General features: G+C 38.0%; 2 protein-coding genes, 1 non-coding gene and 1 pseudogene across 3 annotated transcripts; 1 reads left to right on the plus strand and 3 right to left on the minus strand.

Moving 5' to 3' along the window:
* Nucleotides 1-257,068: 257,068 nt before the first annotated feature.
* KCND2 (potassium voltage-gated channel subfamily D member 2) lies at nucleotides 257,069-829,287 on the plus strand. Its single transcript, XM_055421166.2, has 6 exons — nucleotides 257,069-258,195; nucleotides 813,958-814,120; nucleotides 821,334-821,429; nucleotides 822,780-822,872; nucleotides 826,623-826,870; nucleotides 828,745-829,287. The coding sequence occupies exons 1-6, from the start codon at nucleotides 257,081-257,083 to the stop codon at nucleotides 828,920-828,922; spliced, it is 1,893 nt and encodes a 630-aa protein (XP_055277141.1). The 5' UTR covers nucleotides 257,069-257,080; the 3' UTR covers nucleotides 828,923-829,287.
* TRNAS-GGA (transfer RNA serine (anticodon GGA)) lies at nucleotides 597,351-597,422 on the minus strand. Its single transcript has one exon. It is a non-coding gene; the product is annotated as a tRNA-Ser (tRNA).
* Nucleotides 677,659-678,661, minus strand: LOC129552591 (V-type proton ATPase 21 kDa proteolipid subunit c'' pseudogene; annotated as a pseudogene).
* Nucleotides 829,288-866,377: 37,090 nt separating the features above from the next.
* On the minus strand, nucleotides 866,378-934,930 carry TSPAN12 (tetraspanin 12). The gene is made up of 9 exons (XM_055421168.2): nucleotides 934,813-934,930; nucleotides 934,384-934,565; nucleotides 933,307-933,442; nucleotides 918,424-918,506; nucleotides 917,187-917,322; nucleotides 894,836-894,910; nucleotides 890,440-890,547; nucleotides 885,889-886,032; nucleotides 866,378-867,988 (listed from the first exon to the last, which is right to left on the minus strand). Exons 3-9 carry the CDS (start codon nucleotides 933,370-933,372, stop codon nucleotides 867,683-867,685), a joined length of 918 nt encoding a protein of 305 aa, XP_055277143.1. The 5' UTR covers nucleotides 933,373-933,442; nucleotides 934,384-934,565; nucleotides 934,813-934,930; the 3' UTR covers nucleotides 866,378-867,682.
* Nucleotides 934,931-1,043,092: the final 108,162 nt, after the last annotated feature.

Below are 1,043,092 nucleotides of genomic sequence, written 5' to 3' on the forward strand. Positions count from 1 at the left end.
AATTGCATGACTTAACAATTTACCCAGTAGAACTGAAAATATTTTTGCCAAAAAAACTGTATGCAGGTGTTTATACTATCTTTATACATAAACTCCCTCAACTGGAAACAACCAAAATGTCCTTTAAATGATGAATGGACAAGCAGCGTTACCCTCACACATTAAAATACAAAGTAAATGCAAAGTAAAGCACACAGTAAATGCAAAGTCCAGATTCAATTTCAGCATGAACTACATCACAAACGCGTTATGCATAGTAACAGAAAATACATAGTGTTCAGATGATAATGTGTTACTTCACATGCAATGTAATTATACAACAGCATACTTCTACTTCCCCTTATTTTGTGCTTATGTATTGTTGAATATTTTACTTCTACATATGCTCACATATCTGTTGCATAAATATATGGGAATGTTATGGCTGAGTAATAGCGTAGGTGCACATCTCCCTTTTTAAGACACTTCTGCTGTTTTCCCAATAAACTACACCATTTTACATTGTCATCAGAAGTTTGAGAATTCCGATTGCTCCAATTTGTACCAGTTTTTGGTATAGTCAGTGTTGTTTAATTTTAGCTTTCTAGTGTGTTAAATCGGAGAAGGCAATGGCAAGCCACTCCAGTACTCTTGCCTAGAAAATCCCATGGACGGAGGAGCCTAGTAGGCTGCAGTCCATGGGGTCGCTACGAGTCAGACATGACTGAGCGACTTCACTTTCCCTTTTCACTTTCACACATTGGAGAAGGAAATGGCAACCCACTCCAGTGTTCTTGCCTGGAGAATCCCAGGGACGGGGGAGCCTGGTGGGCTGCCGTCTATGGGGTCGCACAGAGTCGGACACGACTGAAGTGACTTAGCAGCAGCAGCAGCAGTGTGTTAAATGGAATGCCATTATGGCAAAACTTTGAATAATAATATTACTATTAGAAATTATTTGTATATTAATACAAATGAATAATAATAATATTCAGCATCTTTCCTTGTGGTTATGGCCATTAAATAAAAGCTACTAGGTATAAGACTGAATTTAGCACAGTTGCTGAACATACGATTGGTTTTAAAATGTATAATTGCATTTCCATGTATCGACAAAAACACATAGGAAAAAATACTGTATACAGTGCCATCAAAAAACTGAGAACTGCAAAATATATATGAAGGCCAAAATTAGCCAAGGCAATTTGAAGAAAAAGACCAAAGCTAGAAGGATTACATTATCAGATATCAAGCCTAAAGCTATATAATACTTTTACAAGTGTTCAACAGAACATAGAGAGGAAACAAACATTTACAATAATCTGATTCTAGACAGAGGGAACACATCATAGCAGTAGGTGTTTATAAAAATATTTTCAGTAAAGTTGCTACATCAATTGGATATACCAGTGGGATAAAAATAAATCTTGGCTTCTACACTATTCACAGTTTTTGCTATTCACACATTGTAAAAAAATTCTAGATAGATTTAATACTTAAATATTATAAGCGAGAAAAAATTAACAGAAAAAACAAGCCTTCATTATCTAAGATAGTAATGAATTTCTTAAGATAAAAACAGTGTTGGCTATAAAAAAAATGTGTTGAAACAACTTAATCTGAAGAATTTCTGTTTATCAAATAATAGCCTTAGAGTGAAATAGAAGCAATAGTGTGAGAGAAGATATTTTAATAATATGTCTAACATTAATTATATAGTATCTATAATATACATTAAATTTTTCTACAAATAAATATTATTCAGCCATTAAAAAGAATACATTTGAATCAGTTCTAATGAGGTGGATGAAACTGGGGCCTATTACACAGAGTGAAGTAAGCCAGAAAGAAAAACACCAGTACAGTATACTAACGCATAGATATGGAATTTAGAAAGATGCAAATGATAACCCTGTATACGAGACAGCAAAAGAGACACAGATGTATAGAACAGTCTTTGGGACTGTGGGAGAGGGTGAGGGTGGGATGATTTGGGAGAATGGCATTGAAACACGTATGTTGTCATATGTGAAACGAATCACTAGTTCAGTGTCGATGCATGTTATAGGATGCTCGGGGCTGGCATGCGGGGATGACCCAGAGGGAGGATAAATGGAGGAGGGAGGTGGGAGGGGGGTTCAGCAGGGGGAACTTATGTAAACCCGGGGCAAATTCATGTCAATATATGGCAAAACCAACCAATATAATATTGTAAAATAATTTGCCTCCAATAAAAAATAAATTACTTAAAAAAAAATAAGTCAAAGAGAGAAAACCCAATATAAATATGGGCAAAGGATAAGATCTTTTAAAAACTTTCCACAGGAAAGGATATTTAAGTGGCCAAATAACATGAAAAGATGTTCTACTTCATAGAAAGCAAGTGAAAACTTCATGGTGATACCTCTCCATACCCAAAAAGATGGCTAAATTTTAATTAGACAGTGAAATCCAAATATTGCTGATAAGGAAGAACAAATCAAATTCTCATATACTACTGGTGGGAGATATATACTTTGTATAACTATTGGTCAATATCTGGTACAGTTGGATGACTTATATGTATACTTTATAGCCTAGAAATTCCACTATATGTTTATATACAGATATCAAAATCTTCAGAGAAAGACTACCTGTAATAATAATAAAGGCTATTGACAGCAGACAGAAAATTAAATTCTAGTCATTCCACATAATAGAATGTTATATAGAAAATAGAATGAAAGATCCACTAGGTGTAGGAATAAAGTTGAATTTCATAAATATAATGTTGAGTGAAAGAAGCCAGGCACAAGACAGTATCTTATGATTTCATTTATAGGAAGGGCAAAAACAGGTAAAACTAATCTGTGCTGTTAGAAGTCAGCATAGTGGTTACCCTTTAAGTGGTAGGAGTGCCTCAGAAAGGAAACACTCAAGGTTTTTCTTGAGCATTAGAAATATTCTTTGTGTATATTTTTACAATGCAAGGGATGATTTGCAAAGGTATGTTCAGTTGTGAAAATGTGTCTCCTCTTTTCTTTCTCCTCCACCTTTTCTTCTGTTTGCTAAAACAGAACATCATATGCAGTATAGAAGAAAATGCAATTTGATCTCCTACAGAACATTTGAACTTGAGGCATATTATCTGGCAGTTGATTAGTTGGGCTGTAGTGGACTATTTGCTGATCCCTTGGGATGTCCACTATGATTGTCTTATGTAATTCAGTTCATTCTCAGAATCACTGATTAGTGGTTCCACATTCAAAAATAGATATTAGAGGGAGAGAATCCATTTTAAAGCTCTCAATTATTATCTGTGATGCCTAGGTCTCTGGGATTAAATTCTTTGTCATATGCATTGCTTCCAAGTAGTTCACTGCAAAGTAGCTGCATCATAAAACAATCAAAATTATAACTGAATATATGCAGATATTAAGTCCGAAGCATTCAGGCACTTACAGGCCAGTTATCTGGCACCATTATATTCTTAAATTACTAAGATTTTAGGGTATATTTTAATTATCACAGGTAATTAAAAATTATGCTATCCAGATAAGATTAAAAAATTGTGGCCTATATTACACGGAAAACTCCTTGATACTCTATATTAGGTTTGCAGTGATGCACACATTTCAGTATCATCCTTTATTATTCTTTGAAGTGCTCCTAGATATTGATTAGTTTGGGGTGTTCAGTAAATTTAATAAATAAAAAATATTGAGAGACATACTGCTGCAGTAAGGAAATTTCCTATTTATATACGCATTAAGTTATGAAGTAATGGACTCTAGTTCGGTTCAAAGGCAAATCAATGTCATACAGAATGGGGCAATAAAACTGTGCCCCATAAAGCTTTTCCTGAATATCAGCCAAATCATGGAATATTTGGCAGAATTCCTAGAGTTTTCTTGCAGAATACAGCTTTAGAATTTCTTTAAATGCTCATAAGCACATTTAATGTACATGTTGCCAGTAAACTAGAAAGCTTCAATAACTTTTCACTACTCTGATATTCAGAAGCCAATCATTATTATCTCCAGCAGCTCCAAACATTTAGATCAGAAATAAGTTGTATTCTCTTAGAAAACTAGCTTTTCCATGTCATGAGAGTGCACTGACTACCATAGAGCTCCCATGGTCTGGTCTGAGTAGTCTGAATGAAATGTGGAGATTACTTAAAGCGGTGAGTGGCTGAAACTGAGAAAAGGTGACAAATGAGAATTGAATGGATATAGATTTAGAGCTTTAACCCTAATTTCCCAAATGTATGAGGCAAGGAAATGCAGATGAATAGAAGATTCTCAAACAAAATGGAAATCAAGTACATTAAACAAAATACTTTAAAGAATTTTGAAGAGAACTAGGACAATTGTTGTAGCTACTGGGCTTAGATACTCTAGTATCCTCAGAAAAAATGATAGGTTTTAAAAATGGAGTCAGGCAGAGCAACCAAATTTCCATGACTGGAAGTGAGGAATTTGTAAACCCAGGCTTCCCTGGTGGCTCAGAGGTTAAAGCGTCCGCCTCCAATGCAGGAGACCTGGGTTCAATCCCTGGGTCGGGAAGATCCCCTGGAGAAGGAAATGGTAACCCACTCCAGTATTCGTGCCTGAAGAATCTCATGGACGGAGAAGCCTGGTAGGCTACAGTCCACAGGGTAGCAAAAAAACAGACACAACTGAGCGACTTCACTTCACTTCTTCACTTCAGACAGTTGTAAAGAGCTGACTCATTGGATAAGACCCTGATTCTGGGGAAAATTGAGGGGAGGAGGAGGAGGGGGCATCCAGAGGATGAGATAGTTGGATGGCATCATCAACTCAATGGACATGAATTTGAGCAAACTCTGGGAAAAAATGAAGAACTGAGAAGCCTGGTATGCTACAGTCCGTGGGGTCCTAAAAGGTCGGAAGAGACTTAACGACTGAACAGCACTATATTTCCAACAGACACTTGGAAATATTATCATGGTATCTCTAGATTTATTTATTTATTAAATAAATAAATTTATTTATTCATGCTACTATTTATCCAACCCTGATTCCTTTTTTTCTTTTTACATTTTGCCAATTTATTTCCAGGAGTTCCTATCTGGAAAAAAAATGGAAATTCTGTGTCTTCATTTCAATGCCCTACGTTCCAGGGACTTACCTTCCTTGCATCTATTGACTTTATACTACATGTTAGAAATGGTCTCTTTCCAAGTGGTAAGTAATTCATTCAAAATGCCTCAATCTAAAAAATAATTTTTGAACTCCTCTAAGTGGAAAGTTAAAAGTAATAGTGAGTACAAAATGGACCTGATACAGTTTCCAAGTCCTGGAATCTGATTCTCAATGTCTCTTGTATAAGCTATAGCATTTTAGTGTGTAGTTTTCCTTCTCAGAAAATATTTCTCCTTGTGATCTCAAGATGGCAGCAGCAACAGCTGCTCCAGACCTCACAGGAGATGCAGGAATTGAGAGTGAAGGAGAGGTGGATTTTCACAACAACAAAAAGATGTTATCATAAAACCTAGAGGATATGGCTACTGATTTAAAAAAAAGAAAAAACACCCTAACAACAGCCATAGAGAGCATACTGTAATTCAAATGAATTCTTGGACTCGCTAATTTTTCTCTTTTTCCAATTTTGTTTTTAAGCTCATATTCTATGTTAGATTGCACACAGCAGTAACTCTTCTCTGGTTTAAGGGCCTTCCTCATGCTCCTGGATTTCCTCTACCTCTCAGCCAACTCTTCCCTTCTATCTCAAACTCATTGATTCTACTACCCTACTCACCATCATTAACAAAATGTTGATTTGCCTGGCAGATTCTACTCCAGCTCTCCAAAGTTGATCAAATCTTGACTCAGTGGTATCTTTTGCATTAGTCTGTTCCTGTTCGTTTGGACTTGTGGTTTCCTTTTTTATTCAAACCCATATTTCTTTTCATAAAAATATACCTTTTTTTTAACGTCTTTCAGTTCATTCTTTGGTTTTAGGCCAAGAAAAAGAGGCTATAGTTCTATCTACTGCTCAGATTTTCACATTTTGCTTCTTATTCATAGCACTGAATAAAGCACCACATTTCATTATCATCCATTCCTCCTGAATTGTGAATTGTGGATTCTTTCTTTCTTTCCAAAAGTACTATGGGTTTTCTTTGTTGAGATGAAAACTCTGTTTTCACTTACTGGTAAGAAACAATGCTAGTAATTGTGAAACTATCTTTTTATAACATTAAATTTATTGCTTTAGCATGTTTATTTACCCTTTTGCATATACGTGTTTTACTTTGAAATATGGTTTTCATTTATATTGTGGGCTAAAATTATTTCTGTAGGATATTTTAAATTATAGTAAATGTCAAAAAATGTTATTTTTAAATTGAGATACAAGTTTTCAGGAAAGCAGCCATTTTTCAAGGAAAATATGTTTAGTCATATAAATATAATTGAATTGTTATTATACTTTAGTTATTACCTAACATATTGGTGTTTTAATTGTCACAGATGCCACTGAATAATGATGTTTAAGTTTTTTGGAAAGAGGAGAGATGTGCTTCCATAAGTTCTTTTTTAGCTGGTGTTCTATATTCTTTCCATGTTGTTCAACTCAGTTCCAGGACAGATTTTATATCTAGTATTGTGTTCCCACAGCAGGTGGGAGTTCAGCCTACTCATATAGGCGACACTTGTATAGCATTTAAAGCTCAGCTGGTATAATTCACAATATTCTATAGTACAGTTTCTCTTCATGCAAGTATAGTATAGAAGGTACTTGCCAGAGACACTTAATAATTACCTGAATTTTTAAAAGCACAAACAGCTAACAATACCATTGCAAGCAAGTATACAGTTATCACTCACTGACTAATCCACTTCTGGCAAATCTTCAAAGATCCCAAAATAAATGAGTAATAAATGAAGGGTATATTGTACTATTTTCAATGCAGATAGGAGAAAATTTAGTAAGAGTTTTTATTAATGACACATGATTACAACCAAAATATACAATTATATAATCCTTTTACAGTGCTAAAATTAGATAAATTATTGACCATTTTATTTAATGAAATTTCTAATTAACTTAGAATAAAATCATTTTGAAAAGCATTTCCTTTAAACATCATGTGGAAATGGAGATTTAGTAGACTCTACTTTCTATCTGACTATAACTCTAATATCTCTAAACAGGAGATTTCAGAGCAGAATATGCCAGGTGTTCATCTGCATGGTTTATTTACTTATAACAGCTATAGAATCATGTCAAGTTTTTTCTACCATGAAGAAAATAATTGCTATTTCCTGATTTTGTAGGAAATATGTCCATAGCTCATAGTTCATCTATGGTGGAACAGATACGTTGTTCTGCTATAAAAGACATGTGATGATTATAGGTGACTCTTTTTTAAAGCACTTTTATTTATTTTTATTTTTGGTTGTGCTGGGTCTTCTCTGTGCAGGCTTTTTTAGTTGCAGCAAGCTGGGGCTACTCTTCATTGCAGTGCGTGGGCTTCCCATTGCTATGGCTTCTCTTGTTGCAGAGCCTGGGCCCTGTAGTTGGCTCTGTAGTTGCAGCTTGTGGATTCTAAAGCATGGGCTTAGTTGCTGTGGCAGCCAGGCTTAGTTGCTCCAAGGCATATGGAATCCTCCTGGACCAGGGATTGAACCTGCATACCCTACATGGCAAGCGGATTCTTACCTGTTATATAACCAGGGAAGTCCAATCATAAGTGAACCTTAATTGTCTTATAAAATTTTACTATTTAAGCTTTTGGGAAGTTGAATATTTGCTAATAAAAATAATTTTATAATTTTAAAATAAAAATAAAATAATTTAAAAATAAACCACAGCAGGATCCTCCATGACCCACCTCCCAGAATATTGGAAATAAAAGCAAAAATAAACAAAATTAAAAGCTTCTGCACAGCAAAGGAAACTATAAGCAAGGTGAAAAGACAGCCTTCAGAATGGGAGAAAATAATAGCAAATGAAGCAACTGATAAAGGATTAATCTCAAAAATATACAAGCAACTCCTTCAGCTCAATTACAGAAAAATAAACGACCCAATCAAAAAATGGGCCAAAGAACTAAACAGACATTTCTCCAAAGAAGACATACAGATGGCTAACAAACACATGAAAAGATGCTTAGCATCACTCATAATCAGAGAAATGCAAAATAAAACCACAATGAGGTACCATTTCACACCAGTCAGAATGGCTGCCATCCAGAAGTCTACAAGCAATAAATGCTGGAGAGGGTGTGGAGAAAAGGGAACCCTCTTACACTGTTGGTGGGAATGCAAACTAGTACAACCATTATGGAAAACAGTGTGGAGATTCCTTAAAAAACTGGGAATAGAACTGCCATACGACCCAGCAATCCCACTACTGGGCATACACACCGAAGAAACCAGAATTGAAAGAGACTCATGTTCTCCAATGTTCATTGCATCACTGTCTATTATAGCCAGGACATGGAAGCAACCTAGATGTCCATCTGCAGACGAATGGATAAGAAAGCTGTGGTACATTTACACAATGGAATACTACTCAGCAATTAAAAAGAATCCATTTGAATCAGTTCTAATGAGGTGGATGAAACTGGAGCCTATTATACAGAGTGAAGTAAGCCAGAAAGAAAAACACCAATACAGTATATTAACACATATATATGGAATATAGCAAGAGGATAATGATAACCCTGTATACGAGACAACAGCAGAGACACGGATGTGTGGAGCAGTCTTTTGGACTCTGTGGGAGAGGGCGAGGGTGGGATGATTTGGGAGAATGCCATTGAAACATGTATATTATCATATGTGAAACGAATCTGATGTGGTTGGGGGCTCCCCACCTTAACACTCTGAGGATTCAAGAGGCCATTCCTTCTGGAAGTGTATAAATTAACCTGGGATAGAACCTGCATGCTGAATTTACTAATTAAAAAATGAGAAACCAGAACTATAAAGGTGGCATAGAAATAAAAAAAAAATTATGAGTGAGTTTTGAGAGCCTGTTGGCACAAAATCCCCATCTGCCCAGTCGGGACCACCAGACTTTTCTTTTATTCAGCAAGGTTGAATCAGACCCACAAAGATGCTTACTAGGATGAGAATAGCACTCTTCTCCCCGCTGCCCTGTGAGGAGAGTGTCAAAACAAACAAACTGGACTATGATAAAAGAAAGCACCCATTTAAATTTTGCCTCTGTCATGTTTTTTTATATATATATATAATCAATGTAAACTGTCAACAACTTAGTCACATCACTATTTTGATACATATCAGGAAATTGCTGGTTTGAATTGCTTTGGTTTTCTTATTCAGTTGGTGATTTAGGAAAAGACAAAAGGAGCAGCACATTGACCTGAAATATATTTATTTCTGAAAAGGAAAATGGAAGGCAAGGAAATAAGAAACTGAACAAAAATACAATCCCTAATGGGATTTTAAAAAATGAGCCATAGAAGGAAGTACTGGTAAAATATCATGTAAGTAAAACCAGTAATTCATTCTGCTTGACAAACATCTTAGAGCAGCAGATGAAAATGTCTAAGTATCTAAGTCCTTATGTGTATTTACTCATTTTAGTGAAAGCATATTATTCCCATAGAAACCAGTAGCAGTAGAGCTACTGTTAAATATCATTCTGTGAATAAAGACCAAAGGAATGAAAGAACTATCTGTACCTTTCCAGGATACTTCCAGAACTTTATGGAAAAGAGATGAAAGACATGATAATCTAAAGCCAATTAGACCCTGTTAAAATACATCTCTTTATTACCGGTTAATGAAAGATAGACAATTATAGCTGATTTGACTATGAAATGGAACCCCTTGCAGTCTTTTTGAAATGTTTGTCAACACTTCAGTATGAACTCCTCCCAATAAACCATCTGCTTATAATTTACTTGAATCTCATTACCAGCAACGTGTACCAAATCAGTGGAACAAACAAGAGGATTTATGTGAACTGCCTACTGAGATACTGTACCTAATATTTCTTAACAAATCACCTCTTAATAGTAGCATACCTTATTTTTATTAATGATGTAGCTGTCCTTTTTATCTAGAAAATAAAAAACATGGCGCTGTGAAATCATGATTTGCCGAATCGTGTAGAAATGTACATTCTTTCACTTACGTGGTTCCCAAGTACATTTGAGCTGTGTCAGCTGGCCCATTCTGAACTAAAATGTCAATACCCCTACCAATCCCCTTAAAAAATAATTCAATCTTCTACAGCTTAATTGCCATATTCAAATGCAACAAATCACTGTGTACTGACCTAATTCTCCAATGTTGATTTTTGAAAGCCCAATGCTGTTTTAGTTGCAGCCATACTTTAGTTTGTTTCTTCAGTGGAAATCTGTTTCCTTTATCTCCATGAGCCCATTGTTTCTGTGTGACTCATGTTACTCATATCATACAAACTGAGGGCATGGAAAACTGATGATCCCTGTATACAGTGATTTGAATTTGGCAGTGCTTGGATTATTAAGGATGGCATGGCAAGATAGATGAGGCAATGAAAGCATAATTTAAGTTTTTTGATGATACTACTTGGGAGGTAATTCACACACAGATTGACACTCCTATGTAAATCAGTGATATAAGTAAATATGAGCATTCTCAGAGATCTTTTACCCAGAGGTTCTTACATGTATTTATAGTTACAACATCCGGAGAGGGTTTTCTTTTTAAAATTTTTATTGGAGTATAATTGATTTACAGTGTTGTGTTAGTTTCAAGTGTACAGCAAAGTTAATCAGTTATACATAGAGCCACTCTTTTTAGATCCTTTTCCCATATAGATCATTACAGAGTACTGAGTAGAGTTCCCTGTGCTATACAGTAGGTTCTTATTAGATATCTATTTTATGTATAGTAATGTGTATATGTCAATCTCAATTTTGAAATTTCTCTCTCCTTCCTACTTTTCCTGCTGGTTAATATAGGGTTTTCATTTATTATTTATTTTAAGAAGAGATATTCTGGGGTTGTACCCTTAGAGATCTAGAGATTCTGGATCAATTAACTGTGACAGGGTCTGACTATCTTTATTTCTAAAGCTCCTCAAATGGTCCTTGTGACTATGATTGGAACCATATTTTAAAGCCAAGTTTTATCTAGTCAACCTAATCCTTTGGTTCATCTAATATGTATGTTTGATGTTTAGAATATTTCAGATTTCTTTGCTCATTTGACAGAAATTTTCCTACTACATGGGTTTTTCATGTTAATTATTCTAACATGAGAGGGGAGGATGACTATTTAATTTTATACAAACACATGGAAATAAATGCATGTGTGAGTTTCCCTTCAATCAATATCTACTTAAAAATTAATTTCTGAAAAATTTGAAATTGTTGCTGGAAGTTGACTTAGAGATAAAAATTTGACCATGTCTAATAAAACATTGCCAGACTTTCTCTTACTCTTCCTATTAATTCATATTTCGTTGGTTGATTTAACAAATAATGTATACAACATTTACTATCTGCCAACATGTTTTCCTGCTGCTGCTGCTAAGTCGCTTCAGTCGTGTCCAACTCTGTGCGACCCCATAGATGGCAGCCAACCAGGCTCCGCCATCCCTGGGATCCTCCAGGCAAGAACACTGGAGTGGGTTGCCATTTCCTTCTCCAATGTGTGAGAGTGAAAAGCGAAAGTGAAGTTGCTCAGTCGTGTCCGACTAGTAGCGACCCCATGTACTGCAGCCCACCAGGCTCCTCTGTCCATGCGATTTTCTAGGCAAGAGTACTGGAGTGGCTTGCCATTGCCTTCTCCACATGTTTTCCTAGCACTTTACAAATGCTGTCTAAAATGCTATCTAATTTGGTTTTCAAAATAACCCTATGAAATAAGTGCTGTTTTAATTCCTGTTTGCAGATGAGGAAACTGAAGCACACAGAGAGGTTATTAAGTGATTTTTACAAGTCACAACAGCTGATGAATATTAGAACCAGGGGAGATTTAATTTCAGGTACTCTGTACCTGAGTTTAAATTCTGTTATACAGCTAAATTTAACTTCAAAACATAGATGGGCAATTTTATAACATTGCAAAATTAATCCAATTTTACTTTGGAATGTCTAAAACATTGTCTTTTAAAATAAAAACTGTCAACTTGCATTTAATTTATAAATTAATAGAATTTAAATACATACATACCAAATGATCAAAGCTGTTTTCATAATTCAGGTGTAGGGATTCAAAATTATAACAAATACTACACAGGGAGTCAATGCAGAAGGGTAAGATATGACTTACTATTTTCATCTCCTTAGAAATTCTAAATGAAAGGTAGCTTTTCATTCTCAGTGGTCAGTAATTGATGTCACTATGATCAAACTTCTGTAAGTTAATGGAGACTCAATGACCTTATTCCAGCATCAAAATAAAAGAGCTTTTTATCCTCCAAAATGATACTTCTACTTAACTTTGTTATTTCTGTTTAGCTGCTAAGTCATGTCCAACTGTTTGTAGCCTGTCAGGCTCCTCTGTCCCTGAGATTTTCCAGGCAAGAATATTGGAGTGGGTTGCCATTTCCTTCTCCAAGGAATCTTCCCAATCCAGGGATTGAATCCAGGTCTCCTGCTTTGACAGATTTTTTTTTTTTAACCACTGAGCCACCAGGGAAGCCCACATAAACTTACACTATGATTCAAATATTTCTCAGAAACCACTGCCATCTAGAATTCTTATTAATTATTAAAACATATCAGTTAAGAGTATAGTTATTTGAGTAATTCAGGTTCATGATCAGTAGAGTCCAAGTCGAAAATAGATTTTCTTTTCCCTTTCCCAATTCAATTCTATACCCAAATGTATGCATTTTGAATTTAATATATATTTTTCCACAACTGGAATTTTTTCATATAATGATACTGGGCCATTTTCCTTGCCAAAGTGTATAGATGTATCTTATTCCATGTACCTGGATACTTATATTACTTTGAAATGTACCATAAATTATCACCATGAAAAATAAGTTCTTGTTTCCTAATGTAGTGATGATGTATATAGGTGTTAATATTTTTCAAATGGCCCAGAAGAATATAGAATTCAAAATAAAAGCTTTCATCTATGTAACTGACAAAGACAACCAGTGCTAAAAGTTTCAGTATGCAGGTCAGGAAGCAACAGTAGGAACTGGACATGGAACAACAGACTGGTTTCAAATAGGAAAAATAGTACGTCAAGGCTATAACCCTGCTTATTTAACTTATATACAGAGTACATCATGAGAAACGCTGGGCTAGAGGAAGCACAAGCTGGAATCAAGATTGCCAAAAGAAATATCAATAACCTCAGATATGCAGATGACACCATCCTTATGGCAGAAAGTGTAGAAGAACTAAAGAGCCTCTTGATGAAAGTGAAAGAGAAGAGTGAAAAAGTTGGCTTAAAGCTCAACATTTAGAAAACAAAGATCATGGCATCTGGTCCCATCACTTCATGGAAAATAGATGGTGGAACAGTGGCTGACTTTATCTTTTGGGGCTCCAAAATCACCGTAGATGGTGATTACAGCCAGGAAATTAAAAGACGTTTACTTTTGGAAGGAAAGTTATGACCAATCTAGACAGCATATTAAAAAGCATAGACATTACTTTGTCAACAAAGGTCCGTCTAATCAAGGCTATGGTTTTTCCAGTAGTCATGTACGGATGTGAGAGTTGGACTATAAAGAAAGCAGAGCACAGAAGAACTGATGCTTTTGAACTGTGGTGTTGGAGAAGACTCTTGAGAGTCCCTTGGACTGCAAGGAGATCCAACCAGTCCATCCTAAAGGAAATCAGTCCTGGGTGTTCATTGGAAGGACTGATGTTGAAGCTGAAACTCTTCAATATTTTGGCCACCTGATACGAAGAGCCGACTCATTTGAGAAGACCCTGATGTTGGGAAAGATTGAAGGCAGGAGGAGAAGGGGATGACGGGGGATGAGATGGTTAGTTTGCATCACTGACTCGATGGACATGAATTTGGGTAAGCTCCGGGAGTTGGTGATGGACAGGGAGGCCTGGCATGCTGCGGTTCATGGATCGCGAGGAGTCACACACGCTGAGTAACTGAACTGAATGTTTATTATTTTATATATGTGTGTGTGTATATAGTTTATAGCTACCTTGAAACTGTTTGCTTATCTGTTTTTAAGAGCATTTGTTGATGCACCATTATGAATTAGAACACTTTCATTAATTTATATTTCCTACTCTTTTCACATGTACTGTTAGGGGTATTTTGTAATTACCTCATGTTATTTTCATGATCGAACTTTTACCTTAAAGCATTTCTTGATTTGTACGTAAGGTAAGGCCTTGATGCCTATGTAAAATGTTGCTTTAGCAACTATTCACATTTATTCCTCCATCCTCAATTTTTTCAGTTTTTACTGCATCATTTCCATGAACATACAATCCTAGTATTTATTCTAAAAAAAAAAATAGGTACTGTTCATATCCTCACTTTTCTGCTACTATGTTATACTTTTTTTCTGTTTTCAGCAAGATTCCTTCAAAATAGTTGATTATAATTTCTTTCTTTCCACTCAGTTTATTCATACTCATTTTAAAGCAATCTGATTTATTTTTTAAATTAAAAAGAATCAATGTTAAGAGGTCAGTATGTTTATATTTTTTAATGATTACTGATTTCTTTGAAATTACTTGATAGATTTTTTTCTTTTTTGTAATTAATTTATTTTTTATTGGAGGCAAATTATTTTACAATATTATATTGGTTGGTTTTGCCATACATTGACATGAATTCGCCCCGGGTGTACATAAGTTCCCCCTCCTGAACCCCCCTCCTACCTCCCTCCTCCCTTTATCCTCCCTCTGGGTCATCCCCGCATGCCAGCCCCGAGCATCGTATAACATGCATTGACCCTGAACTAGTGATTCGTTTCACATATGACAACATACGTGTTTCAATGCCATTCTCCCAAATCATCCCACCCTCACCCTCTCCCACAGAGACCCAAAGACTTATCTATACATCTGTGTCTCTTTTGCTGTCTCGTATACAGGGTTATCATTTGCATCTTTCTAAATTCCATATATATGCGTTAGTATACTGTATTGGTGTTTTTCTTTCTGGCTTACTTCACTCTGTATAATAGGCTCCAGTTTCATCCACCTCATTAGAACTGATTCAAATGTATTCTTTTTAATGGCTGAATAATACTCCATTGTGTATATGTACCAAAGCTTTCTTATCCATTCGTCTGCAGATGGACATCTAGGTTGCTTCCATGTTCTGGCTATTATAAACAGTGCTGCAATGAACATTGGAGTACATGTGTCTCTTTCAATTCTGGTTTCCTCGGTGTGTATGCCCAGGAGTGCGATTGCTGGATCAATTCCAGAAAAATAAATGACCCAATCAAAAAAATGGGCCAAAGAACTAAACAGACATTTCTCCAAAGAAAACATACAGATGGCTAACAAACACATGAAAAAATGCTCAACATCCCTCATAATCAGAGAGATGCAAATCAAAACCACAATGAGATACCATTTCACACCTGTCAGAATGGCTGCTATCCAAAAGTCTACATGAAATAAATGCTGGAGAGGATGTGGAGAGAAAGGAACCCTCTTACACTGTTGGTGGGAATGCAAACTAGTACAGCCACTATGGAGAACAGTGTGGAGATTCCTCAAAAAACTGGAAATAGATTTTTTTTCTTAATCCATAAAAGTCTATGGTTTTTAAGTGAGTGTTGCATCTATTCATATTCATTATGATTGTTGATTTATATGGAATTATTTACACTGTATCTTTCTATGTTTTGTATTTAACATTATTTTTTGTGCTTCCTTCATTAACCTTCCCTGACTTCCCTTACACTGACTGGATTTCTTTGACTTTCATTTTTCTTGCCCTGTTGGTTTGGATGATATATACATCTTCCCATACTTTTAGGTTGTTTCCCTTAAATCTTAACACAAAATACATATATGTGCATATTTTCAGTAAATTGAAAGCTTGTCTTAATTTTTTCAACTTTCTCTTTGCAAATTTAGATACTTCCAATATCTAAACTTTTAATTTTAAACATATCAAATTGGATTATTCTAATTACAGTTTGTAAATTATAGTTGTATGGATTAGTAATTTACTTTAGTGATCTACTTGCTTGTTCTCCTTGGAGGTTATTACTTTTTTTTCTTTTGTGCTTTTAAATTTTCTTTCTGAAATATATTCATCCTCTGAGAGTTTCTGTACTCTCAGATAAATCAAAATATATTTATTTTCCTAATGAATAGCAGGTTGTTATTCCATTGTAGGGGCTTCCCTGGTGGCTCAGATAGTAAAGAATCTGCCTGAAAGGCAGGAGACTCTGGGTCGGGAAGATCCTCTGGAGAAGGGAATGGCAACCCACTCCAGAATTTTGGCCTGAAGAATTCCATGGACAGAGCACCCTGGGGGGTTACAGTCCATGGGGTTACAAACAGTCGGACACGACTAAGCAACTAACACACACATTCCCTTGTACGTAATGATCCTTAACAATTATCTATATTTTCTCTTCTCTCCCTGTGTTTTTGAGTATTTTTGCTTGGAGATCTTTTCTACTCCATGAAGATCTTCCTTCTTGTTTTCAAGATGCAGTCTAGCTTTTATTCAAATATTTAATCATAAATATTTTTCTTCTTACAGAGGTTGTCTTTGCATTTGAAGTCAGCTAAAGTTTTGAGAATATTTCAGTGAAGTATTCTTACATTCATGGTTAGGAAAATATTCAGAGAAGGTAATATTGCATCTTTTACCATGATACAATCTTACATCATCAAACACATTCAATATACTGAATAAGTTTTCCTGATAATGTACAGCTTACTGAACTGTTTCTTTTTGTACAAAAAGTGCTAGAAAATTTTTTATTCTGAAGGAGTTAAAGGGCCAGGAACATTTTTTTCAGATATCAGTGTCCTTTCTTGAAAGATAACTCTTTTGCCCTCTTCCTCTAAAAAAATAAGCTGAGGAAACTGAATTAAATCACCTCCCTTTCCTAGTCTCATTGTCAACACCATTTCTCAGTTTCCTGAGTCTGCAAAAGTCAGTCCGTTAATCACTACCTCTTGTCTACCTAGCTCAACAAATGGAGGAAACTGACCTTGTTTCAATCACCTGAATCACCGATTTATCTTGTATCTCCTGGAAATACCTACAAGTATTCTAAGACTCTTCTTTGGTCGAGGATAAACATGTTACTCAGTTCTTTAACTTCCTTATTTCATATGGTATCTTCTGGATTTTCTTCGTACTGAGTCTCTATCTATGTATAAGCATGTATGGCAGAATGTATCAGTGTTCCATAGGATTATATATTTTAGATATACAAATATATACAGAAAATATTGTTTGTATCCTTAAAGTCCCAAGCTCTGTTCCAACTCACATATTTGCTTAATTTATTATCCTTAAGTAGAAATCACCCCCTCTCAGAGAAAGCATGTCATTTGAATTATTAACTATACATTTTCAACTTTGAAATATTCTGATTCTTTAACTTTGCCACCCACTCCTCACTTTTCCCCTACCTCCTTCCTATTGCTTATTTTATTCAAATAATGCTTTTCTTTTTCCTTACATAATGTTTATATAGGAGACCTGTATACTCACTAATATCTCAACTGCTTTTCCTCTCTTCTTTCTGTGGCTAGAGTTACCTTTACAGATAATTTTTCAGTATTGGAAAAGATAATAAAGCCATGTGATCCTCCATATCTGTGTTTAAGCTATTCTATTTTTACTTAACATAATAAAACCGTGTAAAACGTTGTCTGAAAATATTGTAGCAGTGTCTGGGGATGATGCAAAGCTACCCAAACGGGTTTTTTATTGACGTCTTTGTGGTAAGGGAAAGATTAAAAATTGAAAGAGGCATTCTTTTAACTTTTGCAAGGAATTATTTAGGCAAAGAGAAATATGTTTATATGCTTGAAGTACAGTGCCCAAAAATAATTATTGCAATAATAACTTCATTAAAAATAAAAATGAGCTCATTTAATTGAATTACTTGTAATTACAAATCAATTAGAAACACATCCAGAAAGGTTATGGCATTTTTGGGCTTCAGGTTAGATAACTCTCAGGGGAGAGAAAGCTCATTAACAGTCCCTATTTAAAGATGAAATAAATTAAGACCTAGGCTTGTAAAGATTTAGACAATTTCTTAAAACATTTTAAATAAAGTATTTAAAGGAATGAATGTGAAACAAATTTCTTCAGGATTCAAGGTTAGAATATAGTTCATATCCAAACAGTATACAATTATGTAGTATAATTTCTAATAAAATTGATTTTTAAGTTTTGCAGTTTTTCTTTTTTTGGTCAAAAGTACATCTTCTGTCAATAATCCCCAATTGTCCTGCAGTTCAGACTTTGCAACAAATTTAAACCCTCTATGCCTGTTAACACCTCAAATACTGTTTTTCACTTGTGTGATGCTGGTGAAGTGGCATTGTATGTGTTTCCTTCTCTGTAAAATTAGATTCATAATAGCATCTGTTTCTTGGTTATTTTGAAAATTAAATAAATATGCGCAAAGTTCAAATTGAAGAAAATTTTATAATTTTAGTGATTGTTGCAGCTGTTATTACAGTTATCAGTTCAGTTCAGTTCAGTTCAGCCGCTCAGTCGTGTCCGACTCTCCGTGACCCCATGAATCACAGCACGCCAGGCCTCCCTGTCCATCACCAACTCACGGAGTTCACTCAAACTCATGTCCACAGAGTCGGTGATGCCATCCAGCCATCTCATTCTCCGTCGTCCCCTTCTCCTCCGCCCCCAACCTTTCCCAGCATCAGAGTCTTTTCCAGTTATAGTTACTAGTTAATAGCAGTTACTAATAATTAGGCAACAGAGGATGAGATGGTTGGTTGGCACCACCGATGCAGTGGACATGAACTTGGGCAAACTCCAGAAGATGATGAGAGACAGGGAAGCCTGGCATGCTGCAGTCCATGGGGTTGCAAAGAGTTGGACACAACTTGGTGACTGAACAAAAGTAATTACTACTATCTTACTTAGCTTTCTACTTGTACATTTCCCTTTTTGGTTTACATATAAAGGACAGTTTATCATCTAGAGCTCCAGTCACAATCCACAATTTCCCTCAGATTCTTCCCCTGTGTATCTCTCTTCTAATGAGGCTGCATCCTCTTGTAACTATTTGATTATCTACACCTCTGTCATACAATTTTTTCTCTCTACTACTTCTTTCTAGTGCTTTATTTGTGGAGACTGTACAGCTAAGAATTTAAAACTCATTGTTAACTCCCCCCAAACACACACATACATACTTCGTTTATCTTCCATGATTTTTTTTCTCCCTTCTGAGAATTGCTACCTTTGAATGCATGTGAAAAATGGTAGGTAACTGAAAGGTCAATACTTTGTCTAAAAGAAAAAGCATCAGCAAACCACCAAAGCAGGTTTGGTTTGCTCAGTTTTCACGTCATAAAGACTGATTTTTTTTAACTCACTGGATTGACTATAAGAAAAATTTAAAGCACCTTCTACCATTTCCCAAGGAGTATTTTTAAAATGAAAAAGAGGGAGAGAGAAATGAAAAGAAACAAACAAAAAACATGCTGGTTAGTAAAGGGAAGCTCAGTAAATTCTTCATAATAAAATTCCTGGGCTTTAGATAGGGAAGCATACAACAATATTCTGACATTATATAGTTCTCTTTATTCTGATTATTTTTAAAATTGGGTTTTCATAATTTTGTATGTACTTATTTTAGTGGAGTGGTAGAAGATAAAATATTGGAGGTTGCTTGTTTTCAAATACTGTTTAAATCCTCAAGACTCAGTAATTCTGTGTAATAATAATTCTAATTCTGAACTTTTGAGTCAAAGGAAATGTCTAAGCTTGAAGAGTGCATTCATGGGTGTGTGTGTGAGAGAGAGACTCTAAGTTTTAAGTTCTGCGTATTCATGTTTAAGAGAGGAATATGAAATAAAGAATGAAAAATTTTAACAATTTTTGGTTTACTGGCTGGATCTCTGTCAGCAGGTCTTTCCCTGCCGATGTATATGTTAATTTTCTCTATTATTTTTATACACTGTACCTCAGTTTAAGATATATATAGCTTGAATCAAATTGTTTTCTGTAAATGAAAGCAACTGTGACTTATTCCAAGCAGAATGTATGATTTTTATGGATTAAAAAATACCTAAGGCAGGACAACTTTTAGCAGAAACATAATCTTGTTACTCAATTGATACTACACAGTCCTGCTTTCATTAACATATTAAAATAGCAATGTTGGTAAAGTATCCGTTGTGCAGTGTTAGAAATATCCCAAAGTGGAAAGGGCTTGGTACTGTTCATACTATAAACATGTTTGGACAAAGGTAATACCAACATATTTTTAAAAGCATCTGATAACACATAAAGTAGTTGCCCATAATCATTAAGTGGATTTATAGATTAAACAACTGAATTATCGTAAAGATATTTGAAGAGAAAGTGTTAAAGTAGCTACATGCAACCCTAGGTTTTCTGAATTGTCAGAAACCTGCATTCATGTTTGTGTGTTGTGTGTGCATTCTAAGTCACTTCAGAAGTGTCCCACTCTTTGACACCCAGTGAACTATAGCCCGCCAGGTTCCTCTGTCCATGGGATTCTTCAGGCAATAACACTGGAGTGGGTTGTCATGCCCTCCTCCAGGGGAATCTTCCCAACCCAGGGATCGAGCCCACATCTCTTATGTCTCCTGCATTGGCAGGCAGGTTCTTTACCACTAGCACCATCTGGGAAGCCCACATTACTCTAAGATACAATTAAATGTTTTAGAAAATAAAATTTTAGCAACATATACTCAAGAGAACAGCTGTCTACAATATCATGGAATACTACTTCTAAAGTTGGTCTTTATTAAAAAAAATACATTTTTATGCAAGTTAAATTCTCTTTGTAAAGCATTAATGGAGAAACATTTCTCCAAATCTACCACCTAGCTATACCCATCATTAATATTCTTCTAAATAGACTTACTTACTTGCTTAGAAGAATTTTAGATTTAGAGAAAGAAATGAGACAATATAAAGAGGTTTCTCATACACCCTATTCTTAGTTTCCTACATTATTGGTATGATACATTTATTAAATTTAATAAATTATTAGTAACTAGTCTGTCTTAGTTCAGTTCAGTCGCTCAGTCATGTCCAACTCTCTGCGACCCCATGAATCACAGCACGCCAGGCCTCCGTGTCCATCACCAACTCCCGGAGTTCACCCAAACTCATGTCCACAGAGTCAGTGATGCCATCCAGCCATCTCATTCTCTGTCGTCCCCTTCTCCTCCTGCCCCCAATCCCTCCCAGCATCAGAGTCTTTTCCAGTGAGTCAACTCGCCGCATGAGGTGGCCAAAGTATTGCAATTTCAGCTTTAGCATCAGTCCTTCCAATGAACACCCAGGATTGATCTCCTCTAGAATGGACTGGTTGGATCTCCTTGCAGTCCAAGGGACTCTCAAGAGTCTTCTCCAGCACCACAGTTCAAAAGCATCAATTCTTCGGTGATCAGCCTTCTTCATAGTCCAACTCTCACATCCATACAGGACCACGGGAAAAACCATAGCCTTGACTAGACGGACCTTGGTTGGCAAAGTAATGTCTCTGCTTTTTAATATACTATCCAGGTTGGTCATAACTTTCCTTCCAAGGAGTAAGCGTCTTTTAATTTCATGGCTGCAATCAGCATCTGCAGTGATTTTGGAGCCCAAAAAAATAAAATCTGACACTGTTTCCACTGTTTTTCCATCTATTTCCCATGAAGTGATGGGACCAGATGCCATGATCTTTGTTTTCTGAATGTTGAGATTACAGAACATTCAATAAGACAACTGTCTTACTCAGCTGTCCTTAATTGTTACCTAATGTCCCTTTCCTACTCCAGGATCCCATCTAGAATAACATATTATGATTAGTTGCTATGTCTTCTTAGACTTCTCCTGACTCTGACAACTTCTGAGATTTGCTTTTGATGATCTTGCCAGATTTAATGATTACTGATCATATATTTCATATAATATCCATCTATTGAGATCTGTCTCATTTTACACTATGATTATGATTTTGGGGAGGGAGATCACAGAGGTAAAATGCCATTTTTATTACATCACCTTAACGGTACATACTATTGATATTAATTATAACTGTTAACGTTGTCCACAGTCACCTTGCTGAGATGGTATATGTTAGTTTTCTCTACTGTTAAGTTACTCCTGAGGGCTTCCCAGGTGGTGCTAGTGGTAAAGAACCCACCTGCTAATGCTGAAGACATAAGAGATGCAGGTTCAATGCCTGGGTGAAGGAAGAGCCCCTGGAGGAAGACACAGCAACCCACTCCAATATTCTTGCCAGGAGAATCCCCATGGACAGAGGAGCTTGGCAGGCTACAGACCATAGGGTCACAGAGTCGGACATGACTAAAGTGACTTAACACACAAGTAAGTTACTCTTGTTCCCCCTTATATGGTACATTCTTGAAAAGAAACACACTCTAGGATGCCCGCACTTAAGATGTAGACAATTATAACTCTTTAAAGATGTAGAGTGGACATAAATTACTTAGAATTCTGCAGGGGGAATTTCTCTCTTCACCATTTTTTACATAAGTCATTTATGTACATCAGTATGTACTCGTGGATATTTATTTTGGCAACTTTTCCTGCTTTAATTTATATGATCATATGGTTATTATTCTTTATCCTGTTAAAAAAGGTGGATGGATTATATTATTTCATTTTCAAATGTTGAACCAGTGTTGAGGACCTTCAATAAATCTGACTTACTTGTAATATATACGTTTTTGTATATTGATAGATTCAGTTTGCTAATGTTCCATTTGTTGTTGTTCACTTGCTGTCATGCCCAACTCCCCTGTTCTCCATCCTCCCCCCAAGTTTGCTTATATCCATATCCATTGAGTTGGCGATGCTATCTAACCATTTCATGCTCTGCCACCCTCTTATTTTGTCTTCAATCTTTCCCAGCATCAGGGTCTTTTCCAATGAGTCGGCTCTTCACATCAGGTGGCCAAAGTATTGGAGCTTCAGCATCAATCTTTCCAATGGGTGTTCATGGTTAATTTCCTTTAAGATTGACTGGTTTGACCTTCTTGCTATCCAAGGGACTCTCAAGAGTCTCCTCCAGAACCACAATTCGAAAGCATCAATTTTTTAGCACTTAGCCTTCTTTATGTCCAGCTCTCACATCTGTTAATGACTACTGGAAAAACCATAACTCTGACTATATGGACCTTTGTTGGCAAAGTGATGTCTCTGCTTTTTAATACGCAATCTAGGTTTCTCATAGTTTTCCTTCCAAGGAGCAAGCAAGCATATTTTAGTTTCATGATGGCAGTCATCATCCGCAGTGATTTTGGAGACCAAGGATATAAAATCTGTCACTGCTTCCACTTTTCCTCCTTCTGTTTGCCATGAAGTGATGGGGCAGGATGCCATGATCTTCGTTTTTTGAATGTTGAGATTTAAGCCAGCTTTTTCACTTGGCTCTTTCACCCTCCTAAAGAGGCTGTTTAGTTCCTCATCATTTTCTGCCATGAGAGTGGTATCATCTGCATATCTGAAGTTGTTGATATTTCTCCTGGCAATCTTGATTCTAGCTTGTGATTCATCCAGTCAAGCATTTCACACAATGAACTCTGTATAGAAGTTAAGTAAACAGAGGGACAATATATAGTTTTGTTGTACCCCTTTCCCAATTATAAACCAGTCTGTTGTTCCATGTCCTGTTCTTACTGTTGCTTCTTGACTCACATGTTTCTCAGGAGACAGGTAAAGTGGACTGGTATTCCCATTTATTTAAGAATTTTCCACATTGTTCCATTATTTTTAAAAACATCAGGCCTGGTATACTTTATGCTATATATTGATCAAAAGATTGATTTATATAAATTGATATTAAAATAGTTCAAGAATCCTATGCTATACTTAAAATCATGTATCTCTAATGTAACATCAGAATATAAAGTAAAAATAAAGACATTGTGTATATTCTAATTTAAAACATGTTTTGTGGTGAATAAAAGGTTATTCTATGGATAAGAAAAGCAATTCTGGAACACATTAAGACTGGAGTCGTTAGGTAATGTTTAGCTGTTTATATTTTAAAATCAAGACTTTACTAAGTCCTTAGGAGTCTTCAGTCAGTTCAGTTCAGTCGCTCAGTCCTGTCCAACTCTTTGCGACCCCATGAATCACAGCATGCCAGGCCTCCCTGTCCATCACCAACTCCCAGAGTTCACTCAAACTCATGTCCATAGAGTCGGTGATGCCATCCAGCCATCTCATTCTCTGTCGTTCCCTTCTCCTCCCGCCCCCAATCCTTCCCAGCATCAGAGTCTCTTACACAGCTTTTAATTTTTTTTCTTTTTCATCTTCAAATTCTTGTTAGTAATATTATTATTACAGTGTAACATCTTATAACATCTGTAGTCTGTTAGGTAACCATTTATATTTGTTTATGTTAAATGGACTCATATTTGAAGCTTTTTTTCTTCTTTATTTCTTTAATTAGACTATTTCTTAATTGGTTAGAATTTTATCTTCGATATATCAAGGAAGGCTTATGTGTGTTGTCAGTCCTGAGTTCTTCGATAGTTGACACTGCCTGTTAGCTTATATCCTAAACTTGGTGGTTTAGTTGCTAAATTGTGTTCAACTCTTGCAACCCCATGGACTGTAGCCCACCAGTCTCCTCTGTCCATGGAATTCTCCAGGCAAGAATATTGGAGTGGGTTGCTATTTTCTTCTCCAATCCTAAACGTGGAAAATCTAAATTGCAGTATTCTTAGGGTGCACTTTCCATTATTCAGAGCTTTTCAGCTCTGTTTTTAAAAGTATTTTATGGTATGAGAAATGTTTGATTCTATGCTAACTGGTTCTCCTTTATCCAAGATTTTTTACCATTTGGTGGCTTTCCTCAAACTCGAAGTTCTACAATGTTTTTCTGTATTATAAAGGATCATAAAGAATGTAGGTGATTATGTCATTCTTGCCTTGTACAAAAATGTTCTGTTTCTTGCTGTTTTGAATTTTCTTTTCCCAAATGCTATTTTTGTCCTTGATCTGACTTACGTCTGCAAAGCTACATTTATATCCCATTTTTTCACTTTACATTGTCTTAGAGATATTGTTTTTAATTAAAATATTACATTTAAGTGTTTAAACTATCAGAAATTTTCTTCTATTTCATCATCATACCAAGTAGTCTGCATTGTGCATAATATGGTCCTTATCTATATTTACATTAATTAGTTTGCATTGCTACCATTCTGTTTCTTGTTTTTTTTTCTTGCTTGGGCAACATTGTCCATATCTTTTCTTTTCTCTTTGACATATCCTCACTCATATCTATCAAATCTCATCATATCTATATTGTTTGTTTTCCTGCTTTCTTACTGTTTAAAACTGTCATTTCCTGTTTTAACCACATATCTATAGCCTGAGAACACGGCAGGTAAAGGAGAAGGCTCAAGTGAGGCACGTGCCCTCCTTGTTAGAAAACTCAAACTCTGTTTTGGAATCTGCAATGATGTTGAATGCTCATGTGATGTGTCCTCAACGCCTGCCATGGCAATCTGGCATGGAATCTGGCACATTGTAGGTGCTCAATAAATGATTGGTGACTGAAAGAAGGAATAAATATCTTAAACCAAAACAGATGTCATGTAACTGGATGGTTATTACCCTTCTGCTACAGATTATTGCCCCTATTCATTATATTTGAAATTTACACTTCAATTAGAATTAGGAGGCTCATGCAACGCTATGCAAAACTGGAATTGACACTGTGTCACATTCATTCATAATTTATTAGCCCAAGCAAAGCACATGGTTGAGCCTGATGCTGGAGAAGAAATATATTTGCCATCCTTAGGGAGGCATTAAAAGCACCAGATGGAAGAGGGTGGATACTTCAAAGAAACAAATAAATATTCAGGAACAAAAATACAATGGATCTTCAATTGTTCCACTCCTTTTATGTAGGCCGCTCTTTCTAGAGCTCACCAGTCTTAATAAATGTAAGGTAAGGACACAGTCTCAGAGTTTTATTCTTATTTGAAGCTAGTATTAAGAATTATCTATCCTCTATTTGCCTGTCCTGTGTCCCTCTAGGTTTTTCAGGCCTCAGTAATCTTGATTGCCAATACTCTTGACACCTTTTCCAGTTTCTAAAACCATATGTTAATTTGCTTAGCAGACATTTTTTAAGGGTTTTCTTTATAATGTTTAATTATTTTAATAATTATAGAAAATGATAATGTGTTATAGTTCAGTTCTGCCTTTTTTACATCATCTGTTCACACTCAGGTTATGGCCAAGGTCTCTAAAGCAATAATATGTAGTCTGGTATTCTTTCATACTATCATCTCTCAAAATTATGACCGTAAGTGTAAGATAGCTTTATTCATGCATAGTTTCAGATACTTAATATATGATACAATACATTATAGATGGTTAATCTAGTGTTATGGCTCTGTTAATATTTTCTTTATTACCTGTCAATATTATTAATATTGAAGATAAAGAATTTTATTTAAGAATTTGATTTATGCTCTTCTTTTTAATATTGAGAAACAAAGACACTTCCTAAAATTTGCCAGTATTTTAAATTTTATATTAATATCTTAACTTTCTATTTTTTGAAAACCATTAAATCTGTTTTAAAAATGTACCCTTCAACTTAAACATATTTAGCAATACGGTATTCTTCACATCTTTGCCATGTTCTGTTAGGATCTGTAAGAAAACTGCTAGGTGGTGAGTTATATTTATGCATCAGAGAGCAATCTCAGGACTTGTACATAACCGGAGTCTGCACTTTCACCACCAACTTTTGTCATTTGTCTTTTTGACGGTAGCCTTTCTAACAGGAGATGTGAGGTTGTATCTCATTGTGCTTTTGATTTGCATTTGCCCAGAAATTAAAGATATTGACCACCTCCTATGTACTTTGTGGCCATTTGAATAACTTCTTTAAAACATTGCCTATTCAAGTCATTTGCCCAGTATTTAATTAGATTGTTTGGTTATTTGCTATTGAGTTGTATGACTCCTTATATATTTTGGTTGTTAACCCCTATCAGATATGTCATTTGCAAATATTTTCTTTCATTCCACTGATAGACTTTTCATTTTAAGAATGCTGATACTGCTGTGCAGAAGCTTTTAGTTTGCTTGTGGCCCCTATTTGTTTTTTCATGTCTTTCTTAGATGTCATATCAAAAAATAGACTGCCAAGATTCATGTCAAGAAACTTTTCTCCATTTTCTTCTAGGACCTTTGTAAGTTTCAGGTCTTATGTATTTGTATTTAATTCATTTTGAGTTCATTTTTATAAGTGGTATACAACCTTTTTATTCTTTTATATTTTTCTGTTTTTACTCTTACTCTATTTTCATTCTTTTGCATGTGAATAATCCATTTTTTACATTAAATATATCACCTTTTCTCCATTGAGTATTCTTGGCTACTTTGTCAAATATTACTGAATTTTGCCACCTTGACCATTTTTATCTCTATCTCTTTTATGAAGAGATTACAGGATATGAATATATCCAGTTATTGTTCTTTCTTACCAATTTAATATATGTTTCTTCACTGTAAGGTACTTGAATTTTATAATTTATGAAAATGTGGAGGTGTTTGGTGGGTAAAAGTATGTCAGCATTGTTAAAGCTAATTGCCGAAAGATTTACAAGGGAAGACACATTTAAAGGCACAATCATTACAGTAATTGCTGCGTTGAATGCTGTGAACTTTCACTATATTATTAAGCAATGCCCTAGAGAGGTGTCATTTCCAACACATTGTTTTTAACATGGCATCTCTTAAACATCTGACAGTGAATGCCAAATTTATTGAGTATATATTTCTATAATTATGTATTAAATCATTCATAATCATTGAAAACATTATCATTCCAAAACGCAGATCTCATCTACAATCTACTTAAAAGTGTAGAGAATTAGGTTTTAATATCTAGAGATATAAAATAGCATAAAATAAAATCAAAGAATTTCACTTGGTGGAAAACAATTTAAAGAGAAAAGTAGGGTAAGATTATTAAAAGTACAACAGCCACCTGGCTTTTTAAAGTAAATACAAATGACAGAGATTGCATACTTTTAAAAAACAAATGCCTTTGTCAACTTAAAAATTAGTCACAATCTGAAAGTTGAGAGTTGTTTTATTTGGTGGGAAATTCTTAGGACTTGAAGGCAAGGAGGTAGTATCTCAAGTAGCTCTGAGAAACTGCTCTAAGAAGGCAGGAGAGGGAGGGTTATATAGAATTTTGCAACAAAGGGGGCAGATGGCCTGAACATCACAGATTATTGTTAATTAAGGAAAACCAGGTATCACAAACTGAGGAATTTTGTTGTTACTGTTTAGTCGCTAAGTTGTATCTGACTGTTTGTGACCCCATGGACTGCAGCACACCAGGCTTCCCTATCCTTCACTATCTCCCAGAGCTTGCTCAAACTCATGTCCATTGAGTCAGTAATGCTATCTAACCATCTCATCCTCTGCTGCCCCCTTCTCTTCTTGCCCTCAATCTTTCCCAGCATCAGGATCTTTTCCAATGAGTTGCATCAGGTAGTCAAAGTATTGGAGCTTCAGCTTTAGCATCAGTCCTTCTAATGAATATTCAGGGTTGATTTACTTTAGGGTTAACTGGTTTGATCTCCTTGCTGTCAAAGGGACTCTCAAAAGTCTTCTCTAGCACTACAGTATGAAGGGATCAGTTCTTCAGTGCTCAGCCTCCTTTATGGTCCAACTCTCACGTCTGTGCATGATTCTTGGAAAAACCTCAGATTTGATTACATTGACCTTTGTCAGCAAAGTGATGTCTCTGCTTTTTAATATGCTATCTAGGTTTGCCATAGCTTTTTTTTCCAAGGAGCACGCATCTTTTAATTTCATGGCTGCAGTCACCATCTGCAGTGATTTTAGAGCCCAAGAAAATAGAATCTGTCACTGTTTCCATTTTTTCCCCCATCTATTTGCCATGAAGTGATGGGGCCAGATGCCATGATCTTAGTTTTTTGCATGTTGAGTTTTAAGCCAACATTTTAATTCTCCTCTTTCACCTTCCTCAAGACACTCTAGTTCCTCTTTGCTTTCTGTCATTAGGGTGGTATCATCTGCATATCTGAGGTTACTGATATTTCTCCTGGCAATCTTGATTCCAGCTTGTGAGTTATACAGCCCAACATTTCACATGATGTAATCTGCATAGAAGTTTAATAAGCAGGGTGACAATATACAGCCTTGACATACTCCTTTCCAATTTGGAACCAGTTTGTTGTTCCATGTCCTGTTCTAACTGTTGCTTCTTGACCTGCATTCAGGTTTCTCAGAAGGCAGGAAAGGTAGTCTGGTACTCCCATCTCCTTAAGAATTTTCCACAGATTGTTGTAATCCACACAGTCAAAGGCTAAAGAAGTAGTTTTTTTTTTTTTTTTCAAATTCTTTTTTTCTATGATTCAGTGGATGTTGACAATTTGATCTCTGGTTCCTCTGCCTTTTCTAAATTCAGCTTGTACATCTGGAAGTTCTCAGTTCACATGCTGTTGAAACCTACCTTGGATGATTTTGAGCATTACCTTGCTGCAAGTGTCTGGGCTTACTGAAATCATTTCTTTCTTTTTTATTTTTTTAACATCCCTTTTGCTTAGGGAGTGTCTGTAGCCTGACAGCAAATATTCTTGAAATCCTAGAGCTCACTGGCTCACATTGGAAGGCTGTAATCCTTAAGTTGCTAGTTCACTTTAGGGAGTGGCAGATGGCTGCTGTTTGCAGGCATTGTTCCTCCTGGACTTTAATTGACTTTTTGGAGGGCCACAACTGTGGATAGTTGTGACACCCTTGTTTATTAACATGGTAGAAGATATTCTGTTTCATATATTAATGAAGGATAAATATTTTTTTACAGTTTAGCAAAGGATAAATAACATTTAGGATGAACATTAATTTAGGATAAATTATTTATCTTTAGAAGAATAAATTGATTAGTTGAGAAGAATGTATTATGTTTTTACTGTTTAGTATCACACTCTGTGTAAGATGAATTGTAGTAAAATAAATTCACTCAGTCCACAACATCTATACTCTTCCAATTACTAAGATTCAATATGTGTATCTCTGAATATAGCTAAATCTTAAACATCACTCAGAGGGATTTGAGTCTCATGCTGAGGTTACAAGTAGCATTATTTGGAAGATCTGCTTTTAGTTTGAAATTTTCAGTTTGTATTGATCACAATGGCCTTAATTCCCACCCCCCAACCTCCAGCTTCACTAAACTTTAGACAAGCTTCTTACTAACTATAGGTCTCTGACCTCCCTTTACTTATAGCACTTACTTTAGAAGACTTGTAACTGTAAATTCTTCCTCTGCCCTTTCGAGATGTAAAACTTCTTAAAAGCCTCTTGCAAGTTTTACAACCTAGGAATGTTTTTCTCAAGGAATTGAGAACCATTTATTTGAAATATAATCATCAAAGGTGATAGTACAGGCACACCTCCCTAGTTTTAGTGTGCTTCACTTTATTATGCTTTGCAGATACTGTGTTTTTGTTGTTGTTGTCTTATAACAAATCAACAATTTGAGCAACCCTACATCCAGAAAGCTTATCAACACCATTTTACCACCTTTATTTGCTCATTTTATTTCTGTGTCACATTTTGGTAATTCCTGCAGTATTTCAATTTTTTTTCATTGCTATTATATTTGTTATGGTGATCAGTGATCTGTGTTGTTACTATTGTAATTATTTTCGGGTATCATGAACCAGGCCTGTATAAGTTGTCAAACTTCAGATTCCCTGCTTAACAAACAACTCTGTGTAATAAACTCCCCCTGTAATAATTGAAAAAAAAAAACAAACTTCAGAAATAAAAATTGTGTGTCTTCTGACCACTCCACCAACCAGCAGTTCCCCCTCTTCCTCTCATTGGGCCTCCCTATACCCTGAGACACAGCAGTATTGAAATTAGGCCAGTTGGTAACCTTACAATGGCCTTTTAAGCATTCAAATGAAAGAGTCCCAAGTCTCTAAATCAAAAACTAGAAATGATTAAGCTTAGTAAGGAAGGCATATCAAAAGCATAGGCTGAAAAGTAGGCCTCTCGTGCCACTTGGCCAAGTTCTAAATGTAAAGGAAATGTTCTTGAGGGAAATTAAACTTACCACTCCAGTGAACACAATTATGGTGAAAGGACCTTACTGCTGTGATATTTATAAAGTTTTAGTGGTCTGGATAGAAGTTCACACCAGCCACAACATTCCGTTAAGCCAAAGCTCAATCCAGAACAAAATCCTAACTGTCTTCAATTTAGTGAAGGCTGAAAAAAGTGTGAAGAAGTGGCCGAGGAAAAGTTTGGAGCTAGCAGAGGTTGGGTAATGAGATTGAAGGGAAGAAACCATTTTCATAATATAATGGTGCAAAGTGAAGCAGCAAGTGCTAATGTAGAAGCTTAAACTTATCCCGAAAATCTAGGTAAGATGGCTACACTAAACAAGAGTCTTTCAGTATAGACTAAACTGCCTTCTATTGGAAGAAAATCTCATCTAGGACTTTCATAGCTAGAGAAGCGAAGTCAATGCCTGTCTTCAAAGAACAAGTGACTCTTGCTAGGGGCTAACACAACTGGTGACTTTAAGTCAAAGTCAGTGCTCATTTACCATTCTGAAAAGACTTGAGCCTTTATAAATTATGCTTAATCTACTCTGTTCTCTGTAAATGGAACAACAAAGCCTTGATGACAGCACATCTGTTAATAACACGGTTTACTGAAATAGAAGCCCCTGTTCAGACCTACTTTTCTGTTCATTGGCAATGCACCTTATCACTTAAGAGCTCTGATGGAGAGGTACAATGAGATTAATGTTGGTTTCATGCCTGCGAACAGATCTATTCTGCATGAACCAAGGAGTCATTTCAGCTTTCAAGTCATGATCTAGAGCATCACCCAGTAAATTTCCACTAGCTCATTTCAGCCCAGAGAAAATCTGCCACCCTGTATTTCACTGGAGTTGAGTTCAAACTCAGTTTCAGCCTCGGTCCTCTACTGCAGTAGTCTAGAATGTCTTCACTGCGTGATTAATTTTGTCCAGTTCAGTGTAGAATCAAGGTTCAAATTATGTTAGTAACTTTTGAAGGGACCTTTAACTTAGCTTATTTAGCTGCACAGTGGGAAACAGAGCAAAATAAAATACCTGATCTTGAATAACATCATCTGGATTTGAGTACGTTCCTCCCTTTGTTAGTTATTAAAGGATGCAGTTCATTTCTTCCTGTAATCACCAAGTAAGCATTAGGGACACATGAAAGTAAAGATGGGATTCATATTGTTTTACTAACATTGCTATGTACTGGATGCTTATATCTCCCACAATATCATAGATTGAAACCTAATCTTCGATGTGCTGCTATTTGGAGGGGGGACCTTTGGTGAGTGATTGGGTCATGAGGATAGAGTCTTTGTGACAGGGATCAGTGCCTTGTGAAAGAGACCCCATCACCACTAGCACAGCAATAAGAGTGTGTTTATGAACCAGGAAGTGGGCCTCACTGGATGCTGGAACTGCTGGTGCCTTAATCTTGGACTTCCCCTCCACCAGAACTGTGAGAAATTAATTTTCATTGTTTGTAAGCCACCCACCCAGTTTTTGCTATTTTTATTTAGCAACCCAAATGGACTAAACACCTTATACTTACTTACCTTTACCAGATTCATTTTTGCTTTTCTTCTAGTGAATAGACTTAGTGATGGGACAGTGTATGTATGATTAACCAGGAATATGATTAAGTTTGGCCTGAACATTGCTTTTAAATGTTTCTTTAAATCAGTGTCTCTGACAATAGTATAATTTTCTTGATGTAGCTTGATTGTAGTTCTAGCAAACCTTAGCACATCTAAAGATGAATCAATTTAAATAAACTTATTTATGTAAAAAAGCATATGCTGATCATCATTCTAAATTGTAAAGCAGAGCTGTTCTGAGGCATCATAGACATATCATCAAATGGCAGTGTATGATCAGCAGTGACAACTCACGTTTAGTCTATATATCTTTCTAAATTGTCTGAGACGCCTTTGACATAACACTAATGTTACAATAATTATAATCACATTCATTCACTTACAGTTGTTTTGTAAAAAATATTCTGAGTTGAACTATTTAATCCAGAGCTCCTGCCACTTAACTTGATTTTGTTTAGGAAAAATGGTAAGATAAAATCAGATGACAGGAAAAAGCCCAGCAGGTTTAACCAACATAAATGAAGATTTTCTATTAAAATATCATAAACACTGTCAGTATACAAGCAATATTAAGGGAAATATTCTCAATATAGAAGGCAAAAGATTAATATATAAAGATTTTCTAAAATATGCATCTGAACCTGCCTCCTGAGAAACCTGTATGCAAGTCAAGAAGCAAAAGTTAAAACCCTATAAGGAACTACTGATTGGTTCAGGATTGAGAAAGGAGTATGACAAAGCTGTCTGTTGTCACCCTGTTTATTTAACTTACACGCTGAGCACATCATGAGAAATGCCAGGTTGGGCGAGTTACAAGCTGAAATCAAGATAGGTGGGAGAAACTTCAACAACCTCAGATACACAAATGATACCACTCCAAAGGCAGAAAGCAAAGAGGAAATAAAGAACCTCTTGATGAGAGAGAAGGAGAAGAGTGAAAAAATGGCTTAAAATTAAATATTAAAAAAACAAAGATCATGGCATCCGTTTCCATTCAGTTCAGTTCAGTTCAGTCACAGTCATGTCCGACTCTCCGCGACCCCATGAATCACAGCACGCCAGGCCTCCCTGTCCATCACCAACTCCCGGAGTTCACTCAAACTCATGTCCACAGAGTCGGTGATGCCATCCAGCCATCTCATTCTCCGTCTTCCCCTTCTCCTCCCGCCCCCAACCCTTCCCAGCATCAGAGTCTTTTCCAGTGAGTCAACTCGCCGCATGAGGTGGTCAAAGTATTGCAGTTTCAGCTTTAGCATCAGTCCCTCCAATGAACACCCAGGACTGATCTCCTTTAGAATAGACAGGTTGGATCTCCTCGCAGTACAAGGGACTCTCAAGAGTCTTCTCCAACACCACAGTTCAAAAGCATCAATTCTTCGGCGATCAGCTTTCTTCACAGTCCAACTCTCACATCCATACATGACCATAGGAAAAACCATAGCCTTGACTAGATGGACCTTGGTTGGCAAAGTAATGTCTCTGCTTTTTAATATGCTATCTAGGTTGGTCATAACTTTCCTTCCAAGGAGTAAGCGTCTTTTAATTTCATGGCTGCAATCAGCATCCACAGTGATTTTGGAGCACCCCAAAATAAAGTCTGACACTGTTTCCACTGTTTTTCCATCTATTTCCCATGAAGTGATGGAACCAGACCCCAATCTTCGTTTTCTGAATGTTGAGCTTCAAGCCAACCTTTTCACTCTCCTCTTTCACTTTCATCAAGAGGCTTTTGAGTTCCTCTTCACTTTCTGCCATAAGGGTGGTGTCATCTGCATATCTGAAGTTATTGATATTTCTCCCAGCAATCTTGATTCCAGCTTGTGCTTCTTCCAGCCCAGCGTTCCTCATGATGTACTCTGCATATAAGTTAAATAAGCAAGGTGACAATATACAGCCTTGACGTACTCCTTTTCCTATTTGGAACCAGTCTGTTGTTCCATGTACAGTTCTGACTGTTGCTTCCTGACCTGCATACAGGTTTCTCAAGAGGCAGGTCAGGTGGTCTGGGATTCCTATCTCTTTCAGAATGTTCCACAGTTTATTGGGATCCACACAGTCAAAGGCTTTGGCATAGTCAATGAAGCAGAAATAGATGGTTTTCTGGAACTGTCTTGCTTTCTCCATGATCCAGCAGATGTTGGCCATTTGATCTCTGGTGCCTCTGCCTTTTCTAAAACCTGCCTGAACATCTGGGAGTTCACGATTCACATATTGCTGAAGCCTGGCTTGGAGAATTTTGAGCACGACTTTACTAGCGTGTGAGATGAGTGCAGTTGTGTGATAGTTTGAGCATTCTTTGGCATTGCCTTTCTTTGGGATTGGAATGAAGACTGACCTTTTCCAGTCCTGTGACCACTGCTGAGTTTTCCAAATTTGCTGGCATATTGAGTGTAGCACTTTCACAGCATCATCTTTCAAGATTTGAAATAGCTCAACTGGAATTCCATCACCTCCACTAGCTTTGTTCATAGCGATGATTTCTAAGGCCCACTTGACTTCACATTCCAAGATGTCTGGCTCTAGGTCAGTGATCACATTATCATGACTATCTTGGTCGTGAAGATCTGTTTTGTACAGTTCTTCTGTGTATTCTTGCCACCTCTTCTTAATATCTTCTGCTTCTGTTAGGTCCATACCATTTCTGTCCTTTATTGATCCGATCTTTGCATGAAATGTTCCCTTGGAATCTCTAGATGGGGAGAAGTTAGAAGAAATGACATACTTCCTCTTCTTGGACACTAAGATCACTGTGGATGGTGACTGCAGCCATGAAATCAGAAGACGATTGCTTCTTGATTGGAAGCTATGAAAAGCTAGACATTGTTTTGAAAAGCAGGCATCACTCTGCTGACAAAGGTCCATATAGTCAAGGCTATGATCTCCCCAGTGATCACATAGGTTTGTGAGAGCTGGACCATAAGGAAGGCAAAGCACCAAAGAATTTAGGCCTTCAAACTGTGATGGTAAGGGAAATCAACCCTGAAGAGTCATTGGAAGGACTGATGCTGAAGCTCCAGTATTTTGGTCACCTCATGCAAATACCCACTCATTAGAAAAGTCCCCAATTCTGGGAAAGATGGAGGTCAGAAAGAGAAGAGGACATCAGAGGATGAGATGGCTGGATGGCATCACCAGTACAGTGGACATGAACTTGGGCAAACTCCTGGAGATGGTGAGGGACAGAGAGGCCTGTTGTGCTACAGTTCATGAGGTAGCAAAGTGTCAGACATGACTGGGCAACTGAACAACAACAACAAAATAAAGGAAAGTAATTTATTTTTTAAAAAATATACTATATTTTGTCAGTAAAACAGAAGAGGATATTCAAAGCCATCAGATTTTAATAAAAATCAAAACAGATTGTCCATCTATCAGGTTGAGTCAGACACAACTTAGAAACTGAACAAGAAGTGTTAATACATAATACTGTTGATATTAGTAATATCATTTTATGTAAAATGTTGATCTCTAAGAAACAGTCCAAATATCTTGCATATATATGAATGCTTACTGCAACGTTGTTATAATGACCACATATTACTATTAAATGACCACTTTTGAGGGAATGATAAACTATAATTCACTCATAAAAAATAAAAACTGTGAAATCATTATATATAATTACCAAGAGCAAAGAAATCTAAAATAATGTTCTAGGAAAAGAGATTTTAACAAAAGCAAAATAGTTGCAAAATTATGTATAAAATGTTAAAAACAATTGTTAGTGTCTACACACACATAAATGCACAAAAATATTCTGCATATTCATATCAAATTTTTCCTGATTGTTACCCATGGGTTGTTAATTTATTAGATTTTAATTTTTATCATAGATGATGCTTTAGTTCTTGTTTTTTTCTTCTTTTTCCATTGATATGGTGTTTTCTTACATTGTTTTAATTCTGAAAGAGATAAAATATAAATGGTTTGACATCAAAAATATTCCAAAATTTATTTTAGGAAAGTTTTATCTGGGATGAAAATTTCCATAAAGCTATGTTTTTAAAATTCACTGATGGTAAATAAAATAATTGAATTATTATTAATATTTAGATATGGCATTTCTCCATAAAATAATAGCTGATTGATGACAATGTATGGCAAAAACCTCTACAATTATGTAAAGTAATTAGTCTCCAATTAAAATAAATGAATTAATTTAAATATAGTCCAGAGGGAAAAAAATAATGTTCAGTTCAGTCACTCAGTCGTGTCTGACTCTTTCAGTTCAGTTCAGTTCAGTCGCTCAGCTGTGTCCGACTCTCCGCGACCCCATGAATCACAGCACGCCAGGCCTCCCTGTCCATCACCAACTCCCGGAGTTCACTCAAACTCATGTCCATTGAGTCGGTGATGTCATCCAACCATATAATCCTCTGTCATTGCCTTCTCCTCCTGCCCTCAATCTTTCCCAGCATCAAGGTCTTTTCAAATGAGTCAGCTCTTCGCATCAGGTGGCCAAAGTATTAGAGCTTCAGCCACAACATCAGTCCTTCCAATGAACACCCAGGACTGATCTCCTTTAGGATGGACTGGTTGGATCTCCTTGCAGTTCAAGAGACTCTCAAGAGTCTTTTCCAACACCACAGTTCAAAAGCATCAATTCTTCAGCACTAAGTTTTCTTTATAGTCCAAGTCTCACATCCATACATAACCACTGGAAAAACCAGAGCCTTGACTAGATGGAATTTTGTTGGCAAAGTAATGTCTCTGCTTTTTAATATGCTATCTAGGTTGGTCATAACGTTCCTTCCAAGGAGTAAGTGTCGTTTAATTTCATGGCTGCAATCAGCATCTGCAGTGATTTTGGAGCCCAGAAAAATAAAGTCAGCCACTGTTTTCACTGTATCCCCATCTATTTGCCAGGAAGCGAGGCCGGATGCCATGATCTTAGTTTTCTGAGTGTTGAGCTTTAAGACAGCTTTTTCACTCTCCTCTTTCACCTTCAAGAGGAAAAAAAAAAAAAAAGAGGCTCTTTAGTTCTTCTTCACTTTGTGTCGCAAGGGTGGTGTCATCTGCATATCTGAGGTTATTGATATTTCTCCCAGCAATCTTGACTCCAGCTTGTGCTTCATCCAGCCCAGCATTTCTCATGATGCATAAAAGTTAAATAAACAGGGTGACAATATACAGCCTCTACGTACTCCTTTTCCTATTGGAACCAGTCTGTTATTCCATGCCTAGTTCTGTTACTTCCTGACCTGCATACAGGTTTCTCAAGAGGCAGGTCAGGTGGTCTGGTATCCCATCTCTTGAAGAATTTTACACAGTTTATTGTGATCCACACAGTCAAAGGCTTTGGCACAGTCAATAAAGCAGAAATAGATGTTTTTCTGGAACACTTTTGCTTTTTCGATGATCCAGTGGGTGTTGGCAATTTGAACTCTGGTTCAGATATGCAGATGACACTACCCTTATGGCAGAAAGTGAAGAGGAACTCAAAAGCCTCTTGATGAAAGTGAAAGAGGAGAGTGAAAAGGTTGGCTTGAAGCTCAACATTCAGAAAACAAAGATCATGGCATCTGGTCCCATCACTTCATGGGAAATAGATGGAAAAACAGTGGAAACAGTGTCAGACTTTATTTTGGGGGGCTCCAAAATCACTGCAGATGCTGATTGCAGCCATGAAATTAAAAGACGCTTGCTCCTTGGAAGGAAAGTTATGACCAACCTTGATAGTATATTAAAAAGCAGAGACATTACTTTGCCGACCAAGGTCCGTCTAGTCAAGGCAATGGTTTTTCCCGTGGTCATGTATGGATGTGAGAGTTGGACTGTGAAGAAAGCTGATCGCCGAAGAATCGATGCTTTTGAACTGTGGTGTTGGAGAAGACTCTTGAGAGTCCCTTGGACTGCAAGGAGATCCAACCAGTCCATTCTAAAGGAGATCAATCCTGGATGTTCATTGGAGGGACTGATGCTAAAGCTGAAACTCCAATACTTTGGCCACCTCATGAGACGAGTTGACTCACTGGAAAAGACTCTGATGCTGGGAAAGGTTGGGGGCGGGAGGAGAAGGGGACGACGGAGAATGAGATGGCTGGATGGCATCACCGACTCTGTGGACATGAGTTTGAGTGTACTCCGGGAGTTGGTGATGGACAGGGAGGCCTGGCGTGCTGTGATTCATGGGGTCGCGGAGAGTCGGACACGACTGAGCGACTGAACTACTACTACTACTACTCCTCTGCCTTTTCTAAAACCAGCTTGAACATCTGGAAGTTCATGGTTCACGTATTGCTGAAGCCTGGCTTGGAGAATTTTAAGCATCACTTTACCTGCATGTGAGATGAGTGCAATTGTGGGGTAGTTTGAGCATTCTTTGGCATTGCCTTTCTTTGAGATTGGGATAAAAACTGACCTTTTCCAGGCCTGTGACCACTACTGAGTTTTCCAAATTTGCTGACATATTGACTGCAGCACTTTCACAGCATCATCTTTCAGAATTTGAAATAGCTCAACTGGAATTCCATCACCTCCACTAGCTTTGTTCATAGTGATGTTTCCTAAGGCCCACTTGACTTCACATTCCAGGATGTCTGGCTCTAGGTGAGTGATCACACCATCATGATTATCTGCGTTGTGACCATCTTTTTAGTACTGTTCTTCTGTGTATTCTTGCCACCTCTTCTTAATATCTTCTGCTTCTGTTAGGTCCCTAAGTTCACCCTATACCTACCATTGAAAGAGTATAGACACAGATGCTGAGACTGAAGAATTACTTTCATTTTTAAATTCAGCATTTTTTGGAAAGATGCATGAGAGCTGAGTGACAATTCTCTAGAACTATAAAAAAAATTCTTAAAAATATTTCTAAATTCTTTTATATAAGAATATTTACATTAAAATCTGGAAATTCTCAGGGCAGAAAGTTTATAATTGGGAAGAGATCATTATCAGCCCTTATGGTGAAGTCTGTTATAACTGTTTTAATATGTTATAACACCATAACAATTTTGGTGAACTCTGTTATAACATGGCTATAAAAATATCCATGATACAGACCAGCATCATTTTCTAAAATCTTCTCTTGTTGCATTGGCAATAAAAAGTAGAGTGTCCACACAAGGGTAAGTGTATTAATGCAAAGTTTAATGTCTTCTCTTTTATAAATTGAAAGCAATCAAGCAAATACGTGAGAAATATGATATATAAAAATAAGCTAAGGATTAGAAACATTGTATATGCAGAGGTTTTAATAAATTAATAAGTGAATTACTATAAAATCTGTCATAGTTTAAATTGACCAAAGTTTATTAGAAGATTTACATATATGCTTGTTATTGCCCTGTTTTTAATAGGAAAACTGGAATCACAGTAGAATCAATAGACATTGCATTAAGATGAAAAGATATCAGTTACTAATTGGAGAGGTTAAGGTAGATCTAGGTATATAGGCATGGAAAAAAGCAGTCTAAAGTAAAATAAGTAAAAAAGATAAGTTACAGATTTGTGTATGTATGTAAGTATGTGTATGGGTGCAACTGGGGCTTTCCCAGTGACTCAGTGGTAAAGAATCCCATCTGCCAATGCAGCAGATGCAGAAGACACAGATTTGATCCCTGGGACAGGAAGGTCCCCTGGAGGAGGAAATGGCAACCCATTCCAGTATTCTTGTATGAAAATTCCCCTGGACAGAGGAGCCTGGCAGACTACAGTCCATAGAGTTGCAAAGGGTAGGATACAACTGAGTGACTGGGCGCACACGCATGTCTATAACTGAATATATGGGTTTGTGTGTTAGAATGTATATTAAACTGTATGAAAGCTGTGTATATGTTGACATATGGTAACATGCACTTGTTTTCATTTAGAATATTCCTGGAAATATACAAGAAAATGTAAAAATAAAAGACATAGGGACTTGAAAGGTGACAATGAAAAATCAAAAGATTTTAAACTTCATTATTCCTGAGTTTAATACCTTTTGAAATTTTTGCCATGCATGCACATATTTTCCCACTGTATCTTAAGGTTATTTTAAAACTTTGTTGTGGTTGTTTACTTCAAGAACTTTATATACATGATTCCTCTCTGTCACATACAATAGTAGCATCCTCATTTCTGGTAGAGAAAAGGACTGGATATTAACCTCAGTTCTGTTCAGAGTAGGCTCAATAAACTAGTGAGAATGAAATGGAAAACTGTACACAATGGAAAAACCAGCAATTGAAGTTTAAAATTTCCCAATTCTGACTTCCTGAGGTTTATTTGCTGAAACATCAAAGGACTACACAGGGGAAAGAGTAATAAGTGTATCTATAAAAGAAAATAATTGAAATGTAACTGGAAAAAATAGGACAATTGTATTGGGTACTAGAGAGAAACAGATTTTTAAAAGAATAAACTTTTAAAGAGAAAATAATTATATAAAAATGGCTATCATGGCCCTTAATAGCAGCCCTGGGGAAAGCAGATACCAGTGGCAAAGGCTGTTAAAGCTGATCTCATCAGGTTGATCAGAAAGTTCATGTTTCTAGGAAGAAATGCAACTCACAGCTGTAATTTCTGCTTCCATAACCACTCTACTTTAGACAGAATGGAAAAGTCACGGTTAGGCCTATTCAAGTCATTCCTTCTCTGCCTTAAGGACCCTATATTGTGCAAAAGAAACATAAAAGAAATTTTGCCTATCTGTCGGCTGCTGCTGCTAAGTCACTTCAGTCGTGTTCGACTCTGTGTGACCCCATAGATGGCAGCCCACCAGGCGCCCCCGTCCCTGGGATTCTCCAGGCAAGAACACTGGAGTGGGTTGCCATTTCCTTCTCCAATGTGTGAAAGTGAAAAGTGAAAGTGAAGTTGCTCAGTCATGTCTGACTCGTAGCGACCCCATGGACTGCAGCCTACCAGGCTCCTCCGTCCATGGGATTTTCTAGGCAGACCATTAACCTTTCAATCAAAATGTTACATTTAAGAAGCAGGGTTCAAAAAAAGTATGAAACATATACAAAGCAAAACTACATAATTCTATGTATTCATGTGACTATGAACAAGAGAATACACAGAAAATAATCTAGAAGTTTAGACATTAAATTCCTCATTATTACCTGTTGAGTTGGGAAAATGAGATTGTGTATTAGATATGGAGAGATTGATTTATCTGTTTTTTGAGTTTTAACGATAAGATTTTATTATGATTCTAGATGGTATTTTTAAAAGTGAATATAAAGGATAGATGAGTAAGTTAATGATATTAGAGATAGCAAGACAGATATACTACAAGAAAGAAAAGTATGATCTACTAAATTTAAGGTTTTATCTGGTATTTTTAATCTAGATTTTAAATTTTGAAGAACTCTTTACCTTTTGAGAAGCTAAATAAAATGTAAGGTTTTATTTCCAATGCCAATATAGCCACTTTCTTTGATCCTTAAGCCTATAGAAGATAGATGAGTTAATCTGCTCTGCAAATCACATTCCTTTGTTTGAGCTACAGTTAGTACTGCAGAGAAAGAATTAGCAACTATCAGTAAATCATCACATATATAGTAATTTATATTTCAATCCAGCCTCTTGTTTATTAAGTTAGTACTTTTTCTCCATCTGTTGTCTGTCTTTGTTCTCAGTTGGTTCAAAACTCAAGAAGGAAGAGAGGTGTGGATTAGTGATCCTCTTTCAAATATTTCACATTTCATAAAGTATAAAAATGCATGTTTTGTTTCCATGGAAAATAAATCACAATTGATAATATTTTAAATAACAAATATAGCCTCATCAGTTCAGTTCAGTTCAGTTCAGTCGCTCAGTCGTGTCTGACTCTCCGCGACCCCATGAATCACAGCACGCCAGGCCTCTCTGTCCATCACCAACTCCCGGAGTTCACTCAAACTCATGTCCACAGAGTCGGTGATGCCATCCAGCCATCTCATTCTCTGTCGTCCCCTTCTCCTCCTGCCCCCAACCCTTCCCAGCATCAGAGTCTTTTCCAGTGAGTCAACTCGTCGCATGAGGTGGCCAAAGTATTGCAGTTTCAGCTTTAGCATCAGTCCTTCCAATGAACACCCAGGATTGATCTCCTTTAGAATGGACTGGTTGGATCTCCTTGCAGTCCAAGGGACTCTCAAGAGTCTTCTCCAACACCACAGTTCAAAAGCATCAATTCTTCTGCGATCAGCTTTCTTCACAGTCCAACTCTCACATCCATACATGACCACGGGAAAAACCATTGCCTTGACTAGACGGACCTTGGTTGGCAAAGTAATGTCTCTGCTTTTTAATATGCTATCAAGGTTGGTCATAACTTTCCTTCCAAGGAGCAAACGTCTTTTAATTTCATGGCTGCAATCAGCATCTGCAGTGATTTTGGAGCCCCCCAAAATAAAGTCTGACACTGTTTCCACTGTTTTTCCATCTATTTCCCATGAAGTGATGGGACCAGATGCCATGATCTTTGTTTTCTGAATGTTGAGCTTCAAGCCAACCTTTTCACTCTCCTCTTTCACTTTCATCAAGAGGCTTTTGAGTTCCTCTTCACTTTCTGCCATAAGGGTAGTGTCATCTGCATACCTGAGGTTATTGACATTTCTCCCGGCAATCTTGATTCCAGCTTGTGCTTCTTCCAGCCCAGCGAGAATTCCCCTAAATAAGATATCAGTTATTCACATTCTCTAACTAAAATTAAATAACTCTAGAAATTAAGATTGCATTTAAAATTAAAACATACCAAAGAGAATTTGAAAATAATTTTCCTAGATAAGGAAAATATTTTTGAAAATAATGTTTGTCATAGCTGAAAAAAATTTTGAATCAGTGAATTAAAAAATCTTAAAACAACAAACTTTATCATTTCCAGAAAAATTCATGCAGCCTAAGTATTCAGAATTGATATTAATGCTTTTCAGATAAATCACAGAACAATTTATCATAAACTTGGTATCCAAAAGAAAAGAGAGAAGACAGAGTCCTTATCTTAAAGTTATTACTTTTTTAAGGTCTCTTTTCCAAAGTTGTTTGGAATTAGCAAGGCAAGAGAATATCAAAAGGTTTTTTAAAAGTTAAACTGGCTAAGATTTGTCAAAGCACTTATCTCACCAAATAGTATTCTCATCTCTTTGTTCTTCATTGTACTTCCTTAAACCTAGTTTCTGTTATACACGTGTGAAAACATTTCTGCTTCGAAGTCAAGTCTGTACTCCTAGTGGAAAGCTATAATTGGAAGTGATCTGTTAAAGTGGTTCTTTAAAGGCAGAGGACTTGTCTTTTGCTTATGTCCATGATTTCTCGAATGTTGAATATTGTTTCAGTCAGATTTCCAACATGACCCTCAAATTGAGTAACTGCAGGAAAATTTAATACAGAGACTGTTTTACAGAGATGTGGGCAGGAAAAGAAATGAGGAAAACACAGGTAGTAGTGGAGTGTCCTAGTACTAGCAAGTTTGGACAAATAGCATACTGAGGCTCAAGTGTCGAGCAGAGAATCCCACAGAATCACTCAGAGACCTGCCATGTGACATAACATGCCACACAAGAGACCTAGGGTCTTCCTATTCTCCTCCCTCTTCTGGTGCTTCTGCCAGTGCTCTTTATTCTCTAGTCTTAACTGAAGCACAAAGAATCTCCTTGGTGAAGTACATAGAGGTCAACCTCCAGGGTCATAAAGCTGAAGAGAGAAGACTGAACATGTATCTAGAGGGACAAATAAAATTAACCTGGCTCAGATCTCATGAAAGAGAGGGAACATGTCAGAGGGCATTTGGCAACACTAAACTTCAGAACCAACAGACTTATAATATTTCATCTTTGGAAGAGCATACCAATTCCTTGGCAAGAAGATAAGGTAGTGAGGACACTGATGATATTGAACCAGTGATAAAGTTCAAGGTTTTGCATTATATTTGGTTTTCTCAGTAAGTCATACTGAGAAAAATGTTAGCCTCATAATAAAATAGATTCACAACTGAGTCAGGCAATTTAAGCATGCCTTTCACCTTACCCAAGAGAAAACCTTAAAGAAGCACAATGTGAAAACAAAAATGTGACATCCAAACAAGATCTTACAACACACACCACCAGAGGAGGCAACTGTCTATTTCATGTGCCTCAGGCTAACCGCCTCCCCTGCAGTTATAGGAATTGCTGTATCTGTCAGAATGGTGGCAGTATGCTTCCTTTTTAAAAGAGAAGTTCCTTATAGACTTCATCAGTTTTGAATTTAGTATGAGGTTGCTTAGATTACACAATGAATTTCAGATTGCATTGTATAAATTGATTTAAGGGATTAAGAAATATGTTAATTGGTAAGTATTAATAATTTTTGTAAATAAGATAAGCATTATGACAATAATTGATGCTTTTGAACTGTGGTGTTGGAGAAGCCTCTTGAGAGTCCCCTGGACTGCATGGAGGTCAAACCAGTCTATACTAAAGGAAATCAGTCCTGAATATTCATTGGAAGGACTGATGTTGAAGCTGAAACTCCAATACTTTGGCCACCTGATATGAAGAACTGACTCATTGAAAAAGACCCTGATGCTGGGAAAGATTGAAGGCGGGAGGAGAAGGGGACAACAGAGGATGAGATGGTTGGACGGCATCACTGACTTGATGGACATGAGTTTGAATAAGCTCCAGGAGTTGGCAATAGATAGGGAAGCCTGGCGTGCCGCAGTCCATGGGGTGGCAAACAGTCAGATACAACTGAGCGATTGAACTGAACTGAAGGATGTAAAGTCACTGGAAATTCTGTTTCAGATAACATGTCAAGAAGCTGACATTTGAACATGAACTTGAATTAAGTCTGAGAGCCAGTTATGCAAATATCTGGGGGAAGACCATCCCAGATGAAGGAAACATTAAGGACAAAGATCTTGAAATGAATTGATAATTGGCATGTTTGATAAACAACAAGGGATCCACTGTATCTAGGCATGGGAGAGAAACCAGGACTGATAGAGTAGTAGCCGGGAGCCAAAACATAGAACTGTTCAGGCAATGGGAAAGGGTTCAAATTTTTTTCCTAAATGTGGAGTGATTTGGTATAAAACAAGGAGATGATTTGAGTCAAAAAAAAAAAAAAAGCAGTAGTCACTCTGCCTTGTTTTGAAAGGAAAGGGGAGGAAGATTGATTCAGGGAGACCAGTTAGGGCATGATTGATGTAGTTTAGATGAGAGATGATGATGATCTTGTATGCCCTTAGAACTTGTAGCCTCTCCTATCAGTACTCCTTCCATGTATTAGTTTTATGTCTGTTTTGAAATAAAAACTCTGTTCCCTTCTATAGTTCTAAAATAATCATACAGCTTTTTCACTTAGACATTAGAGAGCCAGTTGAAACACTGGGTCTAGAAAACATATATAACTTAAATGTGATTTGACATCTGCAATAAGTCTCTGATGGTTTCTCTTATTACTTGCCAAAACATTCCCCAATTACTACTTTGCATTTTCTTCATAAGACTCAGCATCATCTTCTGTCATCTCTAGACCAGCTGTTCTGATTGTGAAACTTCAAATAGTTTCTCTAATCACCAACCTCCCATGACTGTGTTTTAAGTTCTGAAAACAACCTGGGATAAATTTAGAAATCAAGAACAAAGCACATATGAGTCTGTAGATTTAACAGCTTGTGGCTTTTAATGGCATCTGTCATCATGTCTTTGAAAAGCTATTTATCACCACAATTCCCTACTGTACTGTTTTGAAATGGTGGCCTTTTTATCTTTTTCACCCAAACATTTCATGTAAGCAAAATCACTAGGATGAGACTAGGAATATCATATTTGTTAAATAACTGATTTCTGTGTGCTTTGGAAAAAAGTAAAGGTTTCTGGCATCAGATGTTCTGATAAAAGTAAACTCGAGATTTCTTCCAATACTTAAAAATATTTACATCCAACATTACCAGGTCACATACCACATTAGACTTTTTTCAGCTTCACACAAGCATGAACAACATGTGATACATCAGAAAAGAGTGGCTGGTGAGAGTAAGAGGGTTGATATTAATGGTTTATTCTATACCATTGGGTATGAGCATCATCTATACAGGTTACAATTACATCATTTGAGAAATTAGAAATTTCAGTTAAACATATTTAAGCTTCCTTTGGGGTATGAACACATCCATGTTTTTGGTTAATAAGCAAATACACATTTTTGAGCAATAAAGTAGAGATCTTATCAATATTTCATTGGATGCTTCCAGGTTTAGTTCCCCAACAAAATGATGGAATGAATCATTAAGGAAAAGAATAGATTAGATCTTTAGTTCTACTGATTCAGTACAATCCATTATCAAGATAGATTTTTACTTCTGAAGTGCTTATTAGTAACACACAATACAAAGTAATTTAGCTTGTAATTTTTAATATTTGCACAATGGGATTCTGTCCTATACTTTCAGAAAAATAAATCATCATTTTTACACATTTTAAGGACACAAGTCTGACAGGATTTTCTTTACAATATGTGATGTTTTTTCTCTCCCACCTGCATTAATAATACAAGTCTTCCTCTCCTCTTTGTTTTTCCAGCATCACCCCAGTGTTGTTCTCTAGAGTGTCAAAGTTGGTTTGGTAGCAGTAGATTATAAAACAAGCTAATGTCATCAACATGAGGTTGTTATTGGGCTCAATATCTTGCCTGTTTGTGGACACATTTCTTTGTCAGGGTCCTGACATCTCTTTCTCCACAAATGCGAATGAACAAGGGAATTCTGTGAAATGTAACATGCTGTTGCTTACTACCCTTTCACGTTATATTCACTTTGTAGAAACTACTGGCCACATCAGTTTACACTATGAATAAACTCCATATAGTGATTAATACAGTTTATACTATGAATAAACTCCATATAGTGATTAATACAGAATATCTTGACAAACAAGATTTTCTATTCAACCCTTCAGGCAGTTAAACTGGTGAAGGCAAGTATAGACATGAGCACTAGCAGAGAACTGAGTTAGTTCTATAATTTTAGAAATAGTGAGATCAGTTTCTTTTTTTTCCAAGGAAAGAATAAATCATCTGTTAGTCATAGGCATAAATGTGTGCAGGTCAAAATTAACTTTCTAAAGCTTCACCCTACACAACGGGAAAAAAGTAGAGGATCAGTTGGGACAGCGTAAATGATACATGTGTTACTATCCATTTCCAATGGCAAGATGTATCAATAAGTTATTCAGATAGCAAACTCTCTTCACTCTCTTTTATCTGGTTAAATACAGCACTAGATGCTTTGTTTTAAAAGGTTTTGTTTGGTTTTTCCTTAATCAGGAAGACTTTCTTCTGCTTTTCATTACACTTGGACACTATCATGCTTTTACAAAAGAATGTGAAAAATACCCGTATTAAATTAGTTCACAAATCAGAGGTATAAAGTAATAGCATAGAGAGGATATCACCTCTGTAAGTTTCCTTAGAGTTACCAGATTTTATGATGATTTCTATGTTAGCTTCAGGTTTCAGCTGTCAATTTTACATTACCTCTCTTCCCTGTACATATTACACCTGTTAAAGCAGAGTGCCAATTATTTTGTACTATAGCTTGTTAGAATTTAGTAAACCTTAAGTATAGATGAAATAGGGGAAATGAGGATTTATGTGATTTATGAGTAGGTTTTAAGAAAAACATACCTAGACCTATTTATTAAAGTAGGTTTATCTGCCTGCATATCTTATTTGAATTACCATACAGTTTACAGAAACCACTGAAATTAGTTCATTTAGTCCTAAGGCTCGTGAAACAATTTGATGTAACTTGATTTAGTGAGAAAATGCATGTACTATTTGCTGCCTCTTACTTACTAATGTGTTTGCTTTTATTTGGCTGGGTTTTTTTAACTGAAAATTATTTGCTGTATATATGTGTTTTATTGATACTTGATGTGATACTGTGATGTTTCTTTTAATATTTAACCAGGATCATAATTTAATTCTATCAGATAAATATATTTATGCCTTTTTCCTATGGGTTATTGATGCATCTATGTGAATTTTTAAAAATTTTTTCTGTAAGTTTGTGCCAGCCACTATACTGCTCCAAATTGTTTTTTAGATGTTCATCTTTTTTCAAGGGTAAAATGAGCCTGAAATAAATATCTTAAATATTAAGATATTCACTTCGCTCATCTAATTGTCTAACTGGAGGGTCTTCCAGGCTCTAACAATTTTGTCTATAGCCTCTTCTGTCAGTCTTAAAAATAAACTCGATCCATTTATCTTAGCAAATATTAATTTCAAAATCAATGATAATCGTTCGGTGGCTCAAATCTCAGTGTTCACTACTAAACTGTTAGTTTTTCTAATTTATAAAATCTTTTGAATTTACCAGAATTAAAAGAAGCATTTTTAAAAGAAATGTGTACATAAAATGAGATGTTCAGGGATACATTTTTGAAATGTTCTTTACCTTGGAGTGGCCTCAAGTGTGCCACTCCTATTTTATACCCCTTGCTATACATGTTGAACTGCTCACCTTTCCCTCTTTTTATTACACTCTCAGGTGGCCCAGCTCTCTGAAGTTTGCATGATTTATATTCTCCTCAACATTTATCTCTATGGGCGCTGCTATACATAAACGCCCTCATTCCTTAACCATGGTGCCAAACTGCAGATTTATGTTGGATTTAAGTGCAATACTAAAAGCAACTTTATGTATATCTTCATATGACCATAACTTTAGAACCAAGCAGCAATATATGTGTTGTCAAAAATATAAATATTTTTTTAATAAGTAAAAACATTTAATATAAAGAGTATTTTTGAATAGTCAAAAGAGAAAGGATTTGTGTACTAGATTGAATGTAAATTAAATCCCAGGGTCCAATTTGGGTAATGTAAAAATACAAACTCAATTCTAATAATGATCTTTCATTACATTTTTATATCACTTAGACTCAAAGTGAATTATCAAACATTTAAAAGACTTTTCATTAGAGTAGATTTTTAACTTTACCATAGTTTTTTAATGAATCAACTTATTTTTTACATCTCAAGTTATAACTAGAATCTTTAGAAATAACAATATTCTAAAAATTGATTAGGTGCCCTTTACAACCCATGGCCTAGCAGTTCAGGATGGTCATCATTATATGAATAAGTTTCCCAGTGGCCATAAACTGGAGATAAATTAGAACTCAGAAACCATTTTATTTTTAACATAATTTGATCTCAAAAGGGTAATCTTAATGAGAGTATCAAAATGATTCTTAAGATGATTCCAATTAATTTACCATGTGAGCTGGAGGCGAATTAACTATACTAACATGAAGTTAAAAAATAAAATAAAAAATTAGAGTTAATATAGCAAAAAATGTCATACCAAAAGCAATTATTATATTTTCAACAGAAACATATTAGAAAACAAGTGACTTGTTAGTGTGTATAACTATAGAACACATTTTTAATAATCTGAAATATGAACCAGATTGCTTTTAAAATTAGTATTTATTTGAAATAAATGTGCTATTAGATAAAACTGGTTTAAAGACCTATCCCTGAAATGACTATTTTTTTAAAAATTATTTCTTAACAATAGGGGCTTCCCTGGTGGCTCAGAGGTTAACGCATCCGCCTCCAATGCGGGAGACCCAGGTTTGATCCCTGGGTCGGGAAGATCCCCTGGAGAAGGAAATGGTAACTCACTCCAGTATTCTTGCCTGGAGAATCCCCATGGATGGAGAAGCCTGGTAGGCTACAGTCCACGGGGTCGCAAAGAGTCGGACATGACTGAGCGACTGAATAGAACAGAACAATTTAAGACTTGTCCTACACCTCAAAAGCAAACACATTTAATATTTACCTATTTTATTTGGTAATTATCTCCGTAAGTCAAAAGAATATGAATATATTGTTGTATCAGTTTAAACCTTAACTGTCAGCTTCTTTTGTAAAGTTTTATCATTTTGACTCAATTTTACCCTTTATTTTCCTATCAATATAATTATGCCTCAATTGTTATTTAAAAACATTTAGGCTTTCCATCATAACTTTTAAAATACTGTTCATTGCTGAGTCTAGAAGATTATCTGATTACATTTTCTTCCTCTGCTTTTTCTTCTTTTTTAACTGGATTTTAAAATTGTCCCTCTTTTGATTTGGTTTACTTTCAACCTATGAATATCGCCCCAGAAAAGCTCTATAAAATGCCTCAATAATTTTTTCACATGATCATGGTCTTTTATCTAATTTTCAAGCATATTTTATTTTCTGAACACCTGACTTGCTGAGAAATCTGACCTTCTTCTAAAACAGAGTCTGTGTGTTCTCTTGGCCTCCTATACAACTATCATATGGATACTTCCTTTTTTGCCATAGTATTGGGAATTTTTTTCATCTGTCTGCTATATGAGATCTCCTGTTTCCTTGGTCAGAGTTCTATCTTAGTTCATTTCCTTGTTTTGACAGAAATTAACCTTAGGCAGCTTCCTGAAAAACAGACAGCCTAGTCAAATATTCTATACTTTGAAAGTCTAAAAATACTCTTATTCTTTTCCGCTATGTATTAGGTAGTCTGAAGGGATGAAGCATTTTAGATTATAAGTAGATTTTTACTCAGAATTTGGAAAACATTGTTCAAGATTCTTCCTTCTTCTGCCACATTTGAGAATCAGTGGAAAAGAATCCGCCTTCCAATACAGGAAAACTGGAGATGCAGATTCCATCCCTGGGTCAGGAAGATCCCCTGGAGAAGGAAATGGCAACCCACTCAAGTATTCATGCCTGGAAAATTCCATGGACAGAAGCGCCGTAGTGTCGCAAAGAGTTGGACATGACTGAGCTGCTGAGCTCACGCGCACGCACACACAAATTCTGATTCACCATCCTTTGTATTGGACCTACCTTTTTTCTGAAATAGTTTGGTGTTTGTCTCATATTAGCCCCCTTAGTGAGGGACGGTGGCACACTCCAGGGCTACAGGGATGTTTGAATATATGACCCCTGACCCTGAGAAGAGGAGATTAAAACACTTCTTTTAGTTTCATTGCTTACAGTCCCTGGGAGGAGGCTGTTTCTGGGAGTGGCACTTGGGTAAGCAAGGGACAAGATCTGATAGATAGAGTGCCTGATGAACTATGGATGGAGGTTCAAGACATTGTACAGGAGACTGGGACCAAGACCATCCCCATGGAAAAGAAATACAAAAAAGCAAAATGGCTGTCTGAGGAGGCCTTACAAATAGCTGTGAAAAGAAGAGAAGCGAAAAGCAAAGGAGAAAAGGAAAAATATAAACATCTGAATGCAGAGTTCCAAAGAATAGCAAGGAGAGATAAGAAAGCCTTCCTCAGCGTTCAATGCAAAGAAAGAGAGGAAAACAACAGAATAGGAAAGACAAGAGATCTCTTCAAGAAAATTAAAGATACCAAGGGAACATTTCATGCAAAGATGGGCTCAATAAAGGACAGAAATGGTATGGACCTAACAGAAGCAGAAGATATTAAGAAGAGGTGGCAAGAATACACAGAAGAACTGTACAAAAAAGATCTTCACCAACAAGATAATCACGATGGTGTGATCACTCACCTAGAGCCAGACATCTTGGAATGTGAAGTCAAGTGGGCCTTAGAGAGCATCACTATGAACAAAGCTAGTGGAGGTGATAGAATTCCAGTGGAGCTATTTCAAATCTAAAAGATGATGCTGTGAAAGTGCTGCACTCAATATGCCAGCAAATTTGGAAAACTCAGCAGTGGTCACAGGACTAGAAAAGGTCAGTCTCCATTCCAATCCCAAAGAAAGGCAATGCCAAAGAATGCTCAAACTACCCCACAATTGCACTCATCTCACACGCTAGTAAGTTCATGCTGAAAATTCTCCAAGCCAGGCTTCAGCAATACATAGACCGTGAACTTCCAGATGTTCAAGCTGATTTTAGAAAAGACAAAGGAACCAGAGATCAAATTGCCAACATCTGCTGGATCATGGAAAAAGCAAGAGAGTTCCAGGAAAACATCTATTTCTGCTTTATTGACTATGCCAAAGCCTTTGACTGTGTGGATCACAATAAACTGTGGAACATTCTGAAAGAGATGGGAATACCAGACCACCTGACCTGCCTCTTGAGAAATCCATGTGCAGGTCAGGAGGCAACAGTTAGAACTGGACATGGAACAACAGACTGGTTCCAAATGGGAAAAGGAGTACGTCAAGGTTGTATATTGTCACCCTGCTTATTTAATTTATATGCAGAGTACATTATGAGAAACTCTGGGCTGGAAGAAGCACAAACCGGAATCAAGATTGCCAGGAGAAATGTCAATAACCTCAGATATGCAGATGCACCACCCTTATGGCAGAAAGTGAAGAGGAACTCAAAAGCCTCTTGATGAAAGTGAAAGAGGAGAGTGAAAAAGTTGGCTTGAAGCTCAACATTCAGAAAAATAAGATCATGGCATCTGGTCCCATCACTTCATGGGAAATAGATGGGGAAACAATGGAAACAGTGTCAGACTTTATTTTGGGGGGCTCCAAAATCACTGCATATGCTGATTGCAGCCATGAAATTAAAAGATGCTTACTCCTTGGAAGGAAACTTATGACCAACCTAGATAGCATATTAAAAAGCAGAGACATTACTTTGCCAACAAAATTCCATCTAGTCAAGGCTATGGTTTTTCCCATGGTCATGTATGGATGTGAGAGTTGGACTGTGAAGAAAGCTGAGAGCCAAAGAATTGATGCTTTTGAACTGTGGTGTTGAAGAAGACTCTTGAGAGTCTTGGACTGCAAGGAGATCCAACCAGTCCATTCTAAAGGCGATCAGTCCTGGGTGTTCATTTGAAGGTTGATGCTAAAGCTGAAACTGCAATACTTTGGCCACCTCATGTGACGAGTTGACTCACTGGAAAAGACTCTAATGCTGGGAGGGATTGGGGGCAGGAGGAGAAGGGGACGACAGAGAATGAGATGGCTGGATGGCTTCACAGACTAAATGGACATGAGTTTGAGTGAACTCCGGGAGTTGGTGATGGACAGGGAGTCCTGGCGTGCTGTGATTCATGGGGTCGCAAAGAGTCAGACATGACTGAGCGACTGAACTGAACTGAACTGAAGCAACCAGGAGCTCAGGAAGGCAGGCTTTGTTGTACCAAGAGGTTGGACTTGTCTTCATTCCTGTGGAAGGATGTGACTGGCTTATTTAAATAACTGCCTGGGCTGACAGGAAATAGAACCTTAAGGATAGGTAGGAACGCTCTCTGATTCTTATAATGAGGAGGGTTGTTTGTCTAGGGACCCTCCTCTGCAGGAACAGAGCAGAGTGGGGAGCAGCCATTGAGGCAGTCCAGATTTTACAAAATCAAGGCAGTGAATAATATTAAAGTGGGGACTTAAGCCCCATTTAGAAACTTCCTCTTTCTACATTCCAAAATTTCATGGTAAGTAAAAAAATGCTTCATAAGAGACTCTTTTTTCATTCCCTGTGCCAAGCATTTTTTGGACCTTGTCTTTCTGAAAATCCATGTACCTATTTCTGAGATTATTTTAATGATTGCTTTCAGAAGTTCCCATTCCTTTAGTTTTACTTTTCTCTGGTTGAAGTTCTCATCGTTAGATTTTTGGATTGCTTCCATTTCTTTACTAATTTTCTAATCTATTTTCTCCTATTGAACATCGTCTTATCATTTTGTTTGTTTTCCATGAGAGATAAGACTTTACTTTCCTTACACTTATTTTTCTATATTTATAGCTATTATATTTAAAATACCAATACCTCTTTTTTCTGTAAATTATTTTTAAATATTGTTTAATACTTCAATAACTCTAAAGACATTACTAATACATATTTTTTCTTTCATCATCACCATTTCCTTTTTTCTGTTTGCTTGCTTCGTCTAAATCATTCATCCTTAAATGCTGGCAGCTCATTTATATTTACAAATTAGGTACTAAAAATTGATTTGAAGCTCAGTGTACATTGAATTTACTGTAGGGTCATCAGGTGTCCTCCCTGGGTGCAATAAATCTGGCTGCTGTTTTTCTGGATCTGCTTAGGCAAAAGGGTAGGTAGTCAGATATGAACTTAATACAAAAAAAAAAAAAAACTGCATTCCACATGGTGCACCTACATTGGGTATGAAGCCCAGGGTCAAATATAGACTTTTCAAGTGTTCAGTTCCTAAGTCACGTCTGACTCTCTGCGATCCCATGGACTGCACCACGCCAGGCTTCCCTGTCTTTCACTGTCTCCCGGAGTTTGCTCAAATTCATGTCCAGTGCATTGGTGATGATATCTAACTATCTCATCCTCTGCTGCCCTCTTCTTTTGCTTTCAATCTTTCCTGGCATCAGGTGCTTTTACAATAAGTCGACTCTTCTAATCACGTGGCCAAAGTATTGGAGCTTCAGCATCAGTCCTTGCAGTAAATATTCAGGGTTGATTTTCTAGACTTCCCCCATCTATAATCAACTTCCCACCAAGTTCTCATTTTTTGCATCAGTACTCACACTCACACAATATCAAGTATGTCAGATCCTGAAGCTTTCCAAAAGTTATGCTGGGTTTTCCTTTAGCTCACCCATTCCTTCACCTCAACTCCAGCTTTAAGATAGTTAGGTATGACATCTTCCTCTTCGTTCAGTCTTTTATCATTTATTTCTTCTGTCTCGTGTATGCAAATACTGCGGGGCAGGTTTGGAGATTTATCCTATTTCCACTGAAAATGTGAGTGTACAGACTTGAATTTTTTTCTCCTGTTTTGATTTTCTTATTATTAAGGGAAATATTCTTAAGGTTAAGATCAAAGATCCTAAATTTCAAAAATAGCTTTCTTTAAAAAAAAAAAACTGTTTTATATTGGAGTATACCAGATGAACAATGTTGTGATAGTTTCAGGTGGACAGCAAATGGACTCAACCATACACATATACATGTGTCCATTCTCCCCAAACTCCCCTTCTGTCCAGGCTACCACATAAAATGGCACAGAGTTCCCTGTGCCATACAGTAGGTTGTTGTTGGTTATCCATTTTTAAACATAGCAGTATGTACATGTTGATCTCAAACTCCCTAACTATCCCTTCCCCTCATCCACCCCCCATGGTGACCAATAAGTTTGTTCTCTAAGTCTGTGAGTCTGTTTCTGTTTTATAAATAAGTTCATTTGTATCATTTCTTTTTGTGCTGTGCTTAGTCACTCTGTTGTGTCCAATTCTTTGCAACCCTATGAACTATAGCAAGTCAGGCTCCTCTGGCCATTGGGATTCTCCAGGCAAGAATACTGGAGTGGGTTGCCATGCCCTCCTCTAGGGGATCTTCCCAACCCAGGGCTCAAACTTAGGTCTCCCACATTGCAGGCAGATTCTGAGCCATAGGGAAACCTTCGTTTGTTTTCAGATTCTTCACATAAGGAATGTCTTACAATATTTCTCCTTCTGTCTGACTTACTTCACTCAGTATGACAGTCTCTGAATCCTGAGGTCATCCTTTTCTTTAAACACTCTGGGCATCACTTTCCATATATTGAAACAACAAAAGGAAAAATTATAATGTAGACATCATATGACATATTCTGGGGGTTAAGTCTGAAAATCATTGAAAATAACTGTCAGAGTGGTTAGCATATAGTAGAAGTAGAAGCTAAATGTCATACTGTTGTTTCCATTTTAAGCACCAACAACATCATCTGAAACATTTTCATCATCACTTCAAATATCTTTATTCTTCAGTCTTTCTTCTCCATTTACCTTGCTTAACATTTTTCATAAATGTAGTCTTTCTATAATAAATGGGAATAACTTTGAATTTCTCTTTATAGTTTCTATACTTTTGAGTGATACTTGCTTCCATTGTTTGAATCATTTCCATATTGTTGATTATTGATAAAACCTCACCTCTAGAAATTACCTTTCTAGAAATCTTGTCCTATAATTGACTTTATTTATCTCTTTCATTTGCAATTGAAATTTAAAATGATCCCAAACACCCATGCACCCACTATTTTTAAATAATTTGATTTTAACACTTGTACCTTGATGACTTGTTCTCCATTGTTTAAAATGCTCAGATCAAAACCTTAGAATAAACTTTGATTTTCTGAAAACTAATTTTTTATTTTTATTAGCACTGTCCTATTTCATTCTTAATTTCTACTTGATTAGAAAATAAGTCTTCAAACAGTTTAGTCATCTCTATATATCTATATATATCATTCTTGCAGTCACGTAGAAAACATTATTTCTTCTCTTTTCAGTGTCAAACACTTTACCGGCCTCTGTAAATGAGTGCATTAACGGTACTGTGTGAGGTGTATGGCTAAAGTGATGAACTCAAATTTAGGAGTCAGGACTCTTTAATCTATGTAAAAGCCTTTGAAAAAAAGATGAGCTGGAAAATGGTTCACACAAGTCATTCTATGGACAATTACTAAATTAAGCTGTCTTATTCGTGTACATACTTCTTCAATAAGTTTCAGTTTCTTCATTTTCTGTCAAGTTAAATCTAGCATATTCAGCTTGACATTTAGTCTGTTGACAAAATGAGCCAATCATACTTTCAGCCTTTCTATTCTGGTACATCTTTAGGTGCTTAGACTATTTTCTAATGTACTTGGAATATTAGAAATTTCTTCATACACTATCTCTCTCTCTCTCTCTCTCTTTTTTTAGGGAGTCATAGTGTCTTTTTTATATCCTAACTTTATGTTTCTTCCTCAGGTTTTCTCCTCTGACAGTTCTGCTTGTGAAGCCCTATTTATTTCCTCATTGAAGCATTTTCTGATATTTTCTCCATATTATTCCTGCTTCCACAAACTTTCTTCACTGCATATTTTAATGTCTTTTGTAGTATTTATGTATTCAGCTTTTTATTATGTCTATACTGGATTGTGGGCTTCCCTGGTGGCTCAGAGGTTAACGCGTCTGCCTCCGATGCGGGAGACCCGGGTTCGATCCCTGGGTCAGGAAGATCCCCTGGAGAAGGAAATGGTAACCCACTCCAGTATTCTTGTCTGGAGAATCCCATGGATGGAGAAGCCTGGTAGGCTACAGTCCCCGGGGTCGCAAAGAGTCGGACACGACTGAGTGACTGAACAGAACAGAACAGAACATACTGGATTGTAAACTACTTGAGACCATTCCCTTTCGCTTATGTGTCTCTCATAACAAACTATGTTGTATTTAATGTGTTCCTATATCTGTTGATTTATGTTTGATTTTTAATGTCAAGTTAATAGTATAATCTTTCTTCCCCCAAAACAAAAACTTTCTGGAAGTTTTTATTTTCATAAATATTGTATCTTCATCAATTATGCTCAGTTTAACATCTAATTTTCTTTTTTCCCAAGTAAAATAACAGTGAAGCTTCCTGTGTAAGTATCATTACCTAGTTTCTTCAGAGGTAGGAATTATGATAAGGTATTTGCTATATAAATTTCATTTTAAGCTAAACTGCCAGGAATCAGAAAAAAAAAACAAAAAACTGTCTTCAGAGCTAAGAGTCTCACATTTTTAATACTTCTTAAAATTCATATCTCTAAAAATATATGCTTGGTTTTTGTGCTTATTTTGTCCTATTAGACATTAAATAATTAATGCAATCTATGGTTTGATGTATGAGTACATGTGTGTATAACTTATGCACACATTACCATTTTAAAATTCCATATAATACAAAGTGAAAGTGAAAGTGTTAGTCACTAAGTCATGTCTGACTCTTTGTGACCCCATGGACTGTAACCTGTCAAGGCTCCTCTGTCCATGGAGTTTTCCAGGCAAGAATACTGGAGTGGGTTGCCATTTCCTTCTCCAGGGGAATCTTCCTGATCCAGGGATCAAACCCAGGTCTCCTGCACTGCAGGCAGATTCTTTACCATCTGAGTCACCAAGGAATAAAATACAAAGTCTGTATTAATACAAAGCTTAATAAATAATATTCACATTTGTTTCTCTATAACACAATTATGTAGGTAATGGTTAGGAGGTATGTTTTAAAATCTCATAATCCATTAAATTTGAAGCTGTTCATAGAGCATTTACATTTATGTACAATTCTTCTCAAGTTCCTATACTGCATAAATTTAACAAGGTGCAAAATATGGTTGTTTTTGACATGTACATACAGAGTCAGTAATTGTGGTACATGGGCTTAATTCCTCCACAGCATGTGGAATCTTCCCAGACCAGGGATTGAACCCATGTTCTCTGCACTGGCAGGCAAATTCTTATCCACTGAGCTACCAGGGAAGTCCAAACTGCAAAATGTATTTCTTAACTTCTTAATAGTTATATTTATTATTTCTATATTTGTTACTTTTAAAATGTGTTATTTGCTTTTAATTTATGCCTTTCCTATTTCTAACAGAGATTAGTCATGAGTACACACATGTCAGTTCAAGGGCTTCTTGTGGAAACAAATACCTGAATACATATAGAATGGCTTGAGTGAAAACTCAGGATGCTACAAAAGAAAGGAATGAATGTGTAGTATTTTCTCCCAGTCGGCCCCTCTCCTGAGATTAGATTTATGCCATTCCATTTGCCACTTAATAGGTATTTTAGTCATAAGAATGGACGAATATTGTGTCTTTTTCAGTCTCCATTACCATTTCTGTGATGAGGCTATGGTATGGAAATGTTAATGTTTTATCTATTTTTGACAGTAGTAATGTACAATTCTATTTTGACCTTTCCAGTGTGATACAGATCGATTAGCTGGGCACTTTATTTCTTCCTTTGTCTACTGCTCTAATAGTCTATTAAGAAAAAAGGGCAAAATGATCAATCAATCAAACTTTCTAGTGTATTAGATAATAGTCCTCCAATTTTGCCTAGTTAAGATAGACATATATTCATCGTTTAAATATACCCATAAATATATTTATTTCAGCGTAGTGTTCTATTATTTTTAATATATCATTATAAAATTTTCTTTTGAATTTCAGTTTTATTTAGTATCTAATCTCATGGTCTCCACTGCCAGTTATAGAATTTTTTTTTTTTTTAAAGCAAGAAAGTAGCTTTTAGCTTCTACTTCCTAGGAATTTGGGGTGCTTTTTTGACAAAAAGATTTTTCTATGTATGTTGGACAAAGTAAGCGGAGTCATGGGTATTACTCAGGATAGTAAAAGATATTGAGGTTTCTTCACATACAAGCAACATTACTGAACATTTGAATGCATACTTTCAAGTTGTTTATTTATGATAATGCAGACAGAGGAAAGAACAATTCAAGTCTCTCCCTTTTGGAGGATCCACATATTCAGTTTAAACTGTATAGTTTACACTGATTGGTTCTTATTTGTTTTGTTCAAAGTTATCTCTGTTCTGAACACCAAACATTCCACTCTGAAAACTCTATAGGCAATGTCAAAATCACTGCATTACAAGTCAGAGAGAGGTTTAATAAGTAGTGTCCTGCTGGGTCTGGCTCACTCTTAAGGAAATCAATTAATAGCAATACAGTGATTAACAGCACTGTAGGCTGGGTTCCCAGAGTCAATAATTTCCATTTTCACCACTGCAGGGATACATAAAAGAAATACAGTTTGTTATCCTGAAGTTAAAACTAGTGTTTTTGCCACCTATTTTGCAGCTTTCAAAGCATTGCAAATTGTTGAGGGTCACTGCTTATGTAGTCCAGGTGGCTATTATGCTTTTGATTTCCAGTAGGAACATATTATTTGAATATTTGGAACATAAGTATAGTGTGCACCTCTTTCAAAGTGAATTTAAAAATGTAATACAGTCTCACTATTTTGGGAGGACCCAGCATGGTTTGAGATACTTTAAACAAAAAGAACTGGAATTGCTTATCTTTTCCCCTGATAACCTTTGACGTTCCCTCAATTTTTCCAACACAAGGTAGATTACACTGTTTTGTTAAAGAAGAGAGAAGAAGAAAGCAGAAAAGTAGTTATAAGCTGACATTTATTTGTGTTTATGTGGAAGCAATGATACAATTAAATAAACACCTTAAACTCGTAAACCTGAAGTGTTCCCTTCCTAAATTATCTCAAGAAGAAATCTAGGCATCAGCATGATAACTTTGTCTCACATACCATTTATACCCAGTGGATAGTCAAGGCTGCACTTTCCCTTCTTACCTTCTCTGCTACCAGTGTCTCCTTCTACATTCAACTCATATCTGTTCAGTTCTCAATTTGTGACAGGCACTCTCTCTTGAATTTCACCTGGATTTTTATACCTATTTATGGTTGCTCATGCCTCTAGGTTAGCCTCATCCATGACCTTCATGTCCCTGCTATTAGATCATCTTAATGTCTCTAGATACAAAATTTAAAGGGATTCACATATCTTTAAAGTTTGGATCCATAATCATATATTCCTTAAAGAATTGGCTCCCTCTCTAACTAACTCCCTCTCTGATAGAATCTCTTTCTGTCACCTAGAGAATATTTAAAATTACCCAACAACACTAAGAAATCAGGTTCTAGACTACATTATTTGCATAAACTAATCTTTATGCCTAGGTTTCATTTAACTAACTTGCCAATTGCTTACTTTTGTTCTACTCAATCTCTTTAACCTACCAATCTAGGTTATATAGCCCTACTATGTGCCCCCATAACAACCTGTGCTTCCTTTTATTTTAGCACTTATCACTTTGCATTTCTGTTTTATCTTAAGTAAACCTTTAAGTTTGAGATCATTGTAGGTTCATAAGTGGTGGTAAGAAAAAAATGCAGAGAGATCCATGAGCCCTTTATCCAATTTCCCCCTCTGGCAACATATGGAAACCATATTACGGCCTGGGTATTGACATTGATATAATCCACTAATCTTACTCAGGTCTACTCAGATTTATTGGACTCTGTGTGTGTGTGAGCATGCATATTTGTTTATATGCAATTTTAGCACAAGTGTAGGCTTATGTATCATCCCCATGGTCAAAATACAGAACAGCTTCAACACCACAAGGATTCCTCAGTTGCCCTTAATGTTACTGATTTCCCTTCTTTAAGTTGTTCTGATTGCATAATAAACTCCATGAGATTGGGTTTATTGCTATTTAATAAATATTGGTTATTTTCTGGTTGGATGCTTTTTTGTGGTGTCTGTGTATGTGCGTGTGTGTGTTTGGATGGCTAGATAAACATATGTATACAAACATACAAATATGGTTCTTTGAATTTGCTTTTTATTAAGTTGATCTTGATGAAAGTTCTTGTCAATATCTTTGATTTCACATCCAAATGTTCTATTTCTTTTAATATGATAATTGCTATATAATGCTATAGCAGAGCACTTTGTTGGAAAGAGGGTGTTTGTGTGTGGTGTGGTGATAGAAATTTGACCCTAAAATGCTTAGTACAAATTGTGGCACACAGAATACAGTGTTTTTGGAAGCTTGGATATCAGGAAATGTGTGATTTAGCACTTCGCATGATTACTGTGATTCACACATATTTGAATTCATGCTAATGCTCTGTGCTAAATTCAGTTAGGTGCCAAGATTTTGAATTTGGGTGCATCCACAATATTTTCCCCCTTTCTGTTTATCTGCTTATTGTGATTGGTGATTACCAGCAGCTGTTGTGCACATTTGCTGATAATAAGAAATGTTTAGAGTTCTGTATCCAGTTTCTCTTGCTTCAAACCTTCTGTGAAAATCTGCTTATCTACATTTGGCTTTGACTCGATAAGATTATCTTTTCCCTGTAAGTTTAGTCCTTCCATCATGGGTATAAATCACTGTGACTTGGCACACAGAGATGTTGGCTGGAGAGAACAGGCAAGAATGGGGCTCATTCTGGCTCAGTAATTGGAATCAACCCTCACCCCTTATAGTAAAGATTTAGAGTTGGTCATCACACATGCTTGTCTGTATATCCTTGCATTGTTAACTGGTCCCTGGGGTTAGAAGACTGTTTCTTAATAGTGCTTCTATGCAGAAGATCCAACCAACAGACAAAATGCTGCAAATGGATGCTCAGAGATTCCTCATATTTGGATGTTAGTGTGAATTAGAAATAGAACATTTGGATGTGAAATCAAAGATACTGACAAAGGAAGATTTCAGAGATAGTCAGCAGGCATTCTTCGGTTCCATTTGCACAGTTCAGTCATGATATGTGATCTAGAATGGTATACCTGGAAGCAGAGTCTAAAAACCCACATTCTCTGATCCAGTTCATGTCCCTGTGAGTATATTTGTGCCAAAGTAGATAATACAGAGCGGCTAAGACAGAATGACAGATCCATTGATTGAGAAGAAGTGGTAATCTTAGTTCATCTCAAGTAACTTCTTTAGCAAAGCTCATATCCTTTACTTAAGTTAACATGGAAATATGTTTCCCCACACTCAAATTTTAACAGATTGTATATTCAACAGTTTATCTGTGTCAGTAGCGTCTACTCAGTAATCTGAAATACTTCAAATGCTTCTAAAGCCATTTCTGTTTAACTTTGGGTAAATTAGTTTCATTCTGTTGGCTTCAGCAGAAGAAAGGATATTTATTAATAATTCCATAATTCTCAGTCTGAGAATGATTAAATAATTGTAAAATTTGCTGCTTATTAATGTTACCTGGGAGGCTTGATGTCCAGGTAATACCAGGTAATACCCTAGACCAACTAAGCTGGGCTTATGGGAATGGGACCCAGGCAGCAGTAGTTCTTTCAAAGCTCATAGGAGATTCGAAGCAGCAAACAAGTTTGAGAACCAATGATTAATCAATCATTTTTAGGTAGTCATATCAAAATAGTCATTGCCTCTGCCTTATTGGTGTAGAAATCTCTAATTTGTTTGTCCATCGCTGTCATATTAATATTTTTCATTTGCTCCGCTTTACCATCATAAGCACCCACCTTAATGATGAGGTCTAAATATTGACAAAATATTTTGTAAATAATTTTGTTACAGAATATCTCAGAGTTCTTATTTCTGTGTCCTAATCCATCTTTATGACCAACCTAGATAGTATATTAAAAAGCAGAGACATTACTTTGCCAACAAAGGTCCGTCTTGTCAAGGCTTTGGTTTTTCCAGTGGTCATGTATGGATGTGAGAGTTGGACTGTAAAGAAAGCTGATTGCCGAAGAATTGATGCTTTTGAACTGTGGTGCTGGAGAAGACTCTTGAGAGTCTCTTGGACTTCAAGGAGATCCAACCAGTCCATTCTAAAGGAGATCAATCCTGGGTGTTCATTGGAAGGACTTATGCTAAAGCTGAAACTGCAATACTTTGGCCACCTCATGCGACGAGTTGACTCACTGGAAAAGACACTGATGCTGGAAGGATTGGGGGTGGGAGGAGAAGGGGACAACAGAGAATGAGATGGCTAGATGGCATCACCGACTCGTTGGATATGAGTTTAAGTGAACTCCGGGAGTTGGTGATGGACAGGGAGGCCTGGCATGCTGTGATTCATGGGGTCGCAGATAGTCAGACACGACTGAGCGACTGACCTTAACTGAACTGAACTGAACCCATCTTAACAAAACTCACGATGGCTTCTCTGTTAGTTTTAAGTATGAGAGGCATATAATTACATTCACTAAAATGTAGAGAGAACAGTTTGATCTTTGACAAGTGTATGCATTCATGTTCACCCTTCAATCAAGATATGTGTTTTCACTGTTCTTACTTCCATCTCCATGCAACATAATCTTTAATGATTGGATAGTTCTGGTTTGTATGAGTACATGTATGTTTGTTGGTGTCATATCGATATACATTTGTGCCATTTCTATTTCCTCCAGTATAAAATTTAAAATCAGTATCTACTTACATATATATCTGTGCATATATACAAAATTTCTTCATGGTAGATAGCCAGAAGTAGAAATCTTCAGTCAAAGCATATGGATCTATTTACTTTTAATAATACTTCATTTACCTTAAAATATATTGTTTTAGATGGCAGGCCAGTTTTCCTTCAGGCTGTGGAACTAAGGATCCAGATGATGACCACTAAGACCATGTAGAGCAGGGCTTTACATTGGACCGTGAACGCTGCAGTGTGTTTCAGCAGAGGAGCTGATTTTCCTTCTCACTTATTGTTCCTCCACATTTATTGTGAAAGTACCGATTTATTTTAAGCTTTGTTACTCTTTCCCCAACTCCAATAACCATGGAAGAAGTCCCCATCACTTTGAGTTTAGAAGTTTATTTAGAGGTAAACATAACAGTCCAGCTGTTCTTATAGCCATGAGTGGTTGATCTATTTCTCAAGCAGCTCTTCAATTAAGTACTTATACTCAGCTGATTTTTAGTTGTTTCTGAACTTTGAGTTCCTCAGCAGCTTCCATGGCAAAACCTGTTCTTACTTATGCAATAGTTCTGTTTTGTGCCTATTTTGGCTTATATCCGACCCTTTGTGACCCCATGGACTGTAGCCTACCAGGCTCCTAAGTCCACGGAATTTTCTAGGCAAGAGTACTGGAGTGGGTTACCATTTCCTTCTCCAGTTTTGGCTTATATATATATATATATTTTTTTTTTTAATTTCAAAATATGATATCATTGGAGAAGGCAATGGCAACCCACTCCAGTACTCTTGCCTGACAAATCCCATGGACGGAGGAGCCTGGTAGGCTGCTGTCTATGGGGTCGCACAGAGTTGGACACGACTGAAGTGACAGCAGCAGCAGCAACATGATATCATTCATTTTCTATTAATTTCTGTTACCTTTCCATTTTTGCTTTATTGCTATTATATATTTAAAATATCCTTCCTGCTAATTCAAAGGGGTTGAATTGAAAGTAGGTAGAAGGAAATAATAAATGCATGTGTCCTGTCTCCTGCAAATAGAATCCCTATTTTGCTTCCAAGAATCACAATTCACATAATTTCAATAACTGTGATCAACTCATAATATAGAACATTGACTATTTCCTCAAAATTGTATTCTCTTCCTGAAGCTAATAATCACTATATTATGCTGTTCACTCTTCTTAATCTTTAACACACAAAAAAGGAGCCAAATGTAAAATATATATATATATATGTGTATATATATATATATACATATATAGCATTTGATTTAAACTATTTGCTAATATTGCTATATTCTTGCTGACATTTTTAATTATTTGTATGTGCATGCATGTATGGATAGATATATATCTGTTGGAGTTCAGGAGGGAGCTTCAAACTAAGATAATCCTTGACTCAGAGTCATGGCTGAAGAATGGATAGTGCTTGATTCTATAAGATTATGCAAACCTTTGCTGCCTTCTCTGCTTTTCTGAGATTCCTGTAACTACCTTTTCTGGATAAAAACATAAAATTTTTTTAAAAAAAGATTCCAGATTCTCACCAAGGCATTTCTGCTCCTAATCTCATTCAAGGTGTGAGAAGAAATGGGGTGGCATTAAAATTGGCTTAGATGAGTTGTAACAAGTCACAGTAAAAACACAAGAAACCACTGACTTAAGAGAAAAGCAATAGAATTTAGTGTGTAGTTATTACTGAGCACACAATGGTCAGCAGGAACTTGTTAGTGGGCCATAACTCATAGTCTGAAAAATACTCGTCTGTGTGTAGGAAGGCCTATTTCCAATTTTTAAATTGTAAGTTAATCCAACTACTGCACAAATGTTTTGCAGGAAAGTGAGCATTAATAAAGATATTCTTTGATAGAAGATCCTTCTAGATATTTTAGTATTTTGAAATACTAAACGTATACTAAAATATCTAGCCGTGACGGCTAACCAAAAAAAATTTGGGGGTAGGTTTTTTGCTTTCTTTTGATTTGCTTTTGCTTATCCGTAACAAAAAGTAAGATAATGAAATGAGAAGAAATTTGCTTTGGTTTATTTAGTAGCAACCCATAGGACTCCTTCATATGCATAGCTCTTAGACCAAAGGAGTTCAGGGACCTTGACCTTGAATGTGCATGGCATAATATATACGGCTTGATAAATTACAGGTCTCCAGAACATTTTGGGAAATTTTAGTAACTTTAGAATCATGACCCTTATTAATAATTTTCCAGTTAGGTACAAAGATATTTTAATAATATATAGAACTATGGACGTTTTACATTTTCTAAATGTTTAAAATTTTATGTAAAAACTTTGATAACTGTGCTTCAAAAGAACACACTAAATTCAGCATACATATATGTGTTGAAATAGAGAAAAGTTCAGGTCCAAATTAGGGTGTTATCATTTTGAACCATTATAGTAAGAGTTATAGAGAAGTATTATAAGAACTTGATTTTCACATATTTGAAATACATGATTAAGAATATTAGGGCACTTCAACCAAAAAGTGGTACTTTAAAAGAACTCTCCATTAAAATAGAACATTTTTCCTGGATTAATAATGGTGCTACTAGTATTTTTAGGTTGTTTGCAAAGTGTAAAATATTATTAATTATAAAGCAAATATAAATATACAGTTGGTTAATGTTTGATCTTATCAAATGAATTTATTTGATCAAAAAGTAAGTGAATCATATTAACATTTACAGTCTGTTTACCTGTAATATATACATTTCATAAAAATAGAATGAGAACTTACAGATTCTGTGCAAGGTAGGTAGGATAAGCTGCAGTAACAAATATATACAAAATGTTAAACACTTAAGCAGAAAACAATGTATCTAATAATCTAGGACTGATATTCCCAGTCAATGAGAAAAGATGTGTGCATGTATAATAGTTGTCATGGTGAGATGATCGTAGGGGTTCTTGCATTCGAATCCTGGACTAATATAACCTCTTCCATGCTCATAGGAAATTTTATACGTCTGTCCTAGAGGTAGCACATAGTACTCCCTTCTCGTTACTTTGATCGTAGTTTAGTTTTGTAGCCACATTTTGCTGCAATAAAGGTCAGGATGCTAATCTCTGCAATATGCCCAGGTGAAAAACAACAGAAATAGGAAAACAAAAACAAGGAAAACAATATGTGTAATTAACTGATTTCTGAATTCAAGTTTGCTTTCTTTATGTCCATGGATCTTAAACACTTGAAGAGACTATTTAGTTTTTCTCATAAATATGATCTGTAACTTCTTTTTAGAATGCAACATGCCTTTTAGCTCTTACGTGTTGCATACGTGAATATATGCATGTGGACACACACATGCACACACACAGATTGATTTTGTACTTGGAAGAAGCCAAATTTGAAAATTTGAAAGGTAAATTTTCTGACTCTAGGGTACTGGTTTGGTTTCCTCTTGAACAATCAGTTGTACTGCATCCTGCCAGGGTAAGACATGGAGACAGGGAAGGGAGTAGTGGGAGAAGCTACAGGATGTGGCCCCAGAAAGAAGCAGCCCATTATGCAATCATTTGTGCTGTAAGTATAGTCACAGCTCAGAGAGACTTCCCCTCTTATGAAAAAGGGTGCTGCCAAACAGTAGAAACAAAGGGACTTTTGAGAAATTAGGGGCCCAGGACAGCACAGAAGCAGGTAAGAGAACCTCTGTCGTCTTACACAGCTGTGGTTGCCTCCAGGTCTGTTTCTAAAGCTTCTCTATCCTTTGCAGAAGGAATTATGAAGCACAGAGATTTCTGACTGAGCACAGTTAGATTTTAAGGACTTAACCACCTACTCATGAATCATCTTTCAAGAATCTTCGTACACTTTGAAGACTCTCCCTTCCATTTTCTGTTTTGCAGTCCTTGAAAGTATTATGCCACATGCTTGGAACGTTCTCCTTTTTTCTACCTCTGCCACCCCCTCAAGTCTGTTTAGCTGAAAATTATTTTCTTCAGATCCCAATAGTCTTGATTCCCTGAACATCTTAGGCTGAATGAGCTCTCCCAAGTCAGAGTTGCTTCTTTAGCAGTCTATATTTCACCTTGCAGACAGATGCTGTACTTCCATTGTTCTGTTCAATGCTTGCCTTCCCCTATTAAACTGGAAACTTTTCAACGACAAGGACAATCCACATTACACCACTCAAAGCAGAGCACAGACACCCCTTGGCAATAGTAGGTGCAGTAAATAGGGCAAAAAAATTTTTTCTTATATATCTTCCATGCATGCATGCTAAGCCACTTCATTCCTGTCCGACTCTTTGAGCCCCTATGGCCTGGAGCCTACCATGTAGCTCCTCTGTCCATTGGATTCTCTAGGCAAGAATACTGGAGTGGGTTGCCATGCCCTGCTCCAGGGGATCTTCCTGACCTAGGGATCGAACCTTTGTCTCTTAGCTGCACTAACAAGCGGGTTCTTTACCACTAGTGTCACCTGGGATGTAGCATATATCAGTCAACACTTACCATAGACCATTCCCAAATCTGAAGCAGTTATTTTAACCTACAATTCCAGGAAATTGTGAGGGCTCAGAATTGAAGGTATCCTCCTTTGTTCTGAAATCAAGTGTTTTCTGTGTTTATTTCAGTTGACCAAGCACATGAGTGGTCAAGACTGTAGCACATCTGTAGATTATCTTGCTTGTGTATGTTTATGCCTTAGAAGGTTATAAGTATGTGAATGGACATTACAGTTCCATCTGTATGGCCAAAAAAAAAAATTAAATTAAATCAAATATTCCTTCTATGGATCAGTATATTCTTGTGTTAAAAAGAGGTCACAGAGCTATAAAGATAAGGTGTTAGGATGGCAGTATTTTCCAAAGTTATAGAAAGGTGACATATCTAAGTATTAATAATTGAGAGCATAGATTGTGGGGTCTGATTGTGCGTGTGTGCTAAGTCGTTTAAGTTATGTCTGACTCTGTGACTCTGTGGACTGTAGCCCACCAGGCTCCTCTGGCCGTGGGATTCTCCAGGCAAGAATACTAGAGTGGGGTTCCATTTCCTTCTCCAGGGGATCTTCTTGACCTAGGGATCAAACCCGCATCTCTTATATCTCCTGCATTGGCAAGCAGATTCTTTACCATTAGCGCCACTGGGATCTGGATCTCCCAAATCTGGAGTTCAGATCTCAGTCCCATTGCTTGTATAACTGTCAGGGAGTGATGTAGCTTCTCTGTGCAACTAGTTCCTCATTGGTGGTAAAAACGAATGAAAATAATATCTTTTATACGGTTTAGATCATCCAGATTTTCCTCCTTCCCCAACAACTCCTCCTTTTACATTTGCTTATTAATTTTCAGAAGCACTGTACATAAATATTATTATTTACTTTAGGAAGCATCAACAGAATATGATTTCTGAAATTGTGTAGTAAATTGGCCATTGAAATAATTCTACTGACTTATAAATTCAATATTATTTTTGTTAGATTACACTTGAGCAATGGTTGTATATATTGCAAAACTTAAGCCAATAACATGATTGTATTTTTTTTAAGATACCCTATAGAAACTAAAATTTACGCCTGAGCTATTTCATCAAGACTGCGTTCTTACTTTCAAATGGAGAAATGTTGAACAGCACTAATAATATGCAGTAAGAGTGTTAGCATCTCAAACTAGGAAAACTCTATCGCCAAGCAACATTTTACTTTGTGCAGTTTAGTTTTTTCCTAATAAATGCTGATCCATTCTACTTGAATCAAATCTGTAGATAGTACTTACAAAGTATAATATTCTTCGATCTTTTAAAAATGAAAGGGAAAAAATGTAGACAGCACACAAGAAAAGCCATTCTTAGTGCTAGCCAGAAAATGTTAGGTGTTAGGTGTGAAATGATGTGTATAACAGTTAAAAGACTGTTGCAATCAGAATGAACAAGCTGTGGGCATGGATCATAGCAGAGTGGCTCTGCTCTAATATGCTAAAACACAGTGACATAATTTGCCCTGATTGTGATAATATTGCCTCTTAGTTTACAATTTTATGCAGCACTGTTCTGTGGAAGCCTTTAATATTATTTTGAATGCTCTAGAGTTTTCCTATAAGATTCACGTGTATTGCTTAGAATTTGGTCATTGTAATTATAACCTGAAAGTCAATTGCAATATCCTTTAAATTAAGCTTGGCATCTGTAGCTTAGCTACACTGTGTAGAATATAATTCTATTTTTTTAGTCTAGATCATCAATTATAGTGTTCTACCACATACAATCATTGTGATCAGTTTATCCAGGTCTGCTTATAAAAGAAATATGTGATCATCTGTGGTGGGGGGAGGGGTGCAGATTTTATACTGTGAATCTGAAAAATGTTCCTTCCTTAGTACATAGGAAGGGGAGAGATTGGTCTTAATAGTGTATAAATAACATTGGAAAATATAATTACTAATATATAATCTCAATATTTTTCCCAAGTTTAGCCCAGACATTTTATAATGCAGACAGTATCACCGATGTCTTACAGTCCAGGTCTAAGATTTCCTTATCAAATATTGAAAACCAAAGTCATATTTTCACAGTTTCATATTCATTGACTGCAGGGGAGTGGAACTATCCATGGTCCTTAATCTAGTCTCATGACTGAAATGCCTCACGGACTCCATTTACTTAGTAATACAATCCAGTACTGTGTTCACAGCCCAGGTCTGCCACTTAATTGTCTTTTTGGGTAAATTACATTTTTATTTTATACCTATTTCCCAAATGCATACATATATAATGTTAACTATAGTATAATATCTATACGACAGGATTCTGAGGATTAAATAAGCAGATGCTTAGAAAGCATTTACCACATGCCTAATAACTTATTGCTTACTAAATATTAAATGTTAGTATTACTGTTTTAAACAAGAAAAAAGTATATTAATTCCTCTTTACTAGTATTCTTTCCACAGAACTCCTACTGCTGAGTAGTAAGTAGTATTTCTCAAAATAATCGATATGTGCAAATGTTTTAACTACATTCATGGTGAAATAAGAATGAATATAGGCAAGATAAAATTTCAGGTAAAAGCTTTCAAAAAGGGCAGTTATGTGATGTATCTTAAGTAATTTCACTTATAAGCAATAATCAATTTAATTTTTTATTTTTAAGTGCAACATGTAAAACATTAACAGTTCTCTTTTCAGAGGATAGATTAACTCATAATAAGCATTTAGAATTCTCTATAAACTTTTTAATTACTATTTAATAGAATGATCTGAACTTTATTACATTATAACTAAGGAAACACACACATTTCCAAGAACTCTTACATTAAGAGTATGCATCTGTCAAGTATTTTTTGAAAAGGCAATCAAAATAACTGAGAAACTTATTTTTTATGGATGATATAATCCAAATGCAGATGCAGTAGGACAATCTCTGCATATTCTGGAGTTTAATGACCAATCTCATCTTCATTCACCATTTTTCAACTACTTCTGCTTAAAAGGATAGAAGTAATTCTAAAATCATCTTTCGTACAAACACAATATACTGCTACAAAATAGAAGAGCTGTAGGAAATGCAAATGTAATACATTTCCTGAGCAAAACATTAGCCCCTTACCTCTGATGTTTCTTCACAGCTTTACCTTTGAAAGACAGTGCCAATTGGAAATCAGCAAACTGTGTGAAATCTTTTTATGGTGAAATTGCACAAAATCCAGCAATTATTAAAGTTAGATAAAATTAAATACAAAAAAAAACTGCATGATAAACAGAATGACACATGATTTTTATATTTATTGGTTGCAGATAACATACTGGTTACTTTTTGGCCCTTTCTGTTTGGGATAAAGACCATCATTGACTTTGGGATACTGAAGGATCAGCTATTACCATGCCAAATGGGAAATAATGATCTTCTTATCCAGCAATTAATTGCCTTTTATAAAACAAAAACATTTCACCATAATGAAAAAAAGTTATATTTCCTTAGCAAATATCTCATCAGTCATTGCAGAAGACTGAGATTTGAGTCATTTTTTAGGAGCCACAACGATTATTATTTTTTTATTAATTGATTTGTATATGTCTAAATGGCAGCCCACTCCAGTATCTTTGCCTGGAAAAATCCCATGGACTGAGGAGTATGGTGGGCTACAGTCCATGGATTCACAAGGCAGACATGACTTAGTGACTAAACAATAACTTCCATCTAGCCATCTCAGTTACAAACATCTTTTTTTTTTTTTTAATGAACTAAGTTTGAGTTAGGGGCTTTTATGTGATTTGAAATCTAGTGCTCTCAGGCAACGGTCAACCAGACAAATCTTTTAAAATTTATTATCACAGAGCATTCATATGTTAAACTAGGTGAAGAAGTGGGAATTTTTACTCCAATCTCAGGATTTAAGGTTTTTTCTGAGGAGTCCCAGCTCATCTCCAGCCCTTTCCTACTTGTTAGAGTAAGGTAGTGAACTGAAAGTATTCAAGTTGTCAGCCTACTCCCTTCTGATTAGTTCAAAATGGGCTCCTCATCATTATTTTTCCTGTTCAACAATCTACTCAATTCCAGGATTGTGATAATGATGTTTTCTCTTATAGAGCTATTGTGCTACTTAATTAATGTTTGTTACATACTTGGAGATCCTTGGATGGTAGATGATATTCTGGTGCCAAGTACATTATTATTTCATTAAAATTAATGCCAAGATGAAACAATGTGGAAGGTGATGGCCTGGAAATTATTTCCTATTACCAAGTGGAAACAATATATTTGTTTGGCAGCTTTCTAAGTACAGTGTAAGCAGGTGCCCACCAGCAGACTGATACAAAGAAGAGAAATATTTCATCCTTATAATTTAAATTTTAATTGAATATTTATAAAGTATACAGAGTCTGGGTTTCATTTGCGAAGTGTAGATTCAGACCAATCACTTTGTGACAGGACAAATAGAAACCTGTAAAGAAAAAAAAACAAAAAACAAAGCTTCAAGTTAAATCACCAAAAAACACTTACTGTAGTGAAAGAGTGTGAGCCCGTGGTCCAGAAGATGGACTTGAATCCAGCGTTCATCAGTGTTGATATTGCTAGATACCCAGAAAATGTCTGGTTCACTCTTGCATTCCGGTAGATAAAGCATATTGTGCACATACCAGGGACTCACAATCTATATGTAAATGAATAAATGTGTTCATGACTTTGGGCAAGACATGTTATAATGTAAATTTATACTACAAAGTATTACAAAAATCAACCTGGATAATAATATAAATGCTTTAAAAGTATGAAAGTGAAAGAAAGTTGGTCAGTCATGTCCAACTCTTCTTGACTCCATGAACTGTAGCCCACCAGGCTCCTCTGTCCATGGAATTCTCCAGGCCAGAATACTGGGGTGGGTTGCCATTTCCTTCTCCAGGGGATCTTCCTGACCCAAGGATTGAACCCGGGTCTCCTGCATTGCAGGCAGATTCTGTACCGTCTATTTAAAATATTCTATTCTAAAACTTTATTATATAAAATCTCCATAAAATTAAAAATAAACTAATTTACTGACTTAGATAAGGATGCTTTCTGTTTACCCTCTCTAGTTTAAATTTCCTCTTTTTAGTTTTATGTCATGTAAGTTTAGAACGAGCCATATTCTGTTTCTGACACCACAAAACATAACACAGATTAATTTATAAAATTTTGATTATAAAATTCTGAAATCCACTAACATTTATCTTACAAGACATGGAAAATATATCCAAGGAAAAATAATATATTTTAAATAAACTCTGATACCACTACTTGGAGAAAATAGTCACTGGCATTTTCAACATATTTCTTTCCTCTGCTGCACATATACACATATTCTCACACATATAAATACATAAATACGTGCATGCTACATTTTCATTTCATATTCTGAATCAGTAAATAGTCCTCAAAATATTATTTTGAGTGATTACTAAATATACTTTATAAAACTATTTATTTAAAAATTAATGGCCTATCTTTCCAGTGTTTAATTAAAATAAATAATAGTGTGATAAAACGCATATGTGAAAAACTTTCATAACCATTGCTTTTTATTTCCTGATCAATTGATGAGGACTTATTGTTTAAAAGATCATTAATAAAAATTTAATGTTCCTATACAAAGCCAAAGATGGAGAAGCTGTACACAGTTAGCAAAAACAAGACCAGGAGCTGACTGTGCTCAGATCATGAACTCCTTATTGCCAAATTCAGACTTAAATTGAAGAAAGTAGGGAAAACCACTAGACCATTCAGATATGACCTAAATCAAATCCCTTATGATTATACAGTGGAAGTAAGAAATAGATTTAAGGCACTAGATCTGATAGATAGAGTGCCTGATGAACTCTGGACGGAGGTTCGTGACATTGTACAGGAGACAGGGACCAAGACCATCCCCATGGAAAAGAAATGCAAAAAAGCGAAATGGCTGTCTGAGGAGGCCTTCCAAATAGCTGTGAAAAGAAGAGAAGTGAAAAGCAAAGGAGAAAAGCAAAGATATAAGCATCTGAATGCAGAGTTCCAAAGAATAGCAAGGAGAGATAAGAAAGCCTTCCTCAGTGATCAATGCAAAGAAATAGAGGAAAACAACAGAAAAGGAAAAACAAGAGATCTCTTCAAGAAAATTAGAGATTCCAAGGGAACATTTCATGCAAAGATGGGCTCGATAAAGGACAGAAACGGTATGGACCTAACAGAAGTAGAAGATATTAAGAAGAGGTGGCAAGAATACACAGAAGAACTGTACAAAAAAGATCTTCACGACCAAGATAGTCACGATAACGTGATCACTGACCTAGAGCCAGACATCTTGGAATGTGAAGTCAAGTGGGCCTTAGAGAGCATCACTACGAACAAAGCTAGTGGAGGTGATGGAATTCCAGTTGAGCTATTTCAAATCTTGAAAGATGATGCTGTGAAAGTGCTACACTCAATATGCCAGCAAACTACTAAAACTCAGCAGTGGCCACAGGACTGGAAAAGGTCAGTCTTCATTCCAATCCCAAAGAAAGGCAATGCCAAAGAATGCTCAAACTACCACACAATTGCACTCATCTCACACGCTAGTAAAGTCATGCTCAAAATTCTCCAAGCCAGGCTTCAGCAATATGTGAACCATGAACTCCCAGATGTTCAAGCAGGTTTTAGAAAAGGCAGAGGCACCAGAGATCAAATTGTCAACATCCGCTGGATCATGGAGAAAGCAAGAGAGTTCCAGAAAAACATCTATTTCTGCTTCATTGACTGTGCCAAAGCCTTTGACTGTGTGGATCACAATAAACTGTGGAACATTCTGAAAGAGATGGGAATCCCAGACCACCTGACCTGCCTCTTGAGAAACCTGTATGCAGGTCAGGAAGCAACAGTCAGAACTGTACATGGAACAACAGACTGGTTCCAAATAGGAAAAGGAGTGCATCAAGGCTGTATATTGTCACCTTGCTTATTTAACTTCTATGCAGAGTACATCATGAGGAATGCTGGGCTGGAAGAAGCTCAAGCTGGAATCAGATTGCCAGGAGAAATATCAATAATCTCAGATATGCAGATGACACCACCCTTATGGCAGAAAGTGAAGAGGAACTCAAAAGCCTCTTGATGAAAGTGAAAGAGGAGAGTGAAAAGGTTGGCTTGAAGCTCAACATTCAGAAAACAAAGATCATGGCATCTGGTCCCATCACTTCATGGGAAATAGATGGAAAAACAGTGGAAACAGTGTCAGACTTTATTTTTTTGGGCTCCAAAATCACTGCAGATGCTGATTGCAGCCATGAAATTAAAAGACGCTTGCTCCTTGGAAAGAAAGTTATGACCAACCTTGATAATATATTAAAAAGCAGAGACATTACTTTGCCAACAAAGGTCCGTCTAGTCAAGGCTATGGTTTTTCCCATGGCCATGTATGGATGTGAGATTTGGACTGTGAAGAAAGCTGATCGCCGAAGATTGATGCTTTTGAACTGTGGTGTTGGAGAAGACTCTTGAGAGTCCCTTGTACCGCAAGGAGCTCCAACCAGTCCATTCTAAGGGAAATCAGTCCTGGGTGTTCATTGGAAGGACCGATGCTAAAGCTGAAACTGCAATACTTTGGCCACTTCATGCGACGAGTTGACTCACTGGAAAAGATTTTGATGCTGGGAAATGTTGGGGGCGGGAGGAGAAGGGGACGACAGAGAATGAGATGGCTGGATGGCATCACCGACTCTGTGGACATGAGTTTGAGTGAACTCCGGGATTTGGTGATGGACAGGGAGGCCTGGCGTGCTTTGATTCATGGGGTCACAGAGAGTCGGACACGACTGAGCAACTGAACTGAACTGAACTGATACAAAATGTATGGAGAAGGCAATGGCAACCCACTCCAATACTCTTGCCTGGAAAATCCCATGGCCAGAGCCTGGTAGGCTGCAGTCCATGGGGTCGCGCAAAGTCAGACACGACTGAGCGACTTCACTTTCACTTTTCACTTTCATGCATTGGAGAAGGAAATGGCAACCCACTCCAGTGTTCTTGTCTGGAGAATCCCAGGGTCGGGGGAGCCTGGTGGGCTGCCGTCTATGGGGTGGTACAGAGTCGGACACGACTGAAGCGACTTAGCAGCAGCATACAAAATGTATAATAGCTCTCAAGACTGTAAGAATTACACTGCCATCAGCAGTTCCTATACTTATACTTATTGCTCATTTATATTTCATATGTTCTGATATTTGTGTCCATATCCTTTGCCCATTTTAGTGTTTTGCTTGATGCCTTTCATTTGGTTCATAATGAATTATATGTAACGTAGAAAATGCTTTTTGTATAATAAAAACATTAATTGTCATATATTTTCACATTTGGATCAAAGTGTCTTAGGTAGGAACATGCCTGGAGTGATAGAAGGAGAGGAAAGTGGTCACTTGAGTGGAAAGGAATGAAGCAGGTAATTGTAAAAGATGATGTCTGAAGTTGGGGATTGAGGACATATAGGCCTAGCAGGACATGTAACATCATTATCATTAACTTGAAGTAACGTTGGAAACTATTGCACGGTTTTGAGGAGAGAAGTCACTTAGCTTTTTAAAGCATGATTCAACTCTGGCCACTGTCTTTTTAAAATAAGTTTTTATTGGAGTATAGTTGATTTACGATGTTGTGTTAGCTTCAGGTGTACAGCAAAGTGAATTAGGTATACATATACATACATCCACTCTTTTGTAGATTCTTTTTCCATACATCCAGTGTATGCAGAGTATTAAGGAAAGTCCAGTGCATCCAGTGTATCCAGAGTATTGAGGAAAGTTCCTTGTGCTGTACAGTAGGTCCTTATTAGTTATCTGCTTGGCTACTGTCTTAAGAATAGCCTGTGAAGGAGGCAAAGTGAAAGCAGAAAGACAAGTTAGGAAATACTACAGAAATCAGGGGAGAAATGATGTAGCCTTTTAAATAGAGAAGCAGTAAAGATGGTAAGAGAAAACCAGGTTCTGGAAATATTTTAAAGGTATTGGTAAAATGATAGTTAATTAGACATTTATTCTGCTCTGATATTGGTGATTATACATACAAGTCTAGATTTCAGGGGGAAACTCTGAATTGGAGGTGTAAATCTTAGAATTGCTGGCACAGAAGTAATACTTAAAACTCTGGGAAGGAATGAGATCCCAAAAGGAAAATAGCAGAAAAGGAACATGCAGTGAGCTCTGGGCCACTTTAACACTGAGAGGAAAGAAAGGAGGGAAGAGACAGCAAAGGAAGCTGGAAAAAGGGCAGAGGAAATGAGGTATGAGGCAAGTCAGGAAAATTGGAACGGGAATGGAAGAGAAGAGCATGGGCAGCTGTGACAAATGCTAGTCCTCAGTCAAGTGTGCCAATAATTTAACAACTTAGAAGACATGATCACCATGTCTGTGGGGCAAACCCCTAATTGGATTGAGTTTTAGTGAGAATTTGGAGTGGAAGAGAGGTGGGGAGACAAATCATTCAAGGAATTTTGCTGTAAAATGGGAATAAAACAATGATTAACCAGCAGGCTGGGAAAGTCAGTTCAAGACAAACTCTATATTTTATTTCATACTTAGAGTGGGAGAAATACAGTCCACTTGTAAACTAATGAGAATTATCTAGTAAAGAGCTAGGATTTGCATGTGTAAACTAAACAGGCAGGAATTACTGCAGCAAGGATCTCAACTAATAAAGGCAGCATGAAACTTAGTGCAGGAGTACAGAGTTTGGTTTTACAAAGGAAGAGGAACAACTAATTTTTGAGTCACAAATTTAGGTGCAAATGAGGAAGGTGTGTAGACATGGTAATGGGAGCCTGTGGAAACTGTTTTCACAGTGTCTGATCCTTATTCCTTGGTCATGTGTTTCCTTGAGTGAACATCCTAATTTTTGATGTAGTCAGTTTTACTAATTATTTCCTATAGGATTTGTAGTTTTCACATCATTCATTAAAAGGTCTTCCTTTACTTGAGCTGATTAAAATATATTCCTATACAGTTCACCCTTGAACAACATGGGTTTGAACAGCATGCTGCTGTCGTTCTTCAGTTGCTCAGTCGTGTCTGACTCTTTACAGCCCCATGGAATGCAGCACGCCAAGCTTTCCTGTCCATCACCACCTCCCAGAGCTTACTCAGACTCATGTCCATTGAGTCAGTGATGCCACCCATTCATCTCAACCTCTGTCATCCCCTTCTCCTCCTGCCTTCAATCTTTCCCAGCATCAGGGTCTTTTCTAATGAGTCAGCTCTTTGCATCAGGTGGCCAAAGTATTGGAGCTTCAGCACAAATCCTTCTGAGAGAGTCAATTCCTAGGCAGGTTGATAAGAAGTCCAGGGTCCCCAAGGAGGATAAAGGGGTCTGGGGCTCTTGAAGTGGAGATAAGTGTCTGGAATTCTCAAGGAGGAGGAAAGGACAAACTTTTTTTTTTTTTTCCTGTACATTCCTTACTCTTAGTCACATAAAATGACTTTTTCTTTAAGCCTGGAACTGATGATTACACAACAAACAACTCAGTTTAAACTCTGTACTAAGGATTATATAACAACAATGTATCCTGCTTGAGGACAGTTTCTCCTTCCTGAAAACCTTCTGGCTAATCCCGTTATCTTAAAATGTAAGTTATGGGAGTGGGTCTAATCAAATCTTTACAACCTGGAGACATTCTTTTGATTTATTGTAAAAACTAATTGAAAAATATTTAACTCCCTTGCTAACACTAGTGAGGGGGGCACTCTCCATCCCCTTCTGATGTCTACATCAGAAGCTTTCCCTGTCCCTTTTTCACTTTAATAAAACTCTGCTACTCAAAAGCTCTTGAGTGATCAAGCCTGGTCCCTGGTCTCGAAGTTAACTCTTCTTCTTCAAAGATCACTTTCAATGAATATTCAGGACTGATTTCCCTTAGGATTGACTGGTTTGATCTTGCCGTCTAAGGGACTCTCAAGAGTCTTCTCTAACACCACAGTTCAAAAGCATCAATTCTTTTGTGCTCAGTTTATGGTCCCAACTCTCACAAACATACATGATTACATACATCCATACAGCTTTGACTAGAGAGACTTTGTTGACAAAGTAATGTCTCTGCTTTTTAATATGCTGACTAGGTTGGTCATAGCTTTTCTTCCAAGGAGCAAGCGTCTTTTAATTTCATGGCTGCAGCCACCATCTACAGTGATTTTGGAGCCCCCCAAAATAAAGTCTGTCACTGTTTCCATTGTTTCCCCATCTACTTGCCAGGAATTGATGGGACCAGATGCCATCTTCACTCTTTGAATGTTGAGTTTTAAGCAAGCTTTTTCACTTTCATCAAGAGGCTCTTCACTTTCTGTCATAAGGGTGGTGTCATTCATCTGCATATCTGAAGTTATTGATATTTCTCCCAGCAATCCTGATTCCACCCTGTGCTTCATCGAGCCCAGGATTTTGCATGATGTACTTTGCATATAAGTTAAATAAGCAGGTGGACAATATGCAGCCTTGATGTACTCCTTTCCAGATTTGGAACCAGTCTGTTGTTCCACGTCCAGTTCTAACTGTCGTTTCTTGACCTGCATACAGATTTCTCGGGAGGCAAGTCAGGTGGTCTGGTATTCCCATCTCTTAAAGAATTTTCCACCATTTGTTGTGAGTCACACAGTCAAAGGCTTTGGTGTAGTCATTGAAACAGAAGTAGATGATTTTCTGGAATTCTCTTGCTTTATCTATGATTAAAAGATGTTGCCAATTTGATCTCTGGTTCCTTTTCCTTTTCTAAATCCAGCTTGAACATCTGGAAGGTATCAGTTCAACAAAGATGAATCTACTTATATGCTGATTATTTTTTTCCCAGTAAATAGATACTACAGGACTACACATCCACAAAAAAGTAGGAGTAATCTAATTTACAATATAATTAGTAATCTAATTTGAATTTTAAATATTAGAAATGTATTTGAGGGAAATTACTAGCACTGTCTCATATGTTTTCATTTATTGCTTTTTTTTTCTTCAATAAATTCCTACACATACTTTGTTAGAGTATTTTAGGTACTTAATTTTCTATTAATACTGTAAGTGGTTCAGTTCAGTTCAGTTCAGTCGCTCAGTCATGTCCGACTGTCCGCGACCCCATGAATCACAGCACGCCAGGCCTCCATGACCATCACCAACTCCCGGAGTTCACTCAAACTCATGTCCACAGAGTCGGTGATGCCATCCAGCCATCTCATTCTCTGTCGTCCCCTTCTCCACCCAAACCCAACCTTTCCCAGCATCAGAGTCTTTTCCAGTGAGTCAACTCGTCGCATGAGGTGGCCAAAGTATTGCAGTTTCAGCTTTAGCATCAGTCCTTCCAATGAACACCCAGGATTGATCTCCTTTAGAATGGACTGGTTGGATCTCCTTGCAGTCCAAGGGAGTCTCAAGAGTCTTCTCCAACACCACAGTTCAAAAGCATCAATTCTTCGGCGATCAGCTTTCTTCACAGGCCAACTCTCACATCCATACATGACCATGGGAAAAACCATAGCCCTGACTAGATGGGCCTTTGTTGGCAAAGTAATGTCTCTGCTTTTTAATATACTATCAAGGTTGGTCATAACTTTCTTTCCAAGGAGTAAGCGTCTTTTAATTTCATGGCTGCAATCAGCATCTGCAGTGATTTTGGAGCCCAAAAAAATAAAGTCTGACACTGTGTCCACTGTTTTTCAATCTATTTCCCATGAATGATGGGACCAGACTCCATGATCTTCATTTTCTGAATGTTGAGCTTCAAGCCAACCTTTTCACTCTCCTCTTTCACTTTCATCAAGAGGCTTTTGAGTTCCTCTTCACTTTCTGCCATAAGGGTGGTGTCATCTGCATATCTGAGGTTATTGACATTTCTCCTGGCAATCTTGATTCCAGCTTGTGCTTCTTCCAGCCCAGCATTCCTCATGATGTACTCTGCATAGAAGTTAAATAAGCAAGGTGACAATATACAGCCTTGATGCACTCCTTTTCCTATTTGGAACCAGTCTGTTGTTCCATGTACAGTTCTGACTGTTGCTTCCTGACCTGCATACAGGTTTCTCAAGAGGCAGGTCAGGTGGTCTGGGATTCCCATCTCTTTCAGAATGTTCCACAGTTTATTGTGATCCACACAGTCAAAGGCTTTGGCATAGTCAATGAAGAAGAAATAGATGTTTTTCTGGAACTCTCTTGCTTTCTCCATGATCCAGCGGATGTTGACAATTTGATCTCTGGTGCCTCTGCCTTTTCTAAAACCTGCCTGAACATCTGGGAGTTCATGGTTCACATATTGCTGAAGCCTGGCTTGGAGAATTTTGAGCATAACTTTACTAGCGTGTGAGATGAGTGCAATTGTGTGGTAGTTTGAGCATTCTTTGGCATTCCCTTTTGTTGGGATTGGAATGAAGACTGACCTTTTCCATCCTATGGCCATTGCTGAGTTTTGCAAATTTGCTTGCATATTGAGTGCAGCACTTTCACAGCATCATCTTTCAAGATTTGAAATAGCTCAACTGGAATTCCATCACCTCCACTAGCTTTGTTCGTAGTGATGCTCTCTAAGGCCCACTTGACTTCACATTCCAAGATGTCTTGCTCTAGGTCAGTGATCACATTATCGTGACTATCTTTGTCGTGAAGATCTATTTTGTACAGTTCTTCTGTGTATTCTTGCCACCTCTTCTTAATATCTTCTGTTTCTGTTAGGTCCATACCATTTCTGTCCTTTATCAAACCCATCTTTGCATGAAATGTTCCCTTGGAATCTCTAATTTTCTTGAAGAGATCTCTTGTTTTTCCTATTCTGTTGTTTTCCTCTATTTCTTTGCATTGATCACTGAGGAAGGCTTTCTTATCTCTCCTTGCTGTTCTTTGGAACTCTGCATTCCGATGCTAATATCTTTCCTTTTCTCCTTTGCTTTTCGCTTCTCTTCTTTTCATAGCTATTTGTAAGGCCTCCTCAGACAGCCATTTCGCTTTTTTGCATTTCTTTTCCATGGGGATGGTCTTGGTCCTTGTCTCCTGTACAATGTCACGAACCTCCGTCCAGAGTTCATCAGGCACTCTATCTATCAGATCTAGTCCCTTAAATCTATTTCTTACTTCCACTGTATAATCATAAGGGATTTGATTTAGGTCATATCTGAATGGTCTAGTGGTCAGGAGGGGCGGCCTTGAGGAGATACCCCTCATCCAAGGTAAGGTGCAGCAGCTGCGCTTTCTTGGAGCAGCTGTGAAGAGATATCCCACTCCCAAGGTAAGAGAAACCCAAATAAGACGGTAGGTATTGTGAGGGGGCATCAGAGGGCAGACACACTGAAATCATAATCACAGGAAACTAGTCGATCTGATCACATGGACCACAGCCGAATGTGGTCCACTGGAGAAGGGAATGGCAAACCACTTCAGTATACTTGCCTTGAGAACCCCATGAACAGTATCAAAGGGCAAAATGATAGGATACTGAATGAGGAATTCCCCAGGTCGGTAGGTGCCCAGTATGCTACTGGAGATCAGTGGAGAAATAACTCTAGAAGGAATGAAGGGATGGAGCAAAACCAATACCCAGTTGTGGATGTGACCGGTGATAGAAGCAAAGTCCAGTGCTGTAAAGAGCAATATTACATAGGAACCTGGAATGTTAGGTCCATGAATCAAGGCAAATTGGAAGTGGTCAAACAGGAGATGGCAAGAGTGAACATAGACATTCTAGGAATCAGTGAATTAAAATGGACTGGAATGGGTGAATTTAACTCAGATGACCATTATATCTACTACTGTGGGCAGGAATCCCTTAGAAGAAATGGAGTAGCCATCATGGTCAACAAAAGAGTCCGAAATGCAGTACTTGGATGCAATCTTAAAAATGACAGAATGATTTCTGTTCGTTTCCAAGGCAATCCATTCAATATTACAGTAATCCAGGCCTATGCCCCAACCAGTAATGCTGAAGAAGCTGAAGTTGAACGGTTTTATGAAGACCTACAAGACCTTTTAGGACTAACACCCCAAAAAGATGTCCTTTTCATTATAGGGGACTGGAATGCAAAAGTTGGAAGTCAAGAAACACCTGGAGTAACAGGCAAATTTGGCCTTGGAGCATGGAATGAAGCAGGGCAAAGGCTAATAGAGTTTTGTCAAGAGAACGCACTGGTCATAGCAAACACCCTTTTCCAACAACACAAGACAAGACTCTACACATGGACATCACCAGATGGTCAACACCGCAATCAGATTGATTATATTCTTTGCAGCCAAAGATGGAGAAGCTCTATACAGTTAGCAAAAACAAGACCAGGAGCTGACTGTGGCTCAGATCATGAACTCCTTACTGTAAGTGGTATACTTTTGAAAATTTATTTAAATATCTGCTTAACTTGTAAGACTAAATCAGGAAGTATCTATATTTTATCCAACACCTGCCCTTAAATGATTTAATGTCATTCCCTCCTCCTTGCCCCTTGAATAGCTCCTAAAATAGAAGCTATTGCTTTCAAGTCATTGTTCAGTATTAAAATGATGGATCCAGTAGAGTTCAACTGAAAATTTCAATCTGATTCCCAGGTCATAGATTTTTCTCTTTCCCTACCTCTGGGCTGACACATAACTTGAAGCCCTGGAGAAGAAGATTCTTTTACTCTTCCTTCCTTGTTCATTACTTTCCCAACTTCTCTGCAACTTTGGGTTTCCCTTCCTTCTTCAAAGTAAGTGTAGTGTCAAAGCAAAGAATTTTACTGGACAAAGTTAAACAGGTAAGGACAATTTATTCAAGACTATTGTAATAGAGGTGAGAGTCCACAGCTCAGTCTGAAATAAAGGGTTGGAGAGGTTTTAAGAACTGTTTCCTATAATTGGCTCTACCCAAGGGAAAAGTAGACTTCATAAGAGAAAGCATGTTAAAAACTTGGAGAAAGGCTCTAACTGAAGTCAGCCTCCTATCATCCCACAGAAACTAGGAGATGGATGCTCTATCCTCCTTGATGACTGCATTTTGAAGGTTGGCTCCCAGGTCCTTCAGAAAGAAATTTTAGGTTGTAAAACTGGCAAGAGGCTTTTAAAGATTTACATGTCAATGTGGCAGAGGAAGAATTTACGAGTACACTTTTTTTTCTAAAGAAAATGTTCTAAGTAAAGGGAGGTCAGAACCTTGAGTCAGGAAGAAACTTGTCTAAAATTTAGTCAAAATGAGTGGAAGATTAAGGCCATCTTGATCAGAGGGTGCACATTTCTTTTCCCTGTCTTGGGCCTTAGCCAAAATTTAGAGACAATAGGAAAATCCCCTTTTTTCATGTGTAACTTTTTCTAATTGTTTATGCTGGTGTTTATAAATACAACTGATCTGTGTAAATTTGTGTATTAGTCCAGAAAATTATTTTTTATAAATTATTTTGCCAGCAAATTATGACAGTTTTCCTTATTTGAGATCAATATTTTTCTTTTTTCCTTAGATGTTTTACTTCCTGTGTTTACCAGAACCTCCCTTGTGATGTTCAGTATATGCAGGGATAGAAGGCATCCTTTTCTGCTGCCTGACTTTAAAGAGAGTACTACTAACATCTTTAAGAATAAATGGGTAAATTCTGTTAATTAACTATGCCTTTATTATTTCATTCACTCAAATCAACATTATAATACAGGATAATATCTGGCATAATATGTACTCTCACATTATTTTTCTTTTAAAATGTGTTCTTGGATGTTCTTATTTATCCTTCTTCATCCTGACAAATTTAAATCACCATTGGGATTCCACATGTATACATTTGAGTCTATCAGCACATTTTTATGGATAAAAATCATAGATTTCTATAACCAGATTATTGTTGTTATTAAATATGTTTTGTGCTTTCTCAAGAATTACTTTTGCTGTTTCTCTCTTATATACCCATATTTATATTACCTTAAATCAACTTTCCTTTTCATTTTCAAGGATGCATACTATATTTTGTTTCATTTCATTCTGTTTTTCATGTTATTTATTGTCACATTAATACCCCAAATTTAAATATATTAATTATATATTAATATATCTTAATTATTTATTAATATATCTCACATTCTAATTTGTCCTTATTCTCTAGATTATAAGAGATAGTCCTACCATTTTCATCTGTAATACTGATTCAATTTACATAGTTTTCTTTCAAAATAGATCGCTTTAGAACTTTTCAGTTTTCCTTATAATATTTCCATACCTCTATGAGATTCCTTTTCTTCTCTGTTTATTTTTATCAAAAATTCTCATTATATTATCATCTCATCTTTTATCTATTCTCTACGGTCAGCATTTTGAGTTGTGAGTACACAGTTATATTTTTCATATTTGTCTTCATTGCTATTTCACTGTTCATGTTGGCTTTTTATCAGTTTTATTAGAAATTCAAGTGATCTTTGTTTCCCAATCTTAAATGGAGAGGGCTCCAGCTTGGCTGAGGTTTTGACATAAATAGAATGGGTAAATTATTTCTGCTCTCCTAATTCTCTGAGTCAGAAAGCAATCTGGATTGTAATATATGTGTACCCAACTGTCTGTTGTTTAAGGTTTATATCTGATATGATTCTGCTGAAATTAAAGGGCTTTCATTTTTTCAATGACAGGAATTTATTAGTGGAATATTTGAAGCAGGATGCAATTCTTTCCTTTTCAGAAACAGCACATGAGCCTCTGAAGCCCCTCACATACTAACACTCCAGCTTTTTCCATCTCTGTCTTGGCTTATGATGGACTTCATATCCTAGGTAGAACAGATCACTGAATGTCTAACTCATTCCTGAGATGGAAATAAATGAGAACCAGAGCATTGAATGTAGTCATATTTGAGGGGACTAAAAACAGAAAGCTACTCCTGTAAGGTGTATTCATGTATATTTGGGTGGAGGAAGGATCAGATATTTCCCCAGTCTAGTCTGGGAAGATTAGTTTTCTTTGTGATTGCATGGAAATCTACCATCATCATCTTAAAGTTTTTCATTTTTTGCTGTAGGTCTTATGATAGCTCAGTTGGTAAAGAATCCAGCTGCAATGCAGGAGACCCCTGTTTGATTTCTGGGTAAGAAAGATCCACTGGAGAAGGGATAGGCTACCCACTCCAGTATTCTTGGGCTTCCCTTGTGGCTCAACTGGTAAAGAATCCTCCTGCAATAAGGGAAGACCTGGGTTTGATCCCTGGGTTGGAAAGATCCCCTGGAAGAGGGAAAGGCTACCCACTCCAGTATTCTGGCCAGGAGAATTCCATGAACTGTATAGTCCACAGGGTCGCAAAGAGTTGGACATGACAGTGAGTTTCACTTCCACTATCTCTGTTATGGTTCAGAACTGTTTCTTCAGGGACCTTGTAAATCCTCGACTGGTGTTCACAGGTTTTAGTGTTATAACTTTGTGTCTCTTGCTGTGTTTTCATAGATATTTCAATTGGAGTTCAGTAGCCTCAGCTAGCAGGCATTATTTCAAATTGTACTCAAATTTGGCATTATTTGTGCTATGTATTTCATCAAATCAATAGGTAGCAGAACATCATGGAAGATTCTGGCAATAGATTGACTGCTGGCCTTTCCTTGTGAGGCTAAAATTTAGGTATTAGTTTATATTTTTAGAGGTATTTGAAATATTTTATGAAAAGTATGTAATGCAGTGTCTAGTAATAGCTTAAATTCTGAATTTCACAGTTTCATTTTTCTTAATCATATTTTCATTTTTATGATTATCAAATAAGCTAACTCACCTTTCCATATATTTTCAAAGTATTTGGTCACAAAAAAGAAGATGTTTTTAAAATACTGTCATGTTTAGTTATACTTTTCAGGAAAGAAGTCCTTTATAGTTATATGCCAGTAATAACCTGTTGGGGCTTCCTCATGCGACGAGTTGACTCACTGGAAAAGACTCTGATGCTGGGAAGGATTGGGGGCGGGAGGAGAAAGGGACGACAGAGAATGAGGTGGCTGGATGGCATCACTGACTCTATGGACATGAGTTTGAGTTAACTCCGGGAGTTGGTGATGGACAGGGAGGCCTGGCGTGCTGTGATTCATGGGGTCGCAAAGAGTTGGACACGACTGAAATGAACTGAACTGAACTGAACTGAAGGGGTGCTAGTGGTAAAGAACCCACCTGCCAATACAGGAGATATAAGAGACACAGGTTCAATCCCTGGTCAGGAAGATCCCCTTCAGGAGGGCATGGCAACCTACTCCAGTATTGCCTGGAGAATCCCATGGACAGAAAAGCCTGGTGGACTATAGCCAATAGGGTCGCAAAGAGCCAGACATGATTGAAGTGACTTGGCACACAATAACCTGATGAATAATGATTTATGAATGTCCACCGCTATGTCTTATTTTGGTGATGTTTTCCCAGTGCAATGCAACCACATAATAGAATTACATACACATGCAGACCAGGAGACCACATGTTATTAAACTCTTTTGTGAACAGTTGATATCAAGAAAGCCTCAAACTTTTGACCTGTTTTAAGTAACTCACAAAGATAACTGGCACCCAACTTCTCGGTTCCTAGTATTGTTTTTCTGTCTTATTCTTTTGAAAATAATTGACTTCCACGGATCCTTTCATCTTTTTAAAAGCAGAAGGAGGGGCTTTAAAAGAAGCAGACTGGGCCAAAAAAAGACAGAATAATGCTTCAAAGGAACAGTGAAGTGCAATTTGAAACTGTGTTACAGCACTAGGAGCTGCTGAAACAGAAAATGTTCTCAGGCTTATGAGAGCTGCCTGCATGCACCGCGACTCCTCCAGTCATGCCTATGGAAAGTTATAAGCAGCGAAGCAATCACTAAATCACAGCTTTGAACCCCAGTCAAAGAAGTGTCTCTCTTTCAGGGCACTGCTGCTGGTATTTGGCATCAACTTGGCTAGCTTTTGACCCTTTCCTCTCTGACAGACCTTTTATTTATATTATGCCCTCCTGTCTTAAGCGTGCTTCTCTCACTAAAATCACAAAGGAAGGGAAAAGAGAAATATATCAAGGGTTTTGATGCACGAATCCATTCAGTGCTCTCTCCTTCTCTTTCCTCAACTCAGAGCCACAGGATAGAGATATGAAATGTTATTAACCACCTAGAAAATATACAGTAGCCACATAAATAAACAGAAGACAGTAGATTTTATTTCTCACGCTCATAGAGAAAACATGATCTCTTTGTCTACTGATAAGCAAGAGACAACTGAACACACAGGGCTTTAAATAACCACCACTTGAACATGTCTCGCTGTTTTGTGAGACAAATATGCGCACAGGCACAGGGATGGTTCTTCCATTCCATGCGGCATCAACTCCTTGGTAACTGTATTTTGCTGGCACCTAGACCGATTTCAGTGGTCTGTGATTTTACTCATCTGTCTGGCAATCTTGGGAAGGAAGGAAAGGCTAAAGGCTGAACTCAGCTAGATCCCCTTACAATGTAATCTTAGGACTTCTCCAGCTCATCTCCCCAGTCAAATATCCGGACATCTTTCATGGTGACTCAGACTTCCAAGAGGCTAAGGTAGCACTTGCTGCGTGTTTTAGAGCTTAAACACAGAGTGTCACCAGAGCAGTCTTGAGCCAGGCCACAAGGAGAATAAGAATATACTCCAACTCTTAAATGGAAGAACTAAAGAATCTGCGGCATTCTGTTATCCATTTCAGGACACCATGTATTTTAGGGCTTAATAATAATACATGGAATAATAAGTGTCCTTCAAGTTAGTTCCATGTATGCACAGAGCTCAAGCAGTTCAGTTCAGTTCAGTCGCTCAGTCGTGTCCGACTCTTTGCTACCCCATGAATCACAGCACGCCAGGCCTCCCTGTCCATCATCAACTCCCAGAGTTTACCCAAACTCATGTCCATCGAGTCGGTGATGCCATCCAGCCATCTCATTCTCGGTCGTCCCCGTCTCCTCCTGCCCCCAATCCCTTCCAGCATTAGGGTCTTTTCCAATGAGTCAACTCTTCTCATGAGGTGGTCAAAGTATTGGAATTTCAGCCTCAGCATCAGTCCTTCCAATGAATACCCAGGACTGGTCTCCTTTAGGATGAACTGGTTGGATCTCCTTGCAGTCCAAGGGACTCTCAAGAGTCTTCTCCAACACCACAGTTCTAAAGCATCAATTCTTCGGTGATCAGCTTTCTTCACAGTCCAGCTCTTACATCCATACATGACCACTGGAAAAACCATATCCTTGACTAGACAGATCTTTGTTGGCAAAGTATTATCTCTGCTTTTTAATATGCTGTCTAGGTTGGTCATAACTTTCCTTCCAAGGAGTAAGTGTCTTTTAATTTCATGACTGCAATCACCATCTGCAGTGATTTTGGAGCCCAAAAAAATAAAGTCAGTCACTGTTCCACTGTTTCCCCATCTATTTCCCATGAAGTGATAGGACCAGATGCCATGATCTTAGTTTTCTGAATGTTGAGTTTTAAGCCAACTTTTTCACTCTCCTTTTTCACTGAGCTCAATAGTGTTTATTAATTCAACATTGCAGGTGGCAGACAAGAATTCACATTTTAGTACAGTCATTATGTATTCCCTATCTTGTTGTGTGTGTTTGTGTATGCAAGCAAGCATGCAAGCCTCTCCTTCTCCACCCCTCCCCAAGTCATCTGTGTTACAGAATAAATTTGAGGCAGCTAGACTGTAATCCAAACCATTTTAAAGAAGTATGTGGTAAGATTCAAAGAAAATAATTTATCTCTTGGAAACCACATGGCATAAGCACCATACAATCAGCAGTGGGTTAACGAAGTGTTATTTTAAATTGTAAGTAAAAAACTGCCAGTGGTTTATGAACCGAGGCATAACCGCTCTGAGCTCATCCTGTTTTACCCTTAGCCAAAGACATCAGAGGGAAAGATTGCAAAACAAGAGGTAGTAAAGCTGAAGGTGGTGATAAAAAGAAGAAAATAAGGTACCTGACAATAATAGAAGAGAATTATTCAAAGGAAAGGAAGAGGGAGTAAAACATGAAAGACAAAGCTGAAAGCAAGGGGAGGAGAAGAAAAACATAAGGGAAAAGGAAAAGAAAAGGGACAGAAAGGAAGTAATACTAGTTACTTTTTTCATCTTGGATAACAGAATATTTGTGTCCTACCAGGTATCCATCAACACAAAATGTGCTTTATTTCCATGATAGCTATCCCCAGGTAAATTATTAAGCAGTTATTAACTAAATACTAAGAGGAAAGAATTCTTTTTTTTTATTTTGTGGCCTTTCAAGTACTTGATATAATGCTAGAAACAGTATCAATTCAGTTCAGTCACTCAGTCATGTCCAACTCTTTGTGACCCCATGAATCATATCACACCAGGCCTCCCTGTCCATCACCAACTCCCAGAGTTCACCCAAACTCATGTCCATAGAGCCGGTGATGCCATCCAGCCATCTCATTCTCTGTCGTCCCCTTCTCCTCCTGCACCCAATCCCTCCCAGCATCAGGGTCTTATGCACCTTAGTAGTTCTTTAAAAAGTTTATCTAGAGCAATCTACATCAGATATTTCCAAAAAGAAGCAATAAAGACTATATAGCACTATATTTATAAGAAATACTATATTTATATAGAACAACTATATTGTTCTATTAAAGCTCTTGCAGGAAGGTAGGCTCTCCACTATGTATTTAGCATTTCTGAATTTTCATTGTTTCTGGTTAAAATAAAAACAATCAAAAGAAGACAGATACTTCTTTAACTTATTATATATATTTCTCACAAATTTATCCTCTCCAAATTTCCCTGGTATTTGTATACAATATATTTTATATAGGACATTTCAGAAATTGTGTCTTGAGCATGCCTGCTCCCTACCAACCATCAACTTCAGAAGAAATATCATTGTATTCAAAGCTTTATTACTTAACCACTTTCAATTGCAAAATATTCTCAATTAAGTTTTAGAATCAGAATTCCTTTTTCTCCTCTTTAAACTCTGAATTTAACTTAAATTCAAAATTTAAATATATGTGGGAGAAGAAATGCATGAATAAATGGCTTGTTGACAATATGAAAATTTATTAATCTAATACTTTCAAGATATTTAAATTAACAAGTTCATACATATATATTTTGGACAGATAATGTAGTGTGTATTGTATATCTGGTGTTATGATAGGGGCTAGAAATTTAATAAATATATGCTGTGCACATAGTTTGAGATTTCTTGAGTAAAAAGAGATGTCCACCTTGAATCAAAGTATGTTCTTTGATGAGATGAAATATTTCAAATATTCTTTAATTCCAAAAGAGGCTAACAATTTTTGCAGGTTAAAGAACCAAAACAAATATTAAAATTAAATCAGTACTCCTCTCAAAGTCAGAAAAGATTTGAATTCTCATTTAATCTAACATCTCATTTAATCTACTAATCATTCTACATTATCCTTGAAATATAAAAACTCAACTATTTAAGAGCAATCTGTTTCATCGTTTTCAGTTACCTGTAGGGCAAAACTCTTAAAATGAATAAAAACCTGCTGTTTGTCATTCCCAGATATGTGGAGGTGGGGGAGGGGATGTAGACAACTTATCTAAATTCTAAATATTTAATTATGTATATCTCTAAAGTATATAATCATTTACTTTTTATTTCAACATCTTTATTTTCCACTGGAATATAATTTCCACAAGGATAAGGATTTTATTTTGTTGACTGCTGTCTGTCCAACATTTAGAACAGACCTTGCCCACTAAAAAGAAACAAAAAAAAGAGAAGTCGCTCAGTCGTGTCTGACTCTTTGCAACCCTATGGACTGTAGCCTACCAGGCTCCTACATCCATGGGATTTTCCAGGCAAGAGCACTGGAGTGGGTTGCCATTTTCTTCTCCAGCCCACTAAAAGGTGTTCCATAAATAACAGAGAAATAAATAAACAGATACAGTGTAATAGGTATAAAGGAGAGTGTGGCAGATGCTGTTGAGGAAGCAGAACATTGCCCTGGGCCATGTGAGCTCACCTGTAGCTACAGTCTTTTTTCAACACACTGACTGCATCTGTATCCCTTCTCTGCCTGAGGGCTTTCTCCAGCACCAAGGACACTTACTCCCCACGTCAAATGCAGTTCTATAATTACGGGATTCATCACTCTAAGAGCCATGCTCCACACACTGCAGGACAAGTGTTAGTAGGTAAATGCTGGAGTCTGCTTCCCTCTGGCAAAACAGTCCTGGGGGTTTATTCCACTGTATTTTTCAGAACTTCCCCACACCAGAGAGGATTGAGTCTTAGTTGTCCTTATGAGCAACTCCCTCATTAATATAATTTTTATTAAATTTTCTCTGTCCTATTTTCCCCAGATGTTCACCTGTGCCTGTCAGGACTATACTTGGGAAAACCCAAACTGAGGACACCTAAGTCATCAATGATATTTCCTCTTGGCAGTAGGTAGTATTACATCAAGTTGAGTTAGTGAGCAAGTGCATAGGAATAAACTTGGCTTAATTTGTTTATGTCTGAATTAGGAAAAGAGCAAATTTGAGAGTCATCAATATTATGCATTAAAATAACTTGGTCAATACTTAAAGTACAAATAGATTTCAAATATGTTTTGTACAGCAATGTGCATTTATCTTTAGTCTTTATGTCAGCACCTGTCACCCTGCTACTTCTAAGTGCCCTTCTAAGTAAACTGTAGAGAACTCATATTATAAAAAACATAGTTTATCATTTCATATTTAATAGTTATCTTTCCTGAAGCTTAAATAATTATATTTCTTATCAACAAGGGTTTTCAACTTTGTGTATAAACTTCCAAATATTATTCTGAATATTATTTGTTTATAGTAAGTTTTCAACTGTGTTTGATTTTTTAAATACCTTTTTTTTTGAAAATATGAACTTTAAAAATGTAATATGGAATAATTTATTTTAACCTTAAAAGAGGAACAGAAAAACTGACATATGTTTTTGCATATATATAACTTAGCAGTGGTACTTTTTGATATTTGATATGTTTATTGTATGATTTTGTAAAGTGATGTAAAATGAGATGTCTTCTCTGTTATCCAAGACATTAACTAATTTATGTGATGAAAAGTGGAAAAAAAGAGGATTTTACATTTAGTGAGAGATTCTATCTTAACATCTCTCTGTGTATATGCTATTAATATATAAGAAGGTATTATTACAATGACTATGCCTTGTTGCTAAGTCAAATGACTATAATGGGTTTGTTGGTGTTAATGTAAGCACCATAATACAGTGTGTGAAAAAGATAAGCAAATTTATTTCACCTTTCTATGCTAGTTCTAAAATAATAGTGTTTACAAGACAATTCTTATAATTCTCTGCTCACATTCCACTGACAATCACTTGTACATTTCACTGCAATGGAAGTGAGATATAGAATCTAATCATGTTACCAGAAAGGAAGACACATTTTGAAGTACCACTCACTGTTCCCTAAGGAAATGGTTAGGGCTTAGTCACTTACAGGTATAAAATCATTTCATATAAATTTAGAATTCTTGAGATTGGTATAAGTTTAAAAGACAGTATATATTGTATTCATCCCCACTGAGTTTGCTTGAGTGATGTTTGACCAGCTCTTATGAACAAAAATTTTAATTTCTAGTATACAGATCTAATTTATGACATACTTTAATATAATATTCATGCAAAGCAATTAGTAACCTGTCACATTCAAAGAAGTTTAGAAGTAGAATGTCTCATGTAGGCATGAATAACTGCTTGAACATATATTTCAGAATTATTACAGAATCACTCTCATTCATAACATTGTTAAATTTTTTGCAAAAGCTGAAATATAGAAATTGCAATTATTGCACATATTCCTCCTTGCTGATAAAATTAATGGCATTGAGTCCACACCCAGCAAAGACAGTTTCATTTTTCAGTGAGCTTATGTGTACATTAATAACATAACAAACAAATAAAAATCCCAAACCCTTGCCTACTACTATTCCTTAGAGAGTTGAAAATAGTAATTTCATCTTTCAACATAATATGTTGAAGAAACTGTTTAGACAAAGCAAACATTATTGTTAGAAACATTTACCTGATCTTCATATTGTCATAAAATTTAAATATTAATCACTATAATTATGATTATTATTTAATAATAATTGTCTCAGCCTTTAGTTTCAGAAACATCAAGCTCCTTTGCATTGTTCTAATATGTGGATATTGAAGACTATATAAAATTGATTATTTGCATACAAAACCATAGCATTAATTTTACTAAAGAGAATGCCAAAATGAGTCAACTTGAAAACAGTTTCATCTTGCTTAGTGAAATATTTCTGAATAGTGCTTATTTTTGAAAGAAAGTAGGCTAGGCAAGGACATAAAAATGCAAGGGTATTTATCTAGTTTCCTAGGTTTATAAATTGTATTATTTAACCATGGTTCTTCTTCCTCACTCTCGCAAATGTTTCATATGGAAAAAAAAATTATTTCCCACAGATTTTGCCTTGGCCAGGTAATTTTTTTGACCAATAGACGGTGGACAGAACAGAGTTTGACACTGTTTCCTTTCACCACGCCAGTTTTTCCATCTTCTACTTTAAGGATACATCGTATGTAAGATACACTCCTTCATACTGGTTCCCAAAGCAAGGAGACATATGAAGCAATATTGCATCCTACATCAAAATCTAGCAAAGAGAAGCCCAGTAGAGTTCTGAAGAGACACAACACATTGTTAAACACGAAAGCAAGATAGAAATGCAAGGCATTGTAAATGGCAGTGTTGTCAATTGAACATTATGCATGAGTATAATACAACTAGCCAATACAGACATTGATATCAGATGTAAAGTGCCATAACAAAACATAAAGTATGTGGCATTGACATTAGAGATAAATGGTGGTTAGCCATTTCAGTTCAGTTCAGTTCAGTAGCTCAGTCGTGTCCGACTCTTTGTGACCCCATGAATCACAGCACGCCAGGCCTCCCTGTCCATCACCAACTCCCGGAGTTCACTCAAACTCACCTCCATTGAGTCGGTGATGCCATCCAGCCATCTTATTCTCTGTCGTCCCCATCTCCTCCCGCCCCCAATCACTCCCAGCATCAGAGTCTTTTCCAGTGAGTCAACTCTTCGCATGAGGTGGCCAAAGTATTGGAGTTTCAGCTTTAGCATCAGTCCTTCCAATGAACACCCAGGATTGATCTCCTTTAGAATGGACTGGTTGGATCTCCTTGCAGTCCAAGGGACTCTCAAGAGTCTTCTCCAACACCACAGTTCTAAAGCATCAATTCTTCGGTGATCAGCTTTCTTCACAGTCCAACTCTCACATCCATACATGACCACTGGAAAAACCATAGCCTTGACTAGACAGACCTGGGTTGGCAAAGTAATGTCTCTGCTTTTTAATATGCTATCTACGTTGGTCATAACTTTCCTTCCAAGGAGTAAGCATCTTTTAATTTCATGGCTGCAATCAGCATCTGCAGTGATTTTGGAGCCCAAAAAAATAAAGTCTGACACTTTTTCCACTGTTTCCATTAGGCTGCTATTATAGACAGAGAAAAATTCAACCTATCTATAATAGTGGAACTAAATTTGATAAAATTCTATCCTAAAATAACTTGGGGTAGAAATGTTCTTAATGGATTTCTGAATGAGGGCACAGAAGTCCCTTGAGCTAAAGTGATGTGTGCTAGTTCTGAGCAGAAACCTTAAGATGCATGGCATGTTTCTATTTACCCTTCTTGCACTCTTCCCTCCTTCAAGAAAACCCCAAGTCCCAGATGAGAGGTGTTTTTTCCTTCCCACAGGGAGGAGGCATGTGGAACTGACTTACTCCCAATACTCACCCTGTAGCCAATCGCAGCAGAATCTAGCAGAGATAATCTCAAATCCTAGTGCACATATCTACATACTAACATGCCATCTAGGTTTACTTGCCATTATAAGCTTTGTGAACTTAAAGAAAAATGAACAATGTAAGAGTTCAATTTTATTCAGGGTCATGACTATAGCCAAGGAGATAGCCTCTCACTAACTCTGAGAGAACTGCTCTGAAAAGGCAGGGAGAGGACCATTTATGTGCGCTTTTTGGCTGAGGAATACATTCATCCAAGTATATGTTCCTAGTAAAAGATTACTGCTAATCTCAAGTTAATGATTTTCAGTGATTTTCTGTGTATAGGAAGATGTAGTTATCTGGGTTCATCAAAATTCTTCCTCAAATCCATACCAATCTATATGTGGAACCTGTTTTTCCAAACCGCAGAATGTCTTGTCCTGTTTTTCATTCTGAATTCCTTTGAGGGTGTTCTGCTGATCAACAACCGCACAGGTTACAACTCAATCCTTGTCGAACTGGGAAGTAATGCTCCTTGGTCTTTGCTTATCCCTTAGTCATCACTTTTACTTTATTTTGAACATTTTCTCTTAGGAAGTACCTTGTTTCCTAACAGTATTTACTCTTATACAAAAATAATTGCACATACCTTTTATGGACAGTACCTTTCAACATAAGTAAAAATATTTGCAAACAGGATAGATTCTGCTTCATACGTATACATTAAAATTCTTTATGGTTTCTTGGTTTGATCTAAAATGTTAAAGTATAATCTTAAGTAATCTTCAGTGTGCATTAGGTATCTGTGGGTGTTCCAACTGAATGTTTAAATTTTTAAATGATTTAATGGATAAATTTAAATACTCAGTCTTTCCAGTTACCTTCTCAAAAAAAAAAAATCAGAAACTTGCTTTGGTTTAAAAAGTCATCAAAATATAAAATAATAAGAAAAAGAAACATAGTGTAGAGATTTTTTTTCTAAACCTAATTAGATATCCTAGAACATTAGATAACTTTAGTAAAGTCCATGCAATTAGTAACTTACTTGAAATAATCTAAAGGCTTCCCAGGTGGCACAGTGGTAAAGAATCCACCTACCAATGAAGGAGAGGTAAAAGCCACAGGTTTGATCCCTAGGTCAGAAAGATCCCCTGGAATAGGAAATGGAAACCCACTCCAGTACTCATGCCTGGGAAAATTTCATGGACAGAGGAACCTGGTGGGCTACAAGTCCATAGCGTCACAAAGAGTCAAACACAACTGAGCACACACTCACAACCTACACATTTGAAAATAGCTTGGTACTTCCTTTGGCAAGCAATTTAATCTTTATCATTCTTGGTTAAACTGGAAATCTTTGAATGATCTCACAATCACTTTTGGCCACAAGGAATACAGTGAATTAGACACTGTACAAGAGAGGAGATCTACTACACAACTTTGTAAAGAATCAGAGCACTACTTCATGTACTATTGGGCCATAGCAGTACACACAAATCTAGGGGGAAAAAACTGAGGTTTATCTTCATCTGAAAACTTACCACCATGATAGAAATTTTATTACACAGATATGGCATGACCAATGTAATCAAATAATTAAAATTCACTTTCACTGCCAAATATGTATTAATTTTGTTATTAAAATATTTTGAAAACATTTTTCCTTTTCTACAGTAATACTTTTAAATTTATGAAATGATTACACTTGTAATCCATTTAAACATTCATCCTATTTTAATTTTGTCTTTATATTGCATGCATGCTGGATCATGTCCAACTCTTTGCAACCCTATGGACTGTATATAGCCTGGCAGACTCCTCTGTCCATGGGATTTTCCAGGCAAGAATATGCAAGTGGGTTGCCATATCCTCCTCCACGGGATCTTCCAAACCCAGGAATCAAACCCACATCTCCAGCATTGGCAGGCAGCTTCTTTACCTCAGAGCTACCTGGGAAGCCCCAGGTTGTCTTGATATTACTGCCTTGTAAAATATTTATATATATATTTTAAAAAAAAACTATTTTAGAGAGCCTTGATATATAAATATTTTTAAGTACTATTTCGCCTAATAGATATGTCTCTGGGAAATCACTTAAGATTCTTGTAAGAAAGAAATTAGTTATTGGTTTCACTTAGCACTTTCTGCTAAGTTAGCTGCTGTTTGAATTGTATACTATAATATTCTCATTAAAGGCACACATTAATAATTTATCTAGAGATAATATTTTAGCAGGCAGTGTTTAAGAGTTTAAAGGCGGCGCAGATGCGAAAGATGCCGCCAGAAACGCCGGGCCCGGCGGCGCAGACGCGAGAGACGCCGGGGCCCCGGCAGCGCAGACGCGAGAGACGTGAGATCCAGCGCAACCGACCACGCAAAGAGGCGCCGCCGAGAGGAGCTACCCCACGTCCAATAGGCGGTGGCTGCCCAGGCGCAGGAGGGCCGAGAGGAGCTACTCCACATAGAAGGTCAGGAGGGGCGGCCTTGAGGAGATAACACCTCATCCAAGGTAAGGTGCAGCGGCTGTGCATTCTTGGAGCAGCAGTGAAGAGATATCCCACGCCCAAGGTAAGAGAAACCCAAATAAGACGGTAGGTATTGCGAGGCGGCATCAGAGGGCAGACACACTGAAATCATAATCACAGGAAACTAGTTGATCTGATCACATGGACCACAGCCGAATGTGGTCCACTGGAGAAGGGAATGGCAAACCACATCAGTATAATTGCCTTGAGAACCCCATGAACAGTATCAAAGGGCAAAATGATAGGATACTGAATGAGGAATTCCCCAGGTTGGTAGGTGCCCAGTATGCTACTGGAGATCAATGGAGAAATAACTCTAGAAGGAATGAAGGGATGGAGCAAAAGCAAAACCAATACCCAGGTGTGGATGTGACTGGTGATAGAAGTAAGTCCAGTGCTATAAAGAGCAGTATTGCATAGGAACCCAGAATGTTAGGTCCATGAATCAAGGCAAATTGGAAGTGGTCAAACAGGAGATGGCAAGAGTGAACACTGACATTCTAGGAATCAGTGAACTAAAATGGACTGGAATGGGTGGATTTAACTCAGATGACCATTATATCTACTACTGTGGGCAGGAATCCCTTAGAAGAAATGGAGTAGCCATCATGGTCAACAAAAGAGTCCAAAATGCAGTACTTGGATGCAATCTTAAAAACGACAGAATGATTTCTGTTCATTTCCAAGGCAAACCATTCAATATTACAGTAATCCAAGCCTATGCCCCAATCAGTAACACTGAAGAAGCCGAAGGTGAATGGTTCTATGAAGACCTACAAGACCTTTTAGAACTGAAAACCAAAAAAGATGTCCTTTTCATTATAGGGGACTGGAATGCAAAAGTAGGAAGTCAAGAAACACCTAGAGTAACAGGCACATTTGGCCTCGGAGCACGAAATGAAGCAGGGCAAAGGCTAATAGAGTTTTGCCAAGAGAACACACTGGTCAAAGCAAACACCCTCTTCCAACAACACAAGAGAAGACTCTACACATGGACATCACCAGATGGTCAACACCGAAATCAGATTGATTACATTCTTTGCAGCCAAGGATGGAGAAGCTCTATACAGTTAGCAAAACAAGACCAGGAGCTGACTGTGCCTCAGATCATGAACAGCTTGTTGCCAAATTCAGACTTAAATTGAAGAAAGTACGGAAAACCACTAGACCATTCAGATATGACCTAAATCAAATCCCTTATGATTTACAGTGGAAGTGAGAAATAGATTCAAGGGACTAGATCTGATAGATAGAGTGCCTGATGAACTCTGGACGGAGGTTCGTGACATTGTACAGGAGACAGGAATCAAGACCATCCCCATGGATAAGAAATGCAAAAAAGCAAAATGGCTGTTTGAGGAGGCCTTACAAATAGCTGTAAAAGAAGGAAAAAGCAAAGGAGAAAAGGAAAGATATAAGCATCTGAATGCAGACTTCCAAAGAATAGCAAGGAGAGATAAGAAAGCCTTCCTCAGAGATCAATGCAAAGAAATAGAGGAAAATAACTGAATAGGAAAGACAAGAGATCTCTTCAAGAAAATTAGAGATACCAGGGAACATTTCATGCGAAGATGGGCTCAATAAAGGACAGAAATGGTATGGACCTAACAGAAGCAGAAGACATTAAGAAGAGATAGCAAGAATAAATAAAAGAAGTGTATAAAAAAGATCTTCATGACCAAGATAATCACGATGGTGTGATCACTGACCTAGAGCCAGACATCTTGGAATATGAAGTCAAGTGGGCCTTAGAAAGCATCACTATGAACAAAGTTAGTGGAGGTGATGGAATTCCAATTGAGCTATTTCAAATCCTGAAAGATGATGCTGTGAAAGTGCTGCAGTCAATATGCCAGCAAATTTGGAAAGCTCAGCAGTAGCCACAGGACTGGAAAAGGTCAGTCTTCATTCCAATCCCAAAGAAAGGCAATGCCAAAGAATGCTCAAACTACCACACAATTGCACTCATCTCACACACTAGTAAAGTCATGCTCAAAATTCTCCAAGCCAGGGTTCAGCAATACATGAACTGTGAACTTCCAGATGTTCAAGCAGGTTTTAGAAAGGCAGAGGCACCGGAGATCAAATGCCAACATCCTCTGGATCATGGAAAAAGCAAGAGAGTTCCAGAAAAACATCTACTTCTGCTTCATTGACTATGCCAAAATCTTTGACTGTGTGGATCACAATAAACAGTGGAACATTCTGAAAGAGATGGGAATCCCAGACCACCTGACCTGCCTCTTGAGAAACCTGTATGCAGGTCAGGAAGCAACAGTCAGAACTGTACATGGAACAACAGACTGGTTCCAATTAGGAAAAGGAGTACGTCAGGGTTGCATATTGTCACCTGCTTATTTAACTTCTATGCAGAGTACATCATGAGGAGCGCTGGGCTGGAAGAAGCACAAGCTGGAATCAAGATTGCTGGGAGAAATATCAATAACCTCAGATATGCAGTTGACACCACCCTTATGGCAGAAAGTGAAGAGGAACTCAAAAGCCTCTTGATGAAAGTGAAAGAGGAGAGTGAAAAGGTTGGCTTGAAGCTCAACATTCAGAAAACAAAGATCATGGCATCTGGTCCCATCACTTCATGGGAAATAGATGGAAAAACAGTGGACACAGTGTCAGACTTTATTTTTTTGGGCTCCAAAATCACTGCAGATGCTGATTGCAGCCATGAAATTAAAAGACGCTTACTCCTTGGAAGAAAAGTTATGACCAGCCTAGACAATATATTAAAAAGCAGAGACATTACTTTGCCAACAAAGGTCCGTCAAGGCTATGGTTTTTCCCGTGGTCATGTATGGATGTGAGAGTTGGACTGTGAAGAAAGCTGATCGCTGAAGAATGATGCTTTTTAACTGTGGTGTTGGAGAAGATGCTTGAGAGTCCCTTGTACTGCAAGGAGATCCAACCAGTCCATTCTAGAGGAGATCAATCCTGGGTGTTCATTGGAGGGACTGATGCTAAAGCTGAAACTGCAGTACTTTGGCCACCTCATGCGACGAGTTGACTCACTGGAAAAGACTCTGATGCTGGGAAAGGTTGGGAGCGGGAGGAGAGGGGGACGACAGAGAATGAGATGGCTGGATAGCATCACCGTCTCGATGGACATGAGTTTGGGTGAACTCCGGGAGTTGGTGATGGACAGGGAGGCCTGGCATGCTGTGATTCATGGGGTCGCAGAGAGTCGGACACGACTGAGCAACTGAACTGAACTGAACTGAACTGAATGAACTACAAAATGTTTCACAAAGCAGTCATCTATAAATGACTCCTTGAATATTTTTCCTGATTTCAGATTTTAGATTAGTATAATATTTACGAGGTTTTAAAGTCTACTACAATCATCCATATGCCTCAGAATCTTTCCAAACAAAGTACTGTATACTAAATCACACTTTTTATGATGCCTAAAAAGGTAAATGTTTTTAAAATGCATATTATAAGTACCTATTATGCAGTATTTCAATCTAAATTTCAGGCTACAGAAATACTGGTAATGAGATAAAAATATATAGTTGAAATAATAGTTTCAACTTTTTCTTATAAAATTATTCTTAAATAATTTCTATATCCATTATGAGTAACGTGATTTTTCTGAAGGTAGTTTTGTTCCTGTGTCATCTTTATATTGGATCGAATCAGTAACTCTTCCACTCAGAATATTTTAAATCTATTAAAAATAGATTTAAATCTCAACCTATTATCACAGTACAAAGTGAAAGGCATTCATTTTTGTTTCTATTGCCTTTTTTAAGTGTTGGCAGTATTATCACTCATTTAGTTTTTATGAGTAAAATTAACACACAGCAGAGTACGTAATATATAATAAGTATTATGTAAATATTTGTGCATTTCCATTTCACTGGGAAATCCTCATTTCATCCCCATCTGATCACCGGCATTGTTTCCAAAAGTCCTAACTATTAGTAAAAATAATTTTATCTTCATACTTAGCAGTGCCTATGAAGAGTAGAAGCTCAGCTGGTAAAGAATCTGCCTGCAGTGTAAGAGACCCAGGTTCAATTCCTGGATTAGGAAGGTCCCCTGGAGAAGGAATTGGTTACCCACTCCAATATTCTTGGACTTGGTGGCTCAGATAGTAAAGAATGCACCTGCAATGTGGGAGATCTGAGTCCAAATCCTGAGTTGGGACGAAGAGCATGACAACCCACTCCAGTATTCTTGCCTGAAGAATCCCATGGACAGAGGAGCCTGGTGGGCTACAGTCCATGGGGTAACAAAGAGTCAGACATGACTGACTACACATACACATGAAGAGTAGACAAAATATTCTGATGCTATGTTGTATAAAGGAGATATATATATATATGTACACATATAGGTTACAATAATTCTCAACATAAGTGTATGCAGCTGTATTCTTAGAGAAATGTATATAGATGTATGTTTATGTATCAGCATATTATGAAAAAGGGAAAAAGACATGCATTTTATTTTTAAATATTAATTGGCTGTGCTGGGTCTTAGTTATAGCACACTGGATTTTTGATCTTTGGTGTGGCATACGAACTTTTAGTTGTGGCATGTGGGATCTGATTCCCTGACTAAGGTAGTCCAGTGGATATGCTTTTTAATAAATAAGGCAGGCTCCATTAGAGTACAAATGATAAAGAAACAGCGATAATAATGTGTAGTTTTGGTTCAGTTTCGAAATGACTTTCCTTCTCAAAGGTAAGTGAACCAAATCCAAAGCTTTAATTGGCTCTATAATTAAAGTTCAAGTTCTTAACAAAAACCCATTTATTGAGCTACAATAAAAATGGGCACCAACCCACAGGCCCTGAATCTTTTCTCTGCCCTTTGTTAGCCACAACCCTGGCTCTGCACTTTGGGAAACTCCCCTTCATCCCCTGTTCTCCTTGACCGTGTGTATGTGTGTGTGTGTCTTTGTGTCTGTGTGTGTGTGTATGTCTGTGTATCTGTGTGTGTGTGTATGTGTGTGTGTATGTCTGTGTGTCTGTGTGTGTGTGTATGTCTGTGTGTGTTAGTCGCTCAGTCTTTCTGTGACCCCATGTACTATAGCTCTCCAGGCTCCTCTGTGCATGGAATTCTCCAGGCAAGAAAACTGTAGTGGCTTGCTATTTATTTCCTTCTTCAGGGAATCTTTCCAACCCAGGGATCAAACCCAGGTCTCCCACATTGCAGGCAGAGTCTTCACCGTCTGAGCCACAGGGAAGCCCTTGGCCTTACCTCAAGTGAATATTTTGAAGCATGCCATCTTCTGGATTGTACCACCTTTGAAACACTGCTCATGTAAGACTCAGAGTCTAAATGATTCCAAAAGTCAAAGGTGTTTTTACTTTAGCCTTATAACTTCTTTACTAATAAGAGTCCTTTACACAATTACTGGGCTTCCCTTATTGCTCAGCTTTTAAAGAATCCACCTGCGATGCAGGAGACCTGGGTTTGATCCCTGGGTTAGGAAGATGCCCTGGAGAAGGGAAAGGCTACCCACTCCAGTATTCTGGCCTGTGTAGATCATGGGGTCGCAAAGAGTCGGACACATATGAGCGACTTTCACTTTCTCACATTTACGCGGCATTGCATTCACCACTAAGCACACCCGAAGTTCTTTCTTAATCATAGATCTCAAATCTGCATTATTTTTCTATCACTTTGCTCCCATGTGTCCCACTTAAGCTCAGTCCTCAGGGTGGTCTCTGCTTCTCCCTCCCTCCACCCCTTTCTTTCTCACTATTTTCATCTGAGATATTTCATCAAAATGTTGGTTCCCATGTCCCATTGTTTGGAGTTAGAACCAGTGGCTTTCCAACCCTGAAGAACCTCTTATCCCTTCATCTCTGACTGTAAACTGGCCCTTTTCTTCATGTGTTAACTTATCCCTTACAATGTGTTTTAAAATCTGTCTCATAGAAGCCAGCACACCCTAACAAGCTTTTATGTTCTAAGTCCTGCCTTCGAGACTCTTCTCCTCAAGTGGCTGACCCAGCAAATACATGTTTATTTCCTTATTATTTCAGGTGATGATTTAGTAACTCTTGTAGCTTAAAACATGGATTGCCATTTTTTAAATCCCCAATGTTAGTTTTCTAACGGCTAAGTCAATGCCACATTTTGGTTTTGGCCAAGGCAAACCCTGCTTCAGAAAGTTACTTTCTGTATCATTTGTGTGTGCACACACTCAGTCATGTCTGACTTTGCAGCCCCAAAGACTGTAGCCCACCAGGCTCCTCTGTCCATGGAATTTTCCAGGCAAAAATACTGGAGCGGGTTGCCATTTCCTATCCAGGGGATCTTCCCAATCCATGGATTGAACCCATGTCTCTAACCCCTCCTTCATTAGCAGGCGGGTTTTTTACCACTAGCGCCACCTGGGAAACCCCTCTATATTAGTTCAGTTCAGTTCAGTTCAGTTCAGTCGCTCAGTCGTGTCTGACTCTGCGTGTCCCCATGAATCACAGCACGCCAGGCCTCCCTGTCCATCACCAACTCCTGGAGTTCACTCAAACTCATGTCCACAGAGTCGGTGATGCCATCCAGTCATCTCATTCTCTGTCATCCCCTTCTCCTCCCTCCCCCAACCTTTCCCATCATCAGAGTCTTTTCCAGTGAGTCAACTCATCGCATGAGGTGGCCAAAGTATTGCAGTTTCAGCTTTAGCATCAGTCCTTCCAATGAACACCCAGGATTGATCTCCTTTAGAATGGACTGGTTGGATCTCCTTGCAGTACAAGGGATTCTCAAGAGTCTTCTCCAACACCACAGTTCAAAAGCATCAGTTCTTCGGCGATCAGCCTTCTTCACAGTCCAACTCTCACATCCATACATGAACACGGGAAAAACCATAGCCTTGACTAGATGGACCTTGGTTGGCAAAGTAATGTCTCTGCTTTTTAATATACTATCAAGGTTGGTCATAACTTTCCTTCCGAGGAGTAAGCGTCTTTTAATTTCATGGCTGCAATCAGCATCTGCAGTGATTTTGGAGCCCAAAAAAATAAAGTCTGACACTGTTTCCACAGTTTTTCCATCTATTTCCCATGAAGTGATGGGACCAGATGCCATGATCTTTGTTTTCTGAATGTTGAGCTTCAAGCCAACGTTTTCATTCTCCTCTTTCACTTTCATCAAGAGGCTTTTGAGTTCCTCTTCACTTTCTGCCATAAGGGTAGTGTCATCTGCATATCTGAGGTTATTGATATTTCTCCCAGCAATCTTGATTCCAGCTCGTGCTTCTTCCAGCCCAGCAGTCCTCATGATGTACTCTGCATATAAGTTAAATAAGCAAGGTGACAATATGCACTGTATTTAATAATAGGAAAGAGAAACTATTCATCAAATAGCCTTTTTCCTGGTATTTCAATGACATTAAAAAGAATGTTCAAGAACCAGTTATTTTAGGTAAATATGTAGAAAATGAAAAATATGAAAGGCTGCTTGAGGAGTAATAAGAATGAAATACAATGAAGGTGACAGCCCCACCCCCCAAAAAATACAAGAGAAATCATCTCTTTAAAATATTTCCATTGTATTTTTTACAACTGCAAATTAGGGGTTATGTTTCCCTAACTAAATCTTCCTCCAGATATCAAAGAAAGATAAAAAAGATGGGAAAAGGAAAGCCTTCAAATAGAACAAAGAAATCGTTTCTTTACTACTGAGCCAACATCTTCACACAATCCTGACTTTTTAGATGAATAATGAATCACAAAGAAGTTTACTAATGAATGATACCTTTCCCTCTGAATCAAATAAAAATAAAAAAACAACTGTAGAATAGAAGTTATATAAATAACAAGGGGTTAATTAAAAACTAAAGACACCTACAGCATTTTATTCAAGGGTGGAGAGAGTGGCAAGTTTGAGTAAGGATTTCCTAAATGTAAACAGAGGGGGAAAAGGAAATTATTTTGTTAAAGAAATGAGCTTCAAGAAATTGATTTTTACTAATGATAATAAATAGAAATGTTCTCAAGGAAGCAAGTTCAAAAGGTAAATGAGTCCAGGAAATCACCGCCTCGTTCAGAAATTATTCCAGCTGTTATTTTCTCCATGTATATAAAGAATAGAAAAAAGAACAATAAACCATCTAAACTCAGATCTACATAATAATGTGGAATTTAAATTCACTGACATGGAAATAGGAGAACAACAATCAGGATAAAGGTAGTTCAAAGATACACTTCTAGAATACAAAATAGAGTAACATCCTTTAAAATATACTTTGCATTTATGACAAACTAAAGCATCAACATTTTATTTGCCAGTAAATGGAACAGATTAGATAGTAATGATAGCGGTTAACATGTACAATTATTTTTAATGTTTTATTTACACATTTATTTTTCCATTGGTAATAGTAATACAATATGTGCAATATGGAAAAACAAACCTATATGTTACCCCCGCCCTAGGTTCTAATTATCTTTCTAGGGGCAACCACTGTTGTCAGTCCTTGTTCATGCTTTCAAAGATAGTCTCAAAGATATTTCAAGTATGTATAAGCATATATGCATATACAGTTATCCACATATGCATGTTTAGACAGGCAAAATGTAGCCCACTGTACACAGTATTCTGCATACTTATATATATATTTAATTTGCAATATATCATGAAATTTTTATATATATAAATATGCAGCTTCTGTATTCTCTTTCATAGCTACATATGTAAGCATATATATGTATACCTGTGTATGACTGTACTATAGCTATTGTCAGCCTTATAATAATAAAGATTAAATAATACAACTGCCATGTCAGCAGACATGGGATATCTTGATTTCAACAAATATTTCTAACTGCCAAAACATAAAAGGACAACAGTGCCTATTGCCTCACTCTGTCAGAATATATTATCAAAATGTGATTGTGCCTAATGAAACTGTGAAAAATGGCATCTCCTGATTTTAGTGTTTTTTTTTAAATGAGTGAGATCAAATACTCATATGTTTGAAAGCTATTTATATTGACCTTTAGTTGAATTAACTGTCCATGTTCTTTGTGTTTTCATATTACATTAACGGATATATCATGTTGACATTTTGAGTGTATTTAAAAATTAGAGAACTTAGCCCTTTTTATGTGATATAAGTTGCAAATATATTCTCATTTTTCAACTTGTCATTTTTATGTATTTCTTCCTCGTGCAGATATTTTACATGTATTTGAAATTATCAGTTTTCTTTTATGATATCTAGATATTGTGTCAGATTTGTTCACTCTAATATTATTATAAAATTATCCAATGTTTTTGAAAGTTAAGATTTAATTTCTCAAGTTTAAGTTTCAGGTTTATCTAGAAATATGAAATGTGTAAGATGGTAGAAAAGAATGAAACTTTGCTTTTTTTTTAACTAGAGTATAGTTGCTATACATTATTATATATGTATATATTTTTAATGTATATGCATTAATCTATGTATGTAAAGTATTATTGTAATGTATATACATTATTATTGTAATGTATATGTATACATTATTGTATTACTGTGTGTTTCTGCTGTACAGCAAAGTAAATCAACTATGCCTATACATATGTCCCCTCTTTTTAGATAATCATCTTCCATTTAGGTTACCACAGAGCACCTAGTAGAGTTCCCTATGCCATACATGAAACTTTACTTTTTAAAAAAAATGTTTTGTTTTGTACTAGGGTATATAGCTAGTTCACAATGTTGTGATAGCTTCAGGTGAACAGGAAAGGGACTCAGTTATACCTATACATGCATCCATTCTCCTTCCATCCAGGTTGCCACAGAGTTGGGAACTTGGCTTTTTTATTATCACAATCTGTTGTCCCAGTTGTCTCTCTGGTGGCTCAGATGGTAAAGAATCTGCCTGAAATGTGGAAGACCTGGCTCCAATCCCTGGGTCAGGAAGACTCCCTGGAGAAAGGGAATGGTTACTAACTCCAGTATTCTTCCCTGGGAAATTCCATGGACAGAGGAGTCTGGCAGGCTACAGTCCATGGCATCACAAAGTGTCTGACATAACTGAGCGACTAACACTCAACATATATTGAATAATTTTTACCTACTGATACAATAGAATACATTAAATGCAAATATATGTTTTTCTAGATTTTCTATTCAGCAGTGTAACACTTTAATATATTGTACTTTGAGTATCAATTTTATTTTAAACTTTGATAAGCCAAGATAATTTCTCTTAAGTTTATATACTGGCTTGACTTTTCATGGTTTTTTTTTTTTTTTATTTTTAAGTTTCTTAATTGAGAAAGTTGGTTTTGGTGTTAAATCCAAAAAAATTTACAGACAAACTTAGGGAAAATTAACCACAGGAGGTTTAATAGTCCTAGCAAAAATATGGCACGTTTTTCTGTTTCTTTATATAATTTGTGTTCCAGGATGGCATTTTCTATATCTCATGATGTTTTTGTAGTTGAGATCATCATAGATTTATATGCAATTGTAAGAATGCTTCTTTTTTTGCCACTTGATGTTATGTTTTTTGATCTTTATCCTATTGATGTGGTAGATTAATTGATTTCTGAATGTTAAGCCTGCCTTCTATACCTAGAATTTTTTTTTTTAAGTTGCTCAGTCATCTCCAAATTTGCTACATCATGGACTGTAGCCTACCACGCTCTTCTGTCCATGGAATTCTCCAGGCCAGACTGCTGGAGTGGGTAGCTGTTTCATTCTCCAGGGGATCTTCCCAACCCAGGTCTCTTGTGGATTCTTTACCATCTGAGCCACCAGGAAAGCCAAAGAATACTGGAGTGGGTAGCCTATTCCTTCACCAGGGGATCTTCCCAATCAAGGAATCAAACAGAGGTCGTGTTCTTTGCAGGCAGATTCTTAACCAGCTGAGCTACCAGGGAAGCCCTATAAGTTCAGTTCAGTTCAGTTCAGTCGCTCAGTCGTGTCCGACTCTTTGCGACCCCATGAATCACAGCACGCCAGGCCTCCCTGTCCATCACCAAATCCCGGAGTTCACTCAAACTCATGTCCATCGAGTCAGTGATGCCATCCAGCCATCTCATTCTCTGTCGTCCCCTTCTCCTCCCACCCTCAATCCTTCCCAGCATCAGAGTCTTTTCCAGTGAGTCAACTCGACGCATGAGGTGGCCAAAGTATTGGAGTTTAAGCTTTAGCATAAGTCCTTCCAATGAACACCCAGGATTGATCTCCTTTAGAATGGACTGATTGAATCTCCTTGCAGTCCAAGAGACTCTCGAGAGTCTTCTCCAGCACCACAGTTCAAAAGCATCAGTTCTTCGGTGATCAGCTTTCTTCACAGTCCAACTCTCACATCCATACATGACCTTGGGAAAAACCATAGCCTTGACTAGATGGACCTTGGTTGGCAAAGTAATGTCTCTGTTTTCTAATATACTGTCTAGGCTGGTCATAACTTTCCTTCCAAGGAGCAAGCGTCTTTTAATTTCATGGCTGCAGTCAGCATCCACAGTGATTTTGGAGCCCAAAAAAATAAAGTCTGACACTGTTTCCACTGTTTCCCCCATCTATTTCCCATGAAGTGATGGGACCAGATGCCATGATCTTCGTTTTCTGAATGTTGAGCTTCAAGCCAACCTTTTCACTCTCCTCTTTCACTTTCATCAAGAGGCTTTTGAGTTCCTCTTCACTTTCTGCCATAACGGTGGTGTCATCTGCATATCTGAGGTTATTGATATTTCTCCCGGCAATCTTGATTCCAGCTTGTGCTTCTTCCAGCCCAGCATTCCTCATGATGTACTCTGCATATAAGTTAAATAAGCAGGGTGACAATATACAACCTTGACGTACTCCTTTTCCTATTTGGAACCAGTCTGTTGTTCCGTGCCCTATACCTAGAATAAATTCCAGTTAATTGAGGAGTATAACATCTTAATACATTGTTGGATTTTGTTTACTAATATCTTGTTAAGTTTCTGCATGTATATTAAAGATAATAGTCTGTAGGTTTCTTTCTTTTAATGAATTTATTTGCATAGGTATTCATTATTGAATCAGATTACTTAGAGGTAGTCATATCATTGATTTCTCCGGACTGTGAAGAAAGCTGATTGCCAAAGAATTGATGCTTTTGAACTGTGGTGCTGGAGAAGACTCTTGAGAGTCCCTTGGACTGCAAGGAGATCCAACCAGTCCATTCTAAAGGAGGTCGATCCTGGGTGTTCATTGGAAGGACTGATGCTAAAGCTGAAACTCCAATACTTTGGCCACCTCATGTGAAGAATTGACTCACTGGAAAAGACTCTGATGCTGGGAAGGATTGGGGGAGGGAGGAGAAGGGGACGACAGAGAATGAGATGGCTGGATGGCATCACCGACTCGATAGACATGAGTTTGAGTGAACTCTGGGAGTTGGTGATAGACAGGGAGGCCTGGCGTGCTGTGATTCATGGGGTCGCAAAGAGTCGGACACGACTGAGTGACTGAACTGAACTGAACTATATTCAAAATATTTTTCTCTTGAGAATTCAAGTCAAATATTAAAATTGTTGTTTAATGTCTAACTGGGGATTTACCAGCTGTCTTTCTGTAATTGATTTCTAGGTTAAATCTATGTGTTCTGAGAACATGCTTTGTATGATTTCTATTTTATTTCATTCATTAAGCTGTTTTTTACGGTGCTGAAGGTAGTCTCTTGTGACAAATGATCCATATAAACTTGAGAATAATGTGTCCTTTGCTACTGTTGGATCTTGCTTTCCTTACATGCTATTTTCAGATAGCAGGAATTTTCTGTAGGAAAGAGTTCCTTTATTCTTTGCTTTCCTCAAACCAACCAAGAGCAACAACTGTCTGGCTTCTCCCCTGAGTCTGTTTCATCACCCCTGCCTTTCTGCCTCACTGAGGGATTGATTCCTTCACAATTCCTTGTCTGTGTAATTCCTCAGTAAACATCATCTCCTTTTCTTTAGAATCATCCCAGACCATGCACTCTTATAGCTATTGTTTTACATAACATGAGAATACTCCACTTTTCAGAGATGGAGGATCCTGTTGGCTCTATAGGAGAGGGACTGATGCTAAAGCTGAAACTGCAATACTTTGGCCACCTCATGCGACGAGTTGACTCACTGGAAAAGACTCTGATGCTGGGAAAGGTTGGGGGCGGGAGGAGAAGGGGACGACGGAGAATGAGATGGCTGGATGGCATCACCGACTCTGTGGACATGAGTTTGAGTGAACTCCGGGAGTTGGTGATGGACAGGGAGGCCTGGCAAGCTGTGATTCATGGGGTCGCGGAGAGTCGGACACGACTGAGCGACTGAACTGAACTGAACTGAACATCCACAATGATAAGTAGATCAATATACTGTAGTCAGATATTTCAAAGAGTTTGTTCAGCAGGGCCATTTATTTACATAAGAATTGCTTGATATTACTCTAATAAGAGTAATTTTCTAAAAAGCATTCTAAAATAAAGTGCTTGGAAAATTTTATTTTTAATAGCCTAACTAGGTGCTAAATATATAAAAGTTTGGGGAAATGTGTTGATAAACTGCAGGGTACAGAATAAGTAATCAGGAAAAGAATTTGTTCAAAATTAAATAAACACTTTGTAATAATATGCTAATTATAAAACCAACATTTGAAATCATCCATTGTATGTTTTGTATGAAATGCTTGTTATAATGAGTCTAATTTAAAAGAAATTGAGACGCTGATGAGGTAATGGAGCTGAAATGATCTCAGTATTCTTTCTCTTAAGGAAATGTGCTCAACAATCATTTATAATATGCATTTCAACCTCCGGTAAGCCAGGACTGTGAAACAAAACTATAAATGTGGTAAAAATTAAAGCAGCTGGTTCAAAAAAGATACTTTTAATATTTACATAATTGTCTGGTACTGAAGTGTATATATTTTAAATGGGTGTTATTTACCTAATAATCTATAAAAAGTCATCTGATTCAATCATGAATTTTTCCTTATGCCTTATGCCAAAGCCTATTAGAGTCTTTCCAGCGAAATATTAAACCGTTAGGTTATAAAACTTACAAATGAGCCATTACTGTCTATTAGGTCAGTACAGGTGCTCTGTATGGGCCATCTCTAGGTTAAAATGGCTTATAATATTTCAGAGATAAAAATATCAAGTCTGTATTACAATGATTTACTATAAAAGATGCTATAAAAATGAAATACATGCATTTTCCAAAAAAATACTTGAGACATGTTTGAAAAACGTGTAATGTCTAAACTTTTCTAAAAACATATTTCAAAGAATTATTATACAGCTGTAAATTTTTTAGAAAAATCTATATTTATAGATTATTCAGATGCTATTCTAATTTATTCCCAGTTATGTGATAATAAAGCTGGAGGAATTATCCTAATTTATACCTGAGACTAGAATTCAAGACCAGAGATGAAGGTGGAGAATTAGCCATGTTTGGAAGAGGAAAAAGCATAGAATTTAGGAGTTCAGAGATCTGTGTTACAATCTGAGCTCTGACACTAACTGTAGAGGCATTTTACTCATTGTGTCATTAGTCTTACTGTTTCTGAAATAAGGAAACTATAATTTCAAAGGACAAAATATGGGTTAGTTAAGTATCTTCAAAACTTTCCTAGAACTCTAATTTTTCTAGATGAAACAAAAGTTCTTGTTAGCCTAGCTAGTTTATCTATTTCATTGAAATTTTCAAAGAACCAGCTTTAGGATTTGTCAAGGTATTCGTTTGTTTGTTTGTTTTAATTTTCATTGATTTCTTCTAATTTTTATTGCTGATTTTCTTCCACTTGCTTTAAGCTTATGGAAGAAATATTCTTATTTCTCTGACATCCCTAGGTGAAAGCTTAGATTATTGATTTTAGATCAACCTTCTTTTCCAGTATATTCATTTCATCCTAAATAATTTCCTTGAACCATTCCTCTGGCTTCATCCCACAGATTTTTATACATTGTATTTTCTCATTTACGTACTTCAAAATATTTTACATTATACCTTTGTCTCCTGTTATTAGTAGTATATTGATTAGTTCCCAATTATTTGGAGATTTCCCAGTTATCCTCCTGTTTTTTAGCTCTTGTTTAATTCCATTTTGTCCTGAGAACACAATTTGTATAATTTATGTTTAAAATTTCTCCAGGTATGTTTTATGGCTTTGATGGTAGTAAATACTAATGAATTCCTGGGAACTTAAGAATAACGTGAATACTGTAGATTCTGCTGCTGTTGGATGGAGCATTGTATAAATGTCACTTAGAACAAATACATTTATATTACTCTTCAGGTCAACTATATACTACTGATTTTCTTTTCTATTTGACCAATCAGTTCCTAAATGAAAGATGCTGAGCCTCCAGCTAAAATAGTAAATTTGCTTATTTTTGTTTTATTTCTATCATTTTTTTTCCCTCATGTTTTACCTTCTTTTTGAGTGTATATACATTTTGGGTCATTTATTTTCTTGGAGAAGTGAACCCTTTATTATTTAACATGCCTCTTTAACTTAATAATCTTTCTTGTTCATAAGTGGGCTTTGTCTGACATTAGCTAATTTAGATTTCATTTTGATTACTGTTAGCATATTTTTCTCCATCCCCTTGCTGTCCTTTTGTCTGTTTCTTTGTATTTAAAATAAGTTACTTTTAGACAAGACACAGATCTCTTGGACCTTTGTATCAGTTCTAACAATCTCTTGGTGGGGGGTTTCTAGACCATTCATATTTAAAGTAATTATCATTATGCTTGGATAAATATATGTCACGTGTGCAGCTGTTTTCTATATGTCACATTTGTTGTTTCATTTTCCTCCTTTGCTTTATCTGTTTTTTATTTTATAAGATTGTCTCTCTTCATCAAGTACACTGCTTTTTAAAAAAAATTAGTGGTTGCTCTAGAATTTTCAATACAAATTTCTTACTGTTAAAAGTTCACCTTCAGTTAACATTATACTGTTTTATATGTTACTTAAAACAGAATTCCCAATTCTTTCCTCCCATTCCTTATAACATCACTGTCATTTTACTTATCCATATGATATAATCCTCCAAACACTGTCACTGATGTTAAAGTAAGCAGGTACCTATAAGATCAATTCATAATTCTTAAAAATTATCTTTATTTACTCCTTCTTTGTTTTCTTTATTTTGATCCAAGTTTCTGATCTATATTCTTTTTTTTCTGCTTTGAGAACATCTAAAATTTGCAAGGTAAGTCTGTTGAGCAATCAAATACCTCAGTTTTTTTATGAGAAAAATCTCCATTTTTGAAGGATGGTTTCAATATATGTGGGCATTTTTCAAATCTTTATATATTTACTCCATTCTATTCTCTCTCACAATTTCTGATGAGAAATGCACTGTAATGTTAAATTTGTTCATAAATATGTAAGTTTTTTTTTCCTTTGACTTAAGATTTTTGCAGTCTGAAAATAATATTTAGCTGTAGTGAGTTCGGGGGGATTGTTTATATTGTTTTCAGTATTACTCTGGTGTTATCTGAGTTTCTTCGTTCTACAGTTCAGTGTCCGGAATCAGTTTTGAAAACTTCTCACCCATTATTACTTCAAATATTCTTCTGATCTTTTCCCTCCGCTCTACGCTGGCGTTCATTAAAATTATTTTGCACGTTTAAAATTGTCCCAGAGTTCTTGGATATCCTTTTCTTTCTTTCCTCATTCTCTGTGTGTTTCACTTTGTTGTGTTATAAATTGTGAGGATTAAGCATTCTCTAAAGCAGAGACATTACTTTGCCAACCAAGGTCCGTCTAGTCAACGCTATGGTTTTTCCCGTGGTCATGTATGGATGTGAGAGTTGGACTGTGAAGAAAGCTATCGCCGAAGAATTGATGCTTTTGAACTGTGGTGCTGGAGAAGACTCCTGAGAGTCCCTTGGACTGCAAGGAGATCCAACCAGTCCATTCTAAAGGAGATCAATCCTGGATGTTCATTGGAAGGACTGATGCTAAGGCTGAAACTCCAATACTTTGGCCACCTCATGTGACGAGTTGACTCACTGGAAAAGACTCTGATGCTGGGAAAGGTTGGGGGCGGGAGGAGACGGGGACGACAGAGAATGAGATGGCTGGATGGCATCACCGATTCGATGGACATGAGTTTGAGTGAACTCTGGGAGTTGGTGATAGACAGGGAGGCCTGGCATGCTGTGATTCATGGGGTCGCAAAGAGTCGGACACGACTGAGCGACTGAACTGAACTGAATTGAATATTCCAAATAAATATTTTATTTTGTAGCGGCTCTGGCAGGGAACTATGTTCTGCTAAAGTCCTTTCCCCTGGAAAGTATGCCTTGATTATGGTGAAGGTCTGGACATATTACATACTGTTACTCCTATCTTCTCCCTACCAGAGCCATGAAGGATCTTCCTTGGATCCTCAATGTGAGAAGGTACACTTTCTAGACATATTGGAGTCTCCCAAAACTGTGATACTGAGGACTTCCTCATTCTCACAGTAATCACATTCACTAATCCATCAAAATTACCTGGTGTTTCTACCACTTTAGGGCTCCAGTTCCATCTGCTCCAAGGAAGCAGATCCCAGTCATTAGAGCTCTCTGGATACACCTGTTTCTACAGATTGCAGGTATTGCAACCTCAGTTCTGTGATGTCTTAGAAATCATTGATTTTCTCTTTTCCCATTTTTTTTTTTGATATAAGGATGGTGTAATGATTTCCAAGCTCTTTACATGTAACAAATGAGATGTAAAGTTTAACTAAGTGCTTTTAGCATACAATTCTTAACTAAGGGTTCCCAGATGACTAGTCTGTTTTTCTTTTATTGGTATGACTCTATAAGCCCCATTCAGGAAAATTCTTAGAAAAACAGATCTCTAGAGATTTTATCAAGTTTGGGATCTGGAAATCATAATATTAAAAACTACCCTTGGTGATTCTTTTGTACAACCAGGTTGTAGAAACTAATGTTCTCAAAAAAGTTATTTTTGGCTGCTGCTGCTGCAAAGTCACTTCAGTCGTGTCCGACTCTGTGTGACCCCATAGACGGAAGCCCACAAGGCTCCCCTGTCCCTGGGATTCTCCAGGCAAGAACACTGGAGTCGGTTGCCATTTCCTTCTCCAATGTGTGAAAGTGAAAAGTGAAAGTGAAGTCGCTCAGTCGTGTCCGACCCTTAGCGATCCCACGGACTGCAGCCTACCAGGCTCCTCCATCCATGGGATTTTCTAGGCAAGAGTACTGGAGTGGCTGAGCTATCAATTTATTATTCTCTATTCTCTAACTTTTAAATTTCTAATATATTTTAAAGCAGTTATTATTATCTTAAATAGTCTATTTTCCATTTTCCTTCAAGAATCTGATCCCACAAATTACTATAATCAAACAGTTGGTCGTCATCAGTGTCTCAAACTTGACTGAAATTGAGGTATGGTATCAAGGTATCCTTTAAAATTCTAGAAAGCCCTTAAAAAATGATACATGGAAGTATTAATCAGTTTCCTTAAATGATAGAGCAGATACCCAGTGACATATTTAAAATTCTGTAGTAGGAAGTGATTAAAATTATAGGACTATATAACTGGGGGTCTAGAAAATTTGATATGAAAAATGAAGTTGGAGACTATGTTTAATATTAATAAAGGAATTCAGATCCCAAAACACCTTTGACCTGTCTCTATATAGTGCAAAACTGAGAACATTGGAGTATTTGATAAAATAAAATTGTCTCAAAATTGAGGCTCATAATTTTGATGCAAATTTTATTTATAGATATAAGCAGTATATGTATATTTATATGTTGATAAATATATTCTCCCACAATATTAAAGTTATAGAAGATTAGGGGAGACTGAGTGAACTAGAAAGTGTTATTATGTGAGACGTTTAGATCTTTATTTTCTTCCAAATAAAGTTTCCTGGAAGAGATAAACCTGGAAGATGCTGTTCCTTTGAGCTCTAAAGCTTTCACTCCTGCAGAGCATATTATCTTTCCCAAAACTTTGATATGAATAAGGGAAAATTTTTAAATCAAAGTTCTGTGCTACTAAAATATTAATATCCCAAGATTCAGAAGCCTGAGCAAGAGATGATGTCACTGAGCCACAATGTATATATTAAAAAAAAATCTTAGCCAATGACTTATTATTCCAAATAAGAATATAATAGTAGTTGCTGCTAAGTCACTTCAGTCGTATCCGACTCTGTGTGACCCCATAGATGGAAACCCACCAGGCTCCCCCGTCCCTGGGATTCTCCAGGCAAGAACACTGGAATGGGTTGCCATTTCCTTCTCCAATGTGTGAAAGTGAAAAGTGAAAGTGAAGTCGCTCAGTCTTGTCCAACTCGTAGCGACCCCATGGACTACAGCCTACCAGGCTCCTCCGTCCATGGGATTTTCCAGGCAAGAGTACCGGAGTGGCTTGCCATAGTAGTATCCTTACCTAAAACACTTAGAAACTCATGCCATATAAAGAGTGTCTAAAGTTGTAAGCCAAGGGTACTGGTGCTAATACATTGAACCATTTCCTAGCAATATTCCTCAAATTAGGGAGTTAGGATGAAACATGGTCAAGTGTTAAAAATAGCTAGATAACTGTATTTTTTCCCTTTCTCCAAATTTCAGTTCATATTTTTCTCTCCTCGTTGATCTTTGATCCCCACCACCCAAATTAAATGCATTTTGCCATTGCAGGAGAAATGATACAGTAGGCTTTGTGTGGTTTGCTGCCTACCACTTACAGTATTAACCATGAAAGTATAAAATAAGCTGTGAATTCACTGCATGCTTATGTGTAAACTAACTGCATTGAGAAGATGCTTCACTTGGTACCATAGGGTTAGTACAAGCTCATTTAAAGTCAGCTTAGCTAGAAAGTTGTCTTCATGTATATAATAAGATTTCTGGTACCCTGGATAAGAATAAGGAGATAAAACTTAAATCATAGTACATGACACTTCAAAAGGTTTTTTATCTCACCTAATTTAAGATTCATAACTAAAGCCAGGCTATGATTTTATTCTGACATTTCATCTGCTTAGCATAAGGAAGAGTCATCATGACCTCAGAATCTGAGCGAGCCACAGCCATCCAGCAATCTAATTTTATACTCAGTAGGCTAGAATACTTTTCATCATTCTGGAAATGTTCTGGTTCATCTAGGAAACACTGGTTCTTGTATTTTATCTTCTTAAATAGATAATGGAGTAGTAGTGATCTTCCAGATTAAGTTTATTTAATGGTTTTAAAATGTAGATTTTTAAAATCTTGTCAATGAGAATAATCCTCTTTAGGTATTTTGCCAGATGCTTGGTAACAACTGTTCTGTAGTGCAATTTACCCTGAGATATTTGCTTTTTGAAGTTTTCCTGATTAAGTGAATCGGAAGTAAACATAATGCAGTTTATACTCCTCTGAGTTTCAGATTGATCTGCAACACAAATTAAATGACTGTTAACTGCTAAAAACGTTCATTTTCATGCTTTATTTTTCAAAGTCTTGTGTACATAATACTTTCCCACTGTAATTCAGCTTTAATTTGATGCAGTTCTATTTAACATATAAAAAACTGGTGACATAAAAATCTATAACTATTTTAAAGAATTATATTTCAAGATTCAGCCTCTTCTGCAGGTAGATGAGTAATACATTTTTGAATGGTGCTATTAATACTACTAAATTCTAAATAAAAATTGAGGCCCATGTATGATTAACAAAAGCATTAGGATACTTTGTGGGCTTTAGGCAGAAAGTGAAAATCAGCAAATTATGTGTTTGTGGGTAAGCTTTCTAAGGAAAAGAGAATTGAGAAAATATTTGATTAAATGAGCTTCTAAGAATTACATAGATCTGAAATCCTATAGTCTTTTTTAAAAATATTTTTAAATTCCCCACCACAAATCTTCAAAAAGTAGAATGTTACAACTAAAGCAGAAAACCAAGGGTGAAATACCTTCCTAGCATTATCTGCTCATTTCCCCTTTAAGAAGCCCCAGAAATATCTCAAGATAACCCGAGATACTGAAAAACTACATTTTTTCACATTCCTATAAGATTATCTGCAGTAGTTTTCCCAAATTATTTTTTCAGTATTATATCTCTCAGCAATGCTTTTAGAAGTGTCTCTTAAAGATGATGAGGTCAAAGAGAGTTAAGACATTTATTAATAATGTTTAAAAGGTCAAAACCATTGAGCATGTGAAGCATGAAATAAAAGAGCATTCTAGGGGTATATCTATTAATACCTTACAGTTAAGAGCTGAGTTGGCTTGAAGCATGACATCACTGAAAGTACAGGTATAAAAAGACATAGAAGCTAGCTAACAGACATGCACTGAACAAGATTAATAGTTCTCCAGATGTGATTTACAGGAAACTGACTGTCCTCAAGGACATTGCTGGTTGTCTGCCAGCCCAGGTCTGTTGAATTAATGTTTAAATTATTGAGTTGGCAAAAAAATGGAACGTCTTATGGAAAACTCTGAATGAACTTTTATGGCCAACAACATTTACCTACATCCTGCCTAATTCTAAAGGTGACTTGGATTTGAAATACATACTAGAAGAAAATTGAGTAAATAAGTAAATTAGCTAAGATTCAAAGTATGATACATTCCTGGAGATATCACTACTTAATACAGGAGGTCCAACACCATTGTCAGAATTGATATAAAAACTGAAATGAGTTCACATGAGTTCACAAATGTCTAACATAAGGAAAAATAATTGTTAATTGTAGTGTCCATGATATAGTACCTGTCTCCTCAGTACTTACAGTCCAACTTGTGAAACAAATATGCAGTTTCGATCCATTGCTTTATGGAAGCCTATGAGGTCAAAATATGTGGCCTCGTTTAGTACAGTAAAGGAGGGAATGACACAATAGGAGTGGTGTTCTAGTATCCAGGCAACTAAGGGACTTGTAGTGGGAATAGAGAGATATAGAAGTAGATACTTGCAATTTTCAATGACTGCTTTTATATGGAAAAAGAGGAGAAGCCAAGAAAGAATAGCACCATATCTTTGGTTGATTGTACCGTTGTCTAAGATTAAGAAACAAGAGGAGGAGTGTGTTCTGAGGAAGGAGAGATGAGTTTCATTTTGGACAAATGGGGTCTGAGGCTTCTTAGGAGAAATAGATCTCTGAAAATAAGGACAGTGAATTTTTCCCTCTGGGTCTTCACGAGAAGAAATATAACAGAGGAAGCAACTTCCTCAAAACATTTTCATAAACATACCAAATTTCTTAGGTCATTTCTTATGTATTCCTCTACAGTAGTCTAAAAGTAATATTTAAATATAGTTAACTGAGAGCAAATTTAAAGGTTTTTAAAAGTATATATCATCCAATGGATGCATGTATATGTATGACTGAGTTCCTTTACTGTTCACCTGAAACTATCAGAACACTGGTAATCAGCTATACCCCAGTACAAAATAAAAAGTTAAAACAAAAGTATATATTATCTAGGTAGAGACCTTGAAGGGTTAGGCTGTGGATAATTTTCTTCTCAAATTCTTTTAGTTATTAAAATGGGAACTTCATCTCTTTGGGGACTATTGGGAAAACTACTTTTGCCTCTGCCTTTATCCTTGTAACTATTTCTTCCCAGGAGGAGTGATTTCTGATTGGTGGCATGACAAGAATCTCACAGCTATTGGTATTCCTCTCTCTTAGTAAGGTTGAAGTGTTAAAGATGACTGTTTCTATGTTATTTTCACTTTTAGGCTAGCTTATAGCAAAAAATCATTTCTCATGAAATTCAGGTTTTGTAAAATAAGCACATCTGGGTCTGCCTTTTAGATGCAAGTTTGAATGGGAGCCTAATTTATCCCCAGTCTCAGGACAAGGTGAGTATGAAACTGTGACTTTTCTTAGGCTGCCTGAGTAACTGTCCAATTGCAGACCAAATCTCCTTTTGCATGGGTCTCAGATCTGGATTTTGGAAAAAGTGACAAATCTTTATTTTTGCAGCTTTTTATCTAATCTACTTTTCCCAGAAAGAAAAACTTATATTTTGATGCCAATTTAATGTTTGTGAGTTTCAAGTCTTCAAGAATCTGTAGCAGTTGGGGTACAATTATACCCTCAAAAAAACGTACACAGTCTCTCATTGGGATGATTTTTTGAATATTCAAATACTAAAAGAATGGATGGTATACATTGCACTTAAAGTATAGAACAGCATTTTGGTTAGTGTTTCCAAGTGTTTTGGTACAAGATTTACTGGAGAAATAAATAAAATGCATATTTTCCAACACAAACCACAGATTCCAGATAAAATAGTTTTGGAGTAGCATCCAGTGTGTATTCTGGATGGATCCAGTAGAATCCATTCTTTAACAAGAATGGTAGAATATTCTGATTCAAATATTCATGAATCTTACTTGTAAGAGACAGTTATCAGTTTAGGAGCAAAACAGCAAATCTCTCAAGTTTTTGTTGAACGTTATCCATTTTGGAATCTAAAACTTTACAAAAGCTACCTAAAAAATAACTTTACTCATTGTGAGTTGAAACAGTGTTGCTTATCTGACAAACGGTGATCCATATTGTAGACTGAATAAGAAAAAAATAAAACCATCCTTCCCTTAATAATGAGAACTGGAAAACACAAAAAGATTGAGTATGCTGCAGTAGGATCAAAAGCCACAGAATCATAAATTATCATCTTTCGACTGAGTTTTGAGGAATCAAAAATCAGAAAACTTGCATATACTGTTATGAAACTGAGAAAAGATATTAGACCAGAAAATAAGCCAGTTGGTAATAGGATAGAAAGATCCCATGGAGTAATGGAATCATGCCCATATTCAGTAATATTCAAAGCAATAGCCAATTTTCACCCTGCAGTTCCTGCTCTAAATCTTTATTTGGCTTTTGTGTGTGTGGTTTGATGCCTATTAATTGTTACATTAAATTCCAAGTTGTTGTTCTGTTGCTAAATCGTGTCTAACTCTTTGTAATCCCATGCACTATAGCACACCAGGCTCCTCTGTTCTCCACTATTTTGGATAAATTGTGTTGTTTCAGTTCAGTTCAGTTCAGTCACTCAGTTGTGTCCGACTCTCCGCGACCCCATGAATCACAGCACGCCAGGCCTCCCTGTCCATCACCAACTCCCGGAGTACACTCAAACTCATGTCCACAGAGTCGGTGATGCCATCCAGCCATCTCATTCTCCGTCGTCCCCTTCTCCACCCGCCCCCAACCTTTCCCAACATCAGAGTCTTTTCCAGTGAGTCAACTCGTCGCATGAGGTGGCCAAAGTATTGCAGTTTCAGCTTTAGCATCAGTCCTTCCAATGAACACCCAGGATTGATCTCCTTTAGAATGGACTGGTTGGATCTCCTTGCAGTATAAGGGACTCTCAAGAGTCTTCTCCAACACCACAGTTCAAAAGCATCGATTCTTCGGCGATCAGATTTCTTCACAGTCCAGCTCTCACATCCATACATGACCACGGGAAAAACAATTGCCTTGACTAGACGGACCTTCGTTGGCAAAGTAATGTCTCTGCTTTTTAATATACTATCAAGGTTGGTCATAACTTTCCTTCCAAGGAGCAAGCGTCTTTTAATTTCATGGCTGCAATCAGCATCTGCAGTGACTTTGGAGCCCAAAAAAAGTAAAGTCTGACACTGTTTCCACTGTTTTTCCATCTATTTCCCATGAAGTGATGGGACCAGATGCCATGGTCCTGGGCATTGTTTTATATGGTATCTAATCCAGAGACCATGCACTTTATTTTACTCACTTTCTGTTTACCGACAGTGTATATGATATATTAACAAGAATACCTTAAAATCACTCAGAATATTTTATTACTATTAATATTGAATAAATAATACCTAACTCAGTTTTCAAAATATTGCAAGAGAACTTCTGTTAACTACCCCCTAGTCTTTTGGTCTTGTGCATCTGCCTGTGGTCTCTGTCACCGTCTTACCACAACTTTCACCTCAAATTGTGGCTTGTTTCTTTAATTTACCCTATCTGTGGGTAATTCTGAACCTTTCTAGGGATGTTTTTAGATTACTCTTGGTTTTCTTCCTTTAATAAAAATTGGAAACCACTGTGGTAGCTCAGGTGGTAAAGAATCTGCCTGCAAAGTAGGAGACCTGCGTTCGAGCCCTATATGTCAGGAAGATCCCCTGGAGAAGGGAATGACAACCCACTCCAGTGTTCTTGCCTGGAAAATCCCGTGGGCAGAGGAGTCTGGTAGGCTACAGTCCATGGGTTGCAAAGAGTCTAACATGACTGAGCAACTGACAATTTCTCCACTTTCTTCGTCATTTCTAACAGGAAATTGGTTATGTGGTGGCTGGAAGAGCAAAAATAGGACTTTCTCAAAGAAAATAAAGAATTAATAATTATAAGAAGCAGCTACCACTTTTAAGTCTAAGGGAAAAGAGGAAGAGATAGAGTCGTAAGAACCTAACAGTTCAGGACTTGGTCAGAGCGGGTGCTCAGACCTCTGTAAAGTGAACATGTCTCGGTGCTTCTGCTACCTGGGGACATACAGTCAGGTTGGCTCTGAAGATGAAAAAAAAAAATGGAGATTAAAGTTTGTCACTGCTTCTACAGCAACACTAGGGGAACAGAAGTAGTAAATACTTTCTTTACAACTCCCATATTCCAAGCTTTCTCTGGTTTCTACTGACTGACCTAAATTAAAGTCACCTCACAGTGAAATGAATCTCAGTAACAGAATCAGAGAATAGAAGGTTTAATTTAGTGCTGAGAAACAGTAAGTTTCACTGAAAAAATTAATCTTTTATATGTGCTTTTTAATGTAACTTATTTTGTACTTCTCATTATAGTAATTAACTTCCCTGTGTGTAGTAAACATGTTTTCATTTTAAGACTGTGACAACAAATGTATACAAATTATAAATAGAACTATGATTCTTGCTCAGAGAATTACCATCCTATACACTGAATGGGACTCTCAAACACAGAGTATTTTATGACTATTCAGCTTGTAGCTCCTTGAAATGTTTCATGCTTTTTTTGTCCTGCATATGCATTTAAAGCTGTAAATGTCTCTCTATATAGCTTTGCTTCTGCTGCATCTCCTAAGTTTTATAAGCCATGTTATTTTTCAGTGCAAAGTATTTTATAATTGTTATTCCAATTTTTTGACCCATTGGTTTTGAAGTTTATGTCTAATTTCCAAACATTTGAGGATTTTCTAAGTATTCTGTTGTTGTAGTTTAATCCCTCTCAGATAAGAAAATATTCTCTATTATTTCAATACTTTGAAATTTGTTTATACTTAAATGCATCGCATATAGATTCATTTTGGAAAAGTGCCACATGGTTACTAAAAATGATGTACATTTTGCTTCTCTTGAGTGTAGAACTCTAAATATCAAACAGGACAGATTGGTTATATATATTCCTTATAGTTTTGTGTTAGCCTTTTCGAACAGTTACTAAGATTTGTATTCATATAACCAAGTGTGATTGGTAATTTTTCTGTTTATCTTATTTCTTTAAATTTTGGCTTTTGGCATTTTTAAGTAAATTAGGATTGTTGTATCTCCATTTGTATAAAGACCATTTATCCCCATAAAATGTCTTTCCTTTGTCTCTAATATTTCCTATATCAAAGTTTTTTATATTAGTATAGTTACATCAAATTAATTTGGTTAGTATTTAATTAATTTTACAGTATAATTTTTAAAAGTCACTTTCTATATTTTCATCTAAAATGTGACTTTCATACAGACAGGATGACAGAGAAGAAAGACATGAGCTCACCTCTTCTTATACTAACATGAAAATCACAACTAACTGCCAAACAATCATTGACCAAAAACTGCTGGAACCTACCAAAAAAAGATACCTTACATACAAAGACAAGCAAAAGCCACACTGAGATGGTAGGAGGAACACAATCAAGATAAGATCAAATCCCACACACGCTGGCTGGGCAACTCACAAACTAGAAAATAATTATTCCTCAAAAGTGCACCCACAGGTGTGAGAGTTCTGAGCCCCATGTCAGGCTGCCCAGCCTCAGGGTCTGGCAAAAAGAGGGAAGAGCCCCCAGAGAATCTGACTTTGAAGGCCAGTAAGATTTGATCAGCAGTACAGTCAGTCAGCAAAAAGAAGACTGGGAGGTGACTGTGGCTCAGATCATGAACTCCTTATTGCCAAATTCAGACTTAAATTGAAAAAAGTAGGGAAAACCACTAGACCATTCAGGTATGACCTAAATCAAAACCTTTATGATTATACAGTGGAAGTGAGAAATAGATTTAAGGGACTAGATCTGATAGACAGAGTGCCTGATGAACTATGCATGGAGGTTCGTGACACTGTACAGGAGACAGGGACCAAGACCATCCCCATGGAAAAGAAATGCAAAAAAGCAAAATGGCTGTCTGAGGAGGCCTTACAAATAGCTGTGAAAAGAAGAGAAGCAAAAAGCAAAGGAGAAAAGGAAAGATATAAGCATCTGAATGCAGAGTTCCAAAGAATAGCAAGGAGAGATAAGACAGCCTTCCTCAGCAATCAATGCAAAGATGGGCTCGATAAAGGACAGAAATAGTATGGACCTAACTAAAGCAGAAGATATTAAGAAGAGGTGGCAAGAATACAAAGGAGAACTGTAGAAAAAAGAGCTTCACGACCCAGATAATCATGATGGTGTGATCACTCACCTAGAGCCAGACATCCTGGAATGTGAAGTCAAGTGGGCCTTAGAAAGCATCACTACGAACAAAGCTAGTGTAGATGATGGAATTCCCAGTTGCTATTTCAAATCCTAAAAGATGATGCTGTGAAAGTGCTGCCATCAATATGCCAGCAAATTTGGAAAACTCAGCAGCGGCCACAGGACTGGAAAAGGTCAGTTTTCATTTCAATCGCAAAGGCAATGCCAAAGAATGCTCACACTACCCCACAATTACACTTATCTCGCATCCTAGTAAAGTAATGCTCAAAATTCTCCAAGCCAGGCTTCAGCAATACGTGAACCATGAAATTCCAGATGTTCACCTGGATTCAAAAAAGGCAGAGGAACCAGAGATCAAATTTCCAACATCCGCTGGATCATTGAAAAAGCAAGAGAATTCCAGAAAATCATAAATTTCTGCTTTATTGACTATGCAGAAGCCTTTGACTGTGTGGATCACAATAAACTGTGGAAAATTCTGAAAGAGATGGGAATACCAGACCACCTGACCTCCCTCTTGAGAAACCTATATGCTGGTCAGGAAGCAACAGTTAGAACTGGACATGGAATAACAGACTGGTTCCAAATAGGAAAAGGAGTATGTCAAGGCTGTATATTGTCACCCTGTTTATTTAACTTCTATGCAGAGTACATCATGAGAAACACTGGGCTGGAATAAGCACAAGCTGGAATCAAGATTGCCAGGAGAAATATCAATAACCTCAGATATGCAGATGACACTACCCTTATGGCAGAAAGTGAAGAGGAACTAAAAAGCGTCTTGATGAAAGTGAAAGAGGAGAGTGAAAAAGTTGGCTTAAAGCTCAACATTCAGAAAACAAAGATCATGGCATCTGGTCCCATCACTTCATGGAAAATAGATGGGGAAACAGTGGAAACAGTGTCAGACTTACAGGGGTCCCAAAAGGACAAGAGAGAGAAATAGCCTGAGAAAATATTTGAAAAGAAAATAGCTGAAATATTCCCTGCCATGGGAAAGGAAAAACTCACCCAAGTCCAGGAAATAGTCCGACACAGGGTGAACTCAAGGAAAAACATGGCAAGACAAATACTAACCAAATTGACAAAAACTAAAGACAGGGAGGCCTGGCGTGCTGTGATTCATGGGGTCACAAAGAGTCAGACACGACTGAGCGACTTAACTGAAAGACAAAGGAAATATTAAAAGCAGACCCAGAGATTATTATAATAAGTGAAGTAACTTAGAGAAAGACAAATATCATATGATGTCACATAGGCAGAATCTAAAAATGAGAACTTATTTAAAAAACATAGACTCATAGAGAACAATGTTCCAAAGGAAAGGCTGGAAGGAGGGACTGATTGGGAGTAAGGAATTGACATGTACACTCTATATTTAAAATAGACACCCAGCAAGGACCTACTGTACAGCAAGACCTCTGCTCCATACTCTGCAATAACCTAAATGGGAATGTATAACTAAATCACTTTGCTGTATATCCCTGTAACTAACACATTATTATTAATCATCTATACTACAATATAAAGTTAACATTTTCAGATAAAGATAAAAAAATTAAAATGTGACTTTCATTAAGAGAAAATGGCTTTTTAATGTTTTTAGTCCTTTGACAATTTTTGTCATTTAAATAGATTTCTTTTATGTTTACTTTATTCTGATACAGGTAGACTTAGATCGCCATCTTGCTATTTACTATCTAATTGTTCCAAGTATTTTATTCTTTTCTAACATCCCTTTGAATAATGAATTATCCTTTACTATTTTATTTCTTTCATGCATATGTTATTTATATTGTTATATATTATTATTTTCATGGTTAGCTGATAATTATTTTACCACATCTCAAACAACATAAGAACTTTACAACAGGTCAGCTGCATTTACAGCATTCTGACCTTTGTGCTATTATCATAGGTTATTTGCTTTAAAAATCAAATAATTTCTTCTTTTTCTTTTAAATATAAAAATACTTTTCCAGTTTGCCTACATATTTTTCACATATACTGCTGCTGTTTGTTCACTTCTGATCATGAAGTTTCCATCAGAATCTTTTCCTTTCCACATTTTCCCTCACAGATAATTCCCCAAAAGTTTGTCTCAAGTTGACAGTTAATTTCCAGAGGAATAGGAAGATCCTACCCAGAAGTTACCTGTAGATCTTACCTCTCTGTGTATCCCTGCCCACTCCCCTCCTCAGGAAAGATAGGTAGAGTTAAAAAAAAAAAGCATTAAATTGTAGCACCCTCCTAACAAAAGAACTGTGCATGCGGACCAAAAGAATATTTAATTAAAAAAATTCCAAATGCAAAGAAGAAAGTACAGTCAATACTCAACAAATAAATGAGGAAAATCAAAAACAAACATTGTACAGCTGAAACTGAGCAGGACCCTGCAAGTCTTCCTAGCACAAGCCCCTCCAGTCTCCCAGCCTCTTGTTCCTGAGACAAGCTTTATCTCCCAGGAATCCCTGAGTTCCAAAAATAGGCTCAAGCAGTCAACAATTTAAGTAGGAACAGGAATGGGAACAAAGAAGCAACTGAGCAAGGAAGGAGATAGAAGTATAAGCAGTAACTTAAACTGTGAGATGGGTTCAGTTCAGTTCAGTTCAGTTCAGTCGCTCAGTCGTGTCCGACTCTTTGTGACCCCATGAATCACAGCACGCCAGGCCTCCATGACCATCTCCAACTCCCAGAGTTCACTCAAACTTATGTCCATCGAGTTGGTGATGCCATCCAGCCATCTCATTCTCTGTTGTCCCCTTCTACTCCCGCCCCCAATCCCTGCCAGCATCAGAGTCTTTTCCAGTGAGTCAACTCGTCGCATGAGGTGGCCAAAGTATTGCAGTTTCAGTTTTAGCATCAGTCCTTCCAATGAACACCCAGGACTGATCTCCTCTAGAATGGACTGGTTGGATCTCCTTGCAGTCCAAGGGACTCTCAAGAGTCTTCTCCAGCACCACAGTTCAAAATCATCAATTCTTCGGCGATCAGTTTTCTTCACAGTCCAACTCTCACATCCATACATGACCACGGGAAAAACCATAGCCTTGACTAGACAGACCTTGGTTGGCAAAGTAATGTCTCTGCTTTTTAATATGCTATCTAGGTTGGTCATAACTTTCCTTCCAAGGAGTAAGCGTCTTTTAATTTCATGGCTGCAGTCAGCATCCACAGTGATTTTGGAGCCCAAAAAATAAAAGTCTGACACTGTTTCCACTGTTCCCCCATCTATTTCCCATGAAGTGATGGGACCAGATGCCATGATCTTTGTTTTCTGAATGTTGAGCTTCAAGCCAACTTTTTCACTCTCCTCTTTCACTTTCATCAAGAGGCTTTTTAGTTCCTCTTCACTTTCTGCCATAAGGGTGGTTCAGAGGGCCTTAACTCTCCTTTAGCAAAATAGATAAGAATGTGCATCAGAAAGTCGTTTTTATGGAGACTAGACCCCCCACCAAGTGCAAATTGCCGAACTTAAACTTGTAGACTCTGGACTGGTTGGAGTCAGGTTAATAGTCAAGATTTCTAAAACACCACCCTACTTTTTCACCACCAACCAATCAGAAAATAATCCATGAATTGATAACACATCCTATGACTCTTTTCCCGTAACATTGCCTTTAAATACCCTTGCCTGAAAACCATTGGTAGTTTCAGTCTTTTGAGCACTAACTGTTCATTCTCCTTGCCTGGCTCCCTGTAGTAAATGTTGTATTGATACTTTCCTTCACCACAGCCCGGTGTGACTAGACTGGTTTTGCCACGTGTTGAATGAGCAGACTTAAGTCCTATTCCATTTGGTACCACAGTAACAAATGGAAGTATTTAAAGTTCACAAAATATTCTATTATGGGCAAAAAGTTAAATCAATCCCTACATATTATAATTTCAAAGTTTCAATTTGGACCTTTTCTGCTGACTATACCTTAGAACTTTCCTACACTAGTTTTTATTATTTTTCCAAATTATACCTACTTCTGTCTTCCAGAACAAGTTGGAGAATTTTACTTTGCCTCTTCAGGAACTTAGATAAGTTTTGATATTTTTTTTTAATCTGAAATAAAAGTGATTTGTGATATTATAAAATGAATACAATTTTAAATGAAGTATGACAATAAGACAGAAGAAATAGCTTATCAAAGAAAATATAAATAATTGAAAGTTTTAAATAGTTGTTGAAGTATTTTTTAAATATTAAAAGACAATCTGTGCTGCTCTTACATGCGAGTTAGATAGCACATTACTTTTCTGAAAGATCTGTCCATGGAAATCTATCCAGAGTGTAGCACAGAGGAATTGACAGTGAAAAGTATGAGAAGGAAAGACAAAGGAGGTAGATAAAAAACAGACATTCCAAATCCTTATAAAGGTGAACAAAGGAGAAAAGAGAAATGGAAGAAAAAGCTTCTCCAAATCTGAGGGAAAATGAGTAGAACAGATTGAAAAGACCAGGAATTGCTGGGAAGAAACATACATATATACAAACAAATATGTGCAGTAGAGTTACTATTAACAGCAGAAAAAAAAAGTCTGAACCATGGCCCTCGTTAAAAATTCTACAAGTGACAAATGATGAGGATGGTGTAGAAAAAAGGGAATTCTCTGACACTGTTGGTATGAATGTAAGTTGGTACAGCCATAATGGAAAACAGTAAGGGAGTTTCCTCAAAAAACTAAGAAAAGAGTTGCCATATGATCCAGCAATATGACTCATGGGTATATATTTGGAGAAAACTATAATTTAAAAAAATATATATGCACCCTTATGTTCAGAGCAGCACTATTCATATAACCAAGACATAGAAACACCTAAAAATGTGCATTGATACATGAATGGATAAAGACAATGTTGTACATACATACAATGGAATGCCCCTCAGCCATTAAAAAGAAATAATGCCATTTGCAGCGATATAAACGGACCTAGAGATTAGCATACTAAGTGAAGTAAGTCATAAAGAGAAAGACAAATACCATATGATATCATTTATGTGTGGAATCTAAACTGACACAGACTTAACTACGAAATAGAAATAGATTCACGTAGAGAATAAATTTGTGGTTGCCAGTGGGAAGGGGGTTGGGGAGGGATGGATTGGGAGTTTGGAATTAGCTGATGCAAATTATCATATTTATAATGAATAAACAGCAACTTTGTGGCTCAGATGCTAAAGAATCTACCTACAGTGCAGGAGACCTGGGTTCAATACTGGGTGGTAAACCATTCCAGTATTCTTGCTTGGAGAATTCCATGGACAGAGGAGCCAGGCAGGCTGTAGACCATGGGGTAACAAAGTCTTGGACACAACTGAGAGACTAACACTTTTAACACAAAGAGCAAGACCCTACTGTATAGCACAGGGACCTATATTCAATACGATCTGATAAACTGCAATGGAAAAAAATATAAGAAAGAAAATATACATAGGTGTAACTGAATCACTTTGCTGTACAGCAGAAATTAACATTGGAAATCAACTATGCTTCAGTAAAAAATTCTGAATGTTTTCAGATAAAAGAATATTAAACTTCTAATAAAGCAGAATCAGGGCTAATTGGAAGATGGCAGCCTAGAAAGATATGACCTTCTTCCTCTAACAAAAACACCAAAATCACAACTATAGAACAAAACACTGGAACCTGCAAAAAATATATTCTGCAACTAAAGACAAAGAAGAAGCCACAATGAGATAGTAGGTAAGAGGGGGTGCATGCTAAGTCACTTCAATCATCTTCGACTCTATGTGACTCTATGGACTGTAGCCCGCCAGGCTCCTCTGTCCATGGGATTCTCCAGGCAAGAATACTGCAGTGGGTTGCCATTTCCTCCAGGGGATCTTCCCAACCCAGTGATTGAACCCTTGTCTCTTTCCTCTCCTGCACTGGTAGGTGGGTTCTTTCCCACTAGCACTACCTGGAAAGCCCAAGGAGTGGGTACAATTGTGTTAAAATCCCATACCAGTGGGCAGTGAATAACCTACAAACTGGAAAATAATTATATCACAGACATTCTCCCACAAGAGTGAAAGTTCTGAACCCCATGTCAGGCTCCCCAGCCTGGGGGTCTGGCATCAAGAGGAAGAGCCCCCAGAGCATTTGAATTTGAAGGCCAGTGGGGTGTGATTGCAGGAACTCCACAGGACTTGAGGGGAAACAAACTCCACTCTGAGAAGGCACACATAACATCTCATGTGCACTACAACCCAGGGAAAAGAAATAACTCAAAAAGAGCCTAAGACAGACCTACCTGCTGGCCTTGGAGAGTTCCTTGGGGGGTTGTGGTGGTGGAGTGGGGGGACAAAGACACTGGTGGTGGTAGTTCTAGGGAGTACTCATTGGCGTGAACCCTCCTGGAGGCCACCATTTGAGACCTGGCCCCACACAATAGCCTGTAGACTCCATTGCTGGGACACCTCAGACCAAACAGTTGATAGGATGAGAACATTGTCCCTACCCTCAGCAGACAGGCTGCCTAAACTCTTCCTGAGCCCACAACCACTTGCTGCTGCTGCTGCTAAGTCGTTTCAGTCGTGTCCGACTCTGTGCGACCACATAGACGGCAGCCGACCAGGCTCCGCCGTCCCTAGGATTCTCCAGGCAAGAACACTGGAGTGGGTTTCCATTTCCTTCTCCAATGCGTGAAAGTGAAGTCGCTCAGTCGTGTCCAACTAGTAGCGACCCCATGGACTGCAGCCCAACAGGGTCCTCTGTCCATGTGATTTTCTAGGCAAGAGTACTGGAGTCGCTTGTCATTGCCTTCTCCGAACCACTTGCTAAACACACCCATTTACATAGCCATGTCTACCTGGGAGACAAGACCCAGCTCCACCCACCAGTGGGCAGGTGCCGATTCCTTCCAATAGGAAACCTACAGAAGGCTTTTAGACCAGCCTCACCCACCAGGGGCAGACTGCAGAAGCAAGAGGAACTACAGTTCTGCAACCTGCTGAATGGAGATTGCAAATAGAGAGACAAAATGAGATAGAAAATGTTCCAGATAAGAAATAAGATAAAACCTCAAAGAACAACTAAGTAAAGTGGAGATAGGCAACCTTCCCAATAAAGACCTCAGAGTAATAACAGTAAAGATGATGCAAGGTATCAGAAAAAGAATGGAGGCAAAAACCAAAAGGTTAAAAGAGATGTTTAACAAAGAGCTAGAAGCTCTAAAGAACAAAAAGAGATGAAAAATACACTGGGAAGTATCAATAGAAGAATAAACGACAAGAAAAGATAAGTGAGCTGAAAGACAGAATGGTGGAATCACTGCTGTGGAACAGAAGAAAAGAAAATGAAAAGGAATGAGGACAGTCTAAGAGATCTCTAGGAAAACTTTAAAGGCATTAACATTTGCATTATAAGGGTCCCAGAAAGAGGATGGATAGATATAGGGCCTGAGAAACTCCTAAAAGAGATACTAGCTAAAAAAAGCTTCCAAACATGGGAAAGGAAGCAGTCACCCAAGTCCAGGAAACACCGAGAGTTCCAGGCAGGAGATATATTTATATATGTATGTATATACAAAGTGAAAGTGAAAATAAAGTCACTCAGTCGTGTCAGACTGTTTGCAACCGCATGGACTGTAGCCTACCAGGCTCGTTTGTCTATGAGATTTCTGAAAGCAAGAATACCAGAGTGGGTTGCCATTTCTCTCTCCAGTGGATCTTCCTGACCCAGGGATCAAACCCAAGTCTCCTTCATTACAGGCAGACACTTTACCCTCTAAGCAACCAGGGAAGCTTTATATATGTGTGTGTGTGTGTGTGTGTGTGTGTGTGTGTGCGCGCAACAAATGACATACAAGGAATCCCCATAGGATTAGGAAGCTTTATATATATGTGTGTGTGTGTGTGTGCAACAAATGACATACAAGGAATCCCCATAGGATTATCAGCTGATTTTTCAGCAGAAACTTTGCAAGCCAGAAGGGAATACCATGATATAGTTGAAGTGATGAAAGGGAAAAAAGTACAACCAAGAATACTCTGTCCAAAAAGGCTCTATTTCAGATTTGATGGAGAAATCAAAATCTTAACAGACAAGAAAAATGTAGGAGAATTCACCATCAAACCAGTTTTACAACAAATGTTAACGGGACTTATCTAGGCAGAAAAGGAAAAGCTACAACTAGAAAAAAGAAAACTATGAATAGAAAAGCTCACCAGTAACATACAATAAGGTAGGAAATCATTCACACATAATATGATATCAAAATCATCAACTGTGAAAAGAGGAGAGGACAGATGCATTTGAAATTAGAAGACCAGCAATATAAAAGTCTTGTTTATATATAGATGGCTATTTTAAAGCCTCAGAGTAACTGCGAACAGAAAATCTACAATTGATAAACACACAACAAAGAAAAAGAAATCCAAACACAACACTAAAGTTATCAAATCAAGAGAACAAAAAAACACCTGCAAAACAAATCCAAAAAGATTAACCAAATGGCAATCAGAACATAAATAGCAATAATTAACTTTAATGCAAGAATATTAATGCTACAACCAAAGACATAGACTGAATAAACACAAAAATAAAACCGATATACAGGTTGTCTGCAAGAGACTAACTTCAGATCTAGAGATATTTACAGACTGAAAGTAAGGGAGTGGAAAAGTATATCGAAAGAAAGCTGGAGTAGCAATATTCATATCAGATAAAATAGACTTTAAAATATGGACTACAAGAGACAAGCAAGGACACTACACAATGATCAATGGATCAATCCAAGAAGAAGATATAATAATTACAAATATTTATGCATCCAACACTGGAGCACGTCATTACATACACAAGGCAAACACTAACAGAGGAAATTGACAGTGACAATAGTCGGGGACTTTAACACCCCACATAATCCAATGGGCAGATCATGCAAACAAAATTGACAAGGAAACACAACTTTTAAATGACACATTGGACTAGATAAACTTATCTGATATTTATCAAGCATTCCATCCAAAAGCAGCAGAACACACTTTCTTATAAAGTGCACATGAAACATTCTCTGTGTGATAGATGACATCTTGGGGCACAAATCAGACCTCAGAAAATTTAAGAAAATTGAAATTATGTTAAGCATCATTTATAACCACAGTGCTATGAGATTAGAAATCAATTACAGGTATAAAAGCTGTAAACATACACAAATGCATGGAGGCTCAACAATATGCCTCTAAATAACAGATCACTGAAGAAATCAAATCAGAAATCAAAATATACACTGGAAAAAATGACAACAAAAATATGACAATCCAAAACCTGTGGAATGCAACAAAATCAGTTCTAAGAGGGAAGTTTATAGCAATAAAATCCTACCTCAAGAAAGAAAAAAAAAATCTCAAAGAACCTAATCTTACACCTAAAGTAACCAGAGAAAGAGCAACAAACAAACCCCCAAGTTAGTGGAAAGAAAGAAATCACAAAAATTAGAGCAGAAATAAAAGAAACTAAGAAAACAATAGCAGAGATCAATGAAACTAAAAGCTTGTCCTTTGAGAAGGTTAACAAAATTATTGATAAAGACTCCTCAACAAAAAAAAGGGGGGGGGGAGACAATACCACAAGCAACTATATGCCAATATATATACTAATCACAAGTACTGAAATTCAAACTGAGATTTAAAATTTTCCAATAAACAAAACTCCAGAATGAGATGACTTCACAGGCAAATTCTATCAAAGATTTAGAGAAGACCTAACACACATACTTCTTAAAGCTTCTAAAAATTTGCAGAGGAAGGAACACTCCTAAGCTCATTCTATGAGATAACCATCACCCTGATATCAAAGCCAGACAAAATTATCACACAAAAAGAGAAAATTATAGACCAATATCACTGATGAACATAGATGCAAAAATTCTCAACAAAATACTAGCAAACAGAATCCAACAACACATTAAAAGGATCATGCACCTTGATCAAGTGGGATTTATCCCAGGGATGCAAGGATTTCTCAATAAATGCAAATCAATAAATCTAATATGCCATATTTAAAAACTGAGGAATAAAAACCAAATGATCATTTCAATAGATGCAGAAAAAACTTATGACAACATTCAACACCCATTTATGATAAAACCTCTCAGGAAAGTAGGCATAAAGGGAACCTACCTCAACATAATAAAGGCCATATATGGCAAGACCACAGCAAACATCATTCTCAATGATGAAAACAACAAAAAGCATTTCCTTTAAGATCAGGAACCAGACGAGGATATCCACTCTCACTACCATTATTCAACACAGTTATGGAAGTCCTACTAAGTAAGTGTTAGTCAGTCATGTCTGACTCTTTGTGACCCCATGGACTGAAGCCTGCCTGGTTCCTCTGTCCATGGGATTTCCCAGGCAAGAATACAGGAGTGGGTCACCATGCCCTTATCCAGGGGATCTTCCTGACCCAGGGATCAAACCCAGATCTCCTGCATTGCAGGTGGATTCTTTACTGTCTGACACACCTAGCCACTACAATTAGAAGGGGAAAAAAGAAATAGAAGGATAAAGTAATCCATATTGGAAAAGAAGTAAAAGTGTCACTGTTTGGAGACAATATGATACTACACATAGAAAATTCTAAAGATGCAACTAGAAAACTACTAACACTAATCAATGAATTTGGTAAAGTTACAGGACACAAAATTAATACACAGAACTATTGTGCATGCCTATATACTAGCAATGAGACATCAGAAAGAGAAATTAAGGAAACAGTCCCATTTACCACCAGCAAAAAAAAAAAAAAAGAATAAAGTATCTAGAAATAAACCTACCTAGGGAAGCAAAAGACCTGCACACAGAAAACTGTAAGATACCAATGAAAGAAATAAAAAAGGACACAAACCAATGGAGAGATCTACCATGTTCTTAGACTGAAAGAGTCAATATTGTGAAAATGACTATAGTACCCAAAGCAATCTACATTTTCAGTGCAATTCCTATCAAATTATCAATGGTATTTTTCACAGAACTAGAACAAAAATATTTACAATTTGTGTGGAAACATAAAATACTCAAATAGCCAAAGAAATCTTGAGAAAATGAAATGGAGCTAAAGGAATGAGGTGCCCTGAGCTGAAACTATACTACAAAGCTATAGTAATCAAGACAGTATGATACTGGCACAAAAATAGAAATATAGATCAATGGAACAGAATAGAAAGACCAGAGAAAAACTCATACACCTGTGGTCACCTAATCTATGACAAAAGAGGCAAGAATATACAATGGATAAAAGCCCCACTCTTCAGTATGTAATGCTGGGAAAACTGGACAGCTCTGTGTAAAAGAATGAACATTCTTTTTACACATCTGTGTAAAAAATTAGAACATTCCCTACCATCATATTCAAAATGGACTAAAGACCTAAATAATATAAGACCAGACACTATAAAACTGTTAGAGGAAAACATAGGCAGAACATTCATACATAAATCACAGCAAGATCTTTTTCTACCCAACTCCCAGAATGATGAAAATAAATCAGAAATAAACCAGTGTACCTAATTCAAAAGTTTTTGCAAAGGAATTTTGTAAAGGTTTTTGTAAATTTTGTAAAGGACAGTGAAGTGAAATCCCTCAGTTGTATTTGACTCTGTGCAACCCCCTCAACTGCAGCACGCCAGGCTCCTCTGTCCCTGGGATTCTCCAGGCAAGAATACTGGAGTGGGTTGCCATGGCCTTCTCCAAAAGTAAAGGAAACCATTAAAAAATGAAAAGACAACCCTTAGAATGGAACAAAATATTTGTAATCAAAGCAACTGACAAGGGATTAATCACCAAATATACAAACAGCACATGCAGCTCAATGTTAAAGAAAAAAAGTCAATCAAAAACTGGGAAGAAGAACTAAATACATATTTCTCCAAAGAATACATACAGATGGCCAACAGGCACAGAAAAATTGCTCAACCTCACTAATTATTAGAAAAATGCAAACTGAAACTACAGTAAGAATGGCCAGCATCAAAAACCTACCAACAATAAATGCTGGAGAGGGTGTAGAGAAAAACCAACCTTCTTACACTGTTGGTGGGAATGTAAATTGCTACAGTGATTATGGACAAGAGTATGGAGATGCATTAAAAACTAAAAATGGAACTACCATATGACCCAACAATCTCTCTCCTGGGTATATATCCAGTTCAGTTCAGTTCAGTTCAGTCGTTCAGTCGTGTCCGACTCTCTGCGACCCCATGAATCACAGCACGCCAGGCCTCCCTGTCCATCACCAACTCCCGGAGTACACTCAAACTCATGTCCACAGAGTCGGTGATGCCATCCAGCCATCTCATTCTCCGTCGTCCCCTTCTCCTCCCGCCCCCAACCTTTCCCAGCATCAGAGTCTTTTCCAGTGAGTCAACTCGTCGCATGAGGTGGCCAAAGTATTGCAGTTTCAGCTTTAGCATCAGTCCCTCCAATGAACATCCAGGATTGATCTCCTTTAGAATGGACTGGTTGGATCTCCTTGCAGTATAAGGGACTCTCAAGAGTCTTCTCCAACACCACAGTTCAAAAGCATCGATTCTTTGGTGATCAGCTTTCTTCACAGTCCAACTCTCACATCCATCCAGAGAAAATCATTATTTCAAAATATACAGGCACCCCAGTATTCATTGCAGTACTAATTACAATAGCCAGGACATGGAAACAATTTAAATATCTATCAACAGAGTAATGGATAAAGAAAATATGGTACAAATGTACAATGGAAGATTACTCAGTCATATAAAGGAACAAAACTGTGCCAACTGCAAAGACATGGATGGACCTAGAGACAGGGTTAGTAATTCAGAAAGAGAAAAATATAGCATAATAATGCATATATGTGGAATTTAGAAAAATGGTACAGATGAATCTATCCACAGAGCAAAACAGAGACACAGATGTAGAGAACAAACACATAGACACCAAGATAGGAAAGGAGGGTGGAATAAATTGGAAGGTTGGGATTGACATGTATACACTGCTATGTATAAAATAGATAACAAATGAGAACCTATTGTATAGCACAGGGAAGTCTACTCAATGCTCCATGACGACCTAAATGGGAAGGAAATCCAAAATATGGGATATATGTGTACATACAGCTGATACACTTTGCTGTAAAGCATAAACTAATACAACATTGTAAAGCAACTACACTCTTATAAAGAATTTTAAAAAGAAAAAAAAAATATTGAAATCATACGAGGCATCTTTTCTGACCAGAACCTTTTGAGACTAGAAATCAACTACAAGAGAAAAACTAAAAAAAAAAAAACCCACGATGCATAGAGGCTAAATAATATGCTACCAAACAACCAATGAATCATTGACAAAATCAAAGAGCAAATTAAAAAATACCTAAGGACAAATGAAAACAAAAACACAGTGACCCCAAACCTATGGAATGTAGCAAAAGCAGTTCTAAGAGGGCAGTTTATAGCAGTACAATCCTGCCTCAAGAAACAAGAAAAATCTAAAACAAACCTTAGTCTTACACCTAAAGCAACTAGAAAAAGAAGAAAAAAAACAAAAAAGAAAAATCTAAAAAACCTTAGTCTTACACCTAAAGCAACTAGAAAAAAAAGAAAAAAAAAGAACCCAAAGTTAGTAGAAGGAAAGAAATCATAAAAATCAGAGCAGAAATAAAATAAATGAGAGAAAACAATAGAAAAGATCAATAAAACTAAAAGATGGTTCTCTGAAAGATAACCAAGATTGATAAACCTTTAGCCAGACTCATCAAGAAAAAAATTGAGTGCTTAAATTAATAAAATTAGAAATGGCAAAGGAGAAGTTACAATGGACACCAGAGAAATACAAGGAATCATAAGAGGCTACTACGACCAAGAATGAGATGGCTGGATGGCATCACCGACTCTGTGGACATGGGTTTGAGTGAACTCCGGGAGTTGGTGATGGACAGGGAGGCCTGGCGTGCTGTGATTCACGGGGTTGCGGAGAGTCGGACACGACTGAGCGACTGAACTGAACTGAACCAGAAGCTATATGCCAATAAAATGGACTCCCTAGAAGAAATTGGACAAATTCTTAGAAAGGTCCAACTTTCCAAGACTGAACCAGGAAGAAACAGAAAATATGAACAGACCAATCACAAGTAATGAAATTGAAACTGTGATTTAAAAACTCCCAACTGCAATTTTAAAAATCCCCACAAACAGATGGCTTCAGCAGAAAATTCTATCAAACACTTACAGAAGAGTTAACACCTATCCTTCTGAAATTATCCCAAAAGTTGCAGAGGAAGGAACCCTCCCAAACTCAAATGAGGCCACCATCATCCTTATATCAAAACCAGACCAGGGTACCATACAAAAGAAAATTGCAACCCAATATCACTGTTGAACATTGGAGAATAAAAACCATATGATCATCTCAATAGAGGCAGAAAGAGCTTTTTATAAACTTCAACATTCATTTATGATAAAATCTCTCCAGAAAGTGGGCATAGAGAGAAAATACCTCAGTATAATAAAGGACATATATGACAAACACACAGCTTACACCATACTCAATGGTGAAAAGCTCAAAGCATTTCCTCTAAGATCAAAATAAAACAAGGATGCCCACCTCTCACCACTTTTACTGAACACAGCATGGTAAGTGCTACCCATCACAATCAAAGAGAAAGAAATAAAAATGTATCCAAACCATAAAGGAAGAAGTCTAAATTATCACTGTTTTAAGATGACGTGATACTACACATAGAAAATCCTAAAGATGCCACCAGAAAACTATTAGAGCTCATCAATGAATTCAATAAAGTTGGAGGGTACCAAATGAATGCACAGAAATCTATTGCCTTCTATACACTAACAACAAAAGAGCAGAAAGAGAAATTAAGGAAACAGTCCCATTTACCATCACATCAGAAAGAATAAATTACCTAGGAATAAAGAAGGTTACCTAACTTCCACAGTGGTTCAGTAGTAAAGAATCCACCTGCAATACAGGAGACGTGGGAGACACAGATTCGATCTCTGAGTCAGGAAGATCCCTTGGAGGAGGAAATGGCAACCCACTCCAATATTCTTGCTTGGAAAACCCCATAGACATAGAAGCCTGGCAGGCTACACTCCATAGGTGCAAACAGTCTGACACAACTGGACATGCATGCATGAATGCAAAGCTACCTAAGGAGGCTTGCGAACTGTACTCTGCAAACTGCAAGACACTGATGAAAGAAATCAAAGATGATGTCACAAAAAGGAAGGGCATACCATGTTCTTAAATTGGAAAAATTAACACTGCTAATTGACTATACTACCCATGGCAATCTACACATTCATTGCAATCCCTATCAAATTACCAATGGCAGTTTTCACAGAACTTTTTTTTAAATTTGTATGGAGACACAAAAGACTGACTAGCCAAAGCAATCTTGAGAAAGAAAAACAGAGCTGGATGTAGCAGGCTCCCTGTCTTCAGACTATACAACAAAGCTATGGTCATCAAAACAATACAGTATTGCACAAAGACAGAAATAAAGATCAATGGAAGAGGCTAGACAGCCCAGAAATAAACCCATGCATCTATGAACTCTGAACTGAACTAATCTATGGTCAGTTAATCTATAACAAAGGAGGTAAAAATACACAATGCAGAAAAAACAGTTTCTTCAATATCTGCTTCTGGGAAAACTCGACAGTTACATGCATATAAAAGGATGAAATTAGAATATTCTTTAAAACCATACACACAAAAAGCTCAAAATTGATTAAAGACCTAAATGTAAGCCTGGGTATTATAAAACTCTTAGAGGAAAGCATAGGCAGAACACTGTTTGACATATATCACAGCAAAGTAATGTCTCTGCTTTTTAATAAGCTATCTAGGTTAGTCATAGCTTTCCTTTCAAGGAGCAAGCATCTTTTAATTTCATGGTTGCAGTCACCACCTGCAGTGATTTTGGAGCCAAGAAAATAAACTCTCACTGTTTCCATTATTTCCCCATCTATTTCCCAAGAAGTGATGGGACCAGATGCCATGATCTTCATTTTTGGAATGCTGAGTTTTAAGCCAGCTTTTTCACTCTCCTCTTTCACTTTCATCAAGAGGCTCTTAGGTTCTTCTTCACTTTCTGCCATAAGTGTGGTGTCATCTACATATCTGAGGTTATTGATGTTTCTCCCAGCAATCTTGATTCCAGCTTGTGCTTCTTCCAGCCTGGCATTTCACATGATGTACTCTGCATATAAGTTAAATAAGCAGGATGACAATACATAGCTTTGATGTACTCCTTTTCCTATTTGGAACCAGTCTGTTGTTCCATGTCCAGTTCTAACTGTTGCTTCTTGACCTGCATACAGATTTCTCAGGAGGCAGGTAAGATGGTCTTGTATTCCCATCTCTTGAATTTTCCACAGTTTTTTGTGATCTACACAGTCAAAGGCTTTGTCATAATCATAAAGCAGAAGTAGATGTTTTTCTGGAACTCTCTTGCTTTTGCAGTGATCCAATGGCTGTTGGCATTTTGATCTCTGGTTCCTCTGCCCTTTCTAAATCCAGCTTTAACATCTGGAAGTTTTTGGTTCATGTACTGGTGAAGCCTGGCTTGGAGAATTTTGAGCATGACTTTGCTAGTTAGTGTGTGTGATGAGTGCAATTGTGCTCATCACACACACATAGTTTGAACATTTTTTTGCATTGCTTGTCTTTGGGAATGGAATGAAAACTGACCTTTTCCAGTCCTGTGGCTACTGCTGAATTTTCCAAATTTGCTGACATATTGAGTACAGCACTTTAACAGCATCATCTTTTAGAATTTGATATAGCTCAACTGGAATTCCATCATCTCTATTAGCTTTGTTCGTTGTGATGCTTCCCAAGGCCCACTTGACTTCGCACTCCAAGATGTCTGGCTCTAGGTGAGTGATCACACCATTATGGTTATCTGGATCATGAAGATCTTTTTTGTATAGTTCTTCTGTGTATTCTTGCCAACTTTTCTTAATATCTTCTGCTTCTGTTAAGTCCACACCATATCTGTCATTTATTGTACCCATCTTTGCATGAAATGCTCCCTTGGTCTCTCTAATTTTCTTGAATTTCTTCTATTTCCTTGCATTGATCACTGAGGAAGACTTTTCCTTATCTCTCCTTGCTATTCTTTGGAATTCTGCATTCAGATGGGTATATCTTTCCTTTTCTCCTTTGCCTTTAGCTTCTGTTTTGTGAAGGAGTTCAAGAGAAGCTAAAAACAAAGAAGAAATACATATGGTCAACACGCATGTGAAAAGATAGGGAACATTGCTATTTATTAAAAGAATGAGAATCAAAACCACAATGAGATATTAGCTCACATGCGTCTGAATGGCCATCATTAAAATCTACAAACAATAAATACCGGACAGGGTGTGGAGAAAAGGTAACTCTCCTACATTGTTGGTGGGAATATAAATTGGTATAGCCACTATGGAGAATAGTATGGAGTTTTTCCTAAAGAAACTAAAAATAGAGCTACCATGTGATCCAGCAATCACACTGCTGGGCATATATCTGGAGAAAACTCTAATTCAAAAAGATACATGCACTCCATTGTTTATAGTAGAACTATTAACAATAGCCAAGACAGTAGTAACCGAAATGTCCATCAACAGATGAATGGATTAAGATTTCATACAATGGAATACTACTGGGTCATAAAAAAGTGAAATTATGCCATTTGCAGCAACATGATTAGACCTGGAGATTATCATACTAAGTGAAGTAACTTAGACAAAGACAAATATGATATTGCTTATATGCAGAATAAAAAAGTGATACAAATGAACTTGTTTACAAAATGGAAACAGATTCATGAATTTAGATAACAAACTCATGATTACCAAAGGAGAAAGGTGGGAGGGATAAATTAAGAGTTTGGGATTAATTTATACACTACTATATTAAAATAGATAACCAATGAGGACCCATTGTATAGCACAAGGAACTGTACTCAATATTCTCTAATAAATTATATGGGAAAAGAATTTGCAAAGTGCTATATGCATATGTATAACTAAATCACTTTGCTGTATACATGGAACTGACACAACATTGTAAATCAACTACTCTAATATAAAATTAAAAATTAAAAAATAAAACTGACAGAGTTCTCATCAAAATAAAATCTTTGAGACAATGAACAGCATTTTAAAAGAGGAATAACAGATTCTAAGTAAATATGAGGTTTGAGTGAAAAAAAAATTTCAACATGAAAATTCTCAGAAAGTATATATAACACCTATAAATTCCCAATGGAAGAAATTCTAGAGGACATAGTTCCTTAATTCAAGATAAAGATAATTAGGTTGCAGGAAGAAAATGTGAGCAATGTAGTTTGGAAGGCTAAATTTTATGTTGGACTTCCCAGGTGGTGCTAGTGGTAAAGAACCTGCCTGCCAATGCAAGAGACATAAGAGATGCGAGTTTGATCCCTGGGTTGAGAAGATCCCCTGGAGAAGGGTAAGGCAACCCACTCCAGTATTCTTGACTAGGGAATCCCATGGACAGAGAAGTCTGGTGGGCTATGGTCCATAGGGTTGCAAAGAATCAGGCATGACTGAAGCAACTTTGCACACAGATTTTATGTATTAATATGCATAATGGGACAAATTATAAATCTAGAAACAAATTTACGTAATCCATAAGGGAAGTGAAGACTGCTGGTAAAGATTGATAAAGACTCTCCTTTAGACCAAATTTGACAGAAGATAGCTAAGAGAATGAAAAGAATGATTAGTCATTTGTTTTTTGAGACACAGAGTATAGATGCTGATTAATTCTACTTGTACTTGGAAAACATAAGTTTAAATATGTGTGCTAAATACTGAATGCAAAGAGACTTCTGATTCCTGACCATAATGTATATAGAAAAATTCTCCTACTAAAATATAAATAGTCTTGAATTGAGACATACTTTGTAAAGCATTTGTGGGTTCATAGGAAAATAAAAATAAAAATCACCAGAAAGAACAAAATAAACAAAAAATAAGCTAAATTCAGACTGGGATAATCAGTGCAAGTAATTGTTTTACCTTAGTTTAAAATGTCAAAAAGCAAGCTAAGCTATGAAATTAAAGCCTTGAGTCTGTACCAAGTTGTGAGAATATTAGGGTAGAACTATCAAAGGTAATAAAGTTGGTCCAGATAAGTAGAATCCTTGTTTCCTGGCAAAAGTAAAAGCAATTTTCATCTAAACCGAAACTAAACATGTCTCCAACTCAACTCCCCTGGATCCCCAAAAGTCCCAGCAGGCACTACAATGCCGTTTGACAAGAGGGACAGTCTAAAGAAGTAGAATCTAGACTGGAAAGAAGTAGTTGTTAAGGATCACATATCTTTTATTTGAAATATTGACAGAAAGAGCTGGTCAGGAAAACACTGCTAAAATTTCTGTTACTAGAAAAAACATTTTTCCTGCAGAGGTCCAGTCAGGCTAGGGGTCCTAAAATGTGAGCCTATCTAGCTTCATGGTTAGTCTGTTATCCTGCCTTCCGTCCTGCTTCTCACATACGCTTTCCATCCATGTACACTTCAAGTTAGCCTAGCTAGCCTATCATTGCAATGATACTGGAAGGAGACTAAGTGTATTAATCATCAATTTGTCAGAATATGTACAGAGATATTCCAATTCAGATGATGTTTATTTTATTGTCCATGGCTTGTAATTGCTTTGCCCTCTGAAACAGAATAGCAAGATCAAGCTCTGACAAGAACATAAAATGGTAGCATAAAACCCACATTAGGAAAAAAAGGAGGCTTAGGTTCTAATGTCATTCTGCATACTAGCTTTCTAAAACAAGTAACTTACCTGACTTTTACTGAGTTTTTTTTTTTTAAACAAAGAAAAGATGCAAAAACTGAATGAAGAAAACATTAAGAAACCAAGAATATTTAGAGGGAGAAAAACTCCTATAATGCCAGTTCTTTCAGACATGTTACAAAGAGAGCAAAAGAAGCATGTTATAAGCTCAAATGATAAAGTAGCTGATCTAATAAAAAATTAGAAACAGCAAGGAAGAACAGTTATTGCTGAAATCTATATTCTCACTTTAAACATTGAGGAAAAGGACAAAAAGATTAGTGTAATAAGAATGAGATAATAGATACAAAGAGACTGATGATCCAACAGAAATATCTTAAAACGGAGAATACATCAACGGAAATCTTAAAAATGAATTCAGAGAAATGACACAGCAGAATTTCCCTGAAATGAAAAATTGTATAAGTAGATTAAAGATGCCAATTATACCAAAATGAATTAAAAGATAAAAATCAACATTGAGTTCTCTACTGGATGTTAAAAAGGTCACATATTTTTAAAGTATATTTTGTCTAGGTAGAAAAAAGCCAACCACAAAGGCAAAATCAGACTAGACTCAGACTTATTCATAAAACCAGAAACAGTACAGCAAAATTTTGAAAGCACTGAGGAAATATTGTTACCAAGAAAAATATATCCATACTAATTTTAATTCAAGAATAAAAGCCAAAGGAATATATTCTCAAATATGAAGAAACTCAAAGACAGCATTCATAAGCCCTTTGGCGAAAATTACTTATTGAAATTTAGCTAACCAAGAGACAGTCAAAACATACAATTCAGAAATGAAGAAGCCATTTAGAAGAACTGGTGGTGTTTATTCAATCATATAAACTAAAATTTGGAAACACAGAGAACTGAAGAGACAGACCATAAGTGTAAGCGCTACACACTTGGACCAGGTCCAAATGTATTTCAAACACAAAAGTTGTAGAGAGTGAAAGTTATGGTGATAATGACTTCATCTCTGATAGCAGGGAGTTAATAATAAAAAAAAATTATGAAGCAGAAATATATAATTATTATAAAGAAATAACAATGCATTATTAGAAAATAGAGTTTATGAAGAAATGATTTCAACACCTCCCAAATTCCCTAGAGCACAACTTTAAAAGTATTTTTTTTCTCCTGAACCTGATAAAATCAGTCCTTCACTCCTCCTATCACATAGAAATTGCTTTTGCTAACATCACCAATGACCATGTTGTCATACCCTATGACCACTTCTCAGCCTGCATTTATCTGCCCCGTGTGCAGATAAGATGTATCATTCCAATGACACTTGAATTATACCCTCCTTCTGACAAGACTTACTTTCTCCACTTAGGATATCAGAGTATGTCCTGATTTTTCTTTGACCTCATGGCTTACAGTTTTTTAACATTTCAATTAATCTTTCTCATACCAGAAGCTGTAAAAGTTACAGTGTTCCTAGGTTATGTCCTTAAAAAAACTTCTCTGTCCATACTGACTTCTTTGGGGATCATATGTAATTTCCTCAAAACACACAATGAATTGACAGCATCTATACACTGTCAATTTTAAATTTTTGTACCTAGCCTAAACCTGTCCCTGAGTTCTAGACTCAAGTATTCAACCACTTTCTTGACATCTAAATGTGGATATCTAATAGATATCTCAAAGTTAACATGTCAACAGCGAAACTCCTCATACCACATCTTACCCCATTCCCCTCTGCTTCTCCTGCTGCTCATCCAGTCTTCCCCATGTTAGTAACTGGTAACATTATTTTTTCCATTGGCTCCTTGTTCTCATATCTCATCAAACTCTAATTGTTTTATCTTTAAAAGACATCCATCTTCACTGTAGGTGGTACAAGCCACTATTATCTGCCAACTGTATCATTCCAATGACTCCTTACTGGCCTCCCTGCTTTTATCTTCGTTCCTAAAATCTACTCTCAGCAGAGCAGTGTGTGTTAGTGGCTCAGTCATGTCCAACTCTTTGTGACTCCATGGACTGTAGCCCACCAGGCTCCCCTGCCCGTGGAATTCTTCAGGCAAGAATACTGGAATGGGTTGCCGTTTCCTTCTGCAGGGGATCTTCCCAACCCAAGGACTGAACCCGAGTCTCCTGCTTAGCAGGCAGATTCTTTACCATCTGAGCCACCAGGGAAGCCCCCAGCACAGCAGTGAGAAGGAGCCTATTAATATTCAATCACTTTATTTCCTTTTGGGCTCAGAGCCAACTAATATATTCTTACCTGTCTCAGAGTAAAATACAATAACACTTTCTTTGGTTTTTTACCAATGTGAATCTGACCTCCATTACATCTCAGCATCATAGATAATAACTTTTGGTCAACTGGAAAGAAGGACTTTTGGAAGGCAAGGCTTTGAAAGACCAATAAAGCCACTATCATAGAAAAATATGTAATGGGTAATAAGTAAGCTAAGAAAATGTTAGTTTGCTGGTTGTTTCTAAACATACTAATTTTTTTTAAGAAAATGAATTATAAATTTGAAGTCCAAAATTCTTGGCTCAAAATCTAACTAGATGAGAGATTTCTCTGATTCTGTGTAAGAATTCAGTGCAATAATTGCATTTTATATATATATATTTTAGCAAACTACAATATCAGCTGAATTCACAGCTTTGTGCAGACTCACATGTGAAAAGAAAGAGCCTGTAAAGAAACATAACAGAGGAATCAGAGTCTCCCTTAGAAATGGAAAAAAACTACTTTATGAGGGTCTTGATACCTTCCCTGAAGACACTGTGATGATGTCTCTAAGGCACTTTATTGGCCAAGAAAAGCACATTTATTTCTTTACCTATAGCCAAACAACCTCCAGGCTCCTAGTGTCAGAGTCCAGCATTCCTCAAAGGACCAATATAAGTTTAAGCTCCCAAAAAAGTATAAACTCAAATCTCAAGATATCCATCACCTTACATAATTACTACTTTTTGTGGTGAGAAAATATCCAGGATATATTACTGTTGACTATATTCATCATGATGTACATTAGATCCCCAGATATGATTCATTTAATAACTTGAAGTTTATACCATTTGACTATTGTCCCTCCATTGTACCCATCCCCAAACCCTTGGCAAGCACAATTCTTCTCTTGTTTCTATAAGCTGGGCGTTTTTAGATTCCACATATAACAGAGATCATATAATATTTGTCTTTCTCTGACTTATTTCACTTATAAAAGCCTCAAGGTCCCTATGTGTCTTAAGGTCCGTACATGTCACAAATGATTTCTTTCTTTTTTATGACTGAATAACAAACATCTGTGTGTGTATTATATAGTAGCTCACATTTTCGTTATCCATTCATCTGTCGGTGGTCACTTAGGCCATTTCCAAGCCTTGGCTATTGTGAATTAATACTATTAATACATTGAACATGGGTGTATAAATGCCTTTTCAAGATAGTGATTTCATTTTCTTCATATATATACACCCAGATGTGGGATTGCTGGAGTATATGGTATTAATCGTTGTATTTGTTATTTTTTGAGAACTCTCCAAATTGTTTTCCATAGTAGCTGAACCAATTTACATTGCACCAACAGAGTACAAGGATTCCATTTTTTTCTACATCCTTGCCAGCATTTGTTATCTCTTTTAATAACACGCATTTTAATAATAGGTGTGAAATGATGTCATTGTGGTTTCGATTTGCATTTTCCTGATGATTACTGATGTTGAGAATCTTTTCATATGCCTGTAGGTCATTTGAAATATCTTTGAAAAAATGTCTATTCAGTTCCACTGACAATTTTTCAGATTTTTTTTTTTTTTGCTATTAAGCTGATCGCCGAAGAATCGATGCTTTTGAACTGTGGTGTTGGAGAAGACTCTTGAGAGTCCCTTATACTGCAAGGAGATCCAACCAGTCCATTCTAAAGGAGATCAATCCTGGATGTTCATTGGAGGGACTGATGCTAAAGCTGAAACTGCAATACTTTGGCCACCTCATGCGACGAGTTGACTCACTGGAAAAGACTCTGATGCTGGGAAAGGTTGGGGGCGGGAGGAGAAGGGGACGATGGAGAATGAGATGGCTGGATGGCATCACAGACTCTGTGGACATGAGTTTGAATGTACTCCGGGAGTTGGTGATGGACAGGGAGGCCTGGCGTGCTGTGATTCATGGGGTCGTGGAGAGTTGGACACGACTGAGCGACTGAACTGAACTGAACTGAAGTTGTGGGTTTTTTTATATATTTAGATTAACAACCCTTATCAGATATATAATTTGCAAATATTTTTTCTCATTCTGTAGGCTGCTTTTTTATTTTGTTGATTTTTTTCTTTTTTTGCTATGTAGAAGCTTTTTATTTGTTGTAGTCCCACTTACTTATTTTTGCTTTTGTTGCTTGTGCTTTTAGTCTCATGTCCAAAAAACTGTTCCTAGGACTGATGTCAAGGAGCTCCTTCTCTATGTTCAAATGGCTGTTTCTGGGAAGGGATGAGTGTTAGAAACTCCCGTATTACCGTTTTTTTTCTGATATCACCCTTACAGTACTCTTTCTGTTATAAATTGTTAAGCAGTTTCTAATATTTACATGAAAATTCGCAGGACATAGGATAGGCAAAATAATCTTGAAAAAGAAGAGCAAATTTTAAGGATTTGCATTATCTGATCTCAGTACTTCCTATAAAATCAAGATAGGGTGGAAATAGTGTAGAAATAGGCAAATAGATCAATGCCAAGAACAGAATCACTGGAAATAGAGCCACATGTAAACAGTCACTTGCTTTTTGACTCAAAGCAATTTGATAGGGGGGAGAAAGGTCTTTTCAAGGTGGTATTGAAATAGATAAGTGTATAGGAAATAAATGAAACCTCATTCCATAAGAAAAATTAATATGAGCAGTATCATAGATCCAAATGTAAAAGTTAAAATAATGTTTAAGAAGAAAGCAAAGGTTATCTGCACCCTGAGTAATGCAAAGAATTCTTAGAGACACCACAAAGGCACTGATCATATAAGTAGTGACTAATAAATATGACCTCATCAAATTTTAAAATTTCTATCAAAATAAATTTTAAGAAATGAACAAGCCACAGATTAAGAGAAAATACCCCTCATGTGTCTGACAACCAACCTGTATGCAAAGTATATTGAAACAACCCTAAAACTTAAGAAAAAAAAGCTTGGTGCTTTTTTATTCTGTGATGACTTATGATTAATTGTAAGCTGAATTATGATCATTATAGATGTCATAAACATTTCACTACCCTCGGCAATATGACTTTAGAACTCCTCCCGTTGAGGGGGGTTGGCACTGTGACTCCCATGGACCAATAAAATCCAGGATAATCATCATGTGCCATTTGCAGGTTCATGCACCAGAATACCTACCTGTTTCTTCACTCTTACGTAATTTTGCCTACTTTCCATATGAACAAGCCCACAAGGCTCACACTTAAGGCTCTCCTAGACCACCCCAACTTCACTTATTCAGCAGCTGACTACAAATGCATGTGTGAGCTCAAGCAAAACCAAAAAGGCACCAGGAGAGCCCAGCAAAATTGTTTACTCAAAGAATTATGAGGTAAATAAATGATTGTTTTTAACCATCTTTTTAAAAAACTCTCTACTTGTGAGATGTCTACTCATATTTTCTGTATTTCTTCTTAGGATATTTGCTAGAATTCACCAGTGAAGTCATCTGGGCCTAGACTTTTCCTTGTAAGAGCAATCATCCTTATTGACTTGGATTCCCCACCCCCACCCCATGGGATAATATTCCCAAGAAGTTAAAGCAGAAATAAGCAATTAAAGCAGAGAAAGGCAACACCATTTCCAAGGCAAACTGTTAAATCTCATATTAATACAAGTCTAGGCCCTAACCACTAAAGCCAAAGAAGATGAATCTGAATGGTTTCAGACACCGGCTCTGGCAGAGCACAACCGACCACCCTCAGAAGCGTGGCAGAGAAGAGCTACCCCATGCCTGAGGTCAGGGTCGGTGGCCGAGAGGAGCTCCCCCATGTCCAAGAGGCAGTGGCTGCTCGGGAGCAGGAGGGCCGAGAGGAGCTACTCCACGTTCAAGGTCAGGAGGGGCGGCCTTGAGGAGATACCCCTTGTCCAAGGTAAGGTGCAGTGGCTGCGCTTTGCTGGAGCAGATGTGAAGAGATATCCCACAACCAAGGTAAGAGAAACCCAAATAAGATGGTAGGTATTGGGAGGGGGCATCACAGGGCAGACACACTGAAATCATAATCACAGAAAACTAGTCAATCTGATCACATGAACCACAGCCCTGTCTAACTCAATGAAACTAAGCCATGCCGTGTGGGGCCACCCAAGATGGGCAGGTCATGGTGGAGAGGTCTGATAGAATGTGGTCCACTGGAGAAGGAAATGGCAAACCACTTCAGTATACTTGCCTTGAGAATCCCATGAACAGTATCAAAAGGCAAAATGATAGGATACTGAATGAGGAATTCCCCAGGTCAGTAGGTGCCCAGTATGCTGCTGGAGATCAGTGGAGAAATAACTTCAGAAAGAATGAAGGGATGGAGCCAAAGGAAAACCAATACACAGTTGTAGATGTGACCAGTGATAGAAGCAAGGTCCAATGCTGTAAAGAGCAGTATTGCATAGGAACCTGGAATGTTAGGTCCATGAATCAAGGCAAATTGGAAGTGGTCAAACAGGAGATGGCAAGAGTGAACGTAGACATTCTAGGAATCAGTGAACTAAAATGGACTGGAATGGGTGGATTTAACTCAGATGACCATTATATCTACTACTGTGGGCAGGAATACCTTAGAAGAAATGGAGTAGCCATCATGGTCAACAAAAGTGTCCGAAATGCAGTACTTGGATGCAGTCTTAAAAACGACAGAATGATTTCTGTTCGTTTCCAAGGCAAACCATTCAATATTATAGTAATCGAAGCTTATGCCCCAACAGTAACACTGAAGAAGCCGAAGTTGAACGGTTCTATGAAGACCTACAAGACATTTTAGAACTAAAAACCAAAAAAGATGTCCTTTTCATTATAGGGGACTGGAATGCAAAAGTAGGAAGTCAAGAAACACCTGGACTAACAGGCACATTTGGCCTCGGAGCACGAAATGAAGCAGGGCAAAGGCTAATAGAGTTTTGCCAAGAGAACACACTGGTCAAAGCAAACACCCTCTTCCAACAACACAAAAGAAGACTCTACACATGGACATCACCAGATGGTCAACACCGAAATCAGATTGATTACATTCTTTGCAGCCAAGGATGGAGAAGCTCTATACAGTTAGCAAAACAAGACCAGGAGCTGACTGTGGCTCAGATCATGAACTGCTTATTGCCAAATTCAGACTTAAATTGAAGAAAGTACAGAAAACCACTAGACCATTCAGATATGACCTAAATCAAATCCCTTATGATTATACAGTGGAAGGGACTAGATCTGATAGAGTGCCTGATGAATTCTGGACGGAGGTTCTTGACATTGTACAGGAGACAGGAATCAAGACCATCCCCATGGAAAAGAAATGCAAAAAAGCAAAATGGCTGTTTGAGGAGGCCTTACAAATAGCTGTAAAAGAAGCAAAAAGCAAAGGAGAAAAGGAAAGATATAAGCATCTGAATGCAGAGTTCCAAAGAATAGCAGGGAGAGATAAGAAAGCCTTCCTCAGTGATCAATGCAAAGAAATAGAGGAAAACAACTGAATAGGAAAGACAAGAGATCTCTTCAAGAAAATTAGAGATACCAGGGAACATTTCATGCAAGGATGGGCTCAATAAAGGACAGAAATGGTATGGACCTAACAGAAGCAGAAGATATTAAGAAGAGATAGCAAGAATACACAAAAGAACTGTATAAAAAAGATCTTCATGACCAAGATAATCATGATGGTGTGATCACTGACCTAGAGCCAGACATCTTGGAATGTGAAGTCAAGTGGGCCTTAGAAAGCATCACTATGAACAAAGCTAGTGGAGGTGATGGAATTCCAATTGAGCTATTTCAAATCCTGAAAGATGATGCTGTGAAAGTGCTGCACTCAATATGCCAGCAAATTTGGAAAGCTCAGCAGTAGCCACAGGACTGGAAAAGGTCAGTCTTCATTCCAATCCCAAAGAAAGGCAATGCCAAAGAATGCTCAAACTACCACACAATTGCACTCATCTCACACGCTAGTAAAGTCATGCTCAAAATTCTCCAAGCCAGGCTTCAGCAATACATGAACTGTTAACTTCCAGATGTTCAAGCAGGTTTTAGAAAGGCAGAGGCACTGGAGATCAAATGCCAACATCCTCTGGATCATGGAAAAAGCAAGAGAGTTCCAGGAAAACATCTATTTCTGCTTCATTGACTATGCCAAAGCCTTTAACTGTCTGGATCACAATAAACTGTGGAAAATTCTGAAAGTGATGGGAATACCGGACCACCTGACCTGCCTCTTGAGAAAGCTGTATGCAGGTGAGGAAGCAACAGTTAGAACTGGACATGGAACAACATACTGGTTCCAAATAGGAATAGGAGTACGTCAAGGTTGTATATTGTCACCCTGCTTATTTAACTTATATGCAGAGTAAATCATGAGGAACGCTGGGCTGGAAGAAACACAGGCTGGAATCAAGATTGCTGGGAGAAATATCAATAACCTCAGATATGCAGATGACACTACCCTTATGGCAGAAAGTGAAGAGGAACTCAAAAGACTCTTGATGAAAGTGAAAGAGGAGAGTGAAAAGGTTGGCTTGAAGCTCAACATTCAGAAAACAAAGATCATGGCATCTGGTCCCATCACTTCATGGGAAATAGATTGGGAAACAGTGGAAACAGTGTCAGACTTTGTTTTTTTGGGCTCCAAAATCACTGCAGATGCTGATTGCAGCCATGAAATTAAAATACACTTACTCTTGGAAGGAAAGTTATGACCAACCTAGATATTATATTAAAAAGCAGAGACATTACTTTGCCAACCAAGGTCTGTCTAGTCAAAGCTATGGTTTTTCCAGTGGTCACATATGGATGTGAGAGTTGGACTGTGAAGAAAGCTGATTGCCAAAGAACTGATGCTTTTGAACTGTGGTGCTGGAGAAGACTCTTGAGAGTCCCTTGGACTGCAAGGAGATCTAACAAGTCCATTCTAAAGGAATTCAATCCTGGGTGTTCATTGGAAGGATTGATGCTAAAACTGAAACTGCAATACTTTGGCCACCTCATGCGACAAGTTGACTCACTGGAAAAGACTCTGATGCTGGGAAGGATTGGGGGCAGGAGTAGAAGGGGACGACAGAGAATGAGATGGCTGGATGGCATCACCGACTCGATGGACATGAGTTTGAGTGAACTGCGGGAGTTGGTGATGGACAGGGAGGCCTGGCGTGTTGTGATTCATGGGGTCGCAAGGAGTCGGACACGACTGATCGACTGAACTGAACTGATCAAGACTTTCTAGAACTAACAGCAACAAAAGATGTCCTTTTCATCATAGGGGAAATGGAATGCTAAAGTGGGAAGTAAAGAGATACCTAAAAAGTAATAGGCAGGTTTGGCCTCGAAGTACAAAATTAAGCAGGCCAAAGGCTAACAGATTTTTGCCAAGAGAAGACATTGGTCATAGCAATCACCCTCTTCAAACAAGAGATGACTCCATTCATGGACATCAGCAGATAGTCAACAACAAAATCAGATTAATTATGTTCTTTGCAGCTGCACATGAAGAAGCTTTACAGTCAGCAAAATCAAGACTTGGAGCTGACTGTGGTTCAGATCATGAGCTCCTTATTGCAAAATTCAGACTTAAATGAAGAAAATAGAGGAAACCACTAGACCATTCAAGTATGACCTAAACCAAATCCCTTATGATTATACAGTTGAAGTGACAAATAGATTCAGGGAATTAGATCTGATAGATCTGAATAACTATGAATGGAGGTTTGTAACATTGTACAGGAGGCAGTGACCAAAAGTATCCCCAAGAAAAAGAAATGCAAAAAGGCAAAATGGTTTTCTGAGGAGGCCTTACAAATGGCTGAGAAAAGAAGAGAAACAACAGGCAAAGGTGAAAGGGAAGGATATACCCATTTAAATGGATAGTTCCAAAATATAGTAAGGAGAGATAAGAAAGCCTAAAGTGAACAATGCAATGGAATAGAGGAAAACAGTGAAATGGGAAAGACTAGAGATCTCTTCAAGAAAAGTAGAGACACCAAAGAAACATGTCACACAAATATGGGCACATAAGGGATAGAAATGGTATGGACCTAACAGAAGCAAAAGATATTAAGAAGTAGTGGCAAGAATACACAGAAGAACTGTACAAAAAAGATTTTAATGACCCTGATAACCATGATGGTGTAATCACCCACCTAGAGCCAGACATCCTGGAGTGTGAAGTCAAGTGGCCTTGCTGCTGCTGCTAAGTCGCTTCAGTCGTGTCCGACTCTGTGCGACCCCATAGACGGCAGCCGACCAGGCTCCGCTGTCCCTGGGATTCTCCAGGCAAGAACACTGGAGTGGGTTGCCATTTCCTTCTCCACAAGTGGCCTTAGGAAGCACTAATACAAAAACAGCTCATGGAGGTGATGAAATTCCAGTTGGGCTATTTCAAACCCTAAATGATAATGCTGTTAAAGTGCTGCACTCAATATGCCAGCAAATTTGGAAAACTCAGCAGTGGTCACAGGACTGGAAAATGTCAGTTTTCATTCCAATCTCAAAGAAGAGAAATGCCAAAGAAAGTTCAAACTCTCACACAATTGCACTCATTTCATATGCTAGCAAATTGATGCTGAAAAATCCTTCAAGCTAGGCCTTCAACAGTATGTGAAATAAGAACTTCCAGATGTACAATCTGGATTTACAAAAAGCAGAGGAACCAGAGATCAAATTGCCAACATCCATTAGATCATAAAAAAGCAAGGGAGTTCCAGAAAAACATCTACTTCAGCTTCACTGACTACTCCAAAGCCTTTGACTGTGTGGATCACAACAAACAGTGGAAAACACTTAAAGAGATGGGGATATCAGACCATCTTACCTGCCTCCTGAGAAATCTGTATGCAGGTGAAGAAGCAACAGTTAGATCCAGGCATGGAAAAATGGACTGGTTCAAAATTAGGAAAAGAGTGCATCAAGCTATATATTGTCACCCTGCTTATTTAATTCATATGCAGAGTAAATCATGAGAAATGCCAGGCTGGATGAAGCATAAGCTGGAATCAATATTGAGGGTGGTGGTTTAGTTGCTAAGTCATGTCTAACTCTTGCGACCCCATGAACTGTGGCCCACCAAGCTCTGTCCATGGGATTTTCCAGGCAAGAATACCAGAGTAGGTTGCCATTTCCTTCTCCAGGGGATCTTCCGGACCCAGGAATCAAACCTGTTTCTCCTGTAGCTCCTGCATTGCAGGCAGATTCTTTACCACTGAGCTACGAGGGATATAGCTGAAATCAATATCAATAACCTCAGATATGCAGATGACACCACCCTTAGGGAAGAAAGCAAAGAGGACCTAAGAGCCTCTTGATGAAGGTGAAAGAAGAGAGCAAAAAAACTGGCTTACAACAGTGTGCAAAACCTAAAATCATGCATCTGATCCCATTGTTAAGTCACTTCAGTCGTGTCCGACTCGTTGCAAACCTATGGACTGTGGAGCCCACCAGGCTCCTCTGTCCGTGGGGTTTTCCAGGCAAGAATGCTGGAGTGAGTTGCCATGCCCTTCTCCAGGGGATCTTCCTGAACCAGGGATCAAAACTGTGTCTCCTGTAGCTCCTGCATTGCAGGCAGATTCTTTACCACTGAATCACCTAGGAAGCCCTGGTCCCATTACTTCATGGCAAATAGATGGCAAAAAAATGGAAAGTAGGACAAATTTTATTTTCTTGGGCTCCAAAATCACTGTGGACTTTGACTGCAGCCATGAAATTAAAAGGTGCTTGTTCTTTGAAAGAAAAGTTATAAGAAACCTACAGAGCATATTCACACATTGGAGAAGGAAATGGCAACCCACTCCAGTGTTCTTGCCTGGAGAATCCAAGGGACGGGGGAGCTTGGTGGGCTTCCGTCTGTGGGATCACACAGAGTCGGACACGACTGAAGAGACTTAGCAGCAGCAGCAGCACACAGCATATTCAAAAACAGAGACATTACTTTGCCAACAAAGGTCCATATAGTCAAAGCTCATTTTTTCTAGTAGTTATGTATGGATGTGAGAGTTGGACCATAAAGAATGCTGACATCTGAAGAACTGATGCTTTCAACTGTGATGCTGGAAAACTCTTGAGAGTCCCCTGCAAAGCAAGGAGATCAAACCAGTCAATCCTAAAGGAAATCCACCCTGAATATTCACTGGAATGACTCATGCTGAAGTTGAGGCTGTAATGCTTTGGCCACCTGTGATGAGAAGAGCCAACTCACTGGGAAAGACCCTGATGCTGGGAAAGACTGACAGGAGAAGAAGTGGACAACAGAGGATGAGAAGGTTGGATGGTATCACCAATTCAATGGATATGAGTTTGATCAAACTCTGAGAGACAGTAAAGGACAGAGAAGCCTAGTGTGCTGCAGTCCATGGGATTTCAAAGAGTCAGAGACTACTTAGGGAATGAACAATAAGAAACAATTAAAATACTCTTGAATCAGTTTCTCAGCAGGAATCAGGTGGCACACTCAATTTAGGGTAATTCAAGGACTGTTGAATGAAGGACAAACTTAATATATGTGATCAGGAGAAAGAGATCATAAGGGATATTTGAGTTCCCTGGGTTTAGCAATACTAATACTCCAATACCGATACCCAAAGGATCAGGGAATAGTGATTACTGGAAACTGGGATAAGAGAGGAGGTGTGCTCTCCTTTTAAGGGATGCCCTCAGCCTAAAGAAACCAGAAAGGGAGCCTCACCTCAGCTTTACATTCCTCCCTGCCTTAGATCTCTTGTCACATCTCTAAGGTTGAACTCAATTGGAAACCAAAGAGTGAGAAGCCCATTCATGTGGTTTAATAGGTGATCCTCCTGGAGCAAAGAACAAGACACAAAAAAAGGTTATATAATGATCTGGGACAGCAAAATGATGTTACAGCATGTAGAGCACTCAAGAAAATACACATTTTTAATTTATAGATATATATTTTAATGAATTGATGTATGGATGAATGTTGCTATATCAATTGTTGCAGTACTCTAAAGGCAATTTGGAGGTATTCATTGGCATTTAAAATACTCAATTTTGTATTTCTGAAGTACTAAAAAAGTACAAATGCATCGAGGGTTGAACTCTGGAACAGTAACTAAAAGAAAACTTTGATCACCATCTGGGATTAGTGTAAGCTTTAAGAGAATCTTTACATCTAACTATTGTTTTCTGAACATTAAAAGGCTATTTTGTATATGTACTGCTTTGATAGTGGAAAGAATTAAATTTTAGAAAAACAAATACACTAATTATACAAGAGTTAAGATAAAATAATTCTTTTCATTAATCATTCCACCCATGTGGCTTTTAGGTTCCTGGTTGCCAGAGGAAAATGAACAAGATTATATAAGATTGTCTAATGAAACATTCCAGTTGAGATGTTTTATTTCTACAAAGCTCCTCCCAGTACTAAATACTGTACCTCTATAAATTCTTCACCTAAATTATCATAAATGGCAGAAATTATCAGAAATCGCAGGGTACCATCTTATTAGAAGTTTTAATCAAATTGCATAAGCATTCTTCATAAAACATTTTCTTTTACCAAGTAGTTAAAAATATAGACAGTACTATTTGAAGGCTCAGTGAAGAAATTAATGATGTAATCCAAATACATTATATTCAAGTAGTATAATCTAAACGAGAATAAAGATATATTTCCATTATTTTTATATAATGTATTATTTAAAGTGTTTTAAATGTGTTATAATGACAAGTATATAAACTTCACCTTTTTAATACAATAATCTCACCAAAAATAGTGGTTGTCCAACAGTAAACTCACTAGAAAAGGCCCTGATGCGGAAAATATTGAAGGCAGGAGGAGAAGGGGATGACAGAGGACAAGATGGTTGGATGGCAGCACCAACTCAACAGATAGGAGTTTGAGCAAGCTCTGGGAGACAGTGAAGGACAGTGCTGCAGTCCATGGGGTCACAAAGTCAGTCACAAGAGAGTGAACAACAAACAAAAATATAGACGATCTGTTGCTGTTTTTCAATTATTCATCTTTCAGGTATGGTTGGGAAAATCAATAACGTAACACATGGACCAAAAAACATGATTTATAACAAAATGAGATTATATGATTTTTTTTTTTTGTGCTTTGGCATTGTGCTTTGTACCATTTATTAAATAAAAATTTTTAAAAAGTATGATTTTTTTAATGTATGCACCACTTCTCACCTTGATCATTCACATTTCAGCACTCTTTAATATAATGCATTTCTAAAATTTATAGAAGAGATATTTTATGCTCATTATACATATTTTGTAACCTTACCATGGCCAAACTAGTTTTGGCATAATATACAAAAGCAATTATATTTTGATGTCTTTCAAAGGTTTTATTACTGAAAGCACCAGATGGAATTTCTGTTGTACTTATTACTGAGGCATGACTTTTTGTAAAGGGTTGTATTTGATCCGCTTACAGATACCAGAAACACAAGTCAAGTCTAAAAAACACAAATAGGAAAATCTAAAAGCAAATCTGAATAAAAAAGATTAAGATTATGAATATTTAGTCCACAACTCTTGGATTTCCTATAAGAATGATGAGGATTGATTACATTGACAGCCATTTTGGTCAGAATGTGATATTAAAAAAAAAAAAAATACACACACATATATATATCAAGGAAAAGAATGGATGGGTTAACAAGTGTCCCAAGAAGCAATGCAACTTTTAGTCCAGTAGGTTGTTACTACAAGGAGACCTACAACAATGGTGAGTCATCCATTAGCAATAACTTGCAGTTTCTTTAAAAATCCCTCTCCAGATCACACCATGTCATTATTCCAGATAAATTAAAAATGAATATTAACTGCATTATTGATGCTTGATTCACCTCTGGATGATGAGGTCAACCTTAGCAGTGGGGAGTTTTAACAGAGTCTTGACAACTTCAAGTCTTAGGCCAATGCTTAGGAGAACAAGACTTTTCTGCATGACATTTGTATTCCCACTCTGAAGGCAGAAAATTTTCCTGAAAAATTATTTTCCTCATGTAAAATGTGTTATTTGCATTTTCTGCATATGTGAACCCAGTCCAAATAACTTTACAATGGTGCATTATCTTCTCCAACTTGACACAAAAATCACTTCTTAGTCTCTGGGTCAGTCAGTCAGTCAGTTCAGTCGCTCAGTCGTGTCCGACTCTCCGCGACCCCATGAATCACAGCACGCCAGGCCTCCCTGTCCATCACCAACTCCCGGAGTTCACTCAAACTCATGTCCATAGAGTCAGTGATGCCATCCAGCCATCTCATTCTCCGTCGTCCCCTTCTCCTCCTGCCCCCAACCTTTCCCAGCATCAGAGTCTTTTCCAGTGAGTCAACTCGTCGCAAGAGGTGGCCAAAGTATTGCAGTTTCAGCTTTAGCATCAGTCCCTCCAATGAACACCCAGGATTGATCTCCTTTAGAATGGACTGGTTGGATCTCCTTGCAGTATAAGGGACTCTCAAGAGTCTTCTCCAACACCACAGTTCACTCTGGGTAGGTTTGTTATAGTCTCTCTTCCTTTGGAGATACAGAAAAGACAGAGATGTCATCTATTTGCCACTGCTTGGTTTTAAATGAATCAATGTATCTGACATCAGTTCAGTTCAGTTGCTCAGTTGTGTCTGACTCTTTGCAACCCCATGGACTGTAGCACTCCAGGCTTCCCTGTCCATCACCAACTCCCAGAGCTTACTCAAACTCACGTCCATGGAGTCAGTGATGCCATCCAACTATCTCATCCTCAGTTGTCCCCTTCTCCTCCTTGAGACAGTTTTAGCCAGATATTACAAAGGACAGTGGATCACTAACTGGCCCAAGGTCAAAGAGAAGGATGTAGTTTTAACCCAGGTTAAAACTGACTAAAACTCTGATTCCAAAGTTCTTCTACCAATAAGTTATAATTTCTCGTAAAATAAAGCATTAAATTTAGTACTCCAACCTATAAGTAATATTTTACTGGATTGAATAACTTCCTATAAAAACCCACATCCACCCAGAATCTTGGAATGTGACCTTCTTTGGAATTAGAGCCTTTGCAGATATAATTACATCAGATGAGAACATTATGGATCAGTGTTGTTCAGTCACTAACGCGTGTCCGATTCTTACTGCAGCACACCTGGCTTCGCTGTCCTTCACTATCTCCCCGAACTTATTCAAACTCATGTCCATTGAGTCAGTGTTACTCTCCATCTCATCCTCTATCTCCCCTTCTCCTTTTGCCTCCAGTTTATCCCAGCATCAGGGTGTTTTCTAATGAGTCAGCTCTTTGTATCAGGTGGCCAAAGTATTGGAGCTTCAGCTTCAGTCCTTCTCATGAATATTCAGGGTTCTCCTGTAGGATTGACTTGTTTGATCTCCTTGCAGTCCAAGCAACCCTCAAGAGTCTTCTCCAACACCACAGTTCTAAAGCATCCATTCTTCAGTGCTCACCTTTCTTTGTGTTACAACTCTCACATCTGCACATGACTACTAGAAAAACCATAGCTTTGACTATAGGGACCTTTGTCTGCATAGTGCAAGATCTGTTTTTAAATATGCTGTCTAGGTTTGTCATCACTCTCCTTCCAAGGAAATCCTTTAATTTCTTGGCTGCAGTCAGAGTTGGCCCTAAATGTAAATACTGATATCCTTATCAGAAGGTCTTGTGAAGACACAGAGACATGGACACATGGCATAGAGGGAAGAAGGTCATATGAAAACAGAGCAGAAACTGGAGTGATGCAGCTACAATCCAGGTATGCCAAAGTTTCCCAACAGGCCCCAGAATGTAGGAAGGAGCAAGGAAGGATTCTTCCCTTGAACTTTCAAAGGAAGCATGGCCTGGCCAGTGCCTTGGTCATAAATGAATAAATTCATTATTTTAAACCACCAAGTTTGGTGTATTTTGTAAGCAACCTTAGGAAACTAAAACAAAGTCCAGTTAACAAAGAAGGTATGACATTCTTGTCATAGTGCTACTATAAATAAATGTTCTTTAATAACTTAGAAGGGGCTTAGAACCTAATATTTCCTCAAAATCATAATTAAAAACAGTAGCCACCAATCACAATTTTTGGTTTTTTGTTTTTTAACTATTGTCTTATTTGACTACCACGTTCCCCCTGTAGAGCCAAACCCAAGCATTCAATATTCTTAGTGCTCAAGAATTTGTTGGAGAAATGATTTAATGAAAGGTTAGCAGAATTCATCACTGAAATGCCCAGAGTAGGTGTATGGAAAAGCTGACTAGTTGAAGGCCTTGATAAAATTTTTGGCAAAACAGTCACAGCAAATACGGGACTTATGTCATGGACTTTTCCTCTTACATATACAAAATCATATAAAGATGATGAAATGGCTAAAGAAATAAAACTCCATTTTTGTTCACTGCCACTTGAAAGAATACTTGCCAAAGTGGAAGACAACATGAGAATGGAATATATGGTTTGTGAAAAATAATTCAGATTGCCCCATCTTGGTAAAAGAGAAATGACCAGAAATATCTGCACATAGGAGTCATGTCTCCAAAATCCACAGTAACAATTAAAACTAGAAAACTAAGTTTTCTATTCAACACAAGTTGATAAACTTTCTGCACATTAATATCTAAATTTTAAAGAACTGCAAAACAAATCATTTGCAATGATGAAAATATCCAAGAATCTACCTGGAAAGATGTGAACTGATTTGAACTGGCTTCTTAGTAAAGAAGCCAATTTCAAGAATAAAGGAAAAGGAGTTCTAGACAGGTCCAAAATAGAAGAGGTGTCCTTTGTCCTTAGTTTGGTAATTAATTTTAACAACCACAACCTTAGATATATCTATATGCTGTATTTTTTTTAACTTTTACATTTATGATTCAGTCATATGTTTAAACATTGTGTCTTTCACACCATGTCTTTTCTGTGGTCAGTAAAACATTTTTGTCACCAGGCAAGAAGAAATAAAACCTACAACCTTCGAAACAGGAAGAAGAGATCAGCTGAATCTACTTCTTATACTTTTTATTTTCTTGGTTCTGCTCTTTTGTGAAAGAAAGAAAACTCTTCTCCTCCATCCATATATTGAATCTATGCAGTAGCCATCAGCCCTGCACCATGCAACTGAACACTTTTAATCAAGATTGAACAAAAAGACTGAGACATAACTGGACATATGATACAAGAGTCTAAATTGTCTTTGGTTTAGCCCTCCTGTTTCCATAGCTTCTCTGAATCCTGGAAGCTGAGTCTGAGGAGCTGCTAAGCATGGCTGACATTTCGTGGCTGTCCAGAGCATCCTTGATATTAAAAACACAGAACAAGAGAGATCCACCCTTGTGCACAATGCTGAATTCCACAGAGAGAGCTCATTTCCTTTTGTTTTCTAACTTGCCATAAAAAGAAAATATTTTTTCTACAACTTGGTGTATAAAAAGAAAGATTAAGTTGTCTGAAGTTGAAAATTAACACAAACACTGCTTATAAATTTATTGAACTTGATTAGATCTTCTCAAGAGTCTCAATGTTTTTGACAATTTAAATAAGAATTATTTTTCTCATCTGTTTTGGCATACAAATACTTCCATAATGGAAACAAAGCATTGTATATAGACATTTCCAATAAAATATATCTTTGTATAGAAACCATATTAAACTAGCAACCAAAATCTTAATTAATTAATAGCAATGTATTTAAATAGAATACAAACTCAAAAGATGTTATACTTGCAACACTTATGAACATGTAACCTGAGGCAAGTCATTTAACCTCTTTGAGCCTCAAATTCTTATCTGAAAACTCTGAGTAGGAAGATATGCCCTACCAAACTTCATGGGCTAATAACCATGTTATTAGAATTAAATAGGATTTTTAAAAGCAATATGAAATAAATGCATCCTTATAATGTATAGACTGATATTTTACTTTAAAATTGTTTTATTTTTTAATAATCAAGCAATCACATATTTTAAAAACTTTATCAGTGTTAAAAATGTTAAAAATAATAATCTTCTCCACACTTCTTATCCTACTCTCACTTCCCACATCACCAACCTGCAATACTCTTGAGTATTTTGGCTGTTAATTTCTGTATTTCTAAATATGCTTATATAATTTATTTGCACCTTTATAGCTGTAGAATATTGATATTCTCTTATGAATCTCTTAGCTTTTGGGACTCTTCTGCTCCCTAGTTGCTCAGCAGTAAAGCACACACCTGCAATGCAATAGACACGGGTTCGATCCTTGGGTCAGGGAGATCCCCTGGAGGAGGGCATGGCAACTCACTCCAGTACTCCTGCCTGGAGAAGCCCATAGACAGAGGACCTGGCGGGCTACAGTCTATGGGATGGCAAAGAGTCAGACATGACTGAAGCAACTTAGCACACACACACATGATGTAATACACTAGAATTAAGTTTCCATACTTGTAACATTTTGTTTAGAGTTATTATTCATTTTGTTTATACCCCTGTAGCTAATATTTAATATGCTTGGACTGCAAGGAGATCCAACCAGTCCATTCTAGAGGAGATCAGTCCTGGGTGTTCATTGGAAGGACTGATGCTAAAGCTGAAAAGCCAATACTTTGCACCTCATACGACAAGTTGACTCACTGGAAAAGACTCTGATGCTGGGAGGGATTGGGGGTGGGAGGAGACGGGGATGACAGAGAATGAGATGGCTGGATGGCATCACTGACTCGATGGACATGAGGTTGAGTGAACTCCGGGAGTTGGTGATGGACAGGGAGGCCTGGCGTGCTGTGATTCATGGGGTCACAAAAAGTCGGACACAACTGAGCGACTGAACTGAACTGAACTGAACTGAATAGATCTGTTGGAGAAAACTCTTGAGAGTTCCTTGGACTGCAAGGAGATCCAACCAGTCCATTCTAAAGGAGATCAATCCTGGGTGTTCATTAGAAGGACTGATGCTAAAGCTAAAACTCCAATACTTTGGCCACCTCATGTGACGAGTTGACTCACTGGAAAAGACTCTGATGCTGGGAGGGATTGAGGGCAGGAGGAGAAAAAGACGACAGAGAATAAGATGGCTGGATGGTATCACCGACTCGATGGACATGAGTTTGAGTGAACTCTGGGAGTTGGTGATGGACAGGGAGGCCTGGCGTGCTGTGATTCATGGGGTCGCAAAAAGTCAGACACAACTGAGCGACTGAACTGGACTGAATTGAATAGATCTGTAAAAGCACAATAATTGTTCCAAATACCCATGTACCTCAGATTCCTTCCATAGCTGTCTTCCAACTCTAAATTCACCTGGACAGTTGTCAATATTGGGAACAGATTTCCATGATTCACCTTTGGGAATCTCTTGTTTCCTGAATGACATCATTTTTATGTTTCTTTCTTAGCATATTCTCCCATCTCTTCTAAAAGAGGAAATTATAAGAATTGTACCATTTTCTGATTACTTACATATTTTACAGTGTTATAATGCATCCTGTCACTTGAGTGAATCTAATGGACTTTAGATCTCTCCTGCTCTCCAACCTCACTGTGGTCTCTCCTAAGAGGCAATCAGCAACATTAGGCTGTTGAGTGCTACAGGCCTGATTCACCTGATAAGAATACCCAAAGGCATGAATTCTAGTGCCTTCCAGCATAAACCCTGTCCTTGCAGTAATACAGATAATGTAGCAGACAATGTGAAATCTGATAACACTGAAAAACATAATGCTCACCAGACTCCATGCCAGTGAGAAAAAAGAGGTTTACAGTACCCAGAAGTTCCCAAATGCACAGGCTGGAATTTATCTATACAAATCATTCTGTACCAGATTTTGACCTTATCTGATTTTCCATCTAATGTCTCTTTCAGGATAGGACCACAGATCCTGTTTACTTCTCTCCCCAAGTCAGCCTGCTCACCTATAATGTCAAAATATACTGAGTGAGCTGGGTTTTTAGGCTATATTTTTCACATCTCATCACTTCTTATTATATTATGTATCTCTTTAAAATCTTTGCAGAGAAAGAGCACATTCTTTTCTTAATATCTTATAGACAACAGTTGGTATTAAATGGAATCCCTCTGTTTTTTTCCCCCTATTCTCAATACTTTGGGTTCCATTTTTTAATGCAAACCATTTTACCCTCTTCAGATTGTTAGCATACTTCTAAAATGCTGTTAAGCTGGATTTGCTTAGTAAATTTTATTGTCAATTTTACTCCTCTACAATTTCCTCTCCAAGGTAATGAAATACCTTTAAGGATTTGAAGTCATTATTCCACTGATTTCTAGGACCCAATATTGCTGTTCCACTCTAATTCTTAATTTGGATGTCTGCTTGTTGTATCAGAGTGGACTTCACTGAAGCGCAGACAGTAAGCAGATCTTTTTTTGAGGGTGTTCAGAAGCTTCAAGGTAAAAGGGTGAAATAAACCATTTAGAAGTAGAAATATCTTTGCAAGAAGACCTGGGGTTTCAATTACTTCCCTATTTTTGCAGTTTTACACTTTAATATTTTATAAGTGTACTAGGAAATAAAATTTATAAACCAAACACACTGATACAGAGATGCTTATGAGAAAAAATTCTCTGGTAGCTAAAGGATTCTGAATTATAACTTAAATGCAGAAATGTGATTCCTTAACATAAAACTTACTGTTTATCATTAAAACACAAAATGCCAATCATTCCAGCTAAATTGCAACAAATATGATATCAAGGTCTGCATATTGGCATTCTTTCCTTTCCTGATTCACGGTAATTACCTCTGCTTATTCGTTATCTTTTCTCATGAATCTAAATCAAAGATACAAAGGTATCTTTGAGCCTAAGACTATTTTAAACATAAAAAGAAAATGTGTAATTGTCAAATCGAACTAAATATAAATATATAATCAAAAAAACTGCCAAATTAAAAAAATACATAAAAGCACATGTCCAAAATCATATATTGACCATCAGCACAGTTTTACCACATCAGACAACAGGTCAGATTTTTAACCTCATTTTCCAACATATTTTCATTGAGTAACAGTGAAGATAAAAGAAATTTCCAAGTTCCTGTCCTTTCTGACCCATTGAGCTGCTCTATGGCCTTCTGTCTTGACACTGTCGGACCCCAATTTCACAATCTATAAAACCATTCCTGTTAGATTTATTATTGAACCAGTCACTCTAGTCTTCAAATAGTTTAGAAGAAGAAAAGATGACATATCCATCCTCTCACTTTATAGTATGTGATTCAAAAGAACACATGCTTCTCTATTACTTATGTCACTTTGTAATCTAAATTTCACATATTATATTTTTAATTCTTTTGATATATTTTATAAAATTTTAAAATATTGTGTTAATGGTGATTGAAAAAAGAATCTTCAATCTATAAATTTAAGTAAAGTATAATTGGAAAGTTACAGAAAACATGAAATGTATAATGGCCAAAATTATATCTCTATAATAAATATTTTTTCTTTGAAAAAATTTTTCTTCTAACAGAACTGAAGAAAAAGATAACATCTGGAATTCTCAGTACAAAATACAACATTCATGGACCACTTACATAGACTGCATATACTATTCTCTTTGCAGATATGAGCATTTTTAGTTCTCTAATAAAATGTATTATAAAGTAGAGAAATTGAAAAGCTTAGTGATAATGAAGATTGGGATTTTGCATAAATTTTACACAAAATATATCCAAGTTGAGATGTGCTATCATCTCAACCTCTTTAGTCTTCACGCCTTTAGATGGCCTTTGCAAATCCTGTTTTGGAGACTGTTAGCATCTTGTCCAAGCCTTCTTTGCTCACCCTTCTTCAAAACATATTGTTACATGAATATAGCAATATTCTGAGGGGACTTAAAGATTATTTCATTCATATTTTAGGAATGTTAGTCATTCAGTTCAGTTCAGTCGCTCAGTCATGTCCAACTCTTTGCAACCCCATGAATCACAGCATGCCTGGCCTCCCTGTCCATCACCAGCTCCTGAAGTTCGCTCAAACTCATGTCCACTGAGTCGGTGATGCCATCTAGCCATCTCATTCTCTGTCGTCCCCTTCTCCTCCAGCCCCCAATCCCTCCCAGTATCCGAGTCTTTTCCAGTGTGTCAACTCTTTGTATGAGGTGGCCAAAGTATTGGAGTTTCAGCTTTAGCATCAGTCCTTCCAGTGAACACCCAGGATTGATCTCCTTTTGCTGCTGCTGCTGCTAAGTCACTTCAGTCGTGTCCAACTCTGTGTGACCCCACAGACAGAAGCCCACCAGGCTCCCCCGTCCCTGGGATTCTCCAGGCAAGAACACTGGAGTGGGTTGCCATTTCCTTTTCCAATGTGTGAAAGTGAAAAGTGAAAGTGAAGTAGCTCAGTCGTGTCCGACCCTTAGTGACCCCATGGACTGCAGCCTACCAGGCTCCTCCATCCATGGGATTTTTTAGGCAAGAGTATCAGAGTGGCTTGACATTGCCTTCTCCATTGATCTCCTTTTAGATCAGTGTAATTGAATGTTTCACTATTAGCCACTTGATATCATGATAATGAAAAAGTTGCCTTCAATTTTGTTTAAAAAGTGAAAATTTCACCTTTACATTTATTGTACATATCAAATTTGTTTCTTTGAATATAAGTCAATATAACTGGATGGCAGGGTTGTTAAATTAAAAAGGTCAAAGCACATACACCCACAGTATAACAACCACTCTAAGGGTACTTTTGAGAAAGCCTTCCTCACTAATCAGAGAGATAGGATTAAGGCAAGCTGAACTCAAATTTCCTTACCCCACACCTAAGAATCTGAAATCATTACCATAAGCGGGAAGGGAGCAACTAATAATATCTAACATGTCTTCTTCAAATAATTATAGGCCATTTATTAAAAACCAGAAAAAAGACTTAAAGTCAAGAGTGTTTACTAATGGTAAACATCATATATATAATTTAGCAAAAACTCGATTTCATAAAACAGCTGTTGGTTGGGACACTGAGTGAAGTCGCTCAGTTGTGTCCAACTCTTTGCGACCCCATGGACTGTAGCGTACTATGCTCCTCCATCCATGGGAGTTTCCAGGTAAGAGTACTGGACTGGGTTGCTCTTTTCTTCTCCAGAGGATCTTCCCGACCCAGGGATTGAACCCGGGTCTCCCACATTGTAGGCAGATGCTTTACTGTTTGAGCCACCAGGGAAGTCCTTGCTGTTGCTGCTGCTGCTAAGTCACTTCAGTCATGTCCGACTCTGTGTGACCCCATAGACGGCAGCCCACCAGGCTCCCCCATCCCTGGGATTCTCCAGGCAAGAACACTGGAGTGGGTTTCCATTTTCTTCTCCAATGTGTGAAAGTGAAAAGTGAAAGTGAAGTCACTCAGTCATGTCTGACTCGTAGCAACCCCATGGACTGCAGCCTACCAGGCTCCTCCGTCCATGGGATTTTCTAGGCAAGAGTACTGGAGTTGCTTGCCAATGCCTTCTCCAAGGGAAGTCCTTAACTGTACTTTAATTTTATGGTTAATGTACAATAAATAAAATATATTTGTATAGAGTATATTTGTACTAATACAAATACAACATAATCAGTACAACTGAATCAAACAATTGAAATGTAGTACAATAAAATATATAAATAATACAATATGTGTAGAAATTTGGGGAGCAAAACTTTGCATTCAGGAGAGTATCTCTGGGTTTAAAGGCCTAGAATTATTTCCTAAAGGGTTCCTCTCAAAACATTTAGTTGCAATTTTGTAACCCTAAGAAATAAAAGGAGATCAATCCTGGGTGTTCATTGGAAGGACTGATGCTAAAGCTGAAACGCCAATACTTTGGCCACCTCATGCGATGAGTTGACTCACTGGAAAAGAGTCTGATGCTAGGAGGGATTGGGGGTGGGAGGAGACGGGGATGACAGAGAATGAGATGGCTGGATGGCATCACCGACTCGACGGACATGAGGTTGAGTGAACTCCGGTAGTTGGTGATGGACAGGGAGACCTGGAGTGCTGTGATTCATGGGGTTGCAAAGAGTCAGACACGACTGAGCGAATGAACTGAACTGAACTGAACTGAAGAAATAAAATATGTGTGTATAAATCAATTTTAATTATGACCTAAATTTGTTTTAAGGGTTGGACTGTGAAGAAAGCTGATCACCGAAGAATTGATGCTTTTGAACTGTGGTGCTGGAGAAAACTCTTGAGAGTCCCTTGGACTGCAAGAGATCCAACCAGTCCATTCTAAAGGAGATCAATCCTGGGTGTTCATTGGAAGGACTGATGCTAAAGCTGAAACTCCAATACTTTGGCCACCTCATGCGAAGAGTTGACTCACTGGAAAAGACTCTGATGCTGGGAAGGATGGGGGCGGGAGGAGAAGGGGACGACAGAGAATGAGATGGCTGGATGGCATCACCGACTCGATGGACATGAGTTTGAGTGAACTCCTGGAGTTGGTGATGGACAGGGAGACCTGGCGTGCTGTGATTCATGGGGTCGCAAAGAGTCGGACACGACTGAGCGACTGAACTGAACTGAACTGAACTGGTGGCTTAGTGGTAAAGAATTTGTCTGCTAATGCAGAAGTAGGTTCAATCTCTGGGTCAGGAAGATCTCAGAGAAGGAAATAGCAACCCATTCCAGTATTCTTGCCTGGGAAATCCCATGGGCAGAGGAGACTGGTGGGCCAAAGTCTACAGGGGTCAAAAAAGAGTCAGACATGACTTAGAGACTAAATAACAACAAAATTTGTTTGACTCTTAAATATTCAGGTGCAGTACCCCAGAATCTATATAAAAGAGCTGTTCAATCGTTTACCAGGAGGAGTGACTATTTCTCTAAAATAGACATTTTAAGTTGTTTGATATTTGTTTTAAATGTTATTCCTTCAGTTCTAATGAGGTGGATAAAACTGGAGCCTCTTATACAGAGTGAAATAAATAAGAAAGAAAAACACCAATACAGTATATATAGAATTTAGAAAGATGGTAATGATGACCCTATATGTGAGACAGCAAAAGAGACACAGATGTAAAGAACAGACTTTTGGACTCTGTGGGAGAAGGTGAGGGCTGTATGATTTGAGAGAATGGCATTTAAACATGTATATTATTACATGTGAAATAGACCACCAATCCAGGTTTGATGCATGAGACAGGGTGCTCAGGACTGGTGCACTGGGATGACCCAGAGGGATGGGATGGGGAGGGAGGTAGGAGCGGGGTTCAGGATGGGGAACACGTGTACACCCATGGCTGCTTCATGTTAATGTATGGCAAAAACCACTACAATATTGTAAAGTAATTAGCCTCCAATTAAAATAATTAATTTTTAAAAAAGTGTTATTCTTTATTTTATCCTCAATATTCTATAAATCTCATTTTTTAGATTTACTGGGGATTAAAAAAATTTAGATACAACCATACACTACCACACACACACACACACACAAAATATATATATGTAAACAATGTAAGATTTCATCACATTTCATTGAACTAAGATTCACAACCTTTGATTAAATGATCAGAAATGTCTATCAGTTTAGCAAAATGATTTATACCTCAGGTTATAGATTCCTTTATGTTCAACTCATCCAGACCAAGAATAGGAGTGAAGAGAAGACAGTTCCTGGTAAATGAAATTCCAGTCAGCATATTGGTGGTGTTTCAAGAATAGGAGTGAAGAGAAGACAGTTGCTGGTAAATGAAATTCCAATTACAAATTGTGTAGTTTAAGGCTGAATTATCATTTTGCTTTATTTGACCTTGGTGTCTCAGATGGTAGAGAATCTCCCTGCAATGTGGGAGAGTTGGGTTCAATCCCTGAGTCTAGAAGATCCCCTGGAGAAGGCAATGGCAACCCACTCCAGTATTCTTGCCTAGAGAATCCCATGGACAGAGGTGACTGGTAGGCTACAGTCCATGGGGTCGCAAAGAGTCAGATACAACTGAGCAACTAACACTTTCACTTTATTTGACCAAGCAAATAATACATTCAGTTCAGTTCAGTTCAGTCGCTCAGTCGTGTCCGACTCTCCGCGACCCCATGAATCACAGCACGCCAGGCCTCCCTGTCCATCACCAACTCCCAGAGTACACTCAAACTCATGTCCACAGAGTCGGTGATGCCATCCAGCCATCTCATTCTCCGTCGTCCCCTTCTCCTCCCGCCCCCAACCTTTCCCAGCATCAGAGTCTTTTCCAGTGAGTCAACTCGTCGCATGAGGTGGCCAAAGTATTGCAGTTTCAGATTTAGCATCAGTCCCTCCAATGAACATCCAGGATTGATCTCCTTTAGAATGGACTGGTTGGATCTCCTTGCAGTATAAGGGACTCTCAAGAGTCTTCTCCAACACCACAGTTCAAAAGCATCGATTCTTCGGCGATCAGCCTTCTTCACAGTCCAACTCTCACAACCATAGATGACCACGGGAAAAACCATTGCCTTGACTAGACGGACCTTGGTTGGCAAAGTAATGTCTCTGCTTTTTAATATACTATCAAGGTTGGTCATAACTTTCCTTCCAAGGAGCAAGCGTCTTTTAATTTCATGGCTGCAATCAGCATCTGCAGTGATTTTGGAGCCCAAAAAAACAAAGTCTGACACTGTTTCCACTGTTTTTCCATCTATTTCCCATGAAGTGATGGGACCAGATGCCATGATCTTTGTTTTCTGAATGTTGAGCTTCAAACCAACCTTTTCACTCTCCTCTTTCACTTTCATCAAGAGGCTTTTGAGTTCCTCTTCACTTTCTGCCATAAGGGTAGTGTCATCTGCATATCTGAGGTTATTGATATTTCTCCCAGCAATCTTGACTCCAGCTTCTGCTTCTTCCAGCCCAGCGTTCCTCATGATACATTAAGATACAATATTTTAAATGTGTTGGATGTTTGCCCTCTTGCCATTACATGAAGAATGTCATCAATGCTGCCTACGTGGTCTTATCATTTTAATTGTTAACAGCCTCAGAAAAGAGCCTAGCCATCATCTGTCACCTCTGTTTTCATCCTGCCCCTTTGTGCACCCCCAATGCATTTGGGACACTTCTAATGGAGGGAACTGCACTGTGGCTTTCTTTTCTAGGCATCTCTCTATAAGCAGCTTGACTTGCTATTTAGGCTCTAGTATCCTTGCACAGTATATTTAACAAGTACATGAGAGAATAAATTGTCCAGGATTTCTGTGTATTCCTGCTATATAACAGGGCAACAGAAGGCTAAGTAGATTCCAGTTTTATACGATGTACTGCTAAAAATCAGTATTTTTGGAATTGACATGAATCCACATTAGGTCCAGATTACAATTCTCATGTTAAAATTGTGTAAGATGGCAATTTTGTTGAAAATTTGGCAGTTTTGTAATTTAATCTTTAATTTTAAGTGTTTTGATTTTGATGAATCTTCATAGATACTTTACAGAGAAAATAAAAACCACAGAAGCAAAAACCTATTATGGTAAACTAGCTATCAAAAAGGAGTATGATTCCTCATCCTTGCTGACTGCTGCTGACATCAAGATTAAAGTGCTATATTAACATATTATATTAAGTACTATAGTAACATAAAATGGGGTGATAATCTTTAACCTGGGCAAATACTGGGATAGAAAGCTATGTGTTATCTAGAGTATATTTCTTTGAAAACCCTCACATACATACACTCACAACCTCACACAATGTCCTATTTAATACTCATTACATCTGAAATCTTCATTGACAATAGTAAATAACAAAAGTTTTACTTTAATCAGCAGCTGTCATGAGGAACAAATTTGTGGATTTCTCCAACATGGAAAGGAAAATTAAAACTAATATAAATGCAAGTATGCCAAAAAAAGATTGATCAAACAAAAAGTTTCCAAATAATTTTAGATATGTCTCAGGAAGAATCATAATAAATCACTAGAAATATACAACCTACCCAAACTGAATCGTGAAGAAAGAGAAAATCTAAAAAAGACTAAGGAGACTGAAATAGTAATCAAACACTTCCCAACAAAGAGAAACCCATGACCAAAAGGCCTCACTGAGGAATTCTATCAAATATTTAAAGAACTGATATCAATCCTTTTCAAACTCTTCCAAAAACTGAAGGAAGGAAACATACCAAAACTCATTTTAGTAGGCCAGCATTATCCTAATACCAAACACAAAGACACTAAAAAAAAAAAAAGAAAATTACAGTCCAATATTCCTGTTGAACTTAAATGCAAAAACCTCAAGAAAATATTAGCAAACTGAATTTTCCTTCACATTAAGAGAACCATACACCATGATCAAGTGAGATTTATTCCTGGAATTAAAAATGATTCAACATTTGCAAATGGACTGACCTAATACAAGATGACATGGCAAAGTAAGAAGATTCCTAGTTCACCTCATCTCATAGGTACACAAAATTACAATTATTTACAGAAAAACTGTTGATGAGGAAGACAGTCTACCAGAAAAGAACTTCTAAAAACTAGAGATATGGAGAAGGAACCAAAGGAGACAGGTAGGATGAGCAGATTCACAGCATAGTCAAAACCTATACTCTCTATTGGATGACTTGCAAATGGAAGAGTAATTTCAATTCCAATAGGTTCTTCTCTAGGAGTGGAGAGACTGAACCCCACATCAGGCTCCCCAGTCAGGGTGTCCTGAACCAGTTAGATGAGCTCTGACAATGTTTGGCTTTGAAGGCAGCAGGGCTTACTTAGGGAAGATCCAGAGGGCTATGGGAAGTAGAGATCCAGAGGATGCACACAAAATCTCATACATTCCAGCCCCTAGGATAGAAGTAATTTGAAAGGAGCATGGGTCAAATGAACCTGCTAATATTGTAGAGTCTCCCAAAGAGGCAGGAGAGAACTGGAACTCATCTTGGGGCAAATATACTAGTTACTGTCATTTTGGAGAGCTTACTCTACAATGTGGACACTGGACTAGAAAGCACCATTTTGGAATCCTCCTTTGAACTTATTAATCTCAGGACACAGCCCTGTGCATGCTAAGTCACTCAGATCTGTCCAACTCTGTGTGAACCTATGGACCATAGCCCACCAGGCTCTTCTGTCCATGGAATTCTCCAGGCAAGAATTCTAGAGTGGGTGGCCATTTCCTCCTCCAGGGGATCTTCCTGACCCAAGGAATGAACACATATCTCTCATGTCTCCTGCATTGGGAGGCAGATTCTTTACCACTAAAGTCACCTGGGAAGCCAAAGTGAAATAATTAGTTGTTGTCTGACTCTTTGCAACCCCATGGAGGGTAGCCCACAAGGCTCCTCTGTCCATAAAATTCTCCAGGCAAGAATATGGGAGTAGGTAGCCATTCTCTTCCCCAGGGAATCTTCCCAACTCAGGAACTGAACCTGGTCTCCTGCATTGCAGGCAGATTCCTTACCATCTCAGCCACCAGGGAAACCCACCCCGTACCAACTAACCAGTTAGGTTTGTTACTGGGAGGCATCAGGTCAAGCAACTACTGGGCTGGGACACAGCCCTTCTCACCAACAGGAAGGCTGCCTTAAGACCCCATGAGTCCACAGCCACCCACTGACATGTCCGTATCTACCAGTGACAGCAAAAACAAGACCAGGAGCTGACTGTGCCTCAGATCATGAGCTACTTATTGCAAAATTCAAACTTAAATTGAGGAAAGTAGGGGAAAACACTAAATCATTCAGGTTTGACCTAAATCAAATCTTTATGATTATACAGTAGAAATTACAAATAGATTCAAAGAATTGTATCTGATAGACAAAATGCCTGAAGAACAATGGACCAAAGTTTGTAACATTATACAGGAGATGGTGACAAAAACCATCCCCCCAAAATAGAGATGCAACAAGACAAATGGCTGAGGAGGCCTTACAAATAGCTGGGAAAAGGAGAGACGTGGCAGGCAAAGAGGAAAGGAAAGATATATATCCAACTGAATGCAGAGTTCCAAAGCATAGCAAGAAGAGAGAAGAAAGACTTCTAGAGTAAATAATGCAAAGAAATAGAGGAAAATAATACAACAGGAAGCACTAGAGATCTCTACAAGAAAATTAGAGATACCAAGGGAACATTTCATGCAAAGGGGCACAATAAAGGACAGAAACGATATGGACCTAACAGAAGCAGAAGATATTAAGAAGAGGTGGCAAGAATACACAGAAGAACTATACAAAAAATCATAATAACCCAGATAACCACGATGGTGTGATCACTCACCTAGAGCCAGACATCCTGGAATGTGAAGTCAAGTGGGCCTTAGGAAGCATCACTATGAACAAAGCTAGTGGAGGTGATGGAATTCCAGCTGGGCTATTTCAAATCCTGGAAGATGATGCTGTGAAAGTGCTGCACTCAATATGCCAGGAAATTTGGAAAACTCAGCAGTGGCCACAGGACTGGAAAAGGTCAGTTTTCACTCCAATCCCAAAGGGCAATGCTAAAGAACGTTCAAACTACTGCACAATTGGACTCATTTCATATGCTAGCAAAGTAATGCTCAAAATTCTCCATGCTAAGCTTCAACAGTACATGAACCGAGAACTTCCAGATGTTCAAGCTGGATTTAGAAAAGAAAGAGGACCAGAAATCCAAATTGCCAACATCCGCTGGATCACAGAAAACCAAAGGAATTCCAAAAAAGCACCTACTTCTACTTCATTGACTATGCTAAAGCTTTTGACTGCATGGTTCACAATAAACTATGGAAAATTATGAAAGAAATGGGAGTACCAGACCACCTTACCTGCCTCCTGAGAAACCTGTATACAAATCAAGATGCAATAGTTAGAACGGGACATGGAAAAATGGACTGATTTCAAATTGGGAACAGAGTACATCAAGCTGTATATTGTTACCCTGCTTGTTGTACTGTTGTAAATATTTGTGTGTGTGTAAGCACTGAATATTGTATTTATATGCAGAGTACATCTTGTGAAATGCCAGGCTGAATGAAGCACAAACTGGAATCAAGATTGCCAGGAGAAATATCAACAACCTCAAATATGCCGATGACACCACCCTCATGACAGAAAGTAAAGAGGAACTAAAGAGCCTCTTGATGAAAGTGAAAGAGGAGAGTGAAAAATTTGGCTTAAAACTCAGCATTCAAAAACTGAGATCATGGCATCCAGTCCCATCACTTCATGCAAATAGATGGGGAAAAAATGGAAACAGTGACAGACTTTACTTTCTTGGCACTGCTGATGGTAACTGCAACCACAAAATTAAAAGACACTTGGTCCTTGGAAGAAAAACCATGACAAAGCTAGACAGCATATTAAAAAGCAGAGACATCAATTTGTCGACAAAGGTTCATCTAGTCAAGGCTGTGGTTTTTCCAGTAGTCATGTATGGATGTGAGAACTGGACCATAAAGAAGGCTCAGCACTGAAGAATTGATGCTTTCAAACTGTGGTGTTGGAGAAGGCTCTTGAGAGTCCCTGGGACTGCAAAGAGAGCCAACCAGTCAATCCGAAAGGAAATCAGTCCTGAATATTCATTGGAAGGACTGAGGCTGAAGCTCAAATACTCTGGCCATCTGATGCGAAGAGCTGACTCATTGGAAAAGACCATGATGCTAGGAAAGACTAAAGGCAGGAGGAGAGGGAATGACAGAGGATGAGAGATGGTTGGATGGCATCATCAAGTCAATGGATATGAGTTTGAGCAAACTCTTGGAAAAACAGGGATGTCTAGCATGTTGTAGTCCATAGGGTCGCAAAGAGTCGGACACAACTGAGTGACTGAACAATAACAATGGGGGTGAAACTTTTTACATTTTATATTTGATGATAGGCCTTAATTTAATGCCTAATTGATTTCTATTTCAACTGAGGCTGCTAATATCTAATACTTAGCTTTAGAATTTTAGATATTAAATTATCTATTCAAACTATGACATGAAAATTTATGTTTTTCAACTAATTATCTAAATATATATACAGATACTTCTTAGAATAGTAGTGACTTAGAGATCCCCTTGATACCTTTTTTAGGTGCAGATAAGATAATTCTTCAGAGAAGGCAATGGCACCCTACTCCAGTGTTCTTGCCTGGAAAATCCCATGGATGGAGGAGTCTGGTAGGCTGCAGTCCATGGGGTCACGAAGAGTCGGACACAACTGAGCGACTTCACTTTCACTTTTCACTTTCATGCATTGGAGAAGGAAATGGCAACCCACTCCAGTGTTCTTGCCTGGAAAATCCCAGGGACGGGGGAGCCTGGTGGGCTGCCATCTATGGGGTCACACAGAGTCGGACACGACTGAAGTGACTTAGCAGCAGCAGCAAGATAATTCTTGGAAGCAAATGCAAAGTCATAATTTTACGTCTTAATTTTCTTCATTAAAGTACGGGTATCACCGATTGGCTAGTAACCAGAATATGCATTTACCAATATTCTAATGATCCATGACAGCAGAAAGCACAGAAATCTGAGGCAATGGCTCTAGAGGAAAACCATCCAAGACCAAACTTCAGCTTTGCCTCTTCCTGTTTATGTTACTTTGGGTAAGTTATTTCACAAACCTGTCCCTCAATTTCCTTTTTTTTGTCGTTGTTTTTTGTTTTTTTACGTAACTGGCTAATAGCTGTTTTATTTCATAAGATTATTGTAAAAGGGAAAAATCAAATAATGTAAAAAAGTCATCAGAACATTAATATTAACTAACATAGTAATTTTGAGTTTGCTATAACTGGCTCATATTAAAATCCAAATACGCATTCTTTGGGATTTCCCTTGTGGTCCAGGGGCTAAGACTCCACACTCCCGGTGCAGGGGGCCAGGGTTCAATCCCTGTTCAGGTAACTAAATCCCACATGCCACAACTAAGATCTGGCACATCCAAATAAATAAATATTTTAAAAACAGCCATCATTTGAGAAAAATAAGGGGAAAAGGGTAGGTAGACATTGTCCTTCCTTCCCCTAAATTTTACTGTTCTCATCTTCCTGCCTCAAGCACATTATGTTAACACCTTGATATTTTTTCTGGATTCTATTTTAATATCCACCTTAGTATAAGAAATGGGTAATAAAGATTGCCTAGCCATGCCCCGGAGAAGGCAATGGCAAGCCACTCCAGTACTATTGCCTAGAAAAATCCCATGGATGGAAGAGCCTGGTAGACTGCAGTCTGTGGGGTCGCTAAGGGTCGGACACAACTGAGCGACTTCACTTTCACTTTTCACTTTCACACACTGGAGAAGGAAATGGAAACCCACTCCAGTGTTCTTGCCTGGAGAATCCCTGGGATGGGGGAGCCTGATGGGCTTCCGTCTATGGGGTCATGCAGAGTCGGACATGACTGAAGTGACTTAGCAGCAGCAGCAGCGATGCCCCTTTATAAAAATATACATAAAACGTCTGTAACTAAATAGCAGCAAAATTATTTTTCTTATCCAAATGAAAGGGTATGTACTGCCTTTTAACAAGCAATATAATTATACCCTTTTCTTCAGTTTGATAAGTGGGAAACAAGATGTATTTATCAGTTCAGGTCCATCACTCAGTCATGTCTAACTCTTTGTGACCCCATGGACTGCAGCACGACAGGCTTCCCTGTCCCTCACCAACTCCCAGAGCTTACTCAAACTCATGTCCATCGAGTCAGTGATGTCATCCAACTATCTCATCCTCTGTCGTCCTGTTCTCTTGCCTTCAATCTTTCCTAGCATGAGGGTCTTTTCTAGTGAGTCAGTTCTTTGCATCAGGTGGCCAAGGTATTGGAGTTTCGGCTTCAACATCAGTCTTTCCAATGAACATTCAGGACTGATTTCCTTTAGGATGGACTGGTTGGATCTCCTTGCAGTCCAAGGGACTCTCAAGAATCTTCTCCAACACCACAGTTCAAAAGCATCAATTCTTCAGCGATCAGCTTTCTTCACAGTCCAACTCTCACATCCATACATGACCACTGGAAAAACCATAGCCTTGACTAGACGGACCTTTGTTGGCAAAGTAATGTCTCTGATTTTTAATATGCTATCTAGGTTGGTCATAACTTTCCTTCCAAGGAGTAAGCGTCTTTTAATTTCATGGCTGCAATCACCATCTGCAGTGATTTTGGAACCCTCAAAAATAAAGTCTGACACTGTTTCCATTTTTTCCCCATCTATTTGCCATGAAGTGATGGGACCAGATGCCATGATCTTAGTTTTCTGAATGTTGAGCTTTAAGCCAACTTTTTCACTCTCCTCTTTCACTTTCATCAAGAGTTAGTTAGATGCATTAAATATAAGCCCTGAGTGTTATACAATTATTGACTCAATTTCTATTTGTCCTTAGTTGGGAATCAGAAAGAAGATTCACAGGATTCAAAATGTACCCAGTTCACATAAATTCAAAGCACACAAATAAAGTAGTATAGCATTCAGCCAGACAGCAACTGCATCCAGATTTCTTGAAATATCTCAGGTGCAAATGTTAGGTCCTCTGCCTCAGGAGGAATATTCCATTACAAGAGATGAAGTTGAAGTCCATGGGGACCACTTCAGTTTAGGATGGAGCCTCCACCATCCCTCAATAAACATTTATACTATTCCAAATAACCTATGGAACATGTGCCAATTCATTATAGCTGAAACCTGCCAATCAGAGGTTTAACAATGAATAGTTTTGATTCTTGAGTACAGCTGGCTTGATACAACATAAACAAATCAATACTCTACATTTATCTTAACACATCATTGACTAGAGACATATTAATGTATCTTTTGTTATCTGAATATGATTGGCCAGAGATGTATCAATATGTTTTTAGAGAGTGATACAATTAACATCACAATGCAAAGTTGTTAAGAGCTTAATGTTCATTATACAACTTACGATTGTCACTATGTCACATTTTGCTCTGTAAGTTTTCTGTTCAAAACTTGTGTGTATTATTAATGCAAGTTTATTATCATAATTTTTTAAATGATGCACTGTGAAATTTCTATTTTCCACAAACTGTTACAGTGAAAATCACTCAGTCGTGTCTGACTCTATGCAACCCCTTGGACTATACATCCATGGAATTCTCCAGGCCAGAATACTGGATTGGGTAGCCTTTCCTTTCTCCAGAGGATCTTTCCAACCCAGGGAATCAAACCCATGTCTCCTGCAGTGCAGGTGGATTCTTTATCACTGAACCAAAGGGGAAGCCAAGCCAATAAAATGGACACCCTTGAAAAAATGGACAAATTCTTAGAAAAGTATAACCTTCTGAGACTGAACCAGGAAGAAATAGAAAATATGAATAGATATATCACAAGTAATGAAATTGAAACTGTGATTTAAAATCTTCCAACAAGGAAAAGTCCAGCACCAGATGGCTTCAAAGGAAAATTCCATCAAACATTTAGAGAAGAGCTAACACCTATCCTTCCAAAAAGCTGCAGAGGGAGGAACACTCCCAAGCTTACTCTTTGTGGCCACCATCACCCTGATAGCAAAATCAGACAAAGACATCACAAAAATAAGAAAATTATAGGCCAGTATCACTGATGACAGTAAAAAAGAAGCCGCTCAGTCATGTCCGACTCTTTGTGAACCCATGGACTGTAGCCTAACACACTCCTCCATCCATGGGATTTTCCAGGTAAGAGTACTAGAGTGGGTTACCATTGCCTTCTCCAGAGGATCTTCCCGACCGAGGGATCAAACCTGGGTCTCCTGCATTGTAGGCAGACTCTTTACCGTCTGAGCTACCAGGAAACATAAATGCAAAAAACCTCAACAAAATACTAGCAAATCAAATCCAACTATACATTAAAAGGATCATACACCATGAATGAAGGGATGGAGCCAAAACAAAAACAATACCCAGTAGTGGATGTGACTGGTGATAGAAGGAAAGTCCAACGCTATAAAGAGCAATATTGCATAGGAACCTGGAATGTTAGGTCCATGAATCAAGGCAAATTGGAAATGGTCAAACAGGAGATGGCAAGAGTGAATGTAGACATTCTAGGAATCAGTGAACTAAAATGGACTGGAGTGGGTGGATTTAACTCAGATGACCATTATATCTACTACTGTGGGCAGGAATCCCTTAGAAGAAATGGAGTAGCCATCATGGTCAACAAAAGGGTCCAAAATGCAGTACTTGGATGCAATCTAAAAAATGACAGAATGATTTCTCTTCGTTTCCAAGGCAACCCATTCAATATTACAGTAATCCAAGCCTGCGCCCCAACCAGTAACGCTGAAGAAGCCGAAGTTGAATGGTTCTATGAAGACTTACAAGACCTTTTAGAAATAAAACCCAAAAGAGATGTCCTTTTCATTATAGGGGACTGGAATATAAAAGTAGGAAGTCAAGACACACCTGGAGTAACAGGCACATTTGGCCTCGGAGCAAGGAATGAAGCAGGACAAAGGCTAATGGAGTTTTGCCGAGAGAACGCACTGGTCATAGCAAACACCCTCTTCCACAACACAAGAGAAGACTCTACACATGGACATCACCATATGGTCAACACCGAAATCAGATTGATTATATTCTTTGCAGCCAAAGATGGAGAAGCTGTATACAGTTAGCAAAAACAAGACCAGGAGCTGACTGTGGCTCAGATCATGAACTCCTTATTGCCAAATTCAGACTGAAATTGAAGAAAGTAGGGAAAGCCACTAGACCATTCAGATATGACCTAAATCAAATCCCTTATGATTATCCAGTGGAAGTGAGAAATAGATTTAAGGGACTAGATCTGATAGAGTGCCTGATGAACTCTGGACGGAGGTTCGTGCCATTGTACAGGAGACAGGGACCAAGACCATCCCCATGGAAAAGAAATGCAAAAAAGCAAAATGGCTGTCTGAGGAGGACTTCTGTGAAAAGAAGAGAAGTGAAAAGCAAAGGAGAAAAGGAAAGATATAAGCATCTGAATGCAGAGTTCCAAAGAATAGCAAGGAGAGATAAGAAAGACTTCCTCAGCGATCAATGCAAAAAAATAGAGGAAAATAACAGAAAAAGAATGACAAGAGATCTCTTCATGAAAATTAGAGATAACAAGGGAATATTTCATGCAAAGTTGGGCTTGATAAAGGACAGAAAGTATGGACCTAACAGAAGCAGAAGATATTAAGAAGAGGTGGCAAGAATACACAGAAGAAAGGTACAAAAAAAATCTTCATGACCAAGATAATCACAATGGCATGATCACTCACCTAGAGCCAGACATCTTGGAATGTGAAGTCAAGTGGGCCTTAGAAAGCATCACTATGAACAAAGCTAGTGGAGGTGATGGAATTTCAGTGGAGCTGTTTCAAATCCTGAAACATGATGCTGTGAAAGTGCTGCACTCAATATGCCAGCAAATTTGGAAAACTCAGCAGTGGCCACAGGACTGGAAATCCAATCCCAAAGAAAGACAATGCCAAAGAATGCTCAAACTACCACACAATTGCACTCATCTCACACACTAGTAAAGTCATGCTCAAAATTCTCCAAGCCAGGCTTCAGCAATACATGAACCATGAACTTCCAGATGTTCAAGCTGATGTTAGAAAAGGCAGAGGAACTAGAGATCAAATTGCCAACATCCGCTGGATCATGGAAAAAGCAATAGAGTTCCACAAAAACATCTACTTCTGCTTTATTGACTATGCCAAAGCCTTTGACTGTGTGGATCACAATAAACTGTGGAAAATTCTGAAAGAGATGGGAATACCAGACCACATGACGTGCCTCTTGAGAAACCTGTATGCAGGTCAGGAAGCAACAGATAAAACTGGACATGGAACAACAGACTGGTTCTAAATAGGAAAAGGGGTACGTCAAGGTTGTATATTGTCACCCTGCTTATTTAACTTACATGCAGAGTACATCATGAGGAACACTGGGCTGGAAGAAGCACAGGCTGGAATCAAGATTGCCGGGAGAAATATCAATAACCTTAGATATGCAGATGACACCACCCTTATGGCAGAAAGTGAAGAGGAACTCAAAAGTCTCTTGATGAAAGTGAAAGAGGAGAGTGAAAAATTTGGCTTGAAGCTCAACATTCAGAAAACTAAGATCATGGCATCTGGTCCCATTACTTCATGGGGAATAGAGGGAGAAACAGTGGAAACAATGTCAGACTTTATTTTTGGGGGGCTCCAAAATCACTGCGGATTCTGATTGCAGCCAGGAAATTAAAAGATGCTTACTCCTTGGAAGGAAAGATATGACCAACCTAGATAGCATATTAAAAAGCAGAGATATTACCTTGTCAACAAAGGTCCGTCTAGTCAAGGCTATGGTTTTTCCCGTGGTCATGTATGGATGTGAGAGTTGGACTGTGAAGAAAGCTGAGCACTGAAGAATTGATGTTTTTGAACTGTGGTGTTGGAGAAGACTCTTGAGAGTCCCTTGGACTTCAAGCAGATCCAACCAGTCCATTCTAAAGGAGATCAGTCCTGGGTGTTCATTGGAAGGACTGATGCTAAAGCTGAAACTCCAATACTTTGGCCACCTCACATGAAGAGTTGACTCACTGGAAAGGACTCTGATGCTGGGAGGGATTGAGGGCAGGAGGAGAAGGGGACGACAGAGATTGAGATGGCTGGATGGCATCATCGACTCGATGGACATGAGTTTGAGTGAACTCCAGGAGTTGGTGATGGACAGGGAGGCCTGGCATGCTGTGATTCATGGGGTCGCAAAGAGTCGGATACGACTGAATGACTGAACTGAACTGAACACCATGATTAAAGGGGATTTATCCCAGGGATACAAGGATTCTTCAGTATATACAAATCAATCAGATACACCCTATTAACACACTGAAGAATAAAAGTTATATGATTATCTTAGTAAATGCAGAAAAAGCTTTCAACAGAATTCAACACTGATTTATGATTTTAAAAATGCTCTAGAAAGTGGGCATAGAGGGTCCCTATCTCAACATAATAAAGGGCATGTATGACAAACTCACAGCAAACATTATTTTCAATGAGGAAAAACTAAAAGCATGTCCTCTAAGTTTAGCAATAAGACAAGGGTGTCCACTCTTGCCACTATTACTCAATGTAGTTTTGGAAGTCCTTCCATGGAAATCAGAGAAAAAAAGAATAAAAGGCATCCAAATTGAAAAAGAAGTAAAATTGTAACCTTTTGCAGATGACATGATACTATACATAGAAAATCATAAAGATGTCACCAGAAAACTACTGGTGCTAATCAATGAATCTGGTAAAGTTCCAAGATACAAAATTAATACACTGAAGTCTCTTGAATTCCTATACACTAACAGCAAAAGATAAGAAAGAGATATCAAGCTAACAATCCCATTTACCATTGCAACAAAAAGAATACCTAGGAATAAACTTACTTAAGAAGGCAAAAAACCTGTACACAGAAAACCATAAGATACTAGTGAAAGAAATCAAACATACAAACAGATGGAAAGATATGCCATATTCTTGGATTGAAAGTATCAATATTGTGAAAATGACTATACTACCCAAAGCAATTTACAGATTGAATACAATCCCTAGAAAATTACCAATGCCATTTTTCACAGTACTAGAAGAAAAAATTTTACAATTTGTACAGAAACACAAATGATTCCAAATAGCCAAAGCAATCTTGAGAAAGAAAAATGGAGCTGGAGGAATCAGGCTCCCTGACTTAAGACTATACTATAAAGCTACAATAGTCAAGACTATATAATATCAAGACTATAAGATACTTGCATAAAACAGAAATATAGATCAGCAGAACAGGATAGAAAGCCCAGAGATAAACCCATACACCTATGGCACTAACCTATGACAAAGGAGGCAAAACATAAATAGAGGAAAGACAGTCCTTCAATAAGTGACACTGGGAAAACTAGACAATTCCATATAATAAAAGAATGAAATTAGAAAACCCCCCATACACAAAACATAAACTCAAAATGGATTAAAGACCTAAATGTAAGACCAGACACTATAAAATTCTTAAAGGAAAACATAGGCAAAACATAAATTGCATCAAGATCTTTTTGACCCATCTGCTAGAGTAATGAAAATAAAAATGAACAGGAACTAATTAAACTCAAAAGCTTTTGCAGAGCAAAGAAAACCGTAAACAAAATGAAATGACAACCCACAGAATGGGACAAAATAATTGCAAATGAAGCAATTGAGAAAGGATTAATCTCCAATATTTACAAACAGCTTATGCAGTTCAAGATTTAAAAACAAAAATAAAAAACTGGGCAGAAGACCTAAATAGACTTTTCTCCAAATAAGACATACAGATGGCCAATAAACACATGAAATGATGCCCAACATCACTAATTATTAGAGAAATGCAAATCAAAACTACAATAAGGTACCACCTCACACTGGTCAGAATGGCCATCATCAAAGTCTACAGACAATAAATACTGGAGAGGGTATGGAGGAAAGGGAACCTTCTTACACTGCTTGTGAGAAGGTAAACTGATACAGTCACTATGGAGAACAGTATGGAGGTTCCTTAAAAAACTAAAAATAGAACTATCATATGACCCAGAAATGCCACTACTGGGCATATATCCAAAGAAAAACATAATTCAAAAATACACATGCACCCCAATGTTTACTGCAGTGTTATTTACAATAGCCAAGCGAGGAAGCAACCTAAATGTCCATCAACAGAGGAATGGATAAAGAAGATGTGGTACATGTATACAATGGAATATTACTCAGCCATAAAAAGGAATGACATTGGGTCATCTGAAGAGACATGGGTGGACCTAGAGAATGTCATACAGAGTGAAGGGAGTCAGAAAGAAGAAAACAAATATCATATATTGACGAATATATGTGGAATCTAGGAAACTGGTATAGATGATCTCATATGCAAAGCAGAAAGAGGCACAGAGGTAGAGAACACATGGATACCAAAGAGGAAAGGAGGGTGGGACAAACTGGAAGATTAGGATTGATACACGCTATTGATACCATGTATAAAATAGATAAATAATGAGAACCTATTCTGTATCACCAGGGAACTCTACTCAGGGGTCTATACTGGCTAAGGGCTTAACTGCTGGCTCAGAAGGTAAAGAATCTGTCTGCACTGTGAGAGACCAGGAAGACCCCCTGGAGAAGGGAATGGCAACGCGCTCCAGTATTCTTGCCTGGAGAATCTCATGGACAGAGAAGCCTGGTGGGCTACAGTCCATGGGCTCCGAAAGAGTTGGACACAACTGACTAACTGGAAAAGACTCTGATGCTGGGAAGGATTGGGGGCGGGAGGAGAAGGGGACAACAGAGAATGAGATGGCTGGATGGCATCGAGTTTGAGCGAACTCGATGGACATGAGTTTGAGTGAACTCCGGGAGTTGGTGATGGACAGGAAGGCCTGGCGTGCTGTGATTCATGGGGTCGCAAAGAGTTGGACATGACTGAGCGGCTGAACTGAACTGAACTGAACTGAGCAACTAACACTTTCACTTTTCATGGTGACTAAATGGGGAGGAAATCCAAAAAAGAGGAGATAATATGTATATGTATAGCTGATTCATTTTGCTGTAAGCAAAAGCTTACACACTCTTGTAAAGCAACTGTACTCCAATAAACATTAGTATAGAAAATGAAAGTGCCTCCCTCCCACAAAGGTCCAACCTGTTGACTATCAGGTAAAATAAAAGAACATATTTTAGAGGAAATAATACCCCTAGGACTTAAAAAAAAAAAAAAACAGCAGCCAGTATCTGCAGTCTGTTCTTTCAAGGGAAAGCACAGTGAAATACAGCATATTTGTAACAGACCTCCTGTTCCACTGTTAGACGGCTTATATTCTAATATTAGAATACTTCAGCAAGACATGTACAAAGTTTCAAATAAATGCCTTAAGTGCAAAAAAAAATAGTTGATATTTACTTAAACATGGGTGTTTCAACATTCACTTGCATAACAAATCACCAACCACAGGTGTTAATTTCTGCAAAAATCCCCCAGTCAATAATGTGTTAACTCAGTATTTTGCAGAAGACAGAGTTTCAAGAAAGCAGACCTAGACATATTGCCAGGTCCTCCTGGAGTTCAGACCAAATGAATGAAACATTGAAAACTAAATTCTTCAGTATTTAAGCACTATCTACAGATTTTTATTAATTTAAAATCCCTAGACAAGTTTAAATTGAACAAAATTTTTATTATGAGTACTTTTTAATATTTCAAACATTCTAAACAGCAAATAAAACTCTGAATTAACAACACAAAAAAGATTTAAAATACATAATTCACATATAACCATAATGTAAGTATATACAAGTAAAGTGAAGTGAAAGTCGCATCCGACTCTTTGTGACCCCAAGGACTATACAGTCCATGGAATTCTCCAGGCCAGAATACTGGAGTGGGGAGCCGTTCCCTTCTCCAGTTTATCTTCCCAATCCTGGGATCAAACCTAGGTCTCCTCCATTGCAGGCAGATTCTTGACTATCTGAGCTACAAGGGAAGTCCAAGAGTAGTGGAGTGGGTAGCGTATCCCATCTCCAGTGGATCTTCCCAACCCAGGAATCTAAATGGGATTTCGATTTTTTACCAACTGAGCTATCAGGGAAGCATATATAATATTTTATAATTTTGCTTATAGCTTTATTTTAGTATCATTTAAATAGGAAAAGGTGTACGTCAAGGTTGTATATTGTCACCTTGCTTATTTAACTTATATGCAGAGTACATCATGAGGAACGCTGGGCTGGAAGAAGCACAGCTGGAATCAAGATTGCTGGGAGAAATATCAATAACCTCAGATATGCAGATGACACTACCCTTATGGCAGAAAGTAAAGAGGAACTCAAAAGCCTCTTGAGGAAAGTGAAAGAGGAGAGTGAAAAGGTTGGCTTGAAGCTCAACATTCAGAAAACAAAGATCATGGCATCTGGTCCCATCACTTCATGGGAAATAGATGGGAAAACAGTGGAAACAGTGTCAGACTTTATTTTTTTGGGCTCCAAAATCACTGCAGATGCTGATTGCAGCCATGAAATTAAAAGACGCTTGCTCCTTGGAAGGAAAGTTATGACCAATCTTGATAGTATATTAAAAAGCAGAGACATTACTTCGCCAACCAAGGTCCGTCTAGTCAAGGCAATGGTTTTTCCTGTGGTCATGTATGGATGTGAGAGTTGGACTGTGAAGAAAGCTGATCACCAAAGAATCGATGCTTTTGAACTGTGGTGTTGGAGAAGACTCTTGAGAGTCCCTTATACTGCAAGGAGATCCAACCAGTCCATTCTAAAGGAGATCAATCCTGGATGTTCATTGGAGGGACTGATGCTGAAGCTGAAACTGCAATACTTTGGCCACCTCATGCGGCGAGTTGACTCACTGGAAAAGACTCTGATGCTGGGAAAGGTTGGGGGCGCGAGGAGAAGGGGACGACAGAGAATGAGATGGCTGGATGGCATCACCGACTCTGTGGACATGAGTTTGAGTGTACTCCGTGAGTTGGTGATGGACAGGGAGGCCTGGCGTGCTGTGATTCATGGGGTCGCGAGAGTCGGACACGACTGAGCGACTGAACTGAACTGATGGTTCCAGTAGGGCTTCCCTGGTGCTCAGTGGTAAAGAACCCACCTGCTAATGCAGGAGATACAGGTTTGATCCCTGGATCATGAAGATCCCCTGGAAAAGGAAATGGTAACCCACTCCAATATTCTCACCTTGGAAATCCCATGGACAGAGGAGCCTAACAGGCTATAATACATGGGGTCACAAAAGAGTTAGACATGATTTAGCAACAGCATGGTTCTAGCAATATGAGTTACATACTTTATAAGATGCTTGCAGTATTCTTACTAGAAGTTAAAAGAATACCAAATCCAAATAGCCAAGGATCTAAGTTATCCATCTACTGATTTTTGGTCAAAATACGGGATTAGCATTCTTTTCCTTTGGAGATTCAAACTGAAGATCTTGACATCAGGCTGACATTTATTTTAATGTTTAAACTGATTAAAATGTAGGGTGTAGGCACCCATATCCCTAACACAGAGAAGAAAGTCTAAAGATCAGTGAGTTTTCTTTTTTTTTTCATTTTATTTTATTTTTTGAGTAATTAATTTATTTTTTATTGGAGGCAAATTATTTTACAATATTATATTGGTTGGTTTTGCCATACATTGACATGAATTCGCCCCGGGTCTACATAAGTTCCCCCTCCTGAACCCCCCTCCCACCTCCCTCCTCCCTTTATTCTCCCTCTGGGTCATCCCCGCACGCCAGCCCCGAGTATCCTATAACATGCATCGACCCTGAACTAGTGATTCGTTTCACATATGACAACATACGTGTTTCAATGCCATTCTCCCAAATCATCCCACCCTCACCCTCTGCCACAGAGTCCCAAAGACTGTTCTATACATCTGTGTCTCTTTTGCTGTCTCATATACATGGTTATAATTTGCATCTTTCTAAATTCCATATATATACGTTAGTATACTGTATTGGTGTTTTTCTTTCTGGTTTACTTCACTCTGTATAATAGGCTCCAGTTTCATCCACCTCATTAGAACTGATTCAAATGTGTTCTTTTTAATAGCTGAATAATACTCCATCGTGTATATGTACCAAAGCTTTCTTATCCATTCGTCTGCAGATGGACATCTAGATCAGTGAGTTTTCAATAGCAAGTATTTGTTGCTGCTGCTGCTGCGAAGTCACTTCAGTCGTGTCCGACTCTGTGTGACCCCATAGACGGAAGCCCACCAGGCTCCCCCTTCCCTGGGATTCTCCAGGCAAGAACACTGGAGTGGGTTAAATTGTTATTAATAATTAGCTTTTGCTCAATAAGTTTTGCTTTTTGAAACCTAGTTTGAATGTCAAAATATATCTATCATCCATTCCCAGTTTTGTTTTACCTTTATTTCAAAATCATTGCCCTAATATCAAGATATGTTGACCTGTTCTGCTAGCACTATTAAAATTTTAAGCATACCTCATTAGCATTTTATGATAATTAATAGTATTGAAGCAGGATATAGAAGGGCCCCAAGCTAAGCAGCCAGAATTAGTCCCCTGTGGACAGATACCCCAAAACAGCAGGAGCAAGAGAGTTTAGTCCTGCCCAGATAAGAGATAAAAGACCACATATTCCTCAAAGTCAAGGAGACTTTCCTGACTACACACATACAGAAAGGCTCCTTGGAAATCAAAAGAGAGGTGGCATCACTTCATAGTAAGTGTTGTCAACCTACCCATAAGCCTCTTTGCTAGAATCCGTCTTGGCTAAGAAATGCACATGCACACATAGGAGGACTGAGTAATCCCAAATATGAAATCAGAACCAGGCAAAGCAAGATGATTGGCCAAACGAAACCTGGAAGAAATGCCCCATAAAAGTGATTCAAACTACCGTGAGGGTGTGACTCTCTGAGCCCATCAGGTGTCCATCCACACATATCCTTTTTCCTCCTAATATGTACTTTTCTTGTTTCTCTACTTTCTGTCTCGATGTGGAAATTTATTTCTACACAGCAAATAGGTCAGGGCCTTGTCACTGACTACGGGTCCCTCTTGGCTTAGTGGCTAGGACTGAGTGCTCTCACTGCCGTGGCTTGACTTCAGTCTCTGGCTAGGAACCAAAATCCTGCTTCAAGCTGTTGCAGGTCAAGGTCACCGGATATCAGTATCATTTAAAAAACTTGTCTCCTAGGAGATAAGGACTTTGTGTCTTATCAGTTTTCCTTTTTTTAACATTTTACCAAGGAAACACTTTGATCTCAATATTTAAACTTTTTTGTATTTGCTTACTGTGAGAACCAAAACAATTAACTTTGACTCCAGTATAAATTGTTTTAATTGATATTACCACTACTCAACTGAAACAGTTGTTATTGCTTCTGAAATATTGATACTGTTATACTCAGTTCCCAGTCATTCTTGGTTCCTGCCTACATCCTATGTTTTTTGTATCGCAATTGCCTTCTGTAATCACAAGTACTATTACTTCTTTCTGAGTATTATTAGTCAGGTGAGTTGGACTGTGAAGAAAGCTGATCGCCGAAGAATTGATGCTTTTGAACTGTGGTGCTGGAGAAGACTCTTGAGGGTCCCTTGTACTGCAAGGAGATCCAACCAGTCCATTCTAAAGGAGATCAATCCTGGGTGTTCACTGGAAGGACTGATGCTAAAGCTGAAACTGCAATACTTTGGCCACCTCATGCGACGAGTTGACTCACTGGAAAAGACTCTGATGCTGGGAAAGGTTGGGGGCGGGAGGAGAAGGGGACGACCGACAATGAGATGGCTGGATGGCATCACCGACTCTGTGGACATGAGTTTAAGTGAACTCCGGGAGTTGGTGATGGACAGGGAGGCCTGGTGTGCTGTGATTCATGGGGTTGCAGAGAGTCGGACATGACTGAGCAACTGAACTGAACTGAACTAATGTTAGCTGTGCAATAAACAACCCTAAAATCTTGAATGATTGACAATAAAAATATTAATTGGTGGCCGCTGACTTATGCCAAAGTATAAAATGGCCCCCCAAGTGTGGAAAGAAAAGGTTTATTAGAACTTTTTCTTTATAAAAGGTGCAGAATTTCAGAGAGCTTGTTAACTGACACTTGGCTATTTCTAATATATAGCTTCAAATTCACATACAGTCAACAGAACAAGGAAAAAACGAGATCATGGAGCAATTCCTAACTGCCTTTTGCCAGAAGTGACACATCATATCTGCTCACATTTCATTGGTGGCAACCAGTCTACGACTCCACTTATAATCAAAAGAGCTAGAAAACAATTTATACTCAAGAAAAAGGAAAAGGCAAATAAACATCTGGCCAATCTCTGACACAAATTTCACATAAACATGAATCTTATAGACTCAAATTATTCCAAATAATTATTTTTTATCATTATCATCTTAACACAAAAGCTGCCATGACATTTCCAGTGTAAGCTTTCACTTCTTCCTAAAAAAGATGTTAAGTCTGAAAAAAATCCTATTATTGTAGGCAATACAAATACATAAAAGAACCCTACTGATCTTTTCTATACTCAAGACAGGAAGTCAGCTAAAGTACCAATTCCTTTCAAATGGAAAAGAGTAGTAAAATCCAATATAAAGGCACTAGGGCTGGACAGAGGCCAGTTGCTGGGTGAGTTTTAGCAGCAACATAATGGAAAATGTATATGTTTGAAATGTATATGTTGAAATTTATTTTTTAAATATATTATTATATTATTAACATATTATGTCACTGTGCTTTTTTCAATATAGCAATGGGGTTTTATTGACGAAACTAGAAATTTCTACAACTTTGACTGTAGTTACTTTATACTTTAGGTAAAACCTCTCCAAGCTCAGTTGGGAGCCAAATCAAAGTATTTCCAGGTGAATGATGCTTTGGGTCCAGTTATTTATGAAATACACCTTTCTACTTATGACTATAATTGGAAAATTGGTCTGACTTCAATAGCTAATAGGCAAACTGTGTCAAAATTTACTAAAGACATACTACATTCTCTTATAAGGAGAACTTAGTTTACCATGCTATCACAAATTGTTATAAAAATCTTAAAACTTTATGTAACTAAATTTCAGGTTTCCAATTCCCTTCACACTTTAAGCGGAAAAGCATCATCATTTATTTTTATTACTGACTCCTGAAATTCAAAAAGTTATTTTGCGTATTTCATTTGCTGGGCCTTTTCTGTTGCAAAATTCATTCATATGCAGAATTACCCATGATATTCTGAAGAAAACAGGATGTCATTCTCTAAATGAAACTCTTGGAAGGAGGGTTATTTCTATTTCAAGCCTCCAGTTTATTTTAATTTATTTGCTGATGGAGCCAAGATCTGCAAGAACAGTCCCACATTCTCAAGCTGATTCTAAGTGCAAAAGTCTACATCATGACCTTTGTATCAACAGACACAATATATCTTTAAAAACAGAGTATTCCAGCTGTATGTGCCAGGGCCCCAGTGGCTTCAAACCTAAACAGAAAACATCACTACAGAAAAGTTTCAGTCTTGAGAAGTGTGGCTTTCATAGAGTTGAATGAGAATTTTTGTTTTTTTGTTTTTTTCTAAAGCAAATGCTGAGCTTAAAATACATTGCCAGAGTACCAGCATCCAAAATAGAGTGAAAATGTATGCCCCAACTTAAGCAGTTTTTGTCTGTCACTCATTTCATGGTTTATAATCATTCTCAAGTGAATACTATCAAGAAGGTACTTTTGTCTCCATATCCCTTGGGTACCCTTCTGTACCTCCATGAACGATCCTCAGAGGAGCCTTAGAGGGAGACTGAGTTTGCTATTCACATTTGATTGTGCAAGCTTCTGGGATGGGGTCAAATCAGTGATTTAGGAGCCTTCCTCTCTGCTCATGCTTTCTCCCTCTTCTAGGACCACAGAAGAAGATAAACAGGCACTAGCACGTTTAGAGTAAGCTATATGATGTCAAAATAATCAAATAGCTGATATTTTTTCAGGATACATGTTGTCACTGACTCATATGTCCTTGGAGGCCAACATAATTATTGTAAATGAGAAGGAAGTTTTAAAATTGAGAATATGGTCAATGGGGACCAGGATGCCCTTAAAGTACCTAGCAGTTCAGATGTTTTTCTCAGAAGGTGGATAAATAGATATCAAATACATTATCAAGGAACACTGTATATAACATTGTAGAGTTTTCTACGGTTAACATCGCATTTAATAAATGAAACTTCTAAGTTTGATGGTATAAGTATTATGTATACTTCTCAGCTGAAGAAAGATTTGGAGAATTTATTAATAAGTGATTTATTCCATCTCTAAGTTAGTTTGTGCTAGAGTCAGCATTTTATAACACTGATCGTTTGATTCAAAACTTATGCATGCTCATTGTACTACATTAGTGATTTTGTTTCAGATTACATTCTGCAGTGATATGGATTTCTAGAAAGGAATTTTAAGGAGCACTCACTGTAAGGGGAAAGCAGAGAATCCAAGCCAGTGGGACTGCCAGGAGCATCTTTTCTTACTTCAATCAAACAACCCTGTTTCTATTGCTTAAATTGGTATTTGATGTTAAGATTACATTTGAAAAATTTTTTTAAAACATCATAATTCCAACAAGTAAACAACATAAACAAGTTTCCAATATGAAACATTGTATATATCATGTACAAGGACTGCTCAAAGTGATTCCTTAGGTTAAAAGTTCATATATCAAGCTTACCTCCAACTCAAGACTTCTGACTTCAGACTGTGAGATGGATGCAGTGCTGGCTACACCAAGATGGCAGCTCAAGCTTTACCTAGAGAAATAGGAACTGTAAGGTTAGAATATTTTTTTAAGGCTACCAAATTTATGTACTTATTATCTCTGCTCATCTTATGTAAAGATCAAGTTGTATTTGATTTAAATTATTAGATTTAGCAAGTGTCCTTGGCACCTTCTTCTGCTGCTACTGCTCCTAAGTTGCTTCAGTCATGTCCGACTCTGTACAACTCCATAGACAGCAGCCCACCAGGCACCCCTGTCCCCGGGATCCCACAGGCAAGAACACTGGAGTGGGTTGCCATTGCCTTCTCTGGTCCTTGGCACCTAGGACACCAGTTTTTCTATGAGAAAGGAGACTTATCCTTCTATGACAGGATCCTGAATCCAGGCCACTGCTGACTGAATTAAGGTTGACCTCTATTCCAAGTTGGGCCAATTTCATTATCTTCCACAAAAACAAACAGAAAACACATAACTACAGGTAGCTATCTCAAGCTAAAGCTGAGTCATATTAATTGTGTAGCTACAAAAACTACAAAACTTTCCAGGTTTCTTCTCAAACTTTTCTTTAATATTTCCTCTAATTCCTTGACAATTTTTTGTATTGGGGTATAGCCAATTAACACACAGTGTTGTGATAGTTTCAGGTGAGCAGGGAAGGGACTCAACAATACATATACATGTATCCACTCTCCCCTACACCTCCCTCACATTCAGGCCACCATATAACATTGAGCAGATTTCCATGTGCTATATACAGTAGGACCCTGTTGATTATCCATTTTAAACATAGCAGAGTTTTCATGCCCATTCCAAACTCCCTAACTATCCCATCTTTGGCATTAATTTTTATTGTTTAAGGTAGTTCAAGGTTTTGTACATTTCGTGTAAAGATGGGCTCAATAAAGGACAGAAATAGTATGGACCTAACAGAAGCAGAAGATATTAAGAAGAGGTGGCAAGAATACACAGAAGAACTGTACAAAAAAGATCCTCACAACCCAGATAATCACGATGGTGTGATCACTAACCTAGAGCCAGACATCCTGGAATGTGAAGTCAAGTGGGTCTTAGGAAGCATCTCTACAAACAAAGCTAGTGCAAGTGATGGAATTCAAGTTGAGCTATTAAAATCCTAAAGATGATGCTGTGAAAGTGCTGCACTCAATATGCCAGCAGATTTGGAAAACTCAGCAGTGGCCACAGGACTGGAAAAGGTCAGTCTTCATTCCAGTCCCAAAGAAAGGCAATGCCAAAGAATGCTCAAACTACCTCACAACTGCACTCAGCTCACACACTAGTAAAGTACTGCTCAAAATTCCCCAAGCCAGGCTTTAACAATACGTGAACCGTGAACTTCCAGATGTTCAAGCTGGTTTTAGAAGTGGCAGAGGAACCAGAGATCAAATGGCCAACATCCACTGGATCATGGAAAAAGCAAGAGAGTTCCAGAAAAAACATTTATTTCTGTTTTATTGACTATGCCAAAGCCTTTGACTGTGTGGATCACAATAAACTGTGGAACATTCTTCAAGAGATGGGAATACCAGACCACCTGACCTGCCTCTTGAGAAACCTGTATGCAGGTCAGGAAGTAACAGTTAGATCTGGACATGGAACAACAGACTGGTTCCAAATCGGGTAAGGAGTATGTCAAGGCTGCATCTTGTCATCCTGCTTATTTAACTTATATGCAGAGTACATCATGAGAAACGCTGGGCTAGATGAAGGGTGGTGTCATCTGCATATCTAAGGTTACTGATATTTCTCCCAGCAATCTTGATTCCAGCTTGTGCTTCATCCAGCCCAGTGTTTCTCATGATGTACTCTGCATATAAGTTAAATAAGCATGGTGACAATATACAGCCTTGACGTACTCCTTTTCCAAAATTATATCTCTGTCAAACTTACTAAATAAAATCACAATGAAGTAACAATTATTTTAGGATATTTCAATTCAGTTTCTCTTTTCTTAATTTCTACCTCTAATCCATAAATCCATTTCTTTAAGACCCTTCAGTTTTTATGGTTATTATTCTAAAACATTTGAAACAGACTACTTAATTTTATAATCTTGTCTCAGATATGATCATGACTGCATATGGGTTTTTATCTGAGTACATACTCTAAAATAAGACTTTTCTTAAATGATCAAATGAAGTAAAATTCCTGTTTTACACCACCCTCTATTAGAAACGTAGACTCTACAAAATGAGTAGCCATATATAAAGGAAGATTTTACTGAAGATTAAACTTCTGAGATTGTATTGTATTTTTCAGTGTATTATTTTATTAACCTGGGGAAAAGAGGACACCTTGCACATCTTTTATCACCTATAATTGTTGAATTAAACAGACTATTTGAAAAATAAAATTCTCATGGTAAACTGCTGAATTGGACCATTCTGAAAGTCTTCTAATCATTTTTATGGTTTGTTCTTAATAGTTGTACATTACTGCCTTATGTTCCCTTGGTTCATGTACCTATCAATTCATAATTCATTACAATAACCTCTCGACTGTCCTCCATATCTCTGGCTCTTTATTATCACCCCAAACCCAATTCGACCTATACCCAACTTATAAATTAATCCTCATAAACACTGTATTCAACTCCCAGCTTGTTAAAATGATATCAAAGTACTTTTCTTTTTATTAACTTAACACTTTTGGGAGACATTCAAAGATCTCCAAGTTGATACTAGCTTACCCAATAGAAAAGACTTTTATGGAGCCACGCATTCATAATGTATTTTCTCTAATCTTTATAGTACACTTGGTTATTCTAGTTTTACAACTGAAGAAACTGAGGCCTAGAAATTTAACTGATTTTCCAAAGTGATAGAGCTAGTAAGTAGAGTCATCTGTTCTTGGACACAAGTGTGTCTGAATTTCATAAAATATTTCATTAAAAATAACTTCCAAGTTCACATAAATTTGGAAAATTATCTATAAGATATCCATCTTCCAAAATCAGTTTCTATTAGTACATTCACATGCCTCTTTTCAAGACTTCACTAGGAATTTTTTGCTTTGATGGGCCACAGTTGTGCTTCAACATCTCCTCTTTCCATTGCAATGGGTATATGCACTACTTAGGTTTTTCAAATAGAGTACCACATACCGTGGTTACTTCAACACTAGCAAATGTCCTAGGCATGGCCGATTCAAATCTTTCCTAGGCATTAGAAAAGTTACATTTACAGAGACACTTTTAAATGTGTATGCATGCTAAGGTCACTCACTTCAGTCATGTCCAACTCTCTGTGACTGTATGGACTGTAGCCTGCCAGGCTCCTCTGTCCATGGGATTCTCCAGGCAAAAATACTGAAGTGGGTTGCCATGTGCTCCTCTAGGGGATCTTCTTGACCCAGGGATCGAACCTTCATCTCTTACATCTCCTTCATTGGCAGGTGGGTAATTTGCCACTAGCACCACCTGGGAAGCCCCTTAAATATGTACAGAATAAAGCAAATAGAGCCAAAGGATATAGAAAGTAAGTAATTGAAACCTCTAGGTCCAAATACGTGTAAAGTAAACTTGACCTTCGAATTTCACAGACACAAATGACAATGAATTTTCTTTTGGACTAAGAAAATTTGAATTGAGGTTCTATACTTGGAGAAGGAAATAGCAACCCACTCCAGTACTCTTGCCTGGAAAATCCCATGGATGGAGGAGCCTAGTAGGCTACAGTCCATGGGGTCGCAAAGAGTTGGGCACGACTGAGCGACTTCACTTCACTTTCACTTGCAATCAAAAGTAGTCCTGACATAAACTGTAAGATTTATATACTATCCAATGTACTTTGGCAAAAACTGAAAAGTCTATGCTAAAAAATAACACTTTTAATTTTCTTCATAACATTGTAGACTTCAATAAGCATTTTTTTCTGGACTGTGTGGTTTCATTTCTCTGATGTGATACATGTTTAACTACATGTCAAGAAGCTGCTAGGTTTTTTATTTGTATCATTTTATTTGCCTATAAGCTTGATTCATATTAATATTCAGCTAGTTACTACAACCTTATCTTAGATTCTCAAGAAGCTTAGTCTCTGGATGGGGATTCTTGAGCCAGTAATTAAGATATTGTTCTCAGTTGAAACATTTAAGAAGGTGAGAAAGACAGAAGAGGGGAAGAAGCCTACAATATGTACATGCAGATGAAATCCACCCTCAGCCTAATCTGATGAGGAGTTTAAGCAGAGGAACATCCACAGGGCCATTTTATCCAGAATCAAGCTGTCTCCTACACTTTAAGGGGAATTCTAGGGAGAGGAATTTACCTTCAACTGTTAGCAGCCAACACTCACAGGACGTGGGAGATGGGTGATCTCAGATCAGGAAAGGGGATCTCAGCAAGGCAACTACATTCTACCACAACAACCAGCTGCCTCCTAAACTGCACAGTATAATCTCGAAAGAACTCAAGTGTTAACAATCAGATTGAATTAAGTTAAATTCCAGTTCTTGAATTTCTGGTCTAGGAAACTCCCTTTGTCATGACTTTGTTGTTCTTGTTCAGTCCCTAAATCTAGTCCAAATCTTTGCAACCCCATTGACTGCAGCATGCCAGGCTTCTCTGTCCTTCACTGTCTCCAGGAGTTTGCTCAAACTCATGTCCATTGAGCCAATGATGTCATCCAACCATCTCATCCTCTGTTGTCCCCTTCTCCTCCTGCCCTGAGTCTTTCCATCAGGCTCTTATCCAATGAGTCAGCTCTTCGCTTCAGGTGGCCAAAGTATTGGAGCTTCAGCATCAATCCTTCCAATGAATATTCAGGACTGATTTCCTTTAGGACTGACTGGTTTGATCTCCTTGAAGTCCAAGGGATTCTCAGGTCTTCTCCAGTATCACAATTAGAAAGCATCCATTCTTCAGTGATCAGCATTCTTTATGGTCCAACTCTTACATCCATACATGACTACTGGAAAAACCATAGCTTTGACTATATGAACCTTTGTCAGCAAAGTGATGCCTCTGCCTTTTAATATGCTGTCTAGGTTTGTCATAGCTTTCCTTCCAAAGAGCAAGCATCTTTTAATTTCATGCTGCAGTTATAATCTGCAGTGATTTTGGAGACAAAGAAAATAAAATCTGTCACTGCTTCCACTTTTTCTCCTTCTATTTACCATGAAATGATGGGACCAGATGACATGACCTTAGTTTTTTGAATGTTGAGTTTTAAGCCAGCTTTTCCACTCTCCTCTTTCACTTTCATCAAGAGGCTCTTTAGTTTCTCTTCACTTCCTGCCATTAGCGTGGTATCAAAGTTGTCATGACTAGAAGTAATGTATTTGAACTTTTTTCATATGGTAGGTGCTCAACAGCTAGTAATTGTTAATATGTACATTTGAAAGCAAGCACTTGGTGCCTTTTCCTAATCTCTACCAATTCAGAGAACATTTGATTTATAAAAATAATTTTAAATAATTTAAAATTTTTGCTACAACTTCTCTCACCCCAAAAGGTTAATTGAGGTCATATACATAAAAATGTCAAACTACCTTACAATCTTCACTCTTACACTTTGTCCTAACTCAAACCACAAGCAGCTTCCCCTAAAGTTTCAGTCATTCTTCATTCTACAATACTCCAAGCTACCTCCCAGAAATAGCCAAAATCGCCTTGACCATTTTGAATTTTTCCTTTTGTATTAGTTTGCAAGATCTACCATAATAGATTCCCACAAGCTGTGTGGCTTAAAATGTTTTCTCTCACAATTCTGGAGTCTGGAAATCTGATATAAGATGGCTGTCTTCTATATTTCTTCTCATGGTCTTCCCTGTGAGATGTCTGTATCCTCATCTCCTCTTATTAGGACACCATTTATGTCAGATTAGGGACCACCCTTATTATCTCATTTTAACTTAATTACCTTCTTAAAGTCCCAGGGTCACATTCTGAGGTATCAATGTTAGGACTGCAACATCTGAATAGGGGGAGGGTACACAAGCTCGGCCTTAACACATTCACTTGTCTTGTAGCTAACATTCACCAGACACACCATTCTCTACAGTGTAAATCCTACTGGCCTTTCTGGCTTCCTGACATTGCTTGTTGATCTTCACGGTGATGTGTCCAGTAACCACTCTGGCAAAGTACTCTATTGGGTACTTTTCAGGCAGACGAGAGTAATATGAATGGTCATGAATTAACCTTTATTTCTATCACATTTTATTTTAAAAATTAGTTAGAAACAAATCTTACAAACATCTCACTGACATTCATTATTGATAGTAATAATGTTACAGTGGGCAGTGGTCATCTTACCAGAGATGTGAGGGAAAGTTGAAAGAAAACTTAGTTTGTGAACTTGAGATTATTAGTTGAAGATAATATGATGACTTCACTTTCTCCTCAGTCAAGGTTTTGGTTTTAATTTCAAATTCAGAGTAGAAAATAGACTGAACTCTTAGAGGGATGGTATTTACTTTATAAATGTAGAGCTCTTGCAAACAGATATGGTTACTAGAAAGAAAATGACTAGATCAAGATTCTGTTTGCCTGTACATCATACATATCACATCACAGTTCTAGAGAGCTTAGTGTTGTGTTTGCCTGTAACTGCTGCCTGAAGGCAGTGCCAGGGCTGGACAAACACAAGTCAAAGAGAAGACGGCTGACATTTTTGTAGTAGGAGAGTCAGCTGGTGGGCTGCCTACCAGGCAAAAGAGAGTCACCTGTCTACTGAGAATCATGTATCCCCCAACTCAAGAGGACTGGAAATCACAGTTGAAATAGCCTTAGGTTCAAAGTCAAGAGCCGGATAATGAGGTGATGAGAGGTAGAGGCTATAACCTTACAAATTATTTAAAACAGAAAGAAACTTAAGACCAGTTAAGATTTTTATTTAACTCTCAGTTCTATAAAGAACATATTCATCATATTTTCTTATTATTTAATAAGTAATTTTCCAAGATCTGCCCTATTATTGATAAATAACCCAAAGCTTTCCATTCCTTTCTTTTGTTCCAGTATGAATTTTTAAAAATGAGCTCAACAGCACAGAACCTTCAGAGTCATCATTAACTTACCAGTCTTTATTTATTAATGTTCCTTACTGACATCTTGTGCTCCCTTCTCTCTCAAGTATTTGTAAAATTCTATTCTCTTCAAACCCTTTGGCTACCATGAATAATTTCTGCCTTTTCCTTGTACTGAAGACTACAAATAATGTAACATATCTTTAAGTTTCTTTTTTCCTTTCTCCCACTTTGAATATCAGCTTTTATTAAAACAGAACCATAATCAGATTTTTATGGCAACCCACTCCAGTGTTCTTGCCTGGAGAATCCCAGGGACAGCAGAGCCTGGTAGGCTGCCGTCTATGGGGTTGCACAGAGTTGGACATGACTGATGCGACTTAGCAGCAGCAGCAGCAGCAATGCCTAATAGTACAGTTTGTGATAATATATTTTCAGACAACCTGGAAATATGTAAACATAAGACCTATGTAGTTTATGATGGATATATCTGTATATATTTATACATAATGGTACATTCACATGTTGGTGACATTATGTACCAATACTAGCAATATGCTAGTAACATTTGACAAAGTATTTAAGACAGACCCTATGTCAATTTTAAAGTATATTTTCTGTGGGAATTAATCACAGAAGGTAGGAACTAATCATTATAATTAGTTGGCAATTAAATGTAACATGGCATTCTGAAAGAATATAGAAAAAGGACATTAGAGAAAAACCAGTGAAATCTGAGTAAGTACAGCATTTAGTTAACAAAAATGTACAGTGTTGGTTCCTTAGTAGTGACAAACATACCATAGTAACATAAGTTGTAAACAATAAGAACTGGGCAAGGGATAAATGGGAACTTCTGCATTATTCTGCTACTTTTCTGTAAGTATAAAGTTATTTTAAAATAAAATTTTTTATTTAAAAAGAAAAGTATATATATTTTCTGGAGTGGTGGTGTGTGCCACCTAGATTCCCTTTCTAGCCTAAAGCACATCTTCCCCAGCTGCTGGGCGGGTTGGCTACTGACAGCTCTTAGCTGATTTCATCTCAGGTAATAGTTCTCAACTGAGAAGAATATAATTGTCCAAGGTCATATCTCCTCCTGAAGGTCAGCATGCAGCCAACACCTGGTTGATCCTGGGATAGTAATAGCTGGTGTCCTTGCTTCAAGTTAGAGCAAACTAAAATACTGTTCTTTCAGCCTAGACCTCCCCAAGGATAGACTGAGACCTATGGGTTTACATCACAGTTCAGTTCTTCTCTATTTAATCTTGTTTTCCTTTACTCTTCCACAGATGCTGACCCTGAGGGTAGTCCCTTATAAATTTTTGGCATAAAAATTTTTGCCTCATAATCTATTTTGCAGGCAAACCACCATAAAACTGTTGTTACCAGGAGTGATTCAAGGAAGTAGGCTCTAAAACAGAATGTTAGAATTGGACCACTGAACAACCAGGTACACAATACTACCCCCATTGGTTGCAGGCAGTTGAAATGCAACTGTTAAGCTTTGTCAATAGTTAATGTCTTTTTTTGGTGAGATAAGACATATACACTGGCGGCTATAATATTGAAGTTCCTAGGGAAAGCAAGTTATAAGAACAATCATACCTTGACAACTCTTATTACATGCCATTTTGTACTTTAGGAAGATATTAAAAAGTAGGTGACTAATCACTGAATAAAAGTGGGTGTGCAAGGCAGAAGTCCTCTTTGGTTCATAAAAAGACTCTCATTTACTATAACCAGAGACCGGTAAAGGTAAGGAAGAAACCCATGGGTTTAATTATGAAAGGTAATAGAGTTCTAGGGAGGAGAGGAAAAAGAAATCTAATAAATTAGACCAGCAATTCAATGTAATTCAATATAAGTAGCAAAGTTCAGGAAAAGTTAACTTTTAGCCCCAGCTACACACCCCATGTATGCTATATGGAGAATGCTTGGGACAGATGGAGTAAGACTGGCTTGAGGAGAGTCCACTGAACTCTGTCTGGACCTGCTAAAGTGGCCCACTTGTTACTGTTAGAGGGTAGAGCTACTAAAGCTACAGCAGAAGCTCTGGTTTTCAAGACAACATGTGTACCCTTTCATACTTCCCCTCATGGCCAACCACTATTAACAAAACTACATCACAACATGCTTGGGGATTGGGGAAGTACTGGGCATTCTCCTAAGATACAAGGTATTATGCTCTGGCAGGGATCTCAGGAAACAATATTAAACATACTGCTCTTGAAGCGTGGAGAAAGTAATGGTCCATTCTAAGTTAAACAGAAATACCTGTGGTAGATACTGAAAGGATCAAAACACTCGGAAACAGGCATGTTAGAGTACATATGCTGTGTAAGGCTGGAAAATCCACTAGTGATGCAAGAACCTGAAGAACCAGAATGGTACAGAATGCACTGGTGAGAGGAACACAAGAATTATTATAAACCACAAAGGATGTTGACCCTTGTAACAGGCACAATGGTAATATTGTCATAGAATTGAGCTTACTGATAGTAACATGGATTGTTCACTCGCTCTCCCTCATACCAGAGACCAGATGAAAGTATTTAACCAGTGAAGCAAACAGAATTACCATTATCTTAATAAGAGATAAAGTTGGCTTAAAAGCCAAGAAAGCTGATTGCAAGGAGATATGGATATAGTTAATATTCGGTGTCCCTAGGATCAAAGTTGGACAGGCAATGAGGTCATTGTTCAGTTTATATAATAGACAAGGAAAGAGGGGGAGAGTGGAAAGGTAGGTGGAGGTTGAGATAGATGGGAAGAGAGGGTCCAGATAACCATGGCATTTAGCACTGTTGCACTCATGTCTCTACCTTTCACCTTTGGCACATGGGGGTAGAGTGCAGTCTCTATCACCAGGTGACAGAGGAGGGAAAGTAGCAATGGTTAAACCATAATCAAAGCTATGGCTTTTCCAATAGTCATGTATGGATATGAGAGTTAGGACATAAAGAAAGCTGAGCACCGAAGAACTAATGCATTTGAACTGTGATGTTGGAGAAGTCTCTTGAAGAGTCCCTTGGACAGCAGGAAGATCAAACCAGTCATTCCTCAAGGAAATCAGTCTCGAATATTCATTGGAAGGACTGAAGTTCCAATATTTTGTCCACCTGATGCAAAGAATTGACTCACTGGAAAAGACCTGATGCTGGGAAAGATTGAAGGCAAGGAGGAGAAGGAGATGACAGAGGATGAGATGGCAGAATGGCATCACCGACTCGGTCGATATGAGTTTGAGTAAGCTCCAGGAGTTGGTGATGGACAGGGAAGCCTGGCTTGCTCCAGTCCATGGGTTCACAAAGAGTCGGACACAACTGAGCTACTGAACTGAACTGAGGTTGGTTCCACATGTGGAAAGTGCCCATGTGCTCAGTTGTGTCCGACTCTTTGTGACCCCGTGGACTGTAGTCCATCAGCCTCCTCTATCCATGGAATTTTCCAGGCAAGCATACTGGAATGGTTGCCATTTCCTTCTCCAGGGGATCGTTCCAACTCAGGGATTGAACCAGTATCTCTTGTATCTCCTGTTCCATTCAGTTCAGTCGCTCAGTCGTGTCCGACTCTCCGCGACCCCATGAATCACAGCACGCCAGGCCTCCCTGTCCATCACCAGCTCCCGGAGTTCACTCAAACTCATGTCCACAGAGTCGGTGATGCCATCCGTATGTCCTGTACTGTCAGGCAAATTCTTTTACCACTAGCACCACCTGGAAAGCCCCAAGAAACAGAAAGGTTTTGTTTGTTTTTGGTGTGTCACTACACCACAGGGCACGTGGGATCTTAGTTCCCTGACCAAGACTAGAAACCGAGCCCCCTGCACTGGAAGGCAGAGTTTTAATAACTGGCCCACCTGGGAAGTCCCCCACCTGGAGCCAGGCTAAATTGATCTGCTGCTGTAGTTCTGCCCCACCCAAGACAGTAGTAAGGGCAGCTCTCCTATTGATCAAAGCTTCAGGCAGTATACTTAGTTGTCATCTTGTGAGGGGACCCAAGGTTAAAACACTTAAGACACACATAGTAACAAAAGACTTGGGTTTTTGGACCATGCCTAGAAAGAGAAAAACCTGAAGACCAGGGATAAGGAGGTGCAAGGATTAAGCATGTGGAAGGCGCCATTGAAGCAGGCAAAAAGTGTGAGGTTCTTTATATTTCTTATTAACCCCGACCAGTGAGTATCCACTACAGAAGGGGCACTAAACAACCAAGGGGACAGAATTACTTGATCCATTATTCTGACATGATCACCAACCCCTGGCATTGTCTGCCCCACAGCAGGCATGTTAGGTTCACAAAAGACTCATGGTGGTAAAAATATGCATGGATTCTGTAAGGACGGACCCCGGTGGCCATCTTGGCTTCCCCCTCCCGGTGGCCATCTTGGCTTCTTCTTCTCCTCCTTATTTCCCCCCGGCGGGAAAAATCCCTAGCGGGAAAGTCCCCAATGAAAATCCCCTCCGGAAATCCCCAAGTCACCCCACCCAGGGGAGACCAATGACAGGCCTCCACGTCAACCTTGGGGCAACAGCAACACTCCGCCTCAAGGGGCCAATCAGGCTATGACACCTTGACCCGCCTCTACCCTTCAGCCTATCATGACGCTCCCTTCCTTGCCCTACCATTTTTGGAATAAAACTCTGCTACCCTCCACTGTAAATCTATATAAGCCACTTCCTGACCCCGGACGTGCGCGGACTTCCTCGACCTCGTTCTGTTGGGTCTTGGAATCCCGCTCGGGGGTGCCTAGCCATTAAAAGCCTGTTGCATTATCTATTTGGTGTCTGGGTTGGGTTCTCTAATTTGACAGCTTTGGGCCATTTCCACCGTTCTGACCTTACAGATTCGACTGCCTAAGTTCCTGCTCAACAAAGCTGATTTAGCCACTACAGTTGCTAAACATCCAACTTTTAGCCACAAACATCAACCCTATGTCCTGATGTGGCTTCCTACCTAAGGGAGAAAAATTCCCCACTTGATGTTATCAAACCAGGTTCCTCTGACTGCAGCACAGCAAGCCAGCCGAAATGCCAAGACATCGAGGTTTGCTGCAAAGCGCAAGTTTACTCGCAAGGCAATCAAGCCAGAAGACTGGAAAACAAATCTCAGTTGGAGAAAGGTGCCACATGATTGTCTATCTGGGCAGGCGTAACTAAGCTAAGGTGGGGCTTTTAAAAGGTCAACAAGCACCGACACTTGGGCATGCCCAGTTGAAGGGTCGGTGGTCCTATCCTGTCTTATGGAGTTCAGCTGCAACTAAACACAACTGATTTGAAATTTCCAGAAAACAACTTGGGCACGCATCTTATTATTTAGCCTACCTGCTCTTAGAAAGACCTAAGTCTTCAAAGATGTTTGATTAGTGAAGGCAGGTGAAATGGATTAAACCCACGGTTTCAGTGCCATGATGATTACACTCAACTCCTTCCACCCTGAAAAAGTCAACAGTAAGTTTTGAACAGAAAGAATACGTATCTAGGGTATACAATTGCCTTTTTCATACCACTATTTTAAAAAGTAAAAAACCGTTTAATCCGCTAATAGACCCAGTATTTACCTTGGTCGTGGAGTATCTCTTCACAGCTGCTCCAGCAAGGACGAGGAGTACCTTGGACGAGGGGTATCTCCTCAAGGCCACACCTCCTGACCTTGAATGTGGAGTAGCTCCTCTCAGCCCTCCTGTGCCCGTACAGCCACTGCCTCTTGGACGTGGGACAGCTCCTCTCAGCCACCGCCTTGACCTTGGGCGTGGGGTAGCTCCTCTCGGCCGCACTTCTGTGTGTGGTCGGTTGTGCGGAGCCGGCGTCTCTCGCATCTGCGCCGCTGGATATCAAGGGAACATTTCATGTGAAGATGGGCTCGATAAAGAACAGAAATGGTATGGACCTAACGGAAGCAGAAGATATTAAGAAGAGGTGGCAAGAATACACAGAAGAACTGTACAAAAAAGATCTTCACGATGAAGATAATCATGATGGCGTGATCACTCACCTGGAACCAGACATCTTGGAATGTGAAGTCAAGTGGGACTTAGAGAGCATCACTACGAACAAAGCTAGTGGAGGTGATGGAGTTCCAGTTAAGCTATTTCAAATCCTGAAAGATGATGCTGTGAAAGTGCTGCACTCAATATGCCAGCAAATTTGAAAAAACTCAGCAATGGCCACAGGACTGGAAAAGGTCAGTCTTCATTCCAATCCCAAAGAAAGGGAATGCCAAAGAATGCTCAAACTACCACACAATTGCACTCATCTCACATGCTAGTAAAGTCATGCTCAAAATTCTCCAAGCCAGGCTTCAGCAATATGTGAATCGTGAACTTCCAGATGTTCAAGCAGGTTTTAGAAAAGGCAGAGGAACCAGAGATCAAATTGCCAACATCTGCTGGATCATGGAGAAAGCAAGAGAGTTCGAGAGAGACATCTATTTCTGCTTCATTGACTATGCCAAAGCCTTTGACTGTGTGGATCACAATAAACTGTGGAACATTCTGAAAGAGATGGGAATCCCAGACCACCTGACCTGCCTCTTGAGAAACCTGTATGCAGGTCAGGAAGCAACAGTTAGAACTAGACATGGAACAACAGACTGGTTCCAAATAGGAAAAGGAGTACGTCAGAGTTGTATATTGTCACCCTGCTTATTTAACTTCTATGCAGAGTACATCATGAGGAACGCTGGGCTGGAAGAAGCACAAGCTGGAATCAAGATTGCCAGGAGAAATATCAATAACCTCAGATATGCAGATGACACCACCCTATGGCAGAAAGTGAAGAGGAACTCAAAGGCCTCTTGATGAAAGTGAAAGAGGAGAGTGAAAAGGTTGGCTTGAAGCTCAACATTCAGAAAACGAAGATCATGGCATCTGGTCCCATCACTTCATGGGAAATAGATGGGGAAACAGTGGAAACAGTGTCAGACTTTATTTTGGGGGGCTCCAAAATCACTGCAGATGCTTATCGAAGCCAGGAAATTAAAAGACGCTTACTCCTTGGAAGGAAAGTTATGACCAGCCTAGACAGCATATTAAAAAGCAGAGACATTACTTTGCCAACAAAGGTCCGTCTAGTCAAGGCTATGGTTTTTCCCGTGGTCATGTATGGATGTGAGAGTTGGACTATGAAGAAAGCTGATCGTCGAAGAATTGATGCTTTTGAACTGTGGTTGGAGAAGACTCTTGAGAGTCCCTTGGACTGCAAGGAAATCCAACCAGTCCATTCAAAAGGAGACCAATCCTGGGTGTTCATTGGAAGGACTTATGCTGAAGCTGAAACTCCAATACTTTGGCCACCTCATGCGATGAGTTGACTCACTGGAAAAGAGTCTGATGCTAGGAGGGATTGGGGGTAGGAGGAGACGGGGACGGCAGAGAATGAGATTGCTGGATGGCATCACTGACTCGATGGACATGAGTTTGAGTGAACTCTGGGAGTTAGTGATGGACAGGGAGGCCTGGCGTGCTGTAGTTCATGGGGTCACAAGTAGTCGGACACGACTGAGCAACTGAACTGAACTGAACTGATCTGAGACCCAGCATGACACTGCCTCGGACTAAGGAACCATTTCATGGCAAAGGGGTGCCATAGTACACACATGACCACTGAATTCCCCGGTCTTACCAGATATCACGGCCTCCCAGCAATTCTTGTCCTTCTATGTCCTCAGAGGTTGGAATGTATATATCTAGCAGCCATGCATGGGAGAAACAAACAAAAAATATCCTGTAATCTTAAGCACTTACATTATTATTTTAAGAAAGATTAAGTAAATTCTCAATGTGGAAAACCTAGAAAGAAGAGAGGCTTCTCAGCTGCCACTAGTGGTACAGAACCTGCCAGTGCAGGAGAACTGAGAGGTGGGTTTGAGCCCTGGGTCAGGAAGATCCCCTGGAGGCATGGCAATCCACTCCAGTACTCTCGCCCAGAGAAGCCCATGGACAGAGGAGCCTGCCTGGATACAGTTCCTAAGGTTGCAATGAGTGGGAATCAACTGAAGCAACTTAGCAGCAGCAGAAAGAGGGATGTTTTTCAACCTTGAACTCTTAACCGTTTGTCTGTCCACCTTGCATCACTAGCTTTCCATATTTGCATCAAAGGACTGAACAAAGAGAAGACAGCACCGAAATGGCACATACGCACCAATAAAACACTGACCATCTTAAACTGGTTTTTCTTCCTTAAAATACGTTGCTTAATCAAACCTGGACTTGTTTTAGAGACACAGAACTGTGCGTCTGTGAGATGGTAACCCATGACTCTAAGTTGACCCAGTAATCAAGAATCTTAAGAATATGAAAGTCAAAGAATACAAATGTTGCCACGTGAGCTCTTCACAAAGCAAGAAGTGCTTCAATAAGGAAAATCTAGCTTCCAGGAACCTGAGTAGCTTGTTTACCATATATGGGTTGATTAGTGACTAGCCAATCAACTTCTGCCAAGTTTGAACTTCCCCTAACTCCTTAAATTTTATCCCAACCTTGGATGGAGGAACAGGGTTGATGATCCCTGCCTCCTGTCTCTTTTGTCTATCAACCTCACAATAAAGCTATTTATTTTCTCAAAAGCAAGTCCCATAGTATTGGCTTCTAAGGGCTTTAGGCGGCAAGCCCTTGCTAGGAATCTGCAGCAGGAAATAGTCTCTTAGGAATAGGTAACTAAGGTTTCATGTTAGAGCCTCATTTATACACAACAATGTTCATATCTGTTTCAATATTGACAAACTGGAGTCAGCCTAAACATCCATCAATAGGGAATTAGTTACATAGAATATGGTATATATACATGAAGGATGTATTGTAAATGTAAATGGCAGTCATTTAAAATCTTTTTTTTTTCTATTGACTGATTTCCCCAGATTACAGTTACTCATAGCACCTAACCTAGAACACAGGATGTTTACTGTCTAATCCAACAAGCTGTTGCCCGTACAGTATTTGTCTTGATCTCCTTATATAGAACACGCTAGCACCATCACTGTCCCATCCACAATCCATTACCTGTCCTTCCAAATTATGTACTTTAGGTTGAAAGATGTAATCAAGTCCTGATTAGTAATCACTGTATGTGCCTATAATTCACAAATGTTTAATATATGCCATTGTTAAAAATAAATGCATTTTATCTTGCTTTTTAAAATACATAATGGCATAATTATCGCTGTATAACATTTTGTAGAAAATCAGAATAAACATAAAATGTAGCATAGTCTCATTTATAAACACTGGGTATTAACCATAATGGGCTTCCCATCATGGCTCAGTGGTAGAGAATCTGCCTGTGATGCAGGAGACCTGGGTTTGATCCCTAGGTCAGGAAGATCCCCTGGAGAAGGAAATGGCTACCCACTCCAGTATTCTTGCCTGGAGAATTCCATGGACAGAGGAATCTTGCAGGCTACAGTCTATGGGGTTGCAAAGAATCAGACGTGACTGAGCAACTAACGGTTACACCTTCATTAACCATAATATGATAAAATTTGGTGTGTACATTTGTTGGGTACACCCCACAGGCTTTGTAGGGCCCAGCATCAAAAGAAGCATCAAGACTGATGAAAGAGTCTAGATTCAGCAAGAGACATTCATTCATTTAATGAATAGGAGAACTTACATATCTTAAGCAGGTTCCTGGAACGACACTCCACTGTATGCAGCAGATAACAGGCAGGATATGGTGTCAGTCTTTGCTTAAGGTAGGTTGAGATTATCCGTTAGGGGAATTAATGTCAAGTGGGTGCATCAGTGTGTTTCCCAGGTGGCACTAGTGGTAAAGAACCTGCCAGCCAATGCAGGAGAAAAAGAGACTCAGGTTCGATCTCTGGGTTGGGAAGATCCCCTGGAGGATGGCATGGCAACCTGCTCCAGTATTCTTACCTGGGGAATCCCATGAAGAGAGAAGCCTGGCTGGCTACAGTTCACAAGGTCACAAAGAGTCAGATGCAACTGAAGATACTTAGCACCCAGGAACTCATGCACTCACACAGGGACCCATTAGTTACCAGGGAAACCAGTAGAGGGACATGCCCACCCGTTACCTCCCCTTGATAAGAACAATCACCAGCTAGGGCCTGGAGCAACAATGGAGGATGGTCAGTCCTGTACTCAGGGTTTGGATGAAGCAGGCACTCCTCTGCCAGGGGATGTACTGAGGACAGGAGAACAGTCATCCTGAGTGGCCTGACCATACAATATTGTTTCCTTCTTATACTTTTCCATATTTTTCAAATAGTTCTACAATTTTATAATCTGAAAATAAGAGCTACATTAAGACAAAAATAAGGAAAAGTAAGCAAGAAAGAATGCAAAAAATAAAAAAGTTAAATGATATAAAGCCCTACCCCAAATCTCTTGTGTACCTGATTTGAAACATTTTAGAGGTTTTTAGAAATAATTTTTCTATATTGAGCATATTTCAAAATCTCTAAGTGAATTGAAGTAAATAACATTTAGTCTAAATGAATGCTAGCAACGTTGTTCTCCAGGGAACAAAATTTGCTTGAAGAAAGGCAGGGTCCATTAGGATTTAGAAAGAACATACAAGTTAGTACACTCGGTCAAACAGAGGCAGAAATTGCTTCTAAGGCCTGCTATTGCCTCCTTCAATCTCACTCCTCCTGGTTCTTTGATGTTAATTTACCCATGAAGTGGATATGGATATTTGTCTTTCTCAACACTTTCTCAATTAACAAGAATTAAAAGTCCACCTTGATATACATATATATAAAAAAGAAAGGACTTACATTGGGCAATTTATTACTTAGAAAGCCACTTTAGTTTACTGTGTTCTACCCAAGTGATACAGCTACATTAAGACAAAGCCATTCCCTCCAAATTTAAACAGTTGGCATAAATTAATAATAAATCTATAATGCATTGGACATGATGCATGATAATTACGTGCCTTCTCTTCTTATGCAGTGATACTTCATAGCAGCCATATCAAAGAGCCCAGTCATTCCCTGTTTTACCTCACCACTTACATGCAGTAAATTACATCCATGTCTTTGCTCATTTATATAGTTAACAAATCTTGGTATACTAATACTGTTTGTTCCCTGAATAGCCACATTAAAGCTCAAAATGGCTTAGAAATTGCTACCTATATTAAAATAAGCCATACAATCAGAAGGCAAGGGAGTGGTTGTTTAATGTCTAATATATTTCATTATATTTTAAATGAGTATATGCCCAACAGAAAGCCATTAGCACACTCAAAACAGGCTATACTTTAAGGACTGTTTAATAGAGGGGTTATTAACAAAGCGTGGGAGTTGGGAAAGCAAGGATAGTTCAGTAAACTGGTTAGTTGGAGATCAAAGGGAGGAAAAGACTAGTAACTAGAATCTGGGAGGAAAGAGACCTACAGAATCAATAGCCTTGGGAGGAATAGTCATCTTCCACTGAGAGGCACAGCCAATTCAAGGCATCCTGGAAGGAGCAAAGTCATGTCAAACTCCCTGGTCTCACCCTCTTCCTTCTCTCTGACTTCCTTCTTTGCTTGCCCATGATCAACATCCAATCTGATATAGAAGGTAAGAAAGCTTATAGATACAATCTATAAAGTTCAGCTTGCCAAGACAGAGAGATGAGGAAGAGCATGAAATGTGTACCTGGAGGTCAAAAAGAAAACATTCCACATGATCAGTGAACATTTTCTCCTTCAAATTGAATGTAAAATATAATTATATCAATAATAACAGCTTATATTTAGGTAGATCTTTAGTTAGTCTAAACATATGTTTATCCAAACAGAGAGTTCAGACTTGCTTTTTATGATCTCTTCATCCACTACAATATGAAATGATATTCAGGATGGAATTTCATTTTCTAGAGGCTCACCAATTCAAAGCCTCCTAGATTCCCAAGAATAAAGACAGAACTTGTTTTATATGTTCAATCATTTAACCAGTGAAGAAAAGTCCATACATTTTAAGACTCAGTTTTAATTGCTGTCAAAATTATTCATGTTAATAAGTCAGTTATATAAAGTTTGCTGTGAAGAATAGTGGTTCCCACCTCCACACTCGTATTTACAAAAAGTGGGAGTTTTTGTAACTCCCACTCTTTTAGAATTTATCTTCTTTGCTCTACATAACATTCTTGTAATGTGACTTTGATCATTTAATTTCAGATATTCACTCATTAGTTTGCTGGGGTAGCTGTAACAAAATGTCATAGAGCTGGTAGTTTAAACAACAGAAATTTATTTCCGTATTATCCAAAGGACAGAGCCACACTGTCAGGATTCTAGGAGACAAGTCAGGGAAATGAGGGGATGATGACTGCAATTTTATATGCTTTTATTTCCTTAACTCTCTTGCTTTCTGTAAAATACAATGACCCTCGCTTATCCTCGTGGGCACCTTCCAAAGTTCCTGCTGTTGTATCTGCTCTTCTCAGGGTCTGGGAAGTCACTCCAGCTATGAAGAGTAGAGGAGGGATCTATAAATCTGACTGCTTGTGAAACAGAATTAAAGGAATTCTCCTTCTTTCAAACTCTTCCAACTTTCAGAAATACCTGGTCATAATAATTTCTGAGATTTTGAGGGGATTATTTGATACAAGCGTGATTATTTCTTGGTATTTCCCATTGCTGGATTAATTCTCACTTTTGACAATATGCTGAGTAATTTACCACTTGACTTTGCATTTCAGCTTTGAAAATTATCCTGGTCAAGTTTTGTTTTTGTTTTCCCTTTTCTCTTGACTTTGTGAATTTGTGTTAGCCATTACTGTTTAGCCATTACAGTTAACCCACTGTTTTAGTGGGTTTTCTGGAGAAAGCAAAATTATATGAGATCAGTCTGCCAACTTTAACTGAATGTCCAGTAATTTTTCTTGCTGTTTTCTTAAGAACTAAATAAATTCATAATTCAGTTTAGTTCAGTTCAGTCCTCAGTCATATCTGACTCTTTGCGATTCCATGAATCACAGCACGCCAGGCCTCCCTGTCCATCACCAACTCCCGGAATTCACTCAAACTCACGTCCATCGAGTCGGTGATGCCATTCAGCCATCTCATTCTCTGTTGTCCCCTTCTCCTTCTGCCCCAATCCCTCCCAGCATCAGAGTCTTTTCCAGTGAGTCGCCTCATCACATGAGGTGGCCAAAGTATTGGAGTTTCAGCTTTAGCATCAGTCCTCCCAATGAACACCCAGGACTGATCTCCTTTAGAATGGATTGGTTGGATCTCCTTGAAGTCAGTTCAGTTCAGTTCAGTCTCTCAGTCGTGTCTGACTCTCCGCAACCCCATGAATCACAGGACGCCAGGCCTCCCTATCCATCACCAACTCCCGCAGTTCACTCAAACTCATGTCCATCGAGTCGGTGATGCCATCCAGCCATCTCATTCTCTGTCGTCCCCTTCTCCTCCAGCCCCCAACCTTTCCCAGCATCAGAGTCTTTTCCAGTGAGTTAACTCGTCGCATGAGGTGGCCAAAGTATTGCAGTTTCAGCTTTAGCATCAGTCCTTCCAAAGAACACCCAGGATAGATCTCCCTTAGAATGGACTGGTTGGATCTCTTGCAGTCCAAGGGACTCTCAAGAGTCTTCTCCAGCACCACAGTTCAAAAGCATCAATTCTTTGGCGATCAGCTTTCTTCACAGTCCAACTCTCACATCCATACATGACCACAGGAAAAACCATAGCCTTGACTAGACGGACCTTTGTTGGCAAAGCAATGTCTCTGCTTTTCAATATATTATCAAGGTTGGTCATAACTTTCCTTCCAAGGAGTAAGCGTCTTTTAATTTCATGGCTGCAATCAGCATCTGCAGTGATTTTGGAGCCCCAAAAAATAAAGTCTGACACTGTTTCCACTGTTTTCCCATCTATTTCCCATGAAGTGATGGGACCAGATGCCATGATCTTTGTTTTCTGAATGTTGAGCTTCAAGCCAACCTTTTCACTCTCCTCTTTCACTTTCGTCAAGAGGCTTTTGAGTTCCTCTTCACTTTCTGCCATAAGGGTAGTGTCATCTGCATATCTGAGATTATTGATATTTCTCCCAGCAATCTTGATTCCAGCTTGTGCTTCTTCCAGCCCAGCGTTCCTCATGATGTACTCTGCATATAAGTTAAATAAGCAAGGTGACAATAAACAGCCTTGACGCACTCCTAGGAGAGATAAGAAAGCCTTCCTCAGCTATCAATGCAAAGAAATAGAGGAAAATAACAGAATAGGAAAAACAAGAGATCTCTTCAAGAAAATTAGAGATTCCAAGGGAACATTTCATGCAAAGATGGGCTCGATAAAGGACAGAAATGGTAGGGACCTAACAGAAGCAGAGGTGGCAAGAATACACAGAAGAACTGTACAAAAAAGATCTTCATGAGCAAGATAGTCACAATAAGGTGATCACTGACCTAGAGCCAGAAATCTTGGAATGTGAGGTCAAGTGGGCCTTAGAAAGCATCACTACGAACAAAGCTAGTGGAGGTGATGGAATTCCAGTTGAGCTATTTCAAGTCTTGAAAGATGATGCTGTGAAAGTGCTGCACTCAATATGCCAGCAGATTTGAAAAACTCAGCAATGGCCACAGGACTGGAAAAGGTCAGTCTTCATTCCAATCCCAAAGAAAGGCAATGCCAAAGAATGCTCAAACTACCGCACAATTGCACTCATCTCACACGCTAGTAAAGTCATGCTCAAAATTCTCCAAGCCAGGCTTCAGCAATATGTGAACCGTGAACTCCCAGATGTTCAAGCAGGTTTTAGGAAAGGCAGAGGCACCAGAGATCAAATTGCCAACATCCTTGAAGTCGGCAATCAGCTTTCTTCACAGTCCAAATCTCACATCCATACATGACCACTGGAAAAACCATAGCCTTTACTAGACAGACCTTGGTTGGCAAAGTAATGTCTCTGCTTTTTAATGTGCTATCAAGGTTGGCCATAACTTTCCTTCCAAGGAGTAAGCGTCTTTTAATTTCATGGTTGCAATCACCATCTGCAGTGATTTTGGAGCCCAAAAATATAAAGTCTGACACTGTTTCCCCATCTATTTCCCATGAAGTGATGGGACCAGATGCCATGATCTTTGTTTTCTGAATGTTGAGCTTTAAGCCAACTTTTTCACTCTCCTCTTTCACTTTTATCAAGAGGCTTTTGAGTTCCTCTTCACTTTCTGCCATAAAGGTGGTGTCATCTGCATATCTGAGGTTATTGATATTTTTCCCCACAATCTTGATTCCAGCTTGTGCTTCTTCCAGCCTAGCGTTCCTCATGATGTACTCTGCATATAAGTTAAATAAGCAGGGTGACAATATACAGCCTTGATATACTCCTTTTCCTATTTGGAACCAGTCTGATGTTCCATGTCCAGTTCGAATTGTTGCTTCCTGACCTGCATACAGGTTTCTCAAGAGGCAGGTCAGGTGGTCTGGTATTCCCATCTCTTTCAGAATGTTCCACAGTTTATTGTGATTCACACAGTCAAAGGCTTTGGCATAGTCAATAAAGCAGAAGTAGATGTATTTCCGGAACTCTCTTGCTTTTTCCATGATCCAGCAGATGTTGGCAATTTGATCTCTGGTTCCTCTGCCTTTTCTAAAACCAGCTCGAACATCTGGAAGTGCATGGTTCACATATTGCTGAAGCCTGGATTGGAGAATTTTGAGCATGACTAGAAGGCAATGGCACCCCAGTCCAGTACTCTTGCCTGGGAAATCCCATGGATGGAGGAGCCTGGTAGGCTGCAGTCCATGGGGTCACTAAGAGTCAGACACGACTGAGCGACTTCACTTTCATTTTCCAATTTCGTGCATTGGAAAAGGAAATGGCAACCCACTCCAGCATTCTTGCCTGGAGAATTCCAGGGACGGGGGAGCCTGGTGGGCTGCCATCTATGGGGTCGCACAGAGTCTGACACGACTGAAGTGACTTAGCAGCAGCAGTAGCAAAATGCTAAAACAATATTGCACTCCATTCAGCAACCATCATCAATGTTATATTTTGTTACTAATGTAACTAAGATTATTTTAAGAGGGTTAAATTTCCCACAAACTAGTCCTGCCTCTTTTCCTTACTTACTCCATTTCTAAAATAGAGCAACTCATATTTTCTGATAACTTAACCAAATCATTCAGAATTACTGACCTGAAGCTTAGTAAATATAAACTGTGACTCGGTTCTCTTTTCTAATACTTTTTCATTTTCTTTCCTCAAAAATATACTTCTGCTCTGACATTGCTTTCTTGGATCTCAGTTTTTTGGCTTTTTCATAGTTCTTTCTTCAAAAACTTGCCACTTCTTTGTGTTTGATTTTCACTTACGTATGGATGATGTCGTCACATGTATATCCCTTTCTCTCATTGGTCATTCAGCTTTATATTCACAAGGTTTATGTCATGTTGCCGTATTAAAAATAAGCTATTGAATACATAAGCATGTCCTACATTAACCCTTCTTCTCTCCTAGGATATGTATCTTTCCCTATTTCTCAATTTTCCTTTAAGAAACTATCATTCTTCTGATTATTGAGGTTAGACAATAGACTTCTTCCTGTCTCCTTCACTGTTTTGCTGCATCTAATATGCCAATCAATCCTACCATATTGTTCTTTAACTAACCTCAAGATTTCTACTTCCTCTGCTTTCTTGGTATTGCTATTCTAGTTCATCTGCATGTCATAGAAATCTCTGTCCAGTAAACATGTGACCATTTAATAAATTTGTATTGTATTGTCCAAATGATAGATTTTTCACATACAATAATCCAAAATGAATGCTGGAAATGTTTCAACCCAAATTAAGGTAAAACCTGCTTCTGTTGCTCTTTACAGCACCGGACCTTGCTTCTATCACTGGTCACATCCACAGCTGGGTATTGGTTCTGCTTTTGCTCCATCCCTTTATTCCTTCTATAGTTATTTCTCCACTGAGCTCCAGTAGCATACTGGGCACCTACCGACCTGGGGAATTCCTCATCTAGTATCCTATCATCTTGCCCTTTGTTACTGTTCATGGGGTTCTCAAGGCAAGTATACTGAAGTGATTTGCCATTCCCTTCTCCAGTGGACCATATTCGGCTGTGGTCCATGTGATCAGATCGGCTAGTTTCCTGTGATTATGATTTCAGTTTGTCTGCCCTGAATCAAGGCAAATTGGAAGTGGTTAAACAGGAGATGGCAAGAGTGAATGTCGACATTCTAGGAATCAGTGAATTAAAATGGACTGGAATGGGTGAATTTAACTCGGATGACCTTTATATCTACTACTGTGGGCAGGAATCCCTTAGAAGAAATGGAGTAGCCATCATGGTCAACAAAAGAGTCCGAAATGCAGTACTTGGATGCAGTCTTAAAAATGATAGAATGATTTCTGTTCGTTTCCAAGGCAAACCATTCAATATTACAGTAATCCAGGCCTATGGCCCAACCAGTAATGCTGAAGAAGCCGAAGTTAATCGGTTCTATGAAGATCTACAAGACCTTTTAGAACTAACACCCAAAAAAGATGTCCTTTTCATTATAGGGGACTGGAATGCAAAAGTAGGAAGTCAAGAAACACCTGGAGTAACTGGCAAATTTGGCCTTGGAGCACGGAATGAAGCAGGGCAAAGGCTAATAGAGTTTTGCCAAGAGAATGCACTGGTCATAGCAAACACCCTCTTCCAACAACACAAGAGAAGACTCTACACATGGACATCACCAGATGGTCAACACAGAAATCAGATTGATTATATTCTTTGCAACCAAAGATGGAGAAGCTGTATACAGTTAGCAAAAACAAGACCAGGAGCTGACTGTGGCTCAGATCATGAACTCCTTATTGCGAAATTCAGACTTAAATTGAAGAAAGTAGGGGAAACCACTAGACCATTCAGATATGACCTAACTCAAATCCCTTATGATTATACAGTGGAAGTGAGAAATAGATTTAAGGGACTAGATCTGATTGATAGAGTGCCTGATGAACTATGGATGGAGGTTCGTGACATTGTACAGGAGACAGGGACCAAGACCATCCCCATGGAAAAGAAATGCAGAAGAGCGAAATGGCTGTCTGAGGAGGCCTTACAAATAGCTGTGAAAAGAAGAGAGGCGAAAAGCAAAGGAGAAAAGGAAAGATATAAGCATCTGAATGCAGAGTTCCAAAGAATAGCAAGGAGAGATAAGAAAGCCTTCCTCAGTGATCAATGCAAAGAAATAGAGGAAAACAACAGAATGGGAAAAACAAGAGACCTCTTCAAGAAAATTAGAGATACCAAGGGAACATTTCATGCAAAGATGGGCTCGATAAAGGACAGAAATGGTATGGACCTAACAGAAGCAGAAGATATTAAGAAGAGGTGGCAGGAATACACAGAAGAACTGTACAAAAAAGATCTTCACGAGCAAGATAGTCACGATAACGTGATCACTGACCTAGAGCCAGACATCTTGGAATGTGAAGTCAAGTGGGCCTTAGAAAGCATCACTACTATTTTTAGAAAAATGGTAACCTGAACCCTGTATAAGAGACTGCAAAAGAGACATAGGCATTTAGAACAGTCTTTGGGACTCTGTGGGAGAGGGTGAAGGTGGAATGATTGGGGAGAATGGAATTGTAGCATGTATATTATCATAAGTGACCAGTCCAGGTTCGACGCATAATTTTTCCTCTGTTCATTTCTTTGCATTTGTGCTTTTTTAATAAAAATACTTTTAACTGTAAAGAAAAAAAAATTATTAAAAAAAATAAATAAATTAAAAAAAAAAAAAAGAAAGCATCACTACTAACAAAGTTAGTGGAGGTGATGGAATTCCAGTTGAGCTATTTCAAGTCTTGAAAGATGATGCTGTGAAAGTGCTGCACTCAATATGCCAGCAAATATGGAAAACTCAGCAGTGGCCACAGGACTGGAAAAGGTCAGTCTTCATTCCAGTCCCAAAGAAAGGCAATGCCAAAGAATGCTCAAACTACCACACAATTGCACTCATCTCACATGCTAGTAAAGTCATGCTCAAAATTCTTCAAGCCAGGCTTCAGCAGTATGTAAACCGTGAACTCCCAGATGTTCAAGCAGGTTTTAGAAAAGGCAGAGGCACCAGAGATCAAATTGCCAACATCCGCTGGATCATGGAGAAAGCAAGAGAGTTTCAGAAAAACATCTATTTCTGCTTCATTGACTATGCCAAAGCCTTTGACTGTGTGGATCACAATAAACTGTGGAACATTCTCAAAGAGATGGGAATCCCAGACCACCTGACCTTCCTCTTGAGAAACCTGTATGCAGGTCAGGAAGCAACAGTTAGAATTGGACATGGAACAACAGACTGGTTCCAAATAGGAAAAGGTGTACGTCAAGGTTGTATATTGTCACCTTGCTTATTTAACTTATATGCAGAGTACATCATGAGGAATGCTGGGCTGGAAGAAGCACAAGCTGGAATCAAGATTGCTGGGAGAAATATCAATAACCTCAGATATGCAGATGACACTACCCTTATGGCAGAAAGTGAAGAGGAACTCAAAGCCTCTTGATGAAAGTGAAAGAGGAGAGTGAAAAGGTTGGCTTGAAGCTCAACATTCAGAAAACAAAGATCATGGCATCTGGTCCCATCACTTCATGGGAAATAGATGGAAAAACAGTGGAAACAGTGTCAGACTTTATATTTTTGGGCTCCAAAATCACTGCGGATGCTGACTGCAGCCATGAAATTAAAAGACGCTTGCTCCTTGGAAGGAAAGTTATGACCAACCTTGATAGTATATTAAAAAGCAGAGACATTACTTTGCTAACCAAGGTCCGTCTAGTCAAGGCAATGGTTTTTCCCGTGGTCATGTATGGATGTGAGATTTGGACTGTGAAGAAAGCTGATCGCCGAAGAATTGATGCTTTTGAACTGTGGTGTTGGAGAAGACTCTTGAGAGTCCCTTGTACTGCAAGGAGATCCAACCAGTCCATTCTAAAGGAGATCAATCCTGGATGTTCATTGGAGGGACTGATGCTAAAGCTGAAACTGAAATACTTTGGCCACCTCATGCGACGAGTTGACTCACTGGAAAAGACTCTGATGCTGGGAAAGGTCGGGGGCAGGAGGAGAAGGGGACGACGGAGAATGAGATGGCTGGATGGCATCACCGACTCTGTGGACATGAGCTTGAGTGTACTCCGGGAGTTGGTGATGGACAGGGAGGCCTGGCGTGCTGTGATTCATGGGGTCGCGGAGAGTCGGACACGACTGAGCGACTGAACTGAACTGAACTGAACTGCTTCTGTTAATTTAATCTACATAAGTATCACAATATATTGACATTTGAAAGTAAAAGGAGAAAAGACAAAAACGAGGTGAGTAAATAGTGTTTTATTATTATTACTACATCATCAATTTAATTCATAAGGACTTTGGAAAACACTTTCCCCAATATCTATTAAGGTAAAAGCATATTAATGTTTATTCAACATTGATTAGTTTATTTAGTACACACCATGTGTTAGTTTGGAGAAGGCAATGGCAAGCCACTCCAGTACTATTTTCTGGAAAATCCCATGGATGGAGGAGCCTGGTAGGCTGCAGTCCGTGGGGTCGCTAGGGGTCGGACACGACTGAGCGACTTCACTTTACTTTTCACTTTCCACTTTCACACATTGGAGAAGGAAATGGCAACCCACTCCAGTGTTCTTGCCTGGAGAATCCCAGGGACGGGGAAGCCTGGTGGGCTTCCGTCTATGGGGTCACACAGAGTCGGACACGACTGAAGTGACTTAGCAGCAGTAGCAGTAGCAGCATGTGTTAGTTATTGGCTGGGTTTTGGTTTTGCTTGGTTAACGATACAAATTTAAATAATGAAATTAGAATATGACTTCTCAATGTTCAAGGTGAGCAGGTTGACAAGGTTTTATACAACAGGATATGATAAGTGCTAAAATAGAGGTAGGGACAAGGCAGATGGGGATTAAAAGGATGCAATTTTAAACTACATCCAACTAGGTCTTGGACCTCCCACATGATGCGGTGATAAAGAATCTACCTGCCAAGCAGGAGATGCATGTTCAATCCCTGGGTGGGGAAGACCCCCTGGAGGAAGAATTGGCAACCTACTCTACTCTACTTGCCTGGGAAATCCCATGGACAGAGGAGCCTGGTGGGCTACTATCCATGGGATCAGACAACACTGAGCAACTGAGAACACATGCAACTAGGTCCTGCTGTTAAGGAAGTCTTCTCAGAGAAAGAAGCACTTTAAATGAGTATGGATTATTATGAGAGGACATTCCACAAGAAGACATCAAAGAAACAGGATGACATGTTTAGGCAGCTGTGTATTAATTATCTTTTTTTCACAATTCATCTTTGTATTAGAATAGATCACAGCTCATACTATGTACTGATTAAAATGATTTTGAAAATTCGTTGCTTTTTATTAATTTAAATGGATATACCATACATGTTAATTTAAAAAAAATCACATACTACGGGGTAACACCCTTGATTTTTTGATAGGTATAATTTACCATTGTTCTTGGAACTATGCTCCTTCTGAATGATGAATATCCCTGTTGAAAATGACTGAGAGTCATGCAAATGGCACATAATAGAACAATCTGTACAGTATGTATGCAAAGTAGGCTGCTTTGTAGAAAGAACTCTGAACCAGAAATCAAGGAAACCCAGGTTCTGTTTCCAGACTTCTCTCTAATTAGCTGTGTGACCTTTTTAGAATCAATTATCATTTCTGTGTTCTATGTTCTTAATTTAAAGAGTGACTTGCACCAGATAATGACTACGATTCTTTTCAGCAAAGTTATATATGTCGGTAAAATGACAAATGGACAATTTCCCTTGCCTCTATTCCTTCATAATTGTGTCTGGCAAGGTTTGACCTTTGTTTCTAAGGTCAGCACAGAAGCCAATTTGTCTCTCTTCTCTACTCCCATAGAATTGTGTTTCTAACTTTCTTAAGATTTAGCGTAGAATACCGGAGAAGGCAATGGCAAGCCACTCCAGTACTCTTGCCTAGAAAATCCCAGGGATGGAGGAGCCTGGTAGGCTGCAGTCCGTGGGGTGGCTAAGGGTCGGACACGACTGAGCGACTTCACTTTCACACATTGGAGAAGGAAATGGCAACCCACTCCAGTGTTCTTGCCTGGAGAATCCCAGGGACGGGGGAGCCTGGTGGGCTTCCGTCTATGGGGTCACACAGAGTCGAACACGACAGAAGTGACTTAGCAGCAGCAGCGTAGAATACAATTCAGCATATAGCTTCAGGGGCCAGACGGCTAGTTTTTTTTTCACCCGGTTTTGCCACTTACTAGCTATGTGATCTTGGAAAAGTTTTCTTAATCTCTCTGAGAGTTTATTTTTATATCATCTATGTATTTGTTTTTTTGTTTCTTCAACACTTTATGGGGATTCCGTTACTGCCTACTTCATAAACTTGTGAGGTTGAAATGGGTTAAGGCTCTAAAAGTGTTTAGAAGAGGACTTGGCATAGAGTAACTGCTTGAAGCTCAACATTCAGAAAACAAAGATCATGGCATCTGGTCCCATCACTTCATGGGAAATAGATGAAAAAACAGTGGAAACAGTGTCAGACTTTATTTTTTGGGGTTCCAAAGTTACTGCAGATGCTGACTGCAGCCATGAAATTAAAAGACGCTTACTCCTTGGAAGGAAAGTTATGACCAACCTTGATAATATATTAAAAAGCAGAGACATTACTTTGCCAACAAAGGTCCATGTAGTCAAGGCTATGGTTTTTCCAGTGGTCATGTATGGATGTGAGAGTTGGACTGTGAAGAAAGCTGATCGCCGAAGAATTGATGCTTTTGAACTGTGGTGTTGGAGAAGACTCTTGAGAGTCCCTTGGACTGCAAGGAGATCCAACCAGTCCATTCTAAAGGAGATCAGTCCAGGGTGTTCATTGGAAGGACTGTTGCTGAAGCTGAAACTCCAATATTTTGGCCACCTCATGCGACGAGTTGACTCACTGGAAAAGACTCTGATGCTGGGAAAGGTTGGGGGCAGGAGGAGAAGGGGACAACAGAGAATGAGATGGCTGGATGGTATCACCGACTCTGTGGACATGAGTTTGAGTGAACTCCGAGAGTTGGTGATGGACAGGGATGCCTGGCGTGCTGTGATTCATGGGGTCGCGGAGAGTCGGACACGACTGAGCGACTGAACTGAACTGAACTGAAGATATTGACAGTCCCAATAACACTCAGCCTGTGCCCTATAAAAGGAGTTGGTAAGATACAGGACAAATAAAGAGCTGTCCTTTTGTGGATTAAATAAACTTTTGTCTTCTTTTGCTCTGTAGCACAGGCTTCCCACATGGTGCTAGTGGTAAGAAAACTCACCTGCCAATGCAGGAGGCATGAGAGAGGTGAGTTTGATCCCTGGGTCAGGAATATTCCCTGGAGAAGAACATGGTGACCCACTCCAGTGTTCTTGCCTGGAGAATCCCATGGACAAAGGAGCCTGGCAAGCTACAGTACATGGGGTCTCAATGACTCATACATGACTGAAGCAGCTTAGTATGCGTGTACCCTCTGTATCACATGTGTTTATTCTCTCAGGTATTTGATGAAGGAGTGTAGAATCCTTCACCTCCACCACACAAACACACACACACACATACACATATACACACACAAAGCTGTGAATGGGGCACTGATTTCTTTGTGTCCTTTATAGCATCTAATAAATTGTCTTCATCTCATCCTTCATTCCTATTAGTGAGGCAAAGATGGGAAATACGATTAAGTGAACAGAACCAGCTATATAATCTGTGGGCCCTCGTACAAAAAGCAAATATAGGACCTTTGTTCAAAAACATAAAAAGTTTCTAAACAATAAAACTCTTTCTTCTGCCTACTTCCTCTGTTCATGCATATGCACCATGTTGCATCAGATTTCAGTTGAAAAGCACCAGTTGAAAGATAAAATGAAGAATTTCAAGACAGTTACAGGGACAGAATTAAAGTGGAGAATCGAAATCTGCAAATCTATACAGGTGAGATTCCCAGAAGGATGAGTTTACAGTTAAGAGAGAGGAAGTGAGAGAGACAGAGACAGAGAAAGAGAGAGAGACCAAGAGATGGAAAGAAAGACAGGAGACGGAATGAAGAGAGAGGGAGCTGATTGAGGCATTCTCCACTCCATAGTGTAAAACCACACCTATCAATCTAGTGCTTTAATATTGCCAGAGTCTTGTGTTATCAATGATAATTTACAGGGGGGAAAGATATAAAATTGAACCTAACCTCTAGCATATTAAATCCATCATGTAACTCCTCTACTGTTTAATGGTTCGCCAAACACATTTGGGTAAAAATCTAAGTTTCTGAAATGGTTACAGCACTCTGTTGATCTGAGCCTGTTCTACTACTCTCTCCTGCATCCTACCATTTCTTCCTATTTCACTATATTCCAAGCACACTGGCTTTCTTGCTGTTGCTCTAAAATGTCAATCATCCTGTCTCCCTCTTTAACATTTTATCTTATATCAGCGTGGAATATTTTCCCCAAATGTTCATATGATGCATTCTCTTATTTCTTAATGTACTCTGATTAACTGGCACATATTAGAGGGGGCCTTTTTGACATTTGTAGCCAAAACTTCTTTCTCTTTCCCTCTCTGCCTCTTTCTCTGTCACTGTCTCTCTCTCCACTCCTTCTTGGTTCATCTCCTTTGTAGCATTTATCACTACCTTTCATGTCTATAGTTATTAATTTATCTATTGCCTTATCACAGTAGACTCTAATTTCCATGAACACAGAGACTTTACATTGTTCATTGCTATACCCCTATTACATAGAACCCTGTCCACCATGTAATAGATGGTCAATAAATATTTGGGGGTACGAAAAAGGTGTGAAGTAATAAAGTCTATAGTCACCAGAGCTGTAAAACAAAGAGACAAAGAGGTAAAAATTATTTAGTTAATATTAAGTATCAAGTCCTGTGAGAGATATGTGTGCCATCTACCTTAATAAAACTTTTTTTAAAAAAAACAAAGTAAACCCAAAATAACCATAAGGAAGGAAATAATAAAAGCAGAAATCAAAAAAAATGCAAATGAACAAGTAACAGAAAAAGACAATGGAAGACATTTCCTTCAAAAATCCAGAGTTTCTAAGACTGTAGCTAGAATTATCAAGATAAAAAGAGGTAAGACACATTTCAATATCATAAATGAAGAAGGTTAGATCACTACAGAGCCTACTGCATTGAATGAAATATATATAAACACATTTATGTCCAACAAACATTTGATTAATAATATAATTTCCTTGAACAACATACACTACTATACAGCTAAAGTTTATTCAATATAAGACAGAAGTAACAGCATTATATCTACTTAAAAAGTGAATTTTTAGTTAAATACTTTCTCATAGAGAAAACTCCATACCAAGAAGGCTTCACTGGTGAATTTTATCAACATTTAAGGAAGAAATAATAAAAGCCTTATAAAACTATTGTATAAAACAGAGGAAGAGAAACTTCATTTTATGAGGCCAGCATTATCTTGATAGCAAAGCCAGACACAGTCAGTATAAGAAAAGAAAACTGAAGATCAATAGCTTTAATGGTCAAGGGTACATAAAGCTTTGTTAAAACATTAGCAAATCTTATCCAGGATCATGTAGCAAGGAAAATAAAACATGAAAAAGTATTTTGGTATGGCATGTTGGTTTAATATTCAAAAATTAAATAGTATATTTTACCATATCATTAGCAAGAAGGAGAAAAATATTATTTCAAAAGATACAGAAATTAATTTCAAAAATTGAATATCCTTTCATGATAAAAAAATTCCCAGCCTATTAAGAATAAAAAGAAATTTCTTCAACCTGGTAATGGTAGTCTAGGAAAAATACACTGCTAACATCATATACAGGGGTAAAAGATTGAATGGTTTTTCTCTAAGGCCAGCAACATGGCAAGATTATCCACTTTTGCCACTTCAATTGAACACTGTGTTAGAGACTTAAATCACTGCTGTAAGGTAAGAAAAATAAATAAAGATTTTACATGTTGGAAAAGAATTACAGTCATTTTTATATGCAGACCACAGCAACAATGAAAACCTAAATTAGTCAGTCAGTCAAATAAGTAAGCAAGTGAAAAAAAAAAAAAAAGCTAGTAGACTACTTAGCTTAGCAAGGTTGCATGACAAGGTCAATGCAAACTAGGTTGTGTTTCTATATACTCGCAAGGAACAGCTGGAAATGAAAAAAAATTTTAAAAACACTGTACACTAGCATTCAAAGACATAAAGTAATTAGGCATGAATTCAAAATACTCTGCAACTTACAAAATACTGCTGTGAGAAATTAAAGGAAACCTAAGCAATGGAGAGCTATACCACGTTCATTCATCATAAATTGTCAATTTTTGTCAACTGATCTATAAATTCATTGCAGTTTCAACAAAATTTCTATAGTCTTTTATGTAGAAATTAACAGTTTGATTCTAAAATTTATATGGATATACAACAGATCTGCTGTAGACAAAAATGTTTTGAAATTATGAACATGGTAGCAGAAATATGACTACCTGCTTTTGAGACTTACAAGATTTCTATTATAAAGCTACTACTATAGTCAAAGAAGTATAGTACTGATGCAAGGATACAGGTATATAGATGAGTGGAATGGGACAGAAAATCCAGAGATGGACTCATATAGATGGCTACTTAATTTTCAAAAGCTACCAATGGGAAAAAAAGAAGTCTTCAATAAAAGGTCCATGAACAAACTACACATTCATACAGAAAAGAATAAACTTTGACGCTCACCTCCTGTAATACATACAAATTGACTCCAAACAAGTCACTGCTGTTGCTAAGTCACTTCAGTCTTGTCCGACTCTGTGTGACCCCATAGACGGCAGCCCACCAGGCCACAGACCTAAATAAAAAAGCTAAAACTAAAATAAAACTTAGAACAAATATAGGAGAAAAACTGTAAGGTTTGGGAATAGGCAGAAATCTCTTAGGACAGAAAAAGCATTAACATGAAAAATAATTGGTAAGTTGAGCTTCAACAAATGACAAACTCTTTGAAAAAGTCTATAAAGAAAATGAAAAGGCAATCAATAGAATAGAAGGTATGTGCAATACATGTATCAAACTAAATATGCATAATGAATACTTTTTTAAATATTACAAGTGAAAAATAAGTAGCTAGCCCAAGCAAAACAGGCACGAGATTTAAATAGAGGTCTTGCAAAAAATTTTATCTAAGTGGACAAAAGGTATATGAAGATAATATACATCATTTGTTATTCAGTTCAGTTCAGTCACTCAGTCATGTCCAACTCTTTGCGACCCCATGAATCACAGCACGCCAGGCCTCCCTGTCCATCACCAACTCCCGAAGTTCACTCAAACTCATGTCCATCAAGTCGGTGATGCCATCCAGCCATCTCATTCTCTGTCGTCCCCGTCTCCTCCCACCCCCAATCCCTCCCAGCATCAGACTCTTTTCCAGTGAGTCAACTTGTCGCATGAGGTGGCCAAAGTATTGCAGTTTCAGCTTCAGCATCAGTCCTTCCAATGAACACCCAGGATTGATCTCCTTTAGAATGGACTGGTTGGATCTCCTTGCAGTCCAAGGGACTCTCAAGAGTCTTCTCCAGCACCACAGTTCAAAAGCATCAATTCTTCGGCGATCAGCTTTCTTCACAGTACAACTCTCACATCCATACATTTGTTATTAGAGAAATGCAAGTAAATCTATAATTAGATACCAATTCATACTCATTAAAATGGCTAAGCTGTAAAGATTTACGATGCCAGCTGTTGGTGAGGTTGCAGAGCAACTAGAACTGAATGAAGGAAATATATATTCCACAACCACTTTGTAAAATATTTTTGACAATTTATTAAATAACTAACCACATATAAGTAAGTGTTAGTTGCTCAGTTGTGTACAACTCTGCGAATCCATGGACTGTAGCCTACCAGGAGCCTCTGTCCATGGAATTCTCCATGCAAGAATACTGGAGTGGGTAGCCATCCCGGATCAAACCTGGGTCTCCTGCCTTACAGGCAGATTTTTTACTGTCTGAGCCACAAGGGAATCCCCCCAAATTATATATATCAGTACATGTGTACGTTTAGGTGCTCAGTTGTGTCTGACTCTTTGTAAGCTTAGGGACTGTTGCTCACCAGGTTCCTCTGTCCATGGAATTCTCCAAGCAAGAATACTGGAGTGGGTAGCCATTAAACCTAGCAATTCCAACATTCTAGGAATTTATGCAAGGTAAATGAAGAGGAAATGAAGCTATATGTCCCCAAAATTCTTGTAAACAAATCTTCCTAGGACATTTATTCAGACATCAAGTACATGACTTATGACTGCTTTTATATGAAAATTTGAAAAGAGAAATATAATTTATAATGAAAAGCAGATCAGTGATTTTCTGGGGTTGATTTTAGAGGTTTGAATTGACTGGGAAAGTACATGGGAAACATTTTTGGGTGCTGCAAGTATTCCATAGTTTGATTGTGGTTACTCATTAAAATACATATTTATATGGAGAAATTTTATTGTATGTACATCAAACATTTTATTTCAGAAAAATTTCAGGATGTGTTTTTTGCATATGATCTTTTAAAAATATTTATTTTTATTTATTTGGCTGCAACCAGTCTGCCACAGGCATGTGGGGTCTAGTTCCCTGACTAGGGATTGAACCCTGGGCAGCCTGCATTGGGAACAAAGAGGTTAGCCACTGAACCTCCAGGGAAGTCCTGCATATGATCTTCAACGAAGCCAATTAATCATCTTTGAATTTATCACATTCTTTCATATCCTGTGGTGTGAACTCTACCTAGACAAATCCTGAAGCTGAGCTAGTCTTCTGAGCACTATTCTCAAGCATCCTTCTCTTTACTAAAATTTCAAGATGCCTCATAATGGAAGCCTCCAACTTGTGGAGGAAAAAAATCCTTGTCCTCACATATAGCAGCTTTTCTGCTATCATTTTCCTCTGGAAATAAATTTGCTGATATCAAAGTTTGTATTTAGAAGATATACTCTGTTTAAGCTATTCATGCACGCCACTTTCAATGAGAATTATCTGATTGAATATTTTAAAAATGGAAATGCTTAGAACTCTCGAAATGACCTATGATTATATTCTTTACAACCTGAAAAATATTTCAAGGGGATTTAGAGAGATTTATATGGAAATTCTATCAAAAATTTAAACTCGAATTATTTTCAAATGTTTTCCCCTTCTTTTTACTCCCAGAAATTACCTCCTTTGCTGGGTTCACAAATATGGTATTAATCATAGGGCAATATAGTCTAAACTAGACAAGTCATATAATTACTAATCAATTTCTTGTATAAAACATTAACTTTCACTTTATTTCCATCAAGTTAAAGATTTTTTTTTAAATGATCACAGTTGCCATTATTAGAAGTGCTTGCACTATAAAAGTCAAAACTCGAGTAAGTTTTACTGATATTCACCAGAAAATGATGTATGGATTAAAGTAGAATATATCCAGTTTTATACCCCATAAAAGTGAGAACCACATGACATGTGATGCTGGCTGACTCTATAGCATGTTATCTAGACAATTTATTGTGATGTCTAGCTGTATGATACACATGTTAAAGTGACCTTGTTGGACTTGGTGGCTTACAATCTGCTGTATTTGTTTACACATCCAATTAAAAATCTTTGGTAAATTAAACACTAATCATGATTTTCTTGTCATATATTTTAAAAATTATACATTTATGACTTAGTATAACATCTATTTATTCAATTATTCAAACCCCAACATTGCCATTTTGGGTATTATAAATTGCAGAATTTTTATTTTAGTCAAATAAGTACAAAATTGCATGTACATAGAGATATCCCTATTGGCTGTATATATGAACAGGCTCAACAGCTTAATGTAATCCCTCTAAAGACTATAAGACTTTGCCTAGATATAAAAATTCAATAATAAGCATGTTTTATAAACTGAAATTGATGAGAGAATAGATCTATATACAGTCTAGATACTTTGTAGCTTGTTACTTGAAAGTCAAATCCTTTTCCTTCCATAAAATATATTTCTTGATCACAAGCAACAATCCACTAACAATATTCATGTATATAAGAATAATCCCACCAGAGTAGTAAGGAAAGAGAAGTACATAACAATCTGATATATTGTTATATATATATATATATATTTATATAAAAGTATAGCGTCACCATCCCTAATTCCAATTCCAAGTAATATAGCTAATTATACAGCAGAAATTCATATACAAGGAATGTTTAAAAATTAAGCTGGTAAACTATTTTTATAGTGCCCTTTAGTTTCCTCCATAATTCTGAAATCTTTCATTAATATCTATAAGCATGTCTTTAAAATGATTGATAAAGTCAAAGTTCTTTTAAGAAGGCATTTTACTACCTTTTTGTAACTTGCTGCTGCTGCTGCTAAGTCGCTTCAGTCGTGTCCGACTCTGTGTGACCCCATAGACGGCAGCACACCAGGCTCCCCAGTCCCTGGGATTCTCCAGGCAAGAGTACTGGAGTGGCTTACCACTTTCAGTTCAGTTCAGTCGTTCAGTTGTGTCCGACTCTCCGCGACCCCATGAATCACAGCACGCCAGGCCTCCCTGTCCATCACCAACTCCCGGAGTTCATTCAAACTCATGTCCACAGATTCGGTGATGCCATCCAGCCATCTCATTCTCTGTCGTCCCCTTCTCCTCCCGCCCCCAACCTTTCCCATCTTCAGAGTCTTTTCCAGTGAGTCAACTCGTTGCATGAGGTGCTTGTGTTAAATTATGTTTAGTCACTTAATAAATGATTCTCATGTTTTTCTTTTCTCAAGGAGTGAAAAGGAGTGGAAAGCAGTAAAAAAATCTCTCTTTATGGGCAGAAGACAGCACCTACTCTGGGTCTATCAAGTGAGAGGCAAAGATATTAAATAAGTTGAATCCTATTCCATCCTTGAAGAATTTAAAACAGGGCAAATACTATTATAGAGCTATAAGGTTCTATTGGAATAAAGAGGAAGAAGCTTGCAGCTTATGGCTTTGATGATATACCTGAGTAAGAAATTACCAGATAGAAAAGGAGAGAAATGGCACTCACAGCAGAGGATCCAGAAACAACAACAAAGAAAATCTGGAAATGGCAAACATTCTGACAACATATGTCTGTGTTCAGGGTTATGGGGAGGGACATGCACAGATGTCAGGAAACGAAATGGAACCATTGCCTAGACTACGGTAACTTTATGACCTGGATAACGCTCTCTTCAAAGTTCAGCAGACAAGTGAAGTAAATGTTTTGTTTCACTTTCTAGTTTCCAATAGATCACTGTCCACTGCAGACATTGTGTGTGCATGTTCAGTCATGTCTGACTCTTTGTGGCCCCATGGACTATAGCGTTCCAGGCTCCTCTGTCCGTGGAATTTTCCAGGCAAGAATACTGGAGTAGGTTGTCATTTCCTGCTGCAGGGGTATTCCCAACTCAGGGATCAAACCTTCATCTCTTTCATCCTCTATGTTGGCAAGAGGATTCTTTACCACCGCACCACCTAGGAAGCCACTGTAGACTTTGGGTGGAGAGAAAATTTGTTGGAATCTCCCTGGCAATTCAGTGGTTAAAACTCCATGCCTCCATTACAGGGGGCAAGGGTTCTTTAGGCCAGTTAGGAGACCACGGCCTTGGGCCACACTGAAGAGAAGAGTTTATAGAAAGAATAGGAATGAAATGGAATGCATGCAAGGATTTGAGAGTAATTTTATATTTTGTTATAAGCACTTTACCTTTACTCACAAAGTAGCTAGTAAACTTTTTATTGACTTGATAAAGAGACCCTATAAGTACTTCAGTTTGGATTCTTATTTTCCCTATTCAATTAAATTTTCTCATACAGCCAAGAGCTACATTCTTAACTCAAAAGAGATGCTTTTTTTTTTTTCTCATCAAAGTTTTCCACCTCATTATCTAAAAATGACTCATCTTGTTAGGATCACTCATATGCTAATACATCATTATGCTTGTCTTCATTTTCCCACCTAGGACAGAATTTATTTCTCTTTCTTTGGTCTTTTTTGTATTACTTATACCTTCTGTTCTAGCTTTTATTCTTTTTGCTATGTTTACTATCATATAGAATCCTCCAGGGTGGGGATCATGCTGTGTCTGACCATCTGTGACACAGATTTCTTTGATCATAAACATGGGATAAATGTATACTGAAAATAACTGACTCAAACTCAACCTTAATTTTTATACTGTTATCTCTGAGTGATAAGCTGCCATGTGATATAACAGAATCCCTAGTCTATGATTCATATGGGCATATTCACCCTTATTCAATATTATACACAAAAGAGAAGCATACCTTTGAATTCCATCTATATATGTGAGTTAATTTTTGTTCTCAAATATTTGCACGCACAAGCTTTCACATTATTATAATATTATAATGAAGAGTTTTATCATAGCATCTAGTTTTAGGCTGATTTATTCAAGTTATCATTACTACTAACAGCAAACTATTGGTCAGTTTCAGTTCAGTTCAGTCGCTCAGTCATGTCCGACTCTCCGCGACCCCATGAATCACAGCACACCAGGCCTCCCTGTCCAAACTATTGGTCACATAGAGTTTTACAACATTTAAATAACATTATTTCAATGACTAAAATAGAACACTAGAATGAAATTTACTCTTGATTGGACCATAGTTTATTGATAAAACTTTGAGTTATGAGTCTTAACAAGTTATTCTAACTGTACCTCCATTATATAGGCTATTTCGACATAAGACATTGATTTTTTTTAATTGTCTTTACCATGTAGTCATCCATTATTTCATAAACACAACAATACTTTGTATCTCAAAAATAGGATAATACTTTCCCATACATTACAATTACGATAGGTCAATGGCAAGCCACTCCAGTACTATTGCCTAGAAAATCCCATGGATGGAGGAGCCTGGTAGGCTGCAGTCCGTGGGGTCGCTAAGGGTCAGACACGACTGAGCGACTTCACTTTCACTTTTCACTTTCACACATTGGAGAAGGAAATGGCAACCCACTCCAGTGTTCTTGCCTAGAGAATCCCAGGGACGGGGGAGCCTGGTGGGCTTCCGTCTATGGGGTCACACAGAGTCGGACACAACTGAAGTGACTTAGCAGCAGCAGCAGCAGACTTTTTAAAAATGGCTGCAACAATATTTCTAGCCCCACACAATCTTCTAGAATCTTGCCCTTCTTCCATCAAAGGTTGGAGTCTAGGTCCCATTCTCTTGAACTTGGAAGAGCCTGTTGAGGAAATAATGAAGTAGACTGTCACTGTGTGACAGCCAAATTTAGATATGAGAGCAATAAATCTTCTGTCTGGCTCTTGTGTTGGATGCCTGCCCTGGGAATCCAGCCATCATGCTATGAGGAAGACCTGACCACATGGGGAGGTCTGCATGTCTTAACCCCCACCCAACGACTAGCACCAACTGTCAGTTAAATGAGTGTATGTCACGTGGCTTAGAGATGAGCCTGCCTTGCCAAGCCCTAACCACATTAAAGATTTAGGAGCGAAATAAAATTTTTGTTGTTATTTGAGACTATGAAGGATTGTCAAAAAGGAATGAACAAAGGTAAGTAAAGTGTTTGTAAGAGGTACATTCTGCATTATAGAGCATTTCCTTGGAATGTGAATGTGACCTCCAGAACAGCAGTGCTTGCTTGTTTGGTTGGCTTTTGTATTTTTGGTGCTTAGAACAGGACTTGGCTCAGAGTATTTAGCACATAAAGTAATAATACATTTTTGATGAGATCTATATGAATCAAAATAATAAAGACTTTTGGAAAACATGCAATTAAAAACTTTTGCAAAGTGAAATTTGTCAGAATATTTTCCAAATTTATGAAAATGTTACTACACTTAAGAATTAGCAAAAAAAAAAAAAACTTTTTGGTACATTTAGAGCCGTAAGAATCTCAAAATATAGCACATACCCTGTTTCTCACATTCAATTCTTGTTTTGTTTCAAATATGCACTTATATTGACCCTCAACAGTATGGCTAATTTGCTATACCAATTTTTTATTTAGTTGTGTGTATTTGTTCATTTAACATTTTACTAATACCAGAGATACAGGAATTTATTTAATACATCAATATGTATTTCATATGTTCTTTCAAATATCAGGTAATACCTGTAACTTTGATTCAAAATGTGCTATTATTTACCCCAAGGCAACTATTCTTCAGAATTCTTTATTTGTAATATACGTTGGAAGGTAGATGTGTCTTTCTTTAGGTTTTCTTCTAGAGGAAAAGGTTTCTGCAGACATTATCCAGTCAAAGATCCAGATTCAGCTGTTTGTTTTTCACTTTACTGACTTGATGCAAAGCATATCTTCTCTAAGCAACAACAGGCTTTAGGGAAAATTTCCCTAATGTGAAAAAATGTTTTATTATTTACTCTGCATTGTGATGCAGAACTCATTCCAAGTGTGATCGACGAGGAGGAACACTAACTAAACAGGCAGAAGCACATAAAAATCAGTGTGAGAAAAATTACTGAGTAAAAAGTCACTGAGTATGATATTATTAGGCATTTTATATTTCTGTACTGTAAATTTACCTATGATAATCTTACAAACCTCCCACAAAGATATTCTAGTATGTTCTAAAAAAATAGCAAAATTATTCATTGATCCTTGTCATTTATAATCACTGGGCTCAGTAAATTCAGAGGAAATTCTATAATTTAAATATTTTTAAACTGAAATTTATTAAAATATCATAAACCATTATTCTATTTATAGAAATTGTATATTGGACAGAAAGAAATACTTATGAAATAATATAAAATCTTATTAAATAGCTTTGGTTTTTGCTTTATTCTAATAATTATCTAGATACACTCAATACCTTAAAATTTGTCAAAACGAGATTCGTGTTTTAAAGAAACTAGAAATACTCTACAGTAAATGGTAAATAGCAGATATCATAATGTTTCACTTTGAAACTATGTCCTTTGGGAAGTCAGAATTAAAAACATAAAATAACAATATAAAAAGCCTAACACAAATGGATTTAGTTCTAACCCACTGCTCTTTATTTTCCAAAGGTGGTCCAGCAAAGAATTAAAATGAAGAGTCCTGGTTTTCAAAGACAAATATTTAAGAACCTTACTCATACAGACACTGTATTTCATAGATACTATATTTTAAGTTGTTAATACAGTATTTCATATTGCATATAATGCATGTGATAAATTTCATTTTATAGATGTATTATATTTTGAAACACATAGGGTGGGTCTTAAGCCAACAAATACCCCAAAGGATATAAAACAAAATGTTAATATCACTGAGTAAAGAATGACAAATTTATTGCCTGTTCTAATATTTATCTGAATTTATGAAAAAGATAAAAGTAAAAGTGTACCACAGTCTATTGTAAGGAACTATTAAATTGAAGAGAATTTCAATGATTCTCTTTCTGAAAATGTAGAATACTAAATAGCTAATGGTTTAATAGTTTTCCAGACCAATAATTAACAAATAATAACATAAGTAATATTTTACAAAAGTGTGAATAAGAAGGATAAAAACATATCCTATTTTTTCACTTTCCCAAAAGGATTCAACAATTGATTGAATCCTTCAAATTTATTTATTCTCATCTTGAATACTTCCTAAAATATTAGTACTAAAAGAAAGGCTTCTGAGATTCACCTTCTGCTTATATTTTCTGACCCTGCTTCCCTTAAACCTTTTGCTTAGGAAATAATCCATGAGTTGTAGATCCCATTTGATTCCTATTTCAATACTTTTATTTTTTTTTTATTTCTGTTATATTTTCTGTTCAAAAATCCTCTCAATGCCATCTTCACTTGAACAAATTTGAGTCAGAGACCTTAAAACTCAGTTCAAGGGCGTGCTGGGTGTCCCCAGGGTCACTGCCACTATTGCAGATTGGGAAAAGATGCACAGGAGATGGCAGATAGAGATATTCACTGCTGAGATTTATTAGAGCAATGGAATTAGACTACACGTCTGCATCATACGGGGAGAAGGCACAGTGCCTGGAGGAGTCCAGTTTTTTTCTGTCTCTCCATCCCATGAGGTGGCACAGAGTGTCCTCTTCTTCAAATAACAAAATGCCCAAACATTTGTGTGTTGTTTCTACCCGAGAAGCCCATGAGAGACCTAGATGGGGGCTGGTCATGCAGGCACACTCTGCCTAGCATGTGTTAATATTCAAGACTCTCAGATGGGAAAATAACGTGTTCAGCAGAAAGCATATGGTTTGCATAGTCTAGGCAGAGTCAACTTTCATTTGTTAACTACTGACTGGGGGCCGAGTTTCCACATGCCAGTCAAGTGCCAGTCTTTTCAATCAGACCTTTCTAAAGATGACCATCTCAGATCTGCTATGATAAGTCTTGTCTGCACATGAAGTAACCCCCTAAAGATGTAATTCTGATTCCTGGAGAGGTAGATGCTGATCTTCAGTGCTGTCACTAGATAGCTCAGTATTTCCTACTTTGGACTACTATTACATCTAGCCTTCTCACCCATGTCACTCCCTATACCTTTTTACTTGGAGCCTAGAAAATATTAAGCACTTTAAAAAAGCGCTTAGTAAAGAAAGTGTAAATAATTCCTGTTGGCTCAGAATGTAAAGAATCTGCCTGCAATATAGGAGAACTGGCTTCGATCCCTGGGTCATAAAGATCCCCAGAAGAAGGGAATGGCTACCCACTCCAGGATTCTTGCCTGTAGAATTCCACACACAGAGGGGCCTGGCATCCTGCAGTCCATAAGGTCACACAGAGTCGGGCGCAACTGAGCACCTAACGTTACTACTAAGTCCCTTTACTTTAAAGTTAATGTCTGTATAGTTCATCCCCTTTCTCTTCTGAACAATTTATCCCTAATATTAAGTAAGGCTGGATAAATATATGTCCATGTGTCAGGTGGAAAGGAGACTGGCTGAGCTATGGTGCCCTCAGGCAGGGAGTTGGAAGTAAGGAAGGATTCCACGGGGTAGGAGAACTTGCACAAGATATTGGAGCCTAACTATGATGAGGTATTCCTATAGAGAGGTAACCTGACATATAGTGTCCCAGCCTAGAGGGGTGACTAGGGCAGCCAGGCAAGGGGGGAGCGGTGGGGGTGTGTGCGGGCAGGGTCCAAGAGAGGATTTGGGATCTTGGAGCAGGGGTAGAGGGGACCACATGCAGTGGTGGGGTGGGGTGGGTAGGCAGTGGCAGCAGTGTCTGGTAGAAATTATTAGAAGATAAAGGGGGAAGAGTGGCATAAAAGCATGATTAGCTCCATGAAGGAGGATCAATAAAACAAATAAACATACCTAGGATAATGAGAGATAGGACTCATTGTCAGAGAAAGGCACGCCAACCATGGAAAGGAAGAGAACAAGAAAGTTGGGTTAAGAGTTCAGAATGAACTCGTGTTTTTTAAATTGGAGAGAGACATAGGGAGAAGATTTACATGTATATATTTACATGAGAATCTTAAATACTTTTAAATGTTCTTTAACCAAATAGTCCACTGATTATTTTGATAAAAACATACTCCTCTGTTAGGGAGAGAGAGGTTATTAAGGAAATAGAATATGAGTGCCAGTGAAATGTATTAGGGCTCTTGATCGCTAATAGGTTCTTAAAGTTTTTTATTTTTCCCTCCTTCAAGAGTAAGTCACTGCATCTAAGAGAACCAGAAGTGAAATTAGAGATTTGGAAGAGATATATTAGTGTACAAATGTTTAATATAAGAAAATAAACTTGTAGAACCAGAATCATAAACGGGTGTTCCATTCGTCCACCCTTCACTTACTTTTTATTGTATACTTTATTTGGAGTAGCTAGGGCATTTTTTTTTTCTGTTGGTCTTTTCTAACTTTCTCCTGCATGTAGCTATAATGAAATAAACATATTTGTTATTTTCTCCTTAAAACAGTCATAGAACTAGACACAGTCAAAAAGTGTTGAAAAATCTTTTCAAACTCCTTTCTCCTCTAACTTTGCAGTTTCTTTTCCACGCAAGCAGTATCTACTCCCCCCACAGTAACTTCACCTCTCATCTTGCATTATCCACACATTTTCATATTTCATGTTTTAAATGTGTTTATATATCATAAAATATGTTTTAAAAATTTATGTTTCTCGTGCCTCCTTCTTACAATGAAATCTTCTGCTAGGGTAGAAAGCTAAGCTTTCCAAAATGCACTGTCTGGAGTAGAATTCATATTTCCAAAAAAAAATAATACTGAAAATTAGACACCTATAGATGAAAACATAAAAGGCAAGTACTTTATAAAGCATTCCAAGCTTGCCACCCTGCCCAAATCTATACGCACAGAACTCTTTAAAGTCAGTAGGAGTTTTGCCCCAACAAAGGCTTCATGCAAGGGGAAAAGAAAAAGAATTTAAACATAAATAAGTAGAACAAACTTTAATAAGCTCTCTCAATAAGTGTTTACCTGAGGGACTGGAACAGCTGCAATGTAGAAACCTGTTTAATAACCCTCTATTAAATAGTCTTCTTTATTTAAATTAAAATCCAATGCAGGCTAAGTTGTAAACAAACAATATTTACATAATATCAATTTCTAAAAGTAGGGTAATACAGGGATCTTCTATTAACCAAATTTTTAAAAATATTGTATTCTGCTTTTCTTTTCATTCTAATATTTTGAATGATTTATTAAAGCCAACTCCATAATTGAATATAGAAATAATGAAGCAAATATACTTTGTGTAGCAAAGTGGCTTGCTGGAGCATATCAAGTAGTTTTAAAGAAAGTAAACAAATTAATTGCCAATTTTCTCACAGAATGTGGTTTCTTAAATGATGAAAACCTTATAAGACTTCTTTAAGATTTTCAACAGCCATGAACTACTGAAGACTAATTTATCTTCTTTGCCAATGTCAGTAACATATGCAAGAATTTACTTTTCTCCAGTTTCAGAAAAAAGAGGCTTTTGTTTTTCTAGAACCTTCACTGTTTCTTTCACATTTGTAGTCAAAATTCTCAGTTTATGGCACTGGAATTATTCCATAGCAATTAATCCAAAGTTATAAATATGATAATGAGTCCAAGAAGTAAATTTATAGGTTCCTTCTTTTCCCTCCTTTCCCATCTTTAACAAACAATTTCTTAGAATAAAACACTTAGGGAAAATATTCTGAAGTGAAACTAACAAGCAAGGTTATGTTTGAATTGAAGGAGATTTCCATGCTCTTCTTTTTCATCCCAGATATCAAACTCCACCTGAGGGCAAGCTGATCTTGAACAGCTTGGGTCATGCTAATGTCCAACTCAGTGTCTTGCATATCTTAAGTGAACTGTAATAACACCATGTTAAAACTGATTTTTTTCCCTCTAATTTGTTCTCTGCTTCTTCAATCATAGGAACGTGTGCATCACCATTCATGAGATCATGAATATTTTAACAACAAAAGTATATTCTGTATATTAAAACAACACTGTGTTCCTTCTTAATGATGGCCATCCCATGAGGTAGAATTGAAGCTGTAATATGAGGATTAGATTTTGTATATCTATGTTCAAAATTTGCTACCTTTTTGGAGTTCCAATCACGTGGAATGTAACGGAGTCTCAGGGCAGCACTGCAGGAACTTGGAAAGTCTAGTCCATTTTTATCAGATAAAATATATTTAAGATTTTCCGTATATGAGGAATAAAGCTTCTGAAATGGGTTATTTTTAATGGGAGATGTTCAAAGTATAAAACCTAAAAGGGGGACAATCCTTTGAAAAGGACTTTGAAAAGGACTTTGATGGTACTAATAAAGGGGAATAGAAGTTAAGCTCAGGTTGCCAACTTATCTTTTTAATAGTGGTCCAAAAAAAGGCACAGGGTCATTGCCCTTTCCTTGATGACAATATTCTAGGGACACTGTGAGGTATTTGAAATCTCAAGTATGTTTTAGACATTTAACTAGCTTTACCTATGCTGTGACTTTCTCATGTCCCCTGTATCTTCATAGTGTGTCAGGTTTTATTTCTCTGAGGAATAAAGGCCAGTGAGAGACAGAGAGAGTTAAAGAGAGACAGTGCTTTTGTATATCTTCCACTGAATCAAGAATCCGAACAAAATCATCATTGGAAAAGTACCTGTGCTAAACATAAAATAATACGGAACCCAGAAAGTTACTACAAACAAACTGTTTTATATGGAATCATAATTTTTGTGAAATGTTTATAATTTCTGATCAAATGTTTGAAGGTGAAAACATTGATTTTTTTCTTAATATTTAACACTAAAACAAATGTGTTGCTTTAAGAAAAAAAATTGATATGTGAAATTTGAAGTTGCTAGACCTTAAGATCTAACTCACAAAATTTCAATTACATGCTAAAGGTTTTGCTTATTTTTCCTGTTCGTTGAATCTCTTTCTTAATTCAGGACTTTTTTTTTTCTAATCGGAGTATACTATCTTAAAATAATCTATTACAGGGTTACTTGGAAATGGGTAAAGGTGGTCAGAAGGTACAGACTTCCAGTTATAAGATAAATAAGTCCTGGGATGTAATGTACAGCATAATGGCCACAGTTAATAATAATGTAACATATTTTTTCCAAATTTGCTGGCATATTGAGTGCAGCACTTTCACAGCATCATCTTTCAGGATTTGAATAGCTCAATTGGAATTCCAACACCTCCACTAGCTTTGTTCGTCGTGATGCTTTCCAAGGCCCACTTGACTTCACATTCCAAGATGTCTGGTTCCAGGTGAGTGATCACGCCATCATGATTATCTTCGTCGTGAAGATCTTTTTTGTACAGTCCTTCTGTGTATTCCTGCTACCTCTTCTTAATATCTTCTGCTTCTGTTAGGTCCATACCATTTCTGTCCTTTATCGAGCCCATCTTTGCATGAAATGTTCCCTTGATATCTCTAATTTTCTTGAAGAGATCTCTTGTTTTTCCTATTCTGTTGTTTTCCTCTATTTCTTTGCATTGATCGCTGAGGAAGGCTTTCTTATCTCTCCTTGCTATTCTTTGGAACTCTGCATTCAGATGCTTATATCTTTCCTTTCCTCCTTTGCTTTTCGCTTCTCTTCTTTTCACAGCTATTTGTAAGGCCTCCTCCGACAGCCATTTTGCTTTTTTGCATTTCTTTTCCATGGGGATGGTCTTGGTCCCTGTCTCCTGTACAATGTCACGAACCTCCATCCAGAGTTCATCAGGCACTCTGTCTATCAGATCTAGACCCTTAAATCTATTTCTTACTTCCACTGTATAATCATAAGGGATTTGATTTAGGTCATATCTGAATGGTCTAATAGTTTTCCCTACTTTCTTCAATTTAAGTCTGAATTTGGCAATAAGGAGTTCATGATCTGAGCCACAGTCAGCTCCTGGTCTTGTTTTTGCTAACTGTATACAGCTTCTCAATCTTTGGCTGCAAAGAATATAATCAATCTGATTTCGGTGTTGACCATCTGGTGATGATGCTGTGAAAGTGCTGCACTCAATATACCAGCAAATTTGGAAAACTCAGCAATGGCCGCAGGACTGGAAAAGGTCAGTCTTCATTCCAATCCCAAAGAAAGGCAATGCCAAAGAATGCTCAAACTACCACACAGTTGCACTCATCTCACACGCTAGTAAAGTCATGCTCAAAATTCTCCAAGATAGGCTTCAGCAATATGTGAATCGTGAACTTCCAGATGTTCAAGCAGGTTTTAGAAAAGGCAGAAGCACCAGAGATCAAATTGCCAACATCCGCTGGATCATGGAGAAAGCAAGAGAGTTCCAGAAAAACATCTATTTCTGCTTCATTGACTACGCCAAAGCCTTTGACTGTGTGGATCACAATAAACTCTGGAACATTCTCAAAGAGATGGGAATCCCAGACCACCTGACCTGCCTCTTGAGAAACCTGTATGCAGGTCAGGAAGCAACAGTTAGAACTGGACATGGAACAACAGACTGGTTCCAAATAGGAAAAGGAGTAAGTCAAGTCTGTATATTGTCACCCTGCTTATTTAATTTATATGCAGAGTACATCATGAGGAATGCTGGGCTGGAAGAAGCACAAGCTGGAATCAAGATTGCCAGGAGAAATATTAATAACCTTAAGATACGCAGATGATACCACCCTTATGGCAGAAAGTGAAGAGGAACTCAAAGGCCTCTTGATGAAAGTGAAAGAGAAGAGTGAAAAGGTTGGCTTAAAGCTCAACATTCAGAAAACGAAGATCATGGCATCTGGTCCCATCACTTCATGGGAAATAGATGGGAAACAGTGGAAACAGTGTCAGACTTTATTTTTTTGGGCTCCAGAATCTCTGCGGATGCTGATTGCAGCCATGAAATTAAAAGACGCTTACTCCTTGGAAGGAAAGTTATGACCAGCCTAGATAGCATATTAAAAAGCAGAGACATTACTTTGCCAACAAAGGTCTGTCTAGTCAAGGCTATGGTTTTTCCCGTGGTCATGTATGGATGTGAGAGTTGGACTGTGAAGAAAGCCGATCGCCAAAGAATTGATGCTTTTGAACTGTGGTGCTGGAGAAGACTCTTGAGAGTCCCTTGGACTGCAAGGAGGTCCAACCAGTCCATTCGAAAGGAGATCAATCCTGGGTGTTCATTGGAAGGACTGATGCTAAAGCTGAAACTCCAATACTTTGGCCACCTCATGCGACGAGTTGACTCACTGGAAAAGAGTCTGATGCTAGGAGGGATTGGGGGTAGGAGGAGACGGGGACGACCGAGAATGAGATGGCTGGATGGCATCACTGACTCAATGGACATGAGTTTGAGTGAACTCCGAGAGTTGGTGATGGACAGGGAGGCCTGGCGTGCTGTGGTTCATGGGGTCGCAAAGAGTCGGACAGGACTAAGCGACTGAACTGAACATATATTTAAAAGTTGCAACAACAGAAATATTGTATATTTGAGAGTTACCAGAAGAAGAAAAAAAATAACATTGTAACAACATGTGGTGATGGATACAAACTAAATTTAAAATTTTATTGTGGAGATAATTTTACAATATATACATACATCATATTATATATATCAATGAATCATGGTGTACACCTAAAACTAATACAATATATATGTCAATTATGTCAACACAAACATTGCATGCTCAGTGATTTCAGTCGTGTCCAATTCTTTGCGACCCTATGGACTGTGGCCCAGCAGGCTCTTCTGTCCATGGAATTCTCCAGGCAAGAATACTGGAGTGGGTTGCCATTTCCTTCTCCAGAGGATCTTCCTGATGCAGGGATCAAACCTGGGTCTCCTGCATTGCGGGCAGATTCTTTACCATTGAACCACCTGGGAAACATAACACTAAAATAACCGAATACAAACTCTTAACAATGGGTTGTCAGAGAAGAGGTTGTAAGACTGTAGTTAGATATACTTATCTAGATATTAAAATTTGTTTACATCTGTGGAAGATTAGCATAACTGGTTAAAATATGGGATGAACAGATGCAATGCTTCCCTTCTCCATGGTCCCAGACGGATTTCCTGCCCTGGCCATAGACCTCCCAGAGATGTGCCATGGGGGATGAGTAAGGTAGTATGTACCTGTCTGTGCAAATTCATCATCAATATGAAAAACAACAACAAACTGGCAAAGAGAATTAATTATTGCAGATATTGTTGTGTTTATAGACTTAAAGGAACATGTGATTTAGGCTTAGAAGACCTGGAAAGGAAAACTGTGATTCAGATGTAGAATATAATCTTTGAAAATCTTGAGTTTTTTCTCTTTTTGGCTAAAATAAATAAAAGAATAACAAAGCCCTTTTAAGAGTCAACTATGGTATGTACATTGAGAAAGCATTTTTTTTTTTATAGCCATATACATTTGTCTCATTGTTAATTTGTTTTCCATTGTACATCTTGGTATTAGGTCAGCTTGATTCTCTGACTCTTTTAGAGAGTTATAATAATCTATGGGTTTTCCTGATAGCTCAGTTGGTAAAGAATCTGCCTGCAATGCAGGAGACCCTGGTTTGATTCCTGGATCGGGAAGAACCACTGGAGAAGGGATAGGCTGCCCACTCCAGTATTCTTGGGCTTCCCTTGTGGCTTAGCTGGTAAAGAATTCACCTGCAATGTGGGAGACCTGGGTTCGATCCCTGGGTTGGGAAGATCCCCTGGAGAAGGGAAAGGCTACCCACTCCAGTATTCTGGACTGGAGAATTCCATGGACTGTACAGTCCATGGAGTTGCAAAGAGTCGGACACGACTGAGCGACTTTCACTTCACTTCACTTCATAATAATCTATAATGGAAAAAAGTACATATTAACTGTCTAGTACTCATTCACTCACTCAATGAACATTAAGTGTATTTCTACTGTGTGTGAAGTTCAGTGGAAGACACAGAGGATATAGAGATAAAAGACCACTGCCTTCCCTTAAAGAAGTTACAGTCTAGTGGCTAAGGACAAAAAGGAAGGACACAGACCTTAGCTAAGCTATCACTGCCTTTGATGAGCACTTGAGGTGGACATCATTTTGAAGAGATTAGAAATCAGTTGCTGGAGGATGTGACACTCAAGGTGAGTCCTTGAGACATGGGAAAGAGATTCATGAATCAAGATCCAAAATCAAGATAAAATACACCCAAGTGTGAAAACTAAAAAGAGCTGAACAAGACCATGACTAAGCTAATATTAAGATAGCATGAGATGAGGCTCAGCAGTAGAAGAAGTTGAGACCTTGAAGGGTTATATTCTCTGCTAAGGTCTGATTACTGAAAAGGATGAAAGACTATTGAAAGGGGTAGTGACATGATTATAAGTGCATTAAAAAAAAAAACATTAAATAGAAGACAGACAGGCTGAAAAGAAAGAAATAATATTGACCGTACTTCAGGTAACATGATTGTCCACATAGAAAACCCAAGAACTAATAAGGAAGTGCAACAAAATTGCAGCTATAGATCAATTCACACTAACAAATTGCATTTCTGTATACTAACAAAAAACATATAGAAACTGAAATTTTAAAAATATACAATACTATTTACAATTGCTCCAAAGAAAATTAAATATTTAGTTATAAACATAATAAAACATCTACAGGATCTGAAAATGATGATGAAATAAACTGAAAATAAGAGACCTAAATAAATAGAGAGACATACTGTATTCAAAGATTGAAAGACTCAACATGGTAAACATGTCCATTCTATTAAATTGATTTATAGCTATAATGCAACACATATTAAAATCTCAGAAAAGTGTTCTGTAAACTTAGACAAGTTAATTCTGAAATTTATATAGAAAGACAAGGACCTGGAATAACTAAATAAATTTTGCAAACGTATAATTAAGTGGAAGGAATAACCTTGCTTGACATTAAGAGTTATGATACAGCTATGGTAATCAGGAAAGGGCGGTGTTAGTGAGGGGTAACACATATCAGTGGAACAAAATAGAGAAACTGAAAAGGAACCACAAAAATATACCCAACTGATTTCTGACCAAATAGCAAGAGCAATTTGATGCAGAAAGGATACGTTTTTCAAGAAATGGTGTTGAATATGGGCCACTGTTCAATGTTATGTGGCAGCCTGGAAGGGAGGGGAGTCTGGGGGAGATTGGATACATGTATATGCATGGTTGGGTCCCTTTGCTGTTCACCTAAAACTGTCACAACATTGTTAATCTGCTACACCCTGATAGAAAATAAAAGGTTAAAAAATTAAAAAAGAAATGTTGAAGTAACCAGCTATCCATAGAAAAAAAAAGAATCTTGCCCTTACACAAAAAATTGACTCAAAAATAGGTGAACTTATATTTAAAATGTAACACTATAAACCATTTAGAAAAATATGAGAACATCTTTAGAAACCAGGTGTCAGGTTTAACAATAATAATAATTAAAAAATCCATAAAAAATAGAAAAAGTCATTTATACTGTTCACTCTGTTCTTATGTATAGTCACACTTTTCTATAATAAGATTTTGCTTGCTTTATAAAAAGGAAAATTTGATAAATTGGACTTCAACAGAATTGCAAAAATCTTTTGCTTTGGAAAACATCTTTTGAGGAGGATGAGAAAACAAGCTATGGACTAGGAGAAAATATTTGCTGACAACATATCTGACAAAGAAAAATTATTAGAGTATATAAAGAGCTCTCCTAAGTCAATAGAATAAAAAAGACACCAAAACAAACAAGCAATCCAATTAAAAAATGGACCAAAAAAAGGTACATATATCTTGCTGAAGAATATACAAATGGAAAATATGCACATAAGAATATGTTCAACAAAATTAGCCACTAGAGAAATGCAAATTAAAATCACAATCAGATACCATTACACACTGTCAGAATAGCTAAAAGAAAAATTAGTGATGATGCCAAATATCAGTGAGGATGCTGAGAAACCTTACTGGTGGTGTATAAAATGACACAGTCACTCTGGAAAAGATTATGGAAGCTTCTCACGAAACTAAACATATACCTATCACAGAACCCAGCAATTGCACTCTTGGTTTCCCAAAGAAATGAAAACTTATCTTCACGCAATGACGTGTACATCAATGTTCATAACAGCTTTATTTATAAGAACCAAAACCCAGATGGTGCTAATGGTAAAGAACCTGAATGCCAATGCAGGAGACTTAAGAGATACGGGTTCTATCCCTGGGTCTGGAAGATCCCCTGGAGAACGGCATGGCAACCCACTCCAGTATTCATGCCTGGAGAATCCCATGGACAGAGGAGCCTGGTGGACTATAGTTCATGGGGTAGCAAAGACTCAGACATGACTGAAGCAACTTAGGATGCATGTAATAGACCCAAATGTCCTCCAGTAGGTGAATGTTTAATCAAAGTGTGACACTAGTCAGCAATAAAAAGGAATGAGCTATTAATACATGAAGCAACCTGGATGGATCTCAACATAACTGGACTGGGCAAAAAAAAGACAATCTCTAAAGTATTGCATGATTTCCTTCATAGAGGATAAAACTGTATGGACCTAACAGAAGCAGAAGATATTAAGAAGAGGTGGCAAGAATACAGAGAACTATACAAAAAAGATCTTAATGACCCAGATAACCATGATGGCATGACCACTCACCTAGAGCCAGACATCTTTGGGTGTGAAGTCAAATTGGCTTTAAGAAGCATCACTATGAACAAAGATAGTGGAGGTGATGGAATTCCAGTTGAGCTATTTCAAATCCTAAAAGATGATGCTGTGAAAGTGCTGCACTCAATATGTCAGCAAATTTGGAAAACTCAGCAGTGGCCACAGGACTGGAAAAGGTCAGTCTTCATTCCAATCCCAAAGAAAGGCAATGCCAAAGAATGCTCAAACTACCGCACAATCGCACTTATCTCACACACTAGTAAAGTAATGCTCAAAATTCTCCAAGCTAGGCTCCAACAGTATGTAAACTTTGGACTTCCAGATGTACAAGGTGAATTTAGAAAAGAGATCAAATTGCCAACATCCGTTGGATCAAAGAAAAAACAAGAGAATTCCAGAAAAAAATCTACTTCTGCTTCATTGATTATGCTAAAGCCTTCAACTGTGTGGCTTAAAACAAACTGTGGAAAATTCTTAAAGAGATGGGAATACCAGACCACCTTACCTGCTTCCTACAAAACCCGTATGCAGGTCAAGAAGCAACATACAGAACTAGACATGGAACAACTGACTATGTCCAAATTTGAAAAGGAGTACGTTAAGGCTGTATAATGTCACCCTGCTTATTTAACTTACATGCAGAGTACATCATGCAAAATACCAGGCTTGATGAATCACAATATTGTTGCGAGAAATATCAATAACCTCAGATATGCAGATGACACCACCCTTATGGCAGAAAGTGAAGATGAACTACAGAGCCTCTTGATGTAGGTGAAAGAGGAGAGTTGAAAAAGCTGGTTTAAAACTCAACATTCAAAAAACTAAGATCATGGCATCTGGCCCCATCACTTCATGGCAAATAGATGGGGATACAATGGAATGAGTGAAAGACTTTATTTTCTTGGGCTCCAAAATCACTGCAGACTGTGACTGCAGCCATAAAATTAAAAGACACGTGCTCCTTGGAAGAAAAGCTAAGACAAACCCAGATAGCATATTAAAAAGCAGAGATGTTACATTGATGACAAAGTCCATCTAGTCAAAGCTATGCTTTTTCAACTAGCCATGAATGAATGTGAGAGTTGGACCATAAAGAAGGCTGAGTGCAGAGGAATTGATGCTTTTGAACTGTGGTGCTGAAGAAGACTCTTGAGACTCCCTTGGACTGCAAGATCAAACCAGCGAATCCTAAATGTAATCAATCCTGAATATTCATGGAAGGACTGTTGCTGAAGATGAAGCTCCAATACTTTGGCCACCTGATGTGAAGTGCTGACTCACTGGAAAAGAGCCTTGATGCTGGGAAAGGTTGAAGGCAGGAGGAGAAGGGGACAACAGAGGATGAGATGGTTGGATGGCCTCACCAACTCAAAGGCCATGAGTTTGAGCAAACTCTGGGAGATGGTGAAGGACAGTGAAGCCTGGAGTGCTGCAGTCCATGGGGTTGCAAAGAGTTGGACATGATTGAGCGACTAAACAACAACAGAGGATAATAGATTAGTGATTGACAAGAGATACCAAATGGGGAGTGAAGGAGATGGTTATGGCTGTGGTTTTGCGGATCCTTGTGATGAAAGTCTCCCGTATGTTTATTGTGATGGTGGCCACATAAATTTACACCTGTGGTAAAATTAGACAGAACTAAGTATAAACACATAAAAATGAGTGTATGTAAAGCTGAGGAAATCTTAATAAAGTCCATGAATCCTATCAATGTCAACTTCCTGGTTGTGAAATTGTACTATAATATGCAAAAGGTCACTTTGGGGAGAAACTATGTAATACATATAAAGGAAATCTATCATTTCTTACAGCTGCATAAAAATCTATAATTACCTCAAAACAGTTTTACAAAATCAGTCAAGGAGCAGTATAGGGATAGAATGGTAATGAGGGTGGAATACACAAGGGTCATTGGATGAGTGTGTGTGTTTTTAGGAGGGAAGTATTGAAAAACAGGACATGAACTATGATGCCTGTCAGGTTTCTTTCTTGGACTTTACTCACCCAAGGAAAGAAAACAGGAGTAGCTGACTCAAGAAGAAAAGTGATGAATTCAATTTTGATTTCGCTGAGTTTATTTTCTGTCAGCCAAGCACAGTATGTAAAATGTAATACAAGAAGGAAAAACAGATATTTCTGGAGAAGAGAAAAATATGCAGTCTTTTCTAGAATTTTTTATGTATACTCTTCACATAGCATTTCAACACATGAATGAATATTAAAATATCAGTAACCTGTATATCATGACAGGGGAATTTTTGAACTCAGATGCAAGAGCAAATATATAAAAGTATCTGTGGGGATCTCAGAAGATAGCTGAATAAAATGAATTGCATTTCCATTATGCAATGAAATAAAAAGGAACTTAGGTACCCCACTATATGCACCAAGTTCTCCATTGATGTTCAGAAATATTATTCTGCTTAATTCTCATGATAGGCCTCAAAAGTTGTTTTGTTATCTATATTTTCTAAGCAGAGAAGTTAAGTCATTTGCCAATGAAACAAAGCCAATGAGTTACTTCTCAGGCTATAATTTGAATCTAGATGTGTTTGACTTCTAAGCCCATAATTCTCCACTATCTTAAGAAGCTTGTAGATAATGAGAGAGAGCAGACCATAAAACCTTAAAAATTGCAGTTGTGTTTAGTTGCTCAATCGTATACTTCCCTTTGCGACCCCATGACTGTAGCCCACCAGGATCCTCTGTCCATGGGACTTCTCCAGGCAAGAAAACTGGAGCGGGTTGCCATGCCCTCCTCCTGGGGATCTTCCCAACCCAGGGATCGAACCCAGGTCTCCCGCAGTGCAGGAGGAAAATTGCAGATTCCATATAATGGCTTATTTAGGGGTTTCATTGGGTTAAACATATACATTTAGATTTGTAAGTTCAGTTTCCTACAGGGAAATTTTAAAGGTTCTATTTAAGTCACTTGCCTCATCTCTAAAGGATGGTATGCTAGTTTGGCATCAATTGGTTATTCATGATCACCCATTCTCTGGATGCACCTGGCATGCCTGGCTTGGAAAGGGGTTAATTTTTGTACTAATCACTAAGTAGTCCTAACAACAACAGCCCCTTCTTTTGGTTATTTTCCAGTTAACAGGTCAGATGATTGTTGTTTTCAGGTGTGCTGCTGCTGCTGCTAAGTCACTTCAGTCGTGTCCTACTCTGTGTGACCCCATAGACGGAAGCCCACCAGGCTCCCCCGTCCCTGGGATTCTCCAGGCAAGTGTTTTTCAGGTGTGCAGGCTGTATAAATTCCTTAACAATCATCTTTCAGCTCAACTAAGGCAAACAGAATAACAGCAGAGGTCTTCAGTTCTGTATTCAAATTTACATGTTATGTTAGCTCCGACTTCTTTAACTACTACGGATACCCTAAGCCTCTACAGCAGTAAACAAGAAAACAAAACGAAACCATCTTTGCATCTCGACAGGAAACCCTGTGCACTGTAAGGTTTGTTTTTCTTCTTCTCTGGTGATTTTCTATGTACTCTGTTGTTTAGTTCACAACTTTTCTTGGAGGTATTCTATTTCAAAATCTCAAGATTGACACATCATGCCTAAGACCTCCAGGGCTTGAAAGTTGATTCAATTTAAGACTATATATCACAGTCCAATTTACTTATTTTGCAAATCAAGAACAGTCAAACCGAATCTTGAAAAGGTAATTTTCAGGCAGAAATTGGGCGTCTCTCCTTAATCAACATGTATGGAACGTCACTGTTTCCAAGCACTTTTATTATTGTTATTACTCAGTAATCTAGCTTTAATTTTGAAAGGCATTTCAACGGAAACTCTCCACATTCCATCCCATATCCATCAAAATGCAGGCGCAGAAGTGAGTGGTATATCTCCTAGAAATACTAAAAAGGTTGGTGGTCGGTGGATTTGAGGATGTTAACGTGATCTGATGCTCTCTTGGGTCAGTTCATTTTGATTCTTACATTTCTAAAGTGTCCAAACCTGAGGTGTGGGTTTAACTTCTCGCCATTCACGCCACCTAGTGGTGATAAATGTTATATGTTTGGTTTTAAGGCAGATGCCCAAATGACTGGGGGGCGGGGTACACGAAAAACACAACGCTTGGCCGCGACAATTTCCTAGTCTCTCACATCACCTACCCCTCACAGGGACAGCTTTAACTACTTTAACCATTTCAGATGTGTGCGCAGAGAGGCGCAGAGAGAATGAAGGGGACGCAGACTCACGGAGACGCACGTCCTTTGACGCTGACATTTAGAAAAGGGTTCTAAATCCTTCCTGTCATTTGCAAAGGACGGGAAAAGGAGTTGCGGCGAGACCTGGACCGAGGTGACTGTCTGACTTTTCAGCAAGTTGGACAGATGACATATTAACTCCTGCAACGTCAACGTCTGGTGTGAACAAATAAAGAGGGAAAAAGCACTTAAAAATTCCGCCGCGGGGCTTTGCAGGTCTTGCTACCCAGTAGCCCTCAGAAGACAGCCAATTCCTGCGCGTTCCGCTCTGCTCACTCTCCTTCCCAGCTTCTCTCTCTCTCTTTTTTTTTTTTCCCACGCTCGCTCGCCTTGAACCGGGACCCAGGCAGGCAGCAGCAAGGCGTCGGTCCCCTTGCTCCTCTCCTCCACCAAACCACCGCAGCCCAGCGCGTGAAGCTTCCCTTTGTTCAACGCGGCTCCGCTCTCCTCCCCAGCAGATCCACCTGGACGCTCTTCCCTGGTGACATTTTTGCGCCGGGGCTGGTGGGTGGCCAGGGTGGAGCGAGAGGAGCCCGAGGAGGCGGGGGCGGAGAAAGGTCAAGCCGAGGGAAAGGCAGGAGACGCCTTTCATAACCTGCGTGGCGGGGCGGGCGCGCGCTTATTTATTTATTTTCTCCTTATTTATTGATCGCACAAGCAGAGCGGCGCGGGGAGCCGGGGGGAGATGCCGGACCACCCACTGGCGGGGAAGCAGCGAGCCGCCCTCCCGCGCCCCCGCGCTACCGAGCGCCCCTTGCCTCCGCGCTCCGGCGTTTGCCCGCGCCGGCCCCGGCCCCGCCGCGCCGCCGCCGCCGCCGCCCGCCCGGCCGCCCCGCAGCCCCGCCGCCCCGCCGCCCCGCGCCGCGCCGCTCCAGCCCCGGCCCTCGCCGCGGCGCAGTAAGTTGGCAGCAGCGAGTCCCCTCCGTGCTCGCCTCCCCCGCACCTTTTGAACTTGTTGCTGCTGCTCGGCTCGCCTGCGCCTGGCTTTTGGAAGGTGAAAAGGAGGAGGGAGGCACGGAGGGATGGGGGAAGGGGAAGAAGAGCTCGCTTGAGCTTTATTTATGCTCCCATCGGCGCGTCGGCTTAGGCTGCTCGCGAGCTGCTTTCTCGGGAGCCCTTTCCGGGTGCACGACGAGGAGAAAGTCTCTATGCAACTCAGCCCCGGCGCGCACTTTGCCAGGTATGTACCGCGGGCGAGGCGCGTTCCGCGCGGAAGCAGATGCTGCTGCCGCGGCAGCGGCGGCGCCTGCCAGCTCCCGGGCGCTGTAACTGTCACACTGTACCTGAGCTGAACTTGAAAAGAGAGTGAAGGGGCGATTGGGCGAGCGCTTTCGGCAGAACCCGGAGGGTGCTCGTAGACGCGGGGAAGGAGGATCTATACTAACGTCCCCCCACCAAGTCCGGCCCACCGCCCAGCACCTCCGTCTCTGCAACTATACGGCCCGAGGAGTCGAGTCGGCGACCGGACTCCCCAGGAGACGTGGGGCAGCGGCTGAGACCGCATCTTGGAGGCTACTACAACAGGTCGCCTTTTTGAGACTCCTTTGGCGGGAAGGGCCACTTGGAAAAGGGAAGGTTTGAAAGAGCTGAAAGGGAGGGTGGAAAGGTTCCCTGATTCTTCAACAGAATACCACTCAGTGAGTGTCCTTGCTCTATCCTACCCAACACATACTGACCCCACGTTATCCAGACTGTGTCGGGGAAGAAATCAGAGACACCTGTTTGAAATCATCTGCAGCATCTAAAGTCACCTGTGTACTTATTTGTGCCAGGGCTGGCCTGGTCCACCTGCTGGAAAGAGGTTTGGTTAGGTTCTGTTGGGCGTGATTGTTAGGACATTGTATTTACCCCCTTCTGTTACTCCAAAAATATTACCCGTCCTTGAGGGCACTTGCCCTTCTGCTAACTGTGACTTCATCAGGAGCCCTCCCTTGAATAAGGCCGATACCTCTGGACCACGTGTCTCAGTAGTGTTTTCTTTGACGGGCGGAAGTGGGTGATTGTGGCTCCATTGAGGGACCCACTGTAGAGTCTTGATTGCCCTTCCAGCCTCCGCTTGAAGCAACCATGGCGGCGGGGGTAGCAGCGTGGCTGCCTTTTGCAAGGGCAGCAGCCATCGGGTGGATGCCTGTGGCCTCGGGGCCCATGCCAGCTCCCCCGAGGCAGGAGAGGAAAAGGACTCAAGATGCTCTCATTGTGCTGAACGTGAGTGGCACTCGTTTCCAGACATGGCAGGACACCCTGGAACGTTACCCAGATACTCTGCTGGGTAGTTCAGAGAGGGATTTTTTCTACCATCCGGAGACTCAGCAGTATTTTTTTGACCGTGACCCAGACATCTTTCGCCACATCCTGAATTTCTACCGCACTGGGAAGCTCCACTATCCTCGCCATGAGTGCATCTCCGCTTATGATGAAGAATTGGCCTTCTTTGGCCTCATCCCAGAAATTATCGGCGACTGCTGTTACGAGGAGTACAAGGATCGCCGGCGAGAGAACGCCGAGCGTCTCCAGGACGACGCTGACACGGACAACTCCGGAGAGAGCGCGCTGCCCACCATGACCGCTCGGCAGAGGGTCTGGCGGGCCTTTGAGAACCCCCACACTAGCACCATGGCCCTGGTGTTCTACTATGTTACCGGGTTCTTCATTGCCGTCTCAGTCATCGCTAATGTGGTAGAAACAGTGCCATGTGGGTCCAGCCCGGGTCACATTAAAGAGCTGCCCTGTGGGGAGCGGTACGCCGTGGCCTTCTTTTGCTTGGATACAGCCTGTGTCATGATCTTCACAGTGGAGTACTTGCTTCGCTTGGCGGCAGCTCCCAGCCGTTACCGCTTTGTGCGTAGCGTCATGAGCATCATAGACGTGGTGGCCATCCTACCATATTACATTGGGCTGGTGATGACAGACAACGAGGATGTCAGTGGAGCCTTTGTCACGCTCCGCGTCTTCCGGGTCTTCCGGATCTTTAAGTTTTCCCGCCACTCTCAAGGCCTGCGCATCCTGGGGTACACGCTGAAGAGCTGTGCCTCAGAATTGGGCTTCTTACTCTTCTCGCTCACCATGGCTATCATCATCTTCGCTACAGTTATGTTCTACGCAGAGAAGGGGTCCTCGGCCAGCAAGTTCACCAGCATCCCTGCTGCTTTCTGGTACACCATCGTCACCATGACAACGCTAGGGTAGGTGCCATCAAGGGAAATGGGATGGAGGTTAAATATGTGATTGCTGTGCAGATATCAAGTTTATATACTTATTCAGAGCAAATAATCTTTCTCATTCTTAAATGGTTTTAGGAAAATATTCTTTAAATGGTTTTGAAGAACTCTTGATCTATGAAATGAGTATGATACAGTGATTGAAGTATTTAGGGAGTTGCTGGCCAGTGTTGAATATTAATGCCTGAAAGTGATAAATACATAAAGTTTAGAATTCCTGAACATAAAGTCATTGATATTATATGTATGAACACATAAAAACACAGTGACAGTGAAAAACACAAAATTTGTGTCCAAGTAAAGGTATGAAAATACAAACTGTATTGAAATGCCTAGAAAGTGCTTCACTGCATTGAAATGAAAAGTTTCCATGTATATTTGAAGTATTATTTTCATATGAATACTTTGACATACACTTTCCCACTAAGAAATATAATTCTCACTTTACAACATTTTAAAACATAGATTGTAGATATTATCAAAGGATTTTGTGATACATATGCACATATTCATCTGTATGGATTTTCATAATGGCTGATAAGTTATGCAGTGTTTTAGGATATCAGAACTGAAACTGATCAACTCAACAAAATGCAGTAGAATGATATTTGCAACATATTTTAAGATTTTAAGTTCATAGTTTCAAATAAAGAAGCAAATGACTTATCCACACATTTTTAAAGAAACTGCAGATCCCATCAGGCAATGGGCCCATGTCCACGTAAGAGGGCAACGTAGTAGCTGATGAGACTGATGGTCACCAAGGTCTGGTTGTATAAGGGAATTTGGCGTCCTGATTTCCTTCTAGAATTCTTTTCTTCATTATTTTGCTTGGCATTAATGGTGCTTTGCAACCAAAGGGATGTATTCTTAATTAGTATTGTTCTTTAAAATAAAATTTAAGCTAGAATTAAGATTTTTAGATGATTGAAGAAAGATATGATATTATTACTCATTTTAATTAAACTGCAGAGAAGTAGCAGCGTTTGTATGTTAGAGACTATGGTAAAATAAAATGATAAGATCCTTTAACTTTTATGAGTTCTTAGATAAGCCAGGCAGTGATGTTAGTGCCATCTTTTCTTCAGCTCTATGCTGCTTTTCTTGCATAATTAATCAGTTCAATAAGGATTTGGTAATGGCTGTAAGAAAAAAAGTTATTCCCAAGGCTACTTTTTAAATTTTGTGTTTCAGCCTAATTTAATTGACTTCTTTAAATGACAGTGTGGTTAAAGTCAACTTGATTTTATTAGACATATTTTATTGAACAGAATTTCTCATGTTGTTCTATGGCTAACTAATGGAATATTTTAGATGTGAAGAATTTTTGGCTAAGTTAAGAAATTATGGTAAAGTAAAATATAGTGACTTATGGTTTTGATTTAGTCTCACATATTTTTGAAGACCTACTGATGGATTTGTAAAAATGAATCAGTGAAAATTCTATATCCAATTGTTTGTATTTTCCTTTTATCTTGTTGGTAAGATGCAGAATACCTTAGCACTGTAGGTGCTTCATTCTGGCCAAGAGGTTTGTTGTGTTTATGTCATTTGAAGTCTTTATTAAGGGCAATTGGATGGTGTAAATTACTAGAAGAACTTCGGATGAGAAGTACACATGAATAAAAAGAGGACTCTATGTTGAGTGGAAATGAAAGAAGAAGTATTAAAAGGAAATATATTTTGAAAAATTAGGTGTCTCTGGCAGTGTTTTTTATGAAGTATCAGTAAGTCATTTTAATATTATATGCCCTCTACCTGATTGAATACAGGCATTATTATAATGAATGTTGATGAGGTGCTAATTTCATCTGACTGGAAAGTTCTAGTTCAGATAGGAAAAGTTAGTATTATTTTAAAGTTTCTTTTCTGAAATGACTTTCAAATTTTTATTTTATTTTGAAATTTATTTTTGTTTTCAAGAGAAGATAAGGAAATGTTAACCATTAATGACAATTTTTGTTATATAAATAAAGTGCTCAGAAACCTCTACTTTTTGAAATGATTTGAGAAACTAAATCACAACGCCTGAGTAAAATCTATGAAATTGTTTCAGTTTACAGGTTCTTTATGTTACTACATAAGAAAAGCTAAGTGAACACACTTTCTCAGTACTTGGAACCAAAAAGGGAGTCACTTTTTAGACTTAAGTTCCACTATAGTTGAAAATTTTAATTTTCAGGAAATTAAGGTAATTAACGATCCTGAAGAAATATAGCACTAATTTTTAAGATGTAGAAATGTTGATGCAATCAAGATACAATCCATTTATTGGAGAACATGTATGAACACTTAACAAAGCATATGCTTTATAATATAGCAAAGTTTCCTCAAAAAATGTCTTCTGTTTCTCATCAAAATAGATATAATGTATATCTATTTTATACAAAATATACAAAGTATAAAATGTATTATACTTTCCTGAAGAAATAGATTTAAAAAAATCCCTGCCTTTTTGGTGTCTTAACTTTGGCTGCATTGTGACTCAATAGCTTTATTTAAGAGTAGAAAATATTCAACAGAGCCATTACTTGAATTTATTTTTTACGCTGTAGTCTTGTGTGATGAAGTGTAAGATTCAAACTTTTTGGAAAATATGCAGTAGTTGAAGGTAAAATCAGTCTGTGTCTGAGAGATGACCAGGAATTTCCCATTACAGTGTATGAGCTCTTTTATATGGTTATTATTTTTAATGGAGCTAATGTTCATCAATTAATGATAATAGAAGTGAAAATGGAATCTTAGACAGTGGTTTTCAAAAGTTCAGTTTATACAAACATTATCTACATGAGAAGAAAGAGCCAAGAATTTTGTAATTCAGTACTGGCGGAATTATCTGTTACCCTCTCAGGTCATTTTAGGCAATATTCAGGTGGTTTTTTGGTCTGAAGAAATGAGTGGGGTTTACTATTGTGTATTCAGCTAATCATTTTTGTACTCCCTGAAATAGCAAATATGTGATTATTCTATATTTTATCCATGCTCATTATATAAGTAGTTAATTAATTTGCCAGTAAAATTAATACTTTATAATTTTAAGCCTACCCACTTCCTATTAATTAAAGTTGGCAATATCAAAAGCACAGTTTTCAAAGTGAATGAAAGAATGTCAGAAAAGTATTTATTTTTTTTAAACAATGTTTAGATCGAATGGCCCTGTATGTCCCCTTGCTCTTTCTGAGCACACTTGTTGACCTACATGGGGCCTTGATGACCTCTTGACTCTCCTGCCTCCCTCTTTTTCTGTAATGTAATCTCTAATTACTACCCTAAACTGCTTTGGGCAAGTAAGAACCTGGAACTCCGCTCTAGTCTTAATGACCTCTGGACAGTAACATATCCATTGTTGTTTTTCAGTGGGAACCAGTCTCCTGGTTTGTCTCCTGCTTTGGTAGGTAGATTCTTTACCACTGCACCACCTGAAAAACCACATGCATAAATACTGCTAAGTGAGGGTCACTCAGTCATGTCTGACTATTTGCAGCCCCATGGACTGTAGTCTGCCAGGCTCCTTTGTCCATGGGATTCTGCAGGCAAGAATACTGGAGTGGGTTGCCATTTCCTTCTCCAGGGGATTTTCCCAACCCAGGGCTTGAACCCAGGTCTCCTGCCTTGCAGGCAGATTCTTTGCCATCTGAGCCACCAGGAGAGCTCCTAATGTGTTAATCAAATATGTCTTTACAAGGTGCAGGGGGAGGGTACCAAAATTTATATCTTTTGGTGAAGAGCCGTGCTGTGAGTAACATCCATTTTTAATTTGGCATACTACAACACATTTTCACTAAGTTCTTTATAGATCAAGTTACTTGAGAATTGAAAATGAATTTATAAAGAAATGTAGAAAATGTGATATATATTCCTCTTTTAACATTATGGGCAACCAAATGTTAAGTGTGTACATTTTGTTCTAGTCACCATTTGAGTTAGAGGTAATATTTGACATGAGGTGTATATTTTTAAAAAGTGTGTATTTACCCATCTTTATGCATTATTTTCTATGAGCATTTTCTTGGTTGTTAGACACAGGTATGTCAGGAAGAGAAGATATATATATTCTGGGTGCAGCATCCTAGAAAAGGGATCATTTTCTAATTTTCAGTGGATCTGATATAATATTCTTTTTTCTTTTCAGGATTTATTTTTAAAGTGCAGATAGACTTGATCTAATACATATTTTGTGTGGTCACTTCATTTAATTCTGATGTCATGCACTTTGTATCTGTGTAAACTTTCCTCCCAGTTTTACTCGTCTTTGAAGATGAATTAAGGAAGTTCAAATTTCTTATTCCCTAATTTCTGATTTATTGGTGGAAGGAAACTTAGATGTTATCTATTTAAAATCCATCATTTTACACATACACGATTTTTTTTTTTGCCTGCTCATAATTACACAGTTAATATTAGTGGTACGTTCTGAAATTTCATTTTTTACTCTTTTTATTCTCTTAAGACCTTAAAACATTATCTGGCAATGTGCAATAATAATTATCTGGGAGTTACTGCTGATGCTCAGAGATAAGAGAGGGATAAATTTGTTCTTTACTGCATTATTTTAATGCATTTCTCTCCTAGTGCTACTCTCTGTGACTTGCGTTTTCCACATCTCTCAGTATCACTGCTAACTCTCATTCATTCACACAGTACTGGAATTCATCCTGAGGTGCCCAGTTGGCACAACACAAGCATGTATTCTCATCTGGTGAACTATTAGACCATTTGGGGAAAACCTACTTAATGGTGAAATCGTACCTGGCCTGATGGATAAGAAAGTGAATCAGTTATTTTGCCTGAGTTATCTAAAAAAGAGTTGGCCTGTGGATTGTTAAATACTGTACAATTTAACTTCTCTTTCACTGAAAGAAGGGGAATGGTGAAAAGAACTTCCCTGAAAAGGAGGTATTGTTCTTCTGAGCTGTAAGAATAATTTTGCTCTTTTTCCCCCCTACTCTCCATATGTCTTATATTGTTTTCTGAGCATGAGTATATAGTTTTCCCACTAACTTCAGCAGCTGCATTTGATGGTGTGGGGTATGGTCTGCCATTGAAGAGAAACTCAGGGTGAAACGCCACCTCTACATGTCTGTGTACATCTGCCTTTCTCCTAGTGTTAGTAAATTCCATTAGAATATTTTGTCCTTTAGTTTTCTCCTTTGAGAGCCAGCTTTTACACTGAACTTCTCCTTGAAGCCTTCTCAGCCTCTCAAACTTACATTATCTCTAGTTGAAATTACACTTCACAGTAGTAAGTGCTATTTTTTTTGGATATAATTGATGGTTTTACATCTTGCCCACCTAACTACCTTGAAAGGCTTTTGAGGTTTGGGTCTATACCTTTTGGAGACTTCTTACCTGTTTACTGTGTTGATGATCATGCCATGAGAGGATATGTGGACACCATGGAGAGCTCCTTAGCCATAACTCATACCATTGCAGCATTAGCAAGAGTCCACTAATCTAATCTTATGCTTTGTTCCGTGTTTAAAAAAAAAAAAAACTTGAAATTTGTTATTTGAACTCTGTCTTTGGATGTACTACAATCCATCCTTATTATTTTTCTCTTTTAACTAAGGAGGGTTGTGAGTCATTCTTCTCTGCAAAGTTAAAGTTAAAGGCTGTCAATGGCTATTTCCTTAATCAGTTTGCTTTCTGGTGAAAGCTGGGTAAATTGCAGGTGGCTCTGGGAAGCATATGGAGATATGTTATAGTGTAAGTGAATCTGTGCAGAGATGTACTGTCTTCTCTTTCAGGCTCAGTCTCTTTCTAAAGATGAGTAACTCAAGGGGCACATGTGTCAGAAAGATACCTGGATGATGGAAACTTAGTCGCTAGAAAAGTATTCTCTGTCTTGGTAAACACAAATTGGACTTTTTTCCTTTATTTAGGTTCACTCTTAACATAGAGTTATTAAAAAACAGAAAACTATTGTCTGTAAATGACATATGAGATAAATATATTCTCCATTCAGGAAGAAGTCCTCTTTCTATGTGATTAAAAGGTGGGTTTACAGAATGTAAATATCCATGCAGATACCTATTCTGGCACAGTACAATCAATTTTGCGCTGAAAAGTTTGACAAATCTGTTATGTAAAGAAGATCCGAATCATAAAAGTGTGGGGAGAGTAGGGAGTGAGTTATCAGAAGTTAATAATGAGAAAAACATAGCAGAAAAGAGTAGGATGACAGTTGAAATAATGTCAAATAGAATGGGAAAGTTTTGTTCTAAAAGTAAAAGTTCTTGTCCCTTTTGTTCTTACGTGGGCCTCATTCTTCCATCTTTCTCACTTTCTTCACGTTTAAGAACACCAGGAACAGTGCTTTTGGAAACCCAAAGTCTTACCAGTTATTTATGCTCTCAGGAGATAAAAATGTGACTCATAGGGTTCAATTACATTCAATAGACTTCTGTTGATCACTTGCTACCTGTCAGTGACCGTGGCAGTAAGCATAATAGCCAACTTTCAGACCTTAGGATCTGTGTATTCTAGTAGGAGAAGCAGAAAGTGAATACAAATATATAATATAGTTCCAGGTAGTGGTGGGTGCTATAAAGAAAATAAGGGTAGTAAGTGTGCTATTGTGGATAGAGTATAGTAAAAGCCTTTCCAAGGGTGATGATGGCTTTTTGAAGGGATGAAGAGGGTCCTCTGAATATCTGGATGAAGAGTTTAGAAGAGAGAAAAGAAGTACTGAGGCTGCAAGGCGGGAGGAATCTTGGTGTGTTCCCCCTAAGGCTGTAATTGAAGCAAAGCGAGGGAGGATCTTAGTAACAAATACTATCTGAAAGGTAGTTGAGATGACATGATGTAGGACATCGTGGACCATAGTAAAGATCTTTCTGGGTTTCATGTGAGACATAATCAGGAGACATTGGGCTTCCCAGGTGGCGCTAGAGGTAAAGAACCCATCTGCCCATGCAAGAGACATAAGCTATGCAAGTTCTATCCCTCAGTTAGAAAGATCCCCTAGAGAAGGACATGGCAACCCACTCCAGTACTCTTGCCTGGAGAATCCCCATGGACAGACGATCCTGGTGGGCTACAGTCCATAGGGTCGTGATGAGTTAGACACAACTGAAATGACTTATCTCCCACCATGAGGAGACATTAGAGAGATGTGAGCAGGGTAGGAATGGGATATGGTTTCCGTATTCAAATGAGCCCAAGCCCTGAAACATTTAAAATCTTAAAATACTCATTTTAACATTAATTTCTTTCCCACGTATAAATTCTCATTCTTTGCTAGAATCATTATACTTACCTTAACTTCAAATTTATATCCAATTATTCATGAGATTTTCCAGAAAAATGGAGTACTTTATGAGTGCATGATTAAATTCTTCCTAGCTGACAAAAATAAATCTAGTTCAAATGAAAAAACTGAAATTCCACATTTTAGCTGAAAAGACAAAACTGGTTTTCAATAGAAATGGAACAATCTGGGAAATGACTGAGGATAATTCTTTATTTTTGAATATAGATTTACAGACTTAGAGTTGTCAATGCTAATGTTAGTGTTTAAGAATATCACCTACACTTTGGATTCTATTTAAAGGTTTTTCATTTTTTTTTCAATCTTGTATAGGTACCAACCTGAAATACATATATCATCTTCAGGTGTTTTGTTAGTTTGAAAGTAAAAATGGTTTACGTGTCTTGAAATCTGTGAAAATTGCCAGAGGATATATATTTTTAACCCAAGTTAAATTGGGACTAGCTTGTAGCAAATGTATAATGAGAACTAACAGAGGCATTGCTTTGTTAAGAAACACTGTGTTAGAGAGTAAAACATAATTATGAATGGATAATTGGAGAGAACTTGGGTTTGGAAGAACAATTGGATTAACAGCATAAAGGTATCTATCTATCTATCCCTCTATTTGTCTATCTCCTTAATAAGCAACTTGTGAAAATACTTCCTGTTTCTAAGGGAATTCAGTGTGTCATCTCACTTGGACATGTTCTTTTCATTAAAACATCTGACCTCCAAATAGTTCTGCATCCTACCCAGAAGTTTTATCCAAGAGGTTTGATGCCTGGTGGAACAAACTAGGACTTATGGGGGTGTCACAAAGGAAAAAGTCCTCGTATTTACTTTCCTTTGCCTGTGGGGAAGGTGAAAATGACAATCACACTCTCATTATTACTGTCTTGTATATTTTTAATGGAGAACTGGTTTCCTTTCACTGTGCTGCAGAAATTAAACTTTGGAGTTAGTGATGGACAGGGAGGCCTGGCGTGCTGTGATTCATGGGGTCGCGGAGAGTCGGACATGACTGAGCGACTGAACGGAACTGAACTGAACTGAAACCTATATCAATATTAATGCATTTTGGAGAAATATCCTTATGCATATTATTTTGGATAACACTTTGGGACTTATGAAATTGTTTCCAGTTTTTACCAAATGTGGTGTTTGGAAATGAAACATAAGCATATGTATTTGTATTCTTAAATTAGATGGACCTAGTCATTCACATTGGAGAAGGCAGTGGCAAGCCACTCCAGTACTCTTGCCTAGAAAATCCCAAGGACGGAGGAGCCTGGTAGGCTGCAGTCCATGGGGTCGCTACGAGTCAGACATGACTGAGCGACTTCATTTTCACTTTTCACTTTCACACATTGGAGAAGGAAATGGCAACCCCCTCCAGTGTTCTTGCCTGGAGAATCCCAGGGACGGGGGAACCTGGTGGGCTGCCGTCTATGGGGTCACACAGAGTTGGACACGACTGAAGTGACTTAGCAGCAGCAGCAGTCATTCACATTAGACATTTTGTTGGGTCAAAAAGGAATGTGCTTATGGATTCTCCCTAATGTCTGATTTTCTGCTTTAGTAAAAAGGTATTAAAATCATGGAATTTCGAGGTACAGGGTTCTTTAGAAATCATCTTGTAGATAATTCCTAATTTCCTTGAATAAAATAGGAAAAATAGAACTAGTTAGTGGAAGAACATAAGCTCGATTTCTGGGGGAACTTTTGAGGTCTAGTGCTCTTTGGAGTGCAATACACTGGAAGTCTTTTTTCTTCCATATTTCCTTCTCTTTAAATCAAATATTGCAGACAAAATCAGGTAGTGTATATGCACACTTAAAAAGACCGTAGATGATTATGGCATTTCATTGTAATATAAATAAAACTTACGTTTCTTTCAATGACTTCATATTATACATATGTGTGTATGTTATTTGCATATTTCATAGTCCTTAATTAGATTATAAATTGTTTATGTAATAATACATATGAAATATATGTTTGCATCTATATATGAATGAAGGGACTATGAACTGGAAACACAGATAAACAAATTCATGTAATAAGTCTCATTTTATCATTCTTCTCTTGGAAATTTGCTAAATTACCAATTTGCTAATCTGTTAAATCTTGTTGAAACTAAAAATAATTTATTATTGAAGTTTCAACTTTGGATTTAGACAGTCATCTAAAGAGATGATTTTCTTGTTTTTAACATCAACAATTTTGAAAGCAGGCTATGAAATCAGTGTTAAATAATTTGTTTGACTTGTTTTGGTCTAAAGAGCAGAAATTCAAAATTTGAAATATCAGATTCATTTACACTTTGCTCCAAAAATATTAAGGTATGTTTTAATCATTAAATGAAAATACATATTAAGATTAAAATTAAATAATACTTTAAAATGTTTTTCAGTTCAGCATTATATATCATATTTTGAGGTGATGTTCTCAAGCTTATTTAAATAGTACATTTCTATTATGAAAATCATAATAAAAATTGTGTTTTTCCCCTAGAATTATTAAGGGGACAACAACTCCTTTAATTTCATCAAAATTTTGGCAATTAATATTCTAGAAATTTAGTTAGTAAGCAGATACTTGTAACACTTTACAGAAAATCTTCAAGATGAAGCTAAATTGATAAATTATAACCAAGGATCTTACATTTCAATAGGATATATTGAAGAAAGCTAAATGTTTGATACAAATAGCTTAAAGAACTAGTCCAAGATGCGGTGCTTTTATTTTACTTTAGGTGCACAGAATTTAACTAATTATTACCCTTTTGCATGACACACTTCTGTCATTCATCCATCATGGTCCTCCTCATTATTTTATTTAATAACTTTTAATAGTGTAATATGCACATACCACCAAACAAAAGCTATTTCATTGATATTTACCTAAATCTAATCATAAGCACCTCTTCTTTCCATTTTGTCCCATTGTCTTTCTGTGCTATAGGTAGTCATCATTTGAAATTATCTTTCTGAAAGCTGTATTTTTAGTGGAGATTTTATTGACTTTATAAAAGAATATCTTGCTGTGTGCAGTCTTTTTGGTTCTTTCATGCAATATTTTGTTACTTAGGTTCATCCATGTTGTTGCTATGCATTATAATTCATTTTTGGCTGCTATATAATATTTTATTCCATTGTGTGAATATACTACAATTTATTCAACCACTCTGTTGATGACATTCAGTTTGATTCTGAATTTTTCAGAAGAATGCTCCTTTGCAAATTGTTGACATGTACAGTTATCTCTCCTGTGTATATAACTTGGAGTGAAATTGGTAGGTTACAGGTATGAATGTACAACTTTGGGGGATAAAGCCAAATTTTCCAAAGTTGCTGCATCGATTGGTACTGCCACTAGCAAAGAGTAAACAAACAATGTAAATAAGTAAAATTCCCTAAAAGATGATTTCTGTGAGGCAGTGGGACCCAGTGAAGAGAGGAAGATATTGGCTAAAATGAAGACATTAAGAATTTTTTTCAATTGATACTGCTTTTACCTTGATCTTTTTAAGATGAGCAGTGGTTATAATTGTAGCAATCATAACTTGCATTTTATTCAACACCATGACTTGTGGCTGAATTCTTATTTTTTCAGCCTAAGAAGGTTTACTCTAATAAACATTACATTCATATTTTTTATTTTATTTTTATTTTTTTTCTTCAAATCTCTTTATTCACTGCACAGTTAAACAGACCTGATTTGCTAGGCAAAAAGAAAGCCCAGTATGAATATATATATATATATATAAAATAATGAAAAAATTTTAAGATTTGGGGCATTCTTCAGAATATTATTCTCAATAAAGAAAAGGTTGATGATCAATTGTGTCGTCACAAATTAACTCAGTAAACAAATAATGAATTAACAAAACATACAATAAGAACCTGATTAAGAGAGAAGACATGTTGATGATAATAGTAATATATTTGACCGAAACCAAAACAAAACCCGGCAGTTACTGAGCACTTCATGTGTTTTACATACATTACCCTTACAATAACCATATGAGATCAGTAGCATTATTATTAATAGTACCATTTTACAGATAAGAAAACTGAAGCTTAAGAGATTATGTGATTTAACCAGAATCATTCACATGAGGTAACAGAATTTGGGTTTAAAACCAGATGGTTTAACTTTGGAGTTTACATGCTTGAGCACCATGCTATACAGCTAAGTGTTAAATTAATGGAAGTAGCCACAATTAACAAGAGCACAGATGCAAGTACCAGACACATCAAATGTTGTACACCTCTATCTGCAGAGAGAAAATTCAGGATAATGAGCCTCCTGATAGTGATAGAAAACCTGACCAGAATAGAGTGATGGAAATAATGAGATACAATGAAATTCAAATGCTCTTAAAAGGATGTCTCCCCTAACCAGGAAAATAGTTTACAATAAGCAAGATTCATAATCAACAAAATAGATTGGACTTCAATGCCTGGCTTCGTCATCTCACTTGGGGATTGACAGAGAATCAGTTTGCTGTGTAGGCATTTCATGGTAATAACTTTATTATTATTAACAATGACAATAGTTCCAGGCAATATGTCATATTTTTTAATGTAAAATATTAACTTCTATGTGTTTGAACTCAAGACCAACCATATCCAAGTCAATAATATTAAAAACATCAAACCTGAAAATATCTGATTAGGCTTTGGTTTACTCATCCTTGTGAAATTAAAAATGAGGATTGAAGTTGATATTCAATTGAGTCTTCTGATGTTTCATAGTATTTTATAAAATGTTACATATAACTTTTTACAAATGTGTACTGCTAAGAAAGTAGTCAAATCCTCTCTATTCACATTGTCCAATTTATCAGAACTTTGCTGTAGTTAGAAAAAATATGCTAATTTCAAGGCTTCTCAGACATTCAGAAGGGGATACATCATTGTGAAATAGGATATAAGAATAAATGTCAAGAGGAAATTACTTCCATTTCAGGAAATTCTTAATTATGGAAATTAAGTGAATATTATTTCCAACCCTTCATAGACAACTTTGCAACTTCTTTCATGTTTTAAATGAAAGACAGTTGTTTTGAAAAGCTTAATGAATTTACAGTGTATACATGATGAATTTTTTTTTAAATATAGCATTTGTGCTTTAGGCTTTAAAAATTACATGAATTTGATATCAAATACCAGAAGATATCACTGTAAATATGCTAATAAAAATGTAATTTAGAAAATTATTATAAACTTTTCTTTATGAAAATAGGGTACTATATAAAGGATTGACATAGTCCTAGAGTAAAGTGCCTATTGATTTCTCAAAGAATTTTATTATTTTTGTGTAGGGTCCAAATACGTTCAAAATCACCTAAATGAAAAGTAAAATTATTTTATTTCAAAACAGTTAAAAGGAGGTGATTTTTTAAGTCAGGTAGCAAATTTTGGCACTATATACTGAACTATTTTAAGCCAAACTTTGCATAAATTAAGAAATCACTTTATAGACTATTCTTTTTATAATTCTGTCTCCTTGTTATTTCCCACATTATTCAGTGCCCAGTTTCAGGATCTGTATCTATTATTTTAAATATTACTAAAAATATGTGTGAATGTAAAATGTTCATATACATTTAAGAAACACAAACATATATGTCAATACAAAATAATACAGATATGTATGTATTATACACATTTGTATATGTTGATGTACACATACCTTCTTTGATTTTTCTGGAAGGCCATAAAATGAACTATTGATAATAAAACTTTAAGAAGTCTGGACATGTGAGATATAGAAAGAACCACTTTATATTTCGTGGTGTACCATTTTGTATTAAAAACATTTTTTCATTAGCCTATAGAATTTCTCTTAGAAGAGGACTTTCTAATATTTGGGATCTTTTATTTTCATATGTTTCTATATAAAAACTTTACAAATGTTATTTAAAATTAAATCTCTTCCCTTAAAATAATCATTTGCTAATTCACTCAAAAATGGTCTTTAGTATACAGTATGAAAGAATCAAGCCAACATGGATTTAAACACAAGCTTAGTGATGTTGATCAAGTTAACTTAAACTCTGTCTGAGATTCCCCATCTACAAAAATAGTAGTAATAGTAATACCTACCTAATAGGATTTTTATAAAAATTCAATGTAGATATGTAAAGTTCTTAAAACATTATCTTCTACATAGATGCTATATGAGGAATTAGTATTCTATTATTATTAAACATATGATATTTAATGTAATATTAAATATATATATATATTTTGCAAAAGAAGAAATAGTAAAGAAGCAGAAGGAAATTTTGGGAAGGTATGGTATGTCTATGGCTTTGATGATAGTAATGGTTTCATTGGTGTATATTTATCATTCAAATTCATTAGAGTTTTTGTATATTGAGTATGTATAGCTTCAGAGAGAGAGAGAGAAGGACAGGCAGGAAGAAAAACAAAGGAAAAAAAACTCTTAATGAAATAAAAGAATAACTGTCTAGTCGGTTACCTAATAAACAATTAGGCAAGAAATGACTACTGAAGATGAGCAGTTATTAATTGAAGGCACACATTCAATCAGGAGACATTTCCTATTTAGAAGCTGGAATTTAGATTCACCACATAAAACTTTTTGTCATTGAAAACTCAACAATAATACATTTGATTTACCAAATTATAAAAATCCTATGTCTCTGGTAAACTTGTTTTGAAATTATGTACTTAATTGATCACGCCTTTATTATTTTTTACTCTGCCAACTTTTAAAGAGGGTTTGAAGCAGTTTACTCTCAAATGAACCAAAAAGATTAAATAAACAAGTGCCAAGTATTAAAGATGAAGGGGAAATGATGGAGAACAAAAAGTTCTGTTAAATAAAGCTTTACCAAGCATAAATTCAGCCTTGGACTTCCTGGCAGCCAAAGAAAGGAGGGAAAGTGTAGCATATTTCACAGCTCTATTTAGCCAAGAAAGGAAAGTATCTAACTTCATGATCAGTTGTTTTAGAAGAGTAGAGCCCAAGAAAAATTTATCATGTGATCTTTAAAAGCAGGTTATTTAACAACATAATGAACAGTATCTGCACCGATGACTTAACAAAGTATTTAGAACTATGTTTGAACTGACCATATATTATACACATCTTTATAAGAAAAGTATATAATAGTATCTTAAGAATATGAAAGTGTTTTCAGAGGAAATATAAACTATACAGTAAAGTATATTACTTCAGGATAATTACAAGATTGATTTGTAAAGTTTAGAAAATTCTGAGTGATGAAAGGCCATAAGAATTAGGACCACTTGGGACACTTTCAGGAAGATCCTCTGGAGAAGAAAGTGGCACCTTACTCCAGTCTTCTTGTCTAGAGAATCCCCATAGACAAGAGGAGCCTGGTGGGCTACATTCCATAGGGTTGCAAAGAGTTGGACATGACTGAAGCGACTTAGCATACATGCTGGCACGGGACATTTAGAAAAATGTAGCTCCTTAGCACTCTCCTAAAACAAATAATGTCTGGAGGTGGGAACTGTGACAACTGCATTTTCACTTCTGTCATGAAATATTAACAACCAGTGATCTGGAAGAATGTATGTTGCGGATACCTCTAATACTCTCACCCACAAATATTATTGACTTTGAGCTGATATTTTGAAAGGAGGTAAAAACACACTGTTTAAAACAGTGGATCCATGGGCGAATTCAAGTGTATTTCTAATATGCAAGTGGATTTAATTTTTAAATAATTTTGTAATTTATATGGAAACTAGGGAGCACTGAAAACTGACACTTTGGTCCTTGTTTGTTCATTGTACTGGCCTGTCAAGCATCAAGTACTTAACATCCTTTATGCATTGTATGCATACTGTTTCTTTCTTAAGAGAAAACTAGCTTTTCATTGGCCTGAAGAGCTTTATTGCATTTCCGTGCTGACAAATAGGTGGCATATATTTGTAAGTATGCAAAGTTCATCATATTCAGTTCAGCTCAGTCATGTCCAACTCTTTGCGACCCCATGAATCACAATATGCCAGGCCTGTCCATCACCAACTCCTGGAGTTTACCCAAACTCATGTCCATCGAATCGGTGATGCCATCCAATCATCTCATCCTCTGTCGTCCCCTTCTCCTCTCGCCTTCAATCTTTACCAGCATCAGGGTCTTTTCAAATGAGTCAGCTCTTTGCATCAGGTGGCCAAAGTATTGGAGTTTCAGCTTCAACATCAGTCCTTCCAATGAACACACAGGACTGATCTCCTTTAGGATGGACTGCTTGGATCTCCTTGCAGTCCAAGGGACTCTCAAGAGTCTTCTCCAGCACCACAGTTCAAAAGTATCAATTCTTTGGTGCTCAGCTTTCTTTATAATCTCATGTGAATTCTTATTTTCATCCTCTGTCCTTTGTCATTACTTCTGGTTGGGATTTGGGATATGGAATTTGCATTAAGAGTAACTTGTAAGAGGACAATAAAAACTAGAGTTGGAGGTGAAAAAATCAAAACAAAACCAAGAAATAGTGATCGAGATGAAGAAGCAAGTGTGATAGTTTTCAATATTAGCTAAACTAGCAAAACTCAGCATTTGGAAAACTAAGATCATGGTATCTGGTCCCATCACTTCATGGCAAATGGATGGGGAAACGATGGAAACAGTGACAGACTTTATTTTTTGGGGCTCCAAAATCACTGCAGATGGTGACTACAGCCATGAAATTAAAATACACTTGCTCCTTGGAAGAAAAGTTATGACCAACTAGACAGCATATTAAAAAGCAGAGACATTACTTTGCCAACAAAGGTCCATCTAGTCAAAGGTTTGGTTTTTCCAGTAGTTATGTATAGATGTGAGAGTTGGACTACAAAGAAAGCTGAGCACTGAAGAATTGTTGCTTTTGAACTGTGGTGTTGGAGAAGACTCTTGAGAGTCCCTTGGACTGCAAGGAGATCCAACCAGTCCATCCTAAAGGAAATCAGTCCTGAATATTCATTGGAAGGACTGATGCTAAAGCTGAAACTCCAATACTTGGGCTACCTGATGCGAAGAACTGACTCATTTGAAAAGACCCTGAGGCTGGGAAAGATTAAAGGCAGGAGGAGAAGGGGACAACAGAGGATTAGATGGTTGGATGGCATCACCGACTCAATGGACATGAGTTTGAGTAAACTCCGAGAGTTGGTGATGGGCAGGGAAGCCTGGCATACTCTAGTCCATGGGGTCGCAAAGAGTCAGACACAACTGAGCAACTAGCAAAAGTACTGAGCTAAAACTAGCAAAAGTACTAGTTATGTATGTATATATATGCATACATGCTAAGTCGCTTCACTTGTGTCTGACTCTTTGTGACCCATTGGACTGTAGCCTGCCAGGCTCCTCTGTCCATGGGATTCTCCAGGAGTAGGTTGTCATGCCCTTCTCCAGGGCATCCTCCTGACCCAGGGATCAAACCTGTTACTGTTACATCTCCTTCATTGGCAGTTGGGTTCTTTATCACTAGCACCACCTAGGAAGCATATATGTATATATATATATATATATATATATATATATACACATAGATATAAAATATATATTTTATATATATGTAAAATATATAGATAGAAATTCAGTAACCTTCAATGTAGGTGATGAGTGGATTCTTTTTTGTAAAAGCCCCATCCTATCTCGTGCCAAAGGACAAAGTGTATGGCTAATGGCCATTTGTCCTAGCATTCTGCAGAGCAGCTGGAATGAAGACACAACTGCCTCCTTTTGGGAGTTTGGGATTGTGAGCTTTTAAAGTTACTGATTTCCTAAACTCTCAGGTGTGGCTGGCCTGATCTTTCCTCTGTGGGGACACACGTTAACTGACCAGTTGATGATAATGAACATAAGGAACATGGAGTCTTAGATCTGGGTCTCTGAAGAAGGGAAGAGCTTATGAGAAGCCAAGACAGCACCCAGTATAAAGTCATTCTAAATCTCATGAGATCAGAATTTTCTTTAGGTACTTTTTTCTCCTTTTTATTCTCTTCTTTTTCTTCTATATAAGCAGAAAATTGGTTCGGAGGATTTATTTTACAAAGAGGATAATTTTTAATCACATGCTAGGGATTTCAACTGTGGAGGACCTAAAGATAGAAAACAAATTACTCGTGCATTCTTAGATTATAATTGAGCATAAGGAAAGTTTTATGTAAAAATTCAGAGAATGACTGACTTGATGTTGAGCTTTTTAATTGGCTTTACATGGCTGCTGGCCTGTCCAAAATAACTTTATGTTCTTTCCTGGTAAATACAGGAAAGTATGTAATAAACCTTTTCCCGTGAGTTGTGGATGCAGAGAGAACATACTTGTGAAAGATTAATTGAAAATTCCTATGACTATGAACTGAAATTTTCTTCCTGCCTTGAAGGGTACTGTCTGATTGGCTGGGAATACAGGATTTCTGGTTATTAATTTTGGTTAAGAGAGGAAACTTTGGTCAAACCTTATGATTCAGTGGTAAAAGTCTTGATAACTGTAATCTCATGGAAACTGGAAAGTCTCTTAGAGTCAGGATTAAGAGACTGGCTTGACATTTCAAAATCCTAATTGGCAGTGAGATTAGTTAGATGGTGCAGGTTTATTCCAAGTCAGGTAAATAGGAAAGACAGTCTTATAAACCCTCAATAATGACACTTTTCCTATACAAAATGTATGTGGGAAGAGAGAGAAAGGGAAGGAGAGGGAGGGAGAATATGAACGAATGAGTGAGTGTGTAAGGAGATAATTTGACTCCTGTCATGGGACAAGAGAAATTCTAGATTTATTGACAGGAATGATAAATGAAAATAAGTAATTTAATAAAATGTGAGAGAAGAAACCAAAATAAGGCCTCTCTTTTAAAATCATGTTTAATTTAAACGGCTATAACTAGTGTCTTAAAAAAATTAAGCAAATTCTTTTAGTTAAAATAGGAAACTGGAACCAAAACCAATAGAATATATTTAAGAAATAAGTCTGAATTTTTATATGAAGTTATTCTGGGAGAATATCTGAAAATATTCAACAGAAATTCATGTTCCTAATCAGGTATACCAGTAAAAGAATCATAGGCTTCTATGAAAGATTTGAGCCAGACATAAATATCAACCAAATATCACACATGTCATCCTTCAAAGTTCTGACCTGCTATTGAAATCTGAAATATTTTTAAAAATGGATTTTAAACTTCTAATCCAGAATATATTTTAATTGGGTCTATAATATTTTCACCTTTGTTTTAGTTGATTTAGAAGAATCTGTTTAATTGAAGAGCTACACATGCAATGTATTCTTAATAATTTGTTTCTAACCTCACATTGTATTTCTGTTTATTTGTGGTGTCCCTAGGAACCAATTAAGAAAATGCCCAGGGATCTATAATGCTTTACTTGTAGCCTTGTTGTGTTTAAGGTGCTTCAGTATGCCTGCTGACAAAAGTTTTCTCTTCAAAGAACCTCAGACTTTAGTTGAAATCTCCCCTGCAGCTTTTATAACAATGCCTGGAACATTGCTTTGCGAAATGCAGATGCTGAATAAAGATTTTTATTCCTTTTTACTGGAGAGTTAAGTTTCCAAACCACTTTAAGTGCTTGTATCACTCACAATACTTTCTAGCTTCTCTCTCAGCTACATATTCTGACACACAGATATCTGCATACAGAAATAAAAATCCCACAAATGCAAAAGTTCAACATACATTAAAAAATTACACTTGACATAAATGTCTAGAGTTTTGACACTTTTTAATATGATGATTTATTCCTTTGTAAAACTATTTTCTAAATCCATATTCACTTTCCTTAATCTTTTAAAGTAATCCTCTACATTTCTGTATTATTTTCTCATCTCTATGCTGTTGGATCCTAGCTATACTTATCTATCCTGGGCCAGTCTTCTGAGCTTCAGACAACAGTTTCCAGATTTATGCTATCAGGAAATATTATGGCCTTGGTTTTTATAGACAGCATAAGAAGTGGCCATTTAGAGAATATTTCCAATCTAATGGAAAACCATTAGATATAGTGTATTGTCTAGCTAGTACATTACTCAACATCCCATATACTAACAGCTATAGAAGTGTGTATATATATATATATATATTTTTTTTTTTCTTGTATGCTAACTTGGTTAGAGTTTAGATGTTTCCTGTGTGACTGATGAGAAGAATTTTTAGGCACGTGCAGGATCACCAGTAATGTATGCCATGGCCAATTAGTGACATCAGCCATAGTGGGGAATCGAGGAGCATTTCTTACCTGGCATAAGCAGCCTCAGTGGCAGAAAAATGCAGAGTATATTCTGGGCATAGTGCATAGATTCCTTTGGCACTCAAATATCTGTTGAATGTTGACTGAACAAAAATCTGGAATCTCTTGTCACATTTAAAACTTAATAAATTCTGCTGTGAATGAATTTGAAAGTAATTATTGTAACACAAATAACAGTCCCTTCACTTGTAAGTTTTATTTGTTCTAATATTTGTATTTTTACTTTTCTCATGTGTTTTGACCCTCATACGTGGTAAATAAATATCCTTGGAATAAATGGAAATGAATAAAAAATGTCTTTATAAATGCATAAAGTTCTATTCATATTTGCAAAATTGGAGAAGCAATTCTAGCAGGAGAATGGAATAGATATTGAATTAGATGGCATTTGAACCTTGTTTTATGATCGTAACACTTGAGCATCCCAAATAATCCTTGATACATGACATATGACTTTATTTCTCTGTAATGTTATTCTCTGTAACTGTCTCTCACCATCACCTTAGCATTGGTATTTATTAATAATCTATGAAACTGATGTACATCAGGTATTGCATACAGTTGAATATGCTGGAACATTATTGTGTAACAGAAACAAATATGGTGCCCAGAAAAACAAACCCATAGTCATATACAAAACGTAGCAAGTAAGCATAGAATATAGATGTCAGTTAACTCAATTTATGAAGTATGCCTAGGTGCCAGAGAATATACTTGGCCCTATGAAGAACAGATAAGTATGAGAGACTACTTTCTGTGCAGAGCTGGAATTTTAAATCCTGGCTCTTCTCACTGGCTGACTCTACAGAGCCTGGATGCAGTTTAAAGATATATTTGTGTTTGCATGGTATAAAATGTGTGAAGAACTTTTTAAGCCTCTGAAATGAGTGATTGTTTGCCTGGTTTTGCCTGTCCTAGTCAATAGGAAAGAATGGCTAGGCTATATTGTAACTTTTGAGTTGATTTATATATAGCTGTTGTTTTTCTCTTAGTTTTTGTTGCTAAAACATAATTGGTATTTGCAATCTTAAATCCAAATGGACATAAGATTGCCTATGTCCTTTGTAGTTTTAAATAATGCAAAACATAAATTGATAAATAATTCAGTGTGTGCTTGTGAAGTCGCTTCAGTCATGTCAGACTCTGTGCAACCCTATGAACCTGCAACCCTATGAACCGTATGAACCTGCAAGGCTCCTCTTTCCATGGGATTCTCCAGGCAAGAATACTAGAGTGGATTGTTGTGCCCTCCTCCAGATCTTCCCAACCCAGGGATTGAACCTGAGTCTGTTCAGTCTCCTGCATTGGCAGGCGGGTTCTTTATTGCTAGCGCCAACTGGGAAGCCACTTAATTCAGTATCTCAATGCAAAACACAAATTGATAAATAATTCAGTATCACCATTGAGAATGTTATAATATTTGCTCTCTAAGTATGTTGCTTAAGAGATAAGTATGCTGAAATATATTAAATGTCTTTAAATATTCTAGTTATATTTTGAAAGACCCATTTCTATGATAAGAAAGCAATTCATTTAAATATTACTTCTTCATTTTCTTAGTGCTTTTACTCCCTTTGTTCGAGTTAAGTGAGAGTTTTCAAACAGTACTTATTTATGTTCTTATAGAATCTTGAAGCTAAAAACTTCCTTGTCATCTGGTCATCTGGCTCTAACTTCTACCAATTGAAAGCCCCTCTTTATAATATATTCTATTTTTATGGACTTCTGTGAACTTTTGGGAATATTCTGTGTATTTGGAAGCTTAAGACCGCCCGATTCTTTGCAGCACAGCTCATGTTTTATCAGGTTTTAAAAACTGTGCTGACATGGGACACCTTTCTGCATCATCCATTTAGTCAAATTAGGTTTTAGAGATTGAACAGAGCATGTTTTCTTTTTTTTCCCCTAATAATTTATATATTTTTGGTTGCCCTTGGTCTTCGTTGCTGCGTGTGGTTTTCTCTAGTTGCAGAGTGGGGGCTACTCTCCAGCTGAGGCTCTCCCCGCAGTCAGTGGCTTCTCGTGTGGACACAGGCTCTAGGGCCGGCCTCAGCAGTTACGGCGTTGAGGCTTAGTTGCTCTGCGATACTTGGAGTCTTTCTGGACCAGGGTTATGAACCTGTGTCTCCTGCATTGACAGTCAGATTCTTATCCACTGTACCATCAGGGAAGTCCCCAGAATATGTTTTTTCTTCACATTCTTTCCAGGCCTGTGCTTGATATCACTGAAGAGTGATATCAGTTCCTCCACAGGCTTTTCTCTGCTGGGGTGAACTTTCTTAAGTCATTCAAACTTTGTCATGTTATATGATTTCTGGACCTTCTCATTGCCTTGATCTCAAATCCTCTAAAGCTGATCTGACTGGAAGAAAGTACATTGAGATCATGACCTGCAGTGACACGAATACTGTGTATCTCTGAAGAGGGCCTTAATGCAATGACTCGTATCGATCTTGTGGTAAAATAACAGGTCTTTTATTTTTACTTGAAATGCTATAAAACCTTTCTTTCTTCTTTCTTTATACTATTTACTACTTGAGCATAAATTCTACCAGATTTTTAGAATCCTTGCTAAATTTCATTCTGTGAGCTAATAAAAATGCATTGTTTGAGTGTTACCTAGCTACATGGCTCAAATTTCTCCATGTGTCTGTTTAATTATATTATAAAAATGAAACAGAACACACAATAGACAGTGTTCTTCTGGAAAAGCTATAAAAGAGTCCTCCTCCCTGGAAGTGTTTATCCATATCATTGTACCTGAAGGCATCCATCTAGTGCAGATAGATACTTAGAATCCGGTAGGGCCGGGAGAAGAGAAGCAGAGAGTATATTAAAAATCCTAATTGAATTGTTCCAGCACCCACGGGCTATTCTGGTTCTGTTTGACCAGCAGTTGAGGTTCATTCAGGTTTCTGGTGATTTTTCCCTTTACTTCCTAGGAGGATCATCAATAATGAGCCTATTAAGTCAACTGAGATAGAAAGAGGAGAAGGGTCAGACACATGCAGCTTTCCTTATTTGATCAGATTCATTCCAAGGGATAAAAAATGGAGATCATCATCATTATCATGACAGAAGCTCTCATTTAATGAGTCATTACCCCTGGTCAGGCGCTACAATCAGCTCTGTTTTACATACATTGTTTCTCATTACATGTGATTCTACAACATAGGCCTTACTTTTATTTCACAGGTATGCACAATGTGACTTAGAAAAAATTGATATTAATTCTGACTCCAGAACATGTACACTAAACACATAGGTCTGGAAATTATTTACATTTGTCAAATAACTAGTTGTAGGAAGCTAAACTGCTTTCCTAGAGGTAGAGGTACTGTAGAAAAGGCTTGGTTGAAAGTGCATCAGGACCAGCGATGACAAAACTGTATTTCCTGCTTGAGAAGTGTATTTACGAAGACTGTTAGAGTGTTCCAAGCATGTGTTTTTTTGTGATTTGCAGTGTTCCTAATTGGAGTAAATATACTTGTTAGGTAAACACTGCGGCCTGTGTTGTACATTTAACTTCTTTACATTTCTATTATGTATATTGTATCTATGTACGTAGATATGTACACATGAAGGCATATATATAAAACATATTTGAAAGGCATCTATGTTTATTTATCTTATATTTTCTCTTCTGTATTAATAACTTTTAGAGGTCAGGACTTGTATCTAACTTAATTTGATCTAATATGTTTTTTGCTGATTTTTATTTTGGTTTTGATTAAAATATGCAGTATATTGTTTATAAAGGGAAATTATCTCAGTTTGGAGATAATGATTTTCAATATGTAACACTAAGAATTCATATTGATGCCAAGGAAACAAACTCAATAAAACATCAGTTTAGTTCAGCGTTGGCTGCAAGAATATTAAAATGCTCTGTTTCAGTAACTATTAGAAAATATCAAGATTCTATTCTTTCTTTTATTCAGCAAGTATTTGAATGCCTACTCTGGACATGCTCTTACTAAGTGTTAAGGATACAAAGATGAATGAGGCATAGGTTCTGCCTTGAAGACATATGCTATAGTGTAGTTTGTATCTCTCACAATACACATACACACACACACACACATGCACACATTACAGTGTGAATGGAATAAAGGGAATAACAATAGTTATGCCAGGAAATTATAGGAGACTTGGAGAGGGACACCTGATCTAGCTGGGAGTCTCAGAGAAGGCCACTTATAGTGAGTTTTGAATAAAATATGTAAGAAGGAATATGAACTCTTAAAAGAATGAGGATGGAGAATGGGAAGATCATTATAGATGATGGAGATAACAAAAGCAAAAATCTAAGTAGGGCATTTTAGCAATAATACAAATATTAGATATCATGTATTCAGTATTTACAGTGTACTAGTTACTGTGCTAATGGTTTTACATGGATTCTCTAGTTTTTTTCTTACCATAACTCTATAGAGGTTTGCAATTTTTATTACTATTTTGCAGATGAGATAGCACAAACTCAAGAGTCCAAATGTAGGAAAGTTAGGGTTCAAGTTCAGGCATCTTGACTTCAAAATTCCTGCTGGCAAGCACCTTTATACAATCTTGACTTTTGGGTTGGAACACTCTCAGTGCTATAGAGTGGCTATAAACTGTTTCCTCAAAAAGAATTCACAAGTCGGCTGGACTCCGTACAATGAGGATTTATGAAAATTTTTGAGGTAAACACTGAATACTCAAGTATAAACTAAAACAATTGGACTTTTTCTAATGCACAATACTTAAGATTTAATTTTGTTTTCCACACATTAAAAAGGTTGACAAAACTCTTCTAGTGCTGGAGAATTTATCTATAGTCATTCAGTCTCCTCTTCGCAGGTCAGGATTATATTCATGTACAGTATTAAAAAGTGTGTTGCATTTGAAGTTGACATTTCTTCCAATTTTGGAAAGCTGTGTTTTACAAGCCATGTTCTTCCAACTGAAGTGTGTGAGGTTTTAGTTCTAATTGTGACTTTTGTCCCATGAAATTTTCAAAAAGATTCAACAAGCTGGATCTCATTAAGTTGAATTTCTAAGCCCATGGAGAAAAGAAATATCTATTTCTATTTAATCTCTTAAAAATGAATTTATGATTTCAGATAATTCTCCTGAGAAACACTTTGTCCTAATAATTGGCTCCATATTATCCTTCACTTTTACAAAAGCAGAATTCAGTATGTGTCTATAGTGTGATCATGTGGGAATATTAATTTTTTTGAAAAAGTCTATAGTGAAGTAGTCTAAGAATGAATTCTTTATAAACATCCTAATTATCTGAGTGGTGCTCATCACGTGAATTTGGAAGAATATTTTAAGTGCAATACTGTGCTACATAATTACTGAGAGATGCAGTTTTCCAGTAGTTAGAGAAATGAAGAATCAAACACTTGAAGTAGTCTTTGGATCTGTTGGCTAAGGTAGAAAAACCCAGAGCTAGACCTGGAAAAGAGGCATTGTTACCAGGAGCCAAGAAAGAGCAATTAGAATTCCCAAACACTAAACCTTTCATCCAGTGAGTAATTATTTTCTAAGAATTTTTAAGTTGTTAATTTTTTAGAAGTATAATTTTGGTATGGTAAGGAGACCTGATTTCATTGTTCTTTTTATTAGTGAAAGCTCTTACTTGACATTTATGTTTCCGTGATGCCTCTTTTAAATCAGATTCGTTTTAAATAACTTCCCTGCATCAGTGTTATTTTTCAGAGACTATTTTTTGAAGTATTTCTATTCATGGCTGTTTTATGAACAGCTATCATTTCCCATGAATTTCAAGCCTCCAGGCCTCTGACTGATGTGTTTTGGATGTTTTGGGGGATATTTTCTGTTTGTTCTGTTGAGTAAACATTTTGCAATTAATACTCTTTTCAAGTGTGTCGATATTCAAAATTTTAGTTCAGTATTGTCCAGTAGAATTTTCGGTGATGATGGAAATATTCTATATCGTTTTTGTTCAAAACAGTGGCTACTCTTTTGAGCACATGCATTATGGCTAATGTGACCAGCAGTTGCATTTTAGTTGTTGTTCAGCTGCTAAGTTGTGTTAGACTCTTTGCGACCCCGTGGACTGCAACACACCAGGCTCCCGCGTCCTTCACTATCTATGTTTAATTATTTAAAATTTTAAAAGTCACATGTGGCTAATAGCTACCTTGTGTAGAGCACTTCTAGTTACTATATATTAACTGTACATTTAACTGAGACTAGTACATTTTTGTATTTCTAAAGATGTATATTAATTTAGACAAGCAAATGCATCATAAAAAGATCTATACAAAGGTGTCACAAGCTTCTACAAGGACTATCCTCTCCCTGGATAACTTTTCTGTAAAATTAGAACAATCGCTTAACAGGGAAACTCATTGAAATAGAGTACTCCAGCCATGCCACTGTGCTACGATGTTGTTGAAAACAAAAATAAGTGTTCACATTGAGAACTACCAGAAATATGAACTATAACCGTCCACTGACTAAAATTTTCTGGCCGCTGATACTTTTCAGTCTAGCTATTTAGTGATTGATGAGTTCATGATGTTAAATTGAATATTCAGTGTGATTCAGATGATAAATGATTGAGAGTACTTCCTTATCCAGCCATACATTTCTGGTTCCTGCTAATAAACTCTAAAAATAAATGTTGAGAGCCAGCACAGAAAAGGATATTGATTTAAGCGTTTCTTTTAATTTCTGCTTTAATGAATTCAAAACAATATATGTTAGAGCAGAGTAGGGGATTTTCTCTCAAAGGCTAATCTTGGAGAAACCACACAGAGGATTAAGATTCATTTTTATTCTCCTCATGCATGTTAATAATAATTGAGCACTGCTCTTAGGAAGTGTAACTCTTAAGCTGTGTTTGATATGGCTACTGGTTCTTGATCCAAGTGAAAGGGTTGAGGACAGATTCGTGTGTTAATGCAATATACATCGTTCAGCCTTACTTGTATTACTGTTTGGTTCTCTTTCATCTTGTTTCCATGGTAATAGTTTGTACCGTCAGTAAAAGAAACAGTCAAATGCCATTTATAAACATAAATAAATGAGTCAAAATATGTAAGTTAAGAGCTTGATAAAGAGTGAGACTGTCATAACTTTTACACTTTCACCCTTCTCTGTGTGTGTGAGAGAGGGAGAAACTTGCATATGAAAATTCTCCTGGATATGTGAGCCTTTCACTATCTTGTTATGTTATTAATATTCACTCAGTTTTAAACACCACATTTATATGGTTTAGACTTAAGTTTAGCTATGAGTAACAGAAAATGAAATGGCTTAAACAAGAGAGACATTTATTTATTTCTCAAATAAATAAAGTCAGTATTCCAGAGCTGTTTTGGCTATTTCTTTATCAGAGACACAGGCTTCTTTTATCAAGTTCTCTACCAAGTTCATACATGGCTTCTACCTTATGATCAGGTGGCTAGCTGAGCTCTTGATATCACATTTGCATTCCAGAGAGTAATATGAAAAGGAAAAAAAGAGTCCTTACATTAGATGCCTTTTAGAAATTTCCTAGTTTCCGTAGGCAATTTTTCTTTACAGGCCTCATATGACCATGCTTCCCGGTGAGGAAGCAGCTTGCTAATGCAGGTGTTTTTGACAGAGGAGATGAAACATTTAGGTTCCAATAATGAGATTTCCTTTTGAAGATTAATGTTGAAGTAGAATGACTTTCCTGCCTAATTGTAGAAATAGACTGTTATTTTGACACATACTAGAACTATTCATGATATATACAAACCTCTGCAAATGAAAATTCAGAACTGGCTCTCTGTTTTAGCAAAGTTGGCATTAAGAAAAAGCCACAGTAAAAAGTGGCTCAGATGGTAAGGAATATGCTGGCAATGCAGGAGATCTGGATTTGATCCCTGGGTTGGGAAGATCCCCTGAAGAAGGGAAAGGCAACCCACTCCAGTATTCTTGCCTGGAGAATTCCATGGACAAAGAAGCATGGTGAGCTACAGTCCATGCGGTCACAAAGAGTTGGACTCGACTGAGCGACTAAACATTTTCAGTTTCTTTTTCACACGGTAAAAAGAGTTTGTCCTATTGAGGGAAAAAAAAAGTCCAGGTCCTAAGAAACACACTTCTTTTAGAAAATTTGGGAAAGATTCACTTCACTAGATTGAGTTAACTTAGAATGGACTAAATAGACTAATTCATGTTAGTAGAACATTTATAGTTTTGTAATTCCATTTTATTTTGTCCAGAAAATAAGAGGCAGATGATAAAACTCACGATGAACTCCTCAGAGCCAACACATAAAAAAACTAAATGGTGTTTCCACAACAAGGAATCATAAATTCTTATAATGTCCTTGAGTACTGGACTTGCATTCTGATGCTGGCTTGGCAGAAAGAAAATAAACTAAGAGCATTTGTATTGCTATTTAATAATACTGGTATAGGTTTTTTTCATTTATAAGCATTCATCCATAAGTATGGTATATTTCTCCATCTATTTGTGTCATCTTTGATTTCTTTCATCAATATTTTATAGTGTTTTATAGTTTTCTATATATAGGTCTTTTGTTTCTCTAGGTAGATTTATTCCTAAGTATTTTATTCTTTTCATCACAATGGTGAATGGAATTGTTTCCTTAATTTCTCTCTCTGTTTTCTCATTGTTAGTGTATAGGAATCCAAGGGATTTCTGTGTATTAATTTTATATCCTGCATCTTTCCTATATTCGTTGATTAGCTCTAGTAATTTTCTGGTGATGTCTTTAGGGTTTTCTATGTAGAGGATCATGTATGTGCAAACAGTGAGAGTTTTTACTTCTTCTTTTCCGATCTATATTCCTTTTATTTGTTTTTCTGCTCTGATTGTTGTGGCTGAAACTTCCAAAACTATGTTGAACAGTAGTGGTGAGAGTGGGCACCCTTATCTTGTTCCTGACTTGAGGGGAAACGCTTTCAGTTTTTCACCATTGAGGATAATGTTTGTTGGGTTTATCATATATGACTTTTATTATGTTGAGATATGTTCCTTCTGTTTCTGCTTTGTCATAAATGGATGTTGAATTTTGTCAAGGGCTTTTTCTGCATCTGTTGAGACAATCATATGATTTTTATCTTTCAATTTGTTAGTGTGGTATATCACATTGATTGATTTGCAAATATTGAAGAATCCCTGGGATAACGCCCACTTGGTCATGATGTATGATCTTTTTAATATGTTGTTGGATTCTGTTTGCTAGAATTTTGTTGAGGATTTTTACATCTATGTTCATCAGTGATATTGGCCTATAGTTTTCTTTTTTTGTGGCATATTTGTCTGGTTTTGGTATTAGGGTGATGATGGTCTCATATAGAATGAGTTTGGCAGTTTACCTTCCTCTACAATTTTCTCAATATTTTTGGTAAAATTCACCTGTGAAGCCATCTGGTCCTGGGCTTTTGTTTCTTGGAAGATTTTTGATTATAGTTTCAGTGTCTATGCTTGTGATGAGTCTGCTAAGATTTTCTGTTTCTTCCTGGCTCAGTTTTTGAAGGTTATACATTTCTAAGAATTCGTCCATTTCTTCCAAGTTGTCCATTTTATTGTCATATACTTGCTGATAGTAGTCTCCTATGATCCTTTGTATTTCTGTGCTGTCTGTTGTGATTTCTCCATTTTCATTTCTAATTTTGTTGATTTGATTCTTCTCCCTTTTTTTCTTGATGAGTCTGGCTAATGGTTTGTCTATTTTATGTATCTTCTCAAAGAACCAGCTTTTAGTTTTGTTGATTTTTGCTATAGTCTCCTTTGTTTCTTTTTCATTTATTTTTGCCCTAATTTTTATGATTTATTTCCTTCTGCTAATGATGCTGGGAAAGGTTGGGGGCGGGAGGAGAAGGGGACGACCGAGAATGAGATGGCTGGATGGCATCACCGACTCTGTGGACATGAGTTTGAGTGAACTCCGTGAGTTGGTGATGGACAGGGAGGCCTGGTATGCTGTGATTCATGGGGTCGCGGAGAGTCGGACACGACTGAGCGACTGAACTGAACTAACTTTGGGGTTCTTCATTTCTTCTTCTTCTAGTTGCTTTTGGTGTAAAGTTAGTTTATTTATTTGATTTTTCTATTTCTTGTAGTAAGTTAGTATTGCTATGAACCTTCCCCTTAGCACTGCTTTTACTGAGTCTTATAGGTTTTGTTGTGTTTTCATTTTCATTTGTCTCTATGCGTATTTTGATTTCTTCTTTGATTTCTTCTGTGATTTGTTGGCTTCATTTGTAAGTTGGTTTAATACACACTTTCAGAAGTGTGTTGTTCAGCCTCCATATGTTTTTATTTTTAATAGTCTTTTTCCTGTAATTGACATCTAATCTTAACCACACTGTGATCAGAAGAGATACTTGAAATGATTCAAAGTTTTTGAATTTACCAAGGCTAGATTTATGGCCCAGGATGTGATCTATCCTGGAGAATGTTACATTTGCACTTGAGAAAAAGGTGAAATTCATTGTTTTGGGGTGAAATGTCTTAGAGATATCAATTAAATCTAACTGGTCCATTGTATCATTTAAAGTTTGTGTTTCCTTGCTAATTTTCTGTTTGATTGATTTATCCATAGGTGTGAGAGGGATATTAGAATCTCCCACTATTGTTGTGTTACTGTTAATTTCCTCTTTCATACTTGTTAGCATTTGCCTTATATGTTGTAGTACTCCTATGTTGGGTGCATATATATTTATAATTGTTGTATCTTCCTCTTGGATTGATCCTTTGATCATTATGTAGTGTCCTTCTTTTAATTAATCAACAAAAATAACAGAAACTGTGCTGCCATCATATTCTACATAACCCCCCTGATGCTTGCTTGAATAAGAGAACAGGGCAAATTGAAATAGGTAACTCAGTGATTATTTCTTACTAAAATACATGTTTGCTAGAATCATATGTATAATTTCAGTATTACTGTATTACTTTTTTCATCTCTAAATACAGCTTTAACTTACTCATTGGAAGTTAGAACAAATTCTGCACAGGTAGTATTTCAACACATTGCTATAGATTCTTTCTATATTATACATTTATATACATATTATAAATATATAACACAGAGAACTATTTACCTAGTTAATTTATCTGCAATAGCTAGTGTCTTTAGTGAAGACTCCCTGAAAGTTCAAAGCTGTTCCCTACAACTTATCTAGCTGTATTATTACCGTAATAAAATGAATTACTGCATATTCTATGCACTTAATTAATAATTTTAATTAATACACTAAGCATACTATTAAAAAGGGTCTTAAAGTGTTTTATGTATGGTTGAAATGTTTGGGTCTAAGAGAGTCATATAAAAACAGCTTATTAATTTTATTCTACCAGAAAATATAATGTCTTCTTGTTAGAACTCTTGGCCAAACTGTATTTAAGAGCGTCTTTCTGAACTAAGAACTATATAATCTTTTAACCAGAAACCATCCCAACACCATAGCCAATTTATCAGAATAAATCATACATATGAAGAGCTTGAGTAGAATTTAGAGGTCATCTCATCTAATGCTCTTATTTTACATATGAGAAAAATGAGATGCAAAAAGGTGAAGTGATCTTCACAAGGTCACTCAGTTGTTTACAGGCAGAGATAGATTATTAATTAAAATAATCCGTTAGAACCTCAATCTCCTCATTCCCATCCTTTGTTACCTGTGCTACATGTAAAACTCAAAGTTCTTTTTTTAATATACTTTGCATTGTTTAGCATATACATGTTATAAGGAAAATATGAAAGATGGTTATTAAGAGTCAAAATGATTTGAGATTTGTCTTTTGGCAATACACTTTTCATAGATTAAAATGGGAGAGATGAGGAAGTTACTTCATTAAAGAGATATTATAGTTTCAAAAAAGAGTGAATAATGAGGTTTATTCCCAGAGATCAATGATCAAACTCACCTATAGTTGTAAAAAACACAGCTAATCTTACCTCTGTGGATTATGAAACAACAAAATTAGTGATCTTTTCCCACAGAAGTTGAAAACTCCTTTTCCAAATAGAGCTACTGTTTACTTATTTGGAACAAGAGGTTTTAGAGGTTAAAGGTCAGATCATTAAATATTTGTCCTTGAAAACTCAGAAAAGGCATTTCAATCAGGCTTTCACGTCCATGGGTTCTAACACTGACTGTACTACATTATTTTATTATATATAAGGGACTTGAGCATTGGATTTTGGTATCCCCTTGGTTCTGGAGCCAAGTCCCCAAAGGTACTGAATATAAGTTTGCTTATTGCTTCTGGATATTCGGCCAAGAACAAAATTTTGATTTTGGCAGAATTAGGGGAAATGCCTTTTATGACTTCAGCTTCTTTTTGGACGTATCAAGATTTAGAATTATTTTTGTGGATATTCATCTGGAGCAAGAGAAAATAAGTTCAGTCTGTCTTCCTAAGCATCCTAAGGTGGGTGAAATAGAAAATGTACCTTTCTACTCTCATTCTGAATACACATACACACACATACACACTCATATCTTTCTTCTGTTGTGTCAGTGTCTCTTTTAAAATAACACCTGCACAAATGAATAACTAAAAAATTGATATGTCCAAGAAAGAGCACATTGGGATCCTTTTTCTCTTAGGGATGTTAGGAGAATTAACTATTGTAATATATGTAAAATAAAGCACTTAGTCAAATGCCTGGAACAGAGTAAGTGCTGATTTACTGTTATTAATTGTGGTTGTGGTAGTACCTTTAGCTGTTGAGTTAATAAGGCTTTTTTTGTATAGCACTAAAAGGTATTCTGAAACAACTGGGCCAAATTATACTTGTACCAGCCATGAATGAGAATGCTCATTTTATCTGTGTTTACCCTATCAGCATAAATGTGTACTACTTTCTTTTATTTTTTTTTTTGCACCTCTGATACATAGTTAAATATAAAATAAATCCATTTAATCAAAGCAAAAATATAAGTAATAATGATTCTGTCCTAGGAATAGGTAGAAGTTCAGTGTTTTGAAACGAAATAACATGGCACATAGAAAGAATAATGCCTTTTAGAAAGATTGTTATTGAGACATTTTTTTGTTTGTTTGTTTTTAATAATGTAAGGAGCAAACTGGATGACACATGTATTTTTCTTGGTAAGATTCCACATAGATGGAGGCCTATAACAGTATTCTCAAAAAGTGGTCCTCAGACTGGCAGCACTGATGCCGTCATCTGGGAACTTTTTAGAAATGCAAACTCAGCAGGGCATAGCCTTTAAAAGAATGAGATAGCCACAGGATATAACAAAAACTAGGACCAACTAGGTCCAAGATGCTGGAATATTCGACTTCCAGTTCACCTTGAGCCTCATCAAGTGCTCAATGCAATACATCAGCATAAGCTATGTGACACACCCACCGTGACATGACAGTTTCAAGGCTGATCACCAAAAATGACCATCAAAGACCAAAGACCTGGAAATCTCTGCCTCTTCCTCAAAATAGTTGGAACAATCCTCCCACTCACTGGTGGTGGTGATGGTGGATTTTAGTCTCTAAACTGTGTCCGATTCTTGTGACCCCCGTGGACTGTAGCCCACCAGGCTTCAGTGTCCATGGAATTCTCCATGCAAGAGTACTGGGGAGGGTTGTCATTCCCTTCTCCAGGGACTCCTTCTGACCCAGGGATCGAACCTGTGTCTCCTGCATTGCAGGTGGATTCTTTCCCAACTGAGATACTAGGGAAGTCCCACTCATTAGCCTATGAAATTACCTAGCTCATAAAAACTAACTATGCCATATTTTAGAGCCACTCTCACCTTCTGGGATGGCCCACACCCTGTCTGTGGAGTGTATTTCTCTCTAAATAAATCCACTTCTTACCTGAAAAAAAAAAGAGAGAAAAGAAAAGAAATGCAAACTCACATGCCCTGCCTCCTCCCCCACCCCCAAGATGGTCTACATTAAGACCTCTGGGGGCAGAACCCATCAATCTATGTTGTAAGAAACCCTCCAGCTTATTCTAATGCTCCTCAGAGCGAAGGACCACTAATATATAAAAAAGGCCTCTCTCAACTTTTTCCCTTCCACGTCTCGCTCTCCGTCTCCTTCCTTTTACTGCCATCTCTTCCTCTCTCTCTCCATCCATCTCCCTCCATTCTGCCCTTTCTGTTCCTCCATCCTCCCTCTGCTGTGAATAGGCGGTCGAAAGTAGGCAGTGAATTATTCTGAACCTAGAGAAGTAGACTAATTTGACCTAAATACTCAGCTGATAATTAAACGAGCCTGGATAGAAGTGCCCGTCTCCTCGCATTCAGCCCCACATTCTTTTCAGTGTGCCACAGTCTGCTAATAGGTTGAAATGCTCTTGAAGAAACCTCCTTCTATTGTCAATATTATTGTCCTTGGAGACATCGTCTCCCTGAATATAATAGAATTTCAAAGCTTACTGATTTAATCTTTCATGCTTCAGATCCAGACACTGCGCTATATTCTAGGTGAAAGATTGCTATTTCTTTATTATTAAAGGAGGAATTGTGTCTTCCTAGCTATAATTAGTTACATCAGCCTTCACATCAAAAGGGTAGTAATTTTCTGAACCAGAGCTTTGAAAAGTAGCAAGAAAATAATTTTACAAGTGTCTTTTTCAAGAGCATGAAAATTATGAGGCTGTAGGTTCAAACTGTTCAGTTGAAAATGTGTCCAAGTTAAGCCAGACATAAATTTAAATTCTTTTTTTTTTCTAGTGGCCCTGTGTTCCTATGACATTTTATCTTACCCCAAAGGCTTCATGAGGAGATGACTAGATAAGTAAAAAAGTAGACAACCTGTAATAAAGGAAATTAAATAGGTGACATCTTCAACCCAGAGACAATAAGGAATTTTTTCTTAAATCTTAATGAAGCAGTGATAAAGATGTACCTGATTTTCTGCTTCCCACTTTAGTTTCTTTTATTCTCAACCATAAGCTCATTGTTCTTCAAACTGTTCCATTTGCATTTTCCTGCTCAGAATCCTCAGTGGCTTTGCAGAGTCTATGGGTTCATAGCTATCCTCAACCCTGCAAGTAGTTCTTTTCTTGATTTAGATCTTCAAGTTCACTTTCCCTAAATGAGGGCAGTCTTGTCTATATCAAGTTTAGCCCAGGTTTTCCTGAAGGCATCCTGTAAAATTAAAGTCATTGTAAGCTCTCAGTAATAAACTTTCTTACTGCCAGCTTAATTTTGATTTTATGAGCAGGGTCTTAAATTCTGAATTTGAATGCTTTATAAGGGCCTAACAACTGATAGCAGATCAGTTTCTGAGACTACTCAAATTCATCTTTGGCAAGGTTCTTAACATATATTAGAATGGTTCAGTTCAGTCAGTCAGTCATGTCTGACTCTTTGCAACCTCATGAACTACAGCACGCCAGGCCTCCCTGTCCATCACCAACTCCCGGAGTCTACCCAAACTCATGTCCATTGAATCAGTGATGCCATCTAACCATCTTATCCTCTGTTGTCCCCTTCTCCTCCTGCCTTCAATCTTTCCCAACATCAGGGTCTTTTCAAATGAGTCAGCTCTTCGAATCAGGTGGCCAGAATATTGGAGTTATGGGTTTGAACATTTCCTAACTACATGTTAATACAATTGAATATTTAAGAAAAATCAAAGTGACTATTATTAGTTCACAAATAATATTCAGCATCAAAATTACCAAAATGTACATGTACTGAATATCCCCCAGAGTTTTGTACCTTAGTCTTTCATACAAATTGTGAATCTGAGCCAAACTCTACTCCAGCCCTGGCAAAAAAAATAAGATATTTTTTCTTAGAGGAAATTGCTCTTTAAAAAGTAAACAGTATTTCAGACCTAAGCATCATTTGGTCACTGTAAGGTTTTAATTACAGTCAAAATATTCATAGGTTCACTTTTAAAACACCTGCTATGTTTAAGATTAGGAGTAAGTTTTCATGTCTTACGTTTCTTCCACTAGATTTTTTTTTCCAAAATCTTATGTCATTAGATAAAGAAGCATAGATCCTTTGGAAAGCTTTACTTTTACATGAAAAATAAAATTTCACAGCAAATAAAGGGAGCGTAGATTATTATAACTACTCTTTTCCTTGTACTTATTACTTTTAATGGTGGAAATTGTCAGCAAAAGGTGAATGTTCTTCATAAACAGCACATGAGAATTTCTATAATTGTTCTTTTACAAGGTGGCAAAAGTATACAAATATGGGGATAGTAATGTACCTACCTATCCTGGTGCATCTCTTACAAGTTTTCTATCACTTGTACTGATGCAGTCTTCTCTCTTGAGCCTAGTACATTCATAGTGTCATGGCATTTGGGTTAAAACTACAGCATGATATCTTTCTCTTCTTCGTCTTGAAACTAGTTTTCAGAACTGGCAATTTGACATCTACCTTGTTTCTGAAGTGAGACAGTCTTCCCAGGAGTAGAATAAGGTTGAACAAGTAGAGAGAAGTGTTTAAACATGCCTGTGTGGTCAGGTATCTGTTGTATCACAGCATGCAGTACTCATGTTGCATAATCTATACTGGAAGCGTGCCTCAGCAACGGAGTGCTGCATATCAATGTGTAAAATATTGGAGTCACTCTGTAGAACAGAAGCAAGCTTTAATAGATGCTGCACAAGTTTCTGAGACCAGACACCGTGAAGATTCTCTGGGCTATTTCATTAACAAATTGTATCTCTGCAGCCTGCATTTCTCTACTTATTTATTGAACAGATAATAGGAAGTAACTACTTTCTTTGTGAAGTCATAAATAATATGGCAGAAGGATATTAAATGCACTGAGATGTGACAGAAGAGCTAAAACTTGTGGGTTTTAGAATTTTATGATGCAACCCCCTTTTTTTCCCCATGAGAACATGTAAAGTAAACAGATATATTTGAGTTGTTTATGTGGACAATTACCAATTTAACATTATAGCTGTTGAAATTCAACTGTCTTAAACCCAGAGCTGCTTATACTTTTTCCTAGAATACCACTTGCCAAAGGACTTTACTAAAGAGAAAAAGAAAGTTATCCCTTAGCATCATCCATAGTTCAGCTTCAAATAGTGTAAAACCTTTATGATTATAAAGGTGGTTTTATGTCCATGCCTCTCATAATCACTGTATGGCTCCTATAAAGGTGATGGGAGGGCACCGGCTCTTCTGGTCCAACATAGCTTTATCCTGTTTACTGAAATAGTTCCAAGCAGTACCATGCCGAGATGATACATTACCATCCTTAACTGCTGTCAGCACGAGAGCTCTTTTGGTTTGTCTTTTGAGGGCTTAGTAGGAATTTACAATTATTTTTTTAGCAGTAAGTGAGCAAAAACTCAAAGGTAAAATTAGAGAATTAAGAGTTCAGGGAGCATAGGCGTTATGTTTTTTATTATAAAAATTATCTCAAGTTCTATTGATCCATATGATTTGTTGGTTCAGACATTGTTTTCAGTTGTTACTGATTGCTGAAACATGTCTCGGTTTCCTTATCAGGAAGTCTTAATTGTTTTGTCTAAAGAAGTACAGGGCAAGAGAAAAATAGCCTCAGAGACAGATACATCTTGAATTAACTTTGTGTTTGACCATTTATCAGCTGTGTCAATGGCAAATTACTAACTTCTCTGAGACTGTTTCCTTACCTGAATATGACAGATAAAGATTTCTAATTAACAAGTACACTTGAAAATAATAATCTCTTTTCCTTTCTAAGACCTTATTAAACTGAATACAAAGACCGGGTGACAACAAATGAATGTTTATCATATGTTTTTAAGGACTGTGAAATGTGTTGTTATTCACTGGTAGATGACCCAGTAGTTCAGATATGCTGAGAGCTAAATGTTTTCTACAAAAACACCAACAGAAAACAAGGCAGTGTGGTGTGCTTCAGGAAGCCATGAAGCTCAGGAAGATGAAGTACTCTGTATTTTGGAAGAAATGAGTGGAGAATGAGTTAAAGGTCTTTCTTGAGAATGATTCTTGAGAATCCTAAAAGATGATGCTGTTAAAGTGCTGCACTCGATATGCCAGCAAATTTGGGAAACTCAGCAGTAGCCACGTGACTGGAAAAGGTCAATTTTCATCCCAGTTCCAAAGAAAGGCAATGCCAGAGAATGTTCAAACTACTGCACAATTGCACTCATCTCACACGGTAGTAAAATAATGCTCAAAATTCTCCAACCAGGCTTCAACAGTACATGAACCGTGAACATGCAGATGTTCAAACTGGATTTAGAAAAGGCAGAGGAACAAGAGATCAAATTGCCAACATCCATTGGATCATCAAAGAAACAAGAGAGTTCCAGAAAAATATCTACTTCTGCTTTATGGATACACCAAAGCTTTGACTGTGGGGATCACAACAAACTGTGGAAAATTGTTAAAGAAATGGGAATACCAGAGCACCTGACCTGCCTCCTGAGAAATGCAGGTCAAGAAGCAACAGTTAGAACTGGACATGGAACAACAGACTGGTTCCAAATTGGGAAAGGAGTACGTCAAGGCTGTCGATTGTCACCTGCTCATTTAACTTATATGCAGAGTACATCATGGGAAATGCTGGGCTGAATGAAGCACACACTGGAATCAAGATTTCTGGGAGAAATACCAATAACCTCAGATATGCAGATGGCACCATCCTTATGGCAGAAAGTAAAGAACTCCGGGAGTTGGTGATGGACAGGGAGGCCTGGCGTGCTGTGATTCATGGGGTCGCGGAGAGTCGGACACGACTGAGCGACTGAACTGAACTGAACTGAACTGAAAGAAGAACTAAAGAGCCTCTTGATGAAAGTGAAAGTGGAGAGTGAAAAAGTTGGTTTAAAGCTCAACATTCAGAAAACTAAGATCATGGCATATGGTCCCATCATTTCATGGCAAAAAAATGGAGAAACAATGGAAACAGTGACAGACTTTATGGGCTCCAAAATTACTGCAGATGGTGACTGCAGCCATGGAATTAAAAGACGTTTACTCCTTGGAAGAAAAGCTGTTACCAACCTCGACAGCATATTAAAAAGCAGAGACATTACTTTGCCAACAAAGGTCCATCTAGTCAAAGCTTTGGTTTTTGCAGTACTCGTGTATCGATGTGAGAGTTGGACTGTAAAGAAAGCTGAGCGCCGAAGAATTAATGCTTTTGAACTGTGGTGTTGGAGAAGACTCTTGAGAGTCCCTTGGACTGCACATCCATCCTAAAGGAAATCAGTCCTGAATATTCATTGAAAGGACTGATGCTGAAGCTTAAACTACAGTACTTTGGCCACCTGATGCAAAGAACTGACTCATTGGAAAAGACCCTGATCCTGGGAAAGATTGAAGGCAGGAAGAAAAGAGGATGACAGTGGATGAGATGGTTGGATGGCATCACCAACTTGATGGACGTGAGTTTGAGTAAGCTCCAGGAGTTGGTGACGGACAGAGAGGCCTGGCATGCTGCAGTCCATGGGGTCACAAAGAGTCGGACGTGACTGAGCGACTGAACTGAACTGATGTTGGTAGTGAAGAACTAGAGACATAATGATCTAGATACTTAGTTTATATTTTAACTATTTACTAGAGAAATTCTCTTATTCTTACGCATGTTGATTTCTTTTTTCTTTAGGGATCTAGTTTTATATAAAATAATGTGTTGACCTTCCATAAATACTCTTATTAATATAGTGTATTGTATGTTAGTTGTTCTGTCATGTCCAACTTTTTTCGACCCTATAGACTGTAGCCTGCCAGGCTTCTCTGTCCATGGGATTGTCTAGGCACAAATACTGGACATTCTTGTTGACTTGGCTGTCCTGACCCAAGGTTTGAACACAGTTCTCCTGCACTGCAGACAGATTCTTTACCATCTGAGACACCAGGGAAGCCCTATCAATACAGTGCCTCACCTCTACTCCCTGTTTCACCAAGCTTCTTTCTCTTTGAAAGTTTTCTGGTTGAAATTCCATGAAGAATAAATTCCCTTCTGCCAGTGTGAGGGAAGAGTCAGTGTTTGTATGCACAGAAGGAAACACTGGGATTGAGCTCTAACTATTTGTGTAACCCCCAATTCACCCATATGAGTTGGTGGTATACTGATTGATCTCCTACCCTCAAAGTAACCTAGTCCCTATATCCAATCTCTGGTCTTGTTGTTCTCTAATTTAAATTTTCAGTAGCAACTTTCTGTGTACAAATATCCGAACTATTTATTTTGACCTTAAAGAAAGACTCTTCATTGTCTACACACCAGCCATGGAGAATTCTTTACTATAAGCAGACTTCTCTTGTACATTTTTGCCTTTACACATTTTATCCTATCTGCTTTTTAATCTTTAAATTCTTGTGTATTTGAAGAATTTCTACAGTTTCTTCAAATCTTATTTCAGTTGTTACTTGTGTGAGTCCTTTTCTGTTTGCAGAGCAAATGAAACATTTCAGGGAAAGGGAGACAAAATGAGAAAGAAAATAACATGAACAACACCCAGTGTTAATTTTAGGATTAAGAAGAGCTTTAGAATGTGTACATAAAGGATAAATGATTTATTTGAAGCTAAGTCACTTGAATTAAGCTAATATTTTAAAAATTGTTTATCTTTTATAATAGCAAATATATTAATAGAACTTATAGCTATCTTTTAGTTAGTAGCACAGCATATATTATTTACAGTTTCTAAGGACAATGAAGAACAATTTAACTTATTCATACTACATTATATTAATGTTTTCTTTAAAATAAATTCTTCTTATTCATAGATAATTGACACCTGTCAGTATTATTTGCAAAAAGCTCACATTGATATCTGGCTTAAAACATACAGAATGATACAAGCAGAGGATTGAGTTTTTTTCTGTTCCTTTATTTCCCCCCTATCGAGTTTACTGCTAGTAAATGTAATTGTCTTTAAATAATGTGGTTGCTGCTGCTGCTGCTGCTGCTAAGTCACTTCAGTTGTGTCCGACTCTGTGCAACCCCAGAGACGGCAGCCCACCAGGCTCCCCTGCCCCTGGGATTCTCCAGGCAAGAACACTGGAGTGGGTTGCCATTTCCTTCTCCAATGCATGAAAGTGAAAAGTGAAAGAGAAGTCGCTCAGTCATGTACAAGTCTTAGCGACCCCATGAACTGCAGCCCACCAGGCTCCTCCACCCATGGGATTTTCCAGGCAAGAGTACTGGAGTGGGGTGCCATTGCCTTCTCCGAAATAATGTGGTTACAGGAAAGCTAATGTATAATTTAGGAAGTGAAAGTATATTTTGCAGCTTATAATTTGGTTGGTTGATGGGTGCCTTAGACTCATTTATTCTTACTTTCATAGCATGTATGCTTTTTTCTTTTTCCGTTTCTTTATTTAAGTTCCTGGTCAATAGAGCATAGAGGCACCCCACATCCTCTTGTTAGCAGAAGTGTGGTCTTCGGGCATTTTTGCCGACATATCCATAATTCTTAGTTGAAGTTTCAAGAAGCTGAATAAGAATGCATATTTTAAAGATATTTTAAGTGTTTTATAGATAATTATTCAGGTGGCCTTTGTTATAAGGCAAAGTCACAGAGAACAAAATAAATATTTTAAATATGTCAGAGTTTCCCATTACAATGATAGTGTGATTTTATTAACTATAGAATAAATGGGATAAAATGGGATGTTTTAATTTGATGAAGACTTGGAAATAAGCCTAACGTTCTAAACTACCCTCTTTTAGTTAATAGCAGTGACTGATTTTGGTTGAGTACTACAATATTAAAGTAACTATCCTGAATGGATTACCTCCTTCTGTCCTTAGACCACTTTTTTTTTTTTTACTGGAGTATAATTGCTATACAATGTTGTGATAGTTTCTGCTGTACAATAGAGTGAATCAGCTGTGTGCTGTGCTGCGCTTAGTCGCTCAGTCATGTCCAGCTCTTTGTGATTCCATCAGGCTCCTCTGTCCATGGGATTCTCCAGGCAAGAATAGTGGAATACGTTGCCATGCCCCCTTCCAGGGCATCTTCCCAAACCAGGGTCAAACCCAGGTCTCCCACATTGCAGTCGAATTTGTTACTGCCTGAACCACCAGGGAACTATCTGTATACATATATCCCCTCCCTCTTGAGCCTCCCTCCCACCACTGCCCCCCATCACACGCCTCTAGGTCATCACAGAGCACTGAGCTGAGCTCCCTGCACTATACATCAACTTCCCACTAGCTATGTGTTTTACACATAGTAGTGTATATATGTTGATGACACTCTCCGAATTCATCCACTGTCCCCTTTCCCCACTGTGTCCACATGTCATTTCTCTACATCTGTCATACAGAGTTAAGTAAATCCTTAGAACTCTCAAGAGACAGTGATTTCTTTTACCCACTATTTTTTTAGATGAGTAAACTGATACAGAATTGTAAAGCAGTTGCCAAGTTCATGGAGATAGAACATGATGGTGTAGAAGATATATATCTTTAAGGGATATTTGATTCAGCTGTGGATATTTAAAAATTGACATTCATGGGAATGGTAATGAACATCTTAACATACAACCTCAGATAATTACATAGAGGCTTAACTAATTTTCCCAGGTTTTGTCTAAATAGGAGCATTATCATCACTGGAATTACAGAAAGTAAACTCAAGTGAGTGGATATTGACAGTAGTAAGGATAGTAACCACAGAATAAAGTTGAATAAATGAATATGTAAATGGTAAATGAATAAGTGAATGGGTCTTCTTCAACTATTTCAAGCATATCCAAAGGAGCTCTTTTTTTTTTTGATCTGATGGGATCCTTCCCAACATTTTCACAAATCTTGGGCTTCCAGGTCTGATGGCATTACCTGATCTAGAAGGATCTAACATGGCACAGGGCAGTTAAAGACACTGCATTGCAGAAATTTGAAAAAGTGAATTTACTACTGGTAGTTTGTTGATCATTTGGAACTTTATTAACCAGTGCTGCACTCAGGAAGCCAGTAATTGTCTGCTTACTTACAAATTTCCATTTTTCTTTATGATCCCATGAAAACTTCACTGAAAACAGTCTATCTGGTTCAGCAGAAGATTGGATTGAAGGGAACATAGATAAAGATGCTTGTGGATTAGAAATTTAGCCTCTATTATGCTGACTAGGACAGTTATCTTACATGAATTGATAAAGATAGATTTTTTATCTTATTACTCTGAAAAATAGGATTTCTGTTGTATGTGTATATTCATGTATGCATGAAAATGAGATAGAAGATGTATAGCTTGTTTCATTATTGATGTAAGGAGTGTCCGGGACTAAAGTGAAAGTGAAACTCAGTCATGTCCAACTCTTTGCGACCCTGTGGACTATATAGTCCATGGAATTCCCCAGGTCAAAATATTACAGTGGGTAGCTTTTCCCTTTTCCCTTTTCCAGGGAATTGTCCAGGGATCAAACCCAGATTTCCAGCATTGCAGGTGGATTCTTTACCAGTTGAGCCAAAAGGGAAGGGACTAAAAGCATTTAAGTGTTTTCTTGTGAAAAGAAATATTATCAAAATTAAAGAAAATACATTGTTATAACATTAAATATAGAAAGCATAGCAATAATTAATTAAACTCCAACCACATTTTCTATCCCTTCTGTTTTTCCTTTCAATGGTAATTACAAGACACGGATGGCAAAAATAGGAAAAATTCCTGAAGCTGTAGCAGCTGGGTCTTTGTTGAATGCCTGTTGGCTTCTAAATTGCTTCTAGGTCTGTCCCTGCTGGTGGAGTGCCTAAGTTTAGTTGTTCTTTAGAAAACTCCGTTCAAGATGTCTACAGGGAATTTTTTGTAAATTTAAAGAACAGTGTCCTTCTTTGGAAACATGCAATATTTTTAGAATCTTGTAATATTATATTGTAAGACATAAGCCAACAGTTTACACATCCCTGTCCAGGAAGCTGAATAATAAGTAATCCTGGGAATTTAAACTTCTATTTTAAGCCTCTGTAAAGATACTCTCATTTCTTTTGTATAAATTCAAAAAAAGCAGAGTCTGATCTTTGACTCATTTCAAAAATATCCCTATACTAGGATAGAAAAATGAACAAGTGCAAGTGGAAAGAGCACTATTAGATTCAGGGTTTTTTTGTAATTACTTTTGTGGAAGGTTATGGATAACATGGGACATATATTTATTTATTTTCCAAATACAATTTTATGTGTGTGCTACTTGTCAAGCAAATAAGACTGAAGACCATATGGACCTTTTCTTTTTTTCCAACTCTTGGCTTAAAAGGCTAATTACTAAGATGAATGATTTATAGATAGTATGAAGGAATAAATGCATAATCAAAATATTACTTAGTAATTCTTTGGCATTTCATATATTTTATTCTGATTATTCCACAGCACCATAAAGAAGAAATTATAAATCCCATTTTTGCATAGGGAACCAGACTTTAGAGGCTTGACTGGTCATTCATTCAGCTAATATGCATCAGAGCTGGGATAAGCAATGGATGTATAAACAACATAAAGAATGCCAGAATAGTTACAGATTTGTTTCCTGTATATGTTATAATGCAAACCAGTATACAATTATAGCCAATCACCAAGATATATGATATGTGGCTTGAAATTCATAATAAAATCTACATAAAATACAAGTAATTATATTAAATATGAAAAATAATGAAATGTTATTATAAAAAGTTGAGCATGTTAAATTAAAATTGCATCTGTCTATTAGCTACACTGGAAACTTATGTCATAGAGCTCTTTCTTTGCTGAAATTCCTACGTTATCAATACTGATAGTCACAAGTTTAGGGGAAACATACGCGCGATCTGATCTGCAGAGAATATGAAAAGTACAATGATTGAAAGATACATCAAAGTAAATTATCAATTTATTAATCAATCAAAGCTTAGTCCAATGAATTGCTTTGTAAAGGGGGACAAAAGCATTAGTAAGATTTATTTCAGGCCCATACAAGCCTTGGAGCATTGAACCTTGCTCAGCATTTCATGAGAGCTTCTGCTGTTTCCTCTTCTTCCTTCCACCACCACAGATACATGCTTAAACTCCCAGTCACAAAAGCAGAGTTTGAGCAGACCCAGCATTTTCTGAGGAAATGGATGAATTCACAGGAAACAGTGTTTGAGTTAATAATTATTACACTTTAATCTGAAAACTCCTGATGCTATGTAGTGTGGGAGGCTTCTCAGGGTCTCCAGAAATTTAAAGCTTCACAGGTTACTTTCAGGTGACACAGCAAAATTATACTTGAATTTTCTAAAGCAACATAGAAGACTCAGAAGCAGAATGGTATCTGAAACTGTCTACTACTACTCCTGCAATGAAACTTAATGTCTCTCACTTAGCAAGACGTAGAAAATAGCACATTTTTTGACTATGAAATATTTGGCACATTTTGGTATCACTCTTCTGTTCTGGAATAGTCCCTGAAGCCCCACTATGTGGGAGTCAATTTGACTCTGATAGTGACCCCTTGATCACCATGTTGTAAACCACTGTTGCAAATGAAAGGAAAGTCAAACAGTGAAATATTGAGGGTCTTGTTTTGTGCTTTTTCCTTGAAAGTATTTTGGCCTTTTAAAAAAATACTTAGTATTTTTGAATTAGTCACTAGCTTCAATTTGGGAGTAAGCAGATTACTAAGATCCAATGACAGTATACAGTTTAGAATAGACAGATATTTAAATTAAAGGAAAATACATGCAATAAACTGAGTCTTTGGTATCTCTTAGCTATTTGGTTTGTATTGAACCAATGGCTTTTGTATATTTGTTATATAAATGTTTATATATATTGTATTTAATCCTTGAAGAGGTATTTCTAGACAAGAACACCCAGGTTTAATTTTGATGATATTTTAAAAGGCAATGACAGTATTTAACATAATATTTATAATTCCCTTTTACCTTTATATATTCACATAAGTCACCCAGCTAGGTAAATCTTTAGGTAAAATTTAAAATTATATTCACGTTAAACATTAGCTAAATTATTATCTTACTAGGTATAAATGAATAAACAAATTTAAGCTACAATCTTTGAGAGAACTTCAAAGACTAAAAGATCTCATCAATGATTGCTTAGAAATTATGTTTCAATATGATTAAATAATGAATGAATAGAACCTCAATTTTACTCCAAAATAATAGTTAAGTTTTATTCTCATAAGTAACATGTGGGTTATGACACTGAACAGTTCGGGAAGTATAGCAGTAAGTTCAAAATACTGAATTATGTGACATAGTTCTCAACTGGTAAACAAATACATTAATCTATTGAAACTAATTTAAAAAAATTTTCCAGACTCTTCAGAGCTCACACATCTTATCTTCTTTAAGTTTTTCACCACTGTCAAGTGGCATCTATGACCAACAATAACCTATTCTAATTTGTAACTGGCTGGGAAATAGCAAACGTTGGTAAAGAACTACAGAGAAACTCTTACTGCATTCCCTATGACCAGTGAGTTTCACGGTGCTGTCTCCCAAAATCTTGGGAGAAAAAGTCTTAGAATCGTTCATTGTTATCTGGACTTTCATATCCAAGACGAATGAACATGGAGATAGGTAATGCTGATACATATTCTTAGATAGGGCTTCACTGGTGGCTCAGATGGTAAAGTATCCACCTACAGTGCAGGAGACCTGGGTTTGATCCCTGGGTTGGGAAGATCCCCTGGAGGAGGGCATGGCAACCCACTCAAGTATTCTTGCCTGGAGAATCCCCATGGAGAAAGGAGCCTGGCAGATTACAGTTCGTGGGGTCACAAAGAGTTGGACACAACTGAGCTACTAAGCACACACTTGCTTAGACTTCTTTCCCTGAAAGTACAAATCAAATCACTAGGAGAAGAGAAGTTATTAGGACAAATACAGTGTTAAATGTAAAACACCAGATAGGTTGGTTTCTCTAGATGTTACATCATTGTGTTTCTTTATAATGGCAACAATTCTGATCTATTTTTGACTTTCAATGTTATAAGAACTGCTTTCAATGGGATTGCAGAAAGTGTGTCAGATCTCAAGACATTTTAGCTTTAGTATTTAGATAGAATGCTAAAGCTGAAACTGCAATACTTTGGCCACCTCATGCGACGAGTTGACTCACTGGAAAAGACTCTGATGATGGGAAAGGTTGGGGGCGGGAGGAGAAGGGGACGACGGAGAATGAGATGGCTGGATGGCATCACCGACTCTGTGGACATGAGTTTGAGTGAACTCCGGGAGTTGGTGATGGACAGGGAGGCCTGGCGTGCTGTGATTCATGGGGTCGCGGAGAGTCGGACACGACTGAGCGACTGAACTGAACTGAACTGAACTGACCTAGACTGAAGACTAGTAATTCATTACTGAGAAGTGACCATAGCATAGATGATTTTTTGATCTCTCGTAGTTGGAGAAAATGAACTTTGTGAATTAGTGTCATGCTTACAAATTTATATATAGCGCTTTTCTTCTTAGGGAAACTTTAGCAGTGGTGTTTTCTCAGCTCTGTTTATTAGTGTAGAGTTCTGAGGGATAGTAAATGAGCATATGTTGGAATTTTATTATATTTGGCATGGATTTCTGAAGCTTTCCTCAACATGTTAGAAATTAGATGGTTCAACAAGATCTGTAAAATTAGTAAGAATTAGGATTACCAAATCATTGGTAGATGAGATGAAGAAAGTCAACTAGAGAAGTCAACAGACTACTTGATAATCAGAGTATGAGAGCACATTAAACATTAAGGCTTCCTGACAAGCCGTTAATCAGAAGAGAACATGAGCACTCACCCAGTTCTGGGCAGGTTCATCGTAGGAAGTGGGACAGACTAAGTACATAGCACACAATCTGCTAAAATCGTCTCCTAGAATAGTTTGGAAGAAATAATAGCAACACAGTTTTTTTTCTAAAACTGTCCAGATTTCTGGCTCCTACCTAAACCTTCTAAGAGTCTTTCGGTTCATCGTGCATGATGCATATGTACTTGATGGCACAAGCCTATCCAACATTTCTAACCAACTACTCTGTGTCTGTTTTTCTTTTGCACTTTTCACCTAAGCTCCTATGTATGCCAGTTTGCTCGTCTGTGTACTCGTTGTGTCCGACTTTTTGGAGGCTTGTAGACGGTAGCCGGCCAGGCTCTTCTGTCCATGGGATTCTCCAGGCAATTATGCTGGAGAGGGTTACCATTTCCTCCTGTAGGGGATCTCCCTTGAGCCAGAGTCGAACCCTGCATCCCCAACTTTGGCAGGCAGATTCTTAATCACTGAGCCACCAGGGAAGCCCATCTATGACAATACTTGATGCTTATAATCAGCTTTCTTCAACTCAAGCCTTACTGATAGGTTTGTACCCCTTTTCCTCCAGTGCTGTCACAGTTATTATAGTTTGTGAACCTTGAGTGTCCTATCAATTGTGCAGCACCAGACCAAGAAATGTAGCCCCTGCAAACTGATGAAAAATAATGAAATCTTTTGTAACATTGTCAAAGCAGAGTTTTTACAAATGCATCAAAATTCCAAACATCTGAAAAGAGTTGATGCTGCTGCTGCTAAGTCGCTTCAGTCATATCCGACTCTGTGAGACCCCATAGACGGCAGCCCACCAGGCTCCACCATCCCTGGGATTCTCCAGGCAAGAACACTGGAGTGGGTTGCCATTTCCTTCTCCGATGCATGAAAGTGAAAAGTGAAAGAGAAGTCGCTCAGTCGTGTCCAACTCTTTGCAACCCCATGGACTGTAGCCTACCAGGCCCCTCCATCCATGAGATTTTCCAGACAGGAATACTGGAGTGGTTTGCCATTGCCTTCTCCAGGTAGGTGTACCTTGAAACAAAACAAAACAAAGTATAAGAAGATAAATGCATAAATACATCAATAATTGGTGTATGTCTTTCTGTGGGGGGAAAAGTTGGAAATATTATTTGTTTACTCCCAAAGTTTAAATATATCCATGGTTGATAAAGTCATAGTATGTTATAAAGGAAAACTAAAAGTATCTTCAGTTTTAGAAATTTAAAAGTTAAAACCATATCCTTTTTCATCAGCCTTAATGTGTCTTGCAAGATATGGAAATCCATGTGCTCTGGTTTCCATACCACTTTTCCTTGTACCTATTAAAATTCCAATTTTGCTTTGAGAGAAAGAAAAATGATTTCACTTTTAGGATTATTTAGCCAGCTATGTGACGCAAAGGCAATTTTCAGATTTACATTCCTATCACTGCTTCTGTAAGCTCAATTATTTTAACAAGGTCTTTCCAATTTCCCCTAATGTTTTTCATAACTACCTCAAGCTTATGTTTAAATCAAAACTCATTTTTGAAATAACTTATTTCTCCTAGACTTCTGAAGCTTTCAGCATCGTACTTGTATGAAGTTCCTGTTACTACATATGAAGTACTGTATACAGATTTTCTTTTTTCCCAGTTGGTTTATTTGAGCTACAGCCAAAGTCATTAATGTAAATTTTAGGTTTACATTTAACAGAATATTTTCAAATCAAGATGATGTGTTGGCTTCCTGTTCTGGTTACTATGAAGAAGAACTAATGAAATTTTAAAACAATAAAATTTCCATTATATATGATAATATAGCATGTACAGATGTGATAGTTGGGCCATAAAGAAGGCTGAGTGCTGAAGAATTGATACTTTCAAATTGTGGTGCTGGAGAAGACTCTTTAAGAGTCTCTTGAACAGCAAGGGAATCAAACCAGTCAATCCTAAAGGAAATCAATCCTGAAGGACTGATGCTGAAGCTCCAGTACTTTGGCCACCTGATGCAAAGAACCGACTCATTGGAAAGGACTCTGATGCTTGGAAAGATTGAAGGCAAAAGGAGAAGGGGCAGCAGAGGATGAGATGGTTAGATAGCCTCACTGACTCAGTGGACGTGAATTTGAGCAAACTCCAGGAATTAGTGAAGGACATTGAAGCCTGGCATGCTGCAGTCCATGGGGTCACAGAGTCAGACTAAACTGACTCTAGTGACTGAACAACAACAGCATGATAAACAGATTCTAGGGATCTGCTTTACAATATAGTGAAAGTGAAAGTCTCTCAGTCGTGTCCAGCTCTTTGCAACCTCATAGACTATACAGTCCATGGAATTCTCCTGGCCAGAATACTGGAGTGGGTAGCCTTTCCCTTCTCCAGGGTTACAATATAGTACTTACAGTTAATTAACAATTCTGTATTGCACACTTCAAAATTTGTTAAAAGAGTAAATTTCATGTTGATTGTTTCTAGCAGGAAAAAAAAATAGTCTATGGGTAAAGCTTTATATTTGGCAAAGTAATGGTATAGTTTTTTATTGTACTAAATTATTGGGTCTTATGTCCAAATTTTAAAAAAGTCAAATTGTGATATGCTACTTGCAGATCATTTTTGTAAGTTATTTATATATTCAGTGCTTTATTGAGCAGAAATATTCAGTTCAGTTCATTTCAGTCACTCAGTTGTGTCTGACTCTTTGCAACCCCATGGACTGGAGCATGCCAGGCCTCCTTGTCCATCGCCAGCTCCCAGTTCGGTCAAACTCATGTCCATTTAGTCGGTGATGTCCATTTAGTCTCATCCTCTGTCGTTCCCTTCTCCTCCTGCCTTCAATCTTTCCCATCATCAGGGTCTTTTCAAATGAGTCAGTTCTTCACATCAGGCAGCCAAAGTATTAGTATTTATCTCAAATTTCTGAAAGAAACAGTTAGGACTACTTTTATATCAATCTGTTTAATGATGAATGGTAGATGTTCTGAGAAAAATAAAGCCATCAATAATGACATCACAACCTCTAAAAATGCATTAATTATAAATTAGATTATTTTTACATTATTATTTCATCAACCTTTAAAATATTTCAACACAGTATATACATGTGGTGCCTACCTAACACATAGCAAGTTTGTGTCCTTACTTGTAATTACATCCTTCTCCAAAAAAGGAATGTGTATGTTATGCTTTCAGCATTCAGCTGTGCACAGCCTGGATTATATATTTTCACTGAGAACATCTAACTAATTAAAAAAAATACTCTTTTACAGTATTTGGTCCTAATATGACTTATGAGTTACAAGTTACCAAAGATTTAGTTAGGTTTAGGGTTGTGCAAAGTGAGACAGATTGGTTTTCATCCTTCAACTTCATCCCAATTTGATTTGTGCAAATCTGTCATTTGGCTAAGATTATAGTACATGGCTTAGAAATTAAATTGCCTTTGGAGATTATTGCTACTGTGCATGTGTAATTAAGTGTTCTCATTATTGTCTATAAAGCTGTACAGACCTGCGGTTTTATGGAAAGAGTGTAAAGCCAATGATTTCAAATCAATCAGTTGGAGAATTCTGAGATGTTCCAACCATTAGTTTTGTGAGAAATTTTAAGAAGCACAATCATCCTACAGTCAGCTTGGAATGGCATAAAGTAGTAAAAACTATGCCATATTAATTAAACAAGTATTCATTAAGCACCTGCTATGTTTTTTGCCATTGTGTACTCTAAGGTGTGAGGGCTGTCCTGAAAGATGTAGGAAAGTTAGGGAATGTTAGATTTGAGAAGAACTTTAGAGAAAATCTTGGTCCAGTTTTCTTACTTTATTGTTGAGACCTAGAAAATGTGAGTGGCTTAAGCTCTCGCATCTAAAATTAGTGTCAGTACTAGAATTAGAACACACAAGATAACACACAATTAAAACAAGTGAACCTAAGAACTCAGAGTAGGTGTTGGGTTGACTATAAAGATGTGGTGGTGGTGGTGGTGTGGTAGTGCGTGTGTGCTCAACCACGTTTGACTCTTTCTGATCCCATGGACTGTAGCCAGCCAGACTCCTCTGTCCGTGGAATTCTCCAGGCGAGAATATTGGAGAGGGTTGCCATTTCCTTCTCCAGGGGATCTTCCATAGCCAGGGATTGAACCTGCTTTTCCTGCATTGGCAAGCGGATTCTTTACCACAGTGCTACCAGGGAAGCACTGACTAAAGAGAGTTAAGTGTAGCTGTTCAGATTACAGAGTGATGCCTTGGAAGGAACGTCAAGGGATGATTAAATATAGTATTTTGTTTTATTGTTATTCATAGTCCTTATCTTTTTCAGATGCAATCAGTATCACTGATTTCATATGAAAGATGAATTATCTGTTGATTATTTCATAATAACCAAAACATGTGCTGAATTAACACTTTCCAGTACTTTACATCTAATTGTAACAGCAACTCAACATATTCATGTTTCTGCAGCATACCTGTATGCTCTAATGGCAATGCTTGCTGCTCATTTGACTTGAAAATACCTTAAGATAATTTCCCGGTGATCTAAATCCAGAAGTTGTAGACTGAATAAACGCTGATGAGAAAGTTCTTTCAGTGGTGTATGAAATGTTTTTAGGACTTCAGGCTCTCTTTCAGGTCTCATACTGAAGAAAATGGAAACACTTTTTATCAATCTACCAAATAAAATTCATAGTCGATACTAGCATGCCAAATTCAAAAGATGACTTTCAAATATTTGTATTGCTCTTTGTGAAAAATGCTTTAAATGTTTATAAACAGATCATCCTTACTATATCTCTTAGCAAACTGGAAATTAAATGAAAAACCTTATGTCCACATACGATAGACTTTAAATTTTGTAACAATCATTGGTATTTTAAATTATTCACCTATAATTTAGAGACATGATGCTGTTGTTCTCATCCCTGTTAGATAGTTTTCCTTTCACCCACTATTTTTTACCCTTCTTATTCCCTGTAATGTTACTGCATGGACGCATCAGAGCATTTAGTTTTTTATTTTCTAAGCTATGGTTCCCTTCCATTAACCTAGTTAATAGAGATGATTCTAATACCTTTCTTTCTGAATGAACCTTAAGTTTCTGTTTGGTCTTTTTCTTATTTCTTATAAGGCTCTAAATATAATCTCTGGCATTCTTCCAAAATCACCATGGAAAAACATGGGACAAGCTATAGAACTATGTTTATTTTTAAAGAATAAATTATAGAATAGTAATACTGTATACCAAATTTCACTTTTCTTAAAAATCTAAGCCAAAAATAGGACACAGACCTTACAATTCACTATGCTATTCCATAAACTTCATACATTACAGTAGACTTTCTTATTAACATCAAAAATAATTGGCATGGGCATTTACATTTCTTCATAAGGTACAAAAGCTTTTCAGAATATTGGTTATGAAACTTAAGGCAAATGGAATATCGAAGCAAGTTCTTACTCTGCTTCTGAAGGTTTGCTTGCTTGCTAAGTTGCTTCAGTCATGTTGACCCTTTGTGATCTCATGGACTGTAGCCCCCTACCAGCCCCTCTGTCCTTGGGATTCTCTAAACAAGAATAATGGAGTGAGTAGCCATTTCCAGTAAATAACACTATAGTTAATTCATCTAAATTTGCCACGTTTTTATACCTTCTTCTTACTTTAAGCCATTTAAAGAACAAAATCATGTCAAAATCACTTGGGAATTATTTTTAAAATATATTTTAGATAGTTGTATTGCTAAGTCAATACTTTAAATGTTTCAGAAAACTAGAGGTAAGATTTAATATAATTATATTCTTGATTCCATGAAGTCTTGCAGTATAAATATTTTTGCCTTCCATTTTATATGGAAGTCATATAATCAATATTATAGTTCACATTTCTTGCCACATATTCTAATTAGCATTGTTATCTTTTAAGTTATAAAGTATTTTCTTAACATTCAGATTATAGTTGGTCAGGATTAAAATGTCCTGACATCAATTCCAATGTGTGGAGAAGGGTGTTCCCCCCCGCCCCAGGTACATCAAGCAGTGCTCCAGACATCATCAGGGTGGCCTACAGACAGAATCCACAGGTTAGGGAGAAATAGTAGAAGACTCTTTCCCCTCCTTCTTATGATGCCGGGTTCATGCTTGGTATCATCTGTATTTATGACCAACTGGTTGTAAATCAGAGGTTCCCAAGACCTCCTCTGTAGGTATGATTAGTTTGCTGAGTAACTCACAGAACTTAGACATTTTTCTTACTAGTTCACCAGTTTGTTATAATTCAGGAAAAACCAGAGGGAAGAAAGAGATGTTTAGGACAGGTATGGGGATAGGTACTGAGTTTCCATGCCCTCTGCAGGTACACCCCTCTCTCTACATCTCCATGTGCTCACCAACCCAGAAACTCTTCAAACCTAGTCCTTTTGGAGATTTTATGGAGGTTTAATTATAAAGATATGATTGTTCAAATCACTGGCCTTTAGTGATTGAAGTCACTCAGCCTTCAGCCACTCTCCCCTCCCCAGAATTCAGAGGGTGGTAGTGTTAAGTTCTAACCGTCTGATCACAATATCACTTTCAAAAGTCACTTCAAAACATAGCAAACAAAAGACACCTTTATCCCTCTCAACACTTAGGAGATTCCAAGGGTTTTGGGAGCTGTGAGCTAGGAATCATAGAAGAGCAAATATATATGTATAAGGAATATATTTTTGGTCATCTGAATGAACAAATATATATTTTTCTTGTAAATCACAATATCACAGTATTAAATATTAAAGTACATATGTTGCTTTAGGCTATGAAAATACAAATGTAAGAAAATACTTAAAAAAAATTTTAACAGCAAATATGCTGAAATTCAAGTTTGTTGAGTCAATCAGCCTGCCTGAGTAATTCTGTCCCACCTAGAGCACCTTTGTCAGTTGGTACTATCTGCATAATAACAAACATTGAATAGTTTTAGATCTGCATGTGCCAGGCACTGAAAGTACACAGAAGTTGAGTAGCTGACAGACCCATAACATAGTAAGATAGATGTAATAATGGCTGACCGCACAGACTGTAGCCTACGAGGCTCCTCTAGCCATGGAATTTCCCAAGCGAGAACACTGGAGTGGGTTGCCATTTCCTCCTCCAGGGGATTTTTCTGACCCAAGGATCAAACCCTCATTTCCTGTGTCTCCTGAATTGAGGGCGGATTATTTACCCGCTTAACCATTGGAGAAGCCCCTTATATAGAGATCCAGGGGTATTGAAAAGAAAAGAGTAATCATATATGTAGAGAGGGCTTAAGGAAAGATTCACAAAGGAAATATCACCTTAGTCTGGCCAGGTAGAATGAATATGACCCTGCCAGGTGTTCGAGATTGGAAAGAATAACAAGGGACTGCTGCTGCTGCTGCTGCTGCTGCTGCTGCCACTGCTGCCGCCGCCAAGTCACCCCAGTCGTGTCCGACTCTGTGCGACCTCATAGACGGCAGCCCACCAGGCTCCGCTGTCCCTGGGATTCTCCAGGCAGGAACACTGGAGTGGGTAGCCATTTCCTTCCCCAATGCATGAAAGTGAAAAGTGAAAGTGAAGTCGCTCAGTCGTGTCCGACTCTCAGCGACCCCATGGACTGCAGCCTACCAGGCTCCTCCATCCATGGGATTTTCCAGGCAAGAGTACTAACAGATGCAAAACCCAGAAGTGTCAGAATTTGGTATGTCTGTGTGGTTCAATGTGTGCATGTGAAGCTTATAATGCAATCAGAGTGAAATCATGTAGCTGCAAATTGGGGAGATGCCTTTCCATTCTATGCAAGGACTTCAAGTCATTCAGGAATTTCAAGTCAAGAAGTGCAGTGTAGCTGCACGTTGGAAAACTGATTGAAGTGGGTTGAAATTGAAAGCAGAAAAGTCAATTAAGAGTTTATTGTAATGGCTGAAAAGGAAGGAAATGAGTGAAGATTGTAGTAAAGAGGAGAGGGACAATTAGGAAGTAGAAGCAAAGGGATATAGTGACAGCCTGAAAATGGGAGTTGGAGGGAGGAAGGTAATTGTTCTGCCTCTGACCTGTGGGGAAGAGCAAGACGAAGAACGCAAGAACAGCAGGTTTGTTGAAGGTGAGAAGTTTGGTTTTGGATATGTTAAATGGTTTGTGGAAATGTTTGGTACCTATAACACGATGCTTTATGAATGAATGAAGGATTGTTCAATAAGCCTATGTTGCTATGCTTAGAATCTATATCTGGAGTGTAGTGTTTGAAAGGGTCCAATCCACAGTACCTTCTGTTGTTAAGTATTATCATTTCCATTCACATATGCATACATTCATTAGTTTGTTCAAGAGATAGTCATAGATTTTGCTGGGTAGCCATGTTTCTGCTCAACCAAAAGCCACAGTCTAGCCCTCTACTATTTTAACTTAGCAGAAAATACTAAGAGGTAAGCTAACAATTACAGTGCTATGTGACTTACTACACTGGGAAATGGTAATTTTTGTTTAATTTGTGTGTTTGTGATTATTAGGACAAATATTTAAATAATTATTACCTAGTGCTGTTTCTGTCTATGGTTTTTCTGTGTGTATCTTTTGACCATCTGTTTGTTGAAAAGCAATGAGTTTAAATATCATTTGACTAGGTCCTTTATTTTCGTAATATTAATAAGCTTTGTTTATTGAAAATGTTATTTTCCATATTATATACTTGATTATTGTTTGTTGTTTTTTTCTATTATTAAGACCACAAGAATGTGTTTGCACTTTATTTTTATTTATTAATAATTTATTGTCGGTAAAAAGACTGGTTAATGGTAGTTTTCAGTAAAAACCTTCATAAGACCTTGCATCACAAATATACAGACACTATAAAAATTGTGTCATGGTGGTTTTTGTTCTAAACGATTCTGCAGAAGGTCCTAATTACACTTTCCAATAATGAAAAATATTTATAATCAAGTATCTCAGAGATGGTGACGACACATGTGACCAACCTTGCATTGTGCCTTGAGAGACTACACATATCCACCTTTTTTTCTTCCATTCTTTAACTATTCTTTCTAGTCCATTTCTTCTCATATACCATCTACTGTTCTAGTTATGTCCAACACACTCTCTTTTCCATACTTCTGTAATATGTCTTGGAAAGAGGACATCAAATTTTGGATATCTTTCTGTGCTCCCTATCACAATTAGTCACTCACACAGTAAGCATTTATTTGGTATAGCATTCTGGAGATGTTAAGATATATAAAATATGCTTAAAGTCCATTAGAGAAGCTCAGAAGTTCTGTTCAGTTCAGTCGTTCAGTTGTGTCCAACTCTTTGCAGCCCCATGGACTGCAGCATGCCAGGCTTCCCTATCTATCACCAACTCCCGGAGTTTACTCAAACTCATGTCTGTTGAGCTGGTGATGCCATCCAACCATCTCATCCTCTGTCATTCCCTTCTCCTCCCTCCTTCAATCTTTCCCAGCATCAGGTCTTTTCCAGTGAGTCAGTTCTTCACATCAGGTGGCAAAATATTGGAGTTTCAGCTTCAGCATCAGTCCTCCCAATGAATGCCAAGTTCCAGAGAACAGCATGGAGAGATAAGAAAGCCTTCCTCAGTGATCAATGCAAAGAAATGGTGAGAAACAACAGAATAGGAAAGACTAGAGATCTCTTCAAGAAAATTAGAGATGCCAAAGGAACATTTCATGCAAAGATAGGCACAATAAAGGACAGAAATGGTATGGACCTAACAGAAGCAGAAGATAATAGAGGTGGCAAGAAAACACAGAAGAACTATAGAAAAAAGATCTTCATGGCCCAGATAATCACAATGGTGTGATCAGTCACCTAGAGCCAGAAATCCTGGAATATGAAGTCAGGAGGGCTTTAGAAAGCATCACTATGAACAAAACTAGTGGAGGGGATGGAATTCCAGTTGAGCTATTTCAAATTCTGAAAGATGACGCTGTGAAAGTGCTGCACTCAATATGCCAGCAAATTTGGAAGACCCAGCAATGGCCACAGGACTGGAAAAGGTCAGTTTACATTCCAATCCCAAAGAAAGGTAATGCCAAAGAATGTTCAAACTACTGCACAGTTGCACTCATCTCACACGCTAGCAAAGCAATGCTCAAAATTCTCCAAGCCAGGTTTCAACAGTATATGGACTGTGAGCTTCCAGATGTTCAAGCTTATTTTCGAAAAGGCAGAGGAACCAGAGATCAAATTGCCAACATCTGTTGGATCATCAAAAAAGCAAGGGAGCTCCAGAAAAACACCTACTTCTGCTTTATTCACTATGCCAAACCTTTGACTGTGTGGATCACAACAAACTGGAAAATTCTTAAAGAGATGGGAATACCAGACTATCTTACCTGCCTCCTGAGAAATCTGTATGCAGGTCAAGAAGCAACAGTTAGAAGTGGATATGGAACAACAGACTGGTTCCAAGTTGGAAAAGGAGTACGTCAAGGCTGTATTTTGTCACCCTGCTTATTTATATGCAGAGTACATCAAGAGAAATGCTGGACTAGATGAAGTATAGGCTGGAATCAAGATTGCCAGGACAAATATCAATAACCTCAGATATGCAGATGACACTACACTTACAGCAAAAAGTGAAGAAGAACTAAAGAGCCTGTTGATGAAAGTGAAAGAGAAGAGTGCAAGAATTAGCTTAAAACTCAACATTCGAAAACTTAAGATCATGGCATCCAGTCCCATCTTTTCATGGCAAATAGATGGGGAAACAATGGAAACAGTGAGAGACTTTAATTTTGGGGGCTCCAAAATCCCTGCAGATGGTGACTGCAGCCATGAAATTTAAAGACACTTGCTCCTTGGAAGAAACATTATGACCAACCTAGACAGCATATTAAAAAGCAAAGACATTACTTTGCCAACAAAGGTCCATCTAGTGAAAGTTGTGGTTTTTCCAGTAGTCATGTATGGATATGACAGTTGGACTATAAAGAAAACTGAGTGCTGAAGAATTGATACTTTTGAATTGTGGTGTTAAAGAAGACTCTTGAGAGTCCCTTGGACTTCAAGAGATCCCACCAGTCCATCCTAAAGGAAATCAGTCCTGAAGCTCAGAAAAGGTGACATTTATAGTAATGAGAAAAGATGAGTAGGAAATTGCCACTAAAGTATCCAGAAAAATGTAAATAAGGATATTAGAAGTAGAAACAATAAGTTCATCGATTCCTAGGCATTAAATACTAAGTATTGATATATTGCCTGGAGAAGAGAATGGCAGCCCAGTCCAGGATTCTTGCCTCAAGAATCCAATAAACAGAGGAGTCCATGGGGTCACAAAGAGGTGGACACAACTGAGCGACTAACACTTCACTTCATTGATATTTTGGAGGCAATGGATGATTCTGTTTGGCTGGAGAACTGTACACATAGAAGAATTCATGCAGGGAAAGGAAGGTAACCTAGGTCAGATTCTGAAGGGTTTGTTGTGCCTTACTAAGAAACTTTAATGTTCTTTTGGATATTTGTTTATTAGACATTGAGAGATGCCAAGCATTTAAATCAGGAAAATGATATGAATAAACATTAAATGTTAAAAGGTTCCCCCTCTCATATGAAAGGGGATGACTGAAGAAGAGAGATGCTGAACATACTAATATGTAGTGATTTTACCTCTAGATGGAGTTTTTTAAACTGTCTTATTCATGTTGTGTGTTTATATGTGCTTGTTGTGATTTCTGAAAAATGCATGTTGAGTATGTGTGTTTTGTAGGGAAGGTTAGAGGATGTAACATAAAGATGCAAAAATTTGATAGAAAGTACATCAAACTTAGTTTAGCACCTGTCTATGTTGATGAAACATCATTGTTGAGTATTGAGATGGGGGCATCTGCTGAGGAGGAATGGGAAGATTAGAGTCATTTTTCAGCTTTAGAATTTTGTTGTTGAGTCCAACAACCATGTTTTATTTATTTACTTTTTTTCATTGTTATCAGTACTGTCACTAGTAACAAAGGGAAGTCTGTGTAAAAGGAGTTAAGGTAGATGCAATTTCTGAAATGTAGGTTTTAAAAATTGAAAAAGTATTGGAATTAATAAAATGTATGATAGCTGTTGATCTGAAAATTAGCAATGACTAAGTGGTGCTGGAGAAGACTCTTGAGAGTCCCTTGGACTGCAAGGAGATCCAACCAGTCCATTCTGAAGGAGATCGATCCTGGGTGTTCATTGGAAGGACTGATGCTAAAGCTGAAACTCCAATACTTTGGCTACCTCATGCGAAGAGTTGACTCACTGGAAAAGACTCTGATGCTGGGAAGGATTGGGGGCGGGAAGAGACGGGGACAACATATAATGAGATGGCTGGATGGCATCACCAACTCGATGGACATGAGTTTGAGTGAACTCTGGGATTTGGTGATGGACAGGGAGGCCTGGCGTGCTGTGATTCATAGGGTCGCAAAGAGTCGGTCACGACTGAGCGACTGAACTGACTGATTGACTGAAGATTAAAATAAGACAACATGAAAAGCAAGTATTTGTCAAGCAGCACAGTGGTAGGGTTTTGTGTTTTCATTTTGGGCATGCCAACTATGCTTTTTTTGTGAGATTTTATATTTTCAGAAATATAAATGATACATTGAGTTTGAACAAATAAGTATAAGAACTGTTTTAAGAATATCTTTTTAGCTGAGGAAGATACAGATACAGGGTAAGAGATTAAGAAATAGCAAAAGGTAATTTGGACAATAAAACAAGAGAAAAATAAGGCTGATGGATTAGTTTAATCCACACTCTAGAGATTTTGAGGTCTAATCTATTATATGACATTTCTAAAAGGTCTTAAAGAGAAACTATCGGACAACATCTTGAATATCTGTGAACTAATCAGTTACTGGAGAAAGGAACTAGAAATGGTAGGAGGCAGTTCATGGTTAATGTTAATGACTTCAATTAATTGTTCTTGTTTTGTTTATTTGGTCATTCTTAAAATTTTCAACTTAATAATTTGGCAAAGAATATTTACTTTTCTAAGAACCAACTCCCATTTCTGTATCTTGTTCTCTGGTGTTAGGTCACTGTAGGAATGAGAGGTGGGCTCTGTGATGATTTAGACAGGTAGAATGGGGGTGAGTGGGAGGGAATCTCAAGAGGGAGGGGATATATGTATACATATAGTTGATTCACATTGTTGTACAGCAGAAATTAACACAACATTGTAAAGCAATTATACTAGTTTTAAAAATTAAAAATAAATTTGATCAAACATACTTAAAAAAAAGTGATAAAAGCTGGCACTCTTCTCTTGGTTAGCTAGTGAGTTGTTGTCTGTGATTTGAGTAGAACTCAGTAGTATTATTGGCCCCATATATATAATGACTTTCTCTTTTAGTAATAGGTAGCAATGGCAAGCCTCTCCAGTACTCTTGCCTAGAAAATCCCATGGATGGAGGAGCCTGGTAGGCTGCAGTCTGTGGGGTCGCTAAGGGTCGGACACGACTGAGCGACTTCACTTTCACTTTTCACCTTCACACATTGAAGAAGGAAATGGCAACCCACTCCAGTGTTCTTGCCTGGAGAATCCCAGGGACGGGGGAGCCTGGTGAGCTTCCGTCCTTGGGGTCACACACACAGAGTCGGTCGCGATTGAAGTGACTTAGCAGCAGCAGCAGCAGCAATGTGTTCCAATAAATGACTTTTAGCTGTTGGATCAATGAATACTTGGCTTTTTATCTTAGGCTATTAAACTAAAAGTTTTAAACTAAATCCTGGATGTTACAAAAGTAATTTTTTTATATAAAAATAACTTTCTGATTTATAATACAAAAATAAAATGGTTCTGAAACAAAGTCATTGATCATCACAATGGCTTTGATTAGTAGGTTCAAATAATGACCTGGAAGAAAAACTGTTAGTATTTAAAAATAGAATCAGCCACTCGAGAGTAGCAGTGTCAGTGGGTATGAAATCATTGGTGATTAATATTGACATGGCGGCATTGGCTTGTGCTGCCATGAGGTGCTGACCTTTGGTCATAATGGAGCCCAATACTCACAGCAGGAAAAGAAAGCTGACATCAAAGGGGAAGTGGGAGAATAATAGTTCAATTACCAGTGAAATTAGGAACTCTAGTTTTCAAACTTTTTCTTAATTGCACAAATTGATTTCTTTGACGATAGGAGTTTGATAAATGACATGGGGTTGGACCCACATAAAAACTTATAAATGAAACCCTGTCTGGTCACATTCTATTTTCTTATGTTAATATATTATTAAAATATTATCTGTATAAACATTTAAATATTTATGTTGAGTAAATATATGACTGTTTATTCATATGTTGAATATGCACTTCCTTGATTGGGGAAGACCAATACAGAATACATTCATGCACAGCTGCTGCCTTCTATTCTTTTGAACTGCCTGAGAAGAGCACTCTGATAAATTGAATGTAGCCTTTTTAGTACAGTTCATTAATAAATGTTTCATTACTTTATGACAGAGTAGAATAGAAAAATGACTCTTGTTTTATACTTTGATCATGGACATCTGGTCAAAAAAAAAAAGAGTGGAAATTTCTGACTTATACCCAAATGTTCACAAGGAAAGTGATTACGTATAATATTTACATTAATCTATTTCTTTAAGTGATTTGTTTAGTCACAACAATATGCATAAATGAACATAAACATCCATGTATATTTATCGATATGGAAGTAAAATCAAGAATAATTGGTAGCCTACTGTTGTAGGAAAAGTGGATTTTATTTTGTCTTTAAAATGGAGAATTGGAAGAACTCTTCAAGAATGTTTTACAGATAATTAAAATCATACTCTGCCAGACTCAGAATGTAAAATAATAGGTCAGAATAAATATTTATTCATTTTGTTCTTCCACATGTTCTACAAGTATGTATTCAGAGCCTATTTGTGTATCTTCTGTCTTGCCTGCAAGAATGCAAACCACAGGAAAACAGTGACATGGTTTGCCTTGATTACTGCATTATACCCTGAACCTTTAACTGTGCCTCAACAACAGTAGACATTCAGTAAACATAGACGAATGAATGAGTGCCTGGTACTGAACTGCATGATAGGTATATGGTGGTGATGGTGGTTTAGTCACTAAGTTGTGTCTGACTCTCGCAATCTCATGGACTGCAGCCCGCCAGTCTCTGTCCATGGGATTTCCCAGGCAAGAATACTGGAGTGGGTTGCCATTTCCTTCTCCAGGGGATTTTCCCAACCTCGGGATTGAACCCTCATCTTCTGCATTGTAGGGGGATTACCGCTGAGCCACAAGGGAAGTCCTATGATAAGCATATGCTGATGATTAAAACAGGTCTATTCGACTGCCTTAATGTCCAGCTGAGGGACTGAGGTGGATGAAAACATCAAATACTTATTTCAATAAATATTTAGTGGCAATTGTGTTAAACACTATGAAGGAAAGAAAAATGACATTTTTTTTTTCAGTTTTGTAAATGTTTGTTCAGTTGCTAAGTTGTGTCTGAATCTTAGCAGCTCCATGGGCTGCAACACACCAGTCTCCCCTGTCCTTCACTAACTCTCCTGGATTTTGTTTAAATTCATGTCCATTGAGTTGGTGATGCTATCTAAATATTTCATCCTTGTCTCCCGCTTCTCCTCCTGCCCTACATCTTTCCCAGAATCAGGGTCTTTTATGATGAGTTGGCTCTTTGCATCAGGTGGCAAAGTATCAGAGCTTCAGCTTCATATATCTTCCAATGAATATTCAGGGTTGATTTCCTTTTGGATTGACTGGTTTGTTCTCCTTGCTGCCCAAGGGAGTCTCAAGAGTCTTCTCCAGCACCACCAAAAGCATCATTTCTTCCATGTTCAGCTTTCCTTATGGTCTAACTCTCACATTCACTCATTCAGTTCAGTCGCTCAGTCGTGTCCGACTCTCCGCGACCCCATGAATCACAGCACTCCAGGCCTCCCTGTCCATCACCAACCCACGGAGTTCACTCAAACTCATGTCCACAGAGTCGGTAATGCCATCCAGCCATCTCATTCTCGGTCGTCCCCTTTTCCTCCCGCCCCCAACCTTTCCCAGCATCAGAGTCTTTTCCAGTGAGTCAACTCGACGCATGAGGTGGCCAAAGTATTGTAGTTTCAACTTTAGCATCAGTCCTTCCAATGAACACCCAGGATCGATCTCCCTTAGAATGGACTGGTTGGATCTCCTTGCAGTCCAAGGAACTCTCAAGAGTCTTCTCCAGCACCACAGTTCAAAAGCATCAATTCTTTGGCGATCAGCTTTCTTCATAGTCCAACTCTCACATCTATACATGACCACGGGAAAAACCATAGCCTTAACTAGACGGACCTTTGTTGGCAAAGTAATGTCTCTGCTTTTTAATATATTATCAAGGTTGGTCATTACTTTCCTTCCAAGGAGTAGGCGTCTTTTAATTTCATGGCTGCAGTCAGCATCTGCAGTGATTTTGGAGCCCCCCAAAATAAAGTCTGACACTGTTTCCACTGTTTTTCCATCTATTTCCCATGAAGTGATGGGACCAGATGCCATGATCTTTGTTTTCTGAATGTTGAGCTTCAAGCCAGCCTTTTCACTCTCCTCTTTCACTTTCATCAAGAGGCTTTTGAGTTCCTCTTCACTTTCTGCCATCAGGGTGGTGTCATTTGCATATCTGAGGTTATTGATATTTCTCCCAGCAATCTTGATTCCAGCTTGTGCTTCTTCCAGCCCAGTGTTCCTCATGATGTACTCTGCATATAAGTTAAATAAGCAAGGTGACAATATACAGCCTTGACGCACTCCTTTTCCTATTTGGAACCAGTCTGTTCCATGTCCAGTTCTGACTGTTGCTTCCTGACCTGCATACAGGTTTCTCAAGAGGCAGGTCAGGTGGTCTGGGATTCCCATCTCTTTCAGAATGTTCCACAGTTTATTGTGATCCACACAGTCAAAGGCTTTGGCATAGTCAATGAAGCAGAAATAAATGCTCTTCTGGAACTCTCTTGCTTTCTCCATGATCCAGCGGATGTTGGCAATTTGATCTCTGGTGCCTCTGCCTTTTCTAAAACCTGCTTGAACATCTGGGAGTTCACGGTTCACATATTGCTGAAGCCTGGCTTGGAGAATTTTGAGCATGACTTTACTTGCGTGCGAGATGAGTGCAATTGTGTGGTAGTTTGAGCATTCTTTGGCATTCCCTTTCTTTGGGATTGTAATGAAGACTGACCTTTTCCAGTCCTGTGGCCACTGCTGAGTTTTCCAAATTTGCTGGCATATTGAGTGCAGCACTTTCACAGCATCATCTTTCATTACTACTGGAAAAACCATAGCTTTGATTATATAGACCATTGTCAGGAAAGTGATATCTCTGCTTTTTAATACGTTGTCTAGGTTTGTCATAGCATTCCTTCCAAGGAGCAAGTGTCTTTTAATTTCATGGCTGCAGTCACCTTTACTCAAGGGCTATGGAGCCCAAAAAAATAAAATCTGTCAATGCTTCCACTTTTTCCCTCTCTATTTGCCATGAATTTATGGGACTGGATGACATGATCTTAGTTTTTGAATGTTGAATTTTAAGCCAGCTTTTTCACTTTCCTCTTTCACCCGCATCAAGAGGTTCTTTTGCTCCTCTTCACTTTCTACCATTAGAATGGCATCATATGCATGTATGAGGTTGTTGACATTTCTCCCGACAGTCCTGATTCCAGCTTGTGATTCATTCAGCCTGGCATTTTGCATGGTGTACTCTGCATATAAGTTAAATAAGGAGGGTGACAATATACAGCCTTCTCATACTCCTTTCCCAATTTTGAGCCAGTCTGTTCTTCCACATAAGGTTCTAACTGTTGCCTCTTGGCCCACCTACAGGTTTTTCAGGAGACAGAAATGATGGTCTGGTACTCCCACCTATTTTAAGAATTTTCAGTTTGTTGTGATCCACACAGTGAAAGGCTTTAGTGTAATCAATGAAGCAGAAATAGATGTTTTTCTGGAATTCCCTTGCTTTCTCTGTGATCCAGTGAATGCTTGCAATTTGATCTCTGGTTCCTCTGCCTTTTCTAAACCCAACTTGTACATCTGTAAGTTCTTGGTTCATGAACTGCTGAAGCCTAGCTTGAAATATGTCGTTTTGTTGATAATTAATTTCTCTTCCACATTTTGTGAAATGTGTGTTGTCATAAAGTATGCATTCTAAGTTTCTTACATTTAGGCTCAAAAGGAGAAGAGATAAAGAATATGAAATCTATGACATTTCTGACAATTTAGAACTAAGGGTGTGAATTTGAATATTGTCACCTGTGTTGACCTATTGGCATAGAAGGTCTTTTGAGATTGCAAGTGGTGTTACATAGGAGCTGCATCAATCCTTTAAGATACAGATGGCCCAACATGAGTTTTCACACACCCTAGGAGGAAAGGCTAATGATCACTAAATTCAGAATGTGTTTGCAACTGTTTTGATCTCCACATTTATATAAAATATTTCGTGTATAGACTAGTTAACATTTAGAATTCCATCTACCCCTTTTCTTGTATCAAGAATTACTCTCCCCAAACTGTAAATAGGAAGATTTACTATTTTAAGACTAAACTTTATTTGCTAGAATAAATCCCAAATTATAACATCTAAATAAATTTATGAATTAATAAAATTATAGGGAATGATCAGTTTTAATATGAGGAACAAAATACACTGTTTGACAGCTTTATAGCTTTCCTTGTTATTGACTGAGAAAAAATGTGCAACTAAATCTTGCAAAACCTGTATGCAGGTCAGGAAGTAATAGTTAAAACAGGACATGGAACAATAGAACTGATTCCAAATAGGAAAAGGGGTACATCAAGGCTGTATATTATCACCCTGCTTATTTAAATTATATGCAGATTACATCTTGAGAAATGCTGGACTGGATGAAGCACAAGTTGGAATCAAGACTGCTGGGAGAAATATCAATAACCTCAGATATGCAGGTGACATCAACTTTATGGCAGAAAGTGAAGAGGAATTAAAGAGCCTTTTGAAAGTAAAAGAGGAGAGTGAAAAAGTTGGCTTAAAGCTCAACATTCAGAAAACTAAGATCATGGCATCCAGTTCCATCACTTCATGGCAAATAGATGGGGAAACAGTGGAAATAGTAGCTGACTATTTTGGGGGGCTCCAAAATCCCTGTAGATGGTGACTGCAGCCATGAAATTAAAAGACGCTTACTCCTTGTAAGGGAAGTTATGACCAACCTAGATAGCATATTAAAAAGCCGAGACATTGCTTTGTCAACCAAGGTCCATCTAGTCAAGGCTATGGTTTTCCAGTGGTCATGTATGGATGTGAGAGATGGACTATAAAGAAAGCTAAGCGCTGAAGAATTGATGCTTTTGAACTGTGGTGTTGGAGATCCAACCAGTCCATCATAAAGGAGATCATTCCTGGGTGTTCATTGTACGTCTGATGTTGAAGCTGAATCCGCAATACTCTGGCCACCTGATGCAAAGAGCTGTCTCATTTGAAAAGACCCTGATGCTGGGAAAGATTGAGGGCAGGAGAAGGGGATAAAAGACGATGAGATGGTTGGATGGTATCACCAGCTCAATGGATATGAGTTTGGTTGGGCTCCAGAAGTTGGTGTTGGACAGGGAGGCCTGGCATGCTGCAGCTCAAGGGGTCACAAAAAGTCAGACACAACTGAGCGACTGAACTGAACTGAACTGAAAATTTGAAAATTTTTTCATTTGGTAGACTTGGTCAAGACTTAAGCTGAGGAGACGGGCTTTCAGGTAGCTCTAAGGGACTGTTCCAAAATGGAGAGGGAGTAGCCATAATATATCGAAATTTAATAGAAAAAAAAATCCAGATTAACAGAAGATCAAAAACTTGCTATTAGTTAAAGAAAAGTAAGTATCTGAAGTTAATAAATGTAGCACTTTTCTGCATATGGGCTCATTGAAATCATTCCTTTGATTTGCATTTTAACTGTTTAGGGCCTGTATCCTGTTTTTCTCCATCCTGAATCCCCTCAGGATTCACAGATGGGTGTGGCTTCAGTGGCAGATGGCTTGACTGTTGCAACATCCTTTGTTTACTGATATGACAACATTCTTCATCTACATTGTATTTATTGAACTCTGTTTTATCATAAAAGAATAGAAAATATGCAAACTGAGATTTTTGAAAAGTACTTTATAGAGATGATCACTCTTCCTGTAGAAGTCTGCTTTTTGAAAGTTTTAAACAAAACCTTTAGGTTTTTTTTTTTTTAGTTGAAACTTCCTATCCAATAATGTGGTAAAACTCTTATTCAAGTCTTTATTGCTCTGAATAAATTTTATAGATTTCATGGGAAAAAAAAGCCAAGAGCTAGGTATGTGTTTTTTTTTTCCTAATTATTTATATTTGTTATTATAATGTGTGATTTTTAATTGTCTTGTAACTGGAAATATAACCTTTTAATAAGCAAATTCTTCCATCACATTTAAGAATTTGGGGGATTTATTTTTTAATTGAATTTATATGAAATTTGTGAAAATATCAATTATAAACATGGTCAAGTTCCCACTGAGTCCTTTCTTCCCTAGGTGAGTTTGAGAGCATGCCTCAACAACTGGGTTCCTAAGTCTTCAGATTCAGTGTTATCTCAGATCTCATGGAGCACTTACTAAGATCTGTAACTAATAATCACCCACTAACACATATATCTTAATTTTTCTCAATTATGTCCTTAATTTTTCTTTCCGCTACAGTTCTTATACTTTATTTGGATTTCATGATTTAATCTCATGGCATTCCCAACCGGGCCTCATGGTAACATCTTGCAATAGCTCAGTCTTTATTGATAGAGTCTTTGTTGTTTATTTCCATAGAATACTACACAGCTCTCATGAGGTTTTAGAAAAATATTTCTTAAGTGCTTCAGAAGTCATAGTCATTATTCATGTTTTAGTCAATGTTTGATGATATTTTTCAGTATTAATTTTGTGCTAGGTTCTATACATTATATCCTTTAATTTTTAGAGCCATTATATTCAGTTCAGTTCAGTTCAGTCACTCAGTAGTGTCTGACTCTTTGCGACCCCATGAAACTGCAGCATCCCAGGCCTCCCTGTCCATTACCTACTCCCAGAGTCCACCCAAATCCATGTCCATTGAATCGGTGATGGCATCCAACCTTCTCATCCTCTGTCGTCCCCTTCTCCTCCTGCTTTCAATCTTTCCCAGCATCAGCGTCTTTTCCAATGAGTCAGCTCTTTGCATCAGGTGGCCAAAGTATTGGAACTTCAGCTTCAATATCAGTCCTTCCAATGAACACCCAGGACTGATCTTTAGGATGGACTGGTTGGATCTCATTGCAGTCCAAGGGACTCTCAAGAGTCTTCTCCAACACCACAGTTCAAAAGCATCAATTCTTCGGTGCTTTCTTTATAGTCCAACTCTCACATCCATACATGAGCACTGGAAAAACCATAGCCTTGACTAGATGGCCACAATACTGAGTAGACACTATTATTGTTCTCCCTTTATATGTGAGGAAGCTGGTGCTTAGAGCAATTAATTTGCCAACAGCCACACAGTATAGCACAATGGATAAGAAAAACAAGGACTGAGGGCCAGCTGCCTGGGTTCAAATCCCAGCTCCGCCTCCTTACTCTTATTTGAGCTTCCCTGGTAGCTCTGGACGTAAAGAATCACCTGCAGTGCAGGTGACCTGGATTCAGTTCCTGGATTGGGAAGATTCCGTGGAGAAGGGAATGGCAACCCACTCCAATATTCTTGGAGAATCCCATGGACAGAGGAGCCTGGTGGGCTTTTGTCCATGGGATCCCAAAGAGTTGGACGTGACTGAGCGACACTTTCATACAAGTGATAAATAGTTCCCACACAAGTTGGGAATCTCAGATTATCTGTTTCCTAAGTAAGTATGCTTCAGAACTGTGTTGTGAATAGATGGATCTGTTTGATTATAGCATCAATAACAGACATTTTACGTTAAATAATGAATCAATGAATTTATTGATGAATCAATTGATGAATGAATCAATGAATCAGTGAGTGAGAGAATTAGTACATAAAATGCATACTTACTGAAATGTGTCTCAACAATAAGGAAAGTCAGGAAATATTATCAAGATATGTGGTGAAAATTTAATCTATAGTTTGCTTATCTGTCATTTTCAGATTTTGCTTTTAAACTTCAAAATAAGACAGTAATTTTCTGAGCTTTTGTATAAGATGCATAGACATACTACAGTCTTAATTTTCCCTCGAGCATTGAGTCTACATATACATTCAAATTTGTTTTAGTTATATGTTCTTTACATGTAAATTATGTGAATTAACAGATGATATTTCAGTAATTATGCATTTAATATTTGTGAAACTCAGCTTTCAGTACTTTTTAATACATCATAATTTTATCTCACTAAAGTCATCTGGGAAATACCATAAAAATATCCCACTATAAATTGTTCAATTGGTTACTTATTTGTCCTGTCATAGGTCACTTATGAATCCCCTTAACCTAGCTAACGGACAGCTACTGCAGTCTATTGTCATGAAAATAAAATAATATCATGTGGTAAGATGAAACTACAAGATAATGAAAAAATAACTAACTTAGTATTTATTTATACCCACACATACTTTCTTATTCAGAACCTTAATGTGAATGTTCCTTGACATTTCAAAATTAAGCTTTATCTCCCAAGAATTCGTTCTGATGCTGTTTTCATGAAAATTTAAAAATTTAATGAATTTTAAGGAAAGAATTCTTGCTTTTTCCGGTAGAAAATGATGTTTTTTTGTCCAATAAAATGAGAACATATATGTTTGAATCATCATTTTGTCTTTTCTGAACTCATCTCCTGCTTGCTCAGGTCCTTTTTGACGAGTGAACTATTCTGAGCTCCAGAATTAGTGATGATTTGACAAAAAGTCTTTCAAATTATTCTTAAGCTGGCCACTTTGGGTGCAAAGTAACTGATTCTGTATAGGGAGTAAAGGAAGTTTTCTCTGCGGTTATCCACACAACTAAGAGGTGTTCTGTTTTGTTTTATTTTGTTTGAGTCCAGTGAATTTCAGAATTTCCAAAACTGTAGAAAATGCTTGCTGATTGTGCTGCGGATTTGTCCAGTACTCATGTTTCACTATTCATGAATTTAAAATTAGCATATATTGCAATCTATTTTACATCCTAAATGATTAAATAGAACTCTCTGTTAATATTCAGTACTGAGTACTGTTGAATTTGTTAGTTTCTTTTGTTTTACTATAAATAAATCAAGATCTATAGAGAGAGAATATTGAATATTGATCCAGTATCTAGAACTATATGACCTGGGTTGAAACCCCAACTCCTAATTCGCTAGATAAGTAATCCTTGGGCAAGTTACTTAAACTTTTTATGTATTAAGTTTCTTCTTTGAAATGAGAATCACAAAATATGTAGAGAAAAAAACAAAAGGAGTCCATCTATTTTAAATATGCAAAAGAGTGCCTGGCATATTAAAAAAAAATCAGTAGGTATTTGCCAACATTACTATTCTTCATATAGACTTTTTATCAAACGCAAACATGAAAGCTGCTGAAATAAGAAAAAGGCACAAAAAACTGGTAGTTTACTCATATCAAAAATGATAGATGAGTTCCATTTTACAGTGTGAAAAATGATAGAACAATTACACAGGTGCAGATAAATTAATTTATGTAGATATTTGGCTATTTCATTAAATTTATGCTAGTTTCTAAATAAAGCATGATGCTTTCAACACCTCAGAAAGGATTTTAAAAATAGATTATAAAGCATCAATGTTGTTAACTATGTAAAATCCACATACAAGCCTATTGAAATTAAAATGAGGAATAAAATAGGTTCCAAACTGATCTGAAAATAAAAAAACAAGAATATTAAATTGAAAATAATCTTTTAATGAAAATTTCATTGTGTGACTTTGTAATCAGTTTAATCAATTTTCTTACTTAATCATTAATCATTTTTTTTAAGATTTCAAAGCAATATAGCTTCCTATGATTTAGCTTTTCACACTATTAGAGTTAACAGGCATATAGCATGAAACATCTAAGGAAATAATATTTTTCCAGATTTAAATGTTAATCATATGTCTTATTGAACTTCTTTTTAGTATTAGAGGTAGCTAGTAATATCCAAGTAAATGAATATGTTTTAATTATAATTTAGTTATTTTTTATGATTCAGATTTGTAGTGAAAAAGGATCAAGGTAAAGAATATTTTCTTTTCCTCTTTTTACCTTATCCTTTTTTAAAAAAATTCTGTTTTTAATAGTCAATTACTTTTATCTTGATAGTTTTCAAAATTGTTTTGTCCTTGGCCTGGGTTCCGAAGAGTGCTTTTTCATTATAAAAAAAATATATATATATATATATATAGAGAGAGAGAGAGAGAGAGAAGTATAAAAATATGTGTGCAGTTCAGGGATGGATTAGATAGGTCAGGCAGATTTTGCTGGTATTTTCTCTATTAGATAAATAACAGAAAACTGTTTTTGCTTTGTTTTAGCTTCAATATGCCACAAGTTAATTGAATAAATTAACAAAGATTATAAAGTAATAGCTACGCTTATATTTATATTCTGGAAAAACATATAAGAATTTGTCATGTTAAAAGAAAAATGCCACCATAATAAATTATCTTGTGGTTCTTCAGAAGTTAAGTGAAAGAACCCATAGAACTCAAGAGCTATGCTGATATTTGCCTGCATTTAAGTACCACATTCTGAGATTTTAGAATACCTTGATTTTATCCCATTCTTTCTAGCCACAGGCATTTCTTTGCTTTGTTTTTCTTCTTTTAAAATGTCTTTTGTTTCCCATTTTCCTGCTTTATTTCAGTGACTTTACTCCATTATAAGCAATACCTGCTGCAGTGTTATTAGGAAAGTATAAAGTAGTAAACAAGTTAATACCAGAGGCAATTATCTTCCACCAAATTAAAACAAGAATAAAATAATGATAAAAGAGCAAAACAATAATAAAAAAATAATGAATTAATAATTTAAAATATCAGAGAAAGGCAAATATCCACTTGTGGAATCATTTTAAAATGTTCCTTACTTTCAGCCAATTATTACAGCTTATCAAAACTGATTTTTCAGCATTTTCTAATGTGAGACATAAGGCAGTTTGCCAAATATATTTTATTCATGCTTAAAAATCAATGATACATTTACGAAGCAAGTTTGAGGGGACTGATTATGTCGAGTAAGAAAAAGTAGGTAGATACGGCTGACATTTCTAGGAAGGTTCTTTATTAAATGTAAGAAACCCAAATGCAGTTAGCTTTTCATTTAATCAAGTAGTGTTTCTAGTATAAATGAATAGCTATTGAAGCCTTTATATCCTGTACTTTTTCTTAAATGCTTCACTGAATGTTTAATACCCTGGCATCCCAATTTGGAGCTTATTTAAAGAGGTCTTTCATAAAACTTGGTACAGAAACCTGCCCTAGACGACCACATGGAGAGTTGTACAAAAGAGAAACAAATTATAAAAGCTCAGTGTTACTTGGTGGCTTAAAATTTATCTCTTCCCTCTTTCTCCCTCTTTCATTTTACAAAAAGAAAAAAAATTGGTATTAATCACTGATCTACTTTAGCTTATGGAGCCTGAATTTGACAATTTTATATAAAGTTTCAAATAAAGTTATTTTATAATAAGTGAAAAAAGAACTTGACAAATCTGAAATTAAGCCATCAGAAATTTGGCCAACATAATAAAGATAACTTATTTAGCAGATTCAAAATCATTTCACTTCACGTGCTATTATAAATTATGTAAATCAATACACACATCCAGATTTGTTGTGAATGGTCTTTGCTCTTTTTGGTATCTTCTAGATTTTATCTTCCTAACAATCATTCCTTATAGTATTGTCTGATAATTGGAAGAGCATGGGATTGGAGAACAAATACCTGATTCTGATTCTGTTTCAGTCACTTACTTACCATGTTATTCTGATATGTTAGTAAAACTGAGGTTCTGCGGGATTATCTTAAATTCTTCATAGGTTTATTGCAAGAATTAATGGAAATATTGTTTGTTTTCAAATTATGAAGAGCTTATAGTAATCAGAGATTATTATAACTATCAATTAATTGATGTAATTATGTTCAAATGTGTTTTCACTACTTGGCTGAGTCTTATGAAGGCTGAGTTTCTTTTTCTACACAGATCAGCCATCCTGCAGATGGTTGCTGTCAATCATCAGAAGAAAAAGATGATAAAAGATGGACAGATTCTTAGAAATTCAACCTCATTTGTTGAAACGGAACCCAAACTTTAGTCACACCAACAAACAGTTTCTATGGAAGCACTTTAGAACCTTTGCCTTTAATGGCACAGTTGACAGGATAAGAAAAAGAAAATTTTAAAGTTGTGGAAAGAATTTATATGTATGTACTTTTCCAGAATGTAATCCACTCATTGCATAATTTTGACTGAAATTTAACCAATTATAATTATTCTTTCATTTTGATCAATACAAATACTTTAGCTAATTCCATTCATAATAACACTTTGGTACTAGATTCAGTAGAATTGTGATTAGCATGAGTGAAAATAAATTACTATTTTCCAAAGTACTTTTCAAAGCATCTCTTGGTACCTTAGGTCTTTGCAATTTGTTAGTAAGTTTAAAATTCTTTATTTTTAAATTTCATGTAAACATTTTTATCTCATGTAAATTAACTACAGGATTAATTAATGTTATATTAATTTTGTCTACTGACAAAATTCCATGCTACGGTATAAGGGTAGAAAGAAACTAGATAATCGATCTAGTTGACATTTTAAGCTGTTAATACTTTTATTTTGGGATAATAGATTTAGTTGACGTTTTAAGCTGATAATAGATCTAGTTGACATTTTAAGCTGTTAATACTTTTATTTTGATTTTCTGTTGCAATGGACAGTTCTTTAAGAGGAACAGAGGAAAACTTAGGTGTAGAAGAAGAAAGAGGAGGTCTTGAATCTATATCACAGGAACATCAAAACAGGTAAAACCGCCATGGCAGAAGAATAGAATATTTAAGCAACAAAATAGAAATTTTGAAATAGTTGAATGGATGCCATTTTGAAGACTGATGGTGGTTATTCTGCTGCTGCTGCTGCTAAGTCACTTCAGTCGTGTCCCACTCTGTGCGACCCCATAGACGGAAGCCCACCGGCTCCCCCATCCCTGGGATTCTCCAGGCAAGAACACTGGAGTGGGTTGCCATTTATTTGTAAAGGCTAGAACTAATGGCAGTCAGTGGTGGTTCCAGGATCATTCATTTCATTTTTTTTCTTTGGAAAAACTTAGAATTTTCTAATCAGTTTAATCATATATCTATAGAATTAGTTGCTTTCTTCTTCTGATCATTCTCATTTGTTTGGGCTGCTGCTGCTGCTAAGTCACTTCAGTCGTGAAAGTGAAAAGGGAAAGTGAAGTCGCTCAGTCGTGTCCAACCCTTAGCGACCCCACAGACTGCAGCCTAACAGGCTCCTCCATCCTAGGTCCACTATATTTCTGCAGTAACGTATGTGTTCTCACTAGTGGATGTAATTGTTTCTGACTTGAAGAACATACAAGGCTAGAATTAAAGTTAACCTTCTGAGAACCTGCAAACAAACCAATTAATGATGCTCAGTAAAACCTTACTTTCCATAATTTAGTGTTTGTCCTAGGAGTCTGGGCAACTTGGTTCATGTGTAAAAAGATGTGAAAAGGTTCCACTTTGAGAACTTGCCTCTATAGGGAAAAAAGATTATGCACCTCACTTCAAATTCTATGTCCTGGGGTTAGCAGTAGAAACACTTTATTCGTGTCACTTTGAGGACCTACCATGCTAAAATATTGTGACTTCTTCCTAATATGTAGGTTTTTTAGGCATACAATTATAATCTGTGCTTCTGTAAATAAAAACTAGCTTTCCCTCTTTTCCCAATTCTTTTTGCCAGAGTAAGGATACTGTCATAGTTTAAGAACCTATTCTCCAAGGTGAATGTGCCAAGCACTAGATTGGAGGTGACTCCTTGAAGACTACAGCCTGACTGTGCTAAAGTGAAATGTGAAAGTCGCTCAGTGGTGTCCGACTCTTTGTGACCCCATGAACTTCCCCATCAAGTCAAACCCCTCCTATTGAAGAAGTGAGGGATGGGAGAGTAGGATTGAGTTTCAAGAAGCAATACAGATAGAAGACTTTTATAATGACTTTGATAACAAGTCATGGTGTATCTGTGTCTTTTGTATGTTAGTCGCTCAGCTGTGTCTGACTCTTTGAAACCCCATGGATTGTAGCCCACCAGCTCCTCTGTCCATGGGATTCTCCAGGCAAGGATACTGGAGTGTGTAGCCATTCCCTTCTCCAGGGGATCTTCCCCACCCAGGGATCAAACGTGGGTTTCCTGCCCAAATAATTGCAGGCAGATTCTTTACTGTCTGAACCACTAGGGAAGCCTAAAACATTTGGCCTCGACCCACAGCATGAGGGATCTTATTTCCTCAACCAGAGATTGAACCCACAGCCTCTTCTTTGGAAGCTTAAGTCAACCACTGGACCGCGAGGTGAGTCCCATGTCTTTATTTTTCTTTAATTTGTTTTCCCTTCCTTTCCTTGGCAGCAATAGTGTGAAGATTGCCTTTTAAAGTAAAACTCCCCCAAAGTTACTGCATTAGAAGCACAATTTAATTGCTACATTCATTTTAATCATGGGATTTTTCCTATTTGGCTCAAATACTTAATCAAACTTAAGGAAGCACAGAGAAGCAATATCTCAACCAATATTGCTAAGAGGTAAAAAATTATCCTAATGTAAACTCAAAGCCATCTATTATAATTATTTTTTTCCAACCCTATTGTTTAAGATGGGGCTTTCCTGCCAATGAAGGAGACACGGGTTCTATCCCTGGGTCAGGAAGATCCCCTCGAGAAGGAAATGGAACCCATTCTAGCTTTCTTGCCAGGGAAATCCTATGGGCAGAGGAGCCTGGCAGGCTACAGTCTATGGGATCACAAAAGAGTGGGAGATGACTTAGCAACTAAACAGCAAATTGTTTAAGACAGGATAAACATAGTTATCCAGTATTTTTGCCTGGGAAATTCCATGGATAGAGGAACCTGGAAGGTAGTCCATGGGGTTGCAGAGGGTTGGGCACGACTGAGCGACTAACACTTACACAAACATAAACACATAGTTACTTTTTTTTTTTTTTTAAGTTCCCATCTCATTCATTTGTCACAAGAAGTATTTAATCAGAAACCATCAAGGCTTTGTCAAGAATGTTATGTAATTTCTTTAAGGACAACAACAAGGGTAACTATATTGAATAATGGCTGTAGCAATTTCCAAATCTGAGAATGTACAGTTGTGTTAATAGTAACCCTGCTATCCCATTCCAGATTCCTAACATAAAACTTCACATAAATTGTGCATATTGACGTCCAAAATAGTTTCACCTCCTGTTTTGTTTGTGTGTGTGTGTGTGTGTGGTTTATATGTTAGTTTGAGTTCTTTCCAGGTCCCTTAACATAATCTGTCTTTCCCTTACATGTGCAACTTCTTCCCTAGGAAGATGTTCTTTGAAATCAGGTTCTATGAATGGTGAATATGTTTATGTCTATCTACTACAGTTTAATAGCATAGGGATATACTTAATGGCACAGAGAAGGCAATGGCAAGCCACTCCAGTCCTATTGCCTAGAAAATCTCATGGATGGAGGAGCCTGGTTGGCTGTAGTCCATGGGGTCGCTAAGGGTTGGACACGACTGAGCGACTTTACTTTCACTTTTCACTTTCACACATTGGAGAAGGAAATGGCAACCCACTCCAGCGTTCTTGCCTGGAGAATCCCAGGGACGGGGGAGCCTGGTGGGCTTCTGTCTATGGGGTCGCACAGAGTCGGACACGACTGAAGTGACTTAGCAGCAGCAGCAGCATACTTAATGGCAATAATATTATTGTTAAAATGTGCAAGTAATTATAAAAATCATTCATATTCTGAGTTTTGTTCAAACCAATATATGCCTCTCTATATGTAGATGGAGTTAGAGTTATTGCAGTTCTGAAATTAAGTACTTTTGTAAAACAATCAGTTTACTAAAGGAAGAGGGCAGACAGGTGAGAAACTATTTCCCTTAAATGTACAGTTCAACCAGTGCATTATTATCAGGTTTGATGCTTATTAAAACCTCCAAGTAGGTTGGAATTGGAATGCTAGAAGCCTAGATCTATATTTTTTTAAGGATTATAGGACAATTCTCATGAACACTAAACAAAAAATAAGCACTGATCTAAGAAATTGTTTTCTCTCCAGCAAGGATTTGTTTACAATCCTAAACTCTGTGTTCCCACATGAACAGGCACAATTAGCTATGCCTCACAGGTAATTTTGTTAGCACTGTTTGCTCTGCTTTGTTGTCGTTCTGTTCTTTGTGGAACTTACCTAACAAGGAAAAGAAAGAAAAATAATAGGTGTCCTCAAAAGTGTACATACTTATCATACTGCAGAATGTGGCCCATATCTTTAAACTAGTGTCTAATTTAGCTTTGAAATAATATAGTACTATTTTTATTCACCTGACAAAGCAATGATAATTCTTTTATTTATTTAACCTTTGCAGGTAAGTCATTTATTTAACCTTTGCAAGTAGGTCATTTAAAACATGAAGGATATTGTGAATGAATTTCCATGCAGGTAGTAATTTTTGCTGGGTTGGGAAGATGCCCTGGAGGAGAACATGGCAACCCACTCCAGTATTCTTGTCTGGAGAATCCCTATGGACAGAGGAGCCTGGTAGGCTACAGTCCATTGGGTTGCAAAGAGTTGGATATGACTGAGCAACTAAGCACCGAATAGTAATTTTTACAATCGGAGTTGAAGTTATTTTTTAATCTGTTCAAGCCAAGATCTTCAAACCTAATATGTATATGACATAAAACATTAAAATCTATCAAAGATTTGATTTACTGTGGCTCTCTGCACTTTGTGTGCATAGTGAAGCAGTGCAAAGTACTAAGAAGAACACTGCAGTGAAGCTCAGGAAATCTGAGTTCTGTTGATGAGTTGGTTTTTGAATGTCCTTCACTCTGTTCCTTCATCTGTAAAATCAGGAGGTTGAAATACATTCCAAGTAAATTCCCTTCCTGTTCTATTTTTTTTATTTATTTATTTTAATTGAAAACTAATTACTTTATAATATTGTATTGGCTTTGCCATACATTGACATGAATCCGCCCCAGGTGTACATGAGTTCCCCATCTTGAACCCCCCTCCCACCTCCCTCCCCATATCATCCCTCTGGGTCATCCCAGTGCACCAGCCCCGAGCATCCTGTCTCATGCATAGAACCTGGACTGGTGATTCGTTTCACATATGATAATATACATGTTTCAATGCCATTCTCCCAAATCATCCCACCCTCACCCTCTCCCACAGAGTCCAAAAAACTGTTCTATACATCTGTGTCTCTTTTGTTGTTCTAAAGTCATATTTTCATTTAACGTTATAGACCCAAGAAACTAATATGCATTTGTGTATAAATTATATATAAATAAATGCATGTGTATTATACACACACACACACACACACACACATATAAAATGACAAAACAAGAGCACACGTAGGTATAGAGTTTGGAAGAAAAATATTCCAGAGAATCAGTTTATAAAAATTTTAATGAGGTGTGGTTTTTTGTTTTGAAAACAAAATTTTTCCATTTTCCAACATGGTCACAAGAACTTGCTCCTTCTGAGAAATGATTTTTAGACACTGTGTTTTTTTGAAGTTCCTAAAAGTTTTTATTGAGCTGCACAGGATAAAGTCTATTTGAACATGATATGCTGTAACATGATGCATCAAAAATGTCAAGCTGTTTTACATTTCAGAGTCTCACAGTAATAAAAAGTGTCCTTTTATCCGTTAAGTATAACATCTTTACAGAACGCTGATAAGAAGAGCTTTAGAAATTTGAACAGCTTAATGATACCACTGAGCACATTGAGTTTGTTATTCACAATGACTGTGTTGTCTTTAGGTATCCTAATTATGACTCTTTCATTACCTCTTATACTTTTATTACTGTGTTATTCATTTGTGTCATAGTGTGTGATAGTGAGCAGAAGTCCAAAACATAATTAAAATATGAAACGCTTGCACAGTTCAGACATAATGTGTGGGTTTTGTTTCTTTTAATACTTCTTTCTACTCACCTTGTAGTGGAATGTATAGTGAAAAGTGATATAGGCAGTCTTTGGTTGAATTATTTTGGGAGGGAAACTTTAAAGGGCTTTGTTTTATCTATATTATTTATGTTCTTGCTTTCATTTTTGTCATCTTTCTAATGTAAAGCTGGATTTCTTAGCGTGTCATACAGTGGTGTTTTCAAGTTACCAGTAGAATTATCTACCTCAGATACTTTGTGAATTCTCTTCCCCTAGGCTTAGTATTGCTTGATGGTACTGTTTTATCAACCTTTTTGCCTGATAGTGAGAAAACTAACAAAATAAGTTCAATTTTAAAATGTGTGTTTTTCAAGTGTTTTTTTTTTTTTTTTGAGGTGAGGATTGTGTACATACACGAATTCTTCATGGTATTTTTAAATTGACTTCAGTTATATAAATCTTTTTAAACTGCTAGTTATAAAGAAGCATCTGATTTATTCAGTAAACATATATTTAAATGCACTAAAAGTTTTCTATACAGAGTTGAGTGTGATGAAGGGCTCTAGCCTAGTAGGCAAATGACGTGGTTTCAGATTGTGTCATTCCTACTTTCTTTAATTGCTGTAAAATATTAGGCAACATTAACCTTGAATTTCAGTGTTCTCATTGCAGACTATGCAAACGGTCTGCCATTGCTGCAGTATTCAGGAATAGACTAGAAAATTATTATGGGAAAACATGTAGAAGAGACATAAACATCACATGCATGATTGGATTATACCTTTAAGGTTGTTCACAATTTTGAGAGTCTTATTCTGTATACAGAATTATTAATTATCATTTAGATATATATTAGCATCCTATTTCAATTGTCAAGGATACATTTCCAATTCTCTTTCGAACTCTGTGTGATGTGTGTATGTCTGTGTGTATTTGTGTTTAGAATGTCAGTTTGACTAAGCTTATACTTCATTATTGGTTCCTTTATAATTTTATATATTTATTGTACACATGCAATGTGTCTACACCATTCTAGGCACTAGGGTTTCTTTAGAGGAGCACGTGTACATACAGACACTCACAAAATATTTAGATAATTAGAAAGTAATAAAGCTATGGAAAACAAAGCAGAGCTAAGGAGAAGGGAGTTGGGTTGCATTTTCACTTAAATGGCCAAAGTTGATGTCATTGAAGAGGTGTTATCTGAAGTGGTTCAGGGGAATAGGCAAGCAAATATCTGGAGAACAGCATCTCAAGAGAGAGCTATACTAGTGCTGACCTTCAGAGCATAAGTATGTGTCCGGTGTGTTCAGTGAGGAGGTCAGGTGGCTGGAGGTGGCTGAGTGAGGGAGCAATTAGCTCAGAAAGGAAGAGAAGCTGTTCTCAAAATCACTGTAGTGCCTTCTTGCTGCTTGTACTAACTTGAGTTTCACTCTAAGAAGAGGAACTAGTAGATGGTTTGGAGTAGAGGAAAGATTTCATCTGGTTTAGATTTTACAAGGATCACTGGATATTGTGTTGAAATCATTTGTACATAGGTGGAAATGGGAAAACCAGTTGAGAGATGGTTTCAGAATCATTGGAATAATAATCATGGCTTGGCATCAGTGTGGTACCAGTGAAAATTTTCAGAAGGGTTCTGGATATATTTTAAGATACAACAGGATTTCCCCCAAATTGTATATGAATGTGAGAAGGGAAAAATCTGGAATGAGGCCAAGATTTTTTTTAGCAGCTAAGAGGATGGGTCTTCCATTTAAATGAGAGAGAAAAAAAAAGCCTGAGTGGAATAGGTTTACAGGGCAAAAGAATGAGAAGTTTAGTTTTGGGCATGTCAGTTGGAGATGTCTATTGACAACTCAATTCATCAGACATGTAGGTAGTTGTATATATAAGTTTGAAGTTCAGAAGACATGTCTGAACAAGAAGTATAAATTTGGGTGCCAAGGACTTAGAGCTGTTATTAAAATTTATATGCTGATTGAGATCATAGTGTAGTGGATGCAGACAGAGAAGAGGAGAGAATAGAAGATTGAAACCTAGGAAACTCTAACATTAAAAGATGTGAAAGAAGAGGAAAAACCAACAAAGACTGAGATGTAAAAATAATATTGTTAGACAAGAACCATGGTGGTGTTATCATGGAAACCAAGTGAAAAAAATAAGTCAAGGACAATATACTTGCTGTTGATTAGTATGATAAGACTGATTAGTATGATCCTATCTCAAGATATTTTGCTGCAAAAATGAGATGATAATCAGTTATAGCTGTTAGGTGAAATGGGGTTTAAAGGATGATTCTTTTAAATTGGGACAAATAGCCTTTTTTTCTGGTGGTGATTTTCTATACTACATAAAAAAATTAATAATGCAGAGAAAATGGAATCAATTCCATTGTGCAGTTATTGGATATATGATGGAAATCATATTTAGTGCACAAGGGATAGTTTTCAGTTCAGTTCAGTTCAGTTCTGTCGCTCAGTCGTGTCCAACTCTCTGCGACCCCAAGAGGAGCAAATACCATTTATCTCTGGAAACTTAAGAGAAGGCTAAGTATATGGGTTCAGTTGTGGGTGGACCAACCTAGACAGCATATAAAAAGCAGAGACATTACTTTGCCAACAAAGGTCCGTCTAGTCAAGGCTATGGTTTTTCTGGTAGTCATGTATGGATGTGAGAGTTGGACTATAAAGAAAGCTGAGCACCAAAGAATTGATGCTTTTGAACTGTGGTATTGGAGAAGACTCTTGAGAGTCCCTTGGACTGCAAGGAGATCCAACCAGTCAATTCTAAAGGAGATCAGTCCTGGGTGTTCATTGGAGGGATGATGTTGAAGCTGAAACTCCAGTACTTTGGCCACCTGCTGCAAAGAGCTGATTCATTGGAAAAGACCCTGATGCTGGGAAACATTGAGGGCAGGAGGAGAAGGGGATGACAGAGGATGAGATGGTTGGATGGCATCACTGACTCAATGGCCATGAGTTTGGGTAAACTCCAGGAGTTGGTGATGGACAGGGAGGCCTGTTGTGCTGCAGTCCATGGGGTCACAAAGAGTCAGACACAACTGAGCAACTGAACTGAACTGACATGTGACTGTGAAGTTTTCTGGAGCTTCTTTCTAGTCATTTCAATTTTCTCAGTTAGAGGCAAAGCAAAGCTATTAATTGGGAGTATTGCGACAGAGGTGCTGGAAATTTAAGAATAAAGGAGAAAATATGAAGTCCTTTATGGGTGGAAAGTACATGTACTAGTGAAATATGGTATGATTGTGGGCAGCCTTCAGGGTCCTCAAGCACTTTTTCAAATTGAATTTAAAGTGAGATCATTTAGAATTGCTGTGTGTTTCTGCAGACATATTTAGCTGCACAAGTGTAGGTGTTGAAGAGGCAGAGAGTTAAATCCAAATAGGACTGTAATTTTGCCTAGTGAAGGGAGTTGAGGGACATTGAAATGTGTGTCATTCAATTGATTGAAGATCCCAGTGGGCAGATGACTTGAGATACTGGAGCAAATGAGCTGGAAAGAGGAGATGATGGTCAGAGAAGTGGATCCATAAAACAGATTGTGAAAGTATGGGTATTACTTGTAATGAACAGATCTAGAAATGACCATGGAGTTAATTGGCTGAGATAACAGGGAGGTCAAGATATTTAAAAGAAAGAAGATTAAGCAAGCAAGAGGCCACATGTCAGGAAGGATCATATAAGTATATACTGAAGTTGTCAATAATTAAATCAAGAGTCATGTTGGAAAGAGTGACCATTAGGCAGGAGCTAAAATAGTTGGGAGACTTGGAGGAGTTAATTGGAAAGTCATTAAGTGACTGCAACAGTGAAGAAAATAGGCTATATAATCTGATGACAGGAGACTAGAAGCCAGGATTTATAGCGAGGAGAGGAGAAAAATGGTATAGAAAGGATCATCATAATACAAGTGGCCATCTTTCAGTGTGACCGTTCATAAAAGGCAATTTCTTACATTAGTTTTAACTTTTTTTCTGTCCAGCTTGTGTTGAAACTCCCTGAAATAGTTATAACCATTTGAACTTTGATATTGATATTTAGAATAGAGAAGAGTATAGTATTTTGAACACAAAGTGTTATGAAAAAGTACATAGGTGAAAGAGGCTAGAGGGAATTCTGTGTTAGAGAGAAAAAGCATGAAAGAATAAAGCAGGTGTGGGTTCCAGTCATGGCTCTGCCATTTGTGAGCGGCATGTTCTCCATTAGGAGTTTCACCTCTGCAGTGGGGATAGAAATAACTACCTCACAGAGCCCTTGTGAGGGGTAAGTACAATGATTTATGTAAAGCACCTGGCACAGAATAAACCTTCAATTAATGTGTGTTCCCTTCTTTAAAGTAGAGATTCAAATATTGAACATATTTACAAGGCACTGGAACAAAGATAGACTTCTGAGGGAAATAATTTCTATTTCTATCACCACTGATAAATGATTCATGAACTCATTCATACACCAACTGTGTGTTATTTCAGTGACTTGAGAATGTGCTCATGGGCTCTTAGAGATTTCCTTTTTTGATTTTCCAGCTTTGTATGACTTATTATAACACCTATAGAGAATAACAATCAGAAGAAAATCTGGCCATGATTCGCTTTTCTAATGAATACTAAAGCAAGTATCCCTTTTTTACTTTTTAAAATTATGTGGATATATACTATATATTATGTGATCTTTGAACAGTATGTAAATATATACAGTAAACATTTAGAGTATTTTATAATTAAACATTTAGAATAGTTTATGAATCATGGAATGAATATGATTGATAATTTGTCGTTCAGTTGCTAAGTGACTTTTGTGACCTCATGGACTGTAGCATGCCAGGATCTTCTGTCCTCCGCTGTCTCCTGGAGTTTGTTCAAATTTGTGTCCGTTGAGTTGGTGATGCTGTCTAACCATCTCATCCTTTGCCACCCCCTTCTCCTTTGGCCTTCAGTGTTTCGCAGTATTGAGATCTTTTCCAATTAGTTGGTTCTTCACATCAGCTGAATGAGAATAGTATAAGTTTAAAGACAATATGCATTTGTGTTAAAAATATGCTCATGTTGAAAAATTCTATTAAATAATTGTAATTGCTTATATACAGAATTTTAAAAAGCTTTGAGATACATTCTCAATCATTTAAGATCAATGAGAGAAGTAAAATATCACCAAAGAAAAGCAAAGATTCCATATAAAGTTGTATATTGTGTCAGAGGGGAGGAGTTTCATTCCATGTCTTCATTCATGGAGGTATTTAGGACCTTTGACTTCACCTTGACTGTTATAGTCCTTGTCAGATCCTCTGTGTGTAGCTGGTAGAAAAGTTCAAAGGAAGAAAGTGCATGAAGGATTGTAAAAGTCTTTTTATAGGTCAAGCCTCAAAGTCGTTGAACATCATATTTGTTCACATGGCGTTGGCCAGAACTAGTCATAAGGTTCACCCCTATGCAAAGAGGTTGGACAATACAGTCTAAACATGTAGCAAGAAGGAGAATGTGTATTTATAGGTGAACTAGCTGGTCTGCTCTGGAGTTGCTGTTTAGATGTTATATTAGAAGTTAGGTATGAGCTCTGTGGTTCAGCAAAAACGTAGAAAATGGATAGGTCATTTTAAGCTATCTGAGTACTAAATAGTAGGTAATACTTCACAGAAGATAAGGACAATCCAGGTAGGCCTTGCAACGCTCAAGAAATTTGGTTTGTTGGGAAAGGGTCCAATATGTTTTTCAAGGAGAAAATAACAATGAGAGTAGAAATGAACTTGCAGTACACTTCAGCAGTGAAATTCGTCTGAAGGGGAAATTGGCTTTAAATACTAAGTCATAAGAAATCCTCTTATATTTAAATAGGATAGGTGAGTTGACTAGACTAATGTCTATATGGGATACTGAGATGAGAGATGGTGTGATTATTGAGAAGCTATATCTGGGGCTATGTTATACTGAAGGTAATATACTATTGACGATACGTTTAAGTTCATAGCAAACACAAGTGTAATCCTCAATTCTAAAGCTTTAATTTTGTTTTAATCTGAATAAAGACCTATTTTAACATGATATTCATTATAGTTTCTTTTTACTGAAATCGCTGTATAAGCTGATGGGTATTTTATTTCCAGACAAGGGTTTAGCACCTCAATTATTATTTTAGATACTACTAGATCCATAGTTTTAGACTTGGAAAGAACGTTTTGAGGTAATCTAGTCTTAAAAAGTCAAATGACCTTTCTAAAGCATCACAGTTCATCCTAAATCTACATCTGGATATAAGTCTAAAATTCTGGAGTTTAAGATTATTATGAAGGAAATCATATTTTCTATTGTCTTAATTATAGCAACTGAAGTGTGCATATCTTATGTTGATAGGGTCTTGACTAGATAGTCCTATTACTTTGAAAAATAGCTTAATTTAGCTGCAGTTTAAGGAAAAATAGACTAACTAATATGGCACACAAGTGGATATACATTAGAAAACAAATTATGGAGAACAGACTATACCGCCTACTCAGAACTGAACCAGACAAGATAAAGCATGTAAGAACAGATATTGCAGTAATGAGAGCACAGCTGTTTAAGATTCGACGGAAATGTGGGAGACATTATTCATGGAACAAAGAAAAGAAACTCAAGAGAACAGCTTTGAAGCAGCACCTTCATATTTAGCCTCATATTGCATATTTTACATATTTTAATCATATCTCACTTCCTTCCAAAATATATTTGAGATAGTTTATAGGAAAATAATGTTACAATAGCTTGAATGCAAGGATAAAAGTGGGGTTTGGGGTATTGGGATAATAATACCAGATTGCTTATACTAGTATACTAATGCCACGGGTAAACATTTATATAGGACAAACTTTCGGCGTTTAGCTTCTTGGCATTCAAATCAAAAAAGAAGGACAAACTTACAATCTTTGGTAAAATAAGATATTATTTAGTAAAAAGAAGCAGCAGCTGGGCTTTTATCCTCCAATAGTTCTGATCTCTAAGAGGAACTTATTTTGTAATTATTTAATAAAGCAGTTTTACAAGAGTTAGCTTCACGATCATCCTGTAAAAGAATACTAAACTTTTATTTTTTTGCCTGACTCTGTTGAATGCTTGGGACATAGATGAACAGGAAGCATCCTTACCCTTAAGGAGCTCACAGATAGTAAATAGGTAGTAAACTAGATCAATGAGTTATTTGTAAGCCATAATGGGAGCCCACAGGAAGGAGTGGTCAGCTCAGTCAAAGAAGAAGTCCCCACGTGGGAAGAAATATTGAGTTGCTCTTAAAGTATGAATAGATCAAAGGTTAAAAGAGAAATGTGAGCAGAACTTTCTCGTATCTGAAAAAATGCATAGTTTTGTGCAGGTGTTTTCATGAGAATCTTTGGAAAACCAAAACAGTAATGTTCAGATGCTTAAAATTTAGGAGAACTGGCTGGATAAAAAGTACTAAAAATTTGAGGAATGGGTGTTTGACTGATACCTTCGACCCTATTTAAACATAACTGGTCATATATTTTTCACCCAGTAGTATGATTTTCTGTTATATAAATTGTAAGATTTAGACATTTCCTGTTTTTAAAATGAAAGTCTGGATTATTTTTAATTGTGGTAAAATATATGTTACATTGAATTTGTGATTTTAATCACTTTGTGTGTTATTGTATTGTTCAATATAAATTTATTGTGCACCAAATCTCCAGAATTTTTACATCTTGCAAAACAAACTATATCCACCAAAACACAACTCTCAATTTTTAACCTCACCATTCCCTGAAAACCACCATGATGCTTTCTATGAATCTGACTACTCTAGATCTCTTACATAAGTAGAATCATAAAATAGTTTTTGATTGGCTTCTTTCACTTAGCATAATGTCCCCAAAGTTCAGCCCTGTGGTCAGAATCTTCTTCCTTTTAAATGGCTGACTGATATTCTAATGTATATATATTTGTTGTTGTTGTTGTTTAGTCACCAAGTCATGTCTGACGGTTTTCTGACTCCATGGATCGTAGCCAGCTGGTCTCCTCTGTCCATGGGATTTCCCAGGCAAGACTGTTGGAGTGGGTTTCCATTTCCCTCTCCAGAGGATCTTCCTGACTCGTGGATAGAACCTGCGTCTCCTGCACTGGCAGGTAGATTCTTTACCACTGAGCCACCTGGGAAGCCCATTGTATATACATAACCACATTTTATTTTATCATTTATTTATCCATGGATATATCTACCTTTTGGAGAAGGAAATGGCAATCCACTCCAGTACTATTGCCTGGAAAATCCCATGGACAGAGGAGCCTGATAGGCTACAGTCTCTGGGGTCACAAAGAGTCGGATACGACTGAGCAACTTCACTTCACTTCATATCTACCTTTTAACTGTTATGAACTGTGCTGCTGTGAATATGGGTATACAAATATCTTGTAGAAACCCTATTTTCAGTTCATTTGGATATATACCTAGAAGTGAAATTATTGAATATATGGTAATTTTAGTTTTAATTTTTTGAAGAATTAGTATGCAATTTTCCATAGCAATTGCACCACTAATAGTGCAGAAGAGTCCCACTTTCATCACATTCTAACATTGATTATTTTATTTTTTCTGATAGTAGCCATCCTGATGAATATAAATGATTTGTTTAAGTGGTTTTGATTTGCCTTTTCCCAATAATTAGTGATGTTGAGCATGTTTTCTTAATGCGTCTTGGCCGTTTGTAATCGTCTATTAAAAAAATGTCTATTCAAGGTCTTTGTCCATTTTTAATTGTTATTCGGTTTTGTTTTATTGAGTTTTGATTCTCTATATTCTAAATATTAATAACTTATATATATATGATTTACAAATATTTCCCCCCATTCTTTATGTTGCCTTTTCATGCTGTTGATTGTGTCACCCAGAAATGTTCTTTGAAGCAACTCAAAGGAAATCCAGTAGTTGAGATATTCATGGATAGGGAAGGAGAACCTTTGCCCTGGCAGTCAAATGAGAATTTAAGATACTAATTAATTCTGTTTTAAAATATGGGTTGTTAATGCTCACCTTGACAAGGATGAGACTATTGTATTTAAGTCCCTAAATGCAGCACAGATTATGCTGCCCCATGGCATATTTAATTTTAAAAAAATAGTTTGCAAAATTTTAACTTTTCCAAGTATGAGAAAAATCTGTACTTACTATGAAAGGAAGTAGTTTCTTCAAAATTTGCTGCTTTTATCTTTCATCTCTCTCTCTTAGTCTCTCTCCTTTCTTTCTGTATATCTCTCTCTATAAATTTCTTTATACTGTTCCTGCCTTATTGGTGCCTTGGTCTCTCTATTATGGAATCTAGAATATGGTCTTGATGAAGATGTGAGAGAAGCTTCCTTTTAGATATTTCACTGACTGCTATGAGCAGTATTAGTAATACAAGCTGTCGTTTCTGCAGTACATACTAAGAGTGGTCTTATGCTCTGCTCTGAAAAGAAGGAGGATAGAACAGGTTATTTCCCAAATAGTTCTTTCTCTCCAAATATTTAGTTCGATGAGGAAATTTGAGGCAATACAACTGGATGAAATATGTTTATGACCTTCAGTGTTCCATAACTATTTCTGATTGAAACTATAGGATGAGTGATGTTTACCCAAACAGGTTAAGTCCAAATCTTTACATTGTTTGAATTTTCCAAACCCAGGAATTGAACTGGGGTCTCCTGAAGTTGTTTCTAAGAGGGTTTAAATTCAAAAATGTTAACTAGCATCTGTATGATTTTTGCTTTGACGATTTCCCAGGTCTTTTTTTGTTTGTTTTTAATCTTCCAATATATAGTTGTTAAGCTCATAATTTGGGTCTCCAGCCCTTAATTACTCAAGTAATACTAACAGGTTTGGGGCTATGTATATACAGTTATGAAAACAAAGAGACTTCATTCTTACCCAGCTTTTTAACATATACATCTGGGCCCTTCACTTATATGGATTTGCAGACTCAGTAGCAACTTCATTAAGGAGCTGAATAACCTCAAGAAGGAAGCCCTTATGTTTGACACTAAAAGGTACATTTTCTAGATGAAGATAAATTGGGAATTATTGAACACTATAATGCTGCCTCTTTGATTTCAAACATGATGATTTCTCTTAGGTATCCCACAAACCACCATTCTACAGAATGAAGTGATTGTTACAGATGAGTCTGGCCACAGTTTTCTTCCTGTTATGGACTGAATGTTTGTGTCCCCCCAAAGTTTCTTTGTTGAAATCCTAACCTATCATGGGGATTGGTATTAGGAGATGAGGGCATTTTGGAGGTAATTAGGCCATTATGGCAGAGCCCTTATACAAGGTACACCAAAGAACTAGCTTGCCCCTTTCGCCACATGAGGTTATACCTAGAAGGTGCTATTTGTGAACCAGAAAGCAGGCTCTCTCCAGACAATTAAACTATGAGAAATAAGTTTTCATTGTAATAAACCACCAGTCCATGGTATTTTGTTATAGCAACCTGAACAGACTAAGACACCTCCCTAAGACGGCTAACAGGAAATGGCAACCCACTCCAGTATTCTTGCTGGGAAGTCCCATGGACAGAGGAGCCTGACAGGCTACAGTCCATGGGGTTTCAAGAATCAGACATGACTTAGTGGCTAAGCCAGAACCAGAAGAAGGCTAACAGAGGCCTGGCTTCTGGAGATGCTGGTATCATTTGGAAGTCTTTCTGAGTTGAACTTTAGGAAGCCATTGCTGATCCTGTTACTAAAACCTCTCATGATTATTTTGTTGTTCAAATGATTTTAAAAAGCTCTCAGTTTAGAACCAAACAAACTGGGCTCATGTGCCTAAACAAAGATAATATATGTCTTGCTAGATAAAAGTCCAGTCTTCTTATCTGAGTCAGGAGTTTAGCACTAACCATTTTTGTGCATGCAAAGTAGCTGAGAAATAGTTCCTCTGATTTGAACAGAGATCAGAACAGCTAGCCTGCTCTATCCATAAAACTGATCAAAACATACTTGACAACCTCATTGTAAGTAAAAGCAGTCTCCTAGATCCAGCATTCTTTCTAACAAAGAATATGAAAGACCGAAGAGAAAGAGTCCTATCTTGCTGCACCTTAATAGATGCTGCTTTACCCACTATTAAATATGTTTAGACACTTCCTTGGAGGTCCAGTGGTTAACACTCCATGCTTTCAATGCAGGGATGCAGGTTTGAACACATGCCATGTGGTATGGACAAAATATTTTTAAAAATTATGTTTAGGAATTAACCATGTCTTTATTTTTTAGATATAAGATTGTATATTTCTGAGTTTTTGTGTATTTATTTAACTGTTGTTTCTTAGTTCCTATAGTTTACTAGAATGTCCTTAAGGAGACAGATGCCATGCCTTACTCATCAGTATATCACTGGTGGTAGAGTAGGACTTGATCATAAATAACCTATCTAGTGAGTCCATGTTGTTGTTATATACATATTTTAATGAAAATCTGTTATTCAGGTTGGTAGCACTAAATTGGTTGGAGAAGGAAATGGCAACCCACTCCAGTGTTCTTGCCTGGAGAATCCCAGGGACGGGGGAGCCTGGTGGGCTTCTGTCTATGGGGTCACACAGAGTCGGACACGACTGAAGTGACTCAGCAACAGCAATCAGCAAGTGAGTCCATAATAATATACCAAACACTCGATAAATATTTGTTGAAAATGTGAGTAAACATGTTGGCATATGCATTTGTGTTATAGGTTCCAAAGAATAATTTTAATTGACCCACTCTAGAATTGGCATCATTCCACTCTGTTAACATCTCACCGTGTGTCCCGTTTATGGCAAGTATGCCATAACCTATTTCTCAATTTTCTTAAGAAATTCACTTTTGTTCTTCTGCATCCACCTGAAGATGACTCACCATGCTTTCCTGAAATCTCTCCTGGATTAATTAGATGAATATCTCAAACTGTGTGTGAAGTACAAGACCATCACCATCACCACCACCAGCACCACCATCGCCACTACCATCATTACCACCATCAGTCCCACAGTTACCATCACCAACACCACCTCACCATCATGTATGATCTACAGCCTATCCACACACATGCGCGCGCACACACACACACACACACACACACACGATGTTTTCCTAGGGAATGTAAACATTTTAATGGTGTCTTTCTAAATTTAATCCACCTACCTTCAATGTTTAGGCCAGAGAAGTAAATAGGAGTAAAATAGCCTAAAGTGCAGCCACTCTTCTCAGGTAATATCTTTGGCTGGATTTTCATTGGGGAAATACTTGATTTTTTTGGTCTTTTTTTTTTTCCTGGAGTGCATAGTTGCTATGCTGGTTATGCAGATTTGCCCTGTCACTAAATCTTTTTCATGGTAATTCATTGTTTATAAAGGGGAGCTTTTAAATTTCTATATTATTGAAGATACCATACAAATTAATTTAGTCAACAAATGTTTCTGAGCAGCAATTATAGCCCAGATACTGTTCTGTATACTTTATCAGTGAGCAAACCCTGCAAAGACTCTGACCCTCTTGGGGATTTAATTTAAAATTTTGTTTATCAGTTATGTTATTGTTTCTATTTTACTGTTTTAGTCTGTAGTTAATTATAGACATCACAAAAACAATGAGATCTTAATGTTATATATTATTCCTTCCATCAAGTGCTTTTTTAGTGCCTTTAAAAATGCAATAGACAGTAATTGAATTAATTATATATATGACAGGTAGATACACTATATTGTATGTAAATGTGTCTCTGTTATTTAATGGATAAAAAGTTTTGATAACCTGATATAACATTATATAGATAAGATTTTTACAGATTTTGCAGGTATATAAAATAATATTATTTATGATATAATTTTATCAGTGTTTATAAAAACTACTAAATTATTAAAGTTTTCATCTCTTACCATTAAGTGAGGTTCTCTAAGTGTTCCATGCAAGAAAACAGGCATCATTTTTATTGTTAGCATAGTTCATTTTCTCAACCATTTTATTAAATTGTAGAATCTCATGCTAATACAGTGTTAAGATTACAGATTTCAACCTTCATAACTCAATAAAATGAAAAGTTAGAGTTTTAATAACAGCATTAATTTTCTTATATTTCTTAAGCCTTATAATAAAGTGTACATTTAGAACACTAACCAGCAGTACCGGAATTATATATAATCAATGTTGGACAAGTTAATTTTACTAGGAGGATCTTAACTTTCACATTCTCCAATTTGTTTTTAAATTTACAGCTTTATCAGTACACTAATGGAAAGATTTTGCATTTAATTTTCTAATTTTTATGAAATAGACAAGAACAGATAATAAAGGTAGAAAAGTTGATTGTGATTATTTCAGCCTGATGACTATTTTATTAGATAATTTAGAGACAACCCTGTGAATTTTTAATCAGTGTTTTTGATTTCAGAATGCTTATGCTTGTAACATGTCCTTTATAGTTCTACCTTGGTTTCTTAGAAAATTTCAACTTAGAGACAGATTTCAATTCACATGCTAGTCTGTAGCTGAATACCTGTTATATATTGAAAGTAAAATTAATTGTCAAGTCCTAAATTGTCGTTCCATTCATGCTTTCAACTTGATAGGTACTGATTTAAGCAACATACACTCAGTTCCACTATGTATATTTAATTGTTAAATCACTTATAAACTTAAACAATGTAAAATTGAATCCAAAGAAATAGCTACCTTAAGCTGGTATATTCCTACAAAATGTTGTCATAAAGTTATTTGAATGTAGTTATTAAAATAAAAATGGCTTTTAATTATTGAAGGAGAGTAATGGCTTCAATCAAATGATATTTTTTATAAAAATCTTGTGAATTATCTACATTAAGTATGCAAATTATTCTATTATGATGGAAAAGCCAAAGTTTTTTTAAAGCATTTCTATGCATTATGCATTACATATTGTATAAGTTTTATTTTGTATTGCATATTACAATTTGTATTTTATGTTGCATATGTTGTTGTCTCTAAATGTATATTCATGGCGTATTGTGTCATATGTTACATATATTATGTATCATAGTTATATATTTTTAAAATTTACTCATTGGTTTAAGTGGGACCACCTAAAAAAATCTGAGAGAATGCACACACACACACAAAATCCAAGATTACGATCGTCAAGAACTCTTTCTAAGTGCCCAGCAGTATTGGCAACAAGCAAACACAAAATACACTGGAAAGAAAAATTGACAATGTGATTTAATGTTTTTATTTATTGACTCTTGTTCAGAGTTCAGGTGCTTGGCTTCAGGTTTGTGGATTTCATTTTTATTTTCAAAGTTCAGATAAATATAGTTCTGGTGGGCAGTTATCTTTATTCTTTGATCTGACATATTCAAAAAATTTTATGCTGAAAAATATATCTCCACCTGTCTACCATGAACATAGCTAACTCCTGGTTCCATATTCTCTGTCATCTTCTATAACAACGGTTATTAACCTTATCTGGATCACAGACCTCTTCTGAGGACATGAAGAAAGCAACAGACATTCTTCCCTCCAACATGCATACTTGCTATCCAGTGAAAATGACATATATATAACTTAATGAGTTTTATATATCCACTCTATCCTTCCTCAAGCCAATCAGTGGACATGTGATGACTTGCTTTTACAAGTTTTTAGAAGGAATATGTTTTTTAAATGGCTTAGGATTTTGCCAGTTGGGGCAGTCTGTCAGCAGGTTAATCCTACTATGTAATTTAGCTTGTGTATGTTTATCTATTACGTAGAATCTTCAAGAATTGAGACATATGACAAAAAAATCAAAGTCAGTCTACATTTGTAGATAATTCAGAGAACACTTTGCAATCATTAACTGATAATTATTAAGCAAAGAGTCCCTTGGACAGCAAGGAGATTCAACCAGTCTATCCTAAAGGAAATCAGTCCTGAATATTCACTGGAAGGACTGATGTTGAAGCTGAAACTCCAATTCTTTGGCCACCTGATAAAGAGAACTGACTCATTTGAAAAGACTCTGATGCTAGGAAAGATTGAAGGCAGGAGCAGAAGGGGACAACAGAGGATGAGATGGTTGGATGGCCTCACCGATTCAATGGACATGAGTTTGAGTAAACTCTGGGAATTGGTGATGGACAGGGAGGCCTGTTGTGCTGCAGTTCATGGGTTTGCAAAGAGTCAGACATGACTGAGTGATTGAACTGAACTGAACTGATGTTTCAAGGGCATCCCAGGTGGTGCAGTGGTAAAGAATCTGCCTTCCAGTTAGGAGATTCAGGTTCAATCCCTGGCTCAGGAAGATCCCTGGAGAAGGAAATGGCAACCACTCCAGTGTTCTTGCTTGGAAAATTCCATGGATGAAAGAGTCTGGCAGGTTACAGTCCATGGGTTTGAAAAGAGTCAGACAGGACTGAACATGGATGCACACATTCTCCATGTTTCAGATGTAGTTCTACACCCTGGGATAAAGTTTCTAACTTCAAGGAGATCATAATCTAGGAGTGAGAAAGACATATCAGATAATGTTTACAGTAAAGGAAGGATTTTAAGGAGGATATTGACAAAATAGTCATCCTTATCATTTATTAACAACTCACTAGATGTCAGGTTGTGTGATAACACTCTCTGTGAACTTACTTAGATAACACTCTATGGGAATTATCTCATTCTGTCTTTGCAACCATGTGTAATAAATACTTTTAGTATTTTTGTCTTTCATAAAGGCAAAAAGAGTCTGAATAATTTGCCAAGGTCATTCAGCTAGGAGGTGGCAGAGGAAGGAATTGAACTTAATTTGTTGACACAGAGCCTCTGTTTCTCAATATTGCATCACCAAAATTTATAACTTCAGTAGGAGAGTAGAGGTTGAATAGAAAGAGATTAGGGGAAGAAAACTAGTTTTAGGGCAAGTTTTTTTTTTTTTTTTTGAGATACTGACAGCTTGAACTGACTCAATTTTGATAGTGTTAGACAGAAATGATTTTATGTAAGACATTGGACTTGGTGACTGATTATATATAAGCAGTGAAAGTGTTAGTCACTCAGTTGTGTCTAACTCATTGTGACCTCATGGACTGTAGCCCACCATTCTCCTCTGTCCATGGGATTTTCCAGGCAAGAATACTGGAGTGGGTTTCCATTGCTTTCTCCAATAGTTAATCAGTTAAGGAGAAAAAAATTACGAGTGACTACTGGGATTGGGGGCAGGAGGAGAAGAGGATGACGGAGAATGAGATGGCTGGATGGCATCACCGACTCGATGGACATGGGTTTGAGTGAACTCCGGGAGTTGGTGATGGACAGGGAGGCCTGGCGTGCTGTGATTCATGGGGTTGCAAAGAGTTGGACACGACTGAGGGACTGAACTGAACTGAACCAGGTTTTTAGGTTGCGTGACTTGTGTAATGATGGTGTCAGAGATAGGAAATGAAAGATGAATAGCATGAGGATAAAGAAGAAATATGACCAATAATCAATTAAGATTCTTGAAATAGCAGTACCCATAAGACATCTAGTAGACCCTTGAACATAGGGGTCAGGAGCTCAAGAAAGGGTTTTGAACTTGTGCAGGGTCCTCAAATTATGCTCCACAGCCACCTAGGGGGTCTCTACAATCACTCAGGGAATCCATGGGGTCAAACATTCTAAATAATGTCTTAAGTCTTTGTCTTTTCACCATCTTGATATTTGCATTGACTCTGCAATAATAATAATGAATAGAGGTGCCTTAGCACAAATCACGGCAGGGACATTAAATTTTCACATTCTCATGCCATATTTTCAGTGCTTAAAGATAAAGAGCCAGTTTCACTTAGGAATGTGGAAGCAGTAATTAGCAATATTAATCTTAGTAAATTTCAACCTTTGAGATTTTTAATATTTAAATATTTTGTGTGATGAAATGGTAAATATTCACAGAGCACTTCTGCTTCAAACAAAATACTCTGCTTGTCTCAAGAAGAAATACTTGTGCACGTGCTCAAGTGGCAGACTGAAGTAGCCACTTTTTTCATGCGATACCATTGGTTGTTTTTGAAAGAACAATTCTTATGCCTCCTGCGATTACTGAGATGTGTGTATTTGGCAGACATTTCTTCAGAAATGAGTGAAGTGAGCCTGTCATAATCACTAACATTAATTTTCCAGCTTTCTAATACTTAAGAGACTTTTATAATAGTGTTGGTGGTGATGTTGACTTCTGTTTTTTTTTTTATATTTGGTATATAATGAAATGTGACAACACTTGAAAAATGAATATAACTCAGGGAATTGTGTTTTACAAATGACAAATGTCCAGTGCAGGATGTTACAAAATTATGCATGGGCAAAAGATGAATTTAAAGCACAAAATACAGGAATGGATTTTAACGTAAAAGAATATCAAAAGTTCATTGATGGGTTTTCCGATTCTACCTTGCAACTACTTTAAGAAACTGAACTTGTCAAGATTTGGTATGGTATCAAAAAAGAATATCCACAATCATCTGAGAATGCTATTAAAATGCACCACCTTTTCCCAAATAAATATCTTTTTTAGGCAGAATTGTCTTCATATATTTCAACCAAGAGAACATATTAACAGATTGAATACAAAAGCAGACTGGAGAATCCAGCTGTCTTCTATTAACCTAGTCAGTAAAGAAATTTGCCAGAATGTAAAGCAAAGAGCCACTCTTTTAATTTATTTGAGAAAGTATAGTTATTTTTAATGATAAAGATGTTATTTATGTGAGCAGATAATGAGTTTATTATTGCTTTTTTAAAGTAATAAAAAGTTTAAATTAAAAAGTTAGAGTGTATTGGCTGATTTAGAAGTAGTTTCACTCTCAGATCTAACAGAAAAGATATAGCTCAGCCACTCGCCATTCCCTGAGGTTTCTTTTAGATAATCTTGTGGCCCTTTGTATATGATTTCCATTGCAGAAATGTATCCATACATATACACAAAAATAAACTCAAAATTGATTAAAGATCTAAATGTAAGACCAGAAACTATAAAACTCCTAGAGGAGAACATAGGCAAAACACTCTCCAACATAAATCACAGCGGGATCCTCCATGACCCACCTCCCAGAATATTGGAAATAAAAGCGAAAATAAACAAATGGGACCTAATTAAAATTAAAAGCTTCTGCACAGCAAAGGAAACTATAAGCAAGGTGAAAAGACAGCCTTCAGAATGGGAGAAAATAATAGCAAATGAAGCAACTGACAAAGGATTAATCTCAAAAATATACAAGCATCTCCTGCAGCTCAATTCCAGAAAAATAAATGACCCAATCAAAAAATGGGCCAAAGAACTAAACAGACATTTCTCCAAAGAAGACATAAAGATGGCTAACAAACACATGAAAAGATGCTCAACATCCCTCATAATCAGAGAAATGCAAATCCAAACCACAATGAGGTACCATTTCACGCCAGTCAGAATGGCTGCTATCCAAACGTCTACAAGCAATAAATGCTTGAGAGGGTGTGGAGAAAAGGGAACCCTCTTACACTGTTGGTGGGAATGCAAACTAGTACAGGCACTATGGAGAACAGTGTGGAGATTCCTTAAAAAAACTGGAAATAGAACTGTCGTACGACCCAGCAATCGCACTCCTGGGTATACACACTGAGGAAACCAGAATTGAAAGAGACATGTGTACTCCAATGTTCATTGCAGCACTGTTTATAATAGCCAGGACATGGAAGCAACCTAGATGTCCATCTGCTGAATGGGTAAGAAAGCTTTGGTACATATACACAATGGAGTATCACTCAGGAATTAAAAATAATACATTTGAATCAGTTCTAATGAGGTGGATGAAACTGGAGCCTATTATACAGAGTGAAGTAAGCCAGAAAGGAAAACACCAATACAGTATACTAATGCATATATATGGAATTTAGAAAGATCATAACAATAACCCTATATTCGAGACAGCAAATAAACACAGATGTATAGAACAGTCTTTTGGACTCTGTGGGAGAGGGCGAGGGTGGGATGATCTGGAAGAATGGCATTGAAACATGTATATTATCATATGTGAAACGAATCGCCAGTCCAAGTTCGATGCATGATACAGGATGCTCGGGACTGGTGTACTAGGATGAACCAGAGGGATGGGATGGGGAGGGAGGTGGGAGGGGGGTTCAAGATGGGGAACATATGTACACCTGGGGCAGATTCATGTCAATGTATGGCAAAACCAATACAATAATGTAAAGTAATTAGCCTCCAATTAAAATAAATAAATTTTAAAAAAAATCATGTGACTAAGGAGATGCTTATTTGATCTAGGTACATATGCTTTAAGGGAATTTTTATTTTGCTTTAGTAACTTTAATTAGATATATTCTAGACTGAACTCATAACATTTTATATATTAGATATAAATTTTGTAAACTGCAATACTCTTTAGCTTGTATATGTGTCCAAAATATATTCAAATGAATAATATTGAGACATATTATTTTTGGAAGAAATAAAGAAATCATCAAGTCAGTATCCTGGTAAATTTAATCATTCTTCTTTAACCTTATCCATCTAAACAACCTCTTCCTTGCTTCATTGTGTATTGAAGCTCACATGTGTCTTCTAGAAAGAAATTCATACAGCAGAAACCATAGCTTTATCAATTTAATGACCCCATGGACTGTAGCCTACGAGGCTCCTCAGTCCATGGAATTTTCCAGGCAGGATTTCTGGAGTGGATTGCCATTTCCTTCTCCAGGGGATCTTCCAGACCCAAGGATTGAACCTGGGTCTCCTGCATTGTAGGTAGACGCTTTTACCATCTGAGCTACCAGGGGATTTTTAAAAATAAATTTATATAGTTATTTATAATTTTGAGAAACATACTTGAAAGTATTTCTAAATCTGCCTTGAAAATTTTCTTATAATAAATCAAAATATTTATCACTTGAAAAAATCGCATAATTAATTTGTACTTAGGTACTTGAAGAACTTGTTTTGTTTTCCTAAATTATTATAGTAAGGAGCTTTAAAAATGTTACATTTTAGAGATAAGAGCTGCTATGTATCAAATAACTCATTTAGATGAGGAAAAGTTATGAGAAAGGACAAACTCGTCTCAATGGGAGTATGAATTCTGTGATTCCTATGTGTTAACCTTGAACTGAGGGAGGGCGTCTAATTCTATATGCCAACTCCAAATCAGTGATACTCTAATGGAAAACTACTGAGATGTTATATGCTCCCTGAGCAGATAGAATGCCATCCCTGGTGATTATATAATTATAACATTTTTTTACAAAGCCATGAAATAATGTGTGCTCCCAGAGGTATGCCATTAACATCATACAAACTATAATTACACTGCTGAGAGTAGCTGCTTTAAGGATAAGAGCAAATAGTAAGCTCCCTCTTTATAAATATAAAATCTTAATACATTGTAATGGGAATTCTATATCGTAGATAAATAGTTTGAATGACCACAGGTCCTACAGTAGTGAATCATGACAATAGGCAAGAAATGAGATGATTGTAAAATTGAAATTCTGTTGCCATGATTTAGCTGAAAATTGTTGATCAAAATAGAGGACCCCAGTTTGCCTCACTGTTTGAGTATAACCAAGTGTGGAATGTTGGTAAAATCAAGAAATAACTAAAATGGAAGGAGGAAAAAATTCACGATCTTCATTTCCTCCTCCTCCCTTGCTATCAGGTCCTTTTTGGCTTGTCATATTTTCTTCTCCAGCATAGACTAAGAATCTAATATTTCACAGTACCCTCGCTGTCTCTGTGTCGTCTTTTATTTTGGCCACATTCTCCAGACTGCTCTCAAGCTCCATGTGAATCCAGTCATTCTCTTTTATGTTATTTCCAGGCTAGTTAGCATTGCTGGGAAGAATTACATGCCCCTATGGACAGATATCTATAAAAAGTTAGGGTAACAACCCGCATTGTGCTCTTCAGTACTGCTTTGCCCCTAGTTAGCTCTTTATTTATTCATTTATCTTTTGTTATCATCTCTCAACATCACCAGCATCTATCAGACTTCTCAGAATACATTTACTGCCTTTTGTCATGTTTATTCTTTCCCTAATTTATTCTTTTTCTAATTGTACTATGTAAAAGTGTCAAAATAGCCAACATTTATTAAGCAAGTGTCATCAGAAATTAGAGTCCGTACTTAACAATTTCTTTTAATTCTAACAATAGTGAAAGTTAAGCATTATTATTCCAATTTTTAAATGATTAAATTGAAGACCACCTACACAGTTGTTAACTAGAAGAGCCAGGATTCAAAGTCAGGGTTTTATGACTCCCAAATCAAAATCATTTCCATTTCTCCCTGTTTTATACTGGGATTCTTAAGTGATTTTAATACTCCTGGTCTAGCAGTAGTTTAAATCTTCCTTAAAGAGAACTTTCCTTTGTAAGAATCTGAAACTCACTCATTTGTGCATATAAACATTTAATCATCTAGCATTATTGCAGTGAATCAAATACCCTGAACAGTATAAGACTTTTTTTTTAAAAATTGGATAATTTTATTTCCTGCCCCAGAGAGCATCGAAGTAAAATAAGGGAGATATGAAAAGTATTCAGTAAGTAGTATGTTAGTTTTCCAGGGCTGCCATAACAAAATATCCCAAACTGGATGTCTTAAATAAATTCCCTCTCACGGTTCTGTAAACTGTCATCCAAGATCAATTTGCAGGTTGAGGCCTCTCTCCTCAGGTTGCCTCCCTGCCCTACCCTCATTTGGCCTTTCCTCTGTGTGTGTACTCCTGGGGTCTCTTACTCTTAAAAGAACACCAGTTCTAGGATTAGAGACCTACTCTTTGACTTCATTTAACTTTAATTACCCCTTTAACTATCCTATCTCTAAATACATTGCTGGGGAGAGAGAAGTTGGACTTCAGCATATGGATTTTGGGAGGACATAATTCAGTATGTAACAGGTGGCAAATATGATAGTTGTCACCAATGAATTATTATTTTTTAATACGTATCATAGTGTTAAAAATTGAGAGTTAAGTGTAGTATGGATTGAGATGAGTCTGACACATATGCTGGAGTAAAGGAGATCAAGACTAGAACTTAATGGATGATTATAACCTGAAGAAAATTTGACACAAGAGAAACACTACTTCTTATGACGGAAACTGACTGTAAGAACAAAGGTTCTTCTATAGGAATTAATGAGGTGTGTATAACTGTTGTGGACCACAAGCTTTGGAAGTTGTGGCAGTGAAGATGGTGATGGCTTTGAAAACTCATAAGGTGGCATTAGGCTAGTCTTTCTTCATCCATAGCAGAATCTAGCAGAGACTTAGGGTATTTTGTTTTAAATTTCGATACGTAATCCAAATTGGATTGATTTAAAGTTAACATGATCTGTTGGTGTTAGATGATGTAAATAATTACCATCATCACACTGAGTTCAAACTTTTCATTTTAGTGCTGTAATGCCTGTAATTTAAGGTTTCATTTTGTCTTGTCTATACTCTGTGTTTCTGCTAGCTCAATATCAACAGTATCCTTGATGTATAGACCTTGTATCTAAATCTATCCTTGTGCATTTGCTCATCAAATTATCTTACCTGAAGCTCTTGACCCAACACCTCTTCATTATTTTAATTGCTTTGTAAAGGCTATCTTTAAGATTAGTTTCCACAGAGGTAAACCTTGCTTGAGGTTTGTAATCAGTGAACTCCTAAACTGTATTTAGGGAAGTATCTGATAAGTATATGCTGTCTTGCATATAACATTGGATATTCCATGGAGTAAATTTTGTCTCACAAAAGCAAGGATCTCATTTGCTGCCTCTGCACTGCATGTGCATACAATACATACATTGTAACCCTTTTTTCTACAACAGCAGGAGCTATTCTGTGGCATAGGTAATTAAAAAGGGAGAAAAAGTGACCCTCACTAGCCATAGGTGGCATTCATTCGTTGTTCTTTAGTGTTTCATTTCCATTGTGTGTCATAAGGGATGGTAGTGGTGTTTTACAAACTGGAATAAATCAGGTTATGATACTCAGCGCTTTCTATAATGGAACAGATTGAGCTATGTCCGAAGCCTACCTTATAAATAGAAACTTTGGAAAAGATTTTATACACTGTGCTTAAATAATTTCATGAATTTTCTGCCAATAAAGGTGCCTTTCCTCTGTTTGTAACAACACATTCTGTACAAGTAAAGTTATCCGACAGTATATGAGAGGACAGGAAATTGTTTTATATTCACCTCTCCGGTGACCTTTTAAACATAGCGGGGCTTATACCATAATCAGTGTAGTCCACGAAATGTTGGACATCTCTAAGCACTTCAGATATTGTAAGATTTCATGATATTTTAAGATCTTCAAAATGTTGAGTACCTGTACAATTAAAAACTATATAATGTTACATCTATTTTGTATAAATGGCAAGGTAAATTTTCATTCTCATTGTTTCCCCTGTCTTTTCCATAAAAATAATGGCCAGTATAAATAAGGAACCAGCCTAGACAGCATATTAAAGTAGAGACATTACTTTGTCAACAAACATCCGTCTAATCAAAGCTGTGGTTTTTCCAGTAGTCATGTGTGGATGTGAGAGTTGAACTTATAAAGAAAGCTGAGCCCCAAAGAATTAATGCTTTTGAACTGTGGTGCTAGAGAAGACTCTCAAGAGTCCATTGGGCTTCAAAGAGATCAAACCAGCCAGTCCTAAAGGAAAGCAGTCCTGAATATTCATTGGAAGGACTGATGCTGAAGCTGAAACTCCAGTACTTTGGCCACCTGATGCAACGAATGGACTCATTGGAAGAGACTCTGATGCTGGGAAAGATTGAAGGCAGAAGAAGGGAATGACAGAGGATGAGATGTTTGGATGGCATCACTGACTTGATGGACATGAGCAAGCTCTGGGAGTTGGTTATGTACAGGGAAGCCTGGCGTGCTGCAGTCCATGGGGTTGCAAATAGTCGGACACGACTGAGCAACACAACTGAACTGATAAATAAGGGAAGCAGACTTAAAGAACCTCTCCTTTGATCATAAAAAGTGCTTAATTTGGGAACAAATTCTGCTCAGAAAAGATTTTAACCAGAGAATGTAAGTGTGGAAATTATGTTAATAAGGCCTTTTCCTTTGGGGGCAGTGTAACTCCCCATGCAGAATCCTGGTTTAGGCTACTGAGGAAAATGGTAATGATTTCTCACACCAGCTAGCTCATTTCCATGTCAGTTCAATACAATATATTTTACTGACCTCTATTATGTATCAGATCTCTGATAGGTCTTGCAGGGAGAGCACAAAGGGGTACCTGTCTTGATCTCAAGGAACTATATAAGGTTGTCTTTAGTCTAATGATTTTTCTGACCAAAGATTTCCAAGGACATTCTAGTAGAGATAAAGTTTATCAAAGTCTTCTCCACCCACCCTTTATTTTACTATATATGCTACACTCTTGTCACATCATATCATACTTTAATCTCTGATATGGAAGCTTTGGAAGGCTATCAATTTAAATGTTACAGAAATTTAACGGACTATATCCAAGTTCTGTTAAAAGATGATGCCTTTGTGCTAATATTGTTTAGCCCTATTTGACATTCACTTTGAAAGTAGACTGGCTCTAAATAAATTTTTAATTAAGAATCTGATTTAGATAATTTGGGACAGCCTGAAGCTTAATTTCTTTTCCCTTTCTCATTAACCCTTTTTTTCCCGTGTCCTTTCTTCATTAAAGGAAATGTGATTTGGTGCTTACTGCTCAATATTGATGCTGTCATTGCATATATTTCAAGACTTAAATTTCGGATACAAGGAAACAATGAATGGGACATTTAAGTAAATTCACAATTTTCAAAAAATGGAAATTGCTTTTTATTCATTTTACTTCATCAAAGACTTAAAACTATGTGTTCATTTTGCTTTTGCTTTTTCTACTTTGTGTTATTTATGAGCCTAATCTCTGTAAGCAACAGGTAAGATTTGTTTAAAACATTTGTGCAGACAATGTCACATATCTTTGTTTAAATGAATTAAGTTCAACACAAATACCCACTCTTTTTCTACTGACACACATTTATTGGTAGGCCTTACACTATTGGACATTCATTGTGGCAGGAAAATCCATGCTTGTCTGTGTGACTACATACAGGTTTGGTGGTGCTTACATAATCCCTCGAGTGGTCCCTCTGTTTTGACTGGCACAGTAACCTTTATCCCTACAGGTTGAAAGTTCCCATGTAACCCAAGTGTACAGTGAACACCTGAATTAAACCATGAAACTAAGGGCTGCTTAATGAGTTTGCTTTAAGCCACCCTATCCTAAAAATTTTCCTGTCTCACTCTGGAAAATGGAATAAAAAAAATCTCTTTCTTACCCCTTGGCATAAGCAGAGCTCAGGCCCTAGATTTAATTTCTTATTGCATTCTAAAGATGAGACCGCTTCTCTTCTTTTTTTTCCTTAATGAATATAGCTTAGAAATAAAACATAAGTTAATTTCTCAGTAGATTATCTGCCTACATTAAGTTTTCAATAAATCACCTTCCTGTGCTTAAAAGGACAATTTGTAAAAGCCATTGATTCGGGCCTGGAGACTTGGGATTTGAGGCATTCAGGACAGATAAGAATGAGAAAGACCACTGCACAGTGAGTGAGTTGCATGTTAAGTATGTGTGTGAAAAGCAGAGAGCCTTGATCGAAGACCGAAAAGCAGAAAGGCAGAATCAGAAGTGCTGGAAAACACAGCTTTGACAGTTGTACATACCGATTTGCTATAATCTCATTAATCCTTATTTGGCTCATTAATGTAATGAGAGAATCTGGTTGAAAGGAAGTGTCAAAGTAAGTTCTAGTTCTATTTTAAAGATTTTTGTGTGGCTGTTTAATTACCTTGAAGAAGTCTAGTTTATTTCTATACCGTCAGAACTATGTAGAAGGATGTACAGTTCCTGAAAAATCTAGTACTTTCTTTGTGAATTCCGTAAACATTATGGCTGTATGAGGATTTCCTAAAAGTGATATGGTACAGCATATCAAAATGATAACCTAACCAATAGCCTTCCATTTTATGTAACTATGTGTGTACATGCAAAGTCGCTTCAGTTGTGTCCAACTCTTTGCGACTCTATGGACTGTAACCCCCCAGGCTCCTCTGTCCATGGGATTCTCCAGGCAAAAATACTGGAGTGGGTTGCCATGCCCTCCTCCAAGGGGTCTTCCCGACCCAGAGATTGAACCCTCCTCTCTTACCTCTCCTGACTGGCAAATGTGTTCTTTACCAGTGGCACCATCTGCAAGGCCTTCTATAACTATAAGAAGTTATAACTAAAGCTACACAGTGTTGTCTCCCTGGGTGGTATTTAAGATATCATTTATTTTCAATTGATCCTAAATTCTTCCCAATGAAATTATAACTAAACGTGTAGTAGAAGAAAGTTGCTGCTTTAAGTTCTTAAGAAACTTTTTTTTCTAAATTATGATAGTCCAGCACTTGCTCCATAAATAATTTTTTTGGAACTATTGTAATGTCATGGTCTTTATATAGCCCAACTCTACTCATTTAAATGTCTTTAAAAGTTAAAAGTTACTTGTTTTTTCCTGGTTTCAATCTGAGACCATCCTACTAGTACAAACCATTTATTTGCTTGATGGTTTACAATCCATAGCCCTGTTCATCTTGAGGTTAACTGAAGGTCTCAAAAGGCATTTAATTAGAAAAGGAAGGAAAAGGAAAAGAAAAAGTTTTGTTTTCAAGGCCAGCAAAGTGGTGACCCTATGCTAATGGTCTGGTATTTAATTATATTTCAAATAAAAATATGTAAATAGACTGTGAATGTTGTAGCATATGAATAATGTCAAGAGCAGGAAAACAACTGAGAGGCCGTGTGCTCTAATAGCTTACAGGATCTCTGGATTCTAGCTCTAACTCTGTAATAACTAGATGGCTGACCTTTTGAAAGTCATTTATCCTCCCTGGGCTTCAGCTTCCTCAAGTATAAAATAAGAGGTTGCTGTAGATTCTGCGTAAGTTTCCTAAAGGTCTTTAATTCTCTGACATAGGCTATATATATTATGGCTTCCTATCAGAATCAGTTCAACAAGGAAATACATCTTATCTTTGAAAATTATACACAATATTTTCTGCCTTTTGATTGAGTACTCCCATAAGTTGGACCAATGGTGAACAGAATCAGGAAACGTCCCAGTGGAATATTTTCCCAATAAATCATTAATTGGGACATAGAGCGGGGAGGAGTAAAATGAGGGAAGAGAGTTGTCTTTTAGGGTGACTCTGGTATAAATCCTGAGTGCCTAGTAAATTTCTTTAACTGCATATGCCCAAACTGATACTTCTGATATTCTGCACAAAATCTCCTTTAGTTGCATCTTAGCTACTTCAGGTGATGGATATCACGTCCTTCTAATTTCCAGGTGAAACATCTTGGAGGCATCCTTGATTCCAAGCTTTCTCACATCCCACCAGTTATCTATGACATTTTGTTTTAAATGTATCCAGAAAACAACCACTTCACATTGCTACCACACTGGTCAGAGCCATTGTCATCATTTATCTCCATCATCACACCAGCCACTTAACCAGAGTCTCTGCTCAACCCTTGCCCCATTTCAGTGGCCAGTGTTCTCTTGTCAAAACCTGAGTTTTGTTTCACAGATGTACAGTAGCTTCCATTTGAAACAGAGTAAAACCCAAAGCCCATATAACAGTTACCACAGCCCTACCTGATCTTCTCCCATTCTGACAGTTTTTCCTGACAGCTCTTTGCTTTTCTGCCCTTGTGGTATGTCTCTGCAAGCTGTTCCTCTTAATAATTCTGCCCCAGCCTCATTGGCCTTCGTACTGCCTTTCTTATTCCTGGAGTACATGAGGGACCTTTGTATTAACACTCACTACTCCTTTGCCTGGAACACTTTTTCCCAAATGCTAACTGTATCACCTCCTTTAAGATTCTGCATTATTGTGCTATTGAATCCTGCACCTCAGTCTGGTTTGTTCACTGAGGCATCCTGAGCCATCTATTGATAGAACTGGTCCTGGCATAGAATAAGGTACTCGGGAAATGTGTGTTGAATGTACTAATCTTAACTGCTATATTTCTACCACTGGAATTTGTCTTACTGTCTTAGTTGCTAATCTCATCCATATCCATGGTGTGCCTAGTTTATAAATCGAACCCTGACATCAGCTTTGTACTTTGTTTTGCCTAATTATCTTGGTGGGGGGTGGGGGACTTCACCATTGCCCAAAGTGCCAACTACAGCTATGTACTAAGTGTTCTCCAGAAGGAAAAAGCTTAGTTTAGTAAATGGAGGCATTTTTGATACTCAGGTTTCTCTGGAGGAACGCAGCGAGGAAAAGTGTAGATCAACTTTGAAAATAAAACCATCCTCAGACTAGGAGACACACCTTAAGGCTAGGAAAAGCTGAGATGATGATAGGAGGATAACAGAGATTGTAAGAAGCAAAATAGAAAAGGTACAAAACACACAAAGAACATATTGGAAAACACAGTTGATATTGTCAACAAAGGTAAAAAAAAAAGAGGCATTTATAGATGTGACAAGATGGTGATATTATGACAAAGTTCAGGTAAAATTCACAGCTGTTACTTATCTCTTTGTATTTAGCTTTGAGATAGCAAGCCAGGAAGGAGGGAAGGAGAGGAGGTTCTAATTCACGAGTATTAACTGACATAGCCCGCTTTTGAGATGTGTCCTGAACCAAGGAATCACTTTTCGACTCGGGGAGCAAGAAGAGTTCAAGGCTAGGTAGACAAGTGAGGACCGGGTATTGTATTAGACCACAGTGATCCAGCAGGTCTCAGGACTCAAAGGACAAAGAAACCTGAAAGGCCATGTACCACATAGGCCGAAAGTCAGTGTATCAGTTAGAGATCTTGTTTCTTTCTCTGTCTCTACTCAGAGAGTGCAGAAAATGCAGGTATGTGTTTGTCGTTATTGTAGCCGTGGGTTTGGTCAATACCCTGGACGATCCTGCCCCTGAGAAAGGTAAGGGCCGAGGTGCTGGGCCTGTAGGGGATGAATGCAGTGATGGGAAAAATACTGACATGTCAGTTGTGCAGTTACTACTTTTTATGCCCTTGGTTAAGGCTGTAGTAAAAGAAGGAAATGGAAAATGCCACCTGCAAGAAAAGAAAAAATGAGTTTTTTCTCAAACTGGGTGCACATGTTCTAAACAGAAGCTCTGTGTACATTATTAATATACATTTCTGCATGTAGGAAAAACAGGTGTTTAGGTGAAGAATCATTTGTGTTAAAGACAATTATAAATAAGGCAGCCAGGGGGATCCATACAGTGTTAGTGAACATCTCCTTCTCAAGGACCTCAGAGACAGCCCAGCCAGGGAGACTGCAGACAGCAGACAGCATGATGCGGTGGCATGGTGAGTGACAAGTCAGGAATCTGAGCAAACAGGGCCAGAAAGGACTGAAGTAACCACTGTTACTGAGCCTTGGGCATGGTAAACTGCAAAAAGCTGCCTTTGTCTCTATAATCAGTGTGTGTGTGCATATGTGCTCAGTTGTGTCCAACTGTATGCTACCCCACGGACTATAACCCACCAGGCTCCTCTGTCCATGGGATTCTCCAGGCAAGAATACTGGAGTGGGCTGCAATGCCCTCTTCTGGGGGATCATCCCAACCCAGGGATAGAACCTGCATTTCCTCCATCTCCTAAATTGCAGGCAGATTCTTTACCCACTGAGCCACCTGGGGAGCCCCTCTACACCCAGAGCTGAAAAGAAATCAAGCAGCAGATCTGAGAGAATTCAGCAGTGGGCCTGTTGTTACAAGAGTTACCACCTGGGCTTCTCCCCTCAGTCTGGTTTGGTCGATTTTCCTGGTGGATAACTTTGAGTGAAGAGGATGAGCCGCTGAGGGTGGCTCTACCTGCTTCCACTCCATAGACCTACAGCACCTTCTGCAGGATTCTGAACACCATCCCCAGACTAGTGGAACACAGTCCATAAATACATGCAGATTCTAGAAACTTCCCAGAGTAAACACTTGTGTACCCAGGCAGGGTCCCTGTGCTGGGTTTAATACAACATTGTGTCTCCATGAAAGAGGAAGAATCAGAGAGTCCAGAATTACGTCCTGGTCTCTCACATCTTTCAGATTCTAAACTGAGTGAGGGCCAGTAGGTGGAGGTTGTACCCTTAGACATATCGGTAGGTTTAAGGCACATATTAGTGCCTTGGCGGAGCTTCATGGGTTTAATGTCCATGCAAACTGGCTGTCAGACACTTTCTATTGAGATGGACAGAAGGAACCCTCATGCAACCTTCCTCCTAGGGCTCCCTGCCTTGGCCCATCAACTACATTCTACCTTGAAACTCCACTTATTAATAGCTCTTTCCCATTTATTAATAGCTCTTTCTTTCTATATATATATATATATTCACTATATATAGTGAATCTCATATATATATATATATATATAAAAAATGGGAGTCTGTCCCACTATCTTGGCAAGAGTCACATATGCTTTCAAAACAAGTATTAAGGACTTTGTTTTTCCTCTCAGTTAACACACTGCACATAGTAGGTGCTCATTAAACATCTGTTGACTGTTGACCTCATTTGTTTATGTTTGGGGGAGTATTTTGGGATTTGGCATTCACATTCAAAAATGTCACATTGATTTAGTCCCTCGTGTGTCAGAAAATTCAGATGTGGTTTGTGGGATGAAGTGATTGCTATTCAGTACAAATTAGAGCTTTTTATTCTAACTCCAGTAAATAGGACTTATGTGTTTAAAAAAATATATTTTTAGTTTGCAATGTGTGATTGCATAATGGAGGCCTAGTAATTTTTTTCATTAATATTCATTTCACTTAGCAGTTCCTTTTTGTGTCTTTGTTTCTGACTCAAGCTGTGGTTAGTGTGTTAAAATGACATTCCTTAAAAGAAGTTCTATAGCAGACTTTTAAACAGGCGATCCCTACCCCTGTACCTCTGACCCACCTATGCCTGGGGCTGCTCACTTGTGTGGGGTCAGTGGATTCATCTCCTGTTTCTCAGGTGTATTAACAAAACTCTGTTATCAAGCAGACCTCCCCCCTACCCCCAGGGGTCAGCCCTTTGTAGAGAGCCCATCTGGTGCAGAGGAATCAACAGCATGGTGAGGTATCTGTGATGTAGGTGTCTACACCAGAACTCGAGGTGTGAACTCAGATCGTTTAATCTCCCGGAGCCTCAGTTTCTTCATCTGTAAAGTGGGGGTGCTAAGTCCTAGATTAGAAACTGAGCCTGGCACATGGCAGACACTCAGTAAATTATCTTATTGTTCATGGAGCCCATGTGAACGTCATTGGGTACCTGGCTGCTTCTTCAGCTGACTTCATTCTGAGAGCTAAATTATGTCTACCAAAGCCATGACTCTTGAGTTCTGAGCAAAGACAACCCCCTGAAATCTAAGTTCAGAGTGATACAGCAGGAGCCAGGGCAGTCGACAGAGAGGGTAATGAAAAGCAACAAGAAATGCATGAGAGAGACACAGGGCAAAAGATAAAAATGCTATAAAGAATGCCTGCTGGAGAAATGGTTAATGCACTCAGCCATATTTGTGGCTAGGAAAATCACACCCTAGGAATACATTACCTTGTCCTTAGTAAATGTAGAACCAAGTATAGCGAGGCACCAGAAGGGCAGGGAAGAGCATAACCATTAACGATCAAGAGCAAGAAATGATAGGGTGGCCAGTTTTCTCCTGGCTAGGGAAGATTTGCCATCTCTCTTCCTAGAGCCATGGCCAAAGCTAAGCTCACACTTTTCTAGTAGATGTGTAATTAGATGAAAAGCTTAATTTAGCAGTTTGATAAATTCCATTAGCAGTTTATTCAGGGCATGTAATTAAGCCATTTTCAAGAAAATTCTTTTAGGCTAAAGTCTCCAGTTGAGAATTCTAGTGGAAGATGGTTCATAGACTACATTCCCAAATCCATGAAGATTCTAGAAACCTTCTGGAGCAGACACTAATGTAAGAGTCAGGGCTGGCTATACTATATTTTGTATGACATTCCGAACTAGATGAAGTAGGTAAGATCAGAGAGTCCAGAATCAAATCCTGTCTGAAATTACTATGACCTTGGGTATATTATGTCTCTGATGCTGCTCCCTCATCTAGAAAGAGTGGGTGATAATAACTGCTTTATAGAACCTTTGGGAGAAATGTATGTGGTGTTGTATAAATGGCTTTAGCAGAGCACAATCCAGAAGAGTGTAGTCTCACAGAAGCTCATTGGTCAAAGTAGAGAATTAAACCAGGAAATAACAAGAAAGAGCAGCAGAAAAATTGCCCAAGTGAAGAGGGCATCTGATAGCAAGACCACTGTGCAGAAGAAGGTAATGGAGACACAGGAAGACCATGGCACTCTCTGGAGCCAGGGTTAATACCAAACCCTGTCAGCTGGAAGGATGAAAATAGTTCTCATGATGGTGGTAGTGGTGGCACAACACTGTGGATGTTCTTAAAATGCCATTTATACACTTAAACGTGGTTCAGTTCAGTTCTGTTCAGTTGCTCAGTCACATCCGACTCTGCGACCCCAGGCTTTCCTGTCTATCACCAACTCCCAGAGCTTGCTCAAACTCGTAAATTTTATGCTGTGTATATTTTGCTCCAATAAAAAAAGACCAAGTTGAAGAAACCCTGTAAATATAGTTAAAAAAATAAAATATAGCACTTTGTGCTAATTTAAATAGGAGTTTAAATGAGTGTCTAATAGACGTTTAAAATTATTATTCTGGAATTCATTTAAAATGTTCAAATGGGGAAAGAAGGTGATATTTAAGAAAGCTTGTAGGGGTTCACAACTGTTCCCTTACTTGTAAGTGATTTTAGAGAAGTTAAAGTGGAAATGAGTCCATGTAGCCAACAGCATCACTGTGAATCACACAGTTCCATGGAAAAGTAAGCTGTATCTTTGCAGATGAGAAAACCTTGAGTTATGATAATGAAACACAAGCAGAACAGCCCATTTAAGGAACAATAGGGTAGGAGGTAAGAAGACTTGAGTCCACTACAATTTTTGAGAGAGGAAGGCCAAGGGATGATGATCTAGTAAATGTATCTCTAGCTAACTGACTTTTACATTTCTTTCCCTTGGAATTTTCTGCACTGAACTCAAATTTCCAAAGCCAAGATGTCGCTTGGTGCCCTGAAGTAAACTTTGCTACTGAGAATTTACAATGTAAAAGCTACAACCAGACACATTATTTCAATGCACGGTAGATAACTCCATGCCTTTATGATTTTATCTTTTGAAATCCTCTTTCAATGAGGCAGCAAGTCCATCAAACTGGATATGGTCCTGGGATTGGAAAGGTGGGGATTCTTACTAGAATCATTGGCAGAAAGTGTGAATGGAACAAATAGTGGGGCGAAAGAAAGAAAAAGTATAAGAGAAGGAACTCAGCCCTGGTCCCCACAGTATAGTCAGGTTTCAGGCAGTGAAGAGAAATGTGTGGGCTCTGCTGGGTCGTCCAGTTGGCCAACTGCATGTGATTAGGGCTCCAGTAAAACTGAGATTTTTATTTTAAAAATTAGGTTAACTTTGTATTTAAAATTTCCTAATAAGCGTTAAAGCAGTCTCCCTGGGTAGAGTTCTAACTGTGTTGAGCTGCTTGGCCTAATTTTAGGGCTTAGTGCTGTTTTGTTATATTGAATTATATACATAATTACATGTGTGAGTGGTTATTCAATAACTTCTTTAATTCCTAGAGCTCCAACTACATACTTAGGGCTGCTTCTTTTTCAATTCTTAGGGCTCCAAATGCATTCTTAGGGCTGCTTCTTTCCATGCGGACATGAAATGTAAACAGGGCTTGGGATTTGGGGAGAATCTCCTGACTGTTCCGGAATAATGTACAGAGCTGTTTTCCCAAGCTCTGGGCGCAGTACGTCCACTCTGTGCTGCCTCTGTCCCTCTTTGGCTGGAACCCAGCACGTGAGGACACTGTGGGTGTCGTGAGAAGACAGCTGTCCTAGAAAACAGCACACCAGTTTGGTTCTAACTTTGTCACTCGAAGCTCTCTGAACTCATATCTATTCATTTGTTAAAAGGACAGATTGAGCCAAATTTTATTTCCAGAATCAGAATTGTTGTCATTACTGTGTGACCTTGGGTAGTTTATCAACTTTTTAGTCTGTTTCCTTTTCTCTTCAATTAAGTGGAATAATAGTTGTTAGCCTTACTCATCTCTCCCTCCTTCCTTTTTTTCCTTCTTTCTTTCTTTATCCTAAGAAGTGAATGAGACAATACACAGGAAAGCACTTTAAGAATTCAAAATGCGGAGGACTTCCCTGGTGGTCCAGTGGTTAAGATATAGTGCTTCCAATGCAGGGGGCATGGGTTCAATCCCTGATCAGGGAACTAAGATTCTGCATGCTATGTGGTGCAGCCAGTTTAAAAAAATGAAAATAAAAAAAAAAAAAAGAATTCAGACAGGTATATAACCTCAAGGCATTATTTCGGTTTTTAAAGGAGGATAGGTTAACAGCTATTGATTGCATGTTATGCGATATATTTTGTGTTTATAATGCATTTGTTTATAATATTTCATATTATGATATATAATGTATAAATACTGTTTCATGCATGGTGGTTATTGTATTTTTGCTATCTGGGATCCATGGAAGTAAAGGGATATATTTAAGGTCAAAGCATAAATAGCAGAATTTAGGATTCATACCCTGGTGTGCCTGATGTCATTCTGCCAAACTTGTTTCCTGTGGTTTTTAGAGAAGCAGATTCATGAGGTGAACCAAAGGGCTCAAGGCAGCTGGGCCTTTCCTGTTCTATTCTGACAGAATATAATGGCTACTCTTCTGTTTTCTTTGAAAAAAAAGATAAAGGGGGTCTGAATAGCTTCTTCTCTGGGGTAGAACTGGGAGATAATTTTGGAAATGGTGTTTCTTTTTGCTGATGATATTAGCATTACTGCAGTATCTCATCACTAGGATCCTGAAGTTTTAGTAATTGTTCTAAAGTCAGTGTTAACGAAGTGCCTCGATGGGGAATTTCAGGACATGAATAATTTTTAAAAGCCCCACAGATGATTCAAACAGACCTTCCTTGCAATGAGAATGTCTATTCAGTGGTTTAAAGCATTTTTTAAAAAGCAGAGGGTGGGGAGAGGCCTTGCAAAATTTTAGAAGTATCATTCTGATTACTAAATAGCTATGGGTTTGCTTTTCAGAAGAAAGCCCAGAGACTCAGCTTGTAAGGGTCAATTCATTTCAGAAAATAGTGATCAATTATTTTCATAATCATTTTCAAGGGAACATGTAGCAATGAGGACACAGCTGTTAATAGCTCAATCCTTTCTCTTTCATTGTCCTGTCAAGGTGACCAGGGAAGGGTTCCATCAATCCTGACAAATACCTGCTTTCAAGGTTGAAGTTCCTTTGGGATCTTTGTTGCCAGAGTGTAAAAAGACCTGGGATAGTTGTTTTATTTGATACTAATTCAGCTGGGCAAGCCATAACCAGGAGTGTCACATCTAAATGTCTGAACACACTGCTCATCTTCCACCGTGATTGGGCTCAGATTGTAGTACTATGTCAAGGTTCATTTGATCCAAAGCATTTCGGCTTTAGCTTTTGCCTTACACTGGCTCCAATGAAAGAAATCACCAGAATGTAAAGGTTAAAGATTTCTTAACTTTTAATAATTTGATTATATTACTCTTCAGGTTCTTCTTGCAGATCCAGAGATTATTTTTCATTGTTAGTGGTGAAACTGCTAATTGTTAGTTGAGAATAGGGTAGAGAATTTTTATCACGGTATTGCTCGACAGTTTCAGTATTTTTTTATGTGGAAGCCTAGTTAACTACACTGAAAGAAATCCAATCATGTATCCTTGATGTAAATTTTAAAAGTCTACTTAAAGTGCTTCCCAGTAAACATGAAAATAACCAATTATCTTTGTTATTCTAAAGGTTAATTTTGTCTACTAGAGGAATTCTGATTGTAACTTAGGAATATTTGACAGCATTTTTATTTCTAATAAAATGGACAGATTTATCCCATAGTGTATAAGCTCTCTATACGCTCCATTTAAATTTTCAAAAGCAATCATTTTTACTAAATCTTCTTTATGACTTTTTGTTTGGTTAGTAGTATGAAGGTGTTTATAGGAAACTTGACTGTAAGTCAGATCTCTTGGATGTAATTATTAATTTCCACTGAAAACTGAAAGGGAAGAAGACTGTAATGGAGACAGAGAATACTTCCCTAGAAGATAAAGAAGGCTTTGCAGAGAAATTGAACCACTAAGTTTCTCCTCAAATATTTTTGTTGTTGTTTAGTTGCTAAGTTGTGTCACTCGTTTGCAACTCCCTGGACTATAGCCTGCCAGGCTCCTCTGTCCATGGGATTCTCTAGGCAAGAATACAGAGTGGGTTGCCATTTCCTTCTCCAGAGGATCTTCTCAACCCAGGGATCAAACCCAAAACTCCTGCATTAGCAGACATGTGTCCTTTAGCACTGAGCCACCAGGGAAGCCTCAAATATTTTTACTTCATCAGATTTCAGTTTTTCATTGTCCTTAAAGGATTACACTGAGGACAACCTTCAGCTGCTCATTTCCGAATAAAACTGGAGTTCCTGACTGGACCCACTGAAGTATGTTGACAGGTACTGCAATAGAGGTAGTATTTGGTTCTGGTTTTATTATTTTTGCTCCTTCTTTGATCCATATACATGAGCTACAGCTTGAGAGTCAACAGTACGTTGGAGGCTGAGGTAAATTGGTTAAAACAGAAAGGAATTTTGAAAAATATAACTTCAAGTTAATATTTCATTAGGATCAGTTCAAACTATCCAAACGTGTACCAACCCGCTTTGTTGTTGCTTCAAAAAAGAAAAAAATCCACAAACAACTTGCAAAGCATGTGGCTAATTAGTTATCTCATATTTTGCTTCAGTTTATTTTCAGCTCTGTGAAGTTAGAAAGATGTCACACTAGTGACTTGTTTTATAAGAAAAAAGGGACTATTTTAATCTTCAAAACACAACAGCTTGCGGGGGTCAATCTTTTAAAGTATATGCTTCACTGGTTGCAATTATTAATCAGTTTCCTTCAGGAAATGTATGAAATTAAATATTAAAGTAGAAATCTAAACAGTGCTCCAGTCTCAGGGCTTCTGAGAGCATGATTTTCTTATTAGCCTGAAATAACTGACCTTTCTCAATCTAAATGTAAAATCTGCATGTATATGAAATCCCTTATTCTGACTCTATCCTCATCATTTGGCCTTTATTTACCTTTTTATAGGCACAGTTTCTTAAAAGTTTACTTTCCACGATGGCATAGTTAACTGCTAAATAAAGATTTTGTTTATAAAAAGGAAGGTTTCACATTATGCTCATTTTGATGTTGGTTCACTCAGCTAACAATATTTATTCACTGTCTATTCTGGGCTTCCCTGGTGGCTCAGATGGTAAAGAACCTGCCTGCAATGCAGGAGACCCAGGTACAGTCTCTAGATCGGGAAGATCCCCTGGAGAAGGAAATGGCAACCCACTCCAGTATTCTTGCCTGGAGAATCCCATGGACAGAGAAGCCTGGTGGGCTCCAGTCCATGGGGTCACAAAGAGTCAGACATGACTGAAAGAGTAACAAACCTAACAAACATTTGCCGTGCCAGTCGCTACTGGAATTGCTTGGAATCAGTGAACAAAACAAAGGACCCTACCCTCGTGAAACTTACATTTTTATGGAAGATAAAATACATGAATATTAACCATGCATCATAAGCAAATTGCATGGTGTGTTACAAGGTGATAAGTGCTGTGGCAATAATAAAAATGAAGATGCAGGCGAGTAAGGGGAGTCATGAGTGCCCAGTGCATGTGGGGATGAAACAGAGAGTTGCAGTTTTAAAACGGATGATCTGTTTCCCTTATTAGGCAGGTGGCCTTTGGACAAAGACTTGAAGGAAGTGAGGACCTTAGCAGCGAGAATACCTTGAGGAAGAACATTCCAGGCAGAGAGAGAAGCTGGAACAAAGACTCAAGAGCAAAAGCATTTCCTGGAGTGTTTAAGGAGCAGCAGAAGACAGTCTGGCTATAGTAGAGTAAACAAGGGGGTGGTCTCAGGAGATGAGATTAGACAGGGGTCAGAGGACTGTGGACCTGTGCAGATCCTGGGCGTAATTGGTCATGAGAGGATTTCTGAGAAAAATGGGAAGCTACTGCCACGTTTTGAGCACAGAGTGATATCATCTGATTTATTTGGACTGTGGATACTGTCTGGAAATTGAGTCAACAGGAATTAATACTGGATTAGAATTGAGTTCAGAAAGATGCACACTTATATGTTTTACCTGTGAAAACCACAGATATCATAGCAAATAATAATAGAAATAGCTATAGTCATAGTAAATATTAATATACAAAGCATTGCTCTATGTCAGATACTTCCTCTGTTTTACATGTGCAAAGGCCATAAATTCCTACAACCGTCTCTTGGGTGTAAAATGTTATTCCCATTTTATAGAAGAAGAATGTGAGGCATAGAAAATTAAGTTCCTTACCCAAGATCACAGAGTCAAAAAGGGATGGAGTTTAATTTAAATCCAGCATTACAGAATGCCTTGCTTATAAGCTGAACTTCTTATGTGTTGATGCAAAGATTATTTATAGGAGAATCCCCAAATAGGAAAATGTAAATTAATGCTTTCGAATTGTGGTGCTGGAGAAGACTCTTGAGAGTCCCTTGAACAGCAAAGAGTTCAAGCTAGCTGATCCAAAAGGAAGGCAACTGTGAATATTCATTGGAAAGACTGTTGCTGAAGCTAATGCTCCAATACTTAGGCCACCTGATGCGAAGAAGTGACTCATCAGCGAAAAGACCCTAATGCTGAAAAGACTGAAGCAGAGGGAGAAGGGGATGACAGAGGACGAGATGGTTAGATGGCTTCATCGACTCAATGGACATGAATTTAAGCAAACTCTAGGAGACAGTGGCAAAGAAGGCAATGGCACCCCACTCCAGTATTCTTGCCTGGAAAATCCCATGGAAGGAGCCTAGTAGGCTGCAGTTTATGGGGTCGCTAAGAGTTGGACATGACTGAGCAACTTCACTTTCACTTTTCACTTTCATGCATTGGAGAAGGAAATGGCAACCCACTCCAGTGTTCTTGCCTGGAGAATCCCAGGGACAGGGGAGCCTGATGGGCTGCCGTCTATGGGGTCGCACAGAGTCGGACATGACTGACGTGACTTAGTAGCAGCAGGAGACAGTGGAGGACAGAGGAGATTGAAGTGATGCAGTCCATGCAAAGAGTTGGACACAACTTAGGGACTGAACAACAACAATGAATATCTCTTAGTTTAGAATGAATCTTATTTTGCTTCTTTACAAGGAAAAAATTACAAAGCTGAGACGTATTGACAGGGCTGAAGAGGAGTAATTATATTATTAAAGATAGTAATATCTTATGTTTGTGTTGTAGGGACAAGTCTGGTGTCATAAGTCTCAAGAGCCTGTGGCAGTGTTACTCCTTACTACTATCATTCTGAGGAACGGCCCTCATTTGGGACATGTCTGTGTTATAAATAATGGCAAAGAGAATGTGCAAGGCCATAGGCTGACTCTTAAGTCTGTCAGGTAACAGACACACATGGCCTCTGCCCACCTTTCATTGGCCATTGCAAGTCACGTGACCACTCCTGAGCTCAACAGAGCTGTGCTCTATACACATCCCACAGGAACAGGTCCCATATGTGACAAGAAATAGTGTAATTGTAATCTACCACAGTGGCACTGACTTATTTGAATCATGCTTACATACTTTGTAGCTGCTAACCTGCTGGCATTTTCTAAGGCTGGACCAACCTATATATAATGTAGGACACAGCACAACTAATGGAGTCCTTGGGTTAGGAGATCTCTTAGACTATTTAAATCAATGCCTAGGCAGAAAACCATTGTGAAGAAGAGCGGAAGTTTTCCTGATCAGGGCTCAGTGGGGGAAAGGATGGGAGGCGTGTTCTTCTGGATTTTTCTCAGCAAGTGGATTGTAAGATTCCATGAAATCAGTTTCTTCTAAGGAAAATAAAAATAGCATACTATAAAAGGTTGGGAGACAGGTAATCTGAATTGCATCCAGCTCTATGTATCTCATGAAGGGAGAGAATTAGCTGGACGAGAAGGGGACGACAGAGAATGAGATGGCTGGATGGTATCACCGACTCTATGGACAGGAGTTTGAGTGAACTCCGGGAGTTGGTGATGGACAGGGAGGCCTGGTGTGCTGTGATGCATGGGGTCGCAAAGAGTCGGACACAACTGAGCGACTGAACTGAACTGAACTGAAGATAAACTTTTATTCACTATCTTATCTTCTGCTTTTATTAGAAGACACTTGTAGTATCATAATGTATCAGTGTGCACATTTCTCCCATGAAATGTGAGCTCCTTGAAAACAAAGCTTTTGTCGTCATCAGAATTCATGGAATGAAGTGAATGAGTGAATGAGATGACTAACTTGAAGCCAGGTGACTTTATTTGATCAAGGTTGTCCTAAAAGCAAGTGATATGCCAGTGGTTCTAATAATTTAATTTTTGCTCTTGATGCTTCATTTCATAAAATCTTTCTAATTTTTTTTATAGAATGCAAGATTCTAACTTCTGTAGTACTTTACAATTTTCAAAAATTTCACACGTAAGATTTCTTTTTATTTTTTCACACATAAGATTTCATATAATTTCATAATAAACCTTTTCTCCGTACCCCTGTATTGCCCCTCCTGCCTTCCTTCTCTTCACTTGTAACCACTAGTTTGCTCTCTGTATCTGTGAGTCTGCTTCTCTTTTCGTTTTATTCACTAGTTTGTATTATTTTTTTAGATTTCACATGTAAGTAATTATAGTATCTGTCTTTCTCTGTCTCTACACTTAGTATAATGCCTTCCAAGTCTATCCATGTTGCTGCAAATGGCAAAATTCATATATATATATGCTACATCTTTATTCATTCATGTGTTGATGGACACGTAGGTTGTCTCCATATCTTGGCAATTGCAGATAGTGCTGTTATGTACATTGGGCTGCATGTATCTTTTAGAATTTGTGTTTTGGGTATTTTTGCGTGTATACCAAGGAGTAGAATTGCTGGGTCATATGGTAGTCCTGGTTTTAGTTTTTTTGAAAAACTTCCATACTGTTTTCCACAGAGTTTGCACCAGTTTGCATTCTCACCAACAGTGTAAGAAGGTTCCATTTTCTCTACTTCCTCATCAACACTTGTCATCTGTGTTCTTTTTGATGATAGCCATTCTGACAGGTGTGAGGTGATACCTCATTGTAGTTTTGATTTGCATTTCCCTGATAGTTAGTGATATTGAACATACAACTTAACATCAAACAAACAATACGCAGGAAAATGGAATAGATGTTTTTTCCAAAGAGGACTTGCAGATGGCCTCTCCAGGAAATCACGAATGGATCTATAGGATTGATTTTTCTTCACGAAGTTGGACTGTGTACTAGAAGGTCTTTCTTAGGAATGGGATTGCTCAAGGGGAAGTAGCCACTCTAGAATGTCATAAAAAATGTGTTCAATGTATCAGAGAACATGTGTTGTTTTTGTTGGTTAGTTTTGTTTTGTCCTCTCTGAGTCTCTGGTATTATTTTAGATATCCATTATAAGCTGTGTGGTAGAAATTTTCTTGAGAGTTAGATAATTTTAAGATATTTTTAAGAGAGTAATTTACCCTGTTTATTTCTTGAATTAATTGTTTTGCTAAAGAGTCTCCACTATTTAAATTTTCTCCTATTTTTTCTTTAAACGTCATGCTCCCTATCCCCTCATTTCTTATAAATATAGAATTGCTATAAATGAAATTGATCTGAATAGGGAAAAATTCGGAATTTTCTCATGAACAGTTACTTTGAAAATTTAATATCACTATTACTATTCTACAATGCAATGAATAAAGGTTAATATTTAAACATCTGAATTCCTTTTTGTAAAATAATTTACTTCTATATGCCTATGTATATGTGTATATATATGTATATGAATTATATTGTTTTTCTTTCTTTTTTTTTTAAGATGAAAATATCCTCCTAGTTTGTAGATCCAGGAAAAAAAGTCACAATATTTGGGATGATCTTCAACTTTTAACAAAGAAAAAACTCACTTATTGAATTGTAAACCCATTTTGTAACACCTCTCATTTCTTTCCCTATTTTAAAATTTTAATTCTGGAACTTTTGCCCAAATAGTCGAAACTTTGAGTTGGAATTTATCTTTTTGTTTTACTGATAAACTTCTTTTGTGATAGGTGTCCTTTCCCATAGAAGAACAGGATTGCTAAGTTTGGCGCTGTCAAATACTCTGAAATCAAAGTCCTCTGCTCAGTCTCCAAAATGGAATAGCTGCCACCAGCCTTTCAACTTTAAGCCTTTATGAACTTGGACTTTGGGGACACAAGTTAGAAGTCTGTCAATTGAATTCCCTTTATAAAGTTTTACTCTAGTTAGGTGCCCTTAGCTTCATTTCCCCTCAGGGATCCTGTGACTTCACTAGAGTATTCTCTGAAAAAATTGATACCTTTCAGTGACTTGTGCCTGAGTCCTGTTGGAATTTTCAAATTAGTTGCCAGTGCTCTGGTACTTCTTTCCTTCCCCTAGTTAATTATTAAATTTAGGCAGTAATTTACTTGATTTTTATAGAGATTGTTTCTACCCTAGCAGTTTTTCATCTTATTTTTGCCTTCCTCTGATCTCATACTAGTTTTTTTTTTTTTTTTTTAAATATAACGTTGATTTACTTTACTTCCTTTTCCTCCTATAAAGAAGGTAGAAAAATACAATGATCTGATCCTTTTGCTAGGTGGAGAACAGAACTCACACCTAGACCCTGTTCTCATTTCTGACTGGTGTTAATTGGCACATTTCAATCCAGAATAACTAGTGTACGTGTATCATCTCAGATTAGAAAAGCAGGAGATTCTTCTATAAGAAGTGATTCATAATGAAATGTAAAAAGCTCTTTACCTCCTCCTGATAATTAACTTGGCTTTCACTTGCTTCTTCATTTTTGAAAGTCATAATGCACTTAATTGTTCTTTAGGCCTATTGGTGCTACTGTAAGGAGGGACCTTTCACAGTTTTGGGGTTTCATCAAGAGCTATCTCCACACTGGGAAGAAATGTTCATGAGTATAAACACTTCAAGCTCTAAATATATAAGAGAAAATGAAGTCGCTCAGTCGTGTCCAACTCTTTTCGACACCATGGACTGTAGCCTACCAGGCTCCTCCGTCCATGGGATTTTCCAGGCAAGAATACTGGAGTGGGTTGCCATTTCCTTCTCCAGGGGATCTTCCTGACCCAGGGATTGAACCGGGGTCTCTCAGGTTGTAGGTAGACGCTTTGCCATCTGAGCCACCGCTACCTTCTAATTTTAACCTTTACATCTATGGATAGATTCAGTAATACACAAAATTTAAAATCCTATATGTTAACAAAACTTATTTTACTGACTTTTTCTTTAAACATTTCTTTATTTGTGTGGGTTTTGTAGGGAAGGAGAAATAATTATCTCTCTACTCTTCTAGGTTCTTGGCTGAGACCACACCCTCAGATCTAAAATACCTTCCCCAACTAAAGACAAGAGAGGATGTTGTGGGGCAGAGAGCCAGTTATGGGAGGTTTTCAGGCAGTTCAGTTCAGTTCAGTTCAGTCGCTCAGTCGTGTCCGACTCTCCGCGACCCCATGAGTCACAGCACGCCAGGCCTCCCTGTCCATCACCAATTCCCGGAGTTCACTCAAACTCATGTCCACAGAGGCGGTGATGGCATCCAGCCATCTCATTCTCGGTCGTCCCCTTCTTCTCCCTCCCCCAACCTTTCCCAGCATCAGAGTCTTTTCCAGTGAGTCAACTCGTCGCATGAGGTGGCCAAAGTATTGCAGTTTCAGCTTTAGCATCAGTCCTTCCAATGAACACCCAGGATCGATCTCCCCTAGAATGGACTGGTTGGATCTCCTTGCAGTCCAAGGGACTCTCAAGAGTCTTCTCCAACACCACAGTTCAAAAGCATCAATTCTTCGGTGATCAGCTTTCTTCACAGTCCAACTCTCACATCCATACATGACCACGGGAAAAACCATAGCCTTGACTAGACGGACCTTTGTTGGCAAAGTAATGTCTCTGCTTTTTAATATATTATCAAGGTTGGTCATAACTTTCCTTCCAAGTAGTAAGCGCCTTTTAATTTCATGGCTGCAATCAGCATCTGCAGTGATTTTGGTTTTTGATTTTTGATTTTGGTTTTCAGGCAATAACACAGTAAACAAAGGTATGATTGTTATTTAGATTTAAGTCTATACCTTCTCCGTTGATAAGAGTTTCTAGAGATTTAGCCATCTTCTTCTTCTGGTCTAGAAGGGAAGACACCCTTACACATGGAAATTTCCCTTATAAATGTAAATGTCTTTTGCAAAAAGGTAACTTTTACTTGGTATCCTGTGTCTTCTCTTTCTTAAAAAATAAATGACCAGCTCAAGATGATCCCTATACCAAAGAGATATATTTTGAGGTGACAAATTCTGCTCCCCTTCAGTGTCAAGTTTCAGCTCAGAAAAATACCATGGAAAATTTGATGACAAGTTTTCCTGTTCAATACTGAAGAATTTGCTGGTGGCTCAGATGGTAAAGAATATATCTGCAGTGTGGGAGACCCAGGTTCAATCACTAGGGCAGGAAGATCCCCTGGAGAAGGGAATGGCAATCCACTCCAGTATTCTTGCCTGGAGAATTCCATGGACAGAGGAGCCTGGCGAGCTACAGTCCATTGGGTCGTAAAGAGTCGGACACAACTGAATGACTTAACACTTTTCACAGCACTGAAGAATTAAGGCAGTGTCATTCAAATTAAACAATTCTGTATTTTCTCTGCCTCAACTATGACATTTTCAGAGAGATTTGAAATCTAATGAAAATGAAATATAGACAGTGATTTTATATTCTGTAGTTCTAAATTTTCTGAGTAGTGTAATAAGGCCAGAAATATAAACAGTTGAAATAGTTCATTCTACTACTAGCTTATTTGTGGTTAAAAAAGTTGTTTTCATAATTAGCATAGTTTTGTTGAAAGAACAGATTGAAAGTATTTTTAAAAATTGTCTACAATTACCTTTTTGAGTAGGTTTTTTTCCTTTTTCCATCTATCCTAGAGGAGAAGCCTGTCTGTTTTAGCATGGGATTACTTTTTTTTTTTTTATTAAATGTAATTTTTGGTAATTCTTCATGATTATCATATAGTTGTTTGACCTGAATATTTGTTTATTATTACTTCAGTGGGTATGCCTTAGTTTATTCAGGTAACAAATATTTTAACAAAATTTTAGAGGGAACTAAGGAAAGTTATGACCAACCTAGATAGTATATTAAAAAGCGGAGACATTACTTTGCCAACAAAGGTCCGTCTAGTCAAGGCTATGGTTTTTCCAGTGGTCATGTAGGGATGTGAGAGTTGGACTGTGAAGAAAGCTGATCGCCGAAGAATTGATGCTTTTGAACTGTGGTGCTGGAGAAGACTCTTGAGAGTCCCTTGGACTACAAGGAGATCCAACCAGTCCATTCTAAGGGAGATCGATCCTGGGTGTTCATTGGAAGGACTGATGCTAAATACTTTGGCTAAATACTGACGCCAATACTTTGGCTACCTCATGCGACGGGTTGACTCACTAGAAAATACTCTGATGCTGGGAGGGATTGGGGGCAGGAGGAGAAGGGAACGACAGAGAATGAGATGGCTGGATTGCATCATCGACTCGATGGACATGAGTTTAAGTGAACTCTGGGAGTTGGTGATGGACAGGGAGGCCTGGTGTGCTGTGATTCATGGGGTCGCAAAGAGTTGGACATGACTGAGCGACTGAACTGAACTGAAAAGGTAAGTATTTGTAACCAAAGATGTACTGCAAATGAACATTTTATGATTCTGGTTTGGTTGTGACCTGGTTTACTTCCTTATACAGTACAGTTTAGTGTGTGGGGTGAGAAAGAAGGCAGATTTAGACTAAGTAAGTAAAGTCACTCAGTCATATCCGACTCTTTGTGACCCCTTGGACTATAGCCCACCAGGCTCCTCCGTCCATGGGATTTTCTAGGCAAGAATATTGGAGCTGGTTGCCATTCCCTTCTCCAGGTGATCTTCCTGACCCAGGGATTGAACTCAGGTCTCCCATATTGTAGGCAGACGCTTTACCCTCTGAGCCACCAGGGAAGTAGGGTGAGAATGAAGGCAGATTTAGACTAAAGTTTAAGATAATTAATTATATTCCCTATTCCTGTTTTGAGATATTCCTTAGTTGAATTACTGCAAGTTCCTCCATATAGTTCTCTCTCTGCCTTGCCCTGTGTCAATTTCATCTTCCAAATAGCCAATAAGTTAAACTTCTTAATATATACTTTGATCTTAATTAAGAGACTTTCTTTAAAGATCACACATTGCTTTTCAGATAGAATTTAGACTGTGTAATGGGCAACCTGCGTTTTTTCTTATATAGCCTCTCTTTTTCTTTCATCCTCAAAGCCTGTAGGGCATCTTCTAAATTACTAAAGCACCTCTCCTAAAAGCACTTTGCCCTTTGGTATTTCCATACGATTACACTTTGTGTTTCTTTTGTCTGGATGAACATCTCCCCCTTCAACTACCCTACTGTATTTTAACAGTCCTTTAAGATATAAGTCTGTTAGTTGAATCTGTCTTCCATATTCCCAAATGTGAAACCCACATATAAGTAAGGCCAACTGTACTGTGCCATTTTATATCAGAGAGTGGAGCATCCATGAATTTTGGTATCTCTGGGGTCCTAGAATACAACATGGGGATCCAGGAGCCAACCCTCCCCTCCACTGTATTTGTTCTGATGATCTTCACCAATCCTCATCTATTCAGCCAAAGTACTAGCTCTTTTCAGGATTTGCAGACCTTTCTGAAAAAGATACATATCCCTTGCCTTTTGATCATTTCTCACCTAAGCTTCTTCAGATGAGCAGTCACTTGCCTCATGTCTGATGTTGGCAGAGGGCTGGGAACATATTAGGTGCACGATCCATGGTTTTTTTTTTTTTTTTCATTTTTTTATTTAGTTGTTTAATGAGTATTCCACAAACTCTGAATTAAAATCTTGAAAGTCTCTTAGACTATAGTATTTATGATTTGTGTAAATACTCTGTTTCCAGTGGAACATACATTTTTGAAGGAATAAGTAAAACAGCTATATTTTCTTCACCAAACACTATTAAAAGTAACAACTAAGTAAGAATTATTAACTGAGGACTTCTGTCCATGCCACTTCTAATCAGAATATCCTTGGTAGTTCAGATTCCTTCTGTCTCCTATATGTAAAAGCTCTGTGGCATATTGCTTATCACATACCATGCAAAGTCTTGTTAGAAGAATCATTGTTCAGTTCTATTCCTTGTCAGTTTAAATGTACCATAACAATGGAAATATGCCTTTTCAATATGCTACATGAATTTATATTAAGGCTTGATAACTGAACTGTCAGAAATCCTGAATTCATCAGAGACTGCATTATTTTTATGTAGATAAAAAGATATAGTTCTCTACTCTATTACATAAATTGTCATCATAATATTACAGTTAAAATTAATGAACCATTCTCTGGCATTTGAAAAGCCAGTTATCATAAAGTTTTCCTGATGAAGCTCAAGTTTATAAATGAATTAAGTCTGTGTGGTTGTTGCAACAATCATGAACTTATTTCTCAACGTTACAAAACAACCCCTTTCTGCCCCCAACAAAGGCTGGCATGGCCTACAAAAAGTAAACAAGTTATATTTAATCAAACTAAGTTATGTAGGGCGTTAAGGGAAAAATAATCCTATGAGGAACAGCGATTGAACTGAATTGAACTGAACTCTTTAATAAGTCTCAACTAAGCATACATACTACCACACCCTTGGTATATATGTCAGATTACATCATTTGATATGCCTTTCTTGTCTCTCAAATAAGAAACTATCTTTTGAAGTATCAACAATATTCTCAGTGACTTTTACATATGTTCCATTGCTTCCTTTTGAAATTCCATTAATTTTAGATGAATTTCAAGTATCAAAAGAAGGCTGTTGACTGGGGGGAAGGTCATACAACGTGTGAGCTAAGAATCCAGTTACAAATAAATAATCCTTGCAAAAATCTTTTATCAGCTTTTGAGGAAATGCCAGATTTTCTTTGCCTTAAGAGAGTATGTTATTGAAAACCTCATTTATGTTCGCTGAATGATAATTGGCATCTCCCTATTATTATTTTTAAATATTTCTCTTATTTTTATATAAAAATAAATATATTTAAATACAAAATAATTTATAACAGGGATACAAATATAAAAGAAGTTGTTATAATTAGTAAATATATTGATATATGCATTCTTTTAGAATCACTAGATCAGAAATATCAGGAACTCTGAAATATTGAGTTTGAGCCTATTGACACCATTTATTTCAGTTCATTAGCTAATTCTGTCTGCCTTTCAAGAATCATGAAAAACTTTGGTCTCTATCAGTTTTAGCTTAACTGGATGCTAACATGACAGCATTAAAAAATTCACCAATACTGAGTTTTTAAGAAATTTCTACATGTTTATTGTTCCTTTTAAATGATTTTGATGACTTACTAAATTTTTTAATTTTTGTCCAACTTTTCTGGTAGTATGGGCAGAAACTATAGCTCAGGTATTCTCTCTCACACAGGAGATGGGCTTTTTAGTGTATGTCTTCTATTCACAGTGTCTCTTAATATTTTGACTTAAATTGAAGTGAGGATGTTTTCAAATTAGAGTTAGATTTTTTGGCTAACATCAGATGTGGTATTGAAGAAACTAACTCTGAAAACTTGGGTTCAAATTCTAGCTCAGTTCATACATTAGCTGTGTGATTTTAGACAGATCGCTTACCTTCTGTAAAAGTTAACTTTGTCCTCCTAAACCTGAAAATAATCATCTTAATTCCCCTTGAGACGTTTTAGAAGGATCAGAGAAATATGGGGTATAGGTTTAATTTTTAAAGCAAATTATATGTAGATGAAGCATTTGTCATAGAATATTACTTTTCATTCCTTAATTTGGTGCACAGAAAGTACATCCAGAGAAGGCAAACAACTGCAGGCGTGATGGACTCAAGATTCTAAAGCCAGGAGGAGTTTATGTTAGGATTTCTAAAGTTTGATTTTTCCCATCCCTTGACTAGCTCTTTATCCTCTTTAATTTCCAAAATCAGCGAGCAATATTTTAGTAGTTTTCCTAGACATGACAGTTTTTAAAATACCAATTTTGAATACCTGGCATTCCCTACTCTCTGACCTTAATAAAGGAAAGAATGTATAGGGTCAAGGCAGTGTATTAAGGGGTCAAACATAAGTTTATATTCAGGTTTATATTTCAAGATTCTGAAGTGAGGACCAGTATATTTGTTTTGTATTAATTTTTAAATGGCATGTATTTTAAGACTTTATGGTATTCTATTATATTTCCATGGCTTTGCCTCTACTATTCTGTCTGGAATGATCTTACCCAATCTGCCCACCTAGAAAACCTCTGTATATCCTTTCCATTTTATCTCAAAAGGTGTGATGTCCTCAGTTTGCCTTCTGTAATGCAGTCAGACAGCTCAGGTGTACCTCTCCATATGCTACCCTACATATGAAATGTCACCCCCACTAGAGCTGTTATGTTATTGGTTCATTTTTCTTTTATTTTTTGCTTACCCTTTTCCCAACTAGACTGTATACTTTTAGAGGAAAGAGAGTGATGCATAGAAAGTACTAGATAATTACTTAGTAAATGAATGAATATCGGAAACATCTAATATATTATGTATCTGTGTGTATATATAGGTGTGTGTATATATAAATATATGTAGTTTCAATTTTAAAATAAGACTTTAAAATCATTTATTTATGCAATAGTTAAAAATGTATCTTATGATTACTACATGCCATGATTTCCATTTTTAGGAATAAAAAGAAGACTAATTAAAAGTGCAGAAATACACCGAAAACCATGTAATATATTGCTTTTTTTCAATAAGTACAAATTTTGACAAAGACATTTGAAATAGAAACTTTAGACCAGAAATCACAAGTTTGTTTATCTCCTTTGATTAAACTCATACCAGCTGAAATGAAAGTTTTTCCCCACGGGATATTTTGTGGGAATTAGGAATAAACTTCCTAATTAAGGTATCTCAATAAATGGTATATCTATAATAGAAATTTCTTTAGCGGCCCTCTATTGTCACAAATATAGATCTTAAGTAAATGTGTGTTTGTGTGTGTGTGTGTGAAGAGAGAGAGTTAGTCACTCAGTCATGTCTGAATCTTTGTGACCCTATGAACACAAGGCTGCTCTGTTCATGGGATTTACTCAGGAAGAACACTGGAATGAGTATTTATTCCCTTCTCCAGGATATCTTCCTGACCCAGGGATTGAACCTGGGTCTCCTATATTGCAGATGGATTATTTAGCATCTAAGCCACCAGGGAAGCCCTTTTAAGTAAATATAGGAACTTAGCTGAGTACAATATGATTCAGTATAATAATTGTATAAATCTTGCATTAACTGTAAAAGTTGCTTGAAATAATAGATGTTTTTATTAGGAAAAAACTACATGCAAAGCAGGTTTATAGAAATTTGATTTTTTTACTGCATTACCTAACCTTATAAATCTTTTGTTATAATCTGCTTTCAGCATAACTTTAAGAGCTCATTATTAAGTAATAGCTCAAAAATGCCAACATCTCAAAAATGTGGCAAGAAATATAAAAGTTTCCTTGAATGTTTTGCTTTTTTTGTGTGTAACTCTTATTTCTTAAAGAATATGTAATATCATATACTAGAACTATTTTAAGGATTACAAGAATGATAAAATCTTACTTGTAATATTGCTTTTCTCAGTAGCAAATGGCTCATATCTTCTGTAATCTAGGCAGGAAATTTATATCCATGTTTAAGAGGAGAACTCATTTGTTACTGAAAATATAATAAAATGGAAATAAGTGGCCAGGAAATTTTAATAGTTATTTAAAAGGAGGTAGATCTCTACCCATGCATATTTTTGATAAAAGAAAGGTTTAGTGTGCTTTTTCTTCAAGGTTAACTCTTTCTTAAGAGTGGAAGAAGAAAGATGATTCTGACATATAGCATAGTCAAGGAAAGCAAGACAGTGTATTTTCTATGAACCATGGAATTTCCAATGTCAGTAATGTAATTGAGTTTGAAAATGCCACTGATAATATTTTGGTTCTTGGCATGCGGCCGTGGAAGAAGTCCTTCACCCATATGTAATAACCTATGTCAGGGAAATAAAAATGATTGCTGAATTATTATTATTACTCTTATTTTATTGATGAAATAGTGGCACAGAAAAATTAGATAAGGTGTCATACTATAAGGTCACAATTGATCAATTTTAGCTTAAATTTCATGACCCTAGAGCTTTCAAAAATGATATGTTATATATTGTTTATTTCAATGAAATAAAATATATTCAGAAGTCTTTGGGTGACTTCCAAAGAAATTTTAAATTGGCCTTTCTTGAAATCATCCTTAAAATACCTGCATACTTAATCCATTACTGTCTGTGGCCTAGAAGTCTTTCTAAAAGATTTGTTTCTTATTTCTCCTTGTTGAGTGCACATGAAAGTGGACTTTCCAAACATCTTGAGTTAGTCAGATTATGTAATAATTCTGCCCAATAAAATGTAATTGGGGGAAATATATGTGATGTCTGGGCAGAGGCAGAAAACACTACTAGCCAAGCCACTTGTCCAAGTAGGGGATGCACAAAGTCAAGTGGACCTCATGTGTCACAGGTATAGTAGTCCTAGAGTACTGCAGACATCAACTCTATATCAATGAAATATAAATTTTTCATTGACACTAATTATGATGTTATGATACTGAGCTTTGGGGTGGTGTTGGTTTGTTCCCAAAACATAATCTATACTATTCTGACATATATCTTATTTTCTGAAGGAAATATGATATATGATAACTGCAATAAATGTGTTTACTATGTGAAAATATGAATTTATGAGAAAAGAAAAAGATGGCAATCATAATGCCAGTTCAAACAGTAGATAGCTTTTAGAAATAATTATTGCACACAGAAAAGGACCTCAGTGGTCGTAAGTATTTTATATGGGAATATTATAAAATCCTTACCAGAGTTGCTTTACCAACATCATCATGTACAGTACTATAGACAGGACCAATAAGTCACATGTAATCACATGACTAATCTGTGTATTGTGGGACAGTGCTGTCTTTGTTATTCGTATATGTCTTTCTGCTACCCATTTATAAAGTACTGTATTTGTTCTAAGGTGAGTAGAGGACGTTTAGGTCAGGGGAGTGTGCAGATGATAAATTGGTGCCTGACAGCTTACGATCTGTGGTGGCTCCTGGTGCAGCACAGATTCCTTAGTCGTATGACTTTGGGAAATAATAAAAAAAAAACCTAAAGAGTATAACACAGGATTTTAGAGCTACAGACTTACTACTGATATTACACTCAATATTTTGTAAAGAAAATGCCCAGTTTTATATTGGCATTGAGTACTTTAGAGATGAATCATGGCCACAATATATATAAAAAGCTGATAAAGAAAAATAGTAAAAGTCCTTTCCCCAAATCTAAACTGAGACAGCATTGTGGCCTACATCATATAACTAGATTTGCAGATTTATGTATGTGTATAAATATTATTAAAATTGTTTTAGATGCAGTTATCTCAAAAGTACCGATTTAGCAACAATAGTGGTTTAATTAAATGGATTAAATTGCAAAATGATTTCTCAAGGAATTCTCAAAAGCACCAAAGATTTAAAGGTGTTAAAGAAAGTTTGAAGATATGAAAAATTCCCAGAATATATTGCTAAAGAAATTAGGTAACAAAATATTACACATAATAGAATTCTTATTTCTTGAAGGTAATTATATACTGTAATTGATTTTTGCTCATGGGAAATGATTTCAAGTTTTATTGTTAATAATATGATATACAATGAAAATAAGACATGTCAGATATATTTGTGGCTACATTCTGCCAAATTCTTTATTATTATTTTAATTTGATATAATGGGAGGGATAAAAGAAAGCCTTTTTTAAAGTGTTAGTTGGAAAAGTAAGTAGTAAATTAATGATGATGGAATAATACTTAGAAATGTTTATAATTTCAGATATAACTGAGGAGATTCAATTGTCCTAAGAAATAAGATGCTCCCAAATATTAGCCAGAAATATAGGCAAGAATTGGGCTTCCCAGGTGGTGCTAGTGGTAAAGAACAATCCTGCCAATGCAGGAGACCTAAGATACATGTGTTCAATCCCTGGGTCAGGAAGATCCCCTGAAGGCAGTTACTGCAAAATTATGAGTAAATGGTTTCTGTGATGTATAATTGTAAGGTTTGATTAGTTTGAAATTTTCTTTCTGGTAGAAAGAATTCTTAGGTATGTTAAAAAAATTATATGTAAATATGAATATTCCATAAAATTTTAAGGAAGAAAAAGGAAGAAATTAGTACTTTCTTGTTTGGTTTACCTGAAAACTAAACAATGATAAAAGTCTAATGCATAATTTTTATATTTATAGAAGTAAGAGTATAATCAGTGGTTTTATGTGATTTATTTACTTGACTTTGTAGTTTGCCTAGAATCCAATCTGGAGAAGACAATGGCAAGCCACTCCAGTACTGTTGCCTAGAAAATCCCATGGATGGAGGAGCCTGATAGGCTGCAGTCCGTGGGGTTGCTAAGGGTCGGACAGGACTGAGCGACTTCACTTTCACTTTTCACTTTCACACATTGGAGAAGGAAATGGCAACCCACTCCAGTGTTCTTGTCTGGAGAATCCCAGGGACGGGGGAGCCTGGTGGGCTTCCGTCTATGGGGTCGCACAGAGTCGGACACGACTGAAATTACTTAGCAGCAGAATCCAATCAACTTTGTCATGCTGAACACATTTTTATTTTTCCTTAAGTAGTTTGAAGAATATGTATAGCTAATTATGAAGCATATTGCAACTAGGAGAAAGTTTTTTTTTTTCCTTTCTATTTTAATTCAAGAAAATAGGAAAATATTTTAAGATCTGAAAATATCCAATTTTACTTTCCGCAGATAATCTTCTCATTATCTGAATATGAATCCAAGACCCTAATTGGTTAAATATTGATTAGGTCATTTAAGAGCACAAATGAAAATTTTATATAGTTAAATTTCTATGCTGGGTACAAAAACATGGTAAATTTGTTGAGCTACTAGAAGACTGCAAGCATTCTATCCATTTTAGAATATTTATAATGCCTTTTTTTTGTCCCAAATGAAATAGTAATGTTTACCACTAATAGAGTTCAAATACAAATGTAATAACTTGGTAATTTTTTAAAGTCTAACTGCTACATGTTGTTGAAATTTCACTGTTGAACATAAATATCTGCTCTGTTATTCCTGTAAACTTATTACCTTTTGCTACTCTGAGTTAATGACTAAAATTAATATGCAAAGATATACATGAGTATCTTTCTGTGAGTATATTATTCTCATCCTTTCTTTTTTTCTTCTTCTACTTTTATTGAGATATAATGGACATATAGCATTACATATGAGATATAATGGACATATAGTATAAGTTTAAATGGGGCATCCCTCATAGCTCAGTTGGTAAAGAATGCACCTGCGATGCAGGAGACCCTGGTTTTATTCCTGGGTCAGGGTGATCTGCTGATGAAGGGATAGGTTATCCTCTCCAGTATTCTTGGGCTTACCTTGTGACTCAGCTGGTAAAGAATCCACCTGCAATACGGGAGACCTGGGTTCGATCCCTGGTTTGGGAAGATCCCCTGGAGAAGGGAAAGGCTACCCAGTCCAGTATCCTGGCCTGGAGAATTCCATAGACTGTAAATGGGGTCCATGGGGTCTCAAAGAGTCAGCCATGACTGAGGGACTTTCACTTCACTTCATTTCATAAGTTTAAAGTGTATATGATTTAACTTACAAATATCATGAAGTGGTTATATGATTCGTGAACATTCACCATCTCATATAGATATAAAATCAAAGAAATAAAAGCCTGTCTCCTTGTGATGAGAACTTTTAGGATTTACTCTCAATTTTCATATAGTATAACTTAGAGCAGTGTTCATTGTATTACTATTTATCTTTGTTGTGTATTACATCTCTGGTACTTATTTATCTTATAACTGGAAGTTTGTACCTTTCAACTACCTTCATCCACTCTCCCCACTCCCATTCCCCACACACTGGCCTCTGATAACTACAAATTCGATCTCTTTTTTATGAGATTGTGTGTTCATTTGTTTTTGAAGTATAATTGACCTACAACACTATGTTAGTTCTTTGTACACAACATAGTGATTTGAAATTCCTATACATTTCAAAATGATCACCTTGGTAAGCCTAGTTATCATTCATCCTGACTTTCATGTAACCAAAAAGTAGTGGCTAAGTAATAGTCAAATAGAAGTGTATTATACTAATAGAAGTATGTTATATTAAGACTTGGGGATATTACTAAAAAAAAAAAACCCTATGGAAGAATTCCAAGGATTACTCTTTAGTTATGTTTTAGATCATCTTTCTATGTTCCTCAAGAATATTTGGTTTTAATAAACAGTGTATATTATACATAATCTTTCTTTTTTCCTTCATTCTCAGAGTTTTAATATTAGCAGAGTCACTCAATGGATGTGTTTGCCAGCCATACTGTAGCCATCTTCTCAAATGACATTACCCATCTGACCACTAGTCACATCTAGGTTTTGTATGTTTTTAATTTTTTGAACTTTGGAGTATAGCCTATTAACAGTCCTGAGATAGTTTAAGGTAAACAGTGAAGGGAGTTAGCCATTCAGTTCAGTTCAGTTCAGTCGCTCAGTCATGTCCGACTCTTTGCGACCCCATGAATCACAGCACGCCAGGCCTCCCTGTCCATCACCAATTCCCAGAGTTCACTCAAACTCATATGCATCAAGTCGGTGATGCCATCCAGCCATCTCATCCTCTGTTGTCCCCTTCTCCTTCTGCCCCCGATCCCTCCCAGCATCAGAGTCTTTTCCAATGAGTCAACTCTTCATGTGAGGTGGTCAAAGTACTGGAGTTTCAGCTTTAGCATCTTCACAGTCCAACTCTCACACGTGATCACTGGAAAGACCATAGCCTTGACTAGACGGATCTTTGTTGGCAAAGTAATGTCTCTGCTTTTTAATATGCTATAGGTTGGTCATAACTTTCTTTCCAAGGAGTAAGTGTCTTTTAATTTCATGGCTGCAATCAGCATCTGCAGTGATTTTGGAGCCCAAAAATATAAAATCTGACACTGTTTCCACTGTTTCCCCATTTATTTGCCATGAAGTGATGGGACCAGATGCCATGATCTTAGTTTTCTGAATGTTGAGCTTCAAGCCAACTTTTCCACTCTCCTCTTTCACTTTCATCAAGAGGCTTTTGAGTCCCTCTTCACTTTCTGCCATAAGGGTGGTGTCATCTGCATATCTGAGGTTATTGATACTTCTCCTGGCAATCTGATTCCAGCTTGTGCTTCTTACAGCCCAGCGTTCCTCATGATGTACTCTGCATAAAAATTAAATAAGCAGGGTGACAATATACAGCCTTGACATACTCCTTTTCCTATTTGGAACCAGTCTGTTGTTCCATGTCCAGTCCTAACTATTGCTTCCTGACCTATATTTAGGTTTCTCAAGAGGCAGGTCAGGTGGTCTGGTATTCCCACCTCTTTCAGCATTTTCCACAGTTTATTGTGATCCACATAGTCAAAGGCTTTGGCAAAATAGATGTTTTTCTGGAACTCTCTTGCTTTTTCCATATCCAGCGGATGTTGGCAATTTGATCTCTGGTTCCTCTGCCTCTTCTAAAACCAGCTTGAACATCTGGAAGTTCACAGTTCGTGTATTGCTGAAGCCTGGCTTGGAGAATTTTGAGCATGACTTTACTAGCATGTGAGATGAGTGCAATTGTGTGGTAGTTTGAGCATTCTTTGGCATTGCCTTTCTTTGGGATTGGAATGAAAACTGACCTTTTCCAGTCCTGTGGCCATTGCTGAGTTTTCCAAATTTTCTGGCCTATTGAGTTCAGCGCTTTCATAGCATCATCTTTCAGGATTTGAAATAGCTCAACTGGAATTCCATCACCTCCACTAACTTTGTTCATAGTGATGCTCTCTAAGGCCCACTTGACTTCACATTCCAAGATGTCTGGCTCCAGGTGAGTGATCACACCATCGTGATTATCTTGGTCATGAAGATCTTTTTTGTACAGTTCTGTGCATTCTTGCCACCTCTTCTTAATATCTTCTGCTTCTGTTATATCCATACTATTTCTGTCCTTTATCAAGCCCATCTTTTCATGAAATGTTCCCTTGGTATCTATAAGTTTCTTGAAGAGATCTCTAGTCTTTCCCATTCTGTTGTTTTCCTCTATTTCTTTGCACTGATCACTGAGGAAGCCTTACTCCTTGCTGTTCTTTGGAACTCTGCATTCAGATGCTTATATCTTTCTTATCTCTCCTTGCTATTCTTTGGAACTGTGCATTCAGATGCTTGTATCTTTCCTTTTCTCCTTTGCTTTTCATTTTTCTTTTCACAGCTATTTGTAAGGCCTCCTCAGACAGCCATTTGCTTTTTTGCATTTCTTTTTTATGGGGATGGTCTTGATCCCTGTTTTCCTTTACAAAGTCATGAGTCTCTGTCCATAGTTCATCAGGCACTCTATCTATCAGATATAGTCCCTTAAATCTATTTCTCACTTCCACTGTATAGTCATAAGGGATTTGATTTAGGTCATACCTGATTGGTCTAGGGGTTTTCCCCACTTGCTTCAGTTTAATTCTGAATTTGGCAATAAGGAGTTCATGATCTGAGCCATAGTCAACTCCCGGTCTTGTTTTTGCTGACTGTATAGAGTTAGCCATACATATATATATATATATATATATATCTCCATTCTCCTCCAAACTCCCCTCCCATCCAGGCTCCCACATAGCTTTGAGCAGAGTTACATGAAGTCATATCTCAGTTTACAGCTCTGACCTGCATGATTCTAAGGCATCCTTTGTTTCTCTTGAAGAAAATATTTTAAGGGTGTAAAGGTTTAAATGTCACAAAATTGTCCTGAAATTTGTTTTGAATAATATCCTACCACTCTGTTTTTCAGTAAAATCATTTTCCCTTGAATTCTTAATGTATTATTTGAGCTTATACTTCATTTTCTTTTCCTTTTTCCCTTGTTTTATAGCAAGATTTTCTTTTTATCTTGTTATTCTGTGTCAGCCAACATGCAAAATTTGTTTTTATACTTGCATTTATTCCCTATTGAATAAATAAAGAACTTTTCAGCACATTATGGTTATTTTTTGAAACAGTTTATTTGATAAATGTGAAAATATTAAAATTGTTTTTCTTCTTTTTTGATTATCAAATAGTGATTATTTAAACTATTAGAAGCTATTAAGTATATATATGAAACCAAATAGTGCTTCATGTATTAAGCACTAATATACTCTAAAGTTTAGTTAGAAATCATGTATTTGTTGACATATGATGGCAAAATAAGTGACAGGACTTGACTTTAGCAAAGCATTATTGAATACATAAAAACAGACAAGCAACCTTTGGTCCCACATTTGATGTGTCAGTATAGAAAATGTATAAATATATGTATATGTACATATACACACAGGTGTGTGTACTTTATTACCCCCGTATGTATCATCTCAGAAGAAAAATTAACAACGTAAACTTAAAGAGACATTCTCTGGCAGTATTAAATAACCTTTAATTATCAAGAAGTCATCATTTTACCTTTCATCTTCTACTCCAAATCATCGTATATGCTGGCTTATATGTAAATTAAACCATATTAGTAAAACTAGATCTATCTACTATAGCAATATGATTAAATTACATGAGGCAAAATGTAACAAAGTTTGTATATACAAATCTTCTTCAACTTATGTTGGAATTATGCTAATGCAAGTTGCTTCAGTTGTGTCTGACTCTTTGCAACCCTGTGGACTGTAGCTGCCAGGCTTTTCTGTCCACGGGGATCCTCCAGACTGATATTGGTGTGGGTTGCCATGCCCTCCTCTAGGGGATCTTCCCCACCCAGGGATCGAACCCTCATGCGTCCCTTATATCTCCTACATTGGCAGGTGGGTACTTTACCACCAGAGCCATCTAGGGATCTACCTGTATGTTGTACAAGTATGTTGGAGTTAATACTCAATAGACTCACTGTAAGTTGAAAAATATAAATAGAAAATGCACTTTAATACATCCAATCTGAACATCATAGCTTAGTCTAGCCAGCCTTGAAAGTGTTCAGTTCAGTTCAGTTCAGTCGCTCAGTCGTGTCCGACTCTTTGTGACCCCATGAATCACAGCACACCAGGCCTCCCTGTCCATCACCAACTCCCGGAGTTCTCTCAAACTCATGTCCACAGAGTTGGTGATGCCATCCAGCCATCTCATTCTCTGTTGTCCCCTTCTCCTCCTGCCCCCAATCCTTCCCAGCATCAGAGTCTTTTCCAGTGAGTCAACTCGTCACATGAGGTGGCCAGAGTATTGGAGTTTCAGCTTTAGCATCAGTCCTTCCAATGAACACCCAGGATTGATCTCCTTTAGAATGGATTGGTTGGATTTCCTTGCAGTCCAAGGGACTCTCAAGAGTCTTCTCCAGCACCACAGTTCAAAAGAGTCAATTCTTCAACGATGAGTTTTCTTCACAGTCCAACTCTCACATCCATAAATGACCACTAGAAAAACCATAGCCTTGACTAGACGGACCTTTGTTGGCAAAGTAATGTCTGTGCTTTTTAATATACTATCTAGGTTGGTCATAACTTTTCTTCCAAGGAGTAAGCGTCTTTTTATTTCATGGCTGCAATCAGCATCCACAGTGATTTTGGAGCCCAAAAAAATAAAGTCTGACACTGTGTCCACTGTTTCCCCATCTATTTCCCATGAAGTGATGGGACCAGATGCCATGATCTTCGTTTTCTGAATGTTGAGCTTCAAACCAACCTTTTCACTCTCCTCTTTCACTTTCATCAAGAGGCTTTTGAGTTCCTCTTCACTTTCTGCCATAAGGATGGTGTCATCTGCATATCTGAGGTCACTGATTTTTCTCCCAGCAATCTTGATTCCAGCTTGTGCTTCTTCCAGCCCAGCGTTCCTCATGATGTACTCTGCATATAAGTTAAATAAGCAGGGTGACAATAGACAACCTTGCATTCTCCTTTTCCTGTTTGGAACCAGTCTGTTGTTCCATGTCCAGTTCTGACTGTTGCTTCCTGACCTGCTTACACATTTCTCAAGAGGCAGGTCAGGTGGTCTGGTATTCCCATCTCTTTCAGAATTTTCCACAGTTTATTGTGATCCGCACAGTCAAAGATTTTGGCATAGTTAATGAAGCAGAAATAGATGTTTTTTTGGAACTCTCTTGCTTTCTCCATGATCCAGCTGATGAAAATGCTCAGAACATTTATATAGCCTACGATTGGGCAAAATCATTTAACACAAAGGATGATTCATAATAGAGTGTTGAATAGCTCGTGTAATTTATTGAATACTGTTCTGAATGTGAAAAACAGAACAGTTTTCTGGATATAGAATGGTTTTGAGTGCATCCGTTGTTTATCCTTACGATTGCCTAGCTGACTTGGAGCTGCAGCTCACTATTGCTGCCTTGCCTCGTGAGAGTATCATACCACATATTGCTAGCCTGGGAAAAGATCAAAATTCAAAGTATGGTTTCTACCTAATTGCTTTCACACCATCATAAAGTTGAAAATTCCCAAGTTAAACCATCATAAGTCAGGGACCATCTGTATTGCATTCTGCTTCTCAGTTATGTATCTATTGATAAATTTTATAAATCGTATATAAACAGGGAGCAAAAGACTGTCAACAAGTTAATATTTAGATAGTGGTACTGTGGTAGTTCCTACTAGGTCTCAGTATAAATTGCTCCCCTTCCCTCCATCCATAAGCATAATTTCAGTATGCATCTGATACTCCTGTGGCTGCATAACATGCTCTATAGTTTTACAGTGAATTTTAGTGGTACTGTTTTTTGAAACTGGATATCTACATCAACTATCTATTCCTGCGTAATGAACCACCCCCAAAACTTCATCACTCAAAACAACAAGTCATTCGTTTTGCTCATGGGTCTGCTCTTCAGGAAGGATTCAGCAGTTAACAGCTGGTCTATGCCATGGTGCTAACCTAGGGCATCTGCACTGAAGGAGGGGGCTGAAGGAGCCATGTCCAAGATAATGCATTCATGTGATTGGTGGGCTGGTTCAAGTATACAGAATACTGAATACCACTGGAAACTGCCTACTAGCTGCTGCTGCTGCTAAGTCGCTTCAGTCGTGTCCAACTCTGTGCAACCCCATAGATGGCAGCCCACCAGGCTCCCCCGTCCCTGGGATTCTCCAAGCAAAAACACTGGAGTGGGTTGCCATTTCCTTCTCCAATGCATGAAAGTGAAAAGTGAAAGTGAAGTCGCGCAGTCATGTCTGACTCCACTAGTTGACTTGACCTAAATCTCTTTTACACAGACATACAAAGTCTTTTAAGAACTTTGATTTTCCTGCCTGGAAGGTGTCAGGCACAATATAGGTAACAGGCTAAGTGAATCTTAGCTTAAAAATAACATGCCTAGCCATTCTGAGAGCAAAATTCAGAACTGGTTCATATCACTGCTACTCATATTCAAGCAGTCAAAACTTAATAACATGGACATATCTAGCTTAATAACATGGCCATATCTACCAGACAAGGCTGGTAGTGTAGTCTTTAGCAGGGGGTCCCTATGCCTAGCCATAACTCTATTCTTATACAGGAAAGAATGAGTTTTTAGAGAAAACTAGCAGTCTTTCATAACTTCCCAGACTGACTACTCTTTCTTTTGTGTATATAAAGTAAGCAAAGATATTTGTACATAATTTCACTTAAAGCATGGATCCTACCATTTTGTGAGGATGAGTTCTTCGAATGCTGAAATGCCGTATGTATCTCTGAATATCCTATGCCTAGATCTATGCCTTGAAGAAAAAAAAAAAAAGAGTGCTTAATAAACATTAGTTAAATGGCTGAATTTTCCAACTTTCAAAACATCCACTTTATCATCAATTATATTTGTTTACTCCCAATGTAAGGAGACTTAGTAAATAGATGAATTCTGAAAAGGGGCAAATTTAACTTCTAATTTGGAATAGAAGAAAGACTACTCAAATCGTCCAAATTCTTAGTCAGTAAAAAACAGCTATCAAAGCTTGTAACTCTGGCAGAAAAAAAATGCCCAGTTCCAAGGGATTTGATGTTTTCATATGTAGACTCATTACTGTTCTAGAAATAGCTGAACTGTGAGCAATGCCTAGCCAAAGACAACATTAAAGGTTTTGAGGAGAGAAAAGTTTTCTTGATATACACAGTTTCATTGGTCCTGTACCAGTATTTTCATGTGTGTCTTCTTTCCTTTACAATTATAGTTCAATTGGCTGATGCACTGGTTTCCAGTCGTTCTGCATTGAGCTATTTTCATTCTAGCACATTGTTATTTTCAGCCTCACCTGGAAATGAGTGCAGTGACCACCTGATGATACTGATTCCATCTAACCTTCTTTGTATTCCAAGATAGAGCACACGTTATTTTTGGTTTGACACTGCTTTGTATTGATTCTAAGAATTCATTGCAAGACTTTCCTTTTTTTTTTTTTTGGTCTAGCCTCAGGAGTCTGTCAGAATGACATAACCATTAAAATGTAGGTTTGACGGTAGCACAAAGTCAGAAGCATTTGTACATTGTTTATGCCAGGAGTTGTTGCACTCAGATTTCAACTTGGAAGATGACTCTAGAATAGTTCAGGATATAAAAATATTTCTCAAGAGTTATTTTTATGTTTGGTCCACGTCCATTTGTGAGATGTTTTATATGGTCACATGTAATTAATGTATCACAGGCTAATAGTTTCTCTTGCCAACACCTTTTTCCTCTGGCCCTGGCTGCCTTCTTGCCTCTCCCTCCTCAGTGTCTTCAGAGCACAGAACGATCTAGGATTCTTCCAGTATTTAAGGGTTGACTGAAAACCACAGGAGGTGACCCCAAGCAGTTCCATGAGAAGGTCTCAAGTAGAAAGAGTAAATACAGATCCAAATATTCCTTGGTACTTAGTTAGGAATTCTTCTTAAAAAGGCAAAAGAGTTAAAATTAAGGCATCCCTTTCTTTTCTATTTAGGAATTCAGAAATCTTTGTGGGATTTAGAATGTTTTTAAATCTAAGAAATGCAAACCATTTACATTTATAGTCTACTGACAAATGCTGACATTTTCAGAAATTTCACTGTTGAGTGAAACGGCTGATCATCCTTACCTCCCCATAAAGAAGTGTGCCTTAACATTCTTAACATTGTCTTAACATTGCTTGTATTAAGCTGCTTGCTTTCCAGAGATTTCCTTGAAGGAAATGGAGGGGAAGATATTGAGAAATTATATTCTACTTAACATTTCCATAATCCTCAATCAAAGTATGACAGTAATTAAAGTGTATTTCTGTCCTTACCAACTTCAGTTCTTTATTCAATGTAATTTTTCGAGGGAGGCCATTCTAACTAAGCTAAATTACTGTGCCCATTACTATGTGCTTTATTTTCCTTCTGAGCATGTGTCACTGTCTAACATACTGTACACTTTATTTGTTGTCTTGTTTGACATCTCCCTTCCCCCACTAGAATATAAGCTCCTTGAAAGTAGTGACTTTTAGTCTGTCTTGACTATCGGCTAGTTTCCCAACAGCTAAAGCAGTGTCTGCCACATAGCACACTCTCAATAAATAGTTGTTATATGAATAATTGAATGACATGTTGAATAAATATGCATATTATATTTACTTAAAATTCCATGTTATTTATAAGATTTTCCAATTTATTGTCAAAGAATTTTGGTATTATTGACATTTATGTTACTTTAGTTTGACTCTGGAAGTAAAGATGATGACATAGGAAAATTGCCAAAAATGATAGAAATTATAATTGTTTTATTTTCTAATGGACAATTTAATGAAGAGTTTTAATTTTTTTAAATTATCTTTACATTTGAGTAACTTCTTTTTTTGCCTGTAGGTCATTGCATAAGCCAAATGGGGACTTCTGCACTAAATTTCTAAGCACATGGTTCTCCTTATAGCTATACTCCCCTTCCCTGAGTCTCTTCATTATGCAATCTATTAAGACAGCAACATGAAATACAAGTTTTATTTTATAAATTGATTAGGAAAATAATTCTTCAAAATGTCCTTTTGTGAATGACAAAGATAGGGAGACCTCAATCACAAGAAGTTTGGATAAAATGAATATTCTCTTTTAACTTGTATCCTTTAACAGTTGAATGTTTACTTTTTCAGTAAACAGTGAAACTTCTCTTTGTTTTAATATTATAAACTTCTCCCTGAATTAGTGTCTGTCTTTTCTTAATAGGATGCTAGTGATAATAGCATTATTTTTGCAATTATTATTATTACTATCACTAATGATAATTTTGTGATGTTTTTGATTGTCATTACAGATGAATAACAGTCATCAGCATACATTTATATAATCAAAAAAAAAGAAAATATATGAGATTCTTAGGGTAAAACTGGGCTTCTCTTGTGGCTCAGCTGGTAAAGAATCCAACCCTGGGTTCAATCCCTGGGTTGGGAAGATCCCCTGGAAAGGAGAAAGGCTACCTACTCCAGTATTCTATTCTTGCCTGGAGAATTCCATGGATAGTATTGTCCGTGGAGTCACAAAGAGTCAGACACGACTGAGCGACTATCACTTTCACTTTAACCTAAAGTTCTCAACTAAAATTCTCAACTAAATTAGTGTTAGTTGGCCATTACCTGTTTTCCATAGAGCTAGATTATTGTAAATGTGTTTATATTTTTAAAGTTTTGATATATTTAACTTTTTTAATTGAACAGTTTATCTTTTAAGTGTTTACTAATTATTTCTAGGATAAATGGAAGTTTAAAGCACCCCATATCTATTTCAAATTATTGATAAAGGAGAAAATTTTATGGTGATATAGAAATTAACCCCTTCCCCTGGGAAAAGCATCTTTATATAATTGAATAAAAGCCAACCTTTAAATTCAGCTGTGTAGAATTTTCTAGGATTGGTGAAATATACCTGCTGATGCAAATGAGAGTGTAGCAAGAAATATTTTGGCCTAACATCATTAGCATAATCCATCGCCTATACCTCAGTGCCAACATGAGACATTAGTATGCAGTGTCGGTGCCCAATAAGTATATGCTGAATGAATGAGTGTGTGCATAAATCTCCTTTCCTCAGCAAGATAGAGGCCTGGGTCTGCAACTCAGATTGTCATAAGAAAGGGGTGTGATAAAGGTGGAAGGTAAAACCTGTTTGTAGTTTTAGGGAGGGGACAAAAGGGAACCAAAATTAAAGTCCAAGCCAGGAAATTTGGGAATAAAAGGACAACTGGAAAACTTTAAATCAGGGAGCTGATTGAGAACAAATACCACCTCAGTGAATGTTCTGCTGTAGACATCAGTCCAGGTGGACTAGAGCAAACTGTTTATATGGGCTTCCTTGGGCATGTTCTCAGAGATGTGAGTTTGCTCTACAGTAATTCTGTTTTTGAATGAGTGATAGTTCTTTCTGATCATCTAAAATAAATTAATATAAGCCTCTTTCTTGATGAATATATATGTATATATATTCTGGAGTTTACTAGACTTTACTCCTTGCTTTATAATTTTTATGTACAAAATTTTGCTTCCATGTTGTTCTATTTAATTATCTAGGGCTACTGAGAAAAGAATACAAGTAGACAACACATAAATAATGCATTTTCAGTAAAGAGAGGCCAATGACCTTAACCCACACAGTAGAAAGAGGAATGTACAGTGTCCATTAAAGAAAGTTAGAGGACAATGATCTTCACATAACATGTTCAGTAGGATGGGCTTAGTGGAATCAAAGGTTTAGTGAATTCAAAGGGCTTCCCTGGTAGCTCAGTAGTAAAGAATCCACCTGCAGTGCAGGGTACACAGGAGGCTCAGGTTAGATCCCTGGGTCAGGAAGATCCCCTGGAGAAGGAGTGGCAATCCACTCCAGTATTCTTGCCTGGAGAGTTCCATGGACAGCAAGCCTGGCGGGCTTCAGTCCATAGGGTCTCAAAGAGTTGGACACAATGGAAGTGACTTAGCATACAACACACAGTCGATTCAAAAGGTCTATAAGATAGCAGTTACTTAATTTGCATTGCGCTAAAAATTATTCAGTTTAAAAATCATCCTTTAACCTAACTTGTTAATTTCATTTAGAATTAACTTGTATTTGTATTGGTTTCACAGTTTTGTTGTATTTAAATTGTAGCATTTTAGTTATTTTAGGCTTATGACAATTATAAGCAGAAGGATTGTTTAGCATAGATGTATATTTGTATATAGTTGTATAGAATAGAAACAAATTTCTGGGTTGTTGAAGCATTAAAATAAAGGTATTTCTCAAGTTTCAGTTTGAGAAGTGGAGTCATGAGAAATTTCTTTGGTCAGCTATTAGAGAGAGCTGGTTTGGACTTTTCATCTCATTATAAAATTCACAATATATATTAATATTATCTCATTATATGTTATTGGATAAATGGATCAAATGATTATTTCCTATTATAATATTTAATCTCACACACTAGTAAAGTCATGCTCAAAATTCTCCAAGCCAGACTTCAGCAATATGTGAACCATGAACTTCCAGATGTTCAAGCAGGTTTTAGAAAAGGCAGAGGAACCAGAGATCAAATTGCCAACATCCGTTGGATCATGGAGAAAGCAAGAGAGTTCCAGAAAAACATCTATTTCTGCTTCATTGACTATGCCAAGGCCTTTGACTGTGTGGATCTCAATAAACTGTAGAACATTCTGAAAGAGATGGGAATCCCAGACCACCTGACCTGCCTCTTGAGAAACCTGTATGCAGGTCAGGAAGCAACAGTGAGAACTGTACATGGAACAACAGACTGGTTCCAAATAGGAAAAGGAGATCGTCAAGGTTGTATATTGTCACCCTGTTTATTTAACATATATGCAGAGTACATCATGAGGAATGCTGGGCTGGAAGAAGCACAAGCTGGAATCAAGATTGCTGGGAGAAATATCAATAACCTCAGATATGCAGATGATACCACCCTTATGGCAGAAAGTGAAGAGGAACTCAAAAGCCTCTTGATGAAAGTGAAAGAGGAGAGTGAAAAGTTTGGCTTGAAGCTCAACATTCAGAAAACAAAGATCATGGCATCTGGTCCCATCACTTCATGGGAAATAGATGGGGAAACAGTGGAAACAGTGTCAGACTTTATTTTTTTGGGCTCCAAAATCACTGCGGATGCTGATTGCAACCATGAAATTAAAAGACGCTTACTTCTTGAAAGGAAAGTTATGACCAACGTAGATAGCATATTAAAAAGCGCAGACATTACTTTGCCAACAAAGGTCCGTCTAGTCAAGGCTATGGTTTTTCCCATGGTCATGTATGGATGTGAGAGTTGGACTGTGAAGAAAGCTGATGGCCAAAGAATTGATGCTTTTGAACTGTGGTGCTGGAGAAGACTCTTGAGAGTCCCTTGGACTTCAAGGAGATCCAACCAATCCATTCTAAAGGAGATCAACCCTGGGTGTTCATTGGAAGGACTGATGCTAAAGCTGAAACTGCAATACTTTGGCCACCTCATGCGACGAGTTGACACACTGGAAAAGAGTCTGATGCTGAGGGGGATTGGGGGTGGGAGGAGACGGGGACGACAGAGAATGAGATGGCTGGATGGCATCACCGACTCGATAGACATGTGTTTGAGTGGGCTCCGGAAGTTGGTGATGGACAGGGAGGCCTGGTGTGCTGTGATTCATGGGGTCGCAAAGAGTCGGACACGACTGAGTGACTGAACTGAACTGAACTGAAGATGACATTAACTAATAAGGTAAAAATGAGCACATTAACAATTTCTCAAAGCAAATATTTTTTTTATTGATATATAGTTCATCTACAGTGTTGTGTTAGTTTCAGGTATACAGCAAAGTTATTCAGTTATATACATACATGTATTCTCTCTCTTTTAGATTCTATTCCCATATAGGTCATTACAGGGAATTAAGTAGAATTCCCTGTTCTACATGGTAGGTCTTTATTAGTTATCTATTTTGAGTATAGTTCAGTTATATACATACATGTATTCTCTCTCTTTTAGATTCTATTCCCATATAGGTCATTACAGGGAATTAAGTAGAATTCCCTGTTCTACATGGTAGGTCTTTATTAGTTATCTATTTTGAGTATAGTAGTATATATATTATTGGAGAAGGAAATGGCAACCCACTCCAATATTCTTGCCTGGAGAATCCCATGGATGGAGGAGCCTGGTGGGCTACAGTCCATGGGGTCGCAAAGAGTCGGACACGACTGAGCGACTTCACTTCACTTCACTTCACTTCAGTATATATTATATATACTACTATTATATTATATATACATAGTAGTAGTATATATTTGTATATATTAGTTATCTATTTTGTGTGTATGTGTCAATCCCAATTTCCCATTTTATCCCTCCTTCCAACCAAATACTTTCTGCATTACTTTTCTTTGATTTGATTTCATAAATATAAGGTGTTGTACTATCTAATAATGAAAATATAAAAATGTATGATACACAGTTTCTAAAAATGGCATCTTCCTTGTTTCTAGGGATACATTTCTTGTAATGATCATTCCGATCACAATGATGATGATTGCTATAACTTAAGGGGAATTTACCACCTACTAGTGGTGTGGTTTATGTTATATAATCAGTGCTTATATATTTTATCTAACTTAATCCCCATGGTAGCCTCATGAGAAAGACAAAGTTATCATTCCTGTCTTATAGATAAGAAAAACTGAGTCTTTTAGAGCTTAGATAATTGAGCTAAGGACACAGTTTTTGCAAAGTGGAACTGGATGGGATTCAATTTAATCTCTAAGCTACATAATTCCCCTCAAAAGTTATATTAAAATATCTTTATGTTTAAGATCTAGTATTAATATAATAATGTAAAGATAACTTAAGTAATTAGAAGATAGTTATGACTTTTAATTTTCTTCATTTTGTGTATTGATGAATATGCCTTTGTTCATAATTTTTTACTTGTTCAGTAATAGATACAAATGAAGCCTGTTTGTCATTCATTATTCCCTGGATAATTCGCATTTAAAATTTACATAGATTAGAAGTGGATTATATTGCTCTTTCTTTTCCATTCATCTAAGTATCAAAAATCCAAAATATCAAATATAAAAAACTTCTTTTTTAAAATGTTTTAAAAGAGGATATCTCTTAAAAGTTAGACCTATTAATATTTTCCAAATTTACTATGTTGACATTATGAATAATTTTTTCCTTATATTTAATTTGTTCTCCAGGCTTTTTTATGTAAAAAGATATTTATCACAACAAAGCCAGTGTTAATGACTTTGAGAATGATTTTCTTTCTGGCATGATTTCTTTTGAGATTCTAGAATTGCTCCTCCAGAACTGTCAAAAGTACCATCATTTCTCTTGTAATGTTTATGTTAATATTAGTTTATAGGTCAGAGGTGATATTGTCATCTCACATAACTACTGCATTTGTTGTTTAGTTGCTAAGTTGTGTCTGACTCTTTTGCAACCCCATGGACTATAGCCCACCAGGCTCCTCTCTGTTCATGGGATTTCCCAGGCAAGAATACAGGAGTGAGTTGTCATTTCCTTCTCCTGGGGATCTTCCCCACCTAGGGATTGGACTCCTATCTCCTTTATTGACAGGTGGATCTTTACCAGTGAGCCACCAGTGAAGCCCTTTAACTACTGCATATAGAATACTAAAATTGATATATACAAATATCATGGAATTTAGAGATATTTTATTAATCCTAAGCTATTTGCCCATCTGTGCTATGTGGATTCCAGTGGTAAGAATACATATTTAAAGCAAATGTAATTTTTATATTAAATTTATATTTATTGCCATACTGTTTTCATTCACTTTTTTCTTCCAAACACTGTAATGGAGATGTTTGATACTCAGTATGAAAAATGAGTTAATAGGGTGAAGATTGATAGTCTCAATTTCTCTTATTTTGTTTTCTGAACTGTCCACAGTACCCAGACTTTTTGAATTAATGGACTTTGAATTAATTTCCCTTCTAATGAAACTATGTGACCCTGAAAAATATTTAATTTCTTTGTGTCCTAGGATACATATATATATAAATTGGGAGATAAGTGTACATAACTATCAGACTTGAGAGAATTAAATCAGATACCAGTATGTTAATTGCCTGCCATAATACCAGGCTTATAGAGACTGTGAATATTAGTTACTTTTACCCAATAAGTACTGAAAACATCATTTAAAATTTTTTACTTTTAATCTTAGATCCTGTCACAAGGAGAGATTTCTTAGTGTTATCTAGAAATTGACTTTCACATCTCTTTAAGCAGGTAAAATGGCACACATGTACTGTTCAAAGTTTTACATAATGTTTGCAATGCTTAACGTACTTTCTTTCCTCTTTATTTTGTATCAGTATAACCCTGCTAACCTGTAGTTTGTTCAAACATCACATATCCTATGAGATTTGATTATGGAAATTTGTGAGAATGTAAGATTTTGATATTTCAGGCCAATTACTTTGTTTTGGTACTTCAGTTCAGTTCAGTCGCTCAGTCGTGTCCGACTCTCCGCGACCCCATGAATTACAGCACGCCAGGCCTCCCTGTCCATCACCAACTCCCGGAGTACACTCAAACTCATGTCCACAGAGTCGGTGATGCCATCCAGCCATCTCATTCTCCATCGTCCCCTTCTCCTCCCACCCCCAACCTTTCCCAGCATCAGAGTCTTTTCCAGTGAGTCAACTCGACGCATGAGGTGGCCAAAGTATTGGAGTTTCAGCTTTAGCATCAGTCCTTCCAATGAACATCCAGGATTGATCTCCTTTAGAATGGACTGGTTGGATCTCCTTGCAGTATAAGGGACTCTCAAGAGTCTTCTCCAACACCACAGTTCAAAAGCATCGATTCTTCGGCGATCAGCCTTCCTCACAGTCCAACTCTCACATCCATACATGACCACGGGAAAAACCATAGCCTTGACTAGACGGACCTTGGTTGGCAAAGTAATGTCTCTGCTTTTTAATATATTATCTAGGTTGGTCATAACTTTCCTTCCAAGGAGCAAACGTCTTTTAATTTCATGGCTGCAATCAGCATCTGCAGTGATTTTGGAGCCCAAAAAAATAAAGTCTGACACTGTTTCCACTGTTTTTCCATCTATTTCCCATGAAGCGATGGGACCAGATGCCATGATCTTTTTTTTCTGAATGTTGAGCTTCAAGCCAACCTTTTCACTCTCCTTAGGTTACTTAAATGTTTTTTCATGTGATGATTTTGTCAGCACCTCATTGAAATATCTCCAGATACAGTCATTAAATCACAGGGTGATTAAGGTGTATTCTTTTCTATTTTTAATGTTTGCAATTTACTCTTAGAAATTTCTTGCAATTCTATTGTGTTTAGTAATCCACAGATTACTCCAATAATCTCCAAAATTCTCCAATCACCATTAACTTCAAATGGTGAAATTTCTGGAAGGGAAGCAACTTTTCATACTAGTTTTAAAAATGTATGATTTCATAAGGGAGAGAAATGTGATAAATTAATATAGGCAGATAATATATTCTGTTTCAGGACATAAATAATCATTCTAAGTATATGCTATAATGAATTTACAGGAGGAAAAATAACCAGGAATGAAAGAGACTTCTAGTGACTATCTGTTAGATCTTCCTGCTGTCAAATCACCCCTTAAACCATCTAAATCAAATGAAATGTTCATATATGTCTTAAGATTAATGTTGCTTTGACCTGCCTTTGACTGAATGAGAAGAAAAGTAGTTTCTTTTAGCTTTATTGGAAGCAGATAGATTCTTCTTTGGCTACTTGATTGTCAGAAATATGCCATCTTAAGCCATTCAAATTAATGATGCTGTTTAAATTCCCCATTAAGGAAACTCTCTTACTTCTAAGTCCTCAAACTTTGGTCCTTAGCTATGTGGGAGTTTATTCCTAAAGATTTCTAGTTTCACATATTACTGCAAGGTCACATTATTTCTGCAAGAATTTGGCTTTGTTTCTATTTTTGAAAAATCTTCAATGTATAGAGAACTCAAAAAAATTATTCCACATTCTTTAGTTACAGTTTTACATTGTACATAGTAAACATATTTGAGATAGTTTTCAGTAACTGTTCTAATATTTAATTTCAAACTCAAGGTTACTCAATATAAGTAAATGTTAACTAGTAAAATGGCTCCAATTCTTTGACTTCTTATTTAATATTTAAGGTAGGAACCTTAACATTGGCTTGGATTATTAAATAATTAGATTTTCCAGTGACGTAGAAATTGTATTTTTTTTCCTCCCTAACCACAGTTGCACAAAATTTTGTACTCTATGTATGTAAGTTGCCTATTTTACTTGGGTCTACTTTTTATGTTCACTTATGACTTCCAACAGAGCAAATTCCAGAAGTTCAGCCATACATTGAGGTAAATAGATTACCCAAATTTAATAGTTGAACTTCCAAATATATTCAGATTAATAGGTTCAGATCCATAGTCTGATCTGGCCACATGCAAGCAATTACTTGTTTAATTTGATCCATGTAGATAGCTAAGTTGGTCAGTGTCAAACCCAATATTTACTGTTTGACCTAAATGTACATTCTGTATTGGTCAAATTAATTATAAGATCAATTGGTTTTCCTCCTTATTGTTGAGGACATTATGTGAAACTCTGTTTAGGGCTTCACAGAGTCAATTGGTATGCCTCAGCTAATAGTTTCCTGATTTATATCCTCAGGGTCAAGAAGTGTTTTTTATGTTAAATGTCCGTGACACTCTGCTGACTTAGCCTGGAACAACTCCATATGATTTACTCTTTGGGATGGCTATACCAGTTATATTTTAGCATCAATAATAAGACTTTATTATATGATTTATTTTTCAATAGAAAATTAGTCATATAACTTGAATTTATATTTTCCACTGATTTTATATTTTTAACTCAATTATTATTTGTGAGTTTTTATTAACATCAGGAAATGGTATAGCTTCCAGCCAACTCAGTTAATTAGACGGTAAGTATTCAGTATTCCTGAGTTTAATTTAGGTTTTGTGTGTGTGTGTGTCTTAATATAACACTCTAAATAATTTTTGTGTGTTAACAAGTGTGAGCCATTAGTCATAGGGTGATTCAGTGGCAAGAGCAAGAAACTTTCGGATCCATCTCTGACACCCTATGGAATACCATGGCCATGTTATAAAACAGACCAGACATTAATGGGATTTTGTTATTATCGTTATTTTACTGAATGACCTGTCTTGCTAAATAATTTCACTATTCTATTTTATTAGTAGTTAGCATGTCCCTCTAGGCTCTGTAAAGTCAAACTGTCCACATTTAATTATTTTTCATTTTCTTTAAGTTAATCTTTCTGAGTTGTTCCTGTGTTACTTATTTGATTTTCTTCCTTAGTTTATCTACAGGTTGCTAGGAATGAAGACCCTATATCTATGTACACATTTTATTCTCCATAAAATAAATAATGAAGTATTACTTTGACTTTACTTTGTTGAGAGGTGATGTAGCAGTCAATATAAAAGTGCTATTTTAACAGCTAAAATTAGCTAAATTCTAGTTCAATTTGAAGTCTTCTTATTAAAGTCATTCACCAAGGTAGAAAAAATCATTTTATTTTATTTTTTTTTAATTTTTATTTAATAAATGGTACAAAGCACAATGCCAAAAAACATTAACAGTTAAAATTTCACCAAATGAAAAATTACTATAGAATCCACAGTTGTAAAAAGCTACATTAAGTTATTTTACAACTGCATCAAGCTGCAAAAAGAAAAAAAACCCAATACCATACCTAAGTTATCTCTCTCTCAAAATAATGCCATTTATGCTATAAACCATGAGCACCCCATCAAAAGACGGGAACTGCTTTTGTTAATTCATATATATATGACTGTATCACTTTGCTATATACCTGAAACAAGCACAACACTGTAAATAAAATATAGTACAATATAAAATAAAAATAAGTAACATTTTATTAAAAAATCATTTTAATAAGATTCAAAACACCCAAGAATATTGCTGAAGACCCTGGTATGTATGAGGAGATATTTTTAACAGCTTCCTCACTTATTCAGTCAGTAGTTGATACTTTCCCTTATTCTACTCTTACATGTAAAGTTTTTTGACTACAACTACAACATAGAATACAAAGTTAGAAAATTCTAACATATGTGTTTCTTTCTCTTCTATCATGGTCCTGTCAAATGATGGACTTTAAAGCTCTCAGTTGTACTGCTATAAAAAGTCTCTACGTTTGCTTAGTTTAACAGTGGTCCTCATTTTCTTTAAAATGTGCTAGTTAACAACTAAACCATAATTTTGGTTAATCTGTTTACTTGGTGACTGAGGTCAAACCGCTAATGAAAGGCAATTGAATAAACATATTCAAGTTGTAGTTTTAGCATTTCTGTTGGATGGGTTTACTTAAATAATCCTAATGTCCTGGTAATTTGTATCTGTAAGAGTTTGAAATTAGTATAAAGTGCTCTGTAGCTATTGCTTCTTTTTTGTTTGTTTGTTTATTTTAACTCTATATGAGCAAACTAAGGTCATTTATAAAAAAAAATAGAAACAGAAAAAGACATATAGACTCAGTCATTTAAAAACTGCTTTGAAGGCAGAGAGGTCATTAAGGATAAAATAATAACCAATTTCAATATTAGAGGGAACTCCATTATTAAAACAGTGTGAAAAATTTCTACAAAAGGAAAATTTATTGGCAGAAAAAGACACGCATAGCAAATATCATAATCAGTTCAGTTCAGTTCAGTTCATTTGCTCAGTCGTGTCCAACTCTTTGCGAACCCATGAATCACAGCACACCAGGCCTCCCTGTCCATCACCTACTCCTGGAGTTCACTCAAACTCATGTCCACAGAGTCGGTGATGCCATCCAGCCATCTCATCCTCTGTCGTCCCCGTCTCCTCCCACCCCCAATCCCTCCCAGCATCAGAGTCTTTTCCAGTGAGTCAACTCGTCGCATGAGGTGGCCAAAGTATTGGAGTTTCAGCTTTAGCATCAGTCCTTCCAATGAACACCCAGGATTGATCTCCCTTAGAATGGACTGGTTGGATCTCCTTGCAGTCCAAGGGACTCTCAAGAGTCTTCTTCAGCACCACAGTTCAAAAGCATCGATTCTTCGGCGATCAGCTTTCTTCACAGTCCAACTCTCACATCCATACATGACCACTGGAAAAACCATAGCCTTGACTAGACGGACCTTTGTGGGCAATGTCTCTGCCTTTTAACATGCTATCTAGGTTGGTCATAACTTTCCTTCCAAGCAGTAAGCGTCTTTTAATTTCCTGGCTGCAATCAGCATCTGCAGTGATTTTGGAGCCCCCAAAAATAAAGTCTGACACTGTTTCCACTGTTTCCCCATCTATTTCCCATGAAGTGATGGGACCAGATGCCATGATCTTCGTTTTCTGAATGTTAAGCTTCAAGCCAAACTTTTCACTCTCCTCTTTCATTTTCATCTAGAGGCCTTTGAGTTCCTCTTCACTTTCTGCCATAAGGGTGGTGTCATCTGCATATCTGAGGTTATTGATATTTCTCCCGGCAATCTTGATTCCAGCTTGTGCTTCTTCCAGCCCAGCGTTCCTCATGATGTACTCTGCATATAAGTTAAATAAGCAGAGTGACAATATACAACCTTGACGTACTCCTTTTCCTATTGGAACCAGTCTGTTGTTCCAAGTCCAGTTCTAACTGTTGCTTCCTGACCTGCATACAGGTTTCTCAAGAGGCAGGTCGGGTGGTCTGGTATTCCCATCTCTTTCAGAATGTAGTGTGTTCAAATAATCATGGCAATTGATATGATACCCAAAGTCTTCAGTATATTCCAGGCAGGCAAAGAAAAAAATAAACATTATTATCTAAGTATTTAATTGATGTTCATAGTGATTTGCATGGTAGTTTTGACCACTTTGGCTTCATTGCTGTGAAGGCTTCATTCCAGCCTACCTACCTTCCTATCTACTGCCTATAGTATAAGCAAACAACAAATAAAAAATGTTATATGGGAAACAAACTAACAAGTGAAAACAGTCTCTAGCTCTTTATTATACAGGATGAAATGAAAATTCATTAGTGTGTTTTGTTCACTTTTGCTTGTTTTTTTTCCCAGAGTTATCTCATATAGTTCTGAGGGTCAATGCAAAACCAAATGCAAAGGACTCTTCACTTCTTCCTCCCAAGGACTCCGTTGTACCTCCAGTGCCTCTGCTTTTGCGGCTTCTTTTGGTTTTCTTCTCCATCAGCTCAGCCTAATTCAGATAAAAGTCCAATTCACCTCAGTTCTCTCAGCTTTTCCCCTACTGTGCTGTGCTTAGTCATATCCAACTCTTTGCGACCCCATGGACTGTAGACTTGACAGGCTCCTCTGTCCATGGGGATTCTCAAGGCAAGAATACTGGAGTGGTTTGTCATATCCTCCTCCAAGGGACCTTCCTGACCCAGGGATCAAACCTGTGTCTCATTATCTCTCCTGCTTTAGAAGGCAGGTTCTTTACCACTTGCGCCACCTAGAGTGAAGTGAAGTGAAAGTTGCTCAGTTGTGTCCAACTCTTTGCGACCCCATGGACTATACAGTCCATGGAATTCTCCAGGCCAGAATACTGGAGTGGGTAGCTGTTCCCTTCTCCAGGAGATCTTCCCAACCCAGGGATCGAACCCACGTCTCCCGCATTGCAAACAGATTCTTGACCATCTGAATCACTGGGGAAGCCCAAGAACGCTGGAGTGGGTAGCCTATCCCTTCTTCAGGAGATCTTCCAGACCCAGGAATTGAACCAGGATCTCTTGTGTTGCAGGCAGATTCTTTTCCAACTGAGCTACTAGGGTAGCCCTTTCCCTTCCTACTTCCCTACATTTCCACACTACCTTATAAATATATGTATATTTGTTCTTAGGCACTGCTTAGTAGCTAGAATTTGGGTTCATGAGGGCAGTAAAACATCTTGGTCATTGTGAAATTAGCACAGTATTAACACCTATTGGACTCTTAACCATTGGCTATTTAATGAATAAATGAAAAGAATGAAGGAAGGAATAGTATGATATGTGAAAGTCGCTTAGTCATATCCAGCTCTGTGACCCCATGACCTATATAGTCCATGGAATTCTCCAGGCTGGAATACTGAAGTGGGTAGTCTTTCCCTTCTCCAGGGGATCTCCCCAACCCAGGGATTGAACCCAGCTCTCCCACAGTACAGGCAGATTCTTTACCAGCTGAGCCACAAGGGAAGCCCAAGAATGCTGGAGTGGGTAGCCTATCCCTTCTCCAGATCTTCCAAACCCAGGAATCAAACCAGGGTCTCCTGCATTCATTGTATTTTTATTAATAATTTAAAGTTACCTGGGGGCTCTTGTTAAAGTTAGCATTTATCATACATCTATAATTATTTTATGGCATTTGGGGCATATTTTTAATAAAATTATATACACATACACATTCTATAGTGCTTAGGAAATTAATAACCAATTTTAACTCTCTTACATTAAAAGATATGATTTGCTTTGCAATATATGAAGAAATATATTTTGGCAAGCATGGGGGCCACTTTAACACCTTCTCAGTATGAATTCTCTTATGATGTTTCCTAAATATTTGCCATAGTGCCTCCATTTACAAAGAGCTAAGTATATTTTGACCTTAAAATAGGATGCATCGGAAGGGATAAAATCATTCTTTTATCCTTCATGTTATTCATTTGAGATCAGGGAAAAAGTGAAGTGTGACCTGATTTCTAAGAGCATTTTATTTAGTAGAAATTATGTAGTAGATCTTACACTTCTGTAGATCCTTCCAACATAACATCTACTTTGATGGAAAACTGATTTTATTATCAAGCATGAATGATATAAAACACTTATCATTTTAATTATTTGATATATTGTAACTTTAAAAATTTAAATTTTTCTTTTTAAATTCGTTCTCCAGCGTTTTCTCTTAAATGTCTTCCTATACAGACTCCACAGTGTATATTTTATGCAAATGTCTTTCAAGCTAGTATCTACACTGTTTTGTAATTCATTGTCCACCTAACTATATAATAAACACTTTCCCATATGAATAAATATTCTTCTATATTATGCTGGTTAGAAATTTCACATGTCTCAGTTCAGTTCAGTCGCTCAGTCGTGTCCGACTCTGCAACCCCATGAACTGCAGCATGCCAGGCTTCCCTGTCTGTCATCTATTCAAACTCATGTCCATTGAGTAGGTGATGCCAGCCAACCATCTCATCCTCTGTCATCCCCTTCTTCTCCTGCCTTCAATCTTTTCTAGCATCAGGGTCTTTTCCAATGAGTCTGTTCTTTGCATCAGGTGCCCAAATTATTGGAACTTCAGCTTCAACATCAGTCCTTCCAATGAATATTCAGGACTGATTTCCTTTAGGATTGATTGATTGGATCTCCTTACCATCCAAGAGACTTTCAAGAGTCTTCTCCAACACCACAGTTCAAAAGCATCAATTCTTTGGTGTTCAGCTTTCTTTATAGTCCAACTCTCACATCCATACGTCACTACTAGAAAAACCATAGCTTTGACTAAACAGACCTTTGTTGGCAAAGTAATGTCTCTGCTTCTTAATATGCTGTCTAGATTTGTCATAGCTTTTCTTCCAAGGAGCAAACATCTTTTAATTTCACGGCTCCAGCCACCATCTGCAATGATTTTTGGAGCCCAAAAATAAAGGATAGGATTTATTATATATATCTCAAGGTATTATTTATTTAAAAATCAGTTCAGTTCAGTTGCTCAGTCGTGTCCGACTCTTTGCGACCCCATGAATCACAGCACGCCAGGCCTCCCTGTCTATCACCAACTCCCGGAGTTCACTCAAACTCATGTCCATCGAGTCGGTGATGCCATCCAGCCATCTCATTCTCTGTCGTCCCCTTCTCCTCCTGCCCCCAATCCTTCCCAGCATCAGAGTCTTTTCCAGTGAGTCAACTTGTCACATGAGGTGGCCAAAGTATTGGAGCTTCAGCATCAGTCCTTCCAATGAACACCCAAGATTGATCTCCTTTAGAATGGACTGGTTGGATCTCCTTTATTGCAACCTTAAACAAGATTATAATTAAATAATTTAATACAACTATTTATGGGCTTCCCTGGTGGCTCAGAGGTTAAAGTGTCTGCCTCCAATGCAGGAGACCTGGGTTCGATCCCTGGGTCGGGAAGATCCCCTGGAGAAGGAAATGGTAACCCACTCCAGTATTCTTGCCTGGAGAATCCCATGGATGGAGAAGCCTGGTAGGCTACAGTCCACGGGGTTGTAGAGAGTCAGACACAACTGAGCGACTTTACTACTACTACTATTTATGGTGAACAGCTTTCTAAAAGCTGAATAACTGCTTTCAAGACCATGAACAACAGTTTTGAAATATAATGTATGTACATATATATGTGTATATATTGCTCTTTTGCCTGCCAAATATATTTTATGTAATTATATCTCAACCAGTTCATTGTAAAGTGTCCATTTTCTGAATGTATAGCAGTACTGGGATAAATGTGTGTGTGTGTGTAAAATTTCCTTTAATAATAAAATAATAGCAATGCCCTACTAGAAGTGATAATGGAAGGTAACATTAATAAATTTTGTAAAAGCAAACTAGAAAAAAAAAAACATTGAGAGCTATCGTGGTAATAATACGAAACTTTTGTTCAATGATGTTTCATTCATTCATCATTCATTCGCTTTTGTAAAAAATTATTTACTTGACACAATGTAGTCACCATTTTGGATGAATGAGATAGAAAGATAAATGGGCTTTGAACTTAGCCTTGGGCTTTCCTGGTGACTCAGTGGTAAAGAATCTGCCTACCAATATAGGAGATGTGGGTTTGATCCCTGGGTCGGGAAGATCCCTTGGAGTAGGAATTGGCAATCCACTCCAGTATTCTTGTCTGAGAAATCCCATAGACAGAGGAGCCTGGCAGCCTACAGTCCATGAGGTCCTAAAAGAGTTGGACATGACTTAGTGACTAAACAACAACTGCCTTCAAAGTCTTACACCTCTGCTGCTGCTACTAAGTCACTTCAGTCGTGTCCGACTCTGTGTGACCCCATAGACAGCAGCCCACCAGGCTCCTCTGTCCCTGGGATTCTCAAGGCAAGAACACTGGAGTGGGTTGCCATTTCCTTCTCCAATACACCTCTGCAGAGTATGCTTATGTAAAACAAATCCATTTCTGTAAAACATGGCTGCAGAAGACCCCTGAACAAAGTGTTCTGTGAGTGAGTGAGTGGGCAGGGAAGTTGGTGGAGACTTCACTGAGAAGTTATTTGAGACTACTCTGGTAGTCTGAGTAGGAGCTTATCGAAAAGTAAAGGAAAAAAATAAGGAAAGTAAATACTTTTTATATAGTTCAAATAATGAATAGGTATTTTTTAACTATTTATTTACTTAGTTTTTGGCTGCACTGTGTGGCATGTGGGTTCTTAGTGTTCTGCCCAGGAATTAAACCTGAACTTCCTGCATTGGAAGTATGGAATCTTAACCAGAGACCACCAGGGAGTATAAAAAGCAAGCAAAATAGTTTTATTTTATTTTGGTGAATTCAGTTCAGTCACTCAGTCGTGTCCAATTCTTTGAGAGCCCATGGACTGCAGCACACCAGGCCTCACCGTCCATCACCAATTCCTGGAGCTTGCTCAGATTCATGTCCATTGAGTCAGTGATACCATCCAAACATCTCATCCTCTGTCATCCCCTTCTCCTCCTGCCTTCATTTTTTCCCAGCATCAGGGGCTTTTCTAAGTAGTCAATTCTTCGCATCAGGTGGCCAAAGTATTGGAGCTTCAGCTTCAGCATCAGTCCTTCCAGTGAATATTCAGGACTGGTTTCTTTTAGGATTGACTGATTGGATCTCCTTGCCATCCAAGAGACTCTGAAGAGTCTTCTCCAACACCACAGTTCAAAAGCATCAATCCTTCGGCGATCAGCTTTCTTCACAGTCCAACTCTCACATCCATACATGACCATGGGAAAAACCATAGCCTTGACTAGATGGACCTTTGTTGGCAAAGTAATGTCTCTGCTTTTTAATATACTGTATAGGTTGGTCATAACTTTTCTTCCAAGGAGCAAGCGTCTTTTAATTTCATGGCTACAGTCACCATCTTCAGTGATTTTGGGCCCAAGAAAATAAAGTCTCTCACTGTTTCCTTTGTTTCCCCATCTATTTGCCATGAAGTGATGGGACTGGATGCCATGATCTTAGATTTCTGAATGTTGAGCTTTAAGTCAGCTTTTTCACTCTCCTCTTTCACTTTCTTCAAGAAGCTCTTTAGTTCTTCTTCACTTTATGCCATAAGGGTAGTGTCATCTGCATATCTGAGGTTGTTGATATTTCTCCCAGCAATCTTGATTCCAGCTTGTGCTTCATCCAGCCCACCATTTTGCATGATGTACTCTGTATGTAAGTTAAATAAGCAAGGTGACAATATACAGTCTTGACATACTCTTTTCCTGATTTGGAGGCATTGAGTAAGTGATAGCAATAATAAACACTTGTTATTATCATTGCATTTAATAAACAGTACTAAAACTCATCACAATTCTTTCCCCTCCGTAAAGTCTTCATTTATCACTTCCTCTAAAGCCAACCTCACCCTTTCTGAGATCTTTGCTTATATTTTCTGTTAATATGTACCATTCTTTTACTGAGATTATAATATATATATATATCTTTGTCTCATCCAGTGTATTGGATATTAGAGCTTTATTCATCTTGTATCCTCTTTAGTGTTGTCTATCATACAGAGTAGAGACACAAAATTTAAATAATTTATATATAACACAATATTTAATATTTTCACAGTATATTTGGTTCAGTGGAAACTATCAGAGCACTTGTCACACTATATAGTCTCCCTGATCACACAGTGGATTCTCTGGGCAGAGTCTATTATATATTCATTGTGCTTACAGTGTGTTAGAAGGGAAAAGGTTCGATCATGGATTTCTTGCACTTGAAAAAAATTGGGTCTTGCTTTCAATATTTAAAAAATAAATATTAGATGTCCTTTCACTTATGTGATATGATAGAAAACCATAAATCTTTATATAGCCTTGTAAGTTTTATATTAAAATATCCCATATTTTCTGAAACCTCATGTAACTCAAACATTTGGAAAAACCTATTAACAAATAATGTATGGATAGGTCAAAGGTTTTGTTTTTATACTGTCGTTCTTCAGATAACAATTTTTGCATGTATTTTTCTAGTAGGTTATTTGATCCTAAACTGATTATGTAAATTAAAATTTCAGGAAGGCTGTGTCTATGAAACACTAACAACTCAATTATATTATCTCAGAGCATTATTAAGCACCTCACTGAGTAGGAGCAAAAACAGAGGTCAAGGCATTTTGGTTGTCTTAATGTGGTTCTTCTGTTTTGATTTTTTTTAAGTTACATCTGAATACAACTGTTTTTTATATTAACAGTGATGCCTTTGAAAAATATCTAAATGCAGAAGGACTATACAAAAGGAAAAACACAGTGATACCATTGGAATAAAATTAAAGAAACATTTTATGATTTTTTTAAGTGTATAAAGTAGAAAGAAAACAACTGGCACTCAAATAAAGGAAACTCATATTATCAAAACATGCAGCTGTCAAACAGCAACATTCCAGAACATCTAAACCTTCCACATACTTAGAGGGCTCTGTGCTTATTTATCACAGAACCTGTAATGCTCTGTTTTTATCTTTCATTGACTTCCCCACTGGAAGACATTTCATCCTTTTCAAACTATCTTTACCCTCCCAGAGGCTATCTAGTACCTGGCACATGGAAGGCAGTAAATTGTTGTTTATGGGTTCAATTAATGAAGTAAATAATTATTTAATTAATTAATTAAAGGATGTCTGTGCTTTCCAAGGATTTTCAGACTTTCAATGTGTAGAAAAATTATCTGCAAATTTATTTTTAAAATGCAATTTGATAACTTCTGCACACATGGATTCTGATTCTGTATGTTATACAGCCTGAGAGTGCCTTTTAACAAGGCCATCAATGTTTCTGACTCAGGAGCAAGGATCAGTCTTTGAAAACATTGATAAAATATCATTCACTTGATTAAGAACTCTTCTTGATTCAGGTAAGTTTTAGCAAAATCATTGGGCCTTGTTCACTGATTGAGAGGGTCAGAGTAAGTGAGGATTGAATATAGTATAAGAAAAGGCCCGAGGGCTCATGGGGCACAATGGTGAAAGCCTTTGCTCAAACTTTCCCCAATTCCATATCTGTTAGATTTGTGAGGTTTGAATGAATAAGAGGTAAAGCCAAATACAAACTTGACAGTGTGGGCAGACTGCAGGACATCTTAAATATCCAGATAAAGTCTAGTCTTCCAGTTGAGCTGCGTTGGGGTCACTATCCAATGGTTCAAACCAAGAAATAAGCAGGGAACGAAATCTAGGCCAGATAACAGACAAGCATCTCATCTCAAAATACAGATCATACAAGGATATTGAGTCCAGAAAGATCTGAGTATGACTTCTGATTCCTAGACAGACCCTTTCTTCCTCAGTTGCTATTTTAAGTTCACTATCTCATTGTTAGCTGATGGGAGCTAGCGAAGTATGTGCTGCTCCCAGCGCTGAGTATACGTCTTAGGTATTGGACATGGTGGAAGGATAGATTGTCTAAGTGTTTATCCTATCAATTCATCAGAATCTTTGAAAAATATTGGTCAAATTCTTGGACAGTGAGTCACAGCTGATACATCAGTATCAGCTCTCTGAATGTTCTTTAGGTGGTTCAGATGGTTGGCCTGGTGTGGGAGCCATGACTTTGAAAAGCCTTCATAGGCATTTCGTTAGTGAAGAAAATTTATTGTCTCTATTAGGAGTCATATGTCTCTGCCCCCATCTTTAACCACATATTTCTGCCTCTTGCACACAACTCCTCTTCTCATCTGGCTCTTAGAAGTCTTCTGTTCAAAATTTCTTTGTCATGAATCATTCTTTTAGGTATTCTAGCCTTCTAACCATATCCAGTACTTTGTCTACCTCATGCGAAGAGTTGACTCACTGGAAAAGACCCTGATGCTGGGAGGGATTGGAGGCAGGAGGAGAAGAGGACAACAGAGAATGAGATGGCTGGATGGCATCACTGACTCGATGGACATGAGTTTGAGTGAACTCCAGGAGTTGGTGATGGACAGGGAGGCCTGGCATGCTGTGATTCATGGGGTCGCAAAGAGTCGGACACGACTGAACGACTGAACTGAACTGAACTGAACCTTCTAACCATAATAATAATTTCTTCTATTCCTTTTCTGGCAATTTTCATTTTAAAAATTTATTTTTCTTTCATTTCCTCTGCACAATTTATATCCTAAAGCACTTTCAAATTACATATCATAATGTCATATGCCCTCCCCCATCCATTTTTTCATGCATACCCACATAGGTAGCACATTAGCTGACTTACATTTCTAAAAATAATCAGGGGCCAGTGACTCTGTGTGAACAAGTGAGCAAGGTCATTATTAATCTTAAAATGTAAGAATAAAGTTACAAAACAGGAAAAGTTGCTTAGAAAATGAAAATGAGTTCAGAATTTAAGCAGGACATCTAAGATGTTTTACACTGTAACTTGTTTTAGCAAGATTCTACTGCTTTGTAATTCATTTATAGAATGGTTATGGCCTCCCATTGGCTCTGTGCTCCCATTTATTCAGCGACTGTAAATAATAGCCATCAGCAAAGCTTTTGAAATCTTCAGATGAAAGGAACTAAATTAAGGAAGCTTCCCCGTGTGCATCCCTTTCTCACAAAATGGATGCTGACTGGAACACAGAAAGCAAGGAACAGCAAGCACAGTATAGTGATCTTAGCAACCTGGTGTAGTCCAGCTTTTGAGAGCCATAAATGCTTCTTTTCTATGTACTAACAGATTTTATTTTAAATAAATACTGTTTTTCTTAATTGGAACCTGGAATAGTGGGTTTTATCTAAAGATGTGAGACAGATCAGAAAAGGCAATATCAAATCAATTACATCGTGTGGATTAATGTCACAGTCGTTTCTTCAGTTATTGCAAGCTGGCTTCTATTTTAAGGTTATTAGTCATATACTGTAGTACCTGAGAGTGAAATTATCATCCAAAGATGCTTCATTTTGTTGCTTAACAAGGGAAAATTTGATAAATAAATTTCAGCATAAGTTTCCTGGGAACTTAAAATGAACCTGTAATTTAAAAAAATTTATACAGATTATCTTTTTGCATAGTTTAATTTTACAATCTACATATTTTAAATTATTAGACTGTTGAGTTTGTAGTGGATGATGTTATAATGTTAATGAAGTGCTTTGTAAAACCTTCTCTTGGTATTATAGTTGAGTTATGGAACTAGTACTTACTAGGGCAAAAGGTGTCTAATTAGGTCAGTGTGATACATACAGTTGGACAAGATTGCTTGAAATATCAGTTCAGCCCAGTTGTTCAGTTGTATCCAACTCTTTGTGACCCCATGGACTGCAGCATGCCAGGTTTCCCTGTCCATCACCAACTCCTGGAGCTTGCTCAAACTCGTGTCCACCAAGTCGGTTTTGCCATCCAACCATCTCATCCTCTGTCATTCCCTTCTCCTCCTTCCTTCAGTCTTGAAGTATAGAATATACTTAACTTATATAACAATGGATTTGCAGTTAAAAATTTATATTAAAGCTTTTTGTCATTTAAACACTTTATTATATCTGATGATGTCAGTATTCAGTACTGCAGAATGCATAGCAACAAACAATGCTCCCTACTAAGATCAAGTTATTGCTGGACATCATATGGGTTATAAGAAAAGTAGACACATTCTCAACCTTCCAGGACCTCAAAATGCATTTGAGGGATAGATAGATAAAAGGATAGGTAAGATATATGCATTTGTTTTCAAAAACACACATCTCACACTCCTTATGTTTCATACAATTCAGCTGACAATTATTTATATCTTTTAGGCTCTCCTATTCTGTACCTTTGAATAGTTATTTAAATTCATGAACTTTTGCACCTCAGAGAAGATGTATTTCCTTGGTTTTTTGGTGTTTGTTTCTAGAACAACTTAGGTATTGTGGATAAAGGAAAACTCTATTAAATGCTATTTGGAGAAGGAAATGGCAACCCACTCCAGTGTTCTTGCCTGGAGAATCCCAGGGACGGGGGAGCCTGGCGGGCTTCCGTCTATGGGGTCACACAGAGTCGGACACGACTGAAGTGACTTAGCAGCAGCAGCAGCAGTTCATTTTATTCCTCATTATCATTTTTTTATTATAGGATGTAAGCATTTTTAAATGCACTGTTTATTTCCTTTATGTCTTAAAAAAGAATAAATCGAGTTTTGTGTTTTTTTTTTCTATGTAGTGGCATCATTATGTGCATCTGGGTTTGTGATCATTTCAAAGTAAAATTGTCACTGTTGAGTGGATATGATGGAAACTCTTGGTTTCCTGGAAAAATGCGTTATTGATTTACCTTTATGTCATTTTTATTTTTTCAACTAAAAATGTGTGAGGCAGTTAGGTGATTTCCTGTGCCTTTTCTACTAAATTACTAGTAAATTAATAAGTGAATCAAAGGCTAAAGCATACTCCTTCCAAGGGGTAATTTCATTCGGTAGAAAGCTATCAACTTTATTATCAGTATCAATGATTCTGAGTTTGTCAGTATCTTTGAAATGTCATCTCATAGTTCCTCATCACCAATGTGTAGGATCACCTACAACACCGCAGTATTTATTCACCCTGTCTTCTATAGCACTTGCTTTGATTTTATTTCCAGTGTAAAAAGGAAAGTATTTTTAACTTCTGTAGTTTTTGATAGAAAATTACATTTTTAAGAGTGGAGAGCTGGAGTGTGGGCAGAATTTTTGTGACATATTGAAAGGTAAATAAAATTAGAAATTCTGTACTTAATATTATGGCAATAAGAAAATAAATAACTATTTGATAATGTCATGTTATCCTGAAACTCTTTCATTCCTAAATTACATTTGTTTTTTGAATATTCCAGGAGTTAGATTGTATTAAAAAATGAATTTTCTATAAGATTCCTGAAATTCTGTTAAAGTCTCAAGGTTTTGCTTGCTGCTGCTGCTGCTAAGTCACATCAGTCGTGTCCGACTCTGTGCGACTCCAAATGTCTGATGTAATTATTTCATTTCAAATGCCAAAGCTTGATTCTGTTACTAATACAACTTAGTAAGCTATATCTACTTGTTTGCGAAATGAGGTTTTAGTGAATGTGGTAGCAATAGTTATGGTTCCCCCAAAGATGCCTACATTCTAATCCTCAGAATCTATGTGTATGTTGTGTTACATGACAAAGGGCTGACCTTAGGATAAGTAGATTATCTGTGTTATCCTGTTGGGCCAAGGGTCCTTACAAAAGGAAGAGTCAGTAGAGTCAGAACTAGAGAAGGCGTCCTGAGAAAGGCTCAAATCATTGCTACTTTTGATGCTAGAAGGGAGTCATGGCCCAAAGAATAGTGGGAGTCTCTAGAAACTAAAAATGAAAGAAAATGGTTTCTTTCCTAGAGCCCCATGAAGCAATGTCACCCAGTGAGACCCATTTCAGGTTTCTGACCTCCAAAAGTATAAGATGATAAATTTGTGTTGTTTTAAGCCATTTGTGTGTGTTTGCTTAGTCGTGTCCCACTCTGCAACTGCATGAACTGTAGCCTCCCAGGCTCCTCTGCCCATGAAATTTTCCAGACAGGAAACTGGGATAAGTTGCCATTTCCTCTTCCAGGGAATCTTCCCAACCCAGGAACTAAACCTGCATCTCCTGCATTAGCAGACAGATTCTTTACTACTGAGTCATCTAGAAAGTCCTTAAGCCAACAGGCTTAGGTAATTTGTTACAGCAGCAATAGGAAACTAAAACAGAGTCAAAGATAAGAGCATTCTCATGATGTTTCATGAAGAGTCAGTCAACCAAAATTGCTGAATTCCCATATTTTGGTGATTGTGTGTAAGAGTACCTTTCTGAAATATTGCCTTGTTCAGAATCTTTGTACAGCACAAATAGCTACACATGTCGAGGCCTAATGCAGAGACAGGGTAGATGAACTACCACTGCACTGACACATCAACATTTTCCTATATTTCTTTTTAAAAGCAAAATTGTAGAAATTCATCTTATTTCCACTCATATTGACTTTACCAGTTACTAGACATCAAGTTAGAAGTCTTATAAACAGTCTCTTTCTGTAATATTCCTGTTATGAAATAGTATAGTCACCTAGCTTAGTGTTTCTGTTCTGGTGTATAATAAAACAGGCCACAGTGCCAATTCTGTATTGTGGCTTAACGCGTCAGGGTGGAAATGCTTTAAGCCTTCAAGAACTACAGTACAGACAAGGCTTTAAAACAACCAATGTACAATTAAGCTGGATCTACAAATGCAGGCTAGCCATAGGCTGAGAAAAAATAATATTTAAAAATAACTGCAGTGACTAAAAATGCCAGTTGGGAAGTAGGCCTTGACTCAGGTAAGGATAAACTCCTCTCCCCACAACCCTTCTTTAATATCCAAAACTAATTTATCTCCACAGATGAGAACCAGGAGAACTCTGAACTTGGAGTTTGGAGATTCACCCTGAAGTATCTAAAGATTCCACTTTGAGTCTATATATCAGTTAAGCAAGGTTTTTCAACCTCAGTCCTACTGAACACCGAGTCAGATAATTATTGTGGGGGGCTGTCCTGGGAAGTCAAGGATGTTTAGAATATCCATGGCCTCTGCCCACTAGATGTCACTAATGAACCCCCGTGTTAGCCGCTCAGTCATGTCCAATTCTTTGCTACCTCATGGACTGTAGTCCACCAGCCTCTTCTGTCCCTGAAATTCTCCAGGCAAGAATACTGGAGTGGGTTGCCATTTCCTTCTCCAGGGGATCTTCCTGATCCAGGGATCAAACCCAAGTCTCTTGTGTCTCCTGCATTGGCAGATGGATTCTTTACCACTGCACCACCAATAAACCCTTACTCTGGTTCTAACAGCCAACATGGTTTCCAGATATTGCTAGATATCCCCAAGGGGCATCATCACCTCTGATTGAGAACCATGGGGTTGCAGTGCTTGAGCCCTTAACCTTGTTTTCTGCAGCCAGACTCCATTTCAGTAGTTGGGCTCTGTCTTAACAGCACCTTTCTAGATACTTGTGTTTATAGCCAGAAATGGACAGCCCCAAATTTAAATACTGTATTCTCCCTGTGTTGTGGAATTCAGAGTCACAAAACACACCTTGGAGGACACTCAAGACAGTCGAGTACAGTTTATTACGCCAGCAGGTCCAAAAGGAATCAGTTCCCAACAAGGACCCTGATGTTCCTGAGAGGCTCAGTTTTATACCACCTCCCCTCCACTATGTGACTGATTACATGTTAGCAACCCCTTTGTTGTATATGATTGACTTTTACAACGAGTAGGTGCTAGGAGAACAAACAATTAAAGTTAAAGGAGGGGAATAATGATTATACATCAAGGTGGGGGGGATGTCACAATGGTAAATCTAACAGGGGCAGTCTGACCTCAACTATAGTCTCCGTTTGCCATCTGTAGGGAGAGAAGTCTCCAGGAGACCTGGCTTTACTAGCAACGGTTTCCTCACTCTGGGGCAGGGTTCAGGCCCAGTTCACATCCTGTCTTTAAGATGGATGACAGGCTTCAAGATGGAGTCTCTCTTGTTTTCCTCACACTGGCCCCAACACCTGAATCTCAGTCACCGTGAAAATCATATTCTCAGCTACAATATCCTCCATCCCTTCTCTATGCATGTGAACCATGTTTTTGTAAAACCCCTCTGATAAAATATTCTACCTTACTAGTACACATTGACTTCTGGAGGCATCTTCCCCAACTGAGCCAGCCTGATGGATACCTATAATTTTTTCATCCTGAAGTTTTTTTTGATCTGTAGTTTGTCCCATTCTACCAGAACTATGTGTCTTGCAGTCCAATTTATTTTAAAAAATTAATCTATCCTCATCTCATTTTCACACAGAGACCACGCTAATTGTTGAGACCAGGGTAACAAATAAGACTATTTACAAGTAACAGAAACCAAATAGAGAGAGCTTAAGTAGAAAAACAATGCAAGGCAAAACAAGACAAAAATGGGTAACTGATAAAATATCAATTGTCTCAGAAAATCAAAGCAGGCAGAATGACCTCAGGATTGCATGCAAGAATTGGGAAGTGGTCAGGCATTCTTCTTCTGTCTCCATCTCCTCCACATCTCCTTGAGTCTCTTTTTTCCAGCAGATTGGCTTTCTCTCATGCACTGTCCTCATGACAGGATGGTGAGCCAAAGCTCCCAAGAGTTTATAAGTTCTCCTTTTCGGAGATTAATCCAAACCAAACTCTACATTTGTGACCACAGGTGTGTGACAAACACTTCTCACTGCCTGGTAAGAAGATGCCCCAGAGATGACAGCCACAGGTCGGTTCAGAAATTTACCCAATTCACCTGGTCACCAATGCAGAATAAAATTCTCTGTTTTTAAATATAAGGTTTATGATTGAAAACAATTCCTCATGCAGAATTTTAATTATATGAAAGCAATTAAAATATGAACATGTCATCTTTGGGAAAAACACACATTAGAATAATTATGTATCAGCACTCATTTCACAGTTTATTTAATCAAAGAGACATTTTAAAGGCAGTTTTGCCTAGATACAAAAAAATGTTTTCTGTTAGGGAAATAGAAATTTAATTTTCTTCTGCATACAAAGAAATAAAAATGTTAAGATATTTGAAAAGAATTTCTATGGGTTGTGCTCAGTGTTCAAATTCATGTAAAAGCAGAAATCTATTTCTAAGATTAAAAAAGGATAATATAACCTTTGTGTGAAGCTAGGATGTTGATTTTTTTTTCTGTAAAGCTCGTTTGGTCAGAAAATTAATGTTTCAGCAGAGAACATACAGGAAATTTCAATATATTAAGACAAAAACCTGGGAAGTTGGGACATTTATGTTTTCTTAGTAAGGAAGCTCTGCTTTATTTTCTGACAAGTTCACTGACAGAGCTTTAGAGGTAACATAACAGTGTCTGCACTTACCTGTCAGCCAGGAATGAATCATTCTTGAATTTACTAAAAATGACATGATCAACGTGGCATAGTAACGAAGGCTGGGGAGGATTTTAAGATACCATGTGGCACCAGAGCCTCTCATTAGTGCCATGGGTCTTATTACTTATTAGTACATGTCATTTTTCTAACCTTTACAGCATTGCTGGTAGGATACAGCAAACAATGAATATCTCTTCATTTGTGACATGTCTTAATGTCACATATCTTAATAAAAAATTACCATTTATAGCTTGTTAAATTTTCTAAACATGTTTTAAAGATGATGAAATGGTGTAAAACAAGGAAAATGAGAAAATTCAATAGATTTTGTGAAAAATAAGTATGCTAATACACTGAGTGGGAAGAAATGCTTGTTTCCTGTCAGTCCTTCTATGCTGGTGAGGTAGCATCCCATAGGGGCAAGAGCGGGTGATTCAGGCTAGGATTCTAGACCCAACTCTACCAAAAATAACGTTTCTCTTAACTTCTCTTAGATACTTTTTTGATGTGTGTGATATAGGGAAAGAGTTATATGATTCTTATATTATTACACATGATTTTTTTTTTAGGGCTTTTTCTGAATGTTTTTTCTTGTATTCCTCTCTCTCCATTGATAAATCAAATAACAGGTGTCAGGCATGGTGATAGGCACCACAGGTAAAATCAGGGACTTCATTGTATAGATGTAAAGATAATGTTGTGATACGCCAGTGGATTCATTCAGCTCAAAATTCATATTTGACTGTATAAAAACTCTTTGGGGAAAGAACTTAACAAACTTTGAATGCTGTTTATTTGTGGTTAAAAAGATGATGGAAAGAAGGTAATGGATTTGTGATTTAAATGCCTATTTTGGGGGACTCCAAAATCACTGCAGATGCTGATTGCAGCCATGAAATTAAAAGACACTTACTCCTTGGAAGGAAAGTTATGACCAACCTTAATAATATATTAAAAAGCAGAGACATTACTTTGCCAGCAAAGGTCCATCTAGTCAAGGCTATGGTTTTTCCCGTGGTCATGTATGGATGTGAGTTAGACTGTGAAGAAAGCTGATCGCCAAAGAATTGATGCTTTTGAACTGTGGTGTTGGAGAAGACTCTTGAGAATCCCTTGTACTGCAAGGAGATTCAACCAGTCCATTCTAAAGGAGATCAATCCTGGGTGTTCATTGGAAGGACTGATGCTAAAGCTGAAACTGCAATACTTTGGCCACCTCATGCGACGAGTTGACTCACTGGAAAAGACTCTGATGCTGGGAAATGTTGAGGGCGGGAGGAGAAGGGGACGACAGAGAATGAGATGGCTGGATGGCATCACCGACTCGATGGACATGAGTTTGAGTGAACTCCGGGAGTTGGTGATGGACAGGGAGGCCTGGCGTGCTGTGATTCATGGGGTCGTGGAGAGTTGGACATGACTGAGTGACTGAACTGAACTGAACTGAACTGAACCTGAATCTCATAAGTTAACAGGAGAAAGTGAAGGATCCACGTTTTTTCAAAAGGACCAGAAATAAAAATACCCAGTATAGCTTTAGTATCTTAAAGACCAATGCATGTAACAAAAATTGTGCAAAAGTAAGTCCTGTACATTATTTGTTACTTGTACTTCTAAAGTTAACATTTACCATGTGCTGCTTCAAAAGTCTATCACTGCTGATAACCTCGTGTGGCAAATCCCAGGGGATCCTGACTGTCTTCTGATATTTCCTCAAGGGTGACTGGTAGTTGGGCAGGTTCAGTAGGCTGAGTGGAGCAGATTAATATGAATATAAGCAAGGATTAGAAACAAGAAAGTGTGAAGTAAAATACATCTTACTCAAAGATGGCATCTTATTCTGATGACTTGCCAAAAATGCAGAATAATTTTTAATTTGCAATTACAGAAAAAACACATTCTATGTATATTTACATAAATTTTTAAGTAAAAGGAGTAAACAGGCACTAAAATATATCAGTTACATGCATACCATTATAAGGTTACATCTGCCAAATTTATAACAATAAATGTCACCTTCAAATCAAAATTAAGAGAACAGGCTTTTTTAAAAGTCTGATTTGTCAGGTAGTTACTGAACTACCTGTCATCATATGACTAATTTGTCTTTCTAAAGGCAGAATCATGACAGATATTAAATGTAGAATGAAGGTAGGAGTATTCAATACTTTTCAAGGTAGTGGTTTAGACATCAGAAAAGCTCCTGGGGAAATACCATATGCTAGTGTGACTATAAATTGCATTGAGAGTTTATTGGTTTCCATCATGGTATGGTAGGTATTGGTTAGTGATAAAAGTGAAGGAAAATTCATTTGTTTGTAGCTTTCATTTTTCAGTTGTGTGCTCTCTGGTAGAAGTATTTGTCTTGCAGAGGCAGAAAGGTGCTACTTTAGAATTCAGTTCTAATCGCATAAAAATATTTTAATGTAATTTATTTGTTCTCCAGTGGAACAGGAGAGATATAAAATATCTGATGAAGTAACTATGACGCATCAATAGTTAGTCATAGTTGTAATGGATGAAATTCGCCTTTACTTCTTGAATACAGTTATTTTTCCCTGTCAAAGAATAATTATTTCAAATAAAATTCAAAGCTCTAGCTTTAAGATATGCATTATTTCTTCTAGGAATCTTAAAGTCAGCCTAGTTTGCACAACATAAAATATGTAAATTCCCCATAATTTGAAATTCTCTTTCACTGCATTAATATAAAAGCTTATGATTTTAGTAAATCCCTTCTGCTGGTTTAGAAGCAGCAACAAAAGATGAGTCATTTATTGTGTGCCTGCTATATGCACTTGCCCTGAGTGAATAGGAAGAGAATCCAGGTATAGGTCAAAGTGTTTAAATAAATTTTTTGAAAAGCAAAACCTACGCATGGTAAACATTTAAATAACTTCTAGTCAACAGCAGAAATATGTGACAAAGTAGTGCATGTTAATTGCAAAAGTAATGACTTAGGCAATAATTGCTAAGGAGTTCACAGGAAAAGATCACTTCATTGAGGAGGTGACCTGCACGTTAAACCAAAGGTAGGAACTGAGTTGAGTAATGAAGGATGGGTCAGGGCCAGATAGGCCTTCTTGTCTGAAAAAATGCCCAGAGCTCAAGCAGAGAGAGGAGAAAGTAACATGTTTTTTTTTAGATAAGAGTGAGCATGGCTATATGAAGAGTTTCTGTATGGAATGGAAAGGCTAGAAAATTAGCTTAAAGTCAGAGAATAATATCTTTTGAATGTCTGGTTAAGTGATTTTGATTTTATCCTTTAAATAAGTATTTTCCAGATCATAGTCATCAAACAGTTTTATGATTTATGATTGTTACTCCTGGGGAAGGAGTAAAGACAGGAATGAAGCTTAGAAGTTCAATGTGTTTGGGAACTTCTCAATTAAAAATAAAGTAAGCAACTTCCCATTAGTATATTAATGTGCATTGTGAAACTATGAGGATGCACCTTCAGATATGCTAGAAATTTAAAACTTGATATTATTGAACAGTACTATATGAAGACATAAAGGTGAAGGGTGAGGCTAGAAAGTTATACTGAAGAGTTTTCACTTGATCATGCAAGTTCTTGATTATGTAGGTGATGGGAAGTCAAGGGAAGGTTATAAGAAGATTATCATATTCAGATTTATACTCTTGAACAGTCGTCCTGGTAACAAGCCAAGAGACTCCTATAATTGCTTATTTAAGTAAGGGGGGCCTGAACCAAGGAAGTAGAAGCAGAAATGGACAAAAAGTTCAGTTCAAAAATATTTAAGGAATATAATCTTAAACTCCTGATGACTAAAAGAATATGAAGGTTACAAAGGAGTTAAGAATGAATGTTGAACTTGTAACTCTGGAGATTGAGTGAAAAGCAGTATCAGAAATCAATTCAGGGAACAAAAGAAGACCTGAATAGGATGAAAGATAGAAATAACGGAAGGAGACAAACAGTGAGATATATCTCTGGTGGATGTTGGGTTTGAGGTCCTGGTAGTACAGCCAGAGGAATCAATGAGAAAATGAAACTTACATATCTGGAACCCAAATATGGATTCTACTAGGAAGGATATCTAATTTAGAGATAAAGATTTGCAAATCACCACATGCCGTGACACAACATGTGAAGACTTGGGAGGTGATGAGAACACTTATGCAGAACAATAGTGAAGATTGAAGGATCACCAAAGATATCATCTGAGAAAAAAAGAGATTAAGACTAGAATTACCCAAACACTGTATTGGAAATTGTTTTACATTCTACTGCTGTTCGGTTCAAAATGGGACTTCCTCATTATTTCATATGGTTGTGATCATTGCCCTCTTTAACTACACACACATGCACACACACACAGAGTTTGATGTTCTTATTCACTGAGGAGCATACTCAGATACAGGGCTTCCCTGGTGGCTCAGATGGTAAAGCATCTGCCTGGGATGCGGGAGACCTTGGTTTTATCCCTGGGTTGGGAAGAACCCATGGAGAAGGAAATGGCAATGGCAACCCACTCCAGTACTCTTACCTGGAAAATTCCATGGACAGAGGAGCCTGGTAGGCTACAGTCCAAGGGGTCGCAAAGAGTCAGACACGACTGAACGACTTCACTTTATATTCAGATACAGATTGCTTTCTTTTTCCCCCTTCTTTCTTTATTTGAATGATACTGTAGTTGTTACAGTCTTCCAGTGCTGTTTGTTGAGACAACTATCCTTTCTCATTGAATTACCTTGCTTGTTGCTGAAAATCATCAGACCACATGTGTAAGAGTCAATTTTTAGACACCATATTCTATTCCATTGCATTAATGAATATGCCTTCATGCTAATATGTTTGTTTCTATAGCACCACACAATAGCATTATACTAAGTCTTTAAATGAAATAGTGTAATTCCTCCAAATATTTTCATTAGAATGCTTTTGGCTACAAAAGGCCCTTTGTAATTCCATGTAAGTTTAGATTAATTTTGTCACTTTTTACAAAAATTCCTCCTGAAATTTTGATTGATATTTCATTAAATGTGTAAATTAATTTGGCAAATATGCATCTTAATATTGTGTCATCTATTTCATGAACATGGTATATCCCAGCACTTAATGTCTCTTTTACTTTCTCTCAGCAGTGTTCTGTAGTTTTCAATGTAAATATCCTGAGCATATTTTTATAAGTTTATTCCTATGTATTTCATGCTTTTAGATGTGACTATAAATAGCATTTTTAAATTTAAGTTTTTACTTGTCTATTATCCTTGAAGAATGTTGAGACCGTACATGTGGGGAAAAGCACACATCTTTTTACTGTTACTTTACTTTATACTTGGTTATATGTTAACTAGTTAAAAAACAAACTAACTATGTTTTTTACTTCTGTATTTTCATAGTGCATGATTAAGCATTATATAATATACAAGTTATATTACTTATTATTTACAAAAGAAGAAATTGAGGATTGGAAATATGTGTCATTCTCAGAACTGTAGAAAAGGTAGTAGCAAATGATGTAGCAGCACTTGGGCCTTGTGAATCCTGTCTCTTTCGATTGTACTATTTTCCCCTCAGGTTACCTAGTTAGGACTTTTGCAAATTGTGTAACTTATTGTATCTTTCAAAAGTTATATATAGACTTAATTATTTCTGCCTGAGTACTATCTAGCAGCCAGTGATCAGTAGGTAAAACTGGATTAATGTGTTTTACTTCTAACACTATCATACTACATTTTATTTTTTATTTATGTTTTTCCTGGTCCAAAAGAATATTAAAAAGAAGGCTTCATTATGATTGCTTAGTCAGGAGTCAAGTAAAAATAGATTGATTTATAATTATTTAGTTCCATTATTAAGTAGACTTTACAACTGAGTCACTGAGAAGTTACACATTTAAATCAAGCAAATTAATAAAAATTAAATTCAGGATCATTGAATTGGCATGAACATAGTTTTAATATCCTGTCTCTGTCTAGGTAATCAATGATGGTGATCTTTTGATTGGGTTATTCTCAGTTCTGCTCCTGTGTATTCAAAGTCTTGATGTATCGCTTCCTTATATGTATTGTAGGAAGAGCTTAAGAATCTTACTATACTTTACTAGGTTTGTGACTAACCTGTTACCAAGACTTTTTTATTTGGATTCACTTTTCTTATTCCTTTTGAAAAATTTATGTTTAGTACCTACACTAAACCACTACTTGTGGTCTCCTACATAGTTTCCTTTTCTGTAATTTCTGTTTTTCTTTTCTGAGCCTGGAAATAACTTTGGCTGATGTCACTTTATTCTGAGCTCACCACTCTGTGTCATAACCAAGGATCTTTTTATGTTGCTAGCCTTTTCTAAGACAATGCATTCATTTTGGAAATACTTCTTTACACCAGATCATGTGTTTTTCATTCACATGTTCAATATAAATTCCCTGCTTTCAGTTAGTTCTGTTGAAATCCTAACCTATGAAACATCTTGGAAATTTCTTGATATGATATAGATAGAGTAGAAATTGTGACTACTGGCACCATCCTCCCAATACAGTAATGAAGAAGAATGTTTATTTAAGAAGTAAGATATTTAAAGGAAGACTTAACATTCACATCAATATTGACCATGTTGATAGTGGCCAGTTTATAGAAATCTGCTGAACAATCCAGTGAAATGGTAACATGCTCTTTGAGTAAAATAAAAGTTTGAAGAGTTATTGAAGACTGGAATGTTGTCTACAGCATCATTTAGATAAAATAGTTTTTTAACTAGGAAATAACTAGCAGTAGAAGAATTTTCAGGTGCTAAACAAACCATAATTTCTTATAGGTTTGTCCAGATATATCTATATTTGCATTTTATTAGAAAAATGTGTGCTTAATTTTGACATTTGTTTGATACATAATATCAATAGTTTTTCATGTGTATTTATATATACATGTATACATATACACTCATATATCTAGAGAAAGAATAATCTCAAACTATTCAGTACAACATATTGAAATTATATTTCAGTAGCAATTTGATCCTTTTCATGTAAGTTATCCTTGAAATTCTGAAGAAACATTGTACTATAGTTTATAATAAAACACCAAGAAAAAGTTCTTCAACTTAATAGGAAAAGAGAAATTCATGTTACTGCCTGTTAGTTGGCATTTTCTGTCTGAATATTTTAAATAAATGCTTCATGTTAGGTGATTAACATTAGCTAGCTTGGGGTTTTTCTCTGTGGAAGACTTAGATAAATCAATGCTTCCAGGATGATTTTTTTGGCATTATAATATATAGTACTGTTTTATTCCTTAAACTGATTTATTATGTTTCAGATATTTCCTAAGGCAATTTCCTTTTTTTCTGAACATGTACAGTAAGTTAATCTATTAGACTGAAGTTCAATTTTTTCCTCTTGTACTAAATCTGATGATGTTATAATTCTCTACTGCTAGGGAAAAAAAAAATCTCCTGCTTAAAAAAAAAAAAAAAGGCAATATAGGATGAAATCCTCTATTTGGAAAACTTTATTCTTTATCATTCTTGATAATTTTTAAAATTTCATATTGGGAACAGTCTAATCATGCCAAGCTTTAAAAGTAAAAATAACAAAGATTCATTCTAATAGTTCATTTATATAAAAAAAATGGTTCCAGAGGCAGAAACTTAAGACATTGTATTTTTAAATAGTTTAAACAGATTATTCTACTTTCACCTAGATCACAAGTCAGTTAGGGTTTTTCCAAAAAATTTTCTTCCAATAATTACCAGTTTTCTAGTTACCATTACCTCCATTTGAGTATTTCATCACTGTGGATCATTTAATTAAATTCATTGAGTCCATTTACTTCAGTTTTCTTCTGCAACCCAGTTCCTGCAGTGATGGTGCAGATTGGTGTGAGTTACCCTCACGATACCCTATTTGGTAGAGTCTAGTGCCTCATTTTGACCTCTTCATCCCCCACGAACTTTTCTGCTATGATTCAGGCAATCAGTCTCACAGCTGTGCTCTATATATATCCCTCAGAACCATATCACCTCCACTAATTTAAGCATCTTACTTTGGGAGTATACCTTTAATTATTGAAATAACCTCCATATAACCTCCATATGATGATTTTCCACTTCATCATCACTTCAGTTTCCTTAGTGCTACTGTAATGTCCTTTCTTCATTCATCAGCTTGGTTGCTGAAGCACCCTCACTTCATCATTCTTCCACCCTATCAGGACATCCAGTACCTTCTTATCACTATCAGATACCTCTCCTTATTCATTACCTCCTCCCACTCTTTCCATTTTCATTTTTCTTAACCAGCTTGAATTGCGTGGATCATCATGTCACTATCCCAAATTCCATTGTCCCACTGGCTTTAACCTTCTGATCATAAAAATCACAAACCCCTGATGAAGGCAGCTATTCGTTTTATGTGGCCTGTGTCTGTACAGCTGGGCTCAGCCAGATACAATAACAATGCATGTCAAATTAGTGCATACATTACTTACACACACGATATGTAGTGTATATGAATTAACCTCAACTGGACTATTATTGGCATAAAATCCTATTACATCTTTTGCTCCCATCTTATGAAAAGTTTCGTTCAGGCCTGCTCTATTCTCTACAAATTAAATCTAAATTTATTGGCTCAATCTAAGGCCTGCCTTTCCTTTCCATTCTATATTTCATTGTAGGCCAGTTAACCCAGTGAATGGCTTCAGCTCAAAACCAGTTGTTCATGCCGATGACCCTGATTATTATATTTCCAACTCATTCCTCTCCTGACCTCCAGAGGAGTGTATCTCCCTTCTATATTTCACCTGTTAGATGTTCATAAACACATCAGATTCAGCGTGTTCCAGATTATACAGAATTACACCTCTGTGCTCCTCCTGTTCCATCCCTTAATGGAATGGACAGTCCTCTTCCTATTTAAAAAACTAGAAAATTAGAAACTGGAGAGTCATTCTGAACATCTTTCTTTCTTTCAGTCATTATTCAAATCGTTAGCAAGCCTTCTCAAATATGTTTGAGTCATATGTTTGAGTTTCTGAACATCACCAACATTATCACACCCAGGTCCATCTTCTCTTGCCTGGATTGCTTCAGTAGTATCCTGTCTGGCCTGCCCATGTCTTTGATTAGGTGTCTGTCATTTTTTCTGTAGCAACCAGAAATAGTTTGAATTATTAATCTTTCTTAAAACTGTTCTACCCCATTTCGTGCTACATCTTCATTGGCTTTTATTAGTTTATTTCATGTGTCAACCCTCTGTCTACCTCATGGTCTTTGCAAATACTCCTGCCTCTATTTCACAATAACTTATAATCATTTTCCATAAAATCTGGTTTAATAGCTCTAAGTATGTTTTAAAATAACAGTCAGTTTCATGACAGTTCAATTCAGCAAAAGATTTCTTAGTGTCTACTTTAACACCGGACCAAGTCTGTGCTCTTAAAAATCTCATAATCAGAGAAATCACCCACATTTTAAAACATAAGCAAAACAGTACTTTCAAAGAATAATACAGCCCTTCTTTTGATTGAATGAATGTTTCCTTTGTACCTTACGCCAGGCACAAAGGAAAAACACAAACCTGGCACTTAAGGGACTTAAACTATGAGGGAAAACGTTTTTAAAAATTTTAATATAGTAAGCCATATATCATGCAGATATTAAGAAAGCTTAATGAGGGAAGGTTGAACATGCTGATAAGTTTTTTAAAGTAAATACCCTCCTAACAGGAGATCTAGTACCTAAATCCATGTGAGTCATAGGAAATGATTGTGGCCCCTCTCCCCACACCCCACTCCCCCAGGCAAGAAAAAGTTTAGTCTGTGAGAATGAAATTTCAGAGGGACTTATACAAAGTCATGCATTTGCTTTCCTTGGTTGGTTGAATAAATCTGAGCTAATCATAGCCCATCCCCCTCATCCTTCCAAGTTTTTCATTTTTTCAGATGACTGAAAAGATTTATTGAGACCTTCCGGCTGTTCACTCCCTAATAAAGTTCTCCCTCAGTCATCCTGCTAATTTGGTTGACTGGTCTATTTTTAAAAATTAGCAGTTTTCAGAAACAGCCTCCAGTATTGTGGCTATGAAAAATCTGTTGAGAAGAAATAAAAGGCTAAAACAAAATCTAATATGTAAGCAAGTATAAATTTTTTGGAATGATATACGATCCTGTGTTGTGCCACTTTAGTCCCTGAGGCAGGAAAAAAAGCAATCTGGTTTTCTGAAACATTCAAATTTCTCACCTCAGTTCAGTTAAGAATACATCATTACGGGAAGCAGAGTGGAAAGTCACATTTTATCCTTTAATTTACAGTGTCTCAGTGGGAACAGCGCAACACAGAATCCAAAGTTTAAAGAAAGAAGAAGATCTGGCTTATGGTGGATATAAACTTAATTTCTTTGAACCAGGTATCCAGGCCCTGCTGTGTAGATTTAACACTGGGCATTCTAAGACTTCTTTTAATGGCCTTTTATAAATTTCAGAAATATATTTAATAAAATGTTCAGTTAAAAGAAACCAGTATATAGCCACTTGGTAAAAGCCGATCCAAGAAAAGATTTCAGTTGGATTATGAAGTGTTTTACTTGTTTTAAGATAGAACAACTTTTTTTAAAAATTGTCTTTCCTCTAATACAAAAGGTCAATTCTACTTTCTACCTCAGTTGTGATATTAATCTCTCCTTTTCTTTCTAAATCCTATTAAGAGATCGTAGAAGCTTGACTTTATCATCTTAATGCCAAGATCTTGGCAAGCATTTATCTAGATATAAACAAGGATGCCTTTCAGAAGGTTATATTCACATTGTGATAATGAAGAAAGGGGCTCATACATAAATTACAATGATTGCACAAAGTGTAGTGTTTGGTTAAGATTTATAAAGCACCTTTTATTATTTTCCTAACCCAATAAGCAAGAAAAGTTAAGGGGAATTTATCTTGTGATAAAAAGATACATCTCAAGAACAGACTACTTTCAGCAGTGAAAGTCTACCTTGAACTGGATTTCATTTGTGTCTAAAACACCAACAGATCTCTCAACCCATACAGTTTATCAGAATCACCCTGTACAGGAAAGAGGTGGCTTTTAGAAATACCCATTCCCCAGATGCCTGACATGCAGAGATTCTAATGAAATTGGTTTCTGATGGGACTCTGGGGAAAATTGAAGGAAGGAGGAGAATGGGATGACAAAGGATGAGATGGTTGGATGGCATCAGCAACTCAATGAACATGAGTTTAAGCAAGCTTCAGGAGTTGGTGATGGACAGGGAAGCCTGGTGTGCTCCTGTCCATGGGGTCACAAAGAGTCAGACACAACTGAGCAACTGAACTGATACTGAATGGGACCCTGACATGGGTAATCTTTGATTAGTTTACCACGTGATGCTTCTGTTCATCTAGGCTTGAGAATCACTGGCTTCACTTGACCTCAGCTCACTACTCTCAATTGAGCAGCAGCATTCAGGTTAAAGAAACAAGTTTAAGTAACTGAAACTCTGAGAACGCTATCTAGCCTCCCACCCATAAGGGGTTGGACTCTTTTTCACTTAATTGTTCTACCAAACAGATCCATTGCTTTACTATCCTCCGTTCCGTTCCGTCGCTCAGTCGTGTCCGACTCTTTCCGACCCCGTGGACTGTAGCCTACCAGGCTTCTCCGTCCATGGGATTCTCCAGGTTACCGTTTCCTTCTCCAGGGGATCTTCCCGACCAGGGATCGAACCCGGGTCTCCCATATTGGAGGCAGACGCTTTAACCTCTGAGCCACCAGGGATCCTAACCATTGCTAAAATAGGCATTAAATTATTCAGGCAGGCAGGTCATTCAGTGAAAAAAGAAATCATGAGTTAAATCACTTGCTTAGCTAATTGACACTTTCTCTCTGCTGAAAATTCAGTCGGTTGGCCTTCTGCTGGTGAAATAATTTATCATTGTATCACTGAATCCCTCTGCCTTTTTAAAATATATAATTGAATATGAGTGACTCCCTGCATTATATTTTCCTCTAAAAAAGTCTTGTTCCTGTTGTCAAATTGGAACATATTGTACTTCCTATATATATCACCCACAAGTCATTTTTAAACCTGGATCACTGTCTATCCTGAAATAAAAGGGCTACTACCAGGGAGGGGCAACTTTTTCCTCCTGCAGCTCTTAAAGCTTCAAATTCCCATCTGCTATGCATTGCCGAAGGGGCTGCTAATGAATTTCTCACAGCTTCTGCATTTTTAGGAAGCAAAATTAAAATGACTGGTCAAAGAAAAGAAAGCCCTTTATTTGTAAGTGATGTCTGTTAAATTTCAGCATATTTAGAATGCAGATGAATCCCATTTGTCCTGGCAACGTGTTACAGGCATTTGTATATACAAAGGAATCTGCTTTTAATGCAATTGACTAAGCAATAGGATCTAATATGAAGTCTCTTGGAGCTGAGCCAAAATATGTTCTTGGCTATTGGAGCACCTCAATTGACAAGGCAGGAAATGGCAGTAGTAGGTTTTATACATGCAGTTGACCTTGGAACAACATGGGTTTGAACTGCATGAGTCCATTTATATGAGGGGTTTTTTAAAACAGTAAACACAACAGTACTACCTGTCTGCCACTGGTTGAATCTCAGGGCTGAACCTCAGTTACAGAGAAAGCACAGTACATGGATCTTCCTCTGTGCAGGGGACGGCTCCCCTAAACCCCTCATTGTTTAAAGGTCAACGGTAAATGTGTGTGGGTGTGTGGGTGTGTGCACGCACGTATGTCAGGTGATGTGTTCCTTTCCTTCAGTGTGGTCTCCTCACAGCAAAGATCTGAAATAATGGACCAGTGTTACAGTTCAGTTACATCTCAAGGTTTTATTAAGCAGACAGCAAACATTACACCACAAAGAGGTGAGGGCTGGCTGACCCAAAGAAGTGGCCTCAACACTACTGGGCTTCCCTTTTTTATACTTTCTGTCTCCTCCCACCAGAGCCTGATTTGTTCTGTGTTATGAAGATAGGGCTTATACTTGCCATCAATCAGGGATGTATTTTTTTCCCCACCAGAAGTTACCACTCTAGTCCTGGAATTTTTCCTACGTTCTCTTTCTCCAGGGCTTTCTTAACCATCATTTTGGACTCACCTTTTTTCTACTGACTACCTAAGATACACACACACACCCCACACACATGTGCGCGTGCATTTAAGGATATAGAAAAAGTTAAAAATACTGTAACAAACTGATGGCTCAACTTATAGTCGGGATCTAAGAGTGAATTCCATTAATCATCAGTGTTTTGAAACTGATTTAGAAAAAATAAACATGGCTGGCCTAAGTAAACTTCACTGCCAGAAAAAAAATTTTAGATACTTTTTTTCTCCTCTTCCCTAACCCCTACTAACTAGACCCTGAGCAAAGAATCAGGAAGTTAAGGTCATTAGTTTTGCATAATGGCAAAAGTACAGTTCTCTAAATTTGAATTCTGGCTTTGTCAGTTTCTTGCAGTTTGGCCTTAAGGAATTTTCTAATTTAAGTTTCTTTTTTAAAGTTTACATTAGGGTTATTATGAGTACTATATACAATTAATGCATTCAAAGCCTATAGTTAGTGCCTTGCATAGAATAATTTCTCTGTGATTAGTAATGGTTAATATTGCACTGCAAGAAAGATATTTTTATAAGTAGACATTATACCAATTTTACTTTTATAATATTCAGAGATTTAAAATTACAGGAAACAAAGAATTTATTGGAACACAGTACCTCTTTGCAGTCAGGAGGTCAGTAGAGGAGACTCAGTATAAGTGGTTGGTCGAAGGGGCTCAAGAATTATTTGTAGAATTAATGAAAATAGGTCTTGATAGGATGGGAAGGGAAAAGGAAGAGTTTGGCAGTGGTGTGTCTCAAAAGAGCAGTTTCCCAGGCACTTAATGAGATGAGCTTCACCTAACTAGTTGCAAGCCAATCATACATAAACTGCATGCTCAGTAGTCAAGGAAAACTTCAGTAGAAGAGATGTGTATCCATCTGGAGTGGAGAGAGAAGTGTCTCAAAAAACATTTGATCAGCCTGCAAGTAGACAGTAAAACAAAATCCGTAATCTTGTCATCTGTCCTTTGATGACTAAGGAGGTGGGATACATTTTCATTTTCTGAGTATAGATAAGAAGGAAAAAATACGTTCAAATTTAAAAAAAAAATTATGAAGACCAAAGGAAGAGAACACTGTCCTCAAAATGATTTCTGACATGTATATGCCACTGAAAACTATTAACATAGGAGGAATCAAGCATTCATTATATAATTTGACGTATATAAAATCATGAGCTTTGTGAGACAGAAACGTATAAGAGGACAAATTCAAGTGCTGAGTGATTTTGTTACAGCCATAACAATATATTATAGTTTTATAGTAATTATGGTTAATATAGTGACAGGTATTTGATCCTATAAAAAATAAAATATATCAATAAACTACATAATGGTAAGAATGAGATGTGACTAACATATGGAAGAATGAGATATGACTGACATACATATTAAGTTATGAGATTATACTTGACACTATTAGATTTCCTAATTGTAGCATGTGCAATTCAAGGATTCACCACTTTAGTTAGTGACAGGTGTGGCTAACGGAGGGGTGATGCTCAGCCAACAACAATAATGTCAGTGTTCTTTATGTGTGAACTGAGCACTGTTATCATATTGTCATAATAATTGTAAATATAGATAATTATCTCTCTGTTAGAGATGATGAAACTTTGGGTCAGAAAGCTTAGACAATTTATTTTGCATAGAAGTCCAGGGCAAAGACCTTGTCTCTTGTCTATGGCCAGGACACTTCAGACTTTCCTGTCAAATGACTGCCCACATGACATCCCTGCTGAAAATCAGGTTTCTATTTTGAATATTGAAGAACTGGACATGTTCATCACAGCACTGATTTGTAAGGAAAGCAATGTGAAAGTGTTTAAAACATTTACCATATATTCTTGGGTCTGACCGTGATGACTCTGAGTCCTTTTCCAAAACTCCACTGATGATTGTTCATTTTCAGCCAGGTTTAGAGCTCACTGTTTATAAATGCTATTTGATGAGAACCTGACATGAACCACCTTGTTATTTTACAAAGAATTCCTGTTTTTAGTTAGGACCATATGAGTACCAGTCATCCTTTCAAGCTGCTCCCTCATTATGGAGGTACCACACTTTGAATTGCTAGGCTGATCTACTTATAGCCTCAATAGCAAGGTAGAACTCCTCCATGCACAATCTTGGAACCAGCCAGCCCAGCACAAATGTTCTTCCCCAGAAAAGGGGTGGGAGCTCTGGACTTCACTCACTTTTTAAGGAGTTGTACACGGTGAGGGCACCACCTGTCAGAAGCGGCTTCTGGGAGATTCAGTGTAGAGAAGCAGCAGGATGCCTGTGTGGTAGAAGGCTGTTCAGTACATCCTCCCTGCACAATCTTGAGGAAAATTACTAAGTTCAAAGTGCTAAATGTAGAAAAAGAGTGAAGGGGTGGATCCTCTCATCTGGGCCTGGCATATGTACCATGGTTGGAATTTTGCATACTCTAATGCAGATATGCCAAAATCTGTTCCCTCTTTGTGTTCCCAAAGTGATCTAAATATCCTCATGAGCCTTGCCATTCGGGCTGGCTGAAAATAAATACAAGGTTCTCAAGCTTTCCTTATTTAAAACCTTTTGTTGTTGTTCTTCAAAACATTTCGAAACCGTCTCAAGAAAATATGGGATCAATTCAAATCCCAAAAATCCCACTCAGTGCTGTTTTTCCCTTTTCTCCCTCCTTCATCAGTGCAGTTATCTTTTTTAGTTTGGAAAAGGATCTGTTTTCCTAGGGCTAACTTCTGAGTTTGGACTGGTTCCACCCTCATGTGTTACGGCGAGTCATGTTGTTGGGGTGCCTTTTTCTGTGGGTCTCTGGCCTTGGTGACTGCTGAGGCATTTCTTTCCCTCTTTGGTTTTCATGTTACCTGTTAGTAGCCTCTATCACTAAAACTATCCAATGAAGATAACCGTGATGTTCTCATTCTTCCAAGCTGGTTCTTTGGACTCTGCTTTAACTAATGCTGTAAACCTGAGGCTAAAAGCCTTCCTCCATTTAGGCTCCTGTTCTGGGTTCCCTAGTCTGTAGCCTTAGCTCCTTGGTTATTCTGCTTGCTGTGAACGTAGCTACTTGGCAGCCCTCTAGTCTTCAACTCAGTTTCCCCCTCCCTGTACCCATTGGGACCCTGTGAGATTTGGGAAATTTTTTCTACTCCAGGAGTCAACATGGAATGCTCAGTCACTCAGTCATGTCTTACTCTTCACAGCATCATGGACTGTAGCCCACCAGGCTCCTCTGTCCATGGAATTTTCTAGGCAAGAATACTGGAGTGGGTTGCCATTTCCTCTTCTAGGGGATCTTCCTGACCCAGGATCAAACCTGCATCTCTTTTGTAGGCAGGCAGATTCTCTACCACCGTGCCACCTGGGAAGCCCCAAGATAGAATATCAGAGTCAATTCACCTCACTGCTCAGGGATGTCATTATCCCCAGTACCTGCCAGCCAGTCTTAATCAGAGGTGGAAGAACAGGCTCAGAACAGTTTGTCTCAATTGGCTATTGAATTTTAATAGTAAAGGACTGGTTAATGATAACAATGCATCATGAAATCTTCAGAAGGAAAATTTGTGAACCATCTGTTTTGTGTGCGGCAGTTCTAAATTATTGGTTTTTAAAATCAGTACTTTCCAGTGGAAACAACTTGACCAAAAATTTGTCGTAGACTTCAAGACCCACTGAAAAATGTTTAATGGGAAAAGCTGCTCAGGGGTGTTTGTCCTAGGACTCATTCTTTGTTGATGCTTCCCACAAACATTTCTGAATTGTTGCTGTGCTGTGTGTGTAGCTTCTGGCCTACTGTATACAGGACTTCTCTCAGAAGCGTGCAATCATTGTGGGTTATACCTTTAGAAAAAGATGCAAATCTTTTGCCACGGGATTTTCCCAAACTCATCTGGTTAGTTTTCACCACCTTATAGCTTTTAAATGGAGACCTTAGTGTCAGACCTCTGACTTGACTTCTCTGCCTCCAGCTACCTCCCCTAGACCAAAGGGCGCTCAATTCCTTGACTCCCTCTTTTACAGAAGTCTTCCTGTTAGTCTTGTTGCCTCATCTAAAAGTAGTGTGTGCCCTTCTTTCTAACCTGAGACCATACAGTTGGAAGGGTTTATGGCGAATATGATTTATTCATTAGCTCAATACTGTTTAAAAGATTTCCCTAGACTCTGAGGGAGGCAGTTCTTTGGAGATATCAGAAGTCCATCAGACTACACCTTCAACTTAACCCCCAAAGTAAGAGCATCCTGCTGTCTTAAATATCAGTCTTACAGATCACACCTCAAATTGATATTTGAGTTTTTGTTTTTCTCCCAGAAAGCCGCTTCCAGAGAGAGTCTCCATATGTTCTAAGCAGAAGAACCCCCATCTAAGATGGAAGACAGTTGAAACTGAACTAACTTGTCTTTCTTTACCCTCCTTGACAGACAGGAAATATTTCTCACTCTCAAAGAACCTATTACCATGTTGGCTGGCTCTTATAACAAAATGATACATTTTATCACCTTGTTTACTAACCCTTCCTGTTCTGGTAAATACTGCTGGCATTTTAAATTTTGGCTTTCTATCAAAAGCAAACTGCTTCTTATAGTGATTTTGCTGTTTATTTTCTATCAGAGCATTTGAACTCAACTTGAACACAATAAGATATAATAATTTTGGATATATTAATTCCCACATTCTTTTAAGATAAACTTGCTTGTTTCACACTAAGCTTAACTATAAGGCACTTTTCTTAATTTTTCTCAAGGATAAAAATATTTAAATGGTGTGTGTGTGCTCAGTCATGTCCAAGTCTTTGTGACCCCCTGAACCCACCAGGCTCCTCTGTCCTTGGGATTTCACAGGTAAGAACACTGAAGTGTGTTGCCATTCTACTTCAGGGGATCTTCCTGACACAGGAATCAAACCCATATCACCTGAGTCTCCTGAATTAGAGGCAGAGTCTTTACCCACTGAGCTACCTGGGTTTGCTGTTTAGTGCTCAGCCATGTCCGACTCTTTGCAACCCCATGGTCTGTCCATGGAATATCTCTAGGCAAGAATACTGGAATGGGTAGCCATTCTTTTCTCCAAGGATCTTCCCGACCTGGGGATCGAACCCTGGTCTGCTGTATCACAGGCAGACTCTCTATCATTTGCGCTACTAGGGAAGCCACCTGGGAAGCCCATTTAAGTGGTAGGTTATCCTATATGCTTCTGAGAAAATGGTTAATTACTCTGTGTTTCTGAAGTTCTGGTGATATCTATGCCATTGACAAACCAATGTCTTCTGTTGACACTGATGCCAAAGTTAATGTTATTTCAATGAAAACTTGACTCTCAAGTCAGTGAAACATCGTAAATACGAAGCTTTGGGGTCAGAACCTTGGGAACTCAAGCCCTAGCACAGCCGCTGTTGGGTTTGTAACTGTGCATGTTAATAATGTCTCTAATGTATGGATGTGAGAGTTGGACTTTGAAGAAAGCTGATAGCTGAAGAATTGATGCTTTTGAACTGTGGTGCTGGAGAAGACTCTTGAGAGTCCCTTGGACTGCAAGGAGATCCAACCAGTCCATTCTAAAGGAGATCAGTCCTGGGTGTTTATTGGAAGGACTGATGCTAAAGCTGAAACTCCAATCATTTGGCCACCTCATGTGACGAGTTGACTCACTGGAAAAGACTCTGATGCTGGGAAGGATTGGGTGCAGGAGGAGAAGGGGACAGAGAATGAGATGGCTGGATGGCATCCCCGACTCGATGGACATGAGTTTGAGTGAACTCTGGGAGTTGGTGATGGACAGGGAGGCCTGGCGTGCTGTGATTCATGGGTTCACAAAGAGTCGGACACGACTGAGCGACTGAACTGAACTGAACTGAACTGAAAGTTGTCATCTCCAAGTTGTAGGTGGTATTAACCTCATGACGGAACTGAATGAAGCCCACATGAGATAAAACATATGAAGAGTCTGGTTCAACATAAGACCTATATGAAAAGAGTGAATATGTTATCCAGTGGTTTGTCAGATACAATTCAGAGCAACTAATTAAGATTATGCTATCAGCATTGCCTTGAAAATCAATCACAAGTAATTAAAGTGGTGGGATATTTTGGTCACAATCTCTTCTGTTAATGGTGGTGAGCCTAACCCTGGAAGCTAAGAACAGATGCCATAGGAAGAAAGATGCATGTGATTTGGAGTTTTTTTTTTTTTAGTATCTCCAGAAATGGATCCCCTCTTTAATAAACAATCCATCCTTACAGATGGATTTGACCTCATCTTTCATTTCATAAGCAGAGACCAGAAATCAGCCCCATATAGGAAATCTGAAACCCAGCTACTAAAGAAAATAATCGGAGGAATCAAAGTAAATGGAATTAAAAATAAATTGTCAGCTTACTTGACAATATTTGTGAAGTCAGGTTTAATCTACCACTTAATCTAAAGGCAAATAAGTGAAGGACATTTTTTTTCTCCACAGCTTTAAGGCAAAGCTAACTATTTTGTACTTGCTAGTTTACTTCCACAGTTAATATCTGCTGCTGTCACAGATTTGTCTTGAAAAAAAAAACATTGCAAGAAAAGTTTACTCAAAGTGGGGACAATTTGATTCAATTTTTCTAGTAAAACTTCAGAATTGTTTCTCTCTCCCTATTGTTTTTCAAAGGTGTATATAATTAGTTTTCTTTGTATTGCATATTTGTATATTGTTTCCTCTTCTTTATGCTCTTCTCTGCTATGTTTATATTTATGTAACAGGTGCAAACTGAGCATATAATGGAGTGAAAAACGCAGTAATAAACAATAATATCTTGGCTCAGCCCCTCCCTCTAGGTTGCTAGAAATTTATCTTGCCCTATTCACTCTCATTATAAAGAACATTTTGCAACTTTGAAAAGGAATATTGGAATGAAAACACACACATACACACACACAGACAGCATTCCCAAGGCCACATTTTCTATTTTCTGTCACAGTGTTGTCTCTGTAACTCAACTCTCTTAAGATTCTCTCTTTGTTATTTAGCACAGCAAAATCTCACTGTGAGTGTGCTGCACAGCCCCATCCCGTGATTCTATACTATACCATTCACCCGTCACATCGTCATTTTCAGAGATATACTGGAAGCACATTAACCCTTACCGTATTGCCTTCTTGTATCATGTTTCCCCCTGGCTTGTGAGGAGCAGGCAAATCAACCTTCTCAATCACTTCATCTGCTACACCATTCTTTTTTTATTCCTTTTTAAATTCCCTACTAAATTTCAGTAAATTTCTTTTACATTCCTCTGTCTCTCCCTTATAGTCTTCCTCCCTTCCTGTTTCATTTTCATTTTTTATAAATTGCCAATTTTATTTTGGAAGTAAGAGAATGACCTGAAAATAGTACTGACTTCTCTTATGCAGTCACTCAGTCGTGTCTGACTCTTTGCAACTGCATGGACTGCAGCATGCCAGGCTTCCCTGACCTTCACTATCTCCCAGAGGTTGCTCAAACTCATGTCCATTGAGTTAGTGATGCCATCCAACCATCTCATTGTCTGTCACCCCCTTCTCCTCCTGCCCTCAGTCAGAGTCTTTTCCAATGAGTCAGCTCTTTGCATCAGGTGACCAAAGTATTGGAGCTTCAGCTTCAGCATCAGTCTTTCCAATGAATAATCAGGGTAGATTTCCTTTAGAATTTACTGGTTTTATCTCCTTGCTTTCCAAAGGACTCTCAAGAGTTTTCTCCAGCACCACAGTTTGAAAGCATCAATTCTTCAGCATTGAGCCTTCTTTATGGTTTATGTCTCACATCCGTTCATGATTACTAGAAAAACTGACCTATCTATTTATATGTAAATTATCTTAGGTGTATCAATAATGGATTGTATTTTTTAAATTAATAAGAAAGTATCTCTTAGGTCTAAAATGAAAATAGCACATAATTAGGTTTGTATTCAATTATAATGCTTCAATGAATGAAGGGAAGAAATAAAAATTAAACTCAATTTCTTATACCTATAATATTTACTTAAACTGAAATATATTCTCTACATGTCAACCTACCTGAAATATAAAATCCTATCCAAATTTCATTTTCATAACACTTGTATGTCTTAAAGACAAGGGTATTCATTTAGTAAAAATCAAATGGAAGAAAGAATTTAAAAATTCTTCATGTTCTACGAAACTTCTATAACATTGAAAAGTGATTTACATGTTAGCATTTTCAAGATGCTGATGATCGATTTAATTTTGGGCTTGACTCTTAAAACTGAAATTACCAAGCTAAAATTAAATGTTGTAATCATTTTTCCTGCAGCCATCGAATACACTACTGTCTTTGGAAAATATTGTAAGGGGCAATATATTGTTTATTTACAGGTCTCCCTTGCATTTATAATATTACTTGTTTTAAGTGGAAAAAGCTCCATGGGAGATACCTTCATTGTCAAGTGTACATGATGAATACAGAAAAATCCCAGTTTAGCATTTTAAGCTAGTCATGTTCTCTCAAGTTTGCTTTGATGTAGAGAGTGGTCTCTGAGGAAATCCCCCAGTGTCTCCCAGTGCCTTTGTCACAGTTTGTTTCATGTTTATTTTACCTAAGTCAGTGTCACTGGATGGTTTTGATCATAAACCAGTATCTGCTAATATTTCACACATATTTAAATTACATAAGGACCCCAAGTTCCTAGGGTATAGCACATAAGTCTTTCAGCCCTTTTCCCACATACTCTGCCACAGTTCAGGAATGTCCTATTGTAAGCAGAGCCTTGTCACTGCCCCTGTGGGCTGCACTGCACACTCAAACATCATTCAGCGAACCAGTCTTGATGAATTTTAGTCTGAATCTTGGACTGACCACTTTTTGTCTCCAGATGAGAAAACTCTTCAGACCATTAACATCCACAAATGGGAAAGACTGAGCTGGGCAAATCAACACTTCACCCACTACTCTAGTAATGCCGTGTGCTACCCTAGCAATGCCAAGGCTACAGTATTAAGGATAGTAAATTGTGAATGAATTATTAAAAGCTGGCAATGAATGTGTATTTTTTACATGTGAAACAAATATGAGAGTCTAAGAAGAGGAAAATGTGTAAGAAAATCTATCCATTTTTGTAAGAACCTTTGTATGAAGGAATTCTTTGAGTCTGTTAAAAAGATAATACTGATACATTTTAATTTTAAAAATTCAGAATCTTTTTTTGTTTGCTGCTAGAGCCACCTCATGCGACGAGTTGACTCACTGGAAAAGACTGTGATGCTGGGAAAGGTTGGGGGAGGGAGAAGAAGGGGACGACAGAGAATGAGATGTCTGGATGGCATCACTGACTCAATGGACATGAGTTTGAGTGAACTCCAGGAGTTGGTGATGGACAGGGAAGCCTGGCGTGCTGTGATTCATGGGGTCGCAGAGAGTCGGATACGACTGAGCAACTGAACTGAACTGAACTGAGAGTAATTTTTACTTCATTGCTGTTGTGGCTCTTTTCTCACATAGTTATAGAGAAATATATATATGTATATATTTTATCATATTTATAGAGATACCAGTTATCTAATAATTGAAAAAGACGCCCACATCTCTCTCTCTCTCCCTCTTTTTAGTCTTTGACATGTCTGAAAATCTTCTAAAATTGTACATTTTTTGTAACATGTATGCTTCTGTATGATCGTACAATCACCCCTGTTTCCATTTTGTATAACAGTGAGCTGCATTATAAGGTAAATCTGGCAAGCTTTAGGTACTTCCGTTGGTTTACATCTTATTTGAAAATGTTGGGAATGGAAACAATAAAAATATAAAGCAATACCTATGAAATTTTCAGAGCTGAATTTTTCAATTTAATAATGTACACACTGGAACATAGGGCATTTAAACAAAATGCATTTATCATGTTCAAATATGGATATCAACCCATTTTTTAAACATCTCTACAATTAAAATTCTATAAAACCAAGTCAACAGGTAACTGCCTTAGTTGATTGTGTGATGACCGCTAACAGTCTATTGCTTAATAGCTAACAGGGGCTACATTCTGTGAAGCAATCGATTCCAATATACTGTAATAAACGCTATGATAAAAGAGGTACAGATGCTCCTGAAGCATAACTGAACAATGATGAAGTGTCAAAACAATAGCATTAAACGGCCGGAACAGAAAGTGAATATCACAAGAAAAGAATTTCACTCAGAGGATAACATATGTGATGACTAGGAGTCTTGAGAGAAAGAATATGATATTTAAGAAACTAAAGATATGCTTAACTTTATCATGAAGTTTGATGTAGCTGTGATAAATGACAAAAGAGGTAAAGGTTAAGAGGGTCCAATTAGGAAGAATCAAACTATGAGAAAGCATTTGGGACTTCATATTGAGGGCAATGGAACTATAAGAGAATTAACTGGTTCTAAGAGGAATAAATTGGAAGGATATGGTGCAGTGCATAACATTCAAGCACTTATTGAAATAATTTGATTGAGAGATGTCTTCTGAACTAAATAAGAACATTGGTGATGGATTTTCAATCAAAAGAAAAAAATTGAAATTAATTTATAACTTACTTGATTTCTTACCTTTAAATGTAAACTATGAAAAGAGCACCGTTCCGTTCCGTTCCGTCGCTCAGTCGTGTCCGACTCTGCGACCCCGTGGACTGTAGCCTACCAGGCTTCTCCATCCATGGGATTCTCCAGGCAAGAATACTGGAGTGGGTTACCGTTTCCTTCTCCAGGGGATCTTCCCGACCCGGGATCGAACCCAGGTCTCCCGCATTGGAGCCAGACGCGTTAACCTCTGAGCCACCAGGGAAGCCCATGAAAAGAGCACAGACACCCCGAAAACATTTCTTTAAAGTCCTCTGTTTGCTTCTAAATTTGTAACCTCTATTCTGATTCTCCAATGCAACCAAACTCAAAGTGAGGTTCATTGACCTCTAGGGTTCCCCCAGGACATTTCTGGGAATTCACAAGATCAAATCTAATTTCATATTATTAAGATGTTGTTTTTTCCCTACTGTGTTGGTCTTTTTACTAATGGTGCAAAAGCCTTGTTCGGTAAAACCCTTGATAGTTTTGCTATAGTCACGTGTGGTCATTATATTCCTCACTTGCAAAAGAAACCTTTAAAAGCCAGTAAATTACTAATTTTAATAATTAGTAATTTAATTAGTAATTTCAACCCTTGGGTACTCATCTTTTTACTAATCTTGTGACCAAATAGGAGGAGTGCAAAAAGAACTTGCACTCCATATAAATTGTCTCAGGGAGGGGAGGTAGAAGGGAAAAAAAAAAACTTGTGTGGTTGTCTTCAGTTGTGAGCTGAACTAGACAATTTTTTCTCAGAGCTTCATCTTTACCTGAAAGAGCAAGATAGACAAACTTGTGATTGTTCAGATTTGGTTGTCTGGCTGACATATCAAAATATGAATAAAATGAACCCTTCATGTGAAGAAAAACTACTGACAATATTTGTTATCAATAATAAAGTTCACATTTTCTGGTGAAAATCAGAAAGTTGGAAAACTCGTGTCTATCACTATAAGATTGACATCTAATAAAGACATTGTTGATGGGACTGGAATATTTTTAAGTATGACTTTTTTATTTCATATAATGAAATATGTCAACATTTGGAAAATCTGTCTCAATGCATTAATGTTTTCAAAATAACCTAGATATGATTTTACAAACTTATATGTAGATAACAGATCCATTCAAAGTGAAAGCTGAACCAATGGATTTTAACGTTACAGAGTCCATCTCACTGATGGGTATGTTCATTTGTTAGGGCTGCCATAACATAATATCACAAACAGGATAGCTTAAGCCACAGGAATTTGTTTTCTCAAAGTTCCGACCATTGTTTGTCCAGCCACGATCAAGGTGCCAGCAAGTTTGATTTCTCCTGAGCCTTCTTTCCTTCACTGGCAGATGACCATCCTCTTGCTGCGTCCTCATAGGGACTTTTTCATCCCTGTTATCTCTCTCCTTTTTATAAGGTTACCAGTCACTTTATACCAGAGCTTCACAGTTAAAACCCCATTTAATCTTAGTTACTTCTTTGAAAGCTCTATGTCCAAAAACAGTCACACTGAGGTTAGTGCTTCAAACATAAATTTGGAGGGACATAATTCAGTTTATAACAATCTGTTTTCAAATTCCATATTGAAATAAACTTTTAAGCATCTACCACTTCCCAGGTTTTGGTCTAGTATTGAAGCATATCCATAATTGTCTGATAAAGCTGTTGAACTATTCCCTTTCTCAAATATATATTTTTGTGAAGCTAGATTTTCTTCATATACTTCAAACAAAAGAGAGTACCATAAGAGATGTAATTCATATATCCAGCTGCCTACATTAAGCCAGACATTTGCAAAATGTACAACAATGCCTCTCTCCCACTGGTTGTTTACTTTCAAAGATATTTATTATAAAAACATGCTTTATAAATATCCAATGGAATGTTTGCTATTATTTTTAATGAATTAATACTTTTTATCTTAATATCTAGCATGATTAATATCTGTAACCACAATGCACATAAACGAAAGCTGTTTTGGGTCCTCATTACTTTCTTTTTTTTTATTTTATTGGAGGCAAATTACCTTACATTAATATATTGGTTGGTTTAGTCATACATTGACATGAATCCGCCCTGGGTGTACATGTGTTCCCTTTCTTGAACCCCCCTCCCACCTCCCTCTTCCCCATATCCTCCCTCCAGGTCATCCCCACTCACCAGCCCCAAGCATCCTGTATCATGCGTCGAACCTGGACTGGTGATTCATTTCACATATGATAATATACATGCTACAATGCTATTCTCCCAAATCATCCCACCTTCACCCTCTCCCACAGAGTCCCAAAGACTGTTCTATACACCTGTGTCTCTTTTGCAGTCTCGTATACAGGGTTAAGGTTACCATCTTTCGAAATTCCATATATATGCGTTAGTATACTGTATTGATGTTTTTCTTTCTGGCTTACTTCACTCTGTATAATAGGCTCCAGTTTCATCCACCTCATTAGAACTGATTCAAATGCATTCTTTTTGATGGCTGAAAAATACTCCATTGTGTGTATGTACCAAAGCTTTCTTATCCATTCATCTGCAGATGGACATCTAGGTTGCTTCCATGTCCTGGCTATTATAAACAGTGCTGCAATGAACATTGGAGAACATGAGTCTCTTTCAATTCTGGTTTCCTCGGTGTGTATGCCCAGGAGTGCGATTGCTGTATCATATGGCAGTTCTATTTCCAGTTTTTTGAGGAATCTCCACACTGTTCTCCATAGTGGCTGTACTAGTTTGCATTCCCACCAACAGTGTAAGAGGGTTCCCTTTTCTCCACACCCTCGCCAGCATTTATTGCATGTACACTTTTGGATAGCAGCCATTCTGACTGGTGTGAAATGATATCTCATTGTGCTTTTGATTTGCATCTCTCTGATTATGAGGGATATTGAGCATTTTTTCATGTGTTTGTTAGCCATCTGTATGTCTTCTTTGGAGAAATGTCTGTTTAGTTACTTGGCCCATTTTTTGATTGGGTCATTTATTTTTCTGGAATTGAGCTGCAGGAGCTGCTTGTATATTTTTGAGATTAATCCTTTATCAGTTGCTTCATTTGTTATTATTTTCTCCCATTCCGAAGGCTGTCTTTTCACCTTGCTTATAGTTTCCTTTGCTGTGCAGAAGCTTTTGATTTTAATTAGGTCCCATTTGTTTATTTTTGCTTTTATTTCCAATATTCTGGGAGGTGGGTCTTGGAGGATCCTGATGTGATTTATGTCGGAGAGTGTTTTGCCTATGTTCTCCTCTAGGAGTTTTATAGAATCTGGTCTTACATTTAGCTCTCTAATACATTTTGAGTTTATTTTTGTGTATGGTGTTAGGAAGTCTTCTAGTTTCATTCTTTTATAAGTGACTGACCAGTTTTCCCAGCACCACTTGTTAGAGAGACTGTCTTTTCTCCATTTTATATTTATAAGGTGTCCATAGGTGCGTGGATTTATCTCTGGGCTTTCTATTTTGTTCCATTGATCTATATTTCTGTCTTTATGCCAGTACCATACTGTCTTGATGACTGTGGCTTTGTAGTAGAGCCTGAAGTCCGGCAGGTTAATTCCCCCAGTTCCATTCTTCTTCAAGATTGCTTTGGCTATTCAAGGTTTTTTGTATTTCCATACAAATTGTGAGATTATTTGTTCTAGTTCTGTGAAAAATATCGTTGGTAGCTTGATAGGTATTGCATTGAATGTATAAATTACTTTGGGTAATATACTCATTTTCACAATATTTATTCTTCCAATCCACGAACATGGTATGTTTCTCCATCTATTAGTGTCCTCTTTGATTACTTTCACTAGTGTTTTATAGTTTTCTATGTACCTTTTGTTTCCTTAGGTAGATATATTCCTAAGTATTTAATTCTTTTCGTTGCAACAGTGAATGGAATAGTTTCCTTAATTTCTCTTTCTATTTTCTCATTATTAGTGTATAGGAATGCAAGGGTTTTCTGTGTGTTGATTTTATATCCTGCAACTTTACTGTATTCATTGATTAGCTCTAGTAGTTTTCTGGTAGAGTCTTTAGGGTTTTCTGTGTAGAGGATCATGTCATCAGCGAATAGTGAAAGTTTTACTTCTTCTTTTCAAATTTGTATTCCTTTTATGTCTTTTTCTGCTCTGATTGCTGTAGCCAAAACTTCCAGAACTATGTTGAATAGTAGTGGTGAGAGTGGGCACCCTTGTCTTGTTCCTGACTTTAGGGGAAATGTTTTCAGTTTTTCACCATTGAGGATAATGTTTGCTGTGGGTTTGTCATATATAGCTTTTATTATGTTGAGGTATGTCTCTTCTATTCCCACTTTCTGGAGGGTTTTTATCGTAAATGGATGTTGTATTTTGTCGAAGGCTTTCTCTGCATCTATTGAGATAATCATATCCTCATTACTTTCTAAGTGTCTGAAGGGTTATTTGGACTAAAAGGTTTAACATCTACAGCTTTAGAATATCAGCATAGATGTTAGCTGTGAGACTTTAGAACTTGTTGTTACGCTGAAGATGATTTTTCAAAATCAAAGAACAAGTAAGAAGAAATCAGCAAGTGATTAAAAAAAATTGCCTGAGAAATACCTGTATTTAAAGGTCAGATAGAGAAGAATGAGCTGGCAAAGAATGAAAGGAAGACCTACATTTTGTGAGGTGCAATACTGAGATCTAGGTATACTGAAATAAGCAAAACAAACATGGTCCATGTTTCCACTGAGCTTACAGTTCAGTGGAAAAGTGGGGAAACAATGTTGGGGGGAGAAGGACCAGGAAAACTAGTTTTAAGGAGGGAGAGGTGAGTATAGATTACTGCAGAGAATACATTTAGCTAAGAACAAAAAAGTACTCCCCATGGAGTCAAGGGGGTTGGTCATGGTGAGCTTGTTGAAAGCAGAGTTAGTGGGTATGGAATGGTTGCAAGACCCTGAGGATTCTGCTTTTTTAGCATTCAGAAAATGGGCCATCATCCAGTCCTCTCTCAGATGAGAAAGGAGGACTGTCCAGTCTTTGAGGGAAGGAAAGTTTCTGGGTTAATCAGCCTCATCATCAGTGTTTGGTGCCTATCACCCTACGTTTCTTTCACTTTAATCACCGCTCCCTCTCTTTCATAAACACACACGCACACACAAAAACACACACACAGTCCTCCATTCACAACTGTTCGTGAGATCTTAGATTAGGATGCAGTGGTAAGAGGGTTATTACTTCATTCAACAACATAAATCCCTGTTGATCGGTTCTAATTCCTAAAGCCCATGGCCTCAGGATGAATCTACATTTAATGCCACTAAATGTATGCTCATTCATCCTAGATGAATCCTAGAAGACATCTCCTGAATCAATCAAAACATTAATATTTTCACTATGACAGATCTTCAAATATTTAAAGACAGTAATTTCTTATCCTTTTAGTATTTTGTTCTGCAATGTAAATATCACCAATTCTTTCAAGCAGTTCTCAGACAACAAGATTTGTATTACTCCATTCATCCTGATAGCCTCCCTCAAGACATATCTTGGTATGGTAATGCTTCTATAAAGATTGCCCAGATTTCATATTGTGTTTCTTAGGTGTGTTTACAATTATATATGTACATTGGAACTATTACACCTCTTGACATAGAAACTACAGTTTTATTAATAGCTTAAAGAAACATCATAAATGTACATTTACTTGTCTAGCGTGGCAATGCTCAGTTTTGTAGAGACATTTAAAATGGAATACCATTCATACCTTATATATATGTGTGTGTGTGTGTGAATATAATATACATATACTTGTATATGTGCACACTTGACATTTTTTAGCGAACAATTTGAAAATAGCTTTTAAAAGAAATGAAAATAGTTGTAACATTTTGCCAAGCAACACCATTCCTGATAATTGATTTTATAGGGATAATTTTAAAAAGGATAACCACCCTGCCATTACCTAAGGTTGAACATCTTTGTCTCTGTCCTGGAGAATTGTTCGTTTCATCTGCAGTCTCTTCCTTGTTAGTCTGTCTACTGCTTCATTCCCAGACACGTTATTCTAAGTCCGAATTTAGTCATTTCACTTTTCTACTTCAAAACCCTCCGTGGTTCCCCATCAATTACAAAGTCAAATTTCCTAACTCGATTTCCATGGCCTTTCACAGTCTGATCCTGCCTGTTTCCATATCCATCTCCTACTACTGTCCAACTACCCCTCCAGGCTTCAGTCATATAGTGGGTGGGTGGGTCTTATACCTCCAGCTCTGAATTTTTAGAGGATGCAGGAAGGGGACTTGAGGAGGATGAGAAAAGAATCATAATCAGTATTATCTGGAAGTGTTTCAAACTGTACAGGTCCCTCTCCCATTTCTCAGAAATCCTCATATCCCTCAACCAGAGGTGGTGACCCCTTGTTGAGCATCATGGCAGTGTTAAGCCATTGTTAACAGAGAGTGTCATGTCCTTTGCTTGAATTAAAATAGATAAAAGATGGAGCAGCACTGCTCTCCCTGTCTGTGTGCTGTGTAAAATCCAAATCTCTTCAGAATTTTGTTAAAATATTACCTTTTTTCTGAAACTGTCTTCTATCACCAGGGGTTCCATACACATTGTATTCAGTTGAGCTATATCAGACAGCTATTATTTGGTCATTTTTAGCCCTCAGGACACTCAGTGTAATATGGTTCAATCTACTAGCAGATCTCTGAGCACATCCCTCATTGCATTTAATCCCTTGTTTATAAATAAGTCTGTCTCCCACTTTGTTACCTCTGGAGCATAGAAAATATATTGTATTCCTGAGAGGCAGCACTATTACCTGGCATGTAGTAAATGCTCAATAAATGAGTATTGGATGAAATGATGATTAATTAAAAAAAAATATATATAGACATACTCAATGGTAGAAGTAATATGACGTTTTATAATCATTAAAATTAGTTCAGTATTGAGACCATGAGCAAACATGCAGTAATACCTGTAGTATAACAACAGGATTAAAACATAAGAAGATGGTTTATGCAAGTAGACAAAGTTTGAAAAAAGCATGAAATGTTAAGATAAGTTTTGAGATTATGATAAGTGATGAGATTATGATAATTTTATAATTGAGAAATTATGTTCTTTTAATATTTTTAAAAGAAATGCATTTTTAGGTTTTGGTTAAATACCTAAACCTGGTGGGGTTCTCCTGGTGGCTCAGATGGTAAAGAATCTGCCTGCAATGTGGGAGATCTGGGTTTGATCCCTGGGTTGGGGAGGATCTCCTGGAGAAGGGAAGGGCAGCCCACTCCAGTATTCTTGCCTGGAGAATTCCATGGAGAGAGGAGCCTGTCAGGCTATAGTTCATGGTATCACAAAGAATCAGACGTGGCTGAGAAACTAACACTTTCATTTTTAAATACAGGGTAGGAGATCCAACCAGTCCATTCTAAAGGAGATCAGTTCTGGGTGTTCATTGGAAGGACTGATGCTAAAGCTGAAACTCCAATACTTTGGCCACCTCATGTGAAGAGTTGACTCACTGGAAAAGACTCTGATGCTGGGAGGGATTGGGGGACAAGAGAATGGGGACGACAGAGAATGAGATGGCTGGATGGCATCACCGACTCAATGGACATGAGATTGAGTGAACTCCGGGAGTTGGTGATGTACAGGGAGGCCTGGCATGCTATGATTCATGGGGTCGCAAAGAGTCGGACACGACCGAGTGAGTGAACTGAACTGAACTGAGGCATGTGTCATACCATTTGCTTACTATTGAGGGCCTAGAATGTTATGTCTTTATATCTCCTTACATTTCCGTCATGCAGGTGTGTTGTAGATGATCAACAACCATTTGTTAAACAAATGGAAAATTTAAGTGCCCAAAAGTTTAGGTAAGGGAAGAATAGCTAGAAAGTATTTGTTAAGGGATTCCGATGAATCAAAACTAGACTTGCTTCAGTTGCATTTAGAAGAAGCACTGGTGAAATAATTAAAAGTGGGTCCAGTGCTGTTGGAGGTCCAACTCCCTTAGATCCCCCACTTGTGTCCTAAAGGTGGTGATGAGGTCAAGCTTCCTGGGAGAATTTAACTAAACCGCAAGCGGGATCTACCAGAGAAAAGATAGCAAGTTCTTATTAGTTTTACTTTTTTCCTTTTCTCCTTTTGTGCAGTGGGTAAAACTATCAAAGGAAAAAAAGCAGGTGTGTCCATGCCTGGAATTTTTATCTCTTTCAGTGCTGTCAGTGTCGAGTTTTCACTGAAGCCCAGGGAGGCTGACAAATCACACTCCTGAGCCGCGGTTGTGAGCCCTTGTCTCTCATAAGCCGGACCTTGTAGCACTTGGGTCTGAGCACAGTCTGTGGTTCTAGGAAACACCATTTCTTCTTATTTTTCTTTCCTTTCTTACATTTTACTTATTTTTCTATCCCAATTTTCTCCTCTGTGAACCATGCAGGAATTCATATGCAGTGAGCTGAAGGAGAAACTACACTAAAAGGAGAAATGGTTAAGCCAAGAGCTCCTATTCTGGTTTGGAGTTTATTGCTTGTTTGCCTTTGGACAGTGGCCTCTTGTGGGGACACAACCTAGAGAGATTGTTAAAGCTCATGGGTCCCAATGTGATGCTTTGACCTAATTAGTTTATTTTCACTGCTGTGTAAAAAGATCTTAGAGAAAAAATAGACCTTTCCAGGTGTGAGCTATTACCCTGAAATAGCATTTCCCACCTGCGTTCATCTGCGATCATTGTCCATTAGTAGATGTCAGAGGACACATTGTCTTCTACTTAAGACTCACAGGAGTGGGAGAATTTAAGAAAAAAGAAATGAGATGTATTTGCATCATAGAAAACTACTGACATCAAATCTGTAGGAAGAAACATGAATAATGTGGTGAATATTAAAGTTCATATTTACAGACAATAAATTTTAGACTGTCTACCTTCCCATTCCTTATAGTTTGCATTATGTTTTCAAAAGCTTGTGTTTCTTAAACTTTGAAAGTAACCGGATATACAGGAAGGACATCATCTCATTTTTACAGAAAATAGTATAAAGCACAAGGTAATGATGGTTGTCACAAATGGAAATGATGGTTGTCACAAATGGAGAACCTTGGTAAAAAAATGAATTGTGCTTTCATACAGTTTAGAACCAATCTAACCTTAGACTGAACATTAGTAATGACAATATTATTAATAACAACAACAGAATTCAGGAGAAATCTAAATAATTAAATTTAACTATAGTTCCTTCTGGAATATATAACACTTGTGTATACATTATGGCTGGCCTTAATGGAATCCATCATCTCTACCCTTTCCCATTTTTCCTTTTCTCAATGAAGTATGTTGGTTCCATATTTGGGCAATGGAAGTGTTTTCTCAGCTTTCTGTGTCAGGTTTTGCTGCCCCATGAAGGTGCTGTGTGCTATATTAAGGAAAATTAAGATCCAAAATTTAGATCCGCAGCCGTGTGATACTTGCTAACCAGATGGAAATGTTAGGAAATTGGACTTAGAGTATGAGGGCTGAAATGTTGATCATAATAATTTCAAATATGACTACAGACTTGAGAATTACAGAGCTTAAAAGGAAAAGAGACACACAAACAATAAAAGAAGAGAAGACCATCAGATTTTATTATCCTTCTGAGATGGGTGAATTTTTGTTGTTCTATATAAAAAGATTACATTATTTCCAGTCAAAATTGGCTGTCATCACTGTTGACAAGCTTAAGGGGAGTACAAAAACACAAGTAGAGAGGAAACCCAGGGTAGAGTAGACAAATATTCTCATGGTAGATATTAATATGTACAGTGATTCAGGAATGAAGGGTAGAGTTCAGTTCAGTTCAGTCGCTCAGTCATGTCGTCTATAAATAAAATAATGATGATATGTAGTTTAGTTAGGAAATATAGAGTAGGAGATAAATAAAATAATTAGGTAGATTATGTTAATACAATAATTAGAATGCAATATTTGATTAATTAGAGTTGTCCTATGAGTCATTTATAGACTTGTAGCAGAAAGAAATCTCAGTGTATAAGCTCAGGTGTTCAAGTATGCAAGAAACAGTTTTCTATATTTTTCTCTAGCTGAACTTAATTTGTATTCTGGGCCCCAGTTCCATCAAGTGGCAGAAACTCAATCTCAATCAGCTTTCACCGACTCTCCTCCAGGACTGTGTCTACAAATTGCCAGGTGGGGGGCCATCTGGCCCTCCGTGTCGTCAACTATCCCTGCCGGCACCCGCTGAGACGTCCTTCTTTCAGTCTGGTCTGTGGTCACTGGTCCTTGCAGGTTGCCACTGCAGCCTCCTTGTCCTCATTCCAAGGACACATTCAGTCTGCTGGCTCTCTGTGCATTTTTCACTGGAGAAATTTTGCTTCTCTTGTCCTGCCCTAGGTTAAGGACAACTCTGTGACCTGCTCTTAGCCTACATGCCTACTCAAGTCTTGCTTTTAGAGAATCCTGATTCATTTGAAGTTTTTGTCATTATTCTCCCAACACTGGGTTTATTCCTTGGACATCGATAAAGCAAACATCTTTCTCAGTGATGTCTCAGTGATATTTAGACTCTTCCTTTTTGCCTCTCACTTTCTTTTTCTTCCTAGCCTGTGGAATTTTGCCATGGAGAAGGAGCTAACATAGGAAGAATAGCTTTTATCTACACATTCTGCATTCTTCCAAATTGTTTGGGTTTTGAAACTCAAAATCCTATGGCTATATTTTATCTCATTTTTTTTCTAGCGTGTTGGTCACTCACTGATACAATGAGAATGGAATATTCTAACTACCTGAGTCAGGGGAAGGAGCATAAGATAAAAAAGACAAATACCAAACACAGAAGTCACATTGGTAACATGATAATATTCAAACCTTTTAGAGCTAATTTTCAAGTAATCAGATAAAATTAATTAAACCTGTATTATGTATTTATATATATGCTACTGAACAGTATAGTAATTCGTTTCACCTGTTTCTTGTCAGATACTGAATAATACAGAGAATATGTTTCTAGATTTGAAACTATTGGTATTTTGTACTAACCATTAGAAACAAACTGAAGCCATCACATTAGACTACAGGTCTGTGTTGTCAGATTCTGAATGGCTAACAAATGTGATCCAACTTTATCCAGTAATAAAGTTTGGAGTGCCTTTAGGGATACATGCCTCTTAGATAATATTTCCTAAAAATCACTTCTCTGACTTGATGAATTAGAATTTGAAGAGTAGGGATTATGGATTGTGCTACATAGTGAAAGTCTGGAAGACTTGACTTTTAATGATCATAAAAGGTAAGGTATTTATTTTGAAAGTCAGATGAGCAGCTTGGCAAGTTATTATGAAGCTGAAGGGACTTTATAGAGGACCAGTCCACCTGCAATCAAAAGTGTCCACAGGAAGCCTCATTTTCTCCATGAACAACTTAGGATTTGTGGCAGCAGGGGTCAATGCTTAATTTAGTACCCACAATCTTATAGATACTAGCAATAAGTGAAAAATTCAATTGAGATGTTATCATGAGTTGGTCATAGTGGTGGAACAATTTCCTTGTGCTCTCCTGGAACATCTTATGCTCACTGTTAGTATTCTTAGTATATCCACTTGATAACAATGTGGTCAGTTCAGTCAGTTCAGTCGCTTGGTCATGTATGAATATTTGCGATCCCATGGACTGCAGCATGCCAGGCTTCCCTGTCCATCACCAACTCCAGGAGCTTGCTTAGCCTCATGTCCATCAAGTCTGTGCTGCCATCCAACCATCTCGTCTTCTGTCGTCCTCTTCTTCTGTCTTCAATCTTTCCTTCTGTCTTCAATCTTCAAACCCTAGCATTAGGGTCTTTTCCAATGAATCAGTTCTTCGCATCAGGTGGCCAAAGTGTTAGAGCTTCAACTTCAGCATCAGTCCTTCCAATGAATATTCAGGACTGGTTTCTTTTAGGACTGACTGATTTAATCTCCTTGTTGTCTAAGGGACTCTCAAGAGTCTTCTCCAACACCACAGTTCAAAAGCATTAATTCTTTGGCACTCAACTTGCCTTAACGTCCAACTCTCACATCCATACATAACTACTGGAAAAACCATACCTTTGACTATATGGACCTTTGCCGGTAAAGTAATGTCTCTGCTTCTTAATATGCTGTCTAGGTTTGTCATAGCTTTTCTTCCAAAGAGCAAGTGTCTTTTAATTTCATGGCTGCTGTCACCATCTGCAGCAATTTTGGAGCCCCCCAAAATAAAGTCTGTCACTATTTCCATTGTTTCCCCAACTATTTGCCATGAAATGATGGGACCATATGCCATGATCTTTGTTTTTTGAATGTTGCATTTCAAACTAGTTTTTTCACTCTCCTCTTTCACTTTCATCAAGAGGCTCTTTAGTTCTTCATCAGTTTCTACCATAAGAGTAGTGTCATCTGCATATCTGAGGTTATTGATTTTCCCCCAGCAATCTTGATTCCAGCCTGTGCTTCATCCAGCCTGGCATTTTACATAATGTTGAGTTCAATTCAGTTCAGTCGCTTAGTCATGTCCAACTCTTTGCGACCCCATGGACTGCAGCACACCAGGCTTTCCTGTCCATCACCAACTCCCAAAGCTTGCTCAAATGCATGTCTATCAAGTCAGTGATGCCATCCAACCATCTCATCCTCTCTTGTCCCCTTCTCTTCCTGCCTTCAATCTTTCCCAGCATCAAAGTCTTTTTCAGTGAGTCAGTTCTTTGCATCAGGTGGCCAAAGTATTGGAGTTTCAGCTTCTGCATCAGTCCTTCCAATGATATACTCTGCATATATATAAGTTAAATAAGCAGGGTGACAATATAGTCTTGACGTACTTCTTTCCCAATTTGGAGCCAGTTCATTGTTCCATGTCCGGTTCTAACTGTTGCTTCTTGACCTGCATACAGATTTCTCAGGAGGCAGGTAAGGTGGTCTGGCCTTCCCATCTCTTGAAGAATTTTCTACAGTTTGTTGTGATCCATACTGTCAAAGGCTTTAGCGTAGTCAATGAAGAAGAAGTAGATGTTTTTCTGGAATTCTCTTGTTTTTTCTATGATCCAACAGATGTTGGCACTTTGCTATCTGGTTTCGGTGCCTTTTCTAAGTCCACCTTGAACATCTGAACTTTCACGGTTCATGTACTGTTGAAGCCTGGCTTGGAGAATTTGAGCATTACTTTGCTAGAGTATGAGATGAGTGCAACTGTGTGGCAGTTTGAACATTCTTTGGCATTGCCTTTCTTTGGGATTGGAATGAAAACTGACCTTTTTCAGTCCTGTGGCCACTGCTGAGTTTTCCACATTTGCTGGCATATTGAGTAGGATCGTCTTTTAGAATTTGAAATAATTCAGCTGAAATTCCATTACCTCCAATAGATTTGTTCTTAGTGATGCTTCCTAAGGTCCATTTGACTTCACACTCCAGGATGTCTGGCTCTAGATGAGTGATTATACCATCCTGGTTATATAGGTCATGAAGATCTTTTCTGTATAGTTTTTCTGTGTATTCCTGCCACCTCTTCTTAATATCTTCTGCTTCTGTTAGATCCATACCATTTCTTTCCTTTATTGTCCCCATCTTTGCATGAAATGTTCCTTGATAGCTCTAATTTTCTTGAAGAAATCTCTAATCTTTCAGATTCTATTGTTTTCCTCTATTTCTTTGCATTGATCACTTAGGAAGGCTTTCTTAACTCTCTTTGCTAGTCTTTGGAACTCTGCAGTCAGATGGGTATATCTTTCCTTTTCTCTTTTGCCTTTTGCTTCTCTTATTTTCTCAGCTGTTTGTAAGGCCTCCTCAGACAACCATTTTACCTTTTTGCATTTCTTCTTCTTGGGGATAGCTTTGATCACGGTCTCCTGTACAGTGTTGTGAACTGTCGATAGTTTTTCAGGCACTCTGTCAAGTCTAATTCCTTGAATGTATTTATCACTTCGTGTGTATAATTGGAAGGGATTTGATTTAGGTCACACCTGAATGGTTAGTGGTTTTCTTTCTTCAATTTAATTCTGAATTTTTCAAGACGGAGTTAATGATATGGGCCACAGTCATCTCTGGTCTTATTTTTGCTGACTGTATAGAGCTTCCCCATCTTCAGCTGCAAAGAATGTAATCAGTCTGATTTCAGTATTGACCATCTGGTGATGTCCATGTTTAGCGTCGCCTATTGTGTTGTTGGAAGAGGGTGTTTGCTTTGACCAGTGTGTTCTCTTGGCAAAACTCTGTTACCCTTTGCTCTGCTTCATTTTGTACTCCAAGGCCAAACTTGCCTGTTACTCCAGGTATCTCTTGACCTCCTACTTTTACATTCCAGTCCCCTATGATGAAAAGGATATCTTTTTTTGGTGTTAGTTCTATAAGTTCTTTTAGGTTTTCATAGAACTGTTAAACTTCAGCTTCTTCAGTTTTAGTGATTAGGGCCTAGACTTGGATTACTGTGATATTGAATGGTTGGCTTTGGAAACAAATAGAGATCATTTTGTTGTATTTGAGACTGTACCCAAGTACTGCATTTCAGACTCTTTTGTTGACTATGAGGGCTACTCGATTTCTTCTAAGGGATTCTTACCCACAGTTACAGATATAATGGTCATCTGAATTAAATTTGCCCATTCCAGTCCATTTTAGTTCACTGATTCCTAAAACATGGATGTTTACTCTTGCCATCTCCTCTTTGACCACTTCCAATTTCCCTTGATTCATGGACCTAACATTCCAAGTTCCTATGCGATATTGTTCTTTACAGCATCAGACTTTACTTCCATCACCAGTCACTTCCAAAACTGGGCATTATTTTTGGTTTATTTGGCATAAAATAAAATCTTTCATATAGATCAATTTGCATAATGTTTGTTAAAGATAAAGACATTAACACAAGGTATAATATTTACATAATATATAAATAGATAATGGAGGGAGGCAAGAAATAAAAGGAGAAGGAAGAAAGGAAGTCATGGAGGAGGAAAGAAGGTAGGAAGGAAAGGAAAAGAAGGGGTGTGGATGAGTGTAGATGAATATTTAGACCTTTAGGGAAGAATTTAATAGGTATTCTAGAGGAGATCGATCCTGGGTGTTCATTGGAAGGACTGATGCTAAAGCTGAAACTCCAATACTTTGGCCACCTCATGCGACGAGTTGACTCACTGGAAAAGACTCTGATGCTGGGAAAGGTTGGGGGCGGGAGGAGAAGGGGACGACGGAGAATGAGATGGCTGGATGGCATTACCGACTCTGTGGACATGAGTTTGAGTGTACTCCGGGAGTTGGTGATGGACAGGGAAGCCTGGCGTGCTGTAGTTCATGGGGTCGCGGAGAGTCGGACACGACTGAGTGACTGAACTGAACTGAAGAGCAGTTTATTTTTATCGTGGCCACTTCATGATCAAAATAGTAATAAAACCATGTAATATGCATTTTAAGAATTACCTAAGTCCAATTAAATCTAAAATACCTTGAAATCATAAAGTCCTACATTAGAAAATATATTTTGAGACTAAGAAGTGATCTTGTAGGACATCTCTCTATCTACCTTGATATGTGTATCATTAAAAATCAGATTTTATTTTGTACATGTAACCTGACATAAATTGTTTTTATTCATTTTCAGTTTATTTATATACAGATACTGAAATTATAAACTGTATTATATTGTTTTAAGGAGATTTTCCCCCATAATATTCATGCAGTATTCAATTCACAGATATTTATTAACCTTCTTATTCAGGTCAGAACCTTGATCTGGAAATTTAAATCTTGTTCAGAGTGCCTGGGTCTTAGTTCAAGAAGGTCAATAGCGGAATAACCATGCCTGGTGCTGCTTTGTTCCGTATATGAACTGTTTGGCTGAAAGAATCAAGTCTCCACTTAATTAAGAAAGTAAACATAATGTTTTGAAAAACACTGAACTTTGAATTGCCTTCTAGGGGTAATTAGGGTGTACTGCAAGGAGATCCAACCAGTCCATTCTAGAGGAGATCAATCCTGGATGTTCATTGGAGGGACTGATGCTAAAGCTGAAACTGCAATACTTTGGCCACCTCATGCGACGAGTTGACTCACTGGAAAAGACTCTGATGCTGGGAAAGGTTGGGGGCGGGAGGAGAAGGGGACGACGGAGAATGAGATGGCTAGATGGCATCACCGACTCTGTGGACATGAGTTTGAGTGAACTTCGGGAGTTGGTGATGGACAGGGAGGCCTGGCGTGCTGTGATTCATGGGGTCGCGGAGAGTCGGACACGACTGAGCGACTGAACTGAACTGAACTGAACTGAAGGAAAAACAGTGGAAACAGTGTCAGACTATTTTTTTGGGCTCCAAAATCACTGCAGATGCTGATTGCAGCCATGAAATTAAAAGACGCTCCTTGGAAGGAAAGTTATGACCAACCTTGATAGTATATTAAAAAGCAGAGACATTACCCTGCCAACAAAGGTCCGTCTAGTCAAAGCAATGGTTTTTCCCGTGGTCATGTATGGATGTGAGAGTTGGACTGTGAAGAAAGCTGATCGCCGAAGAATCGATGCTTTTGAACTGTGGTGTTGGAGAAGACTCTTGAGAGTCCCTTATACTGCAAGGAGATCCAACCAGTCCATTCTAAAGGAGATCAATCCTGGATGTTCATTGGAGGGACTGATGCTAAAGCTGAAACTGCAATACTTTGACCACCTCATGCGGCGAGTTGACTCATTGGAAAAGACTCTGATGCTGGGAAAGGTTGGGGGTGGGAGGAGAAGGGGACGACGGAGAATGAGATGGCTGGATGGCATCACCGACTCTGTGGACATGAGTTTGAGTGAACTCCGGGAGTTGGTGGTGGACAGGGAGGCCTGGCGTGCTGTGATTCATGGGGTAGAGTCGGACAGGACTGAGCGACTGAACTGAACTGAACTGACTGAAGTAGTAAAATCGCTCAGTCGTGTCCGACTCTTTGCAACTGCGTGGACAGTAGCCTACCAGGCTTCTCTGTCCATGGGATTCTCCAGGCAAGAATACTGGAGTGGGTTACCATTTCCTTCTCCAGGGGATCTTTCCGACCCAGGGATCGAACCCGGGTCTCCCGCATTGGAGGCAGACGCTTTAACCTCTGAGCCACAAGGGAAGCACTGTTCCTCAAATATATGTTGTAGGGGCCATATTTAAGGAAATAACTGAAATAGATTTTTCTCAGAATCTAGAGTCAACCAGTTACAATAGGATTTAAATTGGTTTTGAGTCAGAGGATCTTCAGATAGTGTTTTAATCTGAAATATATAATCAAAATAGTTTTCGGAAGAATAATTGAGTTCCAAACTTAGCTGCCTCTTGGCTCTATGAAAGTAGATACATTAATGTGAATTCTGAGAAATACTTGATTTTCCATTCTTCAGCATCAGTTCAATAATCATCTACAGATCATTACCAGGTAAATAGTAAATATTAATTGAATCCCTATTCCGGGTTGGTCAGCCTGGTAGACCTGGGTATACAATTAATGACAAGGCCTCCTCTTCAGAATTTATAGTCTTGGTTTATACATGCACCTGTGTTCCCCACAAGCTCTCTACTGAAATTATCCCATAAGAATTTACCTTCCTAATTGGTTCACCAGGTATTTCCTATATACCGATTTTTAAGGAAAACATAAACTTTCTAATGAGATTTGATTGTACTTAGTTCCTACATAGCCTGTTCTGTGTTCTCTCTTGCTTGCTACTGTGGCAAGAAGGAATGTGTGTGTGATGTCAGGGTGTTTTTGTTTCCCTCTTAGAATCTCTACTCAATCCAGAAGTTAGAATGGCACAAATAGCATTCATAATTCAAACTCTTTTAAATATAATCCAATCTTCAAAGGTTCAGAAGGCATAGAGATTTTATAGTGATGATGTCATCATTATGAAACATTATTTTTAAATCTCCTGTAGCTGTACTGAGTGTTGGATAGTGAGGAATTGCATTTGATATGTCATCAGATAAATCATACCAAATTGTAATTGAATTCTAGGATTCCTGAAATCCTGTTTACTTTCAATATAGAATTATATTCATCGAGTATAGAAAAAAAATTCTTAAGCTAGTTCTGTGATTTTGGTCATTCCTCCTTAAAAAATTGTTGAAAACAAAGATTATACTTTGTCCTCATGTTCCAGGGAAGGAAGAATAACAGGAATACGATATAATTTAATCTTTGACTTTTAGATGAGGCTGTTTACAAAATTAAAACAGATGGCTAGTGATTTCAGATGAGAGATGATGAACAATTTTCAGAAATGCAAGAATTTATTTCATTTTATTCATCCAGGTAGAAAGCAAGGTTTTCTTTAGTTACTTGTAGGTTTCTGAATTCACTTTGCTGTACAGAAATTGAGGGAATAAAAACAGGTAACAAAATACTAACAAAATATTTTGAAAGGAGAGTAGTTAACCTAAAATGTGTAATTAGCGTTTCTACCTCTCTTTTGTTTTCATTCATATTTTTCCCAAAGAGGGGCACTTCCAGAGTTCCCTGTATAACCAGATCCCTCCCTGACTTCTGACACACTGAATTGTGCTCATATAAGCCTCCTCCTGAAATGAGTGCAGAAATATTTGCTGAATCTCAGGGTTTCTGTGATCCCAGTGAGCTTTAATATATTTCTGGGTTACATTTTTTTAGGATTGTTCTTCTCTGAAGATATGTCTAATTATTCTGTCTTTGCAAAAAAAGAAATATCTTAAGGAAGGACAGATTTTCAATTAGCAGGTAACCAAAAATGCTCAAATTTTGAGGGTATCCTTTTCCTGTGACTATAGTAATCCCTCAGTTCGGTGAAAAGTAGGCAGAACATTTATGCTATTGGTTCATCTTCCAGTACCCACACTGATGGCTGCATGGAAATAAACTAATACAAGACCACCACACATTATACGGCAACTAGCGATTCCATCAGAGAAGGCAACGGCACCCCACTCCTGTATTCTTGTCTGGAAAATCCCATGGATGGAGGAGCCTGGAAGGCTGCAGTCCATGGGGTTGCTGAGGGTCGGACATGACTGAGCGACTTCACTTTAACTTTTCACTTTCATGCATTGGAGAAGGAAATGGAAACCCACTCCAGTGTTCTTGCCTAGAGAATCCCAGGGATGGTGGAGCCTGGTGGGCTGATGTCTATGGGATCGCACAGAGTTGGACACGACTGAAGTGACTTAGCAGCAGCGATTCCATGGAAGACAAGGTACATCAAACCATTTGCCTAGTTTTGGAAAGACACAACTAGTTCATGCGGGAAAGGATAATTTTATAGATGTTTTGAAATTAAACAATGTCCCATAGTACCTGAGAGACCTGCATGTGAATCCTTGAGTCTTTTCTTTGAAATTGTGTGAAATTGTGTCCAAGCTATGTAACTTTTCTGTTACACAGATTACTCACCTATTTTATATGCCTAAAACTTGTTATAATGAAATTAGTGTGAAATTTAATATTATGATTAACATCAAAGGTATGTATGTGGCACATGGTAAAAACTTAATACATATTTCTTTTATTTGTTGCACAACAAATGGGCACATCCTATTCACTTTGTTCTTTAGGAAATAGCTCTTTGGTTTTGAGGCTTGTTTATGAAAGTAGGGGTTGACTTTTAATTCTGTGAACAAATGGCAGGATGAGCTTTGTTTATTTTTCCTTTATGTAGAGTGAACATGAACTCTATAATAGTCTGTAAAACAATAAATTACTTGTAAAAATAAATGGATATCTAACAGGAAACCCAGAGAAAATGGAACAGAAAAATTGTCTTTTATACAACATGTAATTATCCTGCCAGGGGTCTTCAACCTCCAGGCTGTAGACCAGTACTTCCAGTCCTAATAGAAATGGCATTAGATTAGAAATAAAGTACACAACAAATGTAATGCCCTTGAATCATCCCAAAACCTACTAATGCTGATGCTGAAGAAAAATTGTCTTCCATGAAATCAGTCTCTGGCGCAAAAAATGTTGGGACCTGGATGATTTTCCTACACCTAGTTAGAAAATGAAGCTTCTCCGTCTTTGACTGCAACCTGTTATTTTAGTTAGACAACAACTAATTGCTGAGTGAGTTTAGTGAGTTTAACAAATGACTAGTTACAGAACTAAAATCAACTAGGGAAATGTTATGGTGTTTCAAGGAATAAGCTTATCAGAAAATAATATGTGTACTCAAAATTTATGGTTACCACACTCTATCCATGGCTGTAAACTTCTTTCCAGCTATTGATGTGAATTCGTGTAAACTGACAGCAAGTTGGGGCTTCCCTGGTGGCTCATGGTAAAGATTCACCTGCCAGGAGACTCACGTTCAAACCCTGGGTCAGGAAGATACCCTGGAGAAGGAAATGGCAACCCACTCCAGTATTCTTGCTGGGAAATCCCATGGACAGAGGAGCCTGGTGGGGGTTCATGGTCACAAAGAGTCGCACACGACTTAGCAACTAAGCATGCACACACGCACCAGCAGTTTGGCTGTCAGATGATATCCAGGTAAGTTCTTCCTGTTTTCCACTTCTTATCTTTTCCCTTTGGTTTACTGAATGGGAAACCCATTTAGAATCGAGGACAAGGCCTAATTCTGGTAAAAAGTACCACAGACCCTGGCATATACTTTCTTCTGACCAAAACAGACTGCATACCACAGCTCTTCTCCTGAGTCCACAGAGGAAGTTCAGAAGTTCCAGTGTCAAGGGACACTGCCTATCAACAAAGAGATGCTTCCATGCACTGTACTGTGTGGAGCCCCCATTAGCACTGAAAGAATTGAAGGAAGGGAGATCTCAGGCTTGCAGTCCATGAGTTTAATGCAGCCAGCATTTACACTGTGTACCTCCAGCACGGTCATGGTTAATAACATTGAATGTGAATGCCTTTAGGCCGGCATGCTCTTCCTAGTCAACTACAGTCCCTTCTGAAACCTGTTATCTTAAATTTGTGGATTTGTCTTTGCAACTCTTGATACAGAACCAAGAGTTACAAACTCAACTCCTTCTTTATTGCATTAAATAATTAAAACTTTCTTTAATTGAGAAGAAAAGTAACAAGTGGAGACATTACAAAATCTAAAATACCAAATGCTATGCAAAAAAACAAGTGGGAACCTAGAAGTCAGCAGGGTGAAAGAAGAAAATAGCAAATCCATTTTGAAGCAACATGTAATTAACCTATTAAACATCATGGTTTATATAGTTGGAAAGGAATTAATTGCTGGGCGTTTTTATCATGGCACACATTAAGTAATTTTTATAGACATTTATCTAAGAAGTTGCATTTTCAAGAACACTAAATGGCTTTGTGACTGGTTCCAGCAGCAGACTGTACATAGCCAGCAGCTCCTCTGTACAGTGCTGGCTGGCCATGCACTGTAGAGTGGTTGGCCATGCTTGTCCATCATTTCTACCTTTTGTGTTAAGGCAGTCAGGAACAAACCATCTTAAGCTATATAAATTTTTAAATCCAAAGTAAAAGAAGTAATTTAAGGTCTATAAATGTTTTCATGATTGTTAACTGGTTGCCATTATTTTGTTCTGGGAAAGAAGGAGTGTGTACAAGAGTGTGTATGCAGAGATGTACATGCTTGTGTGTTTTTGTGACTCACTGTCGTATCCAAGTTTTTCTGGCCTAGTAGCTCTTAGTCATGAAGCCCTGGAACTGTGTTAGGTCTGACAGACAACCTCAGGTGTGTAGCCCCAGAGCAGCAGCTTGCTTTTAACTGCTAATCAGGGTAAGGTGTGCTGCTGAAATTGCATTTCTGACGCTTGCTTTCCCACTATCTCCCTCAAGGCAATGTTATTGTGACAGACCAAAGAGTAGGGGAGAAGAAATTCTAGCTTTGAAAGATTGATAGAATTTTCCTCCCCTTTCAGGTCCTAAGCCCTCAGAAAAACTTGAACGTCTCACTGGTTAACGATTTCCAAATGGGAAAAAGAAAAAAAGAGTTTTCCTACAGAGGAAAAGAATATGAGTAAGATTAGGGCCATAGCCTCTTTCCTTGGAGAAACTGGCTTTGCCATTATTTCTCTCCTATTCCTTCTCACTGCCTATAAACTCTACCTGACACCTCCCCATAGGCAATTTTTCTCCAACTCACCTCGCCAATAAGGGCTCAGCTGGTAAAGAATCCACCTGCAGTGAGGGAGACCTGGGTTCGATCCCAGGGTTGGGAAAATCCTCTGGATAAGGGAACGGCTATACACTCCAGTAATCCAATATTATTCTCAGTACTTACAAAGACTCACCATATCTTTCCTCCATTACAAAGCTTTTAAAAACATCGCATTGTCTACCAATTGAGGCACACTTATTTCCATGGCATCTGGTGTCCAGTGTGATATTGGAGCCCACTTTCCAACTTTGTCTTTTATTGTGTCTCTTCATAGACTGTATCCTTCAGCTTTTCTCAGATAGATTGCGTTGGTATTCTTGTAGGAGTGTTTTGTTGTGGAGCACTAATTAAAGAGCCTTTAACCTCCTTGGGCTTCCCTAGTAGCTCAGCTGGTAAAGAATCTGCCTGCAATGCAGGCGACCCTGGTTCAATTCCTGGGTTGGGAAGATGCCCTGGAGAAGGGATAAGCTACCCATTCCAGTATTCATGGGCTTCACTGGTGCCTCAGAGGGTAAAGAATCCACCAGCAATGCAGGAAACCTGGGTTCAGTCGCTGGGTTGGGAAGATCCTTTGAAGGAGGGCATGGCAAACCACACCAGTATTCTTTCCCAGAGAATCCCCATGGACAGAAGAGACTGGTGGGCTAAAGTCCTTGGGGTCACAAAGAGTTGGACACGATTGAGCATTATATAAACCTGCTTAGCTTTAGTGCTGTTAACACCAACAGCACCTCTCAAGTCATAGTGACAAAAATGCCTCACCTATTTCTGAACCTTCAGTAAGAGAGCTTTACTATCCTTCAAGATGAGATATGCTCTTGAACTTCACTTGCCTTCATTCCTTATTCATGCTGTTTCCTTGGCCTGAAATGTCTTCATAGCTAACTCATGATGCCTTAATGAAATCACCTCAATATCTAGTTCAAAGAGATTTCACCTTCCTTTTGAATTCCCAAGGCAATTCATATTCATTGAATGCCTACACATGCCAGGCAGTCTTGCTACTTGCTTTATGTGCATTATTTCCCCTTAACTTTGTCCTTCCTGGTTCACAGTGAGTGATATTGAAACTTACTTCACAAAGGCCATCCCTCCTACCTCTTCCATCTTCTTCTCACCAGAGGGCAAGTTAGAGCTTAAATCTAACCTCTCTAATCTTATTAGACGTCTAACATTCAGCAGTTTCTATACTAGGTATGAAACACCATTTACTAATTTTCATAAAGGCAATATATTGACTTAGTTCTTGCCTAGACTTGCCATTTTCATATCTTACCCTCTGTAAGGATCCCAGCAGAGTACACCGGGATCTCAAAATAGTCTCATAAATATTGCTTGCCATAAAAATCTGGACTCTAAAAACATGACTAATGAATTCCAATTTCCAGTGCTTATTTTATAACCCAGGGAAGTTCAAAAGAGTCAAAATCCAGGATATCTAATCATTAGTCTGGGATGGGGAAGATTGGGTGAGAAGAGCTGAAAAAATTAAAACTAAAGAAGCATAATGAAGTTAGCTTTAACTTTTCAAATGAATACATAATAGCAATGTGATACTCTAAAACCAACATAAAATGCCAGGAAAAATTTGATATTTTGAGGATGTTAATGGGTAACGATTCAGAGCACATTAAGAGGGATGATTGCACAATTTCCATTACCATCAATGAAACTAATATGGTAAAATTCACACATATTGCAGTGGAAGCACGACCTCAACTGTCATTGGACATGTTACTTTTTGTGGTGTGTGATTTTCTTCTCTAATTTGAGGCAATTTAATTTTCTGCCCACTTCACAGAGAAATGTCAGGCTGAATGACTGGAGCACTGATGTTGAACATCTTTCTTCCCACATTGTATTTACAATACAACTGATTCTGTTATCCTTGATAACACTAAATAAAAAGCAAACGCCACAGTATTCTTTAATATTCTCACCTTTGAAAATCAGAATTTTGACACCCATTTTAGTCATACTTGGAAAATGTCTTAGTAGAAATTTGAAAATTTAAAAACAAAGTTTTTTGTGAACAGAGAAGAAAATTCATTATTAAAGAACAACAATATATTAATTGTCTTACTGTAAAGTTTTAGGATGAATGATATATTGGAAAAATTTTAATACTTTGATTTTACATTCATTTTAAATTTTTTCATAAATCAAATATGGGATAGTGGTTAAAAGGACAGTCTCTGGAACCAAACTGTTCACAGATTGATTCTACTGATAATCAGCTCTGTAATCTTAGGTGAATTATGTGACATTTCGGGGCCTCAGTTTCCTTACTGATTACTTGAGAGTATTAGAATCGCTACCTCTTAAGATCATGAAGTTAAAATGAATTAATACCTTTAAAGCACTTAGCTCATGGGGATGTCCAATAAATGTTCATTATCAATATTATTATCATAAATATGATACATATTATATTGGAATAAACATAAGATAAATTCTCATATTTGTTTTATTTTTATGCTCTTTCAAAATATATTTGATGTGATTATTCTATTTTACTCTATATTAGGGAAAAGGGTATCAATGTAAACATGTTATATAAAAATGGTTTTAGAGGACTCTTAATTCCTAAATGTCAGTGAATAACACAGAATGGGACTTATTGACTAATCCATATACTATTTTTTATCTCCCTCTCCCTCTCTTAATCCAACATAGCCATTCAATCCAATTGCCTGATTATAGGGACCATTTCTTACTGGATTATTCATTTTTATCATGTAACTCTGGCTTAGCACATAGTAGGCATTCAGTAAATATTAATCCAATTCTTTTCCAAATAAATATTCCACTTTATTTGTGCATTTATCCAACTAGCCAGTACACCCAGCCATCCTTTATCATGGCCTGGGGCCTTTCATCTTTAATCTTTTCCATTGGAGGAGCCATTTGAGCTCCATCACCTCCTGATTCCTATATACTGCTCTTCAGTTCAGTTCAGTTAAGTCGCTCAGTCGTGTCCGACTCTTTGCAACCCCATGAATCACAACATGCCAGGCCTCCCTGTCCATCACCAACTCCTGGAGTTCACTCAAACTCATGTCCATCGAGTCAGTGATGCCATCCAGCCATCTCATCCTCTGTCGTCCCTGTCTCCTCCCACCCCCAATCCTTCCCAGCATCAGACTCTTTTCCAGTGAGTCAACTCTTCACATGAGGTGGCCAAAGTATTGGAGTTTCAGCTTTAGCATCAGTCCCTCCAATGAACACCCAGTATTGATCTCCTTTAGAATGGACTGGTTGGATCTCCTTGCAGTCCAAGGGACTCTCAAGAGTCTTCTCCAGCACCACAGTTCAAAAGCATCAATTCTTCGGCGATCAGCTTTCTTCACAGTCCAACTCTCACATCCATACATGACCACGGGAAAAACCATAGCCTTGACTAGACGGACCTTTGTTCTTACTACATTCCAATCTCTGTCTCCTTAACACTCACAACCATATTCAGTGCAACAGTATTTAGCCCTGTTTATTTAGTTTCATGGTGAATTTGACTCTTCAACTAGATCATATGCAATTAAAGAGCAGAGATGAATTTGATACTTTTTTGTGACATCTTATAGTTTCATTAGAGTGTAATTCTTCCAGTCTTAAAGGAAGAGTTGCAATATTGCATTTGTATATTATATGTTTATAAATGCACACAAATATATTATCACATGAAGTAGAGGAGTTAAGGAAAGATTCTAGCTTCTAACTCAGGGACATTAAATGAACATGTATTTCCCTTTTACCCATGGGCCAACTACGAGTTGGCCCTATATTCAATCTCTGCTACTATGGGAGATGCTGGATAGCAAATAAAATACTTTGAACTTTACTCTGAGTCTAATACAGCTATTAATCAGTTATAGACACCCTTAACATTGAATTAATATAATTTCACATGCCATTCTAATATGTTCTGCATCTCTCAAAATTTGATGTACCTAGTTCTAATTCTGTAAAAATTCAAAGAAATTCAAAATTATAATGTATTTAATCAAATAATGCAGTGTTTCACTATATAAAGTGTAAGCAAATGTTTTATAAGAAATAACTCTTAATTAATTAAGGTAGACACTATTTTATCCCCATAAATATAGATGAAGAAATTGAACTGCCCACCAGGCTCTTCTGTCCAGGGATTCTTTAAGCAAGAATACTGGAGTGATTTGCCATGCCCTCCTCCAGGGGTTCTTCCCAACCCAGGGACTGGACCTAGGTCTCCCACACTGCAGACAGACTCTTTACTGTCCAAGCCACCAGGGAAGCCTGAAACTGCAAGAGGTTAAATAATAGTCAAAATCACACAGTTTGGAAATGGATGAACCAGAATTCACACCTAGGAATTTTGGCCCCAGAGCCCACATTGTAACTACCTTTCCATATTGCTGGCAGACCCCATAGGTTGCCTACACAAAGCCTCTGCCACCCAGATCCTTTCTGAGAGCCCTTCTGTGTGATAGTCACTTTCCTGGTCTCCCTGAAGGCAAGGATGGATTATGTAACCTAGTTCTGGCCAACAGGATTAGAAGAAATGCCTTCTGGGTCTTTAATTTTCTACACTGGCAAAAAAATAAAAAGATGTGTTAAAAGAGGCCCAGTTTCTTCCCTAATTTTAGATATTGATGTGTGAGGATGTAATTCTTAGAGCTTCTGTAACCATCTCGCAACTGAAAAGAAGGTCAAGAGAATTACAGAGTCACTCTCTGGCTATACATATTTAGGCTTGTGTACTAACCCTGGACCTTCTTTCTTATGAATGTCTTATACTGTGAGAACAGTAATTCTTTTTTTTTTTTTTTTGCTAAACCTACTTTTTGTTGAAGCTGCAGTTCAAAACTTCCTAGTGATGAAACTATAAATCGTTATGATTTCTTCCACTCTTAGATCTTGTCATAAAATGTGACATTTTACTTCTAATCAGCAAGATTAGTATTCCCATAAGAGTATTTATGAGCATCTTATGTTCTTTCAGGTTTTCATATGGGTGTGATTGTATTTGTAAAACTTTTTTCCTTTATATACCAATTTTTTATTCTTGGCCAAATATGAAACAAATGCAATAATTTTATTTTTTCCAGTTTACTTTTTACTAATTCTAACATTAGATCACCACCTGATTCATGAATTACTAGCTTGAAAACATGTTTTAAATTTCACTGACAAATTTGACAAAGAAAACCTTAATTTTTAAACTGTGGATTCATTTGAATTATTTGACTTTTTCATATCATATAATCTGCATAGTTAGCAAAATGAAAGTATAATTCAGTTTCATTTTCTTCTTTATATTTAAGTTGAACTTAAACTTGTGTTATATTAGCATCTGTCATATGAACTTCCCCAGGCCCCTCTCACCTAAACAATCAATCAGACATGAAGAAATATCTTTCCATCAGATTTTAAAATTTGGTTTTCAAAGGATACCATACATGTCCACCTTGCCCCACTGCCTTTTCTGATCAGATTGAAAGTAAGAATTAATCACCATTTTAAAAGATTTTAGATTATCTGTAAAAGAAGGTAATATAGTCTCAGTTTGCTTTATTTTTTTTTACTTGTTTTTAGAAAACATTGATTCATTAGCAGTTAAACATTTTTGATATTTGAAAATTACATCTTTATTTAAGGCTAAGAGTTTAATTTTATTGTGATAATTTAGGGTGTGAAGACTTAGATTTATTAGCATTAATAGAAGCAGATGCAAAATGTTGTAAACCATTAAGAAAAAAAAATCATTCCTTAGGGAGTATTTCAACTGAAAGAAGCAAAATAAAAAAGCTTAGAGAAGCCTGCAGTTTACTCTGTAATTTACCTGTAGTGCCTTACAACTATGATGTCAGAGTACGTAACACCACAGCTTGTTGGGCTCATTTCAAATCTGCATCTGTAATGACAAAGTGCCATTTTCAGCTGTTTGTGAATAAGATCATTGAGCAAGACTCAGGTTTAGATATATCACTGCAACCACTCTCTGTAATATGAAATTTTTAAAAAAACAAATCAGAATTCCTACAGTGGGCCGTCAAAATAGTGTCCTCTAAAGATTCCATTGCATGTATTACTTAAATACATGTGTTCAATTTAAGTGAAGAAACTACCATTCTCTACCTAAGTACATAATAGCAATTCAATAAAAGTTGGCCGATTCGAATGCATGATCTGATTTTGACGTACCAGGAGGAGAGACAGAGGAGACAAAATTGGGCTGAGAGTGAGTATAAAATCACCTAAAGTTATAGGCTTGGGGTCATATTTGGGCTAGAGGACATTTCCTTCATCTCATATTTTCATAAAGATGTTAAGACTTCCCATCCACTGCCTAGGAGAGAAGATATTAAAGTGAAGGTTTCTGATACCTCTCCCTACTTAGCCTTGCCTGGAGAGGAGATGGAGGGATTTACTTGTGGGTAAGACTGAGGAACCTAACATGCATTGGGCCATGCCCCAAGAATGGGTAAAATTTCCTTTAACTAAAAGTAGAAAGCAATCAACTGTAATTCTCACTCTCATTCTTACTCCTCTTCCTTCTCATTCCCTCTTTTCTTCTCTCTCTTGCCTTTTCTCAAGCAGAACATTTTCCCTCCCCTTTTGCTTCCTATTTGCCTGTACCTCAGGCAGAACTTTTTAGAGACCATTTGGTTTGAGGTAGGAGGCTGTTTTCTATTGTTGTATGTAATGATAGCAAAGCCAGTGCTGTATCAGCTTGTCATGTGGCTCTCAGTGTCTGCTCACAGTTGTTTGGAATCTATAGGAGGAAACAGGTCTACTACTTGGCTTACATTCAGTTCAGTTCAGTTCAGTCGCTCAGTCGTGTCCGACTCTCCGCGACCCCATGAATCACAGCACGCCAGGCCTCCCTGTCAACAAATCACTAAATCCTAGGGAGCATCAGCTCTCAAGAAAAAAATATATTTAGACAAAGTCTGTGGACAGAATCGGAAATTTAAGTGACAGGCACTTTTGTGTAAGGTATCAATAAAAGTTCTTTTAGCTTATTTAGGTGTTTCTTACAAAAATTAAATAATAAAAATAATAATAGGTATCATTGATGATTATATTATTATAGGCCAAGTGCTGTACGATGTGTTATATATTTTTATATCAATTATTCCCAATAACTTCAAACTACAGATTGACAAACTCCTAATAGTAAATAATAATGACTAATACTAAATAATAATGACTGCATTATTATAATGTTTCTGTAGACTGGTAAAGTCCAAATGAATAACATAAGAAGATTTATATGAAACAGCTAAGCTCATGGCTAAGGTGATGTCATTTCCCCTTCCAATACCATTTCAGACTTTGCTGATCAATCACAACATAATCAATATGCACTGATACAGAGAGATTGAATCCATTTGCCGTCTTCATGCTGTCATAACCCCAGAAGGGTCTAAACTCTTAATTTCCTGTGATTAGTTGCCACTTAGACTCCTAGAAATCTCAGTGGCTTAGAAGAATTTTCCAAATAGTAAGTCACAGGCAAGGCCTGTGTGTACTGATGAATCAAGAGAATCATTTTCAGTACTCGCTCTGTTTTATGAACTGTTTAGATAATATCTATATCTGAAATTATCTAAACTACAACAGATAGAACGTTGTGTTCAGTTGTCTAACTCTTTGCAACCCCGTGGACTGTAGCCCTCCAGGCTCCACTGTCCATGGGATTCTCCAAGCAGGAATACTGGAGTGGGTTGACATGCCCTCCTCCAGGGGACCATCCCAACCCAGGGATTGATCCTACATTGGCATGTGGGTTTTTTACCATTAGCACCACATGGGAAGCCCTGGCATATGGTAAACACTCACAGATATTTTTCAAGTACACAATTGACTAAAGATCCCAGTTGAAGGATAGAAACACACACAGATTTCCCTTTGTGTCATAACTTTTTCTCCTTGTGTCTTTTATTTTCCTAGTAATTTAACTTTAGAATCTTTTATTTGAATATATTTCCATCTCTACCCTTGTGAACTCATAGTCCAAGAATCCTCCTGTGTCCCAAATAAATACCATCATTTCTTGTCCTCCAAATAATAAAGATAAAAGGACTAGGAAATAGCACAATTAATAAACAGGCTGCATCTTCTACTTGTTTCTTATTCAATGCGTCCTTCTTTTTGCCTCTCTCTGTTAATAATTCTCATCCAAGAACTTAATCTAGGCAGAAGTGAATGTTTTCCTTGTTCAAACTTGGGGGAGGGAAATTCTTTTCCTAAGTGTCCTAGGCCACCAACTTCCTCTATAACTAAGCATAACGTTATTATCTCTGTGTGTACTTGAAGAAGAAAAGTTAAAATTTTACATAACCTCCTGCTCCTTCTGCCTCTGTAACCCAGCCTACTCATTGCAAAGTCTAGATCATTTGGTCTCAGAAAGTGAGAACTCACAATACTTGGAACTGGAGCTTAACAAACTCACCCTCGTCTTGCCCTTTGCAATCACCCTAGCCCCTGCAAACCCACAAACCTGCTTAATCATGCTTGTCTGTGTATAAAAAACTGTGTAACCCCTTTGTTCGGGACACAGAGCTTAGAGTCTTAACTCCTCTGGGCCCACCAGCGTAATAAACCTGATTTCTCCAGCTCTCCGAGTGTGGTGCTTGGTTTCTCAAGTACTGGTTTTGTTACGGGAAGCACACTGAAACCGCCCACCCTGGCCAGGCACCATAGCAACCATTTGCATGAGTTGTTTTATGACAGGAAGTCCTGTTAAGAAACATGGAACTAATAAGCCACCAACAACCAGAAGAGTTCCGGAAAGGTCAAAAGGAGACACCACATGTCTGACCACCTCCCAGAATCCTTCTGTCTGTCATCCATCTTGGCTGAACAAGGTGTGCACCACCAGGAAGGACTCTGAGTCAGAATAATTGGCTAAAGACAACCCGGAAACTAATCCCATCACCATAAAACCAGAAACTGCCATGTGGCAGAGCAGTTCTCCTGGGTTCCCTTAACCTGCTGCTCTCCACCCAGGTGCCATTTCCCAATAAAATCTCTTGCTTTGTCAGCACATGTGTCTCCTTGGACAATTCATTTTGAAGTGTTAGACAAGAGCCCGGTTTCGGACTCTGGAAGGGGACTCCCTTCCTGCAACAGTTTTTGCAGCACACTTAGTTGAGCTCTCCTTAGAAAATGTTATTAAATGAAAACTATAGACCAGGCACCCTTTCGGAGCTTTCAAAGGTGTTATGTAATTTAATTCCAATAACAATATTAGGGCTGTAAATTCTTATCACCATACTACAGTTTAGAAAAATGAGGTTGGACAAAAATAGTCTGCGTGCCCACAGTCAGCTATCTAGTGATGGAGCTTACATCCAAACTCACATAATCCTGACTCCAGCAATGATTCTTTTTCTACTTTCTTGCAAATATTTATTTGTGTGTCCTGTAATTGCAGGTATCTCTTCTTTCATCATCAAGCGTCTCCTCTTTCATCATTCCAGTTTAGTCTCCAAAGACATTTTTAAGTTACTAAACAGCTTAAGAAAATTTGTTTCATCCCCAGGACCTTGTTTTTGTTTTTTGTTTTTTTTTTTTATTTCATTTTAAAATTTGTAATTAGAATCTGGAATATACCACAGAAGCAGTTATCCATTTTGAATATATGAAGGGAGGTAAGTTACCAAAAAAGCTAAAAACAGCCTGTGGAAGCATCAGAGGCATTTATATACTGATGCTGATTGTATTTTGCATGCTAACAAGACACTAGAAACAATCACCCTAATTTGAGGGTTCAGGCTGCCTTTGACCACTTTCTTTCAATCTAAACAAAAAGCAGCACAAAGAATACAAAAAAAAAAAAAAAAAAGATTTAAGAGGCTTGACACTCTTCTTTACAAATTCAACCAAGACAAGTAATTCTTTTTCTTATAGACTATTGGAAAAAATTAATACCTTCCTGGAGAGTTGAGACATGTTTGTTTTACTGCTTTGATATATGACTTGGAGAAAATAAAAGTTCTACTCCATGCTTTATTGTTAAACCTAACATTTGACTTTTGTTCTGCAGACACCCAGTACTTTCCTTGTTCCTGGATGCCAGAATACTTGGAGTCAATGTACTGCCTCAAGCCTCCTTGCTGGAGGTTATGGTGTCATTAGCACCTTCTGCCCCAGGCACCCCTGTTTAAAGAACGCCTGCAGCTCCTACAAGGATTTGTACCCTTGACAGAATAGCAGCTAATTAGCTTTGGTGGTTTGTCACATGCCACTGAGGTCACTCATTTCTGTCCTCTGTGGAAAATATTCACAAAAGCAGGTACCTTTTTCACTATGGCTCCTAGTGTAAATTCTAATTATGTTTTTTCTCATATTAAAATAATAATAACATTTCTTCCCACTGCTGTTACCTTCAAGCTGTTGGATATTTCAGATATATAGCTACTGTGCCTTCCCCTTTCCCACCCCTCCTGGTTCATTTTTAAGACACACAGATGCTTTCATCAGTGCTCTCTTAAAACTTGCTTGACTCTCCTTATCATTCACGTTATTCTTTTCAACACATGTATGGTTTTAGGTGTTTCGGAAGGTTACTAAATATTTGAGCTGCTGTTTGAAGTTATATAATTGACGGACACTTTACTAACTGTCAGAGTTTTCCAAGGGATGCAGGATGCTTTTTCAAAGAAGACTATAAATATGTATGTAGATTAATGGAGATTGTGTTATTTTTATAATATAGAATTCTTTTTTTTGTTTTTTTGAAAAAAAAAAAAAACAGATTTCTGCCCTTATTTAATTCATCTTTTGTCACCTTTCTAAAATCATAATCTTCCCACTCCAGTACTTGTAGTTTTCCATTGCAAATCTAACAAATAGTGAGGATGCTTAGTAAATTCATGAAATTTTTAAATGTACTCAAGAAAGCTGGATCCTTCACGCTTTCCTTTTTAAAAATAATCAAAAAGACGATTATCTTCATCCATCTAAATAGAAATTAAGGCACTTAGGATATTAAAAATTTCAGAAATAAAGTGGTAAGATTAAGTTCTTCTTACAGTGGAATGGGAGAAGGAACTGGCAACCCACTCCAGTATTCCTACCTGGAGAATCCCATGGACAGAGGAGCCTGGCAGGCTACAGTTCATGGGGTTGCAAAAGAACCGGACATAACTTAGGAGCTAAACAACAGTTGAATGACATATGTAAGAAAGTTCTGATAAATTTTTAGTACTGATTCATCTCTCTACAAATAATTTCACTAATGTTGTTTCCTTAGCAGACTTCAAAATGTACAAGAAAAAAAATCCCAAGAAAAATTTATTTATTTATTTTTTTAGTTTGGTATGCACTGGTCTACAGAGTTAAAGCCTTTAGCAGATAACTTAAAATTTGTTGTCTGAAGTGAAATCCTATAAACAAAGATTTTAAACCTGATAAAATTAACACAAACAGAGTATCAAATTTTGAAAAGAGGAAAGTCCAACATGAATACTCACCACTCAACTCTGGTATGGAGTCTAGATTCTGAAATTCATTCAGCTTTGCTTTGTTGAGAATGAATTTGCTGGTAACTGAGCATTTTAGAGCTTAGATAGTGAAAACTCTTAAGTGTAATGAGTCTCTGGCTGGGGAGAAATATCACCATTTCTAATAGTGCTGTTGTAACAGGATAATACTTATGATTATGTAAACTCCTAAAATGCTTTTGCAAATGTACCATTCTACTTAAATAAAAGAGTATACAGTTTCTGCCCTGACTTCTTTCTCTTGTTTGCTTAAATAATCATCTACCATTTTACTTTATTCTATTTTAAGTAATAACAATCCCTATTTTATCAGACAATGTGCAGCTCTTTTCCATGAAAAGAAATAACAAGGATATAACCAATAGAAAGGAAAAAACCAAACTTTTCAAATGAGCACCACAATATAAAACCATTCCACTGTAATCGATTTTCACGTTTCCAGTGGAGTGTACAAATATGAAAAGTAAAACTAAATGAGTGTACTAGTTGTTTCTTGCTCTGCTTTAATCCTGGTTTTTGTTTATGTATTCACCCATATTTATTTTCTTACCATCTGTTTGACAAACTAAGATAGGTCGTGCTGCTACTAGTTACAAATCACAAAATCTCAAAATTTAGCACAACACAATCTTATCTGTTGTCCTGAAGTCTTTTGAAGTTCAACGAAAGTAGCATATAACTTACTAGTTTTTTCTTGTATCTGCTTTTTAAATAGAATCTTTCCCATACAGGCTCATATAATTAAACCATGATTTAATTTAAAATTTTGACAATATATTGTACCCTTCAAGACAGAGGAATTCTGTCTTTTCAACTGTAATGATATAATTTGAAAGATTGTATTAATTAAATCTCTCCAAGTAAATGAAACAGATAATATTATTAAAGCATCTTTTTTAAAGTTATTTTAGGATTCTATTTTTTACATTTGTAATCTCTATAAAGTCAGATCCATAGGTGTGTAAACAAGCAGTTAGTATTTCTTTTTATTCTCCAAATTACTTTGTATTGCAGAGTATTACAGAGAACACAGTGTGATAAGCAGAATTCCTCTGTACTTTTGGGTCACGCTGTCTGATTCCTTCCCATTTTGATATGACCTAGTCTAAAATGAGAGACACATTCTTTAAAGTGGCTAATCTGTACAGTTTAAACAAAATCATTCAGCTATCAGTCTCCTCTCTTTACTTCTGGGTTGTAAATTACAGGTTGAATTTACCAGGAGTCACAGTATTTGATTTACAGAAAGAAACAAAGGAGGCCTCTTTGATTGCAACCTCTTTTACCATTTATATCTTGGTTTATCAAAATTGAAGGTGACATTGCTGATTATATTACTCCAAGAAAGGGACCGCTGGTCATGAGATGAACTTTTTCACCAAGCACATGAAATCTTTGCATATAGAAAATAATGCCAGTCTGTTCTTGAAAGGTAGGGATTGAGGCATGGGTATTGTAGTGGAATATCTTGACTAAATCCATTTGGATGTTGCAAAGGGTTTTCATTTCTTTCTCTTGCAGTTGAGCCTGTTTTTTCAAGAACAGCATATACAGAGCCACCCCCAAGAATGTCAGCACTGTCTGGTTTTCCCTTAGCTGTCAATTAGACTACAGTGCTCTATCAAATTGAGTTGTCAGGGGTCCTGGCTCTGGCTGAGTCTATTCTTGCAAGCTAGTTGGATAGTTTGATTTGCCTAGTTAAGGTTATAAAACGTCCATTTCCACAGAGCCAAACCAATAGTACGACTATTTGTCACATGAAATTTTTTATCTCATTTGCTTATTTATTCCTTAGATATTACATGAATAATACACAATGCCTACTTTTAGGAGACTTCAAAGCTACTGGTTGAGGGAGTAGATACATGTAGTGGTGGTTTAGTAGCTAAGTCATGTCCAACCCTTGCGACCCCTTGGACTATATCTCACCAGGCTCCTCTGTCCATGGGAACTGGACAGAATACTGGAGTGGGTTGCCATTTCCTTTTCCATAATATATGTAAGAATCATAATAGCTGTTTGAACTATAGTATAGAATAGGAGTGATTCATTCACTGAGACAAGCTGGAGCTTGCTTAGGGTATTAGTTTTGTTTATTGCTGCCTAGCATGTCACACGGAGAAGGCAATGGCAAGCCACTCCAGGCTTCTTGCCTAGAAAATCCCATGGATGGAGGAGCCTGGTAGGCTACAGTCTGTGGGGTCGCTAAGGGTCGGACATGACTGAGCGACTTCACTTTCACACATTGGAGAAGGAAATGGCAACCCACTCCAGTGTTCTTGCCTGGAGAAAATTGGAGAAGGAAATGGCAACCCACTCCAGTGTTCTTGCCTGGAGAATCCCAGGGACGGGGGAGCCTGGTGGGCTTCCGTCTGTGGGGTCACACAGAGTCAGACACGACTGAAGCAGCAGCAGCAGCATGTCACAGGAAATTAGCAGGTTAAAACAATAACCGTTCATTATTTCACAGTTCTCTGGGCTTGACATTCCAGTGGGTTTGCCTGGATTTCATGTTCTGGGTCTCACAAGGCTGGCATCAAGATGTCAGCTAAGTTCAGCTCTTACCTGAAGATCAGAGGAAGAATCTGCTTCCATGCCAACACAGGTTGTTGGCTGAACCCAGTTCTCTGTGGTCATAGGTCTGAGCTCCTAGTTTCCTGGCTGGCTGTCAGCCTGGGAGCCACTGATTGCTCCAGAGGCCACCTGCCTTCTTTATCATGGGGTCTCCTTCATCTTCAAATCCGGCAATGGCATTTAAAGCCCTTGTGCTTCTTACATCTCTGACTTTTCCCTTTTGCTACCAGCCAGAAGAACTCATTACTTTTTAAGAGCTCATATAATTAGATCAAGCCTACCTACATGATCTCTTATTTTAAAATGAACTGATTAGTAATCTTAATTATAAGGGCAAAATCCCTTTGGCCAGTTAAAGTAACATAATCACTGGAGTAACATCAGGAGGCAAAGGTCATGGGAGCCATTCTAGAATTCTGCACACTAAGTTCAAAAAGTCTGTTTACAGATCTAAGGCTGAACCCAGCATTGGAGAGAGGAAGGACAGAGACAATGGGACATTAAAGTTTAGGTCATATTGCAAAGACTACTGGGAAAGTCCAGTGTGCTTGTATCAAAAGAGTCAGGTGATACCCATCTTGGATGCTTATGGGGTAATATTGTGCAGTTTTGTAGACTTTGATTCCTGTGCAGCTAAGTGTATATAACGTATGGCAGACTGTGTAATAGTTGTATCAAGAGAAGGATACAATGAGACATAGAGAATGAGCACAGAGAAAGGGCATCCTACTCAACTCTCAGCAGCTGGAGGTATCCAGAAAGATTTCCATGAAGAAACTTGAAGTGAGTTTTTAAAAATAGGCCTATTTTCCAGGTAAGTGGGTGGGGATAATGAATGGACCATGAAGAAAAAACCAAAATATCAAAGAGGGGAAGAAAGTGGTATGTGCGTAAGAAAGAATATGTTTCAATGTTAAACTGATGAGATCAGTTTGTATATGTTCAATTGGAGGTGTTTGAAATGAATAGAGATGCCTACCAGTAACTTAGACTTCTTTGTCTGAAGTTTGGAGATAGTACTGGCTAAATATAAAGTTATGAGCGTCACTTGTATATTGGTAGTATTTAAAGTCAGGGGTTTGAAAGAGTCATCCCAAGGGACAGCGTACAGGTATAGGAGTCAAATTCGACACACTGTGATTAATGGGAAGTGACAGAGTAGAAAATATGAGTGGAGACTACTCTTTAAAGAAGCTTGGTTTAGAGGAAAATAACTGCTATAATATTAAAGAATGATGTATCTTCTCAAACAGGGCTTTTCAACAGCCAGAGATATTTGGGGAGGCATAACTTTGCTATAGGGGGCTGTTCTGTGCATTATAAGATATTTAACAGCCATCCCTGAGCTCTGCCCACTGGATGCCAGCAGCATATCCCCTGCAATCTGTGACATCAGAATATCTCCAAGCATTGCCAAATACCTGGGAGGGCAAATTTATCCCCAGTTGAGAACCATTGCTTTAGAAGGCATTCATTTAAAATAAGCAATCAGTAAGTATAAATGCAATTTGAATAGGATAAGACTGAATATTGAGAGATCCATCAGGGAAAGACAAACAGTCTGTTGATGGGATTGTTGGGAATACAAACATTTAAAGATGGAGGAAAATTTGGAGAGTAACACTCTTTACAGGATTTGGAGGAAAACTGAGAGAAGCTGCCAGCCAATGATATCATAGCATGTGATATTCTTATTATCAGATATTTTTTTAATGAAACCAATTGTCTCTGTTGCTAGCTGAAGACAGTCCTCCCACTTGAGTCCTGGATTCCCATTGTTCTCACTTCCTTGAGATCATTGCTTTAGCAATACTCTTACTCTTCCTCAGCAACAAATTGTCCCTCTCTACTGGTTATTTCTATAATAAAAATAATTCAAGATTCTGTGAAAAGAGCTCTTGAACTCACAGACACTAAAGGCAATGTGCATCACTTTCTTATTGCTGCTGTAAATTACCCAAATTTAGTGTTTAAAATAACACAAATTTACTTTCTTACAGTTTTCAAGGCCTAAAGTCTGAAATGAGCAATATGCGGTTAAAATCAATGTGCTGTGCTCTTCTGAAGGCTCTAGGGCACAATCCGTTCCCTTGTCTTTTCCAGCTTCCAAAGTAGGCCTACATCTCTTGGCTCATGATCCCTTGTCTGTCTTTAAAGTGCATCACTTCAACCTCTGCTTCCATCATCCCATCTCTTTCTTATGACTTTGACTTTTGTGCCTCTGTCTTGGATCTTTGTGATTACACTGGGTCTAAGTGGATAATCCAGAATAATCTTCTGATTTCAAGGTCTTTAACTTTATCACATCTCCAAATTAATTCCTTTTTGCCATGTAAGGTAACATACTAAGAGTTACCAGGGATTAAGATGTGGACATATTTGGGTGGTCCTACTGTTTAGTGAAAGAAAGACTATGAAGCTATGATAAGAATTACTCTAGGTTAGATACAGGGGATGGAGGAAGAAGTAAATTTTCTCTGAAAGTAAATCAAACCTTGGTCATGATATGTGGAATAAAAGAGATAGGCCTATCCATCTATTGCTTGACACTCAAGATTGTTCTAGAAAGGACCCATGTCCTAAATGAAGGGGTAATGAATATATGGTGGTAGCTAATGTTCACTCCATTTCATTCTCATTTTTATCAATCTACTAGAAAATTTAGCAGTTTAGTTTCTGGTGCATTTGTAGGCCATCAGATATTTTTTCGATGCAGCCTTTCAAGAAAATGAAGTTTCATCTGAACCATCTGCAAGTCTACATTCCCAAGGAAACTGGGTGGCAGACCCAACCTACTTAGGATACACATTCCATGCAAATGTGTTAGGGCCCAAATGCTACTGATCTGAGATGGTCAGTGGAGGTTGCATTATGGATGTGCCTTCTATCATTAGCAATATGAAATTTCCAATCTGTTTACTTCTTTTTGTCACCTGAGATCATTTTCATAATAAGCTACACAGAACACCTTCTACTAAGCACTGACTCCAGAAAGGAAACAATTGTAACCAGAAGTAGGTGTTGATGCCTAATACATGTAAATGTAGCAAAAAACCATTAGACAATGAAACTTAGCTCCCAGATGGTACTACCATCTGGAACATAAATCCATAAAGGTACTTCTGTAGTATTTTTGTAATGAAAAATCAGGCCTTACTAAGAATTTTTAATGGCCACTTACGAAGTTCACTGTTAACGTTAGTGTTGATAAATGATAATTATGCATGTATGTATATACTTGCATTCATCAAGGTGAGATCTGGAAGCGTTGGGCCTCTGTTAAAGAAAGAGTGTGTTCTAAACTAATTGGTCTCTGGGAGAATGCACACAGCTGGTTTAGTAACCCGGGTGTGAAACATTTTAATTCCATCTAAGTGCGGAAAACAGCATTTGTCTATTAGGACTTTTCTCCTTGTTTTTCCACTTAAATCCCTCACAAATATTAACTAAGTACTTTACTTAATTCTCTCTTACATTCTCATTTCACAGCTAGATGAATGAAAGAAAGACAATTAATGATTTATTTGCAGCTTTAAAGAAAATAACAAATGGAGTCCCCTTGCTGTAATATGATTTTCTCTAAAGCAGATAGGAAAATGAAGATGGCTTTGTCTGAACACTGTTTAAGAAGTGTCCTTCTAAATGTCATTACCTTATCTGTAATATACATCTGTAACATCCCTCAGACAGTACTGTAATAATGGCTCTTTCCACTGATTAGTTGCATGAAAACTCCCCAATTTATACTCGTAACCTTCCTTTTTGAAAAAGGAAATCAAGTGACTTCTACATAAAAACTTAATTTTCTATAGATATTTATAGAAATTATATTCTTTTGTGGATATTTAAAAGGTCACAGCCACAACAAGCCTATATGCTACAAATTTATTTACATATTTATGTACTTTTTAACATTGAATTGGTTCCAGTGTTGCTGTCTTCTACAGGATGAGAGTTGAAGAACTTTAGGGCTGAATTTCAATGTGATCTGCCTGAGAAATGAGCAATAAGCAGCAGACAGATTGATTTCCTAGAAACCTGTCATAATGAGATTGCACAGGATATAGGCCCAGCTTCAGGCTTATTCTTCACTGATCTCTGACTGAAAGCTAGAATACTGCTGACCGTTAAATCCTACTTGTTTCCATATTAGAGCCCACTTGGGAAACATGGCCCCTGGATGATAATGACAAATTCTGGAAAGATCTTTATGTTCATGGTAGGTATAGATACACACACACACACACACACACACACACACACACACACACACACACAAAATGTGCCTCTTATCTTCAAAGTTCCCCTCCTCACCTTTGGTCCCTATATTTGAAAACTAGACTGAAAACTTACAAACTTTTTATCCATTATGCATTTTATTGGTATAAATTCCTCAAATGCCAAGCCTGAGTAATTCACAAAACATAGATGAATTGGATTCTCTCATTTGTGAAGCTCGGCACTTCATCTTTGTCATACCTATAATGGAATAGGTTTAGTTATTAGCTGAATATAATCTTATAAAGATGTGTATTTGAAAGTAAAATGGAATTCCTGTTTTCATCCATGAGTGGCATATTTAAATTCTGTTCACAGTGAAGTGCTACATATAATTTCATTTTGGAATTTTAAATGTCTTTAGTTGATGCTTAGCTTTTTAGCATTAAATATGTCCTGCGTGTTCATTCTTAGCTCCCTGGTGCCAGAAAACTTCAACAAAGGGATATGGGAGAGTCTAACAACACTAATATTGTTAGGGAAATCATCATTAGTCAGTGCCCTTTCAGTAGAAGAGGATTGGGAACTCAAGTCCCATTTCCGTTTCTGTCTGTTTTTAACTGCCAGATGCATAGGATATTTCCCCAGAAAGGTTCAGTGGACTATGACAGAGTCAAAAACCAAATTAGCAGCTCTGGACTGTCTCCATGAACTGGGGTGAAATATAGATCAGCACAAATGTCTTCCCTCTTCTCTGTTAGACCAATTGTTTGTGTTTTTCTGATGAAAACAATTATAAATCTGAGTCTGCTAAACTGAAAACTACCAAAATAACTGCATGATGCCAGTGTTGGTATTACTAAAATCAGAGGCTGAAAATCTATATTCTGGTTCATAAAAACCAGAAAATAAGAACACTGAATTTTTAGGTCCTATTACTAGTATAAAAATATCACACTTGGCATTTTGGTTCATTATACAGATTAAGAATATTGGTTGAGAATTGCTCTGAAATCTGAAATTATGACCAGTCACTTATCCTTGATGATAGAAGATATTGGTAAGTTTCACTTCATATGCTGACTATTGACCTTAGATCCCTAGAGTGACAATATCTGAAATGGTTTCCTTTTAATAATAACAAGATTGATACTCCTTCCATAATTGTGTATGATAATTGGTATACATAGTACTTCTCTTCCTAAGAAACACTCATGCAATCACAAAATAATAATGCTCAAACCTTGCTTTATGCCATTTTACCATTACCACTGTCAGCTATATCTACTCAAAAGAAAGAGATTAAAAATTTATTTGCATTGTTACGTGAGTTAAATTTAGGCCAACTAAGAATATTCAGAAGTCTGGGACATTTATCCCCGAAATCTCCAACTTCCTTTTCCACTTAACTAACACGCACTTATAAGTGCATTCCATGTGCCCTGCCAATCTGTCTTTTCTCTAGGTAAGCTAATGCCAACTTTTAAAATACAGATTAAGAAGGTTTATATCCTAGCTCTAAAAACTTAATAATTTATCATAATTTTGTCAAATTTAACCATGCAAAGGCTATTCTTTCCATCATAGGCTACTCCTTTCACATTTCTCATCAAATTTCCATAAACTTTTAAAATAGAGAGTGTGGTTGTTCTTGGTGATGTTGTTGGTTGTTTGCTTTTGCTTTCAGAGTAATGGTAAATAGAAATGAGAAGGAACTAGGTGAACTTTACTTCCCTTCCACAGCCTAGCGAGTTTAGGAGTTGATGATTCTGTACGAATTAATAAATTTGTCTAGAAAAGGCATAAAATGGAGCTATCATAGTAGACAAGAGGGAGGAGAGAAGGATGGATGTCATGGTAACGCAATACATCTGTTATAATATCATAAATGTACTATTATATGACTATGTAATATACTATATAATTAATTGATGTAATGACTTACATACAATGTACTAATTACATACTATATATGTAATATAGAATGTAGTTAAAATGCATGATTGAATTCATGTTGTTGGTAATGCCTCGGAGTTGCTTAAATTTCAAGGCATTACCTCACAATGTGTAAGCTGGTCACAGAGTTTAATAATTTCCTGTATATGTTCCATTAACTTAAAAAAAAAGAAAAATGTGTGTGTGTGTAACATCAAAACCATTAGAAATTATAAGTGAACCATCAATTAATAGACATGGAAGGCACTGGATTTGGTTAATATGCTGATAAAATTTTCATGTAAATAACTGCCACAATGAACTACAGGCAAACTGTACTTAATGCTACATATATATATATACACATTATATATCAATCATTTAAATAAAGTAGTTTTTGATTGTGTTGCTATACTTTAATATGATAGGAAAGACTATGCTTCTTCATCTATTAACAGTGAAAGTGAAAATGAAGTCGCTCAGTCATGTCTGACTCTTTGTGACCCCCTGGACTGCAGCCCACCAGGCTCCTCTGTCCATGGGATTCTCCAGGCAAGAATACTGGAGTGGGTTGCTATTTCCTCCTCCAAGGGACCTTCCTCCTTGAGAATCTACTAGGAAGTTATTATCTTTTTAGCCTACCTATCCTCAAATTAAAGATATTTTTTCTCATATTATAAATCCTCAAAGTAAAGATAAATCATTGGGCAGATGTACAAATAATAATTTATTGTCATCTTAACTGGAAATATACATTCCTCCAAATGTTTAATTGGAGGAAAACATTATTTTTAAAAATCTTCAAATTAAGCCTAAATAGAAAATACATGCTTGGAATATATTGACACCACAGAAATGGAATCACATTTGATACTGCAAGATATACATTTTTGACTTGGGTAGCATTCTAATAATGAGTATCCAGAAATTTGAGCTCTTTGCTGTCACTATCTGTCCACTTCATTCAGAATCAAGCTATTTAATCTCTCTGAGACTTTAATTCACTATAACCTCACAATCGCTGTCCTCAGGGACTATGTCATGAGGAGACTAATGATGACAAGATAACATTATTCTTTCAAAAGTTAACCCTATTGGATAGGATGCTGAATTTTGCTCTCAATTATAAAATATCAGAGCCCATGTCAAATATTCTTTGCAATACTTTTTAAAGTGAGTAATTTAAAGTGTTAGAGCGAGTTGTATAATATGGTAATATTCAGTAAAACAAAGTGTAGGAAAAGGAATCACATGCCTTCACCAGGGTAGACAATCACAAATGGTAAAATCTTCAACAAAGCAACAGTTAGACTAGAAGAATAAATATGTCTCATGTGCCGAGTATTACCTCAGTTAACCCTCACTATATTACTATATTTATCACCCTATTTTAGAAATAAGGAAAACTAAATTCAGATAGGTGATATAATTTACCTGAGATTGTAGTGCTGCCGAGTGGCAAGTGGATGGGAGGTCTTGCTAAAAGGAGTATGCCAGTATAGTGTGACCTCAGGGATGAGTGGAAAGCAGGCGAGGGAAAAAGGCCAGAAGAAAGAGTACCTGGAGTAAAAGTCCATTGTGTCACAGTGGAAAGTACATGGATTTTACAGTAACACTGTGCTTGTAGCAAATCCCTGTCATCAGCTTGTGATCATGGGCAATTTATTTTATCAGGACTCAAATTCTTGTAAAATAGCAATAATAATATATTTCTCATAGGATTATTGTGAAGCTTGAAATACATATGCGGAGAGACTCACACAGACACTGGTACAGATAGACACACACAGTTTGGTTTTTATTTGTTTATTTGATTTTTTTTCTTAACTTTATGGAGGAGCTTGGAATCTATTGAAAAGTTCAAGCTTTAGAACAACCATAACTAGACTCTGCAAACTAGACTCCTGAAATGTAGGAATCACAAGGATACAGAATGCTGTGAACAATGGGAAATCCAAAGCTGTAATTTTATAATTTTATTGTTTGTAAAGACAAATGGTGACACAGGAAAGACACTCAGAAAAAGCTCCAGCTGTGAACCTGGGAATCAACATAAGGCTGAAATCCACAAAGCTGAAATTACAAAATCCTTTGTAAGAGTTGACAAAGGATTTTTAATAAAACTAAGTATCAAAACCCAAGAGAAATCCATATGTGAAAATGTAGATGATGATGGTTAGGAGTTCCCTGATGGCAAGGATGGCTGGATCCTGACCAGGAAAACCTTCCAATCACAATCAGCCTGGAGCCCAGGCTGCATGAGGCCAGTATGCAGTCCCCAGGTTTACATGGAAGCAGTGCTGAGGTTCAGGTGACAGCACCCAGGGATGGAGGAAACTGGGCTCTGAGGTACATGTGAGAGCTGGGTATGGAGCTTGTGATGGAGCTGGTGGTTCATAGAATGTCATCCTAAGCAACAATGAAGTGAAGTGAAGGTCACTCAGTTGTGTCCGACTCTGGGACCCCATGGATTATATATATAGTCCATGGAATTTTCCAGGCCAAAATACTGGAGTGGGTAGCCTTTCTCTTCTCCAGGGGATCTTCCCAACCCAGGGATCGAACCCAGGTCTTCCCTCATTGCAGGTGGATTCTTTACCAGCTCAGCCACAAGGGAAGCCCAAGCAACAATGGGTTGTGCTTAATTTAGAGGACTGAGCCTTCCATGGCTGCTCTTACAGGGAATAATATATCTGTTGACACCAACGAAAAGCATCATTTTTGGAAGGCATCCATGTCAGTTTCCTGCCGCGGGGGAGCTGCAGTTACTCTGACTGAAAAGAGACTCTCCACCATGATGCTTCAGCTGACTGTTTCTAACCACTCAGCTTGCTGCTCCAGTGCCATCTCCATTTAAGGTCCTCCTGTGACCACTATACATAATACTTCTTCCTGCATGCTCAGTTATTTTTGCATCAGGATAGCAAATGTCAGTTCACTTCAGTTCAGTCGCTCAGTCCTGTCCGACTCTCCGCGACCCCATGAATCACAGCACACCAGGCCTCCCTGTCCATCACCAACTCCTGGAGTACACTCAAACTCATGTCCACAGAGTCGGTGATGCCATCCAGCCATCTCATTCTCCGTCGTCCCCTTCTCCTCCCGCCCCCAACCTTTCCCAGCATCAGAGTCTTTTCCAGTGAGTCAACTCGTCACATGAGGTGGCCAAAGTATTGCAGTTTCAGCTTTAGCATCAGTCCCTCCAATGAACATCCAGGACTGATCTCCCTTAAAATGGACTGCTTGGATCTCCTTGCAGTATAAGGGACTCTCAAGAGTCTTCTCCAGCACCACAGTTCAAAAGCATCGATTCTTCGGCGATCAGCCTTCTTCACAGTCCAACTCCCACATCCATACATGACCACGGGAAAAACCATTGCCTTGACTAGACGGACCTTGGTTGGCAAAGTAATGTCTCTGCTTTTTAATATACTATCAAGATTGGTCATAACTTTCCTTCCAAGGAGCAAGCGTCTTTTAATTTCATGGCTGCAATCAGCATCTGCAGTGATTTTGGAGCCCAAAAAAAAAAGTCTGACACTGTTTCCACTGTATTTCCATCTATTTCCCAGATGCCATGATCTTTGTTTTCTGAATTTGAGCTTCAAGCCAACCTTTTCACTCTCCTCTTTCATTTTCATCAAGAGGCTTTTGAGTTCCTCTTCACTTTCTGCCATAAGGGTAGTGTCATCTGCATATCTGAGGTTATTGATATTTCTCCCAGCAATCTTGATTCCAGCTTGTGCTTCTTCCAGCCCAGCGTTCCTCATGATGTACTCTGCATATAAGTTAAATAAGCAAGGTGACAATATACAACCTTGACGTACACCTTTTCCTATTTGGAACCAGTCGGTTGTTCCATGTCCAGTTCTAACTATTGCTTCCTGACCTGCATACAGGTTTCTCAAGAGGCAGGTCAGGTGGTCTGGGATTCCCATCTCTTTCAGAATTTTCCACAGTTTATTGTGATCGACACAGTCAAAGGCTTTGGCATAGTCAATGAAGCAGAAATAGATGTTTTTTTGAAACTCTCTTGCTTTCTCCATGATCCAGCGGATGTTGGCAATTTGATCTCTGGTGCCTCTGCCTTTTCTAAAACCTGCTTGAACATCTGGGAGTTCACGGTTTACATACTGCTGAAGCCTGGCTTGGAGAATTTTGAGCATGACTTTACTAGTGTGTGAGATGAGTGCAATTGTGTGGTAGTTTGAGCATTCTTTGGCATTGCCTTTCTTTGGGATTGGAATGAAGACTGACCTTTTCCAGTCCTGTGGCCACTGCTGAGTTTTCCAAATCTGCTGGCATATTGAGTGCAGCACTTTCACAGCATCATCTTTCAAGACTTGAAATAGCTCAACTGGAATTCCATCACCTCCACTAGCTTTGTTCTTAGTGATGCTTTCTAAGGCCCACTTGACTTCACATTCCAAGATGTCTGGCTCTAGGTCAGTGATCACGTTATTGTGACTATCTTGGTCGTGAAGATCTTTTTTGTACAGTTCTTGTGTGTATTCCTGCCACCTCTTCTTAATATCTTCTGCTTCTGTTAGGTCCATACCATTTCTGTCCTTTATCGAGCCCATCTTTGCATGAAATGTTCCCTTGGAATCTCTAATTTTCTTGAAGAGGTCTCTTGTTTTTCCTATTCTGTTGTTTTTCTCTATTTCTTTGCATTGATCACTGAGGAAGTCTTTCTTATCTCTCCTTGCTATTCTTTGGAACTCTGCATTCAGATGCTTATATCTTTCCTTTTCTCCTTTGCTTTTCGCCTCTCTTCTTTTCACAGCTATTTGTAAGGCCTCCTCAGACAGCCATTTCGCTCTTCTGCATTTCTTTTCCATGGGGATGGTCTTCGTCCCTGTCTCCTGTACAATGTCACGAACCTCCATCCAGAGTTCATCAGGCACTCTATCAATCAGATCTAGTCCCTTAAATCTATTTCTCACTTCCACTGTATAATCATAAGGGATTTGATTGAGGTCATATCTGAATGGTCTAGTGGTTTTCCCTACTTTCTTCAATTTAAGTCTGAATTTCGCAATAAGGAGTTCATGATCTGAGCCACAGTCAGCTCCTGGTCTTGTTTTCGCTAACTGTATACAGCTTCTCCATCTTTGGTTGCAAAGAATATAATCAATCTGATTTCGGTGTTGACCATCTGGTGATGTCCATGTCACTCAACACCAACTCATGCTTAAAAGCAATGTAATTTCTGTTTATGTCGTTATTAACCTAGCTTCCTTTATGCTTAACCTATGCTGGTGGTCTGCCGTCTATGGAGTCTCACAGAGTAGGACATGACTGAAGTGACTTAGCAGCAGCAGCAGCAGCATGCAGTGGTTAATTAAAAAAAAAACTTTTGATCTAACCAAAAATATTTTTTATATTTAGTAATTTTAGCAATGTGGAGGGATACTCAGCTTTTATGGATAGAAGTGCCCAGTCTTCAACTAATCTTCCCTAATTCTGCTTCCCTTTCCTATAGCTGGGTATATGGGGGGAAGGAGGAGGCTTTGTGACCATCTCATGAGAAGAAAGATTCAGTATTCCCAGAAGGAGTCCTCTCGTCTTTGGGACCTCAAGGTATTATTCTTTGTTTGACAAGTTGATGCCCATCCTGTGTTTACACTTGACTGAAAGCTGTAGTCATGTAACTGGTGATGTGGCTTAATGATGCTCCTTTGCCATGTCCCACTCGTCTTAGTGGTCCTTTCACTATGGCACTCTGTGGTTTTGTTGCGTCTTGTTGTTAACCCTAGCTTGGTTGATGCCCAGTCCTTTCTATGAAGCCACTGTCCCAGCTATTTTCCGTGGTGTCCTCCACCCACAGATTCACTGGCCACTGCTTCTAGGTGGGTGCTATGGATGCCATATAGAAATGGAGGTCTCCCTGTGCCTGACTAGTCTACTCTGCCAAGTTCACATGAAGGCATCAGAGTGCATTGAGGGTCCTTTGAGGATGGCTTTTTTTCAAAGTCGTTAATGAAGAATAGAAACAGAGTTCTCTGCCCTTGTTGCTTTCTCCAGCTCTTTGACACCCTCTAACCACCATCTCCTCATCCCAACATTGGTGATCTTTATGTAGTTTCTCCAGGGAAAGAGGGTGGAGACGTCAAGGTCATATGCTTCTCTATACATATTCTCATTCTAGCCCTCACCAATCAGGACCTCTGTCATCTGCTCACCTCTGGGCTTTCACTTTTGATCATAAAGGACCTGGCTTTAGCTACCCTAACTGAGCACTGTACATTTCATTCTTTGAGAACTATTGCTTTAAGAAATACCAATTCCTTGTTGACATTTTTGCTCAGAAAAATCTTAGGTTCAGAAAGGCAAAGGAGGGAATAAACGGGATTCTGTTCAGTTCAGTTCAGTTCAGTCACTCAGTCGTGTCTGACTCTTTGCGACCCCATGAAGCACAGCACGCCAGGTCTCCCTGTCCGTCACCAACTCCTGGAGTTCACTCAAACTCATGTCCATCGAGTCGGTGATGCCATCCAGCCATCTCATTCTCTGTCATCCCCTTCTTCTCCCGCCCCCAATCCCTCCCAGCATCAGACTCTTTTCCAGTGAGTGAACTCGTCACATGAGGTGGCCAGAGTATTGGAGTTTCAGCTTTAGCATCAGTCCTTCCAAGGAACACCCACGATTGATCTCCTTTAAGTTTCTAAATATTATGCCGTTAAGAAGCAAGAGGTAATTACATTTCTATTTTCTTCAATTTGGTTTGTAAAGTTGTACATAAATACATAAGAATATATTCTAGTGTATCAGGGGAACAGATAAACTAACGTTTGTCAAGGGACTGATACACCCAGGGTGCTGCTCTGTCATTTCCTCTTCCCTTAAGTAGAGTCTGTATAAAGATCTCACATACTGCTTGCTATGGAATAGGCTACATGTTCTATCCCTTTCTTTAAAATTTTATTTGTAACTGAAAATTTGAATAACTTTTAAAAGTTATTTACATTTTCACTATGAGGTCCTCACAGTAGCCCTGTTGGTGAGGAAGAAGCTTGTTGGTAGATCTGTGTTAGAAGTAGAAGCTGAGGTTCCCAGAATTTAAATGGCTGTTTCCAGTGTCAAATAAAAGAGCATGGTGGATGAGAAATAAATTGCAAGGAGGGAATGTCATCTTGCCCTTCTCTTCCAAGCTTCTTCATGTTCTTATAGCATTAGAGTAAGTGATGGAATATTTAATGTGCCATTAAAGAATCTGCCTGCAATGTGGGAGACCTGGGTTCAATCCCTGGGTTGAGAAAATCCCCTGGAGAAGGGACGGGCTATCCACTCCAGTATCCTGGCCTGGAGAATTCCATGGACTGTGTAGTCCATGGGGTCGCAAAGAGTTGGACACGACTGAGTGACTTTCACTTTTCACTTTCATTTTCTAAGTTGTGTAGTATTGTGGCAATAATGTTTCTGAATGCTAATCTTAGTACATATCTGACCAATTTACTTAAATTTTGTTAAAATTAAGGACAGAAGAGACAAAATATTATAGAGTTCCCACCAAATCAAATTCTGTTACCTCAAACCATATATTGATAAATGCCATAAAATAGCAATAGGAGGATGCAAAATGCAATAAGTTTTCAAGGTGAACATTTCTTATCCTAAGAAGTGCTCCTTAATTCCACTAGAAAAGAATGTAGTTTTCAGAAAACAGTTGCTTTATGAATGTTAATCATTATTTCTGTGAGGCCTCAGCTATATAAGTCATTGAGTGCTTACAACCTAGGGAGAAATGAGCTCATCTGTGTTAATAGTTCCTATCTGATGAGGTTGTTATGAGATTTAAAACACATAAGCCAACTTTAACAGTGCCTGGCACAGAGCTGTACTAAACTACAAGTTCTTGAAAGCAAAATTTCTTGTCTGTTTTCTTTACTACTGTAATTCCAGTGTCTATAACAGTACTTAACCTAGAAAGATATTTTAATATTTATGTCAATTAATTGAACAATTTTATTTAATCAAATAGGCACTCTAGACAATGTGAAGCTAATCAGCCCATGCCATTGTTTCATACCATGAATGCTTTAAGCCTATTAGCACTTTAGATTTGACCTGCTCTTCCTCACATTGAATTGTTTTTCTGGTGTATGGTGTGCGCATGTGTGTCTGGGTGGAAGGGTGAGGTGGGAAGTTTAAGTATAAAAGCACTAGGAAATAATGCTTTTATACATAACCTTACTAACTGTATCCTTACTTCTCCTTTCAAAATATCTATTATACTTTTCTCTTTTTAAAAGAAATTTATGCCGACTTATGTTAGAGAACAGTACAACGTGATAAAACAGAAGGAGGAAAACTTCATTCAGTAAAAGGAAAAGAAAGAAAAAGCTAAACCATACAAGCCATTGCTGTTTGAGCATCACAATGGACTCAACATTTGTACAACCCTTAAATTTTACAAATGCCATCCAGCAGGGCTAGCCTCATTTCATGGTTAAAGTGGTAAGTTAGGTAGCCATTACACAGGACATTTCTGAGTAGTAGTTAGATTGTTCTATAACACCAGCTTATTTCTCCCTCTGTCTAACGTTAGTGTATAAATGTTAAGATACTGATTTGTGAGAGAGCAGCTACATGATAGCTTGAATTTGCTTAGAGAAAGAACTGCATGGAAATGTACTAAGGAAGTATGTTTGAATAAGGCACTGCAGGCAAACGTGATGGACACATTGGGATGGCATTTATTTAGAGCTGACCAAATTAGAATAATATAGGGCCTACAGAATATTTTAGAAACGTTTTTCAGTTCAGTTCAGTTCAGTCGCTCAGTCGTTGTTGGATACTCCTTATTTGGGTTCCATACTTGTAGGGTGAGATCCACGTAAGTATCTTTAATTATTAGAAGACACATAGATTGAAGCCAAAACTAATAGTAAGAATTGCTTTTTTAAAAAATTCTGGTCACTGTTGTCTCCATTTATCTCTCATCGCTAGCTTTTCTCTTCAAAATGTTCAGAGTGGAATCTATCCCTTTTATATGATTGCTAAGAATATAATGCTGTTTATGATTATAATTATTTTACATTTATGTGTCACACATTACACATTAATTCATCAACAATTCAGTTCAGTTCAGTCACTCAGTCATGTCCGACTCTTTGCGACCCCACGAATCACAGCACGCCAGGCCTCCCTGTCCATCACCAACTCCTGGAGTTCACTCAAACTCATGTCCATCGAGTTGGTGATGCCATCCAGCCATCTCATTCTCTGTCGTCCCCTTCTCCTCCTGCCCCCAATCCCTCCCAGCATCAGAGTCTTTTCCAGTGAGTCCTGATTATTACACATTAATTCATCAAAAATTTGTAGAAAAAATAAACAAGAAACAATGAATGTAACTGTGTTACATTTATAATCTCTGTGCTGTTAGGATTGCCATTTCCTTCTGTAGGGAATCTTCTTGACTCAGGGATCATGTCCATGTCTCCTGCATTGCAGGTGGATTCTTTACCACTGAGCCACCAGTGAAGGTGTTAAAACATACTACTAGTATAAAAGATACTGTGGTATCATATTAAATATGATACTTTTAAATTGTGCTTTTATCAATAATAAATTTTCACTATGTCATATATGGAAATTTACCTTACATCACCTGTAAATTATCACTTAGTCATACTCGCGACACAGTTGATAACAACAATCAGTCAATTCAGTCACTCAGTCATGTCCGACTCTTTGCGACCCCATGGACTGCAGTATGCCAGGCTACCCTGCCCATCACCAACTCCCTGAGCCTACTCAAACTCATGTCCATTGCATTGGTGATGCCATCCAACCGTCTCATCCTCTGTCATCCCCTTATCCTCCTGCCTTCAATCATTCCCAGAATTAGGATAGTTTCTAATGAGTAGGTTCTTCACATCAGGTGGTCAAAGTATTAAAAGTTTCAGCTTCAGCATCAGTCCTTTCAGTGAATATACAGGACTGATTTCCTTCAGGATGGGCTGGTTGGATCTCCTTGCCGTCCAAGGGACTTTCAAGAGTCTTCTCCAACACTACAGTTCAAAATTGTCAATTCTTCAGTGCTCAGCTTTGTTTATAGTGCAACTCTCACATCTATACATGACTACAGGAAAAGCCAAAGCTTTGACTAGATGGACCTTTGTTGGCAAAGCAATGTCTCTGATTTTTAATATGTTATCTAGGTTGGTCATAGCTTTTCTTTCAAGGAGAAAACATCTTTTAATTTCATGGCTGCAGCCACCATCTGCAGTGATTTTGGAGCCCCCAAAATAAAGTCTGTCATTGTTTCCACTGTTTCCCCATTAACTTGCCATGAAGTGATGGGACCAGTTGCTGTGATCTTAGTTTTCTGAATGTTGAGTTTTAAGCCAACGTTTTCACTCTCCTCTTTCACTTTCATCAAGAGGCTCTTTAGTTGTTTTGTGTTTTCTGCATAAGGGTGGTGTCATCTGCGTATCTGAGGTTATTGATATTTCTGCCGGCAGTCTTGATTCCAGCTTTTGCTTTATCCAGCCCTGCATTTCACATGAAGTACTCTGCATATAAGTTAAATAATCAAGGTTACAATATACAACCTTGCTGAACTCCTTTCCCTGTTTGGAACCAGTCTGCTGTTCCATATCCAGTTCTAACTATTGCTTCTTGACCTGCATACAGATTTCTCAGGAGGCAAGTCAGGTGGTCTGGTATTCTCATCTTTTAAAGAATTTTCAGCAGTTTGTTGTGATCCACACAGTCAAAGGCTTTGAGTTAGTCAATAAAGCAAAAGTAGAAGTTTTCTGGAACTCTCTTGCTTTTTCGATGAGCCAGCAGATGTTGGCAATTTGATCTCTGGTTTCTCTGCCTTTTCTAAATCCAGCTTGAACATCTGGAAGTTCACGGTTCAAATATTGTTGAAGCATGGGTTGGAGAACTTCGAGCATTACTTTCCTAGCGTGTGAGATGAGTGCAATTGTGCGGTAGTTTGAACATTCTTTGGCATTGCCTTTCTTTGTTTTGGAATGAAAACTTTTCATTCCTGTGGCTACTGCTGAGTTTTCCAGATTTGCCGGCATATTGAGTGCAGCACTTTCACAGCATCATCTTTTAGGATTTGAAATAGCTCAACTGGAATTCAATCACCTCCACTAGCTTTGTTCATAGTGATGCTTCCTAAGGCCCACTTGATTCCACATTCCTGGATGTCTGGCTCCAGGTGAGTGATCACACCATCGTGATTATCTAGGTTGTGAAGATCTTTTTTGTATAGTTCTTCTGTGTATTCTTGGCACCTCTTCTTAATATCTTCTACTTATTTTAGGCCCATACCATTTCTTTCCTTTATTGTGCTCATCTTTGCATGAAATGTTCCTTTGGTATCTCTAATTTTCTTGAAAAGATCTCTAGTCTTTCCCATTCTATTGTTTTCCTCTATTTCTTTGCACTAATCACTGAGGAAGGCTCTCTTATCTCTCCTTGCTATTCTTTGTAACTCTGCATTCAAATGGGTATATCTTTCCTTTTCTCCTTTGCCTTTAGCTTCTCTTCTTTTCACAGCTATTTGTAAGGCCTCGTCAGACACCATTTTGCCTTTTTTCCATTTCTTTTTCTTGGGGATGGTATCAACAATAAGTTCTGCTCATTTTTATACAAGGGAAAAAAAACTTGTCAATGAAATAACATTTTCAGTTTACTATAGGGATGTTACTGGAACCCAGTTTTGTTACTGTTTTCGTTTTTCTTTATGCCACAGGCCCATGGAAAAGTGGAAATAATTTATCCTTAACTTGCATAATGAATCATGAAAAAAGATGTCTCTTCCCTGATGTAATATGAAAAATAAAGAACTTAAAAAAATTTAAATCTCTGGTGATCTGGGTAAAAAGAAAAGTGAAATAACTCAGTCGTGTCCGACTCTTTGTGACCCCATGGACTATAGTCTACCAGGCTCCTCCATCCATGGGATTTTCCAGGCAAGAATACTGGAGTGGGTCGCCATTTCCTTCTCCAGGGATCTGGGTAAAGGTTCACTTAAATATTTTTGGATAATATAATTATAGCTCTAAGAAAAAATTGAATTGGATAAAAAGTCCTACTAACAATTCATATTTCCAACTCTATAACAATTTCTTTTACTGGCCTCTGGCTATAGTGTTTTCTACCAGACTCTAGAAACAGGATATTTTATCTCTTTTTTAGACAATCCAGGAAAATAACCATATGAGGATTTTATAATTATATCCAAGTAAAAAAGAAACTTGATCCTCTCTTATTTAATAATGTATTAAATATTAAACCATTAATATTTTTCTCCCGCATTAGGCATTTTTATAGGAAGGATAGTACCTTAGAGGAGTCTTGATTCAAATGATAATGTTCATTTGAATTTGATGCTAACCAGGGAAATAAGTATTTTCTGAATTTTTGCTGTAGGGAACAATTGAAACAAATGTATTGAAATTCATGACTCACACCTGACTACAGGCAATATCAACTTAAAATTCAAGGTTGTAGTGTTCCAGATGTGTTGTGAGGCTTCATGCATACAATTTCATCAACAAGAGACAAAAGCAAAACCTCATGAATTTTTTCCTAGGAAACTTAAAATACATTCTTTTCATGTGCAGCTGTATTGGTGTTTGTTTATCAGAAAGATTTCAAATGTATGTTACACATTTCTGTTTGTTTTCATTTCACATGTAGAACATAGAGTTAAAGCAGTATTTCAATTTTAATTATAGATTTAGTAAATCACTCTTATCTACTCAGATTTACCATTGAATGTATTCTAATAGAATATCTATCATATATATCTGTATAACAATAGTTTAAGATAAAAATTATACTAGATATTCATAAAATTTCAGCTTTCTTGTGTAATAAAATATCCTAATATTTTTGAAAGATATATTATCAATCATTCAAATACATTTTTATCAACTCATGCACAAAGTGGTATTCTCTTTAGCTTGATTTTGAAATACTTTTTATTTAGTGAATTTGTGAACTTTAAAGACAAGAAAGAAGTACAAGTATATAGAGTTACAACTAGGAAACAACTAGGAACTAGGAAAAACATATTTAACTACAAATGACTTTTTACTACTTAAAGCAAACCATAATGATCTTCAAAACATATATCATTATTTTCAAAAGAAGTTACTTTATATATGAGTTATTTAAAAAAAAATTTTAATATTCTGATTTTTTCAAGGGATTTCTAAAATGTTTATTCTGATAATTCTCAGTTTGAATTTTAATTTGATTTGCATAAACACCATTGTAAAAAGAGAAAGAATCAGAATACAGTATTCAAATACAGAAGGGATATATAAACCATTATTACATGATAGTGTTGGCATGGTGATGAAGGCTGATATCTGCCCAAAACATAAATTTCTGTGCTCAATTGTCAGGAACTTTATTAATAAAAAAGACTTTAAGGTTCAAACTGATAATATTACCATGTCTTATTGTTGACTATTTTTTGAAAAGATCTGTTTTCATGTGGTGATTAAAGATCTGTTTTCATTATTTCATTTAATATTACTTATAATTAGGTCTGTGCATATGCTAAACTATCTTTCACCATTCAGAAGGAAGATGTTTTAACACTTAAGATCTGTAGATGACTGCAATACAAGAAAAATATATAATAGAAATTACAAACCATTTGCAGAGTATTTTTCCTTTTTGATAAATGCATCATTTGAAACTAAAAATATGTTGCCAAAACCCCTGGAAGACACATGGTAGAGACACATTTTCAATTAATGATTGCATACTATTTTTAAAAGTTATTGATATCATTTTGGTAATATTATATGCTATAGGAATTTGTTTTAAAATACCTCAGGAAAATTATAGAGAAAGTAAAGTGAATGGGGCAAAATCATGAAAACTGTTGAATCTGATGATTTTATGAGAATTTGGCTTATTTTTATCTCTACATTTCTATGGTTAATATATTCATGAAGTTTATTAAAAATATCTTTTTGCCTATTAAAAGTCATAATTTATATTATGTAAGCATTTGTCATCTTTGAAATCAGATTTAATTCTCTTATCTCTGTGCTAACTATAACATTTCTAACTTTAGAAATACATGGGGAAAATATGTCTTGAGTTCTTTTTGGTCATTAAATAAACTCTTTGTGGCATTTTTTTGACATCTAAAAAGGCATGTCCAGAAAACTCTTAAAAATCTGTAAATTAAAATCTTTTCTTCTAAATTTTTTAAAATTGGAAGATAATTGCTTCACAATGTTGTGTTGGTTTCTGCCATACAATAACATGAATCAGCCGTAATTATAAACCCCCTCCTTTGTTAGCCTATCTCCCTGCTCTTCTTACATTTAAAGACCAAATTGACTTTTTTTCACATTTTCATGCTTTTCCCATTTCAAATAGCATGTAAATTTGCAGTTCATACATTACTCACATTAGTTCTAAATGTGAATCTAAGGAACACTGAAATAATACTCTCATCATATTTCTTGGATGTAACCTATAAGAAAGTGTGAAAATGAAAGTCACTCAGTTGTATCTTACACTTTGCAACCCCATACAGTCCATGGAATTCCCTAGGTCAGAATACTGGAGTGGGAAGCCTTTCCGTTCTCCAGGGGAATCTTCCCAGCCTGGGGATCAAACCCAGGTCTCCCGCATTGCAGGCAGACTCTTTATAACCAGCTGAGCCACAAAGGAACCCCAGATATACTGTAGTGGGTAGCCTATCCCTTCTCCAGCAGATCTTCCCAACCCAAGAATCAAACCAAGGTCTCCAGGATTGCAGGCAGATTCTTTACTAACTCAGCTATCAGGGGAACCCATAACCTATAAACTTATCTATAAATGCTCTTGTCTAGGAATAATCACTGGATAACTTAATTGCATTAATTAAGCTACACAATTGATATAATCAAGTCTATTTGGCTAATCTTGCTAAACTTGAAACTACCATAGTCTTGGGGCAGTGATGTTTAGTTGCCTATCTGAAGATCTACTCTTTTTTTCTCCTTACCTTATTCACAGTGGCCCTCCATTGAACTAAAGAAGCTATTTCACAGGCTCTCTTGCAGCTATAGTTTGAGAAACAAAAGTTAGGCAACTTTCAGGAAAACTTTTGAAGAGAGAAAACATACCTTTCTCTGTATTATTTCAATGCTTCTCTAAAGATAGATGATCTCTAACTCAAACTGCCATTTGGGAGCATATGCTATACTCTAGTGACTGTGTTGCATTTTTAATAATAATAATAGCAATAATAATAATTACTGGCATTTATTATTTGTGTTCTGAGAACACTGATAAATTGCTATGGTTAACAGTGATAATTGCTTATGATGAACATTACCTAAATTATTATTAATTAATTTATAATGAATATATGATTAATATAAACAATTAGTTATATTAATAATAATTGCAATTATTCTGTTATTATCATTTAACATGTGAGAAAACCAAGGCTTCGGAAGGTTAAGTGGTTTGAGAAAGTTTGCAGCATTACTATGAGGTATAGCTGAGATTTAAACCCAGAGATATCTAACTTGAAAGTTTAGTTTCTTCAACATTGTGCTGTAGGGATTTTTGAAGTAAAGGCTTTATATTTTATTTAAAAACTGACGTTAAAAAACTTCCATTAGCCTATTTTACTTACATGATCAGATACTTTAAGAAGACTGTAGTATTTGCATCAGATCTTGAAAAGTATGTGGCTTTCATAAAGGGGAATATTGAGGAGAGAAAAAAATATAAAAAAGGAAATGGGATGATTTAGAATTTGTGCATATTGAGTTTGAGATGCCAGAATGACAGAGGAGGACATAACCAACAGGTAACTGGAATAGGAATCTGGATCCCTCAGTTTCTTTAAAAAGTCAAATGCCAGACATACAGGTCAGAGAGTCACTTGCTTGAAAGTGATATTTTCAGTAGAAATATCTGGGATTATCTGAAAGGAATAGTTGAAAGCTGAAAGAAGTGAAAACTTGTGAAGAGTTCTTGAAAACATCTACATTTAGAGAAAGGGAAATAAGGAAGGTAGCAATGGTAACTGAGAAGATTCAGAGATGTGAGAGGACTACAGTTATGAACTTGCAGTGTCAAATTAGCCAAGGAGAGATATAGTGAAAGAAAGAAGCAGTGGTAGAAAATGTTATAGATATATTCAGTAGGGCCAGATTTCAAAAGTTGCAAATTAGAAAGATATCTGTAACCTTGAAGAAAGAAATTTCAGTCTAGCAAATGATTGTTACTGATAAGTAAATATTAGTTAAATAATCAGACACACCAGGTATAGAATATTGTTTCTAGAAGTTTGATAAAATGGAAGAATGGGTATGATCAGGTTTCTGAGTGGGAAGAAGAATCCCCAGAAGATGTTTTTGTTGTTATTGTTATATTTTGTTTTGATAATTTTTTAGTTTGGAAAATTTTAATATGTGATAGGTGAAAAAATGTTTAAAATGTTGTAATGTACAAGAAGGTTCCCTTTAATCCACAACCTCCCCAGCATTTATTGTTTGCAGGTGTTTGATGATGGGCATTCTGACTGGTGTGAGGTAATATCTCTTTGCAGTTTTGATTTGCATGTTTATCACTTTTAAACATATAGATAATAACCCATCTAATCCTGGGTGTTCATTGGAAGGACTGATGCTAAAGCTGAAACTCCAATACTTTGGCCACCTCATGCGAAGAGTTGACTCACTGGAAAAGACTCATGCTGGGAAGGATTGGGGGCGGGAGGAGAAGGGGGCGACAGAGAATGAGATGGCTGGATGGCATCACCAACTCGATGGACATGAGTTTGAGTGAACTCCGGGAGTTGGTGATGGACAGGGAGGCCTGGCGTGCTGTGATTCATGGGGTCGCAAAGAGTCAGACACGACTGAGCGACTGAACTGAACTGAACTGAATAATTAGTGATGTTGAGCATCTTTTCATGTATTCATTGGCCATCTGTATGTCTTCTCTGGGAAAGTGCCTGAATAACACAGGGAGCCCAACTTGGTGCTCTGTGATGAGAGAGGTGGGATGGAGAGAGAGGAGGGAGGCTCAAGAGGGAGGTCATATATGTATAATCATGGCTGATTTGCATTGTTGGATGGCAGAAACATTGTAAAGCAGTTTTCCTCCAATTGAAAACAATAATAAGAAACTGAAAAAAAGTTCTAATGTGAAGATAAAAAAAGACAAAGTAGGTATTTATGAGGTGCAAGGTAATTCTTGGATATGGAAGTGAGGGCAAGGCTAGTGTAGACAGGACACTCTGACGCGACTATTATAAATCTTAATTTCTTTTGAGATTTTATTATCAGTTAATCCTTCATTTCTGCTTCTAGATTTGGAAAGGTCTTATACCTGTCCTAAGATTTCAGGGAGATGGTTAGCTGTCCCTTGTCCTCTTGAAGCCACCAATTGTGGAGTTAATTCCCATAATTCTATAAAGGAGTCACATCTGCTTTCTTTTATACAAATAATGTAGTTTATTACGTAAGAGGAGAAGTATACGTCTCTAAAAAGCAACAGATTTCTAATATGGAATGCATTTCTGCTGAAATACATTCCAACAAATACTTTTTATCCCTAAAATTAAAATGGTCATTTTCTACATTACCAGTTGAACTTGCTTATTATACATTTAATACTTTTTTTCATTTTAAGTGGTTTTTTAAAATTTATTTTATATAGCATAATATGCATAATGTAAAGTTCTTGCAGAATCTCCAATTAAAAGATGGAATCTAGCATTTATATGACCATTTTATTTTACAAACTTGTCAAAATTTTATAGTTTTTATAAAAACTAGCAATATGAGAGTTTTATACCTCTGGGTATTTTTTTCTTCATAGTAAAATGAATTATACACATACACCTTATATCTAAGATCCAGGACTACCTATATTGGTAGTGGTAGTCACTAAGTTGTGTCCAATTCTTACGACCCCATGGACTGTGTAGCCCACCAGGTTCCTCTGTCCATGGGATTTTCCAGGCAAGAATACTGGAGTGGATTGCCATTTCCTTCTCCTGGGGATCTTCCCAACCCAGGAATCAAACCCAGGTCTCCCACATTGCAGGCAGATTCTTTTCTGACTGAGCTATGAGGGAAGCCCTTACCTATATTATATGTGTATATATAAACACACACATTTTCATGTACATGTATGTGTGTTAGTCACTCAGTCACGTCTGACTGTTTGTGACCCCATGGACACTAACCAGCCAGAGTCCTCTGTCTATGGGGTTCTCCGCAAAGAGAGTGGAGTGGGCTGCCATTCCCTTCTCCAGCAAATCTTCCAAACCCAGGGATTGAACCTGTGTTTCCTGCCCAGGTGGATTCTTTGCCAGCTGAGCCACCAGGGAAACTCTATACATATATGTATAAAGAAAAATTAAAACAAATTTAAAATGTTTTGGAGGCATTTTAGTAAACATTATAAAAACTTCTAAAGTTTATGCTTTTAGGTTTTTGTTTTTGTTTTAGATGAAATAGAAAATAATCTTTCATTTCATGTAATACTTGTACCCATTAACATTTGTTACAATAACTGGTGTGTTTAGTATTATATTAATGATGAAATTACTGAGATTGTATTCTGGATATTATTTGTCTACCTTATAAAACTTTCATCTAAATCTCAAATCCTACAATGTCCAGGGTTAATTATCCTAGAGTAACAAAATCTCCGTTGTCCCTTCTAATAATACCAAGGAGTTGACTCCAATGCAACATGAAATATCAAAGTGTAGAAATGGAAATACGGTTCCTGAATAGGAATCTGGACAATGACATGTAACCATAGCTTTTCATAAAGCTCAAAAGAGGAGAACAGTAGTCCTTGATTTGCTCAGACAGAAGAGTGACCTTGAGGTGTTTCACAGCAGACTTGCCTTGACTGGATTTCCTATGGACAAAAGATGTACTCTATGTGCAGAGGATACTAGAAAAAAATTTTTTAATCAAGTAGGAAATATAGAAAACAAAATTGATAACAATTGCCACCTCATCAAAGATACTGTCTATTCCATTTTTTGTAAAATAGTCACTTGAAGATCCCTCATGGTGTTATTCCCAGCATTTGCTATGACTACACACTGTTTCTTTGTTTTTGTATTTTCCATCTCCCTTCTCTAGAAAATAAGAAACACAAGAGGAGGGACCTTGTTTGTGTTGTCCACTGCTTCTTGTGTGTATGAGTGCTCAGTCATTCAGTCGTGTCCAATTTTTTGTGACCCCATGGACTGTAGCCCACCAGGCTCTTCTGTCCATGGAATTTTCCAGTCAACAATCCTGGAGTGGGTTGCCCTCTCCTTCTTCAGGGGATCTTCCTGACCCAGAGAAGCCCTGACTGCTTATTTACAGCCTGTAACATACATGATGTGTTCAATAAATAATTTAAATGTATAAATGAATGAAATGAACAGATCTGAATGATTAGAATTCATTCACCCATGAGTTAATAGAATTTTGATGTATATTTATATTAACATAATTTGTGAAGACCTGAATAATTATAAGCTATATGATAATGAAAATGAAAACTATACCTAATATGTTTGAATGTTATCAACACAACCTTTGAAATGTATTTCTGGGTAAAAGCTTTTTTTGGAAATTAACACTTAGATATGTTTGGTATTAATAGAAGATATGTGTTTAACTCTCCCCCCATCGAGGAGGCCTACCATGGTTTTAATAATATAAAATAAAAAGACACAAAACTAGAGAAGTCAAAGAGAATATGAAGAACATGATGAATGAGAAATATCATAGAGATTTTGGAAATTCAAGAGTGGAAGAGAGGAATGGTAGTTAGTTCAGTTCAGTTCAGTTCAGTCGCTCAGTCATGTCCGACTCTCCGCGACCCCATGAATCACAGCACGCCAGGCCTCCCTGTCCATCACCAACTCCCGGAGTTCACTCAAACTCATGTCCACAGAGTCGGTGATGCCATCCAGCCATCTCATTCTCCGTCATCCCCTTCTCCTCCCGCCCCCAACCTTTCCCAGCATCAGAGACTTTTCCAGTGAGTCAACTCTTCGCATGAGGTGGCCAAAGTATTGGAGTTTCAGCTTTAGCATCAGTCCTTCCAATGAACACCCAGGACTGATCTCCTTTAGAATGGACTGGTTGGATCTCCTTGCAGTATAAGGGACTCTCAAGAGTCTTCTCCAACACCACAGTTCAAAAGCATCGATTCTTCGGCGATCAGCTTTCTTCACAGTCCAAATCTCACATCCATACATGACCACGGGAAAAACCATTGCCTTGACTAGACGGACCTTGGTTGGCAAAGTAATGTCTCTGCTTTCTAATATACTATCAAGGTTGGTCATAACTTTCCTTCCAAGGAGCAAGCGTCTTTTAATTTCATGACTGCAATCAGCATCCGCAGTGATTTTGGAGCCCCAAAAAATAAAGTCTGACACTGTTTCCACTGTTTTTCCATCTATTTCCCATGAAGTGATGGGACCAGATGCCATGATCTTTGTTTTCTGAATGTTGAGCTTCAAGCCAACCTTTTCACTCCCCTCTTTCACTTTCATCAAGAGGCTTTTGAGTTCCTCTTCACTTTCTGCCATATGGGTAGTGTCATCTGCATATCTGAGGTTATTGATATTTCTCCCAGCAATCTTGATTCCAGCTTGTGCTTCTTCCAGCCCAGCGTTCCTCATGATGTACTCTGCATATAAGTTAAATAAGCAAGGTGACAATATACAACCTTGACGTACACCTTTTCCTATTTGGAACCAGTCTGTTGTTCCATGTCCAGTTCTAACTGTTGCTTCCTGACCTGCATACAGGTTTCTCAAGAGGCAGGTCAGGTGGTCTGGGCTTCCCATCTCTTTCAGAATGTTCCACAACTGTGGAACAATAAACTGTAGTTAACTCAAAAGACCGTAAAACATGAAACCTAAGGCTTCAGAAGGAAGCCAAGAGGGTATAAGGTGATTAATGTTGCAGAACTCTAGAAAAAACACTCAAGAATTGCAGGTACCAAATTCTTCTGAAGGTGGAAAGGTAAGGTAAGACTGATTGGTGACAAGTTAAAATGGGGAGGAGTTAGCCAGCCAGCAAGGGTACTAGAATACAGAGGTTTCCATGCCACAAATTGGAATCAGAATACCATTAGGTAGATTCATGGACTCCAGATGGAGGTAAAGCTTTGAAATGAACACAAAGAGAATGAGTGAAAATGCCCATGCTGAGTGGTGAGAAATAGCAGGCTTCTTTCTGTGACTGGCCCACTTCTTTTTTCTGGTTTGGCTAACTCACCAACTATGTAAATCAGTTACAGTAATTGAAACAATGCAAAGGGAAACTGTAAAACGCTACTACCAATGCTGTCCTTTGAAACATACATACATATATATATAAAAAATGGAGCTGGAACTTGAGGAATGCTAGACATTAAAAAGTAAAATCAATGTTAACTTTCAATCCCAATTTAAATGAATTGAACTATTAAAAAATCAGAGCTACAAAGGAAACATGCTACCACAGAACAATTTCAGTGCTCTTGACTGACATAAGCAAATTGGAACTATATGAAGAATCAGTGCTGCAAACGGCTTTGAAAGCCATAAATTGTAAAATCAATACACTAAGCTACTGGAAGCCAATGTGAAAAGCACAGTGCAGGAACACTCTGGTGATCAGCCTCACTCCCACCAATGCCTGGCATCCATTCTATAAATTACATTTCAACAGGTTTGGCTTTCTTGCCAAAGAGGCCTTCAGCTCTTACTAGAAATAAGGAATGTTCTTTAAGTAAAGGAGAAAAAAGAAAGATACCCTTAATATTAGAGCAAGAAACAATTTAGCTCTTAATATCAGAAACTGAGCTAAATCAGTCTTTTGTGTACAACCAAGTGCCAAAGTCCAAATGGGAGAAAAATGAACAACTTTTTGAAAAGTAGAACATCAGGAAAAATTAAGGAACTGGAAGATATGAGCTAGAATAAGAAAAAGAAAGAGGGAAGAAAATTGAATGTCTTTATCTATCTCCAGTGTCACTGCTGCTGCTGCTAAGTCACTTCAGTCGTGTCCAACTCTGTGTGACCCCATAGACGGAAGCCCACCAGGCTCCCCCGTCCCTGGGATTTTCCAGGCAAGAACACTGCAGTGGGTTGCCATTTCCTTCTCCAATGTGTGAAAGTGAAAAATGGAAGTGAACTCGCTCAGTCGTGTCCGACCCTTAGCGACCCCACGGACTGCAGCCTACCAGTGTCACTAAATTTCACCAAATCTAAACAATAGGTTCGATTGCATGGGTCATTCAGGGTCTCCCTAAGCCTTCTCCATCTATGGGTTCATGTAGAAACTCTGGACAGTATCACAATCACTAAACTTACCTTAAAAAGGCAAGGTAATGAAATACTGAAATCATATCTCACCTCAACTGCCTAGACTTCACCTCAGTTAAGACGTTTTTTCAAATAATATGGAAAAAGTCTAAAGATTTTACATATCAAATACAAAAACAGAATCAGAATTCGTTATCCATTAAGCAGACAAAGAATGCACAGTTAAATAGGGGCCCAAGATAGTACTACCAGTGGCTCTATAGTCATTGAAGGACTAGAAGTATATTGTTTAAAATATTCGTGAATATTTTATTTAAATATTTTATGTAACCATGTATTAATAGTTTAAAATATTGTTTGTAGAAGATTATGTTATTTAAACATTAAAATAATATTTGTTAATATAAAATAAAATTAGTTCCTTTATTTGGAAAAACAAATGTTGCCCTCATGCTTTTTAAGTTATTTCATGTTTATTTACTAATTCTATATTCCTTTCATGAATTATCTTTTCAATCCATTATTCTATGTTTACAAAAAAATGAACTTAAAAGCATTATGTCCTTTAAATAGAATAATATTAATTGGAAAGTCAAATTAATTACTTGTGACTTATTTTAGGTGTCTAACATGCTAATTAAAGCCAAAGTATATTTTCCAGACTTTTTCAAAAATAAGTACATATTCAATAAGTGACTGTAAATAATCTGTCCAATTTTCCCCAACCATTTGAAAGTATAGAATGTTAGATCATTAGGATAAATCAACAACTACAGCTAAATGTTAACAAGTATCCTGATTAAAATTACCACTCTGCTAGAAATAAATTCAGCCTTTCTGCATATATATTAATATTCTGTATATTAAACATAAGCCAAAATAATCCTGTATTCCCATATAGAATAGTTTTTATAGCTAATAAATCATATCTGAAACAGCATAAATAGAAATTAATTCATATATAATAAAATTGTCTATATATCTTTAGATTGTTTTATTTTGTTATAAGTTACGTGTGTGTGTTAGTTGCTCAGTTGTGTCTGACTCTATGCGACCCCATGGACCATAGCACACAAGGCTTCTCTGCCCATGGGATTCTCTAGGCAAAAATACTGGAGTGAATTGCCATGCCCTCTTCCAGGGGATCTTCCCTACCCCCAGGTCTGCTGCATTGCAGGTGCACTCTTTACTATCTGAGCCACCAGTGAAGCCCATAATTATAAGCTAGTCTCTTCAATTAATATATGAATGATTCAGATATGGATATAAATTATATATGTTTATATGTTAATATTTGTATGTCAGATGTTTATAGTAGTATACAAATTAAAGATTAATAACCTAAATAGAATAATAGGTCTATTGTTTTATTGGTGAATTTATTTCTTGGTTTTCTTCTGAAAGATAGACATTTATACAATTAATGCAAAGTTATCACATGCTCTAAATAAGTAACTTTCAGAGAAATTCCACATCCACTACAAAGACCTACTCCTCCTATCCCTGATGGGTCATCTGACTTGCTGACAGAGGTATATTCCATACAGTTATTTTTTCATGTTGCATTAACAGCGATTTCAATAGAGATGAAAGTGCTTCTATTTCAATTACTATTATGCACTTAATCAGTTATTAGAATCAGTGTTAATCTGAAAAATTGTGGTACTTTATGTAGTTAAAGAAAGCACTAGGCTTCTTGTCCCATCCTAAAGGGACACAGAAGGAGATTTAAAGCAGTAAACATTGTGGATCCTGTAACTTTAAGGAATTAGTAAAGATTACCTAACTTTGTGTGTGCTCTATGATACTTTTGTCCTTTTACACAGTTCATGAGGTTCTCACGGCAAGTATACTGGGGTGGTTTGCCATTCCCTCCTCCAGTGGATCACATTTTGTCAGAACTCTGTGCTATGACCCATCCATCTTGGGTGGCCCTGCTCATCATGGCCCAAAGCTTCATTGAGTTGTGCAAGACCCTTCTCCATGACAAGGTAGTGATCCTTGAAGGTGACTGCAGCCATAGTATCAGAAGATGATAACTACTTAGCAGGAAAGTGATAACAAACTTAAACAGTGTATTGAAAAGCAGAGACATTACTCTGCCGACAAAGATCCCTATAGTCAAAGCTATGGTGTTCCCATTGGTCATGTATGGTTGTGAGAGCTGGACCTTAAAGAAGGCAGAAGAATTGATGCCTTCAAACTGTGGTGCTGGAGAAGACTCCTGAAAGTCCCTTCGACAGCAGGGAGATCAAACCGGTCAAAATCAAGGGAGATCAACCCTGAATATTCACTGGAAGGACTGGTACTGAAGCTGAAGCCCCAGTATTTTGTTATCTGATATGAACAGATGACTCATTGGAAAAGCCCCTGATGCTGGGAAAGATTGAGGGCAGCGGGAGAAGAGGGCATTGCGGGATGAGTTGGTTGGACGGTACCACCAGTGCAATGAATGCAAACTTGGGCACGTGAATGTGAACATGAACTCCGGGAGATGGTTAGGGACAGCGAGGCCTGGCATGCTGCAGTGCTTGGGGTCACAAAGAGTTGGACACAACTGGGAGACTGAACAAAAGCAATGATAATTTTGTCAGGAATACAGAATATATCTGAAAGCATTTTAGATGGCAACTCAGTTTAACACTCACCGTTGTCGATGGACCAGCCAGATGAGCGAAAAAATGAGCAACCAGTCAAGTCATCCTGTCATCCTATAAACAAAGAAGCACCTTTATTAAATTATACTTAAAACCTAGGCTTTTTCAAGGCACCTGGAAGCCTGAACCCTAAGAAAGCTACCAGAATGTTCTGTCTCCACAGCTTCCCCAGGCAGAGAACAATTGGGCTTAGAGCATATAACTCCCAGGAATCAGAGATTTCAGTAAGACTCTAGTGTCTGGAAACTTGGCTGTAAGCAAAATTACAATTTCATTTTCCCCAAAATCTCATTGATATTTAGCACTTCTGTCAAATGTAAATTTAAACAGCACACAGTAGTGTTGCTGTCCTGCTATGTTATCATGTTATATTGCATTATGGTAGTTGCACTCATATAGCATTTAAACTCACTTCTACTGAACTGAACTGAACTACTTTGTGATCTAGGTACTCATTAGAACCCAATCCTAGATATTATCTTAGCTAATTTGTTTATAACAAAGCATACCATGATTTTAGTTTCTAATACACTTATAACTGAACTTCAGTATTAATGTTTTTGTTTTAATCCTATATATTTATTTTATGCATTTTAGAACTCTATTCAGAAAAGGAACCCATGTATTTTATAAAAATTCCAAAGGTGTGCATGGCACATAAACAGTGAAGATGCTCAAAATTCAGACCACAAGTTAAGTAGCCGCACCAGATTATATCAAGTCTAAGGTGTTGAATGATTTTTATGCCATGCCTCTGTGGCTCTATTCTACCTTAAGCACTCCCTGGAAGATTGCAAAAGTGCTTAATAGCCACAAAGGGATTTGCAGTGATTGGATGAAAGAATTATTTACAAAAAACAAATATGGATAGCTCAGGAAATAATATTTCTCTCCATATTCAGCATTAGTCATCACCATCTGGCATAAAATTGCTAAAGCAAGTAAATCTGTCATCTTGTTGCTGAAGTTATGCTGAGGTTTTGAGGATGATTGGGCAAAGTACATAGGCCACATGTACAAACCAGAATGAGGGACTTAGTGAATGCTAAGTTGTTGTTCTTTCACTAAGTAGTGTCCACCTCTTTGTGACCCCATGGACTGCAGCCTGCCAGGCTCCTCTTTCCTCTGCTATCATTGGGAATTTGCTCAAATTCATGTTCATTGAGTCAGTGATGCTACCTAACCATCTGAGAATCCCTTGGACTGCAAGGAGACTGAACCAATCCGGACATCAACCCTAAATATTATTGGAAGTACTGATGCCATGTTCATCACAATAAGATTGTGAATCATGTTTAAGAAACACATATCACATGTTAAGTGTTGAGTTCAGTGAGTTGATGATACCATGGGAAGCTTTCTTATTGGGTAAGGCTATGTTCCCTGGAATGGAAATGTTTCAATTTATTATTTAGTAACATTTGGGTGCCCACAATGGAAAGGCAGTAATGTGTCATTCCTACAGCAGTAGGACAGACATGATTACAGACATTCTGGAAACATAAAGAAAGGTTTTCCAGTATTATAGAAAGGTTTTTCTTTCTTTTGAAGAGATAGAATACTGTGATTGGTAGCATATAATTCATAATTAAAGGTAACTTCCTTTAATGTTTCATGGAATTATAATAAAAGTCTTACCTAATGCATGTGGGAATAATAATCTAGGTCCTTGGTACATAACAGATCAAGTTTTGTTCACATAACAGATCAAGTTTTGTTCATATTCACAGTAAATAATGATTATCTTTAAGTATTAAAGGCATAGGAGTAATATCAAATCTTAACAAAATATCTGTGAATTTATTTAAGTCCTATAAACCCTTTAACTGATTTAAAAAATGAATTCTCAGAATTTTGTCATCTCTTCATTTTTAATTGTGGTTTTAGTTCTCATTCATATATTTAAAAATTTAGAAGCAGTTAGGAAATGTTTGAAAACTATTTATGTGATTATTTCAATTATGTAATTAATATAACTAATTAGAACCAGCAATCATAGTTTGTTATGTTTTAATAACGCTTCCCTGATATCTCAGTTAGTAAAGAATCCACCTGCAATGAAGGAGACCCCGGTTCGATTCCTAGGTTGGGAAGATCCGCTGGAGAAGGGATAGGCTACCCACTCCAGTAATCTCAGGCTTCCCTTGTGGCTCAACTGGTAAAGAATCTTCCTGCAATGTGGGAGTCCTGGATTCAAACCAGAGTTGGGAAGATCCCCTGGAGAAGGCAAAGGCTACCGACTCCAGTATTCTTGCCTGGAGAATTCTATGGACTGTATAGCCTGTGGAGTCACAAAGAGTCGGACACAACTGAGTGACTTTCACCTCATGTTTTAATAAAATATAATGCTAAGAAATTTTATGTAACAGTAGAAATTTTATTTTAAATCTTTGGCCTTTTAAATCACATCTAATCAATTTTTAAAATATATAGTGCTGTGCAAAATAGCTGTTGCAATTTCATGTTGTCAAGCAGGAAACTGTCTTCATTATGCTTTACAGAAGTTGCTTCCAGACATCAGTATTTTCTTGACCACATTATTTCATGACCATCAATCAAATAAGAAGCAATTCATTTCTCTAGATCTTGGAACATTTCAGTTCCCCACTTCACTTATGAGACTCTACTAAAAAGTAAGATATACATGCAGATAGAAAATTATATATTATATATAGTAACTAAATTATGACATAATATGTGATTTAGAAAGAAAGTCTTAAGGTAGGTGAATTTCTTGAAGTATGTTGTAGATAAGCCACATCAAAATTTGATAGCATCTCTCTACTAAAACATTATTATAAATACACACATATATATGCATATACACATATGTATATAAATATGCTTAGAAGGAAACCTGTTTCCTTCCCACAGCTTTCCTATCCCATCATGCTATAAGCATCCTATAGAACGATTAGTATTTTTCTCAATGATTTAAGAAGAAATTTTAGCAAAAGAAACATGTTCTCTGCAAAAGAGAGAAATATATATTTGAACCACAATGATGATCATGGGGATTTAACAATAAAGAAGGAGTAATCCTTCTTTTCAAGGAATTTAAAGTTTAATAAGCAGAGACATACATCTGAAGAAACAATATGTGATTTCATAAAGAATTAATGCAAATACAAAAGAAAGAAACAAATAGAAAAATTGACAAAAGACAAACAGGCATTTTCTTTTCACAGAATAACAAACATAGAAACACCATAAACCTATAAAAAGATTCTCAATACTATTAAAAATAGAATATATGTGTGTGGAAGAGTATAAATTTTGAAAGTTTAAAAATCAGCAAACAGTATACTGTTTAGGGGAACATATATGTGGGGTAAAAGCTACATCTTAAAGCACTAAAGTCTTAAGATAAAGCTTAGCATAGCTGTTTCTTTTGGTGGGAAAGATGGAAAATGCCACTTAGAAGAGTCAAGGAGTGTCAAGAAGCAGTACTGTCGAGACATTAAGTTAATTGAGGAGTTTTCAGGTATACCTTATCATTATAATGTGCTGTAATACACAGTACATATGTTGTTTTATTTCCTATGTGTTATGACAACATGTTTAAAGAGAAGAATTTGAATAAGGTATTTATGTCACCTTCTGAGGTTGAAGGCTAAAGGAGAAGGGGACAGCAGAGGACGACATGGTTAAATAACATCACTGACTCAATAGACATGAATTTGAGAAAATTCTGGGAGATAGTGGAGAACAGAGGAGCCTGGTGTGCTGCAGTTCATGGGGTCACAAAGAGTCCGATATGACTTACCAACTGAACAATTTATGTCACATGAAAATGTGTCTCTCAAAGAGCAATATTTAGAAAGCATGGCAGAAGACTTGCCATTGTAGAGGAGAGAGAAATCACCTGGAAAAGCTATATTTAGGTCATACACTATTATAAAAAATAAAAATTAGATAAGGCACAGCTCTTTATAAGAAAACATCTCATGGCTTATGAACAGTTTTTGTTTACCTTAAAAATACATTAGTGCTCCAAGGAAATGCCGATTTAGACAATTCTAAAAATATCCAAATTCCCTACTAAATAGCCCTGCTGTGGAAGCCAAAAGATATTTTAATATTCTAAAATATGGTTGGGGATGTATTCTAATGCAATTGAAATTCTGCAGAAATTTGTATGCCTGGCATGCTATTTTATTTTTCAGTGCTTTAGACTAATACATTCTTAAAGGAAATGATTATATCACTGAATGTTAAAGTGGATAACATGTCTGAAAATAGTCAAAATATATGTAAATCAGTATTTCAAGTAGGACCTAATGGAACCATTTATACAGGCTTATTGAAGTTTGACCCATAATTGTGATTGTACCAGTGTGTTGTCAATTTGACTTCCCACTGCTAGTTGATCACCAGAGGACATAAATAGCCATGGAGTGTATAATTGGTGCTGTGTTGCCACAAGTAGTTATTTAAATTCAGTTTTGCTCTACTCCCCTGAAATCATGTGCATTAGTAATAATAAGTAGATGCTTTGGAAATATAATCAAATCTTTAAAATACATTTGTTTCATTTTTTCTTCTCCCTAATATATTAACCTGGAAACCCTTCATATTTATATTTTATAAAAGCAAACATTCAAACCTATTCTACAAGCAGTGGGAAAATGTGGGTTGTTTTTAAACACACTGTGTTTTGAAAATTAATGAAATCAAACATCCATTTCAAAAACAAAAGTATTGGCGACCCACTCTTGGATATTTTAAGACAGGACAGAATGACAACAATTTTTTAACCAATTCAATATGACCCAGCTCTTTGATGAGACCTGCTTTATTTTGGTGAGATAAGAAACAAGCCTGTCAAACCAATATGCCCAGGTCACTGTGTCCCTTTCAATCAGGAAAGTTGGGGCTGTAATGTTACTGACCCAGAACTAGGCAGATTGTTCATTAGCATAATGGCTGATCACCCTAATGCATTTTAATGCCATTAACTTTTCCCTGTTCCCAGGAAGGAAAAAAAAATGTAGATAGTTCCAATTTTAGATTTGTCATGGGTGGATTTTTGGTTGAGATTCTCTTTTCCCGGTATTTCGTAGACTTAAAGTCACTCATAAACCTACTTCACTTCTGGCTGAGGTCAAGATTGATAGGTGAATTACTAGAAAGAAAAGTGAAGACAACAGCCCAAAATAATCTGTGTATGCTTAATTTCCATTAAGCATTGCCATTAGAGCAGACAGCATATGCTCTAATGTCCTTGCTCTGCTCGCCTGAGGAGGGATGTCTACCTCAGTTGAGGGAAAAGCAAAGTCTCAAATCAGTAACTCTTTCTTTCAGACAGCAAAAAGAACAAGAATTTCCTAGGCTTTGAGGAAGTAAAATATTCTACCGTATTATTGTTTAACAGGCAGTGTACCAGGGACAGGCAGGAGAACTGTGACAGAGACAAAAGAAATTCTGGAAGGGGATAAATTCACACAAGAGAGGCCAAAATCAAATTACTGAAAGTTCAATATATACAGGTGGCTTCAGAACTAATTTCAAATGAGAGGAATCATTTCCAAAGGTTATGAGAATCTAGAAGGCAAGATCCATGGCTTTTAGAAGCAATAATTTAATCAGATGAGGAAAAGGGATCTCCTCTGGTTAGAGAGCTCCTTGGACAATATCCATTCTATAAAGCCACCAAACTCTCCCTGAGAAGTTTCGTTGGTAGATAGATGTTGGAGGACTCAGATCTCTAATGTCAGACTTAACTGATCTTGTCACTGTTGGTCCCAGTTGAGGCTACAGTTGGTATCAGATGAGAAGACCACATATTCTAAACTGAATTGCTGCTCTGCAATGTGTTGCCGCCACCTGCTTCTTGAAACTTTTCCTAATCCCTGCCCTCTGGCTTTGACTTTTCTTTTCTCCAAATCTCTGTTGTGTTTGGTTGCAGACTTCATTCTCTGGTTTCTGTTTTCTTTATTTTTGTCTTCAGTTCAGTTCAGTTCAGTTCAGTCGCTCAGTCGTGTCCGACTCTCCGCGACCCCATGAATCACAGCACGCCAGGCCTCCCTGTCCATCACCAACTCCCGGAGTTCACTCAAACTCATGTCCACAGAGTCGGTGATGCCATCCAGCCATCTCATTCTCTGTCGTCCTCTTCTCCTCCCACCCTCAATCCTTCCCAGCATCAGAGTCTTTTCCTTTGAGTCAACTCGTCGCATGAGGTGGCCAAATTATTGGAGTTTCAGCTTTAGCATCAGTCCTTCCAATGAACACCCAGGATTGATCTCCTTTAGAATGGACTGGTTGGATCTCCTTGTAGTCCAAGGGACTCTCAAGAGTCTTCTCCAGCACCACAGTTCAAAAGCATCAATTCTTCGGCGATCAGCCTTCTTCACAGTCCAACTCTCACATCCATACGTGACCATTGGAAAAACCATAGCCTTACCTTACCTATAAGATGTTAACCTCCCTAACAGTGGTGGGGAAAAAAAGTGAAAGTGTTAGCCTCTCAGATGTATCCAACTCTTTGTGACCTCATGGACTGTAGTCTTCCAGGTCCTTGTGCATGGAATTCTCCAAACAGGAATACTAGAGTGGGTTGCCATTCTCTGCTCTAGGGGATCTTCCCGACCCAGGGATTGAACCTGGGTCTCTTGCTTTACAGGCAGATTCTTTACCATCTGAGTCACAAAGGAAGCCCTAACAGTGGCATTTCGGGTATAGTACCTAGTGCAATCACTTGTTATCTGGAAGAAAATGCATTACCCAACTTCATGAAAAACTATTAATGTAGTGTAATGTTGATGACGGCATTTGAATTTGTCCTGGTTCTTTTTAAGATAAAGATAATTTACAAGAACTGTCATATAGCTGAGACTGTTATAATATCCTTTCTCTGTTAACTGTTATGAGTAGCATGTGAAAATACTGATTAATTATTCTCTTTGTTAACCAGACTGAAATGTGAAGTAAAAATAAAGGATGCTGCTAACTTTTAGAGATAAAAATAATAATCACAGAAGAGCATCCAGTTCTATCAAGATCTCTTTAATTGCATTATCATTAATTGCTAGCAAGCTCCCACGGTTTCTTTCATGTGATGTATATTTTAAGAGATCATCTTACCCTTAGGGTCCCTTTGAAGAGTCAATATAGCCACAATTGGAAAATGAAATTATTCACAGGGCAGCATACTGCTCAGTCTTGGCAAACTTTTTTGAAAAAAGTGAATCCTTTAGAATGTTTAAAAGATAAGAGCTAACAACTTGTTTTCCATAAGATTAAGTTCCTGTGTTTATTTAAGTTGTTGCTGTCTAGTCATTGCCATGTCTGACTTTTTTGTGACCCCATGAACTGTAACCTGCAACACTCCTCTGTCCATGGGAATTCCCAGGCAAGAACACCAGAGTGGGTTGCCATTTTCTTCTCCAGGGAATCTTCCTGATCCGGGGACCAAACACATGTCTCCTGTATTGCAGGCAACATCTACCACTGAGCCACCAGTTTGTGTTAATAGGTTTTAAAAAGACTGAGATTTTTATTTCCCTTATGTCAGAAGGTAAATATGACTCTGCTCCACAAAGTCCTCAGGGACCCAGGCACCTTCCATTCATCCCAGGTGTAACCATCCTTCTCGCATTCCAAGATGGCAGGTGTAGCTCCATCCATACACTCAGAGCTATGGACAGTGGGAAAAGTAGCCAAGGTTGTAGCACTACTGTGTGTTAAGTAATGGTCCCAGAAGCACAGAAGCACAGGACATTTTTTCCAACTGCATTTTATTGACCTGAATTCACTGCATAGTCAAACTTAACACAGAAGAACTGGAGAAAGTAGTTTTACTTCAAATATGTACTCAAGTAAAACTCACGGGTTTGACTCTGGTGGGAGAAGTGATATGGATGTCAGAAGACACCTAGCACCACTGCCACAAAACTGTACCCATTAAAGAGAAGGTTTTTAGAGAAATGAATGAATGAAATGAGTAGAAGAAGCAACAAGGTCTTCGTAAATTTTGCAATTTTCCATGAAGCTTCTTATTTACTATTCTCTTTGAGGAGATCTCTATTGACCAACATTATGTAGGTCTCAGATACCACTTTCCTTGAGGTAGGCCTCTTATACGGCACAGTAGCTCCCAGGGGCTATTAAAAGAACATTTAATAAACCACACAAGAACAATATATTAAAAGGCACCCTGGAAACTCAAACATGTTAATGTCTACCCACAGGAAATAAATAAAGTCTTAGGCTGCTCAGTGTGTAAATTTTTTTGTTGTTTTTTTAATTGCTTGTAAAGAGGTCAAATGAATTGCACTCAATACTGTTTCCTAGCATGGTCACTGGAAGATGTGAGTAAAAGTATTAATATATTATACTATTCATTTCCTAGGAAAATTTTTCTTTGGGACTAGCACAAGAAATCTGTGATTTGACTTGCACTCAAAATTATAGGCAGGAAGCAGTTCATTCACATGAGCCATGTATCATAAATTATATTCTAATTGCCTAACCTGTCAAGTTTCTATACTGCTAAATATTCAGCTGAAGCAAAGGGAAGAAAACCTCATTATATGCTGAGCTGTATTTAAATGGATTCTCTGATAAGGGAAATTTTACAAAGCCATTTCCAAAAGAGTTATGGAAATTAATGAATATTCAAAATATATTCATGTATTTTATTATAAGTACATTGTAACTCAATTAAAAATAAATCATACATAATCTATATTATCCTTTTATTTTTATTTTATATTTAAAGTTCCAAAATAAAGGAGAAAACCATATCTTTATTTTTATCATCAGTAGCAAAAAGACATTTTATTTCTGATTTTATATGCTGTATTTGGGGTCTGTACAAAGTACATTTTAAAAAGCGTAGTCTTAATTTGAAGAACTAAATCCATTTTCAAGTAAGAATTTTCATCACAGAATTTCTTATAAATAGTGTGGCACTTTTAATCATTGTTTTCTCTTTATCTAGAATGTCCTTCAATTTGCTCCACACCTCTGCCAGTGTCCCCTCCTCATCACACATCTTTCTGAGGGCAAATCATACTTTTAGGATCCAGTTTACATGCTATCATGAAAATCTTTTATGCTGTTTCCACCTAAAAGCCATGCCAACCTCTTTTACTCTCCACAAGTACTTGTCTGGTCTATCATACAGCACACACTTTTATGGTATAGAATCCTGACTTAATCTTATCCCTTCTGTTAGATGACTCATTTTTGAGCACCAGATCCCTATCTGGTTAATTCTGGTACCACCACTTGTCCCCAGGTAGCACAGGATACCTGGCACATGTTTAATGCTCCAACAATGTAATAGTTGTGGATGTAAAATATAGCAACATAAATGAATCCTGGATTATATTGTCATTTTCATTACATTATGTTTTCTACATGGACTTTTTTAGTTCCAGGGAGTTGCTTCACTCTGCCTTGTTATCAGTGTTTTACTAGTTACTGTTCTGAGATCAGAGGTGGTTTCTAACCTGCATTTCTAGAATTTTTTTATGAAAATTACAAAGGTGATACTAGTGGTAAAGAATCTGCCTGCTAGTGCAGGAGACGCAAGAGACGCAGGTTCGATCCCTGGGTTGGGAAGATCCCCTGGAGGAGGAAATGGCAACCTACTCCAATATACTTGCTGGGAATAATCCCATAAAGAGGAGCCTGACGAGCTATAATCCATGGGATTGCAAAAAGCTGGACACAACGGAAGCAAATGAGCAGCATGCCCAACAAAGTCCAAAGATGGGAAATGATGATTATTTTATAGTTCACCAAATGCTAGCAAGGAAGGGCCCTGCTAGGGACCGCCTCTATTTAACCCATCATCTCCACCAACCATCTTACACAAGTCAGTGTTCTTATACTTAAATACTTTGCTTTTCCATAGCTGTATTATCAGTTATAAAACTGGTATTGTACTGCATTATCAATTATAAAACAAGCTGTATTACTTGTTATTTCCTTCTCCCATCAAGTAATGAAGTACAGTATGTTTTCTGAAATATCTGACTTGATACTAAGCCCTCATTCCAGGATGCTGCTGTTGCTTCCGCAACTCGGTCCTCTGTGACTCTGTGGACTGGAGCCCACAAGGCTCTTCTGTCCATTTAATTTTCCAGACAAGAATTTTGAAACATTCTTGAAATTTCCATGAAGGCTAAAACAGTGCCCAGGTGTTAGAAGTTCTCAGTGTTTGTACTTCTTTGAAAGGCTTCCGAAGAAACATTGTTCTAGATAAGAGGTTAAAAAACCTTTAAACAACATTCAATAAAAAAATAAACAAAACTGAATAAACCAAAGAGTCTACCAAACAATAATAACAACAGCAAAATAAAACCAAAACTCAAGGTTCTGTAACTTTACAAAGAAGAACAGAATTTCATCATTACATAATTTATGATTTTGCCTCATTTCGTAGATAAACTTTACTTTTTTAAAACATATGCATCTATGAGTTACAATGAATATTAGTTTTAAGTATTATCATTAAGAGAGCTTTCCTGGTGGCTCAGTGGTAAAGAATCTGCCTGCAAAACAGGAGACATGGGTTCGAATGGGTATCTTCCCTGAGTAAGGAAGATACCTTGGAAGAGGAAACGGCAACTGACTCCAGTATTCTTGTCTGGGAAATCCCATGGACAGAGGAGCCTGGTGGCTACAGGCCATGGGGTTGCAAAAGACTCAAACACGACTTAGTAACTGAACAACATTATTACTAAGAACATTCCTCCTTTAATGTCAAAGCATGTATATAATGTGACTTTTGGTTCTCTTTTCGTTCTCTTGTACCACAAATAATGGTTAAATTTGTATTTGACTTGTGCCTAGAATTTGTTCTTTTTGCGTTGAAAATAAATGTAATGCTAAACTCACTTTCTTTTGTAAGAATTTTAGCTTAAAACCTAAAGTCATGTTTTCAGTATAATTTTTAAGTAAGATTAGTTACTCCAGAATCTGTTTCTCCATGTTCTTTATTTCTTAGTTGCACTTGTCTTTATACTTTGACATATGTCATCTAGGGGAACAGACTCACAGTACAGTAATGACCTTGCCAAGGACCAAGAGGTGTGTCTTAAAGAATTATAATCTCTTGTAAGTCGATTTATGTGATTACTGTGTAAAACTGAACTTGTTCAGCAATGATGGATGGCAATGCTGCAGGTATTGACTGATCTTTAGAAATATTTATATGACAGGTCCCTTAAGGTTTTGTACATTATGGGAGCAAATAAGTGCATACAGAGAAGGAATGAGTTGTGATTCAGATTCTTAAGCAATGCACTTAATTATCATATTTCTTCCATGCCGTCTACAGAGTATTTGCCACTGTAGTAGAAGCAAGGGGCATGTACATAAATGCCCTCTGCCCTTTCAGAGCATCATCTTTGTAAAAACAAATATGATTTTGCAAAAAAACAGAATTATTTCTTCATGTACAGATGAAGAATTTATTTAAAGTAAAAATCTACTTGAATTATTTAGCTTCTAAACTCAGCATGCTCTCTGATACATTTCCAGGCTGGGAATTGCAGGCAGACATAGACACACGAACATAAGAAATTCAGTTTATGCTGACAATTCTGCTTTGTTTAGGGAATCCCAACTCTAGTATATGGGATCATGTGTTTCCTTCTGTGACTTCTTGTATTTCCCTAGGTGATTCATATTTTTAAATATCTTCATTTTTAAAATTTAATTTTCCATTAAATATTCAGGTGACTAGAAGAAAAATGTCTTGACAAAGTTAAAGTTTTTCAGAACATATACATTAAAAATGTTTCGTTGAATCAATTAAACAAAGGATAGTCACAGAAAAACAATTGTAAAATATATAAAATTGTTTAAGCAGGGCTTTGAATGAGCTGGATGAATGTGTTATAATTTTTAAAAAAATCTTTATTTCTCTACCTACTATACTTTTAAAATTCACTCAGTGTGGGGAGGTCTCTAAGCCAGTGGCTGAAATGTAAGATGCCCTAACTACTATCTTGATTAGTAGCAAACTCAGTCCCATGTAACAGTCAGTTCCATATGACAATCCCAACACTAATTTAAGGGTAAATTGTTTCATCCCCCAAAGCTGAGGCCTGATAATGGTTGACTACTGGATCTGAGAAGGAAATGACAACCCACTCCAGTATTCTTGCCTGGGAAATTCCGTGGGCAGAGGAGCCTGGTGGGATACAGCCCGTGGGGTCTCAAGAGTCAGACACAACTGAGCTACTAAACCTACCTATTGGACTGGAGAACATGAGAAACTGCCTTTCCTACTTCCTTCCCATCTCCCGATCTTTCACTCCTTTTTCCACCATATTGTGAACTAACATTTCTGACCTCAGCAGAGTCACAGAAGGACGGAAAGAGACAGGCAGGGAACAAAGGTAGAGCATGTACTAACATGACTGCCCCTTGCCTGAGCCTCACAGTTACTCACACTCTCTCATGGGCCACTTAACCTGGATCTGTCATCTAAAGGTCCCTCAGTCTGGGGGAAGGTTTCTCTATTCTAGCTGGTTGCTTCCTGCTTCAGCAGCAACTAAGACTTCACCAATCCACTTCCAACGTTGGTTGACTGAGGTAGTCCTGTCAAAATAGGACTCTATCTTCCATTTCTTGAACAAACCATAGGAACTCAGGGTAATTCGAACACAGCAGCCATTCTTCAGTCTAGCACCAAAGCAGTGAGCAAGTTTCTTTCCTGTTCTTTCTACTGGCTGGAAGTTGGACCCTGGTTCATTGTAATCTCCTGGTAGCTCAGCTGGTAAAGAGACCACCTGCAATGCAGGAGACCTGGGTTTGATCCCTGGGTTGGGAAGATCCCCTGGAGAAGGGAAAGACTACCCCCTCCAGTATTCTGGCCTGGAGAATTCCATGGATTCTATAGTCCATGGGGTCGTGAAGAGTCGGAAGTGACTCATTGTCACTCAGTAGGGAAACACATAAAGATTTCCCAAATGGTCCATTAAATTATTTCTCTCTTGACATGCCCCATCTCTCTTCAGAAAACTCTGCTGTGTAAACATCCCATTTCATTGTCACCTTTCCTAACCATGTTACGTGCTTAAAGTAGGAAAGGCAAAATTGGTTTTTCAGTTTTAATTTATCTATTTTGAATTTTTTGCAGGATACATCCTCTTATTTATCTGCTACTGATTGCCTTAGGATCTAGGCTGATAGCCATTTTAAAATGTTGTAAATGTTACCTTGGGCTTCCCCTGTGGTTCAGTGGTAAATAATCCACCTGCAATTCAGGAGGTGCAGGTTCAATCCCTGGGTTCAGAAAATCCCCTGAAGAAGGAAACAGTAATCCACTCCAGTATTCTTGCCTGGAAAATCCCATGGACAGAGGAGCCTGGTGTGCTACAGTGCATAGGATCACAAAAGAGTTAGATGTGAATTAGTGACTGAACAGCAACAAATGTAATCTCTTGCACTATAGCCACTTAGCAGTTCCTTTGCAAGCATCCTAAAATGAATCAAATTCAGAGAAGAAAGAGAAAAAGAGGGGGTCCCCATGTTCAATGCATATCTTGAGGTTTCTCTCCAGTTCATACTTTATGAAATGGAAATTAAACAGCATATCCACAACTGTTGTTCTTTGGTTGCTAAGTCATATCTGATTCTTTTGTGACCCCATGCTGGGGAGTGGGGTCTGCAGCATGCCTAGTTCCTTTGTCTTCCAGTCTCTCCCAGAGTTTGTCAAATTCATGTCCACTGTATAGTTGATGTTATCTAACCATCTTATCCTCTGTCGCCCTCTTCTCATTTTGCCTTCCATTTTTCTCAGCATTAGGGTCTTTTCTAATGAGTCAGCTCTTCACATCAGGTGGCCAAAATATTGGAACTTCAGCATCAGCATCAGTCCCTCCAATGAATATTCAGGTTGATTTCCTATAGGATTGACTGTAGCTCAGACCATAAACTCCTTATTGCCAAATTCAGACTTAAATTGAAGAAAATAGGGAAAACAACTAGACCATTCAGATCAGTTCAGTCGCTCAGTTGTGTCCAACTCTTTGTGACCCCATGGACTGGAGCAAGCCAGACTTCCCTGTCCATCACTAACATCTGGAGTTTTTCAAACTCATGTCCGTTGAGTTGGTGATAGCATCCAACCATCTTATCCTCGGTCCTCCCCTTCTCCTCCCACATTTAATCTTTCCCAGCATCAGGGTCTTTTCCAATAAGTCATTTTTTCACATCAGATGGCCAAAGTATTGGAGTTTCAGCTTTAGCATCAGTCCTTCCAATGAATATTCAGGACTGATTTCCTTTAGGATGGACTAGTTGGATCTCTTGCAGTCCAAGGGACTCTCAAGAGTCTTCTCCAACAACACAGTTCAAAAGCATCAATTCTTTGGTACTCAGCTTTCTTTATAGTTCAACTCTCACATCCATACATGACTACTGGAAAAACCATAGCTCTGACTAGACAGACTTCTGTTGGCAAAGTAATGTCTCTGCTTTTTAATATGCTGTCTAAGTTGGTCATAATTTTGCATCCAAGGAGAAAGTGTCTTTTAATTTTATGGCTGCAGTCACAATCTGCAGTGATTTTGCAGCCCAAGAAAATAAAGTCTCTCACTGTTTCCACTGTTTCCCCATCTATTTGCCATGAAGTGATGGGACCAGATGCCATGATCTTAGATTTCTGAACGCTGAGTTTTAAGCCAACTTCTTCACTCTCCTCTTGCACTTTCACCAAGAGGAGCTTTAGTTCCTCTTCACTTTCTGCCATAAGGGTAGTGTCATCTGCACATCTGAGGTTATCGATATTTCTTGAGGCAATCTTGATTCCAAGTTATGCTTTATCCAGTCCAGCATTTCTCAAGATGTACTCTGCACGTAAGTTAAATAAGCAGGGAGACAATATGAAGCCTTGACTTCCTCCTTTCCCGATTTGGAATGAGTCAGTTGTTTCATGTCAAGTTCTAACTGTTGCTTCTTGACCTGCATTCAGATTTCTCAGGAGGCAGATAAGGTGGTCTGGTATTCCCATGTCTTTAAGAATTTTCTACAGTTTGTTGTGATCTATACAAAGGCTTATTTAAGTCTGAATTTGGCCATAAGGAGTTCATTATCTGAGCCACAGTCAGCTCCCAGTCTTGTTTTTGCTGACTGTATAGAGCTTCTCCATTTTGACTGTAAAGAATATAATCAATCTGATTTTGGTGTTGACCATCTGGTGATGTCCATGTGTAGAGTCTTCTCTTGTGTTGTTGGAAGAGGGTGTTGACTATGACCAGTGCGTTCTCTTGGCAAAACTCTTATTAGCCTTTGCCCTGCTTCATTCTGTACTCCAAGGCCAAATTTGCTTGTTACTCCAGGTATTTCTTGACTTCCTACTTTTGCATTCCAGTCCTCTATAATGAAAAGGACATTTTTGGGGGGTGTTATTTCTAGAAAGTCTTGTTGGTCTTCATAGAACCATTCAACTACAGCTTCTTCAGCATTACTAGTCATGGTATAGACTTCGATTACCGTGATATTGAACAGTTTGCCTTGGAAACGAACAGAGATCATTCTGTTGTTTTTGAGATTGCACCCAAGTACTGCATTTTGGACTCTTTTGTTGACTATGACGGCTACTCCGTTTCCTCTAAGGGATTCTTGCCCACAGTAGTAGGTATAATGGTCATCTGAGTTAAATTCACCCATTCCAGTACATTTTAGTTCGCTGATTCCTAAAATGTCAATGTTCACTCTTACCATCTCCTGTTTGACCACCTCAAATTTGCCTTGATTCATGGACCTAACATTCCAGGTCTCTATGCAGTTTTGCTCTTTACAGCATCAGACTTTACTTCCATCACCAGTCATGCCCAGAACTGGGTGTTGTTTTTGCTTTCGCTCTGTCTCTTTGTTCTTTCTGGAATTATTTCTCCACTGATCTCCAGTAGCATATTGGGCACCTAGCAACCTGTGGAGTTCATTTTCCAGGTATCACCATTTAGGTATGACCTAAATGAAATCCCTTACAATTATACAGTGGAAATAACAAGTAGATTCAAGGGACTAAATCTGATAGACAGTCCCTAAAGAACTATGGACGAAAGTTCATGACATTGTACAGTAGGCAGTGATCAAGACCATCCCCAAGAAAAAGAATTGCAAAAAAGCAAACTGGTTTTCTGAGGAGGCTTTACAAATAGCTGTGAGAAGAAGAGTAGTGAAAGGCAAAGGAGAAAAGGAAAGATATCCCCATCTGAATGCAGAGTTCCAAAGAATAGCAAAGAGATATAAGAAAGCCTTCCTCAGTGATCAATGCAAAGAACTAGAAGAAAAAAATAGAATGGGAAAGACTAGAGATCTTTTCAAGAAATTAGAGACCAAGGGAACATTTCATGCAAAGATGGGCACAATAAAGAACAGAATAGTATGGACCTAACAGAAGCAGAAGATATTAAGAAGAGGTGGCAAGAATACACAGAAGAACTATACAATAAAAGATCTTCATGACCCAGATAATCATGGTGGTGTGATCACTCACCTAGAGCCAGACATGTTGGAATGCGAAGTCAAGTGGGCCTTAGCATCACTATGAACAAAGCTAGTGTAGATGATGGAATTCCAGTTGAGCTATTTCAAATCCTAAAATTGATGCTGTGAAAGTGCTGCATTCAATATGCCAGAAAATTTGAAAAACTCAGCAGTGGCCACAGGACTGGAAAAGCTCAGTTTTCATTCCAATCCCAAAGAAAGGCAATGCCAAAGAATGTTCAAACTACCACACAATTACACTCATCTCACATGCTAGCAAATTAATGCTCAAAATTATCCAAACCAGGCTTCAACAGTATGTGAACCATGAATTTCCAGATGTTCAAGCTAGATTTAGAAAAGGCAGAGGAACCAGAGATCAAATTGCCAACATCCATCGATTCATTGAAAAAACAAGATTTCCAGAAAAATATCTACTTCTACTTTATTGACTAATTCAAAGCCTTTGACTGTGTGGATCACAACAAACTGTGAAAAATTCTTCAAGAGATGGGAATACCAGACCACCTTATCTGCCTCTTGAGAAATCTGTATGCAGGTCAAGAAGCAACAGTTAGAACTTGACATGAAACAACTGACTCATTCCAAATCGGGAAAGGAAGAAGTCAAGGCTTCATATTGTCTCCCTGCTTATTTAACTTATATGCAGAGTACATCTTGAGAAATGCCAGACTGGATAAAGCACAACTTGGAATCAAGATTGCCTTGAGAAATATCAATAACCTCAGATATGCAGATGACACCACCCTTATGGCAGAAAGTGAAGAAGTAAAGAGCCTCTTGGTGAAAGTGAAAGAGGAGAGTGAAAAAGTTGGCTTAAAACTCAACATTCAGAAATCTAAGATCATGGCATCTGGTCCCATCACTTCATGGAAAATAGATAAGGAAGCAATGGAAACAGTGAAAGACTTTATTTTCTTAGGCTCCAAATCACTGCAGATTGTGACTGCAGCCATATTCTCCTTGGATGCAAAGTTATGACCAACCTAGATAGTATATTAAAAAATAGAGACATTACTTTGCCAGCAAAGTCCATCTAGTCAAAGCTATGGTTTTTCCCGCTCAAACTACCGCACAATTGCACTCATCTCACACGCTAGTAAAGTCATGCTCAAAATTCTCCAAGCCAGGCTTCAGCAGTATGTAAACCGTGAACTCCCAGATGTTCAAGCAGGTTTTAGAAAAGGCAGAGGCACCAGAGATCAAATTGCCAACATCCGCTGGATCATGGAGAAAGCAAGAGAGTTTCAGAAAAACATCTATTTCTGCTTCATTGACTATGCCAAAGCCTTTGACTGTGTGGATCACAATAAACTGTGGAACATTCTGAAAGAGATGGGAATCCCAGACCACCTGACCTGCCTCTTGAGAAACCTGTATGCAGGTCAGGAAGCAACAGTTAGAACTGGACATGGAACAACAGACTGGTTCCAAATAGGAAAAGGTGTACGTCAAGGTTGTATATTGTCACCTTGCTTATTTAACTTATATGCAGAGTACATCATGAGGAACGCTGGGCTGGAAGAAGCACAAGCTGGAATCAAGATTGCTGGGAGAAATATCAATAACCTCAGATATGCAGATGACACTACCCTTATGGCAGAAAGTGAAGAGGAACTCAAAAGCCTCTTGATGAAAGTGAAAGAGGAGAGTGAAAAGGTTGGCTTGAAACTCAACATTCAGAAAACAAAGATCATGGCATCTGGTCCCATCACTTCATGGGAGATGGATGGAAGAACAGTGGAAACAGTGTCAGACTTTGTTTTTTTGGGCTCCAAAATCACTGCAGATGCTGATTGCAGCCATGAAATTAAAAGACGCTTACTCCTTGGAAGGAAAGTTATGACCAACCTTGATAGTATATTGAAAAGCAGAGACATTACTTTGCCGACCAAGGTCCGTCTAGTCAAGGCAATGGTTTTTCCCGTGGTCATGTATGGATGTGAGAGTTGGACTGTGAAGAAAGCTGATCGCCGAAGAATCGATGCTTTTGAACTGTGGTGTTGGAGAAGACTCTTGAGAGTCCCTTATACTGCAAGGAGATCCAACCAGTCCATTCTAAAGGAGATCAATACTGGATGTTCATTGGAGGGACTGATGCTGAAGCTGAAACTCCAATACTTTGGCCACCTCATGAGACGAGTTGACTCACTGGAAAAGACTCTGATGCTGGGAAAGGTTGGGGGCGGGAGGAGAAGGGGACGACGGAGAATGAGATGGCTGGATGGCATCACCAACTCTGTGGACATGAGTTTGGGTGTACTCCAGGAGTTGGTGATGGACAGGGAGGCCTGGCGTGCTGTGATTCATGGGGTCGCGGAGAGTCGGACACGACTGAGCGACTGAACTGACTGAACTGATGGTTTTTCCAATAGTCATGTATGGATGTGAGAGTTGAACTAAAAGAAAACGAGCGCCAAAGAACTGATGCTTTTGAACTATGGTGTTGAGGAAGACTCTTGAGAGTCCTTTGGATGACAAGGAGATCCAACCAGTCCATCCCAAAAGAAATCAGTCCTGAATAGTCATTGGAAGGACTGATGTTGAAGCTGAAACTCAATACTTTGGTCATCTGATGCAAAGAAATGACTCTTTGGAAAAGACCCTGATGCTAGGAAAGATTGAGAGCAGGAGGAATAGGGGACAACAGAGGATGAGATGGTTGGATGGCATCACTGATGCAGTAGATATGAGTTTGAGTAGGCTCTGAGAGTTGGTGATGGACAGGGATGGATGCTGCAGTCCATGGGGTTGCAAAGAGTCCGACAAAACTGACTGAAGTGAACTGACCTGAACTGAAGTGAGAATTGACTGATTTGAACTCCTTGCTGTTCAAGAGATTCTCAAGAGTCTTCTCCAACACCACAGTTCAAAGCATCAGTTCTTCAGTGCTCAGCCTTCCTTATGGTCCAATTCTTATATCTGTACATGATTCCAGGAAAAACCATAGTTTATACTACACTGAACTTTGAGGTCAGAGTGATGTCTCTGCAATATTTGTATGGCTTAGATCCAAGATGAAAGCAACAATAATCCAGACAAATACTACAGAGTTGATGTTTTAAAATTTGAGATTACAGATTCATTTCTAAAGTAGAGGATGGAAAGCTGTGACTAAACATACACATGAGACTCACGTGTCCTCTTTCAGTCCCTAAGACTCAAGAGATTTTCTACGTACGTTTTTTAAGCTTCAGCTCTTTTTTCTGCATCCCTTCCCATTCCTCTACCTTTCCTCCTCCACTCTTCTTCACCTTTCTGCATGCTGTCCTTTGCTTCTCTTTTTTATTTGCTTCTGAAGATGATGCAGACTTTTCTGCAGTTTGGCTCATAATCCTTCAATTTCCTCTACATTTAGTCCCTTCTTGATCCTGAGGTCCCTAGCTATTTAAAACTGAAAAGACATCCAGATGTTCATACTTACACACAGGTGTGTCCGTTTTATATGCAGGTTTATATAATTTGGGGTGGGAAGCAAACCACAGTAAGCAATGGAAATAAAATAGAAAATAAAGAATATAAAATTAAGTTTGAGACCTTGGAAAGGACCCCTGCAAGAGAGGGGCCGTGAAGCTTCATTAGCTTTGCAGCAAGTCCGCCTCTGCATCCATATATAAAAAGCCTTGAAAAATCTTTTGCTCTTTCCTTCTGTCTTTCTAAAACAGTCATAATTAGTTAGCTGCTTCCCTATGTCTTTCCCCTAGGTTATATAAGAATAAATAATGAAGAAACTTGTTCGTTCAGATCTTCAAGATCTGATTCGTACGTGGGTGTTAAATATAAAAGCTACATCACAGTAATTAAGTAACTCTTTTTGGAATGTGCAAATATATTATAGTGTACAAAAACATAATTTTGGCTCATTCAACACCCTCACACTTATATAACTAGTAATGATGCCAAAGTAATATTACTATGTCTCTTAAAATAATTCTTTAGTTCAAAACATGCAATAAATAGAATATTTTTTTGAGTTCTTAGACAGTTCCTTATTATACTTACAAAAGTATTTCAACATAGTAAAATATGGAAAGTGTTAGCTTTCTCTTGTTTCATTATTATTTTACGTAAATCTTAAAATATAACCTCAAGAATATAAACCTATTTTTATCATTCATTGAAAAAAGCCTTTATGTTGCTTCTTATTGTAAATAACTAAATTTACAACGCTTGTCCCTTGTGTTATATTTGATGGCAGTTAATTGTTAGTTGGTTTTAATTATACATCATAGTCTTTGTTCTGGAGACAATCCAAAGAGTAGATCATCTTGGTGTGTAATTTACTGAAACAGTTTCTAGGCAGGCTGCCATACTAAAGACCATGTGGTACAATTGTCATTAAAATTAGAAAAATATTGGTATACATGTTTGAATTAAGGATTAGGGGGTGATTCTATAAATTATGGAAAACTCAGCAAAGTATTATGAAGGTTTGAGTTCAGCCAAAGGCCTAATTTCTAAGTGTCCTTACAATACACAGATATACTTTTTGTACTTGTGGTAAGACTTTGATGATCACTGTTTCTGATAGTAGAATTTTGCATCACTCATGAATATTGATATATACTTTTTTAGCAGTTGAGTAGGTGGGTAAATATTGTTGGCATCTGGATATGGATAAGACACTAAGAAATACTATCCTGTTATAAAATATAGGACACTCTAGCTTTTTAAAATAAAAAGCCCAGATTCTGGTTAATATTTGTTAAAGGAAACATTTTTCCCAATTTAAAAAATAGTAAAAGTGCTCAGGCATTATTAATGTCATAAATTTATTCTCACAAAGTGTAAAACAGCTACTCTGATAGCTACCATTGAATTACATTATTAAATGATATTTTATTGTTATTATTTTATTTTTGAAACTCAGTAAAAATATGTCAGGCAGAGACTAGCATAAGCTAGCTGAAGATAAAAACACTAGATGCTCTTTTGAAATAAAAGACATGTCTTCTCATTCCTTCTTCCTTTTGACATCTATCTTAGGAATCTTCAAAAACAAGTCTCAGAGCAGAGAGCAAGAGAAACAAAATAAGACACAGAAACAGAACTTGGGTTTGCTGAAGTAAAGCACTGAGCTGCAAATACAAACACGAAAGCAGTGAGCTTCAAAACTTAGGAAAATATAGAGAAACTTCATGTTTGTAATAAAATAACAAAAAAATGCATTTTGGTTTTGTTTTTCTAAAGTGGAATTTTATCATATCAGTGAAAAATCTAAGTTTCAATTAAGTCTCTTGCCCCTGACCCTGTGTCAGCTCACATACTCTCCAGCTTTGACAGTTCCTCCAACAGGTCAACCTAAACCCAGGGAGCTATTTGCATGATGTATGAACAGCTAGCAGAGTGGTAAGAATTCTGGACTCAGTCAGTGTAATAGATTAATGAGAAAAGCATACTGATGAAGCAGGGTCGTAAGGACCAAACTGCTTTCTCATATCTAATTTTACCCACCATTCAGTGTCTGGGTGCTACTCGTCCTTTTAACACATCTAATTCCTTGTTTAACCTTGTACGGAAAGAACACATTTGTCATTAAAACCTGTTTTCTCAAGAAAAGTAAATACCTTATTTCCTTTTGAACTTTTTATTATTTGAATTTAATAAAAGAATTTTAAAAATCACTTCTACATTATATGCTACCAATACTTTAAGCTGTTTTTTTTAATTAATTTTAATTGGAGGATAGTTGCTTCACAATGTTGTGTTGGTTTTTGCCATACATCAGTATGAATCGGCCTTATGTATATATGTGTCCCTTCCATCCAAAGAGGAAAAATGACTATCTTGCCTTCTCTTTCAAAATTCTATTTTTTAATTGTTCATTTTCCCCACAAAATTTGGAAGTAAGTAGAAATACATTAAAAAAGTATCCATATTTTAAGTGAAAAGTATGGGTCTATTGTTTTATTCAATAAATATTGAGCTCAATTCGTGTGCTGCGACATGTGCTGGATGCTGGGTACACAGAAATAAATATAATTCCTGCCCTTGAACAGCAAATAGGCAAAGGCGATGGCTGGTTAATTGGATTAGAACAGCATACTAAATGATGCCAAGATCATAGATTCCACTTATGGACCAATTAGCTTGTCTTTGTTCTATGGCCATAGATTGCATACAGATAAGATGCTTTCATGGGTTTGTGCATTTGTACTCTATCTCTTGCCAAAAAGAACTTGAAAGAGCATCCAGCAAAGATATATAGAGTACAGAAACTCTGTGAAAGATAATAGAAAAGGTTTTTTGAGACTGTATTTCATAAGGCTATTCAAACTTACACACAGATGTATTTCAATTTTAGCCTATGAAAACACATTGAAATTGAAATGTATTGATTAATTCAGTGATCTGGAAAATACTTAAATATGTAAGGTGGTTTTAATAGAGTAAAGAACTTCAACAGTTCCCTCAAGGAGATCAAACCAGCCAGTCATAAAGGAAATAAATCCTGAATATTTTACGGGAAGGACTGATGTTGAAGCTGATGCTCCAGTACTTTGGCCACCTTTGATGCTAAAGCCACTCATTGGAAAAGACCCTGACGCTGGGAAAGATTGAAGGCAAAAGAAGAATGGGGCAGCAGAGGATGAGATGGTTAGATAGAGTCACCAACTCAATGGACATGAGTTTGAACAAACTCTGGGAGACAGTGAAGGACAGAGGAGCCTGGCATGCTGCAGTCCTTCGGGACATGACTTAGCAACCGAACAACAACAAATTCATTTATTAGAAATCAAGTGTTAAATGTAGACTCTAAATTTAGGATAACAGATACAAATATCCAAAGGTAATAATTTGAAGAATGAGAGATTTCTTAGTTGTAGCTAGACTATCTATAAACAAATTTTCCTCACTAGAGTTATTAAGTCCTTTTAAATTTTCTTATTTAATTACTATCTGCATTATTTGCATGTCTTTAATTATTGTGGAAATCATAATAATCGTAATTTTGTGTATTCATTTGCTGAGGAATCCCAAAAAGAAGAAACTAAGGATGGAATTTCTGATAAATAATCAGAGGCTGGTGTCTCTGCATTTTTGTATATGTTACATGTTACATAATCATTGTTTTATAAAACTAAAATAACAAATTGATTAAATTGGTCCAGTTAAATTTATCTATTAAAACTGGTTATTCAACAGTCTTTAGTAAAACCATACATGATCACAGACCCTATTTTTTCATATTTTAATAAAATGCATTAAACATTTAGGAAAATCGTTTTTCTTAGTCTTGTTCTTCCAGAGCAGGAACATGAGGAGAGGGAGATTTAGATGTCAGATAAATAAGAGATCCTTTTATGAATAGGATTTCTACTTATTTATCAAATTTGTATTGTATGGTAACATCTGTTGATTTTTCTGTACCCACATACATGGTAAAGACTTCTGATTATCCTGCATATCTGAAGTTCTGGCCAATGGGTTGTAAGCAGAAGTCTTAAGTGTTCAGCTTTCCTTATGTCCATTCCCCTTCCTCCTCTCTCTTGTGTGAAATGCATTTCTGATGACTTCAAAAGTTATCTGAAATATGAGGTGGCCTTGAGAAGGGGAGCCTACATGTTATAGAATATCAAGGAAAAATGTGTCTGTATCCTTTTTTATCAGGGGCTTCTGTCAGTCCTGCATCTCTTAATTGTGGACTTTTAGGTGAAAAAGAAATACATTCTTATCTTAGCCACTGGATTTTTCTTTAAATATTTTTTTTCCTAGCATTTCAAGTGGTGCTAGTGGTAAAGAACCTGCCTGCCAACACAGGGAATGCAAGAGACATACATGGGTTTGATCCCTGGGTTGGGAAGATCCCCTGGAGGAGGAAATGGCAACCCACTCTAGTGTTCTTGCCTAGAGAATCCCATAGACAGAGGAGCCTGCAGTCCATAAAGTCATAAAGACACAATTGAAGTGATTTAGCACACAGGCAGGCATGCACTAGCATTTCAAAATAATTGTACCTAACATGTAAAAAAAGCATTTTTGACATAACATTGCAGTATTACTTGATATGTTTAAGTTGATTTTCATAAAAATAAGATCATTGGGAGTAAATTTCAAATATGTGAAAGTTTATCTTGAAGCTTTGATTTAACAATAAGCTTTTTCTTTTTAGCATTAAGAGGCTGAATCTAGGTTGGTACTGTAATTATTTTAAAGAAATTCAGAGTTTTGCTTCCTTATTAACCACAATGCAAATCAAGGCACATTTCTAAGATTTCTAATTAGTCTCTTATTTAAGAAAACAAAAATCATAAACAGAATTAGTTACTTTCTCCTCATTTTTTAAAAAAAATTCTTAATAGTTTATAGAACAAGTAAAAATTGTTTGTCATAATTTAAAAGATCCCTTCTCTTATGTTTATTATATCTTTTGCTGATATCCACAGTTTTACATTATATCAGAAAGCTAACTTTAAAAAATTGATTTTAATATATTTCTGTTCTCTGGGGATATGAGATATCCAATCAGAAATGAGTATTTAACATTATCTGAAACTATAAACAAAAACCCTATTTTTTTTTATAGCATCCAAAATGAAGTGATAGATTTTGAAGAGTTCACATTCAAAGGAAGTTGCCAGAAAGTTAGTTTCAAGGAAGGTAGCAGTAGATATAATTCTCGCATTGATTCTGCCCTCTGGCTGCCATATACTACATATTCACGGTAAGGTAGAAAGAAAGAATGTAGTGTTTAAAAAATTAAATTATATCTTTCAAAATGATTACTCTAGCAGTCTTTTCCTAGTGGTCTTTCAGTAATGGTCTAAAAGGAAGCCGTGGTCATGGATGTTATCTACAGTTACCATGGTGATCATTTTACAATGCATACAAATATTGACTCTTTTGCTATACACCTGAAATATGTTACATGTCAATTAAACCTCAATAAAAAATAAATTAAAAAATAAATAAAAGGAAGCCAAAATAAAATCAATATGAAAAAACACAGATGCCTCAAGTTCCACAACTGCCTATTTTATCTGTTTTGTCAATTGCTTTAAAAATTGTTCCCAATGGTCTATAAAATCAGTGATCCAAACTATAGAAAGCTTGTGTGCCACAGGAATTGTATATGTGTTATGCCAACTCTGTGGCATCCAACAATGCTAACACCAAGCCTAACTAGATAAATCCACTTTTATCCTCTTCCGAATACATACTTTCAGGTTGCAAGTTACCATCTATGATTTATTTTTTCTTCCAATAGTCTCTTCCAAGCTCAAACTGTTTTTGCCATTCTGTTTCCAGAGAATGGCACTAGTTAACTATTAGATGAATTATAGGATATTGATAAAATAGTAAACATTGATAAAATATTAGAAATAAGATGTATTTATGATTTGTATGTGATGAAGTGGGAAAACATGAAAGAGATATTTCTGTCAAGAAGTTTTCAAATCAGCCCAAGTATGTATCAATTAACTTTTCATTTCACTTGTAATTATATTTATAATGTAAAAATATTATAATCACTGTCACCACCAAGATGAATCCCAAGAAAAATGGCTACTAAATGTAATGTGGTATCCTAACTGGGATCCTGGAACAGAAAAGTTTTTAGGTAAAAACTAAGGAAAACTGAATAAATTATGCACTTTAGTTAATAACAATGTATGAATAGCTATTTTATTAATTTTAACAACTATGCCACACTAATGAAAAATACTACTAATAGGGGAAATTGAGTGTGGAATATATGTGGGAACTCTCTATATGCTGCTGTTCTTATGTTAATGTAAAGTGGTTCTAAAATAAAAAGTGCGTTTCCAAATACATTAAAATATTATGTTATCTAGAGATAGGCTTTCGAAAAGAATCTCTTGTTTAGGGTTGGAATTCTCACTTCAATTTATAAGTGTCACAAACATTGAACATTTTAGCTCTTTTGGAAACCTGGAGAGGTATAGCTTGTTGATAATCAAGTGGCATCTTAATTTTATGTTGTTTGCTGAAATTTATTGTATCTGTGCATGGAATGGTAGGTGCACCCAAAATATTACTAAGTTACCACAGTGCCACTTTTTATGTTGTGTCAGTGTAATGCAAAGCAATTTTAGCTTCAAAATTACTTGTAAACTTATGTTCATTTACTTAAAATGGATTTTGACTCTTTTCTCAGGAAATAATTCCTATCATTCTTTCAATAAGATATACAATACCTACCTGGGACTTAGTATGTGACACCATCTGGGATGACCTTTGGTTCTTTGTTCCAGCCAAACATTTGCCAAGATCAGCAGCAGTGGGATAGGTGTTGTGGTGTGAATGCTCTCTCTCTCTTAATCCCTTACATCATTTATGGCCATCTAGTCATAAAACCCCACAGACAGCCAGTCTCTTTCTCCTCTATCATTCTTCGTGCTTCAGTGTTTGAAGTTTAATGTTTATGTTTTCCTATGTGACAAAAAATTCCCTCGTATACACATCTGTAGCACTAACATTCAGGCTAAGCGGCCTTGAGTCTTTCCTGGCTTCAAAGAACCCCCAGTCAGCAAAATAGGTTGATATTAGCATATGAAATACTGCATGTTCTAGGTGTCCCAGACAACCAGGAAGGTCTAAGCACTCCACATGCACTAAAATTCACGTTTAACAAACTCTTTGAAGTTGTCACTATTCTTAATTTTACAGGAAGAGGAAGATGAGGCCAGAAGTTTTTAATTCACTTGCCCAAGATCACGAACCATTAAGTACTGGAACCCAATTTTCAATCCACAGTACTCTAGATCCTAGGACTTCCCTGGTGTCTCAGACAGTAAAGTGTCTGCCTACGATGCGGGAGACCCGGCTTCGATCCGTGGGTCGGGAAGATTCTCTAGAGAAGGAAATGGCAACCCACTCCAGTACTCTTACCTGTAAAATCCCATGGACGGAGGAGCCTGGTGGGCTACAGACCATGGGGTTGCAAAGAGCTGGACTTGACTGAGCGACTTCACTTTCACCCTAGATCCAAATTCTCCTGGTGCACCACCTTCCAGAATCTTGTCAGTGCATGAAACTATCAAAGGAAGCCTTTTTGGGGAATTTAAAGACATAAATCCAAGCCAAACCTTAGCTGGAAGTTCTTAAAACACATTATCGCAGTTTATTCATTGGTAAATATATGCAATTTAAGTAAATGCCAATTTTTCAAAGGATGGTTGGAGGAGGGGACTATTTGACATCCCATCTTTTAACAACCCTCCCCATGACTTTTGAAAATTCTTTACTCAATAAGCACTAAATTCTTTCCGACATTCAAAATTAGTTGACAACTAATTAAATATATAATTTTTAGAACATTTTAAGATGTTGGGCATACTGTTCACAAATTACAGATTTAGCCATCCTAAACAGTTTTTCCTTATGGAGAAGGCAATGGCAAGCCACTCCAGTGCTCTTGCCTGGAGAATTCCATGGACGGAGGAGTCTGGTAGGCTGCAGTCCATGGGGTGGCTACAAGTCAGACATGACTGAGCGACTTCACTTTCACTTTTCACTTTCATACATTGGAGAAGGAAGTGGCAACCCACTCCACTGTTCTTGCCTGGAGAATCCCAGGGACGGGGGAGCCTGGTGGGCTGCCGTCTATGGGGTCGCACAGAGTCGGACACGACTGAAGTGACTTAGCAGCAGCAGCAAACAGTTTTTCCTACTTTATCCTCTGTCCCCATAACAGTTAACACACAGCAGCTACGAAGTCTTTGCAAATCTTAACCACACCCCTATCCACACTTTCCAAAAGCGTCCCAGGTTCAGAAAGGAAAAAAAAAAAACCACCAAAATCCTAAAATGCTCTATAATCTTCTAATGCCTCACATAATGCATCACCTACCCCCATTTCACACACACACTTCCCAGAGCTTCTTCTAGCTTCTGACTCCCTTGCATACTCTTTTCTTACCACTCTTTTGGTGGTTTAGCCGCTCAGTCGTGTCCGACTCTTGCGACCCCATGGACTGTAGCCTGCCAGGCTCCCCCGTCCCTGGGACTCCAGGCAATAATACTGGAGTGGGTTGCCATTTCTTTCTACAGGGGCTCTTCCCAACCTAAGAATTGAACCTGGATCCCCTGCATTGCAGTCAGATTCTTTACTGACTGAGCTATGAGGGAAGCTATGAGATAAGCCCTTACCACTCTTATCCCCTCACTATTTTTTGACATGTCAAGAACACTCCAGCTCAGGGCATCATATTTCTTCTCTTGGGAGTGTTTCTTCACCTAGAAAGCTCTATGGCTCATTCTCAGTTTTATCACATCTCTTCTTAAAAAATCACCTATATAGAAGAGACTTTCCTAAATCCTACTCGCCCCATGCATGCAAATCATTGTTACCATACTCTGCTCCCCCCAAAAAAACTTATCACCATCTAACACCTTTATACACAATATTTTATTTTATTTTTAATTTATCCTATTCCCCAATCTTCTTGAGGGCAGAGATTACTTTTGTTTACTGAATATCTCTAGCACTTGGCCCATCATAGGTGTAAAATACATATTTGCTGTGTGAATAGAATGAATGAATCTAAAAAGTGTGATAAGCCTTATGCAGTGTATAGTGGGATACGGTTATCAATCTATTTTCTTTTCTTCCTTGGCAATTTATACGTCCTATGAATGATTTCTACACTATTTGAATACAATAAGCGTTACTATCTCAATTTCAGCACGAGACAGACATATGACAACTTTTTTGACCTTTTTGAGGTTCTGTCCTCAACTGTAATATGGGAATAATAACAGCTATCTTGCAGATTTCAGTGAGGAGATAACACCTAGAAGATACTAATTTAGAGTTTTATGGAAATGTCAGGCTAATATCCAGCTGTTAATCATGGAGAACATTTGTGACCAAGACAGAAGAGGAGTGCAGACCAGCCTATTTGTGTTATGATAACAGCCCCACCTCCCCACTGCTTTCCCAAACCTGGCACCTACGGAATTTCTTCAGTTATGCTTGCTTTTCATTCAGATGATGGGAGCAACCTGAGATAAATTGCCTTCGCCCTAACCTAGGTGTGTGAATTACCAACCACTATTATTTATTCATAGCAATGCCTCCCTTCATTGACATTGAATAATTGAGTGTTGATTGTATTTAGGAAGATCAACAATCCCATAGTACAGTTCACTTTTCAAAACAGAATTCACAACCTTCAAAAGAATAAAGAAGAATTAGTGCATTTCAAAATAATGCAAGTACAAAATTTTTATCTACACTGAAAATTGGTAATGGTATTGATAAAAATTATAGATTAAAGATAAATATTGATAGAAAACTAAGAAAGATTTTTGATGTATGTAGTTGCTTATTTTGTTATAAATATTAGATTATAGAGATTAAAGTATTAAAATTTTAGTATGTATTATGGTTAGTTTTTACATTTTTTAAATTTGTTAATAAACAAAAAATTTATTGTGTCTGTTGGACTAGATTAGCGTCATATTAACTTCTTCTAACCTTCAGAAATTAGGAAAAGGTAGCAATTATACTCATCAATTCACTTTAGAATCAACCAATTAATCATTCATTGCCCATGGCACTAATAAGTTATTAGTCTTGTGGGGACTCATTATCAGGAGCAACATGTAGACAGGTTCATTTAGGTAATCTTTTCTGAATGTTGATGAGGTTATTTGTAGATGATACCTGCATGTTAGGATCAATTATAACAAATTACTGAAGGTTTTCTTTCTCCTTTTTTAAAAAAGCAGAAAGAACAGAGACTGTCTAAATCAACTACAATTACAGTTTTGAGATATCTTTGATGATTCTTTAAAGTGAATGAATGGAGCAATTTTCTAGTGAAACCCAGTTTTTGTATCTTAATCTATTAACCTGAGCAGCTCACAAAATCCTAATGATGGTGTACACATTCTGAATCAGGTGTTGTGAGATGTGTATTTGGAAGGTTTTAACTATAGAAGACTTTGAAGCCAACCAATACAGGTAATCAGTAGTGACATTGCTTTACTATTTTTCTACACACACACACACTCACACACACATTTATTTATATTATCTTAATTCATTTCACCTTTAAATTCTTTTTGCCACTTATGATTCAGATTTAGGTTGTATCCATGTGAGGTAAAATAATTTAACATTTTTATAGACTCAGGTACTCCATTCTTAAAAACAAGTTATTGGACTACTTTATTTCACTGAAGTGACCTTCCAGTTTCATTAAGGTAATGGAATTAACCAGTGGCTTTGGTTGATAAATACAAGGTAAGTAGTTCAATATAAAGATATAGAGAACCCTTATTGTAGTTTAAATAGTTTTAGAACTTGGGAGTTATTTTTTACTAATTGCCAGCTCTTTGTCAATCTGTTTGCACATGTGAATATAGAAAAATGCATCCTTAAGGTAAAAATCACATTTAATGTAGATATTTTTAAGAAACTATTAAAGGGATTTAAAATATCCATCCAAAGGTCTTACAAGTTAAACTTACTGTATACTTCAGGCTTTTTGAAGACAACTTGATTTAAACCATACCATTACTCTAACACAACACTGAGAGTAATATTTAATGCATTGTTACTAACAAAAAGGAGCTGACTGTGGCTCAGATCATGAACTCCTTATTGCCAAATTCAGACTTAAATTGAAGAAAGTAGGGAAAACCACTAGACCATTCAGATATGACCTAAATCAAATCCCTTATGATTATACAGTGGAAGTGAGGAATAGATTTAAGGGACTAGATCTGATAGATAGAGTGCCTGATGAACTCTGGACAGAGGTTCGTGACATTATACAGGAGACAGGGACCAAGAACATCCCCATGAAAAAGAAATGCAAAAAAGCAAAATGGCTGTCTGAGGAGGCCTTACAAATAGCTGTGAAAAGAAGAGAAGTGAAAAGCAAAGGAGAAAAGGAAGGATATAAGCATCTGAATGCAGAGTTCCAAAGAATAGCAAGGAGAGATAAGAAAGCCTTCCTCAGTGATCAATGCAAAGAAATAGAGGAAACAACAGAATAGGAAAAACAAGAGACCTCTTCAAGAAAATTAGAGATTCCAAGGGAACATTTCATGCAAAGATGGGCTCGATAAAGGACAGAAATGGTATGGACCTAACAGAAGCAGAAGATATTAAGAAGAGGTGGCAAGAATACACAGAAGAACTGTACAAAAAAGATCTTCATGACCAAGATAGTCACGATAACGTGATCACTGACCTAGAGCCAGACATCTTGGAATGTGAAGTCAAGTGGGCCTTTGAGAGCATCACTACGAACAAAGCTAGTGGAGGTGATGGAATTCCAGTTGAGCTATTTCAAATCTTGAAAGATGATGCTGTGAAAGTGCTGCACTCAATATGCCAGCAAAATTTGGAAAACTCAGCAATGGCCACAGGACTGGAAGAGGTCAGTCTTCATTCCAATCCCAAAGAAAGGCAATGCCAAAGAATGCTCAAACTACCGCGCTATTCCACTCATCTCACACGCTAGTAAAGTCATGCTCAAAATTCTCCAAGCCAGGCTTCAGCAATATGTGAACCGTGAACTCCCAGATGTTCAAGCAGGTTTTAGAAAAGGCAGAGGCACCAGAGATCAAATTGCCAACATCTGCTGGATCATGGAGAAAGCAAGAGAGTTCCAGAAAAACATCTATTTCTGCTTCATTGACTATGCCAAAGCCTTTGACTGTGTGGATCACAATAAACTGTGGAACATTCTGAAAGAGATGGGAATCCCAGACCACCTGACCTGCCTCTTGAGAAACCTGTATACAGGTCAGGAAGCAACAGTCAGAACTGTACATGGAACAACAGACTCGTTCCACATAGGAAAAGGAGTACATCAAGGTTTTATATTGTCACCTTGCTTATTTAACTTATATGCAGAGTAAGTACATCATGAGGACTGCTGGGCTGGAAGAAGCACAAGCTGAAATCAAGATTGCCGGGAGAAATATCAATAACCTCAGATATGCAGATGACACCAACCTTATGGCAGAAAGTGAAGAGGAACTCAAACACCTCTTAATGAAAGTGAAAGAGGAGAGTGAAAAGGTTGGCTTGAAGCTCAACATTCAGAAAACTAAGATCATGGCATCCGGTCCCATCACTTCATGGGAAATAGATGGAAAAACAGTGGAAACAGTGTCAGATTTTATTTTTTGGGGCTCCAGAATCACTGCAGATGCTGATTGCAGCCATGAAATTAAAAGACGCTTACTCTTGGAAGGAAAGTTATGACCAACCTTGATAGTATATTAAAAAGCAGAGACATTACTTTGCCAACAAAGGTCCGTCTAGCCAAGGCTATGGTTTTTCCCGTGTTCATGTATGGATGTGAGAGTTGGACTGTGAAGAAAGCTGATCGCCGAAGAATTGATGCTTTTGAACTGTGGTGCTGGAGAATACTCTTGAGAGTCCCTTGGACTGCAAGGAGATCCAACCCATCCATTCTAAAGGAGATCAATCCTGGGTGTTCATTGGAAGGACTGATGCTAAAGCTGAAACTGCAATACTTTGGCCACTTCATGCGACGAGTTGACTCACTGGAAAAGACTCTGATGCTGGGAAAGGTTGGGGGTGGGAGGAGAAGAGGACGACAGAGAATGAGATGGCTGGATGACATCACCGACTTGATGGACATGAGTTTGAGTGAACTCCGGGAGTTGGTGATGGACAGGGAGGCCTGGCGTGCTGTGATTCATGGGGTCGCAAAGAGTCGGACACGACTGAGCGACTGAAATGAACTGAACTGAACTGAACTAACAATTTAAACTCACTAATGAGCATTTAGGGCTTCCCTGGTGGCTCAGAGGTTAAAGCATCTGCCTCCAATGCTGGAGACCCGGGTTCGATCCCTGGGTTGGGAAGATCCTCTGGAGAAGGAAATGGTAACCCACTCCAGGATTCTTGCCTGGAGAATCCCATGGACGGAGAAGCCTGGTAGGCTACAGTCCACAGGGTCACAAAGAGTCGGACACGACTGAGTGACGGAATGGACAGAATGAGCATTTAAATGTGAATTCGTTAGTAATAGTGCCCTAGACTTGTCCTTGAATGCTCACATTTTGCTTCCTTTGAGGTCACTGGGATATATGCTAGAAGGATTAAGCAACTGATAAAAGGATTTATTTTTTTTCTGTATAACATACTGATGGAATAGAACTACTTAGAAAATATGTTGCAAATATAGACAATATAAGCTAGATCTGATTTTCACAGGCAAACCTGGTATGATTGATGGTTTTGCTCATGACCGATGACCTGCTCATATTCTTACCTGTCCACACCAAAAGCTCAAAAGGCAAAGAATGCTTTGTAACTGTCAAAAATATGAAAAAAACGGTCAAAAGAACATGAAATCAGCTGTGAAGCAAAATCATGGTTCAGTTTTCTCAAAGACAATATATAAATTGCAAATGTCCAAATTATAAGCACTCCACTAATGCATGTCACACTGTGCCCAGGGAACTGATACCTCACTCTTAAGATTTAAATCAAGCATTACTTAAGTCAAGTATAATTGATAGTCCCATCTAATATAACTGTTTATTAAATATGTTTAAATAGGACATTCTAGTACCCAATCATGTAAAAAAGATTAACTTACAATTGACTTTCATTACAACCCGTTAGATAGTGAATGTGTACTTCCACATAAGTTATTGAAGTCATGAAGTTCACTTTTTTAAAAAATGTATTCTTATTTTGTTCCATTTTTAAATCTGTTGTTCTCTTACATTATTTTATAAGATCAAGAGGCCTCCAACCAGTACTTTGTGGTTTTTTGCACGGGGAAAGAGACAGGTAGTTTTGAGTTGTTCTCCCTTTTTCTATTTGCTGATGCTCTTGCCGCCCCCCTCCCCCAACTCAGGCCCCAGCCAAAATGACCAACTCATTTTCCCCTGATTGGCTCCTCCTGCTTTTCTATCTGCCACTTCCTCTTCTATCTTCCTGACCATCAATCCCAATTCATGTCAGACTTCTCATTTTCGGTGCAGTGGAAATACACGTGTTATGTGGAGCTTCCCCTGATCACTGCATCTGGAAGTATTTATTCCTTTCTCTAAATTTTTATTGCTCTATTAGTCAGGAACCAGTCAGAAAAACAATCCATTCCATTTATTTTGCCAGAGAGAATTTAATTAAGAATTTGTTTAAACGGTTATAGGAGGCCAAAAGGAGAAGGGAATCCTGACTTTATAAAGAGAGAGTAATTGTAGGAAGAAGATACCACCCCTAGAGCTGGGAGAACATAGCCCTAGAGGTTATTATGAGAACCGAGAATTTTAGAGGAAGTCCCCCTGGGGCTGGGTCCCACATCTTCCAGAGGGGACATCTTCTGCCACTGCTGGTGCCTCAGAAACTCAGAGGAACTCCCCCACAGAAAGAGGACTGAATTCTGAGAATGAGGTATCACAGCTGGCTTCACAGATTGAGAGGAAAATGGAATATGGAACAAATTAATACTCTGAGTCAACTGCTGAGATGATGTTGATAGGTGTGCTTAGTCACTCAGTTGTGTCTGTGTCCGACTCTTTATGACCCCTTGGACTGTAGCCCACCAGGCTCTTCTGTCCATGGGATTCGCCAGGCAAGAATACTAGAGTGGTTTGCCATCCCCTCCTGCAGGGGATCTTCCCAACTCAGGGAACAAACCCAGGTATCCTGCAGTGAAGGTGGATTCTTTACCATCAGAGCCACCAGAGAAGCGCATGTCGATAGGAAAAGGAAGGAAAAAGGTAAAGTGGCATCTCTCTTCTCCCTTCTTCAATCGTCTACTCTTTTGATTAAAGAAAACTAACAGCCAGCTGGCAAAGTAGAAGCTCACTTCAGCATAACAAAATAAAGCAGAAGGGCAGATTTGAAACTGAGAGATAGTAACTAAGTAACCAGCACTTTAACATTTCAATTATATCTCTTTCAAATACTTAGCATTAGCATTCCTTCTAATATAGTGTCCCATATTATCTTATCTCCTCTCAGTGTCTAAGGATCCTTGAGAAAGGTATGATTCATATCTTGATCTTTCAGATTTCAATTAATAGTGTTGGATAAGTGAATTCTCCCAAATCAAAGCCTTTTCCTTTTCAATTGTAAGTACTGAATGTTTCTTTATAAAGGAAGATCATAGAAAATTAGTTTTTCTTTTCTTTGACACTTCAAATATTTTTTCTAGGATCTTATTATTTGTATGATAATACATATATCCAAACAAAAGCAGACAAGAGTCTTCTTTTTAAAATTAATCTTTTAGTAGTCTATATATAAATTATGCAAATATTGCTTCAATTTCACAAAAGACGTATTGTTTCTTAGTTCAATCTTTCCCCGTTCTCCTGTCTCTACCAAAAGAGAGAGCAGAACCCAAGAAAGAGACACTAATAGTGTTCCCGAAGCTGAGCCAAATGAAGAAGGAGCTGTTAGGATAGGGCAAGTGCACTGGGATGACCCAGAAGGATGATATGGGGAGGGAGGTGGGACGGGGGTTCAAGATGGGGAACACATGTACACAACAGGGCGGATTCATGTCAATGTACGGCAAAACCAATACAATATAGTAAAGTATTTAGCCTCCAATTAAAATTTTAAAAATAAATTTAAAAAAAAGTTGGAGAAGAAACTGAGGTTCAAGGTGAAGATCTTTGTGCTACTCTCATCCAGAAATGATTCACTGGTGAAAGTCAATCACACAGTGACTCTTTGTGATCCTATGAACTGTAGCCTACCTGGTTCCTCTGTTCATGGAATTCTCTAGGCAAGAGTACTGGAGTGGGTTACTATTGCCTCCTCAAGTTTACATATGTATTGTCTGACTCTCCAAGTACTGTAGAGTGAACTCACAAGGGTGAATCAGCTGAACTCTGTTAATTTAAATGGTCTGTATTTAACTTGACAGAAAATGGGAACTCTGCAGTTGACCCACAAATGCATATCTACTTATACAAAATACACATACACAGACTCAAACCTATGGATCATTACATGTTATACAGAGATTCAGGAAGGCTTCTTAATGCATAGAAAGGTTTTACAATGAGATCTTTCCTCATCAACTAAAGAAGTGTTGCGTAAAATTCTACATAAAACTCTAGAGGTCCTGATGTTACTCTGAGAGGTATGAAATCAGGCTTATAACTTCTTGTCAAAATTTTATTCACTCAAAAGGAAACCATTTGTTCCAGTGTAACAATTTTATGTATGGTATGTCAGGTTCTGACCTACAGAACAATGGCAAACTAGGAATTGATTGTTCATTTTATAAATTATTGACTCTACAGTTACTTTTATTCATGGAACCTCATCATATATACAAAAAGCAATTCCATTTATCACAATTGGATTTGCACACAATTTTTCAGATAATGATTTTTTTGGTGAGTTGATCTGTACAGCAGGAGGCACAGTCATATAGTTATATCTGATGAGAGTTAGACCCTGTTAATGATATACTCAATATTCTTTTTTTGAAGAAAATAAGGAAAATATTATTCTCCATATAGCTGTCGAGTCAGAATTGCATCTTCTAGAACTGTTTCTATAACTGTTGTTCACAAATACTATCCATAGCTGAAGTTCAAGTTGTAATTAATGTTAGTAAGCTGTGAAGTGTCAGCAAAATCACTATTTAATATCTGATTACTTAAAGAAGCAGTGTAGCATAACAGCAAAAAGCAGAGGATTGGTGTTAAAATCCAGCCTCCTTCACTTACTAGCATGTGATCTTAGCAAATTATTTACTCGAACCTCTCAATATTTCTTAGGTTTGTTATGCAGATTTTAAAAATTTAGGAGCTCAGGTATTTAGCACACAACTTCAATACAGGGTGGCTATTATGAATACACTGCTATTGTCAAATTAAACCATATTTTATCCATCTTCATTATGTATTTACGCATGAACAACTTATAAGGTACTCATTTCAGGAGTGCATTTAAATATAAATCCTCTTGTATTTCATAATCATTTTCAATATTATTGAGCTCTCCTTACCTGAAACCTTAACATCCTGGTCAAATAGCTCATTTAAAAAAATTTGCGCTATTATTGGATAGGGCTTCCCACATGGCTCAGTGGTAAAGAATCATCTGCCAATTCAGGAGTCGCTAAATTGTATCTGACTCTTGGCCACCACATGAACTGCAGCAGTCCAGGCTTCCCTGTCCTCCACTATCTCCCAGAATTTGCTCAAACTTATGTCTATTGAGTCAGTGATGCCATCCAACCATCTCATCCTCTGTTGTCCCCTTCTCCTCTTGCCCTCAATCTTTCCCAGTATCATAGTCTTTTCCAGTGAGTCAGCTCTTGGTATCAGGTGGCCAAGGATTGAAGCTTTAGCTTCAACATCAGTTCTTCCAATGAACATTCAGGATTGATTTCGTGTAGGGTTGACTGGTTTGATGTCCTTGCTGTCCAAGGGACTCTCGAGAGTCTTCTCCAGCACCACAGTTCGAAAGCATCAATTCTTTGGCGCTCAGCCTTCTTTATGGTTCAACTCTAATATCCATACATGACTACTGGAAAAACTATAGCTTTGACTGTTAGGCTTCTTTCAAAGATAATATGTTAAATCAGCAATTTCTTATAGTTTTTCTCCTTGTATCATCTGGAGAATTTTTACAGTTCTTAACTTCATTTCAATTCAGTAGATTTCCCCTAAAAATCGTCACTACACTAAACCATCTGCTAGAATAAAGTTACATACGCAGACTATATTCAATCACTCTACAAACATGTGGGTATGATGTGGGAAAATATCATTATAGTGAGTCTAAATTTTCTTATATTTGTTATATAGATAAGAAATGTGGAATCTGAGGTAAATAAATAAAAGCTGAAGAACCGAAACAACACTTTATTTTCTGTGATAGCACTCTGCCATAGATCATGACTTCCAAAGATTCCTGCATTCTAATTTTGGACCTTGTGGATATGATACTTTACGTCATGAAAGAGACTGCAGATGTCATTAAAATTAAGGATATTATTAATTATCCAGGGAGTCCCAACATAATCACATGAGCTTTTAGAAGCAGAGTACTTTCTCTGGCTGGAAGAAGAAGCAATGACACAGAAGAGGAAGACTGAGAGCTTGGAAGCTTGAGACAGACTGGACAAGCTGTTGCTAGTCTGAAAAGGGAGGGGCCAACATGGCAAGGAACACAAGTGGCCGTAAGAAGTGACTCTTGGCTAACAACTCTCAAGGCAAGAGGGACCTCAGCCCTTCTACACGGAACTGACTGATATCTGCTCATAACCTGGATGAGCTTGGAAATAGATTCTTCTCCAGAATTATACCTCACTGGACTTCTAACCTTAGGGAACTGAGATAATAAATTTATATTATTTTAAACCACTAACTTTATGGTAATTTGTTAAAGTAACAATAGAAAATTAGTATATATATTTCCCCAGTTGTCTTTCATGTGAAAAGTGTTATTTCTGTAACAGAGCAGTCAGACAAAATAAAGCTTTTTTAAATACTAAAATCTATTCTTATGTACTTGGAGTTTTACCCTCAAGCCTGATTCATTACTTCATATTTATTTAAAATAGTTTCTAAAATCCTTATGTGATTGAAGTTAATGTAATATTTATGCAATCAGAGTTAATGTTAAGACATGTAATGACTTTATCAGGTAAGCCATGAATATAAATTACAAATTATCATAATTATTTAAGATCATAATATTTTCTTGGTGAAAATATTTTTTGAAAAGTAATGGTTGGTCTTATTAATTTTGCAAGTATACTTTCACAATGAATTTATTAACAGTAGTTCTTTATAATAAATAAGTAATAAAAGCCATTTAAGAATAAAAATAATTCCAACATAGGTAGAAAATCCTTGTTTAAATGGTTTAGCCTGCCATTTATGTATAATACAAGTTAGCACAGGATATAGTATTTAACAAATATTGCCATTTCAGTAACCCCAATTCTAAAAATCTATTTTAATGAAATACTTCTAAATATGAAAAAGTTATGCATAAGGATATTCATTAGAGTGTCATTTATGATAACAAAAATACTTAAGTGAACTAGGTGATAGGGAAATGGTTACTCAAATTCTGGGATATAAATGCAATGAAAAATGATGCACTTATATAAAAGATAGTTATGAGTATACAGAAACTCATGAGATTATGGTTTTAAGTGAAAATATTAAAAAACTCATGTTATTAAGATTATAATTACTTAAAACTTTTAATATTTACAAAGGAACAGAATATGGACACATATTAATAGTTTTACGAACAATGGAATTATGGTAGTAGCTCTTTCATTTGTATTTTCAAACAATTTATGGTTACATAATTTGTGCAATTTTATTTTCATGTGTTAAAAATAAACATCACACTTATTTCTTGAACCCTATGAGTTTGATTGAAGCCTCTCTTCTCATATAATTCCATAGCTTCTTGGAGTCTGAGCTTGAACAGGAATGAGTATTGCATATTCTTACAATAAAGTATCAGAAAAAAGAATCTTGAAAATGAAGGAGAGAAAAACTGACCCTTGACATTTTGCTCATAGAAATCAGTAGGAGAGCCATTCTCTCTAGTTCATCTTCACCAGTCCAGGTCCAGGCTACAACACCAGGCGGCTTGTCTTCCTTCAGTCCGTTTCTCACATCCCAGTGCAGTCAGAACGATGGATTTCAGTAGGAAATCTGCTCTCATTACCTTGCTTAAATTTTCTAATAGCTCTTCTTAGTTCTGAGGTTAAAGGATAAAATTCTTTGCTAACAAGGTTGAGCATGGCCTGCCCCCACAAGACTTCCCAACTGCTTCCCAAGCCCTCACATTCTCACACTCTTCTCTTTGGCTGCATCATCCTTCAGACATTGTCCCATACACCGCATTCCTTTACTCAGGCTTTTCCTTCTGCAGCACTTTGTAATCTGTTTGCGACATTAATACCAAATTATCCTTCAGATGTCATCTCTAACATGTGCATTGCATCTCAGAATCTATTGCTGTTGTATATGCCCTTATCTAAGGCTCATTTCTGTGGAGTGCTTATTTAATCAGTTTGTAATTATACTTTTATTTTTTAAATGATTTGATTACCTGTCTCCATTAACATATTGGAATCACTAGGAAGATAAGGTCTATCTTTGTTACTAAGAACAGTAACATAATAGGTGCTCAATAAATATTTTTCAGTGAATAAATGAGTGAGTGAGTAATGGGAAGTGATATTATAAATTAGTTCACAAATAAAATAAAAGGCACCTTTAAATAAAAATCAAATTGCTAGTACAGTATGGCAAACGAAGGTGCCAATGGACTTCAAGAATTACAGTTTCATTGGCAAAGAGCATTAATGCATAAATGAGTCCATCAATCTGGCTTAGTCCAATTCATTAAATATTTGAAACAACAGGTTAAGTCTTCATGTTCTTTTTCAAATAAATCAAAATAAGGCTTTTGATTCCAAGTTGGCTTTTGAAGTGATTAGGCTTACAGGAAGAAATGTGATGGCAATAAAACATGAATATGCTGGCTCAGTTGTCAGTTGTGCTCATGTAAATCAGTAAGTTAATATTCTGATTTTATATAAATTTTTTCATATGTAACCCTGGCCCAAGGAAGTAGGGCTCTTTCAATGTGAGGACCCTATTAAGTTTTGGGATTTGCTGAATTTCACTCTAAATCTGAACTGGGAAAAGTCTACCTAACAATACTTTTTTATTGGATATGGCCAACCAGCCTTTCCCAAACCATATATGGTCATTTATGATATATTTTAATTTAATATGCCAGTATCCATTGGCTTTTGCACAAGATGAGGAAAAAAACATGTATATCTGTGTATATGAAAATAGAAATATTCATTTAACAAAAACTTCCTAAAGGTGATAGAGAGATGAAGAGAGTTCTTGCCTTGAGAAAGTTAGAGGCAATAAACATGAATCACTGAAATAAAAGAAAATGCAGTGAAATCAACTACTACAGTGTACATGCTCAAGGAAGCTTCTAAAAATAATAGAAAATATATAATTTCTGAATGAAGAAGTGTGATAGTAACTAGATTATGTGACAGACATGAAGTTAAAGTTATTTTATTTTAGTGGAGAAATGATGAACTAAACCAACTACACATTTAATTTTTTATTGGTGATAAAATGCTAGCAAATGAAGGAAAGATAAAAATGTAGAATTTAGAGCATTCTTTTTTAAAAAGCAGAAGGATGAGAGAGAGAGAGAGTTTGGATATGTATACTAAATAAGGTAACTGTAAATGCTATTATAAATAATCTCCAGGCTTTAATGGATGGACATTGTAGAAGTTTATTTGGCCCTCACATGTCAAGGTGCGTGGCATGTTCCATCCATCATTTAATTTTGCCATCCTCTTCTGCATTAAGGTAGCTGAAGAGAAAAGAGAATAGAGAACGTATGCCCACTTCATGAATACTCTGTCCTTATTCCATTAGTAGAATCTGGTCATAGGATCAAGTTTGGATGCAGAGTAGAATGACTGGGAAACGTAATCTACAGAGGACACTATGGAAAGAGGGTCATTAAGACAGTCATTTTCTACTAGTTAAGCTCTGTGAAATTTACACTGATGCACATGAAAGCAAAATTTATAATCTCAACACCCTCACTATAGAATATATATACAATATATATATATATAGTATATACATAGTATATATACTATATGTTATACTATAGAATACTATAGTATATAGAATAATATAGAACACTATAAAGTCAGTGAAAGGAAAATAAATATATTCTAATTTAAAAAACTGCACCCCAAAATGTGCAATTTTCAGTTTCTAGAGAGCATGAAACCGAACAGCTTTACTCTTAGGGTACAATATAAAGTGGTCAATTTCAGGAAATAATTTCTAGGGTTATATTCCAAATGTTGCCTTTAATTTTCACTTGTAATTATGAATTACAGAATGATTTTAAAATAATTGAGCATGCCTCTTTTGCCATATCATATTTATTTTATAAGCATGATTAGATAATCTTAAATTTGTAGAATATTTTTATCATCTTGGATTTTCAAAAATTTTAATGCATTGTTTTTTATTAAATAGTGTAAGTATTTAGACACTGAGTCACATGCAGCCAAGGATAAGATAAAACTGAATTTTTAAATATATTTAATTAGTGTTTTGCAACATTGATTTCCCAGTATCTAAATTGAGCTTCATAACATATACCTCAAATTCTCCAAGCCAGGTTTCAGCAATACATGAACCGTGAAGTTCCAGATGTTCAAGCTGGTTTTAGAAAAAGCAGAGGAACCAGATATCAAATTGCCAACATCCGCTGGATCATGGAAAAAGCAAGAGAGTTTCAGGAAAATATCTACTTCTGCTTTATTGACTATGCCAAAGCCTTTGACTGTGCAGATCACAATAAACCGTGGAAAATTCTGAAAGAGATGGGAATACCAGACCACCTGACCTGCCTCTTGAGAAACCTGTATGCATTTCAGGATGTAACAGTTAGAACTGGACATGGAACAACAGACTGGTTCCAAATAGGAAAAGGAGTACGTCAAGGCTGTATATTGTCACCCTGCTTATTTAACTCACATGCAGAGTACATCATGAGGAACGCTGGACTGGAGGAAGCACAAGCTGAAATCAAGATTGCCAGCAGAAATATCAATAACATCGGATATGCAGATGACACCAACCTTATGGCAGAAAGTGAAGAAGAACTAAAGAGCCTCTTGATGCAAGTGAAAGAAGAGAGTGAAAAAGTTGGCTTGAAGCTCAACATTCAGAAAACAAAGATCATGGCATCTGGTCCCATCGCTTCATGACAAGTTCATGGGGAAACAGTGGACACAGTGGCAGACTTTATTTTGGGGGGCTTCAAAATCACTGCAGATGCTGACTGCAGCCATGAAATTAAAAGATGCTTACTCCCTGGAAGGAAAGTTATGACCAACCTAGACAGCATATTAAAAATCAGAGACATTACTTGACCAACAAAGGTCTGTCTAGTCAAGGCTATGGTTTCTCCAGGAGTCATGTCTGTATGTGCGAGTTGGACTATAAAGAAAACTGAGCGCCGAATAATTGATGCTTTTGAACTGTGATGTTGGAGAAGACTCTTGAGAGTCCCTTGGACTGCAAGAGATCCAACCAGTCCATCCTAAAGGAGATCAGTCCTGGGAGTTCATTGGAAGGACTGATATTGAAGCTGAAACTCCAATATTTTGGCCACCTGATGCAAAGAGCTGACTCATTGGAAAAGACCCTGATGCTGGGAAAGATTGAGGGCAGGAGGAGAAGGGGACAACAGAGGATGATATGGTTGGATGGCATCACCGACTCGATGGACATGGGTTTGGGTGGACTCTGGGAGTTGGTGAAGGACAGGGAGGCCTGGAGTGTTGTGGTTCATGGGGTTGCAAATAGTTGGACACAACTGAGCGACTGAACTGAACTGACCTGAACAACAGATACCTCATAGGACTGTTACAAGATTCAAATGAAAAGAACATTAAAAGTACTTCATAAATGCAGTATCTAGCTCTACCTGTTTATGTGTGTGTAGGTATGTAGTTTGTTTGTGTGTGCACACATACACTAATAGGCACAGCTAAAATGTAATGGGGGAACAGAACATCAGAATAACCAATTACTTCCAATTAAGTAAATTAGAAGAAAGGCCTATTTTCTTAGCTGCATCTTGATATCCCTCTGCCCTGTATCATCAGCCAATTAGCTGCCTGAAGGCAAATATTGCACCCAACGGACTCTTGGGGTGCCGTCCTCCTCTATTATTTTATGAAAAAGTAAAATCATAATGATATGGAATTACATTCACACACAGTTACAATTCACCCTTTCCAATCTCAGCTTCCACTTTGATTTTTTTTTTTCCCAGCTTTCCTTCTGGGACTCCACCTCTCACTCTTCCTAATCTCTCTCTTCTGAGCTCCATTTGCCCTTCTTGTACTCAGCCTGCTGTTAGGAAGTGAAATTATTTTCTGCTGTAGTCCTCTGTGTTGGCTTTCACTTGGACTTTTCTGAAAAGATCCTGTGTAAGCACTATTCAGAAATCCAAGTTAATCTACCCAGTTGGACACAGGATACAGAATTAGAACAGAATGCACAGACTGACTCCTCAACCCAGGATTGATGGCATGACCATGAGTGAATCACTTAATCTCATCAGGCTTAGGCTAAGGGAATTACCTTAGTTACTCACTCCAGGATAGAGAAATTGAAAGATCAATGGGATAAAATATGTAAAGTGGTTTTTGGAAAGAAGCAAAGAGGTAAACAAGAATTCTTTGCATCCTCTCCTGCTTTTCGAAATGAATTGCCTTGTTATGATTGCCTTGTAGGTGGTTCACTTTCAGATACTGCTGAAAATCCTAGGAAAAGTGGTTGTTCAGTGTAAGTTAGAATAACAGTACTAAAAATCACCCCTGCTGGACCAGAGAGGGTAAATAAAAGTCATGAATATTCAGGTTCTCTATGTTCTAAATCCCAATTTGATAGAACTGTTTTGTAAGGTTAGAAAAATCACATTGTGATAAGTCTCAGGTTCTGTGTCTCTAAAATCTGATAAATTTAGTGCTGGTTGCATAAATAATAAAACAAACCTCTATAAAGTGCTCTTTTATGGAAATACTAAATAATAAAGGAACTACTTGTATTCTATTTTCAGTAATGCTTCTTGGCTTCAATACTTAGATATACATGTCTTTTTTATTTTTATTCTGAATTCATACTGATTTTCAATAGGCTGTGCCTAAATAGGAGCCAATAGAGATAGAAAAACCCCCAGAACCTATGCAGGTGAATCATTCAGATGAGGAGGAAAAAAGAGTCTCCAATCCATTGGATTCTGAGTACCAGGAAATGCCTTGTAAGTACAGGTTTTTGTATATCAGTTCAGTTCAGTTGCTGAGTCATGTCCGACTCTTTGCGAGCCCATGGACCACAAGCACCCTAGGCCTCCCTGTCCATCAACAACTTCCGGAGTTTACCCAAACCCATGTCCATCGAGTCGGTGATGCCATCCAACCATCTCATCCTCTATTGTCCCCTTCTTCTCCTACCCTCAGTCTTTCCCAGCATCAGGGTCTTTTCTAACGAGTCAGCTCTTCACATAAGGTGGCCAAAGTATTGGAGTTTCAGCTTCAACATCAGTCGTTTCAATGAACACCCAGGACTGATCTCCTTTAGGATGGACTGGTTGGACCTCTTTGCAGTCCAAGGGACTCTCAACAGAGTTCTACAACAACACAATTCAAAAGCAACAACTCTTCAGCACTCAGCTTGCTTTATAGTCCAACTCTCACATCCAGACATGACTACTGGAAAAACCATAGCCTTGACTAGACGGAACTTTGTTGGCCAAGTAATATCTCTGATTTTTAATATGCTGTCTCAGTTCAGTTCAGTCACTCAGTCATGTCCGACTCTTTGTGACCCCATGAATCACAGCGCGCCAGGCCTTCCTGTCCATCACCAACTCCGGGAGTTCACTCAAACTCATGTCCATCGAGTCGGTGATGTCATCCAGCCATCTCATTCTCTGTTGTCCCCTTCTCCTTCCGCCCCCAATCCCTCCCAGCATCAGAGTCTTTTCCAGTGAGTCAACTCATCGCATGAGGTGGCCAAAGTATTGCAGTTTCAGCTTTAGCATCAGTCCTTCCAATGAACACCCAGGATTGATCTCCTTTAGAATGGACTGTTTGGATCTCCTTGCAGTCCAAGGGACTCTCAAGAGTCTTCTCCAACACCACAGTTCAAAAGCATCAATTCTTCGGCGATCAGCTTTCTTCACAGTCCAACTCTCACATCCATACATGACCACTGGAGAAACCATAGCCTTGACTAGACAGACCTTTGTTGGCAAAGTAATGTCTCTGCTTTTTAATATACTATCAAGGTTGATCATAACTTTCCTTCCAAGGAGTAAGCGTCTTTTAATTTCATGGCTGCAATCAGCATCAGCAGTGATTTTGGAGCCCAAAAGACTAAAGTCTGACACTGTTTCCACTGTTTCCCCATCTATTTCCCATGAAGTGTTGGGACCAGATGCCATGATTTTTGTTTTCTGAATGTTGAGCTTCAAGCCAACCTTTTCACTCTCTTTCACTTTCATAAGAGGCTTTTTAGTTCCTCTTCACTTTCTGCCATAAGGTTGGTGTCATCTGCATATCTGAGATTATTGATATTTCTCCCGGCAATCTTGATTCCAGCTTGTGCTTTTTCCAGCTCAGCGTTCCTCATGATGTACTCTGCATAGAAGTTAAATAAGCAGGGTGACAATATACAGCCTTGATGTACTCCCTTTCCTATTTGGAACCAGTCTGTTGTTCCATGTCCAGTTCTAACTGTTGCTTCCTGACCTGCATACAGATTTCTCAAGAGGCAGGTCAGGTGGTCTGGCATTCCCATCTCTTTCAGAATTTTCCACAGTTTATTGTGATCCACACAGTCAAAGGCTTTGGCATAGTCAATAAAGCAGATGTTTTTCTGGAACTCTCTTGCTTTTTCAATCCAGCAGATGTTGGCAATTTGATCTCTGGTTTCTCTGCCTTTTCTAAATGCATCCTGACATCTGGAAGTTCATGGTTCTGTATTGCTGAAGCCTGGCTTGGAGAATTTTGAGCATGACTTTACTAGCGTGTGAGATGAGTGCAATTGTGCGATAGTTTGAGCATTCTTTGGCATTGCCTTTCTTTGGGATTGGAATGAAAACTGACCCTTTCCAGTCCTATAGCCACTGCTGAGATTTCCAAATTTCCTGGCATATTGAGTGCAGCACTTTCACAGCATCATCTTTCAGGATTTGAAATAGCTCAACTGGTATTCTATCACCTCCACTAGCTTTGTTCATAGTGATGCTTCCTAAGGCCCACTTGACTTCACTTTCCAGGATGTCTGGCTCTAGGTGAGTGATCACACCATCGTGATTATCTGGGTCATGAAGATCTTTTCTGTACAGTTCTTCTGTGTATTCTTTCCACCTCTTCTTAATATCTTCTGCTTCTGTCAGGTTCATACCATTTTTGTCCTTTATTGAGCCCATCTTTGCATGAAATTTTCCCTTGGTATCTCTAATTTCTTGAAGAGATCTCTAGTTGTTCCCATTCTAATATTTTCCTCTATTTCTTTGCATTGATCGCTGAGGAAGGCTCTCTTATCTCTCCTTGCTATTCTTTGCAACTCTGCAATTAGATGCTTATATCTTTCCTTTTCTCCTTTGCTTTTCGCTTCTCTTCTTTTCACAGCTATTTGTAAGGCCTCCTCAGACAGCCATTTTGCTTTTCTGCCTTTGTTTTTTTGGGGGATGATCTTGATCCGTGTCTCCTCTACAATGTCACGAACCTCTGTGCATAGTTCATCAGGCACTCTGTCTGTCAGATCTCGTCCCTTAAATCTATTTCTCACCTTCACTGTATAATCATAAGGGATTTGATTTAGGTCATACCTGAATGGTCTATTGGTTTTCCCCACTTTCTTCAAGTCTGAATTTGGCAATAAGGTGTTCATGATCTAAACCACAGTAACCTCCCAGTCTTGTTTTTCTGACTGTATAAATGGATTTAAAACACAAACCACATGTAAAGCTGTTCAGTTCAGTTCAGTTCAGTGGCCCAGTCATGTCCGACTCTTTGTGACCCCATGAATCACAGCACGCTAAGTGTCCCTTTCCATCACCAACTCCCGGAGATCACAAAGGGAAGCCAAACAGTCCCTACCCTAATCCAGCAAGGCTTAGAGTCATGGTGTTACAAACCATCAGCTAGAGCTGAAACATTTTCACAGATTACTATATTATCAGATCAGATCAGTTGCTCAGTCGTGTCCGACTCTCCGCGACCCCATGAATCACAGCACGCCAGGCCTCCCTGTCCATTACCAACTCCCGAAGTACACTCAAACTCATGTCCACAGAGTCAGTGATGCCATCCAGCCATCTCATTCTTGGTCGTCCCCTTCTCCTCCCGCCCCCAACCTTTCCCAGCATCAGAGTCTTTTCCAGTGAGTCAACTCGTCGCATGAGGTGGCCAAAGTATTGCAGCTTCAGCTTTAGCATCAGTCCCTCCAATGAACATCCAGGATTGATCTCCTTTAGAATGGACTGGTTAGATCTCCTTGCAGTATAAGCTGGACCATAAAAAATAATATAGTCAGGGACAATTCAATGGGTGGAGAACAACCCTGATTGCCAGGAACACTTGTAAATCTTGCAACAGATACACAGGTCAGGTGTACTACTGTCTGGTTCCCCCCTCTTCATCAGGTAGGTCGGTAGGATCATAAACCTAATCACTGATGTTAATTCACTTTGCCTGCCTGCACAGCTGCATTTTTCTAAGACTTGACACAGGAAGTGATTTGAGTATGTATGGATTTCACCAATCTGCCTGTCTAATCAGGAATCCTATGATGTAAGCTGTAACTTTAAAGTTTCCTTGAATCATCATTTTCAGCACTTACATCTTTAAAGGCACCAATTTATTGTGTGCTTCCTAATATAATACTGGTTTTTAAATTCTTACAGTAGGCTTCCCAGGTGGTGCTAGTGATAAAGAACTTGCCTGCCAATGCAAGAGATGTTGAGAGACATGGGTTCAATCTCTAGGTCGGGAAGAGGAAGGAGGGGTGCATGGAGGAGACCATGGCAGCCCACTCCAGTATTCTTACCTGGAGAATCCCATTGACAGAGGACCTGGCGGGCTACAGTCCATGGGGTTGCAAAGAGTCAGACATGACTGAAGCGACTTAGCACAGTAGTTAAGTAGAACTCTTATAATAGTTAACCAGATTGGTGCATTATTCCTGTATGTAAATTTGAGCTGCCTAGACAAGATATTAAAAAAAAAAATGTAGCTTCAGTCCCTAGCTTTTATTCAGGGTCTCCTCAAATGCCACATCTTCCACAGAGTCTTCCCTGGTTCATGCAGGGGGTAGAAATTGCTACCCTGGAATTACCATAGTTTTCCTATGAAGCAGATTACTTCCCATCTCATTTTACAGAAATGTGTACATCTCTTCCACTAGTCTATAAAGTCCTAAAAGTTCAAGACTATGGTTTATTAATTCTTTAGAGAAAACAGAATGTTGCTTCCTACTGCCTATAGGATAACCACTAAACTTTTACTGTAGCTTATAAGTAGAGTGGGCATAGCATACATCTCATCTTTTTAAGTGAAAGGAGACATTGCTACTAATTACTTCTGTGATAATAAGTTTAAACTGCTATTGTTCTGAGAAAATTGGGGTGCATATCTGCTGTAATTCCATGAGTTCTTCATGATTTGGATGGATATTGCCTTGATTTCCAGACTGATTCTCCATCATGCTCTCACATCCACTCTGAAAGTCAGCCTTGCTGAATTTATGTGCAGCACACCACAGGTGCAGCGTTCTCTCTCCCGTCTAAACCTCTGCAGAAGACTCAGCTGAAATGGCAGTTCTCCATAATCTTTTCTCAAATGTGTGCAGATTCTGATCATCTTTTTTTTTAATACTCTAAAATAGTTTTGATTTATTTTAAGTACATCATTAATTATGTGTTTAGAGAATGATTTCTTTTTAAAAATTAATTATAATCCAAATTGGGCCCAAAAAATTACATTCTGGTCTGAACATAAAACTAGAACATAAAATCACATGGCATCAAATCTGACTTTGAATTTTATATCTCTAAACTGACCAATGCATGACCTTATACCCTGACTCACCTATAATGTTTAATACCAATGTATTAAAAGATAAGCAGTGAAATATTGGGTTAGCCAAAAAGTTTGTTTGGATTTTTCCCTACAATCATAAAGAAAAACCCAAATGAACTTTTTGGCCAACTGAATACTTGTAGATGGTCACCATCTGCCCTTTAAATTGAAACCCTAACATTTCAGATGTGGTAAACTGTGTTTGTTATTGTGCTGTTCCTACTATCTATATTAGATATTAACTTTGGTTAACAAAAGCTATGTTCTTTAACACTGAGTGCTCAGTCGCTCCGTCGTGTCTGACTCTTTGGGACTCCATGGCCTGTAACCTGCCAGCCTCCTTTGTCCATGGAATTTTCCAGGCAATACTGGAATGGTTTGCCATTTCATACTCCAGGGGATCTTATCAACCCAGGGGTAGAACACACATCTTTTGTGTCTCCTGCTCTGGTAGGTGGATTCTTTACCAACTGCGACAACTGGGAGTCCTTTAACGTTAACTTCGATGTTGCTGCTGCTGCTGCTGCTGCTGTATAGAGTATTGTGCAGAAATCTAAGGAGACAAAATTTTATACGTGTTTTGAATAATGAAACAGATTTCCAGATATCTCAGAACAAGTTAGTCTTACTTTGTTGAGTAAATAAATATTTAAAATACTAATGACTTTTTCTGGTTAGGTAGTAATCTGTATGTTTATGTATCTTTACATGGACAAACAATTTAAGATATTTAGAGATTTTTTAAGCTGACATGATTTTTACATAAAAATAATCATATGACAAATTATACCAATTCAACATTCTGAGACATATCAACAGAAAGCAGACACTGATATTCTTGGTAAGCCCCCCCCCAAAAGGAAAAAGAGATTGTTGTATCAAGAGCCATGAAGAAAAAATATAGAAATTTAATTAGAAAATTGTTGAAAATCAATATTTTTGAAATTATAAAAATTAAAGTGTCAGCTAATGTCTAGAAGGACAAAGTCAGTACTACAAAATGTACTAAAACAATAAGACAGTAGGAGCTGAGAAACAGGAGTTGAGCCTGATAGTAAATAATAAAACATGTAAAAATTACATTGCTTTTTCAGAGTTTTTGCTTCAGTACCATACTAGCTTTTAAAATATTTTCTAAAATGCTTTTACTTTGAAGCTTAGTCTTCAGGCTTTACTAAATATGAATATAATCTTCATTTATTTAGAAATGTAACTTCATTTTCCATAATTACCATCCTAACTGCTATTCCAGTAGGGCTTTGTTAATTCAAACTAATGACAGGGAGACAATTGCTGAATTTTTGCAAATTACTAAGTATATGAACAAATATAATAAAAGTCATGGGTACTTCATCTGAGGATGTACTTTATTCATTAGCTTGACAAGTTTAGTATAGCTCTTAATTATTCTGATAATACTGTGCATATGCGTGTGTGCTCAGTTGTGTCCAACTCTGCAACCCCATGGACTATATATAGCCACCAGACTCCTCTGTCCATGGTATTCTCCAGGCAAGAATATTGAAGTGGGTTGCCATTTCCTAATCTAGGGGATATTTCTGACCCAAGGATCAAACTCACATCTCTTGTGTCTCTTGCATTGGCAGGTGATTGTTTACCACTGTGCCACCTGGAAGCCCTCTAGTAATACTGGGACCAGCCAATATCCTGATGAGTATTCTTAAAATATAAGAGATGCTTTCTTGCCAACAAATTGCTTCGGTTTAGCTAACCTAGGATTTCAAATTATGCTGCTGCTTCTACTAAGTCGCTTCAGTTGTGTCTGACTCTGTGCAACTCCATAGACGGCAGCCCACCAGGTTCCCCTGTCCCTGGGATCCTCCAGGCAAGAACACAGGAGTGGGTTGCCATTTCCTTCTCCAATGCATGAAAGTGAAAAGTGAGAGTGAAGTCACTCAGTCATGTCTGACTATTTGAGACCCCATGGACTGCAGCCTACCAGGCTCCTCTGTCCATGGGATTTTCCAGGGAAGAGTACTGAAGTGGATTGCCATAGCCTTCTCCACAAATTATGCTAAGAGATAAGTAAGAGCATTTTCTTGGGAATGTATTCAACATTAAGATAGCAAAGCTGTTACATACTATAACCTGTCTTTGAGGACTTCACACTCCAATATGACTTAGAACTTGCATTTTTTGAAAAATACCTAACACTTCATTATTTCTGAACCCTTCTTTGGTCATTCTAATTTAATGAGGTATACTTATAATTTATCTTGAACTGTTTTAGGCTAAAGGACATTTATCTTTTGTTACTTACTATTGGTATTACCATTAGGATAAATTAGGATAAATTCCCAGAATTTGGGATACTGCCTAAATATTTCCCTAAATGTTTATCTGCTCTTCTGTACAAATTCAAGCTATCACTTGAAGAAAACCTTAAAATTATATCTATAAACTATGATTTGGGGAACAAGTTTTAAAGTTTAGACATCCAGAATGGAAACTGAGATTTTTAGATTCCAAACCTGAGTCATAAAATGTACCCAGGCATGAAACTTACCCTCTTTGAGTCTCCAGAATTTTAATTAGTTTCTGAATTCTTACCTTACTTTCTGGGAATGTTTTTTTATTATATTTTTAGGGCACTAGCTTATATTTGAATGCTATGACTGTTTAGTCTTAAATCAGCGTAATAGAAGCTGGTGTAAGTGAAATAAATTCAAAGTTCCTGCTTCCAATTCTGAGGGCACAATTAAGTATCTGGAAGGAAATCCTAGTCTTTTTCCCAGGGGGGCACACACACTTGGAGAGTTTAAGATTTTGCAAGATTTGAATTGACTCACAAATCTCTCTACAACCTTCATATTAATTTTGCAACATTAACATTATACAGTCTTTACTCACGAATGCAAATAAACACCATGGGCCTTGTGTAATGCCATTTATCCATTCAGTAATCATTTTCTAAATTAATGAGTGAAAAAATGAAAGCCTATTGTAAGTGCCCTGTTGACCCATACTACCTCAGCAAAGCCAAACTGAGACTTCTTATATTCATTTCTGTGATCCTGTCTGATTTCTCCTTTAGAAATGTTTTCAGCTTTCCCATGTTAATAACCTCATTATAACATAATTGTGTTTACTGTGTTATTCTAATATTCATAGTCTAGACAAGCATGTTTGCTTCCTCTTCTCCGTCCTTTCTACTCTCTTAACAAAAGATAATCGCCTCTAATAATCCTGGGATTTCCCAAGGTCTCTAAAGGCTTCCCCACAGGAAAATAAAAGTCTCTGCCTTTTTCTTGAGCCAGCACTTTCTCATTAGATCATGCTTCTTATCATGCTGACATATGAGTGCAATCTATACATTGTCTTTTATGAATGTTTATGAACAATTCAACCAAGCTACTTTCTGATTCTGATCCATTTCAGAATTCAACTAATCAATATTGATTGCATGTTATAGAAACACGGTAGAGTGTAGAACAAGAAATGGATCCCAACTATGAAATTTATGCGGCTTTGAGGGAAAATAATTCCATTAAACTCTCCTGAAGTTGTCTTTCCGTGTACAAAAGGAAGGTCATACTCGAAGGTAAAAATCAAGGATGTAGATGTTACCTTACAATAAAATTTTTAAGGAAATATCTTATTCTTTGTTCTGATTGTACCTAACAAAGAACTCTAAATACAGTGCTCATTACCCCCATGCACCCCCAAAGAAAATAGATTTCATTCATTTTAAAAAATCAGTATTTTGATTTTTTTCAACTTTTGAAAATATCATGTGTCCAATAAACCAATAAAATAAATGACCTAGAAATGAAACTTATTGTAGAGGGGAAATATTTAATTAAATCCTTAGATATCAAGGTTTGATAATTATTCATTATAGAAAATGGATATTAAAATTGATAATTGTCCTGCTTCTTGGCTTTTAAATGCCACCATATTCATGCTGGACATTCTGCTGCTTCGTAATTTTTCTTTTTTGGAAAATTTTTTTCCAAATTAAAAAAAATTTTTTTAATTTAAATTTTCTTAAATTTTTTTTTTTGGTTCTTTTTTTTCAAAAAGGGATCTGATTTCTTTCAGTCTTCCTATTTCTATTGACATCTTATTGACTCTCAGAAGGACAATAAATTGAACCCCCAGATAACGCTCCAGAAGCAATTTTGAGAAGGTAACATCTATTTCCTATACCTAAGAGCACATGAATAGTTGACTTTTATTCAATAATAGCAGCAACAGACCATTTTCACTTTCATAACCAATAGAGCCCGTGCTAATATAATGAAGTACGTCAGATTCACTGAGTAATTATGATGGCACTTTATCAGCTCTGAACAAGGTGCTGGCAGAGGAGTCCCATCGATATATTTACCCTGATATACATTGTTATGCAGTATGCAATAAATTCTGTATTTTATAGTCTTCTGGGAACTGAGGGAAATGATTCAATTAGCAAGAACACATGAACTGGGGGAAATTAAATCAACTTTAATAAAAACATCTATAAAACATGTTGCAAGCAAAGTATCGTGGTCATTAGGGGCCTCATTCCTGGAAATCAATAAAACATTTCAAGGGTCATATTTTTATAACTTCTTGCATGTTAGTTGGACTCAGCCCAAGGGCATCCTGAAAACTGCCAAAAACCTAAAGGCTCCTGACTTCAGGGACCCTGCATCTCTAAAGAGGTTGCTAGGTATACATTCGCCCTATGCATGGAGCTGAACCTGAGAGAGCGTCACAGCAAGTTATCTGTGAATTTAACTTAACGTCAGGTGGAAACTCTTGCAAGGAAAGTGAAATTCATGAGATTTTTTGTTTTTCCCTCAAAACTCAAGGATTCCTTGACCAGAAATGGTTTTCATCTATTTTTACCTATTCAAATCCTACTCCTCTTTCATGATTGTGGGAGTGTCCATGCTTTCTCTGGCCTCCTTATACATTTATGTATTTTTGCAACTTTTCTAAAATACCTGTGTATTTGTAATTGCCATTACAAAATAAATAAATAAAATAAAGCATATTGGAAAAATAGCAAAAGTTCAAATATGTACATGTCTTCTTCACTGCTTCCTGCTTCCCCCATCTCCATTTTCAACTACTAGCCTCTCAGGTAATTGCTGTTTTCAGCCTAGTATGTATTCTTCTAGAAATAAGTTATACATATATGTATGTATGTGTACACACACACACATATACATATATGTGCTAAGTTGCTTCAGTCATGTCTGACTCTTTGTGACCCCATGGACTGTAGCCCACCAGGTTCCTCTGTCCATGGGATTCTCCAGGCAAGAATACTGGAGTGGGTTGCCATTTCTACTGCAGGGGATCTTTCCTACCCAGGAATGAACCGATGTCTCTTCTGTCTCCTGCATTGGCACGTGGATTCTTTACCACTAGTGTCATCTGGAAAGCCCCATACATGTGTGTGTGTGTGTGTGTGTGTGTATTCCATGCCATCATATATATATTCTCTATAACTGATGTAACATTTTATGTATTATTCTGATTTTTTTCACTAATAATATATATACCACATTCTTTTAACAACTCCATTTTATTATCTATAATGTACATACTATAATTTATTTAACCACTGTTTTGGGTGAATGATTTGACTTTTTCCTGACCCCAAGATTGTACATATTTCTCTAAAATTCTCTAGTATATTTATATATTATTCTTTTCAGTTGATATTTTTTAATAATCAGACTCTTTTTGTATGTAATGAGATTGCCTTGATATGAGCCTAGTTTATTTTCCAACACATTCTAATTAATAATTCAGTCAAAAGCCCATGATCCTTTCCCTTTTTCTCTTTCAACTGCCTCCACCTCCTTCCTCCAGGCTATAGACTTTGATCATTGAGATTTCTTCAAGGAAACTGAGTAATGTTGGGAGCCATGTCCTTCTTCCATGTTGAGTTGCAGATTTTTAACTCTGGTGGACCTTGTAGTCAGTGTCTTCCGAGCTGAGTGATATCTTCTAGAAACCCTTCACAGTCTGCTTTATTGAAGGCACATCCTCCCCGTTCTAAGAGAAATTAAGAAGAAATTGGCTAGCCCAATAGATATAAGCCAAAACAGCCTTTCATAGACATATTTCTTCTGCCGCTTCAGATATTTTGAGAGGTAAAATAGTAAATCAACCATCTTAAGCCAGTAGCTTGTATTACCTTTATAATCAATGTAAGTTTTAAAAAAATAAAAGCTCTATACTTCTTTCAGGGCCAATTCAGGGGGCCACCTGCCCCTAAAGCATTTTTTTATCCTACTCCTGTTCAGACTGACTTCTTTATGTGTGTGTTTCTAAAGTTCTTTCTTAAACTTCTACTGCAGCATTAATTGTACTCTTTATTGTCATGTCTTTCACTTGGGACCCTTGGTTAATTAAAAATCAGGACAATGACTAAAATATCTTTGCATTAGCAGCCACACTCATAGAAAATATCAGGATGTATTTATTAAATGAATACATGGAGGACCGTATGGCATATCTGTGAAACAGGATAAGTAATGGATGCTAAGGAGCAGATAGGTTTGTAGAACAGGGGTATTTATCCCTCTGATTTGATCACAGAGAGTTGCTGTGACCTAATTGTGGGAAATGATAAATACATTTTAAAATGTAGCTGTGGTTTTTATTATTGTGCTACACAATAACATATTACAACAATTCAGATATACTTACTTTTCTCTGTGATTTTATTACTTTCCTGCTACAAAGACAAACATTGTTCCAATACTTTCAGACCCTCAGGGAAGGAAGAATGATTTTCACAGTAGTTTATACAAACACGACACTTTAAACTGGATCAGGAAAGCTTCTTCATAAACGACAGCAGTCAGAGAATTTAGACTCTTCGATTGCAATATACAATTAAATTTTCAATTTTTCCTAGCTGTGCAGAATAATTTAGAGGTTAGATTGGAAAGGAGAACTTGTTATATATGAAGAGACTTTAAAAGTGATTCATTATTAAAAAATAATAATAAATTGACATTTTATTAAATAGAAGGTCACTTAGCAATGAGTTCTTCCAATTTGGGGTCCTTAAAACAATCTAAATATACAATTTGGGCAAAACATTAATTCACTGTCATATAAGGTATTGTATGTCATTGTGATAGGAGTAAATATCTTTTTTTATTATTCTTTGGACTCTCTCCATCTTAATATACTAAGACTAGCCAGCACCTTCCAGAACACGGAACAGAAATTGGCTCGCCTTAATGAGATAACCCACAAGAAAATGAAACAGAAAGATGATGCAAACTTCCCTGAAATGATAGCACTCTTCTTCTATGCAACCATGGCTACCGTATTATAAAATTTTTCCACTCCATACTGTTGGCAGCTCTCTCATACTAATACATCATGATAACCCTTGCTCCAATTTGACTGCCGTTCACAATTTCACTCTTCCTTAGCGTTGACCTATGTGGCAAACAAGAAGATAAAGTTGTGGGATTTGGGGGAACCTTCATATTTACAAACATCTTTATATTTTTTAAGATTTTTCTTTATGTGGGCCACTTTTTTAAAGTCTATTGAATTTGTTACAATATTTCTTCTGTTTTATGCATTTTTATTAGCTGCAAAGCATTCAGGATCTTAGCTCCCTGACCAGGAATCAAATTCATGCCCCCTGCACTGGATGTTAAAATTTAACCACTGAACTGCCAGGGAAGCCCAACTAACATCTTTATAAACCTCTGTAACTAATTATCTCCTATAATTTTTTTTTTTTTTCTGCTAGCAACTAATATCGAGCTTCCCAGGTGGGGCAGTGGTAAAGAATCCACGTGCCACTGGAGGAGACGCAAGAGACATGGGTTCTATCTCTGGGTTGGGAAGATCCCCTGGAGGAGGAAATGGCAACCCACTCCAGTATTCTTGCCTGAGAAATCCCATGGACAGAGGAACCTGGCGGACTATAGTCCCTGGAGTTGCAAAGAGTCGGACGAGACTGAGTGACTGAGCACACACAGCAACTTACACAGAAGTCAGTGCAGTAAAGGTAAATATTGTGAATTAACGTCTCATGCTGCCCTGGTGGCTCAGAGGTTAAAGCGCCCGCCTCCAATGCGGGAGACCCTGGTTCGATCCCTGGGTCAGGAAGATCCCCTGGAGAAGGAAATGGTAACCCACTCCAGTATTCTTGCCTGGAGAATCCCAGGGATGGCGGAACCTGGTGGGCTGCCGTCTATGGGGTCGCGCAGAGTCGGACACGACTGAAGCGACTTAGCAGCAGCAGCAGCAGCAAAGACAATATTTAGATAGATTCTCTGCTGAGTATTTTTCCTCCTTGGCTGTTGGCAGCTTTCACAAACAAGGGACTCCAGTGAAGGTGGTGTCCAGCAAATGTGTGCAGTGAATGCTTATCTGGACGCCTACGAACCCATTTGGAAACTAAGTCTGAGCTGTGCTTTCAGTCTTCTTTCACATCTTCCCTTCTTACCTTCCTACAAGTGTCAGTTGTATTAAAATTTGAGACTAGACAGTGTCTACATTAGAGCTTAAGTGAGCAAGATGTTCTCGTAGTGGCTTATTCAGCAATGAAACTGAGTATCTGAACTATTGGAATGTAAAAGATGAGGAGCTATTTCACCTTCACCCTGTTCTCTTCTAGAAAGCTTTTCATGGCAACCCTCCAGCTGCTTTTCTTCTAGTGGAATTTGAAATGCTCTATTACCTTGGCTAAGTTTCAACTATGTCAGTAAAATCCCAAAGAGCAAATCAAGCTTAGCAGCTAAAGTGCCTTTCCTAAGTAAATATACCGCTGACCCCCAAATATGAGAAGAAAAACCTACCAGTAGGATTATTCCACAGTCAGTTTTAATGAAGGCAGCCATTTTCTTGTGCAGGGCATTCCATTGTTGAACTCGGTTTAAAGGAGACGCCAGTCTCCCTAAACTGAAGACAGCTCACGGCAATACTTGAGGAGTGCACTTCTTGAGCTGCCAGTATGACCACCACTACACCAGTCACCAATGTAAAATGCCAGAAACTTGCCTAAAAAGGGAGGTCATCCGTGTTCCCCTATGAAGCCAGCAGGACCAGTCAGTTCACCATATCATACATCTTGGATAACCTCAGCCTCTGTAAACAGCGCATTCCTTTCTCTTCTGAAACAAACTACTCAAAGCATGTGGCTTCTGATAGTTACATCCACCACTTTTCTTTGTAGTGCTAAGTAACATTGTCTTTGCTCTCAAAGTCATCATTGAAATTACCTGCTTTATATTTCATCACTTTCGGGGATTTCATGAAGGTCTTCCATCTAACATTCACATCCTTGGTTATCTCTTTTAACAAGTTGTTTTTTTATCCCATCTTATGAGCCCATTTCCAGGGTCTCCCTAGAGCTGGTCAGTATCAATCATTAGAGGCAACATCTCTAAACATCTCATTTTTAAATATTTCACAGTCTTACCACCGCTCACCACCTCTCCACCTCACTTCTATTTGCCCAGCTTTAGCCATTATTCAATCCCATCAGTTCAGTTCAGTTCAGTTCAGTTCAGTCGCTCAGTCATGTCCGACTCTCCGCGACCCCGTGAATCACAGCACTCCAGGTCTCCCTGTCCATCACCAACTCCCGGAGTTCACTCAAACCCATGTCCACAGAGTTGGTAATGCCATCCAGCCATCTCATTCTCGGTCGTCCCCTTCTCCTCCCGCCCCCAAACTTTCCCAGCATCAGAGTCTTTTCCAGTGAGTCAACTCTTTGCATGAGGTGGCCAAAGTATTGGAGTTTCAGCTTTAGCATGAGTCCTTCCAATGAACACCCAGGATTGATCTCCTTTAGGATGGACTGGTTGGATCTCCTTGCAGTCCAAGGGACTCTCAAGAGTCTTCTCCAGCACCACAGTTCAAAAGCATCATTTCTTCAATGATCAGCTTTCTTCACAGTTCAACTCTCACATCCATACATGACCACGGGAAAACCCATAGCTTTGACTAGATGAACCTTTGTTGGCAAAGTAATGTCTCTGCTTTTTAATATGCTATCTAGGTTGGTCATAACTTTCCTTTCAAGGAGTAAGCGTCTTTTAATTTCATGGTTGCAATCAGCATCCGCAGTGATTTTGGAGCCCCCAAAAATAAAGTCTGCCACTGTTTCCACTGTTTCCCCATCTATTTCCCATGAAGTGATGGGACCAGATACCATGATCTTTGTTTTCTGAATGTGGAGCTTCAAGCCAACCTTTTCATTCTCCTCTTTCACTTTCATCAAGAGGCTTTTTAGTTCCTCTTCACTTTCTGCCATAACCTCAGATATGCAGATTCAATCCCATCAGTTCAGTTCAGTTCAGTTCAGCCGCTCAGTCGTGTCCGACTCTTTGCGACCCCATGAATCACAGCACGCCAGGCCTCCCTGTCCATCACCAACTCCCGGAGTTCACTCAAACTCATGTCCATCGAGTCGGTGATGCCATCCAGCCATCTCATTCTCTGTCGTCCCCGTCTCCTCCCACCCCCAATCCCTCCTAGCATCAGACTCTTTTCCAGTGAGGAACCTGCAATTCATTGACACTACTCATGTTTTACTGTCCCTCACCCCCACTTAACTTTCCTCACTGCCCTTGTACATATGTTAGGTTACATGACTCAGCATTATAATTCTCCTTCTTTTGCCTACCCTCTCTTGTTCTTTGTCTGTTGTTTTTTTTTTACCTTATCAAACTCACCTGTCAGACTTGAGCTTTTGTTAAAAATCCATTTCTCCTCCTACTGCCAGCCTACATTGTGCAGGGAACATGGTTGAAGAAAACCGACAGTTGTACTGACAGATGTGAAATTTATGGCCACAGATTTATGACTTAGCATTGCCCAGAAATCCTCCTGCATATCTCTAGTCAATCCATGCTCCCACACTCTGAAATAAGTATTTGATGCCTTCTCTTCTCTCCTCAAACCTCAAGTGCCTCCTCCCCCGTCCTAACTCTTTCAACTGATTACCTTGATTTTTATATCCTTTGAAGAGAAGCAATCAGATGATAACTTTCTAACTGGTCCACCACAAATCTACCAACCTTCTTTACTTTACCTGTATATCAGTATTTCTGTTTACTCCTACTTTAGTGGATGAACTACCCCTGACACTATTGAAATCCATCCATCTAAACTGTATCCTCCCCTTCTCATGCACTCAAAGTCTTGCTCTTACAAATAATTTCACTTTTTTCCTGCGCCAGTTAACTGATTGTTCTCATCAGCATACAAATGTTCTGAAATATTCCCACCTTAGGGAAAAAACTCCTTTGATCAAATATCCCTCTCCAGCTGTCACCCTTTATAGAAAAACTCCTCAAAAGGTTTGTTTCTATTACTTTCTCCCTTGATATTTTTATAGATATGCTTTTAAGCCCACTTTGCTTCTGAGTTCTCTTTCCTGGATCACCAGGAACATCAACCCTGCTTACTTCAGTGGTCAGTTCTTAGGTTTCATATTATTTGATAGCTGCTTTGACACAGTTAATTTACTCCCTCCTTTACAAAAGACTTTCTAAACTTGGTTTCCATGCCACAACGCTTTTCTGGTTTCTATCCTATTTGACTAGCTCCTCTTCTAATCTCATTTCTTGGTTCTTCATTCCCTTCCTGATAAATGTTGGAGTTTTGCAGCTATCTGACCTTGGTCCTCATCTCTCTTTAATCCACATTTACTCTCCAGATGATCTTATCCAGTCTTATCGCTTTAAATATTGCAAAACCTCTCAGGCTTCAAGTTTCATATTCTCCTGAGTTCTGCTTGCCTGTCCAACGGGCATATCAAACAGAACCCTTGATGTATGTGATGTGCGAATGAAGTCATATTTTTTTAAGTTTATTTCTAAAAACCAGAGGGAAGACAAAGAAAAGTGGTGATTCTTGCTAAATCTATGCAATGATTTATCAATATCAATTATGTTTGAAATTTTCCCTATGGTTTCAATGCATCATTTTTTATTAAAAATAAAAACTGTTTTCACATTTTTTAAAAATATCAAACATCAATACCTGTCAAAATGTGACATGGCTACAGAAAAAAATATATCAAATAGGCTCACATCTAACCAAGTTATAAAGTATAGGCAATAAACCTTTAAATCACTGAAACCTGAGCTAGATTGTTATTTTTAATATCCTAGTACTGAATACAATGGATGATATAACATTAAAATTGTTACAATATCCTGGTTCTAAAATTTTGTATCCTTTTAATTAAAAAAGCAGATGTCACAAAGATAGTTGTGACTTATCAGTTTGAGTAAAGCAGGATTAAGTACTGACAACAAAACATGAAAGTGCCCCCTAGCTGAAATACAAAGATAATGTATTCCTTTCAGATTATTACAAAAACAAAAGATATGCAAGATTACTAACCTTTAGTGGGAGGATGATGCAGAAAAGAAGCACAAAATAAAAGGGAAAACATGATTAAAATTTGAGATGAAATATATTAGTTATGAAAATTTAAAAATAGAACAAAAGACTCATTAAATGCAAACACAACTCACAAACACATACATTCCCCTGGAAAGATATGATGTGCATATTTATAGTAGTTTGCAGATGAAAAGTTGATTCATGATATTGCTCTCTTCTTTTTGCTACCCTGTATTTTATATTTTGGGGGCTCCAAAATCACTGCAGATGCTGATTGCAGCCAGGAAATTAAAAGACGCTTACTCCTTGGAAGGAAAGTTATGACCAACCTAGATAGCATGTTAAAAAGCAGAGACATTGCTTTGCCAAGCAAGGTCCGTCTAATCAAGGCTATGGTTTTTCCCTTGGTCATGTATGGATGTGAGAGTTGGACTGTGAAAAAAGCTGATCGCCGAAGAATTGATGCTTTTGAACTGTGGTGCTGGAGAAGACTCTTGAGAGTCCCTTGGACTGCAAGGAGATCCAACCAGTCCATTCTAAAGGAGATCATTCCTGGGTGTTCATTGGAAGGACTGATGTTAAAGCTGAAACTGCAATACTTTGGCCACCTCATGCGTCGAGTTGACTCACTGGAAAAGACTCTGATGCTAGGAAGGATTGAGGGTGGGAGGAGACGGGGACGACAGAGAATGAGATGGCTGGATGGCATCACCGACTCAATGGACATGAGTTTGAGTGAACTCTGGGAGTTGGTGATGGACAGGGAGGCCTGGGGTGCTGTGATTCATGGGGTCGCAAAGAGTCGGACATGACTGAGCGACTGAACTGAACTGAACTGATTTTGTATTTTTGTTGGTAAATATTCATTATTTTCATATCAGCAAAGGTTAAGAACAGTACATTATTTAAATAAATTACAGCCCATCTTTAGAACCTTTAATCTCCACATATTTACAGAGTGCTTCACCTTTAATTAAAGGACTTTCAAAGTCTACTGCACTTAGCAACTTTCCAGTCATTTTTATGATTTATAATGTGAAAAATGCTCCAACTAAAGAGGTCTGCCTTCTGATCTTCAGGCATTGTGCAGGTTTTCATTTCCTTCATGAACCCTTTGAGACCATTATAACCTTTAGAGATTATTCTGTAGATTCTAAGAGCATTTTCTATATACTGTTCATCTTGTCAGAAGACAAAGGACTTCTGACAGTTTTTAAAATTTAAGTAATTGTGTTCCCTAAGTATTCGACATTACTAAAGAAACAAAGTAAGTAACCTGCATCAAGCTGAGAATTCTACCTACAAAGATCCTTAACAAATGTTGGTATTGTTCTAAGGGATGATATGCAAGCTAACATAAATCTGTTACTAATGTTTGAAAATAATTTCTATTAAACCAAGACATGTATTTGTTTAACTGAAGATAAATTTAAAATATGTTGGTTTTATGAAAAACTGGATCATATAACTAGATAAGTAGATCTTCAACATCCAATTGTTACTGCTTCTTGTCCAGATCTATTCATGGTCCCTCCCATCTTGACATATAAATGTTTCCACTGCTCTCTTTGCAGTCCTTTATCCACTGTAAATATGGGGAGTTAATAGTTTGATATCAATTACATAATATAACTCTTGTTAAATAATAACTGATGCAGAATAATTAATGGTCTTCTTTGAAACTGACTAGTTTGAAAAAGGATTGAAAAATTCCAGTCATAAAAATGGAATGGTAAGGCCAAGAAAAATTCTTCATCCCCTTGATGCATTGTCATTCCTAGCTCAGACAGTTTGAAAAAAAATTGTTTTGTTTGACAACATTCCACAGTAGTCTAGAAAACAAATATTAAAATGTCTCTTGTATGAATCTCTTATACAGAAGATGTCCAAATAATTTATGTACATACACCCCACTCAAGGAAGTGAAGTGTAGTAATTCCTCCCCCTTGAAGGTGGCATTAAGACTTACTTCTTAATAGTAGAATATGGAAGGAGCAGGGCATCACTTATATTGGAGTAATATGTAAAGCAGGACCTCAGCTATGTGGTCAAAGATCACATCTTCAGTGTTAGACTTATTTATAGCATGTACCACTACAGGATATAATAAGAAGGGCTTTTTACTTTCGTGGTTCTCCTCTCCCAAACCCTAACTTCAGTCTAACCACAAGAAAAACAACAGACAAACCCAAATTGAGGGACCCTACAAAATACCAAGTGATATTCCTCAAAACTGTCAAGGTTATCTAAACAAAGAAAATCTTGGAAACCACTCCTGTATAGAGGCACTTAAGGATTCATTATGGCTAAATGTAAGGTGGTATCTTAGATTGCGTACTGGAACAGAACAAAAAAGGGAAAAAAGCGGTGAGCATAGTATGGGCTTTAGTTAATAACAATTAACCAGTGTGGGTTTCTTAATTGAGGCAATGCACTGTAGTAACACAAGATGTTAGCAATAGTCAGAACTGGGATAGGTATAAATGGGGTTTCTATCTTTGCAACTTTTCTATAAATCTAAATCTATTCTAAAATAAAAGTATTATTTAAATTTTAAAATGTCTTTTGTACTATCCACTATAAAATAACATTTAATGTTTACAGGAACATACCACTTCAAGTAGAGTGACATAAGAAATAATTTTTGATCTTTGGTATGTAATATTCTGTAAATGAAAATGGTGCTGGTTAAAGAAGAATTGATCTAAAAAGTCATTCTATGTCTCCAGCAAGATTGTATTTTATGTATAGTCTTTAGTTTTAAAGAGTTGTAACTGCTACAAATACAGTTGAAATACGTGTCTCAATAAGAGGGAAAGTGGATGAATCCTAGTAAAACCTGACTATTATAGTAATCTTCTGGAGAATTATGGGCCGTTCTATATCCTTTGGATGTCTCCATTCTTCTGTAGCTAAAGCATGACTTAGTTCCACCATTATTCCCCTTCACAAATAGCAATATATATACATTCTGTGCGCTTGTCTAATCTGGCGTATGTAGTTCACGAATGAAGACTCATTCTGCTGATTTGTATACTTTGAGCCGTAAGGGGTTTAGTATTTTCTCTCTGCTGTTCCATTCCAGTTTCTGGTTTCTTTGAGAAAAGGTAATTATTGGTAGTATCTCAAAAAACCTTTACTTAATAGGTGTTTTGTGCAACATTTAGATGAGGCGGTGTTGTTTATTTCTAGTAGTTTATTTTGGATCTGGGAGGTAACACAAAGTTCACTTGCCATAGAATCTTTTTTATTTAAAGGAAGAAACTGTGGCAGAAAGGGGTAAATGATTTACCTAAGGGTACATAATACATAACACACATACGCATAGTTCATTGCAAAGCATGTACTGTACATCTTATTCCTACTATTGTTCTAACATACTTCCCACAAACTAACATTCACAGCAGTTTTTTTCCCAATGTTTTGGATTTTAATAAAGTTATTTAAATGTGTAGTTATCACAATTTCTTACATTTGATAGATATGCAATTACAGTTGATACATTTCTGACAAGTGAAGTAACCATTCTAAAACTGTACTGTATCATTTGTGGATGATAATAGGATATACAATCATTTATATTCTATATATTAACCCACAGCAGGATGAAGGATCCAACTGGAGACAGTCCATGATCCTCAGAAGATCTTCAGCATGGTCCATGATGCTGAATTACTTGGGGTTTTTGTATGTGAGTGTGTATGCATGTGTATGTAGCACAGCTGAAAGGTAATTGAAAAATATACAATCTAGTAATTTCGTATTTCACTCATTTTTGTGCTAGAGGTACCCAGGCAATGTGGCTGCTGGTTAAGCTAGTCACCCTTTGAAATTATTTTGTAAAACAGACAATTGTTATATGAAATATAAGTAATGTATATCAATTATATATATTATAGGTAAGAAATCCATACATATATGTAAGAACAAAGGTGATGATTATTATAAAAAGTCAAATAAATATTTAGATTATCAATTGCTAGCTAGTATTACAGAATGCATATACACATATCTTTAACTTCATCTTTTCTTATAAACAGTTCATTTGCATATTTGCCTTAGGAGTTCAGAGACATCTGTGGAAGCTATCTGGATTTGGTTGCCAAAAGCCTCTAGCTGCAAGAAACCAAAGTCACTTCGGAAGAAAGCTTTATGGCTTATGATCAGTTTGCTGATTCCTTGTGCTGTACTAAGTAACTTCAGTTGTGTCCAACTCTTTGTGAACCCATGGTCTGTAGCCCACCAGACTCCTCTCTGTCCATGGGATTCTCCAGGCAAGAATACTGGAGTGGGTTGCCATGCCTTCCTCCACGGCATCTTCCCAACCCAGGAATCGAACCCACATCTCTTATATCTCCTGCATTAGCAGGCAGGTTCTTTACCACTAGAGCCATCTGGGAAGCCCTACAAAGATTTGCTGATTCCTTACAAGGGTATTGATGTCTGGGTTCCGTTTGATAGAAATTCTTGCCAAGGAACAGTGAGCACAGGGCAGTAGAACCAAGGAAGGAAGATGGGGAGATGTGACTCTTAGAAACACTGACTGGCATCCCCCATATAGTTCCCAAGGCTATGACTCGGGTATCATCCAAAATGGAACCTGCTGATGGGAACCCAGAAACAAACTTTGGCTATGAAGCCTTGACTTGAGCTGGTGTATAGCATAGTGAGACATCCCTATTAATTCTGAACTCGTAATAGCACAACTCAAAGACATGTGGCACATCCAGAGGTGAAAATAATGGAACGTCTTCAACTAGAAGAACAAGGTTCCACCATAGTGAACCGAACAGAAAGGGACTTAGAAATCAAACTAGCAAAGGCATCAAATGAAATGATATTCTTGTAAAATGTTTCAGCAGTAGATGTTCTATAACAAGCTAAAATGCTATTTAAGCTTACCTTATGATACAAAACTATCAAAACCTCTTTAAGACTATTTTCATAAATTGTGCTGTTTTAATATGAGTGCATAAGCATTGGTAGGTCTACACATTAATGATGTACTTTCCATATAGGCTTTAAGCTTCATGTCCTAATATAGTTACTTAAATATTCTCCACTGGTGTGAGAAGACCCATTTATAGCAACTTTTTGTCATACCTTGTTGATATATATTAGTTTTGACTGTGTTTTTAAAACATGTCAAAATTTGGGAGTGACATTACATTTTTTTCTTAATTAGAGCCTCAGACATTTGGATGATGCCAAAGACTTAGATAAATATTCATATATGGAGTAATGCTCAAATTTCACACTTTATTAGCAGGACAACTACAAGAGAAGTTGTACCCAGGAAAGCTGCTTCCTGGGAGGATGTCTGTGTCTACACAGGCAACTTTTGACCACTATCATAGATAAGTTGATTGAAATATAATCAAATTCATCAAAATAATATGTTGACTTTTTTGACTGAATTCCTTGAATGGGATTGACTCTGCTTCACTAAATATAGAAATGATAACAGCTTTCATTGGTCAATGACTGAATTGGTTAATATCTCTCTATATAGCTAAAACGTATTTCATGAGCAAAATAGTTAACATATTGACTTGATAGTTTCAAAATCATTTGAAATTATTTTATTGTTTTTACAAAAATTCATTCAATATGGTAGAACTCAAGAAAATATCGCTCATGTATCCTTTCTCCACCCCAACCTATGTTCTATTTTTACTTTTTGCCAATACGTTTTTCAAATGCAGTTAAAAAGATTAATAGAAAAATAAAGAGCCATAAAATGCTACCTATTATTAGATTCAAAAGTTATACAAGTACCCATCAAATTGCTGTTAAATTTCTAAATCTGTACTCTCAATTTCTGTCCTTATCTCAACTTAAAGTTGGAGGAAACAGAGAACCCTAGCTCCTTTGAGCACCTCTGCTTTAGAATAGATCTGTTGTTCCCCAATCTGGCTAATCATTAGAGCTACACTGGGGAAGCTTTATAAAAGAGAGATATATCCTCACTGAGTGCATTTATTCAGATGATGGAGGAGGTGGGAGTACTTCCCACTTAGATAGGAGTGTAAAGTACACCATCTATGCACACAAAAACAAGCTACCACAGAACCTTGTGAAATAGAGAAAAACTGGAGAGCTTCCAAGTTCAAATTCCAGAATTCTCAGTCTGGAGGAGGATTTTCTGAGCTCATGCATGAGGCTTGCGTGCTATAAGCACATAAGGCCCATCAGTTGGCAGCCACCAGGATAGGCCATAGTCCTGGCTCTGGCCTTTCCAGCTGATCCTGGCCACAAGCCTGGAAGCACCATATGACCCGAGAGTAGGAAGAGGATCTTGGCCTCGGTAGTTTGCATAAACATGGTGTGATAATTCTTCTGGTCATGAGGAAAGAGAAATGGGCCATATTATGTCATTAATCATCAAAATTGTATGTACATATATATGTTTGATGATAAATTCACAGGCATCTAGGCCAATTCATTTGAAAGTAGTTTATAACCAATGTCATACTGGCTCTTCTATTTAGCATTTTTCTTTATGAGGAAGGAATACATCATTATAACACTCTGAACGTTCACCTTAAGTATATGTACCATTTGCAATCATTTATTGGTTTAAAGAGATGTTTTTTGTGACTTAATCTTTGATTAAATATTTCAAATATTTTGATATTGGGAAAGTGAAAATTAGTCCTGTCCGACTCTTTGTGACCTCATGGACCATATAGCCTATGGAATTCTCCAGGCCAGAGTACTGGAGTGGGTAGCCTTTATCTTCTCCATAGGATCTTCCCAAACCTGGGATTGAACCCAGGTCTCCTGCATTTCAGGCAGATTCTTTACCAGCTGAGTCACATATCAGGAACATGGGTCAATTGTTTGTTTACTCATGCTCCTGCTCAGTCATTTAGTCACGTCCAACTCTTTGCAACCCTATGGATGCAACCCTATGGTCTATAGCCTGCCAGACTCCTCTGCCCATGGGTTCTCCAGGCAAGAATACTGGATTGGGTTGCAGTGTCCTCCTCCAGGGGATCTTCCCATCCCAGGGACTGAACCCATGTCTCCTGAATCTCCTGCATTGTCAGGCAGATTATTTACCACTGAGCCACCTGGGAATCCCCTATTTGCTTACTGCTACTTGATAAATTAATGGAGTTAAAAATATAACCTGAAATTGCAGATTCTCAAGACTTAGCACTCCAATTTGAAAGGCAGTAAATAAATCAAAGACAGTGTCAGCATCAGCCATCAAACAATAATATCAATATATTGGATTGCATTCTAATTCATTACAGTAAGCACTTATCATACATTGGGTAATTTTATTTCATTTTCAAATGTCAGCACCTTTTAAGAAATGTTTAAAGTCAGTTTTATAACTGGTTTTGTGAGAAACAGTCACAACACTTGACACTGTTCACTTGGATAATTATTTTGTATTATGAGAGTGAAGCAGTTTTAAAAGAAGTTGACTCATTTTATTCCTCTCTAAATAGCACAGGATTTCTAATGTATTGATTCTCCATAACTGTGAGAAAAATAATAAAATTACCCCGATAAGTGTCCTAATTTCTAGCACAGCAACAACATTATGTTATTAAGACCTAATGTGACATTGTTCTAAGTAAAATGCCCTAACCATCCACCTTCTTCTTTTCAGTTCACTTCGGCATATTTCCACATTGTTTAATGATATGTGTCCTCTCAGTGGAATACTTTTATTCCTAAATATAGACAGATATTTACCTTTTCCAGTAATCTGTTGATAGCATCTGATACAATTTGGAAGCCAGAGCACATGGAAAGCATGACTTAATGTTGAAATGTTGTCTGTTGTAACAACTTTTTGCATTAGGATGCAGTGAATGTCTTCTATTTATTGCTCACTTGCTATGTGTCAGGCAATGTAATAAATAATTCTAGTTGTTATAGCAGTCCAGCAAGGCAAGGATTGTCCCTGTTAACCCAGGCATTTGACTCTACTTTTTCGTGAACAAAGTTAATTTTGATAAATTTGCATCCAGAAAAAGATAACACACAGGAACGCATGTACACACACAGAGAGACGCTGCACTCAAGAATTTAAAGTGGTTAGATTTTCTAAATTTATGGGTTCTTTTTTCAGTGCATAGCACTGTTTATTGTAGAAATTATGTCCAAACATATGAACTTTAAAAACCAATGATAGTTGTCTAGTATACAGGATGCATCCCTTATATGTGCTTCCTACTGATTTTCAAAAATCTGCCAGTTCCTTTTATCTCTCTTTCTAAGCCAAGGTTGCATAGTCCATTTAAGTGTCTAATTTGAAAAGAAGCCTGGGAATTTTTTCTCAGCCAGCCTGTCTTCTGAATGATAGGCATCATCAAACACAACTGACATTCATTTCTGACAAGAACCTACATTTTAGACAATTATTATCTCTTAAAAAGATGTCCCTTTGTAAGAGCTTTTTGGTGGCGTCTGTAGTTGTGATAGACCATCATTCTAACTAACTAATCTGAAAAACTGAGTCAATAGAGAAGGAAGTGATGATCCCACGACTCACAAGAAAGCAAATATTGGTGATCGCTGTCTACCTTCATTACCAATTTGATTTGTGGATTTCCAAAGCTAAAAGCATTAGCATTCACATGGAAATGTTTACTCCTCTCTGAACTGGCTACCTCCAAAAATAGGTTTTGATTGAGACAGGAGCATATTGTGAAAAATAAATTTCTTAAGGAATAATATTTTATGTTAAGGCAAATTATAATAGTTTAGGAGCAGTAGGAAAAGGAAAGCAGGAAAAAAAAAAAGCTGTAACCGAGATTAGCAGAAATTCTAAGGAATGGCTCATGCTTGGATGCCATCCCATAATAGACACAGCCTTATCTTTTACACAATTTTGAGCAAGGATGTCATTTAATTTAGATGTACTCTTTAATATTCCCCCAACAATGGAAATATAAAAATACAATATTATCATTAAAACATCTTTTTCATTTTATCCTAAATTAAATTTTATTTTAGGAACTATTTTAAAATTAATATCCATTATAACTTAAGAATCCCTATGCAACCACAAGATACTGGAAATATTTTCATAGAGAGTAAATATCAATCTAAAATTAGCAGTGGCCTCTTGACCTTGCCTTTGTAATTGGTTAATCCTTAGAAAAACATCTATGAATCATGGCTCCATCTACAACATCTTTTAACTATGTCAGGATCAAATTCTCAGCACAAATTTTGCTCTCCTGCATTTCTGTCCTTGATAATAATTACACATGTTCCCACAAACTCATCCTCAATAGCTTTTGCTCATTTCTTAATTCCTCAGTGACTAAAAAAGTTGAAGTTCAAAAATCACCTGATTTTCTCAGGAAGTCAAATGATAAGAGATGATAAGTGCTGTTATGTGTAAGTCTGCTGAGAATTCCCTAAGTTACCTTGGAAATAAGAACAAGTCTGAATATCAAAAAATAGAGATAACGCCTAGTTATAGAAAGCCTCTGAGGATATTCAATACTCTTAGTTCCTTCATGGTTCTGAAACTACTTTAGAGACCTTTTCATGTTTGTATAAACTTCCGTTTCTCCTATCCTAGCAAACATGGCCATGGATGTAAACTGAATATTTAGATTCCAATCCTAGACATGTCTTTGAAAGGAAAAATGTCTTGCAAAAGTAACTTGATTCGTGCTGTCATTCTGTGCAGAAATTACTCCTACCTCCCACCCATCAATCTCTGTATTTCTATGTGCCTACCCTGAAGTAGTCAGACACCAAGAATGAGAGAGTAGAATTGAACAACAAAGCAGATATCCATCTTCCTGGTCTGCCCTCATTGAAGTTCAGCCAGAACTGAAAAAAAAGATTGGAGAACTTTGACTTATGCAGAATTATTTGAACATTTGAGTATTTAATTATGTCTTACAGGTGTTAAGAAATAACAAAATGGGGGTTAAATACCCGAAGAAAGATTTTCATTGTGTAAATTACAGGCAAATTTCTTCCCTGATTCTGTAAAGTTTTATTCTTTAAGACAAACTATTTGCCAAGTCAAAGTTAAATAGAAAGAATCAGAATAATTCCTATATAAATAACCTTTAAACAGAAGTATCTCTTTCAGTTTTTTTTTCTCTTGACCTGATTTAAATTTCAAGTATAACCTGTGTAGAGTCTCTTTGCACCTCCAGTTTGCAGATAGTAGGTCAGCCAGCATAGGACTAATACACTTGTAAATGAAATGTAGGGTTTAGTAAGCATGACTTTGAAAACAAGATAGAAGTTATTGGTGTTGAAGCAGTTTAAAAAAGTACTCAGAGTTATAGAAATAAAATGTCATTCAGAAAATAAATGAATAGCATGTTCTAACCTCTCATTCTACACTACAACTGCTGGTACCAAGAAAACAAGCAAATTTGAAATAAATCGTCCTTTGACTAGCAAACCATTAGAGCTCAAAAATCATTGTTTTTAGAATTCAGCATTATTAGCTTCTTGACTCTCTGAACTGACCATATACTGACAAATATACTTAAAGTATGGGAAAAAGCATAATCTACAAGGAGAAATTGCACAAGAAATTTAAATAAAACATACAAAACTAAAATATACAATAACTTATTCATAGTATATATACATGTTTAATTTTCTTCCCCAAATTTTGGCAAGATAAACGTCAAATAGCAGTCTTCTGACCTCTATCTCTGCCTCCCAGTAGAACCTGACAATTCAGGAAAGTAATGATCTCTACTTTGAAAATCAAATTTGTTAGTAGGCCCCAATACTTGTTTATTGAGCACCGTTTAACCCTGTTAATGCAACAATGCAAATGGGTTGGAAGAAGGACATGAGTAAAATGGGGACATCAGCAGTAAATACTCTTTTTTCCTTGAATTTGGGAGACAGTCTATTGAAACTTAGCAATGCATGTGAGAGAAATCATTTTATATGCGCTTTTCAAAGTAATCCACATCCATTATTTCACTTGATTCTCTTAATAGCACTGTGAATTAAGGAAAGTTTACCTATTTCTGTATTTGAAATTGAAAATCCAGGATTCAAAACATTTATTTTCCCCAAATCTCATGACTACTAAGTCATAGATGCAAAAGTAGAAGTCACCAGGTTCATCTGACTATAAGTTCAGGTCCTTTTCTTTTAAATCCTCTGACACCTGGAAAACATCCCCTTCCACAAGTTTGCCCTGACAGTATCAAAACTGGAAGTTGGACAGTTAGGTTGGTAAACTCTTGGACAATAAATAGTTCATTGAGTACTCAAAAAGATTATTGCCTACATGGATATGAATGCAATACAGGATACAGACTTAAGTTACATTTAGCACAGTAAGAGAAGTTATCCATTTTACATCAGTGTCTAGTATAATATGTACCTCATGCTATCTACAATGTAATGTTTAAAACAAATCTTACATCTTTGTACATTGTTTATGCTCTCATATTGTGGCTTCTCAGTCAATATGAAATGATATTTATATTTTTTTCCATTTTCATCTTCTGTTTCACTCTTCCCATGAAATCTAGATCTGTTGTCAAATCTGAAATGATAACAGTCATATTATAACCTATGTTCTTCAGTAATTATAAACTGTAAGCACTGGCACTAGAGTCGGAATCATTATTTGAAAATAAAATAGGTAATATGCATGAAGTTACAAGAAATTCACCTGAGTGCTCAATAGTTATTTACAATTTAAGTCTTCATTCCTTTCAAATAAAATAAGATCTAAAAGGCCCAAGATAGATAGGCAAATTGTGAATCAGTCAATTATAGCCAGCCTTGGAGTTGCCAAAATCCCTCGGATTTTAACCATGAACTTCAATAAGAGCTCAATGACTGAAATCATTGTCCATTCTGCTCTAATAGTATCTGAAGAACTTCTGCTTCTGATTTCACTTTCTAAGAAAAATGGATTTTTGTGGGTCATGTTGTCCCGAGCCTCCAGTTTCTTTTCAGTTTTTACAGCAAAAGAATCTTCCCTTTCTCTTATTTCGCTGGCAAAATAACAAAGAAAGACTCAGAGTTATGCTTGTTGCAGTCCTGTAGAAGCTATTACAACTCTCGGTTGCCCCTGCTTTTTCTATCTGTTGTTGCTATTAAAGAGTCCAGTACATCTAGGGGTGATATGGATTTCAAAGTCAGCTCGAGGATGTGGATAAATTATTCACTCACCTTAAAAAAGTACTTTACTTAAAATAACTCTAGGCAACTAAGAATTATGCTGTTCTTCTATGTTTAATTTTAAGTGCAAAAAAAAAAAGATTAACAGGTGCTTCCTAAATGTTCTTTGTATCGTCAATAGTATAGAATGTCATCACATGATTGATGAAACATGAATACTGACTTGAGACTTGAGTAATATATTAAGAATGTGAGGCAGTCAACTTTGTTCACCTTTATGTGTCCTACGGATTTTTAGATACAGCCGTTTCAAGGATGGAAGGAGGCCACAGTATTTCAGAGTTCTGGCCTCAGATTCTGTCACAAATAAGTATGACAGTGACCAAGAGGCCTAAACTCTCGGGGACTCAGTTTCCACATTTCTGTGTTGAAGCAGCTGTTCCAACCTTATGACCTTAAAAACGCTTTCTGCTTCCTCGGTGCTATAAAGGAAAGATGTCTCCTCTAGTCAGCAACTGGGTGCTTCCGAGAAACTGCTGAGAGAAATGACCGGTAGGATTTCCAATAGTGTGTGTTTACCTGGATAATTGCCCCCCAGTTCAAGAACCAGAGGAGGAATCTGGAGACTCATTCAGAATAATCAAGCTTTCTCTTCTGTGGAAGTCTACTTTACTTGTGACTTTTTTTATAGTGTGAAATTTTGTGTCACAATGAAACTGTCCCAAATCGTAGTGTTAGGTGGAGGGGAAGGTATGGAAGGAGCAGGTAGAAACGTATTCCTGACTGGATCAACTAATTAGAAGCAGTAATACTAGGGAGGTAAACAGGAGTCTTCCTCAGTTTAAAATGGTGTTATCAGTTTCTATGTGGGGTGAGTTAGAATCTGAAAGCCCAGCATCCTCCAGAATGGCCCCCCTTCCAGCCTGCCTTTATATTCCTACCCAGCACATATTCCCCAGAGAGACTTATTTCTTTGAGATCAAACAAGGGAAGTCTTGCCTCCACAAAGCTCTTAGTGGGAAAGCAAGGTTCCACATCAGTACCTTAGCAGTACATGCTCATTAAATATTTGTTGAATGAATGAATTAAAAAGAAATGAAGGAATGGGACTCTTGTAGCTTTCCCTTGGGAAGTATACTGTCAGATTCAGTCATTTTAGCAGAGCCTGCTGAAGGGGAACTGAAATAGAAGTTATATTTCAGTGAGAAAGAGAGGGGGTTGTTACTGGTGGTGGTCAAGTTCCATGGCTATGTGTTGCTAATGAAGACTGTATAAAGGGCTGGACCAGAGTGGCTGCCAAGGGAGGTGGTGAGCACTGGACAGGAGGCAGAGTAAGGGACACACCTTGGAGGACCGGCCACAGATGGACATCTGGCTCATTGACAGTATGGCAGATTTTGTTTCAATCACCATTTCTGTTTGGTTGTGGCATTCAAATGTCTTTTTTTTTTTTTTTTAACTAGACTTTGAATTCAAATGAAGCACTCAGTTGCAGGAATTGCATTTTAACAGGGTTGGTATCTCAGGGAAAACTGACCTATATCCATTAAGATGCCAAAAGCCATAAGACAAGACTGACCCTTTTGAAGTAAAAGCAGAAGCAGCATGTCAGCGTTAGATGTGGAGATCCTAAAGGGAAGGGACTTTCATACTACCTTATACTCAAGCTATGTTGGAAATAAAAGGCATGCCATTTTTAAGAGGACCTCTATCCCAATGATCTGATGTCATAAAACATCTCTTTCTGTTCTATAGATCAGTCATCATTTATAGAAATTAGCCATTTTCTAGTGAGGACACAGGGAGGAAATATATAGGAAATTGAATGGGAAGAGGACAGAGAGAAACCAGACAAATGAGAAGAGTCATTCTCTGTAAGCCTCACAGCGCACTCCTGCCACCAAGGCTGTGTCTTTGCACACCTGGCATTTGTGAGTTGACTAACACTGCTATAGTGTATCTGTTATGACTTAACTCACATGTTGCTGCCAATTACAGCTAGAGCCCTGTAGTGGGTTACAGATACAAATAACATTTAAAATAATTTCTTTCCTTTATACCTGGAGGAATTGTGATCTCAACAGCAGGTTTCCCCTTTACTCTAAAAGCATTCATCCTGCTAACTGAGTAAAATAGCGGTTTTTCAGTTCATGCTGAGTTTTAAATGTAATGTGTTATAAGATGTTTATTCTCTTACCGATTAGCTCCCATTATCATTAATGGGAGTTGCCTGAACAAGTGCTCCATGAAGAAGTGAAAATATTATCTTCTTAGGCTGCTTTTTAGGGAGATGCTTTCTTTCAGTGAATTCTTTTCTTCACCTCAGCTCTCCTAAGTGTGACAGCCTTTGTTGGCCTGTCAGATTTTGTTTTGTTTTTTTTCTGTAGTATTGGCAGATAGCACAGAGAGAGCCATAGCAAAAACGATTATAATAAAGGACAGAGAGATAATAAAGGAGAGATGGAAGAGGAAATGGAAGCATGGATAATTCAGCAATCTTCCCCGAGTTCACAGCCAGCCTCACACAGAGCTGGAATTAGAAGCTGCCTCTGCAGAAGAATTTTTTAGGATTGCAAGATACCTGTCTTCTCATCCCCCACCCCATTACCAATTCTTAAGGCTTCTGCCTGTTCTCTTGCCTTTGGGGGGAATGATACTAAAATTGGAGTAACTTTCCTTTCCTTTTTTAAAGTTTAAATACCCTAAAAAGCAAAGTATATTATCAGCTGATTTAGTAAGGTAGACAGTTACTAGGATTACTATTCCCATTTTACAAATTGAGGAAAATGAAGTAAACACAAGATTCAATGCGATTTCAGAAAGTGGTCAGAGATGATTATCTCTTAGCAGGATGATCAGAAACAAAATGGTTAGAATTATCCCCATCACTTCATTGCCTGTTTTGCTTGAAGCAGAGAGACCCGTGTCGTCGTCGTGAAGTCACTCAGTCGTGCCCGACCCTTTGCGACCCCATGAACTGTAGCCTACTAGGCTCCTCCCTCCATGGGATTCTCCAGGCAAGAGTACTGGAGTGGGTTGCCATTTCCTTCTCCAGGGGGGTCTTCCCAACCCAGGGATCGAACCTGGGTCTCCTGCGTTCCAGGCAGACGCTTTAACCTCTGAGCCACCAGGGAAGCCCCAGAGAGACCCACAGGTATGGCCAAATGAAAGCAACAGAATGAATAATACTCAATTGGTCAGATCTCACTGCGGGCTGATGTATCTGCAGATTTGCCAAATGGTATTTGACTGTACTTGATTCCATTTCATGTTAAGAAACAGGAAATGATTTTGCAACCAAGCACTTTGTAGTCAACCACAGGAAGCACCACTGTTTGTATTCACACATGCTCATCAGGGTCTCCAGGGAGCTGTTTCAGGATAAAATATGCCTTGATAACTCTCTACCTCTAGAGTAGGAACAATTTGCCTTTATGTTTGTGGAATCTCACTATTAGTCTGAGAGAAAGCAAATTCTAAGGAAGGAGGCAAAGTCATAAGTCACTTTCCTGTGGACTTTCCCACACATGAATTGAGTTGGAAAGACAGCCTTGAAATAGCACTTCTCAAATGGAAATACCTCAATTTAGAAGATTAAATTGGGGTGTTATGATCAGCAGCAAACCAGCTCTAAAGAAGGGTAGTGTTGTGTTGAAAGCCTGCAAGGAGCAACGAATAAAGATAATTTGCAGTTATTTATTGTAGAGAACTAAAAATTGATAAATGCCAATCAATATTCAAGTACAATAAAAGGTTTTCTATTCATTCAGAAATTTTAATAAACTGACAGGACTCTAATGAAGTTATTCTTTATGCTATGCTCAAGTGAAAGACTCTAGGAAAGAAAGGAGATGGAATAGTTACTTGGAAATATTTGATTTCCACTATCAGTGGGCATATAAAAATTTCCTCTGCAATAAATCCATATAATTATGAACCATTCCTATCTATCAAAAGTAGATCCCTAAGAACCCCTAGTAGTGAAAAGCTCAACACATAGCTTCCTATCTCATCAATTCCTTTTTTTGTTCATATATGTTTACTCATTCATTGACCAGTTTTGCCAGGCCCTGAACTAGGTATTGGAGATATAAAATTGAATCACACAAGGTGTGTGGAGAAAATTTGAAATTGAATTCTATCTGGTGATAAGATTGTACCTGTGAATCAGGGCTTTTTATGGGATAGAACTCATCAGATTTTCTCAGTGCACAGGAAGACACACCATCACATTTGTTTCATTGTAAGTTAGTTTTCACACTTAAAAAAATTGCCACAGAATACTATTGTAAAAGCCGCATGACTTCTCATTAGCTAAACTAAGGTCTAGATTTTTTAAGGCACTCTTGCTTTTCCACTGATCAAACTGTGTCTTTGCTATAAAGGATAGATAGCAGTGTCTGATCGCTGTGGCCTGTAATCTGTGTATCCAGTCATTCATTCATCTAATATTCATTAGATGTTTATTATGTGCCAGGCACTGACTGTACTCGGGTACTGAAGAAATGAAGATGAATGAAACAAAATCTTTGCCCTCAAGTAGCCTCTGGAGTCGGAGAAGGCAATGGCAAGCCACTCCAGTACTCTTGCCTAGAAAATCCCATGGATGGAGGAGCCTGGTAGGCTGCAGTCCGTGGGGTTGCTAAGGGTCGGACATGACTGAGCGACTTCACTTTCACTTTTCACTTTCATACATTGGAGAAGGAAATGGCAACCCACTCCAGTGTTCTTCTGGAGAATCCCAGGGACGGGGGAGCCTGGTGGGCTTCCGTCTATGGGGTCACACAGAGTCGGACACGACTGAAGTGACTTAGCAGCAGCAGCAGCAGAGTTAAAGCACCTCCAAGAGAATGTCTGATAACCAGGACACAGAATGTTAATACTGGGTACAGTGTATTTCTCTTTGACCTTTTTCAGGCATCATAATAACTCAGGTTGACACAAGATACAAGAAACCTGATGAGAAAGAGATTCCAAGAAAATGGACTGCAATCACTCTCTACCCTCAAGGGAAATAAAAGTCTTATATAAGTACATGCAAATCCTAGAATGCAACATTTCCTTATAATCCTATATATGTGAATTATGGTAAGCTCCAAATGTATTAAAATTTCAGTTTTACTACACTGAAAGAATTCATAAAAGTTACTTTCTGTTAGCTTAAGAGAATGGGCAGTGTTTTCGTTTATTGGATATAAAGGACTGATTGTGAAAGAATTTTAAAATCCATTTACCTATTCCTGCCATTAGCCACCCCTCTCAACACCTTATCCTTTTGTCTGTCATTTCTTAAATCTCTGCTTTGCCTTTACAACTGGGTGTAGGTTCCTTGACTGTGTGGCTCCTGTACCTACTACAGTATACTCTGTGCACTGGGTACTCAATATGCTGTTTCTGCTACCACAGCTGCTGATGAGGTTGATAAATTAACATCTCAATCCATCTCTAAATAGAGAAATAGCCTGCATCTGTTGGGGATGATTTTAGACCATCCTGTAGCACAGAGATTAGATCACTCAGCAAAGGAAAATGATTCTCATAGTACTTATTGACTGAGGGGAGATGTTTAAAGAGATGGGCTGAAATTAAGTACAGGAGAAAAGGAGATTCTAGCAGCTTTTTACGCCCACATTATATGGCTCAGAGAATGGTGCGAATGTCAGGTGGGGAGTAGCGGGGGCATCCTTAATGTTGAAAATTTTCCATCTCTCCCTTAATAAAAGTTTATTATGCAGATTGCTTAGGGGAAAACTGGAGCTCTTCTGGGTCATCTCCTCTTGTGACTTCCTGACCTTGATAAGCAGCTCATACCCTCATGGGCCTTTTCGTTTAATGTGCTTCGGGGTGGGAATTACTGGTGTTTTGTTATTACTCCCTACAGAGTTAGCCTACTTTCCTGCTGAGCTGGAGAGGATTCAAAAATTAGTTTTGGCCACAAGTACACACCAAAGAGTAAAGAGTAGCTAAGGACCCAAGAGGCAGTAACTGTAGTTCAGAGAATTAATTCAATTATATCTTTTAGAGTAAATACAATATGTCCTGCTACTGTTATTGAACCGTACTTGGATCCATTCACCCATGCACAGTAAAGCCAATTTGTTGATGCTGTGTTTTGGTGAAGGAAAGTATAGTGTTTGTTGTAGGTACTGAACAAGGGGTATAGGACAACTAATCTCAAAAAATCCAAACTCCTCAGTGGGTTTTACAGAAGCGTTTTTAAGGGCAGAATGAGGGAGGGGAGTCTCAGAGTGTCTGATCAGCTTGTGTACAAGTCTCTGATTGGTTGATGGTGGGGTAACAGGGCAGTGTGGTAGAGGTTATTATCAATTCTCTGGCTCCAGCTAATCTTGTGGCCATGTATTCATAGTCATTATGTGGTTATCTTCTTACATTTAGTGGGGGGTTTAACACCCATAAAACAACTTAGGAATGAACATTAGATATTGTCATCTATGTACTTCAGGGAGGAACTAAAGATTCTGTGACTGTCACATGATTAATTTACTATTTAAATTGTTACCAATTTTCCTGGCCCCATTGCTACTTTTGTCACTACATGTTCATAGCCTTTCAATCATTAATTCTTGAGCCAGGCTTTTGTGACTTGCGGGAGGCCCTGGAGACTACAGATTTTCTACGAACAATAGGCAGGCAGAGACCGTAGCAAGAGGGATGGGAAGGGTCTGTCTCCAGAAGGTTCCTTAGGGTCCTGCTCAATAACAGTAATCCTGGCTAGTTTCACATCGTCTCCAATATCAGTCAGAGCCATGGTTCTCAAACATTAACTGGCATTGATATCATCTGAAGGGTTTATAGAAGGTTTTCTGGCATTTATCTCCAGAGTTCCTGGTTTAGTAGTTCTGGAGTGAGGCCAAGAATTTACATTTCTAACATTCCCAGGTGACACTAAAGCTTTGAGTCTTGAGACACACTGAGAAACCCCCTGTAATACAGAAAGAAGAAAAGACATTCTCATGGATCTTTGGAGTTAGACACAGAATGAAACCTAGATAACTGTGCTTCTTACATGACATGTTTTACCCTCTCTTCTTCATGGAAGAAGACTTTCTTCATTTCTCCTAATCTCTTTCCTCCATCCATTTATTTACATAATTAAAAGCAACAGTGGACCTAAGAAGGAAACACCAGGAATCTGCAAAGTCCTGATTGATCCCACACCTGAATATATGGTACTTTTCTTTCATTATAATATGAATTTAAATGTAAATGTGTGCCAGGGAACAACAGTGTTGTACAGCTACCCAAACATCTGCAGGTCCTTTATCCTCCCATTCTCTCACAGGGACAATGATGCCACACATTCCAGGTGTCTGCTGACCCTTGGTGGTTGGTGATGCCATCCCCTATTTCTACATTGATTTTTAGAAAATAAACTAGGGGAGGATTATGGTTCAGGGTCATGATATACCATAATAACATTGACCAATCATTTTCAATTTGGGGAAAAAACATGGACAGGTTATTTTTTCCTGCTTTACATTTTCTTAGTAGAAAGTAACAATGATTGGCAAAATCTTCTACTCCATGTAAAGCAAATCTGTCAGGTCAACATCTTACTAATTCAAGATAGTGAGCTTTCTACAAAAGCCAACTGTTTGCTCAGGATTTAGCTTCTTAAACTGTAGAGATTAAAATCTGAGTGTAAAGAAGGCTTTGTGTGGTTTCAAAGAAATGTAATTTAAAGGCAAATTTAAACAGGTATACAATGTGAATCAAATGTGAAGATAATGACACTTGTTTCAGGGAACATTTAAGTTGGATTGTTTCCAATTGAGTTGCTCAATATTCCGAAATATGAGCATATCTGCTAGAAAATTCACCACATTTAGCACATAGTTGTTAAGTGAGTGTACCCATAAACAAAATAAAGAGATGTTTTTTCTTTAGATAAAGAAAATAGATTAAAGTACATATAAAATACCATGTTGTTAGCATTAAAGAATTATAGCTTATAATGTTTTAAAGGGGGGAGTTTAAAACTGAAAAGGAGAGCATTGGAAATGACTGACACTTGAGCAGTTCTTGAATTCAAGGCAGACTTGAATGGACACATGAATTACATGAGTGCTTAATTGTTCAGTCATGTCCGGCTCTTTGGGACCCCATGGACTGGAACCTGCCAGGCTCTTCTGTTCATAGCATTCTCCAGGCAAGAACACCAGAGTGGGTAGCCATTCCCTTCAGGGATCTTCCCAACCCAGGGATCAAACCTGGATCTCCTGTGTTGCAGGCAGACTTTAAAAACTGAGCCTCCAGGGAAGCCCCATGTGAAGTTCAAGAGAGTGCTGATTCCTTATGCAAATACTTTATACCATCATTTTGTATGTGACTTTAAAGAGATCAATATTAAGTAGAAAATGTAGTAAGTCCTCTACATACAAACGAGTTTCATTGTGAGGAGTTTATAAGTCCAATTTGTTTTAAGTTCTACAAATTTAGCCCAGGGACCCGACTAACACAATCGACTATATAGTCAGTCAGTCAGTTCCGTCACTCAGTCGTATCCGATTCTTTGCGACTCCATGGACTGCAGCACACCAGGCCTCTCTGTCCATCACCAACTCCCAGAGTTTACCTAAACTCATGTCCATTGAGTCAGTGATGCCATCCAACCATCTCATCCTCTGTTGTCCCCTTCTCCTCCTGCCTACAATCTTTCCCAGCATCAGGGACTTTTCATATGAGTCAGCTCTTTGCATCAGGTGGCCAAAGTGTTGGAGTTTGAGCTTCAACATCAGTCCTTCCAATGAATATTCAGGACTGATTTCCTTTAGGATGGACTGGTTTGATCTCCTTGTAGTCCAAGGAACTCTCAAGAGTCTTCTCCAACACCACAGTTCAAAAGCATCAATTCTTCAGTGCTCAGCTTTCTTCACAGTCCAACTCTCACATCCATACAAGACCACTGGAAAAACCATAGCCTTGACTAGACGAACCTTTGTTGGCAAAATAATGTCTCTGCTTTTTATATACTAACTAGGTTGGTCATAACTTTCCTTCCAAGGAGTAAGCATCTTTTAATTTCATAGCTGCATTCACCATCTGCAGTGATTTTGGAGTCCAAAAAAAAAATAAAGTTTCTCACTGTTTCCACTGTTTCCCCATCTATTTGCCATGAAGTGATGGGACCAGATGCCATGATCTTAGTTTTCTGAATGTTGAGCTTTAAGCCAACTTTTTCACTCTCCTCTTTCACTTTCATCAAGAGGCTCTTTACTTCTTTTTCACTTTCTGCCATAAGTATGGCGTCATCTGCATATCCGAGGTTACTGATATTTCTCCCAGCAATCTTGATTCCAGCTTGTGCTTCATCCAGCCCAGCATTTCTCATGATGTAGTCTGCATGTAAGTTACTATCTAGTACTGTACTGTAATAGGTTTATAATACTTTTCACACAAATAATACATAAAAAGCAAACACAAAAATATTAATAAAACATTTTGAACCTTACCGTATAGGACCATGAAAAGTACAGTAGCGCAGTACCACCACTGGCACACAGGGGCACATTCACGTCTTTGAAAGTTTGCAACCTGAAGGTTCGTATGTCGGGAACTTACTGTAGTGACCTCCAAAAAAATCTTCCAACACTATTTATTGTCCTTCCATTCCTGCACACCTTAAAAGAGAAAGACACAATGAACACTAAAGTGAATAAATTTTCCTGGTGAGCCACAGAGAAGGAATCTTCTTTACAATGAATAATCTTTAAATCAGGACTGGTGTGATGCCCCAGAGCCCGCCACACACAGAGAGTCTCCTATTTCAAGCAGCTTAAGGTGACCCATTATTCTGCTGATAACATTATGAAGCAGAAAAGAACAGAAGCTGTGAGGAGGCTTGCCTCAAGGAGCATGGAAACATGTGCTGGGGGAACAGAAGGGCCTGACTATGTGGACACCGTTGCCACCTCGAAGGCTCTCCCTTCTTCAGAAAAGCTTAATCCCTAGCCAGGAATTTGATTCTGTTTTATCACTATTTCAAAGTCTTTTTCTGGGCAGGTTCTTTTAGGATATCATCAGATACGAAGCTATTTTGTTCTATTCACTATGACATTTTACTTTATCGGGATGCAAAATGAGGACTTGCTACTAAAGCACAGATTTGTAAGAGAAAGATTTATTGCACACATGTACAGAGAAACAGTATTACCTGAAAAAATATGTGCTGGCAAACGACCTCGACTTACAATATTAATAAAACAGATTTACCTGTATAATAGACATGAAATATAAATCGCTCTAAGGAATTTGTGGCATATTAACATTGCATAAAACCAAGTTTCCTTGCATAGAGGTCTATTATCTTCATCCCAGTTGGAGATTTTGCACTGTTGTTCCTAACATTTTGCAGAGGTTACTGTGCATATTGTTAAATTGATGAGTGTGTGAATCTATGTTGTTTCTGTTGTTGTTTAGTTGCTAAGTCCTGTCTGACTCTTTTGAGACCCCATGCTGTACGGGGGGCAGGCTCCCCTACAGCTCTATAGCCCACCAGGCTCCTCTGTCCCTGGAATTGCTCAGGCAAGAATCCTGGAGTGGATTGCATTTCCTATTCTAGGGGATCTTCCCAACCCAGGAATCCAAGCCACGTCTCTGGCATTGCAGGTGGATTCTTTACCACAGAGCTACCTGGGAAGCCCATGTTAATCTATAAAAGTCCCCAGTTCTTGAAGTTTGCAACTTAGGATTTCATTTCTGAATCTTGCAAGCTGGCAGCTAGTGTTTCATTTTTCCTGTGTATGAGATAGCTCATCACTTGTTCCTATCAATGAGAAATACTTTCCAGAATATTTTGTGTCATTTTTAATTGTATATATATATATATATATCTTTAAAACCATGTGTAAAGTGATGGTAAAAAACAATTCATATAAGTAATAGCTAAGATTCTCTTCCATGTCTTTAATCATTCTGTTGGTATTGCTTGAAATGCTCCATCATTTCCCTCTTCCAACACAGAAGTCCATGTTCTCCAAGAAATACTCCTAAATCTTTCAATGCCTACATTTTTCTTGTTTTTGTTCCTAATAACCTTCTTACTGAACTATTAACATACAACTTTCCTACCAAAGTATATCCATATTTTTCATTGATTTGCATGTCTCTCTACCAATAGCCTAGGTTCCTTGAGAGATTCAAAACTGTGTTTTCTGTTATTCCTGAATTCCAACTCCAGAATATTAACACTTAATAAATACCCAGTAAAAATCCTTTGCATAAAATTTCAAGTTAACACCCAGAGTAATCCTAGTTTCTATGACAGTTGTAGAGGCAACTGAGAAATAATGAGCAATTAAAAGAGACTAATTCTTATTCTGTGGTATAAAAGTACCACAATCCTGAAGAAATATAAGATTTGAATATCTGCAATTGTCCTAATTGGCTAACATCCTGTGACCTGGCTTAGAAAATTATCAGTATGGGACTCTTAAAATCGTTATTAATGTTTCTCCCTGATATTTTTACTACTAATATTTTTCCATAGCACTCCAAAATATTCAGACGCCTTTAGAAAATCATCACATAGATCTTCATGAGATGATTCCTTTATGTTTTCATATAGTTGGGAACTCAACAAAAGGGTATATATATCCAAAAAATTATGATCTGATTATTATAAACTAAGACTTTATTCCAGAATTTAATAGTAAAATAACCAGAAAACTGTGCAAGGGATAGACTATAAATGGCCCTGATGAATCACAAGAGAGGCGCTGCAATCATAGGTAGGGGGGTAAGACATTGGAAGAACAACTATCACACCCTTAAATTATAGCATGCTTGGTGACATTCACAGCTCTGAAAACCTTTTCCTCCTACACACAGGCACATCCTGATCCTAACTGTTCACCCCTAGAATGGAAGGGGACATTAACACCTTATTTTCAGCGTAGAATTAAATTAATTTTATCTATCTGTACATCACTTGGAATTCTAGGAAAAACTAAACAGGAACTGTAGGATATATGTGAACAACTAATTAGCTGCTCTGTTTCTTATAATATCTTCACTTGAATGATTCTCTCATTGAAAATAATGGTCTATGTCCTATGGTGCAACAGATTGAGTCAGCTGTTCCCTGAGTTTTTCAAGGGATAAACTGATGAATTTGTTCTTTATTTGCAGGATAATTTGGACCTTAAGTTTATATTTTTCTATAATTGTCTGTTCCCTCAAAAGCTCTACCCTGTTTGTCTTTGTAGACTCAGCCTCGTCTGGTGAGAAGCAGAAGCAAATATTACGGAGATCATTATATCCAACAGGGCACAATAATGTAAAAGGTGGGAGGTAATCCAAAACATCATGTCACGATCTTTGGTTTATAAATTATCTGAATAGATAAAAGATTGATAAGTCATAGAGCCAGAGGTCACAGAGTAATTTTTGTTTCTTTACTTTCCTAACACGTAGACCTAAATAAGGACTTCCCAGGTGGCACTAGTGGTAAAGAACCTGCCTGCCGATGCAGGAGATGTAAGAGATGTGGGTTTGATCCCTGGGTTGGGAAGATCCCCTGGAGGAGGGCATGACAACCCTCTCCAGTATTCTTGCCTGGAGAATGGGACAGAGAAGATTGGCAGGCTAGAGTCCATCGGGTCACAAAGAGTCAAACACAACTGAAGTGACTTAGCACAGCACAGACCTAAATATTGGTTAAAAACATTGAAAACGTTGCCACGTAAAACCCTTTTTGAATTCCATTTTCTGTGGTAACCATACTAGCACTACAACCACTGCTACTACTGATAATTGAATTAGCAGAGAGTACTTTCTATATTCCAGGCGTTGTGCACACACCATCTGACTTTCACTCTGACCATTTCAAGTGGTCAGCCCGACGAAGAGCACTCTTCCCCCTTTTACAGCTGAGAAACCAAAGGCGTGGGCAAACTAGAAAATCTCCTCAAGATTGTGCAGGTCAAAAGGAGAAGATCTGACTCACTTGAAATGGTACTGAAGAATTTATTTACAACAATGGAGAAACAGACATAGAGAATAGACATATGGACATCGGGAGAGGGGAGGAGGGGTGAGATGTATGGAAAGAGTGACAGGGAAACTTACATTCAGTTCAGTTCAGTTCAATCACTCAATCTTGTCTGATTCTTTGCCACCCCATGGACTGCAGCACTCCAGGCCTCCCTGTCCATCACCAACTCCCGGAGTTTATTCAAACTCATGTTCATTGATTCAGTGATGCCATCCAACCATCTCATCCTCTGTCATCCTCTTCTACTCCTGCCCTCAATCTTTCCCAGCATCAGGGTCTTTTCTAATGAGTCAGTTTTCCCATGAGGTGGCCAAAGTATTGGAGTTTCAGCTTCAACATCCGTCCATCCAATGAACACCCAGGACTGATCTCCTTTAGGATGGACTGGTTGGATCTCCTTGCAGTCCAAGGGACTCTCAAGAGTCTTCTCCAGCACCACAGTTCAAAAGCATCATTTCCTCAGCGCTCAGCTTTCTTTATAGTCCAACTCTCACATCCATACATGACTACTGGAAAAACCATAGCCTTGACTAGACGGACCTTTGTTGGCAAAGTAATGTCTCTGCTTTTTAATATGCTGTCTAGGTTGGTCATAACTTTTCTCCCAAGAAGCAAGCATCTTTTAATTTCATGGCTGAAATCAGCATCTGCAGTGATTTTGGAGCCCAAGAAAATAAAGTCTGCCACTGTTTCCCTATCTATTTGCCATAAAGTGATGGAACCAGATGCCATGATCTTAGTTTTCTGAATGTTGAGCTTTAAGCCAACTTTTTCACTCTCCTCTTTCACTTTCCTCAAGAGACTCTTCTTCACTTTCTGCCATAAGGGTGGTGTCATCTGCATATCTGAAGTTATATTTCTCCCAGCAATCTTGATTCCAGCTTGTTCTTCATCCAGTCCAGCATTTCTCATGATGTACTCTGCATATAAGTTAAATTAGCAGCGTGACAATGTACAGCCTTGACTTCTTTCCCGATTTGGAACCAGTCGGTTTTTCTATATCCAATTCTAACTGTTGCTTCCTGACCTGCATACAGATTTCTCAAGAGGCAGTTCAGGTGGTCTGGTATTCCCATCTCTTTATGAATTTTCCACAGTTTGTTGTGATCCACACAGGCAAAGGCTTTGGCATAGTCAATAAGGCAGAAGTACATGTTTTTCTGGAACTCTCTTGCTTTCTCAATGATCCAATTGATTTTGGCAATTTGATCTCTTATTCTTCTGCCTTTTCTAAATCCAGCTTGAACATTTGGAAGTTCAGAGGTCACATATTGTAGAAACCTGGCTTGGAGAATTTTGAGCATTACTTTACTAGCATGTGAGATGAGTACAATTGTGCCGTAGTTTGAGCATTCTTTGGCGTTGCCTTTCTTTGGGATTGGAATTAAAACTGACATTTTCCAGTCCTGTGGCCACTGCTCAGTTTTCCAAATTTGATGGCATATTGAGTGCACACTTTCACAGCATCATCTTACACTGTAAGTAAAATAGATAGGCAACAGGAATTTGCTGTATGGCTCAGGAAACTTAAACAGGAGCTCTGTATCAACCTAAAGGAGTGGGACAAGGAGGGAAATGGGAGGGAGGTTCAAAATGGAAGGGATATGTGTATACCTATGGCTGATTCACATTGAGGTTTGACAGGAAACATTAAAATTATGTAAAGCAATTATCCTTCAATAAAAAAAAAATTAATAAAAAAAAAAAAAAAGAGAAGAGCTAGACTCAGGATTAAATATCAGCCACCACTCTTAAAAAAGATTTACCTTAGGGGCTACCATTTTGTTATTTTATCTCTAGTTAATGACAATACTTTCTTTTTTTTATCACTAATTGTGTTTTTTTTTTAACTTTATTTATTTTTTTACTTTACATTATTGTATTGGTTTTGCCATACATTGACATGAATCTGCCCCGGGTGTACATATGTTCCCCATCTTGAACCCGCCTCCCACCTCCCTCCCCATCCCATCCCTTTGGTTCATCCCAGTACACCAGCCCCGAGCATCCTGTATCATGCATCGAACTTGGACTGGTGATTCGTTTCACATATGATAATATACATGTTTCAATGCCATTCTCCCATATCATCCCACCCTCCCCCTCCCCACAGAGTCCCAATGACTGTTCTATACATCTGTGTCTCTTTTGCTGTCTCGTATACAGGGTTATCAGTATCATCTTTCTAAACTCCATATATATGCGTTAGTATACTGTATTGGTGTTTTTCTTTCTGGCTGACTTCACTCTGTATAATGGGCTCCAGTTTCATCTACCTCATTAGAACTGATTCAAATGTATTCTTTTGAATTGCTGAGTAATACTCCATTGTGTATATGTACCACAGCTTTCTTATCCATTTGTCTGCAGATGGACATCTAGGTTGCTTCCATGTCTTGGCTATTATAAACAGTGCCACAATGAACGTTGGAGTACATGTGTCTCTTTCAATTCTGGTTTCCTCGGTGTGTATACCCAGAGCAACTCCTGCAGCTCAATTCCAGAAAAATAAATGACCCAATCAAAAAATGGGCCAAAGAACTAAACATACATTTCTCCAAAGAAGACATACAGATGGCTAACAAACACATAAAAAGATGCTCACCATCACTCATAATCAGAGAAATGTAAACCAAAACCACAATGAGGTACCATTTCACGCCAGTCAGAATGGCTGCTATCCAAACATCTACATGCAATAAACGCTGGAGAGGGTGTGGAGAAAAGGGAACCCTCTTAAACTGTTGGTGGGAATGCAAACTAGTACAGCCACTATGGAGAACAGTGTGGAGATTCCTTAAGAAACTGGAAATAGTATTGCCATACGACCCAGCAATCGCACTCCTGGGCATACACACTGACAGTACTTTCTAAATGAAGAAATTTATGCAAATGGTCTGATAGGAAAGGAGAATATACTCATGAGAAAGTGGGATAATTTGCTTGAAATTGAGACTCTGTTGGACAGTCATGGCTGTGAAATAAGTGTGCTACGGAGCACAGGGTAGAATCCAGTCTGTGATATCGTGAGTTGCTGTATGCTAGCATTTGATTAGTCACTTTCCTGGTGGCACAGATGGTAAAGAATCTGCCTGCAATGCAGGAGATCTGGGTTTGATCCCTGAGTTGGGAAACCCCCTGGAGAAGGGAATGTTTACCCACTCTAGTCTTCTCGTCTAGAGAATCCAATGGGCAGAGGAACCTGGTGCCTTACAGTTCATGGGGCCACAAAGAGTCGGACATGGCAAAAAGCATATAATTTTAGTTAACTGTGATCCTTGAAACTTGATTTGCTAATCTTCCACATCCAAATTTGAGTTTATGAATTAATTTTCTAATGACATCAATGCCTTAATACATAGTAACTCTGATCACCTAAGGAGGTATTGCAAAATATCCACAGTCCTTTGGAATAAAAATTCTCAGATAAAGGGCGATACTACCATAAAATAAACAATTTAATACTGCATTCAAAAGAGCTTTCCATGGACCATGATAGAGCTGGAATGACTTTCCTATTCGTCTATTGAAATCATAAGGTGACTGTCTTTCATAAAAAATAATTTTAAGCAAACGGTGCATGTGGGCCAAAACTGTTGAGTCGTTCTCAGTTAAAATTTAGCATTAATATGGCTGACTCATAAATAATTCAACATTGATATAAACACTCCTGATTTTCACAGGAAAGTCTTTTTCCCAGGTCCCCAAAATCATTTTTGCAGTCCATTTTTATTACACAAAGCCTTGCCATAGATTAATCAGCAGAAAGAAATTCTAGGTATTCAGTAGTTTTAAAAGGATACATTTAAAAGACTTGCTACTTGAAGTAGAATGATGAATAAAATTTGATTTAAAATATTTGCCTTTTAAAAAACATCCAATCAAATAACCAGTGGGAAAAGTGACAAGAAATTATTGGAACTAGTCATTTTATAAAAGCTACTATCATCTTAAATTATAAGAATTCAGTTTCTATAGATTATTTCCTAGGCTCAAGGTCAAAACGGTGTGGTAAAGAGCTTAAGCTAAAATCTTTTGCCTTTTGGGGAAAGAAGGGTTTTCTGTTAGAAACAGATGCAAATGAATGCTAATACAGGGGAAATCTTACAGAATCACATTTAAAAAGCTGTCTTTTAGAAAATTCTTTCTACCGGCCTGTCTCAATGAACAACTAAGCAGCAGGCTGAGAAATCAAGATCATTAGTTTAATATCCCCCTGCCTGAAATTTTCTACATGATGTGTTTCTCTCAATGTCTCATATTTGAAATGTTGAATAATTGCTCAAATCTGTTAAAGCCATAAATGTTAAAAGGATCATTGAATAATTATTGTCCAACTTTCCAGTTTTAGTGGAGAAGAAAGTGGATCAGAGAAGCTGTATATGACCTGCCCAATGCTACAAAAATAATAGGACACATTGTGGTCAGTTATTACACTAAATATTGGTTAGCCTGTAGACCAGCCATGGTGGTGGTTTGGTGGTTTAGTTGCTCAGTCATATCTGACTCTTGCAACCCCATGGACTGTAGCCCGCCAGACTGCTCTGTCCACGGGATTCTCCAGGCAAGAATATTGGAGTGGGTTGCCATTTCCTTCTCCAGGGAATCTTCCAGACCCAGGAATCTAACCAGGGTCTCCTGCACTGCAGGCAGATTCTTTGCCAACTTAGCTACTAGGGAAACCAGCCATAAGTACTGTCAAATTGCAGCAGCTTTACAAAGAGTAAAACTGATTAACAAAAACACCAGGACCTCCCTGGTGGTCTAGAGATTAAGACTTCACCTTCCAATGCAAGGGATGCGAGTTTGATCCCTATTCGGGGAGACTTGCGGCCAAAAAAGCAAAACATAAATCAGAAGCAATATTGTAACAAACTCAGTAAAGGCTTTAAAAATGGTCCACATCAAAAAATCTTTAAAATTAAATAAACAGAAATATATCAATATGCTTGTGCACAAATGATCAATCTTTCAAAACAATTACTTTAAGAGGATACACAAACATTCCAACGATTGCAAAAAAAAGAGTTTTGGAGACCTCATTTAGAGCCAGATCGTCCAACAGTTACACATTTGTTTCGTTATTTCTTAACAGTGATTGAGAGTCTGCTACACACTGAGTATCTCAAATAAAGAGATAAAAGCCACTATGTCCTTGTCTTAAGGATAGCAGTAGAAGTAAAGATGGACACAGGGAGAGGTGAGTAGGAAACACTGTCAATAAAACTGGAAGACTGATAGGATTCAAGCCACACAAGAAAGGTGACACGAGTAAAGGTGGATAATAACTTGCCTTCACTGTATCAGGCACTGATTCAAGGACTTATGAAAATTAATCCTCAAGCCAACATATGAAGTATAACTGCTTTCATCTTTATTTTACAGATGAGGAAACCGAGACTCAGATATAATGAACTTGGAATTTCCCAAAGTCACAGAGCTGGAATATGAACCCAGGCAGTTCATCTAAGGAGCCCACAATTTTCATTACTAAGCTTTTACAGAATGGTTTTGATGGCTCAAGTAGCTAAGCAGATGGAAGTATTTCTAAAGTATACTAGGTGTGAAGAAGTCCAAACAGGATTATGAGGAAAGGAGAAAGATGATGTTTTGTTTTGTTTTTCCAAGTTTGGACAGACTCAGGAAACTGTTATTGAGTCAGGCATTTTTACACAGTGGTCAGGGCTGCGTTTTTCTCTAGGAGTTATCAGCGCAAAGGTAGCCACCTGATGGCCAACGCTGTTCAGACAGGTTATACTGAGTGATAAATGAAGTTCTCTGAAGTTCAAACACCCACATTTAAGGAAACAGAGCAGAAAATAAACTAGCAAAGTTGAATGAGATGGAAACGTCAGAAAGAAAAAGAATAAAACATGAGGATACTGTATTAAAAATTTAAAGATTAGAACATGTTCCACAGTGTCAACTTCAAAGGCAAGTCAAAGAGTTGAAGGATGAAAATATAGCCACTGAAATTGGTAACAGGAGGTATGGAGCAGAAGAGTAAAAAATTGTTGTGTTGCATGTTGAACCATGAGTTTGCGGTGGTCGGGAATGAGTTGTGAGATGGACTTCTTGTTGAAAAATATTTATTGTGAAGAGGAGAAATAGTTGGGGTTGTGGGAAGCAAAAAAGGATTTTTTTCCCTTGAATAATAATGTCCTGATTTTTATATAAAAAGATGTAAGTTCTCTCACATAAAAAACAGGCTTTTAATTAAATTCAAAATAAAACACTCTTAAAGAACAATTATTTGGCATAGTTTGAGACATTAAAAAAATAAATTCCAACTCTAAGATTAATGCCATAAAATAAAACAGATAAATTTTACAAATGTACATAGCATAAACTGCACTAAAGATCTGTCACGAGCAAATACAGGCAGAATCAGAAATTATAGGAGGAACAAAAGTAAAGATGTCAAATCATTTCAAGATAATGAAAGATACTATATGTCAGTAATAGAGTCCACGAGATGAAGTTCCATTGTGAAAATGTATTTGGAAGCTATACTAATATTCAGGAAACAACTTCAGCCTATCGGCAACATGAAAAAATCTGAAAAGTCAGGCAGTATGAAATGTGTATATTCTTAGTTTATCTGAGACCCCAATCTAGCTGTTTATTATTCACCACCGTTAGAGGTTCTAATATTACAAGTGGTTCTCTAAAATAGATCCCTAGCATATCTGTTAGAGGAAAGCTCAATATAATTATTTTCCCTGGTAATCAAAGAATTATCCTTTATGAGAAAATACTGTCTCTTAAAAGTTGAAAAATGGTACATGAACCTATTTCTAGGGCAAGAAAAGAGACACAGATGTAGAAAATGGACGTGTGGACACAGGGTCGGAAGGAGAGGGTAGGACAAATTGGGAAAGTAGCGTTGACATATATACGCTACTATAAGTAAACTATAGCTGGTGGGAACCTGCAGTAGAGCACAAGGAGCTCAGCTTGCTGCTCTATGATAACCTAGATAGGTGAGATCGAGTGGCGGATGAGAGGGATGTCCAGGAGAGAGGGGATATATGTTTACATACAGCTGATTCACTTCACTGTACAGCAGAAACTAACACAGCAAACGTTCTTGCCTTTCCACTGTCAGGAAGGATATGCACTTAATAAACTTAAAAATAATTTAGAAGAAAATTACTTAAGTAGTGACAGGTTTTCCTCCTAACGGAAAAGTCTTTCCTCCTGAATTCCCTACCTCAGATTACAACACCGTTCCCTCAATTGCCCAGCATGTGAGATATCCTTCTCTACTCTATTTCCCTGTCACCACATCAATCACTAAATCCTTTCCATTCTATTCCCTTTTTATAGGCTACATCAATCTATCATCTGTTGCTCCAGTGTCCCTACCTAGACTTGAATTATAATTTTTTAAGCCTTCAAACTGGTCATACTGCCTTCATTTCTGCTCCTTCCCTATCCATTCTCTGCATAGGGAAGGATCATTTTAAATGTAAATGTAATTTCTTCAGTGTCTTGCCATCACCAAAAGATTGAAATCCGAATTTGTCAGCATGATGTACAAAATCTTTAATGATCTGATTCATGTTTTCTTTTACCTGCACATTCAGGCCACACTTAACCACTTGTACTCTTTCAAATAGTCCAGACATACTCCTAACTCCAAGCCTTTGTAGAAACTCTTCCCTCTGCCTGGAATTCCTTAACAGTAGCTTTCCCACTTCTTTACCTGGCTATCCCTCTATCCTTTCATTTGTCTACATGGATGTGTTCCCTTTCAGGAATCCACCCCCTCCCCCTTATCTCCCAAAGGTGAGTTAAATCTCTTATATACTCTCCATGCAGCCCATAATTAGCCCCTTGGAACATTTATAAAACCGCATTAAAATTGCCTGTTTATATATTTATGTTTCAACTTGCAGCTAACTTAAGGATAGACAGCATGTCTTCTATACTTTTAGATGTATATTACCAGGAAAAAAGTGAGTACATGAAAATGTTCGAAAACTCTCATTTCTGTGTATACTATACGAAAATATGTGAACAAGTAACTTTCTCTCTGTAAACCTGTTTTGCTTATCCGTAAGAGCACAGGATTACTGAAAAGATCGAAAAGGATACTTAAGTGAGAACTCATTAATAATAATAAGGCAGATATTTAATGTGTGCTATATTGTTGCATTTTTTTTATTGTTCTTGTTAATGGTCCTTTGTGAAACTGATACCATGGATACAGCTGCTTTTATGATTGCCTTGAGACAGCACTCTATATTCGTCTCCATGTTGCAGATCTGGGCTCTCCCATCCACATTTTGACAGCTCATCCATCAAAGGATTCCTTGGAGAAAACCACAACAGTAGCCCATGGATTAATAACTGGTTACTAAGAGTTTGCATCAATAAATTAGAGCTATTTGATTAATAAAGAAGTTATTCAACAAGGATATAAATGCGTATACTTCTGCCATACAGTTCTTAATAGAGTATAATAGAATTAGATTTAACCTCAAACTCATCAGAATTAATTTAACTTTTTGGGGTTTTCTCTATAGAATTACTTGTGGTTGGAATTTTTAACTCAGGAGGTTTTACATGCATTTAGGAAAACATATGTAAAAATCAAAGGAACAAATGTATTTTTTATAAAGCATGAGAAATGTCAAGCTTATCTCTAGTAGTCCTAATGTAGTTGTATAAAGCCTAAAACATCTGATTCTCAATTTTCAGTGTCTAATTATTACCTAACCTAAGATTTATAATAAAATATATAATTAATACTCCTACTGCTAGAAATTCTGATTCAGTACTGTAGTTCAGGGCTGAGGAATTTGCATTTTAATGAGAACCTCAGATGATTTTGATACAGGTTTTAATCAGTTCATCCTTTAGAATCCTCTCTACAAAATGTGCCCAACTTCATTCTTATTTTTAATCATACTTAATATATTATTGAACATGCCTGTTCATGCAGAGTGATGTTTGTAGATGCTTGCAGTGGGGGTGAGTTCTCATTTTCAAGATTCGTATTCACTCATGCTCAGTTAAATTCTAATACCAGGTAGCTCGGTGGTAAAGATGGAGAAGGCAATGGCACCCCACTCCAGTACTCTTGCCTGGAAAATCCCAAGGACAGAGGAGCCTGGTGGCCTGCCGTCTAGGGGGTCACACAGAGTCAGACATGACTGAGCGACTTCTCTCTCACTTTTCACTTTCATGCATTGGAGAAGGAAGTGGAAGCGACTTAGCAGCAGCAGCAGTGGTAAAGAATTTGCCTGCCAATGCAGGAGCCACAGGAGAGGCAAGTTCAACCACTGGTTCAGGAAGATCCCTTGGAGTAGGAAATGGCAACCCACTCCACTATTCTTGCCAGGATAATCTCATGGACAGAGGAGCATGGCGGGCTATCGTCCATAGGGTCACAAAGAGTGGGACAAAATCAAGCTCTCATGCAGTATAAATAATGCATTTTTCTTACATTTTAATGGGATGCTATATATTATGATATAACTATTATCATGTGACTATTATCCTGTTACTGGGATTATATTTTTAAAAAATAGAATGGAAAGGCCTGAACCGGACACAAGAAGATCTGCCTTGTCACTGCTTCTGTGAGCTTAGACAAGGCACCTCATGGCTGTAGACTTCAAAATCCATATCTAGGCAGAGTTTGTACTAAATACTCTTGAAAATGTTTTTCAGATTGAAGGCTATAACATTCTCACTTTAATTTACAAGTAAAATATGTTTATATCTGACAATAGCTCTTAATCTGAGTTGAGTGAGGAATAAATATGGGATATTTTCAAAAGCATCATGGCATTGTGTATCTTATGTTTCACTTATAGTCTACCCATCACAGAAAAGAAGGAGTAAGACTTAATAAAAATAGACATTGTAGGACTGTAACAGTCCCTCTGGTTGCCTTTTCAGTAAAGGGACTGGTGGCAAGGCCATATTGAATATCCATCCAATGAATAAAATATAGTTGTGTTGACAGCTTTTCTGTGAAAACTTTATTTAGGATCCAGTAAATTCTAACACAGTTGGTTTAGGGACTTTTGTTTGTAAGACTCACTCTGCCTAGGTGTGAAGTCATGGAACATTTTCTAGACAAGAATGAGAGTTCCTGAGATTCCATAATTTTTAAGATGAAATGCATGCTTGTCTGTTAAATTAGGGGCAAAAAGAGGCCTGGGATTCTCTTCTTATAGTGTTCCTTCTTTGAATAATAAAAATATGACTCTGTATTCTTGCAGAATACCTGAGAAGGAATTTGCAAGACTGCTTCTGTTCTATTTAGAAAATCAAAGTCTGCATTGTTGATAAATATTTTTAACTTTCAGAAGTTCTGTCAAGGTGAGCATGTTTAGTCGATTTTCCAGTGATCCACAAGGATTACAGAATTATTCTCTAATTCCTGAGTACACAAGCCATCCTATTCATCAAAGAAAACTTACAGGTCTTAATATTGAGGGCTCCCAGACCATAAGAGCTGTATCTAGGGGATAGCTGATGGTTGTCATGGACAGAAAGAGCCCCTGGGAACTTTTAATACAAAAGGTTGCTTTTGCTCAGGAATATAAGCTTTTTTTTTTTTTCCTCTTACTGACATGTGTATGCTGAGGGTCCCACTTTGGCATTTGTATTCATCTTCTGAAATAGCAGAACACTGTATGGCTGAGGGGAAAGGGAAAGAATTAATTGGGAAAAGTCACATTATTTTCCTTATTGTTGCAAGTTACCTGGTGTAATGTAACCTAGAAATTTTTCAGTCAGTTCAGTTCAGTTCAGTCGCTCAGTTGTGTCCGACTCTCCGCGACCCCATGAATCACAGCACGCCAGGCCTCCCTGTCCATCACCAACTCCCGGAGTACACTCAAACTCATGTCCACAGAGTCGGTGATGCCATCCAGCCATCTCATTCTCTGTCGTCCCCTTCTCCTCCCGCCCCCAACCTTTCCCAGCATCAGAGTCTTTTCCAGTGAGTCAACTTGCCGCATGAGGTGGCCAAAGTATTGCAGTTTTTAAAATATTTCTGTCACTTCTTTAGCAAGAATTTCTATTACAATTTTATAAGACCTCCTGAGGCTCAGGGACATTTAACAAATCAACAGAACAGAATATATACATACACACACACATATATAAACACGTAAAATTTCGGTGTCCAAACTTCATTTCCATATATTTTTTTGTTCTTAAGACATTGCTCCTTCTTAATGTTTAAGTTATTCATCTTTTTCCCGCATGATTTTCATAAAGAACTTTATACAAATAAATTTAAATACACTTGCATTTATGCCTAAACCTCTAGCACTGGGCTAAGATGTTGGCTCATTCATGAAGCTTATGATTATGTTTTACTAATGAGTGCATTGAAAAACACTAAGCAGTTTGTTTGTGTATAAGCCTGTTTTGCATTTTTAGAAACAGGAAATTCTTTTTCATCAGTGCATCTATTATCTGACATGTCTCTGAGGAAAAAAATCCTGTAAAATAATACCCATATTCTTGGTTTTGTTGTGCTGCTTGTCTCTGTTCAAAGACCATTGGAACCAACCCTTTTATTATCTCTTCAGCAGTCACAGTGATTGCTATCCTTTTACATAGAATATGAAGCTTCTTCTTTATAAAAGCTCTGTAATAGATATAACCATACTCTGCTACCTGATCTGTGAACAGCCATATATAATTGCATATACTTAATGTAATTCCTTAGTAATCCAAAATTTCAATAGAAATGATATCCAGTTTATCCACTCAATACAAACGACTGCCTCAGATATAGATGTTTTGAAATCCATGTATCTGTCATCTGAAAAAATAGCCAGAGATCTAAGAAGAAAATAAATCTGTCACAATTTTGAGCTCAGAAGTTGAGTTTCTTTCAGGTATACTTACAAAGCTTGAGCTCCAGTTTTCTACTTTAGATGGCAATATGGTAGTCTTCCCAGAATTTCAGCTACCATGGTGAGGACATCCCATAAACTTCTGCAATCTCTTGTCTTTATATGCAGATATTTTCAGAGAAACACCAATACTGAAAATGAGTAAATGCTTTTCTTCTCTCAGTATAAAATATCACTTATAATTGCTTCTTGATGCAATAATTATGCAGTATAACATTTTCACTAAGATTTATATTGCTGCCTACAAAGTTGGTTGCAGATATTAAATCTTGCACACCAACATCATGTGTGCCATCATGCTGGTAAAGAAAACCAATGCTTAGGGAATCAAATTAGATATCTATAGGTCAGATCATAATCTGTAGGATCAAACCAGGTTAGACTCATTTCTTTCATCTTTCCAGTTACACATAGGTTGCATCAGTGATGCACGTAGTGCTCCTGGATTTAACAAATGCATGCATATAGGATTAATTTAGTGCTTCCCTATGTATGTTCCTGGTAATAAACCTACATAAAAAATGGTCAATACAGATCAGTTTCCAATTTAATGCATTGCAAAAATACCCAGGAACATTTACATAAGCCTTTACAACATAAGTGGAGGAACTAAGTTTAATAACTTTGAGGCAGGAAGCAAATAAACCCTTTTCTAACCCTGAAGATTAATACTGTAGAAAATTCAGTGGGGTTACATGAAGATTGCTCTGTATTAAACTAAAAATCCCAGACTTGTAAGCTACATAAGTATTTTGTGATGAATTAAAAATCATTTGACTCTAGAACTACTGAGTTTGTAAAAAGACTGACCAGATTCCAATTTATCCTTAGCAAAATGTAAATTCCCATTATTAGGATAAAGACTAATCAAGAGATAAGTCTTATTCAACCTCAGATAATTCAAATGACTATAAAGGAATTAGAAATTAAGTGATTACAATTTCTCTCAAAACACATTTGTATCTTACTTTGGGGCAAGTGAAAAAAGTGAAAGCTAAAGTCTCTTAGTCCTGTCCAGCTCTTTGCTACCCTCATGGACTATACAGTTCATGGAATTCTCTAGGCCAGAATACTGGAGTGGGTAGCCTTTCCTTTCTCCAGGGGATCTTCCCAACTCAGGGATCAAACCTGGGTCTCCTGCATTGCAGGCAGATTCTTTACCAACTGAGCTAGCCAAGAAGCCCATTTTTGGGTAAAGGTTTTCTTAAAACCAAACCCCAAGACTTCCAAAGAGTTACTTAAGAAATGTGACAGATGTCCAATCATGGAACTCTGGCTTTAAAGTACAATTAACAATCAAGATTAGAACACCTAGAGTGAGTGTTGTGAGATGAATTAGCACTTGAATTCTGGGCCAGGCTCTCTGATTTCTAACATTCCTTTATTTTTTATCTTCAAGTTACTAAGCTTCTCTGTGTCCTCAAGCCCCTTACCAATAAAACAATAAGACGATGAGAAGATTTACCTCTTGAAGTTGTTATGAAGATAGTAGTATAGTGTGTTAGTCTCTCAGTCATGTCCAACTCTTTGCAACCCCATGGACTGTAGTCTGCCAGGCTCCTCTGTCTGTGAAATTCTCCAGGCAAGAACAGTGGAGTGGGTTGCCATTCCCTTCACCAGGGGACCTTCCCAACCCAGGGATCAAACCCAGGTATCCTGCATTGCAGGCAGATTCTTTACCATTTGAGCCATGAAACAAGTTAATTTAGTAAGTGCTGTATAAGTATTTGCTATGGTAAAGATCATGAGGGTTGTTATGAATGATTTGATATTTTGGAATTGATTATTCATCCAATATGTTACAAAGGCAGGGCATGTCTGGTTTTCCTTAATTTTTTGTGTCCCCTGGCACTTCCTGGATAAACGCTCCATAACTTTGGCTGAATGATTGAGTGTATCTTTCACTTCTGGTCACTCTATTTCTCACTAGCACCACCAAAAGATAAAAAGAGCGAGTGAATAGGAATAGAGTAAAAAACAAAGTGTTAATTTGGGGGCATAGTTCTGACTTCAAGTTGATCCAGAAGGGCATCTGTATTAAGTATACTTATTTCTCAATTTATTCATGCTATGCTTATCTCTTTCACATAAAAATATTTTTGAGGTGACCACACTGTATGCTCTAGTTACCATCTTCTTTATCTATAATATTACTGAAGAATCTTCACACAAAAGAGGAAGCTTTTAATTTCACACTTGATTCCTTGATTGATTTAGTTCCTGGATTAATGATAAGAGAAGCGGAATACCCTCCAGTGCTGTATTCTACAATTTCTAATTGTTAATTATTGCCTCTGAAAATTATTTATCTAATTATTTCCTGATTGCATCCTCTTATTTATAAATAAAGCTTAATAACCCAAATCACTTACTTCACTTTGGGCGATGTCATTATTAGTACAATCGATATTAAAAACCCAGACTGGAGTAATGAAGCCTTGAGTCTTTTGCTTGTTTACCACCTTTGGCCAGCACCCCCATACATACACACACACGCGAGCGTGCGCACGCATGCACAATGCTCCTGCATCATCATAAAGAAACACAATTCGTATTTTAAAAAACCAAACTAACTTTACTTTAGTAAATACAAAATTCTGCTCTAAGGGAAAATTTTCTTGTTTTATAGTCATATACCTAGCAGGTGTTATTTAAACAAAGTTTATTTTGGGGAATAGAAAAACAATTTTTTAGCTTAAGTAATCTTTCTGGTAAAACAGTATAATATCTCACTAAGGTGATTTTGTAAACTCTTGTTTATAAATTGAGATTCTGTGATAGAGGACAGTGGAGGTGGATGTGTAATTGGAGAGAGCCTGCAATGGGCCACAAGACTGACAGGTTGATTGAGCTGTAATGGAGACAAGGGACCTTTCAGCCGGAGGATTGATTTTTATTTGACAAATGCTAATGATGGTTGAAAAAAGATCACTGAAACACTCCCAGCACTGTCTCTGTTAGGTAATAAATTAAGGATGTTTAGAGAAGTGCCAGTCTCCCTCTCTGTGTAAATACTTATTTTAATTGATGTTTCCCTACCTCTTAACCTTTGTATAAATAATTTGTGTTTGTTAGAACATAATTTTAGAATATCTGCATGATATAAGGAAATAAGATTTTTAGAAATTGGCAGTTGAATTCGAGTGATATTTAAGTTTTCCATTTTCTTCAATTTTTATTTATTTCTTAATCTTTGTTTGATCTTTTTTCTTGTGTTCTCTCAAAACAATTTATTGCTAAATCCCATAATATCCTCTTCTATCCGTTCAGTTCAGTTCAGTCGCTCAGTCGTGTCCGAGTCTTTGTGACCCCATGATTCTCAGCACGCCAGGCCTCCCTGTCCATTACCAACTCCCAGAGTTCATTCAACCTCATGTCCATCGAGTCAGTCGGTGATGCCATCCAGCCATCTCATCCTCTGTCATCCCTTCTCCTCCTGCCCCCAATCCCTCCCAGCATCAGAGTCTTTTCCAATGAGTCAACTCTTCTCATGAGGTGGCCAAAGTATTGCAGTTTCAGCATCAGTCCTTCCAATGAACACCCAGGACTGATATCCTTTAGAATGGACTGGTTGGGCCTCCTTGCAGTCCAAGGGACTCTCAAGAGTCTTCTCCAGCACCACAGTTCAAAAGCATCAATTCTTCGGCGATCAGCTTTCTTCACAGTCCAACTCTCACATCCATACCTGACCACTGGAAAAACCATAGCCTTGACTAGACAGACCTTTGTTGGCAAAGTAATGTCTCTGCTTTTTAATATGCTATCTAGGTTGGTCATAACTTTCTTTCCAAGGAGAAAGCATCTTTTAATTTCATGGCTGCAATCACCATCTGCAGTGATTTTTGGAACCCAAAAAAATAGTCTGACACTGTTTCCACTGTTTCCCCATCTAAGTGATGGGCCCAGATGCCATGATCTTAGTTTCCTGAATGTTGAGCTTCAAGCCATCCTTTTCACTCTCCTCTTTCACTTTCATCAAGAGGCTTTTTAGTTCCTCTTCACTTTTTGCCATAATGGTGGTGTCATCTGCATATCTGAGGTTATTGATATTTCTCCCAGCAATCTTGATTCCAGCTTGTGCTTCTTCCAGCCCAGCGTTTCTCATAATGTACCCTGCATATAAGTTAAATAAGCAGGGTGACAATATTCAGCCTTGACGTACTCCTTTTCCTATTTGGAACCAGTCTGTTGTTCCATGTCCAGTTATAACTGTTGCTTCCTAACCTGCAGTGTATAAATAGTATATTATTTTTCTCACTAAATATGCTTCTCAGTTAAAGATTTGACCATTCTTGGATTCATTATTTCATCTCTGTTATAGTTTCCTCACATTGTTATCTTCACCTTAAGATTTCTTAAAATTCCAATCACCAAGCAGCATTTCTTTCAAAAATATAACACCAATAGTCCTGTTCTTTTGTAAAATTTTTTATTTATTTTAACTGGAGGCTAATTACTTTACAATATTGTAGTGGTTTTTGCCATACATTGACATGAGTCAGCCATGGGTGTTCATGTGTTCCCCAACCTGAACCCCCTCCCACATCCCTCCCTATCCTATCCCTCAATTCTTAACACCAAGTAACATTTCCTTTTTTGGCTAATATCCAAAGTGGCATAAACAGTTGGTATTTCTTAAATATGTCTTGTGTTAGCAATGTTAAAATAAAAGTGCCACTGTGAGACAAAAACTGCTGTAACTTTGCAGATTCTAGGACTTAACACTCCATTGCTCCTACACCCTGTTGCTCCTATCTCGGCTTCCTTACCATTTCTGTGACCACACTCACTCCCATTCCTCCACCATCCACATCTCACCCCACCTCACAGCTTCACCAGAGCAGAGCCTATAATTTCCTCTCCATTGCCATTCACATTCAGATATTTATGATGTGGTTGATATATGGACTGTGTGTCCCCAAGCATCTATGCTTCACTCAGCCTTTCCTATATTTAGCCTTTGTTTGTGACTAATACATCTATCTAGTTTTACTGCTTTGAATTAAAGAGAGAAGCTGAAATATGAATAAAATAGAGAAAAGGATTTAGAAGGACATTGTTAGCTTTAATAAATAAATTAAAATCAAAATCAGATAAATAATATGGAATCCTGCCTCCACTTGGGCAGGGTTTTGAAAACTCTGTGCAAGGCATAGGGCAGTGATGCAGTATAGGTATGAGGGAGGGAAAGAAGAAGAAAAAGAAAAAGCAGAAACTAAGGCAGCTTGGCTGTTCTTTGAATCAGTTTCTGGATTGAGGGCAGACTAGCTTTTTATGCCCCTCTCATTCCACCCTAGAAAAATGGACAGGAAACAATTTCGGTTTAGGTTTTTATTTTATGTACAGTATCATAGCAAGAAATGACTCCTTAGGGTTCCTTTGAATGTTCAACATCTGTCTTCTCTTTAGAAGCTACATAACTCTTTCTCAATGAACCATCTTCCACAATATGTAGCACCTAAACATCTGGCTAAGTAAAACCAATTACACTATTAGAAATAAACCAGGATTTGCCATCAGTATGATCCATTAGCCTACCCTTCCTCAAAGGCAGACACTAGTATTCCAAGGACAATCATATGAATTTGCTGGTTATGTTTTTCACCTAGAATATTTTTCCTCTTTCTTTTCTCTGATGCCAATGCACTCTTAATCTCTACTCTCAGAAACCTGTTTAGAGTGGTAAAACTGAAAGGGAAACTAGTAACAGAAATGCTTAGCTTCCTAACCAGGATTTTCCAGCTCTGTCTTCATGACCAGTTCCTTATTGGTGATGTTTTTCTTCTTTGCCTTCATCCATTTGTCACTTAAGTAGAGAAAAGAATAATTTCCCTAATTCTTATCCTACAGGCTTAGGCTGAGGATGGATCTGTTGCTTGATTTTTCCCATCAATACTATGTCTTTTTTTTTTTTTCAGGTAGATTAAAATACAGTTCATTGATCGCTTAAGAAATGTACAAAGACCGTTTGTTCAAATATATTTTTACATGAATATGAGAGTGGTTAATGTGTAGGTGCATAGGCTGTGGAATTGGAATGGAGAATGGATTTTCAATGCAATCTATTCTATACTGCCACTATTTGCAAAGACAGTGCAGAGGTGTACAGATCCTCTTCAGCTTATCGCTGTGATTGCATGAGAGCACATGCGAGATCTTATTGCATATCACTAGCCTGGTAAAAGATCAAAATTCAAAGGTCGAAGTTCAGTTACGACTAAATTTGCATTACTTTTGTACCATTGCAAAGTTGAAAAAAATCATAAGTCAAAACCTCGTAAGTCTAGGAACATCTTTTTTATTGATTTTTATTGGAGTATAGATGATTTACAATGTTGTGTTAGTTTCTGCTGCACAGAAAAGTGAATCAGTTATACATATACATACACATATCTACTCTTTTTTATATTCTTTTCCTATATAGGTCATTAAAGAGTATTGAGTAGAGCTCCCTGTGCTACACGGTAGGTTCATATTAGTTACCTATTTTACATATAGTAGTGTGCAAGGTCCGTCTAGTCAAGGCAATGGTTTTTCCCGTGGTCATGTATGGATGTGAGAGTTGGACTGTGAAGAAAGCTGATCGCCGAAGAATCGATGCTTTTGAACTGTGGTGTTGGAGAAGACTCTTGAGAGTCCCTTGTACTGCAAGGAGATCCAACCAGTCCATTCTAAAGGAGATCAATCCTGGATGTTCATTGGAGGGACTGATGCTAAAGCTGAAACTCCAATACTTTGGCCACCTCATGAGACGAGTTGACTCACTGGAAAAGACTCTGATGCTGGGAAAGGTTGGGGGCGGGAGGAGAAGGGGACGACGGAGAATGAGATGGCTGGATGGCATCACCGACTCTGTGGACATGAGTTTGAGTGTACTCCGGGAGTTGGTGATGGACAGGGAGGCCTGGCGTGCTGTGATTCATGGGGTCGCGGAGAGTCGGACACGACTGAGCGACTGAACTGAACTGAACTGAGTGTGTATGTGTCAATCCAAGTCTCTCAATATATCATTCCCCCCTTTCACCCTTGGTAACCAGAAGCTTGTTTTCTACATCTGTGACTCTATTTATGTTCTGTAAATAGGGTCATTGGTATTAATAACAGTTTTTTAGTTTCCCCATATAAGCAATATAATATGATATATATCTTCCTTTTATGTCACTCAGTATGCAATCTCTAGGTCCATCCATGTTGCTGCAAATGGCCTTATTTCAGTTTTAGTGGCTGAATAATATTCCATTATATATATATATATATATCTACCACATTTTCTTTATCCATTCCTCTGTTAATGGACATTTAGGTTGCTTCCATGTCCTGGCTATTGTAAATAATGCTGCAGTAAACATTGAGGTACCTATATCTTTTGAAATTATGGTTTTCTCCAGATATATAAGTGGGATTGCTGGATCGTATGGTAGCTCTAATTTTAGTTTTTTCTGGACTACCAGAGAAACAAAGCACCGCTGTTTAGGAGTGTGCTTATATGGTTTGTATGTGGTTTATTACTTGTACAAATGCTTATGTATACATCAGAGAATGCATTGACTTATTCAATGTGACAAACTGTGATGGTTTAAGTTCTATTTAAAACCACTGATAAAACAGTAAAACTTGATTACTTTAATCTCTCACAACAGGTAAATTTACATATACAAGAAAATTGTGTCACTCATGTTGTAATACTTAACTTTTTTCACTATTTTTTGTTTTATATTACGTATTTCTAATCAGGCTTCAGGTGCAATTGTAAAGCGGTCATTGGGAAAGGTAGCCTCAAGTGTCATTTTCAAAGTTAGACTGAAAAGTTGGAAGTCCACCAGAAATGCAGAAACAAACTTCCAATCTTAGCTCATCTGAAGTCCCCATAGCACTGCAAATTTTAGTGAGGACTTTTCCTGAAACAGTTGTTCTACCACTTTCAATTTTTCCCCCTTAAGTTTATTTCACAATTACTGTTCTTACTCACCTAACATGGGCTGCTTCTCCTAGTAGTACAGTACACCTAAAGACTTTTTCATAACAAATGAAGGGAAAGGGTTTGGAAAATACATCTTCAGTTTGACATTTGGAGAGAGGTTTCATTCATTAAAAAAATAGCTTTGGTATTCTATCAACTTGAGAATAATGTAAATGCAAGTCTAGAAGAGTAAATAAATATCTCTGTCAGAAAAAGAAAGAGACTTCTGCATAGCTGGTACAATCACAAGGCCAAAACTTTATATATAGTCAAATGACATACCAAACAAACACTGAGCAAGATACCAATTCTGTAAAAGTCCACTTTGGTAAATTAGAAGTTGTTCTGAAATTAAGTCAAGAAAACAAAATTTAGGATCCTGTGAGAAACCCTTTCTTCACTTGCCTGTATAATCTTATCATTTTAAATAAATTTGGACATTAAAAATATTTGTACCTTGCACCAATGCTTTGATCTCTGTGATTTTGCCTCTGTGTTAGGCTTTTTGAGAGAGATGAAGTGAAAGATCCTCTTAGAATGAGGAAAAAATAAAACTAATTAAAGTAAATCCTAGGAAATATTGAGGTTTAAGATCCTTAACTTTTTCTTGTTCTTTCATGGGGTAGAGAACAATATTTATATTTTTCCATCACAGAATTTAGTCTAGAATGTGAACAAAAATAACACTGTTGATAGATGTTTATAATGATGTTAAATATATTCGGTTTTAAAATCTGAAGGACTATCTTTTAATTGCCTCCAAAAGAATTGATTTTAGGTGTACATCGACCAAGGTAGTGAAAACTCGATCCGTCAAGTGTGTTGTGACCGTGCAAATGAACACTTGAATACTTGACAGCAGCCAAGTTCTACATATCATACATGAAAATAAAAATGAAAGGTGTTTAAAAATAGTAATGGCAATACTTGAAAAGGAACAAATGAGAGCAAAAATGCTACTCAGGAAGGCCTTTGGTTACAATATCTGATAAATGACCCAACCGTTTAAAAGGAAGAGGGAACTTGGGTGTTCAGTAAACGGCTATTGCAGCAGAAGGACAAAGTATCACGGAACTAAAATCAGTTCTCAAAAACTTCTAGACAAATGGCTCTCAAACTTGGCTGCACATTTCAATCACTTGGGGAGTATTAAAAAATACCAACTACCAAAGCCTGGGTCCTTCTCTCAGAGAATTTATTATGCTGGGAGATGGCCTGTGCTTGGGGATTTTTATGGTTTCTAGGTGATTCTAATGTGGCGCCAGATTACAATCCACTGCTCTAGACTGTCTCTCAACCGTGTTCAATCACTGCCTCTTTCCCTCATTCTTGCTCTTTCTGTTCAAATCAACTTTTGCAATACCAATAATAATAGCTACATCTTTGAAGGGGTTAGGAATGATGGTTTTCTGAAGCTGTTTTTCTTTGAAGATCCAAAATTTCCTTACTTAGAGTCAATCCTTACTATAAGATGAATCCCATTCTTCACTCTTACAAAGAGATATTAGTATTAATAAATAAATCCTTATCAAGAGTCTCCTTATAAAATGATTCTAATGGTTTAAAATCTGAACACCTGGCCATATGGTGCTCAGAGTTTGGGGAACCCTCAGTCAGGAGAATATGCTTTTATTCATCCCTGAATCTCAAGCTGCATTTGAACAGAAGCAAGCTGATGACTTGGTATCAACACATTATGGATAAGTATACCCCTAACTCTCATACCCTTGGAAAAATCTTTTCCCATCTCTTACCCCAATTTTCTCATCTCTAAAATAAATGAGTTTGACAGGGTCATCTAAAGTTCTTAACATTCTCATATTGTAGACTTCATTTTTTTTCACATCATGGTGAATTTCTTTTCCTTTGTATAGACACATGTGTATTGCTATACTACTCAACTAGGATCATGATATATATAAAGCTTTGCATCCTAATTCTCTCACAACTTTGTATCATGGCTGGTTAGAATCTGTCATGCTTATCGTGGCAAACAGCAAAAGTTTAGAATAAAAATATTTTCAAATATCATGCCGTTTTAAACAGTGTTGTCTTACAAATCCTACTGTTAATCATTTAGGTTGACTCTGCTGTTTTTGTATTCATAAATAATGTTATGAGGAAAAACGGTGTGCCTTTGATTACCTCTAATTATTTCTTTGGGCTAGGTTCTATGAGATAGCAAGTTCAAAGAGTAGGAATACTTTTGGAGTTCTTTATTCAAATTGGCAAACTGCATGTCAAAAATTTTGTCTGCAAATGTAAAATCTTCTAGCAGCATGAGAAAGAGCACCAGACACCATACTGTCAGAAATGAATTATCTTTTTTTGTCAATTGTATAAGTAAATGGAAGATTTACCTCTAAACCCGTTTCTTCATTCTCCCAAAAAATAGACCACTCTATCTGTAGGCCAGTAGTAGAAAGTGAGAAGAATCCACAGATGATGACAGCCTGATAAACACTGATATGTTTACTATATAATGTCTTACTGTTAAAAAAAAAAAAGGGATCTTGGTGCCAATATCCAATATATGAAAATGCAATGGTGACTTTTTCTAATGTTAACATTTGGAGATTTTAAATGATCTTTTTTCATATTTTAAGAGAAGCAAATGTTAAATCTGAGAAGAGAGGAAAGAGAGGAAAGAACAATAATAGTATAGTTTTATTTTTTCCTTTTAATTTTTGTCCATAATTTATTATGAATTTGCAACTGTAAAATATGTTTTTCCTGGAACATAAGTCATTCCTACAATTCTGTGAATTGGCTTTCTCTTGGCTGCAGAAATAAGAATAAAGACCTACTTGCCTTCCATTTCAGCCCATGCTGACCAACACTTAGTTAACTATGCCTTCCTGAACTCTTAAAAAAACAGTATTTTTAAGAAAAACATCTTTCAAATAAGTTGTATTCATTCTGGAAAAATCCTCTTGTGAAGCAATGAAACACCAACTTAAAATTCAACTCATTTTATATTACCATAAAAAATGCTAATCCAGCACGTTAAATCTTATCACTTATGGTTGCTCCACAAACCTACAGTTAGCCAATAATTGCTTTGTAATTATTTTCTATCCTCAGCAAGGTGAGATATACCATTCAAGAAATAAACTTTATGAAATCTATATTTGTTCTTATAAAATGAAAACTATCTCTAGAGATCCACTTCAAAATGGACACTTTAATAAAGATGTTTTTCCAAAGATGTACAAAGTCCATATATTTCTAATTTTGTTTCGAGTTAAATAAAGAACATTTATTTTAACTATAATAGACCACAAATAAACTATAGAAGGACTGTAGTATAAAATTGGGCAATTTCCCCCTGTGCTAAATATGCTAGAGCGGAAGAAAAGTTAAGCATAGAGAGAATGGCAGAGGACCTGGACTTAAGTTATGGTCACAAATCTGGGAATGCCCTCTGTGGCCCAAGACTGGACATCTTGACATCATCTTTGAGAAGCATTCGGTTAAGAAAGAGTCTTAGAAGTCCTCAATGTTCCCTTGATTATACCCATACCCATAGATAGCATTTCACATGACAACCCCACTGTCTCCATCCCATTTCATACAGATATTAATCAGTCCTTCGGTTACTGTCCAGGTTTGCATAACCATGGCAACCCACTCCATGGGTTGGCCTAGAGAATCCCTTGGATAGAGGAGCCTGGTGGGCTGCTGTCCATGGGGTCACACAGAGTCGGACACGACTGAAGCGACTCAGCATGCCTGCATGCATTGAAGAAGGAAATGGCAACCCACTCCAGTATTCTTGCCTAGAGAATCCCAGGAACAGAGGAGCCTGGTGGGCTGTCGTCTATGGGGTCGCACAGAGTCGGACACTACTGAAGCGACTTAGCAGCAGCAGCAGCAGACCATAACCATTATCAGTAGGGCAGTGAAACATAAAGAAAAAGAATAAGAGAAAGCTACGTGGACAGAAAACAAGTGAACTGTCCCTCCTTTTCTCAATTCTCTCCCCTCCTCCTCCCTTGGTTCCTTCCTCCTTTCCAGCTCCCTCCTCCTCTCCTCCCCAAGACAACAGATAGCAAAGCAGACCTGAAACTTGAGAACCAGCAGAACCCACTAATCAGAATTAGGACATGCATCTTCTAAGTGATCATTATTCAGACAGTCTCTCATTGTTTACAAACGCCTGCCCCTGTTCCAAATGTCTAATGTTTTCTTTTGATTCTTGAACACATTTGCAATTCACCTTTTCTTAGAACTTGTATTCTATTAATAAGAAAGACATGGTTTTTTTTTAAATTATAAGAAGCCATATTTTATATTTGACAAGCTACTTTAATATGTTGTCTCTTGTAATTTGTAATGAGAATCTGAAAATAATTTCAGTGTATGGGCTTGTTTTAATTCTGACACAATGATCAACTTGAAAAGCACTCAAAGGAAGATCAAATGATAAGGATAGCTCTGCAAAGAATCCTAAATTCAATAGAAGACTGGCCTAAACAATTTTTATATATCAACTGCAATAATTTATATATTGTTTGAGATGACATATAGTAAAATATATACTGTAAGTCTGCTAAATTGGAATTTGAAACTAAAGCTTCTGAGAACTCAAGATAAATTATTCCTAATGTAATACCTTATTAGAAGGTATAATAACAAAGAGTCCTCACAAGGCAGTTTTCTAAGCTTATTCATACTGTTCTGAAAATATTTGCTAAGTGTGACAGTGTCAGCATATCCTAGTTTTTAGAGTCAGTTTAAGTAAAAGTAAATTTATAGTTTGTTTTTCACTTGCTTGTCGAAACCCTATGGAAAATATTTTCTGAGTGTGATAAAGTTTATATCACAGGTGGCCCTTGAAACAAACAGAGCCTTGCACCCAGTTGTGCTGATATAAAGATGTTTGGATTGAACAGAAGAGCTTTGGGCAGAAAGTTCTTATCCATTTCTACCTTAAATCATCTTATCTATCAAGAAAGAGAAATATATATCCTGATGGGGATATAATTAGAGTATAAAAGAGGAATGAAATACAATAATAAGGAGCCAAAATAGCAGTGCTTCAGTTTCTATCCATGGGGAGAGAAGCAATACTCCACCTACATTTTTTCCTCACAGAAGAAAAATGTGGCTTGTAACTTTAGTATTCTGTTCAAATAAAAGAGTAGGCATGATGAACAAGCAGGAGGCTATTTGCCTGGAATCCAAAATTGACAGATCTTAACAATTTACCAAAATGGAAAAGCAAAAGAAAAGAAAACTCTGAATTCCCTTACTGTTTGAGGGTAATGCATATCACTCTTCATCAATAAAAGCAGTATAATTGCTCCCTGCCTTTCTCTGTGGACTTTTCAGAACCTGGTCCGTAGCCTCTCCTAGCCCCAATTCTGCAGCAAAGTTAATCACTCCCTTTGCGCTGCCCTTCCAATATCCAGATGCTTCTCCATCATAATAATAAAAAAAAAAAAAATCATGTAACCCTTCTACGAGCTCCTGTTCAATTTTTAAACATTATTTCTAGCAAATTTAGCCTTTTCAATGAAGGATTTTGTTTTGCCATCATATTTACCCTCATCGTTCTAATATTCTGCAGTGAAGCTTCTGTCTTCATCCATAGTGAGATTGTTTTAAGGACACAAAATGGTCATCTGCTCCTTAAATTAGTCTGTTTTCCTGCACTGTTCTACTGCTTTTTCTGTTATTGGCCACTCCCTGCTTCTGCCACATGTTAGATTCCGTCACACTGCGAGGACTTGAGTCTGTTCCAATCCCTCTGACCACGACTCCTCCACCTCTTTTGCTGGTCTTTCTCTATCCATCCTTTCTATAAAATGGGCTTTTCCCTCAAGATATGTACCTTTTATCTTTTTTTTTACATTTTCTTCCTTAGAGATCTTATCCACTCCTAAACTTCCAAGGATTAAGTCAATGTCTCTGAAAATTTTTAAAGGATAATAAAAATATGAATTTAATTAATTAATTAAACCTGAAAACATCTCTTCATATTCTCATCAATTTGGGGCTTATCCTTGGCCTCAATCTTAGCCCATCAGGAATTTTATTTTTACATAGTTTATTTTCTTTCTTTCTAGCCTCATGTTTAGCTCCTATATAACCCATAGAACTTTCCAAATGACTTCAAACAGTTTTCTTAGCTTTTAACCTACTCTCTTGTCTCTTGTTCTATCTGGTTTTCATTCTGTCTCTCTCTCTTTGTATGTGAGTATGTGTTCTGTGTGTGCCTATCTATTCTTTTCCAACATCCCTGTAAGCTCCTGAAGGGCAGAAATCATATTATGTATTTGCTGTATAACCTATATATAGAATTAGCATATTATTCATGGTTCATGTTGAATAGGTACTTGTACCCATGATGATAATTGATAAGAATTTAGTCATTGGTGGGGCTTCCCTAACAGCTCAGTTGTTAAAGAATCCTGCTGCAATGCAGGAGGACATGGTCTGATTCCTGAGTCGGGAAGATCCGCTGCAGAAGGGATAGGCTACCCACTCCAGTAATCTTGGACTTCCCTTGTGGCTCAATGGGTAATGAATCCACCTGCAATGCTGGAGACCTGGGTTCGATCCCTGGGTTGGGAAGATCCCCTGGAGAAGGGGAGAGCTACTCATTCCAGTATTCTGGCCTGGAGAATTTCGTGGTATGTATAGTCCATGGGGTTGCAAAGAGTTGGACATAACTGAACGACTTTCACTTTCATTAGTCATTGGTCAGAGGGTGGATAAGGAATATCCTGTACCCTTTCCTTCCTTACTTCAGATCTCTACTCTGATCAATACACTCCGCACCATAGAACCACTCTAAGTTCATCACCATTTCCTCTAGTTCTTCTTTTTTTAATTTTTATTTTATTGAAGTATAGTTGATTGACAATGTTGTAATAATTTCAGGTGCACAGCACAGTGATTCAGCTATATATATATATGTGTGTGTGTGCATATATATATATATATTCTTTTTCAGAGCCTTTTCCCTTATAGGTTGTTACAAAACATTGAGTATAGTTCTCTGTGCTATACAGTAGGACATTTTTGGTTATCTATTTTATATGCAGTAGTGTGTATATGTTAATCCTAACCTCCTAATTTATCCCTCATCCCCTTTCCCCTTTGGTAAACATAAGTTTATTTTCTGTGTCTGTGAATCTGTTTATGTATTGTAAGTAAGTTCAATTGTATCGTTTTTAATTCCACATAAAGCAATATCATATATTTGTCTTTCTCTATCTGGCTTACTTCACCTAGTATGGTAATCTCTAGGGCCTTCCATGTTGCTGTGAATGACATTATTTTATTCTTTTTATGGTTGAGTTATATTCTGTTGTATATATGTATATAATATATAAATACCTGTTGTCAGTGGACATTTAGGTTGCTTCCATATCTTGGCTATTATAAATGGTGTCGCAGTGAACATTGGGGTGCATTCTTCTTGATGACTATTTTATTTCCCAAATTTATATTTAAAAATGTGATTTTTTTCTAATGTGCTTTATATTATTGATATTGTATTATTCAGTTTTTTAAAATTAAACTGTGAACTGTTGAACTGGAGAAAATATGTATAAATACACACGGCTATGTTTATTCATGAACACACAAAGATATATGTATATGTGTAAATGTGTGTATATTATATTTTGTATCAATATTATTTTGCTAGTGCTACCATAATAAAGAACTACAGACTGAGTGTCTTAAATACCAGAAATTTATTTTCTCCCAGTTCTGGAGGCTAGAAGTCCAAGACCAAGGTGTCAGCTATTTTGATGGCTTGTAGGCGACAGTCTTCTCCGTGCTTTCCACGGTCTTCCCTCTGTACCTCGTTGTGTCCAAATTTCCTCTTCTCATAAGGACAATAGTCAGATTAGGGTCTACCAAAATGACTTCATTTTAACTTAGTTGCCTTTTTAAGGATTCCTATTCTTGCCTGGAGAATCCCAGGGACGGAGGAGCCTGGTAGGCTGCCGTCTATTGAGTCGCAGAGTCGGACACGACTGAAGCGACTTAGCAGCAGCATCTCCAAATAGTCACATTCTGAAATACTGGGGATTAGGACTTTAACATATGAATTTTGGGATAACAAATTTCAGTGATTATTACCATGTGCGTATGTATGTGGCAGGGTGTACAGTGACATAAACCCAAATTTAAAAAAAATTGAGACAAGGATGTATACGAAGACATTAAGCTTTGAAGGAAAAAAAATCACACAAGAATTTAATTAGCCAACCAGACTGATGTCTAAAGAATTCAGCTCGGAAGGTGTCAACCACAGGGCATCAGGGAGGTCATCGGATTCAACAGTGTCATCTCAGTAAGAGAAGGAAGTGGCTAATAGATCCAGGGGAAATTCAGAGGGTGTTAATCATTTCAATTTTTATTCCCTTGAGAAATTCTCATGAAACTGAGGTAAATATCTGGAATGCACAATTGACAGAGACATATGGAGTGCATGCTTTACTCATATAAATAAACTTCCTGTCCTCTTTGGGGGCATACATTACGTTTTGAATTACCTCACAGCACATATGCTGCCCTTGTGTATCAACAGCTTAGCCTCCCATGCAGATCCATTTCCTAAAACTGTCCCCAGACATGGGTCATTTATTGATTGTGTTTGGTCGTGGCTTTTACTGATCAGTTTTAGTTTCACATTCAGGAGGCTCTTACAGCATATTTGAAAGTTTCCTTGCTGAAATCCCTATTGTTATTTCTTAGGTGACTCATGTTGCAATTTTCCAACCTGACTCTCTTAACAGAAGAAACGCTTTCACTCAGCTAAAATGGATTTTATGTTCAATGTCATTCTAAACTATCAGTGAAAAGGTTGAACATGTTAGTATTTGAAATGAGTACGTTGGGAGCAATATAAAGGGATCCTCTTTGGGAATTAGCTCACTGAAGAACATCCTTGTGCAGCAAAGACTCCCCTCAATACCCCACAAACTCTCATAGAAACACAATAGAATTCTCAACAGTCCCTACTGGTTACCCTGAAGACATGAACCCATTTTCTTCCACATCTCCATATAAGACATTCTGCACTGTGCAGGCACAGTTTGCATGAAAGATGAAATATTCACTAACACAAAATAAAGGCTGAAACTGTGCCATTGTGTTGAGCTTGTTAAAAATACCTTATTAGTTCTTATGGTCAGCGCCGAAATAAAGAAAGCAATCAATGACAGAAAAAAGAAGGGAACCACAGGTAGGACTTTCTCAGGATGTTTGTGTGAGTTAAAGCTGACTTTTTTCATCTGGCTCAGCATACCCTTTTCAGGATGGCAGCATTTGGGTTGGCAGGACTTTTTTCAAACTGTGTCTACCTCAGGGTTCCTGATACATCCATGGTGTGCCTGTTCTTCGGAATGACCAAGTATGATAGCGGCATTACTAATGATTGCTTTTTGTACATATGAAGAGCTGGGAAATTTTAGAGTTATGTAAATTCACCTCGGTGGAGACATGTCTAGCTCTTAGATGACTCACAAGGAAACATGGAGGGAAGAACAGAGAAAAGGGGGAAAGATGGGGAAACTAAGGAATGTACCATAGTTGACAAAGGCTTAATGTGGTCCAATTTGAAATTCTTAAAATATATGCAAAAGGGGAGGACTGTGAATGTACTTACTACACAGGCACAATGTGGGCAGACAGAATAAATAGAGGAAAGATGCCAGAGCTTTCTAGAGGAAGCCAAGGTCTGAAATTAAGGTAGAGTGGAAGAGGGTTGGATTGTAACATATATTTAAGGAGATAAGAGATCATTCTCCAGGCAAGAAGGGGAGAAAGGAAGGTAGGAAAGTAGAGGCAGGTGACATTCATATAAGCAAGAACGAATAAATTCTAGGGAGCAAGGCAGAGAATCAAGAAGCTGGGCCAGGGAACTGAAGACAAGACTTGGTTAGTGATACTGTAACTGGGAGTGAGGTCTGGCTTGCCCACCCCACAAAAGCCAATAAAGAGGCAAAACTGATGGAAAGGAAACTTTGCTTTATTTTGGATACCAGCAACTGGGCAAGGGGTGGAGGAGGGGAAAGAATCCAAAGGCTGACTCCTCCCCCACTCCTCTGAGAATCATTATGCAAGAGCTTTATAGGTGAAGGGAGGGGTGCTACATGTGGAAACAGCACTGTCAGCTCTGACAGCCATCCTTAAGTTGTTTATGTGGTGATCTGACTAGTGTTTATCTTGATTGTTTTAAGTATAGTTAAGCTTCGGTTTCAGAGTTGGTTCGATTCCATTTCTTCAGTACAAATTCTCAGAATTGTAGCAGCTTCTGTTAAGGCTATGGCCTGGTCATTATGTAGTTAACTTCTTCCATCCTGTGGGGGTTTTCATATCTACGAGACAGCTCACAGGATAGAGTTATCTATAGCTCATGAAGAGGAACTACAGGTCCTTGCCTGAACTATTATTATTTAGTCATGTTGGACTGTTTTCTCTTGTTTCTGCATTTTCTCACTTCTCTGATTAAACTTATTCTTTGGCTAACATTTTTCCACGGACAAAAGGCAGGTGGAGGTCATGGGGTGGGGAGAGAACCATAGGGTCCTGCTCCATTTCAATACAGAAAAATGCTTAGCTGTTGGAATCAGGGACCTCTACCAAAAGTGATATTTGATAGCAATAGTAATGAAACTTAATCTCTTAAATGTTAATTTCTAGTTAATTAGACAATTTTCCCTGATGTCTCTGAGCCATCACTGCCTATTCATGGAGTCCGCATTAATGAGAAAATTCCCAGATTCTGCTGGGTTGAATTGGCAGCTTTTAAAGATTGATTTTTTTTAATAGTCATATTGCTCAGTCCAGGTCAATGTATAAATTCTGAGCTCATCTGTGTAATCTTTTCTCAAGAAATATGCCACAGGCTACTCTCCTTGATATCTATATGGGCTTTTTTCCCCCAGTATAACTATTATATAGTCAGATTCCTAAATATATTAGCTAGCATACAGTATAAAACATACAGTGATTATAAACACACAAAAGTGTGCACATAGTAGCTTAGTCTTACAATATAATGACATTGTACCTTCTTCTTATGAAAATCTCACTTACATATTCCAAGGTTAAACTAGTGATATTGGCTCTTATTTATTTTTTTGCTGAAGACTTTTCCATTATTATTTTCTCTATTTAAATACTGAAATGCTCATCATTATTGCATTTTTTCTCTGTTTCTGTCAAAGGAAAAAGAAGTCTTTGGTTACACTTAACATTCACCAAAATCTTTGTTCATAATTATACTTATAAGATATGGTGTTGTTATCAAAATTACTATAAATTGAACCTGTATCAGAAATTGTCAGGTACAAATAAAAAATGTTCTGTCACTTTTAAGCAGTTGATTCTCTCTTTTCTGTGCTGTTATAAGTCTGTACAACTGTACATTTTGTAGACTAACTGTTAAAGAGTTGAAGATGTATTATTAGCGATTTGCAGTATTTTATTGTTAAGATGTTCACTGCTTTCTCAATGGTTTCCTGACTTTCAGAGGATTTTTTTTCTTCTTCTTCTCATTTCCTGCCAGAGTAGCATTTTAAGTAGATGTTATAAATCTCTGCCAAAGGCACATTCATAGCCGTTCTTGAATGGTTTCATTTAGGCTAAGACTGCCCTTACTTTTCAAGATCTTTATCATGATGAAATAACACTTTGTTTTCATTCAATAATCAAGCACAACTTCCTAAGCCCCCCAAATAGATATAGATGACTTCTTTGATTTTGGAATAGATCCTATACTATACTACATTATTAAATTAACTTCAAATTTCTACTTGAAATCCATCATGGCTTTTCAGTTTGTTTGGTTTTTTTTTTCTCTCTTAAGGCTAGAAGAGTACAATCTCTGAATATATATTTTTAATATGTCCACTATTTTAGCTCTATAAATCAAATACAGTTGATGCCCCAGTGTTGTAAACATTTTTCTGTAAAGGCAAACAGTTCTGGTATCTTGTTTTGCAATTTAAGTCAAACATTTTCTAAAATGCTAGTGATGAATGTGGCATGTTTTTTTTAAAGCTCCCAACACCTCTAATTCACCCCACAATTATTTTTCTTTTTTTGTATTAAAGATTTGTATTTATTAGCATTGTCACACAGGGCAAAGAATCTTCAGGTGTTTGCTTTTAATACTCAAGGTAGTATACCAAATCTAGCAGAGACCTGTGTTGAATCACAGATTCAAAATGGAAAGCGGGAAATAGAAATCTTTCCCAAATTTTATTTCTAACCTAGCCAGACAGACACCAAGAATACAATTTATTTGAAAGGTGTCGTGATTTTTCAAAATTTTAGCCTCAAGACAGTTATATACTATTCTTCTTGATCTAGGTTTTACAGTCAGTAAGAATGGTTTATTCATGTGGTCAAAAGTGACAGGAGAATGCATATCATAATGAGTTACAGGATTTTTTTTTTCCAGGTGAATAGAACTTCTAACAGATATATCTATCTTCTGGGAAAGGAAAAAAAAATCAAGTGAATCATAGGTGATATAACCTGTCTCGTCAACGTTTCTTTTGTAACATCAGTCACTCTTTTCTCTCCATATAATGATGAAAAACAACCACTTTCAGGTCTATAAAATCTCCTATCTTCATGATATCTCAGTCTCATGAAGTATTACTCTGCCTTTGTACTAATGCATGAGGTCCGTATTATAGCTCCTTCTGTGTGCTGTCGCATCTCTTCCTATAACTTTAACTTTTTAGTGTTTCAAACAGATTAAAAAATAACTTAGTAGTATCACAAATGCTAATCTATAGGCAGCTCTGATAGATTCTGCAGTAGACTCAAAGGTTCCCTAAAGTCTGAGACCTGTGTTTAGAAGCCAAGAGTATTTCACATGGACTTTATTGTACTTTGTTTTTAATTAATTTTTATGGGAATATGCATGTTTAGTCGCTCAGTTGCCTCCAACTGTTTGCAACCCCATCAACTGTAGCCCTCCAGGCTCCTCTGTCCGTGGGGTTTCGCAGGCAAGAATACTGGAGTGGGTTGCCATTTCCTTCTCCAAGGGATCTTCCCGACTCAGGGACTGAACCCATGTCTCCTGCTTGGCAAGTAGATTCTTTACCACTGAGTCACCTGGGAAGTCCCCTATTTTATTTATAGTAGTAGTGTTAATCCCCCAATTTATCCCTCCTTTTCTTTCCTCCCTGGTAACCAGATTCTGTTTCTGTTTTGTAAATAAGTTCATTTGTACTTTTTAGGTTTCACATATAAGCAGTCTTTAAATGGCAACCCACTCCAGTACTCTTCCCTAGAAAATTCCATGGATGGAGAAGCCTGGTAGGCTCCAGTCCATGGGGTCACAAAGAGTCAGACATGACTGAGAGGCTTCACTTTCTCTTTCTTTCACACGTACTTTAAAAATATGTTTGTATTCATATTCATTTCTGAGTAGTAAAATATCAGTCAGAGAAAGGATATTCTCTTTGTCTAATATATAACAAATCTGCTTTAACTTTAACATGTGTGCGCCTCTCCTTAGCTGAATGTTTATAGTTATACTTTGGGCATGATTCTGTGGTCCTTAATGTAATAAAAACTCACATGAAATTTAATGAGATTTTACCAAAGTAAATTAGTGACATTTCTGATTTTAAGTGCTTTTCTTATTATTTCATTATATATTAAAATGTGTATGGAAGGTAATTTAGAAGTCCCTATCTCACTATAACTTGCATTTTGTAATCCTGATTCCAGAATTAAAGTGATGGAAATGATAGTGTGTCCCTTTGAAGGGCATAGACAGTAATCATTGACAAAAATAATAGAGGAAAGTATATAAAAATTTATGTATATATAATGTATAAATATACATAAACCTTAATATATGTAATTCATATGTATACATATGTATGTAATAAATACACACACACACACAAAGGACTTCTTAACTCTATCAGATATGTCAAAAGTGAAGTGGTCCAGATGAAGCCATTGGCAGGAGACTGAGTTCCGCCATCAGGAACAAAGGCCCTCAGGAGCTGGTTTAGTTCTAGGCTATCTCAGAATTTGCACCCAAGGCTCTTGAGGAAACAATAATGAGCATGTTGTTCCTGAATGGGTCCCTCAAAATAGAATCTGGGTCCCTTGGGCTAGAATCTAGGATCAGAACCTCAGAGACCAGTTAGTTTGGACCCATCATCTTAAAACTGGGCTTCCCTGGTGGCTCAGAGGTTAAGCGTTTGCCTGCAATGCGGGAGATCTGGGAGCGATCCCTGTGTCGGGAAGATCCCCTGGAGAAGGAAATGCAACCCACTCCAGTATTCTTGCCTGGAGAATCCCATGGACGGAGGAGCCTGGTGGGCTACAGTCCACGGGGTCGCAAAGAGTCGGACACGACTGAGCAACTTGACTCACTCACTCAATAGGAAGTTACCAATAGAAAGCAAAGCAGAACACTGCTCACCCCCCTATTTACTGGAAAGGATGATTCTCTTTCACAGCTGCAGTCACTCACCACCCTCCTCTTGACATCTGTGGGCTTTGGAAACACAAGCTTGTGAAGAAAACTACATTCACTCACCAATTAAGATGAAAATTTTAAAAGGGGTTGTAGGATGGCATAGCAAAATAGAAACAGGAAGAGGACTGAATTAATTTTATACCATCGTCTAATGTATATTTTTAACTTATCCTTATCTAATTTCTTTAGGTTTGGAACGTAATTATCCATGTGCCTATCTGGAAGTATTTTTCTCAATAATGTTTCATGTAGCAATATTGTGGGGGTTCACAGTATTATCTCTTGCAGCAAGTTTGAAAGACCCAAATTAAAATGTCATAAAACAAAATAAAGTGTGTGTGGTCATAAAGCAAGGCTACAATACGTTCATCAAGTACACTTTCTCATCAACCAGCCAAGAAGCATTCTTCAGAGGACACAGGGCGAAACCAGCAAATATTTAACCCTGCAGTTAGGATCTAGGCCCTAATTTATTTGGGCCTATTATATAGCTCACATTCCTCGGCCCTATTTATTTGCACAATGCTGAATTCAGGCATGCAAGAATGAAAGAAGGCATCAAAGAAGCTCGAGAATCTTCTCTCCTTCTAAAATGAGAAGTTAACGTAAATGATGGATAATAGATTTTCAGTTACATTAGACTCTGGACTAGGATATGGTAAATTGATGGTGTGACATAAATAGCTGAGGTGCATGATGACTATGCATGCTTCTGCTGCTGCTAAGTTGCTTCAGTCGTGTCCGACTCCATGAGACCCCATAGACAGCAGCCCACCAGGCTCCTCCGTCCCTGGGATTCTCCAGGCAAGAATACTGGAGTGGGTTGCCATTTCCTTCTCCAATGACTATGACTATGCATAACACATGAATAAATAGAAATTTTGACTTTAAAACTTAACTGTTAACACGCTTACCAAAACATATGTTTAATATATAATATACATAAACCAGCTTTGAAATGTGGTGTTGGAGAAGACTCTTAAGAGTCCCCTGGACTGCAAGGAGATCCAACCAGACCATCCTAAAGGAGGTCAGTCCTGGGTATTCACTGGAAGGACTGATGTTGAAACTGAAACTCCAATATTTTGGCCACCTGATGCGAAGAGCTGACTCATTTGAAAAGACCCTGATGTGGGGAAAGATTGAAAGCGGGAGGAGAAGGGGACGACAGAGGATGAGATGGTTAGATGGCATCACCAACTCAATGGACATGAGTCTGGGTAAACTCCAGGAGTTGGTGATAGACAGGGAGGCCTGACGTGCTGTGGTTCATGGGGTCGCAGAGAGTAGGACACGACTGAGTGACTGAACGAAACTGAACACATAAACATATTGAAGAATTTAGTGGACTATTTTGGGAGGTGACACTGTAGACTTTTTAGCCATAGAACCAATAACATTTAACAACCATTTTCTACGAGTGAAAGCATTTAGAGGACAGTGACTATTGAAGTGCTTTCCAGCTCACTAAGCCTAAAATCCTCAAATGCTCCGACAAGGTAGCAGGCAATAAAATAAAGTTTATGATTGTTACTTTTGTATTTTAGCACCCATTTTAATACAAAAAGTTTTCCTTTTATGAGTTCAATTTCTTTTAAAATAACTTATTCTCTTGGAAAAACAAACGCCACCATTTCTCCCCTCAGCGGAGAACTGGAAACTTTACAAGTGAATTCTATTAATTCAGCTGTCTTTTCTGGGGTCAGAACTTGGGCAAATTACTTGATCTCACTGTGCCTCAGTTTATTCCTGTGTAGAATGGAGATTGTAATAGTAGTAACTTCCTAGAGTTGACTGGAAGCTTGAGTGGAAGGATCTAAGTACTCAATATACTTAGTTTTATTCTTATTACTATTATTATTTTTATTAATGCCATTTTGCATATTACTTCTAGTCAGAGAGAGGCCTCTGAAGTTTACCTGTTGGTTGTGTTCCTTAGTTTTCGTAAAGGTTCTTAACTTCACCCTCTTCACAATGGATTGTTTCTCTCTTGGATCAGTCACCAAAAATATACAGATTCTTGTCAGAGATTTCACCCTTCAAATCCTTGCTGTTAATTCTTATCAAAAGCCTGATTGTGGTGAATATTAATGGGACATTAAAGCTACCTGGTTCTTATTGGAAGGATTCTGAATGTGAGGAATATAGGATGCCACTAGGTCTTTAATTTTATATAGATTTTTCATTACATATATTGCAACTGGAACTTTGTGTCTATATTTTTTGGGGTAGACATTCCAAGCAAAGCTTTCATCTGATTTTCAAAAGGATCAGTTCAGTTCAGTCGCTCAGTCGTGTCCGACTCTTTGCAACCCCATGAATCACAGCACGCCAGGCCTCCCTGTCCATCACCAACTCCCGGAGTTCACTCAAACTCATGTCCATCGAGTCGGTGATGCCATCCAGCCATCTCATTCTCTGTCGTCCCCGTCTCCTCCCACCCCCAGTCCCTCCCAGCATCAGAGTCTTTTCCAGTGAGTCAACTAGTCGCATGAGGTGGCCAAAGTATTGCAGTTTCAGCTTTAGCATCAGTCCTTCCAGTGAACACCCAGGATTGAGCTCCTTTAGAATGGTCTGGTTGGATCTCCTTGCAGTCCAAGGGACTGTAGGTGGCCTCAAGACATATTTTTTTGTGAGATTTTTTGAATATTCTGATTCTATCTTTGTATCAATGCAGGTCCTTATAACATTGTATATATAAACTACGTAATTAATGGTTTGGTCTTTCATAGAAGTTTTTACTGAATTAGATTTTGGTGTTAGGTCATTGTCATCTGGTTTCAATGACATTTATTCTGTAGATCTTCATTTTGTTTGACCTTTATAATAGCTTTCACGATAATCTTGTTATGGAGACTTGATAAGAGAAACATCACTTATATCTCAGTGTCAGAAAAAATTCTGAAAAGCTGTCTGTGTTTATCTTACAAGAGAAGTAAATATTTTTTTTCTTGGACTGTCAGAAAATCTCCACAGCAATTTGTACACAGGTTTCCCATGTTAAATTAATCATGAATTGATTATTTACCTGCCATTATTCTGCTTCCTCTGACTTTCCCATTCATTTTCTTTGAAAAAGTAAGACATGACTAGCCCTTTTCCCAATATATATCACCAACCATGTTCAAGGCCTTTCAGTAAAGTTATGCCTCAGATTTCCACGCATACAGTTGTGATTATAAATGAAGCCCTTCTTTACAAATTCAGTGGCTGCTCAGAAGATATTTGGGGATTTTATGTTAAAAACCTGTCACAATATTAAAGTGTACTCTTTTGTAGCTTGCTTTATTCTGAGTTATTGCTAGGTGAATGTCAAAGTAGCAAAAGAATGGATTGGCCTACAAAGGAAGACAGTATGGTACAGTGGGCAGGGCCCCACTTCTTTAGTTGGAAAACTGATTCTAGTCTAGGCTCTAGGACTTCAGGCGGAATTTTATCCTCTCCAGGAGTAGAAGACATTACCACCACATTTATACACCTCATGAGATTGTGTTAAGATAAACAAAATAATATAGCAGAACGTGTTGTGGAAAATACTATAGAAATACAAAGTACTGACACAAACTATAATTTGAGGAGGTAGATTTATCCAACTTTCTTGCCTAATAAAGAATCACAACCATACTCCCCCTTCAGTTCAGTTCAGTTCAGTCACTCAGTCGTGTCCGACTCTTTGCGACCCATGAATCACAGCACGCCAGGACTCCCTGTCCATCACCAACTCCCGGAGTTCACTCAAACTCATGTCCATCAAGTCGGTGATGCCATCCAGCCATCTCATTCTCTGTCATCCCCGTCTCTTCTCACCGCCAATCCCTCCCAGCATCAGACTCTTTTCCAGTGAGTCAACTCATCACATGAGGTGGCCAAAGTACACTCCCCCTTACCTCTTTTTTAAGATTTTTTTTTTAATGTGGACCATTTTTAAAGTCTTTATTGAATTTGTTACAATATTGCTTCTGTTTTATGTTTTGGTTTTTTGGCCCTGAGGCTTGAGGGATCTTAGCTCCCCCATCAGGGATTGAACCTATACTGCCACTGGACCACCAGGCAAGATCCTCAAACTTATCTTTGAACCTGTGGTTAAAGAACTCTCAAACAATATGAATTTAGTCAGTCTTTCATTTAGTCTGCCTTCATCATCTATTATTTATCAGATCTCAGGCAATTTTCTGAGCCTGTCTGTCCCTCGGTCTTCTCACAGCTTTTTGAGAGGTTTAAATGAGATAATGCTCTCTGGAATAAATGGAACACCCTCTTGTAGTCTTTTCCTTTGTGGTGAAGTTCAATAAATCTTAGCAATTGTTGCTGGTGCTGATGCTGCTAAGTTGCTTCAGTCATGTCCGACTCTTAGCAACCCCATGGACTGCAGCCCACCAGGCTCCTCCGTCCATGGGATTTTCCAGGCAAGAGTACTGGAGTGGGGCGCCATTGCCTTCTCCATAGCAATTGCTGCTGCTGCTGCTGCTGCTGCTGCGTCACTTCAGTCGTGTCCGACTCTGTGTGACCCCATAGACGGAAGCCCACCAGGCTCCCCCGTCCCTGGGATTCTCCAGGCAAGAACACTGGAGTGGGTTGCCATTTCCTTCTCCAATGTGTGAAAGTGAAAAGTGAAAGTGAAGTCGCTCAGTCGTGTCCGACCCTTAGCGACCCCATGGACTGCAGCCTACCAGGCTCCTCCATCCATGGGATTTTCTACGCAATAGTACTGGAGTGGCTTGCCGTTGCCTGCTCCTGCTAGTACGTAATTCCTTTGCCTTGTCCTTAGAGTTAATAGACATTGCCAAATGAAAGCCCATTTCATTAAGCTGAAATATAATATATACACTAAAGTAAAATGGTTGCCAATACTAGCAACTGGTGACTGACAAGATTTTATAAACAATAATTAATGAGATCCTAGGCACTGATTGGGCTTCCCTGGTGGCTCAGAGGTTAAAGCGTCTGCCTGCAATGCAGGAGACCTGGGTTCGATCCCTGGGTCAGGAAGATGCCCTGGAGAAGAAAATGGCAACCCACTCCAGTATTCTTGCCTGGAGAATCTCATGGGTGGAGGAGCCTGGTGGGCTACAGTCCACGGGGTCACAAAGGGTCGGACACGACTGAGTGACTTCATAGGCACTGATTAAAATTTAATGGAAAAAAAGTTTTAATTTAAAAATTGCTGTTCAAAGTGGCCTAGTCATGCAATTTTCATGGCAGTGGATGCAGCTGAGGGTCTTTAACAAGGCAGCTGTTATGTGTTTATGATGTCAGGTGTGTTCATTCACCAGGTACACAGTCCAGGTGTACACACAACTTCAACAAACACAGTCCTGTAACAACAGAGCCATGGTCACCTTCCTCTATAACAAAGCCAATGGAGTGAAAGGCTTTATTGTAGTTTAATTACATACACAGTTTTAGAGAAAGTGAACCAAGTTTCTTATAAAATCACAAATTATCATCTTCAGTATGCATGCCACAGCCTTTTTTCATAATCTCTTTATTGCAGCTGTAATATAGTTGGAAACAATTATATAAATTGTAAAGACTAGAAAACATTAGTGTGTCTAGGTCTAATAAAAGTAATTTCATTTTGATCTGAAGAAAATTAAGATGCATAGTTATTAAAGTGCTTCTTGATGTTCTTGAACTGTGGTGCTGGAGAAGACTCTTGAGAGTCCCTTGGACTGTAAGGAGATCCAACCAGTCCATTCTAAAGGAGATCAATCCTGGGTGTTCATTGGAAGGACTGTTGCTAAAGCTGAAACTCCAATACTTTGGCCACCTCATGCAAAGAGTTGACTCACTGGAAAAGAGTCTGATGCTGGGAGGGATTGGGGGCGGGAGGAGACGGGGACGACAGAGAATGAGATGGCTGGATGGCATCACCGACTCGATGGACATGAGTTTGAGTGAACTCCGGGAGTTGGTGATGGACAGGGAGGCCTGGCGTGCTGTGATTCATGGGGTCGCAAAGAGTTGGACACGACTGAGCAACTGAACTGAACTGAACTGAACTGAATGCAACTCAAAATTTCTTCATAGTATTCATTTCTTATGAATGTCTTTTATGAAGATATTTATGGATTTTAAAAGGAGATGGGAATGACTAGTGGAATTGCAACATGATCTTGACAAGCACTCTTGATACTAATATTTTCTGGGAGGCGATGAGTTACCTGTTGTCAGTATGCATTGAGCAATATCAAATATTACAAGCAAACATTTTTTGTTAAAGTGTTCACAGGAAACGGCCATTTAAAATACCAGCAGAAACAGTCTATATAGGAATAAATATAAAATGCTTTCAAAATCATTTTGTGCAAACCTTGTTTAGTTTAGCTAAGCAGCAAGATGAAATGAAAAGCTCCTGCCTATCAAATATTCCTTCCCAGAGCAGCATTGGAACCCAAATAAGATGCAATATGTGACAGCTGATCCAATCACAAGCTAATTTATCTCTTCATTGTTGCTAAAGAATTCTTGATTTGGAATAGAATAGCCTCTTGATTGATTCTCCAAACAGAATTAACTTCAAAATGCACAAACAAGTAGCTAAGTAAATTTCTCCACTGGATGAGGTCCATAGGCATTGTCCTTTTATATACTGAAGGAGAATGTCACAGAAGTCTTTCAAATATAGACTCCCTGTCACTTCCCACTGTTATTAAGACCAGGTCAAATGGCTAATTGTGATAGGAAAGCCACTTCCTAGCCACAAATATCCTTAACAATAGTAGCCAGGTATGAAAAATTCATTCAAAGAATTTCGTCAGCTAGGAACTTACTTACCACAGGACCTATTACTGATGTTCTATGACCAGAGATCTATTAAATCACAAAATGGAAGGACATTGTAATATATATGTATATTTTTTTCTTTTAAACCAGACATAAATAAGCAAAAGATGTCACCAGACCATTACCTACACCCAAAGTACAAATGTGACTCCACAGAAACCAAACGTTTCTTCTCCAGTTCTTTCCCCACTTCATTAGAAGGGTAATCAAGACTTTTGCCTGTGGTCTTCCTCTCCACCCAGTTATTCTATGAGAAGGGCAAAGGGAGGTTTTCTCGCATATCACAGAGCAGCATCTCTGCTTGAATGCCCACAGACCACTGTTGCTTGCTGCCTCTAGACAGCTGCCCACACCAGAACCAGCCTCTACCAAATGGCCAGCTTTGTCACTCATCTCTGTAACTCATGGTGGTCTGCCACTTTTCATAACCAAGCAATTCAAAGGGCAGAGATTTTGGAACAGTAATACATGAGAGTGTTTTCCCACGGGGCTCCAAACTTCATTGAATAGCAGAATCATCTTATATATGCTTTTAAAAATAGATTTGGGAGTCTCACCCCCAACCAACCTAACATGAAACTCTAGAAGTAGATCTCATGACAATGGAATTTGGAACAAGTTCCCCACAATAAAGACAAGGGTGCAAAAAATAGTTGTTAATTAATAGGCAGATAGTACAACCTCAGTATACAGATTGGCTTTTGGAAATTAACAGTTTATACCACAGCCTGTTACTTTCTGCAGTGGAACACCTACTACAAAGCCCCAAACATACAGGGAGAGTTAAAGAAGTCCTCAAACGTTTAATGACCAGCTGGTGGTTGGTGCATCAGAAGTCCACACTCTACCTCTGGAGAGAGATGTTTCCTAAGACTCCCGAACACCAAGCAGAACAATCTCACTTCTGTTCCCATGAAACCTATAGTAGAAATCAGTAATTTTAAAATCCCCTTTAAAGAAATTGTTCAGTTCAGTTCAGTCGCTCAGTCGTGTCCGACTCTTTGCAACCCCATGAATCGCAGCACGCCAGGCCTCCCTGTCCATCACCAACTCCTGGAGTTCACCCAAACTCACGTGCATCGAGCTGGTGATGCCATCCAGCCATCTCATCCTCTGTTTTCCCCTTCTCCTCCTGCCCCCAAACCCTCCCAGCATCAGGGTCTTTTCCAACGAGTCAACTCGTCGCATGAGGTAGCCAAAGTATTGGAGTTTCAGCCTCAGCATCAAGGACACCAAGGACTGATCTCCTTTAGGATGGACTGGTTGGATCTCCTTGCAGTCCAAGGGACTCTCAAGAGTCTTCTCCAGCACCACAGTTCAAAAGCATCAATTTTTCGGCGCTCAACTTTCTTCACAGTCCAACTCTCACATCCATACATGACCACTGGAAAAACCATAGCCTTGACTAGATGGACCTTTGTTGGCAAAATATTATCTCTGCTTTTTAATGTGTTGTCTCGTTTGGCCATAACTTTCCTTCTAAGGAGTAAGTGTCTTTTAATTTCATGGCTGCAATCACCATCTGCAGTGATTTGGGAGCCCCCAAAAATAAAGTCTGCCACTGTTTCCACTGTTTCCGCATCTATTTCCCATGAAGTGATGGGCCCAGATGCCATGATCTTAGTTTTCTGAATGTTGAGCTTCAAGCCAACTTTTTCACTCTCCTCTTTCACTTTCATTAAGAGACTTTTTAGTTCCTCTTCACTTTCTGCCATAATGGTGGTGTCATCTGCATATCTGAGGTTATTGTTATTTATCCCGGCAATCTTGATTCCAGCCTGTGCTTCTTGCAGCCCAATTATGTCATTGCTAATACCTCAAAGATACATTGGGGCTTAGAGATTGCCAAGTCAAAACAATCTCAATGATATTATTTAATCCCCTTCTTTAGAGGCCATAGAATAAAAACAATTGAACTTTAAAATGATCAAGTGAATTTTCCTTGAAACTACACTGTGAATTTCTCAAAAGGTAGAGTTTGTACCTGTGAAAGTGAAAGTCACTTAGTCATGTCAGACTCTTTGCAACCCCACGGACTATACAGGCCAGAATACTGGAGTGAGTATCCTTTCCCTTCTCCAGGGGATCTTCCCAACCCAGGGATCAAACCTAGGTCTTCCACATTGCAAGCAGATTCTTTACTAGCTGAGCCACAAGGGAAGCCCTTGTACCTGTAGCACCCAGCAGATGTAAGGCACTGAAATAATATGATCTGAAAGGAAGGAAGGGAGGGAGGACGGGAGGAAGCAGAAAAAGAAAGCGAGGGAGAGAGAAAGGTAGAGAGTCTAAGGGACAGAGTGAGGGATCCCTGAGTGAATGAGTGAATGCCTTGTTAATACTGACCTTATGTCTGCCTTTTTGGTAATCTTTATGAAATCAGAAGATAAAGATTCTCACCCTCTTCATTATAACGACATTAAGTGAATTTTTCCAGATAGCCTTTGATAAGTGCGACCTTGTTTCTATTAATTTAGCATCATTGTATTTCTCAACAACGTAAGGCAGACTGGGTCTAATTTTCCCTGAAGAATTCTTTTATAATTATGTTAACTTTGAGGCTTTTTAATGAATTAAATATTAGCCAAACTATTACCAGATTGTTATTCATGTATGGAAAGTATGGTATCAGCCAATATATCCTTAGAAAGTAACAAAGCAGAGATATGGTTCCAAAAATATAAAGGATCAATATGCATATTAGCAGTAGGAAGTTTTATGTTAATGGAGACACTAATATTTTGTGTTAGCAAACATTAAGCAAATGCTGTGTTGTAGATCCTGTCGTGCAAGTTATTCAGGTAAAGAAAGGCACAGAAAGGGTCAAAATCTCTATCAAGTCCAACCCACCAATCACATATGTCAAAACCCTATTTTGAACTCAATGTGTTTGACTTCAAAGCTTATGTTCTTTGGAGGTAAATATTATTAGGAATCTGGATGAGGATTGAAACTGCAAATAATGCTACCCAATAAGTATTTATTGCATCACAGTCTGTTTGCTATGTGTTAGTTCCTGTGTAATTGCTACCTAATCAAAAACCGGTTAGATTCTATGTCTACCCTAAAGAATTCTACAGTCTCCACAGAAGGATAAAACGATCCTCATGTGACTAACCTATATTTTGTTAAGCCCTGAAAAGTAAGTAAATAATCAGAGTTAACATATATTTAGAAATTCTGTATGCAAGGCACTGTACTGACGACTCTCTGTCAACCTCATAAGAAACTCAGAAAACTGAGATTTAGAGACAGGAAGTAATTTTTCCAAGACTGAAGTTCAAACTTAGATAGTCTATTTCTGGTCCTCTTGCCCTTAACTACTGTATTTCTTCCCAGGTTAGAAAGTAAAAAGAGACTGAAATAAGGGAGATCAGTTAGGTTACTGCAATAATCCACATGAAAGATGATGAAGACCTGAACTAGAATAGCAGCAGTGAAATTGGAAAGGAATTAGGTGAGAGACACTTGAGAGAGAAGAATGAGAGCACTCAATGCCTAGTTGGATGTGGAAGAGGTAGAGAGAGGTATTGATAAGAGACAGGGAGGAGTCACAGATCAAGGGCTTTAGACAAAATGAAGAGAAGAATGGTATGGCCGTAACAAAAATAGAAAATAAATGTTCAAGAGAGGTTTGGAGGGAGGAGAAATGGGTTTAATTTAAAAAATTTTTTTTGAATGATTCTTTAAGTTCTGTAGTGCTTCACAATTTTAAAAAGTGTCACACACATAATTTCATATAATCCCATAATAACCTCCCCCCCCCCAATCCCTCACCCCTGTATTGTCCTTCCTCCCTTCCTTCTCCCCACAGGCAACCACGAGTTTGTTCTCTACATCTGTTAGTCTGCTTCTTTTTCATTTTCTTCACTAGTTTGTTGTATGTATTAGATTCCACACACAAGTGATAGATAGTATCTGTCTTTCTCTGGATTTAACTTTTGACATGTTTAGTTTAAATAAAAAATTTTTCCTAGATGCAATGATTTCTAATCTTTTAAGACACAGAAATAAAAATGTGCACAAATATAGACTGAGCAGGAAAGTCTGCTGTTAAAGATCTGCTCTCTCTCCTATTTGCAGCGAAGGAATGGAGATGCAGATATGGACAAAGGCTTTGTGGACACAGCGGGGGAGGGAAAGAGTGGGATGGATGGAGAAAGTAGCATCTACATATGTACACCACCATGTATGAAATAGATAGCTGGTGAGAAGTTGCTATATAACACCGAGAGGACAGCCTGGCTCTCTGTGATGACCTAAAGGAGTGGGGTGGGGGAAGGGGAGGGATACCCAAGAGGGAGGTGACATATGTATAATTATGACTGATTTGCAATGCTGTATGGCAGAAACCAGCACAACATTGTAAAGCAATTTTCCTCCAATTACAATTTTTTTTAAAAGATGCTATCTATCACATATGGAAGGGCACACACATTGCTTAGCTTCCTTTAATGAAACTCCATCACCAAATAAAGGGTATTCCTCATTAGAGTCTTACACTTCTGGGGGATACAGCATTTCCTGGACCTTAACAGTCTCTGCAAGTCTCATTACATGATGACTGACAAGAACCTCAGTTCAGTTCAGTCGCTCAGTTGTGTCCAACTCTTTGTGACCCCATGGACTGCAGCATGCCAGGCTTCCCTGTCCATCATCAACTCCTGGAGCTTGCTCAGACTCATGTCCATCGAGTCAGTGATGTCATCCAACCATCTCATCCTCTGCTGTCCCCTTCTCCTCCTGCCTTCAATCTTTTCCAGTATCAGGGGATTTTCCAGTGAGTTGGTCCTTTGCATCAGGTGGCCAAAGGATTGGAGTTTCAGCATCAGTCCTTCCTGGGGACTATCTTTTGGGAAAGTGAGATAAACTAAAACATTTCCACCTTGAAGATCCTGGATGAGTATCCCCACACTTAACCATTGTTTTTATTTTAAATTCTCAGGCTAAAGATTATTTGGGAACTATAAATACTTTTCAGTTTGATGAGAGTTGAGCTGGTCAGTCTAGTTTCATGAGTTACTGTGTTCTTCTGAGAAACCAGCCTGTACTAAATTGCTAGAAGCTGTGATTTAGGTATAGAACATCATCCTCTGTCCCTCAGGGACTCTTCTTTCAGTCAAGAGGACCATTTGGGTTTGCTATTTTAGATTTGTTTGCAAATACTAAAAACTGCCTCCCCAAAAGCATTTGGCCTCCTGGGAACAATATGTGTTTTTCTCCAGAGAGAGTGCTTCAATCCCAAACCATTGGCACTTCTGGGTTTGCAGTAAAACGTTTTATTTATATTTCTTTTTTCTTCATAACTATCTCTATGAAGTAGTTTCGTTGAAGGGGAAAAAATGGTTAGTCTTTCCTTTATGACTTAAATTTTAATATGATTGAATTTGTGTAAATACTCAGGAACATTGATGGAAATACTTATTAACTCTAACCCTAAAATATATCAGTAGTTCCTTTTATTACTGAATAGTTATCTTTGTGCTCAATAAGTTTAATGCATTTATGTGGTAGCTCCATATTTATTGTTAAATTACCATTTCATACAGGGAAGACACATGGTTTATGTAGTTTTTTATATGGGATTGCTAAGATATTTGGTAGTTATATGTTTAAGAATCTGACAAACTTTTCCAAAATTTATCATGCTGACAAACCATGGATGAGTGTTTCAGTTGATTTACTCCCTGTCAGTACTTGGTATTGTCAGGTTTCTTTCACATGGGTGGGGAGAAAGTGGGGGTTATTTTCATCTTAATTTTATTTTCACGTTTGTCAAATAGTTGTTCAGAACTTTTGCTCACATTTTACAATTGGGTTGGGTGTCTTTTAATTATTGAGAATTGAGAGTACTCTGTATGTTCTGGATAAAATTTCTCTATAGTGTTATTTTCCTGCAAATATTTTCTCCAAGGCTCTTGCTTACCTCTTTCTTTTCTTAAATATCTTTTAAAGAGAAGAGCTTTTAATTTTTATGAATACCAATTTATGTGTTTTTATTCCATTTATGATCATGCTTTTAGTGTCAAAGTAATGAATTCATTCATTTACCAAAGGTTATGAAGGTTTTTTTTTTCCTTTGTTTGATTTTACATATTTTGTTGTTTTATGTTTTAAATTTTAGGTTTCTGACCCATTTGAGTTAATTTTTTATATGGCATGAGGTATAGACCCAGGATAATTTTCTTTTAATCCGGGTGTCATTGTTTCAGCAGTTTGTTCAGAAAACTATTTTTCCATTAAATTGCCTTTGAGTCTCCATAAAAGATAAGTTGACAATGTATGTGTGAGTCTATTTCTAAACTCACTATTTGGTTTTATTGATATATTTGTCTATCCTTTTGCAAATACCACACAATCTTGATTACTGTAGCTTCATAGTAGGTCTTAAAATCAGATAGTGAGTCCCCTAAAGTTGCTTTTCTTCTTCAAAATTATTTTGACTATTCTGGATTCTTTGCATATCCACATAAATATTGGAATACACTTATACCTTTCCATAAAAATATTCTGCAGAAATGTTACCAGGATTACACTGAATCTCCAGACAAGTTCTGAGAAGAACTGACATTTTAACAATATTGCATCTTCCTTAGTCTATTTCCCCACTTACTTAGGTCGTGATTTCTTTCATCAATGTTTTTTGGTTATTAGCATACAAATTTTGCACATTATGTGAAATTTGCAATTATATACTTCATGCTTTTGAAATAAATGGTGCTTTGTTTCAATTTCCAGTTGCTAGTATATAGAAATTAAATTAATTTTTGTATGTTGACTTTACATCTGGCCACACTGCCAAACTCACATATTAGTTCTAGTAGGTTTTATGAAGATTCATTGATATTATCTATATAGATAATCATAACCCTGTGAATAGAAATTTTATCTCTTTGTCTCTGATCTGTGTGCCATTTTTGCTTGCTTCATCACTGGCCTTCTACAAAATGATGAATTGGAATGATAGGAGCAGACATTTTTACCCTGTTTTTGATTATAGTGGAAAAGCGTATAGTCTTTCCCAATTAAGTATGGTGTTTCACCTAGATTTTCAGTAGATGCCTTTTCCTAGGTTAAGAAAATTATCTTCTATTTATATATTAAGAATTTTTGTTATGGAATGATGTGAATTGTGTCAGCTTTTTTTCCTGCATCCATTGAGATTATCATATGGTTTTCATTTTTGTTCTTTAGTGTATTATTACTGTGTTTCTTTACTTAAAGAACTTTGTAAGGGTCCACACTGGATAATCACAAGATGAAAGCATTATGTCAGAGGATGGAATTTCTTTCCTGAAGTTTACACAGTGCATATTTATGAGGTTAAATCAGACTTCAAACATTCAATACCACTTCACCCTTCTGTGTACACTGAACAGATAGATACTGAAAAGCCTTCTTGGTCTCATTAAATCCTAAAGAAATTATCCAAATATTAATTTTTAGTAATTCAGTTCTCTTTTAAGTTAAAATTTAGAATATCTAAAATTATTATTCTAGTTAAAATTAATAGAATTAAATTCAATTCTATTAACTCAGAGTTTTATTGGATGTGTAACATATTCAAATTTATCTCATTGGAGTGAGCTCTGTTGAAACCTTCTATTAACAGAGTATAGATATTTAAGAATGTCAGCATTTCCAAATGGATCTCAAACTTCATTAGCTTTTAATTTCAGATAATCTACTAACTGTTCATTCAAAAGAAAACTAGCAGACTGTGAAAGTAAATTGTAAATTGATTTTTCAAAATAGAGGGGACTAACAATGACTTGTCTAATTACCAGATGAGCATCATTGCTTATATTAAGACATCATCTGCCATTACTTATTAGAGATTTGGGAAAATTGATTGTAAATTCCCTTTATTCCTAATTCTAAGTAACTTTTTATATGATTTTCAAGTTTAGCATAATATGCAGAAATGGGAAATATCTTAATGTGATTCATGAATTATTTCAATGAAAGTTTGTTAAATTGAACAGTTAGATAAATCAATGAATCATGTATCATTTTACTGAAAAATGTAAATATTCCATTATGAATAATTCCGTAATCTTTGTCCAATTTTAGTTTTAAATTTTTGTATTTGTATATTTTTATTGAGTCACCCTTTATCTGGTAAATCAGATACATTTTTTTAATACTACATAGTCAATCAGTAAATACTTAAATAGATTTTTTTTCCTATGCAAATTCTTCTGCTAGGTGCTACAAATGCAAAGATAAATGAAGCCTAGCATGTACCTTCTTGGAATGAATTTATGTGCTATTTTACTGAGTGAATCAGATTCATAAATAATAGTTACAATATTGTAAATACTTTTGGAGTAGGGAATGCATTATATATATGCATGCTTGTAGCTATTGTGCTAAAACAATGTGTGCTGCACTGCATGCACTCACAGGCCTGATGCTGCAATAGTAGAACTCTAAAAAATTATGGAGGAGACACAGAGGCTCTAAAGACCAATTCTTCTCTAAACAACAATGAAAAAAAATCTGTTTAGGGGAGATGATATTTGAACTGAATCCCATGAGTGAGAGAAAGAAAGTTGAACAGTAGAATGCGTAAGCAAAGTTCTCTTCATGCTAGTAAAGTTGTGTCCAAGACTCAGCTGACTCTACCATGTAAGACAGTAGTTGCAGAAACTGACTTTTAACAAGAACTAACCTGTGGACAGGGAATGGAGATTTAGTCTTTTTGCTTAGAATCCACTTCTCTGCAGGAAAAGCAAATGGCAGCTAAAGAAATCTAACTATATATTAACTTGTATATTATAGGACATATTAAGTTAGCAACATATGATTCGAGCTGTTTATTACAACAGATTCTTAGCACTGCAAAGCCACCCTGATCCATCCTTTCTGCCTCCTTCTCTCAAAAAGCCCCTGTAATAAATCACTACTAAAAACATTAAAACTTCTCACCAACAGTGAACCACAGTTTCCCTTGGAACACATAACCCCTTCTTACTTAGCTAATTTACAGGTTCACCTGTTCACACGTAAGGCCAATAGAGAAATCCATTTGGTGATTTTTGCAATTTGATCACCTTGAAGTAAATAAGGAAATTTTCCAATATAAAACTGTCTAGTGAAGATAAGAGCATATAATTTAGGACACTCAGCAGCAGACAGTGTTAGTTATCGCTGTTCCCTGTACACTGAACAAAGGCTGCAGAGCTCTGTTCCTACTGACAGAATTACGGCCTCTACTTCAAGCTTTTTGTGGTACAGATGTAAATAATGAAGTCATATAAACAACAATAAGGGAAACTTTCAACATCCTCTACATTTTTAAAATCTCCTCACTGTAGAGAATTCATGGATGTTAAATGGCTTATCATGGAAAAAGATTCAACCTCAATGGTTCTCTAAATGGATCAAAATTCCTGGTGTTGGAATTTATCTGTCCACTCTTTTTTCCTTCAAATACACCACTAAGCTTTCATGCACATTTTTCCTGTTTGTTTTCTTCTTGGTCCTCCCACTTCAGCTGCATGTCTTCTATCCCGTATGCCCAGACCCCATGACCCAACCTCAACATTAGGAAGTTATGGAAATGCTGAGCAGAGAAAAGAATTGATGCAGGTAACATAGAGGAGGGTGCCCCTCTTAAGCTGCAGTAATGGAACTTGAATTCTTTTCCAGTCTTTGAACTCTTTTATTATGTGATAGATTATGAATTTCAAACCTACAACTCTCAGGGGATATGTGAGGAGAATCCCCTTTAGAAATTTGTCCTGCCCCAAAAAACAACCTTCTCAAATCTTCTGAGGAATGAATGTCCAAAATTCAGAAAGACATCCATGAGAATGTTACATAGCTCATCATTTTCTTCTCCAGTTGTTTCTATGGAAACAGTTCAGAGGAATTCTTGAAATAAAGTAGAGCAGATCAAAATAAAGGCTCAGATTCTTAAACAGTTTGTGCAAGTATTACTCCAGAAAGCTATTAAAATGCTCCCTTCTACCCCTGAGAGAAAGATGAGCAGAAACTCAACACAAATTATGTGAGGCATTCAATTATTATTAACCTCAAAGAAGTATTTAATAGAGCAAAACAATTCCTGGAAAAAATTATGTCATCTACATATAAGTTTGATGTAATAGAGAGAACATTCCCTACAATAGAACTAGAAGACCTACACTTTCCCACTCATTGACATGTGACCTGCTTGATTTTTTGTGAATTCTTTGAATCACCATCTCTTCATTTGTAAAATTAGAGCAAAATAGAGTATGGATTACTATTTAATGGATTCATATGAAGTTCAAATATAATAGCAAATGTGGAAACACCATTTATAGCTCCTCCACTCAGAAGGAGCCTATGATACGTGTCCCTTCTTAAAAATTCTTTGGCCACATCCTATGGCATATGGGACCTTAGTTCCCCAACCAGGGATCAAACCCGCACCCCCTTCATTGGAAAACAGAATCTTAAACACTGGACCACGAGGAAAGTCCTGAGTGTTCCTTCTAAGAACAGCTTCTCAAATATCCAAGTGGACTGCTCATGTGTCAAACCCCAGACCAGACGATTCCCAGGAATCAGGTTTCTTTTCTGAAGGTGAATGTGATTCTGAGTTCATTAACATACTCTGAGTACACAATAAGGTTTTGGGCTGGTGTCCAGTCCTGCATTTGATATATGTTATCTGTTTTACAGGATTGTGGTAAGTGGCACAATACTATAGAAAGAGCAGGTGGTCATTAGTGAGACAAGCATAGGTCCACTCATGACCCCACACCTATGAACCCTCTGTGACTTTCACCTCCTATCTTTTTTGGGTAGAGCGACATCATATCCTGACCTTCTCCAGACCCACCACAAATCCCAGTGTTCAAAGTTTCTTTGTTCCTTGTCCTGTGAAAACTTATTTGCAAAATGTTCATCATAGTGAATTTTATCTCTGGAGACAAAGTTCGAGTTGCAGATTCACCTGCCTGTAATAAGAAATAAGATTTAAGAACTTTTTTAAAAAATTAGTGGAAGGTGGTATATTATATGGGCTTTGTAATTAAGTAAGCCTGAATTCAGGACCCCATCTTATCATTTTTTTACCCATTTGTCCTGAATCTTAATAAACCTCAGTTTCCATAGCTATAAAATGGGAGTGATCCCTTGAATCATACCTAATAGGATCATGTTCAGTTCAGTCACTCAGTCATGTCCGACTCTTTGCGACCCCATGAATTACAGCAGGCCAGGCATCCCTGTCCATCACCAACTCCCGGAGCTCACTCAAACTCACGTCCATCGAGTCGGTGATGCCATCCAGCCATCTCATTCTCTGTCATCCCCTTCTCCTCCCACCCCCAATCCCTCCCAGCATCAGACTCTTTTCCAGTGAGTCAACTCATCGCATGAGGTGGCCAAAGTATTGGAGTTTCAGCCTCAACATCAGTCCTTCCAATGAACACCCAGGAATGATCTCCTATAGAATGGACTGGTTGGATCTCCTTGCAGTCCAAGGGACTCTCAAGAGTCTTCTCCAGCACCATAGTTCAAAAGCATCAATTCTTCGGCACTCAGCTTTCTTCACAGTCCAACTCTCACATCCATACATGACCACAGGAAAAACCATAGCCTTGACTGGATGGACCTTTGTTGGCAAAGTGATGTCTCTGCTTTTTAATATGCTATCTACGTTGGTCATAACTTTCCTTCCAAGGAGTAAGTGTCTTTTAATTTCATGGCTGCAATCAGCATCCGCATGCAATTTAAAAATGGGCAGTGTAAGACCTGATGCATTTGATGAATTCTAAAATGTAAACAAGGGCTTCCCTGGTGGCTCAGAGGTTAAAGCGTCAGCCTCTAATGCGGAAGACCCGGGTTCGATCCCTGGGTTGGGAAGATCCCCTGGAGAAGGAAACGGTAACCTACTCCAGTATTCTTGCCTGGATAATCCCATGGACGGAGAAGCCTAGTAGGCTACAGTCCACGGGGTCGCATAGAGTCGGACGCAACGGAACGGACGGAAAATCTAAACAATTACTATTATTCTGTAAGTATTATGTACTATTACTCTGTTAGTGATTGCTGCTATTCTTTTTAAGTGAGCCTTGACAAGGATGGTTTACATTTTCTGTCTTTTTACTTTGGTATTTTTAAACTAAGGTGGTAATCTCTTCTTTCAGAGGATCCAATTTAGATTCAGTGTTCTCCCTGGCAATTAAAGTAGAAGCAGGTGCTTCCTGCATTCTCTTGTCTGGAATATGTAAAAGTTTGATTTATTTTTATTTATATAATTATGCTTTAATTATTGTGGAAAACAGACTGCATACTTTTCAGTACTGTATTAAGTACAGAATGTAACAGAATATCCTTTATGGTGCATCATTTTTCATCTAACAAGAATAACATTGATAAATGTGACCTCTTAATCATTCCAGCATACCTTTGACATAGGTAGAACATTATTACTTATCATACATATAAGAAAATTATTTTGCAGATTATTCCTACTCTATCCATTTGAAATTTACTCCTCTCCTGAATTTCAGGCAATTTTTGAAATGGCATCAATGCAAATTTTGGTTCCGTATTTTATTATTACAATCATTGATCTCTCCACATCGATACATATAGATGTACATCCGTGGTCTTCAGCAGGGCAACTTTGGCCTCCGAGTGGCAGTTGTCAATGGCTGAAACAGTTGCACAACCATCATCTAATTCCAGAACATCTTTTTCATCCCAAAGGAAACTATACCCATTAATCGTCACTAAGGCCCTCTCTCAAATCCCTGCCAACCACTACTACTCTGTTTTATTTTGTCCCTATGAGTTTGCCTCTTCTGGATATTTCATGTAAATGGAGTCATACCATATGTGGCCTTTTGTATCTAGTATCTGTCACCTAATGTAATGTTTTCAAGATTTATCCATGTTGCAGCCTATATTGGTACATCATTCAGTTTTATGGCTGAATAATATTTCATTATGTGGTTATACCACATTTTGTTTATCCATTCATCAATTGAGAGACATTTGGCTTGTTTCCACTTTTTGGATTTTATGATTAATTCTAGTATTAACATTTATATACAGGATTTTCTGTGGGCGTATCTTTTCTGTTCTCCTGGGTATATAATTAAGAGTGGAATTGATGTATCATATAGTAACTCAATGTCAAAATTTAGAGAGACTGCCAAAGTGTTTTTCAAACTTTCTGCAACATTTTACATTTCTACCAGTAAGTATAAGGGTTCCAATTCCACAAACTCCAACAACACATTATTTATCATTTTTTAGAGCCATCATACTGGCTGTGAAGTGATGTTGATTTTAATTTTCTTTATGGTTAATGATGTTAAGCATCTTTTCCTGTTCTTATTGGCCATTTGTATATTTTCTTTGGAAAAATGACTATTCATATCCTTTGCCTATTTTTAATTGAGTTTTTTTTGTCTTTACGTTACTGCATTGTGAGCATTATTTACATATTTTATATATAAGTTCCTTATCAGATATATGATTTTCAAATATTTTCTTCCATTCCATGGACTCTCTTTTCTCTTTTCACTTCCTTGATAGGGTCTTTTGAAGTGCAAAATTTTTAATTTTGGTGAATCCAATTTATCTATTTTTTTCTTTTGTTGTCTATGATTTTGGTGTTATATCTGAGAAACCATTGCTTGATCAAATATTATGAAGATTTTCTCCTATATTTTCTTCAGTGAGTTGTACTGTTTTAACTCATCTATTTAGATATTTAATCCACATTAATTTTTTTATATGAGCATAGAAATCCAGCTTCATTCTTCATCTGCACGTGGATATACAGCCATCCCGCTACTTACTGAAGAGATCATAATTTTCCAGTTGAATTGACATGGCATTCTTGTGGAAAAATCAATTGACTATAAATGTGAGAGTTTATTTCTGGACTTTTAATTCTGTTCCATTGATCTGCATCTATCTATCTTTATGCCTGTAGCTCACTGTCTTGATAACTGTAGATTTGTAGTAAGCTTTAAAATCAGAAAGTGTGAGTCTTACAATTTGTTCTTCATTTTCAAGACTGTTTTGATTATCTTAGGTCTCTTGCATTTCTGTATGAATCTTAGGACAGACTGTCAGTTTCTACAAAGCAGCCTGTTGGGATTCTGATAGGGATTGTGTTGAATCTGTAGATTAATTTGGATAATTTTGCTATTTTAGCCATGAAAACACAGGATGTCTTTCCATTCACTAGGTGTTTAATTTCTTTCTATGATGTTTTAGAATTTTCAGTGTATAAGTCTTATGCTTCTTTTGTTAGCTCTATTCTTTAAATACTTTATTCTTTTTGAAACCTCTTATAAATGAAATTGTTTTCCTAATTTTGTTTTTGGTTTGTTTATTGCTAGTGTATAGAAATACAATTGACTTTCACATATAAAAAGTGACTTTCACTTCACTTTTCACATATAATTAATTTTATTTCCTTCAGTCATCAGAACTCATTTTTTGGCTCTTTGTTTATGTGTGTGTCTATGTATGCATGCCTGTGTATATTCCTTAGGGTTTTCTGTATACATGATCATGGCATCTGCAAACAGAGATAGATTTACTTCTTCCTTTCTAGTTTAGATACCTTTTTTTTTTTTTCTTATCTAATTGTCCTGATTATAAACTCCAGTAAAATGTCTTTTTCTTGATCTTGTGGAAAAGCATTCAGTATTTCACCATTAAAGACAACGTTAGCTGTAGATTTTTCATAGATCCTCATTATTAGGTTGAACAAGTTCCCCTTCTGTTCCTAGTTTGAGGCATATTTTTATCATGAAAGAGTGTTGGATTTCGTCACATAGTTTTCCTCCTCTGTTGAGACAATCATGTGTTCTGCTCCCTTAGTTATTGATATTTTGTATTACCATGATTAATATTCAAATGTGAAACTAACCATGCATTCTTGTCAAACTGCTTGCTTTCACTGTAATTATAGGACTAATGGTTTTAAAGACTCCTATGAAGCTGGGAAGAACAGACTGGAACTATGTGAATTTAAAACATGTAAAGCTCACCTATGGAGATCCAGCCATTCTTTTCTTAGAATAAATGCTTTCTAGATTGTTACAAGCCTTTGGTTATTTTCCAGACTTTTGTAAAAGTCTATTTTGACAACTTTTGTCAGCATGGTCATTGTTCTTATGAAGGTGAGGTTTTCAGAGGTTCTACCTTATCATTCCCACTTCCATCACTCCATTAATGCAATCTATTCAGAAAAGTTTTTTCTTCCAGTTTTATTGAGACATTAATGTAATCTTAAGGATAGCATTGAATATTTCTGAGTATTCCATTTAAAATATCTGTAGAATAAGACACCTACAGACTGTCAATTTTACTTTCTGGTTCTATCTACGCTCTCATAAACCATGTTATTACTTATCTCTGTTAGTCCCTTTATCCCAGGTAAACATTCATCCATTATATTCATTCTTTCATTATTTATTCAGTAAATTCTATGCTTATAGCACTGTGATAGACTGTTTAGTGTATACAAGATTATTCCCAATGTGATAAATAAGATGTGTGTAACTAAAATATAAGTCAAACATGATAAATTTTTTAAAGGGATACAGGTAATGGGATTTAAAATAAGGGTGAAAAGATACTGCTGTCACCTTGGAGAATAAATAGGAGTGGTTCCGCAGAGGCTGTGCTGCTTGTTTTGGACAGTGTGTGAGTAGAGGTGAAATGTGCAAGATGGGGGAAGATGATTTCAGACAAAGGAAGCAGTAGAAACAATGGCATGGACTTTAAGAAAACACTAGTCCCAGCCAGGAAAACGGAAGCAGGTCTGCTTGAGTGTTGCTTAGAGACTGAAAGAAAGTAGTGACAATTAAGGTTAAAGAAAGATTAAGCCTAGATTAACTAAGCAGTGCATTTAATCAGTCTAAAGAATGTAGATTCTTTTTTCTGTAGGAAGCATAGTGCTATTAAAGATTACATGATTAGATCTATACTCCAGAAAACTTATATTTATACATCTGTAATAATTGAGAAATTTAACTGAAGTATACACTATGATCAAATATAATTTAGAATCAAGATAAAAGCAGTATAAAAAGATGGAAAATTGTAAAAAAAAAATCAAAAATAGCATAGAATGCAAGATAAAGAGGGGATGGAGACACCAGCTTCCTTATTATTTTATAACTAACTTGTTTTAGATGTTTGCTTTACAAAGGTTCTCAGAACCAGTAATCTTTCATTACACGTATAATCACAACTAAAAGTCCCAGAAACAGGATCAATTCAGTTCAGTCGCTCAGTCGTGTCCGACTCTCCACAACCCCATGAATCACAGCACGCCAGGCCTCCCTGTCCATCACCAACTCCCGGAGTTCACTCAAACTCATGTCCACAGAGTCGGTGATGCCATCCAGTCATCTCATTCTCTGTCGTCCCCTTCTCTTCCCACCCCAATCCCTCCCAGCATCAGAGTCTTTTCCAGTGAGTCAACTCGTCGCATGAGGTGGCCAAAGTAATGCAGTTTCAACCACATACAAATAACATTATCCAGGCATTCCTTCCATTTGTAAGTATATGGAAAGGTTTTTAATGGTGTTGCCACATTTTCTATTCACAGGACACTTCTAGTTTTTCCAGCCTAATTTATGGTACGTCTGATCCCAGCACAATAGATTATTTGCCGATCATCTTTTGTTTGCCAGAGTCCAAAACTGAGCTCCAGTATAGTCTTCAAAGTCCCTTTTTAAATTTTATTCTGTCATTTTACTTCTGCTGGTTGGGCTTCCAGCAATTTTCTATTCTTTACTCCCAGCCCTTCAGTGTTAGATGGTTTCCAGTAGTTTATTCAATCAGCTACATCATCAGGAAGACTAGTAGTCTTTTAACAGTTAATGTCAAGTATGGCCAGCAACTCCTCCAAATGCCTAAGCTGAAAAGTTTCTTTGCTGTTTGAGCTAGTTGCTGATACCTTCAATATTGAAGACTTCCAAAGGCCTGGTCAGCTTTCACAATTAAATTCCTTTGTAAAAACAACAAAACAAGTAACTGACTAATTATATAGTGCGCCCTCTGACAAGTTACCTGTACACAGACTAGTTGTCTATTACACAAAGAAAATTTTACTCTTTATTGAAAATTTCCCTATGTAGGCTAAGGTATGACCTTGGTTTTCAGCAGGTTTTAATCATCTCAAAACACTATGCTGGTCATGCAGAGTGATTCATAATATTCTGAATATTTTTCTTACTCAGTTAAGACTGCAGTAGTACAAAAGCTACTGAATCACTGTCTTAAGGACTTTGATAACATCCATAGAATATTAAGTTGAGGGAAACAGATTCTATAATAAAGCTTCCATTTCCCTCATGATGTTTTAGAGCATATTAGATTGACTGAAATTGCTAGCCAACATTTTTCACTTTCACTGATGAGAAGCAGAGGGTTGAACAGCACTCGGTCAACCCTGACATAACTGTGCACACGATTTGGAGTAGCTTTGGGAACTTACTAAATATTTCTTGGCATTCAGATTTACTGAGACTTTGCCAGAATCTGATGCACTGATGTGGTCAAATCAACACTGGGGAAGACTAATGCCTATATTGTATACCGGCAGTATGGATATCTGGATGTCACCCACTATTTTTCTATAATTGCTGTGTAAAAAGAAAAATTGAGTTTGAGTTTTGTGAAGTTTTGAAGCATAAAGTCACTGAGGATTTTGTAGCACAAGTCATTTCTGAAGACTTCTCCAATCTGTTGTGTTTACAATGGGAAAAGTTAAAGCCAGGACTTCTGATTAAAGTTTAAGGGATCTCCTTACCACTAGATCTCTTCCATACAGGTCCAGCTACATAATTTTCAAAATAAAAATGCCAAGCCTCTTGTATAGAGATTATTTTTGAATTTCAAGACATTTACCTGAACTTTAAAACAAGTGTGGTGGTGGTGGTGATTTAGTCGCTATGTCCAGTTCTTAACGACCACATAGACTGTAGCCCACCAGGCTCCTCTGCCCATGCGATTTTCAGGCAAAAATACTGGAGTGGGTAGGGCTGTTCTAATTCCAGGACCCTGTTTGATGGCACAGGTCACATGCTCCTAGAACTGCCTCTTCCTTTTGACTATGAATGAAGAACAATATAAAAACATTCTACCTTGGACTTAAGTTCACATTCTACTCATAGAAATGCTGAATGCTTAAATATACAGTGCTGTTTTGCAACAATTTGGAAAGAGTATAGTAATTATCCCACAAATAACACACAGCTATTTGAGTGCCTGGGTTTCAGGTGGCTCAGTGGTAAAGAATCCGCCTACCAATACAGGAGACACAGGAGATGTGGATTCGATTGCTGGGTCAGGAAGATCCCCTGGAGAAGAAAATGGCAATCCACTCCAGTATGCTTGCCTGCATAATCCCCATGGACAGAGGAGCCTGGCAGTCTACAGTCTAGTAGACTGAAGAGTCAGACATGACCGAGCAACTGAGCACACACAGATATGTGATCATACTTACTTAATACATAACCCCAGATACTCAATGGAATGTGTGACCAAACTGCTGAAGATGTCCAACTGTATTACAGAAAAGATAATGAAAGTATGAAGCAGGTTTTGATAACTCCTCTTAACTGAATCAGCTATACTTCTTGGTCTCCCTGAGAATTATGGAAGCATCTTTGAAACATTTCAAGAATAAGAAGCCAGATCTCTCCTCAGAAACTGAAAATAACACAGCACTAGAACCAGGTGTTTTATGCAGGGCAGCTGGGTTTAACAACCTCCATCCCCAAAAGCAAGAGAAATGAATTTCCTGGACTAGTGGTTGTTTCATTCTAATATGCATGTGAATCCCTGGGGATATTGATAAAATGCAGAGTCTGAGTTACGGCGAAGGGGGACCCAAGATTTCGAATTTCCTACCAAGTGTCCAGAGCTGCCTCTCCTGCTGCTCTGAGGACTGTACTTGAAAGGCAGGGCCCTGGAGGAATCAAACAATAACCTGCCCAGAAATAAACCCAGGACAGCTGTACCACTATGCAGTCACTCTTCATGAAGAAACTAATTACTTTCAGACTTTGCATAGTCATTCTGTGGTTATATCATTTTTAAGGAAGCTGTTTCTCTCTTTTTAAAAAAATAATATGTCTTCATACTAAAGGGGAACATAATAGGATGCTCTTCATCTGCTCATCTTGTTTCTATTGCTTTTTTATGTAGATACATGTGTATTTTCAGGACTGTGAACCAGCTTGCCCTTTTATCCTTTTCACTGACTCAGCAATTGTTCTTAGAACTCTAAGCTCCCACCTTTCAAAAGCTGCTTCCAATATCAGTTTCTGAAAACCCCCCATCTTGCTACCCTAAAGAAATCACACAAGATTTGTATGCTTTAGTTTGAGTTTCAGTTCTATCATTGTTTCATTGCTAAGTTATGTCCTACTCTCTGTGACTCCATGGATGGTAGCCCTCCAGACTCCTCTGTCCATGGGATTTTCCATGGCAAGAATAATGGAATGTGTTGTCATTTCTTTCTCCAGGGCTCTTCTCGATCCAGAGATTGAACCTCATCTCCTGCATGGCAGGTGGATTCATTACCACTGAGCCACCAGGGAAGCCCAGTTCTATCCTTAAGGGAAGATAAGGTCCTGCAGCCACCTGGAAGTAGAGAAAGGCGCCATTAAATGAAAGCCAGTGGGAGACAAGATTGCTCTGATAATGAATATCTGGGCTCCGCTATGCTTTGTTGGTTTCCCAGGCGATGCAATGGTAAAGAATCTGCCTGCGAATGCAGGAGATGCAAGAGATGTGGTTTCCCCCATGGGTCAGAAAGATCCCCTGGAGGAGGTAATGGCGACCCACTCCAGTATCCTTGCCTGGAGAATCCCATGGACAGAGGAGGCTACAGTCCATGGGGTTGCAGAGTCGAAAATGCCTGACCAACTAATCACGCACACATGTGCTTTATTACTTAATAAATTTCAAACAGTTTTCAGAGGATGTTTCATGATTATACACATAATTTGCCATTGTACCTCTCTGTGCATTTCTACAACATGAGGCTACAAAGAGGTTTTATCAATTCAGAACTTCATGTTAAGATACAGAATCTTAAAGAAAACAGGGGTGGTTGACCATGACCTTTCAAGCCATTTGCATCAGTTCATAGACCTCCTCTGGCCCAGTCATGGAAGGTTTGTAACTTGGTGCTTCCCTGGTGGCTCAGAGGTTAAAGAGTCTGCCTGCAATGTGGGAGACCCGGCTTCGATCCCTGGATCGGGAAGATCCCCTGGAGAAGGAAATGGCAACCCATTCAAGAATTCTTCCCTGGAGAATCCCATGGATGGAGGAGCCTGGTGGGCTATAGTTCACGGGGTCTCAAGGAGTCGGACATGACTGAGCGACTTCACGTCATGTCACTTCACCGTATATTTTCAGGAGATGTCAGTTAGCATTGAAATGAGTTTTTACCAAGAGGATGTGAATGGGTTTGGGATATTTATTTGGTTAGAGTTAGGGTGAAAGGCAGTGGGGAGAATTGTTTTCAGAACTCCCGTCTGTGTCTAGAAGACCATCATTGAATTGTTCAGATTAGAAAGGAACAGATGAATAAAGTTGCAGAGATTAAAACCTGAGAGAGAGAATTAAAAAAAAATTAATTTTCTCTTCTCCACAGTACAATGAAAAACGGACTTTGTTCCAAGATGAGTCACCTGATAAGATGACCTTGTAAGACTTCCTCTTAATGATATTTAAAACATCCCCACAGGTTACAAAACCCTGGACTCATCACAGGGCTCTTACCTACGCTTGCTTGAGAAAACCACTAACATAATAGGATATTTCATAGGAAGAAATCTTTGGCCCATACTGGTTTTTTTTTTCCTCTTTTAAAATATTTTTTATGCAGACCATATTTAAATTCTTTGTTGAATTTGTTACAATATTGTTTCTGTTTTACGTGTTGTTTTTTTTTTTTTTGGCCACAAGGCATATGGGATCTTAGCTTCCCAAGCAGTAATGGAACCCACACCCCCTGCTTTGGAAGGTGATGTCTTAACTACTGGACCACCAGGGAAGTCCTGGTCCATGGTACGTAAACCACATAGGTGGGGCTGTGTACTAACAGCTCTGTTGAATTTTCTTTTACCAAAAAGACAGCATACAACCAATCTGGGTTCTCCAAACACTGAAATGCGCCTGATCCAAAATGAATGCTGCAAGTCGGTTCTTAAAGCTTTCCCAATCCCCCCTATAGAACATTTAGCCGAGAGCTCTCTGTACACAAGATATGTCTTTTGTGAATTGTTGCCTACTAATGAGCAGATGGAGAGCTGTTGTGCCATTGCTAATTTGTCCCTGAATTAGGATATAAAGAAGTGATAAACAACTCAGGCTGAATTTAAACAAGCAACTATATCAGAACCAAACACCGCAATTCATTTTTCAAATCCCCTCTGCCCAAACACTTAAACTTACAGTTCATGAAATGAAGAGGTAATTTACACTTTAGTTCCATCACCCTGTCTCCTCACTACACTCATTTTGTGTACACTAGTGTTTCCCATTAAATAAAGTAATTAAGAGTCATTCAGCGGTGAAGGAAATACATAAGATGTGCTGCTAAGGTACTGAATTATGAAAGAATATGTAGAAAAATAAAACAGCCCTGTCTGTTTTACTGTGTTGTATGTGAGACATGCATATTTACTTTGCAAAGTCTTTCATACTAGTCCTCAAATAATTAAATTTTACCCCTTTTTGACTGTTGCATTGAATACTGTTATTCCATGCACACATTAAGATCCCAGGTCTTCATGACTCACTGAGTAAACTGTAAGTCCTAAGAAACATGCATTTCAATCATGGAGGTTAGTTCCGGAAAGAATGAGCCCCTTCTTATCGGGTGTGTAATGAGTTTTGTGTACTAGCCTTTGTAACTGTTTAATCTCGCAGAAACTTGATAAACTCATGAACGCTGTAATCACATATGTCTCATTCCGTTACTTCTTTAGGCATTTGAAGACAGATGTTAAAATTGAATTTCCACTGATAAATTGGAAGAGGGTTGCATGTTATTCTCAGACCTTGTTTCACAAATCATTTCATAAATTCAAATTGTAAAATAAATGAAATTTCAAACAAACTGTTCTTTACAGAATAGTATGCATATGAGTCCAGGAAAAGCACAAAGAGAGCCATAGAAATTGAGAGGAAATTCAGTTCTTTGTATAGTAGAAGACTGAATGTTTACCTTAATTTTCAGTTCCTTTTGGGAGTCCATAATCTGGATTTGGGGGACATATATGAGCTATTAAGCAGTGATTCAAAAAAAAAAAAAAATAGCACACCACATTACCACCAAAGGTCAATTGGTCTACTCCATACTTGCAGGTACCCGGAAAATGAAAACCTCAAGAAAGGAAACTTGCAACCATTTACATAATTAAAGACGGTCATGATTTAGCATTTTTTGCTTTTTATTTTCCCTCCATAATGAACAAATTCTTTTTTCTTGAATTGCTCCATACATTATACCATGATGTAGGAGGGGAGATTCTGGCTAGGGAGGCAGTTACTTCATTTTACTTATGAGATGTTTTGTCATTTTCAGGAGTAGAATTACAGCCATTTCTATATCTTCTTGATTGTTAAAATTCCTAAAAGGCAGCTCCTAATTCACTACAAAGATACTAACCAAAGTTGAATTCCATATTTCATATCCCAGCACATTTAAATTATGTATACTCCTGTTGTTCAGTTCAGTTGAGTCACTCAGTCATGTCCGACTCTTCGTGACCCCATGAATCACAGCACGCCAGGCCTCCCTGTCCATCACCAACTCCCAGAGTTCACTCAAACTCATGTCCATCGAGTCGGTGATGCCATCCAGCCATCTCATTCTCTGTCATCCCCTTCTCCTCCAGCCCCCAATCCTTCCCAGCATCAGAGTCTTTTCCAGTGAGTCAACTCGTCGCATGAGGTGGCCAAAGTATTGGAGTTTCAGCTTTAGCATCAGTCCTTCCAATGAACGCTGGAGTCTAAAATTTATTTGTATATAACATGCTTTTTAGGTAAACAAATCTCTAATAAAGCATTTTAACCTTTGTTGGAGTAATTGTTTTAAAGATTGTACTCAAAGCTAAGTGCCTCAAACAGCTGGCACAAACTGTTCCGATGGAGACTCATTTTTAGATTTGCTTGATTTGAACCTCAGGGCCCTTTCATCTATAATAAAGTCTATAGAAGTAAAAATCCACCTCATCTAGTTTTATTTGCAGTTGTAGACTCTGCTGTTTCATTCAATTCCTTTGCCAGAACTCTTCCAGATTTTGCCTCCCAATATCCTTTCCCCATACACACATATTCTTTCCCACTTATATTTATATGTTCCCCAGCTAAACTCAATTAAAATGTGATGAACATTGGATTAAAACTTCATTTAGTAAGCTAATGTGTGCCAGGAGATAGTCAACATCACAGGATAAGTATGGTAAAAATGTTTTCAGTGTATTGATTTTTTCTAACGTTAAGTAATTATATTCAGCACTTTGTACTAAAATGCACAAGAATACCTTATGGAGAAAATGTTTTAAAAAACATTGGCATAGTTTTAAACATAAAACAAGATACTTCAAAGAAACTTCCAGAGGGAGATATTTACCATTTTCTGCCTATGAGAAAAATGTGGTGGAAAAGTTTAATAAGTACAATACTAAGCATACTATGTTATACCTTGACCTTTCCTTTTCAAACAATGTACACTAACAATTTAACTGCATTTATCATAGAGTTTATTATAGAATTCACAGTAAGAAGAGATAAGTCAAATCATTTTAATAAGCCTTCATGGGCAGATGAAGAAATGAAGTCCCTGAAAACCTGAATGATCTTTTAAATCAAATTAACCCAACTAGATATCTACAATAGCCACATGAGGATTTATAACCCTGACCCTAGCTCATGTTTTCCCAACTACTCCATAATGCTTCATAGACATGTTTGTTATACTCTGCTATTGCTTCAGGAATCCAGAAAAGAAGGATGACTTGGCCAAGTCATCAGTGACAGAAAGTGGCCTTACCATTGAAGTCCTTTACTGAAATCTGACTCCAGGATAATTTATAAACAGAATTTGGATTGGCAGATCAGTTTGTAAACCCCACTGAGAGGGGCACCATTTCTGAGGGCCAGTGGTCTAATTATTCTAATGGTCAAGATATTCTCTTGTAGAAACTGTTTGCTAGGCTAGCCCGGGGGAAATAATAATAGTGAAGAAGGCCAATGAATGTTTTATTGTCTAAAGGAGAAATACTCTCCCTTTCAAAGCAGTATGCCCATTGTCTTCCTGGAGGCTGACACGTGTCGCTTTCCTGGATGCATCCTTATCTGATAAGGGGCAACTGCACCTCAGAGTGACAGAATGCTAAAGTGCTGCTGTTTCTTCCCAACAGCCAAAATCTTCTCAGTGTTGTTTATTGTTGTTGCTTTAGCATTTCTCCTGTAAATCCTGCCTGTGGTTACCAGAATTTAGTTCTATATAAATCACCTTTTTAACTGCTCTGCTATTGTAGTAGAAAATAGGAAAGAGTAAAATGTAGCAAATAACTGCTTCTGCAAGGCCTAGGTTTCCTAGAATCATAGCTTCATAGCATGATCTGAAGTTGCATCAGACTACACGCGCTCCTTTTCCAAAGGACCATTTCCTTCTCTCAACTGAATCCTTTGCTTTGAAGCTACTTGATGTTCCAGGATGACATGTTAAAATGACTGCAATAGACTTGCAAGTTCAGGGAATTCTTACTTTTGGGAATTTGGTTCCACATCAATCATGAAGGTTGAATTTTTCACTGAGTTAAAGTAAATAAATTTTCAGAAATAATGGTGAGAAATACCTGAGATGTTTTACACTGGATAGCAAGTCGGTTCGAGAGATCAGCATGACTGAAACACAATAAATATTATTGTTGAAGAGTTGTGACATAACAGAGATATTCCTGTGTAATTTTGGAAGATTTTGAGTGTCATTCTCATCTGATTCCCTCTGACTTTATTCAGTAGGTTAAGGGAAACATAAACAGTTTGGAAGAAATAAAATGATAATATGCTCTAGTCAGCTTTAGGAAGATAAACCTGGTAACAGAAAGAAGGTGGGAAAGTAGCGATAACCCAGAGTGGGGGGGGGCATTTGTGTTTGTGCTCAGTCTCTCAGTTGTGTCTGACTCCTTATGACCCCATGGATTGTAGCCTGCCAGGCTCCTCTGTCCATGAATTTCCCAGGAAAGAGTATTGGAGTGGGTTGTGATTTCCTACTCCAGTAGATCTTCCTGACCCAGGGCTTGAACCTGCGTCTCTTGTATCTCCTACATTGGCAGGCAAATTCTTTACCACCTGATAAAGCTCAGGGAGGCATTTACCCTTTGCAATAATATAGATGAGAAACAATGATACTCATTCAGCAAATATGTGAGTATTTTCATGTTCCAGATTCTGCGTTTTGGTACTATGATGGTAAAATAAACTTATATGACTATTGTCTTTATGGAGTTGACTTTTTAGTATCCAGGAATAGACAGAAAGAAAATCTAATTAGTGCTGGGAAAAATAAACAAATACACAAAATATAAGGTGACCTAGGACAATATACTATAATATGCTGAGCAATGGGGTTTCTACGAAGTTGGTATGTCAGCTAATGTGATCAGTGGGAATCTCAACACAACCACTGCAAAGAAGATATTCAGAGGAATGAGGAAAAAGTTTTGCTTGTCCAAAGTACTCAGAAGGGATCAGGGCAATTGAAACATAAATGATTCTGGAGAGACAAACAAGGACAGAAGGGAAGTAATCATTAAGAGCCACTGAGGACATGGCAAAGACAGGATTTCATTCTAAGTGAAATAAACTGTGATTGAAAGGATAAGTGCAAGAGAACCTCATGCTTAGATTTAAGATTTACTTGGTAAAAAGGATCCCTTTGCTGCTGTGTTAATACTGCTTTGTGGGAAGGAGGTAGAAAAGAAGAGGTGAGGTGGTAATTGTTGGAATGATGTGAAGGAAGCTTAAAAATAGGAAAGAAGTTGTTGGATTTGAGATTGTATTTTGTGGATAAATTGCTGATGATTCAGAGTTGTATGTTTAGAAAAAGGGAGTAATACCAGATATCTGGCTTCAGAAACTGAATATATTTATTGAGAAAAATGGGAAGGACTAGTTGATTATATTTTGGTTGTATTAAGCTTGAGATGTCTGAAAACATCCTCAAAATGAGAGAAGTATCATCACTCATGTGCTGGCCAAGGGACCAGGAGATGTCATCCCAATTTCAGAGGTTATAGAGCCTCATCAAACCCTACACTCAAGCAGTTCTCTCTGTTCCCCTGTTTGTAGGACAGAAACACTCACATGGAGACCCTTGAGGAGGTTTAGACACTCTTTTTAAAGTCACATCAATTAAGCTGAAAGGAACATTATAGCGGCATTAAAAGTGTATCCCAATGGAGATGAAGGGCTTTTTTGTCTCATTTGCCTATTGTTAAATGCTTTACAATGCGATGCTATCATAGAAGAAATTTTATCAACGTTATCAGAGCTTACATACCAAACAAGTTCTTTCCCTTCAAAGCAACCCCTTTAGGAAGCTGCATAACATTATTTCTGGAAACTTCCTTTGAACTTGCCTTAAAAGTTTTAAAAACAACAAGTTTTCTTCTCTAAAGATTAACTAATTTTCAGAAACAACCAACTTTTCAATAAGCGAAGTATGGTATATAAATTGAGGATCAAAATTAGACAAAGGTTATAAAGAGACTATAAATTAAATAGATTATTTTCCCACATGGCTAATAACTGACTGAGAAAGACAATTACAAAAGAAGAATTACAAAATAATTGAAAGTAGTTGTAGCTTCCCATATTGACTCCTGGTTTTTACATAATTGTTTGACGTTTTCTTGAAACCTTAATACTTCAAAATCATACCAAACATTTCAAAAGATAACACTAACTAGAGTCTATTCCTGTGAGATGCTTCACCTTCATCCACATATTCCTAATAATTACAAACAGCATTAGCCACCATCTATTGCAAAGATGTTTCTATTTAAATTTATATGAAATGGAAAAAGGAACATAAGTGAAAGTCACTCAGTCGTGTCAGACTGTTTGTGACACCATGGACTATATGGTCCTTGGAATTCTCCAGGCCAGAATACTGGAGTGGGTAGCCTTTTCCTTCTCCAGGGAATCTTCCCAACCCAGGGATCGAATCCAGGTCTCCTGCATTGCAGGCAAATTCTTTACCAGCGGAGCCACGAGAGAAGCCCAAGAATACTAGAGTGGGTAGCCTATCCCTTCTCCAGGGTATCTTCCCAACCCAGGAATCAAATTGAGATTTCCTGCATTGCCGGCAGATTCTTTACTAACTGAGCTATCAGGGAAACCAAGTAATATAAACTCTTAGCTAATAGGTTGACTTCTGTTAGCCATTGTAAAAAAGCAATTTAGCCTTGAGTGACTGTTTGTAAAGAGTTCTCTGTTTTGCTGTAATTCTGAATCTTTTTCATACATATGGTCAGGGAAGTTGACAGGCACATTGTGAATTTCATGAATTACACCCAGACCTGGAGAATTTGACCTTTACTAAAATTAGTTTTACGGTAAAGAATTCTGCTCGTACCACCTGAGCCTTTTTCCCACAATGGAGACACTACTAATGACTGTGAAGATTTCTCAATGGGTTGCAGCAACCAGCATTTAATGTCATTACAGCAAACAGTACCCTAGAGTTAACATGTGAACATTCAAGGGAATACATCTTAGTTCCAATCAAGGATCCTCCAGGGTGACCCAGTGTATAGTGTACCAGTTCACTACTAAGAATTCAAGATATGCTCAATGTGGCAGATTCCTAGGTTACAGGTTTTGAACCTGTCAAATCTAGGCTGTTTCCTGCTCAATGATGAAATTTACAAAAGACTTACTGTCTAAAGAAGTTGCCTTAGTTTCAAGGTCAATTTGTTTCTATTTTTGCTTTTCTGACTCTTGTTTTGAAATTTTCCTCAGCCTTGACTTCTGTTTATCCTTCAGTGGATTATATAGAGTATCAAGGCAGTCTTTGTTACATTAATGTTCTCAGTGTATGGTAGAGAGCAGATTATGAATAAACATTTTTGTGGGAGGGAAGAAGGGAGCAGGGAAGGAAGTTAAGTTTACTGGATTTCAGAGGCTTGAAAGAAATTGTGGCCTGGAATCAAAAGGCCTGTATTAAAAATCCTATTTGCCATTTGAAAACTAAGTAATCTAAGGGAAAATTTATTTTCTCTGATTACACACGAATTTCTGCAACTAAAATTTCTGAATACAATTTGTACCAATCTATAAAGGCTGTTGTAAGCATTAAATGAGATAATGCATATAAAGTTGTTAGTATAATATGCTGTGCTTAGTTAGTTGCTCAGTTGTATCCAACTCTTTGTGACCCCATGGACTGAAGCCCGCCAGGGTCCTCTGTCCATGGGGATTCTCCAGGCAAGAATACTGGAGTGGGTTGACATGCCCTCCTCCGGGGGATTTTCCCAACCCAGGAATCAAACCCAGGTCTCCCTCATTGCAGGAGGATTCTTTACCAACTGAGCTACCAGGGAAGCCCTGTTAATATAATAACTGTGTACCATTATAACTGAAAATAGTTCTATATATTTTAGCTTTTATCTTGAGGGAATATTATGAATTCATTCCAGAATCTGATGGATATGGACCATCTCCTCAAATAATTTTCTGGCTTTAACAAGCTCTTCAAAACTGTCCATGTGTAAGAACTGTATTAAAATTTAGTCACTTTTTTCAGCTCCACATCATGACTCAGTGAAGTAAAATCTACCTATTTTATAAGGACCAGTCACATTTTTAAGGAGGAGAATAGAATAAAAATAAAATAGGATGTATCTTATTTCAATAGGGAAAACAAAGGTATAAGTTTCATGAAACCTTGTTTCAGGTATCTGTGTGTGTGTGTGAGGTTTTTCTATAACTTTCATTTTTCAAGGTGGGTTACACTTGAGCATCCTTCAGACTCTAATGCCTAACTATCTTCTTAGCCCTTCTTGTTCTTAGCTTCTCCCAGTGTCCTTGATTCTCAGTCCTTTCTGTTTTTCATTCCACCCTGTCTCTTTGCAAACATTTGAGCGCAATGTGCACATGAAAGTGACCAAAGGGTTAATCATTTTATTTTTTTTTTTAATTTAAATTTAAAATAGAAATTAAATTTGACCCAGACCAATACCACGTTTATTTCACAAACACTGGGAAGACAAGGTGGAGGTGGGACACAGGTGCAAAGCTACACAGTCATCTGCAGCCCACTCCCCACACTGAGGATCCAGCCAGGCAGAGCCTCCAAGTCGACAGGCAGCACGAAGTGAGTGTAGGGAGGGCCCTGAACACCAAGCCCCCTGAAAGCCTAAGGGGCACAGCTCCAGCTGTCCCAGGGAAAACCACAAATAAATAAGAGTGGGGCACGGCCCCACCCACACAGACCATCTAATCACCCATCTTCACTCTGGAGGTCTGAAGGATTGCAACAATGACCCCAAAAAGGCCGATGGCACTGCCAAAGATCTCCACGATGAGAATCTTTACAAAGAGGTTGGGGTTCTGTGCATCAGCCAAGGCGGCTCCACTGCCCAAGATGTCCACGCAGACTCCACAGAAGAGGTTAGACAGGCCCACTGTGAGGCCAGCGCCAAACATGGAGTAACCTGCATGGTAGTTTCGATGGCCAATAGCCTTGGGGTCAGTAGCACTGAAAGGCTCAGCCATGTTGCTAATGACAATTGCCATGATGATGCCGTAGATGGCTACAGCCTCACAGAAAATGATGCTGACCAGGTTCTTGGTCTTGATCCTGGGGGCCTTCACCCCTCCTCCAATGATGGAAGAGCCAGTGATATAAATGCCCCATGCTGCCCCAACCACAGACAAGGAGATAGCTAGGCCAATGCCCAGGTTTGACCACATGAAGGGGGAAGTCTCTGTCAGGAACCATGCCACATCGAAGCGGAAGCCCAAGTCAAAAATGGTGTAGCAGATTCCCACGACGAGCAGGCAGGCCCAGAAGGCCACGAAGACCCCGGAGTAGAGCAGCACTAGCCCCGTCATGGCGGCAAAGACGGCGGGACGCGGGTCGTGGAGGGGCCTGAGCTCAAACCGCGTCCCTTCCTCCGCCGTCCGCCCCGCAGCCCGTCGGCCCGCCCCGCCGTGTCACCTGACTGATCAGGGTTAATCATTTTAAAAATGAATGAACTAACTGCAATGATCACTGTATATTAGCCCCGTCAGCAGCATAAATGTCATGTTCAGAAGATAACATGTATGATGTAAATTCTGGGAGTGCCACGTAGATGACTTATTCTAGAGGTTCCCTGTAATACTGCACTTAGGCTTTGACCTGGGAACATGTTATACATGAAATGGATATAACAAGATGTTTCTAGCAACTATGTTCTTCTAGATAACATCTAAATCACCAATTATATTCCACAGCTTGACATGTCACAGTCAAATTTTGCTATGGCTTGATACCTTATAATGAAACTGTAATGAATGTGTGCTCTAGATGTTTGTAATGAAATTGCTTTAAGCTGATTTGTCCACTTTCCAGTCTTGGAACCAGAATCAAACTATGAGTCAAGCGATGCTTCTGTAAAACATAATTCCGTTTCTACATTTAAAATATTTTCTATTTAAATTTTAGATAATCATAGAAGCCTTAAACTTTTGTAGGTGATGTAGACATCATCTAAACTCTGTCTCAGTGGTCATTAATCTAATTGTCTTCTTCCTAAAAAATTACCTCATAAAAGAGGATAGTTTCTCTCTGAGTCTAAACTGAATTATAGCTGCATTAAGTTTAAGGTCCTTAATTATAAACATGTATTATTTGGTACAGAAGTTTATCAATTATTAACGTATAACATTTAGTATTTGTAAGAAAGTCGTTGTTTCATAAGGAAAGATAAAAATATTTCAGAAGAAAATGCAAGCTTTTGTGTCTTCCTTCTTTAGAACATATTTTCTCTAATTATCACATTAGTCATTGATTTATACTGAAGCAGCAGCAGGATTGGCCTTTTTAGTTACAGTTTAGTTTAGTCTAAATGAACTTCAGTCAGCAACATTTTGCTGTGTTTCAGGCTAGAGACATCAGTTAAAAAACACATAAAGAATTTATTTCTGATATCCACTGTGCTCACATTGAAGATTTTAGGAAGATTTGCCAAAAGAATTCCAGAAGTTGAAGGACATTATTTATTGACTGTCTTTTATCTGAGATGTTTTTCCTATGACTAAAGAATGAAATAGATGTCATATGATGAAATGAAAACATGCCTAAACTTCGTACTCTAACATCACCCGCCCTTTGTACTAAGGATATGGATGTGTCTTGAGGGTAAAATCTTCAGTAAGCTTCAAAATGTTAATGTTCCAGATGTGTGGCTTCATATATTAATACAATATATGAATAGTTGAAACAAAACAGCTGCCTGTTCATACATGAATTCAAGAAATCAGAAAACCAACCAGTGGTGTAATAAATATTATTTTGTGCATGCAAACTTAGAAAATATAATTTACAGGCATGAAATAGAATTTGTAACAATGGCAACAGAAACTAAACAACCAGAATATAGTCACATGAGATGGTTCCTTAAAGAGCATTAACTCAACAGTCAGGAAGCCTTAATTTTGTTTTTCTTATTGTCATGACGATTCTTGGCTTGTAATCTTTTGAAAAATGAACATCAAATTATGAATTTGTGAAACAGAAATACAAAAGCAGGATTCATATTGGTCCTATTCAAGATTGTATGTGGGAGCCAAGAGGCAGAAAAGGATTTGTTTTGCAAATAAATAATCTCAAGCTGTGGATTTATTCATAAAACTAATATTTAGGCCACATAACTATCCTTCTTCTAATATCTTAAAATTGAACAATTCTAATTATATGAAGAAAATTATTCAGTTCAGTTCAATTATTAAGTCACCGCAAATGATGAGATTCTTGAAACTATTTTTTTCAGGACAAAAATAGTAATATGAATTAGGAAAAGAAAATGATAATTAAGTAGCCTTTAAAAATTAGTATTTGAGTTTTTCACTTAAATACTATCATTCATCCTCTCATATGAAAAACTGGCAGAATTCTAACTGCAAAAAAACTCTCTCTTACTGTTAAGAGGGATTCAGACATTTCCATTTCTTTACAATCTGTAAGGCCTCATCCATGAAAGAATATAATCTGAAGATCAGACTCAACATTGAGAGCTGGGATCACGTTTATCTTGCTCACTGCTGTGTATCTATCACAGTTCCTAGTAGTCAGTTCAGTTAATATATTTTATCCCTGTATTTTGAATAAGTGAAAAAAAAAATACTAACTCTAGGAAGAAAACTGAACATGATAAATAAAAAAAAAGTGTGATTTTAATACAGAAGAAACACATTTCTCCTCGGTACTTTTCTCCAAAACATTCTATTACAAAAGACAATTTCATTGGAAAACTAATTGAATTTGTATCAACTTTTGTCCAGGAATTTGTAAAAACTCATGATTTTAAGAATTAGGCTTCTTCTCTCCTCTGATAGGAAAAGGGATAATTGATATCCTAAATCATAAGGTCTTAATCCAAATAAATTAACCAATACTGAGCAAGAAAGCATCATCTTTGCAAAGGTCTAGATCCTGGGCAAAACCAGGCTCATCTTGGGTAAAATTAAAAAAGGAATTTTCACATACCTGTATGGGTTTCCCAGATGCCTCAGTGATAAAGAATCTGCCTGAAATGCAAAAGACCTGGATTCAATCCCTGGGTTGGGAAGATGTGCTGAAGAAGGAAATGGCAGCCCACTCCAGTATTGTTGCCTGGGAAATCCTGAGGGTGGGATGATTTGGGAGAATGGCATTGAAACACGTATGTTGTCCTATGTGAAACGAATCACTAGTTCAGGGTCAATGCATGTTATAGGATGCTCGGGGCTGGCATGCGGGGATGACCCAGAGGGAGGATAAAGGGAGGAGGGAGGTGGGAGGGGGGTTCAGGAGGGGGAACTTATGTAAACCCGGGGCGAATTCATGTCAATGTATGGCAAAACCAACCAATATAATATTGTAAAATAATTTGCCTCCAATAAAAAATAAATTAATTACCAAAAAATAAAAATAATAAAGTATATGAAAAAAAAAAAAGGAACTTGGCAGGCTACAGTCCAGAAGGTTTCAAAAGAAAAAGTGAAGTTGCTCAGTCGTGTCCGACTCTTCGCGACCCCATGGACTGTAGCCCACCAGGCTTCTCCATCCGTGGAATTTTCCAGGCATGAGTGCTGGAGTGGGTTGCCATTTCTTTCTCCAAGGTTTCAAAAGAGTTGGACACAACTTAGTGACTAAATAACAACAACAATGGCATCTTGTCACCTTGAGCCTCTTTGATTCTGCCTCGTCAGCCCAAATCTTTCACTTGTGCTTCTGTTAAACACATTGAAGGATGAAGTGCCAATTTTTGCAGTGATTCTGGAGACAGTGCCCCTGCCTGTATTGCTTAACCCAGAGACTCTCAAATACAGGTTAATACATTCTGAAATCTGTGATAAATATTTTTAGTTATCATACTAGGAAAATTTAACAACATGGACAGTAAATAAGCTTTTCATTAAAGTATTTTTTCATTTTTAAGATCTGCTCTGTATTACAAAATACATTTTCTTTTATAAAACAGGGGATCTTTCTGACCCGGGAATCAAACCAGGGTCTCCTGCATTGCAGGCAGATTCTTTACCAACTGAGCTATCAGGGAAGCCATTTATAAAATAATGGTGATATTAAATGTTAGGTTGTTTTTTACTAACAAAAAAATAATAAAGTTGGAAAAATTTGTCGTCACCAAGCACAAATAATGCAAAACATGTAGGCAACAGGTAATATTCAATAGAAAAACATATTCTGAGACTGAATAAAAAGAAAAAAAGATAAAATGTTGCATAGTTTAATGCAAGAAGGAAATAAGATTAACGGGGTGAATTGCAATATCTCCAGTTATAACTGTCATTGACTGTTGAAGGCAGAAGGTCTAGAAGTTATATGAATGCAGTTATTTCCTTTTTTGTTCATCTTTTCTGAAAGTCCTGCTGTCTCTGATACTTCTGTTATGAATGGAATTCAACTATATTAAAAAATGAAGGTATTTATTTTGGAGAATGAAACTATCCTTCTTTCTCAAATGCTTTCTTTATTTGATTAATTCATTCAGACCTGACCAAGTTATAAAGAAAACTCTTAAAGTATACTCTATATGCTGTACTAGACTATAAGAAAAAGAAAATACCACTTATTCCAAAATAAATAATCCTCTATTTAAGTCAAGGGTTTATTGCCATCTTATATGGGATTTTAAGCAACTTAGAACTGATGTGTCTGATTTTTTCTTAAGAGCACTCAACATATGTTAAGCCTCTCTAGAAGAATGGTTTAATTATTAAGACATCAACTTAAAAGTTTAGAGTTCATGAAAACTAATAAATTTGCAGTTAGAGGATTCTTTTTTAAGGGAGGGAGGGAGCCTGATGCTACTTCAAAATAGATATGACAATTTTTCTATGGGATAATCGAAAGGGAGTTTTTACCCAAAGATTATTTACCAAGGATTATTAGGTAATTTAATTAACTAATTAATTCATGGGGACGACAGAGAATGAGATGGCTGGATGGCATCACTGACTCGATGGACATGAGTTTGAGTGAACTCCGGAGGTTGGTGATGGACAGGGAGGCCAGGCGTGCTGTGATTCATGGGGTCACAAAGAGTCGGACACGACTGAGCAACTGAACTGAACTGAACTGAATATTATTATGTATAGTCTTATCATTTCTGTTAATAAGTAAGCAAATGCATTAATAAAATATATTCTACTTTTCCACTGTATTCAGGAGATTATAGTGGAATCATGTAATACTCAGGCTAATTTTATTATTTTATTCTCTCAGATTTTCAACTTATCTTAACTAACCTCTTTTATTTCCATGCACACACACACACACACACGCATACACACTTCAGGCCCCCTTTCTTTATAAAGAGACATTTGTGGCTAAACCAAACCAGTGTACGTCTATGTTGTCAAAACTGAAAAAAATAATCTCCTTTGAACATTGTTAATTTTCAGATACTAATGTAATATTTATTTTTTTTACCTGCAGTCAGTCCTAGAGCAGAATCAAAGAGAAATAAATGTAAAAACTTTAAAAGTCTTTGAAATCAAGTTTAAGAAAAATAGAATATTCAACAGAAAAGTAGTGTGTGAGTAATGATATAAATGACAAGTTTAGGGAGGGGAATGTCAAAAGGAAAGAATAGAGAAAATAGACATGGATTTAAATCCTGACCTGGACAATAGCTAGTATTTAATCTTTTAAATCCATCCTTTTTTTTTTTCATGTATGAAATGAGGATACTAATAACTACAGAGCATGATCATTATGGTGATTGGAAACAAGACACCTTAAATGTCTAGCACTGGACCAAGCACATACACTAGAGTCAGCAAATAAGTGTTTATTATTAGTAATGATACTTCTAAGAATGTGTGTGCTTATTGGCTCAGTTGTGTCTGACTCTTTTACAACCCCATCGACCAACCAGGCTCCTCTGTCCATGGGGATTCTCCAGGCAAGAATACTGGAGTGGGTTGCCATGCCCTCCTTCAGGGCATCTTCCCAACACAGGGATCTAACTCAAGTCTCCCACATTGCAGGCAGATTACTAACTGAGCCACCAGGGAAGCCTAAGGATACTGAAGTGGGTAGCCTATTCCTTCTCCAGGGTATATTCCCAACCCAGGCATCAACAAACCAGAGTCTCCTGTATTGCAGGCAGATTCTTTACCAGCTGAGCTACCAGGGAAGCCCACTTCATAGCTTAGTTACATTTGTATTTGGTTGTGATCTTTCTCCCTTCAACCTACTCTGGACACTTTGTTTAACTTCTCTTGTGACCCTTATGTTCACGCCACCTTGATTATTTAATGCTCCATCATTAGTCAGTGATCTGTATGAGGGCAGGTATGATTTGCTCATGTTTGCACCCTCCACTGTGGAGTTCCTCCAACTTTAATCTAGTGAGAGATCTAATTAATCTTGCCTAGAGGATTCAATCCTGGCTCAGTTGGTTGTGGTGGGATTCTGAGATTCTGCATTGCCAGCAGTGCTTCTGGGTCCTGTGACCTCTCTTTGAGTATCGTGACCCTACAGCACTTATACCACTACTTTGTATATGGAAGACATTCAATAATGTTTCTTGAAATAAAAAGATACTTTGAAACACACAATTTAAATTGTCAGATTAATTACAGAAACAATCATTTGGAGCATGTTCAGAGGAAGGAACTACAGGAAATTTTATGAACATTTGCCTAGGTTGTAAAGAATTACAGAAATATGAATGGTCAGAGTGAACAGCAAACAATTCTAGGCTTGAAGAAGAACATGAGCCAAATTATGGAGAGGGCAAAGCACAAACAGGATTCCTAGATTAGTACAGCCAGTGTGCCCAAAGTGTAAGGTTTAGTTTAGAATGAAAATAAGTTGGAGCATGTCGTTGATGCAAATGTTTGACTAATAAGCAATGAACAAATGTAGAGTTTTTGAGTTGCCTGTAAAGTGATCATTATGTTTTTAGGAAAGTTATTCTTGGTGGTGATATGTAAAATGGTTCAAGAGAAAACGGAAGATGGGAGGTTCAACAATTCTTAACTCTAGCTTCTAACTGTAAAATTCAATTAAGCTTCCAAGATTTAAATTTGACATCAAATAAGACATCCTTACATATCATTCCTTTTGCTATGTTAAATCACATTTTTAACAAACCCTGAACAAAATTAGAAGAATCAGTATATTTCAGTCTCAAGATAAAATTGTTTCATGGATCCTTCTACTAAATAGAACACATTAATTATGATGCAACTTTCCTTGAGCACCTGCAGACTTTTGAGATCTTTAACAACTTTACCACCAGAAGAAAAACTACAAAAATAACTTATGGCATTTGATTGGGAGACACATATTTTGTCACACATTGTTATTATTCTCTTGTATTTAATAATGTTATTAAACAGCTAATATATGAAATTACTAATAATCCATGGGAGAGTAAGCCAGTCAGATATTTTCCATAAAAAATGAAAACATAAAAAGAGAACATGGCGTTGTCTAGTAATATATTTAATGAAAGGATTAGTCTTGTTCAGGATAGCAGTTTTATTATATTGTAAAAGAATCAACTCAAGTGTTGATCAAATTTATAAAGTTCACAGTTGAGAAAATCACTCACTAATGTATATCTAAAAGCATCTAATTTCAATTTTGCCCATTATGTGATTCATTTCCCTGAGAGGGGAACTAAAATGAAACTTGGCCTATATTGTATTGTTTTAACATCTAACTATAGTATATAGCTGCCATAAAATTAACCGAAAAGTAGCCCTCATAAGTGATGTCTAAGATCAAGTGATTTAGCATATTGCATCACTTAGAACCAATGAAGCAGAGTAAGTAATTGGCAGAAAAAAATTTTGAAAAACATAGTAAAATAGCGAAGCAAGACTGCTGCCATTAACAGAAAAATGTAATGATCTCATTAAAGACAATGCATGCAGTCTCCATTCCAATTTTCACATCTCTGGATTTTTCTTAAGCTTTACAAAGATACTATCTACTATCACATAATTTTAACTTAATGTAAATGTAAAATAACAATATATTTTAGAACTTTATTATAGGTTTCTTATTTCTGTTGCAGTGTTCCATATACAGTATCAATATTTCAATTGATTTCTTGCTTCCCTCTTTCCTAATCTGAGATAGAATCATTCATTTAATTCAAATAGAAAAGTCTCAAGGTGAGAATCCATTAATTCATACACTATATGAGGGAGAAAAATTTATTTTACTTGTGGAGAACTCAATAGAAGTCATGAAGAAATGCAAAGATTATTGGAATGAGACATATCCAGAAGCATATCTATGCTTTACAAACTGTGAAATCTGACCGAGAAATTCATGTTAATTACTTTCTTCTGAGAAAGTTGGGGGAACTGTGAATGTGTTAGACAAAAGCAAGAACAAATACAAGAAATGAAAATTTTGGATTCATTGCTGATTTCACTTTTGCATTTTATCACTGATTATGACAAATCAATATTTTGTCCTAACTTCAAATTGAAAAAGAGACGTTTTAAACTACCTTTATAAAATTTCTCTGGGAGAATGTAATTTTAAACATGAAGGAAATGGCAACCCACTCTAGTTTTCTTGCCTGAAGAATTCCATGGACAGTGGAGTTTGGCAGGCTACAATACATGGGGTTGCAAAGAGTCAGACATGACTGAATGACTAAAAATTTTTTTAAAAAAAAGGATATGCTAAGGGCCAAAGATACACTTCAAATTTTGTGACTTTTTAATCTAAATCAGAAACTTATTTTCAATTTGTGTAACAATGCTTATACTTAAAGCTTTGCTTTAAGTTTAATATCACTATTAAGAATGTGTGTTCTACACTAATATTTAATCTTTACTTTTCTTGCATTTTCTGGGGTTTTTTTTGCCTTATAAATAGTTCGTAAATTTGTCTGATCCACTTTTATTTCTCCATAAAAAACCAAACTAACAATGTTTGTGTGGTAGATATATAACGAAAAATTTATTGAAACTTTCTTTGCCATTAAGCATGATAGTGGGGAATCCATAGAAAAAGGGCATGACCTCTTTTTTTCAACTATCATTTAATCCTTTTGAGATGTAACAAGGATTCATAAAAGTAAATGCCAATTATTCTGTGTATTCCTAATGAAATGTAGGTTAAAAAAGTAATCATAGCTAGGTGGTACTAACCAAGGTGATATTGAGGTTAATGAGTTTTGTGAAGAGTTCATGGATGGATAGTTGTAGTATGAGTACCATCGCCAATCAACACTATTTATTTCCAATGATAGTATCAAAAACTGGCATATCTCTAAATCAGTCCATATTTAATGGCACCACTCTTTTTTTTGAATACTGAAATTTATTTAAAAATAAATGTTACTGTAACTTCCTCTGTACATTAATATGTAACTGTCTTTAAGATTTGAAAGCTGAATAATTGTATGACCTTGGGCAAATCATTGCCTTTCTGTTTTTAAGATTTTCTTCCCATTTTTCAAAAGGAAATTATAGTTTTTGCCCTATGCAACCCATAATGTTCTTTGAAAGTGCAAATGAAGCTCACAGTAAATATGTTTTAAAAAGTGTGGTACACAAAAGAAATATATCACTGTAAGAATCTCTTACAGAAAAAACCTCATGCTTGTTTGTTCATGATCCCCAAGTTCCCATCTGGTTCTGTGATACGTGCTAAACCAAGCCTCTGTCTCTTTCAGTTTGTCTAATATTTTATCTAGAGCTGGTCAAAATTGACTCCCATCTGTGCACAGAACAATTTTCATCATATATACCACAAAGCTATTATATTCTGATATAACATTGAGTAAGCATTTGGTACAGTAGGGACCTAAACAGAACTGGAAATTGAATCCACTGGTTCCATGAATCCTTATTAAGTATCTGCACCATGTCCAGCTTCACACCTGTCATGGGGACACAGGAAAAAACTATGCCTATCTTTCTGGGTCTTTTCAACTAATTGAAGAGAAAAGCAAATGAACATAGGTTAACATCCTATTTTCAATATGATTCTTTAAAAAATGACTAAAGGAGAAATATTTATATATTTTAGCAAAGAGGTATTTGATTTAAAAGGTTATAGTTGGACTCGTGAGTTGATTTATATCAGTTTTTCAAAAAAAATGTCTATTTCAGAAGTAAAATTCCTATTAAATATTCCCCACTATAGTTTATTTCAGGTCTAAAATAATTGTTCTTTAATTTGATTCACTTGACTATGACCTTCTATCAGTCACATTAATAAGCTTTTCAGAGAGCTTAACTCTTCTATTGAATTAAGGTAATATGGTTGGTCTGTTCTGTAGTTTAAGGTGGGACGTTAATGGCAATGTCCCAAATAGTTTAATCAAAGATTTTCATGCATATAGAATTATATATACCCAGTGTGCATGTACATTTATAACCAATTACATATAATATTAAAACCACCTATAAATGTATTATAAATAGGTGAGGAAACCATCCACTTATTTGCAGACACCTAATAACTGCCATTTCCTTTATGCCTTTGATGGAGAAGTCTTAAGGAATCCAAAGTCAAAACTTGAATCTACAACAGTTGGCAATTTTAGAAATTAAAGAAAAATATTTGTTAGTCCTGAAAGTTTGATATAAAAAGTACACACTGGTTCCAGATATCTTTTACCCTGTAGATATAATGGCATATATACATACATACATGTATACATGTGCTTCCCCGATGGCTCTGCAGGTAAATAATATGCTTGCAGTGCAGGAAATACAGGAGATACGTGTTCAATCCCTGAGTCAGGAAGATCCCCTGGAGGGGAAATGACAGCCCAGTCCAATATTCTTGCCTGGGAAATCGCATGGACAGAGGAGCCTGGCAGGCTACAGTCCATTGGGTGGCAAAGAGTCGGACATAACTAAGTTACAGTTACATAAAACCATTTTATCTATATGTAGATATAGATATTTTAATCTAAGAAGCACTGATGGCAACAAATGTTCAGATATATGGAAAGAAGAAAAACCAGATTATAAAGCATCAATCCATTATAAAGCAGTAACTACCTCAAATTATTAAGACAGAGGTTTCAATTAGTTGAGAACAAGGTGGAGAAGCTAAAAGTGTAAAACCAAACAAATGCACAAGCCAAAAATCCATGCTATTTTCTGAACACAGAGTGGAGCCCAGGTACTCTTAAGAGTTACTGCATCAAACACAAAGAGAGAAAATCAGTGCAGACATTCCCCAAGCTCAAGGGAATGTGCACATTACCAGACACTGAGGCAATGTTAGCTATGGTGCTGCCAACCAACTGTGACTGTCCTCACAGGAAATCTCTTCTTAGGTAATTTCAAGTTTTTAATGACTGTTTTTCCAGGTGAATAAGTCAGACTTTGAAGCAAGGTACATCTACATGTAATTGAAAGGACTAAGAATGCCATTTCCCTTGGCACCTACCTGTCATAAATAAGAATACACTAATGAAATCAGAACTAGCAATCTCCCTGTTGGGGAAAAATGTTTCCCTAATATGCCTAGGAATTCTAGAGGCTGTATAAGGAGCATATTCCACAAGCTCAAGTACCCAGTTCCAGCCACTCCATAAATGGATATCACCCCAAGGAACTTCTATAATTAAATATGTATTCACCACAGTCTCTACACCATCACTCCATGCAACTTTTCTGAATTAATTCAATGAATTTTTGTTGTGCTCCTACTTTGTGCCAGACATTGTTCTTATGTGCTGGTAAAACTACAGTGATAAACCAAAGTCTCAGAATTCAGGGACTTATTTTCTAGATCATGGGTGAGAATTATGTGATGAATATGATAAAACTATTAAGAAAAATGGGTGGGGTAAGAGAACAAGTGATGTAGGAGCTCATGGAAGAGTGTCTGATAAAGTGTTACTTCAGGAACAATTTAAATTAACTAAAAGAAAGAGCCATGTGCATATCTGTGATAAGAATTTTCAGAATAGAAGTTGTTCAAGGGCCCAGGAGCAAGAAACTGCTCAACCTATATGAGTATGAGAAAGAAGGCTCAGGTTGGTCTAGAAGAAGAGAAGACAGGATGAATTGGGGTTGGAGAAGATAATACAAAGTAGATGATGTAGAACTTGTAAAACCCATGCACATAACTTTTGATTTTACTTTGAGCAAGGTCAAAATTAATAGGATGTATATTTTAGATGAATTACTCTGCTCATTGAATGATAAACAGTATATAAAGAGTCAAGATGGAAGTTGTGGGTTAGTTGAAAGGCTATGACAATAAATAGTACAGGTGAGAGCTGGATGGCTTCCATTGGTATGGTAGCTGACGTGGTTAGATTAAGCAAGATTCTAGATACATTTGAAGACTGTTGGATGAACTGTGGTATGTGTGTGACAGAAGGACTAAAGAATGATTCTAAAGTTTTTAGTCTGAACAACTGGGATAATGGAACTATGTTGGAATAGATGGGTGGAAACTAAGTTTGGTTTTCAACGTAGAAAGTTTGAGATGTCAACTGAGCATCTAAATGGAAATGTTAATGAGGCTGTTGGATATAGGAGTCTGGAGTTCAGAGGAGAAGTTGGGGCTGAAGTTATAAATGTGGGAGTCATCAGTGTACATAAAATAATTAACAAAGAGGGAGTGCACCAAAGGAAAGAAGTGCCAGCACTGACATTTAAAGAAGGTAAGACAATGAGCCAATGAGCATATGGTCTTGGTATTTCCCTCATTGAAGGAGTTCTCAAAGAACAATAAACCAGTTGTTTTGCTGTGTTCAGCGTTAAGAGATAGACATGTAGATAGGCAATTAGCAAGTCACTTTCATAATGACGGGGCAGACCCATGCATTATTGATCCCAATACACTGCGACAGTTACTCTTTGGCCAATGCAAAATCATTAACATTTGAGAGATGATCAAGGCAGTGTAGTGTCTTATAAAAAGAAACATGATTCAGAATCCTGGTGATATAGACAGTGATGTAAAGAATCACAGTTGCTGTTGCATTTGTTTAATGTACAAAAAGTTTTCTTTTTCTCATGCTATCCAAAATTTTAGATGTCAGTTTCCATTGCTCTAGTTATAGAAATGGATATTTCTGTATTATTCAAGCAAGTCTATTTATTCAGACATGAATGGCAGAGAAACTGTTATACCAAAAGTGCAGGTCATTTTTTCCCAACAACTTGTTTTAAATATTTTTATAAAGGCACTGTTAGGAAGCACAGTAAATAAAAATATCCATATAATACTAGTCAAATTGTTTGTTACTGCTTATATCATTGCTTATATCTTATTGCAATATCATTAGGGAAATCTCAAACCACTTAAAAGAATGAGAATTACGGTATCTCTCTTAAAGGCTGTTGAATCGTACGTACTTTTCACGATATGGTCTTTTAGGATAAATGACATGAGTTTTTAAATATATAGGTTAAACTTTTGCATTTTCATTTGTTGTTCTGTTAATATGAAAATTATTCTTGCTGGAAGCAGACTACAATATTTTAAGGAAGAAATTGAAATGAGGTATATATGCCTGCTAATGCTATGAGAATAGTGCTAACTACGTCTGCTAACTAAATTTGCAAATTAGAAAATCTTTGGTTTAGTGATTATAGCAGCCTTGAGGATCTGCAGTTTAAAAGAGATTAGATGTATTTCTAACAACTGCTTCCAAAGCTGTTGATAGAAAAGGAAATGAATGCCTATTATCTTGAAAAATGTCTGAAAATTTTTTCATGGTAATATTTTGATCCTTTTTTCATCTGGGTGACATTGAATCAAACATAGGGTATCATAAAATATCACTTTTGCAAGATTAAATAATATATTCTTACAATCTATCAACTGAATCATTATCTATCCAACTCTTTTTTTCCTGAGATACTGACATACTTGTCTAGAACTAAAACCATGAATATACTAAAAAGTAGCCTTGCATTTAGATAATTTTAGCATTTCCATTTGAGGCCCAGTGATTTTTTAAATCAAAACTAGAGTCTAAAGTTTTTTTTTTTATTTATTTATTTTACATTATTGTATTGGTTTTGCCATACATTGACATGAATCTGCCCCAGGTATACATAGTTATTGAAGCTCATTACTTTGCAAAGGCTTAAAATACTGTAAATGTGAAAGACCACATTAAAAATGTAAGCTTTTATATGTTTTTCACTTTTTAGGAAGATACACAGAGGAATCAACATTAGAGTTTTCCTCTGTCAGGAAATAAAATTGCATAGGCTACTGGATATAATACTTTCTAAAACATATTTAACTATTTTTTGGAGTAGGAATTCTGGACAATATTTGAAAGGGGTGACTATTGTTTGGACATAGATTACCTTTTATAGCCATAAGTAGAAAACATGAAAAAAGTAACTTTATGTGTGCATAATTTATTTTATCAGTTTCTAATAAAAGCATCAAGAACCAATAAATTAACCTAAAAATGTAGATTATAAATCCTTCATTATACAAATGTATAAATTCTCTTTTGAAAAATTCTTACAAAGAAACAGAGAAAGATTAAAATGATACCCTTTGTGGTCAGTATTGTCCTCATTTTATTCATGCCTTCACTATGTTGTGGATTCGCAAAATCAAGCCATTAGGGCATCATCTCAATTCATGACGTCAGGGCTTCCAATTCGATTGCAGGTTCTTGTCATTACCCTAAGACCTCCATTTTCTTGGAAGATAAAGGGATTCCTATATATTTTTGAAATCTCTCTGGGACATAATGTGGTTTCTATATGATTAGAGAAAAGCAGTTCCAGTAAATTGTATTCATGATGCAGCATCTGCTATTAAAGTTTCCCGATTTTCCATTTCTAAAAAAAATAAAGGTACAGAATATCTCATAACTCTGCAATTTGCTATCATTAGGATGTAATTTTAGCAATATATATGCACACATGCTGAACAGTGAAAAACAAGGACATACTTCCAGAAAACAAATAATTCTGTCTTGCATTTGTATATACCTTGCATCTAAGAAACTGAAAGTAGTTAAAATAAATGCAAATTTAAAGCCAGAGATAACAACCTGTAACTTACAGTTACTGCTTTCTTTAGAGAGGTGAAGTACATCACATCCAGAACAAGTAACTGGCTCTGTCTGAATTATTTAAAGAGTGAGTTGAACATTCTGAATATATATATATGGCTTCCCTGGTAGCTCAGTCAGTAAAGAATCTGCCTACAACACAGGAGACAGGTTCAATCTCTGGGTCTAGAAGATCCCCTTGAGAAGGGAATGGCAACCCACTCTAATATTCTTTCCTGGAGAATCCCATGGACAGAGAAGTCTGGTGGGCTACAGTCCATGGGGTCTCAGAGTCAGACATGACTGAGCCACTAACACACACACACACACACATTTACTACTGAAATATGGAGGTGTTTCCCTTTCATTACAAAGTGAGAAAAAATATTATTTGACCAAAATTTCCCATACCACCCCTGTTTTGTTTGATTTTACTAAATAATAAAAACCATGACTTATTTATTACCTTCTTTATAATATATGTCTACATAAATTAACCCAGTAAATCATTACAACATCACTAAGTGTTGCTATTTACCATCTCACAGGTAAGAAAATGGGTGTGGAAATTTAGGTAGCTTGCCATGGATCACACAGTGAGGATCTGGGGTTAATATTCTGCTCTGCTACCTTTAGAGGTAGCCTTTGAACTAAGAAGGACTCTCCTTCTGGGAGTCTGCTGAGTGGCTGCCATCTACTGATTGGCTGTCTATAGTCTGTTTGCAAAGAGACACTAGGATTATCCCATCACTGACCAGGACTCACTTTCTTTCACTACATTAATGTGAATCTCCAATCTTTGTATAAGAAACTTTAAAACCTGCAGAGAATCTTAAACTATTAGTCAAGCTACAAGAAAAATAATTCCATTTGTAACAGCACACTTACAGGCTTGATTATCCAATGTCAATTACACAGATAAAATTTTGATTTATTGTCATTTCAAGTATTGAGAGAAATGTCTTTTTTCCTTCTCAGAGAAAAGAGAAATTGAGTGGCGGTAGGGTAAAGGAGCGGAGAAGGCAATGGCAACCCACTCCAGTACTCTTGCCTGGAAAATCCCATGGACAGAGGAGCCTGGTGGGCTGCAGTCCACGGGGTCACTAAGAGTCGGACACGACTGAGCGACTTCACTTTCACTTTCATGCATTGGAGAAGGAAATGGCAACCCACTGCAGTGTTCTTGCCTGGAGAATCCCAGGGACGGGGGAGCCTGGTGGGCTTCCGTCTATGGGGTCACACAGAGTCAGACACGACTGAAGCGACTTAGCAAACTTAGCAAGGGTTAAGGAGGGAAGGCAATGGCAAGCCACTCCAGTACTCTTGCCTAGAAAATCCCATGGACGGAGGAGCCTGGTAGGCTGCAGTCCATGGGATCGCTACAAGTCAGATGACTGAGCGGCTTCACTTTCACTTTTCACTTTCACATTGGAGAAGGAAATGGCAACCCACTCCAGTGTTCTTGCCTGGAGAATCTCAGGGACGGGGGAGCCTGGTGGGCTGCCTTGTATGCGGTCGCACAGAGTCGGACACGACTGAAGCGACTTAGAAGCAGCAGCAGCAGCAGGGTTAAGGATGGTGGAGAAGACAATGGCACCCCAGTCCAGTACTCTCGCCTGGAAAATCCCATGGAAGGAGCCTAGTAGGCTGCAGTCCATGGGGTCGCTAAGAGTTGGACACGACTGAGCGACTTCACTTTCACTTTTCACTTTCATGCATTGGAGAAGGAAATGGCAACCCACTCCAGTGTTCTTGCCTGGAGAATCCCAGGGATGGGGAGCCTGGTGGGCTGCCATCTATGGGGTTGCACAGGGTCGGACACGACTGAAGTGACTTAGCAGCAGCAGCAGGGTTAAAGATGTCTCTCTTTCATTTTAAATTAATTGGCAATTTGCTCTTAGAACTAGTTGCTCTTTTTTGGAGCTTTGGAAAGGAAGGGTTATAAAATTTCTGTTTTTTGGCAAACTTGGCAGGTAGATCTGAAGAGACTAGTCTGTTAATCTGTTCGACTAGACTAGTCTGTTAGAGGAAGCTATTTATCAATGCAAAGAAAATCATTTTTCAAGCACATTAAAGCCCAACTTGAATCTGCAATGTATTTGTATAAAGAGAGACCAACTCTAATGCTGGAATTTAATGGATGGTCAAGAAAGAGCAATAAACATGCTGTTTCCTATGGCAATGCTGTAATATTAGAGTCAAACTTAAATAAGCACAGACTTAATGGAATTATCTCATTTAATTCTCCCCTAGAACTCATGAGGGTTATTATTTCTCCTTTTACAGATGAAGAAATTGAAGTTAAGAAAATTTAAGTGCTTTATCAAAATTACCTGAAGACTGTGGGCCCAAGACTGGAACCCAGAGAATTTAATTCTATAGTCCATGTTTTCAACCATTTTACTACTCTGAATTTATCATATGGTATAAGTGAGAAAACTAAATAGTCTCTTCTGAAAAAATAGCAACTTTAGCATTATGGTTAAGAAAATCTATAGCCTGGACTTCTATAAACCTTATATTCTCTAGAGAATACGTTAAGTTTTATATTGAGTAACATAGCAAGGATTTCAAATCTGAGCATTGGGCATGCATTTTGAAGCTATTTAACATAAGGAAAATAAATTATTATAGATGCATGAAAATATATAGTTATAAAGATAAAGTCAACTTTCTAAATAGTACCTAATATGCCATGATCCTTGACATTTGTAGAATCTTTTTAGACAATGGAATATTGATCTAATAGACTACAAAATTTAAAGCTACAAATTCTAGACTTGTAATCCAGCCTTCGGTAAGAAATGCTTTTCAACTCTTTGAGCCTCGGTTTCTTTGTTCATAAGAAGTGGGTATTACACAAGCCATAACAAACATTAATTGAATAACAATACTTATTGCAATGCCTTTTTACATCAAGATTTTGTTTATAAGTTTAAGGGAGAAAACATGCTGTAAACACACTAAAATTTGATCCAAGTATTGGATAGTATTACTTTTCAATTCTGTCCCTACTCTAATGTCTCAAACACATTTCTTACTTAGTAAGACCAATACTAAACTGCTCCATTCACCATGTTTCCTGACACAGGGATTGGTACTATATACACCGGCTGCTCAATCCAGAACCCTGGGTGTTATGCTCATGATAAACCTCAACTTTTTTGCCACATTCTGTTCTTCACCTGTTCTGTTAAATGAACCCCAGAGAGCTCCCAGAGCTATCCACCATAACTTACTGCCACCATCATTCCTCATCTGACACTTCTGGTAACTCCTAAGAGACTTCTCACATTTTTCTCTTGCTCGCCTCCTATCTATTCACTTTGCAGCCAAAGTGAAACTTTAAAATTACAAAGGTGACCATGTTACCACCCTACCTAAAACCCTGTAATAGCTTCCCACCAGCCATAGGGTGAGGACCGTCCATGTTGAGATCTCACGACTCGACACCTCCTAGTCCATCCTCACCTCAGGCTGCTCCCCAACCTCCAGATCTGGATGTCAGCAATTTTGAAATTTGTTGCAAAAGTACCTCATAGCACCTCTTCCTCACATCTTGGCCACATGATGCTACTGTCTTATCTTGAAATAGACTTACCTCTTCTTTACTTGTATTATCCTTGTTGATCCTCAGAATCATATTGACATCATTCCTTAACAAGTAATTTCCCAACCCCTCAAACCAGGTTAGATCCTCCTGCTAACTGGACTATAATACCTTCTTCTGCCCTGCTAAAAATACTCATGACATTTAAGTTTCTTGTTTTGTAAACTTGCCTGTTTTGTTCACATCTGTAGCCCTAGATTCTAGAGCAGATCTTTCATAAATATATTAATATTCAAAAACTGTGTGATATAACAGAGAATTGAATGGATAAAATAACACTAAAACATTCGGTTGGCTAGGATCAGTTCAGTTCAGTCACTCAGTCGTGTCCGACTCTTTGCGACCCCATGAATCACAGCACGCCAGGCCTCCCTGTCCATCGCCAACTCCCGGAGTTCACTCAAACTCATGTCCATCGAGTCGGTGATGCCATCCAGCATAAGAATCAGCATACCTCATCTTGAGACTCATTGGAAGGACTAAGTACTGGCTGTCGGTGTTACCTTGACTTGTCAAGATTATTAGTGTCTCATTATAAAGTTTCAAGACAAAAACAGTATCTTACTCTCTTTATCTGGAGAGCCAGAAAGATGTTATGAACATTATAAGAACTACAGAAACATTCATAGATGTCAGGGATGAAGTGAGCTTCTTTGTTAAAATGTGAAGGAATGAAAATGCAAAAGATATTACATAATTAGATGAGTGTTTGTTACTTCCCTCAGAATAGACACTTTGGAGCATATATGCTTATTCCAGGGATGCCTCAATTTTTATGATACTTGAGATTTTTTTTTATTATACTTGGGTTAATAAAAATTTTCTTCATAATATCTTCAACAATTTTAAGTATTTGAGCTTCAATTATATCTTTGGATTTTTAAACCATGCAAATTTAAGAGCTGTGAATGGTGAGTATAATTTCAAGGGTAAAATATTGCTTTTGAGTTTAAGGAAAAAAGAAAAATAATGAAACTGAATTTCCAGGATGAGTCTTAAACTAGACTCTCCAAGAACAATTCTTAGAGTTTCAAAAACATTTAAAACAATGGAACAGGAAGGCTTCAAATGACAATATTTTTTTGCTTGCCCACGGATGGGTATGTTTATTTAAAAATCAATTTCTGGACTAAAGGCATTTATTATTAAGCTTGAAAACACAGCTGTGGTCTTTCTATTTCAGAAGTTACTATCTTCTGTTTGAGTAAAGTAGTTTCTGGGCCTCACTTCTAATTCTACAGCTATTCTCTTGATAAATGGGCTTATTTATTCACTGATATATTTAGCAAATACACAGTGATCAGAAATTATCTGTTAGAGAAGGGATATGCAACAATGCCCTAAAAAAACAAAAAAAATCTTACTTTGGGTAGTGGGAATTTGGACAAGATCCAAGATTATAACCACAGACAACAGAAGTCAAGGCACATAATATCATTATGGAGGTTTAGTGAAAGGAAGAACTCAAGCTAGCTGCAAAATCTTCATTACGGTTATATAATAAGCATTCTTCCTCATTATGAAATATTTATGCTTGTGCTAAAGAGTCTAGACCATGTTTCTTTATATTTTAATAATGCTTCATGGGCTATGTTTGCTGCGGATGCTATTATTTTTTGCATAATTAAGTAATGAAACAATTAGCACAGCAGGCACATGTCAACTAGATAGTGGTTAAAATTTGTGATTAACTAGATTTTTTTTGCTGTGTTTGCCAATATCCTCCTTCTTATCAAATGAAGCTGCACTTTTCTCACTGTGAAGAGACTGAGTTCCCACACAGTTGAAGCTTTGCCTGGATAAAAATGCAGCTAGATGAGATTTAGCAAAATGTCTTGATGACATGAAAGAGAATATGAAAGAGCTGTCTGAACATCTGTGAAAGAAAATACTAACACCATTAAGGTTAAAAAAAATAGCATAATAAGGATTTCACAAGATAGCTCAATTGGTGGCTTGCTCCTCTGTAATCCACCTGGTGGTAACACAGTTCTTCATTTCTTTTACATGATGCCTAAACACCCTCTGGCAAGTTGACAACCAAATACTCTACTGTTAAGGACTTTAGAAAAGGCAGAGGAACCAGAGATCAAAATGCCAACATCCGCTGAATCAAAAAAGCAAGAGAGTTCCAGAAAAACATCTACTTCTGCTTTATTGACTATGCCAAAGCCTTTGACTGTGTGGATCACAACAAACTGTGGAAAATTCTGAAAGAGATGAGAATACCAGACCACCTGACCTGCCTCTTGAGGAATCTGTATGCAGGTCAGGAAGCAACAGTTAGAACTGGACATGGAACAACAGACTGGTTCCAAATAGGAAAAAGAGTACATCAAGGTTGTATATAGTCACCCTGCTTATCTAACTTATATGAGAAACGCCTGGTTGGATGAAGCACAAGCTGGAATCAAGGTTGCCAGGAGAAATATCAATAACCTCAGATATGCAGATGACACCAACATTATGGCAGAAAGTGAAGAAGAACTAAAGAGCCTCTTGATGAAAGTGAAAGAGGAGAGTAAAAATGTTGGCTTAAACCTCAACATTCAGAAAACAAAGATCATGGCACCCGGTCCCATCACTGCATGGGAAATAGATGGGGAAACAGTGGAAACAGTGGCTGAATTTATTTTTGGGGGCTCCAAAATCCCTCCAGATGGTGACTGCAGCCATGAAATTAAAAGATGCTTATTCCTTTGCAGGAAAGTTATTACCAACCTAGACAGCATATTGAAAAGCAGAGACATTCCTTTGCCAACAAAGGTCCATCTAATCAAGGCTATGGTTTTTCCCGTGGTCACGTATGGATGTGAGAGTTGGACTATAAAGAAAGCTGAGCACAGAAGAATTGATACTTTTGAACTGTAGTATTAGAGAAGACTCTTGAGAGTCCCTTGGACTGTGAGGAGATCCACCCAGTCCATCCTAAAGAAAATCAGCCCTGAATATTCATTGAAAGGACTGATATTGAAGCTGAAACTCCAATACTTTGGCCACCTGATGTGAAGAGCTGACTTATTTGAAAAGACCCTGATTCTGGGAAAGATTGAAGGTGGGGGAAGGAGGGGATGACAGAGGATGAGATGGTTGGATGGCATCACTGACTCAATGGACATAAGTTTGGGTAAACTCCAGGAGTTGGTAATGTACCGAGAGGCCTGGAGTGCTGCAGTTCATGGGGTTGCAAAGAGTCAAGCACGACTGAGCATCTAAACTGAACTGAAGGACTTGCTGAACTATGAACAAGAAACCTGGTACTTACAAATTCTATTTTTGTGGCTCCTTTATATCAACTAGCAGGAAAGAGAATACAGTTTATCCAGAATCAAGATCTGCCCTATAATTTCATTCAACAGGCATTCCTTATGACCATTCCATGTGAGCACGTTACTCTCTGAGCCAAAGATTAGTAAGAAGTTGTATCTGCCCTTGAAGAACATACAGTCCAGGCAAAGAAAGTAATTAGATTTTCTTCAGAGTTAAGTCATGTTTCAAAACACGTGTCATAACTGCCAAAACATGTTTGCTAAATTTTGATGAATCCCAGTTCTCGAATTGGGATGAGATGTTTGGATGGCATCACTGACTCAACGAACGTGAGTTTGAGTAAACTCCAGGAGATGGTGAAGAACAGGAAGTCTGGCATGCTGCAATCCATGGGATTACAACGAGTCGGATAAGACTGTGCAACTTAACAACAAAACCAACAGTTCTTGAATTGAGTCTCCATAACTTGCCATCTGGCTTCTTTTTTCTTTCCATAGACTTCAAAAGAAGAGTCGAATTAAAGAAGAAATTGGAAAGGATAGTATAAAGAGTTCAGATGTGAAGGCTGAAAATCAAGCTCCTCCTCTGCTTCTTACTTGTTGGATTAATCCAAAACTTCATTGAGTCCAAAATACATGGATGATAATACTAACTGTGCTGCCAAAGTACAGTGGGTTGTAACCAAGCTCAAAATAGATAAAGAATTTAAAATAGATATTATTTTTCTTCTAGTTTTATTGAGATATAATTGACACAACTGAGTGAGTGAAAGTTACTCAGTTGTGTCTGACTCTTTTCAACCCCATGGACTATACAGTCCATGGAATTCTCCAGGCCAGAATAACTGGTGGGTAGACTTGCCCTTCTCCAGGTGATCTTCCCAATCCTGGGATCGAACCCAGGTCTCCCACACTGTGGGATTCCATACCAATTGAGTCACAAGGGAAGCCCAAGAATACTGGAGTGGGTAGCCTATCCCTTCCTCAGCAGATCTTCCCAACCCCATAATCAAACCGGGGTCTCCTTCATAGCAGACAGATTCTTTACCAATTGAGCCATAAGAGAAGCCCTATAATTGAGATAGAGCACTGTATAAATTTAAGGTGTACAACTTATTCAACTCACATTCATCACGAAATGATGACCACAAGAGGTGAACATCCATCATCTCATATAGATACAATTTTAAAGAAATAAATTAATTTCCCTTGTGATGAGAACTCTTAGAATTTTCTCTCAATACCTTTCATGTATAACATGAAAGCACTGGTAATTATCACGTTGAACATTCATGACTAGTACTTATTTATCTTAAAATTGGAAGTTTGTACTTTTCAATTTTCTTCTAATTCCCCTTCCCCCAAATCCATATCTGATCTCTTTCTGTGATTTTGTCTGTTTCAGAGAGCTTCCCTCATAGCTCAGTTAGTTGGTAAAGAATCCACCTGCAATGCAGGAAACCCCGGTTCGATTCCTGGGTCAGGAAGATCCGCTGCAGAAGGGATGGAACACCCACTCCAGTATTCTTGGGCTTCCCTTATGGCTCAGCTGGTAAAGAAACTGCCTGCAATGCGGGAGACCTGGGTTTGATCCCTGAGTTGGGAAGATCCCCTGGAGAAGAGAAAGGCTCCCCACTCCAGTATTCTGGCCTGGAGAATTCCATGGACTATATAGTCCATGGGATCTCAAAAAGTCTGACACTACTGAGAGACTTTCACTTGTCTGTTTTTGAAGCATAATTGACCTACAACACTATGGTGGTTCCTGGTATACAATATAGTGAATTAATATTTCTGTACATTTCAGAATGATCATCACGATAAATCTAGTTGTCATCTGTCACCATATAAAGGTTGTTGTTGCTGTTCAGTCACTAAGTCATGTCCCACTCTGCTACCCCATGGACTGCAACATGCCAGTCTCCTCTGTTCTCCACTGTCTCCCAGAGTTTGCTCAAATTTATGTTCACTGAGTCAGTGATGCCATCCAACCATCTCATCCTCTGTTGCCCCCTTCTCCTCCTGCCTTCAATCTTCCCAGCATCAGAGTCTTTTCCAATGAATCATCTCTGCATAAGGTGGCCAAGTATTGGAGCTTCAGCTTCAGCATCAGTCCTTCCAGTGAATATTCAGAGTTGATTTCCTTTAGGATTGACTGGTTTAATCTCCTTGCTGCCCAAAGGACTCTCAAGGGTCTTGTCCAACACCACAATTCTAAAGCATCAATGCTTCAGCACTCAGCCTTCTCTATGGTCCAACTCTCACATCTGTAACATGACTACTTTAAAAAACATAGCTTTGACTATATGAACCTTTGTTGGCAAAGTGATATATTTGCTTTTTAATATTCTGTCTAGGTTTGTCTTAGCTTTTTTTCCAGGGAGCAAGCATCTTTTAATTTCATGACTTCAATTACTGTCCACAGTGATTTTGGAGCCCAATAAAATAAAATCGGTCACTGCTTCCACTTTTTCCTCTTCTATTTTCCTTGAAGTGATGGGACTGGGGACTTCCCTGGTAGCTCAGCTGTAAAGATTACACCTGCAATGCAGAAAACCCTGGTTCAAATCCTGGGTCACAAAGATCCCCTGGAGAAAGGATAGGCTACCTACTCCAGTATTCTTGGGCTTTCCTCATGGCTCAGATGGTTAAGAATCTGCCTACAATGCAGGTGACTTGGAGTTCAATCCCTGGAGTGGGAAGATTCTCTGGAGCAGGGCATGCAACCCACTCCGTTATTCTTGCCTGGAGAATCTGCGTGGACAGAGGAGCCTGGCAGGCTACAATCCAATGGGTCACAAAGAGTTGTTGGACACAACTGAGCGACTAAGCACACACACACATGCACACGCACACAATGGGACCAGATGCCATAATTTTAGTTTTTTGAATGTTGAATTTTAAACCAGTTTTTTCACTCTCCTCTTTCACCCTCATCAAGAGGCTCTTTAGTTCTCATTTTCTTTCTGCCGTTAGAGTGATATCATCTGCATACCTGAGGTTGCTTGATATTTCTGCTAGTAATCTGGATTCCAGCTTGTGAGTCATCCAGGTTGGCATTTTTCGTGCTGTATTCTACATGTGAACTGGGTAACAATATACAGCCTTGAAGTATTCCTTTCCCATTTTTGAATCAGTCCATTGTTCTATGTCTTGTTCTAACTGTTGCTTCTTGACCCATGTACAGGTTTCTGAGGAAATAGGTAAGGAGGTCTGGTATTCCCATTTCTTTAAGAATTTTCCACAGTTTGTTGTGATCCACACTCAAAGGCTTTAGCGTCATCAGCGAAGCAGAAGTAGATGTTTTTCTGGAACCCCTGGCTTTCTCTACAATCCAACGAATGTTGGCAATTTTATATCTGGTTCTTCTGCCTCTTCAAAACCCTTGTTGCTGTATATTTCATACCTGTGACATTTATTTTGTAACTGAAAGTCTTTACCTCTTAATCACCCTTACCTAGGTCTCTTTCTTTGAAAAGTATTACTCTTATTCAAAGTTTTTCTTTGAGATTTTTGCATTTCTCAACTATTTCTAGGCAACTGTCCACTAAAGGAGTAAGAAGCAACTCTGGTTTGATTCTTTCATTGGGCATCAACAATAGCATACAAACACAGAAATGATTTTGTTTCTGTCCACTTCTGACATAAGCATTAACCCAGAGCCACAGTTTATCTAGCTGTCTCAATGCCTATTTTATAATATAGATAAATATATTAACTTGATGTAATCACTATTTCGATGAAAAGGTCTTTACTTTTGGTAACTTGTGGCTTCCAAGATGGCGCTAGTGGTAAAGAATCCACATGCCAATGCAGGAGACATAAGAGATGCAGGTTCGATCCCTGGATCAGCAAGATCACTTGGAGGAGGGCATAGCAACCCACTCCAGTTTTCTTACCTGGAGAATCCCATAGACAGAGGAGGCTGGAAGGCTACAGTCCATAGGGTCGCAAAGAGTTATACTGAAGGACATGTGCAAAGGACACAGCTAAGCGATTTAGCACACATAGCACACACTCATGGTGACTTGTTGCTAAGTCACAGTTAGAAAATATGTCTTCCAAATTTCTTAAGATAATTAAAATGCTTGAAGTGTCTTTATACCTATCAATAGTCTAGAGAGTTTGATAGCCAGCCCAGAGTTCTGGAATCTATTTGGAAGAGATTAGCTTCTGGGTGGCTTTTGCTGAGAGTTTGAAAATGAAGACCCAGTGGAATACCTGCCTGTCTCAAAACTAAAATAAGTATAAAGAGGCAGACATTGGAAGATAATCATTCTTTAAAAATATAAACACAACTGATATAGGAAACAGTAAAACTGAGATATTGGGTCATATCGGCTTAAGTGACAGAGGAAAAATAAGTGGCTGCAGTGAAGTTAAGGTCAGAGCAAAATTCTGACAGGTTCATTTTGGATTAGGGCCTTCCCTCAGAATTTCTTGGTTGTGTGCTGCTAAAGAGCCTACATGCTCTCAAGCTTTCTTATGTTGCTGATTAAGTCCAAAACAAAGCAATGGGGAGCTGTAAAACATCTGCAATGTGGATTCTCCATGACTGCCTCTCTACCTGAGCTTTCAGAGACTTGAAATCTGTAAGACGTACTCAAGCACAAGCCAAATGAGGGACAGACATGGTCAGGATAGTAGATTTAAGATGACTCTTAAATGTACCTCTAGAGCCTCTTGATGAAAGTAAAAGAGGAGAGTGAAAACGTTGGCTTAAAGCTCAACATTCAGAAAACTAACATCATGGCATCCAGTCCCATCACTTCATGGCAAATAGATGGGGAAACAATGGAAACAGTGATAGACTTTATTTCTGGGGGCTCCAAAATCACTGCAGATGGTAACTGCAGCCATGAAATTAAAAGACGCTTCCTCCTTGGAAGAAGTGTTATGACCAACCTAGACAACATATTAAAAAGCAGAGACGTTACTTTGCCAACAAAGGTCCATCTAATCAAAGCTCTGGTTTTTCCAGCAGTCATGTATGGATGTGAGTTGGACTAAAAAAGAAAGCTGAGTGCCAAAGAATTAATGCTTTTGTACTGTGATGTTGGAGAAGACTCTTGAGAGTCCCTTGGACTGCAAGGAGACCCAATCAGTCCATTCTAAAGGAAATCAGTCCTGAATATTCATTGGAAGGACTGATGCTGAAGCTGAAACTCCAATCCTTTGGCCACCTGATGTGAAGAACTGACTAATTTGATAAGACCCTGATGCTGGGAAAGATTGAAGGCAGGAGGAGAAGGGGACGACAGAGGATGAGATGGTTGGATGGCATCACTGACTCGATGGACATGAGTTTGAGTGAACTCTGGGAGTTGGTGACAGACAAGGAAGCCTATGTGCTGCAGTCCATGAGGTCACAAAGAGTTGGACATGACTGAGCGACTGAACTGACTGAACTGAGGGGTATGCCAGTTCCATAATAGATGCAGTTAGGAAACTAATTTGCGGGGAGTTCCCTGGTAGTCCAGTGGATAGGAGTACGTCTTCCAATGCAGGGGAAGCATGTTCGATCCCTGGTTTGGGAACTTCCATTCCACGAGGCAACTAAATCCACAGCTGGAAAGCCCACACACCACAAGTAAGATGATGCAACCAAAAATAAATATTTTAAAATACTAATTTGCAAAAAGGAGAACTTTCCCTGATATTTGGGGAGAGATGTGGATTCTCTGCATAATTAATAACTAAACATTTACTTTGTAAACTTTCAAGTTTATTCTCTTGAGTGTTCTATTTCATGTAAATCCTAAAAGAGCCCTTTGGACAGAATATGATATTAGCCCTTAGAAGAGGGATAGAGATGATGTATGTATAGTTCTCAGTGTGATGACGAATCATTTCCTCCCTGAGATTTTGAGAATAGGTCCTATTTGGAAACAGTGCTTTCACACTGAGGAAGCTTATGTACCTCCCTCTACTTCAAAATGGAAAGTGCTGTCTGGAAATCAAAAGAGTCCTTGCACCCAACAGGTGCTTCATATATCCTTTAGGCTTGTATTTGAGAAGGCAATGGCACCCCACTCCAGTATTCTTACCTGGAAAATCCCATGGACGGCAGAGGCTGGTAGGCTACAGTCCGTAGGGTCACTAAGAGTCGGACACGACTAAGCGACTTCCCTTTCACATTTCACTGTCTTGCATGGGAGAAGGAAATGGCAACGCACTCCAGTGTTCTTGCCTGGACAATCCCAGGGATGGGGGAGCCTGGTGGACTGCCATCTATGGGGTTGCACAGAGTCAGACATGACTGAAACGACTTAGCAGCAGCAGCAGCAACAGGCTTGTATAGCAATGAAAGATACTATTAAAAGTGCCAAAGAGGTATAGATTATCTACAGTCATGCCCCACCCCCACCTTGAGAGAGAAGGCTTGTAGTATTCATGTGTGTGCTTATGTTTGTGTGTGAGTGTCTGGAGTGAAGGGGGAGAGAGAAATTGATTTATGAATATGAAAAACAAAATTATATAGGTTATCATTTTGCCAGATTCCTCTGTAGAGATATTCTGCTGCAAATGTTCTTTAAGCTCATTTTCCCAGAATGAATTTTATAGAACAGTTTTCCTTTGGTGCCTCATTTATACTTGCAAGAACTTCAAATACTAGCATGCACACAGGATTACTGAATAAGGCCTAGAGAAAGAGATACAGCAGCAACTTTGATGGCATTGATTTGGGGAAGAGATCTCTTTCTTGGCAGCAGAGGACAGAGAAAATTCTATCATTTTTTTTCTGACTTTATTCAGAGAACAAATACAAGTGAAAAAGAGTAATTCTGAAACAGCACAGAATCAGGAGGCCTGCTTTTGTGGTGGGATCGTAGGAAACTTCTCCTTTCAGTATGATACATTTTTAAGTAAAAGAGAACAAAGCTTAAAAATACAGTAATGCTGGTCTTTTTATAGTGGATGAAATTATTCCTTCCAAGAAGAGGCAGGGCTATGGACCTCTGTCCCTTTGCTTTAAAATATGTTACCATCAGCTCTGGCAAGGAACAGTACAAACTGTTAATTCTCGCATTCTTCTCATGAGTGCTGGTCATTTACAACAGCATGGGCATAGTGGCTTTTTAAGGATACCTGTCTGTAATGCTGAAATACTAGACACATAAATCAGTTCAAACTCAGGATAAGAGAGATATAAGCAAACTTCACTCCAATCTTCAGTAGCGGATACAAGTAAAGAATGTATCTAATTCAACTCACCTATCCTTAAAACTGAACAGTGTGTCTGCCTGCTTTGTTATGTGTTTGAGTTAATAACAGTGAGCATTGAAAACTAAAAAATACTTCACACAAAGAAATTTTTCTACCTCCTGGGTGGAGTTTGTTTCAATAGCTTCGTATCATTAATATCCCATTGTATAGTTAAATATATTTTTGTTTACCTAATAATCTTAATTCTAAAAATATAGAAAGGTAAATGTTCCGTAGAATTCTCATGCCCATGTGTATGCATTGCACCACTTCTGCCACATTCATTTTTCAGACTTATGGATATTTTAAATGTAGCTTTTTTAATAACATTGAATGCTTTCAAAGATTGATTATTCAGCAGTATTTCTTCCTTCCCTCTGTGGTTTTAGCCTACCCTGTGGAGTGTGTTGATGAAAAGTCTTGTAATATATTGAGCCTTCACTGGAATTTATTGTCCTTTTTAGATGACACATATAAATATCCTAAATGAAATGTTGGCGCCGCCATCAAAGTACTAAAATATGTCATCATTCCTCTCCAGCAATTTCATATTTTACGTGTATTTGATGTTAATGTGAATGTTATATTCGGGCTTAATAAATATATGGTAAGAAGAAAAGTAAATGTCAATAGGATCCTTGAACCCTTTTCATTAAATGGTTGTGTTGCATAAAAATATATCATAAACATAAGAGGCATCATAAATCCTATTTATCAACAGTTTATAGTTCCATATATTTAAGTGATTTATATTTGTATAAATGTATATTTCCATAGAGAAAAGTCTAATGTTATAATGCAAATGCATAAAAACATATCTCACAAGAGAAAAAGTTTTATGTTCGTTGCTTTGTGAATTTGGTTATTACTAATAGCTCACGGTATAAATCCTTCATTTGGCTTCTTGCTCTGAAAGATATAGCCCAGTCATTGGAGCCATCTAGCTGAGGACCAAGTTGGTGATATGATTTGCATTTTTTCTGTGTGGGCCACATTTCTCATAGGAGGGTTACAGAGTGAAGGCAAGGGAGAGAGAGAGTTGAGAAATGCCCCTTCTACAACCAATATAGAATATCTAATTACCCAGAGAATTAAAATGGAATATGATTGAGGTCCTCAGGGCTTCATCTAGGCCAACTGCTTAGTTAACCTGGCAGATCCAATTACCTTGACTCTGTAGATCTGGCATCAGCTCATTAGGGGCTGTCATTTAGCAGTCCCCAGTGAATCCTATACTGTTTAACCCAAGGAGAAAACATGGGGAAAATAAGATGGTCTTTCTAGGACGGCTGTTCCAAAAGGCCCTGTGCCTTCCCAATTCCCTAGAGCAAGCAAGATAGATTTCCAAACAAGCTTTTCCCTTTTAGAGACCAAACTAATCTGTGACCTTGTGTAAATCACATTGATCATGGACATTTTTCTCCATGTTATCTTCCTCTCTTTTCCACTGGGTACCTGAGTCCCACTGATTTTAACAGGATTTGTGAGTGGGCATCCCAGGAGAAAGGACCACCAGATGCAATGGGCTGATAGAAATATCAGTGTCACTGCTTCATATCCATGCAATGACATGAAATGAAAGAAGACATTATTAATGTCATTATTATATCACTGAATTGGATATTCCTTGTAAAATAAAAGCTCCACCCAGCCCAGTGACTCAGTAGGTAAAAAGAATCTGCCTTCATTGCAGGAGACCTGGGTTTGTCCCTGGGTCAGGAAGGTCCCCTGGAGAAGGAAATGGCAACCCACTCCAGTATTCTTGTCTGGAGATTTCCATGGACAGAGGAGCCTAGCTGACTACAGTCCATGGGTTCACAAAGAGTTGGACATGGTTAAGCGACTGAGCATATAATAATGTCATTATTATATTACTGCACTGGGTATTCCTTGTAAAATAAAACTTTTCTGAGCATTTTTTCTTATTTTATCCATTTGTTTGATACTTAAAAATCCAATTGCAAAAATTTCCTGGAAAGTATGACCAGTGTTGTGCATTATAAAGTGTAAAAATGAAAGATAATGGTAGTGGGAGAAAAGAAAATGTTCACCTACTAACATGTAGCCTGAAAAATCAGTTATTGTCATTCACTAAGAAGATTAGTGCTCGTAGAACTTCCCTGTCCTGATCATTGCTGGGATTTTGATGTCTGATTTAACTTCATATAACACAAATATTACTGAATCAGAATTAATTAAAATACTTCTGAATGTTTGCTCTGGAAAGCATCTTTCTAAGGGGATTAGTTTTCTTTTTTCTTTTTTCCATATCTTTGTGACAATTGATTATTGCCAAGTGTTTTTGTTTTTTAAATCATTTCCCTCTTTGTATCACAAAAAGATCCCAGGATCAAAGACACTGATCTTGCCCTCAAAGCGAAATCTGCAACCAGATCTGTCCATTCATCTAATAAAAAAATTCAATTTTTATTGTGTAAAAATTTTAATATATGGATGTCTCAGTGGTAAACAACCTGCCTACCAATGCAGGAGACGCAGTTTCAATCCCTGGGTCAGGAAGATGCCCTGGAGAAGGAAATGGCAACCCACTTCAGTATTCTTGCCTGGGAAATCCCATGGACAGAGGATCCTGGTGGCTATAGTCCGTGGGATCACAAAAGAGTTGGGTATGACTTAGTGACTAAATAACAGCAACAACATGAAATACACATAATTTATATACACTATTTTGTATATTAAATGTTTTTATTATATAAAATATCTTTTTATATAAATGTTATTATATAAAATACTATGTGGCTTTCATTAAATACTTTCAAGAGAAATAAATACATTTTGATGCATTTTAACAGACTTTATTTTTTTGGGCTCCAAAATCACTGCAGATGCTGATTGCAGCCATGAAATTAAGACACTTACTCCTTGGAAGGAAAGTTATGACCAACCTAGAGAGTATATTAAAAAGCAGAGACATCACTTTGCCAACAAAGGTCCTTATAGTCAAGCCTATGGTTTTTCCCGTGGTCATGTATGGATGTGAGAGTTGGACTGTGAAGAAAGCTGATCGCCAGAGAATTGATGCTTTTCAACTGTGGTGTTGGAGAAGACTCTTGAGAGTCCTTGGACTGCAAGGAGATCCAGCCAGTCCATTCTAAAGGAGATCAATCCTGGGTGTTCATTGGAAGGACTGATGCTAAAGCTGAAACTGCAATACTTTGGCCACCTCATGCAAAGAGTTGACTCACTGGAAAAGACTCTGATGCTGGGAGCGATTGGGTGTAGGAGGAGAAGGGGACGACAGAGAATGAGATGGCTGGATGGCATCGCCGACTCTGTAGACATGAGTTTGAGTGAATTCTGGGAGTTGGTGATGGACAGGGAGGCCTGGCGTGCTGTGATTCATGGGGTCACGAAGAGTCGGACACGACTGAGCGACTGAGCTGAACTGAACTGAACTGAACAGCCTTTTTCCTTTTCTGTTAGATATTCCACCTCTTTAAGTCAGGAACCATGTTTTATTATAATAATGAACATTTACAAACCACCTCAGAATTTACAAAGTATTTTCACATACATTATCTTTTTAAATCTAACTATCTGTGTATGAAATAGTCATTGTAGGTTAAAAAACTGGTTCTCAAAGAGGTTGAGTGTTTTGCCAATGTTATATATCTAGAAAATAAAATGCTAAGACTTTAAGCATGTTTTGTGATTCCAAAATTCCTTTTTTTTTCCATAATATACATCAGAAATTCTATAATAAAACTTTCACTCTATGAAAATGATAACTTCCGTTGTACAGCATGCTGCAGGTTTCAGAGCACAATATTACATAGTATCTGTCATAAAAATCCTTCCAAATACAACCAGCTTAACCTTTGCACAGTAAGTGTGAAACAAAGTTTGATAATTAAAGGAATAATAGATTGAGTAGTATATATCAGAATTTTTACTGAATAAGGCATCATCCTGAGAAGCCTTTCTGTATTTCACTTATACTTTTTTGTGCCTAAGTAAGAAACTAAGAATATTAGCCATGGGAAATGTAGTTTTAATCTCATGAATTATATTAACATAAGAATAAAATGTAAAAGTAGGCTTCATATGATAGGCTGTGATTTCTGAACATTAACATAGAATAAGAAATATACTGATTTGTAAAGTTAACGTCATCATATAGTATTAAAATTCCATATATTTGTCAAAACTATTAACTTGGAACAGCAAGCTCTGTTTCAGTGTGTATGACTTGATCAAAGTAGTATTTATATCTTTAACTGTACAATGTTTCATTTTAAATGTCTATGAGGGCTATTAGGGAAATAGAACACTGCATCAGGGTTTGGGCTTCTCAACAAATGAGAAACCAAAGTCCTTTGTAACACCAAACATAATTGGAAGACTGACAATAGTAATCGCAATTTTTTTCAAAAACTGATGTCAAATATACTTCCTATTTTATATTACATACATGGGACACTTCAAAATAATTGTCCAAAATACTTTATAGAAAAATTTTAAAAACTTTTAGGAATTTGCTGGTTGGCCAGTGGTTAGGACTCTGTGCTTTCACTGCTGGATCCCAGATTCAATCCGTGGCCAGGAAACAAAGATCCTGAAAACTGCACAACATGGCCAAAATAAAACCTTTAGCCATGAGTGAAACAGAAAAACATTTACTACCTACTCTCAAAAATAGAGCAAGTTTACATAGCATATTCATTTTTTAGTGGTATAAATTCAAGGAATCTTTAAAATAACAATTTTATAATACAATGTTAGTATAATACTGTTAATTTTCTATATTATTATATTATTAGCTATTTTCAGGACATATTACTGGGAAAAACATAAGAAATCTAGGCTGTTTCCTCATGTTATCTCACTTAAAATCATCTCAAAATTAACTGGTGAAAGTATATATGTTTCTAAACTGAAAGTGAGACATATTTAAATGTCAACTAATTCATATCCTAGTTTTTAAGAAGCTGAATGAAATGTCCTTTAGTTCAGTTCAGTTGCTCAGTCGTGTCCGACTCTGCGACCCCATGAATCACAGCACACCAGGCCTCCTTGTCCATCACCAACTTCCGGAGTTCACTCAAACTCAAGTCCATCAAGTCAGGACACAATTTATGATGTATGAGAGTTTAGAGTAATATTTAAAGGCTAAGACAGGAATTTCAGAATATTATATATTGAGAAGATAATATGGAAAGTGTTAGATGACTATTATATACAGGAAAACCATTCATTTCAGGGACATTCCTGTTTTTAGCTCTCCTGGAAAATATATGAGTCACATACAGATCTTAGTTCCATTTCTGAGGCCCAGAGATTCTAGCCAGGCTCTATTAACAAATAAAATTTGATGATTCAAGAATGGTAGATGCTGTAAATGATAAACTTGTTAGCTTTTCAAAGAAAACTGCTAGGATAAATGATTTAAAAATCAATTTCCAAACCCCTAAAAAAGAACAAAGTGCCAGGAAATGGCCGTATTTAATTTCTATAGTACTAAATAATGTTAGCCTAATATATATCAAAGCAAAGAAATCATTAGCAAAGATTTTATTTCTGGTCAAAATGACAGCATCCAGTTTTGTCTCAACTAAATTAAATGTTCCTTGTAGGCAGAAAATATTTGTCTTTCCCACAAAGATACAGAAATACACATCACAAATACTCATTTCATAATTTCATGATGGCTTTAGGTTTTGTTTACTGGTAAATGCTCATTAATATCTGCCCGGAGAAGCCCATGGACAGAGAAGCCTGGTGGGCTACAGTCCATATGGTCGCAAAGAATCGGACATACTGACATGACTTAGCACGCACCTGCACACATTAGAAGCCAAGTCCTAACTTTAGAATTAATTAAGAGCAATTTTACTTATGAGTAAGAACTACAGAAATTATTGGTGTGTCTAATATATAGCCCCTCTCCTAATACATGAGAAACTGAAAATAACTTTTGTTGAGAATTCTTATAAACCCCCCTTCAGTCATTTCAGTAGCTCAGTCCTGTCCGACTCTTGCGACCCTATGGACCGCAACACACCAGGCCTCCCCATCCATCACCAACTCCCAGAGTTTACCCAAATTCATGTCCAATGAGTTGGTGATGCCATCCAACTATCTCATCCTCTGTCGTCTCTTTCTCCTCCTGCCTTCAATCTTTCCCAGCATCAGGGTCTTTTCCAATGAGTCAGCTCTTCACATCAAGTGGCCAAAGTGTTGGAGTTTCAGCTTTAGCATCAGTCCTTCCAATGAACACCCAGGATTGACCTCCTTTAGGATGGACTGGTTGGATCTCCTTGCAGTACAATGGACTCTCAAGAGTCTTCAACACCACAGTTCAAAAGCATCAATACTTTGGAGATCAGCTTTCTTTATAGTCCAACTCTCACATCCATACGTGACTACTGGAAAAGCCATAGCCTTGACTAGATGGACCTTTGTTGGCAAAGTAATGTTTCTGCCTTTTAATATGCTGTCTATATTGGTCATAACTTTCCTTCCAAGGAGTAAGAATCTTTTAATTTCATGGCTGCAGTCACATATGCAGTGATTTTGGAGCCCAAGAAAATAGTCTGTTACTGTTTCCATTGTTTCCCCATCTATTTGCCATGAAGTGATGGGACAGGATGCCACGATCTTAGTTTTCTGAATGTTGAGCTCTAAGCTAACATTTTCACCCTCCTCTTTCACTTTCATCAAGAGGTTCTTTAGTTCTTCTTCACTTTCTGCCATAAGGGTGGTGTCATCTGCATATCTGAGGTTGTTGCTATTTCTCCTGGCAATCTTGATTCCAACTTGTGCTTTATCCAGCCCAGTGTTTCTCATGATGTACTCTGCATATAAGTTAAATAAACAGGGTGAGAATATATAGGCTTGACGTACTCCTTTTCCTATTTGGAACCAGTCTGCTGTTCCATGTCCAGTTCTAACTGTTGCTTCCTGACCTGCATACAGATTTCTCAAGAGGCAGGTCAGGTGGTCTGGTATTTCCATCTCTTGAAGAATTTTCCACAGTTTGTTGTGAGCCACACAGTCAAAGGCTTTGGCATAGTCAATAAAGCAGAAATACATGGTTTTTTCTGGAACTCTCTTGCTTTTTCGATGATCCAGCGAATGTTGGCAATTTGATCTCTGGTTCACCTGCCTTTTCTAAAACCATCTTGACCATCTGGAAATTCACAGTTCACGTATTGCTGAAGCCTGGGTTGGAGAATTTTGATCATTACTTTACTAGTGTGTGAGATTATTGCAATTGTGCGGTAGTTTGAGCATTCTTTGGCATTGCCTTTCTTGGGACTGGAATGAAAACTGACCTTTCCAGTCCTGTGGCCACTGCTGAGTTTTGAGTTTTCCAAATTTGCTGGCATATTGAGTGCAGCACTTTCACAGCATCATCTTTCAGGATTTGAAATAGCTCAATTGGAATTCCATCACCTCCACTAGTTTTGTTCATAGTGATGCTTCTTAAGGCCCACTTGACTTCACATTCCAGGATGTCTGGCTCTAGGTGAGTGATCACACCATTGTGATTATCTGGGTTGTAAGGATCTGTTTTGTACAGTTCTTCTGTGTATTCTTGCCACCTCCACTTAATATCTTCTGCTTCTGTCAGATCCATATCATTTCTGTCTTAAAATGTTCTCTTGGTAGCTCTAATTTTCTTGAAGAGATCTCTAGTCTTTCCCATTCTATTGTTTTCCTCTTTTTCTTTGCATTGATCACTGAGGAAGGCTTTCTTATCCCTTCTTGCTATTCTTTGGAACTCTGCATTCAAATGGGTATATCTTTCCTTTTCTCCTTTGCTTATAACTTCTTTTTTTTTTTTTCACAGCTATTTGTAAAGCCTTCTCATACAGCCATTTTGCTTTTTTGCATTTCTTTTTCTTGGGGATGGTCTTGATCCCTGTCTCCTGTACAATGTCACGAACCTCCGTCCATAGTTCATCAGGCACTCTGTCTATCAGACCTAGTCCCTTAAATCTATTTCTCACTTCCACTGTATAATCATAAGGGATTTGATTTAGGTCAAATCCTGAATTGATTTAGCTCATACCTGAATGGTCTAGTGGTTTCCCCCTCTTTCTTCAATTTAAGTCTGAATTTGGCAATAAGGAGTTCATGATCTGAGCCACAGTCAGCTCCCAGTCTTGTTTCTGATGACTATATAGAGCTTCTCTATCTTTGGCTGCAAAGAATATAATCAATCTGATTTTGGTGTTGGCTATCTGCTGATGTCCATGTGTAGAATCTTCTCTTGTGTTGTTACAAGAGGGTGTTAGTTATGACCAGTGCATTCTATTGGCAAAACTCTATTAGTCTTTGCCCTCATTCATTCTGCACTCCAAGGCCAAATTTGTCTGTTAGTGGTTGTGTTTACTAGCTAGGATTTGATCCTAAGTATGTACAGTAGGATCAGAACCTATTTTGGCCACATATGTTTTGACAGTTAACAGTATCTGGACCATGATGGACAATGAATATTTGCTGAATGGATTTACAGTTATTCTAGTTTATTTGTTGCTGTGTCTGTGTGTGTTAGTCACTCAGTCATGTCTGGCTCTGTGACCCCATGGATTTAGCCTGCCAGGCTTCTCTGTCCATGGAATTCTCTACGCAAGAATACTGGAGTGGATTGCCATTCCTTTCTCCAGATGTTGCTAGTTTGCATTTTTGGGCTTCTCTGGTGGCTCAGTAGTAAAGAACCTGCCGGCCAATGCAAGAGATGTGGGTTCAATCCCTGTGTGGGGAAGATCCCCTAAAAGAGGAAACGACAACCCACTCCAGTATTCTTGCCTGGGAAATCCCATGGACAGAGGAGCCTGGCAGGCTACAGTCCATGGGATTGCAAAGAGTTGAATGTGATTTATTGACTAAACAACAGATCCTGGTGGGCTATAGTCTATGGGGTCTCAAAAGAGTCAAACATGACTCAGAGACTAAACAACAGCAACAACAGTTTGCTTTTTCCCTGTGAAGTTGTTCTAATTCTCTGTAAGCTATTTATGTGTCCTATGCTGCTACTGCTAAGTCACTTCAGTCGTGTCCGACTCTGTGTGACCCCATAGACGGAAGCCCACCAGGCTCCCCCGTCCCTGGGATTCTCCAGGCAAGAACACTGGAGTGGGTTGCCATTTCCTTCTCCAATGTGTGAAAGTGAAAAGTGGAAGTGAAGTCGCTCAGTCGTGTCCGACCCTTAGCGACACCACGGACTGCAGCCTACCAGGCTCCTCCATCCATGGGATTTTCTAGGCAAGAGTACTGGAGTGGCTTGCCAGTGCCTTCTCCGGTATGTGTCCTATATCTGCCTTGAATCTCTCTCTGTGCCTACTGCAATGATCTGCATTCAGGAGGGCTTGTGATATGTTGTTAAATGACTCAGGAAATTGGTTTAGTAAAACAAATATAAGTTCAGAAGTAGTTCCAGTCCTCACAACTAAATGAAGAGATTGAACGAAACTGTAGCCCTGGGCCCCATTGCTATAAAAGTCTGCCTGTCAGCTGGCCATGTGAAAAAGGTCGTGCTGATATATGGTTTTGTGTCCCATGGCTGAATATTTTGCATTCATTTGTATAAAGCTATAAACGCAAGGGACACTTAGCAAGGCCCATTTTCCTCCTCTTTTAGGAAGAACTGGAAGCTCTCACATTTAGTGAGAAGAAAATAGATCCCATCATGTAAGCATCCACGATCAGGATGTGACTTTGTTATCTTTGTGCAGATCTGGACTGTGAGATTACTTCTATGACAACAAGATATTAAACTGAGATCTTCAGGAATTATTTTGCAATCCAGACATTCCCCTATGACAATCTGACCCAAGATTGTCTTCCTATAACCACATGTGACATATTTAACAGAGTCCAGTAAATGACTTTTTTCAAATGATGGAAAGAAACTTAAAAATCATTCACTCCACAACAACCACACTATGGCACAGGCATTCTCTGACTCCTGCCTGGTTCCTGCCTGCCACCATAATAGCTCCTGAGTGTGAGTGAGTTGGACTCAGTAGTGTCCAACTCTTTGCGACCCCATGGACTGTAGCCCACCAGGCTGCTTTGTCCATGGAATTCTCCAGGCAAGAATATTGGAGTGGGTTACCATTTCCTTCTCCAAGGAAGGAACTCCTTCCTAGTTCCTACTTTTCCCATTTCCCAAGAGCTCAGACTTGTTTCGGAGAAGGCAATGGCAAGCCACTCCAGTACTCTTGCCTGGAAAATCCCATGGATGGAGGAGCCTGGTGGGCTGCAGTCCGTGGGGTCGCTGAGAGTCGGACACGACTGAGCGACTTCACTTTCACTTTTCCCTTTCACACATTGGAGAAGGAAATAGCAACCCACTCCAGTGTTCTTGCCTGGAGAATCCCAGGGATGGGGCAGCCTGGTGGGCTGCCGTCTATGGGGTCACACAGAGTCGGACACTACTGAAGTGACTTAGCAGCAGCAGCAGCAGACTTGTTTACTGTGAGATGCAATCATGGCTAAAGACGTCTTTTAAAAAATTAGTTCTCTGTTAGTGACTTTGTTGATTGTGATTTGAAATTAGACATTTGACTCTGAGTTTTGATTATTGTGATTTCTTTTCTGTCTCTGCTCATCTTTAGATCTGTTTTGTTTGAAATCAGATCTTTCATCAACCTTTCTTTCTGATTTCTGTCCATGCCAACATACATTAACATACATTTTTCACTCCAATACTCTGTGAATAGTTGCATAGCTTCCTTTTTATGGAGTGATGGGGGGTTGAGGAAAGAACAAACTAGAGCTCAGTTTCTAAATAAGGAAGCTATTTAAAGCAAAATACAAGGGAATATACAGATATTCTACTGGTGGGGAAAAGAATTAAATAATTTTGTTTTCATCTCAGTAAAAAATTAAACACCGAGTTACCAAAAAACCATATTCCTTTAGACAACAGTAAGAAAAGTGCACATTTGTGCAAATCAAGATGTAAGCCTCGCTGTGATTTTTGAACTTTCCTTCTTGATTTTATTTACTCGTGTGTTCAATCTTATGGAAAGACAGCTCACAGAACCATTTTTTTATTAAACTTTCAGATTCGTTTCTCAGATATACAGAGTTTAAGAAACAGCCTAAATGATAAAAGTATTCACTGAAAATATTAGGCCAAGAGTATTGCTTTTATCTGAGGTATTTGAAGTAATAATCTCTATACTACCAGGTCTTGAACTTGACTTCCCCTACAAGTTACATGTTTTCCATTTTTAGTTCTACTCTTATACAGTGATGTGCCCACTTTATTGAACATATCTGAATTCGAAGGTTTGTGATCTTAATTTGCCTTCAGTTAAACATCATATCAAGCTTTAGGGCATAGAGTTTGCTTTCGGTGTATCAGTCCTAGGCTGCCTGACTGCTGTGACTGCCACTGAACTGAGCTCTCTGTGGCTAGCTACAAAGATGAGGATAGTACCTTTAGTTTTCAATACTTCAACGTCCATGGCTTTTAGGAAAGCAGGAGGATATTATCACCATAGACAGTCCCTGCTTATACTGCTATTCTTCAACAACCCATGGACCACGTGCCATCTTTTTTATTTTACTCCTGATAAAACTGTTTGTCTTCTGTGTGTCCTACACATCAAAATTTCTTTCCCCTTCCCCACTCTCTTTATAAATGCATTAATGATTTGTTAGGAAAGCAATCTAATTAAATGTTTGTTATCGTATTGAAAATAAAGCTCTTTTTATTTCTAGTTGAGTTAAGAAAGCAAGAGTTTGTGGAAACACTTGGGTGTGGGGGAAAAAAGGTTAATTATTTTCATTTACATGAATTATTTACCATTAAATCCTAATTCTTGTTCAGTATAATACTATTAATATACTTCATTAAATATTTGTCAGATTAACTTTGCTGTAAGTTTCCTTAGTTTTAATATTCAGTTCTGACTATATGTGTATGTTTGTGGATGTGCCATCTGGTTTTATACTTTTATGTTCACCTAGCATTGACAACTAGTCCCAACTTTTAATTAATTTAGTGGAAACATTGACCAGAATATATAGATTTTTATTCACATACATATGCTACATATAGACTTAGGTATGATCATGAACATGGCTATGGTTCTTTTGTGTATATGTATAGAGATGCATTGGAGAAGGCAGTGGCAACCCACTCCAGTACTCTTGCCTGGAAAATCCCATGGACGGAGGAGCCTGGTAGGCTGCAGTCCATGGGGTCGCACGTAGTTGGACACAACTGAAAAGACTTAGCAGCATAGAGATGCATACAGAAATGTTGCCTTGCTTAAGCAGTCATGTATAAGTACGGGCATATTAGCAATGGCTTATAAACTAATTAGCCATTAGTTACATTTTATTTTTTATTGAATGCGTAAGTGGGTGAATGCTTTCATACTCCTAACAAAAACGATGATTAAAGTATCGTTTTCTTCTCACCTAAATTACTGTCTGTTTATCTAATATTTTGTCACCAAGGAGAGAGAGAGAAAACTGGACAGCCCATAGTAGAGGCTAAATAAATATTTACAATTAAAATAATGAATAAGTAAAGATATTCCAAAGTGGCACAGTGGTAAAGAATTCACCTGCCAATGCAGGAGATGCCCGAGATGCAGGTTCGATCCCTGAGTTGGGTAGATCCCCTGGAGAAGTGAATGGCAACTCTCTCCAGTATTCTTGCTTGGAGAAGTCCATGAACAGAGGAGCCACACAGGCTATATCCATGAGGTCGCAAGGAGTCAGATGCGACTGGAAATGCGTGTACACACACACACACACACACACACACACAAACACACAGTAATGATCACAGATTAGGATGAGTTTGTGTAGGGCAAATCAAAAACAAAAAAAGCAGAAGGGGGAGTAAAAAGATAATAAAGAGAAATGGATGCTCAACTATGGAATACCATGGGAATGGAAGCAAAAGCTAAATGCAGAGTAGAAGTAGAAGGAAGAAAGAGAAAAAAGTTAAGGAATATATTTTACTAGAAGGACATGGAAATAGAGAAGAATGAGGAGACAGACAAGAAGTGAAAAAGCAAGACCACAGTTACTGAAGGATGGAGGGAGAAAGAAGAAGGATGTAGAAAGGAGCAGAGAAGGCCCAGCAACACACGTGAGCAGACACAAGCAGGGAGGAATTCAGACAGTGTAGAAATGCAAAGGATAGCTCGATATAAGATGAAAGGAACTAGACCACTGAGTTAACTCTTGTGCCTCCAGTGTGTATTTATGACTTTGGGTTGCTTTTAAATTACAAATTTGGCATCTTCCTCATACTTTAAAAATAACAAAAATTGATGAAGATTAAGCGGCCTAAAAGCCCTGAAGAATTAGACTTCCCTATGTGCTACTTTGGCCACCTCATGCGACGAGTTGACTCACTGGAAAAGACTCTGATGCTGGGAAAGGTTGGGGGCGGGAGGAGAAGGGGACGACGGAGAATGAGATGGCTGGATGGCATCACCGACTCTGTGGACATGAGTTTGAGTGTACTCCAGGAGTTGGTGATGGACAGGGAGGCCTGGCGTGCTGTGATTCATGGGGTCACGGAGAGTCGGACACGACTGAGCGACTGAACTGAACTGAACTGAACTGATGTGCTATGTATACAGTTCACTACAGCAACCCTAAAACATAACTTGCCTATGTATTTCAACTGGAATAGCATTTTCTGTTTATGGCTACTGTGTTTTTTATCACTTAACTTACACCTCTTAGTAATACTATATAGTTATTGTGAATTGTATTTTAATTTCTTAAAAGCAAATTCTTCCTAGAGATGATATTCATGTAATTAAAAATTAATAATCACATTAATTAAGTTTTGTTTTGAAAATTGAAATGCAACTCATAAAAACAAGAAGTTTCATAGACCTGTTGACCCTGGAAGGAAAGGTCTTAAAAACACACTTATCTTAACCCCTCATTTAAATGTTGAGGAAAGTGAGCTACAGTTGTTAAAGGGATATTCCCTGAAGACATGTAACTAATTAGACATAGAATAATTGAGTAGAACTCAGAATTAGACTTCTTTTCTTTGTTATAATCAAGATACATAGTCTTGTGATTTTTTTTATATAATTCTGTATAATGGTGCATAGTAATGCACCATTACTCACACATTAGCACTAGATTTTTTTAATCCTATGGCATTTTTTATTGTAATATAAAGACAGTAAAAACTTGGAATTCATTACAGAGAAGAAAACAATCTTCTAAGATAAGTAAGGCATAATGTTCAATGGTTAAACAATAGGATATTCCAAGAATGTTTACTTTATGTAAATAGTTGTAGAGAAACAGAGAGGGCCAGGGAAGGAGAGAGACCTATTAAACTATCTTTTGCAAAGGTATTTCATTGAGAAATAAAGGAAATTAATCAACATTGCACTTAGACTGAATTATCTCATATTTGTGCTCATAAAAATAAAGAAAAATGGATCATCAAAATTCCACTTGACTAAGGTTTCATATATGGAGTGTGAACTTCTAAAAGAATAATGAAAACCATCAGAATTTGGAGGAGGGGGTCATAAATATTTTTAAAACTTTCCTGGGGACTTCCCAGGTGGCGCAGTGGTAAAGAATTTGCCTGCCAATGCAGAAGACACAGGTTTGATCCTTGGGTCAGGAAGATCCCCTGGAGAAGGAAATAGCAACCCACTCCAGTATTCTTGCCTGGGAAATCCCTTGGACAGAGGAGCCTGATGGCCTACAGTCCATGGAATCACAGAGTTGGACATGACTCAGCTACCAAGCACACACACACACGAGTGAGAAACTGTTGGAGACTTGAGAAGAGACAGCAAACTACGCTAATAGCCAGCTAGTAGAGGGACTGGCAAACCCCAGCCCCTTGGCCCACCTCTTAAAAAAAAAAAACTAAACTTTCCTGGTCTGTAGAGATTATTCAAGACTTCTTCTATGATAGTCTTGTCTAGTTTGCCTAACCGTGTCATACTCTTATGGGGCAAAGGGGAATACCAGTATACTTCATACTGGAGTTGAATTTTTCGTTATATTGATGGTCACACAACTGGAGACTGGGAACTAATTGTGTTAACATGGTTTATTAGTGTGGGTAAGAATTCAGAATTAACAGTTAATTCAAAAATCTCATTGAGCTGTGACTTACAGACCTATAATGAATAATACAAAATGAATATCATCTTGTTATTTTGGTATAGCTTGATAGGCTTTGTATAGTGCTTTTACTTTCACAATTTTTATAACAACACTGCTTAAGACCAGTGGAAAAAATCTCAGTTTGAAAATGAGGTTAGACATAGATGAATTGATTTGAAATGTGGTGTTGGAGAAGACTCTTGATCCCTTGGACTGCGAGGAGATCCAACTAGTCCATCTTAAAGGAAATCAGTCCTGAATATTCATTGGAAGGACTGATGTTGAAGCTGAAACTTCAATATTTTGGCCACCTGATGCAAAGAACTGACTCATTTGAAAAGACCCTGATGCTGGGAACGATTGAAGGCAGGAGGAAAAGGAGACCACAGAGGATGAGATGGTTGGATGGCATCACCGACTTGATGGACATGAGTTTGGGTAAACTCCGGGAGTTTGTGACGGACAGGGAGTCCTGGTGTGATGCAGTCCATAGGGTCGCAAAGAGTCAGACACGACTGAGCGACTGAATTGAACTGAACTGAAATTAATATAAGAAGTCTGTTTTGAAGTTAGGATTAGAATCTGTTTCACTTAATTCCTAGCTTACAGCCTCTTCCATCCAGCAGAAGATGAGACCCAAGAAGGTAGGAATTTTTTTAAGATTTATTTACTGCTGTATCTCCACCAAACTGCTGGGCACATTGTGGGAATTGAAAAAGTTCATGTTGAATTAATGATAAGTCTACATCATCCTGCTTCTCTTTGGTATTTTTGTTCCTTTTCCTAAATTTTAAGTTTGAGGTCATAAATCATTTTAAGACAAATCAATTATTCAAGACACCTTTTCTTCCACCTTAACATTAATATCATTTTTGTGTCTTTCTGAAAGGAAAACATTTGGTCCCCATGAGCACCTTACACATTTCTGAATTTATCAATCTTCTAATGACTGCCAATTTCTGGTGAATCATATAGTTCAACTCAGTTTTCAAAGCTGTTGGAAATCTGTTAGTTTTAATGTAAGATACATTATCTCTTTACCTCCCAAATTATCCAAAGCCCTCCTATGACAAATAATGTAATCTATGAGAAATGGATCAGAGCAGGAAAAAAAAAGAACTAAAAAGGTAGAAAGAATGTTCAGCTCCAGATGCCCTCATGCCTCTTGACTTTAGCTGTCTATGTTTCTCAGTGATTACAAAAACAGAACCAAAAAACTCTGGGGAAAAAACCCATTGTTAACTCATAATTTAGAGACTGTGGTAGTAGAGATAACTAATCAGAAGTCCGGATTCCCTCATGTAGTCCAAGAGAATGGAACTTGAGAACTAAGAAGACATTTTTGGAAATGATCTTAATTGAATCACATTTGGGAAAAATGGAGATGTACTATCTCTATGCTGTTCCATGTAGTGAAGTGAAGTGAAAGTCAATCAGTCGTGTCCGACTCTTTGCGTGCATGGATCATACAGTCCATGGAATTCTCCAGGTCAGAATACTGGAGTGGATAACTGTTCCCTTCTCCAGGGGATCTTCCCAATCCAGGGATTGAACCCAGGTCTCCCACATTGCAGGCAGATTCTTTACCAGCTGAGTGAAAGGGAAGCCCATGGGGTTACATGCACTACCTCTTAAGGTTGGTGTTTGGAGGGCTCACCACTTCAAAACCGTTCCCATCTCAACACTGATTTCAGTTCTTTCTGCTAAAAGAGGAAACTAGGCATAACTTGAGTGTGGAGACAGGAAAAGACTAAAATACTATACCACAAAAGAAAAACAACTTTGCAGTTTGCCAGAATGTTTGAAATTTCCTCATCTTGTTATAATTTTTACCTCTTCTTCTTAATCCTACTGATTAGCAGGAAAACTTTAGTGTATGAAAGATGTATTTTTGGTGACAGCAAGAACAGAGATGGTTGGAGAAACTTACTCTCTATAATCATTGTTCATGGAGAAGAACTACCAGGGTCAGTGTAATAGTCAAAGCTCAATAAGGGAAAGATTTGAGATCAAATCTCAGTAATTCTGCAAAACTTGGATAAAGGGCCACTTGATGATCTCAGTAGGGCCTGAGAGATGTCTTCCTTAGTTCATTTGTTCCCTAGAAGCAGTATCTTGTCTTCCATCCAAAGCTTGGATTTGGTGTCTGAATGTCTTAAGACGTGAACTCTGCCTTAACAACTAACTAGCTACGTGACCTAGAATGAGCTTTCTCTTAAAGATGTCAATTAGTTTATCTTAAACAATAATATTATTTACATCATATATTTATTGTGAGGATGAAAGGAGATGTTGCTCAGCATCTATTAATTCATAATACTTGATTGGTCAAAAGGTTCATTTGGATTTTTCTGTAAGATCTTATGGAAAAACCCAAATGAACTTTTTGGCCAACCCAATACAAGCAACAATTAACACATTTACTGTGTAGCAAGTGTTATTCTAACTACTGAGGATACACAAAGTCTTGAGTTCCTGACATGAAGGTCTCACAGCTCAGCAAAGTTGCTGAGAGGTCAGTAGATAAACACAATGAGAAGGGCACACAGTGAGAAGGGGCACAGTATAAATAGAGCACTATGGGAATTGTCTGTGGGAAGAGAGAATCATTAACTTTGCTTGGGGAAAGTAAACAAGCAAGAGACTTGAAAAAAGGCGTGTTTTTGTGTGTATTCCACCTACCCAGCTTTAAACTGTGCCTTAAATGTATTCAGAGCTTTTCCAGTTCTGAGTTCTCTGTACTTTAGAGATATATGCTTCAAATATGGTTTGTGCTCAAAAATGTTTCTGATTGGCATTTATTTTAATGCCCTTTCCCAGTAAGTTGTATTGTTTTATTACAGATGAGGCAGGGGTGATTGAAATCTCTCACATGGTTCTACAGCCAGTTTTAATAGCAAGTTGTGCTTGATTCTTTCTTCAAATCCTAGGATGACTAAAGAATGCAGTTATTTGCTACTTTCAATGAGAAAAACATTTTTAACAGAATGAAAAATATATTCATATGTAATTAAGCAGATGTTGACTAGCTATATAGTACTTTCTATAGAATACCCTATGAATGTGAGGAATAATAGATACTGTATCCATTGCTGAATGGCATGTTAAATGGTACAGTTTATATGCAGAGTGACTTAGAAATATCAACCATAATTTATAATTCACAGGATATTTGATTCAACAATACTAATTCTAAAAATGTATTATACAGACATATTGACCATCAGTGAAGTAACATATATATAAAGATATTTATTATAGTAGTTTTAACAGCAAAAAATATGAAATCACATAAATGTTCAACTGGTAGTGAGCTGGGTTTTTTAATTGTTAGATAAATTTTAGCATTGTATGAACGTACATTCAAACAGTTACATAGAATATAATCCAATGCAATGGTTAAAAAGAATCAGATGACACAATATGTACTGATACAATGTCAAGCAAAATGCAAAGTGCACAATAGCATGTATAGTGTAAAATAATTAACGCAGAAAGATATACCTATGTTTATAGATATAGCTTTGAATATCACTCCAGATAAACACATTACATTTGTAAATTCTTTTGTGTTAATAACTATCCCTAAAATGATAGACAAAAAATAGTCACAATGGTTACAGGGGAAGGAGAGAAAACTGAAATATCCACATATCATTATATATACTTTTGTTCTCTTTGGACATGATGTGTATATATTACCTATTCAAAAAGCACTAAATGAGTTAACAAAAGAAATGCATAAGACACAGAATGTCTTCCCAACCATATTTATAAAAATTATCATGGAGGTAAGTTTTTCTGTAAATTCTTAAGAGTTATACATGTTAATTCATTTTTATATTTATGTAGAAGAAAGTTTGAACTTTTTTCTAGTGGGAGAATATTTTTAAAATTCTCTAGCTTACTTTCTCCACCAGGAAGTCAATAAACTTCAATTACTTTACTCCACAACAAGCAGCATCAGCTATAAAAAAAAGGAATGAATCCTATATTTGATAGTATAAATGAGTCATAATAATCAAAGGGAAAATACTTTTGAAAAGAAGGATGTGTAAGCTAGAGGATCCTTGGGACACCAGCAGTAATATACACACCATTACTTATTCAGGGTTGCATTCCTAATTACTTCTTGAAAAAAAAAGATAATTATTATACTGTGGTGATTACTGCTTCAATTGCATAAGAGAAACAATGCTGATATAGGCACATCTTAAAGAACTATAAAGCTAGTCTGTTGATAAAATTATTTATGTACAATATTTTAAGGGGAATATGTTAATAGAAAAAAACACATTTCTTAAAGGAACATTGAATTTTCAGCAAACACTTGTGCTCAAGTTTTTCCAGAAAAAGTACATAAAGTCAGTTTAATACTAGGTTCTAATTGTTCATGACCTACTAGCTTTTTCACTGACATTTATTAAACATTTTTGAACCATATACTTGAAGATTATTAAGATAATAAAACTTGTTATTTTTTTACCACAATACTAAAAAACAAAATTAATGTATGATTGGAAGAATGGAAAAGGAGAGAGAAAATTTGCCTCTTTGTTGTGAATAGTTATCTATAGTTAGAAAAAGTCTAAAACACAAACGTTAATATTTGCCTAAAATTATAATTGTAATTTTCTATCTCTATGTCTATATATCTAATCTAATCAATCTAAATATATAAATCAAAGCTGAAAAAAGAAAGGCTATTGCCTTAATGGCACACATTCAAATCACAAACTCTTCTGGGGTTTTAGCTGTTTAAAATTACATTTAATTCATAATTTTGCAGAAGTATTTTAATAAAATGGAGGGAATTTAATATTGTATCAACTCTACTTTATTCAATTATATATCATCTATAACATGTATTTAATACTAAATGTTGTTCTATACTAGCATGTATTTCTTTTCATGACTGATCTGGCTTTCCTGGTCATCAGTTGGGATATATTTACAAATACATTTTTTTTTTAAGTTGAGAGTTATGTTTTATTCAGCAGGCAGAGAAATGGAGTATCAGTAAACAAAGTGTGATCCTGCCGGATCAGTAAACAAAGGATGTCACAGCCATCAAGGATTGCAGCCACCACCGATGGTGAGCTGTTGAGCCCTGAGAGAACTCAGGAAGTAAAGAATACCTGCCATCTAGCAACCATCAGCGGAGAAGGCAATGGCACCCCACTCCAGTACTCTTGCCTCGAAAATCCCATGAATGGAGGAGCCTGGTAGGCTGCAGTCCATAAAAGATGGACACGACTGAGCAACTTCACTTTCATTTTTCACTTTCATGCATTGGAGAAGGAAATGGCAACCCACTCCAGTGTTCTTGCCTTGAGAATCCCAGGGACAGGGGAGCCTGGCAGGCTGCCGTCTATGGGGTCACACAGAGTCGGACACAACTGAAGCGACTTAGCAGCAGCAGCAGCAGCAGCCATCAGACTGCAGTAACTCCCTACAGTGACTCCCTGAGAAGCTCAGCGTGTGAAAACAGGATAATGGCCTCAGATAACTGAGGGACATATCAGAGGAATGATTTCAGTGAGCCCACACTCTTGCATCTTCCCGTAAATAGAAAAGCACTAAATTCCTTAACTTGCGATATCTGGTTTTCCTTTAATTCATTATAATCTTTCAACATTCAGACTCCCTGCCCTTTATTGTAAAACTTATGTATAACCTGGCTACCTGCTTTCATGTCCTTGAAGCAGTTCTCTCAGGGTTACTTAAGATGCTGCCTCCTGGGCTCAAAGTCCTAAAAATTCCTGCCAAATTAAACATAACTTTCAATTTTTAGGCTATGAATATTTTTAAATTCCACAGACATACTGAGAACTTCAAGACTGGGAAATAGCATCTCGAGTGATCCTGAAAAAATTGCTCCAAGGAGGCAAGGGGTGGGAACTAGGACATACAGGAGTTTTCTAACAAAGGGAAGGTAGTAAGAACAAAAGATTACTATTAATAAAAGAAATTAGATATCTCAAGCTAAAGTAGTTAGCATTTTTCAATGTATGGGAAAAGTCAAGAGTCTCGGCTCACTGAAATCATTCCTTTGATATTCACCTTAGCTATCTGGGGCCAGTATCCTGTATTTTCACATCCTGAGTTCCCTCAGAGCTCACCAGCTTACCTGGCAGCTAGAGGTGGCTGTAGTTGCTGATAACTATGATATCCTTTGTTTACTGATATTGCAAGCAGTATTTCATTTCTCAGTTCCCCCTCTTGGTCTGAAATTTGACCAATGTTTGGGAGACATTTCATGAGCAGTTTTTGTCCCATGTTATAAATACAATTTTTCATTAATATCCTAAGCCAAACAAAATTCAGAAGGAGAACATGAGGAAAATACTTACTGCTATATTCTAGGGGCCAAAGAGCATTCGTGCTTTTTAGATTATGCACATCACTGCATCTTTACATTCAGAGAAGGCACTGGCGACCCACTCCAGTACTCTTGCCTGGAAAATCCCATGGGTGGAGGAGCCTGGTAGGCTGCAGTCCATGGGGTCGCTAAGAGTCAGACACAACTGAGTGACTTCACTTTCACTTTTCACTTTCATGCATTGGAAAATGAAATGGCAACACACTCCAGTGTTCTTGCCTGGAGAATCCCAGGAATAGGGGACCCTGGTGGGCTGCTGTCTATGGCATCGCACAGAATCTGACACGACTGACGCAACTTAGCAATCTTTACATTACTGTGGACTAGACTTGACTCATAGATATTTAACCAAATGAATCATAGAAAACTATTTCCTTTCATCATTTGTCACTGTAAAGTGAATGTCTAAATGTGAAATGGTAGAAATGGAGCTTTCCTTACATTTTTAAATACACAGGGCTGAGATTAAGTATTTAGAATTCATATCCCAGGGTATATATGATGTATTTTAATAAGGTCATGAATAATGAAGTAATTTGATACAATGTGAGAAAAGCTGTGAAGTGTAGCATTCAATGATATTTATCTATAAGTTGTATCCATTTTATGAATCTCTTTTCATAAATTTTACTTCCACTTGTGAAGTTGTGTGGCACACTGGCTAATTAATATGACTTATCCTATGGCTAAGCAGGAGTGTTTTTCACTTTTCCTTTATCCTTTACCTTGTGCAAAATTATTATTCCCCTCAGCACCTCATATATCTCTCCCATCCACCCTAGGGAGTCCCACGGGCAGAACAACTAGGAGGTGTATATGGAGGAGTAACAATCTGGCAGCCTCATCATAAAATGTGATATGTTAGCTATTTCCCTTTCCAAGGGACCTATCCAGCTGAGACTGTACGAGGCCTCTGGGCCACACATGCAAATACAGCAAACTCACATCCCAAGAAAACTTTTTGACAAAAAGGCAGAGAGAAATGCTCTTCAACAGTGCTTTCACAGAGGGGAAAGCATTCTGTTTTCTGGGAAGTCTGTCGTGTCAGAGAAATAAACAGCTATAGCCATGTGGCAGGAGGAGATATTTTTACTGGACCAGATATGCATAGAAATGGAATTCAGTTCCATGCATTCTTACTGCTGATTCTGGGAAGATTTTTCATCTCTAATACACAAAGCCCGTTTTGAAAAATTGAATAGAGTACTGTCAAAAACAGTAAAAAATAATTTGAGCATATGTTATTAGAGATAGATTGTTTTTGCCCGTAACAGATGTGAAAACAAGCATTGATATACAACATGTCAAATTTTCTCTTTCACATTATGGTACTGGCCCTCATTTGGGCCCATAGCTGGCTCTTGGTAGACAGGAGGATTTTACTGTTAGTGTACATTCATTATGCACAGGCTTTGCCTTGTGGCTGATTTTCACTATTTGATAGACTTACATAGGTTTACATAACCTGGTTTTACTCTTGACCAGTAAAACACGTTCTGAAGGATCTTACTAATATTCATGCTTAAACTTTTTATAGAACCAAGAGAACCTAATTTTCCTGGACACTAGTTAACCTAATACCAAATCCATTTTCCACCAAAATTTGACCAGACCCCTAATCAAGCTCATGTGATATTATAGACAAAAGGCATTTTTTTTCAAGGAGAAGAGCTATCAGTAGTATTAGTTATAAGTCCTAAACAAGCAAGAAATTGAATCTGCTTGGCTCCTACTCTATCCCCAATGTCATAAACAGTTCAAATATTTATATTCTTTCATGGTTCAAATGCCAGACCTCTATGCCAAATCATCCCCAAAGCGTGAAATCATTTGAGTGATTTCACTGTTTTCATCAAACAAAATTATTCTGGCAAATATTTATGATATACATAATGTCTACCGGGTGACTTGTCATTTAGGCATAAATGACGGAGATAGATCCTGGGTGTTCATTGGAAGGACTGATGCTAAAGCTGAAACCCCAATACTTTGGCCACCTCATGCGACGAGTTGACTCACTGGAAAAGACTCTGATGCTGGGAAGGATTGGGGGTGGGAGGAGAAGGGGACGACAGAGAATGAGATGGCTGGATGGCATCATCGACTCGATGGACATGAGTTTGAGTGAACTCCGGGAATTGGTGATGGACAAGGAGGCCTGGTGTGCTGTGACTCATGGGGTCGCAAAGAGTCGGACATGACTGAGCAACTGAACTGAACTGACATCATGTAAGTGATCAAAGTTAGCATTATTTAAAGTAACCAAATCAGTTGTCTTTTATGTTATTCTCCCTTCATTGATCAGTTTTCCCAGGTTTATTTTCAACCATGGCTGTCTTCCCTGATACTATGTGAAATTAAGTCATTATCTACATCAGCAGCACCATCCAACATTCAAACCTTAAGAGAAAAAGGTCCTGACTCGACCTTCAAACAACCAGGGATTACTTGACTAGCCCTAGCACAGCAAGGCATTTTCTTTGTTCCAGGATTCAGTCTGAATAATTATTATAATCATCTCATTGCCTCACATTAAGGTACTATATGAAAGTGAAAGTATTAGTTGCTCAGTTGTGTCTGACCCATGGACCATAGACCGCCAGGTTCTTCTGTCCATGGATTCTCCAGACAAGAATACTGGAGTGGGACCTTCTCCAGGGAATCTTCCCAACCCAGGGATCGAACCTGGGTCTCCTTCATTGAAGGCAGATTCTTTACCACTAGTGCCACTTGGGAAGGTACTATATGACAATATATTAAAATGCTTTAAATGAAGGTGTGCTCCTTCCACATGCATTCACTCAACAGTTTTCCAGTAAAGTACATGATAAGCATTGTGGGATGGCTCTACAGCAGCAGGAATGTATTGAGTAGTGAAAAAATACAAAGATGAATAAAACTGAATCCTTCCTTCAAACTAAATACCAGTAAGAGAGGGGAAATATGTGCAGGGATTGGAACCTTCCTGACTTTGTGTGAAATATATAACTAACAGAATGAGTAATGACTTCAACTGTCTTGACTGCAACTGTCTTGACTGCTAATAATAAAAATACAATAAACTGGGTGGCCTATAAACAAGAGAAATGCATTTCTCATAGTTCTGGAGGCTGAGAAGTTCAAGATCAAGGCACTAACAGATGTAGTGTCTGATGAGGGCTCCTTCCTGGTCATAGATGACCATCTTTTCCTTGTGTCCTCACATGGCAGAAGGGGCAAGGGAGTTTTCTGGGACCTCAAATAAAGACACTAATCCCATTCATGAGGGTTCTGTCCGCATGACCTAATCACCCCCTCCCCAAAGCCCCATTTCCAAATACTGTTACATTGGAGTGTTTCAACATATGAATTTTTTAAAGATAGAGCCAACATAAACATTCAGTCAATAGAGGTAAATTTTGCTAAGATTAGGGATTTATAAAAACAGGATACCTAAAGGTAAATGGTGGAAAGCGAGAGGTATTTTACTATGTTTTTTGGAGAGATGGGAGCAAAGAAGAGTATTAAAACTTGAGACACTTCCCAGTACTCCTCTGGTCCTGCTGTGTCTTCATTTGTGGAAAAGTATGCAGAAGGTTTGTGTTTAGCTTTAGGATGAGGGGATCTGAGCCTCCACACGTCCTACAACTGAGCTGATGGGAGACCACTCTCTTTCAAACGCTTTACTAACTCAGCTCTGAGTTATAACTACAGCTGTAAGATGACACAATCACACGGATTCCCTGATCAGAGACCTTAATCCAACAAGCAGGGCAATAAAGACACCACCTGCAAAGCAGTATTTGTGTGTGGAATTATGTGATGTATTTAAATTCTGTCTATGCAAGGGTGGAAAATGACTGCCAAATGCATGGTTGCCTCCTACATTTAAACTGTAATTGTGAAACTTTTCTTTGATTAAGATGTTGTAGTGTTGATTACATACCATGAAGAGAATATAGTAAGTAAATTTGCAACTGTCCTTGTACGTCAATCCAATGAGTCATTTAAACAGAAAGCTAATTTCGACAAGGCAAATATAGCAAAAGAAAGATTACTGTTGGATTTTCTTGTTGCTTCGGAGATCTGTAGGAAAGATTATCACCCCCTAGAGATTCTGTAGGTTCCTTGTAGGTGAGACATTATGAGTGGCTGTGGTTGATCCAGTATGTTCACAAGGTAAGTAACTTCTTGTTATACCTTTCCCCTCTACTACAACACATGGGCAAGGCATAGCTAAAGTCATGTTATTCAGATTCTACTATTTATTTTTTTTGAGTTGGTAACTGGTATCCAAGAGGAAAGCACGTTTTGACTCTCACTGGCGTTGAAGTTTTTCTTCCAATTAAAAGCAGTGAGCATTGTACAGAAAGTCTTCTGATTAAAATGCATACATGCTTTTCTTTTAATTTTCAAAAGAGAAACAGTGAATGATCATGTGAAGAAAGCTTCTTAACCAAGAAGAATGTCTTTTCTCTAAATAAAACAAAAGTAGATATGAAAAGGAATCTTCAATTAAGAATGGATCATTTCTTTCCTGTGTGTATCATGATCTCCTATTTCTTTCCAGTTGGTTAGATTTCAATAGAAATAACTTTTATGTTAAGTTTGCTTAGCCTTAGTTTACTATAGAAACTCAAACCATGCCATTATTATTGGTTAGGATAGGCCTGTCAGCATGGCCTTGAAAAACCATTATACCAAATGTGCAAACACAGATCATTATAATATGAACTGAGGCTTGCTTGCATACAAAAGTATCAATGGTATTAGCATAGTCATGGATATCTTGTAAAGGTTCTGTAGTTTCTATTAAGAATACAGAATTCTTGGATTCTATTGAATGATGAATTTATTTAAAAAATGCATTCATGCCATATAGCTTTTTTCTACCCACCATATAAAAATGAAACATCCAAGAGACCTTTTTTCTAGAAAATGAAAAGATAAGAAGGAGTGTCTTTCAATCCTATTTTATATGGGAAACTTTCTCAAATATTTAGATGAGGTTTTTTTAAAATCAATACAGTTTATAAAGCAAGTGGATTCAAAAGGTCTGAACCTAAATGATAATTTTGGAGAAGTGGAGAGCAAAGAGAACTGATCCTCCTAACTCTCAGAATGACTGATCTGTACCGTTCCTAGAAGCAGGGACAAAAAGCTCTATTTATTTAAAAAATGATTATGAAAAAGCAGGGTGTTTTTTGTTTGTTTTTTTAACACAAAACATGCAATGGTGCTTTTAGTCATGACACTTATGGCCACAGGCTCTTGAGGCTTAAAGTGAGGGTGTGTGAATCCTCAGTCATTAAGTCGTGTCCGACTCTGTGACCCTGTGGACTGTAGCCTGCTATACTCAGGGTACGATTTCTATAATAACTTATTGAAGGAAAGAGGGAAGAAAAATGGGAAGGAAGGAGGGAAGAAAAGACAAGAAGAAAGAGGAAGATGTACATCATAAAAAAATAATAGCTTAGCATCAGCATTTGTAAGTTATCTCTATAGGTTTTCAAGTACAATCATTGTGTGCCAAGGACAATTATGTTGATGAGAAAATGGAACTCATGAACCCCTGGTTCTAGCCCTAAAACTTTGATTCCATTTAATCTATGACTTTTCAGAAGCCTTAGCTATCACATTAGTGATTCGGTGATTATTCTAAGTCAGAAAACGCTGTAGGAGAGATATTTGGAGGTAGGTAAACTCCAGTGGAAACAGTGTCAGACTTTATTTTTTTGGGCTCCAAAATCACTGCAGATGCTGATTGCAGCCATGAAATTAAAAGATGTTTACTCCTTGGAAGGAAAGTTATGACCAACCTAGATAGCATATTAAAAAGCAGAGATATTACTTTGCCAACAAAGGTCCATCTAGTCAAGGCTATGGTTTTTCCAGTGGTCATGTATGGATGTGAGAGTTGGACTGTGAAGAAAGCTGATCGCCAAAGCACTGATGCTTTTGAACTGTGGTGTTGGAGAAGACTCTTGAGAGTCCCTTGGACTGCAAGGAGATCCAACCAGTCCATTCTAAAGGAGATCAGTCCTGGGTGTTCATTGGAAGGAATGATGCTGAAGCTGAAACTGCAATACTTTGGCCACCTCATGCGACGAGTTGACTCACTGGAAAAGACTCTGATGCTGGGAGGGATTGGGGGCAGGAGGAGAAGGGGACGACAGAGAATGAGATGGCTGGATGGCATCACCGACTCAATGGAAGTGAGTTTGAGTGAACTCCAGGAGTTGGTGATGGACAGGGAGGCCTGGCATGCTGTGATTTATGGAGTCGCAGAGAGTCGGACACAACTGAGGGACTGAACTGAACTGAAACGCCACAGTGGGCTTCTAGTGGCTCAACAGTAAAGAACCTGCCTGCAATGCAGGAGACTCAGTTTCGATCCCTGGGTCAGGAAGATTCCCTGAAGGAGGACATGGCAACCCACTCTAGTACTCTTGCCTAAAGAATCCCATGGACAGAGGAGACTCGCAGGCTGCAGTCCATATGGTCACACAGAGTCGGACACAAGTGAAGTGACTAAGCAGCAACAGCAGCAAACTCTGCAATAATTTTCCAATCAAATAGTAACAGAATATTTAGCACTTTAAATACCTCATACTCTGGAAAAACATAAGGATGTCTATCTTCAGAGATACTGAATATTACATTTAATTATCATTTGTTCCAGATTACTACTTTCTCTTGAAAAGATTCTTGAAGCCATGTTTTAATTAGTCAAAATTTAAAGCTCAGGGACCCCAAATGCTGATGTTTCCAGAAAAGTTGAGTTTTGTGTGGATGGCAGTGACACTCCAGTTCATAGACTTAAATCCTTTTTCCATTCAGATTTTAGAGCAAACAAGTGGATATTTAAGGGGATGATGGAGTGGAAAGAAATAAGCTTTGTGTGTCACGATAATAAAATAATTTATTGAGTAATTACTGAAATAATCTAACTTTTTTGAGTTGGTTGGTTAATGAGTTGATATTTATTTGTCTTTCTGTAGTTCTACATTAAAAAAAAAACAGATATTTCAGTTGAACGTGACAACTCTACCTCTCTCCTAGGCAATACCCACACTCAATTTGTTTTACACTTACAACTTTACTTGATACGTCAGTGCACTTTCCATTATTTTAAATTGAGTTAATTCCTCATTAACCATTTTACTGAGTTGCATGCCTGTATAGCACAAAAACAGATTTAAGACCCCTATTTTCTCCCAAATATTGCCAACAGCTTTTATTTCTTCAGGATATGGAGGAAAGGTGTTGTGTTTGTCTGTGGACTTGCTAGCAATAAAGCCAACATAAAATTAGTTAAGGAGGAAGAAGGAAGATTGGGAGGCTTTTCTGTGCTGCTTTTACTAATCTAAAAGGAATCACTGGAGTCATTTACTTTCCATTCTCTTTATGATAATTGACTCACACAGCCCATCTCTTTTTCTTCAAATAGTTCTGAGATGATCAAACTAGATTAGATGTTTCTGTGGTTGTGTCTTATTTTATAAGCACCATTATTCAAATAACAAATGGGAAAATCAGCCAGAAGCTTGTATACCCAATCAAGTATAAAGTTGCAATTGCTCTATTAGTAATTACAGATAGTATTTCAAATATGGTCCATATTTTTGCAAATAACTGAATATGCTAAATATTAAGTACTTGATTGGACAAATAAAATTTCAAATCAACCAGAAAATAATACTAGAGGGGAGGACAGAATTATTAAGAAAACTATTACAGAGTACAAGTAATTTGTACAAGAAATTTGAAAGGATTGTACTTTAAAAGATCAAACAGGTTTGACAGTGATTCACAAGTGACTGTATAATGTCGGTCTAGCATTACATCACAACATATTTTTAATATTGGATCAATGTGATAATTGTTACTCATACATCTAAATATGCCATTTGGGGGGAGGTGCGGGAAAGGAACATTAAAGAACATTGTGACCAGTGACATTAAAAGGCAGAAATTATTTAAAAGGACCACGATCAACAAGGAAAAAAATGTGAATTCCTATTATATAGGATGGAGAACTATAGTTGGTCAATTTTGAATATGCACTATGTGCCAGGTACCCAACTACTGTCTAAAAAGTGCTAAGATAAAAGATGCAGTTAATTTGCTTGAGGAATGAATGTGCAATCTAGTACTTACTAGAACAGTGCAATTCTGACAAAACAGGGCCTCGAAATGTAAATGATACTTTAGGTCACCGGTGAGAATTTCAGATTGGAGTTTTACTTCCCTATTTACTCAAGGGTAAATTAGCATATGTGCAAGTGAGAATGTTCCCATTTTCCTGGCTGTGGTCCAGTGTAACGTATTTGTAAGCCCTTGCGGAATCATCTCTAATGCCTACCATCTGGCCCAACCCAATCTTGCTAAGCTAGGTCAGCACAGTTAGTTTAACTCTTGACCACTAGGTCTCTCCACTTTATCTAAGAGCAAGCTCCAACAAAGGATAATGCTTCAATATGCCTGTTTTTATTTACCACTTATATGTAGTTCTCTGGGTATTTAATAATTCAAGACAACAAAAAAGCACCAATACTTAGGAAATTAACGGTAAAGAAATTTTAGGGTCAGATTTATTCAATAGCTCTCTAATGTTGTTCTTTTTATCTACACAGAGGGAGAGACAAAGAAAAACTGGGGAAAGTGTAGGAGGAAAAAAGAAATAGAGAAAAAAGACTAAGCAAACCCTGCCGAAGACTTCATAAGAAAATATATAACAAGCTGAATTCCCATCAACTATCTTTTACTTAGGCATAAGGTGACAGGCTAATTTTAAGCTTAGCTTCTTTTTCCCCTAGTAGAATAAGACTCTTGCTATAGCAAAGACCATAGGCTTTGATTTCTCATTTTTAATTTGATAAGGAAAACCTTTATGGTGGCCAGTTATAGGAATGTGGTCTAGTAACAAAGGTGCCTAACTTTGAAGGACTTCTAGATTCTACTAAAAGCTGTGGATCTCCCCAGAAAAGTGCAGATGCACATCCTATATATCTTCAAAATGGTCTCAGAATTCTTGCAACCATCAGTGAATATAGTTTATCTATTTTAAGTGCATTTCCAATCAATTAATTTACAGTAATGAGTAAGAAAATAATGAACTTTATTTTGGATAGAGGGATAGATAGATAATAGATAGATAAAAAGATATTGGGTTGGCCAAAAACTTCCTTTGGGTTTTTCTGTAAGATGTAATATATATATATATATATGTGTATATATGAAGTAACATAGTAAATCCTGGGTCAGATGAATGCATGCATATAATTAAAACCCTAAGAAACATCACACTGGATGAGATTAATGGGTCTTCAGCCCTATACTCAATTTCTAAGAGTGATGTTAAGAAAAAATTGGAGATCATGAGAATTACCTCATGATTCCCAATTTACGTAAAATGTTAAAATCCTCTCTAGTCTAAATATCTCTAACCTTTTCACATTTATCCAATTTCTGTCTCTGGGCTTACCTGGTGACTTTCTTGGTAAAGAATCCACCTGCAATGCGGGAGACCTGGGTTCAGTCCCTGGATTGGGAAGACAGCAACCCACTCCAGTATTCATGGCTGGAGAATCCCCACGGACGAGGAGCCTGGCAGCTACAGTCTGTGGGGTCGCAGAGAGTCGGGCACGACTGAGCAATGAAGCACAATTTCTGTCTGTACAGATGTTCATGCAGCAGACGTGAACATGTCTGAGCTTCTCCTTATTGAACTTCAGAAAAAGGAGAAAGAAATAAAAAGGGAACAGAGAAACAGCTGGGCCAGACACCATCACCCCACTTTGACCTCAGCTTCTTTCCCTGACAAAAAGCACAAATACTCTTCTCAGATGCGAGATGCTGACACAGAATACCAAAGATGACATGTGGTGCCAAAGTAAACTTATTGTACACCGACAGCCCCAAATAGAAGCAGAAAATGCCTTTAAATATGTCAGTAACTAGGAAGTTTTTGTTTTTAACTATGCCCAAGTGACCCAGAGGAAGAATATATATAATAAAATATGTCTCTTATGTCACAAAATAGAATCAAAATTCACTGAAGCACTATTAGATAATGGCTTACTAAGGGAAAAATGTGTTAAGAATAAATTTTTCATGGGACAATGTTGCACATTTAACCAGTGTTCCTATATTATCAAAAGCAATGGATTTTCTTCCTTGAAAAATTTCATACATCAATAGTAACATAGAGTTCAGTAATTTTCTTCTGTCTTTTCTCCTTCTAACATGGTGTGGTACAGTAATTCTTCTCTGTCAAAATGTAAATCCACTGGGACTAGAACCAAAATTAACATACATTTCATATAGGTCATGATCTGAGAATATCTTTTTGCAAAAGTGGAAAGAACTAGGGGCAGGGGGCAGAGAATGGAAAGGGAAAGATTTCCTGAGAGAGGAAAGATTTCCTGAGAAAGGAAATTCATTATTTCAATAGGCCTTTAAAATAATTATCTCTGCATTAAAAAAATGCCAAAAAAGAAAATTCTAATGGATTCTAATAGTCCTTTTAGAAAGTGTTTCTGATTTTTAAAATGTTTCTTAACATAAAGCAATCAGGTGCCTGGTTGAATAGTAAAATTACATTGTATCGGTTTCAGGATATTAGTTCAAGTCTAATAAAATTTTAATAGAAATATGTTTGATGACTTTAACTTACTGCTGAATGAATAGCACTCTGCAGGATTTGATAGTATATGACTCGAGAAAAGATTATTAAGAAGATGTATAATGTACTTTTATAAAAGATATTTGCAGGAAACCATTAGATGATACAGAAAATCAATAATGCCCTAGTGCCAATTTCAGCAACATTAAAATTACAGAGCTCGTTGATATTTATGATGATAGAGCTACCAAATCATTTCATTTTTATCTTTCACTACATTGGCATTTTTCTTTATTATCTAAGACCAGTTGCAAAATTTGATCAGTTCTTTTTAAAAGTGTTTTATAGATGATCCTGTTTCTAAACAACTCTTCTCAAAGAACTTGAGCAGTCCATTCTTTCTAGTTCAGTCTGTAAATAGATTAATAAAGCTCTTTCCTTTTAGGGAAGCCACAATAATTATAAAATATTAAGACATTTAAAATGGATCTTAGCAGAACCAACTAAATAGAATTTAATAAACAGAGTTACTCAGCTTTCTTTATTTCCTAGAGGAAAAAAATAATGAGAGTCTAACATCATTGTCTCCCATGTGTAAAACTGAGGTGATAGTAATAGTAATGAATTTTCCAAGAGGAGAATTCTATATAGGCTACAAATAAATCTTTTGAGTTTCAGCCATGTCCTTCTCTAAGGTCGCTCAAATTATCATACAAAGAGGATATGTCATACAAACAGGAGCTTCCATTTACTTGGCATCTGAAGTAACTCTATGAGTTTCTCTAACCTGCTAGAATGTTATCACCAGTGGAATTTACATAAATTTATAGAACTAGGAGAGAAAATAATGGATATGGTGAAATACTGTTTTGATCATTTGCTAACTTGGTGCTCTGGCTATAGGAAAATAGAAGCTATTTGACTACATATCTTAGTTACTGAGCTTCTCCATAAATAAGAAAGTACAAAGAGATAACCTGCTGGAAGGCTGTCTTGATTTCCTATCTCTAACTTTAAAAGGACAAGAAACACTTTAATGATTTTCCAAACTTTGAGCCTTTCTAGTTGTAGAATATAGAAATAGCAACTGCCAGAGGCAAAGTCTTCGCACAGGTGGCTTTCAGAATTGTGAAGTCCGTAACACTTATAAGAAACTGGTAGAAACCTTTCAGATCTTATCTGTACCAAAATTCTCATGGATCATCCTTTTCCATAGTAACAAGTCTGGTATAGTCAAACTGATACAATCTCTTTTTGTTCAACTCCAGATCCACAAACATACAGCATTCCAGTTATCTCAAACTGTATATCTTATAACTTCCCCAATATCAACATGTTCAAAATTAAATTCACTTTATTTCCCACAAAATGTGCTTCTCTTGTTTTATTCCCATTCTGATGGTAACTATCTACATTTAACCAATTGTCCAGCCAGAACTCTGAGAGTCATCGTGTACACTGAGTTTCTTTAGCCACTATTCCTATTTGTGTTACATCTACAGAACTCAAAGTCATCCTCCACATCATTATTTCAGTCAAGTGCTTCATCAACCTCTGGACTAGTCCCCTGTCATGTCTCACCCTACTCTAATCAACTCTTTGCTCCGCAGCTGGAAAGGACTTCAATTCAGTTCAGTTGCTCAGTCATGTCCGACTCTTTGTGACCCCATGGACTGCAGCATGCCAGGCCTCCCTGTCCATCACCAACTTCCCGGAGCTTACTCAAACTCTTGTTCCTTGAGTCAGTGATGCCATCTAACCATCTCATCCTCTGTCATCCCCTTCTCCTCCCAACATCAATCTTTCCCAGCATCAGGGTCTTTTTAAATGAGTCAGTTCTTCACGTCAGGTAGTCAAAATATTGGCGTTTTAGCATCAGTCCTTCCAATGAATATTCAGGGTTGATTTCCTTTAGGATGGACTGTTGGATCTCGTTGCAGTCCAAGGGACTCTCAAGACCACAGTTCAAAAGCATCAGTACTTCAGTGCTTAGCTTTCTTTATAGTCCAACTCTCACATCCATACATGACTACTGGCAAAACCAAAGCTTTGACTAGATGAACGTTTGTTGGCAAAGTAATATCTCTGCTTTTTAATATGCTGCCTAGGTTGGAATGTGCTTACCAAAATGCAAATATTATGATGTCATTCCCTCACTGTAAATCTCTCAATGTTCCTGATAGCCTACAGAATAAATACAAGTCTTCATAATGGCATAAAATGCCCTCCATGACCTAGACACAACATCCAACATCATCTGCATTTCCCGATCTATATTCCAGGCATCCTGAATTGCATGTTTTTGAACATTTCTTTCTCCTTCCTCCTCCCCTTGTACAGCCTTCCCTTCTTTACCTGCCTAACTCTAATTTTTCTTTTAGAGCCAACACAGATAACACATGCAAAATGCCTTACTTAAATGACCTGCCATTGACCAGCCTAATCTAAGTGTCCCTCTGCTGACATCCAAAAGTATTTTATTTATATTTGTCCTATAACAGACTCTACCTGCAAATCTAAGGCACTTGACATAAAGTCTGAAAAAACCTTGAATTTGTATCCTAGGGTTTCATATGAGTTCAATCAATATAATTTGACAGAATAATAAATCAAGGAATGAGTATGTGAGTGCAGGTTTAGGCATGTTAAAGTTTATCTAGAATTTCCTGAGGGAAAACCATCAGTAGGCCTGGTTATAGTTTATGTGTTTGAGAATTTTTTAGACAAGTATTTCGGATAAACAACCTAATCCTGCCAGTTATTAAATTTTCCTTTCGCCTATTAAAAAATAGCCACATCCTAAAGGTAATTTGTTGGTGTATCTTCCTAGCTCTACAATTGCATAAACTTCTAGATTCTTGGCCATCCACATGTGCCCACAAGGCTCAAGGCCCTCAAATGCAATGTTAGTACAGTTTACTTGTATTCTACCACGGGTATGTGTATGGGAGGAGGGCTTTTCTTTTCTCAAAAATGTAAAATAGTAAAGCACATCTTTATAATAAATTAAATTCAAAATAAATGCATCTTCAATACACATCACTTTCAAAAGCAATTTCTTGATTTTTATAGGAGTTCGATGCCTGTTTACTAACTTGATCTTATTCCAGTCTTGATTAGAATTTCTGAAAACTTTCCCAACCTGCAGCTTTTTTTTGGATATTTGAATTTCTTTCCTCCTTTTCTTACAAGTCTTTCATCAAATCACATTTCATCTATCTAGTTAATTAGAATCAATACAAAATTTTAACTCCGTTCACACTACTGAAGCCTACTAACTCCTAGAGTTTTTAACCTGATGATTCTTTCTTGAGTTGCTAGTGTTTTTCTGTAGTGAACACGTGCTTTTGTGAAACATATGTTTGAGTCTCTGGAATATTGGAATATATATAGGAATGAATCATAGAGAGTCCCCATATGCCACAGACCTGTTTCCATCTCAGACCTTTGAGCAAGCAGCCAGAACTGTAGATGTCAGGAATGAGAACAGCCTCAAAGGTCGTTGTGCTTTCATAATGCTTTGCTTATTCCTCAATGATTTCATTTATCATGGTATTATAATGAGCTATATAGCTGCCGTCCCCTTGACTACTTAGTAGATTATCTGAGTGTAGCATCCATTTACTCATTTTTCTATTCTCAACACCAAAACAACATAGCATTTGTTGCTCAATAAGTGGTTGTTGTATTGAATTCTTTTGGCCAGTTGCTTTTTTTATTGCCAATGTCGAAACGATTTTCTTTTATTTTTTTGTTAAGTCTTGTGTTTAAATGCTTCCCTCTCTTTTTGCTATTAAATGCAATCTTATCACTAGCTGAAACATAGTTTGGATGTATTTCACTTTGTTTAATTGCATTTTGGATATCACTTAGTCTCACCGTGCTCAGCTCTGCATCATTGAATTTAACACATCGACTTCGTTTCTAGATGTCTTTAAACTGTATGGATTGTTAGTCTTTCTCAGTAGTAGAGTTACCTGTAGCATTTTCTTCTTTAACACTCGGTTCATTCATTTCAGATTATAGGAATTCTAAATACATTGACCACAAACTCATATTTATTTAATAATGTCTTGAATATTATAATCAGATTCATTTGAAGATAAATGTTTCAAGATATAATGATGAGTTAAGAAGTGAGCAAAAGTCCTGATCAATTATTTACATTTCTCTTGGGAAATACTGTATGTATATTCGCCACAGTAACCAGACTTATTTTCTAGTTTGCTTCCAACATTTACTTCCCTGTGTCTCTTGCTATTTCAAAATGCAATACTAAAATGCTTATGAAACCAACTGCTTGGTGATGTAGGATGGAAAGCAGAAAAGATATATCTGGATGACCACAATCGACATTAGAATTAAGAATGGTACCCTCTTTTAGTGATGGACAGGGAATCCTGGCATGCTGCATTCCATGGGGTCGCAAAGAGTTGGACATGATTGAGTGTCTGAACAAAACTGAACCGAACCGTCTTTTAGAGGACTTATCTGTAGTAATCAAATCTGTTCTATTTTTGAAGGACAGAAACCTGAAATCATGAAGTCATAACTAATTGAGTCCTGATTAAATAAGCATTTTGTTAATCCAATGGGTAATCACTATGGAAAAATCAAGCAATACATGATCAGAGTAAGTTGAAAACTACTATTCTTATCTTGCAGACCCTGACAGTGATCAGGCTGCCAGGATTTAAGAGAACAGTGTGACTATATAGCAGTGTTTGAAACTGAATAAAAGCAGAAATCACAGCTGCTGGGCCTATTAAAAAATGTTTTTCAAGACTTGATATTTAGTGACAATAGAGACAGTGCTACCAAGACAACATCTGTGAGTAAATGGAAATATACTTCACTTATTAATACATATCTGATATCAGAAGGCAGCCAGTCACCTTGGAAAAAATCAGTCCCAGGGAAGGATTAGCCAGTAAGCCAAGAACTGATAAGATCCAGGGAAGGATGATGAAACAGACCATCTGTGAGTCCCAAAGACTCTAGCCACGTAGTTGTTATGAAATAGTTAAGGACAGAGGTGGACCTGCTATTGAGTTTTTATGACCATATGTAATCTGTGGTGAAAACTCAAGTACATATAAAGTATCCAATGGTGATCTGAATGTTATTTTAAATTATAGAAATTTGAATAGCCAGAAGAGAGAATATAGGAACTCCCACTTCCAGAGACATAAAAACTATAAGTGAGATGAGGTCTGTCAATCTTTGGGATATCATCTCCAGTTGTTATAGGTGATTTCCGTTTTTTCATTTTCATTTTCAAAATGCTGCTGCTGCTAAGTCACTTCATTCGTGTCCGACTCCGTGTGACCCCATAGACGGAAGCCCACCAGGCTCCCCCGTCCCTGGGATTCTCCAGGCAAGAACACTAGAGTGGGTTGCCATTTCCTTCTCCATTCAAAATGCTAAGTTATTACAAAGACTAGCCTCTGAAGAAAAGATTGCAATATGAATGTAGTCTAAGTTGACTAATGTAGGCTTATGTTTTAAAAGGAGATTCAAGCTTGTTTCTAGGTGAGTAAGAATATGTTTAGCAAGTGTTACTTTAGGGTTCATGAAATTAATCAGTAGTCCATATGGTTTAATCAGTGTTCCATCTATATATTTTATCAGAAATATAATCATTAATTTGTGAACCATTTTGTTGAATTGTCAGTGAAATAGATGGCTTTAATGAATTGAGACCAAGGCTGATCCTTCTCTCCATTTATTGAAAATATGCCTTTTCTGAACAGAGCACATGTACTGTGTTAGCATGGGTTACATTTAAACTTCATTGTGGTTCATGAATATTAAATCTAAGATGGTTAGGGAGATCTGACCTTAGTAAGAACATTACTTACATTTATACCAGCAGCTAAATAAGTATTGTGCATTTTCAATTCCCTGTTCATTTGATTGCATAAGACTTAGTTTTACAGTTTTTAATTCTCTAGAACTCTTCTGCCATAGATACCTATGATACATAATACAAATATGTTTGTGTATATGTATATATATGCATTTTAAGATTTTATATTTACAGTCATTAGTATGTATATATGTTCCCTCTCAATAAGGGCATAATGTGAATATAAAAGTCCAATTGTGTGTGTGAGTGTGTTAGTTCAAAACACCTTTCGGGACTTGATCCAGTTGTCCTTGACTTTAGAACTAAACTTGTAAGGTAACAATACTTTCTAAAAGAAGTTTAATGGTTTTAAACCTTAAGTCTTTCTAAAGTACTAAATCTTGTAGAGAATGTATACAGACGACATGACTAGGCAGTTACAAAGCTTTTACAAACAGTGAAGTTTCCCTACTTGTATGTATTTCCATCCTGTATATATTATTCCATCTGGTGGTCTACCCTGAGGCTTCATTTTATCACCCTACTTGTCCTGTAAAGTTTTTTGAGATTTTTATTGAAAGAAACAATGAAAATGCTAATTAGTTATATTTTTCATCATAATCTTTTTTTTTTTATACTAAAGAAGTCCTCTCCCTTTTCTGTGCCTGCTTCTATACTCTACTTCCAATGAGTTTCACAGCCCCAGAGCTATCATTTTTAGGCTTCTAATATTGTTTTCTGCTCACAGGGCTTAATAACTACTTTTTAATGGATTTTGTTTACCTTAGAGGCAGGCATTTTGGGAAATTCGGCTTACAGTAGGGCAGGATTAAAAACTTCTCTGTGGCTTTGGGGGCTTTTTCCCTCAGAAAATTAAAATGGTTTACTCTTTTGACTGAAAGAGGAAGGGAAAGAATTCCTTTTAAAATGAGACACTTGGAATTTGAAAGGGATCACAAAAGAAGACAACCCTGCATGCATTTAAATACAGAGACAGCATATTTTACCCACATAATTAATTTAGTTCCTTTCTTCTTATTATTTTTTTACCTGCTAAAAGAGGGGGTCTTCCTTCCTGGCTTGTGGTTAAGATTCTGCCTGCCCATGCAGGAAACACAGTTGAATCCCTGGGTCAGGAAAATTCCCTGGAAAAGGAAATGGCAACCCACTCCAATATTCTTGCCTGAGAAATCCCACGGACAGAGAGCTTGGTGGGCTACAGTCCATGGGGTATCAAAGAGTTGAACATGATTAGCTCCTTTATTTTTTTTTTACCTGCTTGAAGCAATTGCAGCCTAACCAAGCAGTAGAAGTGAAAGCTCCATTGTTCCACTGTGAAGATCCATGGAGTCCAAGCTGTACATCCTTTTAAAATCTTTCCACTGTAAATTTAAAATTCTCATCATTTCTGTCCTTCATTTTGAGGACAGCAGTTACTAACCCATAGAAGAAAAAGTATTCAGAGGATAGTTATCCTCTACAGCAAAATTTCATAGTATAAACAAGGCCCAAACAAGAAAGGCACTGTTAGAGAAAGTTGAAATACAAAGAAAAAAATATATTTCCCCACCTCCTTAATATGTGTTTGGGCAGATAAAATTAATAGAAATGAGCATTGTCTTCATTTTCTTTCCATCCTCTGAACTCCTGGACACATTACCAATATTTATTTTCCACATTTACTGTCTGCCTTGTTTTAGTTACTACTGTGTATACATGTTATATCTCTGATTCTAGACTATGAGCCCATGAGGGCAATGGTTTGTGCCTGTTTCATCCAGGTATGATACCAGGCAGCATGCTTTACAACAAAAGGCACATAGCAAATACTCAATGAATGACTAAAACAAATTAAAGGCAAAATAACTCATACTCAGTGCCACACACATGGGATCTCTGAACAAATGTCATATTACAGAGGTTTTCTCTGGCCACCAGTCTATTTTTCTCCAGGCATGATCTCTCTCCCTCTAACCATTCAATTTGTAAAGTTATTACTGCTGCCTTTCATTCTATTAAATATTAATTTATTTTCAATCTAATCCAATACTGAGCAAGCTCTTTGGAAGAAAGGAATTTTCTATCCACTGTTGTGAAAATCCTTTCCTTTTAGAGCATTCATTAAATATTTGTTGAATAAAGAAATGAAGAGATAAGGTTATAGTAGAAAATTATAAGTTTAATTTCAAATAAAATGGATTTAAGGCACTGACCAGATATTTTTAGTAAACTCTGAAACATTAGATCAAAAAGAGCAAGACTCTCCCATGGTCTTGAGGTCCCTGACCATGTCAGTGTTGTACTACTGTTATCAAGTCCAAATTCACTGTACTTACAGCACGACATGTAGATGAACCTGAGAGACAAGGTGTTGAGGCAAGGAATACAACTTTACTGGGAAAGCCGGCTGACAGAGAAGATGGCAGACTAATGTCTCAAAGTAACCATCTTGTTGGGGTCTGGAAGCAAGGTTCTTTTATAGAGTAAGAGCGAGAAGGAACGAGGAATTAAAGTCAAAGGCAGAATGGAGAAGGAAAGGCAGGGAGGAAGTAAAGTAGAACTGATCTTCAGTCTTGCAAAACATCTCCAGGGAGGACCAGTCTTTGGAAGGGATGTGTTAATCTCTTCTTTTTGGTAGCCATTTACAGGTGGGCAGTGTCAGATTATCTCTTTAAGAGCTGAACAGGCACTTTAGTTTAAACAGTCAGGTAGAGCTTCCCTGGTAGCTCAGCTTGTAAAGAATCCACCTGCAACTCAGGAGACCCAGATTTGATTCCTGGCTGGGGAAGATCTGATACCCACTTCAGTATTCTTGGGCTTTCCTGGTGGCTCAGCTAGTGAAGAATCCACCTACAACACAGGAGACTTAGGTTAGATCCCTGGGTTGGGAGGATCCCCTGGAGAAGGGAATGGATGGATACCCACTCCAGAATTCTGGCCTGGAGAATTCTATGGACTGTATAGTCCATGGGATCACAAAGAGTTGGACACCACTGAGTGTCTTTCACTTTCATTGTCAGAGGGGAAAGGTCCTTTAACGCAAGCAATCATATGTATATGATTATAACAACAGCAACGAAAAGCAGGTCAAAGAAACAATTTCCAGCATGCCGTCAGAATTGTTTTTTCTCTGCAACACTAGTGTTGGCGCAGCTGTCGGACATCAATAATGGTACACTACGCTGGTTAGTGCTTTAAGGTGAAACACCTAGTTCACATTCGGGGACTGAGATTATTTTCGCATTTTGAATGAAGTATTCATGGCTAGTGTGTGTGGATCACAACAAACTGGAAAATTCTTCAAGAGGTGGGAATACCAGACCACCTGATCTGCTTCTTGAAAAATCTGTATGCAGGTCAAGAAGCAACAGTTAGAACTGGACGTGGAACAACAGACTGGTTCCAAATAGGAAAAGGAGTACGTCAAGCTAATATATTTTCACCTTGCTTATTTAACTTCCATGCAGAGTCCATCATTCAAAATGCCAGGCTGGATGAAGCACAAACTGAAGTCAAGATTGCCTGGAGAAATATCAATAACCTCGGTTATGCAGATGACACCACCTTATGGCAGAAAGCAAAGAGGAGCTAAAGAGCCTCTTGATGAAAGTGAAAGAGGAGAGTGAAAAAGCTGGCTTAAAACTCAACATTCAAAAAACAAAGATCATGGCATCTTGTCCCATCACTTCATGGCAGATAGATGGGGAAACAATGGAAACAGTGACAGACTTAGTTTTGGGGGGGCTCCCAAATCACTGGAGATGGTGATTGCAGTCATAAAATTAAAAGACGCTTGCTTCTTGAAGGAAAAGCTATGACCAACCTAGTCAGCATATTAAAAAGCAGAGACATTACTTTGCAAACAAAGGTCTGCCTAGTCAAAGTTATGATTTTTCCAGTAGTCATGTATGGATGTAAGAGTTGGACCATAAAGAAAGCTGAGCACCAAAGAATTGATGCTTTTGAACTGCGGTATTGGAGAAGACTCTTGACAGTCCCTTGGACTCCAAGGAGATCAAACCAGTCCATCCTAAAGGAAATCAATCCTGAATATTCATTGGAAGGACTGATGCTGAAGCTGAAACTCCAATACTTTGGGCACCTGATGTGAAGAACTGACTCTGGAAAATACCCTGATGCTGGGAAAAATTGAAGGCAGGAGGAGAAAGGGATAACAGAGGATAAGATTGTTAGATGGCATCACTGACTCAATGGACATGAGTTTGAGCAAGCTCCAGGAGTTAATGATGGACAGGGAAGCCTGGTATGCTGCAGTCCATGGGGTCGCAAAGAATCGGACACAACTGAGCAACTGAACTGAACTGATTCATGGCTAGTTCAGGCTATGTTATCAAGCAGTTCCCCCAAAGAGACTTATTTCAAAGTGGCATTTGGATGGCAAGCATGGCCCCTAATGAGTTCACTGCCTAGGACTATTATTTCAGAGCACTGGACTGAAATTAGGAGTTCCAGGACCTTCACTGCTACTAAATAATTGTGGAATCTTAGATTTCTGTGTTTCAGTTCTCTCTTCTCTGGATGGAGGTATGGAGGGTGTAGAGATAGAATAGTTGGATTTAAAATTCTTTCCAGTTGTACTGCTTCCAGATTCTTTTCTCATCAAGGGAGGTTTTGATAAAGAAATGGGGAAGATGGGGGTGGAAAGCAGACTGATCATGTTCTTACTAAGCACATTTATTCAGCAACCACAATTTTTCACCTGTGCCCAAATCTGGTGACATTTCTGTCAGAATGATTTAAAATGCATCAGTAACAAATAATTTCTGTATCTGACTCTATAAAATGAAGGCACAAACATTACTTTATCAAGAAGAAAGTTACTTCTATTCAATTTTCTTATCAAACTATCCTATGCACATAAATAAGTTGGGGCTACATAATTCATCTCTATCTTTTGGGTATCACTGTTTACATTTTTATTGTTTACTGTCAAGAAACCTATTTGTAAGCAGTATTAATTAAAAGCAAACAGGTAAGGTATGTAGATGCTGGTTTTATATCAGAGATTGGGGGTTATTCCATATGTGTAAATACCCTTTACTGAATGTTCGTATGAAAGACTTTTATTTATCTCAATAAAATAATTAGGCTAACTAAGCAACTAATATTAACTTAAAGATAATTAAATGAAACTCCCCAAAAGGCACAGTGTAACTTTAGGTAGATAATTGTGTGATGGACAAGATACTGGTTTTTAAAAAATGATAAAATCCTACATAATGTAATGAGTATAAATTAGCTTTGATTGCAGTTTATGGTCTCATTTTCAAAAATATAGTCTCAAAACCTGCTAGAACATAAGCTATCATAACTTGAAACAATTCATTTCATCAATGCAATAGTTACCTTTCCTTACTTTCCTTGATCTAAATTAAGAAGCATAAACATAATTTTACAAGATTTCCAAATGTTTTCTCCAAGTGCAGTTTTTTTCATTGCCTCAGTTATTTATCTCAGAGATATGTGGAGGAATAAAAGATAATATTAATAAATATGAGATCCATAATACATATGTTGTTGCAGATAATAAATTATCAGGACACTAAAAAATTTTAAATTAGCAACCTTTCAGATACATTTTTAGTAAAGTTCACTTTTCCAAATTAATAGAATACAAAGTAAAATAAAACCTAGGACAGTGAATTGGAATAACATATTGGGACTTCCCTGGCAGTCCAGTGATTAAGACTTTGCCTTCCAGTGTAGGGAGTGCTGATTCAGTCCCTGATCAGGGAGCTAAGATCCTACATACCTCATGGCCAAAAAACCAGAACAACAGAAGCAATATTCTAATAAATTCAATAAAGACTTTAAAAAAATGACATGTAAAGTGGACTAAGATTCCTGTGAGGTGCTTTTCCTTCTATAAAGCACGAATATACACAAAAAGCACAAAGATTCCATGGACACAACCAAAAATCATCCCTGCTATCCACTCATGGTAAAAAAACCATTCCTACTGATTAGCCATTTTAATGATTATTGAAAGATACAGGACTGTCTTTTATAACAACACCATACAGCTAAAGCTGAGGGAGGGCTTCAGGAATGAAGCTGTGGCTCAGAATTATGTGAATGGGAAACATGATTGTAACTATATCAGTTAAGATTATTTTTTAGCTATATGCAACACAATGCCTAGATAGAGTACTTTAAGAAATTGTCAATTATTGTCTCTCTTAACAAGAACTCGGGTTAGGCTGTTCCGTGTTTGACTTAGTAGCTTAATAATATCTGTTCCACTTTTCTGCTCTGTCTTCATTTGGTGTGCTGGTGATTTCCCTACTTAGGGTTTTAAGTTCCCTGGTAACTCAGTTGGTAAAGAATCCACCTGCAATGCAGGAGACCCTGGTTTGGGATAAGCAACCCACTCCAATATTCTTGGGCTTCCCTTGTGGCTCAGCTGGTAAAGAATTTGCCTGCAATGTGGGAGACCTGGGTTAGATCCCTGGGTTGGGAAGACCCCCTGGAGAAGGGTAAGGCTACCCACTCTAGCATTTGGGCCTATAGAATTCCATGGAGTATATAGTCTATGGGGTGGCAGAGTCGGACACGACTGAGCAACTTTCACTCATTCACTCATAGCAGCTGTAAGCACCATGTCTCCAGAGAACAACTTCCAAATGAATAGAAAGGCCAGTCTTCCCATGTTTTGGAGCTTCCAGCAGACTCTCCCAACTCTCCTGTTGGCCAAAACTGCTTCACTTGTCTATCTCAAAGCCAATTATTGGCAGAGACAAATGGGCTTGCCATGGCTTACTTAGACAACCTATTGGTTTATCTCATGGAACCTGGTTGGATGCCTCTTATTCAGAGAAAAACATTATCCCATATGTGAGCAAAATTGGACTTCTTTAAGGAAGAAGAAAGAGATATGGCTGCAGAAAAAGAAAACAATATCTGCCACAAAATTGAATATAAGTACAATTTTTCAAATGAAAAATATAATTACGTTCTGACTTTCAGTCAGTCCTGAAAGTAGAGACACTGACGAGATAACTTCCTCCCCCTAGCAATTGGAGTCAAGTTTTATATCAAACACCAAGCATGGTGTCTTTCGTTCAGCACGTTTGATGAAGTCATATGTTTTGTTGAATTGCTTTCTCTGATGATGACACTGCAAATGGAGATGAACAAGGAACTTTAGTCTACTGTCGACATACTAGTTGGCGTTTCTTCAACAAGTCAGCCAGAGGACACACTAATAATGATGAGTGTCCTAGAAACTCTGTAGGATATGGGGTTGAAAGATGTCCATGGAACTCAGAAGTGCTTTATCCTCTGTGCAAAGGGATAACATCAAGAGAACTAATTGGAAAGATACTGGTTACATTTTTATAGTTGGTGAAAGAAGCAGATACTCAAATGTGAAAAGTTCTGTTTTCTAAGATACTTCACAAAAGGAATGATGATTTAAACTATTTAAATAATATTATAACTGTCATGTAATATATGCACAATTTGAACATGTATAGCACAATCAGGATATTCTGTACTCAAAGGAAAAAGATGACTGAGGAGATTGAAAATTTGAGAATAGCAGTGTAATCAATGACAGGATCCGATGAGCAGAGGTATGACAAAAATAAGTTCTTGTACAGAAACTTCAGTAAAATAGAGGATGAGAACTCCGAATAAAAGTTAAATCCCTTTGATTTTTGTTTAAGAAGGAAAAGAAATTAGAAGTGGAAATAGCACTTTAGACATTCAGTTGATTTGAGAGTTGAGACCTTAAATGCAGATGGAGTAATGGTAGGAATAGTGAAGTAAACACAGATGATTCCATTGCAACTTATATAAAATTATCTTGTCCTTTCTTTTTTTAATGTTTCTATGGCATCTTACTTGGGCCATTGGGATAATAGGAGCCATTTCCAAATAGAACCTTTATTTAGTAATGCAGTTGTAATAAGAAAATGGGGTACTTTATCATCACCTAAAAGCAAAAGGCATATTGCTCATTAACTAGAAAGCCTCTGTCAAGACAAGACCTAATTTTGTACAAAGGCTGAACTCTGTGTGCACACTAGCATGGAGTCGTCTTACACCTGGGGCCTTCAAATATAGCAAGTTCTTCTTTGCGAACATATGTCACATGAAGTTCAAGTTAGCACACTGTATTTCAGTCCCTTGGGCTTTGTGGCTTATATAACTCCATGTAAGTAGAAGTTATTTTTAAGGAGCTATAGATTAATAGAAAAATTATAAGAAGCACTCCTAGAATATTGCAATAGACTATCTGAATTTACCTCTTAGATGATGAGATCTAATCCAACAGATTGGTTAGTAGTTTTCATTCTATTCCCATTAAGAAATTAGAAGTTTTGCAATTCAAGCCAACTTTCAGCTACACAGGAACATACCTATTCAGTGTAGACTCTGGTTAGTTAGTTTGATGGGCTTCCCTGGTGGCTCAGTAGCAAAGACTCCGCCTGCAATGCAAGAGACACAGGTTGGATCCCTGGTCTGGAATATCCCCTGGAGAAGGAAACTGCAACCCATTACGGATTTCTTGCCTGGGAAATCCCATGCACAGAGGAGCCTGGCAGGCAGCAGTTTCTGGGGTTGCAAAGAATTGGACATGACTTAGCGACTGAACAACAGCAGCAGTTACTTTGGTAGATCTTCTCGTAGATCTTAAGTCTCAGAAGCAATTTACAGTAAGGCCCAGAGACAGCAACACAGATGAGGGCTGGGAAGGTGGGAGTCCCTGTGTGTGTCTAAACCAAGATGAGGGCAAAGGTGAGAGTCTGTCACTCCACTGTAGGGAATGTCACCTTTAACAATTTGGTTGTTAAAAATTGAGCAGCTGACTCAGCACTGAGAATGTGTACACTCTGAGGGTTCTTCAGCTTCATGAGACCTGTCATGGTCTGATACAGACACTGATGCCAGAGCTTGTCCAAGTTCTCACAAACATTTCTTCACATCAGATTACGTGTCTAGGGACAATTATCTGACAATATGTGTGGAGCACTAGGAAGTAGCTATGATGATATCACATACCACGGTGTCAGCTGGCAGAATTTGGAGGTCTGAGATAAATGCACGATCATACAGCTGAACACAGAAATTTCCAAATTCAAAGGTTGCCAACTCCTGCTTTACAATCTATTTGTCACTGCTGAATCTGGTCTTCATCAGCATTGCAGTGTCAACTCCGCAGCTACTGTCACAAAAGCAGCTACATTTCTACTCCACAGCTTTATTTGAATCCTGATAAAGTATGTTTTGTTCTACATAAGGAAGAGCGCTCTTAGAAAAAGCAGTTTCTGAGGAATATTCTGACAAGCCAAGTTTTTTTTTTTAGATTTCTCTCCTGCTAAGAAAAAGTAAAAAGGGCTGCCTATCTGATTGGAAGAGAACCTTTCTTCCCTACTCCCTTGGTAGTCAGATGTTGTCCTATTAGAACCTCTTTCTACCTTTCCCTCTGAGTCCTTTATAAGGAAAAGAAGCAGGAATTTTTGGGTCTCAGAGAACATATTCAAGAGACTGCAAAGATTAACCATTCGCCTTCTCATCACACATGCTCTGGTACATTCAGCAGAAAGCAGAATTTAAAAACTTTCTCTCTAGCAAAGATCAAGATATTAGTCTCTGAGGGATATATCCTAGAGGATCTTTACATCAAACATTTTGCATTTCTGGAGCCCCACATAAGAATATCTGGATTCCAAATAAGATTTAGTGATAATTGAATAATAAACAATATTCTAATCAAGGCACACAAATACATAACCCTTACAGTCAATGAAACTGGAATTGAAGTTTACCTGTTAAAATACTTCACGTTTTTGCAACAGTTTCAGTTCAGTTCAGTTCAGTCGCTCAGTCGTGTCTGACTCTTTGCAATCTCATGGACTGCAGCATGCAAGACTTCCCTGTCTATCACCAACTCCCGGAGTCCACCCAAACCCATATCCATCAAGTTGTTGATGCCATCCAACCATCTCATCCGCTGTCATCCCCTTCTCCTCCCGCCTTCAATCTTCCTTAGCATCAGGGTCTTTTCAAATGAGTCAGCTCTTCGCATCAGGTGGCCAAAGTATTGGAGCTTCAGCTTCAACTTCAGTCCTTCCAATGAATATGCAGGACTGATTTCCTTTAGGATGGACTGGTTGGATCTCCTTACAGTGCAAGGGACTCTCAAGAGTCTTCTCCAACACCACAGTTCAAAAGCTTCAATTCTTTGGCACTCCAACTTCATACTCCAACTCTCACATCCATACATGACTACTGGAAAAACCATAGCCAGTTGTAACAGTTTACTTCTTTCAAAAGTATCTCTTTTGTTATTGAGGTTCAGCTATTTAATTGTACTCTCAATAATAAAATAAGCATAGACAAATCAATATTGCAGGTAATGGAAAGCATTTAGCGTTTTATTTCAGAGTGGGTAGGCTGAATACCTACTGAGACTTGGAAAAAGCATTCTTGAATCTCAGCTTCAGACAAGTACACTGATGAATGTGGCTTTCTCAAAACTTAGGGCTGCAAAAACTAAAGCTTTACCGTGTAACAGATATAGTTATCCCTGATTTATATTTAACATAAGAAACTGCAATTGATTTATATGTCATTTTAGGTAAGAGTTGCTTAAAGTATACCAAGAGTTCACACACTTTTTCTATAAGATCCCAGGAAATAAATGCTTCCAGTTTTAAAGACCTCACACACTCTGTGGAAACTACTCAACTCTGCTGTAGTAGCATGAAATAAGTCACAGAAAACAGACAAACAATTGAACATGCGTGAGTTCCAGTAGCACTTTATAAGCCCTGAAATTTGAATTCCATGCCATTTTCTTGTATTATGAGGTTTTTTTTTTTCAACTGTTTAAAATTTTAAGAACCATTTCTAGCTTGCAGGCTGCACAAGAACATGAGGTAGATGGAATTCACCCATGGGCTATAATTTGCCAAACTGTGCTCTATAGATGGAGATCTTCCCAGGCCCTGAAGGTCCACCATAGAGCAATGAGAATTCACTGCCCTCATCTTTGGGCTTCTGAAAAGTTTGTCATTCTCAGTCTTTGTTTCATTTTGAGACTCCATCTTCATTACATAACATAATCTTTGAAGAAAAAAAATTAAAGAGTAGTATTCAAGCCTGGTTATGATTTTTAAAATAGAACTACCTTCACCTCTGTGAACATACTTTGTCTGCATTTCCTGATGTTAATATTCTCAAAAAAGAAAGATCTTTTATAAGACAGAGCATGAGGAAGGGAAGTCTTACCTCCTGTATGATGATAATTACATCTTGAATATAAAAAAAAAAAGGGAAGTGGTTTGCAGATGTGATAAACTCAGTGATGTATCCAAAAGCAGACTCTTCAGAGTCAATCTTCTCTTCCAACTGGTGCCCTCTCTGCTTTGCCATTCCTCCAGAAGCTAGAGAGAACCTTATTAGGGTTACTATCCACACAAAATGTCATTATATTACAGTCTTATTTTTATGAAAAATGGAACTGTGAGTTGAAAAATGCATAGAGGTGAATCTAACTCAGATATTATAATTGCATTTTCCATTCTGGACAAGAAAAATGCAAGACAGGACACAAAATAAAAAATTCAACAAGTACCATACAGAATACTGTGAGACATCGGTACTATTTTCTTTTTCTTTGTCACCAATTTTGAATCATAGTGATAATACTTCAAGAAGTTCAGTTCTCCTTTTTAAAACATTTGCCCCTTAGACACATACATTGAAGTAGGTGCTTTGTTTTGTCTTTGAACTATAATATCCTCAGTTCAATAATCTCATTTTGTAGTTTGCTCTATTTTTGTTTATAAAGAGTGTGAGTCTAAAATCACCATCTGTATAATTTGGACCTAATACTTACCTGAAATATATATAATAAATATCTAGTCATCAAATTTATGATGCAGGTTGCCCCTCATTTTATTTTTAGATCAATATTCTGGTTTATTAATTATGATTTATATGAAAATTTTGTCATAAATCATCACTATCCTTCTCTCTAAAATTACCTGGATAATATACTTGAAGATTGTAGTAAGGTGCTTCTTTGTAACATAAAATTTATGTAAGTTAACTTCATTTTGCAGCCCTCTCCCCCTTTTTTTCTCCTTAGAGAAATAAATGAGAGTAGGAAACTAACATCTTTTTTATCTTGGGATTATTCTCTGTTAAGTAATTCCCCAGAGCAGCCTTCAGATAAGCAGCAGAATTCCTTGTCCTCTGTACCAGTGGAAAGGAATGGAAGAGCTTGAAGGTTATATACTAGTGGCCAGCTCTTCAACTCTTTTACCATTAGCCAAGGGATGTGTAGTAGTTCTATTCAAATCAACAATGCTTCTAGATACTTCCTGATCTTCACCTTCAAAGTACCACTTTTTTTACCTAATTCTGACTTTGGAAAATATTTCCCTTTTAATAATAAAGTATTTCCCTCATTTTTTTATCAAAAATGAAAATTATTTCTTTTTAGTGACAATCATCCAGTAGACAAGTATATTCCCTGGTACTTGTCCATGAAGAACTAGTATATTATGCAAGTATGAGACATGCAGAAAAATACCTTCTTTAGAATGACTTTTAAGTTTGCCTTATTCTTTTTTAAATAAAAAACACACATGAAGATATTACCTTTTCATGTAATACTTTTTAAGAAGGAAAGAAATCCACAAATAACTCCCAGTAGGTCTTGGTGACATTTAAGTAAAGACCTAAAGGCCTTGAAATCCCATGGACAGAGGAGCCTGGTGGGCTATAGTCCATGGGGTTGCAAAGAGTCAGACATGACTGAGCGACTGACATTTAACCTAAAGGCCGTGAAGAGAATTCCAGGAAAGTACAAAAGCTCAGAAGCAGTAGCATGTCTGGGATTGGTGAAGAATACCATAGAGGCCAACAGGCAGCACTAGTACAGGGAGTGGGAAGGGCAGGGAATTAAGTGGGTGTCAGATAGTGTATGTCTTGTAGACCATCTGGTCTACCCAATGACAGTCTACCCAATGATGGTTTGGTTTCATCCTCAGTGAAGCTGGAAGACAATGCATACACTACTGATACTATGTATAAAATAGATAACTAATGGGAGCCTACTGTATAGCTCAGGGAATCCTACTCAGTTCTCTGCAGTGACCTAAATGGGAAGGAAACCCCAGAAAGAGGGGGTATATGTATATACATAACAACCACTTTGCTGTACAACAGAAACTAACATAATATTATAAAGCAGCTATACTCCAATAAAAATTTACTTTAAAAAAAGAGACAATGAAGGCAGTAAAAGCCATCAGACATTTCTAACATCTGCTTAGTCAGGGTATATCTGGCTATTAGACTAAGCTTGACTGTGAAGGACAAGGTACAAGCAGAGAGACTGATAAAGAGGCTATAATGATAATCCTGGAGACAGAAGATGGTGACCTGAACCAGGGTGTTGTCAGAGGACATGTAAAGAAAAGAGTGGACAGTAAGTATATTTCAGATGTTGAGCTGACATGGTTTGCTGGTAGATTGCACACTGAGTGTAAGTGAAAGAAGTCCAGGATTGCTCTGAGGTTTGGGGCCTGAGCAACTGGAGGAGTGATGCTGCCTTTATACTGAGAGAAATAGGGAGCAATAGAACCAGAGGAGAGAATTAGGAGTGGGGATTGGGACATGTTCATGTTGAGAAGCTTACTGGACATCAGATGGACATGCCATATGGGAAGTTGGATATGTGAGCCTGGAATGCAAGGACAAGATCTAGTTTGGGTATCACCTGAGTATAAATGTTAGAAAACCACTCATATGACCATCAATATAATATGAACATAAAAGATAAGTGCTGCTGGAGCTAAAGCCGAGTGACTCCAGTAAAAGGGGTCCATGCAACATGGAGGCTAAGAAGCAGAGCTCAGTTAGCAGGAAAATCAGCAGAACTTAAGGTCCTGAACCAAGTGAAGAAAGTGTTTCCAGGGCATGTGTTCACTGTGTGAAATGCTGTGACTGGACCCAGAGAGACCAACACTGTGAATTGACCTTCAGATTTAGCAATTTAGAAGACATTCAAAGGAGCAATTTTGGTGAAGTAGTGGGGAAGAAAGTTTAATAATGAAAGGAGATGCATGATGGGTGGCAATTCTTTCAAGGAATGTTGCTATAAAGGGAAGGAGGCAGCCAGAGAAGGAAGTGGAGTCAAGAGAGGTTTTTCTTTTGCTTGACGATGGTGAATTGGAGGAGAGAGAATGTGTGTGTGTGGTGTATTATTACATGAAAGCCACCTCCTAGTGCAACAAAGATCACCACAGCTCATTAATCTACTCTAGGGACTTCCCTGGTGGTCCTGTGGTTAAGACTCTGTGCTTCCAAGGCAGGGGCATGGGTTTGAGCCCTGGTTGGGGAGCTAAGATCCCGCAAGCTGTGTGGCATGGCCAAAAAATAAAATTATAAACAACAGCAACAACAGAAAATACTTCCTTAAAAAAGTAGTAATCTACTCCAAGGATGACTTCTGAAATGATGACCCTTGTGATCATCTTTGATGATCATTGATGGCACTATGATGCTTTGTGAATCATTTTACTGCAAATTTTCTATTAAAGATCCTTGGAAGTTAACTTTTCTTTCCTCTCCCAGTTTTGTCCATAAAAATAGTCCCTTACTATAATGAGAGTAAAAGATATACTAGATTATGTTTCTGTTAGTGACAGGACCCACGTTCCCCAACCTTGACAGACAAGGACAAGTGAGGAAAAGATATTTCCCAGGTACTGTCCTTTAATAAAAAGTTAATTTTATCCCAGACTGCAAGACCTCCTGCAAGGAACCCATCCCTTCTAGGATTAACTCAAAGAGAATTATTATCCAATAAGAGAGAGTCTTGCTGCTTGGGACTGCTGACTTTTGTCACTTCCTGGCAGGAGTTTTTATGTAGATGGGGACTTTGAGTTCTCTATTCTGTTCAAGCCACAGGGCTTGGGAGAGAATTCAGCCCCTACAGGCATTCCATACTGTGAAGCTGCCTCAGCTCTATTCATTACGATGGAACTCCTACAAGCGAAGAAGCTTTATTTCCTATTGAGTGGTTGTAATGTGATTGAACACAGAGTTTCTGGGCAGCCAACTGTTTTGAACTCTGAAGTACATTTTCCCCCCAAAGGAACAAAGGAATGTCTATTCATTTAATCAAAGGAAGAGTAAACCTATAAAAGTCTACTAAAACAACTACTATCCCGGAAAAATGAACCGAACAAGCATAAGATACAAACACAGAATAGAAGTGTGTTTGGTTGTGATGTCTCTTATACATCTTCCTGATTCCAGAACTTCAAAATACTGAAGTATCAGTATTCATACATTTTTCAAGATCAGTTCACCAACACAGATGCATTTACATTTTCTATCAGCTTTTTGGGTTCTATTCTAGCATAGTCTGTTTTCCTGTTTATACTTACAGAAAGGGGAAAAGGAAAAGATACTAGTAGCCTGTTATTCACTCTCATAATGGCAAGCTCCTCTGCTTTATACTTAATAGTCATAATTCTTTATGATCACCATGTCCTACTTTGATTAAAGTTTCTCCTTTTGGTTTATTGGGACTTCTCTCATAGTTCAGTTGGTAAAGAATCTGCCTGCAATGCAGGAGACCCTGGTTCGATTCCTGTGTCGGGAAGATCCCCTGGAGAAGGGAAAGGCTACCCACTCCCAATATTCTGGCCTAGAGAATTCCATGGACTCTATGGTCCATGGGATTGCAAAGAGTCGGACATGACTGAGTGACCTTCACTTTCTTTCTTTTGGTTTATTAGATAGTAAGTAGGTAAGGACAGGGATCACATTGAGACACCAACTTATCCTCAATGATAAACATCATACTTAGCAAATGGGAAGTGGTTTAAAAATATTTTCAATAGATAATGAAAAAAGAATGAGAGAAAGGAGGGAGAGGAAGAAGGAAAGATAAAAAGGGGATAAGATAGAAAGGAAAGAAGTAAGGAAGTAAAATGTTGGGTTGGCTTAAAAGTTCGTTTGGGTTTTTCCATAGCATCTTTTGGAATAGCTTCCAAGAGCTTCCCATGTGTGATTATTGCATGTCCAGCTCAGCCTTAGCTATTTTATATACACCATCTCAAAAATCAACCCTCACAAAAAAAGAATTATCATTCCCATTGCACAGAAGAAAAAACTGAGACTCAGAGAGGCTAAGGTCACACAACTGGCAAGCGGCAGCTAGAACAGTGTCCTGTCTACTTGTCCAATGCATCTATCCACCTCTTTCCATTCTACTCTCCCGGGACAATGAGGAAGCAGTATGATAGAGAAAGGCCAGAAAGGAGATAAAACATCAAAACATTTGAAAATGGACAAACGTGATCTTCTCTGTCTACTTTCTAGGAATTAGACTCAGAACCAACTCTGGGCAACCCATGTTGATGTCTCCTTTCCCAAATCCATTTGCACTGGTGCCTCTAGCTTGATGCAATTATCATCTACATTTCCCCAAACTTTAAAACTTGTTCTCTCTGTCCTCTCCACATTTTGGTGGGGCAAGCCCATTCCAACTTGATATTTTAGAGATTAGCCTTTCATGTTGCACACCTAGACATGAGTATAGTCCTCACAGGTAGGCTTTACAAAGTATTTTATGTTCGTAAGAACAGTACAATCTGGTGCCTGGAATTCATTGAGTCAGACACAATCTATAAATAAATGACTTGTAAATCATTTCTATTGGAGATGGCCATATATGCACTCAAGTTGGAGGACAACTATCTTTTCTTTTAAGAGCCAGGCCAGAGATAATGTCAAGTCCAGATTCAGCTGTCCTCTGTCCCAGTAGGCAATAGACAGATTTTCCATAATAATGTCCTAGGGCCTCCAATTATGAAAAAGACTAGGACTAAAATGAGTGAGAAAGACCACTGCAATTCTAGTTCTTGTTGATGTTACTACCCATCATAATGCCTGTGTTGCTCAGATGTTTGCCCTTGTCCTGTGCTGGTTAATATATGTTTATTAAGTTAAAACCTCAGCATTGGGCAAGTTCAGAAGTCATGACTTATTGTTCCAAGGAAGAAAATCTCTGTAAAATCTCTGTTGTTGTTTGCTGTTGTATTATATGAGTTCCTTATATAGTTTGGATATTAACCCCTTATCAGAGGTGTGGTTTGCAAATATTTTCTCCCATCCCGTAGGTTGCCGTTTCATTTTGTTGATTGTTTCTTTCACTATTTAGAAACATTTTAATTTGGTGCAGTCTCATTTATTCTTTATTTAGGCATCATATCCAAGAAGTTACTGTCAAGAGCCACGTCAAGGAGGCTTTTGCCTATGTTTTCTCCTAGGAGTTTCATGGTTTCAGGCCTTACATTTGAGTTCTGAATTCATTTTGTGTTAGTTTTTGTGAGTGGTATAAATTGGGGTCTCATTTCATTCTCTTGCATGAAATATCTGATTTCCCCTATACTGTTTATTGACGAAACTATCTGAATTAACATTTTTTAATAGTCACCAAGTGTGTATGCCTTCAAGTGAAACTATAATGAAGAAAAAACAAAGTGCCATGTGCATGTGTGAACCTAACAAATGCATTTATTGATGATAATGATAAGAATAGTGAAAATGGAAGTTTCATCTTCTTAGGTTTATTCATGGAACACTGCATTTAAAACCCTTTATTTATTTCTTTTTGATAACATTTGAGATCAAAATACATGTAAAGTATTTCAAGGCAGAAGTTAACTAGTTTATAAATGGAAGTTGATAGACCACAAGGCCATAAGTTGATTTCAAAAAGAGGTGTAAAATGAAATGCCAAAGTAAATCAAAGAGTCAGCTAATCCTCATACAAGAAGTACCACTGACTGGAGTCCCATATCATATCAATCCTTTTACTTAATAGTCTCAGTGGAAACCACTTCTGGGGGCATCAAACAAGGCAACCAGCCAGAAATGTCATTATCCCAAACAACGTTTCTATTTCATAAAGCTAGCTAACTCAAACTGTATTTATCTTTAGAAAAATCTGGTTTTATCTTTTCTAGACAACCCAATATGATGCTGTTTTCCATATGGGTTGCAGACATTCTTGGTTAGAACTGAATGAGTAACAGGAAATCATTTCACTATATATGTTTTTTTTTTTCCTCAGCAGAAAAAATTTTGGCTGGGCTGAAGGATAAATTACAATTTTATTAAGGGTTCCAGAACCAAGTTTAATCATTCTCATTGCTAACTAGGAGCGGCCAACAAAGACCCCACCCAATGTGTAATACTCTAATGGAAGTATATGGTGACCTCCTGGGTCATTTTCCGTATTAAAGTTGGTCATGTTACAAAACTGTGAACTGAACTGAAACTTTAAATTGTCTTGCTTGATTCGTAAGTGAAATACTCCTAGATTCTAAAGCAAATATAATTACTTAAAGATTTGAAAAATACATTTATATTCACCTGCAAATATTGACATTGTCCTTTTTTAAAAAGGTTGAGCGTATTCTGTTTTGTAGAGCCTTGAACTGCTGATTCAGGGGAAGTGTTATCATTTTCACATAGGGCGAGAGAGTATTGAGGGGATCAATCTTCCCTAAGTGCTGATAAATGAGTGAGTTTGCATTCTAATTACAGATATAGTTTATGTGTTTCCTCCTTTCAAATCTCCTTTCAGATTACCATGAGGTAAAGTAATCAGAGGAAAACTTTTTATACTGCACCCAATAATTTTTGCATTACTTAACTAAGCATCTTTCCAGTGTTGATTTTGAGAATGCCAACCTCTAAAAATTAATAATTTTTCCATCTAGATGAATAAAATAATCCCCCTTTAGATTTATCTCTGTGTGAGAGGAATTTTTATTATAATTATTTGTTTTAGAAGCTGCAAAGAGCTCCAGGATATTTTAAAAGAGCACAGAGATACCTAATAATGAAGAGTCCCTAGTCTTATATGCTAAACAGGTTTTAACAGCTTTTGCAGAGTATAAATTTTTCCTATAGACTCTAATATGTAAGTCATGCACGCGATGATATACAGATTATCCTTTAGAGAGATTTCATAAAAACGTGAGAGCATGTAAAATGCAAAAGAGTAAGGAAGAAACAGATTTATCCCCATAGACCAACTGCAAGAGAATGAAAAGTAAAAGCTGAGAAGCTAATGACAGGCTTATGGTAAGAACAACGATCCACAAAGCTGTGAAATATAGTTAAAGTGGAAGTAGCCTGCCACTAAACAATAAAATATAGTCAGCAGGGCCTGAGACGGATGAAATATTTTCAGCATCATGTATCAACTGCTCTCAAATAAAATTACTGGACATTTTATAAAATAATAAAGAACTTTTGTTTATAGTCCATCCAGTTGTGGTTGTGGGTTTTTTAATATCACTATATTTACAGTCTGAAAACACATCAAGGAATAATTATTTAGGTTACCCACAACCCTCATATTTTAGGGAAGACTATCTGTCTATAGAAATTGACTTTAAAAATATATTTAGAATCAGTTTGTTTATCACAGAGCAACTATTGCAGGTTATTTGAGAGCATGCAGGCTCCAACTACACCATCCTGCTGGACTAAAGTTTCAGGCTTACTGCCTGCTAGTGGAAGCAGTGACAGATTTTTCTTGAGCTCCAAAATCACTGCAGATGGTTACTGCAGCTATGAAATTAAAAGACACTTGCTTCTTGGAAAGAGAGCTATGACAAACCTAGACAGTGTATTAAAAAACAGTGGCATCTCTTTGCTAACAAAGGGCCATATAGTCAAAGATGTAGTTTTTCCAGTAGTCACGTACAGATGTGAAAGTTGGATCATAAGGCAGGCTGAGCACCGAAGAATAGATGCTTTTGAATTGTGGTGCTGGAGAAGATTCTTGAGAGTCCCTTGGACTCCAGGAAGATCAAACCAATCAATCCTAAAGAAAATCAACCCTGAATATTCATTGGAGGGATCGATGCTGAAGTTGAAGTTCCATTATTCTGGCCACCTGCTGCAAAGATCTGATTCACTGGAAAAGACCCTGATGCTGGGAAAGAGTGAAGACAGAAGGAGAAGGAGGCAGCAGAGGATGAGATGGTTAGATAGCATCACCGACTCAACGGACATAAATTTGAGCAATCTCTGAGAGATAATGGAGGACAGAGGAGCCTGGCGTGCTGCATGCAGCTCATGAGGTTGCAAAGAGTCAGACACAACTCAGGGACTGAAGGACAACAAGTGATGATATCCTAGACAATTTCCTAAACCCGTGACTCAGTTTCCCAATTTATTAAAGGATAATCATCATTATCAACATCTACCTTATAAGGTTGTTATGAGGATTAAATGAGATATTACATATAAAACCATAAGTAACAGTGCCTGGCATGCCCTCAGTAAATGTCAGCTATTCATGACTACCATGAGTTATGAACTAGTCCACATGCTATCTCAGCTTGAAATAATGGATGAAGTCATTTGCGCAGAAAATCATTCAACAAATATTTAGTGAGTACCTACTGGTACCAGGCTGTAGATTAATTGGCTAGCTTTAGAATAAATCCAATTGTCAGACCCAATAAGTGGGCCAGGTTTCTAATCACAGTTACTCTATTAAAGGAATTTGGTATTGGAATCTGGCATGTATTTTTCCCTTCTCACCAAGAAAACATTTGTTTTCTTGAGAAACAGGAAAATACTACTATCATTCTTCTGTAGTTCTTTCCTCTGTGTGTGTGTGTGTTTAGTCACTTGGTTGTATCCAACTCTTTGTGACCCCATGGACTGTAGCCCACTGGGCTCCTCTGTCCATGGGATTTTTCAGGCAAGAATATTGGAGTGGGTTGCCATTTCCTCTTCCAGTGAATCGTCCCAACCCTAAAGAGGCAAAGAAAAACAGTGCAGGAGATGCAAAGTCCCCCAGTAAAGTCAGAAATGTTTCCAGGCAGAAATGAAACTTGAAATCATTCTTAAAGGATGAATGAGCTTTTCAAGGTAAAGAGGGATAGGAAAACAAGAATGTCATCACCCAAAAGAGAAAACACTGGTGGAGAGGGAGGTGGAGGCACGCCTGACATTTAGGTGGGTGAGCCGAGTCTTAGATTTGTAGAATTTTTTCACAATTGCAGAAATACAACTCTAAACTTCAGGAAATAGAATGTACAATTATGAGTCATCAGAAAATAGGTGACAGTGACAGAGAAAGAAACTCAAGATAGAATCCTAAGAAAAACAACATTTCAAGCAGGGTGGGAGAGAAGACACAGCGAATGCAAATAAGGGGTGGCTACTAAATTGGGAGATTCAGGACCAGAACTCCCACAGAAGCTGAGAGTTAAAAGTGCTTCCCAGGATGATGTTAAAAAGGGAGGCAAATGCCAAAGGTTTGGTCCAGAAAATTTATGTTAGGAAAGTCTCGTCAAAGTGAGGATAAAGAGTGAGTTTACACTAATCTTTCATGAAGTTTATCACTAAAGGAAAAGACAATGAAGTAGATGGATACTGAGTGGTGAGAAATGGTGTGTTTTGTTTTGTTTTTTCATTATGTGTATTTACTGCAAATAATGAGCCAGTAGAAAGGGAGAATCCCAGGGACGGGGGACCCTGGTGGGCTTCTGTCTATGGGGTCACACAGAGTTGGACACGACTGAAGTGACGCAGCAGCAGCAGCAGCAGAAAGTGAGAAGCTTCACACGGCTAATTCATATTAGGCTAACTACACTTCTGGAGAAGGCAATGGCAAGCCACTCCAGTACTCTTGCCTAGAAAATCCCATGGATGGAGGAGCCTGGTAGGCTGCAGTCTGTGGGGTCACTAAGGGTCGGACACAACTGAGTGACCTCACTTTCACTTTTCACTTTCACACATTGGAGAAGGAAATGGCAACCCACTCCAGTGTTCTTGCCTGGAGAATCCCAAGGACTGGGGAGCCTGGTGGGCTTCCGTCTATGGGGTCACACAGAGTCGGACACGACTGAAGTGACTTAGCAGCAGCAGCAGCAGTAGCAACTGCACTTCAGAAAAGAACACTTTCCTTTAAAAAGAATACTCAAAGTTATCTGTACCCATAGTAACTCTTTCCCACCAGGTAGCATCATGCCTTGTCGAGACATGATCCCAGAGTGATAGCCTGCTCAACTGACAAAGTCGCATTTTGAATTATGGCCATCATATGAAATTATGACATGATAAATATGCTACGTGTTAGTTTTTTGTTTGTTTGAAGTCAATATTCCATTTCGATATGATCTTACAACCATGACATAGATCGTAATTACCACATGATGGCCCCTGTCAACATGCAAACTTTTAAGCACTTAAAAAATACAAAAATTAATTTTCCAAAGTTGACAACAATTTTAATTAGATTGGCAAGGTCCTTAATGAATCAAACAAATCAATATTTTCAGTTCTGTAGATGTAGCACAAAACTATCTTAGGATGGTTAAGACTAATTTGCTTATTAAATGTTTACTGAATGCAAAAATACATGGTTCCGCAGAGTCATAAAGGAAAAGACCATACTTAATAAAATTTAAAAAAATTCAAGTAACATCCGTTAGGTTATGTATTCAAGACAACTTAAACAAGATAAGCATGCAACTTAAATAAGATAGAAGTATTTTTGACCCTTACATAAAGGAATAAAAGAAGGATATAGAAAGCTGATATAGATTCCACAAAGTCTAGAAACAGTCTCCTTCTAGATCACTGCTCCCCCATCCTTAGGATGTGCTCTTATCCTCACAGCCAAAGAGGGCTGCTAGAGTTCCATCTATTACATTTATATTCCAGGCGGTAGAAGGTAGAAAGGGCAAAAATAAAGATATTTCCTTTCCTCTTTAAGGAAAGTTCCCCTGAAGTTCTTTCTAACATATCTGCATTTATTTCACTGCTCAGGACTTAGTCACATGATAAAACCTAGCTGAATTATTACATAGTTGAAAGACTGTAATGCATAGCAAAAAAATTAGGGTCCTGCCCTCCTGTATTGTTGATGGGAATGTAAATTGTTGCGTCTAACTGTGGAAAACAGTATAGAAATTTCTTAACAAACTAAAAATAGAGTTGGCATGTGATCCAGCAATTCCACTCTTGGGCATATATATAACCAAATTAAAGTCTAGTTCAAAAAGATACATGCATCTCACTTTTCATAACAACACTATTTACAATAACCAAGACATGGAAGCAGCCTAAATATCCATGGGCAGATGAATGGATAAAAAAGATATGGCACATATATACAGTGAAATACTACTCAGCCATAAAGAAGAATGAAATAGTATCACTTGCAGCAACATGGGTGGGCTTAGAGATTATCATACTATGGGAAGTAAGTCAGAAAGAGAGACAAATATATGATATCATTTATAGGTGGAGTCTAAAATATGGTACAAATGAACTTATTTCAGAAATGGAAACAGGGTCACAGACATAGAGAACAAATTTACGATTACCAAAGGAATAAACAACAGGTGGAGGGATAAATTAGGAGTTTGGGATTATCAGACACAAACTGCTGTATATAAAATAGATCAACAAGAAGCACAGGGAACTATATTCAGTATCAAGAAATAAAACGTAAATCACTGAATCACTTTGCTATACATAGAAACAAACACAACATTGTAAATCAACTCTGCATGCGTGCACGCGTGCTAAATTGATTCAGTCATTTCTGACTCTTTGTAACCCTATGGATTATAGCCTGCCAGGCTCCTCTGTTCATGGGGATTCTCCAAGCAAGAATACTGGAGTGGTTGCCATGCTTTCCTCCAGGGGATCTTCCTGACCCAGCGATCAAACCCGCATCTCTAATGTCTCCTGCATTGGCAGACAGGTTCTTTATCACTAGCATCACCTGGGAAGCCCATAAACTATACTTCAATAAAAAAAAAAAAAAATAGGATACTAGTTCTATAGGGTAGTAATATTCTACCCATAGTGAAGCTTCCAAAAGCTCCCTCCCTGCCCAGCAGGGAATGAGATGGGAAGCAAAGTAGGCTCTAGAAGAGTTTAGGGTAGAAATCAGGATGGTGAATAGGTCATGTTCTAAAAGAGATCTCATATTCCTAAGTCAATTGCCTGGAAAGTTTGGGTAGTCCACTTTGTGATTGTTCTCTTAGTTAATTCTAAGACATGAAAAGAATGGAAAACTTGGCCTCAAACATGGAATGGCAAATTTCAATGTCCTAATTGTTCCAATGATTAGGGGGCTAAGTTGACATTCTTGAGAAACTCTGGAATGGCTGCTGTAAAAGAGAAAAAGCATCTGAACATGTAAAAAACATCTGAAATTTTCACACATGCCACTTTTCACTGGAACATGAGCTGGATACAACCATCACTGCCATCAACTGCCCATTCAGTGATAGCTATCTCTGCTGCACATATGGAGAAGGAAACGGCAATCCACTCCAGTATTCTTGCCTGGACAATTCCATGGACAGAGGAGTCTGGCGGGCTACAGTCTATAGGATCGCGAAGAGTGGTACACGACTGAGCAACTAAGCATGCACTGCTCATCAGCAACTTCCTTCAGGAATTATCCAAGGTCAGTGTTCTTCCTTCTTACTACTGCATGACAGGAGTCAGCATTTAGCCATCAGCATCCAGATGGCGACATTCAGGACCTTGGCAAACTCCCTTTCAAAGGTTGTGATCCCTAGTGGAGAATAATTAGCTGAATATTGAACCCATTTTTTTCCCCACTTTTTACAGTTAAAATTATTTGGAGCAATGTGGCTATGTTGACAGAATATTTAGCTGCCAATTTTTTATTTCGGACAACTACAACTGAAAAATGACCTGAGCCCACTAATTGACTGTAACATTCAGAAGGACAGTTATCACACAGCACTAGAACCTAAATGAGACCCTAAGTTCAAGAAGGAGAAAAGCAAGGGCATCCTCAGAGTGAGAAATTGGATATTTGTTAGAGGTACATGGGACTTGCAGCCAGAAAAGTGCTGATACATTGCAGGTGGCACTGGTCACACTGTGGTGTCAGCAGCGTCACATCAGCAGGTCAGATCGAACTTGCACAGTAAACAACAAGGGCTCTGACATGGATGGCGAAAAGCCAGGAGCAAACCACTCCCCAGAAATCCCACCTTGTAGCTACACAAAGTCGCTTTATTTCACCACTAGCCTAGCACACTTATCTTATGAAACTTTTGACAAAATACTATGTGCATTTTGCGGAGTCATCCACATCTTTGATGATTTCCCTGGCATCTTTCTGTAACCAATAATAAAAATAGCAATAGCTAAACACTTATTGAGTTTTTACTATTTGCCGGGCACTGTGCTAAATTTATATTCATTTCATCTCACATAGTAATGGCTGTTGGCCAAATACTATCCAGTCCTGCCTACTTTCCTTCTAATAGAATCCTGAATGAAAAAGTCTAGGTAAGGAATATTATCTTTCATAACCTCTATCTGTTTATTTGAGAAGAACAAAAATCAATATCAAGTGTAATCAACCATAACATATCCAAGTAGCAATTTTTAGAAAAAGGCACTTCTGAAATATCAGAATTTCATAATAAATTCTGGTTTATTTTTGGATGATGCATTATTCAGGATGATAGAATTCCCAAGATGATCTTTTTCCTAAAGGCTTACATATATCTTATAAATCCTTGAACTTCAGCTTGAAATGCAGAAGTGATTCTTAAATCTTAAAGCCCTGGTCTTTTCTTATTATGTATCTCTTCTTCAAAGGCTATTCCTGCTCAATAAGAAAATTCACAGTCTTGAGTATTTATTTACCAAGGTTTCTGTTCAAGGAATATTTAAAAGCTGTTGACCAGGTCATTGATTTCAATGGCAAGCCATAATCATTTCACAGATAGTAAGAAAAGAAGCACAAGATGATAAGAGCATAACACAAGCCATGTTTAAATGCCCACATTTTGAATCTTATATATATAAACTTCAACAAAATTCATAGAGTATTTGCTATTTGTAGTTAACCAAGATCTGTGTTAAATACTATTTTGCCCCTTATAACTTGAGTGGCCACATGTAAGTTACCTAATTTATCTAAGTTTTATTGTCACTATGTATATCGTACTACACTATGCATGGATTAGAAATAATATATGTAAAACGCAGCAGGTGCTATTGATAGCAAGTATTACTCTCATTTTCCAGTTTTTAAATAATCTAAATGACATAAAGAGTAAACCCTTTAAAATGAGTAAGCATGTGAAATAAAATTTAAGACACTTTTTAAAGGAATTTAAATATTTAAATTTCTTTAATACTGCCTATTGATATTATCTTTTGGAATAAAACTGTAAAATATTAGATGTGAATTTACCAGAGGTAGATAGTGCCGCTAGTGATAAAGAGCCCACCTGCCAATGCAAAAGACATAAGACATGGGTTCGATCCCTGAGTTGGGAAGATCTCCTGGAGGAGGAAATGGCAACCCAATCTAGTATTTTTGCCTGGAGAGTCCAATGGGCAGAGGAGCTGGTGGGCTTCAGTCCATGAGGTTGCAAAGAGTCAGAAACAACTGCAGCAACTTAGCATACACGATAGTTTTTATTCAAGGAAAAACAGTACTGAGCTATGACTGGGATTCTTGTACACTATCAGAATAGATAAAATTTATTAGAAGGAAACCAGGCTCTCCTTCAACACTTATTTATGAACTTTGAGCTGTACCACCTGGAAGACATCAATGACCTTAATGTAAAAATGAGAGGTTGAATTATACAATCTCTATGGTTTCTAACATCCAAACGTCGAGACATTACTTTGCCAAAAAAGGTCCGTCTAGTCAAGGCTATGGTTTTTCCAGTGGTCATGTATGGATGTGAGAGTTGGACTGTGAAGAAAGTTGATCGCTGAAGAATTGATGCTTTTGAACTGTGGTGTTGGAGAAGACTCTTGAGAGTCCCTTGGACTGCAAGGAGATCCAACCAGTCCATTCTAAAGGAGATCAGTCCTGGGTGTTCATTGGAAGGACTGATGCTAAAGCTGAAACTCCAATCCTTTGGCCACCTCATGCGACGAGTTGACTCGCTGGAAAAGACTCTGATGCTGGGAAAGGTTGGGGGCAGGAGGAGAAGGGGACAACCAAGAATGAGATGGCTGGATGGCATCACCAACTCTGGGGACATGAGTTTGAGTGAACTCCGGGAGTTGGTGATGGACAGGGAGGCCTGGCGTGCTGTGATTCATGGGATCGCGGAGAGTCGGACATGGCTGAGCGACTGAACTGAACTGATGGTTTCTAACATCCAAACATCATATGTTCAAAAGCACATAAAATTCCACCCACGGAAATTAATTCCTTTGACTTTAGATACTGGTAGGTAGTGTGGTATAACAGATAGAGGTTAGTTTGAAGTCAGCAAAGCTGAGTTCCAGCCCAGCTTTGCTTTCCAGTTACATGGTCTTAGCAAGTTATTATCTACTTTGAGGCTATTTTATCCCTTTTAAAATGTGGATGATAGCTACCTGCTGGGGATATTGTGAACATTAGAAATGATGTCGATATTCAATCATTTACAGTATTATAGTCCATGTAATTCTATACAGTCCATGGAATTCTCTAGGCCAGAATACTAGAGTGGGTAGACATTCCCTTCTTCAGGGGATCTTCCCAACCCAGGGATTGAACCCAGATCTCCCACATTGCAGGCAGATTCTTTACCAGCTGAGCCACCAGGGAAGCCCATTCAATAATTGTGCTGGCAATTCAATTAACCACAGCTATTATTTTCCAAAGTCCTCCATTAAAATACAAATTCATTGAGGAGGATGATTTTTTTAGGACTTTTTTTATCTGCCGGGAAACAAGAAGCCACTCAAGTCCCAATAAATGATAGATGTGAAGCAGGAGTGTTAGGATGTTTCAGAGAGACCGATGGATCTCAAGGTGGAGTATCTTGGAATGGAAGACTGAAAGGAATAAAGGTCTTACTCTCTGCCCTTCTTTATCTCTGCTCACATGATGTTTCCCCTTCTGCTCAATATCCCTCTTCTTTTTTTTACCCTTTCCAGCCTTAGTATCCACAGCTCCTTGCAGCCCTCTTCTATCTCTTTCATCCCCATGTATGTGTGTGAGTATGTGTGTCCTCAGTCATGTCTGACTCTTTGTGACCCCATGGACTGTAGCCCTCGGGGCTCCTCTGTCCATGGAATTTTCCAGGCAAGAATACTAGAGTGGGTTGCCATTTTCTACTCCAGGGAATCTTCCCCACCCAAGAATCAAACCTGCATCTCTTGTGTCTTCTGCATTATTAGGCAGATTCTTTACCACTGTACCACCTGGGAAGTCCTTTATCACCATAAAAGTTTCCTTATTGAAAAACTTGTATTTCACTTCCAGCTGTGGAACAGAATGTAAAACCAGTAGGCGGTGTTGTGCAGTTCACAGGTCATTCTATGGAGTGTAAGAAGACCCTTTGGAATGGGGATGTAGTAGAGGCTAGTACTCCATCATAAAACTAAGGGTAACATTAAATGCTTGTCACCATAATATTAATTTTCTAATAAGATGTATAGAGTTGAAGTGAGGATGGATATGGTTTGGGGGGCAGTTGCTGAAGCAGGTAATTTTGAGGACCCTTTTAAGGCAAACATGCAAAACGAATGAAAAATTTCATAGAAAAATATTTATTTAGAATGATGAAGGTATAGCAAATTATATACTTTAAGAAAGTTGAAAAATAACATAAATATTACAAAATCAGAAAATATATCTATGAATTAATCTTTTAACACACATCTGGTAATATTTTCCCCCACATTTTCAGGTTATATACTTACTGAACACCTTCTTGCTTAATAATAGTATTTGTAGTATTTTCTCTTTTTCTTGGCCATGCCTCAGGGCATGGTGTGTAGGATCTTAGTTCCTCAACCAGGGTTTGAACCAATGCCTGCCATATTGGAAGTATAAGGACTTAACCACTGGACCACCAGAAAAGTCCCTGTAGTATTTTCTACAGAGAGAATATAAATAGAATTTATTTTTTGCTACAGCATGGATGATCAATGGGCAATGGCAACCCACTCCAGTACTCTTGCCTGGAAAATCCCAGGGATGGGAGAGCCTCGTGGGCGGCTGTCTATGGGATTGCACAGACTTGAACATGACTGAAGCGACTTAGCAGCAGCAGCAGCATGGATGATCAAAGTTAGACGTTATGTCATTGATAGGTGGTATGCATAAAAGGCTTCCCTGGTGGCCCAGATGGTAAAGAATCTATCTGCCGTGCAGGAGACCTGGGTTTGATCCCTGGTCAGGAAGATCCCCTGAAGAAGGGAATGGTTACCCACTCCAGTATTCTTGATTGGAGAATTCCATGAACAGAAGAGGCTGATGGGCTGTGGAACATGGGTTCGCAAAGAGTCAGACACTATTGAGTGACTAACACACACACATTTATGCATCAGTTCAGTTCAGTCACTCAGTCATGTCTGACTCTGCGACCCCCTGGACTGCAACACACAGCACGACAGGCCTCCCTGTCCATCACCAACTCCCAGAGCTTACTGAAACACTTGTCCATCGAGTCAGTGATGCCATCCAACCATCTCATCCTCTGTCGACCCCTTCTCCTCCCGCCTTCAGTCTTCCTTAGCATCAGGGTCTTTTCAAATGAGTCAGTTCTTCACATCAGGTGGTGAAAGTAATGGAGTTTCAGCTTCAGCATCAGTCCTTCCAATGAATGTTTAGGACTGACTTCCTTTAGGATGGACTGGTTGGATCTCCTCGCTGTCCAAAGGACTCTCAAGAGTCTTCTCCAAGAGCACAGTTCAAAAGCATCAATTCTTCTGCGCTCAGCTTTCTTTATAGTCCAACTCGCACAACCATACATGACTATTGGAAAAAAGCTAGCTTTGACTAGACGGACCTTTGTTGGCAAAGTAATGTCTCTGCTTTTTAATATGCTGTCTAGGTTAGTCATAGCTTTTCCTCCAAGGAGCAAGTATCTTTTAATTTCACGGCTGTAGTCACCATACGCAGTGATTTTGGAGCCCCCAAAAACAAAGTCTTTCACAGCTTTCCCATCTGTTTGCCGTGAAGTGATGGGACCAGATGCCATGGTCTTAGTTTTCTGAATGCTGAGTTTTAAGCCAAATTTTTCACTTTCCTCTCACTTTCATCAAGAGGCTCTCAGGCTCTTCGCTTCCTGCCATAAGTGTGGTGTTATTTGCATATCTGAGGTTAGTGGTATTTCTCCCAGCAATCTTGATTCCAGCTTGTGTTTCATCCAGCCTGGCATTTTGCATAATGTACCCTACATATAAGTTAAATAAGCAGGGTGACAATATACAGCCTTGACATACTCCTTTTCCTATTTGGGACCAGTCTGTTGTTCCATGTCCAGTTCTAACTGCTGTTTCCTGACCTGCATAGAGATTTCTCAAGAGGCAGGTCAGGTGGTCTGGTGTTCCCATCTCTTGAAGAATTGTCCACATTTGTTGTGATCCACACAGTCCAAGGCTTTGTCATAGTCAGTAAACAGAAATAGATGTTTTTCTGGAACTCTCTTGCTTTTTGGATGATCCAACAGATATTGTCAATCTCTGATTCCTCTGCCTTTTCTAAATCCAGCTTCACATCTGGATGTTCACAGTTCAGGTACTGTTGAAGCCTGACTTGGAGAATTTTGAGAATTACTTTGCTAGCATGTGAGATGAGTGCAATTGTGTGGTAGTTTGAACATTCTTTGGCATTGCATTTCTTTGCGATTGCAATGAAAACTGACCTTTTCCAGTCCTGTGGCCACTGCTGAGTTTTCCAAATTTGCTGGCATATTGAGTGCAGCACTTTAACAGCATCATTATTTAGGATTTTTAGGACACTTATGCATAAAACATATTTATTGCTTATAGTACTATTACAGGCTTGTTTCCTAAAAAGGCAAGAATTCTGTCTTTCCAGAAGTGTAGCTGAGTACAATTCTACTTAAGATTCCTATTAAAAGTGTATGATGCAATGTACCCTGCATTATCAATTCTATCTCCAGCAGGAGAGAACTTGTCTTTCACTTTGCATTAATGGGAACTGAATCTTTTGCTTCTTAGTTTACACATTTGATGATTGACAGAATTTTCCTTAGACTAGTTCTGGCTAGTCTAGGAGAAACACACCTATTTCTGTTCCCAGATGGTACAGAACATATTCCTATATTGATAAAGATTCTAGCCTTGCACCTGTGGGTGAGGTACTGGGGGATTGATGTACGTGTATTCCTGGAAATAGTCCCTACACCAAGACAGCTATGACAATAGTAAGTATTCATGGGAGTGGCTATGAATCCCATAAATGTAGCCCACTAAAGTCAAACTAAATGTATACCCAAGTTAATCCTTTAGTCAGATCCTAAAATGCTCCAACACTTTCTGACCATAGGGGAAATATGAAGGCAGGAAAGTAGAAGTAGAAAGAGATAGCAGCACTAGTCTATAGAAATACAATAATTGACTCTATGAAATTAAACAAATATATACTTGACACTGTGGACACATTGGTAGGCCCCTTCCCAGAGCCCTGAAGTTCATTTGCCTTTGGTGGGGGTGAGCACGGGGTTGTCAAGCACCAAGGATGCTGCTGAGGGACAAGGCAGGCTGCAATAGGATACTGTTCCATCAGCCTCAGGGCTCTGGATGATCAAGGGAGGAAGCGGTAAGAGAGCTAGTGAGGAGAGGCATAGTGACAGCAAAGACCACCTTCCCCATCACAGGTTTTTGCCTGGGGACAGTTCTACACTTGCCAGCCTTTCCCAGATGTTTCTGCTTTGGCATGAAGCTAGCTAACTTGACCTCAGACCTGGGATTCCACCAGGGAAGATGACAGAGAAGAGCCTATTTTCAAATAAAAGAGGTATGTGGGAGATGCTAATTCCATGATTGGCAGAAAGGGAGAGACAAAAGTGACAACTCAAAGAGAAGAAAGACACATTTTTTTCCATTTTCATAAAAGTTGCTAAAATCAATGACAAGTAAAAAAAAAAACTAGACAGGAAGGAGAGACCTTCACTAGCATTCTTTAATTGAAATGCTCTTATGCCCAAAAGGAAGTGTGCTATCACAATTATAATGAAAAAAAACTGAGTCCAACAGCATATAGATTCAGACCATGAACTACAGCCTCCCAAGTAAATTCATTAGAAACTGATATGCATGTATAAGAAAGAGCTTGGACACGAAGACAGAATGAACAAAATGGAATCCTATTCCATACTTAAAGTTCAGCTGCTGCTGCTGCTGCTAAATCACTTCAGTTGTGTCCGACTCTGTGTGACCCCAGAGACGGAAGCCCACTAGGCTCCCCCATCCCTGGGATTCTCCAGGCAAGAACACTGGAGTGGGTTGCCATTTCCTTCTCCAATGTGTGAAAGTGAAGTCGCTCAGTCGTGTCCGAGCCTTAGCGACCCCACGGACTGCAGTCTACCAGGCTCCTCCATCCATGGGATTTTCTAGGCAATAGTACTGGAGTGGCTTGCCATTGCCTTCTCCGAAAGTTCAGCTAAATATCATTAAATGAGTGACTATGTCAATAATGAACTTTCTAGAAAAATATTTACACACATACTGCCTAATATGAATGGATAATGAGGATAACGCAAAAAAATCAACTTTTAGACAGGATAATGTCAGCCTTCTAATAATGATAAAGCTCTCATGTGTTCACTGTGGACTATTATCAGGACCGTTCTGATGTTTTTATGTGTATCAGACAGTCTTCATAAATGCCTTATTTTCATTTCTTCCCTTGATCAATTCTTTTCCCAATTATCTCCTCCTCATGTCTCAATTTAAGTATTTACTCCCAGATGTTCAAGCAGGTTTTAAAAAAGGCAGAGGCACCAGAGATCAAATTGCCAAAATCCGCTGGATCATGGAGAAAGCAAAAGAGTTCCAGAAAAACATCTATTTCTGCTTCATTGACTATGCCAAAGCCTTTGACTGTGTGGATCACAATAAACTGTGGAAAATTCTGAAAGAAATGGGAATACCAGACCACCTGACCTGCCTCTTGAGAAACCTGTATGCAGGTCAGGAAGCAACAGTCAGAACCGTACATGGAACAACAGACTGGTTCCAAATAGGAAAAGGTGTACGTCAAGGTTGTGTATTGTCACCTTGCTTATTTAACTTATATGCAGAGTACATCATGAGGAACGCTGGGCTGGAAGAAGCACGAGCTGAAATCAAGATTGCCGGGAGAAATATCAATAACCTCAGATATGCAGATGACACCACCCTTATGGCAGAAAGTGAAGAGGAACTCAAAAGCCTCTTGATGAAAGTGAAAGAGAAGAGTGAAAATGTTGGCTTGAAGCTCAACATTCAGAAAACGAAGATCATGGCATCTGGTCCCATCACTTCTTGGGAAATAGATGGGGAAACAGTGGAAACAGTGTCAGACTTTATTTTTTGGGGCTCCAAAATAACTGTGGATGCTGATTGCAGCCATGAAATTAAAAGATGCTTACTCCTTGGAAGGAAAGTTATGACCAACCTAGACAGTATATTAAAAAACAGAGACATTACTTTGCCAACCAAGGTCCGTCTAGTCAAGGCTATGGTTTTTCCAGTGGTCATGTATGGATGTGAGAGCTGGACTGTGAAGAAAGCTGATTGCCAAAGAATTGATGCTTTTGAACTGTGGTGCTGAAGAAGACTCTTGAGAATCCCTTGGGCTGCAAGGAGATCCAACCAGTCCATTCTAAAGGAGATCAATCCTGGGTGTTCATTGGAAGGACTGATGCTAAAGCTGAAACTCCAGTACTTTGGCCACCTCATGCGACGAGCTGACTCACTGGAAAAGACTCTGATGCTAGGAAGGATTGGGGGCAGGAGGAGAAGGGGACGACAGAGAATGAGATGGCTGGATGGCATCACCGACTCGATGGACATGAGTTTGAGTGAACTCCAGGAGTTGGTGATGGACAGGGAGGCCTGGCGTGCTGTGATTCATGGGGTCGCAAAGAGTCGGACACGACTGAGCGACTGAACTGAACTGAACTGAACCCAAAATAAATTGTGTCTCAACACCCTCCCCAATTTTCTTTTTCAAAATATCTCCATCTTTCTTCATAGCCCTTATCAGAATGTGTAATTATGCATTTATTTTTTATCAGTTTAATTCCTATCTTCCTCTCTACCATGTAAGTCCCAGGAGAGAAATGAAAGTCACTTGTGTGCCTCACAGAAGCACAGTATGTTCAATAAATATAGGTTAATTAAATAAGCTCAATAAAGGTTAATTAAATAATTAAATGATGAGAAAACTGGAGCTTAGAAAAGTGAGGCCATATCCAAGTGGCAGAACATGATTTAAATCAAGCTCTGGGTGACTTCAAAACCTTTGAAATTAACCACTGTTATACCCTGCTCCTGACTGTTAGGCAACATAATTTGCAGAACTGAGCACAGAATAAAAATTTGAGCCTCTGTTCAAAAAGCAAGGGGAAAAGTCCCTTCAGTTCAGTTCAGTTCAGTCACTCAGTCGTGTCCGACTCTTAGCGACCCCATGAACCACAGCACGCCAGGCCTCCCTGTCCATAACCAACTCCCGGAGTTCACTCAAACTCATGTCCATCGAGTCGGTGATGCCATCCAGCTACCTCATTCTCTGTCGTCCCCGTCTCCTCCTACCCCCAATCGCTCCCAGCATCAGAGTCTTTTCCAGTGAGTCAGCTCGTCGCATGAAGTGGCCAAAGTATTGGAGTTTCAGCTTTAGCATATGTCCTTCCAATGAACACCCAGGATTGATCTCCTCTAGAATGGACTGGTTGGATCTCCTTGCAGTCCAAGGGACTCTCAAGAGTCTTCTCCAGCACCACAGTTCAAAAGCATCAATTCTTCGGCGATCAGCTTTCTTCACAGTCCAGCTCTCACATCCATACATGACCACGGGAAAAACCATAGCCTTGACTAGATGGACCTCTGCTTTTTAATATGCTATCTAGGCTGGTCATAACTTTCCTTCCAAGGAGTAAGCGTCTTTTAATTTCATGGCTGCAATCAGCATCCGCAGTGATTTTGGAGCCCCAAAATATAAAGTCTGACACGGTTTCCACTCTTTCCCCATCTATTTCCCAAGAAGTGATGGGACCAGATGACATGATCTTCGTTTTCTGAATGTTGAGCTTCAAGCCAACCTTTTCACTCTTCTCTTTCACTTTCATCAGGAGGCCTTTGACTTCCTCTTCACTTTCTGCCATAAGGGTGGTGTCATCTGCATATCTGAGGTTATTGATATTTCTCCCGGCAATCCTGATTCCAGCTTGTGCTTCTTCCAGCCCAGCGTTCCTCATGATGTACTCTGCAAATCAGTTAAATAAGCAGGGTGACAATATACAACCTTGACGTACTCCTTTTCCTATTTGGAACCAGTCTGTTGTTCCATGTCCTTTTCTAACTGTTGCTTCCTGGCCTGCATACAGATTTCTCAAGAGGCAAGTCAGGTGGAAAAGTCCATTAATAGCATTAAAATGCAAAGCTTTGTCCCTTCTTCCATAGTTCATCTTCACTTGTAATTCTTTGCTAATTATTGTGATTCTAAATAAAGAAAACTTGCAACTTTAAATTACTACCATGAATGTTATTGTTCATCTTTACACTGGGCAATATCAGTGTGAAATGCAAATATGAATATTCCCCTTATATACAGAAACAGCAAAGTTACACAGTTCATGTTTCATAATTCAAATACATATGCGTATTTTGGTTTTATAAGAATAGTGGAAATGCTAAACAAAATTAACTCAGTTTTTTTTCTGTTCCTGCATGATTATGTTCTCATTATTCCCACATTGTCTACCTAGCTTGCTGATGAGTGAGGAAGCCCTGAGGGAAAAGCTTGGGGTTGCTCCAGATTGCCCTGTCTTTCCCCTTTCCTTCTCCTTATTTTCAGCATAGGTGGTCAGCGAAAGAGGAAAAGAACAGGAGTAAAAAGGGATGTGGTGGAGGTTCTTTGCTTGTTCCTGTATCTTAGGATGCCATTTCTTCTTTCTATATTAGAACCACATTCTGGTTCAAGAGGAATGCGTGACTTTGCAGGGCTGTGAGCACCCCTACTTCCTCAGGCGGGGATGTAGCACTCAGAGCAAAATGTACTTGCTCTGTCTCGCTGAATTCCCACATAGTGCGTGTGGATCCCCCAGGAGCCTATGCTCATGGGACGCGTTATATGCAAATAGAGCAGCAAGAACAGCTGACTCCCAGGCTGTGCGCAGCTCCTCTGCTCTTGTGTGTGCTCCAGCATCCCACAGGATTGCCCTTACAAAACACAGCCTCAAAGATGGAATTAATAAGAATTTCAAGATGGCAGCAGAAGAACATTAAACCCAGCAGGGGGCCTTTGTGAGCACATGACCTTGTGCACAGACAAGGTCACACACCTGTGAAGCCACGCTGTGCACTCTGTGTGTCTACTGTGTTTTGCTGCTTAGGTGGCGGGAGGAGAAGAGGACGACAGAGAATGAGATGCCTGGATGGCATCACCGACTCTATGGACATGCGTTTGAGTTGGTGATGGACAGGGAGGCCCGGCGTGCTGTGATTCATGGGGTCGCAGAGAGTTGGACACAACTGAGCGACTGAACTGAACTGAACTGAACTGAACCCCATGGCACTTTAATCACACTCCAGATTCACAGTAATGAATCATTATAATAAAGATCCCTAATTTCAATATACTATGAGGACAAGGAAGAATGACAAATATTTCCTAAGCCTCTTTTCATATTTCTATTGTAACTGATAAGGAAAGGACATGCATATGTTTGCACACCAGGAATAAGGAATTATTTTTATTTGCAGACATTTATAATTGCTATGCCATTGACTGAGCTATTAAATATTCAAATCTGAGCAGGGAGCAGGTAATTTAGTGCAGCAATATTTTCTCCTCTGTCTCATTATTAAAGTTGAATAAAAGTTAAATTATACAATAATGCAATTGCAAATATTTTAGCCAGGAGGGCATTGTACACTTCAGTCCCTTTGAAAAGAGAGACAATGATAAACAAAGTTAATTATCATCTCAGTCCTTTTAACCTGAGTTGATTTTGCATTTTTGCCTTCAGTGTCTCCTGACATGAATCCCAGTTCTGAAGGCAAGTGCTCCAAACAAGTTTTCTTATTTACCATCATAACTTGTGACTGTCTTAGCTTAAGCAGCCATGCTAAGATTGGTCCTCAGACTGTATCAAGAAAATTAACAAACAGGCTTTTAGCTCTGTTTGACAGATGAGAAAATTTAGTCTCATTGAGGTTAATTCACATACAGGCTACACGGCAGCAGTAGTATTTGCACTCAGGTCTGGCAAAACATGCATTCTTACCTGATGCATTCTTACTGCACTCACTAAAGCAAGAGATGGCAATGATAATATCTGTATGCTTTTACAAAACTAGAGATATTGTACACTTTTCCCTCCTCAGTCTGTGTTTTTAATTTATATTAATCAGTTAACTATGTTCTTAGGTAAGTTTTTTGTCTGTCTACACTCTTTCTCACATACTTTCTGCTTTTCTGCCACTACTTTTCTGAAGATATAAATAAATAGTATATTTACTTAAAATGAAAACGAAAGTCGCCAGTCGCGTCAGACTCTTTGCAACTCCATAGACTATACTGTCCATGGAATTCTCCAGGCCAGAATACTGGAGTGGTTAGCCTTTCCCTTCTCCAGGGGATCTTTCCAACCCACGAATAAAACCAGGGTCTCCTGCATTGCAGGCAGATTCTTTACCAGTTGAGCTATCAGGGAAGCCCATATTTCCTTAAACTATACCACAATTAGAAAATTTTGTACCAAACATTTTCCTAGTTGACATATATGACACAAAAATATGAAATGTAGTTTAAATATAATATTTATATACATTTTTTATATATTGTGTTACATTTAATGCTTGTATAAAAATGATAAATTATCAGTTGTCTAAGGTTCAATCCCTGGGTTGCGAAGATCCCCTGGAGAAGGAAATGGCAACCCACTCCAGTACTCTTGCCTAGAAAATTCTGTGGATGGAGGAGTCTGGTGGGCTACAGTCCATGGGGTCACAAACAGTTGGACACAACTGAGCGACTTCACTTTCACTTTTCACTTTCACTTTAAGAGATATCATAACTTCTCATCAAAGATACTGATTTTAGCATTTGATAACAGATTCAAAATACTGATTTCATCAATATAGTGCATATGTACATTTAGATCTCTAAGTTTATATTCCCCATGTTCTATAACATTTATTATTTATTCAATAAAACAATATATGTTAAGCAATGAATTTAACATTGGATTTAAATGACTTACGTATACTTTTCCAGGAAGCCTAAAACAGTTCAATGTCTGTTAGCTGTAAAGATATTCTTGTCCAAACTTAATTTAAGAAGCACCAAAGGCCCATACTGAAAGAAATTATATTTTCTTATGAAAACAGCTAGAACCAGATAGGCCATGGAGAGGATCATGCCACCAGCAGGGACCCAGTAGGATTCCCTAAATTAAATTACATAAGAAAGTAGCCTTTCTTGTCACTGAGGATTTGACACGACTCCCCTGGATTTCCTTAGGAATAAGTAAAAAAATTTAAATGCTTTCCGTGTTTTATACAAGTTTTGTTCAGATTCAACTAAGAGAATATTATGGTTCTCATACTTAAGGATTTAGTTTCAGGGCAAAAGGAGTTCATAACAGATTTTTCAGAATGAGTTCATTTTTTATTTTGGTTCATTTTAATATGAAGGATCACCAAGATCTGTATTTAAAGTTAGGAGCACAACTAATTTTATTTAGTCTCAGACCATACTCAAACAACACAAGAGACAAAAAATAAAAATATATAAGCTAAAGTGGACAGTAAAAGAGCTGATTGTGTAACAAAGACTCTAAATAAGGTTAGGGAAAATGAAGAAGACTGAGTGCTTATGCTCCAGAGTTGACAGCTAATGTCTCAGGTGCTTCCTCCCAATTGAAATGATTAAAAGTTGATGTGATCTTGGCAGAACCAAGGCTTTTTGCTCTACATTTTGTCAGCATGGGCGTTAAAAGGACTGAGATTTAAAGCACTTGCTCTTTGCTTTGTTGTTGTTCAGATGCTAAGTCGTGTCCGACTCTTTGCAACCAAGGGACTGCAGCACAACAGGCTCCTCTGTTCGTCACTGTCTCCTGGAATTTGCTCAGACTCATGTCTGCTGAGTCAGTGATGTTATCTAACCATCTCATCTTCTGCCGCCCCTTTCTCGTTTTGTCTTCAATCTTTCCCAGCATGATGGTCTTTTCCAATGAGTCACCTCTTCACATCAGGCGGTCAAAGTAATGGAGCTTCAGCATCAGTCCTTCCCATGAATATTCAGGGTTGATTTCTCTTTCTTGCAGTCCAAGAGACTCTAAAGTGTCTTCAACACCACAACTTGAAAACATCAATTCTTCTATGCTCAACCTTCTTTGTGGTCCAACTCTCATATCCGTGCATAATTACTGGGTAAACCATAGGTTTGACTATATGGACCCTTGTCAGCAAAGTGATGTCTCTGCTTTTAAATACATTGTCTAGGTTTATCATAGCTTTCCTTCCAAAGAACAAGTGTCTTAATTTCATGGCTGCAGTCACCATCCACAGTGATTTTGGAGACCAAGAAAACAAAATCTGTCACTGTTTCCACTTTTTTCCAGTCTCTTAGCCATGAAGTGATGCGACCAGATGTGATGATCTTCGTTTTTTGAATGTTGAGTTTTAAGCCAGTTTTTTCACTTTCTTCTTTCACCTTCAAGAGGCTCTTTAGTTGCTTTTCACTTTCTGCCATTACAGTGGTATTATCTGCATATCTGAGACTGTTGATATTTCTCCCGGCAATCTTCATTCCAGCTTGTGCTTCATCCACCCTGGCATTTCTCATGATGTTCTCTTCATATAAGTTAAATAAGCAGGATGACAATATACAACCTTCCTGTATGCCTTTTCCAATTTTGAACCAGTCTGTTGTTCCATGTCTGATTCTAATTGTTTCTTCCTTACCTGCATACTGGTTTCTCAGGAGACAGGTAAGGTGGTCTGGTATTCACATCTCTTTACATATACACAATGGAGTATTATTCAGCAATTAAAAAGAATACATTTGAATCAGTTCTAATGAGATGGATGAAACTGGAGCCTATTATACAGAGTGAAGTAAGCCAGAAAGAAAAACACCAATACAGAATACTAACACGTATATATGGAATTTAGAAAGATGGTAACGACAACCCTGTATACGAGACAACAAAAGAGACACAGATGTATAGAACAATCTTTTGGACTCTATGGGAGAGGGCGAGGGTGGGATGATTTGGGAGAATGGCATTGAAGCATGCATATTATCATATGTGAAATGAATCTCCAGTCCAGGTTCGATCATGATACAGGATGCTCGGGGCTGGTGCACTGGGATGACCCAGAGGGATGGTATGGGGAGAGAGGTGGGAGGGGGGTTCAAGATAGGGAACACATGTACACCCAGGGCAGATTCATGTCAATGTATAGCAAAACCAATACAATATTGTAAAGTAATTAGCCTCCAATTAAATAAATTATATAAAAAAGAATTTTCCACAGTTTCTTGTGACCCACACAGTCAGAGGCTTTAGCGTAGTCAATGAAGCAGAAGTAGATGTTTTTTCTGGAATTCCCTTGCTTTCTTTATGATCCAGTGAATATCTGAAATTTGATGTCTGGTTTCTCTGCTTTTTCTGAACTCAGCTTATACATCTGGAAGTTCTCAGTTCATATATTGCTAAAGAATTCTGAGTATAACCTTTCTATTGGGCTTCCCTTGTAGCTCAGTTGGTAAAGAATCTGCCTACAGTGCAGGAAACCCAGGTTCAGTCATTGGGTTGGGGAGATCCCCTGGAGAAGGAAATGGCAACCCACTCCAGTATCCTTGCCTGGAAAATCTCATGGACAGAGGAGCCTGGTGGGCTGCAGTCCATGGAATCGCGAAGAGTCAGGCACGACTGAGCAACTAACACTTACTTACTTACTTTCTATTAATAGTATGTGAAATAAGCTCAATTTGGGGTAGTTTGAACTTTCTTTAGCATTGCCTTTCTTTCGGACTGAAATGAAAACTGACCTGTTCCTGTCCTGTGGCCACTGCTGAATTTGCTGACATATTGAAGGCAGCACTTTAACAGTATCATCTTTTAGGATTTGAAATAGCTCAACTAGAATTCCATGATCTCCACTAGCTTTGTTCACAGCAGTGCTTTCAAAGGCCCACTTGACTTCACACACTAGATTGTCTGGCTTTAGGAGAATGGCAACACCATTGTGGTTCTCTGGGTCAATAAGACCATTTTTGTATAGATCTTCTATGTATTCTTGCCACCTCTTCTTAATCTGTTGTGCTTCTGATAGGTCCCTACTGTTTCTATCCTTTATCATGCTCATCCTTGCATGAAATGTTCCCTTGATATCTGTAGTTTTCTTGAGGAGATCTCTAATCTTTCCCATTCTATTGTTTTCCTCTATTTCTTTGCATTGTTCATTTAAGAAGGCCTTCTTATCTCCCCTTGCTATTCTCTGGAACTCTGCATTCAGTGGTGTATATCTTCTGCTTTCTCCCTTTCCTTTCAGTTCTCTTCTTTCCTCAGCTATTTGTAAAACCTACTCAGATAACCACTTTGCCTTCTTGCATTTCTTTTTCTTTGGGATATTTTTTTCACTGCTTCCTCTACAGTGTTACACGACTCCGTCCATAGTTCCTCAGGCTCTCCGTCTACTAGATCAAATCCCTTGAATAAATTCATCACCTGCACTGTATAATCATAAAGGATTTGATTTAGGCCATATCCGCGACCCCATGAATCACAGCACGCCAGGCCTCCCTGTCCGTCACCAACTCCCGGAGTACACTCAAACTCATGTCCACAGAGTTGGTGATGCCATCCAGCCATCTCATTCTCCGTCGTCCCCTTCTCCTCCCGCCCCCAACCTTTCCCAGCATCAGAGTCTTTTCCAGTGAGTCAACTCGTCTCATGAGGTGGCCAAAGTATTGGAGTTTCAGCTTTAGCATCAGTCCCTCCAATGAACATCCAGGATTGATCTCCTTTAGAATGGACTGGTTGGATCTCCTTGCAGTATAAGGGACTCTCAAGAGTCTTCTCCAACACCACAGTTCAAAAGCATCAATTCTTCGGCGATCAGCTTTCTTCACAGTCCAACTCTCACATCCATACATGACCACGGGAAAAACCATTGCCTTGACTAGACGGACCTTGGTCGGCAAAGTAATGTCTCTGCTTTTTAATATACTATCAAGGTTGGTCATAACTTTCCTTCCAAGGAGCAAGCGTCTTTTAATTTCATGGCTGCAATCAGCATCTGCAGTGATTTTGGGGTCGCGGAGAGTCGGACACGACTGAGCGACTGAACTGAACTGAACTGAACTGAATGGCCTAGAGGTTTTCCCTACTATCTTCAATTTAAGTTGAATTTTGCAATAAGGAGCTCATTATCTGAGCTATAGCTTCAAGTCTTGTTTTTGCTGACTGTATAGAGCTTCTTCATCTTCTGCTGCAAAGTGTAATCAGTCTGATTTCGGTATTGACCATCTGGTGATGTCCATATATAATCTCATGTTTTTGGGAAAGACTGTTTGATATGTCCAGAGTGTTCTCTTAAAAAAGACTCTGTTAGCCTTTGCCCTGTTTCATTTTGTACTCCAAGGCCAAACTTCCCTGTTACTCCAGGTTTCTCTTGACTCCCGACTTTTGCATTCCAATCCCCTATAATGAAAAAAAAATCTGTTTTTTGTTTGGTTGTTTTTTTGGTGTTAGTTCTAGAAGGTCTTGTATGTCTCCATAAAACCATTCAATTTCAGCTTCTTCAGCATTAGTTGGGGCATAGACTTGAATTACTGTGATGTTGAATGGTTTGCCTTGGAAATGAACGGAGATCATTCTGTCCTATGAGGGTTACTTCACTGAATCTGATTCATACTTGTATCCATGGGTTCTATTTAACTTTTTAAAATATTTGTTTTGTTTTCCTTTGAAGTTTGAATTTCTGAATTGTATTTTTTCAACTTAGTTTTATAGTCTAGGAAAAATATAAATGAACAAAAGAATATTAGATAAGGAGAGCAAACAGAAGTCCATAATGAAAAGTGCAAAACATTTTCACCTAAGAAAATAAATTTTATTTAATTTTAAAATAGAAGGAAATCAAAAGAAATGGTTCTCTTAAACTGAAAGTTCAAAAACCAGCTACAGTTCCCTGAAGTGATGGCTGAACCTAAATTTCCTGAACAGTACAGATTCAGGATATACCTCCATTTGCTTCTTGAAAGACATCAGCGTCCAGGGTGCTGGGTTCAGATTTCAGCTCTGCCATTGATAAGCATACATGGCATCTGCTTGCAACTGGCACCATTTGTAAAAAGAGTCAAAAGACCACATGTAAGCCCCTGGAAGAGCCTGAGGTCAGGCCCACCTACACCTCATTTCTTTTGTGATTTTCCCAGCAGATACTTAGCCCTTTTAACCCTACTTTCCTTTATCTGCAAAATAAGGGTAGTAATAATACCTCCCCAATGATGGGATTATATACTTTTTAGAAATATGATTTGTAAAATGCACCAACTCTTCTCCAACAGCAGAGTCCGCCTGGATGAGATGATTTAGAATATAACCCCCATCACAAATTGGAAAGTAGAAAGAGTGAATATGCTTATCCCCACATTTTGCAGAGGAGCAGCCTCAGAGAGGTTAGATTATTCACTCCGTGTCCACAAATCTGGAAGGAGACAGGGCTGAACTTGACTGCAGGTGTTGTGACTCCCTGTCTTGTCAAGATTAAAATAAAATATCTCACAATCTTGTTGCTTCAAATAAAATGTCGTCAACTGGGAAACACTAATAAGGGGCATATTATGCTAGTGTTTGATAATCAGCAACAGTGGATTCTTATTTTTAGCAAAATCCAAGCAGATTTCAAACCTTGGCAAAGGTATGCTCAGAGATGGCCATGACTCCTGACAAGAGTCACCAGAATAAACCCTTATTCAAATATTCCTGTCATCTCTCACTAATCTGAAGTTTAACTGCATCTACTTTTTCCTGAAATGAACTAAAATGCCAGCTGGGACACAAAGACCTCATTGTCATTGGGAGATTCTGCTATAAGGTTATTAGTTATGTGAACTGCACAGCTAAACTGTGAGCAAAAGGACTTTAAAAAGCCTGGATAGTGGTGATGTACTCTTCTTGTTTTGGTTAGCTTTAGTTTTTCTGGAATATGTATGTATGTGTATGTGCTCAGCCATGGGGACTCTGCAACCCCATGGACTATAGCCTGCCAGGCTCCTCTGTCCATACAATTTTCCAAGCAAGAATATTGGAGTGAGTTTTCAGTTCCTCCTTCAGGGGTCTTCTTGACCCAGGGATCGAACCCATGTCTCCTACGTCCCCTGCATTGCAAGCAGATGCTTTACCACTGAGCCACCAGGGAAGCTCTAGTCCAATAACAATATTAGCTTGATAGCAAGCATTTTTCTCTGTACAATAGCTTATTCCAAGAAAGCTCTAGAATTAAAATACGTTTTTACTCATATCTGGAGAGTAGTAGATCTTTTACTGTGCTCTCTTGAACACTTTTATTATTATTTAATCTCTAATGCTAAGAGATAGTGAATACAAGAAAATAAAAAATTTGATATATAATTCTGAGTCCTATAGTCATAAGACTATAAGCTAAAGGACCTATAAAGGATTACTAAACAAGCTCACATGTTTTCTTCCTAAAAATAGTCCTTTCCTTCCTACATGCCTCCCTTGAGAATGGTACTAATATGTTCAATCCTCGAGAATTTTAATTTACCACCTAAAGTTAATCAGATAAAGCTTCTTTTATATGATAAGGAAGTTCTGACAAAGAAAATAAATTACTATTTCTATCTGATTATGTAAGTAAAACTTTGTTATAAATACAATGCAATTAACATATAAAAGATGTTCAGTTATAATTCATAGATTTATTTGTGTTATAACCCAGGATGAGCCAACATTATGCCTGCAAACAGCTATCCATGAAAACAATTAATCACATTGATTTGGTTTGCCAGTTGCTATTTCTCATCTTTAAACTCTTTTTACCCCCAGAATTGTATACTAATTTGTAATCATACAAGTTTAGAAATATTCAGATGCATTTTGTCTGCTCCTTCTGTATTATCAGTTTTCTCACATTTAATCTTTATGGTACTTACCTTCCCCTGCAGAGGTATGTTCTAATATGAAATAGAAGATAAAAATGGAAAATCTCATCACAATAGCCATTTTTAACCTTTGGGAATTGAGACATCTTTCTGTTAAAGTTTTGAGTTTATAACAAGCACACATTTTTAATTAGAGAGCAGAATGGCCTATATTAATTTTTCATGTGAATTAAATATAAATTAAATCACAGAAAAACTTTTTGGAAACACCAAATAGCTCTTGAGATAATTAAAGACTTACTGGAATACTAGGAATCAATGACTGTAAATCAAGAACTTAGAGCATGAAGATGGTGCAGACCAAATATACCAAATAGACCTCTCATTCAGCTCTCTGGCTTTCGTTTGGGGCATTAGAGACAGAGCACTGCCAGACCTGAGCAAACGACTAATTAAAGAGGATCTTGACTGATAGAGGTGATTACTGTGGACTCATGTCTCTCTGCTTACTAATAGCAGGGATTTGGCAGAGTGTTTAAGATTCTCTCTGTTGTCCCAAAGTTAGTTCTACCTTGCTTTTTGGTTTGTTTTGTTTTATGTGTGTGTGTGTGTGTTTAAATATAATTGTTAAGGTTAGCTTAAAAAAAACAAAATTGGTAGTTGTGTAGCCAGGTAAAGTGAGAAGATTTTTAAACTCCCAGAGTTTATTCAAACTCATGTCCATTGAGTCGGTGATGCCATCCAACCATCTCATCCTCTGCCGTCCCCTTCTCCTCCCGCCTTCAATCTTTCCCAGCATCAGGGTCCTTTCAAATTAGTCAGTTCTTCGCATTGGGTGGCCAAAGTATTGGAGTTGCAGCTTCAACATCATCCTTCCAATGAATATTCAGGACTGATTTCCTTTAGGATGGACTGGTTGGATCTCCTTGCAGTCCAAGGGACTCTCAAGAGTCTTCTCCAACACCACAGTTCAAAAGCATCACATATCTTGTGTGAGTTTTGTCATTAATTAATAATTGCAGAGTTAAACTTATTATCTTACCTAATCAGTTTGGTTTTTAAAAAACTATTTTGTTTTAAATGTGAAATTTATTTGATAAATAATTAGCTAAGAGAACTTTCCTCCTTCCCTACTCACTTAGTAAGCCTATGCAAAATTCCACACAAAATTATATTTCCAGGCTAGCAGGAGCTCATAATTACCTAGATTCACCCTTATTTCAAATCTTCTGTAATCTCTGGGTGTTTCAACAAGAAAGCCTCATTCAGGTGATAAAAACTTGTTTCCACATCTTATTCCTTCTAAAATATAAAATAATTAGCATCAAACTGTGTATAAACAGTAAATTAAAAACCATGAATAGAGTTAGAAAATTATATTAAAATTGTTTTTTCTGGTTTCATTTAATCAAATTTCATTTAACGAAAATGAAACATGTTGGCCATATTCCCTTTTTGGCTTCCCTATTTTAATTTGCTTATTGGGTTCTTCACTCTCTTCTTTGCACAGAGCAAGGTTTCATAAATGCGTATTGACATGCCCACTGTAGGCTTATACGGAAGGGCAAATTAATCCTCCATTGTGTAGCAGTCAAGTCCTATTTAGTGGTTTGTCTACAAAGATCAATACAGGGTCTCTAAGGCATAATGGCTGGCTCCATTCACTCCTGCTAGACAAACAAATGCCCTTTTAAAAGTCAGTTCACGAACAAAGCTTTTTCTAGGCACAACCAGCCCTAGGTAAAACTTTCAAACAGTCCAAGTTTGGATTTCAGTGCTGCAGGCTTCATTGGTGGGCCTGATTTCCTTCTTTGAACCATTTTTTCCCCATTACAAATGCCTTTAAGAAGCAATTTGATACATAAATTTAATCCCAAAGAGATACAAATGAATTCAAAGGCTTAATGTGTTAGCACTCTCAAGAATAGTTGTATTTTAGCCGAGAGAAGAGTTCTTAGGAAGAATAAGTCTCTATGGTGGGATTCAAGTAATTCAAAGAGCATGAGAGACAGGAGGTAGCCAGGAAGGTATCTGAGCATTGTCATAGGCAGGGGCTTACTCCACCTGCTCATAAGACCATTCCTGCTGCTAGCACTTGTCTGAAAGCCTCTCATTATTAACATATTCTTTCTCTTTATTGTTTGGTTCACTCTTTTTTATCCTTCTAGACTCAATTCCAATCGACCTCCTTTCTAAATGCTTGTGGGAGTATTTCTTAAGTACGCTCAACTCCTGATGAATCCCAGAATTATTCCTGTTACAGTGGTAATCATTGCATTATTATTTCCTATGTAGCCTCTCTCCTTACCAGAAGTCACTTAGAACAAGGTCTGCTGCTTTTAGTCTCCCTCTGCCTTCCCAGACTTAGCAAAGTGCTTGGAACACAATACATTTTCCCTCTACCCACTGCACCCCAAATTATATAAGAGTTGGCTGCCACCAGACAATCAATCCATTTCCCCTTTGATGTCTGCACACTCACTGACACCAGGCTTCCAGTCGTGGTAGAGTGGGCTATGATGGGAAGGGCAGATGAGCTGGGAAAACAGGGGCTCCTCTACCTTCCCTCCTGCTGCTGCTGCTGCAGCTAAGTCACTTCAATTCTTGACTTTAGGAAATGTACCTTCCCTCCTAGAAGGTACATTTCCTAAAGTCAAGAATTACAAAATGTTTGAATAAAAATGTATGACAGTATTGAGGAAATATTTCCTTGAATGGTTTCAAGCTCTTCCACAGGAAAACAACACTTAACTTTTCCGAAGTGAGTTGATTACACAAAGAATGGCCCCTTTAAGTCGGAGGTTGATAAAATACCACCCACAAGTCCAATACAGCCTATCTCCTATTTTTGTACCACTTGTGATTTTAGAAGACATTTACATATTTAAATGGTTGGCTATAGTTTAATCACTAAGTCGTGCCTGACTCTTTGTGACCCCATGGACTGTAACCTACCAGGCTCTTCTGTCCACAGGATTTTTCAGGAAAGAATACCAGAGTGGGTTGCCATTTCCTTCTCCAGGGGATCTTCCCTACTCAGGGATTGAACTTGGGTCTCCTGCCCTGCAGGCAGATTATTTACCAAGTGAACCACCAGGGAAACCCACTTATTTAAATTGTTAGGGAGAAAAATAAAAAGAAGAATATTTATTGACACAGAGAATTATATGAAATTCAAATTTCAGGGTCCATGAATAAATTGTTTATTTATTTATGAACACAAATTTTTTTGGATTATAGTTAGCCTCATTCACTTATGGGTTTTCCTTGTGGCTCAGCTGGTAAAGAATCTGCCCGCAATGCAGGAGACCTGGGTTCGATCCCTGGATTGGGAAGATCCCCTGGAGAAGGGAAAGGCTACCCACTCCAGTATTCTGGCCAGGTGAATTCCATGGACTGTATAGTCTATGGGGTCGCAAAGAGTCGGACACGACTGAGTGACTTTCACTTTCACATTCACTTATGGATTCTCTAGTGCTGTGTTTGCACTGCAACAAAGTTAACAATTGTTATAAAAGCCATATGTCCTGCAAGGCCTAAAATACCATCATCTTGCCCTTTACATGAAGAGGGCTCTAAATAAGCATATAAGAAATAACGTGTGTGTGTGTGTGTTTGTGTGTTCGTGCACACGTGTGCTCAGTCACTCAGTCATGTCCAACTCTTTGCCACCCCATGGACTGTAACCCACCAGGCTCCTCTGTCCATAGAACTTTCCAAGCAAGAATACTGGAGTGGGTTGCCATTTCCTACTACAGGGAATCTTCCCCACCAAGGGACCAAAATGACATTATTTACATCTCTTTTGAAAAATAGTTCAAACACAGTTGCATATGAGGAAAAGAGATTCTTTAGGCTTGAACAGAGAAAACCATTGGAACATCCCTTCTTAGTGTGACTAGTAGAGTTATAATCAAGATAATTAATGACGTTTCCAGTAGAAGTTAGATACAATAAAACAATGCAAACAATAACCTCAGGCATCTTGGAGGTAAGAGAAAAAAATACACTATTATTTAGAAACTTGAAATAACGAGAGTTCAATTGTTTGTTTATTACTCTTTCTTCCTCAACTGTAAGATCTTTGGGGAAGAAAAAAGAACCAAGTACTGAATTTATTATCAGTTGCTGCTGCTGCTGCTGCTAAGTCGCTTTGGTTGTGTCCAACTCTTTGCGACTCCATAGACGGCAGCCCGCCAGGCTCCGCCGCCCCTGGGATTCTCCAGGCAAGGACACTGGAGGGGATTGCTAGTTCCTTCTCCTTCTTATTCTCAGTACCTCACTCATGATAGGAACTTTATAAATTTTTGAGTAAGAAAGGGAGAGAGAGAAGAAAGGAAGAAAATAGATTTAAGAGGAGTATTTGCTTTTAGCTTTTATCATTCACTTTAACTTATTTTTTCTTTTTTGTATGTGCAAGTTCACTACCTTAAGTGCTTTTATCCAAGCAGACAATTTTATTTGTATGCATAAAACCACTAGCAAATGTATTAAAGGATATTTCATGGAATGTTACTCATGCTGTTTCAAGTTTCAGCCTTATTTTCTCAAAGTGAAAAATCAAGCACCATCTATCACATAATGACTGCTCTTAGAGGTTAAGGCCCTGTGTTGTAAAGCCTTTAACTCTACAACTGTAAATAGAGTTATCTTATACACTCATTAGTGGTAGAAACAGCAAGTTGTCAAACAAATTTTAAAAGACTATTCTAGTTATCTATGTTAATGACATCCATAATGGAACCACTATGTTCTTTCCTGTTTTTAATTTAAAGCACACATTGTATATTATCATTTTATTGCCAAAACCCTCATCCACAATCTTATATTCACTTTTAAACATAAGAATATTTTTTCTGTACTTAAATTTATAACTAACAGCCAGGCTCTGACATGTTTAGCTATGGACTTTCATTACTATAATAAACAACAACAACAAAAATGATAGCAACCAAAGCAGATGCTTCTGCTACAAACAACCTCACAAACAACTAAACTGTGGCACTCTCTTCATCTGGGAAGGCAATTTAGTTTTACATCTCTTCACCTGTCTTTAAAATATGCTTTAATTTATTTCTAATGGCATTCCCAATGATCTGTTGAAGGATGCAACTCTGAAATGATTTATTCTAATGAGCAGCCTCTTGTCAGCACTTACTTACCACGAGGCTTGGAAGGCCCAAGGGACCAGCTTTTATTACAAACTGTGTCCAGTTTCATACAAGTAGAACATTTTACAATCATCAGATCTAATTGGACATCTTTATAAGATTGTTTTATGTTTGGCAATTTTTTCCTCTCACTCTGTCCAAACGGATATTTTGGTTCTTTAGTTTACAGTGGGTTGAAACACACATCTTTGATAGAAAGTGAAAAGCCTTAAGCCTGCCCTAGAAGGAGGTCTGATTGCCCCTTATTCCTTAAGATAGGAAGCCTGATGTGCCTATGACATTTCCAAAAGCAGGATGACATGACACATGGCACTGCTATGCAGAGAGGTTCTATCAGTCTATCAGGATTCTAATTCTGGTAAAATGTAATTTGCTGCTTTTAGGGGAGTGCTGGAGTCGGTCAACCAAATAACAGGTCTGTGTCTGGGTCGTAATAACTTGAAATCAGGATGGACCTTAGCAGTGTGCTATGGTAAATGCACAGAGACCTGTTTGGAGGGGGGAAGCCCTAACCTCCAGTTGGATGAAGGCTTTTGTTAGCTAGACCCTGTGTGTGCGTGCTAAGTCTCTTCAGTTGTGTCCAACTCTTTGTGACCCTATGGACTGTAGCCCGCCAGGCTCTTCTGTCCATGGGATTCTCCAGGCAAGAATACTGGAATGGATTACCATCCCCTCCTCCAGGGGATCTTCCTGACCCAGGGATCGAACCTGTTATCTCTTATGTCTCCTTCATTGACAGGAGTGTTCGTTACCACTAGCATCACCTGGGAAGCCCTATCTAGACCCTGTTGTTGTTGTTCAGTGGCCAAGTTGTGTCTGACTCTACACAACCCCATGGACTGCAGCACACCAGGATCCTTTGTCCCTCACCATCTCCCGGAGTTTGCTCAAGTTCACGTCCAGTGCATTGGTGATGCCATCCAACCATCTCATCCTCTATTGCCCTCCTCTCCTCTGCCTTCAATCTTTCCCAGAACCTAGTGGGCTGCATTTCCCAGACTGGCTTGTGATCTGATGTTCTGCAGGGTTGTCCAATGGGAGATTGGAAGGGGATGGGAGAGGAGTCAGGTTTCCTTCTTTGCATCTTCTAAGGCAGCAGCTAACCCTCTTCAGTGGCTCTTTCTTCTCAGAGGCCCTAAGGACCCAGCTTCCATCAGGAATTTGCTCTTGAGGTCAGAAAGCTTTCTCTTTCTTTGCCCCTGGGTCGGGAAGATCCCCTGGAAAAGGAATGCCTTCCAGCTGCTATCACCCTCTGGGTTAACCTCTAGTCCTGTCTCTGCAAATCCACCACCCACCCCAACCCACCCCCACTGTCTGCGCCCCCACCATGAAAATAATTCTGTTCATTAAGTCCATTCTGTTGTAAATACTTGAGGTGGTTTATGTTTTCCTGAGTAGACCTTGAATACAAACAATAGTATTTTAAAAGTAAAATATTGTGCCTATAATCTAATCTCATTTCCAGAAAATTAACTAGATAGGAAAATGTGAAGAGATGTAAGAAAATTATTAATATGCTTGGAATGTGGGATATATTCTGGAATTTTTTAAACTTTAATTTCTAGTTTTAACTTATTTTTACATAATTTGTTTCCTCTTTTCCTTAAAATGAAACCTCAGACAAATAATATTTTATAGAAGTTTCTTCTTAGTTGCTTTATGTTTTAACAGGTGCAACTTTTTGTTTCATTTTAAATTGTTTAAGCTAGATCCTATCAGCGGGGAAGGCAATGGCAAGCCACTCCAGTACTCTTGCCTAGAAAATCCCATGGATGGAGGAGCCTGGTAGGCTGCAGTCCTACCAGTCGAAAGCGACTTCACTTTCACTTTTCACTTTCACACATAGGAGAAGGAAATGGCAACCCACTCCAGTGTTCTTGCCTGGAGAATCCCAGGGAAGGGGGAGCCTGGTGGGCTTCCATCTATGGGGTCACACAGAGTCGGACACGACTGAAGTGACTTAGCAGCAGCAGCAGATCCTATCAGAATGCAAACACAGGTGAATTTTCATACTGAAATCTGACCAGTTAGAACTATAGAGGAAGAGACGTGTTTATTTAAGACCCTTCATTTCTATTTATTCAGAATAGGCCTTAACTTACATAAGTAGTAGGAAAAAAAATGATCATTTATACAAATGAGCTTACATACAAAACAGAAAGAGACTCACAGACTTGGCGATGAACTTATGATTCCTGAGGAGGAGGAAAGATGGGGTAAACAAATAGAGTTTGGGATGGACATGTACACCCTACTATATTTGAAATGGATAACCAACAAGGACCTACTGTATAACACATGGAACTCTGCTCAATATTATGTGGCAGCCTGGATAGGAGAGGGGTTTGGGAGAATAAATACATGTATATATATGGCTGAGGCCCTTCCCTGTTCACCTGAAACTGTTACCACATTGTTAATTGGCTATACTCCAATACAAAATACAAAATTTTAAAAAAGGTCTAAGTTATATTACTGGATGCAAGCTTTTTTCCCCTATGCCTATTATATAGATAAAACATAAAATGTTTTAACGTGTAGCAGTGTGCCAATGGACTTGATTAGACTTGAAACGTCCAAAAATTAATTTATAGCAATTTTTCACCGTCTAAGTTTTTTAAAAGGATGATTGTGTAGTGAGGGGTAGATGTTTAGTATTTTTTGGAAATACGTAACTACCATTTCCTTATCAAGGTCATTAAATGACATAAAGCAGAACTTCCTTAAATTTGCTGTATGTACAACTTAGGCAATTAATTATAAAATTTTAAATTTACTGTTAAAAAAGAAAGAAAAAAGGATGATTTCATCAATGATTTACTATCCTAAGAAGAGGTGAAAGAATCTAAACACAAAATGAATATAGTATCTTCATTCAGTTGTAGGAAATAACTTTACCTCACATTGAACAGAATAGAATTGTTCTCCAAAAGCATCTCTAATGTAAATATAGGTCTTTGGAGTCTCATCAGAAACAAAGTTTGTTTAAGGATATAGAAACTTGCTAGGTTAAATTGAAGACCAGAAATGCCTGGCTGTCTTTGGGAGGTTAAATCACAGCTCCTGCAGTCTCACTTCCTTTTGTATTTAAACAGCTGTGACTATTTACTTGAGGCATAATTGTATTAAATCATTTATGCTAGAAGAATATTGAAATTTTTAACAGGAAAGAAGTAGCTTCCTTGGTCAGTGACCAGGCTGAGTGATGCATAGATAAGGAAGTTACAAGGCAGGCATCCAACCTGGCTGTATGACTTGGAGAAACTCCTCTGTGTTGATGAGCTCCAAACTGAATTTTCACCTTCCCTACAAGACAGGAGAAGCCGAACCTCTGCCCATGGTCAGCTGAGTGAGGGGTGCCAGGCCATTCCTGGGATTGCCTTTAGATCATACAGACAGAATGTGCCCTCCTTCCCCAAATTCACATGTTAAATCCTAACACTCAGTGGGATGGCATTTGGAGGTGGGGCCTTTGAGAGGTGATTAGGTCATGAAGGTGGAGCCGTCATGAACGGGATTAATGCCCCAAAGAGCTCCTTCCCTCCTGCTGCCTGGTCCTCACAAAAGGCAAAAGAGCAGCCATCAGTGACCTAGGAGGTAGGTTCTCACCAGACAATAAAGGTGTCAGCATCTTGACCTTGGACTTCCCAGCCTCTAGATGGCAGAAGTGACACAACTTGTGTTTGCAGCACCACCATTTCCTGAGATGCTGCAGCTGCCAAAGCAGAACCCAATTCCCTAAACACGTCTTATCTCCAGTATAATTAGAACTGTGTGCCTTCTTTTCTGTAAAATTTAAGAACTAGATAATATGTGGCAAAATTATTAAGCCTTCCTGGGCAGAATTAGAAACAAGAGATGTGTTAGGTCATTACTGGATAATCCATAAGTAATTTTTAAAGTATGGCTCAAAATAAAATATGTAAATACTTGAAGACATCTCAAAGTTACCTTGAGGCCTATAACAGCTAACAGGTCTTAGACTGTAAACTCGGGTGGAAAAAAATAAAAACTTTCACAATAAACATCTTCATTTCATGCTTTTATTTTGTCCAACTGAATTCTCCTCTAAGACTTATGCTTCAAACAAACTCCTGGAGACCAACTCCTCCTTCTTCCCATGACAAAGGCACTTAGGAGTCTTTGAATGGATTGTAAATAGTGAATAATTTTGGTGGTGTTAGAGGTCAGTGGCTGGTTATAAGAAAACAGACTTAACAAGCAGAACTGTCAAAATGGCATTGGGATTTGTCTCCTTGGGTGGCAGCCTGCGGTGTAGCAGCAGTGACTTGGAAACAGGAACAGTGGGGCACTTCCTCCAACAGATTTACCTTTCAAAGGACAGGAAGAGATGGAAGCAACAGCAGCAGGTAACTGAAGAAAGTTCCCAGTGTGAGAGTACCTCTGACAGTGTTAAAGTTGAAACCCCTTGGGATGCACAACCAGAACACACAAAACTATGAAAACTGGTGACATCAGCCCACAGCCAAAATTATCAGGTATTCGCTGAGACCTTGACTTTGATTGAAGTATTAACTGTCTTCTGATGGAAGACAAGCCTATCTGCTCCAATATACTCCCAGGGCATAAGCAGATAGACCTTGTTAAGAAAAATGGGCACCAAACGATGACATTTTCAGAGAACTGATAATGCTCACTATCTAAGATTAGCAGCACCCTCAAGTAGAATACAGAGATGTGGAAAGACTTAGCCATCTCCTAGGATGACATGTGAGATTCAGAGAAGCATGAGTCATATTTGTTCAAATAGTTGGGCACTTGAGGATTGCAAAATCTGTCAAATTTGAGGGGGCTTGTATTTTGAAATTCTGGCCAGGTATATGTTGGTTAAGCATGTGACAATGGAAAGTGGGTAGGAACTGAAAAGTGTCAGGTCTCTTGACTTCTCTCTTCATGTAAAATCATGTAGGTTAAAAATAATTCCTCTGGGTATAAAAAGTAAGGTTAATTGACAGGGTAGAACTAGGTTATTCTGGGCACATCATATAAGTATCTGAAGAGGAATTTAGACAAATTGAGGAGATGAGTTGGTGCTGGGTCCGGAGAAGGAAAGGAAATCTGGTTAAGAGAAAATAAGAGCAGGAGATGTATACTTGCTTTCACTCCCTCCCATTATTTATTGTTTACCATCAGACTCTCCTTGGAGGATTTATTTAAACCATAAACATTTATTGAGTTTCAACTACTTGCTCAACTCTTGGACAAGGCCTGTGCTAAACTGGGTTTATAATGATGACATGATCCTTGATCTATTGGACCTCCTAGTTTAGTGGGAGAAGAAAGACCTGTACAAAACTAATTGTGCTTTATTAATTGCAAGCAGCATGGGAGGCATCTGAGAGAGAGGATATTACTTTTATTGAACAGAGAGAAACTTGTCAAGAAATTCTTCAAATAAGAATTGATGCTAGAGCTTTATCACTGAAAATTAGGAGTTCACCCAAAGGATTTATGCAAAGGGGAGTATTCTAGAAATACAATATATACAAAGGATAGAAGAATGGAAGGATTCCTCTAGTACATTCCTAGTACATTTCAGTAATACAAAGTTATTTGCTCCGATTACAATATAAGGTTTGTGGGGGTGAGCAGTGGAGGATGGGATGGGAGAGTCATGAAGAACTGGGTGTATCATGCTAAGAAGCTGGAGCTTTTTCCTGCAGGTGATGGAGAGACACTGAAGGCTTTCATGCAGGAGAATGACATGATCAGACTCTAAGATATGTGAGAGTGAAAGGATAGCTCCAGGCAACAAAGACTTGGCTCCAAAAGCAGGGGAAAGTATTTCCGGTGGTCCCACAGCTGGGCAAGCCAGCTCCAGGTGTTGTTGTTGTTTTTCTATATGCGTGCTCACAATAATCAATGGTACATATATTTTCATAGCTTTTTAAAAAAGAAAGAATAAAGTATGAGAAAGTGGGCTCTGACAAGAATTCTTTGAAAGTTAAAAAAAATGTTCTTTAAAGATTTGTAAAGGCTTTTACTAATGATATTCACTTGGGTTACAAATGTTTTATCAGCATACTGGGTCATAATCATATGCTTTATTTGTAGCCTTTAAAGTCTCATTTGATCATATAGTAGGCTAAAAACAAGAGAAAACAAAAGAAGTCAGAAGAATTGTGTTTGAAAGAGGCACAAGCTGGAGAAAGGGTTAGTAAGCCCTGCTGAAATCTCATGTTGAGAGCTTAGTGCATAAACGGGAATAAATGTGCTAAAAGAATCTCCCTCGTTTCCTCAATTTTCCCCTTTAATTTCCAAACCTGGTCCTTAAATTTCCCCTAATTTTTTCACTAAAAATCTTGGTTAAAGGGCTTCTTATTGAAAATAATACGTTAGTGATATCTCACATTACAGAAATTTACTTCTCTTTCTACAAGAAATGGAACATGCTGTCAGAATTCTGTTCCCTCTTTTTGGAAGCACCTTAAAAATAGATAATCAATGAAACTGGTAAGGTTTTTGTCCTGTTCAACTATTTCCAGAGGAATAGAATGCCCAAGATATATCCTAAATATTGAATGTATGTAGGCAAAGATAAGGAATCGGTACAGGCAATTTACTGGAAATACTTCTCCCTCTTTCCCTCAGTTTGTGAAAACCAAAAAAGATCCTGATTTGTTTCCAAAGTTTCATTTAGGTTTTTATGCCCCCTAGTGGATATGTGGTATTTCTGCAGCTGTAAAATACTGTGATTTTTACAGCATTTCCTTTGTGCAGTGTGTGTTCAAATTGCTTACACTGACAATTGATATGCCCTTAAATAATCAGATTATAAATTTTGAACATTATTTGGAACACTCCACTTGTGATAATTCAATAAAAGCTCCAAAAACTTTGAGTAAAATGCCTATGAAAACTGAGACTATCATGGAGTTCCCTGACCCATCTGAATTTTATCCATGAATTCCTTAAGAATCCATGGACTCCTGGCTAGGAACCTCTAATTAAGGGAGTGTGGGGTTCCTCTAGCTGACCCCTTCACTTAGTATGCTAAGATTATTAATGTTGAAAACCGTAGAAAAAGAAAAAAGATACGCTTTTTAAAAACAGCTCAAAATTTGGCTTCAATTTAAAGAAACAAGAGAGTACACAGATTACTTGAAATAAGTATATATGTTAGATAATCCAAAAAAAAAAAAAAGTCAAACTTTCAGCACAGCCAGGATAGTATAGTGATTGATCCTGCAGGAAGAGAGGTGGAAACAAAATCAAGGCAGCTCTTTGTAGGCAAACATTGATTTTAACATGTCAAAAAGAAATCTGTCTATTGTCAAAGTAATACCAGGACCCCTCTGGCAAACAAGTTCTGTACCATAAGCAGGTGTTATATAGTAACACCTTTTTTTTAAAAGCCATTTGCTATTTGCAAACATTGCAGCTACCATAAAAATTATCCATCAAACTGTGATCCTTCTAGAATAATAAGTTGATGGCAGAAAAAATCATGAATAATATAGCTACTGAGACCCTAAGGGGTTGAATTATTAGTTGAGAAGTGATCCAGCTTCCAGGTCAGAAGAAATTATTTCTCAGTCTATCTGAAGAGCAGTCAGATCTAGAAGAAAAATTCAGACAAAAAATCAGTAATTACAACACACACATCTGCGCATACACCCACGTCAGCTAACTGCTTTCACCAGGATGTTGTTATACATATTACTTATTATTAATATACATATTACTCAATTATTTTGTTACACATCTTAATCCATTTGGTCTGTTATAACAAAATATCACAGATTATGTAGTTTATAAGGAACAGATATGTTTTTCTCAGAGTTCAGGAGGCTGAGAAATCCAAGATTATGGTGCCAGCAGATTCTTTGTGATGGTCGGTGGGCTCCATTTCCTGGTTCACAGACAACACTTCTTTCTGTATCGTCACAAATTGGTGGGACTAGGGAGCTTTTGGGGTCTCTTTTTATAAAAGTATGAAGCCCATTAATGAAGCCCTGTCTCTGATAACTAGCAATTTAAGCCTTTTTCATTATAAAAAAAGAAAAAAGGAGAGTGAGTTTGAATTACAGTAAGCATCAAGGTTTATTTTCAAATCAACATTTCCTTTCTGTTATACGAAGATCTGTTCTACCTTTATAATTATTCACAAAATTCCTGGGTTTTGTTTTCTTTCTTGTTATCCATGGGAAAGAGTTTCACAGATGGAAAGTCATGCCTTTGCTGGGGAGGTTTGCCTTATATAACATTTCTTCTTTATCCAATGAGCCTACATTTATACTCTCCAAATGAAAAGAGAAGAAAAAAATAGAAGCTATATGAATAGGACTAGGAAGCTAGCAGTATTGTGTTCGCACTGTGTAAAAAAAAATTCAAGGAAATTGTTCTTCATTTGAGATCTAAATGTATTTAGTCATCTGATTTCTGGAGAAATGCCAAAAATGGAAAATTTGTGTAGATATTAGTAAAATTTGGTTTGCAATGTATTATGCTTAAAAATTATGCACTTTCCCATCTATTTCAGTGTTACTTGATAAATTGGAAAGATAAATGGACAAAGGACAGATGATATATTCATTTGATTGTCTGTGTTAACAAGATTTACCACTTTTTTGTCATTGAGTGGATTCCAGAATTCAAGTACTTAGCATGAAACTTTTGGATAATATTTGAGATTAAAATCTTCAAGAACCAATGACTGAAAGTATTCTTGAGGAGTTGGTCCTCCACTCAATATGATCTTTCACATATGGCAAAATATTTAATTTTAACCAAGTATTTTGGGGGCCAGTAAGTACGTATTTAGAATTAACATTTTATGTGAATGATACCCCTATATTGTACATTTTAACTGATGTAAGGACGAAAGGGAGCAATAAACGTAAAGTTTGGTGGATGTTCAGGGTGAAAAAGGAGCAGAAAGAACCTACAGTGACTCTGTATGGTAAATGTAGGAGAAAGAAGAGAAAGTTAGAAGAAAGAGAGGAAAGCAGATGTATGGGGAAAGCTTCCCTTCCGTTAACAAAATCTGCACATTTTTCATTGTGTAAAACTTATTGATAGTTTTTCTTTTATATGATGCTATTCTCTCCACTGTTTTCTTCTTTCTTTCTTGACTTTAGAGGCCTCTTATAGTCTTTGAATCAGTTTTATTTACATATAGAAAAAAATGTCTCTGTGTAAAGAAAAACACATCTACATAATGTTCTAATGTAACTGTTTTAGGAAAATGGATTTTTGAAGACTTGAGACCTAATATTAAAATCCGAAGAAGACAAGAAAGAATAGAATATATAATACTGCTAGACTTAGCATAAATGTAAGCATCAGGAGTTGGGCAAAGTGAGATGTGTTTTTATGCGATAAATAAAATACCAACTGTTAAACAAGTTGCCTAGGATAAGAATAATCATTAAAAGATGGGCAGTATTGTAGACAATACATAAACTTTAAAATGATCATTTAGCCACCGTGTCACCTCTCATGAGGAAGCTTTCTCTTCTAAGCCTTTAAAGAGATGACTCCTGAGGTCTGTAATGCTGTTTCGCTTCTTAGTAAGAGTTGGAGTTTGAATACTCCAATAGGAATAGGAGTAGGAACAAAGGAAAGCAGCTGGTTTTGCTAGTGAGCTATTTCCCTTCCCTAGCAGATTCTATGCACAATTACAAGTTTGCAGATAAAAATTACCCGTTTCAATTCTCACGGTCATTCCCAAGCGAGTGTGGAACTCGCTTCATGTCCAACTTCAGTCATGTCTAACTCTTTGTGACCCTATGGACTGTAGACCACCAGGCTCCTCTGACCATGGGAGTCTACAGGCAAGAATACAAGAGTGGGTTACCATGCTCTCCTCCAGGGGATCGTCCCAACCCATGGATCAAACCCAGGTCTCTTAGGTCTCCTGCACTGGCAGATGGGTTCTTTACCAATAACACCATCTGGGAACCCCTTCCCAAATGGACAATATAAGAACATATACAAATCATACTGTGCCTTTTCCATGATTCTCCAACATAGTCAAGCTAATGAAATGTGCTTTGAATATTAAAAATATCAACAGCAGTTTAATTGTGAAAAGGAGAGAGGGGTAGGGAGTAAAACAGAAAAGTATATTTGGTGTCAAAGAGTGTGTGGAAGGAGGCAGCAGGTGTTCCTTTGGGATCACCCAAGCCTTGGGCTGCCCTTACACACATAATCACAAGGCTGCTTGGTCTTAATATCCTGCCCTTTCTGCTTCCTTGTGCTTTCACCATTTCCATGGCCTTGAGGATCATCCTAATTTTCTTTGTTTTTATTTATTTTTGTTCCACTGGGTCTTCGTTGCTGCTCCTGGGCTTTCTCTGGTTGTGGCAACTGGGGGTTACTATTTGTTGCGGTGCATGTGCTTCTCATTGTGGTGGCTTCTCTTGGAGCATGGGCTGTAAAGCACTGTTGGGCTCAGTAGTTGAGCACATGAGCTTAGTTGCCCCTCAGCATATGGAATCTTCCCAGACCAGGGACTGAACCCATGTCCCCTGCATTGCCAAGCAGATTATTAACCACTGGACCACCAGGGAAGTTCCATCCTAATTTTATATTATGTGGGAAAGATCTGTCTTTCCACCCAGGGGTAAAACGTTGAGAGGTATTCCCACCAATGAGGATTTTGTTCTCCCTGCCTCTTCCCACATAATCATAGCACACTGGCCAGTCATCTCAAGCATTCACTTATGCTTTCTTGACTATAAAGTAAATTTGGATTTAAAAACAAATATGACAAAGGTAAATAATAGATATAACTATATCTGAAGCAGACTAGCAGAGCTTTATGGCTTTAAACCACCCCTTTTGTGTCTATTGCCTCTTTTCCCTTATGCATCCTTCTAGATGGGAATTTGCTAACTTTCAGCAAGCTGGTTCATACCCTTACTTTGTCCCCCTTTGTTACAATACAAACAAGATATTTCATTTTACCCGTCTTTTCCCTCTGAGTAATAAGTTCACTTTCTGCTTTATTTATTCAAATTATAATCTCTATTTATATTCAAAAATGATCTGCAGTGATTATTTTTCTAGTTGGATCCCAGGCACCTCATCAAAAATTTCTTTCCCATGGAAACCTGCTTTATCAGTTGGCCCAGCATCTCTTTGACTGAATCCCGTAGAATCTATTTTCTCCCTTCTTTTAGGTGCAGCCTTTCTGATAGCATGATAACCCCCACCCCTATCACCACCATCAGCTGCCAACTGAGTTTACTAATTCCCACTCTTCTTAACATCTTACTGAGCTTTGGGTTCAGTTAGCCCTTAATTTTTTCTAATAATCAAAGTATGCCGGCCTTGCCTACAGGATGATATAATGAGCCTACAATTTTAAAAACTAGTTAAGAAATGGTAATTTTAAAAAATCTCAGAGAGGCAGGAAAAAGTATATGATGGATTCATTTAGTTATTTTACTTATATTTTTAAAGGTTTACTTTAATTACATGGAGTTAATCTGTATCTTCTCTGGCTATAACAAATAGTTGGGTTTTTATTTACTTTCATTTTTGAGAGACTTTCGAGATCTTAATTGCTAAACATTAAAATCAAATCTCTGTTTTCAAAAGCTGCTTTATGTATGCATGTACATATGAAGGGGATGTGTGTTAAAGACTTCTTCAGAACCCACGCATAGTCAGTGCAAAAGGAAAGAAGATATTTATAAACCATGGCTGGGTACTCAATGTGATCTGTGGCAAACATGGCATAAATAGTTGATCTTCCACTGATATATCCTTATGGCAAGAAAGACCCCAAGCCTTTTATGCTCACCATCTAAATTCGTTTAGTTTTGATTGCTTCCTCACTACCATCATTTTCAGATTCTGATTTAGCTTCCCTGATGGACTATGGAAAGAGGTCCTGTTTCACATGGATGCAGCATGTTTCAAGTTCTTGGGCTGGGTTTTTTGTGTTTTTTTTAATGTAAATCAGTTCTGTCATTTTGATACCAAAACCATGTAGGAATTTCAGTTACAGTGAATTAGCTCAACTACACTTACTCCTTGGAAGGAAAGTTATGACCAGCCTAGATAGCATATTAAAAAGCAGAGACATTACTTTGCCAACCAAGGTCCGTCTAGTCAAGGCTATGGTTTTTCCAGTGGTCATGTATGGATGTGAGAGTTGGACTGTGAAGAAAGCTGATCGCCGAAGAATTGATGCTTTTGAACTGTGGTGTTGGAGAAGACACTTGAGAGTCCCTTGGACTGCAAGGAGATCCAACCAGTCCATTCTAAAGGAGATCAATCCTGGGTGTTCATTGGAAGGACTGATGCTAAAGCTGAAACTCCAATACTTTGGCCACCTCATGCGACGAGTTGACTCACTGGAAAAGACTCTGATGCTGGAAGGGATTGGGGGCAGGAGGAGAAGGGGACGACAGAGAATGAGATGGCTGGATGGCATCACCGACTCAATGGACGTGAGTTTGAGTGAACTCCGGGAGTTGGTGATGGACAGGGAGGCCTGGCATGCTGTGATTCTTGGGGTCGCAAAGAGTCAGACACAACTGAGAGACTGAACTGAACTGACTGATCAAATACGAACAAGAATGAATCACTGGGCCTTCAAAGCAAAAGACCAGAGCCTTGAAGGGGGTCACCAAATGTGGTGCTGGTTAGTACAGCCTGTTGTCACTCTCAGCAGCCTGTCCTGAGTCAGTTCTGCAATTTCCATCTCCATGTGTGTATGTGTTAGTCGCTCAGTCATGTCCGACTCTTTGCAATCCATGGACTGTAGCCCCTCAGACTGCTCCATCCATGGAATTCTCCAGGCAAGAATAATGGAATGGGTTGCCATTCCCTTCTCCAAGGTATCTTCCTGGCCAAAGGATTGAACCCAGGTCTCCTGAATTGCAGGCAGATTCTTTATCATCTGAGCCACCATATTGACATGTAAATATCCAAAAAACAGTGTTAATTAGAATGACGTGTCCTAGATCACTCTTCAAGTTAGAGTATCCCCAAGTACTCCCAAATTCCTTGAGTCTGAATTCCAATATCTGTGCCTTGTTTCTAAGGACTAAACTCTCAGTGCACTGAGCACCCCAAAGCCCTGAAGCAAAGAGGGAGTAGTTGGCACTTCAAAGGTGCAGCCGGGTAACTTCTGCAATGCTAAAACAGATCTCTTTCTTGAAACTAACAGAATGCTTTGTGTCCCTTATATCTCAATAAAACTGCATATGCCAAATCGATAGGTTGTACACCTGAAACTAATCTAGTGTTGCAGATCACCTGAAAGTGAAGTCAAAGTCACTCAGTTGTGTCTGATTCTTTGCAACCCCATGGACTGTAGCCTGCCAGGCTCCTCCGGCCATGGGCCTTTCCAGGCAAGAATACTGGAGTGGGTTGCCATGTCCTTCTCCAGGGGATTTTCCCAACTCAGGGATTGAACCTGTGTCTCCCTCATTGCAGGCAGACTCTTTACCATCTGAGCCACCAGAGAATCCCTAATACCAGGCATATCACCTATATTGCAATTAAAAAAAAAACTCCTCCTTGTCCCCTTCCCCAGCAATGAACCCGTCAGTTCAGTTCAGTTCAGTCGCTCAGTAGTGTCCGACTCTTTACCTACATCAATAAGGTAGTGAAAACATATTCATTTAAGTAATGTTTATGAAGAACTTGCTGTGTGCTAGTGAGATACAAAATAGAATAACTGCAGTTCATCAAGGTTATGTTCTCATGTCAGCAGAGTATATGGGGAGCCAAGGAAATTGTTTCACATTAACAAATTAGAAAGTTTCATGTGTTAATAAGTCCCTTAAAGGTAATCAAATGGGAAGATGTTTTAGAGAAAGAATAATACCACTATGGGAAACATGGCCAGAAAATAACTTCTGGAAGGGAGACATTTAAGTCTCAGTCTGCATAATGATGATCTAGGGGCTGCCCATGTGGTAGGAAGTCAGATGGTCAATGTGACTAGAAGACAGGGAGCTGGATGGAAGGCAGTGTGAAAGATAGCCAGAACCTAACTGAAGGATGTAGGCCTTTGGAGACAAACCTAGGAACCTGGGTTTATTCTAGTTTCAAGTTTATTAGAAGGTTTAAATAAAGGAGTAGCAGTCCAAACTCCATTTTTAAAGCCATAACCCTCACTGCTATGTTGGTGAGAATTGTAACTTGTAACGGGGCAAATGTAGAAAAGAGAATTCAACTGAGAAGTAGTATCCCTGACTCTGGTTGAGGAAAGAGACCCAAATGGAATATAATTTGGTTTGGTCAGAGTCAACAAGGCTAGCTGAGTAGTGAGATACATGGACTGAGGATTGGGTGGCTTTTTCAGTGTTGATACGAGCAACTGGGTGGTTTGTGGTTCCATTTAACGAGAAATGGTAGACTGCAAGAGGAACAGATTTGAAGGGGCTAGAGGAAGCTAGGGAAATAAGAGTTCCTTTTTGGCTAATTTAAGCCTTAATAGGCTCTTAAACATCTAGTGGTAGGAATAATCAGAGCAGAAACGACTGAAGAGATGAGTCTGATTTTAGAGACAAACATCAGGGATATCTATGTTAATTAGTGTGTCAGTTCAGTTCAGTTCAGTTCAGTCGCTCAGTCGTGTCCGACTCTCCGCGACCCCATGAATCACAGCACGCCAGGCCTCCCTGTCCATCACCTCCCTGTTTGAGTACACTCAAACTCATGTCCACAGAGTCGGTGATGCCATCCAGCCATCTCATTCTCCGTCGTCCCCTTCTTCTCCCGCCCCCAACCTTTCCCAGCATCAGAGTCTTTTCCAGTGAGTCAACTCGTCGCATGAGGTGGCCAAAGTATTGCAGTTTCAGCTTTAGCATCAGTCCCTCCAATGAACATCCAGGATTGATCTCCTTTAGAATGGACTGGTTGGATCTCCTTGCAGTATAAGGGACTCTCAAGAGTCTTCTCCAACACCACAGTTCAAAAGCATCGATTCTTTGGCGATCAGCCTTCTTCACAGTCCAACTCTCACAACCATAGATGACCACGGGAAAAACCATTGCCTTGACTAGACGGACCTTGGTTGGCAAAGTAATGTCTCTGCTTTTTAATATACTATCAAGGTTGGTCATAACTTTCCTTCCAAGGAGCAAGCGTCTTTTAATTTCATGGCTGCAATCAGCATCTGCAGTGATTTTGGAGCCCAAAAAAACAAAGTCTGACACTGTTTCCACTGTTTTTCCATCTATTTCCCATGAAGTGATGGGACCAGATGCCATGATCTTTGTTTTCTGAATGTTGAGCTTCAAACCAACCTTTTCACTCTCCTCTTTCACTTTCATCAAGAGGCTTTTGAGTTCCTCTTCACTTTCTGCCATAAGGGTAGTGTCATCTGCATATCTGAGGTTATTGATATTTCTCCCAGCAATCTTGACTCCAGCTTCTGCTTCTTCCAGCCCAGCGTTCCTCATGATGTACTCTGCATATAAGTTAAATAAGCAAGGTGACAATATACAACCTTGACGTACACCTTTTCCTATTTGGAACCAGTCTGTTGTTCCATGTCCAGTTCTAACTGTTGCTTCCTGACCTGCATACAGGTTTCTCAAGAGGCAGGTCAGGTGGTCTGGGATTCCCATCTCTTTCAGAATGTTCCACAGTTTATTGTGATCCACACAGTCAAAGGCTTTGGCATAGTCAATGAAGCAGAAATAGATGTTTTTCTGAAACTCTCTTGCTTTCTCCATGATCCAGCGGATGTTGGCAATTTGATCTCTGGTGCCTCTGCCTTTTCTAAAACCTGCTTGAACATCTGGGAGTTCACAGTTTACATATTGCTGAAGCCTGGCTTGGAGAATTTTGAGCATGACTTTGCTAGCGTGTGAGATGAGGGCAATTGTCCGGTAGTTTGAGCATTCTTTGGCATTGCCTATCTTTGGGATTGGAATGAAGACTGACCTCTTCCAGTCCTGTGGCCACTGCTGAGTTTTCCAAATCTGCTGGCATATTGAGTGCAGCACTTTCACAGCATCATCTTTCAAGACTTGTAATAGCTCAACTGGAATTCCATCACCTCCACTAGCTTTGTTAGTAGTGATGCTTTCTAAGGCCCACTTGACTTCACATTCCAAGATGTCTGGCTCTAGGTCAGTGATCACGTTATCGTGACTATCTTGGTCGGGAAGATCTTTTTTGTACAGTTCTTCTGTGTATTCTTGCCACCTCTTCTTAATATCTTCTGCTTCTGTTAGGTCCATACCATTTCTGTCCTTTATCGAGCCCATCTTTGCATGAAATGTTCCCTTGGAATCTCTAATTTTCTTGAAGAGGTCTCTTGTTTTTCCTATTCTGTTGTTTTCCTCTATTTCTTTGCATTGATCGCTGAGGAAGTCTTTCTTATCTCTCCTTGCTATTCTTTGGAACTCTGCATTCAGATGCTTATATCTTTCCTTTTCTCCTTTGCTTTTCACTTCTCTTCTTTTCACAGCTATTTGTAAGGCCTCCTCAGACAGCCATTTCGCTCTTTTGCATTTCTTTTCCATGGGGATGGTCTTGTTCCCTGTCTCCTGTACAATGTCACGAACCTCCATCCAGAGTTCATCAGGCACTCTATCTATCAGATCTAGTCCCTTAAATCTATTTCTCACTTCCACTGTATAATCATAAGGGATTTGATTGAGGTCATATCTGAATGGTCTAGTGGTTTTCCCTACTTTCTTCAATTTAAGTCTGAACTTCGCAATAAGGAGTTCATGATCTGAGCCACAGTCAGCTCCTGGTCTTGTTTTTGCTAACTGTATACAGCTTCTCCATCTTTGGCTACAAAGAATATAATCAATCTGATTTCGGTGTTGACCATCTGGTGATGTCCATGTGTAGAGTCTTCTCTTGTGTTGTTGGAAGAGGGTGTTTGCTATGACCAGTGAATTCTCTTGACAAAACTCTATTAGTGTGTCAGTAGCATATAAACACGGAGAAGGCAATGGCAAGCCACTCCAGTACTCTTGCCTAGAAAATCCCATGGATGGAGGAGCCTGGTAGGCTGCAGTCAGTGGGGTCGCTAAGGGTCGGACACGACTGAGCGACTTCACTTTCACTTTTCACTTTCACACACTGGAGAAGGAAATGGCAGCCCACTCCAGTGTTCTTGCCTGGAGAATCCCAGGGACAGGGGAGCCTGGTGGACTTCTGTCTATGAGGTCACACAGAGTCGGACACGACTGAAGTGACTTAGCAGCAGCAGCAGCATATAAACAAGAAATATGATTCCAGGAAATCCTGGAATCTGCCTGCAATGCAGGAGACCCTAGTTCGATTCCTGGATCAGGAAGATCCTCTAGAGAAGGGATAGGTTACCCATTCCAGTATTCTGGCCTGGAGAATTCCATGGACTATACAGTCCATGGGGTCACAAAGAGTCAGACCCAACTGAGTGACTTTCACTTTCACTTTCAAAGTATAGATAGTTCAAACTATGGGATTGGATAAAATCACATAGGAAGAGGGTTTATACTGAGATGATCAGAGCCTGAGACCAGACATTGCTCCAAGATTCAGAAATCAGATAAGAGAAAAGGAGGAGCCAGAAAAGAAGATGGAAAAGTAGCAGCCAATGAGGTAGAAGGTCACTAAGGGAATTTGCTAACCCTGAAGACTACAGAAAGTATTTTAACTAAAGAGAAAACCAATCAAATATAAATAAGAGATTAAGTAAGATAATCATGGAGAAATGGCCATTGGATTTCATAAATGAAGATTAATGTGACCTTGGAGAGTTCAAGTTTTTAAGACATTATATCTGATGAAAGGAATGTGATGTACCACTTTTTCTATTTAAATTTCATAACCAGTCCAATGTAGAAAATAAATTAAGTGGAAAAGAGTGTTATCTAGACTATAACATTCAGCATGGAAATAGTGACTATAAATAAATGTAAAAAACAGTGCCATGTGATGTAAAGGACAAATCAAATAGCTCTCATTACATCATCTGGCCTAAAATATTTTAAGCAATTAAAATAAATTTCTAATTTATTAGAAATCAAAGCAATTTCTAAATGTTAGAATCCACTTATGCAAGGTCAAAAGGTAATTTTTATATTCAGATATTCATAATGTCTGGATTATTGAAGTCTTAAACCATGTATGTTTTAGCCATGAAGTAGAGATGCGTGCATGCCTGCTAAGTCGCTTCAGTCTTGTCTGCTTCTTTGTGACGTGATGGACTGTAACCTGCCAGCCTCCTCTGTCCATGGGATTTCCAGGCAAGCATACTGGAGTGGATTGCCATGTCCTCCAGCGGATCTTCATGACCCAGGGATTGAACCCATGTCTCTTATGTCTCCTGAATTGGCAGGAGGGTTCTTTACCACTATTACCACCTAGGAAGTGTGAAGTAGAGATAGATTGGTCCAAAAATCACTTGACTGGAAGCTAAAAACTATTTGTAGAAGATGGAAATAACTTTCTGTGACTTATAACAATTTTTTTTTTTCTATTCCAAGGTATGGTGACATGGTACCAAAAACCATAGCAGGGAAGATTTTTGGTTCCATCTGTTCACTGAGCGGAGTCTTGGTCATTGCTCTACCTGTTCCAGTGATTGTATCCAACTTCAGTCGGATCTACCACCAGAACCAACGAGCAGACAAACGAAGAGCTCAAAAGGTGAGCACTCAGTTCTGTGCAACCATGATTTAGCATCTCCCACTCTGTACAGTGGGCTTTAAAACCCCTTACTGGCTATTCAGTGTTCTGGTTTGGGTTGATAGTTGCATCAGTCAGCACAAGCTAAATTATACTACAGTAAAAAAGAACCTTAATATCTTAGTGACTTAAAAACAAGGAGTATTTCTTAATCATGCTACAGATTACTCTGGTGACAGAAACTCCATCTTAACAATGTACGTCTGCAATCATGCAAGCAGAGGTAAAAGGACAGGATGAATCACAGCCTGACTCCTAAAACTTCCTCTTGGAAGTGGGCCAAGTCACTTCCATCTCTATTGCATTAACCCAAATAAGTCGCATAGTTACGTGTAACTTTAGAACTGGCAGAGCAAGATAATCCTACTATGCAACCACAGACAAGAAGAAAGAAATATTTGGTGAATAGCACTAATGACAATAGTCATTAATAAAATCAATAAATCATAAAATCAATGATAGATTCTTGGCAAATTTTATTAGAATCAGATTTGTAGATCTGATTCATTTAGTCTCTGTCCATCAGAGATCAAGTTGGTTCCAGTAGGCTGGGGCTATTAAAGGGCACCAGAATATGTCTCAGATGTCCAACATAGTTGACACAGGAAGTAGGAGAAATCTGATCATTAGTAGCTGAGTTTTATTTTTGGCCCAGCACTTTACTGCTTGTCTGAACTTCACATCAATGACCTCATCCCTCTCAGAGGAAACAGGTTGCATACGCATCTGTGAAATGGAGAAAACAACACCTACCTCACAATAAGATTAAGATTATATGCAAATGTATATAAATCTACATAAGCATAATATAATGCTATTTATTGGTGGCTTCCTATGTGTGAGGTATTGGCTAGATGTTTTAAAAATCACATAGTCTTCATAACGAGTCTAGGAGTTACTTACTATCACTATTTGTACTCATAGATGAGAATTCTAAACTACCCAAAATTTGAGAAATTCTATTACATACCTAACAAATTGGAAATCTCTCATTCAATCCAAGGCATCTGGCTCCCAGGTTCATACACTTAAACACTATGATAGATGTCTCCCAAAAAAGTTAACTAAAGGTTAGTCACATGTCCTCTCCCCATTCTTTGTTAAAATAATCACCTTGAGAGTCAGAGCCCTTGTTGCTTAGAAATAATTATGGAAATCTTTTATAGTTTCCCTAAGGCTATGGAGCTAGATTTCCAGGATTCTTCATAGATACTGTATCATGTCTTTTAAGAGTAGATTCATTTTTTTTAAATATCCATAAACTGTGACTAAATTGGATACACAATCTAGATAGCGTGGTATAACTATAAAATATCATGAGAGATTCTGGTGCAGTTCATAAATGGCTTGGTAGGTAATTCTAGAACAAGGTTTTAAACATGTTTATGCCTTTAGTAAAATAAAAAGTATACTTTATACTTCATACAGCATAAAGTATTGTTGTTGTTTAGTCATTAAGTCATGTCTGCCTCTTGCAACACCATGGACTGTAGCCTGCCAGGCTCTTCTGTTCATGGCATTTCTCTGAAAAGAATACTGGAGTGGGTTGCCATTTCCTTCTCCAGGGAATCATCCTGACCCCACAGAATGGAACCTGTGTCTCCTGCATTGTCAGGTGGATTCTTTACCACTGAGCCACCAGGGAAGCCCCATATAAAATATAAAAATCTCATATAAAGTAACTCTTTGGAAAGTCGAAGTTAATCAGTGTGGCCACACAACATCTTGTCCAGAGAATTTGTTTATATCCATTGTCAGAGATCTGCTTTCTTTAGCAAGAGTCACTCTTTCTGCCTTGTACTTTCTTCCTTTACAGAATCCCCCATTTTTTGGACAAGTATCTAGTCTTTAGTTATTGTAGAGAATGATGATAAATAAAACTGGTAATCTGATAAAAAAGGAGGAGTAGAAAAAGGTGCCCTCTGGGGCAATGGTAGTCTCCTGTGGGGCACATTGTTCACAAACAGAGATGGAGAAATTTTGTCCACAATCAGCCTCCATCATGCCTTGTCACATACCACAGCTTTGTCTCTGCCCACACACTACCATCCCTCTACTGGGCACACAAGTGCATTGTTTAAAATAACAGAAGTCTGGGCTTCCCTGGTAGTTCAGAGGTAAAGAGTCCTCCTGCCAATGCAGGAAGATCCCATGTTCTATGGAGCAACTAAGCCCGTGCACCACAACAACTGAGCCTATGCTCTAGAGCCCAGGAGCCGCAACTATTGAAGCCCGGGTGTCTTAGAGCCCGTGCTCAGCAACAAGAGAAGCCGCCACAATGAGAAGCCCCAGCACTGCAACCAGAGAGAAGCCCCCTACTCTCCACAACTATAGAAAAGCCCACATGCAGCAACTAAGACCCAGAACAGCTAAAAATAAATGAATAAATAAAAATTATTTAAAAACAATAACAGAAATCCTGCAAGAGCTTAGCTCTCCAGCATCCATCCATCTCCCTTCTAGAAATTTCTTCTTTAGTATGAGCTACCTTTCATCTTCTGAACATCAAAAAAAGAGCTACCTGAATGAAAACTGGAGGAAATACAAATCTGATTTTCAAATAAACCAACGTTCAAAATATATGTATATTTTTTAACTTTGTCATCTGCAACAAGCAAATTGATAAAGAAAATCTTAGAATGTTTTGAGAAGCTTTTCTATCTAAATAAATTTAAAATGCATAAATATGGTATTTAAAAAGAACGCTAAATTGAAAAGTATGTTTTATGAATATTTTTATCATTAAAGTATCTCTATATTCTAAGTTTCTGCCATAATGAATGAATTTTGCATACTGTAACTACTAGAATAATTGGTTTAATAAAGTCAAATATTGGAGAAGGAAACAGTAACCCACTCCAGTATTCTTGCCTGGAGAATCCCATGGACTGAGAAGCCTGGTAGGCTACAGTCCACGGGGTCGCATAGAGTCGGACATGACTGAGCGACGGAACAGAACGGAAAGTCAAATATAATAACTTAAAGTGACAAGTTCAGTAAATAGTCTGTGACCAATAAACTGAACATAGTTATCTAAGAAAGAAAGATGAATATGGAACTAAATAAGTGACCAAGGGATATTTTCTATTTTCCTTTCCAAGAAATGTCTTACAAAATAATAAACATTTATTCTGTTCAGTTCAGTCGCTCAGTCGTGACCAACTCTTTGCGACCCCATGAATCACAGCACGCCAGGCCTCCCTGTCCATCACCAACTCCTGGAGTTCACTCAAACTCAGGTCCACCAAGTCGGTGATGCCATCCAGCCATCTCATTCTCTGTCGTCCCCTTCTCCTCCTGCCCCCAATCCCTCCCAGAATCAGAGTCTTTTCCAGTAAGTCAACTCTTCGCATGAGGTGGCCAAAGTATTGGGAGTTTCAGCTTCAGCATCAGTCCTTAGGCTAAAATAATTTAGATTTATCTGAAACTGGGTGATTTGACAAATATCAAAGTTATGCAGAAATAACCAGCTAAATTCAGTCAAATAAGATGTCCATTCAGTAAAAAGTAGCAGTCAAGCTGAATAATAAATAATATAACAAAATGCTTTTGAGGCCAAAATTTTGTATATGTAATCCCACTGCCACCACCAAGCTCAAGCGAAAACTTATACAAAATAAAAATAGGTATGCAAACAATACTGTACTCAAAGTTTTAACCACTTTATGGAGGGTTTAAGTAAAAAATGAGAATCTTGCATATCTGCACTTGCCCTTTGCTATTATAATAACAAATGTTTGGTATCTCAAGAGAAATCCTCTTCTACACACACACACACACACCAGGATAGAATGACAGAACATGAAGAGACATTTAATCTCTTTTCTTACTCTCTTCAGATTTCTGAATCTTACTGTCCCAAGCCCTGCATTCTCAGTGAAACCTTCCCTTAGCAGTCATTTCTCTCTTTCTCCCAAATCTTATGTCACTTGCTCTCTAGTCTCCATTTGACAATTCTGTTTGACTCTATTTTTTAATTAATTTATTTTTTATTGATGGATGATTGCTTTACAAAATTTGGTTGTTTTCTGTCAAACCTCAACATGAATCAGCCATAAGTATACACATATCCCCTCCCTTTTGAACTTCCCTCCCATCTCCCTCCCCATACCGCCCCTCTAGGTTGATACAGAGCCCCTGTCTGAGTTTCCTGAGACATACAGCAAATTCCTTTTGGCTATCTATTTTACATATGACAGTATAAGTTTCCATGTTACTCTTTTCATACATCTCACTTTATTTTTGACTTTTATCTTTTCATGAATAGTATCTTCCAAGCCAGTTTAATGTCTTGAGAGCAGGTACCATGTCTTGCATTGTGATGCCTTATACTTATTTCCATTTATCAATCTACTATTTCTGGTCTTCTGGTTGAAGGCTAGCATTCAACAGACATTTAGCATAGTGCTCCACAAGACCGAGTAAACCAATTAACTCGTAGTATTGTATGTAGTAAACCAAAAGAAAAGTCATGAATGAAACCGGTTCTTTTTCTAACACAGTACCTGACTTAGCAAAATGGCTATTCTGTCACTAAAACTCAACTGTTTCTTTTTCCCTCAACTTAGAAGTACTTTTGCAGTAGTGGTTTCTGTAATATGTAGGTTTTCTATTATGGAAAATATGTCATTTTCCTTTGTCGGAGGGTATCTTTGAGTAGTGTGTATGTCTTATTTATGAAAGAAAGTAATATTTCCTAATACTGAGGCTAAATGCTTGGAGAATGACATAGTTGAGACTAGTAACTGTGATATAGGTAATAAATTACATTCAGTGGCTGCAGAAAAAAGGGTGGGGGAGAGGAAGGTCAAGGGAGGAAGGGAACCAAAAAAGGCATTGAACGTTCCAGACCAGTGAGACTTTAGGATTGATGTTTCAACCATAACCCCTTCCTGGAAACCTAATGTATATTTCTATTACTTATTTCTGAGTTATTACAATCAATTCTAAATCATTTCCAAACGTGCTTGTCACTTCCTGCTGTTTTATTGTCTGTCCTGAAATCCTGGCCGCACAGCACAGCTTTTCAAATTAAACATTTTCTACCTTCCAATTTCATTCTCGAGCATTGTCTCAGTATTTTGAGTCATCTAAACACTATCGTGCCAACAAACAGTGAAATTTGTCTAGTTTTCTCATCACTTATAAAGTGATCTTTGTACAGAGTATTATTTTAACCTGTATTTAGCACACAGGAAAAGAAATTCACAGAGGAAGAGAGAAGGGGTGAGGTTGAAGCCAGATGCTACCTTAATGCTATTTTGAGAGCTTCGAACATTTCGGTGTTACTGTCAAATTCTGTGGGTGTTGGTAAAAAGGCACCTTGGTACCACTTTGGAGGGAAGTTTGGTAAAACCTAGCAAACAACACACGCACGCATACCCTTTGATCCAGGAATAATTCTACTTCTAGAAATTGCATATCAGCTCATCATGATGTTCCAAGAAGGCAGCATTGCTGGTAGTAGCAAAAAAAAAAAAAAAATGCCTTGACAATTCATTGTGATTGGTTTGCTACCTAAAGGATGCTTCATTCCTACAGTGGTATAAAATACAATCTTAAATAAATGAGGTGGCTCTATATGTGGAGATATGGGAGGAGTCCAACCTGTACTAAATGGAAACAGTTGCATGCAGAAGGCTGTGCAGCAAATCATTCCAAATGAATCAAAATGTATGGATGCATACTTATGAATATATATATATTTATTTACTTTTATTTGCCAAGTATATTTCTGGTAAAAGTCTCTAGAAATTTTGCCAGTAGTTGACGCTGAAGGACAGGAGTAGGTAAGCCCAGAGAGACTTTTGTTTTTCACGTACCTTTGTAGTGTCAAAATTTGTATCATACGGACACATTCATTTTCCATTTTAAAAGCCTAGATCATTAAAATTGTTTTGTTAAAATGAAGATTCCAGGATTAGAGACTGAGATAGTCTCCCTCTGGTTGTTTGGAGAAGGCTAAGGAATCATTGTAGGGTAATTATACAAGTTCTTACCCAAGTCATTCCAGTCGCTTCCTTAATACACTTGCTAGACATGTTTCGTATGAACAGAATGGTCACCAAAATAGTGCTCCCCAGGAAGCAAAAACCAGACCCTTAACTTACCATGAAAGTCTGGGACATATATAGAATAGCAGATTTAAAGTAGAATGGACTATCAAAGTTCAACCAGTAAACAAAGTGGATAAATTTGAGGATTTTTTTTAAGAGAGCCCTGTTTTTCGGTACAGGGGCTTCACTGGCCAGTTGAATAAAAATAATTGCAAAAACAAAATTTGAAATTCAAGGACGCAGATTCAACTGAATAGTCTTTTTTTTTGAGAGGGACTGAAGGAAGGAAGGAGAGAGGGAGGGAGAAAGGTAAGAAACAGAGGAGGAGGGAGGGAAGGAGTGGGGAGGAGAGGAAGAAAGAAGAATGGCAGTAGGTTCCTGAAACTTAATTACTAAATTTAAAAAGAACATTAGTTTAAATGAAAAGAAGTTGGCAGCTAGTTTGCTGGGTTTTCATTTCACTAAGTTACTCAGATTGGGATAAGTGAAAATATTAAGACTGCTATTTTTCTTGGTGCAATTGACCAGAAACAACACTAAAATAACTTGAAATTGAAGTGCAAGTCCCTCAGTCGTGTCTCTTTGCAGCCCCATGCGCTGTCCATGGAATTCTCCAGGCCAGAATACTGGGGCGGGTAGCCTTTCCCTTCTCCAGGAGATCTTCCCAAGCCAGAGATTGAACCCAGGTCTCCCACATTGCAAGCAGATTCTTTACCAGCTGAGCCACAAGGGAAGCCCAAGAATACCGGAGTGGGTATCCTATCCCTTCTGCAGGGGATCTTCCCAACCCAGGGATTGAACTGCGGTCTCCTGCATTGCAGGTGGATTCTTTACCAACTGAGCTATCAGGGAAGCCCTGAAATAACTTAATCTTACTGTGAAAACTTAATTATCATTCTTACCTCTAAACTCCAAAATAGGTCTTCAATCTCAGTGATAAATGTTAGCTAAAATCAAATACTCAAATGTTGAAAGTTTATTTTTCAGTAGTCAATGTGAAAAGCTGGTATGTTCTTTTAAATATGTGTGCTGACAACAGGATTATATAAGCGTACAATCAGTGTTTTAAGTAAACCAATCATAGATCTTAGGAGGACATTGTTGTTTTGCTCCTATAGAAAGCCAGACTGGCCAGGATCCGGGCAGCCAAAAGCGGAAGTGCAAATGCTTACATGCAGAGCAAACGGAATGGCTTACTCAGTAACCAACTGCAGGTACAGTCAAGAATTTCTCTTCTTTTAATGTTCAACTTACTGGTGCAATATTGATTTAGTTCTACTTAACCATGTAATTTTTTTGTGAGTAATTATGAAAATGGCTCTGAAGCAGCAAAAGTGTCATTTGTTAATATAACCTTGCCCTGTACCATCTTATTGGCTGTAGGCTAGAAGCTGGGATATGTCATACTGCCAGTGAGTCATGCTTCCCATTCATAATCGGGCAGTATTTGGCACTATCTCATGTAAACGTGGGGAAAATTCTCAACAATTCAAATACCTAGGTTTTTTATTTCAAACTTACGTGTGTTCCTTAAAGTTCATTTGGGTGTCGATGGGAGGGGTGATGTGATATCTTGTTTTACAGTAAGTCCCCTACAGACCAACAAGCTCCGTTCTGAGAGTGCGTTCATAAGTCCAATGTGTTCATAAGTCCAACAGGGTTGGCCTGGATACCCAACTAACACAATCGCCTATATAGTACTGTACTTTAATAGGTTTGTAATCCTTTACACACAAATAATAAAAAACAAACACAAAAAGTAAAGAAAACATTTTTAATCTTACATTATAGCTAGCACCTTGAAAAGGTATATTGTACTACAGAAGTACAGTACCACAGCTGGCACACAAGGATTGCATTGAGTGAACAGGCAAGAGTTTTGACTGGAGGAGGGAGAGGCGTGGGAGATGGTAGAGCTAAATAGGAGTTGGAAGGCAAGCTGCAATTTCACTCACACCTAGATTTGATGGCACAAGTTCTGGTTCCTTGCTGGAACCAGATGTACATTTGCATCTTTGAAAGTTCACAACTTGAAGGTTTGTATGTAAGGGACTTACTGTACTTCTTATTGAAGAGGGAACATCATTCAATGTTCTAAAAGTCACATAGTATGAAATGTTATTTGAGAAACTTAATTTTCACCTTAAAACTTTCTTTTAATATTTAGGATCCCAATCATCTTTACTTACATAATAGCTTTTGTGTAGGTGAGTATGACGTGGTTTCAGGATTATCTAAGTACTAGGTTAAAAATTATTATCCAAAAATAATGGCTCTCAGACTTTCAAAGGTATCTGGAGATGAATGAGTAAAAGAAAATTACATTTTCGATTCAGGGAGGCAAGTCTAAAAGCCGAGACCACTAATTTGATGAAAATGTAAATGATGATTATCAAACTCAAAAGGAACTCTACATTTGATCCTTTTCAGTTTAAAAAAAAAAAGTAAAATACTGCCATTTAATCTCAGAAAATAGGCCAGATCTCTCAGTAGAAATATGTAGCTAAGATTTTCATTGTTTGCAAATAAAATAGAAAGCCCTTCTGTCTTCTCTCTGTTAACAGTCCTCCGAGGATGAGCAGGCCTTTGTTAGCAAATCTGGCTCCAGCTTTGAAACCCAGCACCACCACCTGCTTCACTGCCTAGAAAAAACCACGGTAAGGAAAGGGCAGGACTGCCTGCCCCTGCAACTCAGACAGTAATCCCATTGGTTTCTGTGAATATTTAAGGTTTCCAAGTGTGATTTCACTGTCTACATTACTGCAAAACATACTAAGCACCCCCCAAAAAAAATCCACAATAATTGAAATTATTTTGAAAGGTTCTAGTGACATTTCAGCATAGAAAGTATTTTATAGACCTATTTAAAAAGTTATTAACTTTAGGGGTGATCTTAACTTTAGGCTAAAATATCAGATGAATATAGATAGAAAGTTGTGCTCCAATAGCTGACTGCAAGTTCTATAAAATATCTTTTCCTGCATCTTAAAAGCTGCTTAAACAGAAAAAAATAATGAAGTTTAAGTGTTCCTGACATCTGGGAAAAGGGAATAGCAATAACAAAATAGAGAATAACTGAAAATAAGCGTTTCTTTCATTCACAGGTATAATGAACAAAGATAGTCAATAAAAACTATCTATTCTCTTAAGAAAAATGACACATTTAATTATGGGTATACCCCTAGGGCCTGAGGATTGAGTCTGCGTTTCTTCCTTTATAAGCTCCCAATTGGACCTCCTCTTTAACAAAGGCATCTGTTTCTTAGATAGGTTGTCAAAAGGGATCACAGTCTGTGACCACAGAGCAGAATAAAATTTTCACTGTATTTGAATCAAGTCTGCTTGTCCACTCACCAGAGACACATATTTGTAGTCAATTCTGACATACTGTTCATCCATTTATTCATTTACATATATAGTCTTTCAACCAATAGTATTTCTTGCCTATAATGTATCAGACGGTCAGCCGGACCCAAGATACACCATGAAGTCAGGTATGACCTCTGGCCTACTTGAGCCTCCAGGTTTGGGACAAAATATGGATGTTACTGGAGAAGGACAAGAAGCAGGGAAAGAAACAATGAGGTCCCAGTGGACTAGGGGCAAGAAGGTGCAGCCAGAGGGTACAGGATCAGACAAGGCTTCCTGGAGGAAATTGATTTAAGACCCACAGAACGATTATGAGTTAGTTAAGCAAAGAGATGAACGGGCTAAAGTAGATGTAAGTACCTGGAGAAGACTGGAACTTGGTCTAAGAGGAAGGAAAGGAAATTGAGGGTTGTCAGAAAGAAAGAGGGTACTGTGGCACAAGTATTATCGAGTCCAAGCTTACTCTGCTCACTACATGACAGGCCTATAAATTGGAGACGAGCTGTTGAGGCAAGAAATAACAACTTTATTCAGAAAGTCGGCAGACCAAGAAGATGGCCGACTAATGTCTCAAAATAACCATCTTATCAAAGTCTGAACGCCAGGTTCTTTTACAGAACAGAGTGGAGGGAGGTGAGGAAGCAAAATAAAAAGGCTATTAATCTTGCAAATACCTCCTGGAATGGTCAGCTTAGGGGAGGGGATATGTTAATTTCTTCCTTCCTGTACCAGATGGAGAGGGTCAGGATGTCTCCCTCAGCAAAAGCACATTGGTTTAACATTCAGGCAGAGGGGCAGGGTTCCCCAAGTCAGGCTTTTATGTATAGACAGTATCCTTTTGTAAACAAAAGCAACAGGAAGCAAAGGTTAAAGAAGCAAATCCAATATGGAATCAGATTTTGACCTTTCTTGTAACACGAGGGAGGAACAGAGGAAGTCAGTGGGCAGACAACCTTGGGTTTTGAAGGCACATAAAGAATTTTGATCTTTATCTCATAATAAATGGAAAAATATTTGAAGGTTTTAAACAAGTGGTTACTGATTATATTAGTATCTTAAATAAAATTCTATACTAGGATAACTTTGAAAGTTAAATGACAACATTAATCAAATGTATTTATCCCTACCATTTTTTTTTCATTTTATTTTCATTTTTTGACTATTTTACCTTTTGTGAAAATGTTAGTTGCTTAATCATGTCCAACACTTTGTGACCCCGTGAACTTACATTGTAGGCAGATTCTTTACCATCACAGACACCAGGGAAGCTTTTTAGGACTATTTTAATCATAAATTATATAACACTAACTTATTATTGATACTAAACTGAATTATTAATATAGTTTAAATGGAGCTACCTACTCCAGAATATGTGGTAACCTGTCACAGAATGGCTTCTTCCCTTCCAATCACTGATGAGATAAATTGGAATGTCATGCCTTATAACTTGTATATTGTGTGTGAAATGTGCGTGTAAGAGAAGAAAACATTATGAGCAATCTGTTCCTTTGTAAGCAATAGTTTTTTCTATAAAAATTTATATTTAACATGAAATTCTGTCTTAGATTATCATATTATCCTCTGGACTTCAAATAGAATGTTAAATTTCATTTACTGCAAAATGCTTAACAAAGAAATGGCAAAATGAATAACTAAAGCAATCTATTTCCTATTAGCCAGCAATTTCCTTCCATTGTTTTACTAATATTTTTGGATGAGAGATGGGTAAGTGAAATTTGGCATGAGCAAAACCTTCCATTATAAGACTATTCCCACCCACACAAAGAAAAAAAAAATAATAGTAGTTGAAAACATTCTTAGTAGTTCAAACCAAAAATGTTTTCTCTTTTATTTCTGAGGTAAAAGTCTTCCATACACAATTTATGAGCCAATTCTTTATTAAATATTTTAAAATTAAATTTTACACTGTGTTTCTGTATGATGTGCTATGTGAAATGATGTCCATCACTGCTGACTTCTGGGTTATAAGAACATAGATACAGATCATGGGTCCGGCTAGTAATATATTACAAAGATAAAAATGGAGACCTCAGAAGTTCAGTGTTAACCACTTCTAGGTCAAATATAAAGTAATACATTTTGATAAATATATTTTACTTATTTAATAAGTCATATTTTTCTATACACTGGGAATTTTAGAGGAGCATCTAAAGAAATGGGAAATGTCTTAGTTATCTCATTTTTCTGATTAAAAAATATTTTCAATCCCATGTGAAAATATTTGCTAATATATAACAGACACTCTAACTTGGAACATTCTATTAAAATAGTCTCTTTATCATAACTTCAGTCTGTCAATTTGTTTAAAAAATAACGTACATGTAAATTTCCACATTCCCTATGGGTATTATCTATACTCATTTTTTATGATATTAAAATTTAGTTTATAACTTCTAGATTGTATGTTTAAATTAATAAATGATATTTTAAATAAAGTTAGTCTATAATGGATGCTAAATCAGCCTGTGTATATCAATCTCAGATTCTAACTGGAGAGACATTTTCATACAAAGGACAACAAGAAGCTTTGCTATTGTAATTATTACGAAAATGGTATTTTTTTTTTACCCATTAATGGCAAGCCACTCCAGTACTATTGCCTAGAAAATCCCATGGATGGAGGAGCCTGGTAGGCTGCAGTCCGTGGGGTCGCTAAGGGTCGGACACGACTGAGCGACTTCACTTTCACTTTTCACTTTCACACATTGGAGAAGGAAATGGCAACCCACTCCAGTGTTCTTGCCTGGAGAATCCCAGGGATGGGGGAGCCTAGTGGGCTTCTGTCTATGGGGTCACACAGAGTCGGACACGACTGAAGTGACTTAGCAGCAGCAGAGTCTAAATATATTGTAGGCATATTTGAGTTCTAAAAAGAAAGCTATTCAAATCTTTTTTTTAAAGTTAAAATGTGATAATATTTTAAGTCAACTATACTTCACTAAAAATAATAAAGAATTTTTTTAAAAGTTAAACTGTGTTTCTGTTCTTTCTCCACATTTCTTACCACTACAAAATAGAATCACGAATTTGTGGATGAACAAGTCTTTGAAGAAAGCTGCATGGAAGTTGCAACAGTTAATCGTCCTTCAAGTCACAGTCCCTCTCTTTCTTCACAACAAGGAATCACCAGCACTTGCTGTTCAAGACGACACAAAAAAACCTTCCGCATTCCAAATGCCAATGTATCAGGAAGCCACCGAGGGAGCGTGCAAGAACTCAGCACCATTCAGATTAGATGTGTGGAGAGAACCCCACTATCTAACAGGTACCTGATATTAATTTGTGTGCGTCCTGACACCTGTGCTGTTTTTCAGAGCACATCTGCACCGGCTGTCATGTTGTTACCTCTGTGGCATAAATCCTAGCTCCTTGGGTTTAGAGTGAGACAAAACTGATCTGAAACAAGTAGGAAAATCAATCTACTGTAATATTCATGAAGAACAAAGGTAGTAGCTAAATCAGTATTAAAAGAGTAGAAAGAAGATAAGAAGTTGAGGCATTCACAAATATATTTCTATCTTCAACCTCACAACTTTTTCTTAAGCAGATACCTCTCCACTTAGGAGTCCCCTAAGTAAACATGAATGACCTGAAATTGTAGTCAACACAATGCAAGTGACAAATTGACATTGATATGATTGAAAGGTATTCAATACACGCCAAAATATATCAACATAGTCTTTGTCACAGTGAGAAATAAAACTATGCCAGAAGGATCTTTTGAATCAGTATACAGTTTTGATCATGAAGGTATTTTGGGCCTCAACAAACACAAAAACCAATCCAATACCAAAAAAAAAGGTAAGTGAAACATTCAAATTGTTTACCTCTGGTGAGTTTATGGACAATTTAAGTGAATTTTTCTATTGGCATTTTCCCTTTGCTTCTCTTTATGTGCCCCTTGTTTTGACCATAATCATGCATGTTTAACAATAAGTAGTACATTTCAACCAGGTAAATCATTAAAAAGATAGATTTCTGCCCAAATGATTTTCCTTTGCTCTTCAAATTAAAAAGCTTACCTTTTCAGATTAACAATCTACTTCTTTGTTGACATCCAACCATCTTTGGAAAGTCTAGACAAGATTCTGAATTCAGGCTCTGTCGGCTTTATGTAATCAGATGTTTCTGGGATCAGAATGTTAAATATTGTAGCAATGAAGATTTCTGTCTCTAAGATAGTCCACTTGTATGTTGCTTTACATTTATTCAAAAACAAGGTAGGAAATGGAGGAGTATTCAGAAAAAAAAAAATCTTGGGACACAAAGATCTTAATTAAGTTTCCTATGAAAAAGAATAGTTTAAAGCTCCTATGTCTACACTCCTTATCCCTTTCCCCTCGCCCCACCTCCAAGACACACAGAGTACATAACTCATGCAAGAATAGCAAGGTAGCACTGGGGAAAACTTTTAAGTATTGATAATGACTAACTTGAGTTCTTAATGTTTGCTGTCACTAAGTTGAGAGTTTGAAGGGCATCCTGTATCCCAAAGAGACAAGATAGTAAAATGATTCTGTGGTCAAAAGAATTAAGATATATCCACAGGGTATGTCCCCTTCATTGTTATTGTTGTTTAATCAGTATGTCGTGTCCAACTCTTTTGCAACCCCACAGACTATAGCCCACCAGGTTCCTCTGTCCATGAGATTTTCCAGGCAGGAATACTGGAGTGGGTTGCCATTTCCTTCTCCAGAGGATCTTCCCAATCCAGGGATTGAACCCGCATCTCCTGCAATGGCAGGAGGATTCTTCACCACTAGTACCACCTGGGAAGCCCACCCATTTCATTATGGTATCTCAGACCTCTCAGAGATCCTATCTTAAAGAAAACTCTTTTACTTTGCTCAGCAAAGTAAAACTCACCTGATCCTCTTTTTTGCATTCTCAAAGCAGGAAACACTTTGAGAAACACTAATTGAACCACATTGAGCTGGCTTTTAGACATTTATTTGATGTTAAAGCCCTGATTTTCACGTTAATTTATCTTAAGCTTTAGTGTTTCATTTTTCTTAATCATGGTGATTGTTTTTAACATTTTAAAATGTTACTGATAAACGTGAAAACATGTATTCTTTAGTTGTAAGAAAAAAAATTTAAGTTAACAACCTTTTTCTTCAATCCTTTCTTCCTCATCAGCCGATCCAGTTTAAATGCCAAAATGGAAGAGTGTGTTAAACTAAACTGTGAACAACCTTATGTGACTACAGCAATAATAAGCATCCCAACACCTCCAGTCACCACCCCCGAAGGAGATGACAGGCCAGAGTCTCCCGAGTACTCAGGAGGCAATATTGTCAGAGTGTCTGCTCTGTAAGACAATTGGAATCAGGTTCAAGAGAATTTGAGCACTGGCTGTGGAAAGATTCACAATGTGGAAGAAAGATGAAAATGACAAAGCAAGGAGGTTGGTAATGAAACAAACACAAAGCTTTCAAACTTGTGGATGGAAATAAAACCACCAAATGGCATTTCTGGACAGAGTTTGACCTGTTATACAGAGAAATAAAATAGTCTGTGGCCCTTTGACTTTGTGAATGAGCACAAATGAAATGCCGTCTATTGATGCTTCTTATGACCAGAACTCTTTTTTTAATAAAATAAATCTTTGAACATAATGTTCCAGTTGAATGCAAAACAAAAAATATGGAAAACATTTTGATAAAAATTTTTCCTGTTAAAACCATGAACATTGGCGATGATGAAGATGATTACACATTTAAAAAAACACAAACACACAACACATTTGTATTGACTGAAGGAAACCATCATAATGCATGCTAGAATTCTTTGGAGCCGTTATCTCAGTTTCCTTATGTTGTCTTCAGAATAGGCATGATAAACTATACTAGTAGAAAGAGGGAATTTCTGTGCACTTACAACAAGCTGATTGTTCATGTTCCATGGTGGGCTGTGCAAATAAACTCCTTTTAGAACTGCAGTGTTTCTCATGGGGATGCTCACTAGTACATCTAAAGTGTTCAGATAGTTCAGTATGCATCATTGTTTTACCTTGCACCTAGATACTGTTACAACTGCAATAATTAATTGTACATTTGTTGTATCAGGAATCAGGATATTTTTGTTGTTGTATTTCCAGATCTTCATAGATACATTAAGAGCCACATTCCATAGAAAAACTTCTGATATGGCCAGGTTTTAGATAACCTTTTAATCCAAAACCCTTGTGCCATAAACGTTTTTCTGTAATATTGTTTGGTCCACTGTATTCCTGTGACAGTGAATTATTTGTTCCTGTATTTCTATAGCACCTTTCTTTTAGGTTTATCATCATCAACTCGACTAATGTTTTGTAGTTCAAAGGAATTTCCTACTTTTGTATTCCCCAACAAATTATCTTATCAGCAGATTACCATCATCCTCAATACGTCTGTCAAAAATTAGGAAAAAAAAGAAGTTGACATCTGTGAATTATCTCTGACTTTTTGCTGTTATGGAAAAGCCCAGATACTGGATATATCATTGTATGTTTCATGAAAAGAATTAGCTGGGACTAATATCACAGAACCAGTGATCCCAGAATCTCACATGATGTATTATTTATTTTGCTTTAGATCTCAAATACGTTTTGAGAATAACTAATGTGAATTGAAATGCAGAGATAAACTGGAGTGCTTTATGTAGCAGAATTTGATAAAAGCACGCTTTCTATGCCGTTGAGGAAAGCAGCACAGATTTGTCTCAGAAAGGTTCCTGTTTATTGCAAGGAGCAATTTTTCTCCTCTAAATCAGGAGGACAGGACTTTGATGATGCAAAATTGATCTCTATGTACATTTAAGTGAAAAGTCTTGATATCTTTTCACCTTTAAAATACATCAGCAGACATGTCTGCACGTGACAATGTAAAAAAGTTTTATGTCCAATGAAAAGTTTTGTTCATTCCAAACCATCACTGTAAGGAATAAAGTTTAGCTTCAATACATGGAAAGAGTAAATAATTATCCCTCTACTATAGAGATTTTAAAATGCTTAATCATAATTTATCATGAAAAGGAATTAATCTAAACATCTTCAAGTAAAGCCAGAAATTCTTGCTTCCCATTTCTAGACTAGCTTCTAGAACAAAGTTGTGCACACAGTAGATTTATAAACACTTGCTGAGTGAAAGTAAGATAAACTCTACTATCCCTAGGGAAAAACTGGCTTTATACCTAGTATATCTTTTTAAAAGTCACTAATCTTCCTGAATTGTGAATATTAACAATTATATTAACACCTGCCTCATGTCACTTTATGCTTCTAGAGCAAATATATAGTGAAACTTCTTTGATGGCATTTGTTGAAAAACTTTTTTAAAAGTAGGTTAAACAAAACACAATCAGGAATACTTAGGTGTTTATTCCCAATAAAAAGTTCTATTTTCATGTTCTTAATATTACATTTAAAAATGAAGTTAGATTATTTCCGGTGACAATTCTGCCTCCATTTCAAGTTATCATTTATCCAAAACTATTAATTTCTTTAGACTTTTGGAAAAGAAAAAAAAAACTTTTTGGTGTTTTAGGTGATTTAAAAATATACTGTGTTGGTGGTGAATGACTATTGATGACTGTGTTAAGTGCATCTGTATTGTAAGTGAAATGTAATTATTTCTGTGTACCATATGGAGTAACCAAGGTCATTGTTTTTGACAATTTTGTTTGAAATTCATATATCTTATTTCAAAGGATAGCATAATATCTGCATTATGCTGGAAAAAAATAGACCTTTGGAGAATACTCAAATAAAACATGTGCATGCTTGAACAGGACAACATGGTTGACTTTTGCCCTTTTTTTTTAAAAACTTCCTTCCTTTCCAAAATCTAGTATGTACTACACTCTTCATACATATTTTGAGAAACCTATAACGTGGACAAACTCAAAGAACCCATCGATTGTGAGTGAAACAAATCTACTCTAAATGGTGGAGATAATAATTTTCTGCCAGCATTGGGAATTAAGGCAGAGGTTTCAATAGCAAAGTTACTCATTTAAAGATAAAAGAGTGCCACTGTTTTAAATGGTCATTTTTGGAAATATCTTGGCAATTATACCTCCATAGCTGGAGAAGGGAATGGCAAGCCACTCCAGGATTCTTGCCCAGAGAATTCCATGAACTGAGGGGTCTGGTGAACTACATTCCATGAGGTCACAAAGAGTCAGACACAACTGAGTGACTCTCTCTGTCACACACATACACACACACTCTCCTTCATAGCTGCTGCTGCTAAGTCACTTCAGTCGTGTCCGACTCTGCACAACCCCATAGACACCAGCCCACCAGGCTCCGCCGTCCCTGGGATTCTCCAGGCAAGAACACTGGAGTGGGTTGCCACCTCCTTCTCTAATGCTTGAAAGTGAAAAATGAAAGTGAAGTCGCTCAGTCGTGTCCGACTCATAGCGACCCCATGGACTGCAGCCCACCAGGCTCCTCCATCCATGGGATTTTCCAGGCAAGAGTACTGGATTGGGCCATTGCCTTCTCCACCTTCATAGCTACTAACTATGATTATAAGTGTATTGAAAGTTTTACTAGTTATTAAGAAAAAAGATAGTAGGGTTGAAAGTTGATTTTTTGTATAGGATATTTTCAAGTAGAATGCTTTCTTCAGTGTGTGACCCGCAGTTATTAGTCTGTACCCTAAATACCACTTGCCTCTTAGACAGTGTGGACCAGAGAGAAGACTGATGCCTGAACTTTATGTACTTCTTGATCATCACTGCCTGAGTTAAACAAAGAGAAGCTCTGGGGTAATTACTTTGGTCAGAACCCAGTTAGATTTTTTTTCCCCAAGTATTTATTTTATTTATTTGGCTGCCCAAGCTCTCAGTTATGGTACTGGGGATCTCTGACTTCATTCTGTCATTCAGAATCTTAACTTGCAGCACACAAACTGCTAGCTTCAGTAGGTGGGATCTAGTTCCCTGATGGAACATCAAACCTAAGTCCCTGCATTGGGAGCCTAGGATCTTAGCCACTAGACCATAAAGATTCTTAGTCAGACTCTTTTCTATCTATGGAAAGAGGTGATTTATTTGTATAGTTATATGTGCATGTGTTTGTGTATTTATTTCTATTTCTACATGTACATACAGATTTTTTATTCTCCCTTTTAAAATACACATATACCGATGGTTTCTCTTCAATAAGGGACCAAAAGCAAAAAAAAAAAAAGTTAAGAGATTATTAGAAGGACAAAGAATAAATCATCGAGTACCCAGAGAACAACTAGTGATTCTCTTTGTGTATAATCTCCATTTTTCTCTTATTATTTTCCTTTACACCCCTTGATTTATTGAGATGCTAATCTTTCATTAGAAAGATTTAACATGCCTCCCTCTTCCTTCAACTTAGTTACAGAGTTGGCCTGGAAACAGCCTCCAGGGAATTATATAAATGTCAGTCAACCACATTGCTTAAAAGAATAAAAAAGGTTCTTGATTGATGCCTCTTGAATTTTACAAGGAAGGCAACTCCTCTTCCCTAGCATGTTATTAAAGCGTTTGTTTGATTAACTCATGTGTTCAAGAATGGTTGTTGGTCAGCACTGTGTAAACTTCATCAGAACTGTCAACACAATCATGTAGGCACACTATAATTTTTTTGAAAAAATAAGAGTTTAAATTATCCACTGGAGGTGGCTGTGTTTAGGGTGGTAAAACAGTCTACAAAAAGTAAGATTTTATACTTAAAAGGAATTTTGACTTTTGAATACCACATTTGCTTAAGACAATTATAAAAAATATGTTGCGTCCAATTCTTTGCAACCCCACAAACTGAAGCCTGCCAGGCTCCTCTGACAATGGGATTCTCCAGGCAAGAATACTGGAGTGGGTAGCCTAGCCCTCCTCCAGTGGATCATCCTGGCCCAGGAATCGAACCAGGGTCTTCTGCATTGCAGACAGATTCTTCACCAACTGAGTTATCAGGGAAGACCCCTCCTACTCCAGTGGATCTTCCCAATCCAGGAACTGAACCCACATCTTTTTGCATCTCCTACATTGGCAAACAGATTCTTTACCACTGCACCACCTTGGAAGCCCTATAAGATATATCAGTTCAGTTCAGTTCAGTTGCTCAGTTATGTCTGATTCTTTCAACCCCATGGACTACATCACGCCAGGATTCCCTGTCCTTCACCAACTCCTAGAGCTTGCTCAAAATCATGTCCATCAAGTTGATGATGCCATCCAACCACCTCATCCTCTGTCATCCCCTTCTCCTCCTGCCTTCAATCTTTCCCAGCATCAGGGTCTTTTCCAAGGAGTCAGTTCTTCTCATCAGGTGGCCAAAGTATTGGAGTTTCAGCTTCAGCATCTGTCCTTCCAATATACAAGATATATATGTAAGCCTATATATATATAGGAGAAGAAGACCCAGGTTTGACCCCTGGGTCAGGAAGATTCCCTGAAGAAAGGATTGGCTACCCACTCCAGTATACTTGCCTGGAGAATACCATGGACAGAGAAGCCTGGCGGTCTACATTCCATGAGATCACAAAGAGTAGGGCACATATGAGTGACTTTTACTTCACTTTATAATATTATATTTTATATATATATATATAGTGAAATACCTTTAGTGAAAATGTTAGATCCATATTGTACCTTAGACTCTGATGCTGGGAAAGGTTGGGGGCGGGAGAAGAAGGGGACGACCGAGAATGAGATGGCTGGATGGCATCACCGACTCTGTGGACATGAGTTTGAGTGAACTCCGGGAGTTGGTGATGGACAGGGAGGCCTGGCGTGCTGTGATTCATGGGGTCGCGGAGAGTCGGACACGACTGAGCGACTGAACTGAACTGAACTGAACTGAACCTGTGTTCTTTACTGCCTGCCATATATTTTCCCTTCTTTCTCTTCAAGCACTAATCATTCTTTAACTATTCTCCCTCTTCCCCTAATCACTTTCTTTTCTGGGTTTTCTATGAAAATCCACTATGTAAGTACTATTCATTCTGTTTATCACTCAAGTTATTGGGTACACAGGATGGACTACACATTGTGATAGATGCTGGAGAAACAATGATTAGGAATCCAAACCAAATAAGTATTCCCCTTCCCGCCACATTTACAGTCATTTTCCTACTTAACCTCCTGACAATATCTCTTCAACAGAGTTTACATCAGATAGTGTTCTTTGAAGTATTTTCTAAAATCTTCCCATCACGTTGTTAAAATCCTTGTTCTGTAGGCCATGGTCCTCTTTCTACGGAGGAAAGAAGGATCAGAAAAAGAGCACATGTGTGTTTCTGAAGAATGGAAAGCAAGACAAGGCAAAGCAAACAGAAAAGGAGGCAAAACTTCACCTTTATGATTTGAGCATTGTAAAAACACAGTCTTTTCCAAGTATACACTCTGCTCTTCCTTCCATAGTTTCAAAAGGTGTGAAGAAAACTATTAAATGATATGTAATTTTTAATTAAACCATGGAGATCTATTTTCTAGAAATATTGAGGCAGCTATCTCTTCTCTTCAAGTAAAACAGAATTTATTTTTAAAATGGGGGATAGGAGGAAGCCTAATTATATCCCTGCTCTAATGGCTGCAATGTCATTATCAAAGAGGATCAATATTTCCTTCCACTTTCTTTGATTTAAATTTTTTCCTATCTTGCAAAATGTGCTATGAATAACTATTCCTGATTGACTATTGGCAAATTAAAATAAAGATGGAACCTAGCTGGGAAATACAGTACTGTCCTAATTGACAAAGATTTTCTAACAATGCCATATCAGCACAGCAAACACACTGAGTTAATTTTCCAGGAACAAAGAGAATTATGTGTTAGAGCGTGCATCATCTCTCACTTGTTCCCCTTCTTGAACAAGGCCTGCCAACATTCTCAAGGTTGTTGATCAGGGCTGTAGTTAACATGTGCAGCAACTAATTGGCCCATAGTCCACATCCTAGAGGCTTATAATAACACAACAGCAACGTTTTGGATTTAAGGTCAAATCCACAATTCCCACCGTTCATTATCTTTTGCAGCTTCTTCAAATTCCTGCAGGCAAAACTTCTGGAGGATGATAATGAGATGCCTACTGGCATTTAGTTCCACATGCAAAATAAGGCACTGAAAGATTCACTCAGATAGGCAAAGTGATGGCATAATTCAGTATTCCAAGTGAATATAATACAATTAAAATATTCTTGGATTTTTCCATCCTCACAAAGAATTCCAAAATTTTTCTCTAGGTAGTTGATAGCTTTTATTTTCTCCGAATAAAATAGAAAGCTTCAATAAAGGTGTAAACATGGGCATTTGATTTATATGGAACTGTAGAAAATTTAATGTACCTTTTAAAATGGTACTTGGGATATAACTGCTTGTCATAAAACTTCTTTGAGTTTCATAGTTTGTGTGTTTTATGTTCCAAAATAACAGTGGCCTATTAATAATCTCTTTACCTTCCACCTTAATCTTTCCTTCCTTGTTTCTCAAAAGGTGAATGTGTGATTTCTTGAAAGTATTAATATTGCATCTAAAACTTCCTTTACATGAAAAATAAAGTGCAATATGATTTAAAAGAAATGTATAGAGAAATTAATATTATATATGGCTGTCATTTTCAAATCTTAACATGATAAATTATGAATGAATAATTTCAATGAAATAGTAAAACTTCTCCAAATTGTCTTACAGAAGGAGAGAAATTTTCATTTCTGTCTTTTTCCAAAGTAGGAATACACAGTAGATAAAGTCTGATATAAAAATCAAGCTATATTTTGAACAGGGGACATATATAATATCAGACAGCTCTGCTAGTATCTGAAACAAAATGCATTTATTCATCCAAGTGTGCAGGAGCCAACTAATGAGAGACTAAGAAAGAAATGGGGCTATGAGTGACTGGAGGAACCTGAAACTATATGGGGTTTGGAAGATACAGAGTTTGAAGACGCCGAAGAATTCAAAATCATGTCAATTCCTTTTACTATCTTACCTAGAATTCAGGTCATTGGCAAAGATTCTGGGAATTTAGTTCAATTACACTGCAACTGTTTACTATGAGATATAGAGGATCAATTTTGTATGATTATCTGAAATTGATGCAAGGTATTTCACCCACTGTCTATAACCTCAAGTTGTAATAAGTGTCTCAACAGAATTTAGAATTAATGTTAAAATGATTATAATAAACTCAATTTAGGAGAATAATGTTAAGGCAATAAGTAAAAAAAGTGAGATTATAAATGCTTCAGTTTTTAGTGTCTGAGTATCTCTGATTCTGACTAAATGTGTTTCTATAATAATCCCTGAACATAGTCAACATTTAAACACAAATGAACTTTAGCATGACTATCGTTCATTTTTAATTAGCTGTATTTCCCTTCTCTATTCCTTCTCATAATGGAGTAAAATATATTTAATGACCAAAATACTTTTAGAACACAACCTCAACAGTTTTTTACAATATGAGAGAAAGTCAAAGGATCAGCAGACGTGGATTTGATCTCTGGTTTGGGAAGTTCCCCTCCAAGAAAGACATAGCAACTGACTCCAGTATTCTTGTTTGGGAAATCCCAGGATAGAGAAGCCTGGCGGGCTATACTCCATGGGTCGTAAAGGGTCAGACACGACTTAGCAACTAAACAACAAAGAGAAAGTCGAACAAGTAAGTTCCCTTAAGCATCTAGTACACTTATCATAATAGAAACATGTAAAACTATATAAAATATTACTATGGAAAATATAAGTTCTTAGGATATTTCTTGTATATACATTTCTATTTTCAATCACAGATTAATTACTATAGAATTTATGTAGTGGTTTCCTTATGAAATTTTTGTGTCTCAGATAAATCTCAGGAGACAAAATGTGGCCGGGAGAAGACTGAAAATACACACACATACACTAACCCTTATGGCAGAAAGTGAAGAACTAAAGAGCCTTTTGATGAAAGTGAAAGAGGAGAGTGAAAAAGTTGGCTTAAAGTTCAACATTCATAAAACTAAGATCATGGCATCCGGTCCCATCACTTCTTGGCAAATAGATGGGGAAACAGTGGAAACAGTGGCTGACTTTATTGTTTGGGGCTCCAAAATCACTGCAGATGGTGATTGCAGCCATGAAATTAAAAGACACTTACTCCTTGGAAGGAAAGTTATGATCAACCTAGACAGCATATTAAAAAGCAGAGACGTTACTTTGTCAACGAAGGTCCATCTAGTAGAGGCTATGGTTTTTCCAGTGTCCTGTATGGATGTGAGAGTTGGACTATAAAGAAAGCTGAGCGCCGAAGAATTGATGCTTTTTAACTGTGGTGTTGGAGAAGACTTTTGAGAGTCCCTCGGACTGCAAGGAGATCCAACCAGTCCATTCTAAAGGAGATCAGTCCTGGGTGTTTATTAAGGACTGATGTTGAAGCTGAAACTCCAATACTTTGGCCACCTGATGTGAAGAGCTGACTCATTTGAAAAGACCCTAATTCTGGGAAGATTGAAGGTGGGAGGAGAAGGGGACGACAGAGGATGAGATGGTTGGATGGCTTCACCGACTCAATGGACTTGGGTTTGGGTGGACTCCGGGAGTTGGTGATGGACAGGGAGGCCTGGCGTGCTGTGGTTCATGGGGTTGCAAAGAGTCGGACATGACTGAGTGACTGAACTGAAGTGAACACACACACACAGAGGCGGAATGTGGAGTTCCTTTCATTTTATTGTCTTATATATTTTAATGAAATGTGAAAGGAAAGTTTTTCTTGCCAGTAGTCATATCTTTGGGTGTGGGGTTTTTTTAATCTTTGTTGATTGTAGAAATTATAATGTGGTAATGTCTAGGCTTTTTAAATGAATCTTCTTGAAAAGAACCATCACAATTAACATTCTTAGGATTACCAGACAGCATTGTCTTTTTTCTAAACTTCAAAGCTTAGAATGCCTGAAACTGCAGGTTAGCTGGAGCAGGAAAAAATAAAATAGCAACAATTTTTAGTATACACATGTAAAGGAGAAACTCCTTGCTTATTAACTTGCAAATGTATTGAGAATCTGTCTCTTTTAGGATACTTTAAAGTAAAACAATAGATAGGTTTCCAAAAATTTTAATTCATTTCTTGGCTAAATTTGTTTTCAATTTTAAAGTAATTTTAGCTGATATTAAAGTTGTGAAAACCAAGCTATCCCTCTATTGTATTATCATGAAGTTAAAAAGGACACTAAGAACTTCAAATCCTCGCTTACAAAATGTATCTATGAACTTCTGCCCTATTCTCCCTACTTTTCAAGGGACTAGACCACTTTATTTGGGCTTTATAATTTATAAGGTTCACAGAGGTATACACATGCCCACATTCTCCAGTCCATGTTAATCAACTGTATATGACACTATTGTGGAGAACTGGGGACGCCCCAGAGGATGGAAGCAAAGTCCCCTTACTCAAAGGGCACATTAAATGCATCCTGATAATAAATAGTGAAGATGCAACTCAAGAAAGTTGTTTTCAGCTCCTTTAATTGATAGTATAATGCAGCTTAAAACTGTAAATTTCAAGAGATTTTTCTAACAAGGAAGTGGATTTTTTAAAAGGGATGATTCTTGTATTAAACTCCAGCTATGACAAAAACAATTCTGCAGAAGGGCATAATGGCTCTCGGGCTGTGCAGGTAGCCATTCTATTCATTCCTTTTGTTTGTGAGCACATCTTATGTTCCATGCAGTGTGTTAGGACCTTGGATAAATCAGTAACAAGATCCTACCCTTGTTGGCATTGTAAGGGAGGAAAAATCATTTTCCCTCTACCCTTGCGAATTCTTGGTTCAGACCCTTTGATACAAAACACAGATTAACAAGAGAAAAACAATCAAAGAAAAATAAAGAATTTTATTAACATGTTGTTTTTATTTTTTTGTTCAGTCACTAAGTCGTGTCCAATCTTTCCGACCCCATGGTATGAAGCATACCAGTCTCCTCTGTCCATGGGATTCTCCAGGCAAAAATACTGGAGTGGGTTGCCATGTCTTTTTCCAGGGGATCTTCCTGGTCCAGGGATCAATCTGTGTCTCCTAGGGCTCCTGCATTGCAGGCAGATTCTTTACCCCTGAGCCACCAGGGAAGCCCCGAGGTCTCTTATGGGAGAGTAAATGATTTTTAGAAAAGGTAATTGGGCCCTTAGAAGAACAGATAGAAAGTATAATTGTTTATGACAAAGTGTGTCTGGCTGTGGTGTTAACCGCTAGTCTCCTCTCCTGTAGCAACTGTCAGTCCACCCTGGTTGACGAAATGCCTGGGGAGGAGAAATGATGACAGTGAGTTGCTTTTGGAGCTGTATCTTTAGGCAGATGAGATCAGTTCAGAGGACATCTCTCCCTGCCTTTACTGTTTTTCAAGTGCCTACAAAAAGTTCCCAAAGTCTTTCAGTCATGCCCTACTACATGAGACCCCATGGACTGTAGCCCATCAGGCTCCTCTGTCCATGGACTTCTCCAGGCAAGAATACTGGAGTGGATTGCCATTCCCTTCTCCAAAGGATCTTCCAGATCCAGGGATTGAACCAGGTCTCCTGCATTGCAGGCAGAGTCTTTACTGTCTAAGTCATGGCGGAAGCCCAATCAATATACCATAGCAGCATATTTTGGAGTGGCAACTCCTAAACTTGTACAGTCATATTTTCGGGTGGTATGCTCTGCTTCTTTTCAGTATTTATCACCTACTTGAATTAAATCCAACAAATGTAGAAATACAATTAAGAGCCTGAGTTCATAGTGACATACATTCTAGGATAAAAGTATAAAGTGTTCATCGCGCATCCACGCTAAGTCACTTTAGAAAGAAAGATAGCACTGTCGTGTCCGACTCGCGACCCTATTGACTGTAGCCTGCCAGGCTCTTCTGTCCTTGGGATTTTCCAAGCAAGAATACTGGAGTGGGTTGCCATTTCCTTCTCCAGGGAACTTCCTGACCCAGGAATTGAACCCAGGTCTCCAGCATTGCAGGCAAATTCTTTACCAACTGAGCTATCAGGGAAGCCGAGTGTCCAATTCTTTGTGATCCTATGGACCATAGCCCATCGGGCTCCTCTGTCTACATGTTTCTCCAGGCAAGAATACTGGAGTGGGTTGCCATTTCCTCCTCCAGGGGATCTTCCCAAACCAGGGGATCAAACCTGGATCTCTTGCATTGGCAGGTGAGTTTTTTACCACCAGTACTACCTGGGGAACCCATAAAATGTTCATATCAGCCATGAAATGGTATGGTGGGGAGAAGTTGAGGGAGACTTAACATGGTGTTAAAGACAAGGCCTCTAGGGAAAAGCATATGGGACCTGCAGAGGGAAGAACCAGACACACATGGAACATTCCAGGACTAGGAAGCACACATACCTCTGTCTTGAAAATTTTGAGAGTCTATTTGATTTCAGTAAAGTTCATGGGTTTTTATTTTTCCCTTCTACTATGTGTTATTTCAGGCCTTTATTGGATCTAAAAGTTGGAGGCCAAATTTTTCCGGATGTTTTAAAGAAGTCAACAGTTTATCATTTTTGGTTCCAATTTTTTCCCTTTTGTATTTAAGTGCTAACACAAAGGTCTTCCAGTAAAAATGACAGCTAATATTTATTTATAAAGCAATCAACTTGAGCCATCCATCTTGTCTCTGCAACAACTCTGGAGTTAAGAAACCATTTTCCAAGCTAGGAAACTAACTTGACCTGGGTCACACAACCAGTAACTTATTAAGATGTAATTAAACCTGGATCTGCTACAAAACCCACGCACTTCCCCCTCTACCAGTCTCTTCTTATGTTAATAGTAAAACTAAATAGTATCAACCTAGATAGCATATTCAAAAGCAGAGACATTACTTTGCCAACCAAGGTCCGTCTAGTCAAGGCTATGGTTTTTCCCGTGGTCATGTATGGATGTGAGAGTTGGACTGTGAAGAAAGCTGATCACCAAAGAATTGATGCTTTTGAACTGTGGTGTTGGAGAAGACACTTGAGAGTCCCTTGGACTGCAAGGAGATCCAACCAGTCCATTCTAAAGGAGATCAGTCCTGGGTGTTCATTGGAAAGACTGATGCTAAAGCTGAAACTCCAATACTTTGGCCACCTCATGCGATGAGTTGACTCACTGAAAAGACTCTGATGCTGGGAGGGATTGGGGGCAGGAGGAGAAGGGGATGACAGAGAATGAGATGGCTGGATGGCATCACCGACTCTGTGGACATGAACTCTGAGAGTTGGTGAGGGACAGGGAAGCCTGGCGTGCTGTGATCCATAGGGTCGCAAAGAGTCAGACGTGACTGAGTGATTGAACTGAACTGAACTGAACTGAACTAGTATCAAATCTGCATGTAATACACAATTCTGAATTTTATCATTTAAAGGCAATAAATCTAGGTACATCTTGTGACTTGCTTATACCTGTACTACTATGTTTTCATCAATGAAATGACTAAGGACTTGCACCAATCACAATTCTTTCATTCACTTCATTAATTCAACAAATGTTGATTAAGCATTACCCTGCTATCTATATACCATCCCTAAGTAAATCAATACATGGATAATATATAATTTCAAATTGTTAAGATTCAAGGTCCAGAGAAGTTCTTTTTGAGGAAATGACATTTACTGGGGCTCAAAAGAGGGAAGTGGGAATTATCTCAAAAAGAGCGATAAAAACATTCCAGGCAGCCCTAGAAGCAAAATTGAAATTCACAAGGTAGAAAAGCTCTTGAAACATTTGAAAACCTGTTAGAATGGCTGTGTGGCTGAGCCACAGTGAGTGATGGGGGAGTGAACACAGCTTGGGAGGTAGACATGGCAGAGGATGTCTAGATTTATAGGCCTTTCCACTTACGGATTTTGGACTTTGTCCTCAGTCCAGTGGGAAATCATGAAGAGTTTTGAGCAGAGGAGCGACAGGAACCAACTTGTGCTTTTTAAAGATCACTCGAGTTGCTGTGTGCTGAAGAATCAGTCAGAGAAGCAGGCAGGAAAGGAAGCAGGAAGTCTAATTAGGAACCCATTTCAGTAACTCAAGTGAGAGATGAGGTGTGACTGATGTAGAGTGGTGTCTGAGAGAACTGGATGACTGAAGGAACAGTCTGGAGTTCAAGTCAAGGAGACTTGGTAGTGATGAGTGTCAGCATAAGAAAATTCTAAGAAAACTACCAATTTCTGATTTTAATAGCTGAGTGGAAATGTTATTTGCTGAGACAATCAGAAGTGTTGCTTTGAACATGTCATGAATCATGTAAGAAAAGAAAAATAATAAGGAGAATTGATAAATATTTATTAAATGTTTACTATATGTCAGGCACAATTTTTAAGTGCTTTAAATGTATTCATTTAATTGTCATCAGAAAAACCCTACAAAGCTGTGGAATTAAAACATATATACAACCCAAAAGTTGAGAGTTATGTCTTATTTGGTGAGAATTTTTAGGACTTCAAGCCTGGGAGACAGCATCTCAAGTAATCCTGAGAGAACTTTCTGAGGAGGTGAAGAGAGGAGCCAGGTTATATACAGGGTTTGCAACAAAGGGCAGGTAGTCTGAACATCAAAAATCATTGTTAATTAAAGAAAACCAGATAACCCAAGTTAAGGAATTTAGTGTTCTATGCATGGGAAGTTACATAGAACTTGAGTCTTGAGTCTTTCTGACTCAAGAGTCTGGATTCACTGAAATCATTTCTTGGATATGCATCTCAGCTATTTGGGGCCGGTATCCTGTGTTTTCACATCCTGAATTTCCTCAGGGCTCATGCTGGGAAGTTGCTACAGTCTGACGGCTGCTAGATGGAAGGTTCTTTCCCTCCTGAGTTCCCTCACGGCTCACCAGTTCGCCATCCATGGTGGTTGCAATTGCTGGTGACTGTGACATCTTTGTTTACTAGTATGGCAGGACTAACATTCCAATTCTCAAAATACACACTATTACTTTCTTATAATTTATAGACAAAAAAGCAAAATTGTTGCAAACTTACATAAAGTCACACAGCTTTTTGACTCTGAATCCTGAATACCTAACAACTCTAAGGTCCGTCTAGTCAAAGCTACGCTTTTCCCAGTGGTCATGTATGGATGTGAGAGTTGGACTATAAAGAAAGCTGATCGCCGAAGAATTGATGCTTTTTAACTGTGGTGTTGGAGAAGACTCTTGAGAGTCCGTTGGACTGCAAGGAGATCCAACCTGTCCATCCTAAAGGAAATAAGTCCTGAATATACATTGGAAGGACAGATGCTGAAGCTGAAACTCCAATACTTTGGCCACCTGATGTGAAGAACTGACTCATTGGAAAAGACCCCGATGCTAGGAAAGATTGAAGGCGGAAGGAGAAGGGGACGACAGAGGATGAGATGGTTGCATGGCATCGCCAACTCAATGGACCTGAGTTTGAGTAAACTCCAGGAGTTGGTAACGGACAGGGAGGCCTGGCGTGCTGCAGTCCATGGGGTTGCAAAGTCGGACACGACTGAGCTGAGGACTGGAATGAACTGAACTGAACAACTCTAGGGATCTCTCTCTTTGATCTTTAAGTAAGCAGTCAGATACAGGAGGGAAGTTACAGCACAAAAGAGGATTCATTGCAGTTATTCACTGGGGAATCAGCATCACAGAGGAGGTATTTAAATTTAAGGGTATGCAGCAAAGTGTAACATAAGAGAAGGATCCCTGCAATGATCTAGGAAGAGCTAGAAAGTAGTCTGAGAAAAAGCAATCAGCGAGCAAGAGGAAGCAAGGTGAGTGTGGAGGACTGCAAGGCAACGAGAAGGGACAACTCACTGAACACTGCTGACATGCCTAGTGAGGTATGAAGTGCAGGCGTTTAGACCATGTGGCACCGGTGTGGGCATTATTCAATGAAACCAAAGCCCACGATGTGACATGAGGAGAGCAAAAGCTACACTGTATTAGAGACTTGAACTGGAGAAAACATTCTGGAACTCCTTCCCTCCAAAGCGCAGCTCAAAGATGAAGAGATTTCTGAGAAGAAATGGGGAAAAAGGAAAAGTTTTTTTTTTTTTTTCCATTTTCTCAACTTAATGGGATATAAGATGACATGTTCCAATCGTGGTAAGAAAGATCTAGTAGATAGGGAAGGGAAGAGAAATATGGAGAGTGAAGAAAGAGTGGCATGGAATCAGAGTGCAGAAGGACAAGGCACTGCCAGGGAGGATGGAAGGAAGTGGCTTCCCGCAGGGAGTCTCTCTAATGGTGGTGCTCTTGAAGTTGTGTTGGAACAGACACGGAATAGTTGCTGAATGTGCTGCATTGCTGTCCTCTGTGCTCCCCAAGGAGTTACTGTGTCTCATGGAAACAAGCATGCCCTTACACTGCTCTGAATAAAAGGAGGAATGACTTTAAAGAGCACCCAGAAAGCTCTGAAGCACAAAGCCATACCAGGCATGGATGGCACTCAGATACGCTTGGGGACAACGGACTTTTTCATGTTTCCTTTTTCCCCTTACACTTCTTCTCTGTGCTGGCTCTCATTCCCCAGTGTTGCCCAGTCCTGCAGATGAGAAGGAATGCTTGTGATCCCGGGAGATCATTCAGGAAGTGGCACCTGAGTCCGCAGGCTGCCCACCCTACCACTCAAGGGGCCGTGGGTCTCCTTTTCTGAGCTCCCTACACTCAGGCTCATCTCTGGCTGTCTTCAGCAAGTGCTGGGAGGAATACAATCTAATTATCACAACTCACAAGAAGATACAGATGATGGATGCAACTCCCAGGATATTTGCAATTGAAAAGAAACCACTTAAACTTAATGCATCTCTAGAGAAATATTAATATTGAGATAGAAGATATCTGTGGTCCCTGAGTTTTCTCAAGGGAACATTCTGTTCTGCCTAATCTACAGGGTCGATCGAGACGGCCTTGTATATACCAGACACACCAGATACACATGGGAAGGCGTACACACACACACACACACACACACTCAGACACATTTCCAAACACACATTAACAACACACTGAGACACCATACATTATACACACCCACACAGCATGCACACAAACACATATGCACACAGATACCAATGCCCACACAGTGTATGCTGACATACCTAAGTAAAGTGTACAGTGACGATCAGTGTCACTGGTTAGTGAGCAGGGACAAGAAAGTGTAAAAAATTCTAAGTCAGAGCAAAGAGTTTGGGTTTATTATTCTAAGTGGCTTTCTAAGTATAGAAAGTCATTATGTGTTTTAAATACAGGTGTGGTAAAAGCTGAATTTATTTTCAAAATGCCATCATGGCTGGGCTATGGAGAATACTTACAAGGAGCAGAGAAGAAACAGGGAAACCTCTCAGGAGGCAATTGCCATGGTCCAGTGAGAGGAGAGCTGACTTGGACTAGAGTGAGAGCAGTAGAGATGGAGACAGTGGTAGACCCAGGAAAGACACTGAGCAAAGTGCCAACAGAACTTGCTGAGAGATTAGACAGGAGGTGGGGAAGAGCTTAAACAACTGGTGGATTTACTGACAATGGGGAGACTGGGAGAATACTCTGGAAGCAAGAGTTCTGTGAGCCATGGTACATTTTAAATTCTTGTGGTCCTTCTGGAAATGTCAAGGAGCAGCTGGATATATAAAACCAGAACTGCAAGGAGAGATCAAGGCTGAAGACAGAAACATAAGTATTGTGAGAAATAGGGGTGGAGTTTGGAGATGGTGCGAGAGGGTGTTGGGAAGGTGAGTGTGTGCATAAAGAAGAGCTCTGAGCAGCCTGGGACCCTCCAACATTTCAAGGCAAATGAAGAAGCTGGGACAGCAAAGAATATAGAAGAAACTGTTTAGTGAAGGATGACAAATACCAAGAGTTTCCCAGTGGCTCAGGGATAAAGAATCTGCCTGAAATGCAGGAGCTGCAAAAGACACAGCTTCAATCCCTGAGTCGGGAAGATCCCCTAGAGGAGGAAATGGCAACCCATTTCTGGCATTCTTGCCTGGAGAATCCCATGGACAGAGAAGCCTGGCAGGCTACAGTCCATGGGGTCACAAAGAGGCACAACTAAAGCGACTTAACAGCAGCAGAAGTATGTGAACCAGCTGAAAAAGACTCTGTCTACTTTATGTGCTTTCTCCTGCAAAAGCTAATTTGGGCAAGGCTTGTTGTAGTTCTAACAATATGTCCAAGAACGCTTTGATACTCCCCCTTCCAAGAAGTAGAGCTGAATTTCCCTCCCCTGTGTGTGAGCTGCATGTAACTTCTAATTTATTGGATCTGGCAAAGTGATGGGCTATGACTTCAAGATCAGATTATAAAAAGTTGGCAGCTTTCATTTTGGGTGAGCTTTCTTGCTCCTTCTCACTTTCTTTCTCTCGGATCACTTGATCTCAGGTGTGTGTGCGCTCCAAGGTGACTGACATACGGAGGACCTGAGAGCTCCAGTGGACAGCTCATTTCAACTTGCCAGCCATTTAGGTGAACCAGCTTGGAACTGGATCCTTTGTTCCAGTTACCTCCAGGTAACCTCCAGGTAACGGTTGCTTCATCCAATGTCTTCATGAGGAACCCTGAGCTAGAGCCATTCAATTGAGTAGCTCTCAGAAATTATGAGATAATAAGTATTTGTTGTTTTAAGTCATTAAGTGTCTTTTATTAAGTTGAGATATAGTTTTACAATCTGGTGTTAGTTTCAGGTGTATAGCAAAGTGATTCAGATATATGTCTATAGACATGGATATAGAATTATATATTTTTTTAAGGTTCTTTTTCCTTTTGTGTGCATGCTAAGTATCTTTAGTCGTGTCTGACTCTGTGACCCCATGGACTGTAGCCTGCCAGACTTCTCTGTCCATGGGATTCTCCAGGCAAGAATACTGGAGTGGGTTGCCATGCCCTCCTCCAGGGAATCTTCCCAACCCAGGGATGGAACCCACATCTCTTGCATCTCCCGCCTTGGCAAGTGGGTTCTTTACCACTAGCACCACCTGGGAAGCCCTTTATCCTTATAGGTTATTACAAAACATTGAGTATAGTTCCTTGTGCTATACAGTAGGTCTTTGCTGATTATATGTTTTATATATAGTTGGAGAAGGAAATGGCAACCCACTCCAGTGTTCTTGCCTGGAGAATCCCAGGGACGGGGGAGCCTGGTGGGCTTCCGTCTATGGGGTCACACAGAGTTGGACACGACTGAAATGACTTAGCAGCAGCAGCAGCAGTGTGTATATGTTATCCCAAACTCCTAATATATCCCTACCCTTCTTTCCCCTTTGGTAAATAAACCATTAAGCTTTAGGCTTAGCATGTTAAAAGCAATGGATGACTAATGACTCAGCATAGAGGACAGAATATGCTGTGTAATTGCTGCTGCTGCTAAGTCGCCTCAGTCGTGTCCGACTCTGTGCGACCCCATAGACAGCAGCCCACCAGGCTCCCCCGTCCCTAGGATTCTCCAGGAAAGAACACTGGAGTGGGTTGCCATTTCCTTCTCCAAAGCATGAAAGTGAAAAGTGAGAGTGAAGTTGCTCAGTTGTGTGTGACTCTTAGTGACCCCATGAACTGCAGCCTACCAGGCTCCTCCATCCATGGGATTTTCCAGGCAAGAGTACTGGAGTGGGTTGCCTTTGTGTAACAACTGTATGCAATAAGCTTCCTTTCTACTGCTTTACTTCTAAGAGAAAAATAAAATCAAATATGCTAAATGTATTTGAAGAAACCAACATTGATCGCATTTTTTGTCTGCACAGAAATGAGCCCTTGTGGCATGCATCTATGTGAGGGTAACATCTTCCACCTTCAGCTATTTTGGTCAAAGTACTACTTACCTGAATTAGTATTCCTGGTGATGAAACACTATCCCTTAGAGTCAATACACTATGTGTTTTATAAAGGATTTCCAAAAGGAATTGCTATAAACATTTCTCAGTCTCCCTAACTGGAAAGTCAAGACCAAGAGAACACGGAGAGAGTAAGGAGAACGAAGAGTCAGTGAGATGTAAAGGAAAACCCCAGAAGCCTGGGCTCTACCATCACCTGGCTGTCAGACTAGGAAAATTTATCCAGTCTTGTTCCTCAATGTCTCCATCTCTGAAATGAAGTTCTGCTCATCTCCCATAGTGATGAAAGGGTTAAATAAAATAAAAGATGTGAAAAGTCCTTTTAAATGATAAGCTTTTAGAATAATCCTATCTACTCCCTCTGCTAGTGGTGTGTGGCTAGAAATAGCTGGGTAGAGGTCAATGGTTTGTTTGAGGAGGGAATACGTTTATTCAGGTGACCCTAAATGTTCCTCTTTCAAATTGTTCATATATTGCATGAGCTCAGCACATTTTACTCCAAAGTACACATTTCTCCCAAGTGTCTCAGTGTAGCTTCATACTCCTGATTCAGCTATTCCTCTATTTCACTTTTATAAGTGGTTATTAGAAGCTTGCTCTTACTCCTCTTTGAGAATTCTCAGTCCAAGCTATTTTATTGAATTAAAGACACAGAAAATCTCAGGGAAGAGCTGTCAGTTCTGGTTGGGTTAGCTAGAGTTTTCAGCATCAGTTTCTATCCTCCTTTCTCTCTGTTAAAGTTATTTAAAAAAATCACAGTCATCACAGCAGTCAGTGGTAAGCAGATGATAGTGTTAAAGGCCACTTACACATAAAACCCACACTTTGAGATGAAATGTGTATAAACAAAATATATGTGCTCTTGCTTGGCTATTGTGATAACTGTGGCATCAGACTTAAATTTTTCTTTTTTATTAGCTTCTTCCTCTCCTAACCTCTAGTATAAAGGAGAAGGGCATTCCTAGGAGAAGCGCCTGGTCTCCAGGAATGAATGAATAAAACCATCATAATGGCAAGATTGACGCATCTAACTCCTCAAAGAAACACGCAGAATTATTATCTCTTCATAAAATATTTTGAATTAGAGCATCAATTTCATCTACTTCTGTCTTTGTCTTCTTAGAGGTTCATTTTTTGGTGATCAATTCTTTTTAAGGGCTTTTATGTTGAGAATTACTTTTCCAAACACCTGCAATGTGATCTGTGCTTACAAACATATTTACTTTCAACCATTGGCATCATCTTAATTGTTTGAGAGTTTAGAATAATTTTTATATGAAATATTTTGGAAATACTGAAGAATAGAATGAATGAACAAACAGTTGTGTTCTCACTACTGAGATGCAACAAATGTTAATGTTTTGCTTTGTTTGGTTCAAATATTTTTATTATTTTTAAGAAAAAAAGCATTAAAATGGCAGGTGAAGATTTTCAGATTCCACTTTCCTTCTTCACTTTTCAGATACAAACCAAAGATTTGTATGTTACACTGACAATTTACTTTTCAATAGTTGTTATATCTGTATCTATATATGTGTGTATGTTTATATAGGTATGTATATTTATATATATGCAATCTAAATGAAGCTGAGATACCAGACGTCTTTGGTATATTGTAGAAGAACACATTCAAAGATTTAGGAAGTCAGGAATTTGGAGTGAACTTATCATGTGTGTCCCACTCACCAACCCAGTAAGTCTAGTCCAAGGGAGTGTTTAGAAATTACTACATTTACCAATGCATTGAGAAATATACTATCTGCTTGCCAATACAGGAGATGCAGGGGACACAGGCTTGATTCCTGGGTCAGGGAGATCACCTGGAGGAGGAAATAGAAACCCACTCCAATATTCTGACCTGGAAAATCCTGTGGACAGAGGAGCCTGGTGGGCTACAGTCCATGGGGTTGCAAAGAATCCCCCAACACAACCAAGCAACTAAGCATTAACAACAACCAAGGAAAGGACAGACCTCCTAAAAAGCTCAGGGTGCTTCAAGCCAGTGTTGATGTTGAGAGATGTTCCCTTTGAATTGGGCTCTGATTCACACATTAAGCAACAGCAGGAGGTGATGAAACACATGGACAGCAGGATTCGAGCAGTAATCAAAAGAGTTTAATCCACAGAAATCTTTGTGAGTGGTTCATTGATTATGGTGTTCCCAGAACAAATATATTTAAACACTGGATAATATAAGAAAGACATTTTTAATCTTTAATTCTTGTGAACAAAGTCTTGACTTTGACATCACAGAGAGTCGCAACTTCTCACTCAATTTCTAAACTTGAGCCAGTTTGTAAACATGCCCTATAAATGAAAGGAGAACCAGATTCCCTTAAGGATCTCCCTTGCCACACCACCACAAGAAGATCATGTAAATCTTCTTCCTTTAGTTTCCTAAAGCAACCTGCTGTCATTTACTATTGTGACTGTGCCCAGGGGAAAGAGGAATACTCTTCAGACATTATTGAACTGGCTCAGAAGTAACACTAATTCTGGAAGTGTGGCCCTACTCAGAGGAGGGACTTAAGAAAGTCAACGACCTACATTAAATGGAGCTGAGAAGCCAGAAAGTCTTTATTATAATACAGAGAAAGAATGCAAAAATTAGACCTCATGGGTGTGAACTCATCTGTGCTTATCTATGCAGTTTCAGAATATAAATCATGCTTCAACAACAGAAAATATATCCACTTCAGCTGTTTGATCTATGGAGTAAGGACTATAAAGCAGGAAGGATCAAATGAAAGTGATTGGAATAGCCCCCTCCTTTCAAAAACCACCAGGAATATGTCAGAAACAGGTGCCAGTATCAAATTTGAAAAGTAAGTGGTGGAGATTTCTACCCAATCCATTTAATTCACCTACAAGGTTTATGCCAAAGACACATGGATCTTGTAGACTTACATGGACTCTCATAAAAATAATAAGGTAGTGTTGCCTCTTGCACTGTTGGTCAAGATGTGATTAATAGTATGCCACTATAAAATGTGCCAAATGCTTTTCTCTAGACCAATTAGTAAAGACCAGAGAAGCAATTTGCTTTAATGTGGCAGGGCAATACTATAGATTCCATTTATTAATTCAGGTGTTTCAAGACTTTTTCTCCTCTATGATAATCAAGTTCCAGGGAGCTTGATCATCTGATCATCCCACCAAACATTATGGTTGCTATTTTGGTGATATCATTCAAACTGACCCTGTAATTCAAAGTGTGGGAATAGCAATACTTGGAAACTAAATTCCTGTAAGTTGTCCTTCACCTTGACAAATATGACACCATTTTCTCAGTAAGCAGTCCTCTTTTATTTTTTAACAAATTTTGCGGGGTATAGTTGCTTTACAATGTTGTGTTAGTTTCTGCTGTACAGTGAAGTGAATCAGCCATATGTATACATATATCCCCTCCCTCTTGGATCTCCCTCCCATCCTTTCCCATCTCACTGCTCTAGGTCACCACAGAACAATGAGCTGAGCTCCGTGCGATATGCAAGAGGTTTCTACTAACTATCTGTTTTATACATGGAGTGTATACATTTCAGTCCCAATCTCCCAGTTCATCCCGTTTTCCTTTCCTTACCGGTACCCACACAGCCATCTCTCTGCTTCTCTGTCCCTCCCCTGCAAACAGGTGCGTCTGCACCATGTTTTTAGATTCCACATATATGAGTTAATATATGATATTTGCTTTTCTCTTTCTAACTTACTTCACACCATATCATAGATTCTAGGTTCACCCATGTCTTTACAGATTCTTTATTTTGTCCCTTTACCTGATTTTTTTAAAAACTGTTTCTCCTCAAAAATCTCCCTTAAGTAGCCTCTCTTTCATGACATGCTCAGTTTTTTCTTAATTTTCATACCATTTCTTCCTGTGTCTTTCACTAGTTGTACTTCTCCAATACACATGCACAAAATTATCACTGTCTCTGTCACCGCTCATCGTCTCTTCACAGGGAATGTGTTTTTGTGTCAGAATTCATGAGGAAAGAGGATTCCAGTCTAGAAATTTTGAGTAGAAAGAAATTTAATACAGGAAGTTAGAAGCATGCTCAACTTAAGGGCTGAAAGAAGCAGAAGTCCAGAAGGTGCCCAGAAGTCTAGAAATGATCGCTCAAACACCATGAGGCCCTCAGTGAGAAGTCAGACTACAGTTGCCTCAGGAACAAATGAAGACTGGGCCTTCTGAACATCATAAAAATGGCTCTTACTGGAATAAGCTACCCTGAGGCCACCTAAGAAGGAAATTTTGAGGAATGAGCACCATATTTCTTTCCTATGAAAGATAGGAGAAGGAAGAAACAGAGTCACTGCTGAGTTAACAGAAGACAATCCAATTGTTTTCAAGGCTCTGAGCTCATCACTGTTAAACATCTTCTCCTTTAAGAACCTGACTTGGCCATGACAATCTCAAACTTGAATCAAAAACAAAATCTTCTTTACAACAGTCCTGCCTTTTCTTTTCCTCTTCTGTATCTGGGACTCTATTGTCCTAAATTTTGACTTCCAAATCAGGAAGTCAAAAATTTGTTTGTTCTTCACAATTTGTGAGTTTCATGATTTTCTACTTTCCATAACTGGCTTCTCTTTTCTTCACCAGGTTGCAAACATAATACTTCAGCTTGTCATTACCCAGTTTCTATTGTCCTACACTCAGGTCTCCCAGCCTTCAGAGTACTTTTCTTTCAGACTATCCTGCATGTTACACAAATGAAAGCTTCAAAAATAGGGCTCTGCTGATAAAAATACATGTGGGGTTCTCCAATGCCCTCAGAAGCCTCAGAATTAAGTCCAAAATTCATATAAGGCCCTCCATTATCTGACCCAACCTACCTCTCTGTTTCCATCTTCTCTAATCATAAAGGGCTTCTCTCTGAAGTAGACACACACAATGCTGACACCCATCTCTTTGATTTTCATAATGACCCTAACTTGAAATATCCTTCTCATTAAAACTTGCTTCACCACAAATACAATTTTTCCATAATGCACCAAAACTTCAGCCTACTTTGATGTCTTGCTATTTCTGAAATCCTATATTTGTACCATACACATTGCATCTAGCCTTACACTCTTTTTCAGGGTTTTAAATCCAATTCACAGATTAATGAGTACCTTCAGTTCCAGAAACTACCAGGCACCAGTTAAAAAGTCCATGTCCATTTGCCTGATCTCTCAACTAAACTGTGAGTTCCTTGAGGCAGGGATTATAATATATATATATATATATATTCTGATCTTCACAGTGTCCAGCCCAACTTATTCTACATAGCAGATGTTCAATGGGTCTCACTAAATTGAACTGAATTGGTCTCAAACTTGGCAAGAGAAAAATAAGAAGATGAATTCCAAAGAAAATGAGGAAAGATTAGAAGGGAATTAGGAACCATCATTAGACATCTGATTGTCAGGTTGATTCATATTGAACCTCAGCAGAATAACAGCACATTATACCTTCATCACAGCAATTTTCGTCTCCAATTTTGTCAGAGGACAGCTTTCCAGAGGGAAATAGATTTTTAAGCTATGCATGTATGGAGAACTTAACAACACAAGAGCAGTTAAATTCTCACACACTTCATCCATAATATATAAAAGGTAATATCCCAAGGCTTAATTTTTAATTCTATGCATCTATTTTTTCTCCTGTTTAACTGTTTGAGCTACCAGACCCTGCCCTTTGACAAGCATTTAAACAAAGAATTCTTAAACAGGGGGAAACTTTCTCCTGCCTCAGTAAGTAACAGATGCTGACTGTATTTCTTTAATAGATCAATCAAAGACCATTATTTATAGGCTGAACTTGTTAAACCTTCTTTTAAGAATAAAGAGAAAAATACATTCTGAGAGCATGGTAGAGATATTCTGGGTTGGAGCAGACTGAAATCCCTGAGGAGTGAAAGAAAGGCTATATCTTATTGCCTAGCTTGTTGCTGAATCATTGCAAGGTCCCAACCTATGAGGCTTAATAGCTGGCTCAGTATTTGATTTGTTCAGTTCTGTTGAGGCAAAATTATCTTAAAGTAAACCAGGAGAAGGACTTCCTTTGCATTTGAGTGGTTAAAACTTCACCTTCCAACGCAGGGGGTATGGGTTCGACACCTGGTCAGGGAGCTAAAATCCCACATGCCCTGCAACCAAAAAACCAGGACACAAAACAGAAGCAATATTGTAAGAAATTAAAAAAAGACTTTTAAAATCATCCATGTCAAAAAAATCTTAAAAAAAAAAAAAAGCAGGAGAAGTTATGCTAAGTTCTAATAAACAATTAATGACTAGACACTAGGGTTCATAAATTGCTCAAGTGGTTAATGAAGAAAATGTCAGCAATGCTCAGGGCATGACTGAGAACATACAGGTCAAGTAGGAGCAAGGTAGAAAGTGAACCACAGTCCAAACAGGCCAGTAGGGACCTAGCCTATAGGAAATGGGGTTCTTGCACTGTCAGAGCTTGAGAGATCTCTTCAATTTCCTAGCATCCCCATGACAGTCTCCTCATGCCCATGTTTCTCCCTCCCTCCATGTCCTCCCCAAAGCAACCACTGATCTGCTTTTGTCACTATAGATTAATTTGCATTTTCTAGAGTTTCGTATAAACTGAATCACATAGTATGCACTATATTTATAGTTTGTCCTCTTTCATTCAGCTTAATTCTTGTGATTGTTACTAATGTTGCTTTGAATATCCATAGATACACAAAGGGAAAAGGAATATGGTTTGGTACTATATCTAAGAAATTACCTGATCTGAGGTTACAAATATTTTCCTATGTTTTCATAGAAGTATTGTTTTTGAGTTGTATATTTATGTTTGTGACCCGTTTTCAATTACTTTTGTTCATGGTCTGAGGTATGGAACAAAGTTGGAGGGGGAAATTTTATTTGTTTTTGTGTATGGATACCTAATTTTTCCAGTGCTATTTGTTGAAAGTAAAGACTATCCTTTTACCACTAAATTGTCTTTGCCACTGAATTGTCTTTGCACTTATGCTCAAAATCAGTTGTTCTTAGATATGTAGGGTTTATTGCTGGACTTTTTATTCTGTTTCATGACTCTATTTGTCTATTTTGATATCAGTACCACATAGTCTTGATAGCATTATAATATTCTTCAAAATTCCGTAGTATTTCTCCTCAAAATTTGTTCTTCTGGTACAACTTTAAAAAAATAATTTAGTTCTTTTGCATTTTCATATGAATTTGAGAATAAGCTTGTCAATTTCTACACAAACACCTTCTGGGATACTGATGGAAACTATATTGAATCAAAAGATCAACTGAGGACAAATTATTATGTTAACAATAATAATCTTTCTGATTCAAGGCCATGCTATATATCTTCATTTACTTAGGTGTTACTTAATTTCTCTCAAAAATGCTTTATAGCTTTCAATGTATAGGTCTTTCACATCTTTTTCATTCCAAGAAATATCTTTAACTTTTAGTATCAAAGTGACTGAATTGAACTGAACTGAAAATGAAAGTCGCTCAGTCATGTCCAACTGTTTGTGACCCTATATAGATCATAGCCTGCCAGGTTCCTCTGTCCATGGAATTCTCCAGGCCAGAATACTGGAGTGGGTAGCTGTTCCTTTCTCCAGGGGATTTTCCCCACCCAGGAATCAAACCCAAGTCTCCTGCATTGCAGGAAGATTCTTTACCAGCTGAGCCATCAGAGAAGCCCAAGAATACTGAAGGGGGTAGGTAGCCTATTACTTCTCTAGCGGATCTTTCCAACTCAGGAACTGAACCAGGGTCTCCTGAATTGCAGGCGGATTCTTTACCAGCTGAGCTACAAGGGAAGCCCTTTAGTATCTTAATGTGATTATAAATCCATGCTCAGTTAATCATGTCTGATCCTTTGTGACCCCATGGACTGTAGCCTGCCCAGCTCCTCTGTCCATGGGATTCTCCAGGCAAGAATACTGGACAGGGTTGACATTTCCTTCTCCAGAGGATTCCCTATCCAGGGATTGAACCTGCTTTCTCCTGCATCTCTTGAATTGGCAGGTGAATTCATTAACTTACTGAGCCACCTGGGAAGCCCATAATTATAAACAGCACTTTTCAATTTCAATTTCTGGTTGTTAGTTGTTAATATATAGGAAATAATTTAGTTTTTCGTATTGACTTTGTATTTTGCATTCTTCCTAAAATAGCTTATTAATTCTAATAGTACTTTTGTAGATTTCATTGGATTTTCTATAGAGACAATCATGTGGTCTACAAATAAAGAAAATCTGGATCCTTGTTAATTCTTTTTCTTGCCTTGTAGAATAAGAAAAAAGTCTCATGTATTTACTCATATAGTAGCCCCCTCTATTATCCTTTGATATCTCATGTATAGTCTGTTGACAATGGTTTGGTTTTTTTTTCAGCTTTCGTATGTCTGAAAAAGTTTTCAGTTTATCTCATTGAAAAGATTTTTCTATAGGGAGAGAGCTCTAATTTGATAATTTTTTATTTCCACACAAGATATTATTCCACTGCCTTCTTGAATACATTGTTTTGTCATGAGGATGCTTGTTCCTCTCTACATAAAGACTATTTTCCTCTAACCCCTTTCAAGATTTGATTATATTGTGCCTTGATGTAATTTTATTTCATGTTTTTGTGGTTGGAGTCCTTTGATATTCTTAGATCTTTTAAAATCAAACTTGGATTCTTTATCGCATCACAGGAGGATTCTTTACCATCTGAGCCAACAGGGAAGCCCACGTGCACACTCATGGCTGATTCATGTTAATGTATGGCAAAAACCACTACAATACTGTAAAGTAATTAGCCTCAAAATAAATAAATAAAGTCAGACTAGAAACAAGCAAAAAAAAAAAAAATCAAACTTGGAAATTTTTTCTAACATTTATTCCAGTCCTTCTTTTGCCCCTTTCCTTTGAGGACACCAGGAATGTGTCAAATGTGAGACCATTTGAACTTGTCTTAGTTCAGTGATGCACTTTTCATTGTTTCTGATTTTTTTCTATCACTGGTTTCCTTTTGGCATAATTTATATTGCTATGTCTTGAAATTCATTAGTCTCTTCTTCCTCAGTGACTAGTGTTCTGTTAGTTCTATCCAGCATATCTTTCACGTCACACTTTATAGTTTTCATTTCTAAAAATTTCTTAATTAAAAATATCTTCCCATCTCTGCTTCATTTTTTTAACACATGGAACACCACAATAATTATTCCTTTAATACCTTTGCTAACTTTAACACGTATTCTGGATCTATTTCAATTTATGTTTTTCTCTTCACTTAAGATCATATTTTCTTGCTTTTTAGCTAATCATCTTTGACTGATTATTAAATTTTATAAATGTTCCCTTTATGCTCCAGCAAGGAGACCTTTGTATTTCCTTAAATAGTCTTGAGCTTGGTTCCAGATGTACTTATAGTATGTGGAAACAGTATGATAATCTAGGATCTTACTTTTATGGTGTATTTGGTGCCAGTAGAGTCATACTAATTTGAAGGCTAACTATTTTCCACTACCTAGGTGAGCCTTTATGAGTACTCTACCCACTACCCTGTGAATTATGAGATTTTCTAGTCTGGCTGGTGAAACAGCACTATTCCCAGCCATATGTGGGCACCAGGCATTGCTCTAATTCTTTTGAATATGTTGAACCATACTCTATTGAACACTCAAAGGGGACAGTCTACATATCCATCAGGCTTTTTGTCTGTGCATCTCTCTCCTCTATTACCCAGTCTTTCAAACTCGTAATGTCCTAGTCTCCCTGTATTCTGAGCTCCATTTCTTCTCATTGTGGAGTTCTCTAGGCTCCACTTAGAGTCTCCATCCTTTCGCCACATCCTGGAAGCTCTCTCAAGGCAATGAGTTGGGAAAACCATAGAACTCACCTCTTTTGTTACCGGCAGCATAGATCACTATCCTTTCTTGCCTGATATTCAGTGTTTTTAAATTCATGTTTCAAATATTTTGTTATTGTTGTTTATTTCAGGCAGGAGGGTAAATTTGGTTCCTGTTATTCCATCTTGGCTGGAAGCAGAAATCTTATTTTACATTTTCAATGTTGATAGCAATAGACTAAAGAATTTCTTTTCTTATACAAACAAAGACAGTATGTATACCTTCCACATATTTAAACCAAAATAAAGTTTTAATTTAATATATTTAAAAGACTCTAACTTGTCCTTTCGATAATATTTATCAAAAATGAATGTGTCACACACATACGAAACAAATGAATATAACTTTTGAATATATACACAAAATCAGGAAGAAATACAAGTTAGTAAAATCCAGCAATATATTAAATTGACAATATGCCATGACCAATAAATTAAAAATAATTTAGGAAATTTGTGACCACAATGTGCTCAGTTGCTGTCATGTCTGACTCTTTGGAATCCCATGGACTGTAGCCCACAAAGCTCCTCTGTTCATGGAATTTTTCAGTCAAGAATACTGCAGAGGGTTACCATTTTCTACTCCACAGGATCTTCCTGACCCAGAGATCGAACCAGGGTTTAAACCTCTTACATTGGCAGGTAGATTCTTTACCACTGAGTCACCAGGAAAGCCCCATTCTACACATGATCTTAGTCAAAACAGCAAGAAGCCATAGCCCTCATATAAAGCAATGAAGAGCATGGACCCTGAGTTTAAAAAAATCTGTTAAAATCCCAACCCTATCATTTACTGGCCATATAATTCTGAGCATGTTTCTTAACGTCACTGCTCCACACTTACCTTAGCTTTATAAAACTGACCTCATTGGGATTACGAGAAGAATAAATCAAACACTCTGATGCACTCAGCAAAAAATTTTGGATTACCAGGTATTTTTTTTTTAAGTTGCTTTCTGGAATTTGCATGGAAATTGCAACATTAGTAGTGATCTGCTCCAACCTCCAGCTCTCCAGAGATTTCCTCAAGGATGTGCACTCAGCTTTTACTCTGTACACTCCCAGTTAAATAAATGTAGATTTAAAAGTTAAAGGATTGTGAGTTAGGCATAAAAGCATTTTATAAATCTAAGATACTATTATATGATTAGACCACAAATATAATTTGATAGTTCACTCAGATATCAGTAAGACTTGGCTAAGCTCTAAACACATTCTGCAGATCCAATCTACATCCATTTATAGCTAAATTAGTATTTAGCCTTTGATAACCCAGTGTCCCATCTCACTCAAGAAAAGATGATGTCCTTTAGAGCAGTTTCTCCTTATTGGAGTCATTTTGGACAATAGCTTTTGATTCATTTAACCAACTCACAGTTCATGCGTATATTACTTCACATACATAGTGATTTATAACATACATAAGAAACACTAGGCTTATGCAAAATGCTGAGTGGGATACAAAATGGCATAATATTTTCTCTCAAGTGAGACCAGATATATAAAGAAAAAATACTAATACTATCAATGAAAAATAATATTATAAAATGGAAAATGCAAGGAGCAGAGTAGCAACAAATAAATACTGAGCTCAGAGAGGGAAGGATGGCTAAGGGGTGGAGTGGTCAGGGAAAGCTTCAGAGAGGGAGTGGCTGCTGCACTGGGACCTGAAGGTTGAGTGCAAGGTGAACTATGGCAACGATGGCATGTCAGGGAAGCACCATAATATGAGCAAAGACAAGGAGGCCCGGATGTGTGGGATGGTGGAGGCAATGAGGGAACCATGGTTGGCCCATCTGGTGGTATACAGGGGCAAGCGGGAAAGTTTTAGGGAATAGGTTTGGGAAAAGAAGTTTAAGTGGAAGATTTTATTCTACAGACACTTAGGCATGCAGCAGAGATGGCTGGTGGACTCAAATATCCACTTGCCTCTCCTTCTATGGTCATCGAACTTCCTGGCTTAACTGGATACATGGGTTCCAGAACAAAGACTGTTTCCCACTCACCCCTCCAGCCATGATACGTGAATGAAAACAGTGTGGGCTTCTGCCCGTGTCCTCAAAGGAAAGAGGTGAGCCTCCTCCCCTTTCACTTTTCACTTTCCCCAGCCTGCCACCTGAATTGTGGAAGTTGAGTGTGTCATTTGGGTCCAGGCGAATAAGGGGAGCATGGCACAGCACAGTAGCAGGAGAAGAGTCTGACACTCTTGACATCCTCAGGCAGCAAGCCTCAGGCTACTTACACACGTATGTTTTATGAAATATAAAGTCATTTCTACTTCGTGTAAGCCACTGTATATTATACATATAGTGTTTGCTGAGCTATGGCTTCCCTGTAGTCCTCAATTAGCTAGGCAAGACCTAGGATGGCCAGTCACCTCTGAGGCTCATTGACCCAGTGTGCTATAGAAATGACTTACACAGTTCAGGGTCGATGCATGTTACAGGATGCTCGGGGCTGGTGTGCGGGGATGACCCAGAGGGAGGATAAGGGGGGGAAGGAGGTGGGAGGGGTGTTCAGGAAGGGGAACTCATGTACACCAGGGGCGGATTCATGTCAATGTATGGCAAAACCAACCAAAATATTGTAAAATAATTAGCCTCCAATAAAAAAAAAATGACTTACACACTAATGAATTGGGAAGCTCTGTCTTAGTTTAACAGGAAATCCCTGGAAGTGTGTAAGGAAGTGACATGCTAAAATTGTGTTTTACAAGAATTAATTTGAGCAACATATCAGTGTTACCTGGAGCTAGAATTGGGGATTGGAAGAATTTATAGCAAAGGGGAATGATAAAACTCTTTGAGATGATGAAATATTCTACATAGTGATTGTGGTTTTGATGATGAGTGTGTGTGTGCATGAGTATGTATAATATATATATGTATGTTGTCAAAACTAATACTTATATATATGTGTGTGTGTGCGTGCTCACTGTGCTTAGTCGCTAAGTCATGTCCGATGCTTTGCGACCCCATGGACTGCAGCATGCCAGGCCTCTGTCCCTCACCATCTCCTGAAGTTTGCCCAAGTTCATGTTCATTGCATCAGTGATGCCATCTAGCCATTTCATCCTCTGACACCCTCTTCTGCCTTCAATCTTTCCCAGCATCAGGGACTTTCCCAATGAGTAGTTGAAATACTGGAGTTTCAACTTCAGCATCAGTTCTTCTAATGAGTATCCAGGGTTGATTTCCCTTAAAATTGACTGGTTTGATCTCATTCTTGAGGATACATATACATATATATATATATATATATATATCCTCAGTAAAACTGATTAAAGAAATTAAGTTGGCTGTGTGTGCAAAACAGATCAGTGGGAGGAGACAAGGGGTGGGGAGAACAATTTATGACTTCAAACAAAGGTTTAGATCATTTGAACTTGTTCTGGGAATATAGTGGGAAGAAGCAAATTATTAGACACAAATGTCGTTTTGAGGGAAGAAGTAACAGAATTTGGAGACAAATTGGTCCTGGAGATACTGATTCACATGTGAAAGGATCTAACTTTTCTATGTGAGTCATGAGCTGAGCTTTCCCAGAGGCTGGTGAAGATGCCACATCACAAAACTGAGAGGGAGGGCCACACTTATTACTTAAATATATTTTCCAGTCTCTCCTAGTACTTTTTCATATATAAAATGAGGTTAATAATGCTATAGATTTTGAAAAAGTTGTGAACAGCAGAGAGAAAAAAAATGTGGAAAACACCTAGCACTTTCTGGCCTGGCACCTGGTAGGTACTCGTGAGTGCATGAGACTAAGAATAGCTGTAATAATCACGTATTATAATAGAAAATAAATGAGCTTCCAAGATAATATTGAAGACTGTCCATATGTGTTTCTAGGAGGTGGTTGGACACTGAGGAAATAAGACCTCAGCTATTAGGAGAGACAAAGTGAAAGTGAAGTTGCTCAGTCGTGTCCGGCTCTTTGCAACCCCATGGACTGTAGCCTACCAGGTTCTTCCGTCCGTGGGATTCTCCAGGCAAGAGTACTGGAGTGGGTTGCCTTTAAGTCATTGGTAAATCACAAAAAGATTGGAAGTGGGGTCACGTAAGGCAACACGGCAGTTGGCAGTATTGTTTCAAAAGGAGGTGGCTCCATTTGCCACAGAAGATTCAGTGGTGTGTTCATTTCTCTTTTCTTTACCTCCCTTGACTCGCACACAGGTGTGGGAGTTGAAACAAAAAGATCTTGTCGCATGCTGCTTAAGATTCCCCTCATATTAGATTTGGTTCTCAGCCCATTTTCTGTCAGGCTTCCTGAGATAGGAAAGCAGTGCATAAAAATTCTCAGGCTTGAAGTGAATTCTCCTGAGCTCCAGACGGGAATTTACAGCTGCCTGTAGACACCTCCATCTGCATGTCCTGCAGGCATGTCCAACCCAGTATGTCCCAAACCAAATTAATTACCTTCCCACACACTGGTTCCCCCCTCCAGTGTTCTGTCTAGGTTAATGCCATAGCCAATTTCCCGGGTACAAAAGACACTTCAGTTCTTTCACTTCTCATCTCATACCCTCCAAGATGAGTCTGCTGTCAATCTTTGTGGATTTGCCCTTTGGTCATTTGTGCTCTGCACTACGTTTTTTGACTTCCATTGCCCTAGTGAGGTTTCTTCTGTCTCCTGGAGTATGACAACAGCAATCAGCCTGGCCCTCTCCAGAGGCTTCATGTCCAACTCTTTGCGGGCCCATGGACTGTAGCCTTCCGGGCTCCTCTGTCCATGGAAGTTTCCAGACAAGAATACTGGAGTGGGTTGCCATTTCCTATTTCAGGGGATCTTCCTGACCCAGGGATTAAAATTGCAACTATTTTGTCTCTTGCCTAGGTGGACAGATTCTTTACCACTGCTCCATCTGGTGGCAGATGAGTTCTTTACCACTTAGCGTCACCTGGGAAGCCCTTCAAGAGAGACTTTAGGGTCCTGCAACTCCAAAGCACTCCTTAACGGATACCAGAAAAACAGTGGCCCACCCCACAGAACTGTGTAATGGATGTACCTGTGCCCCTGTTCCCAGCTTCTCAAGTGGCTAATCCAGTTAAATTCCCCAAGCACAAATCACTTCTCTTTCTGAAAATACTTCGATAACTCACCACTGAGTTCACAGAACGAAGTCCCCAAGCCCAAACTTCTCCCATTTCCTTTTCCCACGGACTTCCCTCATAGCTCAATTGGTAAAGAATCTGCTTGTAGTGCAGAAGACCTGGGTTCGATTGGGCAGATCCCCTGGAGAAGGAAATGGCAATCCATTCCAGTATTCTTGCCTGGGAAATCCCATAGACAGAGGAACCTGGCGGGCTACAGTCCATGGGGTCAAAAGAATTGGACACAACTTGGCAACTAAACCACCACCACCTTTCCCATTTTATCTCCTCAAGCTTTCTATGCTCCATCTATGTATCTTGAATGGCAGGCCCTATCCTTCAAACAGTGTAACTATTTTCCCCCAACACTTTCAACACCACTTCCACCTCTTAGAATTTTTTATGACCTGGACATCTTTTCTTATCTTCTGTATTGTAGTACAGCTAATTAACAAAGTTGTGATTGTTTCGGGTGGACAGCAAAGGGTTTAAGTCATGTATATACATGTATCCACTCTCCCTCAAACTTGCCTCTCATCCAGGCTGTCACAAACATTGAACAGAGTTCCGTATGCTATATAGTAGGTCCTTGTTTGTTATTTAAGTACAGCACTGTGTACATGTTGATTTCAATCTCCCCAACCATCCCTTTATCCACCCTTCCCCCTGCTCCATAGTAACCATAACTTTGCTCTCTAAGTCTGTGAGTTCAAACAATGTGATTTTTTAACCTCAGAGTTAATGGCTCCTGGAATATTCTGCTCAAGCTAGCTAAGCTCCCCTCTTCCTTCCTGATTCAGGTTGAAGGCCACCTTCTTCATCTCATATTCTTAAGCAGGGCCCTATTAGCTGAGTATTCTTGTATTATTCTCATTGGTGGCTATGACAACCAGATTTTACAATGTAAGAGGACAGATACCATCTCTTATTGTCATCTCTGAATCTCCAGGGCATTTTGAATTGACTATTCACCAGTTGGAAAATAATCTTCTTAATTTCTTACTATAAGAAATACTGATTTGTTTTTTGTTTTTTTTTTTTTACTAAATACAGCTTTTAAAAATAGCAAAGAAACAGCCATTTGTTTGCAATGTGCCCAGATAGTGAATTCTCTCAGCTCCACTGCATTAAATACACTTTTTAAAGTCCCTTGCAGTTTTATTATTCCAGGTGCACCGCCACCATAAGAAGCCGTTGTGGTCTACTGCTATAAATGTCATTTGGCCCCATTAAGCTGTGTATAAAGGTCTAGTCAAGGCTATGGTTTCTCCAGTGGTCGTGTATGGATGTGAGGGTTGGACTGTTAAGAAAGCTGATCGCCAAAGAATTGATGCTTTTGAACTTTGGTGCTGGAGAAGACTCTTGAGAGTCCCTTGCACTGCAAGGAGATCCAACCAGTCCATTCTAAAGGAGATCAATCCAGGGTGTTCATTGGAAGGACTGATGCTAAAGCTGAAACTCCAATCCTTTGGCCACCTCATGCGATGAGTTGACTGACTGGAAAAGACTCTGATGCTGGAAGGGATTGGGAGCAGGAGGAGAAGGGGACGACCGAGAATGAGATGGCTGGATGGCATCACTGACTCGATGGACATGAGTTTGAGTGAACTCCGGGAGTTGGTGATGGACAGGGAGGCCTGGCGTGCTGTGATTCATGTGGTCATAAAGAGTTGGTCATGACTGAATGACTGAACTGACTGAACTGAACTGAAGTGCATGAGGTGATTGTCTACATTTATGTCGAGTATTCTTGAGAGTATTGTCAGGTAATACATCTAAAATTTAGAAATTAACTTTGTAATTTATTTTGTTGTTGTTTTTAACTGAGCTCAACATAATGTGTACTTGTTCTTTCTGTAACTGTAAGATATTTCAAAAGAGAAGTAGCTAAATTAGACTACTATCCAAATAATTCAAATAATACAGCTGTCTTAATTACATGACATTTTAGGTGAAATTATGGGAAGTCGAGGTGTTGAAGAAATTAGAAAAAGGGATACTTATGTTTTTGCTTTTTTAAATTTTTTAATATTTTGGACCACACTATGCGCTATGTGTGCTTCCCAGGTGGCGCTGTGGTAAAGAACCTGCCAGCTAAGAGACGTAAGAAATGAAGGTTCAATCCCTGTGTGGAGATCCCCTGGAGGAGGACATTGCAACCCACTCCAGTGTTCTTGCTTGAAGAACACCATGAACAGAGGAGCCTGGTGGGCTCCAGTCCATGGGGTCGCAGAGTTAGACATGACTGAAGCAACTTAGCACACATGAAGTATGTGTCACCTTAGTTCCCTGACCCATAGTTCAAACCCATGTCTCCTGCAGTAGAAGTGTGGAGGCTTAACCACTGTACCTCCAGGGAAGTCCTAGGGATGCTTATGGTTCTGAGCAAGTTATCTACTCAATTTTTAAATTATGGTAAAGATGATATTTCGGAGAAGGCAATGGCAGCCCACTCCAGTACTCCTGCCTGGAAAATCCCATGGACGGAGGAGCCTGGTGGGCTGCAGTCCATGGGGTCGCTGAGGGTCGAACACCACTGAGCGACTTCACTTTCACACTTCACTTTCATGCATTGGAGAAGGAAATGGCAACCCACTCCAGTGTTCTTGCCTGGAGAATCCTAGGGACGGCGGAGCCTGGTGGGCTGCCATCAATGGGGTTGCACAGAGTCGGACATGACTGCAGCGACTTAGCAGCAGCAGCAAAGATGATATTTAGCAGTTGATTTCAAATATTGCATTCCTTAGGCTCATTTTCTTCAGAAAATTACTTTAAGAAACTGGGATATGAAAACATTGAGAAGATAAATTGACATAAATGGGCATATTTTGTTTTATATCAGACAACTACATTATTTATCATTTAGCTCAAAAAGAAAACTTGAAAAGTAAATGGGCATCTTTTTGTCATTTTTTCAGTGAAGATACATATTCTTGCAGAGTAGCTTTGGGTTTTGGAGACAGTTATTATTACTTTATTCAACCACGTCATCTCAGATTTTCCCCCTTGCTAATATTTTGAATGATGAAAGTGATTATAAAGTATAAAAATTAGACACAGGCAAATTTTTACTCTCTAGAAAATATTTATTGACACATTTTAATTTCCTCTCTATTTTCTGAGAAATAAACATAATACACAAAATACAGTAAAATGCACTTTTCCCATTTCAAATAAATATAGTTTACTCTTGTAAAAAATTTAATTATCTGTGTAATTCCCCACAGTATCTTAATCAGTGAAATAAGGCAAAGAAAACCTCTAGCTAAATTGTCACTTACTTTAAGATTCTCTTGGCTTTTTGCTAGAGAAAAGGAAAACTATTCTCTGTAGAATTATATTGAGACTTGGAGACTGCTGCTTCTAGTTTGGAGAAGGCAAAGATAGTTCCTTTATAAAGTGTTTAGTGTCAAAATGAGTCTCAGTTTGGCAGAAAGATAACATCCAGGTCTTTGCTGAATGAACTAATATGTAAACTTTTTTTGTTAATACTTCCTAGAAACTAGACTGCATTCTGAATTATAATGATTCCTTTGTATGACATGAGTAATTTTTCAAAATTAGTGGTTAAGTATTTAAGTTAACAGTTATGTATGTAATATAAACCCAAGACAGAATGTTAAAGCTCTATTAACAGGAAAGGTTAAAATAATGGTGCTATACACCATGGATTTATCCTTTTCACAATTGTTATTCTTAATGTTATAAGAACTGAAATCTACTGAATTATACAGACTTAACACAGACTCATATACACATATATCCCTGATCAGTTTGAGACAATGTTATCGTTTGCTCTTGTAAGTATTAAGAATATTTTTAGTAACCAGCAAAAATCACATTTAGGTAGTCACCAATCTTCAGAGTGTACTTATGTCTAATCTATTTCTCCTCAAAAGAATATATCACCAAGTAATAAAATTCATTAGTACTGTCTAACTTCCTATGTTAGCAGTTATTTGGAACTTTATATACTAGTAAGCTTATGGAAGTAAATCAAACTTTACTGTAGCTCCAACTCCACATAGCATGTTTCAGCACATTTACATGGATGCAGAAACGCTGGCCAAAGCATAAACCTCAAAGCATAACTGTGTTCAGTAAAAATCTTACACAGGCTATAAAGTGGGTATTAGATCTGTCCTCAGCATTACAAAAGGTATCAACTATTGTCCAGGTGGTGCTTTATCATATATGGAACTTTTCCCACTTCCTTTCAAAGAGTAGAACATTATGTGCTTGGGTATCCTTTTAAATGAAAAACATTTTCATTTCTACACATTTCGGAAACAGTTAAGTGTGTGTTCAAAAAATTCACAAGTCCAGTAAAATAAATTTGTGGTTTCCTTCTTTGACAGTCTCTATAATTCCTCCATCTCAAAATGTGTGTTAAAGCTGTTCGCCATGGATGTGTGTTCAAATATCCTCGACAGGCTTGGTTTCAACAGTTCCACTGAGTGACAAGGCAGGTGCTGAGTGGTGTCATTCTTCAGAGCCATCATTTGGTCTGTCCCAGGCTCCCGTCTGTCGTAGTAGAGAGCCCAGAGCAGAGTAATGGTGAGAATCATGGCCAGGATCTGTGTCACTCCAATGGAGATCCCCAGAAACCTCAGTACCTGCAGTTGTTTGGTTCCTCTCAAAAAGGAATACATTTTCTTCCCACAACCCTATAAAAGAAATAATATGGTCAGTATTCCTCTGACTGTGTTACAGAGGATCAAAATAGTGAAAAAAAAATATATCATCCATCAGTTAGTGGAACCAAACAACTTGAATTACAAACTTTTAAGATAGTGACTCTCAATAGGAAACCCCTGTGAGCAGCTGAATGGGAGAGAGAGGTGTGCATTCTTTGAAAATAAATTTTAATCATTAAAATAACTGCCTTCTTGTTTCCTTCCCCAGATCTATAAATAACTCAACTAAATCAAGGAAACCAAGGCTACTGAATCAGCCTATTGTTAATTTGTGCATTATAGTAGAGGAGAGGAATACATAATACATAACTCTTAAATTTCCAAAGACACTTGTAAGTAACTATAGCCTAATAAGCCATTACTCTTAAGAAATAAAAATCATGTAAAACTAGTCACAGACACATTTCAGTAACTACCTTTTCTGGTATACCAGGCAATGCAAATTAACAGCAAAACATTAGCAAAGTTTTATCAATTTCACCAAAAGTGAAGTTTAAATGTTTATAATACTATTGATACTTAACACTGCTTTAATAAAATACCTTCTCTAGTCATCTTACCTAGTTAATACACACACACACACACACACACAGAAACCAAAATAGATGACACAAAGACAATCACCGACATTCAAGTATTTTTCAAAGAGTTCCACTCAGGTAATTCATCAGAACCCATGTGCACTTATGCTTATATGTAATTCTAACAAACATCCTTCTATGACACCATATAGATCATGAACTGCAGAGCCAGAATTCTGAATTCGAATACCTGCTCTGCCATTTATAGGCTTTGTCACTTTGGTCATGTTACTTAATCTCTCTGTGTTTCAGTTTTCTCGTATGAAAACATGCATGATAACAGGGCTGGCCTGTTTGTGATCTTGGGAAAATTAAATGAACAAGCACAATTAAACACCTAGAATGTGATCTCATATATAGTAAGAGCTCAGTAAGGATCAAATTTATCTGGTATATCAGCCCACAGAAGATGAGAAAGCACAAATTAAAAGAGATGCAGAATCTATGAAAAGCAGGTATTAATGGACAAGTATGAGTACAACACTTTTTTAGAGAATAGAACACCAAAAGCATGGCACTGTGTTCCCACTGAGTACTGATGAAATAATCCTTGCCCACCTGTAACAACAAAGGTGGAGGTCACTGTTTCTCAAGACAGTGAAGTAACTATCCAAAATGATGTTTGCCACTGAGACTTTAGACCATTACTCTCCTCATGAAGCAAAGAAATCTTTAACATAGTTTGGAAAGAGGCACACCAAAAATACTTAAAAAGGTTTAGCTTTAAACATTTGAAAATTTGCATCATTGCTAAGTAATGCAGCACAGATCATCATATCCATCTCCAAAGAAATTGATATAAAATGGCTTTGCATGGTTTAGTTGACTCTTCAACTATGTTTTCAGTACTTAGGACAAAAATGGATCTTTAATGAACAAAGAACAATTAAAATAAATTCCACAATTAAAGGTAAACTACTCAAGAAATGCATATGCTAATGATACAGCCCTGTGAAATAAGTCAATTATTATTTGATTTTTACCTTTACAGCAGTCTCTGGTGCTTAAATTTTACCCATATAGTTCTTCCCATTGGCATGTAAAGATCTCCCATCCCTTTAGACTAACTCACTCTAATATATGCAGAAAAAGTAATACTTGTTAATTTGTGGTTAAAACAAAGCAGAAATTGACTGTGCTTCATACTCTGGCATCCAGTAAAGTCTGTTTCAATTTTATTTTCAACAGCCACATATACCAAAATAAAGATACAGTAAATTATATTATCTAGGATATTTGGGAATGTGACATATGAGATAACAGTGAATGTTCCAGAGTAGGAGGGGAACTTAGAAGTCAAAAGGTTCAGCTTCTTAATTTGTAAAAATATGGCTAAAAAGCACTTCTAGAGTAACATCCACAAAACTGGCAGAAAAAGGATCTATGAATAGCCTCTCCCCCATATAAGCAATGAAAGCACTAGAGAAAATTGTCAGAATCAACTTTTTTTAGAACTCTGGAAATGAACCAAATGCTTGCAGCAATCTGAGGAGCATTTATTCAAGAGAAGCACCTGAATCTCAGTAAGAACAGCAAGCTTTGTGGCATTTTAATTTGCTTTACTCCCATACTCCTTCCCCAGCTCTGCAGGAGCCTTGAAAATAAACAGCCCACCATACACACCGAGGAAACCAGAATTGAAAGAGACACGTGTACTCCAATGTTCATTGCAGCACTGTTTATAATATCCAGGACATGGAAGCAACCTAGATGTCCATCTGCAGACGAATGGATAAGAAAGCTTTGGTACATATACACAATGGAGTATTATTCAGCCATTAAAAAGAATACATTTGAATCAGTTCTAATGAGGTGGATGAAACTGGAGCCTATTATACAGAGTGAAGTAAGCCAGAAAGAAAAACACCAATACAGTATACTAACACATATATATGGAATTTAGAAAGATGCAAATGATAACCCTGTATACGAGACAGCAAAAGAGACACAGATGTATAGAACAGTCTTTGGGACTCTATGGGAGAGGGTGAGGGTGGGATGATTTGGGAGAATGGCATTGAAACACGTATGTTGTCATATGTGAAACGAATCACTAGTTCAGGGTCAATGCATGTTATAGGATGCTCGGGGCTGGCATGCGGGGATGACCCAGAGGGAGGATAAAGGGAGGAGGGAGGTGGGAGAGGGGTTCAGGAGGGGGAACTTATGTAAACCCGGGGCAAATTCATATCAATGTATGGCAAAACCAACCAATATAATATTGTAAAATAATTTGCCTCCAATAAAAAATAAATTAATTACAAAAAAAAAGAAAATAAACAGCCCACAATTATGGTAAAAATCAGTGGTCTGGTAGCCACCAAAGGCAACAGAAAAGAGTTGGAGCTCCTTCAAAGACCCACTGTCAGAGAACTGTCATTATTTGTCCTATCTGGTGGTTCCCTGAAAGAGCTCACTAGCAAAGCTGTCTTTATTTGACTTGACTTAAAGCTCAACCTGGGCAACAGTATTTTCCCTCTGGGGAGTATTTGTCAAAAGCATTCACAGGTAACTGCTCAACACTGAGGCTGCCTGAGGCAGTGGATAATAGTTGCACACAATGGGCTAGTCAAAAGCCAAAGGGGAAAAACTGGAGAATGTGAAGTCCTTTGCGGTTTTGGCAAAGCTCTGACATATTTGCAGAGATCTAGAAAGTTACACTTGTGAGTAAGGCTATGCTCAAGCCCAGGATTTTGCACATGTTAAAGAAAGAACTAAGAAGGCCCTAAGATCTCACCTCTGGCTAATATTGATTGAGGCTCTATGCTTCCGCAGCAAAGTCTGGAAGACTTACTGGTTCTGGGAATCTAAGGAAACCTCAGTGGCCACATAAGAAAATGCAATAAAATATTAAGACAATCCAGGCTGTCATGAATGGGTTTGGATCCCAGTGAAAAAAGCTTTCCAGTTCTCCCAGAAGAGTGGACATAGGATTGTATCATTATGGCTCATAGTCAGGACCTGGCCTCCTTAGAGATCACTGGACTGGAAGATTATCTCCATGTCAAGGAAGGTAAAGGTGGTTTATTCAAAGCAAAGGTCCCAGTTAGACTCCTCAATTTTTAATATATAAATCAGCCCTATTACTTCCTCATTTAGTTTACAAAGATAACTCCCAAACTAGACAGGATGTAAGTATTTAGTTTAGTAATAAGTTTGTCTGGGGTTAGGGTTAGGGTTAGGGTTGGGTTAGGGTTAGGGTTAGGGTTAAATAAATCAGAATTTATTATAGCTTGTCTTTCTCTATCAAAAACCCCTCAAAAAGAGATGTTATCTACAGACCCTTTAAAATAAATAAAACCAACTGCTATCTCTATGTACTTCAACTTATATCTAAATACCACACCAGACTACCAAATTCTGCCATGCTGAAATATATTAACCTGTGCCCTTACATATTATTTTCCACTGAAGTGTATTTCAATGATATTGAAGAACACCATAAGAAATTACTCTATAAAATTTTTGAAAAATAATATTGAAGGTATTTTCCTAGGTATTTTAGAGTGGTAGATATAAAACTGCACTTGAGCAAATACTTTAGAATTTTGCTCCCTTTGAAAAAAACTAGAATACATGCCCTCCAAACATTAAAATGATCCAGACGATTATGTGTCATTTCACCTGGGCTTTCAGAAAGCTCAAGGACAAACATGAAACTCAACCACAGTAATCCCATTTGCCTTCACATCAAGCATGTCCAATTACTCTTTTTTTTAATCCTGGCTTTCCACTGCTATTTATGTATTTTTCCCTTCCAGTTTTATTGAGTTATAATTCACACAGCACCGTGTAAGTTTAGGGCATACAACATAATAATTTGACTTACATATATCATGAAATGATTATCACAATAAGTTTACTGAATATCCATCATCTCATGTAGATAGAAAAGAAAAAGGAGAAACATTTTTACCTTGTAATGAGAACTCTTAGGATTTACTCTCTTAACAACTTTTATATATAACAAACAGCAATGTTAATTATATTAATCATGTTCTACATTACTTCTCTAGGACTTATTTAGCTTTATCCAATAAATAAATCTTATTTTTATTATTCATCCATTGTGCCTTTTTGTTGTATGTTGCATTAAATCATTTAATAAAAAAGATACAAGGTGTAAACATATAAATCAGGCACAAATCTCTCCACACTGCATATAATTTAATATTTCTTTGGTAATTCAGAAGGCACTGTAAAAACTTGCAGCCTATTAGGTATCATGCTGAATTTCAGAGAATTGCTTACACCATTACTTAAAGTTAAGGATTAACTTTCCAAATGAATATTCTTCTTGAAAAGAGAGTATTTTTTTTAGATTTCTGTGTACAATATGATTGTCTGCCTCTGCCACTCTCTGAATTCTTCATAGAAACAGCTCCAGGGTTTATGGCCTATTCTGCAACACCCTCTTCAAAGTAGTTCAGTCTGAATACAAGTTGTGAGCTTATTTTGAGCCAGTCAAATAATCATGAATAAGGTTTACACTTTTCAGAGTAAACTTGGTTTTTTTTTTTTGGTGAAAAGCAAGACACTAAGCCTAGAGAAGAAAAAATATAAAAGTGTCTCTATATAATCTATCGTACTATTCACAGATATTTAGTTGCACAAACAAACACTGTTGAGTGTTTGCTGTTGAGACAAAAAAGGAAACAGAAACGTTAAGAGTTCAAAACTGCATTCCATTTCACAAAGACTCTTTTACTCACAATAGGAAAGAACTAAATTGCATTTATTTGCTTTTCTCAAAATAAAATACTGAGTTGATTTACCTTGAATATGTTTTCTTCCTAAATAAAGCCATGTTAGCACTGCATTAATAACCTCAGATAATTCAAAGGTATGAAATAAGACAAGCTGGCTAACCTACTTTGCTTGCTGCAATGTTAAAATTCTGGTCAACTGTAAATAACAACACTACCTTTTTATCAGAGAGAAATCACTAATCCCTATATTTCCTGGAATCTATCTGAAGGCATGTCAAGATGCCTTACTTCACTTGAGGAAATTATACACTTGAAATTATTCTCTGATCAAGCTCCAAAATGAGTTTCTAAAATTAGAAGAACTCCTGTGGCTTTTCAGTACTCAATATTCACAAGCCACATCAAAAAATTAGGCAGACTTCTAATATGCTTATGAAGATAAAGTATAAATAAAATCTCGGTACCAATACATGCCAGTATTGATATCTTCATAACTGATTTTTCATAATAAACATAACTCCCAAGTTTGAGATGATAGTGTTAATTATCAGGTACAAATAAATAACATTCAGTCCTATTTATTTTAAAATTGAAAAACTGAGTGATAGCAGTTCATGAGTTCATGAGCTTTAAAGAGTTTGGAGCAAAATTTCTCCATTGATAATCATAAGCTCTGCAGGAAAATAAACATGTCCTTAAAAAACATTAAACAGCAAGTAATAAAATTCACTACAGGATTTTCTGTTCTGTTAAGAGTAAAGTTACTCAAACCCATACACAGGAAATGGAGTAGAAAAAGTCTTCATGTATCTCAAAAAAACACACAGTATCTCATTTCATCTTCACAAGATCCCCATTAGAGATGAAGAATCCTAAATTTAAAAGACTATATTTATTGAACATCTGTCATTTGTACCAAAAATATGAGGGTGAAAGAGGAGAGTGAAAAAGCTATCTTAAAGCTCAACATTACAAAAACTCAGATTATGGCATCCAGTCCCATCACTTCATGGCTAATAGAAGGGGGAAAAGTGAAAGCAGTGACAGATTTTATTTTCTTGGGCTCCAAAATCACCGTAGATGGTGACTGCAGCCATGAAATTAAAAGATGCTTGTTCCTTGGAAGGAAAGCTGTGACAAAGCTAGAGAGCATGTTAAAAAGCAGAGACATCAGTTTGTGACAAAGATCAGTATATTCAAAGTTATGGTTTTTCCAATAGTCAGGTTACAGATGTGAGAGTTGAACCATAAAACTGGCTGAGTGCCAAACAATGGATGCTTTTGAATTGTCATACTGGAGAAGACTCTTGAGAGTCCCTTGGACAGCAAGGAGATCAAACCAGTCAATCCTAAAGGAAATCAACCCTGAATATTCATTGGAAGGACTGATGCTGAAGCTGAAGTTCCAGTACTTTGGCCACCTGATGTGAAGAGCCCACTCACTGGAAAAAGACCCTGATGCTGGGAAAGGCTAAAGACAAAAGGAGAAGGGAACTGCAGAGGATGAGATGGGTAGACAGCATCACTGACTCAATGCACATGATTCTGAGCAAACTCCAGGAGACAGTGAAGGACAGAGAAGCCTGGTGTGCTATAGTCCGTGTGGTTGCAAAGAGTCAGACACAACTTAGTGACTGAACAAGTGTCAGAAAACCCAGAAGGTAGAATTCTCCCTAGGAAGGTGAGGTGCAGGGGCAGATGTTCACTGTCTGAGAGAAAATGTATAAATACAAACTGCTCATTAGACGTCATCTCTCACTGGGCCCTTTTGTCCACCTAAATGTCTGTCCTTAAGAACTGGAAAGATGTGAAAACAAAATGAGAAACCACATAAAGTCCCCAAAACCTTGATATAAAATATACCTTCAGTTAACACAAATAGAACTAGAAAATGCATATTTTCCTGCCATTACTAGCAAATTAGGGCAATTTGGTTAGTTAAAAATCTAGTCATAGGTCACTATTTTTTTCTATTTACCCAATAAATGTTAATAAATTCCTGTTATTATTGTAATTAGCTACCACCATGCATTGAAGATTTGTGTTTATTTCGTGCAAGTGATTTGCTAAGGGTTTTTTATTAAGTAGCATAGTTTAATTTTTAATTATAATGAAGTAGATACTACTATTATCTCATTTAATGTATAAGGAAATTGAGGTTTAGAAGTGAAAAAAATCTACAAACACTCAGCTTGCTCCTCACCATGTACTCCACATCTTAAAATTTTAGTGACTAATACAAGTATGGGCTTTGGAATCAAATAGATCTGAGTTCAGTCACTGACTAGCTCTATGAAACTGGATTAGGGCACTAAACCTCTTTGTGCTCACCTTTCTTATCTGTAAAATGGAGATAATGGTACAGCACTTTCAAATAAATGTTATAGGACTTATATATGCATGTATATAATGTATATAAAATGCTTGCTCAGAGAGTTCTATATGTGACTCTATTTGAAAAATCCTATGTGTACTTTTCAATCCCTAATTTACTTTAACTCGCAGCTATTACTGTAGTATATATTACAAACAGGCACTATTTGAAGGGTTGTAAACATGCTAATTCACTCACATGAGATGGGTATTCTGGTTATCTTCATTTTAAAGGTAATGAAAATGAAGCACAGAGAGGGTAACGCAAAGAATGTAGTTTGGAGCCTAGCCTAACCATGCTTCCTCATTAAGGAAAACTCATTCCTAGAATCCTCTCCTCCCTTGGCTTTCAGGACACTGCTTTCCATTTCTTCTTTACCTACAACAGGTGTCTTCTCTGTCTTTAAGTATTGCCATTCCCCAACTTCTGTCCTTTGCTGCATATATTACGCCATCTCTTTGTGTAGTTTTACCTCCTCATATGAATTTATTCCTACATCTTGATAACACCTGGAAACTGTTAAGACATCCCACTTGCCCTAGTCTGTTCTCCACTCTTCCTAGCATAGCATTTTCTACAGAAACATAGCCTCTTATCCAGAGACCACACTTACCAGCCTTCCGTGCTGCTAAGCACAGTCTTGTAAGCCAAGGGAATGTGTGCAGAGGTGCGGAGGGTGGAGCTTCATGCATTGGATGTTCCCCTTCCTACTTCCTCCTCCTCCCCACTACTGCAACTTGAGGAAAATAGGAGCAATTGTGGAAGACAAATGTTTAAAAAAGTGACACTGTCTAACCACCCTAGACCCCTGGGCAAACCTGTACAATAGGGCTGCCTGGCAGCCTGGACCAGCTGACTGATCTATGAAAGAGAAACATACAAGCCATTGTATTTGGAGCTAGCATTTTTCTCAATAGGGCACACAAAACCCAGATCTCTGGCTGAGTTCTGTCTCCTGAGCTTCATACTTCCTACTGGATTTCTGCACATGAAGACCTGACAGGAACCTTAAGCTCAGCATTTCCAAAATGGAGCTAATCAAATCCTACTGCTCCCCTCAACAAATGACTTCATCTCTCCAGAGTCCAAGTCAATGTCATCCTTGTCAATGTCATCCAAGTCAAATGACTTCATCTCTCCAGAGTCCAAGTCAATGTCATCTCTCCAGAGTCCAAGTCAACTACCCATCCTTGTCCTTGCAGCTTCCCTGTCACTCACTCCCCACACCCACCCCAGTCATCATTCTATTCATTCTCCCCCTTTAAATATCTTTCACATTCATTCCCTTCTTGCCCTCCTCAATGGCACACCTGAATTCCAGCCCTTATAATCACTCACATGAATTATCTGCACAGTTCCTTACCTGATTCCCTTCTCACCCCATCAAGACATAATTCTCACCTCCACTGACTCCACAAACCCAACCTAATGATTTTTTTAAAGCATAAATTTAAAATTGTTACTTTGTGAGGTAATTTCTCAGGTCAAAATATTACTATGGCTTTCTATATCGGTAGCTTCTAAAGGCAAAATTTGCAAATCTCTACTAATAAAGCACAGGAGGAAAAATAAGTTGTTTGAATAGTGAATAGGTAACAGGAAACTCGCCAGTGAACTATATAGAGACAGAGAGAGAAAGGAAAGAAGGCATTTGTATACCCGAAGCAAAACCGGCAGAACAGTTCAAGACCTGATTAGATCAAGCAAAGCTCGAAGATAAAAGGGATTTACCCCCGCCCCCCACCAAGCCCAAACTGGTCCTACAAGGCTTGGATGATAAAACAGCTATCACCCCAGGTCCCAGTCAACCCGATCCCTGCCAGCAGTTAACGGAGGAGATAATGAAGTCAGCAGAGAGGCACGAAGGAGTGTCTTTGCCTTTATATAAAGGAGCCCTGAGAATGGAACTTCTTGGGGATATTCCATCTAAATAATCAAGGAACTTGAAAAGCTTCCTACCGTTCACCGTTCAGGCAATTCTATGTGTGTTTATCTGAAAATGGCGCTTCATCATTAATAAATCAGCATCCCATAACTACTCTGTCCTCAGTTTTACTTTCCTAACAATGTCTTAAATTGGTGAACTTGTTTGTCTTTTCATCTGGCAACTACTCACAGACTTCAGGATAAAATACACACATTAGCAGGACATATAGGGCTTTTCATAAGTCAGCGCCTGCCCTGTCCAGCCCTCCCCATGCCCCCTGCGCCCACTGGGCTGTCCTGCTTCTAGCTCTAATTCTGCACCATTGCCTCTGCCTGAAAAGTCCTTTAGGGACCCAAGCCACCCAAATGTTTTTTGGCAACTGGCTAACATTGACTTAGCCTTTAATAAGACTGGAGACCCGGTATCTACTACCCACGCTGTGTGTTCTCACCACACAACTCCATTACAAAGACAGTGGCAGTGAAGAACTAACTACCCACCCAGTGTCAGGCTTCTTCCCATGCCCCAGGTCAGGATCATCTCCTTCCCACCTCGTTTTCTAGCCACTGACAGGAGGATCATTCCTTTACAGATTTGGCCAATGTCACTGTAGTGCAACCGGATGGTACCTGGCCAAGGTTGTAAGCTGTTACCTCTTCCTTCATGCCCTGGGCTCCTTTTTTCAACACTTGCACCTAATTTTGTTTGTTAGGGGCATGGCAATTTACTTGGTCCCAAGAAGAATCCGATTAGCAGCACAACAGCAGGATGAGCTGGGGAGAAAATAACCCATCCCACAGCTAGGCAGAGCTTGCCAGAAGGCCACACCCCATTCCCCACCCTGTCCTTTTGTGCCCACAACACTGTCATCTTTCTTCCTCTGGTTCAGAAGTGCTGACATAATATTTATGTGTGTAGGAGGTTGTGGAAAACTCAGCAGTGGCCACAGGACTGGAAAAGGTCAGTCTTCATTCCAATCCCAAAGAAAGGGAATGCCAAAGAATGCTCAAACTACCGCACAATTGCACTCATCTCACACGCTAGCAAAGTGATGCTCAAAATTCTCCAAGACAGGCAATATGTGAACCGTGACTCCCAGATGTTCAAGCAGGTTTTAGAAAAGGCAGAGGCACCAGAGATCAAATTGCCAACATCCGCTGGATCATGGAGAAAGCAAGAGAGTTTCAGAAAAACATCTATTTCTGCTTCATTGACTATGCCAAAGCCTTTGACTGTGTGGATCACAATAAACTGTGGAACATTCTGAAAGAGATGGGAATCGCAGACCACCTGACCTGCCTCTTGAGAAACCTGTATGCAGGTCAGGAAGCAACAGGCAGAACTGAACATGGAACAACAGACTGGTTCCAAATAGGAAAAGGAGTACATCAAGGCTGTATATTGTCACCTTGCTTATTTAACTTATATGCAGAGTACATCATGAGGAACGCTGGGCTGAAAGAAGCACAAGCTGGAATCAAGATTGCTAGGAGAAATATCAATAATCTCAGATATGTTGATGACACTACCCTTATGGCAGAAAGTGAAGAGGAACTCAAAAGCCACTTGATGAAAGTGAAAGAGGAGAGTGAAAAAGTTGGCTTGAAGCTCAACATTCAGAAAACAAAGATCATGGCATCTGGTCCCATCACTTAATGGGAAATAGATGGAAAAACAGTCGAAACAGTGTCAGACTTTATGTTTTTGGGCTCCAAAATCACTGCAGATGCTGATTGCAGCCATGAAATTAAAAGACGCTTACTCCTTGGAAGGAAAGTTATGACCAACCTTGATAATATATTAAAAAGCAGAGACATTACTTTGCCAACAAAGGTCCGTCTAGTCAAGACTGTGGTTTTTCCCGTGGTCATGTATGGATGTGAGAGTTGGACTGTGAAGAAACCTGATCGCCGAAGAATTGATGCTTTTGAACTGTGGTATTGGAGAAGACTCTTGAAAGTCCCTTGTACCGCAAGGAGATCCAACCAGTCCATTCTAAGGGAGATCGATCCTGGGTGTTCATTGGAAGGACTGATGCTAAAGCTGAAACTGCAATACTTTGTCCACCTCATGTGACGAGTTGACTCACTGGAAAAGACTCTGATGCTGGGAAAGGTTGGGGGCGGGAGGAGAAGGGGACGACCGAGAATGAGATGGCTGGATGGCATCACTGGCTCAATGGACATGAGTTTGAGTGAACTCCGGGAGTTGGTGATGGACAGGGAGGCCTGGCGTGCTGTGATTCATGGGGTCGCGGAGAGCCGGACACGACTGAGCGACTGAACTGAACTGAACCGAACTGAGTCAAAGCAGACACACAGTACTGACTCACCTTTCTAATTCTAACATAAACGTTGACAGGAGAAGAGTTTTAACAAAAAGAGTTGAGGGCTGAGATTACTGCCCTTCCCCCCAAAAAATGTACGTAGATTATAAATTGAATATCATTTTCAAGGACAGCGGGGTGCAAAGAAGATGGGTGGGGCCAGGACCTCCAATCCCGGGATGCTGAATTCCTGACTCTCAGCTCACCAAAAGCTTAACACACAACTGGGAGAAAAACCTCAAAACAAGCCAGCTCACATGATCACCATGGCTGTCCCCACCTTTAACTTAGGGGAGCATCTCTGCATGACCATTTACTTTCTGAGAGGACTGCAGACCTAGACACACCGTCATCATCTCAGTTCTTCTTCCTGCAAGTCTGGACTCAGAGAGAAAGACACATCCCCTTCATATCCACACCCCTCAGGCTTGCGCTTAGTTGTGTCCGACTCTGCAGCCCCATGAACTGTAACCCAGCCAGACTCTTCTGTCCATGGGATTCTCCAGGCCAGAATACTGGAGTGGGTTGCCATTTCCTCCTCCAGGGGATCTTTCCGACCCAGGGATCGAACCCAGGAGTCCTGCATCTCCTGCATTGCAGGCAGATTCTTTAACCGCTAAGCCACCGGGGAAGCCCTGCCCTCCTCTGTCTCTCAATTTATATAAAGAGGCTTTCTGTCACTCAGAAAAGAAACAACCATTTAAGGAGGAAGAAATGGTTTAGGGCAAAATCATTTGCCATAAAGGAAAGTATTAAGCATATTTGATATTCAAACCCAACACCACAGGGAACTTGTCAAGATAAAAGGTCTAAAGAAAAAGTGTCTAAATGGCACATAGCTTCATGGAAACCAGCTCACTGTCTGGCCCTTACATAACCTCTGTGAATAACTACTTTTCTGAAGAAGGAGTCCATCTCTGAACAGTAGTCTTTCTCCTAACTACAAAACAAAGGATTGTGTCTTTGGACGTATACTTTACTTGACTCTTTCTCCCTCTTGCTGTACATTTGAGTTGGTCCTTTTGAAGTAGGGCCTGTTGTGAGCTTGTTTACATCCATTTCTTTTTCTTGAGGTTGCATGCAGAGGACAAAAATTCTTTTTCAATTTTTTTTTTGAGATGTTTTTGCTTCATTTTCTATCTGAGATAGCAAACACTGTAACTATGTCATCTCCTAAGAGAACCTGTTCCTAAACAGCCTGTCTTAAGTAATTCCTTCATAGGGCTTCCCTGATACTTTGGTTGGTAAAGAATCCACCTGCAATGCAGGAGACCCTGGTTTAATTCCTGGGTCGGGAAGATCCACTGGAGAAGGGATAGGCTACCTACTCCAGTATTCTTGGACTTCCCCTGTGGCTCAGCTTGTAAAAAATCTGCCTGCAGTGCAGGCAGCTGGGTTCAATCCCTGAGTTGGGGAGATACCCTGGAAGGGAAAGGCTACCCATTCCACTGCAGTCCATGGGGTCACAAAGAGTTGGACACAACTGAGTGACTTTCACTTCACTTTAACCAAGAAAGTCATTCTTTAGCACATGGCCCTGTTCAGAGTCTTCAAAGTGCTTTTCACCACTTGAAATGATCTTTTATTGCTATTTTTTTCTTGTTAAATGTCTAACTAGAATATAAGTTATACTGTAGGAGAACTATTTGTCTGCAACATTCTCCACTATATCTTCAGCATTCACAACGGCACTTGGAAACCAGTAAGTAAAACTTTTGAATGAACGAATGGGACAAAACCAAATTGATGGTCAGAGATATGACCATCATATCTCTGTGAATTTTTGAATGTATACTTTTATACAAGTGGATAGCTCATTACGGATATTTGAGGAGAAACCAAACAATACCTCTGATAAAAATGTTTTTAAAATGTGTGATTACTGCTCTATTTCCACTCTGTCATTTTTCACAGATTTCAAATATGTCATAAAATATTATTGGGTCAGGGACCATGCAGGCCACCAGATGGTTCAGAATGATTTATTTCCTTGATTTCAGACTGCTGAAGAAAGATTGCAGGAAGAAAGTCAGTCCTTATCTCTAAGCTTACAGAATATGAAAGATAAAAGGGACCTTGAAGTTCATCTAGTCCAGATTCACTCATAATTTAAAAATCCATTCTACCCACCAATGACATAGTTATCTGACCTTGACTTTAATATTTTTAGTGATGAGACACTCACTGTTTTACAAGAGAACCTTTATCACAATTGGACAGATTTTGATGAGCAAGGTCTTCCTTCTATTGATTCAAAATTTCCTTCCTGTAACTTCTGGCCCTTGGAGCAACAATGAATAAGTCTACTTCCTGTTCGGAATGATGAACTTTGAAATATTAGGAGACATCAAAATATCTCTTTTTAGTACTTACTATTTCAGAATAAATTTCCTGAATACCAATAGCTGTTCCTCACTTGGCCCTAAGTGAGAGGCCCTAAGACCCCTCATAGTTCAGGTGGATGATCTCTGGGCACACTGCAATTAGAAAACATGTTCTCCAGGGCAGAGAGGAATTAACTCTTATTGTTAATGATGGATTTAATTGTATTTGTGCCATAAAGCTACTAAGTGATCCACTTTTGTAAGTCAGCTATACATATAATTATGTTCTATATAATTATCAATATCAGCATCTGTTATTAATTATAAAATACAAAAGCAGATTACTCTGATATAATGAACCTCTATCTCTGCTGGAAGTCTGTCTATAGAGCATCTCAGAACTTATATTGTCAGCTTCCTTTTGAACGTCTTTGATGAAAATATGAAAAAAACTTTTAAAATAATATGGATCATCAATTTGCCCATACACAATAGTGTGGCTCTTTTTAATCTTAAAATTCATGTAACAGCAATTATAGACATCCTGAAGTAAAGCACCAGTAAAATACTACCAGCAAAAGTGAATTGCATTTTTAAAACAAAAATTTCATTAAATATTTAATTAATTGCTTCTCAACTAAGTAACAAAATTGAAGTGAAAATGTCCATATTCAGATTTTGTGGGAAGATATGGAAAATTCACCCATGTTTCATCATTCTCAAGGATCAATATTGGTTATAATCATGTTACTAGTATTAATCACCAAAGAAGGTAGAAATTATTATATACATAGCCCAATAATTTCCCATATTGACTTCCTACTCCTAAGAATTAACAAATGGATTAGATTAAGTTCACACTAGGAACACTGATAGGTTTCAATTCATATGTCTACATTCACATCTATTCTGTAATCATCTGGGGCTTTTTATGGATTTTGGTTTTGGACTTTATTTTGCAATTTTTTTTTATCCCAGGAGGCAGCACTTCCTGGGGCTCACATTCCAATAAGTAAATGTCTGTATGTAATCATCTGTTTCGCTTTCTTTTTAAAAAACCTAGTGGTAAGTTATAATGTCTTTGAATAACCACAATTATGTCTGCATTTACTATTATCTTAGAAATATTTAGCACAACAAGACTATGAAATCAACAAGACTTTAACTATTGAACTTATTAGGTGACCATCCCTACTACAGATACCAACCAATATTCACCTTTCACCCCCCAAAAAAGATGTAGCATATCACTGAGGAACCCAACAGACACTGAACAAATAGTTCTTTGTTCAATATATCTTGTATATTCCTTTTCATTCAAAGCCAAAATGCTACTAAGCATAATATGCTTAAAATGCTAACATCTAAACACAATACTCCCCAGTAGTGTGGGGCATGACTACAAGTATTTTGATTATTCTTTAAAATAAACAACCTGAGTTATTCAGCGGCTTCAACAATTCTCGGCCCCTCCAAATTCATATGTTAAGGCCCTAATCCCCAGAACCTCAGAATTTGATCTTATTTGAAAAGAGAGTCTCTGCAGATAGAGTTAGTTAAGATGAGGTCATAGCTGAGAAGGATGGGCCCCTGGTCCAATGTGACTGGTGTCCTTATGAAAAAGGGAAACTTGAAGACAAGTGCAAACAGGGAGGCTGCCATGTAAAGATAAAGGCAGAGACGTGGGTGATGCTTCTACAAGCCAAGGAATGCCAGTGATGGACAGCAAACCACCAGAAACTGAGGGAGAGGCACAGAACAGATGTTTCCTCACAGGCATCAGAAGGAACCGACCTTGCTGACACCTTCATCTCAGACATACAGCCTTTAGAACTGTGAGTGAATAAATACGTTTTGTTTAAGCAACTCACACTGTGGTACTTTCCTACCTTAGGAAGACTAAAACAATTCTGAGTCTCTTAAAAATATTTGGCACTTCTCTCTGTGGCATGTCTTCAGAGCCCAAAGAACTTTATTTTGGATATCTTAAATGTGACATAGCCTAGCCCTCTCAGATGAATTTTTTAACAGCCAAAAGTTACTCATCTTTAAGATATGTATGAGATGAAGCACTTGTGTGGGTAATCCAGCATCTTTTTCAAATTTGTTAATTTACACTATAAATTAATAAAACTGATTTTCTCTTTGTGTATCTTTACAACTGACTTTAGCAGATGGCCTAAAAGATGTTTGGAACAATAACAGTATTTCCAGGGAAAACCAGATATGTGTTGTGTGTGTATATCATATTATGAATGGTGTCAATTGTTATTTTTATGTTAAGATGATCTGTGATACCCAGATACTTGACTGGTGAGGTATCTGGGAAATGATCCCAGCCCATCAGCCAGAGCAGCTTCCTGTCCATCTGATTTTGAGCCTCCATTCTAGATCAAGACTACAAAACCTTTTGTAAAGATGTTTATATCTGTGTGGTCCTACATAGGAACTACTAGTCCCAGGTAGCTGTGGAGCACTTAAAATGTGGCTAATGCAACTGAGCAAATGCAATTTTTATTTGGTTTAATTTTAATTGAAATAGGAACATGTAGCTGTTGGCTGGTAAAGAATCCACCTGCAATGCAGGAGACCTGGGTTCTATCCTGGGTCGGGAAGATCCCCTGGAGAAGAAATAGACTACCCACTCCAGTATCCTTGGGCTTCCCAGGTGGCTCAGATGGTAAAGAATCCACCTGCAATGTGGGAGACCTGGGTTCAATCCCTAGGTTGGGAACATCCCCTAGAGGAGGGCATGAAAGCCCACTCTAGTATTCTTGCCTGGAGAATCCCCATGGACAAGAAGCCTGGTGGGCTACAGTCCGTGCGGTCTCGAAGAGTCAGACATGATTGAGTGACTAAGCACAGCACAGCTTTACTAATCACGGCACAACTATACCGGAATGATGTAGTTCTAGATTTTAATTTGAAAATAGGATTCCCCTAGCAAAGTTTGAAAGTCACCATTAAAAATTAAGGAATAGGAAAGCTTCTGCTATCAAATGAATAACTGATGATTGTGATAAATTCTCCCAGAAAACGTAACTATGAAAGTTTCCTGGCCACTTGACAACTAATTTGAATCCTAGTGAGCACCTGTCTTTAAACCAGCTAAAACTAACATCACTGATCATTAACCAGCAGGGGGACCTGAAGACTTGAGGACAGCATTTTCTTTGGGGAGTGGAGAGAAACACACAATTTTGCACGCGTGTGTGTGTTTTGTCATTTTGTTTTGTTTTGTTTTCTTCCTCTCCCCCAACCCCCTCACGTTTTAGTATATACAGAAGCCCTAAATACCTATTCTGCCTAGGAATTCCAAACCCTGTCTTCCTGAAAATCCAGAGTTAGTCACACACTCTGCATATCTATTTTAAAAGGAGGTGACAATGGAGCTTGGTTCTAGATAATATAGTTCAAACTCCAATTAATTCTAAAACCTAATCTTTCCCAATTTTCTTTGCTAAAATGTGATCAGTATTCAGACTTTTATATTTATTTTTTAGCTTGGTTCCCTTTCTTCACATTTCAGAGGGAAAAATATTTCAAGTTCTTTAGATAGAAGAGGAAAATTGCATTGGCCTGTTGTTGGATCTTTACTTCCATGATAAGTGAATGACACATGGCCTTACCTCCTGATAGAGGTCACTGAGATCTTCCTGGTGGGCCTGTTTGGAACATCCTGGGAATTCCCTAACACAACAGGAATCCGGGGGCCAGTCCATCTCTGTCATTTCCAGCCAGTCGGTGAAATAGACAACTCCACAGCACTTGAACTGCAAAAGAATGACTGGTCAGGCTCAGAAACAACAAAAATATTTTCTTAACTTTTGGGAGATTAAATGTTAGATTTCTTAAATTTTTGCACCCAGAGCTAAAGTCACTTCTGTCATCACCTAATGATATGTGCACATTCTATGTTGACAACAGAAATGTAGGAGAGGACTTCGTAATGGAACCATTATGAACAATAATGCCCATAATGCATGAAAACAGATCAGGCATGACTGAGAATCACTCCCCAAGTGTAAGCTCCTCTACAAGTGATCATACAGAAATAGTATTAATACACATACTAACAAAACAAATAGCTGAAATCTTGCATTTAACATTAAGTCTCTAGCCACTAGGGAATAGTTGATCAATCTATTTGCATATTGCTTAGTTACCGACTTAACTGCTTCACAAATTCAAATATTATACTTAATGTTTCTGCAATCTCTGTAGAAAGATTTTTGGCCAACAGCCCGTATCACAAATATTACCCAACTTGAGTTCATTAACCACTAAACTTCCAAAAATTTCTGAGATATAAACATAGGTTTGGCCAACAAATTTTTATTCAACTGAGTGAGAATCTTGAAAAAAAACTGTTATATCCTATCACCATAATCTCAGAAAAAAATGATGTGCTTTTAGCTTGAATAAAGTTCAGTTTAAGACAAACGGTCTTTTTTTTTTTAGTCTCATTTCACCAAGTATTAAAAACTTTCTCTGGCCAAGATTTAGAAACACTGCTTAAGGACATATTTAGATTAGATTCAGAGTAATTAACTATGAAAACTTTCTGCCCTTGGGTAGAGGAGGATTACCCCTCCATACAGTCAGAAACAAGCACTATGCATGCGCAGGCACTGAGAAGAATTCTGCCAAGAGTGGTTGGCTTTGCAAATTATGTAGGCCAATTGATCAATCTGTGTTCAGGATTAACTCTGCATCATAAAATATCACAACCCACCATTTAAAAATGTATCTAAAATAAACTTTAAAGAACTCTGAACTTCTTTTGTGAAATGAAACAAGAGATGATTTAACATGTTTTCAGTTGTTTAAACATCTAATTTTGAAAGAGAAAAAAAAATCATCTTGAATACTATAAATGATGAATCACTGATGCTATGAGTAATATTAAATTTTCCAAGAAACTCGAGAAATAATTTTAGTATTTTCCTTTTATATATTTTTGTCTAAAAGATACAAATATACCACAAACATCACGAATTAAGGCAAACATAATTTAATACCATATATTTCACCTGTCATTAAGTATCCATAAAAAAATACACATAGTAAAAATGACTACTTTCTCAAAATCATAAACTACTACATTTCCAAGTTAGTCTTTTTACATCCCTGCATGCAGAGGGAACCAACTTCTCATTTCCTAACAGCGTGTGTTTTTCTGTGTTGATGACAGGAGGACAGTTCTGGGAACACTCTGACTCCATCCACAACAGAACAGTCCATTTATCTGGCCTTGTCACAAAGTGAGGGGCTGCACAGAACTGACTTTTCCAAATAATTTAAGCATTTCATGTTCTGGACCAAACACTTTTTTATTTTAATAAGTCACTGAGATATTGTTTCTTTTTACATAATTGTTTTTCTTCATCAATAGAAGATACTGAATTGATACTGAAATTCTTCCTGAAAACTCCCTTACGACGCAAACCCATTCTTAAGCCATACAGGACTATGGACAACATCTCCTTAGACTATTTCTGCCTCCTGTAGAGTCACATTGTGAGATGGAATCACTCTCTAACATGTTGTCAAAATGGAAAATCCCACCACCATTTCACATAAGCAGAACCACAGGCTCTGACGAACAGGTCAAGTAAGTTACCAAGATCACCAATCAGTGAGTGATGGAGCCTATTCATTCCCAAGCCTATATTCCCACCTCTATGTTAAAGAAAAAAAAATACATTTTTAGAATCAATTTTTTAAAAAGTATTGAATAAACATCACTAGGGCTCAAGTGAGTGTCCACTAAAGTGAGATGCATGCCTAAACCACACTGAATGAAAACTCAGGAAAACTGCTGCCCGACAAGGTTGCTTTCAGCTCTACAATTTATTTTAGGAGAAGAGTGTTATCAGCTGAACTGTGTCCTCCCAACCCTATCAGCAAAATTCATGGGGTGAGGTTCTAACCTCCAGAATGTGACCATATTTGGGAAGAAAAATCTTTACAGAAGTAATTTAATTAATCTAAGGTCATAAGGGTGGGCCCTAGTCCCATATGCTGCTGTTTAGTTGCTCAGATGTATCTGACTCTTTGTAACTCCATGGACTGTAGCCCACCAGGCTCCTCTGTCCATGGGATTCTTCAGGCAAGAATACTGGAGTGGGATGCCATTTCCTTCTCCAGGGAATCCCATATGACTGATGTCTTTAAAAGAAGGAGAAATTTAAAAACAGAGGGAAGATGACACAAAAGAAGCCACAGGGAGAAGATGACTTTGGCCATCTACAAGCCCAGGACAGAGGTCTCAGAAAAAAAAGCAATCCTGCTGATGCCTTGATCTCAGACTTCCAGCCTCCAGAATTGTGAGACCATAAATTTCTGATGTTTAAGCCACCCAGTCTGTGGTACTTTGTTACGGATGCAGCTCTAGAGAATTAATACAAGGGCCTTTCAGAAACTCTTCCAGGAGGCCCAGAGGTCTTCCCCACCTCCTTTTGGGTGAAATAGGCCTACGAGATGGAGGAGAGAACTTACTATACAACAAATATAAAAACAGGTGTGCTATCATTTGCAGTGCTATCAGTTCAGTTCAGTCGCTCAGTCGTGTCCAACTCTTTGCAACCCCATGAATCACAGCATGCCAGGCCTCCCTGTCCATCACCAACTCCCGGAGTTCACTCAAACTCATGTCCATTGAGCCAGTGATGCAATCCAGCCATCTCATTCTCTGTCGTCCCCTTCTCCTCCTGCCCCCAATCCCTCCCAGCATCAGAGTCTTTTCCAGTAAGTCAACTCGTCGCATGAGGTGGCCAAAGTATTGCAGTTTCAGCTTTAGCATCAGTCCTTCCAATGAACACCCAGGACTGATCTCCTTTAGAATGGACTGGTTGGATCTCCTTGCAGTCCAAGGGACTCTCAGGAGTCTTCTCCAACACAGTCTACCTAAGTTGGATCCCTCTTTGTACCATTAGGAAAAAAACCCAAAAAACCTCACTTTATATTTTGACTTGGAATATCATGGTCTACATCACAAATCTCAGAAAATAAAGAGCTCTGGGAAGCTCCCATTCAAGGCAGTAGCTGAACACAGCTTACTATAAATTCCCCACATGCTTCATTTATTTTCCCTTCACAGTGCTTTTAGTACAGATGAAACGTAAACAAACAAAGTCAGGAAGCATTTAAATAAACAGGAAATCTGTGCTGCAATGATAATTTTCACCATCTCAACAACTGTAACACAAAGCCAGATTTGGAGTTTACCCTGGACTTGAACCTCTGCCCGTATCCAAGACAGACTGACTGAGCAGAGAGCAGGACATCTATTGTGCAAGACGCTGATCCTCAAACACTCAGAGCGCAGGGTTAAATGACATGAACAGAAAGAGATATACTTGGTCACCTGAGAATCTCACTCCAATCACAAGGAAACTGCTTGGGAGAAGAACTTTGCTTGAATCAATGGTTAAAGTAACCATATTTTAAGCATCTAAATATAGTCCTTCTTTGAGAAGATAATGGGATGAGGTGCTATATGCAAGGTAAGTACAAAAATCTAAAAGCATCTAACTTTGTAATGTTGTTGTTAACAACCATAAGCTAAATGAGATCAAACTCAGGATCCCATTTAATTTTCTCAACACCCAGAAGAGACAGGTGCTTTTACTATCATCATTTTGCAGATGAGGAGACCGAGGCTTAAAGAAGTTAAGAAAATTACAGAAGTTAATGTAATATAGTAAGCAACAGAGCTCGAATTTGAAGGAAGGTCTTTCTTTCTAAAAAGCTATGTTTTTAATTATATACTGAGTCCTAATTCCCCAATGAGACCCATTATTTTAAATTTCTTAATGGTGTTTAAATTATAGAGAGCTCTAAAAATCATGAAAAATGATCCATTCAAATAGAGCTTGGGTAATTATCAAGGAATTCTCATTAAAAAAGGAAACTTTACAGTAGTTTAGCAAAAGAGCTTTAAAAAACTCTAAAATATATGTGAACCATGTGAAATGAAGGGGAAATGATGTATATGGGAAGAAAAGCAGAGCATAGAGCTACTTCAAGTATTTCCTGATAAAGAACTACACCAGTGGTAACTAAATCATGGGCTTAACTGTTCAGCACAGAGAAAATGACCAAAGCCAAAGCTCTGCACACTCATGAAAACGTGCCATTTATTCCATAACCTCTACCTTAGAAAATGTAGCACTTACCTCTCTCTGAAAAAAATTCCAAGCATGAGTAAGCCACCGGTATCTCGGTAAGCCATAATTTGTCATTCTGGCTTTCAAAGTGACCATGTCTGACCACTGAACTGGAACCTAGAAATTAAAAGAAACAAAATATCAACAACTGTAACATTCAAACAGCCACATTCAGACACGTATATGTTTACATATTCACAAACACAATCACTCATAGACTCATCCACATATATTACTTGGAATATACTTCAATTGTCAAATACTATCTTAAATTTATATTTGTAGTTTAAATTAACTCAGGGTTGTTAAATACTTAGTGAATAATCTCTACATGTGCTAAATGAGGAGGTACTTCATACTAAGCAAAATAATGTGAAATCATTTAATGCCAAAATCAAGTTTAAGAAAATCACAAACAAATAAGCTATGTGTTCTATAGATACACCTGAAGAGCTCCTAATAACAAATGATCCCTGCTGAAAAATGCCCTTTGATTTGAGTATATAATGCTATGAAATTGTTCTTTGAAGTGACTACAGATTATGATACTAAAATAAACAGAGAAGAATTAAGAAGAGAAAGAGTTCGGCTCAAGCCAAGCCTCATTCTAGAATAACCTTGTAAATACATTTTAAAGAATTGGATTTTAAAGGCAATTAACAGAGTTGAATCACAACAGAGCTTCAGGTACACAACACAACAGCTGGCAAGAAATCTAGTTTCAGCATATCATGCTGTGATTTTCTTATAGCTGGAATTTGATTTATTAAAACATTGTTTTGAATTTTTACAACTGTCATGAGAGACATTAATCTATAGTTTTCTTTTAATCTCTTTGTCTAGTTTTTGGCATCATGATAATGCTAGCTACATAGAATGAATTGGAAGGTATTCCCTCCTCTTCAGCCTTTTTGGAAGGGTTTGTATAGATTTATCTACAGTGCCACGAGAGAAATAGGGTCACACAAATCCTAGTCTCTCCACACCTGTGGTATTAAAGTAACCCTTAGGAGACTAGACAGACATCCACATCTGATCTATGGGGCAATATGAACTGGGCTTAGTCAAGCAAATTTGACACTAATTCAAGATTCATATCTTTTTGAAATCTTATTTTTAACAATAGTAATATCAACAGTAGTTTAAAAATTCCTGGCCACAAAAAATCTTCATTTTGTTCCTTTGTTAATTTTCATTTTTATTACTTGGAAATGCACAATACAAAAGAAAACACCCCAACATCTAGGCACACAACTTTGTTCCCTAAATAATGAGCTGATTGGGTATACTTTGTGTTCATATGGTTTCAACAAAGTTCAGAGAACTTAACCAAACTTCAAGCTACTTCCTATAAATTCTTATTATCTCATATCCTTTGAACATAAATGGAAGTGAAATAAATTCTCTAGAAAAGTATAATCTGAAGCAGTTAATATTATTGACAGATTTTATCTAGAGAAGGAATGATGAATGGAAGGTGAATATGTATAAAAAACAGAAATAATGGGGAAAGAGGCTGTCTGACGCCAAATATCTTGATTTGGTTATTGCTGTTGTTCAGTCACTAAGTTGTGTCTGACTCTTTGCAACCCCATGGATTGCACCATGCCAGGCTTCCCTGTCCTTCATCACCTCCCAGATTTTGCTCAAACTCATGTTCATTGTGTCGATGATGCCATCCAACCATCTCATCCTCTATTGCCCCCTTCTCCTCCTGCTCTCAATCTTTCCCAGCATCAGGATCTTTTTGGTTATTAGATCTCTGGTTATTAGAACAGTCTTATTTTTAATTTATTTTCCAAAATAAATATAAGTCATTTCCCTCTTGTGACCACAACCCATCTGAGACTAAATATAGCAGGAAACAGAGGAGGTCATTGAGGTTCTGGCACAAAATACAGTGATCTGGCCATGAAGGAAAACACACATGTATATTGGCTTCTTGCATGGAACAGCTAAGAGCACAAAGCCCATTCTATGTAAAGGCTGGGTTCTGCAAAATTTGGCAGCTAATAAACCTTAATGGCACTTTTCATTCACACTGCTATTAGTGCAAAAGCAATAAAAAAAATTCTGACAAACTTTTTTCCTAAAGGACTACTTTCCACATTTCTCTTTTAAACAGTCCTTATTTTATCCTGGTGACTTAATGGAGGGGGAGGAGATTTACACAAGCAAAACAGTGATGTATGCTTCATCTGGCACAGCACTGTACACCCATGTAGAACCACTGTGATACTAAGAAAATACTTGCCGATCACCCCTTCGGAGAATAGAAGAAAGTACCTGAAACACATACACTCCTTTCTGTCTCCTCAAGTTCCTTAGAATTACATTAGAGTCCAAAGATTTCCTTTCAAACACTTAAATTAATTCATTTCAAACTTAGGAAATTAATCAAATATTAATATGACATACACACTATACAAACCATTTTTAAAATCCATTAGAAAGTAAACTCTCTTTGAAAATCTTTTAATTACCAAAAAAAAGAACACAAAAGTTGAGATGAGGCCATCGAGAATTATATAGTTAAGTTCAGTCACTCAGTCGTGTCAACTTTTTGCAAGCCCATGGACTGCAGCACACCAGGCTTCCCTGTCCATCACCAGCTTCTGGAGTTTGCTCAAACTCATGTCCATAGCGTTGGTGATGCCATCCAACCATCTCATCCTCTGTCTTCCCCTTCTCCTCCTGCCTTCCCCTTCTCCTCCTGCCTTCAATCTTTCCCAGCACCAATTTACTATATAATTACTGTATAATTTATGAGAATCATAAAATTTACTATCTATTCTTGAATGTTAAGGAGATCCATGTGTTTTTTGAAATCAGAAACAATTAATGACACCAAAACTGAGTCCCTGGACCCAATTACCACTTCACTTCCTTAACAAACCAAGTTTCTAGGGATAGTGTGAAGAATATGATTCTCAAAGACAGCAAGAGCGTTTTCATTTTAAAGGGACATTTTGTTTTGAAGATAGTGCTTAACTTTATATTAAACTAGCTAGAACCTGCCCTGACTTTTCAATTTTTAACAGAGAAGAAAATAACCAAAAATTCCCTCTTATTCCTGAGATTTATCACATACTGAAAGCATGAGTATTTTCAGAGGGGTTCAGAGATGTGGCAGTGCCAAAGGGTAGTCTACATGTAAGCTGAATTATGTAGAGTAGCCACTAGGCTGTAATTATCACTTAGTATTAAAACAGAGTCACAGTACAGTAGCAGATTCAACATAGAATCTTTAAAAACTGCATCAGTACCAGAAATGTCTTCAATTTTCTTACACAGCTCCCAAAATGCCTCTCAGAAACAGGTGTAAAAAGAATCTCCTCTTCTCAAGAGCTCTTAGGGGCTTCCCTGATGATCTAGAGGTTAAGACTCCACGCTTCCACTGCAGTGGGTAAGGGTTTGATCCCTGGTCAAGGAACTGAGATCTCATATGTCACTCAGACAAATAAATACATAGTAAAAAATCAAACAAACAAACAAATCTTCTTTATTTAAAAAAAAAAAGAGCACTCTTAAGTTTTGAAATGTTGAAGACTCATCTAGAGAACTTGCCACAAATACAAATACCCAGCCCTGGCCTTTCCCTCTATTCCAATTTAGCAAGTCTGGCCTAGAGACTTATACTGTGCATTTTAAAGAATCACTCTGATGGACTCCTGCTGTACACGACCCAAAGGCTACATGTTGAAAATAAAAATCAACTTCCTGAAATAGAATTCTTCTATGAGGCTCAGAGTAGCCAGCCTTCACAGACATGCAAAGGTGTTCAACCTCACTGATAATCAATTTTTACCAATGGAGTGAGCAAACATTAAAGAAGTAATAATGACCAGTGGAGCAAAGGTGTGAGTGGTAAACCAAACATGGCTGGTAAAACCTTAAGGTTAAGAAACTCTCATTCTCATTCATTCTAACACACACTTCTTAATTTGGAAGAAGACACTTCAGCTTGCTGTAAACAGAAGGGCGTGTTTCCTAGACATCAGCCTACAGCTGAAGTGAGCATCTTATAAGGTTTTCAAGTAGCTTTTCAAGATTTCTCAAGGCCTGTTGCAAATGTGAACATTTCCTATTATTCACTCAGAAGTTCATAAAATTATTCGAGAATGTATATTATTTTTGGTTTATTATATCCATGTCTAAGCAATCTATGGAATTAAAGACATGTATTAGAGTAGAAGAAATGAAATATTACAAATTACACTTTGGAACTGTGATGTAGAGACAGGAGAGAAAACATTACATTTTAGATGTATTGGGAGTATGCATTGTGACAGAAAGCATAAACATTCAAATTAATAATCATGCGCCTAACAACTCCAGAGTATCTGATTTAAATGGCTGAACGAATACTGTTTCAGATTGTGGTTATATTCCATTTTGAACTCACCATTATTTCTTGTTCATATGTCCAAACACCACAAGCCAGTTCTACACAGAAAATGACAAGTAAACTTCCAAAATACTGTAGGAGAACAGAAAATGAATGCCGTTAGGATAGAATCAAAGTAAAATACGGTCATCAGAGACAAGCTAAGTATTATTCAGTGTTGTTCACCCAAAGAATAAGAAAGCAGAGGCACATATTCAAGAAGCTCCCTCCCTTGGGAGCAGATGGGGAAAATTTCAGCAAATTTTGAGGCATCGGCAGACAACATTCAATACTTACCCAAGTGGGTCATCTGGATAGTGCTCCATTTATCAAATGATTTTATAATTAATTCTCTCAACAGATAACACTACCTTATTTTACATATGAAGAAATTAATGACAAAAGTATACGGTATGACTTGCTCAAGAACTTCCATAATAAATTTTAGAGACCTAGACCACTGCAGCGTGTTCAATGTGCTGTTCCTTGCACTTCTCCAGTCATGCAGGTCACTTTACAGAAGTAAACAGTAAAAGGGTGAGAAAGAATGGGCTTTCTGAAAGTTCACTAATTCCAGCAGAATTAAAACAACTCCACTGGACTTTCCTAGTCGCACAGTGGATAAGGATCCACCTGCCACTGCAGGAGTCATGGGTTCAATCCCTGGTCTGGGAAGAGTCCACATGCCATGGAGCACCTAAGCCCGTGTGCCCCAACTACTGAGTTCAAGCTCCAAAGCCTGCGAGCCACAACTACTGAACCCACATGCTGCAACTACAGAAGCTTGTGCGCCTAGAGTTTGTGCTCTGCAACCAGAGAAGCCAGGCCTGTCATGGAAAATTTGTCTCTGTGGTGCCAAAAAGGCTGGGGACCATTGCTATACAAAAGATAAAGTAATATTTTCTTAAAGAGATTCCATTTTATAAGCCCTTTTATTTTCAGCCTATGTAGTATTTCTGGTCAGTTTCAGTCTACTCAGATCTCATTTCCAAGTACTGTATTACTTTGAAGATTTTAGCTTTAAAGTAATTAGAAGAAAATTCGTGAACACAGTATTCCAAGTCAGTTTTTCTCCAAATTCACCTTAATATTTAAGAAATGTCTAGACATGAACAATACCATATCTGTACTTTATATTAAAAAAAGAAAAACAACAAATGTTCAATAACTATATGCTAGGTAAATGTTCTTATCTTTGATAAGACCCTAGGAGAATGTGAGACTCCAGAAAAAAAAAAATTACACTATGATATACTTTTGCTTTCTCAGATCTCCAACCTAAGTTTTGTCCAAAACTGACTTCTGGTTAGGGTTAGGATGAGATAAAATCATCCTCATATTCATCACTACAAAGAGAATCACTCAGTCACTTTTAGTTTCAGGGCTGGATCTAAGAGCAGCATTTATAAAACCTGGTGTTAATCCATAGTTTACACAGAACAAAACCAGCAAAGAATTCAGCAACAGCTCCCGCTGAGCTTTGTTATGGTAGGAAGTGTACATATGTACCACATTTCACTACAAAACCGTCTGTTGTCCTCAACATTATTGGAACATTAGTGGATCTCTCCTAATGATGTCAACATGTATCTCTCAAGCTCTTACTCTCCCTCACACACATGGTGTGCTGAGATGATCTGTACCAATCACATTTGCTTCCTTGGTGGCTCAGACAGTAAAGAATCTGCCTGTGATGTGGGAAACCTGGGTTCAATCCCTGGGTCCAGAGGATCCCCTGGAGCAGGGCATGGCAATCCACTCCATTATTTTTGCCTGGAAAATCCCCATGGACAGAGGAGCCTGGAGAACTACAGTCCATGGTGTCACAAAGAGCTGGACACGACTAAGTGACTAAGCACACAATCGCATTTGCAGAGCAACTCTTCCCCTCTTCCTCCACAAATGCTGTCCTAGAACGGTGGGAAAAGCTTTGAATTTGGAGTCAACCGATAGCAGTTCAAACTCAGCTCTGAAACACTCTGATCTCTGGAAAATCATTAAACTGCCCTGAGTTTAGTCTGCTCATCTGTCTGATGAAGATAAAAAGAAAGTCTTCTTCAGTGTTATGATCTGACTTGACACATGGGAAAGTGGTTTGGAAAATTTTAAATTTTGAGTTTGTAAAGCCTTATACAAATGCTTTTCTGAAGTAGTTTTTGAAATACAATCCCGTGTGAACTTGTCCTTTCCTCCTGGATTTGCCGTTAATTCCCTGCAGTATGCTGCAGTTTCTTCCTCATCATTGTTTTCCAGTATTTCATCTCTTGTTCTTTATCATTTTATGTTTCTCCTCCCCCTTGTATAGCAGAGCTCCTGTTCATCAGCGCTCAGCAGCTTCAGCTTTTAAACAGTTGGCTGCCTCACCCACAAGTTGCTGTGCTCACTAACCTGCCAGGCCATCCGTTCTGGCTGGCAGGGATCTTGTTCATAAACATTATTTTATCCTCAGTGCCTAAGGAGCACCTGTCACACAGCAGGTATTTAACAAATGTCGGTGGGAATAATGATCAGCTTACTAACTGGAAAAAAAAAAAAATTTCAGATTTCCTTGAATTTCTCTGGCTAATTTAAGCTCTGAGTTTCTTGTGAACATCTGACTCCCCTTGACTTCTGCTTACACATTTCTGTTCTAAATATTGCCTCTCTGGGTTTTACTACATGTCTTTTTGGAGGATTATCCTATGATAGTTCAATACGCCTTTAAACATTTAAGACAATTTACATAGTTAAAGAAAAGGAACCATATGCAGACTCTCCTCATCTTTCCTGAGCTTCTATCAACTGGATATTTTAAACAAATAAAGTCTGAGAAAGTGTATTTATACAAGGGACTTAGAATACAATTATTTGTATTAGCAAACTATTTGCTTTAAAAATGATTTGATATGACTTTCTTAAAAGAGCTAAGTTCTACTGCAAGCTAAAATTGTGTTCTATGAATAAGTTTTATCCCTAAACATATATTCATGAAAAAACTGCATCAAGTAAAGCAAGCTAATAATAAGACACACCTTCAAAATTATGCAATTAATGATTTTTTTCACTAAATCTCTGAAGCTGAGACTAACTACCTTTCAGTTAAAAAATGAGCGTCCTCGACTGGGTTAGATAATAGAAGATTAGGTAAAACACTGTAGGTGAAATTGCTTTGTTGACTTTTTTCAACTATACAAATGTAAGAACATGAGCTTTGAGATAAAATAGACTGGCTTCAGATTCTGACTCCTTTACATACCAGTTGGTTAACGTTGGGCAAACCACTAAGCCTCAATTTCCTCATCTGCAAAATGAGAATATTAAAATTACCTTTCAGTGCTGCACTATGGATTTGGCCAAGTAAAGAACTGTCCCATAGGAATCATTACCTAAAGGGTAGCTATTATTAACCATATCTTGGTATCTATTAGAAAATAAACTCCAGGAGTACAAGAAGTACCATTATGTTTTAAATACTTAACACACTGCCTGGCACAGAACACATCCTCCATGAATATTTCTTTAATAGATGTAACTATGATTGGAGGATGACAGCAAGTAAAACTGCTCATTTCATCCTAAAGACAACCAGCCACTTCCACTAGAGAACAGCTAATCCCCCAAGTTATTTGGTGAAATCTTTAGCAAAAATCCCTGTCCACTGAGAATATAGCTGGTATTTTTCAAAACATCTTTATTAGGAAACTAAAGAAGGAAGGGTGTGGAGGGTGGGGAACTCGACTTCTTTTTTCAAAATACTGAAATCAATTCTTCTGTTATTTTAAACAAAGGTTGGCCACAGAAGGGCAAGAATGGCAGAGTTTACTAGTCCCTTTGTCCCTGGATATATTTGAGGAGGACGGTAAAGGCATGGAATCCTGCCTTCCTATTTAACCCTTCATGACTTGTAAATAAACACATCCTCCGAGAGAAATAAAGGGGATTCATTTCCCTTATTAAAGATTATTTCATCTTATTATATGTGTACAGACAAGAGAGTGAAATCTCAAGGAGGTCTTTCCTTAAACAAATATTTATTTATAAAAATAAGCTGGTTCCCTGACACTTCCCCCACTTCCCAGAATTTCCCCCTAAAGAAAGTAGGTTAAATACATGCCTTTATCCCTTTTCCCTCTTGAAACTTCCCTAAACAACAGTAAAGGGATATTTTTAAAAGACCTAAACCCAGAGATAAAGGAAAAGAAAACAATAGCAAGTATATTTTGGAAGGTACAAAGCAGATAGATGAATAGCAAGTTTCTCAGCAGTTCCCCAAAGCTGAATGCTTAATCAGCAGTGGAGAAAGCTGGGAATAACCTGATTCATATACAGAGCCCCCCAGATGCTCAGGTACTGGCAGCCCTGGTATGGGCATCCACTTGTGGAAGTGGACGAAGGCAGAGCTAAAAAAAGGATGATGTGTTGAAAAATTGTTTAGGAAGAAATTAGAGCCCTCTGGCCCCCTTCTCTACTATGTAGCTGAGTGACTACCCACCTCTACCAGTACAGAAGTTAAGGGATGGGGTGTTATTCTGTGAATAGAATAACAGTGAAACAGAGTCTCAAAACTGGGGACACTAGGTATAGTCGAGGATAAAGGAGAATACTAGAAACAGAAGAGTTCAAATTTAAATACCTTTCCCACAAAGGTTCAAAACCAAAACAGCATTGAACTTCTCAATAAAATATTGGAAGTTCGAGGCAGCAGAAAAATGTCTTCAAAATTCAGAGGGAAAAATTATTTCCAACCTATAATTCTATAGCCATCAGAATTAGCACGTAAGGATAGCAACATGGACGGACATGGAGACTGTACTAAGTGAATTAAGTCGGAAAGAGAAAGACATATATGTTTTCATTCATATGTGGAATCTAATTTTTAAAAATGATACAAATGAATTCATTTACTAAACAAAAACAGACTTACAAATATCAAAAACAAACTTACAGTTACCAAAGGGAAAACATGTGGAGGAAGGATAAATCAGGAGCTTGAGATTTATACACATATACATAGATAACCAACAAGGATCTACTGCACAGGGAACTCTACTCAATATTCTGTGATAACCAATATGAGAAAAGAATCTAAAAAAGAATGAATATATGTATACGCATAACTGAATCACACTTTGTTGTACATCTGAAACTAACACAACATTGTAAATCAACTATACTCCAACAAAAAAAATTTTTTTCTTTTAAAAGAAAAAAGGGTATATAAAGCCAACTTTTAGGCAGGTAGTTTTTTAAAAAATGTATTTCCTATGTATGTTTATTCAGGAAACTACTGGAAGGAATGCTCCCTAAAATGAGAGACTAAACAGAGTAGGGCAATGACTTGGATTCCAGGAAACTAGGGACCTAAAACAAAACCGAGGCAAAGGAAATCTCAATGATGGTCAAGGGATATCCCATGACGGCAACAGTCTAGACTGGATCTAGGACACACTGAGATTGCTTTAAAGATAATCATTGACAGAACACCCCAAACATTTGAATATACAAGGAGAAAACATACACCAGAGGAAGTTTAGAGTTAATTTAGACAGAAATATTAATACATGAAAAACAAAGAGAGTTATTAATTCCCCCCAAAATCCAAAGTATTATTCCAGAAAGAAAAGGTAAACCCAGTAATTTACCTTGCCCAACTGTGAATAACATTTACATAGTCATGATCATGTAAACACTGTTTTAACTAAAATGATATATCTGTATTGAGGCAAGACAGGAAGTATGCGTGGTGGGGGATGGGGTTTGCTGAGGGCAGGAAAGGATACCAGTTCCTCCTATTCCATAGATGTCAATGGATAGACCTTAAAACTAGAAGAATGAGAAGAGTTACATTAAGATGTGATGTAAAGACATGGACGAAAATTTCAAGGGAATCTGCTAAAACAAAAACTGAAAGTGGCTGCTTCTTTCTTTGGAGTGTAAAATGATAAAGGTGGAGGATTACTATTTTTCATAAGAAGCGTTTTAGAATTAAATTTACATTTTGTGTATGAAGCACTCTGATAAAAGTAAAAATAAAATTAAACAATAACCCTGCCTCTAACAACTTGGCAATCAAGATAAAAAGACTGGTAGCTGGAGGATTTTATATATTTTATACAGAAAAGTTTATTCAAAAAGGTTGAAAATTTTAAGTAGCTCAATTATACTTCATGGTTATTGGGAGTAAAGGGGGTGAATGAGAGAAACTTATGCTCAGGTGATGAAACACCTTTTGCTAAATGTACCTTCACTAACTGAAAATAGGGATGCTATTCAAAATACAAAAGGTGTATATTTAAATGTGATTTGGGCTTCCCAAGTGGTACTAGTGGTAAAGAACCCATCTGCCAATGCAGGAGACATAAGAGGTGCAGGTTCCATCCCTGGGTCGGGAAGATCCCCTGAAGGAGGGCATGGCAGCCCACTCCAGTATGCTTGCCTATGAAATTCCATGGACAGAGGGGCCAGGCAGGCTACGGTCCAGTGTCACAAAGAGTTGGACACTACTGAAATGAGTTAGCATGCATGCACACAAATGTGATTTACAACCTCCCAGACGTCCCTTTCACTAGACCCTATCTGGAAATTTGAGTCTCTCCTGTGATACTGCTTATTAAGACCACACATACAGTCTATTTAAATCAGTGTGAGCTGGATTATTTTCTAATTTGGAGAATTTTTTTTAGTTACAAAAGTTTGAAGCTTAGAACTTTATGTCAGGGGCAATTTTGTTCCATGAGAGAGGCTTGGATTTAGTTTATTTGCTTAAGAAACATCTATGTTTGTACATATAATCAAGTACTGTAAATATATAAAATTAAAAGTATATAAAAGTATGTAAAAATCAAGTATTCTTATATATATATATGTATATATACAAATGTATGTGTGTTTATTATGCCAAGGATATATGTATGTTATTCTTCAATAAATACTGCAAACAATATAATTAGCTGTATCTTTGAAAGAGAGAATGGAACTAGATTCACTGAGAGACAACAGAATGCTAACAGCACAGTTCCTGCAGCCAAGCATCCTGAATTCAGACACCAACTCGACCACTTATTAGGTGGGCACATCACTTAACTTTTCTGTGTTTCTGCGTCCCCATGCACAAAAAGGAGATAACAACGATGGGAACCTTAGAGTACAGTTGAGAGAATTTACTGAGCTGATACGTGTAAAGCACATACCATAGTGGTTGCCAAACAGTACATGTTCTATCAGGCATGTTGATGGTGATGCTAACAATACCTTACAACCCATCACCTATAGATCCCAACTACTGAACATACATACATACATGTTCCCATGGGTATTTACAAAAGTTTTCTTGTCTTTGAACTAAAACACCTTATTCTCATCTTTGAACTTTTCCAGTAGGGAAAAAAAGACTAAGAATAATATCAAAATTTTAAGGATAGCAAAAATATTCCTTTTTCCCTCCACCTAGTAATGCCTAGTTAAAGGCATAAATGCTGCCTTAACTGCTATGTCAAGTTCCTGGACAAGTTACATCAAAAATTCCACCTCCTCTTTTCATGTTTTGAACTTACATTAAGTCAGTCAGATCAGCTTTTTTTAAATTAAGAGTAAAATTAATTTTTGTTCTTATTCATATTTTGCAGTTTTTATAATGAAATACAGTGCCATATGGCCAATGAGTGCTTAACAGTTCTTTCAATGAACTTTCATAAAAACACTAATAAATGAAATAAGCATTACTTAAGCTTTTATATAAAATATTTCAAATACTTTTTACTTTGAAGAAAACAGATTCATTTAAATTTTTTCATTTCTAACTTCTACCAATATAATGAAAACAAGAAAGAAATCTGCCTTAACAAAGCCAATCAATGTATTGAGTGCTAATATTTATTGAGGATATTAAACTTTACAAGCAGTTGAGAAATATAGGAAAAGACATGTTCAATTATGAAGAGCCTTTTTATAAGAAATATGTTCTATTAATATAAAACTTGGCCTCATCCTATCCAGTTTTATGAACAGAGGACTCAGATATATACTATCTAAAGGAAACAAAGAATCCTGTATCCAATGTACCATAAATAGTGTGTGCATGTGTGTGTGTGTGTTTGTGTGCACTCAGTCATGTCTGTCTCTTTGCAACCCCATAGACTGCAGCCCACCAGGCTCTTGTTTCCACAGAATTTTCCAGTCAAGAATACTGGAGCCTACTCAGTAAGAATACCATGTCCTACTCCAGAAAATCTTCCCCACCCAGGAAGTGAAACTGTGTCTCTTGCATCTCCAGCACTGGCAGGCGGATTCTTTACCACTAGTGACACCTGGGAAGCCCTACCATAAATAGACAAAATAGTTATTCTCCAAACTGTTTTCCTGGAAAAGAATTTTTACATTAAAGCAAAACTGTATGTCTTTCTCCTAAGTTTTTCTGTGCCAGCAAGCAGATAATCAACTACATATCACAGAACCTCCACAGTGAGGATATGTTTCACTGAGCGAAAAGTAAAAATTATAAACATTGTAAAAGTTACTTTAAGCTGCTAGTCTCTTAATTTATAAGTAAAGACTCAGGTTTTTTTCTTAAGTAACATTCAACACAATTTAAAACCACCAAAGTCAGATTTGCTTATCTTGGAAAATAAATACAACCTGAGACTCACCTCTCTGAAAATAAAAACTATTTCAAAATATAACATACTTGACCAGACATTTGAATATTTTAAAAACATGGTGCCTTTTGACTCCTACTTACATACTACGTAACCAACACTTTTAATAAACAAAAAGTTTGATGAAAGCCTGAATTCACTAAATGATAAATGATAAACTCCAGTCTCTACCCTGTCAAATGCTAAACTCTGCAAGCTTTCAGTGTTAAGTATCTCTGTGTCAGTTGTTTATTTTTCCTTTCCCAGTGATTGGAGGTTTAAAAATATTATATTACTTATAGTTAGTAAATAAGAGAATTCCACTGCTAAATATTTGTACAAGATAATGGAACGGCCGACATTCTGTTAAGAATCCACCCAGATGAAACTACTAACAGTCCAAGAGCACTTATGCTTAGAACACATCCCTATACAAAGCCTTTGTTTTAGCCAAGTCTCAAAACGATGTCATAGCAGACATAGGCTTGGTACTTTCTGAAGGCCAATTACTCACTATGCTTCATGTATTACAAAAATTTCCAAAAAAAGGCAACATTAAATTTCCTTTCTTTAAAGAGTCATAAATGAGACGAGTTCAATCTAGTTGAAAAAAAGCTAGAACCATACACAAGTTTTTGAAGAAATAAAGTCTTGTCATTCTTGAGCCCATGCAGAAAAGTGAGCTAAAGTAAGAAAGTGATTGGTAAGCTGTAGTCCTTTGTGCATGCTTACATTTGAGTACAAATATAGAAAACTTTTTGTAATAATGTATCTTAATTTGCCCTCCTTTCCATCTCATTGACACTGGTAATTGTTGAGCTAGTTTCTCTATCAGAGATGCTAGTGAAGTTCATATTAGTAGGTGTTCGCTTCACACGCAGTTCAAACTATGAGACAGAGAAATGTGTTATGCCAGGATCAGAGGGACTCAGCCAAGGGCTATGGGTTCTCAGGGTCAGTGATGTATATATCGTGACAGGTAAACCATTAAGGGTGAGACAATAAAGCAACTGGTCACGCTAGATGGGTCACCACATGTATAGTTTCTGTTGCTTTGTAAGCCAGGTCAGCTAAAGTCTACAAGCTCGGCCCCATTGAAAAAGATTTACAGGGTGTTACTGATCTTAAGAAGAGGCTGTGTCTATGTATTACTGGGTTATTCCTCAAAATGCAAGACAGGGGTCTCCATCACCAGAACCTGGGTAGGAAAGTTCAGAGCAAGTATCCTAAGCAACACAGTCAAAGGACAATAGGCTCAATTAAATCCAAATCATGCCTCTCACTCAGACCCAAATGTGGCCAGATCCCTTGCAAACACCAAAGGGGCAGGAGTCATTACCACAGGCATCTTTAAGACAACATCAGTTACAGCAGGCTAGGAAACTGGAAATTTTAAGAGATTTATTAAATAAAAAGAGAATACATACTTTACTATCTACAATAACTTTTGAATTGATCTATATTTGCAAGATTATATTCTAAATCACATTCTTTTGCTTTACCTTTATTTTCAGACAAGATATACACTTTAACTGATCTTTCTACATTTTCTAGGAAAATCTCAAACCAACTTGTTAAAAGAGTTTTAAAGAAATTCCCTGGTGGTCCAGTGGTTGGGGCTCCACACTTCCACTGCAGAGGTCACAGGTTCATTCCCTGCTCAGGAAACTGGGGTTTTCGCAGGCTGCATGGCAAGGCCAAAAAAATTTTTAAAGAGTATTAAAGGGGAATGTTTTCTTTAAATTTTATAAATCCATGAATACAAATATTTATTCCAAGTGAAGAAGTTTATTCTATCTTTTTAATAAATCTAGTCTAGTAAACTTTCTTCCTGAACCAAAAATATGTATTTTCCTTTTTAAAATAATGAAATGTAAGAACACAAGCCTGTCCACAGTCGCTTAAAGTTCAGGGAAAGAAAATCATATATGAATAACGATATAATTACAAAATTGTAACCAAAGTGCCCAAACATCAGTAATAGAATTTAATTGGTGGAAGACACAATTTAATTGCACAAATTACAGATGAATTTTTTTAATGCATGTTTGTTACAACAAATAAGAATGTTGAAAAGTTGAGATCCTTGAAGACCTGCTTTTATAGACAGCCTAATAATAATTTGAAAGGTCCATATCCATCATCATTAGATAAGTGCTTCTAACATGCTTAAAAATTTTGTTCTCAAACAAGTTAAGCAGTTCTGTAACAATCCTCTGTTACTAGACAACTGTTTATGGAACGTTTTTTCCCCTGAGTCTGGGAAACTGTGGCAGCATTCCAAAGAACTACTGTTCTGACCATTCCACAAGAGCCCTTGTCTGGCTGGTCTCCCTGAGGGCACCCTTGCCCCGTACCCAGTTTCCTGGTGCCTACTTTAGCTTGATATGACTATAATTTTGCTATTAAACCTGAATTCAAAACATCCAGAGTAATAACATTTTTATTTCTGATGTACATCTGTGAAAATTTCTAAAACCTTTGCTAGACTGTCCCACCTGAAAACCTTTATTCCTTCATTAGTAAAGGCACATTGGAAGAAGAAAAATACATCTTCCATTCTCTCTTCTATCATTAAAAAAGTTTCTCTAAATGTAGAGTCTGCTTAGCCCAAAGCAGCAGGATTGGGTAGCGATCCTCTGCTGGGTAAATGAGTTAAAAGCCAGAAGAAAGTAAGAAGGGATACTGCTTCAGGGTTATGTGGCAAAAGATAGAGCAGATCACATCACTCTTCAGCTCCCAAAACTTCACACTGCAGAGTATATGCACAAGATATTCAAGACATCTCCATAATTTGGCTTAAGTCACACAGTCAAGTCTTAGCCCTGCATGCCTGGCACATATCTCTCCAATGACCTACACACGCCCTTTGCCAAGCACTCCATGAGCTTCTGAATCTTACCACAATTACTCTCTCCACTGGCCTTTCAATTCCTCAAAGCCCCTTGCTTCTCCAGAAAAGGTCTTTCCATCAACCTTCGCCCAGCTCTGCCCATGATTCACCGGAATTCTGCCTTCCCACTCAGATCTCAGCTCAAACTCTTCCTCCTGTCGCTATTAAATACTTCCGGTAGAAGAGGCTATCTATCCTTCCTTATAGTTGTTGTTGTTTTATTTTAAGTACTTTAACAACACATAAAAGAGCTTTTAGAATTAAAGTATTTTAATTACAAAAGGAAAACTTCTCAGGGTCTCCTTAAAAGTTATCAGTCCCTGTCTTCAACTCAGCCATGTAAACTCTGCACAGAAACTTGAAAAGTTATATTTTAAATGCTTGTTTCCTAGAAGAGTCACTGAACAGATTCATATTTTTACTTAATTAGAAACAATTTTGACATTGGATATATAATCTAATAAAATTCCAATATTCTAAAAGATGTTTCTGAAATGTCTTCACAGCTGTGACCATATTGAGAAAATGCATAGCTTCCAAATTATAAAGTTTTACAGGGAAGCCTGGCATGCTGCAGTCCATGGACTTGCAAAGAGTCGGACACGACTTAGCAACTGAACAGCAGCATCAAAAACTGAAATAATACGGTAATCTAAAGAAAATTCAGGGATAATCGCTTATTTCTGAATAATTCAAATATATTGCTTAAGAGGAATACTAAGTGATACAACTACAGTGCTTATATACTTAAACTAAAATTAGTGTTTCTGTCATGTGAACTTAGAATATTCATCTTAATCTGAGCACATCATTGGAGCCTGTTATCACCATGTATCTGAATAAAGAAGGAAATGGGCACTTCCCTGGTGGTTCCCAGTGGTTAAGACTCCAAGCTACCACTGCAGGGGGCACAGGTTCCACACATGGTCGGGAAACTTCCCTGGTAGGTCAGCAGTAAAGAATTTGCCTACCAATGCAGGAGATGCAGGTTCGATCCCTGGGTTGGGAAGATTCCCTAAAGAAGGAAATGGCAACCCACTCCAGTAATTTTGCCTTAGAAATCCCATGGACAAGGAGCCTGATGGGCTACAGTCCATGGGGTCACAAAAAGGTTGGATGAAATTAAGTGACTAAACCACCATCACCTACTGGAAACTAAGCCCCTGCATGCCACACAGCATGCCCCCCCCCAAAAAAAAAAGAAAGAAAAGAAAAATTCACATTCTTCAGATATTGCATACAATATTAAACTTCATTTTTCCAGAAAGTCTTTCTAAAAGTTATTTTCCTCATTATAGCTTAAATAATCAATTCTTAATTCTCTCATCTTTTGTGTCATTCGCTTGACTATTGATTTAGCTCTATTTCCTAAGTCTTCTAGACACTGATATGATTTCAAATGAATAGTTACTGCTTCACCTAGGCCAAAGGAAGTCAATAGCAAACATGAAAGCAAAAACTCTACACAATTGCTGAATTAGCCTCAAGGTAGCATTTGCTGAAATCACCCATTTAAGAGCATGTGCTGCCAGAGAAATATCTGTCACTGAACTCCCCACAAACTGGGGACATTCACCAAATCAATGGGTATAGATTTATATGGCTTACATTTAGCCAAAGCTATCACAAATGTATATATTAAGAAACAATATATAACAAAGCTTAAAACGCTTACTATGACAGAGTATACCTAAATTATACCAAAGTCAGAAATACAAAACCTTGAACCATTCATACTTCAAACCCTAAAGTAAGCAAAAAGTCCAAAGAACACTCCAGATCCTGTCACAAAAACCCCCCACTAAGGGCAGGAATATCATGACACTTCCTTTCAAATACATTTGCTTATGTGCTTTCCTGGGGTATAATTAGAGGCAAACTGGCCAGCTTTGTTTAAGAAACCAAGATGTGTAAACTGAGCCTCTGTATGCAGAAATGTCTACATCATATTTGGTTTCCTCTGACTGAAATTTTTGTGAGTTTAACAACTAAATTTTAAAACTACAACTTTAAAAGGATTCATGTCAATGTATGGCAAAACCAACCAATATAATATTGTAAAATAATTAGCCTCCAATAAAAAAAAAATAATAAAAAAATAAATAAATAAAAGAATTCTAGTTAACATGCCAAAATAAAATGCCTATATTGAATGGGGTATGTTTCTATTAGATGAGAAACACACAGATACTGAATAATCCTGTTTCTTGATGTCAAGTAATACAAACATTACTATCATGTGCAAAATACTATCTCAGCAAGGTATGCTGAATTCAGCTGTCTTCCATCCAGTCCCAAAGTCTTGGTCCAGACCCCGTCCATGCTTCCAAGGACTAGGGTTTGTGCTCAGTCGATCAGTCATGTCTAACTCTCTTGTGACCCCATGGACTGCAGCCTGTCAGGCTCCTCTGTCCATGGGATTTCCCAGGCAAGAACACTGGAGTGGGTTGCCATTTCCTTCTCCAGGGGAATCTTCCTGACCCAGGGATCGAATCCAGGTCTCCTACTTGTGTATAACCACTAACCAGCCTTCCCAAAGCCTCCACTCCTAAATGTTATCATTTCACAAAATGCTAGACACACTCATTGACCATAGTCCAAGGGAAAACATCAGACTCTCTTACAAAGATCTTCATGGTCTTCAGACTGCTTCAGCCGCTTTGCACTGACACCATAGCCACCAGAATTTCTAAGTTTTGCCTAAACTAGCCATGTTCTTTCACGGTTCCTTTTTTATATATATATAAGAAATGCTTGTTTAATGTGGTTTGTTTTCTTCTTTTTACAAAAATTAATTTATTTTAATTGGAGGCTAATTACTTTACAATATTGTAGTGGTTTTTGCCATACACTGACATGAATCAGCTGACCCTGAGGGATGGGATGGGGAGGGATGTGGGAGGGGGGTTCAGGATGGGGAACACATGTACATTGTTCTGTATCTTTGCACACAGTCTGTATCTTTGCACACTTCCCTCCTCCACCAGAAAACTCATACACTTTCAACATCCAGCTCAAAGACTCTCCTGCAATATCTACTGGAAACCTCCAACTGCTCCTTATTCAGGGTTCCCACACTAAATTATTTATAACTTTAAAACTCTATTTTGTTCTTTTATTTTCTTTGCAGTCTCCCATTTCATCTCTGTATCTCGTGTTTATCACAGACTGGGTACTCAATATATGTTTACAGAGGGGAAAGGAAAGAGAGGGGCAGAAAAGAGTCAAGAAGGGAAAAGAGAGGCGGTCTGATTTTTGGATAGGATAAGAGAGAACTAAGCTTGGGGCTTCCCTGGTGGCTCAGAGGTTTAAGCGTCTGTCTCCAATGTGGGAGTCCCGGGTTCGATCCCTGGGTCTGGAAGATCCCCTGGAGAAGGAAACGGTAACCCACTCCAGTATTCTTGCCTGGATAATCCCATGGACGGAGAAGCCTGGTAGGCTACAGTCCACGGGGTCGCAAAGAGTTGGACTGTGAAGAAAGCTGATCGCCGAAGCATTGATGCTTTTGAACTGTGGTGCTGGAGAAGACTCTTGAGAGTCCCTTGGACTGCAAGGATATCCAACCAGTCCATTCTAGAGGAGATCAGTCCTGGGTATTCATTGGAAAGACTGATGCTAAAGCTGAAACTCCAATACTTTGGCCACCTCATGCGACGAGTTGACTCACTGGAAAGACTCTGATGCTGGGAGGGATTGGGGTCGGGAGGAGATGGGGACGACAGAGAATGAGATGGCTGGATGGCATCACTGACTCGATGGACATGAGTTTGAGTGAACTCCGGGAGTTGGTGATGGATAGGGAGGCCTGGCGTGCTGTGATTCATGGGGTCGCAAAGAGTCGGACACGACTGAGTGACTGAACTGAACTGAAGCTTGGATTTTTAGAATTCCTTTTGCAATAAGGACATTAAAAGATTATATACCTTTAAAAGTTGAATGACTACTGAATATGTCGGAATTATAGATGAAGCATATTTAAGTCTTATAGAAGTTGTGCCAGCAATTAATTAAATGTATTCCAGTCATTGGGTGGTGGAGTGAAACATGTACAGACTTTGAATGTAATTTGTATCTAAATGCTGATGAAAGCAACTAGCAGCTGTGTATCTTTGGGCATCTTACTTTCCCTATAAGTTGCTATAAGTATTTTCTGAGAAAACAGAATGAAACTCTGGGCAGATGCTGAACATGTAATCAATAACATGATGGACCTTGACTTAGAAATAAAGGTGCTAGGCTATCAACTAAAACTATCTGCAGATAATAGAGATACTTAATAGTTTAATTTTAACTTAATAGGTTATCAGTAGCTGTATCACTATTAAATATGTAACTACTTGAAAGAAGAACTTTGAGTCTGTAGGAAATTAACAGAAATTTAAAGATATTCCAGTTTTGCATTATGATTTTAAACAACAGAACACCGAGGATGGTTTATTTCTCCATGGCCATTAAAAATGTACCTGATTTCCATCAAGAGAATCATTTCAAATCTGGTTCAACCACCAGATACTTTAAGAAAGTTTAAAGTGCTTCCACATAATCACTAGCTATGTGAAAATTTTCTGGGCTAATAAGGGTGAAAAAAAAAAAAACCTTTCCATTTATATATAAGGTACTGATCTTACACATGTAAGATGCATGCAACTTAATTTCTGACCAGGGCCTGACAAGTAGTGGATTGCTGGCAGTTGAGTATATATTAACATCGCACTCTGACAAATGACAGTCTCCTGATGGTGACATTCAGCTGCTGTCGATATTGTAAACACGTCTGTTCAACCAGTTTACATTTCCTCTGAGCTGGCACCGCTTTCCTAATGCCTATGTTAATAGCAAGGTAGAACTGCAATAACAAATGAATTTCATTTAGTCTACAGCTAAAAGCCTTGGGAAGTACCCATCTAAAGCGTAAAACCAATTTCCATTTAGCTTTGATTTCTCTTTAAAACAGAAAGGAAGTTCTGCTACTGAAATTACTTTGAAAGTCATGGCACATTCAAGTTTATCTTCTTAGTCATTTTGGCTTGTCTTCCCAATATAATTGGGATTTAATTTGCTTTTGAACTGTGGTGTTGGAGAAGACTCTTGAGAGTCCCTTATACTGCAAGGAGATCCAACCAGTCCATTCTAAAGGAGATCAATCTTGGATGTTCATTGAAGGGACTGATGCTGAAGCTGAAACTGCAATACTTTGGCCACCTCATGCGATGAGTTGACTCACTGGAAAAGACTCTGATGCTGGGAAAGGTTGGGGGCGGGAGGAGAAGGGGACGACCGAGAACGAGATGGCTGGATGGCATCACCGACTCTGTGGACATGAGTTTGAGTGTACTCCGGGAGTTGGTGATGGACAGGGAGGCCTGGCGTGCTGTGATTCATGGGGTCGCGGAGAGTCGGACACGACTGAGCGACTGAACTGAACTGAACTGAATTACTCATAATCTCTTCCTACAAATACATTGAAGTTTCTGTTCTGTGACAGTTTCACATTTATAAGAACAAATCTGGTTACAGTAGGGTTGCTAACTTCAGGAAATAAAAATACAAGATGCTCATTTAAATTTGAGTTTCAGATAAGAAAATAATGTTTTAGTAGATGTATATCCTAAGTGTTGCACGGGAAATACTTATACGAAAATATTCTTTGTTGTCTAGCTGAAATCCAAATTTAATTGTATGTTTAGGAAACTTAAATTAGGGTGTTTTAACAATTTGCATCTATAATTCAATAGAAGGGTCAAATTCTTGATCATGATTCTCCATAAATGTTTTCCTACAGATGGCCTCTTAGCCTGCAGTTGTTTCTTTGGGGGGTAGGGGTAGGAGTCGGATAGTGAGTAGGAGAGTTGCAAAGCTAGGTTTTGAGCCTCCCTCACTTTTTCTTGACCAGTCAGATGAATAATGGCATTTTGACTTTGACTTATGCTTTAGCAGCACCATCGCCCAGTTGTCAGCTCTTTTTTTAGTAATCATTCAAGAGATATGGCAGCTCTCAGAGATACGAGTTGTCTTTAAAAAAAGAAAAATGTTTCCTCCTCTAAGCTGGTTTACAGGTCTTAAAAGTGAAGCATGATTTTGAATACAAGGAAGTGCATAAGTTGGATTGAATGCATTGGGCTTTCTTAAAATTTACAACTAAAATTAAGGAACCTTGCAAATATTTTTTTTTTAATTAGGATAAAGAGCTAAAGGACACAAAGGAAGAAACCACGAGCGCTGCCTTGCAAATATTTGCCAAAGACCTAATAACCCATCATAACCTGCATGAGTGCTGCCCCACTTTAACAAGCCACTATTGTCTGAACCTGTCTAACAGCCAGGTTCCTGCCTGAAAATCTCATCCATCATCGTCTTCCAGACACCATCCTTCATCTGATATGCTGACCACTACTACTCACACTGTTCTAATTTTCTGGTTATTATTTGAGTTCATAAAAAAATTATTAAAGCAATAGGCAATAGGTTCATATTATCAAGCTGTTTATAGTCTGATAATTTGGGCTGGTTATAAAAAAAGGAAATTTCTAATAAGAGAAAAGCACTGAACTTCAAACGTTGAAACATGTCTGTTGGAGACACTGGTAAAAACAAAAAGCCCAGTGAGAATAGACTTGGCAGTGAGAAACATGGAGGTCTGAATCAAAGGTTTACCTGTTAGTGCTGAGTGACCTTGGACATATTAATAAACCTCTCTGAACTTCATTTAAAATTATCTTAGATGATTGTTGAGTTTAAATTGAAAGATTATAGAAAATATTTTATACAACGTAAGATACATAATCCATATTAAACTAAGATACTTAAGCATTTAGGAAAAGGCATCAATTAAAGAGCAAAATCCCTGGAGAAGGAAATGGCAACCCACTCCAGTATTCTTGCCTGGAGAATCCCATGGACAGAGGAGCTTGGCAGGCTACAGTTCATGGGGTCGCAAAGAGTTGGACATGACTGAGCGACTAACACACACACAAAGAGTAAAACAGTGTCGTGAAGGTGTTACAAATATGTTGTTAGAACTAGACTGTGATGGTCTGAAAACCATTTACTCCATTTATTAGCTATGCAAACTTAGGCAAATTATTAATCCAATCTGTGCCTCATTCCCTCACCTACAATATGGGAATAATAATAGTATCTATCTCAGGCTCAGACGGTAAAGAATCCATCTGCAATGCAGGAGACCTGGGTTCAATCCCTAGGTTGGGAAGATCCGCTGGAGGAGGGCATGGCAACCCACTCCAGTATTCTTACCTGGAGAATCCCCATGGACAGAGGAGCCTGACGGGCTACAGTCCATGGGGTCGAAAAAAGTCAGACAAGACTGAGTGTACTAAGTACAGTACATCTCATTAGAATTGTGGAGAGGACAAAACAGTTTAATTAATATAAAACTCTTTATGTAAACCTGTACAGCCTGTAAGCCTTACATTTTGTCAGTACCTGAGAAAGGTTAACTGCTTTTGATCATCATCATCTTCATCATTATTACAATTTCAGGAGGCACTATTTCAGACAACCTGTAACAGGCTGTTAGTATTGAAACAGAAGTATTAGAAGAAATCCCTAGTTAAGAGAACAGCAAGAATAAGAGCAGGAAAGAACACAGTCAGAAAAGTTTGTTCACGGGTCAGAAAATCCAGTTTGACCAGAAAATAATGAAGTAAGAAAGCTAGAAGTGACAGGTGAAGGTTTGATTGCAGAAAAGCTTGATGCAAGATTAAGGTGTCTCTAAACACTTCATTACCCCACCAAGAGTCTGTCAAGGTTTTGGAAAACAGGACTAATGTGATCACTGTAGCATTATATTAACCTGGCAGCACTGGCTTGGGGTAAATTAGAAAGAGACAACAGAGGCAGGAAGTTTGGTTAGGGGGCTATGCAGTGTTTCAGTAAGAAGTCAGAAGAACCTGATCCTGGGCATTCCAAATGAGAACAGAAAAGAAGGCACAGGACATGAAAGTTGTAGAACTAGAACCTTATGGGACTTGGCAACTGTTTAGAGAAAGAGGCTGTGGAAAGAAAGCCAGAGGTGGGAAAAAAAAAACTGAGAAGCAGATTAGTTATGAGCGACAGGTAACTGGGACCTAAGACTGCAGATCATTCTTGAAGCAAAGGATAGGTTGTGCTGGATCTAGACAGGAAACTTGCTAGGAGGAGAGAGGCAGCCTGATGTGAATGGGGAAAAAACTGCCACAGATAGTCAAGGGGAAGAAATGACCAACATGCGGAAGGCAGCTGTGGACGTGGGGAACAGCGATGCACTAAAAGCTGCTTTATGGAAAAGAGTACATCCACTTTTGAACTGTGGTGTTGGAGAAGACTCTTGAGAGTCCCGTGGGCAGCAAGGAGATCAAACCTGTCAATTCTAAAGGAAATCAACCCTGAATATTCATTGGAAGAACTGATGCTGAAGCTGAAGCTCCAACACTTTGGCAACCTGTGAGAAGAGCCGACTCATTGGAAAAGATCCTGATACTGGGAAAGACTGAGGGCAGGAGGAGATGGGGGGGTGACAGAGAATGAGATGGTTGGGTAGCATCATCGACTCAATGGACATGATGGAGTCATGTCGATGGACACTATCTTCTTCTCCAGAAGATAGTGAAGGACAGGGAAGCCTGGCATGTTGCAGTCCATGGGGTTGCAAAGAGTCAGACACAACTGAGCGACAGAACACCAACCAGGCTTTTGTGGGGAGGGGATGGGATACAGCATCATCAAACTACTCCAGTCATCCTCCTGGGATTGAGCTTGGAGCTCTCCTCTAGCTTCAGTACTCATAGTAAATCTTACTAGAGGTCTCTTCAGACAGTAGTGAAACTGTCTATCCACTGCGTATAACCTGGTCTGATGGCAAAGGTTAGTAGTGCCTATATTCTCCAAAGTGTTTGAAGAATGAATGAATGAACAAATTACTGGCTCTTAGATCCTCAGTCCTCCACGCCACCTTTGCATCATAAGGTTCTTTCAGCATCACAAACTAGCTCCTATGCACAAGCCTCTATGATTCATCCTGCCCAAATTATCTTGTCAAATTGTTTTTCTTGCATTCAAATAACCTAAAGGAACGCATAAATGGTTTTCAAAATATGTTCCTAAAAGTCTCTGAGATTCTATGAAATACGTTATCCTACCCCTCCCCATCCCACAGTCCAGGAACCATCCAGAATCATACAAGTTGGGAGGAGGAAGAATCGCATTAATAGTAGCCAGACCTAAATTGACTGTATACATGGGTCATCGTTGTAAGATTGTGGTTTTAGAAAAGGATTCTGAGATTTTAAGTTTTGATATCTTATCCATCCTTTAAACTATGTTTTATATAATGTAAGTCCTTTATGTTTAAATTATTATCCAAATTTCTTAAATTGCAACATAAGGTTCCAAACCCTTCCACCTCCTTTCCCCTGAAAGAAGAACAATGACATATTATAAATAAAATATAATCAAGATCATTGTATACCAAAGTGGAAAGAAGTGAGGAAATGGGCATGTCCCCCTTCTCTGAGGGTAGTTTATTTTCTGCAACATTTTCTGTTTTCCAGTCACGCGACCTGAAGAGTCATCATCCATGAAGCCAAGTAATACATTAACACAGGTTGTTCCTGTGAAATGCAAAGCTTTAGTTTAGCTTCACGCTAAGATTCTGTTTTAATGGGCTCGGGACGGAAGCCAGGCGAGCCCTGGTGTGCAGGAGCTGGCTCCGGAATGAGAATTTGTGCTCATCTCTCCCCAGCTCTATATTCAACGACACTGTGTTGGTAACCTGAAATTGACCATGCTGGGAGTATTTACACCACAGAAATCTTCAAATGCTACAAATCAGGGCTTTTTACTGCTCAGGTATCCAGCATATCAGCACACCGTTAAAAAAAATTTCTTTTAATTTCCCTATAAGAAATGAGTGCACAGATACCACTGAGATCTACTGCAAAGAAAGGGATATACTCAATAAATTGCTTTTTTAGCAGGCTGAAATGTCCACAATTACATGTTAGCAGTCTCAGCTACCTGGTGCCACTAACATATTTATATACTCAATGAGCTTCAAAAATCTATATGTAAACTATATTTTTAATTGACTCAAATGTTTAATATTAAAGGAGGGTTTGCTCATTTCTAAGCTAAAAATCTGATCATAGATTTTGGAATCATAGAAATGGAGTACTAAAGGGAATTTAAGAAGTAATTTAGTCCAATTCTTCCCAAATTAAAAAAAAACAATTAAGATTATGGAAACTGGGGCTCGCTTCTTTTCACTAACCTATGTGAAGGTGATTGGTGCTTAGTCACTCAGTCGTGTCTGACTCTTTGTGACCCCATGGACTGTGGCCTGCCGGCTCCGCTGTCCATGGGGATTCTCCTGGCAAGAAAACTGGAGTGGGCTGCGTATATAAAGGTAGCAGTAGGATCATGATACCTTTCTCACTGTTATCTCACCACCTGAATTCCATATGGGTTTAACTGGTGGGTTTGTTTACAAGAAAGGAGAGAAGAAACAGAATTCCATGATGACATCTCAGTTCAAGTCCCAAAAGGCTTATTGGAGTGGTAATAAGGTCCCTGACACTAGGAAAAAAACTCATACTTTCAAATGAAAATGTCAACACATGGCCTGAGTGAAATAATTAACTAGTGTACATATTTCTACACCTCATCTTCTGAGTACAGCAAACACTTCTACTGACATCATTTCTCATGGAAAGAACACTTCCCCTCTCACAGGATGTTGAACAATGACCACAGATTAGGGAACTGTTATCAGAGTTCCCTACGCATATAAGCTCCTGCACTGATGAACCAATAATACAATACTGGTTGGTCTCTTTAACCACAAAATGATGAGATGTAAACACCATACCCATGCAAGTAGTAACAGATTTCTTTTCACTGTTCCACAGTATCCTAACATCCCCACGATGATGAGGAAACAGCAAACAGCAATCATGACCGGATGAACCACAGGAAAGTAAGTCAAAATGACAGCCTCCTCTACCCTGAAAGAAGAACAGAAAAGATTGTCAAATAGCAATATGCCATCTTGCTTTCTGCACACATAAGCAGATATTCTTCTATGATACTTTCATTAAGTCTTTATATTACAAATAGAATAAAAAGGCACCCAAGACATAGCACAAGATACAACTGACTTGTGCACTGTGCCATCACCAACTTGCTTGTTTTATTTTTTATCTTGTTTGGTTTAGTTTGTTATACAAGTGGTACACACACACAAAAAAACTTCCTATCTCAGCTCATTTAAAATATATTATAACATAGGGATCCCCAGTTTAAATAGTCCATCTAATATTAGCGCCAAAGCCTTAAATTTCATGAGGAAACCGCATGAAACTTTTCACCATTTCCCAGCTGAGAAGGCTCTCGACTCTCCTCTGATCTGGGACTCCACATGCAGTGTGCACTTTTCCAAAGATGTGAAACACTTCTATGGAAAGGAAAATTGGTCTGTATTGTAAGGAGGGGAGGGAGATGCCTTCTCTGCTCAAAAACCATGAAAAATGATTAAGCAGAGCCTTAACGGTAAGAGTAATAACTAAGATAATAAATAACAACCATGGCTAAGTGCTTACTAAGCTCCATCATGTTAAGGACTTTACAGAAATCCTTAGGAAAATTCAAAGAGGTATATAATTCCCATTCAGAGATGAAGAAAATGAGGCTCAGAGACATTAAGTAGTTTGCCATTTGTGATGTTAGTGGATTAATCCTTGAAATTGGGTAAGAAAATGACACGTGGGGTTTGGTTTTCATTAGCTCAGGAATATGAAGGCAAGAAAAAGTTGGCAATTATTTTCTTAAGGAAAAGTAGCTATGCTGTCCATTATAACAAATATGGCATGGTTCCAACATTGCCAGGACAGGCAGGTGGTATTGCCATAACCAGAGATGTCCTCTACAAACAGGAGTATACCTTAATGAAAATTCTAGAAAATGCAAGTGTTACCATGGGCAGGAAAAACTTTCCAAATGATCGGGGGTGAGCACTACCACCTAAACAGCTAAGGGCAAAGTTTCTTACAAACTAGTGTCTGAGGAAACCCTGATGAAAGAATTCAATCATTAATTATAAAACCTACCTTGTTTCTGCAGTTAAAGTCAGAACATTATTTAGGTAGTCCCTCATCCAAGCAGACACAGCCAACACGCTGATGGACATTAACTGCGGGTAAAAAATTACAAATTGGTGACCAAGCATTTATTCATCTTGCTCTGCAGGACTTATAAAAAAATACTGAGGATTTTCTTTACATAATTATTATGATTTTTCCTAATGACCATTTACCACCTGTTGAAATTTACTGTTACTATAAGTATCTGCCATTCTGTTTTGTAATCACATCATAGCCACTAAATAGAATGTCACTAAATAGGACACAGAAAGCTGAACTATTAGAAAGTCCAGGACAGGAATTGCACAGAACAACTATGCAAATTATCAAATGTACGAGATGAGCTTAAAACACGTCATACGTAAAAGCAAGGAAGCAATAAAATACTACTGTCCAAAAAGTCACAGGCACTAACTTCAAAGGACTTCCACTGGCTAAAGTTAAACAATTTGGCCATCTAAATAATACATAACAATAACAACTGCAATGATTAAAACATCCTATACACTAAAATCTATGAATTCACAAAAATATTTAAACAAAACTCACTAACTAGCTTTGGAGGATATTAGATATTTAACTCATCATTCAGAAAACTGATAAGAATCCAATGTTTATTCAATTTTTCCCATACGAACTAGAGAAAGAACCAAAGACTTAATGAAAGTTTTTTTAGAAGAATATCAGCTAATATGTACAGAAAGCAAGATAGAATATCACTATTTGACAATCTTTTCTGAAATAATGGCTCTCTTGGCAAAGATCCTCAATGACTGCCAAAATTATCAGGTCAGTGGCTCTCAGTCCTGTCTGTAAATCAGAATCACCCAGGACACTTAAAAAAACTGCTGAGCCCAAGTCCACCCTGAATCAATTCTTGGAAGTGGAGCCTGTGCATCAGAAGTGTGTAAAGGCTCCACAGATGTTCTAACAGGTAGTACAGGGCTGAGAGCTATTGCATTAAGTCAAAGGGGACTGACGGGGACTTTTTAAAAAATATTTACTGAATTTATTTCTTGGCTGCACCAGATCTTAGTTGTGGCACCCAGGATCTTTAGTTGTGGCTTGTGGGATCTAGTTCCCTGACCACAGACGGAACTCCAACCCTCTGTGTTAGTCTCAGCCGCTGGACCACCAGCCCTGATGGGGACTTTTAGAATGGAGACACAAAACACCAGATGCCTTGATCAATCTTAACATCACACAAAAAAAGACAACAGAGATAATCTCCCAATGTGATACAATCAGAAGTACTCAAAGATACTTTCGAGGTATTTTTAGCAAAAAGTCAAATGTGAATCTAATCAAACCTCAAGCTCTAACTATCAGTTTACAGGAAATGCAGGGAACAGATTTAATCTTGTTAAACACCACCATGGGCATGCAATCGACAAAATAAAAAATGCAAGAAATTTTACAGAACAAATGATCTGGTTTCTTTAATTAAAAAAGCTGGGTCATTTGTAGAGATGTGGACAGACCTTGAGTCTGTCATACAGAGTGAAATAAGTCAGAAAGAGAAAAACAATGCATATATATATATAGAAAAATTGTACAGTTGAACCTAGTTCCAGGGCAGGAATAGAGACACAGATGTAGAGAATGGACATGTGGACACAACAAGGGAAGGGGAGGGCAGGATGAATTGGGAGATCAGGTTTGACAGAAATACACCACCATATGTAAAACAGATTGCTAATGGGAAGCTGCTGGATAGCACAGGGAGCTCAGCTCGGTGCTCTGTGATGACCTGGAGGGGTGGGATGATGGAGTGTGGAAGGGAGGCTCAAGAGGGAAGGGATATATGTATACTTACAACTGATTTACTTTATTCTACAGCAGAAACTAATACAATATTGTAAAGCAATTATACTCCAATTTAAAAAAAAAGCTGACAAGTGGAATAAAAAGATGGAAGGTGAAACTGTTTTAACTTAAAAGAGATTGTCCAAGGCCATGTTGACCTGGTTTGGATCCTTATTTAAATGAACCAACAACAAAGAACCATTTATGAGATGATGGGGGATATTTTAACATGACTGGGTATTTGAAAATATTAGGAAATTATTATTTATTATTGTAGATATGACAATGGTATTACTTTTTCTTTTATAGATGCTTTACCTTTTAGAGATACATGCTGAATGGTTTAATAAATAATCATGATGCATGGGAGTTACACGGGAAGTGGAGGTTGTATGGGTAACTGGGGATTAATTATACTGTGCTCTTCACTTCTGTGCATTTTAAATTGTCCATAATTTAAAAAAAACAAAAACAAAATTAAACAGCTTCTATCTAGAATATGTTCAAAATGAGTCTTCCTGGGAGGTTTTTCTAAAAGCTGAAGGTTAAGCCTAAGTTCTAAAGGTCTTTCAGAAATTTTTCTCAAATGAGCCTTATCTTAAGTGCAATACAGTGAATTTTAGCTTAACTTGATTTTTAATAGTTTCTGGCATCTTAATGAACATTAATTACCATTATGTTATAAGTTTTCTTTAAATGCTGAAATGATGAACGTACAAGACAGGAATGCGTCTTTACTGACTCAAAGAGTGGCTATAAAACATGCTTTCTCAATAAGGGCTCCTAGGTAAGCACAACACCTGGAGCTCTGTGACCTCTTGTACAGTGAAACATGGTCACCTGCCTGGAAAATCAACTGGTAACCTTATGCAGTCTTCATCGAGCTCCAAATACAGTAGATCCCCCCTTATCCAAAGAGGATATCTTCTAAGAAATCCAGAGGATGCCTGAAATCACAGTGTCTCAAATCCTGTATATACGAATGGGCAAGTAGCATCCACAGCGTGGCTATAGTGGACAAAGGGATGAGCCACCTCCTAGACCTGACAGTGGGAGGTTTCATCCTGCTTCTCAGAACCACATAAAACTTATGAATTGTTGATTTCTAGAATTTTCCATCTAATATTTTAGGACCACGGTTGACAGTGTCTGACTGAAACTACAGAAAATGAAACCGAGGGTAAGCGGAACTACTTCATTTACTCAGCACCAACCACCTGTCTGTATGCTCTGCATTAGAGTCCCAGACCCAAACATGCCTGAAAGAAGCAATATCTCAGCCTCTGTGGAGCTTCCAGATAATAACAGCATAAAATGTGCCATGAAAACCTGTTCAAGGTCTTGGAGATTCTGAAAGGTAGAGCTGTATTCAAATCCAGGCCTTCATCTCTGAAGCTTCCATTAGTCACTAACTACCTTCCATGCTCAGAAAGAAGCATTATGTTCCACAAACAGGAGAGGAGCTTAAGTAGCATGGAGGGTTTCTTTTTCAAAGCGGGTGGGGAGCAGGGAGTAGCACGAGGATCATCTGTCTGTCGTGGTCAGGCTCAGTCTGAGCATCCGAACAACATTCTTTGCTGAATGAAGGCTCAGGGCTCAATGGCCTAAAACAGGTTAAGAACCCCTGGACCACAGCTCAGAGGAGAATTAGGCCAGTTATTACCATCCTCAAAAATACCTTGTATGGGTTTCCCAGGTGGCCCAGTGGTAAAGAATCCACATGCCAATGCAGGAGACACAAGAGACCTGGGTTCAAGCCTGCATTGGGAAGATCCCCTGGAGTAGGAAATGGCAACCCACTCAAGTATTCTTGTCTGGAGGAGCCTGGCAGGTTATAGTCCAGGCTGTCGCAATGAGTGGGACATGACTGAGCGACTGAGCACACACACATTATCATCCTCATTCCTGTTGGGAGTGAAGAACAGATTGTAAACCTAATAAAAGTTCCCCAGGGGCTCTGTCACAGTGTATTAACTGTGCTTCTAGCTTCTGTAAACCTGATGCTTTAACATCTGTTCTACATGCTCATGCTGGACACATCTTGGTCTGGACAAACCGATAATATGCCTCAGTCACCTTGCCTTGTCCATCTTCTACCTACCCTTAGGAGGAATCGTTCTCCAAGGGACATAGTTTTCATCTTTAAATACAAACCAACCAATCCAGAGCCCACACTCCCAACCACTCCTTTATCGAGCTCTTTCATTCCAGGCCACTCTACACCTGCCCAAAGCACTGCAAGGTCCACGTGCCAGACAACTAGGAAGAGAGGCTGCTGAAAGTATTCACATTAGCCAATCCGAAAACTACTTACCCTGCCTTGCCAGTTCCTTCTTGAAGAAGCCCCAGTAAAAGTACTTGCCCAGTGCCCTTCTCTCCCTGCCTCGTGATGGACCCCATGCTTCCCCTCTTGGCCCACCATGATGAGAACTGAACTCTGTCACTTGGGATCTTAGAGTATAACACACGATATTTTCAATGACAGTTATCTTCTGATTTGCTGACCTTGAAGTGAAGTGAAAGTCTCTCTGTCGTGTCTGACTCATTACAACCTCATGGACTGTAGCCTGCCAGGCTCCACTGTCCATGAAATCCTCCAGGCCAGAATACTGGAGTGGGTAGCCATTCCCTTCTCCAGGGGATCTTCCCAACCCAGGGATCAAATCCAAGTTTCCTGCCTTACAGGTGGATTCTTTACCTTCTGAGCCACCAGGGAAGCCCAAGAATACTGGAGTGGGTAGCCTATCCCTTCTCCAGTGGACCTTCTGGACCCAGGAATCGAACCAGGGACTCCAGAGTTGTAGGTGAATTCTTTACCAGCTGAGCTACCAGAGAAGCCATTTTCAATGACAGTTATCTTCTGATCTGTTGGCCTTACCAGTCCTCAATAATCACAGAACCTATTACAACACACAGAGCTAGCAGGGGACCATAGACCATCTGATTAAATCTGAGGCTAAATGGTCTCCCTCTGCTTGGCTATATGTGGGTGTTCAAATAACTTATATGTTTAAGGAGGTCAGGAAATTGTACCATTGTGCTATTTTATTTATTCACCTTAATTCTTTGGCAGTTATCAATAATCCTCTCTTCTACCATTCTTCAGAAAAATAACTGATATTGATTTCTCCATGTTTTAATTTTTCACAGGCTGGTAAGCCAATTTTCAATTATCATAGCTCTAAGACAGGTATTGGGACTTGTGGCTCAGACAGTAAAGAATCTGCCTGCAATGCAAGAGACCTGGGTTTGATTCCTGGTCGGGAAAATCCCCTGGAAAAGGAAATGGATACCCACTCTAGTATTCTTGCCTGGAGAATTCCATGGACAGAGGCCACACTCCATGGGGTCACAAAGAGTAGGACATGACTGAGCAACTAACACTTTCACTTTCAAGACAGGTAGTAATAAATTATCAGAGTCTTCATTTTGTATAATATAGTATCAGTGCTTGTCATTATATAAACAGTACTTTCATTCATAACTTCCGTGGAGAAGGCAATGGCAACCCACTCCAGTATCCTTTTCTGGAAAATCTCATGGACAGGAGCCTGGTGGGCTGCAGTCCATGGGGTCACAAATAGTCGTGCACAACTGAGTGACTAACATCCATTCATAACAAAAATGTTTTTTCTAAAAACAGCATATTCAAAAACATTTCTAATATGGTAGAATGGTTAAAAGTATGGTTCTGAAGTGGTTCTTTCTTTCAAAAAATATACATTGATCAGCTGCTCTCTGTCAGGTACTGTGCAATGAACTGTAGATATACTGATTGGCAATAGCAGGCACCCTCTCAAGTCACATGTTAGTCAACTCATCAGAGACATAAATGTGTAACTGTAAACTGTAATTAAGTATGAGGAAGAAATAATAAGAGTTACTGTAGGAGCTCATTTTAGGGTGACTGACCTAGTCCATGGGGTCAAAGGGCCTTTTCCAGACAGCTAAGATCTAAAGGATAATTATCAAGTGCATTAGGGAAAGGGAGGCTGAAAAGAACATTCCAGTCAGAAAGAACAGCACAAGTCCCAGAGTGGAAGGCAGCAGGATATGGTCAAGGAAGGGAGACGGCACAGGGCAGGCATGAAAAGCCAGACAGGGGCCAGATCACGGGTCCTAGAGATCATTGTTTGTACATCATGTGATCTTGATGAAAATGACCATGAGATGCCATTGAATCCAAAAGCCTTGGTTTGAATTTGAGTTTAGCTCTGCTCCTTTCCATCTGTATGACTTTGGCTGTGTCACTTAACCTTTCCTAAGCTTCAGTTTCCTCCCATATAAAACATTATAATAGCAAGTCCAACTTCACAGAGGATTCCAGGGATGAAAAAAGAGCAGGATTCTTTTACATACTATCTATTACTGTCTCAAGCCACTTTTGACCTCAGGGCTTTCTCTTAATCTTTCTCAGTTTAGGAGACAACTCCTAAATCAGTTCAAAAGTGGAATCTTCCGCTATGTGAAGGTCTAACAAATGGAGGGGAAAGGCAGCCTTGCAATAGAACCATCTACTGAACTTCCACAGCCATTCTTGGTTCTGACGTCTCTAAAACTGAACTCCTCTTCATTCTTCTGGAAACCCGTATATATACCTCCCACTGTTCTTCCTTTCTCAGTAAATGGCATAACCAATGCTTCAGTCACATTCACTGGCACCTTGGCAGGCAGCCTGAACCTCTCCCTCTTCCTCAGTCTACATCTCATTACTTTCAAGTCCTACAGATTTTTCCTGCAACACGTTTGGTGAATTCCTCCCCATTTCCTGCCACTTCCGGCTAGTCCAGGCCCTCAACCTCTTGCCAGGCAATTATAATCATCTTATAATAAGACTCTCCAGTTCATGGATTTCACCTCAAATTCACCTTTCAGTTAGCTTTATAAAATGCAAATCAAGTTCTTCTGCTTATAAAGCTCTAATAGCTGCCCCTTATGGCTCCTTGCCATCTCTCACTTCTACTTCCTCCAGCTCTCTCCTAGAGAATAAGTTTAAATTCTGCAGCAGACACACGGGGCCCTCTCCAGTTACCCTTTGACTTCTTCCTTCAACTTATTTCCTGCCAGCTCCTTCCCACACACATTCCGTCCTCAGATGACCAAAGTCCAGCTTCTGCTTCTCTGATATGTACTGCTGCAGACCTCCTGAACCTATGTCTTTGTCCCTGTAGTTCCCTCTGCCTGAAATGCAATTCTGCCCCCGCCTGTCCATCTCAGGAGCAGAGCAACCTTATCCTTAAAGACCAGCTCAAATATGAAGCTTTTCTCCCAGCTCCCTCCTTACCCAGAGTCAGTGCTCTTGTCTGCACTTCAGAGCACTGATCTATTGTTGCCTTACCCACCCATCTCATCCACTAGAGGTCACAGACCACTGCCTCTAGCTCCCTCTCACAACAGAGTACCAGGCCCAGTAGTGAGACCTGCTACATGTTAGATGAATGAATGAGAACATAAAGGAAGATGATTTCAACTTGTCAGATAAGCTAACTAATGGAGAAGCTCAGCAAAATCAGGAGATGCTTTAAGTAGAACCAAGCTTTCTATCACTGGAAGTTTTCCAGTAGAGAGATGCTTGCCACATTACATGATCAAAGATTTATACATCAGGTCAGAAGCTGGCTTAAGTGTTCTCAAAAGTCCTTTAAACTACAAATGTTGTATTCTACTTGGCCTAACTGCTTTTTTTCGCTGTAGTTATCCAAGTGTCACAACTGTACATAGAGTTATCAGGCAAAATAAATGATACCAACACAAACTTGATCTCACAGCAAACAAGAAATTCTGAAAAGAACCTGCTTTTTACTATGACATTATTTCCAGCCACATTAAGTGTATGCTGCTGCTGCTGCTGCTGCTAAGTCACCTCAGTCGTGTCCGACTCTGTGCGACCCCATAGATGGCAGCCCACCAGGCTCCTCTGTCCCTAGGATTCTCCAGGCAAGAACACTGGAGTGGGTTGCCATTTCCTTCTCCAATGCATGCGAGTGAAAAGAGAAAGTGAAGTCGCTCAGTCATGCCCGACTCTTCGCGACCCCATGGGCTGCAGCCTACCAGGCTCCTCCATCCATGGGATTTTCCAGGCGAGAGCACTGGAGTGGGTTGCCATTGCCTTCTATAAGAACAGTTCAATTCTCGGAACGATTTTACTCACTAGGGTTGAGAAAATAATAATGGTAACAATGAATACAGTACATACTATAGCAAGAAACCAAGCTAAAATGAGATTAGGTCACCTCAATATCTAATCCTGATGTTATTAAATCCAGAAGGACAAATTATGCAAGCAATTTAGGACTCCTTACTAATAATGCTATTGTCCACTAATTTTCCAACTTAAAATAATTCTTCAACTGTCATTCATGATGACTAAATTACTAGTGCATTGTAGTTACCACATGTAGCAAGGTTCATAGCTCCTTACATCTTCTCCAATATAGAAAAATATTAACTGCAGTTCAAGGAATATTTAGAAAATAACACAAATATTACTTTTTTAAGATTTTTTTTTATGTGAACCATTTTCACAGTCTTTATTGAATTTGTTACCATATTGCTTCCATTTTCTGTTTTGGTTTTTTTGGCCACAATGCATGTGGGAGCTTAGCTCCCTGACCAGGGATCCAGCCTGCATCCTGTACACTGAAGGCAAAGTCTTAACCACTGGACAGCAAGGAAAGTCCTCACAAATATTACTCTAAAGAAATATATATATTTAATGTACTACTTGGCAGGTCCTTTGCCACCTTCTGTCTTGCAAAAACATTTAGAAAATGCGAGCTCTCAACAAATATTTATAAAAATGAAATGTGCTATGTTGCTGATACATTCTGGCTTTGCGTGAATCTAATCATGTAAAAAATGAAAATCAAGTTTTCTAAATCAGAATCTATTATGAAATGTATATGCATAGTTTCCACCAAATAGTAAGGTCACAGTCAAAAAACAGCCATTTACAACCTTCAGCTGTCTGACACACATAATATATAATCTCATATAAGGTGACAGTAACACCAGTCATTTCTGCTCAAGGCTGACAGATGTCTAAAGCCACCTACCTAAGGTTCTCTTTTTATGTCAAATCTGCTAGCTGAGAGCAGAATGGGGAACAGAGCCAGGAACTTAGTTACACTTCTGTCTCTACAGAGACCTTGGACAAGTAATTCAAACTTTTAGAAACTCTGTTTGCTCATGTTGAAAATGAAGAAATTGAACTAGGTGCTCTTAAAATTCCCTTTTTTCTTAAAAAACAAAAAGACTCTGTTATTTATTAAAATGTAAAGGTAAATCAATTTTTGATAATTTGGAAGCTGGTAGCCCAAGGCAAGGACTTTCCAGGAACATGCTCATTTCATGCTTCCAGGCCTGCTCCCCTCTGCCTTTTAATCAGTTCACGCCTCAACCAGTTTCCCTTCTAGCGCTGGGGGTAGCAGCAAAGAGCAAACAGATAAGACTGTTGGTAAATGCTGTGAAAGAGCAGGCTTGTAATTGATGGCTGAAATGAGTTCTGGAGACTACTTGTGGGCATCATTTAAGCATGAACATCTGCTAATTAGGCCTGAATAAATCAATAGCATCTTGGAACTGTGCTGACTAATAGTTTCTATAGATCATATTGCCCTGCAGACAGGTGACCATACATCCTGCTCTGACCAGGATGGCTCCACTTTGAATCCCTGTTATCCTGGCATCATTATCAAGAGAGACGCTCCCTTTAACTTAACTATCAAACTTGGCCTAATTTCCACAATAAATGATCTGGTTACTCTATAGACACTGCAGGCCAAAGAAGGGGGAATGGCCTCGTTCTACACCATGGTTTCTTCGGAGCCATGACTGAGACTGTTCTGAGTGGAGATGATGAGTGAGGGGCCTATGAGTCCAGTTGGCAGCAAGACTGTACCCCAAAGAAACCTCCACACCCTTCTCCTTGAAACACTTCCTTAAGAAGCAAGGAGTGGCCTGTCTTTGCTCAGCTGAGCCAACTGCATTTAAAAAAAATTGTATTAGCTTTGCCCCTGAGACCAAAGTTTATTTAATGTTTATTTTTAAAAAGCACTGACATTTCTTGGAGGACTCCCCACTATTCCTTAGGAAGAATTAAAGTAAACTGGAATGCTTTTCATAGTATAAAGCTGGGCGGGGGGGATGGCATCAATCTAAAAAGTAGTATTTTCATGTGACTATATAAATGCTGTGTGAATGCAAGCATTCACTTGCCAAGAACCTCTTTAGGGTCTTCATGGGTCAAACACCTAAGATTCACCACAGAGAGTTGGAGAAAAAGAAACCAAACATAAGACCCTTCTGTTTTTTTCATCGAGCTTGTATGGATCCCAAAAGTGTGAACCAGATTTCCTGTCTACTTTTTAGGCTTTCTTTTATAAGCTTTTTTTCATATTTCACCGAGAGTAGTTCCTCTCTTTTGTAACTATCTTTGGTAATAGTAACAATGGCTCCTATCTGCTGGTTAGAAAAGAGACTTTAATACAGATGGGATATTATACTTATAGAAAATAATAAACAAACATGTGTGAGGAATGTTGTGTTCACCAATTTCAGGAATTTCCAAAAAGACCATATGCATTCATATTTCCAATAGCAGAAAATTATCATCTAAGAATGGCAAACACTCATACGATAAAGCCACAGAAGTTGTCTTTAAAACGGAGGAAAGCTTTCATTTATGAAATAATATGTCATTTAGAAAGGAAAAGTGTGATACATTTGAGGTAAAAATAACCCATTTCCTTGCTCCATCGTGGCCAGAACGTGAATCATGGTCTCAAAAGAGCTATTCGGGCAGTCTGTTCACGTTCCCTCTGTCTCATGTGCCCTTCCCCATTACAAACCCACAAAACTCATGACAAACCTCAGAGGTCCAGATCTTTCTGCCAAGCCCAATACAGCTGAACCAGTCTCATGCTTCTTTAAGTAAAAGAGCCACTCAACAGATGGCAAATCAAGGTGACCGGATACACAGCAATGAAATGAATGTGGTGCGATTGTGATCCTGAATACTCGGTGAATTGTTTCCTCTTAGACCGGTCTATCTATACCTCCCACTTAAAAATTAAATATGCAAGATATAATTTTACCGAAACCAATCAGCTTGATATCCAACTCCCGGAACACAAACCCAAAACTGTATAGGTCCTCAGTGTTTTTCCAAATAAAGTTTATTTTTATTTCCTTAAAATTCTTGTTTGGTAGAGAAGGGGAGAAGATATCAGTACAGTGAATAGCGGAAAAGTCTACATTAAGTGCTGAAAGTGAAGTGAAGTCGCTCAGTCGTGTCCGACTCTTTGCTACCCCATGGACTATAGCCTACCAGGCTCCTCAGTCCATGGGAGCTCAGCAGTAAAGAACCTGCCTGTCAATGCAGGAGACATGGGTTTGATGCCTGAGTCAGGAAGATCCTCTGGAGAAGGAAATGGCAACCCACTCCAGTATTCTTGCCTGGGAGATCCCATGGACAGAGGAGCCTGGTGGGCTATAGTCCACAGGGTCACAAAGAGTCGGGCACAACTTAGCGACTGAAACAACAAGAAATGCTAGGTGAAAAATAAAAGGATACAGCTTCTTGATCCCAAAGGTAACAAGAGCAGCTGTCTCAATCCCACAAAACCAGACACCAGAACAATCATTCTCTCTATCCTCATGATAAACTCAAGTTCATGCCACACTGGTTTGTTCTGCTTCTAATTCCAAAAGAACTAAAAGCAGGGATTAAAGCCTTGCTCCTCCAAGTTCGGCACTCAGACCAGAGGCAATAGCATCACGGAGGGGCTTTGAGGAATGCAGGCTCTCAGGCCCAACCGCAGAGGTACCAAATCAGAACCTGCATTTTAATAAGATGCCCAGGTGATCTGTAGGCACATAGACGTTTGAGAAGGACTGCTGTGGAGGACTTGGAATGAGCAGGTGGACAGCTAATCCCTTCCTACTGAAGATGTTTACTTCTCTGCTGCAAATAAATTCACCACCAATCCCAACAGGAAAATTTCTGCTGCACTAAGAGGGAAAACAAAAAAAAAAGACTTTGAATCTGTTCTGCTAACTTACTAACAAGTGAATGAACTTCTCTGAGTAACGTCTCTTTACTACTCCCTCCACTCCCATTTTTCATGGCTATTATGAGAATTAGATGAGAAATTAGTTTCAGGATGTCCAGGAATGTGCCCGGCACAAGGAATAAAACTGCTTCTCATTCAATAAAGAAATATAGGATCTGCAAACATTGCTTTACCATTGAAAGAATAACATCAATGTCCCCAAAGTTAGTATATATGTTTCATACAGCTCCAACAAAAACTCCCAACAGATATTTTTACTTGTACAAAATAATCTTAAGGTCCATATGGAAAAAGAAACCAAGATAAGAAAGGCAGGTGCTTTAAGAGAACACAAGAACAATATATATATATAATTCAAGAGAAAAATTCTACTGAAAACATACAAAAATCTGTTTTATAAAATGATTTGTTTATATAAAGTGATGCTCAAGCTTACTGCTAGTGGGGGAGGAAAAAAAAATAAAGTAACAGTGAAATAACATTTTAAACTTTTCAGGTTGGTGGAAGTCAACATAATACCAACAAGATGGCAGCAAATAGTCGTGTACCTATAACAGAGTATATTGGTGCTTTTATTTCTAGGAGATGGATTCCCAGGACAGGATTTCTAGATCAAAGGAATGTAGGTGTGGTAGCAATAGTAGTAGGATTAATCATAACAATAAGTTACTACTATTACTGCTACAGTGACTTTTACTAATCCAGTGATTCCTTTGCCTCAGCTGGCGATCTTCTCATTACAGTCAACATAATGAGCAGCGTTATGTAGTAGTGGTAACAGATGCAGGTACTGCAGCTATTATTGCCACTGCTACTACACCGATGGATGGCTCTTGTTAAGTAGCACTGCCCAAGCACTTTCTGCATATCAATTCTAATCCTTCCCACAACTCTCAAATATAGGAGCTACCATTGCTATTTCACCGACTAGGAAACTAAGCACTAAATGTGCCTGGCAAACATAGTAAGACCTACATAAATATCAGCTATTTGGTTGTCATCATTACATATCCTCTCACACAGCAATCCCACTCCTGCAACTCTAGCCAAATGAGAAAAACAGCCTAATAAAAAATAGCAAAAATGTACAGCTGAACGTACCTGCGTGGGTATATGTGGACAGGTATGAGAAAAGATATTTTCTCATGAAATAAAGAAAAATACAGAGGGATGCGCACTAGGCAGTTAACACATATTATTTTGGTGGCAGCGAGATGATATTTGGAGAAGAGAAGGGCTAGGAAAAGGGAGAGGCAGTTTCAATAAATCAGGACATCCACATGGAAAGTGAGACTGTTGAAGTACCAAACAACAACAAAGAAATAACATTCTACATTCTTTGGGGACACAAAGAGCCGTGGAGGAGTTTAAGGAATAGGTGTTTTAAATTTCATTACTCAGAAGGGCAATATTTTGGTTAAATGATTTGAATCTCCCCAACACATACACATGATACAAAATATTGAGAAAATTTCCAAAAAAATTATTCTTTGTCGAATTAAAAACGCCCTAGTAATTCCAAGGTTCAAACACAGTAATCATCCAAGTAAAGGCCCTGTCTAGGGGCAAGAAAGCCAAGTTCTGCTCCTGGCACTGTCACCAATGGGCTATTTGACCTCTGGCAAGTCACTAACCTACATTTAATTTTCTCATACCCAAAGTAAGGAAGTTCAACCAGATCATCTTTAAATTCCCTTTTAGTTACAAAAACGTGATGATTCTGTAATTAAAAACCATAAAGTAGAAAAGTGAAAAACTAGTAAACAGAAGTAACTGTTATTACACATTTTAGAGACAGAGTGTTAGAGATCTTAATACTTTATAGGTAAGCATATAATTTAATGACCCACTTAAATATGTACATTTTTAGAATTAAAAACTGCAATAAGATCAATTAGGCATTTTACATTTCCAGGTGGCAAATATGCTTTAATTTTCATGTTGAGAAAAAAACGTTGCCTGTTTTGATATCTTTCCGATTACTTGCAGTTAAGGCTTAATTTGTCACCTTAAAATGGAACCATCCATAAGTTTAACCAAAATATCATCCTCTAGAGACCGTATGTCATAACCAAATGCAAAAAAGCTGCTCAAGCCCAGCCGGTCAACCAAATAAACACATTACTCATTAAAAATTCCAACAGAACATTCTGAATATAAATTATTAATAGAATACAAATTTGGCAAAAAATATATATATCTGCTTAAGCATGACAGCTTCTGAAAGCAACACTTTTAATTTTTATAGTTTCCTCATAAGTTTTGTAAATAACAATGTGATTATTAATAACAATGAATATTTATGTCTGGTTGCAAAGCATAAAAAGTCACTAACTCACAAGGCATAAAGATTTCCATGAGCTTGTTAAATTTTATGTATTTTATTTCCTTAAATGGTTATGGGATTTTCCAAAAGCATACACAAAATTCCTTAAAACTTTGCCAACTTAGAAATAGTTACATGAAAACCACCTTTTCAGACTATAAGGAATCTCCTAGAAAACTCTACGCAGTCTCTTAATAGGATATCTGGGTATGAATTCCTACAACCGAAAAAAATAGTAAGACTTCTTGCCCCAACCAAATTTTATAGGATGACGTAAGGAAACAATTTATGGCTTGCACGGTTATCTGAAATTCCTGAAAACAAGCAGTTCCCTAAGTAGTATGTCAAAATTTTCTTATCTACAAGCACAAGCACGTGCATTTATTTATATCCCTAGATTAACTTCAAGTCTAATTTTACTGCCACTAGTATCCAGGGGTGGATTTCTTTTTTCTAATTACACATGGAACTTGAGCTAGATCAAAGGCATTTAAAGGTCAAAATATACTTCTGCGAAAAATACAGGGTGTGATCGCATGTAATTAATTAATGCTTAGCCATGCCCTTTGGCGCTTTATGCGGTGGCTGCAGGAAACCGAGTCCAGCCGTCCCCACCTGTTGGTGCAAGTGGGCTGCTTGACTTACCCAGAAGAGCAGATTGAGCGCGTAGAGCAGGCAGCGCAAGCACTTCACAGAATCTTCTCTGGCCATCGTGAGCCCCAAGAGAGAGAAGCCCCATCCTTTCAACACATCCTACCCCCACGGGCAAAACAGCAGCGATCTGCAGAGGGCGGGGGAGAACAGGAGACTCCTGACCACCGCGCTCCCCAACCCCCGCCCATCTCTCCTCCGTCAGCCCTCAGCTGGGTCCAGGGTCTGGTCCGAAGCCTATTTCATTCTAGACATCGCTTCATCGCAAATCACTTGTTAAAGTTATAATAGTAACCGAAACTTCCCAAAGTTCCAAACCGGCTTCAGATAACACCTGCTGGGAAGAGAAAAGAGCGTCTCCCTAGATGAATGAATGCGCGCACTAGATTTGCGTTCTCAGGAGACACGCGGCGGTGTCCTCTGCATTCTGATGAGACGCTCTTTAAAACCTCCCTCAATCCACGCCGCTCCTCCGGGACAGCTCTGCTCCGAGCGGTCCCGAAGGTTGGAAAGCACACCACCCCCCGGAGATGTCACAGATGCCGCCCGCGACATCGAAGGTGCGCGTGTGCCTCTCACTGGGACAGTTCCTGCGCCTCCCACCTCCGCAGCCCCTTCCGCGTCCCGCAGCTCCGGTGTGAACGCTGGCGGCTGGAGGGGGCGCAGCGCCGAGCTGGGATTCCGCCCGGCGACTAGGGTTTCTCTGGGAGAATGTGAGAAATGATGTTTCGGCCCCGGAATGATGGATTAGCCGGGGGCGGGGGGCGGGGAGGGGCGCAGGGGAATTAGGGCCGGTGCAGCTGTGCAGACGCCGGCTTAGTCATTCATGTCCCTCCCTCCCCCGGCCCCGACCCGGGTCCCGGCCGCGACCCCGCGCTCCCAGCCGCCGGAGGAGCACAAAGCCCGGCGCGGTCAGCGGCCCCGCCACCCCGGCGCGCGCCCCCAGCAGGGCGCGCGGGGAAGCACGGGCGGCTGGGAGCCCCGGAGCCAGCCTCGAAGTAGCTTAGCACACAGAGCCGGCGGGCTGGCGGGACAGCGGGCAGGAAGGACGAGAGACACGCGGCCACTCACCGTCCGCGCTGGGCTCCGCGCCCCGATCCCGCCGGGGGACAGTCTGGGAAGCACGGCGGGGGCTCATCGGGGCAGGGGCGCTGCTCCTGGACAGCCGCAGGGCTGCATTGGCTCAAACTGGAGACGCTTCCTTCTCTTCCTCTCCTCCCGCCGCCCCCCCACACCGCCGCCGTCGCCGCCTCCTGGGAAAAAGGAAAAAAAAAAAAAAAAAGTCCTGGGCAGCAGTTGCTGGAAAGTCTCTGCTAAGCCACCTCCCAGCGCCGCTGTCCCTCCCAAGTCCACGCCAAGTCCGGACGAGGCAGCGGCGGCCGCCAGGGCCAGCGGCACGCACTCTCGGCGCATGCTCGGGCCGCCGGCCGCCCGGCCGCGAGCCTGGTGGCTGTTCCTTGTCCCCTAGCGAGTCGCCAGCCCCGCGAAGGGACGCCTCACCTTTACGCGGGCCAGAGAGAGCTAAAGCCTAGACGCTTTGAAAACGTTCGCGCAGCAAACCCCTTTAAAATGGTGGTGTCGGAGGAGGGGAGGCTGGGCTATAGCCATAGGGAAACAGGCTTTTATTATATGAAAATATTTGTGTTTGAGAAGGAGGGGTGAAGGAGTGGCCCAGCTTAGTTCCTGCAATGAGAAACTAGTTTTCACAACCTTTCGAGAGCCACCTCCTGTGATTTGTCACTAAGGTGGTGCCCTCTACTCCTTCTTATTGCTTTGTTGCCCTCCCTGAGTTAAAAAAAAAAAAAAAACAAACCAGTTCTTTCCCACTTGCATAATACACTCAGAGCATTTACTTACACCCCAGGGTAGACATGTGACTGTCTGACACCCAGAATAGGAAGAATGCCTTTAACTCTTTCACAAGTAGTCCAAATTTTCCAAAGGTTTCTCGCAGTAAGATTGAGTTTTAACTGGGTAGTTTATCTTGAATTGTGTAGAGTGGTGATGGGTTTTGAATTTGTTTTTTTAACTAGAAATTTAGGAAATCTTACTAGGGGAAATTGTATTTCCAAACGTGCCTTCTCCTTTGAAAGTTAAGAAATTTCACATGTAAAATGTTATCTAATTTTGATGTTTTATGCCTTGTGGTAGGTAGTTCACATTTCTGATGACTTCTATGCACATTGTGTGGCAAATAAAGTTTCATTAACAATATGAATTACCTAAAAATATAAGCAGTATCTTTGAAGAAACCTAATAATAGGAGTCCTCCTTAAATTTTCTTCAGAGTAGACAGGGAGTAAAATGGAGTCCTACATCCATCATTGCCTGTCTAGCATCAATTGCTTCATGACCAGGGTAATGAAGAGACACACATTGTCATTTGGATAGAAGTAAAATTAAGACCTAAAGAGAATTTGAGTGTCTCGGGTAATGGGAGGAAAAGTCTTGGCAAGCAAGCAGCTAAGCTGAGTGTAAGGCAGCAAGCTTCAAAGGGCACAAAGACAGCCATACAATCCAAATAGCAAGAAAATGTCCAGTCACCCATCAGATGAGGCTAAGTCTGGCCACAGAGTATCTTCTGGAATCACAATGAGGAGCAAAGCAACCCTCTTTGATCCTCAGTTACTGCTCAAATTGGGGTGTATACAAGTTCCAAGCAGAGGTCTGGAACCACCTACCATCTGAATGCTGCTGATGCCACGCGTTCCTCAGAGGGACAGAAATATCCCCACCACGAGGGAGTCTGTGACTGCCATTAAAAATGATAGAAAGAATGCCAGTCACTCCCAGGTCCCTGAACAGAGATACTCTTCTCTTTCTAGAAAGCAGGAAAGTGTCTTTCAAATTCATCAATCTGGGCTTCCTTGGTGGTCCAGTGGTTAAGAATCTGCCAGCCAATGCAGGGGACAGGGGTTCAATCTCTGGTTCTGGAACTAAGATCCTACATGCCCCAGAGCAACTAAGCCTAAGCATTATAACTACTGAGGCTGCTGTCTGGAGCCCACACACCACAGCTAGAGAGTAGTCCCGCTTCTCCTCAACCAGAGAAGGCCTGCATGCAGAAGCAAAGACCCACCACAGCCAAAAAACAAAATAAAATCTTTTTTAAAAAAATTCTTAAACCTATAAGGGCCCCAGAATAATAAAATTTTAGGGGAAGATGATTTAGAAGTACATATCCCACCGTCACCCCCACCTGCTTTTAGTAAATGACCAATATAGAGCCATGAGAAGCTTTAAAAGTTGCACCTCTAATGAAATCAGATTCCAAGCTAAAATCCAGAATCGTACTCTCTAAGTAGCTCAGTGAGTCTCAAAATCGTTGTGTATTAGAGCCACAGAGGTAATTTTGGACAAACCTGAATACTCAGACTATAACCCACACCAATTAATTTGGAATCTTTGCAGATGTGGCCTAGTCATCCAGATTTTTCAAAGTTTGTAAGGTAATTCTAATCTGTAGTAAAGTTTGAAAACCCCTGAAGCTAACACCCTACAGATGCCTAACAGCTAGTAAAGGAGTTTCTTTAGGTTCAACTGAATCAAATCCCTCACCGTGAATTGATACCTGGGATTATTTCTATAAATTAAGAAGAAGAGAGAGCTGCAATTCCTGTTCTAATATTCCTGAAGAATGGTTTATACAAGTCTGTGGATCAGCATCTCAGCAGAGGAGCCCTCACCACATTTGAGGCATTGCAGAACTGGTTAGTTTTAATAGCTTAAGTCTGACCATACCTGCCTATAACTGGTACCACTCAACTCTCGTTCTGCTTTTGGAATCCACAGCATGAGCAATCCTTCTCCCATCTGACAGCCGTTCGACTCCTTAAGGGCAGCTGCTAGTCCCTCCCACTCCAAGTATTCTCTTCTCTGGGATCACAGAAGCACAGTAAGACTTGACATCACAGCTGTCATTCTGTCAACTCTACATTTTTCTCCATGAGAATAGCTGCAAGGGTACAATAGAAAAATTCCCAAATGGGCATGATGGTTTGAACATAGAATAACGTATGAATAAAGTGGTATGATCTCTTTCTTGCCCACCTGTGAAGTAGGAACCCAGTTCTATGGTTGCGTCCGCTTCACTCAGTACCCTTGAGTGACGGTACTTTTGCTGAAGAGACTGAGGACAAGATGGGTCCCTGTACTTCCCCCTGGTAGCTCAGACGGTAAAGAATCCTCCTGTAATGCAGGAGACGCAAGTTTGATCCCCTAGAGAAGGAAAGGGCCACCCACTCCAGTATTCTTGCCTGGAGAACTCCGTGGACAGAGGAACCTGGTGGACCACAGTCTATGGGGTTACAAAGAGTCAGACACAAATCAGTGAATAACTGTTTCACTTTCTGTCCTTCGAGAAAAGGCAAAACTCTTCAGTTTAGAAAGCAATAGCAGTCACTATTTACAAGCAATCATATGTGTGTTGCTCCTAGTTTGTTCAGTTCAGTTCAGTTGCTCAGTCGTGTCCAACTCTTTGCGACACCATAGACTGTAGCACACCAGGCTTCCCTGTCCATCATTAACTCCCAGAGCTTGATCCAACTCATGTCCATAGAACTGGTGATGCCATCCAACCATCTCATCCTCCGTCATCTCCTTCTCCTCTTGCCTTCAATCTTTCCCAGCATCGGGGTGTTTTCCAATGAGTCAGTTCTTTGCATTAGGTGGCCAAAGTATTGGAGCGTCAGCATCAGTTCTTCCAATGAATATTCAGAACTGATTTCCTTTAGGATTGACTGGTTTGATCTCCTTGCAGTTCAAGGGACTCTCAAAAGTCTTCTCCAACAACACAGTTCAAAAGCGTCAGTTCTTCAGTGCTCAAGTTTCTTTATGGTCCAACTCGCACACCCATCCATGACTACTGGAAAAACCATAGCTTTGACTAGATGAACCTTTGTTGGCAAAGTAGTGTCTCTGCTTTTTAATATGCTATCTAGGTTTGTCATAGCTTTTCTTCCAAGGGGCATGTGTCTTTTAATTTCACGGCTGCAGTCACCATCTGCAGTGATTTGGAACCCAAGAAAATGAAGTCTGTCACTGTTTCCATTGTTTTCCCATCTATTTGCCTTGAAATGATGGGACCAGGTGCAGTGATCTTGAGTCCTAGAATTTTCTTAACAGTGCGAGAATTTCTTTGGTATAATTGTTCTGCAGTTTGTGGGTCGTCTGCTTGGCAGCTCTATGGTGGGGCTAATGGTGACCTCCTCCAAGAGGGTTTTTGCCACATGCTACGTGGGTCCTGGTGCACACAATGTTTTGTTTGAGCCCTCTGAGCGTCTCTGGTGCGTATGGGGTTTGATTCTAAAAGCAATTTCGCCCCTCCTACCATATTGATGGGGCTTCTCCTGTGCCCTTGGATGTGAATATCCTTTATTTGGTGGGATCCAGCATTCTCCTATCAATGGTTGTTCAGCAGCGAGTTGCAATTTTGGAGTTCTCACAGGAGAAAATGAGCACACATCCTTCTATTCTGCCATCCTGGTTACCTTTTGTGCTGCTTCTAGAACTGGAGCAAAACTCAGCTAGCTAAGCAATAAGGTAATACAAGTTCTTCACTCCACAAGGCAACTCATTTGCCCATATCTTATTGTACTCTCTCTGCTCAGGTTGTGCAGAGGGAAGGAACTGCATAGGCATTTTGGTAGGGTGAGTGAGTGTCTATTGCTTCTTGGTATAAAACCTTCACAGTGTTCCTTGGATGGTTCTACACAATTAATACAGGAAAGAGATCTAATATGTTTTGAGAAGTATTATGTGTCTGACGGTCTCCCCAGGTGGCTCAAAGGTAAAGAATATGCCTGCCAGTGTGGGAAACACAAGAGATGCAAGTTTGATCCCTGTGTCAGAAAGATGCCCTGGAGCAGAAAATGGAAACCCACTCCAGTATTCTTACCTGGAAAATTCCATGGACAGAGAAGCTTGGTGGGCTACAGTCCATGGGGTCACAAAGAGTCAGACACAACTGAGCGTGCACACACACACACACACACAGATGCCTGACATAAGTGCTTCTCATAAACTATCTTATTAACGCCTCATAATGACATAGTTGGCTACTGAGACTCTGAGAGCTGATTTCTCCAGGGCCATACAGGCAGTAAGTAAAGAAAGTGAGATTCTAAGATGGGTCTGATTCTTCCCAGTGTTGCCTTCATTACAATACTATTTCAAATCTGGGTGAAATTCACTGATGATCCTCAAGAAGAAAAAATATTCTAGACATTTTATTAGTTCTTGAGCATATGAAGCTGTTTCAGATATGTATACTTGAACTATGCCTGGAGAATCTGCTTTCACTGTTTACTTCTGAAAGAGTATACTCAGTAGGACCGGAGAATAGCCTTTCGGCACTGAATTAAGTAGACTTCACTCAACTATAAGCTTGATAAATAAAATGATTTACATTTCAGATCAACAATAAAAAAATTTTGGCATAAAGATGTCCCAAATATTACATGGGCCAAGTATCACATTGGACATACACACACTAAAAAACTATTCATTGCCTATCTGAAATTCAAATTTAACTGTGCATCCTGCATCTTTATTTACTAATTCTGGCAATCCTATGCAAACTAAAATATTCAATTCAAAGTGCCACAACAATAAGGATATACATAAATATATTATTTCACATAAGTCCAAAAATAACCATCCATCACGTTAGCAATGACATCAAGGAATCAACTCTTTTACCACCTAACTCTTCTGATATACAGTGTGTCAGCTAACATCCTTGGGCTTCATCTCATACTCACAAGATAACTGTGCAAATCCAGGCACAGGTTATTACTTTTACAGAGGGCATAAGCAATTCCCACCTATGGCTCTCCATTATGCTCAAGGAGTCCTCTCCCAGAAGTTTTGCAACAGGTTATTCCTTATGATTCATCAACTAGAACCCTATCATATATTGATGCATGCACAGATTATTGGTGACGATATGGATCTTGACTTGTTTAAAGAAATCTAGATGCCTTTCCTCTGCCTGGGGCAATTCTCTGAAGCACATGATCAAACGGAAGAGGGTAGATAACTGAAAATAATCAGATTTTTGAACTGCAAGGTGGAGAAAAAAATGGGTGCTGCCATTTTTTCTCCTGTTCACTGTTGAAATCCCAGCTCTCAGCTAAAAATTTTTGTGGTCCTACTCAGCAAAGATGCTTAGTTCCTGAAGCAGGAACATCCTGGCAACAGCAAAGAAAGCTAAGAAAACTCAGATCACATCATTTCCATCCCATGCCATCAGCTTCTATCCTGTATCCACATTTACCTTTGTAAACCATATGACTGGATAAAGAATGGTCCACATTAGTACCCTGGTATAAACTCCTAGAAGAATTTCCTCAAAGTTTATCCAAACCCCATCCTCTGTACACAGTTCAGAGATTTGGACTCATTTCACCAACTGACATTGGTACAAATAATCCAATCCTATTCAATAAATATTTATTTAATTGTTAGTACAAACTCAGAATTGTGCCAGGAGATACCAAAAGTTCTAACATAATTTTGAGTCTCAAAGAACTTATAACAGTATTAGCTTACTTTCTCTTCAGAAGGTCAAACTTACAGAACTTAAGAATTTTTTCCCTTTGTAAAAAGTCTTAATTGACAGTTCTTTAAAACAAGCTATAAAGAAAAGGAAGGAATGTAGATTCTATTTACAAACAGGCGCCAAGCACTATTTTTCTTAGAAACATCCCTAAGGAATCGTTCCATTATCTTATGACATCAGTTTCTTGTCACATCCTCAATACAACAACTAGAAGAAAGATAAACAAATATTTATCATGAATACTAGACATCTGTCTTCATCTGCTACCCTTTCAATTCACTCACTGTTTTTAAAACATTTAGGTTCCTCCAACAGTACGTTCATAAAACATTTATTTATTTACACCAGATACAAATATTTAAGTCTTAAAATTATTTTCAGTTAGCTAGTCCAAACTCTTGAATGTCCTCAGCTTTCATATATGAACTATTTTATGTAACAAAAACAATTATGATTCTGTGATTATAATTCAGCCTTTATGAAAGTTTTATCATTGAAATTTAGACTTTCTATTTTTATGTTATTATTTGTGTGCATGTATATTAGCCATAACCGTGTGTGGCAAATTAGAGATGTAGTAAATTTTCATTTCATATTTCATGGTATGAATATGTGAATATTGACTGATGAATAAGGGGAAGAAAGAGCATTCCTGCTTTATTTCAGTGATGATACTGCTTTTTTTTCATTGCCAAGAACTAACAATTGCCATTATGTTTTACTATCTTTGTATCATTTGTATTCTTTCTTAGAAAGTAGCCTCAAATGATTACTATTCATATTAATAAAGGAAAAGATATCATGTCAGAGACATAAGTCATCCATACACAACTCATATAGGTAGTTTTAATAAATTACAAGGGTTTTTATTATCAATATATTTCTTAGCTTTATCAGGAATATTACTCACTAAAGCTGGAAAAAAAAACAGACTTAGGATGTAATATGTTTGCTTTAGAAAACACACATATTTTCCAGAATGACAACTAGGAATTAAATTCTGTGTTTTCTATTGTGTTTTATATTGATGGTGTTTTATAAGTCTCTGCCACCTTAGCACTGGGTCATGGAGAGGAACCTTGTAAGTCTGCCAGGGTAAAGATGAGTTGGTTTTCCCTTCAGAGAAAGTGGCTTCAAAAGCAGCAGCAGGCAGCTTGGGCTTCAGGGCTGACCAATATTTTAATTAATCAATATGTTAATTTAACTAACTTTCCTTAGATGGAGCATGAAAATGAGACTGTAACAACCAAAAACTTACGCTATTTAAGTTTACTCTCTGTCTTGAAGCTTCCCTGGTAGTTCAGTTGGTAAAGAATCTACCCGCAATGCAGGGGACCTGGGTTCAATTCCTGGGTTGGGAAAAGTCCCTGGAGAAGGGAACCCAATCCAATATTCTTGCCTGGAGAATTCCACGGACAGAGAAGCCTGGCAGGCTATATAGTCCATGGGGTGATGGAGAGTTGGACATGACTCCGTCTTGCACTTTTCTTTCTTTTATGGTCCCCAACTTGCACGTGCACTAAGAACACTAGAAATCACTTCTCGTCTTCCCTCCTCCACACCCCTCACTGTATTCAGGCCAGCGTTGCCAACTCTCCCATGAACAGATCCCGTTTGCTGCCCATCCAGAGTTTCACAGCTCCTTGTTCAGTTATGGGAGTGGACGGGGATGGCCAGAACCTAAAAACTAGACCAATCAATTAGGGTGTGACTGGAACTGGAGTGAAGACCCATCAAAGGGCAATGTGAATTCAGGCAGCCAAGCGGAACCAAGTATGAAGGGAATGTGTTGGTGGGGGCGAAGTGGAAATCTCAGCAGGAAGACAGATGGCAGCATCAGAGAGGCTCAGCAAATGGTCCCAGGCAGGTGCCCTGGCAGACAGACAGAGTTCAGTGGCACAGGAGTTGGGCAACAAAAACATGGAAATGTTCCCCAAAGTCAGGAAGAGGACCCCCCACTTCCACCCCACATATATCAAGGTGATAGAGCCCCTCTCTGCCAAGGCTCCATCATGTGAGCCTGGTCCATGGTGATGAATGCAGTTTCCTAGAAAAGCATGATTCAAGCACAAGAACCGCAGGCCCAGAGAAATTCCTCTAGTTTCTACTTTTAAGAGTCACAATGTTAAGATTAGAAAAGCTTGTGGTTTCCGGATTAAGGGCTGAGTTCAGTTCAGTTCAGTTCAGTTCAGTCGCTCAGTCGTGTCCGACTCTCCGCGACCCCATGAATTACAGCACGCCAGGCCTCCCTGTCCATCACCAACTCCCAGAGTACACTCAAACTCATGTCCACAGAGTCGGTGATGCCATCCAGCCATCTCATTCTCCGTCGTCCCCTTCTTCTCCCGCCCCCAACCTTTCCCAGCATCAGAGTCTTTTCCAGTGAGTCAACTCGTCGCATGAGGTGGCCAAAGGATTGAAGTTTCAGCTTTAGCATCAGTCCCTCCAATGAACATCCAAGATTGATCTCCTTTAGAATGGACTGGTTGGATCTCCTTGCAGTATAAGGGACTCTCAAGAGTCTTCTCCAACACCACAGTTCAAAAGCATCGATTCTTCGGCGATCAGCTTTCTTCACAGTCCAACTCTCACATCCATACATGACCACGGGAAAAACCATTGCCTTGACTAGACGGACCTTGGTTGGCAAAGTAATGTCTCTGCTTTTTAATATACTATCAAGGTTGGTCATAACTTTCCTTCCAAGGAGCAAGCTGAGTAGTTGGCCCATTATTCAGAGGCAATGACAGCCACTGAAGGGTTCCACGTTATCAGAAGAATTAACATAACCAACAACAGCAGGGATTTAAAGTCAGACCTGGATCAGAATGCTGGCTTCTCTCTTGCTGGTAATGTGATAATGAGCAAATGACCTCACCTCCATAAGCCTCAGTTTCCTTATCTGTATACCTACCTCCTAAAGTGGTCATCAGTATTATGTCATGTGTGAGGGGCCTAAATTTAGCTGGGGTCGCACTGTCCTTTGAGGTTTAAATAGAATAAGCTGAGACTCTTTCCCACAAGCAGTGGGTAAACTTGTTTTCCCTTTGCCATTTCTTGGGAGATTCTTGGGATGGGAGAAGAAGGGGAAACAGTCCTTCCAGAGCTCTGTATCTAGAAGGTCACCTTCTAGAAGGTTCTGAAGGTCGTATTCTCATCCTGTGCATGCTTTGGTCTTCCCTAAAGGGCAATAGATAGGGAAACAGTGTCAGACTTTATTTTTTGGGGCTCCAAAATCACTGTGGATGCTGATTGCAGCCATGAAATTACTTACTCCTTGGAAGGAAAGTTATGACCAACCTAGATAGCATATTAAAAAGCAGAGACATTACTTTTCCAACAAAGTCAGTCAAGGCTATGGTTTTTCCAGTGGTCATGTATGGATGTGAGAGTTGGACTGTGAAGAAAGCCGATCGCCAAAGAATTGATGCCTTTGAACTGTGGTGTTGGAGAAGACCCTTGAGAGTCCCTTGGACTGCAAGGAGATCCAACAAGTCCATTCTAGAGGAGATCAATCCTGGGTGTTCATTGGAAGGACTGATGCTAAAGCTGAAACTCCAATACTTTGGCCACCTCATGCGACGAGTTGACTCACTAGAAAAGAGTCTGATGCTGGGAGGGATTGCGGGAGGGAGAAGGGGACGACAGAGGATGAGATGGCTGGATGGCATCACCGACTCAATGGACATGAGTTTGAGTGAGCTCCGGGATTTGGTGATGGACAGGGAGGCCTGGCGTGCTGTAATTCATGGGGTCGCAAAGAGTCGGACACGACTGAGTGACTGAACTGAACTGAACTGAAAGGGCAATAATCTTCAGAAAAAGAGCCTTTCCCCCTCAAAATATCGCCAGCACAACCCTCTGTTCGTAGCTCTCTTTGACTGTAGTCCCAAAGAATCTGAGAGGACTTCTGCAGCAGCATCACATAGATGGCAAAAGCATATTAGAAATCTTGTGCTATTCTGGTACTGCTTATTTTTTTCTGGTTGTCTTTACCTGGGGTTTCCGTGTTGACTGACCCCCTCTTCTCTGTTCTGCTCTCCTACTGTTTACACTCCAACCCCAAATTCCTGGTCACTTCTCATGCAGATGACATAGCTATCTTTTTTATTTTATTGTCTTCCATCACATATGGTTTTAAGAACTGGGACATTTAAAGAAGGTAAAATGCTGAAGAATTGGTGCTTTCCAACAGTAGTGCTGGAGAAGACTCTTGAGAGTCCCTTGGACTGCAAGGAGATCAAACCAGCCAATCTTAAGGGAAATCAACCCTGAATACTCTTTGGAAGGATTGATGCTGAAGCTCCAAAACTTTGGCCACCTGATGGGAAGAACTGACTCACTGAAAAAGACCCTGATACTGGGAAAGGTTGAAGGCAAGAGCAGAAGAGGACGACAGAGGATGAGATGGTTAGATGGCATCACTGATGCAATGAACATGAACTTGGGCAAACTCCAGGAGATGAGGAGGGACAGGGAAGTCTGGCGTGCTGCTGTTCATGGGGTCCTGAAGAGTCAGACAGGACCTGAAAAGCAACAGTCTTCTGTCAAACTGTGCTCTAGAGATCTCAGCTTTCAGACAGTTTTCTTCCTAAGGAACATTCTGGTGCAAGGCAATCAGCAAGAGATTCATACCCCATGTAGGAGGTAGATAGCTTTCAGAAAAGAACACGGAATCAGAAAAGAAAAAAGCAAACCCTGACCCTGGAAACGTCCTTCCAAGAAGCCACATTTTGATTGGATTAGATTGTAGAGAAATATATGCCTGGTTGTTGTTCTTCAGTTGCTCAATCGTGTCCAACTCTTTGCAACCCCAGGGACTGCAGCACACCAGGCATCCCCTGTCCTTCACTATCTCCCAGAGTTTGCTCAAGTTCATGTCCATTGACTCAATGATGATACCATCCAACCATCTCATCCTATGATTCTTCAAGCAAAAATACTGGAGTGAGTTGCCATGCCCTCCTCCAGGGCATCTTCTCAACCCAGGGAGGGAACCAGCATTTCTTAGGTCTCCTACATTGGCAGGCAGGTTCTTTACCACTAGCCACCTGGGAAACCTGCATGTGCCTGGCGGCATTATTGAAAACCACATAAGAAACAGCATGGACTTCTCCAGCGGTCCAGTGGTTAAGACTTCGCCTCCCAATACAGGGCTTGCAGGTTCCAACCCTGTTTAGAGAGCTAAGATCCCATATGCTTCACGGCCAAAAAGCCAAAACATAAAACAGAAGCAGTTTTATAACAAATTCAATTAAGACTTTTAAAAAATGGTCCACATTAAAAAAAAAAAGAAGAAGAAAGAAGAAAGGGAAGCAACAGCAGCCAATTAGTGGAGTTTACCAGCTGGTGGTGTAAAGAACAGAGTAGGAGAGAACCCAACCAGCCCCACTGTCACCCCAGGCTGGTGGGGGCACCCAAAGCTGTGTCTCCCTGAGCAGCAATATTAGAGGCTTAACACCATGGAGGAACATAGACTTCTCTCAAATAAATGATCCAGCCAGTCGCTCAACAAACAAGCGAGCAAGCAGCCGTCACAAGCCCCAGAGTGGGAGGAAGTGACCAATACCTAGGCTTGTTACAGTGAATTATCTAAAATACCTAGTTTCCAACCAAAAATGTGGAGGCCTGAAAAGAAACAGGAAATTGTGACTCATATACCAGGGGGGAAAAAGCAGACAACAAAAACAACCTGTGACACTGACCTGATGTTGGGGCTAACAAAAAAAGATGTCAAAGTAGCCATTAGAAACATGTTTACAGCACAAAAGGAAGTCTGACTAGAGAAGCATAGGAAGGTCTGAGGGCAGTGTCACATCATGGAGATAATATCAATAAAAAACAACCAAATGGTAAGTGTTCTAGACTCAATGACATATTTTATACTAACACATATAAATAGATCATATATAAACAAAATATGTATAAACAATATAGGTTATCCATGAAACATGTCCTATTATATATAGAAATATAACTGTAAAAAATTGCCAATAATAGCACAAAAGAGGTGGGCAGGAGCAAAACTATAATGGACTAGGCAAAAGACTGTTGTGATAATATAATTATTTTTAAAAAACAATTTTCTTGGAATAAAGTTACTTTGCAATGCTGTTTTATTTTCTGTTGCCCAGCAAAATGAATCAACCATACTCATAAATATATCCCCTCTTTTTTGGGTTTCCTTCCCCTTTAGGTCACTATAGACCCCAGATACAGCTCCCTGTGCTATACAGTATGTTCTCATTAGCTATCTTTATACACAGCTGTATATATATGTCAATCCCAGTCTCCCAATTCATCTCACCCTCACCCTTCCCCTCCTTGGAATCCATTCGTTTGTTCTCTAGGCCTGAGTCTCTATTTCTGCTTTGCAAATATGTCCATCTGTACCATTTTTCTAGATTCCACATACAAACAATATTATTCGATATTTGTACTTCTCTTTCTGTCTTCATTCTGTATAATAGTCACTAGTTCCATCCATGTCTCTGCAAATGGCACCATTTCATTCTTTTTCATGGCTGAGTAATATTCTATTATTTATATGTGCCACATCTTCTTTATCCTTGCTGGACATTTACCTTGTTTCCATGTCCTGGCTATTGTAAATACTGCTGCAATGAACATTGGGGTGTGTGTATCTTTTGGAATTATGGTTTTCTCTGGGCATGTATCCAGGAGTATGATTGCTGGATCTTAAAAAAGTAATAATTTTTAAAAAATAGAAAGGAAAGATGGAAGAATGGGAAGAATGGGAAGAAGAGCAGAAGGGAAGAAGGGATTCCTCTGTTCTGCTTCATCAGAGATCTTGACACCAGCCCCTATCTTCCTTAGCAGTTACTTGTTAAGTTCCTGATCCCCACTCTGGTGCTGAAACAAGCTTGAAGGAAGGCCAAGCCTATTTGCTACCAGAGCTTCTGAGCTTCCCTTTGACCCTAGCTGTGGCCTAACTCTATTGCCCTGACACTTGATCCAGAACTAATTATGCGCCCCTGCCTTCTTTCCCTACCTAACATTCCAATTTCAATTCTTAGTTAGAATCAGAAATTCTCCCCTAAAAACTGTCTTCTTGCCTAGGCCCTAATACTATTCTTTATCTCTTTCTCTAGAGGCTAGATCTAGCTCCCTATATTTTATTTGCATTCTTACTTTTCTAGGACCTTTTGAGAATGGACCCTTAAACTACTACAGTGCTCTGACCTACTCAACTTGGAATTTTCTTGACGTTCTGCAAGTACCTCCAACCCTATCACCCACCCCCCTCCCCTCCGACGACTCTAACTTCAATGCATACACACATTTACTCATACACATTGCTGGGCTTTCTTGGATACTAAAACCTGCAAGAAGCAAGTCTGGGTCTGCCTTGACCATTCAGACATATACCTCAAATCCCAGAGCTGGGTCACTGTCCCCGGCTCTTTCCTAGATTGACCTGTAAAGATTTGATGGCTTTTGTGTCTTTGGGTTTGTTTTCTTAAACTTGCATGAGTTTAACAGTTAAACAGTGAATATTTCAAAGTCTCTTTTTAGGGTGGCTCTCATATCTTTTAGAAATGAGTAGGTTATTAGCTTCACTCCTGAGTGAATTTGTGACATAACTGTCTTCTTACTGTCAGGCTGTTTTTGTTGGTTTGTTTGTTATTTTAGACATTCACAGTGAGCTTGCAACATAGCTCTCCTCTTTCCTGTACCTTGCTCTCTTTACTGTCGGAAGCAAAGGAAGAATCTTCTACTCTACTCTGGGCAGAAAAATCAGAAGAAGAAAGATGACAGAATGGAACTCAAAGTAAGAGGAAATACACCCTAATGAGAGTCTAGAAAAATGCACATGCTTTAGTGTAAGGATTTCATGTTGTCTGTTTTTGCATAAGGTGTGTGTGTACATGTGTGTGCTTTTACCCATTTATGTTCTGTGTCGTTAAGGTTCTAAAATCAGTAACTCCAGTCATGGAAGTATTACTGAACTAACCTTTTGAAAATAGTCTGTGAGAAAATATTTCAAGGAAAATTTGCTTCTTGCAGATTATATTTCCAAATCTTCAGGCTTATCTGGTGAGTGAAATGACCAGTGCACTAGGAAACCCAAGACTGAGGTTCTCATCCAGATTTTTCCTGAGCCAGGAACCCTAGGGCTGTTTGATGGCTCTCTGTCTGGAAAGACAGAGTTTTTCATCCCTAGCATTCTTTCAACTTCTTTCATTTTAATATTATAGTTCCAACATTGAACAACTGGATCACATATTTTAAAATTCTGTCCTTTTGAGTTTTGACAAAAATTACTATCCATGATAGGATTTTTAGAAGCAAAATATTCATAACCTGTCATCCTTTGCTTAAGCTTAAAGATTAAGTGATGATATGGAGAAAGTCCTTCAACTCTATTGATAACAATAGTTTGGTGTTTTGGTATTATAACAAACCACTTATTGGTCCATTTTGGACCAATTATGGGACTTATTTGTTTAAGTCCAGAGTTAGGTACATAATATAATTTACATGTTATCTTTGGGCTTCCCTGGTGGTTCAGATGGTAAAGAGTCTGCCTGCAGTGCTGGAGACCCTGGTTCTATCCCTGGATCAGGAAGACCCCCTGGAGAAGGAAATGGCAATCTACTCCAGTATTCTTGTCTGAAAAATCCCATGGACAGAGGAGCCTGGCAGGCTACAGTCCATGAGGTTGCAAAGAGTCAGACATGACTGAGCGACTTTACTTGCTTTCTATTGGTTAAAAAACAATCGCCTGCTTCTAAGAGTGTTTAGAAATGGTGCTGTGTGACATAAATCAAGTACTTATATTTCCTCTAGGTGTATCTGGCATTATAAGTGTTAAATTTGCTTTCTTTCTTATTCTTCTTTTATGTTTCAAGTCTGAAGATGGCTGTGAATTAAAACATCCAATTGTATTATGCATCCTCATTCATACTTAGTGCTGTAATTTTTAACTTTGGACATTCATAGAAGGTATAATTGTAGTTTATTAATCTGTGCTAATTAATAGTTACTAATTTTCTCTGTTCATTCAGATTCAAGACCATAAATCATAACGCATTTAACCCACTATTATTCAAGATAAAAATGGCAATATTATATGATTTTTGTGATTTAGCAGTCATCACAAATAATTAGTACATCAGTAATCATTCATAGGTCAGTATAAGTACATTTGAAATTCTCAGTTGAAGAGAATGAGATAATGTTCTGATTTTCAAAGGATATATTTTCTTCTGAAACAAATGGTAGTACCAAGTGTTTTGGAATTTTTTTTTTCCCACACAGATAATAAAACTGCAATTATTTGGACTAGAAATATCAAACTCATTTCAATAACTGGTTCATTACGACACACTTCCCACTTGGCATGTTGCATCCTCTACTTGAATACTGAAAAAGGAACAAAATGCACCCTGATGAAAACCACAATTATAATACAAAAGAAATCAGTAATGCATCAGAACAGAAAAGTATGGTTAAAAGTAGGCTTTGGCTGCAATTATCCTCCATTTGAGAAATTTTCTTAATGTAAAAATGATAAAGCAAATTATGAGTATTCACTTAGTTTAATTAGTTAGCAGCGCTAAGGCACATTTAATCTATACTCTAGTCTAATGATCTTAACTATAGAAGGTCTGAATATTTTACCACTTTAAACCTTTTACAGTGTCCACATCATAAAAGCTTTCTTATACACCCTTAGCTCGAAACCCCACAAAACTCCCCCAGACCAGTTTCCCCGATTATGCTTGGTTGTCTGTGAGGAAACATTGCAAGAGGAGGAAAGCATTAAGGAAGCATCGTGTGACTGGAGTTGGAATAGAAAAGGAATGAGGGAGGGAAGGAAACAGGAAAAAGGAACAGGGGAAGAGATCTCGGGGGAAAAGGGAGGAGGTTGAAATAAGAAAGAAAGAACCAGAAAAGGAAGAGTTAATGAGATGCCTGAACAGGAGAAGAGCAGGAATACAAAGATGGTTTTACACTCATATCACTCATTGCTGAGCCAAGCCTATTTTTACCTATATATCTATGATCCTGACATTAGATTTTTTAAATCATCCTTTTCCCTCTGGGATAAAGCACCTGAAGATAGGACTATTATCCTCCAAAAGAGAAAGTTTTCCAAATTCCCTAATAATTTTTTTCCATCTTCCTATAACCAGGGAAATTCTGAACAATCCAACAAGACTGAGAGTCTGTCCTCTTTCCCAGGATCCTGAATTCTTGCTTCCCTCTGGATAGTGTATGCATAATCGCTTAGTCACGTCTGACTCATCGAAACCCAATGACTGTAGCCCACCAGGCTCTTCTAACCATGGGGATTCTCCAGGCAAGAATACTAGAGTGGGTTGCCATGCCCTCCTCCAACCCAGGGATTGAACCCAGGTCTCCCACATTGCAGGTGGATTCTTTACCATCTGAGTCACCAGGGAAGCCCATGAATACTGGAATGGGCAGTTATCCCTTCTCCAGGGAATCTTCCTGACCCAGGAATCTAACTGGGGTCTCCTGCATTTCAGGCAGATTCTTTACCAGCTAAGCTGCTAGTAAAGCTTTCTGAAAATGTGGCCCTTAATCAACAGAGAGCTAAAGGATGATTAAGAATAGCCTGGGCTGGGAAGCAACTTAATGTGTGTATCCTTTTGGATGGTTGGGACATCCACTCTATTTAGACATGCTAGCGATGGGGAAACAGTGGAAACAGTGTCAGACTTTATTTTTTGGGGCTCCAAAATCACTGCAGATGCTGATTGCAGTCATGAAATTAAAAGACGCTTACTCCTTGGAAGGAAAGTTATGACCAACCTAGACAGCATATTAAAGAGCAGAGACATTACTTTGCCAACCAAGGTCTGTCTAGTCAAGGCTATGGTTTTTCCCGTGGTCATGTATGGATGTGAGAGTTGGACTGTGAAGAAAGCTGATCACTGAAGAATTGATGCTTTTGAACTGTGGTGCTGGAGAAGACTCTTGAGAGTCCCTTGGACTGAAAGGAGATCCAACCAGTCCATTCTAAAGGAGATCAATCCTGGGTGTTCATTGGAAGGACTGATGCTAAAGCTGAAACTCCAATCCTTTGGCCACCTCATGCAACGAGTTGACTCACTGGAAAAGACTCTGATGCTGGAAGGGATTGGGGGTGGGAGGAGACAGGGACGATGGAGAATGAGATGGCTGGATGGCATCACCGACTCGATGGACATGAGTTTGAGTGAACTCCGGGAGTTGGTGATGGACAGGGAGGCCTGGTGTGCCGTGATTCATGGAGTCGCAAAGAGTCGGACACGACTGAGCGACTGAACTGAACTGAACTGAACTGAGCACACTTGATTTGCCTCTGAATCAGTTTCTTCCCCTGTTTGCATCAGTGGCCAAAAAAAAAAAAAAAATCAATCTTTCCTATTAGTACTATTAAAAATAATTTATGATCAGTAGTTTATTTGCTATTCTGATTAGCTTTTTTAAAACCATGCTTAGAAAGGCTGTGCTAAATGAGTTCTTCCCAAATCTTTATGTATAAAGATCCAGAGATATTTCAAGTGCATCTGTATATTAAAACGTTGTTTATATATATGAATGAAATCTTGATTTGTGACCTGCAAAAGCCATCTGATAATAGTTCAATTTTGGTAAGAGATCTGAAGTAGGAATTCTCAAAAGAAGTAGTTTTAAAAGCTTGTCTATCACCAAAATTAATGTGTAGTAAAATAAATGTGTGAAGGAAGCATGCTCAGATTCATTATTGAACCAAAATATTTAAAAAATATGCTGAACACCCTTGATTCAAGGTTTCAAGAGGGAGGGAACATTTGGGAAGTCGTGTATAATTTCATCAGAGTTTATATTCATCTGGCAAGCATGGATATGGCTCTACTCATCATTAAAATATTAAATGCTCCTGAAATCGCTGTTGCTCTGAGTTTTGACTCCCCAACCATCCAGCCCACTCTCCCACAAGTTTGGCACCATCTAGAAAATAAAGCACTAAATTTGGGGCACTTGCCTGCCAGGATCTATGGAACATCCATTCTAGCTTGTTGTTGTCTGGACCATAATGGTATTAAGTATTTCAAGTGCAACCTCTGAATGCTTGCTGCCGTTTTTCATCAATATGAAAGAATATATCTGCAGGGGGAAGGAATGATAGCCATAGTTTTCTGTTTGTTTTTAACCTGCAAGTTTTTATACACTTCTTTCTTTCAGTGATGTCCAGCCTATCTCACCTCAGTCCCTGGTGAGAACTTGTTCTATATGCAGGCTCCAATGTGGTGATTCAACTTCCATTGTCAATTTTGTGCTGCATTTTGGTGAGCTGCTGCTCCTGATGATGTAAGCATGACTGCTCTGTCTTTGTGTCTACCTTCTTCTTATGTTTTTTTCCCTCTCCTCTCTTGATTGAAGTAGAAGAAGGTGTGCAAATGGAGGGTTGAGCTAGTCCTCCTCCAGCCAGTGTAACAATGTATTTACTAGGTTCATGATCGGAGCGATTTGTGACCACAGTATTTTCCTGTGCAAATTTTCATGTGAATTTTTGAGTTAGTTTCCTGGGGCAAGATTCCTTTGGATCTAGATTGAAGATAGTACTTCTAATAGAGATCATCTCTCCTCACTAGTAATTACATGGACAAGTCTAAAATGAAACAGCTTTCGGCTTCCCTGGTGGCTCAGTGGTAAAGAATCCGCCTGTCAATGCAGAAGACCTGGCTTCAATCTCTGGTCTAGGAAGATCCCACATGCCATAGAGCACCTAAGCCTGGGTGCCACAACTATTGAGCCTGTGCTCCAGGGCCCAGGAGTTGCAACTACTGAGTCCATGTGCTGCAACTGCTGAAGCCCAAGGGCCCTAGAGCCCGTGCTCCATAACAAGAGAAGCCACAGCAATGAGAAGCCTTTGCACTGCAACAGAGAATAGTCTTCTCTCACAGCAGCTAGAGAAAAGCCCTCAAAGTAATGAAAACCCAGCATAGCCAAAAATAAATATAGAAATAAAAATATAAAAAAAATAAAATGAAACAGCTTTCTCTCCCCTTTTCAAACTGAGTTCCCTGGAATGAGGACCACTGCGGAGAGAAACCCCTTCCTCCTCCAGAGACGTATCTCAAAGGCCTTGGTAGGTGGTGTTGTGTCTGGGTGTATCACCTCACTTCTAGAAGTTAAATAAAGCCTTCTTGGCACCGTCTAGGTTTGAGATGGTGTTCATTTTTATCTCCATCACACACACACAATGTAAAGTGTTGGTCACTCAGTCATATCTGACTCTTTGCAACCCCATGGACTGTGGCCTGCCAGGCTCCTCTGTCCATGGGGATTCTCCAGGCAAGAATACTGGAGTGGGTTGCCATGCCATTTCAGGGGTTTCCTGGGATCTTCCCAACCCCAGGATCAAACCCAGGTCTCCTGCATTGCAGGCAGATTCTTTACCTTCTGAGCCACCAGGGAAGCCCCCCCCACACACAATCGGATGGACTGTGGGAACCTACTTCGTTTCTCTGTCTTCCTTGCTACGTTGAGCATCTTCTCAGTTATTCTTGATTGTTCCATCCTAATCAAAAACACAGCCCCCCAAACCGAGTTTCTCATTTAACTGAAAAAGCCCTGAGGTACTGAATAAAATAGTACCATTTCTTCTTTCTGCATTTAGCGGAAAAGTATTTTTTGTTTTGTTTTTGTGGCTGATGTAAACTCTCATTTCTAATTCCTCATTTTGCTTTCTCCCTCTCCTCTGAGGTAAAAGGACTTTGGGTAAGAAGCGACTGAACACTGAAGTGTCACATGAAACTTTTCCTTTTCCACTCAGCATTAATGAAAATATTTGCCTTCTACTTAACTAACAGGTCTTTTCTTTAAAACTTGCTGAACTTGTTTTTTAACTTAGTGACTTCAGTGCAGACCATAACAGGGATGCTTTAGATTTTCATCTCTTTCATTCCTGAGAGAAGAAAGAAAGGGGAAAAAAGTTCTCAAACTTACAGGTCAAATCATAAGACTGAAAAAAAGTTTCTTAGTTCATAAAATAATCATTCAAAACTCTCATCGGCTTATGAAATTATTGCTTTCCACTATTTACCAAACAAAAAAAGCACTTACTATCACAGACATAATAGATGCAAATTGCTAATATAGCTTTGTTTTATTTTATAATGATATGGAAAGCACAAATAGGAATGATCATTCATCATGAACATAAATATAGCACTTTAGGATATCAACAGGAATATTTACTTATTTCTAGCTCAAATTGAACATATAGAATACCCAAGTTTTTTTTTACTCTAAAAATATCTCAATTCTACCTGGAAATGCCCTTCTGTAAATCTAGCCATGCAGTTGTAAAATATTGGTAAGACATAAAGGCATATATAGTCAGCATAAGATTATTTTAAGCTGTTTCATCTATTCCACAAAATTATTCTGCTAAAGCTAAATAAATAGTCATCAAATTACTACTCAGAAGAGGCAGCAGCTGCTTCTATTTAAGGCTTTCATATATGTCTCTACTGTCCCCTCTTTACTCTGCTAAACTAACCCTGGAAAGAGACAGTGGGATTAGTTTCAAGAGTACTTTCTCCCTGCAGGGCATTGGGGGAATGATGGAATGGGGAGCAGCTGTATTTCCTGAGCCTACTCTGGTCCTTCTCGTTATTTTTCTTCTTTTTCTCTTCCTCCAGTCTCCCCACCACACCCTTGACCATCTCAATTAGTTCTCAAGCTTTAAACTGCATTGATATCTTGATGACTCCTATAAGTACATCTCTAGCCCAGAACACCTCTACTGGGAACTCCAGTTTCTAGCATCCAACCAGCTACAAGTTATGTCAAATTCATATGTGCAAAATGGAGTTCTTAGCAATGGAACCCTACATCACTTCTGAACAAGCAGTAGGTGGGATCACCATTCATTTCCAATCTAATGGAAAGTTCTGTCAATTCTACTGTAAAACATACTGCAAATCTGTCTCATTTCCTGCCCTCAATGCTACCCACCTAGTCAAAAAAATTGCAGTTTCTCAACTGGGCTACTTCCCCAGCCTTTGCCACACTGATATTTGCTCCATTCAATCTACTCTCCAGGAAAAAAAAAATAGTAGAAATTACTTATTATTACAGAAAAGGGAAGTGAGGTTTCTGATGGTAAACAAATTTGTCCAAGGCTACATGGCAATAAAGGATAGAGCTAGAATTTTAAGCTAGGTGAATCACCTCAGAGGTTCAACAATTTATCCCATTTCATAAACTACAAAACTGGTCCAGCTAGTTCGAATTTTGAATTCCTTTTACTAAACTATACTGCTATTCTATATTTAAAGGAATAGGGACCAGAGGAACACTTCTTTTGTCTTCAAAATTAAAATAGACCAGAAAACTCAAACATGCTTACTATGTGTCTATGTTTATATATATATACATTTCTGTTGTTCCATTTAAAAGGTGACTTTAGGGACTCCCCTGGCTGTCCAATGGTTGAGTGTCTGTGCTCCCAAAGCAGGGGGCACAGTTCCATCCCTGATCAGGAAACTAGGATCCTGCATGCACACCTTGTATTCTGAAAAAAAATTTTCCTAATAAAAGGTGCCTTTAGACAAAGACTTAATTGAAAAATAGTGGATTTCAGTAAGACTGTTGATGGAAGAGCTTTTCCCTTTCATATAGCTTTCTTTAAAAACCTTGCTTTTTTTGCATCCAAATATTCTCAGCAGCTTTGATCTCTTTCTATCTCTCTCTATCTCCTGGATCATTCTGTTTGATTCTTTTAACATTGTTTACAGTTGAAGACTTACATAAAATGCCCCTTTCAGAATTTCAGCAACCACAACAGTATGTGGAAGACAACATTTTTTATGATTTCCGTAAGAGTTTTAAAGTATAACATTTTGCCTGGAATAATCATGGTGGGGCCAGGATTAAAACAAAAACAAAACACAAACATCACCTGGTTGTAGGAAAAAAACTAACACTAGGCATGTGACTGGTGAATGAAAGAGGCCTTAAGGAATCAAGTAGGCAGCCAAAACTCCACAGGGACAATTGCTGGCTTTGGGATTTTTCTCATTCTGATGGTCTATGGGATATGTGATCTCTGGGAGATTGTATGAGGCCAGAGCTCCAATCCCGTGAAGTCTGAAGTTCGAGTTTTTGCAGGGTATCATTTACACTCTGCAGATCATCGCATAACATTGCACAAGGGTCTTTGGAGCCTCCGTTTGGCAGCCAGCCATGATTCACTGCAGCAGCATATTGTCAAAGCAGCTGGACCTTCATCTGCACACACACAATACACACACACATACTCAACCCACTGCAGAAATTAACCCTTTCTCACCTAACAACACATACTGCTGCTGCTGCTGCTGCTAAGTCACTTCAGTCGTGTCCGACTCTGCGTGACCCCATAGACGGAAGCCCACCAGGCTCCCCCATCCCTGGGATTCTCCAGGCAAGAACACTGGAGTGGGTTGCCATTTCCTTCTCCAATGTGTGAAAGTGGAAAGTGAAAAGTGAAAGTGAAGTCGCTCAGTCGTGTCCGACCCTTAGCGACCCCACGGACTGCAGCCTACCAGGCTCCTCCATTCATGGGATTTTCTAGGCAATAGTACTGGAGTGGCTTGCCATTGCCTTCTCCTAACAACACATACACTCCCTCGTTTTTACACTACCTATAAAAATCACATGTATTATTCCATTGAAGACCAGTTGTGTACTGCCTCTTTTCACATAATATCTCTAAGCTTTCTAAGAACCATCTAAGGTAGATATTATCATTTTCAATTTACAGATGAGAAAGCTAAGAGGTTGAATACCTGGTCCAAGGTCTCAGACCTAGTATGCAGATGAGCTGTAATTCAAATTAACATCTGTCTGATTCCAAAACTCTCTTGCCATTGATAACCAGTGATCTATTCATGCTTCATACAACAAGACCCAGAGAAGAGGCAAAAGCTCTTTTGAAGCACAAACTCATGAACCTCATTAGGAAGTTAGGAAAATTACATTATTAAAGTTTCAAGACTATCTCCATTATTACCAGAGCTGACTTGCTGAGAACCATAAGAATCAATGATTATGCAAAGAGTGTGCTTTAATCGTTAGGATATGCCATACTTTAAATACTCAGTACTTCAAAGAAACAACTTATTTTACTAAGGCACTAAAAAATGCTGTAGAAGTTCCAGAAAAGGGAAGGAATTGGCCATAATGTGGTCAAAATGTAGTAGATTCAAAGTCAGCTGCCTAACTTTCAAAGGCCCATCCTAAATTGGCATCCTCTAGTGAATTTACCTAATCTAGACATTGACTTCAACTTTTGATAGCAGGATTTTGATCTGTGACTGACAATAAAAGTGATTCCTACTGAATGAGAATCTGGGTTCTTCCAGATTGGTTCCCAGGTGGAAAAAAATCATTAATAGACAGTTAAAAAATAATCAATTTAGTATACTTAAATGTAAAAAGGGGCTTCCCTGGTGGCTCAGATGGTAAAGAATCTGCCTGCAATGCAGGAGACCTAAGTTCAGCCCCTGGGTAGGGAAGATCCCCTGGAGAAAAGAATAGCTACCCACTCCAATATTCTTGCCTGGAGAATGCTATGGACAGAGAAGCCTGGCAGGCTACAGTCCATGGGGTTGCAAAGAGTCGGACACGACTGAGCAATTAACTTTATATGTAAAAAGGGATTTGTTCTTCTTTGCAGTTTTCAGCTCATTTTATAAACCTTATTATCCCATGTAGAAAGATAACACATTTTCACAGTTTAGTTGCTATCTGGACCAGTTATAAATCTTGTTAATTTAACTTCTTTTAAACACTTTAAGCTGCCCTAGAGCATTTAATATGATCATTTTTTTCCTATGCATACATAAATTATCTAACAAACTTGCTCAAGTATTTAAGCAATACTTAGAAAATTAATAAATGAATGTTAAAACTGGTTTCAAGTTTCTTAAATCTTCAAATACTCTTATAAAATTAATTATATTCAGTCTAGACACATGATCCTCTATCACTTCTCTGTTAGGCATTTTAAAACAATGTTACAAGGTTGACCTGTTTTTCTAACAGGTTAAAGCCTCTTATGCTTTGCAAGTACTTAATATAGCAAGTATGCACACTTTAATTAATGCAAAAGTATTAATATTACATTTTGGTTTTTTTCAACATTTCCATAGTTAATTCTACACCTCCCAGATATGAAAACTTTACCACAAAGGAAACATACCATCTCACAAACTTTTGAGGGTTACATCCCCATACCACTTTTGGAGCTGCCTTCTCATCTGCTCAGTAACCTCAAACAAGTTCTGGGATAAACCTGGATCCTGTCTGTGACAGGGCTAGAATGCACTGAACCCGGTAGGTTACAGAAGTTTATAAAAAGGGCTTCCACAGTGAAAGAAAAAAGCTTCATGTGGCTCATATCCATTAGAAGTGAATCACGTTCAAGTCAGGTTAGAGTCCCTAACTTCCACCCAGGCGGTCTTTCTTCTCAGTTGGGTTTTACTTTCTTGAGTTCTAAGACAAGTAAAGGTATTCACATCTAGGTATAAAAACACTGGATTGTAAGAAAGAGACAAGGGTGAAGAAAGACATCTCTCTCTTCCACCTTCTCTTACTGCTGCTGCTGCTGCTAAGTCGCTTCAGTCATGTCTGAATCTGCGCGACCCCATAGACATCAGCCCACCAGGCTCCGCCATCCCTGGGATTCTCCAGGCAAGAACACTGGAGTGGGTTGCCATTTCCTTCTCCAATGTGTGAAAGTGAAAAGTGAAAGTGAAGTCCCTCAGTCTTGTTTGACTAGTAGCGACCCCATGGACTGTAGCCCACCAGGCTCCTCTGTCCATGGGATTTTCTAGGCAAGAGTACTAGAGTGGCTTGCCTTCTCCGCCTTCTCTTACTAGATAAGACATTTCTCCTTCTGTGGGAAGAAGGAAACAGGGAAAAGAAAAAACAACAGGATGTCTCTTCAGGAATCCTTCTCAGTTCTACCTCAGTTCAGTTCAGTTCAGTTCCGTCGCTCAGTCGTGTCCAACTCTCCGCGACCCCATGAATCACAGCACAGTACTCCCGGAGTACACTCAAACTCATGTCCACAGAGTCGGTGATGCCATCCAGCCATCTCATTCTCTGTCGTCCCCTTCTCCTCCCGCCCCCAACCTTTCCCAGCATCAGAGTCTTACACAATAGGAAATAAGCACCCTGTGAGCCCTGGCAACAACCGTCTCCACATCAGGAATTGCTCTGCTCTGTGAAAGGGCCAGAAAGGGTTATACCAGGACAGCATCTACCCTGATGAAGTGAGGATGGTACAGCCCATGACAAAGATTCTCATTTTCCCACATTTCTATTGAAGATCAATCACTTTTCTCATCTGTAGTTGTTTTTTATTTATGTTCTGTTAACATAAAAAATCAAGTTGATGTCAAGTCTCATGGGCCTGAAAGCTTTCTGCCTTTCAAAACACTCTGCATGTCTCTACTCTCATCCATTATTATATCTCAGTCTTAATTCGCTCAGTTCCAAATTCATGAAGGATAACACAGTCCCACCAACACCAAAAGAGAAGTACCAAATAGACTCCATGGAGATAAAACCCCACCACGAGGCAGAGAGGGTCTTTCCTGTTACATTCTCCTGGGAACCTTCATTTAATAGTAGTAATTGCTTTCTTTTTATAGATAAGTCTAGCTTGCTGCTTAATTTTTCAAAAAATAATAATAATAATTGTTTAGGAATAAATACATGAGTGCTGAGCTTATTTTTTAAGCAGTTCAGATCAGTCACTCAGTCATGTCCAACTCTTTGTGACCCTGTGGACAGCAGCACACCAGGCTTCCCTGTCCATCAAGGAAAGATTAAAATAAAAGTCAAAAAAGTGGTTACTTCTGGGAGTAGAGGTGGGGAAATGAAACTAGTAAGGAGCACAGGGGACTTTCCAACTACAGTTAATCTGTGTTGTTTGGTACAGAGGTGTTTCTTGTTATTATGCATACACTAGTTATATATTTTAATATATTATATATGAAAGTACATTTCAAAAAAAATAACTTATTCATGATAAAAATAGCAAGTGTGATGATTCCATTTATATAAAATGTTATGTATGAGAGTTTATGTATAAAAATAGAGATGTTTAAAATAGCAGCCATCAAAAAATCAATAGATGATCTCTCCAGATGGGGAGAATTCAGATGGGTTTTGGTTTGTTTATATTTGGAAGTTTTTCCTGAATTGTTCTCATAGTATTCATATAATTAGAAAAATCAATAAAGTACCATTTTCATTGTGAACCAAAAAGAAGCATGTCTTACACACAAAAAGTTATTGAATAAAATTGTACATGTAGCATTGTTTTTTCACATTTATTATTAAATTGTATTCTGAAACATTTCTTTTTCTCCAGTTGAAGAAACAGTAATGTCTGGTATATTGTGTGTTATATGGGTTCAAATTCTCACTTTTGGTACTAAAATCTGTATTTTTTTTCTATTGCTGCTGTAACAAATGACTGTGAACTAAATGACTTAAAACAGCACCAATTTATTATCTTACAATTCTGGAACTCAGAAGTCTAACACAGGTCTCCTAGGTTGCAGTCACGATTTTTGCAGGGCTGCATGCCTTTCTTGAGTTCTACAAGATCATCCATTTCTTTGTGTTTTTCAGCTTCTAAAGACTATACATGCTTGGTGGTTTATAGCTTACTTCCTCCATCTCTCTAACCATTCTTCCTTCCAATTCTCTCCTCAGCCTGAGAGGTTCTTAAAAGGACTCGATGACTGGGTTGGACCCACCTGGATAATCCAGTCCCCATCTCAAGGTCCTTAAGATGAACTGTATCTTCAAAGTAACTTTATCCAAGTAAGATAACACAGATAGTAACAGGCTCCAGGAATTAGACCAGGAACACCTTTGGGTGGCCATCATTCTGCCTACAGTATCTGGCTTGCAGATATAGAAATATAATTCTGCTAATTCTCTGTTTATCCACATATAATTTCCCTCTAATTTTAAAAAGATACATAGAGAAATTTTTTTAATCTTCAGAAAATGCATAATCAAAAGTGAGCATAAGCTGAATTTATTTAAAATAACTTCTAAACAAAAAAATGGAAACCATTGTTTACACTTGAAAATGTGAAAGTGTTAGTCACTCAGTCGTGTCTGACTCTTTGCAACCCCACAGACTAGAGCTCACCAGGCTTCTCTTTCCGAGGAATTCTTCTGGCAAGAATACTGGAGTGGGTAGCCATTTCCCTCTCCAGGGGATCTTCCCACCCCAGGGATTGAAACTGAATCTCCTGCATTGCAGACAGGTTCTTTACCATCTGAGCCACCTTATGACAGTCAAAAACTAAGTAATTTTTTTAAATGTCAAATAAAGTAAAATCACATAAATCCTGAAAGCCCGAACTTTATAGACAATTTAGGGATTTAATAAAATAAATTTTCTTCAATAAACTTTTAAGAAGACAGTGTAATCAGACTTCCACAAAGCCAGAGTAAGAATTATTGTACATATTATATATATACTTCAACCAGGGTTAGCTTTCCAAATGGTGACTGGAATGCCAGTGGGAGCTCATCACTGCACCTTATTCAGACCACCCCTTACACTCTATCACTTGTGTTGAAAATTCCTCCAAGAGAGATTCATTCCTTTGGGTTCAAAACCTCTATTAAAATGCCAGTACTTAGAATATAAGCTAAATATTAGCAAAAACCCTGGCCTGGATTTGTTAAAAACTAGCATAAAACTTGACATTTGAGAATAGAAGTGCACCAGGGAAAATCTACCAGAAGCTTGCAGTGGTTTATTAAAATGGAAACTACAACCATCTAATTTTCCTTATTTTTCTAATTTTTAATGCACCATCCTCTGCTGATAATAAGAAAATCATGTCAACCATGATTAAAAATTAAAATTTCTATAGAAATATAGAAACTTTTATTAAATTAAAAAAATGGAATTAAAATGTTTATATATAGAAATTTTTATTAAATTAAAAAATAGAATTTAAAATGTTATATATGTAGAAATTTTTATTAAATTAAAAAAATAAATGTCCTGACCAAAGAGAAGAGTGATAAGGGATTCTTGATGAGACAATATGAAAACTAGATGCTACTTTGAAGAAATGGAAACAAATATATGCAGCCTTTCATAAATCACTGGTCATATTTATGCCTAATGTTCTGTAACATTTTCCCTATAGTGTCAGTTGTTTATTCATTTTAATAAGAAAATAATTGAAATTAATGCCAAATGCCCTATGAAAATACTGCAAACAAGGACATTACAGGATTACTCCTGCTTCTGCTCAAGAGTTTGAAAGCTTTATATCACTCAGTAGCATATTTCATTTTAAGCAGCCTCGTCTACTTTCATCTCTGTGCTATGTATAGCATGCAGGACTATCTTCATAAGATCAAAGGGAAACTCACTGTACTTTATTTACAAAGGCAAATTTAATGGGTAACCAAGGTACTTATTTTACTAAACTGACTAGTCCCTTTGAACTACTATCTCCACTGATCCTTAGACCATGCTCAAATGTGGAGAAGGCTTCCTTGAATCTGGAAAATGTTCTTAGCCTAATTGGTGCAATTTCTTTGAACTGCATGCCATGGATCTTACTAGGCTGTAAGTGTACAAGACGGGTTCCTTCAGGACACACAAGTGCTAAAATCCTTTCAATAACAAAAACCAAAACAAATAAAAAACACAGACACCGCAAGATCAAAACTTTTTGATCTCAGTATCAATAGCAGATAAGAATAACTCCTTCCAAAGTCCATGATTATGATATTAGTAGTTTTCACAATAATTGGCACAGTTCTCTGTGTGATTTAACTATGTGATAACTTATAATGCTTACTTTTACATTGATTTAAGTAGAAAATATGTTTGTTCTGTGTATAACATTGATATCAATGTAATAGTGAATATATGTCAAACAAAACATGACAATTGAAAATAATATAGATTTAGGAGTTTTACATTCCAATATACCAAAAAGAAAGTGATTTTGCCTAAGTTGCGAATGTCTCTGAATGTCAGATTTCTTACCTTCAAAATAGGAAGTCCCTTTTTGTGATAGACATCTGCTCACCAGAATTTCTGAGTCTCCTGCTTTGGGGCACATGAGGAAATTGCATTCAGTTCCCCACTGAAGTGACACAGGCTGATGTAATTCACTTGGGCCAGTGAAATGTGAGTGCAAGTATAATATGTCATTTCTGGGAAGACGCATTAAGTGTCATAATGAAACTTTACAAAGTATCTTTCTTTTCAATTTAGAAGCATATATCGATATGATATGGAATTTCAAATATGAGCCATCATGTGGAAAAGGCTGCCTTTCAGAATTACCAAACCTAGAATCTTGCTGTATTTAAGCCGCTTAGAGCTGTTATCACAGGATAACCTACCCTATCCTGACTAAGCATCTTCGTGAAATTAATGAAATGATGAAGTCAATGCTATATGTATATACAGACCACCTACCTGAGTGCTTAGCACATTTTAGTTGATTAACAAGCATTCCTTCTTTTCCTTCACTTTTTCTTCAATCTTGGGCATTTTTTAAAATGAGACTGCTTTTATAAGCTTACAATAATATAAAATTAATAGTTTCCCTCTCACCTTTTACTCTTTTTTTTTTCCTTTTACCTTTTCACCTCTCTTGCATCTTTTTGATGATTCACAGCAGGCAGCTATTAGGGGCAGAGGTAAAAAAAGTACTTCGTAAACCACTTTCTCACTCCTCATAGTGGCAGTTTCAAGAAAGAAAATTTGAAGATTGGTTAAAATCACCTGCAACTGCTATTTCTGTCTTCCAGAAGCTTTAAGCGGAGTCCTCTCTGGTTATTTTCCTTTGATGCTCTCTCCTTTGACTACTTCTTAAGAACCATGGCAGTTCAGAAGCACATTTCCCATTATGTTTCCTTCAGAATCACAAGTTCTCTTGGTCTAATTGGTCTGAGACTTAGCTATACTTTTGTTTAAATTATCTTGGTCTTAAACTGATTTCCTTGAATGTGGACCTAGAAAATGAAAGAAAAAAAAAAACAGAATAAAACAATTTTTCTAGCTCAGTGGATTCAAAAAATGAGCTTGAAAATACTTGATATCATTAATGGTCAGCATATGCAGACCACTAACTTTGTGCCAGGCCCTTTGCTGAGTACTTCGCAAGCCACCTTTATGTAATCACCTTCACAACCCTATGAAGTAGGCACGGCAATCAAGAATGATGAAGCTGAGCTTATAGAAACTAACTCATCAACATCTCTGCATAGAAATGAAAGGAGAAGAGTCAGGAGTCCATATGATTAGAGTCTCCCATCAGGCCATTCTATAAGTTACCAGAGCCTATGGCTGTAGACATACAGAAGCAGATCTTCCTAAATTGGTTTCTTACATACCAAGCACATTTGATAACATCACATCCCACCTTCTTCCATAATAAATAGAATGCCTACATTTATATATAGGAATATCACATACAGAGAATATTTGTATCTCTAAATTTCCTGGAAAGCAAGGGAAGGAAGAAGACAAGGTACTTTTCTCTTTGTCACCCAAGGTTGCAGTAGCAATTATTTGCTTATTACACTTGGGTTATTTACAGAACACATTTACAAGGAGATTTTTAAATCCACATCTATCAAGTTACTGAGTATGGTTCAGTTCAGTTCAGTCATTCAGTCGTGTCCAACTCTTTGCAACCCCATGAATCACAGCACGCCAGGCCTCCCTGTCCATCACCAACTCCCGGAGCTCACTCAAACTCATGTCCACAGAGTCGGTGATGCCATGCAGCCATCTCATTCTCTGTCGTCCCCTTCTCCTCCCACCCCCAATCCCTTCCATCATCAGAGTCTTTTCCAGTGAGTCAGCTCGTTGCATGAGGTGGCCAAAGTATTGGAGTTTCAGCTTTAGCATCAGTCCTTCCAATGAACACCCAGGACTGATCTCCTTTAGAATGGACTGGTTGGATCTTCTTGCAGTCCAAGGGACTCTCAAGAGTCTTCTCCAACACCACAGTTCAAAAGCATCAATTCTTCAGTGATGAGCTTTCTTCACAGTCCAACTCTCACATCCATATGTGACCACGGGAAAAACCATAACCTTGACTAGACAGACCTTTGTTGGCAAAGTAATGTCTCTGCTTTTTAATATGCTATCTAAGTTGGTCATAACTTTCCTTCCAAGGAGTAAGCATCTTTTAATTTCCTGGCTGCAATCAGCATCCGCAGTGACTTTGGAGCCCCCAAAAATAAAGTCTGACACTGTTTCCACTGTTTCCCCATCTATGTCCCATGAAGTGATGGGACCAGATGCCATGATCTTTGTTTTCTGAATATTGAGCTTCAAGCCAACCTTTTCACTCTCCTCTTTCACTTTCATCAAAAGGCTTTTGAGTTCCTCTTCACTTTAGGCAGAGGCACCAGAGATCAAATTGCCAACATCCGCTGGATCATGGAGAAAGCAAGAGAGTTCCAGAAAAACATCTATTTCTGCTTCATTGACTATGCCAAAGTCTTTGACTCTGTGGATCACAGTAAACTGGAAAATTCTGAAAGAGATGGGAATACCAGACCACCTGACCTGCCTCTTGAGAAACCTGTATGCAGATCAGGAAGCAACAGTTAGAACTGGACATGGAACAACAGACTGGTTCCAAATAGGAAAAGGAGTACAACAAGTTTGTATATTGTCACCCTGTTTATTTAACTTCTATGCAGAGTACATCATGTGGAACGCTGGGCTGGAAGAAGCACAAGCTGGAATCAAGATTGCCAGGAGTATGGTTAGATAGATGATATTTGTGAATGAAAACTTATGAATTCGTGAAGATCATGAATATTTATGAAACATGGAAGTCTGATCCTTGTCTCTCAAAGTTCAGTTTCAGAAGGGAAAATTCTTTGAAATATATACTAGATTTTGTTGTAATTGTGTAGTTGTGGTCACTTGGTACGATGAGGAAGAGAATAACACAGCTCTACTTTTCTTTGCAGAATGCTTCAATTTCATTCCATGGTTAATTTAAATGCTATAGAAAATCATCTCTAGTGCCTTCTACTTCCTAACCTCAACCTTCATTTTTAGTGTAAGAAGGTGGCTTACAGTGCTTCAAAAGTTTTGTGATAGGAAGAAAACATTACATATAACAAACCAAGAGAGCATGACAAAAATCAAGAAGCAATTGAAAAGTTATAAATGTAATTTTCAGATTAGCAAACAGTACTGCCTTTAAAATGGCAACTAGCTTCTTTATTTTCTCATATCTTTATTTCTATTGCAATTTGTAAATATATGCTTCTACTATTTGTATGTATGTGTATGCAGAATGAAAGATTCTCAATTTGGGAGTTTCCCTGGTGGCTCAGAGGTTAACGCGTCTGCCTCCAATGCGGGAGACGCGGGTTCGATCCCTGGGTCAGGAAGATCCCCTGGAGAAGGAAATGGTAACCCACTCCAGTATTCTTGCCTGGAGAATCCCATGGATGGAGAAGCCTGGTGAGCTGAAGTTCATGGAGTCACAAAGAGTCGGCTATGACTGTAAGTGCCTTAGCACTAGCAGCATACATATATATATTTTTTCATGGAAATTTTCTAGGTCGAAACTTCTCGAAAGCCCACCATTCACTTGATTCAATTTAAAAATACTAATTCTACAGAGGTCAACAGATTAAATGGGAGAAAAATATTTGGGGCTAAAATGTGCCATATAGTTTCATATCATTTAATATAGATGAATAAATGTTCATGTGAATATAAGTTTATGTGTCAAATCAGAAGGAACTTGGGAGGACAACTTGTTCAGCCTCTAGGCAAGAGAGTCTTTAAATTACCAAAAGCAGTCAGTTATTAAGAACTCTTGCTTGATTAGCCATAAATTTGCTGTAGGGAGAAGAGGTTTAGATGAAATGAGGAGGAAGCTGCTGTTTGCTCAAATAGCAATTTTAAATTTTAATTTTGCTAACTGTTGGTAAATTATAACAGAAACACGTGCTTACTATAGCAACTGAGCCAAGCAAAACTTATACAAAAATAGAGGAGATATACTGCCTCATGTTTTAAATACCTTTCTGCCCACACACCTTCTGCAGTGGTAACCTGCATTTCCACATGATCGCACAAACCAGTGCAAAGTCACAGCCGCTCTCTCCTTCTCTTCTCTGTCTCTCTCTTTCTGTCTTTCTCCTTCTCTCTCTCATTGACACACACTCACAGGTTTTGTGAATTGTTTAAAAAAAATAGAATAACACTATATTCATTAAATGCAATCGGATGTTTTCCTTTAAAAATGCATCACATACAGCGAAGAAAACAATAAACAGAATGAAAAGACAACCCACAGATGGGGAGAAAATATTTGCAAATGATGTGACCAATAAGAGATTAGTCTCCAAAAGTTACAAACACCTTATGACGCTTAAGAGCATCAAAACAAACTACCCACTCAAAATATGGGTGGAAGACCTGAATAGACATTTCTCTAAAAAGGGCAAAAAGTGAAAATGAAGTCGTTCAGTCATGTCCACCTCTTTGTGACCCCATGGACTGTACCTGCCAGGCTCCTCCATCCATGGGATTTTCCAGGCAAGATTACTGGAGTACACAGAATCAATAAGCACATGAAAATATGTTCAACATCGTTGGTTATTAGAGAAACGCAAATCAAAACTACAATGGGATATCACCTCACACTGGTCAGAATGTCTATCATCAAAAAACCCATAAACAACAAACGCTGGAGAGGGTGTTGAGAGATGGGAACCCTCCTACACTGTTGGTGGGAATGTAAATTGGTACAGCCAATATGGAGAACAGTATGGAGTTTCCTTAAAAAACTAAAAATAGAACTACCATATGACCCTGCAATCCCACTTCTGGGCATATACCCAGAGGAAAACATGATCCAAAAGGATATATGCACCCCAATGATCATTGCAGCACTGTTCACAATAGCCAAGTCATGGAACTAACCTAATTGCCCACCTAAAGAGGAATGTATAAAAAGATGTGGTACATATAAACAATAGAATATTACTTAGCCATTAAGAAGAATGAAATAGTGCCATTTGCAGCAACTTCCCTGGTGGCTCAGAGGTTAAAGCGTCTGCCTCCAATGCGGGAGACCCGGGTTCGATCCCTGGGTCGGGAAGATCCCCTGGAGAAGGAAACGGTAACCCACACCAGTATTCTTGCCTGGAGAATCCCATGGACGGAGAAGCCTGGTAGGCTACAGTCCACGGGGTCGCAAAGAGTCGGACACGACTGAGCGATGGAACGGAACGAACGGATGAATCTAGAGAGTGTCATACTGAACGAAGTAAGTCAGACAGAGAAGGGGAAATATTATATAATGTCCCTTATATGTGGAACCTAAAAGAAATGATACAAATGAACTTACAGAACAGAAAGAGACACACAGATTTCAAAAACAAACTTATGCTTGTCAGGGAGAAGGGATAGTTAGGGACTCTGGGAAGGTCATGTACACACTGCTATATTTAAAATGAATAAAGGACCTATTGTATAGTACATGGAGCTCTGCTCAGTGTTGTGTGCCAGCCTGGATGGGAGGGGGTTTGGGGAGAGAATGGATACATGTATATGTATGGCTGAGTCTTTTCAGAGTTCACCTGAAACTACCACAACACTGTTAATCAGCTATAGCCCAATACAAAATAAAAAGTTTAAAGTTTGAAAAAAATACATCATATATGTACCTCTGAGTTGATAAACGCAAATAGAATTCATACTTCTGAGTAGCTGTGTTGTGTGGAAGTACTGACATTAATTACCCATTCTTCTAGTAATAACACTCAAATTTGTATAGTTTTAGACCATTAAAATCTTTCAATAAACATTCTCATGTGCAAATATTTACAAACTGATAATATTTATTTCTATATAATAAGTTCTTCAAAGTGATTTCAGCCTAATAACTATTTTTTTTGTAACAAAGATTTCAGGTTTTAATCCCAGATCTGTGAAATCCATGGCTTTCAAAACAACTCACCTACAGCTAGTTTGGTTATAAGTATTTCCCTTAATGATCAATTTGTCTAAAACAAATTCATGGTAGACCAAGTAATCTCTTCATTTTACTCCCTTTTTTTAAATATATGCTCAATATTAACTTTGTGGGAGAAAATAGTTTTCCACTAATGATGAATAAAACCAACTTAAGCTTCAAAAGAAAAAAATTATATTATATATCCTAAGTATCACAAAACATCCTAATTTTTTGTAATTGTCTTTCATTTATAAATCCCATTCCCATAATTTTTAAATTATATATATATTTTCACCATGAAAGAATTTTTCCAAAACAATTCATCAGGAGGCATGTTAAAAGATTGTAAGCTTAGTTAATAAAATACATCCTTTTATTTTCCTGGACTTGCTATGTGTCTATAAAGTTAGAGCATGGAGATTTAAAACAGAAAGAAGATAGAGAAGTATTTAGTAAGTCAACAAGTGTGATTTCTTAATGTGGGAAATGAAGTAGAATGAAGTATAATATGGTATATTGATATTTCTTTCTTGGGGGTCTCAATATATATGTACACATATTGATGCACTATTTTTTTTCATTTACTGAAACTGTTATGCACAAAGCACTGGATGACATGGTGTACTATACAGCTGAGAAGACATAGACCCCATCCCATAAACACAGAGACATTAATCTCTCCCCTCCCCCTCCATTGCCTCATATCAGTTCAGTTCAGTTCAGTCGCTCAGTCGTGTCCGACTCTCCGCGACCTCATGAATCACAGCACGCCAGGCCTCCCTGTCCATCACCAACTCCCGGAGTTCACTCAAACTCATGTCCATCAAGTCGGTGATGCCATCCAGCCATCTCATTCTCCGTCGTCCCCTTCTCCTACCGCCCCCAACCTTTCCCAGCATCAGAGTCTTTTTCAGTGAGTCAACTCATCGCATGAGGTGGCCAAAGTATTGGAGTTTCAGCTTTAGCATCAATCCTTCCAATGAACACCCAGGACTGATCTCCTTTAGAATGGACTGGTTGGATCTCCTTGCAGTCCAAGGGACTCTCAAGAGTCTTCTCTAGCACCACAGTTCAAAAGCATCAATTCTTCGGCGATCAGCTTTCTTCACAGTCCAACTCTCACATCCATACATGACCACGGGAAAAACCATAACCTTGACTAGACGGACCTTGGTTGGCAAAGTAATGTCTCTGCTTTTTAATATACTATCAAGGTTGGTCATAACTTTCCTTCCAAGGAGTAAGCGTCTTTTAATTTCATGACTGCAGTCAGCATCTGCAGTGATTTTGGAGCCCCAAAAAATAAAGTCTGACACTGTTTCCACTGTTTTTCCATCTATTTCCCATGAAGTGATGGGACCAGATGCCATGATCTTTGTTTTCTGAATGTTGAGCTTCATGCCTCATGTAGAGCTGATTTAATTTGGTCTTGGTCAACTGCTGTTAGAAAAAGCATACACTATACTTCTTTTATTTTATGCATCTTAATCACTTTGTCATTAAGTTGTCTTTCACCTAGCTAAAGATCTTCTGATTCCTATCATATTATTTGATTTTTTTAAAAGAGCAAAGATAGACTGATTTTAATAAATTATATACATACTATGTAATCTGAGGGCAACTGAGTCCCAAGTGGATCAGACCTAAGTCACCATGGTAAAGACTTCTTAGATGACAAAGATATCAGATAAGAAATATTTACCTATACCTTGATCATAGGTAATATATTGCATATTGAGGAAAATATCTCCAAGAAAACTATATTGTAGTGCTTTGTTTTTTGTTTTTTTTTCAGGTTTTTTTTAAAGTAATTAATTTATTTTTTATTGGAGGCAAATCATTTTACAATACCATATTGGTTGGTTTTGCCATACATTGACATGAATTCGCCCCAGGTCTACATAAGTTCCCCCTCCTGAACCCCCCTCCCACCTTCCTCCTCCCTTTATCCTCCCTCTGGGTCATCCCCACACGCCAGCCCCGAGCATCCTATAACATGCATCGACCCTGAACTAGTGATTCGTTTCACATATGACAACATACGTGTTTCAATGCCATTCTCCCAAATCATCCCACCCTCACCCTCTCCCATAGAGTCCCAAAGACTGTTCTATACATCTGTGTCTCTTTTGCTGTCTCGTATATAGGGTTATCATTTGCATCTTTCTAAATTCCATATATATGCATTAGTATACTGTATTGGTGTTTTTCTTTCTGGCTTACTTCACTCTGTATAATAGGCTCCAGTTTCATCCACCTCATTAGAACTGATTCAAATGTATTCTTTTTAATGGCTGAATAATACTCCATTGTGTATATGTACCAAAGATTTCTTATCCATTCGTCTGCAGATGGACATCTAGGTTGCTTCCATGTCCTGGCTATTATAAACAGTGCTGCAATGAACATTGGCGTACATGTGTCTCTTTCAATTCTGGTTTCCTCGGTGTGTATGCCCAGGAGTGCGATTGCTGGATCATATGGCAGTTCTATTTCCAGTTTTTTGAGGAATCTCCACACTGTTCTCCATAGTGGCTGTACTAGTTTGCATTCCCACCAACAGTGTAAGAGGGTTCCTTTCTCTCTACATCCTCTCCAGCATTTATTGCATGTGGACTTTTGGATAGCAGCCATTCTGACTGGTGTGAAATGGTATCTCATTGTGGTTTTGATTTGCATCTCTCTGATTATGAGGGATGTTGAGCATTTTTTCATGTGTTTGTTAGCCATCTTTCTGTCTTCTTTGGAGAAATGTCTGTTTAGTTCTTTGGCCCATTTTTTGATTGGGTCATTTATTTTTCTGGAATTGAGCTGCAGGAGCTGCTTGTATAATTTGGAGATTAATCCTTTATCAGTTGCTTCATTTGCTATTATTTTCTTCCATTCTGAAGGCTGTCTTTTCACCTTACTTGTAGTTTCCTTTGCTGTGCAGAAGCTTTTGATTTTAATTAGGTCCCATTTGTTTATTTTTGCTTTTATTTCCAATATTCTGGGAGGTGGGTCATGGAGGATCCTGCTGTGATTTATGTTGGAGAGTGTTTTGCCTACGTTCTCCTCTAGGAGTTTTATAGTTTCTGGTCTTACATTTAGCTCTTTAATCCATTTTGAGTTTATTTTTGTGTATGGTGTTAGGAAGTGTTCTAGTTTCATTCTTTTACAAGTGGCTGACCAGTTTTCGCAGCACCACTTGTTAAAGAGACTGTCTTTTCTCCATTTTATATTCTTGCCTCCTTTGTCAAAGATGAGGTGTCCATAGGTGCGTGGATTTATCTCTGGGCTTTCTATTTTGTTTCATTGATCTATATTTCTGTCTTTATGCCAGTACCATACTGTCTTGATGACTGTGGCTTTGTAGTAGAGCCTGAGTCCGGCAGGTTAATTCCCCCAGTTTCATTTCTCTTCCTCAAGATTGCTTTGGCTATTCGAGGTTTTTTGTATTTCCATACAAATTGTGAGATTATTTGTTCTAGTTCTGTGAAAAAGATCGTTGGTAGCTTGATAGGGATTGCATTGAATGCATAAATTACTTTGGTAGTATACTCATTTTTACAATATTTATTCTTCCAATCCATGAACATGGTATATTTCTCCATCTATTAGTATTCTCTTTGATTACTTTCAGTAGTGTTTTATAGTTTTCTACATACAAGTCTTTTGTTTCCTTAGGTAGATATATTCCTAAGTATTTAATTCTTTTTGTTGCAACAGTGAATGGAATAGTTTCCTTAATTTCTCTTTCTATTTTCTCATTATTAGTGTATAGGAATGCAAGGGATTTCTGTGTGTTGATTTTATATCCTGCAACGTTACTGTAATCATTGATTAGCTCTAGTAGTTTTCTGGTAGAGTCTCTAGGGTTTTCTGTGTAGAGGATCATGTCATCAGCGAACAGTGAAAGTTTTACTTCTTTTCCAATTTGTATTCCTTTTATGTCTTTTTCTGCTCTGATTGCTGTGGCCAAAACTTCCAGAACTATGTTGAATAGTAGTGGTGAGAGTGGGCACCCTTGTCTTGTTCCTGACTTTAGGGGAAATGCTTTCAGTTTTTCCCCATTGAGGATAATGTTTGCTGTGGGTTTGTCATATATAGCTTTTATTATGTTGAGGTATGTCCCTTCTATTCCCACTTTCTGGAGGGTTTTTATCATAAATGGATGTTGAATTTTGTCGAAGGCTTTCTCTGCATCTATTGAAATAATCATATGATTTTTATTTTTCTGTTTGTTAATGTGGTATATTACATTGACTGATTTGTGGATATTGAAGAATCCTTGCATTCCTGGGATAAAGCCCACTTGGTCATGATGTATGATCTTCTTATTGTGTTGTTGGATTCTGATTGCTAGAATTTTGTTAAGGATTTTTGCATCTATGTTCATCAGTGATATTGGCCTGTAGTTTTCTTTTTTTGTGGGGTCTTTACCAGGTTTTGGGATTAGGGTGATGGTGGCCTCATAGAAAGAGTTTGGAAGTTTCCCTTCCTCAGTAATTTTCTGGAAGACTTTGAGTAGAATAGGTGTTAGCTCTTCTCTAAATTTTTGGTAGAATTCAGCTGTGAAGCCATTTGGACCTGGGCTTTTGTTTGCTGGAAGATTCTTGATTACAGCCTCTAGTTCCGTGCTTGTGATGGGTCTGTTCAGATTTTCTATTTCTTCCTGGTTCAGTTTTGGAAAGTTGTACTTCTCTAGGAATTTGTCCATTTCTTCCAGGTTATTCATTTTATTGCCATATAATTGCTGATAGTGTTCTCTAATAATCCTTTGTATTTCTGTGTTGTCGGTTGTGATCTCTCCATTTTCATTTCTAATTTTATTGATTTGGTTCTTCTCCCTTTGTTTCTTGATGAGTCTGGCTAGTGGTTTGTCAATTTTATTTACCTTCTCAAAGAACCAGCTTTTGGCTTTGCTGATTTTTGCTATGGTCTCTTTTGTTTCTTTTGCATTTATCTCTGCCCTAATTTTTACGATTTCTTTCCTTCTACTGACCCTGGGGTTCTTCATTTCTTCCTTTTCTAGTTGCTTTAGATGTAGCGTTAGGTTATTTAGTTGACTTTTTTCTTGTTTCTTGAGGTGTGCCTGTATTGCTATGAACTTCCCCCTTAGCACTGCTTTTACAGTGTCCCAGAGGTTTTGGGTTGTTGTGTTTTCATTTTCATTCATTTCTATGCATATTTTGATTTCTCTTTTGATTTCTTCTATGATTTGTTCATTATTCAGCAGTGTGTTGTTCAGCCTCCATATGTTGGCATTTTTAATAGTTTTTCTCCTGTAATTGAGATCTAATCTTACTGCATTGTGGTCAGAAAAGATGCATGGAATGATTTCAATTTTTTTGAATTTACCAAGGCTAGATTTATGGCCCAGGATGTGATCTATCCTGGAAAAGGTTCCGTGTGCGCTTGAGAAAACGGTGAAATTCATTGTTTTGGGGTGAAATGTCCTATAGATATCTATTAGGTCTAACTGGTCTATTGTATCATTTAAAGTTTTTGTTTCCTTGTTAATTTTCTGTTTAGTTGATCTATCCATAGAAGTAAGTGGGGTATTAAAATCTCCCACTATTTTTGCATTGTTGTAAATTTCCCCTTTCATACTTGTTAGTAATTGTCTTACATATTGCAGTGCTCCTATGTTGGGTGCATAAATATTTATAATTGTTATATCTTCATCTTGGATTGATCCTTTGATCATTATGTAGTTTCCTTCTTTGTCTCTTTTCACAGCCTTTGTTTTAAAGTCTATTTTATCTGATATGAGTATTGCTGCTCCTGCTTTCTTTTGGTCTCTATTTGCATGGAATATCTTTTTCCAGCCCTTCACTTTCAGTCTGTATGTGTCCCTCGTTTTGAGGTGGGTCTCTTGCAGACAACATATATGGGGGTCTTGTTTTTGTATCCATTCAGCTAGCCTTTGTCTTTTGGTTGGGGCATTCAACCCAATTACGTTTAAGGTAATTATTGATAAGTACGATCCCATAGCCATTTTCTTTATTGCTTTGGGTTCAAGTTTATACACCCTTTCTGTGTTTCCTGTCTAGAAAAGATCCTTTAGCATTTGTTGGAGAGCTGGTTTGGTAATGCTGAATTCTCTCAGCTTTTGCTTGTCTGTAAAGCTTTTGATTTCTCCTTCATATTTGAATGAGATCCTTACTGGGTACAGTAGTCTGGGCTGTAGGTTATCTTCTTTCATCATTTTAAGTATGTCTTGCCATTCCCTCCTGGCCTGAAGAGTTTCTGTTGAAAGATCGGCTGTTATCCTTATGGGAATCCCCTTGTGTGTTATTTGCTGTTTTTCCCTTGCTGCTTTTAATATTTGCTCTTTGTGTTTGATCTTTGTTAATTTGATTAATATGTGTCTTGGAGTATTTCGCCTTGGGTTTATCCTGTTGGGGACTCTCTGGGTTTCTTGGACTTGGGTGATTATTTCTTTCCCTATTTTAGGGAAGTTTTCAACTATTATCTCCTCAAGTATTCTCTCATGGTCTTTCTTTTTGTCTTCTTCTTCTGGGATGCCTATGATTCGAATGTTGGAGCATTTAACATTCTCCCAGAGGTCTCTAATATTGGTCTTTTTTTTTTGGTAATTAATTTATTTTTTATTGGAGGCAAATTATTTTACAATATTATATTGGTTGGTTTTGCCATACATTGACATGAATTCGCCCCGGGTCTACATAAGTTCCCCCTCCTGAACCCCCCTCCCACCTCCCTCCTCCCTTTATCCTCCCTCTGGGTCATCCCCGCATGCCAGCCCCGAGCATCCTATAACATGCATCGACCCTGAACTAGTGATTCATTTCACATATGACAACATACGTGTTTCAATGACATTCTCCCAAATCATCCCACCCTCACCCTCTCCCACAGAGTCCCAAAGACTGTTCTATACATCTGTGTCTCTTTTGCTGTCTCGTATACAGGGTTATCATTTGCATCTTTCTAAATTCCATATATATGCGTTAGTATGCTGTATTGGTGTTTTTCTTTCTGGCTTACTTCACTCTGTATAATAGGCCCCAGTTTCATCCACCTCATTAGAACTGATTCAAATGTATTCTTTTTAATGGCTGAATAATACTCCATTGTGTATATGTACCAAAGCTTTCTTATCCATTCATCTGCAGATGGACATATAGGTTGCTTTCATGTCCTGGCTATTATAAACAGTGTTGAAATGAACATTGGAGTACATGTGTCTCTTTCAATTCTGGTTTCCTCGGTGTGTATGCCCAGGAGTGCGATTGCTGGATCATATGGCAGTTCTATTTCCAGTTTTTTGAGGAATCTCCACACTGTTCTCCATAGTGGCTGTACTAGTTTGCATTCCCACCAACAGTGTAAGAGGGTTCCTTTCTCTCTACATCCTCTCCAGCATTTATTGCATGTAGACTTTTGGATAGCAGCCATTCTGACTGGTGTGAAATGGTATCTCATTGTGGTTTTGATTTGCATCTCTCTGATTATGAGGGATGTTGAGCATTTTTTCATGTGTTTGTTAGCCATCTTTCTGTCTTCTTTGGAGAAATGTCTGTTTAGTTCTTTGGCCCATTTTTTGATTGGGTCATTTATTTTTCTGGAATTGAGCTGCAGGAGCTGCTTGTATAATTTGGAGATTAATCCTTTATCAGTTGCTTCATTTGCTATTATATTCTCCCATTCTGAAGGCTGTCTTTTCACCTTGCTTATAGTTTCCTTTGCTGTGCAGAAGCTTTTGATTTTAATTAGGTCCCATTTGTTTATTTTTGCTTTTATTTCCAATATTCTGGGAGGTGGGTCATGGAGGATCCTGCTGTGATTTATGTTGGAGAGTGTTTTGCCTACGTTCTCCTCTAGGAGTTTTATAGTTTCTGGTCTTACATTTAGCTCTTTAATCCATTTTGAGTTTATTTTTGTGTATGGTGTTAGGAAGTGTTCTAGTTTCATTCTTTTACAAGTGGCTGACCAGTTTTCCCAGCACCACTTGTTAAAGAGACTGTTTTCTCCATTTTATATTCTTGCCTCCTTTGTCAAAGATGAGGTGTCCATAGGTGCGTGGATTTATCTCTGGGCTTTCTATTTTGTTTCATTGATCTATATTTCTGTCTTTATGCCAGTACCATACTGTCTTGATGACTGTGGCTTTGTAGTAGAGCCTGAGTCCGGCAGGTTAATTCCCCCAGTTCCATTTCTCTTCCTCAAGATTGCTTTGGCTATTCGAGGTTTTTTGTATTTCCATACAAATTGTGAGATTATTTGTTCTAGTTCTGTGAAAAAGATTGTTGGTAGCTTGATAGGGATTGCATTGAATGCATAAATTACTTTGGGTAGCATACTCATTTTTACAATATTTATTCTTCCAATCCATGAGCATGGTATATTTCTCCATCTATTAGTGTCCTCTTTGATTGCTTTCAGTAGTGTTTTATAGTTTTCTATGTACAAGTCTTTTGTTTCCTTAGGTAGATATATTCCTAAGTATTTAATTCTTTTCGTTGCAACAGTGAATGGAATAGTTTCCTTAATTGCTCTTTCTATTTTCTCATTATTAGTGTATAGGAATGCAAGGGATTTCTGTGTGTTGATTTTATATCCTGCAACGTTACTGTAATCATTGATTTGCTCTAGTAGTTTTCTGGTAGAGTCTCTAGGGTTTTCTGTGTAGAGGATCATGTCATCAGCGAACAGTGAAAGTTTTACTTCTTCTTTTCCAATTTGTATTCCTTTTATGTCTTTTTCTGCTCTGATTGCTGTGGCCAAAACTTCCAGAACTATGTTGAATAGTAGTGGTGAGAGTGGGCACCCTTGTCTTGTTCCTGACTTTAGGGGAAATGCTTTCAGTTTTTCCCCATTGAGGATAATGTTTGCTGTGGATTTGTCATATATAGCTTTTATTATGTTGAGGTATGTCCCTTCTATTCCCACTTTCTGGAGGGTTTTTATCATAAATGGATGTTGAATTTTGTCATAGGCTTTCTCTGCATCTATTGGGATAATCATATGATTTTTATTTTTCAGTTTGTCAATGTGGTGTATTACATTGACTGATTTGTGGATTTTGAAGAATCCTTGCATTCCTGGGATAAAGCCCACTTGGTCATGATATATGATCTTCTTAATATGTTGTTGGATTCTGATTGCTAGAATTTTGTTAAGGATTTTTGCAACTATGTTCATCAGTGATATTGGCCTGTAGTTTTCTTTTTTTGTGGGGTCTTTACCAGGTTTTGGGATTAGGGTGATGGTGGCCTCATAGAATGAGTTTGGAAGTTTCCCTTCCTCAGCAATTTTCTGGAAGAGTTTGAGTAGAATAGGTGTTAGCTCTTCTCTAAATTTTTGGTAGAATTCGGCTGTGAAGCCGTCTGGACATGGGCTTTTGTTTGCTGGAAGATTCTTGATTACAGCCTCTAGTTCCGTGCTTGTGATGGGTCTGTTCAGATTTTCTATTTCTTCCTGGTTCAGTTTTGGAAAGTTGTACTTTTCTAGGAATTTGTCCATTTCTTCCAGGTTATTCATTTTATTGTCATATAATTGCTGATAGTATTCTCTAATAATCCTTTGTATTTCTGTGTTGTCAGTTGTGATCTCTCCATTTTCATTTCTAATTTTATTGATTTGGTTCTTCTCCCTTTGTTTCTTGATAAGTCTGGCTAGTGGTTTGTCAATTTTATTTACCTTCTCAAAGAACCAGCTTTTGGCTTTGCTGATTTTTGCTATGGTCTCTTTTGTTTCTTTTGCATTTATCTCTGCCCTAATTTTTACGATTTCTTTCCTTCTACTGACCCTGGGGTTCTTCATTTCTTCCTTTTCTAGTTGCTTTAGATGTAGCGTTAGGTTATTTAGTTGACTTTTTTCTTGTTTCTTGAGGTGTGCCTGTATTGCTATGAACTTCCCCCTTAGCACTGCTTTTACAGTGTCCCAGAGGTTTTGGGTTGTTGTGTTTTCATTTTCATTCATTTCTATGCATATTTTGATTTCTCTTTTGATTTCTTCTATGATTTGTTCATTATTCAGCAGTGTGTTGTTCAGCCTCCATATGTTGGCATTTTTAATAGTTTTTCTCCTGTAATTGAGATCTAATCTTACTGCATTGTGGTCAGAAAAGATGCATGGAATGATTTCAACTTTTTTGAATTTACCAAGGCTAGATTTATGGCCCAGGATGTGATCTATCCTGGAAAATGTTCCGTGTGCGCTTGAGAAAAAGGTGAAATTCCTTGTTTTGGGGTGAAATGTCCTATAGATATCTATTAGGTTTAACTGGTCTATTGTATCATTTAAAGTTTGTGTTTCCTTGTTAATTTTCTGTTTAGTTGATCTATCCATAGATGTAAGTGGGGTATTAAAATCTCCCACTATTATAGCATTATTGTAAATTTCCCCTTTCATACTTGTTAGTAATTGTCTTACATATTGCAGTGCTCCTATGTTGGGTGCATAAATATTTATAATTGTTATATCTTCATCTTGGATTGATCCTTTGATCATTATGTAGTTTCCTTCTTTGTCTCTTTTCACAGCCTTTGTTTTAAAGTCTATTTTATCTGATATGAGTATTGCTACTCCTGCTTTCTTTTGGTCTCTATTTGCATGGAATATCTTTTTCCAGCCCCTCACTTTCAGTCTGTGTGTGTCCCTCGTTTTGAGATGGGTCTCTTGCAGACAACATATAAGGGGGTCTTGTTTTTGTATCCATTCAGCCAGCCTTTGTCTTTTGGTTGGGGCATTCAACCCAATTACGTTTAAGGTAATTATTGATAAGTACGATCCTGTAGCCATTTTCTTTATTGCTTTGGGTTCGAGTTTATACACCCTTTCTGTGTTTCCTGTCTAGAAAAGGTCCTTTAGCATTTGTTGGAGAGCTGGTTTGGTAATGCTGAATTCTCTCAGCTTTTGCTTGTCTGTAAAGCTTTTGATTTCTCCTTCATATTTGGATGAGATCCTTACTGGGTACAGTAGTCTGGGCTGTAGGTTATTTTCTTTCATCACTTTAAGTATGTCTTGCCATTCCCTCCTGGCCTGAAGAGTTTCTGTTGAAAGATCGGCTGTTATCCTTATGGGAATCCCCTTGTGTGTTATTTGCTGTTTTTCCCTTGCTGCTTTTAATATTTGTTCTTTGTGTTTGATCTTTGTTAATTTGATTAATATGTGTCTTGGAGTATTTCGCCTTGGGTTTATCCTGTTGGGGACTCTCTGGGTTTCTTGGACTTGGGTGATTATTTCTTTCCCTATTTTAGGGAAGTTTTCAACTATTATCTCCTCAAGTATTCTCTCATGGTCTTTCTTTTTGTCTTCTTCTTCTGGGATGCCTATGATTCGAATGTTGGAGCGTTTAACATTCTCCCAGAGGTCTCTAATATTGTTCTCATTTCTTTTAATTTGTTTTTCTTTTTTCCTCTCTGTTTCATTTATTTCTACAATTCTATCTTCTAGCTCGCTTATCCTGTCTTCTGCCTCTGTTATTCTACTGTTTGTTCCCTCCAGAGTGTTTCTGATCTCATCTATTGCATTATTCATTGTATATTGACTCTTTTTTTATTTCCTCTAAGTCCTTATTAAACCTTTCTTCCATCTTCTCAATCCTTTTCTCCAGGTTATTTATCTGTAACTCCATTTTGCTTTCAAGATTTTGAATCATTTTCACCACCAAAATTCGAAATTCTTTATCAGGTAGATTCCCTATATCTTCCTCTTTTGTTTGTGTTGGTGGGCATTTATCTTGTTCCTTTACTTGCTGGGTATTTCTCTGCCTCTTCATCTTGCTTATATTGCTTTGCTTGGGGTGGCCTTTCCCTCTTCTGGCCGTTTGTGGCGTTCTCTTTATTATGTAGTTTCCTTGCTGTGTGTGGGGTTGGACAGGTGACTTGTCAAGGTTCCCTGGTTATGGAAGCTTGTGTCGGTGTTCTGGTGGGTGGAGCTGGATTTCTCCTCTCTGGAGTGCAATGAAGTGTCCAGTAATGAGTTATGAGATGTCAGTGGGTTTGGAGTGACTTTGGGCAGCCTGTATATTGAAGCTCAGTGCTAGTTTCCTGTGTTACTGGAGAATTTGCGTGGTATGTCTTACTCTGGAACTTGTTGACCCTTGGGTGGTGCTTGGTTTTAGTGTAGGTATGGAGACATTTGATGAGCTGCTATCGATTAATGTTCCCCGGAGTCAGGAGTTCTCTGGTGTTCTCAGGATTCGGGCTTAAGCCTCTTGCCTCTGGTTTTTGGTCTTATTCTTAGAGTAGCCTCTAGACGTCTCTATCTGTCGTTTCCAAGGTGGTTCCCTCTGTTTTAGCTTCTGTTTGCTGGTCTCTTCAGTGTCTAATTTCTGCCCTGATACTAGGGGGTGGGTGGACACTTTTTAAGGCTCAGTTGTTCAGTCCTGTTCTGGGAAGGGAGGAATGCTGCAGACGAATATCTCTGGCGTCTGTGGGGAGTGCTCACAGCGTCTCGGCCACACTGGGTTTGCCTCCGCTCCCAGCGCGTGTGTTGTCCCAGTCTACACTGCACAGGCTCTAGGTTGCTCTGCCGGGAACTGTCTGAGGCCGGCGCTGGGTTGTATGCACTTCCCAGGTCTGAGCGGCTCAAGTTCAGGTTCTCAGGTACTCCACAAAGGCGCAGACTTGGTTGGGCCTGCGTTTTGTGCCTTCCCCGGTCCGAGCAGCTCAGGGGACCAGGTGTTTGGCGAGCGCGGTCTCTGCGACTTATCACCTCTCCAGTCCCCGCCACTCAGTTTTCTGGGTGTACAACCGGCACACCTTCTCAGGCGGATATCGACCGGCCGAGCCCAAGAAGTCCTGATAAGCAACAAGCCTGCCTGCAGTTTGTATCGGATGTCTTTCTGGGGCCGCGGTTGCCCCCTCCGGCTCTGGCTGACCTCCCTGCCTGTCTCGGCGGGGGATGGGGGATGGGCCGACCGCAGCCTGCTCGCTCTGCTCAGTCCTTTATTCTGTGAGCAGTGCTGGCCGAGTCTTAGGTTAGAGCTTTCCGCCTTTTCGTGGGGAAGCTATCCCAGTCTGCTTTGCTCTCCCCAGTTCTCTCAAATTGTTTTCGCGGCATTGAAGCCCAGTCCTCTCTCTAAGCAGTTCAGCCGGCTCCTCCCTGCCCAGCCCCCGCTTGCTAATGGCGTATGCAGGCGTCTGCACTGCTTCTCCGCTGGGAGTTACCGTTTGGCGGGTAATCTGTGGGTCTTAAAAAAATCTTAAAAAAAAAAAAAAAGAGGGTTATGTGGCCCTCTGAGATTCCAAGACTCGCCACAGATTCGCCAGTGAGAGTGTTTCCTGGTGTTTGGAAACTTCTCTCTTTTTAAAGCCTCCCTTCCCGGGACAGAGCTCCGTCCTTACTTCTTTTGTCTCTCTTTTTATCTTTTATGTTTTTTCCTACCTCCTTTCGAAGACAATGGGCTGCTTTTCTGGGTGCCTGACGTCCTCTGCCAGTATTCAGAAGTTGTTTTGTGGACTTTACTCTGCGTTCAAATGTTCTTTTGATGAATTTGTGGGGGAGAGAGTGGTCTCACCGTCCTATTCCTCCGCCATCTTGTTGCTTCTCTATTGTAGTGCTTTGATAGGAGTTTCCTGTTATACCATCGTCATTTCTATGAATTCATCCTCACTCAATTTGATATTTAAGAAGACAAGAAGAATAAACTAACTGTTTAGAGCAGTTTTCTATAATTATCAAAAATTGGAAACAAGCGACATCACCTTCTGCTGATAAATGAGTTAACAAACCATGGTACACCCATCGATGGAATACCACTCAGCTATTCAAAGGAATACACTTCTGATAAACACAAAAACATCAATGAATCTAAATCTATTATGATAAGTAAAAAAAAGATCTGACTCAAAAAGCTGCATAATGTCTGATTATATTTACATGACATTCTGAAAATGGCAAAACTACAGGGACAGAAAACAAATTAGTCATGGGTTTTGCATACCAGGGACTCAGTCTGGGACAAAAGGATAATGACATAAGGTACATAACTGAATTTGGAATGCGTGTGGAACTGTATTCTATCTTGATTGCAGTGCATTTTTCAAAATGCAAAAAGAATGATTTGCATTATATGCAAATTATATCTCAATATAAACCAAATACCACCATGAACAAAAAGAAAAATATTTTCTAGTAACTGCAAAATATTATCTCATTAAATGGAACATACTAACTCTACAAAAACCTAATGTATTAATTTTTATGGATTGCCCTAAGGTGAAAGATATAATTTGAGACAGAACACTTTTTGAATTTAATTCACAAATGCCTATATAAACATGATCTAAAGCCCATATGTCTGCCTGTTTAAAATTGTATGTTTTGTACAGCATAAGCAGAAAGTTGATGGCTTGGCAGTTGTTAGCATTTGTTCAGTTTTCATTATTTGATAAAATGGGAAATAAATTTTTTTTATCAGAAGTAGCAAAAAGGTTCTAATTTTATTAAATAGTTAGTTTTTAAAATAATTTTTCAAATTGGAAATTGACCAAACAATCTTATGTCATAGTTTTTAAAATAAGGGAATTAATAATGGTATTTAAATCAAACATATATGACAATTTCAGTAACAGAAAAATAGACTCTTTCAGGAGAAACCAATATAATATACATATAATTTCTATGCTATACAAAAGACATGTACCAAAAAGGTACTTGTTTTATAAATCTGTTAGGAAAATAGAAATATCACTTTAGAAAGAAATATGTCATTCAAATGACTCATCAATGCCACGTTAACCACAGAGGAGAGAAGTAATCTCTTACTCAGTGGTGACTGAAATAACCTCAGTAACTCATAGATCCCTTATACTGGTGGACTCTGTGGAAGGTCTCAGTTTATCAGGGCTCGCAAGTCCTAATTCTGCACTGAGAATCTAAAGACCTATACCTCAGAATGGGAGCTGAGAATATGCCCATCCATCAGATTAAACCCTCATACTCAAAACTCTCTCAGCTTAAATAGAATGTCACAGCCTCGTATCCTTGCAAGAAGTGGAAAATACTGATGTAAGCCAGAAAAATTCAGTGTAAGAAAATACTACGGATTTCAGAATGGCCTGGCCCGCTAGTGAATAGAGGTTTAGAGGTCATAATCAAGTGTCATGGTGGTGTTTATTCTTTCCAGAAAAATCAGAAATGGGAAAAAAAGAAAAACTAATGGAAAAGTAAGTTGCCTTGGAAAACAAAACTAGAGAAACATACAGACACAGTCTTAGTCAAAGAATGACCGGAGTGAGACATTATGATCTAAGAACATAGATCAGCTGAACAAAAGTGTCTTCTACCCACAAGTGGTCTGTTTGGAGAATCTAAAGCCTCTGGGGTTTGAACTGTTTGCTCTCAGGAATAAAAGGATAATTTGTGACTATATCTCTCCCTTAACAAGGTTTCCTAAAGCTGGGATAGTGCTGTAGTGGTACCTTAACCAAAAGGCAGGGGTCAGAGCTCTGCCCCTGCCCAAGACTGAGAAAAGACCAAGAACTCTCTCTAAAGCTATTCCACAAATTCTTAATTGTCAAGGTAGAAAATCATCTTGCTGAAAGTGATTTTTAATTAAAATCAAGACTGAGGCAAACGATTGTATTTTTGAAGGTGTATGATGAGTAACTTGCGAAGCATACCTCAGGGAAAAATTCTGATGGGGCCACTGTGGGACTGACTTCCCAGGAGAATCAGGAATTTGAGTGTAAAGAAAGACTCTTGTCAGAGAGAGTAGTTGACTAGTTGGGTTAACTAGTCTACAATCGTGGAAAAGCAAAAACTTGGGGGAATGCGGTTTTTTGTTTTTTAGTATTTCTCACATGCAGATAAATTGGTCTTACCATCTTCAGAAGGGTTTAGTTGTGTAAGAGAATTGAAGGGAGAAGAAATTTCCAATAACAAATTATGTGTTTATAAAATACATTACAGACAGAATTGGAGGAAATTTTACATCCATTATCAAAAGCCCAAAGAAAATAATAGAGGTTGACTTTGTGTTTGGAACTAATGGAAAGGGTAAACTCAGGAACAGCTCAATGTTTACCCTTTGGAACCAGACAATTGGGTCATAGAACATGGGTGCAGATAACTTGTCCAAATTTTACTGACAAATATTCCCTCCATGACTGATTTTTAGTCAGGCTCCTCTTCACCTAGACCTCAAGTTTTGGGCTCCAGTGTTCATCCTTTTATTTCTAATTTTAGCAAGAATCCTGCTAAATGGGTTTAGGCAGAATTCCCCTGCCTCCATATCTGATCACCCTTAACATTGAGTCAAGTTCCACATCCTTCACCGTTCCTCAAGTTCTGTCAGATCGCCCTGGCCTGACTTTTCCCAAGAATCCTATTAAATCAGTGTAGCTAGAATTCGCCCTTACTCTTGATAGTTGCCTTCAGTAATTTTCCATCCACCAATCCCCAGCCTGCTCCCTGGAAAAAATTCTCATTTTTCCAGGCCGTATTCAGAATTCAGCCAGTTCTCTGCTAAAGTCTCTTTCACCAATTACAATAGCTTTTTCTTTTTTAATAAAATCTGTTTTTACAGCCTTAACTACCATCCAGCTCTGGTTTTTCTTTGACACCTAGCTAATGGGAAGTCTACTCTACACTAGATGTTGCTGTTGGAAACAGAGTTTACAAAACTCTCTGGGCTGGGCCTGATCAGGCACTTCTCTGAATAGCTGCTTCTCCAGCAGGGCTCACCTGATACCTATTCAATGCTGTGGTTCCCCTGAAGCATTTATGGCATTAAAAGTCATTACAAATTTGAGATTAGTGCGGTGGTAAAGAATTCACCTGCCAAAGCAGAAGATGCAAGAGAGATCAGGAAGATCCCCTGGAGGAAATGGCAACCCACTTCAGTATTCTTGACTGGAAAATCCCAAGGACAGAGGAGCCTGACAGGCTACAGTCCATGGGGTTGCAAAGAGTCAGACACGACAGAGCATGCAGACATACATCAGTTCAGTTCAGTTCATTTCAGTCGCTCAGTAGTGTCCGACTCTTTGCGACCCCATGAATCACAGCACGCCAGGCCTGCCTGTCCATCACCAACTCCCGGAGTTCACTCAGACTCATGTCCATCAAGTCGGTGATGCCATCCAGCCATCTCATTCTCTGTCGTCCCCTTCTCCTCCCACCCCCAATCCCTCCCAGCATCAGACTCTTTTCCAGTGAGTCAACTCGTCGCATGAGGTGGCCAAAGTACTGCAGTTTCAGCTTTAGCATCAGTCCTTCCAATGAACACCCAGGACTGATCTCCTTTAGAATGGACTGGTTGGATCTCCTTGCAGTCCAAGGGACTCTCAAGAGGCTTCTCCAACACCACAGTTCAAAAGCATCATTCTTCGGTGATCAACTTTCTTCACAGTCCAACTCTCACATCCATACATGACCACGGGAAAAACCATAGCCTTGACTAGACGGACCTTGGTTGGCAAAGTAATGTCTCTGCTTTTTAATTTGCTCTCTAGGTTGGTCATAACTTTCCTTCCAAGGAGTAAGCATCTTTTAATTTCATGGCTGCAATCAGTGTCCGCAGTGTTTTTGGAGCCCAAAAAAATAAAGTCTGACATTGTTTCCACTGTTTCCCCATCTATTTCCCATGAAGTGATGGGACCAGATGCCATGATCTTTGTTTTCTGAATGTTGAGCTTCAAGCCAACCTTTTCACTCTCCTCTATCACATTCATCAAGAGGCTTTTGAGTTCATCTTCACTTTCTGCCATAAGGGTGGTGTCATCTGCATATCTGAGGTTATTGATATTTCTTCCAGCAATCTTGATTCCAGCTTGTACTTCTTCCAGGCCAGCGTTCCTCATGATGTACTCTGCATAGAAGTTAAATAAACAGGGCGACAATATACAACCTTGACATACTCCTTTCCCCATTTAAAACCAGTCTGTTGTTCTATGTCCAGTTCTGACTGTTGCTTCCTGACCTGCATACAGGTTTCTCAAGAGGCAGGTCCGGTGGTCGGGTATTCCCATCTCTTTCAGAATTTTCCACAGTTTATTGTGATGCACACGGTCAAAGGCTTTGGCATAGTCAGTGAAGCAGAAATAGATGTTTTTCTGGAACTCTCTTGCTTTCTCCATGATCCAGCGGATGTTGGCAATTTGATCTCTGGTGCCTCTGCCTTTTCTAAAACCTGCTTGAACATCTGGAAGTTCACGGTTCACATATTGCTGAAGCCTGGCTTGGAGAATTTTGAGCATGACTTTATGCATGTGAGATGAGTACAATTGTGCGGTAGTTTGAGCATTCTTTGGCATTGCCTTTCTTTGGGATTGGAATGAAAACTGAACTTTTCCAGTCCTGTAGCCACTGCTGAGTTTTCCAAATTTGCTGGCATATTGAGTGCAGCACTTTCACAGCATCATCTTTCAGGAATTGAAATAGCTCAACCAGAATTCCATCACCTCCACTAGCTTTGTTTGTAGTGATGCTTCCTAAGGCCCACTTGACTTCACTTTCCAGGATGTCTAGCTCTAGGTGAGTGATCATGCCATCATGGTTATCTTGGTCGTGAAGATCTTTTTAGCACAGTTCTTCTGTGTATTCTTGCCACCTCTTCTTAATATCTTCTGCTTCTGTTAGGCCCACACCATTTCTGTCCTTTATCGAGCCCATCTTTGCATGAAATGGTATCTCTAATTTTCCCTTGGTTTCTCTAATTTTCTTGAAGAGATCTCTTGTTTTTCCTATTCTGTTGTTTTCCTCTATTTCTTTGCATTGATCGCTGAGGAAGGCTTTCTTATCTCTCCTTGCTATTCTTTGGAACTCTGCATTCAGATGCTTATATCTTTCCTTTTCTCCTTTGCTTTTCTCTTCTCTTCTTTTCACAGCTATTTGTAAAGCCTCCTCAGACAGCCATTTTGCTTTTTTGCATTTCTTTTCCATGGGGATGATCTTGGTCCCTGTCTCCTGTACAATGTCATGAACCTCCGTCCAGAGTTCATCAGGCACTCTATCAGATCTAGTCCCTTAAATCTATTTTTCACTTTCACTGTATAATCATAAGGGATTTGATTTAGGTCATATCTGAATGGTCTAGTGGTTTTCCCTACTTTCTTCAGTTTCAGTCTGACTTTGGCAATAAGGAGTTCATGATTTGAGCCACAGTCAGCTCCTGGTCTTGTTTTTGTTAACTGTATAGAGATTCTCCATCTTTGGCTGCAAAGAATATAATCAATCTGATTTCGGTGTTGACCATCTGGTGATGTCCATGTGTAGAGTCTTCTCTTGTGTTGTTGGAAGAGGGTGTTTGCTATGACCAGTGCGTTCTCTTGACAAAACTCTATTAGCCTTTGCCCTGCTTCATTCCATGTTTGAAGGCCAAATTTGCCTGTTACTCTAGGTGTTTCTTGACTTCCTACTTTTGCATTCCAGTCCCCTATAATGAAAAGGACATTTTTTTTGGGTGTTAGTTCTCAAAGGTCTTCGGCTTCTTCAGCGTTACTGGTTAGGGCATAGGCTAGGATTACCGTTATATTGAATGGTTTGCCTTGGAAATGAACAGAGATCGTTGTCATTTTTAAGATTGCATCCAAGTACTGCATTTCAGACTCTTTTGTTGACCATGATGGCAGACATATATCAGTTCAGTTCAGTTCAGTCGCTCAGTCGTGTCCGACTCTTTGCGACCCCATGAATCACAGCATGCCAGGCCTCCCTGTCCATCACCAACTCCAGGAGTTCACTCAAACTCATGTCCACAGAGTCGGTGATGCCATGCAGCCATCTCATTCTTCGTCGTCCCCGTCTCCTCCCACCCCCAATCCTTCCTAGCACCAGACTCTTTTCCAGTGAGTCAACTCATTGCATGAGGTGGCCAAAGTATTGGAGTTTCAGCTTTAGCATCAGTCCTTCCAATGAACACCCAGGATTGATCTCCCTTAGAATGGACTGGTTGGATCTCCTTGCAGTCCAAGGGACTCTCAAGAGTCTTCTCCAGCACCACAGTTCAAAAGCATCAATTCTTCGGCGATCAGCTTTCTTCACAGTCCAACTCTCACATCTATACATTACCATGGGAAAAACCATAGCCTTGACTAGACGGACCTTGGTTGGCAAAGTAATGTCTCTGCTCTTTAATATCTAGGTTGATCATAACTTTCCTTCCAAGGAGTAAGCGTCTTTTAATTTCCTGGCTGCAATCAGCATCCGCAGTGATTTTGGGGCCCCAAAAAATAAAGTCTGACACTGTTTCCACAGTTTCCCCATCTATTTCCCATGAAGTGATGGGACCAGATGCCATGATCTTTGTTTTCTGAATGTTGAACTTCAAGCCAACCTTTTCACTCTCCTCTATCAATTTCATCAAGAGGCTTTTGAGTTCCTCTTCACTTTCTGCCATAAGGGTGGTGTCATCTGCATATCTGAGGTTATTGATATTTCTCCCGGCAATCTTGATCCCAGCTTGTGCTTCTTCCAGCCCAGCGTTCCTCGTGATCTTCTCTGCATAGAAGTTAAATAAGCAGGGCGACAATATACAGCCTTGACAACCTCCTTTTCCTATTTGGAACCAGTCTGTTGTTCCATGTCCAGTTCTGACTGTTGCTTCCTGACCTGCATACAGGTTTCTCAAGAGGCAGGTCAGGTGGTCTGGGATTCCCATCTCTTTCAGAATTTTCTACAGTTTATTGTGATGCACACAGTCAAAGGCTTTGGCATAGTCAATGAAGCAGAAATAGATGTTTTTCTGGAACTCTCTTGCTTTCTCCATGATCCAGCGGATGTGGCAATTTGATCTCTGGTGCCTCTGCCTTTTCTAAAACCTGCTTGAACATCTGGAAGTTCACGGTTCACATACTGCTGAAGCCTTGCTTGGAGAATTTTGAGCATGACTTTACTAGCATGTGAGATGAGTGCAATTGTGCGGTAGTTTGAGCATTCTTTGGCATTGCCTTTCTTTGGGATTGGAATGAAGACTGACCTTTTCCAGTCCTGTGGCCACTGCTGAGTTTTGCTGGCATATTGAGTGCAGCACTTTCACAGCATCTTTCAGGATTTGAAATAGCTCAATTGGAATTCCATCATCTCCACCAGCTTTGTTCATAGTGATGCTCTTTAAGGCCCACTTGACTTCACATTCCAAGATGTATTGCTCCAGGTGAGTGATCATGCCATCATGATTATATTCGTCGTGAAGATCTTTTTTGTAGGTACATACAATTACAATAAGTTATAAATACAGACATTGGAAGCTAGACTTTCATTGTAGCTACATCTCTTATCAAACTAAGTGCAGACTGTGGCTGTATTCAAGGTACATTTTGCTTGAGCATCCAGGCCTTCACTAATTATTTTTAAATCATAGTATCTTTTCATACAGTTTCAGACTGAAACTGCAAGTCTCAAATAGGAAGTGCCATCAACTCTTTGTCTTTAGCAGAGGGAAATGTGTTATAAAAGTATCTTATTGCCACCTTTTTCGTTATGCCATTGTGTGTGTGTGTGTAATAGAAAAAGAAAAACAGAGATGGGGAAGAGAGAGAAGAGCACAGTCACAGGACAGGCAGTCACATCGTCATATAGGTCTGGTTAATTGCAGGTTGATGTGTATGTTTGTCTGAAATCTAGGTGTGGAAGGAGAGACCAAACTCCAGTTGAGATGAACAATAAAATTTATGAAAAACAAAAATTTCAAAAACTACAAAGTAGTTCCCTATCTGTAGAGGCCATGTCTTTGAAAATTCCTGTCTAGAAGAATGTAGAGTTGAGAAAAATAAAGTAAGTGAAGTCAGAAATTAGCCAGTTAAAGCTGTTAGACTTTTATATTCAAGACACAAAGCAGAAAAGAATCTATTATCGTGAAAGGTGTGATCAATGACAATTAATGAACGCAAGTTAATAATTTGATCTGTACTGTGCTTTCTTATTCACAACCCAAACCTTTATGAAGACTCCATCTCTTCACTGAAGCTTCAGCAAGATACATGCACAGCTGTTGGATTAAACTGAGGATTTTTGTACAGGCGCATGCACAGTTTATAGAGTCATAGTCCACAAGGTCCAGACCCAGATCAGTAATGGAGTCACAACCAAAGAGATCATTTTAAAGTAATTTAAACTCTTCACATATATTTCTTAAAGTCCATGAAGGCAGCATATTTCCACTGCAATGCTTAAAATTCTCCTTCCGCACTTCATCAGCGTCGTTCTCATACAGTCGTTTCCATACCCCTCCTTCCAAAATGCCTCTGAAAGTCCTCCATGAAAGTTTTAATTCTCAAGCCACTCTAGTATTCAAATTGTTCTCTTTGGGCCCACATTTCTTCTTTTAATAGTTTGTCATGAAAACTCCAAAGACAAAAGGAACAAGACAGGACCTTTTGGGGGATTAGTAGAACTGTGCAGGTGGGACCAGAGGGATAGGGAACTGACTAGATAAAGCTAGAATTTATTTTCATAGATAAGAGGGGAGAAAGGCCAGTATCATCTATTGTTTAAGAAATTAGCCATCTTTGGTCTTCCCTGCAGTCCGGGGTTAAGACTTCGTCTTCTAATGCAAGTGGCGCACATTTGATACCTGATCAGGGAGGTAAGACCTCACATGCCCTGTGGCCAAAAACCCAAAACATAACACAGAAGCACTATTGTAACAAATTCAATGAAGACTTTTAAAGAATTGCCATCTCACAATGAGAAATCATTTTTGTTTGTTTTATTATCCAAATGTTTAATGATTTCCTGTCTTAGGGATGTTGTCATTTACATGCCAATCCCTGGCTTATGCTTTCATGTCCCTATATTGTATCTCTGATTCATTTCCACCAGCTTCTTCTTGTATATGATCCAGTTCACTCACATCTCTTCTAAGGACTAATTTTTCCTCTCTTTAACATTCAGTATCTTTTCCAAGCCTGAATTGCGAAAGAAAGTGCGCTTACTCTTCTATTTGACCTCTTTTTTGCTTCCTTGATTTATTCTCTATTCTTTTTTATTTTCTATTTTATTGAAGTATAGTTGATTTATAAAATTATATTAGTTGTAAGTGTACAACCTAGTAATTGCATGTTTTTATAGATTACACTCCATTTAAAATTACTTCAAAATAGTTATTCTATTTACCTGTGCTGTACAATATATCCTTATTGCTTATTTATTTTATGCATGGCAGTCTGTCTCTCTTAATCCCAAACCCTTATCTCCCACTAACCACTAGTTTGTTCTTTATATCTGTGAGTCTGTTTCTGTTTTGTCATATACATGCATTTGTTTTATTTTTTGGATTCCACATATAAGTGATAACATAGAGTGTTTGTCTGGCTTATTTCAATAACATGATACACTCAATATAATGAAATATTACTCAGCCTAAAAGTTTATTCTTTAATTATCAAAAGAATAATTTGAAAAATCATATATTAGCTAATTTACATGAATACATACATAAATTTTAAATGCTTAAGTTTTGCCAAAGGAGAATTTTTACTGGGAAATGACTACTATATTTCCGAGTGTGCCTTCATTTATTCAAGTAAACTCTCAACCAGGAAGATCATGTTTTGTTCAAGGCATTATTGCATGACTTGACCTTGGCTTGTACGATTTGCTATGTGTTTCTTCTGCTCACTGATTGCAAATGTCCCTTTTCAGCTTACTGCAACAGCTGCTTCAACATCCTGTTCACAGCGGTGTTAGATTGCACCAAGGATCACTGAAATGCCAGAGGACTGGCTGTGGTCCAGAATCTTGGTATTGGTCATTTTAGATAAAGTATGGCTTCAATTGATGGTGATGAAATGTATTAAGTATAAGATACAGGAATTATGACAAATGAGATCTTGGAAAAAATACAACAAGTCACAATCCGCTACTGTTCTTTAGACCTTTAGTTTGGTTAGGAATCTGAAGCCAGTGTCGTAGATTATACCGCTGTCCAGCTCAGCTGATTTTGATGAACTGGTTCACTCAGTGCACCAATTAACAGTGCATTCTGTCTGAGTCTGTATGTAGTGTGAGCCTTAATTCTAACTTGGCTGATACAAATGTTCGATGCATGCAATGCAGCAGCGATCCAATGCATGCTACATTAACCCGTCAAAGTGGTTGCTTAATGCTCAATAAAATATCCTGAACCAGTTTTTCCATAATTGCTTCCATGCTTTTTGTCATATGCCCCTGGAAACCTGGCCAAAACATTGCACTTTGTATATATCAATGCCTGGCCCGGCAACTTCTAAGAACTCTGCCAGTCAGAGAAGCTATAGTTTGGATAGACACTAATTGTGATCATCTGACTCCCATTTTGAGAATGTGAATGCAACAAGAAGGCTGCATCTAGTTAAAAAAAAAAGAAAGAAAGAAAACAATAGAAGTAGACATTGGTACAATAGAGGCAGTGGAGACAAAGCTTTGGGAGAATGGGACTGCACAGTCCATGTCCAAATAAAAGCTGTCATTTACTAATGCTACATGTAGGATGGAATAAGGAGGCAGCTGAAAGCTGAAGTTCATTGACTGGCCTTCCTAGGGATTATGGCTTATATCCATCAAAAAGTTGATGAATTTTCTTTTACAAAGCACCTTGATCACAGCAACATCTGTGATGCTGACTTTTGAAAACCTTTTTCCAAATAATAAAGAAATTGGGAAAATGTCTAAAACATTGTAAATGAAATAGTTACATGTTATTTGTTAATTTTTGTGGTAAAGACACATAACCTAAATTTACCATTTTAAACATTTTAAAGTGTACAATTCAGTAGCATTAAGTGCATTAATCGCACTCCTGGGCATACACACCGAGGAAACCAGAATTGAAAGAGACACACGTACTCCAGTGTTCATTGCAGCACTGTTTATAATAGCCAGGACATGGAAGCAACCTAGATGTCCATCTGCAGATGAATGGATAAGAAAGCTTTGGTACATATACACAATGGAGTATTTTTCAGCCATCAAAAAGAATGCATTTGAATCAGTTCTAATGAGGTGGATGAAATTGGAGCCTATTATACAGAGTGAAGTAAGTCAGAAAGAAAAATATCAATACAGTATACTAACGCATATATATGGAATTTCGAAAGATGGTAACCTTAACCCTGTATACGAGACTGCAAAAGAGACATAGGCACATAGAACAGTTTTTGGGACTCTGTGGGAGAGAGTGAAGGTGGGATGATTTGGGGGAATGGCACTGTAGCATGTATATTATCGTATGTGAAATGACTCACCAATCCAGGTTCGATGCATGATACAGGATACTTGGGGCTGGTGCACGGGTATGACCTGGAGGGAGGATATGGGGAAAAAGGAGGTGGGAGGTGGGAGGGGAGGTTCAAGAAAGGGAACACATGTACACCTGGGGTGGATTTGTGTCAATGTACGGCAAAACCCACCAATATATTAATGTAAGGTAATTTGCCTCCAATAAAATTAAAATAAAAAAAGAATGTTGAGCAAACTAAGGAGGAGCAGGACAGAGATGGGTAAAGTTAGTTTGAATAACTTCCTGCCCACAATTTTTATTGTTTTACAACCAGGGCTTTTGCTTCTAAGCAAGACTTAAAACTCAGCAACCTCACATATGCCAATGATACCATTCAAATGGCTGAAAGTGAAGAGGAACTAGAGAGCCTCTTGATGAGAGTGAAAAAGCTGGCTTGAAACTCAGCATTCAAAAAACTAAGATCATGGCATCCAATACCATCACTTCATGGCAAATAGAAGGGGAAAAACTAAAAACTGTGACAGATTTTATTTCCTTGGGCTCAAAAACCACTGTGGACTGTGACTGCAGCCATGAAATTAAAAGACACTTGCTCCTCAGAAAAAAAGCTATGGCAACCCTAGACAGCATATTAAAAAGCAGAGATATCAATTTGCTGACAAATGTTTATACAATCAAAGCTATGGTCTTTCCAGTAGTCATGTACAGATGCGAGAGTTGGACCATAAAGACGACTGACCACTAAAGAATTGATACTTTCGAACTGTGGGATTGGGGAAGACTCGAGAATCTCTTGAGCTGGAAGGAGATCAAATCAGTCAATCCTAAAGAAATCAACCCTGAATATTCACTGGAAGGACTGATGCTGAAATTGAAGCTCCAATACTTTGGCCTGCTCATCTGAAGAGCCAACTCGTGAGAAAAGACCCTGATGCTGGAGAAGATTGAAGGCAAAAGGAGGAGGAGGTAGCAGAGGGGGAGATGGTTGGATAGCATCACCAACTGAGTGGACATGAATCTGAACGAACTCCAGGCTATAGTAAAGACAGAGGAGCCAGGCATGCTGCAGTTCATGGGATCTCAAAGAGCCGGACAGGACTTAGTGCCCAAAAAACAACAACAAAGACTTAAAACTGCCATTTAAGAAATGTACTTGTGATAATTAAACTACTTATTTCTTACTTGACTTGTGGCCCGTTCTTATCAAACTAAAGACTAAATGTAATTTTGAGTCTAAGACTGTGCTGGAAAATATAGTTCTTGATCAAGCCCACTTGGTTCACATATATTTTAACTCCATACAAATGCATATATATAGTCATTCAGGAAAAAAATCAAACTCAAATATTTTCTCTTTTTACCAATAAGAGTTTAATTTTGTAAAATAAAGTGCTTTTTATTTATTTGATTGGAAAGCACTTATTCAAACAATCATGATTAGGGAATTGGAAAATTTTCAACGTCCTTTAATTGTAAAAATTATGATTTTATGAGTCATAGTGCTAGAGGATTCTTTTGAGAGAATAAGTCCTGCATCCATAAAGCAAAGATAACTCCCTGTATTAGAACTGTGAACATTTACACATATTCAAATTTCATGTCTATTCAACACATCTTTAGGGGTGGGTGATACTGAAGCATTTACAGTTTTGAGGCTTCAGTTCAGTTCAGTTCAGTCGCTCAGTCGTGATCGACTCTCCACGACCCCATGAATCACAGCACGCCAGGCCTCCCTGTCCATCGCCATCTCCCGGAGTTCACTCAAACTCATGTCCACAGAGTCGGTGATGCCATCCAGCCATCTCATTCTCTGTCGTCCCCTTCTCCTCCTGCCCCCAACCTTTCCCAGCATCAGAGTCTTTTCCAGTGAGTCAACTCATCGCATGAGGTGGCCAAAGGATTGGAGTTTCAGCTTTAGCATCAGTCCTTTCAATGAACACCCAGGATTGATCTTCTTTAGAATGGACTGGTTGGATCTCCTTGCAGTCCAAGGGACTCTCAAGAGTCTTCTCCAGCACCACAGTTCAAAAGCATCAATTCTTCGGCGATCAGCTTTCTTCACAGTCCAACTCTCACATCCATACATGACCACAGGGAAAACCATTGCCTTGACTAGACGGACCTTGGTTGGCAAAGTAATGTCTCTGCTTTTTAATATACTATCTAGGTTGGTCATAACTTTCCTTCCAAGGAGTAAGCGTCTTTTAATTTCCTGGCTGCAATCAGCATCTGCAGTGATTTTGGAGCCCCCCAAAATAAAGTCTGACACTGTTTCCACTGTTTTTCCATCTATTTCCCGTGAAGTGATGGGACCAGACGCCATGATCTTTGTTTTCTGAATGTTGAGCTTCAAGCCAACCTTTTCACTCTCCTCTTTCACTTTCATCAAGAGGCTTTTGAGTTCCTCTTCACTTTCTGCCATGTCCTATTTCTCATCACACTGGTATCCATTTGTTCTTGTATCCACTCATGAGTTTTACCTGAACTTATTGTTGCCAAATGGTTACTTTCAAACTTCACTGTTGCTTCAGCATTTCACAGTTGACTTTTCTAGTTAGGTTTGCCTCTTCAGTCTTTTATCATTTCGGCTTGGTTAGTGAGAGCCCCTTTAAACTGGTTCCTAAGGACAACTTAACTTTTTATTGTGTCTAATAGGAAAGACATGAGACGGATAGATATGATATAATAAAAAATATATTTGATCTTTGTTCTTAGTTCCTGACACAGAGATTCTAAAACTTTTGGACTGAGTGATATGAGTATCTTTTGTTATTTATACCAAGCTATTTTCCACTATACCTGTCTTCTGATTAGATGACTTAGCAGGCCTATAGATGGCTTCCAAATAAGGACTAATCATAAGAAAATGCAAACAGGTAATGAGAGAATAGGGCTTCCCTTGCTTCCCTTGTGGTTCAGCTGGTAAAAAATCCGCCTGCAATGTGGGAGACCTGGGTTCAATCCCTGGGTTGGGAAGATCATCTGGAGAAAGGAAAAGCTACTTAGTCCAGTATTCTGGCCTAGAGAATTCTATAGACTGCATAGTCCATGGAGTTGCAAAGAGTAGGACATGACTGAGGAATTTTCACTTCCACTCTCAATGAGAGGATAAGGACCTTCAGCATCACCCTTCCACTTCCAGGCAAGGGAGAGGGGCTAGAGACTGAGTTTAATCATCAATGGCCAATTATTGAATCAATCACATTTATGTAATTAAATCTCAACTATTAAAAAAAACCAACTAAACAACAGAGTTTGGAGAGCTTCCAGGTTGGTGAACAAATTGAGGTGCTGGGAAGATGATGTGCCTCAGAAAGCAGGGACCCTCCCTGCCACCCCTAACTCTTGCATCTTGCCTAAGGGATCCCTTCCACATGGATGTTCTTGTGTCATATCACTTATAATAAGCCTTTAAGTGTAAAAAGGTCTATTCCTGAGTTCTGCGAGTCATTCTAGTGAATTCTTGAGCCTGAATGAGGTGGGGAGTTATGACAGTTTCACAGTTTGCAGCCATGTGAGATAAAATAGTAGTTGGCTTGGGTCCATGAGACTTGGGACTGGTGTCTGAGGTGAGAGCAGTCCTGTGGAAATCAGTCCTCGTGTCTGTAGCATGCTATGTATTCTAAGTCACTTCAGTCAGGTCCAGTTCTTTGTGAGGCTATGGACTATAACCTGCCAGGGTCCTCTGTCCATGGGATTCTCCAGGCCAGAATAAAGAGTGGGTTGCCATGGGGCTTCCCTGGTGGCTCAGACTGTAAAAAGTCTGCTTGCAATGCAGGAGACCTGGGTTCTATCCCTGGGTTGGGAAGATCCCCTGGAGAAGGGAATGGCTACCCCCTCCAGTATTCTTGCTTGGGAAATCCCATGGACAGAGGAGCCTGGTGGGCTATCGTCTATGGGGTCACAAAGAGTCAGACACAGCTGAGTGACTAAATCTGTTAGAGTCTGATGGTAACTCTGGGTGGTTAACATGAGAATAGGATTGAATTGTAAGACACCCAGTTGGTGTCAGAGAACTGCAGAATTGCAGAAATACCCGGTGTCCTAAGAGCTGGATACATAGCATTAGTTTCTAATATTTAGCTTAAATAACAAAACCTCTGGATAAAAAACAGGTCTAGGATGAAAATAACCTCATTACTTTCATTCCTTTCTCCTTGTTCCCCATTACTGTTCAGGGAGGAACAGGAACAGGGAAACAGAAAGAAATGAAAGGAAGACAGTAGGGAGCTTTACTTTTCACATCTGGTCCTCTGATGTCCTGATGTCTCTTCAGCTGTTCTCAGGATCTATTGATCCTCCCACGTCTTCACCAAATTGTCATGGAAAATAAGATGACAGACTTCAATTTTATAGCTGGATTTCGTCAATCACAAGCATGTTAAAATGAGAGAGACACTGACAAGCTGGATGTAACTCCTGGCCAAACCTCATTTCCTTAATTGGACTTTCTAGAAGTGCAATTTATATTCAAAAACGAGTCAAAGGATTTTCTTTAGGTACATTAAGTCCTAAAGCAAACTGTTCATGGCATTTAGGCTAACATGATAGGTTAGCAAACTTGGAGAGTTACTTTAAAAAGTGCTGATAGTGCATTTTGAAAGTGGCCATAGTGTGTTTGTCCAGGGAAAATGAAACACAAGGATTTCATCAGTTCATTGAGCTCATAACTACATACATGATTATGTAGTTTTGACTATTATGGAGATTGATTTCTTCTTCTAGAGAAGAAAGGAGGCTGAGTCCTACAATGAACAAGACATTATACAAAACAGAGCTACTTTTAAGGGTAGGGTAAAATAGCTGTGGTTGTTATTAAAACATAATGGCTTCTAAAGAAAGTGTCCTGGAATGGAAAGGACAGAGTTTCCCTAATCATCCCCAAATTTTCTGCTCCTAGAGTGATAGTCGCACCCTTGCTATTGGATTACAAAAAACTGTTGGATTAGCAGAAGATTAAATGATCCACTTAAGTATATGTGATTGGTTTTCCATACCAAGCTCCTCTTGTTCCTATAACACACCAGACAAGCTCTTCCCTAGGACTTTTTACTCTCTGTTCCCTTTACATAGAACACTCTTCCCAGAGGTATCTGCCTAGATTAGTCAGCTTGGGCTGCTATACATGTAAAATGCCATATACCTTAAGCAACAGATATTTTTATTTCTCACAGTTCTGGAATCTGGAGGTCTGAAATCAGGTGCAGATTCAGTGTCTGCTATGAATCCCTTTCCTGATATGCACATAGCTACTTTCTCACTGAGTTCTCATGCTGGGATAGAGAGAGAGAGGCCTTTGGTCTCCTCTTCTTTTATAAAGGCACTAATCCCAACATTCATTCCGTGCTCCAAGGCCAAATTTGCCTGTTACTCCAGGTGTGTCTTGACTTCCTACTTTTGCATTCCAGTCCCCTATGATGAAAAGGACATCTTTTTTGGGTGTTAGTTCTAGAAGGTCTTGTAGGTCTTCATAGAACCGTTCAACTTCGGCTTCTTCAGTGTTACTGCTTGGGGCATAGGCCTGGATTACTGTAATATTGAATGGTTTGCCTTGGAAACAAACAGAAATCATTCTGTCGTTTTTAAGATTGCATCTAAGTACTGCATTTCGGACTCTTTTGTTGACCATGATGGCAACTCCATTTCTTCTAAGGGATTCCTGCCCACAGTAGTAGATATAATGGTCATCTGAGTTAAATTCACCCATTCTAGTCCATTTTAATTCACTGATTCTTAGAATGTCTATGTTCACTCTTGCCATCTCCTGTTTGACCACTTCCAATTTGCCTTGATTCATGGACCTAACATTCCAGGTTCCTATGCAATATTGCTCTTTACAGCACCGGAACTTGCCTCTATCACTGGTCACATCCACAACTGGGTATTGGTTTTGCTTTTGCTCCATCCCTTCAATCCTTCTAGAGTTATTTCTCCACTGATCTCCAGTAGCATACTGGGCACCTACCGACCTGGGGAATTCCTCATTCAGTATCCTATCATTTTGCCCTTTGTTACTGTTCATGGGGTTCTCAAGGCAAGTATACTGAAGTGATTTGCCATTCCCTTCTCCAGTGGACCACATTCGGCTGTGGTCCATGTGATCAGATCGGCTAGTTTCCTGTGATTATGATTTCAGTTTGTCTGCCCTCTGATCACCTGGAGTAACAGGCAAATTTGGCCTTGGAGCACAGAATGAAGCAGGGAAAAGGCTAATAGAGTTTTTTCAAGAGAACGCACTGGTCATAGCAAACACCCTCTTCCAACAACACAAGAGAAGACTCTACACATGGACATCACCAGATGGTCAACACCGAAATCAGATTGATTATATTCTTTGCAGCCAAAGATGGAGAAGCTGTATACAGTTAGCAAAAAGAAGACCAGGAGCTGACTGTGGCTCAGATCATGAACTCCTTATTGCCAAATTCAGACTTAAATTGAAGAAAGTAGGGAAAACCACTAGACCATTCAGTTATGACCTAAATAAAATCCCTTATGATTATACAGTGGAAGTGAGAAATAGATTTAAGGGACTAGATCTGATAGATAGAGTGCCTGATGAACTATGGATGGCGGTCGTGACATTGTACAGGAGACAGGGACCAAGACCATCCCCATGGAAAAGAAATGCAAAAAAGCAAAATGGCTGTCTGAGGATGCCTTACAAATAGCTGTGAAAAGAAGAGAAGTGAAAAGCAAAGGAGAAAAGGAAAGATATAAGCATCTGAATGTAGAGTTCCAAAGAATAGCAAGGAGAGATAAGAAAACCTTCCTCAGGGATCAATGCAAAGAAATAGAGGAAAACAACAGAATAGGAAAAACAAGAGATCTCTTCAAGAAAATTAGAGATTCCAAGGTAACATTTCAGGCAAAGATGTGCTCGATAAAGGACAGAAATGGTATGGACCTAACAGAAGCAGAAGATATTAAGAAGAGGTGGCAAGAATACACAGAAGAACTGTACAAAAAAGATCTTCACGACCAAGATAGTCACGATAATGTGATCACTGACCTAGAGCCAGACATCTTGGAATGTGAAGTCAAGTGGGCCTTAGAAAGCATCACTACGAACAAAGCTAGTGGAGGTGATGGAATTCCAATTGAGCTATTTCAAATCTTGAAAGATGATGCTGTGAAAGTGCTGCACTCAATATGCCGGCAAATTTGGAAAACTCAGCAGTGGCTATAGGACTGGAAAAGGTCAGTCTTCATTCCAATCCCAAAGAAAGGCAATGCCAAAGAATGCTCAAACTACCGCACAATTGTACTCATCTCACATGCTAGTAAAGTCATGCTCAAAATTCTCCAAGCCAGGCTTCAGCAATATGTGAACCGTGAACTCCCAGATGTTCAAGCAGGTTTTAGAAAAGGCAGAGGCACCAGAGATCAAATTGCCAACATCCGCTGGATCATGGAGAAAGCAAGAGAGTTCCAGAAAAACATCTATTTCTGCTTCATTGACTATGCCAAAGCCTTTGACTGTGTGGATCACAATAAACTGTGGAACATTCTGAAAGAAATGGGAATACTAGACCACCTGACCTGCCTCTTGAGAAACCTGTATGCAGGTCAGGAAGCAACAGTTAGAACTGTACATGGAACAACAGACTGGTTCCAAATAGGAAAAGGAGTACAAGGCTGTATATTGTCACCTTGCTTATTTAACTTATATGCAGAGTACATCATGAGGAATGCTGGGCTGGAAGAAGCACAAGCTGGAATCCAGATTGCCGGGAGAAATATCAATAACCTTAGATATGCAGATGACTCTACCTTTATGGCAGAAAGTGAAGAGGAACTCAAAAGCCTCTTGATGAAAGTGAAAGAGGAGAGTGAAAAGGTTGGCTTGAAGCTCAACATTCAGAAAACAAAGATCATGGCATCTGGTCCCATCACTTCATGGGAAATAGATGGGGAAACAGTGGAAACTGTCAGACTTTATTTTTGGGGGCTCCAAAATCACTGCGGACACTGATTGCAGCCAGGAAATTAAAAGACACTTACTCCTTGGAAGGAAAGTTATGACCAACCTTGATAGTATATTAAAAAGCAGAGACATTACTTTGCCAACCAAGGTCCGTCTAGTCAAGGCTATGGTTTTTCCCGTGGTCATGTATGGATGTGAGAGTTGGACTGTGAAGAAAGTTGATCGCTGAAGAACTGATGCTTTTGAACTGTGGTGCTGGAGAAGACTCTTGAGAGTCCCTTGGACTGCAAGGAGATCCAACCAGTCCATTCTAAAGGAGATCAGTCCTGGGTGTTCATTGGAAGGACTGATGCTAAAGCTGAAACTGCAATACTTTGGCCACCTCATGCGACGAGTTGACTCACTGGAAAAGACTCTGATGCTAGGAAAGATTGTGGGCGGGAGGAGATGGGGACGACAGAGAATGAGATGGCTGCATGGCATCACCAACTCTGTGGGCATGAGTTTGAGTGAACTCCGGAAGTTGGTGATGGACAGGGAGGCCTGGTGTGCTGTGATTCATGGGTTCGCGGAGAGTAGGACACGACTGAGCGACTGAACTGAACTAATCCCGACATGCAGTCTCCAACCTCAGGACCTCATCTTAACCTAGTTAACCTCCCCAAAGCCCTACCTCCAAATTCCATCACACTTGGGGATTAGGGGCTTCAACATATGAAGGCCCATTTGGGTGGATACATTCAGTCTATAGCCTAATTTCTAAGCAAGTTTTAATTGCTCCAGGTGAGCCTACTTCCTTCTTCTTCTTTCACTTCTTATTGTCCACATCTGCATATGATCTTTCTTTGATTATCCCTTCCTAACTCTAAAGGGCAAATGGGTAAAAGACCAGCTGGATTCAGACTGTGAGCTTAGGACTAATGGAAAGGAAAGGGAAAATATTTCAGTTCCTTTCCCCCAGCCATTTCAATTTCTAATTCTATGGGCTTTGAGAACACTGCACTAGAAATTACCAGAAGTAAACTTATATAGCTTGCCCATCGAGCTGTTACAGGAATTTTTAATGAGAAATGTTATCTCCTGTGAATTTCACTGAGCCACTGAAATACAGTCTAATAATATCTTCTAAGGATACTAACTTTAAAGCAGGGAACTACTTCTTAAGAAAATGTCTTTTGCTATGTTTTAATGTATTTTAATGTATAATACGTTTAACATACTTAGTGTATGTTAATGCAATTTAAATTAAAGCAAATAAAATTAGTCACAAGAATCAATTAATTTATACTACCTATTGTCCATTTATTCTAAAATATGCATTTAGGACAATTTTAGGTCATTAATTATTGTTTTTTCAGGTTTTGAAATTTAATATCTGCTCAATAATTCTGCAAATCAACATACAACATAGTTCATTAAAATAATCTGCCTTTTATTTGTAATTTCTGTTTTCAGTTCAGTTCAGTTCAGCTCAGTTCAGTCGCTCAGTCGTGTCTGACTCTTTGCGACCCCATGAATCACAGCACACCAGGCCTCCCTGTCCATCACCAACTCCAGGAGTTCACTCAAACTCATGTCCATCGAGTCGGTGTTGCCATCCAGCCATCTCATTTTCTGTCATCCCCGTCTCCTCCCACCCCCAATCCCTCCTAGCATTAGACTCTTTTCCAGTGAGTCAACTCGTTGCATGAGGTGGCCAAAGTATTGCAGTTTCAGCTTTAGCATCAGTCCTTCCAATGAACACCCAGGATTGATCTCCTTTAGAATGGACTGGTTGGATCTCTTTGCAGTCCAAGGGACTCTCAAGAGTCTTCTCCAGCACCACAGTTCAAAAGCATCAATTCTTTGGCGATCAGCTTTCTTCACAGTCCAACTCTCACAACCATACATGACCACAGGAAAAACCATAGCCTTTTAGAGAATTAATAAACAATGTTTTGTTCTAAAAGTAGCAGATGAATTACCATATTCTGTGTACAAGTATATATGCTTATAGAATTATATCATTAATCATGACCCTCTGGTTCAATCAGTTATACAATTATCATTTTACCACATTCTTGTATAAGTAGCCTGGCTTACAGATTTCTGTGCCATTGATTATTTCACTGTTTTATAAATTCCTTTGTATCAAGGAAAACCCATACTTCAATAAATAAGAGTACGAGAAACCCATACTTCAATAAACTAAGAGTACTTACTTTTAACAAATGCAAACAATAACCTCCTACATGTAAAACCTTTCCGTTAAAGTAAACCTGGAGTAGAGAGTCCCAATCTATGGCTCAAGTAAATAATAATCTTAAGGAAAACAAGTTGAGAAGTATAGCTTGGAAAAACAAGAAGTTTCATCATTATTGTTAACCATATAATATACATTTCCATGAATTTAATATTTTTATCCTATTTCCACATGTATTTTATCCAAGAGAAGTGGACAAAACTACTACTAACTTTGAAAAGGCTTACACGGACAAGTGTAATGTTATTAAACTTCAAAGTGAAGGTCAGTCAGTCGTGCCCAACCCTTTGTGACCCCATTCCATGGAATTCTCCAAGCAGGATACTAGAGTGGGTAGCCTTTCCCTTCTCCAGGGGATCTTCCCAACCCAGGGATTGAACCCAGGTCTCCTGTATTGCAGGCATATTCTTTACCAGCTGAGCCACAAGGAAAGCCCAAGAATACTGGAGTGGGTAGCCTATCCCTTCTCCAGCAGATCTTCCCGACTCATGAATCCAACCGGGGTCTCCAGCATTGCAGGTGGATTCTTTACCAACTAAACTATGAGGGAAGCCCCTATTAAACTTCAAAAGGGGCAAGCAATCCTCTAAGTTCACCAGTTATTCACTGAGAATAAAGCTGTTTACTAATTCCTTGATGATTTAATTGAGAAGTAAATTTTAGTTGTACTTGCATTTTTGGGTTCTTGTCTCACTGAATGGGGAAGGCTAGGAGTAGCAGAACCAGAATTTATAATAAATCACTAAAGCCCAAAAGACAGGCACAGTTGGAAAATAGAGAAGCCCACTTCAGGAGACATAAAATAGTGTCTAGTATTAGACAACAGATCATATCCTTTCACTGTGTGGTAGGCAGACCCCAGAGCTTCCCAGGTGGCACAGTGGTAAAGAATCTTCTTGCCAATGCTAGAGGTGCAAGAGATGGAAGTTCAATCCTTGGGTCAGGAATATCCCCTGGAGAAGGAAATGGCAACCTACTCCCGTACTCTTGCCTGAAAAATCCCATGGACAGAGGAGACTGGTGGGCGACAGAGTTGGACACGACTGAGCAAGTGAGCACATACACCCCCAAGGATTCTCATCTCCTGATAGTCAGTCCCTTGTATATTCTCCTCCCACACTGAATCAGGGCTGCTATGAATGACAAATAGAGGAGGATGGAGGTGAGAGTGGGGGACTTCTGAGGCTGGTTTATAAAGGGCCCTGTGGCTTCTGCTTTGTTTTCTTGGATTGCTTGTGCTGAGGGTAACCAACCATTATGCAGTTAGGAACACTCAAGATCCATAGATCGTGGAAAGGTCCATGTGGAGCAAAACAAGATTTGCTATCAAAAATTGGTACCAATTTACCATCCACATGAGACAACCTTCTTGGAAGCAGGTCTCCCAGCCTCAAACAAGCCTTCAGATGACTAAAGCCCCAGCAGATATTCTGACAACCTCCTGAGAGACCCTGAAACAGAATTGCCGCCTGTCAAGAGTCCCTTGGACTGCAAGGAGATCCAATAAGTCCATCCTGGAAAGGAAATCAGTCCTGAATATTCATTGGAAGGACTGATACTGAACCTAAAGCTCCAATACTTTGGCCACCTGATTCGAAGAACTGACTCACTGGAAAAGACCCTGATGTTGGGCAAGATTGAAAGCAGGAGGAGAAGGGGATGACAGAGGATGTGATGTTTGGATGGCATCACTGACTCAATGGACATAAGTTTGAGCAAGCTCTGGGAGTTGGTGATGGACAGGGAAGCCTGGTATGCTATAGTCCATGGGGTTGCAGAGTCAGACACGACTGAGCGACTGAACTGAACTGAAGTCACTAAGTTTTTAATTTGTTATTAAACAATAAATAATGCATATTTCAATCATTATTAAGACAGTAAAGAGGCAAACAGAACAGTAACAGTCAATTAACAGTATTCAACATTAAAAGCACAAGGGTCAATGTGACAGTGACTGAGATCTGTGGGACAAGCTCAGAGTTACATTAGCAGCAAGGACTTTAAGAAAGAAATGCCTAAATACATCCTATTGAAAATGTTCTTTGACCACAGTAGTATGGGGGACGGAGCGTGCAGATGAGAGACTAGCAATTTATGGAGAGAAATGTAAGCCTAAGGCTCTGAATTAGTCATAATCATAAGAACTCTTATAATATGTGTGTAGTATAAATATAAATAAAAGTTACACCACTTGCTGTTTCAGATGGAACTTTAATACAATGTCTATGAGTCATGCTCCTCTTTGTCCTGACCTCTAGTCCTGAGTTTGGGCTTTTTTTTTCCAAGAGTTTATTTTAAGTCATTGTAAAGCAAGAACTATTTTAAAGTTGCAATTTCTTGATCTGTAAATTAACAAAAATTTATGATAAGGGTGTTTGATTCTTTTAATTCCTGCTGTGTTTATAAAATAGAAATATTTACAAAAACAATATATTCCTTTTGTGTTTTAAATTTCAAGGAAATTAGTTGTTAATTTCTGAGTTTCCCAGGACTTGCTAAATGATTGCCTTCTCCAAAAATCACCTGGATGTTTAAAATACTCTTTATTCTGTTTCTCATTCAAACTTCACAGTGTCCTATTCTCACTTAGCTGTTAAGAAATAATGACTAAATCCATTCTCAAAATACACTCATTTCTAACATCTCCCAAGGGATAGGCATTTCTATAAGTACAAGAACAACACATTTAATGGTGTTTTGTTTATGAAAAAACAACTTTTGGAAGGAAAGTCTTCTCACATAGACATTTTCCAACCCTGCATGAACTCAGGCCTGGGTGTGAGTGAGGATCAGCAGGGAATTAATATTTGGACAAATGAGGACATTTAGACCAGTTAAGCTTTGGAATAAAGAAAGAGTGACACAGAGTTGTGTTAATTCAAGTCATAGAAATTTTCATTCCTGCCTACCTTTCTCCACAGACCAGCACTTAAGGAAATTATACTCTTTATACACCTAAAAATACAATGGAATATAAACTAACTTCCTCTCTCCTTGCTTCCTCTTTCTTTTTCTCTTTCTTTCTTCCATTTTTTGGCCTACCTTCACTTTAATATACAAACTTGCTCTTTGATTTCTGTCAAAAAATATTTAAAAGGCTGTTTAAAACATATTTGGAGTTTCTGGTTACCATTAATCGAGTGTTTACCACATGGTAGGTATTATGCTAAACTTTTCATCTAAGATAGTCAAGTATGTATTATCACCCTCACTTAATAAATAGGGAAATAGGAGTTTGGAGGAGAGAGCAAAGAAATGACTTGTCAGTGCCACAGTGACAGTGTAAGTTAGCCCTGGGATTGGTCCCCAGGTCTGCCCAGTTCCAATGTCCATGATTTTCACTACTACACTATAAGCTGGGGGAAATGTAGCTGTTGTAGTGCTTACAGATGTCAGGCTTTCCTCTGAGAACTTTATCTTTAGCTACTCTTTTATTCTTCACAATAGCCTTATGAAATAGGAACTATTAACCCCATTTTACAGACAAATAAACTGAGGCAAAGAGAGACCAGTAATAGTCAATGAGTTGTGGCGAAGACATTTGATTTCATGCTGGCCAATTCCTAAGCACATACTACAAATCAACACATCAACAAAAGTTAAAAAAAAAAAAAAAAAAGCACAGTATATTTTGAAGACACTTCAATACAAAAAATTTTAAGAAAAATTAAAGTCAAAATTTGTTTCTAAATCTATTGTCATAGCAATAAAAGCAATAAACGATGTCTTATCAACAGCTTTGAATAAGAAGCAGAAGGGACGTCAATTCTTTAGAGGGACTTTAGCCGGTGGTTCAGTGACTAAGACTCCCTTTGTACTCTCAATGCAGAGTGCCTGTGTTTGAAACCTGGTCAAGGAACTAGAGTTTGCATGCTGCAACAAAGATTGAAGATTGCTTCTGGCACAACTAAGACCCAGTACAGTCAAATAAATTTTAAAACAAAGCAAAAGAATCAGGCCTTGGGGGCATTTCATTATTTTAATAATTCAAAAGTAAGCTTTCAATTTGCATTATATTTTTTGAAAGGTTCAAATGCTTTTTATTTTTTTAAATCTTATTTATTTTTATTTTATATTGGAATATAGTTGATTAACAGTGTTGTCTTATTTTCAGATGTACTGCAGAGAAATTCAGTTACTCATAGACATGCATCTACTCTTTTTTCAAATTTTTTTTTCTCATTTTATGTTATTAGAGAGTGTTAAGCAGAGTTCCCTGTGTTATTCATAGGTACTTATTGGTTATCTCTTTTAAATATAACAGTGTATATATGTCAATTCCAGACTTTCAATCTGTCCTTCTCCTCCATCCTTCCCTCTGGTAACCTTAAGTTTTTCTCTAAGTCAAGTCTGTAACTCTGTTTCTGTTCTGTATGTAAGTTCTCTATCATTTTTTAGATTTCATATACACGTGATAGCATATATTTGTCTTTTTCTGACTTACTTCACTTAGTATGGTAGCCTCCAGGTTCATTCACGTTGCTGCAAGTGGCATTATTTCATTCTTTTTTAATGGCTGACATTGTATATATGTGCTACATTTTTATCCATTCATCTGTTGACAGACATTTAGATTGCTTCCATATCTTGTCTATTGTAAATAGTGCTGCAGTGAACCTTGGGCTACATGTATCCTTTCAACCAGATTTTTCTCCATATATGTATCTTGGAGTGGGATTCAAAATTGCAATGTATTTTAACTCATTTAAAACAATTGCAAAGATGAGTCTTCAAACTTGTGTCTTTCACTGCACACACAAATAAAACATTAAGTTAAAATTGATCTTTTCAACTTTCACTTGTCTAGGGGTTGATCATTGTTAAAGACCTTTCTGCTAACAAGAGCAGATAATGATAATGTAAGTTAATTCAAACAAATTTTTGAAAAAAATGGAAATTAAATGGTTAATGGCTGATAACTGCTTTGCAGACTATAAGAAAACAAAGGAAATTATGACTAATTCAGCTGTAAATTAAATGAACTAAAAGAGAAGGTCTGTATTTTTCTAAATCTGGGCTAAAAGTCAAGTTTGAAGATACATGGAAATTCCATTTTCCTGTTGGTGAACCAAGTAATGAGTAATTTTGATTTTGAAATGAATAAGCTGACACCCACAATTTATTTCTTTGCTTAAAAGTAGATGCATTGTTTAAAGTAAATTTTTCTATAAGAATGACATATTCATGATAAAGAACTACTTATTCAATATTCAGTTCAGTTCAGTTCAGTCACTCAGTCATGTCCGACTCTCCGTAACCCCATGAATCACAGCACGCCAGGCCTCCCAGTCCATCACCAACCCCCGGAGTTCACTCAAACTCATGTCCATAGAGTCGGTGATGCCATCCAGCCATCTCATTCTCTGTCGTCCCCTTCTCCTCCCGCCCCCAACCTTTCCCAGCATCAGAGTCTTTTCCAGTGAGTCAACTCGTCGCATGAGATGGCCAAAGTATTGGAGTTTCAGCTTTAGCATCAGTCCTTCCAATGAACACCCAGGATTGATCTCCTTTAGAATGGACTGGTTGGATCTCCTTGCAGTCCAAGGGACTCTCAAGAGTCTTCTCCAGCACCACAGTTCAAAAGCATCAATAGTAATCATCATCAAATTGCATATATTGACATAGCTGTCTTAAGAGTCTGCAGTGAGGATGGTTAACATGCTTACTATTGAGAAAAGAATGTATGACTGCATAATGCTAAAAAGCAGACTGTGTGTCATTGTGTTGTTATAATGTAGGCAGGGAAGGGAAGGAAGGAGGAGAGAGGAGAGGCACAGGTCCTACTGGAGCTAAGTTTATGTAACTGGTTAAGATTTTAAGAGAAGTTAAAAGATTTTCTTTAATAATTTAATGACCTGGATTTTAAAGCTCTGAGTTTTAAAGGAATGAGAAGGAGAATACATTTGAACAAATAACTCCTCAAGAAAGAAAAAAAAAATCAGAAAAGATAACTTTAAACATTATGGACACACATAGGTCATCATGAACTCTTATTCTACCAGATTATACTTCATGGTGTTCAAATGTGAATGGAAGAGAGAAAGAAAGCAGTTCCTTCCATGCAGAAAAGTTAATTGGGGGCACTCATAAGGGAAAATCATGTCTTATATTTGATATATTAGCTGAAATATATCAAAAATACTAGATCAAGAGCTGGAGTTAAGAAATCGGAGAGATTATCTTGACTCTGGGATTTTTGAAACTAAGAGAGGTTCATGGTCAGTGATCTCCTTTAATGTAAATGAGAAAGAGTTAAATAGAAATTATTGCTTGTAGGGAGAAAACAATTTTTTCAATATTTTGTGCTTCTTAAAAAATTATGCTCTAAGTCTAGTTTTCTTGGCAAATCATCAAAAAAAAGGAAACACTAAAAACAGAAAACAAAAATGTGATCAGAACTAAATGTCAACATGCTTTTCAAATCATGAGTGAAGTAGAATACACTAGTTTATTAGATTAGCTGTAAAATGATAACCAACCAGATACATGATGCATAATGATTCAAGAAAGGCTGAAAGAAAAAAGCAAACAAATGCTAATCATGTGGGGAAAAGTGAGTTTTGTGATATTAATGTTAGGCAATTACTAAGTCAAAGCAAAAAGCATTAAAGACAAAAGATACTTTAAAATAATAAAAAATACAATTACAGTAAATATCTCTCAAGGATCTTTATGCACCAAATAACAGCGTCAAAATTTAAAAAGTCAAATCTGTAGGAAATACCACAACTTTTCAAAAATTCCTTTAAGCGTTTACAAAAATTTACCATTGGTTGGACTGTGAAGAAAGCTGATCGCTGAAGAATTGATGCTTTTGAACTGTGGTGTTGGAGAAGACTCTTGAGAGTCCCTTGGACTGCAAGGAGATCCAACCAGTCCATTCTAAAGGAGATCAGTCCTGGGTGTTCATTGGAAGGACTGATGCTAAAGCTGAAACTCCAATACTTTGGCCACCTCATGAGACGAGTTGACTCACTGGAAAAGAGTCTGATGCTGGGAGGGATTGGGGGCGGGAGGAGAAGGGGACAGAGAACGAGATGGCTGGATGGCATCACCGACTCGATGGACATGAGTTTGGGTGAACTCCGGGAGTTGGTGATGGACAGGGAGGCCTGGCATGCTGTGATTCATGGTGTTGCAAAGAGTTGGACATGACTGAGCGACTGAACTGAACTGAACTGAACTGAACAGAAGCTACAAAAATTCAGTAAATTCTAACGTGTAAAAACAAGCATGGGGCAAATTGTTGTTGTTGTTCAGTCACTAAGTCGTGTCCGACTCCGTGTGACCCCACCAACTGCAGCATGCCTGGCTTCCTCATTCTTTCCCATTTCCCAGAACTTGCTCAAACTCATATCCACTGAGTCAGTGATGTCATCCAACCATTTCATCCTCTGTTGTCCCCTTCTCCTCCTGCCTTCAGTCTTCCCCAGCATCAGGGTCTCTTCCCATAAGTTGGCTCTTCCCATCGGGTGGCCAAAGTATTGGAGCTTCAGCTTCAGCATCCGTCCTTCCGGTGAATATTCAGGGTTGATTTCCTTTAGGATGGACTGGCTTGATCTCCTTGCATGAATTATATGATCACAAAGTCGTAAAATTGGAAGTCAACAAAAATAGAAAACAACAGCAACATAAAATCCTCACAACCATCCAGAAATTCAAAATCCTCTGGTAAAACAATATCAAAAGCAAAATTTTATAATGTTTGCAATGTATAGTAATAACAATGAAAAATAAAGCACAGCTTAAAGGAAATGCTAGCATTATGCACATACATTGCTACACAAGAATGAATAAAAATAAATGTTTTAATCTTGAGAATTTGGAAAGGTGCAATCAAATACAATGAAAAAGAAAAATTGCTGCAGTAAGATTTTTGGTTGAAACCAATATATATGAGGTCTGATAAATTTAGGTAATTAATGAATTTTTCAGAGGAAACCTTAAGTAGCTCACCAACTCTCTGGCAGGACCTATGAACCAAGCTTAGAAGCTAAGACCAATATAAAACATCACAGCATTGAACTGAACATACAGTCGCCACTGCTAAGTATGGGAAGTGGAGATTGTACCACCGGCTCTGCAAGTTGCAAGAATTGGATGTGGACACCACCATCCTTATCAGAATGAATCCCTCATAGAGTTGGCTTCATCATTAACTTCTAATTTCTGATTTGGTCCACTATGGGTTCACCTTATGGGCAGAGCTGAGATCACATGCTGAAAGGAAATCTGGGAAAGCAACCATCTACATGGCTTTTATTCTCGTAAGATAAAAGAGTTCCCCAAACATAGGCAATACATTCAAGACAACTCAAAAATATGACAGATATCACCACAGCCTAATGCATTAGCTTCCCAACATCACACACTCTTTTTCCAAAGCTGAACTTCTGAAAATAACATCAATAAGAGTAACCTAGGGTTTCCCTGGTGGCTCAGTGGTAAAGAATTCGCCTGCCACTGCAAGAGACTCGGGTTAGATCCTTGGGTCAGTAAGATCCCCTGGAGAAGGAAATGGCAAACAGCTCCAGTATTTCTTGCTTGGGAAATTCCTTGGACAAAGGAGCCTGGCAGGCTACAGTACATGGGGTCACAAAAGAGTCAGACACAACTTAGCGACTAAACAACAAACAAAAAAGCGCAACCTAAGATAATGCAACATAATTACACTATCCCCTCATATCAGCGAAAACAAATTCACCCTCTACTTAAAAAGGGACCCTCTAAAACCTTAAAGGTGACTACATTTAAACCAGCAGATGGGCTTCCCTAGTGGCTCAGATGGTAAAGAATCTGCCTGTAATGTGTGAGACTTGGGTTCAATCCCTGAGTCAGGAAGATCCCCTGGAGAAGGGAATGGCTACCCACTCCAGTATTCTTGCCTGGAAAATTCCATGGACAGAGGGGCCTGGCTGGGTATACTCCATGAAGTCACAGAATCAGACACAGCAGAGCAACTAACACTTTTACTTTTCAAGCCAGCAGAGTTAGGCTAGAAGTCAAACATTTGGGAAGAGGGTCACTCCCACTTGAATTACATTCCAGGGCTCACATATTGGAGAAACAGCACTATATATGGGTCCCTGGTTTAGAGTAAATATTGTATCCTGTAAGATGGTACAAGAGATTTGAATCTTCAATTGGCCATTCTACTAATCCATAGGGACAGATTCTTTTAGGATTGTTCTTAACACTTGTGAATCCCATGAATCAAAACTGACTTTATTCCCTAAGGAAAAACTCACTGCCATTCTAACTTGGAAGATTTCCAGTATCCTCACAAAGTTGGCTGTTGCTGTCAAATTTGACACATAGTTGTGGCAGTGACCAACTCAGACTTGATGAGAAAAGTTCTTGTGGTTGAGCCCAGGCAAAATCTCTGTCCTTGCCACAGTGTCCACTGATATCCACAGAACTGAGTATCTTGCTCATCTAATTATGGAAAGTTTACTTTGCCATGGAGGTCTTTTGTGAACATTCATATGAGACACAAGTATTCTCACGTGTTGGATCATTACCCCAAACCCTTTATTACCAACCTCCCCAACCATCTTTCTCCAAGTTCCCGATCATTTATTCAAACCATTAGGCATATCCATAAACTGACATATCTAATTCCTTACCTTCAGTGCTCCCAAGCCACAGTTTTTTAATTAGCATTGCTTCCATTCTGTTCAGTCTCCCCAGCCACAGCCTGTCACAATCTTTCAACTTTCATTTGACTTTACCACAGGAGGAATTCTCATAGCATGATGATACTCCATATAGGTTTAATACCACCCCACTTATCACTCTCTGACCAGTTAATAACCAATTTCAAAATTCTGTTTTAAGAAGATGTTCTTTAGGGTTGCTTCTGGTACCAAAAGTTTCAGCTTGGGTTTTCCAGAAAGCAGAGCCTATGGTTAAATGGAATTATACTATTCCTATAAATTAACGTGTGTGCTAAGTCACTTCAGTCATGTCCAGCTCTTTGCAACCCTATGGACTGTAGCCTGCCAGGCTCCTCCATCCATGGAATTCTCCGAGCAAGAATGCTGGAGTGGGTTGTCTCTCCCTACTCCCGGGAATCTTCTTGACCGAAGGATTGAGCACACGTCTCTTACGACTTCTGCATTAGCAGTTAGATTCTTTACCACTAGTGCCACCTGGGAAGCCCATTAAGGAATTATCCTGTTATATTATTCCATTTATTAAGGAATAAAATCTGAGGGAGCAGAGATAAGAGAAAAAAGGCAATGTGGGAAGGAAGGAGAGGGGATAGGAGAATGCAATTTTTGACCTGGCCACTGCTTGTAGTCAAGAAGTGTAAAAAAAGTGCATTCCCAGATAATCATTTGGTGGTTGGGAGGTGAAAAAATCCATTAATTGCTGTCTTTCAGTGGTCAAAGATTTTCCCCATAGTTCATTAAGTGCTCTGAAATTCCAGGGTGTGCATGCAGAGGTGTGATCATAGAGCAGAAGCAGGAACTAAGAGGCATGCAGCGTGGGCTAGAAATAAGAACTGCACAGTATAGGTGAAAGGGATGAAGCACATTGTGTGAGTACCGTGCACAACCACCTGTCTGATTGTGCAGTGGTGAGGTCAGCCAATGCTCAGGCAGCTTAGAACAGATGACACCAGGGGCCCTGAAGTTGTTTATACATGGCGTCTGATACACAAGGACTCTAAAATATCTGTAAGTTCTTGATATTTAGGTCTTAGCAATGAAGCGTTAGCCGCTCAAAAGTGTCCAACTCTTTGCAACCCCATGTGCTGTAGCCTACCTGTCTCCTCTGCCCCTGGGCTTCTCCAGGCAAGAATCCTGGTAGATAGCCATTCTATTCTCCAGGGGATCTTCCCAATCCAGGGACTGAACTTGGGTCTCCTGCATTACCATGTTTTTACCGTCTGAGCCCACCAGGGAAGCCTGTCTTGGCAATAATATTTCACTAATATAGTGAGCCAACATAATTTCTAGTAAGATGTTGAGATAATCACTGTCTCTATGGATCATATTGTGGCATGGAGTTAAAGTAAGAAAGGTGCACTGTTATCCCTTCTAGATGAAAGGTAACTCTGATGTTCTCACTTGAGATATAGAAAAAGCATTCACAGATGCAGTAGCTGCATACCAGGTGCTGAGAGATGGACTGACTGTCTCCTGGAAACAGACCACATCTGAAACAACAGTAGCAATTATTATTACCACGGAATTAAACTTACCCAAATCTGTTTTCATTCTTGCAAACAAATTTGTCTTTGGCTTAGTGACAGTATGACAAGAACTACAAGCACAATTCTAAAGGAGATCAGTCCTGGGTGTTCATTGGAAGGACTGATGCTAAAGCTGAAACTCCAATACTTTGGCCACCTCATGCGACGAGTTGACTCACTGGAAAAGACTCTGATGCTGGGAAGGATTAGGGGCGGGAGGAGAAGGGGATGACAGAGAATGAGATGGCTGCATGGCATCCCCGACTCAATGGACATGAGTTTGAGTGAACTCCGGGAGTCGGTGATGGACAGGGAGGCCTGGCGTGCTGTGATTCATGGGGTCACAAAGAGTCGGACACGACTGAGCAACTGAACTGAACTGAACTGAAGCATCTAACTGCTGCTGCTGCTAAGTTGCTTCAGTCGTGTCCAACTCTGTGCGACCCCATAGATGGCAGCCCGCCAGGCTCCCCCGTCCCTGGGATTCTCCAGGCAAGAACACTGGAGTGGGTTGCCATTTCCTTCTCCAATGTGTGAAAGTGAAAAGTGAAGTCGCTCAGTTGCTCAGTCGTGTCCAACTCTTCGTGACCCCATGAACTACAGCCTACCAGGCTCCTCCGCCCATGGGATTTTCCAGGCAAGAGTACTGGAGTGGGTTGCCATTGCCTTCTCCGAGCATCTAACTACTACTTAATAAATAATTATGTAACTATTACTAGGTGTCAGGTACTTTTTTGAGCAATGGGAATAAAAAAATGAGCAAAACAGGCAAAAATCTTGACTTCACGGAGTTTATGCACTTGAGAGAATGAAGGCAGAAATCAAAATGAATAAATAAAATAATATACTTCATATATAAGATTGCATATTTCATGTATATATATACGAAAGCAAGGAAGGGAGAACTTGGTTGGGGAAAGGATTGGAAAGGGGAGGTGGTTGATATTATATCCAGTGGCCAAAGAAAAAATGTCCCTGAGAAGGATGTAATTTGCCTGACGTTCACAGAGTTGGAGGAAACAATAGATAGAAAGGCCATTAGATAGAAGCATGACTGGTATGTGTAAAGAACAGTAAGGAAGTCTTCATGACAGCAGTGTAGTGAGTGAAATGAGAAGACAGAGCAAAATGACAATGGAAAGGTAACAGGACCAATCACTTTGGACCTTGTGGACCATTGTTAAGACTTGTCTCATTGGAGGGTACTGAGCAGAGGAGAAAAATCCTTTGCCTTATCTTAAAGATAATTCTGCCAGTCACATAGAGAATGGACCCTAGAGAGGAAGGGGGTGGGTGAAGAAGCATGGAACCAGTTATCATTCTATTACAGTCATACAGAGAGATGATGGTAAATTTTCCCAGGCAGATATCTTTCCACTTTTAATGGTAGAATTCATCTCTCTGACATTCCTGAAATGTATATAATTTTTGATAACTGTAAGTTTTAGGGGGAGAGATAAAGTTTCCACTTGACCCTTCCTACTACTGTTACAAAATAGAGATCTTCCCAGTTGCTCAATAGATCTATTTCAACATTATATTATGGAACAAGGGTATTTACCCCAGACTGAGTTCAGAGTACCACTAGGCCCACTGGGAGGCAAAGTCAGTTGAAAACTCTACTAATTACATGAATTCTATAAGCATTTACTTTCACTTGTGGATCATGAAAATTCTTCGTGCCCAAGAATTGACAATTAGTTGAGAGAACTATCTAATAGTCTCATAATAGTTAAGTGTATTCCCTTAAGTGCCTGTTGTTTCTTTGGGAAGGTCAGTAAGAAAAGTGATGTCACTGGGTCACAATGATGTGAGGTCTCTTCTCCACCGTTCCAGTCTCCTCTTCACTAAAGGGATTCTGCTGCTGCTGCTAAGTCACTTCAGTCGTGTCTGACTCTGTGTGATCCCATAGACGGAAGCCCACCAGGCTCCCCCGTCCCTGGGATTCTCCAGGCAAGAACACAGGAGTGGGTTGCCATTCCCTTCTCCAATGTGTGAAAGTGAAAAGTGAAAGTGAAGTCACTCAGTCGTGTCCGACCCTTAGTGACCCCACGGACTGCAGCCTACCAGGCTCCTCCATCCATGGGATTTTCTAGGCAATACTACTGGAGTGGCTTGCCATTGCCTTCTCCAAAAGGGATTCTAGGTATTCTAAATTGACTGAGGTCTTGGAACCTACTGCATGCATGCTAAGTCTCTTTAGTCATGTCCAACTCTTTGAGACCCTGTAGACTGCCAGGCTCCTCTGTCCATGGGATTCTCCAGGCAATAATACTTGAGTGGGTTGCCAGGCTCTTCTCCGGGGATCTTCCCAACCCAGGGATCGAACCCAGGTCTCATTATGTCTCCTGCATTGCAGGCAGGTTCTTTACCACTAGTGCCACCCAGGAAGCCCCTTGGAATGTAATACAGGGGTTATAATCAAGCTCCTGTTCTCTAGACCTTGAGTTTAGGGTTATAGAGAATAAATAGTACTTTTGGGTGGGTGCTGCCTATCTATTTAATATACCAGGACCTATAGAGAATGAGATGGCTGGATGGCATCACCGACTCGATGGACATGAGTTTGAGTGAACTCCAGGAGTTGGTGATGGACAGGGAGGCCTGGCTTGCTGTGATTCATGGGGTCGCAAAGAGTCGAACATGACTGAGCGACTGAACTGAACTGAACCAACAATTAGCCATCACCAAAGATCTTTGCAGGTTAGATGATTCAGATTACCATTCAAGCCCTAGTGGTTATTAACATCAAACCCATTCTGCCCCTGGTTGTTAAATGCCCTATTTGAATGCTCATGCTTCTTTGGATTCCAGCATCCCCATTGTAATCAAAGAACTCAGGCCAACTGCATCATCTTATACCAGCATTCCAGGCTTACAGAATATTTTTCTAGAGTATTTTTCAAAGTTAGTGGTGCTCTCCTCATAAATGTGTTTCTCCGTGTCTTCGTAAAAGGAAGATCTTCCGGTCCACAAAGCAGACAAGATTAAGGGGACAAAATCACATTTGGTAAGTCCATTACAGCTTTCCTGTTTAGATTCTTCTCATCAAGGAACAGTGGCATTTCAACTTCATTAAATTTAGGTTACTGTTAAATACGGAGTCAACCAGTCAGAGAACTACTCCCAGTTGCTTATCGACATGAACCCATATACAGAAATCCAGCCTTACCTAAAATTCTTTCTCCCTTCCTGCTTTAGTATCTTCACAATCTCTTTCAAATTCTATTCTCCCGTTTTCCTATATAAATTACCACAATGTTGCAAATGTGGGCAAGTTAGCCTTTTCTTCAGTTTGACTTGATTTAGTCTCTGAGTCAGGCTGGAATTTGATCCTACGTGTCCTTTTAAAGACAATCAGAGGAAATGCCAGTGAGAGATGAGCAGACTAGCTTCCCTTGAGAGGTAACTGTCTCAGGAATGGTCAGTAAGGGATTTTCAACTAAGGCAGGAATGTCCTCACTTTACCACAAAAGGAGGATTTGTTTTTTCTGGCAATGGAAACTAAGAAAGATTCAGGAATTGAGGACCTCTGAGTTATCAAAAACTTCCCACAAGACTCCATTCCTATTCTTCATACCCTACTCATTTTTAAACAACAACAAAAAAAGTCATTTTACTCACACAAGATCTGGTAGGATTGTGAATTTCCTTGATGCCACAATCCTATAATTTGTAGAATCGTATTTGGAGTTTCAGTTCAGTTCAGTTCAGTTCAGTCGCTCAGTCGTGTCCGACTCTCCGCGACCCCATGAATCACAGCACGCCAGGCCTCCCTGTCCATCACCAACTCCCGGAGTTCACTCAAACTCATGTCCACAGAGTCCGTGATGCCATCCAGCCATCTCATTCTCCATCGTCCCCTTCTCCTCCCGCCCCCAACCTTTCCCAGCATCAGAGTCTTTTCCAGTGAGTCAACTCGTCGCATGAGGTGGCCAAAGTATTGCAGTTTCAGCTTTAGCATCAGTCCCTCCAATGAACATCCAGGATTGATCTCCTCCAGAATGGACTGGTTGGATCTCCTTGCAGTATAAGGGACTCTCAAGAGTCTTCTCCAACACCACAGTTCAAAAGCATCGATTCTTCGGCGGTCAGCCTTCTTCACAGTCCAACTCTCACATCCATACATGACCACGGGAAAAACCATTGCCTTGACTAGACGGACCTTGGTTGGCAAAGTAATGTCTCTGCTTTTTAATATACTATCAAGGTTGGTCATAACTTTCCTTCCAAGGAGCAAGCGTCTTTTAATTTCATGGCTGCAATCAGCATCTGTAGTGATTTTGGAGCCCAAAAAAATAAAGTCTGACACTGTTTCCACTATTTTTCCATCTATTTGCCATGAAGTGATGGGACCAGATGCCATGATCTTTGTTTTCTGAATGTTGAGCTTCAAGCCAACCTTTTCACTCTCCTCTTTCACTTTCATCAAGAGGCTTTTGAGTTCCTCTTCACTTTCTGCCATAAGGGTAGTGTCATCTGCATATCTGAGGTTATTGATATTTCTCCCGGCAATACTGATTACAAAAATAAAATTATTTTATCACAGTCATAAATTTGTTAGAATTCCTTGAGAAAATAATTTAGGAGTTTTCTATTTTTTTTAACTTCTCCAGCACAGTGGTGAAGCAAAGAGCATACTATTTTAGAATTCCTCATGACTTCCAGGCTGGAGACCAACATAATCCTAATATCAAAATATACGTGCAAAAGACTAGAAAAGAAACCTACAAACCAATAATGCTCATGACCTGAGACACAAAAGGTCTTCAAAATATTAAGAAATCAATTCCATCAAAATATAGAAAATATTTCTGTAGTATAATCAGGTAGGGTTTATCCCAGGGATACAAAGTTGGTTTAATCTTCAAACCAACTGGATTTAGGAAAAGTATTTGACAAAATTCAACACCAATTTATGGTTTTATAAAACAGTTGTCAACACACTAGGAATAGAAGGGAAGAACTTCTTCAATTGGATAAATGCTACCTTCAAAACTCCTGCTATCATCATAAATGCCATCACATTTGGACTTCCTTGGTGGCTCAGATGGTAAAGAATCCAACTGCAAAGTGGGAGACCTTGGTTCAATCTCTGGATTGGGAAGATCCCCTGGAGGCCATGGCAATCCACTTCAGTATTCTTGCCTGGAGAATCTCCATGGAGAGAGGAGCCTGGTGGATTGCAGTCCATGGGATCCCAAAGAGTCGGAAACTACTGAGTGGCTAAGCACAGCACAGCACAGCACCATCATGTTTAATGATGAGCTATTGATCACACAGGGAACGGCAAATGACTTCAGTATTCTTGCCTTGAGAACCCCATGAGCAGTATGAAAAGGCAAAAAGATAGGACACTGAAAGGTTAACTCCCCAGGTCGGTAGGTGCCCAATATGCTACTGGAGATTAGTAGAGAAATAGCTCCAGAAAGAATGAAAAGAAAGAGCCAAAGCAAAAACAACACCCAGTTGTGGATGTGACTGGTGATGGAAGTAAAGTCAGATGCTGTAAAGAGGAATATTGCATAGGAACCGGGAATGTTAGGTCCATGAATCAAGGCAAATTGGAAGTGGTCAAACAGGAGATAGCAAGAGTGAACATCGACCTTTTAGGAATCAGCAAACTCAAATGGACTGGAATGGGTGAATTTAACTCAGATGACCATTATATCTACTACTGTGGGCAAGAATCCCTTAGAAGAAATGGAGTAGCCATCGCAGTCAACAAAAGAGTCCAAAATGCAGTACTTGGATGCAATCTCAAAAACGACAGAATGATCTCTGTTCGTTTCCAAGGCAAACCATTCAATATCATGGTAAGTCTATGCCCTGACCAGTAATGCAAAAGAAGCTAAAGTCAAACAGCTCTATGAAGACCTACAAGACCTTCTAGAACTAACACCCAAAAAAGATGTCCTTTTCATCATAGGGAACTGGAATGCAAAAGTAGGACGTCAAGAAATACCTGGAGTAACAGGCAAATTTGGCCTTGGAGTCCAGAATGAAGCAGAGCAAAGGCTAATAGAGTTTTGCCAAGAGAATGCACTGGTCATAACAAACACCCTCTTCCAACAACATAAGAGAAAACTCTACAATGTACATCACCAAATGGTCAATACCGAAATCAGATTGGTTATATTCTTTGCAGTCAAAGATGGGGAAGCTCTATACAGTCAGCAAAAACAAGGCAGGAGCTGACTGTGGCTCAGATCATGAACTCCTTATTGCCAAATTCAGACTTAAATTGAAGAAAGTAGGGAAAACCATAGACCATTCAGGTATGACCTAAATAAAATCCCTTACGATTACAGAGGGGGAGTGAGAAATGTATTCAAGGGATTAGATCTGATAGACAGAGTGCCTGGTGAACTATGGACAGAGGTTCCTGACATTGTATAGAAGGCAGGGATTAAGACCACCCCCAAGAAAAGAAATGCAAAAAGGCATAATGGTTATCTGAGGAGGCCTTACAAATAGCTGTGAAAAGAAGTGAAGCTAAAGGCAAGGGAGAAAACTAAAGATATGCCCATTTCAATGCAGAGGTCCAAAGAATAGCAAGGAGGAATTAAAAAAAAAAGACTTCCTCAGTGATCAGTGCAAAGAACAGAGGAAACAATAGAATGGGAAAGACTGGAGATCTCTTCAAGATTAGAGATACCAAGGGAACATTTTATGCAAAGACGGGCACAATAAAGGATAGAAATGGTATGGACCTAACAGAAGCAGAAGATATTAAGAAGAGGTGGCAAGAATACACAGAAGAACTGTACAAAAAAGATCTTCATGACCAGATCATCATGATAGTGTGATCACTCACCTAGAGCCAGACATCCTGGAATGTGAAGTCAAGTGAGCCTTAGAAAGCATCACTACAAACAAAGCTAGTGGAGGTGATGGAATTCCAGTTGAGCTATTTCAAATCCTGAAAGATGATGCTGTGAAAGTGCTGCACTCAATATGCCAGCAAATTTGGAAAACTCAGCAGTGGCCACAGGACTGGACAAGGTCAGTTTTCATTCCAATTCCAAAGAAAGGCAATGCCAAAGAATGCTCAAACTACTGCACAATTACACTCATCTCACACACTAGTAAAGTAATGCTCAAAATTCTCCAAGTCAGGCTTCAATAGTACGTGAACTGTGAACTTCCAGATGTTCAAGCTGGATTTAGAAAAAGCAGAGGAACCAGAGATCAAATTCCCAACATCCGTTGGATCATTGAAAAAGGAAGAGAGTTCCAGAAAAACATCTGCTTTATTGACTATGCCAAAGCCTTTGACTCTGTGGATCACAACAAACTATGGAAAATTCTTAAAGAGATGGGAATATCAGACCACCTGACCTGCCTCCTGAGAAATCTATATGCAGGTCAGGAAGCAACAGTTAGAACTGGACATGGAACAACAAGACTGGTTCCAAATCAGGAAAGAAGTACGTCAAGGCTGTATATTGTCACCCTGTTTATTTAACTTATATGCACAGTACATCATGAGAAAGGCTGGGCTGGAAGAAGCACAGGCTGGAATCAAGATTGCTGGGAGAAATATCAATAACCTCAAATATGCAGATGACACCACCCTTATGGAAGAGATTGAAGAAGAACTAAAGAGCCTCTTGATGAAAGTGAAAGAGGAGAGTGAAAAAGTTGGCTTAAAGCTCAACATTCGGAAAACTAAGATCATGGCATCCAGTTCCGTCACTTCGTGGCAAATAGATGGGGAAACAATGGAAACAGTAAGAGACTTTATTTTGGGGGGCTCCAAAATCACTGCAGATGGTGACTGCAGCCATGAAATTAAGACTCTTGCTCTTTTGAAGAAAAGTTATGACCAGCCTAGAGATCATTTTAAAAAGTGGAGACATTATTTTGCTAACAAAGGTATGTCTAGTTAAAGGTATGGTTTTTGCAGTAGTCATGTATGGATGTGAGAGTTGGACTATAAAAAAAACTGATCGCTGAAGAATTGATGCTTTTGAACTGTGACGTTGGAGAAGACTCTTGAGAGTCCCTTGGACTGCAAGGAGATCCAACCAGTCCATCCTAAAGAATATCAGTCCTGGATATTCATTGGAAGGACTGATGCTGAACCTGAAGCTCCAATACTTTGGCCACCTGATGCAAAGAATTGACTCACTGGAAAAGACCCTGATGCTGGGAAAGATTGAAGGCAGGAGGAGAAGGGGACGACAGAAGATTAGACAGTTGGATGGCATCACCAACTCGATGGACATGAGTTTGAGTAAACTCTGGGAGTTGGTGATAGACAAAGAGGCCTGGGGTGCTGCAGTCCATGGGGTCTCACAGAGTCGGACACGACTGAGTGACTGAACTGAACTGGACTGATTAATCACTTACCCTTTACAACTAGAAATAAGGCAGGAACATTTTCCTTACTAACACTTTCAACATTCTAGGGGTTCTACTTAGTGTGAAAGAAAGTGAAAGTCGTTCGGTTGTTTCCGACTCTCTGCGACCCCATGGACTGTAGTCCACCAGGCTCCTCTGTCTGTGAAATTCTCCAGGCAAGGATATTGGTATGGGTGGTCGTTCTCTTCTCCAGGAGCTTTTTCCAACCCGGGAACTGAACCCAGGTCTCCCTCATCACAAGCAGATTCTTTACCATCTGAGCCACCAGGGAAACCCAAGAATACTGGAATGGGTATACTATTCCTTCTGCAGGGATCTTCCTGACCCAGGAATTGAATCGGGGTCTCCTGCATTGCAGGCACCTGCCCACTGTAATTGAGGACAAAATAGAAAAGACGACTTAAATTGCCTGCATTAGTTTTCTAGGGCTTCTATAACAAAGCTCCAAAGACTGGGTGGCTGAAATGATAGAAACTTGTTTTCTCCTGGTTCTTTAGTCTAGAAGACCAAAGTCAAGGTACGATAGGGCTGGTTACTGCTGAGGGCAGTCTCCTCTTTGTGTGTCTGAGTCTAAATTTCCAGTCATATTGGATTAGGACCCACCTTAATTACCTCAATTTAAATGAATTACATCTGTAAGACCCTATCTGCAAATGCAGGTACATTCTCAGGGGATTAGGCCTGAGAATTGGGGGAGATAATTCAGGCCACAATATTGCCTTTGTTCACAAATGGTACAATTATCTATACAGGAAATATTAAGACATTTACAAGACAAAAAACAAAAACCACTTACTACAGCTAAGTAAATTTAGCAAGGTAACAGGATATACAGTCAATATTTTAAAGTCAATTATATTTCATATACCAGTTTAAAATAAAGGCATATTCTAGGATGACAACTGTGCAGGAAGCTCAGACATCAGTACCAATTAGAGTTGAATATAAAAAGAGAGAGATAGTATGATTGTGAATTAAAGGTGGTTGAAGATTTCATATAAGAAAAAGAAAGAGACAATTAGAAACTACAGGGATGGGGAGTGGTGTGGGGGAAAGGGTTATAAATAACAATCTATGGTCCAAATATAAAACAAAGCAAAAAATGGTATGATTTTGAGTACTTTGTGATAGTCGGTCAGTCGTATATGACTCTGCGACCCCATGGACTTGGTGAAGTGTTATAAAGTGGTATTGAAAACACTTTCTTTCGATTGTCCCCACAGTTGCAACACTGGACCTCTAAGGAAGAAAAGCTTCTTTGCCTAAGAAGTAAAACAGATTTTTTTATTGTCCTAATGATTTAAATGTTGCTTGTTTTTAATCTTTTAGTGTCATCCCAGAGACGATGGAAGGGAGATTAGTCTGTGGTTACAAGGCAAAATGTATTAACAAATATGACAATGTAACAATACACCTGCAGAAGGTGAGAAACTGCAGGGGAAGAAGTAAGATAGAAAATAAGGGGGTACACTAGTGACTCCATCTTCCAAGGGAGAAGTCCAGAGATGCCTCCACAAGATGTTGGAGTTAGGATTAGGATTATATATTTTTAGTGTATATCTAATTAACATTACAAATATAGCCAATGAAAGAAATATGTTTATCAAACCGTGAAAGAGCTGACTCACTGGAAAAGACTCTGATGGTGGGAGGGATTGGGGGCAGGAGGAGATGGGGATGACAGAGAATGAGATGGCTGGATGGCATCACCGACTCGATAGACATGAGTTTGAGTGAACTCCGGGAGTTGGTGATGGACAGGGAGGCCTGGCATGCTGTGATTCATGGGGTCGCAGAGAGTCGGACACGACTGAGCAACTGAACTGAACTGAACTGAAAGTTAGAAAGGAGTGTAAGTGTTCTAAATTTTCATCTTTTTTATTGAAGAGGAAATATATCTTATCCAAAATTAATAAGTTAAGAACTTTATAAACATGAAATTTTGAGTTCTCAAAGCAACTACTGCTGCTGCTGCTGCTGCTGCTGCTGCTGCTGCTGCTAAGTCACTTCAGTCGTGTCCGACTCTGTGTGACCCCACAGACGGCAGCCCATCAGGCTCCCCCGTCCCTGGGATTCTCCAGGCAAGAACACTGGAGTGGGTTGCCATTTCCTTCTCCAATGTGTGAAAGTGAAAAGGGAAAGTGAAGTCGCTCAGTCATGTCTGACTCGTAGCGACCGCATGGACTGCAGCCTACCAGGCTCCTCCGTCCATGGGATTTTCTAGGCAAGAGTACTGGAGTGGCTTCTAGAAGAACTAAAAATAGAAAGAGTAATTACATCCAGAGAAAGGAAGGAATCTGAAGAAGGACAGGGCAGAAGCCTGTTGCACTGTATTCTAAGCTACTTTATACTATTAATTTGTTACCACGTACAGGTGTTACTCTGAAAGGAATCTATACGCAACTATCAACTGTTCCCTTCATTTCTATCTATAAAATCTGGGGACAACTGAATGATCATTTAGAAAAGAGTTATTTTAGATTGCCTCTCTCATTTAATAATTTAAAGCCAAACTTCAGATTGTTTAATTGTATTAATAAAGAAATCCTAAGATAGCTAGAAGAAAATAAAGTGAACATTGAAAATCTTAAAATGGAAATGTTTTTATTGCCACATAACATAGAATTCTGAAACCATAGTGAAATATTGATAGATTTGATGCAGATTGGGAAGATTCCTAGTCTTTTATTTATCATAATTTTATTACAGTGAAATTAATAAAAGTAAGTAATATTATTATTATTAATTTTTCTAAGGGGAAGTATGATGTTGAGTATAAAAATGAACTATCTCAAGCCCTCTTTGACTTTCTGGGTTTTTTGATGACTATTTATTAATTTGGAAAAAATAAAGATACATTTTTAAATTTCCTTGAATATATACAGTCCAGTGGAAAGAGAATAAATGTGTCTGAAAAAATAAATAAATAAATAAATGTGTCTGAATTTTATTAAATCAACTGCAGAAGAACATATGCTTTGGTAAAATGTGATGGGCTTGGCAGTTCCCAGAAATAAGTTATTAAATACTGGAATAGACTACCAAAAAAAGTATCATCAATTATACATTCATATAATATATGAAATACATTTCATTTTCTTAATATTTAGATGCCATTGGTCTTTTTGTTTGTTTGTTTTTGTTTTTTTAGTGAGTAAAGAGTTGCAAGTGTCAGGACTCAAGATACAGACTAAGAAGTCATGGGTTCTACATTTGTGGATCTTATATTCTAAAATTTTTACTACAATTTTGCATAAATTGTGATGATATTTTTATTAAAAATATAAAGTTATTTATTTTTATTGATCTGCTTCTCCTATAATTTTTGTTTTAGGGACTAGAGAAGTAGAGAAAGGAAGAAAACTATGGAGAATGAATAGTAATATAATATAAAACTTTGTTTATCACTGACCTCTACTGTACGATTTTCTCAAACCAACACTGTTTGGTTAAGGAGACAATAATGTTACTGACAAGCATGGAACATTGACCCAAGAAGGCTGGGAATTCAACGACAACATCAGTCTGAAGCAGGTTTTCTCAAGCTTGATATTTGGGACCTGTTCACTATTTGTTACCTGGTATCTCAGACAGTAACGGAGAAGGCAATGGCAAGCCACTCCAGTACTCTTGCCTAGAAAATCCCATGGACAGAGGAGCCTGGTGGGCTACAGTCCATGGGGTCGCTACTAGTCGGACAAGACTGAGCAACTTCACTTTCACACATTGGAGAAGGAAATGGCAACCCACTCCAGTGTTCTTGCCTGGAGAATCCCAGGGATGGCGGAGCCTAGTGGGCTGCCGTCCATGGGGTCGCACAGAGTCGGACACGACTGAAGTGACTTAGCAGCATCTCAGACAGTAAAGAATCCGCCTGCAATGTGGGAGACCTGGGTTTGATCCCTGGGTTGAGAAGATCCCCTGGAGGAGGGTATGGTAACCCACTGCAATATTCTTGCCTGGAGAATCGGCATGGACAGAGGAGCCTGGCGGGCTCCAGACCATGGGGTCACAAAGAGTCGGACACAACTGAGGGACTCAGTGCAGCACACTGTTCATTGCAGGTGGCTCTTCCGTGCATTGCAGAAGGTTTAGGAGTAGCCCTGGCCTCTGCCCACTAGACGCCAGTAGTACTACCCTAAGTTATGACAACTAAAATTTCTCCAGACATTAACAACTGTCCCCCCGGGCACAAAATCACTTCTGGTTGAGAACCCCTGGTCTGCAGTTTAGCAATCACATCTGTAACATAGTCTTGTTATGAATCAAGACCCTAGGCATCCAACAATGTTATGTGTTCCAAGGATCCACTTATAATCTATATGACATATAAATTTACTTGTTTACACCGTTAGTTCAGTCCTAAAATCACACTTGTTGAGCAAGATGAGAAGGCAACTCAAGTGGTAGCATGCGGCTAATCGTGCTCTTCCTCTCAGCATCACGCCCTCCAGCTATTAGCACACAATCCACACAGTGTGAGAATTCTATTAATTAGTCCTGAAGCCTGAACAATGTTTTTGCTACCTTAGCTGAACTTAACTTAGCATTTTGCATGTTGCCCAATGTTCCAGGATTTCACTTGGCAAATAATCCTTTCCTCCTTGTGTTCTTGACCTCATTTCCTATTTGTGTATCTGCTTCCCCCAGATCCTGACCTTTATGTGTCTGACCTGAGGCTGATAAAGAGACTAGGTAACAAGACGGAGAATCCTGTTTCCTTTACTTAATGACTTGGCTTGGTATTTTGACTCTTGGATACCACTTTGACACTGTTAGCAACACAACTCAGCATGAAGATTTTTAGAGAATAAAACTGATGATTCAAAAAAAATAGTTGGCAGGTATTTGCTCAGTTTTATAGATCTTGGGAAAAAGTGGGGGAGGCAGACACAACATACTATATAGGTTACCAATCTGATCGCTTTCATTTTCCTCTCTTTCTGTCTCTCCATATATATTTCTGATTATAAAATGATTTTAAAAGTTTGGAAAATGTATAAATATGTATAGAAAATAGTCACTTCTATTTTCATTTTCACTCAGAAATAAGAAAAGGCAGAGGAACCAGAGATCAAATTGCCAACATCCGCTGGATCATGGAGAAAGCAAGAGAGTTCCAGAAAAAGATCTATTTCTGCTTCATTGACTATGCCAAAGCCATTGACTGTGTGGATCACAATAAACTGTGGAACAGTCTGAAAGAGATGGGAATACCAGAACACCTGACCTGCTTCTTGAGAAATCTGTGTGCAGGTCAGGAAGCAACAGTTAGAACTGGTCATGGAACAACAGACTGGTTCCAGATAGGAAAAGGTGTACGTCAAGGCTGTATATTGTCACCCTGCTTATTTAACTTCGATGCAGAGTACATCATGAGGAACGCTGGGCTGGAAGAAGCACAGGCTGGAATCCAGATTGCCGGAAGAAATATCAATAACCTCAGATATGCCGATGACACCACCCTTATGGCAGAAAGTGAAGAGGAACTCAAAAGCCTTTTGATGAAAGTGAAAGAGGAGAGTGAAAAGGTTGGCTTGAAGCTCAATATTCAGAAAACAAAGATCATGGCATCTGGTCCCATCACTTCATGGGAAATAGATGGGGAAACAGTGGAAACAGTGGCAGACTTTGTTTTTTTGGGCTCCAAAATACCTGCAGATGCTGATTGCAGCCAGGAAATTAAAAGACGCTTACTCCTTGGAAGGAAAGTTATGACCAACCTAGATAGCATATTAAAGAGCAGAGACATTACTTTGCCAACCAAGGTCCGTCTAGTCAAGGCTATGGTTTTTCCCATGGTCATGTATGGATGTGAGAGTTGGACTATGAAGAAAGCTGCTGAAGAATTGATGCTTTTGAACTGTGGTGTTGGAGAAGACTCTTGAGAGTCCCTTGGACCGCAAGGAGATCCAACCAGCCCATTCTAAAGGAGATCAGTCCTGGGTGTTCATTGGAAGGACTGATGCTAAAGCTGAAACTCCAATACTTTGGCCACCTCATGAGAAGAGTTGACTCACTGGAAAAGAGTCTGATGCTAGGAGGGATTGGGGGTGGGAGGAGAAGGGCATGACAGAGAATGAGATGGCTGGATGCCATCACCAACTCGATGGACATGAGTTTGAGTGAACTCTGGGAGTTGGTGATGGACAGGGAGGCCTGGCGTGCTGTGATTCATGGGGTTGCAAAGAGTCGGACACGACTGAGCGACTGAACTGAATTGAACTGAACTGAATGTAAATTCAAGTCTACATCTACATATATCTCTGAGGGTGTATGGAACCATCCACATACACTTTTTTTTTAAATTAAAAGTACTATCATATTTCACACAGTATTTGTAACCCATTTTTAAATTAATAATTTAGAGTGTATCAGGTGCATGCATTCTAAGTCCCTTCAGTGGTATCTGACTCTCTGACCCTACGGACTGTAGTGCAAAAGCCTCCTGTGTCCATGTGATTCTCCAGGCAAGAATACTGAAGCAGGTTGCCATGCCCTCCTCCAGGGGATCTTCACGACTCTGGGATCGAACCTGCAGTCTCATGTCTCCTGCATTGGCAAGTGGTTTCTTTACCACTAGCGCCCCCTGAGAAACCCAATGAATCAGGCGTGATCACCAAAATAATTAAGAACCCATAGAGCAGAGGTTGGTCTCACCTGAGTGAGATTACTCAATTATAACTACATAATAAGCGAGGCTCAGAGAGTCTAGTAGGAAGGGCCGGGCAGCTGGGGTGGTATGGGACACTCTGGTGGCTCCAAGCAGGCACCGTTTTCCAAGCAGTAGAAATATTTCAATTATTTATTATTTTAATTAAGAGTTCTGTTTTTTTAAAAAAAAAAAAAAAAAAACCAGTGTAAGGTTCACAACAAAATGAGGGGAGGGTTCAGAGACTTCCCACACACTCCTTGCCTCCACTTGTGCACAGTATCTCCCAATATCGACAGCCTCCACCAAAATGGTGTGCTTGTCACAACTGATTAATCTATACTGACTCAGTGAGTCAAGTCACTCAGTCACGTCTGACCCTTTGCAACCCCATGGCCTATACAGTCCATGGAATTCTCCAGGCCAGAATACTGGAGTGGGTAACCTTTCCCTTCTGCAGGGGATCTTCCCAATCCAGGGATCAAACCCAGGTCTCCTGCATTGCAGGTGGATTCTTTACCAGCTGAGCCACAAGGGAAGCCCATACTGACACATTGTAATCACCCAAAGTCCATATTTAAAAAAATATAGTTCACAACTTTTAATGTTGTACATTCTAAGGATTTGGAAAGATGTATAATGACACGTTTCCATCATTATATTATACAGAGTATCTTCACTGCCCTAGAAATCCACCTATTTACCTTTCCAATCCCCGCCCCCCGCCGTAATCCCTGGCACCCACCAGTCTTTTTAATGTTGTCATACTTTTGCTTTCCCAGAATATCATAGTTGGAACCATACTGTGTGTAACCTTTGCATATTGGCTTCTTTCACTTAGTAATATGCCTTACTTCCTCCATGTCTTTTCATGGCTTGATAGCTCATTTCTTTTTAGCACTGAATAATACTCCATTTTCTGAATGTGCCGCAATTTATAAACCATTCACTTATTGAAAGACATCTTCGTTGCTTCCAACTTTTGGCAACTCTGAATAAAACTGCTATACACATCCTTGTGCACATTTTTTTGTGTGGATATAAATGTTTGACTCAGGGATCAAACCCTCATTTCTTACATTGGCAGGTGGATTCTTTATCATTGAACTCCCTGGGAAGCCCCGTGTTAGCTACCTATATAACAGTAAAAACATGATATATAATGGCTAGAAAGTACCTGAATATTTGGCTAGCTTATCCACTACATCTTTATTTTGGTCTCCAGCACTTTTTCCTTTCACTAAATCTAGACCTTCACCATTCATCAAAGGACCATCAGTTCTCAATCAAACTTTTGTAAATTCCTCTTGCTGAATCACCTAGTAGCATTTCCCAAAATTGACCATATTAAACCACTTACCACACTGTATTTATATGATTTCCCTAACTATCTGCTTCTCTTATCAAGATGTACATTCTGTAAATCAGAAACAGTGTTATAGCCATATTTTGTATTAGTGGTGTTTGCTGTTTGATAAATGTTCCCTAAAATGAACTAAATACTATTCTTTCTCAGGTTCCCTAGGAGTCTTATTCATCACATTAATATTTAGGACTCCAAATGATTTTTTTTTAAATATGGGGCATCATGAGTTACCATATTACTTTCATTTTCGCTCTCCCTACTCTTCTGTGCTAAGTTGCGTCAGTTGCGTCTAACTCTTTGCGACCCTTTGGACTGTAGTCCACCAGGCTCCTCTGTCCATGGTATTCTCCAGGCAAGAATATTGGCATGGGTTGTCATGCCCTTCTCCAGGAGATCTTCCCAATGAACCCATATCACCTGTGGCTCCTGCATTGCAGGCAGATTATTTACCACTGAGCCATAGAGGAAGCCCCTGTTCTTTTAGGCAAGTCTCATTAAAAGCCACTTTGGAAGTCAATCAACTCCTGTATCTGAGAGTTTTTGAAAACGTTCTTTTTAGAAAATTCTCATCAGCATTCCATTCTAGTTACTTAAATGACCACTGGAATCCTATTTTCTTCACTGAGCTTAGTAGTTAGCAATAATGATAACTTCATCTTGCTCTCTCTGGTTGAACTTGGAAACTTATGAACTGGTGCTTGATACTCATGTATTCATTCATTCAATAATTCATTACATCTTTATTAAACTCACATTACCTTCAGATCTGTGGATCAACAGATGAATAAAACATGGTCTTTGCCCTTGAGGAATTCCAAATTAATGGGGGAGGCAGGCTCTATACTACAATGTGGTGAATTTCATAAGATATTTATGTACAGAGTATATAAAAAATGCACTGTATTGTCATGTTTCCACATTCAATTTCTTCAGAGGTAGGAATACCCTGAGTTTAGAAAAATGTTTTACCCCTAGTAGCAAAATAAGACTTCCTAAGTCTTTAATGATTAAAAACAAGATTTATATAAAAATAAGAAAAAAAAACCCTTGAATTCTCCAAACACTGCTTCTTGTCAATATCATCATGCTGCTGCTGCTAAGTCACTTCAGTCGTGTCCGACTCTGTGTGACCCCATAGATGGAGGCCCACCAGGCTCCCCCGTCCCTGGGATTCTCCAGGCAAGAACACTGGAGTGGGTTGCCATTTCCTTCTCCAATGTGTGAAAGTGAAAAGTGAAAGTGAAGTTGCTCAGTCGTGTCCGAACCTTAGCGACCCCACAGACTGCAGCCTACCAGGCTCCTCCGTCCCTGGGATTTTCTAGGCAAGAGTACTGGAGTGGCTTGCCATTGCCTTCTCCGATCATAATGCTACTTCATTATAAACAAGAAAAGGAAAAGGAAAATATTTTAAGGTTTTCCAGCACTGTTAAATATCCTTACAGTCACTGAAATGTTTTCATGCTGTATCATAAAGAGAAGATGCTTTATAATTTATCTTTATATTACCAGTCTCACAAAAGTGAATGTTAGCAAACCTAAGGCTTTCAAGATCCAACACAGAAAAGTAGTTATAGACCATGATGTCATTGTGCATAATTACATTTATATCCTACTATGAGAAGCCTCTAAGTAAGCATTCCAGCATATCTACCACCTGGTGCAGATAATTTTCTTAATATCTACTCCCCTTTCTTAATAATTTAAGAAAATTATTTTCAAAAATAATGATTAAATGAAATAAATAATGATAATGGCCAGAAAAGAAACCTAGACAGTATACATTCTTTTATTAAATTTCATTATATAGTCAAGCTCATAATGAATAATTAATTTTACAGTGAAAAGGAAAGAAATAATGGCTTAATCCCTTTTAATTACAGGGAAAACATATTGGTGTATTGCACGAATAAAGGACTACATTAAAATGCAATAGCACTGAAATATCAAACAAGAAAGCTAACAATTTTAAAAGAATACATTTCAATTTTCAAGATATTATTTACATTCAGGAATGTTTCATGTATGAGCTAAAATTTGCATTTTACAAACAAAAATATTACCCCAGTAGTTCATAGACAATTTCACTGTTTTACATTTAAAATACAAATGAAAACTCCAAGTGATCATATAGAATTACATAACTGAAATAACTCAAGTTCTGTGTCTTTGTGTTTACGAACCAGCATACTTTCAATGTTTATTTCCAACCCAGTATTTAACAGGAGTATGTAATGCCAATTATAAAAATTCAACCATAACTTCAGAGATTATTTAGAACTTACACCAACAAAATATTTTTTCAGGGAGAAATGTTTTATCACTGACATTGTTTAGAATCACTGGCACATTGCGACAATAAAAGCAGATTGCAAAAGTCAGTTTTATTATTTTTAATCCTCCAAAGACAATGCTCCCTCTTATTTGCCGGCTCCTGTTGTACTGCCCTTGGAAAAGAACTTACTGGGCCATTTACTTAATGGTACTGCCAATTCTACAAATAATAGTGTTTCATGGTTATACTTCTGTACTAGACACTGTGCTAGGTACTCTTATATGTTACTCTTGAGCCTCACCACAATGTAATAGGGCAAAATACCCTTCCTTATTCTTATTTCAAGGGTGAAGTAACAGTCTTAGGGATATTGAGTAACTTGGCTCAGGTGATAAGAGCAAATAACAGAGACGATGTTCAAACACAAGTCTGTCTGAATGAAAAGCCATCACACCTAACAGTGCTTTCATTTATTCATGCAGAAAGTAGGAATTGAGTGACCCTGGGAATACAACAGTGCTTAAGAAACAGATGTGGTAAGTACCATGTTCCCAGATTAGTTAAGCACCTCACTTTCCACAGCAGTGGCCACTCTCCTCTGTCTTATCACCCTATATTAGTTTTACCTATTCAGAAACTTCACCTCCATGAGTATGAGTCATAGACTATGTACGTTTCCTTTATTTCCTATTCTTTCTGGAACTCCTAGCAATCAGGTATTGACACTTCAAGACTGATTCTCAAATTTTCATATCTTTTTCTCTTTTTCTTGTTTGTTTGGATTTCTGTATTGATTTCATCAATCCTGATTTCTAAGACTTAACATTTTTAGAATTCCCCTGCTTATTTCATCTGGTATCGATCTCTCAGAGTCCTCATTTCCTTAAGTGAGTTGTTACATTTGAACCTGAGCCCATTTCCAACAGAAATTCCTCTTCTTTGTGTTTGAGGAGCAACCCTATTGGGTACTAGTGTATTTGTCTCCAAGTGAACTCTCTCACTTTTCAGTGGGCCAGACCAATGCTTACTACCTTGTTAAAGGGTCCCTGCATTTTGTGAAGAGTCTGAATTTGGACTCTACCCTCATACACGGGTGTAGGTCTGGGGTCTAAATGCCTCTGGGTGGCCTTTTCACTTACGATTTCAGGTGGATGGTTGGCAGCCTTCTTTGCGGTTTCCCCAGTCAGTTTCACAAAAGCAGCAACCCTTTGAGGTCACTGACTTTTTGCAAAATGGTTAGTTTTCAGTCACCTCAGTCGCTCAATCGTGTCCAACTCTTTGAGACCCATGGACAGCAGCACACCAGGCTTCACTATCCATCACCAACTCCCAGAGCTTGCTCAAAGTCATGTCCCTCGAGTTGGTGATGCCATCCAACCATCTCATCCTCTGTTGTCACCTTCTCCTCCTGCCTTCAATCTTTTCCAGCATCAAGGTCTTTTCCAGTGAGTCAGCTCTTCACATCAAGTAGCCAAAGTATTGGAGCTTCAGCTTCAGCATCAGTCCTTTCAATGAATTTCCAGGACTGATTTCCTTTAGGATTGATTATATTTAGCTCCGTACAATCTATGAGCTGAAGTTTGTTTTTAAAAAATGATAACGAAAACAATTTAGGTGATGTAAGAAAATGTTATTTAACACTTTTTGAAGTGGATCATCTCCATTTGGAGAATTGCATAATGAGGTTGAAGGCAGGAAGATTCTGTAAGGTGAAGAATAAAGAACAAGGAAGAGGAAAAATATCAGTAAAAATATCTAATCTGCTGGGGCCACATAGTCAAGCTTGCTTGGGAGAAGGAAATACGTATAGAGCCCACAGTGGGCTTGGGTTTTGGCTGACTGGATACACTGTGTTTATGGTCAAGCAGAACATTTACAGGGATATGAAATGTGTCTATATTTTAGTTTGCAGACATGGCACCCCTGGAAGGAGTGGCTCCATCTTTCAACTAGAAATTTCATTTTCACTCTGCTACAGTCAGAACTCCACCACCCAACAATCAAGGCAATAAACTCTCTAGTTCTTTCTGTTCCAACTCTTGCTCACTTTTCTGAGTTGATGCTTCATTTCCAGCACATGAGAGTTTCAAGCTTTTTATCCAGAATTTCCAGCTGTCTTGAGGAAATGATCTTGTGACAGCTTCATAACCAATTATCCAACATTCTGTTCAGTATTTTCCCTCTCCCATGCACTGAACCCTCACCGAGCAATCCTCCCTGCAGTGTCTTCTTAACTCTGCTCCCATTAGTCACCTGCCATCTTCTTCCTCTCCTCTTCCCCAGATTCTTTCATCACAAACATCCAGGAACCAGGTCAGGAAAGTAGAACCTTCTTTAACGACATCTCTTTAGTGGGTACTGAGAGTGGGAAACATCCATAAGATATGGAAAGTAAAACTATTGCCCTAATGCTTGGACTTCCCTGCTGGCTCAGCGGTAAAGAATCCCTCTGTGGGACTTCCCTGATGGTTCCTGGATAAGAATCGCCTGCTAGTGCAGGAGAGATGGGTTTAATCCCTGGTCCAGGAAGATCCCACATTCCACAGGGCAACTGAGCCACGTGCCACAAGTAGAGAGTAGCCCTCTTCTCACCACTAGAGAAAGCCTGGGTATAGCAACAAAGATCCAGAGCAATAAAAAAGAAATACATAATAAATTAACAATTTAAAAGAGGGGGAAAGATGTTAAAGAAAAAAAGAATCGGTCTGTAATGCAGGAGACATGGGTTCAATCCTTGGGTTGGGAAGGGTTCAATCCCCTGGAGCAGGAAATGGCAGTCCACTCCAGTATTCATGCCTGGAAAATCCCATGGACAGAGGAGCCTGGTGGGCTACAGTTCATGGGATCCCAAGAGTAGGACATGACTTTGAGACCAAATCACCATTATTCCCTGCTTACAACTGATCTAGTAAATGGCTCAATGGATTTTAAAGGTGTAAAATTAGAGAGGTCTTATAAAGATAGCATTTTACTCTATTATAGAGGTCTGTCAGGGAGGATATATTGATTGGCACGCAGTGAAGAAAATATTTCAAAGTTCTACTAGCAAGTTTTCAAGATGATAGTTTTCTTTGTAAGACAGGGAAGCAGCAGAACCTTAAGACATAGGTAAAGCTTCCCCTGAGGACATGCTATATGAAGAATTTAAATTTTCCTTTGCCTTGGACTCCTGTCCAAGACAGTCATATGGTGTATCTGCTTTGAATCTCTTCTGATTCTTTCTACTTAGCCTTCAGTGCAGTCTTTTCACATAGCCTTTCTTGAACCAATTCTCTGAGTTTAGTATGACAGTGGCAGTACAACAGCTGAGTTCTAGGTGGTGTCCAGATGCAAAATCAGCAGGGATTTAACGCAAAGCTAAGAGTAGCACAAAGGGGCATCTGCATATGGATAACTTACAAGGGGTCTTAACAGTCTTAATGATGATGACAAAGAAGCTGTCATTTATTGTATAATATTTCTCAGGCATTAACTTAAGTGCTTTGCATGGATGGTATTATTTCAATCTAACACTCCTATAACTTTGCTACTATTGCTATTTCTGGTTTACAGATCAGGAAACAGAGGAACAGAGTGGTAAAATAACTTTCTCAAGATCACACGACTCATGTCATCGAAAGTGAGAGAGAAAAGCAGAAAAAGGCAAGGAAAAAAAACAGAGCTTCTCTGGAGTATCTTGGCAACAGGGGCTTGTGGGCCACCTATTTATTGTGCTGATTAATGCAATTCTGTCACCGTGACATCAGTTTTCAAGTTTCTTCATTCCCAATTTAAAATACCAACAGAATGCATCTGATAGGTCCAGATTTGATCTGTCCTTGGTAAGTTAATGAGCTCTGATCAGCTGTACAGTAATGGAATACAGATATGGTCATCCCTATATAGAAGGGGCCCTGCCTAGAAATGCAGTAGTGGTTGTTAAGTGGGCAGCTACTCCAAGTAGTATCTGTTATATGAATTAATGACTTAAGAAGCTATGATATCTGTGTTCAATTTTCTGCAGTTGATATATGGTCCAAGAATAATAATTATAGTCATAACATACTCTTGGGTGTAAGATAGGCTCAAGGATCTATTGTACCATACAAGCAATACAACCAATATTTTGTAATAAATATAAATGGAAAAAAAACTTTATTTTGCAATAAACTATAAATGAAAAGCAACCTTTAAAATTGCATGAAAATAAAACATCAAAAGTTGAATAAAAAGGGTGACAATATACAGCCTTGACGTACTCCTTTTCCTATTTGGAACCAGTCTGTTGTTCCATGTCCAATTCTAACTGTTGCTTCCTGACCTGCATACAGGTTTCTCAAGAGGCAGATCAGGTGGTCTGAGATTCCCATCTCTTTCAGAATTTTCCAGCTTATTGTGATCCACACAGTCAAAGGCTTTGGCATAGTCAATGAAGCAGAAATAGATGTTTTTCTGGAACTCTCTTGCTTTTTCCATGATCCAGCGGATGTTGGCAATTTGATCTCTGGTTCCTCTGGCTTTTCTAAATCCAGCTTGAACATCTGGAAGTTCATGGTTCATGTATTGCTGAAACCTGGCTTGGAGAATTTTGAGCATGACTTTACTAGCATGTAGATGAATGCAATTGTGTGGTAGTTTGAGCATTCTTTGGCATTGCCTTTCTTTGGGATTGGAATGAAAACTGACCTTTTCCAGTCCTGTGGCCACTGCTGAGTTTTCCAAATTTGCTGGCATATTGAGTGTAGCACTTTCACAGCATCATCTTTCAGGATTTGAAATAGCTCAACTGGAATTCCATCACCTTCACTAGCTTTGTTCATAGTGATGCTTTCTAAGGCCCACTTGACTTCGCATTCCAAGACGTCTAGCTCTAGGTGAGTGATTACACCATCGTGATTATCTTGGTCGTGAAGACCTTTTTTGCACAGTTCTTCTGTGTATTCTTGCCACCTTTTAATATCTTCTGCTTCTTATATGCAGAGTACATTATGAGGAAAGCTGGACTGGAAGAAGCACAAGCTGGAATCAAGATTGCCGGGAGAAATATCAATAACCTCAGATATGCAGTTGACACCACTCTTATGGCAGAAAGTGAAGAGGAACTAAAAAGCCTCTTGATGAAAGTGAAAGAGTGAAAAACTTAGCTTGAAGCTCAACATTCATAAAACTAAGATCATGGCATCTGGTCCCATCACTTCATGGGAAATAGATGGGGAAACAGTGGAAACAGTGTCAGACTTTATTTTTGGGGGCTCCAATATCACTGCGGATGCTGACTGCAGCCATGAAATTAAAAGACGCTTACTCCTTGGAAGGAAAGTTATGACCAACCTAGATAGCGCATTAAAAAGCAGAGACATTACTTTGCCAACCAAGGTCCGTCTAGTCAAGGATATGGTTTTTCCAGTGGTCATGCATGGATGTGAGAGTTGGACTGAGAAGAAAGCTGATCACCGAAGAATTGACGCTTTTGAACTGTGGTGTTGGAGAAGACTCTTGAGAGTCGCTTGGACTGCAAGGAGATCCAACAAGTCCATTCTAAAGGAGATCGGTCCTGGGTGTTCATTGGAAGGACTGATGTTGAAGCTGAAACTCCAATACTTTGGCCACCTCATGTGAAGAGTTGACTCACTGGAAATGACTCTGATGCTGGGAGGGATTGGGGGCAGGAAGAGAAGGGGACGACAGAGAATGAGATTGCTGGATGGCATCACCGACTCAATGGACATGAGTTCGAGTGAACTCCGGGAGTTGGTGATGGACAGGGAGGCCTGGTGTGCTGTGATTCATGGGGTCGCAAAGAGTCAGACACAACTGAGCGACTGGACTGAAAACATTAAAAAAACAAATATAAGATCATACATTGTACACTTGAAAGAAATATGTTATATGTCACTTATACATCAATAAAAAAAGAAACAAAAAAACACAACAAAAATTACATCCATTAAGTAAAATACATAGGGTGTAAGTGCTAAAATTTTATTTCTCTGGAGCGTGGATATATATTGACTGAATTGCAAATGATATATTATCTCTGTTTCTGTAATATGGAAAACTCCCTGAAGAAGCTTAAATTACACTGAAATGATGGACTTCTATTTCTATTTCTTCAATCTTTGAGAGCATGTCCTTTTAGCTAACTGTGAATGAACCACCTGCTGAAAACAACAAAAAATGCTGGGTTAAAGAATCCAATAAATTGATGTACTAGTAACAAATGAAGAAATTCTCACAGGAGATAAAAAGAAAGGCAGCAAGAAAAATGACAGCATACTGAGTAGTAAGTGAGGGCCAGTGTGCTTCATGCCTGTCTTGATCAGGGAACTCCAGAAGAAAAAGTCTCCCTTGAGAATCTATAACAAGCCACTTTGAGTTGAGGCCCAAATTCATTCAATCTGTACAATCCAATAAACCTCAAGTGGATAATTTAATCTGGTACTAGAATTGATGGTGCCTCCAAGAAATTTACAGAAGCAAATTCTAATAATCTCTAGGAAAACTTAGTTTTAACTCTGGCCTCAAAGAATTTCCAGTTACAACCCCAAAAACACAACACAGAGTCCCAAAAAAATAACCCACAAGGAGGTAGACACCATGTGCAAAAGTTAGAAGAAACAGCAGACAGCACAAAAGACCATTTTTAGTACTGGATTTAACAGAGTACAGACTATGCTTAATTTGTATAGGAAATTAGAAAATGGCAGAAAAAGAGAAACAAACAACTTCTAAAATTAAAAAGTGTTTGAAAAATTTGAGATGGACCATATAAAAAAAAAGGCTAGGAGAAATGGAAGATAAAGTGAGAAATTCTTACCCATGTCCTATAAATGTTCTATGATATAATGGAGAAAAATGAGAACTAAACACTAAAAAGATAAAGCCTGAGAATTTTCTATAATTGTTGCAGGACATTATTCCTGAGATTCAGAAATCCTCTTAAATCCCAAGCATGGTTAAAAAAAACTTGTTTGTTTGTTAAGGCAAGGAAAAGGAAGGGAAGGAAGGAACTGAAACCTAGATTCGTCACCGTGAATTGCAAAAATATAAAAAATGTCTTAAAAACGGCCAGAAGAAGGAAGGGAGAGAGGAGGATTGAATGCACTAGATTTTAGATAAAAGTACAGAAAATAAATTAGGTAATTCTCATTAGGGTTCAGGTAAATTTCCTTCGCTATTCATCTGACAGGTAACTCTCCTGATTAAGAACTGTGGAAAAGTCTAGTGTATAAGAAAAAGGAGGGAGAAAAGAAATACAAATGCATAACGTGTTTCAGCTCCAATCTGAAAAACAGAAATAGAATATTAAATTATGAACTAAAGACACAGTTCCCTGGCGGGGGCGGGGGGAAGTTAAGACAGGTGGAAAATAACAATACCCAATCTCTAATGAGTGTTAACGTTTTTAAGAAAAAGGAAACAAACTCAGCAGTGACGGGCTAAATATAACACGGTTGAACAAAGTAATCGAAAGAAAAAGACAACGTCCGGGGTGACAGACGTTTAATACAGTCTATTTATTCAACCTTATATAGTTATTGCAAAATTAACCCATTAGATATTAAGACATCATCCGTTATTCCTGGTTGCTCACTTTTTTTTCCCGTGCAGGTGTACGTATAGGTCAATTACATTAGAATGAAGACGAGACGGACTTCAAAATACAATGTATAAGAGGCTATAGAGAACTACTGATGCATCTTTCAACACAGGAAATATTTATTCCATGTTCTAAGTGTAAACTATTTTAGTTATACGGTAGCCAACCAGACGTCCCATTTGTATCTTTAGAATTGTTTGCTGAGCATACATTCCAGCAATGAGCTCTGTTTTAAACAATCCCAATTGCCCGAACTTTGCTGATTATTCTAGCGTTAGAACCTTCGCCGTCTGCCTAACACTACTTGAAATCCATGACTCACAAACGTCTGGGTATGGAATCACAGCAAGAACAGGTGAAAAGTTCTTCCCAGTTGTGTGATGCAGAAGCATACAACTCCCGTCAACCCCCGTGAAAATATCAACAAATAAATAGCGGCACCGCATTTCAGATTCTGCAGCGCACGG

The sequence above is a fragment of the Moschus berezovskii genome, chromosome 3, assembly GCF_049115385.1.
Source record: "Moschus berezovskii isolate FMDL1 chromosome 3, NW_MosBer_1.0, whole genome shotgun sequence".
Lineage (NCBI taxonomy): Eukaryota > Metazoa > Chordata > Mammalia > Artiodactyla > Moschidae > Moschus > Moschus berezovskii.

What these genes read in the sequence shown, in the direction of transcription:
- KCND2 (XM_055421166.2), top strand. Translation starts at nt 257,081, where the DNA reads ATGGCGGCGGGGGTAGCAGCGTGGCTGCCTTTTGCAAGGGCAGCAGCC. An exon ending in ACTGCCTAGAAAAAACCACG is followed by an intron (nt 822,873 to 826,622) that starts GTAAGGAAAGGG and finishes ACTACAAAATAG; the next exon opens with AATCACGAATTTGTGGATGA. An exon ending in AGAACCCCACTATCTAACAG is followed by an intron (nt 826,871 to 828,744) that starts GTACCTGATATT and finishes CTTCCTCATCAG; the next exon opens with CCGATCCAGTTTAAATGCCA.
- TSPAN12 (XM_055421168.2), bottom strand. Translation starts at nt 933,372, where the DNA reads ATGGCCAGAGAAGATTCTGTGAAGTGCTTGCGCTGCCTGCTCTACGCG. An exon ending in GGAATTTTTTTCAGAGAGAG is followed by an intron (nt 886,033 to 890,439) that starts GTAAGTGCTACA and finishes ATTCTTTTGCAG; the next exon opens with TTCAAGTGCTGTGGAGTTGT. An exon ending in TCAGTGACCTCTATCAGGAG is followed by an intron (nt 867,989 to 885,888) that starts GTAAGGCCATGT and finishes TTTCTTTTATAG; the next exon opens with GGTTGTGGGAAGAAAATGTA.